The sequence below is a fragment of the Capricornis sumatraensis genome, chromosome 2 (assembly GCF_032405125.1).
Source record: "Capricornis sumatraensis isolate serow.1 chromosome 2, serow.2, whole genome shotgun sequence".
Classification (NCBI taxonomy): domain Eukaryota; kingdom Metazoa; phylum Chordata; class Mammalia; order Artiodactyla; family Bovidae; genus Capricornis; species Capricornis sumatraensis.
The window spans coordinates 73,205,049-74,248,725 of NC_091070.1; the positions used below are offsets into that span (position 1 = coordinate 73,205,049).

Consider the following 1,043,677-nt stretch of genomic DNA (forward strand, 5'->3'; position numbering starts at 1 on the left):
TTAAAGAGGTGGAGAAGTCCTATGTAAACAGCACAAATTAAGATTGATTATATTAAGGTGCTATTATTAACGCAGCTTGACTTCAACCTATAAACAAGCGATGGCCTCCACACAGTTTGAAGAATAAGGGGCACAAAAAAGAATAAGAAATAGAGGAAATGCAATGATAAACATGACTCCCACTCCAAAGAAGAGAAAATCAGTCATCCAAATGGAATGGGATGACTTTGAAAGGTTTGCTATAACTGGACATTTTTAAGTGAATGTTGATGACTATTTGATGCAGATTCTGAGGAAATTATTAACCATTATCTATCCAGTTCCACAGACCTATTCGTCTTCCTTAATATCTTCCCCCTCTCAGAGTTCAGTCCATTACCAGCTCCTCTTGGTTTTACCTCCCTGATGACTAGGTGCTTGGATGAGCTGGAATTCAGAACACTTCCATCCCAAGCTCGTATAATTTTTTGAATATGTTATGGTACATACTCGCTTGGAAAGATAAACAGTCCTTGATCTCTTAATCTATGCTCCATAATGTTTCATATCATAAAATTTTCATTCCCAACAAAAATAATTGATCCCAATAATTATTAAAATTTCCTTGGTTCAGTTAATTAGACCACTGAATTCCATAAAACCCAGAATTTTTGATAATTTTTATCTATCAGTATTTGAGGGATCAATCTAGTCAAGATCAAATGAGCAAATATCATGTGTAATAGTTTCTCATGTTCCCAGCTCCCCTATGATATGAACATTATCAATGACAGTTCAGTTCAGTTCAGTCACTCAGTCATGTCCGACTCTTTGTAACCCCATGAACTGCAGCACGCCAGGCCTCCCTGTCCATCACCAACTCCCGGAGTTCACTCAGATTCATGTCCATCGAGTCAGTGATGCCATCCAGGCATCTCATCCTCGGTCATCCCCTTCTCCTCCTGCCCCCAATCCCTCCCAGCATCAGACTCTTTTCCAATGAGTCAACTCTTCACATGAGGTGGCCAAAGTACTGGAGTTTCAGCCTTAGCATCATTCCTTCCAAAGAAATCCCAAGGTTGATCTCCTTCAGAATGGACTGGTTGGATCTCCCTGCAGTCCAAGGGACTCTCAAGAGTCTTCTCCAACACCACAGTTCAAAAGCATCAATTCTTTGGCGCTCAGCTTTCTTCACAGTCCAACTCTCACATCCATACATGACTACTGGAAAAACCATAGCCTTGACTAGACAGACCTTTGTTGGCAAAGTAATATCTCTGCTTTTTAACATGCTACTTAGGTTGGTTATAACTTTTCTTCCAAAGAGTAAGCGTCTTTGAATTTCACGGCTGCAGTCACCATCTGCAGTGATTTTGGAGCCCAAAAATCTAAGTCTGACACTGTTTCCACTGTTTCCCCATCTATTTCCCATGAAGTGATGGGACCAGATGCCATGCTCTTCATTTTCTGAATGTTGAGCTTTAAGGCAACTTTTTCACTCTCCTCTTTCACTTTCATCAAGAAGCTTTTTAGTTCCTCTTTACTTTCTGCCATAAGGGTGGTGTCATCTGCATATCTGAGGTTATTGATATTTCTCCTGGCAATCTTGATTCCAGCTTGTGCTTCCTCCAGCCCAGCGTTTCTCATGATGTACTCTGCACAGAAGTTAAATAAGCAGGGTGACAATATACAGCCTTGACATACTCCTTTCCCGATTTGGAACCAGTCTGTTGTTCCATGTCCAGTTCGAACTGTTGCTTCCTGACCTGCATATAGGTTTCTCAAGAGGCAGGTCAGGTAGTCTGGTATTCCCATCTTTCAGAATTTTCCACAGTTTCTTGTGATCCACACAGTCAAAGGCTTTGGCATAGTCAATAAAGCAGAAATAGATGTTTTTCTGGGACTCTCTTGCTTTTTCCATGATCTAGCAGATGTTGGCAATTTAATCTCTGGTTCCTCTGCCTTTTCTATCAATGACAACATCCCTGTGTATGACTGACCCATATTTGGACTTATGGAATATGGGCATTCAGAGATATTTCCACATTCCATACTGTAGTTTTTCCAAAAGCAAAGTGTAATGGTTTGATTCCACCGTGATTTCTGTTTCAAACTCTGAGAACTGTCCCATGGAGCTAGATAGGGAGCCCATGAAACTGAGCAGGTCTTTCAGATGGAGAGAATTTTTCCTACCACACATCAAGTTTAATTAATAAAACTAGATTCCCAGGGCTTCCCTGGTGGCTCAGTGGTAATGAGCTCAGCTGCCAATGCAGGAGACATGGGTTCGATCCCTGGTCTGGGAAGATCCCACATGCCACAGAGCAACTAAGTCCATGTGCCACAACTCCTGAGTGTGTGCCCAGAGTACAGGAACTGCAACTGATGAAGCCCATGTGCCCTGGAGCCTGTGTTCTGCAACAAGGGGAGCCACAGCAACAAGAAGCCCCCACTTACTGCAACTAGAAAAAGCCCGTGCAGTAATGACCCAGCACAACCTCAAATAAATAAATTGATAAAATATAAAATAAAACTAGATTCCATTCGGAGGAAAAAACTATTTTTTAAGGACTAGAGTCTCAGTCATAGAGGTTGCCTAGGTGGTTACTTATAGGGAGGAAATTGACATTGCAGAAGAAAGTTCCTTAATCTTCTACGTGCTTTGTATTTCTTTCTTTCATTATTTCTTCTCATAAGCAATTCAAGAAGGCGGGTCACCCTTATTTTGCCACATCTTTTCCTCTTTCTTTTCTTAAATAAAGAAAGGAGTCCTCAAAGGCTAAGCTTAGATACTTCACACAGAGCTTGCTGTATATCTGCTGCCCTGGGAACTGGATATCAAAACTATGGCCCCAGTGAGGTCAAAATTTAGTACAAATCAAAGCAGAGAAGCTCTGAAAATACCTACATTCTCCACCCACTCCCACCCCCCAACCCAGACACACACACTTAGCAGTACTTTCCCACAGATGTAAAAAGAATCAGGACTTCCCTGGTGGCACAATGGATAGGAATCCACCTGCCAATGTAGGAGACAGTTCAGTCCCTGGTCCGGGGAGATTCCACATGCCGTGGGGCAACTAAGCCCATACATCACTACTACCAAGCCGTGTGCCACAACTACTTAAGCCTTCGTGTCTAGAGCCTCTGCTCCACAACAAGAGAAGCCCCCGCTGGCTGCAACTGGAGAAAGCCCAGGCAAAGTAATGAAGACCCATTGCAGCCAAAAATAAATAAACAAGATTATATATATATATATATATAATATATATAAAGAATCAAGAAATTCTCACCCATATAGCATCCTCCTCAATTGAGAAGTCCTGTCCCAATTGAAATGTTTGTTTATGACTGTCAGAGTGGAACTGAGGCTACAATGCAATAAAATCCCATAATGTCTCATACTTTTTGAACAAATCTCACATGCATATTCTTTTTAAACAAGCAATTTATCTGATCAGATGTGAGAGATAAATGGACATTGCTGAGAGAGGTTTGAGAGAAATACCTGGCTGGAGGGCCCCCAGAGCAAATACCATATTTTCCATTTAAAAGTTTTTCCTTGAAGGGCAACTATGTCAAACATTTTCTTCTCCACTTTTCTAGATGGAGAATTTGTTTTTGGCACCTCTAACCAACCTCTTCTACTTCCCTTCCCCTTGCTGGTAACACATTCATTCTCTCTCCTGCCCCTGAGAAAAGTCACTTTCAACATATGACCAGATAGAAATCATTCAGCTTTTGATGACATGAGTTAGCCATCACAGGAGTATTTTCATTTGCAGCATTGCCCTGTCAAAGGGAATGACAGGCCATGGAGCCAATTTAGGGATAGAAGAGGGAGTGATTTGGTCAGAGGTCTCCCCAGCACTGACAAAATTCTAAAGCTATTATCTGCAGCTAAGACACAACTTCTAAGTACCCAGAATGTTTCTAAGCTTTGGTTCCCAAACAAAAACTTTAGATACCTAAGGTAAACAGCTTTAGTTCTTTAAATAGTTAATTAAATATGTGATTGCTTGTTTAGGGATCACTCACCCCATGTTGGGCACTCTTCTTAGAGCTTTTACCTGTTTTAACACATTTATTTTCACACATGCAAAAAAGTCTATGAGGGAGGTACTATTATTTATCCCTGTTCTATAATAAAGATCATGTCACGTGCATGTGTAGTCTGTCCATGGGATTCTCCAGGCAAGAATACTGGAGTGGGTTGCCATTTTCTCCTCCAGGGGATCTTCCCAACCCAAGGATCAAAACCTAGTCCCCTGCATTTGCAGAGGGACTCTTACCACTGAGCCATCTGAAACTGAGTCACAGAGAGGGTAAGGAATTTGCTAAGAGTCACATAGCTGGCAAGGGGCTGAGATGGGATTTGACCAGAGATGGTTTTTTCCCAGAGGGGCTCTGAAAATCCCTTACAGGACTAACCAGGGAAACCAAGTCTCATTCTTCTGAATGAGACCCACTCATTTACTAATTTGTCTTCTTAAGTCATAGGATATGAGCACTCACCCCATAGTATGACTGATCCAGGACTCACCAATCTTCACATGAGAAAGTTTCCACCCGAGCAGCGCAGACCAAAGGAAAAACAATGAATTCAGGGTCAGAAGGCTTGGGCTCAACTCCAGCTCTGTCAGTTGCTAAAACAATGATCTTCTAAAAGTCACTTAGCCTCTCTGTACCTCAATGTCTCCATCTATAAAATAGCTTTTTATTCTCCCTATTTTCGATGCAGTTCTATAGTCCCTTCTGCAGGGAAATGGAGTCCGCTCTCCAAATTACTTTTCTAGGCAGAGTAAATTCAGGGCAGACATGGGATCAGAACCTAGACTTCTGGAACCAAAGATACCACAGGACAACAAGGGGTGGAAGCAGGTAAAGGAAATAATATGAGAAATTCACAAAAGAACCAAACTTTCATCAGTAATGCAAGACCCAGAAGGAAAGCAAGTGAAGTGTAGCAAACAAGTAAAACTGAAAATTAACATAGGCGAAAAACAGATGAATTAACCAAGGCTCATTATTTCCACCTCTGTTAGAAAAGAAATTTCATTGTTCGCTTGAGTGACACCCAGGACACAGTGGTCTCTCCACTTCAGCACTACTACAGCCTTTTCTCCTTTGGTCTAAACCCTTGATTGACACTTCACAACTACCGTCTGAAGAGGTGCTTTGATGGCTCCCTCCTGGCCCATGCACAAAGGAAAAAAATCTTCAACTTGAGGCCCTTCTTGTGCTCTTACCAGCCTATGATGCCTCCATGTCCTGTGCTGGGGCTCAAATCTGTTTAGCCTCCTCTGTCAGAATGTTTAGCTTAATCCCAACGGTACCCATGAACCCAGACTTCAGATGTCCTTGGGCTCCTTGCCTCATCTGTCTGAGGGTCAAAGCATCCCTTCTTTAGCATAACTTGAGGACAAATATGAACTTGGTTCAAATTCCAGCTCTTCCACCCAGCATGGCAACCTTAGCTATGTCATCTCTAGGTACTTCAATTTCTCATCCCTAAAATACAGGTAATAATGACACCTGATAGACCTATCAGCAGTGAGAACTGGGTGTTTGATACTTAGCAGGGACTATAAAAGTAATAGCTATTATTTTGTGTTCCAGACCCATGTTATCCAGGAAAAGACTCCCAACACACACTGCCTCTGATGGCCAATTGACCGTCTGTGACTTATTTTTCCTGTTTGATCAAAAGCTCCCTAAGGGAAGGGACTGTCATCATCACCATCTCTGTATCCCCTATAGCACACAACTGAAAGATGGCAGACATTCAGTCAACAGTAGACTAAAGCATCATTTTCTGAAAACACAGGTCCAAACTATGTCTCTGCCCGGAAATTCAAGCATATTATTTTTCTAGCCATAATTAATGACCAATGATGGCTTGAGTTTTACTTTCCATCAAATACAACATTTAAAATGGACCAAAAAATCATTAAAAGGAACAAAATTGGCTTTCCATCATGAAAATGTATATCAAGGAGAGAAAAATATGAAAAATACAAAAAGTCAAATTAGAGAGTAAAAGATTAGTTAGTACCAAAATTTCCATTAAAGATCAAACTGATAGTAGGAAATATAAAAAATGAAGAAAAGAAAACTTTTAAAAATGCCCAAAGATTTTAAACAAAGGGGAAAATGTATTTATGAAACCTTGACTAGTGCCTGAAAGAAAAATGAACGGTGTGATTTCAGAATTTCACCACAAACCATATATAGATGCTATGCAGTTTATATATATATATATATATACACACACACACACACACACACACATACACATCAGAGAAGGCAAGGGCAACCCACTCCAGTACTCTTGCCTGGAAAATCCCATGGATGGAGGAGCCTGGTGGGCTACAGTCCATGGGGTCGCTAAGAGTCGGACACGACCGAGCGACTTCACTTTCACTTTTCACTTTCATGCGTTGGAGAAGGAAATGGCAACCCACTCCAGTGTTCTTGCCTGGAGAATCCCAGGAACGGGGGAGCGGTGGGCTGCCATCTATGGGATCGCACAGAGTCGGACACGACTGAAGTGACTTAGCAGCATATGCATATAGTATATATATTATTGCTCCGTTTGCACGGAATTTTTCTGGAATCTTTGTGACTCAGTCTCTGGCTGTCTTCAGGGATCTGCTCAAATGACACCTCATGAAAAGGCTTCCTAGGTTATTTGACATGAAAAAGTGCCCACGGCCAATGTCACTCTCCAGTCCTCACCCGAACGCTTCTGTCTCGTGGAACTTACCATCTGCCACATCACATATTCATCAGGTACTCAGTCTCTCCCTGCACACTGTAGAAGATAACTACCATGAAAAGAGGAGCTGTGTTGCTGGATATGCCCTGTCCTTGAGCAACTGACTAGAAAACCATGGGTACTCAACAAGCGTCTGTCCAATGAGCAATCTCTTTATTAATACAAATATTAATAACTACGTATGTGAAGCATTTAAGAACAGCGCCTGGCACATAATGGGCCCAGTTAGCCGTTGATAGTGAGAGCAGGAGTAGCAGCATTCTTCCCTCAGTTCTCTCGGACGATTTAGTAACAAACACCTTCTGCCTCTGGGGACTCCAAAAAGTAGGAAGATTAAGCTAAGGGGATGGGGGAAGCAGCTTTGAAGTCTCAGCATGGAGCTATTAACTCTATTTAGGGTGCACTTCAGAACACTCAAAACGCTCAGCAGTACAGAGCGGTCAGAAAGCTTTTAGTGGGATCGGGGGCCTATCTGCACAGGCTGGAAAGCACAGATGGAATCAGGAAGCTGGGGGGGAAGAGACAGCACGGAAGTCTGGGGACAGGGTGTGGCACGATCATGAGCAGAGGTTCAAGGTGCAGCAATGACTGAGTCCCCCTTCTTACCTCTATCGACCTTCGCTTGGGCAGGCTCCAGGCTTTGAGATGTCAAAAACGTGATGCCACCCAGCCTGTATAGGAAAAATAATCAAGGCTCACCTAAAGCAATTTGCACGTTAGGCAAGTGTGTGTACTGCTGTGTTGCCTGTATATTTAAGGAGGCCACTTCGAAGGGGCTTTCAGAAATAGGGATTCATTGTTCTGACCCTTTTGCTTCTAATGTGGGTCCACAGAAGAGATGCTCCCGCATCATTTATGAGACCATCGTAACCTCTCACCTGGATGACTACCCAGCACTGGGTGACCAACCAGGCGGGCTTGCCTTTAACTGGAGAGCTTCCCGGATGCAGGCCTTTCCGTGAAAAACCCAGCAAGGTTCCCGGGCAAACCTGCACCAGTTTGCCATCCTCCCACTGCAGTGCCTCCTGACTGGTCTATGCTCACACTGCAACCGAGCAATCTTTTCAAAATGAAATCTGACCTTGTCTCCTCAACGAGTCACACAGTCAACACCCCCCAGTGGCAATCTCGCTCTTAAGACAAACTGCAGTCCTTAGTATGCCTGGAGATGCCTATGAGATGGGGGTCCTGCCTATTTCTGCAGCAGCATCTCATATCCTGCTGCAGCCACGGTTCCCTTCCAGTGGCTCACATGCTGCCCACTCCCTCCCGTTGTGGGGGCTCTGTGCATGTGGTTCCCTCTGCTCAGACCACGACCACCACCCTCTTTCACCCAGTTAATGCGTAATCAGTTTTCCTGTTGTGGTTCCATTACTGTCACTTGTCCTGAGAGGTCTTTCTTGACTTCCCTGAGCACACAAATCCCCTTCTCTCTGCCCTTCCAGTGTTGTATCCACTACTGTCCATGCTTACCCGTATCCTCACCTACACCCTCTCAGCAGTCACTGACACACAGCGAGAGCTTGTCACTGCCAACACCTGTGCCTTTGTACCCAACAGCTTCTGTCTGTCCACAGAGGATCCTCCCTAGCATGCAGGCTGGCGTGGAAGAGAACGGAGTGCTCGGAGGGAGACCAGGCCGACTTTGGGGGCCATGATATAAAGTCCAAATTTTATCCTTAGTCCAGTGGGACTGTATTTGAGAGTTTTAAGCAGGGGACAGACATGATCTCATTATATTTTTGAAAGGTCACGTGGCCTGCTATATAGAAAACTGACTGTGAAAGGGCAGGCAAGGAAACACAGATAGACAGAAACCAGTTGGGAAGCTGGTGCCGTAGCCCACGTTATTTTTCTAGAAGGGCTCATTGCAGAAGTGCAACTGAAAGCATAATTTAAAAAGTGGCTATTTGTAGGCACAGCAGTTAGAGCTTTCACGTTCAGGGTCAGCTCCAGACCAGCAGCTTTCCTGAGAAGGCCCTCTGAAGTCTGTTTCATACAAGTTGGTTCTTGGGGAGAGGGTCAAAAATCTTATTCTTTTTATGTATGAAGTAGGGATGAACACACAGCACATAACCTGATATGCAGTCTGTTCTATTAACATTTCATGGTCGGGACAGCAATTAGAGACAAGTCTAATGGAGAAAGACAATGAAAACAAGGGTGAGAAACACTCTTCTAGAATATCAGACAGGCGGATATCCTTCTGAGGACCATCAAGCACTCTTAAGCTGGCCTGGGATGGCTCCTGGCCTCCTGGACCAATAGGCCTAAAAGGGCCCCGTCAACTCACATTTCCTCAGAGCAGTACAGACACTGACTAATTCTCCCTGGGAAGATGGTCCAGTAAGATACGATGTCCTATTTGCAAGCCAGCCTTTCTGAACACAGATACTCCTGTTTGGGTGCTCCCGAGACGTACAAGTGAAGGAAGGAAGTTTCCGGAGTTGAATAGGGGAATCCAAATACTCGGCAGGATCTCCAGTCCTGTTTCATGTTTTCTGCTAAGACTCCATCTACCTCTGCCTGCATGAATGCCTATGCTGCCAGTACATCCCAAGCATGCGTGTCTCCTCCCCTGAAAATCCATGGGGAAAAAATGATTCCTTCCTTTGAACTTTCAGAGCACATTGTAGACATAATATGAAATGCTACTCTTTCTTGAGCACTGGTGGCAAGTCTTATACTAAACATTTACCAGAATCATTTGATTTACTCTTGCCACCCTTAATCCTATTTCACAGATAGAAAACAGAGGCCTGAAGAATGGGAGAAGCAGACTTCTCTGGTGGTCCAGTGGGTAAGAATCCAGATGGCAGTGGAGGGGACACAGGTTGGATCCCTGGTCTGGGAAGATTCCATGTGCTTCGGGGCATCTAAGCCCACACGCTGCAACTACTGAAGCCCATGTACCTAGAACCCGTGCTCTGCAACAAGCATAAGCCACCGCATGAGATGAGAGGCCCAAGCACCACAATTAGAACCTAGGGAAAGCCTGTGTGCAGCAACAAAGACCCAGCACAGCCATGAATAAATACATAAAACGTTTTTTTAAAAAGAGGATGAGCTTGCTCTATGTCATATAGCAACCGGATGACAGAGTGGAAATTCACCACCAAGCAGCCTCTTAACTGCCGGACTGTATCTACACTATTAAACCACTCACACCACTGAGCGGTGAGTGTGATCAGTTCTAACCAGTAGTTCATGTGCCTCTTTCCTCTATGACTTCCAACATAAATGACCAGGTGTCCTGAAAAAAGAAAGAGTTCTACAATTAAATTCTGTTGTATAACTTTGGGATATGATTTCTGTGACTCAGCTTCCTCATCTACAAAATGGAGACAATAAATGCCTACCTAATATGTCTGTATTAGGCTTCCCTGGTGGCTTGGAAGTTAAAGCGTCTGCCTGGAATGCAGGAGACCCAGGTTCTATCCCTGGATTGGGAAGATCCCCTGGAAAAGGAAATGTAGTACTCTTGCCTGGAGAATCCCACGGAAGGAGGAGCCTGGTAGGCTACAGTCCATGGGGTTGCGAAGAGTCGGACACGACTGAGTGACTTCGCTAATATGTTTGTTGTCAAGACAAAATTAGATATAATTTATAACACACTTAACCACAGTTTCTGGCACATAAAGGCCCACTGAATTGAACAAATATTAACTGCAGGCCTAAGGAATACCAGGTGATTCCCTGGTGGCACCAGTGTAAAGAACCCGACTGCCAATGCAGGAGACATAAGAGACCAGGGTTTGATTCCTGGGTCGGGAAGATTTCCTGGAGAAGGAAATGGCAATCCTCTCCAGTATTCTTGTCTAGAGAACCCTATGGACAGAGGAGCCTGGCAGGCTATAGTCCGTTGGGTTGCAAAGAGTCAGACATGACTGAAGCAACTTTGCACAAGGAATATCAGGCCACATGATGGGCTCTGATGTTAAGAAAATAATAGCAGTGTTCTCAAGGATCCAACACACTAGGACTTTAAAAACGCCGTGGTTGCTCTCCCTTCTTGAAAGTAGGGACTATGCGCTCTCCAACCCTGAACGTTCAGCATTCTGCAATGCTTAGCATCAAATGGTACTCAACAACTTTTCAGTGATGAGTGATAATGGTTTACACAGCTTTGGAGACCCTACATATGGGAGATGATGAATGATGGTGTCAAGTCAGCGAGTGTTGTTTATCAGACAGCTGATAAAATAACTGAAAGTGAAGCACAAAGATATCACTCCCAGAGGTTTATGCCTTCAATCATTTAAGCACAGAGACACTACTAAACAATCCTCAAAATACATCCCCATAGCAAAACTGAATATATAACCTGAACAATGCAGAAATAATAATAACACCTAAAAACATTCCAGAGGTGAGGAGGAGAGGAACTTTCAGAAGTGTAACTTTCAAAAAAGGAAGTCAACTGATACTGTCTGAGGAAGAAAGCTCATAAAAACAATAATATAATTAATAACAAAGACTCCAGCTTCTTAATAGTTTTCATGATACTTCAGCCATAGAGAGATTTTTTTAAAAGAAATAATGTATCTTGAAAAGGGGTAAACTGATTTGAAGTTTGACTCTCGTTTCAATCCTGTTTCTTTTAATTGCTTGAAAAAATTTTTTTAAATTAATCATGTTTATTATACACATCTCTATTCAGCTTTATAAAAGTATTTCAACCTAAATATCCATTCATGCTAAGAGATAGATAGATAGATAGATAGATGTCTGAAATGAAGTTCACTAAGTTTAATGATGGAAATTGTTAAGAGATGATTTTTTAAAAACTGTTATCTTCAAAAACTTTCTGCCTTATTTGAAATCTTGATAATCAACATACAGGATATTTTTTAAAGTGTGTTCCTTAAAATAAAGGGAGAGAAAAATACCAAGGTTTAGTTTCATTTTTCCTGGTGGCAATATGAATCATTGTTATTTTCTTCTTTGTACCTTTTCTATATTTTACATTTCCAAAAATGAGTTTTAAAAGGGTTTTACGAGAGTCTGCATTCCTATTTCTTTCAAGTTAGACTTTTAAATAGGTAGAAAGCATGTTTTTTACTTATGTTGGAAATGGTATCTTTAAGATGACTTGAGAATCCAATTTGCAAAGCAGAAGAGGCTGGATTCTTTTGAATGCTCTTTATAAATGTAATCCACTTAAATAAACAGAGTAGAGAGCTAATGAATGGTTATGTGTGTGTTTACATTTTCAAAGGTTTTTACATGGAGAGTACGAGATTATGAAAGAGATTATGCAAAGCTTCATGATGTCAGATTCTGTCTGGTGGAGTCTGTAAGACCAGGATTTCAAACTAAGTGGCTTTCCTTGTCCCTTCTTGTTTAAGACATGATTACTGAGTTTCAACATCTGCTTGCTATGTAAATGGTAAACTAGAATAACCTAGTTCTTACCCTCTAGTTAAGAACAATAATCTAAAATACACAAAGGGTCACAGAGTTGTGAAAGGGACTAGTTTATGTGAGTATTTTGGGGAGTGGTGGATAAAATATCTGAGCTATCTATTTAGGTTTAATAGAATGTGTTCTGGTGACATTCTTTTCACTTATAAAGGTTTGGGAGAAGAGTTCGGATTCTGATTTATTCCTTAAAATAATTCCAAGAATCTACTCAGTTTCTTACAGTTTAAAAATTTAGAGACAATGGAATTCGGTATTCCCTGGGTTTTGTATGATTATGTTAACATCACAGAGAGTTTTTTCAATTCAGTGAACACCTGGCAGTGAAACTGTTAATCACTGTCAATTCCATTTAGAGAAAATACATTTTTGTTGCCTTATTTTTTGGAAATGTCTTTCTTCAGTGACAGTTTGTAGCCAACAGGGGTTTTTATTTTTAATGAAGGAAGAAATTTTTCATAAAAACTGTATTTGCAAAGTGCTTTAAATCCTACTACATTCTGTCAAAATGTGTGTTGGCATTTTTCTAGTTGAGGAGTTAGTAATATTTATATGGAAAATGATGAGATCTAGAATTTAAAGGAAATTTAGAAGTTATCTGTTTCATCCCAATCCTGGATTCTCTCTTTCATTGAACCTTTGTGAATGGACATCAAAGCTCAACTTGAACTCTTCTATGGCATACTGTTCTCTACCCTCCAAAGAAATCATAGAATGTCAGACAGCTCTAAATGTTTTTTAAAAAAGTGCCTTATTTCAAGTTAAAATCCATCTCCATTAATATCTCTTCATGGGGGCTTGTTCTTACTTCTGGAGCTGAAATGAGTAAATTCAACTTCTCTTCCATCCATTTGTCCTTTAAACACCTGAAAGACAGTCCTGTTTCCTAAGACATCTTATCCTGACTAAAACACCCTAGTCTCTTTAGTTCAGTTCAGTTCAGTCACTCAGTCGTGTCTGACTCTTTGCGACCCCGTGAATCGCAGCACGCCAGGCCTCCCTGTCCATCACCAACTCCCAGAGTTCACTCAGACTCACGTCCATCGAGTCAGTGATGCCATCCAGCCATCTCATCCTCTGTCATCCCCTTCTCCTCCTGACCCCAATCCCTCCCAGCATCAGAGTCTTTTCCAATGAGTCAACTCTTTGCATGAGGTGGCCAAAGTACTGGAGTTTCAGCTTTAGCTTCATTCCCTCCAAAGAAATCCCAGGGCTGATCTCCTTCAGAATGGTCTGGTTGGATCTCCTTGCAGTTCAAGGGACTCTCAAGAGTCTTCTCCAACACCACAGGTCAAAAGCATCAATTCTTCGGCGCTCAGCTTTCTTCACAGTCCAACTTTCACATCCACACAGGACCACTGGAAAAACCACAGCATTGACTAGACGGACCTTTTTTGGCAAAGTAATGTCTCTGCTTTTGAATATGCTATCTAGGCTGGCCATAACTTTCCTTCCAAGGAGTAAGCGTCTTTTAATTTCATGGCTGCAACAAGTCCTCAAATGCAAACACTTTCATCCTTGAAAACCCAGTATACCATCTGACTGTCCTTTAGTGTGTCAAAGTTTCCACTACAAAGCCGAGAGCACAGTTAAAAACGATTCCTCCAAAAAGGCCAAAACTTGTTCCAGGATTACAAATATAATTCTTGCAATGGTCCCTTTAAGTCAATAGATGGACACACCCTAAATATCTAAATTCTATCTCACTGTCTCTTTGCCTATGCTGAGTTTCAGTTTCCTTGTCACCAGGTTTTTCTGCCTTTGTAATTTTAAGGACAATTCTTAAATTACTCTTGGATGCAAGCAACTGAAACTAATTTTGGCTACCTTAACAAAAAAATAAGCATATCCAATTTCATGAAATTCATGGACGATTTCATGAAATCATAAAAAGAGCAGGAAAGCCAAGAGCAAGAAGAATAGGAAGCAGAGACTTCCAAAGGCCACTGGGACAGTGCTCAGAGGCTGTCCTTGGAGCACTCTCTGTGACTTGACTCTCTCACTCTTAGTCACTGCCACCCTTCAACCCTAAACTCTAAATTCTTGGGGAAGAGGCTGCAACTGGCCCACCTTGGATCAGAATGCTATCTCTGATTTAAGTAGCCCTGTCCAAGAACAGGGTCTTATGTATATGAAGCCCATCTTATATATGCATGGGGGTTATTTTCAAAGAAAGGAAAATGAATGAGAACAAGACAGTATACCAAATTACTGTCCTGCTAAAGGAATGTTCAGAGATACTAATCAATGTTTCTTTTCTCCTTGTATTTTTCCCTTTTGTTTGACCCTCAAAAAGGCAGGTGTCAGAAGTGGGATTCAATGCATTAGGAGAGGCATGTAGCATTGCAAAAAAAGAGAATAGCCTGAGAATATTTCTGGGGTTTTGTTTCCCAAAATCCCAAACACTTAGAAGAACACTAGGAATTGCTTGAAGGAGGTAAGAAGGAATAAGATTAATGGACACGGAGAATCTTGAAGAAGCATGGAATATTAGTTCCCAAGGCTGTTGGGAAAAGAGAGAGGTAGGCTGATGGATTCTGGAGGAAGAGGGGCCAGGCCCTGCTTCCTGTCAGTGTCCCTAAGGAGGCCACATGCCCCTGACCTGTGTGTGGTACACCTAGGCAGAAAGAATCATAGGAAATGTCACCAAAATAATTCTGTGGACTAAAGATGACCTGAGCAGCAGCCCTTGAGAGAGCCACAGGAGCAAGAACACGGGGTGCTGCAGTGTAAACTGTGGATCAGATGCCTCAGTGACCAGAGGGTCCCTTCTCCCCATGCTGCTCCACTGTGTCAGCTTCCTGGAGCCTTGCCATAGCTCTGGGATTACGTGTCTATGACCCTAAGGAGGACAGAGAATAAGTCTTTCCTAAGACTTCCTTCCTCCCAGAAGGAAGAGGCTTGAAACAGACATGAACATGGTTTGAAAAAAAAATAATAAAGAAATGAGATATTTTTATATACTTGTCCCTGTAGATGGAGACTCTTCTCTGCTCACTTGAAAGGAAAAGACAGGAGCAAAATGAGAATTGAGTAGCTCTGCTTCCTCCCTCTCTGTGAATTCTGACCTCATCTTATTCAAGCAGCAGAATCTATACATCATGCACTGATTGCACTGTTAAAAACCTTCTCTTATAAAAACTGCCTTAGCAACTTTTTTCAAATCTTCTTGTTCATGACCTTGGTTTTCCTGATGCTCTTCTCCTGGGTCCATGCCATACTTCTATATGCGTCATCTTAGACAACATACTCCTTCTCTCCTCTTCTGTGAATTTCTTCCTTCTCAGATGCGAATTGAGCACAAGCTCCTAGCAACCGCTTGGGAGCCTTCAGCTATCTCCCCTTTTCGTTTTGTCATTTGCCTGGTTTTTGACTGTGATATCAGAATTTTGTTTATCTTTTTATAATTTTGTATTTATTTTGATAAGAACACAATGAGAAATCTACCTTCTTAAATTAAGTGCACAGTACAGTATTATTGACTATAGACATAGAATTCTGCTTTTCTTAACTAATTCTGCCTTCGTTAAGATAGTACATCCTGCTAACAGTGCTGCAATTTAGCAGCTATTGCTGTATGATTTAATTCAATACAACATTGTAAAAAAGACCCAGCCCCCAAAACAGAGGCTGAGAGTTGACTGTCCTTTCATTTGCGTGGTTGGCAGGGCTGTCTCTTCCCGAAGAGAGGTTGAGTGATGTCATGGAGAAAGCCCAGGGAGTCTGGTGACCTGGATCTATTCTCGGCTGTGCGGCTGACCATGAGTGACCTTGACCAAGTCCGTTAGTATCTCCCTATCTCAGTTTTCTCCACTGTATAACTAGAAAAATATCTTGCCACTTGCCTAGAGAATAACCTGGGTACAAGATTTGTAAAGGAGACAGGACACGTTGTTTTTTGTTTTTTGTTTTTCAGTCTGTCAACTTTATGACACTAAGGTATCATGGAGTTTTGGGTCTTCACATCATCATGAAAAGTAAAGTTAACCTTTGTTTTCAGAGCTTTAAAGAAATCAGAACCAGCTTAAGACAGATCAGAAAGTGACCTTAACACAAGGATGATATCCCCTATTACATGAGATGTGCTCTTGTCACATTCATTTGAGGGGTGGTAGGTAGCAAAGAGTGGTTTCAGAAGCCCAGCTGATCCCCTGCAGTGGAAGGTAGAAGATGCTACAGCAGAAACAGAGAGAAAAGGAGACAAGGACGTTGGCAAATGGGGACAGGATGGATGCCAGTTCTGCAGATGAATTCTGTTTTCTGCAGACTTGTGGGCTTTTAACAAAATTATTTGCAAAGCTTTTTGAATATGAACTAGGCTTAGAAAATTTTCTAAAGTGGCTGCTTTATCTAAAAAGAGAAAGAAAAATAATTTTAATGCCTAAAAACAGCAACTGCTTTTTACTGAATCCATACCCAGAAACGGCACTATATTTATGGTTTGTTCTACTTTGAAAGTTTAAAAAAATTAAAGCTAGGCATGTTCTCTGTGGCTTAGAAGACACAGACAGAAGGTACAATGCAAGTCCAGCAGGTAGGGTAAATACTACTCTGTTCCATTAATAGCCATATCCTTCAAAAGCATGGTAACCTCTCCTAACCCTGATTTGCTCATCTATCCATAGAAGTATAGCACACTTACCTACTGCCCAGAGGTAACCAAGGAAAGGAGTTTAAATGCCCCGTATTAAGCACAGGATGGGCACAGAGGAACACACACTCATACTCACTGCCTGCTCTTGGAAAAGACTTTGATGATATTTTTCCCAGAACAGAGCATCAGCAAGCTATATGAACTCCATGGTATAACGGTGAGATATTGGCTTTATGAGTACTCACACATCTAAGATGATAGGGATGAGCTTTCAATCAGTCAGCAGATCAGTGCTGCAATGTACCCTCTGAAAAAGGTTGACAAGGATTTTACTTGTGTCTCCCAGGGACTGAACACATTCAACATAACTACATTTGCCCGAGCAGAACAAGACCATGCAACACTGAGAGCACTTGCCATTCCACAATATGGTCCCCACTCTAGCTCAGCAATCTTTACAGCCCTGAAGAGCAGAAAACCAGAACAGGAAGACTCAAGAGAATCCGGAACACTGGAAAGAGCTCTCGGGGAGCAGGAGGCAGCTCCGTGATCCTCTGCGTGCTGCTCTGAAGGGTTTTCTCTTGGCCACAGGTGATGCTGCTCTTTCAGAGACTCTCACTGGAACTTCATTTGTGCAAATGTCCAGGTTTGGGAAACTGTATGGTTTACCAAAACTACCATGGTGAGTGGACCATGGGGGTGAGCTTCTCCTGAGATGCAGACAGAGTCTCCTCTCTCTAAAACATCCATGTTTTTCCTACCATGTTTCACAGAGGAAATCACTGAAGAAACCATCTTAGCTGGATGAGTGTGAACAGACACTCATATGGACAAAAACAGAACAATCAAAAACAAAAAAAAAAAAAGAAAGGGGAAAAAATCAACAAAAACAAGGCAACCACAGCTAAAGAGGAGCAGCCATGCCCTTCTCTGTTGGTTGGATTTTTAAATACTAGCCTGCAGGACATCTTGTATTCTTTGTGCTTCTTTCACAAACTGTGCTAGAGAGCTCCTACTGGGATGGCAGTACTAATACCTTGACAGAGTTGCGATGCCTGAGAAGACTCTTGAGAGCCCCTTGGACAGCAAGAAGATCAAACCAGTCAATCCTAAAGAAAATCAACTCTGAATATTCATTGGAAGGACTGATGCTGAAGCTGAAGCTCCAATCCTTTGGCCACCTGATGCGAAGAGCCAAGTCATTGGAAAAGACTCTGATGCTGGGAAAGGTTGAGGGCAGGAGGAGAAGAGGGTGACAGAGGATGAGATGGTTGGACAGCATCACTGACTCAATGAACATGAGTTTGAGCAAAATCCCGGAGATAGTGGTCAAGGAGGCTTGGTGTGCTACAATCCATGGGATGGCAGAGTTGGACACAACTTGGCAACAAAACCACAACAACAGCAAGCAACATAATGTGTCTCCTGCCCCGCATTTACAGCCTTATCTCCCACCTGTCCCTCGGTCAGCCTTCTGACTGCATTTGCTGCTCATCCTTTAATGCCTACATTCTGATGACCCACACAAATATTAAAAAGTCCTGCCTACCAATCTGCATTCTGGTTGCTGGATAGGGTGCTCAGAAAATTCCCTGGAATACCCCATGCCATCACCAGAGACACAGAAACTGCAAACCAGGAAATTCATCAAATTGCCACTGCCTGTCCTCGCTCTACCATTCAAGGATGCTTCAAGTCCAGTATCTAGAAATCTTTTTGACCCAACTGCCCTCTGGACGTAAAATGGGTTTAGAGTTTGTTCTAACCATTAATCTTTGTTTTCTCCTCGTTTCCAATGAAATGCCCCTTACTAAGTGGAGCATTTATCACACTGTATAGAGGCCTAACTTAGGGGGTCACCTACTCTACCACCTCCTGAAATGAGACAAACTGTTTAACTGAACTGACCTGTTCCAGGACTGAGAGAATGACTCAGTGAACCAGGCCAATGCTTTAAATCTGTCCTTTTCTTCTTTCTCATAGATTGTTCCAATCTGTGCTGTTATTCTTGTTTTCTCTCTCCCTTTGTGCATCTCTAATCTCACAAACCCTAAGCAGAATCTCCTACAGCTACCAGCTCAATTTTGATATATAAAACCTCTTCAAAAAAAAAAAGTAAGTGTTAAAGGGCAGAATGAGGGGTACCAGAATATGTTACTGCAAAATGTGCCTCTTTGGCATATGGATTATTTTAAGTTAAAAACCACTGAATAAAAAGAAAAAAAAATACCACTGAGCGCCAGCAGATGCAGGAAAGCTCTGAAACCAATGCACATGTTTTCCTTTTATAAGGAAATTTACATTTATAAAAAAATTTCTATTTGAAAAAGGTGTTTCCTTCTCTCACACACTAGAGAGAATTCTTTAAAAATCTTTTTTTCAATATTCACTGATTAGTTGTAACAAATGTACCATAGTAATGTAAGTAATCTAAGATGTTTCTAATATGGGAAACTGACTGTGGGGCCTATGGGAACTCTCCGTACTACCTTTACAATTTTTCTGTAAATCTCAAATTGTTTCAAAATAAAAAGTTTATTTTTAAAACAACGCTCCAGTTAAATCATCCCTAAGCCCATTACTGTCTGGAGCTGTTATTTAGTCGTACCTGACTCTGCAACGCTATGGACTGTAACCTGCCAGACTCCACTGTCCATGGAACTTCCCAGGCAAGAATACTGGAGTGGGTTGCCATTTCCTTCTCCAGAGAACTCAACTCTTATCAGTGGAGAAATAACAGACTGAAATCTGCATAACCTTACTAAACAACCCTTGTTTACCATAACTTTTCCAGGGTACTTTCTCAAAACTTGCCTCGCCCACCCAGAAACCCCAAATTCCTTTTTCTTTAACCTAAAATGATCTTAAGCCCAGGTTCTAACTGCCCCTTGGGGTAACTCATGTCCAAGTCTTCCCACATGTAAGCTCCGCACATATCCTAATAAACTTCTGTTTGTTTTTCCGGTTGTTAAAAAAAAAATTCTATCTCCCTCCAAAACATTTTCCCCAATAATCTGTGACTCAGGAGACCAAGGTAAAATTCATTTAATTTGAAAGATGCTGGTCCTCAACAATGATCTGACAATTTAGAAAGGAGAAACAGATATAGCCCTAATAAGATGGAACACAATACGGGTCAGTTTCGATTAAGGTAAGGATACAGATGAATTGGTTTTAAAAAACAAAAACAAAAAACCAAGAACAAAACCCTAGCCAATAGTCTGCTTTCTGCAGAGGTGAATTACAGAGGACATTTCAGGAAAGCAGTGAGTTGAAGTGGCCTAAAGACCACCTCTCGGGCCTACCCAGCCTCATGCAAAAGTATGGTATTACGTGTTCAAAATCTAAAGAAATATAGAAATAAAGATTATTCAGGGACTCATTATACATCTAGCTAGAGAACTTGAGAAACCTAAGTGGGAGGGAATAGTCCATTTCCCAGAGGCTTGCTTTCATATGTTGACAAGGTAAGGAAGTTCCTAGCCTCCTTTCCATCTTTCCACTCTAGTAGTTATATTACAGGGCATACAGACGACTGCTTCGTTAGCACTTCTACACAGACGCTAAACACAGGGATGTTTCAATTCCCTCCCATGGGCAGCCTGTTGGTGCAAGCTCATATTTGCTCCGTAAGGATACAATTCCCATGGTTTAGCATCTTTACAAGATCAAGCAAATCAGATTAATGGCTATAACTTCAGCAACCCACAGGTTGGGACCTGCTGAGAATAAAGGTGATTTTTAACACAGTGCCTCTAAAAATAATGCTCCAGAGTCCCAGCAAAAGGCTATGAGCAATCCCCAAACATAATCTACCAACAGTAGAATCACTGTATAGTATTAAATATCTCTGATAAATTTTCACAATTATACACATCAGGTTTTAATAAGAAAACCATTAAGGGCAAGATCATCTAAAATACCACTGCCTGGGATGACAGGCATGAGTCCAAAGCTTTAACATAAAACGATTTTGAATCAGCACATGGGAGGCAGGAGAGTATTTCTGAATCCTCTATCAAGGATATTTACCTTCATCACATCAAGCTCTAATTTGTTCCTATTCTGTCCAACCCTCCTATTTTGGGGACAGCTCTACCAATTTTTATGTCTAGAGAGTAAAGAAGCAGATACACCCTCAGACAATCATAGGACCCAGAGGACTCCATCCTCTTAGCCAAGACCTTCATTCTAAACAGTTAAGTCTGTTACCAAGGACTGATGAATCACAGTTCTTCCCTGTGGATTCACTATGGAAATAAGGAGAAGGGGATTATCCTCAGGTTACAGAGCGAGATGGGTGTGAATATAGATACTATGAAGGCACTGAGAAGACAAGGCCTGTGATAGGAAGGAATAAAGCCAAGACAGAAATAAGGGCAGAAATAAAAGAATTCAAAGGTATAAAGAAACAGAAAAGCAAGCTAGCAACCAGAAAAGCATTCGAATCTCAGAAGCTGGGGGTAGACCAACTTCCTCACCACAACATTAGAGTCTGGTCCTGGCTCAGTTATATTAGCCACAGTGTTCATTTTTTTGCTTACAATTCTTTCTAGCTGGGTTTCCATCCTATACAACAGAAAATACCCTAATGAATATTGATAATATACTCTAAATTTCAAAGTATCCCCAAGAGCAGTTAAGACTGTTAACTTCTCCTTCTACATAAGAAAACTAAACCACAAAGATGTTCATGTTTTCTACATGAACAAAGAAAAACACATTAGAGAATCAAAATACTGTAAAATACAAATTCTTCCATGCTGGCAAGTTAGAATTTCTTTTTTCCCAGGGGCGTTTTTGAAGTAATTTTGCTTCTTCTGGGCAGAAGCCAATGCACTCACTAGTGATTCTGTGAAAAGCGCAATTTACCAAGTCAGTGCACTGAACACCCCGGGGAAAATGAGCAACCTCGGATAGGCCCAGAGGTCCAAAAACCTTCTCTAAAGCTACATCTCTAATGTGTCTTAACAGAGCTTGCCAAGCATCTGCTCAGGTGGGGAGAGAAATATCTGTCCAAACCCATGCCACTTCTCTAAGAGTCTTATGAGGAGCCTCAAGAGTGCCATCCCCCACTGGGATCATCTCTGAGACCCAAAAAGGAGGGAGAAAGACAATGGGGTAAAAATGTACTTTTTAGGGACAGAACACTGGCCTTTATTATCCTTGTTGGTAAGTATTATTAATAAAAGTTACATTCATTCTTCACTCACAATGGGTCAGGAGCTACTGAGCATTTTAACAACATCCCCTATGAGGCAGGTAATATTAGCCTCATTTTATAGACAAGAAGCTAAAATTCAAAAGGTTCGTGACTTGCCAAAACCCACTCAACTAGCAAGTGGTTGAATCAGGACATGAACCCATGTGACAGGTCTCTAAGTTTAACCATTATGATGTACTGCCTTCCACTTTTATCCATTGTTTTCCTCCAGTGATGACCCTCTGCTCCTTTGTTCCTGCAGATATCTAAAGGTGTTTAATTCATGGGTCCTAATGCACTATAAACACAGTTGAGAAAAACAAGACTAATGATTATATATGGCTGACTAAGAAGATCTAGGACTTTCATAATACTTTTAAGGCACTGTCTTCCATAATGAGTTAATCTGATATGCAACCCTTAGCTTTGCTGTCTTTCCCCCTAATGGTTAAGAAGCATGAGAGCCAAGTGATCTTGGGGTTAGCCCTAAGAACAGCTGAGCAATGACTGTTGAAAACCAAAGGTGTGCCCATAACATAAATCTCTCCCCAGGAGCTTCGATCCCCAAGAAGACACAGCAGTGATGGCACATACCCCATATAGAGCCACTGCAGAAGAAAGTCAGATGCTGAACTGCTTGACCTGGCCCTCCTAAGGGATCTGAGCATTCACCTCTCCATGACTGAAGCCCCCATACTGCACAGGCCTGTATCACTGGTCCACAGCTCTGCATTCAGTCCATCAAGAATGTACGAATGCCAATGCCAATGTCAAATTCTCCAGGAGCCGGTAGGCAGTAGTGTGGATGATTAAAACAAAAGCTTTTCTGTGGCAATCTCAACAACCCAAAGGGGGGATAAAGAAACTCCTCCCATTCAACCCTGTTCCCAGCTACTTGTCCTTGAGTTAAAGGAGAACTTGGCTCTGGCCTCAGGTGGGGCAAGGTCATTGCTTATTATTTGGGGGTCAACACTTACATGCCTGAACAGAGTCTGCTTTTGCAGAACTTGAAGAGCTCTGATGGAGGAAGAGAAATGTTGATGGCGGTGGTCGTGGTGCTGTTGATGATGATGATGAGAGAAGAAAATAATGATGGGGAATGCCACCTATAAATATAAGCACAAAGTAGCAGCAGATAGCCTTCTAGTCACTCCCAGTCAAAGCCAGGAAGCAACTTCCGTTCCCAAGCCAGCCCCACTTCAGTACTCCCCCCTCAGAACTAAACACACCCAGCTTCAAAATACAGCGCGGCATCGCTCCCTCCCCCACCCGCCCTTCCACCCTTCCTGTGCCAAGGTGAGAATGAGACTGCGCTGGCGGGTCGAGAGGGCTTGGAGTTAACATACAGTTCTGTAATGAGGCGCGTTAGGAAGACCCGGGTGGAGGGCCCAACAACGCACTTCGGAACCTCTTAGTTGCGGAGCTGGAAGAACCGACACAGTAGGGGAGAAAGATCAGGGAACCGGGCAAAACAGATTTGACGCCTCTCTTTCCTAGAGCCCTATAGTCTCAGGAGGCGGAGCAGGCAACCTTTGGTCGGGAAGGAGAAAAGGCGGGGCAGACCGCCAGCAGGACGAACAAGGCTCTCTTTACCTGACCAGGTGCAGCAGCCGCAGCCGCAGCTGCGCTTGAGTCCGAGAGCTAGAGCCTGAAGCTGCCGCTGCGCCGGCCTCTGTCGAGGCCCCGCCCCAGCTCCACCCCCAAACGTGAGGCCCCGCCTCCCTAGCACGCGCTAGCCCGACGGGCTGTTTGGGGGAGGTAAGCTACGGACTGATCGGCAGGGCTGAAGACCAATGGAAACGCGTAGCGGCTCCTGGGGGGCGGATAGCAAGGTGGGGTGGAAGGCCACAGCGCCCAATCAGGAGAAGAGCGGCAAGATTATTGGGCAACGCATATCCAGGCTGCTGGGTAGGAGGTGATGGTCTCAAGGCTGGATCTAAGGTAGACCGCAAGGGCAACAGCCAATCCCTGGCCGCGTGCCCCCAGCTTGCCTGCTCTGGGTTGCCTCTCAGGTGCACGCCCTAGACTGATTCGAAGCAATGGGGGGAAGGCCGCGGGTCCATGGCAACCACTGTTTCTGAGATTCCCACGCCTCGGAGACCCCACAAGGCTGTGCTGCTCCAGTGATCAGGTCAGTGGCCGCTGCCCTTGCAACCCTAGCAACCCCAGATCGTAAGTGCTAAAAGAAGTCAAAGCAGAACACTATTTCTTAATAGAATCTACAGGTAAACACAGCTCTTATGTTAGTTTCCCTCACACTCCCAGTTCCGCATCCAAATTGCTTTTTAGTCAGAATCCATGGCAAGTAAATTACTTTGACCACTTGAAAATAAGAGCTAACCAGGTTTGGGCAAAAATCTGAACAAGGGGACTTGGCAATTCGGGAAAGGAAGGCTGAGTCCGGATGTCAAGAGGCCTCACAATGGAGGGTACCTGCTTGCTGGTGTTCTGTGCTGGAGAATCAGTGTACTTGATGCCAAGATAAATTATTTTTCCCCTAAATAAATGTAATTATTACTGGAATGAATTACTCTAAAACGTTTCATAAGAGGATTTGAAGCCTGAATGATATAGTGATTCTGTCTGTGATTTGGATGGCCTATCTGTTCCAAGTGGGTGGGCAAGAAGGGGCATTGCCTTTAATCTGCTTCCTAATAAATGCAAAATGTATCATCCTTCCGGGACTTAAAAAGAGCATTCTATCCCGAACAAATTCTGCGCAGATAATATTCTGTTCAAATCATTTTAAAAATGTGAAAAAAAATGGAAAGATATTTTGAAGTGATTTTTATTCCTCAAATTTTTTTATAGATAATAGTCTAAGGATGCCCTGATGTATTCTTACTTATATTATTAGTCAAACACTGATAGGCATATTTTTTAGTTATCTCTTTCAATCCGTACATCTGTCTTATGTAAATTCCACCTTTTAGGTAAGAACACCAAGGCCAAGGTCAAGTAACTGTCCCAGGATCTTATAATGACTTAGGAATTGAGTCAATACTTCTTTTTAAAGCCCATGATTATCATTTAGAAGAGCAGAAAACGTTAACACCACTCATTACTTAAAATTTTTTTCAAAACCTGAAAAACTACCTCAAAGTGAAGTCACTCAGTCATGTCCGACTCTTTGCTACCCCATGGACTATAGCCTACAAGGTTCCACCATCTATGGGATTTTCCAGGCAAGAGTACTGGAATGGGGTGCCATTTCCTTCTCTAGGAGATCTTCCTGACCCAGGGATTAAACCTGGATCTCTCACATGATAGGCATTGTAGGCAGACGCTTTTTACCATCTGAGCCACCAGGGGAGATCTGAAAAACTATCTTAGAGGGACCCAATTCTCACACTTTTTGAAACTGCGTTCAGAAGCACTTCCAAGAGTGAAGCATCACCTCTGAAATGTGTTAGGAGCAATTGCAAGTTAGCTTTGCTCATAGAACACAAATGGATTTGATACTGATGGGGAGGGAGTAAATTTTTCCAGGGCTTGAACCTAACTAGATTTTAACTGAAGTAGGAATCGTTTAAAGTAAACCAACATGAAAATAACATGGCCATAGGAGCTTAGTCTTGGAAAGAAAAAAAGAGGCCATAACCCAAAGTCTTTTTCCAGCGTTGTTTCAAAAGCTTCCTGGAGAGATTAATAAATCCTATTCTTTTAGTTAAACTCAGAAATACGTAAATTGCTCTAAACTTGGGAGGGAGGGGTGTGTAGGAAGTGACCTAAAGAGAGAGAAAAATATTTTTTCAAAAAGTTTATTTATAAAGACAAAATAGAAATAAGTTAAAGGTTGTAGAAAATAGAAAGGTGCACACTAAGTAACAGGTTAGTGATATAGACATTTAGGGTTGTATGTGCTCCTCGTTTAATAAGCAATTACTAGGAGATCCAACCAGTCCATCCTAAAGGAGATCAGTCCTGGGTGTTTATTGGAAGGACTGATGTTGAAGCTGAAACTCCAGTACTTTGGCCACCTGATGTGAAGAGCTGACTCATTTGAAAAGACCCTGATGCTGGGAAGGAATGAGGGCAAGAGGAGAAGGGGACGACAGAGGCTGAGATGGTTGGATGGCATCACCGACTCAGTGGACATGGGCTTGGGGGGACTGTGGGTGTTGGTGATGTACAGAGAGGCCTGGCGTGCCACAGTTCATGGGGTCGCAAAGAGTTGGACGTGACTGAGCCACTGAACTGAATAACTGTTAGTGGCTGTACTAGACTCTGAAAATGTCCATTTCAGTAAAACCAATTTCATGACCTCGATGAAGCACAGCTGAGTTGAGGACACAGTCTGGATCAGGCTTGAAGAGATCACTTTGTAAACACCATTGCCAGTCTTCACAGCCACCTAGCAAGGTGAGTATTATCCTCATTCCAAAGATAAGAAAGTGAGATCAGAGAGAACGATAACTCACTTGAGGTTACACAGTTCAGAAAGTCTTCATTCCAAATCCTTCATACCCAGAGGCCCATATTTTACAATACACCATTCTGCCTCCCTAAGGGAAGAAGCTATTTCTAATAAGCCCCAAAGAAAGGCACTCTTTCTGAAATATGAGGTATGTATTTTAAAATACTGAATTTGGTCAGTTTAATCAAAGTACTCCACTTTCTAAAGGGAAGCAAGAAAATACGAAAGATGGTTCCTGCCTATTTTGGCTTCATGTAATGTTTACATGTCTTTTTTTAAAGCCCTGAATGGAAGGTTTTCATCTAACTCCCTATCTGTTCCAAAACTCTCTTTATTACCTCCTAGTTCACTTCTAGTGAAATGAGATAATGACATTCACTCCAATCAACGTGTCATCAGGTCAGCCTCACCTCGAAGTTTATTGGAAATGCCACCCCAGACCTACTGAATTGGAAGCTACAGTGTCATAAAATATCCCAGGTGATTCCTACGCATTCAAGTACTATTTGTGTAAAGTGTATTTAATAACTCAAGCAGCTTAATGCCCAAAGATGACTACTCCTGACCTTGGACTGGGGAGGGAACATCTGCAATGTACCTGTTCAATCATGCTTCCACCATAACCTGTAACAGCAAGAAACGTTACTAGTGCTCACTGATCATTAACTTCTCTCAAAAGATTAAACCATCCCTTTCTTACAAGAAAGATGGGTGGATCTTCAGATGGATCCTCCATATACCTGATGCTTCTCAGTCTTATTGTGACCTGCTACGTCAATGAAACCCACTGATGTCAGCTCAACCACTAGGTGCTTCCATTCAGAGAATGAAATAAGCAATTCCTTTCTCCATTATGCTTCAGCTTACAAGCCACTTCCTCCCTGAAGCCTTCCTTCCTTCCCTGTCAGAGTTCATGTCCAGCTCTATGCTTTCGTAGCACGTTGTTTGCACTTCTCTTATCCCCTTGTCCCTCATAGAGGGCTGCAGACATATTAATGCTTGTTCCCTTCTTTGGGTTCAAAGAAACTTGAGGGAGAGGACTGGCAGTGGTTTACCTCTTTATCCCCATGCGTTAGTCGCTCAGGCATTTCCAACTCTTTGTGACCCCATGAACTGTAGCCTGCCAGACTTCTCTGTCCATGGAATTTTCCAGGCAAGAATACTAGAGTGGGTAGCCATTCCTTCTCCAGGAGATCTTGCTGACCCAGGTCTCAAACCCAAGTCTCCTGCATTGCTGAGCCACCAGGGAAATCCTTTATCACCATAATGCCTTGCATAAAATAAGTGATCCACTATGTTTAATTGCATCTCTCTCTTTCCCTGAGGTAAGTGACTTCAGTGTCAAAGAAAAATCAGAAGTATTTGAAAAAGAAGCAAGAGAAGCCAGGTGCAGAGGAAAGGACACAGACATTTTGGTGGCTCCCTTCAGAGGGATGCCACTCCAGACAGGGAACAAAGAGAGAAGATGTGGCAGGTGACATCATCTGTGGCTCAAGAGTCCCACATCTCACCTTCCCATTATGTGACCAGGCAGAAGCAAGGAGTGTCTTGTACTGAAGAACTGATGTCAGCAAACAGGCTTCTGTGGCTCTCCTGTGTGGATGCCAAGGGGAGACCAGCTGGAGTGAACGTGGGGACTGGACACTGCAAGTGCATTCTGGAAAATGTGACAGGAACACGGATAGGAAGAGCCCCCCAGTGAGCATTCCCAGGGGAATGGGTTTGCCCTTCAACAGAAGGACTGTGCTCTGACAGGATACAGCAGCATCACATCATTCTAGAAAGGGTTTACACTTTCAGTCCACAATGTGGGCCAAACCACCCTAATCAGTCTGAATCTCAGTGTCCTCCCCCGTCCCAGACAGGGGGTGACACAATTATCTGAGAATACCAACCATAGGACCATTGATTTTAATGTTGCTCTTTGTCCTGACTGAGCTGAATTTCTACATGCCACATTCTCCAGGATAGATTTTCTGTTTATTTCAACCCCGAGAAAAGCTGTCGATGGGAAACATTAAACCAATGATCACATCCCTCTGAAATGTAGGACACAGGGAGCAAACCTAATCTCCAAGATGTTTCCACCTCATTTGCCCTCGGCTGTGTAATCAGCTTTTCATCTCAACACCGGATAAATGCATCTTGCCTGCTGCCACATTCATCCTAATACAGATGCTATTCTGTCAATTGATAACTGCTCATCACCCCCAAATTTCCTGAAAATACTCCATGGTGCTAAGATGCCAGTCTCTGTAGCACATCCAGGGATCTCAGACACAGAAAAACAAGGCTTTGTGCTGCAACTTTGTCTCTTAATATGGGTTCACAGTCTGAGAAAACATCAACCAGCCATGGAAAAGCCAGAACTTAAATAACAGTGATGTTATATTTATACCCCCATTCAGACCACTGGAATCATGGCTGTTTAGACTGAGGGGTCTCCATCCCTTCTGAGGCATCCTCCATATTTATTTATTCTCCAACTCGTTCCGAAAAGGACTGGAAATGACAAATAATCCTTGGAATGTTGTCATGTATAGGTGAGCATGTGTGGAGGCTGGTAAAATATTAACAGGCTGGAAAGACTTTTTTGTTTTAACTTGCCTGCCAGAAGTATTAAAAATATCTCAAATGCCACCTGAAGTGCCATATGGAGAAATTACTCTCACTAAGCTACAACCATTATTGCATTTAACTTGAATCTCAAACTGAAACCATTAACTCTCTCATATTAATTCCCTGGAAAAGATGAAGTTTGACTCAACAGGAAAAGTCATAATAACTCTAGTTTTTTTTGTTTTTGTTTTTTTTTAATCAAGGGGAGTTGATGGAGTGATGTGTGATGGTTTTATGCCGAGAGATATAGCCTCAGACACTAGAGTAGAGCTTGCACTCAGTCAAACCCCACTGTCTCATCGCTAGCTGGCAAGACTCGCTACGCACACAGTTTTGTCCAAGATCATCTGCTGAGTCACGGGAGCGACCAGGCTGCACCTCTGAGGGCAGGAATGATGTAACAGCAGGAGCCCAAAGCCTCTGCTCTGTGGCCAATAACTCAGAGGCGATGGGCAGGGAGGACCTTCTCCAGCTGGGGAAGAATTTCAGACAATGCAGCATAATCCTGTTCCACGGCTCAGGCTAGCCTAGAACAGTAGTAGTCAGACGAATCAGTGCCAAAGGCAGCAGGCTCTGCAGAGAACAGCTGTAGCCTCAAAGGAAAGGAAAAGCTTTTTAAAAATGATTGTCTTTTTATTATAAAAGTATCCCATGATTGTTGAAATTTGAAAAATTCAAGAAAGCACAAAGGAGAAAATTAAAGTGGATTTTAATCTCATTTGTTTATTTAATCCACAAGTATTTCTTGAGCCCCTCCTAAATACCAGGTCCTTTTCTAAGCACCGAGAATGGAAAGGTGAACACAAACCTGCTCTCTTTGAGCTTTCAGTTGACCAGGGGAGACAGATGAGCAATATAACCACGAAAAGGAGAGGATCAAGACTTACTAGGCGAAGCAGCACAAAGAAAGGAATCTAGTCCCTAAAAATAGAGCATAAGGGAGTCTGTCCAGCCTTAGGGGTTCCAGGGAGAGGAGTGGTGGTCTGAAAAGGCTTCCTGGGGAGGTGACTCTTAAACTGAGGTCTGTAGGATGAGCAAGAAACGATTGGTGAAAACGTGGATGGAGAACCACCCAGGCAGAAAGAGTAACATGCAGCAGGGAACATGATGTGTGTTGCAGAGCTGAGAGAAGCCAGTGTGGATAGGTTCAGAGCTGGAAGGAAAGAGGGGACATGAGCCTGGAGAGGCAGACAGGGTCAGACTCCACAGGGCACTGTTGGCTGGCATCTAAGTCCTTCAAGTATTTTTATGTATGTATATATACATGTGTGTGTACATATATATATACACATGTATGTGTGTAGACATTATATATATATATACACATACAAACATACATACATATATATACACAGGGACTTCCTAGGTGGCCCAGTAGGTAAAGAATCTGCCTGCAATGCAGAAGACTCAAGAGACATAGATTTGATCCCTGAGTCCGGAAGTTCCCCTGAAGGAGGGTATGGCAACCCACTCCTGTATTCTTGCCTGGAGAATCCCATGGACAGAGGAACTTAACAGGCTACAGTGCAAAGGATTACAGAGAGTTGGATCCAAATGAAGTGCCTGAGCATGCTCAGACGCATACATATACACAACATTTGTTTATATAATGTGTGTACATATATGTATTTGTATAGTTTAATCATCACCGTCAAACTGCCAAACTTCTTTCCAGAACATGTGTACCAGTTTATTCTCTTGCACTGTGTTGGGAGCCAGCGTGAGGAACTCCGCCCATGGCAAAGGTCATGAGGAAGGAAGCTTGGCATACGCAAAGGCGTGATCAAGCCTCAGGAAACCCCCTGTTCCCGAGCATCTACCCCCAAAACCAGAGTACTTTACGGGGAGCTCTCCCCCATAACCATTTCTCTCAGAGAAGGAGTTAACTTGCAGCTCCAGTTAATAAAGATTTCTGGGCATGATAAGAGTGTTTCAACTTACGAACTCTGAAGGTTCTCTGGCCTGCCTGATCAGGCTCGTCCGGCCGCATGTGATTGTTTGCAGCCTCCCAACTGTGAGAGGCATGGGATGTTTTAAAACTTTCTAGGTACAGACTCTTTTGAGAAGTTAGAAGATCATCAGTATAGTATTAGTGGGTTGATTAGGAATTATATTGGTGAAGGGTTTTTTCATTTGTCCTGCCAATAGTTGCTGCTGATTCCCTGCCCTGGGTGTGACAAGGATGTCTCGGGTCGAAGCTCTCTGCTGACAGACTAGCTTGTGTGACAACCCCTCAATCATAAACAGCACAGAGAGTTTGGAATATTAGCATAGGGCTTTTTTCATTGATGAGTCAATGATTGCCATCAGCCCTCCATATCCCTAGGCACCTGGGAATATATTAATCAATGTATTTGGAATATAGAAAAGGAAATATAGTAGTTTTTTGATGTTAGCAATACTAGACTTTTTGAGTTAATGAATTTTCTCTTTTATTATAGGCCACTGTACTTTGTTATAAATCACTGTGTCCTTGCTATGCAAAAATGTAACTTTATCACTATCTTAAAACAAAATAGATCTTAAGGGGAACATTGGTGAAGGGTTTACTCTTGTTGAGCCAATATTTGCTGCTAAATCTCCATATTCCTGCCCTTATAATAAATATAACTAGCATATAGGAGAAATAAGTATTAACCTTTAAGATTAATCATGTTAAACCTTAGGTTAAGTAAATTCCTTTCTTGATTGTAAATCACTACACCCTCACCCTATAGGAATGCAACTTTATTTGGAGGGTGGCGCCTGATTTAAGAAAAAATCACCCCTGGAAAAATAAGTTTTCTGGTTAACTGACCAGTATCAGAAAGGGCCATAAAATGTCAGCAGACCTCATGGCTAAAAGATGATGAAACTCATAAGACCTTTGTATAATTTATATGAAGCACCGATCGTGACAAGGGTCAGGTCTGCAGACCCCCGTGTGACTCTGTATTCATCCCTATGTATAACAAAAAGGTATATAAACAAACCTGAAAAATAAAGAAATCGGATCAGTTTCTGGAAAGACTGATTCCCCCGTGTTGTTTCTTTCTTGCTCTCTGCTTTCCTGGCTGAATTACCATCTGAAATGTGGGTACTCACCAAGCCTGCTAATTCTGCCTGGGCATCTGAGATCGGACCGGGGAGGCCTCAGTGCCTCCTCTCCTTTGGGAGAATGGAAAGACGCCTGTGGCCTATGTAGGTGGTGATTGGTATTCCATGTAAACCAGTTATTCAGCCTCTTTCCTCCACTGATTCTCCTACTACACTATCTGTTTCTAATCTCCCTCTATATCTGTAATTAAATAAGTTTTTTCCAGGACGCCGACTCCGTCCCCACCTTCGAATCACCCTGGATCCACCGGCACTGTATATGTATCAGTTTCACTTCATCTTCAGTTCAGTTCAGCCGCTCAGTCATGTCCGACTCTTTGCGACCCCATGAATCGCAGCACGCCAGGCCTCCCTGTCCATCACCATCTCCCGGAGTTCACTCAGACTCACGTCCATCGAGTCCGTGATGCCATTCAGCCATCTCATCCTCGGTCATCCCCTTCTCCTCCTGCCCCCAATCCCTCCCAGCATCAGAGTCTTTTCCAATGAGTCAACTCTTCACATGAGGTGGCCAAAGTACTGGAGCTTCAGCCTCAGCATCATACCTTCCAAAGAAATCCCAGGGCTGATCTCCTTCAGAATGGACTGGTTGGATCTCCTTGCAGTCCGAGGGACTCTCAAGAGTCTTCTCCAACACCACAGTTCAAAAGCATCAATTCTTCGGCGCTCAGCTTTCTTCACAGTCCAGCTCTCACATCCATATATGACCACAGGAAAAACCATAGCCTTGACTAGACGGACCTTAGTCGGCAAAGTAATGTCTCTGCTTTTGAATATGCTATCTAGGTTGGTCATAACTTTTCTTCCAAGGAGTAAACGTCTTTTAATTTCATGGCTGCGGTCACCATCTGTAGTGATTTTGGAGCCCCCCAAAATAAAGTCTGACACTGTTTCCACTGTTTCCCCACCTATTTCCCATGAAGTGATGGGACCAGATGCCATGATCTTCATTTTCTAAATGCTGAGCTTTAAGCCAACTTTTTCGCTCTCCTCTTTCACTTGTATCAAGAGGCTTTTTAGCTCCTCTTCATTTTCTGCCATAAGGGTGGTGTCATCTGCATATCTGAGGTGATTGATATTTCTCCTGGCAATCTTGATTCCAGCTTGTGTTTCCTCCAGTCCAGCGTTTCTCATGATGTATTCTGCATAGAAGTTAAATAAGCAGGGTGACAATATACAGCCTTGACGTACTTCTTTTCCTATTTGGAACCAGTCTGTTGTTCCATGTCCAGTTCTAACTGTTGCTTCCTGACCTGCATACAGATTTCTCAATAGGCAGGTTAGGTGGTCTGGTATTCCCATCTCTTTCAGAATTTTCCACAGTTTACTGTGATCCACACAGTCAAAGGCTTAGGCATAGTCAATAAAGATGAAATAGATGTTTTTTCTGGAACTCTCTTGCTTTTTCCATGATCCAGCAGATGTTGGCAATTTGACCTCTGGTTCCTCTGCCTTTTCTAAAACCAGCTTGAACATCAGGGAGTTCACAGTTCACGTATTGCTGAAGCCTGGCTTGGAGAATTTTGAGCATTACTTTACTAGCATGTGAGATGAGTGCAATTGTGCAGTAGTTTGATCATTCTTTTGCATTGCCTTTCTTTGGAATTGAAATGAAAACTGACCTTTCCCAGTCCTGTGGCCACTGCTGAGTTTTCCAAATTTGTTGTCATATTGAGTGCAGCACTTTCACAGCATCATCTTTCAGGATTTGAAACAGCTCAGCTGGAATTCCATCACCTCCTCTAGCTTTGTTCATAGTGATGCTTTCTAAGGCCCACTTGACTTCGTATTCCAAGATGTCTGGCTCTAGATTAGTGATCACATCATCATGATTATCTTCAACAACACTAATTTTCTTTCTTTTAACCTTCAACATTTGGTAAGCAAACCATGTATCATTGAAGTTTTCCTTTAACAGTGAACAAATATTGCCTGTTGTATTTTTCATTTGCCTCTTACAGAGCAAGACTTTCCTGTCCGTGAAATAAGTATGCTATTGTCAATGTCAGTCAAAGGCAGCAGGAATAGCCCCTCTGTTGAAGATATTGCTTGCAAAGCTTCAGCCTGGGTACCTAATGGACCCTCATCACTCATCCTTGAGCTAAGGAATTGAAAGGTGAAAGCAATCCATCAAATTAGTGTTAACCATTAGTCTTAGCACAAATGAGGGCAGGAGATTAATTTCCTCCTGGCCAATCACATAGGACAGCCCTGAGAGTAAAAGGGAAGTGAGCTGCAACCTGTTGAGAGAAGGAAGAGGCAGGTCTGGGCTTGATGGGGAAATGAGCCAATCTGAAGGAGGTAAAGGAATAGTGGGAATAAAGGGCCCCCTGAGGAGGCTGCACACTAAGGACAAATGGATGGCTGGTAGGTGAGAGGAGCTGCAGAGAGAAGCGATTTGTACCCAAGTTTGACAGCTTCATGGTTCTGCCCAGGGAGCACTGCATTCATGAAAGTGCATTAGGTGTGAGATTGCCTCACTTCTGTCCTTTAGTCCCTTCTGCATAAACTGAGGGTGTGTGAGGGCTGCAGGGGCTTACCCATAAATTGCATGTAGTATATGTGGCATCTTCTGGGACTGAAATCACACCACATGGCTGACAAAAGCCACACCTGTGGGAGAGGGTTAGCGAGGAGTGGGGGTGGGGCAGGACAGCTTACCTAGTGTCACACACCTGGGTCACCAAAATCTTGCCAGCCATGGTCAGGAAGCACTTAGTCCGGAGAACAACACAGGAATAGTTGTATAACTTGAGAACTTTATGAAACAAGGAGAGAAATTGAATTCTACATTTATTTTACTGTATAATCTATATGTCGCAAACTACAAATACAATGAAATGTACTTCCTATGTATGTTTCCACTTTCAGCTGATGAAAGAGGCTGGGAAAAGGGAGGCTAATGTTCTCTCTTATGGATGCACTGGATTCCTCTCCTCTTGTCTAGTTAGAGTTCTTGGGTCTCAGTTCCATTTTCTAATGGCAAATCCAAGTGCAGCCTCATGGGTGTGTGACCTGCATAGTCATACAGGGCCCAGCGAGGAAGGCTCACACTTTGTACAGTGCTCTGCTGCCTCTCTTGCTATTTTTGGTAATTTTTGGAAAAGAGACCTTGCATTTTCACTTTGCGCAGAGTCCCATAAATGTTGTAGCTGATCCTAGTCATATCCTGTTCCCAAGGCTCTTGTTTCCAAAACTGACACATTTTATTTATTCTTTAACTTTTTATTTTATATTGGAGTATGGTTGATTTGGGCTTCCCTGGTGGCTCAGATGGGAAAGAATCTGCCTGCAATGCAGGGGACCGGTTTGGATCCCTGGGTAGGGAAGTTCCCCTGGAGGAGGGCATGGCAACACACTCCAGTATTCTTTCCTGGAGAATTCCATGGACAGAGGAGCCTGGTGGGCTACAGCCCATAGAGGTCCCAAAGAGTCAGACAGGACTGAGAGATCAACAGTTTCAATTTCATAGTTGACTACCAATGTTGTGATAGTTTCAGGTGGACAGCAGTAATCAAAGCTAACACACTTCAGAGGATTCAGTTTAATTGTGTGGTTACAGGATGTGTTTAGAATGAGAAACCAGGGTTTAAGTCTTGGTTTCGTCACTTCCTAACAGGGTAATTTTGGAGATCTAAGACCTTGGTAAACCTCAGTTTTCTTATCTGTGCTTTCCTCATAATATGACTTTTCTGTTTTTGTTTTTTTTTTAATTAAAATGTGACAAATCACTTAGTACTCTGCTCAGCACAATGCGTGAATATCAGAATTATACACATTTAACTTTAATTCTGTGTGTCTATTTTGCTATTATAAGAAGACTTTGCTTCCTTCCAATATGGTTAGCAAACTATGTGCCCCTAATTGCCAAAGTAACAGCTTATCTGATGATGTGTATTTCCTCTCTCCATCCCCATCTGTCTCAGTGTTCTGCCCACCTTGTTACCTAAGCAAGTTGTTGCTGGGATTTTTCCACATTTGGCATTTTGCATTCTTTTTGTGGCCATGACAGGGTTGTTTTTATTCTCTACTTTAGGCTGAAAGTCTAACTCCCAGATTTGAATCTAGGCAAAAAATGGATTCGGAGCCCCCAAGTTACTCCCCAGCATCATCCACCTCACCCCCATCCCTGTGTCACACCTGTGTTACATGGCAATTCTCGTGTAACACCACCCAGCTTTGGTTCTACCCATAGTGATGTAGCTTTTTAGGAACCAGAATGCACATTCACAACCTTCCAGATCCCTCTCTTCTGGATTTGCTTCATCTCAGATAACATAATTCGTTCACTGACAGATATCATTCCTACTTATTTTGGATTTTTGCCTGGGTTTCACGATGGATCTTCTTCCAGATAAGCCGTTCAGATTAATTTTTCTCATTTAACACAGAAGCATCTAATGCCTGGACACTGGAGTCACGTGAGATGTGAGGCTGCTCCCAGTCAGGAAGAAGAAAATGCTAATGATTGAGCTGGAACTTAGATTCCCTGTGGAAAAGGGAAAAGACGAATAAGAGCAAGGACCACCTAATGAGGATCTGATGCTTTCTTCTACCCACACTTCCTACAAAGGCCTGCCACCTCTAAACCAGCAGGTGGTTCAGCTTTCTACTACAACAAAAACTATGCAGGTCAGGAAGCAACAGTTAGAACTGGACATGGAACAACAGACTGGTTCCAAATTGGGAAAGGAATACTTCAAGGCTGTATATTATCACGCTGCTTATTTAACTTCTATGCTGAGTACATCATGAGAAACGCTGGGCTGGAAGAAGCACAAGCTGGAATCAAGATTGCTGGGAGAAATATCAATAACCTCAGATATACAGATGACACCACCCTTATGGCAGAAAGTGAAGAAGAACTAAAGAGCCTCTCTGATGAAAGTTAAAGAGGAGAGTGAAAAAGTTGGCTTAAAACTCAACATTCAGAAAACTAAGATCATGGCATCTGGTCCCATCACTTCATAGCAAATATATGGGGAAACAGTGAAAACAGTTAAGAGACTTTATTTTTTTTTTTACTCCAAAATCACTGCAGATGGTGACTGCAGCCATGAAATTAAAAGACGCTTACTCCTTGGAAGAAAAGTTATGACCAACCTGCTGCTGCTGCTGCTGCTAAGTCGCTTCAGTCGTGTCCAACTCTTCGCAACCCCATAGACGGCAGCCCACCAGGCTCCCCCGTCCCTAGGATTCCCCAGGCAAGAACACTGGAGTGGGTTGCCATTTCCTTCTCCAATGCATGAAAGTGAAAAGTGAAAGGGAAGTCGCTTAGTCGTGTCCGACTAGTAGTGACCCCATGGACTGCAGCCTACCAGGTTCCTCTGTCCATGGGATTTTCCAGGCAAGAGTACTGGAGTGGGGTGCCATTGCCTTCTCCAATCTAGACAGCATATTGAAAAGCAGAGACGTTACTTTGCCAACAAAGGTCTGTCTAGTTAAAGCTATGGTTTTTCCAGTAGTTATGTATGGATGTGAGATTTGGACTATGAAGAAAGCTGAGTGCTGAAGAATTGATGCTTTTGAACTGTTGTGTTGGAGAAGAGTCTTGAGAGTCCCTTGGACTGCAAGCAGATCCAACCAGTCCATCCTAAAGGAAATCAGTCCTGAATATTCATTGGAAAGACTGATGATGAAGCTGAAACTCCAATACTTTGGCCACCTGATGTGAAGAACTGACTCATTAGAAAACACCCTGATGCTGGGAAAGATTGAAGGTGGGAAGAGAAGGGAATGACAGAGGATGAGATGGTTGGATGGCATCACTGACTCAATGGACCTGAGTTTGAGTAGCCTCTGGGAGTTGGACAGGGAGGCCTTACATGCTGCAGTCCATGGAGTCATAAAAAGTGGGACATGACTGAGTGACTGAACTGACAGCAAAAGAAAAATGTGTTTGTTACTGTGATACTGGTATGCCAGCTGTTTTGCTAAATGTGGTCATTAACAAAAATACAATTCTTTGTGTGTTATAAACTCATTTTTTTTTAAATTGAAGTATAGTTGATTTGGTGGCTCAGACAGTAAAGAATCTGTCTGCAATGCAGGAGACCCAGGTTCAGTCCCTGGGTTGAGAAGATCACCTGGAGAAGGGAAAGGCAATCCACTCCAATATTCTTCCCTGGAGAATTCCATGGACTGTGGAACCTGGCAGGCTACAGTCCTTGGGATCACATGACTGAGCAACTAACACTTTCACTTTCATAGCTGATTTACAGTGTTGTGTTAGTTTCAGGTATACAGCAAGTGACTCAATTATATATATTTCAGATTATTTTCCATTATAGGTTACTGTAAGATGTTGAATATAGATCCTTATTATACAATAAATCCTTGTGAAATGAAAGTTGCTTAGTCGTGTTCTGCTCTTTGTGACCCCATGGACTATATACAGTCCATGGAATTCTCCAGGCCAGAATACTGGAGTGGGTAGCCTTTCTCTTCTCCAGGGGGTCTTCCCAACTCAGGGATTGAACTCAGGTCTCCCACATTGCAGGTGGATTTTTAGCAGCTGAGCTATCAGCCTATATATTTTATGTATAGTAATCTGTTGATACCATACTCTGAATTTATCCTCCCCTCCTTCTTTATCCTCCCCACCTTCCCCCTTTGGTACCCATAAGTTTGTTTCAAACTGTTTGTTTTCAACAAACTGTGAGTCTGTTTCTATTTTGTAGATTAATTTATTTGTATAATTTTTTTGATTCCACATATAAGTGATATTATGTAATATTTGTCTGTCTGCCTTACTTTGCTTAGCATGATATTCTCTAAGTCCATCAATGTTGCTACAAATGACAATATTATATTATTCTATGGCTAATGTTTTATTGTATATATATAATATATATAATTTTGTTTTACTCTAAGGATACTAAATTCATAAATCTATTTCATGTTTGAAGTGATAGCCAAAAATCCACCTGATCGAAGGCACATGCTTCACAATTCTGGCCACTAAGCTACACCCTGAGTTAGGATGAAAATAATGCAGCTTTCAGGCTTTAAAATGCCTACATTTAAATTGCCAAAAGAGTCATGAGGTTGTCTGCGCAGGACAGCATTCTCCATCACTTACAGAGTTATATTTGGCATGTCAAGAAGAGAGAACATAATCCCACAGCAGCAGCCATTTAAAATAGAAGAAGACAGGCACCAGGATTCATGCAGAATACTTTAAATATTCCCATTGAGCAAAATGATTTAACTGATTTTTGTGCAAGGGGAATGCTCCTATATGCATCCTCTGAAAAATGAAAGATCCTAAGTAATGTCTCCCATGTGGGATATCTTGAAAAATATTTTGGTTTCAATGATTTACACACCAGTCATTGATAATTTAGCAGGTCTGTTTAGTGACAGATTTTATTTTCTTGGGCTCCAAAATCACTGTGAATGGGGACTGCCACCATGAAATTAAAAGACACTTGCTCCTTAGAAAGCTATGAAAAATCTGGGTAGCTAGCATAATGCAAAGCGGAAACATCACTTTGACAGCAAAGGTCTGTATAGTGAAAGCAATAGTTTTTCCAGTAGTCACATACAGATGTGACAGTTGGACCATAAAGAGAGCTGAGCACTGAAGAATGGATACATTTGAATTTATATATATATCACATTTGCTTGAACCAATCAACTCTGGAGTTCATGTCTCAAAGGATTTTTAAAAAAGCAAGTTCACACCTGGAATGGTGGGGTGGGGGTAGGACTAAGGTGATCAGGTGTCTCTGCTAATCATCAGATTTATTACCCTCATCTGGCTCCGTGCTGGAGCAGAGATTCACTGGCTTCTTGCAGAGCTCACCATGACTTGAAATATCCATGTCTTACACATTTCTAGAATATGAAAGAGAGAGATGAGATTAGTTGATTGGAAGATAGTCTTCACTCTTAGAATTTCCTTTCTCATCAAGTTTTATTTCAGAGATCTGTGTATCATTGATTTAGGGCTGCAATCTAGAATTAGTTCATCCTGGTCTGTTAAGCTCTAAGATAAGACTCTTTGTGACCCTGTGGACTGTAGCCTACCAGGCTCTTCTCTCCATGGGATTTTCCAGGCAAGAGTACTGCAGTGGGTTGCCATTTCCTTCTCCAGGGGGTCTTCCCAACCTAGGGATCGAATCCAGGCCTCCCATATTGTGGGCAGATGCTTTACGTCTGAGCCGCCAGGGAAGCCCAGGACAAGACATAGACTGAAGAGACTTTATCTTCACTACATGAAGTATACATTCAAAAAAACCTGGAGGGCTGGGAGGAACCTCCTCTTGTTTCATTTTCAGTAATTTTCCTAAATAAGCTAATGGGTTTCTTTTAACTTAATGTTAAAAGTGTTCTTGCAATCTGGATCCTTGGAGGAAATGACTGGGGAGGTTTACAAATTTTAAAAAGCCCCACGTAAAAAAAATGACATTTACATAAAGTTAGTAGTAGGCAGAAACTTCCTAAAAATAAACCTCTTTTATAGTATGTATGTGAAAGATTAGAAAGTCATACCATTGCACCAGGTGGAAGCTTTTGTGTTGATATAGTTGGGATCACTTGCTCTTCTTTACCCTTCAGCCTCATAATAATGTATAAGGGGAGATGCTGCATTTGATCTTTGAACTCCTGGGAACCTGGAATCTGCCTAAAGATGAACCTGGTAAAATTGTACATGTAGCCCTAAGGCTTACGATATTAAACCACACCAACAATCAGTGCTCCGGCTGAGCTAGCAAATCCATTTGAAGTTTAAGTCAGCTATCCCAAATCCTTCACAAACCAGATTCAGAAGGTGGCTCCAACTGGCTAATTTGAAATAGAGACACTTGGGCAAAGACCTGTGAACCAGAATGATGCACTTTAGAGGACAGCTGTGCCACAATTTGACGTGTTTGGGGGGGAGCGAGGCTCAATTCTGTGTCATCTTTATGCTTAGTTTTGTTTTGTAAAAAGATTTCACAGTTGTACTTGGAAATAAAAACCTGAGTAACTTTAGATTAGGGACTATGGATTGTACAAGGACCTAGAGAGTGAATATTTGCTTGGGATGAGAGAGGCTTGAGGAAGGACAATGTTATGGTGTTAACAAAAGCAGTTCCAGGATCCTCCAGAACCCATGTTCTCATCCAGAGAGCCTGAGAAAATAGCCCCTCAATTAAGATTAATATCAGAGCACACAAAGGATAATGGTTTCATTGAACATTCAGTTATAAGGACACTCCTTCTCTCTGACTGGGAACGCCTTGTCAATCTCATTAAAATTTGACATCAGAGAGTAAGGGGACAAGTGCAGGCTAGACTAATTCAAAAGAACAGAGTGGAGAGGATCCCTATTCTAGGATCCTTTAGCTGGAGAAAGAATCCAAGGAAAATGAGCTGATGGTTGGGTTTAGAAGTGTGTGCTTTTTTATATAATGTTAAATTAAGTCATAGATCATTTTAAAAAAAATCTTAGTTGTCTAGGGAGATCATTGAGTCCATTCCCTTGACTTTGGAACAATTCTGGAAAATTATTTTCATGTTTTATATATCTAGTTGTCTCCTTTTGAATTTTTAAGTAAATGGTATATGAAGATTAACTTAGCCATATTTTGTGCAGAGTTCTTTCTCTGCACCTCACACTTATCCACTGTGTTTTCAGAAATGTGATTACATTATGATTTACTTTAGCCATTTCATCATGCTGTTCTTTCACATTTCATACTCACATAGTATTGGGAAGAATTTTCTATAACAAATTTATTCACAAACTTATAGTTCTTATTTTCTTTGCATTTCTTCTACAAATAAGTCAAACACACCAGAGTTTTCATTCTGCTGGAGTTTAATGTCAAGTCCCTGTGAGTGAAATACATATACCCAAGACAATAGATTTTTGGCTCCTCTATTTATCTCCCTGGAATTTTAAATAGGATTCAACTTAATCGTGAATAACAACATGGTCATCCATTATGGCTAATATTGTTAAAAACCTGCTATCATCCAGTGAAAGTGTTAGCTGCTCAACTGTGTCCAACTCTTTGCAACCTCATGAACTGTAGCCCACCAGTCTACCCTGTCCTTGGCATTCTCAGGGTAAGACTACTGGAGTGGGTAGTCATTCCCTTTCCAGGGGATCTTCCCGACCCAGGGTTCGAACCCGGGTCTCCTGCATTGCACGCAGATTCTTTACCATCTGAGCCACCAGCTAGACACTATACTTAATGGAAGAAGCAATCTGCCATGTATTCTGAGCATCCCTGCATGTTTGCTGAGTGTGCAGAGAATGCAAGGCTCTGACCACTCATTAGCCAAGCCATTCCTCAGAGTTGTGTTTGTAGCACATAACCTTGAGTTCTGAGGTCGTTACTCCCCCTGGACCAAGAGCAAGTTTGCTTCTGCTTATAAGAAAGTGGTAAATCCCCAAACTTACCTTAGTGGTAGTCCTGCAACTTAACCCATTGTGTGTGCAGGTGTCTCTCACAGGCCTCGTGTTGCCCCCGTGGGACTTGGAGAACACAGAGAACCAACCCAAACGAACGGGAAGTTCTGGCTACAGTCAGGAATAAAGCTCTCTGCTTTTGACTTAAAAGTCTTGTCACTTCTGCCAGCACCCTACAGCAGGCTAACTGGGTAGCTTTTCAGTAGGGTAAAATTACAGACCCACCCTGCACAGTGTCCACCAAAGTTTTGTATGTTATCACATGTAACACTCGTGAAGCCCCTATGAGACTTTTCCCCCTGACTTTTCTGAAGTTATTCTTAATAAAAAGTTAATCAATGGTCGTTCTAAGAAAGAATGGAAAATTTTATTTGTACCAACCTGATGATTATAACCTGGGAGACAGTCTCGGAAAGCTGCGAGGACTGTTTTAAAGAAGTAAGGTGAGGGGGCAGCACAGACATGATTTTGGCAGAGGAGTATGTGCAATCAAGCACACATCTTGGCAGAATGGTACTTCTATTTTCAAGAAATATATATCTTGGTTAATGGTTTTAGTGCTTTTCTACTTAGGGGAAGATGCAATAATCTGGGTAAAATTTTCCCCTGAAAATAGCTAACTGTCTGGGAGCCTGCTCTGCCAGTTTTCCCAGGGCACAAAGTGTCTGCGTCATCCTGATCTTCACCTTGAATTCTTTCAGAGAGTATTTATTGTAGGTCAATGACATCAAGCCCTGGAGAAACTGGATGGTGGGCAACGTTCTTTATTTCACAATCCCTTCCCTGTCGGTCTTGACTTTGGTTGGGAGACATTTCGTGACCAGTTTGTCCCATGATGCCAAAGTATTTAAGCTAAGAACTTTCACTAGGTTCAGCCCAGAATCTCCCCAGGTGGTCTGACCCAGTCAGTTCCGTACCATTTTCTATCTTTAAAGGAAATTATTTATCAGCATTGTACTTATGGTTCATCAAAGACATTTGCACATACAGGGCTAGTGGTTTGTCATCATGACCTCAAACAGGACTGAAAAAGGAATGGTATCTTCTAAGCCATTACATTGCTGGAGCCAGAAGAGCAGGCCTGTCTGCTATTTGAGAGGTCTGGTTAATGCATATTGCAGACGCCCAGTGCATGCCAGAAGGGAAGAGTTCCAAAGAGCAGAAAAAAGAGAAAAAAAAAAAACCTCTGATATTTCTTGTCTGGTCTTAAAGCATGAATTTTATTTCACCACTGTCAACACTCTACTGATCTCATTTTCCTTCACTAGGTCTAGAATCCACTGCCATTCTCTTGTCAGCACCCTCAGCTTCATATGCTTCCCCTGCAAACACCAGGTACCACCCACGAAGCTGGACAATCCCAGGGAAACTTCTCCACGCCTGTGCTGTTAAGAGCAGTGCTTTCATCTGCAGACAGGGAGAGTCACCTCATGTAGCCTCGCTGAGACATCTCTGACTGCTCTTTGCTTGTCTAAGGAGTGTCTCCACCTCTGATCCTCCTCAGGTCCTAAACTTCACTCTTTCCAGCAATCTCTTCCTCTAATTCCTGGACTTCAGTGTCCTATTTCACAGAAAGCATAGATATTCTTGGGAAATGATTTTACCAACTCCCGTACACACAGACCATTAAAAGTGTGTTTGTGAACATGATCCCCACAGCTTCCATTCTTAAAAACCCAAGCTTGTCAAGTCAAATGTTTCCCCCCAACTCATGCCTTTGATCTAGTCTCTGGCTATTGAAACAGCACATAAAACACTGACAAGCTTAAACTGGTTTTGCCTCCTTAAATAGGTTGTTGATTAATCAAACTTTGAATTATTTTACAGAGACAACACTGTGCATGCATAGGATGACCTCAGAACCAAGAATTTCCATCTATGGAACTCAAAGAAAAGAAATATTAAGACCACAGACCTTTATAAATCAAAAGGCCCTTCATTAAGGAAAATCTAGCTTCCAGCAGTGTGGTATCTTAAATGGACTGATTCAAGACTAGCCAATCAGCTTCTCAGTTTGACATTTCCCTAACCCTTTAAATTGTCGTCCTGATCTCGAATGCAAGAGACAGATCTGAGAGACGTCCTTCTTTTCTCCTTGGTGGTAGACTTTGCAATAAAGCTTTTTCTTTTCTCAAAAGCCAGTGCCATAATATAGTTTTCTGTTGCCATTGGGCAACTCTTTCTGGCCCACCAGCCCACTTATGCTTGAACAACCACAGGCTATAAACATTCTCAAATCCCTAGCCTTTACACAAAAACCTTTTCTCTAGACTTCTCCTCTACAATCTCCTCCTCCTTTTCTTTTCTATTCCAGCAAAGATTACTCTTCCCTGTCTTTGCTCCTCTTCCAGGCTTCCATCCATTGCACCTTGTAAGTACTCTGGCAAAATTTAACGAAGATCTTCTGACTGCCCAGTCTGGTGGATCTCTCTCTTCTCTACTCATCTAAGCAACAGGACAAAGGTTATCAGAACCAGGGAGATGCAGGGTTCGGTTGTTCTGCCCTGGTTAAGGGACATAGCCAGAGGCAGGTAACCTCTCAGGGAGTAGCCATGAGAATTAATACCCTTGTGTCACTTTCCTCTCTCCCTCTTATCTGTCTTGGGTACTAGACCCAGTTGAAAGTAGGAAGCCCTCACTGATGCGGGCTGAACAAGCCAACCTCTAGAACCAAAGAGAGCAAGTGGAAAAGGATGAGAGCTGACCAGAAGGGCAGATGGAGGGCACATAGAACAACCCAGCACAGCACACTATGTGAGAAGGGCTTAGTAATATTTTTTCAAATTTTTAATAACCTAAATTTTTGTCTTGGAGACAAAAGAGCAGAAGGCATATATATAGCAATCAAAACAGGGCACAGAACCTAAAATTACAGATGAAATAAATGACTTTAGACTTTCTCCATTTACTCAGGCAAAAGCACCATTTAAACTTCTATGATGGGCTCAAACCATGAGACCGAAATGGTATTCTTAAATGATTGTAAGATGCCAAGTATTAACTATAGTAGGAGTTGACATTTGAAGAGGCTGGGGAAAACTGATAGGTAATTTAGAATAAATGACCTTCAAATAGGTTTTGCAGGATCATTTGTTACATAGAGAAGGGAAGAGCAAAAAAAAATTTTTTTTTCTGTTTCAGGTTAACTTATTTGCATCATTTTTTGGATGCTATTTTTATTGTGTGCTCATGTATGCTGGGGGAGTACGTGGCATAGCCACCACTGCTGTTTAATTTCTTTAGAAACTGAAATGTTTAGCTTAAAGTGCAAAAATTAGATATTCCATGGCCCTATGACATCCATTGGCCGAGCTCTGTATTTAATCAGTTGGCAACACCTTCCCCTGTGATGTCTGCCAAGGACAGACATCAAATGTAAGAGCAGTAAGGACCTTGAAGATTCCTGCATTTCACACCAAAATTTTACAGCTGAAACTAAGATCCAGGGATCCTGCAGGAATTATCCAAGGGCAAGCAGCAGTTATTAGAAGAGATCAAACCAGAATTCAGTTACTCATAATACTTAATAGTAAGTCTGCTCTTATTTCTACTTTCCTAGTGTTGCATGGGGGCCACTCAAAATATGGAGCAAATCTTCTCTTAATGCTGTTCTGTTGCCTAGAGGCTCCTTTACGTGGAAGCAGTGGGGAGAGATGCCCAGTGCCCAGTGCTGAGCATTTGGGCACCCATGTCAGAACCCAACTTTGACCCAAAAGCATACATGCCCTTTTTCTCCTACTGGGCCTAAATTTCTCCTTCTGAAAAACAAACAAGGGAGGGGCGTTAGGATAATATTCCTACAGTCTCATTCGGATCTGTTTCTGCACAAATGCAAAAAGGAAAGCTTGAGTTACTGCTGTGAAATTTTGTTTTAAGGAAATAAAGATGTGGGTGTACTATATCTGCAGGGCACTTTAAATCTCTCTACAGATATTCAAGGAGATTTCTAAGAATTATGATTTATCTTTTAAGTGGATTATTTTCTTATTTCTAAAATAAGGACACTTACTGAGCTTTAATAACATCAGATTAGAATCACAAAAATTGCTATATATCCACTTTCAAAACTGACACACTTTTGCCCAAACATTTTAGCAGGCATGATGGGGAAGGATGCATCGTCACGTGTTCACCCTTCTGCCTATCCCTCCCGAAGGTTGGAGCCTCTTACTTAGATCTGTACTGTTCTCATGCCATAGCCTTCCTACTCTGGGACAGATCTGCCTTGTACTGGAGACCTTATTGCTAATTGCAGGAAATGTGTATGCCCACAGGCTAGTAGTCATAGTTCAAATCATAGGTTCAAAAGTCATAGGTTTTAGTCAAAGTATATAAATATAGTTCAAAGTCATAGGTTTTGAATCCAGATTCTCATCTGTAGTTAGAGTAAAGTGCTTTCCTCCAATTCCTCTCCTTTAAATGCCCACTGCCCGTTTTTTGTCACTTGAGAATGGGTTGCAAATAGATGCAGGCAAAATTGGTCAATCTCTCTTAGGTTCTTTTTAACAAAACAACAACCAAAAAGGTAGTCACTAAAAAGTTAGAGATGACCAAGGATTAGCAGTCCTCAGTGGCTGTAAACAACCAATTTGGAATCAAGCCTTGAGTCCATACACAAGGTATAGACTACATGCCTCCCTGGATGCTTATAATCTCTGTTCATGCATGGATCAGTTCAGTTCAGTTCAGTTCACACGCTCAGTCGTGTCTGACTCTTTGCGACCCCATGAATCGCAGCACGCCAGGCCTCCCTGTCCATCACCAACTCCCGGAGTTCATCCAAACTCATGTGCATCAAGTCGGTGATGCCATCCAGCCATCTCATCCTCTGTCGTCCCTTTCTCCTCTTGCCCCCAATCCCTCCCAGCATCAGGGTCTTTCCCAATGAGTCAACTCTTCGCATGAGGTGGCCAAAGTACTGGAGTTTCAGCCTCAGCATCAGTCCTTCCAATGAGGTGGATCAAAAATGTCTTGGCCAGATTTACTTTCATAAAAAAAGAGGGGATAATGAAGGGATAGAATTGAGAAAATACTTCTTCATTTTATAATTTTTAATATTTCCAGATCATGTTTCATCTTGCTTTGCACGTCCCATTTTTATAAATGCATTGTACATAATAGGTGTGCTTTTAATCTCCTTTATAAAATATAATTAAGACACATTGGCCTTTGCCCTGTAGAAATCATTTGGAAATCTTAAAAAAATGTGGCCAGTCACAAAACAAAATACCCTTCATTAACAGTAAAAGCCAAATTTCTAATATTCAAACCATTTAACCATTAATTTTATAGATAAGCTCATTTTTGAACTTTATTTCATTACCCAAGTTTCTGGTGTTGATTTTGGTGATGGATAATAGATGTGCATGGAGTTGTTGCCTTCAGAACATGGGTTCCCATTTTAAAAAATTTTATTGGAGTATAGTTGATTTACAGTGTTATGTTAGTTTCAGGTGTACAGCAAATTGAATTAGTTATATATATACATATATCCACTCCCTTTTAGATTCTTTTACTAGACAGGCCACTACAGAGTAGTGAGTAAAGGAACATTGACTTTCTGGTTAGATGCTAGCTGACCCTCAAGGCCAGCTGCATTCATGACTGCAACACCAGCTGAAGCTGGGCTGCAGCTTAACCCAATCTAATATAGACACATAATAATATCATGCCATCCATGCTGAAGTAATGAGGTAATTTCTTTCTCTCTGAGGAACCCTGGGGCTCTTCTTCTATCACGCCTCTGTCTGCCGCAGGGATGTGAGCTGGCCTTAATGTATTTCCACTGTTGAGAAGAAACGCCTCCCTCCCTTCCCACACTGCCTGCTATTTCCGCACATCTCTTCCTTCCTCCCAGCCTCGCTCTGAGTAAAGCCAGCTATTTCCTGCCTCAAGGCTTTGTCCTTGGTCTTCTTTCTTCTTGGAGTACTTTCCCCTTGGCCTTTAGTTGCCTAGCTCTTGCTCTTGCTTTCATTCTGAAGTTGAATGTCACGTCAGCAGAGGACCTTTCCAGTGTACCCATCAAATTCATCTGACCTTTCTCCCCAGCTACATTGTATAACCGGAGAAGGCAATGGCACCCCACTCCAGTACTCTTGCCTGGAAAATCCCATGGATGGAGGAGCCTGGTGGGCTGCGGTCCATGGAGTCGCGAAGGGTCGGACACGACTGAGCGACTTCCCTTTCACTTTTCACTTTCATGCATTGGAGAAGGAAATGGCAACCCACTCCAGTGTTCTTGCCTAGAGAATCCCAGGGACGGGGGAGCCTGGTGGGCTGCCGTCTATGGGGTCACACAGAGTCGGACACAGCTGAAGTGACTTAGCAGCAGCAGCAGCACGTTGTATAACATCGGAGTTTTTCCTGCATATGTCACCTTCCACAGGTTTTAATTTTCTTGTTATTTATTGTCTTGTTAATAGTCTGTTGCTTTAACTGTTTCTTATTCATTGTCTTGTTTTCTCAGCCAAGAGGTCAGGTACCGTGTCTACCTCGTTTACTCCTGTCTCCTTCATTACTAGAGTAGTACTTGCACCTAGTAGGTGTTCATATTTGCTGAAAGAACATACATGGTCTCACCCACTGAGCAGGAGAGGTGGACCTCTAAACACTTTTGCTTACAGCAGTCAGGGTTTTCCTGTTTATTCACGTCAGGTTACCAACGGCATTTTGAGGGTCTTCAAAAAATAAATTCTTTTACTTATCACTAGAGCTTCTATCCTTCATGCTCAACAAACTCCCTTCACTCCCTGTCTGTGGAAATAGGATTGCTCAGTTTATGACGCTATGGCTTGTATAGGTCTTTTCCCACCATTCACCTAAGTTTTTTTGTCCATTATAGACTATTGACTCTGAGCTCCAAATGTGCCCTTTTTGCCTTCTCCGTGAAAAGGGATCTTAGCCCCTCAAGTACTGTTCCTTTGCCAACTGTCCACCTGTAAACTTTGCCAGTAAAGGACACTGGAGAGACGCTGCAGGAGAAGATGTTGGTTCCTGGTTCCTGGTTTGCTGTGCACAGATTCAGCAGAGCCTATTAACCTTGTAGAATGTCTATTTATCCATGGCTGGAGACAGGAGGCACTGCATAAACATTATAGTGGAATAACACTGGGTTGCTAGTCTTAAATTCTAGCACGAGAATTCAACGTCTCAAGAGAACTGTCCCATCTGTATGGACTGTTGCCAAATCATTTCCTAACAAAGTTTCTTCTAACTTTTCAAAATCTACTGACAATGTGGCAGGGAATGTGAACTCCTGGTTCCTCCAAAAATTGCCCAATTTGTTAATAGCTCTGAAAAGCCTAATTCATCAAAAAATCTATTAAGAGTCTCTATGCCATAAGATGTCCAATAGACACTATGAAAGAATATGAGATGAATCAAAGTTAAAGCCCTTCTTTAAAGTTGAACAATTACAATCTTGAGAAAGAAGAATGGAACTGGAGGAATCAACTTGCCTGACTTCAGGCTCTACTACAAAGCCACAGTCATCAAAACAGTATGGTACTGGCACAAAGACAGACATATAGATCAATGGAACAAAATAGAAAGCCCAGAGATAAATCCACACACATATGGACACCTTATCTTTGACAAAGGAGGCAAGAATATACAATGGAGTAAAGACAATCTCTTTAACAAGTGGTGCTGGGAAAACTGGTCAACCACTTGTAAAAGAATGAAACTAGATCACTTTCTAACACCGCACACAAAAATAAACTCAAAATGGATTAAAGATCTAAATGTAAGACCAGAAACTATAAAACTCCTAGAGGAGAATATAGGCAAAACACTCCGACATAAATCACAGCAGGATCCTCTTTGATCCACCTCCCAGAATTCTGGAAATAAAAGCAAAAATAAACAAATGGGATCTAATTAAAATTAAAAGCTTCTGCACAACAAAGGAAAATATACGCAAGGTGAAAAGACAGCCTTCTGAATGGGAGAAAATAATAGCAAATGAAGCAACTGACAAACAACTAATCTCAAAAATATACAAGCAACTTATGCAGCTCAATTCCAGAAAAATAAACGACCCAATCAAATAATGGGCCAAAGAACTAAATAGACATTTCTCCAAAGAAGACATACGGATGGCTAACAAACACATGAAAAGATGCTCAACATCACTCATTATCAGAGAAATGCAAATCAAAACCACAATGAGGTACCACTTCACACCAGTCAGAATGGCTGCGATCCAAAAATCTGCAGGCAATAAATGCTGGAGAGGGTGTGGAGAAAAGGGAACCCTCCTACACTGTTGGTGGGAATGCAAACTAGTACAGCCACTATGGAGAACAGTGTGGAGATTCCTTAAAAAATTGCAAATAGAACTACCTTATGACCCAGCAATCCCACTGCTGGGCATACACACCGAGGAAACCAGAATTGAAAGAGACACATGTACCCCAATGTTCATCGCAGCACTGTTTATAATAGCCAGGACATGGAAACAACCTAGATGTCCATCAGCAGATGAATGGATAAGAAAGCTGTGGTACATATACACAATGGAGTATTACTCAGCCGTTAAAAAGAATTCATTTGAATCAGTTCTGATGAGATGGATGAAACTGGAGCCGATTATACAGAGTGAAGTAAGCCAGAAAGAGAAACACCAATACAGTATACTAACACATATATATGGAATTTAGAAAGATGGCAATGACGACCCTGTATGCAAGACAGGAAAAAAGACACAGCTGTGTATAACGGACTTTTGGACTCAGAGAGAGAGGGAGAGGGTGGGATGATTTGGGAGAATGGCATTCTATCATGTATACTATCATGTAAGAATTGAATCGCCAGTCTATGTCTGATGCAGGATACAGCATGCTTGGGGCTGGTGCATGGGGATGACCCACAGAGATGTTATGGGGAGGGAGGTGGGAGGGGGTTTCATGTTTGGGAACACATGTAAGAATTAAAGATTTTAAAATTTAAAAAAATTAAAAAAAAAAAAGTTGAACAATTATAAGGAGCACAGCAAGTGCAAAGTGGCATATTGGATCCATGAACAGATGAATGGATAAACAAAGTGTGGCATATACATAAGTGGGATATTATTCATCCTTAGAAAGGAGTGAATGAGCCTTAAGGACATTATACTAAGTCAAATAAGCCAGACCCAAAGCGCATAATTGAATAATTCCAATTAGATGGGGTATAAAATCAAATTCATAAAGACAAAATGTAGAATGATGATTTCCAGAGGCTGAGAGGAAGAGAGAATGGAGAGTTATTGCTTAATGGGTACAGAGTTTCAGTTCAGGAAGACGAAAAAGTGCTAAAGACGGATCGTGCTGATAGTAGCAGAATACTGTGAATAGACTCAGCACCACCTAATTTTACACTTACAAATGGTTAAAACAGTAAATCTTATGTTGTGTACATCTTACTGCAATAAAAATAAAGTGACATTCCAAAATGAAAACCTAAAAGTGTATCTTGACCTGACCCCTTCTACTTCCATACTCACTTCCTTCTGATTTTGTGAATATCTTACTTTTCCCTCAGGAAAACAGGACAAAATAGCTCCATAACTACAAAATTGTGCTGTTTTACCCCATAGGCAAATCACTCACATGTTTTAAGTCAGTGATATCCAACAACAATAGAAGGTGAGGTATGTGTGAAATTTTTAATTTTTCAGAGGCCACAGTAAAAGGTAAAAGACAGGGCTTCTCTGGTGGTCTAGTGGTTAAGAATCTGCCTGCCAAGGCAGGGGACTTGAGTTCAGTTCTTGGTCCCATGCACCACAACTACTGAGCTTGTACTCTACAGCCTGTGAGCCGAAACTCCTGAAGCCTGCATGCCCTGGACCCCATGCACCAGAACAAGAGAAGCCACCACAGTGAGAAACCCATGAACTGCAATGAATAGCCCCTGCCTCTGCAAGCAGAGAAAGCCCATGGACAGCAATGAAGACCTAGCAACGAAGACAGTCAGATAAATAAATAAATCTTAAAAAAAATAAAAGGTAAAAACAAACAGGTAAAATTAATTTTAGTGTTATAGTTATCTAATCCAAAAGAATCCATTAAATCATTTAATTACGAACCAGATTTCAAAGGCTTAGAATGATTCAAAAAAAGTTAAATATCTCTAGTAATTTTCTGTATTGCTTATACACTGAAGTGATATCCATATAGATATGTGGATATTTATTCTGCCTCCCACATTTGGAAAGGCATAAGTTTCTGCTTTACCCTGATCTCTGTACTCTATGGAATAGAAAAAAAATGAATAGTCTGAAGAAACTATTAAAGAAGGTTGAGTGCTAAAGAATTGATGCTACTGAACTGTGGTATTGGAGAAGACTCTTGAGAGTCTCTTGGACTGCAAGGAGATCAAACCAGTCAATCCTAAAGGAAATCAGTCCTGGATATTCATTGGAAGGACTGAAGCTGAAGCTGAAGCTCCAATACTTTGGCCACCTGATACAAAGAGCCGACTCATTAGAAATGACCCAGAGGGATGATACGGGGAGGGAGGAGGGAGGGGTTTTCAGGATGGGGAACACGAGTATACCTGTGGTGGATACATGTTGATGTATGGCAAAACCAATACAATACTGTAAAGTAATTAACCTCCAATTAAAATAAATAAATTTATATTTAAAAAAGAAAAAGAAAAGACCCTGATGCTGGGAAAGATTGAAGGCAGGAGAAGGGGATGATAGAGGATGAGATGGTTGGATGGCATCACCGACTCAATGGACATGAGTTTGAGCAAGCTTCAGGAGATGGTGAGGGACAGGGAAGCCTGGCATGCTGCAGTCCGTGGGGTCACAAATCATGGGACATGACTGAGTGACTGAACAACAACAAAAAGAAAGCATTCTTATCAATTCAAGGTAGAAGGCAGCAAATGTAGAACCAGGTGGAGTACACCAAAGCAGTTGTAAATAGGAAAGGAGAATGATCAGATAGCTGGCTTCATATCGAGGTGAACTCTGTTTTCCCACATAGAAATGTCCCTGCTTCTTCTTACTTACTTTCCCAATTTAGAAATAGATGCCCACATCTTTCTCTTTGCATAAAGAATCTGGCGGTTACTCTAAATGCTTTTAGTACAGTGGTTCTCAGCCTTGGCTATATATTGGAATCATTTGAAATGAGGGTGAGGGCTTTTCAAAACTATCAGTGACTTTAAACAAAATCAAGATAGCTAAGATTGGGCCCCAGGCACTAATATTTTTAAATATCCAGAGACACAGAGGAAAGGCCACATGAAGATGGAGGCAGAGATGGGAGGGATGCGGCCAAAAGCCAAGGACACCTGGAGCCACAAAACCTGAAAGAGGCAGTAAGGACCCTCTTCAGAGCTTCTAACATCTGCAGGGAACCCAGCCCTGCAAACATCTTGATTTTAGACTTCTGGCCTCCAGAACAGCCCATGTCTGGTGTTGCTGCTGAGGAATTTTTTTCTTATTAAATATATGTATATATCCCCAGGTGATTCTAATGTATTATTCTCTAGTGGGAGTCTCCGGTGTAAAGAAGTAACTGAATTTCTCTTCTGCAGACTCACAAAATGTCCTTTTCCTTTTCTTTACTAAATAATGTTTGGTTTTGTTCTGAGTATCTCTGAAAATCACTGGTTTTAAAGTTTTAAGAAATTATAAATTTCGACCAGGGAGGATGTTGGAGGTCATCAAATGGACATGTCTACTAATTGACTGACTAGCTGGACTTGGGCAATCAGGGTTCCTTACCCCTCCCCCATCCTTGGAATGTGTGTTTCACCTGTTCCCCCACCCACTCCACCCACCCCACCCCACCCCACCGCTACACTAGAAGATGCCTCAAGGATGCTGCCTTGAGAGAGTAATATTTTGTTGAAACCATCTGGATGGTACACGTGACTAAGGCCCATTTAAAGCCTCTACAGAAACTCTGAGATTCGTTGGTTGGTGTGGAGGTCTCCTCATCTTTTTCTGCCTAAGACAAACCTCCTCAGTTTCTTGCTTATTAAACTGCTGCCCACCAACCAGGAGTGGTTTGCTTCTTCTGTCTCTCCTTGCCCCTGGTGTATGGGGGCTAGTTTGTGAACCAACAGGGGATGCTCAGGGTTATTTGGGAAATTTGCCCTCCAATCATGTCAATATTTAATCCATTGAAGACAGACATTGCCTGAATCCGCTTTGGAACTCTTTCTTAAGTACCAAATATAAGTGAATAATTAATCACATCTCTCGAACAATTAGTAATCAAGTAAACTGCTGTAAAGATGTTCTCTCCTAGCAGAATTTTCTTTCCAGGTTGAAAGGATTAGTGGAGCTCAACTCTTTCCCTGGGCCTTTTAGATTAGTTTATTTACAAGTCCAGGGAGTATCTGAATCACCGTTTCTCATCTTCCTTTAGTTGGAAAGCCCTTCCTTGGTCTCTGAGAGTTGAAATCTGTCTCTCTGTCAAAGCCTATTTCAAATGACGCCTCCTCATCCACTCCTTCCTGCTCTAGATACTATTTACTTTGAGCCTCCTTGACACTCTGTATCCTCTTTTTAAAAAATTTATTTTGAATTGGAAGATAATTGCTTTACAATATTGTGTTGGCTTCTGCCATACAACATGAATCATCCATAAGTATACATAGATCCCCTCCCTCTTGAACCTCTCCCCCAAACCCCATCCCATCCCAGCCCTCTAAGTTGTCAGAGAGCACTGGGTTGAGCTCCCAGTTATACAGCAACTTCCCACTATCCATTTTACATATGGTAATATATATGTTTTCTCATGATGTACTCTTCATATAAGTTAAATAAGCAGGGTGACAATATATACCCTTGATGTACTCCTTTTCCTATTTGGAACCAGTCTGTTGTTCCATGTCCAGTTCTAACTATCGCTTCCTGGCCTGCTTATAGGTTTCTCAAGAGGTATTTCAGGTGGTCTGGTATTCCCATCTCTTTCAGAATTTTCCACAGTTTATTGTGATCCACACACAAGCTGGAATCAAGATTGCCGGGAGAAATATCAATAACCTCAGATATGCAGATGACACCACCCTTATGGCAGAAAATGAAGAGGAACTAAAAAGCCTCTTGATGAGAGTGAAAGAGGAGAGTGAAAAAGTTGGCTTAAAGCTCAACATTGAGAAAACGAAGATCATGGCATCTGGTCCCATCACTTCATGGGAAATAGATGAGGAAACAGTGTCAGACTTTATATTTTTGGGCTCCAAAATCGCTGCAGATGGTGATTGCAGCCATGAAATTCAGATGCTTGCCCCTTGGAAGAAAAGTTATGACTAACCTAGATAGCATATTGAAAAGCAGAGACATTACTTTGCCAACAAAGGTCCATCTACTCAAGGCTCTTGTTTTTCCAGTGCTCATCTATGGATGTGAGAATTGGACTGTGAAGAAAGCTGAGCGCTGAAGTATTGATGCTTTTGAACTGTGGTGTTGGAGAAGACTCTTGAGAGTCCCTTGGACTGCAAGGAGATCCAACCAGTCCCTTCTAAAGGACATCAGCCCTGGGATTTCTTTGGTAGGAATGATGCTAAAGCTGAAACTCCAGTCCTTTGGTCACCTCATGCGAAGAGTTGACTCACTGGAAAATGCTCTGATGCTGGGAGGGATTGGGGGCGGGAAGAGAAGGGGACAACAGAGGATGAGATGGCTGGATGGCATCAGTGACTTGATGGACGTGGGTCTGAGTGAACTCCGGGAGTTGGTGATGGACAGGGAGGCCTGGCGTGCTGCAATTCATAGGGTCGCAAGTAGTCGGACATGACTGAGCGACTGAATTAACTAACTAACTAATATATATGTTTTAAGGCTACTCTCTCAATTTGTCCCACCTTCTTTTCACCCCACCCCTCTCTATGACCCAAGGTATGTTTTCTGTGTCTGAGCCTCTATTCCTACCCTGCAAATAGGCCCTTAATGGTACTCGCCTCACTTTGCTTTACCTTACAGTTACTTAGTACTTTCTTCCCCTTGCTAGTAGATTATAAACTCTTTCAAGGTAGAAGTTAGGTAATCAAATACACAAGTCTGCTATGTGCTAGGTAGGTAGGAGAGACATGAAAAATTGTTGAACTGACTCTTTTTCATATAAGATTGGTCAGTGGTGATCTTCCCAGTTGGAAAATACCTCAGGAGAGAATATGTTTCTCATGACATAGGAAGTCACTGGTACACTGGCTCCCTGCTTTTGTTGACTCTGGTCTAGTTTCCTAGACCGGAGATGCTCAGACTGTGCCTCAAGAGGCAGATGGATCTTTCAACACCTTGTCTCAAATTTACCTCTGATTTTCAGACTGCAGCACTGACTGTGAATTGTACAGGGTTTACACTCTCGTGTGGTTTTGGTTAAACGAGACTGAAAATGTAGTTCTAGGCCCGAGAGTCCTAGAAGGTAGAGAATCTCCTAACCACCTACATTTGGAGCAGGAGAATTCTAGCAAAAGGAAGGATTCATAGGCAGGAAATCTATTTCCCTTTTCATTAGACCTTCTTGACATTCCCCTCTGCCAAGCTGCCCTAGCCTTCACCTCCATCCTGTCTTACTGCCCCTGCCTGCTGAAAGTCACTGCCCTTGTTCCCTTCACTCTTCTGTGAAATAGCTCTGTGGAGCTGAGAAAAGCCTCAGGCTAGATCCAAGCTTCACTAATCTTCCAACAAACCTCCCAGAAGAAAAATAATGCTGAGCTCCAAACTAGAATCAGTCTCCTGCAGACTGTTGGCAAAGGGTGGACAGTCACACACTAGGGCAGCTTTGCCAGCTGAGCAGGAAAACCTTCTTCCTGCCCGAGCAAGTGCAGGCAGCAGCACCCGCTCATTCGTGGTCCCTCAGGGCTGGCAGCTCTTGAACTCAGGGACCACAGAGCCCACTGAACTCCCAGAGGGAGCCACTAATGTTGTTCTTTCAAGCTGGCAGCCACACGCAGGGGGTGAATGACGTAGAGCATAAAGACAAGGATTTAAAAAGATCTGACGAAGTCCTAACTGGTGAGTATATATGGTGTGTGGGAGAATGATCCACCAGGAACAATTCAACTGGGCTTTGCAAGAGAGCGATCTGCAGGGGACAGTGGCACCCCTGGACAGGGTCTGGTTCCCTCCAGGTCCAATTATTTTGTACTAAAACATGTAAGATGAGAGCGGCATGGTTATATGTGAGAACTAAAGCTTTCAAGTGGACTCCGCAAGGGCTGTCTCAGGCAAAGCTGCTCTAGATAGAGTGACTATTCTAATGCTTACTTCAGCTTCCCTGTTACTACCTTGATTCAATACCCTCACCCACCTTCAGGGGACAATGGCCTTAATATTTCTTTCAGCTCCTCCTTTCCCCCTGTAAAATCCAGTTCTTCCACTTTGTATTTGTACTAAGATACAAATGACCCTCAATGCCTTGATAAAACATTTATACAAGTTATCATTTATTTTAATGGGAATCATTAAACTAGAGGAATAATTCAGCTCCAAACGAAAATTTAAGGCAGTGAAAGGAATTATACTGGATCTCAAGAATATAAGTAATGGAAAAGTAACTGATTTATATAGCTCTAATATTCGGCAGATTAATTTTGTATTAGAAGATGACTTCAGGGGTCTAGATTATGTCTTTCTTACTTGCACTGCATGTGTCCCAGAGGAGCCCAGAGGTGGCCTGTGAGCTCTGGCTCTGCCATTTACCATCTGGATAATATCAGGCATTTCACCAAGCTAGGACATAGAGATCATAGGCCCAGAGAGGGTATGTGACTATTTGGCTTGTAGAAAATCAGCTACATAACAGAAAGACTGGAACTAATGTCCAAGGCTTACTTCCTTATTTGATGCTTTTTCCTACACAACACTGGTGATTACAAAAAGATATTATAAAGTGCATTTTTTAAAGGTACTTTTAGTGCTATGTTTGGAATAGGAAAGATGAAGGGTGGGCCACTTCTAGGGTATTTGATATAATGTTAAAAGATAAGAGTCTATTCCACTTCAGCCATCTTTATCAAAGAAATTGATCTTTAGCGTGGATAAGAAATTGATCTTTAGCATGGATAAGAAAGATAGTCCAAAATAGTTAACAGGTTTAAGTTTTATGATAGGTTAAAAGACACAAGGAAAGTGCTTAATCCATTCGACTGAAGTCAAGCCTTCAGCCCCAAAGACTTTCCATTTCAGAATACTGGAGAAAAAAACTTGGCAACTGCTGTAACAATTTCCTGAAGGAGAGTATAATTAGCTACTTTAAAGCCAGGGTTAACTAGCTGCCTGGGGTCAATAATTATTACAAAACCGAAGACCTCTCTGCATCCAAAGTTCAGCAATGTCTACTCTACCAGGCGCCTCAGGTCATTAAATGGACCAGTAACTCCTTCATATAGTCTGAGTTTTTATTGCAACAGACTGAAACAAAGCATCCAAACCACCAAACGAAATTTAATAAAGCAAGCAGTATAAGTTCTACATGGTTTTTAGCATTATTTTGTTAGTGTGACTTTTTTAAAAAATCAGTACAAATAAAAAAGAGAAGATGTAGGATAAAAATAATTCATGTCTAAAAAGGTTAAGAATCTCGGTTGACTCCAAGCTCATATTTTTGAGAGATACAGCAGGCAAAATGACTAATGAAATTTTAGGCAGTATTAATAAAGTCATAGTTGTTTAAACTAAAGGGAAAATAGGGCTACAGTATTCTTGCCTGGAGAGTTCCATGGACAGAGGAGCCTGGCAAGCTACAGTCCATGAGGTCACAAAGAGCTGGCCATGCCTGAGTGATTCTCTCTCTCTCACACACAGACACTCTGTGCCAAACAGACCTCATCTGTAGTATATTCTGTTCATCTCGGTAGGTGCCAGGGAAGGGTAAATCAGATAATACAAGATGTAGAAACCATGTCATGTGACAGCTCAGAGGACTTGCAAATGTTCATTTGGAGAACAGAAGGCTGTTTATTTTAGTGACTAAAATATATAAGAGGCAGTCACTTTGCTGTGTTGCTATATGAGGTTAACTGCTGCTAAGTCAATTCAGTCGTGTCCGACTCTGTGCGACCCCATAGACAGCAGCCCACCAGGCTCCCCCGTCCCTGGGATTCTCCAGGCAAGAACACTGGAGTGGATTGCCATTTCCTTCTCCAATGCATGAAAGTGAAAAGTGAAAGTGAGGTCACTCAGTCATGTCTGACTCTTCACAACCCCATGGACTGCAGCCTACCAGGCTCCTCTATCCATGGGATTTTCCAGGCAAGAGTACTGGAGTGGGGTGCCATTGCCTTTGAAGGCAAACTCTCATGTAAAAGAAAGGAAACTCTTGTGGTGATTGCCCACCATGTGCCCTTTGCTGTGTTAGGTGTGTTATATCATTTTGTTACAATCTTTCAGAAACTGATGGGTATGTGACGGTTGGATACGATAAGCTCCCATTTGCTGAAAGTCCAATGTCCAGCTCAGCACTGTTAATTTAAAGCAGCAGTAACCACTCTTGTTCTTCCCAGACCTTTGAATGTTTTCCAGGCCCTTCAGGACCCAGCTTCCTACCTGGAGTCAGGCTCTCCTGGTGGCAGAAAAGGTCACTGTGCTTCTGCAATGTGAATTTCCAATACAACTTTAAGGTTTCAGTCCCCAGTGGATTAAGTAAGTGAGTAAGTAAGTGAAGTCACTCAGTCGTGTCTGACTCTTTGCGACCCCATGGACTGCAGCCTACCAGGCTCCTCTGTCCATGGGATTCTCCAGGCAAGAATACTGGAGTGGGTTGCCATTTCCTTCTCCAGGGGATCTTCCTGGCTCAGGGATCGAACCCGGGTCTCTCACATTGCAGGCAGATGCTTTACTCTCTGAGCCACCAGGGAAGTCCCCCCGCCCCCACCCCAGTGGATTGCTGACTACAAATAAGGAGGCATCTAGCCACAGTTTTCCTAACCTGGTATTTCCTAGCCAGTCTTTATTAGGATGGGCCCACATCTGTCTAGGATGTGATATGGGAGGGGCTGGGTATTGGAGGGGCACCTAGGCATTTCATGCACTTGTGAGGGACTGTGTGACCAGAGATGGGAATGACGCAGGAAGTAATGTTCTGTGGATGCACCTCTTGGCCAGTTGCAGGTGTTTTCCTCACATACACCTGTAGTTAGAATCGGCCCAATCCTGAAATCCTCCAGCCTGGGGCATGTGTCTGGCCAGTGAACAGAGAATCAGCCAGGATCTTGGTACTAACCAGTAGGCTATCCTACTCCTACTTAGCTCAGAGGATTCCAATGAAGAGAGTTTAATGAAACGATTATTAGAGAGGTGTGAGCAGGAAATCAGCCAACGAAACTCAAAAGCAGCAAGAGGCACACTCCACGTTCTAGGCCAGGTACTTGCTGTCTCCTAGTTGGCTCAGCCACCCACCTTGGTACCCACATGCCTTCATTTCCTTCAGGTCTTGGTTATAATGCTACTTTCTCAAGGGAACGTTGTAACCTCTGCTCATCATCATTTCTTTCCTCCTCCTCCATATCCTAATATCATCTGATATTTTTATATTTTAATAATTTATTATCTGACTCTACTCACTACAGATTCCCAGGTGGCTCAGTGGTAAAGAATCTGCTTGTAACACAGGAGATGGAGGTTTGATCCCTCAGTCAGGAAGATTCCCTGGAGGAGGAAATGGCAGTCCACTCCAGTATTCTTGCCTGGGAAAATCCCAAGAAGAGCCTGGTGGGCTACAGTCAATGGGTTTGCAAAGAGTTGGTCATGATTTAGTGACACACCCACCACAATGAGAGAAGAGATTTTTTTGCTGTTTAATTCATTGCTTTAATCCCAGAGCCTGGACCAAGAAAAAGGTTCAATGAATATTTGTTGAATGAATGAATGAATGAATACTAATTGGACTTCTTAGAGCTCAGATAATTGTCCAAGACCCATGTTTCTGCTTCAACTTGTTAATCACACACCTGCCTTTTGGAGGGAATCCTGCTGAAATGCAATAGAGCTTGTATTCGACCACAAGAGGGTGGTGTTGATCAGTTTTTCTTTTTTCTTTTTTTTTTTTTTTTAGGCGTCTTGAGACCATTCATTCACTCTCTCGTCCTTAGACCCCCAAAAGAAAATGTGGGATAGGGTCATGTTTGCAGCCAAAGAAAACACACAATGTGTCTCTTCCACCTTGACATTACTGTGCAAGTGAAATTCAGTTAAAACCTTTTCAAGAGAATGGTCTTGGAAGGAGAAAAGTCACCAGAAAGCAAGGGCTTCAGAAATGCATAGGAGGAAGGAGCTGCAAAAGGAAGTTGCCTCCACTACTCAGCTTCAGTATCCAGTAGACGCTGCTCTCCAAGGAGTCTTTGCAAAGACATTATGCTTGGGGCCATGTGTGCTGATACAGAATCTAGGTATCAGAAGCCCCACCCTCAAGACAGTAATGATACTGCAAGGCAGAAGTGGGCAGGCCAGTAAGGGAAGCCCAGAGAAGGTGGCAGGTGCAGTTGGAGGATCAGAGAAGGCATTATGGGAAGGAAGGCATTTGAATTATGATTTGATTTTATTACAGCACTTGAATTTTAGGGTAATTTTCTTCTCAATTGAGAATGAGTAACCATCTGTGTACATGTAAAAGGTCAGCTTTTCAGGCTATCCTACTCCTAAAAGACATAGAATAATATAAAATAAGAGAACTTTAGGGAAGATAATGTATGGTTATCTTCCCTGAAGGACCCGTGGACCAAATTCTCAGACCAACACAGTGAACTCTGATCAAACATACGTTTTATTTGAAAAAGAGACACTCTGGAGAAAAAGCGTGGGAAAAGAATGAAATGAAGAGGTCAGATATCAAAGCAGCAGCCCTGAGTCAGAGCTCCTACTGCTTTCCTGGCCCATTCCCCACCTGGGGGCCACAGCCATGCCCTCCTCTCCACTTGGGTGCAGTGTGAAGCCCCCAGGTCACTCCAGACTAATGTGGTAGAACTTCTTCCACCTCTAGAGTGAGGAAGGGAGATAAGGCATCCCGCAGTCTCCTCAAGGTTTCTCTGCTCATGACCACGGGCAGGGCGTCCACAAGGAGGTCTGGGTTTATGTACTGCAGGTAGAAAAGCACGTAACCCAGCAGCCTGAAGAAGATCATGACCATGAAGATAAAATACCTGAAATGCCTGCAGAGAGACATTCATCGTTAGCATGGGGGAAAGAGACAGCCCGGGAAGCAGCAGCAGGAGGTGAACCTCATCTTCATAAATGACCGTGAATCGCTTTCTTTGGGCCAGCCTGATGGGGAAGTGGGGCACGCAGACACAGAGGGTGAGGGCAGGGGATAGGTGATAATAGAAAAAGACTGATGTGGTCGTGAGGACTGGGATACAGCCCTCCTGACTTTTAAGCCCTCCAACAGAAGTATGGCAAAACCAATACAATACTGTAAAGTAAAAAAAAAAAAAAAAAAAAATTAAAAAAAAAAGAATAGATGTCCACACAGAAGAGCTGGAGATGCAGAAGAATAAGACCTTCCAGGTACTATGTATGCAGGCCTTTGTGGGGGTTGTCACAAGAGATCCATAACTGCACTCTTGAAAGTCTCATCATCAGTGGTCCTCCCCACTCTACTATAGCAAGAACTTTCAGAATGTGAGATATGTCTGGGCCATCTCTGATATTAATATCCACAGAAAATGATTGAGTTGTGTTTTTTCATTTTTTAGTTTTTTGTTTTGTTTTGTTTTGTTTTGTTTTTTTGCTAAACATCAAGTGCTAAAAGAAACCAACTCGGGAATTCCCTGGTAGTCCAGTGGTTAGAACTCCATGTGGGCTTTCACCGCTGAGGGTGCACTTTCAATCCCTGGTTGGGGAACTAAGATCCTATAGGTCACATGGTGTGGCCAAAAAAGAAAGGAAGGAAGAACAAAAGAAAATAAGAAAGAAAAAGAAACTGAAACAATAATAGGTTGTGTGTATGTGTTTTCTTATGTGCACCCAAGAAAATTCCACCCTGAAAACTGGCCCAAGGCTTTTCATCTTTAACTATACTGCTGCTGCTGCTGCTGCTGCTAAGTCGCTTCAGTCGTGTCCGACTCTGTGCGACCCCATAGACGGCAGCCCACCAGGCTCCCCCGTCCCTGGGATTCTCCAGGCAAGAATTCTGGAGTGGGTTGCCACTTCCTTCTCCAATGCATGAAAGTGAAAAGGGAAAATGAAGTCACTCAGTCATGTCCGACTCTTAGTGACTCTATGGACCGCAGCCTACCAGGCTCCTCCGTCCATGGGATTTTTCCAGGCAAGAGTACTGGAGTGGGGTGCCATTGCTTTAATTATACTAAAATGTCACAAATTGAAGTTTTTCATTAAAGTGCTACACGGAGCATCTTAGTCTCCTTGTTTCAAAAATTAAAAAAGAAAAGGCACGGAGTTCAAGTGATTTTTTTCTCTAAAATTTTACAGCCTGCAGTAAAAGAACTAAGAAAATTAATGCACCTTGAACTCTCTTTCCAGTAAAGAGGAGAGCAGATTATCAGGTTTAGGATCTGAAAAATAGAAAGGAGCCCTACTATGAGTCTTAAGAGTGGAAATTGAAATTAAAATGCAAGCTTCACCTTAAACGTCTCCAAAACAGCCATTTTCTCCAGCCACCAAGTCCTACATAACTCTGGTTTTCAGAAAAGAAGAAAGGGAGAGATGGCAGAAATCTGGGGCTGCCTGGTATTTTCTGGTTGGTGGATGTGTTTATCCTTATTCTACATGCTCTTATCAAGTCACTTACTGCTAACAGAGTGAATACGACCTAGACTAGGAAAACACAAGATTCTAACTTACCTGTACCAAAAGATTCTCTTCTGTTTCTTAATGATGGTCTTCTCCTGTGGGAAGCAATAAAAAGCCACAGGTGTGCCTGTCCATGTGCTCATAGAAAGGCAGTGTACTAGGGTGGCTAAGAGCTTGACCCAGGAGTCACTGGCTCTGCCACTTCCTAGCTGCTGTGGTGTGAAGCAAGGTACTGAGCCTTGTTAATTTCCTACCTCTAAGGTTATTGAAAAGAAGGGAAGGGGTCAGGGGGCAGCGAGGGGGAAGCCAGGGCAGGAAAAGATGGAGGAAAACTCCAATCTGGGGCAAGGAAAACTTACCATATTGCTTTGGATTGTCTCCACCAGAGTTAACCCCGGTTTCACTATTTGGACGGAGTTGTTCTGGGCTTTGCATCTGAGTGACAAAGATCAGATCCAAGAATTAAGTAACATAATCTGTGGGACCGATGAAAGATGCTTTTCTAAGTCATGCAATGTATGCAATTCATTTCCTAGATTCTTGATAACATTCACAAGGAACAATATTCAAAATGTATAATTGGTCAATATGCAAAGAAACAGCAAAATGTGGTCCAGTTTCAAGAGAAAAGACAACCAATGATGGGTAACCATAACACAACCCTGCTACTGGATTCACACTGCAAAAATGTGAATTCTATCTCCTGCTGGCAGTTCAAACTTCAGTTCAGGTCTGATATCCTCAGCTGGCCACAGAATGCCTTGGGAGTGCATGGTTTTGGAGGTCAGTTTGTGATTTGGTCAGAGTTTAGATACAACTTGAGACTCTCCATCTCTAGCCCTCTGTTTTTTAATCCAGCAGTTTGACTACACTGAGCTCTGTCCTTTATTTTCTATCTCAGAGAGACTGTACGGTTCCCTCAAGACTTTTAAAAAGACCTTCACATCAAGTTTAGCTTAGCCTCAGACTCAGTTCAGTTCAGTTCAGCCGCTCAGTCGTGTATGACTCTTTGTGACCCCGTGGACTGCAGCACACCAGGCTTCCCTCTCCATCACCAACTCCCGGAGCCTACTCAAACTCATGTCCATCACGTCGGTGACGCCATCCAACCATTTCATCCCCTGTCCTACCCTTCTCCTCCTGCCTTCAATCTTTCCCAGCATCAGGGTCTCTTCAAATGAGTCAGTTCTTCACATCAGGTGGTCAAAGTATTGGAGTCTCAGCGTCAGCATCAGTCCTTCCAATTAATATTCAGGACTGATTTCCTTTAGGATTGACTGATTGGACCTCCTTGCAGTCCAAGGAACTCTTAAGTGTCTTCTCCAACACACAGTTCAAAAGCATCAATTCTGCAGCACTCACCTTTCTTTATAGTCCAACTCTCACATCCATACATGACTATTGGAAAAACTATAGCTTTGACTAGATGGACCTTTGTTGGTAAAGTAATGTCTCTGCTTTTTAATATGCTGTCTAGGTTGGTCATAACTTTTCTCCCAAGGAGCAACCATCTTTTAATTTCATGGCTGCAGTCACATTCTGCAGTGATTTTAGAGCCCCCCAAAATAGTCTCTCACTGTTTCCATCGTTTCCCCATCTATTTGCCATGAAGTGATGGGACCAGATGCCATGATCTTAGTTTTCTGAATGTTGTTTTAAGCCAACTTTTTCACTCTCCTCTTTCACTTTCATCAAGAAGCTTTTTAGTTCCTCTTCACTTTCTGCCATAAAGATGGTGTCATCTGCATATCTGAGGTTAGTTATTGATATTTCTCCCAGCAACCTTGACTCCAGCTTGGGCTTCATCCAGCCCAGCATTTTGCATGATGTACTCTGCATATAAGTTAAATAAATAAGGTGACAGCATACAGCCTTGACGTACTCCTTTCCCGATTTGGAACCAGTCTGTTGTTCCATATCCAGTTCTAACTATTGCTTCTTGACCTGTATAAAGATTTCTCAGAAGGCAGGTCAGGTGGTCTAGTATTCCCATTTCTTTAAAAATTTTCCACAATTTGTTGTGATCCTCAAAGTCAAAGGCTTTGGCATAGTTAATCAAGTAAAAGTAGATGTTTTTCTGGAATTCTCTTGCTTTTTTGATGATCCAGTGGATGTTGGCAATATGATCTCTGGTTCCTGTGCCTTTTCTAAATTCATCTTGAACATCTGAAAGTTCATGGTTCACATACTGTTGAAGCCTTGCTTGGGGAATTTTGAGCATTGCTTTACTGGTCTGTGAGATGAGTATAATTGTGCAGTAGTTTGAGCATTCTTTGGCATTGCCTTTTGTTGAGATTGGAATGAAAACTGACCTTCCAGTCCTGTGGCCATTGCTGAGTTTTCCGAATTTGCCAGCATATTGAGTGCAGCACTTTCACAGCATCATCTTTCAGGATTTGAAATAGCTCAACTGGAATTCCATCACCTCCACTAGCTTTGTTCATAGTGATGCTTCCTAAGGCCCAGGACTTCACATTCCAGGATGTCTGGCTCTAGGTGAGTGATCATACCATTGTGATTATCTGGGTCATGAAGATCTTGTTTATATAGTTCTGTGTATTCTTGCCACCTCTTCTTAATGTCTTCTGCTTCTGTTAGGTCCATACCATTTCTGTCCTTTATTGAGCTCATCTTTGTATGAATTGTTCCCTTGGTGTCTCTAATTTTCTTGAAGAGATCTCTAGTCTTTACTATTCTATTGTTTTCCTCTGTTTCTTTGCACTGATCACTGAGGAAGGCTTTCTTATCTCTCCTTGCTATTCTTTGGAATTCTGCATTCAGATGGGTATATCTTTCCTTTTCTCCTTTGCCTTTAACTTCTCTTCTTTTCTCAGCTAATTGTAAGGCCTCCTCAGACAACCATTTTGCCATTTTTCATTTCTTTTCCTTGGGGATGGTCTTGATCCCTCCCTCCTGTGCAATGTCACGGACCTCCATCCATAGTTCTTCAGGTACTCTGTCTATCAGATCTAATTCCATGAATCTATTTGTCACTTCCTCTGTATAATTGTAAGGAATTTTATTTAGGTCATGCCTGAATGGTCTAATGGCTTTCCCTACTTTCTTCAATCTAAGTCTGAATTTGGCAATAAAGAGTTCATGATCTGAGCTCCTGGTCTTGTTTTTTGCTGACTATATAGAGCTTCTCCATTTTTGGCTGCAAAGAATATAATCAATCTGATTTTGGTATTGACCATCTGGTGATGACCCTCAGACTAAAAATGATCAGATGAGAAAACTGCCTCTTGCCTTTCCCTTCTTCCAGCTGGCAGCCCCCGCCGTCCAGAATTTGCTTGGTTTTAGTCATTCTCCAGGGCCTTCTGATTGTTCATTCATTTGTTTTATTTTGTTGCTCAGGGTTTGGAACTGTCTCCTGCCAGAGGGTCAGTTCCAGTAAAAACTTTTAGACTTTTCATGGGAATCTTTTTGTAACCATCAAATATTGAAGAAAGGGGAGAAGCAGCCCAGATTTCAGGATCTGGCCTTGATGGAATAGTTTGCTTGAGGCTAGTCCATCTCTACAATCAACTATAAAAACTGGACAAAGTACATAAAACAGCCACTTGAATGAATTAAAGAATGCAGTCAGAAGATGAGGGGATACATATCCTGAGCAAAGTAAAGCATACTGAGATAATCCCTCATTCATCCAAGGCCTTTCCCCAAGGGGACTTGCCAATTCCTGGTACAGTGAATAGAGTCCAAGCAGCAAGTGGCAGCATCAGTTGGCTGAGGAGACAGAGATTGCAGTTTAATTCCCTAAAGGGGGAAAATCCAAGGAAAAAAGAAACCATAAAGAAATGAGTTCAAATATCTGCATGAACTTCCCTTAAGGTGATAGCTGGCCCTTAAGCTCTCTATGAGTAGCTCAGGATTCCAAGAAAGCCCAGACACCAGAAGATGCCTCAAGAGCTGAGCAAAGATTATAGTAGTCATGCTGTTCTGGGAAGTAGAATTTGGAGTTTAAGACCTGTTACACTTAGACCCTGATGCTGGGAAAGATTAAAGGCAAAAGAAGAAGGGGTGATAGAGGATGACATGATAAGAGAGCATCACTGACTCAGTGGACGTGAATTGGAGCAAACTCTGGGAGATAGTGGAGGACAGAGGAGCCTGGCATGCTGTAGTCCATGGGGTCACAAAGAGTTGGGCATGACTTAACAACTGAACAGAGACGGAGACTGGAGTTTAAGACCCTGAGAGGGAAAGTCCAAGGAAGGGTTTCAGTCCTGAGTCTATCTGAACTGTTCCAGCTTCCCGCCCTTCGTCGCTGCTGTTCAGTCTCTCAGTCATGTCCGACTCTTTGCAACCCCATGAACTGCTGTGTGCCAGACTTCCCTTTCCTTCAATATCTCCTGAAGTTTGCTCAGATTCATGTCCAATGAATCAATGATGCCATCCAACCAGTTCATCCTCTGCCTCCTTCTTCTCGTCCTGCCCACAAGCTTTCCCAGCATCAGTCTCTTCCAGTGGGTTGATTCTTCACATTAGGCTGCCAAAGTAATAGAGCTTCAGCTTCAGCATCAGTTCTTTCAGTGAATATTAAGGGTTGATTTTCTTTAGGATTGTCTGGTTTGATCTTCTTGTAGTCCAATGAACTCTCAAGTGTCCTCTCCAGCACCACACAGATCGAAAGCATCAGTTCTTCAGTGCTCAGACTTCTTTATAGTCCAGCTCTCACATACATACATGACTACTGGAAAAACCATAGCTTTGACTATACAAACTTTCATTGGCAAAGTGATGTCTCTGTTTTTTAATTTGATATCTAGGTTTGTCATAGCTTTTCTTCTAAGGAGCAAGTATCTTTTAATTTCATGGCTAAAGTCACCATCTGCAGTGATTTTGGAACCCAAGAAAACAGAATCTGTTTACACTTTTTTCCCACCTATTTGCCCACCACTATAAAGTGATGCCATGATCTTCGTTTTTTGAATGCTGAGTTTTAAGCCAGCTTTCTCACTCTCTTCTTTCACTCTCATCAGGAGGCTCTTGAGTTCCTCTTCACTTTCTGCCATTAGAGTGGTATCATCTACATATCTGAGGTTGTTGGTATTTCTCCCAGCAATCTGTCCTTGGGTGAGTCGTTTATTAATTCCTTTGTTTTTGAGGGATAGCGGTACATGAATTTTCAACTGTGCAGAGGACTTGTGCTCCTAACCCCCACATTGTTCAATCTATAAATGAATTGTATTTCCATATACTGTTCAGTTCAGTTCAGTTCAGTCGCTCAGTCGTGTCCGACTCTTTGCCACCCCATGGATCGCAGCACGCCAGGCCTCCCTGTCCATCATCAACTCCCAGAGTTCACTCAGACTCACGTCCATTGAGTCGGTGATGCCATCCAGCCATCTCATCCTCTGTCGTCCCCTTCTCTTCTGCCCCCAGTCCCTCCCAGCATCAGAGTCTTTTCCAATGAGTCAACTCTTCGCATGAGGTGGCCAAAGTAAGTAATGAATTAGAAAATCAAATTAACAATTTTCTTATTTACAATAGCATCAAAAATATCAAATATCAAACCTAGGAATAAATCTGATGAAAGATGCACAAAACACTAGAGAAAAATACAATACATGTTTATGAAAAAATAAATAAGATCTAAATACATGTAGGGATAAAAATGTTCATGACTTGGAAAACTCAATGTTGTTTAGATATTGTTAATCTCCAAATTTATCTATAGATTCCATATAATTACAATCAAAATCTCAGCAATATTTTTTGGTAGAAATTTAGAAGCCAATTTTAAATTTTATATGGAAATTTGAAGAGCCAAAAATAGCTAAGATAGCCTTGAATAGTCTTGAAGAACAGCATAAAGGTGCAGAACTTAAGATATGCTAAATCAAAACTAATTATAAAACTAAATTGTAATCATAATCCCTGTCAGTCAGTCAATTCAGTTGCTCAATCATGTCTGACTCTTTGTGATCCCATAGACTGCAGCACACAAGGCTTCCCTGTCCATCACCAACTCCCGGAGCTTGCTTAAACTCTCATCCGTCGAGTCGGTGATGCTATCCAACCATCTCATCCTCTGTCGTTGCCTTCTCCTTCTGCCTTCAATCTTTCCCAGCATCAGGGTCTTTTCCAATGAATCAGTTCTTTGCATCAGGTGGCCAGAGTATCAGAGTCTCAGCTTCAGCATCAGTCCTTCCAATGAATATTCAGGACTGATCTCCTTTAGGATTGACTGGTTGGATCTCCTTGCAGTCCAAGGGACTCTCAAGTGTCTTCTCCAACACCACAGTTCAAAAGCATCAATTTTTGGTCCAATTTTTTATGATCCAGTTCTCGCATCCATATATGACTACTGAAAAACCATAGCTTTTATTATACAGACCTTTGTCAGCAAAGTAATGTCTCTGCTTTTTAATATGCTGTCTAGGTTGGTCATAACTTTTCTTCCAAGGAGCAAGCATCTTTGAATTTCATGGTTGTAGTCACCATCTGCAGTGATTTTAGAGCCCAAGAAAAGAAAGTCTGTCACTGTTTCCATTGTTTCCTCATCTATTTGCCATGAAGTGATGGAACTGGATGCCATGATCTTTGTTTTTTGAATGTTGAGTTTTAAAGCAGATTTTTCACTCTCCTCTTTCATTTTCATCAAGAGGCTTTTTAGTTATTCTTTGCTTTCTGCCATAAGAGTGGTGTCATCTGCATATGTGAGGTTATTGATATTTCTCCCAGCAATCTTGATTCCAGCTTGTGCTTCATCCAGCCTGGCATTTTGCATGATGTACTCTGCATATAAGCTAAATAGGCAGGGTGACAATATACAACTTTGACATACTCCTTTTCCAATTTGGAACCAGTATATTGTTCCATGTCCAGTTCTAACTGTTGCTTCTTGACCTGCATACAGGTTTCTCAAGGGGCAGGTCAGGTTGTCTGGGATTCCCATCTCTTTCAGAATTCCAATAGTCTATGCTTGTAGTCGATGCCTCTATCCTTGTGTAGTACTGGCACAGGATAGAGGCACAAACTAATGGTACAGAATAAAATATCCAGAACAGACTCACACATACATTAATATGTCACCTTACTTATAAAACAAGGCACCACTGAAAATGCATGCTCTTTTAAATAAATGGTGCTGGGCCAACTGGCTATCCACACATGGAAAAAATGCATCTTGATCTCTACCTCACACCACACACACAAAAAGATTTCACATGAATGTTTACATTCATTTGAATGTAAAAGGCAAAACAAACAGAAAATTCTTTGGGAAAACATTAAAGAATAGTTTTATTATCAAGAAAAAGTACTGAGCAAAAAAAGAAATGAAAAAACTTTCATGGATTGGATTTCCTTAAAATTAAGAATTTTTTTTTTATCAAAAGATTCTATTAAGAGAGTAAAACAGAAAAGCCATAGAAATGACTGTAACATGTGTGTGTGTGTGTCCGTCCATATCTGATGATGGATCGCATAAAAAAAGTAAGGAAATCCTATAAAGCAATAGGAAAAAGATGGATAATCTCCCAAATAAAGGCAAAAGACTTATTATAAAAGCAGATAACCAAATTTCAAGTAAGCATTTTAAGGTATATATATTAATAATCAATAGTGAAATGCATTATTAAAATAAAAATTAGATATCACTATACTCCTGCCAGAGTGGTTAAAATTAAAAAGACTGTAAATATGAAGTGAAACGAGGAACAGAATAACTGGAACTAGTATAGATTCTCATTGGAGGAGATTCTGGTAATCCATTTTGGAAAATCATTTGACTTTGTTTAGTAAAGCCACAGATATGTATACTCAATGACTTGGGAATTCTACTCCTTGGTACATAACTGACAGAAATGAGTGTATATGTCAACCAAAATACATGCACGAAAATGTTTATAACCACTTTAGTTGAATAACCCCAATCTGGAAATGACCAAAATTTCATCAGTGGTAAAATAGATAAATTGTGCCATATTCCTACAATAGAATACTATAGACAGCGAGGAAAAGGATGAACCAGAGAGCCATGCAGCAATGTGGATAAATGTCAGTGACAGCCAGAGGCAAGAGAGAACATACTGAGTTCACATGAAGTTCAAGATCAGACAAAGCCAAGAAGAAATGATAGAAGCTAGAATCACGGTTACCTTCGCAAGAAACAATGACAGAAGAGTGCACAGGGAGCCTTTTGGTGTACTCAGAATGTTCTATATCTTGATCTGAGTCATGTTAACACACCACTTGAGATTTATGCACTCTCTGTATATTGCATAATACAATATAATACATAACACAGTTAAAGAGTATAAGCAAACAATGGAAAGTGTGTCAAGTCCTAAACCATGCAAGTCTACAAATACACAACGTATGTAAATGGCTATCGCTGGGGCCCCCAGTAGGGGTTCACCATGTCCTGGGAAAGGGGTCCACACAATCAGTTTTTTCAAGAACAACACTCAACGAAGGACGCATGAAAACAGACCTTTTAAACACCAACTGCTGAGAAAGGCAAGAGAGAAGCCTGAATGCTGATGAATTTTCAGTACAGAACATGGAGCAGAAGTTGACAGGGATAACTTGTTGGGAGCTATTTATAGTGACACAAACTGGTCTGAGAAGTACTCTGCCCTTCAAGGACCACTGGGGACTATAGCTTCATCCCACCAATGAGGTCATTTTCCCAAACTTACACTTCTTTTTCAAGAAGAAGCATCTCCTTTTCCTTTTCCATCTGTCTCAGAATTTCCTGGTATTTCTTCCCATGGAAATAAAAAAAAATATTGATCATAATCAAGAATTTCTGTATTCTGAATTTCTGTATCAATGACATTTCACTGTCACTGATAAAAGATTCTCTTAAGACTAACTCCTAATTTTCCAAATGGTGCATGCAAGAATGTACACACACAAGTATGAAGATGTTCTAATAAAAATTAGGATATTAGTGACTGGACGGATGCATATGGAAAAAAAGAGAAAGAGTTCTCTCTTTGGATCCTGCTTGTAGGAAAATCCCAGCTCTCACACTTACTGTGTTTTCAGAGAGCATTACCAAACTTCTTTGAACCTGTGTCCTCTTGATCATAACAACATAATCCTCAAAGGGTTACTGGACAAACTAATTGAGAAAAATACTGTATGTAGATTGCTTAAAAATATTACATGGGCCAGTATAAATAAATCCTTAACATACACCTGGTTCTTGTTGTTGTTGTTGCTGCTGTTGTATAAATGGTATTTCCCCTAGTGGCAGATTTTAGCCTGAATGAGAAACCAAGGGATCCGAGGCATTGGAACAATTCTGCCCTACTATGACTTGTCCCCAGGGGCAGTGTACCTTTATGTAGTGGGCCTGATCTTCACAGAGCTGATACACAGATTGATAGTCACTCTCTATCTAGAAAAAATGAGAATTAACAAATTTCATGGATTAAATCACGATGAAGCCTGGGCTGCTCCCAACTGATGCATTGGCTATTTGGCTGGTTACCTAGCAACTTCTTACCAGGGAAAGCAACCACATCATAAAAGCCAGTGATCTCATCATTCATGGGCAGGGTCTAATTTTGAGCAAAGAAAGTTGTTTTCCCAGGTTCTCATATGCCTTTTACATGAGACATCAGGAGATGTTTCAGGGCACTTAGATATGGGCTTCAACAACAGTGTTTGAGTATTTGAGGTAGAGGGGTATTTAAGGAATGACAAGACTAGTACTTTTAACATAAGCTTTCTTTTCCTTTACCTGCAGGTGAGTCAGAAATTCACTTGCCAGATATTCTTGCTCCTCCCCCTCCCGTGCCTCCAACTGTTCTGTTTCTAAAACTTTTGGGGTTCTCTCTCATTTGTATCCTGAACAGACCCTCAGTGGAGGAGACTCCACCTCTACCTTGACCAGTTCCTTCTCTTGACTGGCACAGGATTCTGTTGACTTCTGTAGTTTCACCTGGTAAAGACAGCATGTGACAGCAGAAGGTTGAGGGCATTCTTTTGTGAAAGCAAATGGGTAATATTCATCTTCCCCCAGACAGGCAATGAGCATGACAATGGTGGTGGTGGTGGTTTAGTCTCTAAGTTGTGTGCTTCTCCAGGGGATCTTCCTGATTGAGCGATTGAACCCATATCTCCTGCATTGCAAGCCATGTCCTGCATTGCAGGCGGACTCTGTTGCTGAACCACCAGAGAAGCCCAGGGAATGATGATAATGGCTATCATATAGTGAGGACAGACTATAACAACCTGGAGTGGGCAATATTACTGACCCATTTACAGGTGCTGCTGCTGCTGCTAAGTCGCTTCAGTTGTGTCCGACTCTGTGTGACCCCATAGACGGCGGCCCACTAGGCTCCCCTGTCCCTGGGATTCTCCAGGCAAGAATACTGGAGTGGGTTGCCATTTCCTTCTCCAATGCATTAAAGTGAAAATTGAAAGTGAAGTTGCTCAGTCGTGCCTGACTCTTTGCGACCCCATGGACTGCAGCCCACCAGGCTCCTATGTCCATGGGATTTTCCAGGTAAGAGTACTGGAGTGGGTTGCCATTGCCTTCTCCAATTTATAGGTGAGGAGGAGACAAAAGTAAGGAAAGGTTAAGTGCATGACTTATTTAAAATCACACAGTGGCAGAGTCAACATTTAAGCCTTGGTTTTCTGACTGCCCAGTCTTTGGACCTGATCACCCTTCTTCCTCCAGTCCTACTGAATAAAGTGCCAACCTGTTCCTCCATCTTATACTCCACTGGGTGCACTCACATGCAGCCTGAATCATGGAGCAAAAGAGAAACCTTCTGCCTCTTTTTCAGAGAAAAACAGAACAGGAGTGCTCTGGCATGCTGGGCTCAGCCAAATGGTCATATTCACCACATAAAGCTGCAGAGAGCATCTCCATAGGATTTCTGCCCTCTACTGGGCATCCAGTTTATCTTTTCATTCAACAGATATTTAGCAAGCTACTACCATGTGCCAGACATTATTCTAGGCACTGGGGAAATAGGTGTGAACCACACAGACAAAACTTCATGCTCTCATTGGGTTTGCCACCTAGTAAAACATTCAATTAAAAAAAAAAACTCCCTTAAGTTATAAACAATGGGCTAGAAAATCAAATACAATTGTTGACCTATCCTGCAATTGTAGAAGTTAGTATTCTCTTCTTCCTCGACTATCTGTGTGTCATTTAGATAATAAATTTTTAGAGGGCAGGTCCCGATGGGCATTCAGAATGTGTGTCCTATTGACTGATGGATGAAGAGGTCTCTGGAGCAATTCCCTTCACTTTGGGGCATTGTAGTCATCTCTGCTACCAGTGTGACTAAAACTGAAGTTGCAAATGCTGCAAAATAGTTTATGAATGCCGCCCAGGTCAGGGGGTAAAGCAGAGGGAACAAAGGACACGGGCTCACCTCTGTGAGCACACAGACAGCCTGGTGGGTTCTTGGAAGCTATTCCTCCCCAAAGTTAGAATGATACCACATCTCCCAGAAAACCAGCATATTTGCTTTTCTACTCACCTTCAATTCTGCCAGCATCTGCTTTAGGGCTTCTTTATCCAGGCCAACATTCTTACATTTCCTTGAAATCTGAAATACCATCCCCCAAATTGTAAACTGAGTGAGGCATCCGGACATGAAAACGTGGGATAGACTTGAAGGTCTCAAAGTAGCAGAACAGTGGTTAATTGATTCAGATCCCAGATGGAAGCTTAATAGAAAACTGTCTTTTCCTTCCTCTGGAATCGGCCTGACTCCATGCCAGACCTTTTTGTTCCCAGAGCCCATGAAAAGTACGGCACAAAGGAGGCAAGGCAGGTGGGGAGAGAGGGAAGAGAAACTGACACAGAGCAGCTGTGGGAGGGAAGGGCAATTCTCTCCTCTCACATTCCTTTAACCTTCCCATCCCAGAGCTGGAACTCCCAGAGGACAAAGGATGGTATCAATTAGCCAGTTTGTTCTAAGAGATTTGGAAGGCAGATTGGGAGGGAGCACACCCATTTTGCCAGTTCCTCTTCCTCCTGTTTTTCTGACTGGGAAGTTCGGAAAGATGATGGATCTTATTGGGATTCCTAAGAAATGAGCCTTCTTTCAAGAGTGGGCTTATTATCCTGGGACCACCCTCCCTCCCCCCAAAAAATCAGAGCCCACCTTACCTCCTTCTGCACCTCCACCACGCTCCTGCTTAGAATTTCCTTATTTTTTTCCTGGGGAAAGAAAGAGGTAAAGGATAAAAACTGCACCCTGCTCTCAAACCCTCTTCCTCACTGGGCCACTGAAATCCCATCCAGGGACGAGGGCCCCACACAGAGGATCTGGGAACTGAGCCCAGGTCTCGCCCCCACGCCGAGCACATCATGCCCAAAACACTTGGCTAGACAGCTGTGATTTCCACAGACACAGCAGGTACCAGCGATGATGGTCCCCTGGGAAAGAGAGAGTGGTGGACTGCAGCAAAATGCATCACACTGTCCTTTTCTAGACACCTCCTTACCAGCTTTGCCGTCTCTAATTCCAGGTCCCGCAGGGCTTCCTCCTTCTTAGATATGAAGTGGTTCAGCTCCTCCGTCTCTCTGGCTTGTCTGACCGACAGTGTGATATCTCTTTCCAGACTGAAACATAGTCACCCAGGGGTGGCTCAGTCCAAAGGAAGCTGCCAGAGCCCCAGCTTGAGAAGCTACTGCCAAGGTCTCGGGGAGCCAAAGTGACCACCCAATGAGGTGGCAATAAAATAATGACTTAATGTGGAAATGTAGTGAAAAATCTGTACATAAAACCTTTTGAGGACATCACTGTTTGTGGTTCAGAATTTAAACAACTTGCCTCAATTCTTGGACAAAGAAGTAAACTTTCCTCCCACCCACCTCTTGATCCCAAGGGGCATTCAGATAAGGAGAACTTTCCCATCCAACTACAAAGCCTGACCTTTGAATAGTTTCTTCTTTCTCTTGAATTTTTTTGAGAAGAACCTGATTTGCCTCATCCATTCTCTGCAGGTCCTTTTCAAGGTCTGAGTTCAGGAGGTCCAGGTTCTGCTTTGTGACTTCTAGCTTCGGTATTTCCATCACCTCCTGCCTGCAGGAAAACCATCTTCATTACCAAACTCAGGACAGGAAAACAGATGTGCTGTCATCTCATTTATCGCCCTGTCTTTGGTTGTCCCTACGCCTCACCAGCCTTGCATTATCATTGTCCACAATAAATTGATTTCTATGATGTTTTGCACAAAGCAAATGCTTGGAGTCAAATCACATTTTAATTTTAAATATTATAAATGGAACCCATTACAACACAAATCTTTTAAGAAGCAAAAGAAACATTTATTTGAATAATTATATTCTAACTTACTTGTTTTCAAAAAATTTATACTGAGTATGTGGACTCCATGCCACACCCATAAAGAATTCAAGGAAGAGGCATGTTTTCAGTCTTCCTTTTTTAGTCTGCTAAGGAGTTTATTATATTGAAAACCTTCTGTACTAGTCATATAGGAACATGGACTGGATAAGGGGCAGGGACGAGGGTCTTTTCCCCAGATAAGACTGATTTGCTTTTGGAGACATTGGCTGTCTCTACAAGCCCCACTTCTAGTCTGATGAAGTCCAAAGAACTGAAACCAAAGCCTTTCCTCCTTAGGAAGGCTTCCAGGCTTGAGGATACTGTCCTGCACAGTCAAGGTTTCCTTCCTTGCTGGATTGCAGTAGATGCTTCCCATACTACCTCCTCGTTCTTGTTACTTACACATCATCCAATGGGTCCTGTCCAGCTTCTTCCATTGTAGGTCTCCTATGTTGTTAATATAAACATGTGTTATGGAAACAAAGCTTCTAGTGTTCAACATAGTCATCAGCCCAGGAAGGAGCAGAGAAAAGGTCTGACCAGGCAAGACAGAACCAAGACTAAACCTATGCCTCCTAGACCCTTTTGTATTTCAGAATCAGTTGCAATATTTTGCTAGATTTCAGTAAGCCAGATCATATCTCTTAAATGAATCTCATAAACGAATCCCACTGGAGTACAGAAATCTTTTTGTTTTCACAAAAGTGTTTTTACACTTTGGCTACCTTGCCCCTTTCTTGCCTGCACATTGGCAGGTACAGTGCTAGGAGAAAGTTTGTATCTATTGGCAAACACACTGAGAGTTTATTTCTAACCCTGACCTTCAGGGAGACTTAGGAAAAAAGAATAATAGAAAAATTGGAGGATATAAAAGAATTGGTTGGCTGATTTCTGTTGGTCTATAGCCATCCTACTTTTTTTTTTACAAACTCTAGATGTTATGGCTGGGTTGATGCTGAAAGGGGAACAAATAAAGCAGCCTGGGTAACAGGATATAATGACTGAAAGGGGTTATATGAAAACGTCAGGTTCTCAGGGATGGTATCTGCTCCACTGCCTCAAAATTAAAGTTCAGGACTGAACCGAATCTAACAAAAGGAGAACACCAAATCTCCTTTCACATTCCATCTTCTCTTCCTTCTCTCTTTCTTTGAAGTTTTTTTGTTTTGGTTTTAATTCCCCTTTTAATCCCTTCCTGTCCCTTCTTCTCCTTTCATAGCCCTCCCTGAATTTCCCTTTTCTTTCTACTCTCTTTACACATTGGGAAGCCCAGCTTGTGATGATGCCCTTGAGCTCACCCTTCTCTTCTCAACAGAGATTTCTTCTGCTCCCACACTGAGATTTCCAACTGAATGTCACAAGTTTCAGAAAAGGTATCTCCTTGATGATGGCATTCTCCACATACACCTGGACCTGTCATCTCTAGCCGGGTGGGGCAGCATGTCATAGTGGGTAGGGGTGGGTGGGGTGAAAGCAACTCCTTGTCCTCTCTGTAGGCAGAGTGAGAGCAGAGTTCAGAACTTTAGGACAGTTTAGTTCTCTTCCTAAAGAGCGATAAGACCCATGGGACAAACTTCTGGACACAATTTAAACTGCTCTGAAACAGCACTCATCTCTATGAGACACATTCCTTCATTTCCCCAGATCCATTGACCCAGCAGTAGTTGATATCATGCTCATTTCCTTCACAACCTCTGTGTGGTATGTGAGCAAATTACTGTACCCAAATCCAAACCAAGCACCTCTAGTCAATGTAGCCAAGAGGTGAGCGGTAGGAACATCTGAGAGCGGGGTAGGAAGAATATGAAAGATGTCTTATCTATGAGCCAAGCAAATCTTCATTCTTAACCAAGTTGGATTTTTGGAGCAGCAAAACAAATTTCTTTATTTTTCCCAGGGAGGCACTGCCAAATCATTGGGAAGAAAAGCCTGATGTTTCAAAGGTAGTTGAGTATGTGGAAGTCAAGCTGGAAGGAGGAAAGAGGAGGGTTAGATCCAGAGACCCTACTCAACTGCTCACTTATAAAGAATTCTATCGTCATTTTTTTTTTGAGATCTTAAATTAATGGAATAGTAGATGGGATTTTACATTATCAATGTCACTCTACTAACCAGTTCTAGATTCCTCTCTGTATAATTGGAGGAAATGAGGCAAGATACAGAATTGGTGAGATATCCTTATAAAGGTGTGTGCTTGGACTTCGTATCTTTCATTTCCAGCCCTCTTACTTGGTTCACTTCTCCAAGATGTAAGTCTAACCTTTTCCAGCTAAATGATACTCACCTTAAGTCCTTAGAAAGGCCTTGCAGAACATACCACTCTCTCTCCAGGAAAATCTCTCTCCCGCACAATTATCAGTCATGAGCTTATCCATCCTTCTCAGCTCAGCTCAGATGGTGCTTCTTCTACACTCTCTCAGACACCACACCCTCAAATCCTGGCAGAATTAATGCCTCCAACCTCTATTCTCTTTTATTATTTTGTGTTGTTTTTAGGAATGCGCTCACAATGGTCTTCACTCCACAGTTAATCTATAAACTTCTTGAAATAGCGTATCTTAATCAAAGCCATTTTGATTTCCCTCCTGATTTGTGCTGCAGGGGTACCATTTGCAGAATTCAATAGGAATGGTGCCCCCTAGAGTCGTTCAAGAAGAGGATGACCCTGAAAACAGAGAGTGGGTTAGATACAGAAAGCATGCAGATCAAAACCGAATTTCATGGGATTTCACTCTGTCCTGGCACTTTGAAGCTGTGGTACCCAGGACATTGCTTAAGCTCTCTGAGGTCCGGTTTCCTGATCTGTAAGATGTGCATTACTCCTGCTTCGCAAAGTCATGTGTGCTCAGTCGCTTAGCTGTGTGCAACTCTGTGGCCCCATGGACGGTAGCCCACCACACTCCTCTGTCCGTGGAATTTTCCAGGCAAGACTACTGGGGTGGTTGCCACTTTCTACTCCAGAGGATCTTCCCAACCCAGGGATCAAACCTACATGTCTTGCATCTCCTGCATTGGAAGGTGGATTTTTTACTGCTAGTGTTACCTGGGAGATTAAATGAACTAACATATGTAAAACTCCTAACCTTATGTGTGGCATGCATAAGTACTTAATTCCCATCATTAGCCAACACAAAATATGTTTCATTTTTTAAAATCTTATATTACCTTTGCACATGGCATATGCTGAATGTTTTTAGAATGAATGAATGAAAGAATGAGTGAATGAACAATTCACTCCACTCCCTTTATCTAGAACAGTTGATATATCCTCCCTGTCCTTTCCACCCTCCTGGGAGATGCTTACCTGTACACTCCCGTTAGTACACTCTCGTTGGCAGTACAGCATTCTCAACAAAGGGCCATACTCCCCAGGAGGCCAATCTATAATCACTGGGGATGCAGTTTGAAAGCCTCTGTTAAACTCCTTAGAGCAGTAGGCACCTCTGACTGAGAATCAGTGATAAAGAACATATTCTCTCCACTCACTGCACCCTCCTTTCCCTAAAGACACCACACAAGGATTTCCTTGGTGGTTTAGTGGTTCAGACTCCACAGTTCAACTGCAGGAACACGTGGGTTGTCCCCTGTATTGGGTTGTAATTATTTTTATTTTAGCTGTTCTAATTGATTTGCAGTAATAGCTCATCACGGTCTTGACCTGCATTTATTTACCTAATGATTAATGATGGTGAACGTTGCTTAGTTTACCATTTACATATTCTCCTTGGTGAGATGTCTTTTCATGTTCTTTGCCTATTTTCTTCTTGGATTATTTTTTCTTGCTGAGTTTGGGGAATTATTTATATATTTTAAATACAATCCTTTGTCAAGTATGTGATTTGCAAACATTTTCTTCCAGTCTATAGCTGTTCTTTCATCCTATTAACAGTTTTCACACAGCAAAATTTTAAAATTTTAATGTCAATTTATGGATATTTTTTATTTTATGGATCATGCCTTTGTTTGATATAAGCCCTAAGTCCTTAAGTTATTTTATTATGTTTAATTTTATTTTTAGTTTTCTGTTTTACATTTAAGTCTATGATCCATTTTCAGTTAACTTTTTGTATGAGGTTATATATTGAGGTTCATTTCCTTGTCTATGAATGTCCAATTCCTCCAGCACTGTTTGTTGCAAAGACTAACATTCTTCCAATGAATTGTTTTTGCGCCTTTGTCAAAAATCTATTAGCCAAATCATGGTCTTTCAACAGGTTCAGCTAGTTAAATCCAGTTGTGGTAATACAACATCTAGCTCCTAGGTAAATGCTGTTGTAAGTGAAAAATGTTTTCCTTTTCATTGGAAAAGTAGAACTGTAGAGTTAAATCTATTTTTTTTCTGGGCTTCTATTAGCATTTGGGCTTCCCTTGTGGCTCAGATTAGGTAAAGAAACTGCCTGCAATGCGGAAGACATGGGTCTGATCCCTGGGTCGGGAAGATCCTCTGTGGAAAAGGATATGGCAACCCACTCGACTTAGTATTCTTGTCGGATATGATTGAGCAACGCACACCAATAAACAAGTAACTCTTAGCATTTAGCAAGTGCATATGTATGACTAATTAGTAAAATGTATTTGGATCTTTCTATGGAATAAAACATAGTTTGAGGTCCTGGGCCCCTATACATATAAATTTAAGAGTATGGCCCATATGTTCTTTTTCCTGGTGCAGTGTGTAATCCGTGAATGTGAACCACTCGCTGTGAATACCAACCCAAATATATGCCTTCTTGATGTAGTTCTGTTCATGTGACCCTGGCAAACAGAAAGAATGATGTATGTATCAAGAAGAGAAAGACCTATGTAACACATCAGTTTTTTTTTAATGAATCTAAAAGCAATTAACTCTTTAGATTCCCTACGGCACTCCCTACACCTAGCTGTCCTCTTGTAATGAGGCACTAGAGAACTCTAAGCTTCAGCAGCTTAGGGAAACAAAGAATTGATGGTTTCTATTTATTGTTTTGGACTTCCCTGGTGCTCAGATGGTAAAGCATCTGTCTATCAAAGCGAGAGACCTGGGTTTGATCCCTGGGTCGGGAAGATTCCCTGGAGAAGGAAATGGCAACCCACTCCAGTACTCTTGCCTAGAAAATCTCATGGACGGAGGAGCCTGGTGCAGGCTACTGTCCATGGGGTCACAAAGAGTCGGACACGACTGAGCAGTTTCACTTATTTACTGTTTTGAGTTCTGACTCTTTATCTCAACAGCTTAGTTTTACTGAAAACTGCTCCTGTTTTGTTTCAGTACCTAGGGCTATAGAGGAGGTCTAGACTAATTTGCATGACTGCAGAATGCAATTTTAACCATTTTCTTAGAAATCCCACAAGTCAGAAGGATTTGTACTGTCATGCTATTTTAGGTCCCTACAAATATCACAACATAGCAAGACAAATTGTTGCAGCGTCAAGAATTAACTTTGTTTTCTGATTAAGGAAATTCATTTTCAGTCTTTGGATTGCATAATGGAAGAAGATCAGAAATGTAGCCTTAATACAGTTCAAAAATCTTGCATTATTCTCTTAACATGCAGATATGTAAAAAGTGAAATCTTTTGAGATTTAAAACAGATTCACTTATTTTGCATTTTTATAACTTTTCATAACATTGAGACTAAGTTGTCAATCAAAACTAATAGAATAAAATAAAATTTCCTGTATCATTATTAGAGCTGTTCACAAGGTAACAGTGAATCTGCACAATTTGTAATCAAAGTTTATCACATCAGGATGGTAGAGGCCTTGGGAATGCCCATGGAAGCTGGAGGCTGTGTGATGTGGTCCCTGACATAGCAACAATGAATGTCCCTGCATAGGTCTGGCATCAAGGGATGAGGTTCAGTGGATGGCCACCCCTCAGTCCTCACAGCAGTTGGATGGGGAGAATGTCAGTAGGGTCAGTAGGCACCATGATGTATGGCTAACTCTTCTCTCCCATTTTCCTGAAAGAACAAAAGCTGAAGATCCTGGTTATGATACAAGGAAGGGTGGGTGGCAAGGGGAGGAAGCAATACAAACACATTGATATCAGGCATCCCATTGATCTTGAAAAGGCAGTCTGAGGAACAGATTTGACTTGATGAAAAAAAAAAAAAAAGATCTTTTTTTGTACCTTGATTTCTATGGGAACACTTATTCATTCCATTTATGCAGTGTTTTATGATGACCTATTTTGTTGGGAGTTTTGGGCTTCGCTGTGGCTCAGGCAATAAAGAATCTGCCTGCAATGCAGAAGACCCAGGTTCAGTCCCTGGGTTGAGAAGATCCCCTGGAGAAGTGAATGGCAACCCACTCAAATATTCTTGCCTGGAGAATTACATGGACAGAGGAGCCTGGTGGACTATAGTCCTTGGGATCAAAAAGAGTTGGACACAACTGAGCAACTGACACTTTCACAATTAAAATAACATCTGAATGTTTCCAGTCCCTGTCTTTCCTCCCATTCAAAAAAAAGAATCTTGCATTTGCTAGCATCTTCTTACTCTCTTGATCTCTGTTGATTGTCCCAGATCAGTTCCTATACTTGAACTGCCAGAGTAGAATCAGAAATAGGTGAGAAAAAGTGAAGAGCAGCGGGGAATGAAGGAAGGCAGCTAAATTGAGCTTCATCACATCAATAAAAAGTGGGAGAGAGGGGAAGGGAAGAAATTGGATTGGGTAGAAAGGGATGGGGAGCGTCTTGACAGGTGAATCAGCCTGAGGGCCAGGTGGTGGGAAAGAAATTGGTAGAGGACAGAAAGGTAAAGACCAGGGTGCTTCAGTCATGAAATAAGACCTCCCCTTAATATTTAGAATTTATTTAGCAGTTTTGACAGACACAATATAAAGAAATGGAATTGCTCTTTGGCAGTAGGTGGGAGAATGAAGTCTCATTTGGACCTGATGCTGATACTTACAGAAGCAAGGCAATGAGAATCCAGGACTCATAAGGGTTACCCCACAGCATGGAATCCAACAGATCCAGACCCTGGCGAGGGGACTTTCACTTAAGAGGGACGTGTCCAACTTTAGAAGTGGGCAGGCAGAGGAGCAGATTCCAGTAGATCAGATAAGACATGGGTAAAGTCCCGAATCCAAAGGGTAAGGTTGGTGCCAGTGGGAATGTGATCAACCAGAGCTACAGCAGAAGTTGAGCGCTGTCTCCATTTCTCTACTGCCTACAGGGGTGGGAGGCTCTCATGGTTTGGAAGGAGGTCAGAAGAAGTCAAGGAAACCCTGAGCTGAATTTTTGCTGGAGTCACTAAAAGATCTTAAAAGGGAAAATATGTAGTAAATGTTTTCCTACATATTTTCCTCACCTGACCGTGCCTCGCTGCTGATTAGTGGGTGTTTATTTGGAATATAAACAAACGATTTTTATGATTGCTGTCACATACCATTCTAAGTATTGGAATTCAAATATATTCAAATTAAACTCATTTAAATTCTATGTATATTTGCAGAATGCCTATTGTTTATATAGTATTTGAATTTTGCTGATTGTGCCAATAATATTCTTACAGCAATTTTTCTATATCTAGGATCACACATTGCATTTAGTTGTCCACGTCTTTTTCTTAATCATTATTGAAGTATAGTTGATTGGCAATGTTGTGTTAGTTTCCAGTATGCAGCAAAGTGAACCAGTTATACATATACATAAATCCACTGTTTTTTCAGATTCTTTCCCCGTATAGGTCATTACAGAGTATTGAGTAGAGTGCTAAACAATAGGTCCTTATTGATTTTGTGTATAGTAGTGCACATGTCAATCCCAATCTCCCAGTTTATCCACTTCCTCTCTGGTAGCCATAAGTTTGTTTTCTATATCTGTGACTCTATTTCAGTTTTGTAAATGCGTTCCTTTGTACCATTTTTTTTAAATTCCGCATATAAGGAATATCATATGGTATTTGTCTTTGTCTTACTTCACTCAGTATGACAATCTCTAGGCCCATCCATGTTGCAGCAAATGGCAGTATTTCGTTCTTTTTTATGGCTGAGCAGTATCCCACTGTACATATGTACTACAGCTCCTTTACCCATTCCTCTGCTGAGGGACACTTAAGTTGCTTCCATGTCTCGGCTATTGTAAAGAGTGCTGCAATGAATATTGTGGTGCATGTATCTTTTAAATTATGATTTTCTCTGGATATACGCCCAGGAGTAGGATTGCTGGATCATATGGTAGTTCTATATTTAGGGATTTTTAAAAATTTGTGTTTTTTGCCAGGCCACCTAGCTTGTGGTATCCTACGTACCCACCAGGGATGGATGAACCTGAGCCCCGAGCAGCAAAAGTGCAGAGTTCTAACCACTGGACTGCCAGGGAATTCTCTATATAGTTTTTAAAGGAACCTCCATGCTGTTCTTCATAGTGGCAGCACCATCTACATTCTCACCAACAGCGTTGGAGAGCTCCCTTTTCTCCACACTCTGTCCAGCTTTATTGTTGGCAGATATTTTGATGATGGCCATTCTGACCAATATGAGGTGATATCTCACTATAGTTTTGATTTGCATTTCTCTAATAATTAGTGACGTTGAGCATTTTTTCATATGCTTTTTGACTATCTGTATGTCTTCTTTGGAGAAAAGTCTATTTAGATATTCTGCCCATTTTTTTGATTGGGTTGTTTGTTTTTTTGATATTGAGCTGCATGAGCTGTTTGTATATTTTGGAGACTAACCCTTGTTGGTTGCTTTGCTTGCAAATATTTTCTGCCTTTCTGAGGGTTGTCTTTCGGTTTTGTTTATGATTTCCTTTGCTATGCAAAAACTTTTAATTAGGTCTCATTTGTTTATTTTTACTTTTATTTTTATTACTCTAGGAGGTAAATCAAGAACTGTCTCTGTTTGCAGTTGTCGTGTCTTTCTAATCTCCTTTTATATGAAACAGTTCTGCCTTCTTGTATCTTCATGACCCTGATATTTTGAAGACTGTAAGCCAGTTGTTGCATGAAGTATTCCTCATAGTACACAGTCTTCTTAATATTAAAAAAGATACACATAGAGAATATTCTTGTTCAAGGAACCTATGAAATTATTCCACATTGCTTAATTTTACAGATGAGAAATCTAGTCTGTAAGCTAATTTAAAATTAATTTTATAAGAGTACTCCAGACATTAGAATTTCATTAGGCAGTTGACACATATAAAAGGTTTGGTGGGGGTTGCAATACACTCAGACGGTCCCATGGAGGCATCAGGAGGCTGAAGACTCATGAGACTCGAGAGAGAGAGAACACAGAGCACCAGGTCCCCCGTGAACAGGACCCCTCAGTGGAAGGGACCACTTTGTTACATTTTCTGAAAATGGCCATATGTCTTTCTAGGACTTGACCACTCCCTTATCAGGTAAGGAGCCCAAGTCCCTTCCTCCTCTAATCTGGCCAAACTTGTTACTGTTTTCGTAAATAAAATGCAGTGGTGGTGACACTGAGTGGCTTCCAAGTCTAGGTTAGAAAAGCCCCTGCAACTTTGCCTGGTCCCCTGGAACTTAGCCACATACTTTGAAGAAGCCTGAGCAGCCCAGGAAAAGGCTCAGAGTACTGGGCTCACAGGTCTGGTTGAGCTGCTTGGAAACAGCCAGTACCAGTTTTCCAGCCACATGAGTGAGAAATCTTGAAGACAGGTCCTCCATCCTCCAATCAGACAGCCCCAGCTAATACCTTGGAAAAGAGACTAGCTCTTCCCATGAGAACCTGCCCAAGTTGTAGATTTGTATGAAAAAAAGGAAATATCTTAACTGTCTTCAGCATGTAAGTTGTATGTGTGGTTTGTTGTTCCAGAGATGTAGATAACCAGAATGCTGTCTAACTTTCAGGTCCTGTGAGCAGGAGGCAAGAAACCAAGAGCAAGGTGCTTAGAGTCCTTCAGACACAAAACCAAGAACAGGGTCCCAGTTCAAGCATTCTGCAACCGCAGGCACCCAACCAGAAGAAGTTAAACAGAGGGCTCTTTCCATCTACTGGACCTCATGAGCAAGACTCAGTGGTCACTCCTGAAAGACTGCAGCTGAGAAACCCCGAGGGTCATCCCCGGTTCCCTGCGTGGCTCCAAGGAGCTTTGCTGGATTAACCTTCACCTTCCTGCACTCCATCCTTGGCCTTCACACGAAACACCACATCTCATCTTTGTCCTGCTTCTCCAGTGTGTAGTGAGTCTCTTCCATGCACTCTCTGCCTCACCCTCAGTGCTTAACTCCAGGTTTTTGAAACTGGGACACTTGAAACTGTGAATGGTAAGCAGGTGCCTCTACAGTATTGACCCAAAATGTGCAAAGGCAATCAGAGCCATCGTGCCTAAGACCAACCCACCTCCATAAGAGCCACTGCACCAGCTACCCAAGTCCTGAGACTGTCTCGGGAAGAGAAAAGCTAATCTCTGGCAATCACTTCCCAAACGCGGGGTGAGGTTTTCTCCCACAGGTTGATAGCGGGCCCCTTGACAGTCATAGAAAGAGCTTTCAATCTTTCCTCAAATTTATTAGCCACTCATTTTCCTTTTCTCAAGTACATCAAGGGAGTAGTTGAAAGGCTCAATTGCAATTGATAAACTCTAATTAGGGACTTATGGTTTCTCTAGAGTTTAGGACCAATAGCTACAGACTCTTATTAGAAAATGTAATTAATGTATTCCCATCACATTTTCACTTATTAGTGGAGAAACCAGAACAGTGGTGGAAAGCTTTTCACAAGAATGAAAAAGTTATGTAAATTACCATTTTTAAGTCTCATTACAGAAGGAAAACACTCTTTTAACACAAGCTTGTTCAGCTAAATGAATAAAAATGCTTCTCCACACTTTTTTAAATTCCCATTTTTCTTCCTTGTTTTAAAATAAATTAAGGCTGAAAAAGATATTCCAGTTTCCAGTGAAATCAGTTCCTCATGGATTGGGAAAAATGTAATCATGGTCATAGAGGGCAAATGAAACAAAGATTCCCATGGCTAAGACACAAAGTTAATGTCTGATGATACAAGAGAAGGATAATATTTCACAGTTTTGTCCATGCTGTGAGAGAAGACACTAAAGTTACTGTACTAAGACATATCCCCACCAATCTACCAAAATGACAAAAATTCCACAAATAACAATTCACTGCTGCTGCTGCTGCTGCTGCTCCTAAGTCACTTCAGTTGTGTCCGACTCTGTGTGACCCCATAGACAGCAGCCCACTAGGCTCCCCTGTCCCTGGGATTCTCCAGGCAAGAACACTGGAGTGGGTTATCATTTTCTTCTCCAATGCAGGAAAGTGAAAAGTGAAAGTGAAGTCGCTCAGTCATGTCCAACTCTTAGCAACCCCATGGACTGCAGCCTACCAAGCTTCTCCATCCATGGGATTTTCCAGGCAAGAGTACTGGAGTGGGGTCCCATTGCCTTCACTGAAAGATTCACTGCTGCTGCTGCTAAGTCACTTCAGTCGTGTCTGACTCTGTGTGACCCCATAGATGGCTGCCCACCAGGCTTCCCGACCCCTGGGATTCTCCAGGCAAGAACACTGGAGTGGGTTGCCATTTCCTTCTCCAATGCATGAAAGTGAAAAGTGAAAGTGAAGTCGCTCAGTCGTGTCCGACTCTTAGCTACCCCATGGACTGCAGCCTACCAGGCTCCTCCATCCATGGGATTTTCCAGGCAAGAGTACTGGAGTGGGGTGCTGTAATTTTTACTAAATCTTTTTGCATTTGGAATCAACCTGTTAAAATGCTATTATTCCTGGAAAGAGTACTATATCAATTATGACCAGTTATTGAGGCTTTTTTTTATTTGTTAATTTTTTTCTTTCAGTTTTATTGAGATATAATTGACATACAACACTGTGTAAATTTCAGGTGCCTGACATAATGATTTGATTTACTCACATCCTGAAATGATTATCACAATAAGTTTAGTGAATATCCATCAGCTCAAATACATACAAAATGCAAAATTAAAGAAACAGAGAAAAACATTTTTCCTTCTGATGAGCACTCTTAGGATTTACTTTCTTGACAATATTCACATATAACATATAGCAGTGTTAATTATACTTATCATGTTGTATATTACATCCCAAGTGCTTACTTATCTTATAACTGGAATTTGGTAACTTTCACAAAATCCATCTCAATGAGCCAGACTTATTATTTGTTGGTTGTTAGCGTGAAGATTTTCATCCAAAAATTATAACTTTTGCAATAAAGAATTGCTGCCCTAAAATGAGGAAACAAATGTCCTGAGTGAATGAGGGTACAGGACAGATGCTTTGGATGTGAAAAGGAATTTCACAGCGTTTCAGGAAAGCTGGTCTTCATGGGATATAGAAAGTTGAAGTTGAAGAACTAGTCTTCTCATCTTCCAGGGTTGGCCTTCATCTTTGTTAGCAGACCCAGACAAAACTATATTCTAATTGTGTGTTGTGTGTGTTAGTTAGTTAGTTGCTAGTCATGTCCAACTCCATGGACTGAGGCCAGCCAAGCTCCTCTGTCCATGGAATTCTCCAGGCAAGAATACTGGAGTGGGTTGTCATGCCCTTCTCCAGGGGATCTTCCCAATCCAGGGATTCAACCCTGGTCTCCCACTTTGCAGGCAGATTCTTTGTCATCTGAGCCACCAGGGAAAGCCAAGATTCTAATTACATAAAAATAATGACAGAATTAAGCATAATGAAAGTTTACTCATGCTGTGTTTTTCTTCTTTAGCTGAAAGTCTTCTGCACTTTTTTACTTTGGAAATGCCTAGTCTCTTCTCAAGATGTAGTTCCTTTTTGAAACTTTCCAGGAATCTCCAACTCCTAGCGCAATTAATTACTCTGTCTAATTTATTCTTACAGAATTTTGTATATACCTCCATTATAAACGTATCAGTTCAGTTGCTTAGTCGTGTCCGACTCTTTCCAATCCCATGAATCGCAGCACGGCAGGCCTCCCTGTCCATCACCAACTCCCGGAGTTCATTCAGACTCACGTTCATTAGGTCAGTGATGCCATCCAGCCATCTCATCCTCTGTCATCCCCTTCTCCTTCTGCCCCCAATCCCTCCCAGCATCAGACTCTTTTCCAATGAGTCAACTCTTTGCATGAGGTGGCCAAAGTACTGGACTTTCAGCTTCAGCATTATTCCCTCCAGAGAAAACCCAGGGCTGATCTCCTTCAGAATGGACTGGTTGGATCTCCTTGCAGTCCGAGGGACTCTCAAGAGTCTTCTCCAACACCACAGTTCAAAAGCATCAATTCTTCAGCACTCAGCTTTCTTCACAGTCCAACTCTCACATCCATACATGACCACAGGAAAAACCATAGCCTTGACTAGACGGACCTTAGTCGGCAAAGTAATGTCTCTGCTTTTGAATATACTATCTAGGTTGGTCATAACTTTTCTTCCAAGGAGTAAACGTCTTTTAATTTCATGACTGCAATCACCGTCTGCAGTGATTTTGGAGCCCCAAAAAATGAAGTCTGATACTGTTTCCACTGTTTCCCCATCTATTTCCTATGAAGTGATGGGACTAGGTGCCATGATCTTCATTTTCTGAATGTTGAGCTTTAAGCCAATTTTTTCACTCTCTTCTTTCACTTTCATCAAGAGGCTTTTTAGCTCCTCTTCACTTTCTGCCATAAGGGTGGTGACATCTGCATATCTGAGGTGACTGATATTTCTCCCGGCAATCTTGATTCCAGCTTGTGTTTCTTCCAGCCCAGCGTTTCTCATGATGTACTCTGCATAGAAGTTAAATAAGCAGGGTGACAATATACAGCCTTGACGTACTCCTTTTCCTATTTGGAACCAGTGTGTTGTTCCATGTCCAGTTCTAACTGTTGCTTCCTGACCTGCATACAGATTTCTCAAGAGGCAGGTCAGGTGGTCTGGTATTCCCATCTCTTTCAGAATTTTCCAGTTTATTGTGATCCACACAGTCAAAGGCTTAGGCATAGTCAATAAAGCAGAAATAGATGTTTTTCTGGAACTCTCTCGCTTTTTCCATGATCCAGCGGATGTTGGCAATTTGATGTCTGGTTCCTCTGCCTTTTCTAAAACCAGCTTGAACATCAGGAAGTTCACGGTTCACATATTGCTGAAGCCTGGCTTGGAGAATTTTGAGCATTCCTTTACTAGCATGTGAGATGAGTACAATTGTGCAGTAGTTTGAGCATTCTTTGGCGTTGCCTTTCTTTGGGATTGGAATGAAAACTGACCTTTTCCAGTCCTGTGGCCAGTGCTGAGTTTTCCAAATTTGCTGGCATATTGAGTGCAGCACTTTCACAGCATCATCTTTCAGGATTTGAAACAGCTCAACTGTATTTCCATCACTAGCTTCACACCATCATGATTATCTGGGTCGTGAAGATCTTTTTTGTACAGTTCTTCCATGTATTCTTGCCACCTCTTCTTAATATCTTCTGCTTCTGTTAGGTCCAGACCATTGCTGTCCTTTATCAAGCCCATCTTTGCATGAAATGTTCCCTTGGTATCTCTAATTTTCTTGAAGAGATCTCTAGTCTTCCCCATTCTGTTCTTTTCCTCTATTTCTTTGCATTGATCACTGAAGAAGGCTTTCTTATCTCTTCTTGCTATTCTCTGGAACTCTGCATTCAGATGCTTATATCTTTCCTTTTCTCCTCTGCTTTTCACCTCTCTTCTTTTCACAGCTATTTGTAAGGCTTCCCCAGACAGCCATTTTGCTTTTTTGCATTTCATTTCCATGGGGATGGTCTTGAACCCTGTCTCTTGTACAATGTCATGAACCTCAGTCCATAGTTCATCAGGCACACTATCTATCAGATCTAGGCCCTTAAATCTATTTCTCACCTCTGCTGTATAATCATAAGGGATTTGATTTAGGTCACACCTGAATGGTCTAGCGGTTTTCCCTATTTTCTTCAATTTGAGTCTGAATTTGGTAATAAGGAGTTTATGATCTGAGCCACAGGTCAGCTCCTGGTCTTGTTTTTGTTGACTGTATAGAGCTTCTCCATCTTTGGCTGCAAAGAATATAATCCGTCTGATTTCGGTGTTGACCATCTGGTGATGTCCATGTGTAGAGTCTTCTCTTGTGTTGTTGGAAGAGGGTGTTTGCTATGACCAGTGCATTTTCTTGGCAACACTCTATTAGTCTTTGCCCTGCTTCATTCTGCATTCCAAGGCCAAATTTGCCTGTCACTCCAGGTGTTTCTTGACTTCCTACTTTTGCATTCCAGTCCCCTATAATGAAAAGGACATCTTTTTTGGGTGCTAGTGCTAAAAGGTCTTGTAGGTCTTCATAGAACCGTTCAACTTCAGCTTCTTCAGTGTTACTGGTGGGGCATAGACTTGGATAACTGTGATATTGAATGGTTTGCCTTGGAGATGAACAGAGATCATTCTGTTGTTTTTGAGATTGCATCCAAGTACTGCATTTCGGACTCTTTTGTTGACCATGATGGCTACTCCATTTCTTCTGAGGGATTCCTGCCCACAGTAGTAGATATAATGGTCATCTGAGTTAAATTCACCCATTCCAGTCCATTTTAGTTGGCTGATTCCTAGAATGTTGACGTTCACTCTTGCCATCTCTTGTTTGACCACTTCCAATTTGCCTTGATTCATGGATCTGACATTCCAGGTTCCTATGCAATATTGCTCTTTACAGCATCGGACCTTGCTTCTATCACCAGTCACATCCACAGCTGGGTATTGTTTTTGCTTTGGCTCCATCCCTTCATTCTTTCTGGACAGAATGTGGTCCACTGGAGAAGGGAATGGGGAAACCACTTCAGTATTCTTGCCTTGAGAACCCCATGAACAGTATAAATGTATAGCCCCTGTTAAAACATGAGCTCCTAATTTTTTTTGACCACACCCTGCAACATCAAGGATCTTAGTTCCTCTGCCAGGAACATAGCCACTAAACAACTAAGGATCAAACTCCCATCCCACACAGTGGAACAGTGTGGAAGGTCAGAGCCTTAACCACTGGATGGCCAGGGAAGTCCCAACTCCTAATACTTTGATTGTGCCTACAGGTGAAGAATATGCCTGCCAATGCAGGAGAGATGTGGGTTCAGTTCCTGGGTTGGGAAGATCCCCTGGAGGATGGCATGGCAACCCACTCAAGTATCCTTGCCTAGAGAATCCCAAGGACAGAGAAACCTGGCAGACTACAGTCCATAGAGTTGCAAAAAGTCAGACATAACTGAAGCAGCTTAACATGCACACAGGCAAACAGAAGAATCTAAAGGTTAAGAGGTGTGAGAAGCATTGTGGCATCTGTAATTTCTGTGCTATTTCTTTTCCAATTCAAATGCAACCCATATGTTATTTTTCCTTCAGTAACATTCAGAATAGAGACAAAGAGAAAGCATCAGCAATATGCAAATCAAGAAACTATTCCCAGTTAATGAGTATATATTGGCAGGCATTTTACCAAGCTTACTTAACAAAGCAAATCTCCTAAGAAATAAACTTGATGAGACCTATTATATAACATCTGAACCTGTACATTCACAAATCAGAAATTAGAACTCTGAAATTAGCAACAAGTGCCTTGATACAAAGGAAACAGCCATTTAAGGCGAGGCCAATAACAGCACTCAGTAGAATCCGAACAAGCAGAAAAGGGTGCAGAGTCAGAAAGAAATAATTCACTAATTTTCTATAAGGATAGATTGGAAGTTAATCCTTAAATAACAAGATATAGCATTTTTATTTATTCTCTATCGATCTATCATTTAGATGCTGAGTTAACTGAACAGTAAACTATTGTTCTTGTTCATCAGTGTGAGTTCAGGCATTCTCAATCCTTTGATGAAATTTTCAAAAGTTGGAAATAATTTCTCAGGTATTATCGTAGAGAGTTATCTCAGTCGATTCTACTGATTCAAAAATTGCAAAGGTAATTTGTAAAGGTAGCCTTGGTATTCAGAATGAATAAAACAGATAAGCTTTTTTCCTTATAGAATTTTCCCCTAAGAGGCACATTTCTGTCTGATGTGCTATACAGACTCCGAGCATACATTCTCTCTAATTTTATATTCCTAAGTACTAGGATAGTGACCAACATATGTGGGCACTCAATAAGCATCTGTTTATGAGTGGATCAAAAGGGTGCCATAGTTCCTTTCAGCTAAACACCAAAGATGAAGCAGTTGAGTGTTTTACTGATGGGTGTATAGTCTTGCTGTTGATGATAAATATACAATAAATCTATTGGCACAACAGTGACTTCCATTAAATCAAACTCTGTGTGTGTGTGTGTGTCTTAATTCTTTACCAGCTGAGCCACAAGGGAAGCCCAAGAATACTGGAGTGGGTAGCCTATCCCTTCTCCAGTGGATCTTCCAGACCCAGGAATTGAACCAGGGTTTCCTGAATTGCAGGCAGATTCCTTACCAACTGAGCTATCAGAGAAGCCCTTATATTAAACAGCTCATGTAAATACTGTCTTTTTTTTTTTTTTAGATAGTGAAGTCTCTATAATTTTTTTAAAAGTGTGTTTTAGCAGAGAAGATGGCTCTAAATGGGCAGTGAGAACTCTGAAGTAATACTTTCTCACTTCTGGTTTAGTTTGGAATCCAGAAAATAGTGGTAATGAAGATCAAAGATATAGGGCTTCATGCAAAAGAGCATTCTTATCCAAAGGCGCATCAGCTCAAGTTTGTACACGCTATTTATGAAACTTCCGATTCTTCATCTCTAAACCAAAGTGGGCCCAAAAAAGCTTTTCTGAATCAAATTCAGATTGATTTGCGTCAGTATCTAAAAACTAGAATCTGAATGAGGATTCTTCATGTCAGATTTTAGTTAGGCTTTCTTAAAGCCAGAAAGTACCCTCTTTACTCATGTGTTCCTCCAAAACTAGAAAAGTAGATGTTTCCTTTTCTGATAAAGACATATGCCAAGGTCATAACTGCTACTTAAAATGGGGAAGATGGTAGGAAAAAATGCGTCTAATTAGCACTTGGCAAAAATGCAACACTGCACATATTTTTAATTAAAGTTTCTGAAACTAGACTCAATGTCAACACAATCAGTAGTTGTCACCATTTGTATTGACACATCAAGGTAAAATTGTAACTCTGGGATCAAGGAAGAGTAATGAGTAGTGACAGCAAAGAAGTCTTTTATTAATTTGTAGGTTAAGTTATGCACAGAAAACTCTTCTCAGATTAGAGTCAAGAGGTGGTGCACACAAACATGATCAACTTGAAGGACTGAAATGCTAAATAGTTCAACTCTCATTAGTTTGATTAAAACAGCATCTTTTATTCCTCAGAAAATATCCAGTCTTTGAGAGACCACATTTATTGTTCTCAGGCAATGCTTTTGTACAGTGGCTCTAAGTAATAAAATAGTTCTTAAGTTGGAACCAGAAGTATGCTAGCTTGTGGGAAGTCTAACCTAGTTCAAACCAAGAGGCAGGAGGGCTCAGAAATCACCTGATAGCTGTACATAGAACCCCTACCTATTGTCATACAGTCTGACCAGCAGAGGAAAGGGTTGGCCAACTTTCCTATTTTATATTACTGTGCTAATTCACGGAGAAGGCAATGGCACCCCACTCCAGTACTCTTGCCTGGAAAATCCCATGGATGGAGGAGCCTGGAAGGCTACAGTCCATGGGGTCGCTGAGGGTCAGACACGACTGAGTGACTTCACTTTCACTTTTCACTTTCTTGCATTGGAGAAGGAAATGGCAACCCACTCCAGTGTTCTTGCCTGGAGAATCCCAGGGGTGGGGAAGCCTGGTGGGCAGCCATCTATGGGGTCGCACAGAGTCAGACATGACTGAAGTGACTTAGCAGCAGTAGCAGTGCTAATTCAACCCTCTTATTACATGGAATGGAGACATTGAGGTAAAAAATAAACAAATAAATAAATAAGATAAATCATATGGATACACAAGAACCAAACCTTGCAGGTCTCGGGATCTGAGGTAATTCTGTTAACCATGTTGTTATTCAGTGATTAAGTCATGTCTGACTCTTTGTGACCCCATGAACTGCAGCACACTCGGCTTCCCTGCCCTTCACTATCTCCCGGAGTTTGCTCAAACTCACGTCCGTTGAGTCAGTGATACCATCCAACCATCTCATCTTCTGCCACCCCATTCTCTTCCTGTCTTCAGTCTTTCCCAGAATCAAGGTCTGTTCCAATGTGTTGGCCCTTCACAACAGGTGACCATAGTACTGGAGCTTCAGCTTTAGCATCAGCCCTTCCAATGAATATTCAGGGTTGATTTCCTTTCAGAATGACTTGTTTGATCTCCTTGCTGTCCAAGGGACTCTCAAGAGTCTTCTCCAGCACCTCTGTTCAAAAGCATCAATTCTTTGGCACTCAGCCTTCTTTATGGTCCAAATCTCATACCCATACATGACTACTGGAAAAACCATAACTTTGACTAGATAGACCTTTGTTGGCAAAGTGACGTCTCTGCTTTTTAATACCCTATATAGGTTTGTCACAGCTATACCTCCAAGGAGCAAGCGTCTTTTAATTTCATGCCTGCAGTCACCATCCACATTGATTTTGAAGCCCAAGAAAACAAAATCCGACACTGTCTCTACATTTCCCCCATCTATTTACCATGAAGTGATAGGACCAGAAGTCATAATTTTTGTTTTATGAATGTTGAGTTTTAAATCAGCTTTGGTACTCTCCTGTTTCACCTTCATCAAGAAGCTCTTTAGTTTCTCTTCACTTTCTGCCATTAAAATGGTATCATCTGCATATCTGAGGTTGCTGATATTTCTCTTGGCAATCTTGATTCCAGCTTGTGCTTCATCCAGCCTAGCATTTCTCATGATGTACTCTGCATATACATTAAACAAGCAGGGTGACAATATACAGTCTTGACATACTCCTTTCCCAATTTTGAACCAGTTAGTTTTTCCATGTTCAGTTCTAACTGATGCTTCTTGTCCTGCATACAGGTTTCTCGGGAGGCAGATAATGTGGTCTGGTATTCCCATCTTATTAAGAATATTTCACAGTTTGTTGTGATCCACACAGTCAAAGGCTTAGCATAGTCAATAAAGCAGAAGTAAATTTTTTTAAATCCCCTTGCTTTTCCTATGGTCCAGTATATGTTGGCAATTTGACCTCTGGTTCCTCTGCCTGTTCTAAATCCAGCTTGTACATCTGGAAGCTCTTGGTTCACGTACCACTGAAGCCTAGCTTGAAGGATTTCAAGTTAACCTTGTACTCCTTGCTCTCACTCTTGGCTGGTGAAACCAGCCACCTCTCACAAGGTGTTGCTTTACTGGGGCTATCTGTTTTATCATCCTATGTCCTTATTTTTAGATGAGGAGACTACTTCCTACTACATAGGACTATTGCGAAAATTAATGCACAAATTACTAAAAAGTACTTAGAGCAAGTGTACATTTTAAAAATCCATTCAGAGACTTCTCTTTCTTTCAACCTTCCAAACTTCCTGACTCAATCTCATTCTTAGATGATGGCCTGCTTTATATTTCTGTAAATCCAAAACAATGAGAAGAGAATATCCATAAACTCCCACCACCACCTCACCTTGCTAACAAGCCTCTGTGCCAAGCTATTCCGCCTCCCATCCTAGTACCACAGAGCAGGTCTGTCTGTGCACCCCTCTGCTCATACATCAAGCCCCCTCCCTCTTTTCTGCACAAGGTCACCACACCTGCAATGTTCCTCTCTCTTCCCTGTATTATCATTTTCTCCTCTCTAGTGCATCATGCCCACCAGGATACAAATAAACCGTAATTTACCCTACCTTGAAAAAATAAAATCAAAGACCTTCTCTTGACTCACATCATCCTCTGGCTACCATTCCCTCTATCTTTTTCCCTTTAGGGCACAACTTGCAGAAAGAATTGTTTATTCTTTTCCCAGTTCCTCTTGTCATATATTGTTTTGAAACCACTCCCACTGAGCTTTCATTCCCCCCATGGCTCCACCAAAACCGCTGCTCCTGAAGCCATTAACAATTCCCGCACCTCTAAACACAGCTGCTTCCTTTGGCCATCTGCAGCATCTGCCTCTTCTCCTCCTTCACTCTGCCTTCCCTCTCCTTGTTTCCCCCCCATCTCCCTGGGTCTCAAGCTCAATTTCATATCCTGGTGTTTCTTCACCTCCCAGATCTCTAAATAGTGATGAGATCCAGGGGCAGTTATTAAGCCTTTTTTCTTCTCTACCTGCTTTCCCTAGTTAGTCTTCTTCTGTGTCTTATGCTGGCATTCTCAAATATATGCCTGAAGGACAGTTATCTCCACATTTATGCCTGCATTGCAGGAGACCTGGGTTCGATCTCTGGGTTAGGAAAATCCCCTGGAGAAGGGAATGGCTACACACGCCTTGGACAGAGGAGCCTGGTGGGCCGCAGTCCGTGGGTCACAAAGAGTCGGACACAATTGAGCATCTTTCACGTTCGCTGTCACTTTATGCCTAGTAAGCACCACAGACCTATACCCGACTGAGCATCTGATCATCCTGCCACGAGGGAAACCTGCTTCCCCATGGTTTTCCTTGTCACAGGAAAAGGCAATTTTATCCTTCCAGTTGTCCTGTCAGTCTTGATTCCCCTCTTCCTTTGAACTCCACATATAAATGGGCAGCAACTCCTGTCAGATCCATCTTTAAAATATGCCCAAAGCTTACCACCTGCTTCTCACACTCTCCATGACTCCGGCCTCCATCCCAGCCTCCATTGCCTGCCCCCTGGGGTGTTACAGTAGCTTCCCAGCCACCTGGGCCCCAGTAGTCTGCTCTCGGCACGTCAGCCAGAGGGAGCTTTTAATAAAAGAAATCAGCATATGTCACTCTTCTACCTCCCACATCCAGGGACTCTCATTTGACTTGACGGTAAAGGCTGAAGTCACTATAGCGGCCTCTAAATAATGCCCAACACAAACCAGCCCTTCCCTCCACTCATCAGCCTCTGTCCTTGTCTCCTCTATTCTGCTTATTCTGCAACCCAGCCTTTCTGGTTGCTCAGGGCCTTGGCCCTGGTTGTTCCCTGGGCCTAGAATGCTTTTCCATGTGACTCATTACCCGGCCTCCCCTTGGATGCTAATTCAAATATCACCTTCTCCAAGGGGTCCTCCTGACCACTGCTTTCAAAATTTAACTCTCAGACTTCCCGGGTGATCCAGTGGTTAAGAATCCATCTTCCAATTCAGGGGACACAGTTTTGGATTCCTGATAGGGGAGGATCCCACATGCTGCAGGGCAACTACGCCCATACGCCACAACTACTGAAGCCTGCATGCCTAGAGCCTGTGCTCCACAAGAGAAGCCACCACAAGGAGAAGCTCACACACCGCAACAGAGAAGGCCCGCATACAGCAATGCAGGCCCAGTGCGGTCAAAAATAAATTAATCAATTTTAAAAAATCACGCTATCGTCCTGTCCACCCTCCTTTTCTGCCTTATTACCCTTCAGAGCGTTCATCACCATTTAGTACACTTCTTATCTCACTTGTTTGAAAAATTGCCTCCATGTGAGAATGGAAGTTTCATGAGAGCAGGGTTTTGTTATGTTTTGTTTCTGCATTTTTAGCATGTGGAAAAATGCTTGGAACAAAGTAGGCCCTCAAGAAATATTCAAATAGTGACTGGCACATGGTAAATGTTTCATAAACACCCGCAATAATTGTCGTCTGCTCTCAACTGACCAATTTTACTTCTCTGAGCAGAGGGCAGTTCATGGAGAAATTTCAGTTTCAAGAGAACGTGCCATAAAGAGGAACGAAACTGAGTCATTTGTAGAGACGTGGATGGACATAGAGGCTGTTGTACAGAGTGAAGCCAGTCAGAAAGAGAAAAATAAAGGTTGTATGTTAATGCACATATGTGGAGTCTAGGTACAGACGAACCAATCAGCAGGACAGGAATAGAGACACAGCCGGAGAGAGCAGATACGTGGACACAGGAAGGAAAGGGGAGGGTGCGGCGGACTGAGAGAGTGTCATTGACAATATAAACTAAGTGTGTAGAACAGATAGCTAGTGCGGAGCTGCAGCATGGCACGAGGAGCTCAGCTCAGTCATCTGTGATGACCTAGAGGGGTGGAATGTGGGGGCTGGAGGGGAGGCCCAAGGTGGGGGGTATATATATACTTATAGCGGATTCACTTTTTTGTACAGCAGAAACTAACAAAATACTGTAAAGCAATTATACTCCAGTTAAAAAGCGTGCATGAGAGAGAACAAGGGCTAAGCAAACTCCCAGGGTATCTGTTTCTATGTTTTTGCAGAGCAAACAGCAGTCTGCTCATACTGCAGCCAGGGCATTCCACCCTGGCCTTCCGCCTGAATTCCCCCCTGAGAAGCTGGTGAGCTGTGCACGCTGCTGGCCCCCTCTGCCCTGTCCCCCATTTGTCACCCCTGGGGAGAGAAGGGAGGGATCAAGGGCTACTGTAACAGAAAAGATCAGAACAACAATGGATGGAAACCAAAGCATCTAGAAGAATCAGGAGGCTGTTAATGGCAGTTCTCTCTGGGAGGGTTTTTTTTTTTTTTTTAAATATTCTGTGAAAAACAAATAGAAGAAAAAGGTTTGAAAACTTCGCTTTATAAAAATGAGAAAAGAAAGTTACATTCGGAACTTCTGCCAGTAGCATATCTCCAGAAAGTCCAAAATAGCAAGCGCCCTGAAACTGGAACCTGCTGCCCTGGGGGTGCCTGCGTCCTGAGAGAGGGCTGGAAAAGCATCCATTCCAACACCCGTGGGCAGGAGGTTCACCCTACTTGTTTCGCTTGCTGTGATGCTGTGAGCACCAAGCAATATTCTGATAATTTAGTATCCCAGGAAAATTGCCTACAGGGAGAGGCACGCGAGCATTCATCTTGCTGAGAGTTACATTTTCTTCATTAAAAATTAATATATTAGCTTTCTGGATTCGGCTTTTAAGATGATGAAATTTTTTTTGCGGATCCTAGCTGAGAACAAGCTCAAAGCCATTTTTATTCAGAAATCCTATTTCCTTCTGGCTAACGTGTTTGTCCTTGTACGTCCCTGGCTGAATGTGAGTCCTGCATCTTACCTGGTAGTAAAAAGTGGCCCTGAATTTCAGGTAACAGCTGCAACCAATGACCGGGCCCCTGGCGAAAGATCAAATATTTTGTTGATATTATGGTGAGCAAGAGAAGGGAGACTCCACTGAAAGAAGCAAATATGTTTATGATGACAGAGAAGTAACTAAACCTCACTTTGGTGGATGGCTGCACATTAAAAATTTATATCATGCTAAAAATTGTAATCTCCTTCTTGGAGAGTGAATGATACAATTTATGCCTAGCAATATCGCTATAATTTTATTTGTATAAAAATCTCCTGGGGAGCTCATTTTAATTGGAATCCTAGAACCCACTCCCATACTCTGGTTTTGGTCAGCACAAGAGAGTGGACCTTGTTTGGCAACTCAGTTCTGCGCCTTGAAATCCAGCAAGGCTCGGCCCCCTCTCCTTGTTCTGTTTCCTCAGTCTGTTTCTGCTCCTTTTGTCTCCTGCGTGCACGCCTGCTCAGTCACTCAGTCGTGTTCGACTCTTTGCGACCCTATGAACTATAGCCCACCAGGCTCCTCTGCCCATGGGATTCTCCAGGCGAGAATACTGGTGTGGGTTCCTCTGCCCTTCTCCAGGGGATCTTTCTGACCCAGGGATCAAACCCAAGTCTCCTGTGTCTTCTGCAATGCAGGTGCATTCTTTACCCACTGAACCACCTGGGAAGCCCCTTGCCTCTCTGATCTGTTTGTCCTGTAGCGCCTCCCCTACCCCTCAGGTCTGATGTCTGTTAAGCCTCCTTCAGACCTCAGCTCAGCTTCTATCTTTGGTCCATTCTTTCTCCTCAAATCTGTGGTTTGTGATCGTCCCAACCCTGATTTTAGGCCCATGATGGAATGAGAATAGAGGCTGGGAGCCATTGCCACAGGAAAAGTATGTATTCAAATTTAGAGTCCAGGAGAGAAATAAAGGACTCTGCATTTTAAAATAACTCCAGGAGATTCTGATATACTGTGTGTATTGTGGGAGGTCTTTGGATCACATTTTGAGAAACACTTTAAAAGGCAATATACATTTTTCAAATTACAGATCTTAATCCACTGGATCATGGAAAAAGCAAGAGAGTTCCAGAAAAACATCTCTTTCTGCTCTATTGACTATGCCAAAGCCTTTGACTGTGTGGATCACAATAAACTGTGGAAAATTCTGAAAGAGACGGGCATACCAGACCACCTGACCCGCCTCTTGAGAAACCTATATGCAGGTCAGGAAGCAACAGTTAGAACTGGACATGGAACAACAGACTGGTTCCAAATAGGAAAAGGAGTACGTCAAGGCTGTATATTGTCACCCTGCTTATTTAACTTCTATGCTGAGTACATCATGAGAAACGCTGGGCTGGAAGAAGCACAAGCTGGAATCAAGATTGCTGGGAGAAATATCAATCACCTCAGATATGCAGATGACACCACCCTTATGGCAGAAAATGAAGAGGAACTAAAAAGCCTCTTGATGAAAGTGAAAGAGGAGAGTGAAAAAATTGGCTTAAAGCTCAACATTCAGAAAACAAAGATCATGGCATCCAGTCCCATCACTTCATGGGAAATAGTTGGGGAAACAGTGGAAACAGTGTCAGACTTTTTGGGCTCCAAAATCACTGCAGGTGGTGACTGCAGCCATGAAATTAAAAGACGCTTACTCCTTGGAAGGAAAGTTATGACCAACCTAGATAGCATATTCAAAAGCAGAGACATTACTTTGCCAACAAAGTTCCGTCTAATCAAGGCTATGGTTTTTCCTGTGGTCATGTATGGATGTGAGAGTTGGACTGTGAAGAAAGCTGAGCGCCAAAGAATTGATGCTTTTGAACTGTGGTGTTGGAGAAGACTCTTGAGAGTCCCTTGGACTGCAAGGAGATCCAACCAGTCCATCCTAAAGGAAATAAGTCCTGAATATTTATTGGAAGGACTGATGGTAAAGCTGAAACTCCAATACTTTGACCACCTCATGCGAAGAGTTGACTTATTGAAAAAGACTCTGATGCTGGGAGGGATTGGGGGCAGGAGGAGAAGGGGACAACAGAGGATGAAATGGCTGGATGGCATCAACACTCGATGGACATGAGTTTGGGTGAACTCCGGGAGTTGGTGACGGACAAGGAGGCCTGGCGTGCTGCGATTCATGGGGTCGCAAAGAGTTGGACACGACTGAGGGACTGAACTGAACTGAACTGAATCCACTAGGGGGCCATGACATCAGTTTAATGGGTCACTACCAGTATTAAAAAATAATGAATAGACTAGGACAAAACAGAATAGACCAGAGTGTTACTGAGTCCAAGTTCATACTGCTCACTGCTCAACAGGCCAATAAATCAAGAGATGAGTTGTTGGGGCAAGGAATAGCGACTTTATCCAGAAAGACAGCAGACAAAGTATATGATGACACATTTTCCAAAGAATCATCTTCCCTCAGAAATTTATGCTTCATTTATACTAAAGAGGGAGGGGTGGGGATAAAGTCCTGGTTCCCCAGAATCTGGAAGGTATGTATTAATTTCTTTCTTCCTGCATTTATTCACAGATGGGCATGGTTCAGGGTGTTTCTTGTGAGCTAAACAAAAGTAGCTATTACCTGGGAGTCAGGGTTCCCAGAGATGAGCCATTACAAATAATTTAAGCTTATAGGCAACATCCCTTTAGTGATTAACTTATAATAAAATAGAAAGGCTCTTCCCTATTATAAAAGTACATCACAGAAAATAAAATATATTTCTGATTTATTATGTGTGTGTGCTAAGTCACTTCAGTTGTGTCCGACTCTTTTTGACCCTATGGACTGTAGCCCTTCAGGACCCTCCAAGTGCCTCCAGACTCCTCTGTCCATGCGATTCTCCAGGCAAGAATACTGGAGTGGGTTGCCGTGCCCTCCTCCAGGAGATCCTCCTAACCCAGGGATTGAACCCATGTCTCTTACATCTCCTGCATTGGCAGGCAGGTTCTCTACCACTAGCACCACCGGGGAAGCCCATTTCTTATTATAGGTTACAGTTAAACAAACAAAAAAGGAAAAGCCCTGTCTTAACGGATAGACTTAGGCATCACAAACATGAAAAAATTCTTCATCAAATGCTGATTTTGCTTCCCATACTGGAAGGTAGGTGATTTGTCCCTATCTTTCTTTTTCTTTTTTTTTTTTTAAGGTTTATTTATTTTATTTTTGGCTGTGCTGGGTCTTCATTGCAGCATGCAGACTTTCTCTAATTGCAGAGAACGGGGCTACTCTCTATTGGTGGGCAGGCTTCTGCTGGCAGTGGCTTCTCTTGTTGCTGAGCACAGGCTCTGGTCATGTGGGCTTCAGAAGCTGTGATACATGGGCACAGTGGTTTCGGCTCGTGGGCCCTAGAGTGCAGGCTTAGTGGTTGTGATGCACAGGCTTAGCTGCTCTGCAGCATGTGGAATCTTCCCAGACCGGGGATCGATCGAACTGGTGTCCTTTACATTGCAAGGTGGATTCTTAACCACTGGACTGCCAGGGATGCCCGGTCCCAGTCTTTTTAATGCTCATACACTCTTCTGGGCCAGTGGTATCTCAAGTTCTGACAGTGTGTGGTTCACCGTTGCTATGGCAATTTTGATTTTAGTTCTATCCGATTGCAATTCCTTAACAAACATGGCCCTCCTCAGTCTCTAAGCTTAATTTGAGATTTAATTAGACAGAGTTACAGACCCCTCTTAATTTAAGCAGTATTTATTCAAAGATTATTTTATAGAATTTTCTATTTAATTTCTTAATGTAACAGTGGAGAGGAATAGCAATCTGTAAGACTGATTTTAACTGTTTATCACATCATTCAGGAAGTATTCATAGGTGATCAAAAAGCTTCACATCCCAGGTGATGAAAGAGTGATGGAAAGGAGTGAGATGACTGGGCTGGCAAGCCTGGAGCCCTGTTCCTGGCTCCCTGCTGGCCTCATCTTGCCTGGGAATAGGCCCATGTGTCCTGCAGAAAGGATGGGACGTTCTGGGGGAACCAGGGCAACAGCAGGATAAAGAGGTTAATATGAGAGGGATCTTCATGTAGGAGCAGATGGCTGGGATTGAAGATTCCAAGAATGGGTCCCAGGACATGATCTGAGAGGTCTGTTTGGGACCAGCCACGCTGCAGTGATTACCAGTCAAAGATGCAGATCAGACAAGCTGTACTATTGTAAAGACCAGCAAGCCCCAGGGGATACCTACCGCAGGAACCCAGTAAGATGCATCAGAGACCTCTTAGGAAGGAAGAGACAGCACTCTGGAACCTGAGAGTTTACCCAGAGACACCAAGTCATCCAAAATATATGCTTTATACTAGCCCCACTGGGAAACTGGACTGTGAATAATCTGATTCAGGAGATTGTTTAAACCCTAAGAGACAGAAACTTTAATTAGCAAGTTAATTAGTAAGTTTTTCTAGCATCTAGGGAGGGCTGAGGCTTGTGGAAAATTAGCTACATTTTTTTTGTCCATTTGAATACAGAGTCTGAGTTATTTGTAACCTTCCTATGTTGACTGAGAAAAACACACATGAACTTCAAGGAAAGTTCTTTCCTGCACTTTTGCTTTATTGCAAACTAAGCTTAGTTGGGGAGCCAAGGGCTGGGTGGACCCAGTCTACCTAAATCACCCAATTCTCCATCCATGAGCTCAAGTGTCACTCTCCATCCTTTGAAGTTATGCCCTGTGGGTATTTATCTCACCCACAGTGAATCACTCGTCAAACGTCTTCCTCTCCCCTAACTCCTAGTGACTGAATCGTAAGGCATGTATGACCTTCTGTAACTAGAAGTCCAGAGAGTTCAGGCCTGTTTGATTCAGTGGCCCAGCCATGCTACTAAGTCTCCCGTATGTTATCATCAATGTTGTCTTAACTCTCAGGCAAAAGTCGAAACAGTGACAGATTTTATTTTCTTGGGCTCCAAAGTCACTGCAGACAGTGACTGCAGCCATGAAATTAAAAGACATTTGCTCCTTGGAAGAAAAGCAATAATAAACCTGGACAGAGTATTAAAAAACAGATATATTACTTTGTGACAAAGGTCCATATAGTCAAAGCTTTGGTTTTCCAGTAGTCATGTACAGATGTGAGAGTTGGATCAGAAAGAAGGTTGAGAGTTGAAGAATTGATGCTTTCAAATTGTAGTGCTGGGGACTTCTTGAGAGCCCCTTGGACAGCAAGGAGATCAAACCAGTCAATCCTAAAGGAAATCAACTCTTACTATTCACTGGAAGGACTGATGCTGAAGCTCCAAAACTCTGGACACCTAATACAAAGAGCTGACGCATTGGAAAAGACCCTGATGCTGGGAAAGATTGAGGGCAAGAGGAGGAGGGGATGACAGATGGTGAGATGGTAGGATGGCATCACCAAATCAATGGATATGAGTTCTAGTCAGCTCTGGAAGATAGTGAAGGACAGGAAAGCCTGACATGCTGCAGTTCGTAGGGTTGCAAACAGTCAGACATGACTTGGCTGCTGAACAACTCTCAGGCTGGGAGAAGATGACTGAGGCAGCAGACATAATGATATCCTTGGGAAGCAAGACCATTTCTTCCTGTGCTTCCCAGTAGCCCTCAGCAGATTTCTCTAGAATCTCATTAGCAGAATTTTGTCACCAGCCTATTCCTAGCCAAATGCTGGCAAGGGTGGAATTATAAGATGACTTAATCTATCTTCAATAAAATTAGTATTGTGGGATCAATAGCTACCTATTCCCTTTCCTATTTTTCCTGCCCCAGTAAAGTATGATTCATTTCTCCCCAGCCTTTGAAATCCTGAGTACTTTCTTGGAGGGAGTGTCCCCTAATCTCTTCTGAAAACTTCAGGCTAGTAGTATCATACCATTCACTGTGTTGAAGCTTCCGGTGCAGAGAGGAAGAAACTTCAGGTCCTGAGGGTGGAGGAGTCTGGGAACTCCACTGAGGAGTTCTGACTTCAGCCAAGAGCTCACTCTATTTATTTCTCTTTTCCTCCCAATATCATGATCATTTAAAAAGAAAGAAAAAGCTATCTCTCAGTGTAGGAGCTAATCTTCCACCTCATGTTCGAAGCCTGTTGTGTCAAGAGAATGAACCTCTGCCTGGATTCACCCCCTATAGCTTTCTCCTCCTAACTTCCAACTGATTTGCCACAATTAGCCACACGTTGTGATGTGTGCTTACCAGCTCGACCTAAGCTAGCTGGCCATGGGATCAAATCATCACACTAATTGTTAAATATTTATTGGAGTAGAAAATGGGAAGACTCGAACAGTCAGGGAAGAAGCTGGATCTGTACACAGCCAAGGCCTGCAGAGATGAGCTCAGAAGGAGGAAGAGAGGAACATGGCGCTATGTCTGAAGTCTGTGAAACTCTAAGCTCCAGGCCATGAGACTTGCCTCAGTTCTCAATGCTACTTGAACTCTAATAATGTAGAGCTGAAAAGAAAATGACTTGCACATTATCTGTACAGAGTATGGCTTACTTTATAGCTACAGAGCTCTACTATAGTCATTAACGGTCAACTATTATTATAATTCCAATTACATAGTTACAAAATATTACCTCCGTTAGAAAGTACACATATTAACTTAATGAACAGAAGAAAACATTCACAAAACTTATTTTTTTTGCAGCTAATAATGTAAAACTTGTACCTTACTGAAAAATTAAAAATGCAAAAACATGGCAAGAATAAAATAGCCATAATTCCAGTGCCATCACTGGTTATAATCTGCTTTGTCTTACTCAAATAATTTTTCTATGCATATATACCCACACATACACACACATGCATGTGTGTGTGTGCTTATACTCATTGAGAATATAATACATTTTATTGTTCAGTCACTCAGTAGTGTCCAGTTCTTTGTGACCCCATGGACTGCAGCACGCCAGGCTTCCCTGTCCATCACCAAGTCCTGGAGTTTGCTCAAACTCATGTCCATTGAGTCAGTGATGCCATCCAACCACTTCGTCCTCTATCCTCCCCTTCTCCTCCTACCTTCAATCTTTCCCAGCATCAAGGTCTTTTCCAATGAGTCAGTTCTTTGAATCAGCTGGCCAAAGTATTGGAGCTTCAGCTTCAGTCCTTCCAATGAGTGTTCAGGGTTGATTTCCTATAGGAATGACTGGTTCAGTCTCCTTGCTGTCCAAGAGATTCTCAAGTGTCTTCTCCAGCACCGTAGTTTAAAAGCATCAGTTCTTTGGTGCTCAACCTTTTTTATTGTCCGGCTCTCACATCCATACGTGACTACTGGAAAAACCATAGCTTTGACTATATAGACCTTTGTCAGCAAAATAATATCTCTGCTTTCTAATACACTGTCTAGGTTTATCATTGCTTTTCTTTCGAGGAGGAAGTGTCTTTTAATTTCATGGCTGCAGTCACCATCCACAGTGATTTTGGAGCCCAAGAAAAGAAAATCTGTCACTGTTTCCATTGTTTCTCCATCTATTTGCAATGAAATGATGGGACTGGATGCCATGATATTCATTTTTTGAATGTTGAGTTTTTTCACTCTCCTCTTTCACCCTCATCAAGAGGCTCTTTAATTCCTCTTTGCTTTCTGCCATAAGGGTGGTATCATCTGCATATCTGAAGTTACTGATATTTCTCCTAGCAATCTTGATTCCAGCTTGTGTTTCATCCAGCCCAGCATTTTGCATGATGTACTCTGCCTATAAGCTAAATAAGCAGAGTGACAATATACAGCCTTGATGTACTTACTCCCTTTCCCAATTTTAAACATACTATCTTATAAATTGCTTTTTTTTCACTTTAAAGTATATCATGAACACTTTCCCATTTCATTAATTATTTCTCTTGAAATGTATTTTCATTTTTCCTTAATAATTATTAGTCTTCATGATGAACCTGCTATGTTTGGGGAAATTGTGTTTTGTACACACAAAAATTAGTGGGAAAAAGGTGGACTAGAGCCCAGATCTGTAGACTTTTTAGCTTACATTCTAACAAACCATTCTACCTGATGCCTTTCATTTTCTCAAGTTTTCTGACCTTTTGCATAATAATGGGACCACTCACTTGCCATCAGCAATGGTTGTAAACCCTGTTTTTTAAACTCCCATCAGCACGTCAGTCTCATAATCTGAAGTCATTTTGATTGTCCAGATAAATGTCCTTTGATTGGGGTCTGAGAGAGGATTCCTTTTCACAAGCCTTTCTTTGGGGAAACATCTTGCCCCAGTATGTTTTCCTAGTCCCTGAGGGCACACTGTTAATTCTGTGTACACAGTGGCCCCTTTCTGCCAAACTGTTAACACTTTCATTCCCCTTTTTTCCTGTCTAGCTGGGTCCTGCTGCCCCCAGCACTAGATGGGAAGTACAACTGTATATGCAAATAATGCCACAGGGACCAGGGATATGAACGGGAAAGATGTGTTTAGAGAGAGTCCAAGGTGGAGTTATATATGCGTAGTTATATATACGGGAATTTGGTATAAAATCTTGACTTCAGCATTAAGAACTGCCAACCATTTGACATAATGTTGCTCAGTGTCCTTCCTGTCAAAATGATCCATGATGAGTGTCTTCATTTCGTTATCATGGTCGTAATGCAGATTCCCTGCTGTTGGGAGCGTTACTCATTTAATGAATATATACTAGGAGTCCGCTGGTGGCCAGTCATGAAGGAAGATGCATCAGGCAGACACAGAGCCTACCTGCAAGGAGTTAGAGTCTGGTGAGGATGCCCACATCTCAACAGGTGAGTCCAGCATGGTGTCATTAAGGCCAAGCATGCACGAAAGGAGTGGGTTGAGGGGGCTGTGACAGCACCAAGGGGACACTTAACCCAAGACCTAACGCCTCCTGGGGAGGGGTGGCAGCCAGAGAAAGCCTCCCAGAGGACGCTGTCTAGGCTGAGGACAGCAGGAGTGGCCAGAGAAGAAAGCAACGGTGGGAGGAGTTAGGAGATACGACAGCAGGAGGGTGACACATGAAAACTCACGAAAGTCGCGAGCCATACAGATTCTTAAGGAGACTGTGGAGGGCTGCTCTTGCGCTTCCAGATGTTCAACACACCCTACTCCAGGCTCCACCTGTCCAAACCCTGAAAGAAAACATGTAGTGCTTGTCACTTGAAGGCATTGAGCAGAACAGAATTTTATTTATGATATGTTTTATGGAGAGCATTCCTAGCAAACTTAGTGGTACGTTGACACTTGCTGTCCAATCACTAAGTCATGTCCGATTCTTTGCGACCTCATGGACTGCAGCACGCCTGGCTTCTCTGTTCTTCACTATCTCCCTGAGTTTGCTCAAACTCATGTCCATCGAGTCGATGAGGCCATCCAACCATCTCATCCTCTGTCGTCCCCTTCTCCTCTTGCCCTCAATCTTCCCAGCATCAGGGTCTTTTCCAATGAGTCGGCTCTTCACATTAACATTTAGACACCACTAACTTGAGAGCTTTTTATTGTCCCCATGAAATAATTATATTCAGATAGCTAAATGCTGGGATGAAAGAAAATCCCAACTGTACTTCAATTAAACTTGAACAAAAAAAAATAATAAAAAAAGAAAATCCCAGCAAATACTTTGATCCACTACACAACAGAGATGTCCTGTGGTGCATAGGGATACTTACCACTGGGCTTTTTGCTTTTATTAATGTCCCATTTTAATAGATTTTTATCTTATCTCTGTCCATGAGAATGTCAGATGTCTCTCCTCCCGAATGTCAGTATCCTTGCATACAGACTTTCTCTCCTCCAGTCAGATGTGGCCTTGAAACATAGGACCATGCTTGCTATAAGTACATGTAATATAAAAACATATAGTCTGTGAGTGAGGAATTCTCTGAAAAATAAATTTCTGCCACTGGGCCTGAATATTGGGAGCGTTTATGGTTTTCAGTATTTCCAATCATTTTTCATTCCTTTTCAGTTGTGTTCTAAAGAGGAAAGCTGAATATATTTAGAAAGGTGAGGACCTCTGTGTTTCGAATACTGCCATCTCATGTCTATTTCCTGATCTGTGGGCCTGTAGACATTCAGTGGGGTTGCAAGTACAGGGAATTGCCATGATGGGTCAGTTGTAAGGTGAGGACCAGAAACCTTATGATCCGTGGATTAAGGGTGGTTCACGAAGATCATGGCATCCGGTCCCATCACTTCATGGGAAATAGATGGGGAAAGAGTGGAAACAGTGTCAGACTTTATTTTGGGGGACTCCAAAATCACTACAGATGGTGACTGCAAGCCATGAAATTAAAAGACACTTACTCCTTGGAAGAAAAATTATGATCAACCTAGATAGCATATTCAAAAGCAGAGACATTACTTTGCCAACAAAGGTCTGTCTAGTCAAGGCTATGGTTTTTCCAGTGGTCATGTATGGATGTGAGAGTTGGACTGTGAAGAAAGCTGAGCGCCGAAGAATTGATGTTTTTGAACTGTGGTGTTGGAGAAGACTCTTGAGAGTCCCTTGGACTGCAAGGAGATCCAACCAGTCCACTCTGAAGGAGATCAACCCTGGGATTTCTTTGGAGGGAATAAAGCTGAAGCTGAAACCCCAATACTTTGGCCACCTCATGCAAAGAGTTGACTCATTAGAAAAGACTCTGATGCTGGGAGGGATTGGGGGCAGGAGGAGAAGGGGATGACCGAGGATGAGATGGCTGGATGGTATCACTGACCTGATGGACGTGAGTCTGAGTGAACTCCGGGAGTTGGTGATGGACAGGGAGGCCTGGCGTGCTGCGATTCATGGGGTTGCAAAGAGTCGGACACGACTGAGCGACTGAACTGAACTGAACTGATAGAGGGAAAGGCCATAAAAAAGCAGGAGTTCAGTTCCAAAGAAAAATTCTAAAGTATCAAATCCAAGAGGTGAGTTAAAAGCTGAAAACCAAATAGACAAGAGACTGGTAGTTACTCATCACTCTTTATTGTGATTATGGAAGTCACCTGAGTTATCTATTGTGTTGTTAATATGGGCATCTTCACCTGTACAATGTTTCTTGCTTCCTTCTCCCATCTATTCCTGCCTACACCTGGCACTTATCACCTCTCACCTGAACAGTTGCAAGCCACCTAATCAGTCACTCCACTCCACTCTGGCATTACGTTATGGAATTTTTTTCCCTTAAACTTTATTTTTAAACAAATTTTTGGTTCTACAGAAAAGTTTTAAGAAAAGTACCAAGAATTCAAGACTGTCTTTCAGCTAGACCCTTCAGATATTAATATTTTATCACATTTTATATTTTTCCTCTCTGGGTAGATAGATACATATACACCCCACATATGTGTAGTTGATATACATATTACATACAGATACATATGCATGCATCTATATTTCTGAACCATTTGTCAGTTGCAGAAATATATCCTTTTACCCCTAAATGCTGAAGAGGACATTTCCAAATATCCTCCCTAACACTCTGCCTCACTTACCTTTTAGATAAACCCATTATATTATGTAATCCTTATTCTCTGCCCACCCTCCCACTTGACTACTTGCTTATTGTCTGTTACCATGATTTCCAGAAACTGCCTGTTGGACTGAGTTCCCTCCAACACTAACATGCGGATCTGTCTTCTGATGTCCGAACTCCCCTTCAACAGGTGCACTTTTACATCTGGATTCTTTCCAAGGTATCCCAACTTGCCTTTCCTGGCCCTAGGTAGCCATGCAATCTCTCATCCCTGCAGAGTGTTAGCTAATTAAACAACCATATGCGTAGTCTGTTGATTGCTGGCTCAATGTCAGCTTGACAGGAGCTCTCTAGAGAATACTGAAGGGCTCTAGACTTAGTTCTGTACTGCTCAACTCTTTTATTTTTATATTTTAATCAAGGACTAAAGGAAACTAGAAAAAGAATACTCATCAAATTTTCAGATGATCTGCAGCCTTGGGAAATAGTAACTATGAATGAGTGAAAGTCGCTCAGGCGTGTCTGGCTCTTTGCGACCCCATGGATTATACAGCTCATGGAATTCTCCAGGCCAGAATGCTGGAGTGGGTAGCCTTTCCCTTCTTGAGGGGATCTTCCCAACCCAGGGATTCAAACCCAGGTCTCCTGCATTGCATGTGGACTCTTTACCAGCTGAGCCACCAAGAGGAGTCAGACTTTTGATATTTTGAGAATATTCTAAGACTACTATGAAAGGGCAAAACAAATAATATGAGTATTAAAGTTAATAAGTGTAATGACCTTTACTTAGGTTCTAAAATGTAACTTCTCAAGTACAGGAAAGGAAAACTCTGGTTGTCGGTGATTTACACTCGACAATCCAGCAATGTAGAACTACCAACAGCTCCTTTTTACACCACGCTCTCTCCCACTCTCTGGGCCTTCTCTTGACATTTTTCTTCCATCTAGGTAGTCTTTCCCAGTTCTTTCATCTACTCAAGTCTTTCTCAAATTGTAAGACGCAGCCAGCCACCTCCTTCAGAGGCCTTGTTCCTCTTCTATAGCTCCTGTGGCTCCTCTACCATTGTACTGATCACTTATGCAACACGTAGATGGCCTTTGACCATCGCCCAAAAGGGGGCTGTGAGAAACTCTGAGATCTGGATTAGATCTTCTTCATATTTTCTACCTAGTGCTTAGCCCAGGCCATAGCAAATTGGAAATAATAAGTGAAAGTGCTGGAACAGTCTTGGTCTTCTTAATAGCTCTCTCTTGTTCTCTGGGCTCATTCCTAAAAGACCTAAAATTGCTCCAAGTTTTCATTCTGGATACCACCTCTTTAACGTGTGTTGCAACCTTGCCTGTTTCGGCTTGAAACCATTTCACTAAGGATCTTGATTTTTATCTTGACTTGCTCCTTAGCTGTTAAATTTCTATTTTTCCCTTGCTTTCTGGCCTGCCCTCATTCAGGACTCCTTTTTCCATTTTCTCCTTAGCCTGGGCCCCCAAACCCGGGACAAGGGCCAGACTGGTTCACTCCTCTGTCCACATGCCAGATCCTGTTCCAGAGACCCAGCAAATGTAAGAGACATCTCCTTAACTAGTGCCCCCTTGTCCCCTCTCCCTTCCCACTGCACAGTATAGTTCCCTTGGCCAGCATGGTGGCTGGAGCAGCAAGATCTAGGGCTTTAGTTGATCCGGGGTACCAAATATTCTTAGCTTTCCAGGTGGCACTAGTGGTAAAGAACCTGCCTGCCAATGCAGGAGACATAAAAAAATGTGGGTTTGATCCCTAGGTTGGGAAGATCCCCTGGAGGAGGGCATGGCAACCCACTTCAGTATTCTTGCTTGGACAGTCCCATGGACAGAGGAGCTTGGTGGTCTACCACCCATATGATTGCAAAGAGTTAGACATGACTGAAGTGACTTAGCATGCACACACACCAAATATTCTATAGAGTGTACCCTATGAGAGAAGGCAGGCTACATAATTTCTAAGGTCTCTTTAGCTTCTGCAATTCTGATTCCACGAACTTATAAAGCACCGATTTCAGCCTATTTTCTAGTTGCCTGATTGGTCCTACTATATTCCAAACTCCTTGCATATATGGATATTTTATCTTATTCACATTTTCTACACTTAGAAGGATACACACATTACAAACAGGTTTACTTAATAGGTATCTGTTGGGAAATGAATGGATGAATTGATGAATGGATCAAACAAGAACCCATGAACTTCTCTAGGAGTTTTTCTGTGATCTTGAGAAGGCCCTCATTTTTTTTCTCTAAGCAATGAAGTGGACATTAACTAATAATCCTTCTGCCTGCAGTGTTAGAGGAAATAGCTAGTGTATGAAACTAAAAACACTGGAAACATAAAAATGTTAGACAAAAATCATACTAAAAGAGTACTTCACCAATGATCTTTGCTCCTGTCTCAAATCCTTCTATTAAAATTTGACTTTTTTTTTTTCAAATTATGGAATTTTATAGCAGACATTTAGGGCTTCCGTGGTGGCTTAACTGGTAAAGAATCTGCCTGCAGTGCAGGAGACCTGGGTTCGATTCCTGGGTTGGGAAGATCCCCTGGAGAAGGGAATGGCTACCCATTCCAGTATTCTTGCCTGGAGAATTTCATGGATTGTATAGTGCATGGGGTTGCAAAGAGTCGAACATGACTGAATGACTTTCACTTTTCACAGCAGACATTAAGGCTCAGATGCATTTTTATCTAAGAGATTAATTTTTTTTACTCTTATATTCCTTGTAAGAAATCTTAACAGAGACATAAAACTTTTTTGTAGCATGAGGTAGAATATATGACTAATGACTAATGACTAATATATGACATATGACTAATATGACTTTAGTTCTACTACCTAAAGTCAATGAGATAAATAAAAAATACCCACTTCCTTGTTAATTATCAACAACAGTAGTAGCAGCGTAAACATGTACTTATTGAGGTCAAATCTAGAGATCATTCACTTATTTTAGACTGATATGAATTTTGTCTTTGTAGTGGACATCTGCTGAGTTATCTGCCCCAACCTCCAACCCTATCCTATTCACCCTGCTTGCAGTCATGGTTATGTAGACCTCAATGAACCCTTGCCCAAAGCTCATTTATAGACTCTTCCTTTAAAATTTGAATTTGAAATTACATGTCAGGCCCTCTCCCTGCAGTTGTGTCCTTAAAATGTCCACTTTGATGTTCATTTTTGCCATATTTTCCACTGTCTTTTAAATAATCAGAGGAAACCTTCTTCATGTATTCATTGTTTTTAATTATCTCCCTAATGTGTGAACCGGAGAAGGCAATGGCACGCCACTCCAGTACTCTTGCCTGGAAAACCCCATGGACCGAGGAGCCTGGTAGGCTAAAGTCCATGTGATCGTGAAGAGTCAGACACGACTGAGTGACTTTACTTTCACTTTTCACTTTAGTGCATTGGAGAAGGAAATGGAAACCCACTCCAGTGTTCTTGCCCAGAGAATCCCAGGGACGGCGGAGCCTGGTGGGCTGCCGTCTATGTGGTCACACAGAGTTGGACATGACTGAAGCGACTTAGCAGCAGCAGTAGCAATGTGTGTGCATATATTATTGGTCAGTGCTGATTGCAGCTTTCTGGAGAATATTGAGTTAATGTTACTTTGGTTAATATTTAGGTTGCAAGTGGAAACAGTTTCAGACTTTATTTTGAGGGGCTCCAAAATCACTGCAGATGGTGACTGCAGCCATGAAATTAAAAGACGCTTACTCCTTGGAAGAAAAGTTATGACCAACCTAGATAGCATATTCAAAAGCAGAGACATTACTTTGCCAACAAAGGTCCGTCTAGTCAAGGCTATGGTTTTTCCAGTGGTCATGTATGGATGTGAGAGTTGGACCGTGAAGAAAGCTGAGCACCGAAGAATTGATGCTTTCGAACTGTGGTGTTGGAGAAGACTCCTGAGAGTCCCTTCAACTGTAAGGAGAGCCAACCAGTCCATTCTGAAGGAGATCAGCCCTGGGTTTTCTTTGGAAGGAATGATGCTAAGGCTGAAACTCCAGTACTTTGGCCACGTCATGCGAAGAGTTGACTCATTGGAAAAGACCCTGATGCTGGGAGGGATTGGGGGCAGGAGGGGAAGGGGACAATAGAGGATGAGATGGCTGGATGGCGTCACTGACTCGATGGACGTGAATCTGAGTGAACTGTGGGAGTTGGTGATGGACAGGGAGGCCTGGTGTGCTGCGGTTCATGGGGTCGCAAAGAGTCGGACACAACTGAGCAACTGAACTGAACTGAACTGAATACTGGAGACACTTAGAGAAAAAAGAGGAAATTAAAAAAAATAATTTTATGTATGTATTTTTGGCTGTGGGGGGCCTTCACTGCTGCACAGGCTCTTCTCTGGTTGCAGGGCGTGGGCTTCTCATTGCGGTGGCCTTTCCTCCTTATTCCTGAGCACGGGCTGTAGGTTGCAGGGCTCCGGCAGTCGAGGCTGTGGGCTGAGTGGTAGTTGTTCCCAGGCTCTAGAGCACAGGTGCGATAGTTGTGTTGCACTGGCTTAGGTACTTCATGGCAAGTGGAATCTTCCTGGATCAGGGGTCGGACCTGAGTCTCCTGTATTGGAAAGTGGATTCTTTACCACTGAGGCACCAAGGAAGCCCGAGAAAATGTATTTGAATGGCATCAGAGGATCTAGTGAAATCCAAGAACACAGAACCAGACAGTAACAGTATCAGGACAAGAATCCTGTCTGTTTATTAATAATTAATCATATCTGCTTAGACAATGATTGAAATTCAATTATTACTTTTTTTTTCTTTTCTCCTAGTTATTTTCAGTAATTGTTGGCCTTCAGATTCATTTTAAGTAGGTTTGTGAAGGCTGTTTTGGCTGAAAACGTCTACTTATAAATCAGAGTGTTTCATTTGCCATCAACAGTGAAAGCTTATTTTCCAGGCTTTCGATTAATCTCAGTAACAAAGAATCCCTATCAATGATACCCCTTTTTATAAAATAGTCAAATAATTATTACTCAGGTTCTTCAAGATCCCAAATTGCTTTCTGAATTATTTACAAGAAATTTAAAAGAAACTATAGTTTATATTTTATGGTTTCTTTATTCTGTAAAAATTGTGAGTTTGTATTTTCTACATATGAAAACGCTGTTTATCAAAATGTTGAACTCATCAGAGGGATGGCAGAGAATAAGATTAGCTCCTTGCCACCAGAGGGCAATCTAACCTAATTATGGGGATGCTCAGATCTCAGGAAGGGTGATGGATGGATCAGAACTGGTTGTTGCTGTTTATTTGCTGCTGCTGCTACTGCTAAGTCGCTTCAGTCGTGTCTGATTCTGTGCAACCCCATAGACGGCAGCCGACCAGGCTCACCCGTCCCTGGGATTCTCCAGGCAAGAACACTGGAGTGGGTTGCCATTTCCTTCTTCAATGCATGAAAGTGAAAAGTGAAAGGGAAGTCGCTCAGTCGTGTCCGACTCTTAGCGACCCCATGGACCACAGCCTACCAGGCTCCTCCATCCATGGGATTTTCCAGGCAAGAGTACTGGAGTGGGGTGCCATTAGCAGTGTCCAACTCTGCGACCCCATAAACTGCAGCATGCCAGGCTTCTCTGTCCTTTACTATCTCTCGGAGCTTGCTCAAATTCATATCCATTGAGTCAATGATGCAATCTAACTATCTCATCCTCTGGCATCCCCTCCTCCTCCTGCCCTCAATATTCCCCAGCATCAGGGTCTTTTCCAGTGAGTCGGCTCTTTGTATCAAGTGGCCAAAGTACTGGAGCTTCAGCTTCAGTGGATAGATATTTGGAGATGAATGAGCTGGATCTGGAGTGAGCCCCCAATTGTTGAGGGAGAATATCACCAACAAGAACACAGGTTTGGAAGATTAAGCATATACGTGCTTGCAGTCTTCCATTTCCCCCTCTTCATACTTCCTTGTTTCTAAAAACCTGTTCATTTATTAAGGACACACTTACTATTTGCTATTTAATATTTTAATGTCTTGTCTTGGTTATTTCTAAACCCTGCCATTGTCTTATTGTTATTGCAATAACAAAAGTTTCTTTAGGTCAAAGTTTATGTAGAGGTCTTCCCTGGTGGTCCAGTGGTTAGGACACCATGCTGTCACTGCAGGGTGTGTGGGTTCAATCCCTGGTTGGGGAGCTAAGATCCCCCATGCCATGTGACCAAAAAAAAAAAAAAAGAAGAAGAAGAAAAGATTATATAGAAAATAACGCACTATAGTGTTTGTAATTCACTGCCTAAAATTGATGGAGAAGGCAATGGAAACCCACTCCAGTACTCTTGCCTGGAAAATCCCATGGACGGTGGAGCCCGGTAGGCTGCAGTCCATGGGGTCACAAAGAGTCGGACACGACTGAGCGACTTCACTTTCACCTTTCATTTTCATGCATTGGAGAAGGAAATGGCAATCCACTCCAGTGTTCTTGCCTTGAGAATCCCAGGGGTGGGGGAGCCTGGTGGGCTGCCATCTATGGGGTCGCGCAGAGTCGGACACGACTGAAGCGACTTAGCAGCAGCAGCAGCCTAAAATTGAAAGATGGCCTCAAGCCCCTCCTAACATGTAGGAACCCCTCCTGCTTTAATGATGCACTGAAGCATTTGTTCTATTTTCTCTCCTGTTACTACAGCAACAAAGTTCTGGTGGCTTAACCCAAATCCCTAATTCTAATCCACATTTTCCTCCTTTGTCCAGTAGTGATGGAAACAGCTTGTTAAACATGGAAAATTTTGTTATATATTCCCTCGGTTTTTCGCTCTTCCTATTAAACAATATGCATTCTTTTTAGCTTCTTTTCAGACATCACTTGGCGTTACAACTCTCTAGCTTTGTTGTTATTCCAGTGCCTTCTTCTGAAACAAGCGATTCAGTTGATTTCACGTTCAGCACTGTGTCGTCCCAACCCTCTGCATTAGCTTGCCTCTTTGGGTGCCTTGGTGAAGTGGTGGGTGTTTCCTTGTTTTCTTCCGTCTTACTGTAGACTTACACCAGAACCAGCTGTTTGGTGTGAAATCATACTGCTTTCCATTCCTTCAGCAGAACAGGAGAGCAGTCCCCAAACCTGTCTCCAGACAAACAGCAGATCATTACCTGAAATAGGCCCTTTGATTCTCAAATGCAGATACCAGGCGAGTCACAGTCCCCTTGCTGCTGAAAGATCTTTTTTGGGGCAGGCCGATGACAGGGCTCAGCCTACAGGAGCCTGGGGAGGAGAGAAGACTTTGAAGTTAGGTGGCTGCCGTCCTGTCCTCGGTGTGCTTCACTCACAGAGTTCATCTCTAATAATATCTCATGAAGACAGTCTTTCCTGGGAAACAAATCAGGTGACTGCTGCAATCTGTGTGACGGGCTTCCAAGACGTGTATCACGCTGCAAATATGTAGGCATTAAGGAATATGTTTTCCTGGCTCCAGACATGAAAACCAACTCTGTGCTGACAGTTAACCAGCAACCCAAAGATCCTTGGCAAACAAACACGCTGCCCGGTCAGCACCGTGCCCTTTCCCTCCGGCAAGAGAAGCTCCTGTCCCAACTCAAACAGGATCTTGTTGGATTGAAGGGGATTGTCCCAAACTCACACACAGCAGAAGGTCAAAGTGGAAGCACTGTGTCTTTAATGCCCCAGTGGTTGTCCTCCATTTCCAGGCTTTGGATGAGAATGAAAAAAGAAGCAAGACAAATCTGTGTTTTCTTTCCTCACCCACAGCAATCACTGTGGGAAACAATGCGTCTCTCTAGTGCTTCAAATATTAAACATTAACGATCAAGTAGGAGCAGAAATTTCATTTTCTGCCCCTCTATTCTGCCTAACACAAAAAAGTGTTAGGCATATAAGAACAATAGCATTTCACATTTTTTTCCAGGTGTTTCGTGGTGCCAGGCCCTTTTGCTGAACATTTGGCATACATTATATCATTTAATATTCACCACAACCTTTTCAACTTGTATTACTAGTATTCCTATTTTACAGATAGGGACACTGAGGTTGGTAGAGTGTGAGAAATTTGCTCAAGATCTCAGCCAGTAGGATGAGCTTTGATTCAGAACTTGTAACTGTACTTTAGTCTGGACTTAAAAACTGTACAAGATAGAGCATGTACATAGTCAGTATATCCTGGGTTGTATATCACCAGTCTCTAATCTGTGGTTGATCTAAGATCCAGGCTGCAAATATTGGTGTCCTGGCCTGCTAGTTTCTTGAACCAAAGGAAAACTTCAGAATCTCCCAGACTTAGTGACTTCATCCATGCACTGAGAAAAGGCTGCAGGCTTTAGGCTGTGTGTGTGTGTGTGTGTGTGTGTGTGTCTGTGTCTGTGTGTGTGTGTGCGTCTGTGTGTATGTAAGGGGCAGAGATTCCCACAAGTGTCATTCAGGGTTCCACCAGAGAAATAGAATCAATGAGTTCTGCATTTATCTATATATCTATATCCATATATGGATACTGATGGCCTCCAACTTATGATGACTTGGCTTATGATTTTTCGACTTTACAATGGTACAAAACTGCTCATGTTGTAGCTCTTAAGACTGATATTAAGTTTCTTGAGCTGCGTGACAGAGATCTCTTTACTTCAAATTAATACATTCTGCACAATTGAAGTTGGAGAAGGAAATGGCAACCCACTCCAGTGTTCTTGCCTGGAGAATCCCAGGGACAGAGGAGCCTGGTAGGAGGCTATCTATGGGGTAGCAGAGTCGGACACGACTGAAGTGACTTAGCAGCAGCAGCAGCAGCAGCACAATTGAAGACCAACAGACATCAGTCAATGCATTTTATACAGTGTGTATTGTGTACTCATGGTCCTTCTAGGCTCTATAGAAGACAAAGAAGGAATATAAAACACAGCCTCTGATGTGGATTTGACCATTAAGGAGAGGAACAGGCTTGAGGCTCTTTGTCACTCTAAATTGCTTCCAGTTCCTGAGGCTGGCCAGTCACCCCCCCTCCACCCCCACCCCCGGGGCACACTATGCTTCTCGGTCCAACAGAAACATAATCAGTGATGTATAACCACAGTTTCTCAAGCATTTGGTTTTAGAATTCTTTACTCTCTTAAAAATTACTGAGAACACAAAGAGCTTTTATTTATGTGAGTTACCAGTCCAGTTCATTTCAGTCGCTCAGTCGTGTCCGACTTTGCGACCCCATGAATTGCAGCACGCCAGGCGTCCCTGTCCATCACCAACTCCTGGAGTTCACTCAGACTCACGTCCATCGAGTCAGTGATGCCATCCAGCCATCTCATCCTCTAGCTAATGATATTTCTCATATTAGAAGTTAAAACAGATCAAATTTCTAAAAATAGGTATGTATTAACTCATTTAAAATAATAAAGTCATTGTGTGTAACATTTTATGTAAAATATTTTTCCCTGAAAAAACTAGTGAGAAAAAGACCACAATGATACATTTTTTCAAATCTCTTTCATGGATGACAGTAAAAGAGAACATGACTCTTAAATCTGCCTTTTCATTTCTAATATGTTCTAATATGCTGGTTTGATTGAAGTGGATGAAGAATATATCGTATCACACAGAAATACAGGTGGACATGGACGACCTAGCAGACTCCTTGAGAATGTGTTGGGGACCTGTTGGGATCTTGAGACCACACTTTGAGATGACTGATCTTTATGCGGATCTTTAACCATTTTGCACGGTTTGATATCAGTCTGTGATCATGTATGGGAAAAGACACAGGAATGGTATGAATATGGGTAGTTGATTAGGTGGCTGAGTTATAGGATTTGAGGAGCGTGAGGAGGAGCTCCTGCCCCAAGGTATTCTCTTTCACTGCCCCTCATGGCGGAGAAGGCAATGGCACCTCACTCCAGTACTCTTGCCTGGAAAATCCCATGGATGGAAGAGCCTGGTGGGCTACAGTCCATGGGGTCGTGAAGAGTCGCACACGACTGAGCAACTTCACTTTCCCTTTTCACTTTCATGCATTGGAGAAGGAAATGGCAACCCACTCCAGTGTTCTTGCCTGGAGAATCCCAGGGACGGGGGAGCCTGGTGGGCGTCCATCTATGGGGTCGCACAGAGTCGGACACGACTGAAGCGACTTATCAGCAGCAGCAGCTCCTCATGGTACATGAACCTGACCATTTGTCTTATCACTGGGTTAAGACACTGGATGCTCTTATTTAAATGTAAATTTACCAATCGGTCTTCAAGTAAACCTGTACGAAATGGCATAAATTGCAATGCTCAGAGCTAGGAATGTAAATGTGAATAAAACAGAATAATAGAACGATGTATTAGCAATGAGGTCCCTGAGAGAATGGAAAACATGACAAGTAAAGCTTTGATGGGACAGGGAAGAGTGACTGAAAAAAGTCTGAAGATGGTGTTACCTGGGTCTAATTCAGACCAGAGGGGAGATGGCCAGTATGCATAACTTGAGGGAGATCCAGAATTTTCATCTGGATCATTCATTTTGGATTTCATCAAAGAAAAGCATCACTAACAGTTCATTTCTTTACATTAATCAACTCCTCTTTTAAAATGAATGTGTGCCTGCCTCTCCCAACCACTGCAGGGACTACTTTCAGAACTCTTGGACATTCCCACTGTGTCATTCTGGGTGCTACCAGAGAAACAGAATCAGCAAGTTGTGTGTTTATTTATATACCTATAATTCTGTGGACAGAGGAGCCTGATGGGCTACAGTCATGGGGTCACAGAGAGTCGGACACGACTGAGTACATGTGCATGCGTGCATACTCCTATATGGATATAGACAGTCCCCAACCTATGACAGTTTGACTATGATTTTTTTGACTTTACAATGGTGCAGTAGAAATCATACTTCATATTTTGATCTTTTCCCAGGCTAGTACAATACTCTCTTGTGATGCTGGGCAAAGGTAGCTGTTGGTCAGCCACACAATCAGTAGGATAAGCAGCTGATGCATTTAACAACCATTCTGTACCCTTCAGCCACTCTGTTTTCCACTTTCAGTACAATATTCAATAAATCACACGAGATATTCAACACTTAATTATGAGAGAGGCATTTTGTTCAATGCTTTTGCCCAACTGGAAGCTGATGTAAGTATTTTGAGCATGTTTAAAGCAGGCTTAGGCTAAGCTATGATGTTTGGTAGGTTGGGTGTAGTAAATGCATTTTTGACTTAAGATATTTTCAATTTACATTGTATTTACTGATACATTGTTTTGCTGTTGTTTAGTCACTAAATCGTGTCTGACTCCTTTGTGACCCCATGGACTATAGCTTGCCAGGCTCCTCTGTCCATGGGATTTCCCAGGCAACAATTCTGGAGTGGGTTGCCATTTCCTTCTCCAGGGGATATGTATATGAAAAGAAATTGACTTATGCGATTGTGGGAACTAGGCAAGTTCTAAATCTCCAGGACAAGCTATCAGGACAAGAAAGCTGGAAACTCTCAAGAAGGAGCTGATGTTGAAATCTACAGGGAAAATTTCTTCTTCCAGGAAACTTCAGTTTCAACAGTTTAGATCAGTCCCACTCATATTATTCAGGATAATCTCCTTTACATAAAATCAATGGGTTATAGATCTTAATCACACTACAAAATATCTTCACAGCACCAACAGATGAGTGTTTAAATGAACAACTGGGTTCCATGGTCTAGCCACACTGACACATAAAAATGACCATCCTACCACCTTCTGGTGAATTTGTTTGATCTTGACTTCTTCCTTCCTAAAAACTTTTTATAAATTAAAACTTAAAAACAACCTAGGGAGAAAGAAGGATAAAGGATATATATATATATATATATATATACCTCAAGAAGAGACTAGGAAGAGAAAGCTGGTCAGGTGGAGGGGAATGGATGAGAGAGAAACTGCCAGAGAGACCCAAAATCAGAGTGGGAAAGACAAAGGACAGGAAAACAAAAAGAGGGAAAAGGGATCGTTTCTCAGGTTAATTTCTCTCATCACTAACTTTACAGTGGGAAGTAGAGAAATAATTATCCCCAGCTTTTCGTTTTCCTTGCTCTTGGAGCTAAATGGCAAAGTTTGCCAGGTAGGGAAACATAATTCCCAAAGTGATCTGAAACTTATTAACTTTAGCTGGTCCCAAGCTAGGACATTCCGTCTCTATGCCCTTTGTTGACACAGGTTTGGTTCTTCTGAATTTGACCCTAAGGAAAACTTGTCCTTTTCCTCTCTTGATCAGTGCCTTAGGCTCTGAAGTCAGACCGTGTGGAATGCATCATGCCCTCAGTGATCCTGCCCCCTGGTGCTGACAACTTTGTATTAATATTATACACTCTGAGAGTGGGTGGGACCAGGTAAAGTATGAGACAATACATACTGTTTTAAGTCACTAAGTTTTGGAGTAATTTGTAATACAGCAATAGATAACGAATACAAGCTGCCTGTATTTAAATCTCACCACTGATTCACTATGCGACCTTGGGCAAGTAACTTTAATTCTGTGCCTTAGCTAACTTATGTAAAATGTGGGCAATAATAATAATACTGACCATATAAGACTATTGTAGGACTAAATGATTTAATACATATAGAAACCAAATGGTGCCTGGCACACAGTCAATATGAGCTTACTACCACTACAGAGGCTATTACGATTATTACCTTCATCATCGTTAAATTTTAGGGAAGGATCACTGTATATATCCTTCCAGAGAAACACACAGTCACCTCCAGATAACTAAGACTAACCGCTGCTCCTTAGGGAGTTAGACTTACATTTTCAACACTAACTTCCCAAGCTCGCGCTAGCTTCATGTGATTCTAAATTTGGAATGGCATGTCCACAAACACAGGTGGTCCCAGAGAGCCTAGTGCCTCAAGGAGCCCAGAATATCCTAAAACATTTCTGAAGTATTTGGAAAATGACCTCTAACATGATCCTTTTGTATCTGTTCCCTTTCATCCTGGTGTGATTTTACCCAAGGATTTTCAGCACCGAGTCATGGATTTATCTGATTAAAAAAAATTGGAGAAGACCTCTGGCCTCAGGGATTGGCAAGCCGTCGCTTAACCGGAACTCTGAGAAGAGCCTGCATCTGCCCTTCCTGTGATCTACTCCAGACGCTTGCAGAGTTTTTTCTCTGGGGATGCTAAAATGGGAGGAGGCGGGTGGGGGTGCCGGTTAGGGGTGCGCAGGGGAGTGTCTCCAAGAGGGAAAGACCAAATTAAAGGATTGTTATTGGCCATCTCTCTTTACCTGTAAACAAAGGATAATATTTTACTCTCTTTACTTTCCTAGGCTGTCATCAGAAATGAATGAATGAATGAATATCTGAATGATGATATCTTTAACACATCTGTTACAGTGAAAGGAGGCTTCAGGTAATGAGTACCTCTGATTAAAAAAAAAAAAAAATGCCAAAAGGTAACAGATGGAATGTTAAGTACTAGCTGAATGAGCCCTGCAATTTTTGCAGAAATGGAGCTGAACTCAGATCTCAAGGAATTCTTCTTCTCCTAGAGATCCAAGAATGCCATAAATGCACCATCTGTTGACCAAGGCAAGGAAGCTGTCACTCAAATGGATCTCAATCTATTCTCTTTTGTCCCTTTCCAATTTGTTTTTTCTAAGCTTGCAGCAGCTGCTGGGATAGAAGGAGCCTTAGAAGCAGTCCCCATAACAGTGCCGCTACTCAAAAGAAAAAAACTATCAATGTAAGTGCTTTAAATCAGTCTGCAGGACCTAATGTGACTATTCCAAATTTCAAGTAATTAAAAGAGTTCTTTGTCTCCTCTTTGCTTGAAATGAAGGCATCAAGTATAGTGATTTGGTGTGGGTTTGAAATGAGATAGACTACGGTGCAAATTCAAATTTAAGTTTAGAGATATTCCTTAACCTCCGCTCTTAATCTCCTCATCTATTAAGCGGTAATAAAAATGCCTACCTCACAGAGTTGTTGATAGCTATTATTATGATATGAAAGGTAATGTTGAAGATGGAGGATCTGTGCAGGGGTGGAGAGAGACTGAAAGCTGGATCTGCCCTTAGGAGTGCTGCTTTAGAAAGAATGGCAACACAGCTAGGACAGATCGCATTGCATATTCCAGGGTAACTGACAGAACTTCCAAAGCAGCAAGTCCCAGCCCCTCGGCTTTCGGCATTGATACCTAGCATCTAGGAAACCCTTGGGCCCAATCAGTGTATTGCTACCTCTTGTAAACTCTACTCTGCCTTTGTTCTTGTAACTGACAACTAGTCGTCATGTCGTTGTTGTTCAGTCACTAAGTCGTGTCTGACTCTTTGCGACCCCATGAGCTGTAGCCCGCCAGCCTTCTCTGCCCCTGGAATTTTCCAGGCAAGAATACTGAGGTGGGTTGTCATTTCCTCCTCCAGGGGATCTTCTCAACCCAGAGATCGAAAATGCGTCTCCTGCACTGGCAGGTGGATTCTTTACCACTGCACCACCTTGGGAAGACAATCGGCATATAGGGCTGAGTTTAGTCCTATTTACTCCCTAGCATCCATTCTGACAGCCCCAGTTCATGGCAATCTCACCCTTTCAAACAACTTCTACTCCACTTGCTGGACACTGAGCAAGTCCTAATTTCCATTGCTGCTTACCTTACAATACTATGTTTCTAGTTTGTCTCAGGAACTAAGCTGCGTTTCCCTGAGGATGGAAAGGGTCCTAGGGGCAGGCCTCATGGACTGTGCTTCTCAGACTGCTCCGCAGATCTCTAAGATTCTGTGCAGAGAACTGGGTTCCCTATGCAAATCTTGGGCTCATCACCCCCACTCTCTCCTCTCAGCCAGGAGAGCCTGGCTTTCTTCTGTTTTGCCTTTGGACTTCAGCAGTGATGATGACTATGTGTATTTATTGAGCATACTGGTAGACAATGTCCCCATGTATCTCCTTGGGCCCTACTATTGTAGGGGACTTACCAGCCCAGTTTCCATCTGCCTGAGGGCTTTCTCTGGCAGCCAGGGCTGGTGAAAGTGCCAGAGAATTCACTTCCCTGGGAGCAGGCTTCAACACTGACTGACCGGAGTTAGTTTATAAATACCTCAGCCTCCTCGTCCTTCTGGGGGTGACTCTGAGGTGGGTGTTCCTTACTAACCCCCAGAGTTCCCCAGTGAGATTAAGTGTTCACTTTCTCACAGGGGAAACTGACTTGATAACTTACCCCTTACTGGCTTTCTTCCCCTGCCTGCTTCTTCCCTGCCCTTCCCTTCATCACTTACAGGTATTTCTTGGGATCAACTCCTAAATCCATGTCTCAGGTCTACTTCTGGGAAACCAGAGTTGAACATAGTGTCTGTTCATTACCAGTCACTGTTCTAAAATCTTTACAGATAGTGACCACTTTTAATTCTTCAACCATCCTATTAACAAATTTTAATTTTGAAAGTGAAGCAAGGAAGAGCCGGGTGTCGTATCCAAATTCACAAAGCTAATATATGTGGATACCAGGATTCAAAGCATAGGGTTCCAGAGTGGAGAGACCTTGAAATTTGCTGATCTAGGTAGATACCACACCGATTCGAGAAGAATCACAGTTTTCTCCAGAAGTCTTTGGCCAAGCTCATTTTCTCTCATTAACTTCTGAATCTTGTCTTTGCTTTTAAATATTTTAAGTCTAGATGACCTTGGTGTCTAGTTTGAGGGTGATTCTGTGGGGGGCATTATAATTTTTAAAAATTGAAGTTTTTTTAAAAAAAATACTTTAAAAAATACTTTCTTAAATTTTTTTTTTAATGAAGACTTTAAAAATTATAGATTGACAATGTTGTGTTAGTTTCAGGTGTACATCAAAGTGATTCAGATATACATATTCATATTCAGATATACATATTCATATTCATATTCAGATATACATATTTGTTTTCAGATTCTTTTCTTTTATAGGTTATTACAGAATATTGAGTATAGTTCCCTGTGCATATAGTAGGTCCTTATTGGTTATTTATTATATATATATTAGTGTGTATCTGTTAGTCCTAAATTCCTAATTTATCCCTCCCCATACTTTTTATTTTATTTCTTACAGACAGTAAGAGCAGGGCAGTACAACAGGAAGAAGCAGAGTGTATTGATATCTTGACTGAGTGGTGTTTATTATTTCTGCTGGTTTCCTTGTTCATGTCACTGGAGGAATAAGGCCTTGGTTCTAGAAATTGTTCTTCCAAGGATGGTGGTACCAATAACAGAGATGTACACATTGAGAGGAAAAAGAGGACAGCTGGTATGGAAAAGGAGAGTTCATGGGGAGGACTCTTACTTATGATGAGATGAATTCTGCTTTAGTCACGCTGTGTTTGAGGAAACGGTGATACACACAGTTGGAAACGTTCAGCATGAGGTTAAACAAAATGAGTTTGGGACTTGGAAGAACTGGTAATAAAGATTTGGGCCTAGAAGTGGTGGTAGCTAAAGTTATAAGAAAGGACAAGGCTTGGATTTTATAAAGGATGAAGGCGGGTCAAAGATGGAATATTGGGGAAAGCCCATTCCTGATGAGGAAGAGAAGTCATCAAAGGAGGTGGAGACACAGGAGTGCCAGGGTAGTGCTGCTCAAGGATGGGCCCTAAGGGTAAGGAAGGAACAGTGTTAGTTCCAAGAAATAGTAACTCGTCGACAGGGATAAATAATTCAATGGTCAAGGAGGAGAACAAGAAGAACTAAAATTAAAATGCCATGCTTGGGATGCCTCTCTTAACCCTGGAAATCAGAGACTAAATGATTGAGGTAGAAACTAACATGAGGAAGGTTATGGAAAATGACTTTCACACAATCAATTGGGTCAGGTAATTTAGTAAATCAATCCTCCGCTTTTATGAAGGCTGTCCTGGAACCACCCAATCCCCAAACCACTTCAACATACTGTTTTAATGTATAAGTGTTTAAGTGAGGAATCTTTAAGATTGACCTCAATCTTTACTTTCTGGGTTTGTTTTGTTGTTACGGGTTTTAAAGACTAGGAAATCATTCCTTTGGGAACAAGGACTCCAGTTAGCCACTAGAGAATTCCCAAACAGGTATTTTTTATTTCTAAAGAATTAGACCATAGTCAATTCACTTAACATCACAACTTAAGAGAAGGCAAAATAATTGTATTTGATGATTAGGAAGATACTCCAGGATCAGGCTGTACCTCTGGGACATTACCCTGAATTTCATTACAAAGAAAACTGGAAAATAAATACCAGACAAGGAGCCAGAAGGTCTGGGTACAGCTCCAGCTTTCATCAGTTCAATTCAACCTCAGAGAGGCTCCATTTTCCCAATCTGAGAATAAGGAGGTTGATTCTCAGACCAGAGTTTGTCTCTAATGATGTTTGCATCTCCTTTGCAGAAAAGGAGGGTAGATGGGGGAGGGGAGAGAGAGGGAGGAAGATAGAAAGAAAGGAAGAAAGAAATTATGTAGTGAGTTGGTTATAAAGTCAAATTTATTTTTAATTCTAAGATTTGTCATTTCTACTGTTATGCTAAAATGTTCTTTCTTTTATAAAACAATGGTCTAGGCATTCAGTTCAGTTCAGTTCAGTCACTCAGTCGTGTCTGACTCTGCGACCCCATGGACTGCAGCACACCAGGCCTCCCTGTCCATCACCAACTTCCAGAGTTTACTCAAACTCATGTCCATTGAGTCGGTGATGCCATCCAACCATCTCATCCTCTGTGGCTCTCTTCTCCTCCCACCTTCAATCTTTCCCAGCATCAGGGTCTTTTCAAATGAGTCAGCTGTTCACATCAGGTGACCAAAGTATTGCAGCTTCAGCTCTAGTATCAGTCCTTTCAGTGAATATTTAGGACTAACTTCCTTCAGGATGGACTATTTGGATCTCCTTGCTGTCAAGGGACTCTCAAGAGTCTTCTGCAACACCACAGTTCAAAAGCATCAATTCTTCGGTGTTCAGCTTTCTTTATAGTCCAATTCTCACATCCATACATGACTACTGGAAAAACCCTAGCATTGACTAGATGGACCTTTGTTGGCAAAGTAATGTCTCTGCTTTTTAATAAGCTGGCATTAGCAATTGGATTTTTAAATGTGTTTACAAAGCAACAGGAAAAGCTGGCAACTTCATGGTACTGCTGACAATTTCCTCTAGATTTTTATTGGTCTATGGACTCAATGGGCTAGAATGCTTATCTCCTTTTCAACTCTAGGTTGAATGAGGCAGGTAGAGTTTAAAACCTCCGACTTTTATTTGGATCTCAGATGAGAGCAACAGGAGGCAACCAGGAGCACTGCCAGTCTCCAAACTCTTATCAGAGTCTTGGAGCGATCTGCCACACTTGTCAGCAGCAGTGACATATTGAGAAGAAATTTCAAAAGCCGAGCTCGTGTCCCAGGACATTGCAGCTCTGAATGCCAATGGAAAATTGTGCATCCTTGTAGAGAGCAAGAAGATTTGCTTTGATAAATTCCTTAATCATTGTAAAGGAAATTTCACCAGCTCAAAGACACTGGAAATGAGATCTGCTCAGCACAGGCTGAAAAGACAAATTAACCCAGAAGTTGGTTATGGAAACATTACTTTAGAACCAGAATAAAAGTTATTTACTTCCATTATTACCTCCTGAAATGTGGGTCTTACCCTGGCACCTGAAATAAATGACACGAAACTCCATTTATCTCCTTCCCACTGTGTACCTGCCTATTTCAGCAGCAACTCTTAAAACCATAGCAGGTCAGAGCAAATTGTTGCTGGCAACAGTTTCAATAAATCTGTGCCACTGAACTGCAGGCAGGAAAAATTAAAATGCAGAAATTAGAAATCAAAGCATTGAGTTGAGTGTAACTGAGACTTATCTGATTAAGTGTAGTTTCATAGATCTCAATCTCATAAAGCCCTAGGCAAAACCTGACGATGGAGGTGGGCAGGGAAGATTCCACCTACCAGAGGAAGCCATGAATTTCAATATGCCATGGCAACAGAATACATTTCTCATTAAAGATGTGGACATAATACAGCTCGGAACAAAACTCCATAGGAAACAAACACTGAAAAGCAGTGTCGGCATTCACCGTGAACTCAAAACATGTGAGATAGGCCCAGAACGTTTTGCTTATTGGGGCAGGAAATTGGGTCCTGAAATCAGAGGCATTGTGTCTTTCTTGGTGGCTAGAGGCCTCATGACAAATCAAAAGAGAAAGGAACTTTAAGAGAGACAGGCCTATATACATTGTTTTTAAGATATCCTTTTCCATTATGGTTTATTATAGGATGTAGAATACAGCTCCCTATATTGGCACAGTATTGTAAATCAACTATACTTCAATTTTTAAAAAGGCACACAAATAGATCTGAAGGGCAGGCATTGTAAACCAATACAAAGGAAGAGGAAGGGGATGGATCTGCAAGAGAGATCTCAGGATTTCCTACTGAGCACTTTTTCTCTGCTAAGCATTTTCTAATCACTAGGTCATTTAATCCTTAAAGGAAACTTGAGAAGTGGATCTTTTCATTCCCATTTTCCAGAAGATGAAATAGGTTCCGAGAGCTTAAATCACCTGCTCTGGGTCATAGAACTCAAACCCTCATCTGCTTAGTGTAAACTTTGTCCTGTGTACTAGCCAGAGTACAAGTTTAAGGTTAAATCGTGCTTTTCATGAAGGCAAATGTAAATGAGCAATGGTCCTATTGTTAATCTATTGCTTTAACAACTGTTCCAGCTGGAAATGCCCAGAAGCTCAGCTCAAAGGAGACAGGGGGTGCAAGGATCCACCCTTCAGGCTTCTGCTGGTGTGCTCAGCTTGCCTCCAAATCCGTAGTTGTTTTGCTGATGTTTAGTTGCTAAGTAGTAGTCCACCAGGCTCTTCTGTCCATGGGATTTCCCAGGCAAGAATACTGGAGCAGGTTGCCATTGCCTTTTCCAGGGGATCTTCCCAACTGAGGGATCGAACCTGTGTCTCTTTTATTGGCAGGCTTTTTTTTAAATTTTTTAAACCACTGAGCTACCTGGGAAGCCTTCCATATCTGCTGAAATTCAGTTAACCCCTTCTCCTTGGCCCCCTATTTGAGTGGTTCACTAAAGTGGCGATTTAACCTTATCATATAATCTTCTAATCTTAACGTGTCAGAAAAAGAATAAAGACATTTTTCATGTGTTAACTGCAGGAAGGTCTTCTTAACTATGGCATCTTGTCTATATTAAGCAGTTGTGATGTTTGTGACTTTTATAAAAGAAATAAAACAGATATCAGTAAAAGAAGACAAATATTTCCCTGCATCTGTCCCCTTGCTAATGAAAAAAAGGGAATTCAAGCCAAGGCTTTTTGGTATGGTTTCCAATTCTTTGGACCAAAGGAATCTATCAACGGGTAACTTATTGCATAAGATTTTGGAAACTAATGATAATCACTTAACATTAAATTTAAAAAAAAGACATCTGTAAGTTTATACGCCATCATTCCAATCAGGGCCAAATCAAAAGCAGGTGTCCTTTTTAGGAATTATTTCTGTTCATGGGCTCAACTGGGGACAATCCCTTATTGCCCTCCCATAAATAAAAGAGCTTCACAATTTAAATAGAGAAAAAGCACAGAAATGTGCTTTTTTTTCTATTTGTTAATGAAAAAAATAAGTAAATCTTCAGTCAATACATAAATAGTACTTACATATGTAGTGCTGGATCAAAAAAGGTGGCAGCTAGCAGAGGCCAGCCCCTCCTCTACAGTTATTCCATCATTGCCTTTGATACTTTCCCCAGGTGGAATCTGAGTCAACTCAGGCCCAAGTCATGAGCACAATTAACCGGAGAAATGTATTTTCAGTAGATGAATGACTCCTGTAGTTGGGAAGTGAGGTTGAAATGGATATTGAAGACGGATTCAATGTTGTGTAGAGTTTAATATACCTCTAATACGATGGGGAAGGCTATCTCTATCAAGTGTGGCCTCTTAGCTTCTGTGTCTCCAAGCATGGTAGGTCTTAGTCACAAGGCTTGGACCTGCCTTTCCTATGGATAAACCAGCAAAGATTTATGAGGCTCTTGGCCAGAGTAAAGGGGCCAAGGTCTTTGACCAGCAAATAGAGTGAGACTAACTGGCCCTCCTGGAATTGAATCCACAGCCCTGGCCTTATTAATACCACTTGAGCAATTGACCACCATGAGCAATAAAGCATAGCAAATAAGATACTGAATTATATGACTACAGCAATTTTTCATTAATATTCTAAAGCTATATCAATCTTTCTGGTAAAACACATATAAAAGGCCCTGTAATGTGAGAAAATCCTCAGGACCAATACTTCATTTGAGAATTTGCCAGAGGGAAAAATAAATACATGAATTTTATTTCAATAATCAGGCTTGATTTTTCCAAGCCTTTAAAATATGTATGTAAAAGGAACATATATAAATGTACATATATAAATACAAGGATAAAAATGTCCAGTTTGGCCCCACAGGCCTCAGAGTTGTTACAATGTGCTTTCCAGCTGTTGGTGATATTGGCTGCTCAGCGCCCCACCTCCAAAGTTGCTAGTTTCCAGGGCTGTCTTTGAACAACTTGAGCATCCCAATGGTATTTTATTGCTCTGTGGACACCTTCCTGAAAATTTAATAATGACGGAGAACTTTCAAGGATTTAAAAACCTGAGAGGCTTGGCTTTTTCCAATGAGACTATAGTAGATGCTGCTGCTGCTGCTGCTAAGTTGCTTCAGTCATGTTCGACTCTGTGCAACCTCATAGACGGCAGCCCACCAGGCTCCCCCATCCCTGGGATTCTCCAAGCAGGAATGCTGGAGTGGGTTTCCATTTCCTTCAGTGCATGAAAGTGAAAAGTGAAAGTGAAGTTGCTCACTCGTGCCTGACTCTTAGCGACCCCATGGACTGCAGCCTACCAGGCTCCTCCATCCATGGGATTTTCCAGGCAAAAGTACTGGAGTGGGGTGCCATTGCCTTCTCCACAGTAGATGCTAAGTCCTCTAAGAAACTGAGGTCCAAGTCCTCTAGCTTTCTATGAAGAGTAGCTAATTTTCAGACAGACAGTTTGAAATACAGGGTGTAGGAGAGCAAGCCTGATATGTGGTGGTGTTGGGTGGTGGGGAAGGGGTATATCAAACTGATGGTTTCCACTTTGCTGCCCTAGAAGCAAGGCGGCACAGGATAAAAAGTATCAAAAAGTATTAGGCTTGGAGTCAGACAATCCATGTCTGAATGACAGCTCTGCCACTTACCAGATGTATAACTTAAGACAAGTAACAATCTTATTCTCTCCCAGGCTTCATGGGAGGACTAACAAAGCCCAGTATCTGAAATCTGTCATCTATCTATCTTATCCATCCCAGTTTCTTTCAACTGTCTCTGAAAACAAGGGATTCAGCTGTCGTATTCAGTGTTATATCTGCAGACCTGGATTAAATAAATCCTAACGTGATAAGATAATGTTTTCACCTGATTAGAGCATCATTATTGGTGAATTTGGGGGACATTTTAAAGATTGGCAGAGGATTTCACATAGGGACAAATGTTCTACCTTCCCCCAAATATATGCTGAGCCCCAGAATCAATCCTAGACTGGATAATTAAACAGCTCACTTTTACACATACTGAAGGAATGTAAGGATCACCCAGAATCCAACTGGATACATTCACAGTGTTAGATCACTCATTACCACTTCCTTTTCTCAGAGGTTATTTGACCAATAAAGCAAGTAGTGTCTTATCTCACATATCTTGATTTCAGTAAAGTGTGTGAAAAGGCATTTGTAGTCTCATAAACAAGAAAAAATTAGGGATGCAAAATACTATGTTTATGTAGGTTGTTTACCTGTCAAATAGTGATAAATGAAAGTGTGCAACATCACCCAAGAAGGTATGGCAAAGGTAGGCCATACTATAGATTAGTGATAACCAGCACTTTGAATGGTATAATCTAGATTTTAAAAATGTCTTAAGGGACCACAGATAGAAATAAAATAAATTATAATAGAAATATTTTTTAAAGCTGGTACTTCAATACTTGGATACGAACAGAATGTTAAAGTCTTGACGTTAGTGGCTTATGTGGGAAAGAAAAAAATAATGACAGAAATTCTAGTTAAATGCACACATAAAGTGTCATTGGTGCTGTTCCAAAGCCAATCCAATATTAGGCTTTGTGTACAGACTGTCCAAAGGAGGAGAGCACTCTGATTTAGGAGGAAGAAGACAAACTGGAATGCTTCTAACAAGGCCATCAGAGACGATGGAGGCTTTGGAAACTATGCTATAGAGGCCGGTGAGGGAAAGAGGACTCTTTAGTCAGGAGGTGGGAAAAGTGGATGAGGGTGAGCATGACAGGTGCCCTCTGATATGTAGAGGGCCAAGATGTGCAGATGGCTTGGTTTATTCTAGGCAGGCTTCAGAAGAGGAACAAGGGTCAAGGTGCAACCTCTGAAAGGAAGCGGTTTTGGTAAAATATAAAACAACAACAACACATTCTTAGCATCTCTGATGTCCAGCAGAAAAAGTAGAACTGGAGCCCAGCAAAGAGGTCTTAAGGCAGAATCAAGAGAGAGGCTGTCCACAAGGAAGCTGCGAAATTGGTTGAGGTTTCCAGTGTTCTGTGCCACCAGCAGCCCAGAATTGTCACCCATACCTCTTCCCGGTTTCTTTTCAACCTAGGTGTGCAGTTTTTCCTAGCGTGCCTTCTCTTGAAAGCTTCTCTGGCCCTGGAATTTCTCGGCCAGCAGACAGAAGGGGACATCCCGAAACCTCAGCTTTAGCAATCTGACAGCCTCTCAACTCCAGAAAGTGACCTAAGGCGTGAGATGTCAGCAGTCCAAAGACAGAAGGGGTCCCACTGTTTCTCTTTTACAGAGTTCCCTGGGCTGGTACCCTAAAATGCAGAAGAAATTTAGGAGAGGACGGTAGGCAGAGAGAAAAGGTTCATGCCACCTAACCTCTGAACTGTGGATGGAATGGAGGAATCCCTGGAAGGTTTTTGAGGTGTAGAGAGATGGTACTCTGTCCACCAACAATGGATAATCAAGCAGTTTAGCAAAACATACTGACTGGGTTTTGCAGAGGAGAAGGGGTTCTCTTAAGGTGTAGAAAGGGCCATGCAAGCAGAGGCAAAGGCAAACTTTGTTATAAATGGACAGACACCTTCATTGCACCGTTTGCTCTCTGCTGTTCAGAAGATCACAGGCACACCCCTCTCAGCCTTCCGCGGCTGGGGGTCCGAACGAGGCACTCAGGTTGGAGCAAAGCATTGGAGCCCAATACACACACACACACACACACACACACACACACACACACATGCACGAGGGCAGAGTGGGCAAAGAGAGAGGGTAGATGCCTAGTCTGCGCACGCTGGAGCTAAGCAACTGGCCTTTGTTTGCGAATCCGAGCAGGGTAGGGGCACTCTCTCGTCGCCGCGGGGCGCACGTCTCCGCTGAGCTGGCGGCGCGGCGCGGTGCGTTGCGGGGGAGGCCCCACTGCCCCCGCCCGGGTCGCAGCGCCGCCCCCGCCCGCTCTGTGCGCCAGGCGCTGCGCTCTCCGCGGGCCCGGTGGCCGCCGCGCACTTGGCTGGGGCGAGAGGCGAGAGGGTAGGCGGGCTGCTTGGTTGGCGTTGGCGCTCTGCAGTGCAGTGGAGTGTTGCCCAGCTCCCTATATGGTCGGGGATTAGCTCGGTGCTGCTGAGGCAGAGCCAGGAGCCGGAGGAGGAGGAGGAGAAGGAGGAGAAGGAGGAGGAGAAAGAGCGCGGCAGCTGCGGGCGCACGCCGAGCGGCTGCCGGGGGAAGCAGAGTCGCCGGAGGCTGGGGCACCGCCGACGCCTCGGGAGCCATGGCCGAAGGGGGAGAAGGAGGCGAAGACGAGATCCAGTTTCTGCGGACTGTGAGTCTCCGCGGCGGGGGCGAGGCGGCGGGCAGGTGGGGAGGAGCGCGGAACCCGGCGAGGAGGGGCTGCGCTGCGCCCAGGTGCCCGATGCGCGGTGCCCGATGCCCGGCGCGTTCTCCGCACCCGCGGGCTGCAGAGACGGACCGGCCACCCACCCGCGGGGCCGCAAGGGGGCTGCGTGGGAAGGGGCATCTCTTCCTGCCTGTCCCTTCTTCCCCTATCGCCACCCCCACCCCAGACCTCCACCTCCACCCACCTCTGCTGCTCTCCCGGCAACTTGCTACTTGATCTGAAACCCTTGATGCCCAAACTTCCAGGCAGGGTTTGCTCATTCATGGTTCTGACCCGGAGGATGAGAAGTGGAAACTGTTGCCCCAGAGTCGACTCGCTCTTTCACCCCAATATTCCACCCCAGGCTCCTGTCGCCTCCTCCATGCACTGGGGAACCGCCAGAAGGAACCAGTGGGGCAGGGGCGAGCTTGGGTTACGGAGAAGCCGGCGCCCGCGCTGCGTCCCGGACCTAGGATCGCTTGGAAGGGAATTCGCCCAGCACTGCCCCTCGCACTTTAAGCCCCGAACCGGCAGCTGCTGCTGGAGCGTTCCTTGACTGCTCCGAGTGTAAGAACCGTGGTTTCTCCTGCCCGCTCTTCAGAGCCCCGCAGGACAGGGAAACCCCGGGCTGTGGCTCCGCGTCACTCGGGTCCCCTCCCTGGCACCGGGGGGCGCTGCTCCGCCCCAGATTTTAGGGCAAGTGGCGGGGATAGTGGTGGGGGTGGAGTTCCTTGTAATCACATCAACCTTGCCCCTTAGGAGTTAACATAAAGGTTTTCCAGGTGGATAACAATCAGGAGGGGTGGGAGCATTGGGATGCGTCCCAGCTCTGACTTTCGCCAAGTGACCTTGAGCAAGTCGCATAATCCTCCCTTCCTAGCCTCAGTTTCCTCATAGGTAAAATAAAATTACACCAGCTTTTCAGGGTGATAAGGATTAAATGAGATAGTGAATGTCCTAATGTTTTGTAAGCTGTAAATTGCTCTGTATTAGAGCATTTTATTTGTTGCCTGGATCTCAGGAACTGGAATCCTTTCCAATTCTCTCCCTCTTTTCCTAAATGCCACCTTCAAACCTGGTTTCTGAAGATCCCAGCTGAGCTCTTGTCCATCTTTTGCACCGTTTCCCTCTCCTTGGAGTGTTCCCTACAAATCCCTTTAGTTTTACTTCCAAATATGGTTTCTCTTTTGGGGCTGGGACTTGGGTCTTGTTTGGGACCTACTACTCTTTGGTCCTGGAGAAGGAAATGGCAACCCACTCCAGTACCCTTGCCTGGGAAATCCCATGGACAGAGGAGCCTGGTAGGCTACAGTCCATGGGGTCGCAAAGAGTCGGACACTACTGAGTGACTTCACCTTTTTTTCTTTCTTACCCTTTGATACTGCCTTCTGATACTATAGAATTATCCATCTCTTTATCCTGGCTCTGATCCACAGACCCAGACCTCAGTCTCAGCTCTCACACTTCGAACAAGACAGCCTCACGTTTACCGCTCCTTAGGGCCCTTTTGCTGTGAATCTGTCTGTTCCTCCACACCAACAAAACCCTGTGAAATCCTTAGGCTTTCCTTCCAACAGGTGTTCTTGGTACTGGATGGTTGGCAGCTCAGGTGCTTCCTGCCTTTTGCCTTCCTCAGTCAGTCATTTCTTCTGCTTATTATTAATGATCCTGTAGCTATTGCTGCGGAGAAGACAATGGCAACCCACTGCAGTGTTCTTGCCTGGAGAATCCCAGGGACAGAGGAGCCTGGTGGGCTGCCGTCTATGGGGTCACACAGAGTTGGACACAACTGAAGTGACTTAGCAGCAGCAGCAGGTATTGCTGATTGGAGAAATTCCATTCTGACAGATAGGCTCAGTCCGAATGGATAGATGGCCGAGAAGGTCAAGGTGAAGTCCTGATGGTTTTCTTGAGATCTGATCCTGTGTATTTCTTTTGGCTTCTGCGGCCGTCTTCCTTGACTTTTTCTCTCCATCAGGCAGTGTCTCTGTTTTTTTTTTGTTTTGTTTTTTTGGTACACCTGTAACCAAGGCTTACTGTACAACAATGCTTCTTAAACTGTTTGTGTCAGTGGGTGTCCTGCCCCTAGATCAGAGCAGGTGGGCTCATTTTAAATTGGCAGGAGCCAATTCATGGCTCCCCATGGGGTTCAAGGTCCCAGGGTAAGAACCTCGGAAGAAGTACTGCATATCAGTTATGCCTTTGATCCAGACCTGCAAGTGACCAAGAGGCTAGTGGCTCAAAATGTGGTATTGATCCCTTTCCTTCGAATAATCACCTTTAGATGTGTTCCTCAGTAACCCTGAGAAACAGCTTAACGTCCTCATCTTTAGCTTGCTGGGGGCAGAATAGGTGATGAAACGGAGGCACAGGAAATCCAGTGCCCTGGCCACGGTTGCCCAGCAAGTTGCCCAGCTAATAGTTGTCATTCCATAACGTTAAATTCCCACTAGAGCCTGGTATTGAGCATTACTCCAGAGGTTATTTATAATTTTCAGAATATACTGAGATGAGAACTGCCATTTTCTGAACCCTGACACTGTCTCCATATCCATGAACTAGGCAAAGTTATTTCTTCAAGCCTAATCAACATGAGCTTTTGATACAAGATTTTGACTTTAACTTGCTGCTTTTAGGGCTATCAGGAATCATGGGGCTGTGCTGTCTGTGGAAATTTTTCACCTTTGACCAAGACTGGGTTAAAGAACATATTTCAAAGTTCCTCACCTATCTTTACCTTAGAGTTTCTTTCTTTTCCCAAAACAATATCTTTGAAAGCATTTGGACTGTGTGTTAGTCATGTTATGTCTTTTCACCTTAACATTGTCCTGAACCAGAAATTCCTGAACCCGAAGGCGATGAAATAGAATTCTATCTTTGCAACCATGAACTTCAAGGGTTGCCACTCCAAGAACACAGGCTTTTAAACCTACTTAAAAAAAATAGATCATAGAATAGCAGTGTGTCAAGGACCCTTGGTGGTCACAGTGTCCTGTTTATCATGAGAATGACAAAAATGAAAGCAGCTAGAACTATGGGTGACCTGAAATGGGCCAGAATTACTGCAGTAATCACTGCAGGTGTGTGGGCTGGGGCTTCAGGCACTTGCTGTGTGGTGGTGTTCACCTTGGTTGCACCCTCTGATTGAAGCCCACCCTCTCTCCTACGTTGGGGGCAGGTCCTACACAAGGGGTTTAAAAGCGTAAGCCTTTATTAACTAAAACCTCCTGTACCCCCAACTCGAAAATGGCTGTGTAAAGCTACCTGTTTCCTCCTGGCGTTCTGAAATCAGTGGCAGTCACCTAAGTCAATGTGAGCGAGTCAGCCACACGGACAGACCGAAGAATTTTCTTGAAGGCTACAATTTTCCCTCCCACTGCTGCTGGCAGTGGCATCATCCTCCCTTCCGATTGCTCTTGGTGACGTAGCCAGTGTCACTGACGTGGCTCTGAAGCTGCTCAGAAGCAGATAAACCTGCCAGCCTCTGATCTGAAAGCAAGAAGTTTTGGTGAGAAGAGTGACAGTTACCTTCTCTCCAGATGGTTGGTGGAGCGGCTGGCACCGCGTCAGGCTTTGAGAGTGCCAGGGAGAAGATGGTTTCTCCGCCTCCCCCCTCCCATTTTTTTCCCCTTGGACTGCAGCATCCTTGGAAAAAGAGAGAAAGAAAAACCTCCAGGCCTCAGCTAGTTGTTTTTAAAATGCCATAGCCTTCTCTTTGCCAGCCCCCTCTCCACAATAAAGTTAACTGAAACAGAACTCAGCATGAGAGAGACACGCATTTCTATTAGTTTCCATTAAAAATTGGTCAAGTAGATGCCTCATTTAGCCCTCCTCGTAGAAAGTTGTCCTCCTCCATCTAAATTTGCAGCTCTCAAGTGACAGGAGAAGGCACTTGGGCTGAGAATTGAGACTGCTCCTGTGGTCTTGGGTTCCAGCCTCAAGGGAGGCTAGGACAAATCCCTGAATTTGAGCTGCGGCAACAATATGAGCTCATGTCGGTCCAGAAAACGGAGTAGTCCCAGGTTGGGATGACAGTGAACTTGGCCTCCATGGCATATACATTCCTGCTTGGTTCTGCCCTCAGCTGAGTCTGTTTACATAACAGCGGCATGTTGCCAATGTCGTGCCTTTGATCACTTTTCTCATGGAGGCAGGGGGAGGAGGTGGACACCAGTGATTTCTTCAAGCACAGCGGCTTGGAACGACAGTGTGCAGTGATGGAGGCAGTGCCAGAATGCAGACCTAGTACCAGGCATATGTGGTCGGAAAGCAGGGCTGGGCTGTCCTGTAGAATCAGGTTTGATGGTTAAAATGGCAAAATGCCGAATGCCCCCCTACTCTGGATCTCGCAACGTCACTTCCCACCTTCTTGGTCTCTTTTCCTTTGACTTTGGGAAGCTGATCTTATTAAAGAGCTGTAGAAGAATAGCTGGACATCCAATATCCCCTCCTTTCCAGGGAAATGGCCCAGGTGGACGTAAAAGAAAGCCAGGTCCTCCTCACAGAAATTGACTTGTGTTAGAAAGGTCACATCAGCACTGGGGATGGTGGGGTGGTGGTAGCTTCTACCTGGAGGCACTGATTGTCCTGACCAGGGTTGTCCTGAGGGATTGTGAGCTGCTGAGTTCCAGAGAATGAGGTGATGATAACTGTGAACTTGGAAATATTGGAATGCATTTTAGCCCAGTGTAGGAAGAGGGAGACCGAGAGCAGGTGGGCAGTTGACTAAGGTGTGTCTGATGTTGGCATAATTTTTTTTTATGTGAATATGATTGTCAAGCAGGATGAGGACATGTCAGTGAAATACATTTTTTAAAACAATTCTTTATTTCCTATCCAATACTGAGTTAGAGGAAATACAAATATATTTCTGAGTTCCTTAGGGTCAATCTGAGGGGGAAAATGTTGAGAAAGGAAAGGTGAGAGGAATTTATCTGGAGAGTGAAATACCCTAGTAATTATTTTTGAAGGATTTGTATTTAAATCGATTTTATTATGAGTATTTTTTGTTTATTTGCCTCTGTTGCTTTTTTTGTGATCATCTGTTTTCACTGCTTCCTGGGAAGGATTATTCATTTCATCATTTGACTCTACCTTACAGATTAAAGAATGTTGAGTTTAGAAACAACTGGCTCCATCATTTTCTAATTGACCTGCATCCTTCTGCTTGATTCTCCCTCATCTCTTGTGCAGGCCCAGGAATGTCTTCAGAAACCAGCATTCTGGCTCATTTCCTACAATCCCACATCCATATAAACCCTTCTTTATTAGCTCTGTCTTTAAGCTACCCTCCTTACAATATTTATCCAGTAGAGGTGGAATGATGTGATAAAAAGAATTGAACTTGGAAGCAGGAATTCTTGTTTCTGGCCCTAGCTCAGTGTGACCTTGAATGAGTCCCTTAAGAAAATGAAGGTTTTCCTCCCTGTCTGGAGGTAGAACCAGCTTTAATTGCTTCACAGAAGAGTCACGAGTGGCAGTGGTCTTTCAATAGAACCTCAAAGGAGTGAAGAGGGTGTATTTCGTCGGGTGTTATTGCTGTGTTTCTCTTGCACGAGGAAATCGACCCTGCTTGTGACTGGGTCTTGTTGAAAGGCACATTTCCCTTCATCCACCATGCTCTCTGCCACAGGGCTTCCCCTTCATCCCAGAGTTGTTAAATGGGCTCCAGAGTTGGTCCACCTGCAGCATATCTGGGAAATTACTTGACTAAAACCAACACCCACTTCTCTCAAGCTATTTGACCAAAAGACTTGATTGAGAAGGCAAGTTACTTGGTGCTAGAACCTTCAAAAGGTAGCCCCCCACCCCAGGATTCCAGCCACCAAACAAAACATTCAGAGTTATTTTTTGTCTTCCCAGAAAATTACCAAAGCTATGATTTCTCATTGGACCACCTTTCCTTGTTTAATCCCTTTCTCACTGAATATCTTCCTTTCAAAGCTGTCCTTCTCATTGCTTTTATGAGCCCCTTCCCCCAGAGCATTGGGACCAGCTTTTCTCTAAAGCCAACCCTGCTTTTCCTCCTAGAGATTTTGCTGCTTCAGTCACGTCTGTTTGGAGAGTCAGGACCTTTGAAAAGTTCCTTTTTGGCTGCACCTGGAGGAAGCAGATGCTTTTATGGCAGGATCCCAGCCAGTGCTGAGGCTGCAGGGCACCAAATCTCCTCCGGGAGCCACGTCGGGTCCTTGGGCTGGCATCCTCTCAGTCCTCTCCCTGCTTGAAAGCCAGTGGGGTATTTCAGGGACAAAGACATTTCTAGTCACTGCATCTTCCTTTGCTTCAGTGAGTTTTGCCGTTATAGCACCTCTTCAACTCAGAAAGGGAATGAAAAGTGCTGGCGCCTTGGTCCTGATCCTGCCACGGGGATAGGCCTTGGGAGGTGCCAAGCTTGTTTTTTTCCTCCTCTGTCATTTCTGATTCCTGATTATTAGAAAACAAAGTTCAGATCGGCTCTGAGACCGATGATGTAGTGTTCAAAAATAAAAGAGCTGTGCCTCCTCTCCTCACATGCACTGCTTCCCTTGGCTAGCTCAGAGCACATTGCTGACTCCACAGGAATGCTCAGGGCTACTGCCCTTTTAGGCTGGACACGGCCATACAAGTAGGAGACACTGAGGCAGGAGGCCCTGATTTTCTCTTTGTTGGCTCTTTCTTCATTTTCACCTTCCATCTCCTTGGGCAGTGAACTCCTCTCACTGGTTACAGGCCTTGCAGCCCCCATTCATAATTCTGTTTATTGTTGGTCATGCTGGCTCTTAGCTGCTGCGGGGGCTAACCCCTAGTTGCAGTGCGCAGCTTCTCATTGCGGTGGCTCCTCCTGTGGCAGGGCACAGGCTCCAGGGCACATGGGTTTCAGTAGCTGTGGCTCATGGGCTCTCAAGCGCGGGCTCCATAATTGTGGCGCACAGGCCTCGTTGCTCCATGGCACATGAGATCTTCCCGGAGCAAGGATCCAACCTGTGTCTCCTGCACGGGCAGGCGGTTTCTGTACCACTGAGCCACCAGGAAAGCCCCCAGCCCCCGTTTAGGCTTGACTATTTGAAGAGGTCTTACTTTACTGGGTCCAGTGACCAAGAAGGACAACAAACATTATATCCTCAAATCAGATCACAAAGAGATTCAGAAATTTCACTCAACGGGAGCCATCCCCTCGGGGGTGGCAGCTGCTTGCTGCTGCTTACTGTTCAGAGAGCAGAGGAGGCAGGAGAGAACTCTGGAGACAGAGCTGCTGCCCCTGTGCAGAACCTTAAACACCATCAACAGTTTTCTACTGAGTTTATGTGTGATTTTATGCCATAGGAACAAACCCATGTGATGAGCAAGGCAGCATAGCTTTCAGGGAAGTGTCAGAATGCAAATCTGAGTTGGTGTCAGTGTTACCCAGAAGGCTGTAGTTTTCCTTGGTCTGCCTTTGGGATAAGGCAATGACTCAAGAAATTCCCTCTATCAAAAGATAGAAAGGCGAAATTGTTAGCTCAGTGGGTACCATCAGTGATTAGCATCATTGACAGCTGAGCAGAGCCAGTTTCTGAAGCACTAGGAGTTGGATTGCTGTCACCTGGGAACACCTGGGAGCGCTCCTAAGTGGGCAAGCCTAGGCGAGCACTCCACTGGTTCTTGGGGAACCCTGAGTAGGCAGAAGAAGCGTCAGGGCATAGAAGTCTGGCCTGTGGGGGTGGTGGCACAGAGACCCCCATCTTTATTTGCTTGTGACCTTTGATCAGAGGTGAGGAATCCTTGAGCTACATAGAAGAAAGTAACCAACCTCATTTCAGGCACTGGTAGGATCACTGTTTACAGCCAGGAGTGGTGCTACTTAATACTTTTAGATAATTCTGAATGAGAGACAACAGTTAGAAAAAGACAGTCTCTGATTGCTGTACAATGAGGTGACTCTACGGCAAACTGAGCACTAAGGCGGTGCTTTCTTGAAGAAGGAAAGAGTTCAAGCCACAAAACTCCATTGTCATTTATCGTGTTTGGTGATGTGTTGCTCATCATTATCCCAAGCAAATGCTCCAGAGTCCCTGAGACCAATCCAGGGACAATTAGAACAATCCTGCAGCAGAAAAGAATGCCAAGGAGAGCCGCCTATCCTCCAGTGGAGCAAATAGGAAAGGCTCTTACTGGAAGGTACACACCAGTATAAGGCCTGGCATTTACTCCCTGATAATTTCACAGTCGAGTTCTCTAATGGGCCTGAGCAGAGAGAGCTAGTCAGTGGGACTACAGGAAGAAATGGAAAGTTCTCCGTCAATGGCACGTAAATGTCTACAGTGTAAGAAGTATTGATTGACACTGCTGTACTCCACACCGTGGACCAGATCCAGACTGTAAACAACACTGGGGCAGTAAGAGAGATCTGGTTGGCCACAGCTTCACATTGAACCAAAAGCTGAATCCAAGAGGTCATATTGAAAGAGAGCAAGCAGTCCTGGAGGACCGTGAGCCTCTCCTAAGCCCCATCATCTCTATCATACAGGACCTGTGGCTGTTATTCTGAACTACTGCAGTGGTCCACCTCCAAGTCAGCCTCTCTTCTCTCCAGGCTGCCTGGCAAAGAGGAGTCTAAGAACAGACCATGGTGATGTCTTGAATAAATCTCATTTCTTCACAAGAGGGGTTTTAAGATGAAAAATGTAACAGAGAACATTCCCAGTCAAGTGGGTAAACTCGGAGTGAAAGCATTTGCTTTATTCTGGGGCATTCCATCACTGGATACCTATAGGATTGTCTGTCCTTCCCTGGGTTGCAGTTTATCCATTTCTGAAGATGTGGCCATAATGAGTGTATCTCAGGGATGCCTTGAAAATAGGAGTGAGGTGATCCTGAGTCTCCTCTAGGAGAATTAGATATGTGTATATGGAAGGAGTCACTTGAAATAAAAGATATTTAGTGGCCTCATTGCCTGAAAAGTTTTCTATCCACCTGAAGTGCTGACCATAGATTATAAACTTTAGGCGCACAGAGGTCTCTATTCAGTCTACTCCAAATCCCTGGGTACCAGTAGATTGGTGGACTCACTTTTAAACACTTTTGGGTCCAGGCAGGTCGTGAAAATGGCAACCCCCTCCAGTATCCTTGCCTGAAGAACTCAATGGCCAGAGGAGCCTGGCGGGCTGCAGTACATGTGGTTGCAAAGAGTCAGGCACGACTGAGCTACTAACTCTTTCACTTTCAGGTAACAAAATGTGTGAATCTAGCTTTATTTGCAAAGAGAGGCAGCCCTGATCTACACATTCAAATAAAAATTTTAAACACTGCCAGCCAAACAAAACATATCTGCAGCGGGATCCTGAGCTGTCTGCCAGTTAGTTTGCAGCCGTGGATGCACCTTTAGATTCTGAGTGAATGTGCTCCCTGGAATGAATGCATGAATATTTTTATGAGTAGGATCAGGTTCACAATGCACATCAAGGTCCTTGGATGAAAATGTCAACATAAAAGACAATGTATCATCTGTCACAGTGTATAGGAGAGATTGGCAGGCAGACAGATTAGTAGGCTTAATAAATGATAGACTTGATCCTCAAAATGAATGCAGATTGTCCTAGCCTTTAAATACCCTTTAAAGTTGTCATATACATATAGATATTGTGAAATATAAGGTAAGCAGGGTATTCATTCAACATTTATTGACCAGCCTGGCCCTGACAAGTGACTGGGAGTTGCGTAGATGAGTGAGACATATTAACGTGCCACACCTTCAACAGCTGAAGGTCAAGAGGGGGCTCAGTCTGGTTTTGAGGTAACAAAGATATCAGTCACTTCAGATGCGTTTATAACAATTCAACTTTCCCCTACTTCAGTGGTACAGAAATTTTCTTATTAAAATTTACGATCTTAAGGACATTTCTTAACATCTGTACCTATATTTCCACATAGGTTAAATGAGAGTAGTAATAGTGTGTGTCTCCAAGGGTTGATGTGAGAATTAAATGAGTTAATCCGTGTAAGGTACTTGGAAGAGTGCCTGACATATACTAAGTCCTCAATAAATATTAGCTATTAATATTGTCTCAACAATCAGTGGAAAACATTGACCTTAGTCACATTAGCTATTCCAAACGTCATTGCACATCCATTTTAGAGTTGGAAAGTACAAAGGGACCATACCTTGGGATTATTCCATGGTCTGGATTGCTGACATTCTGCTTAAGTATAATATGACCAGGCCTTGTGAATGGAAATGAGCCAGGGATGTACATGGCACCAAGTGCAGACTGAAAGGTCAGTTCTCAGAGTATCTGCTTCACACAACCTCTTGATGCAAATGCTAACTGATTCATCCTCCAGCAATTTCTGATTATCTGTAAGAGTAGATGGACAAAGTGGTTTGCAAAATCCTAAAAACAAGCAACTCATTGTCCTTGGTTTGGGGAGACTTTTCTCAACCTATGTCTTAAATATAGAAATTTGCTTTTCAGGGAATTCTCTCTATTTTCAGCAATGCAGTCATCGTACTGTAAAGATCAGCTATGCACCTTGCCTCATCCCCTCTCATGTCTGCGGCTGCAAAGTCTGAACCTAACATAAACCTTGATACTTGCTTTAGGGCTCTCTATCCTGAGGGGTCCTGATGCAGGGAGTGGCCCAAGCTTCTGATTTTTACCTCCCTCCTTCCCTACCAAACATTATTGCCATTATTTCTTCTTTGCTTTCTGTGGAATTAAGTTGGATAATGTTGGTTATTTAATCTTTATTAGAAATTTTCCCTCCCCTGGATGAGGGTAGATGTTTACCTAGTTAAGTCTGTCTGATCCTTGAGGTGTGGCAGGTATAATGGGAGTCTAGGCACATGGGCTGGCTGATGGCTTCTTGTTTGTGATTAGGTTTTAACCCTCAATGGGCTCTTTATTTTCATTCTTAAAGCTGGTTCCAACAACCAAAATAATTGGGTTCTGTAGATGAGAAATTATGTTTTAAAAAATTAAAGTGAGAATTCTTCCAACTAATAGAGAATGGGTGGGCTTTTGATTTCTTTGAAGAAAAGAGATTTTTGGCGTGGTGGGGTTACTGAATCTGGGTGTTTCACTAGCAATTAATTTCACTTTTTTAGTTGTGAATAGAAAACTAAAGTCTATGGATGAGCTATTTCATTGAATCTAGCCTCAGGTTCCTAATCTATAGAATTAGGACTATCATAATTAATTCATGGCAGAGGTCAGGATGAAATGACCACACCCTGAGATTCTCCAGAGCCATACCCTATTTTGTTAGTATTAGTTGCCTGTTTCCTCCCAATACTTGATAATGTCTGGTGCTTGAGAATGTCCTCAGACAGCATCTTTTACAGAATATAAAATGCTGTCAAGATGTCACACGTGCACGTTAGAACCTGGGCAACAGTGAAGTCTAATTACATATGTAGAGAGATGACTATTATAATCAAATACATTTTAGATCAAAGTTATTCTGACATATTTATTTTTGTACATAAATATTATTGTGGTGACTTATAATTAGGCATAATTTACACGATTCACATAAATGACTATAATTAGTATAAATTTTGCCTAGCAAGACCATTTTTTAAAAATTGCATGTCTTAGCTCTCCTGTTATTAACAGTTCTCCTGTTGATGGTTTTTCTCGCACTACCACCATTTTCAGATCACCATTACCTTCATTAACATCAGTGTCAACACCATCGTCATATATAGTCTTTGATAAGAGAGTTTAAGAGCTCCAGGTAAAATAAACCTGAGTGTGAATTTTGGATTGATTATTTGCACAATATAAGATCCTGATAGTTTCCTCCTCTCTCAAATGCACATATTGATAACTTTTCAGGTAACTGTTGAGATCATTGAGGGTGGTAACGTTTGTACAGCTGTAATTAGCCCAGTATCTCTTGCTGTGCCTATGTCCTCCTCTGCTGCAATATATAGGATGTGATAGGATACAGATTCTCATGCTAAGTCCTCCCCTACAGTCGCTGGGGATTCCCTTTGCCAGGTCTCCAGCTCCCATGCCCAGCCTGTGCTTCTATGAGTCACCTGGGATCCTGAAGCAGCTGCTCTTCAATGATATGGGAACCGTTTAGAGGGTAGAAAATGTACTTAAAACTGTTTATTTACTACAATTTCTAACTCAATTAATTGGAAAAAAATCTAAATAGCTCTCCCACCTGCTCCCTAGAAGCTTTCGCCAACTGAAATCCTGTGGGTGTGCACATGTTCCTCCGTGGTTTTCTGCACGCATGAAGGTTGCAGTCCCAAATCGTGCTTTTAACGAACAACAGGAACCTGGGCCTGACTCCTGGATGCTTATTGCTGCTGCTAAGTCTCTTCAGTTGTGTCCGACTCTGTGTGACCCCATAGATGGCAGCCCGTCCCTGGGATTCTCCAGGCAAGAACACTGGAGTGGGTTGCCATTTCCTTCTCCAATGCATGAAAGGGAAAAGTGAAGTCGCTCAGTCATGTCTGACTCTTCATGACCCCATGGACTGCAGCCTACCAGGCTCCTCTGTCCATGGGATTTTCCAGGCAAGAGTACTGGAGTGGGGTGCCATCGCCTTCTCTGGATGCTTATTAGGTGATGACAGATACATTTACTGATCCCCAGGCTTTGCTCTGGTCCCTGATTGTGCTAAGTGCATGTCACTCATGTTCACATCCTGGCAGGGCCTCCAAAATACACATCGGAAGGCAGATGTCTCACCGAGTACGAAGAGGCTCCGCATTTAAACTCTCGAAATCAAATGAAAATTAAAAATAGGTTTATTGAGGTTTTAGAGTTAAAAAGATTTAGGGTTAACCTCTCTTTACCCCATAGGTTAAGTATGTCACTGGGGAAGAGACTTTGCCTGAGACTGCTCTCTCACTGTGTGACAAGGTGCATGAAATTCCTGATTTCAAGAAACTCCTTTACCTTAAGGCACTGTCTCCATTGTTTGGGCTTCCCTGGTGGCTCAGTGGTAAAGAATCTGCATGCCATGCAGATGATGTGGGTTCTATCCCTGGGTCAGGAAGATCCCCTGGGGAAGGAAATGGCAATCTGCTCCAGTATTCTTGAGTGGGAAATCCCACGGACAGAGGCGCCTAGTAGGCTACTTTCCATGGTGTCGCAAAACAGCTGGACACAATTGAGCAACTAAACAACAGCAAACGTATCTTCTGAGGATAGGGGAGTGGCTTTAGATGTTGCTATGCTTCCTCTTGGATTATCAGACTATCTAGAAAGAAAATACTGATCTTGTAATATGGCATGTGGGGCTGAAAGAAAAAGAATGGTCACCGGGGCACTAGCAGTTTCAATTCCACAGTTGGTTACCCTGAATCTCCTAGGGGAATAAAGAGAAGGTATGTTTTAAAAAAGTAAATAGCACCTAAAGGGTAAGGATAAGGAGCAGAGAGGCCAAGCATCATTAACTTCATAATTTTCATCCCAATCTGATTTTGTAAATGTCAGTATCTTAGATGGAATTCAGTATTTGCAATTGAGTGACTTTCATGTTAACTGTCTTTTCTTACTGCTAATTTTTCATCACCTTTCACACTTATCAGCATCTAGCATACTACTTAGAGAAGGCAATGGCAACCCACTCCAGTACTCTTGCCTGGAAAAAATCCCATGGGTGGAAGAGCCTGGTAGGCTGCAGCCCATGGGGTCGCTAAGAGTCGGGCACAACTGAGCAACTTCACTTTCACTTTTCACTTTCATGCAGTGGAGAAGGAAATGTATTCTCCAGTATTCTTGCCTGGAAAATCCCAGGGACAGAGGAGCCTAGTGGGCTGCCATCTATGGGGTCGCACAGAGTGGGACACGACTGAAGCAACTAAGCAGCAGCAGCAGTAGCTGCAGCATGCTACTTATTTTATTTATTTAATCTCCTACCACTCAAGAGTCAGAACTGTATCTTTTTTTCTTTGTTATATTTTCAGTACCAAGGATGGTGCTTGGCACATAGTAGGTCTCCAAGAACAGTTGTTAAGCTAATGAACACATTCTCACATGCTGGTCTTCCAGCCCATGTCCCTACCTTACTGTGTTCCTACTGTCTGATTTCCCTGTTCTGTTCCCCTCTATGTGCCCTTATAGTTGGTGACACTGAAGTAAGTGAAATGTGGTTTACCATGAAGATAAAAATCCCAGTCATATAATGGAATAATCCAGGCTTGCGGATATGAGGACTAATGTCTCACTTTCTGACCTTAATACTTACATGAATCAGCTTATAAAAAAATGAGAAATGAGAATGGCTCTGGCATCACATATATGTTTGCCTGCCTCTCAGAATTAAACACACATGGAACATTTCTAGGTCCTTATGGAAACAGAAAATGAATATGGGGCAATTCCATATGTATGGAACATATGTCTGCTCTACATATCATTGATATCAGTTTGATGACTACTGACATTTTTAGACTTTATGTGTTTCTAGATGTTTGCAAATTGATGCTTATTTGAGTAGCTGAAGGCTCTTTTGATGTTAGTCTACTTTGGGAAAGATTTTTATGTGCTTTCACAGTCTTTAATCTGTATAAGATAGAAATCATTAACCCTTCTGTATGGCCCCTTTATTTCCATGAGATTCTTGAGCACTAGCAACAGCATATACCAGCATCCTCCACTGGAAGATGCATGTTCACTGCACATGCAGATGTGAAGTAAAACTTAGCCACCATTCATATCTACAGATGAAAGGAAGCTGTTTTACTAGTAGTTCAAGTTGTTGCTAATTCAAGATTTATTTTTGTTTGGCTTTGAAATGTCCTTTACTACACTGCTTTTTGCTCAGCTTGTTTCTACTTTTATGCTACCACTATTTCTATTTCCTCCAAGTACTAGCCCTCCTTTGGAACCTAGAGGTTCTTCTAGACCCTTTGCTGAGATTTCTTCCTGTAGGGTCCTGAGTAAGACTCTGGTGAGGCTCCTGTTTCTTTCATGTGTGAGTCTAATGAGATGTTTTTTTCCTCCCTCAGTGTCTACTGAGCTAAATGAGAGCTAATAGCTTTCTAAAAGAATCCTAAGACATTTATAGCTAGTTAATGTCCCTTGGCAATCATCTATTAATTTTTATGTTAGGAAACTGAGATGCTATGTGTTATTCATTCATCCATCCATCGACCCATCCATACATGCAACAAGCAATTTTGAGTACTTATTATGTGAAAGACACATGCTAGGAACTGAAGAAGACTTCAGTTCAGTTCAGTTTCTCAGTTGTATCTGACCCTTTGTGACCCCGTGGACTGCAGTGTGCCAGGCTTCCCTGTCCATCACCAACTCCTGGAGCCTGCTCAAACTCATGTTTGTTGAGTCAGTGATGCCATTCAACCATCTTATCCTCTGTCGTCCCCTTCTCCTCCTGCCTTCAATCTTTCCTAGCATCAGGGTCTTTTCCAATGAGTCAGTTCTTCACATCAGGTAGCCAAAGTATTGGAGCTTCAGCATCGGTCCTTTCAATGTATATTCAGGATTGATCTCCTTTAGGATTGACTGGTTTGATCTCCTTGCAGTCCAAGGAGCTCTCAAGAGTCTTCTCCAACACCACAGTTCAAAAGCATCAATTTTTTAGCACTCAGTTTTCTTTATAGTCCAACTCCCACATCCATACATGACCACTGGAAAAACCATAGCCTTGACTAGATAGACTTTTGTTGGTAAAGTAATGTCTTTGCTTTTTAATATGCTATCTAGGTTTGTCATAGCTTTTCTTCCAAGGAGCAAGTGTCTTTTAATTTCATGGCTGCAGTCACCATCTGCAGTGATTTTGGAGTCCAAGAAAATAGTCTGTCATTGTTTCTATTGTTTCGCCATCTATTTGTCATGAAGTAATTGGACCAGATGCCATGATCTCAGTCTTTTTGAATATTGAGTTTTAAGCCAACTTTTTCACTCTGGCAAAACATGGTCCACTGGAGAAGGAAATTGCAAACCACTTCAGTATTCTTGCCTTGAGAACTCTGTGAACAGTTTGAAGAAGACTTAAAGGGGAACAAAATACATAATCCTATCCTCAGGCAACTTAAAGTTTAGTAGGAAAGCTTAGAATTCTAAAGAACTAACAGTAGATTAAGACAAGGATAAAAGTTATACAGCCTAAATGGTTAATTTTGACTAGAGAGTCAGGAAAAATTTGAAGAGGGAGTATCTGAACCAGGTGGATTCTATAAAGTGTTGGTAAATGGAAAATGGGGTTAAAGTGCATTTCAGACAGAAGGATCACCATCCACTAACACCCAGAGGTGTGAAAATGTATTACACATCCAGGGAACTCTAAAGAGTAGAGTAGAGGGGGTACACGAAAGATTACTGGCAAATGAGAGAGAAATGTAGGTCGGAGTTGGACCATAAAGAAGGCTGAGCACTGAAAAATTGAAGTCTTTGAATTGTGGGTGCTGGAGAAGACTTCTGAGAGTCCCTTGGACTGCAAGGAGATCAAACCAGTCAATCCTAAAGGAAATCAACCCCGACTATTCATTGGAAGGACTGATGCTGAAGCTGAAGCTCCAATACTTTGGTCATCTGATGTGAAAAGCCAGCTCATTGGAAAAGACCCTGATGCTAGGAAGGATTGAAGGCAAAAGGAGAAGAGGGCAGCAAAGGTTGAGATGGTTAGATAGCATCACTGACTCAATGAACATGAATCTGAGCAAACTCCTGGAGATAGTGGAGGACAGGGAAACCTGGTGTTCATGGGGTCACAAAGAATTGGACACAACATAGTGACTGGACAACAACAATAGTGGAAAACTATTTTGAGAGCAAATCACGGTGATCTGACCTTAATTCTTTAGGTAATGGAGAACAAACTATCATAGATACAATTGGTTCTGAAGTTCTGCTTATGGTAACTCACTATTACCTAGCTTTGGTAGAGAAGAACATACAGAGCCAGCTAATGTAAGGGTACTCTTTTCTACTGGTTTCTTCATTCACAATTGTATATCTGATACTTTGAGAATCCAGTTTTCCCTTTACGGACAGATACAGATAACTCAAGCCTCATCATCTGTAAAGACAGGACTTGATAGGGCTTAGGCTATTACCAGTGAGAACCTTCACTGACAGGGCCCTGGCCTTGGCCATGGAATGGAAATGAAAGAAGAGTCTCACGTTGTACCTAAACTTTCCCTCATGGAATGAGATCTATTCTATAGCTATAGAAGATGTTTCACCTTGGCTCAGGACAAGGCTTTAAGGTAACAGAAAAAGAAGTGGGCACTTCAGGAACATCTAGAAAATAGAAACTGACTACCGCTGAAGGTGGAGAAGGAAATGGCAACCCACTCCAGTGTTCTTGCCTGGAGAATCCCAGGGACGGGGGAGCCTGGTGGGCTGCCGTCTATGGGGTCGCAAGAGTCGGACACGACTGAAGTGACTTAGCAGCAGCAGCAGCAGCGCTGAAGGGCTGTAGCTCTATATAGGTGTTACTGAGGGAAGACTCTGGCTGCTAACAGTTTCAGCAGTATCCCTCATACCTCAGACAGTTTAACTTTGGCTCCTGTGCTTCTTCCAGAGGCCATTTCTTGACCACGGGGCACCTGAGCCCTAAAGCCACTGTAGTATTGGAATGTGACCCTTTCTTGAGTAGACTTTATAGGATTTTATACCCTGGTTCTTGCCTTTGCTGCCCTATCATATGGTTATATATAATAGTGAGGAAAAATAGGAGATCAGAATTCAAATCAGCACATTCAGATGGTTTGTTTAAAATTTTGCTAAAAGATTAGTGTGGACTGTTACTGGAAAGTGCTCGCTAATTATTGTTGTCTGAACTAAATAATCTGGCACTTGATCATACTGTGCAAACTTGGTTTCATGAGGCATAAATCTCCTTTTCTCTGCAAAACTAAATAGCTCTCTGGGGGCAAGGTCTTCTTTAGTTAGTTTAATTTCTAACAGTTCCTATCAGTGCTCATATGCATGTGCACAGTGGCTCAGTGATTTCTTGCATGATTTTTTATTGTGTTTCTGCAAGACCTCATTGCTTAGATTAAGTATTCAGCACACCCAAATGGTGTGTTTTTACCTAGTTACTCACAAACAGGGATGTCACCTTTAGAAACTACAGATTCCATTCTGAATTAGACAGTGTGCACTTCTAATAGGACTGTGACTCGCTTCCCATAAAGGTTAAAAAGTGTGCGTGCGTGCGTGCGTGCGTGTGTGCGTGTCTGTTGGTGGTGGTATGTCCGTGATTAAGGCATTGTAGATTTTTGCTGTTGTTGTTCCTAATGTATCTCCAATGGCAAACAGAGCACTATAGCCTACAGCAGGTACTGAGTAAATACTTACAGAACAACCTAAAAAACAAAGTGGAGAAAATACAAGGAAACTTTATTTGAAATCTGATACCTCATGTTCTAACTAAACTCAGTCCAGGAAATGGAGCTGAAAGTTGGGAATTAAACATAGCAGTACAAATGGGCAAAAAAGAAGTGATCCTGGATCTAAATACAAAGACCCCAAGGGTCTTTTAGGGCAGCCTGGTTACACAGGCTTGAGACATTGTGGGCCTAAGTCAGGCTGGTCAGTTTCTACTTGTGCTACATTCTATGGAGGCACCATTCTGACCAATCCATCTCAAGAGTAACTAATCTCAAGGTGCTGGTTCTTTAATTTTGGGTAACATTTTCATCACCCCCAAATTATTGGGGTACACCCTTTCATGGGCTCCCTTGTCTTCCATTCAGCAGCCAAACCTACTTGTACCCCCTCCCCATGCCCCCTGTTTACTTCCAGAACTTACACTAAATAAAGCTCAAAGAAGAATGTCCTCGCCTTTGTTTTTATTTTCTTTGCCCTGGCATCCCCGTTTCTGAAACAGTCTCACGGGAACAGTTGCCCGCATGTCATTTCCCCAGCTTTCCTCCCACAACTGATGGTGCCTTCCTGCACACACATGCTCGGGAGTGCTGCTCGTAAGCTAGCTCATCCAGGAGGCTAACTATGCTGTGCTTGAATTGTCTTCTTCTTCTTCCCCTCCAAAGTCTGCCTTCCCAGGGTTCCTTTACATCATGCTTCTATTCGGTATCTTGTTCCTATCGCTATGAATTAGTTTGAGCTAAGATATTTAAGAATTACCAATACTGCATCTAGATAGTTTTATTTTAAAATCAGTCTTCAATGCTTTGATTCATAAAAGTGAATAATAACTGGGATTTTAGGCATGCTACCAGCAGGATGGCATAGATTGTGGCTACAATAAGAATAGTCACTCACAGCCACCTAGTCTTAGGGCTATCAAGTCCTTTCATCCGTCTTATGGATGTTGTTGCACAGAATTAAAATGAACTAAAGAGCAGTGAAATATTTGTTTTCGCAGGATTGTCTCTTGAAAGTACACACTCATTTAGCAACTGGGTTGTAGTCTTAACTATGTCACTAATTCTGCAAACTTGAACTACTGCTGATTCATTTCTGAAATGAACATGGCTAGATAATTTGGTCTAACAGTCCCTGATGATAACAGTAACTGACATTTTATTTATGAACTATCTGCCTGAGTAAGCATTTCATTATTCTAGTATTCAGCAAATATCTTTTGAGTGCCTTCCATGTACCAGGCACTGCAGTAGGTACTAAGGATGTGATAGTAAGCATGACATGTGAAACTCCTGCCCTCATGAAGCTTACATTCCAGTGAGGGAGAAAAAGAGCATGCAATAGGGAGTGAATGTGACTTCACATAAGACTGAAAGCTGTGAGGAAAAGTAATGAGAGGGTAACAGGCAGGAAAGCCAGGGGTCTCCAAACGGAGGAAATAGCCTGCAAGTGTCAGACATTTTTATCTCTCTTAAGCAGCAGGAGGAAACCAACTATTGATATTTTTTTCTTCTCTATACAAATTTTTTTTTTAATTTTAAAATCTTTAATTCTTACATGTGTTCCCAAACATGAACCCCCCTCCCCTCCCTCCCCATAACATCTCAGTGGGTCATCCCCATGCACCAACTCCAAGCAAAAGGAGGTTTCTCTTAAAATACTGTGTTGCCATAATGACACCTGGTTTCAGCTGAAGTTAACTGTTCTCAAACCTAGAGATAACCAATGCATTTCTCTTATGAAAATGTTTATCTTAAGCTATGCTAAATGTTCTATGCATTTACTCCAAACTCTGTCTTCAGGTCGGTTCTGCCTCTTGGCTCAGAACCTACTTGACAAACCAACATGTTATACTCAGATATTGTTCCCCTAATCTATGTAAACGAAACTATTTGTATGGTGATTTGCCCTTCTTCAAGATTCAAGTTATTCATTTTTTTGGCCCAGAATGAACCATTTGGTGCCAAGATGATCCCAAAATGCATCTTATGGGTGAGGGGCCTGGTGCCATTCTGAGTTTTAAGACATTCCTTTCTTTCATTAACAGACTGCTAGTGACTATATAACATCCAGCTGAAGACTAGCAGGGGGGTACTCTTTCTGCCCCCTTCTGATGCCTATGTCAGAAGCTTTCTCTATCTTCTTTATACTTCAATAAAACTTTATTACACAAAAGCTCTGAGCGAGCAAGCCTCGTCTCTGGCCCCGGATTAAATTCTTCTCCTCTGGGGGCCAAGAATCCCGGCGTCTTTGCAAGATTCAACAACAACCTTTTAGTAACATATGATCTGGGTATAAAGAGTGAGGGTCTGCGAAGGTCTAGGTGGTTATTTAAGGTGAAATGACGGTAATGTTGGGCCGCCCCGGTGGTGCAAGAGGTAAAGAACTTGCCTGCCAATGCAGGAGACTCAGGTTTGATCCCTGGGTTGGGAAGATCCCCCAGAGGAGGGCATGGCAACCCACTTCACTATTCTTGCCTGAAGAATCCCATGGACAGGGGAGCCTGGTGGGCTACAGCCCATAGGGTCACAAAGAGTCGGACACAACTGAAGTGACTTAGCATGGTTGTGAGGTTACATTTGAGTTGAGCTCTGAATGGTATGAGAGAGAAGCCACAGCGAACATAAGAGAGAAAAGAAAGAAGACAAGTCAGAGCCCTAAGCCTGGCGAGGCTGGTGTGGAACGGACAGGAGGAAGATTGCAGGACGTGAAGTTGGAGGGAGTCAGCAGTGGGATCTCATAAGCCTTGTTAATTGTATCGTGTGGGAATCACATCAACCCTATGCTATGGGTAGGCGTTGTTATTATCTCCATTGTACTTGTAATAAAACTGAGGCTCAGAGAGAATAAGCAATTTCTTCAGGTTCGCACATAGTCTGTCCGTGCCTGAGCCAGGGGGTCTGTCTCCAGAGAATCCACTTTTGACCTTTGTGCTCTGTTTTTAAATAGGAAGTTGAGATTGAATTGAGATGGTGTTCTGATAAGAAGTGGTTGGAGGTTTTTTTAAAATATAAATTTATTTATTTTAATTGGAAGTTAATTACTTTACAATATTGTATTGGTTTTGCCATACATCAACATGAATCCACCACAGGTATACACGTGTTCCCCATCCTGAACCCCTCTCCCTCCTTCCTCCCCGTACCATCCCTCTGGGTCATCCCAGTGCACCAGCCCCAAGCATCCAGTATCATGCATCAAACCTGGACTGGTGATTAATTTCATATATGATATTATACATGCTTCAATGCCATTCTCCCAAATCATCCCACCCTCTCACTCTCCCACAGAGTCCAAAAGACTGTTTTATACATCTGTGTCTCTTTTGCTTTCTCACATACAGGGTTATTGTTACCATCTTTCTAAATTCCGTGTATATGCGTTAGTATACTGTATTGGTGTTTTTCTTTCTGGCTTACTTCACTCAGTATAATCGGCTCCAGTTTCATCCACCTAATTAGAACTAATTCAAATGTATTCTTTTTAATGGCTGAGTAATACTCCATTGTGTATACATACCTCAGCTTTCTTATCCATTCATCTGCTGATGGACATCTGGGTTGCTTCCATGTCCTGGCTATTATAAACAGTGCTGCGCTGAGGTTTTAAGAAGAGAATGACATGGTTGAAAGCTCTGGCTTTCATGTAGAGGAGGAGTGGAACCAGGGAAACCAGTCGGAAGGTGACTGAAGTGGTCCTGGTGAGGAGACAGTGGCTTAGGTAGACCATGGTTTGCTTGCTCTTAGACCAAGATAGATTAAGGAACACTGCGCCATGTCAAAGACTGATGCATGTGATTATGCACTTGTGCATCTTTGGGCTTATTTTTATTTTCAAAATTATTTAGGCTTAAAAGTCCAAAAAACAACCCACCCATTTCTTCTACCCACCACCCCATGCCTCTGGTAACCATCAGTTTGCTCTTGGTATCTATGAGCATGCACACACATACCACACACACGCACACACATATGTATAGACATATACATATATACGCACTAAATATTTAAAATTCCACATATAAGAGAGATCATATGTATTTTTCTTTCTCCAACTTATTTCATTTAGCACAATGCCCTTGAGTTTGTCACAAAAGGCAATATTTCATTATTTTTATGGCTGAATAACATATATATAATTGTGATAATGTAATAGTATTTCTTTATCCATCCATCGATGGACATTAAGTTATTTCCATGTCTTGACTATTGTGGATAATACTGCAGTGAACACAGGGATGCATATGTCTTTTTGAGTTAGTGTTTTGTCTTCTTCGGATAAAAACCCCAGAAATAGAATTGCTGGATGATATATCATAGTTCTACTCTTTATTTTTTGAGGAACCTCCGTAGTGTTTTCCATCCTGGCTCCACCAATTAACATTTCTAACAGCACCACATAAAATTTCCCTTTTCTGTACATCCTCACCAGCCCTTGTTTTTTCCGGTTTGTTTTTAATAGCCATTCTAACGGGCGTGATATCTCACTGTGGTTTTGGTTTGCCTTTCCCTGATGACTAATCATGTAGAGCATTGTTTGATGTAATACCTCTCTTTGGGAAATGTCTGCTCATGTCTTCTGCCCATTTTTAAATTGAATTATTTCCTTATTTTGCTATTGAGTTATATGAGTTCTTTACATGTGTTGGATGTTAGCTCCTTATCAAATATGTGATTTGTAAATATTTTATCATATTCAGTAGGTTGCCCTTTTCATTTGATTGTGGTTTCTTTTGCTCTACAGAAGTTTTCTAGCTTGCTGTAGACCCACTTGTTAATTTTTGCTTTTCTTGCTTTTGCTTTTGGTGTCAGATTCAGAGAATCATTTCCAGACCTATCTCAAGGAGCCTACTGCCTATGTTTTCTTCTAGGAGTTCATGGCTTCAGGTCTATGTTCAAGTCTTTAATCCATTTTATCGTGTCAGATAGTGGTCCACTTTCATTTTTCTGCATGTGACTGTCCACTTTTCCTAACACCATTTATTGAAGAAGCCGCCCTTTCCTCATTGTATATTCTTAATGCTTTGTTGTAAATTATCTGACCATAGATGTATGGGTTTATTTCTGGGCTCTCTATTCTCTTCCATTGATCTATGTATTTGTTTTTATGCTGGTACCATATGATTTGAATTACTATAGCTTCGTAATAGAGCTTGAAATCAGAAAGCGTGATACCCTCTGCATTATTCTTTCTCAAGATTGCTTCGACTTTCCAGAATTATTTATCTTTGTGCTCTTATCTTTTGCTCCTGTATCTTTGTGCTCAATATGTCTGTTTTAGTTTGGGCTTTATTTGGGATGGAAGAGAGTACATTTGATGATTTAATGTATTCAGATTTATCAACCTCCTATAAATACAGAGGATTTCACCTCTCCCAAGAGCAGAGCATTCAAGTGGCAGTGCCTTTTTTGCAGTTTTATGAGCTGAGTTGAGAGAATCTATTTGAAAGTTTGGTGTTTGAGATTTTCAGCCTCTTCACTGTGTTGTATATATATTTTAATACTTTAGAGTTAACATCATTTTTATGGACAAATATTCTTTGTGTCTTTTGAAAAAATAATATTTTAAAATTGATTCATTCTCTTTTAAATATATATTAACTTAGTATTCTTGATGTCAAGCACCTTGGGGTACATTCACATAGTTAAGGCAAAATAACCTATCCTTAAGTTCATTCTATCTATTATGTTATAGCTGTTTAATTTGTTGATGTTCTTATAAAGTAGATCACTAGCTAATTCCACATTTAGGAAGATGTACTGAAGCATAGTCTGGTTTAATTAACTAATTTTTGGTAGCAAATTGGAAATAGACTCTTCACTAGCAAATAAAATAAACTCTTAATAGTTTAACTAGAAATAGACTTTTAGTTTTCTTGATTCACCTAGAGCTAGTGCTTCTAACTATTCTGTGACAAAAATATATACATACAACACATTTGTATAGTACATATAGTAATTTTATAATTACTTTAATAAATATATAATTAATTCTGGGGTGACCAAAACATATACATAAATATTTTTTTGCATAGTAAGGGATGAGATATCCAGCGAAATTATCTTTCAAGTATAAAAACTAAATATGAATATTTATAGACAAAACAACGCCAAGGAGGCTTGCCACCAACAGGACTTAACTGAAAAATATATTTTATGTGAAATAAAAATGATCTCAGGAAGAGGGTCTGGAAAGAAAGAGGAAATGGTAAAAACAAGGCAAACAAAAATAGTGAACAAGTTGGTGTGAAATAGTAACAATGAGTTTGAGGGTTAAAAGAATCTATATATATCTACAATTCTAGACAATAATAGCTTATAAATCGGGAAGGAGGTGATTGATTCTTTTATTGTTGTAGGAAGGTAAAGACATTAATTTAAGACTTTAATATAAATATATGTTAAAATTTCTAAATTAACCTTTAAAACAAGAAAGAAAAATTATGTAACTTTAAAGCAAGTAAAGAAGAAAATACAGTGAAGGAAATGTCTAAAGGCAGACAAAATGAGAAATAAGAAATCAGATGATCAAAGTAATCCAGATATATCAAATAATTATGATCAACTAAATGGACTCAACATCTAACAAAAGTTAAAGATTCTCAGAGTGGGTACATAAAAAAATTCAACTTTATTCTATTCATAAGAGACGCACTTATGACATATGATTAGAAATGAATAGCATTAGAAATGAATAGATACAATATTTATCTTCAGAAGAGAATCAGTTCACCTGGAAATTATAGAAGGTTTAATTGTTATATATCTGAAAAAATAAAGTATATATGGTCAGTGCTATAAATGAAACTGATAAATCCACCCTTTAGTGGGAAATTTTAATACTTTTTTTTTAGTAATTCATTGTTTAACCAGACAATCAGTAAGGATACAAAAGATTTTAAAGATATGATTAATAAGACACTACACATACATTTGTATAGAGAATACGTATTATTTTCAAACATACATTCATTTCAGTTCAGTTCAGTCACTCAGTTGTGTCTGACTCTTTGTGACCCCATGAGTCGCAAAAAATTACAAAAGTGATCATATACTAGGCCAGGAATAAAATTTCTAAAATTTTTAGAAAATTAATGTCACACAAATCTACCTTCTCATTACAGAAGAAGTTAGTCAGAAATCAGTTACTAAAAGCCTTGGGAAAAAAACATGTTTGGAAATTTAAAAAATATACTTCCTAAATGACATATGAATCAAAGAAATCATACTAGATATGAGAAAACACAGAGTTCAGAAGAGTTATGCAAATACTGTGTAGCAGAATTTGTGATGTCACTCGAGGGATACTTAGAGAAAAATCTCTATCCTTAGAGCAAACCTTTTCTGTAAAGGAATAGCTACTAAAATATTGCTAGTTACAGACACAGTGTTGTCATACCTACTCTACTTTGCTGTTGTAGCACAAAAGTAGCCACAGACAATATGAAAACAAATGGGTGTGGCTGTGTCCCAGGAGAACTTTATTTACAAAAGCAAGTCTGTGGGCTATTGGTTTGCTGACCTCTGCCTTAAAGACTGATGTTAGAAAAAGTGAGTGGTTGAATTAATGACTCATTATCTAACTTAAAATCTTTGGAAACAAAACAGAAAATAGACCCAGAGAAAAGAAGAGGAAGGAAATGGTAGACACTAGCAGAAATAAAAAGAAAGACTCTCTAGACCAAAGCCAAAATCTGATTATTTCAAAAGATTACTTTGGACTTCATTGGTGGTACAGTGGCTAAGAATCCTCTTGTCAGTGCAGGCGATGTGAGTTTGATCCCTGGTCTTGGAAGATCCCCCATGGCGTGGACCAGCTATCCGGTGTGCCACACTGGAGCCCATGTGTTCTAGGGCCTGTGAGCCACAACTCATGCGTCCACGCACTGCAGATACTGAAGTCTGTGTGCCTAGAGCCTGTCTCTGCCAAAAGAGAAGCATCTACATTGAGAAGCCTGCACACCACAACAAAGCGTGGCCCCCACTCACTGCAGGCCCCATTCATTGCAGCCCCCACTCACCACAACTGGGGAAAGCCTATGCACAGCAACGAAGATGCAAAAAAATACATGAATAATTTTTGGAAAAAAGACTGCTTTAGCCTGACTGTTCCAGAAGGCAGATCCTTACTTAGGTCAAGACTAAAGTTTTGAACACTTTTTCACTTGAGAGATAACAAGCCCAGGGCTGTGGGTGTGAGGTTAAAAGAAAAAGCGGGGGGCGTGTAGAGAAAGCACAGAGAACTATCAAAGGGCATAGTCCATCAGCACATTCATTCAGCAGTGTGACCTAGCATCCAGGTGACAGTGAAGGGGTGAGCTGGTGTGAGCGGGCCCCGTGCAAGAGAGAGAAAGTAGAATGTGTTCAAGAAAATCCAAGAATGCACACTGTGTTTCAAGACAAAGACTAATAATGTCTTTCAAAGTCTGGTAAGATTGATGTAAAAAGAAGAGAAGGCATGAGTAAGCAGTATTAGGAACAATATTGTTAAGTCTCTGATGCAGCAGACACTGAAATGATAAGAGAATATAATGAACCACGTTTATGCCAATGATTTGGAAAACTTAGGTGTTAGGTCAAATTCCTAAAAGAGTATAAATTAGTAAAACTGATTTGAAATGAAAAAGAAAATTAGAATGCTCCTAAACACTATTCAATGAATCACTGTATTTAAAAGTTTCCTTCAAAAACTGGGGTCTAGGTAATTTATTAGACAAATTCTACAACAGCAAAAAAAAAAAAAGAAAGAAAAAAAAAAATCAAGCAACCGGTAATTCCAATCTTGCAAAACGTTTTGAAGGAGTGTAAAGAGAAGGAATACTTCCAAGTTAATGTGTGAGGTCAGTACAACCTTTATATCAAAATCAGTTAACTATTATTTAAGAAAGGAAAGTTACCAAATTCACTTTTGAACACAGATGCAAAATCTTAAGCAGAATATCATTGACTGATTTTTATCAACAGATGAAAAAGTTATGAGTGTCAATTGGTATAGCCACTTTGAAAAACAATCTGGTATTGCCAGGTCTCATACATACCCAGGCCCCAGCAGTCCTAGATGCTGTCTCTAACCTTACACACACGGACATGTGTTCAAACACGTTCATGATATTGTACAAACAGCCCACATACCAGTCAACAACAGCATGGAAAAGGGTGTGCATACTGTAGATATATATTTACATAGATTTGTAGAGAACAGTGAAATGAATTAGCTACCTGCAACAGTGTGGGCAAATCTTATGAACCCAGTGGTAAAAAGCAAGTCCTTGAAAGCTACAAATAGGTGGTCTCTCTTAAAAACGAGCAAAACTGAATAATGTTATTCATGGGTACACACACAAGTGGTAAAGCTACTAAGGAAATCAGGAGACTGAAAAGCCTGCACATCAAGAGACCTCTGGCAGATGAAAAGAAGGAGAAGAGGGCTGTGTAGGACGGGTAATAGGTGACATTCTGTTTCTTATAATGGTGGTGGGGATATGAGGGTTGTTGTTGTTATATCATAGATGACATTCCACACACACACACATGCTCAGAGGAAAAAAATAAGCATTTCCCCCAAAGAGTTAAGACTACCACATAATTCGATCCAGCAGAGGGAAGGGTCATGCTGGGTTTGGGGACTGGAGAAGTGTGGGGCTCTGTGCCTGTGGAGGGATGGGCATGTGGCTGAAGGGTGGACTGGAAGGGCAGATAGAATCCTATCTATCCTATAAAGATCCTTGTCTGAGATCTGTCTTTTGGAAGGCAGACTTCTGACCATCTTTGGGAGAGAATATGAGAGGGTAAGTCAGTGATCAGGAGAAAACATAAAACTTTAAAAGTTTAGCTCTGGCAAGAGGTGACAAAAGGATTATCAAAAACAGTAGCAGCCAGGACAGAGAAGAGAGGAAAGATTTGAAAGGTTTTTCAGAGACAGAATGGACAGGACCATGTGAAGCCTGGTGGATATGGAAGAGGAGAATCAAACGTTAAGATGACCTCAGGGATTCTAGCCGGCATCATCAGAGGGATGTACCTAGGCTATGGAAGCAAGAGGAGGCATTTGTGTGTGTGTGTGTGTGTGGTCCAGCAGGGAAGGAGAGAGGAAGATGACAGAGCTTGAGGGATATCCAGGGTTGGCTTGTCCAAAGGACATTTGTTCACTGCCCTCCTAGAACCTGTCCTACTACACTGCCTGCTTCTTCTGGGAAGACAGGAACCTCATACCTTACGTTATTTGATCTTCCTTAACTACTCCTGACTTAGTGGTCCCGTTAAGCCCTCTTACAGGGCTTCCCTGGTGGTGCTAGTGGTAAAGAACCTGCCTGCCAATGCAGAAGACATAAGAGATGCTGGTTTGATTCCTGGGTCAGGAAGATCCCCTGGAGGAGGGCATGGCAACCCACTCCAGTCTTCTTGCCTGGAAAATCCCATGGACAAAGGAGCCTGGTGGGCTACAGTCCATGGGGTCGCAAAGAGTTAGACATGATGGAAGCGACTTAGCACAAATGCTCACACACACAACCCCTCTTATGAGGACCACTACTCTCATATGACTGTCAAAACCTTTGCATAAGATGCAGGTTTGGAGAACTTACCCTCTGAGCAGTGTCTGGGATGTGTACGTGGTCAGGGTCTAGGAAGCCCTCTTCTTACCATCTGTCCAGCTGAAAAACAGCCATTCTAGGGATTCATTTGTTTCTTTACATCTCAGAAAAACTTGTTAGAATTCCAAAGTCATTTTAATTGAGATAATAGATTCATGTCCAGAGAATCAGAGGACCTGGAGTATTCATTTGCTAGAACTGTCATAATAAAATGCCACAGCCTGAGTGACTTAACAGAAATTTATTTCTCACAGTTCTAGAAGCTAGAACTCCAAGTTCAAGGTGTTGGTCAGTTTGATTTCTCTTGAGGTCTGTCTCCTTGGCTTGCAGATGGCTACCTTCTCTCTGAGTCCCCACATGGCTTTTTCATTGAGTGTACACATTCTGGCCGCCTCTCCCTGTTGATATAAGGATGACATTTCTATTTTAGAGGCCTACCCTCTGACCTCATTAACCTTGTGTGTGTGTGTCTGTGTGAGTCGCTCAGTCGTGTCCGACTCTGCGACTCCATGGACTATAGCCCGCCTATCCATGGGGATTCTCCAGGCAAGGATGCTGGAGTGGGTTGCTATTTCCTTCTCCAGATTAACCTTAATTACCTCTTTAAGGCCCTGTCTTCAAATTCAGCCACACTGGGGAGTTAAGGCTTCAACATATGAGTTTGGAGGGAGGACATAGTTCTGTCCATAACATTTGATTCTCATCAAGGCCTAACCACACATTAGAGGTGCCAGCTGGGGCAAGTGACTTTTCTTGCACTCCTGCCCTCGTCATAAAGGAAGGTGCAAGGACTAGAACACTGGATCCCAAACACTGGCATGCATTAGAATCACCTGTATGGCTTGTGGAAACCCAGATTACTGGGTCCCATCCCCATAGTTTTTGATTTGGTGGACTAAGGCAAGTGAGACTTTGCATTTGAAAAAGTTTTCAGGTGCTGCTGGCTGCTGCTGGCTCAGGGACCACACTTTGAAAACCATTAGGATAGAATGGGATAGCTTTAGCATTCTATGATGATCCAATGAGAAAGTCATAACTTACAGCCTTTGTCAATTGGAGTTGCTCATCTGAATCACATAACCTGAAAGTTGATCCAAGAGGCTGTTTCTCAGTTCTCCAAAGGATGGTGCATAACTTGTACCAATCTAGATACATAAAAGGGAGGTTCTTTCATCACAGAGAGGGGATATCTTACAATATGAAATCTCCATCCCCTCATGGACACTCTGTTGAAAAGGACTGATAATTAGAGGTCCAAGCATGCTCAGAGGACTCCAGTAATGAACTTTTACTTTTCTCAAGGTGGTGTCCACAGCCTGTAAGAGAGCAGAAACTCTATCTCACCTGTCATTGCCTTCTGTCTAAAAAGGATTTTTTAAAAAATCAAAAGACAGAAGAGTTCAAAGAGATTGTAAATTATTTCTAGACCAGAAAGCTATTTTTTTTTTTTAGAAGAGGAAACTGAGGTTCAAGGATGACCTATTCAAAGCCACACGACAAATTAGTGGCAGGGCTGGAACTAGAACTGAGGTCTGATGATTCATCTGGCCAGTTCAGGTGCTCCATACCTACTTAGCATGATAAACAGATGATTCAGCAGGACAAGTAAGAGGGACAGTAAGGGAGTGGATGGGCAGGGCTTCTGCTTTCCAGTGGAGCAGCAGGTCCTGCCCCCGCAGCTGCGGTGGGGTGGATTACATCAGCATTTAGGAAGGGCTGCGTATGTTACGTATGTTACGTAAACGCTCCTGCGGGGAGCCTTCACTGACTTCTGGCCCCTGCCATCTGCAAATTTCCACAGTGTGGGGTTTAGGAAACTGACAATTAGTTGTGTTGCCTCAATCTCAGTTTTCAGAAATCAGGAATAAAATACAAGATAATGAAAGTTATGCTCCTAAAAAGAACTTTGTACCCGATCAAAGTTGAGAGATAGTCTTTCTTCTCAGCTGAGCTAGGATGTAGTGTTCATTTCTTATACTGACATCAAGCTCTGATGCCCATTTTCTGCTTGGTGCATTGATATCTGTTGACTAAGGACTGGAATGTTTTAATAGGGGAAATTTCCATGACCTGCAATAGTTTAAAAAATCATTTCAAGGTAATCTCTCATTGATGTACCTGATATTATCCAGTGGTCTTGATGAGGGTAGTTAGAGCCAGTTCATGTCAGTCAGTTTCCTCTTTCATATTCCTTTTTCCATCCCCCAAATCCAGAATCAGAAACAAGATGCTTCCCTTCAGAACTGCAGGATTTTCATTAAAAAAATTTTTTTTCCAGCTACCAGAATTTTTGCCTAAGATTTTGGCTCTTATTACAATTTTAATCAAACTATGAATTTCCCAGCCTAGCTCTGAGACTAAACCTCGAAGCCATTTCCAAAAGACAAAGACATTTCTTGTTGATGTTAACTCACAGCTCAGAGGTTCTGTTCAAATTCTAGCCCCTAGGTCCCTCCTCCTAGGCAATGATGGAGGACAAATAGTGATCTGTTAAGAGATATTTAGATATAATATCTCAAGGGATTCTAAAGGTGCAGAAGTATAAAACAGAGTTGGTTGTTTTAAATGTTCTGTCTTGCTCCAGATAATTAAGACAGAAAAAACATCCATAGCAAAGCTTTTTCTGATAATGGAAATGAGGAATTGGAGTCAGGGAACATCATGATTTTCTTATTTTCCTATCTTTCCACTATATATATATGTATATATATACATACATACATGCATATATATATATAAGAGCAGTCATCAAGGTAATGCATGCTGCTGCTACTGCTGCTAAGTTGCTTCAGTCGTGTCTGACTCTGTGTGACCCCATAGACAGCAGCCCACCAGGCTCCCCTGTCCCTGGGATTCTCCAGGCAAGAACACTGGAGTGGGTTGCCACTTCCTTCTCCGATGCAAGAGAGTGAAAAGTGAAAGTGAAGTTGCTCAGTCATCTCCAACTCTTAGCCACCCCATGGACTGCAGCCTTCCAGGCTCCTCTGTCCATGGGATTTTCCAGGCAAGAGTACTGGAGTGGGGTGCCGTTGCCTTCTCCCAAGATAATGCATGGAGCTGTCTTTACTGGGAGTGCGATTTTATAGCATCATCATGGTATAAGTAAAGTCTACTTCCACAGGTCCTCTGAAAGTTCTGAGTTCTTTAAACACAAGGGGATAGCTCTTTGCTTCCCCACAAGCTCCCAGTTTCCCTCACCTGCCCTTTGTTGTCAAACGAAAAACAAAAAATAGCCTTCATCTTTTATTCCCTTTCTCCTTTGAAGCCTAACAAACACCTCCTTTTTGTTTTTTTCTCTGTACTGCCTTCTCTGTGGTACCTCCTGCTGAATCACACAAGAGAATTTATTTTGGGCTATTTTGTCACTATTTTTTGCTCTCCCTCACTCCCCTAGTTTGACTTCCCAGAAACTCACACTTCACCATGTTGTTTTTTTTTTTAATTTAAAAATCTTTAATTTTTACATGTGTTCCCAAACATGAACCCCCCTCCCACCTCCCTCCCCATAACATCTCTGTGGGTCATCCCCATGCACCAGCCCCAAGCATGCTGTATCCTGCATCAGACATAGACTGGCGATTCAATTCTTACATGATAGTATACATGATAGAATGCCATTCACCATGTTTTGAATTTTTCTGCCCTTTCCATCTTCAGGGTGATTTGTGATCATCCTTGCCTATTTTTTTTTAACTGTCTGCGGAAAAGAGATTGCTCCTTTAAGTGAAAAAGCATTTTTTTTTCCTTTTAGTATTTTATTTCCTGTCCTCACATTTTGAGATTTTCAAAATAGTTGGACATTTATTATTATCTTCTATCCCCATTGTTTTGATTTCAGTTTTCAGATGAAGTAGCCAGGAGTCATGCCATCCCAAGAATAGAAGCAAGCTTTTGCTTCAGTTTCTGATTATCTGGCCCAGTTGCAAACAGCTTGACTACTTAATCAAAAAGATGTCTTGGGTGTTTGCATTTTTCCTGTACAGTAGTAATTTGTGGTAACCTCTGGCTTTGGAGCATGATTACTGAAATGGAGAAAGGTTAAGGAGGTTTCCAAAGGTGGCAGCTTCTAGCAATCTTATTTTAAGATTCAGAAAGTTCTGAGGAAAAAGTCCTGAATTGTTATTGCACGCTTATATTCAAAAATACTTATTCACCTGCAGGAATTTTTATTGTTGCTTTTTACAAAGCAGTATTACTGCCCAGTAATGAGAAGTACCAAAGGCAGAAAACTCTTTGCCTTTATTGAAGGTGAAGTTTCCATCCATCCTTGTAAACACCCACAACTCCATTGACTTAGTTTAACATTGTATCTAGTACCAAAATCTGCCAAATGGCTGAACAGATGTTATGGTAGTACTGAGCTGAGTAATGAAAAGTTATTGCTTCCTAGAACGTATTTCCCAGTACTGACCATGTTCCAAATGAAGGCTGAAATTAGGAGAATTAGACCCCACAGTGGCTGTATCCACACTGGTAAATGTTTCCTAACAAAGCTCTTAGTTCTCCATTTGCTTGTTTTTGACATATTCATTCTTAGCGGACACAACTTTTTTCCAAAAGAAGTTTTAGAATCAGCCAGTTCATATAGAAAAAAAAAATGTTTATTTTCCCAGGCAAAATATTTTTTCCAGGTGGCATTTAAAACCACTGGTTTCAAAACATTCCTCAAATGTTTCCACTCAACTCTGAAGACTGGTTCTGGGTTAAAGACTTTTGCTGAGTACATTTAATACAAGCATTTTGAAGATGGTTTCTTTAGACAACGTGATCTATTTTCTATTCATTCTACTTTCAGTTGAGTTATTAAATCTATGGCCACTAGAAAGCTGAAGTGAGCAAGGAGGAGGGTTACAAGATGTGACTTAATATACAGAATAAAAGAGCAAGACATAAAGGTTATATTTAATAAGCATAAAAGCCCTGGGCTTAGACATGACTACTCTCGCATAGGATGACAAAAGTCTGGATGCTGTAGCTTATTTTCAGAGGTTTATTGTTGAAATCCACTTTCCCAATCCTCCCCACGTTTTATAGACATGAAAGAAGAGTTCAGAGATGTGAAATGACTTCCCTAAATTTGCACAGTTGATAAACAGCACAACCAGAAACAGAACTCCTATTTCTTGGTTTCTAATTCATTTCTTTCTTTCTTTTTTTTTTTTTTCAGTTGTTGCTTTTTTCAGTATGAAGTAACTGTGATATAGTATCTAAAATATATGGTGCAGTCAGGTAAGAGAAGAATAGAGCAGAGTGTAAACCTATCTATTCTCAACCGTCAGCTTATGCATTCAATAAATATTTATTGAGTAGCCACCCTAAGTCATGAATTATGCTAGGCATAGCATTAAAAATGGCTATTCAGGTTATCATTGAACAACTATTCTGTAATTTTGAATCACATTTACAATTCTGGGGGTACTGTGCTTAATCACTCAGTTGTGTCCGACTCTTTGTGACCCCATGGACTGTAGCCTGCCAGGCTCTTCTATCCATGGGATTCTCCCGGCAAGAATACTGGAGTGTGTTGTCATTCCCTTCTCCAGGGGATCTTCCCAACCCTGGGATCAAACCCAGGTCTCCTGCATTGCAGGTGGATTCTTTACCATCTGAGCCACCAAAATTCCAGCAGAATTATGGGGGAAATACCTCTGAACTCCTAAGAATAGAATGGCTGTCTCATGAGGTAGTGTGGTCCCTGTGTCCAGCCAGGAGCTGAGTAACCACCAGGTGGAGATTCAGTAGAGCATTTCTGCCATGAATGACATTACAGCTTAAAGTCCTACTTGAGCAGAGGAGAAGGTAATAGGGCAGAAGAGGGCCTCAGACTTCATTCTCTGTCAAGTGTGGGCTCCACCTGGGTCCTCCTGGCAGAACGATCTACGTCCTGGTGCACAGACATCTCCTGAATTGCCAGCACCTCATTTCATCCAGCCACATGATAGTCAAGAGAAAATACATTTTTTAGTATTGAAAAAGTTTCAAATTACAAAATTAATATTCTCTGCTTATAGAAGTTCAAACATGACATAAATCCATACATATAATTCTTTATCACATCATCCTCCTATAGAGCAGTTTGGAGTGCATTTCTCCAAGTAGTTTCTTCTGAATATACTAACATATATTATTATATATAACTAATATATTAGTATATTAGTTACTATATTATTAGTAATATAACATATTATATATGATTAATATATATTATAACATATTAATGTACTCCCTTTCTGAATAAAAATCAAATTACATTATACTGAGTTTGCAACTTTTTAAATTTAATTATCCTAGATAATTTTCCATGTTAGTATATTTATTTTAAGAGGCTATGTAGCATTCTATTGAATGGGAGTATCATAATCTAAACCTATCTTTTATATTTTTGTCTATTTCTAAAATAATAATACTATAACAACTTCGAAAGGATGTTGAGTTTTCTTTTTTAAAAGATAAATATGACAGGTGACTTTTGGAATATGGAAGAGAGAACAAAACTTTCTTGTTCTCTCTGTGTGTGTTGGGGTGAGAGAGACATAACTGATGGGGAATTGATCATAAACATTTACCAAAAAAAACAGATTGCAATTTGTAGACAAACAGTGGCATTCCATTGCTCTTACTGACCTAAAGTGGTTTCGGTGCAGTGCTACCGACGTGAATGGAGTAGACCTTCTTCTCATTATTTACCTTCATTCTTAAATAAAATATGCACCAAAGTATGGCAGTGCCCTAGGAAGCCGCAAGACCAGGAGCCCCAGGATCATTTGGGAGGGGCATACAGTGATTATTCAAGGATTTACTTCCTAATTTGAATAATTGTATCCAGGGAAATGTTTCAACTCTTGATATCCAAATGTAAGAATTGACATGGGTTTAACTGTATAAGGTCAGAATTCTTCAAAATATGCTATTTGGGGGGTATATCCTGTCATAATTAGAAATCCTATTAACACCAGAAAAAATGGTATGCAAGGTTCTCCTGTAACTCCCTCTTTATAACATACCAGAAAAAGCGAGAGGGAACCAGCATAATCATATTGCTTTGCTGGTAAATGCCCTAAGAAAATAGTGTGGCAGAAGACAGATTAGTGTTGTGGATTTTTTTTTTCCATAAGCTTTATTTTTTAGAACAGTTTTATATTTACAGATAAAAATGAGTAGGTAGTACAGAGTTCCCATATTACTCCCCTTCGCCCTCATGCAGCTGCTGCTGCTGCTAAGTCGCTTCAGTCGTGTCCGACTCTGTGCGACCCCATAGACGGCAGCCCACCAGGCTCCCCCATCCCTGGGATTCTCCAAGCAAGAACACTGGAGTGGGTTGCCATTTCCTTCTCCAATGCATGAAAGTGAAGTCGCTCAGTCGTGTCAGACTCTTCGCAACCCCATGGACTGCAGCCCACCAGGCTCCTCCATCCATGGGATTTTCCAGGCAAGAGCACTGGAGTGGGGTGCCATCGCCTTCTCCTCCCCCTCATAGTCTCTTCTATTATTAGCATCTTACATTAGGATGGTCCATTTGTTACTGTTAATCAACTGATATTGATACCTGATTATTAACTAACATCCATAGTTATTCAGATATCCTTAGTTTTTACCTAATGTTCTTTTTCTGTTCCAGGATCCCATCCAGGATTCTATACCACGTTTAGGTGTCATGTCTCCTTTAGATTTTTCATGACAGTTTCTCAGAGTTTGTTGTTGATGACTTTGACGATTTTGAGGTGTACTCATCAGGGGTACTGTAGAAGACGCCTCTGTTGGAATTTGTCTGGTGATGTTTTTCTTATGTTAGGCTGTGGTTCTGAGTTTTTGAGAGGAAGATCACAGAGGTGAAGTGTCGAGTTCATCACATCATATCAAGTGTACATGTTACCCAGATGATTTATGACTCATGGTGCTGACCTTGATCAGCGGCTGATGCAATGTTTGTCAGGTTTCTCCGCAGACAAGGTGCTTTTTACCTGCCTATCCACACTGTCGTCTTTGGAGGGAGGTCACTATGCACAGCCCACATTCAGAGTGGGGAGTGATGCTCCACCTCCTTGGGGGTGGAGCCTACATACATTATTTGGAAGCCTCCTGCATAGATTTGTTTCATCTCCCCCTTTATTAATGCATTCACTTATTTTCTTCAGTGTGAAACAGTGCACTGGTCCCCAGTCTTTGTGGCACCAGGGGCTGGTTTTGTGGAAGACAGGTTTTCCACAGACTGGGGTTGGGGGGATGGTTTGGGGATGAGTCAAACTAATTAAATTTATTGTGCTAAGGATAATCTGTATTTGCAGCCACTCCCCAGTGCTAGCATCACTTTCTCAGCTCTACCTCGGATCATCAGACAGTCCATTCTCACAAGGAGCACGAAACCTAGATCCCTCATGTGCACAGTTCACAATAGGGGTTGTGCGCCTATGAGAATTTCACGCCACCCGTGATCTGACAGATGGTGTAACTCAGGTGATAATGTAAACGATGGGGAAAGGACCCCTGAAATAATGGATACTTGTTTTATACTTTGAGTTATAATCCGGTATCACTTTGTTTTGTGGCTCATATTGTTTCAGCTCTTGGGAGCTCTTTCGGTTGGCTTCTGTGCTCTTTTGACATACCCCTGTCATTTTATTTTTCCAGTAGTCATGTATGGATGTGAGAGTTGGAGTATAAAGAAAGCTGAGCCCCAAAGAATTGATGCTCTTGAGAGTTCCTTGGACTGTGACGGGATTAAACCAGTCAATCCTAAAGGAAATCAGTCCTGAATATTCATTGGAAGGACTCATGCTGAAGCTGAAACTCCAATACTTTGGCCACCTGATGCAAAGGGCTAACTCACTGGAAAAGACCCTGATGCTGGGAAAGATTGAGGGCAGGAGGAGAAGGGGACGACAGAGAATGAGATGGCTGGATGGCATCACCAGCTCAATGGACATGAGTTTGAGCAAACTGCGGGAGTTAGTGATGGACAGGGAGGCCTGGTGTGCTGCAGTGCATGGGGTCACAAAGAGTCAGACACTACTGAGCAGCTGAATTGAACTGAGTGAAAAATTTGTTTCCATCCATCCACCATCCATTTACTTAATGGCTCACTTCTGGTCTACACATGTAACAATATCAGAATTATTGACCCTTTGTTTCCCTGTGGGAGACAACTAAGTCTACTAGATGGCAGGGCCATGTGCAGTTCATTTTGCCTTTAGTCTTATAGACTTCATTCATTTCCAAAGTTACATGGAGTAGCGTCTTCTCTGCACCCCTCAGTAAGTTTGTTTCATACATTTGCAATAAAATTAGATTCTTGTTGTCATCATATCCATTCTTTTTCAATGTTTTCTCATCTTCTCAATGATTTTTCTAAATGTGCATGTGTTAGGATTCACTTTTTATGCTATAAAGTTCCGTAGGTGTTGACAGATGCTTAGTATCATATATCCACATTATAGTATCATATAGAATAGTTTCATCGCCCTAAAAATCCCCTGTGCTTCACTTCACCCTTCCTCCCCTGGACCCCTGGCAATCACTGATCTTTTCACTCTGTCTATAGTTTTGGCTTTTCCAGAAGGTCATATGTGTAGTTAGAATTATACAGTAGGTGACCTTTTCACACTGGTTTCTCTCAGTTAGCAATGTGAACTTAAGGTTCCGGCATGTTTTTTTGTGGCTTGAGAGCTCTTTTTATTTTGTTAGTGAATAATATTCCATTGGGTGGATGTATCCTAGTTTGTTTATCCATTCACCTATTGAAGGACATCTTGATTGCTTCCAGTTTTGGCAATTGTGACTAAAGCTGCTATTAATAATATTCATGTGCAGGGTTTTGTGTGGACATAAAGTTTCAAATCAATTCAGTAAATACGTCAGAGCGTGAATGCTGGACTGGATAGTAAGACTATGTTTACTTTGTAAGAGGCTGCCAAACTGTCTTCTAGAGTGGCGGTACCATTTTGCGTTCCCAGCAGCAATGAGTGAGACTTCCTGTTGCTTGGCAACCTTGCCAGCATTTGTTATGTCAGTTTTCTGGGTTTAGCTATTCTAATAGGTGTGTGGCGGCATCTCATTATTATTTTAATTACCAATTCCTAATGACAAATGATGATAAGCAATTATTCATAGTGCTTTCGACCATCTGCTTATCTTCTTTAGGTGTCTATTGAGATATTTTATCTGTATTTAATTGGGTTGTTTGTTTTCTTATTGTTGGGGGCTTTTTTTTTTTGTTTTTTTTTTAGCCATACAGAATCTTAGTTCCCTGGCCAGAAATCAAACCTGTGCCCCCTGCATTGGGCGCACAGTCTTAACCACTGGACTGCCAAGAAAGTCCCTATTGTTGACTTTTAAAAGTTCTTGTTATACATCTTTAGATACAGATCCCTTTAGCAGATATGTGTTTTGCACATATTTTCTCCCATTCTATGCTTGTCTTTTCATCCTCTTAACAATGTCTCTCATGTGTTGTTAAATTTTTTAGTCTCAAAGAACAGCTTTAGGTTTGAGGCCTTCTGGTGGTAAACAAGATCAGTTGTTCTGATACAGCCAGTACTTTCTTCCCCCCCTTCCTGTTTTGATATCCGCTGTTCCAGGTTCTCCCTGCCAGGCCAAGCCCACCATGCTTTGGAGTCTCTTGCATTGACTTAACTGGGCTGAAGCAGTGGGGAGGGAAATAGGTACCAAAAACTCAAGAGATTTGGTACTTAGTTCTGGGTCTGCTTATTGCTAGCTATGTGGCCTTAAAAAGATAGTGGCGTTTCTTTGCATCTCAGTTACTTTGGCTCTGGTACCCTGTGTGTGTGTTTATGCTTCCTCTGATACTCTTTTAGCTGATAGTGAATAAGATATGATTCACAGGCAAAAGCTCTAGTGTCAAAGCTTTTGATTCGTATCACTGAGGCTTAAGGTTGGCTACTACCATTAGTCTTTTTAAAAAATTGAAGCATAGTTGGACTTCCCTGGTGGTCCAGTGATTAAGACTCCAAGTTTCCACTGCACATGTGTGATCCCTGGATGGAGAACTAAGAACATGCATGCCATGCGATGTGGCCAAAAAAAGAATTAAAGTAGAACTGATTTATATTTCAGGTGTACACCAAAGTGACTAAGTTATGTATACACAAACACATGCATTATGTATATATTCTTTTTCAGATTCTTTTTCATTATAGGTTATTACAAGATACTGGATGTAGTTCTCTGTGTTATACGGTAGGTTCTTGTTGTTTATTTTATATATAGTGGTATGTTTCTGTTAATCCCAGATGCATAATTCCTAATGTATCCCTGCCCTTTTCTGCTTTGGTAACCATAAGTTGGTTTCTAAGTCTGTGAGTCTGTTTTGTAAATAAGTTCACGTGTATCATTTTAGATTCTACATATAAATGATATTAGATGATGGTTGTCTTTATCTGAGTTACTTCACTTCGTATGAGAAGCTCTACATCCAGCCATGTTTCTGCAAATGTATTTCATTCTTTTTTATGGCTGAGTAGTATTCCATTGTACTTATGTACCAGATCTTCTTTATCCAGTCATCTGTTGATGGACATTTAGATGACTTCATGTCTTGGTTATACAATTAGCTTTTAAAGCAGAAGCCTGTCCTACTTCTGTTCATGCATGGTGGTGATTTAAAGAGTCAGTGTTGAAGCTATCACTGGATTATTTCTAAAAAATATACAAAAGTAACTCTAAATGTCTCACTTAACACATCAGGACTTTGTGGACCCATTTGCTTTTTGCTCAGAATATTATGTTTACCATGGGCTATAAATATCCCCGAGACCTAAATGAGCTTTCCTTTGGAAAATGCTTCTCAGAATGTAGAACCTACTCTGTAAGGCCATCTTCTGACATTGTTATACCAAGTAGAAAGGTTTAGAACGGCAAACCCAGTATTATTTCATCGTCTTCACTCTTCTGAGACATATAAATGTATTTTTTATTTAATTTGAATTTAAGAAAGAACAGCCTTATTTGGAAGGTAGCAATGTACCGTCAAGTCTGTTTTTTTGCCTTGGTAAGATATTTCTGTTATTCCATTTGCCAAAGGAAGCAGCTGAAAGAGTTTAAGGAGGATATTGATGTTTTGATCTCTTTTTAAAAGAGCTTAATGGTGCAAAAGATATATTATGGGGACAAGAGTGGAAACAGGGAAACACATTAGAGAGTGATTATGATGGGCAAGACTAGAAAATGGCTTGGACAAGTGGGGGTAGAGAGACAGCATCAGAGTTGGTGCCTATTTGGGAGGTTGGGCTAAGTAGACTTGCTGAGAGATTGAACGTGATTGGTGGTTGCTGGGATAAGACAACCAACCGCACTGATTCACCCAATACTGTCCCAGTTTTAGCACGGGTCATGTTAGTAGGGAATTATCCACTCTTTAAAATCAGACATTGGATTAACATATCATGAAGATTCCTCTTGGCTCTAAATTGTGTGTTACTGTGATTCTGTGAAATACTCCTTTTAAAGCAGTTTTCCCCCCAATTAATAGAAGGTCTAACAGCAATCTTGGTTTGTTTTGGCCAGGGCCAGGGCAGACACTTCAGGAAAAGTCTCCTCTATAAGAATAACATATCCCCCCTCACCCCATAACATCTATGTGAAAGAGAGTCCTCTCCCAGTAAGGGAGCTTTAGCTTCTATAAAAGAGATAGCTTTCTAACTGTATAGCCCTGGGAAATGGAAAGCTGTGACTCCTCGCTTTTGAGAGATCTTTGAAGAGCCGTTTGGACATCCATTCATCTGAAGGCTGTTCAGAATCAAAGAAAAGGTTGACATGACCTTCTGAGATCAGTTTGTGATTCTGGCAAATGGTTTGAGTTCTATAGCAAAAGAAGATGGCAAATGCAAAATTTAATGAGTGTTTATTGTCATTACCCAAGATAAATGTTTAACATTCCACTTTCTCAGATACAGGTGACGTCCATGAGAATCCTTAGAGATGCATTTGACCTTGAAGCTATTCAATTCAACCTCTCTGCCCCACCTGCCAAGAAATCATTTGTGAAAGAACCATGCAGTGAGATGCCCATTTGTTAGTGTTTTATCCACTCAGTTCTAATCCTCTCTTTGGAATCTGGTCTGCCCCCACCTTTTCTGATATAGTGCTGCTTTCTATTTGCTTTTCTTTCTGCAAACTGCACACGTTAAGTGCAAACATTTTGACTAATGCCATGTGTGAAGCCCTGAAACTACCCATGGGGAAATATCTGGAGTCTTTTCAAATTCTGTAAATGAGAGCATCTTTACAAAAAAGAAGACCTGCTAGGTGTCAAGTAGCACTTCATAATGCAGCTCTTGACTCATTATTTGAAAATGCAGGGCCTTTCATCTGCTTTGCAAACCTGCTCTGGTTGATTCAATCAGCTTTCTGAGCGTGGCAGGAAATTGTGGTACAGGAATGGGGGTCGGGAGTAGTTTCTTACTAACTCTTACACACGAAGCTTCAATACTTTGGGTCCCTGATGCTGACACATTTGAAAAGACCCTGATGCTGGGTAAGACTGAGAGCAAGAGGATAAGGGGACAAAAGAAGATGAGATGGTTGGAGGGCATCATTGAGTCAATGGACATGAATTTGTGCAAACTTGGGGAGATAGTGAAGGATCGGGAAACGGCGTCCCATGGGATTGCGAAGAGTCGGACCTGACTGAGTGACTGAACAGCGAAGAACAATAACTCTTACATATACTGTCTATAAAATAAGGAGATCTTCCTTTCAGAGATGAGTTTCTCCAGGCTGAGCTGCAAGTGTACCCTGTCCTGTGATCCTGATTTCCCTAGAAATTCACAGGTAAAGGAGCTGGACTTCACTGGCTAGTCTGCGACAGACCACCTTTAAGCACGTTCACCATGCACCCTGACAGTCAAGACCGTGGCATTGCCAGGCAGGCTTATCACCCTTACATCTTCTAAAAGAAGCGTGGGATTTGGAAAATCGTGTTTTCAGTATTTAATCATGAAGGTTTCTAACTTGTGGTCATTTAATGGCAAGGAGAATAAAACATGCTTACAATAATAGCTAATATCTATTTTGTATCATGCAATAAGTCATTTACTACCCTCCTATTGTCACTGTGAAGTATGTTATTAGCTTTATCAAATAGATGAGGAAATTGAGGTTTGGAAACTTTAGGATGTTTGTCCAGGCTCTTTCTGCTGACGAACATTAGAGATGGGTTGGCTGCTACTCCGGCTACCCCATAAGACAGTCAAAGCCATGATCATCTTTTCTTCTGCCATATTTGCTTCTGGGATATTACAGAACTAGTCTTAATCCAGTTGAGACGTCTAAAGGGTCTGGACCTCTCAGGCTGGTGTTTCTCCTACTGCAGCTGCATTTGTGGAGACCCTTTGTCACTTGAACTGCCAGAAGGAAATGGCTGCTTCTCACCCTGTTCTTCTGGTCTGGGCAGCACTGATGCCAGTGGTACCCAATGGTGCTGAGATGCAGAGGATGAGAGCTTGGTATCTCCTGGTACCTATGCTGACCAGGTTCCCACCTCCTCACCTAGCTCAGTTTTGGGACTTTCTCTCCTTTTTCCTTTGAAATTATTCATTTATTTATTTATTCAGTAGTTACTATTAAGTACCCACTTCATTCAGGACCCTGTTGTAGATACTGTGAGGGAAACAAGTGAAAGACCTACAGCTAGGACATTTGGATGGAGATGCCTAGCAGATGGATAGTAGAGCTATACCTGAATTTGGGAGACAGATGAGGACTGTAGCATAGATTCTTAAGTCATATATATGATGAGGTTCAATGAATCTAAGTGAAGCAACATGACTTACTGGAAACAGTTCAGAATTTGAAGTAAGAAAGTCTATGTTAGAATCTCATTTCTCTCTATTCCTGAATGGTTGACCTCTGGCAATCTATATAATCTCAACTAAACTCAAGATTCCTTATCTCTTAAAACAGAATAATTATCATTTCTACTTCACAGCTTTGTCACAAGGAAAGCAATAAAGTATTCTGACATGCTGTTAATGTTCTATCATGATTTATGTCATTGTTGTTATTATTACCATAGTTACTGTCATTAACAAATGAGAAAGACAAAAGTAGGTGAGGGTGGATCTTCATGGAATCAACCCCCTGGTTACTGGCTATCATATTTGAGGTGGGCTTAGAAGTCTGAATTTGAATTGGTAGACCTTTCTCTATGGACAGATGCAATGGTACAATCAGAAGAAACAATGATAGTTAAGAATACATCAAAATAAAATGTAGAGAAAAAAATTGTCACATATTCTCTTGAATTTTGGTTTCTTCCTTAGTAAAATGGAAACACATATATGTTTGTTCTGAGAATAAATGAAATTAAAAATGGGTATTCAAAGCCTCTTAGCACAGTCATCGCCCATAATAACAATGCAAGGCATTGGCCCAGTGACTACTTAGAACAGTCTGGTTATGATGGTTGGCTAGTGCTGCCACTTGCTTTGACCACTTACTCAAGGGTTAGTCCCTCAGCTCTCCCATCTATATATAGATGGTTTATTGTGACAGTACTTGCCACATACTAGGCATCCAATCAGGGTATATATTATTAACATAAGTTTGTATAGTGAGTTAGTATGAGAGTTGAGATCCATGGAAGCTAAATACTTAAGACAGATGGGAACAAACGAGAATTTCCCACCTGTTTTTTCCATTAGTCAGAATCAGTTGTCTAGACTGGTAGGAAGTTAGGACCTGCTTCTGACTATTCCTATATTCAACAGAGCTTGAGACAAAGGACCTAGAAAAGACAGGTGGACCTGGAGTTGCCACAGGTGAGCTATTTATAGGTAAAGATGATAAACAGAAGCAAAAGTAGAATTTATTGCCCAAAATTGTGTAGGGAAAAGGAAAGATTGGCTCATTTCACTCACTTGCAAGACTATAACCAAATAAAATATTAAATTTATGGGCTTATGGATTCATTAATTTCAGTAAGCATCATAGTCAGGCTGTCAAACAACCAAAGATTTGAACTCCAAAACAATAATTAGAGTGATGGATTGTTATGGTAAGTCACAGTTTGTCAAAAGTAATTTATAAAAGCTATTGTTATAAGTTTACGTAAGAAGTCTTTAGTTGTATTCATTATATCAGAAGCACTAGAATCTTTCTGGAGGGGCTTTCTCTTAGCAAATTTGAGAATGTTTTTGTTAAAGTCTGGTGATTTGGTGATTTTTCAAATTGAAGTGTGTACAATAGACCCTTGGAATTGAACTGAATGAATGATAAAAATATCAATCTGTAAAGCTAGTCTGTTTTTAAAAGGTGTTATCTTGGACTAGATTATCAGCTCTTAGCCTTGACTGAAGGAAGATTTACTTTAGAAATGAATTTAATAATAGCAGCTTATACTTCCTTAGTAATGCTATTGACGTCTGTGATTCTGTTTCTTAAGCCTGGCAAAGCTTCCTCCCTGGACAAGCAGGGTTGGGGGGGGCTCTGGGCCCAGCCTTGGCTCCCGAGGTTCTGGACTGAGGGTGGGGTCAGGCAGAGCTGATGACAATACATCAATCAAGGTGATCTGAGAGGATCTTGGGGGTGTGCTGGAAATCAAAATCCAGGGAGCCCCTCTGAAGAGGCTCCTGAGAGGGGACCAAGACACAGAGTGGAGGCAGGGACACAAGTTCAGAACAGGGGAGTGTATGGAGACTTCCCTGGTGGTCCAGTGGTTAAGAATCCATCTGCCAGGGCAGGGGACGTGGGTCCAGTCCCTAATCTGGGAAGACCCCACATGCCACAGAGCAACTAACCCCATGTGCTACAACTACTGAGCCCATGAGCCACAACTACTGAAGCTCATGATCTCTAGACCCTGTGCTTTGCAACAGGCAAAACCACTGCAGTGGGAAGCCTGCACATTGCAGCTAGGGAGCAGCCCCTGCCCGCTGCAACTAGAGATAGCCGATACACAGCATGAAGACCCAGTACAGCCAAAACGGGCACTGTTGTTGCATTTGGAGAAAGCAAACAACAACAAAAGAACATGTGAAGCTGGGTAAGGAATGAAGGGGAGAGAGTCCGCTGAGTCACTGGGATGGAGTCTCAGACACTTGCAAGCCCTCACGAACTCTGACATCTGGAAAGAAAACCTTTCTTCCAAGTCTTAAGAAATTGTTCAGTAGGAAAGATTAAGGTTTACTCTCTAGGCACCAAGGCAACATTTAACTGGCTCAGAGGTTAAAGCATCTGCCTGCAATGTGGGAGACCTGGGTTCGATCCCTGGGTTGGGAAGATCCCCTGGAGAAGGAAATGGCAACCCACTCCAGTATTCCTGCCTGGAGAATCCCATGGACAGAGGAGCCTGGTGGGCTACAGTCCGTGGGGTCACAAAGAGTCGGACACGACTGAGCGACTTCACTCACTCACTTTCAGTAAGCATCCAATAAATGGCAGATAGTAACAGTTATAATATGGAAAGACAGGATTTCAGGGGCCAGAGTTTAGCAGAGTCATTGATTATCAGGTAGTTTAGTCCAGATACTTCTTTAGAAAGACTGAGTCCCATGCCTCGTGACTTTCCCTGATTCTCTTGGATGGGTCTTTAGGAAGTGGAGGGTACGTTCTGGCCTTCTTTCTGTCCTGCCTGCCTTTACCTGTCTGTTTGCTGCCACTGTCTTTGTTTTCTCACCATGTGGTCTGGTACGTGACATGTGTGGTGTTTGCAGCAAAGAGAGGTCTAAAAATGTTGAAAGAGGGCCTAGCCCTCTTTTTCTGATACTTAATCAGGCCTGTATTATTTAGGTACTACCTACTATACTTCTTTAAGATGACATCAGCTCTGTTCTTGAATGATCTGAGAAAGAGCAAATAAACAAGACCCACCAAACAAACAAACAAGACCCCCTGCTCTTGTAGGGACTTACTTATTTGGGGAAACTTATTTGCCACATTGCTCTTGCTTACTTGACAAGAGAAATGTAAGGCTGTGTAGATCAGAGAGTGATCTGGGCATCACTGTCATCCCTGAGGGACCTGCATGGCACCCCATATTACCCTAATCTGTCATGGATTCTCCTAGGCTTCAGAATTTTTCTAATGTGCAAACACCTTCAAGTTTTAAAATTTGAACCTAATTCTATAGACTCAGCCACCCAGATTTCCCAATTTGCTGAGTTTCTGTATTTAAAGTTATTTTATAATGCCTATTTAAAATGAGCAATGATCAAGCTTTCCTGGTGTCTCAGTGGTAGAGAGCCCGCCTGCCATGCAGGAGACATGGGTTCGATCCCTGATCTGGGAAGATCCCACATGGCAAGGGGCAGCTGAGCCCTTGTACCACAACTATTGAGCCTCTGCTCTACAGCCAGTGAGCCACAACCGCTGAAGCCCGTGAACCCTGGAGCCTTTGCTGTGCAACAAGAGAAGCCCCTGCAGTGCAAAGCCCATGCACCGCAACTAGAAAGTAGCCCTGCTCACTACAACCTAGAGAAACGCCTGCTCAGCAGCCAAGACCCAGCACAGGCAAAAATAATAAATGAATAAATAATGAGCAGTGATCTTTATACATAAGCTAGAAAATTTAGAATTTATGACTATTTTAATACATAGCTTCTCCTTTCACCAACTTTTAATTACCGTTTAAACACAAACATACAGAGTACTTTCTCCCTCCTGGCATCACTGTTGAACCTGATCATGTTTGAGGTCTTTTAGATGAGAAGTATTTTACATGAATGACAAACTTGTATTGGATCAGGTTGGAAGCTTCACTGGAAGAAGGGCTGCATTGAAGACCTTTTTACAAACCAGTATAGCATCACTGCCTTTTACCTTAAAGTGTGAGGGGACTTGCTTCACCTCTGATTACTTTCTTCTGTGCTGGCAGAGGAGAATGGAGTCAAGTTGGTTCAAATCCTGGCTGAGTGACCATTAACAACTCACATGTTTGCACTGTGCTTTGCTTTTTACTGTGATGAAATGAAGATAATTATGCTAACTTCATGGACTTGGCCAGAGAAACTACATTGGATCAAGCAGGCTGGGGCACAGGTGTGGCTCTGTCCTGGGCACTCCTGCCTGTGAGCTCAGAGTCGAGCAGCCATCTGGGAAACATGTCAGGGTTTTTTCTCTGGAAAACTCTCTCAGCCTCTGTTTGTCTTACTCAGAGTTTGACAGTGTCTCTAGCTGACTCATACAGAAGGGGGTTCAGGCAAGACTGAAATGCATCAGATTCAGTTCTGTATCCAGGAGTAAAATTCTCTGTTGTGCTAATGAGAAAAAGAGGCTGCAGAAACATAGCGACCTGACATGATTCAGCCTGGGACCCGGATAGAGCTCAAGACCTTAATTCCTGCCCTAGAGTCTAATGTTCATAAGAGTTTTGACTGCATATCCTTGTAATGACTGTTATTGAAACAGGGGTAACAGCAGTGTGGAAAAAGTTGGAATAATTTTACCTTGATTTTAACACTATTAAAGCTTGCTTCAGTCACAGTCCCCTGCACCTCAGCAGCAGTTAAACTTGTGAAGATGAGGCCCCCTCACAACCCTTTGACCAAGAACACAAAGTGCTGCCTTCCCCACAGGGATGATGGCTGTTCTTCTACCAAGGAAGAGTGATAATCGTAGCTCACAGTGAGTCCTTAACTACATGCCAGGTGCTCGGATAAGCACTTTTCAGGGGCTTAGCGTATTCTAAGCACATTTCTATTCCATCTTTCTTACACTATTCTAAGTACTATTCTAAAGAGTATATCAAGTGCTTAGAGTATTCTGAGTACGTTTCAAGTACTTAGGTAGTTAGAGTACATGGATTTCTTTTGTTTTTTCCTCGGAGCCTCTTGATGAGGTAGGTACTCTTTACTCCCCCAGTTTAGCCTGACCCACCTTCTGCTTCCTCCATTCTTACAGACTAGTCCTGGTCACTGTCACTTCTTGCCTGGGTGCTGCAATAGTCTCCTAACTACTGCCTTCATCTTTCCCCCCTTCCACCTCTGTTATGCAAAGGAACCAGCATGAGGCTTCAAAAGTATAAATCAGATCATATAAAATCATTTGTTTCTTATACTAAAAAGAAGATACAGCAGTAACAATAACAAACAAATGTTTCCACTCATTTTCTAACATCAGTTCAGTCGCTTAGTCATGTCTGACTCTTTGGGACCTCCATGGACAGCAGCACGCCAGGCTTCCCTGTCCATCACCAACTCCTGGAGCTTACTCAGACTCATGTTCATTGAGTTGGTGATGCCCCATCCAACCATCTCATCCTCTGTAATCCCCTTCTCCTCCTGCCTTCAATCTTTCCCAGCATCAGAGTCTTTTCCAATGAGGCAGTTCTTCGCATCAGGTGGCCAAATTATTGGAGCTTCAGCATCAGTCCTTACAATGAATATTCAGGACTGATTTCCTTTAGAATTGACTGCTTTGATCTCCAAGGGACTCTCAAGAGTCTTTTCCAACACCACAGTTCAAAAGTATCAATTCTTCAGCCCTCAGCTTTCTTTATAGTCCAACTCTTACATCCATACATGACTACTGGAAAAACCATAGCTTTGACTAGACAGATCTTTGTTGACAAAGTATTGTCTCTGCTTTTTATTATTCTGTCTAGATTGGTCATAGCTTTTCTTTCAAGGAGCAAGTGTCTTTTAATCTCATGGCTGCAGTCACCATCTACAGTGATTCTGGAGCCCAAGAAAATGAAATCTCTTACTGTTTCCATAGTTTCCCCATCTATCTGCCATGAAATGGTCGGACTGGATGCCATGATCTTAGTTTTCTGAATGTTGAGTTTTAAGCCAGCTTTTTCACTCTCTGCTTTCACTTTTATTAAGAGGCTCTTTACTTCTTTGCTTTCTACCGTAAGGGTGGTGTCATCTGCACATCTGGGGTTGCTGATATTTCTCCTAGTAGTCTTGATTCCAGCTTGTGCTTCACCCAGCCTGGCATTTTGCATGATATACTCTGCATAAGTATTAAATAAGCAGGGTGACACTATACAGCCTTGACGTACTCCTTTTCCTGTTTGGAACCAGTCTGTTGTTCCATGTCCAGTTCTAACTGTTGCTTCTTGACCTGCATACAGATTTGTCAGGAGGTAGGTATGGTGGTCTGGTATTCCCATCTCTTTGAGAATTTTCCACAGTTTGTTGTGATCCACACAGTCAAAGGCTTTGGCATAGTCAATAAAGCAGAAGTAGATGTTTTTCTGGAACTCTCTTGCTTTTTCAATGATCCAGCAGATGTTGGCAATTTGATCTCTGGTTCCTCTGCCTTTTCTAAAACCAGCTTGAACATCTGGAATTTCATGGTTCACGTACTGTTAAAGCCTGGCTTGGAGAATTTTGAGCATTACTTTGCTAGCATGTGAGATGAGTGCAATTGTGCAGTAGTTTGAGCATTCTTTGGCATTGCCTTTCTTTGGGATTGGAATGAAAACTGACCTTTTCCAGTCCTGTGGCCATTGCTGAGTCTTCCAAATTTGCTGGCATATTGAGTGCAGCACTTTCACAGCATCATCTTTCAGGATTTGAAATAGCTTAACTGGAGTTCCATCACCTCCACTACCTTTTTTCGTAGGATGCTTCCTAAGGCCCGCTTGACTTCACATTCCAGGATGTCTGGCTCTAGGTGAGTGATCACACCATCTTGGTTACATGGGTCATGAAGATCTCTTTTGTACAGTTAGCTCTTCTCTGTGTTCTTGCCACCTCTCCCAACATTCTCTATTCCAGGTTTTCTGCACAGTCCTCAGAAGTGCTGCAGGATCAGGCCTTTAGTCTCCTGCTCTTACCCGTGCTCAGCTGGCTTCTGTCATCGTGGTTTCCTTGTCATGTGAGGTCCTATGTTTCTGCAGCCTCTTTTTCTCACTAGCACAACAGAGAATTTTACTCCTGGATACAGAACTGAATCTGATGCATTTCAGTCTTGCCTGAACCCCTTTCTGTATGAGTCAGCAAGAGACACTGTCAAACAAACTCTGAGTAAGACAAACAGAGGCTGAGAGAGTTTTCCAGAGGAGAAACCCTGACACGTTTCCCAGATAGCTGCTCGAGTCTGAGCTCACAGATGGGTAACCGAGACACAGTTCTGCCTCAGGGCCTTTGTACTTCCTGTTCCCAGCACCTGGGAGGTTCTTCCCCTAGGTCATCATCATCATCGTCTCCTCCTGCTTCTCCTTTTCTGGCTGTCTCTCTCCCCATCTCTTTCTCTCATGTCATTGAAGCCTCTGCTCAAAATGTAGTCTCTTCGGAGGGGCCTTCTCTGGCCCTTTGTCTAAAACAAAACCTCTGTTCCTCTGTATCCCCTTATCTGTCTTTATTTTGATGATTGAATTAATCACTGGAAAAGACCCTGATGGTGGGAAAGATTGAAGGCAGAAGAAGAGGGCAACAGAGTACGAGATGTTTGGATGGCATCACCAATTCAATGGACATGAACTTGAACAAACTCTGGGAGACAGTGAGGGACAGGGAAGCCTAGCATGCTGCAGTCCATGGGGTTATGAAGAGTCAGACACAACTTGGTACTGAACAACAACAAATGTCTCCCCTCTTTACAAAATAAAGTTCATGAGGACAGACGTTTTGTTTCATTCATGACCACATATCAGCACCAAGAACAGTACCCAGCATATGGTAGTGCCTTATATAGATACATTTTATTTATTGAGATGCCATTAAGTACAATAAAATATACCCACTTAAGTGAACTTAAATGTGATGAATTTTGACAAGTGTATAAACCTGCATAACCACTACTACAATCATTGATGGAGCAGTCTCCCAAAAGATTTCCTCCTGTCCCTTTATAGTCAGTATAGTCAGGCCCTGCCCACTGCCCAGCTCCTAGGCTCAGGCAAACACTGTTCTGCTTTCAATCCCTATAGGTTAGGTTTGTCTTTTCTAGAATTTCATGTGAATGGAATCCTGTAGTGTGTACTCTTTTGTGTCTGGCTTCTTTTGTTTAGCATAATGTTATAGATAGGATGTATATCTATCTATTCTAGGTTGATCTGTCTGTCTATGTATCTCTCCACTGATGTTATTTCATGTACCAGTGGTTTGCTTCTTTTTTTTGCTGAGTAGTGTTGTATTATCTGCATGTATCAGTTGATCAGTTCACCTGCTGATGGGTGTCTACAGTCCTTGGTTCTGATGAATAAAGTTAAAGAAAGTGAAGTTACTCAGTCGTGTCTGACTCTTTGTGACTCCATGGACTGTAGCCTACCAGGCTCCTCCTTCCATGGAATCTTCCAGGCAAGGATACTGGAGTGGCTTGCCATTTCCTTCTCCAGGGGATGTTCCCAACCCAGGGATCGAACCCGGGTCTCCCGCACGGCAGGCAGACGCTTTACCGTCTGAGCCACCAGGGAAGCCCTGCTGGGGCTGTCATTTATCTGGTGAATAAAGTTGTTATGAACATTTATGTAAGTCTTCTTGAGGATACATGTTTTCATTCTGTCTACTAAACACCAAGGACTTGCTTAGTATATATTTGAATGAAGTTTACAAATGGGGAATTGGAACCTTAAAGAGAGTAAGTGACCTTCTGAAGAACACAATTGGCAAGTGGGCGAGCTGTGATTTGCCCCTGAGTGGTTCAGCTCCACAGTGCCTTCACTTTGAATCTTTCCTTGAGGATTTCTATAGCCCCAGGCAACTAAGGAGTCTGGCACGTGCCTCAGAGAGGCCAGCTCCTCTACTCTTGGAGACGAAACAGTAGACTGGGGTCTGAGCAGATGTTGGACACCCACTTCCTCCCTGATTCTCTTCTTCCCTTCCTGCCTCCCTTCCTCAGCTCAGAGCAGTAGTGGCTCTGTTAAGGGGAAGATGGTGCACAGGACAGCTCCTAGTCTGGTCGGAGCACACGGCATGTTCCCTGCTAACTGTAGGCTTCTCGTCCACGAGGCTCATGCGCCTGGATGCAGGTCATCAGCTGGGCTGGTGTAGTTTTACTATTGCACCTTCATGTATACAGAGAGAAACAGACCCTAGATCGCAGCTCTCCTATTTGGTAAAGCAGCTCTCTCTTCCTCACCCAGGACTCACCACTGTGCGCCCGCTAAACATGTAACAAAATTATTACAAAGACTAGGACCCCTTGGCAATCTATAGCCTCACTGGTTGGATGGTGAGCAAATATACACTAATGCCATTTTTGCAAAAGCATTACACAAATAAAACTACCTGACCACGCATGGCTCTCTCTATTCCACCAGTGTGGAAACTATATGATGGTATCAATAGGATAGCCTTCACAGGAGAGGATGAGGAAGAATAAAGTTCACGGATGTCTCCTTTTGAAGAGTAGCCAGAGCAGAGAAAAGTAAAAGAAAATGCAAAAGTTGCAGGTGCCCAGGCCTCAGGCAGCATCTTTAATGCAAAACATGGACTAAATTAGCAGCAGAAAGGGCTTGCTTCACTGTGAAGTTAACAGCTCCCAACCTTGAGGAGCCCTCTTATTTTGTGTTTTTCCCTTCTGGAATGGCAGTGCCTTGGCTGATACACAAGCCAGTGGTCCCTGGTTCCTGGTGTGTGAAGAATAACCTGACGCCATGTTAAAAACATAGATTCCCAGAGCCTACTGTCAGTGATTCTCAGCTAATCAGTCTAGAATGGGACCCAGTAATCTGCATTTTAGCAAATCCCAAATGATTTAGATGATTGTTGTCCCAGAACCATACTTAGAGAAAGAGTGACTTAACCTCAGCATCTTCCTCTGTAAGCAGGGTCCTGTGCAAGCCCCAGGAAGGGAACTGACCAGCAGCCAGCTGATAAGGCACTGCCTGAGCCATTTGGCCCCTGACCAGGTATCCTTAGCCAGGCAGGACCGTCTTCCAACTGTCTTCATAGTCCCCCAGGAGGTGAATCCAGCAGGGTAAAGGTATGCGTTTGTTACGCATTGCTCCTGCCTCCTGTGGTGTGCCACTTATTTTTTGTACCAAAGCCTCTGCAGCTCTTGTAAATAAGAACTCCCTGTTGGCTTGTGTTACAGCATTCATTCTTTGGTATTTTTGTCTTCTGTTCTCTTTTGCTTTGCTTGTTCCAAAATGAGCAGCCTGGTGTTCCGCCTCTCCTCCACATCATGGGGTTGTTGGGAGAATTAAGTGAGATAATGCATGTAAGCCATGGAGAGTAGGGCCTGCCACAAGCACTCAGTCAATGTTAGCTGTCTTCATCATCATCATCATTTCATGGGTATAATCCTGCATATTTGTATAAATGTGTTTATATGTTTAAACCCTCTGATCACATGCTAAAACAGAGGCCCCAGGACCCAACTCTTAGCCTGGCAGCCAAGGTTGACTGCAGCCTTGCTTATCCATCTTAGCTATCTCTTTCACCCAGTGTTGTAATAGAGTTGAATTGCTCAGTTTCCCCTCTACCGCATCCCACTCCATGCTTTTCCATGTGGCTTCTCACCCTTGACTCTAGGCTTGGAAAGTCTTTCTCTGAAACATTGTATGTTTCATCATGACTGTCTTTCAGTGCTCAAGACAAGACGGTAAAGTCTTCCCCTCCCCCAAAGTTTCCCTAACCTTCCTGGAATGTATTAATATTTTCCTCTTGTGAAATCTGTATAATTTATTTCCCTTGTCTTATGCCACTTACACTTTTTACATCGTGATAGTATCTGTTGAGCTTCGGTCTTCTCTCCTCTATTAGAGAATAAGGGCAGTGGCTTTAGCACAGGGCAGTGAATTAGGTACTTCTTTGTAAACTCACTCTGTCCTAACTTCTTCTTCCCCAACACAGTGATCCATACAGAATGGCAGTTCCACGCACGTTGAATAAATCAGCACAGAATGAACATTGCAAGGGTGTCTTGTGCATCCATCAGCAACAGAGAGAAAGCAGGCAGCTGTTTTGCAGTGCCTACTGTCTTTGTTTATCTCACTTTATCCTTGGAAATGGCAACCCACTCCAGTATTCTTGCCTAGAGATTCCTGTGGACAGAGGAGCCTGGTGGGCTGCTTGTCCATAGGGTTGCACAGAGTCGGACACGACTGAAGCGACTTAGCATGCATGCATACATTGGAGAAGGAAATGGCAACCCACTCCAGTATTCTTGCCTGGAGAATCCCAGGGACAGAGAAGCCTGGCGGGCTGCCGTCTATGGGGTTGCACAGAGTCAGACACGACTGAAGTGACTTAGCAGCAGCAGCAGCAGCATCCTTTGCAGAGAGACTTCCTTAGCCAGTGTGGCCAGTGCTCTGGATTTTCATTCTTACCTTCCTCCTCATTCCAATTAAAATGTCTTGGTTCTGTGTTGATTACTGACTTGCTAACGATTGATAACTAATTTGAGTATGTTGAAGCTTGATAATAGATTCAGAGCTTTCTCTTCCATTTTAACCAGTTGTTGTTGTTCAGTTACAAACCTGTGTCTGACTCTTTGTGACCCCATAAACTGCAGCACGCCAGGCTTCTCTGGCCTCTCGGAGTTTGCTCAAACTCATGTCCATTGAGTCGGTGATACCATCCAACTATCTCGTCCTTTGTCATTCCATTCCCTTCCTTGCCTTCTATCTTTCTGAGCATCAGGGTCTTTTCCAGTAAATCAGCTCTTTGCATCAGGTGGCCAAAGTATTGGAGCTTCAGTTTCAGCCTCAGTCCTTCCAGTGAAGACTCAGGGTTGATTTCCTTTAGTGTTGATTGGTTTGATTTCCCTGCAGTCCAAGGGACTCTCAAGAATCTTCTCCAGCACCACAATTTGAAAGCATCAATTATTTGGCACTCAGCCTTCTTTACAGTCCAGCTCTCACATCCATACATGATTACTGGAAAAACTATACCTTTGAATTTGGCTTTCCTGGTGGCTCAGATGGTAAAGAATCTGCCTGCAGTGCAGGAGACCTGGATTCAATCCCTGGGTCAGAAAGATCCCCTGGAGAAGGGAATGACTCTGGTATTCTTGCCAGTTGAATCTATGCACAGAGGAGCCTGATGGGCTACAGTCCATGGGATTGCAAAGAGTCAGACACGACTGAATGACTAATAGACCTTTGTCAGCAAAGCAATATCTCTATTTTTTAATATGCTGTCTAGGTTTGTCATAGTTTTCCTTCCAAGGAGCAAGCACCTTTTAATTTTGTGGCTGTCTTCATCATCTGCAGTGGGTTTGGAGACCAAGAAAAGAAAATCTATCACTGTTTCTACTTTTTCCCCATCTATTTGTCATGAAGTGATGGAACTAGATGCCGTGATCTTAGTTTTTTGAATGTTGTGTTTTAAGCCAGCTGTTTCACTCTTCCTCTTTCACCCTCATCAAGAGGCTCTTTAGTTCTGCCATCAGAGTGGTGTCATCTGCCTATCTGAGGTAGTTGCTGGCAGTCTTGATTCCAGCATCTGGTTCATCCTGCCTGGCCCTTTGTTTGATGTACTCTGCATTATAACCAGTACAGATCTCTAATGCTCAGTTTTGGGGTGCTGGGAAATCCTTTAGACTGTGGATTCTAGCATACAGGATTCATAGGTTACAATAGGAGTTATTACAGTAGTTTTTCAAAGCCACAGGTATACTAAAGATGTGTGTGCTGACTTAAAAAAAAAAAAACACTCTTTGAGATATTTATTTTTGTATTTTTTAATTTAATTTTTAGATGCTTACTCCTTGGAAGAAAAGTTATGGCCAACCTAAATAGCATATTCAAAAGCAGAGACATTACTTTGCCCGCAAAGGTCCGTCTAGTCAAGGCTATGGTTTTTCCTGTGGTCATGTATGGATGTGAGAGTTGGACTGTGAAGAAGGCTGAGCGCCGAAGAATTGATGCTTTTGAACTGTGGTGTTGGAGAAGACTCTTGAGAGTCCCTTGGACTGCAAGGAGATCCAAGCAGTCCATTCTGAAGGAGATCAGCCCTGGGATTTCTTTGGAAGGAATGATGCTAAAGCTGAAACTCCAGTACTTTGGCCACCTCATGCGAAGAGTTGACTCATTGGAAAAAACTCTGATGCTGGGAGGGATTGGGGGCAGGAGGAGAAGGGGACAACAGAGGATGAGATGGCTGGATGGCATCACTGACTTGATGGACGTGAGTCTGAGTGAACTCCGGGAGTTGGTGATGGACAGGGAGGCCTGGCGTGCTGTGATTCATGGGGTCGCAAAGAGTCGGACACGACTGAGTGACTGAACTGAACTGATAATTTTTCAAGCATATGTAGGTATAACTGTAATTAGTAAAATGAAATTATTTTTTAAAGGAATTACTAAATACATCTTTTTTGCCAGTGTGCCTTTTCTCAATAATGGGGTCTTAGCTTAAAAATCTGGAGAAGACAATGGCACTCCACTCCAGTACTCTTGCCTGGAAAATCCCATGGACAGAGGAGCCTGGTAGGCTGCAGTCCATGCAGTAGTGAAGAGTCAGACACGACTGAGTGAGTTCACTTTCACTTTTCACTTTCATGCATTGGAGAAGGAAATGGCAACCCACTCCAGTGTTCTTGCCTCGAGAATCCCAGGGATGGCGGAGTCTGGTGGGCTGCAGTCTATAGGGTTTCACAGAGTTGAACATGACTGAAGCGACAGCAACAGCAGCAGCAGCAGCTTAAAAATCACTATTATGTGTTGAGGCCAAGAAATTTTTGTTAAAAGAGAGGTTATAGCATTGAAAACTTTGTTTCTCCCCATTGTGCTGTCTTGTTTGGTAGCCACCAGCCATGTATGGCTATTAAGCACTTGAAATGTGGTGGTGCAACTGAGGACTGAAATTTTAGATTTTGTTTAGAGTTTAAAACTTAAGTTTAAAAAACGGACACTGTTTATAATAGCCAGGACATGGAAACAACCTAGATGTCCATCAGCAGATGAATGGATAAGAAAGCTGTGGTACATATACACAATGGAGTATTACTCAGCCGTTAAAAAGAATTCATTTGAATCAGTTCTGATGAGATGGATGAAACTGGAGCCGATTATACATGAGTGAAGTAAGCCAGAAAGAAAAACACCAATGCAGTATACTAACACATATATATGGAATTTAGAAAGATGGCAATGACGACCCTGTATGCAAGACAGGAAAAAAGACACAGCTGTGTATAACGGACTTTTGGACTCAGAGGGAGAGGGAGAGGGTGGGATGATTTTGGAGAATGGCATTCTATCATGTATACTATCATGTAAGAATTGAATCGCCAGTCCATGTCTGATGCAGGATACAGCTTACTTGGGTTGGTGCATGGGGATGACCCACTGAGATGTTATGGGGAGGGAGGGGAGGGGGGTTCATGTTTGGGAACACATGTAAGAATTAAAGATTTTAAAATTTAAAAAAAAATTAAAAAATTAATAAAAAAAAAAAAAAACGGACACTGAATCCAGCTGTTGGAAATGTTTTAAGTATGTTTGGAACAACGTGGATATAAGGAGCTACTTTTTCAACTGTAAATTTTATAAAATCTAAATACAAATCAGGTATTGCTGGTGAAAATTTAACATCATAATTGAGGTGTGTAGTAAATCAGAATTATACACCAGATTTCAAAGACTTAGCATAAAGCTACATAATATCTCATAGTGACTTTTTAATATTGAGTCCATGCTGAGGTTGGAGAAGGAAATGGCAACCCACTCTAGTATTCTTGCCTGGAAAATTCCATGGGCAGAGGCACCTGGCAGGCTGCAGTCCATGGGGTCACACAGAGTCAGATATGACTGAGTGACTTTCACTCACTTCATGCTGAGGTGACAATATTTTGGATCTATTGGGTTAAAAAAAATGTTCTGAACAGTTGTTTCACCCTTTTCTACATGTTTAAAGTGAGGCTTCTAGAATGTTTATATTACATGTGTGTCTCACGTGATACATCTGTTAGACAGTGCAGCACGAAGCTGTGCGGCTCAGTGGTTAGCTCATTGTTCACAGCACAGATCTATTCTTTCTCCATATTCTCAGTGTTTTATGTGGACCAAAGAGGTTCTGTGATTACCTTAAAACAAGTGATTATACATCTGTGTCTCTTTTGCTGTCTCGCATATGGGGTCATCATTACCATCTTTCTAAATTCCATGTATATGTGTCAGTATACTGTACTGGTGTTTTTCTTTCATGGCAAAACCAATACAGTATTGTAAAGTAAAATAAAGTAAAAATAAAATTAAAAAAAAATAATAGTAAAAAAAAAGTGATTAAGAAAATTGCTGCCTTCTATGCAACCTCATGAACACTCCTTTGTAGGATCCCCATCCGTACCTTTCCTCTAAATTCTCATTTTAGCCAGATCATGATTTTTGTTAGCAGCTTGTAAAACCATGGGCACAATAATGGGAAAAATGCAAGATACAGTAACAGTGAGAATATTCAAATATTTGGACCTGTGCAGGCAAACACATTCAGCTGAAAAGCAGAGGGCCAGACAAGGCGCTGACATGCTTTACAATAAAGGTCCTTTTCTACGATGGAGAAGAAGTGACAAGATGGACAGAATTTTGTCCAACAAGGAAGCCCCAGATTGATGAGCTTGAGAAGAATGCACTCCAGAAGAAAGTGATTCTCTCCTTAGAGGTTATTAGAAAAAAATTTAAAGAAGACTAGACAGAGAAATTCTAGACTTGAGCAAGGCAGACTGTAGAAATGTTCAGAAAAAGCAGGAGATATGATTCCATGGTATCTAATGTGAAGTCACTCAGTCATATCCAACTCTTAGACGGCAGCCTTACAAGGCTTCTCCATCTATGGGATTTTCCAGGCAAGAATACTGGAGTGGGTTGCCATTGCCTTCTCCAGGAGATCTTCCTGACCCAGGGATTGAACCTCGGTCTCCCACATTGTAGGTAGATGCTTTACCATCAGCCACCAGGGAAGTCCACAGAAATGTCAGAAAAAGCAGGAGATATGATTCCATGGTATCTAGTTCTAACAGAAAAGAGACATCAATAGTGTTGGGGCTTTCTCAAAAAGTAACTCAGTTCAGTTCAGTTCAGTTGTTCAGTCACGGCCGACTCTTTGCGATCCCATGAATTGCAGCACGCCAGGCCTCCCTGTCCATCACCAACTCCCAGAGTTCACTCAAACTCATGTCCCTCAAGTTGGTGATGCCATCCAGCCATCTCATCCTCTGTCATCCCCTTCTCCTACTGCCCTCAATCCCTCCCAGCATCAGAGTCTTTTCCAATGAGTCAACTCTTCACATGAGGTGGCCAAAGTACTGGAGTTTCAGCTTTAACATCATTCCTTCCAAAGAACACCCAGGACTGATCTCCTTCAGAATGGACTCGTTGGATCTCCTTGCAGTCCAAGGGACTCTCAAGAGTCTTCTCCAACACCACAGTTCAAAAGCATCAATTCTTCAGTGCTCAGCTTTCTTCACAGTCCAACTCACATCCATACATGACCACAGGAAAAACCATAGCCTTGACTAGACAGACCTTTGTTGGCAAAGTAATGTCTCTGCTTTTCAATAGGGGTTTTGAATTGATAGTCATCTCAGTATGAATTTACTGTGTGATGTGCTTGTTAAAGAACTAATGTGAATTTGGGTAACACTGTGGTAGACAAAGATAAATTGGAGCACGGGTTTGCTAGGAAAATGACTAGATGTTGATTAGTTTAAGCATTGTGAGCTAGAAGGAACTATTGCACCCATGGAATCATAGAGCTTGGAGACACACAATCAATGGCTTTAACTACTCAAAAAATAAGAGAATTTTGCTATATGCGAGGGATTTGCTATACATAGGCTAAATGCAGAACAATGGGACTAGTTGGTAGAAAATGGGGGAGGTGGATTTGAGCCCGACAACAGGAAGCATTTTCTAATAGTGAAGATGGAATGGAATATCATAGGAGGAAACAAGCCACCCCATCTCTAGAGGGAGGCAAGGATGCCTGGATGACACTGGGTATGTCTCATATCAGAGAGGTCATTCTGTTTAGTACTGGGAGTAAACATTTATTCATTCATTTAAATGCTACTGAAGACATGCAGATTATTTAAGAGCTATGAAAAATAAATAACAAAACATTATTTTTATTTCTTTAAGTGCATTATTTTCAGCAGCCAGAGGCTGTGATCCCACCAGTGGTTATGTCATCAAATCAGAAAACATGCAGTTTACTACCAGATGTTAAATTCTGTCACATTGCATTTCTGAAAAGAACTTCAGAAACTATAAAGAAAATAAATAGAAAAGAAGTAACTACAGAGACCTTATCTTTATTTCCTCTGAATTCTTACTCTCCTCCTTTTTTTCATCTCTATTTCCTTTTTCCTGCCCTTTTTCTTGACTCTCTTGTTATTTTCAGATAATTGATTTATTTTAAAAATATTTATTTTGAGCTCAAAGTTTTAAAAACCCTTTTTTGTTTAAAGTATACAAGACGATTATTTCATCCACATGTGTATTACAAATTGATGGCCATAGTTGGGTTAGTTAACACCTCCACTTCCTCACATAATTATCATTTGCATATGTCTGGTGATAACATTTAAGGTCTACTCTCTTCACAATTTTCGAGTATACAAAGCAGTATTGCCAACTATAGTCATCATGCTATAGACACATTATGCCTCCAGAATTTGTTCATCTTATACCTGGAAGCTTGTCCCTTTAACCAACATCTCCCCATTATTCCCACTCCCTAGTTCTACCCTGGTAACCACCATTCTACTTTCTATTTCTATGAGTTTGCCTTTCTTGGATTCTACATATAAGTGAGAATAGATAGTATTTGCCTTTCTCTGGCTGATCTTATTTCACTTAGTACAGTGTCCTCAGGGTCCATCCATGTTGTTACAAAAGGTAGAGTTTTCTTCTTTCCCTGGCTGACTAATATTATTCTTTTATGAATCCATCCATCTGCTGAGGGACACTTAGGTTGTCTCTGTGTCTTTGCTGGAGTGAATAGTGCTACAGTGAACAAGGGGGCACAGTTATCTCTTTGAGATAGTGATTTTGTTTCTTTTGGATATATACTCAGATATGGGATTCCTGGGTCACACAGTAGCCCTAGTTTTAAGTTTTAAGCCCTAGTTTTAAGTATGAATGTCCATACTGTTTCTTATAGAGGCTGCACCAATTTATACTACCACCAACAGTACACAAATGTTCTCTTTCCTCCACATCCAATACTTACTTCTAGTCTTTTTTATAATAGCCATTCTAACAAGGGTGAGGTGATATCTCATTGTGGTTTTGATTTACATTTGCCTAATGATTAGTGATATTGAACGCCTTTTAATATATCTGTTGGTCATTTCTGTGCCTTCTTTGGAAAAATGTCTATTCAGATCCTCTGCCCATTTTAAAAGCAGATTTTTGTTGTTGTTGTTATTGAATTGTATGAATTTCTCATAGACATTGGGTATTAACCCCTTTAATCAGATGGATGGTTTGCAAGTATTTTCTTCTATCCCATAGGTTGCCTTTTCATTTTGTGATTGCTTCTTTTGCTCTGCAGAAGCTTTTCTTGATTTTTCTTGATTTTCAAGAACCAGTTCTTGATTTTTGCTCTTCTTGCTTGTGCTTTTGGTGTCATATCCACGGAATTGTCTCTAAAATCAATGTCAAAGAGCTTTTTCCTACCTTTTCTTCTAGTAATTTTATAGTTTCAGGTCTTACATCTTCAATGCGTTATTCTGTGAGTGGTGTAATCCAAGGGTCAAATTTCATTCTTTTCTATGTGAATATCCAGTTTTCTTAACACTGTTTATTGAAGAGACTGTCCTTTCCACACTGGATGATCTTGGCTGCCTTGACAAATACTAGCTGATCATATATACATGGGATTTTTTTCTTGGCTCCTGATTCCATTTCATTGGCCTATGTATTTGTTCTGTGCCAGTACCATACTGTTTTGATACCTGTAGCTTTATAGTCAAGTTTGAAATCAGGAATTGTGATGCTTTTCATTTTGTTCTTCTTTCTCAGAATTCCTTTGTCTAATTTGGTCTTTTGTGGTTCCATGTGAATTTTAAGATTGTTTTTCTTTGTGAAAAATACCATTGGAATTTTGATTAGGATTGCGTTGACTGTATGTATGGTTTTTGTCTATCAACATTTTAACAATATTAAATCTTCTGATCCTTGAACACAGATACCTTTTCATTTATTTGTGTCTTCTTCAATTTATTTCATCAGTGTCTCTCAATTTTCAGTGTACAGATTTTTTACCTTCTTGGTTAAATTTATTCCTAAGTATTTTATTATGTTTGATGCTATTGTAAAGGGGATTGTTTTCTTTATTTCCTTTTCAGATATTTTATTGTTAGTATGTGGTAATGCAGTTTAGCTTTGTGTATTGTATCAATATCCTGCAGATTTACTGAATTTGTTGATTAATTCTAACAGTTATTTTCGTGGAGTATTTAGGATTTTCTGTGTATAAGATCATCTCATCTGCAAATAGTTTTACATCTTTCTTTCTGATGTGGATGCCTTGCATTTCTTTTCCTTGTCTAGTTGCTTTGGCTCAGACCTCCAGTACTATGTTGAATAGGAGTGGTTAGTGTGGGCACCCTTGTCTTTTTCCTGATCTTAGTAGGAAAGCTTTCAAACTTTCACTGTTGAGGATTATGTTGGCTATGGGTTTGTGATATATGGCCTTTATTATGTTGTGGTACTTTCTTTTTATACCATTTTTTTAAGGTTTTTTTAAATCATGAAAGGTTGTTGAATTTTGTCAAATGCTTTTCCTGAATCTATTGAGATGCTCATAACATTTTAATCTTTCATTCCATGAATATGATATATCATATTTATTGATTTTTATGAAAACCATCCTTGCATCTCAGAGATAAATTCTTGCTCATGATGTATGATCTTTTTAATATACTATTGAATTTGGTTTGATAGTATTTTTTGAGATTTTTTGCATCTATGTTTATCAGAGATATTGGCCCATAGTTTCCTTTTCTTGTATTCTTATCTGGCTTTGGTATCAGGGTAATGCTAGCCTTGTAAAATGAGTTTGGGGGTATTGTGTTGGAGCCCCTGGGTAGGCAGGTCTTGCATCTGGACTAGAGAGTGGGGAGGCTTGATGTTTCGGTATATGGGGACAAGTCTGGAGCCTGCTGTCACTAGTGTGGGCCTGGTGTTTGAGTCCATGGTGGTGGGCCTGGCACCTGGGTCTGCATGGGCAGGCTTACATGGTGGGTCAACAGGTATCAGGGACCACAGTGTGGGCTCAGCACCTGGGACCCTGGGAGGTTGTCTGATCCTTGGACAGGCCAGGAGCTTGGTTTTCCAGGAACTGGCCTGGTGGTTGAGTCTATGGGGTCCTCTGGTGGTGGGGCAGATCAGGAGTCTGGGTCCAGGGGGTATGGCTTGGCTGGGGCCTGGGGCTTTAGTGGTGAACCTGGCTCTGGGTCCATCTGGAAGGTTGGGTTTGTGGGTACCCACCTGGAGTCTGGGTTTGCAGGAGCTCATTGGAAGCCTGGGGCCACAGGAACTGCCTGGGCCATGAATGCTGGCCAGTACTGGGATGTGCTGGGGGCCTGGGTTTGATGGAGAACACTGGGAGCCTCTTTGGATCACAGGAATTGGCTTGGTGCTGGGTTGGGCTATGCTGAGGTCTTGAGAATGAGTACCCACTTCACTTTCCTCTCCTAGAGGAAGGCTGTTTCTCTCTGAGCGGGGCTGCCTGACTTGGGGGAAAGAGATGGAGGTGATTTGAATCTGTTTTTTTACCCTCCTCAATTCATCTTCTCTTATTTCCGTACTTCATCTAAGTGCTATAATTCCTCACCTGAAATCCTTAGATCTTGTGAAGGTATATTTGTGTGAAGATAATGGTTCCAGTTGATATTTCTGGGAGGGGACAGGTATTAGAAATGCCTGTACTAACATTTTGTTGATGTTCCCTCAGGTGATTTAATTTAAATGGTGGGGAAATCCAATTGCATTAATGAGAAAATCTGAACAAGAAAAGAAAACCACAGACCTGTATCCCTGATAAATATATAGTTGTTCCAGTCGTGAGAACATGTACACAGAAACCTTAAAGCAAGAAGAAAGAGAAAACGAAGCCCTAGAACGCTTCTGAGACTTAGGCTAGACGAGGACCATTTCAGATGAACGCAATTATTGGTTTGATACTAAGGCTGCCGGTAAAGGGATTTGTTCTCAACAAGTTAAACAATGCCTGTGCATGTTGCTGTTGTTTAGTTGCTAAGCCATGTCCAACTCTTTGCAACCCCATGAACTGTAGCATGTCAGGCTTCCCTATCCTTCATTATCTCCAGGAGTTTGCTCAGACTCATGTCAGTTGAATTGATGATGCCATCCAACCATTTCATCCTCTGCCGTCCCCTTCTCCTCCTGCCTGAAGTCTTTCCCAGCATCAGGGTCTTTTCCAATGAGTCAGCTTTTCGCATCAGGTGGCCAAAGTATTGGAGCTTCAACTTCAGCAGCAGTCCTTCCAATGAATATTCAGAGTTGATTTCCTTTAGGATTGACTGGTGTGATCTCCTTGCAGTCAAAGGGACTCTCACGAGTCTTCTCCAGCACCAGTTTGAAAGCATCAGTTCTTCAGCACTCAGCCTTCTTTATGGTCCAAGTCTCACATCCATTCATGGCTACTAGAGAGACCATTGTTTTGACTATATGGACCTTTGTCAGCAAAGTGATATCTCTGCTTTTTAATGCCTGTGTATACCATGATTTGGAGAAGGCAATAGCAACCCATTCCAGTACTCTTGCCTAGAAAATCCTATGGACGGAGGAGCCTGGTGGGCTGCAGTCTATGGGGTCACTAAGGGTCGGACACGACTGAGTGACTTCACTTTTACTTTTCACTTTCATGCCATGGAGAAGGAAATGGCAACCCACTCCAGTGTTCTTGCCTGGAGAATCCCAGAGACGGGGGAGCCTGGTGGGCTGCCGTCTATCGGATCGCACAAAGTTGGACACAACTGAAGTGACTTAGCAGCAACAGCAGCATGCCATGATTTAAAAACAAAGCAAAATTCACCCCCCTCTTGATGCAGAAGTACAATATTATACATTTCTAAGCTGTCCCCATATCCCTGAAGCTGCACCCAGTAGCCGTGCTGGCTGATCTGATGACAACATATTTCTTTAAGTGCCCAGATTTTGTATGTTGCAAAGAGCGCAGGAGATCTCCCGTTCAGCCTCAACATTTTGCAGATGTGAAAATTGAAGCCCACAGAGATAACTGACTCATGTAAAGTTGTGTGGCTTCTCTGCAGCCAGCGATCTCTTAGATTGGCTGTAAAGTTTTCCTTTGCTGTGTTTATGGGACACATAGTCTAATCAATGTATGTATATAGATATTGTTACTAGTGTAGACAGGAAGGGGGAATACAGGCTTGAACTGAACTCTAGTTTTATGGCAGTTTTGTTATTCTGCCAGTAAATTGCAAAAACCCATTCACTTTGCTCAGGTTGCCTAGTCAATCGCTTTGGAAAAGCCAGCCCAGCTACCAGCTCTCCAAGGTAAATCACAAAAAGACATTAGGACTCAGCCTAAGGAACAAACAGACCCCTACAGAGTTTGAACTGCCACAGCTTTTCTGAATATATCCTTTAGACTAGATTCTGGGTCATAGCCTGGTTTTGCAGTTTGAGGAGGGGAATCTCTCTCCCTGTTACAGTCTCTCCCTCTTTCCCATGCTGGCTTCTTTTCCTAAGCCCTGGTGAACCACTTTGCATCTCTTCTTTAAGCATCAGCCAGGCTTATAAGTAAGCTTGGGATGGGGGGTGCAGGGTTCAGCTTCAGCAGCCCCCATGTTGGTCTGTGCAGCCCATATCTGTTGCAGGCTTTGCCTTTGAGACCTTTCTGAGGCTGTTTAAGCTGAGACCATAGGATGTGGTGAGATTTATAGATGTGCCTTCTGGCCCCATTTTAGTGGCAGTCAGTTCAGTGACATGTTCAGTATAAAAAGGGTGCAAAATGCAGTGAGTCACCCCCTGTGGGTCCACCCCGTCAGAACAGGGTCTCTTCACTCACAGTGTCCACAGCATGGCACCCTTAGCAGGGAGAGCAGTGAGAGGGGGTCTCCATCTGATGGTGGATCCTAGTGCCTTGAGATCCAAGAGACAAGCCTGAAGGGCCAATCTCACAGCAAAGTCCAGAAGAGAAGATTTCAGTCAGAGAGAAGGCAGTGTCCCCAAAGCTTTACCTTCCTCAGTGCACCTCAAAATGATGGCTCATTATCAGGGACGTTTAGACGTCAGGAACATCTCCCAGGTTGGGGGAGGGCCTGAGTGATCCCTGGCTTTGTACCAGCACGCTTACATGCAGCAACCACTCCCTCCTTGGTTGAAACTCATGTCACTATGTGCCAGATTCTGCTTTACACATTTGAATGATATAAAAATCACTGAATCCCTAAAACAACACAGTATTCCCTGGTTTGCAAAGAATGAGGCTGAATCACCAAAAGGTAAAGTTCACTCACCTAGGAAGTGGCCAAACCAGGCAAGCTGGCTCCGAAACTAAGTCCTAACTGCTCTGCTCTGGTGTCCCACGATGGACCTTGTTAGCTTCCTCCTTCCACCTTCTAGCATTCTCCTTACATTCTAGCCATTCCACGGTCACAAGAACCACTGACACTCTTCCACCCCTGTGCCTTTGTTCAGCTTCTTGACCTTGGATATTCCTGGCCTTCTCCCTGTTTGTTAAAACCTACAAATCACCCAAGGCCAGGCCCATATGCTGTCTCTTCCATGAAGCCTACCTTCTCCTTCTAGCTGTAATAATTTCTTCACCTCTGTGCTTAAGGAACACTTTTATTAGACAGTCTTGTCCTGTTACCGTCATGACAACCATCACTTTGTAATCCCTCATCTGTCTATCTTTCTGTCATCCATCTATCCACCCATCGTCTATCTATTCATTGATCATCCATCAATCTTCTATTATCCATCTATCTATCTTTTGTTGTTTAGTTGCTCAGTTGTGTCCAACTCTTTGTGACCCCATGGACTGCAGCACACCAGGATTCCCTGTCCTTCACTTCTATCTGTCGTTATCATTCAACTCTAATTTATCATCTGTTGCTCAGGTGTCTCCCTGTCCTAGTTGGAAAAGGAAAGACATCCTGCTTATTTTTTTCTTTTTTTCTAAAAAATTCTTTTCCACTATGGCTTATTACAGAATATTGACTATATTGCTTTGTTTATTGAATATACATGCTTTGTTTATCTATTCTATATATATTTGGCTTATTTTTTCTAATCACTGGATACCCAACATCTATAAGAGAGCTTGGATTCAAATATTCATTGAATGAATGAGTTAATAAGTGAACAGATATTTGTACCATTCCTTTAGTTGCTATCACATTCTGCCGTATGTTTTAGTTTTCTTTATGAAGTATTTCTCTGCCAAACTTGGTCATAAACCTCTAAGGCTTAGAGCATGGACAGCATCTGATTCATCCCAGCCTCTATCCCACACCTAATCCAGTGTGCCTAGCACATGGGAAGTACTCCTCAGTGGATATTTGTTACTTGAATTGCAGGGGCCTCCTGACACTTTCAGCCATCACACTGCCATTTATTTGAATATTTCAAACAAGTGTTTCAAAATGCATCTTTTTTCTCCCTTGTAGGAGCCTTGGTACCATGGCAACGAAATTGGTTTGACTTGGAAGTATGTCTTAAGAGCTGAAGGCTTGTTCTTCTACCTGCTGCTATAAAAACCATGCAGTGAGACACTTTCCAAAAAGAGCTTTTGTTTCCATCTGAACAGATTTGAGTAGGTAGAGCCCTTCACACTGCACCCTCTGACATGGTTTCCACCTGGTTTTCCCCATCTCCGCTTCTCACCCCATTACTGATGAGTTATTTTGAGGCCTGTAATCATGATGTCAGAAAATCAACAGTGGTCATCCCCTTGGTGCTCTCATTGGCTCGGGACACTGAAGTCCAGACCTCCCATGCCAGATGTGCTGAGAAAGGCGGCTGGCAAGCCGTGCTGCTTGCAGAATGGACACAGCTGGCCGTGAAGAGTGCTGACTCTCAGTTCTTGGCCAGGTTTCTCATCTTTCATGTAGGTAATCACTGTTGTGGCCCCAGTGTAAAATAAACTTTTTGAAGTGGTGATATATACCCAGTTTTCCATTTTCCAGCTGGGCATTTTATGGGAATTGTTGTGCCAGGATGCTGGCATCTTTGGTGCAAGACAAGCAAGGCTGGAGCCAGGATGGAGCAAGTCAAGTAACGTGAGTCAGGTAAAGCATCAAGAGGAGCCAGAGGCAAAACAGGACCCAAGGCAAAGTCAACTTTAAGGCCACTTTAGACAGGCAGGGAAAACACACGTATACACCGGAAATGAAAATAACTGCAGAAGCAGCTGTTAAGAGGCAGGTGCTACTTCCCACTGTCTACCACCTGCATTTCAGGGAGATTCAGACCCTAGAATATAAACGCCAGGAGACAAGAGTTTGGGTCTAGTTTATATCCTACTTTATCCCCACCTCCAAGAATAGTTCCTGACACAGAAAGGGTGCTCAGTATATATTTGGTTAATGAATAAATGAACTGAAGGCAGATTTTTAAAATTTAATATTTATAGCATATTTAGCAAAAGCATTCACCCACTGCATCCCATGTGATCCTGTAACAACTCTTTGAGGGAATATATTATCCTGTTTTATGAATGAGGAAGCAGGCAGTGGATAAAGGGACTAAACAGTGCGGTCACTCAGCTGGAAAGTGGCATCTCAGGGCCTCAACCCCAAGCTCCTTCTGCACTTGGAGTCAATCACCCCTCAGCAGACAAGCCAACAGGGATGGGGAGCTGGGAGCCAGGAACAGACTGACATCTGACAAGAGACCTCATGTCTGTTTTCTGGGAGTCAGGGGCTGGTCCTTCCAGTGGGCAGTGCAAGACTGGAGACACAGCAGCTCTTGATGCTTTGCAGGCTGTGGTGAGCGTGGCCAGGTTCTACAAACAGTGCGTCCAGGGCCGGCTGTGAGGTGGGGGGTTGGCAGAGGGCCAGTGGCCTAAGCCAGCAGTGATGCTGCTCTGCTGAGCCCTCCCGAGCATCAGCCAGTTTATTTATGGGGTGTTTCTGCCAAGATGCTGAGGCCTGGAGGGCTCTGATACTCACCCTGGCTAACGAGCCTTTTGCCTTCCTGCTGCTGCTGCTGCATGGATGAGAGCTGATACCTGTGGATGCCTGGCTTGCCAGGTCCTGTGCTAACTGCTCCACATGGGGCCCTTACGGCAATGCCATGGAGGAGGCACCAGCGCTGTTCTCAGTCTGTAGACCAGGAGACTCGGGCTTTGATGGTGTCCTTGCCTGGCTCTTGAAGCTTTGCCATCTCTTTACTGTATGAATCTGCCTGCAGTGCAGGAGACCTGAGTTCAATCCCCCGGTTGGAAAGATCCCCTGGAAAAGGGAATGGCAACCTGCTCCAGTATTCTTGCCTGAAGAATTCCATGGACAGAGGAGCCTGGCAGGCTATAGTCCATAGGGTTGCAGAGTCAGACATGACTGAGTGACTACGCTTTCATATTTTGATCACTATACAGTGTCTAAACAGCTTGCAGGTCCTCTCCTCTTGTGAAGAACCTGGCCTTTCACCATGTGTCTCCTGCTTCACCTGGACCACTGGCTGACCCTTGTTCTCTCCTCTTCCTTGATCTGCCTTTGCTGGCCTCCCACCTGCAAGACCCTCTCGTTTTTGTCTCTCCTTGTGATTTAAAGCTCCACTCAAGTTTCAGCTCCTCATTGGCCTTCCTGACTATTCCAATCTGGGTTAAACTCTGCCTTCTTCAAAATCATGAGTCCTTTAAGTTAGTACACGACGATAGATATCCTTACATTGCTCATGTTTCTGTGTCTATGTTATACGTGAACTGGGTTACATACCCTTTGTAGGCAAGGGCACTGTCCTAGCCTGCTCTGGCTGCCATAACAAAATACATAGACTGGTGGCTTAAAAAAAGACTTTTTGTTTTTTTCTCACAGTTCTGGAGGCCAGAAGATCAGGGTGCCAGCATGGTTGGGGTCTGGTGAGAGCTCTTTTCCTGATTTGCCATGCAATGGCATTTATGGAGTGTTCTCATGTGATGGGCAGGGGACAAAGTAAAAGGGGAGGGACAGAGACAGGAGGAAAGAAAGGAGAGAGGATGGAGGATAACTTACTCTCGCCTGTCTTTCCCTGTAAGGGCACTAATCTCATCATGAGAGCCCCACCCTCATTATCTCATCTAAATCTAATTACTTCCCCCAAAGCCCTACCTCCTAAAACCTTCATATTGGGAGTCAGGGCTTCAACAAGAATTTGATGTCATTTCCAATAGAAAACACTATCTCATACTTCTCAGGTGTGTCTCTGCCTTTGGGCCAATCAATGAGTTTACTGACCTGCTCTATTTTCAGCTAGTTTTCCAGGAATGGTGGATTTTTGGTGTTTGAGTCCTCTCTTTCCTAGTCTCTTTTGGATCCACATCTGCAAATGGCTGATGAGAAGCGTCCTAGTTCATCACTTTCTGTCTTAAGAGTGCATCTCTGTTTTAGACTCCCTACTTGTTTTTGCCTTCTTTATCATCTCTGTATAAACACCAGGAAAGATCCAGATGATTTGAGGTATTTATTCCTAGTTCATCTACCAGATGAGAGACTTTCAACAAATTAAATTTCTTTGAACTTTGTTTCTGTGTCTGTAAAAAATGGACCGAGTAGTATCTATTTTCTAAGTTTGCCACAGGGTCTAACCAAATTAATGAGGCAAAGGGTCTGCTATAGTAACTGATCCACCTATTTTTAGGGAAAATAGTGTTGGGGATACACCACTGAGTGGAATCAATATATTTTTTTGGACATGTGTCAGATATTGACTTAACAACTGCTCTATGCTTTGTTTTTTATTGTCCAGGATAAGTTTTCAGGAGATGACTTGCTTTTTGTATTCTGATGCATTTTAAATTACATATAATCCTAGAAAAAGGCATCATAATGCTTAGTTCTGCTGCAGATCCTCAACAATGAAATTGGATTCCCTTGAATAGGTTCAAGACGATTAAACTGAGGGCTGTTGGAAGCAGCAAATGTGAAAGAGGAAAGGCAGTACATGATCTAATTTGTCTCTCAGTCATCGTGGCTACATGAAGATGCGGTCAGTCCTTGGGGTTTGCATGAAGAGGGTGAGAGGGCACTGTGCTCTTCAGAGCAGTGCAAACCCCCCACCTTTCCCCCACCCACCTCCCATGAGCTTTCAGGGCTACATCATCTCAGAGCACAATCCTTCCTGAAGCGCCCTAATGGCTTAATTTATAAGCAGCTTACATGGAACTGAAAACACAACGTTTCCTTTTAAAATAGCTAAGAGTTCTGACCTTACAACCTTTAAAATACAATATACATCTCCTCAGCCATTTCACGGCACAGGAGTTGGTCCCTACACAGTATCTATTTCTGACTCCCAATACAAGTGTCTAAGGCTTTTCCTCCCAAGAGCTGCCAATATTTCTGATATTTTCTAAAAGTGCAAGACAGATGAAATGGAATTTGAAATCATTTTAAAATATGTTTCAGTAGGAATAGAGAATAAGAGGACAGAAACTATCAAAGATAATTAAAATTCACAGATGATTAAAGAAAATAAATCTAATTTTACATGATGGTATAAACCACCTTCCTCATAAGACCTTAAATCAGGGATTCTGGTAGAAAACAGAGTTTCAGTTGGTATCTTTATTTTCTCTGTCAAATCTCCAATGGAGCAACTAATCAGTAGTGAAATGTTGAAAAGATAGGTAACTAGAGGGAAGAAGATGAGTAACAACAACAACAACAACAAAGAAATCAGAAAAGAAAAAAAAAAGCTCATTTCAGACCCTGGATCCTCAGCATTAGAATAATTGAGTGTTGACTGTGGCTGCCTTCCTAACTGACTGATGTGGGACTGATTCTAGACTCATCCCTCATTTAGTCAGTGGCTAAACGTCACTCACATATATACCCCCCACCCCCCACCCCCACCCACCCAATCTCATTCTTTCTCTGTCTTGCTCAGTGCCATCTCTGCCTTCTTTGCTTCGAGCAGCCCAAGCAGAGGGAAGTAAAAAATATCCATACTCAGTGGCATCAAGAAAGGTGCCAGTTTCTCAACATAGCAGATAAAATGTATTTCTTTGGGACAGTTTGAAGTCATAAATGGTGGCCTGAAATGAATCTCACTGGGGTTTAAAAAAACCAACAGCAAATCTGTGTTTTGAATGGCAATGAAGTAATGTTATAATTGAAAGCAGGTGTGCAGTATATTGCACTGAACATTCAACAAGCAGAAATGTAATCGTGGTAGCATGTGTTTGGGGCATTTTGGATGCCCCCCAAAGCCCCCCAGGACATTCAGCAGCTGCAGTCTGCTGCTACACAGCCTTGGCCTTCCGTGGGTTATAGCCAGCCTAAATCAGAGCTTCAAGTTCATGCCTCTTGACTCTAAACCAAAGAAGTGCTATTATTTATTTTTAAAAGCTTTTTTGAGTACTTGTTATAATCATCACATTATTAAAAGCATAGCTATCATTTTTTTATTCAAGTAAGATATTTTATTAAATATGTCAAAAGAAAATAGTGTCTAGTGGGGAGGATCCAGCCTTTGGAGTCAGAGTTGGGTTTTAATCCTGGGCTCTATGAATATGGGTAAGTTGAAAAATTTCTTTGAGTTTTTGTTTTCTTAACTATAAAATGGGGATAATACCTACTTTAAGGGGTTGACCTATTTTTAAGTGAGATAAGGCACAGACTGAATGTGTGTCTTCCTCAAGAATTCATATATTGAAAACTCACCCCACGGTGATAGCATTAGAAGGTGGGGGTCTTTGGGAGGTAATCAGATCATGCAGGTGGGGCCATCACAAATGGGGTTAGTGCCCTTATAAAGGAGATCCTAGGACATTTCCTTACTCCTTCCACCATGTGAGGTTCTGTGTATGAATCAGGAAGGAAGCTCTCACCAGATGCCAAACCTTGATCTTGAACTTTCCAACCTCCAGAACTGTGAGAAGTAAATTTCCTCTGTTTACAAGCCGCCCAGTCCGTGGTATTCTATTACAGCAATCCAAATGGACTAAGACGGTAAACAAAGCATTTAGAACACCACTTGACCCATGGTAAACACTCAAGAAAGGGCAGTGACTGTTACTGCTGTTGCTATTGCTATTGTCCTCCCTGCTCTGCGGATGGAAGAGAGGTTGATTCTGTAGCTGGTAATAGAGTCTAGCCACCTGGACTGAGAGATGAAGAGTAGAGATAAGGAAAGAAGTCGTCATAGTCCTCAAAGAACCTTAAAACTCCTAAAAGGAGGGAAACCCAGCTCCATCAAATTCAAGAGAGATTGAAAGGAGAAGGGCAGAGTTCTGAATGAGGCCAGTTAGGGAAGTTTCAAGGCTCCAAACTTGAACATGGGAGTCGTGTTGTGAACCCCTCTTTAAATCCACCACAGTGAGATCAACAGTGGTAGAAAACTGCCACACATGGGGGTAAGAGAGGGAGCCCAGATTTGAGGCAAACATTTTTTATTGAAATAAAATCTTCATACCACAGTAAAATGGAAGGAGCTCGCATGTAAAGTTTGAATTTTGGAGATTGCATCCAACTCTATAATCCCGGTTCTGATTAGGACATAGAACTTTTCTGTCAACACAGAAAGATCGTTTTTTCCACTTTTCAAGGAACTTCCTCCTCATTCTAGAGACAGCCACTTTCTAATTTCTAGTACTGTAGTTTTACCTGAGTTGGTATTTTATCCGAGTGGAATCATCACACTATATGTACATTTTCCTTTTTGGCTGCACCACACAGCATGTGGAATCTTAGTTCCCCAGACTGAATCTGAGTGCCCAGCATTGGAAGCCCAGAGTCTTAACCACTGGACCACCAGGGAAGTCCCCCATATATACTTGAGAGCCCTTCAAAGTTGTCCCAAATTGCGACAAAGGGACAGGTCTGTTTTGTTCTCAGTTATTGGATAAAAGCTGTCTCTGGGGACAGAATCTAACTCTAGTGAGGTAGATCCTTTTTGCAGAAGAAGGTATCTGGAAAGTAACTCAGCTGTGAACCACAAGAGCCAAACACTTGCAGCTAGGGGAATGAGGGTTTTGGTCTAAGAGGGGGCGCCTAGGTAGCTCACCACAGCATCCACTGCACCGATCTAAGAAATTCTCTCCTACCGCAACGTCATGCTTTCTTTTTTCCTCTGAAAGTTTCATAGTTCTTTTGCATTGTCTATGACTCATCTCAAATTTATTTTTGTGCATAAGCGAGTTAGGAATTGAAGTATTTTTTCTTTCTTTTTTTTTTTTTAAAGACAGATATCCAGTTGTTCCAGCACCAATTGTTGAAAAGACTTCCCTTTCCCTATTGAATTTCTTGATGCCTTTGTTGAAATCAATTGACCACATGTGTGGGTCTATTTTTGGACTCTCTATTCTGTTTCATTGATCTATTTATCCTTATATGAGGCAGTGTTTGAAAGAAATCTGGCAGAAACGGCATAACCCTTTTTGATCAGGAAGGTAATTTAGTAGCTTAGGGAAGCAAGGAAAACAGGATAGTTTATGCAGACTCACTAAGGCAGATTATACAATAATGGCCCCCCATAATTAAAACCTGAAGTAAATTGCATGGTATGTGCTCAGAATTGATGAGGCCATGCCATGGTTATAAACCAATCTTGAAATCTTAGTGGCTCACTCTTACAGAAGTCTCTTTCCTGCTCACATCACACCTGGTGTGAGCTGAGTGACTCTCCTGGGTACCTCTTCTCCAAGTGATGACTGGGGACACTCCAGCTGCCTCCATCTTAGAACTATGCCGTTTGAAACTTAAGCATTCCACGGTGCCATGGACAGGGAAGAGAGAGCTGAAGGTCCACGTGGGACATTTTTAATTGTGTGCCCTAGGTGTGCTCACACCATTTCTGTTGGTATTTAACTGCTCCGTACCCAGTCACATGACACAAGGAAGACTGGGAAACAGTCTTTATTAAACACGAGAATCGTCTCTGCCGCAGGTGAGCCTGTGCAGTGAAGACACGGGCCTTTCCTTGTGGGAAGCTTTTTAGTAGAGCTGTTAAATTCCTGAGATCTATGGCTAGATTTTCCCAGGTTCAATCCTGTTTCTTCCCCCTTACTACATGGGTGACCTTGAGCATGTCACATACATTTCCTGATACCCCAGATTCTTTGTCTGTAGAATGCAATGGATAATAATACTAAAGTAGTTGTGGTGAGAATTTAAAGAATTAGTGTACATATAACCCTTAGCATAGGCTTGGCATACAGTAAGTATTAATATTTAATGACATTGTAGTTATTATTATGTGCATTCATAGAAAGTTGCAGGCATTACTTGAAAGGGTTCAGATCCCTAGGAGCCAGTCAGCCTAGCTTCCACCCGTCTATTCAGTGTTTTGTTCCACAAATCCTGGGAACTCTTGGAGGGACTGCAAGGACTGAAACAGCTCTGTGCTCCGCTGCCTGTTTCTGAGCCTCACACTGCTTTCTGTTTTCAATTAAAGACATTTAAAAAAAATTCAGGTACAGCTGGCTTACAATATTATGTTTCAAGTGTATAGCAAAGTGATTCAGATATATGTGTGTGTAGTATATATATATATATAATTATAATTTTTTTGATTATTTTTCATTATATGTTATTATAAGATATTGAATACAGTTCCCTGTGTTATGCAGTAAATCCGTATCTGTTTTATGTATAGCGAGCTTTGCTACACTGCTTTAAACTTACAGGTGTTGTTTCCTGGGATAATGTTAAGGGCTCAAAGGCCATACATAGCAGAATTTTAAAAGAATGTTTAGTTCCAAGCATCTTGGATTGTAAGTATTTTGAAGCTTTCTCATCATCTTTGATAGAGGATAATGTGGTCAGTGATAAGCTGATTTGCAATGACAGCCAGTGAAACCCAAGTTGTTTAAATGAGAAGCAGATGAGGAGAGAGGACCTAGTGTCTTTTTATGGAGCAAACTAGAAAGGTGTACTCAGTATTTGTTTGGCTTATCACAAGTTAGTTTTAGGACAGAGGGTAGATTGAAAATATGTTTTATTATTATGATTAATCAGAGTTAAAGTCTTGTCTGTGTTACTACAAAGGTTCCCTTTTCTTCCTTCTAAATAAAACTGGATAAATTACTTCACCCCGCTGAGTGTTAATCTCTCCACACCTAAATGGGAAAAAATTGTAGACAGTATTGATAAAAGACAACGGATTCTGATAATCTTCTGATCAGGAAAAAAATTATAATCTTCTGATCAGTAGCAGTCTGGCTACTGCTTGATAATCACATACAACTGGAGAAATGTTGGTGACATTGTGAAACACTATGGTTTCAAGAATTTGAAATGCTGATGATGTAATATTCTGAAATAAGATAAAAATGACACTCGGTTATTGATGACTAGTCATGCAGCTGTTCCTTATAGTTTAGAAGGACTAAAATTGAAGGGTCATGCTGTGGCAGGGGTGGGGGCGGCTGGGGAAGAGTGGACACTAAAGTCTGGTTTGACTTTTTTGTTTATTTGCTTTCAAAAAGTCTTTTGTTATTATTCTGTTAACAAAATGCACTCGACTTTGACTTGGACTGTCGTGCCACCTAGATTTTATCATTGTTTATTTGTTTTTCACTTAATTGGAAGCAAACAATGCAATTAAGTCAACAAGAATAGAACTGAGACTGAGCCATCGAGTTCTGCTTCAGTTCCTAAATTGGTGAGTTCTCTCTCTGTCGATCTTATCTAGAGAGGCTCCTGGTGCCCCAGCCTCAGCAAAGGGACTGACTGGAGTCTGCTCTTGGAGGCAGGAGATAGAACTCTGTATGGGGGATTCTTAAACAAGTCCCTATTGCTTGCTCCAGGGAAATCCTTCCAACTTTTTATTTTAAGGTGTTTTCTGTCAGGGAACATTTGTCTTTGAGTGACTTCTAAAGTTCCGTTAGCCATGGGAAGGCTGAACTAGAAATGGCTTTGTGATTAACTACCAGGGTGATAAGCACTCTAGTATTCTCTAGCGAGAGGGCTAAAGATAGCAAATTCCACATGCTGTACTTATTATCAGAATGCCAGGGAGACAACTCACATTACTTGGGCTTCATTCATCTTACATGGTGTAGCCAGTTGTGTATTTACACGTTGTCAAGCCGAACCCCTTGGAGTGTTCTGCAGCTGGTACAGGCTGTATGGTATTCCTCTGCCATGTAGGACATTCCTTTGTAGCCCATGAAGCAACACATGTCCCCTTAAGCCTAGTCTTATGGAGATCCAAAATTGTCCTTAGCCTGCAAATCTATCTCTAGTTCTGTTGTTCTCAGTTAGCATCATAGCAGTGAAACCTTGATAACCAGCTATTTAACAGAGATGGTATTTTTAGGAAGCAGTGGCTTATTCATGGTTTATCAAATCTATGCTATTCACCCACGAATTTAAATCTTAGGATGTAGGTCTGGGTCTTTATCACCTTATAAAGATCAGTTATCTCCTAAATTGTTTCCAGCTTCCTATTTTTTTTCCTGCCTTCAGTTGATCAGAACAAACTCCTTAAGCCTCTTAAGCCTTGAAAGTGTCCCCCATACACAGAAAACACAAAGGCTTTCTGTTGCCCAAATGAAGAAGTCCCACTTCCGTAGCTCTGTCATCCGGCTCCACCAGATTTCTAACCTTTTCCTATTAATCTTAGAATGTTGGAGAGAAAAAGGATTTTCTAAGATTCCAATCTTAGAAATGCCCAGCACCCATACAGAAGGGAAGCTTTGCTCAAGGTTACAGTGGGAATTAGCAGCAGCACCCCTGGAATGGATGCTCTGTGAGGTCACAGCAGTATTTTGCTTATTGCTGACACCGGTGCCCAGAGAGCCAAAGATTCAATAAATGTTTATTGAATTAATTCATGAAGGAGCCAGCCCTACACCGCCAGTCATCAAAATCTGAGCTCAGCTGTCTTCCTGTCTCCCTCTCTTCTCGGCAAACCCCACCCTATTACTCGTCCAGGTGTCTGCGTAGGGCATACTCCCTACTGTGATGGCTTCTCTCAGTCTAATTCTTCCTTCAAGACTCAATTCAGTCCTGAGATGAAAGTGAAAGTAGCTTAGTCATGTCCAACTCCTTGGAACCCCATGGACTGCAGCCCAGTAGGCTTCTCTGTCCATGGAATTCTCCAGGTGGAAATAGAGGAGTGGATAGCTGTTCCCTCTTCCAGGGGATCTTCCCAACCCAGGGATCAAACTCAGGCCTCCTGCATTGCAGGCAGATTCTTTACTCTCTGAGCCACCAGGCCAGTTCTGTCCTACCACCACTCAAAATCATTCTTGATGGCTCCAGATCTCACCTCCTCTCACTCAGTGGGCCTCCTGTGGTATCTGCGCTATTCATGCTCACTAAGCCCAGGCTGCCGTGCGTGGTGCATTGATCCCGGTCACCTAGGGGCACCTTCACCTCCTCACCCATGTCAGCATCTTCTGCTTTGCAGGAAATCTGTTCGTGGGTAGTGAGTGCGGCAGTGTCACTGCATATGATGGGTTTCATTCAGGCTGTTATACGCCTCACTCCATCTTCTTTTCAAGTATCTATTATCTCACCTACCTACATGTCTGTCTGCACCCATCTCATGTCTTGGGTGTGCCGGGATAATGGTAGGTATAACAGTTGTTTCCAGAATGCATGGAGCAGAGTGTAGCACAGGAATCCACGGAGTTCAGATAAAGAAGGAAGGACACCACAATTAAAATCTGAGCACTTTTAGAAGAGGAGTGGAAGTTGGCCAGACAGAGAAGGGCAGAGAGGACAATACAGGCAGCTGTAACCTAGAAGCACAGAGCTTGGGGAACTGCATGTAGTGTGATGTGGCCAAGGAAAGACTGTGCACGCATGGGGAAGTGGAGGAGATGAAACAAAGGGTGTCGGCAGCGGCCAGACGCTAACGAACTTGTCTGCAGAAGGGTTTCAGCTTGACTCCGCACTCGTTGTCATTTTGTCTCTGAGAGTACAAGACTGGGAAAACGACATAAATCCTCACAGAGGGGTGCTAGTTAAAAATTATGGTTTATACTTGGAAATGAATACCATTCAGGAGGATAAAGTACATCTGTATCTGTTCATATGAGAGACTCTGCAACTTAAAATGGGTAAAAACCATTTATGTAAAATTACAAATATCCATGTATCAGTTCAGTTCAGTTCAGTCGCTCAGTTGTGTCCGACTCTTTGCGACCCCATGAATCACAAGCACGCCAGGCCTCCCTGTCCATCACCAACTCCCGGAGTTCACTCAGACTCACGTCCATCGAGTCAGTGATGCCATCCAGCCATCTCATCCTGGGTCGTCCCCTTCTCCTCCTGCCTCCAATCCCTCCCAGCATCAGAGTCTTTTCCAGTGAGTCAACTCTTCGCATGAGGTGGCCAAAGTACTGGAGTTTCAGCTTTAGCATCAGTCCTTCCAAAGAAATCCCAGGGCTGATCTCCTTCAGAATGGACTGGTTGGATCTCCTTGCAGTCCAAGGGACTCTCAAGAGTCTTTTCCAACACCACAGTTCAAAAGCATCAATTCTTTGGTGCTCAGCCTTCTTCACAGTCCAACTCTCACATCCATACATGACCACAGGAAAAACCATAGCCTTGACTAGACGGACCTTAGTCGGCAAAGTAATGTCTCTGCTTTTGAATATAATATCTAGGTAGGTCATAACTTTTCTTCCAAAGATATCACAGAAAAAACTGTGATATCTGAGAAACTACTAATAGTAGACTTTCTCAGGGTCTGAGATGAGTGAAAAATTGACATTTCATTGTCCATCCTTTAGTAATATCCAATACCTCATTCTCCTGATGCGAAGAGCCGACTCATTGGAAAAGACTCTAATGCTGGGAAAGATTGAGGGCAGGAGAAGAAGGGCACAACAGAGGATGAGATGGTTGGATGGCAACTCTGACTCAATGGACACGAGTTTGGGCAGACTCTGAGAGATACTGGAGGATTGGGAAGCCTGGCATGCTGCAGTCCATGGGGATTGCAAAGAGTCGGATATGTCTGAGCGACTGAACAACATTAAAAAACTCAAAACTGTATCTGTATCACCTTGACTAAAAGAAAATCCTTACTTAAAACATGAGCAGTTCTTTATACCTAGGGTCACTTGGCATCCTGAGAGATTTTAAATAAGGAAGTGATGTGATAAGATTTCCTAAAGATGGTAAGCCAGCACTGAAGAAGGCGACGGAGAATGCTGACAAAGGCAGGAGACCACGTGGTGGGCTGAGACTCCTGCAGGAATCCCAGGCAGTGCTGAGAGGCAGCAGCGGAAGTTAAGGTCAAGTGCGATGGAAGAGTGAAGGATGAGCATGCAAGAGCTCTAGGACAGGCATATGAGGAGCAGGGAGGAGGGCAGCATGACTACCACGTTTGTATTGTAGCAACTGGCTACCTAGTGTTGCTGCCACTGGAGAGGGAACATGGGAAAAAGAATTTTTATTTTAATGCATGCAGTTTTTAGATAGGTCACATTTGAGGTGCTTCTGTTAGGCAGTGGGTATTCTTTAACTAGGAGGACTGGTGGTCCTTGTTGGTATCTTCCAAGAATTGCCTTACAGATTTCACACTAATAACATAAATGGACACCCACCATTTTCATGGCATCCACAGCACCTGAGTCTCACCTTTCAAACCACAGGGGTCCAGTTAGTCTTTAGTTAGTAGGACCAAGAAAGCAGAAAAACCGAAGCAGCTCTGGCCCTGTGTCCTCTGCCCCTGTTTGATAGGGAGGAAGTTCTGTCTCCTTGATCTCGAATATAAGACCCATCCCCCCCACCTCCCGAGAATCTTGCTGTTTGTGATACAGTGTGATACCAGGGTTTGAACCCAGACTAAAGAAAGATGGTTTGACTGCTTACGCTTTTTAAATTTTCAGGGCCCAGCAGTCTAGTTTGCGTGCTTCTCTAGGTACTTGAAAAGGTAAAATGAAGGAACGTAAGTTTAGTTTACCAACCTATTTATTAAGTTTATTTCATTTACTAAATAATACATTCCAAAGGCAGCAGGGTGGGGGCGTGTCCCTCCAGAATTATCTGGATACTTCCCCTCTGATTGTAATTCAGTTTCCTGGACATAAATTGAGTACTTTGCACTTGTTTTGACTAATGATTTTCCAAAGGTTGATTGGGGGTGGTATGGGATTTCTAGGGCTATCTCATAAGCATTTAAAGCTAAAGGGTAACTACAGAAGGAATAGGAAAATCAGACTGTAATACAGTAGCCTTGATGTTTACCCCTCCAAACCTAGGTGGTCCCCAGAATAGAAAGAAGACTAAACCCCTTCCTAGGAAATTTGACATAAACCAGTTCTTCAGCTTTTTCTTTATTCTCCTACTTTTTTGTCTGTATTAAGAGTTGTTTAATTTCAGCATGTGTACAGCACTTGCCATTTCACTCATGGAAGCGAGATGCTGTGTGATTAGTTAATAAGTGTTTATTGATTACTTCTGGGCCTCTTGGCAGAATTGAATTAGAGCCAGGTGCTACCCCTTTGTACTCATTGGTAATTTTTTTTTTTAGTTTCCTTGTAGAAGACGAAGAAATATATTCTCTTTGCTAACAACAGTGACAATGGAAATTTTCTTTCTTACCTCTGTAAATGCCAAGATACTTAAGTGTGGCTTCCTATTTTTAGCTGAATGATGAGCAGTATGATTCAAGTCATTTTCTTCTGTAGCTGCCTCCAGTAGTTTTTATATATAAAGGAAGGAGACCTGAAGTTAAAAAGTGGCTGCTTCTTCCTACAATAAAAAACAAAAGCAAAACCTGAGAGTTTAAAATCTGAATGACAAAGCCAAATATTCATCCTCTATGTTATCACTGATTTAGGGCAGGAATGCCTTGTCTTGTTAAAAATTTTCATGAAATGTATTGATGCCACTACCCTCCTTCCTTTTCTCCGAAAGTGCCTACTTTTGTAAAACAGAAATAACACTTTTTCAAGAAGAAAGAATGTATGGATTTAAAAGTCTGAAATGTTTATAATTGTTTTAAAATTTCTAGCCAATTTATATAAGTTGGTGGCAATTCATTTTATTCGTAAGCCCTGAAATTCTTTCCCTTCCAGCACCACTCCCTTGTCTGCTTTATATATTCTTAAAAGAAGGTATAAATTAAGGATAGAATGCCTAAGTTCTTCTACTCACTGGCCTTTGATTCCTTGATGCCTTCATTTTATTATAGCTATGACTTATTTCCAAATAATGAAACAAATTTTAAGGTATCAGAGAGTACATTCTCTTGGAGAACAAATGTTTATATGAATGTATAATATTAATATTGATCATTGCTGTTGTTGTTCAGTCACTAAGTCAGGTCTGACTCTTTGCAACCCCATAGACTGCAGCACTCCAGGCTTACGTATCCGTCACTATCTCCCAGAGTTTGCTCAAGTTCATGTCTATTGAGTTGGTGATGCTATCTAACCATCTCATCCTCTGCCACCCTCTTCTGCATTTGCCTTCAGTCTTTCCCAGCATCAGAGTCAGAGTCTTTTCTAAAAAGTAGGGTCTTTGCATCAGGTGGCCAAAGTATTGGAGCTTCAGCATCAGTCCTTCCAATGAATATTTAAGGTTGATTTCCTTTAGGATCGACTGGTTGGTGATCATTGCCATATCCAGAATTCATAAAATTGACATGAACTGGTACACTCAAATCTGTTTGAAACCATGCCAGCATGGGCTGAAATGATAATTACTGAGAAATAATGGGCAGGATGACAGTGCTTCTGCTATAGCTTCCTGTAAGTTGTTGCTTTTAACCATCTTAACCATTTTAAATGCACAGAACAGTATTAAGCATATTCACATATTCACATGATTGTGCAACCATGTCCATAAATTTTTCATCTATCAGAACTGAAATTCTATACCCTTTAAACAACAATTTCCACTTCCCCCTCCCCTAGCCTCTAGTAACCATGATTCTTTATAATTTGGCTGCTCTAGAAACCTTACATAAATGGGGTCATACAGTATTTGTGTTTTGTGACTGGCTTATTTCACTCAAGATTCATGCATGTTGTAGTGTGTGTCAGACCTTGTCTCCCATTTTAAGGTTGAATAGTAGTCCATTTTATGTATATACCGCATTTTGTTTATCCACTGATGGCCAATTGAGTTGCCTTTACTTTCTGGCTATTGTGAATAATGGTACTGTGAACATGAGTGTCAGACAGTTCTTCTAGATTCTGCTTTTGATTCTTTTGCATATAATCACTGGAGTGGGATTGCTAGATCATATGGCAGTCCTGTGTAAAATTTTTTTGAGGAACTAAATACTATTTTGCATTGCAGATGTATCATTGTATATTCCCACTAACAGTGCACAAGGGTTCCAATTTCTTTGCCTCTTCACCCACACTTGTTATTTTCTGTTTTGTTAGTAGTCATTCTGATGGGTATGAAGTATGTATTTGCTTTTTGTTACTTGATGCTTAATTATGAATAATTAAGGACCACCAGATAGTTGAAGAGAGTTTGATAAATGAAAAAGAAAGAAAAATGAATAGAAAAAAATGACCTCACAGAAAATAGAAATTAGTCAAATGGTAAGAGAGCTTTTTTTATGATTTTTCAACAAATTGTGAGTAGATATTGTACCCATAAAACCAGATGCTCTAAAATGAACAAACGCTCAAACAGTTAAAATGTGACTTGATAAATAACAAGGTTCTACTGTATAGCACAAGGGACAATATTCAATATCTTATAATAATATATAATAGAAAAGAATCTGGAAAAGCTGATTCATTGATGCAAATGAATCAATTTGCATATACCAGGAACTGACACGTTACAGACCATATACTTGAAATTTTTAAATGTGGCTATTGAAATTTTAAAAATACTGAAAGCATAGAAGGTAACTTTGATACAGTCTCTTACAAAGTAAAATAAAGAGATAGAGTAATGGAAAAAATAAGTCATGGAGAATAAATATAGAAGGATGAGACAGACAGAACAAACAAAAGAGAAAGAAGAAACTTACCAAGCAAATGTTTAAGATAATTTTTTTAAACTGAAAGACAAGAATGAAAAATTTTTTGAATGTCCAAAACAAATGAATAAAGCATGGTCCAGAGAGAAAACACACAGTTTCAGAAAGTTCTGAATGGAAGTTTTTATGAACTTCTTGAGAAAGAAAATAACAAAATAAACATAAAAACAGGCAAACCACAAGGGAACAAGAATCACAGCAACAAGGGATGTAATTTGTTCATGAGATAAAACTTCAGGTTTTTGAGTGAAAATTTTCAATTGAGATTTGCCTATCCAGCAAAATTATCTGGCAAATGTGAGAGTAGAGTACAGATATTTTCAGATATTCCCTGAGAGGGAGAAAAAACAAAAGAGGAAGGTGAAATTCTGAAAATAATTTCAGCCCAGGAGTGTAATGAAAGAGAGTACCAGGGTAGCAGCTCGGTTGTACTGACTGGTAGCAATTAGTCTTGATTGGAGCAGGAGGAAAGGTTGATTTAGGAAGAAGCTATCAGAGTAGGTGTAGGTGAGGGAAAGACATTCCCATATAATATATCACTCCCTTTGATTCTCTAGATAATATAAGAAAGTGATACAGATAGACATTATAAGAAGGAAAACAAAAGCAACTAGAAACTCAAGGAAAGGTAAAGAACCATCAGTTCAGTTCAGTCGCTCAGTAGTATCTGACTCTTTGCGACCTCATAGACTGCAGCACACCAGGCTTCCCTGTCCATCACCAACTCCTTGAGCTTGCTTAAACTCATGTCCATTGAGTCAGTGATGCCATCCAACCATCTCATCCTCTGTCGTCCCCTTCTCCTCCTGCCTTCAGTCTTAATCAGCATTAGAGTCTTTTCCAGTGAGTCAGTTCTTTGCATCAGGTGGCCAAAGTATTGGAGCTTCAGCATCAGTCCTTCCAATGAATATTCAGGACTGATTTCCTTTAGGATTGACTGGTTTGATCTCCTTGCTGTCCAAGGGACTCTCAAGAGTCTTTTCCAACACCACAGTTCAAAAGCATCAATTCTTTGACACTCAGCTTTGTTTATGGTCCAACTCTCACATCCATACATGACCACTGGAAAAATCATAGCTTTGACTAGACAGACCTTTGTCAGCAAAGTAATGTCTCTGCTTTTTAATATGCTGTCTAGGCTGGTCATAGCTTTTCTTCCAAGGAGCAAGCATCTTTTAATTTCATGGCTGCATTCACCATCTGCAGTGATTTTGGAACCCAGGAAAGTAAAGTCTCTCACCTTTTTGCCATGAAGTAATGGGACTGGATGCCATGATCTTCATTTTTTAAATGCTGAGTTTTATGCCAACTTAATATAACCATATTGTACCATTTAGCTCTCAGAGTGAACAATATTTATGGAGTCATCAGTATATAGATACTGTTTAGCCTAATTCTAAAAGTTGAAATCAGTATGGACAAAGTGTGGAAGACAGTCCCTGACTACAAAACAGCATGTAAACGATATCAATCTTACACCATAAAAATGTAAATATGAGGAATAGAAGTTCAAAATTGGAAATTGGATGGAGAAATGAAGGGTACTCATAATCCTTCATTCCCACAGAGTGGGAAATCAAGAAAATCATTACTTATAGCAGATGGAAGAAGAAATGAAGAGAGAATTTGTTGTTGCTTATTCACTAAGTTGTATCCGACTCTTTTGTGACCCCATGGACTCTAGCCCATCAGGCAAGAATACTGGAGAGGGTTACCATTTCTTTTTCTAGGGGACCTTCCCAACCCAGGGGTCAAACCTGCATCTCCTGCAGTGCAAGTGGATTCTTTACCACTGAGCCACCAGGGAAGCTGAAGAGATAAGTATAGTATCTGGGATTCCCAGGTGGTGCTGCTGCTGCTAAGTCACTTCAGTCATGTTCAACTCTGTGTGACCCCATAGATGGCAGCCCACCAGGCTCCCCCGTCCCTGGGATTCTCCAGGCAAGAACACGAGTTGGTTGCCATTTCCTTCTCCAATGCATGAAAGTGAAAAGTGAAAGTGAAGTCATTCAGTTGTGTCCGACTCTTCACAACCCCATGGACTGCAGCCTACCAGGCTCCTCCATACATGGGATTTTCCAGGCAAGAGTACTGGAGTAGAGTGGCATCGCCTTCTCCACCCAGGTGGTGCTAGTGGTAAAGAATTCGCCTCCCAATGCAGGAAACACAAGTGATGTGGGTTTGATCCCTGGGTTAGGAAGATCCCCTGGAGGAGGAAATGGCAACCCACTCTAAGAGAATCTCATGGACAGAGGGGAATGACAGCAGCTGAGATGCAGTAAGGCTGTTGTGATATTTTATTTTATCTCATTTCTTGACCATTTGATTTTAAACAGTATGTATAGATTACAGTGATTAAATGAGAATTTTTAATAACATATTAAAAGTAAACCAATAGCAAATAATGGAATGTAATAATAGCACACGACATCTATAAAGAAACACAGAAAATATTTGTTGTACCTTGAACAGTCTGAAGGTAAAAATACAATGTGATCATAACTTCATCAAATATATATAAATGTGAGCAGAAATTAAAATGTAATATTCCGATAAAATAGGTATTGTGTGAAATTGTGAATGATTCTTTCTTTGCAAAATTTAATATTTTTATATTACTTTTTCAAGGATGCAGTTTAGTATTTATTATTATTATTATTATTATTATTATTATTATATGCAGCTGTTTTACCTTTCAGAAATATTTACGAAAATGTAATGTGACAGTGAATTACATGAGAAAATAGCATCCTATAAATATGCTGCTTTGGCACTAAGAAAGGTCACTTTGGCTATAAAAGAGTTACAATGAAGAGGACCATTTATATAGGCTATGCTGATCAGTTTCCAATTTCTCCCATTTCAAATATATAAATTATTGCTGAAAACATGGTTTATGTTTGTCATAAACGGATTTTATGTCACTAGATGAGTTGGCTTCGTTGCTGGAAATCTCTGCTTTTATTCCAAGCAGTGTCTTCTTGTTGGGAGACAGGAGAAGAGATGGGCTTAGTTTCTAATGTGCTTTGCAAATGAAAGCAATCATCAAGCATAGCCCATCTGTGTTGTCAATTGGAGATTTACAAAATTTGGGGTTGGTATATCCTTTGGGCTGGGCCAAGACTGGCTTCAATACCTGGATACTTGGAGGCATCAGGCACTACACCTGAGCCGCTTAATACTGATGTTTTCCAAACTACTCAGGACTATAGAACTTCCTACTAATTTACTTTTCTTTCTCTATTGATCTTATGATGTTGAAAATAGGGGGAAATGTGTTCTATTGGTTTTCACAATTTCTTATTTACAGGAATGTGCAGAAGAGAGTTAATATAACTCTCTTGCCTAGCATTTGGGAAAATTTGGCACTTGACTCATTCCCTTTAGAGATAAGGGCAGTCCACTGTGCCTAGACTGTTTGCACAATGTGATCGTGCCAAACACCTGCTCGCTTCTGGAAATCTAGCATGGTGGTATGTGGTAGGCAGAGGGTGCCTGTGTGACCATACCCCAGTAAAAACCTCATGTGCTGACACTCTGATGGGATCCCTAGACAGAAACATTACACATCATTGCATTTCTGGTTGCTAGAGAAAGGAGAATACACAAATGTACATTTCCACAGGAAAGAGAGGGCAGAAGGAAGCCTGACATTGATTTTTCTGCCTGTCTTTTTCTATTATGATCCAGCTGTGTATTTTTACTATGTGGCTGTGACATATCCTAACTAAGAATACAGCTATATGCTGAGTTATATGAATCCTAGTGAATTTCTGAATGTGGAGGTGACTCTTTTGGGACCCATAAAATAGCAAGAAATAGATTAATCATGACCCCTTTCTCTCATTTCTCCAAACAACCCCTTATCACCACCAAGTGAAAGATTTAAGAGTAATTTTCAAACACTTTTTATAACGAAGAACTTGAAGTCCAACCAGTCTGAACCAGTATGTCTCCATTGAGGTTATACTTTCCACTTTACTTTTGAATAACTTTAACATTTCATGTTTTTAAATGGAGTTGATGTTGAGCTGCTAAGTGGTATTTGACTCTGATTCTTTGCGATTCCATGGACTGTAGCCTGCCAGGCTCCTCTGTCCACAGATTTCAAACAATTGACTGGTTTGATCTCCTTGCAGTCCAAGGGATTCTCAAGAGTCTTTTGCAACTCCACAGTTCAAAATATCAAGTCTTTGGCACTCAGCTTTCTTTATGGTCCAACTCTCATATCCATACATGACTACTGGAAAAATCATAGCTTTGACTAAACAGACCTTTTTCAGCAAAGTAATGTCTGCTTTTTAATATGCTGTCTAGGTTGGTCATAACTTTTCTTCCAAGGAGTAAGCGTCTTTTAATTTCATGGCTGCAATCACCATCTGCAGTGATTTTGGAGCCAAAAAAAATAAAGTCTGACACTGTTTCCACTGTTTCCCCATGTATTGTGCCATGAAGTGATGGGACCAGATGCCATGATCTTAGTGTTCTTAATGTTGAGTTTTAAGCCAACTTTTTCACACTCCTCTTTCACTTTCATTAAGAGGTTCTTTGTTCCTCTTCACTTTCTGCCATAAGGGTGGTGTCATCTGCATATCTGAGGTTGTTGATATTTCTCCCCGTATTCTTGATTCCAGCTTGTACTTTGTCCGGCCCGGCATTTTGCATGATGTACTCTGCATAGAAGTCAAATAAGCAGGGTGACAATATACAGCCTTGACGCACTCCTTTTGCAATTTGGAGCCAGTCCACTGTTCCATGCCTGGTTCTAACTGTTGCTTCTTAACCTGAGTACAGATTTCTCAGGAGGCAGGTCAGGTGATCTGGTATTCCATCTCTTTAAGAATTTTAAGGGATTAGAAGAGGGTATAGGTTTTCCTAGGTGCTCCAGCCACATTTGCCTTCACTCTGAAAGACTGTCTCCTTAAGCCTCAAGGCTTTTATAAGTGTTGTTTCTCTGCCTGGGGCACTATTCCACCTACTCTTTACAATGCTCACTCCATACCCTTACATTAGTCTTTGGCTAAAAGCTACTTCTTAAGGGAACTCTTATCCCCACAGGTAGATAGGTGTTTTTTTTTTTTTAATACTCTGGTTGTGTTCTGTACTTTGTCTTCATAGCATCCATCAATTAAACCCTTTTTTGATGTCTTTCTCTTCTGCTAGGGGCTGCCTTGGTGGCTCATATGGTAAAGAATCTGCCTGCAATGTGGGAGACCTGGGTTCAATCCCTGGGTTGGGAAGATCCCCTTGAGAAGGGCATGGCTACCTACTCCAGTGTTCTTGCCTGCAGAATTCCATGGACAGATGAGCTTGGTAGGCTACAGTCCTATAAATTTAATGAGAAAAAGATGGTGTCTGTCTTGTTAACTGTTGCAGCCCTAAAACCCAGGACAGTGCCTAGCAAATCCTCAAAAAAATTTATGTTGAATAAAGGCATGAAGAAACTCTGTTTGGTTGCAGCAGTAAAGGTTTTGGTCTCATTGCACATGTCTGTTTCTTAGGTTGGGCTGAGCTACAAGCATATCTTAAGATAAGGTTGGAGTACCAGTAGTTTATTTAGAAAGTGATTACAAGAAGCATTGTTAGGGGAGCTGGGAAGCAAGGCAGGGAAGGGAAGCCAACCCAGGGTGAATAGCAGGTTATCTCCGTGGGCACAGTGATTCGGTCCTGCTCAGGGCCTCCAAGACTGTGCAGAACATGCCTCAGAGTTATTCTGAGGGGTGAGAAATTGGGTGTCTAGTCACTAACTCCCTTTTCTATCTTGTCTGAAGGCTGCTTCCAGCCTATTCCATTTGAGGGCCTAGCAGGCTCCTGCGGTGAGGGATGCCTCCTAGGCAAAGAGGAGAAAATGCTTATAATAGCAGGACCTCAGCCTTTAGTGGAATGCTGTTGAGGGGATACCATGGTGGGTCACCAACAGCTTCTGGGACAGTCAGAAATGCAACTGGGTGAAGTTGAGGCAAAGAGTATCTATAATTGTGTCCTGTGGCAAAAATTAAAGGAAAAATAAAACCTTTGCCTGTGCTCAGTTGCTCAGTTGTATCTGATTCTTTGCGACCCTTTGGACTATAGCCCACCAGGCTCTTCTGTTCATGGAATTCTGCAGGTAGGAATACTGGAATGGGTTGCCATTTCCTTTTCCAAGGGATCTTCCCAACCCAGGAATCAAACCATCTTATGCACTGGGAGTTGGATTCTTTACCGCTAGTGCCATCTGCAAAGTCCCCAAACTTTGTATATGCAGTTGTTATTGTTGCTCAAGTATATTTGGGAAGTGTGTGGGCCAGTGAATTTGCACAAAAAGCTAGCACATGATGTATGTATAGCTGTAATCACAGGAAAGCTCATATTGGCTTAAAGTTGGAGATGTTGAAAAAGGTTCTTTCAAAGTCCCTGAATGAGGGGCTGAGACCATCTCACCTCTGTCCCATGCAGTCATCTCTGCCAAGAGAGATGTGGTCAACAGTATTTAAGTGTGTTTTGTAATTGCTCAAACATTTTTAGGAAACAATCCTCCTAGCTAGAATCTAATAACTGACCTGACTTTAACAAGGAACTGAAAGATCCCAGGACTGAGTATTGGACCATAATCATTGCTTGCTTTCAAAACATCAGCAAAAATATCAACTTTCTATGTACCTACTGACTTTCCTCTCAGTGGAGTGGTTTTATTGCTAGAGCAAGGCTATTGTAAAGACCACAAGAATCATGCTGAGAACCTATGCAGCATGTGTGAAAATGCAACATTTTCTATGTCATTACTGGGACTCAGGGGAGAAAGAACCACATATTACAAAATAAGGTGTGGAAAAGGAATAAAAATAGTAAAAGTTGATTATTTGTTGGGAAGGAAGCAATTACTTGTTTTAGATTGAAATTGATCATGAGCCTACTCTAACCCATTATAGTTGAGAAGCAAGATGGGAAAAATTCAACAACATGAGGTGATTGTTGAGTTGGACCCCAGGCTAGGAACTCTCTGTTCTGTTCTAGGCCTGGCACATTGCCAATTTGGTGGCTCTGGGAACCTCTGATGGATGCTGGTGCCTAATGATAAGCTTGAATTCCAATCTTGAATCCTTGTATCACCACATGGCATTTTCTGTTGGCCTTCCTGACTGATCCCAGGGAAAGGGGACAAGCACCACTGAGCAAGGACCATGTGCCTGACCCAACATTAGGTATTCTAGCATATAGTATCTCATTTAACGCTTCTAGCAGCTGCATAAGCTAGATGTTGCAATCTCCTTTCAGATGAGGAAACTGAATCACAAAGAAATTAAGCATTTTTTCCCAAGGCCAGACATCTAATAGGTGGCAGGGCCAGACCCACATGTGTCTGGCTCCAAAGTTTGTGCCACCCTGTGTGGCAAGGTGACCTCTCCATTTTCCCATGACCTTGGGAAATCAGTTGAAGTGTTATTACCCTTGTTTCTCATGTTGGGGAATTTAAGCCCATACATTTAACACTGCTCAGCAGTGTCTCCTTCCCAGAGCAAAATAGCCCTTTATATTAGTTGTGGTGGCTACCCTATAATGGGCTGAGATGGTGGGGAAGGAAGCAAGGCATTCAGTTCAGTTCAGTTCAGTTCAGTCGCTCAGTCGTGTCTGTTTTAGACCCCATGAATCACAGCACACCAGGCCTCCCTGTCAATCACCAACTCCTGCAGTTCACTCAGACTTGCGTCCATCGAGTCCGTGATGCCATCCAGCCATCTCGTCCTCTGTCGTCCCCTTCTCCTCCTGCCCCCAATCCCCCCCAGCATCAGAGTCTTTTCCAATGAGTCAACTCTTCTCATGAGGTGGCCAAAGTACTGGAGTTTCAGCTTTAGCATCATTCCCTCCAAAGAAATCCCAGGGCTGATCTCCTTCAGAATGGACTGGTTGGATCTCCTTGCAGTCCAAGGGACTCTCAAGAGTCTTCTCCAACACCACAGTTCAAAAGCATCAATTCTTCGGCGCTCAGCTTTCTTCACAGTCCAACTCTCACATCCATACATGACTACTGGAAAAACCATAGCCTTGACTAGACAGACCTTTGCTGGCAAAGTAATGTCTCTGCTTTTGAATATGCTATCTAGGTTGGTCATAACTTTCCTTCCAAGAAGTAAGCATCTTTTAATTTCATGGCTGCAGTCACCATCTGCAGTGATTTTGGAGCCAAAAAAAAATAAAGTCTGACACTGTTTCCACTGTTTCCCCATCTATTTCCCGTGAAGTGATGGGACCAGATGCCATGATCTTCGTTTTCTGAATGTTGAACTTTAAGCCAACTTTTTCACTCTCCACTTTGACTTTCATCAAGAGGCTTTTTAGCTCCTCTTCACTTTCTGCCATAAGGGTGGTGTCATCTGCATATCTGAGGTTATTGATATTTCTCCCGGCAATCTTGATTCCAGCCCAGTGTTTCTCATGATGTACTATGCATATAAGTTAAATAGCAGGGTGACAATATACAGCCTTGACATACTCCTTTTCCTATTTGGAACCAGTCTGTTGTTCCATGTCCAGTTCTAACTGCTGCTTCCTGACCTGCATACAGGTTTCTCAAGAGGCAGGTCAGGTGGTCTGGTATTTCCATCTCTTTCAGAATTTTCCACAGTTTCTTGTGATCCACACAGTCAAAGGCTTTGGCATAGTCAATAAAGCAAAAATAGATGTTTTTCTGGAACTCTCTTGCTTTTTCCATGATCCAGCAGATGTTGGCAATTTGATCTCTGGTTCCTCTGCCTTTTCTAAAATCAGCTTGAACATCTGGAAGTTCACAGTTCACGCATTGCTGAAGCTTGGCTTGGAGAATTTTGAGCATTACTTTACTAGCGTGTGAGATGAGTGCAATTGTGCAGTAGTTTGAGCATTCTTTGGCTTTGCCTTTCTTCGGGATTGGAATGAAAACTGATCTTTTCCAATCCTGTGGCCAGTGCTGAGTTTTCCAAATTTGCTGGCATATTGAGTGCAGCACTTTCACAGCATCATCTTTCAGGATTTGAAATAGCAAGGCATTACAGAATAACAAAGCTCTCACTAGGTTTAAACAGTGTTTCAAATATTTTCTGCAGAACCCAAAAGAGAGTTTGGAGAATCAGAATATCAAGGCATGTGGTAATCTGAATCCGATGATCAGAAAGAAAGAATTTATGTTTCATGATCTAACTTTCCATGTGGTTTTGACTGGCCCAGATTTCAGATCTTTTGTTTTTTAGACATGAGGGCATGGAGGTGGGTGGGTGTGAGACACCTTAGTTTTTTCCATCACTTTGAGTCACAAGTTGTCACTTTGTCTGCTGAACTGATTTTATGTCTTTGGGGTGTTATCCTGTGAAGAGAACTGTAATATCAGTGGAAGAATTCTTTCCTTCATTGCATAAGATTCTTGGCTGAGGCCACAAACTAATTTGATTCTGAAACGATGCTGTATAGAAAAACTCATCTTTGAATCTCTGGGGCTTCCTCCAACTGAAATGTGCCGACTCTGTTTTTCACAAGTCATGCTAATTTCCACATAATGTAGCGATGGCTCAGGCAATAACAAGGGGGAGGGAAATCGATTTTGAAAGCCAATTCTGAGAAATGAATGGAAAAAAAATTGAAATTTGAAAGGTAGGGAGAATTGGTATAAGGTACACCATGAGTCATGACGAGTTTTAAAAATGCTGATGCCTGGGTCCTAGAGGTTCCGGTTTCATTGGAATGGTATGGTGTGAAGCTTTGGCACTGGGATTTTACAAAGCCAAAATCTGAGAAGCACCAGGTTAGAAAGTAATGTGTGTTCTTCCCTGAGTTGTGATGTCAACGTAAGTTTTAAAGAAAAACCAAAGTTTACTGAGACGTACCAGAAGGCTTCCCTGCTGGCTTGTTCGGTAAAGAATCTGCCTGCCATGCAGGAGACCTGGGTCAGGAAGATCCCCTGGAGAAGCGAAGGGCTCCCCACTCCAGCACTCTTGCCTGGAGAATTCCATGGACAGAGGAGCCTGGCAGGCTACAGTCCACAGGGTCACAAAGAGTCAGACACAGCTAAGCAGCTGACACTAGGCCAAGAAGGTGGTTGTGAGGTCTGATTGAGAGAAACTAGCCCTGCCCTCTTAGTGTGCACACATCAAAGTGTCACTTTGCATATTAGTCACAAACCCAGGGGGCTAGCTGGAGCTGGTACCTCAAGCAGTGGACTAATGGGAGAGCAGTTCTTTGGAGATGATGTTTTTACTTTTCATATTTCTTCACCCAGAGCTCCGGGAGCACTGCTGTGTTTGTAAGAGTTTGAAATCTAAAAGTGGAAGCCATCCAGGGCCATTTCATCTCTACCATGGGCTGCATAATGCACTGCGCAGAAGTAGTTTGGCACCGGGCATTTCTAAATGTCAGACTAGGCTCTCAGATGACTGACAGGCAAACCAGAGAGACAGGCAGAACATAAAACTTGAGCTGGTGATAGAATCCGTGCCGGACCCTTGACTGACAGGCTGCCGGTGACCCAGGCGGGAGCTCTACTGAGTCTTTCCTCTGGAGCTGGAGCCCCACATTTGTCAGACATCCTAGAAATCATATCTGGCTGCTCTCTGCAGTGACGAACGTGGACTTGCTTCACTATGGGGCTCGTGCCTGTTAAGTCCTCTCTGGTTAGCGGAGTGATTTATTTTGGGGACCGCTCACCTCGGAATTGAGTTTTTTGGTCTGCTCTGCCTGTCCCTGGGGACATCTGGCTCAAGTGAGTGGGTGTCTGACTCCACCCACCTGAGCTGTCATTCAGGGACACAGATGTTTTGGAGTCATGCCTTTTCCTTGGATTCTGAAGAGATGTGGGTGTTTTCTGAAGTGATCTTGTATTCAGTTGTTGGCCCACTTGGGTAATTCTGAAGAGTTGGATGTATTCTAACCCAAAGTGTCTCACCTCACTGAAAGAGCCCCGCACAGGCTTTGTTGGGACTGCCCTCATTTAGATTAGAAATTGGAAAATATACTCAGTCTGTGTGGATGGGAGTGGAGCGCCCCCCATCATACCCTTGTGGTTAACACCGTGGGTGGCACAGCGAACCCCTGCCCAGTGGGGACAGTCATGGCTTTCACCTCAGTGATCTTCTCCTGGCCTCTGCCCACAGAGAGCCATGTCACCTGCTCTCTGAAGTAATGGGACTTTATCACAAGCTCTCCAACTCCTGTCTCCTCGACTCCACTCTCTAGATCAGAGGTTTCATGCCCTTATGATCACAGGGCCAGACAGGGGTGTGACAGGTCAGGGTAGAAGACACTGGGGGTTCTAGGCACTGTGGCAGACTGGAGAACAGGGGACCCATCTACTGAGAGCACCTGCTCCGGAACTTCAGCCAGTTGTTGCCAAGAAGGGACTCGAGACCCCAGAGTCTCAAGACAAACGGTAAATATGGAATAGTGGGAAATCTCTTGATTGTATATGTTGACAGCAAGTTAATGTTTTAAGGAGAACAAGACAGACAAAAACTTCTATGTGTCAGATACGGTCTGTGGCTGCCGCTTCTGGTCACTCACTCTCAGACGCAACCTCTTTCAGCAGTAAAAAGAATGAATTGTTCCATGGTATGATTTACAAACAGTTCATCTGTTCCCTTGTTGATGAAAATTTGGACTGTTCTCAGCTTGGAGCTATTATAAATAAAGATGTTATAAAGACTCTTGGTTAAAAAAAAAAAGGAAAGAAGCAACCTCTTTCTACGCCTGTGGATCTCTCTATCCCTCTACTGCCACCCCTGCCTCTTGCTGCCTCTCAAAACTATACATGAGCATGTAGGAGGGACCCAGTCCAATATCAGGGCTCACTGTTACCAGTGAGAGAACAGATGATGTGGGTGTGGAGCCCTTTCACCCACAGAAACTTCATCCCACAGGATGGAAGACTTGGGCACCTTCCTCCTTCAACACCCTTTAAAATCTTTGAAACCCAACCAACTTCTTTATTTCCTTGGTCAAGAAACTAAGCCAGATGTATTTTGTTAATATCGCTAACATAAAGCAAAGAATAATGTTTGCAGAAGAATTGGAGCTTGTATATTCCCTGAGAAGGAAACAGAATACATTTGATTTTTGTGATCTGTCAAAAATCTAGTATTGCCTTGCCCTTCTCCAGGGATCTTCCCAATACGGGGATCAAACCCAGATCTCCCGTATTGCAGGTAGATTCTTTACTGTCTGAGCCAACAGAGAAGCTATCTGACTTAATATTGATAATAATAGTATACTTTATTTAAACTCTTTCTCTAGTATCCCATTCAACTCAGGATTCCTTAAAGAATGATCCTTTATAAATTTAAGGTACCCTTAAATGAAATGTGTGACAAACACACAATGCTTACAGAAACTATTCAGGAACTTTCTTTGTGTCTAAGTTTTGTTTTATTTTTTCAGAGTGTATAGATCGTGAAATGTCAGTGGTCAAAGCAAAGCTGATAGGTTTTGTTGTTAGAAACTGTCAAGGTGGCTGTTCATCCATAGCCTTTGTGAATATCAGGTGTGCTAGATTTTGGTGTAGCAGCAGTAAGAGGGATTTGTGGCTTTGTAATATCTTTACTATCAAGAACATAAGTAGCAGACTCGGGAAATAATGTCTGGCAACCTCAGAGTCAGAAAATTGGGGATCTGAGTCAAAACTAGGTCACTGAAGAATTGTATTGTACTGAAATGTACTGTGGGTCATCCCTGGTAGCTCAGATGGTAAAGAATCTGCCTGCAGTGTGGGAGATCCAGGTTCAATCCCTGGGTCAGAAAGATCCCCTGGAGGAGGGCATGGCATGGGTATTCTTGCCTGGAGTATTCTGTGGACAGAGGAGCCTGGCAGGCTACATACAGTCCATGGGGTCACAAAGAGTTGGACACAACTGAGCAACTTTCACTCACTCACTCAAAATGTACTATGCTTGATAGAATGCTATACAATGGCAAGTGAATCTGTACTAGTTTCACTATGTGTAAAACAAGTGTATGGGATTTCAGGGGGAGAGATTGTCCCATGCTTTCCTTGCCCAGGCAGGGCAGGCTTTGGTTTCCTCCTGAGGGAATGAGGTTGCATGGGAAGCACCGTGAAGCGCAAAGGCGGGCAGGGACCTTACGTGAGGGGTGACATGTGGTGCAGACCCCCGGGGCAGAGCTGAGCCGTGCATCCGGCTCAGAGGCTAGTGAGGGCCCCAACCTGGAGGGGTTCCCTCCCCCTGGAGACTGTGGGCATCTCCAGTGGTCAAGGCACCACAGTGCCGATGGGCAAGCACTGTAAGCTGTCACCTGCCCACAGCATGCTAAGAATGGACCTTTCAGATTGTGCTCATATTTCCTTATTTTCTGCCTTGACTGTTTGCTGCTGCTGCTGCGTCGCTTCAGTCGTGTCCGACTCTGTGCAACCCCATAGACGGCAAATTGTAGCATTAGACATAAATTCAGAATCTTGCACCAGGGTTGGGATTTAGTTGAGCAGTAATTGAGTCCTGAAATCACAGAGACCTCATGGTAAAGAACGCAGGCTTAGCACCCATGACACTTGGAGCCAGATCCTGGTATGACCTTTGACAGGGGACCTCCTCTGTCTGAGTCTCCATTTCTTTACCTGTGAAATAGAGTTGTGTTGTGGCGAGATTTTGATGACATAATTTGCATCTGCCTGTTACCATTTTAAGGACAACATTTATAGTCCTTGTTAAGGTCTGCATTGTTACAGTATAATAAAGCAATTGACCCAGAACAGAGCTCTCTTTCCCTATATTTAAAAATATAACCTTGAATTGTTCATGGGTCACACCTCTTCACCTGTACCTTCCCACCCACAGGCAGGAAGAAAAGTGATATGGCAGCTGATACTAACATAAATCTAAAAGAAAGGTACATTTTTAATTACAGCTGTAGCTATAAAGATATGCATATAAATATATATGCATACATATAAAGATGTATGTGTGTATGTGTGTGTATACCTATGTGCAAACAATCAAATCCTAAAGCTATATTTTAATGAACTTCTAAAATTGAAGTATTTTTCCCTGGGAAATTCTATGGGGTCACAAGGAGTTGGGCATGACTTAGCGACTAAACCACCACCAAACTTGAAGTAGAACAAATAGAGAAGTCCCTATATCATAACAATGCAGCTGAATGAATTATTACAAAATCTATATAACCCTAGATAGGAAATAGAATGGATTATTAGAAGAATCCCCAAAGCCCCTTCCATGCCCTGCCCCTCTCCTTCCCCCTTCCCCCAAGGAGCACTCTGACTGGCTTTGTAACCCTGTGGCTACCTTTTGCTTGTTTTTGAACTAGATGGAATTGTGAACATATTCTTCTGTGTCTGAATAATTCCACTTAAGAGTTACACTTGTGAAACTCAAACATATTAATGTAAAAGACAAAAAAAGTATGTCCTAACACTAGGTAAATATAAGTTAACTGGGACCATCCTGGTTTATATTGTCTTATAATTATTGATGGCACATTTTTTCACTCTTGAAAGTGTCCTGATTTGGATAATACATTGAGTGACTAACCCTGCCTACCACCAAGGTAGAGAGATGAAATCCTTCCTCCCACATACCCTACAGGCTCCCCTTTTGTCACTGCTTTTTCTTTAAAAGCCACTCTCTCAATGATGAAGATAATTGATTGAACCTGTTGCTCTCTGCGCTCACGGGGTGGGAGCGCGCACATGACACCCTGGGCCATTTCCCAGCTTAGAACTTGGTGAAGCTGCAGAGGGCTGAGCTCCGTCGTTAACCTGAACTTCCTTTACTGAGACCGTCTTCCTTCACGGGAGCTGTGAGAATCAGGTAAGAGAAAGGGGTGCTTTCCTGAGGTACGGAAGGAAGCGGTAAGGTTTCTTGATTTTTTTGGAGTTGGAAAGAAAAAGAAATAGCTCCCATGGTGAGGTGCCTGAGTTGGTGTCCATTGGGGAGCAGTATTGCTGAAATTATCACTGATTTCTTTCTTGCCCCAACTCAGTTTAACACTCTGAAGCTATGACCTGAATGAAAAACAGCAGCCTGTGAACCTACTTTTACAAGGTTTTTTTTTTTTTCTTTTTGTATTTTTCTTGCCTCTTATCTCTGAGTGACTGGGTCAGTTATACTCACTTAGAACCAAGGCAGCAAGGCCAGGTTCATCTTAGAGAAACAACTTGCCAGGCTAGCTGCTTGCCTTTACCACCCACAGTAACCTGGTCACCCTGAAACAGCTTTAGTTACCATAAGAAAATGTTCTGGTTATCAGGACATGTTAAAGGCGTTAGCAACCCTGGGCCAGAAGTGAAGCAGTGTTTTTTAAAAAATTATTTATTTGGCTGGGTCATGTAGGTCTTAGCTGTGGCCTGATAGGTCACGCAGGTTTGTAGCACAGACTTGCTAGTTGTGGCTTGCAGGCTCAATAGTTGTGGTACACAGGCTTAGTTTCCCAAAAAGGGATCAAATCCCTGTGTCTTGCATTGCAAGGCAGATTATTCAGCACTGGTCCATCAGGGCTGTTACTATTCGCACCCAGTGAAGTATGTCCCTTGAGCATCTCATTTAGTGTTATCTTCTGCTCAGCTATTATGAGATCTTAAAAACAGCACTGCCTTGTTGGGGCAACCATCCTGAAGGAGAATAGAGTCAAGAAACCCCTGGATGCTTTCCTTCAGATGATGGAAGTTCTGCCTTACGTTTGTAGAGCATTTTTAACTTCTCAAAGCTCATTCAAAAAGTTAATATCTTTATCCTTAAAGTAATAGCCTTGGTCAGGACAGATGTAACTTTCTTGTTGATTTCACAAGCACTCTGTATTGTATGAATTTAAGCCACCTGGTAAAACCCTGTAACATGCCATCCAATGATTACATTCAGCTGTCCCCCTCCCCAGCTGAATACTAAATAGCCATTAAAATGATGCTGTAAAGACAGAAATATAGATCAATGGAACAAAATAGAAAGCCCAGAGATAAATCCATGTAGCTATGGACACCTTATCTTTGACAAAGTAGGCAAGAATATACAATGGAGAAAATACAATTTCTTTAACAAGTGGTGCTGGGAAAACTGGTCAACCACTTGTAAAAGAATGAAACTAGAACACTTTCTAACACAATACACAAAAATAAACTCAAAATGGATTAAAGATTGAAACGTAGGACCAGAAACTATAAAACTCCTAGAGGAAAAGATAGGCAAAACACTCTCCGACATAAATCACAGCAGGATCCTCTATGACCCACCTCTCAGAGTAATGGAAATAAAAGCAAAAATAAACAAATGGGACCTAATTAAACTTGAAAGCTTTTGCACAACGAAGGAAACTATAAGCAAGGTGAAAAGACAGACTTCAGAATGGGAGAAAATAATAGCAAACGAAACAACTGACAGAGAATCTCAAAAATATACAAGCAGCTCCTGCAGCTCAATTCCAGAAAAATAAACGACCCAATTTAAAAATGGGCCAAAGAACTAAACAGACATTTCTCCAAAGAAGACATACAGATGGCTAACAAACACATGAAAAGATGCTCAACATCACTCATTATCAGAGAAATGCAAATCAGAACCACAATGAAGTACCATCTCACGCCGGTCAGAATGGCTGCTATCAAAAAGTCTACAAACAATAAATGCTGGAGAGAGTGTGGAGAAAAGGGAACCCTCTTATACTGTTGGTGGGAATGCAAACTAGTACAGCCACTATGGAGAACAGTGTGGAGATTCCTTAAAAAACCAGAAATAGAACTGCCATATGACCCAGCAATCCCACTGCTGGGCATACACACCGAGGAAACCAGAATTGAAAGAGACACGTGTACCCCAGTGTTCATCGCAGCACTGTTTACAATAGCTAGGACTATTTGTTGAACTATTGACAATGTTGTGTTAGTTTCATGTGTATAGCACATTCAGTTACACATATTTAGTATATATATTCTTCTTGAAATTATTTTCCCTTATAGTTGATTACAAAATACTGAGTATAGTTCCCTGTGCTGTATAGTAGGCAATTGTTGGTTATCTATTTTGCATATAGTAGATATACTCCTAGTTTATCTGTTCCCCAGCCTTTCCACTTTGCTAACCAGAAGTGTGTTTTTAAAGAGTCTGCAGATGCTTAAGGCTCCAAGATCCCTTAATCCAGGGCAGTCGTCCCTAACAGGGAAAGATGAGATTCTTTCCCCATTATCATTATGAAGTAGTAGGCTGCAATCCATGGAGAGTCGGACACGACTGAGCGACTTCACTTTCACTTTTCACTTTCATGCATTGGAGAAGGAAATGGCAATCCACTCCAGTGTTCTTGCCTGGAGAATCCCAGGGACGGGGGAGCCTGGTGGGCTGCCGTCTATGGGGTCGCACAGAGTCAGACACGACTGAAGCGACTTAGCAGCAGCAGCAGCAGATAGAGAAGCAAAACATCTACAAATACGTCCTGCAAAAATGATGAAAAGTATTTAGAGAGAGGTTGCTTTGGGGGAAAGGGGATAGAAATCAGTGTAAATGTTGTGTTTTAAGAGTGCGTTCTTGGTCATAGTTATTTCTGTACAATGTAAGAATATCAGGTGGGAATGACATTATAAGACACTAATACCTTCAGAGTTGTTTTTGTGGTTGATTCATTCACAAATGCCTTCCTCATAGACCAGAGAAAATTTCCAGGAATGGTAAATCTTATATTTGATAGCATTTTGGGATCAATTATGATCTCTTCCCCTCTCTCAAATCTGTATCCATATGAATAATTGAGCAAGGATATCGACCAAGATGTTAACAGTGATTATCTCTGGGGTAGGACTGTGGGTGATTTAATTTTCCATTTTAGTGGTCAGTGAGTTTTCCATAGCTGTTTCCATTTTATAGATGAAGAGAGGCAATGAACAGCACTGCTGAAGTGGTATGATCAGTAAATACCAGTGGAATTTAGATTTTCTGATTCGATTTTCACTCCCCAAATACTGAAGGTGCAGGGGAGGCTTGCATTCACTTGTTGCATCCGGTATGTGAAAAGGTATTCACCAGGTGCTGGGTGTTAACTGTCATATTTGTGCCGATTCCCTACCTACCTTGGATAAATATCTTTTATTCATTGCCTTAACCCAGACCTCTACTTGAGAACCTGATATATGGAAATACAGACAGTTAGGCTAGTGTTGTTTTTGTTAATACTAGGCTGAACTTAACATATTAAACAGCTTTGCTAGGCTTAGGCCACCAGCTCTGGAGATGATCCATTAGGCATAAATCCTGCACAGACTCAGAGCATGTCTCTCAGGACTTGTCCGAAGCATGAGGTGCCCAAGGACTACTATTCAAGGACTCAGAAGATTTGCTGCTGTGGGATATCAAGTTTGTGTTTTTAGACTTGGTGCTATTTGTTGTTATGAAATCGTATGCCCAGTAGGGCCGAGACTAATGAGGCTGACCATGGTGTCAGCTGCAGAGATGTTAGTGGCCAGTGAGTTTCCCACAGATGGAAAGCGGTGGGCAGTGCCAGCCCCTTGGGCTCAGCCCTGACCCTATTGTGTGTGATTACATCCACCATCACATGAATAGAGACAGGGTTATTTAAATGAGCAATTATTGGCATTTCACTCTGGTACGTTGTGTCTTTTTTTATGGGACAGCAAAGACATGAATGAATGGCTGGGACAGCTGATTGGGACATCAAGAATTGTAAAGACTTCACTTCTGAACCAGGACTCTATAAAGAGGTTTGAAATCCAGTCACTGATGAAAGATCCTGTTAGCCAGCTAACTATATTGGTATTTGCTTTTTAACCGTGTATGGCAGCAAATTAAACCTGTGAGAATGCTTTCTCTTTTTTCAAAATTCTGAGCCAATATCTTTATAAGATACTTGGGTTTGTGAAGATAAGCAAATATAAACTGTAAGTAAGGTGTATACTTATAGCCGTAAATCTAATACTGAAGACTATGCTGAGAAATGCTAAGATTGATTTTGTTTTTTGCTGTTAGTGGGTATTAGATGCTTTTAGTAATCAGAGATGAATTGAAATACTTTGTATGTCAATGGTGAGTGACTGAACTGAACTATATATGCCTGATACATTTTAAATATTAACATTCTTAGTACATATTTAAAATGTATCAGGCATATATAGTTCAGTTCAGTCACTCACCATTGACATACACAAGAAATGAAGATGTCTTTCAATATTGATAGGTTTGATGAAGTCTCTGAATATTCTTTCAGGTCAAATTGTAAATTTCACTATAGAATAATAATTCTGTAAGAAAACTTTTAGTAAACATGTATGATGCATTGATATAAATATAATTTTAGAAAACATAAAATGAATCATTTTTCTTTTTTCATTGAAGTAAATAACCATGATTTTGTCTCCCATCAGCTTCATGGCCAATAATTATATTCAAGTATTTCTGTGTATGCTTGATATCCAACGTTGAACTTAAACAGTTAAGAGGAATCTGTTCATAATCAAGTCCATTGTTTTCTCCAGTTTCTTCAAAACATCATCACTCTTAGTTAGATTTGGCTGAGTTCTTTAAATAAATCCTGGATGGTTTCCAAATTAAAGCCAGAAGAGAGATTCTTAGCTAGCCATAATTTTAGATGAGTTGTAAAAAAATAAATGGCATTGCCAAAAAGCATATGGAATATCTTGTCAACCTAGAGATAAACAGTTGTTTTGCATGGATGTTTCTCACTTGTAATAGCAGGCCACATGCTCCTGTTCTGTCAGAAGTCTTTTGCTTCTCCCTTTCAAGGGTGATGTGGTAGTAAAAAAACAGTTAGCTTGCATCTGGGATGGTGCCTTTTATTAGAAGAAATGATGACAGTATATAAAATCAAAATATTGCTTGTGCTCTTGTTTTTTAGCTTATACTGGTGACTATAAATGACAGACATATTGGTGATCTTTAAAGGGAAGAAACTCTTTTATTGAACTTTTATGTGTCTGTTTCAAGGCATCTGGTCCCATCACTTCATGGGAAATAAATGGGGAAACAGTGGAAACAGTGTCAGACTTTATTCTTTGGGGCTCCAAAATCACTGCAGATGGTGACTGCAGCCATGAAATTAAAAGACGCTTACTTCTTGGAAGGAAAGTTATGACCAACCTAGATAGCATATTCAAAAGCAGAGACATTACTTTGCCAACAAAGGTCTGTCTAGTCAAGGCTATGGTTTTTCCAGTGGTCGTTATGGATGTGAGAGTTGGACTGTGAAGAAGGCTGAACGCCGAAGAATTGATGCTTTTGAACTGTGGTGTTGGAGAAGACTCTTGAGAGTCCCCTGGACTGCAAGGAGATACAGCCAGTCCATTCTAAAGGAGATCAGCCCTGGGTGTTCATTGGAAGGACTGATGGTAAAGCTGAAACTCCAATACTTTGGCCACCTCATGTGAAGAGTTGACTCCTTGGAAAAGACTCTGATGCTGGAAGGGACTGGGGGCAGGAGGAGAAGGGGATGACAGAGGATGAGGTGACTGGATGGCATCACTAACTCGATGGACGTGAGTTTGGGTAAACTCCGGGAGTTGGTGATGGACAGGAAGGCCTGGCATGGTGCAATTCATGGGGTCACAAAGAGTCGGACACAACTGAGGGACTGAACTGAACTGACTATGTGTCTGTTTGCTCATTTAATCCTCAAAATAATTCTAAATGCTGAACAATCATCCCTTCTCAACCAATTTAAAAAATGGGCTTCAGAGCTGCTAACTAATTTGGCCAAGGTCACGTAGGTGGGAGTGGCTGTGATCTGAATCAAAGTTTATGTGATACCAAAGCTCAAATTTGTTGGGCTAGACCATCCTCATTAGCCTGCTGGTTCGTCCACACACAGTGACTGTCATTGAAATGGATAATTCAATTAGCACAATGACTTAGCACAATAAACATAATACAAAATAGGGACCACTTTTAAATGAAGAATATCTGCTTATTACTGTTGTTACTTTTAACTGTCAAATTTGGAAAAGACTAAGCTTGAGTCATTGTGAAAAGCGTATAAACCAAGCAAAGTACTTAAAAACCGAAAAGCATTACTGGTATAACAAAGTCTTCATGCAAATGGAAAATAGTTGGGTTCATAATACATTCATAATAAATGTACAAATAGGACTGACACCAGATTTTTGAAAGCTATAGACTAGTTTTTGTTTTTTTTCTTTCTAGACTCTTTTGTGATCCTACATTGCCCGCCAGGCTCCCCTGTCCATGGGATTTCCCAGGCAAGAATACTGGGATGAGTTGCCATTTTCTTCTAGTCTTTCTAGACAGAATATGTACTTTTAACCTATACATATAATCTTTGCTTAAAGTCCTCCCCTGCCCTCCACAGCCATTATCAGATATCAAGTGTCCTAGAGGCCATCTCTTGGGGAAACTTGGAAGCAGAATTAAAACAGCATGAGTCAAATGGTCCAAATTTAAGTCCTAGTTGTGGCACTGACTAGTTTGGTGACCTTGGACACATGGAAAACCTTGGTTGTCACATTTGGAAAGTAGAACCATAGTACTTCCTAGGTTGCTGTGAAAGCCCCAGTGAGATAATGGTTATGGAAATACTGTAAATACATAGAGTCCTCTGAGTCAAGAGTGATGATATTTTCTATCAAACATAAAAAGAAAGCTTCAGTCTTGTTGGGTGGGTATTTTTAGTGTGAGCTGTGGCTTAGTGATCTGAGTGAGCAGCCATGGCTGGTTTTCATTTTCTACGGCCATAGTCCTGGTGCCAGAGACAGGCTGTAAACCACACTCTTGACACACTAGGTTAAGTATGTGACTTGGAGTTTAACTGGGTAAGACGTGCTCTTTAAACTGTCTTCTATCCACTCTGTAGGGATATTCCCAGGGACTTTTCACTGAGTTATTTGGCCAAGATTCTAGGCTAAGAGACAAGTTTCTGGGACCATGGGATGTTTACCTTGCCTTCCATAGTGAAAAGAAATATGGCTGAACAAACCTGGAGAACCATGAAATCTCTCTGGTGTGCTGATATAGTCTTTTAGCCCATACATATTATGTATTCAATAGTTTCTCCAGTAGAAAACAGCTGTCAACTCTGGATACAAGCAGGTAATGCCTATAGATAGTAATGATGTGTATTAAAGATATTTCAAGTACAAAAATCCAACTCAAATGAGCTTGCAAAAATGGGAAAGTTATTTGCTAATGTAATTGGATAGTGATGGTGTTGGCTTCAGACCCAGCTGAACTGAGGATTTAGGTGATGTCATCAGGATTCTACTCTGTGTCTCTTGGGCTCTGCTTTATTTTCAGGCAAGTTCTCTCTATGGGGACAAAGAGACCCACAGTGGCTTCAGGTTCTTAGCATCCTCACCACTGTAGATCCTGGAGGAGAGAGTACATCCCTTTCTTCTCTGCCATCTCTGTTAATTCTAAAAAGGACTTTCAATGGCCACGCTTAGGTCATGTGCCTACCCTTGAGCTAAGCAGTGTACCTTGAAGGATGTGTTGCTCTGGTCATCAGCCTGAGTTGCCTGCTCATCCCAGTGGCTAGGAGGGTATTCAGTTGTAGTCAGGGGTTAGGATGGAAAGAGCATCGCGGTGGTTCACTAACACTTTGTGTGTTCTGAGGGGCATACGTGGACACAGCAGTGTGCCTGTCTGTGTCATTGTGTGCTCAGTCCTGTCCGACTCTTTGCGACCCATGAACTGCAGCCTGCCAGGCTTCTCTGTCCATGGAATTTTCCAGGCAGGAATACTGGAATGGGTTGCCATTTCCTTCTCCAGGGGATCTTCCTGACCTAGGGATTGAACCCACATCTCTTGTCTCCTGTATTGGCAGGCTGATTCTTACCACTGCGCCACATGGGAAGCCCAGCAATGTGAATGGATGCCAAAGAAATGCTTTCTTCCCTTACGATCTTTTCTGATTAGAGAGGTGATTAGGGAGGAGGGAGTCTCAAGCAGTAGATAACTGATGACAGATAACTAACGCCCTTTGCCCAGATGGCTGGGCCTCTGAGTATTTTAGCGCGCCTCGCAGGAATCCTCCAACTGTTTTCCCCTCACCTACGGCCTCACCCCACCTCCATAAAACATCTATCTGTGATCTATTCCCATCAATCTCTGACAGTAAAAGGGTTGACCAAATGAGATTTAATTGCCTCTCAAGAACACTTACACTGGAGCTTTTCATTTTAAGGATAAGCTTTTAAGAGCCAAGGAATCAAACAGTGGACAGAGGGTCTCTAAATGGGGGTCAGACAGCGCTGCCCTGCAAATGCTCAAGTACATGCTATGCAGGCAGGTCCCCAGTCTGCTGTGAGCTGCAGTTTCTGGCCCTGTGTTCTGAAGAGTCAGTTTGGATGTGGCTGACATTTAGCCAGCCGATGAGGACCCTCCTGCTGAAGAGAGGAGAAAGGTGTCAGGCCAGACTATGGATTCCTTCCACGGATGTTTATTGAATTCCTGATACCTGCCGGGTTTGAGTCTGGGTTTTAAGGATATATCAAGGAACAAAAGCAAAGCTCCTGCCCTCATGGAGTGTTCATTCTGGAACAGAGAGAACAACAAGAAGTAAAAAAGCAAATAAATATGTGTGTCAGCAGGGAAGTAAAATGGAGCAGTGGGAGTAGGCTGTGTCTGGTGGAGGGGAGGCGCCTCACTGGACAAAGGCCTGATGGCCGAGTGAGAGCGAGCCTCGGGGGACCTGTGGAGAGGGTTCCAGGAAGAAGGGACAGCAGGCAGCTGTGCCTGAAACAGGCCTTGCTTGACGTGACAGAGCAGCAGCAGGTGAGGTAGCTGGAGCCAGAGGGCTGGGGGCTTCAGAGGCCACTGTGAGGACGTTGACTTGTGCTGTGAGAGAGACGGGAAGGTCCTGAGAGGTGACATGCCCCTGTAACCCAGTGAAGGCCTGAGAGCTGGGTAACTCATTCTGTCATGGGATGGAGTAGGATGGTGTTCATGTAACTTCATACCAGCCAAGTGGAACCCTTGCTCCTTGGCAGTGGGAGAGAGTGAGTAAAGAGAAAACGGTGGTGTCTGCAGAAAACCAGAATGTATGAAGAAAGGCATCTACTCCTAATATGGCTTCTGGCTTCCAGATTAACTGTGAGTTGTATAGTTACCATCTGAGTGGTTCCTGCAGCACGTATATTCTTTCCTTCCCTTTTTCCCTCACTCGAGAGTCAAATCTAGTAGGATTCTCCTGTACACCATTGCCTGGGAGTAAGGTTCCCAGATTTAGGAAAGAAAAAGAGCACCCTACTAAACCTTAATTTCAGATAAACAAGTAACTTTCCTATATGTCCTAAATGCTATATGCCATCTAGTATTTTTATCTGGCAGCCCTCCTGGGCAGAACATCAGTATTTTTAGTCTGAACCTCAACTGCTACCCTCGTCGAATGAAAAAATGAATCTTTAAGGTTTATAGCCATTAACTTAAAGTGACTGATACATGGAAAATATTCTTCACAAATTTGACAGAAATATACACTTATGCATATGTATCTAGATGGGAGTTTAAAAAACCCTTAAGTACTTCTTTTCCGTAATGCAGCAGGGGGTCCACTTTTAAACTGCTAACCCATGGCCTTGCTGTCTGCAAGTACAGACAGGAGAATTCCAGTTATCCGGTTGGTTTGGCCAAAATCCTAGGTGACTCCATTCTCCTTAGAAATACAGGACACAGTCTGGGGCCTCCTCTCTGTGTGCAGCTCTTGCCTCTCTGGTCTCTCACTCAGGCTCCCCCTGGGGGGCCCCTCCCCAGGCCATAGCTTGGAACCCCCAGAGGCAGAAAGCAGGGCCAGCTGGAGGGCTTACCACCCTGCTTTGCCTCATGGCCACTGTCTTCAAAACTGTTGTTTTATATGGAATATCTTGTCCTAGATTTTTTCTCTTTTTTTGTTGGCATTTCAAGTGGGAGGGTAAGTCTGGTCCTTTTGTCTCATCTTGGCTAGAAGTGGGTATACAAGAGACAGTATCTTAGGAGTTTCTCACTCCTGGAGTTCTAGCTATGCTTGCAAAATAGCTAAGTTAAAACCCACCTCTTAGAGGAAATCAATTTATTTTATAGTCTAAAAAGCTACAAGGGAATCAGGCAGTGCTTGTTCCCATTGCCTTTTTCCTTTGGACCTGGAATGGATGAGCATTTCAACTCAAGAGACTCAGAAAAGTACCGGGGTCTGGTGGTCCTAGGATTCAAATCATGTTTATAGCTTGAAGCAGTCCAAAGCAGGGATAAATTCCAGAGAATGTAGAAGTCAGGTTCAAATAGATTCTGTTTCCTTTCTTTCATTGTTTGGTTTTGAACTTGGGAAAATTGTGCGTCTTCACTGCATAAACGGGATCTGAGGCTCTGCGTATAGTGCTAAATGAGTGAGAGGAACTATGTAACTGGCCCATAAAATGCAGCTGCTTGGGGAAGACATGTCACAGCACCGATAAAGCAGATATCTGGGCCCAAGCTATTGGCCCATCAGACTCAGGGGCGCTGTTGCTCCTTATGTATTTTTAAATAGCCAAACATGACACTTTACTTCTTCAGAGTGCTTGACAAGCCCAAGGCTCCCTAAATTGGAATCATCTGGGAAGAACTGAACAGGCAGGTAGCCGCTACAGTGGAAATTAATTATTCACCACATGTCAAGATGCTGGGAATGATTTGCTACAAGTTTAGGCAAACTTTTTGTCACTCAAGTTCATCCTCATTATTCAAACACAGGACTAGCCATCCATAATGGATTCAAGAAGAAAAGCTTGTCAGGTGAAGAAAGTCGACTGCTCAGCGGCACTGAGTGATCTGTGTGTGCTTCATTGCCTTATTTTCATCTAATTGTCAGAGAGACTTGGAATTGAGTTGTAAACATCTCTTGGAGATGTTGCTCTCCACTGTAAATTGTTTCATCTCCAGAGTGATGGGAGGGGAAGGGGCCTTCAGACAGCACAGCAGTGGGTGGAGAGCCCAGCCGGGTACACTTGCCACATCCATCCCTGGCTTAGGAGCTCACTGCTGGTACCCTGCTTAGGCCCCTCTGCCTGGATTTCCCTTGCTCTGGTTGCTTAAAAGTTGCTTCCCCACTGCTGAAATTGTCTTGCTGAACCCCTGGGAAAAGTTATGAGATAGCTAGACTCAGGGTAAACAATAGATCATTGTCTCTACACAACGCTCAGCCATCACCTTGACATCTTTGAGGTATTAAGTGACACAGGTAAATGTCCTTCCTGCCTTAAGAAATATGGGGCAGACATTTGTCATCAAAGCAAACAAATCTGGCACATTCTATTCAAATGCACATCATAAGAGGAGTTTGTGTGGCCACATATAGACATGAGAAGGAATAAGGTATAAGCATGGGTAGGTAGGATACTTGTGGGGTGATTAGGCAACGTCACCTGTTTCTTGGTCATGTTCTGTTTTAAAAAAACTATTTTTCTAAAATTTACAGATTGAATGAAGCTGCCAAAATCTGAATCACAGAATTTACCGCAGCATCAAATTTACCTTGAGTTAATTTACCTGACTGCTCATATACAAATGATCATGAGGGCTACAGAAGTTTCACACTTTCTGAGAGGTGTCTGTGCAGATGCTTCTGTGCAGGTCTCTTTCACTGATGGCTTCTCATGGACCTCGCTGGTGGCCATCACCTCGGCAGTAAGCCCCAAGACATAGGGAGAAAACTGTCAGACCTCTTGGTCTGTCTTTCCTGTCTTGTGGAGGTTTTCAATAGTCATCAGCTCCATGAAGACATTTTCAGGCCAAATTAACCTCGAAGAAAGAATTTGTCACAGTTGTCCGCCAAGGGATCTCCTGTTACCGTGAATGTAATATCAAATGTATGTTTCTTGTGGGTCAGTTACACCTGTTGATGCCACTCACTAGGCTCCTTAGTGAAGAGTTTCTGTTATTGAGGATATTTACTTGGGCAAATAGATACAAATACAGCCACTGAAATGAACTAGACATCCCCCTCTTGGACACAATTTTGGGCTCACAGAGGCTATAGTTTCTGGCAAAAGAATGCACCTAATGACCCCTTTGGCCCCAGTTGGGAAGGGCAGCTTGCACTGGTCCCTGACTTGCTGCTGACCTCTTCCATGTGCCAGAGGTATGTTCCCAAGCTGGATCTGGGTTTGGATGCCACTCCACCCCGGGGGGGCAAGCTGACAGTGGAAACTCCAATGCTTGTTAAGCCCTTAGGAGAATCAGCAGCTGGTAGTGTGTGGGTTTCCATCAAGTAAGTCGACTGTCACCATAAGGATCACTTTGCAGCCATCCCTACCAACAGGCCATGTGTGTTGGCAGAGGTCTCCTGCCCTCTGCGGAAAGAAGAGGAAAGCCCCATGGCTTCCCTTCAGGGCCTAGCCTTTGTCACCAAGGCTCAGGAGGACGGGACTCAGGCCTTTTCCTGCCCCACTGGGGATGGACGGGGTTTGGTTGTAGCTCCGAAGCTGAGCAGAGTGGCTAAATTGAGCTCCTGCTCTGCTGGTGCATTTTCAGAACTGTCCTCCGGTTTGTCTGTTTCACACCCTCCCACTTCGGCAGCTTCCTGTTTGCAAACAGATTGGCTTGTTAAATGGAGAAAACCAAGTTTATATGCATTTGTGTCAGGGGAAGGAGGAGGAAAGCCAGTCTTCCTGGAGGAAGGCGGCTGGGGTTGAGTCTTGATAGAGAAAAAATATTATGTTCAAGAAAATAAGGTTCCATAGGATGGTTTCTTGTCTTTTCTGTTGTTTTCTTTTTGAGGATGGGAATGGAGTGCCCATCTCTGAGCCTGAAAGCAAATATATCATCTTGATAGTCATGATTTTTTAATACCAAGGTTTTCTCATGTATAAAATAACTCTACTTTAGGAGAAGAAAAATGAGGTGTTCTTGCAACCTCTTGAATTCTGGCATTTGTGCTTCTAGAAGGGGCCTGGCTATGCTTTTTAATAAAGGAAAGTAACTAGTATTTTCAAGGAAACATGGTAAAAACACACTTGTATTTTCAAAACACTTTTTTTTTTTTTTTTTGCTGATTTAGAGGATTCTCAAAAGATTTATGTCTTGGGCAAGAATTCATCCTATTTTAGCAAACTTCTGAAAACATGAACATTAGAAAGAGATTCTATAACAAGTGTGATTTCCAGAAGACTTAAAAGAACTCTGAATGTTCTTTTAAAAGCAGTCATTACAGTGCAGTATGTTAAGTGAGAAAAGTGCCCCAGTGCCATAGGGGCCCTGAGGACAGCGAGACAAGGGAGTGATCACTGCCAGCTAGGGAGTGGGGAGCTTCAGAGAGGAGTTGCCACTTGAACTAGACTTTAAAGGAAACTTAGAAATAGGTGGAGAAGATAGAACATACTCTAGCCAGAAAGAAAAGCATAAGTGAAGACAGCAGGATATGGAAGGGCTGGACAAAGTGGGCTGTAGCAAGAGTTCAGTTTGGCCAGAAAAGGAATCATGTAAAGGAAAGTGATGTGGAGAAGGCATTGGCGACCCACTCCAGTATTCTTGCCTGGAGAATCCCATGGACGGAGGAGCCTGGTAGGCTACAGTCCATGGGGTCTTGAAGAGTCAGACACGACTGAGCAGCTTCACTTTCACTTTTCCCTTTCATGCATTGGAGAAGGAAATGGCAACCCACTCCAGTGTTCTTGCCTGGAGAATCCCAGGGACAGAGGAGCCTGGTGGGCTGCCATCTATGGGGTTGCACAGAGTCAGACATGACTGGAGTGACTTAGCAGCAGCAGAGGAAAGTGATGCAGGACTGATAGCTGGGGAAACTGGACTTTAGCCTATAGAAAACTTCCTATAGAATAAGCTAGCCTGTAAGGGATGTGTAACTGAAAGTTTTTGAATAGGAGATGACTTCCGGTTTGTATTTTAAGACAACTAGCTCTGGAGGCAGTGTAATTGAATAACTAGGAAAGGCAAAGGTAGAAGCCCTGCCAAGACCAAGCATAAACTCATATCCAGAGACATGAGGGCCTTGACTTCAGATACTGGGAACAAGAATGAGACAGGGTGATGGATTCATAAGATATTTAGATGGTGTAGAGAACAGGATCTGTAAAGTTGAGTTGCTCTAGGGAGTCAAGGCAGTCTGCTGGCTTGAGGGCAGAAGCCAAAATACAGTTCTGAGTTTTAATGGAATGAATGGAGGTAAAGAACAGGCAGCTGTGAGGACAGATGACTCTATTTCCAGAAGCTTGAAAGTACAGGAAAGCAGAACATTGATCAGACTTTGGTGGGAGGGCATGGGGGTGGTACACAGCCATCCTGCTCTGTGTTTCAAGATGAGGGAAGTTTAAGCTCTTGGTGGCAGTGAGTCAGGGATAGGACCAAATAGAAAGATAACAAGTAGAATTATAAGAGCAAGGGGATAGTCAGTGGGCAAAAGTTTCTGAGGAGACGTGGGCAGGGGCTGAGAATCAGGAACTAAGTAAAGGAGAGAAGTCAAAATTTGAAAAAGCCACCGTGACAAATTGAGGTTGCTGAAATCCTCAATTCTCTCAGTAACAGTGGCATCGTAGACTTGAAATTCTTCAACTTGCAACGAGCATCTTAGAGGTATCGGTCCTCTTTATGCCTGCTGTTGACCTCTCTAGAAGGGGTGGGGAGTCCTTTTCAAGTCAGGAGGTTGGAACAGGCTATTGGAGGTGGCCTATGCCAGGAAGCAATCAGTCTGATGTTGGACTCTAATCACAAACATTGAGTTCCTGCTCTCTTCACCTTTTTGTTTCCTTTTTAAAAATCGATATGCTTTTCTTTGGACTTTAGTTTGAAAAGACATAAGGAAATAGTGTCTTGTAAAGTGTTCTTTGGCACTTAATGGTGATAGTACCTTTGCCTGATAATGTGACCACATAAAGTACATTTTTTGTGCTTCATCTTGGTAACTTGGGCATTAGGTTTGATTACTGCTAAGAATCCTGCTTGTAGCTCTAAAATTCTGTGGTGGTAGCTCTAAGTTGAATTGGTGCCCATTTATAAGACAGGAAACAGAAGGAAAAAGTGATACAGCATGTGCTCATCAGTGAGGGAGCCAGTGTCAATGGGCCACATATGTCCAAAGTCCCCGTGTTGCCTTTCCAGGCATCTGCAGCGCAAGGACATTCTGCCTGTGTAAGCAGCGTATGCTTCAGCTCAGAATATATGCCAAGCACACTTGAGAACTTTCATATTTTGCAGCTGAAGTACAACACAGCTGGCCTCCTAAATGATGTAAAGTCTTCCTCTCCACCAGCAGAATTAAAACTAAGAGACTGTTATGGTGCCTCTAAGAGAGCAGAGATGCAACCTATAATTATGAATTTATCAGACAATAGGTGACTTCCCGCAAGCAATCCTTAACGTGTTACCCTAATCACACTTTTTCCTTTGGAGAATCCAGCCTTGTTTTCACAAAATTGAGTTGCATGGAAGGAAAAGAGGATGGAATAGGGGAAATGGATGTGTTGCTCATCCATCAAGGGTGCAAAAAGAAAATTGATGGGTTTTCTCCTTAAGGAGAAGGGGGCGACAGAGAATGACTTGGTTAGACAGCATCATCGACTCAATGGATATGAATTTGAGCAAACTCCAGGAAACAGTAGAGAAGAGAGGAGCCTGACGTGCTACAGTCCATGGGGGTCACAAAGAGTCAGATTTGACTTAGCAGCTGATCAACCACTCCTTACCTGCCACTGAGCAAACCAAAAGATAGAGGAAGCAGAGTGTCAGGGAGATGGGTGTTCAGTAGGTGGCCTGCGTGTCTCAAGCCTGGGGTCCTCTGTATGTCCCTCCACAGAGCTTAATCCAGGCCTGTGTGTCATGTTACTTGTGTTGGTATTTACGTTTAGCCACTGTTTGGTGGAATTCGTTGCCTTTCTTGCTGTGAGAGAACTGGAAGGCTTGCGCCATCTAAGGGAAGGAGAAAGGGAGACGTGTGCATAGAGGAGACTGCAAAGGAGCATCAGGAGCCGTCACAAAGGGACAAGTCGTGTGTGACGCCTGCCACTTACATGGAATGGCCAGGATAGGAAAATCTATAGAGACAGAAGACAGACAAGTGATTGCCGGGGCTGGGGAGAAGGTTAAATGAGGAGTGACTACCAGTGGGTACAGCATTTCTTTTTGAGGTAATGAAAATGTTTGAACTTTAGGTGCTAGTGAAAGCCGTGAATTATATCTTAATAAAACTGTCCTGTATAAAGGGAACTTCAGTAAACCAAGCACCTTAATTGTGGAAGAGGTCGGGCTAGTGCAGGGTTGGGGGGCAGAGGAATGTTGTAAATTGGTGCCACCTCTCCCCTACTTTTCTCCACATCCTTCAGTAATCAGGCTGAGCCCACCCAAGTCAGGGAATTACATGTTTATGCTTATATTGAATATAAGTTATAAACCAGAGACCAACATGAAAGGGACAGCTCATTTCAAAATCACAAGACTGTGAAAAATGTTTTCCTTGGTGTGATAAGCACAAAGCAGCCACAGTGTAAAAGGACCTGGAGGCATCCAAGGCTTTGAATTACCATCATGTTTCACATCACTCCTGACAGTGTTTTCTTTTTTCTTTTTATTTAACCCCAGAATAAATAGAACCTATTCTTGCAAGAATGGCAATTTAAAATCTTTTTACTTAAGTTGAGTATGTTTTCCATTATCTGTGGGCTTACCCTCAGTCTCCTATCTGCTTGGGATCCTGCTGAGTTGCTGTTGCTTTAATTCTCCAGAGATACCCAGGGAGTTAAAATGGACAAGTTAAAATGAAAGGGATGTGAGGAAATCCAACCCAGCCACTTGTCAGAGCAGGCACATGGGCAGCAGATCTGGGAGGGCCAGGTTCACCAATCAGTCTTAGGAATTAGTCAAGTTCCAGTTTCTAGCTCTTAGGTTTGTAACGATCAGTTCTTAGTAGAACAGTTTGGGAGGACCAACTTCTCAAATATAAAGGATGTGTACACATGCATTAAAACTGGAAATTCAGAGGCTCAGAGGAGTGACTGACAATCCCAGCTTCACATGTGGGATGAAGTCAGGAAGCCAGAGTTGTAACCTAGGGTTTCCACCCTCTTCTGCTGCTCATCATCTTTTCTCCCTGCAGCATCAGCTGCCACATGGGTCCATCTGAGTGAGGACTTATGAACTGGACTGCTAAAGGGCATCTGGGAACCTTCTCTGGGCTTGGACACTTGTGACTAAGCTAAGCCACATCCTTCTGAATTGAGCCTCTTGAAAGCCTCTATGAGGTTCTGATGAAATGTGGCATGACGTTTAGGTAAACTTCTCAGCTAGGCCCTTTGGGACTCAATCACACAGAATCCAGCTTGTTTCTTTTGGAATTCCCCCAAAGACCAGCATGATGCCTGACATGGTGTCAGATGAGGGCTCCAGGAGAGAAGACTCATACACACAGGTCATTTATTTCCAAGTGGTGGTCAGGGGTCCAGGATGCCCTGGTGGGGCACTGGCTTTGGCTTACTGGTAATTAAAAAAAACTCTGGAGAAGCAAAATTTTGATATTCCATTCTAATTCTGTTCTTTAGTGAATCCAACATTCTGGTAAAAATAGGATCTTATTAGCATGATCAGAGTGTCACAGGGGAGGTGGAAATTTAGTGGTGATTCCTATCCAGTCAGGCCAGGGGTACTAAACAGACTCCACCTGAAAAGTAGTTAAAAGTTTACTTTAAAGTTAGCTGTGAAGGATATGGAATAAGTTTTCCTAATGAAATAGTGGTGTAAATGTGGGTTTTAGGTAATAAAAATTGAGCAGAGCTGGAATTAGCTAACTGAGGAAGGGGGGGAAATCTAGGGAGTGTAATAACCACCTAATCTTTTGAAAGAGAGGAAGAAAGGAGGTGATCAGGGAAAGATCTTTCTTAATATAACCCCCTCCCCCATTTCAGTCATAAAGGAGTTCTGTAAACCCCAGATGACATCATTCCTACCTAATGTTGGAATTCTCAGTCCTAAAGAACTAAATTTTCATTTTAGATTATGCTCGTGTAGGGCCTAATCATGCTGACCAGACTCATGGGAGTTTATCAAGTAAAACATCAGTTTGTTAATTCTTATCTAGAAACCTATCTTTCTGATGACTGGAAAACCACCTATTTATACCAGCTGCATCTTCGAGATAGTGCTTTGGAGTAATAGCCCAGTTATCATATGTATTTAGAAGCAGAACAACAGCAAAAAAGGTTGGATTTTAAAGGAGCTTTATTTAGTCACATAAAATGTGGAAGGTCTTCTACTGAGGAACAGACATATTTAGTGGCAAAAATAATAAAATTACCAGTTTGATAGTATTGGGTGATTACTAACATTTTTATTTTTCACCTTCAGATTTGATTTCTTTGCAGTGCAACTCAGTGCGTCTTTATAGTTGACCAATTATGAGTGACTTCACTTTCTGTTCTCACTTTCATGCATTGGAGAAGGAAATGGCAACCCACTCCAGTGTTCTTGCCTGAAGAATCCCAGGCACGGGGGAGCCTGGTGGGCTGTAGTCCATGGGGTCGCGAAGAGTTGGATACGACTGAGTGACTTCACTTTGACTTTTCACTTTCATGCATTGGAGAAGGAAATGGCAACCCACTCCAGTGTTCTTGCCTGGAGAATCCCAGGGACGGGGGAGCCTGGTGGGCTGCCGTCTATGGGGTCGCACAGAGTCGGACACGACTGAAGTGACTTAGCAGCAGCAATTATACTTCACTGGGAACACACTTTCAATAAACTGCTTCCCATTTGCTTTCTTAGGGAACTTCTAAGTTTCAAAGTGTGTGGATTTCTTAGTAGTCCCATGAAAGTGAAAGTGAAGTTGCTAAGTCATGCCTGTGGACTGTAGCCCACCAGGCTCCTCTGTCCATGGGATTCTCCAGGCAAGATACTGGAGTGGGTTGGCATTCCCTTCTTCAGGGGATCTTCCCAACCCAGGGATTGAACCCGGGTCTCCCGCATTGCGGGCAGAGGCTTTAACCTCTGCGCCACCAGGGAGGCCCTAGATATGGGTGATCCTTTGCAGCTTTTCTAACTTTGGGATGTTCTACTTCTTACCTTGTATTCATGCTGAAATTTAGTATCCATTGAGGAAGGGCATTGAGGTGCAATGTATTGGTAGAAGTACCAAGTCTGGTAGACTTCAGACATAGACATAATCAATTGCTATATTACAATTGCTATTATAGAGGGATCAATAAATAAAGGCAATGGGGCTTGGTTAAGGAGGCTCAGAAGTCCAGGCAAGGCTTCATGAAACAGAAATTGGATGATAGATAAAGAGTTTGCTGGATCCTAAAGGGATGGGTGCATGGTGAGCCCTTCCTGAGCACATGAAACAGCATGGGCAAACCATAGTGTGAGGGAGCCTGTGTTTCATGGGCATGTCACTATCCCTGAAGCGTAGAATTAGCAGAAGGGGTGTGGCAGAGGAGCCTGGACTTAAGACAGCTAAGTAGGAGCCAGACCAGGAAAGGCCTTGCATCTCCTGTAAAATAGTTTCCACTGTAGCCTGTAGGTTGTAGGAAGCCACTGAATTCTTTTTGAATAGCGTATTTTGAAGGTTCCAGGCTTGTATCAATATATTGTAATTCTTATCCAGCATGGGGGCCAAGTTCGACACAGTTCTATAAAGAAAGGTTGCATTTATTTTTTCTGGCAATGGTTGAGGCAACTGCACATTAGCTTTTTGTTTTCTTTGAGGAAATTTTTTATTGTGTTTATATATATAAACACATATATATGTATACACACACACATATATACATACATACATATATATTTACAGCTTCCCTGGTGGCCAACATACATTTTAAGTACAATCCAGTGGCATTTAGTACTTTCAAAATATTTGTAATCATCTCTACTGTCTATTTCTAAAACTTTTCCATCACCCAAAATAGAGACTCTAACCAATAAGCAAAAGCTCCCTGTACCCCTCCCTCAGTCCCCTGGTAACCTCTAGTCTTTGAGTATCTGTGAATTTGCCTATTCTAGACAATTGAATTGTTTCTACCTTTCGGCCATTGTGAATAATGGTGCAATGAACATTGGCCTACATGTATCTATTTCAGTCTCTGCTTTTAGTTCTTTTGGGTATAAACCTAGAATTGGAATTGCTAGGTCATATGATAATCCTATGTTTAACTTTTTAAGAACTGCCAAAATGTTTTCCACAACAGCTGCACCATTTCACATTCCCACTGGCCATGTAGGAGGGCTCTAATTTCCTTACATCCTTGCCAACACTTATTTTTCCTTTTTGATGTTGTTTTATTTTATTATTATGGCCATCCTAGTGGGTGTGAAGTGCAACCTCATTGTGGGTTCATGCCCACTAGTTCTGAGATATGCAAAGACATTTTCTAGTAAGTAATATCAAGCTCTGAAGTCGTTTTTGTCCCTGAGGCTTCGTGTTTCTGTTTTTTGCCATGAAAAATGTTTGATTGTAGATTTTTATTTCCAAATGAATGGTTGTTGGAGCATTCTTTAAAAAAAAATTTTTTTTTTAAGTAAGACAGCTCTATGCTCTGAAATGCCCTCTATTGCATTCAGGGTCAATTTGCTGAAACAGCAGCTACTGGCTATACCAATGTGCTAGCGGTACAAGTCCTACTTTCTTTGCCCTGGTTCAGATCCTCCACATCTCTGGGATGGACTAGGGCACTGGCCTGCTTTCTGCCCTTCCTGCCTGTGATCGCCCTCTCTTCTAGTTCTAAGAGCATAAGCGTTGGAATCAGATCCTCATCAGAGATACTCAGAGCTGTCACTAGATGTGACATCTTGGGCAAATCACTTAATCTCACTAAGCCCTGTGTCCTTACCTACAGAAAGGGGAAGCAGTAGTGTCTATCTGACTGGTCTGCTGTAAGGACAGTACACGCTGAGCCCTTGGTATCTGGCTTAGCATGATGAGCACACTCGAGAATTGTTAATTTGGGGCCCATTTTGCAGCCAGCAGACTTACCTTTCTAATAATCTGATTATAGAACTCTTCTATTTGAACTCCTTTGGATTTCTACTTTCTCAAAACAAACTTCAAACGATTTGGCAGTGCACACAGGGCCTTCACACCCTGGGTTGCTAGCCTTGTGTACTGTCTCACCCGCTTTCCTCAGCCTCGTAAGCCCCCAACTGGTAGAGCCCAGACACATTCATGTCACCAGAGCTTAGTGTTTGCTCTTCCCTCTGCCTGACTGAGCCTCGTATAAGGGGTTTATCCTTGATTCTGGAAGTCCGTAAGAAGACGCCCTTCTCTGTGAAGCCCCATCAGGCATGCTGAGCTGGGTCATAGCTCACTTCTCTATATTACAGTGATTGTCTGTTATCACATGGGTGGTTTTGCATTCCTCTGTCTTACTTATCTCATTTATTTTACGCATCCAGTAGGGGTTTCATCAAGATGTGAATATGGTAATCAATTACCTGCGTAAGTCCTTTGCAGAAAGCAGCTCTACACCCTTGTTCTCTAGCTTGACATGGTTTGGGCAGGATTATGGGTAGAATTTCCTTATCTTAAAGCTCATCTGTCTTTCCTGGTAGCCGTATAATCATCAAAACAGACTCCTTAACAGTGAATCTTATTTGCTTCTGTTGATGTTGACCATGGTTTGCTTCTGTTGATCTTGACCAGTTTTTTGTTTCTTTGATTGGTATGTGTTTTTTTTTTCTGTACATTATTTTACTCTATTTTTTAAAACTTTTAATTTGATATTGGAATAACAACGTTGTGATAGTTTCAGGTGGATAGCAAACGTACTCAGCTATACGTGTACAGGTATCCATTCTCCCTCAAACTTCCCTCCCATCCAGACTGCCATGTATCACTGAGCAGAGTTCCCAGTGATACACAGTAGGTCCTTGCTGGTTATCCACTTTAAATACAGCAGTGTGTACATGTTAATCCCAAACTCCCTAACTATCTCTCCCCAAATCCTTCTTCCCCACAACCATAAGTTCATTCTGTTAGTCTTGTGAACAACCATGTTTTATTTATTCAGCAACTTTATTGAACACCCAGTTTGTAAAAGTCACTAGAAAGCCCCCCTAAGGTAGACAAAGAATTGCATAAGAAGTTTCTGTTAATGAGGCTTCTCAAAATAAATGGTCTTGCTTACCCTGTGGCTTTGAAAAATGTAAAATCTAGTAGGAGAACTTGTAGTCTTTATCATTTCCTTCAGAGGCCTTAGGAATTCTGAGTCCTCATGGCATCATTGTATTTCCAAAACAGCTCATCCTTCTTGGTTGACAGATGGGGCCACTTGTAGCCCTGACTCAGCTCCTGAATTTCTGGTGAAATCTGAAACTAGAGAGATGAGAGGAATCCTGCTGTTTGCAAAAAAGTCAAGAGGGAGCTCGCAATAGGTAGCAAGCAATTCAGCAGTAAACACTCAACAAAATAATCCTGTGTCATCTAGAGTCTACAGAGAGTTTTCTTATGCCGGCTGTTTAGTCTGAAACTACTAGGTTGAGACTCACAATTTTGTCAGTTTTTGCCCTTTAAAAAATGTTCCTTCATTGTTTATAACCTGACTCCCTCATCTTAAAACAAAAACTACAAATTCAGTAGCATTCTTTTGAAAAGACATTAATGAAAGGGGGGGAGGTGAGTCAGGAGAAAAGTGCCAGCAAAAAGCACAGTTTTGAAAACTAGACATAAAACTGAGTTCTAAGCTTCTTGACAGTTAAGACAAAAGAGAATAAAAGAAAGAAAAAATAAAATAAATAAAGACCAAGCATGGAATTAACACTTTGAAATATTATGATTTCAAAAACTTTGAAATTGCTTAGCTGAAAGTTTTTCTTAGTTTTTAAGAAAATATGATTATAGGTTTCCTCTCTGGTACTTCACATCTTGAGATGATGTTGGATCCACACTTGGAGTGAGAATGGGCTTTTGTTCCTAAGTTTGAAAGATAGCCGGCTATGGGCACTCACTATTATTCCATCTTTTTCAGCTGGTCATTAAAAATGTCATCCCTAGAAGTGGTACCTTACCATCGTTTTAGTGGTCAAAGTGTAATGTTTTTGTACTAAAGGCAGTTTAGTAGGTACAAAGTGACACAAGAGTTACATAGTTTATTAACTGCCTCTAATTGGATTCAGCCATCCCAATAACTCTCTCATGGTTTATCATCATCCACATTTAACATGGGTAAAACTGAAACTCATAAAGGTTGAGTAAGTTAACTGCTGATTTGTGGCAGAACCAGGATGGAAATCAGGTCTGGGGATTCTCTGGCTTATTTTCTCCATTCTACCACACTCAACAAGTATGTGCTGGGTCCCATAGTTACTAGCTAATTAGTGCTTCTGTTGGATGCAAGGGTTCACAGGAGAATGTGCAGCGAAGCTTTGAACTGAGTGTGTATGGATAGGTGAGTCAGTGGGTGTTCATTAAAAAGATACAGTGGTATCAAAATGTAATGTTGTACTCTGGAATTTAGCCCCAATCTCATTAAGAGAGCTGGTGTCAGAACATATTTCAGTCTAAGATTCAAACTGTGATGATTGGTAATTAGTAATAGAGAACTCTGCTCATAGCTATAATTTTATGTGTTTTTAAGTGTTCTCTTCAATAAATGTTTATAACCAGTATTCTTTCTTTCTTGAAAAATACATTTTGGGATGATGACTTAAAAAGAAATAAACTTTTATTCTCTGAAACTGGCTATTGTATGGTAGCCCATCCATGGAAGTTTATTCATGACTGTCTTGGAAATGAATTTTTATGCATCTGTGCAAAGCTTGCCTCACGTCTCCAAGTGGTACCAGACACCAATCAGTGGCATCGCAGTGAAAGCCAGAGATGGAAAGGGAGCAAGTCCAGATCCACTAATATAATGCAGGATACTGGAGCCAGACATTAAAGAAGTGTTATGGCTGCATATCCTTTCCCCTATTCCTGCTGGGAAGTCTTTTTCTAGATAGGAGCTCTGATTCAAAGAAAATAGCAAAGATCAGGTCTTGAGTAACCTAGAAATGTTGGTTCAGGAAATATTGTCTTGATGAACTCTTCTCTTTTCTCTCCTTCCATCCTAAGGCATCTCCTTGACCTCACCTCTTCTCCTTAATCTATCTCAACCATCGTGTATAATAATCTACTGTGTATGTCCAGTATGTGTGTATATTAAGCTCCTTGAAGAAAAGGTTGACCTCTTTGTCTTGTTGTAGACGGCCTCCTGCTATTCTTCAACAAGAAGGAATTCCTAGATAAGCCTCATGTTTGTCATACAGGGAGAACTATGGTACATTTCTTTCTTTCTCCACATCTTTCTCCACCTCTTGTATTACAATGTGCTACTTCTATGTCAATGACACAGTGATACTTGACAAATGAGCTCTTAGTAATTAATAGCAATGGGCACTATCTCAGGTTTAACAAACTCTGCTCCATAAAGGATATCACTTTCTCTCCCTTTATTTTCTTTATGAAAATTATCTGTATGGGTACAGATATTAAGATCTATACTTTGAAGATTTTAATAACTCTAACCCAAATATTTTGATAAAGAAAATCCTCTATATTGTTGAACAAACAACAAAAACAGAATACCTCAGTCCCTTGTTTCTGGGTCTTCCCATATCCACTTAAGGGAAAATAAATCACCCATGTGGAAGTATAACCAACTTTAATCTAATTTTATTCAGGATTTTTTTTTTCTCTCCTGTCTTTGAAAAGGAAGATGTGTGAGAAAAATTCTCAGATTCATTACAATTCTAAGATTACTTGATTCCTTAGTCTTTTCTAGCATTCGTATAGTAGTCAGGGCCAATTCAAATTTTTTTTTCTGCAACTTGATTTTTAAGAGTGAATAGTACAATTAAATTTTATTTTAGAGGAAATAGTTTAATGGAAAAAAAGAGTTGTTAACATGACTCTCTAGGGTACTACATTAGACTTTTCATTGAAGTGGTTTTTGAGAGATAATTGACATATTAGTTTCAGGCATACAACATGATGATTATATATATGCATATGTTGTGAAATGATTCCACGATAAGTTAACATCTGTCACCACACAAAGTTACAAATTTTTCCTCTTGTGATGAGAACTTTTAATATCTGCTCCCTTTCAGTTCAGTTCAGTCACTCAGTTGTGTCCAACTCTTTGTGACCCCATGGACTGCAGGATGCCAGGCTGCCCTGTCCATCACCAACTCTCGGAGCTTACTCAAACTCATGACCATTGAGTCGATGATGCCATCCAACCATCTCATCCTCTGTCTTCCCCTTCTCCTCCTGCCTTCAATCTCTTCCAGTATCAGGGTCTTTTCAAATGAGTCATCAGGTGGCCAAAGTATTGGAATTTCAGTTTCAGCATCAGTTCTTCCAATGAATATTCAGGACTGATTTCCTTTAGGATGGACTGGTTTGATTTCTGTGCAGTCCAAGGGACACTCAAGAGTCTTCTGAACACCACAGTTCAAAAGCATCAATTCTTCAGCACTCAGCTTTCTTTATAGTCCAACTCTCACAGTCATACATGACTACTAGAAAAACCATAGCTTTGACTAGACAGACCTTTGTTGGCAAAGTGATGTCTCTGCTGATGTCATTAAAAATATGCTGTCAAGGCTGGTCATAGTTTTTCTTCCAAGGAGCAAGCGTCTTTGAATTTCATGGCCTCAGTCACCATCTGTGGTGATTTTGGAGCCCAAGAAAAGAAAGTCTGTCTCTGTTTCCATTGTTTCCCCATCTATTTGCCATGAAGTGATGGGACTAGATGCCATAATTCGTTTTTCAAATGTTGAGTTTTAAGCCAGCTTTTTCACTCTCCTCTTTTACTTTCATCAAGAGGCTCTTCAGTTCTTCTTTGCTTCCTGCCATAAGGGTGATGTCATCTGGGTATCTGAGGTTATTGATATTTCTCCCAGCAATCTTGATTCCAGGTTGTGCTTCATCCAGCCTGGCATTTTGTGTGATGTACTTTGCATATAAGTTAAATAAGCACGGTGGCAATATACACCTTTGATGTATTCCTTTCCCAATTTGGAACCAGTCCGTTGTTCCATGTCCAGTTCTAACTATTGCTTCCTGACCTGCATACAGATTTCTCAGGAGGCAGGTAAGGTGGTCTGGTATTCCCATCTCTTTAAGAATTTTTCACAGTTTGTTGTGATCTACACAGTCTGTTGTGATCTACACAGTCAAAGGCTTTGGTATAATCAATAAAGCAGAAATAGAAGTTTTTCTGGAATTCTCTTGCTTTCTCTATGGCCCAACTGATGTTGGCAATTTGATCTCTGGTTCCTCTGCCTTTTCTAAATCCTGTGTGAACATCTGGGAGTTCATGGTTCACATACTGTTGAATCCTTGTTTAGAGAATTTTGAGCATTACTTTGCTAGCATGTGAGATGAGTGCAATTGTGTGGTAGTTTGAACATTCTTTGCAATTGCCCTTCTTTGAGACTGGAATGAAAACTGACCTTTTCAAGTCCTGTGGCCACTGCTGAGTTGTCCAAGTTTGCTGGCATATTGAGTGAAGCACTTAAACAGCATCATCGTTTAGGATTTGAAATAGCTCAACTGAAATGCCATCACCTCCACTAGCTTTGTTCATAGTGGCCCACTTGACTTCACATTCCAGGATGTCTGGCTCTAGGTGAGTGATCACACCATTGTGGTTATCTTGGTCATGAAGATCTTTTTTGTATAGTTCTTCTGTGTATTCTTGCTACCTCTTAATATCTTCGGCTTCTGTTAGGTCCATGCCATTTCTGTCCTTTATTGTGCCCATCTCTGCATGAAATGTTCCCTTGGTATCTCTAATTTTCTTGAAGAGATCTCTAGACTTTCCCGTTCTCTATTTCTTTTCATTGATCACTGAGGAAGGCTTTCTTATCTCTCCTTGCTATTCTTTGGAACTCTGCATTCAATTGGGTATATCTTTCCTTTTCTCCTTTGCCTTTAGCTTCTCTTCTCCTCTCAACTATTTGTAAGGCTCCTTAGACAGCCATTTTGCCTTTTTGCATTTCTTTTTCTTGGGGATGGTGTTGCTCCCTGTCTCCTGTACAGTGTCACCAACCTCCGTCCATAGTTCTTCAGGCACCCTATCACTTCTAATCCCTTGAATTTATTTGTCACTTCCTCTGTGTAATCGTAAGGGATTTGAGTTAGGTCATACCTGAATGGTCTAGTGATTTTCCCACTTTCTTCAGTTTAAGTCTGAATTTGGCAATAAGGAGTTCATGATCTGAGCCACAGTCAGCTCCTGGTCTTGTTTTTGCTGACTGTATACAGCTTCTTCATCTTTGGTTGCAAAGAATATAATCAATCTGCTTTGGTGTTGACCATCTGGTGATGTCCAGTGTAGAGTCTTCTGTTGTGTTGTTGTATGAGAGTTTGCTATGACCAGTGTGTTCTCTGGGTAAAACTCTGTTAGCCTTTGCCCTGCTTCATTCCATATTCCAAGGTCAAATTTGCCTGTTACTCCAGGTATCTATTGACTCCCTGCTTTTGCATTCCAGTCTCCTATGATGAAAAGGACATCTTTTTTGGGGTGTTGTTCTAGAAGGTCTTGTAGGTCTTCATAGAACTATTCAGCTTTAGCTTCTTCAGCATTGCTAGTTCGGGCATAGACTTGGTTTACTGTGATATTGAATGGTTTGCCTTGGAAACAAACAGAGATCAATTATTTTTGAGATTGCACCCAAGTACTGCATTTTGGACTCTTCTGTTGACTATGATGGCTACCCCATTTCTTCTAAGGAATTCTTGCCCACGGTAGTAGAAATAATGGTCATCTGAATTAAATTCACCCATTTCAGGCCATTTTAGTTCAGTAATTCCTAAAATGTCAGTGTTCACTCTTGCCATCTCCTGTTTGACCACTTCTAATTTACCTTGATTCATGGACCTAACATTCCAGGTTCCTATGCAGGATTGCTCTTTACAGCATCAGACTTCACTTCTATCACCAGTCACATCCACAACTGGGCATTGATTTTGCTTTGGCTCCATCCCTTCATTCTTTCTGAAGTTATTTCTCCACTCTTTTCCAGTAGCATACTGGGCACCTACTGACTTGGAGAGTTTATATTTCAGTGTCCTATCTTTTTGCCTTTTCATACTGTTCATGGGGTTCTCAAGGCAAGAATACTGAAGAATACTGAATCAACTTCCAAATATAGAATACAACATTATTAATTGTAGTCACCATGCTTTCATTATATCCCCTTGACTTACTCGTTTTATAATTGGAAATTTATACCCAAAACCATCTTTACCTATTCCGCCTGCCAGTACTTCTCACCTCTGGCGACCACCTGTCTGTTCTATATCTGAATTTGGCTTATTTTTAGACTCCATATATAAGTGAAATCATACAGTTTTTGTCTTTCTCTGAATCATTTCACTTAACATAATGGCCTCAACGTCCATCATGTTGTCATAAATGGCAAGTTTATTCTTTTTTATGGCTGAATAATAGTCCATTGTGTGTGTGTGTGTGTATCTCACAATTTCTTTATCCATTCATCCACTGACCAACATTCAGATTTTTTCTTTGTCTTGGCTGTTATAATACTGAAGTGAATATAGGGGTGCAGATATTGTTTCAAATTAATGTTTTCATTTCTTTTGGGTAAATATGCAAAACTGTAATTGCTGGATCATATTTTTGTTTATAGTTCTAATTTTAATTTTTTTGAGGAACGTCCATACTGTTTTCCATGGTTCAGTTCAGTTCAGTTCAGTGTAGCAGTACCAATTTACATTCCTACCAACAGTGCACAAGAGTTCCCTTTTCCCCTCCATCCTTGCACTTCTTATCCTCTTTTTTTATATCTATAATAACCATTCTGACAAGTGTGAGGTGATATCTCATTGTGAGTTTGATTTGCTTTTCCCTGTGATTACTGAGTATGGGCATCTTGACACATACTTGTTGGTCATCTATCTGTGTTCACTGGCAAAATGTCTATACAGATCCTCTGCCTATTTTTAAATCAAACTGGTTTTTGGTTTTTTGCTATTATATCTATGTGAACCGTGAACTTCCAGATGTTCAAGCTGGTTTTAGAAAAAGCAGAGGAACCAGAGATCAAATTGCTAACATCCGCTGAATCATCGAAAAAGTAAGAGAGTTCCAGAAAAACATCTATTTCTGCTTTATTGACTATGCCAAAGCCTTTGACTGTATGGATCACAATAAACTGTGAAAAATTCTTCCAGAGATGAGAATACCAGACCACCTGCCCTACCTCTTGAGAAACCTATATGCAGGTCAGGAAGCAACAGTTAGAACTGGACATGGTACAACAGACTGGTTCCGAATAGGAAAAGGAGTACGTCAAGGCTGTGTATTGTCACCCTGCTCATTTAACTTATGTGCAGAGTACATCATGAGAAACGCTGGGCTGAAGGAAACATAAACTGGAATCAAGATTGCTGGGAGAAATATCAATCACCTCAGATATGCAGATGACACCACCCTTATGGCAGAAAGTGAAGAGGAGCTAAAAAGCCTCTTGATGAAAGTGAAAGAAGAGAGTGAAGAAGTTGGCTTAAAGCTCAACATTCAGAAAACGAAGATCATGGCATCTGGTCCCATCACTTCATGGCAAATAGATGGGGAAACAGTGTCAGACTTTATTTTGGGGGGCTCCAAAATCACTGCAGATGGTGATTGCAGCCATGAAATTAAAAGATGCTTACTCCTTGGAAGGAAAGTTATGACCAACCTAGATAGCATATTCAAAAGCAGAGACATTATTTTGCCAACAAAGGTCCATCTAGTCAAGGCTATGGTTTTTCCAGTGCTCATGTATGGATGTGAGAGTTGGACTGTGAAGAAAGCTGAGCACCGAAGAATTGATGCTTTTGAACTGTGGTGTTGGAGAAGACTCTTAAGAGTCCCATGGACTGCAAGGAGATCCAACCAGTCCATCCTAAAGGATATCAGTCCTGGGTGTTCTTTGGAAGGACTGATGCTAAAGCTGAAACTCCAGTACTTTGGCCACCTCATGTGAACGGTTGACTCATTGGAAAAGACTGATACTTGGAGGGATTAGGGGCAGGAGAAGGGGACGACAGAGGATGAGATGGCTGGATGGCATCACTGACTTGATGGACGTGTGTTTGAGTGAACTCCAGGAGTTGGTGATGGACAGGGAGGCCTGGCGTGCTGCGATTCATGGGGTCACAAAGAGTCAGACAGAACTAAGCGACTGAACTGAACTTACATATTTTGGATATTTACACCTTATTAGATATATGTTTGCAAATGCTTTCTCACATTATGTAGGCCATTTCATTTAGTTGATGGCTTTCTTTACTGTTTAGAAACTTGGACTTGACATGGCTCTCACCTGATTATTTTTGCTTTAGTTGCCTTTGCTTTTAGTGTCAAGTCTAAAAACTTGTGAAGACCCAAGTCTGAGTTTACTTCCTTTGTTTTCTTCTAAGAGTTTTATAGTTTCTTTTTGTTATTTTAATCCAGTTAGACTATTTTTTTTTAATGATGTAGCATAGTGATCCAGTTTCCTCCTTTTTTATGGGGTTGTCCATTTTTCTCGACTTCTCAGGTGGCTCAGTGGTAAAGAATCCACGTACCAATGCAGGAAGTACAGGTTCGATCCCTAGGCTAGGAGGATCTCTTGGAGAAGGAAATGGCAACCCACTCCAGTATTCTTGTCTGGAAAATCCCATGGACAGAGGAACCTTGTGGTCTACAGTCCATGGGGTTGCAAGAGAGTCCAACATGACTTAGTAACTAAAGAACAACCGCTTTTCTCAGCACCATTTACTGAAGAGACTGCCCTTTATCATTGTATATTCTTGACTTGTCACAAATTAATTGACAATATATGCTTAGGTTTTTTCTGGGCCCTCTATTCTGTTCCACTGATGTGTCTATTTTTATGACAATCATTCTGATTTTGATTATATTTTGATTCTATATTTGTGATAGAGTTTGAAATCAGATAGTATGATTCATCTAGCTTTATTATTTTTTCTCGAGTTTGCTTTGGTTATTCAGAATCCTTGTGGTTCCATACAAATTTCAGGATCGTCTTTAAGCTCTGTGAAATTTACCATTGGAATTTTGGTATTGCACTAAATCTTTAGATAGCTTTGAGTAGTATGGACATTTTAACAATATTAATTTTTTCTAATCCATGAGCACAGAATACCTCTCTATTTGTGTCACTCACAATTTCTTTTGTCAATATCTAGTTATCAGTGTCCAGGTTTTGTATCTCTTTGGTGAAATTTATGTCTGTGTATTTTTATCATTCTTTGTAATTCACAAATGGGATTGTTTTATAGTTTCTCTTTCTGATATTTCACTATTAGTATATAGATATACTAAAGATTTTGGTATATTGGTTTTGTATCCTACAACTTTCTGAATTTATTAGTTCTAGTAGTTTTTGGTCATGTCTTTGGACTTTCTATATGGATCATCGCATCTACAAACAAAGCAATTTTACTTTTCCTTTCTGATTTTATGTCTTTTCTTTTTCTTGCCTCATTCCTCTAAGTCTTCTAATACTATGTTGAATAAAAGTGATGAGAGTAGGAATTCTTGTCTTGATCCTGAACTTAGCAGAAAAGTCTTTCAGTTTTTCACCACTGAGTGTGATGTTAGCTGTGGGCTTTTCATATATGGCCTTTGTTATGTTGAAGTGCATTCTCTTTGTGCTCACTTTATTGAGAGGGTTTTTTTAAAATCATAAACAGATGTTGAATTTTGTCATACGCTCTTTCTGAATCTATTGAGTTAGCCATGATTTTCATCCTTCATTTTGGTTAATGTTATATACCACATTGATTGAAATGCAGATATTGAACCATCCTTGCACCCTTGGAATAAACCCCACTTGATCGTGGTGTACTGTCAGGGAATATTTAACAGGAGGATTCCTACATGCTGTTTCTCACAAGTCCTTTGTTTCTTTTTAAGTGGAACAGCACGCTGCTCCCAGGAACTGAGGTCATTGTGTGAGACAGGCTTGAATCTCCTTTAATAAACATTCTCTTTATGACACAACTGCTTAGTCTCGATCCCCTTTCTTGAGATATGGATTGTCTCCTGACCTTGTGACCTTTATTAATCCCTTGTTCCATTGGTGACAGTTGCTGTACATTTGGTTTTCTGATCTTTATCATTGTCGAAAGAAACTTCTTATGCCACAGCCTTTATATACTCACAGAGAAATCATTAAAGCACCTTTGCTCCATCAGCGCTTGGGTCCCCATGTCTTTCTTTCTTTCTGTCTGTCTCTCTCTGGCTCTCTCTTTCACTTTCTTATCGTCAACTCCAGACCACCAGGAGTCCGTACAATCCTTTTTAATGTATTTTTGAATTCAGTTTGCTGTTACTTTGCTGAAAATTTTTGCACTGATGCTCATCAGGGATATTGGCCTGTAATTTTATTTTCTTGTAGTATCCATGTTTAGTTTTGATATCAGAGTAATGCTGGCCTCACAAAATGAGTTTTAAGTATTCCCTTCTCTTCTATTTTTTGGAAGAGTTTGAAAAGGATTAGTATTAATTCTCTCTGAATGTTTGGTAGAATCCATCAGTGAAGCCATCTGGTACTGGGGTAAAGGTTTTTTTTTGTTTTTGCTATTGTTTTATTGGCTACACTGGGTCTTCACTGTGGGGCACAGGCTTTCTCTAGTGTCAGCACACATGGACTTCTCTTGTGGTGTACAGGTTCTAGAGCATGTGGGTTCTATAGCTATGGAATGCAGGCTCAGTAGTTGCAGCCTGTGGGCTCAGTAATAGTGATGTGCAGCCTCTCTAGTTTGCAACATGAGAGCTTAGTTGCCCTGTGACATGTGAGATCTGATCTCCCCAAATAGAGATTGAACCCACATCCTCTGCATTGCAAGGTGGATTCTTAACCACTGGACCACCAGGGAAGTCCCTCAATTAATGTTTTACAAATACCTGAGTAATGAACCTCATACCAGAGTATGATTTGAGTGTCTGGTGACTTCTGTTCCTTTATGCTATTGAAATTTTCTGCCATTGAAACGTGAAAATTTTAAGAATAACGCCTACACAGGAACCTTGTTTCCCAGCCATCAAAATGGCCAGTCACTCCAGAATCTTGGGAAAGAAACAATACTTTATGTTTAAGGATGGGACACTGCAGGAATTTATTTCTCCTTTTTTTTCTACCCTGATCCTTTGTATTTTCAAATATTCCTTTAGAATAATTGTTGAAATAGATGATGCAGGAGGCCAATGAAGCTAAATTTTAAATGTATCTAAGTGTTTTTAAGACTCAAACCACCAGGGACCCCAGAGAAATTATAATTTTATTTCCTATCAATCAGTTGTTATGGGTTGATGCGGAGATTTGTGAGAAAGCAAGGAAACATTTTTTAACCCAATTAGTTACCCTACATTAGTGAAGTATAGGAGACACCAAGGGTTGTCATGTAGCTCAAAGAGATTTAATGATTTTCTTATAAACTACCTTCCTTGCAATAATAAAAGCAGCTCCTTCTGAGAAAGGTTAAAAAAATCTGAGATGATAAATTATAAGTATGTAGTACCGTAGGATTCCTCTCTTTTTCTTCCACTTAGCTTCTAGGAGGCTAAGCTTTTAATGGTGATTATCAGATTTGAGCTAAGAATGGTGTTCTAATTTACTGGTTTAAAAGTGCATTGATGGCACTCATGTTTTTATTGTGCTTTTAATAAAGCTCTTTGAAGAGAAGAAATGCTCCTCAGAATTATGAATACTTCCCTACCACTCCTCTACATCCCCCTTTGAAACACTATTTTGAGGAACTTCTTCCTTGGTTCATTTTGCTTAAATAGATTTATTGAGAATCTTTTGAACATGTACAGGAAAATCACAAAAATCTAATGAATAATTTAAGAATCTTCTTAAAGTGACTGGGTACCTCTGACAGTTGGCTTTTGGAAAGACCAAAATATCATTGTAATATTATATATTATATGACACAAATAAAATTTCTTTGCAGAAGATAGGTTATTATTCGTGTTTCCTTAGGAAATGGAAATAGCGATGGGATATGGGCTTCCCTGGTGGCTCAGTGGTAAAGCATCTGCCTGCAGTGCAGGAGACACGGGAGATGCGAGTTTGAACCCTGGGTCAAGAAGATCTGCTGGAGAAGGAAATGGCAACCCAATCCAGTATTCTTGCCTGGAGAATCCCATGGACAGCACAGCCTGGCAGGCCACAATCCATAGGGTCACAGAGTCGGACATGACTGAAGCAACTTAGTACTAGCACACAGACAGCAATGGGATAAAGACATTTCTTTGGTTTTCTACAATTCCTTCGGTTTTCTACAATTCCTTCAGCCAGAAGTTCTCCAGAGTACATCGGGCCCTCTGGCTGGGTATGCCTGGGATTGATCTAATACGAAAGGGATGTTCATTTGACTAAAAGAATGCATGAGATTTCCAGCCAACATCAGAAGAAAACTAGGAAAGAGGAAGTGTGTATTGTTTGAGAGAGTTGATTCCTAGTAAGCTCATCAAATATAGCAGCCTCAGCAAAGTTTAAATTTCTTTCTTACTACTCTATTTTATTTTTACCCATCTTCTCTATACCTGGTCAGAAAATGAACTCAGGGGTCCAAAAATAGGGTGGATCAAAGTGAACTGCCCCAGATAAAAATGGTGACAGTATCAAAACTAGCTGAGAATGCAGGGTAACTGGAACTCTCCCTCATTACTAATGGCACTATAAATTGGTACCACTACCTTAGAAGGTGAATTGGGAGTTTCTGACTCAATGTCGCTGCTTCAGGAGATAAGCATAGGAGTATCCTTCACCAAATAACAGAGTATTTACATACCATGGTAAAATATGAAGCAGTGAAAGGGAATAAGCTAGATCTGTTCTAGCTCAGCACAGAGGAATTTCCAATATGCATTGAGTGGTGGGAATAAAAGTTAAGAGATTATACACACACACACACACACACACACACACACACACGCATGGAGAAAGAAGAGCATTGTCTTTTTTTGTGGGGCCTAGGGGTGAATCTGGGAAATTTACGGGGCTAGAGGAAGTTTTTGCATCATCAGTGATCTGCTGACATATTTTAGAGAGCAAACAACTGGATTGATTGGAGATAAGAATCTCCAATCTACTGCTGAGTCAATGGGTTACCCCCATGTGTAGTGCTTTCCCTAAGAAAGCAAGCTTTCCAAGAATTTTCTGATTTGGCTCCTGGTGGCTCAGACAGTAAAGAACCTGCCTGCAATGCAGGAGACCTAGGTTCAATCTCTGGGTCAGGAAGATACCCTGGAGCAGGGAATGGCTATGCCCTCCAGTATTTTTTGCCTAGAGAATTCTAGGAACAGAGGAGCCTGGTGGGCTCCAGTCCATGGGGTTGAAAAGAGTTGGACATGACTGAGTGACTAACACTTTCACTTTTAAAAATGTGAATGTAACAGCTGGCTCTCATTTATCCTGAAATTGCCTCACAAATATTAATTATTCAGTTTCACATGAGAGTAAGTTGATGTTCTCTTCATGGCTGAATGAGTTTTTTAGAGAAAGCCAAGATGAATGTTACGGTAGGAGCTTGTGAGGATTATAGAAATTGTTGGTACCAATGCACAGAGTTGACTAGGACAGCAGGAAAAGAGCCACGTCTGCTTTAAGCTAAAAGGAAGAACAGCCTGGTCTCTAGGGAGAACAGGGGATATTATTGAACTGCATAGATGTTGTCTTGAAAACAACATACCTACATTTAACCTGCCAGCGCTCATCCCATAGCTGTATCATCTGTTTGAGAAAAGTCACTGTTCCAGGATTTTTCCTCCCCTCTGGGTTGTGAAACGTCCTGTCACTTGATGAGTCCTGCTCCAAAGATTTGGGACAAGACTGCACTTAAGTAAGGTTTTCAAACAACTGCGTAACTAGTCCTGAGATAGAGTCAAATGTTTTACCCATCAACTTTTGACCGTGGGAAGCACTTACATTCCACAAGATGCAAAGCTATTATTTCTAGTTTCACTAATTCCACACTGAATTAGTTTGTGTGGAACTATGAAGTCAGGATAGAAAAATCAATAGACTCCAACTCTTTGGCCTAATTTAATCTTACAACCTTGGAAATAATGCCCATCGTATTGGCTGCATTAAATTAGTTTATTGATTAACTCTTTCACTTGATTTGTCCATTGTCCTAAACTGTATTTGGAGAAGGAAAGGGCAGCCCACTCCCGTGTTCTTGCTAGGAGAATTCCATGGACAGAGGAGCCTGTCGGGCTATAGTCCATGAAGTCACAAAGAGTCGGCCACGACTGAGTGGCTGAACACACTAAAATGTATTAACCTTTACTTTGATCAGGTTTTGACTCAGGCTAACATTCTGGAGGAAGATGAAATGGGATCTTCCAGTTCATTGTTATCTCCTGTATAGAGATGCATTTTAAGTTGTATATAGTCAGATATGTGTTTTCTGTTAGTGTGTGTGAAGCATAAAACTGCCACCTGGGCTTGGACCCAGGGGTCACCACACTGCTCAGCTTACTGTCTCCCATAGGAAATCCACTGTTATAGAAGAGCATCCTGGTGTGATTTTTTTTTTTACAGCATTAGTATCAAAGGTTAGACCTTCAAGCCCTTTATTCCATTATTAGATCCTGAGTGTACCTTTGAATTTAACTAAAGCTATTTTGGTCATTCATCATTTCATTTAGTAAGTATGTACTAAGTGTTCAAAACTTGTTCTGTATGCTAGACATCAAAGATGAAAAAGAAGTAAGGATGTATTCTCAAATAATTTAAAGGATATTTGGAAAAATTAATGTGTAAATAAATGCAGTGTTAGGAGTATGAATAAAAGTAATAAAAGGTAAAAAATAAGCAGCCCATTTATTTCTTGATTATGTGGCATCTTTTGGAGTAATGAGTTTCACATAATTCTATATAAAAATTACTTTTAGTGTTTTTAAAGTAAAGTGAATATGTGTGAGAAAGCACCTAACTTAGTAGCTAGTACATTTCAGATTTTCAGTATATGTTGATTTCTCCTTCCTTTTCTCAAGCTTTGAGGCGCCTGGTCTATAAATTGATACATTCCAGTTACATTCCTTTTCAAATCTCATCTTCTAGACTGGCAAACTCTTGTATTTTTGTGTGACTTCATTCGGTATAACTTTATCCCCTCGATCATTATACTTAATTTTTTTGAATCTTCTCCAGATCCATTACATTTTTCTTTAAGAAAACAATTTGAACTGCACACAATGTACCAAATGCATAAGCACCCTTGTTCTCCAGAATTATAGGATAATATTTTGTACCTTTTCTAATGATAGTTGACATTTTGTTGGCCATTTTTCTGGGCAATAACACACTGGATCAGTGTCATTAAAAATAGTCTGTGATGTCATGAAGGCTTCTCTTTTAAGTTGTGCCAGGGAGAAAGCTGTTTAGACAGCTGGGAAAATATGAGTTATTAATTTTTTTAGTAAAAATACTGTCTTCTGCTCACCCGTGCTGAAATTTTTTTAATTAATTATTTTTTTAATTTATTCTTTTATTGAAGGAAAACTTCTTTACAGAAGTTTGTTGTTTCCTGTCAAACCTCACCCATGGTGAAATGTACTAGTTGTTTTGTTGGTTGTTTACCAGTCACAGCTTCAGAAGCTTGCTCTGCACATCACCTCCAGGGCCATGGGGGCTGTGGTCCTTACTGTTCATATTGCTGCAGAAGCTCTGTGTCATCTGCACATTTAAAGATTTCAAAGTATATTAGCTCCAGGAGGTGTTAGAACTCAGTTGAATCCATTCATTCCTTCCCATATTTCCAGTGAGTCTAAAACTATCTCCTCTCTATTATACAGAACAGCACTGACCAATTTCATGGTGATGTTTTTGAAAATAGAGTTTGGTATGGAACCTGGGTAGTTTTATGATATGTCTCACGCATATAAAAATACATAGTACCTCTATGTAAGGTACAAAGAATAAAATGAACATACGTACTTATTGTTCAGCTTAGCCAATATTATCAATAACCGTATGTGTCTCTAACTGTATTTCTTTCCCTCCTCCCCAGAGGTAACTCCTGGCCAAAATTTTGTATTTGTTATTCTCTTGCTTTTCTTTAAGGTTGGCTACATTTCTCTATGCACTAATAAACAATGTTTGTATTTTTTAAAAAAATTTTTATATAAATGGTGTCATATTCTTCTGGAACTTATATTATTACTTAATAATGTGAGCTTCATTTATGTTGACATATATAGTTCTCATCAGTTAATCTTCAATTGTCCTTTGGTATTCCAATGCATACATTTATCACAGTGAATTTATCCCGTCGGTGGAGAGTGTAGGATTTTTTTATGTGTGTGTTTGTGTGTGTGCTATGCCATGAACATTCTTGTACTTGTGTGAGAACGTCTGCAGGATATAGACCTATAAGGGAAATTGATGAGCTGTGGGCATCTTCATTCATATTGTATCATGTCAAACTGTATTCCAGAGTGGTGCTAGTTTACATTCCCACCATCATTGTCTGAATCCACTTTGTTCTGTGTTGTTGCTGTACTGGTTTTTGTTAGACTTGTATATTTTTTGCAAATCTGATAGAGTGAAATGGTGTCACGTGGTGTTTAATTCTTATTACTGTTGCAGTTGGGCGTCTTTTTCATGTACTTACCAGACATCTGTGTTTTTTTCCTTAATCCCTGCTTGTGACTTTTTCCCATCTTTATACTGAGTTACTTTCTTTTCTAAATAATTTGTGAGAGTTCTTAGATCTTATAATGTACATTATACAGTAAATGTTAGCTGTTAAACTGTGGGCTATATGTTACAAATATCTCCCAATTTTTGGCCTATATTTTTATATTGTTTTTTAATAAAACTGTATTTTTAGTTTTAATGCAGTCAGGTATATTAGATTTGCAAGATAGGTGAAATTGTTTGTTTCCTGTTAAGTGATCTTTATCTATCACAATGCCCAAAGTATTCTTATCTTCTACAATTTTAAAAGTTCTTCGTTTTACACTGAAGTATTTAATCCACTGGAATTGATGTTATATGTGTGGTGAAGTGAGGATCTACTTTTATTTTTCGGGAAGCTAACTGGTTGTCTAGATGTCACTTAGTGTAATGATTTATACTTTTACTTCTATCAATATCAAGATTGTGTACATGTCTACATGCAAGTTAGTACTCTATTTGATTATAAGCAATAGAAAATATCACTAAAGTGGCCTGTTAGGCTAATATGGAACTTATTTATCTCATGCAATAACTATCTGGGGAAAGGCAGTTCAGGCAGGCATAGCAGTTCAAAAGCATCATCAAGAGCTTGACTTATTTTACATTACAACTCTGCCATCCTTCTCATCAACAATTTCTTCATGGTTACAAGGTAGCTGCTGCACCTCCAGGGATCATATCTATGTCCATGTCTGGAAGAAGAGGGAGAACTGTAAAGGGCAAAGATCCAGTCTTTGTGATGCTTTACCTTGTATTGTTTAGGAAGAGAAATTTTTCCTGAGGAAATCTTATTGTATACAACTGTTAAAAAAAAATGCTAGCCTTAGCTTAACGGGGATTAGGAATTTAGATAGGCTGTTTAATTGGGCAGCCTCTGCTGCAGAAGAAAGCAAGATGGAATGAGGTAGAAATAAGTGTTGAGTGAGCCAGCTTAACAGCTTCTGCTACAGTGGCCTGTTTCTGAGTTTTCCATTGGTTATACTTTTCCATTGGTATTTGCTTATGTTGAATGCAACACCACATTATCTTACTATAACTTTAAAATAGAGCAAGTTCCCCTTTTTATTCCCTATTTTTCTTCTTTCAAGCATCTTAGCTATTCTTTTTTTTTTTTAAGAACTTTTTATTTTATATTGGGGTATAGCCGATTAACAATGTGGTGATGGTTTCAGGTGAACAAACAAGGGACTCAGCCATACATATACATGTATCCATTCTCCTCCAAACCCCTCTTCCATCCAGGCTGGCACATAACATTGAGCAGAGTTCCATGTGCTATACCATAGGGCCTTGTTGGTTATATATTTTAAATATAGCACTGTGTACATGACCTTCCCAAAGTCCCTAACTATCCCATCTTAGCTATTCTTACTTCTTTTACACTCCATGTAATGTTTAGAATTATCAAGTTAAGCAAGTGTGCACACACGCACACACACACACTGTTTTTTTTTTTTTTTTTTCGTGTTGTACTGAATTGATATATTAATTTGAAGATAATTGATGTCTTTATATCTTTGTTCTCTTTGATCATGGTCCATTTATTCAGGTCTTCTTTAATCTCTTTCAGTAATGATTATGAGTTTCTGCTGAAATTGATAGATTTGAAAACATAATGATAACTAAAAGAAAGTGTGGAATCAATGGCACATTACCTTGTACGTCAGATAAATATATAGGCACATAAAGCAGTAATCAGCACTTTACAAGGACCTGTGCAAACAAGGATACAAATCAAACACGTTAGGATGTTTTTCTGTGGGTGCTCTGGAATTGAAGTAGAAATCAAAGTGAGTGGTCCATTGTTGATTTTCCGGGCCAACAGGTGAAGAGTGTTATCAGCTCAATGTTACAAAAGTTAAAAAAACTGTAAGTCCTATAATCCTTTGTTAATACATTTTTTTCCTGGTTCATTTATTGTTATTTAATTCTTGTTATTTTTAAAAATTTTGTTTTGTTGGTTTTCATGCTTCTGGTTTTTTGGATGTTGATCTTAGAACCAGCCATTTAAAAAATTTCTTAATATTTCTGTTTGTCGTTGGATTCTTTGGGCTTTCTGTACATGAAAGTATATACATTGCAAACAATGACGGGGTTTTTCTTTTGTGATATTGCATAGTACGATGTTAAACAGTACTAGTAATAGTGGATATACTTGTTTTAATTTTTAAAGGGACTGTTTCCAGGGTTTTAATCACTGAAGATGACTTAGCAAGCTCCCTCCACTTCTTAATTTGCTGGAGCAGGGAAAAAAGAGGGTGGGGGTATTGGTTGTTTCTTAAAATTTTTTGTGAATTAATATTCCAGTGCTTTTCTTTACCTATTAAGATCATCATGTCATTTTTCTACCTTATTCCATTAATGGGATTGGTGCAACATCAGAGAGTATATTTATGTTCTCAATCTTAGTACCCCTGGATTGTGCTCAGTTAGATTATGACACATCTTCTTCTCACTGTATTGGATTCAGTTTGCCATTATTTTGTTGTTTTTCTTTTAATTTACACTCAGAATGAAGCAGTCTTTGTTTTTTCCGCTCTTCTCCTTAAGTGGTTTTAATTTCATAAAATAAAGTAAGGAATATTGCCTATGTCTTACCTCTAATGAAGTGTTTTAAGACTAAATTAACTACAGCCGGAAAATGGTTGTGTGACTGAGGACCAGTTAGTTACTCATGAAGTTTCACTCTCCACGTGAATAAAATGGGGACGATAATAGTACCCGTGCAATGAGATTATTGACAGGATTCATTGAAATAACCTTATGAAGCTTTTAGCTCATCGACTGACATTGCAGGAAGCAAGTTTACAAAAAAATGATAGAGTTGTATTACCCTTCATTAGTCCCTTTTCAACCATAAACATATGGACGTGTTCTTTTCTTATGGAAAGCAGGTTGCCTTTTATGTGCTGTAATTACACAAGCATGGATATTTGAAACCACTGAATGCACCAGGATTGATTCCCCTGGAGCACAGTTAGAATAACCAAGCATCAGAGGGCAGGTCAGTGGGAGCAGAAGTTTGTTCCTTGGCTTAAAACTCACTCCGAATTTGACATCTGCAACTAGCAATGGCTAGTGCAAAACAAATTCCCTTCAGTTTCTTGAATTATAACTTGTCTTTTAACAAGTTAAGTTCAACCTTGTGCAAGCTATTATGGGAAATACAAAGAGAATTGAGACTGGGATGCAGAGTTGTCTTGAACTGAAGTAAACAAGGAAGCCCCTAGGTGAACGCTTGAGCCTTGGAGCTTCACGGAGGCAGTCCGCTGAGCCTTGATCCCATATACTTTTAGGACAAAATAGCTCAATTTTTCAACCAGGAGTGATTTTGTCCAGTAGAGGATGTTTAGTGATGTCCAGAGATGTTTTTGATTGTTAGCCACTGGGGTGTTGGTGGCACTCCTGGCATCAGGTAGGTAAAAGCAGGAGATGCAGCTGAACATCATACCATGCACAGGGTAGCCCTGATAACAGAGATCCAAAATAGCAATAATGCTAACTCTAAAACCTATTAGGTATTTAAGGGACTCTGAGTCATAGCATCTCTAGGTATCTTTTGGGTTTCTTGTTCAAAATTGTAAAAATTGTCGGCTCCATCCCTAGAGATTCCTTTTTTCCCCTTGTTTTATTTGCTGTGTGTGTTTTTTTTTAAACTTTTTATTTTGTATTGGAGCATAGCCAATTAACAACGTTGTGATAGTTTCAAATGGACAGCAAAGAGAGTCTGCAATACATATATGTGTATCCATTCTCCCCTCAAACTCCCCTTCCATTCAGGCTGTCACATAACGTTGAGCAGAGTTCCTGGTGCTGTACAGTAGGTCCTTTTGATACAGTAATGTGTACCTGTCCCTCCCAGCTCCCTAAAAATCCCTTTCCCCGCAATCATAAGTTCGTTTTCTAGGTCTGTGAGTCTGTTTCTGTTTTGTCCCTAAGTACATTTGGATCACTTCTTGTTAGATGTTGCATATAGGGGACTATCCCTAGAGATTCTGTTTCAACTTGTCAGAACCTTAAAACCTGGATCTTTAAACATGCAGATGAATCTGATGTAGGTGATGCAGGAAGTTCACCTTAGGAAATCCTGAAGCAGATACAGTGTGAGCATTTTAATCAATGCATTGACCGAGTACACAGTACAGGAAGTACACAAGTGCACGAAGAGAGGAACGGAACAAGAATAATAGTGATTCATTGTCAGGATCCAGGAGCAGCCAGGCTCTCATTGGCTTGTTCTCCCGGTGGTAACAATGACTTCTCAAGGCACTCGCCTTTGTGAGGCAGTGGCTCCTTACCCCAGTGACAGGCAGAGCACAGCTGAACGATTTCTGTCATTATCGAGCACTTTGTGCTCAGCCAGCCACATCTTCAGGGTCACTTCAGCGGTGAGGATCTGCCATCATTCTAGGCAGGCTACAAACAAGGCTGAGTGCTATGCATTAGATTTATAGTACTCTTCACAGAAATGTATTTATTGCAATCCTGGTTGCTGTTAGGGACAAGACTATCTAGGGGAAATTGCACATCAGGTTTTATTCTCTGTTTGCCAAATCGCTCATTCCGGCTTTTGAATCATCTGTTTCTGCAGCAGTGTTAACTAATGTCACTTTGACCAAAAGCCCCTTTGTAGGATCCATCTTTGTATAACAGGTGCTTCTTTAGCTAATACTTACATAGCACTTACAATTTTCCAGGAGTTTTTCTAAGTAGTTGACACTGATGGTTTAGTTTTTGAAACAGCCTTGATGCGTAGGTGCTAGTCGTCTTCTCATTTTTAAGATAAGGAAATTGAGGAAGATACGTGACTTCCCCCATAGTCACACAGACAGTGCCAGAGGAGACCGAAGTCAATGCTTCGTTCCAGAGCCCATGCTCTCAGCCACTTGACCAAACCAACTCTCTCATTTTCTGTGATTATCGAATTAAATTTACAAAATGCTCGTGCCCTAAAAGTTCACTGTTTAAACATCTCTGCTTTTAAGTGGATGCCGTGCTTTACACATTTGGCTCTTTAATTCCATGTTATTTCTACAGATGTCGTAAATACCTTACTGCTGTTGATTGTGAGGTACCTGTTGCAGATCCTTAAACATGGTCACCATGTTGGATTCCATGGGACCTTCTTGCTGGAGACTGAATCATTTGCTTGACAGTAGGAGAGAGAAGAGAAAAGCTATTAATTGTACGGAAAGGAAGTGGTTTTCAGGCATATCACTGGAATGAAGTGAAATGAAAGTCACTCAGTCATGTACCACTCTTTGTGACCCTATGGACTGTAACCTGCCAGGCTCCTCTGTCCATGGAATTCTCCAGCCAAGAATACTAGAGTGGGTTGACATTCCCTTCTCCAGGGGATCTTCCGCTACCCAGGAATCGAACCCAGGTCTCCTGCATTGCAGGCAGATTCTTCACCATCTGAACCACTAGGGAAGCCCCATCACTGGAATATCAATTAGCAAATTAATTCTCAGTTACCACTTGGGGGTTATTCATAGGTTTTTCCAAATTTCATTTTCTCTACCACTCAGGTGAGCCATAGGCAATTGACTAGGGTGAAACCAGAGAGAAGGCAAAGCTAGAAACTGATGTTAGTGTTAGGAAGTCACTTTTGAGTGAAACAAAAAATATTTTTTTAACTTCTCAACTTGGTATTTGTCCCCAGTATTTCAAAGTTGACTATAATGATAAAGTAATCAATATGCTAAATTACCCTTTTTTCCATCCAAGAGTGGAAGTGTAGCCAGAGCATGGTTGTGAAAATAATATTCAGCCAGGCAGTTGGCATTTATGTCATGAATTAATTATATAATTTCATTCCATTTCATTTTTATGTTTTCCCAGAACCAAGTTAGCTGTTGAATACAACTTACCTTTGAGCATTTGTGTTCAATTTTTTTTTTTGTAATATTAGGTAGTTAAAAAACTTAAATATATTTAATGCCCTCATATTTTGCTCCTAAAATTCTTTTCACAGTTTCAAAGAAGAAATCGATTTAAGGATTTCAGCGTGAAGTGGTTTTCTGTGATGCTTCTGGCCAAACTAAATGGGAAAGGAGTTTGCAAAGGAGTGACATTCAAAACTGGCAATGCTGATAACAAAGACAATTAGCACTACAGGTTATAACTACCTGACTGTATCAGCAGATTGCACATGGCTTGGAAATGTCACCTTTTATTTCCTTTCCTCAAGCCAATAAGTTTTAGACAGAAATTTCCATAAAGACAATACTTCCTTTATCTGGAGGTCACTTATCCAGTATTTGAACATTTAAAATATAATTGGCGATCTAATAATAAGCAGAGGCCTCCAAACAACTGAAATGAATGTCACAAAGCCAAAACACTAAGTGCATGTATCCACTCACCCCAAAGGGCCGTAACCAAAGGGCGTTTGTTCTTAAGTTAGGTAGCTCTAATTGTTTTGCTCATTAGGATTTCCAGACCACTGCACAGTAGAAGATGGGAGAAAGGAAGCAATGACAAACTGCACAGGCAAAAGCACAACATTTCTAGTTGGTAGCCAGGAAATGAACCAAACCCTGGAAGTCCAAAACAAGCAAAGAGAAGTGCCCTGGGGCTGTTCACATGGCCCACCTAGCACAGTAAGGCCACAGAATCATTATCGAACTGGATTAAGTGAGCGTAAGTGACCAATGGTGGGCTAAATTACGCTCAGTAGAGGCAGTTTAATAAAGCAAAAGTTTATAATCCATGTTAAAAGAGGTTAATCCATTATTTTGCCCTGAGAAATTAGTGAACAGTCCCTAATAACAGGACAGCATCACATCAGAAGTGTCCCTACAGGGAGTGCAGTCTGGCCTCTGCAATGGCCTGGAGGGGTAGAATGGGGGGAGGGGTGGCTTGGGAGGGAGAGGATGTATGTGTGGCTGCAGCTGATTCACGTTCTTGTGCGGCGGAAACCAACACAGCATTGTAAAAATTTAAAAAAACACTGGAAGGAAAAGTGCTGCTAACTTCAGATGGTGGAAATAAGTTGTGATGTTGTTCAGAGTAGTGGTAGTCAGGTTGAGGAGCCCCTTTTTGTTTTACATGACACGGGGACCCCAGAGCCTGGAAGTGATGAAGCGGACACACAGTTAGCATGCCCATCTTGCGAGTGCAGTTGGGAATTCATGGGCTGTGGCGCAGCCACCTGCACGCAGCGGCGGGTGCTCTCTGTCACATTTTCCCTTATGATTCCCTCTGGTGTTCTGCCTTCATCTAGCTCCTGCTATCTTTGGTGACTTCAGCCTACATGTTGACAGTTCATCTGGGGTTTCATGTAAGACAGCCTGAAAATCTGTTCCATCCCCACACAGCACAGTTCCTGGGGGAGGCAGCCTAAGTCTGAAGTCAACTCCTTTCACACCCTGCAGGTTACGTTGGGGTGATCGTTGCAGGGTGCCTCATGTGCCTGCAAGGAATTTGAGGGCTTTGTGGTTAGCAGTTTGTTGTTTTCTTTTTTTTTTTTAGTCTGGAAAACCGAGTTGGGACCCACAGTAATACAAGTTGAGTGGTGGTGGGTGGGAGCAGATTTTTTTTCTATGTCATGGCCTGTGAAGAGTCCATACTCAAAGCTGTGACCAGGAGGCTATGACAGACTTGGTCAAGATAGGTAAGGGACACTAATTATTTAGCTCCATGAACGGAAGCTTGTTAGAGCCTGGTTTTCCTAGCAGCAGCTTCTCTAATTAAGCCAATTTGCATTTTAATTACCTTTCTGAAGAAGAGAAGGTTTAAAAGTATTTCATATTTTGCTAATTTCAACCACAGAGCAATAAGGAAAAAGTGCCTCCCAATGCTGGGTTCAGCATTAGATAGCCAGAGTCCTACTTAGAAATCTCCTTTGTTTGGTGGCTGTTTATTAGGACTTTCTAATAAGTCCTAATTCGGAGAAGGCAATGGCACCCCACTCCAGTACTCTTGCCTGGCAAATCCCGTGGGCGGACCCTGGTAGGCTGCAGTCCATGGGGTCGCTGGGAGTCAGACACGACTGAGTTACTTCACTTTCACTTTTCACTTTCATGCATTAGAGAAGGAAATGGCAACCCACTCCAGTGTTCTCGCCTGGAGAATCCCAGGGATGGGGGAGCCTGGTGGGCTGCCATCTATGGGGTTGCACAGAGTCGGACATGACTGAAGCAACTTAGCAGTAGCAGCAATAAGTCCTAATTAGGTGGCTCAGATGGTAAAGCAATGTGGGAGATCCGGGTTCTATCCCTAGGTCGGAAAGATCAGCTGGAGAAGGAAATGATACCCACTCCACTACTCTTGCTTGGAGAATCCCATGGATGGAGGAGCCTGTTGGGCTACAGTCCATGGGGTCACAAAGAGTTGGACACAACTGAGTGACTTCAGTTTCACTTTTCAGCCAGTCATGGGACACAGTGTTAGAGGCCCTCCCTGCCCTCAAGGTGCTTACATTCTGGTGGGCAAGAGACAAAGAGAAAGCATGTGATTAAATACAGATTGTGACAGGACCCTGATATATTAACAGTGGTGTGTGAGAGAAGGTAGGGGTTGGGGAGCTCAGCATCAGGTTCCAGACTTAGACCTGAGTGGAGTGGTGAAAGTGAAAGTCACTCAGTCATGTCGGACTCTTTGCAAACCCATGGACTATACAGTCCATGGAATTCTCCAGACCAGAATACTGGAGTGGGTAGCCTTTCCCTTCTCCAGGAGATCTTCCCAACCCAGGGATCAAGCCCAGGTCTCCTTCACTGCAGGCAGATTCTTTACCAGCTGAGCCACAGGGAAGCTCAAGATACTGGAGTGGGTAGCCTAGCCCTCCTCCAGGGGATCTTCCTGACCCAGGGACTGAACCAGGCTCTCCTGCATTGCAGGTGGATTCTTTACCAGCTGAGCTGCCAGGGAAGTGAGTGAGCCACCATACACGGAAGCTAGCAGAACAGCATGGCAGGCAGAGAGAACGGCAAGGTCAGAAGCCCTGAAAGGGAAAGGGCTTTACACATTCAAGGACTGAATGAGACCAGAGTGGGTGGGTCCCAGTGACCCGGAGGGACACTGATGACAGTCGAGGTAGGCATGAAGGCAATGGGCAGGTCTCGCTGGACCTTGGAGGGCACAGTAAGGCATTTGGATTTGTCCTGAGGAAAACTGGATACTACCGAAGGTTTGTAGCCACGGAGTGCTTTGATCGTTTAAGTTCTATAAAGATTGCGTTTGACTGCTAAGATGACCAAGGAAAATGAAGCAGGAAGTTTGAGTTCAGCACTGGCCAGAGCAGAGGTGGTTTGAAGAGTCAGCCATGAGGATGCTGTGAAATGGCAAGATCGAATGTGGTTTGGAAGTGGTGGTAGTGGGAGCTGCCAAGGAGCTTGATATTGGAGGAAGATAAGGGGGAGGATGGGATTGAAAGTGAAGATTTGAGCTTTGGACAACTGGATGAATGGTGGCATATTTGCAGTATTGAGGATGACACGAGGAAATTAAAAGATCGATCTGGGGCATAGTCACACTGAAATGCCTATTAGCCATCTAAGTGAAGAAATACATCTTACTTTTCTTGATTTGAGGTCACCCTCTGGGGAATGTGGCAGACGCATGGTAGGCCTTACATCTGGTAAATATCATTAAATTGCAGAGAAGCTGCCTCTCAGTTTTTCAGTCTCAGAGGTGAATGTCAGTTCCCATCTCTCCTTATTTCATTTTGCCACAAGAATATGTACATACACATGACACATACATGAAAACCCTTTTGAGACTCAAGAGATTCAAGGGAAGAATTGATTTTGATTGAAAAGTTTAAAAATCATATTGACAAAGTGATTATTGTTTTTTTTACTTTGAAAATTAAAAAATCAACATAATTGATCCTTATTTTGTACTGGGATACTGGATTGTACATTTTATAGCCAAAGAGGAAGATTGGTGTAAGTTTTTGTACCATCATAAATAACAGTAGAAGTGCTTTAAGTCAGACAATGAAGACTCTGAACGTTCTGAGACGCTGAAGCACTTTAGTAGGAGACTTGCTTCCCTTAAGCCTGTACATGAACTCTCAGGAGTGACTTCAGTGTCTATAGTCCTGAGGACAGTGGAGGCAATTTCTTAAGAATATTGGCACCCCCACACCCCTGTATTTATTTTCTGCATGAAAACGTTTTAGAATGGGAACTAAAAACATATCTTTTCCCCTTATCTGGAGAAAATGCCTTTTATTACTATTGGTCTAATTTCCCTTTTCCTCTTCTCTTGCTCAAATTAGTGTTCTCATGAAAACCAGGCAAAAGAGATTAAGGTGAAAGGTATAAATTGAAGACATAGGAAAACGGAGCTTTCCCCTCCCAGGTATGGAAACTTTGGAATAAACACCAACATCTCTATGTGGGTGGAAATTGTTTTAGAAATAGACTGAATATACTTGTATTAGTTTGCTAGGTCTGCTGTAACAAAATACCATAGACAAAGCTATGGTTTAAAGAAATAAATATGCTTGCCCACAATTCTGGAGTTGAAGTTGGAGATCAAGGTGTCAGCAGGGCTAGGTTCTTCTGAGGCCTTTCCCTTTGGCTCACGGAGGGCTCTCTCCCTATCCAGTGTCTTCATGGCCTTCTCTCTGTGCCTGCATCTGAATCTCCTCTCCTGTTCAGGAGACCAGTCATATTGGATTGGGGACCAGCCTAATGACCGAGTTTAACCTTAATCACTCCTTAAAGGTTAAGGAGTGATTAAGATGGTCATTAAGCTTATTATCTCTAAATACAGTTGAATTCTGAGGTGCTGGGGTTAGGATGTCAACATGTGAATTTGGAGGAACACAATTATGCCCGTAACAGTATTTCCATTTTGTAAAGCTCCTCCTCTCCACCCCCCACCCCCCTAAAACTCACTCTGGTGTGGAAGCTTCCAGCCTTCTCTTTTATAAAAAGACCAATTGTGAACTGTCGTGGATTCCCATCTCTACTCTGTCTCCTCCTTGCACACCCTCCCCTTTCTCCTGCTCAAGTCCAGTTTTTTGCTGTTGTTCAGTTGCCCAGTTGTGTATGATTCTTTGTGGCCCTGTGGACTGTAGCATGCCAGGCTTCCTGGTCCTTCACTGTCTCTTAGAGTTTGCTCAAACTCATGTCCATTGAGTCAGTGGTGCCATCTAAACCATCTCATCCTCTGTCACCCCTTTCTCCTCCTTTTCTCAATCTTTCCCAGCATCAGAGTCTTTTCCAACGAATCGGCTCTTCCCATCAGGTGGCTAGAGTTTTGGAGCTTTATCATCGGTCCTTCCAGTGAGTTTTCAGGGTTAATTTCCTTTAGGATTGACTGGTTTGATCTCCTTGCTGTGGAAGGGACTCTCAAGGGTCTTCTCCAGCACCACAGTTTGAAAGCGTCGCTTCTTCAATACTCAGCCTTCTTTATGATCCAACACTCACGTCTGTACAAGTGCAGTTAGAACCTAACTGGTCCCCATGCCCTCCCTCCAGTTTGTTTCCCACACGATGTTCAGAGTGATCCGATACACAAATCCTGTTACTATCCTGTTTGATATCCTTCAGTGGTTTCCCATTTTCTAAGAGAACATCTAAACTCCTTAGTATAGCTTCTCATAGTCTAGCCCCACTTACTTTCCTATATTCCTCCCAGATTTGCCCCTTGAGTGTTGATCATGAACTGCTGATGCTTGTCAAAGGTGCTGGGCTCTGCACATGCTGCTTCTCTGCCAGGAGCATCCTCCCATCCCTTACACACACTGGTGAAGACAAGCTCTGTGATGCCTTCACAGCCTTGATCAGCTGCCTCCTGCTCTTCTCCCAACATCTGCAGCTGATTACAGACTCTTTATGATGCCATGTTGTACTTCTCATCCTACACCACAGTTCTTTATTGGCTTCTCTAATTTTGTATAGAGTGAGAGAAATGAGGTCAAGAACTGTGTTCAATGTTGTATTCTAGCGTTTAGCCTGACATTTAAGCGCTTAATCAATAAGAAGGTAAAATATGTACAAATGTTGGATTTAGCTTGAAGGTAGCATGGCAACCCGCTCCAGTATTCTTGCATGGAGAATCCCATGGACAGAGGAGCCTGGCAGCCTGCAGCCCATAGGGTTGCACAGAGTCAGACATGACTGAAGCAACTTAGCATGTACAGGCATAGCTTATATATCACATAGTGTGAATGAAGGTGATTTATTGTTCATTGCTTAAGACCTGGTATAAATTACTTTAAATTTTCATGCTCTCATGAACCTCACACAGAGAACCCCCTGACTTCAGCCAGCCAGTAGTCATTAAGGTGACTAGATGCTAATGATGTTAATTGGGTACAAAGTGACAAGTATCCTTCAGAACAAGTAGAACTGAATATCCTGTTAGTAGTAGGTCAGATGCACTCTCTTTGCCTGAAAGGGCTTCCCTGTCCACCCCATACCCATTCACAGAGTGCTTTCCTCTGAGCAGTACTGCACTCCTGGACTCCGTAGGAGGTCAAGGTGATATTGTGCAGTGCTCTCTGGTCAGTGCAGGCCATCTGCTTGTGCTCCCTGTGGGAAGGATGTGAGAATGGCAGCCTGCTTTGGAAATATAATAAGGTATACATCTAAAGCTGCATTGTCCAATATGGCAGCCACTGGCCATATGGCCGTTTATTCATATTTAAATTTGAAAAAAAAATTAAAATGTCATGCCTCAATTATGCTAACTATATTTCAAGTATTCAATAGCCACCTGTGGCTAGTGGTTACCATGTTGAATAGCACCAATTGTAGAACATTTCCATCAACACAGAAAGTTCTGTTGTTCAACGTGGCTCTGAACCTTAGATCATAACTTTTTGTTGGCCATTTACTTCAGTATATGACAATGGTAGTCCCATTTAGTGTGCATTCATCATGCGTTAGACTCCGTAAAATCTCAAGTTGAGCATGTGGAAGTGGAGGCTCAGTGAATTAAGTAAACTGCCCAAGATCCCCAAATTAGAAAGTAAAGATTGAAGGCAGGAGGAGAAGGGGACAACCAGAGGATGAGATGGTCGGATGGCATCACCGACTCAATGAACACAAGTTTGAGCAAGCTCTGAGAGATGGTGAAGGACAGGGAATCCTGGTGTGCTGCAGTCCATGGGGTCGCAATGAGTTGGACGTGACTGAGAGACTGAACAACAAGTGCTAAAATAATAAAAAAAAATTAGTCTTAAGAATTACTGAATTAATAAGTACAAAATGGTATTTCACAATAACTTCAACTTGCATTCAGCCACAGTGAAATTAAATAGTTCAAAGCTGATCCTAGAGAGACAGTCTTATGCTCAGCTGGTCTCAGGTTGCCACTACTCACCTTATCTGGGTCCCCAGTGCCCTTAGGCAGCTGAGTCTTCCACTGAAGGGCTCCCAACCATGAGCAGCTCTTCTTGGAGAAGCAGAAGTCTGTCCAGCTGCCAGACTCAAGAGAATGTGGAGGCAATCCCCATCCTGCCATATCTCAGTTAGAAGGAAAGTTTTGAGCTTTTTGTTCCTCCTCCTTTTCTAGATCCAAATCATGTTTAATTGGGGCTAAGAGTAGGTAGGACTCTGAGAGAGCATAGTCTACCAAAGAAAAGATGCTCTGGTTGAACAAGAAAAGAACCTTGAAGGTCTTAAGGATGTCAGTCCTTCATTCATTTTTCTATGTGACTTACAGAACTCCCTGATTAGGGGAGATTATTGTAGCCCTCTTAGAGAAATGGCCAAATATTTCTAAAGGGAACCAAGAAAAATGCCTTGACATTGAGATCTGAAGGTGACTGAACACTAGTGAAATAAGGAAATGTACATAAAATACCAATCATAGAACAGCAGTTTTCACAGATGGTGTCAAAATAATGAGGGGCCTTTAGCTGATAAAGCAAAGGTGAGATTTATCTGAAAATCAACTCTGTTTCAGCATAGTTGGGCTCCTAAAGAAAATCACAGACAGACTGAGGAAACAGAGGCCGTGGGAAGTGGATTCCGGGCCTCACAGGTGACAGAGGGTGACAGGTGATGGCACTCTTCTCACACTGTCAGATCCTGAGGACAAATGGCTTTGTCTTGGTGGTCCATTCCGATTGATTGACAGGGACTGCCCAGAGAGTGGGGAGAGAATGTGGTGTCCACAGATTCCAAAAGGGAAGCAGAGTACACATGTCAGATACAGAGTAATTAGTTATCTGCTGCTGTGTAACAAGTTACCCCAATAAACTGAGCCGCTTCAAACAACAAACATTTATGATCTGTTACTCTGGATCAGAATCTGGATGTGGCTTAGCTGGGTCCTCTGTCTCAAGGTGTCTCACAGGTCACAGTCATCTCAAAGTTCTAATAGGGAAGAGGTACTTCCAAGGTGACTCACCTTGCTGTCAGCAGCTTCTGATCCTTGCTGGCTTTTGTCTAGCGAGGACCCCCCCACCCCCGTGGGGCTGCGGCCATCCACCAAAGAGAGGAAGAGAGGACATGAAACAGGAAAGCCTCGGTCTCTTCCTAGCCTTGGAAGTGACATCACACCATTTTGCCACATTCTTTTCATCAGAAGGATGTCCCCTGGTCTAGCCACACTCAAGGGCCAGGGAATCCACAAGAGTGGGGGGATCCCGGGAGGCCATCTGAGAGCCTGTCTGAGGCATATTGTGGTGTGGGAGGGCAGGATATTGAGCACGCTACAGAAATACATTTGTGTTCCTGCTAATAAATTTTAAAATGTAACAGTGCCATGTGTAGTCCCATGCTGCCTATAAAAATAACACAAATGCCATAATGAAACTGGGAAAATCCCCAACAGTTCCCTAAGGTTTAATCAGATTGCTTTTTGTGATAACATCATGAGCCTGAAAGTTTTGACAAAGTGTGTAGGAGGTCAGTAACTTTGGCGCATGGATCTCTTTGCTCCAAAGACCGGGAGCCTGTGCTGGCATGAAAGGAAGGTATTCAGCCCGAGGGAAGCACTGAATACACTGACGTTTTGGAAGAGAGTAGACAAAGGGCAGTCAGGGAAATGGGATAAAGTCTAAATGAGGTGGGAGAGTACCCCAAAGACAATGGAAACCTGTTTTGAATTTTTACTTAGGTTCAGTCCTATCCTTCCCTATTAGAAAGCAATGATCCAGGTGTTCTCTCTTCTCTGAGCCCCTTTTCCCTGCCTTCTTGTGGCTGAAGCACTGAAACCTAGAGAGGAGATAGGGCAGCAGCACGGGGCTAGTTCTGTTGACACCTTCACAGGAACACCCCTTTAATGGAAGAATGATCGAGTATCACTCACCTGTGTGGCCTCACCCAAAGGCATGAACAAGAATCTGAGATTCTCCAGTGCCCTTCTATACACACACACAACGCACACACACACACACACACAACACACACAACACACACACAAAATCCTGCCAACTAATTAGCTGTTGAGTCTGTTGGCTACACTGGATTTGGAAAAGCAACAGCCTGATGGGGAGTTTCTAACACAATAATTGATTCCTCAGGCTGGGAGGAGAGAGGGGAGGGACTGGGTGCTGCCAAGCCCCAAGCCACATGCTATAGCTTAGTGCGCTGCAAAGCCACATCTCCCGCCTTCATCTCAGGCCTCCCCAAGTCAGATGTTTCTGCACCACCATTTACAGAGCCCTGAGTGCTGAGACAAAACCCTTTGGATCAGCGTGACATTGTCTGTTACCAGAGCCCTAGCACTCCCTGGTCATTTTTGTTCACTTATTTAAACACAGTGTCAGCCTATGGACAATATACATAGCCTTTGTTTAGACTACAGAGTCTGCAGAATCCTTATCTTTGCAGAAGTGTCAGTCCCAGCTCCCTGTTCTTCGCATCCAGTCAGCAGATTTTGGTCATGTCCCATCTGCATGCACCTGTAGGGGGCCGGGAAAGAAAAGCCTTCCCAAACACGTGCTCTGGACCACAGGAAACAGAGCAATGTGTCTCCTACCCCGGGTGTGCCTCATCACCCTGTTCTGAGGTGGGAGGCATACTCAGTGGCTTTCCAGCTCACATGTTCCAGTACCTATTTCCAGCTTTGCTGTGATCTCTGAAAGAAGCAGAGATGAGATGTGCTTTGGCCCTTAGAGGCTCGTTGAGGGGGCTGGAGAAACCCACTGTTGGCAGAGGCAATGTAAAGATGAGGTGACTTTTCCCCTGATCCCCCTCCAGCAGACCTGGATTCTTTTTTCTTACTTCTCCACTCTGTACATTTCATATCCATGACTTATTTTGCAACTGGAAGTTTGTATCTCTTATTCTCCCTCACCTATTTCTCTCCTTCCCTCAACCCCCTGGATTCTCATTTCATCTCTTACACTGTGTGGCTTTGGGTAAATAACATGCACTCGGAACCTTATTACTTTTCTGTGAAATGTGTGCAAGGTTATCGTCAGTGTTGATGAAGGACTGTTTACAAAGTGCCCTGCACAGAACCAGTGCATAACCGGTGCTCAGTTAACAGTTGCCTTCTTCCTCTTTTCCCCAGCAGATAGCAAGACTGTCAAGTCATTTGTAGATTCAATCCTATATCCTAATCTCTTCTCTCTCTCTCTTTCACCATTATGCACCTTGCAGGATAGTAACAGTCCCCGTTTGCCTGGAAGAGCTCATGTATATTGCAACTGTTGTTTAGTCACAAAGTAGTGCCCAAGTCTTTGTGACCCCGTGAACTGTAGCATGCCAGGCTTTGCTGCCCTTCACTATCTTCCAGAGCTGGCTCAAACTCATGTCCATTGAGTCAGTGATGCCATCCAACCATCTCATCCTCTGTCACTCCCTTCTCCTCCTGCCCTCAATCTTTCCCAGCATCGGGGTCTTTTCCAATAAGTTGGCTTTTCGCCTCAGGTGGCCAAAGTATTGGAGCTTCAGCATCACTCCTTCCAGTGAATATTCAGGGTTGATTCAGGGTTGAATATTTAGGATTGATATAAACTGGATGAAGAAAAGCGCCCACTGGCTGTGTAACTCTGTTAGAAGTTGTCAGGACTGTCAAGAAAGGAGCTCGAGTTTAAAAAACCAAACACTGGGAAGGATTGTACCATCATATTAGTGAGGCAAACAAGGAGGTTCCATTAACTTCTGGATTATTAATGGCAGTGGCCTGCCAGAATTTAACTGAATGGAAGAGAACCCAGAAGATCAAGAGGCCAGAGATCAAATCCAGAGAGGAGCTTGGGGATTCTCTAGCAAGGATGATAGAGCCCCAGGCAAAATGGGAGACTAAAAATAAAGCTGAAGACTAAAAGAATCTTGGTCACTAATATTTGTTATGATCAAATTGTTGTCCTGCCTGCATGGTTATGTTACTTCTTACAGTTGTCTCTGACTTAGGCATTATTAATTTCATTTTGTAAATAAGGCTCATAGAAGTGAGGCCTTATCCAGAGCCGTGCAGCCAGTGAGTAATCAGCACTCAACCTGGGAACTTGGGAATTTCTTTTTGGTGCTTCTGCTGTTAAATCCACTGTCATGAATTTCATCAGACTGTCAAGGACACTGGAAATCTGGTTGAAAGGCAGAGAAATGCCTCCATACTCTAACAACCAACTAGAACTAGAGAGTGGAGTAATGCTTTGTGGTCCAGGGTATGTTTATTTGTCTCTTTCCCAGAATTATAACCGGTTGCAAAGAATGGGAAGGATCCAAGCTATACTGGGAATGAAGAGCAACCTTGGTCGTGGGGTCTAGAGCAGGTGGTTACTTGCTGTCTGGTCAGTGCTGGTGATACCGAGAGTGTCCATTGCAGAACAGAAACAGGATGTTTGTCGTTAACTGACAACATCCAAAAGCAGGACTGATACTGCAGGTGAGGGATTTTATGTTGTTTAGGTTTAGAGTAACATCTCAGTTGTTATAAAGTCACCCAGAAAATCAAAATCAGCCTAATTTCTCCCTCTAAAACATGGTTGTAACTCTGAAGATCAATGTTTTCTATTGTTATAAGGAGACATAGGCCATTAAATGTTGCTTATTCTTAAAGGCTTCTTAAATAAAGTATGGTCATAATAGTGACAAAGTACCATTATCTATTGAATGCTTGTTCTGTGCAAGAACAGTTCCAGGGTTTTATATTCACTCATTTCTTCTCAAATGATGCCTGTAGAAATTATTTCACCACCAAAAAATATTGAGACCAGAAAGTGATACACTTTGCCAAAGGCCACGTGGCTAGATTCAGAGATAAGATCCCAACCTAGCCAGTCTGATTTCAGAGCCTGGTACTCTTCACCACTCTGCTGTATGGATTTTATATGAAAATTGAAGCAGCAAAATCAATCAATATGCAAGACAGACTTGAAAAACATCTTAATGCTTTAACCATAATTACATGAAAACCTACAGCAATATGTTACTGCCAGTGGAGGTTTTCTCTCGCTGAATGTATAACTTGTCAGATAAAATTTCCAGAGCGGCAAGGCCCCCAGCATTCTGGCTCTATCTGTTTCCGTCTCTTCAAAAACTCCAGGGAGGTTTGCTGCTATTGAAACTAGGATTTTCTTCTTAGGGGCTGCAACTGGAATTGTAGCTTGGAGCTTCAGAAAGGAATCTAGTGAAGCAACAAGTTGTATCTCTAAGCTCTAAATAAACTAAGACCTTTATTAAAACATCCATTTGTCCAGTGAAATGGAAGAAAGTTGAGAAGGCTAAGTGCCATCTTAAAGCAAGATTCATGGACAAATAAATGTTAACCACTACTATTTAGAAGGCTTTTCAGCATTTTGTATCCATTTTGCTCTCATCCTGGCTCAGATGCAATGAATTCCACCAGCTTTTTCCAACTCTGTTAGTGGTTACCTTTAACTGTTTGGGAATTTTTAATATATTCCTCTTCTAGAGCCATCTCCCCATAAAAGTCTGGCATTACATGTGTAGAAAGCGAGAACATCTGTTTCCATGATTGCCTGGGTGAGAAAATCCTGTATATCGATTCCTTGTCCATGAAAAAGCAGAAATCTAAAGAGGGACATATGACAATGCTGTAGGTTTAATGCAAAAGTCTGTAGCTTTAATGGTACTGTATTGAATGACAATTTAGCCTCCCTAAGAGTGTACATCTGTATGCAAATGTTGATGATGCCATTATACTGCAAAGTTGTTATATCCATACTTGGAAAATAAGCAGGTGGTACTGCATTATCTTTGTGTTTCTGCAATAGTCAACACACAGATTTCAGTTTGGCTTTTTTTTTTTTTTAATCAAAAGACAAAACAACAAGGATTTTTAAAAATATAATATTTCTGTACCTGGCTGTGCCAGGTCTTATTTGTGGCATGTGAACTCTTAGCTGTGGCATGTGAGATCTATTTCCCTGACCAGGGATCAAACCCAGGCCCCCTGCTTTGGGAGTGCGGAGTCTTAGCCACTGGACCACCATGAAAATCCCAAGGATGTTGTTTTTAAGGGAAGTATTGGCTTTAGAGGGGCAAACATGAAATTAATGCTCACACACACAAAGGAGCTGAGATGCACAGCACTGAGCAACCCTTGGACTCAGCTGAAGAGGCACAGCACGTTAAACGTGGGCTTTCTTTTGCCATGGGTTCCTTCTGAGGCTCCATGGGTAGACATGGACTTGTGTTGAACTAGGAGTTGCTGGGTTCTTGTCAGACTTGGGGGTGAAATTGCCCTTGAAAATTGGCAGCTGCTCAAAACCTTCACAGGCATAGTGGGAGTTCAAGTAAGGCAGGAGGATATCCCACTGGTCTGTCCCTTTAGTTCTTTCTAAGGTGGGGGCTCACATGGCAAAGTCCTGTGATGACAATGCTGCTGCTAAGTTGCTTCAGTCGTGTCCGACCCTGTGTGACCCCAGAGATGGCAGCCCACCAGGCTCTGCCACCCCTGGGATTCTCCAGGCAAGAACACTGGAGTGGGTTGCCATTTCCTTCTCCAATGCATGAAAGTGAAAAGTGAAAGAAGTCGCTTAGTTGTGTCCGACTCTTTGCAACCCCATGGACTGTAGCCTACCAGGCTCCTCCGTCCATGGGAATTTCCAGGCAAGAGTACTGGAGTGGGGTGCCATTGCCTTCTCCAATGGAGGAGAGAAAACCATGGCTCCTGACATCAATGAGCTACCAGTAAAGAGATGATTTGAAGGCTAAGAAACAAGGAGCAACACAGTTGTTGGGCACTTTTAAACCAGAGTAACCAAACAGCTTTCTTGTCTCATTCTGACCTCAGTGGATAACAGATGGTCACCATCTTCCATATATCAATCCTTCCCATATTTGCAGATGGATAATAAATTTCCTTTCTGTTTGGAATTCCCAAGGCTAAATAACTCCAATAAAACCTAAAGAATTGATCTCACAAAATGCCAAGAGAGTTAACTAGTTAACAGGCCCTGGCTGTGGGTAGACAGAGCAGGCTAGCACACAACAGAGGAGGTTTTTAATTTGGAAAGAGATGGCAGTTGAAGCACCCGCTCCTAAGAATGTTGAAACCAGCCTGCTGTTCCATTGCATGTCACACTGGCCTCTTCTTTCCACTGACTTTCCCATCCAGTGGCCTGGCTGAACAAATAAAAACTAGAAATTAGACAATGAACTCGATTGTATAACAGGCTGAGTTGAAGACCCTGGGCCACTAAGCTCATCATTCATTCATGAAGCATTTCCTGGGCACTTTCTCTGTGCACAGTCTTATTCTCAGCATACAGATGAATCAGAGAATCAGACATAGTCCACATCTTCAGGGATCTTATAGCCAGCAGAGGGAGTCAGACAAAGCTGCAGTTAGGGTACAAGGTAATAATTATGCAACAAGTACTATGGAAACAGAATGGTGGTCCTTTCCAAATCGGAAGATGTGTCTTCCAAGTCTCAGAAAATGGGCAGTGTCACGGGGATAGGTGTTCTAGACTGAACGAAGAGTGCGTGCAGAGACTCCCAGGTGAGGGGAGAGCATGGCACATCAGTAGTAGCTCCAGAGGACTGAAGTTTAGCATTGAGGGAGGGACAGAGGGGGCATGGATAGGAACTGAAGCTGTAGAGAACAGGGAGGAGCCAGATGAGGAGGAGGAGTCTGAAAGTTACAGGGAAACCAGTGGAGAGATGTAACTAATGGAGTGAACTGCTCAGATGATAGGCTTTCTGGGGATGTTGCTTTGCCAGGAGCACGGAGGGTTGGGGGAGGGCAGTGAAACAGAAGGCCAGGCTTGGTAAGGAAGCTATTGTGATCCTCAGGACCTAAACCAAGGTAGAAGCAGTGGGAAGGGAGAAGAGAAGAGGAAGAAAGGATATGTGAGAAGAAGCTATGGATGACTTCCAGTTTCCTGCCATGGGCGTCTGAAGGCATGCATGTCCCTGCACGCCCATCCAGGGAGTGCAAAAGGAGCAAGCTTGGGGAAGGAAGGGTAATGAGAGGCTTTGGATGAATTGACTTGTTCATCAGGGACATCCAAATGGAGATAATCATTTTACTGATTCCAACATAGGGGCCTGGGCACAGATAGGAGAGACTGAGGAGTTGGAAGTGAAGGAGATGTGAGTTGAAACCAGTGACTTGAATGGAGTCACTTGGTAAATAGCATGAGCTGACAAAAGCCTGAGGAGCCCCCACCTCTCTAGGCATGAGTGAGGCTGAATGAGAGGTAAGATGATGGGAATGCACTGGGAGGGCCATGTGGTGCCTTAGAAGCCAAAAGAGAAAACATTTCAAGAAAAATGTAGAGATTTGCAGTGCCCATGGCCTCATCAGTCAGTCAGTTCAATCGCTCAGTTGTGTCTGACTCTTTGTGACCCCATGAACTGCCAGGCCTCCCTGTCCATTACCAACTCCTGGAGTTCACCCAAACTCCTGTGCATCGAGTCGGTGATGCCATCCAGCCATCTCATCCTCTGTTGTCCCCTTCTCCTCCTGCGCCCAATCCCTCCCAGCATCCGGGTCTTTTCCAATGAGTCAGGTCTTCGCATGAGGTGGCCAAAGGATTGGAGTTTCAGACTCAGCATCAGTCCTTCCAATGAACACCCAGGACTGATCTCCTTTAGGATGGACTGGTTGGATCTCCTTGCAGTCCAATGGCCTCATAGGTAAAAAAAGACAATCAGAAAAGATCCCACAGATATGACAAACTGGAGGTTACTGGAGACCTACAGTAAAAGCAGCTGGCCATAGGAGCAGAGAATATCACACATCAAATAAATGGATGAAGCTTTGTCACATTGTCACAAGGGACAGACCCCAGGAATCCTGGTCTGTTGATTTTGACAAAAGTATTAGGCGCAACTGTCTACCTTGTTAAAGAGCAGCAAAAATACTTTATTGCCTATTTATTTGCACATAATGCCATGTTAAACAGAGGAAAGGGAGAATTAAACACAGTTTATGCTTTCATGGAGCTCACATCCTCTAATGCACAAGTATCAAGATGCTAAAATTGGGTAAATCGACCAAAAATAATCTTCTTTTAATGGCTATTTCTGCAGAATTGTGTTTCTACTGAATTTCCAATCACAAGATACTTTAAACACTGCCAGAGGAGACAGTTCTGTATTCTATTTGTAAATAACTGTAATCCAATCTTGATAATTTATGGCCATGTTTAACCCTCACTTTCAGTAAGACCTCCCTCATATCTCATTCTAGTCTTTTCTTCCATATCTTCGGAGCTTTCCTGTCTCACTGTGACCTCAGTGGATAACAGATGGTTACCCTCTTCCATATATCAATCCTTCCCATACTTGCAGATGGATAATAAATTTCCTTTCTGTTTGGAATTCCCAAGGCTAAATAACTCCAATAAAACCTGAAGAATTGATCTCACAGAATGCCAAGAGAGTTAACTAGTTAACAGGCCCTGGCTGTGGGTAGACAGAGCAGGCTAGCACACAACAGAGGAGGTTTTTAATTTGGAGAGAAGTGTGAAAATTAGTATTACATCTTTCAGTGGGTTTTTATCTTCTCTTTTGATGCTGCACCTGTGACTTTTCTCCCTCATTTGTGTGAATGAGCTCCCAAGAAATTTGGATTCAATGACTGCTGAGATGCTACTCCTTCAAACACACTATGGTTCCGTGTAGACGGTTTTTACTCCCTGTATCTTGGTTTGGAGGGATATTTGCACAGAGAACCTGATCTTCCATGCAGGGAAGAGGAAAGTCATGAGCACTTTCTTAGCATTTTGCTGGTAGAGATGGATACTGCTTGAGGCTGTTGCTGGTATGGTCTGCTCTGTACCGTTTAAGTCAGTCAAATCATCAGAGCAACAGTTAGTTGTAAGCATGGCTTGGTAGGTAAATCCTGCAGTACAAGAGATGCAAGAGACACGAGTTCAGTCTCTGGGTAGGGAAGATCCCCTGGAGAAGGAAATGATAACTCACTGCGGTATTCTTGCTGGGATAATCCCGTGGACAGAGGAGCCCGGCGGCCTATAGTCCATGAGGTTGCAGAGTCAGACACATTGAGCATGAGATTGTCTTGTCTTGTAGGATAAAACAGAGGCCTTTCTGTATCATTGATCTGCTTAATAAAAAAGAAAGCTAATATAATAATTTTATATGTAATACTGTAAATCACCTATATTTCCATTTTTCTTCAGAAATATACTTAATCCCTTCTAAGATCTTTTATTCATTCATTCATTCATTGTCTTTAATTGACATATAGTTGATTTATAATGTCATGTTAATTTCAGATGGACAGCACAGTTATGTATACATATATACGCACATTCCTCTTCTGATTCTTTTCCCATATAGGTCATTACAAAATATTGAGTGGAGCTCCCTTCGCTATATAGGAAGTCCTTATTGGTTAACTGTGTTATGTGTTGTAGTGTATATATATATTAATTCCAATCTCCTAATTTCCCAACCACCTTATTTCTCAACCACCCATACTTCAATTTTTAAAAAGTTAAAAAAAAATAAATGAATAAAAGCAATGCATAGTGCTACTTAACTCCAACTCAACTCAGGGATATACAATCTAAAATTATTAAAGGAAAGGTGAATATTACAGTGACTAGAATTCTGCTTATGCTCAACACATGCATAACCACCTATAGATGAGCTGTGATTCCAGAAGTTTGTTTGAAATACATTTACTTCTAAGTCACTCAAATTATGCAACATTGTGTGATCCCAACCATAAACATACCCCACCTCTAGGAAAGAAGAGTAACATTGCTTTCTCTATTTCCAGGTAGAAAATACAAGGCAAAGAAGCAGATGGATACCTGTTAGCTTTGGGATATCATTTAGCTATTCTGCCTCTCTTCCCAAATCAGCCACTGGGTGACTCGGAACAGTTCCCGTATCCATTTTGAGGCTTGTTTGCCCCCAGCTACAAAACTCTTCAGTCTCTTTAGGGAATGTAAAGAGCATTATTAATTCACAATGGTTTTACTTACTCTTCTCTGAAGTTATCAGAAATTCATTCCTACTTGTCCAGGAGGGGTTTGGGAGTGTATTGGGGAAAACAGAGGAAGGATCCACAGGTTTCATGCATAGATGATTTCAGGTTCACTGAAAACAGGTAATAAGTAGTCGCTGGCCGGTTGGCTAGCTTTCTGTTTTAAACTTCTCAGCTCATTGTTACTTTATGATTCACTGGTTTTGGAGGTGTCTGCAAGATGTTAGTTTCTCCTGGTGACTCACTTACAGCTGACAGATCATCTTCCTATCCCCTGTACTTAGGAAAAGGAGTCTCATGAGGCAGTATTGTAAATGCCTAGCAAAAAAAAGAAATGGGGCATCAGGCTGTGTTCTAGAGGTACATACCTGATGAGGTATGTTCTTGAGAGTCCTTTGGACTGCAAGGAGATCAAACCCGTCAATCCTAAAGGAAATCAGTCCTGAATATTCATTGAAAGGACTGATGCTGAAACTGAAACTCCAGTACTTTGGCCACCCAATGTGAAGAACTGACTCACTGGAAAAGACCCTGATGCTGGGAAATATTGAAGGCAGGAAGAGAAGGGAACAACAGAGGATGAGATGGTTGGATGGCATGATGGACTCGATGGACATGGGTTTGAGCAAGCTCCGGGTGTTGGTAATGGCCAGGGAAGCCTGGCGTGCTGCAGTCCATGGGGTCACAAAGAGTCAGACATGCCTGAGCAACTGATCTGAACTGAACCTGATGAGGGGCCTGCCTCATGACAGATGACTGGAGGGCTTCAGATCAACTGTGGCCTAGCTTTTGTATCCTTGATTAAAAGGAAATGAAGATACTTGCTTCCCCCCAAGATTTTCCTTTTATTGCATCCAGAACTCACTCATTTTCCCCTGAGATTCCATATCTGTATCAGGGTATCTGCCAGTCTTCTCTGACTTCCCCAGTTGTCACCTCTGACCTGAGTCTGGAAAGGAGTTCTCCACTCTAACTGTGCGTGGGTCACCTGGTGAGACCGTACCCAGTATCCCTCCCCAGAGACGGCTATTATTTGGCTCAGGATGGGGCCCTGGTGTCAGCATATTTTAAAAGTGCTCCGGGTGATTCTCATGTCTCCATGGTTGAGCACCAGTGCTTTGCAGCAGAAACAGATTTGGTCATTTCCTGTTGACTCATCAAAATAAAAGAAATTGGGGAAAAAAATTATATAGAATAAAAATGTTACTTCTTTTCATTCTCATCCAGACAGGCTAGGCTTTGAGTCCTGGATAACTGGGACTTCCTTTTGTGCTGAGGACTTTTATTTTCCAGAGTCTCTTAGAAGTGAAAAATTGGAGTGGTCCTAGTAGGGGATGGGTCCTGAGCTTGGACGGAGGAGGCAAAGTTGCCAGACCTGGCAAGGCCTTGCTTTTAGAGGCTGGAGGAAAGAGCATGGTGGGGGCTTCATAGGTAGCAGAGATCTCCAGCCCTGCCCATGTACTACCCAAGAGATGGTAAGATGATGGGACTCAAGATGCTGATCCTGAAGCACCAATACTTAGAGACCACAGTCTCTATGTCTAAGAAGGGCAAAGAACTACTGGATTCCTGCCAGCAAATGGACCACACAGGCTTGGAAAATGGGTATCTTGACAGCAATTTGATGGACCAAGGACCAGCTGCTTTGCTCCAAATTTTATGGACTGTATAAATCTCCTGTGATTGTTATATAGCTCTGGGAAAGGGAAAGTTTCCCTGAACATGACTGAGATTGAAATCATTGCAAGTCAAGATCCAGAGCCAGATGTTACTATATTTAGAAAAAAAGGCAATATGGTATTATTTTTCACCTGAGATATGGAGTAAATTCTAGTCTGTATAACAAAAAGAATCAAGCAATCAAATGACCCTATTTCATATGCTTTTAATTTTATTGGGTTTTCATTAGATTTTGGGCTGGCCAAGAATTCTGACGACTTTTGCTAATTCTGACGTCACTTGCATTTTCTAAGCCTGTTCAAAGGATGTAGTACACTCTGAAATTTAAAAAAAAAAAATTCTTAGGTTCAGGCAAGATTTACAGACGGCAGTGTGGTAGTGATCTAGTAAAGAGAGTGCCTGAGGAACCATGGACAGAGGCCCATAATGTTGTACAGGGGGCAGCAAACACAACCATCCCAAGGAAAAAGAAATGCACGAAGGCAAAGCGGTTGTCTGAGTAGGCTTTACAAATAGCCAAGGAAAGAAGAGGAGCAAAAAGCAAGGGAGAAAGGGAAAGGTACACCAAACTAAATGCAAAGTTTCAGAGAATAGCAAGGAGAAGCAAGAAGGCCTTCTTCAATGGAGACTGTAAAGAAATAGAGGAAAACAGCAGAAGGGGAAAGAATAGAGATCTCCAGAAAACTGGAAATATCAAAGGAACATTTCATCCAAAGATGGGTACAATAAAGGACAGAAATGGTAAAGACCTAATGGAAACAGAAGAGATCAAGAAGAGATGGCAAGCATACAGAGAGGAACTGTGCAAAAAACATCTTAATGACCCAGATAATCACAGTGATGTGGTCACTCACCCAGAGCCAGACATTCTGAAGTGTGAAATCAAGTGGGTCTTAGGAAACACTGCTGCCAATAAAGCTAGTGGAGGTGACGGAATTCCAGCAGAGCTATTTAAAATCCTAAAAGGTGATGCTATTAAAGTGCTGCACTCAATAGTTCAGTGAATTTGAAAAACCGAGCAGTGGCCACAAGACTAGAAAAGGTCCATCTTCACCCCAGTTCCCAAGAAGGACAGTACTGAAGAACGCTCAACCTACCAACAGTTGCATTCATCCCCCATACTAGTAAGGTCATGCTCAAAATTATGCATGCTAGGCTTCAGCAGTACATGAACTGCCAGATATATAAGCTGGGTTTAGAAAAAACAAAGGAACCAGAGATCAAATTGCCAACATTCACTGGATCATAGAGAAAGCAAGGGAATTCCAGAAAATCGTCTACCTCTGTTTCATGGACTACACTAAAACCTTTGACTATGTGGATCATAACAAACTGTGGAAAACTCTTAGAGATGGGAATAGCAGACGACCTTACCAGGTCAAGAAGCAACAGTTAGAAACTTGTGTGGAAAAACTGACTGGCTCAAAATTGAGAAAGGAGTATGACAACACCTTTTATTGTCACCTTGTTTAACTTATAAGCAGAGCACATCGTGCAAAATGCTGGGCTGGATGACTTACAAGCTGGAATCCAGATTGCTGGGAGAAATATCAACAACATCAGATATGCATATGATACTGCTTTAATGGCAGAGAGTTAAGAGGAACTAAAGAGCCTCTTGATGAGGGTGAACAAGGAGAGTGAAAAAGCCAGCTTAAATCTCAACATTCAAAAACTAAGAACCTGGCTTCTGGTCTAATCACTTTGTGGTAGATAGAAGGGGAACAGAAGGAAGAGATGACAGGTTTCCTCTTCTTGGGCTCTAAAATCACTGAGGATGATGACTGCAGCCATGAAATTAGAAGACAGCTGCTTCTTGGCAGGAAAGCTATGACAAAACCAGACAGTGTATTAAAAAGCAAAGACATCACTTTGCCGAAAAAGATCCATATAGTCAAGGCTATGGTTTTTCCAGTAGTCATGTACATATGTGAGAGCTGGACTACAAAGAAGGCAGACCACCGAAGAATTGATGCTTTCAAACTGTGGTGCTGGAGAAGACTCTTGAGAGTCCCTTGGACTGCAAGGAGATCCAACCAGTCAATCTTAAAAGAAATCAACCCTGAATATTCACTGGGAGGTCTGGTGCTGCAGCTCCAGAACTTTGGCCATCTGATGCAAAGAGCCAACTCATTGGAAAAGATCCTGATTCTGAGAAAGCTTGAGGGCAGGAGGAGAAGTGGGAGACAGAGGAGAGAATGGTTGGATGGCATAGCCAACTCAATGGACATGAATTTGAGCAAACTCTGGGAGTGAAAGGCAGGGAAGCCTGGCGTGCTGCAGTCCATGGGGTTGCAAAGAGTCTGACACAACTTGGCTACTGATCAAGAGTATGGTTGTGAATGGCAGGGATGGGTTGCAGGCAAAAAGAATGACCTGGGGCTTGAAGTTCTATTTGCACTTGACTAAGATAAAGAAACAATTGGGTGTTTATATCTTATTTAGGAAAGAGGAAACTACCCCTTGAATTAGTCTTCCAGCTATACCACCAGCCCTAGTAAGGTGAGAAATTGGACAACAGCATGACAGAGTGGGAGTGGTGTCAGTTATTAAATTACTGAAATGCTTTCTTCACCAAGAGGCCTTGGTACAGTAGGAAGGATGTGGATTTGGAGTTACACTGAACAAGATTTAAATCCCTGCTCGCTAAATCAGATGCATTTTTGTCTTCTCAGGACCTAGTAGTGCACGGTGTATAATAGGCATTAATGAATACTTCATAAATTAATGAATAATGAATGAACAAAAGCAATAACGTCTGACTCTAGGCTGTTACTTACCACTTCTGAGCCTATGCCCAACTGGCTCTGCCTGTACGATGTGCATACTGATGACTAACGTGATGAGGTTCTTGAAATGTTATAAAATGCGAAGTTCTTAAACCTGCACCTGGTGGGTTCTCCTTGTATTTAATTTGCCTACTGCACGCACATACCTTTCCTCAGTGCTGTATATTTACTCATTGGTGATAGCAAGATCCTCAATGAACTGAAAGCATCAAGTATAAGAAATTTTTGCACACAGTAGTCACCTTTTAGCCCCAGATTAGACTCTGAGAATGAAACACTGAGTTCTGCTCCAGGAGGATGTGTCCAGGTGAATCCCTGTTAGTAGAAACAGGCTTGTCTTGGCTCTCACGAGTCCGCTGCTTTTTCATGAGGTGTATCTTATGATCCTGGACAATGTCTGGTTTTGGTGCTCTTGGTCCACACCTATTTACTCAGCTCTGACCCGCCATTCTGATCCACCCTTTCTCCCCACCTTTATGATTTTCATTTAACAAGCAGCTGTGGCATGTTGGCCATAAGGTTATTAATGTGGAATGTGAAAGTGAAAGTGTTAGCCGCTCAGTCATATCTGACTCTACGACCCCATGAACTGTAGCTCACCAGGCTCCTCTGTCTGTGAAATTCTCTGGGTAAGTATACTGGAGTGGGTAGCCATACCCTTCTCCAAGGGATCTTCCCAACCCAAGGATCGAACACAGGTTCCCCATGTTGCAGGCAGATTCTTTACCATCTGAGCCACCAGGGAATACCATACAAACAAGATGGAGATGAGCAGGATATTATCCTTGCCTGCCAAGCAGAAAAAGACCCGGTTAAGGGGGATTTTAATAAGAAATCCAAGAGTTACAATATGGAGCAGTCAGTTCTCTGATAGAAACACATACCGGAGTTCAGTCAGGAGAGAGAAGATGTCAGGAAGGAGAGGGAAGTATCTCAAACATTCCTGTGTTCTCTTACTCAGATTCCTCTGGTTCTGAATTATATCATCTTATATCATCATCTCTGCAAACCACTGCCACCTAAAGCCTATTTGAGCAGATCTGTATGACCACAATGTCATCCACTTGCATTGGGGGCTCCAGGAGGGCAGATGCCTCATCTTTGAATATACCACTTTACCCCAGGCCATGAAACAGAATCTGGCGCAGCAGCAGGCACACAAGTATTTCTTGCATGACTGAATGTAAGCTGGATGAAATGGATATATATATATATATATTTTTAAAGAAACTACCCCTGGACAGTTGATAGGGTTTTATGCACTATTAAATGATGAAAACACTTTTGCCTTTAAGTGACCTATTTTCCAAGCCTTTCCTTCTCAATGTCAGTCCATAAATTTCATTATAGTCTACTAACTTCATCAAGCATCTTTTTTGAGAAAGGAGCAGTGTTCCCTAGCTATTAGATTGTGTATGGAAATTGCTAGATGCTTTGTTCTTGCTTTCAGATGCAACCTCTGTCAGTCAGTTGATATGCACACAGAGTATATGCTACATGTAGGGTATTTTCATTCAGTTTGCTTTTTCTACAAGTCTTAAAGGGGAAAATTCCAGAAAGTTCACCATCTGAGGCGCTACCTTATGCCCATAGAGAGAAACTCAATGCTTAGTTTATGTCTAAGAAACAGAAGCAGATGGTACTGTGGCCTACTCCCCCAAGCATAGGGATTGTTAGAAGATCTGATTTAAAATGGGTGAACTGCTACAGGTGAATTACATAGCCCAGGGAGGTGTTATACCTCAAGTCAGAAACCAGAGATCCCAGAATCAATGCCAAAATTAAAGGAAACTGACATAAAGACTAGATCTAATGTAAAAATGTAGGTATCATTGCACAGTTCATCCGGGTCTCCCAGTAGTGTCCTTGGTAGAGTCAGAATTGGATACTCTTTGTCTCTTTCTAGGGTTTCAAGGCTCATGGTTTCTCAAGATGAAGGTGGCTTGCAAACTCATCAGCAGTTATAATACAAACATGGGAAATTAAAAAGTGTGCTGTTCAAACTCCCTATTTATTTTTTTAAAGTTGAAAATTTTTATTTTATATTGTAGTATAATTGATTTACAATATTGTGATGGTTTCAGGTATACAAAAAAGTGATTTAGCTACACCTGTACATATATCTATTCTTTTTCAGATTCTTTTTCATTATAGATTATTACAGGATATTGAGTGCTATACAGTAGGTCCTTATTGATTATCTATTTTATTGGTGAATAGAAACTCTAATCTTAGTTCTTTGTAGTTTGTTTTTTTTTAGCTTTATTATGGAAAAATTTAAACATACAGAAGTAGAGAAAATAAGAAATTTCATGAACCCATTGCCTATCATCCAGCTATTTTTAACTTATGGCCAATATCGTTTGTCTGTGCTTCCTTTCCATGTCTCCTCGCCACTTATTATTAGGATACACTCAGGCATTATATCAGAGAAGAAAATGGCAACCCACTCTAGTACTCTTGCCTAGAGAATTCCGTGGACAGAGCAGCCTGAAGCGACTTAGCGTGCATGCATGCATTGGAGAAGGAAATGGCAACTCACTCCAGTACTCTTGCCTGGAGAATCCTAGGGACAGGGGAGCCTGGTGGGCTGCTGTCTATGGGGTCACACAGAGTCGGACATGACTGAAGCGATTCAGCAGCAGCAGCAGCAGTGTGTGTATGTTAATCCCAATCTCCTAATTTATCCCTTCCCCTCTTTCCTCTTTGGTAACTGTAAGTTTGTTTTCTAAATTTGTGAATCTGTTTCTGTTTTGTAAATAAGTTCCTTTGTATCATTTTGGGGGGGATTTCAAATATAAGTGGTATCATGTAATGTTTATCTTTTCCTGTCTGACTTCACTTAATAAGATAATTTCTGGCTCCATCCATGTTGCTGCAAATGGCAAGATTTCATTCTTTTATGGCTGATATTCCATTCTGTGTGTATATATATACACACACAGACACCCACAAATATCCACATATATGTATGCACATGCCATATCTTCTATATCCATTCCTCTGTCGGTGGGCATTTAAGTTGCTTCCATGTCTTGGCTATTGTAATAGTGCTGTAGTGAACTAGGGGTGCACATATAGTTTCAAATTATGATTTTCTCTGGATATATGCTCAGGAGTGGGATTGTAGAGTCATATGATTATTCTGTTTTTAGTTTTTTAAGGACCCTTCCTGCTGTTCTCCATGGTGGCTACACCAATTTACATTCCCACCTTTTTCAAATTAGGTTCAGAGCAATGTTAGATCTAGAGACCTACCTTTCCCTATCATAACTATTATCAACCCTTGCTCCCTCTTATTCATCAAACATCATGATTGCTTTAGTATTCTAGCTTTTTCTGTTTGCTCTTCACCCCAGCTGATGTGTCTGAAGAAGAGAGAAACCAAAGGAGTATGTGTATGCGCCTGGGTGTGGTCACTCACTTGCTTTGGGGGAGAATATTCAAAATATCAAGTTATGTACAATTTTATTGGAAAAAAAGCACAAACCTTCCTGTGGGGCCTGAAATTGCCTGGTACCAACTCGATCATTATTTTTCTACCCTGTGAGGGTCGGAAATTTAAATAAATTGACCATTATTTCCCGAAGAAGATGTTACAGGTCACTGCATTCTTCCGTGTTGGCTAGCAGCCTAGTCTACCTGAGAGGGAGTGAACTGCACATGGGAACCCTAGTGCCTGCAGATCTCCCTAATCAACTCAGGGAAGGCTTTCCCACTTTGCCTTCTTCTCTGCAAGTTCCAAAAGGACCAAGCCATGGGAGAGGCTGCATCAACTATATCATCAGACTTCAAATTCAGTCTTCTTGGCAGTGGGAAAAGTTATCAAGAGAAAACAAGACACTCTTTCCAGGTCCCTGCCTACAGGCTGTGGGTTTCTTCTTTTGTTTGTCAGCCCTTAACGGAAACCCTTAATCCCAGCCGAGTCTGAGGAATGATTACACAATTCGTGCAAAGGAATAAACCACTAGTCTTTTTCTTGGGGCTGAGTACCTACCTTGTGGGGCTTCCCAGATGGCTGAGTGGTAAAAAGAACCCACCTGCCAACACAGAAGACTCAGGAGATGCAGGTTTAATCCCTGGGTTGGGAAGATCCCCTGGAGAAGGAAATGGCAACCCACTCCAATATTCCTGCTTGGATAATCCCATGGACAGAGGAGCCTGACAGGCTACAGTCTGTGGGGTCGCAAAGAGTCAGACAAGACAGAGCGGCTGAGCACATACTCATGTACCTTGTACCAGGCTCTGTTTTGCACGCTGGAGATACAGTGGTGCCAAAACAGTATCCATGGAGCTTACATTCTAATGAGGAGGGAATAGATAAGAAACAAACAAGTGCACGTTCTTAGGTGGTAAGTGCTAGTGGAAGGCAGGCAGATGAAGCAAGATGGAAAGTGCGGAGTGGGAATGGGGTTGCAATTTTATAGAGGGAGAGCCTCTCTGATAAACTGACACTGGGCAGACACCTAAGGGAAGTGAGGGAAGGAGCCCTGCGGGGAACTGGAGAAGAGCATCCTTGGCAAAGAAAAAGCCAGGGCAAAAGGTGGGAGGGCGGAGCATGCTTCAAAAATCTAAGCTCCTAGAACCAGGCCAGTACAGCTGAGACTAAGCAAGCAAAAGAAGAGAGATCACAGGCAAGTGGGCCTGTTTTTAGGACCACAGTAAGAATCCTGCCATTTTCCTAAGACAGAAAGCCACTGAAGAGTTTTGAGTACTGGGGAGCCAGGATCTCAGTAAAAACCATCCTCTAGCTAGTGTGTAGGGAAGAGATACGAGTGGGAAATAAGTTCAGAGGTGCTTTCAGTAATCATGTCAAGAGGTGATGGCGTGACCAGGTGGTGTGGTGAGGAGGATGCAAGCTGGTCCAGTCAGATAGATGTTTTTAATATAAATTTATTTATTTTAATTGGAAGTTAATTACTTTACAATATTGTATTGGTTTTGCCATACATCAACATGAATCCGCCACAGGTATACACGTGTTCCCCATCCTGAACCCCCCTCCTTCCTCCCTCCCCGTACCATCCCTCGGGGTCATCTCAGTGCACCAGCCCCAAGCATCCAGTATCATGCATTGAACCTGGACTGGTGAGAGGTGATGGTGTCAAGAGGTGATGGTGTGACCAGGTGGTGTGGTGAGGAGGATGCAAGCTGGTCCAGTCGGATAAATTTTGAAGATAGATTTGGTAGGCTTTGTTGCTGGCATGGAAGTGAGGTGAGAAAAAAGGGAATTAATTCAAGATTTTTCTTTTGCCTGAGTTCCTGAAGAGTGGAGTTGCCATGTCCTGAGATAGATCATCAGGAGGAACATACAAGGGACATGATTATGAGTTGAACCTGTTAAGCAATTGGAGATAAAAGAAGTTTAAGCAGGTTATACAAATTTGAGAGTCATTAGTGTTAATGACTGGAGCTTCCTTGGCAGCTTCAGTGATAAAGAACCCACCTGCCAATGCAATAGACCAGGGTTTGATCCCTCGGTCAGGAGAATCCCCTGGAGAAGGAAATGGCAACCCACTCTAGTATTTCTTGCCTGGAAAATCTCATGGACAGAGGAGCCTGGCAGGCTACATACTATGGGGTTGCATAGTGTTTAGACACAAATTAGTGACTAAACAACAACAATATTAGTGACTACACATGAATTTTAAAGCCATGAAACCAAATGATATCACCAGGGAGGAGAGTTCAGGTAAGGAAAAGAACTCTGAAGAATAACGTGGGGGCACAGCTCCCGCATTACAGAGAAGATGAGGCGTGGCCAGCCAAGGAACCTGAGAAGGAGATGCTCTTGAATAGGAGCAACATGAAAGAGAAAGTCTACCTTGTGAGCCAAATGATGACTGTATTTTACAAAGGAAGGAATTATCAACTGTATCAATTTTTTCTCTTGGACGCTGGCATTTCCATTGTATTGCATTGTGCAACAAGCAGTGAGTAGTAAGGAACCAGTGATGGTAGCTTAATAATTTTTAAAGTGGGATTAAGAATACTTTAGGTCTCACTGAGCCATTGTAGAAGTGAACAGGATATTATGGAGCCTTATATAACATTCCAACTGTTTTCATGTTGACATTCTAGAGTCTACAAGTAAGGAAATGCAGAAATATCTTCATGATGCAATTTTTATATGTAAGTATTTTGTTAATATTACTAGTTTTCAGTATATGTGGTTCTTTCATTAAATTCAGAAGTATCTCTGCTTTTCTACTCAGTGCCAGCCACTATGCCGGACACTGAGGATTTACAGGGAAATGAGAGGCTCCTGCCCCTGAGGAGCTTAGGATCTGAGGAAGCAAATAGTTAAAATGATTGATACCTAGGGCACAGTAGACCGCCAGTGCTGTTAATCCTTATGAAACAGTCTGTAGATGGTCCTGTCATCCCAATAACCCACTTATTTTTCATTTAAGAGATGCTTTTGGGTAAAGCCTTGGAATAAGCTCTCTCACCCATGTCTGTATATATATTTAGCAGGTAGCTCTAACTGTATCAGTTCCCAAAATAGTGCCTACTGTTCAAGAAGAGTGGCGAGGCCACATATTCCTTTTTAAAGCAATAAATGGTTATGGATTGTCCTCTGAAGTCCTGTCTGCGCTTACATGTGGACCATGAAATCTGCTGGACTGCGCCCTGTCCCACGTGCCCCTGCTCACGAGCTGCTCAGCACCAGTGATGTGCACAGCTAACTATAGGGCTGTCGTCAGCTGCCTAATGATCGACCTTAAATAGGGCTCTCAGCCATTTTGTTTTGTCCCAAAGAGTCCTCTGCAAATGACCCAGAGAGAGGAGAGGGAGCCAGGGTGCCCCCGTCCATCAACTCCGAGATGGCAAACACAGACCTTCTCTGGCCCTGGTGCTGGGAGTCGGGGTGTAAGAAGGAAGCAGCAGGAATAGAATAGGCAAGCTCCATTCATTTTCAAGTTCAAAGTTCTCTAGTGGGGTATGGGAAGAACATTGTCAGAGGCAACCTGTGATAATATGACATCTCAGCCAAGAAAGCCAAAGGCTGTATATTCTTGTTCAGGGACAATCACTCAGCACCACCCAGGCTGGAGCTGTGACAGGAATAGCCAGCGCTTGTGAACCACATGGCTTGGGGGGATGCTGATATACGATATACCTTGGATTTTAATCATTCCCCCCCACTGCTACAAGTTTAAGGATGATGTTCACTCCATCCATCGTTACAATCATGGAACACTGAGAAATTTGATTTTATTTGATTTTAAGTTCTCTGGCTGTTCTCTCTGGCATCATGCTCTCCGATTTGGTTACTTTTTGTAGTTGGATCACCATGTGAGAGGGCCAGGATATATCTATTTTTATCAGCACCATCACATGGGCCTTAGAATCAGGAAGATGTATTTCAGATCTATTGCTAAGGTCAGTCTCTTGGAGTCAAGAGCTGTTTTGGCACCATGATCAGGAGGACAGGCTCCTGATTCATGTAATCCCAGGTTCAAGGTTGGAAACTGTTACTTACATGTGGTGTGGTGCTAGGCAAGTTAATTAAGCTCTCTATGCTTCAGCCTCTTTATCTATGAATAGAGAGAATATTAGGGAAGTTGTAAGGACTAAACTGAGGTGCTGGAACATGGTGACACATAGTGACTGTTCATTAAATGTTTATTCATTAAAATTAGCTAAATCCTCAGAGCTTTGGTTTCCTCATCCTTAGAATGGTTGTGTTGTTATGAGTGTTACATAATCTAGGAGGGGAGGCTAGATTTCAGCAGAGTGTCTGGTATAGAATGAATGGTTATTATTATCAGCAATAACAATTAAGCAACAGAAACTAAGAAATTTTGAAATGGGCTCTAAAGCCTCATTATGGCTTTTTCCCCATTCCTCCTTTATGTTAATATCTATTCTCTTTTTATAACTTTACTCAGTTCTGGCTCATCAGTGAAGCAGTGACCGCTTCTACAAAAACTATTGTTCCATGAGAGTAATCTCTTCTTTTAATCATATTTCATATTCCAATCAGCCAACATGATTTTACCAAACACATTACATTCCCAGCTTGGATGGGGAAGCTGTTTTCTGCTTTAACAGAGTTTGTAATTAACTGGGGTTGCAAGGTGGAAACATGCCCACTTAATAAGTTATAATTGGGTGCATGATGTGTTTAAGGCACCATGCTTGTGAGTATCCCAACAGGTGTAAAGGTGAACCAGATGGGGACCCTGCCTTCAAGGGGTAAATGGCCAACTGAGAGAAGCTGGGAAAGAGAATGTGGATACAGTCTGTCCAGACTGGGATACCAGGCTCCACCCCTTACCACCAGGAGACCTTAGGCAAGTTACTTAACTGCTCTGCACAGCAGCTTCTCATCTGTCACATGGAGATTACAATAGTACCTACATCATAGCACTGACATGAAGTTAAAATGGGTCACTGTGCGTAAAACACAGTGCCTGTTACACAGTCAGAGATCAGCAAATGTGAGCCGTTTCCAAATACATAACTGGGGATATGGCATATTATGAATAATCATTATGCAAGAGGATGGTAATAATTGCTATGCAAGTCTGGCAGGAGAGGCATAATGACCTGGACTTCATAAAGAATATGGAATTTAAGCTGAGCTTGGGAGGCCAGCGGATCTGTGATCACAGGGAAACAGGGCAAATCATGGCATAGGGGTAGAGATGGCAAAGACGTCTATAGGGAAGAAGTTGGAAAGTGGAGGTCCTTATATACTGGTTTAAGAAATTTATATCTGTTTTGTGGACAGTGTAGAGAGTCATTATGGATTTTCAGCAGGAAAATGATGAAGTCGGGGCTGTGCCTCCAGTAAAAGACCAGAGGAAGACTGCTTTGGGTATTGTTATGGCCTTGTCCTGAGCTCTAGAGCTCCAGTGTCTGCTTCCTCTGATCCATATGTTGCAGAAGAGGAGAGAGAGAAGACTCAGATAGGAGGTGATGGTGTTTGAGCCTGGGCTGCAGAGGGGTTGGATATGTCATAGATAAATACAAGAATCATAATAGAAAGATGAATACATGGGAAAAAAAAGGAAGCCTTTTGATACAATGGAACATATTGGTTTGAGGTGTTGAGAAGTCCATGGATCAATAGGTGGATATTTGGAACTATAGAATGCCATCAGGTTGGAGGTGTGTGTGAGTGTGTGCGTACTAAGTGGCTTCAATCGTGTCTGACTCTTTACAGTCCTAGGGACTGTAGCCCACCAGGCTCCACTGTCCATGGGATTCTCCAGGCAAGGATACTGGAGTGGGTTGCTATGCCCTTGTCCAGGGGATCTTCCCAACCAAAGGGATCAAACCCTCATCTCTTATGTCTCCTGCATTGGCAAGCAGGTTCTTTACCAGTAGCCCCACTGGAGGTACAGATGGCATAATGACTCTCAGAATAAACCTGGAAGCCTGAAGACTGAGTGAGATTTCTAAGGGCAAATGACAAAGACCCGCCCTTGAGTGATCCCTATGTTTAGGAGTGGCAGGAGAAAGGACATGGGAAGGATCCAACATAAAGGGAAGAGAACTAAGAGAATATGGAGTTGAATGAAGGAAGGAGGGTTTTCAAGGAGGAGCATTCCATGAACTCTGAGCAAGACTTATTTGGGAGATGGTAGGCAGTAGAATTGAAGGAAGATAAGATGAGAGGTGGAGGGGAGAACTCAGTGGTGGAGACATTTTCAAAGCCAGGCAGAGACCTTTAGACTTATTTGGTAAAAGAAGGAAAACCTTCTGTGGTCTTATGCAGATTATTTCCTGGGGTCCCAGGAGATTCATAATGCCCACCCAAGGACAGAGGCTGGGTTTGAAAGGTCTGACTGTTTCTGATTATTATACCCTCCAGCCTATGCTTTCTTCCCTTTAGTTTGCCTCTCTTTCTATTATAGATGGAAGCTATTATTGTTTGATATTGACTGAGTTAAGTCTGCTATAAGTCCTATGAAAAAGGAAAAAATTTCTGATTGTGTTTCAATGAAGCAAGGTTCAAACAAGTTGAGAATGTTACCAAAAATAACCCTTATAAATTTATTTATTGTTTGTCTTAATTTTTATTGGAGTATGGTTTCTTTACACTGCTGTGTAACTGTCAGTTTCTGCAGGACAGCAACATGAATCAGCTGTACTGATTCATATATATTCATGTATACATATATCCCCTCTGAACTGAATTTCCTTCCCATTTAGGTCACTGCAGAGCACTGAGTAGAGTTCTCTATGCTATATAGTTAGGTTCTCATTAGGTATCTGTTTCGTACATAGTATCAACAGTATGTATATATGTCAATCCCAATCTAATTCATTCCACTCCCCTTTTCCCCCTTGGTATCCATGTGTTTGTTCTCTATGTCTTGATTTCTACGTTGTAAATCATCTATACCATTTTTCTAGATTCTACTTATATGAGTTAGTACACAATATTTTTAAAACTCCCCAAACTTCAAAGCTGTGGTGTTTTCTCTTTCAAAAAAATCAATCATTTTCCTTGGTGGGGTGGAGAAAATAATGACGATGGAAGTGTGCCCTCTTGGAACTGGCCAATTTGCTGAAGGGGAAAGCAAGAATAGTGCAATGAGAAAGTGAGCAAGAGAGAAGAATGCATCTGTAGAGTAAAAGTCCAGTTTTGGATCTTAGAACTGGATTCATTCTAGGTCATGACAAGGAAGTTTCATTAGAGTGTGTTATCAAAACAGAGGGTCAGTCATTAGGTCAAGTTATTCATTTCGAATTTGGAAAACTCAGCAGTGGCCACAGGACTGGAAAAGGTCACTTTTCATTCCAGTCCCTAAGAAAGGCAATGCCAAGGAACGCTCAAACTACTGCACAATTGCACTCATCTCACACGCTAGTACAGTAATGCTCAAAATTCTCCAAGCCGGGCTTCAACAATATGTGAACCGTGAACTTCCAGATGTTCAAGCTGGTTTTAGAAAAGGCAGAGGAACCAGAGATCAAATTGCCAACATCCGCTGGATCATGGAAAAAGCAAGAGAGTTCCAGAAAAACATCTATTTCTGCTTTGTTGATTATGCCAAAGCCTTTGTGTGGATCACAATAAACTGGAAAATTCTGAAAGCAGTGGGAATACCAGACCACCTGACCTGCCTCTTGAGAAACCTATATGCAGGTCAGGAGGCAACAGTTAGCACTGGACATGGAACAACAGACTGGTTCCAAATAGGAAAAGGAGTACATCAAGGCTGTATATTGTCACCCTGCTTATTTATCTTATATGCAGAGTACATCATAAGAAATGCTGGGCTGGAAGAAGCACAAGCTGGAATTAATATTGCTGGGAAAATATCAATAACCTCACATATGCAGACGACACCACCCTTATAGCAAAAAGTGAAGAAGAACTAAAGAGCCTCTGGATTAAAGTGAAAGAGGAGAGTGAAAATGTTGGCTTAAAGCTCAACATTCAGAAAACAAAGATCATGGTATCTGGTGCCATCACTTCATGGCAAATAGATGGGGAAACTGTGGAAACAGTGGCAGGCTTTATTTTTTGGGGCTCCAAAATCACTGCAGATGGTGATTGCAGCCATGAAATTAAAAGATGCCTGTTCCTTGGAAGAAAAGTTATGCCCAACCTAGATAGCATGTTGAAACACAGAGACATTACTTTGCTAACAAAGGTCTGTCTAATCAAGGCTATGGTTTTTCCAGTAGTCATGTATGGGTATGAGAGTTGGAGTATAAAGAAAGCTGAACGTTGAAGAATTGATGCTCTCGAACTGTGATGTTGGAGATGACTCTTGAGAGTCCTTTGGACTGCAAGGAGATCAGTCCTGAATGTTCATTGGAAGGACCAATGTTGAAGCTGAAACTCCAATCCTTTGGCCACCTGATGCGACCTGACTCATCTGAAAAGACCTTGATGCTGGGAAAGATTGAAGGCAGGAGGAGAAGGGGACGACAGAAGATGAGATGGTTGGATGGCATCACCGACACAATGGACGTGAGTTTGAGTAAACTCCGGCAGTTGGTGATGGATATGGAGGCCTGGGGTGCTGCAGTCCATGGGGTCGCAAGGAGTCGGACACGACTGAGCAACTTAACTGAACTGATTCATCTTGAATAGATTGTCCACAAGAACCTTGAAATTACTTGAGATGATGATTAAAGCAGAGTGGAGAAAGGCTGTGGGCTGGCCTGTCAGGTGTCAGCTCCATTATTACAATATTAACCTATCACCTCTTATAAAACCTGGTGTACTTCATGATATCCTGGAAGAATTCTTTGCCCTTGGAAGGCACTCAATAAATGTGAGTTGCATTCACACAAAAATGTTTATGAAATTCCCCAATTGTCATTAGAGTCAGATAAAGGATGGGAGAAGTAACCAGTCTGTTGATAGACTGCCAAAGAAGATGTGGAGATTGGCTATCATGTATCTGAAAATAGAAGATTCTTGGCACCTGAGTAGAAGAGTAATCATCTGAGTTGGCACTGAGGATTGTGAGGGGAGCTAGAGTTTCTGGAAGAAAAAATAACAAAAGTGGGAGAATTTGCAGCCTTCAGTTCAAGGGGCTTCCTCGGAAATAACATTATCTGGAAATTCCCAGATTTGCTTTAAAGCAAAGGGATAAAGGAAGAGAGATAACAAGAGGGGAGAAAGCATACATCAGTATAGGGATGAGTAAACTAGATAGAGTTGGTAATGGCATAGAGGGGGTTGTGTTCTGTGTTTCACTAGGGAGTGAGAAAATTAATGAAATGGATTAAATTAACTCATCTCATGATTCCAAATGGTGCAAAGATTTCTGCGTCAAGCACTCTTTGGCTCCAGATGTCTGTCTGTTGAAGGTTTGTGGTGCTAATAGCTGCTGTCTGGAGGGAAGGCAGGTACAGGCTGCCATGCCAGCTGGTGTCTACAGCCAGGTCAGTCCAAGGTGTACAGTTCCAGACAGCAGGTGGAAAAAAGTGAACGTGTTTGGAGAAGGGTAAGTTGGCCCAGAGTCACACAGTCACGTGTATCCCCCAGAGTGCGGACTTGGACAGTGCCTGTATGTGAGTGCTCTTCAGGAAGTGGTTACTGAGCCAGGGCAATTCCTTTATTTCATGAGTTGATTGGTAGCCTAGGTTATGAGGATGTGAATTATAGTACAGGTCAATTTCAGAAGACAAATATATCCCTGAGGTAGCTAGTGCAAGATGGTTTGGGCACTTTAGGGTGGAAAGAACATGGGAAAGGTGATTATGGAAAGAGATTCTCTAAGACATATTATAAAGAAACTTTGTTGACTTCCCCTTTGTTTGTGAGAAATCTGGTCCATAGATCCAGTTCTGTGATTTCCAAATGCCTGTTTCCACTGGTGAAGGGTATGTGGGTAGGAGATACTTAAAGTATTTCTCAACAGGGGGTCTTCTTGACATTTTGGATGGAAAAATTATGTGTTTTGAGGACTGCCTCTTGCAGTACAGATCATTGAATTCCCATGCCCCTGTTTCGTGGCACCTTTCTGAAGTTTTGACAACTCAGAATCCTCCCCCATTCCCTGTGCCCCCCAGGGGGGATGGTATTGGCCCTGGGTTCTGGGGGATACTCTGCCTGGGGAAAAATTTCATTTTTTTCAAAGATCTCCCCAAGCCCACATTTTGAGAGAAGTGATATTCTGGAGTTCTCTTCTGTCTCAACTCAAATGAATATTGAATTCTGAAGCAGAGGCTTGAATTTATTACTTACTCAATTTGGTGATGAACAGTGACATTTCAGGGCTAGCAAAAGTATGGAGCCTTTTGTATTCCCTCAATGTTCACCTCATATGTCTGTGATTTGTGACGTCTCCAATTTCCCTGTCACCCCTGGCCAATCCCTGGGCATTGCAGACCTCTTTGTAGGGGTTAGTCCCATTGAATCTCTTCATGTTCCCACCACATAGAGGATTTCATTTTTCCATGTGATTAGATGTGTTAGTGAAGAAAAACTAAAAAGCCTCTTGATAAGAGGAGAGTGAAAAAGTTGGCTTAAAGCTCAACATTCAGAAAACAAAGATCATGGCATCTGGTCCCATCACTTCATGGGAAATAGATGGGGAAACAGTGGAAACAGTGTCAGACTTTATTTTTTGGGGCTCCAAAATAACTGCAGATGGTGATTGCAGCCATGAAATTAAAAGACGCTTACTCCTTGGAAGAAAAGTTATGACCAACCTAGATAGCATATTCAAAAGCAGAGACATTACTTTGCCGACTAAGGTCCGTCTAGTCAAGGCTATGGTTTTTCCTGTGGTCATGTATGGATGTGAGAGTTGGACTGTGAATAAGGCTGAGCACCAAAGAATTGATGCTTTTGAACTGTGGTGTTGGAGAAGACTCTTGAGAGTCCCTTGGACTGCAAGGAGATCCAACCAGTCCATTCTAAAGGAGATCAGTCCTGGGATTTCTTTGGAAGGACTGATGCTAAAGCTGAAACTCCAACACTTTGGCCACCTCATGCGAAGAGTTGACTCATTGGAAAAGACTCTGATGCTGGGAGGGATTGGGGGCAGGAGGAGAAGGGGACGACAGAGGATGAGATGGCTGGATGGCATCACTGACTCGATGAACGTGAGTCTGAGTGAACTCTGGGAGTTAGTGATGGACGGGGAGGCCTGGCGTACTGCAATTCATGGGGTTGCAAAGAGTTGGACACGACTGAGCCACTGGACTGAACTGAACTGATATGCGTTCTAGGCACAGTGGAAGAAAAATCATGTCTATTTAGTGTGTCTTCCCAGTACTGGACTTCCCTGGTGGCTCAGACAGTAAAGCGTCTGTCTACAATGCGGGAGACCCAGGTTTGATCCCTGGGTCAGGAAGATCCCCTGGAGAAGGAAATGGCAATCCACTCCAGTACTATTGCCTGGAAAATCCCATGGACAGAGGAGCCTGGTAGCTACAGTCCATGGGGTCTCAAAGAATCGGACATGACTGAGCGACTTCACTTTCCTTTCCTTTCCTTTGCTTTCCGTTCCAATACTGTAGGATAGGACTGACACTAACACAAGGGGATCTGGGACTGAGACGGGGAACAGGAGAGCAAGCGCTGAGAAGAAGCACTTCCACCTGGCATGCCTCTGCTTCCCCCTTTAATTCAACCGTGCCTGGGAGTCTTCTTTGATGTTTGAAACCCGAGGTCAAGTGGTGGTGGAGAGAGAGCATGTGGCCTGACAGGTTGGAGGAGCAAGGATGGAGGGATGGGTAAGGAAGAGGTTTGCCTCTCATCATCAGGCAGGGTTGTGCAGGGGGTGATCATGTTCCTGTAAACGGAGGTCAGCCTCATTTCTGGACCATCAAGCAGAGGAATGCCACTCAAACAAGGTGTCCGCAATTGGAGGAGGGCTGCTTTTGAGGCTGCCGCCTAGGAGGAAGGTCCTCTCCTTGGGAATTCAGAGTGGCTCTTCTATTTGACCACTCCTCCTTCCAGCCTGGATCCTCAAGGCTTCTCTCAGTCTTCCTTTCCTTTTAGTCTTCCTTAGATGCATGTCTAAAATGTATCTCCTTTCCCATATAGATTATTACAGACTGCTGAGCAGAGTTCCCTGTGCTATATACATTTGTGTTTAACTGAATCATTCTGCTGTACACCTGAAATTAACACCACGTTCTCAGTCAGCTATAACTTAATATAAAAGAATTTAAAATTAAAGGCATCTGCTGGTACCCTCCGCAGCGTCCTCTGTCATCTCTGGCGAATGTGTTTCACTGCATACATCCCTCTCCTCCAACAAAACACGTCTCTTTCCAGCCTGTCATAGAATGGACCTTCTCTCCACAGATCCTGCCTCCCTCTGATCTCTGCTGCCATCTCAGTTTCCCTCATTGTTTAATTGCTTATTTGGAGAAATTGCTTAGGTTTAGTTTAAGATTCCCTCAAGGGTTGAAATCCTCTGCTTACCTGGATGGTGTGCAGTTTGTACGTTTCAGAAGTGAGGCTCACGCTGTGAACTTAAGTCGTACCTCTCTTCCAAGTCCTTGCTACCCCACTCCCCAGAGATGAGTGGAATCCTGACTCAGGGGAGGAGCTCAGGTATGCCATGCGAGGAACAAACTCTCCTTCATCTAATATTCAGAGGCATGTGCCCCTCAGCAGACCTGAGGAAGATGCAGCGGGCTGCCTTAGGGGCATGGCTCTGCGTTGGGAGGTAGTCCCTTGCTCCTCACATGGGTCTCTGTTCCCCTGGCAGGAAGATGAAGTGGTCCTCCAGTGCATCGCCAACGTTCACAAGGAGCAGAGGAAGTTCTGCCTGGCAGCCGAGGGACTTGGGAATCGCCTGTGCTTTTTGGAACCCACTTCAGAAGCCAAGGTGAGATTGACCGTCTGCTCTGCACCTTCCCTCTTGACCTCCCAAGCAGTCATCCGGGGATGGGACTGCTGGGAAGTGATGATGAGAGTGGTGAGGAAGAAATTCGAAAGATATACTTATTTTGAAATAGGAAGCAGATCCCATAACTCTCCCCAGCCTAGAAAGTTATACAGTGGGATGTGAAGAATTAATAGTATCTATCTTTAAGTGTTCAGCAGCACATGGGTGAGACGCCTTGAGGTCACTGTCAGTCTTCAGGGAGAAGATGCTTTTGTTACGCCCCAAATGCCTTCCTTGTTGTTAATTCCTGGAAATCTGAGTGTGTTTTCTTTACTCCCAGCTATCATTTTATTGCCTCAGCGATTCATGGGTCCTTGGGCCTGTGTCTCACAACAAGCTCATCACTTTCAGTTGTGACTGTGCTGAGATGGTTGTAACTGCCTGCTGTGACCCAGGGGCAGAGAGGAATGTTTGCTGTGGTCCCCGCCTGTGTGGCGGCATGTAGTGTTATCTCTCCTCAGTGAAACTTACCTTCCTCCATTTTCATTTGCTTTTACTTTTCACAAACTGTATGTCAGGTGGCTCTGTGTGCCCCATAGGCTCACAGTACTTTGCAGTCCTGGAAAGACCTTTATATCAGTCAGGGTTTTCTAGAGAAACAGAAGCAATGGGATCTCTTCCTTTTTCTGGCTGGGTGGATGGATGGATACAGATTTATTTTAAGGAATTGACTTATGCACTTTTGAGGGCTGGGAAATCCGAAATCCATAGGTCAGATCAACTAGAAACTCAGAAGTTGAATCTTTCTTAAGGCAGACATTTTTTTCCTCCAAGAAACCTCAGGTTTTATTCATAAGGCCTTTGAATGATTGGGGAAAGCCTACCCACATTATCAAGGGTAATAATCCCCTTTAAAGCCAACTGATTGTAGATGTTAATTATATGTACAAAGTATCTTCACATCGAAACCTTGGTTGGTGTTTGATTAAATAACTGAATATTATAGTTTAACCAAGTTGGCACACAATTATCCATCACCCACACCCTCATACTCAGTTTTTCCTATACTATAGAATGTTTTAAATCAGAAAATGGTTATATTTTCCAGTAAAGCTGCCTGATTAGTATGTCATTTCTCCATGTTAACATGTACAGCACAGACACATGCAGTTTGGCCAAATCCTAGAACATCAAGTGTGCCCCGTGGTGGCCACGCCTCCCTGAAGCCCCTCTGCTCTTCATCACTTGCCTCCCTCCCATGTAGGGAGGTCCCTGGTCCATGAGCACAGACATCTGTCAGTAGCATGAAGGACACAGTCACATTCAAATAAATGGCAGAGCAAAGAGACAAATAAGATTTTTATCTTTTAAGGTCTTAGGTTTGATTTCCCTGAGGTCTTTCCTTATTTACTTTTGCTCTTAGCTAGGTATTTTTCTCTTCATTCCCAGCAGTCTGGGATAATAGGAAAATCATTAGATTATAAGTCAAGAAGTTGATTCTTAGCCATTGGCTCATCATGTGACCATGAGCAAGTCACTCAATCTTGTTTCCAGCTTTTTCATCTTCCAGATAACATGCAGTCTGGTGTAATGGAAAGAACATTGGTCTGAATTAGAAACCCGTGGTACCATTTGCTAGTCATCCATTGAGTAGGGTGTAGGATATCGGTTTAGGGCATTGCTCTGGAGCCAGACTCTGAGTCTGAATCCTGTGTTTACCACTCACCAGCTAAGCTAGGGCCTTGAGCAAGGTACCTCACCATTCTGAACTTAGTTTTCTTCATCTGCTTAATGGAAATTTAATAGTAACAACTTAAGAATGTTGTTATTAAGATTTAAATTAGTTAATATTTGTGAACCACCTAGCACAGTGTAAACTCTCTTTCAGTTCAGTTCAGTCTCTCAATCGTGTCCAACTACTTGTGACCCCATGAATCGCAGCACGCCAGGCCTCCCTGTCCATCACCAACTCCCGGAGTTCACTCAGACTCATGTTCAGTGATGCCATCCAGCCATCTCATCCTCTGTCGTCCCCTTCTCCTCCTGCCCCCAATCCCTCCCAGCATCAGAGTCTTTTCCAATGAGTCAACTCTTCACACGAGGTGGCCAAAGTATTGGAGTTTCAGCTTCAGCATCAGTCCTTCCAATGAACACCCAGTACTAGTTTCCTTCAGAATGGACTGGTTGGATCTCCTTGCAGTCCAAGGGACTCTCAAGAGTCTTCTCCAGCCCCACAGTTCAAAAGCATCAATTCTTTGGTGCTCAGCTTTCTTCACAGTCCAACTCTCACATCCATACATGACCACTGGAAAAACCATAACCTTGACTAGATGGACCTTTGTTGGCAAAGTAATGTCTCTGCTTTTGAATATGCTATCTAGGTTGGTCATAACTTTCCTTCCAAGGAGTAAGTGTCTTAATTTCATGGCTGCAATCACCATCTGCAGTTATTTTGGAGCCCCCAAAAATAAAGTCTGACACTGTTTCCACTGTTTCCCCATCTATTTCCCATGAAGTGATGGGACCAGATGCCATGATCTTCGTTTTCTGAATGTTGAGCTTTAAGTCAACTTCTTCACTCTCCTCTTTCACTTTCATCAAGAGGCTTTTGAGTTCCTCTTCACTTTCTGCCATAAGGGTGGTGTCATCTGCATATCTGAGGTTACTGATATTTCTCCCGGCAATCTTGATTCCAGCTTGTGCTTCTTCCAGCCCAGTGTTTCTCATGATGTACTCTGCATAGAAGTTAAATAAGCAGGGTGACAATATACAGCCTTGATGTACTCCTTTTCCTATTTGGAACCAGTCTGTTGTTCCATGTCCAGTTTGAACTGTTGCTTCCTGACCTGTTACTCAAGAAGTTTCTCAAGAGGCAGGTCAGGTGGTCTGGTATTCCCATCTCTTTCAGGATTTTCCACAGTTTATTGTGATCCACACAGTCAAAGGCTTTGGCATAATCAATAAAGCAGAAATAGATGTTTTTCTGGAACTCTCTTGCTTTTTCCATGATCCAGCAGATGTTTAACCGTTGGCTATTGTGATTTAGGCCAGATTACCTAAAACAAATTAAAGAGAACTATATATCATAACCTAAGAATTCTTTGCATCCCTCAGGTGTAAAATAATAACCCATACCACTCAGAAGTGTATTAGGGATGAGAAAAACCCTTCCTAACACCCATTTGACTGATTGTTCTTATTTTGGATTTTCATTTTAAATTTAAAACAAGATAACACAACTGAAGAAGTTTTGTAAGAAACGTGTCATCTATCTACTGTATTCCCTGTCACAACTATTATTGTTGTTTTTCACTCTGGCCTTTGTCCACATGTACCCATATATTTTCAAAGTCACACTCATAATGGATATTCAGACGTTCTGCTTTTTTTCTTTCCCATTTCATCTAGTTTCATGTTGCTATGTAATCTTCATGGTTATTAAAGAAAAATTCATGTACATGGTTTTGTTGGTTTACTTTTGCTTGCTGGATTATTGTCCAGGAGAAGAATTAATGGCATCAGAGTATAAACAACATTAAACTGGTTTTCCAAGAGGAGAAACCAATTGTTAGAGTTGGCACCCATACTATCATTGCATAAGTGTGTGTCTCTTCTCTATATAGTATGAAGAAAGCGCACCATGAGGGCTTCTCACAGAAAAATAGTATACGTTCGTGGAAAGGATAAATAGGTCTTCAGAATTTCCTGTCACCACTACTGGGAGCAGCCTGCTAGATTAAACCATTTTATGTGACTTCAGGCTTTCCTATAGTCAGCTTCAGCTATGCACAGCCCTCTTCTGTCCTGTTCCCTCCCTTTCCACTAGATATTTCTCCTAATTCTCTACTATCAGATTTCACAACCAATGGTGCCATTCTTAGGCTCTTGGAAACTAATGTTAACCCTGTAATGAAATGAGAAGGTCTGTTTTTTCCCGAGCCTGGCAAACTGGGTATAAGGTACGGACCTCAAACGTCACTCTTATCACGTGGCTACAGAGCCAGCTGGTGACCTTGGGCCATCCCAGTCAAGGGTATTTCAACTTAGTCGAGACTCAAGGTAAAATTGAGATGAACTCTAGGGAGAAGAAAGACCTCAGAGAAAGAAGACATGAGATAAGATATTCTCTGTGTACAAGTCCTGAGAAAAAAGAGGTCATATTGAAGCAGTGAGCAAGAGGGTAGAAATACAGGAAGCAAAAGTTTTAGAATATCAACCCCTGCTATAAACCAGGAACTGCTGAGCCCTTGGGAGAGTTCTTGTGACTTTGAGTCTTGTTTGTCATGGTCTTTTCTGAAGGCCCCTGAAATTGCAGATATTAATTCACAGAAGCACCCTTATTCAGCTTTCCATTCAAATGAGCACAGTGTGAGGAGTTAAAAGGTATTTTGTTTTGTAGGGAAGACTCAGTGTTGAAACCAGGGACCAAGCAACATTGAAGGGAAATGTTGCTTCTCTGTTTTTATCAATAGCAACAAATGCTTATTGATGGTCATTTTTTAAAATTATTTACTTTTAATTGGAGAGTAATGCTTTACAAAATTGTGTTGGTTTCTGCCAAGCATCCACATGAATGAGCCATAAGTATACCTATGTCCCCTCCCTCTTGAACATTCCTCCCACCTCCCTCCCCATCCCACCCCTCTAGTTTGTTATAAAGCCCTGGTTTGAGTTCCCTGAGTCACACAGCAGATTCCCAGTGACAATTTATTTTACATATTGACAGTCATTTTTAAGTGGAAAATGTACTCCCAGGAATCAGGAATTGACTATTTTCCCTCTGGTTCTTAATATTGTGTCTCATCTATGTTGTATCTGTAGTGTCCACCAAGAGGTTGCCTGTGGTTCAACTTAATATCCAGACTCATAAGATGCTGGTAGACCCCAGTCTGCTTAGTTGGACAAGAGCCACAGCTTGCCTGCTGGGAAGTGTCAGGCACTTCTGCAGAAATCCTTGCAGCCTCCAGGGTCTGCCTTCTGAATCCCCACCCCAAATGACAGCTCAGGTTCAAAGAGACAAGGTCCACATCAGGCAGGTGTAGAGTCATCATGGCTTAGAAGGCTCTGTACCACAGGAGCTGATGTATCTTGTAACAACTCCACAGGCATATCTTCTGAAGGGCCACCCCTGATACAAAAGTCTTCACACTTGAGGAATCACAAATAAAGGGCTTTCTATGAAGTATTGGTGATCTTTCCAGTCCAGATGCAGGCTACAAACTAGGGATCATTTTCACCCTAAGCAATATTCTCTCGTAACATAATTAGCATATCAGTTTAATCAGGTTGTCCTGAGAACAAAACTGGACAATTAACTGAAGGTCAAATTCTCAGGCAAAAAGAGAAGAGAGTTTCACACACCTTACCCCACAGGAATCTTCATTGATTGCAGTTATTTATGATTATAAGCCAACACCTTTCCAAATCCTGACTTCTGTATTCCTTAATTGTAGATCACCAAAAAAGAAGAAAAATATGGAAACTCTTTGTTGAAAATCAGTTGTAACAGACCATGGTTTGTTTGTTTCACCAATTTTAGTAATGAAACTAATGTTGATGAAGTGAAACAGTTTACCCTAGTGCCCTTTAAAAGTCAGTGTCATATCTGAAGTCTTTGGGCTCTCAGAAAAATGTTCCACCTTTCTGTCAGGGAGCACTGTGTCTTGCTGACCATGGTTTACTCAAAATGGAAAATCCAGTATCAAATCTAATTTTCAAGGTGAACATTTTCCAGGAAAATTTCATTCCTATTGTTTTCACTTCCTCTTTTGAAAACTGAATAAAATAGTCTCCTGTGGTTTCTGAAAACTTGTATAGGTACTGAACACCGAGAATTAAACATCTGTGTTTGTGCAAACATCATTGTGTCAATGACATTAATTACAACAGAATTCTTGGCTAAAAAAAAAAACAAAACATTTTCTGTTGCTTTTATTATCTTCAGCTCAGAAAGATTTACTGTTTACTCCTAAAAAACTAAGTCTGTGCAAATTTATGGAAACAGAGGCTCAGCCTGAAGTTGTATACCTTTTTTTGAACTTCTCAATATAATTTTAGTGTGTAGTCTTCTCAATGGGCTTGAGATCTTATAAAAGCCAAACTATGATAAAACTGTAAAAATCACATGTTTTTTAATATAGAGATTTAAACATTGAAATTCTGATCTTTTTTTTTTTTTTTAACATTTATCAAGCATTATAGTCTGTGTGTTTTGTACTGCTGTGGATGCTTACACACTCTCATTTAATCTTTACAACCCTATGAAGCAAATACTGTTCTCATTGTTTAAAAAAAAAAAAAAAGATAAAACAATTTAAACAAAGTTAAGTGACTTCCTGAAGATGGTTCATTCCAAACTCAAATCACTGTCTAATTTCTATAATACTCAGGAATAGAGTATTATGATTCTTATTTAATGATAAAGAAGCAATATTTCTTCAAGTGGCTAGATTTTTAAGAATACCCAGGCAGATCTCTATATGCACTCCCACAACCTTGTCACATCTGTCCTTTGAACGCCTGACACTCCAAAGTTAGAAATATGTATTTGCTTAAATCAAACAGAATCTATTAAAATGCAAATGCTCTCCGTACACGAAGCAATATTGAAATTTTTATAGCTAACTTTTTTACAGATATAAAGATTATCATATTTTTTTCTAAAAAGTGCATTTTTAAAAGAGTGATAAGGCAGATGTATTGTACCTCTGTATTGGGAAATAAGACACAGAAGCACTGTAAATGGGAGGGGTGTGTCAAAACATCCATTGCATTGATTTAGGATGGTTTACCTGTCTTTTCTCCTGCATTCCACCACTCTGTGATTCCCAAAGTTAAAGATTATATGGGTATACCTTAGAGATATTGCAGGCTTGGGTGCAGACCACCACAATAAAGCAAATATTCCCAATAAAGTGAGTCACACAATTTTTTTTTAATTTTCCAGTGCATATAAAAGTTATATTTACATTGTAATATTGTCTATTAACTGTATAATAGCATTATGTCCAAAAATGCACATACCTTAATTTAAAAGTACTTTATTGCTAAAAAATGTTAACCATCATTTGAGCCATCAGTCAGCTGTAGTAATAACATCAAAGATCACAGCTCACTGTTACAAATATAATAATTTTAAAGAAGTTTGAAATATTGTGGGAAGTATCAAAACATGACACAGAGACTCAAAGTGAGTGAGTGTGGTTGACATATGGTACCAAGAGACTTGCTTGACATAGGATGGCCACAAGCCTTCAATTTGCAAAAAAAAAGGAGGCTGTAATATCTGCCCAATTTGGAACATACTGAATTCAAATGCCTGAAAAACATTCAAGAGGAAATTTTGATAGGCATCTGGATATATGGAGCAGAGAGGTTGAAATGGAGATAATATTTAAGAGATATTGGCTTAAGGTTAGAGAATTATGCTTGGAGAGAGTGAGTGGAAAAATTATGGATTAAGAAGGGAAGAGAAGAGGGCTTGGAAAGTGTAGATATTTAAAGATGAGTAGAAGAGAAATACAGAGAATAAGGAGGAGAATCCTAAGAAATCAGAGGGAAAGTAGGCATTTGCAATGTCATGGAAGCCACAGAAACCAAGGGAAGACTGTCAAGGAGTATGGTCCACATGGTATAATATCACTTGGAGGCAAAGTAATGGGAGGTTGGAATGTCCATTAGATGTAGTAACACGGAGGCCAATGGCAGTCTTGGTGAGACCTTACTCAATGGGCTGACTAGTGCAGAGCCAATTGAGCAGAAGTGGAGTCCAAGTGGAAAATGGGAAAGAAAGCCAGTGCAGAAATCTCTGAAAGAGAGAGTGATGGCTGGAGAGGGTCGGAGGATGGAAGGATTTTTATAATAGAAGAGACTTAAATGTGCTTAAGACTTAAGCATGTTCCCATGCTGATGGAAAGGTACAAGTCTAGAAAGAGAAAAAAAGTGATGCAAAAGAGTGAGTGAATGATTTAGTGTGCAAATTGCTGATATGGTGGAAAAAGCTGGTATTAAGAACAGAGGTGAGGAATTGGCTTTCAAACAAAAGAAGAGCTCTTATATCGTGGAAGAGGAAGAAGGCAAGAATAAAACTAACCCTGTAGGTTTTGTGCAGAAAGTTTTGGAGAGTGAGCCAAAACACTTGGCAGGGGTCCCTAACCCCATGCCATGGATTGGAACCAGGCCATACAACAAGAGGTGAGCAGCTGGCAAGCAAGGGGAGGTTCATCTGTGTTTACAACTGCTCCCCATTGCTCACATTACCATATAATCACAATGCACAATATAATAATAATAGAAATAAAGTACACAATAAATGTAATACACTTGAATCATCCTGAAACCATTCCCCCATCCCCATCCTTGGAATAATTGTCTTCCACGAAACCAGTCCCTGGTATCAAAAAGGTTGGGGACCACTGGCCTAGAGGAGACTAGTGCCATTGCTGAGCAGTGTGAGGGCTCAGCTGGAAGAGCCACTTAAGGTTGGTAACCAAACTTCTCAGTGCTACCAGTTTTCTAAATTGTGTCATCTTGTGCAGCAGCCCACCAGAAGCATGAAGAAAGTGGATAGTTGAATTCTGCAAGGGTCAAAGTGTTGCTGGGTAAGTGTGATAAACGTCAAAGGGACAAGAGAGTTTAGGAGACTGGACCATGGTATCTTGGAATTTAAGCTGAATTGGGAAAGAACTGGGAGTGAAAAAGATTAAGGGGTGTCAGTAGTGATGAGAGTAATTGAGTGAGCAAGCCAACTGGAAGGTGACTGCATGGTTAGACAGTGGGTGTGTCCCTGAGAGGCTGCAGAGGAGACCAGTTTGGCTGAAACTAGGGCCCAGGTGTATGACCATGATAGACAGTGGCTGAACTGCAGTGTAGAATATCATTGATGAAAAGGAAGAAAAATAGCTGAGAAAATGTAATATATAATAGATTATTCATATAGCCATTAGTTGCCTAGGGCTACTGTGACAAATTAGCATACATTTAAGAGACTTCAAATAGAAATTTATTCCCTTACAGTTCTGGAGGCTAGAAGTCTGAAATCAAGGTGTTAACAGAGCTACTGTCCCTCTGAAGCCTCTGTGAGAGGATCCTTCCTGCCCACTCTGGTTTCCGGTAGCCCTGAGTATTCCTTGGCTTGTGACAGCGTAACCTCATTCTCCATCTCCGTCTTCATATGGCCCTTCTCTCTGTGTGTCTCTGACTTCACCTGGTGTTTTCTCCTTCTTATGAAGACATCAGTCTTGTTGGATTAGGCCTCACCCTAATGACTTCCTCTTTTTTAATTTAAATTTATTTATCTTAATTGGAGGCTAATTACTTTACAATATTGTATTGGTTTTGCCATACATCAACATGAATCCACCACGGGTGTACACGTGTTCCCCATCCTGAACCCCCCTCCCACCTCCCTCCCCGTACCATCCCTCTGGGTCATCCCAGTGCACCAGCCCCAAGCATCCTGTATCCTGCATCAAACCTGGACTGGCAATTCATTTCTTATATGATATTATACATGTTTCAATGCCATTCTCCCAAATCATCCCACCCTCTCCCTCTCCCACAGAGTCCAAAAGCCTGTTCTATACATCTGTGTCTCTTGCTGTCTCGCATACAGGGTTATCATTAGCATCTTTCTAAATTCCACATATATGCATTAGTATACTGTATTGGTGTTTTTCTTTCTGGCTTACTTCACTCTGTATAATAGGCTCCAATTTCATCCACCTCATTGGAACTGATTCAAATGTATTCTTTTTAATGGCTGAGTAATACTCCATTGTGTATATGTACCACAGCTTTCTTATCCATTCGTCTGCTGATGGACATCTAGGTTGCTTCCATGTCCTGGCTATTATAAACAGTGTTGTGATGAACATTGGGGTACACGTGTCTCTTTCCATTCTGGTTTCCTTGGTGTGTATACCCAGCAGTAGGATTGCTGGGTCATAGTAGTGAAGTTACTCAGTCGTGTCTAACTCTTAGCGACCCCATGGACTGCAGCCTACCAGGCTCCTCCGTCCATGGGATTTTCCAGGCAAGAGTACTGGAGTGGGGTGCCATTTCCTTCTCCAGGGGTTCTTCCCGACCCTGGGATCAAACCTGGGTCTCCTGCATTGTAGGCAGACGCTTTACCGTCTGAGCCACCAGGGAAGTAGACAGTTCTATTTCCAGTTTCTTAAGGAATCTCCACACTGTTCTCCATAGTGGCTGTACTAGTTTGCATTCCCACCAACAGTGTAAGAGGGTTCCCTTTTCTCCACACCCTCTCCAGTATTTATTGGTTGTAGACTTTTGGATCACAGCCATTCTGACCTGTGTGAAATGGTACCTCATTGTGGTTTTGATTTGCGTTTCCCTGATAATGAGTGATGTTGAGCATCTTTTCGTGTGTTTGTTAGCCATCTGCATGTCTTCTTTGGAGAAATGTCTGTTTAGTTCTTTGGCCCCATTTTTGATTGGGTCGTTTATTTTTCTGGAATTGAGCTGCAGGAGTTGCTTGTATATTTTTGAGATTAGTTGTTTGTCAGTTGCTTCATTTGCTATTATTTTCTCCCATTCAGAAGGCTGTCTTTTCACCTTGCTTATAGTTTCCTTTGTTGTGTAGAAGCTTCCAAGTTTAATTAGGTCCCATTTGTTTCTTTTTGCTTTTATTTCCAATATTCTAGGAGGTGGGTCATAGAGGATCCTGCTGTGATGTATGTTAGAGAGTGTTTTGCCTATGTTCTCCTTTAGGAGTTTTATAGTTTCTAGTCTTACATTTAGATCTTTAATCCATTTTGAGTTTATTTTTGTGTATGGTGTTAGAAAGTGTTCTAGTTTCATTCTTTTACAAGTGGTTGACCAGTCTTCCCAGCACCACTTGTTAAAGAGATTGTCTTTTCTCCATTGTATATTCTTGCCTCCTTCGTCAAAGATAAGGTGTCTATAGGTGTGTGGATTTATCTGTGGGCTTTCTATTTTGTTCCATTGATCTATATTTCTGTCTTTGTGCCAGTACCATACTGTCTTCATGACTGTGGCTTTGTAGTAGAGCCTGAAGTCAGGCAGGTTGATTCCTCCAGTTCCATTCTTATTTCTCAAGATTGCTTTGGCTATTTGAGGTGTTTTGTATTTCCATACAAATTGTGAAATTATTTTTTCTAGCTCTGTGAAAAATACTGATGGTAGCTTGATAGGGATTGCATTGAATCTATAGATTGCTTTGGGTAGTATACTCGTTTTTACTATATTAAGTCTTCCAATCCATGAACATGGTATATTTCTCCATCTGTTAGTGTCCTCTTTGATTTCTTTCACAAGTGTCTTATAGTTTTCTATATATAGGTCTTTAGTTTCTTTAGGTAGATATATTCTTAAGTATTTTATTCTTTTCGTTGCAATGGTGAATAGAATTGTTTCCTTACTTTCTCTTTCTATTTTCTCATTCTTAGTGTATAGGAATGCAAGGGATTTCTGTGTGTTGATTTTATATCCTGCAACTTTACTATATTCATTGATTAGCTCTAGTAATTTTCTGGTGAAGTCTTCAAGGTTTTCTATGTAGAGGATCATGTCATCTGCAAACAGTGAGAGTTTTACTTCTTCTTTTCCAATTTGTATTCCTTTTATTTCTTTTTCCACTCTGATTGCTGCGGCCAAAACTTCCAGAACTATGTTGGATAGTAGTGGTGAAAGTGGGCGCCCTTGTCTTGTTCCTGACTTTAGGGGAAATGCTTTCAATTTTTCACCATTGAGGATAATGTTTACTGTGGGTTTGTCATATATAGCTTTTATTATGTTGAGGTATGTTCCTTCTATTCCTGCTTTCTGTAGAGTTTTTTATCATAAATGGATGTTGAATTTTGTCAAAGACTTTCTCTGCATCTGTTGAGATAATCATATGGCTTTTATTTTTCAGTTTGTTAATGTGGTGTATTACATTGATTGATTTGCGGATATTGAAGAATCCTTGCATCCCTGGGATAAAGCCCACTTGGTCATGGTGTATGATCTTTTTAATGTGTTGTTGGATTCTGATTGCTAGAATTTTATTGAGGATTTTTGCATCTATGTTCATCAGTGATATTGGCCTGTAGTTTTCTTTTTTTGTGGCATCTTTTTCTGGTTTTGGGTGATCGTGGCCTCATAGAATGAGTTTGGAAGTTTACCTTCCTCTGCAATTTTTTTAGAAAAGTACAACTTTTCAAAACTGAACCAGGAAGAAATAGAAAATCTTAACAGACCCATCACAAGCACGGAAATTGAAACTGCAATCAGAAATCTTCCAGGAAACAAAAGCCCAGGTCCAGACAGCTTCACAGCTGAATTCTACCAAAAATTTAGAGAAGAGCTATCACCTATTCTGCTCAAACTCTTCCAGAAAATTACTTCCTCTTAACTTAATTACCTCTATAAAGACTCTGTGTCCAAATCAGGTCATATTAATAGTTGCCAGGGGTCAATTGCTGGGTGTCATATATTTGAAGGGAGCACGCAGTCAAGGCTGAGTGCCGAAGAATTGATGCTTTTGAACTGTGGCATTGGAGAAGACTCTTGAGAGTCCCTTGGACTGCAAGGAGATCCAACCAATCCATTCTGAAGGAGATCAGTCCTGGGATTTGTTTGGAAGGAATGATGCTAAAGCTGAAACTCCAGTACTTTGGCCACCTCATGCGAAGAGTTGACTCATTGGAAAAGACTCTGATGCTGGGAGGGATTGGGCACAGGAGGAGAAGGGGATGACCGAGGATGAGATGGCTGGATGGCATCACTGACTCGATGAACGTGAGTCTGAGTGAACTCTGGGAGTTAGTGATGGACGGGGAGGCCTGGCGTACTGCAATTCATGGGGTGGCAAAGAGTCGGACACGACTGAGCGACTGAACTGAACTGACACAGTCCAACAAATACCGATGTGAGTGTTCTAGTCATCAGGAATGGGAATGAAAAGGGGCCTGAGATTTCAGTGGAGATGAAGAAGGTGAAAGAAATACACAAATTGCAAAAAGGGAGGGAGCAAGGGGTGATGTCACCAGGCATAGGAAGCTTAAAGGAGGAGTTAACTTGTGGAAGAGCAGCGATCTAGAAACACTCCTGGGAAGGAGGAGGACCCAGACCCTACCTCCTAACCCTGAGTTATCTGAAGAATGAGAGAAAGAACATCTGGAATTGAGAGAACCCCAAGGGAAGATTGTTCACATCGGGCCAGGGACTTATGTTGTTTTGTGTAGGCAGGACAAAGGACTCATTTCCTATTGGTCTATATGTAAATTCATCAAGTTGAAGGGCTGGAGTCCAATCCTAGGGATGCTCAGATTCTGCAAATCATGGCCGCATGGGGCAATTCTTCCCATTCAGCAGCTAACTGGTTTCCTGTCCAGAAATTTTCTTTCCATTTCTATGTCCATGTTGAGTCTCATGCTCTGCTGTTTCTAACAGTTAAGAGATAAGGGAAACAGACATCCAAATGAGTAGCATAAAAGTTAAGAGCAATGCACATCAAGTTTATTAATGCATTTGTCGTTTGCCAGATATCTTCTCTAGTGGAAAAAAAAGGAGGAAAAGTGTTAACCCTGAGATCTTGTCTCATCTATATTGTCCTCCTTCCTATTTGAGTTATTAATACTGCCTTGATAACATACCTGCTTGAGGCATTACCGTCCCTTCTTTTTATTTAAAGACAGTCTGTACCTTTAGTTGTGGGAATCTTCACAGAGAATTTATTCAGTGTGTAAAGTGGCACCATAGCTCAGCTGCTCATTTGTCATTCACTTGTTCACAGCAGGCAAATGGCCCCAGGTGAATTATGAGTAGGTATTATTCATACCCGGGCTCCTCTGCAGCTCTTAGTGCTTTGCTCTTCAGACCTGATAGCTGCTATATTGGTCTCGATTAGCAGTATTTTTTCTTCTTCCACCAACTCCTGAACTTACTAATTAGATTACAAAGACTTGCCTTTTTTCCCCCTGTGATTAGAAGAACATATCTTTTCCAGTTGTTACTTTTACATGGAATTAAAATGATGCATTGCATTTATGTTAGAATTTGTCAAGAACCCCAGGCATGTGACGTCCACCATTTCTATTCCTCATGAGTGTTTTAAAACCTGAGGATAAAACCTAAGTCATGCTGATGACCTTTTATGTGAGCTTTTGAAATGATGTGCATATTCATAGTTCACAGTTGAAATAATTGTTTACGAAGGACATTGATAGTGATTCAAGAAAACTAGATAGTTTTGCTGTCATTCCAACATGCTTTAAAATGTTACGCAAAATAACCTCTCAAATCTGATTTGCCTGGCCATCGCATGAGAAGAGTTTTTTAAAGGAAATGTTTACATTGTTTAAGAAATTAAGATTTTCAGTTTAGTTGACAACTTTATTTCTCCCTTTCAGTAGTTTTCAGTGGTTTCGTTGGTTTGTAAATAGTGACCTGAAACAACTATATGAACTGAAATATTTTTGAGTCATTTGGAAGCAGTATCTTGTTGGTTCTTAAATTCCTGTTGTTGTTTCGTTGCTAACTCATGTTCAACTCTTTGCAACCCCATGAACTGAAGCATACCAGGCTCCTCTGTCCTCCACTATCTTCCAGAGTTTGCTCAAACTCATGTCCATTGAGTCTGTGATGCCATCCAATCATCTCATCCTCTGCCACCCTCTTCTCCTCCTGCCCCAAATCCTTCCCAGTATCAGGGTCTTTTCCAATGAGTCGGCCCTTAGCATCAAGTGGCCAAAGTATTGGAGCTTCAGCATCAATCCTTCCAATGAATATTCAGGGTTGATTTCATTTAGGATCAACTGGTTTGATTTCCTTGCAGTCCAAGGAACTCTCAAGGGTATTCTCCAGCACCACAATTCAAAAGCATCTTAAATTCCTGATGTATAGCAAACAGTTGATTTTAAATAATTGAAAATGCTATGGAGAATGAGTTTTTCTTCATCCAAATTATTTCAGGGGATGGTTACAAATTGTTCTTAAGACAGTCATTTCAGGATTTAGCTACTTTCTCTGTTAGGATGTTTTCCAATCATTTTTCTTCCATTCCACATAAACTCAGTTGAGCTTTATGCAAAGCCTTTAGATGAGAGCAACTGGTATAAGAAAGTTTTTTGTAAGCCTCTGTCAGACAGCTGTTTTTGAGCTATTGAGTGGTTGACAGAATTTAAAAACCCTTGACCCTAATGATCTATTTCTTATTAGAGCACTTTCATCAAAGACTTTAGCCATAAGCCCTACTTTAGCAGTTCACTATACATCCCAACACATTTCTGCTTCAAAATAGAAGAAATTATCTTCTCTTTGGGGTGGTTCAGGTAGAGTACTGCCTCAGAACACCCAGGGTGGAATAATTGATTGCCACCCCACGTCTCCCATCCCAAGAACAGTCACCTGAGACTTGAAATTTGAATTATTACCCTGATAAGTTGTAGCATCTAGGTTCAAACAGTTCTACTTCTTTTGCCTAAAGATGAGAGGTTTTAGAATTTATTGCAAGCTCTGAGACTGAATGAACAAAAGAAGGCTTACTGTTATCATTCAGCAAAACATGGCTAAAGAGAATTACATTTTTGGTGAAGAATATAACCAAGAAAAATGAGAACTTTATGATGTCCAAGAGGAAGTTTCCACAACCTACTCTGATCACTTTTCAAGTTGAAAAACGAGCACTGTGGTTTTGCTCGCTCCCTGGTTTCCCAGATAAATTACGTCATGAATGCTTTGTCTTTAAAGATGGTGATCTTAGCCAGCATCTGCAGGGTTTGGCACCAAGCTCACCCAGAAGGGCCCTGGTTCTCAGACTTGAATGAGCGCATTCTTGTCTTGGGCGGGGCCAGAAATCTGCTTTTATTTTTAAAACAAACTTCTGCCTGGCTCTTAGGCAGTTGGTCCACAGACCTCACTTTTGGAAACTGTGGCAGATCTGAATTTGCAGTCATCAGCCTTATACATCTGTTTCCCTGTTTGATTAAGTAATGACAAAGTAGCTAGATGGCATCACAAAATGAGGCAAAGCTACCACCAACCTTGACTTCATTAGCATCATGTTCACACTTAACTGCAGCCTGCCATGGAAAGTTTCCAATTGCTATAGTGATGAATGAACTTGCTTCTTTCCCAAATGTGCAAGTTTACTAGAAAGCGAGACATGGCACTCAGCTTCATCTTGTTCACTGAGAACTTTAGGACAGCTGATTTGAGACATTTATGTTCATGATGTCTGACAAACTTATCTTGGGTCACCATGAGCAAGGACTTTACATTTTGAGATGTGGCATTGGTCTGTTGGTTTCTATCAATGTGTTGATTCTCATGGTACTGAGCTGACACAACCATTGTGTACTGGAGGTGAGTCCTGATGATGGCTTTTCCTTTCCCCTTCCCTCCTTGATAATCTTCTCTCTCCTTATTGTTGATGGGAAACCTCAGTCACCTGGGTTAGCTACCTACCAGAGCTAAGGAAGGGAACTCAAGTTAAGGCTCTGTCATATGAACTTGGATAGATGGACAGGGGCGGTATTCAACATGGTTATTTCCTGGGCACCTTCATCAGATGCTGAGTGATGGGTTGGGTTCAAGTTAGAAGAGACTGAGTCTCCTAATGATTTCCCTGTGATTATCAAATCTGCCACATGAGCTGAGTGAAAGGTATCGGTGACTTCAGCAAGAGGAGGTTTGGAGAGAATGGCATCCAACAGATCTCCAGAGTTCAATGAGCATGTTGATGTTTCTTTGTCCTTCATACTTGGAATGCTTCCAGGTAAGGAAAGCACTAGTGAAGTAGACACAGGCCACTCCACTGTGAGAGTGCTTATTATTAAGTGAGCATTTTTAACTTGTGCAGCTACTTCCCGAGGAGCAGTGCTAAATCTCTCTCCAGTGTACATGTTTTAAAATACCTGTTGAGTACTATATTCTCCCTTGCAAATGGGGCCTGTGGTGTGAATCCTTGCAAATATGAACATCTCCTGGTAGTAGTTTAGATCAGATACTATGAGGCAGTTGAAGGGGATGGAATACTGGAGGACTTGTACATATTGGAGAAAAGTTTTATAAAAATTTAAACTATTAACATTTATAATTATTATTTATTTCCACAAAGGCTTTTTAAATTGCAACTTTTAGGAACACATATTGAATCCAGAAATGACATTTTAGGGACATTTATTAAAATGAAAATTCCACGGAGGGGACAAAAAAATAAAAACTGCATTTCCATTAGGAATTTGGATTCAACTTGAGAGTAGGAAGAAGGTATTGGAAGAAAAATTCAAACCATTTGGAAACCAGGGGGTTGTCCTTGGTCTTTGGTGACCTAAGCTTTGTGTCCACTTCAGACCCTGAGTCCAAGAGCCTTGTGGAGCTGATGCTGCAAGTCAAGCAGGACTCAGTACACAGGAGGTTCTCCCTGTTAATAATTTGGTGATCATTGCCCCTAAGGGGGACAGCACTGCTGTTGGGTACCCAGTGTCTCTGTTCCATCAGTCTTTAGTTGAGCTTGGCATTTTCTCTGCTCTGTGGGCACCTCAGAATGTTTCCCCCAATCTTCTCCTTCCTGTTATGCAATGAGAGGCCAAGAGAAACACAGTGTCCTCTCCTGCAGCTGCTGGATACCACTTCTGGGTAATGGAGAGAAGCCTCACCATGGTTTCTAAATTCTCTAATAACCACGTCATTTCACAAAAGGGAGGTGAGAGCAAGTGAAATTGCCAAGGAATATGGGGGTGGTACCCTGCTGGTCAGTGTTCCTCCCACCAAAGCTAAAGGAAACCAAGCTTGAGACTAAAACAAACATTAGGTCGAGACTAGTCTCTCCTGCCAGCCTGCCCTCCGCAGCTTTGATCTCTTGGCTTGACATTTCTGTCAATCGCACTTCATTCTTGCTCTACCATCCTATGCCCTCTGCTGCTCTGCTTGCTGATGCTGACACCCCTGATTTATTCACAGCACATGGAACACACATGCTGGTTTCATCTCCTTGCTGACATGCTGTCTTTCCTCTTTCCTGAGTGCTGCTGTTTTTCCAGCATGTAAGCTTTTTGGAATAACAACTTCCATTTCTCGTAGTAGGTCCCACTGAAAACTAGGAATTTAGGGTCCCATTTCTTACTACAGAGCTTGTTGTATTGCCTGTGCTACTCATTAAGTTAAAGTTGTATTTATGGCCATATCTTTTAGGACCATATAAAGAGTCATTGTTTCCACTCTGTCTATAAACAGTAGGTATTGTTTGCTGCTCCTCCGCACAGCTTGTTTTTTCCAGGTGCAACCGTTCCGCATTTCCACCTTTCGGCACCTTTGTTATTTAACACGCCAACCATGCCAGGCAGGAAAAACTTGGCTCAATCAAGAACCAAATCAACCATCCAGCCTGTCAGTTATGCATTTTCCCAGCAGGCAGCTTTACAAGCCAGCTGCCCAGCATTTTGACTCTCATTCTTTGGCTGCCCCTTCTTCCTCATTTTAAAGAACACAAGCCTCGCAGCACTGATTTTTGCCAGGCTCTTGGTGGACATTCTTCCTAACTGTGCCAGAAGCAACTGATGCTTGGCAGAATATTGGTGTCCAGGGTACCTCAGTGTTACTTTTGGTTGGGGCCATAGCAGGCAAGATCATAAAAACAACAATTATGTGTTTTTCAAATTATTAGGTTATTTGTTTGGAAGAAATTCTTATATTTTAATGAATTGAGCTCTCTAACAAAAGACCTAGTTACTGTCCAGGGACCTGAATTTACTTGTTCGGTTCAGTTGCTCTGCAGTGTCTTTCAAATTAGGGTTAGAGGCGTCCTGCTTCAGAGTCACCTGGGATATTCTTTTAAAGTACCACCTGAAGAAGTATCTCAGGAATCATAAGTGTCAGCAGTCAGCAGTCTTGCCCTGAAGATTCTTGGGCCAACTGTATTTCTACATTCACAATTCCAGAACAAGCTTATTTGTGTTGCCTCTTGTGAGAAATCTCTGAGCATCATCAAAGGATAGGTGACGTTGCCAGTGTGGCTTATATTTGAATTAATAAATATTCTTCCTATGAGAGGCTAGACTGTAAAAGATCTGTTGATCAGTGTCAATTAAACAGCCAATATCTGGGCATTTGAGGAATGAAGAAAAGAAACAGTTACTGTGAGTGTTTTTAGTTCTTTATCACTTTCGGCTGGTATTTCCTGGCGGGGCTTCTGTCAAAGGATATTTGGCCTGCAATTTGGATTTCCTGCTTCTAAGTGGCAGTGGCTCCTTGCTCACATAGGAAGTGTTTCAGCCAGTGTTCAACTCAAGTAAATTTTTAACTCCCTAGTAGAAGCTTTCTATTTGATTTTTTAAAATATCAACACTGTCCTGTAACCTGATAATATTCTTTCTTTCTCTTGTGAGTGATCAATCTACTCCAGCCCTTTCCTTCTGAATAATCTTTCTTTCTTGAAGTAAACCTCAGGCCAGCATGACATCAGGTGCTGAAGTCACTCTGCTCAGGACCGTGATTTTGTCTAGTAAGTCTCCTTGCGCTCTGGTAGTGATTTTCCACAGGTGTCTGTCCTCCCAGGGATGCTCACTGTTCCTTAGAATAAACAGCCACCAAGAGACTGGTGGATGCCAAGAGCATTGCCTTCCTGTGGCTGATTCCTTGGGCATCAGAAGGCACTTTCTTTGCTCCATTCCTTTAAAACATAATAACATCTTTGTCCTCTCCTCCCCAAGAGAATATTTTCCATCTCTGAGTTTAAATTCTGTCTGCCTTGCTGTTTACATACTTTGTTTTTGTTAGCAAAGTCCAGGCAAAAGTTGAACTCAAATGTTTTGAATAGTTTCTGTGTATAATATTTTCAGAAAGACCGTTTATCCTTTTCCATAGCAAAATAAATTTTTTAAACACATATGCAAGGTTTTATACATTTTAAACTTGTTTCACACTAACTCTTAACACAGACAGGCAAAGTCTCTTCCTTCAACATATGTAAAATCTGGATGTATACATGTTCAAAATCTACATATGTATTGTGTCCGTGGTGGAAACTTGTCTCGTCATGCCCAGAGTTGAATTGCTTTTTTGAAGAGCGCACTTACATGGTAAGTCAGTGTCAGATTTCAGAACTGTGTAATGATGGAAATAAGCTTGCCTGCCAGGAGTCTCAACTTGAGAAAGTTCTTGAGCCCAGATAGTCCCACTAACTGCAGTCATAGTCTCTGCATTCCCAATGGCCCATTCCAGACCAACCCTTCCTGAGACAGTCAAGAACCTAATATGAAGTCCTTAAATTATTAAAGTACAAGAATTGGGAGGGCACTTCCAGCCCAGTGGTTAAAATTCTGTGCTTCTACTGCGTAGGGTTGATACCTGGTAGGGAAACTAGGATCCCCTCATGCCACATGGCACAGCCAAAAAAATAAAAATTGGGAGGGGGTAGCCTTGTAGAGTTAGAGTCCCACCACATTGGTGTAGAAATGAGAACCTTCTCTTCAGGAATATTGACCTAGTATCGGAGAGAGTTGAGTTTGGAATTCCTGCTGCTGCTGCTAAGTCGCGTCAGTCGTGTCCGACTCTGTGCAACCCCATGGACGGCAGCCCACCAGGCTCCCCCATCCCTGGGATTCTCCAAGCAAGAACACTGGAGTGGGTTGCCATTTTCTTCTCCAGTGCGTGAAAGTGAAAAGTGAAAGTGAAGTCGCTCAGTCGTGTCCAACTCTTCCTGACCCCATGGACTGCAGGAATTTCTGACTTCAATGCTATTCTCAGATGTGGTTATGGGAAAGCCTTTCAGCCTTTCTGACATACAAACTGTCTATAATTTTGTTGTTAAAGAGTTGATGTTAGAGTTAAATGGGGTAAAATTTAGTACAATACCTGCTACAATTATATAGATAGGTAAATAGATAAATTTAAAATGTATATATGAATTCTGTTCTTGTTCCTCCACTTGCCCATAGTAAGTTTTACCTAATTCTTGTGTATCTCAGTTGGGCCAACTCTGAAATAGTTGTAAGTGTTGGTCTTAGTTTCTCAGTCATGTCTGACTCTCTGTGACCCTGTGGACTGTAGCCCGCCAGACTCCTCTCTCCATGGGATTATCCAGAATCCCATGGGAGAATACGGGAGTAGGTTACTGTTTCCTCCTCCAGGGGGGTCTTCCTAACCCAGGGATTGAACCCAAAGCCACCAACTATTTTTGCAGAAACACAGAGACTGAGCAACAACCTCAGATTTAAATATCCACTGTTAAAAATAAATAAATATTCACTGTTATAACTTTCCTCATTATATTCTACCAAACACTTTGCAGAAGTGACAAAGGTAAAAGGCGCTTAACTGCATAAATACTTAAACCTGGTTGGGACACGTTGCAGGTGCTAGTTTGGTTAATGATCGGCTCTGCCTTTAAAGTATAAATACAATGCAAATAATTATGTATTATCGATGATAGAGAAGCACTCCACAAATGAGCTCATGTCTGCTGTAGATGGATGAGATCATGTCTATGAAGTGCTTAAAACTCCTGAAGTACAAGCTGTATGTCCCGTCTCTAGCCATCCTGATGTTCTCCCATGGAAAGCTGGTCTTATCCAATGCCTTCTGTACCCAGTGGGGCCAGATTGACCTGGAACATTTTCTGGAGGAGAGAATAATTTTCTGCCCTCAAGGGCTTGGGAAGTCTTCTCATCCACAGTCTTTGAGTAGGACTCCATTGAGCCTCATGGAACGAACTCAGGTTTCCTGCATTGCAAGCAGATTCTCTGCTGTCTGAGCCACCAGGGAAGATCCCCTGGAGCAGGGAATGGCTACTCACTCAGGTATTCTTGCCTGGACAATTCCGTGGACAGAGGAGCCTGGCAGGCTACAGTCCATGGAGTGACAATGAGTTGGACATGACTGAACAACTAATACTTTCATTCTTTTCACATTGAGCCTCATAGGGAGATTTTATCAATCCTGTTTGAGGCACTGTGGTGAAATGGAACAAACAAGTCATATAGAAGCCAGATCACTGGGGACAGAGTCCAGCTCTGCCTGTCACTAGCAGACATGGTGCCCATGGAGATGAGTTGGAGGTGTGGCTGAATTAGGTGAAAAAGCAAAGGGAAGTAAGGACAGAGGTCCTGCAAAGCCTACAACTATAATATTCAGCTTCAACTAGTGGAATTTTAAACAGATAGAAAGAATCCACACAAGAAAATGGAAAAAGAACTCTCCCATCTTGTTCATTCATTAAATACGAATTCAAGTTCTGGCTCTGTGCCAGGAACTGCTTGCTCTTGTAACCCCTCTTCAGGCCACACTCCAGCCTGGGCTGACCTTTTCCATCACAACATTGCTTCTGGGTCCAGCAAAACATAAAACTCAAACTGCTCAATTTAGCATTGAATATCAACTTTTATATTGTTTCATGAAGTCTCATGTATGGTAGATCTGTCTCTTCAAATAGCTTAAAAATTCTTTAAGGTTAGAAACCATGTCTTTCTCTTTTTATTCCCCACAGCAGGTGACACAGTTGTTGTTCAGTCACTAAGTCATGTCCAACTCTTTGCAACCTCCTGGACTACAGCACGCCAGGCTTCCCTGTCCTTCACTATCTCCCAGAGTTTGCTCAAACTCATGTCCATTGAGTTGGACCTGTCATCCAACCATTTCATCCTATGTTGCCCTCTTCTCCTGCCTTCAGTCTTTCCCAGCATCAGGGTCTTTTCCCATGAGCTGGCTCTTCACATCAGGTCACCAAAGCACTGGAGCTTCAGTATCAGTCCTTCCAATGAATATTCCAGGTTGATTTCCTTTGGGATTGACGGGTTTGATCTCCTTGCCAACCAAAGGATTTTCAAGAGCTTCTCCAGCATGGAAATTTGAAAGCATCAATTCTTTGGTGCTCAGCCTTCTTTACGGTCCAACTCTCACATCCATACATGACTACTGGAAAAACCATAGCTTTGACTAGATGGATCTTTGTCAGCAAAGTGATGTCTCTTGTTTTTAATATGCTGTCTATGTTGGTCATAGCTTTCCTTCCAAGGAGCAAGCGTCTTTGAATTTCATGACTGCAGTCATCATCTGCAGTGATTTTGAGAAATTTTTTTATTAAGAAAATAAAGTCTGTAACTGTTTCCATTTTTTTCCCAATCTATTTGTCGTGAAGTGATGGGACCAGATGCCATGATCTTAGATTTTTGAATGTTGAGTTTTAAGCCAGTTTTTTCACTCTCCTCTTTCACCTTCATTAAGAGGCTCTTTAATTCCTCTTTACTTTTTGCCATTAGGGTGGTGTCATCTGCGTATCTGAGGTTATTATTTCTCCTGGCAATCTTGATTCCAATTTGTGAGTCTTCCAGCCCAGCATTTTGCCTGATGTACTCTGCATGTAAGTTAAATAAGCAGAGTGATAGTATACAGCCTTAAGTTACTCCTTTCTCCATTTTGAACCAGTCCATTATTCCATGTCTGGTTCTAACTGTTGCTTCTTGACTTGCATACAGGTTTCTCAGGAGACAGGTAAGATGGTCTGGTATTTACATCTCTCTAAGGATTTTCCACAATTTGTTGTCATCCATACAAAGTCTTTAGCTTAGTCAATGTAACAAAAGTAGTTGTTTATTTTTTAATTCCCTTTCTTTTTTTCTGATCCAATGGGCATTTTCAATTTGATCTTTGGTTCCCTCTGCTTTTGTAAATCCAGCTCGTACATCTGGAAGGTTCACATACTGTTGAAGCCTAGCTTGAAGGATTTTGAGCACTATCTTGCTGGCTTGGCACAGTACTGCATGCATATTGTTCAGTTCAGTTCAGTTGCTCAGTCGCGTCTGACTCTTTGTGACCCCATGAACCGCAGCATGCCAGGCCTCCCTGTCCATCACCAACTTCCAGAGTTTACCCAAACCCATGTCCATTGAATCTGTGATACCATCCAATCATCTCATCCTCTGTCATCCCCTTCTCCTCCTGCCCTCAATCTTTCCCAGTATCAGGGTCTTTTCAAATGAGTCAGCTCTTCGCATCAGGTAGCCAAAGGATTAGAGTTTCAGCTTCAACATCAGTCCTTCCAATGAACACCCAGGATTGATCTCCTTTAGGATGGACTGGTTGGATCTCCTTCAAGTCCAAGGGACTCTCACAAGTATTCTACAACACCACAGTTCAAAAGCATCAATTCTTTGGTGCTCAGCTTTCTTTATAGTCCAACTCTCACATCCATACATGACTACTGGGAAAACCATAGGCTTGACTAGACAGACCTGTGTTGGCAAAGTAATGTCTCTGCCTTTTAATATGCTGTCTAGATTGGTCATAACTTTCCTTCCAAGGAGTAAGTGTCTGTTAATTTCATGGCTGCAATCACCATCTGCAGTGATTTTGGAGCCCAGGAAAATAAAATCAGCCACTGTTTCCACTGTTTCCCCATCTATTTGCCATGAATTGATGGGACCAGATGCCATGATTTAGTTTTCTGAATGTTGAGCTTTAAGCCAACTTTTTCACTCTCTTCTTTCGCTTTCATCAAGAGGCTTTTTAGTTCCTCTTCACTTTCTGCCAGAAGGGTGGTGTCATCTGCATATCTGAGGTTATTGATGTTTCTCCCAGAAATCTTGATTCCAGCTTGTGCTTCCTCCAGCCCAGCATTTCTCATGATGTACTCTGCATAGAAGTTAAATAAGCAGGGTGACAATATATAGCCTTGACATACGCCTTTTCCTATTTGGAACCAGTCTGTTGTTCCATGTCCAGTTCTAACTGTTGCTTCCTGACCTGCATACAGGTTTCTCAAGAGGCAGGTCAGGTGGTCTGGTATTCCCATCTCTTTCAGAATTTTCCACAGTTTATTGTGATCCACACAGTCAAAGCATATTGTTAGGTTCTCTAAATACTGGCTGACCACCTGTTGGGAATGGGAAAGGAAACAGAGGATACTTGGGCTGATTTTGGCTGCTGGGCCTCCAGGAATTCTCCTTTTGTGGAGAACAGGTGTCATTCTCTCCAATTCCTTATGTTTTCCCAGATGAGCCTCCCCCTGCTGACACCCTCAGGGCTACCACTGTATCTTCTCAGAGCCTTTGTTCTCCCATCATCATTCTGTTGCCCAAATGGATATCCAGGGACAGTTTGCTAAATGTAATTGCTATGTGTGTGGTACTTCTGACCCTTGAGGTGGCTTGTTCTTCCTGAATCTTTTTTTTTTTTTTTTGCCCTCTTTTGCCATCTGATAGAAACACTGACCATCTTCCACCCCTCTCCTACATCCAATTAGTCACCAGATCTTCTCTCTCTTAACTTCTGAAGATTTTTCTAATTCACTACTTTATCTCCATGTCTACCACCATTACTTTACTTCATGTCATGTTATCTTATAAGCAGTTTATTGCAGCAACCTCCTAACTTGTTTCTCTGCCTTGGTTCTAGCCCCTTCACACTGGAACTGCAGTGACTTTTCAGAGATGCACATTTGATTCTGTCACTTCCTTTACTCATTGGAAAAGACTCTGATGCTGGGAGGGATTGGGGGCAGGAGCAGAAGGGGACGACCGAGGATGAGATGGCTGGGTGGCATCACTGACTCGATGGATGTGAGTCTGAGTGAACTCCAGGAGTTGGTGATGGACAGGGAGGCCTGGCATGCTGCGATTCATGGGGTCGCAAAGAGTCGGACACGACTGAGCAACTGGACTGAACTGAACTGATTGCCCTGAAGATGAAGTTCAAAATCCTTGGCAGGGGGACTCATGACCCTCGGTCTAATGTCTGCTTCTTCCCCAACCTCGCTTCTCACCTTCTCTCCTTGTTCCTCTCCCCTGCTTCAGCCCCGCTCAGCTCTGTGTGCTTCCTCACACACTTCCTTCTCCCTCCTGTGGGCCCTGTGAATGATACTTTAAATCATACTTGTTTTCCCCATACACCACGAGACAACACAGCCTTAAAGGGCAGGGATTATCCTTACACAAAATAAATACTTGAAAAATTATATACATGAACATTTAAGTGAGTTATTGATGTTTGGACTTCACTGCCCTCTGTGGATAACATTTGACATTTATTTAGTACTTACTATGTGCCAGACTATGTATGACTATGTTTAAGTTCTTTAAACATAAAAACTGAGTTTATTCTAAGGAGTAAGTACCATTAGATCTCTACTCTACAGACAAGGAAACTAAGGCACAAAGAGACAAAGCTACCCACCTAATATCATTCAGCTAGTAAGTGGTTGAACACAGATAGGACCTCAGGAAGTCCTGTACTACAATATTCGCTCTTAACCAATAACCCATTAATGTGGTCACAGAGTGTATCACTGAGTCTTGGCTGTGTGAGAGCCAGATGGATCAACACTAAATGGGAGTAGACCCATGACAATGAGAGAAGAAAGTTCCCTTGAATCTTAAGCCGGAGACTCGGGGAAGGGGCTCAGCCAGGCAGGTGTGTGCTCAGTGCAATACGTCTGCAACCACAGGCACCATCAGTCACGTGCTCTCAGATAGTCTTGGACACAGAGTCAGTTCATGAAGGTTTGAGTTGAGCACTTGCTGTTCCGTGTACTGAAGAAACCAAAAGTAGAATCAGACACATATTTTGCAAGATACCCACAACTTAGTGAAACAGACTGCACCATGTGAACAACTATGTAAGCCACAGAAGACTATAGTTAACAGTGTAATGGAGAGAGGACAGCCCCACTTCTGTTAACTAATTCTCTTCATTTCCCTGAAGGCTTGTCTCATACCAGCTAGTACCCTGGTGAGCGTACAATGTGGGGTTGCTAGGTAGAAAAACGCTACGTGAAGCCAAGAGTAGAAATGTTAAATTCCCACCATCTTGGACTTGGTAAGCCCCAGAAAAATACTTGGAGTACCTAGATTAAGGGAACATGGAGGGTCCATAGGCCTTTTCTTTTGCTCTTTTCTATGTATTGGGGCTAAATAAATACCTAGTTCTTGGCTTAAACAGAGTCCTGGCATTTCAAGGTTTTCTGTAGGACATTTGGAAATGGTGCTTCTCTAGGGTGAGGACTGGGCTGCAGAGAGTGATGAGGAGCTATTTCAGAACAGATGTCAACAGAGCCCTTCTCTCCATGCTGAGAATCATCAAACACATGCCCCGCGCCTGCCAGGCAGTGACTGAGGCTCAGGCTCCAGAGCACGGAGACAATGAGCCGGCCTCCTGGGGGCTCTTCTGCTGCAAACAAATTAGCTCTGATGGACCAGTGGCCTCTGCTCATTCTTGGGAAATGTGGAGGTGGGATCTCAGGCCGGTGTGGAGTTTAATTAAGGATGGCAGCTGGCGGAGCAGGTCCGATGGCTCTGTACTTCATGTCACAAGTCGTTAGCTGCTTTTTGTTTTTCTCCACATATTCCCATTGTCCTCTTCCTTCCCTTGCTACTGCCCACATGTTGTTCTCAGTGCTCTTGGAGTGGTGTGTGACTTTATCCCCGAGTATGGAGAGTCCAGGCAGGACCACACTCTAGAGGTGGAAAAACTAAACTTTGAGGAAAAGATGTAAAACTATGGGAGACACAGAGCTCCTGCTGGAGGTGCTTCCTCTCCATGCTCACTGTCTCTCCGTAAATGTACCCATTGGTACCAGTAATTAAATCGCAGCCATCTTGGAACCTTTACCGATTTTTAAACTTTCAACTTTTTATTTTGCATTGGGGTATATATAGCCAATCCACCTTGGGACTTTTAATATCTGGGGGGAAAAGAAAAGTTTAACTGGAGCCTGCCTAGTGTCTGGTATCAGGTTGGAGGACGGTGGTGCCCGAGGAGAATTCCTGTCTTTGTCCAAGCAAGCCAGACAAGGAGGGAAGAGAGCTGACTCAGAATCACACAATCTTGTATAAGGACAGAATCTCTAGCACTTGGAGCTGTGAAAGCTTGTGTCTTAAAGAGACTGGGATACATGGGGTTCTTGTCGAAGTGAGCATGAATGTCGGGGTTATTCAGTTGATTAGCCCAAAATGCACCCCTTAAAGTACCCCTTAAAGTACAGTTACACCTGCTGACATTCCTGAACAGAAAAAATTCCAAATCACATCCTCTAGTGAAGTGAACGAGGAAGGAAAAACACTCAAACCCTGGCTTTTTTGGCCTCCTATTCTGGGGACATGAGATCCAGATAGACCAAGAAGTGGTAGGGGGAAAAACCTCTGTAAAATCTTGTGAGATGGTATCCTCTTTGGGAAGACTGAGTCGGACAATATGCATTTATGGCATACGATCTTTATGGAAATGCTTTATCATATTATTGTCTGCCACTTGTAATGATGTGATATGTGCTCTAAAAACACTCCCTGAATGTGAAGCCTTGCCCTACATCACCAGCTGTCTGCTTGCTCCGGTCCCATACAAATGAGTTAATTACCTGCAGCAGGAACAAACCTTGAAAACAAAGCAAGAAGTGTGGAAAATAAAGGCTGTTGTCTCCTGGTGTACAATTTCTGCTTGGTTATATCATGTTCATAAAGAGAACTGGGCAGTTTCCTATAACACCAGAATTCTAGGAAGTCTGGGTTTTTAGGATTTCTGACTGCAGAAACCCTGAATAGAAAAGTATGTAAGTGGCAAGTACTCAAAAGGTGAAGTTGCCCATGGGCCAGTAGCCTTTGGGGTAGGATCGCCTGTACTTGGATCAACCTATACTTGGTGGTGGTTGTTTAGTCGCTCAGTTGTTTCTGACTCTTCATGACTCGTGGACTGTACCCCTCCAGGCTCCTCTGTCCGTGGGATGTTCTGGGCAAGATTACTGGAGGGAGTTGCCAATTCCTTCTCCAGGGGATCTTCCCAATCCAAAGATTGAACCCAATTCTCCACATCTTCTGCAGCGCAAGCAGATTCTTTACTGCTGAGCCACTGGGGAAGCCCACTCTGGGCTTGGGGCATGTTAAAACTTTACTAAAGGGAAAGAGTGAGCAAGTCCAACAAGAGGGATGTCTTTGTTTTTGAGGGCATTGAGGTTGAGGAGGAGTAAGAAGGTACAAACACTTGGAAAGATTGCTGATTCCATAATATTTATTTTATAAATGAAAATGTTGGAAAGCAGAGGGCTTGTCTCTGCTTTAGCAGCAGGTTTGTTTTAGCTTTTAAGCTGAAGGTTCATGAAAGCAATGTTACCTGTCTCTGAGTGTTAGACATAGCTGTGGATGACTTCTGGCCCTCATTCCTGTTACTCTCATGGTGCCAATATTACAGGGGAAACAAAGGCTTGATGTGAAAGGTGAATGTAAGCGGTATTCCCAAGGGAAATGGTGCTTCGTGGAACCAGGTGGTAAATTCCTAAAGAGTAGTGATTTTGTTTGCATGTCTTTGTATCTTTCTGAATACCAAGAGCTGTGTCTTACAGAAATTAAATACTTAAATATTTGCTGATTGAAAATATTCTAATTGTGGAAAAAATCTGCAGTGTTGTCAGCAGCAGGAATAGAGTTAGATGTATGGATCTGAATCCAACTCATCCAAGTGTAAGCCATCACCTCGGACAGATGACCTATGTTCTCTGTGTCTTAATTTCCTTTGCTGTAAGCTGAAATACTAATATCTATACATGAAATAGTTGTGTGGGTTAAAGGAAATCACTTAAAGCAAAGCACTTTAAATAGTATCTGGCCTAGAAAAGTACTCAATGAGCATTAGCTGTTACTACAGTCTACAGAGAAGGCTATCTTTGTTTTTGAGAAATGTTTGAGAATATCTGGTATTACTTGAGCAATGATGTAGAATGATTGCTGTAGGGGTCATCAGTTCTTATAGTTCTGGACATTTCTTTGTTCAGAATTAAATGTATGTAGCTCCTTTTACACTGTGGTATCCAGATTTTCTGAACAAGTAAACGAATTCCCTATTTTGGTCACTGTTGTTGAAAGCCACACTTTGGTCTTGTCTGCTTACAGATTGTTATGGATAAGATCCCAGTGACTTTCTTCCTTTGGTCCCACCCAGACATCGGTGTCCATCAGCCTTCCCTGCTTCAATAAGGCTGTATGTGTAGTGCTCTCCCATGGGTGCCCCCAGCCCTCACTCGAGTTGATCCTGGCATCTTGGTCACTGTTCCCTTGAGACTTCGGGATTTTCTTCTCGTCCTACTTTAGAATCCAGCTTGAAACTCATCTTAGCATGAACAAGAAAAACCTGTCTTTTGTACTCCTCCATCCATCCATCAAATGTTACTTTGACTCATAGGCTCTTTGCCCTTGAGATGTTACTGCGTAACTGACCGACATGAGTTGGTATCCTCATTCTGGTTTTATTTCCACAGTACGTTCCTCCAGATCTCTGCGTCTGCAACTTTGTGCTGGAGCAGTCCCTCTCTGTCAGAGCCCTGCAGGAAATGCTTGCCAACACAGGTGAAAATGGCGGCGAAGGGGTGAGTACCTGAATTATGTCCTGGGAAGGGAGGGATTGGGACACACCATAGCCCCAAAGTACACACTTCATTTCATCCCTCCAGTTTTGAACTAGAAAACCTTGGTTTTCCAGTTTCCTTGAATCCATCCTCATATTCCTCTTATTCAGCAGCCCTACTTCCTTTGGGTTAACCAGCTTCCACCAGAAAATAGACTAGATCATCTTAATGCTGCCCGAGCGGGGCATAGGTCATTGAACCCATAATCCACCAGGATATATGGAGAGGCTGAAAGAGCCTAGGAAGGGGAGGGAGGGTTATCTGTTAGGCTGATTCTTTTTTCTTGGAGAAGTCTCATCAGAGATGTATGACTGTGCCAATGAAGCACAGCCAGATTACAGCCATTTGGAGAGGATTTCCTGTAGAATTCAGAGTCATTGACACGTACCCAGATCTTCATGGGCTTCACTCAGGATGAGCAAATACAGAGCTGTGTTAAGTTTCTATTGTCAGTAAAATTGTTTCCAAGTCTTTAACTAAGGGATAATGGCCTTGCAATGTCCCAGGCAAGACATTGACCAGAGACTTCAGAATAATCTTTGACCCTTTCCCTAATGACTCACCTAGTTATATTCATTTATCATTTCAAATATTCTAACTCTATGGACTGAATATCTCACATGCAGGCACCACTCTCCTATGCCCCTTAGACACTGTGTTAGATGACTATCCTTTATCTTCTGGGTTATTACATCAGACTCACCACTCTGAGTCCTTCTGTGCTTGACCTCACCTACTATTTTATTTTCCCTAAGCTGAAATAATGCTCTTTACAAAATATAGACCTGATCGTCACACTTTACCATTTAAACATTGTCTTTCTGCCCATTATCGCGAATGAAATCCCATATTCCTTAACTGGGCATAAAGCACTTCAGGATTTGGTGAGTCCTGCTCACCTTGCCTGTCCCGTTGCTCACCACATCTTCCCAAACACTCAGTGATCCAACCACACTGAATTCTTTTCAGTTCCTCAAACATAACCATTCTCGTTGCCTCAGAATCATGTGTGTCAGTTCTTCCCTCCATTTAGAACACCTTTCTCCGCCTCTCTCTCCCCTTATATGATCTTTACTTCTCTTTCAGGGAACAAGTCTACATATTAGGTCAACAGAGAAGCCTATAAGTTGACCCTGAAAGTCTAGGATGGGTGCCCTTGCTTGAGCAACAGTCAGTGAAGAGCTCTTACTACTGTGGACTATAATTACAAGTCTAATTCTTTATACTCTGTCGTGTGTGTAGGTAGGAATATTTACAGGACCTAGCACAGTTTATTATTTGACTTGAATGAACTCATATATAATGAAGTGTCTCATTGGTGGTAGAAGAGACAATATCTGTAGCCCCAAGAGAACCAATATTTACATTTAGGTCATCTTTCAGCCCTTAATGTGATCTTACATAAATCTTTTAATCTCTTGGGACCATAGTGTTCTTATCTATAAAATTAGGAAGTATAATTAATTTGCTAGGGTCCTTAACACCAACATTTGTGATTCTTCACTCTTTTGGTTTAGAATAATATGCTTTCATCAACCACGTGAAAATAGCTTTGCTTTGTTCCTTAGAGCATAAACACAGGTGAGATTTTGTTCTTTTCAAGTTTATCTCCCCCTGACATTGACCTCAGTACCCCCAACCTTTCTTCCTTAGGCACACACCCTCAAACATTTCCAACTCAGTGAAATAAATTACTTTTTAATTGCTCACTTTTCCTCCGAGATAATTAACTCATCATTTATAGACATTTTTGGTGAGGAGGACCTGGTCGATTTGGAATATCACCACTTTCAGTGTCAACCAAGATCAGCTAGACCCTGCCAACATATGGCCCCAGGATAGAAATTGGGAATGTAGAAGCTATTCTAACTGGATAATTATCTCATGGGCATTCTCTTACCTTGTTTGTTCACAAATTGCATTTCAAAGGACTTCTTTTTCTTTACCAACAACTTTGTGTAGTTCAGGGAATCCTGCAGGTGTCAAAGTCAACTGAAAAATTCTGGTTATAATCTTTGCTCTTCTTTGTTGCCAGGAACTTAAATAATAGTCTTGTCCTGGTGTGTCTTTTGAAAAAGAATAACTAACTCATTTTCCATATAGAATAGAAAGACCAATTTAATAAGATCAAATGCATAGCTTTGGAATATATGTCTAATACATACCTGTAATTACCATCCATGTTCTAGCAGAAGTTTACTCCATGTAGTTATATACTTCAAGGACGATCTTTAATTCACAATATTTAAATACAAATAGATTAAGTCTTATTGGAGGATCCAGTCTCTTTGAAAACTCTAGTCTAAAATAAACAATCCACGACATTTTTATGGTTAAATAGTCATTGGATAACAATCACCATATTGAGTCAGACTCTAAAATTTCCCATGTGCTGTATTGCCATTTTGTACTATTTTACCAAAGAAAAGAGCGAGCTAATAGTTATTTCCCATCCTGGTATATTACTTCTTTGTAATTAATAACTGGAGATCTTAGAGCTAGAAAGAAGAGACTTGAAAAGAGAGCTGGAGCACAGATAGGAGAGGGTACTGTCTTTAAATGATTTAGATTTTATTATTTGTTGGTGGCTCCACTAGTTACCCAAACAGCAGCTTCAGTTGCTAGAACCCTCTTGGAACTCTCTCACAATTCCATCTGGGCTCTCAATCTTTATTATGAAGAATAATATTTTTCATATAACCTCTTGAGTCTGAATGTTTTGCTTTTCTGAAGTGATTGCTGTGTGCACTTACTATTAGTACTTAATTTGATTTGAAATGATAATATTCAGCAGGGGAGAAAAAGAAAAAAAGAAAAATCAAGGAAGTAAGTTAACGCAACAGACCATAATGATTCTCTGGGGAGCCAAGGGATATTTGAGTGGGTTGACACCTCCTCTGCATGCCAGTCCATTCTGTTTGGAAAGAGACATTCACTGCTTTTAAATGGATATTACTTACACTAATGATCATCGCTACCACCAGACGGGATGCTTTGAAGAGTGTCATTTTTCCTCCTGGGCATAAATTGGTCTTTGTGTGTCTGTTCACTGCTGCATAGCAATTGTACTTTTTAAAAATAACAAATATTGGTTATTTGTTTATTCATATGATGAGCATACAGAAGTCTTTCTTCAGGGATTGGTGGTTCTGCAGCAATTCTTTTCAGTAACAAAGAAAACAGAGATGTCTACCTTGGTTTAACAACAGAGGGTTTATTATTGAAACATCCTTAGCTATAGCCAGTAGCACCTGGGACTCAGCTTTATGTTGAAAAGGAAACTGAATGATGAGAAGGCCCCAGGGGGCAGAGGATGTCAGTGCCCCTCAGAGCCCACCCTCGCTAAGCTCATCCTTGGGTCACTTTACCTCTGGTTAAATCCTGTCTGATGTTATTCTGGGGAATATTACCAAGAGATGAATGCTTGGCACTGTGGCCAATTAAATAGCTGGACTTTGATGTAAAATCCCTGCATATAAATATATTTTTACATTAATGGAACCTACAGTGTATGAGGTCCGCAGCCACCTTTAGCAGGACAGGGAACTAAAAAGGATGTCACCATCTCCCTCTGAGTCCTCAGTCTTCAGCATCCTATAGCAATGACCCTGAACTCAAAACTAGCAACATGTGCAGTGAGAGAAGCTCCATTTTTGGAGTCAGGTAGATGTGTTTTCAGTCCAAGCTGTACAGGAGCAAGTGACTTCTAGGACAAATTGCTTCCCCTTTCCGTACCTAACTTTCCACACCTTCAAAATGCAACCTCCGTCATAGGATCAGGTGAGAATTACATAAGTGTTGACAAGCGCCTATGGGTGTGGAAATGAATATTGGTTCCTCTTTTCATCTCTGGTCTGCTTCCTCTGGTCACAGATCCTTCAGGCATATTCAAATGCCTCGAAGGAAGGAGATTCCCATGCTATATGACCAGGTGCATGTTAACTCGAGGGCCATATAACTACAAATGAGTTTTGACATGAATGAATATAATGCTTCTAAAAATGAAAGACCTTGATTAACACAGTTACCAGCTGCACTCCTGATAAGGGCTCAGGTTTTCTCTAAAAGTTGACTTAATCACTGTCAGACTTTTACTACTTAAAAACGGGAGATGCAATATATATAAAAAGAATGAATGTTATGGTTGTATAAGATCATGCTAGATTTCAGATTCTAAAATCTCTAGAATGCAAATACACAATCAGCCTTTTAAACTTGATTGGGAGATGTGACCTGGAAAGATACTTTTTCTGTAAGAACCTCTCTCACAGATAAACTCACTGTGAGGGGGTCTTTTAATTCCCCGTATTACTTATGAGGGAAATCAACACTGAATATGCATCAGAAGGACTGAGGCTGAAGCTGAAACTCCAATACTTTGGCCACCTGATGCAAAGAGCTGACTCATTGGAAAAGACCCTGATGCTGGGAAAGACTGAGGGAAGGAGGAGAGGGGCCAACAAGGGTGAGATGATTGGATGGCATCCTTGACTGAATGGATGTGAGTCTGAGCAAATGCCAGGAGTTAGTGAAGGACAGGGAAGCTGGTGTGCTGCAGTTCATGGATCTCAAAGAATCAGATACGACTTAGCAACTGAGCAACACTTAATTATGAGATGGTCCCTTTAACACTAAGGAGCTTCAGACTCCTTTCACTTGCCCCTGTCTTTGAGCAGGGAGTGCTACACACAGCACAGTTGCTCAAGGAATGCACACTTGTGGCGGTACATTTGCCATGCTCAGGAATGACGTGTACATGCTTGCTGAGAAGCTGGAGGTTGCCTCCTGCCCTTGTGTGACCTTGTCAACAGCCAAGGAGGGGTAATCTTACATGTTGCTGTATTCACATAGATTTTATTTAAAGTATGTGTCATGAGATACATTGTAGCCAAGTTCAAAGCATTCATCCTTCTTATAAAGCCACAGAAAATCTAGTCACAGAAAGGTGACAGGGTCATTAAGAAAAGAATCTGCCAAAGATGCACCTCCCCTGACGTGGTTAGGTAATGAACAAATCAAAACAGATGCTGAGGAGGGCGACTAGAAGCCTGTTGTCTAAAGTTTGGATTCTGGCTGTGCCCAGATTTAAGACATCTTGTGGGAACTTCCAGAATGAAGAAGGCCAATCAGAGCCTTACCTCCTTATTCCTGGGGCCCTGAGATCCCCCCGTCATCTGTATATCACAGAAGAGGAGGGACAGCCCCCATCAACCAGAGGTCGCTTCTCAGTTTTCTGAGGCTTTTGTCTTTCCTCCGTAATTGTCAGAAAACAGCCGGAGTGAGAACTTACGTTGATGTGTGTGTGGGGAAGGGAACAAGACTGAGGGAGGAACTATGTACACAATTCTAAATAAACTTCATCCCCATTGCCATTGTTTAAAAGAAAGAAATCGTTTGATGAGTCAAATCTAACAGGAGGTGTTTTTGCACCTTTAAAATAGGACACAGATTTTAAAATAGGACAAAGATTTTCTTTGGAGAAAAAATACAAAGACACCTCTGCCTGTTTTGGGATGTCAGTCCCAGGACTTGCCCATATATGCCTTACAGCAGGGGTAATCAGAATGTGCCAGAATCACCACATTAGGTTTCCAAGTCTGGACTTCCTTTGTACTAGGTGGTAAGACGCCACTGCATCAAGCTCTCCAAGTACCTCCTCGGTGCTCCCACTCAGGACCTCCCCTCTTTGGTGCCAGCGCCTGTCAGGTTGCTCATGCTGGGGATGTTACCCATGCCTGCCTGCTGCCGAACTGGGAAGATCCAGATACCACAGCATTAAATTATTGTTTAACCTCATCCTGCTTTTTGTTTTGAAAGGGAGAAAAATAACATGCTGATTTCGGATGCTTCCACTTCTTTTTTTAACCTATGGTTGGTCATCCACACCCACTGTTAAAAAAAAAACAAAAACAAAAACAAACTACTTTTGTATTAACAGAATCACCAAACCTGTTTGGTGAAATCACTCTTATATGCGAAAGCTTGAGTTTATATATCAAAACCTCCTCTTGACAGTCTGCTCCATGTTAGAGTTTGCTCACATTTGCTAATGGCAGACTGTTCTGGTGACAAAGCTGTGTCGGTGGTTTAGTCCTAGAACTGCCACCTCCTGGAGTTTTGCATGTTAAGTCGCTTCAGTCTTGTCCCACTCTGCGACCTATGGACTGTAACCTGCCAGGCCACTCTGTCCATGGGATTCTCCAGGCAAGAATACTGGAGTGGGTTGCCATGCCCTCCTTCAGGGAGCTTCCCTACCCAGGGATCAAACCTGTGTCTCTTATGCCTCTTGCATTGGCAGGCAGATGCTTTACCACTAGCGCAACCTGGGAAGCCCTCCACTGACAATGGCCCATCACCAATTAGTTGTGGAAACATTAACTTGTTTGTATTAGCCGTTATTCTAGAGACCCTGGCTCCCATAATATTAGGTAGATGGATAAATGATTTTATTCTCTTTCTGCTTTGTTGTGAACAGAGAGAATTTTTCAAATTCCATCCATAACAGCAACCCTAAAGCTCTAAGTGATGACAACACGGTTTTAATTTTTTGAGACATGAATAGCCTATAAATCTTCTTATGGAAGAATATGAGAGGTATTCTGTAATTTTGACAGAATTTCTTTTTTCAAGAGCCAGATATTATTTTCAGAAATTATACAATAATGACAGATCTCCAAATTAAGGTTTTTAATGTATTTTTTCACAGACCAAACTGTCATCAAACTATGTCCCTTGTCTTCTTTCTTTCCCCTCCTTACTATTCTCTCATTATGTTATCTTATAATTTTATGCTGATATAATGGATTTAAATGTTTCTCTGATAAGCTAATACTAATGAAAATGTGCACAAGTAACTCATCTTGTTGAGCTGGCCTTTCGATAACATGATATCATTAAAATTTGCCATCTGGGAGACTTTACTTCATGGTAAGAAAACTCCTCTTTGGTAAAAGAAAAAGTCTAATTGGTTGCTTGCAATATTTCTAAGAAAAAGAAATTCCAAATTTTCCGATGTAGGGTACTGACCTTTGTCCTTGGGTGGATTTTCTTGCATAAATATAATTACGAAAAAAAAAAAAAAAACTGCTACAGACAAATTTAGGCTACAGCGTGTAGCTTGTTTGCCAGTTTCTTGATGACATCAGCATGGTACTGGAAAGGTAAAATCAAACTTTTACATCTAATCCTGCTGCTTACTCCTAGCTAAAATCACAAAATACTCACTAGGTCGGAATTGTATTCCCATTGGGGTTTTTGCTCTTCTAAGTATCAGCAGATTCCTCAGATGACTTGAACGCTTTCAGCAGGACTGGTCCACACTCAAATATACATTGACTGTCATGTGTTTGATTTTGCTAGCTCAGTGGCCTCTTGGAATGGGTATGTTATTCATTCCTTTCCTGTGTGTGTCTCTGCATGGACAGCTGACTCTAGCTGTATTTGTAATGAGCTAGGCTTCTCACTTGTGAGTGTTCAAGGCTGTTTCCATCCTCTGTGCCTCTGCAATTGAAAAAAGCACCGCACACCTCAATCTGGGTGGAATTAGAGGTGCCTGCACACTTAGAAATTTGTTGCTAAGAAACTTGTTAAACTGCTGCTCTGAAATTACAAGGCTGGCTTGCCTGTGGACTCATTTTTTCCTTTTCCTTCAAGAGATCGAAGTTCAGGTCAGTCGCTCAGTCATGTCCGACTCTTGGCAACCCCATGAATTATAGCACACCAGGCGTCCCTGTCCATCACCAACTCCCAAAAATTGTTTCTAAAGTCTTTTTCCCTCTGACTATGGTCTAGGTGGCCTGTGGCCATACGGTTCAAGTTGATAAGGTGACAGGAGTGTGCAGCCTTGCCTTATTCCAAGCTTCTCGGTGCTTCAGACTCACCTAGTCTATTATGCAAGTCCAGCTCTGCTCCTCTGGAAAGCTGGAATTCATAATAAAAATGGAAAAAGCTAGTTGGATATTTCCCCATTTTTCATGCAGCATCCCCAAAGTGAACCAGCAGAAGAATCAAATGTTAATTTCAACAGTTAAGAATAACCATTAAAGTTAACTAGCTTTTTACATTTATTCATATCTGGAGTAGAAGCATTTTAAAGTAAAGAGGCCACAGAATTAATTTTTAAAGCTCCAGACTCTATCAAATCTACTTCTTTATGAATATAATGTTTCAGCTTTATTGGAATAGCTTTTTCTTCAGTGGATTTTTTTTTTTCATTCTGAAGTCAGTACCTCCTCCTTAGAGTAAATATGTCTGTGTCATCTTGGGGTTATTTTGCTAATGTTACATCAGCTTGGCTGATGTTACATAAACCCTGAAATTCCTCTTATTGTTGCTGTGGACATTCAAATGCTCTGGGAGTATAGTCATGTCATAATGACCTAAGTTGTCTAAGAAAGCTTGAGCTTCTTTCCCAAGGCTAGATGTAGTTTTCAGTGATTGTGTATGTTTGTGTGTGTGTGTGTGTGTGCTCTTAACATTTTAATTGCAAAAAACAAAACATCTTCATTAAAATTTCTTAGGGGAGTGAGGAAGGATTGGAGTACTTAAACTTTCTCTGGAACATACTAAGAGGTAAATAGTTGTATTTTTACATGAGATATTTTGAAGAGAAATTTGCTGAACTTAAAATAACTATTCGAAGGGTCAGAGATGAATTTCAGCTACATTTTTAGGAATTTGATTTAATCCTAAATTGTGGAATAGTTGAATTAGGGGAAATCTTTCAAGAGACTTGCTTACCTTTTAAAAATGAAGCACATTTGGAAATTCAAGAAATCCTGGGAGAATCGAAGCCTTTCAGGTGATTTATTAGACTTTCCTTTGATTGTGAAATTTACTTTAATAACTACCAGGGTTTAAATTATATTTTTGTTGGGAAAATTGAATGAACTAGAAGAAAAGACCTCTTATTTATTTTCATTTCATGAAAGTTTAATGTAAACACCTATTTGCAAATTCTAGTAAAGAAAAATTTACTTGGTACCGGAGAAACCCTGATCTCAACTGGTGCTTTAATCCTCACTGGAGTAAAAACCATGTAGCCAGTGTCCCAATGCTATGATGACTAATATTTGGTTTTCAAATGGAAGGATCTGGAATGACTAAATGGAATCAATGGAAAGAAAGCAAGAATAAGAACAAGGTTTTGGGAGTTTGTGGGATAAAAGTATTCCTGCTCTGTACAAGAAGAAGAGGAAAGCTAATGGAAGGGTGTATCTTTTTACCTGGCATCTCCTGTAGCTGAGACTTAGGCTGCTACTGAGAGGGAGAAGGGAGTGCCTGAGCCGTGTTCCTCAGTCCAGAGATATTGCTCTGATGGGAGGGAGGAAAGTGCAGGACTAGAAGGGGCTGGGCGTTCTGGCCTGGGCATTGCTGCTTTCTGGGCCTTGTTCTGCCCCTTTGCAAAATAAGGGCTTCTGAACTACATTATTGACTCCTGAGCATCTTTAGACTCTCTTACAAGACAAATGTCTATCCACGAGGAAGAATTTGCAAATCATCAGGGAAATTTGGAAATAAAGACAATGTATGAATTGTTTCCTTAAGCGAAGTTTATAAATGGAAAGGTCTGCCTTTCTTATTTTCTGTGATTGTGGCCTTTTAAAAAAACGTTTTACTTTTTATACCATTTAAACTGTTATACTCCATTTACAGCTATAATAGAAAACACTGGCTGCATTCCGCATACTGTACCACACATCCTACACCCAGTGGTTTGTTTTTGTGTTTTTGTTGGCAGTAGGCACATCTTCCTTGGTGGATTACTCTGGGTCTTAGCTCCATGATGGAAGGAAAGGGGCTCTGAGTTCCCAGGCACCAGCTGCATCTCCTGTGTTTTTGGTGTGGAGAGACAAGTGAAGACAGCACATTAGTAAGAATCACCTGTTGCCATTAGTGATATGGAGCTAGAGGCTGGGCTCCCTGCCTGCATTTCTCTGCTGCTCATCTGCCTTTATGAGGTGGAGGGCAGTGGGCGGGAGAACCAGGATGTTGCTCCTGGGAATGAATTCAAAACTGTGTCTGGGTCAATGTGGCCAGCCCTATGCAGGCTTCTGCGAAGAACAGCCTTTGGGAATTTGCTTGAGGAGGTGTTTCCTCTTCCTGAGCCCTCTGAGTCCTGCTCTCTGGGTGGGGCTGGGCAGTGATGAAAACTTATGGCTTGATCACTACCAAAAAATACCTGTTTTCATGTCTCTGGTGAAATATTAGAAAGGTAAGATGAATGCATGACATTTTTTTTTTCTTTAAACTATGTGTTTATCTTTAAATAGTTGTCCCTTTTCTGAAGCTTATGATTTGGTATTAGAAGTTTTCAAAATTACAGCTGGAGTACAGAAATCTCTAGATTTTATCTTATTAGTGGATACAGATGACTGAATTGTCATTCTTGAGGCACCTATAGTCAGTCAGTCAAGCAGGTGGAGCTATCCATGGTGCTGATTCTGTAAGTCAATGCAGCTTGCCTCGTGTTCATTAAGTTCAGGACACAGCTCCAGCGGTGAGAGGACCAGGCATTTTGCCCCAATAATTTGTAGGACTGTTTCTACATGTTACAACCCCAGCAACTTTACCTTATACCCTACCCTTGTGGGGATATTTCCATGTCAGCTTGCTAAGGGGACTGTTGGGAAACCCTGATCCAATTTTAGGATTTACACAAATTTTGGGAAAAAAATAACCTCATGTATTATAGTATCTCAAATTCACCATTCTTTCTCTCAGCCTTTAACAGGGTCCAGTAACATGTTTCTATACCAATATCATCTATTTTCAATAATGGGAAAAATGGAGGGTGTATATTTAACAAGATGCTAGCATTTTCAAACCTCTTCCTCCCCTCAGGGTTGTAATTTTGTGGTGAATTCAGCTCCTTATTCTACTCCTGCATTGTACCCAGGCAGGCCTCAGCCCTAGGAGATGCCCAGGGCCAGGGGGTGGTCTAGCAGCAGGAGTCACAATTCTCTGACCCGAAGTGATTGGCCTGCGTCACCAGAAGAGTGAGCAACTGCAGTTTCCAGTTCATTGTTCCCTCTGGGCAGCTGCTTCAGTGTGTAAGGCAACAGGGGTGCACAAATCCATGATTTATTGGCTGCACTCATTTCAGTCAGTGTCGGTGGGAGAAACACTAGGACTGTGGTACTCCCAGGCGCTCTCAAGGATGCAGTCTCTTACAGACATAGAAAGTAAACTTACGGTTACCCGAAAGGGGAGGGGGAGGAAAGAGAGGTTAGGAGTTTTGCATTAACAGATACACACTACTCTACATAAAATAGACAAACAGCAAGGATCTACTATGCAGCACAGGGACCGCTACTCAATATTTTGTGTTAATAATAACTTAAGGGGAAAGAATCTGCAAAAGAATGGATGCACACACACACACACACACACACACACACACACACACACACATAAAACCAAATCACTTTGCAATACACCTGAAACCAACCGCATTGTAAATCAACTATATTTCATTTTTGAAAACATCAATGTTCTAATCATAAGGAAAGAAAACTGAAGAAAAGAATGCACTGTCAAGTTAACCTGTTTATATAAACTTCCAATTCCTTGTCTCAAAACCTCAGTCTTTTCCTAGAACACAAATCCCTCTTAAATTTTTTTACTGTATCCTACAAATGGAGCTACCTTGGCCATAGTTGCTTCACCTCTAATGCTATTGAATTAGTTGGTAATTTTTTATTAGATTTCATTAGTTTGAGCTGTTCCCAGGGCAACCAGGAATAAGCTCACTTGCTGAATCCCAGAGCTAACAAGTCAACTGGCAACTGATTTCTTGTTTCACTTAGTTTTTGTGTGTGTGTGCTTGCAGGAGTATAAAACGCTCCTGGGTTCTGCCAGTCCGTTTCCCCCATTTTTCTACCTGTCCATAAGGACTCACTGACTTGTATACTTTTTTCAAAAATGCATTCACTTCATTTTAATCCTGTTAATGAACCTTGAGATTTTTCTTTCTTGTGGATAATAAAATATCAATCAACATTCAAGCATTCCTTCACATTTACACTTGTCTTTCCAAACTTATCCTCCTATATAAAAGGAATCTATTTCTGTCTGTCCTTTGTATTTCATTTATTTATCCACTGTAATACTCTGCTACTAAACTATAGTTTAATAGAAGAAAAAAAAGCCTCCATTTAATTTCTTGCATTAAATTATGGTGAAAACTCAGTTGCTTAAATCTCTCCTCTAAAAGGTGATGTCCTGATGTTTATTGTGAAACATCCCAAATAAATTAAGAGATTTCCATACTGGACATTCACTCTTGCTTCATCCAGTAAGGGCTACTTTAGCTTATACTCACTAGCACAAAACATAGGTACACCCATCCCCAGGTGATCTTGTTTTTAGTGTATATACCTATGTGTATTCCTCCAAAACAAAAGACATCCAAATCTGTAAGATCTATTTTAAATATACTCACTTGATCTAGGACAGGAGTCTCAGGTTGAGGCCAGTTTTTTCCTTCAAGTCCTAGGGTCCTCAGGAGCAGGGAAGGCTCAGACTCTATCTCCTACACATGGTCCCCAGTCTCCTTGAGGCTGGGACCTCGTGACTCCAGAAAGTCCCGATTGTGGTTCATGAGGCCTTGTGTACCATTCTGTCCCAGATGGAGCACCTACAATCCTTCATAACAGATGTTTTTTTTGAAAAGTGACCCCTGTGGTAGTTCACCGATAAGGGACAACTTGGGTCACGATGTTATTATAATCAGTGCAAGAACCAAACACATGACTCCAGTGTTCTCCCACTTTCTAATCAGACTTTCTGCTTTCGTTCAATGATCTAGTGAGTGAAAAATAACATTGATATAGGGCTGTCATGATTTGAACTTAGAATCCCTGCTCTAAGGCTGATAGGAGCTCACGTGTATGTTATGGCGACACTTTCACACACTGTGTCATCGCATTCCTGCTTTAGCATCATCTTAGACTCACACCTCTCTTCAGGTACCTGATACATCCCAAAATGCAGGCTTCACTTTCTCTGTGATGCTCAGACCCCATCTGTTTGGGCCAAGGGGGTGCTCGTTAGCCCTTTTAGCATTCCTGCTGAGGTCTTTGAGAGCAGCCTTGTTTCCTTGCAGGTGTACGGTAGCCCAGGCCCATCTTAAATTTTTTTTTTCTTTTTTGTCACGGACATGAAATTGCATGACTCTTTAAATTCATGGTGAATAATATTAGAGATTAGATTCTGTGGTGACAGCTGTATGTTAGATTGACCCCACCACGACTGGTAGGAAGGAAGCATTTGTATGATACCGAAAAGAAACATAGCACATGGTGATCAGGACTTCATTTTTATGAAGAACATGAATTTAAAGTTCACAATGATAACTCTAGTGTAATTTCAGCCTTACTTAATTTTTCTGCCTTATTAAAACATAAGCACTTGTGAAACTATTTTTGCTCTTTGAGGTGACAGTTTTCCTGTTACACTGTATTGGGCTGTCCTTTCTCCATTTATTTAAAAAGCACTTAGGGGATCCCTTCGGTATACCCTTTCCCTCCTCTGGTTTCATGGCACAATTTTCTAGTGTATTAAGGAAGATCTTGAAAGTGCCAAAACAGGTTTATATAGAAGCGTATTGATTATTAGACAGTGATAAATTACCAGGAATTTCTTAACTGCTTTCAATCGAGACTCTCTGTTCCTCTGAGTTTCCCTCTCACTGCAGACTCTGTAGATAACATAGTTACTTCTTCAGGTTTCTGAGGATCTTTCATAGTCAAGCAGTGATCCCTCCCGGTGTAAAGAGGAGAAATCCACTGCAATATTCTTTTTGTTGCTGTTGTTGTTTAATTGGGATACAGTTGATGTACAACACTGGTATACACTGGGACAACTTGGCATACTCGTATTGGAAAACATTTACCATAGTAAGTTTAGTTGATATCCATCACCTCTTATCTACATTATTACAATTTTTTTCCCTTGTGACAAGAACTTTTAGGATTTACTCTCTTAGCAACTGTCAAGTGCACCATCCAGTAGCGTTACCTATGGTCATCGTGTTATATATTGTATCCCCGATGCTCGTTTATCCTAAAACTAGAAGTTTATACCTTTTAACCAGCTTCACCCAGTTCCACCACTCCCAATCGCTTGTCTTGGTAACCACAAATCTGATACCATTTGCTATGAGTTTGAGTTGTTTTAGATTCCACATGGAAGTGAGATTATACAGCATTTGTCTTATTTCACATAGCATAATGCCCTCAAGCTCCATCCATGTTGTTGCAGATGGCAGGATTTCCTCCGTTTATGGTTGAGTGGTAGTCCATTCTACCACATTTTCTTTATCCATGCACTTCTGTTGATGGACTTAGGTGGTCTCCATACCTTGGCAACTGTAAATTGCTGCACTGAACATGGAGAGTGTGGATATCTCTTTGACATAGTCTTTTCATTTCCTTCAGATAAAACTCAGAAGTGGACTGCTGAGTCATATGTTAGATCTATTTTAATTTTTTTTAATTTAAAATACTGTTTTCCACAGTAGCTGCACTTATTTACATTTCCATCAACTGTGCACAAGGGTTCTCTTTTCTCTGTGTCTTTGCTAGCATTTATTATTGCTTGTCTTTTTGATAATAGCCATTCTAATAGCATAAAGTGATATCATAACATTTCCCTAATGATTAGTGACAATGAGCACCTTTTCATGTGCTTGGCCATTTGTATGTCTTTTTTTGGGGAAAAAAAATGTCACTTCAAGTCCTTTGCCCATTTTTTAATGAAGTACTTGGAGTTTTGGAGGTTGTTTTTTGTTTTTGCTATTGAGTTGTCTGAGTTCTTTATATGTTTTGGAGAGTAACCTCTTATCAGATTCATAATTTCAAATTTTCCCCCATTTCGTTGATCATTTGCTTTGTTGTGAAGAAATTTTTATGTTTGATATAGTCCCACTTGTTTATTTTTCATTTTATTGCATTTGCTTTCGGTGTCATATCCAAAAACAAATCAAAAAAAGCATTGCCAAGACTTGTGTCAAAAGGCTTTTCTCTAGGTTTCCTTCCAGGACTTTTGTGGTTTCCGGTCATACATTCACGTTTTTAATCCATTTTGAGTTGATTTTTGAGTGGTGTAAGATCATTCTTTTACATGTGAATATCCAGTTTTCCCAGCACTGTATTGAAGAGGCTATATTTTCTCCATTGAGTATTCTTGGCTCTCTTGTCCAGTATTGGTTGGTCATATATGCAGGAGTTTCCTTCTGGGCTCTTAATTCTGTTCCATTAGTCTACCTGTCTGTCAATACTATACTGTTTTGATAAAGGTTGTAATATAGTTTGGTTACACACAAATTTCATTATTATTTTTTCTATTTCTATGAAAAATACTATTGGAATCTTGGTTGGGAATGCACTGAGTCCATGTATGACCTTGGGTAGTATAGATATTTTATCATCTAATCCATGAACACAGGACATCTTTCCATTTATCTGTGTCTTTTTCACTTTCTTACATTATTGGTCTTATATTTTCCAGTGTAAAAATTTTTTTACCCCCTTGGCTAAAGTTTTTCCTAAGGATGTTGTTGTTTGATGTTATCATAAATGGGTTCATTTTATTTCTTTTTCACCTAATTCATTGTTTGCAGTGTTCTTTCATGTACCAAATCATCACATCACACTCCCACTGGGAAATGATTGATTGATGTTTTCCAGCCATTGAAGGAGTCAAACATTAGCACAACTGAGATTTAGTTTTGCTTATTTTGGTGTAAGTTTTTTCAAATTGTAAACCATGCTTGACATTTCTGAGCCAGTCACTGTCTTCCTCCTCCTCTTCTCACAGGTACAGTTCAGTTCAGGTCAGTTCAGTCACTCAGTCGTGTCCGACTCTTTGCAGCCCCAAGAACTGCAGCACGCCAGGCCTCCCTGTCAATCACCAACTCCCGGAGCCTACCCAAACTCATGTCCATTGAGTCAGTGATGCCATCCAAGCAGCTCATGCTCTGTCGTCCCCTTCTCCTCCTGCCCTCAATCTTTGCCAGCATCAGGGTCTTTTCAAATAAGTCAGCTGTTTGCATCAGGTGGTCAAAGTATTGTAGTTTCAGCTTCAACATCAGTCCTTCCAGTGAACACCCAGGACTGATTTCCTTTAGGATGGACTGGTTGTATTTCCTTGAAGTCCAAGGTACTCTCACAAGTATTCTCCAACACCACAGTTCAAAAACATCATTTCTTCAGCACTCAGCTTTCTTTATAGTCCAGCTCTTACATCCATACATGACTACTGGAAAAACCATAGCCTTGACTAGACGGACCTTTGTTGACAAAATAATGTCTCTGCTTCTTAATATGCTGTCAACGTTGGTCATAACTATCTTTCCAAGGAGTAAGCGTCTTTTAATTTCATGGCTGCAGTCACCATCTGCAGTGATTCTGGAGCCCCAAAATAAAGTCTGACACTGTTTCCACTGTTTCCCCATCTATTTCCCATAAAGTGATGGGACCGGATGCCATGATCTTCGTTTTCTGAATGTTGAGCTTTAAGCCAACTTTTTCACTCTCCTCTTTTACTGTCATCAAGAGGCTTTTTAGTTCCTCTTCACTTTCTGCCATAAGGGTGGTGTCATCTGCATATCTGAAGTCATTGATATTGCTCCCGGCAATCTTGATTCCAGCTTGTGCTTCTTCCAGACCAGCGTTTCTCATGATGTACTCTGCATAGAAGTTAAATAAGCAGGGTGACAATATACAGCCTTGACATACTCCTTTTCCTATTTGGAACCAGTCTGTTGGTCCATGTCCAGTTCTAACTGTTGCTTCCTGACCTGCATACAGATTTCTCAAGAGGCAGGTCAGGTGGTCTGGTATTCCCATCTCTTTCAGAATTTTCCACAGTTTATTGTGATCCACACAATCAGAGGCTTTGGCATAGTCAATAAAGCAGAAATAGATGTTTTTCTGGAACTCTCTTGCTTTTTCCATGATCCGGCGGATGTTGGCAATTTGATCTCTGGTTCCTCTGCCTTTTCTAAAACCACCTTGAACATCAGGGAGTTCACGGTTCACGTATTGCTGAAGCCTAGCTTGGAGAATTTAGAGCATTCCTTTACTAGCATGTGAGAGGAGTGCAATTGTGTGGTAGTTTGAGCGTTCTTTTGCATTGCCTTTCTTTGTGATTGGAATGAAAAGTGACCTTTTCCAGTCCTGTGGCCAGTGCTGAGTTTTCCAAATTTGCTGACATATTGAGTGCAACACTTTCACAGCATCATCTTTTAGGATTTGAAATAGCTCAACTGGGATTCCTTCATCTCCACTAGCTTTGCTCATAGTGATGCTTCCTAAAGCCCACTTGACTTCACATTCCAGGATGTCTGGCTCTAGGTGAGTGATCACACCATCATGATTAGTTTGGTCATGAAGATCTTTTTTGTATAGTTCTTCTGTGTATTCTTGCCACCTCTTCTTAATATCTTCTGCTTCTGTTGGGTCCCTACCATTTCTGTCCTTTATTGAGTCCATCTTTGCATGAAATGTTCCCTTGGTATCTCTTATTTTCTTGAAGAGATCTCCAGTCTTTTCCACTCATCACAGGTAGAAGGTACTAATTTTAATGTGCCTTTCTCTTCTTGCCCGGAAAGCTTTGCTGTGGTTTCCTGAGGCTCTAGTTGGTTTTACTGTCAGTCTCAATCGGTTATCCCATCAATGTCCATGTGATGAATTTACTCTCCGTACAAAGGGTAGAAAATAGATCAGGTAGTGCTTCCTCTATCCAGGGCCTGGCTTCTATTCACAGACCAGAAGAAGAGACTTTTTCCCTCAAAAAAGTTTTATTTTTCTTTTTGACTGAAGAATTAGTTGGTAGCAAGAACACTTAGACTTAAGCTAGGCTTTTGAAAGCAGCCATGTGAATCACACTGCCCAAGTGTTAGATGATTCAGAACAACTAGAAGCGACATTGTAGATGTAGGGGGGACAGTGGAGTGTTATCAGTGAGAATGCAGAAGGGCCAGGAACACAGAAGCCAGAGCGAGAATAGAAGACTGGATGTGACTGAGTGGGGACGGGGTGACCAAGTCGTGGGAGAAGAAAAGTGAAAGTCCCTCCCCCTCATCTGTTCTGCTCTTTTGCCGTTAACTTCATCTCTTCCCAGGCCTGATAAAATCCAGACTGGTGGGAGAGGGGGGGCCAGATTGCAGGTAACACAGTTCAGGAAGGGTCTAGCTGGTCTTAGATCCATGAAGATGGGTGTAGAGACCTAGAAGTCATGGGCCTGGACTCTTTTTAAACAAAGTCTGAATTGTCTAGAGCCCCTCCACACAGGTTTTGCAACAGTTATCTGTGTCTTTCCACCTGTCACAAACATGGCTAGCAGAGCTAAGAGACCGAGAGTTTTAGCTGAACATGAGTCCTAGAGCCTTCAAGGACCAGGGGCAGCAGCCACGTTTGTTCTTTGCTTTGGTAGGGTTCTGGAGAAATGCTAAAAGAAAAATCAGCCACTGGTCCAGAATGGGGCTTCTGAGATCAGGGAAGTATTTGCACTGTAAGCATCATATCAATTACTTATATGAAGGGCCTGCTGTGGCTGGGAAGGTCTTAGAAGGGTGGTGGCTCTTAAGCCTGGCTCTGTCTTAGAATTACCTAGGATTCCTAGGACTCATCGAAGATCTATCAAATAAGAGTCTTAGGGAAATAGCCTTGCCTTTGAGGCTTCTCTCTCTCTCTCTCTCTTTCTCTCTCTCTCTCTCTCTCTCTCTCTCTCTCTCTCTCTCTCTCTCTCTCTCTCTCTCTCTCTCTCTCTCTCTCTCTCTCTCTTTGTTTTCATTTTGAAAGCCCTACTAATGATTCTGATGGATATCTGGGATTGAGGTGCAATTCTGTATGATCAACCCATGAGAGGTTCTGAAGACCTATTGCCTCTGAACAGCGTGTGGTCCACAGACACATAGGAAGTATTAGGAGCACCTGTTCTATCCATCCACTGGCTTGAACATACACAGAGAACTCTGAGAATCAGCTCCTCTACCTAAGGCCACTTCATATCCTTCAAGGAAAGATCAGGCTTTTGTGTGTTGTTTTTCTTGGAAGTAGTAAGTTGGCCCTAGGCTTATTTGTGAATGTAGAGAGAACAGGATACATTTATCTCTATGCAGCAAGATCATAATTGGGAATAGTGCAAGGGAGTTGGAGGGATAAAGGAAAAATAAGTTGTGTTGATAAAGAGAGAGAGGGAGAAATAGGTTAAAGAGTGCAAACGAGAAGGAGGAGAACCAAATAACAGAATATACTTAAGTGCATTTTCTTCCTCATAGCCCATATGAATAGAGGTATTTGCACACAGAAGGACTCAATAGTGGTTTTGTAATAAAAACTGACTCCTATTTTGTTAATTCCCAGGATGAATGGTGATTTTTTTTTCCCCTAGAGACATAGTAGATTAAAGATAGAATTTGATTTTTCATGTCAAGGTAATCTGATCTTTTAGATTTTTGTTGGAAATATTTGTTATTTGTTACCTTGGGTGAAAGGAGATGGTTGAGCAGAGTTTTTGGTGCCACTGGTCTATCCTTTCATCAGAGGCCTGATGGATGATGAGGATGTGCGGTTCATATAAAAACTAGAGCAGTGACTGGAAGACAGATCTGGCTGACAGAGGCCTTTCATGTCAAGAATGGACTTGGCAATGTCAGGTTCTTACAAATCTGTTAGTGAGCTATAGGAGAAAGGGGGAAAGTTAATTCAGAGAAGAAAATAATCGCTTCCTCTCTTTCAAGGTATACTTGTCATCAATCTAAATGTCATTAATACTGTGACAAATATCTCCTGTCAATTTGCTCCTTTAAAAGATACCATAACAGGAAATAAGTTCGAGCTGCCACCCTGGCTGTCTGGTGTCTACCTCCTGAGAAAAGCACAGTGCATCTAGAATGACCCCATGCTCAATCAGAGGCAATCCCATGGCCACTTTGGTTCCCCCTCAATGAAGAATGCTTATCCTCCTGTTTCACAATCAGCATTTGTAAAATCGCAGCCCAAGTGGGAATCTCCAAAAGTCATTTAATTATTTCCCCACATGTCATGGGTCGGGAAAGGGAGGAGAGAACACGATTGCATGTATCCACCAATCTCAAAGAGCCAGGACCCTTATTTTTAAAGACTTGAAAGGCAGAAGCTTCCTCAGTTTCCTTTAGTCATGAGTACAGGGCCCAAATCTGCACCGTCCACAGGCTCTTCCTTCTCATGACTTGAAGTGCTCACAGGAAATTATGAACTCGGGGTCATCACAGCAGCTCCTCTGCGATCCCTAAGTCATCTGAGCCATCTCTCAGATTTTCCTTACCCCTTCAGCCAGATCTGTGCAAAAGAGAAGCCCTGTAAGCACTTGCCTGAAAGAAAATGCCTTCTTGCTGTGCAGGTTCTTGTTACAGATGATGCTTAAGACCCAGAACTTACATTTCCTCACATCAGGTTCTGGCCTTTCATCCTTTTGTCCTGAACTGTTACCATGTGGCAATGAAATTAATGACTTGAACAAAAATGAGTGTCAAAATCCTCTTCACTGAGGAAGAATAATTCCAGATGCATCCATGAGGGAAGGTTGGCTGAATTCAGTGAATTGTAAAATATAATAATTTGGCATTTTATGGTACAAACTATGGTACATTTGGCATTCAGTGCTCGGTCGGGGGATGGATTATTCAGGTTTTGCTTGTGTTTTCTCTGTTTAAGAAGTGAAGGAAATTAACGATGCTAGCCTGACTTTGTGCACAGCTTTTGGAGCATCCTTTCCTTGGGCTCTGGGATACGCAGTGGTGGGGAGGAGGCAGCCCTGAAGGGGTGGGAGGTGGGGCTCCCTGGAGTCACAGTCCCCCTGCTGACCTTGAGGGGAGAGCACGGCCACAGACAGGGCAAAGGCTGCCATAGGCCCTCTGCAAACCAGTTTCAGCCTTTTCTCTTTGGAATCGTGTTGTGCCTGCCGCCTGTGAACCGTGGGCTTGTCTTGTCATTAAGGCAACTGGGGAGATGATCAAGATCATTGAACTTGGGAAAGAGGGAGATGCTGCACGTCCTCCTCTTTTCTGAACTTCATTAAAATTCTGTTTCATGATTTCAGTTTTTAACAATATCCCTAGAGGCCCACGAAGAATGCCAAGAATGTGGCCTCCTTTCATGTGTGTTTATCTTAAGGGCCTGCACTTTCCTGGTTGAGTTGGCCCAGACTCACTTAGAAGGTTTCTTACAGGGGAAACCTCATTAGGGGGCTCTGTCTTGGTGCTGTTGCTTTCTCAATGGCCAATGTCTCAGAAATCTTTGACTAAGAGTTTTAGATCCAGGTTAATTATCTTTTTACAAGTGGAAAATCAAGGTGTCAAACTAAGAGAATGATACCTTAGGCTTTTTAGAATGTGTTTGTATCGTGAAGTAGGGACCCAAAAGCTGGACTTGGCAATTACCTAGCTGAAGAATAGAGTATCAGAGCCAGAAGAAGTGGTGAACAAAAGGGTTTAGTGTGCTGCATTGGGTTTTTCAGGATTTCGCATATAGCGAGGGAATTAGGATGGCTAGGATGTGCTTGTAGAATTGCTGTTGGCATATTCCCCGGCTCTGACTCCAGATCACAAGTCAGACTAGTCTGTACGTGTGCCTTCTGACCTCGGCACTTTCTAAAGTCCAGTATACTACTTTAACTGTCATTAAAAATGGAAAGCTGTCTCTGTTACCAGAAGTTTCCAGTCTAAGACCTGTTTAGAAAATGCCCCATTAGTTTCTTTGGTGCCATTTGAGCTGGCAGTTCCCATCTGTCTCACTGATTGTACAGTGCTGTCAACCTCTCCTAGAAAAGTAGGATGCTTAAGTGGAGTCTTGGGAATTTAGCCAGAGGGGCATGATGGCTTGTAGCAGTTGGGGAAGGTGGTCCTAGAATCTGATGGCTGGTTGAGGCAGCGTTGGAAGCATAGAATAGTGTGGAAACCAAGTCTCTAGGAGCAAGGATGGAGAAAGAAATGGCAACCCACTCCAGCCTTCTTGCCTGCGAAATCCAGTGGACAGAGGCACCTCCAGTCCGTGGTGAGCTATAGTCCCTGGGGTCGCAAAGAGTTGGACACAATTTAGCGACTAAAGAGCAAAAGGAACAAGAATGGAATCCAAGGTGAAGGGTCCACTAACAGCCACAGTGGCTGTCAGAAGAGCCGCTGTGTTTGAGATCCAAGCAAGAGTGACTCCCTGGGCAAGAAATTTCCCCTTTGGAGTCTGGGCTAAGCTTGAGGGAACTCAGAGGAGAACAGAGGTGTCTTGGATAAAGCCTGCATTTCTCGGCTCTCCATCCAACACCAGGGTAGGGCTAGACCATGGAATCAGTGCCTAATTGTTAGCACACTAAGTACGCTTTGCCAGCCACCTTTCAGGCAGGTAAAGTCATTTACAGAGAATCCTGGCAAATTAATCAGATCTCAAGGAACTGAAGTTTTAAGAAAGACAGAACACTTTCGTCGCCCTCTTTTCCTTAAAATCACATGCAATACATTGTTACCCCCCATGCACACACACTTATTACTGAAATGGTCTTTTAGTAGCGGTGCTAAAGAAAAATTTGGAAAAGCAAAGTCCAGTGGTTCTACACCCAGTCAAATGGCTTTCATTTTTATAGGTTTCCTTATCATTCTTGCATGCTTACTAACAGTGGAAGGCATTTTGCACTCTGCCTTTTCCACAGTGGTCTATCAGAACCATCTTCTGTGTTTCTAGGCACCTCTGTAAACTGTCTTCTTTAATGGTTGCAGGATAGAACAGCCTGAAGAAGCCCCATGTTTTACTCGAGAATATTTTTCTTCTGGATATTCAGGTCCTTTCCAGGTTTTTTGTTTGTCCCACTATGATGCTTTTTTCACAACAGTACCCATTCTGTTTGGCTTTTTTAAAAAATTATTCCCAGAAGTAGGATTACTACAGCAAAGGTTATTAACTTCTTTACACCTCTTTTTATATATCACCAGATTGCTTTTCAAAAGAGTTGTACTCGGTGCCACCTTGTATGGGGTAGCACCAGGTAAATTATAGCTCTGATGGCTTTCACACTTTTTCTCCATTTTTGAAAATCTAGTTGATAAAACATGATACATTAAAGTTGCTTTAATTGTCTTTTCTTTCATTACTAGGAGGAAGAAAATCTCTGCCATATGTTTTAATTTTATGCCTGATATGAATCATTTATTCATATCCTTTGCCCATTTCTTTATTTGATGCTTTTCCCCCTACATTTCAATGAGATGGTCATCCTTTTGTCAACGTGATAACAAAGAGTTTCTCCAGTGTATTAAATGTTGATACTTCCATTGTTCTGAAGTTCGGCAATCTTGGTAAAATCCTGTCTTTTATTTCCTTTGAGTTTATCTGTTGCTTCAGAGCATGGAGAAGTATAGGTCTATAAAAGAATGTGGACTGTTTATTACATGTTAGTTGTCATAGAATTTAATTTTAAAATGAATTATTTAACTGTTTTCCATCCAGAATCTATCTTTTATATTTCCTGTGGATCTTACTGAATACTTTTCTGTTTTGCTCTCCGCATATCAAAGAGACATTTGCTTAATCATCGTGTCTTCCCCTCATTGTACTAAAAAATCTGCTTTATCATGTGCTGCATTTCAGATTTGTTTATGGACTATCTGTATTGTATTACATTCTTCTTTTGAACCATTACCAGAATCAATGAACTAATTTTGCTTCTTGACATTTCCTAAAACGTGGTTCCTTTTTAGAATAAAACTTTCCTACTGTTTATGTTTGTAGATTAATTTTATAGTGATTTTGTTGAATTCCAAAATACCCTACCGGAATTTTCATTAAAACTACACTGAATCTGTAAGTTCTGTTTAGGAGACTGAGCATTAGCCAACACTAGTATTCTCATTCTGTGGGCACCCCACTCCAGTCCTCTTGCCTGGAAAACCCCATAGATGGAGGAGCCTGGGAGGCTGCAGTCCCTGGGGTTGTGAAGGCAATGGCACCCGACTCCAGTACTCTTGCCTGGAAAACCCCATGGACGGAGGAGCCTGGTGGGCTGCTGTCCATGGGGTCGCTAAGAGTCGGACACGACTGAGCGACTTCACTTTCACTTTTCACTTTCATGCATTGGAGAAGGAAATGGCAACCCACTCCAGTGTTCTTGCCTGGAGAATCCCAGGGATGGCAGAGCCTGGTGGGCTGCCGTCTCTGGGGTCGCACAGAGTCGGACACGACTGAAGCGACTTAGCAGCAGCAGCAGCAGCAACAAAGTACACCTTTGCATTTCACCAAATCAGGTTTTATTTTATAGAGCGAAAGTTTGTGGTTTCATTTTGAATGTTTAGCTCAACATTTAGGAAAATTCCTTGAAATTTTAATGTTTTGTACCAACGGTAAATATAAATTTTCGCTATGTTTTCTAACTGAACATATTAGGTTCCTTTTACTTCTGATGCTAGGTGGTTACTAGTTTTTTGGGTTTTGTGTTTTGTTTTGTTTTGTTTTGTTTTTTGTATGGCATCATGGTTACTTAGTTGTCAGCTGTGCCAAAGGAAACCTCCTGGGTGATGGAAAAGGCCCCCATGTGTTCAGGAAATACTGCTCTGTGACCTTCTAGCAAGGCCTCTTTCTTTCTTTGATGGCCTAAAAGAATAAGGGTGGGTAGGGGGAAGAAAGAAGATGGAAGTACATACATCACCACCCAGGAAGTAATGTCACACCTTACCAGCCCTCCAGGAAGTATCCCCCAAAGCTTTCACAGCTTATGTTAGATCCTCAAGGAGTCTCTCCAAATCCTTGCACCCCCTAAAGTGGAGTCTGGAGTTCCAGATTATAAAAGAAGGTGGTTTAGAGATCTGATAGTCTTGAAACATGTATGGCTGGAGAGAAAGAGAGTTACCCTTCCGTTTATTGCCATATCAGGTTTATCTGACTGGGTGACAGTGTCCTCTGGGAACCACCAAAAGAAATGTCAGTGACAGAATCACTTCTGCAATTACAGATGAGATGATTGAATTAATGATCTCATGGAACATTTTACCATAGGACATGGCATCAGGGCACTTTTGCTGGCTTCTCCCCTTACTCCACTCCAGTCCAATGAGATGGTACCACTTATTCTCATCCTGCCAGTGATGACAGCCAAGGTCACTCCCAGCAGAGACAGAACTGCCATCCCAATAAAGTCTCACTAACGTGAGGTCTGGATCCCCCTTATGAACAGATCCAAGAAGTCTTCTATGTGACTCGTCATTGCTTTCCTGGGATGTTATCCAGAATTAGTGTCAAATAATGAAAAGAGTTGGTAGAACTTGTGGTTAGACTCAAGTTCAAATCCAAATTCACAAGCTGATCATAGGAGAGTTTCTCTTTTCCCATCTGTGTAAAGGAGGCAAAAGGACCACCTCATCCAGTTATTATTCATTCGTTCAGGAAATATGAATATGAAAATGACATTACGTGCTTGTTTGCCAGGCACTGATAAGTCATATAGATGCGACAGAGGACATACCAAAGACTCATGGAGCTTATGTCCTTGGGGAGAGAGGGAAGAGAGATACATATCAAAAATAATATATAAGCTAATAAATGCCATGAGAAAATAAAGCAAAAAAAAAAAAAAATGTTGTCCAGTAAGGGGGATTGTCTTTTAGGAAGGATGAACAGAGGAGGCTTCACTAATGAGATATCTGAGCACAGAGATGGATCAGAACGGGAATGAACCATGAGAATGTTGAAGGAAGAGCATTTCAGACAGAGGGAAGCACATGTGCAAAGGCCCTGCAGGAGGAATTTGCGTGTCTGAAGAATAGAGTAAGGGCCACATGGCTGGAGCAGAGTGGATGGTGGAGACCCTCCTCCTGGCAGGTGACGAGGTCAGATAGGTGGAGGGGACCACATTAAGTAGGGCAGGGATCACAACAGCAGGTCAGATCTAGCCTATGCCTGTTTATATACAGCCCTCTAGGTACAAAGAGCTTTTAATTGATGAAAAAATTGTTTTAAAAAAGAAGACTATGTAACATGTGTCCTGCAACGCTCCAGTTACTTACTGTCTCATCTTTTATAGAGAATATTTTGACAGTTCCTGATGCACAGCCTTAGAAGCCACAGTGTGAAAGGGAATCATGAGAGGAGGGTTGAGTAGGAAAGTCATGTGAGGTGATTGACAGTCTTAAAAAAGACAGCTGTGACTGCTGTGTTAGCGCAGACTGTAACCAGAAAGGGTTCAGCGGGGAACACAGTTAAGAGGCCATCGTTAGAGCCGGGGTGAGACGGAGGAGTAGGAGAGACCAGACTGAAAGCAGAGGGGCGCTGAGTAGTAGGTGGATAGAGAATATATTTTGAAGGTGGCACCGAAGGTGCTTTGGATGGACTGTGGCATGTGAGAGAAAGGGAGAAGTAAGGGATGATTCTAAGATTTTTCAGTCTATATCCTCTCTTTAGATTGTCTTGGAAACTGAATGAGAGAGTCATCTTTTCTGTCCTTAGGGTTTGATGCCTCCAGTTCTTTTACCATTTTGCAGTCAGGGTTACCTTCCTAAGGTAGTTTTTATTGTTCTCCATGCAAAAGTCTCCCCCAGTGTCCCATTAGCTGTTGAACCGTCAGATGTGACTCTCCATAGTCCAACAGCCCCAAGTCATTGCCAGCTATTCCCTTTCTTCCAACCCTAACCAGTGAATTGTCTACCAGTTTCCCCCATGAACTTCATAGTCTCAACCTCCAACCCTTTGCCTGTGTGGGGTCCTTATTTTTTTTTGTTTGTTTCATTGTTAGATGTCAAGGATGCTTCCAGAATATAAGCAGCTCCTTAACACCCTCATCACCTTTCTGGTCTGTTCCTATCCCAATGTTGTTTGTCTTCCCCTCTTTTAACAAGGATGTCTCTGTAACATGGGTTTTTATGCACAAGCCTTGTCTCCTGCCAGAATACAGACAAGAAAATGTTGTAATAGAGCACATAGTTAAATCCTCCCCTTTATTAAATTCCAGCTCTGCCCTTGGAACCTATATGACTTTGAGCAAGTTACTTTACTTCTCAAAGCCTCGGTTTGTGCTTCTGTAAAATGGAGGTAATTCCATTGTCACTTTGCAACACTAATCAAGAGGTAAAATGAGGTGACTCACTCACTGTAGTTCTGTGCCTGCCGTACGAGCAGAGCTCGTTGAATTGACACAGTTGTGTCAGTTCTCCTTCAGGAAGCTGAGGAGCTGAGACAGGATCTTTCTATTCTTCCTGGTGCTGTGTTCCCTGGTTTTGTACACAGTAGGCAAATGAATATATTATTTAAAAAATTGGGTGAAATGAGTCAGGTTTTAGACTCAACTCTGAGTTCAGTTCCCCTCACCACCACATCGAGCTGTGTGACATCTAGCTAAGGCAAGAGCCTTATCTCTGAGTTTCAGATTCTTCACATTCTGAGAGTATGAAATCACCCCTACCTTGAAAAGTGAGGAGAATAAGCTATGATGGTTGTAAAGCACCCAATGGTTGTAGAGTGTGCTTTGTGCCAAGGATAGTGTTCTCTGGAATGATGATTACCAGAGCTTCTGCAGAAAAAGCTCCTTTGCCGTGCTGCCACTGAAACTTGATCATTCCTTAAAGCAGTGGTCCTCAAAATGTGGTTCTGGACCAGCGGCATCCGTCAATGGCATTTTCCCCAGAACACTTTAGAAACGCATGTTCTCAGGCCCACCCCAGGCCTAGCAAAGCAGACACTGTGGAGTGGAGCCCAGCAGTCTGTGTATTAACAAGCTGATACTCTCAGGCACCTAAGACCCACTGCCTTAGCAGAGAGAGGAGGCAGCTTGTGACGTCCCATACAAGCCCAGTGGGGTAGTTAAGTCTCTCTGCTTTTCTGCTGGCATCAAAATAGAGGCCGTGAGGGCCAAGAATGTTGCCAGCATTGCCAGAGAAGGGGAGCACAAGCCCCTTAGTGCCGCTCTGGGGGGGTCAGCAATTCCTGATTCTTTACTTAACGAGTCCTCAAATTGGAGGAAAGTGTAACCCATGATAAACAATGGGAAGTAGAGTTCAGTTTGAGACACAAGACTAATCTGGGAGCATAAAGCCACACGATAAACCCTCCCAAGCTATCAATTCACTTGCAGTAGTACAACTATACAGGAAGAATACCAGTGAGACTGACGAGACATGAAAACTCTTTCAGTGTGACTAATTCTAAAGGAAGCTGTTGACACATTTGTAAATACAGCAACTAAAGTTAGTTCAGACGGTTTCAAGAAATCCTAAAACATTGCAAAGAACATTTAATCTTTTCATAGTATTAAAGTCTAGGGAGCATTTAAATATCTCTATAGCTATGGAAAAAGCACAGCCACATTTATATATAGTTGCTGGCTTCTTTTTAACAAGATACCACATTTATTTTTTCCCTTTTCTTTAGGCTCATGATATGACATGAAAAATCATCTCTTTGACAGGGTGATTCTGTTAATCCAAATTTAATCTGAATAGAGTTGAAGTAGAAGTACTCTGCCTTCTTTCCCCCTTATTGTCTGTGGCCCTGAAGGAGGGTCAACACAGGAGACGAGCAGACCCTGAAACCAGCCCTTGGGCTGCTGCTCTGTAGCGCTGACTAAAATACCATGCATAAGGGGTGCCCTTGGCTTATGGAAAGAAAATGTTAGAATTTCTCTGTACGATTACTTTTTTTTTTTTTTAATTCTACCTTGGCTAGCCAACATTTTTTTTTCCTTTTTTTGCCACTTTAGTTTTTTAATTGAAGGATGATTGCTTTACAGAATTTTGTGATTTTCTTTCAAACATCAGCAAGAATCAGCCATAGGTACACCCATGTCCCCTCCCTCCCAAACCTCCCTTCCATCTCCCTCTCCATGCCACCCTTCTAGATTATCACAGAGCCCCTGTTTAAGTTCCCTGAATCATACAGCAAATTCCCATTGGCTATCTATTTTATATATGGTATTGTAGGTTTCCATGTTACTCTCTCCATATTAATTTTTAATCTCAGGCTTTGAACTTTCTTTTTGTGTGTATTTGGGGATGGGAGCCTATGCTTACATATTTTTTCCTAAAAGGAGTGTGTGATCAAAAAGTGTGACTGCCTCTGAGGGCAAGTTCACATGACAGGGAGAGACTTGGATAAAAGGTTGAAAATGATGAAAAAAAAAAAATCTAAAGTCTTCTATAGATTTCAGTTTTTCATGTTACCTGGTCACCCATCACTGGAATACATAATGGTTTTGTCTCCTATCATGTCATTACTATTCAGTTCAGATCATGGTTGTGCAAATCAAATAAAAGGAAAAGCAAGAGGCAGACACCGGTGGCTTTATGTGGGGCTGTCTCTTCTTCTTGGGCCTGTCCCACTGCTCAGACTGCCACTGAGTGGACAGCCAGAGTGGTGCTGCCTGGTGGGGCAGAGAGAGGGCATCTAAACGGCCCCTTAAGTGGAGGAGATATCTATTCCCCGTCACTGGTTACCCTTTTAAAGACCCGGATATCGGAGCCATCACTAACTGGTGAAATGAAGGTAAATTAGACCCGTTTAAGTGAGCGAGTAGGAGGCACAGACTGAGTATATGGTGTGCCTTGTCCCCCCAACCCCGTACACTGCCTTTGTGTCACTGGGCTGTAGTTACATCACATTTGTTTCTCTCTCTCACTGAATGCTTCTGAGAAGTTTCAAAGGAAGGTAAGCAGTACCTATCTCATCCACGTGCTTTTCTGATAGAACAGCTCTGGGTTTCTGCTGATTCCGGGCAGGGGCCATTCTGGAGAAGAGGTTTGGCCCCACCCACCCTCTCCCAAGGATGTTGCATGGCTGTGGTCAACCAGTCGCCTCCCCGCCTGTAGGCTGGCCACTCGCTTCTAGAATGAATTCCTTGGGAGCTTCGCCATGGGTCTTTCCTTTGTAGTGTGTCCTCCAAGAATGCTTTGCCCTCAGAGTGGCCACCCCTGGCCCGTGCTGACACTTCTTGCGCTCTCTCCCCACAGGCAGCACAAGGGGGTGGCCACAGGACCCTGCTGTATGGCCATGCAATTCTCCTGCGGCACTCCTTCAGTGGCATGGTAAGCTCACCTGGATCGCTGTCACCACTCAGGAAGGAGGCTGAGGAGGAGGGAAAGGGTGGGAAGTCAGCGAGTGTCTCAATCAGGTTAAGAAGTCAGCGGAAGTCACTCGGAATGGAAATTATAGTACATTACTGTCTTAGTAACTTACCTCACTTAGCAGTTGTACATCTGTGTTTACTTAACATCTGACCACCTTCCCTGCCACTCCATAAGGAAAAGGATTATGTCTTTTAAAAAAAATTTATGTAACTAAACCTAACTTGACCAAGTGTGGTGCTCTGATAAATGCTTAGAAAATATTTGTTGACTGGATGATCAGATATACCTGGAATAACTGATGACTCGCATGTATAAGGATAACCAGCATAGGTGGAAAGGCAATCAAATGGGATTTTTGTAAAATTTCTCTTTTACTAGCTAAAGGAAATAGGATGATATCTGGTCCTTCATTCCTGAATTTGAAGGTATTACGTTAATCCAGAGGCAGGAAGCAGATCAAGCTATAACTCTTCAGGGATCTAGAACTAGAATTAACCGAAATTAGATAACTCAATATAACTTGAATTTTTTTTTCAAGTTTTAATAAATGTAATTTGTAAAATTCAAATATTGCAGTTCTTTTGCAGGGAGTGTTAAGAGGAATATCGTGACCTCGGTCAAGTATAATCTGAGGCAGTTCTAATGATATTTACCCCCAGTTCCTACATGTATCATTCTCCCTTACTATCAGCGTAAGGAACATTTCTTTCTCTAACCCCAGTGAAAAACTGTTACGTTAACTCAGGACTTTATTTTCACACATTTTACACCTGCAGCGGACACTGCAAAATTCGTCTCAAAGCTTGAACTGTCAAATTGGCAGGCAGAACAGCAGCTGCTTCTTAAATAATTTATTTATTGCAGCATTTTTTTTTCCTGAACACTGGTAAGAAGTTGACCTTTTCAGCCTGGACATTCATCTGTGATAGTCCCTTGTGGCAAAGGACAAACAAAAATGACCAAATGGAAAGTTATCTGAGCAGGAGATGGGGACTGTTAGAGAGCAGGGAAATTTTGCACCCTGGCAATCTCTAGAACTGAGAGGTGATCATTTATCTTTAGGAATCTGGTGCTTATCCATAGGGTAAATAAAACCCTAGCACCTCTCTTTTTCTCCCTAAATGGAATAAATAAAAGCTCAAACAGTATACTTCTCTTGGCTTTAAAAACTCAGGCTAGCATTGTGCTACAAAGAGGAAGGTTTACATTAGTCAACATGAGGTTGGTTGACCTCTACTCCCAAGAAATCGCACTCACAGTTAACATGAACCCTATACTAGCCAGTTCCTTTTAGGAGTAGCTCTGAGAATAAAGCCCGTGAGAGATGGCTATACAATACAATGATTCTGTGTTTTCCTGTTGCAGAGAATTAGAATTATAACTCAGGAAGTTTGTGCCAAATGCATATCTGCCTCTCAGTCCAATTCTAAGAAAACTTGCTGTGCCTGTCAATAAAGGAGGCAGGGAATAGGCTGTGTGGACTTTTTTCCTTTATGAAGTTACTTTTGAAAATAATTTTTCAATTTTCCATGCACATGTATTTTTATAATTAGAAAAAATCAGACATTATTTGAGAAGCTTTAAAGCTGATAGAAAAACTGAAAAGCAGAAGACGAATAGAAATGAGGATATTATCATGGATGTTCCCACTGTCCAAAGACAACCTGCTCTCAGTTTGGTGTAATTCGCTTTAGCCCGGTTGCTAGGCATTTGAATTTTGCATATGTGGCAACCATACAAGTACACTGTTTTGTATATATTCCATACTGTTCTACACTCTTGATAAATACTCTCCATGGTAACATAATATTCCATAAAATGAAGGACCAGAGTTTATCAGCCTTTCCATTATTGTTGGTCATTTATGTTCTGTTCATATTCTCAGTTTAAAAGTTTCAGAGTATCTTTGAACTAAAGCATATTTCATATTTCAAACTTTTTCTATTTAAACTTATTTCTCATAGTCCTATGAGTCAAATCTCTGGGTCATCAGATAAGAACATCTTCGAGGTTTTAAATACATTATGAAAATATATCCCAGAAGCACTGTAGCCATGAACAATCAAGAAGCCCTCTTCATAGCAGCTCAGTGTTGAAACAGAGAAGCCAGCTAATGGTGAGATCCGACAGAAGAGTATGACTTTACTAGCATCTGCTCTTATTCCACAGTATCTAACATGTTTGACGACATCAAGGTCCCAGACGGATAAACTTGCCTTTGATGTAGGTCTACGGGAACACGCCACAGGTAAGTCAGCATGCCCTAGACCTGCTGCTCAGTGGGATCTTGGGCTGGGGGGGGGGGGGGGTTGAGAAGGAGGCTGGACGCAAATCATTTGGGATTCCAAACCAACCTGGTCAAGAAATAGGTCTGATAGAACTCTGGAAAAGAAGAATAATAAAGAATATTATTGGAATGCAGAATGAAAACATAGGAATGCAAAATGAAGGTTAGCATGAGGCTTTAACCACAATCTGCCAGAGTCTCAAAGAAAAACAATTTTTAGGGTTAGATACTGAAAATAAGTAGAGAAGTTATTCCTGAGAAAAACCAATGGTAATGAATAACTGCTTTAAAAAACAAAGCATACGGAAGGTTTACATAATAAAGTATAGTCTAGATTTAAAAAAAAAACGAGTCCCATTTTATTCTGCATTGAATCAGCTATTTTTAAAGCAGTGTTTCCCAGATATTAGTCAATGATATCCACCTTCATAGATCTGCCATTCCTGTGCATCAGCTTTATTATTAATTTATATTTTTCCTTAAATTTACTTTTGTATTTAAAATTTTATAAACAAAACTAACATCATTGCTGTAAGTAGAAAACTGGTATTGCTCGCTGCAAAAAAAGAATATAATGTAAAGAAAACCATGTCACTCAATAATTGAAGAATGTTGGCAAATATTAGAAAAGTGTTCATGGTATACAAGCTCCAAACTGAAAACTTTCTGTTACAGTCAAAAGGTTTGAAAGTAGTAAAGGAAATTTCTCACTATATGACTCAGTGTTGTTTAACTGCCCTCCACCATTAGCACTATACATCATATAGTTTGGGAAACACTGGCTATTTTTTTAATTTTAGTTCAATCAAAAATGACAGTCAAGTGGTGGATCCTAAAAAAGATGGTAACCAGGATGATACAGGTTTAAATGAAGAACAGATGACTAAGATAACTATCAACAAATGTTTCTAGTTAATCAAAGAAGGGGCTGACTTGCTGTAGGTTATTCCAAAGACCAGTGAAGCAATGGATAGACGTTGAAAACAGGCCCATTTCATCTCAGTGAAGGAAATCACTCTGTAATACCTGCAGTATCCAGCAAAGGAACAGCTGGCCTCGAGATGGAAGATGTTTCCTGTGGCTGGAAATATTCATGAGCAATCTGCCTGCCAAGGGCATTACGTATGTAATTTCTGCTCCGTTTAGAGGTTGGGCTTATGGACCAATCAGGATTCTTGGTTGCAAACAGCAGAAACTGACTCTGTTAACTCAAGCAGAAAGAGTTTACTGGAAGGATGTTACATAGACCTGCTCTGAAGCTGAGCCCCAGGCTTAGAAATTGGGCAGGAAAAAAAGCCAGGGAAGAGCAAACAGCCTAGGTCACATGGCAGGAAGAGTCTCACTGGAGAAAGTCTTTAATATTATGACATTTTCCCCCAAATTGTTGGGGCCAAAGAAGGACAAAGTTCATGTAATTATTCTAAAACTACAGCAGTACAGAAGGAGATGGTCCAAGATTATCTGATTTTACATATGATTTAGAAAAAAAAAGGTATAGTTTAACCTGTTTTTAAGAATCTAGAATTTAACCTACATTTAATCTGGGGGGAAGGAATCTAGGGTTTACTCTGGATCTGTTATTTCTGGATCATACACAGTCATGTCCAAGAACACCTGACGTAAGTCCCCCACCTCTCTTTCTCTTCCCCTTTTTATACAGAGAGCGGAAGAGTAGGCCTGCCTCAGCCCGCTAGGTTTAGTTTTTGTTTGTTTCTTTGTTTGACTAAAGTCAGATTATATTTGAATATGATTTGAGGTTGCTTTGTTTTCAGCTAAAGCGTGTTATTCTTGAAATATAATTTCCTCTAAGGTGTTGTCAACTTTTGCTGAAAATTACAAAATAAGAGAAGTGACACATTCTGAGTGTAAGCTGACCTCTAAATATAAACCAACTGTCTGTCTTGGAGCACGTAATCGGAAAAGTCATATATGTTCATACTATTTATACCAAAAAATGACTTTAGACTTTTTGGGACTTGGGAAGAAATTTAAAAAATAACCACTTTCTAGTCATGTGTTCAGGAAACCTATTTTTTGTTTTTAGTTACTAGAGGCTTCAGTAAAAATATAGGGAAATAGCAGAGAATATTACTCATTCTACCACTTTTTTTTTTACCCCAAATTCCTAAAATCAAACTTGGTATGAATTCTGCTAACAGATGAGGGAAACACATGCATCAACCCAGGTTCAAGCTGGCCTTTCAGAAGCGGCTGACGTTGGCAGAAAGACAGGGGACAGGGTTGACCAGGCGTTCAAGAAAACCTCAGTTCAGTTCAGTTCAGTCGCTCAGTCGTGTCCGACTCTTCATGACCCCGTGAATCACAGCACGCAAGGCCTCCCTTCATCACCAACTCCCGGAGTTCACTCAGACTCATGTCCATCGAGTCCGTGATGCCATCCAGCCATCTCATCCTCTGTCGTCCCCTTCTCCTCCTGCTGCCAATCCCTCCCAGCATCAGAGTCTTTTCCAATGAGTCAACTCTTCTCATGAGGTGGCCAAAGTACTGGAGTTTCAGCTTTAGCATCATTCTCTCCAAAGAAATCCCAAGGTTGATCTCCTTCAGAATGGACTGGTTGGATCTCCTTGCAGTCCAAGGGACTCTCAAGAGTCTTCTCCAACACCACAGTTCAAAAGCATCAATTCTTTGGTGCTCAGCCTTCTTCACAGTCCCACTCTCACATCCATACATGACCACAGGAAAAACCATAGCCTTGACTAGACAGACCTTAGTCGGCAAAGTAATGTCTCTGCTTTTGAATATGCTATCTAGGTTGGTCATAACTTTCCTTCCAAGGAGTAAGCGTCTTTTAATTTCATGGCTGAAGCCACCATCTGCAGTGATTCTGGACCGCCCCAAAAAATAAAGTCTGAGACTGTTTCCACTGTTTCCCCATCTATTTGCCATGAAATGATGGGACCAGATGCCATGATCTTCGTTTTCTGAATGTTGACCTTTAAGCCAACTTTTTCACTCTCCTCTTTCACTTTCATCAAGAGGCTCTTTAGTTCCTCTTTACTTTCTGCCATAAGGGTGGTGTCATCTGCATATCTGAGGTGATTGATATTTCTCCCAACAATCTTGATTCCAGCTTGTGTTTCTTCCAGTCCAGCGTTTCTCATGATGTACTCTGCATAGAAGTTAAATAAGCAGGGTGACAATATATAGCCTTGACGTACTCCTTTTCCTATTTGGAACCATCCTGTTGTTCCATGTCCAGTTCTAACTGTTGATTCCTGACCTGCATACAGATTTCTCAAGAGGCAGGTCAGGTGGTCTGGTATTCCCATCTCTTTCAGAATTTTCCGCAGTTTATTGTGATCCACACAGTCAAAGGCTTTGGCATAGTCAATAAAGCAGAAACAGATGTTTTTCTGGAACTCTCTTGCTTTTTCCATGATCCAGCACATGTTGCCAATTTGATCTCTGGTTCCTCTGCCTTTTCTAAAACCACCTTGAACATCAGGGAGTTCACGGTTCATGTATTGCTGAAGCCTGGTTTGGAGAATTTTGAGCATTCCTTTACTAGCATGTGAGATGTGTGCAATTGTGTGGTAGTTTGAGCATTCTTTGGCACTGCCTTTCTTTGGGATTGGAATGAAAAGTGACCTTTTCCAGTCCTGTGGCCAGTGCTGAGTTTTCCAAATTTGCTGGCATATTGAGTGCAACACTTTCACAGCATCATCTTTCAGGATTTGAAACAGCTCAACTGGAATTCCATCACCTCCACTAGCTCTGTTCGTAGTGATGCTTTCTAAGGCCCAGTTGACTTCACTTTCCAAGATGTCTGGCTCTAGATTAGTGATCACATCATCATGACTATCTGGGTCATGAAGATCTTTTTTATACAGTTCTTCCGTGTATTCTTGCCACCTCTTCTTAATATCTTCTGCTTCTGTTAGGTCCATACCATTTCTGTCCTTTATCAAGCCCATCTTTGCATGAAATGTTTCCTTGGTATCTCTCATTTTCTTGAAGAGATGTCTAGTCTTTCCCATTCTGTTGTTTTCCTCTATTTCTTTGCATTGATCGCTGAAGAAGGTTTTCTTATCTCTTCTTGCTATTCTCTGGAACTCTGCATTCAGATGCTTATATCTTTCCTTTTCTCCTTTGCTTTTCACCTCTCTTCTCTTCACAGCTATTTGTAAGGCCTTCCCAGACAGCCATTTTGCTTTTTTGCATTTCTTTTCCATGGGGATGGTCTTGATCCCTGTCTCCTGCACAATGTCACGAACCTCATTCCATAGTTCATCAGGCACTCTATCTACCAGATCTAGGCCCTTAAATCTATTTCTCACTTCCACTGTATAATCATAAGTGATTTGATTTAGGTCATACCTGAATGGTCTAGCAGTTTTCCCTACTTTCTTCAATTTCAGTCTGAATTTGGTAATAAGGAGTTCATGATCTGAGCCACAGTCAGCTCCTGGTCTTGTTTTTGTTGACTGTGTAGAGCTTCTCCATCTTTGGCTGCAAAGAATATAATGAATCTGATTTTGGTGTTGACCATCTGGTGATGTCCATGTGTAGAGTCTTCTCTTGTGTTGTTGGAAGAGGGTGTTTGCTATGACCAGTGCGTTCTCTTGGCAAAACTCTATTAGTCTTTGCCCTGCTTCATTCCACATTCAAGGCCAAATTTGCCTGTTACTTCAGGTGTTTCTTGACTTCCTACTTTTGCATTCCAGTCCCCTATAATGAAAAGGACATCTTTTTTGGGTGTTAGTTCTAAAAGGTCTTGTAGGTCTTCATAAAACCGTTCAACTTCAGCTTCTTCAGTGTTACTGGTTGGGGCATAGATTTGGATAACTGTGATATTGAATGGTTTGCCTTGGAGACGAACAGAGATCATTCTGTCGTTTTTGAGATTGCATCCAAGTACTGCATTTTGGACTCTTTTGTTGACCATGATGACTACTCCATATTTTCTGAAGGATTCCTGCCCACAGTAGTAGATATAATGGTCATCTGAGTTAAATTCACCCATTCCAGTCCATTTTAGTTCGCTGATTCCTAAGATGTTGATGGTCACCCCTGCCATCTCTTGTTTGACCACTTCCAATTTGCCTTGATTCATGGACCTGACATTCCAGGTTCCTATGCAATATTGCTCTTTATAGCATCAGATCTTGCTTCTATATCACCAGTCACATCCACAACTGGGTATTGTTTTTGCTTTGGCTCCATCCCTTCGTTCTTTCTGTAGTTATTTCTCCTCTGATCTCCAGTAGCATATTGGGCACCTGATGACCTGGGGAGTTCCTCTTTTGGTATCCACATGAAAACCTAGAGCCTAAAATAATTTATTTTACCTCCCTCATCCCCAACCCATTTCATATTCACCTTGAAGAAAGTCAGCTTGGTATATGTGGGAGAGGGAAATAACTTCGCTGCAGCTCAGATGCGGTTCAGTATGGCCTGGGGTGAGTCTTCTCTCCTTAAAAGGAGGGTTGCTCAGGAACCAACAGAATAGCATTGCTGTGTTTACCCAGGTCATCCTGCGAATGCACTTTTGACTCAGAAGCCGCTTCTGAATTGAAAACAATAGTTGAGTTGAATGTCTAGGAGAATGTGAGGAGAAGTTTGGAAGCAGTTTCTTGAATATTTCTGGAAGCGTTTCCCCTGCACAGTGGATAATAAATTATTTGACTGACTTAACAGAACTGATGACCATTTTGCCCTTGGTTTTGCTTTAAGGAGTTCTTTCTTTTTTTCCCTTTTGAAAGTTTTTGTTGTTGTTTTCTAGACATAGATTTAGGATTAGTTTAGAATTGGGGGGAAAAAACATTTTAGGATCCTCAACTGGCCCCACATACCCTACTGACTTAGGGATTGGCCCATTCCTGGGCTCCAGACCACTGCCCTGCTCCCAGGAGAGGGTGAGAGAGCAAAGGTGCCTTCTCCTATGCATCTCTTTAGGACCCCTTCATCCTGATCCCCCTCAGTGGTCCAGTGCACATGATGGATACACACCTGTCATTTTCCTCTTTGAATGTAGAGACCAGCCTCTTCTGTTATAAAATTTTAAGTCTAATTAAAGTGTAATCAATGTTATCATATTTATTTATCCAAAGTGAATCAAAGTAACACCTGAACATAAAGAGAGACATCGTGCTCTTTTGCGTGCGGAAAGCGTCTACCTCTTGCCCCGGCCCTCCCTGTTCTGGACCCCCGCCTCTCAGGCATCCACTTTCAGCTCCTCCAGTATGTTCCCCACTGTGCGTAGTCATACGGCTTTCTGCTCTTTAGTTATTCTTTCCAGACTGGGCATGATATATTGATGTCCTAAATGAATAATAAAAATGTACCTCTTGTGCTCCTCTCTTCTCTGTTTTCTCCTTCCACCTGCCTAGTATATTTGCACCTATTTTTTATATAACTAACAAGTCAATAGTAACTACTTACATTGGCATAACTGTAACTTTTATTTGCAAATGAGACTCATGATATACTATGGTCAGTCCACTTTGTGGTATTACCTTTGTGCTTTCCACTACTTAATAACTGCCTTGTTTGTTGCTTTACTTTCCATGACCTAGTCATTTATTTCCAAACTGTCCCATAGAACAGTAACTGTCCCTGATTAGATTCGGTCACAATAGCTATTCTGTTGGTTACATCTTCTTAGAAACATACACCATCATGAGGGAAATTCCTGTTTCCTCTTTCAACATTCTGTATTTCCCAGATCTCATGTTTTCCTCCCTTATTGGTTGATCACACCATTTGGGGGGAGCCCGTTTCCAGTAACTTTTACAGAAAATATCCATGGGAGACAAATTGTTGTCTGAAAGTTTGTTAATTTCAGCTTCACAAGTAATTCATAGAAGCATTCTATATGGGAAATATTTTTTTCTCAGCACCCTGAAGGTTTTTTGTTTTCTTCTAGCTTTTGGTCTGGCTGTTGAGACGTCTGTCCACATTATGCTTCCTGATCCTTTGTGTGTGACCTGTTTATATTTTCTGAGCTACCTGGATCTTCTCTTTTGCCCTGATGTCTACAGTTCTACAGTGCTGTCTTGTCCTGGATCTTTCTTGTTCTTTTTTTTCTTTTCTTTCTTTCTTGTTCTTAGTCTCACAGGAGTGGACCCTGGTGTGTGTGCGTGTGTATGTCCATTCTCCACTGTGCTAGGGACTCTGCGGGCCCCTTCATTCTAAAAGTGTTTGTCTTTCAGCCTTGGGAAAAGTTAAATATCTCTTAGTTAATGTTCTCCCTTCATGTTCTCTTACTGCTTTCTGAAATTCCTCTAGGTCGGTTTCCTAATTTTCTTTGCAGTCTTGTTTCTAATCTGCTTTTCTTCATTCTTCATTGTGGGAAAAATTTTCAACTTTATCCTATAACTTTCCTGTTTCTTTCTCTCTTTTTTAGGATCAAAGAGATTTTTTTCTCTTTGAAGGGACCCTTCATGGATACTCTCCTAAGCTGCTTCATGAATGTTACTTTTCCTTATGCCTCTGAGATTATTAATTCTAAGATTTGTTTGAAGTTATCTTTAGCTCTCTGTAATCTTTATTTTTCCCCTTTCCCCACTTTTTGGTTTATTCCTGTTGTTCATGTTAGAGACTTTCCTTACATGTCAGCTTATCCCTGGTTCCAGCTGATGTTTAGATCAAGGCAGTAAAAACTGACAGGAAGCCCCAGCTGTGTGAGTGGCTTGCCATGTGTTAAGTTTCACTTTGCGATAATCTAGCAGGGACCTGGACATTGCACTGGATATGCCCAAACAGCAGTATGGTTTTTGTTGGGTAGTTTTGCTTCCAAACTAAACAGTAATCTTCATTTGGGTCGGGGGTGGTTCAGCATCACAGCTGGCATTCTGGAAGCTGAGGAATGGAGGCAGAGGAAAGGGAGCTGAGATTTTACTAATCAGAGCACAGAATTCTAATTATTCTCCATTTTCAGCGATACTCTTTACTTCCATGTCTGACAGTGCCTGATACCTGGAGTGGTTTGTCATTCCACGGATATCACTTCTATTCTTCTGTAGAGTGGAGGAGGAAGAGTCGCCTGGCCTGCAGGATAGAGAAAAAGATCAAATGTTCCCTTAAAACTTTCAGCCACTCCTCCTGTTTTCAACCCCATCTTCTATGGTTGCCTCTGCTACCTCCAATTCCACAGAATTTCTGGAGAATATGTAGCAGGAGTGGCCTTACTTCTTAGGATCAACTTCTCAATCCATTTTCTTACCCAGAGACTGGAGTTGTAGCTTTGTCTTGGCTAAAAGCATCTTTTGACATTCCTTTCCCCAAAATATCAATTTTTCTCCTTTGCTATTTATTTCTTACCTGCTGTCTTAGACCTTATAGATTTAGACCTTTAGATTTTTTCTGATTTTTTTTTTTTTAGTGAAATTACTGATGATTTAGTAGAATTTCATGAGGAAGGGGTGAGGCAAAGATAACGGTCTGTAAGTGGTCAGTAGACCAACGAAGTTATTTCTGAAATATTTGTAGGTGCATATGAAAAAAAATATCATTTTTCTGTGTGTATTAAAAATACTCAAAGGCTTCTGTAGCTTTTGGGCTCCAGTATTCTTCTCTAAACACTATCTTTCTGTTTGTAAAGAAAATGAAAGTGATAAACATAATCAAGAGCAGACGTGGGGGTAACTGGAATGCTTATAGATAAATAGAAATGGAGGTCTGGAGGGTGCGTGCATGTGTGCGTGCGTGCGTGCGTGCGTGCGTGTGTGTGTGTGTGTGTGTGTGTGTGTTTCAGGGATTCTCAACAGGAGGAAGGAGAATGAGGGGCAGAGTTAGGGACACTGACTTCTGTGATGCAGTCACTAATTCAAGGAGCCTTTGTGTAGGAGAAGCCTGTTGGTGGACCATTCATCCCGCTTCCAAGCAGAGGTCTGAGGGAGAAAAGGTTCGAATTGGTGATGACCTCATCCTCGTCAGTGTGTCCTCTGAAAGATACCTTGTAAGTACCTCCTAACACAAGCATCTTTCATTTCCAGACTTGTTTCTTTTAGGAATGGATGGCCAGGGAAAACAGAACCACATCAGATTGGGTAGGATAAGATTAGCTTTACACAGTATACTTGAGACATGATGAGATTGTCTCTCCTGCCATATTATCATGGGGCCTGGAATGTAACTTTACTTTTTTTTTTTTTTTTAGATTAAAGCACTGTTCCCAGCTTAAATGCCCCCAGGCACTTCCTAAAAAGCCAACAATTGACACAGTAGTTCCCTTTAATAGTAGTGTTAGTTGCTCAGTCTTCCAACTCTTTGTGACCCCATGGAATGTAGCCTTCCAGGCTTCTCTGTCCATGGAATTTTCGAGGCAAGCATACTGGAATGGATAGCCACTCCCTTCTCCAGGGGATCTTCCTGACCCAGGGGTCAAACCCAGATCTCCTGCATCGCAGGCAGATTCTTTACCATCTGAGCCACCAGGGACTCAGTTTATCACTTTGGTTAGCTCTTGTCTAATTAGGAACAAGCCAGAAAGTGTTGGATATAAAACCATAACTGGAGGGAGAAAGAGAATTGGACGTGCTTCAGAGTGTGGGATGTCACAGTGGTTGGAAGAGGCAGGTGAAATTTTGCCCCTGGTAGTGGTACTTGCATACCATACAAGATGTCAAGCAACACTGACATCAGGCCCTTAAGGGATGGGGGCAGTTCCTTACAGATCAGAGAAATGTCAGAGATAAGTTTTTAAGCTTCCCAGCACCAGTTCTGCCAGCAGATTTTACTTTGCCTAGACCAAAGGCTGGATTAATTTTTCCCATTTGTTAAGTCCCCTTCTCCTGCCAAGGATAGATGTTTTGTAACTTCCTGTTGAATTTGAGATCCAGCTGAGGGGATGAAGTCAGCATGTCTGCCACCTCTGTAGCTGAATACTTCCTCTTCCCTGAATAAAGTGTCCCACTTTGAAACTGCTTCGAGATGGGGTGGAGCAATCTCCCACAGCCTAGGTACAAAAAGCCTGATGAGAGTAAGGCTGTTTAATTCAATCCTTGAAATTCTAGGTGAGCTGTTTCTGTCAGGCCTGGCCTGGTGATTTAAAGGATGTCTCATTTCTGTTTCTGCTGCAGCATCTCTCAATATCAAATGGTAACATACAAGTGGATGCCTCCTTTATGCAGACACTCTGGAATGTACATCCTACGTGCTCAGGAAGTAGCATTGAAGAAGGTGTGCTTCTCTCTGTGTGTTCACCTCTCACCCTGCCTGTTTGTCTTATGCTGTGTATATTGACATATTTTGCGACTTTCCAGTTCTGGCACAGGTGTCTCAGTACCCACTTAGTATGATTTTTGGTTCACCTGAATTCCTTTCTCTCATGTTAATATGGGTTATTTCCTGTCCTGATTTCTGATTTCATGAGCACTTCTGACATGATTTTACAATTCTTTCAATGTACCATTGTTTTGGCACTGTGTGCGTTCAGGACCTTGGAGACATACCTTTCTTCTTCCACTGACTTTTCAGTTTTATTTATGGTTATGAGTATACAGACCTTAGCAGGTTCAATTTTAGAAGACATTATTTGCCAAGAAGGTGATATTTTTTTATATTTCTCCCCAATGCATCTCTCTCTACAGGTGGGAGGAGGACTTTCTCTATAATAAAAGGATGTTTGGCCATTTGTTTTTACTTATATTTATGGAAGGCCATTTAAAAATAACAAATGGCATTTTCTCCATATTTTATTTTTCTGTTAGAAGTAAGATCATCAAAGTTTGTTCAGCACATTCTATTTTTTGAGCTAGGCAAAGTCAATAACACCTTTCAAGTTATATAATAAATATACCGGCCTTATTTTACTCGTGGGTAATATCACTGCTGAGCAGGATAATCAGATGCCAGTGACCTAAGGGTTATCACATCACATTCTAGCACTTTATAGCAAGATCAGAATTTTTTTTTAAATACTCATATCACAGGTTCTAACCCTGTTTTAAATCTTGAGTCTGTGGAACCTCTTTCTATTAGATGATGTTGGAAAATGGAAAATTGAGAGTTGTCAAGGTGATACCCCAGTTTCAGGAGGCATCACAGCTAACTTGAAAAATGAGGAACAGCAAATTTTTAACTCTTTTAGCAGCTGAAGGATGGCTTTTCAAAGGCAGGATGTGTTCAGCTCTCTTCTTTCACACCAGAATTCACCCACTGCTCTAAATGTTTTGTCAGTCATTCCCTTTCTCTCAGGAACCAAGGAATCCCAGGTTAAAATATTCCCTGAGGAAGTTTTGACCGAATCTTCTCCACGTTAATTTTGTTCTTTTCCACTATAGGGATAATATTAATGCTCAGTCCCACAAGAGGGTTTGTGGAGATGAATTAATTGCGAATCATTTCACAACAATGCTTTTAAAAGTATTGAGTGCCCTTGTGGTAGAGCTTGGGCAGCTGATCACTTGCGCTATCTGACTCTGTGCAAAATGCTCTCTCAGCATCTGCTGGTGAGAAACCCAGTTCAACCCTTGAGAAAAGGAGTGATCCTCCTCGAGACCCTTCTCTCCTGATTATTGCCCTGGTATATTTCAATTAAGAAATGTTGTAATGAGCCAGCATTTGGCAGCTTCCTCCGTGCCATAGAATATTGATTGGAGAAGCCTGGGGACTGTAAATGATGGGCTGCAAATGGAGCATGGCTGTGCCATTGTAAAATGATAGATCATTTAATCAAGAATGTGATCATGGAAGGGGTTAACTTTCTAAATAAGTTGGCTGTTAATAGTGCCCCCACAGTATATCATGAATTATTTTAATACAAAAAAGTATACAATTGTAAATATTTGTACAGTAAAAGAGAGGAAGATGAGAAAATAACTTCTAAACATTTGAGGAAAGCTTAAGAAGAACTTGCCTTACCTAGACAGATGGAGAAAATGAACTAGGGAATATCAAGACTATCCCTGTATAAGATGTATTGATAACACCCTTTTCTCCCCTGGCATGACTTCTCCTTCTTACTGTTATAATCCAACACTTAAAATAGTTTCACAGGCCCTAGAGTGATCTAATTATGTGATTTTCTCAAAATCCTGATACAGACATTGAACATATTAAGTCCATATGTCTCCTGAGAACAGACTAGTTGGGAGAAATTTTTGTTTCAAAGGGATGACAAATTCCACTTCTTCATGTAAAGTAAAGTTCATACTGGGACCCTTCTCCTGCTACCATGTTTTTTAAATGGAGACTTGCTGTTTATTTGAAGACTATTTGGCCATCATGTCCTTGAAGGTCATTGTTTCCTATCCATCTCTGAACTCCATGGCTATTGAGATTCCTTTCCTTATTGTGAAAGCTAAGGGCTAGGTGATAGCTGCCTCTCTGCTTGGCCACTCAGGGTTTCTGGAACATCATTCTGCCTTCTCTTGGTGTTAGAATAGCATTCAGGTTTGATCTGTGTTTATTTAACATGTTCGAAAACTAGCTACTCCTAAGAAAGCTCAGAATAAGCTTGCTTCTCCTTTCCCAGTATCATCTTACTTTCTCATGACTGCAATTTGGTTTGAAACTTACCACAGAATACACACACCAACATTATAAGAGCTTATCCAGGAACTTGGTGTTGGGTGTATTTATGTCCTCAACAGTTGGAAAATTTTGATCTTCCTAAGAGTAGCAAGTCAAATTTCCTTTTGGTTGTGTGTGTATGTGTATTTTTTAAATGTATTATTTTATTGAGGCATAGTTGATATACATTGTATTAGTTACAGGTGACCTTTTGGCTTTTAATGACATGAATTGACATTGTTTTCACCTTCCCTTTAGATACTGGGCTTGTTCATCTCTGAATCCCTATTTAACTTTCAGTGTTAGAATTGGTTTGACTTTCTTGTCGATTTTCTACCTGAGGCCTGAACTCGTGGAATCTGTCATTTCCCAAATGCTTCTCTCTTTGTGTTTTCTAGAATAACTGACTCAGATATGTTCTCATTATTCAGCTTCCTGTCAGCTCATGGTAGGGTATAATTCTGTTACAGGATACCTGCTTGGTGGGCATGTAGTACGTCTTTTCCATGGACATGATGAGTGTTTGACGATACCATCTACAGACCAGAATGATTCCCAGCACAGGTAAGCCAATAGCTTCCTCCTCCTCTTGTTGCCTGTCTCCGGTGACTCAGACTAAAAATTTTGCATTTGGATATGTCCACCAATGAATTCTGTAAGTGTTGGTTAACTGACAGACTTCTGTCCAGTCGTGAGCTGCAGTTGTAAAATAGGAAAGGGAGTATGTTCAAGTTTGCTCACAGGAATAGCTATATACACATGCTGCTTCTTAGGCAAGCAATTCCATCATGCTTTTCAATTCCATTGTTTTCTTTGGTTACTCTGGAATCTAAGCAGTTTCTGGTAGCTTTAATTGCAGACTGAAGCCCCCATTTTGGTGATGGAAATCAGGGTAATCATTTTAGTGAGTCTGTGCACTTACATAAATTATTCACCAGGTTCTTCAAAGGCAGATCATCTCTATTACTCCCCCTTTTATGTGCTATGAAGGTGGAGTTCAGTGGTTTCATTCTGCTTATCACCAAATAGGATAGGAGAAACCAAATGTCAGTATCCAGACAGAGCTGGATTTAGCAGAGGACAGCGCTGAAGGGAGTGTGTAGAGGGAGCTGCTGAGGATGATGCTTTCTCTGGCCCTCTAGTTATCCTCTCAGTGGATGCTTTTCCATAATGCAAAGTCAGGAGATGGAAGATGTTAATCCAGATCCTAACTTCATGCTGAAGCATCCTTTTGTATTCGGTTTATATACAGAGGAACAGAATATACAAACTTGGCCCCTGTAATTGTGAAACCCTGATGTATTTTAAAAACTCAAGTCTCAGATCCAAATTAAACTGAACTTGATATAGCAAAGAATCTGCCTGCAATGCCGGAGACCCCAGTTCAATTCCTGGGTCGAGAAAATCCACTAAAGAAGCGATAGGCCACCCACTCCAATATTCTTGGCCTTCCCTTGTGACTCAGCTGGTAAAGAATCCGCCTGCAATGCCGGAGACCTGGGTTCGATCCCTGGGTTGGGAAGATCCCCTGGGGAGGGGAAAGGCTACCCACTCCAGTATTCTGGCCTGGAGAATTCCATGGACTGTATAGTCCATGGGGTCACAAAGAGTCAGACACGACTGAGCAACTTTCACTTTTTCACTTGAGGCAACAGTGAGTCTGATCTCCCAGTTGTCTAATACGTCCTTGGTTTTTGCATGACACCTGTGGGAACCTCATTGATTGCATTTCTTTACTTTGTTAGAAACACAGGTTCACATCTATACATGTTAGAAACTGTCTAACTCAGGCTCCTGCCAAAGGTCACACACTGGATGATTTTAGTTGGGACTCTGAAAACCAGAGATGCTAACTCTCTAGCCAGGGCTCCTTCCTTATTTCATGTCCTAAATGACACTCAGGAGCACTGTGCTTGAGTGTGTTATTGTACATCTTAGGAACTATCCGTTGGCAATGTTGTGCTGCCCTTAGTTGCTTAGTCATGTCTGACTTTTTGCCGACCCCAGGCTCCTCTGTCCATGCAGATTCTCCAGGAAAGAATACTGGAATGGGTTGCCAGGCCTTCCTCTAAGGGATGTTTCCAATCCAGGGATCGAACCCAGGTCTCCTGCATTGCAGGCAAATACTTTATCGTCTGCGCCACCAGGGAAGCCCATCCGTTGGCAGTGTCTATCGTTCTGAGCCTCTCCGTACTCACTCTGTCCTCTGTGTGTCCCTTCGTGGGAACCAGATGTGACCCAGAATGGTGTCTAGGACACATAAAACACAGACCTCTGGCAAGTGCCTGATTAATTCTGGTCCCATGGCTCACAGTTATCTCTGAGTTAGAAAAGAGGCTGAGTTGATGTCCATTGGAATTAAAGATTCCCTATGCTAAATGACATTATATGATCCTATTCAACTGCCATTTTCTTGTCCTTATTTTTAAACTGTAAGATTGTGCAGTAGCCCAAGTGCTGTCTCTGTAATATCTTATTCTGCTGCATTAAGGGGAAGGCTTGCAGAACTGAAATTTTGAGTAGGTTGTGCAGAGTTGTCTACATCTAAGATGGAACACATTGGAACTCACTAGTTCTTTCTTTCCATTCCTGTTCTTCTTTTTTTTAATTCCTATTCTTTTTTAAGGAAAGAAATTTGGAAAAAATTAAAATAACCTGTACATGGCCCTTTACCCCACTCCCCTGCCTCCACATGTACGCATGCATGCGTGTACACACACACACGCATGTCATTATATTTAGAATGAAATTAGAAGCAGCCCAGGCAGAAACTGTGCTGCTTGGAGAAGCTTGTCATTTTCTGGGCATTCCTGTGGAGTAGTTCAACAAAATCCTGACCCAAAAGAAAGTTTGGACAAGAATTTGAAAGAAGATGCTGGGGAGATGAATTCCCAGAATGGGCCCCCAGAGCCAGGCATGCATGCCATCATTGAGTTAAGAGTAAAGGTAGCTTTCCTTTGACTGAGGATTTCATGTGAGCTAATTTGTATTTTAGAATAAAAGAAATATATAAAAAATCTAGATAAAAAAAGAAATAGATTAAAAAAAATTTGTAAGGACGCATGAAAGGGTTGAGACTGGGTTGTCAGCAGTGGCTCCTTGTACTGGAACTTGGATCTTTGTAGTCACTGGTCTCTCATTCAACACAGGATGCTTTGGCATTATTTGATGTCTTTGTGAGGTGAACGATAAGCCTCATCATTGTCATGAGTCATCAGATAAACCCCCAGATAAACCCCATCAGATAAACTCCTGGCCAGGATGGCCAGGAGTACCAAAATGTGGAAGAGCACAAAGAAATAGGAAATTGAGAATATTCTAGGAGGTCCCCACAGCCAAGATGCCATGCAAGTGATTCCACTGTAATGGGGCTGACTTTCCAGAGGAAATCGCTTGTATTCCTTGTAAAACCTGAGAGCAGCTAGGCCCGTGAGAAAGGCTGACTGTCCCAGGGTGCAAAGCCAAAAGGATAATCTAACATTCTGAGCTCTGATCCTTGGCTCTGCTCGGGCTTGTCAAGCACCCTGGGGTAAGTCACTTACTGAAGCCAAGGCTGAGCTGTCAGCCACACTTTCAGAGCACCTCAGTTCCCCACCCACTCACCTCCTCTCCTGGGGTAATTGTTTTAGAGAGTGGGAACAGGTTGTTTCAACCCCTGTAACCTTGCAAGATTCACTGGAGCAAGCTGCCTCCTTTTCCTAGATGGGAAGAACTAACCTTCTAGAATTCATAGATGTCAGAGGGGGAGAGTCCACAAGTCATGTGACCTAAGGTGACCTGCTCCACCATCTCTACCTGAGAGACCCTTTTGCTCTCACTGAGGGTGGAGAAGCATCCGTGAAAATCTCAACTAATTTTCCTGTGGAGCTAGGTCAGTGCAGCCTCATTACTACTCTGGGCCTGGCACAGAGATACCTGGGATGCTAGAGCTTCCTTTTAAATACTTACTACATATTTCCTGATAGTATATGCATTTGCAAAAAGTTTAGAATGCCTTCTATAATCCTAAGAACCAAAGTTAACTATGGTTGATGTAGTGTTTTATTATATTCTTGTGCCATGTAATATAGCTTTCCATGCATGTTTATAAGTGTCTATAGACAAAATTTGGATAAATCAACAGTACACAATATTTTGTGCATCCATGAACATCTTTGTACATGTTCATTACTTTGAGTTCAGTTCAGTTCAGTCGCTCAGTCGTGTCCAACTCTTTGCGACCCCATGAATCGCAGCACGCCAGGCCTCCCTGTTCATCACAATCTCCCGGAGTTCACCCAGACTCACGTCCATCGAGTCCGTGATGCCATCCAGCCATCTCATCCTGGGTCATCCCCTTCTTCTCCTGCCCCCAATCCCTCCCAGCATCAGAGTCTTTTCCAATGAGTCAACTCTTCTCATGAGGTGGCCAAAGTACTGGAGTTTCAGCTTTAGCATCATTCCTTCCAAAGAAATCCCAGGGCTGATCTCCTTCAGAATGGACTGGTTGGATCTCCTTGCAGTCCAAGGGACTCTCAAGAGTCTTCTCCAACACCACAGTTCAAAAGCATCAATTCTCCAGCGCTCAGCCTTCTTCACAGTCCAACTCTCACATCCATACATGACCACAGGAAAAACCATAGCATTGACTAGACGGCCCTTAGTCGGCAAAAATGTCTCCGCTTTTGAATATGCTATCTAGGTTGGTCATAACTTTTCTTCCAAGGAGTAAGCGTCTTTTAATTTCATGGCTGCAGTCACCATCTGCAGTGATTCTGGAGCCCTCAAAAATAAAGTCTGACACTGTTTCCACTGTTTCCCCATCTATTTCCCATGAAGTGATGGGACCAGATGCCATGATATTTGTTTTCTGAATGTTGAGCTTTAAGCCAACTTTTTGCTCTCCTCTTTCATTTTCATCAGGAGGCTTTTTAGTTCCTCTTCACTTTCTGCCATAAGGGTGGTGTCATCTGCATATCTGAGGTGATTGATATTTCTTCCGGCAATCTTGATTCCAGCTTGTGTTTCTTCCAGTCCAGCGTTTCTCATGATGTACTCTGCACTACTGCAGGCAGGAATCCCTCAGAAGAAATGGAGTAGCCATCATGGCCAACAGAAGAGTCTGAAATGCAGTACTTGGATGCAGTCTCAAAAACGACAGAATGATCTCTGTTTGTCTCCAAGGAAAACCATTCAATATCACAGTTATCCAAGTCTATGCCCCAACCAGTAATGCTGAAGAAGCTGAAGTTGAATGGTTTTATGAAGACCTACAAGACCTTTTAGAACTAACACCCAAAAAAGATGTCCTTTTCATTATAGGGGACTGGAATGCAAAAGTAGGAAGTCAAGAAACACCTGGAGTAACAGGCAAATTTGGCCTTGAATGCGGAATGAAGCAGGGCAAAGACTAATAGAGTTTTGTCAAGAAAATGCACTGGTCATAGCAAACACCCTCTTCCAACAACACAAGAGAAGACTCTACACATGGACATCACCAGATGGTCAACACCAAAATCAGATTCATTATATTCTTTGCAGCCAAAGATGGAGAAGCTCTACACAGTCAACAAAAACAAGACCAGGAGCTGACTGTGGCTCAGATCATGAACTCCTTATTACCAAATTCAGACTGAAATTGAAGAAAGTAGGGAAAACTGCTAGACCATTCAGGTATGACCTAAATCAAATGCCTTATGATTATACAGTGGAAGTGAGACATAGATTTAAGGGCCTAGATCTGATAGATAGAGTGCCTGATGAACTATGGAATGAGGTTCGTGACATTGTACAGTATAGGAGACAGGGATAAAGACCATCCCCATGGAAAAGAAATGCAAAAAAGCAAAATGGCTGTCTGGGGAGGCCTTAAAAATAGCTGTGAAAAGAAGAGAGGCGAAAAGCAAAGGAGAAAAGGAAAGATATAAGCATCTGAATGCAGAGTTCCAGAGAATAGCAAGAAGAGATAAGAAAGCCTTCTTCAGCAATCAATGCAAAGACATAGAGGAAAACAACAGAATGGGGAAGACTAGAGATCTCTTCAAGAAAATTAGAGATACCAAGGGAACGTTTCATGCAAAGATGGGCTCGATAAAGGACAGAAATGGTCTGGACCTAACAGAAGCAGAAGATATTAAGAAGAGGTGGCAAGAATACACAGCAGGTACAAAAAAGATCTTCACGACCCAGATAATCATGATGATGTGATCACTAATCTAGAGCCAGACATCTTGGCAAGTGAAGTCAAGTAGGCCTTAGAAAGCATCACTACGAACAAAGCTAGTGGAGATGATAGAATTCCAGTTGAGCTGTTTCAAATCCTGAAAGATGATGCTGTGAAAGTGCTGCACTCAATCTGCCAGCAAGTTTGGAAAACTCAGCAGTGGCCACAGAACTGGAAAAGGTCAGTTTCCATTCCAATCACAAAGAAAGGCAATGCCAAAGAATGCTCAAACTACTGCACAATTGCACTCATCTCACATGCGAGTAAAGGAATGCTCAAAATTCTCCAAACCAGGCTTCAGCAATACGTGAACTGTGAACTTCTTTATGTTCAAGCTGGTTTTAGAAAAGGCAGAGGAACCAGAGATCAAATTGCCAACATCTGCTGGATCATGGAAAAGGCAAGAGAGTTTCAGAAAAACATCTATTTCTGCTTTATTGACTATGCCAAAGCCTTTGACTGAGTGGATCACAGTAAACTGTGGAAAATTCTTCAAGAGATGGGAATACCAGACCACCTAACCTGCCTCTTGAGAAATCTGTGTGCAGGTCAGGAAGCAACAGTTAGAACTGGACATGGAACAACAGGCTGGTTCCAAATAGGAAAAGGAGTACGTCAAGGCTGTATATGGTCACCCTGCTTATTTAACTTCTATGCAGAGTACATTACTTTAAGGAAACCACATTAAATGCTCACAACCATTCCTTGATGTAAATAGCCTATTAGGTTCATTTTACAGAGAAGAAAGCTGATGCACAGAGATTTGAAAGAACTTGGCAATTTCATAAAACTAATAGCTTCAAATTTAGGTCTACCTGACACCCAAAATTAATATTTGTAACCAACTCATAATTATATTACTTCCTGGGAGAAAGAAATAATTACTGCACTTTTCCTCTTCCCCTCTGTTAATTAACTGTTGTCTCAAGACATAGGTCAAGATTCTCCTGGGGTTTGAGTCATTCAGTAGTGATACGTTCAAATCTTCTACAGTAGAGGCATCTTTTCAAATTAGTGAAATTAAATGAAGTTAAATGATCAATCTTGATCTCAAGTCACAGATTCTCAGAAAGTATCTGGATATAGTATGCCCGGAAATCAGGGACCACTATTCATGAGACATACCTTTAAACAAGGATAGTTCATTTAATTTCTCATAATCTGATATGGATAAGTTGGTCCCTATTGTACAGATTTTTAAAAATAGACTTTGCTAACCATCAGATAGACAAACCCATTTTTACAAAAAGGCTGACTTGTGCTCTTCAAACCTGGCAAAGGCATGAAAAACAAGAAAATACTAAGAAACTCTAAGAGACCAAAAGAAACAGGGAAAACATAACAACTAAATGCAATGTGACACCCAGGATGGGACTCTGGAACAGGAAACAAAATTAATAGAAAAACTGGTAAAATCGAAATAAAGTCTTGAGTTAAATTAGCAATGATGAGCCAATGTAGGTTTCTTAGTTCTGACAACTCTACTTCCTATTGTAAGATGATAGCTATAAAGGAACCTGAGTGAGACTTTACAGACGCTTTCTGGACTATCTTTGCAACATTTTTATAAATCTACAATTATTCCAAAATAAAAATTTTAGTTAAAAACACTTTAAAAGATGATTGTTAATGCAGGAAAGGGAACAGCAGTATAGTAATAAAACCCTGAACACCACAGTAGCTGAGCATAAAGCTTTGTCCCCAGCTTCCTAGAACAATGGAAATGAGTTCACCCTGTACTGCATGTGTTTTACGCATGTGTTTTACAAGTACAGATACATTTTCTAAAGATATGAAACTGCATCAGGGAGCTGAACAAAACGAGACGGAGTGAACGAAACGGAGCATTCAGTACTTGATCTGATGATATGTGACTGGACTGTTTTGACTCCTGATGTAGAAATGGAGACAGTCCTTTCACTGTACACATGACAGTCCATGAGTGTCCACGACATGTATGTGGTGAGCATTTCCTTCCCCTTTAGCACCTTTTTTCCCTTTTAAGAGAGAATAGGAAATTGTGTCTTTCTTTGAGGTTTGTTTCTCATTTTGCTTACTGAGTCCTGAGAAATATAGCGTGTTCTGAGCAGCCTCTGCAGGGAGCTGTCCCCTGCCCAGTGCTGATCAACATCACGCGCGGAGGCTCTAATCTCCACCTCTTTTCACAGGAGGATATACTATGAAGCTGGGGGAGCTGGCACGAGAGCCAGATCGCTATGGAGAGTGGAACCCCTTCGGATAAGGTAATGGAGCTTCGGGGTTGCATTCTTTTCAAGATTGGTTCCCCCCCCGCCCCCCCTCGCCAAGGACAACCCATTGTCTTAAATGTTATATTTGTTCTACATTAGCTGGCAAACTCTCAGAAGTTACTTGGCAGAGGTAAATTCTGAAATGTCTGTGACTTTTGGTTTTGTTTTTAAAGCACAGTGCACACACATGTGTGCGTGTGCACGCACGCACACACATGATTTCCAAGTCTTCTGCTTTGACTCTGAAGTTAGCAGGCTCTATTGCTTGATCCAAGCCCGCAGCTCCTGCTACCCTTGCAGTGGCTGTGTTATAAAAGGCAAGCATAGACATGTCCACCGAAAGCCATGGAAGCTCTTCTCCCATTTATTTTCTTAAATAGATTCTCTGGAACCCAAGTGAGTCTTCCTCCTCCCGGTAGCCTTGTTGGCTCCAAAGCAAAGTTAGCTTTAATTGACAGAGTGGTGGCTGTGATGGCATGAGGTAGGGAAGACTAAAACATCACTGGACATGTAGGTCTGAAGAAAACCATATTTACCAGAACTTGTCAGAAACAACTGGATGGAAGGAACAGGACACCCAGACTTTGGAGACAGGTACTTGAGTAAAACATGGCATCTCTACTGCAGGGGAGTTCAGTTAAGCTCTGGACCTTTCTTTTGCTGAGCAGGATCACAAGTTAGGCTAAAGCTAAACTGCTCGGGGTGAGAGCAGAGGGTCAGTGTGGCCATTTTTTGTTTTCTTTCTCTGCCTTTCCCTCTAGCTCTCTGTTCCATATCTCCCTGAACACATGTTCAAAATAAAATCTCTAGTGGGTGGGGGTGTATATGCCTCCAAGGGGTCCTCAAGATAATCCATTGGCGATCAGGAGAAAATATTAGAATTTCTCTTACACACAAATACAGGTACATTCATTTTTTTTTTTATTGAGGAACTCTAGAAGAGGCTGACCCAAAGAGTACGGTGTCCTAAGGAGTACCCACTTGTTAGCTGGCTTGTGGCATTTATATTCTCTTTCAATCCTGCCGAAGTTTTTATAGCAACATACTCTGTTTTTTTCAGGATATTACGGGTTGGTTCTTGTTTAATGAACTTTATTAAAAATAAGTATGTATATATAGTTCCAGTTATGGTTCTTTATTTCCCCAGAGTCTTAAACATGAAGAATTTAATGCTTCTATTAGTGTAATTTGATTCTTTGGTACTCCAAAGAATTAGATCAAGGGGAGAGTCATTTTAAAAATTGATACATGTATTTCTGAAACATTTTGTTCTAACTGAAAATATAATTAGATACAGATTATTCTGAGAATAATTTCTGCCCTAGCACTTACCATGACTTTTATTGAATGCCAGCCTTTTGATGTAGGACCATATGGTTCTACAACCCATTCAGCATGGACTCTCACTTATCTCAGTCATCTTATTCTGCTTTACTTTTTCCCATGAAATTTAACATCTTGTAACATTCCACAATATTTACTTATCTATGTTTGTTTGTTTATTATTTGTCTCTCCCTGGTGAGTATAAATAGCATAAATATTCTTATTTCTCTTGAAGAGAGGATTCTTTTCATTATTAAAGTAGGATTGACATAAAGTATTAGTTTTATGTGTACAGTATAATGATTTGACATTTGTTTACATTGCAAAATGACTATTGAAGTAAGTTTAGTTATTATATGTCACCACTACAGAATTGCAATTTTTCTAGCAATAAGAGCTCTTAAGACTTACTTTCTTAGCAACTTTCAAATTGTGATGATAGTCAATAATGTATATATATTATTATTACTATATATAGTATATATGTATTATTTACTATATATATTCTAAAATATGTATATTACTACCATGCTGTACCTTACATACATCCCCATGACTTATTTATTTTATAACTAGAAGTTTGTACCTCTTGATCCCCTTTAACCATTTCTCCCACCTCCCCAGCCTCCCTTCTCTCTGACAACCACCAGTCTGTTCTGTTTCTGTGAATTCTGTGTTGTTTTGTTCGCTCGTTTGCTTTGTTTTTCAGATGCCACATATGAGTGAGAGTATATGGCATCTGTCTTACTGTCTGATTTACTTCACTTAGATAGTACCCTCAAGATCCGTCCATGTTATCACAAATGGCACGGTTTCATTCTTTTTTATGACAATACTATTCCATTGTGTATGCATATATGCCACATTTTCTTTTTTAATGATGAACACTTAGGTTGCTCCCATGTCTTGGCTATTATGAATAATGCTGCAATGAACGTAGGGGTGCATATGTCTTTTCAAATTAGTGGAGGTAGTAAAATACTCGAGTGGAGACCATGCATTTGGAAATGCCTCACTTCCCCAGAAACAAGTTTCTCTTCAAAAGCGGGCTTCTCATTTTTTGTGTGTGATTTTTGGCATCAGGACGTTTCAGTGAAATGAAGGAAAAATTGGAAGCTTGGAACTTCCAGTTACATTAAACCACGGACCTGCCCAGAGGGCCATGTTCCTTGTTGGTGATCTTAAAGGTTAGAAGAGAGCTCACAGGAGAATGCCATGCTGAGTTGTAGACACTTGATCTTAGCCAGAAGACTGAGAAGTGATGAGCTGTAGGCAGATACACAATCCTGGAGCAAGCCAGGAGTCAGGGGATGTACCGTTGAAGGGTACTGAGTCAGACCATATGTAAAAATGCGCAGGGTAAATATTGAAAAAGGCCTATTTTTTGTGTAAATTCAATTTCTTCTCTCTTTCATCTGTCCAGCTGGAGTGGCAGTAACATCAGATGGGGACAGGCTTTCCGCCTCCGGCATCTCACCACGGGCCACTACCTGGCCTTGACAGAAGACCAGGGCCTTATCCTGCAAGACCGGGGAAAGTCAGACACCAAGTCCACAGCCTTCTCTTTTCGAGCATCCAAGGTGAGGTGGATTTTGACTTTATTCTCAAAGTGAAAGCTCTGAAACCTCCAGGTAGAACTACGACTGCAAAGAAAACAGGCTGGAACAAAACGGAATTGGAAATTAGACCAGTGATAAATACTTTGTTCTTTTATCTTTTAAATTGAATTCGTAGAGGAATGTGTACCCTGGATGAAGACTGAAGTCTTAAGAGAGAAAGGCTTGAATGGAAAGTGGAAAGCCCTAAAAAACAAAAGGATCTGGTGGATTCATGTCAGTGTATGGCTAAACCAATACAGTACTGTAAAGTAAAATAAAGTAAAAATAAAAATTAAAAATTAAAAAGGATCACGGGAATGGACAGGGTTGCTCTGGGGCTACTGGAAAATGTTATTGTTGCTTAATATGTTCTGAATTGTTTTTAATATTTTTAAGTCCTCCCCTGGTGGCTCAGGTGGTAAAGCGTCTGCCTGCAATGCAGGAGACCTGGGTTCAATCCCTGGGTCAGGAAGATCCCTGGAGAAGGAAATGGCACCCCACTCCAGTACTCTTGCCTGGACAACCCCATGGACAGAGGAGCCTGGTGGGCTACAGTCCATGGGGTTGGAAAGAGTCAGACACGACTGAGCAACTTCCCTTTCACTAAAGTCTTATTGCTTCGCTCCCATACAGCAAAGATAACGTGGAGGCATGAGTTCCAGTGTTATGTTTATTTAAATCAAAGAATTAATTTCTCTCAGAGATGCAGAGGAGGCTTAATTCTGGACATGGCATCGTCTTGCAGTTATTCGTATTATACAGAATTACTAGTTCCTTTTCCTCGTCATGTGTTTTCTGCAGATCTCTTAGCTCCACTGTGCCTCGCCTGCCTCTGCAAAGAGCACATTCTGTGGTAGCTAGGTTAACCCCAAACACGTAGATTTGCCATTTGATGTGTAGAGAGAGAAATGTTTTTTTTAAACTTCTGTCTTTAACAGTCAGCCAAGTTTTGACTCTGTGTCACTCAGAGTCTGATCTAGCTGGATGGTCAGAATCACACGCTGAGCCAGCTCCTGATGGAAAGTTTGATGCTCTGTCACTTTAGGATTGTTCTGGAAAGAGCACCCAAGCATGAGACAGGCTCTGCACAGTGTATCCATAGTTATAGCAGCCCACACTTTCTAAGAGGCTCAGCATCTCCATTGGGAGCTTCATCTCTAGCTTCACTCTTCTTTGCTCCTTTCCAGACACAGATCTTGATCTGTGTTCTCAACACAATTTCCATAAAGGGTTATTGACGATTCCGTTCGTATAGGACTTGGTGTCAGGCTGACAGCTGAATTTCCATGGGGACATCTCTGTTTCATAATGAATCAGAAGAGGCCAGTTTTTCAGCACCACCTTCCTTGAAGCAGAGGGTCAGACTCCTTTTCCCCTCTCTTACGGCCCTAAAATATTTGAGGCAGAGAATCTCTTTGGCTTAGAGGTTTTTCTGCCCTAGTTACCCTCTATCAGAGTTAGGCTTTCCTGCACCCATCGTTCAAAGATGAAGAAATGAGAGCTTCCTGGGACTTCCCTGGTAGTACAGTGGTTAAGACTCCGAGCTTCCAGCACAAAGGCAAGGGTTTGATGCCTGATCAGGGAAAAATATCCCACATGCTGTGTAATGTGGCCAAAAAAAAAAAAAAGAGAGTTTTCTGCCCTAAATTTCGTTCAAGCATCTCTTCTCTCTGCTTCTCTTCTAATGGTGCGTTAGCTCCTTGACTCCATTCGGGTTCTCAGAACACATCTCCGTTTATGTTACCGTCACTTTTATTTTTTTAAGATTCCCCTCACAAGAAGGATTTTAAATTCAAGTTTATGACCATGGAGTAAAACATTTTTACCTTCAGGAAATGAGTTACCCAGAGTCGCTCAGTCGTGTCCGACTCTTTGAGACCCATGGACTGTAGCCCACCAGGCCCCTCTGTCCATGGGATTCTCCAGGCAAGAATACTGGAGTGGGTTGCCATTTCCATGAGTTAGGGCACTGCAGTTGGCTAAAAGGAGCAGCGAAACAAAACAACAGGAAAGTTCTAACAGCAGAGAGGAGTCTTCCCATTCTTCCCTGAGAGACAGCTCGGATGTGGGATGTGGAGGGAGGGCAGGCAGGGGAAGCCAGAGAGAGGCAGAAGATAAGAAGTGACTCATCGTGGCCGATGACCAAGGAAATGCCTAAGAATGCCAGCTTGGCTTGTTCCCTCTTCGAGCATTCCATCCCGGTCTTCTCAGCCCTGGATAAACCCCGACTTGGAGACCTTTACCATTGCAGAAAGAGGCTTCTCTTGTGACAGCAGAAAAGTCGGGTGGCCTTCCAGGCAGCTGGCAGGATCCTGTTCCAAGGGGACTCTTCCCTTCCATTCCTTTCTTGGCTCAGCCTCACGGAGCATGGCTCGGCACTGTGCTGTGGCCTCTGTGGGAAGCCAGAAAGGCACAGAGCACCACAGAGAGTCTCCATAACACTCCTTTCACTTGGCACCACTTCCGGCCTGTGAGCACATTTTACCCTCCAAAGACTCGTTGCTTATCTCCCCCCTGTTCCCATGCACAGGGAGGCCAGCAGCGGATGGCTGAAAGCCGTCGTGGTACCAGGGGGCTGCCCACATGGCAGGGCTGGACAGAAAGCCGCCCGTGAGTCACACTGTCCAGCGCACTTGGCAGCGCACCTGCATCTCATGGGTGTCACAGTGTCAGAGGTTTAAATAACTCTCAGTGCAGTGGTATTCAGCCCAGTTACCTTTATTTTAATTTGAAAGAAACTGAAATTAAAATGTCCTAGTCTCCATGTCTGATCAAGATAAGGCTGCTTCCCCAGGAGATCCGGGATTCCTTGGGATATTGTGTGGGCAGGGCATTGGGCATCTTAGCCGCGAAGCTGCACAGGAAGGAAGAACATGTGGGAGCCCATAGTTCTGTCCTCAGCAATCTGAAGAGCTCCTGGGGAAGAACTCTAGAGGTGCCTTCATTTCTCTGGGCCTCCAGACTCCTCCTCAGTAAATGTCTTTTTAAATTTTATTTTATTTTTGGCTGCACTGGGTCATCACAGCTATGTGCTGGCTTTCTCCAGTTGCCATGAGCAGAGGGATCCTCTCTGGTTGCACTGCGGGAGCTTCTCTTGTTGAGGAGCATGGGCTCGAGGGCTTCACTAGTTGCAGTGCACTACGTAGTTGGCCCACATGTGAAATCTTCCCGGACCGGGAATCGAACCCGTGTCCCCTACGTTGGCAGGTGGATTCTTATCTACCCGACCACCAGGGGAGTCCCAGTAAATGTCTTTTTATCATGCTTGGCGCAGGCCCTCTGCCTTAAATACACTCTCCACTTGCTTCCCCTCACTTGAGAATAGTGATGTTCCCCAACAGAGGGATTAGTTGGCTCCGGTTTTCAACAGCAGGAAGGTGCTGCGTTGTCTTCCTAGCTCTCGGCTGTACCAGGTGTTAGGTGATGGAGCAGACGGCAGAAAGTTGTGTGAGATAGTGGACCAGGTTCTGAAAGGTGGCACAGGGGTTGAGGAGACTCACTGGGAAGGCTGAGAGGAAGAGAGAGTATGTTCTTTGTGCCTCTGTGAACCAGATTAAGTGGGGGATTATCTGATTATCTGATCTTCTCTGTATGCTGGAGAATCTGAAAAACAAAAGAGACTCCTGGAAGGAGTGCCGTTTAGGTGCCTACATTTCTAGGAGGACACTGGGGGCGTTGGGCTGTGAGTCACTGGCAGTGATGAGCTTCCAACCCCATGTTTCCTGTCAAGTTGTGTTAGCCCATGACAGCTGTGACTACATGATCGGGGGCCTGGGGACAGCTGCAGGTGTGTGTTCACATCCTCAGCAAGATGCCCTTATGAGGAGGATGGCAGGTATCCATGTGACTCTTGTACCCACAGGACAGGACAGGGACATGACTGAGCCTTACTGGGAGGGGTCAAGGTTAAGCATCAGCTGCAGTGTCGCTTTGTTCAAATGGAATCAAACTGTGGTCTCTGAGCCAACTGTGTGACTGAGCGGGAACAGGATCTTGGTCAGAGCTCGCATTCCGCTCCTTCACCAGGGGATCCAAATCAAAGTGGAGGTCTGGGAGGTTTAGGAGGCTCTGAATTACAGCCTTGCTCCTGTCCCCTCAATCTGGAAGGAGTAGGGTGTCAGATAGAGCATGGCTTCCAAGTCATCTAGATCTGGCCTTGACTCCCGTCTACCCTCTGTGGAACCTTGAACACAATTCTTATTCTAGTTGCACCTCATTTGAAGTCTGTCGTGCAAGGTGCTCTAAGAGCCAACCCCTGGGGACTTCCCTGGCAGTCCCGTGGTTAAGACTTCACTTTCCAGTGCAGAGGGTACGGAGTCGATCTTTAGTCAGGGAGCTAAGATCTCACATGCCTCCAAGCCAAAAACCCAAAAACATTAAACAGAAACAATATTGTAACAAATTCAGTGAAGACTTTAAGAGCCAACCCCTGCCTACCCTTCCATAATATCTCTGGCTACCAGCTCATGTTTGCCTTGAGCTCTAACATACTAAGTACATACTGTGTTTGAACATGGTATCTTTTCTCACAGCTAAACCTGTAGCTAGAATACATTTTAACCCTTCATGTACCATAATCAGCAAACTCCTCCTCATTCTTCAGACAAGTGTCAAGTGCCCCTCATGGGAAGAAGGCCTTTCCCCACTCCTCCAGTGGGGCCCTTTTCGTGACTCCATTATAGCCATCACTCACTTGACCGGGAGCCCCTAAGTGACAAGGAGCACACATCCTTCCACCTGTCTTTTCTGCACCTCTGCACCCCACACAGTGTGGAGTGTGTAGTAAGTTTGAATTTCACTCGCTGAAAGGTTACGTAAGTGTGGTCGTACAGCGAAATCCTTTCCACTTTAACCTCCATCCTCTTCACAGAATTTTATAGCCATTGTGTAATCATTTTCAATCACAGCACAACCCCACAAACATTCAAGGAGAGAGATTCATTAATTTGAACATCGAAGTCAAATTTCTGTGAACTTGATTTCGCATCATTTTCCCATGGTCTTGACATTGCAAGGCCATTCCCCAAGGATTGTTTGGTAATGCAATTTAATATTTACTCTGGCGCAGCAATGCTGTCTATTTAGATGTTATGTCTCCGTGTCAGTTTATAACACTCACTTCCTTTCAGGGAAGGATGAATTAGTAATGTTAAAGCAAGCCTTATTATATGAAGCCATTCACTTTTCAGCTATTTTTTTAATGACTCTACCATATGTCTGGAATGACTGAGATAGAATCTCAAATTTTGCTTCTTTTATTACAAAAAGCCAGACAGCTATCACTGTTCTCAATTAGAGGAAGTTTTTTCTCAGTGGGTAAAAGCAATTCAATTCAGTCAACATTTGTCAAATGTTGCCTGCTATATCCTGAGATCTGTGTTCTTGGCCAAAAATGATGTTCCCTTTAAAAACTGCCCACTGCTGTCTCTGCTGTGTGCAGAAAGCATGCTTGTAGACTGGATCGTCTTCTACTCTTTAACCTCAGCGGTCCCGCCGGAAACAAGAGGGCAGCCGGGTTCACAGCATATCCCTCTGTGAAATCATGGGCGCTGACATAGTGCTGTTTGCTCCTGTCCCCTTGATTGCTCTGCAAGTATGGAGGGAAGGGGAAAGAGCAAAACATGGACCTTGAGATTCAGTTGTCCCCAGACCCCACCACCTCCTGCAGTTTCCGTTTTTATTTTTTTAAGTATTTATTTTTGACTGTGCTAGGTCTTCATTGCCACGCATGGGCTTCCCATTGTGGTGGCTTCTCTTCTTGCAGAGGACAGGCTCTAGGCACGTGGAATTCAGTAGCTGCCACTCCCGGGCTCTAGAGCACAGACTCAGTAGTGGGGCACACGGGCTTAGTTGGTCCGTGGTATGTGGGATCTTCCCAGACCAGGGATCAAACTCATGCCCCCTGCATTGGCAAGCGGATTCTTAACCACTGCACTGCCAGGGAAGTCCCTGCAGTTTCATTTTAAATAAAATCTACAAAGCATTTCAAACATTTAAACTGACAATTTCCCAAGTCTTAATTGTTTCAAGTGGGCCAGACAGAGAGGTAGTCAAGAAGAGCCTTGAGCTTTGGAGTAGAAGAAACCTGGGTTTGAATCCTAGCTCTGCCTTTGCTGTTTAGCCTTCCTGTCCCTGATTGTAAAAGCAAAACAAACAAACAAAACACAGGGGTGAAGAAGTGTGTCTTGAAGGACTCTTGTGAGACCAGGAAGATGACCTGCGAGACCGTTTCCTTATCCATGAGATGTCAGGAGTGCTGCTTACCTGAAGATGATTGTGTAGAGAGGGACTGATGAGAAAGATGGAGGAAAGAGCCCAGCACAGTGACCTGTGCAGGACATGCACCTTCCCTGATGAGACAGGCAAGCCTGCTCCTCTAGCATGCTGGAAACAGCGGAGGGCTGTCCTTGGCCTCCCACCAGCAGAGGCTCTGCAGCCAGCCTTGGGGCCAGTCAGGCTCCTAGCAGCGTCCTGCAGTGTGCACTTTTTTAAAGGCCATTCTAAGACCTCCCACTCGAAATCAGAAGTTCAGAGGGGGACTGTATTGGTGGGAAAGTGAGTCTAAAGGTAATTTCTGAAAGTTAGTTCTGGGAGTTTTAGGAAGCAGTGATCTAACCAGCACTGTACTGGTGGCTGACCCCAGCATCCATGAATGAGGCCCATCTTCCCATGTTTCCTTTTCCTCTGAATCTTTTTTGGTTGCTTCCTGTCTGTGGAAAGCTACTTTCTTGTCCTCTGTGGACATAGGTGGCTTAAATATGTCAAGTTCCACAAATTCCTATCTAAGTAATAAGCATGAATTAGGACCTACTCTGTTCCAAATATCATGCTCGATTTTTATTACCATAGCAAAAACTGGTCTGTCTCTGTGTATTCATTTCTTTTCAACCCATCATTCACCTTGTGGCTGGAACAGTTGTTCTAAGATACAACCCTTGTGTTTTCCCTGCTTAAAATTCTCAGTGGATTCCCATTACCTGCAATAGCTTTTCCCAAGAGGTGTTCCAAACAATGATTTATGAAAAAGATGTAAAATGCTTACGTTAAACAGCTGAATAGGTTGTTTTGGTTCCTTTTGTTCTTCTTTTTGTTTTTTTACTGTAAGACTCATAACAATCTAGTTCATACTATCCTAAGATTCCCTTTCCCTCCTGAAAGAAAATACGGTCCTGTTGGAAGTCCTCTTCCTGCAGCAAGTCTGTGAACAGCGTGAGTTTGAGAAGCATGCACCTGTAGGATAAAGTCAGTCCTTGTTGTTCAGGTCTTTTCTGGACTTCATCACTCTTCCTGCCACACTACTCCTATCTTACTACAGTGTAGTCCCCTTCCATATTCCTCATGTCTCCTCTTTCCCCTAGCCATGCTCACATCAAGCAGCAATTGGTATGAAAGCCTCCTGAAGTCCCCAGGCACGGTGGATTTTTCTCTCTTCCAAATTCCAGTTGCACCTTCAGTATGAACTCTATCACTTTGTTGCCATTAGTGGTTTGTGTGTGTGACTCTTAAAGCTTAGACGTTAGAACCCAGAGTTATTTTTCATAAAAGAATAACATATATTTTCAACTTCTTTGTCACAGCATCCTAATACCTAAAACATTAATAGAATCAATGCTTAACTGTGCTGATGGTTACCATTCAACAAATTATCTTCAAATGACCAACAGGCTTTGGATTTACACTTGGTTTTGCATTCCCTTTCATTACTTACGAGCTATAGGGCTTTGAACAAATTGCTCCAACTCTGCAAGCCTCAGTTTTATCATCTATAAAGTAGGAGAAATAAAAACAGCAGGTCCAGTGAAAGGTTTAGAGAAAATGTTTTTAAAATGTCATGAATAATACATATCACTGTGTAGGCCCTTGGTAAATTCATGATGGTATTGTCATTATAAAGTACTTGGCAAAAATGCTTTGCTCAAAGTAGGCATTAAATACTCGTTCCAGTTACCTTTTTTGTCCCAGAAATTTTAAGTCAATCTGGAGAGCAGCAACTTATCATCTAAACTAAATACATGTTTTTGTGACAATTATTATGTGGTCACAACCATTTCCTTATAAACTCTCAGTGGAGACAAGGAATGATGATGATTATTCTTCAAAACATCGTTAGGGCCAAGTAACCTGTTTCTGCTTAGAATCCACTCATCATCTAAGATATGAAAGGTTGAGGCACAAACACAGATAAATTGATGCCCACTGACCAGTAAAACAAAAACAAATTATTTGCAGCCTAGCAGAGCTTAGTATGAAATGTAAAGACCAACAAACCTGTCTTGCCCTTGGAGGATTTCCAACGAGGCAGGAGACAGGAAGTCTACCAGCAAAAGATTCCTATCACAGAAGAAGGTAAAGAGCCTTGAGAGAGAGTAAGGGAGGTGCCCTGAAATCAGAGGACATGCGCAGTTGGATCTGGGAAAGGCTGATGGATAAGATGTAAAAATGCAGAGACGAAGTAGAGGCCTTCCAAGCAAGGAGTGTCATGTCAGTAGAGGCCCTGCGGGAGGGAATGCTTGGTATGGCACACAAACATAGTCCAGTTTGGTTAAAGCATGTGGCATATAAGAACTTTAGAGGTGAGAATTGTATTCTGTAGGAATTGGGGAGTTACTGAAGGGAGTGATCAAAAGAGCCCTATCATGTGGGAAGGTTCCCATAGGAAGATTCCATAGAGGAAGGTTCCAGCCATAGAGTAAATACATCTGGGCCACATTCAAATGAAGACAGAGGGTAGAGCATTAGTTCATGACTTGAGTCAGAAGCTCACCCACCTGTGATCAGCCAAGTCCAGCTTCTCTGTCTCAGGATGCTCTCATTTCTTTAAGCTGTGTCATTGTTGTGTAGTTTTGGGTAGAGTTGGCTTTGGCGTTGGGTTGTTTGTATGTTTTGGTTTTCATTTTTGTTGCTCCTATTTTTCTTTAAATTAGAAGCAGTCCTAACAATGCTGGCCATGAAACTTTGGGAGTTGATGCTGTTTTGCAAAAGCAAAGACACAGAGAGACAGTCCATTCTATTATCAATAATGATCCATTTATTTTAGAGACTCTAAAAAAACAAATCTTAGTATTTATTTTATTTTGGCAAAGTCATATTTAAATTAATGAAAAGTGATAAAACAAGTGAAATGATCATAGTCACTCATCATTGGGGAATATGTGCTATTTTAACTATGAGCTCTTGGTAATCACCGTAATTATTCATATTTAACAGTTGTAGTGAATAATATTTTTACTTTGCTGCATTGTCTTTGGTTAGGGAATAAGCTAGAGATGAGACCTTTGACATATTTTAATTACATCTATTGGTTGAATGTCTGTACAGCTATGGATTTTTTTTTAATGAAAATGAAGTATCCATTATTTTATAGAATAAATGCATTCTTGACCACTTGCCTGTGGATAAATCCTTAAATATCGAATTCTGTTTTCCCATCAACTATGTTATAAAATCAGAAATATTTTCCTTTGGAAATGTTCATTTTGAGAAATGTCCTTTTGAACAATCCAACCAGTGCTTCAACATATGCTTAAAATAAGAAGGTTCTTACAGTGTATTACTATTGCTCAAAATGATCCTATAAATGTGTGCAAAATAACTAATTTTGCTTTTTTGAGTGTTTGAAGGAAAGAAAGAAGAGCCAAAATGAAAAAATACACATTTGAAAGAAAAATGACTCAGTTGTATACATTTGTTCCTTCAACATATGTTTGTTAAATAATTGATAGGTGCTGGACTCTCTGCATTGTTGTTCCATTGCTAAGTCGTGTCTGACTCTTTGTGACCCCATGGACTGCAGCTATGCATTAGGAATCCAAAACTAACAATCATCTGGCTCAAACCCTTCATTCTCATAGCCTGGCAAAAGGAAACATCATATAAACAAGCATATTTACATTATGATTTGTTAAGTACTCAATAGAGGAATGAGACTCTGCTGGAGAAATACAGCAGGAGAGACTAACTCTGCCTTCACAAAGAAGGTGACACCTGAGCAGGGTATTGAAGGGTGAGTAGGAGTTTGGGGCCAAGGGACAAGCATAGTCTCTGGAATCAGACTTCCTGGTTTACCTCTTCCTCTTTCACTACTTCTTGAGTGACTGTGGACAAGCTGTTTGTTTCTCTGTTCCTTCATTTTCTCCTCTGTAAAACTGGAATATTTGTAGCTACATCAGAGGCCATTATGGAGTGCTGGCACATGTAACAAACTGAGAGCACTGCCTCGTACATGGAAAGAGCTCGATGCCTATGTTCCTGTCATTCCATCATTAAGAATGAGAGTAAGGTTGGCACAAGCAGAGGAAACAGCATGCAGCATTTTTATTCCATGAAAAATTTTAAATGTGCCTGCTGCTGCTAAGTCGCTTCAGTCGTGTCTGACTCTGTGCCTAGCTAATGGCTTTTACAAATGAGCAATTTAATGCAAGATGTAGAGAAGAAACGGAAATAGGATAGGGCCGTTCAGAGGGCCTAATTAATGAGGAGGGGGACAGAGTTACCAGACTAGTTCTTGACTCACTGTGACAGGCACCTTAGGTTGTGCCCAAGACTTCTCCATAGGGAAATGGTCAACAATCGTTTATTCTATGAAACAATGGATACTTGATGCACAAAGGGAGGATACACACCTGGTACACAGAAATTCCCTCTTCCATACTAGCAATGAGTTTTGTGAAACAGTGGGAATTGAAGAATGAAATCCACTGACTGCAACATACAACTGAGGAGGCCATCAGGAAGTACTATTGGGCTTCCCTGGTGGGTCAGTAGCTAAGACTCCATGCTCCCAATGCAGGAGGCCCCGGGTTTAATCCCTAGTCAGGGAACTAGATCCCATGTGCCCCAATGAAGATCAAAGATCCCATATGTGGAACTAAGACCCAGCACAGCCAAATAAATATCTAAAAAAAAAAAATAAAAATATAAAAGAAACTAATCCAACAATTACTGCATTAGACTTAAGGCAGTAGCCCCCTACCTGCTGCAAGAGTCTGTATCCTCTGCTGATTTCTACAAAAGATATTTATATGATTTTGACAGATATATTTAAAGCCCCAAATGAAGGCTTTTATATAAGATAACTATTAAAATTATAGAAGGTACAACTTGCTGAAAATAAGTTATTTGGCTATTAAGGGTGAGTTATTAAGGTATCTAAGTCAGGATGAGGAACAGTTAAAAAAAAAAAAAAAACATAATGGGGAATTATATAAAACCAGAACCAAAGACAGACCCTATAGGCTGCCTCCATTTCCCATGGATATAAATAATCACTAAAGTAGCCAAAACATGAAATCCATTGATTTTACAATTAGCAGCAGATAAAGGAAGCAAGCCTTTCTAAAATCCTGGCTTGGACAGGCATATCATGATTATCCTGGTAATTGGTTCCTTGGCTTACAAATTCTGCATCAGTGACCTGTTTTATACATTGCATTTCTATTTAATCAGACATGCCTACGTTTGTTTCATTTTCTGTGAAATAGGAAATCAAGGAGAAATTGGATTCCAGTCACAAGCGAGATATAGACGGCATGGGAGTCCCAGAAATCAAGTATGGAGACTCTGTCTGCTTTGTCCAACATATAGCCAGTGGTCTGTGGGTGACCTACAAAGCACAAGATGCCAAGACATCCCGCCTGGGACCTCTGAAAAGAAAGGTGAGGGGTCAGAAAGGCTGGAAGCAGCTAGGCCTGAGAAGTGATTGTGGAAATAAGGTGGGCATGACGGATTCTTACTTCTTAGCTTCCCAGATGGCTCAGTAACAAAGAATCGGCCTGCCAGTGCAGGTGTGGGTTCGATCCCTAGGTCAGGAAGATCCCCTGGAGAAGGAAATGACAACCCACTCCAGTATTCTTGCCTCTAGAATTCCATAGACGGAAGAGACTGGCAGGCTACAAGTCCAGGGGTCACAGAAGAGGTGGACACAACCACTAAACCTAAATTCTTACTATTCTGAAGAATTATTTCTGTGACAGAGTGTGTAGCCTAGTGTGGTTACTTTGACTGCATATTCAGTGTGAAAAAGAAAAAGTTAAATAGATGACAAACCTGTGAAGAGGGGCTAGAATACGTTCCTTGTGCTCTAAAACCTGTACTAAATGACTTTTGGTGGTATGCTGTTTGGGGATTATCCACATCATTGCTCCTTTCATTTAAGGGGATAATTGAGTTGCTATGCAGTTTTCATAATATACAGACTAAATAGAATCCCTACAGAGATATGCAGATTGCATGATAACAAGCACACAGGAACCAACATGCAGAAAGATGAGATACTGTTGAATGATACCGTATCCACAGGGAATGGATCCAGGTCTCAGTGATCTATTACAGCCGGCAACAGTGGGAAATCCCGCTTGAATACACAGAACATCTTTTTTTTCCAGAAAGTCAACTGCCATAGTAGGGTTTCTTTTGACAGGAACCAGGAAACATATGCTCAAGTTATGCTTTAAAAAAAAAAAAAAAGAAAGCCCTTACAAAGCACAGGTTTGGATAGTCAAGGAGTCCCATGATAAGGTTCTAGGAAACACTGTACAATGTAGTTTATGTAGGTCAGCCTAATACGGAGGTGATGAAAAATTTCCCAGAATGCTGGTTATTGTAAGAAAGGTTGGGAGGAACCCATAAGGTATAGCTTATTTTTGTACAAAGTGAAATTTATGAGGAAAAGGGAAAATTATGAAAAGGAGATAGAAAATAGAATATGAAGCCACAGAGACTCGCTTGTAGAAAACAGAATATGAGGCCACAAAGACTGCTTGTATGAGCCCAGCCCTTCCTCTGCCAACAATTGTAAAGGCTGGACTAAACATGGAAACAAATAAACCATTGGAAGATTTCAACAGCAAGGCACCCAGGGCGTGAGTGCTGAAGATCCCACTAGAATGGAAGTGCACTAAAGTGAGTTCCTCCTGTGTCACCGCTTTGCCCTCAGTGTCTTGCTGAGATACTGCACAAGAAATGGGATCTCCTGTTAGTTCTGTGGGTTGGAGAGCCATAACTGTGGTAAGGTCAGCCGAGGTTTCTGAGACTTAAGGGACCATATTCCAGAGTGGAGGAAGTCATAGAAGCGTGAACTTGAAATTCCAAATGCAGTTTCTCCTAGTATCTTAAGCGGACCATGAATAGGGTATAAAGCCAAGATGGCAAACAGAAAATGATATTTCTCTATGGTGGAGAAGAGCAAAGCAGAGATGTGAACAGCGTGACAGTGGTAGGGAGACAGAGGTTGGGGTACAAAATCCCTCGGGCTGGAATGGCCTTGAAAATACAATAGACTTTCAATTGAATTCCAAATAAGGCCTCTACCCCCAGGAGTACGGGCAAATGGAAAATAGATGCCAAAATCTGATCATCTCCCCTAACAGCCTAACAGGAGAAAATGCAGTCCTCTGAAGAGTATGATAATATCATCTAGAGTTTCCACAATTTTTCACATTTACGAAGATAAAGATGATATTGAAAGAGTAGAATTTGTGGATCTGGGCTCTAACTCTGGGTAGGTGGGGACACACTTGAAGGACCCTGTCAGCTAGGGGAGACCCCAGTTTATGATGTTGGTTTATTGTGCCTCCCCCTGCCTTTTTCTTCTGGGACCATAATCTGTAGGTCCATTTAACTGCTGGAATGTGGATTTGGAGATGGTTTCAGAAACTCTAAATGATGCCCTAATGTTAAGCCTTTGTCAGGGCTTCCCAGCTCCATTTCCTGAAGAACTTTCCTCTAAAAATAAAAAGGATGTCCAATCTTGTTGATTGTTTTATGAAACAAAATAGGAATTTAGAAAAACCAGTGGGAAATAGACATAGTGAGAAACCTGATGAATGGTAGCTCCCCTTTAAGGAAGCACCCTCTTTCCATTACCATCTTGGGCTTCTACTTTCTGCTGTCAGTTATGGAATTCCCAGGAAAAAAAAAAGGACCTTAGGACCTGAGCTGCAGCGATCAATAGAACACATAATAACAACATTCTAACAGCTGCATTTCCCCATTTCTCATTACATTCTTGTTTGACTGGCCGGTTTGAACATGTTATCTGAACAAGCAAAACATAAGGAGGTGGGTCTTTAGGGACCCAAAAGCTGGGATTAAGGCCAGAGTAAACCTAGTGAAATGTATTGCCAAACCTAAATGCAACATTGATAAGCAGTTGCTGGGAATCTCAAAGTAATGTTTTGAAAGAGTTGGTGAATCCAATAGTAAGGGCATCCTTTGCTAATGCTTAAGCTATGGTATATAGATGACATACAGGTCTCTTCAAAAATGAACATAAATTTATGCAAGCCAGCATGCTTCTTCCTGGGTGAATTCATTAAATCAGGGTGCATTTTCAGAAGAATACAAAATGAGAGATTTTTACCTGGAAATGAGGAAATAGGTTGTTTATTTGTGCTAAAAATGAGAGACACCAAAAACCCTTATTCTAAAGATATTTGGGGGGGGCCACATGTTTTGTTTAATTAGCATATAAATTGACTGACTCCCACCCCACTTCCCTAGGACCTACAGATGGTCTCACTTCACTTAACTCACATCAAGAGGAAACCATGCCAGGAAGTTAGTTGAATCAGAATTTGACCCTGACCTGAATCAGGGTCAAACCATCCCAGTTAATAACCACACATATTTGGTTGGCCCTTTCAAGAGGAAAAAAAAGCACTGACCTCCACACCAAAAGCTGCTAGCCCCATCTAAAAAAATAAAAATGTATCATGATGTCATTGGTGAGCAATAAGTACACTTAACTTCCTAACAACTGATCTGAGATCAGTAATATGCTGTCCCTTATAACAAATGTTCATTGAATACCTTTCATATTGTAGGTAACATGCTAAATGACTGACATGTAACTTATCTAGTCTTCCAAACAAACCACTAAAATAAGTCCACCTGCAGACGGTGAAGTCACAGCAGAGAGAGGTTAAATAATTTGCTGAAAGTCACACTGCTGAGAAGTGACCTGGAGGGATTAGAAGTCAGGTTGGCTGGTACCTAAGCCCATGCTTTCAAACCGCCTCTCTTTCCATGAGAAGCAAACTACTGTCTCAAGCTGCTTCCCTGGTTCCAGTCAACTAACCCAGTGTGGCCATCCTTCAGGAGAGAAAGCTGCACCTCATCCTAGTAGAAAGTTTTAGAGGATTTTACTTTAACTTGTCTTTCTACTTCCTTGGTTTATGTCTGGAGAAAAAGGCTCTGAACGTGGTGATTTTTCTCATTTCCAGAGATAAGTTTTTGTGTTCATTTTAAGAGAAAAATCTATCATAAAACTTGTTTTGACCCATTCAAATTGGCCATCCAGGCCCAAGGAATTTATTGTAACTCAAACCATAGTGGCACATAAAATTTTGTTTTCGTCAAAGCACTGTGTCTCAGGAATGAATCATGTATCAGTAATAGGGTGTATGGGCAAAATAACTTTGTCAATGTCCCACTTTCAAAATGAACGCAGGGGAACTTGGTCCATTGAAGGAATACAAGGGATGAGGAAAATACTGCAAAAGACATTGACTGTCCAATGTAACCTGGCCCTGGTGTCCTTGGCCCTGGGATAGGTCATACTCCATCAGGAAGGCCACATGGATGATGGGTTAACACTGCAGAGATGCCAGCGTGAGGAGTCCCAGGCTGCACGGATCATCCGGAACACGACCGCCTTATTCAGCCAGTTTGTAAGGTATGTGAGCTCCTTCCTTTTCTCTACTCATTGGTTCTATTTTGCAGCCGTCTGATCCCACCAACCACCCCCTTCTAATACTATGAATTTTCAGGAAATAATTATGTACCAGCAAAGAGTTCTACCAGAAAGAGCTTGGGATTGAAACTTATTTCCAACTAGGTGAGCTCCTACCAGCTTCACTCTCGGCCCAACAAATGCCCAAGCCTCTTTAGTTGGTGTCATTAGTTGGTATTCAGGTTGGCACCATAAATAGCCAAGGTCTTCTTATGAAAATTAAGTGGAAAGAGATGGAGCGCTGTAAATCCCCTTTGTATTAGCGCTGTAAGTCCCCTTTGTATGAACAAGGGAGGAGAGAGAAAGAAAAATGGATCTACAACCTCTGTGCTATTTAGAAAGGTTTTCTACATCTTTCAAAATGGTTTGGACACAAGAAGATTTGCATCGAATGCTTGGGTTACCCAGCTATGACTGGGACTTAGATGGGGAAAGTAACTTAACTACCTACTTGGATCATAATCCTTCCAGCCTCAACAGTGCTGCCAAAATAGAATTCTAGATTGTATTCACCGATTACCACACACACACACACACACACGCACACGCACACACACACACACACACACACACACACACAAACAGATTCTGTTGTAAACAGTGCAGTGTTGCAAGCCATCCTTCTCTCATAGGAAAATCTCTCTAAAGCCTAGAGGATTTCAATTGCACATGTGGATCTGCATGAAATGAGAAAAACCTTTGTTAATGTCCCACTATACCTTTATTTTCCTTCCTGTTGAGTCACTGTGATCCAAGGGATATATATTAGTTAGGATACAGGCTAAGCTGCTATTGTGGTTTAGAATAAACTTATTTCTTTCTCAAGTAATAGTATAGGGGAGGCAAGTGGTTTAGGGAAAACAGACCATCCTGCTACTGGGACAGTTTCCTTCTGTCTTGCTGCTTTGAAATCTCTATAGGTTCTTAAAGTATGTCCAGTCCAGCAGCATCACCTGGGAACTTGTCAAAGACACAAATTCTTGGGGTTTATCCCAGATAGACCTAATCAGACACCTAAGAGTGGTGCCTCAGAAAAATTGAGTTTGGATGGGTCCTCCAGTTGATGCCGATGCATGCTAAAGTTTACAAACCACTACCCTGGAATAAAGGTCTTAACCTTGGCCAGGCATTAGATTCATCTGGGAAGCTTTTAACATCCTGATGCCAAGGTAGCATCTTCAACCAATTACATCAGAATCTCTGAAAAGTGAAAGTGAAGTCACTCAGTCATGTCCAACTCTTTGCGACCCCACGGACTGTAGCCTCCCAGGCTCCTCCGTCCATGGATTTTCCAGGCAAGAATACTGGAGTGGGTTGCCATTGCCTTCTTTTTTTTTTAATATAAATTTATTTATTTTAACTGGAGGTTAATTACTTTACAATATTGTATTGGTTTTGCCATACATCAACATGAATCCACCATAGGATATTCCCCATCCTGAACGCTCCTCCCTCCTCCTTCCCCATACCATCCCTCTGGACTGGCGATTTGTTTCATATATGATATTATACATGTTTCAATGCCATTCTACCAAATCATCCCACCCTCACTCTCTCCCACAGAGTCTAAAAGACTGTTCTATACATCTGTGTCTCTTTTGCTGTCTCGCATACAGGGTTATCGTTATCGTCTTTCTAAATTCCACATATATGTGTTAGTATACTATATTGATGTTTTTCTTTCTCACTTACTTCACTCTGTATAATAGGCTCCAGTTTCATCCACCTCATTAGAACTCCAGGAGATCTTCCCGACCCAGGGATTGAACCCCAGTCTCCTGCATTGTAGGCAGGAGCTTTACTGTCTGAGCCTTGGAATCTCTGGGGTGGGATCCAAACATAAGCTTTTTATTAGAGTTCCCGGGATAATTCTAATACTCACTCGCAGTTGAGAACCAACTATCCTAGTGTGTATTCTTCAACCATGTGATTAAAAATAGTGTACTATCACCATGGCTGAGGTCTGACCTGAAAAGATGAGAAGAGAGAGGAAATAGAGGGCAAGCCATTTCTTTAAATAAAAATAATAACCCAGAAGTAGATCACCTTATCTTATACTCTGTTAGCTAACACTAGTCACATGTCCACACCTAGCTTAAGGAAGGCTGAGAAATATCTCTGGTGGGTTACAACTAGAGGGTCTTGATACTAAATTGAAGGAAGAAAAGCAGACGGTAGGGGTATTCTTGCTACAAGGTGGGACTAAGGCCTGAAAATCAATGATCTTTGCCTGATTTTGACTCCGCCACTGGTTTCCTATGATTCTTGAGCAAAATATATCCTCCTTTCCATTCTTTACATCCGAACTGCTCCCCTTCTTCACAGAAAGAGTGTAAGATTGAATGGCTTGGTACAGGTAGGAAAAATCAGCTAATGCATACATGAACTTTGCATGCAGTCTTGACTAGACCACACCATTACCATAGGGAGTGAATAGTTGTATCTAATTCTCAATTCTCTCAACTTCTGCCCTTATGTCTTTCTTAAGTCAAGGCCCCTAATTCACACATTTACAAAAATTAATTCAAAATGGATTAAAGGCATTATTATTGTAAAACTTAAAATGATAAAACCTGGATGAGAAAACATAGGCTTGAATCATCATGACCTTGAGTTCAGCAATCTTTTATTCAATATCATACCAAAGACAAAACCTACAGAAGAAAAATTAGGTAAATTGGACTTTATCAAAATTAAAATCTTTTTTGCTGTGAAGGGCACCATGGAGAAAGTTAAAAAAAACAATTCATGAATATTTGCAAATCATAGATCTGATAAGGGAATAGTATCTAGAATAAAGAACTCTCACATCCCAACATTAAAAAGACAAATAGACCAACTTAAAAATGGATGAAGAATCTAAACAGACATTTCTCCAAAGATGATATGCAAATGGCCATAAGCAGATAAAAAGATGTTCAATACTATCAGCCATCAGAAAAAATTAAATCAGAACCACAATGAGATAACACTTCATTCTCACTAGGATGGCTATAATCAAAAAGGCTGTCAATTAGAAGTGTGGACAGGATGTGGAGAAATTCAACCTACACTGCTGGGGGGGATGTAAAATGTTGTAGTCACTATGGAATACAGTCTGGGAATTCCTCAAAATTTTAAGCATAGAGTTACCAGATGACTCAGCAATTTCATTCCTCAGTATGTGCCCAAGAGATATTAAATATTGATCAGTTGCTTAATCATGTCCAACTCTGTGAGTCCATGGATAGCATCACGCCAGGTTTCCCTGTCCTTCACCATCTCCCAGAGCTTGCTCCAACTCATGTCCATTGAGTTGGTGGTGCCATCCAACAACTTCATCCACTGTCATTCCCTTCTCCTGCCTTCAATCCTTCCCAGCATCAGGGTCTTTTCCAATGAGTCTGTTCTTCACATCAGGTGGCCAAAGTATTGGAACTTCAGTTTTAGCATTAGTCCTTCCAATGAATATTTAGAACTGATTTCCTTTAGGATTGACTGGTTTGAACTCCTTGCTGTCCAAGGGACTCTCAAGAATCTTCTCCAACACCACAGTTCAAAAGCATCAGTTCTCCAGTGCTCAGCCTTCTTTATGGTCGAACGCTCACATCCATACATGACCACTGGAAAAACCATAGCTCTGACTAAACAGATCTTTGTCAGCAAAGTAATATCTCTGCTTTTTAATATACTGTCTAGGTTTGTCATAGCTTTTCTTCCAAGGAGCAAGCATCTTTTAATTTCATGGCTGCAGTCACCATCTGCAGTGGTTTTGGAGCCCAAGAAAATACAGTCTCTTACTGTTTCCGTTGTTTCCCCATCTATTTGCCATGAAGTGATGGGCCCAGATGCCATGATCTTCATTTTCTGAATGTAGAGTTTTAAGCCAGCTTTTTCACTTTCCTCTTTCACCTTCATCAAGAGGCTGTTTAGTTCTTCTTCATTTTCTGCCATAAGGGTGGTGTCATTTGCATATCTTAGGTTATTGATATTTCTCCCCATAATCTTCATTCCAGCTTGTGCTTCATCCAGCCTGGCATTTCTCATGATGTACTCTGCATCTAAGTTAAATAAGCAGGGGGACAATATACAGCCTTGATGTATTCATTTCCCAATTTTGAACCAGTTCATTGTTCCATGTCCAGTTCTAACTGTTGCTTCTTGACCTGCATACAGGTTTCTCAGAAGGCAGGTAAGGTGGTCTGGTATTCCCATCTCCTTAAGAATTTTCCTTGGTTTGTTATGATTCACACAGTCAAAGGCTTTAACATAGTCAATGAAGCAGAAGTAGGTGATTTTCTGGAATTCTCTTGCTTTTTTGATTATCCAGCAGATGTTGGCAATTTGATATGGTTCCTCTGCCTTTTCTAAATCCAGCTTGAACATCTGTAACCTCTTGGTTCATGTATTGTTGAACCCTGGCTTGGAGAATTTTGAGCATTACTTTGCATGTGCAATGAGTGCAGTTGTGCAGTAGTTTGAGCATTCTTTGGCACTGCTTTTCTTTGGGATTGGAGTGAAAACCGACCTTTTCCAGTCCTGTGGCCACTGCTGAGTTTTCCAAATTTGCTGGCATATTGAGTGCAAGAGTTTAACAGCATCATCTTTTAGGACTTGAAATAACTCAGCTGGAATTCCATCACCTCCACTAGCTTTGTTCGTAGTGATGCTTCCTAAGGCCCACTTGACTTCAAACTCCAGGTTGTCTGGCTCTAGGTGAGTGATCACACCATCATGGTTATCTATAAGATCTTTTTTGTACAGTTCTTCTGTGTATTCTTGCCACCTCTTCTTAATATCTTCTGCTTCTGTTAGGTCCATACCATTTCTGTCCTTTATTATGCCCATCTTTGTATGAAATGTTCCTTGGTATCTCTATCTTTCTTGAAGAGATCTCTAGTCTTTTTCATTCTATTGTTTTCCTCTATTCCCTGGCACTGATCACTTAGAAAGGCTGTCTTATCTCTCCTTGCTGTCTTTGGAATTCTGCATTCAGGTGTGTATATTATTCCTTTTCTCCTTTGCCTTTCACTTCTCTTCTTTTCTCAGCTATTTGTAAGGCCTCCTCAGATAACCAAACAAAAACTTGTACACAAATGTTCAAAGCAGCATTACTCATAATAGACAAAAAGTGATAGCAACGTAAATGTCTATCAACTGATGAATGAATAAATAAAAGGTGCTATATCCATATACCAGAATATTATATGTCTGTAAAAAGGTATGAAGTTCTAACATACACTACAACATAAATGAACCTTGTAAACATTATGCTCAGTGAAAAAAAGCCAGTCACAAAAACTACATATTGTATTACTACATTTATATGAAATATCTAAAATAGACAAATCTGTAGAAACAGAAAGATCTGGGAATGGTGTGATAGCAGGTGATAAGGGGGAGTGACTACTAATGGGTATGGGATTTGAGGGAAAGCTGATGAAAAATTCTAAAGTTGACTTAGGTCATGGTTGCAGAACACTGTAAATATACTAAAAACTATTGTACCGTTTGAATAGATTATGGTATAATACATGAACTATTTTCAATAAAGCTGTTATTTTTAAAAATTCAGTGGGAGTTACATGCCTGACAACGGGAAAATTATTTTTAAACAGCTTTATTGGGTTATAATTTGCATATCATAAAATCCATCCCTTTAAGTGCACAACTCAGTGAATTTTAATAAATGTATGCAGCTGTACAGCCATTGCTACTATTCAGTTTTAGAACATTTTCATCACCCCAAAAGGATTCCTTATGCCTACTGAAGTTTATACTAGTTAAGACTCCCAGCCCCAGGCAACCAATCATCTGCTTCTCTCACAGTTTAATGTGTTAAACTGATAAACCATACAATATGTGGTCTGTTGAATCTGGCCTTTACATTTAGCGTTACATTTTTGAGGTTCATCCCTATTGCAATATGTAATGGTGTTCTGTTCCTTCTTATTGCTAAAAAGTATTTCTGTGAGTATGTTTTAAATACGTATTGCATATATAAATTATATACACATACATACACAAAAAGGTATACATGTATGTGTATATATATATATGATTGTGTATGTGTGTGTATGTGTATATATATGGAGAGAGAGAAATACACAAGTATACTCATCTCACATACTAAAACATGTTTATAGTAAAATAGCACTATCTTGATTAATATACCTTTATAATAAGTATTAAAATCAGATAAAGTGAGTTCTCCTACAATGTTGTACTTTTTTTCCATATTATTTTAACTCTTCTGATCCTTTGCATTCCCATATAAATTTAAAGGGTGAATTTATCAATTTTTGTAAGAAAGCCTGCAGGGATTTTGATAGATATTACAGCAGATCTATACATCAGTTTTGGGAAACTTTTATTTTAATAAATCTTTCAGTCCATAAACACAGAATGTATGTCCATTCATTTATTCTTCTTGGATTCCATTCTACAAGATATTAGATTTTCCAGGATATAAATCTTACACTTGTTTATGAAAGCTATACAGTATTTATTTTTGATGCAACTACAAATGGAGGTGTTTTCTTAATTTCATTCATTTTTTTCTTAATTTCATTTCACATTGTTCACTGCTGGTGTCTATAAATATTGACATGTAGAAATTGAGGTTTTAAAATGTCACCCATGTATCCTATGTCCTAGATGAAATTTTTTATTATAGTGAGGGTATTTTTTGGTGTGGATTCTTTAGAATTTTCTACATACAGGATCGTGTCATCTGTGAATAAAAGGAGTATTTTTTTTCCTTTCCAATAAGAACGAATGCCCTTCATTTCTATTTTATTTTCCATGAATGCCCTGGATAGAACATCTACTACAATATGGAATAAAGTAGAGAGAACAGACATCCTTGTCTTGTTCTTGATCTTAGTGGGAAAACATTTGGTCTTTGACTATTAAGTTTGGTACTTAACTTGCAGAGTTTTCGTAGACGTCTTTCATCAAGTTGAGAAAGTGCTCTTCTACTTCTAGCTTGATGACAGCTTTTTATATTGAATGAAAGTTAGATTTTGTCAAATTCTTTCTATTGAGTTGATGGTGTGGTTTTGTCCTTTATTTGTATAGTTTATTACATTATCTGCTTGAGAATGTGATTGAAATCAGTATTATTGTTGAATTGTCTATTTCTCCCTCAATTCCGTCAATTTTTACTTCACATATTTTGGTCGCTGTTATTGGGTGCTTTGAAAGTGAAAGTATTAGTCACTCAGTCACATCCGACTCTGCAATCCCATGGAGTATAGCCCATCAGGCTCCTCTGTCCATGGAATCTTCCAGGCAAGAATACTGGAGTAGGTAGCCTTTCCCTTCTCCAGGAGATCTTCTCAATGCAGGGATCAAACCTAGATTTCCCACACTGCATGCAGATTCTTTACCATCTGAGCCACCAAGGAGTTTATAATAAATATATCTTCCCCCAAACTGATTCTTACAAAATATTGCCCTCTTTTCTTTTTTAAAAAATTTTCCCCAAGTGTTTCTTTTCTTTGAAATTGAAATATAGTTGATTTACAATATTATATTAGTTTCAGATGTACACTGTGATGATTCACTATTTTTGCAGATTACATATCATTATAAGTTATCACAGGATAATGGCTATGCTTCCTGTGCTATGCAATATATCTTTATTACTTATGTATTTTATACATAATAGTTTGTATCTGATAATCCCATACCCCTATTTTGTCCCTCCCCACTTCCTTTTGCCCTTTGTTAACTACAAATTTGTTTTCTGTGTCTGTGAGTCTGTTTTATATATACATTGATTTGTGTTATTTTTTAGGTTCCACATATACGCAATATTATATGGTATTTGTGTTTTTCTGTGTGACTTGTTTCACCCTGAATAATATTCTCTAGGTCCTTCTGTGTTGCTGTAAATGGCAGAAGTTTATCCTTTTTTATGGCTGAGTCCCTTTTTATATGAATATTTTTGGTCTCGATTTATTCTGTAGAGCCACTCCAGCTGTCTTACATGCTACTTACAGTTACTGATTGCATGGTGTATCTTCAGTCCTTTTACTCTCGACTTATTTGTGTCTTTGAATTGGAAATGTGTCTTGTAGATAGCATACTTTGAACCTCTATTTCCCCCCCGAATGCAGTCTGACTGTCTCTTCCTTTTACTGGTGTGTGTAATCAGTTTATAGGTAGTGTAATTATTCAGATGATTGGTTTCATGTGTGCCATTTTGCTGTTTGATTTTTATGTCTTTTGGTTCCTCTATTCTTCCTTCACTGCTTTCTTTTGTGTTAAATTGACATTTTCTAGTACAATTTTAATTCCTTTGAGTGTTTCTAACTACTTTTTTAAGTTACATTCTTAGTTGCTCTAGGGAACTTAGTATGTCTTTGATAGGAAATAATCTACTTCACATTAAGATGAACTTAACAAGTAAATCAACTTTTCTCCAATATTGTTCTCTTCTCTCTCAACTCCTTTGTGACAATCCTGATATATGTATTATAGCTTCATGTGTTATAAGCCCAGCAATACAGTTTTATAATTATTATTTATGCATTTTTAATTAAGAGCAAAAAAGAGAAACATTGGTACATATTCATTTGTTTTATATTGAACTACATGATAACCTTTCAGTTCAGTTCAGTCGCTCAGTCGTGTCCGACTCTTTGCGATGCCATGAATTGCAGCACGCCAGGCCTCCCTGTCCATCACCAACTCCCGGAGTTCACTCAGATTCACGTCCATCGAGTCAGTGATGCCATCCAGCCATCTCATCTTCTGTCGTCCCCTTCTCCTCCTGCCCCCAGTCCCTCCCAGCATCAAAGTCTTTTCCAATGAGTCAACTCTTCGCAGGAGGTGGCCAATGTACTGGAGTTTCAGCTTTAGCATCATTCCTTCCAAAGAAATCCCAGGGTTGATCTCCTTCAGAATGGACTGGTTGGATCTCCTTGCAGTCCAAGGGACTCTCAAGAGTCTTCAACACCACAGTTCAAAAGCATCAATTCTTCGGCGCTCAGCCTTCTTCACAGTCCAACTCTCACATCGATACATGACTACTGGAAAAACCATAGCCTTGACTAGACAGACCTTTGTTGGCAAAGTAGTGTCTCTGCTTTTGAGTATGCTATCTAGGTTGGTCATAACTTTTCTTCCAAGGAGTAAGCGTCTTTTAATTTCATGGCTGCAATCACCATCTGCAGTGATTTTGGAGCCCAAAAAAAGTCTGACACTGTTTCCACACTGCTCTTTATTTCTCAGTATGGATACTAGTTAGTGTCTGGTGTCATTTGCTTTCAGCTTGGAGTACTTATTTCTTGAGAGGCAAGCCTGCTAGCTTTTGCTGATAGACCTGTGTGTGGATTGGATAATATGTCCAAAGGTCAGGCAGTTTTAAGATCGTCCTGGATTTTACTTTCTGCTTGCACAAGGCCTCCTCATTTTCAGCCAGAGATGAATAGATACCTGGGGCCCTCTCTGGTTCTTCCTGAGTGTGTCTGTCTGGGACTTTGCACATGGCCTGCCTCACCCTGTTAGACCTTCTTTTCCTTGGAGCTAGGGGAGAGGATCGGAGAAGGCAATGGCACCCCACTCCAGTACTCTTGCCTGGAAAATCCCATGGATGGAGGAGCCTGGTGGGCTGCAGTCCATGGGGTCGCTAAGAGTCAGACACAACTGAGCGACTTCACTTTCACTTTTCACTTTCATGCATTGGAGAAGGAAATGGCAACCCACTCCAGTATTCTTGCCTGGAGAATCCCAGGGGAGCCTGGTGGGCTGCCTTCTATGGGGTCGCACAGAGTCAGACACGACTGAAGCGACTTAGCAGCACAGGGGAAAGGATGGGAACTATCTCAGGCTGAAATATCATAGACTCCCACTATTCTTACCAAGGTTCATTATGAAAAAAAAAAAAAAAAACTTCTCAATTTCCTGTATACCTTTGGTCAATTTCCAGAATCCTAAAACAGTTTTTTGGATGATTTTGTCCAATTTTGTCACTTTTATTGGGAGAAATAACTCACTGAACTCCTCATTTCTGGAAGCCCCACCTTCAACGAGAGAAATTCTTGATTCTCCCTGATATAGGATGTTTTACAAGAAAGGAGGGCTAGTGAATACCAAACCAGTACAGTAGAGGTGAGGGCTACAAAAGCCCTGGTACTTACATTATGCAAGAGCTGGAAAGTGAAGGATGACAGCATAATTTGGAAATAGATTCTCCTCTCCCATCCCTTTTGAGAAACCAACAGTGCATGTGATATACAAATGGGAACCAGAAAGAGAGATTGACCTTCTGCAAGAACAAGTTAAAAAGGAATAAAGAATGAAGAAGAAAGAACAATGAAGAAGATAATGTTTAAGTTTCCTGTACTGTCTCATCATCCCCTGTGTGGTTGTTGGGAAATGTCCCATAGGACAAATGAACAGTGTGATGGACCGAGGAGTCTCAGATGTCCTGCTGGAGAGAGAAGATGCTATCCAGCTGTCCTCTGAGTTTAGCTTTTGGAGGGAATGATATATAAATAATTATGATAACTGTATGGTAAATACTCAGAATCACCTGAGCTTTTACTTAAGAAGTCCTTGTCAAAGATCTGAGAGCATAATGGGACAGTGGCTGTAGGGGCTGGAGGAGGGCTGAGCTGAGACGGAGGCCGGTTGTAGTTAGTTCTGAACTGCAGCATCCTCTTGTCCCTGTCTGTCTAGATCCATCTGGGTCTCCTCCCCCACGGTTCCAGAGTAGACTGTGAGCATCATGAAGCCATTCAGAGGATGTGTCCTCAATGCCAAGCGTGTATTATGTGTTCTCTTTTGAAGGAAGGAGGCATTTTCCCTGGAGGACTGTCAGACTGATGTTTCTTCAAGAGGCAAGACGAAGTGATCCAGCACTGAGAACCCACAGGGAAAAAAAAAATTAGCCCCAGAAGGGTCCTGGCAAACAGAGAGTCTACCTTCCTATGTTTCAGTTGTGAAATTGAAGCACTGGAGTCTTAGAGGCACTCCAAGGACCTCACAGTTAAATGGCAGTGACTATGACCTGCGCTTTCCCACCCTCTGTATAGTGATATATTGCCCCATCAAACTACAGAAATGCCTACAGACCTCTTCTTTCATCCTTATTTCTCATCACATGAGACCATACTCTTCACTTAACTGGCCTGAGTGTCTCTGGTATATGGAAAATATTAAATTTTTAAAAAGAGAGAGAGGGAGAGAAAAAACTCTGCAACTAGATCAGAAATATTGAGGAAAACGTATTCATTCTTACTGAACCTGGAACTGGGGAGTCATTTCTGATTGAGTTCTTTTTCCCAAACCTTCACCTCATATCCAAGTGAGATTCTCTTCCTCACTGTCTCTGAATCCAATAATATCCCATAGAATCTTTAATAATCACTTCCTGAGCACCTGCCATGGGCAGAGGACACACTGCTGAGAAGTGCCTCCTGCCTGTAATTCACTCTTCTCTCATTGTGTGCACTTGGCATTTTTATACAGAAGTGGAATTACTGTCATCTCATAACCTGAGTATTTTCAGGACTTGTTTATAAGCTTTGTCTGAGGCCTAGCTCACAATCTTTTCTTTAGCATGTGTCCAGATATATGAGCAAATCTGTAGTAAATGTAAAGGACAGCTCATTAGAAATCAACCACAGAGGAAAACCCCTGATGTTATTAACTCATGGAAAAAGGTCCCATTCCACTAGGGTCTCAGACAGTGAGGTCGCAGATTCAGTTTCACCGACTGCACCCACTCCCCTTTCCTCTTCTTAGCCTTGGCCTCTGAAAAGCTCACCAGTGTACCTCTCAAGGAGACAGGAAAACAAAGGGTCGTTTTGTCATCTGTGGAGGTTTGTGGCCTCTCTGTTGGAAGGACTGAGTTATAAGATTTGTTTGGAAAATTATGACAGAGGGAGTCAGACCCACATATGTATAGGATGGGAGGAACGCCACAGAGGGAGGTGGTGGGCATGTTGAAGCAGAGAAGACTGTCGAGAGATGGGACACTGGTGGGGGGTGGATAAACAGAGACAGGCCACACAGAGGAAGCTGGAAAGAGAGACAGAGCTAGGGAGATACCAACACATCAACAAATAGGGTGCCTGCAAACATACAAACATTAAGAGGAAAACACCCACAGAGATATCACAAAGACACATGGGGGAGACAGAAGACAAAGATGTAGACGGAGGAAGAGACCCAGTGATGAAACCCCTTCCAGCTGATGCTTAACCTGTCTCAGGAATGTGTGGTAGTCTAAAAGAACTATGTTAATAATTATCTATAAAAGTACTTCTACTTAAAAAGGAAGACCTGGCACACAGCCAGGGATCCTTTCCATTGATTTGAGAAATGGTTTGAAAATTGAATTAGAAATTCCTTCCCATTATGGTGTTTGTCAGCAAACTTCAATTTGAGGTTATCAGTACAGTGACTATCCCAGGTGCCCAACAGCCATACCAGTCCCTGTGCCCAGTTCAGGGCAGGGAGGAGCTACGACCTAGTGGACCCTCGTCAGGGTCCTGCTAGAGACCCGCTGCCTAAGCCATGTCCATCTGTGGTTTCAGTGGAAACAGTCGCACAGCTGCCCCGGTCACCCTGCCGATAGAAGAGGTCCTGCAGACCTTACATGACCTGATTGCCTACTTCCAGCCCCCGGAGGAGGGGATGCAGCATGAAGGCAAGCAGAGCAAGCTCCGCTCACTCAAAAACAGACAGAATCTTTTCAAGGAAGAGGTAAGTCCAAAACATTAAAAAGTGAGATGCTCTTTTGTGTCCTGAGCTAAAAGTGCCCCGATGACTGCAATTTAGAGTCTCCATGCAGTCTCTTTGTCTCCGTGCATGCATGTGCTCAAGAAAGAGAAGAGCAAAGAGAGAAAGCTGGAAAGAAAAAGATTCACTGGAAGTTACCCTTTCCTGTCAGCACCTGGATCACATTAGCAGCAAACATTGTCATGCTTGTACTTTGGTACATTCAAACCAGATTAATTTAAAGCTTCAGTGTCACCTATGTATCCAAAATTCGTCTTTCGTAAAATCTCAGCTATGAGAGTATGGCATTAGCTGTGATTCCCAAATTTTGGAAGGTATCAGAATTACCTTAGAACTTTGTTGGAAAAATATGAATTCCCAGGTTTCACCACATCAGAAATGCCTGGGGAGCTGGTTTAAGAGATACAGACGCTACTTAAAAAGGAAGGATGTCTCAAGGTGAACTTGAGCATCTGAGTCACTAGGGATGGGCATAGATATGGGGAAAATACTAACTTGGGGCTCAAGGAGTCCTGGCCCTAGTTCTGGCTTCATCCCTGGCTGTGTGTGATCTTAGATCACATGGCTTTTCTAAGCTTGGGCATGATGATTTGGCATTAATTTTACGGCCATGGTTATATTCCTGCGGCCTTGCGTTCCTGTGGACAGGGCTTGTCCTTTAGGCATTTCTAAAGTTGGCAGTGTGGGAAGTAGACCTGTCCCTACTGAGCCTTCTGAGGTGAGCAGACTTTGGCTGGGGAAACATTCTGTGTGCCTTTATAGGCTGCTGGAACTACACTGAACATTTCCCTCCTGCTCTTAAAGAACAGCTGGGCACAGATGTTTTTATTGGGTGGCATAGTACCGTAAATTAGATGGAAAGGTCGTTTTAGAAAATCCTCTTTTAGTCTTATTGTCTCTAAATTCCCTTTTTGGAGCAGATGGGGAGATGCACAAGTTTGCATCTTAAAGAAAAATAGATCCTATATCCAAGGGCTGTTTCTAGGTGAGTCAGAATCATTTCACACCAGACAGAGCAGGCTTCTGTGAGACTCATTCGTGTTCCCTCTTCCTCGCTACGTCCTTGGTTTAAGTTAAACACGTGGGGTCAAGCCCGTCAGAGGAGACTGCTGACTCACTTCCAAAATGGAAGCTATTTAGGTCCCTGAGGCATAAAAATGCATATTTTGTTTTGGGGAGGAAAAAACAAAACCCAAATTGGCACAGTGAAGGTCTGTTTGCACATTAGGATCACCAGCTTTGAAAGGTGAATGATAAGGAGAGGAAAGAACAAAAAGGATCCTGAGATCTTACGTACTTTTACTTTTTTCCCAACTCGCCTTCACAGGGAATGTTAGCCCTTGTGTTAAACTGCATTGATCGCTTAAATATCTACAATAGCATAGCACACTTCGCAGGGATCGCCAGGGAGGAGAGTGGGATGGCCTGGAAAGAAATTCTGAACCTCCTGTACAAATTGCTCGGTAAGTACATGCCCAGAGCTGTCTCCCTGGGCAGGTGGCTGTGGAGGTCTATAGGCATTTTTGTTGCAGGAAGGGGGAGCCCAAAAGGGGGCTCTTATCTAACATTCAGAAATGAGTGGTCTGGGGAGATATATATGCTGACAAAATGAGAGAATTTGTTGGGGAGGGGCATCTGGACGGAGAGAGGAGCGTTAGGGAACCCGGGAGGACCGTTCTGTCCTGTGGCCCACAGTCTAGGGTCTTATGGTGATGGGATTAGTTTCCAGGTTGTCTCTGGCCAATGACTCTTACTCAGGGTCCTCCCTGGTGGTGCATGCATTGCTCGGCCAAGATGGATTCTGGCAGGGAGGATTCTGGGAGGTCAGTAGGTCCTGCAGAGCCTCAAGGTCAACCCTCTTGTTGTTGTTCATTCACTATGTCATGTCTGACTCTTTGCAACCCCATGGGTTACCACATGCTAGGCTTCCCTGTCTCTCACTATCTCCCAGAGTTAGCTCAGACTCATACCCATTGAATCAACGATGCCATCCAACCATAGCATCCCCTGTCACCCCTTTCTCCTCCTGCCCTCTTTCTTTCCCAGCATCAGGGTCTTTTCCAGTGAGTCTCTTCTTCACAGGTAGCCAAAGTATAGGAGCTTCAGCTTCAGCATCAGTCTTTCCAATGAATATTCAGGGTTGATTTCCTTTGGGATTGGCTGATTTAATCTTGTTATGGCTGGCCTGAGAAGCAGCATAGGAGATTAGACTGAATTCTGCCCTTTAATGACTGTGGAGGTACAAAGCAGAGGTCCGAGGAAGAATTTCCTTATCCAAATACCTCACAAATGTCTGTGAATACCAGTCTTTGAAAACCAGCAGCATGACGAGAAAGCCTCAGAGTCAGTCAGTTCACATGGGTTTATTCCAGAGTCCCGTCTATAGTACTGGCCTATGGAGGGAAGGTACTTGGTCTTATAGTGAAAATCTAGTGACAGCATATTCTCTGTCTACCTTTTCAGTATCATCTACCAATGGTCCTCAAAGATGAACAGGCCTCAGAATTAGCTGGAGGGCTGGTTAGAACACAGATACTGGGCCCATCCCTGGAGCTTCTGGTTCAGTAGACACAGGACAAGGCCACGAATTTGTGTTTTTTAACACCTTCTCAGGTGATACTGACATTCCTATCCGGGGATCACACTTTGCGAGCCACTGTCATGTACTGATGCATTTTAGATATTTTAGAGTTTCATGTTTTGTTATTACTTGCCTATTAGTTTAACCAACCCTTTCAGTTGTACTCATTTGGATGCCTTCTTTTAGCACTGAAGAATAGCAAGTGTTTAGCTAGATTTAAGAAAATGTTAGAGGAAATTGAGATCTGAAGCCAGCAACCAAGCAGATATTGTTTTCTTGCTTATCACTGTCTAAAGTATTCTTTTAAAATCTGTGTGTATTTTGTCTCTCTCCTCCATTTCACAAAGGCAGGGAACTTGGGTTCCCACTGCCTTATTCCCAGCAAGTAGACAGATGCCTCATACACAGTGGAATCTCTGGGAATATTTGAATGAATGGTAGATTTTTTTTTTTTTTTTTTTTTGCTCTTCAAAATGTAGACACAGGAATGTATCAAAAGGCTTGGGAGGGGAAGGGGACTATTTCATTCTTTCTAACTGCTAAGCAGATGGAGTATTCAGCAGCATCCCAAGTTCCCATCACTGTGCCCTTTAACCTACATGATCAAACATGTTCTCATTCACAGCTGCTCTTATTCGTGGAAACAGAAACAACTGTGCTCAATTCTCCAATAACCTTGACTGGCTGATCAGCAAACTGGACAGACTAGAATCTTCCTCAGGTAGGATTTGACAGGAAACACAACTGGAGAAGGTGGGGGTTTTTTTGTTTGTTTCTGTTTATAAGAGAGAGAGTTTAATCTCTGGACAATTTTTCCCCCCACTGGATTACAAGCAATCCTCAGTAATTACTTCAACAAAAGAAACACAATCCTAAATCTTCCTAGTACTCTTAAAACTTTGTTGATCAACTTTAAGCCAGGCATCAAAACTCTTTCTTTTCCTGCTTCATTTTTCACTTTGTGCCCTCATCTCCTCTCCCTGAGCCCTTGAATCATTCCCCACCCAGTTTGAACATGGTCCTCTCAACTATTTAGAAGCAGGACTGAAAGATGGCCAAGAACTTAGAGGAAATGATACGCCTCATACCCCTGAGTCACCCTCAACACCATATCTAGAGCCCTTCTTGATGACTCACAGAGAATTTGGGCCAAGAAAAGTGGTCATCGTTAGTAAGTGACCATGCCATGAGGCCCTGCAGTTTGCTTCCTCAGAGATGAGAGAACGTGATAGGTGTGGGTCCCCCTCTGGGAAGCTGAAAGGTTTCAGTGCTCTTTTCATCATTTAGAGATGACAGGAGCTTGAACAGACAAGCCAAGGGAAAGCTCCTCTAGGATCGTCCACCTCCACATATGTCTTCTAGAAAGAAGCCTCTGTTTCCTCCAGAACCTCCTTCCAGGGCCAGACCACATTTTAGGGTAATTTATGAAAACCTTGGGGAGAAAAAGAGAATCAAGAGGACTCTTCTCAATAAAACCTATAAGGATATTAGCCGACAACTTTCTGTGCATTTCCACCCCAGTGGTTACATGCAGGTACCTGGCTATAAGGGCCACCTGATTGTTTTTCTTACACCATTGCTTAATACAGAAAACCATCCAGTGTGCCCAGAAAAGGGGACAAAGCCCAGTAATCTTTATTTAGTGAGGTTACAGTTTACTCATATACCATACCAGTGCATCTAAAAAAAATTCTGGAGTGATTCCTAGAAAAATTCTTTTTCAAGGAACGTTCAAAGCATTTTCTAAATTGTTTGAATGACCTTTAGAATTTGTAGTAAACTAGGTATCCCTTTTTCTGTTTTTAAATTAAGTATTGCTTGGTTTTATTGGGTTAAAAATTCTGTTCTAAAGCTGCTTCTCTATATTTTGACCCAAACGGATCATGTCTTTGTCCAGGAAGAGGGAGGAGGGGTTAGTAATAAATAAACTCACCTCTAAATTAGAGTCTTGCCCCAGGGGCTCCTGAAGTCTATCCGAGATGGCCTCATCTTTCTTCTGGCTGGAAGTATTTAATAGATCCAAAGAATGATGGTATTCTGTCCCCTTAGGAGGATCATTTCTCTCTCAGGTTTCTAGTTATAATTAGCTCTGCCGGTTATTTAATGTCCAAATGATTTTTGTGGCATACATGCAGGTATCTTGGAAGTTTTGCACTGCATCCTTATTGAAAGCCCAGAAGCCTTAAACCTGATAGCAGAGGGCCACATCAAGTCCATCATCTCCCTGTTGGATAAGCACGGACGGAATCACAAGGTAAGTATGGAAGGAATCCTGGACAGGGATTGACTTTACCTGCCTTTTCCTTCCCTGCTGCTTAGTAACAGTTGTGTGTTATGGAGAGAGTATTGACTACTCTCTTTCTTGGCTTTGATTTTTTAAAAACAAATTAGAAAAAAAAAAAACCTCTGGAAACTAAGGTCCTGAAAGAGAGAGAGTGATAACTACTCTCTTTCTTAGCTTTGATTTTAAAATAAATTTAAAAAAAAATCTCTGGAAACAGAGGTCCTCAAAGACCTTTCTTTCTTAGGAGCACACTCTGAGCCAGTCACACGGGGCCTTGGGTGTCCCCTCAGTTTCCACCAGCTTCCCAAGCCTGGCTCATCATTACCCCCTTAACACCCAGCTGGTTTGCAAGGCGTTCAGCTCTATACAAGGTCGGCTGCAGGAACTGATCCCACCCTCGAGTCTAGGAGCTTAGAAATGAAACAGCTAGTGCCAACTTTATAAAGAAGCTACACAGAAATCAGATTTAGGATAATGTAGAAAGTCTTGGCAACATGGCATGTTCTTAAATGAAATCAGACTTGCCATGAGTCAAAGCAGGTGGAAAAAACTGGGCTTTTCATGAACAAGCCAGAGGGAACAAGCGATGGGGCTCTTCCCTAAGAGGAAACAGTTGCATGACCTTGAGCCCCCATCATTTCAGCTGTAAAATGAAGATAACACCACCTCACTTACGAAGGCAGAATTCTGGGTCAAGTTTTTTTTTTTTTTAATGGTCTCTTAAAGTTCTAATTTCTCTATTTGTATGGAATTATATTTCTAAGACACCATGATCTCTGGGGATTAGTGTTTGCTCAGTCATGTCCGACTCTTTCTGACCCTATGGACCATACCCCTCCAGGCTCCTCTGTCCATGGAATTTTCCAGGCAAGAATACTAGAGTGGGTTGCCATTTCCATCTCCAGGGGATCTTCCCAACCCAGGGATCAAGCCTGGGTCTTCCACATTGCAGGCAAATTCTAAACCATCTGAGCTACCAGGAAAGCATGATTTCAGGAAAGTCTATTAAAAATATGTCTTATCCTGACCCACTGATATCTTCCCAGTACATGGAAGGGGATATCTTACCAACTCATTAGTGAGCAGGCAGGTACTACAAGGCTGAAGAGGAGCATTTCAAGATCAGGTGGCATATTTGGATGTGAGGGACAGCAGCTGGGCTCAGGCAGAGTGGAGAGAACCCAGCTTGGTCACTGGCCCTCTCTGCTCACCCTCAGCTGGGGGCACTGCACATCAGAGGCACGTCTTGGAGTGGGGGGTCCAGGAGAACAAGCCTCTGCAGCACTGCTCAGATGATATGTATCATCCTTAGGAAACAAACAAGCCACGGGCCTTAGCATCTATGAAATTGCTTGGCGAAAAACAGAAAGAAATATGTGGGGTTGGTAATTGCTTTCCCAAATGTGGTAAATCAAAAGCAGGCATGAGGCTCCTGCTTCAGCCCAGCTTCACTATGTCCGAACATGCCCCTTCCCATCTGCAAAGTGTAATAAGAGTAATTGATAAGCACCCGAGTAACCCATGGCCTGAGTCGGGAGCCATGGGCAGAAGTCAAGAGGAGCTCGTAGAAAGCAAAACTGCTCTCCTTTCATTGCTCCTGGGGCTGCTTTGTGATCACACTGCAGAACACACTTAGTAGGTAACGAACTTTGCGATGGCTTCTTTCAGCCAAAAGCTACAAGCCCTTGCTGGATGGCCAGTCAGTAATGGCAGCTGATTACTGTTCTGACCACGGTATGAGTATTCCACGGTTGAGAATACTCAAACCTGTTGTTGTTGTTGCTATTCAGCCTCTTAGTTGTGTCTGACTCTTTGTGACCCCGTGGACTGCAGCATGCCAGGCTTCCCTGTCCTTCACTATCTCCTGGCATATGCTCAAACTCACGTCCATTGAGGTGATGATGCTATCCAACCATCATATCCTGTCACCTCTTCTTCTGCCTTCAATCTTTCCCAGCATCAGGGTCTTTTCTAATGAATTGACTCTTCGCATCAGGTGGCGAAAGTGTTGGAGCTTCAGCTTCAACACCAGTCCTTCTCATGAATATTCAGCGTTGATTTCCTTTGGACTAACTAGTTTGATCTCCTTGCTGTCCGAGGAACTCTCAATGCCTAGGGACTGAGGCCTAGGGAGCTTTATTACTCTGCTAGGAATCAATGCCTGGCCTGATATGTTACCTGAGTGTACCAGCATAGTACTCTTACATCTTCCAGACTGAGACGTTCTGGGCAATGATAAAGCTGAGGCAATGTGATCGTGATACAAAAATAATCTCTTCTAGGATATCCCATTTTTTTGTTTTCTGGTGGATTTTTTGGATGGGGGCCGGCTTGTCATGAATTCAGTTCCCCCATTAGAGTTATTCATGTACATGACTTTTATTTTCAAGGGAAACCTAGTCTCAGATCATTACCAGGGATGTTTGTGGTAGCTTGGCAAAGAATGTGCTGGGTGCAAACTAGACTTCCATGGCAGCATTGTATCTTCACTTGGAAAATGCCAAAGCAATGTTTTCCTATCCAGGCTGCTCTGTTTTCCATAGTTCCAGGTGTCCAGACATCTCTGACCTGTTCACTTAGGTTTCCGTGAAGATAGTAATTCAAAATACATAGAATTTTAGAGCCCAGGGCACCTCACAACGCCTCCAAAAACACTGATGATGATGATAATGATAGTGTACTTTTATTTTGCGTCTGACAAATACCAGGTGCTGTGCTCAGTGTTCGCATGCATTTTCTTTCTTCCTTGTTATTATTCCATGAAGTATTGTTTCCACTTGAGGCAAAAACAAGGCCAGTGTATACGACACCTTAAAATATTAACTAAGGTTGCCAGACAAACCAGGACCATAATTTAGGTCTCCATCACTAAGTTCAATATTCTTTCCAGTGTTTCTCAAGCTGTAGTCTGGCATGTTCTATGAGACTATGTTTAATTTTGTGTTCCAGTTTTTTTTTTATTGTATAAATATAAAATTCTTCGCATTAAAAAAAATTCACAATCAGAAACCATTTTCGTGTAGTAAGTTAGTGTTTCTCAGACTGGAATTTGAGAGTTCCTGTGGGTCCATGAAGGTGGTCTTCAAGACCATGATATTTTTTGTTAAAGGTTTATAGATATGGTGGGTTTGAGAAACCCCTTACTGTACGGCGCCTCCTCCATTCATATGTTTAGAAAGGAAAGGCATTCTTTGCTTCCTTTCTGAGCTGCCTCGGGCTCACCATTGTAGTAGCTATAATGCGATGGCTGTGACATCCTTTGTTTACTGATATGGCAAGTAGTATATTAGTTCTCAGCTCTATACTGGCTGTGAACAGTGTTGCCAGTCATCTAAAGCATGATCAGATTTAGGTCCAAAAGTTAGAGAGAAAGCACAATCTTTGGGGTAAAAAGGACATAAGTGGGGTGTGCTGCCCCAGTTTCTGAATGGACTCTACCCCATGACCTCACAAGTGACAAGGCTTACTCATCCTCAGCATCTCCTCACCTTCCACTTTTCCAGATCCCATCAAAATTCTGTTTGCCTTCAGAACAGTTCAGATGCCACCCTCCCCATGGATCTTTTTCTGAATCCCAGCTGGATGTGATCTCCTCTCCTCCCCTGTACACCATGCACTTTGTTCCATGGTGTTTCCACTCTGCCTTTCCTTGCAGATATATTATGTGTATATTTCTCTCAGAGACTAAGTTTTCTTTACAGCAGGGACCTTGTGATCCCCATAGTGTCCAGCTCACATTGTTACACACAGCAGGCATCTAATTCATGTTTTTGAGGATGTGATTAAAAAAAGAGGAATGGATGAGTAGAACCACCGTCTCCTCTTGTCTCATCTTGAATGGATGGAAGCTCACAGAGGCACCCAAGTCTCATCTCATCCAACAGATGGCTGTTCGTAGCATGAGGCACACTTACTATGTTGGTGGCACCAGTTTTATTGAGTAAAAAGGACAACTGTTGAATATTCTGACAGTAACCTTCTAATTTTTACATGAAGTAAGTATCTAATAATAAAAATGAAGTATGCCCTTCTCCCTGCAACCTGACGTACTTCACACCTCCTCAATGTTATCACAGATGAATTTTTTTTTATAATCTTTGCTTCACAAGGATTTGGAGCCACCTGTGAGAAAAAAATATATATAGTAAAATAATCGCATCATTGGTCCTGAGAAAGTATAAATCAGAACTGAGATGTTAGCCCTAATAGGTAGGTGGGGTGGGCATGGCACAAAAGAGCACAAAGGCAAGGAAACCATTAACTCCCACAGACTTGCTGTAATAGCGCCACAAAATCACCGGAGTTCCCAGGCAGTCAAGGCAAGATAGAAGTGCTCCCAACCATTCAGTTCACACATCCACAGGGAGAACAGAGTCTGTTCACCAGGGAGAAAGCACTCATTTATCAAATATAGAACATGACATAAAATTCACCGAATTAAGTACCTATTGTATTTTAAAAAATAAACCTATTTTAATAGAAAGCTGAGGACAAAATGCAAGAGCCAAATGCTATTTCCATGGATGTGCAGTGCCTCTTTCTTAATTTTAAATCAGAATTCCCACATGAGCCTGTGTTTGGGGTGGTGACTAATAGAGATTGAATGCACAAGGAAAGATCTTGGATGAAATGTGGTCTCAATGGTGAAAATGGTTTTACAATTAAGCAGCAGATGAATTTCACAGAGTGGGCCAGGGAAGTTCTCAAGTTGGACCAGTGTCTAGATTCAGTTCAGTTCAGTTCAATCGCTCAGTCGTGTCGGACTCTTTGTGACCCCAAGAATCGCAGCACACCAGGCCTCCCTGTCTATCACCAACTACTGGAGTTCACTCAAACTCAAGTCCATCGAGTCAGTGATGCCATCCAGCCATATCATCCTCTGTCGTCCCCTTCTCCTCCTGCCCCCAATCTCTCCCAGCATCAGGGTCTTTTCCAATAAGTCAACTCTTCGCATGAGATGGCCAAAGAATTAGAGTTTCAGCTTTAGCATCAGTCCTTCCAATGAACACCCAGGACTGATCTCCTTCAGAATGGACTGGTTGGATCTCCTTGCAGTCCAAAGGACTCTCAAGAGTCTTCAACACCAGACTTCAAAAGCATCAATTCTTCGGCACTCAGCCTTCTTCACAGTCCAACTGTCACATCCATACATGACCACTAGAAAAACCGTAGCCTTGACTAGACCGACCTTTGTTGGCAAAGTAATATCTTTGCTTTTGAATATGCTATCTATTTCTTCCAAGGAGTAAGTGTCTTTTAATTACATGGCTGCAATCACCATCTCAGTGACTTTGGAGCCCAGACAAATAAAGTCTGACACTGTTTCCACTGTTTCTTCATCTATTTCCCATGAAGTGATGGGACCAGATGCCATGATCTTCGTTTTCTGAATGTTGAGCTTTAAGCCAACTTTTTCACTCTCCTCTTTCACTTTCATCAAGAGGCTTTTGAGTTCCTCTTCACTTTCTGCCATAAGGGTGGTGTTATCTGCATATCTGAGGTGATTGATATTTCTCCCGGCAATCTTGATTCCAGCTTGTGCTTCTTCCAGCCCAGTGTTTCTCATGATGTACTCTGCAGGGTGACAATATACAGCCTGGACATACTCCTTTTCCTATTTGGAACCAGTCTCTTGTTCCATGTCCAGTTCTAACTGCTGCTTCCTGACCTGCATACAGGTTTCTCAAGAGGCAGGTCAGGTGGTCTGGTATTCTCGAGATCTCTTGAAGAATTTTCCACAGTTATTGTGATCCATACAGTCAAAGGCTTTGGCATAGTCAATAAAGCAGAAACAGATGTTTTTCTGGAACTCTCTTGCTTTTTTGATGATCCAGCGGATGTTGGCAATTTGATCTCTGGTTCCTCTGCCTCTTCTAAAACCAGCTTGAACATCTGGAAGTTCACAGTTCACATATTACTGAAGCCTGGCTTGGAGAGTTTTGAGCATTACTTTACTAGCGTGTGAGATGAGTGCAACTGTGCAGTAGTTTGAGCATTCTTTGGCATTGCCTTTCTTTGGGACTGGAATGAAAACTGACCTTTTCCAGTCCTGTGGCCACTGCTGAGTTTTCCAAATTTGCTGGCATATTGACTGCAGCACTTTCACAGCATCATCTTTCAGGATTTGAAATAGCTCAACTGGAATTCCATCACCTCCATTAGCTTTGTTCATAGTGATGCTTTCTAAGGTCCACTTGACTTCACATTCCAGGATGTCTGGTTCTAGGTGAGTGATCACACCATCATGATTATCTGGGTCGTGAAGCTCTTTTTTGTAGAGTTCTTCAGTGTATTCTTCTTAATATCTTCTGCTTCTGTTAGATTAGAGAAGCCTAATTCCAAGACAGTTAACCCCAGATTCCCACAGTGAAGTCACTGTATCAGGCCGGCCAGTGGGAAGGCTCCATGCTGTGTGGTCATTCAGAGACATACTTTTCTTCCATCTAGCAGCCTCACTGTCCCCAAGGGCAGGACTTCACAGATTTTATGTGTTTGTAAATCTCTTGGGAATTGTGTTAAACTGAAGGCTCTGATCTGATAGGTTTCTGGGGGTAAGTCTGAGCATCTGTATTTCTGGCAAGTTCCTTTGTGATTCCAGTGCTGCAGGATCTCACCTGGAGTAAGGAGACCCTTGGGATTTGTAATCCTCCCTTGAATCTCCACATCCCGCTGGAAAGGGAGAGTACAGGGGCCAGGCCTGAAAGCAGTGCACATCACATCCACCCACTTGCCGCTGGCCGGAACTCAGTCACATGACTCCACAGCACCGCAAGTGTGTCTGGGAAGTGTAGCCTCTGTGCATAGGACGAGAAGGAGGCAGAGTCTGGTGACCGCTGGGAAGTACCTGCCACAGCCAACAAGCACCCCAGAGGTCACTGAGATGCTTCCTCTCCCTCAGGAAGTACAGATGACCCCTAAGGACTGTGTCTGCATTTCCCCAGGGTGGACTGACCCATCTACATGCCCTTCACTTTTCAAGAAAAATTTATTGGGATATAGTTGATTTACAATGTTGTGTTAGTTTCAGTTGTACAGCAAAAGTGATTCAGTTATACATATATTGATTCTTTTTCAAATTCTTTTCACACATAGTTTGTTACAGAATATTGAGTTGAGTTCCCTGTGCTATACAGTAGGTCCTTGTTGGTTGTCTGTTTTATATACAGTACTGTACGTGTGTTAATCCCCAGTTTCAAATTTATCCTCCCATACAACGTTTCTCCTTTGCTATTGATAAGTTTGTTTTTGAAATCTGAGTCTATTTCTCTTTTGTAAGTAAGTTCATTTATATCATTTTTAAAATTAGATGCCATGGATGAGTGATATCATATGATATTTGTCTTTCTCTGTCTGACTTAACTTCACTCAGTATGACAATCTCTAAGTCCATTGCAAATGGCAATGTTTCATTCTTTTTATGGCTGAGTAGTATTCCATTGTGCATGCGCGCGTGCACGCATGCGTATGCGCCACATCTTCTTTATCCATTCATCTATTGATGGACACCTAGGTTGCTTCCACATCCTGGCTATTGTAAACAGCACTGCAGTGAATGTTGGGGTACATGACCCCAAGAAACGCCTGGTAAAATAAAGCCTGAACACTGTCAGCACATTCTTTATGGCATCGTTTATTTGTAGGTGATGTACTATTCCATTAGGCTGTGTGCTTTTCAGAGCTTTTTTCCTCCTCACTGATCCTATTGTATGTGGATTAAGCTCTGCTTTCCTTCCGGCTGTGACAGCAAGGCTCCTACAGCCGTCACTTCAAGGCAAAACAGATGAAAATGTGTGCTAGGCTGGATGATAAGTATTTAATTTCCTGGCCATCTATGGGCTCTTTTCTTAGAGGAGCAAATTATCCTCTGGGTTTCCAGTGCCACGGTCATATGTTTCATGGAGTGGAAATAGTGAGAGTCCTCCATAAAACTGCCTTTGCAGTGCTTTCCTGCTTGTCCCATTAATGTGCTCTGTATTTATTTGGAATGGAGTTGACATTCAGGGAACCATGTAGAAAACTGGTTTGTGAGAATTATGGATACAAACCCCATCAACAACATGAAGCCATCCAACCCCACTAAGCATGGAGTCTTCGGTGGCCACTGAAGACTGAACTGGGGCTGCCCCCTCCTTGTCAGCGTAGCCTGCCACGGTCCTGGCTGTTACTCATCCCCTGCCGTTTGCACACTCCTTCCCCTGGGGGAGAGAGGGAGGAGCAGTGCCTGGCCCCGCATGTTTGCTCTGCCACGCTGCTGCTGCTGCTAAGTCACTTCAGTCGTGTCCGACTCTGTGCGACCCCATAGACGGCCTTCTACCAGGCTCCTCTGTCCCTGGGATTCTCCAGGCAAGAACACTGGAGTGGGTTGCCATTTCCTTCTCCAATGCATGAAAGTGAAAGTGAAGTCGCTCAGTCATGTCCGACTCTTTGCGTCCCCGTGGACTGCAGCCTACCAGGCTCCTCCATCTATGGGATTTTCCAGGCAAGAGTACTGGAGTGGGGTGCCATTGCCTTCTCTGGCTCTGCCACACCAGGAACATGAAATATGGATGAATGAGGATTCAGCGCAAGGAGACTGGGCAGGCAGGCCAGTGCTTGGGAGAGGTGGCCAGGGGCTGTTCCCACTTCCTGGCAGCTGGCATATGAGGTGGTTTAGGAACAGCTCGTGGTGGATCTGGTAGATTCAGGGTCTGCCTGGTTTGCTCGCTCTTATGGTTTACTCTCTCTCCACAGGGGAAAAAAAGCAGGTGAAACGTTTCTGAATAGGGATTTCTAGGAAGATAGGGATATCTTAGCTTTCATGGTATCATAGGAGAAGACCAGCATTCGGAATCTGCCCTATTGTCCCCTCTACCCCACCCATGCGAGGATCCCAAGCCTGCCACAAGCAAGGGACCTTAGCCAGATGGAAATCTGAGTGTCTTTCAGGAAGCCCTGTGTGAGTGCCTGCTGACCTTGTGCAAAGTGCCCACAAGGCCAGGCAGGAGCACGTGCTTCAGCTTGAGGTCCATGGGGGCCCTTCTAGCACCTACCCTGAGAAGAAGTTGTTGCCTCACCTCACCCTAGTCTTGGACCTGGCTGGAAAGGAAACCTAGACAGGCTATCTTCAGAGCTCAGACTCTTACCCACTTTAAGAGAACAGGGACCACAGGTGGCGTGCCTAGTTTGGAGGGATGGGTCATAAGACTAGGGCAGAGTAGCTAGAAAGGAACCCAACCTCATTTCCCCAAGGGGCAGCAGGCTCCTGGGCATCACTCACTCATGTCTGGTGAGGCAGCTGTGGCTTCCTTGACTCTGAACAGGTGCTCACACCTGTCACCTGGCCCTTGCCTTCGTGAGGCTGGCTTCCTTCCTGTGCTGCGGCCGTCAGGTCCTGCCCACTATGCACCCCCCTCAGGTCCTAAGGTCGGCTGGGGTGTGTCCTGCTGCAGGTTCTGGATGTGCTGTGTTCCCTCTGTCTCTGCGATGGGGTCGCAGTGAGAGCCAACCAGAATCTCATCTGTGACAACTTGCTGCCCCGGAGAAACCTGCTCCTGCAGACACGGCTGATTAATGACGTAACAAGGTAAGGCCACCACCATCATTGCACATGCCCATCTTGTCCCCAGAAAGGAAAGGAAGAGTGCTGATCTCAACTCCAAAGCCACCTACCCATCATCTCCATTCTTATGTGACCACATAAGATAAGACCAGCAAATGTGAACATCTTTTAGGGCCTTGTACTTCAACCCCTTCAGCTGAATTTCTCAAATTTCTCCCCATGGAGTAAATATATCACCTGAGGACTAAAGAATTTGGCCTAAGGGAGTGATCTACCATGTTTTATTTTAAACATGAATGCATATCTTATACCTTCTTCATAACATATTTTATTTTGATGTACCAACATTTTTTTCTAAAACTCTTATAGAGTGGATGTCCCATGTTGAGACCATGGTTTCTTTTATCCTCTGGCACTTGGCCATTTACCCCCAGGGCCATCTGTGAAGGCCAGAATGGGCTCATGAAGAACCCTGGGGGTCATGAACTCCCTGGACCTGGACCAGGGAGCAACTTCAGCAGCTCTCCACCTGGGCTCCCTCCCTACTCTTCAATATGAGAAAATAATGTCCCCTCCAAAGTGCAGAGCAGGTTCAGGTCTGTAGACACCACACAGGCTTTCTTCTAGGTATCAGTATGGTTCTTCCCTTGCCCACCCAAAATGGACACGGTATTATCCCAGGACAGTGGACCTCTAAGAGTAGGATTCCAAGAAGAACAACTCCAAGTGGTTTGTCCCAAGCTTTTAACCATTTTTCTTCTGGATACACTAGAATCTCTATTTCTTAACAAGATTGCCTAATACTGATGTATCTGCCCCCCACCTTTTTTGTCATAGAGGTTGAATTTTTTTCAGCTTTATTGAGGTATAATTAACAAACAAAAGTGTAAGACATGTAAAGTATACAATGTGATGATTCAACACATGTAAACATTATGAAAGGATTCTCTCTCCCCATGAAGTTAATTAACACTTCCATCACTTCACACATTTACCATTTTTAAATAAGAAGATGTGAGTCCTACTCTCTTAGTGAATTTGGCTTTTATAAAACAGTGTTATCAACTGTGTGTGCGTGCATGCTCAGTCACTTCAGTCATGTCCCCATGTGACCCCATGTGACCCCATGAACTTTAGCCCACCAGTCTCCTCCATCCATGAGGATTCTCCAGGCAAGAATATTGGAGTAGGTTGCTGTGCCCTCTTCCAGGGGATCTTCCCAACCCAGGGGTTGAACCTGCATATCCTACATTGCAGGAGGATTCTTTACCCACTGAGCCACGAGGGGAAGCCCATTATCAACAAAGTCACCATGTTATATCCTCAGACTTTTCTCGTCTGATAAGTGAAAGTTTGTGCCCTTTTACCAACTTCTCGCTCTCCCCCTGCCCCTACTCTCCAGAACTACTTTTCACTTCTCTCTTTCTAGGAGTCAGACTATTTTTTTTAGATTCCATGTGTAAGTGATACCATGCAGTATTTGTCTGGATTATTTCTAATAGTGACTTCTTAACGCTTTTAAGAGGCCATTATTATTAATGCCGATGGGGAAAAGCTTAAACCAATTTACCAGAACCTGAGTAAGTCATTTCTTACACTTACAGAAAGAGGATTTTGCAATCATACAACTCTACATGATGTTTTCAGCATCTTTACTTATGGTTGGCACTCAATAAATGTGTGTAACCTTGAATATTGGAAGATACATCTTTTATATTTTATAACGGAATTAATGTTGTCCTGACATCTCCCACTAAGAACTTGATCAAGTGTTGGAGGCTTGAAGATTATTCTGCTTTAGAACAAGAGAAAAATCATGAAATTGCTCTTGCTCTCAGTTTAATTGGGCTTTCCTGGTGGCTCAGACCATAACAAATCCACCTTCAATGCAAGAGATGTGAAGATTGTGAAGATGCCCTGGAGAAGGGAATGGCAACCCACTCCAATATTCTTGCCTGGAGAATCCCATGGACAGAGGATCCTGGTGGGCTATAGTCCACAGGGTCGCAAAGAGTCAGACATGACTGAGCGACTTCACTTTCACTTTTGGGTTTAATTGGGCCCATGCCTCCTATGGTCTGGTTCAGTTTGCTTTCCTATTTCTTAAGAGTCTGTAGGCACCACCTGTCTCCTGTTTAATTTCAGTATTCGGCCAAACATCTTCCTGGGAGTTGCTGAAGGCTCAGCACAGTACAAGAAGTGGTACTTCGAGCTTATCATCGACCAGGTGGACCCCTTCCTCACAGCAGAGCCCACGCATCTGCGGGTGGGCTGGGCCTCTTCCTCTGGCTACGCTCCTTACCCCGGAGGTGGAGAAGGATGGGGAGGCAATGGTGTTGGTGATGACCTATACTCCTATGGCTTTGATGGACTTCACCTCTGGTCAGGTGAGCACCTTGCCAGAGCTTCGGCCCCTGATTGTTCAGATGGAAATGGTTACTTCTTGTTGAAACGATACAGACTCAAGTCTCAACTAAGGAGATGGTTAAGTAGGAAGCACATCACACCTGAAATGAGACTGCCCTGCTTTTTTGTATATATGATTTTATGGTTTGTTGGCTGTGCTGGGTCTTCGTTGCTGCATGGGGTTTTCTCCTGCTGTGTGACAAGTGGGGGCTACTCTCCTGGTGCACAGGCTTCTCACTGTGGTGGCTTGTCTTCTGCAGATCACAGGCTCTAGGGTGCATGTGCTTCCGTAGCTTAGTTGTGGCACTAAGGCTCAGTAGTTGCAGTTCCCAGGCTCTAGAGCACAGCCTCAGTAGTTGTGGCACACAGGCCAAGTTGCTCCCAGGCCTATGGGATCTTCCCGGACCAGCGAGCGTACCCATGTCTCCTGCACTGACAGGTGGATTCTTTACCTCTAGGCCATCAGAGAAGCCTGAGACTGTCCTCTTTTAAACCATGAGTCTGTACTTCAGTTACATCATCCAGTACAGATCCCTTAACTTTTCTCAAGCTCAGTGTCTGCTTCTTTACAGTCCTAATTGCATGGATTTGTCGAGGTTACATGGGCAAACAGGAAAGGAGAAAAAGACTGAGCATTTATTGACTTTGCAGTAAGCTGCATATCTTTTGTACATTTTTTCTTTCATTTTATCCTTACAATGACCCCCTACAGTGGATAATATTGATCTCATACTACAGACATGGAAACTGAACACAAAGATGTTTAGTTAACTTATTCACAGTCACACAGAGAAGGCTCCATATCTGACTACAAGTCTGTCATCTTGTGGTTGTAACATGTTGCGTTGTAATACACTTTATAAGGTGTCTGGATCTGTACCTGACACACGGTAGTTGCTAATCTCTTCAAAGATTTCAAAACTTCCCTTTTAGATATACATTTATGCTTTCCCCAGAAATGTCCACGGTGGTTGCCTGTGGAGGAGTGATTTGGCTTTTGAATGGGTGGAAATGTAAGACTAACCCTCATACTTTTATCCACAGCAGAGGGTCTACCCCTCCCCTCTCCTATCTACAGCTTGTCTTATCTGTATCTTTTGCAAAACTGGAACTGGAGATATTGTGTCCCTTATAGAAATTCTATGGTAAGCATTGTGCTGTGTGCCTCTTACATAAGGAACCAGGACATACAATCTTCCTTAAATCCAGTACCAGGGAAAAGTTTGTATGTACAAGGCAGACCTATGTATTTTCATTTGTAACTGAGAACTACAAAATCCATCACATTTTCCTCCTTCCTTTAGCTTTCAGCTAAAACCAATAGCTCAGGTCCTAGTGACATGTTTCTTACGGTTGATTTTTACTTTCAACTGATCGATATTTTTTAATCTTTGTGCTATTTTATATTCAGTATAAACATTTTTTACTTCTTAGGAATGGTGCAAATGTGTTTGTCTGTATATATATCTGGGATCATTTATAAGAAGAAATTGCCTGATTCTGTGTTTTGTGTATCCCAGGGGACAGTGTGTTGCACACAAAAGTGGGTACAAAATGGCAGGATGATAGAGTGAAGTGAATGTCTTGTTCTCTTATCCTCCCAGTTTAACTTTCCCTGGTTCCATTTCATGAGGGATGAAGCTGGGTCTTCTCTGGATTTTCAGAGCCCCACTGTAGGGCCATTGTTTCTGTGGTCATACAGTTGTAGTAACCTTTAGCTTAGGTTATCATCAGATGGCATAAGGATCTCGGAAATTTATCTCTGGGGAAGTGATTTGAAAAGAATGAATGACTCTTCTCATATACCTACAGCTCCTGAGTTTAATAAAATTGAACCTGTAGGGGGATGATTGGGGTTGAGGAGAGAAAAGCATTGCCCACTGCCTGCTGGTTGCTGCTCAGTTCCTGCCCTCTCTTCACCACAACCCACGCATATTCTCTGGATCCCAGCTGTATGCGCTCAGTTGTGTCCAACTCTTTGCAGTCACATGGACTGTAGCCCATCAGGCTCCTCTGTCCATGGAATTCTTCAGGCAAGAATACTGGAGTGGGTTGCCATTTCCTACTCCAGGGGATCTTCCTGACCCAGGGATCGAATCTGCATCTCTTGCGCCTCCTACATTGGCAGATGGCGTCCCAGGTGGTGCAGAGGTAATGAATCCCTCTCTGGATCCTGGGCTGCACTTATGGAGAACTCTGGATTGACTGAGGCAACATGAAGTCCACCAAGACCCTTGGATGGAGCAAATTGGCCCCTAGTTTCAAAGGAAAAGCAGCCATTCTCAAAAGAAAACATTTATTCCATCTTTTCCAGATTTCACAGCCCTCCATGGGGCACTTGACATATCCCTTTATAAAAATTTGCAAAATAAATGCATCAGTGAGTCAGGAGGCAGAGAACCCACTCATTGCACATCCAGAAAGCACTGCTATCAGTGCATTTCAGAACCTGGACATCCATCATATTGTAGGATCAATCCATCCTATTGTGTATCATTCCAGGAATGTACAATGCTCCTTTTTTCCTTCTTATCCACTCAAGACCAGAAAGCCAGGTGAATATTACCCACATGGTAATATAACTTCACCTAGGAGCACTTTGGGGGTCTTCATCACTCAATGTTCAGCATCTGGTGAGATGTCAAGAAACCAGCATCCACAAAATTGGCATCTTTTATGCTCACTAAAACACAAAGCTTCCTTGGGTCTGGGCATCACTCTGAATTCTCCAGCTTGCGTCCAGGTAACATGTATCTTGCAGAAGACAAAACAGGTAAATATGTCAGCATGTGCACCAGTGGAAGAAATAAGGTTTCTGTTAATGACTCCACCAGGACAGCAGTGAATTTTGGACTGTCTGATGAAAAGGTAATAGTTGATGTAGAAATGGAGTGGAAGTGATGCTCCAGCTTACTACAGGAGAGAATAGACGGTGGCGAGGGAGAAATGGTGGATGCTGGTCTGACCATCCTTCTTCCTTTCTTGAGATGTAAATGTCCAGGTCCACTGCCTCTATTTCTTATTGGAGTATAGTTGATTTACAGTGTTATGTTAGTTTCAAGTGCACAGTGAAGTGAGTCAGTTATACATATATCCACTTGGGTTATTTTTAGAGTCTTTTTCCATATAAACGGTTATAGAGTACTGAGTAGAGTTCTCTGTGCTGCACAGCATATTCTTACAAGCTATCTATTTTGTATATAGTAATGTATACATATCAATCCCAATCTCCCAATTTATCTCTCCCCACCGCAACCCCCTGGTAACCATAGTTTGTTTTCTACATCTGTGACTCTACTTCTGTTTTGTAAACAAGTTCATTAGTACCCTTTTTCTTAAGATTCCACTTATAAGTGACATCATGTATCTGTCTTTCTCTGTCTGACTTAGTTCGCTCAGTGTGACAGTAGCTAGGAATGGGAAAATGTTTGCAAGTGAAGCAACCAACAAGGGATTAATCTCCAAAATATACAAACAGCTTATTCAGCTCAATATCAAAAGAATGAATAATCCAGTCAAAAGATGAGTGGAATATCTAAATTGACATCCCAGAGAAGACAAACAAATGGCCAAAAGGCAAATGAAAAGATGTTCAACATCACAGTTATTAGGGAAAAGCAAGTCAAAGTTGCAGTGAGGTATCACCTCACACCAGTCAGAGTAGCCATCATCAAAAAATCCACAAACAATAAATACTGAAAAGGGTGTGAAAAAAAGGGAACCCTCCTACACTATTGATGGGAATGTAAATCGGTACTGTCACTAGGGAAAACAGTATGGAGATTCCTTAAAAAACCTAAAATTAGAACTACCATATGACCTAGTGATCCCAACTACTGGGCATATTCCCATAGAAAGCCATAATTCAAAAAGATACATGCACCCCACTGTTCATAGTCACATATTTTACAATGTCCAGGGCATGGAAGCAACTTAAATATCCATTGCCAGATAAATGGATAAAGATATAGTACATATATACAATGGAATATTACTCGGCCATAAAAAAAAAACAAAATGATGCCGTTTGCCACAGCGTGGATGGTCTATTACCTTTAAACTTATCTATATGCATAAATTAAGCCACAGCCTTTTATTAAAGCACAAAGGATGTTGCTGAAGTTGGAAAGGATGGCAGAGCCCCTAATACTTTTGTCAATAGAGAAATTTAAGAAGCAGCAGCATGACTTTGGAGTGATGCCTGGGTTTAAATCCCAGCTCTTCACTTACTTGGTTTTTTTGACACCCGGCAAATTACTTAATCTCCCAGATACTTGGTTTCCTCAGATAAAATGAAGATGATACAAGACTTTTAGGAAATTTAAATGAGATGAAGGATGTGAAGTTCTTGACACACACTAAATGCAAAATAAATATCTCTTCCCTACTTTTATTGTCTATGAAGTCAACTGTCATAGAGACCAAGGGCAGAGTTCCGGGCATCTCCCTTGAGACCATGAGATTAGCTCCATCCTGAGAGGAAACAGAGCCCAGGTTCCATGCTGAATAAGGAAGGTTTCAAAGTGACATCCTGGGAAATATGAATGAGTTTTTCCTCTGTGTAGGAGGAGGGCAGCCTTCATAGGTCTTCACCAAAGCCTATGAAGTTTCTTTCGATCATCAGCTGTACAAATATCCCCCATCTGAACCCTGCCCAGCCCTCCCTACAGACTCCTGAGTCAGCTCAGCCACTGTGAATATCCTTTCAGAGGAATGGCTCTTTCCTTGTCCTGGCATCACTTTCCCTCTCCCGATACAGCCTTTACATATGTAGCCTTTCAGAACTGCAGTTGGGGGTGAATTTGGCTCAGAGGAGCCTATAGAGTAGGGCTTCCTAGGTGGTGCAGTGGTAAAGAATTTGTCTGCCGATGCAGGAGATGCAAGAGATAGGGATTCAACCCCTGGGTTGGGAAGATCCCTTGGAGTAGGAAATGGCAACCCAATCCAGTATTCTTGCCTGGGAAGTTCCATGGACAGAGGGGCCTGGCGGGCTACAGCCCATGGGGTCACAAAAACTTGGACATGACTGAGCATGCACACACATATACACACACACATACACAGCCATATAATATATCACTGGTTAGGGAGCAATTTCACTGGAGGAAATCACACCCCCTCTTCCCTTGTTGTAAATTTTCCCCTTGAAAATTTTGAATAAGCAAAGGAATTCACCTTCTTAAGAGATAACGTGATACAGAAAGTAGATGAATGGAATAAACTTCTTTCCTGATTCCTTAGCACTTCTGACTCATCAGGACAATTTGACGACAGGGCGCCTGCCTCCCTACTAGGATGAGCTCCAGGGTATTGGTTCATCTATCAAAACACAGCCCACTGTGACTTGGACTTTTCCAACCACAGTGCTATATGTAGAGGATTCAAGAAGTAGCTGTAGGACACCACAGTTTTGATGTGTTTGAATCTTCTCTGTTTCCACATGCCTGAGTATTTGTGTTTACATTACAACACCAAACTGCGGTGCCTGGGGCAATGGAAGTGCTGCGTGGCAGTGTTTCCACTTGTCTACCTGACTCATCGGAAGAAATAAAAGCCTGCAGTAACACATCCTTAGGTTCTTTTGAAGATGTGTGGCATGTGATTAAGTGGCTTTTTCCTTCATCTTAAAAATGCTAGGCTTGAAATGGCCTTTTGAAGCCCTCTGGGACCTTCCAATGGTCCTGAGCCTATAAGTCAGGGATTTTCTTGAGACTTACAGAATCCACAAGGCTTCCCAGCCTGTCCTAATAGGTGGTCTCTAGGATTACCCAGAGTTCCTAATATCTGGCAAAGCAGTTAAAGCGATTTAGAAAAACTCTCCATGTCATATTTGCCTCTCCTTTCTACAGCATCACATTCCTGTTGGTTGTGCCAAAAGCATCCAGAACATTTTAAATGTATTTGAAAGTGCCTGTTTAGAGCACGGTCTTTCAATAGCGATTTACTGATTTTTCAGTAACTCGGTTTTCAAGTCACTTTCCTGGACTCAGTCCTCAATGCTATGATTCTCTGTACTGGTGTTTTTACCTAATACTATAAAGGACATAATATCCAAACAATATGCTAGTAAGCTTATCTTCTGTTAACCTAGTAATGGAAGTGTCTGGAGTTATACGAGCAATAGAAATACCATTTATTGTAGGTTGCACTGTGTCAGGCTCTTCCAGTTACTCTCATGGAATAATTAATTCAAAACTCACAGTAACCCCAGGACATTTTTATTTTCATTAGATGGATGAGGAACCTGTGTCCGCAAAGGTAAGTGACTTGCCCCCGCTCACACAGTAAGTAGCAGCACCGGACTCAAGCCCAGGGAGCCTGGTTCTAGAAACACCCTTTACTGCTACGTGCAACTGCCTCTGGAGAGATACATAGGACATAAGTCATTGTCTGGTCAAAATCATGGGAATAATAATTTTCTGTGCTCAGTCACTCAGTCATGTCTGATTCTTTGCAACCCCATGGACTGTAACCCACCAAGCTCCACTGTCCATGGGATTATCCCGGCAAGGATACTGGAGTGAGTTGCCATTTCCTTCTCTAGGGAATAATAACCATACTTTAAAAACCTCTTGACAGCATCACTGTGAGCATTACTGTCCCCGTTTTGTGGACATAGAAGCTGATTTTTTAATGAAATCACAGCAGATAAAGACTGGGTATTTGAACTCAGCCCTTTCTGTGGCTCCAAGACTGCTCTCACCCCTACCCGACCCCCTTGCCACCTCATTACAGGCAAATTGGGAAAACAAGCATATTGTTTAAATGTGGAGGTAGGACCCTTCAGAATCATCTGGAGTCATTAAAACCCTCCTCAGGTAGAGATTGCTTCTTCCAGATGGGAACAGTTTTATGAAACAGAATGTACAAAAGCAGTCTCATAATTCCATCATTTTCTAGTTTCAAATCTTTACTCATGTTTTAGAGCTGATGTACTTTATCAAATGACCTTTTACAACATGAATGTTACGTGAAATGGACTCTCTTATTCAAATAGACTTCTCATTACATTGCCCTAAGCACTTGCTAAGCACATACTTCATATCCAGTGATTAACCACAGTCTCCCTTCAGTTTCTGGATAACATTGATCCCAACTCTATATTCTCTCTCTGTTTTAAATATAGGCTCACACTACGATTTCAGCTTGCCTACAGATGCTCTTAGCAAGTGTTCCAATGGCAACTGCTACTAGGCTCACAGTCTCTTAAAATAAGGGAGATAAAAGACAATGTCCTTCACCACAAGGGCACAGTTGCTCATCCTGTTGGTGGTTTTCAACCGGGGGAGCACACTGGACAGATACTCTCCCAGCCATCCTTCCTCGGGAAGGCCCCTGGTGCTGTGGTGTCAATAAAGCTTGGAAGCTTGGTTTCTGATGGCATCAAAGCACTGCTGTATGAAGGACATCCACCATGAAGGCTGCTCGTCCTCTCTTACTGGCTGAGTCTCAGACTGGCACCAAAGCCAGGAGCAAATGCTGAGAGGGTGGGATGAGAGAGCGCCGGAGTCACAAGTCAACACGGTCAGTTTTGTCCTAGTTAATGTGGATCTCAGAAAGGTGAGATCTGTTAGTATCTTTGTTTTCTCAGCTGTGTCAGGCCTTAGTTGCAGCACATGGGATCTTTTCATTGCAGCATATGGGCTCTCTCTCATGTGGCATGCGGGCTTAGTTGCTCCTCAGCACGTGGCATCTTAGTTCACTGACCAAGGATTGAACCCACGTCCCCTGCACTGAAAGGCAGATTCTTAACCCCTGGGCCACCAGGGAAGTCCCTTCATTTGTATCTTTATCCAGCAAGGATATGGATACTTTTGAAGTTAGTTGTCTAACTCAGCATTTCAATTAATTCCTGGTTTTCACAAATCCATAGAAATCTCTTAGGATTTATTCAAATGACTGCAGTGATATTTTCCAGAAGTTAAACTAATTGAAAAAGAAACAGTTGAAGCAGGAAAGATTGGTTTTTAATGGAAAAACAAGAGCTCTTAAGAATGAGACAATTATGGCCAGGTTTGCTGAGTTTTAATACCATATGTTCCTTTCATAACAGTTAATATGATAAGGAAGGAAAGATTCTGGGACCCTGAGGTATCTACACTCCATAAAAGGAGCTGAGAGGTCTCAGTCTTGTCAAATGGAGACAGGAAAAGTATCAAACCTATATACTCATCAATTTTTGCTAAGATTTTTTTGTTTTAATAGTGTTGATTGTAGGTCCTACAGGCTTCCCAGGTGGCCTGAGTGGTAAAAAAAAAAAAAACCCACCTGCCAATGCAGGAGACATAAGAGACGCAATTTGATCCCTGGGTCAGGAAGATCCCCTGGAGGATGACACAGATCCCACCCCAGTATTCTTGTCCAGAGAGTTCCATGGACAGAGGAGACCTGGTGGGCTACAGTCCTGAGGGTCACAAAGAGTCAAACACAACTCTAGTAACTTAGCATACACGTAAGTCTTACAATGAGGAAATTATTCTTCATTCTCAGTGATGCAACAAGGTGTAAAGTTACAAAAACAGAGTCTGAGGCCATCCCAGGCTAATTTGCCAGTGTGCATCGAATGTTTCAGATGCTGTTGCGCTGTTACTGTGCTGGTGGTCCAGGTTCTTTATTCCCTGACCACCCCTCATCAAGCCCAGCCTCTCCAAACTCTAGCCATTCTGCAAATATGTCATATACTTCTTTTGCACAAGCTGTTCCTTCTGTCTGGAATGCTCATTTCTTTCTCATTTATCTAGTGAACCTTTCTTTCTTCATTTTAAACTTGTTCCACACTCCCAGGCTGACTTAGCATCTTCTGCCTCTAAAGACATCTCATCGTGTACACCTTCACTCAAACAGTTACACTGAACTGTAGTTCTTTATTTGAACTATGAATTTCTTCAGGACTGGAACTGGGTCCTCTGTCTTTGATCCCCAGCCCCAGGTACAATATCTGCCTTATTACTGTTTGTGGAAGGGTGGGAGGGAATAGAGTGTGGTTTTGTCAATTACCCAAAATAATCAGAAGTGGGTACCTAATTTTTCTTTAAGGAGAATGTAGTAGTTTCACTATTTTAAAATCCACCACTTGGTTTGGAATTTACTACTAGAATAGCAATAACCACTGAAACCATTAAAGAGTTCTAAACAGAGATTAGAAATATTACATAGCATAGATATATGTACAGGATTTATGAACAACTCATATACTCATCATAAAGGGATTTTTTAATTACCTTTTCATGGTGTGTTATTGTCATTAAAATCTATTTTATGATGAATATTCCATTATAAAATCAAATATTTGCAATGTGATAAATGGAAAAAACAAGTTACAAAACCTACAATATCCCAGTTTGAATATTAATATATATATGAAAAAGTTAAAATTTTTTATTTTATATTTTTCCCTTATTTATAATTTTCTATATACAGTTAACATTTATAATGAATGTGTACTGCTTCCATGATCAAGAAACAAGATATATACTTCTAAGTGTTTTGCTTGAAACCCTGTTCAAGGGTTTTTGACGAAACCTTTTGCCCCTTCATTGCCCCCAACTGAATTGAAAAGTTGGTAGGGGGATGGGCAGAGTGGTTCCAATAATTTACTTCTAAACCGTCCAGAATTAGATGGTATAACATAGAAAACTTAAGAGGTGATTTTCTTACTACTTCAAGTTAGGTCAGGAAATGTTAAATCATCTTACAAAAGATAAGCAACAATAAAAGAAATGAGCAGTACAGCAAATAACTGACAATGGGTTTCCCTGCCTCAGTAAAGTAATAAAATTCTTTAGAACTAGCAAGTAAACTGTTCGTGACTAGACAGTCTTGCCCTGCTCACTTGGACAGCTCCTTCATCCAGTGCTGAAGCAGCCATGTCTTTTTGGGGACAGGAAAGAGAGAAAGGTCTTTGAGCATCTATGAATACACACACACACACACACACACACACACACACACTCACTCACTCACTCACTCACTCTCTCTCTGTCTCTCTCTGTCTCTCTCTCTCTCTCTCTCTCTCTCTCGGAGCCGTCCCTGGCAACTCAGTTTGCCCGTTAGACACCATGCCAGAATCTGAGCACACATCGAATGGGCTGAATTCTTGTTTTTTCTCATTCCTGGCAGCCTGACCGTTTCCTCTGGGACTCATCTCATCATGGCTGTCCCTTCGCAGAGCTTAGGAAACCACTTCTCATTGCTCACTTCACACAGGAAAGGCAAAGTCGCATTTAAATGCAGTGTATCCAGACCTCTGTCCCTCCTCCCTGCCAGGGTGGCCTGTGAATGTCTCCCCAGAGTCCCACATGCCTTCCTCCTGTTCTTTGCTCACCAGGTCGCATACCCAGAGCCGTGGCCTCCATCAACCAGCACCTCCTGAAGTCAGACGACGTGGTAAGCTGTTGCCTGGACCTGGGGGCCCCCAGCATCTCTTTCCGCATCAACGGGCAGCCTGTGCAGGGGATGTTTGAGAACTTCAACACGGATGGGCTCTTCTTCCCTGTGGTGAGCTTTTCAGCAGGTGTCAAGTAAGTTATGGCTGTGATTTTATGGAGAGTAGTTGTTCCCCCACCTCCCCATCATTCCTATGACCTGGCGAGCATGGTAATCTCCTTCAGGGTTTCAGCACTGTGAGCCAAACTCCCCCAAGAAAGCAATGGTGAAAGGGGAGGAGCAATTTAGAGTCACGTGTATATACTTTTTGAACACATACCTCCTGCCAGGGTTTATATATAATGTCCTCTGATAAATAGTAAGATGAATAAGATAAATCTTACATAGAAAATGACCTTCATAATTATAAGTATTTTATGCTCTCTGTAAAAAAATTTAAAAGATACCACTATAAATAAGACAATAAATACCACCCATAATCCCAGTGTTTACTTATAATCTCTATTACTATTTTGGTGTATTTTCATCAAGATTTTATATTATAGATACATGTATTTTTTAATTAACATCACACTAAGTAGGAAGTTTTATGTCTTGATTATTTTTCATTCAACAATAAGTAGTAAGTATTTTCCTGAGTTATTAAGTATCTTCCTCAAAATGATTTTATGGCCAATAATACCCTTTTATTTGGCCATCCCATAATATAACCATTACTTTGTGTTAGACTTTCATGCTGATTTCATTTTTATTGTCACAAATGAAATTATTGTCAACATCCTTGAGGATAACTCATTGTCTGCATTTCTGTTTAGTTCCCTCCCAGAAGCAGATTAAAAGGTATAATATTTTTAAAGTCTAAACTTATAGTTGCTTGGCTGAAGAGACCTTGAGAAAGATTGTATGAACATTCAGAATTCATGATCAACAGTTCTAAAATCTGAAAAGCTCTGAAAAGCATCCATTTGTTCTCTAATGGATTTCACTGCAAAATCTGACCTGAGCTCCTTTTATGGCAAAAACCATCATCAACAGAAATCAGACTGTTTTCAATTTTTCATGTATTCTATTTCTTGTGAATATTTACATTTAACTGCAAAAGTATCAGTGTGTTTAATTATGGAGTACAGCCTCTCACCTAGCTGGAGGTTCTGTCTAATATATACTACATCTTATCTTTGGTCTTTTTTATTTATTATTATTATTTGAATTGGCTGCTCCAGGTCTTATTTATGGTACATGGAGTCTTTGATCTTCACTGCAGTATGCAGAATCTTCTTAGCTGCAGCATGTGGGATCTTTAGCTTTGGCAGAACTTTTAGCTGTGGCATGTGAGATCTAGTTCCCTGACCAAGGGTGGAACCTGGCCCCTGCATTGGGATCAGAGAGTATTAGCCACTGGACCACCTGGGAAATCCCTGTCTTTTTTAAAATCTAAAGTCCCAAGTCTGAAGAACAGCTGCAAAAATTTCAGAAAAAGGATTTGTGCCTGTGGTATCATTTAAAGTAACCCAACTGATTGGCTCCTCATTAACTTTTACTGTTATTGGTTATTTTTAATCTTTGCCAGTTTGAAGAAATTGTATCTTAAAGTTTTAGCTTCCTATTTCTTTGATTACTGATGTGGTTTAACATCTTTTATGCTTACTACTCTTACATACTATTTCAGCCCAGTATTTTTTTAAATTTTGTCTTCCCTGCCTTTCTGGTATTAATTTTCTGAGCAATTTTTATATATTAAGGTTATTAAACTATTATTGCTTCCATATATTTTCCCAGTTTGTGATTTACCTTTTTAACACTGAGTGGTTTTTTTTTTCCTATTTTTTTTCCCTTTTACAAAAGTAATGCAAGTCCAAAGAAAAGAAATACCAAGAACCCATAATTGTACCACCCAGAGATAATCATATGACTTTTTATTTATTCATCTCAATAATCTTACATTACATTGGGCTTGTACTATGCCTGCTGTTGTCCTTCATACTTTAACAATGCCAACTATCATGTTCCTTGTTCTGTCCCTTTCCTTGTACCAGTTGGATGCTGTATTATTTTAGTCTGAGAATACATTTTAACATTTTTAAGGCAAGACTTCATTATAACGCTCTTGTTGCAAAATTTTCTTATCCATTCTTGATCCCTGCTTGCTAAAGAGCTCATAATTGAGTGGGAAACTAGAGTAAATACAGTTAAAATCATGTTGATTTCCATTATAAAGGGGTCATGAAAAGAGGAGAGTTGTGGAGAGCATACACTTAGAGTTGGGACCACAAAAAAATCCATCTGAGAACTTCTAGTTCCCTAGTGCTGGGACTTCCAGAGTAACGCCACTGTGACGGGTCTTAGTGCCTCCCGAAGGTTGATAAACCAAGGCATATGCAAGTATTCCGCCCCCCAAAAGTGGATATAACTTTCAATTTCAGGTAAATAAATTATTCAGGAGTAAAGAGTTATCCTTTGGATGGAATATTTAGCCCTGAAAGAGGGCATGGCGACCCACTCCAGTATTCTTGCCTGGGGAATCCCATGGACAGAGGAGCCTGGTGGGCTGCAGTCCATAGCGTTGCAAAAAAATGGAAATGATGGAAGCAACTTAGCACACATGCACGCATGCATAGTAGGCAGTACAGTTGTACCTTGTTTTATTGCACTTCACTTTATTGCAGTTTTTACAAATTGTAGGTTTGTGGCAACCCCGCATCAAGCAAGTCTATTTTTCCAATAGCGTTATTTTTTAATTAATGTATGTACATAGTTTTTCAAGACAGAATGCTGTTGTGCATAACAGACTGCAGTATAGTGTAAATGTAACTTTTATATGTACTTGGAAGCTAAAGTATTTGTGTGACTCACCTTATTGTGATACTTGATTTTGTGATGTCTAGAATCAAACTCATAATATCTCCAAGGTAATGTATGTTACCAGCACTCTTACGCATACACATGTACAGGCATATTTATAAACATAGCCATGGAGATGTATATAATATATTGAAATTAAGCATTTTCATTGTTTGAGGTTCTTGTAACAAAAGGAGAACAAGTATAGTAAAACCTTGCTCTAGCTGCTAAGTCATGTCCTACTCTTTTTTTTTTTTTTTTTTTTGTCCTACTCGTTTGCTACCTCATGGACTGTAGCCCATCAGACTACTCTGTCCATAGAATGTTCCAAGTAAGAATACTGGAGTGGGTAGTCATTTCATTCTCCAGGGGATCTTCCTGATTCAGGGATCAAACCCATATCTCCTGCTTGGCAGGTGGGTTCTTTACCCCCGAGCCACCTGGTTGTCGACTAGGGTTGTAAATCTGCCCATCACAGGTTCAAGCCAGAGACACTAACATCAGCATTAAAAACTATATTCTAAAGAGTTAAGAGTTATTTACCTGTGTTTCTCTGTGCTGAGAATATTTCCGTGAGAATGTCACCCCAGTTCTTCCTTTTGAAGTGTAACAAACAGAATGTTATCATTTCTGTTGCAATCCATAAGGAGCATGTAGAAAACATTATTGAAAGACACAGGCACTATAAACACAAAGAAGATTGATTGGGCAAGATTCTCTGGCAATTAGGGAAAGCCAGGACAAGCCCCACTGTACATCTTTCCCACTTCATTCCCCAGGAGTAAAGAGAATGAGCAGAAATCTAAATCCAATGTAACAGCATTTTGATTATCCACCTGCTAGCTCAGTGTCCTCTCTGGAGAAGCAAGGTCACTGATCAGCTAGTTCTCAGGCCCATGCTTCCCCAAGTAGCTAATGGCCTTGGTCACCCAGCATCAGTGCCATCCCTGTTTTCTTTGACTGCATCCAACTCTCTGGTTTTGCGAATTTTCAAAGAAAGCTCACCTACTTCCCAAGAATCTCATGTGAGAAAAGTGCTTAGCTTGTAGTCAAATCTCTGGAGAAGATGTCTTTTCCAATCTGCTGGCCAATGGAGTTTTCTGTGCATTCTGTGTTTAGCTAACAATACATCTGATCCCACATGTTACATGATTTTTAGTTATTAACCCATCCATCCAGTCTCCCTCAGAGCATGAGACAGGATTTTTGAGTATGTACATTTTTGTTGTTTGGGACTTTTTTTTTTTTTTAATCTTCTTTTGGTAAAGTTCCTGGTGGCTTAGACGGTAAAGCATCTGCCTACAGTGCAGGAGACCTGGGTTTAATCCTGGGTTGAGAACATCTCCTGGAGAAGGAAATGGCAACCCACTCCAGTATTCTTGCCTGGAAAATCCCATGGATAGAGAAACCTTGTAGGCTACAGTCCATGGGGTGGCAAAGAGTCGGACATAACTTCACTTTCACTTTCTCTTGGTAAAGATCATGGCTAGCAGGGAAAGAGATAGGGGGCTGAAAAAGATAGGGGGAGAAGATGTTTCTAGTATCTTGTGACTAGGTCAGTGGGACATGCATCCTTCTCGTGCACAGGAGAAAGAGAAGCAAAGTTCCAGGATAAGAGCGATGAGACATCTAACCCATTTAGAAGGCATAACTGCTGAGAGAATTTGAGAGAGGGGAGTCCAGATACATTGACTTAAAATGTTAACACCTTCAACATAAGAACTTCTTGCTTATAGAAATTGAAGGAGCGTAAACTGAAGAGTGGTACTCAGGAACTTGATGTCTCTTAAGTCTCCTTTCTATCAGGAAAAATATCGCCTGTGACATATGCCTAGCTTTGGTTCTCAGAACATGACATGGTCTGAGCAGAGGTGGAATCACAGTGGGTTGCATGCGTGGAGAATACATTTTACTGAAATACATCCAGTCCGTCACAGGATATCTTTACTCACGGTCAATGCCAGTCCTCTGTTGAAGTAACCAGTTTGTTTATTTTCACTTTTGAGCAAATGGGATGAACGTACCTGTACTTACTCTTTCACATCAACTGGTAAAATATCATTTGGTACTGAAACCCAGCCCTTCCCCTCTATATTACTTTGGTTCAGTTGTGCAAAAAGCTAGAGAAAGAAAGCAAGATATTAATTCCAAGGTAAAGTATCTTATTGAAAATAAATGTGTTTAATGACAAAATTGAAAAGAAATTAGTGTTTGCACCCAATATAGTAGAATACTTGCATAGTTTTATAATGTCGTTCTCAGCAAGATGCAAGGTTATTCCTATCTAGACAGAGATTTTTCTCCCATCATACAAGAACTCAGAATTGTTTCTCATATTTAACTCCTCTCGTTTCCTCCTCTTTATTGGTCTTTACTGAGGTCGTAGTCTTGAATTTATGATCCCACAATTATTTTTATAATTACAAACTATGTTGTTAACAGTACCTGATCAGGATGTCCCTGCCAGAGGCATCAGAGAGCAAAAATCTTTTTCAATTAGATCTACCCACAGTGAAGTCAAAAGCAGTATGAGTAATTACTAACAAAATCCACAAATCAATATGTGCTCTCTTTTCTAACCATTATAAATGTGCCTCCTTAGTTTCCTTCTCATGCTAGTTTGTTTGTGGAGGGTATTATGAGTGTAACAGACCCTCAGTGTAACAACCCTATTTGTTCTAGGACAGAATTTGGGATGAAGCATGTGTACCTTGGAGCCCACCCAAAAGGTTGAATTACTTAGATATCAGAAAGCTCTTATTAAAAGGTAATCTCACCCTGCCAAATGGCATGATGGTGTGTGCCACACAGAGAACATTGCACTAAAGCCACAGTATATAGTGAGATTTGGGTGTTTAGTTTTGCAGAAAATTGATCCGTTAAGTTGCTATAGTAGAGTATATTTTATAGCTATGGTTAAATTCCCCTTGCGCGTGTGCTGAGTCACTTCAGTCATATCCAACTCTTCGTGACCCTATGGACCACAGCCCACAAGGCTCCTCTGTCCATGGGATTCTCCAGGCAAGAATAGTGGCGTGGGTTGTCATGCCCTTCTCCAGGGAATCTTCCTGACCCAGGGATCAAACCTGAGTCTCTTAGTCTCCTGCATTGGCAGGTGAGTTCTTTACCGCTGGCACCACCTGGGAGTCCCAAATTCCCCATTGATCTATTTAATCTTCATATGTAAGTCTTTTACCAGCCTTTCAAATTTATAAAAACAACACTCTCCAAAGATGGTGGGTATTTGCGGTTGCTGTTTGTTTTCTGCACCAGCCTTGGCTAAAATTCAGGTAACCAATAGCTTAGCTATTTCCAGCTTGCTGTGGTCAATGCTGTGGAAATTATTGCTGAGACAAATATACTTCTGCAAAGAACATGATGAGCACTGGCTGAATTGCCCTGGGCTTTCATCAAACACTGGCCAGGAAGAAATATGAATGTGGGAATGTACATAACTCAAATTGTTCTCCTGTCTTAGCAATGTGGATTAAAGATGCAATTATGAATCATGACTTATGAGTTGAGTTCAGGTCAACAAGAGCTTGCCATTTCTTTCTGCTGCTAACCACAGCCTGTATCCTTTTCTTCTTTGGGACACTGTCCCAACTCCTGGGAGGGATTCAATAAGAATAGTGAGACATCTAGTAAGACTGAAATGATTTCACAGTTTGCTAGTACAGTATGAATAAGGAAACTTAGTCATCTTTTTTGAGTATGGCAAAGGTTTGTCTTGATTTTTACTCTCTTTTTTATTCATGAGTCAGTCTTTCAAACTTAGGGATTTATGTTAGGTTTTCTCATCTCTTCTGCAAATTGGTAAGTAAAAATGCACGAATCTTAAAAGATGAAATTGCAAATGCTAGTGGGGATTTTTTCAATGCCGTTTTCTCTGTTTATAAAATTAGCCTAGTAAATAAAAAATTCCTCTATGCATCCTCAAACTTCACTACTCCCAGGTGACTATTACTGAATCTATTGCTCATCTTTAAAGTAGAGAAATCTAAGGAAGCTTCCCTTATTGTAATCACTTTAGGAAGAAAAAAAACCTTGGAGAGCTGATGGTGTGTCTGAGTTATAGGAAGAACCCTAGAAGATGATACAAATGCTTTAGTGGAAGAGATTAAATTGATTAATGAAATTGATTTTTTAAATCTATTAATGTAGAGAAAAATCAGAGGATGAAGAACTAAGTTTAATGACCTCTTAAATTATCTTTTTATTTTCAATTTAATATTTTTTGTGATACTAAGAGATTCAGTGGAACCCAAGGAGCAGGGAAGAATACCCCAAGAGAAGAGAGGTTGATATTCTAATTGAAAATTTCTCATCGATGAATGAGGCCAAAGGGTTTAAAAGATTAACACTAAGTGCCAGATAACAGATTTATTAGAAAAAGTAGACTAGATAGGTATAACTGTTGTCTCTCTCTCCACGCCTTTAAATCCTTTCTCTGGACTCCTGGATAAGTTCTTGGGTAGGTTCTGTAGCCCTTATTACTCCTTTTAAGACCAGGAACCATCTTGCCAATACTTAAAAATTCCATCTTTTGAAAAATATAAAAACTCCAGATTTGTATCCAGTTATCGTTTGAGCCCTCCCCTACTCCCCCTGCAGTTTGAAGTGAGGCCCCTTCTCAGCCACCAGCTCCTGTCTCAGGCCCCTCCAGGGCCTAGGGTCCAGCCCAGACTCAAGATCACTGAAGGGTGAGCACATTCCATGGAGTTGGTTCAGCTGCCTTGTGACATCAGCCTTTTTGTAGCTACTACATAATTGCGACATCTTTCTCTTCTGAGGCTCTTCGGTAGGTTTCTTGGAGAGCCCCAGGCTGGGAGCATCCAACTGCAAATCTCTTGACTTGGCTTCCCCACCTGTGCTGGCTGCTCCCTTCTGGCTGACCCCAAGCCTCCTCCGTTCCCCCTCCTCCTCCAGCTATGTGGGCCTCCTGCCTCCCCCAAGCCCTGAGTTTCTGATCTCTGCTTAGTCATTTGCCTTTCCAGGCAGGATTCCTTTCTGATGGCTAGCAGCTGGCTCATCTGTCCCTCTGCTCTGTGCCATCACTAGGCAGACATGTCCCTTGCTACGTTCCAGGAACACTCACAAGCTTCTGAGTAGTTCCTTAAAGCCCTCATTTGACTCCAGATTGGAAAGGACTCCCATCCCCTTCTTCCTGACAACTTTCTCCAAATGAATTCTTTACCTTTCTTATCAGTGTGAAGGTAAGGGGTGGGCTAAAGCTGCACTGATTTCACAGTTTTTTCATGGATCCTCATAGTTGGTCCAGCACCTCACTTCAGGATGAGAAAACATTGGCATCCTCTGAATTATTTGCATCTGGGACTTCTGCTAAACCAGAGACAAAGGGGGATCCCATTTTAATATCCTCCCATCATTAAATTGGGTTTCAGGTATCTTCTTTCTTGCTTTTGGTTGTTCCCTTTACACCTGTATTTTATCCCTGATTATTCCCTTTGACCCGGCTGCTGGGGTCTCCGGGAGAGGGTTTATGAGGAGCACCGGCCTTCGTGGTGGTTTGTCGGAGCCCTTCCCGCAGACTCTGGGCAGCGAGGGGAGGAACCCAGATGGCAGTGTGCCCGCACCGGCTCCTGTCCAGTCCCGCCTGCTGGGGAGCAGGGCTCCCATCTGACAGGGCTTGGGAAGCCACCCAGAACCCTTCTTTCTACCCACCGAAGCACAGCATAATGGCACTGGAAGATGAATGCTTCAGTAAGCAGTAAACATGTTAATTTTTTATTTTACTATCTTTGTGGCCATTCGAGGCGATAAGATTAAAATTTATAACCAAATTATCATTCTCCTTTTAATAACTGAATATAAAAGCAGCATTGTTCTCCCTAAGTGCTACATGGATTTCTACCTTTCTTGCTTTGTTCTCTATACAGAGGACAATAGCAGATTTTAAAGCATAAGAGAAATGTTAAAACTATACATAACTGGCAATAGGGCTTATGAATAATTAAGTCCATCTAGACGTCCTGGTAACAGATCATTTAGTTGGTCTTAGAATCCATACACTAGTGAGTAACAAGAAATACATCAGTTGTACAAGCTCCTCTTGGGTGTTCAGCTCTTCACTGAAAGAATGCTCAGTGAGAAGGGAAAAGCAGAAAACTTCCCACACAAATTCTTTGCTCAAAATGATTTAGTTTTGTCCCAAAATGATTTAGTTTTGTCCCAAAATGATTTAGTTTTATCCCATAGTTCCAGCCTGTTCCAGCACGTCCGTAACCCAGTCTGTTCTGTTGCAACTGAATTTTGGAAAGTTCACAAATATTAAGACCTAATTATTATTTCCTGAAGGTTTACTAAATAAGTAACATTGCAGGCTAATGACTCAATTTTGTTCCAATATCTTTGTTCATATTCTTAATACACATAGATCATGTCCTGTTATATAACGGTTAATGTAGGAACACTCACAGGGAATAATTGTGGTTCTAATTCTCTATTATTGTTGTTCAGTACTTTAAAATGGGAAAGTGGGAGGCTTCATATGATTTCTGTAATTAATTTTAAAACAGCATTTTATAAAATGCTGTTTGAATAAAGAATTTGTTTATGTTGGGAGGAGGGGGAAGAAACTTAATGTCTTTTACTTGGAGAGACTTTTATTTTCCAGTTTTACCATTCAGTTCAGTTCAGTTCAGTTGCGTCCGACTCTTTGCGACCCCATGAATCGCAGCATGCCAGGCCTCCCTGTCCATCACCAACTCCCGGAGTTCACTCAGACTCATGTCCATCGAGTCAGTGATGCCATCCAGCCATCTCATCCTCTGTCGTCCCCTTCTCCTCCTGCCCCCAATCCCTCCCAGCATCAGAGTCTTTTCCAATGAGTCAACTCTTCTCATGAGGTGGCCAAAGTACTGGAGTTTCAGCTTTTAGCATCATTCCTTCCAAACAAATCCCAGGGCTGATCTCCTTCAGAATGGACTGGTTGGATCTCCTTGCAGTCCAAGGGACTCTCAAGAGTCTTCTCCAACACCACAGTTCAAAAGCATCAATTCTTCGGCGCTCAGCCTTCTTCACAGTCCAACTCTCACATCCATACATGACCACAGGAAAAACCATAGCCTTGATTAGACGGACCTTAGATGGCAAAGTAATGTCTCTGCTTTTGAATATGCTATCTAGGTTGGTCATAACTTTTCTTCCACGGAGTAAGCGTCTTTTAATTTCATGGCTGCAGTCACCATCTGCAGTGATTTTGGGGCCCCCCAAAAAATAAAGTCTGACACTGTTTCCACTGTTTCCCCATCTATTTCCCATGAAGTGATGGGACTGGATGCCATGATCTTTGTTTTCTGAATGTTGAGCTTTAAGCCAACTTTTTCATTCTCCACTTACACTTTCATCAAGAGCCTTTTTAGTTCTTCACTTTCTGTGAAAGTTTTGCCATTAGCTGCTCGTAATCACAGTTACTCAGCCAACACTGAGACTCTGCTGCAAGGCTTCCCCCTACTAGAATATTCCAGTTAAAGGAAGTGAGACCTAGTGGAGAGTATTGCTGTGAGAGCTTTGCTAGATCATAACGTTCCCACATATCCCTCCACACACACAGCCTTACTCCATCACCAATTCCTAACAAGCCAAATTCCAAAACAAAATTGTAATCTAACCACTGCTTTCCAGCTTGGTCTTCATCATCTTGTCCAACCCAGCCTCGTCTCTCACTGGGACTAGATTGATGTCAGGTGCCTCCTAATTGGTCCCAGACCTGTCTACATAAAACAGTGAAAACAGTTCTGTGTTTCTTCTCCTTAAATCCCTCAGAAGCTCCTCACCTGAAAGAAACAGACCCTGCCTGATTTAGCCCTGCCCCCTGCCACCTCGTCTCTTACCCCTTGGGCTCCCCATGTTCTCACTCACACCGCCCTCCACCCACATCTTCCCTACCTCAGGGCCTTTGCACATGTTGTTCCTTTCACCCAGAACGCTCTTCCTCCAGATTCTGAACTCACTGGCTTCTCCTTTTCCTTTAGGGTTAACAGAAATATCTCCCCCTCACAGAAGCCTTTCTAGACCCCAGTCTAACACCTCCCTCCTTCCCTGAGTTGTTTCGGTCTCCCTCTTTATTCCCTCATCAAATGTCTCCCAATCAGTGGTTATGACTGTTTGCCTCGTTGGATGCCTGCTCTGTGACACGAGGGGCAGGGTATTCTCTTTTTATTATTGGTCCACAGGGCAGAGAGCAGTGCAGTTCATGTGGGTTCAGTAAGCATAGTTGGTTATGCTGATGGGAAGTGGGAGGGAGTGAATACGTGTAGCTGCTATGTATGTGGGTGGGTTTTTCCTATGTAAGATTATTGGTGATCCTGCAAGACTGTGTCTCTTGTCATGTCTTAATTACTTAACGTTACCATCATATTTTCTCATCAACTTAATATGGTTACAGATGATTTGCAAAAGCTGTATATCTAGTCTCAAACCTAAAAACCTATAAAGTGTCATGTTGAAATATTTCACTTTCACTCTCTTCTTGCAGAGGAACTTTGTGCGCTAACCCTAACCTAACAATATATATGGGGCTGATAGTAGCCAGAATGCAAAATTAAAATATTTTAAAGATTTCAGTTGTTGGTAATCAGTGCCAGCTGTGACTGTGGCCCCACAAGGATTCTCCCTTCTTCTTTGGGAGGTCCCTGTAGGCACTGCTGGAGTGGGCCAGGGCATTAGTCCTGGATGCCAGCAAGGCAGTGGTGCCCCCTAGAAGGCTCTGGATCCCTAGTGAGCAAACTGGATGCCCACTTGGCCCCCCATGGCTGTAACCACCTGCTGATACTTTCTCACAGTCTCCCTCATATGGCTACTTTGGGAACTGCAGCCTCTTCAGTGTATCTTTTCTATTAACATCTCCTGCCATGTATACCATTTCCGTTTAATATTCTCATGTTACTTGATCTTTTTGCACCCTAAACTAGGAATTTCCTATTTCCCCCAAATATTTATAGCATGTTTTCTTTCGTTGTTGTGTGAGTAATCTCTCTCAACTAAAGAGACTTGAAGTTCTCATGCTGTTGTTTCAATGTGATCTTTTCAGAATCTGGCACTATCACTGTTACTCTTTTCAAACTATAGTAATAATATCTATATTAATGATGTCTATAGTAATGATTCTCCAACTAGGGTAAGGATGAACTTGATTTTTTAAAATCTAGTGATTTTAATATATGATTTTTTTTTCTTTCTGACTCACTTTACTCTGTATGACAGATTCTAGGTCCATCCACATCTCTACAAACAACACAGTTTCATTCCTTTTTATGGCTGAGTAATATTCCATTGTATATAAGTACCATATCCTCTTTATCCATTTATCTGTCAATAGGCCTTTAGGTTGCTTCTATATCTTGGCTATTGTAAACAGTGCTGCAATGAACATTGAGTGTATGTCTTTTTGAATTATGGTTTTCTCAAGGTATATATGCCCAGGAGTGGGATTTCTGGGTCATATGATACTTCTATTTTTACTTTTTTAAGTGCCTCCATACTGTTCTCCATAGTGGCTGTATCAATTTACATTCCCACCAACAGTGTGGGAGGGTTCCCTTTTCTCCACACCCTCTCCAGCATTTATTGTTTGTAGACTTTTTTGATGATGGCTATTTTGATGAGTGTGAGGTGATACCTCATTGTAGTTTTGATTTGTATTTCTCCAATAACTGGCGATGCTGAGCATCTTTTCTTGTGCCTCTTGGCCATCTACATGTCTTCTTTGGAGAACTGTCCATTTAGATCTTCTGCCCGTTTTTTGATTGGGTTGTTTTCAGTGCTCTGTGATGACCTAGAGGGGTGGGTTAGGAGTGGGTGGGAGGGAGGCGCCAGAGAAAGGGGATATACGTATACACATAGCTGATTCACTTCGTTGTGCAGCAGAAACGAGCACACCACTTAAAGCAGTTATACTCCAATTAAGAAAAAGAAACAATCTAGTAGTTTTACTGTATCTTCAGTTTTAAGAACTTAGCTGACGTGGTCAATTGAGAATTGTGGGCAGTCTGAACTGACACTTGGCTCTATCTCCAATTTAGGGTGTTTACTATGATGTGTACTTTAGGGTGTTTACTGTGATGAATCTGACATCATTCACTTCCCAGAAAAGTAATTTGGATTAATCTGACATCGTTCACTTCCCAAAAAAATAATTTGGATGGGGGGAGCTGATCTTTAACTTTCACTTATTTGGGCTGGCATATTATTTTTTTTAACCTCTCTCTTCCTGGTCTCTCCAAATAACACAGAGTACGTTTCCTGCTGGGTGGACGTCATGGAGAATTTAAGTTCCTGCCTCCCTCTGGCTATGCCCCTTGCTATGAAGCCTTACTTCCAAAGGAAAAGATGAGATTGGAGCCTGTCAAAGAGTACAAACGTGATGCTGAAGGAATTCGAGATCTGTTGGGTACCACCCAGTTCCTCTCCCAAGCCTCTTTCATCCCATGCCCCATAGATACCAGTCAGGTAGGTTCAGGCTGCCAACAGCAGGCATCCCATGGAGATAATGTAATAGGGTTAAATCCTCCTTGCTTCTTTACCATTGAACCATTCTTACCACACCTTTTGTGGCATTGTTGTGATATATGAACAGCCATTATTCTTTACATTTCCACCATATGCAACAATTGAAGTCTAAGGATTTTGCAATCCATGAACAAGTTGAGCACTTGCTACACACCAGGCATTGTACCAGGCTCTGTGAGACACAGGTAGAAATGTCTCAAGATTCTCTGGGAATTAGCAACCAAGTTGAAGAAATAAGCAAAAAAAGAAAAAAAAAAAGCACATGTGTAATTTTATTTTAAGTCTGACTTTCAGGCTGTGATTCAGATTATCTTATTTAACCAGTAAAACCCAAATACAGTAGTGATTTATTTGCTAATAGTTTTCCCAATTTTGCTCCTTATCAAAATATCATGCCACTTAACTTTGGCTTTTCAATAATAAGTCAGTTTTTATTTTTATTTTTTTAGATGTATTTATTTTTTTAATTTTTATTTTTACTTTATTTTACTTTACAATACTGTATTGGTTTTGCCATACATTGACATGTTTTTAAAAGATTGTCTTTAGTCGAAAGTCAAATAGTGCCTTTTATACATAGCTTAAATATTTTATTGCTACTTTTCTCTGTCGTCTCCTTGTATATCACTGACTTGGTATACTTTTTCTAAAAAAAATAAATAAATAAAAATTCTCCATGAGCTCCCCTCCTCAAACATAATTGGGATTTTTGTAAATAATGGAAACACTAATAATCATTATACTAAAGCCAGGGAGGTGACACAGAAGAGAAGCAGGTCAAGGGTGCAGGCCCTCTAAAGCAGGTGGCAATTTCTTAGCCCTAGCTTAAATAGCCAAGTAAAAGTGTCAGGCCAAAGTTAGAGTCTTCCAACTGGTCAGGAGATATTATAAATCTGAATTTTTATATGAACTTGTGCACTTCTTATGAACTACCAACTAATAAATGAAAACGGTAATTGTTTATTGTTGTTACTGTAGTAGTAGTCAATTAGAGAAAATAAGGGGGAGAAAAGAGAACTTGAGTCCGCAGTTTGTGACCTCTGTGGAGAGAGGAGCCAAGTGCTGGGAAAACACAGAGAAACTTTCCCTGAAGGTCCGGGGGAAGACACTGACACTGAGCTAACAACAGAAGGATAAATATTGGGGGAGTTTGTATTAAAACCTTTAACTTCTCTTCTTTTCACAGCTGTTTGTAAGGCCTCCTCAGACAACTATTTTGCCTTTTTGCATTTCTTTTTCCTGGGGATGGTCTTGATCGCTCCCTCCTGTAGAGTGTCACGAACCTCCACCCATAGTTCTTGAGGCAGTCTGTCTATCAGATCTAATCCCTTGAATCTATTTCTCACTTCCAGTGTATAATCCTAAGGGATTTGATTTAGGTCATACCTGAATGGTCTAGTGGTTTTCCCTACTTTCTTCAGTTTTACTCTGAATTTGCCAATAAGGCACTCGTGATCTGAGCCACAGTCAGCTTCTGGTCTTGTTTTTGATGACTGTATAGAGTTTCTCCATTTTTGGTTGCAAAGAATATAATCACTCTGATTTCGGTATTGACCATCTGGTGATGTCCATGTGTAGTCTTCTCTTGTGTTGCTGGAAGAGGGTGTTTGCTATGACCAGTGAGTTCTCTTGGCAAAACTCTATTAACCTTACAAATAGCTGTGAAAAGAAGAGAAGTGAAAGGCAAAGGTGAAAAGGAAATATATACTCATTTGAATGCAGAGTTCCAAAGAATAGCAAGGAAAGATAAGAACCTCATTGATCAGTGCAAAGAAATAAAGGAAAACAATAGAATGGGAAAGACTAGAGATCTCTTCAAGAAAATTAGAGATACCAAGGGAATATTTCACGCAAAGATGGGCACAATAAAGGACAGAAATGGTATGGACCTAACAGAAGCAGAAGATATTAAGAAGAGGTGGCAAGAATACACAGAAGAACTATACAAAAAGATCTTCATGACCCAGATAATCAGAATGGTATAATCACGCACCTAGAGCCAGACATCCTGGAATGCGAAGTCAAGTGGGCCTTATGAAGCATCACTATGAACAAAGCTAGTGGAAGTGATGAAATTCCAGTTGAGCTATTTCAAATCTTAAAAGCTGATGCTGTGAAAGTGCTGCACTCAATATGCCAACAAATGTGGAAAACTCAGCATTGGCCCCAGGACTGAAAAAGGTCAGTTTTCATTGCAATGCCAAAGAATGCTCAAACTACCACACAATTACACTCATCTCACACGCTAGTAAAGTAATGCTCAAAATTCCCCAAGCCAGGCTTCAACAACACATGAACCATGAACTTCCAGATGTTCAAGCTGGATTTTAAAAAGGCAGAGGAACCAGAGATCAAATTGCCAACATCTGCTGGATCATCGAAAAAGCAAGAGAGTTCCAGAAAAACATCTATTTCTGCTCTATTAACTATGCCAAAGCCTTTGACTTGTGGATCACAACAAACTGTGGAAAATTCTGAAAGAGATGGGAATACCAGACCACCTGACCTGCCTCTTGAGAAATCTGTATGCAGGTCAGGAAGCAACAGTTAGAACTGGACATGGAACAGCAGACTGGTTCCAAATAGGAAAAGGAGTACATCAAGGCTGTATATTGTCACCCTGCTTATTTAACTTTCATGCAGAGTACATCATGAAGAATGCTGGGCTAGATGAAGAACAAGCTGGAATCAAGATTTCTGGGAGAAATATCAATAACCTCACATATGAAGATGACATCACCTTTATGGCAGAAAATGAAGAAGAACTAAAGAGCCTCTTGATGAAAGTGAAAGAGAGTGGAAAAGTTGGGTTAAAACTCAACATTCAAAAAACTAATATCATGGCATCTGGTCCCATCACTTCATGGGAAATAGATGGGGAAATAGTGTCAGACTTCATTTTTGGGTCTCCAAAATCACTGCAGATGGTGACTGAAGCCATGAAATTAAAAGACACTTGCTCCTTGGAAGAAAAGTTATGACCAACCTAGACAGCATATTAAAAAACAGAGACATTACTTTGCCAACCAAGGTCCATCTAGTCAAGGCTATGGTTTTTCCAGTGGTCATGTATGGATGTGAGAGTTGGTCTATTAAGAAAGCTGAGTGCCAAAGAATTGATGATTTTGAACTGTGGTGTTGGAGAAGACTCTTGAGAGTCCCTTGGACTGCAAGAAGATCCAACCAATCCATCCTAAAGGAGATCAGTCCTGAATATTCATTGGAAGGACTGATGCTAAAGCTGAAACTCCAATCCTTTGGTACCTGATGTGAAGAGCTGACTCATTTGAAAAGACCATGATGCTGGGAAAGATTGAAGGCAGGAGGAAAAGGGGACGACAGAGGATGAGATAGTTGGATGGCATCACCGACTCAATGGACATGCATTTGGGTAAACTCTGGGAGCTGGTGATGGACAGGGAAGCCTGACGTGCTGCAGTCCATGGGATTGCAAAGAGTCAGACACAACTGAGCAACTAAACTGAACTGAACTTGTATTAAAACCAGAGTTGGGCATAGATCTTAGATAGAAACTCTTGCAATAGAGGCAAGGGAACTCTATTATAGAGCTGGAGTCAGTTCTGAATACAACACAGACAAGTGGAGATTTACAGCCAAGGAACAGGGTGGGGGTGGGCATGTCAGTGACGCAAAAGTAGTAAGTGGAACATTGGGGTTGGGATGGATTCTTAATAAACTGACCTAACAATTCTCACTGAAGGCAGGTCTGAGTGATCTGATATCACCTGGGGGAGGATTGGGGGTGAATAAATTTGATCAGACATGGTGGGTGATCAGATATCAAGGGTGTGGGTTGTCATTAAACTGAATTACCAAGATTCTTGCTAAAACTGGAATCCTGAAGACAAGGCCCAAGGATTGAGCCTAGAGAAAAATAGCTCAGAAGCACCCATCTAGAGACTGGGCCAAGGAGAGAGTCTTTGTCATTTGTCATATGGCATGGGGGCAGGGAGAGTATACATATTATGTGTATTATGGGGAGTACTAATAAGAATAACGGTTGCATATATCAGGGCACAGAACTGTGAGACAGTGTGGCCTTTGGGGAGAATTTCGGGAGGTTTGGAAAGGATGTGTTTGGGAGCACTGTGATGAGAGGCCTGGAGAATGGCGCTGTATTCTTGGTCAATCCTTGTGTCTTAGTCGAGGGGCACTTGGGGATGCTCAAGAGGAGAGTGTTTTGATGCAGTTGTATTATTGGCAGCTCATCACTCTGGTCACATTGGTGGGAGTTGGCGAGACCAATTGTGAATGGTCTTGTAATGGTCCAGGTAGAAAATAACAAGGTTGAGTGATGTGAAGGAGGAGAACCTTCAGAAAGATGTTTAGGAAATAAGCATGTTGGGTTTTGTGACCAATTAGGTGTGGTTGGGGGTGGGCAGTGAAAGTGGGAGTACAACGCCAAGACAAAAGACACTAAGATGACTTTCAGGTTTAAGACAATTGTGGACACATTCATTCAACAAAAGAGAGAAGATAAAACTAAGAAACAAATTTAAAGGGAAAATAGTGAATTCTGCTTTGAGCAACATACTGAGTTCACTTTGGTGGGAAAATCCTGCAGGCAGTTAGAATAGTGTATCTGAACTGCAAGACAGACCATGAATGGAGGCTGGATGGTCAGGCGTGACCAGCTGCAGATGGGTGAGCTCTCTCAAGAAGAGAGCATAGGGAAGATGGACAGGGAGAGATGGTCCAGAGGAAGCAGCCTATAAAAACAGCCCCTCTTGACTGACATGTTGTTGTTCAGTTGCTAAGTCGTATCCAACTCTGTGACCCCATGAACTGCAGCACACCAGGCTTCCCTGACCTTCACCATCTCCCAGTCTCTGCTCGAACTCATGTCCACTGAGTCGGGAATACCATCCAATCATCTCATCCTCTGTCACCACCTTCTTCTCTTGCCCTCAGTCTTTCCCAGGTCTTTGACAATCAGTTGGCTCTTCACATCAAGTGGCCAAAGTATTGGAACTTTAGCTTCAGCATCAGTCCCTGCAATGAATATTCAGGGTTAATTTCCTTTAGTGACATGTAGTGAATTCAACTGGGGTATCTGATCTGCCTAGATTTAATGATAAGATCTTAATAAAATTGATTCTCATAGTTCTGACTTCTCATTTTTTTTATTTCCTTTTAGGTTGTTTTACCACCTCATCTAGAGAAAATCCGAGACAGGCTGGCTGAAAACATCCATGAGCTTTGGGGAATGAATAAAATAGAGCTTGGCTGGACTTTTGGCAAGGTATGTGTTTGAGTGGCCTGGCTAGAGTGGAGGCAGGGAGGGTTGCCTTTTACCTGGAAGAGTTCTTCAAAGACTCAAATGATAAAAAATAAAAACCTCACGAGCCCAAACCTACTTCTTACTGAGTCGCATCCAGCTCTCACTGTGTCCAGCAGCCTTGCTCAGAAGTTTGTTGAACTGTGGTCAGGTGTGTCAGGGAGACCGGCTCTGCACAGGCCGACTCCTGGGTCTGTCTCCTCCTTACTCCCAAATGCTGGGTGCTTTTTTCAGGGAATATCAAGTGTGGTCATCCCTCATCTCCCCCTCAAGTGCCCTCGCATCTTATTTCTCTTCAGAAAAAGCTGTCTTCTCTGCATGGCTGGAGAAAAGAGGCTGATTCACTGTTGTGAATCAGAATTTGTTTATTGTGGTTTTCAGATGTATCACTAAGATTCATGGACACTCAGAGGAGGTTAAGAAATCTCTTTCACTAGGGAATCTTATTCAAAGAGGATGTAAATGGACTTTCTTCTGTGATTTGTGTAAGGTCATGTCCAAAGGCAGAAGGATCCATGATTCTAAAGCTTCCTATGACCCTGACACTCTCAAATTATGTACCATCCAGCTTAGTTACTGAAAGGGTCCCTGTACCCCAGCACTTACATATTGATACAGCTCATAAATATTCTCCTTATATGTGACCCCCTCTCTGCTATATGCTCTTGTAATGCCACAGATTTCTCCTTTGAGAATGAATCACTAAACACTTACTTCTTTGATGATTGTATTACTGCCCATAAGACTGTCCTGTCCCAGCTCACCATTGAACTCCTAAGGTCTAGCCCACAGCCCACCACCTAGTAGACATTCAGCATGTGTTTGTGAAATAAACGAACAAATGAATGAGTGAGTTACTGCCTGGATCTGCACTGTTCAATAGCTGTGGGCCACATGTGGCTACTAAGCACTTAAAATGTGACTAGCCTGAATTGACATGTGCTGTAAATAGAAAGTACATGGTGGCTTTTTAAGACTTTCTATGAAAAGCCAATATAAAATGGCTCAGAAATAATTTCTTAATTATTTGTTAAAATGGTAACGTTTTGAGGGTTTAGGTTAAGTAAAATACATTATTAAAATTCATTTCACCTGGTTTTAGCTTTTGCTTTTTGGGGTTTTTTGGTTTGGTTTGGGTTTTTTTTTTTGTTTTGGTTTGGTTTTGGGGGGATTTCTGTTGTTGTTGTTTTGGTTTTCTCATGTGGTTACTAGGAAATTTGAAATTGCGAATGCAGTTCCCATTGGTGGCTGATTCTGAGTCTCCATCAGACAGTGCTGGTCCAGAGTCTGTGGTCCTTTATGTTCTGCAGAATGCTACCCTGCAGTGGCACCAGGGTTCTGTGAATTTGGGACAGGCAGGACCAGGAATAAAACTGCTTCTCTGGAAAAGTATGTTCTGAAGGCAAACGCTTGGCTGGAAGCAGTGCCCAGGACACAAGCCACCGGCAGCCCGGGGACTGCACGTGTCACTCACTAGAGAGAAGACCGTCTATTTGGCTGTCAGCAAATAGCTGTCGTTGCTCTGCCTGATGCGAATCGCTTGGGCCGTTTCAGAGTGTGTCCTTTTCTGTGTCCCCAGGCAGTGCTGGTTGTGAAAACTTAAAATCATATTCTTTCTTATGTTGTCACCTAGATGCGGGATGACAATAAAAGACAGCACCCCTGCCTTGTCGAGTTTTCAAAGCTGCCCGAAACTGAGAAGAATTATAACCTACAAATGTCAACTGAAACCCTAAAGTGAGTGCTTAATTGAATTTGGATTAAACAGTGAGTAGATGATTTAATGCCTTATAACTAAACCACAAACCTGTTGTCTCTTGCCTCGGAAACATGATGCAGTCTGACAAATTAGCAGGAATGGGGATTATTCATGCCACAAAAGGGTTTAGCATAGTGAATAATACATCCACTGTTGTTATTTAGCATATATAGTTCTTTAGAGACCATTTGCTATTTGCCAGGGACAAGGAAAATGTAGGCAGAAAAAAGGAAGAGAAACTTGCAAAAGACTGATTGTCTCTTTCGTTGTTTAGTTGCTAAGTCATGTCCAACTCTGGGATCCCATGGACCATAGCCCACCACGCTCCTCTGTCCATGGGATTTCCCAGGCAAGAATACTGGAGTGGGCCGCCTTTTCCTTCTCCAGGGGAATTGCCTCTTTTAGTTCATGTATCATTAAGAAAAGAAGATAAGATATATAGTAGATTCTAGGTCATATTGAAACTGGACGACTTAACCTAAGTCTCTGTTCTCTCATCTAGAAGGTAAGGATAGTAATAGTTCTTTTCTCTTCATAATTGTTGTAATGATTAAATGAGATGCTGAACATTAAAAAACAAGGATACATCATTTCTAAAAATCAATGGGAAAGCATAGTTTAATTAACTAACATTCAACTTAGAGATAACTTTTAGCTTCTTTATGATCCCACCCACAGTTTCAACATTGATTCAGATCTTCATTATTTTTTTTAGCCCAAGTTTATGTCTCCCTTCTTGAATCCCTTTGTATTTGTTACCTGTGCTCTCTGCCTAGTATTTCTCTGTTCGCTCCTTGTCAGTACAGAACTTTTTAACTTCAGGTTTGCTGGCATAGTGATGCCTTGTCTCACAGGAACCCATGTGAAATGTCTTCCATCACAGCGACCCTCCTCAAGGATGGGGCTTTGGTACCTCATGGTGTACAGCACAGCTCAAGGCACTGTGTGCAGGGAGCACCCAAGAAATGCTTGCTGACTTCTGGGTTTGCTATTAGGGTCCCATCTGTCCTCTGGAATCAGAGAATCAGGATACAATCCTAATGCAGATTCATGAACTAGAAAAGGTCTCCCAGAATGAACAAACTTTTTGTTGCATTCTTATGCTATGCATTCAGGAGTTGGCAGACTAAGATCCACAAACTTATCTAACCAGCCACCTGTTTTGGTTATTTAAAAAATGTGTATTGTAACAAAGGCAGGCTCTTCATATTGTCTTGCATATTGTCTGAGTGTTTCCCCTCTGCAGTGGCAGAGGTGAGTAACTGTAACAGAGACCCAAGGACCACAAAGCCTACAACATTTCCTATCTTACCTGTAAGAAAACGTTTGGCAACCTCTGGTCTAAATGAATGAATATAGTCTGTTTTTATCACTTCTGATGGAGGTGGGGGCTCTCACTGTCCTCTACCTTGCTGCTGACCTTTGTTTTCTCTGTCCACTACATCACAGAACTCTCCTGGCCCTGGGGTGCCACATTGCTCATGTTAACCCAGCTGCTGAGGACGATCTCAAGAAGGTCAAATTGCCCAAAAAGTAGGTGATCTTTTAATGGTTGGCAACTTTAATGCTTCAGTCTTCATGTTTAAACTGGGAGGACAGGAGGTCCACGCACAGAGGCAGGGAACCGCCCCAGATACTTCCAGCACCAGGTCAGGCAGTTCCTCCGTGTGCGTAGACTGCACTCAAACCAGCTGAAGTACAGAGTTTCTAGGCTTCCTCTCTTTTTACTCCTCCTGCCTGAACCCACACTACTATCTACTGTTGTGAGTTTTCAGCCAGAAGATGTGGCACTCAGAAGGATAAGCTGTCATAGTCTATAAGAATAGCAGTTGGCACAAGAACTTGAATGTGGTCGGTAGCCACAGCAAAGATTCACTCCTCTGGCATTGGGCCAGCCTTGCAAATCTTGTAGAAATGGGCCTCTCTGCTAAGATTTAATTTGGCCCCTAAATCTGCATGTGTCCTTCTCTCCCTCTCATCCGTACATTCACTCATCATGTGTTCTCACACTCTCAGATATGGGCTTGCTGGCACATCCCCTGGCTCACTTGCTCACTCACACACGTGCCAGCCTTGGGGGTACACACATTCACACCCAGGTGTTGTCATGACTTAAGAGCCAAGGCAATGCCAGCTCTAATTGAATGCTTATCTTCCCCTTCCTCCCTGTGAAACCCCAGGCTGCCAAGCTCCACTCTCAGAGGCAGCTCCTGGGGCCAAGAGCCACATCTGTGAGAGGCAGCAGCTGGAGGGGTGGCTGGGCTCAGTGATCAACACATGGTGACCTTGCCCAAGGTCAGGCATCCCTGGAAGGTGGATGAGGGACAGCATCGTGCTACGGTAGACCTCGCATCTCCTACTGCTCTGAGGTTCTTGGGTAGAGTAGCACCAGTCTGCAAGTCGTCATGTTCAGGTTCTGGCCCTGAGCTGAACAGTCAGTGGCTTGGGGTCGTGAGTGCCTCTGAACTCACATTCTCACATGACGATGGTCAGTTGCTCTCCTGTGAGTCACTCCACAGGGACCCTGCTTCTCTCCGTTCACGTGACGCATCTCCCTGGGCTCCTGCTGAGCTTTTCCCATCCTCACATTATCTAGCAAATTACAGACAACTGTGGCTGTGATTCCTGGACTGGACAGCAAACCATGATGGTCATTTCACACTTTCTAATGCTATGATTTTTTTTTTAATTCTCAAAGTGAAGGTTTAGTTTTCTAAAACTGAGCAATCATATTCTGCTGCTTCATAAGAAATCATTTGGCTCAAGGTCACGTCCTTGCCCCGTGTATCATAACCTTTGTGTTTGTGAAGTGAGGCAAAGGAGCTTTGGGTGATGCTGAATTATACTGAGTGTGCCCGTGGTTTGCACACTGAGAAATAAGGATGGGTTTGCACAGATCATCCATTTTCTCCACTATTCACCTCTGATCTGTAACACACATTGGCAAAAAATAGATGATGAATTAAGGGCTGCATCTAAAGACTTGAAATCAAACTGAGCTATCCATTCTGCCAAGGGGAGAACCTGTGCTTGCATGCTCAGTTGCTCAGTCAAGTCCAACTCTTTGTGGTACCATGGACTGTAGCCTGCCAAGTTCCTCTGTCCCCAGGATTCTCCAGGTAAGAATACTGGAGTGGGTTGCCATTTCCTCCTCCAGGGGATCTGCCTCACCCAGGGACTGAACCCTTGTCTCCTGCATTGCAGGCGGATTCTTTGCCACTGAGCCATCTGGAAAACACATAGAACCTGTGACTGTAGCCTTATCTTTCTAGTATTCTGACCTGTGCTATTGGTCAAAAATCCGAAATGGGGGAGATTTACAGTTCTGTTCAAAATATTTATTTTGCATTTACTTGTAGCTACATGATGTCCAATGGCTATAAGCCAGCCCCTTTGGATTTGTCTGATGTGAAGCTGTTACCTCCTCAAGAAATTTTAGTGGATAAGCTTGCAGAAAATGCACACAATGTCTGGGCAAAAGACAGAATAAAACAAGGATGGACCTATGGCATTCAACAGGTGAGAGGTGCTGGGTCAGGCCTGATGGAGAAGCCAGGAGATGTGATCATCTATCAAAAAGGCATTTTGCTTTGGTGGGTATTAGATTGGAAGATGGAGGTTGCCTTTGCAGTCTGTTGCTCATCCCTCAGCACATTCATTATTAATAGAATCATGGGGCTGAATGGAATTCACAATGGGCATGTTGACATTAACTCCAGCAGTGCATAGGCTTAACGTGTCATTTGTTAGTCCAGTACACTTGTGATCAGGTTGCCTTGTATATATGGCCTCTGGCTGCATCTTCTCTGATTCCCTGTCTCGCTGCTTGTCCCATGGAAAGCTGAGCTTTCATGCACTCTCTAAGGCCAATGTAAGGCTCACACGAATCAGCATCACAGCTCAGTAGTATTTTTGGAGTGGTCCCAAGTATGTACCACTGAAGGGGGAACTAGCCCAAGAGAGGGGCAGACCAGCCCAACAACAAGCCTGTGTCCCCTTACTTCAGTCCACAGGGCCAGAATTTCCAGGCAGAGTTCTTGGCTCATCCAAAGGCAGCATGAGAACCCAGCAAGGAGTTAGGTGGAGTTTAGAACCATGATTCAGCCCTAACCCACCTGGTGCACCTCTCATTCTGAAATAACCCCCTCATCTCAGTAAGGCTCAGGATCAGGGAAGTTCACAGATGGCTGTGTGCACACGTGCTCATTCATTCCTGAGCCTCTCAGCCTACACATGTCTGGAACCAAGAAGATGACAACTAGGAAACCATAGCAGGGAAGGGAGTGGGGAATTCAAAACAGCATGTCAGATTATGATGACTTATCACTGCCATTGTCATTGTCTTCTTAGTCCCCGCTGAGGACCGAAGGACGACTCATACACCTATGCGCTATTACAGTGCAACAGCCCCGCCGTGGCTCTGCCACTATTTCAGATGTTTCTTTGTGAGCAGAGATGCCTCTCTGTGAAGGATCTGTTGTGAGGAGGCCATAACAGTTTAAATTGTGCATGATCTTTCATAGGGGAATAGTTACGCAAATCCCCATCTGCCTCGCCTTGGGAATGGAGGAGTCTAACTAATTTCATGACACTTCATTTTATTCACAGGCTGGCATTATTAAAATGTGGTTTTTACTGCTGGCTTTGAGTGTTAGTGCCAATTTTCCATTTGTACTCGTTTGATCCTGAAGTGGCAAATATGTTCATTGGTAAATGGCAAGGCGCTGGGAGAAGAGCTGGCAGAGTCACATGGGGAAACCAGGGCTGTTGCTGGGAATGTGTGAGTGGGACGAGCTCTTTGTAAAGATGAAATGCATTTTCTCAGATCCTCTTTTCTCTGGCTTCACGTAGGATTTAAAGAACAAAAGAAATCCACGTTTGGTGCCATATTCACTGCTGGATGAGCGTACCAAGAAGTCAAACAGGGACAGCCTTCGTGAAGCTGTCCGGACGTTTGTTGGTTATGGCTATAACATTGAGCCATCAGACCAAGAGCTAGGTAATGAGTGCAGATGGTTCATTCTGGCTCCAGTTTGCTAAACACGTCTTCTTCTGGAGGAATACTGATGTTCAATAGGTCTAACTTGCACTGTTAGAAATACTGTTGGTGCTAAAGAACATTGAAAACAATGGTGAATTTTAGAAAGTAGGGACCATGTTGATCATAGAGCTGTGTTCCATTGACCAGATATTTCTGTAATGAGCACATCTATGACCCAGCCCCACAGGGAATAAGTTATCCTCCAGCATAGCTGAGCTTTTCAGAATAGTTGGTCCCAAAACCAAGTTAACCATTATTTCTCTTATTTTCCAAACATGAATATCATCTCGCGTTGGGGCAGGTAATGTCATCTCTCAACTGAATTCTATCACTGATTAAAATCACCACCTTATGAGTATTTAACATGTCACTGCCACCTTATACCCCAGGGGATACCATAGGCATGTGGGGCAGTAAAAAGTGGTTAAGGGGATGGATTTGGAGTAAGACAGACCTCAGTTCAGATCTTGACTCTCCTCGGTTTATTGGCTGTATGACCTTGAACAAGTGAACCTCTCTGAGCCTGTTTCTTCATTGGTAAAATGAAGACAATAATGCTGATTTCATAGGATTATTGGGAGGAAACACTGAGATTTAGTTTCTACTGCGGAGCACTCACACAGTGAATGGTGGTTTGTGTTTTTATGACATGATGATGGCGATGATTCTTTCATGAACTTTATGTTATATTGACTAGCAAGAGATCTGCCATTTGCCTTTGTTGTTGAACATCCTTCGAGGAGTCCTCCCTAAATATTGAAAGCCTGTGTTCTCTCTCCCGCTCTGGCAACCTCTCCTCCCTTTCCTTCTTGATAGCTGACCCAGCTGTGGAGAAAGTCAGCATAGACAAGATCCGCTTTTTCCGGGTAGAGCGCTCTTATGCCGTGAGATCGGGAAAGTGGTATTTCGAGTTCGAGGTGGTGACTGGAGGCGACATGCGTGTTGGCTGGGCCCGGCCAGGCTGCCGACCCGACATTGAGCTGGGGGTGGATGACCAAGCCTTCGTGTTTGAAGGCAGCAGGGTGAGTCTGGCTGGTGTTCACACTCCCCAGCCCAGGTTTTTCTGCTCCAAACATTTCTCCAGAAGTGAGCAGTGCTGAGTATCTGGAGCTCTGGCTTCGAAAGGGAGGAGCCACCACATGGACTGATTTAGACCGCAGTGCGTCACCTAGTGTTTGTCCCTTTGCTCTAGGGCAAAGGGGAGGGCTTGTACACTCTAGCTCTTTCTGTAATCACCTCCATATCTGCCTTGCCCCTGAACCCACAGCCCCCTCTGCGGGGAAGCTTACAGAACCCTGTGCAGCCAAGCATGTGGGGCAATCTTACCACTCTGTCTTAGGGGGAGTCCAGCTTATTTACATAGCTGACTATGTATTGGGAGACTTGGCCCACCTTTACTGATGAGCCTTGTATACCTTGGTTTCCCACATCTGTAGATAGACCACTTCGCCCTGAGCACTGTCCTTGGTAGAAAGGGAAGTATCATGTGGAAACCAGGCACCACTGCCCATTAGGAGAAATTACTCATGGGTCACTTCTCCAGCAGCACAGGGGCCTCTAGGACCTCCATTTCTCTAATCCCTGGGCTCTTGTCTTATAGGGCCAGCGGTGGCATCAAGGGAGTGGGTATTTTGGACGGACCTGGCAGCCAGGAGATGTGGTTGGATGTATGATTAACCTGGATGATGCGTCAATGATCTTCACGCTGAATGGGGAGCTGCTGATCACCAACAAAGGCTCTGAACTTGCCTTCGCTGACTACGAGATTGACAATGGTAAATCCACCAACCTCCCCACCCCATTCCATGTCCACAAGGTGAAGGGAGCTCCAGGGAGCAGGGTGAGATCTTTTGCCTCCTCACTCATGGCACACTGACCTTTGCAGATCTAAAGCCCTGGGGTGAAGACAGCTCTTATACTATCATTTTTGAAGAATCAAGACAAATAATAGAGATAGTTAATATATGCAGCATAAATGTAAGTCTGAACTTCCAGAGAGATTGACCAAGGAAAGTGTTAGTTGCTCAGTTGTCTCCAACTCTTTGCAACCCCATGGACTGTAGCCCACCAGGCTTCTCTGTCCATGGGGTTCTCCAGGCAAGAATATTGGAGTGGGTTGCCGTTTCCTTTTCCAGGGGATATTTCTGATCCAGGGATTGAACCCTGGTTTCCTACATTGCAGAAACTCTGTACCATCTGAGCCAGATACAGGCATAGAATGACCAAGGCGAGCCCCTCTAATCCCCTGCATTGTGCCTTGGCATGGTGATGTTCCCCAGGTTTCTCAGGATCACAAAGGAAGTGCTGATTGCATGTGCAGTGATGTCCCTGGCAGGAGAGAAAAGTCAATGAATTAGAATCACCTTCTTATTCTGATTTGAATTGTCATTGTGAATGTTGGTATAATTGAACTTAATGTTTTGATGAGAGTCACTGAAACATGGAAGTTGACTTAGCTGTTCCTTGAATGAAATAGAATTTAATCTGAAACTCAAACATGCTGTGAAACCCAAGCACAGTTGCACTTGTTAATGGCCGGGAATAGACTACAGTCAGGTTGGTGCTTCCAGCTACACAAAGGGGCAATAGGTGCTTCTTATTTCTTGTCTACAGAACTCCCTTATGTACACAAGGCTGCTGGCACCAGGAGTAGGGACACTAGACTGTGAGTCAGATGGCTTGCTCCTAACAAGCTGTGGGCTCTCAGAAAGGCTTGGTTTGACTCCTCTGGGCTTTGCCGCCTTCATCTATACCAGGAAACAGGATGATAGACCATATAAATGCCAACATCCTCCTCAAATGTAATAGTCTATGGCAGTGACTTAATACCCACTGTGATCACACCTCTGGTCCTGGTGCTGTGCCTCTCTCTGCTCCTGCAGTACCAAGGAGGAGGAGACAAGGAGGCAAGGAGGCTGAGGGGGAAGAGGCTGCTCCAGGGCAGAAGACCTGGGATCCCATCATGCCTCTGTCCTTCCCCTCCTGTGACGTCTTGGGTTGACTTTATTTAACCTCTTTGTGCCTCCTTTCCCCGTCTGTAAATGATTAGGATTCCGGGTAGCTCTAAATTTCTGGCACTTTATAAAAAGAGACAGTTTCCTCTCCCTGCATCAAATGTTAAAAAAGAGAAAATTGCAGAGGCAAGAACAGCAGAAATAAATGAGCGTATAATTGGGGCTTCCCAGGTGATGCTAGTGGTAAAGAACCCACTTGTGAGTGCAGGAGACATAAGAGACATAGGTTCAGTTCCTGGGTTGGGAAGATCCCCTGGAGTAGGGCGTGGCAACCCACTCCAATATTCTTGCCTGGAGTACTCCATGGACAGAAGAACCTGGCTGGCTATGGACCATAGGGTTGCAAAGAGTCGGACACAAAGGAAGCAACTTAGCGTGCATGCATATTTTTAATACATATAAAATATTCTTTACAATGTGTTTTAGCTTTATAAATCATTTTCATACTTTGTACAGACACCTATTATCTTCAATATGCATCTCAGCTGGACCTTAAAAGAGCTTTAAAGATTTTTCTAAGAGCCATATATTTGGGATAATAGAAAAGCTGCAAGTCAGTGTATTTTCTTAGAAAGACAGGATGACTGAAGCAATATGGGGTCATGTTTTAATGCCTTCTAAAAAGGTTTAAAATCCGAGTTTTAAAGAATATATTTTTGGAAACAACTGGGAAAGAAGTTGCTACAGAAAGGATGGCCCGTGTACTGGTTTCAAGGCAAAGAGGGAGGAAACATGTTGATGAAAGGAGGGCGTTGGGGACAAGCCATCCTCTGTCACTGCTCTTTGGAAACAGATATTCACCAAGTACCAGCACAGGCAGTGCTCTCTTCATGTTGTTTTTATTGAGTCACTAAGTTGTGTCTGACTCTTTGGGACCTCACGGACTGCAGCACGCCAGACTCCTCTCTCTTCCACTATCTCCCAGAGTTTGCTCAAACTCACGTCCATTGAATCGGTGATACAGCCAACCATCTCATCCTCTGTCGTCCCCTCTCCTGCCTCAATCTTCCCCAGCATCAGGGTCTTTTCCACTGAGTCAGCTCTTTACATCAGGTGGCCAAAGTATTGGAGCTCCAGCTTCAGCATCAGACCTTCCAGTGAATAGCCAGAGTTGATTTCTTTTAGGATCGACTGCTTTGATCTCCTTGCAAGGGACTCTCAAGAGTCTTCTCCAGCACTACAATTTGAAAACATCAATTCTTCGGCACTCACTCTTATTTATGGTCCAACTCACACATCCATACGTGACTACTGGAAAAACCATAGCTTTGACAATCTGGATCTTTTTGGAGTCATCAAAATGATGTCTCTGCTTTTTAATATGCTGTCTAGGTTTGTCATAGCTTCCTTTCAAGAAGCAAGTGTCTTTTAATTTCATGGTTGCAGTCACCGTTTGCAGTGATTTGGGAGTCCAAGAAAATAAAATCTTTCACTGCTTCCACTTTTTCCTCTTCTATTTGCCATGAAGTGATGGGACCAGATGCCATGATTTTAATTTTTTTAATGTTAAGCCAGTTTTTTTCACTCTCTTCTTTTGCCGTCATTAAGAGGCTTTTTAGTTCCTCTTCACTTTTTGCCCTTAGACTGGTATCATCTGCATGTCTGAGGCTATCTTCAATGAGGCTGGAGAAGAACAAAGAACTAGGTAATTTAGGCTCATCGCCAAGGAAAGGCGCTTCCTGAAGTAGACAGAGTCCAAAGTCCCGTGACCCTGTGGACTCAGGGAGCTTACTTGTCTATAAGACTTTGGCTCAACATAAGGAAGAGAAAAAGATCTTGTCAGTGTTCAGAGTTCTAAGAACTCCATGAGGGTCTAAAGCCTTGATAATCAAAAGTGTGATCTGCTTGTTATAAATGCAGGGTCTCAGAGCCCACACTAGTCCTACTGATTCAGAAACTGCATTCAGACCAGGTGCTCCAACAATTCCCATGTACTTTGAAGTATGAGAAACAGTGGTCTAAAGTATACACAAATGTAAATAGTAGCAAAATTAAGGAGTTACTTTTCTAGTTCAAAAAATAAATAAAATGAAAATACAGAAAGGTAACTACCAATACAAAGCGATAGGTCAGAAATGGCAGTTGACCAATATAGGCTGAAAATTCTAGAAGACTGGAATTGGAACTGAAAGTTAAATGAAGACTGAACTGTCTCAGCAACTACAGATGAGCTTTTTACCTCTAAGAAGGGTCTTCTTCTCAGGGGAGGGGGGTGTAAGTAGAGTAATAGAGAGGAATCAGGAAACTGCAGAAAAGAGTGATGATAGCATTTGCATGATTGTGTATGGAATTTATAGAAGACAAAACTGGAAAGAATGAGAAGTTACAGATTATAGCCTTGAATACCAAGACTTGGTCTTTTTATTCAGGAAAACATATTGTCTAATCTGGGCCCACTCTTCTTGGACTCCACTCTCTATGACATGGGGGGCTGTCCTAGGGTTTGAGCAGAAGAATACTATAAAGAAAGGGGATGCTTTAGGAGAACTCTGCTTTTAGAGATCGTCTGTGCTGTAATGAAAAAGATGCCTCATCGACCCTTTGTATAGAGAGACATGATTTGACCTTCAGAATAACAAAGTCTATTATTAGGACTCTGTTTTATAATAGAATTGTACTGTATTATGTTAACACATTGTACTGTAGCATCACACTGCACTTTAATAACATGGAGACAGGATAATTGGGAGGCCTTTTCAGTTCTGTGATGGCTCAGGAGTCAGAGGAAGGGCAATTGAAAGGGCGTCTGCATGCAATTCTTTGAAGACAATAACCCAGAGGCTTAGAAGAACCATAGTGCCGCTCTTTAACCATAGAGCATCTCTGCATAAAGCGGAAAGAGGCAGCAGTTCTTGCCTTGAGCTGTTAGGAAAACCATCTGTTGAATAGAAAACATTGTGTGCATTACAGCCCCTCAGAAAGCAAAACCCCCTGTTTGTGTGTGTGTTCTGGTCGCCAACATCCCAGCCTTGATTCAGGCCATTTACCATGCTGGGGTAAGAATTTTTAGTCCTTTGGGGGAGGGAATGGGAGCAGGCACTACAATTCGTGGCTGATTTTTTTTTCTGTGGGTGATTTATAAGCTGTCATCCCCATCCTCGTCTGCATCGTAGATGACATGCTCCTGTGGGCTTCGTTTTCCTAATCGTCGTTCTCTACTGCGTTCCCTGGCCTGCACCCTCACAGCCCTCAGTGTTGTCACTGAGAGGCATCTGGAAGCTCAGAAGCTCTCACACAGAAACCTTTGCTGTTAGCCTTCTCTTTGGTCCCATTTAAAGGAAAGGAAGATAAAATACTGAACAGCATTCTGGACCTCAGAACATGACGTCTGAAAGAGTTTAATTTAGAGCTGGTCTCCGTTGCTGCTGCTGCCAGACACCGCCTGGGCACACCCTGCTTCACTACAGCTTCAGTGTCGGCAGGGACAGCCCCCCAAGCTCTTCCTCTATCAGCGTGTCAGGGCTTAACAGATCCCCCAGCTCTGGCTCTACCAGCAGCCCTTCCACAGGCAGCAGATGAAACTTTCTTGCAGGCAGAGTCACTGTCGTCTGTGCACACACACGCTGGCACCTAGAGCCCCCCTGTCATTCTCTCCCCAAGTGGGTGCTATGCTTCAGGAAGTGGCTGTGGCAGGGGAACGCGGCGTCTTGTTCCCTGTGTTTTCTACAGAGCTTGTGACAATCTCAATGCTGTCCCTGAACTCCATCTTTGTGAGGCTTAGAAAATTAAAATTAATGGATAAAACATGAACTGCTGGATGGAGACTCTGAGGAAACACCCGAGGAATGGTCTGGGCTGCCGTCTCACCACTTCTCCCAATGATCTGTTTTTCCACTACTGGGGAGTGATTGGCTCTCAGTAAATTTCTTGACTTGGATTTTAAAAAGGATCCATGGTTGGTGTGGTCTAGAGAACTGGTTTCTTTCCAAGCTCCTGAATTATAAAAAGATGACCTCCTGGGCGTCCCTCTTCCCAATCACATAACCCTATGAGGCCTTGTGATACAAAGTTTATCAGAACCTGGGGTCCTCTGCAGCATTTAAATGAATAGGTTCTTGACATTCCTTTCCTCAAACAGGGATGCTGTGTACATCTAGGTTCCAAATAATGCCGATTGCAAATTTCCTCCTCAGACCTCTTCAATGACGTCAGCATAATTGCATCTACTAGTCTGCATGTTGGGATGGAGTATTGTTTTTCACCTTTATTTTTCCCTCTTGTTACATCTCCTGTCTCATTTGAGCTGGAGGTTATAGTTGAGTTGTGTACAAAGTGTGGATCCTTGTGTGTAGGTGACATTGTTCACGGTGATGCCACGTGGCCTTACCAAGTGGATCTGTCCATCCAGGTAAGACCAAGCCAACTCCAGGGAGCCATGTGGCCACTTGTGACAGGCAGCCCTTCTCCTGGGGGCCTGGAGTGCTTTGTGGTCGAAGGTTTCCCGCTGCCTGACCTAGAGGCAAACTAGTCAACTATAGGACATTTAGGAAAATCATCCGAAAACTGAAGGAAGAGTTCATCACAAAGCCAGTCACTGGAAATGAGAGTTAGAAAGCAGGCATCTGGGCCTCAGTCCCCACCGTTTACTCTGGACTGCTCCTCTGGCAGTCTTGTTCACATGCTGGCCCTGCATACGCTCCAGGAGACAGTCCTTTGAGCAAGTTGCTCAACTTGTTAGGCCTCAGTTTCCTCACTGTAAGGCAGTCACAATAATATATCCATAAAGTGCTAAGCCCAGGGCCTGACACCTAGAAGGTACTTGATAAATATTAGCTGGTGTGGTTCATCATCACTGTCCCTCCCTCATCTGTCTATCAAGCAGAGTTACTGAGTTGCATGAAGTTGTAATGCCTCAAGTAAGGAAGTTGTGGAGAAGGAGGGATCCTTAGCTGGAGCCTCTCTACCAGGTGGAGGGAGCTGATCCAGTTTTAAAGTACTCCTCCCCGGGAGAAAGTGCTGGTGCCTTTGAGGATGTCGCTTTGCTGTCAGTCCTTTCTGGGGTTTCACTTCTTTGATGCAAGCCTGGGATTTAGGTTCTCATCTGCCACTGTACAGAGTTGCCCCACTGAGCCCACTTAGCTCCCAGGAGGTCCCTGACACTCCCTCCCGTTGCTTTGACTTACCTGACTTTTGCTGCTGCTGGGGAGCCTGTTTTCAGGCAGTGTTCAGCTCGCCCCATAGCGATGGCTTCTGCCCCAGAGGGCCAGTGCTCTGCTCTGTAATGAGGGCAGCCCTCTGCCCCAGGACATGACTGCTGTTTAAATCTGGGGCATTCACCCCCTGTAACCTTCCCCGCTTCTCTTGCCCACTGACTGGCAGCTGGTCTGTGACTCAGAGGGACAGCAAAGTACTGTCCCCTCTGCTGATGTCTTAGGAACAATGAGGAGCCCAAGTTCCTTAGAAAAAGGGCTTTGTGCAAATATGACCTTTTTCCCTTTCTGCATGCATCTTACATTGTCAGGGTGTCTGTAATTAGGAAGTCACTGATGTGACCTGAAGTTTTTCAGAAGTCCTCATGTTTTGAATCTGCTGCTTACGTATCCTATCATTCACGTTATTGGAGAAGAAAGGGAAAGAGTGGCTTTCTTTTTTTATTGATTTTATTGAAGTATGCTTGATTTACAATATTGTGTTAATTTCTTTTGCCCAGCAAAGTGGTTCAGTTTCATATCTATACACACACATATATATACATACTATATGTGTATGTATATATATATGTATTTTTACATTCTTTTCCATTATCATTCATAACAGAACATCAAATATAGTTCCCTGTGCTATACAGTAGGACCTTGTTGTCTATCCATTCTGTGTATAATAGTTTTCATTTGCTGACCCCAAACTTCTAAACATCCCTCCTCACCCCACCTCCCCCTTGGCAGCCTCAAATTTGTTCTGTATATCTATCTATGAATCTGTTTCTGTTTCGTAGATAAGTTCATCTATGTCATATTTTAGATTCCATGTATCAGTGATATCCTATGGTATCTGCCTTTCTCTGACTTACTTCACTCAGTACGACAATCTCTAGGTCCATCCATGTTGCCGCAAATGGCAGGATTTCATCCTTTTTATGGCTGAGTAGTATTCCACTGTATATATGTATTGTATCTTCTTTATCCATTCATTTGTCAATGGACATTTAGGTTTCTTCCAAGTCTTGGCTATTGTAAATAGTGCTGCTTTGAGTATAGGGGCACAAAAATCTTTCTAAATTATAATTTTGTCCACATATATGCCTGGGATTGGGATTACTGAATCATATGGAACTCTACTTTTAGCTTTTTGAGAAACCTCCGTACTGTTCTCCATAATAGCTGCACCAACTTACATTCCCCACCAACAGTGTCAGAGAGTTCCTTTTTCTCCACTTCCAAGAGACCTTTTTAAGATGTCATGTCTCTGCTCACATCAGGGATGGAATGCTTCAAAATCAGGTCTTCCAGATAAAGCTACTTTAGTGGTACTTGTCCAGGTTGGAAAAAAAAAGTACTGTCTTGCAAGTGGGGATGTCTTACCACACACCATTCACTCTTCCACATTCCACTTGTCATCCTCATTTCTCTAAGCCCGTGACAACCTCCTTCCTTCACATCTCATAGCATAAAGCAGAGCCCTCTGTCCCAGTAGGCACCCCAAAATTGTGCCAACAAGTAGTCCTTATTCCATGCTAGAGTCATATCTTCAAAGCTTCCTTACTTATAAAAATCTCTGTCTATAGAAGGGGGTAGTTTCATTGATTACAGTCTCAAAGGCTATGCAGCATAGTCTCAGAAGCAAAGCAATACTCAGGAAGGTCCATGAATCTGATCGACCAGACCTTCCACCTTCCCAAGGGATGGGGCCACCACCAGTGGTCCTGGGTGGAGGCTCTTGGTACAGACATCACCTTCATTGCTAGGATTTCACTGTAGCCTCTTACTTAGAAATAGTATTAAAAGTATCACATAGTATCTTAAATAAGTTCATAGTTTCTGAAAACAACCCACTCAGCTTGGGAGGGATTTATCCTTCACTTATATGGCTTATTTACATAGAAACTTTGTGATTTAGGTAACAGTATATACACACTGGCTTTAGGAAGAGTGAATTTTCGCCTTGATCTCTATGAGTGACTTATTGTTGAACATAAATTCTCCCAAAATTGACCTTTAAATGTCCCTCACATAAACACTCCTTCCTTAGGAGTGACACGGTTTTCTTTTTGGGGGGCTCCAAGCCGTGGTTTAGCCTCCAGCCTCTGAGCCCTTCGTGCTTTTCCGAGCAGTCTGCAGCCTCAGCTGCCCTCCGGCTGCCTGCCTCTGTCTTCCCAGGTCTTGGATAATTAGTGCTTTCCCAACTCTGCTGATTTGTTGGTCCACAATTATGATTCATAAATAGCCCACAAACAAGAACACTAAGCGATGAACTTCTGCTTTGGGTCTGTTCTGCATGGCAATGCTTTCTTTATTATGATGAGGACACAGAAAAGAGCTTAGAGAGACAGTAACTGTAGGAGCGAACAGTTTTCTACAGCTCCTGCTTGAAAATCTCACTTTCCTACTTAGGAGGGGACTGTAACTGTCGACTGGGAGGATGGGATTTGTAAGATATATTTTGTAAACAAGCAGTCATAGTGCTAGCATCCAAAACTTCTTAGCATACTCTCAAATGACAAGAGCCATTGTACCTCTCATTTCAATGGAGAAAATGCTGGGACCTAGAGAAATTTGGCAGTTTACATCAAGTCATTCTTTGGGCTTCTTGCATTGTTTTATTTGGGGCAAAATTTAAAATTACCTGGGGTTTAAGACATGGAAGCAATCTAAGTGCCTATAAACAGATGAATGATTAAAAGATGTGTCTGTATATGTATATACATATGTATGTATATATCTGTGTCCACACGCACACACACACACACACACACACACACACACACACACACACACACACACATGAATATTAGTTAGCCACAAAAAAGAATGAAATTCTGCTATCTGCAGCACCACGGGTGGATCCAGAGAGTATTATGTTTCGTGAAATAAGTCTGACAAAGGCAAATGCTGTATGTTATCGCTTATGTGTGAAATTAAAAAATAAAACAACTGAATATATATAACAAAGCAGAAAGAGACTCACTGATACAGAGAACAAACTAGTGATAAACAGTGGGGAGAAGGTAGAGAGAAGGAGCAAGATAGAGGTATGAGATTAAGAAATACAAACCGCTATGTATCAAAGAGATAAACAAGAATATATTGTACAGCACAGGGAAATATAGGCATTGTTTTGTAATAACTTCAAATGGAATACATTCTAGTTAAATATTGATTCACTATGTTGTATACCTGAAACTAATATAATATTGTAAATCAACTATAACTCAATTTAAAAGAAAGTATATCTCCAGAGATAAATAACATAAAATTACCCAGGGCCTAATTGGCGCTAGTGATAAAGAACTTGCCTGCCAATGCAGGAGACATAAGAGATGGGGATTCAGTCGCTGGGTTGGGAAGATCCCCTGCAGGAGGGCATGGCAACCCACTCCAGTATTCTTGCTTGGAGAATCCCATGGGCAGAGGAGACTGGTGGGCTACAGTCCGTGAAGTCACAGAGAGTCGGGCATGACTGAAGTGACTTAGCACACAAGTAATATCAGTTTTAACTAAGACACAAAGAATATCACTTTTTCTCTTATTGGTTTTACTTTTCCAGATGACATTTATTTACATCTTGGCTGGATGATTATTTTTTCTGCCAATCATTTTGAACCAGACTCACTTGTCTTTCCCATATACCAAGGGCAGCCGTCAACTCCACACGGCCTCCTGTTGTTGAGTATATGGGCCAGGAAGAAAGAAAAGGATGCTGCCCTATCCTTTCTACTGGGACTCAAAGCTGTGAAGGAAGCAAGTGTTCTGCTTCCTCCCAGCCTCCCGGGACAGTCCTGCAGGCTGACCGAGCTCTCTCACCACTCTGCAGGCTTTGTGCCCATCTGCTCTCTGGGGCTGTCTCAGATCGGCCGCATGAATCTCGGGATGGACGCCAGCACCTTCAAGTTTTATACCATGTGCGGTCTCCAAGAGGGCTTTGAGCCTTTTGCTGTCAACATGAATCGCGACGTGGCCATGTGGTTCAGCAAACGCCTCCCAACATTTGTCAATGTGCCCAAGGATCATCCGCAGATAGAGGTATGCTGCATGTGCACATCGTGGGGGGCCCTGGCAGGGCAGGGGGACCCAGGCACTGAGCTCCCACTGATGCTCCTGTCATAGCTGGTGCTGGCCCAAGTCCACGCCCTGCTCCCCAGTCACCTCCTTGCCGGACTCCAGAGCTGTCATTACAGGCACCTTAGCTGTGGCAGCTGAGTGGCATTTTACAAGGGGTAACCAACCACCTTGCAGGTCCATATCCCCAAATCTGTGGGCCTCTACATTTTCTGCAGATGTTGCTATAGTAGTATTAGAGCAAAACAGTATCTAGAGTCCTTAAACGTCATTTTCCTAAAATAGTTCAGTACCTGCACTTAAGATGATATGTCCCGGACATTGTTCTCCTCTGCTCGGGACTTAATGTCTTTTAGGCTGTGTTTAATTCATGCAGAACCATCTCCAGCTTTTTAGGTGGAGGCGCAGTAGTTGATTATGGTGCTTGTACCTTGTGTGAGGAGCAGAGAGGCAGAGAAGCCAACGATTGTAAGGATCCTGATTTGGGTTCTGGTTCTACATCTCCTTGCCCTGCGTCGCCCACACACCCCACGACTTTTTCATGCTGTCAGGGTGAGGTGGGAGCTGATGGGAAGTCAGATCAACTCCACTGAAGCGTTAGATTCAAGGGCTCGCTTCCATCAGAGTGTAAGTCTCCTTCACTCACCGCCCAATCCGAATTCAGCAAGCATCAGCTCTTCATCCTCCCTTTTCCCCCAAACCCTTAAATAGTAGAGACTTGAATTTCTCCGATTTCTACCTGATAGTTAACTTTAGAAAGCTGGCTCATAAACTTTTTGGAAGTCATGAGCCCTTTTGACAAATCGATGGGCTCTAGAGAGCCTCCACCTAGAAAAATATGCAGACCCCACAAACCTAGGTAAGCATGCTCATGGACCGCAGGATGGGAACTGGCTCTAGAATGCAGCGAGAAGTGCTCAGATCATAACATCATCATTGTAAGTGTGCTCATTTCCTCTGCTCCCCGTCCCACCCCCGCACATACACTTCAAACACCCAATTGTGATCTTTCCTCCTCCACTGCACTCCTTGAACTGCTCACGCCCTGGAGCTGGGAATTTCCTCCTTTGTCAGGAGCCTCTGTGAGAATCAGGCTGCAACTGTGGTAAAGGCGGGAAGCCCACCGGGTGGGAGACAGGCTCCTCTGAGGAAACTCTAATGTCACTTCTGGAGTCTTGGGCTTTCCGGTGCCTTCTCCCTTAGAAATTCTCATGCCCACTGACATGGGAAACCTATGGAAAGTTTCTTCTTTAGCCACTTGCCACCTTCCTAAAAGGTCAGCATCAACAAGCACACTGCAACAGCCCTGCTGCCTGGTGCCCCTGACCTTGCAGAAAAGCCAGCAGTCATGTTTTCAAGGCCCTAATCTCCCCAGCCAGAGCTGGGTCTATGATATTTTACTGGGCAGGGTCCTCATTAGGATAAGTGTAATGGTTGGATTACCACTCATGACAACACATTGCAGTTTGCAGAAAGCCTTACATAGGTAGTCAGGGAAGAGAGGGTGGGCGGGAGTCGGCTGTGTCACGTGAGGATGGTGGCATTTCCAGGTCGTGAGGATCGACGGCACCATGGATACCCCTCCATGCCTCAAGGTGACCCACAAGACATTCGGCACCCAGAACAGCAGTGCCACCATGATCTACTGCCGCCTGAGCGTGCCCGTCGAGTGCCACTCCTCCTTCAGTCACAGCCCCTGTCTGGACAGTGATGCTTTCCAGAAAAGGTGAGGAGGGGGTGGCTCCAGCTCCCAGAGGTGCTCAGCATTTCTGGTGCAAGACTGACTTTGTCTGCTTCTCACTGCACCATGGCACAGCTGGAGCCCGGTCTGTAGGGTTCCCTCTGCTCTCAGTCAGGAAAGAAATAAGGGTGTGTGCTCACACGTGTGTGTGCCCATGCATGTGTGTGTAGGCACACAGTGTATAATTAGGGGGCCAATCAAGCTTAAGTATGTCACATCCAGTGGACACGTTTCTGCTCTTCTCAAGCTCTCTCAGTCCCTAGCCTCCTTGCAACCTGTAATTCCTATGTTTGGGAGTAGAAAAGAATGTAAGTACATGAGAGGATGCAATTGTTGTTGCCATTGTGTGAAATTAGAAGCTTCTGTAGGCAAATACTACCTTCTTTGCATAACTGTGGCCAGTGTCCAACCCAGTAGCTGTGTGACTCATGAGTAATGTGACTTCCTTCTGCCTGATAAGAAATATATTCCTTGCTGTCTTTCTTCCCTTTCATGTCTATTTTTAATCGCTGATGTATGGCTGGTGCGGGTTTCCTCAAGAGTTTTACTATCTACCAAGCTTTAAAGAAGCAAAGCTGTTTGAGAGAACAGGATAATGTATCCCAGGGTATCCCTGCCTATATTATTACCATCTCCCCAGCCTCCCCCTTCCCCTACCTTACATCTGGGCTGAGAGACAAAAGTTGGAAGGCATAGTCCTGCCTGCTGGTAGCAGATTGCAGATGAAAAGTTCCAAAATCAGTTGGGATCACATGTGGGAAACACCCAGCTTCCTAAACTTGTCTTCATCATTAAAGGTAGATCAATTGCCTGTCAGACTTGTGGGCATCTTTATAGAGCGGAAGAACTAAAACATGGATTATCTTCCCCCCAGGAAACAGATGCAAGAAATACTCTCTCACACAACAACAGTAAGTAAATGTGCTCAATTATGGTTTTAATTATTTGATTCTTTGCCATGCCTGGTAATATGCCCCTTACAGCAAAGATCTGTCTAGAGATCCTCTTTAATTGCCAATTACTCTGCCTTTTAATATCCATCTTAATGCTTCCAGAACACATCTATGGCATCTCTCAAGTGGGGGAAAGAAAAACAGTTATTCAGTGCAAAACAGAACTCTACCTAGAGCATCTAATTGGGCCTCATTGTGTACTTGGTGCCTATTTGCCACCAGGGACCCAGCACTGCCTTTCTGATTGAAAGGAACATCAGTTGAGGGGGAAAAAGGGGGCTGTTAATTTAATCCTTTTGTTTGCTCTTTTATGTAAACTTCTGTGAATCAACTCTCCCATCTCTCTGAGCAGCACCAGGAATGATATTGAAAGCAGTCAAATGAAAAAAAGGAACAGGGAGCCAGCCCAGAAGATGGAGGCTGTTTTTGGTTCTTTTGCTATATGGCTCCAGAAGATGGAGGCTGTTTTTGGTTCTTTTGCTATAAACAGTGGTCAGAAAGCAATGCTTCCTAATTTCTTTCCTCCTTTTGAGCTTTCCTGGTGGTTCAGTGGTAAAGAATCTGCCTCCCAATGCAGGAGATGCGGATCTGATCCCTGGGTCAGGAAGATCCCCCGGGGAAGGAAATGGCTACTCACTCTGGTGTTCTTGCCTAGGAAATCCCATGGACAGAGGAGCCTGGTGGGCTGCAGGTCATGGGGTTGCAAAGAACCAGACACTTAGCACCTAAACAACAACAACTCATCTTTCTTTAGCACCTGACCAAAAAAAAAAAACTTTGTAAGAAATGCATGTCACCCCTTCGATAAAGTTATCCTGCAACCCGGATTCATAGGTTGTCAGGCATAAGATTCTTGCCTTGGCGTGTCACACACCTGCTGTGTGCCGAGCACTGCACTGAGTGCACCGTGTCAGCTTCCCCCTTAGTTTCCACTGCAGCCCTGGAAGATGAACAATCTCTTGCACTCCAAGGCACAGAAGACAAATGACTTGTCTAAGATCACACGATTAATAGCTGCCAGGGCCAAGACTCCAGCACAGGTTGTGTCTGGCTGACTCTTTTCTCTTCCAATCAAAAAATTGGCGATAACAACAAATATGAGGACTTCATTTAGAATAAATGTGTTCAGTTTCATAAAGAAAATGATGAAGCAGTCACTTAACTCAGTGCTTCAATTGCTCTTACAACGTAGTGATAAACTTCACAAATTGTTACAGTGCCTACCTAAGAATGGCTGTAGGTTTCAGCCCTGCCTGTCACTGAGCCTAATGGCTATATGAAGCACATTTGGCCACAGTGGGGGCTTTTTCTTTTGTAGCATCCTTTTTAAGACTTGAAAAAATATATCCCTGGACTTCCCTGCAGAAGTGGCAAGTGGGCTTGTTCTCTGAACCTTGACTGTTCTCTCTGAAGGCAAAGACAGTGCCCAGCTCCCCTCAGCAGCCCAGGGAACCAGAAGACAGTGAAGGCTCTACGTTGACCGTTGAGTGGCTTCCCCTGATCTCTGCAGCAGCAGCATCTTCTGGGCAGAGGGTGACAGATTAGGTGCCTGATTGTCTAGGTGCTAAAGCACAACAGAAAGCGGGAAAACAAGGAAGCCAAGTTCTCGCATCAGCCCTGCCCCTGATCCAGAGAGCAGTGGCACACCTCCAGTGCAGAGTGTGCTTTCTAAGAAAAGGGGACAAGTGGGCTGCTGTGTAATGTCTACCTCTTGAGCCCATTCCCCCCAGCTGGGGTCACTCACTCCATCTGTGGTCTCTCCCCAGCAGTGCTACTATGCAATCCGCATCTTTGCCGGACAGGACCCCTCCTGCGTGTGGGTCGGATGGGTGACTCCGGATTATCACTTGTACAGTGAAAAGTTTGACCTGAATAAAAACTGTACTGTGACTGTTACTCTGGGGGACGAAAGAGGCCGAGTCCACGAAAGGTAAGAGGACTTCCAAGGGGCAGGTTTGGCCATCAGGTTCCTCCCTCCCTCATCCAGCAGTCTTTTTCCTCTCTCCGCTCACAACTCAAAGAAGGAAACAACCCAACTTCTATATTAAAAAGGGAAAAAAAGTACAGGCTTAAAATCCTTGAGTGAATGAGCTTGGGGTGGGGTGGTGGAGAGCGTACTATGGTGGGAGAAGTTATTATCAGCCAGAATAAAGGGCAGTTTCATTACATATATAAAACATGGCCCAGGAATGGGAAATACAGATGGACAATTGAGAGGTCTAAGCTCCCTCTAAGTCTTTTCTCTGTGATTTCTGGGCAAATCCCAATTTCTGCAACATTAGAAAAAGGCAGAGAAAAATCCTCAGGTGCTTGAGGGAAATCAGTTCCAAAGAAATAAAAAGAGGTACCACATCACACACGGCAGTTGATCAACTCAGGACTCCCCATCCTAAAAGGTGTCAATGGCTGGAAGAATAAAGACCATCAAAGAGACATGACGAATTCAGTTCAGTTCAGTTCAGTGGCTCAGTAGTGTCCGACTCTTTGCAACCCCAAGAATCGCAGCACGCCAGGCCTCCCTGTCCATCACCAACTCCCGGAGTTCACTCAGACTCAAGTCCATCGACTCAGTGATGCCATCCAGTCATCTCATCCTCGGTCATCCCCTTCTCCTCCTGCCCCCAATCCCTCCCAGCATCCGACTCTTTTCCAATGAGTCAACTCTTCACATGAGGTGGCCAAAGTACTGGAGTTTCAGCTTTAGCAGCATTCCCTCCAAAGAAATCCCAGGGCTGATCGCCTTCAGAATGGACTGGTTGGATCTCCTTGCAGTCCAAGGGACTCTCAAGAGTCTTCTCCAACACCACAATTCAAAAGCATCAGTTCTTCGGTGCTAAGCTTTCTTCACAGTCCAACTCTCACATCCATACATGACCACTGGAAAAAACCATAGCCTTGACTAGATGGACCTTTGTTGGCAAAGTAATGTCTCTGCTTTTCAACATGCTAACTAGGTTGGTCATAACTTTCCTTCCAAGGAGTAAGCGTCTTTTAATTTCATGGCTGCAGTAAGAATTAGGGATCTTAAAGGAAAACATGTCTTAGGTGCACCCATATCCTCCCACCAGTCCACTAGAACTGCCATCAGAAAAGAGATCTTTGGCTTTGGCCAGCAATGCCCCAGAGATGAACCAGCAGACTTTATTTCCACCTCAGTGAGATTTGCCAGAGTCCTTGCCCATACAGACTTATATAGAAATGTAAGAAGTTGGTCGTCATGCTGACCTTTATCCCTAAAAAGTCAGGATGTTTTGCAATCAATGCTCTTTAGATGCTACTTGCTCATCAAAGACTAGGGGCTGAGGTCAGGCGGGACTGCCGTGTCCTGGGAGACCATTGTGGTGGGCAGTTAAGAGGACAGAGTTTGGAAGCAAATTGCCCCCGTTTTAAACTGGGTTCCAGTGCTTTCTAGAGGTGTGACTTTGGGCCTGTTACTTAACCACCTTGGGTCTAAATCTCCTCATCTATAAAATGAGAATAATAGTTCTAATCTAACAGAGTGTTATGACGATTGAGATAAAACATAGATAAGTGCCTACAACAGTGCCTTGACCCAAGTACTCAATAAACATCACTCTCATTACCATTACTGAGTGTCCATCATGTTATAAGACCCAGAGGAGATGCTGTAACCAAATGCAACATCCTGGTATGGTTACAAAGAAAAGTATGTGAAAGCCCTTGTCCAGTCCAGACTTTACTCTTCAGCCAAAAGAACAAGAAGCCAGACGGTCTCCTCCCAGCTGGGTCTCTTGCCCCAGTTTTCTGGCTGTGCCACACCAGACTGATAATTGTATTTATCTGAGCCTCAGTCCACGTTCACTGAGAAAAGTATGTGACACATTGGCACCTGGAATAAGAGGCACTAAATAGTAGGTGCTCAGTAACTTCACTTCACTTCAATAACGCTTGGTTCTTTGTCTTGTATAATAAGAAATAAACACGGGATTGATTTTCAGATGCTTCTGAGCATTTCAAATTTGAGCCCTTTAACATAGGACCAAAGTGTAGCACTTCACACTCCCATGACTTTCATACGTTATTAACTGGATTCTGTAGTCATCAATGTACTTAGTACTCTAATCACTGAAAAGTAGTAGTAACACAGCTGCAGTTTAACCTTAATGAAAATCTAGCAATGGCTATAACTCACTTGAAAGGAGCAATTTGCACTGGCTCTGCCTGAGGGTATTTACACTGGGAAACCAGCCCCACTGGTGCCCTAGAGAAGAGGCAGGCAGAGGAGGTGAAGGCATGCTTATAAAGGGGATTTCTAGCTGTTGGGGAAAGCGATAGACTTAGAGAATCAGAAAGAACCTGGAAGAATTCTAATCAAACTCTTGGCTTTCCAAGGCAAAATCAGATCGACCTTAGGAAGTTGAAAGGGCTGATATAGTGTCCCATGTAGAGTCACTTTCTCCTTTGTGTGTGCTTAGTCACTCAGTTGTGTCCCACTCTTTGCAGCCCCATGGACTACAGCCCGCCAGACTCCTCTGTCCATGGGGATTCTCGGGCCAAGAATACCAGAGTGCGTTGCTATGCCCTCCTCCAGGGGATCTTCCCAGCCCAGGGATTGAACCCAGGTCTCCTGCATTGCAGGCAGATTCTTTACCATCTGAGCCACTAGGGAAGTCCTTTAGCCTGAGATAAGTCATTTGATGCAACTTTAAGTTCTCAGGTCCCTCAGATGGACACACCAGGGCTGGGCTTGCCCTCAGCTGTCATAAGCAGCTCTGGGAACTCATGTACTGCTTCTCCAGAGCCCATCCAGTGGTTGAAATCTTACCATTAAGAAATTGGGCTTTGGGGCTTCAAAATCTTCTGGTTATTATAGTTGGCATTTTCATCTAAATGCCTATGATGGAGTTTTCTTCGTGGGAGTGGTAGCCAGCTAGCTGAGAAAGGTACCCAAGTGCGTAGGTGTGGAAGGGTGAGGGTGCAGAAGGCAGGACTCCAGACAGCTGGGAGGGCAGGTAGTACAGGTCAGGAGGTGAGAGGACATCAGAGGTTGACCTTAGCTACTTTGCAAGTCTTCCGTGGCCCAGACCTGCCATCCTAGGGAACATGGGCCTGCATCTCAAGTGTCCAGTGGCCTTTTGCCCTGGCACTGGGCTGGGGCTCAGGACACAGACCTTTTTGTTCCTACCTCTTATACCAAACCTCTAAGTCCACGCGCACCTTAGTTCTCCCCTCTAATGCTGTGGTCCCTGATAGCTGTGTCAGCAACGTGAATTGACAGTGAGCCAGGAAACAGATTACCTGAACACTCTGTTCTTTGAAACAGATAGGTTGCCACATTCCTAAACTCAGTGAATTCACTTAAGAAAAACAATTATTGAGGGCTGATGGGAAAGCTTCCCTGGAGGCTTTGGGGGCATTTCAGTCCTGAGTCTTGACTGCAAACTGCCCCAGTCCAGGTTATTCTTTGTCTTTTGCTCTCTTTGGCTCCTAGCGTGAAACGCAGCAACTGCTACATGGTCTGGGGTGGGGACATCGTGGCTACATCCCAAAGAGCGAGTCGCAGCAATGTGGACCTGGAGATCGGCTGCCTTGTGGATCTGGCGATGGGCATGTTGTCCTTTTCAGCCAACGGGAGGGAACTTGGCACCTGCTACCAGGTAGGAGTGGCATCGGGGACCATGACAGTGGCATCCCAGGCCCCAGTGCTCAGGGCTCTGCTCCTGTCTTCTGTGTGGTTGGCATCTTCACCACAACACATGGAGTTGATGTACCTACGTGGGCCAAGGCCATCTAGGAAAACAGACAAGAACAAAGTGACTTCATTTTGTTCAGAGAGGGAAAGATCTTAGTTACTGGTTGATTGGAAATGCTGGTCATCTTTCTAGCAGATGAGAAGGCTTTTCTGTGGCGCTGGGCTCTGAAAGGCTATTCATTAATTCCATCAGTATTTCCTGTGCAACGTTCACATTACCTACACTGTATAAGATGCGAAGTCTAAAAGGTCAACGGAGATAGTCCTTGCTTTAAGAAACTTCTGTGCTCAAAATATAGACCTATAAAAACTGATTAATTTGCCAGGGAGTATTCCCTTTGCAAAAAAGGTTATTCTCATTCACTATGGCTTCTTTGCAGGGTCCTTAAAAAACTGCATTTATATAAATAATGTATCTCCCTCTTTCACTGACTATAAACTGACAGAACTCCTTGGGGAAACTATCAACTGTATACATGTAGGTTTACCTGTCATTAACCACAAGAAAGCTAATCTGCTTTAAGTTGGGTTTTTCACCTTTGATGGCCAAGTAAGCTTGGGAAAAGCCACAAATTATATCTTCCTTTGGAAGTTTTGCAGTTTAAGTGTTAATACAGGAAAACTTTAAGAAATGGTTCAGAAAGAAACCTAGCCAACCATTTCTCATTTAATCAAGAAAGCTTTTTTTAAAAAATTTAATAATTAGTAATATTCTATCAGCCCAGAGTTCTACAGAGCATACTATGAGAAAGGCTAAGTTAAGGAATTAAATATCTGTATTAAACCTTCTTGACACTTCAAAGGTAGAATGGAAAGCTTCCTATATGTATGGATAGAGTGTTATCCAAGTTCAGAGAAGGAGGAGTCTGCTTCCATGGAAAGTGGTCAAGAAAAATTTATTACAGAGAAATCTTGATTATGAAACAGAATACTTCCAGGTAGAGAGAGAGAGGCATGTACTTGGTTGAAAGAAGGGCACAAAAGCATAATGGAGATGAAGGCATAAGAGATGTTTATGTTTGAAGAATGATGGACAGATTAGAATGGGTAATGGTTGGTGGTAACAAATTTGGAAAGGTAGGGAGGAATTAGGAAGCAATGAGGAACTCCGAAAGAGTTCTCAGGACAATGGCAAACAGTGTTGAGGGGAGCTCAGCCAACTGCTGCTGCTGCTGCTAAGTCACTTCAGTCGTGTCCGACTCTGCGACCCCATAGACGGCAGCCCACCAGGCTCCTCCGTCCCTTGGATTCTCCAGGCAAGAATACTGCAGTGGGTTGCCATTTCCTTCTCCAATGCATGCATGCATGCATGTAAGTCTCTTCAGTCGTGTCCAACTCTGTGTGATCCCATAGACAGCAGCCCACCAGGCTCCTCCATCCCTTGGATTCTCCAGGCAAGAGTACTGGAGTGGGTTGCCATTTCCTTCTCCAATGCATGCATGCATGCTAAGTCACTTCAGTCGTGTCCGATTCTATGCGACCCTATGGACAGCAGCCCACCAGGCTTCTCTGTCCACAGGATTCTCTAAGTAAGAATACTGGAGTTGGTTGCCATTTCCTTCTCCAGCTCAGCCAAATACAGGAGATAAAAAGCTCTGCTATAAATGGCTCCTGTGTCAATGGCTAAACCCCAGATTCCAGAATCAGCCCCAGGTTACAGCCTGCAGGCTGAAAAGCCGCTAGGCAGCCATTTGTCTGGCTTGTGGTTTGAAGAGCAGGGGTCTGTAGCTGCCCCAAATCTGAAATGTTAAGTGACTGAAAACACCGGCAGAGCTCTTTATGGGGGCCAGGGACAGCCTGCCAGTGTGGCGGTCTTCCCCAGGACCTCCTGCAGTGGGTAGCCCCCTGCACACTACACTGGGGCTCTTCCTCCTCCTGGAAAGAAGTGGAATCATCACCACTACCCAGCAGCTGGGACCCCACCAACTGCTCCCAGAAAGCGGCCTTTGCAAATTCAGACTTTGAAGCAGAAAGTAACGTACTGTTCTTCCAGTACTTTCTCATGATTCCACCTTCCCCTCCCCTCTTAAGTCCCCTGAGAGGAGGCTTATATACATTACTACCGTCCTTCAGAATCCATTAGCTTTTTTCCATTAACTTTTGAAATGAGTTTGACTAAAAAGGTCCTCCCTGAGCTGCTGAGAGTTCCAAGACATCTAATCACATTTAAGGTCCCTAAATAAATAAATAAAACCCAACCCACGGCATTTGCAACAGCAATGACTTGCCTGCTTCAGGAAAGAGCCTGTGATGATAAGAAGATGTTACAACAAAGAGCAGATCCTGTGCCATTTGTGTGCTATCTTTCACAGCAGTTCCTGGATGATGTGAAGCTGGTCAGTTTTCTGAGCTGCTAATTGGTATCTGCGCCCCAGAGTGGATGGTGTTACTCCAAGTGTGTAAATCCTCATGACTCTGCTCAGGGCTTCCAACCAGCTCCCACCCTGGGGTGGGAATGGGGAGGAGGTCAGGGCTCTGAGCAGGGACCTCCAGAAACTTCCGCACACCCAGCCCCCTTCTCATTCCTGGCGAGACAGTTAACGTGTCCAGCCATGTGTCTGGTCTCCCAGCCCTGGGATAATTGTTATTCTGCAGTTGTAGCCATTTTCATTTTTCAATTATCTTGAGCAGAGCAGGGTAGTAATATTTATACACTGGCTTTCCGTTCAGAAAGGACCAGTAACCAAAATAATAAGAGAGGGATTCTCTCCAAGGTTTCCAGACCTCCCCATTAAATACTGCTACACAATCTGAAAAGCTTTTTCTGTCTCACTTAATGTAATCATGGGAGAAATGAGAAATAAAATGTATGTTCAAGAGATAGTCCTCACTGCCATCCCAGCCGCACAGCTCTGCGAGCAGAGGCCAGCTGTAAGATTCAGATTTACGAGAGGGGTTACCTTTCAATTCAGGCTGTTACCTACGCCCTGACCTTCACACATGATTAGAGACAGAATGTCCATCACTGCAAAGACAAAGTAGATCAGCCAGCGATAAAAAGTACCTTAAACACAAAGGGAAGAAAGTCCATGGCACTTCGTGGCAGCCTCAAATCTGGACTCGCTGCTTATTCTGTCTGCTTATTCTGTCAGGCTGCAGTACCCCCTTCCAGAATATAAGCTCCTTGAGGGCGGGGGCTGCCTCCCCTGGCGGGTTCACTCCTGTATCCCTGCACGTGAGACTGTGGTACCTGGCACCCAGGGAGTGCTTGCTAAGTATTTGTTATTAAACCGACCAACTTGGCTGGGAACCCACTAGATTTTTAGTTGCTGCCTAACAAATTACCACAGAATTAGCAGCTTCAAGTAGCATCTGTTTATCATTTCATGGTTTTGTAGATTTGACTGGGTTCTCTGCCCAGGTCCACACAAGGCCAAAATCAAGGTGTCAGCTGGACTGAGCTGGCTCTGTCCTGAGGCTCTGGGCAACTTCCCTTGCAAGCTCCTTCATGTCGTCAGCAGGATCCAGCTGTGGCTGTGGGCAGAGGTTCCGAGGTCCCCACTTCCTTGGTGGCTGACCCCTCTCTGCTCCCAGAGGTGCCCACATTCCTTCCCACGTGGTCCCTTCCATCCTTAAAGCCAACAAGGGCACACCTGGTTCTTCTCATGCTTTGACTCTCTGATTTTCCCTTCTGCCCCCAGCAAGAGAAAACACTTGGTTTTAAGAATTAGTGCAATTGGATTAGGCCCACAAGGCCATTGTCTCTATCTTAAGGTCAGCTTGTTAGTAGCCTTGCTAACAGAATCAGTTTTGCCCCATGGCATCCAGGATCACAGGACTAACCAAGGGGTCACGAGGGCTGTCTAGGATATTCCACTTACCGCACCATCAGTTGCAGTTTCTTTCCTTATGGACACCCATCAGGTGCTCACACCTGTGTGTTCTTATTTTAGTGATTGAAGAAAAGTTTCCATTGTACATTGTGGTGGGAATGTACTCTGAGGGTAGAAATAAACCAACCCCAGAGCATCCATCCTACATGTTTTCAAGGACCTCCTCTCTGCAGGAAGTTTGAGGAGGACCCTGCCATTTGACTGGGTAGCTTATGACATTTGCAGGGATCATTCCTGAGAGACCTAAAAATGTGCCACTTTCTTTAGCCTGTCACTCCCCATCATGGTACAATTTAGTTCAGCATCAGAAATCTCTGAGTGAGTGCATTTCTCTCTCTTCCACCTGGCTGATTCAGGCAAAGTTTTCTCACCCACCAGACCTCTACTTGCTTCAAGTTGCAATGACATGAGAGGCACACATTGTTCTAGAATGTTACCTGTTAGAGTATTTGAGAAATCTGGGGCCGGCCTAAAGATGACTCTTGCCTTGTGACCAAAGTAGCACAGCAGCAAATCAGAATTTCCCATTTGTGTCTCTCACCCATAAACCCAGATCCTGGCACAAAGCAGGTATGAGATAGGCACTAAATAACTGTTGAATGTCCTCAGCAAAGCTTATTTTAGACATAGCCTAAGCAGTTCTCAGAGAAGGCAATGGCACCCCACTCCAGTACTCTTGCCTGGAAAATCCCATGGACAGAAGAGCCTGGAAGGCTGCAGTCCATGGGATCGCTGAGGGTCGGACATGACTGAGTGACTTCACTTTCACTTTTCACTTTCATGCATTGGAGAAGGAAATGGCAACTCACTCCAGTGTTCTTGCCTGGAGAATCCCAGGGATGGGGGAACCTGGTGGGCTGCCGTCTATGGGGTTGCACAGAGTTGGACACGACTGAAGCGACTTAGCAGCAGCAGGCAGTTCTAGCAGCTCCGTCCCTACCTGTTAGTTTTACTAGCATCATCCTTTCATAATCATCCAGAGGTACCTGAAGCATCAGGTATAAAGCAACTGTCTTATCTGAAATGTGAGCTCACTGCAGTGTGCTTGAATGCCATATGCTGGGAACAAGCCTGGTATTTAACCAGTCTGGCCTCTTCATCATAAGCCAACAGCTCTGAACCAGACAATCCTTTAAGTCACTTCCAGTCTTAAAAATGTGTTTATAAATATTATGTCTAAATGCATTGAGGAAGTTTATTATTTACAGGAAGCCTGTAACAAATATCCTGGCAGAAAGGAAAATCACTGTACTCATTTTCTATTGCCTCATAACAAATTACCACAAACTCAGTGACTTAAAGGGCCTCCCAGGTGACTCAGATGGTAAAGAATCTGCCTGCAGTGCAGAAGACCCAGGTTCAGTCCCTGGGTCGGGAACATCCCCCTGGAGAAAAGAATGCAACCCTCTCTAATATTCTTGTCTGAAGAATTCCATGGACGGAGGAGCCTGGCGGGCTATAGTCCATGGAGTCGCAAAGAGTCAGACACAACTGAACAACTAACACTTTCACTTTACTTTCAGTGACTTAGAAGCATTCATTCATTGTCCCATGGTGTCCATGGGTCAGGAGTCAGGACACAATTTATCTGGGTCCCAAGCTCAGCATCTCCCAAGGCTGCAGTCAAGTTGTCAGCCAGGCTGCATTCTATTCTGGAGCTTAGGGTCCTTTTCTAAGTTCATGTAGTTGTTGGCAGAAATTCAGTTGCTTGCATTTGTAAAACTCAGGCTCCATTTCTTGCTGGCTGAAGCCAGGAGCTTACCACTTTCAGCCCCATGAAACCCCCTAGAACTCCTTGCCACATGGCCCTCTCAAAACAAGGCAGCTTACTTCTCTAAGGCTATCTGAAGCAACTTCTCCAGTCTGCTGAAATGGAATCATCTGTATAATACAACCAATCAAGGGAGTGGCAGTCCTTTAGCTCTTGCCATATCCTGTTTGCTGGAAACAAGACACAAATTCTAGAAGAGGCGATTGTACAGGGGAGTAACTCACTGGGGGACACTTTTAGGGTATGTCCACAACACCCAGAAGCCCCTCACTTGATGGGTCTGGAGAGTTGTAAGCATATCCTACTGTGTGAATTGCTCAGGCTGCCGTCTGTGGGGTTGCACAGAGTCGGACACAACTGAAGCGACTTAGCAGCAGCAGCAGCAAAGGACTTTAGTTGGTGGGATTAAAGTCGTATTTCTTCTTCTGTGGTTCTCCAAGTCTGATCAAAAGCTCCACATCAAAGTAAATAAGTGATAAATGAAGCCCTCGATGTCATAAACGTATCACATGCCTCATCTAAACACCAGCTAAAAGGCAGTTGGTGAATCTCACACTATATAATGTAAGAAGTAAAATCATGAGTGAGGAAGGGGTGGAGAGAAGTCTAGAGGAGCCAAGTGAGGAGGAGAGGTTTTGAGGGAGGAGACAGGCTCTGGGGGCAGCTTCTTCATGGAAGCACCAGCGGTCCTTGCCTGCAAACTTGGCTCTTGAGTGGGGGCAATTCTCCCTTCAGGGACATCTGACCATCTCTGGAGACATTTTGGATAGTCATGACCATAGTGGGGTGGAGAGTACTACTGACATGTTAGTACGTAGAGGCCAGAGATGCTGGTAACTACAAGGCACAAGACAGCCCTCACACAGAGACTTACTCAGCCCAAACCATCAGTAGGACCGAGGTTGGGACATTCTGCTATAATTCCGCCAGGCTTGCTTGACCAACTCCATGTGCCTTCAGAAAGAATACTGAAGTCACCTCGCTGCCCTCACTCGTCACCTCCCATGGGCAGGAGTAATGCATGATGGTGCTCCCTGAGGGTCAGGAGTCTCCTTGTGAAGAGCAAGTACCCTACCTTGTTCTGTGAGCAGGGCACACACAGCCTCTGGTGGGCAGATGGTAGCTCCCGCCTGTGACTGCCCTCCTGTGCGCTGGAGAAAGCTGCTGGCTTCTCAGTTACCTGAGAGGGAAAATAAAAGGATGTGAGATCACTCAGCCCTGAGTGGAGAGAGGAGTACTGAAGTTAGGAACAGTGACAGTAGCTACCAGTAGGCACCGGGTCTCTGGGAATTTCTGAACAGTGCCCCGTGAGCAGCCAGTTAGCTTTCCTCTTTCCCCTCAAGTTAGAATGAGGGCGTTGATTGAAACACTCATGACTTAGCCCCCTAGGATTTTATAATTCTGGGCAAACCTCTGGATTTGTGTTGGTTTCCAGGTGGAGCCCAATACCAAAGTGTTTCCAGCCGTCTTCCTGCAGCCCACAAGCACCTCTCTGTTTCAGTTTGAACTTGGGAAGCTGAAGGTATTTATCTGTCCCTTGTCTAATGGCTATACATAAGAAGATGCACAGGCCATTATGGGGAGAAGCTCAGGCATGAGGAAACCAGGAAATCTGTGACCTTCTCCTTCTCAAATGCCCCCCTCTACAAACCTCTACACGTCCATGTGAAATTCATGCAGCAGAACAGAGGTTCCCATTTTCCCCTGCTCCCACTTCTTTTGGGTTCTGAAAGGATTAATGGGTGCTCGTATAACCCATTATGTCAGGTCTTTATTAGTGCTGGAAAAGCCCTCATTGGTCCCTGGATGCATTGTCTCTCTCTGATGTACAGTTCACTTTAATGTATGGCTCACTGTTGCTTATTGTGGGCCGAGTGGATTGTGCAGTCACTGAGCATCTCTGAATTGCATGTGTCTGACGCCTTTATGCCTTGCCCCAGAATGCCATGCCCCTGTCGGCAGCCATATTTAAGAGTGAAGAGAAGAACCCCGTCCCGCAGTGCCCGCCACGGCTGGATGTCCAAACCATCCAGCCTGTGCTCTGGAGCCGCATGCCCAGCAGCTTCCTGAAGGTGGAGACGGAGAGGGTGAGCGAGCGCCATGGCTGGGTGGTGCAGTGCCTGGAGCCCCTACAGATGATGGCACTCCACATCCCGGAAGAGAACAGGTAGTACAAGGGCCCATGGCAGAAGGGGAGGGGCCAGGAGGTGGGGAGGCGGAGGCAGGACCCAGCAAGCCCAGGAGGGAAGCGGGAACATCCTCACTGGCCAAGGTCCAGGGTGGTTGCTGATTGCCCAGAAGCGTGGGGTTCTCTTCTCTTTCCCTTCCCCACTTTAACTATTCACTCAGAAACAGGAGCAGGATATTCACGATGATGTGCCAGCCATGGGGCTTTCACTGTAGCTCTGAGTTCTGCACTCAGGGACATTTCCATGCCTTAAATTTTAAAAAGCATGGTTCAGGAATCTGTTATGATGGCAATACTGGGAAGAATAAGGCAAGCCTATTGCTTGGAGAACCAAGAATCAGGCTCCTGGCCCCCCTCCTCATTAAGAGATGCTCCTGTTTTATGGCTTGGGTTCAGTTGAGTGCTGCCACTTGCTGTTTGTGTCTCTTGAGTGATCTACTGATACACCCCAGGCTTCTCATCAATACAGTGAGATCAATGCTCACTAAATGGATTGCTGGGAGGGAAGAAAGGAAGTTGTGTAGGTAAAATCGAGTTCAGTTTCAGTTCAGTTTAGTCACTCAGTTGTGTCCAACTCTGCGACCCCATGGACAGCAGCACACCAGGCCTCCCTATCCATCACCAACTCCCAGAGCTTACTCAGACTCATGTCCATTGAATCCATGATGCCATCTAACCATCTCATCCTCTGTCATTTCCTTCTCCTCCCACCTTCAATCTTTCCCAGCATCAAGGTCTTTTCAAATGAGTTAGCTCTTCGCATGAGGTGGCCAAAGTATTGGAGTTTCAGCTTCAGTGTCAGTCCTTTCAATGAATATTCAGGACTGATTTCCTTTAGGATGGACTGGTTGGATCTCCTTGCAGTTCAAGGGACTCTCACATGTATTCTCCAACACAACAGTTCAAAAGCATCAATCCTTTGGTCCTTAGATTTCTTTATAGTCCAACTCTCACATCCATACATGACTACAGGAAAAGTCATAGTCTTGACTAGATGGACCTTTGTTGACAAAGTAATGTCTCTGCTTTTTAATATGCTGTCTAGGTTGGTCATAACTTTCCTTCCAAGGAATAAGCATCTTTTAATTTCATGGCTGCAATCACCATCTGCAGTTATTTTGGAGCCCCCAAAAATAAAGTCTGACACTGTTTCCACTGTTTCCCCATCTATTTGCCATGAAGTGATGGGACCAGATGCCATGATCTTCGTTTTCTGAATGTTGAGCTTTAAGCCAACTTTTTCACTCTCCACTTTCACTTTCATCAAGAGGCTCTTTAGTTCTTCTTCACTTTCTGCCATAAGGATGGTATCATCTGCATATCTGTGGTTATTGATATTTCTTCCGGCAATCTTGATTCCAGCCTGTGCTTCATCTAGCCCAGCATTTCTCATGATGTACTCTGCAAATAAGTTAAATAAGCAGGGTGACAATATACATCCTTGATGTACTCTTTTTCCTATTTGGAACCAGTCTGTTGTTCCATTTCCAGTTCTAACTGTTGCTTCCTGACCTGCATATAGGTTTCTCAAGAGGCAGGTCAGGTGGTCTGGTATTCCCATCTCTTTCAGAATTTTCCATAGTTTATTGTGATCCACACAGTCAAACACTTTGGCATAATCAATAAAGCAGAAGTAGATGTTTTTCTGGAACTCTCTTGCTTTTTCGATGATCCAGCGGATGTTGGCAATTTGATCTCTGGTTCCTCTGCCTTTTCTAAAACTAGCTTGGACATCTGGAAGTTCACATATTGTTGAAGCCTGGCTTGAAGAATTTTGAGCATTACTTTACTAGTGTGTGAGATGAGTGAGTTCAGTTTATGGACATAGAATTAAGTTTTATTTTTGTAAATGTCATTACCCCTTGATCACTTGGACAGAAAAAAACAGATGGAGGGCAGAGCTACACTGACATCCATGTAGCTCCCACTTAGGTATTCCACTGGGTCATGGACAGCAACAGCAGCACAGGCACTTGTAAGGGAGGAGCAGAAAGGAGTCCTGCCAAGTAAGCTAACTGCAAAGGGTCCTCAGGTTCTCAGTGAGAAGACAAAATGGAAAAATCTAAGCAGAGATCAGAGCCTGTGCCCTGGACCCCCCACACCCATACACAGCTAAAGATTGCTACAGCCAGGATGGAGAAAGTGAACTGACAACACCAACTCACCTCAGGTTGGAAAGTGTTTCCTCTCTGGACAAGAGTCCAGGCATGTGTTTGTTTTCAGGAAGGGGAAATCCCTATGGCTGATGGTAAATTAGAGATTACATGGATGAGGCAGATGGTAGATTGATGGAGAGCTTTAACTACATCTTCTTCAAGGGCTGAGGGTGTCCTTGAGCCTACAAATAAGGCAGAGTCACCTGGCGTGGACCTGATGAATGTTTTCAGTATTGAGGTTTGGACATTTCCCTAATGTTGAGGACTTGGATATTTGGTAAGCTAGTGTCTTCTTTTGGAGAAGGCAATGGCACTCCACTCCAGTACTCTTGCCTGGAAAATCCCATGGACAGAGGAGCCTGGTGGACTACAGTCCATGGGGTCGCTAAGAGTCGGAGACAACTGAGCAACTTCACTTTCAGTTTTCACTTTCATGCATTGGAGAAGGAAATGGCAACCCACTCCAGTATTCTTGCCTGGAGAATCCCAGGGACGGGGGAGCCTGGTGGGCTGCCATCTATGGGGTCGCACAGAGTCGGACACGACTGAAGTGACTTAGTGGTAGTAGTAGTGTCTTCTTTAACTCTTTCAGACTTTTGAGACCTTTATAGTTAGATATAGTGGATTATCAGGAGCTGGGATATGGACCAGAACTGCAAGAGGAATAATAACCTATAAGACCTCTATCTGTTCTGACTTCCTTGGGGGAAATCTGGGGATTCCTAGAGTGAGCACTCTGCTGAATCCTGGCACATGGATTCACACAGAGGAAATTCACATTTCCTCCACATGGAGCAGTTGATTACTTGTCTGTTCCTCAGGTGTGTGGATATCCTGGAGCTCTGCGAGCAGGAGGACCTCATGCGGTTCCATTACCATACGCTGAGACTCTACAGCGCCTTGTGTGCCCTGGGAAACAGCCGGGTGGCCTACGCCCTGTGCAGCCATGTGGACCTCTCCCAACTCTTCTATGCCATTGACAACAAGTACCTCCCTGGCCTCCTGCGCTCAGGCTTCTACGACCTGCTTATCAGCATCCACCTGGCCAGCGCTAAGGAGAGGAAGCTGATGATGAAGAATGAGTACATCATCCCCATCACCAGCACCACCAGGAAAATCCGCCTGTACCCGGATGAGTCCAAGAGGCATGGGCTCCCTGGGGTGGGCCCGAGAACGTGCCTCAAGCCAGGGTTCAGGTTCTCCACCCCCTGCTTCATCACCACCAACGAGGAGCACCAGAAGCAGAGCCCCGAGATTCCCTTGGAGCTTCTCAAGACGAAGGCGCTGGGCATGCTGACGGAGGCAGTGCAGTGCAGCGGGGCTCACCTCCGGGACCCTGTCGGGGGGTCTGTGGAGTTCCAGTTTGTGCCTGTGCTGAAGCTCATCGGAACCCTGCTGGTCATGGGGGTGTTTGATGATGATGACGTTCGGCAGATCCTCCTCCTCATCGACCCCTCTGTGTTTGGGGAGCACAGTGTGGAGACGGAGGAGGGAGCAGAGAAGGAGGAGGTGACGCAGGTGGAGGAGAAGGCTGTGGAGGCTGGGGAGAAGGCCAGCAGGGAGGCCCCCATCAAAGGCTTGTTGCAGACCCGATTACCGGAGTGCGTCAAGCTGCAGGTAACCCGGGGCAGCCAGCATCCTGCCTTTGGGAAGAACTAGGGAGGGAGACAGGGCAGCCTGGTGATGGGGATTGGACTGTGGACATGGGCCTGAATGTGGAGTGGAGCAGAGAGAGAGAGAGAGGGAGAGCGCCCCCTGGTCCTGCTTGTTTCTGAGCTGGAAGGTACTCTCTAGTGAAAGTGAAAGTGTTAGTTGCTCAGTCGTGTTCAACTCTTTGCTGCGCTATGGACTGTAGCCTGCCAGGCTCCTTTCTCCATGGGATTTCCCAGGCAAGAATAGTGGAGTGGGTTGCCATTCCCTTCTCCAGGGGTTCTCTCTGACCCAGGGATCAAACCCAGGTCTTCTGCTTTGCAGGCAGATTCTTTACTGTCTGAGCTACCAAGTCTTCCTAAACCAAAATGAGAATACCAGCCCTCATCAATAAGGCGCCTGCTTTAGAATTGTTTTTCTGGTACCAGTGATAGATTTTCCCTGATCTTATCTCCTACTCCTTGGGACTAAAGGGTTTGTTGGTGAGAACTTGTCTAGAGACAGGGAGGAGCCTTTGGCTGTGGAGTTGACCAAAGGAACTGGGTTATAGGATGGCCACACTCATCACCTACTCTCATGCATTGCCATACCCTGATCACCAGGCTGATGTGGGCCTGTTATACTGGCATTCAAAGAAAATGCCATCTGAGCTAAGAGTCCTACTCACTTAGAGTTGCCCCCTTGGCATCACCTGAGGAACCTCAGTATTTCTCAAAACATAGTCTTACTAGACATGAGCTAGCATCAGTGATGTACTGGGGATGATGGTGACTTTGTCTTTTCAGCGTTGAGAAAAGAGAAATGAAAAGAAATAGAGGAGAAATTAACATAGTGCTGTAAATCAATTGTACTTCAATAATTGGGGAGGGAGGAGGGTGGGGGGTTCAGGATGGGGAACCCGTGTATACCTGTGGCACATTCATGTTGATGTATGGCAAAACCAATACAATATTGTAAAGTAATTAACCTCCAATTAAAATAAATAAATTTATATTAAAAAAAAAACATTTTTTAAAGAGTAAAAAAAAAAGAAAAATGGAGGAGAGGAGTTTGTCTTAGAGGAGTGAGCCTGGTCCAGGCATCCCTGGATTTTAATTCCTGCTCCTTGGCCACTTACTAGCTGAATAAATTTGCCAAGTTAGTAGCCCATCAGTCTTAGCTTTATGATTTGTAAAATGTGGATGATGATATAATAAAACATAATATTAAAATGTTTTATAAACTATAATTTGAAATATATTTAGTATAAAATATATTATAAAAAGTAATCTGCACTTAAGTTCTCTTATCCAGTGTGGTGGTGGTGATTTCATCAAAGCCTTAAATATAGAGCAGAAGCATAACAAATTTCCCATATGTACCTTAAACATTTTACTAAAACATATAAATGTGCTATTCTGGTGGAGGGCCAAGACCTTTTCTTTAATGTGAGTCCCTGACTGGCACATAGAGTTCTCTCCTCCATGGGTGTTACCTGTCATGAACCATCTATGATTGCCAGTCTAGGGTCTTTAAGGTACTGTGAGATCTAGAGATAGTCAAAAGCAAGCTGAGTGCAAAATGCTTCTGGATGTTTATGATTTTCCTAATTTTTTATACTTGTCTAACACTCAATTTTAGCATTTTGTTTTAAAAAAAAAAACTTGCCTTTCTCAGATGCTCCCTAGTCACTCAACTTCGTTTTCCTATTTTATTGACCCACGTGACTTTAAATGGTAATTAAAGTAGAATGGTGTAAGAGATGGGTCCCAGTTTACCTGGTGGGACCAGAGGCTGTCCTGCTAGGCGACAGCACCCCATCACCAGGGGCCTTGCCTGTGCCCAGACACGCCAGAGGGTGCTCCTTAGTCATATGTGTGGTGTTAAGTGGAGATGGGTGAATAGAACTTCTGCTTTAGTAAAAATGTGCAAAAAACACATAAAGTATGGCAAGTGCCTGGCACAGTTTCTGGCCAATAGCTGGTGCTCAGTAAGCTACAGCTGTTGTTTTCCTTATTAGTATAAATTCTAATATGATAAGATTAGCTATAGCAATCCCGATAAATTGATCAAACAGTGCCGATGATAAGCAAAAGCAATGAAAGATTCTGAGAGAAACCAAAGACTCACTTACCCATCACCTAGAACCAGAAGACATCAGGAAAGAGACTCAGTCCTCAGGTGGTCTCTTACTGAGCATAGAGCCCTAGGAGAACGCTCTCCTACATGTCTACTCTGTCTACACAGGCAGACGTGCTCTGTGTCTAATGAGCTCATTTACCTGTTGTAGTTCTGGTCTCAGCAGTGAAGAACTGGGCTCTAGGTTCAAATACTAATCCAGAGTCATCCAGTAATAGCCAACTTGGACTCCAGTAATAGCTCTGTGGTTACTTTGTAACACTGGGCAAGTTCCTCAAATTGTCTAAGCCTCAGTGTTGCCATCTATAGATTGGGAATGATAATTGCATCACCAGTGGACATGAAGTTTTATTATATTCTCACGTGTGTACACTTTTACAGATGTGTGAGCTGCTCAGCTATCTCTGTGACTGTGAGCTGCAGCACCGGGTGGAGGCCATTGTGGCCTTCGGTGACATCTATGTCTCCAAGCTCCAGGAAAATCAGAAGTTCCGCTACAACGAGCTCATGCAGGCCCTGAACATGTCTGCGGCCCTGACCGCCCGGAAGACCAGGGAGTTCCGCTCGCCCCCACAGGAACAGGTGAGAACCTTCCAGCCTGTTCCTAGGGAAGAACTGCACCCTCTGGAGCAGGATACACACAGCCTTTATGTGAAAGGGGGTGGGCAGCCATGAGAGCTAAGGGAGATGGAAAGACCCCAGCCAGCACCAGCAGACAGGCTAGTCCTGGGCTGAGCTGATAAGCATCTGCCAGGCATCTTGGGTGGGAAGATAACCTTCTGAAACCGCATAGGGAGGGGGCCAGCCTTTTTCCCATCCTGCCATCCCACATGCCAGGGCCTCTGTCAGTAAGGCAAAGGCCACATCACATCACATCACTAGACCAGCATCCTGTTTCACCCTTTAGAAGAATTTTTGTCCAGTCCATCCAAAAGCAACTCCTCTCCATCAGAGAGCAACAGAATATGGTCAGCTTTTTCTGATTCATGAGCACAGGTGCACAGTCTTTCTCATCTGAGGGCCCAAACCTCTCACCCAGTTATGGAGACCCCCCTGGAAACTGCCCCCCAACTCCAGCTCCAGGAAGCCTGGGGAGCAGAAGTTGGGTGAGGAAGTCCCTCCTGTGATGTTCTGTCTCCATCCTCTGTGGTCCCCGCCTTGGCCTCACTCAGATGGAAAGGCTGCTTGGAAAAGAATGAAAATCCTGAGAAACTTGCAGATAACAGAGGGACATCTTGTAAAATGATAGTTTCCAGTCGTCCCTGCTGCTCAGCTGCTCACATATATCCTGTAAGCCATTCAGCAAGGCTCCCTCAGCGTTCAAGGGAAAAGATAGATCTTTCAGGGAAGAAATTCATTCTCTGTCTCCAAAACCAAATCTTTGGATCTTATACATATTCGATAAGCAGCCTATCCATAAATCGTTGTCAGTATAATTACCACCACTTTATATTAACGACTCTACCACAACTTGGTCCAATTACTTCCCTAAAACCTGTTTTAAACCTGTTTTATAGGCTACAGATATTTATACTGGCTTAAAAAGGAACCGCCTCTCTGGGTTTTTTAAGATTCCTGTGAATGATAGTGGCCTTGATAAAGAGCAGATCCGTCACAACCCTTTGCTAGAGGCAAAATGAGAGGCCCTGTGGATGGATGGGAGCAGATACTTTGTGCTGTGCTAAGGAAAACGGAGTGAGTGTGCAGGGAGCAAAGTGCGGTGAATTATTCTTGAAGGCTTTACAAATGTTGTCAGGCTGCTTTTAGACTGGCAACAGGTGTGAACATTCTCTATTTCGGCTGGGCAGATGCTGACTCACATTTGTGAAAAATGGGATGGCAGATGATGTGGTGATTAAAACACCGGTGTTAGCTTCAGAGCCTGGCTGCCATTCCGGCTCTGCCATCACTCATGGTGTAGTCTTGAGCATATTACTTCTCTCTGTCTCAGTGTCTTCAGGCTGCAAAATGCAGATAGTGTTCGTGAAAATCCCATGAGTAATTCACGTAGGTTGCTTGGCAGGAAATCAGCCACGTAGTAAACATTCTATAAGTAGGAAGAGCTGGCATCAGCTTTAGTGTCAGAGGTATTTGCTTTTGCCTCATGCCATGTTAGCTCAGTTGGTAAATCATCTGCCTGCAATGCAGGAGTCCCAGGTTCAATCCCTGGCTGGGGAAGATCCCCTGGAGAAGGAAATGACAACCCACTCCAGTATTCTTGCCTGAAAAATCCCATGGATAGAGGAGCCTGGCAGGCTACAGTCCATGGGGTTGCAAAGAATCAGACACGGCTTAGCAACTAAACCATGTTCTATGACCTTCTGTCAGTGAGCCAGTGACTAGAGTTTACACATGTTTTCTGGCATGTCCTCAGCTCAACCAGGACTGCATTGTCCATCTGACATTATCTTTATCGACGCAGCTCATGATCCTGGCTCTTGGAAGAATCCTTTCACTCTTGCTGCATTCTGCTTCCTTACCTTCTCTTCTGCCATCCTCGGGACTCACCATCACTTCCTCCTTTAACCTTGTAGGCAGTCCTCTGAACAATCATTTCAGACCCCTTTCAGAAGTCTCAAGAACTTCTTTGCTTATGTGTTAGACCAGTGATTCTTGAGCAGTCATCAGAATCCCTGGAAGACTTAATAAAACACAGATTGCTGGTCCCACCTCTAGAGCTTCTAATTCAGTAGGTCTTGGGTAAGTCCAGAGAATTTGCATGTTTAGCAAGTTTTCAGGTGATGCTGAGGTGTCCAGAAATGAAAGAAAAGAAGGGACACTCTTACCAAACTCAGGAGTCTCCTTTGCCACCCCTCCCAGAGTATTCATTTCTAGAAGAATCTGCCAATAGAACTTTCTAAATAATTAAGAATTTAATAAAGAATTTGGAGGATTTCAATCAATTTCAGGGCATAGGAATGCAAGATCACTTGGAAAATAGGATACATAGGAATTAGAATTTTAAAACAGTGATATGATTACCTCACTCTTCTGTAACTTCTGAGAATAAAATAGAGGTTTTCAGCCCTATATCCATTCACTGTTTAAAAAGATGAAATAGAAACATACTTGGGGGGGTGTAACTAAGTATAAAGGTAGGTAAAGCTAGGATTAGTCCAGTGACTGTTGGCAAATTATCCAAGCATAGTCAGCAAGCCTTTCACTTTGAAAAGGATTTCATTTAGAGGGTATGACCTACAGCCAAAAATTCAGCTCACTTCCATTTTTAGTTATGCCCTGAGGGCTCCCACTTGCTTCCTAAATGTTCTACCAAAAGGAAAATCTTTCAGTAAAGAAATTAACTTTCTGATTCTTGGAACCAGATCTTCAGATCTTATTTTAATGAACAACTCATTGATATATGTTGCTGATACAGTTACCATAATTCAACCAATTTTACCATCATGAAACAACTACAAAAATAACATTTCCAACCTGTTTTATGCAACCTGTTATTATACAAACAGTACCTCTACTTTCAAAAAATTATTTGCAGTAGAAGCTTTGAATAAGGATCTTCCTAACAATATTAAGTAAGGTTGATAGTTTAATAAAAGATATTATAACTGTTTTCACCTAGAAATCCCAAACAAAAGGAGAAAATACCCCTTTGCCTGGTGTTTGGGTTACCGTATATGATAGAGTAAAATGGACAAGATTACCTCTGGTTGTTTGTATTTACTTATTTACGGCTATGGTGGTTCTTTGTTGCTGTGTGTGGGCTTTCTCTCTAGCTGTGGCGAGCGGGGGCTACTCTCTAGTTATGGTACGTGGACCTCTCATTGCAGTGGCTTCTCTTGTGTGGAGTACAGACTCTCAGCACATGGGCATCAGTAGATGCGGGTGCAGTAGTTGCGTCTCACGGGCTTAGACATCAAAACTTTAGACATCAAGGAATCTGAGTGTTAGCTTTATTTATTTATTTTTTTTACCAAATTTTCATTAATTTCTAATAGCAGTTCTTCCAATTATTGATGTAGGCAGCAAAGCAAATACTTGACTTAGTCACCCACAGAGGTTCTATATTTTTCCATATGGTATCACAGTGGTTCTAATACTTGGTAATATCATTTACATTCATCACTGCTTCAAGCAGTGAGTCTCAGTGAGTATGAGGGCTGCCCCTAGATCCTTTTGTCTAATGAATTAATAAATAAGTATATATGTTACTATATCACAAATGCATTTTTATGATCTTGATAATTAGATTTCATTATACCTGTTTCTCTTTGTAATCCCTTATATTTTATTTTAGGTATTTAAAATATTAATTTGAGAAACACATCCATGAGTTTCACCAGACTGGCCAAGTAGGACATGCATGCTTGGTAACCCAATTGTGTCTGACTTTTTGCAGCCCCACAAACTATAGCCTGCCAGGCTCCTCTGTCCATGAAATTTTCCAGGCAAGAATACTGGAGTGGGTTGCCATTTTCTATTCCAAGGGATCTTCCCAACACAAGAATAGAACTTGCATCTCTTGAATTGGCAGGCAGAGTCTTTTCCAATGAATCACCAGGAAAGTCAGGGTAGTCCATGGCACAGAAACAGTGAAACATCTCTGACATAAAATTGTAAAGGAAAGGATGATAGGCTGGCTTCAAAACATAAAACTGACATGTCAAAAAAAATTATATAAAGATAATTAAAAGCTCACTAAAAACTGGGAAATGTATTTGGAATTGCGACCCCATGGACTGAAGCCTACCAGGCTCCTCCATCCATGGGATTTTCCAGGCAAGAGTACTGGAGTGGATTGCCGTTTCCTTCTCCAGGAATGTATATTACCAAGAGATAATAACCTATAGAGATGTGCAAAACACTTGCCAATTAATTTTTAAAAGATAATCACACAACAGAATAATGGAGGAAGAACATGGATGGGAAATTTATAAATGATGAGATAAAAACAGTCCTTCTATGTCAAAAAACAGTTCAACCTCACCAATTAAATGCAAATTAAAGCAACAGGGATATGACGTTTTTTACTCATTAGATTGGAAACTATTTGAAAATATGTTAACTCTCATTACTGTAATGGAGTTGGCAAAGTAATACACACTCTTATATAAATCTGGTAATAATGCAAACTGTTGTGAGCTTTCTGGAGAGCAATCTGGCAATTCATATCAAAAGCCATTAAAATGTACAAACCTTTTGATCCAGGCATTTTGCTTCTATGGGTTTATCCTAAGAAAGTGAACAGAGATGTGAACAAAAATTCCATAAAAGGAAATTCAAAGTGACTTTATTTACAGGGGTAAAAAATGAAAGCAACTGAGATATTTCAGAGCAGATCATTAATTTTACATACATTTTATATAAATCACTGTTCATCCTTGTGATGAAATGCAGTGCACCTGTAAGAGATCAGGGTAAGAACATTTTTAAATGCTTGAGATAAATTAAGTTGAAAAATTGAGTTTCAAAAATGTCGAGTTAGATTGTAATCTCAATCTGCCTATATAAAGATATTAACTAAAATATAAACGGCAGCTATCTCAGTGGGGAGATCTCAGTAAATTTTCTTCTTTAGCTAATCAAGTTCTGTGTTACCTTTATAATCAGAAAAAAGGAAAAGCTACTTTTATTTTTTTAGCAACTCACAGTTTATGGCTTTATTTCATTAGTGTATTATTTACGTCTTTGTATTCTCATGACCTGTCTCTCCAAAGATCATTTAAAATGCATGCCCTGAATGCGTGACTTTCTTCTCAGAATCATGCATTCCTTCTTAAAGGCAGGGATTAGAGCCATAGTCACCAAAATAGTTATTCCAAAGAAGAAGGGTAGAGACAATATTTTGGTGATGTAAAGCAATATTGCTAGAATATTTTCTTTTCCTTTTTTTTTGCATTTGTAGTGAGGTGCCCCCCCACCGCCGTTGTTGAGGTTTGATTAACACAGAACATTGTATAGCTTAAGGTGTTCAACCATAATCACTTGATATCTGTCTATATTGTAGAAGGATCATCACAGTAATTTTAGTTAACATCTAGAGGCTTCCCTGGTGGCTCAGACAGTAAAGCATCTGCCTGCAATGTGGGAGACCCGGGTTCGATTTCTGGGTCAGGAAGATCCCCTGGAGAAGGAAATGGCAATCCACTCCAGCACTCTTGCCTGGAAAATCCCATGGACGGAGGAGCCTGATAGGCTACACTCCATGGGGTCGCAAAGAGTCGGACACGACTGAGCAACTTCACTCTATCACCTCACATAGTTATGAATCATTTTTCTAATGATGAAAACTTTTAAGATCTATTCTTCCAGAGAGGGAAAGAGAGAGCAGGACAAGTTGAGAAAGTTGCACTGAAAGTCGCACTACTACACGTAAACTAGAGAAGGATGAGATGGTCAGATGGCATCACCAACTCAATGGACATGAGTGTGAGCAAACTCCACGAGACAGTAAAGGACAGGGAAGCCTGGCGTGCTGCAGTCCATGGGGTCACAAAGAGTCAGACACAGCCTAGCAACTGAACAACAAGGAATCAGAGAGAGAGAAAAACTGAGTATATTTTGTACTCCTTTTTTAACTTTGTGTATGTTGCCAAATTAAATTAATAAGAATTAATAGGAAAAAATAAAAGAGATAGCTAGTGGGAAGCTGCTGTGTAACACAGGGAGCTCAGCTCAGTGCCCTGTGATGACACAGAGGGGTGTGATGGGGGTACAGGAATGAGATGGGAAGAAGGCTCAGGAGAGGGGGGACATATGTGTACTTATGGCTGATTCTTCTTGCTGTACAGCAGAAACCAACACAACATTGTAAAGTAATTATACTCCAATTTAAAATTTAGAGAAGATCTACTATCTTAGCAGTTTTCATGCAGTGTTGTTATATTACAGCCCCAGACTTACTCATCTCATAACTGGAAGTTTGTGCACTTTTTAAAAATATTTTTAATTTTTTTATTGAAGTATGGTTGATTTACAATGTTTCAGGTGTACAGCAAAGTGATTCAGTTATAAAAAGCTATTTTTAAATGTTGGCTATCTTTACGCACACACCAAATCAAGTTAAATAAAGTTTGCAAAGAATGTTAGGTGACTAAGGTTGGATCTGAGTTCTTTAGACAGACATTGAGAACCAACTAGCCAATCTTTTTCGCCCCCTCCAAGATCAACATGCTTCTTAACTTTCAACTGGGGGAGAACTGCCCATGCCCAGAAGAAATCCGGGAAGAGCTGTACGACTTCCATGAGGACCTTCTCCTTCACTGCGGTGAGCTTCCAGATAAAAGCTTTATCCAAGACAAGGCTGTTCATGGTTCCTTGGTTAGAAGCTCATGGGGAGTTGTAAAGTTAGTTTCTGTTTAAAATGATAGTACTAATTGTCCAAGAAATGATTCTTTCCAAACTATTTGGGTCAGAGAAGATATAGGACATCATCCTGGAATAATACATGACTGAAACTCCTTCTGTCTACAAGAAATGTTGCTGAGATCTAAGAGAGGGGACTGGGTCTCTGAAGAAGGAAAGGAAAGAACAGATCTTTATATAAACCTCACCCAATTTATCTCAAGTTAGATAGCTGGGACGCTCTTCCCAGGTGAACCAAGATTCTGATCACCTTTGCTTTTTAGCTTCTGCAATGAAATGAGTATGACCATACCTGCCCTTAAGGATTCTAAACCAGCCATTTCTACTCTGATGTGTATCTGCTGGTTTTAAGTGCCCATCAGCAATTGTGCTGCTTTTGAGAGCTATGTGGATAACAGATGAGTTTTTCATTTGAAGTAACAGGTTGTTAACTGTTTCTTTCTAGATACTCTGGAGCCCATTTGGGGTATGGGTTAGAAAAAATTAAGTGTTGGGATTGAAATTACTTTATGCTTTTGTACACAAGAAATTATCATTTAAAAAGTTAGCCAAAAGACATGTAGATAAATATTTATAGGAGGCTGCCTATAGTATATTTAGAAAGTCCCGAAGGATGGAAAGCAATGTTTCTATGTTCTTTCAATTATCTGGTGGCTTTGTGTACTGTTTGAGGTTGTCCCTCTTTCTGTGGCTTGCTTAGGGGTTCCCCTGGAAGAAGAGGAAGAAGAGGAAGAGGATACCTCCTGGACTGGAAAAATCTGTGCCTTGGTGCAGAGAATCAAAGGCCCTCCCAAGCCAGAGAAGGAGCAACCAACGGAGGAAGAAGAGAGATGCCCTAGTAAGTTCCCATCCCTTTCGATCATGGTGCTCCCAACCCAGGGCTCTTCTAAGCCATAATTAAAGTAAAGTGAAAGTGAAAGTGTTGCTCAGTCGTGTCCACCTCTTTGCGACCCCATGGACTGTAGCCTGCCATGGGATTCTCCAGGCAAGAATACTGGAGTGGCTTGCCATTCCCTTCTTCAGGCGATCTTCCTGACCCAGGGATCAAACTCGGGTCTCCTGAATTGCAGGGAGATTCGTTACCATCTGAGTCACCAGGGAAGCCCCTAGTTAAGGTAATGAACTTCCTAAACATATATTGTGGGATGGAGAAGGGCTGCTTAGCTTCCAGGAAGCATCTGGGCATTCTGTTATAATTGGTGCTCTTAATGCTCTATATTTGGGGGTCTGCTTTCCTTCTGACTTAAGGAGCTTACTCTCAGAGTTTTCTGAAAGGGATCAGTTGCTTGGTAGGTCTGCTCTTGTCTGTCTACTTTTAAATGCCTGATACCTGTACACAGATTTCTGTTTTTCTTTCTTTTACATTTTCATAGTCTTCCTCTTGTGACCCTCATTGTTCTTGACATTTTTGTTTGTGGTTCCTTCGCATTGAAAATTGCCCCATACTGTCTGAGCTACCAGGGAAGCCCCTTAACAATCAAAGGGAATCGGTTATGGAGTTTGGAGCAGGGGAGTTTGTTTTCGTTTGGGGGCTATGATTCTCCTAATACAACACCCTAGAGGACTTGGACCTTCTATCTTTCAACTTTCCTGAACCTTGTTCAAATCATTTCTCTAATCCTTATAGTACAGATAATTCCTACCATTGAAACTCTTCCCATTTTGAAACAAGATCATTGTTTGTAGTACAAGACAGTTTACTGTCCATAAACTATTTATACTTCAAGAGGAAGATTGTCTGCATATTATAATCAGTCTGCCCTGTACTATGAAATTATGCAAATATTTTACTTGTCTAAAGAAGAAGGAATTTTCCAGGTTTAATGTAGCTGTCTTATTCCCTGTTCCTATCCATCTTAGAACCTGCTTTCAAATTATAGACTAGAGCAATAGACTGTCAAGATATGATCAGTTTTTCTGAAAACACTACTTTGGAGTTCATACATCTTATTGCCCTTTCTATTGACCTTCCATCTTTGTCAGACTATATCTGAAGGGAAAGAATCATCCCCATTTATCAGGAGAAGTGTTGAAGCCTCAAAAGAGTGTCTGGGGTACTTGGCAGCAGTTGTACTGGCAACCCTTGATCGGTCCTATTTCTCACCATGGAGGAGGGGAGGTCTTTGGTGAGAACATGCCAGCATGATTCAAAGGTTCAGAAAAGCGAGCTTAGAGTTCCTTTGTGGTTACTGCCAAAGCGGGACTAAGAACAGACTGAACTGACCCACATTACCTGCGGAGAGTCTGTTTTTAAAATGGATGTTCTTTCTAAGACATTATGTCACGACCAGGGGTCCTCCAAGGCAACCACTTCATGTTAGGTAAATAGAGTCAGTTAGATTAGCTCACTTGATTCTGAAGTCTCCCTAACTCTAAGAATGGTTTTCAAGCTCCAAAGACTACAGTGTTTAGCATTTGCTACCCTGGGGTTCAGGCAGAAAGATTATGTTGTATCTGTTCTGGCAGGACATGTGGAACAACCTGAAAGGCCGCTCCAGCATAAAACTCCACGGTTCACCCCACACTTCTTCCCTTCCACAAGTAGCATTATGAGAGGTTCAGACTTAGTGTCATAAGTCTCCTATGCTGCCATCCTGGCCAAGCATGTCTGGTTGTCAGCATATGGGTTTCCTGCCAGGTGTTCCAGGGACACAGAGCTCCTCAATCAGGGCTGACTTTTTAAAAGAAAATCTTGGAGATGGTTTTACTGCCATATTTCCCCCAAGATTGTTTTTGACTTGACTGAATGGAAATGATGGTTCTGAATACATACCCACTTGCCATAAAGGATTCTAATCCTTTAAAATACTGGTAACATCACCCATGTTATAGCTTGTGATTTCCCTTACCCTTGTGTTTGATAAAATATTAAAAGTTTAGATGATGAAAATAGCATGCTATGGTGAACTGACAATCCCAAAGTACTTCATATGTGTTAGTTTACTGTGTTAGTTTTTGTCACTCTTCCATTGTGTAGTTGATGAACATAAGACTCAGAAGAGTTAAAGGATACTTATTCTTTCCACTGTTACCTGGTTCTAGAATTTCCAGGTGCTTGATGTCAACAGCCCAAGGTAACCACAATGAGTAAAGCTGTGACTTGATCGAGGTCTTCCGACTCTGATTCCACACTCTTTCCATCATCCAATGAAGCTTGCCATAGAAATTATCAGCATATATATTAATATGATGAGCCCCCAATCTACATATTACATACAGAATGCCTTCTTGAAACCATCATCTTTTTATCTTGCTTATTGTATCTGTGAGGTAACTCACTTCTGTGACTCACTGTTATGTGTAGGAATCTGAACCCAACAGAGGTCAGAATTTTAACATCAAAAAATTGACCCAGCCAAAGAGCTGGACTCGGGCTTTTCAGGGTAGGTGGTGCAATTTCTCCTCTATGAGCAATTGGTGTTGGCCTGATAACCTGCAAGGGAACCTCAGCATTTAGGAAAGAGGAAGAACAGTGTCCTGAAACCCATAAGAATGCTGCTAGCTGGTTCAGTGTTAAAGGGATTTGCCCAAAGTAATTGCAACCCATATTGTGATAGAAGTTGCTACAATCTTATCAAAACTTTATATGATAATGAAGAGGTTAAGAAAAATAGTAGCAGCCCACCATACAAAGTAGCATTTTTTTTTAATATCCCAATAGAGCAAGTTGTCCAGAAAATCTTTTGCCTGTTAGTTGGAGGCCAGTGCTTCTCAGAAACACACTACAATTTAAGTAGAGTTTCCTTGAATTTAAATTTGTAACCACTGAGTTTTTCCTCCAGAAAAGGCCAACCAGCTCTTTCTGCTAACTTCTAAGTTAAAAAAAAAAATAAAAGTCACTTGTCGCTTCACAACTCAAAGTCGGTGCCTTCCTGACCTCTGTCATTCACTGGGTGCTTTCCCTATGGCAGGTTTTCACACTATCTTCTCTCTGCAAAGAAAGCTGCTGCCTGTATCAGCCCTCACCCAATCACTGAATTACCTGAGGGCCCAAGCCCCAGATTCTCCCCCGCCTACATGCTGCAGCCTTTTCTCATGCTGAGGAGGGGAAACAGTCTACTGTTCACTCCCAGAATAAATCCTGGGCCCCAACACAGATATACACAAAGTAAGAGAATTTGGCAGTAGGTGTATCTGTGGTGCTCTGGCAGTGTTTCTAAGCCTCCTTAGATTCTCTCCAATCAGCTTCTCCCTGAGACATACACACACAGATACGTCCTTCAGGAAGTCTTTTTTTTCCACCTCATCCTCCATCTCCCTGCCCCTGCCACATTGTCACAAAATTTCTAATAGGACATGTGCCATCCAGGGCATGACACAAATTTCTAACATTGCCATGTGTCTAACATGGCAATGTCAGGAAAGTCATGCCCCCTTAGGCAAAGAATTTGTTACTGGGACTTAGTACAGAGACCATATCTTACTCGTTTCTACAGTCACCTCATCAGCACAAATCTTTTCCGCCTCTAATACGTGTTAATCATTTGAGACTCACAAAAATGAAGAAATAGTGGCCCTTACAGAGAAAGGAGGAAATGAGTGGGAACAGTCAAACTCCATATAGCCTGAGCTTGGGTGTGCTGTGGTACAGATGAAAGCACAGATAAGGGACAGCAAGGGGCCAAAGGAGGCGAGTGAAAACTCCATAAAGATTATAAATTGGCAGAAAAAAGCAGGAGAGTTCCAGAAAAACATCTATCTATGCTTTATGGACTATGCCAAAGCCTTTGACTGTGTGGATCACAATAAACTGTGGAAAATTCTGAGAGAGATGGGAATACCAGACCACCTGACCTGCCTCTTGAGAAACCTATATGCACATCAGGAAGCAACAGTTAGAACTGGACATGGAACAACAGACTGGTTCCAAATAGGAAAAGGAGTTCGTCAAGGCTGTATATGGTCACCCTGCTTATTTAACATCTATGCAGAGTACATCATGAGAAACGCTGGACTGGAAGAAGCACAAGCTGGAATCAAGATTGCTGGGAGAAATATCAATAACCTCAGATATGCAGATGACACCACCCTTATGGCAGAAAGTGAAGAGGAACTCAAAACCCTCTTGATGAAAGTGAAAGAGGAGAGTGAAAAAGTTGGCTTAAAGCTCAACATTCAGAAAACGAAGATCATGGCATCTGGTCCCATCACTTCATGGGAAATAGATGGGGAAACAGTGGAAACAGTGTCAGACTTTATTTTTCTGGGCTCCAAAATCACTGCAGATGGTGATTGCAGCCGTGAAACTAAAAGACACTTACTCCTTGGAAGAAAAGTTATGACCAACCTAGATAGTATATTCAAAAGCAGAGACACTACTTTGCCGACTAAGGTCCGTCTAGTCAAGGCTATGGTTTTTCCAGTAGTCATGTATGGATGTGAGAGTTGGACTGTGAAGAAGGCTGAGCGCTGGAGAATTGATGCTTTTGAACTGTGGTGTTGGAGAAGACTCTTGAGAGTCCCTTGGACTGCAAGGAGATCCAACCAGTCCATTCTGAAGGAGATCAGACCTGGGATTTCTTTGGAAGGAATGATGCTAAAGCTGAAGCTCCAGTACCTTGGCCACCTCATGCGAAGAGTTGACTCATTGGAAAAGACTCTGATGCTTGGAGGGATTGGGGGCAGGAGGAGAAGGGGACGACAGAGGATGAGATGCCTGGATGGCATCACTGACTCAATGGACGTGAGTCTGAGTGAACTCCGGGAGTTGGTGATGGACAGGGAGGCCTGGCGTGCTGCGATTCATGGGGTCGCAAAGAGTCAGACACTACTGAGCCACTGAACTGAACTGAACTGAAGAGGGAAAAGTATTTTTGATGAAAGGAGCTACTTCCACAAAGCCCAGAGGCAAAAAAAAAAAAAAAAAATTCATATTCCAAGAGTGGCAGTGAATTGAGATTGGCTGAATTGTAAAAGGAATAGAATGAGGAAGTGTAGGAAAGGCAGGTGTGTTACAGCAGCATGTCCTGAAAACTCCAGTGGTTCACAGTCTCAGAGTGTGACATGTTGTTATTACCGTGTATTTTATACTACTTGGCCTTACAGCTGCCAGGAGGGAGGGGCTGACACTTACGTGGTGTACCCACTGTGTCCTGAGTGTTGCCCTGGCACTTCTTTGAGTATTACCTCATTTAATTCTCCCAACAAAAATAAGCAGTCAACAATGTTTTTCCTATTTTACGATTGAAGAAACTGATGTAAAGACAGGTTAAATAGCTTTCCAGAGTCACACGGAGGGTAGCATATAAATTCAAATCTTTGTTTATCCCACAGCAAACAACCAGATATAGTGGCAGCCAGGTTCCCGTTTTGTATGCTAGGCAGCTAAGCCTGAGAGAAGCGAAGTAATGTGGACAAGGTTCTTGCAACAAGTGAAAAAGAGGCCAAGATGAGAATCACGCTCCATATCCAGGGCCCCTGATTTTTGAGAACTGTGCAGGGATGCTGTGGGGGGGGTGGGGGGGGAGGGGGCAGGGGAGGATGGAGAAGCTCAGAGATCCAGGATGCATGGCCAGGAGCTTGCCTCAGTTCAGTTCAGTTCAGTTCAGTTCAGTTCAGTCGCTTAGTCGTACCCGACTCTGCGACCCCATGAATCGCAGCACGCCAGGCCTCCCTGTCCATCACCAACTCCCGGAGTTCACTCAGACTCAAGTCCATCGAGTCAGTGATGCCATCCAGGCATCTCATCCTCTGCATCTTCTGCTCCTGCCCCCAATCCCTCCCAGTATCAGAGTCTTTTCCAATGAGTCAACTCTTCCCATGAGGTGGCCAAGGTACTGAAGTTTCGGCTTTAGCATCATTCCTTCCAAAGAAATCCCAGGTCTGATCTCCTTCAGAATGGACTGGTTGGATCTCCTTGCAGTCCAAGGGACTCTCAAGAGTCTTCTCCAACACCACAGTTCAAAAGCATCAATTCTCCAGCGCTCAGCCTTCTTCACAGTCCTACTCTCACATCCATACATGACTACTGGGAAAACCATAGCCTTGACTAGACAGACCTTAGTCGGCAAAGTAGTGTCCCTGCTTTTGAATATACTATCTAGGTTGGTCATAACTTTTCTTCCAAGGAGTAAGTGTCTTTTAGTTTCACGGCTGCAATCACCATCTGCAGTGATTTTGGAGCCCAGAAAAATAAAGTCTGACACTGTTTCCACTGTTTCCCCATCTATTTCCCATGAAGTGATGGGACCAGATGCCATGATCTTCATTTTCTGAATGTTGAGCTTTAAGGCAACTTTTTCACTCCTCTTTCACTTTCATCGAGAGGCTTTTGAGTTCCTCTTCACTTTCTGCCTTAAGGGTGGTGTCATCTGCATATCTGAGGTGACTGATATTTCTCCCAGCAATCTTGATTCCAGCTTGTGCTTCTTCCAGTCCAGCGTTTCTCATGATGTACTCTGCATAGATGTTAAATAAGCAGGGTGACCATATACAGCCTTGACGTACTCCTTTTCCTATTTGGAACCAGTCTGTTGTTCCATGTCCAGTTCTAACTGCTGCTTCCTGACGTGCATACAGATTTCTCAAGAGGCAGGTCAGGTGGTCTGGTATTCCCATCTCTCTCAGAATTTTCCACAGTTTATTGTGATCCACACAGTCAAAGGCTTTGGCATAGTCAATAAAGCAGAAATAGATGTTTTTCTGGAACTCTGTTGCTTTTTCCATGATCCAGCAGATGTTGGCAATTTGATGTCTGGTTCCTCTGCCTTTTCTAAAACCAGCTTGAATATCAGGAAGTTCTCGGTTCATGTATTACTGCAGCCTGGCTTGGAGAATTTTGAGCATTACTTTACTAGCGTGTGAGATGAGTGCAACTGTGTGGTAGTTTGACCATTCTTTGGCATTCCCTTTCTTTGGGATTGGAATGAAAACTGACCTTTTCCAGTCCTGTGACCACTGCTGAGTTTTCCAAATTTGCTGGCATATTGAGTGCAGCACTTTCACAGCATCATCTTTCAGGATTTGAAATAGCTCAACTGGAATTCCATCACCACTAGCTTTGTTCATAGTGATGCTTTCTAAGGCCCACTTGACTTCATATTCCAGGATGTCTGGCTCTAGGTGAGTGATCACACCATCATGATTATCCGGGTCTTGAAGATTTTTTTTATACAGTTCTTCTGTGTATGCTTGCCACCTCTTCTTTATATCTTCTGCTTCTGTTAGGTCCATACTATTTCTATCCTTTATCGAGCCCATCTTTGCATGAAATGTCTCCTTGGTATCTCTAATTTTCTTGAAGAGACCTCTAGTCTTTCCCATTCTGTTCTTTTCCTCTATTTATTTGCATTGATCACTGAAGAAGGCTTTCTTATCTCTTCTTGCTATTCTCTGGAACTCTGCATTCAGATGCTAATATCTTTCCTTTTCTCCTTTGCTTTTCACTTCTCTTCTTTTCACAGATATTTGTAAGGCCTCTCCAGACAGCCATTTTGCTTTTTTGCATTTGTTTTCCATGGGGATGGTCTTGATCCCTGTCTCCTGTACAATGTCACGAACTTCATTCCATAGTTCATCAGGCACTGTATCTATCAGATCTAAGCCCTTAAATCTATTTCTCACTTCCACTGTATAATCATAAGGGATTTGATTTAGGTCACACCTGAATGGTCTAACGGTTTTCCCTGCTGCTGCTGCTAAGTCACTTCAGTCGTGTCCGACTCTGTGTGACCCCATAGACGGCAGGCCACCAGGCTCCCCCATCCCTGGGATTCTCCAGGCAAGAACACTGGAGTGGGTTGCCATTCCTTCTCCAATGCATGAAAGTGAAAAGTGAAAGGGAAGTTGCTCTGTCGTGTCCAACTCTTCGCGACCCCATGGACCGCAGCCTACCAGGCTTCTCTGTCCATGGGATTTTCCAGGCAAGAGTACTGGAATGGGGTGCCACTGCCTTCAATTTAAGTCTGAATTTGGTAATAATGATCTGAGCCACAGTCAGCTCCTGGTCTTGTTTTTGTTGACTGTATAGAGCTTCTCCATCTTTGGCTGCAAAGAATGTAATCAATCTGATTTCAGTGTTGAACATCTGGTGATGTCCATGTGTAGAGTCTTCTCTTGTGTTGTTGGAAGAAGGTGTTTGCTATGACCAGTGCATTTTCTTGGCAAAACTCTATTAGTCTCTGCCCTGCTTCATTCCGTATTCCAAGGCCAAATTTACTTGTTACTCCAGGTGTTTCTTGACTTCCTACTTTTGCATTCCAGTCCCCTATAATGAAAAGGACATCTTTTGGGGGTGTTAGTTCTAAAAGGTCTTGTAGGTCTTCATAGAACCATTCAACTTCAGCTTCTTCAGTGTTACTGGTTGGGGCATAGACTTGGATAACTGTGATATTGAATGGTTTGCCTTGGAAACGAACAGAGATCATTCTGTCATTTTTGAGATTGCATCCAAGTACTGCATTTCAGACTCTTTTGTTGACCATGATGGCTACTCCATTTCTTCTAAGGGATTCCTGCCCACAGTAGTAGATATAATGGTCATCTGAGTTACATTCACCCATTCCAGTCCATTTTAGTTCACTGATTCCTAGAATGTCGACGTTCACTCTTGCCATCTCTTGTTTGACCACTTCCAATTTGCCTTGATTCATGGACCTGACATTCCAGGTCCCTATGCAATATTGCTCTTTACAGCATCGGACCTTGCTTCTACTGCCAGTCACATCCACAGCTGAGTATTGTTTTTCCTTTGGCTCCATCCCTTCATTTTTCTGGAGTTATTTCTCCACTGATCTCCAGAAGCATATTGGGCACCTACTGACCTGAGGAGTTCCTCTTTCAGTATCCTGTCATTTTGCCTTTTCATACTGTTCATGGGGTTCTCAAGGCAGGAATACTGAAGTGGTTTGCCATCCCTTCTCCAGTGGACCACATTCTGTCAGACCTCTCCACCATGACCCGCCCATCTTGGGTTGCCCCGCGGGCATGGCTTAGTTTCATTAAGTTAGACAAGGCTGTGGTCCTAGTGTGATTAGATTGACTAGTTTTCTGTGAGTATGGTTTCAGTGTGTCTGCCCTCTGATGCCCTCTTGCAACACCTACCATCCTACTTGGGTTTCTCTTACCTTGGGCATGGGGTATCTCTTCATGACTGCTCCAGCAAAGCACAGCCGCTGCTCCTTACCTTGGATGAGGGGTATCTTAGTGCGCCAGTCACAGCCGCCTGCACTTAGGCTTGACTCAGCATCAGTTTATTCTCCACACTGAATAGACATAGACACTAAAATAAAAGCAATTTGATTACCTTCCTAACAGGGTAAAGACAGAGACCCCAGGTCCCTGAGTATTTTGCTGTCCCATCTGTGTCCCATCTTCATTCCAGGGCTTTCAGGGGCTTCCCTCCCTAGCACATCAGCAAACATCATCTATTCTCTCTGTGCTCTCTTCCCCGTTGTCATCATCGGTCATTTAATCGCCTGAATGTTTTCGAGAAAGTGATTATGAGGCTGGTTGACTGATTTCAGAAACAACAGGCTAATTATCTCCATATGATGGATGAGACCCCAGGAGGCTGTGGAGATGGGCTGGCAGAAGTGCAGTCTCACGGGTGCTTTGTGAGGCTGCCTCTGATGGGAATGGATGTCCGGCCATCTGGGGAAATGGTCCTAGGGGTGACACAGTTGCTTCACAAGTGGGGGGGCTCTAGCCAAGGTAGAAAACCACTGAGAGAGGGAAACAGATTTAGCAGAAATAGTCGAACACCAGGAGACTGTCCACACACGACCAGCCCTGAGAGCCAAGGTCAAGGGCATCCAGACCAGGGGGACTGGGAGTTTTGTGGGGTCCAATTGTGCAGAGACGGGAGAGGCTCATCTCTTGTATAGCCCTAACTCCCACGCTGCCTCAGCCTATAGACCATCTATAGACAGGAACCTTGATTTGTTTATTAAATTGTAGTGCTCCTTTGCCTAAATAAAAAGTAAAGCAAGGATTAGTGTAACAACAGCCATCAGTGTTGGGGAAACTTAATTCCTACCACACCTGTCTTTTCTGTTCTTACCTGATGATCTGGAGAGTTACGTGATGATTCAGGTACCACCTTTAGCACAGAGTCAGACTCACAAGAAGTTCTTAGCAAATATTGGCTACTACTGTTGTGATGAGAAATAGAGTATTCTAGCAAGCTGCCTAAACTTTTACCCTTATTTCCCAGACAGGGAAGCCAAAAGAGAAGGAAACAAATGTGCATGTCTACAAATTAAATATAGCGCTGAGATGAAGGAAGGCTGGGTGCTTTCTTAGATGTTCAGCTGCTTGCCATGGAGCCCAGGGAGGCGGGGGAGTGGGAGAGTTGCACATCACATGCCTCTGGGGGTCTGACAGCCAGTGCCTGTCCATTGGGCCCTGATGACACAACGTAAACAGAGCAGTTCTTACTTGTCAGTGGGGAACAATGTCCAGTTGTCTTTGCAGGCTTTGCTTTTCAGGTTTTCAGAGCCTTGCAGCCTTGCTCTCGGGGATCTCTGTAGAATCCTTGTTCTCCTGAAATAAGGTGAAAGTGATACCAAGTGCACAGCCCAAGCCAGAGAGGCACCAGGAAAGCTCAGAGAAATTGTTGTTTAGTTACTAAATTGCATCTAACTCTTTTGTAACCCCATGAATTGTAGCCCGCCATGGACTGTAGGCTCCACTGTCCATGGAATTTCCCAGGCAGGAATACTGGGGTGGGTTGCCATTTCCTTCTCCAGGGGATCTTCCTGACCCAGGGATCAAACCTGCACCTCCTACAATGGCACGCAGATTCTTTACTGATGAGCCACCTGGGAAACTCCAGCGATATTAGCATGATGAATTTTCCAGATCTCCTTGAAATGTATGGATTTAACTTTCTCTCTGACCTTTTCTGCTAAGAAGTTGTAGGTATTTGGCCACTTTATAACACAGAGTAGACTTTCAGCCCAGAGGAAGCTCTGGAGCATGGAACACAGAGGGCATGACACTCTCCCTAGTAAATCTTCCCAACTAAATCTAGCGGGTGTTATTGTGCCATCTGACCCCTGACACAGGAAGGGCTCTTTCTCCACCAGCAATCTGGACAGTCATCAGAAAGGCCATCAAGTTGCCACAGCTCATCTTCTCGATGTAAGTGATTAGCGATGTGCGGTGAAGCTTTGATAATGGCCACTTCTTCACCAGGGTCAGTAACCACTGGCATTTAAAGATTTTATTTCCTCAGTCTCAGATTTTACTATTAGCAAGTGCAAGCTGGGTAACATCGTGGTAAGGCTGGTTGGCATTAAAATTCAGTGGTAAAATTCTTAGTGCTTATCAGTTTAATTCAAGGAAGACCATAGGTGTTCATTTCACCATTTTCATAAATTAGGACAACCCTTTCAAGAACTCAGTGGGTTGGATAGACACAGAATTGTAGAATATTAAACCGCAAGTGACCTGACTTCATACAAGTGAACAGAGCCACAGAGAGGTAAAGCATCTTGACCAAGGTCACACAGGCAGAGCAGGAACAAAGTACCCAGCACTCTTGTCACTAGACGACACGCTCATTCATTTTCTTCAACGTGAACTTCATATTGTTCACTTCATTTTATTGGTGAAGAATCTGAGCCTCTGGGAAAATGACTCATCTGCCCAGCTCAGAGTCAGTTAGAAAAAGAGCTAAAGCTTTATAATTTTCAGGATTTGTTTCTGAATCCATTTTGGAGTTTATGAAGAGAGCATCTAAGTAGTATAATATAAATTTAAAGCATTAATAAAGATGACTATTTTTCTGAATTTTATGAAGCTATTGAGAGTAAGCAGCACTCAGATGGTAACATAGATGGGTTTAGATTCCAGCAGGCAAGGTTTGGTTCCCAGCTCTGTCATTTACTGCTTATGATATTAAGCAAATTTCTGAAACTTTTCTGTTTTAGTTTTCTTGTCTATAAAAAGAGAATGATAATAGTTCCTTTCTCACAGGGTAGGAGAAGGGAATACAAGAATTCAGTAAAGCGGTGCTCAGTTTAATGTTCTGGTGCTTAGAAGTTGGTATACCTTTCAGCTCCTGCAGTGAATATAAAAGGTATAGTTCATACATAAGAACTTCACTTCCATGTTTATCATTTCAGGTGCTTTCAGTAAAAAAAGAACAGAAAACCCAATTCAGATGGAGTAGCTGATAAAGGAATTTTATGACTGGTGTATCAAGAGGTGATGGCCCCAGTCCCTTTCTTGAATTAATTCCTTGGCCCTGCTCACCTCCACAGCCAACATGGTGGCTGCATTTCTGGGCCTCATCCATGAACAACATTGTTCAGGGGAATGGTGAGAAGGTTTCTTCTACTCTGGTATTCAAGGCAAGAATCCTGAGATCACTTTTGACTGGAGAACTTGATCAGGGGTCAACTGTTGAACCAATGGGTGTGACCTAGAAAATAACACGTGCTGGTGACTTCGTCACCAGAGCCACATTTGGAGGAGGGTTGGGTCCTTTCACAGAGGAACATGGCCATGAGGTAGAGAGGCAGATATCTGTACAAAAGCAGGGTTCTGTTAAGAAGGAATAAGGGTCAAGTAGATGCCGACTCGCTGGTTAGGAATATTCAATAGCCATGATGGTCATCACCTACAGCACCTTTCATTTATTCGGTGGGTAGTGTTGAGATGTATGCAGCTCTGCGCTTGATGTTCAGAAAGGGAGCAGAGGCCAAAAAGCTGTGTTACAGGATCAAGAGAATGTGCTGTCTGTAGCGTGTATGCGTTATCTAATGGGCCATGGTGGCTCTGTGGCGAGTACTTTCTGCGTTTAATGTCATTCGCGTTTGACACAAGCCCTGGGCCAGATCCAGACGGTCTTCACTTGTGTCAGCAACGCTGTCATGTATTTACTCCAGTTGCCTCAGCAAAAACTTCGAAAACTAGCTCTCTCTCAGGCCTGATGTCTGTAGTGCTTGCTCACTGAAATGCTCCAGTCTGATTTGAATCTTCAGAAAAGGAATCAAATATCCTCAACCCAGGACTTTCTATCCATGAGACTATGTCAGTTTCCTGAACTGCTGTAACAAATTACAAATTTGGTGGTTTAAGGGCTTCCCTTGTGGCTCAGATGGTAAAGAATCTGCCTGCAATGCCAGAGACCTGGGTTCGATCCCTGGGTTGGGAAGATCCCCTGGAGAAGGGAAAGGCTACCCACTCCAGTATACTGGCCTGGAGAATTCCATGGACTGTATAGTCCATGGGGTTGCAAAGAGTCAGACACGACTGAGCGACTTTCAGTTTCACTTTTGGTGGCTTAAAACAGCATAAATTCATTACCACCCAGCTCTAGATGTCATAAGTTTAAAATGAGTTAGTAGCATTACAGTTCTTCTAAGGAGAATCCATTTCTTGCCTTTCCAACATTGAAAGGCTGCCTGTATTTTTGACTAGTGGCCCTCCAGCAGAGATACCAGTCCAGCCTCTGCTTCTGTCATCACAGGTCCATCTCTGACTCTTAACCCGCCTTCCTCCCTCTTATAAAGACCCTTGTGATTACATTGAGCCCACCCAGATAAGTCTTCCCATCTCAAGATCCTTAACATAATCACATCTACAAAGCATCTTTAACATGTCAGGCAACAAAGTCACAGGTTCTGAGAATTCAGAGCTGAACATCTTAACGGTGGGGTGGAGGGGCCTTATTCAGCCTACCTCAGGGAGGAAGAAAGCAGAGGTCAAAATACACTTGTTCTTTTCACTTGAAATTGATCTACCACCTGTTATGCCTCCAGAGCATTTGCAGCATACCGCAAGCTGACTTTTAATCACCTAGAATTTAAAAATAAGTCTGTGTAATTTAGAGGTGCATAATTATTTTTCTTTTCCCATTGTAAGTGTGAGCATTATAAATTGCTTTCTAAGTTAACTAAGTACAGTGCAGTTCTGTTGGCTCTGTCTCCACAATGTAATCAGAATACTTTTTCCTCCAAACTGACCCAGGTTTAGGAGCACACTCAAAGAAATGTCATACCAGCCTAGGCTTGGCAATATGTAAGATGTTGGGATTTGCTTTGCCAGTGGCCAATATCTGCTCTTTGATATTAAGCATGCACCTCATTGCTTGATGGCCAGTTGGACTGTGGTCTAAATTTAGGGATAAAAAGATTCTTTCCAGACCTCTGAAGCCTAAAACTTTAAACCTGTACCTTGAGAATAAATGACCTTTCTCTTATTATAGTTGGCACTGTAAAGCTTGTAATTTGACCATTTAGAAAAGAGTTATACTAAGGATGATGGGTGACTCCCTAGAGAATTTTCTTGCAAGTTTCACAGAATAATGGACTTGAGATTCTGAGGTTCAATAGCTGGTTATAAAGTGACAAGTGGAAGGAAATAAGCAACCTACCAATAAATACTGGGCTCCCAAACTAATATATTAAACCTAGGTCTAATTTGAAGACACTCTAATCCTTTCTTCTTATATGGAGTATCTGACTAGTCAAGAAATCAAATAGTGAAGTAGCTGTTTTTCTTTTAGACTATCTTTCAGTCATCAAATCTCCCTAAACAATACAGTGCCTTAGAAATATTTCCACTCTGAGTTAACCTGAGCAATCATTTAAAATGTGGCTTCTAGATTGTATACTTGATATAATTGCCTCAATATGACTATCCCTAATTACACTAATTACAACAGTGGAGTGTGAGTCAGATAGTTAATAATTTCATAAATGAAGCCATTTATAATCATCAAGGAAACCACGCGTATACATCTAGCTTCCCAAAGGCATTCTGTTTCATAGAAGCTGATTTTATTTCTCATCAGAAAAACAAGAGCTTGGTTCCATATCTTTCTTTCTTTTTACTTTTTGAAAAAAAAGCACTATAGCTTTTTTAAAATCCCATGAGCTGAACCATCCAGTGCACTTGGCAAGGCCTTCTTGGAACAGATAAATTGGTGGATAAAAAGCCTACGATTGCAGCCAAGACTGTGGAAGCAACTTCATCACATGGGTGGGGAGGTTCTAAGTGGAGCAGTTGGACGTCTGTGCACATGTGGGAGACGTAAGAGGGGCCCAAACAGGAAGGCAAATGGCAGATTGACCTCTTCACCTCACTTTGTGTTTTGCCTAGAGCCTCACCCCCTATAGGAGGTGTGTTTCTTTTCTCTCTCCCTCTCTCCCTTTTTTTTTTTTTTTTGTAGTTTCAACAATTTTATCTTCAATTGATTAACCATGTTATGTTAGTTTCAAGTGTACAGAAAAATAATTCAGTCATACCTACACAAGTAGCTACTCTTTTCAGACTCTTATCCCATGTAAGTTTTTACAGAATGTTGAGCAGAGTTTCCTGAGCTATACAGTAGGTGTTTGTTTATCTATTTTAAATATAGCAGTGTATATACTTGTCAATCCCAAACAGGCTATCCCTTCCCCAACCCTTCCCCTCTGGTAACCCTAGGCTCATTCTCTAAGTAGAGAAACAGACTTCCAGACTTAGAGATGTTTTTCCTATGAACACCAAAGTGTTCTCAGTCATGAAAGGGCAGCATTTCCAAAGATGAACTTAGAAAAACAGCAGAAGTGAAATCAGTATTGTATCTGTCTCTGCTTAAGAAAGAGATTCAAGTATTCTTGAGAATCATCTCCATTTGCTTTTCTGAAAATCCTTCCAAAATTGTCAGCACTCTCTCACTGATACCAGAACAACAACAACAAAAATAAGTATTTACTACATGACTACTTCTGTAAATTATCTTTTGAAAGGAAATGGCATTGCAAACCATCGGAATGTGTTTTCTCTCAGATCATCTCATATTTTCCTTGGAAGATAAATTCATGATAGAATTTTTTCCTCCTTGCTTCTTTAGTCTCCATGCAATATGGACCTACAGCTTCCCCTGTGGCTCAGAGGTAAAGAATCCACTGCCAAGCAGGCAAGACAGGTTCAATCCCTGGGTCAGGAAGATCCCCTGGAGAAAGGAGTGGCTCCCCATTCCATTATTCTTGCCTGGGAAATCCCATGGATAGAAGAGCCTGGTGGGCTACAGACTCTGGGGTCTCAAGAGTCAGACAGGACTTAGTGACTAAAAAGCAGCAGCAATATGGACTTATTCCAGAAATATAAAGAACTTCAGATAAAGGACTCATCATTAAGGGGAAAAGTAAGAAAGGAAGATCTGATCATTTCTCTTCTCTGATTTCTTTTGGGCATGCGTATTATAACGGAAGTTGTACCTTCTTATAAATGGTCTCGTTTCTGAATGTCCTGGGCAAATACAGTTTTACCCATTATTTTACACTTTATTTACATATTTAGTTTTCCCGGCTAGGCTGCTGTGGGTAGTAACTGTGTCTTGAAATAGTTTCATATAGAATACTTTATTCAGTATTGGTCATGTAACAGAAAATGCCATTCAATTGATAAGCTAACTTAGGGGGACATAACTGGAGGTAATTCACCTACTAAGATGAAGTGAAGTGAAGTGAAGTCGCTCAGTCGTGTCCGACTCTTTGCAACCCCATGAACTGTAGCCTACCAGGCTTCTCCGTCCATCGGATTTTCCAGGCAAGGGAACTGGAGTGGGTTGCCATTTCCTTGTCCTCTAAGATGAGGACAGGCAGAAATGGATGAGTGAGGTGTGTCCTGAGGTGTGGATATACGTGGCCTCCAGAGCAAACCCTTCTAGAGCAGACCACCCTGGTTTCAGGTGTTACTGAGAATAAAGTCTTTGCTGAAGGGTCAGCAACTGTCAGCGGCAGAAAATCAGTGCTTCCCTCTACAGCCTGCAGCCCTCCTTTCCTCTGTGCCTCACTGTACTGGCTGCAGAGCAGGCTGCAGATGGCCTGGCTACCTCGGTGTCAAAGATACCTGGCTCCTCCTTGCTCCCAAGGTGACTCATCTTCAACCCAAATGAAAGAGGGAAGCTTAGGGCCCTTCAGGCTGGTGGGGAGCCCTTTGGTAATGAGTGAATAATGGCCAGACCCCTTGCTGACTGCCAGGATTCAATTTTCAAAATAATGATTCTTTAATTTTCACTTTATTTCTCACGTGAGCTGTCTTACTCTCTTTATGCTCATTTAATTTACCTCTCATCCAGAAACAGAGAAAGCTTCCTAAGGCACAGTTTTCAAGGTTCTGGTCTCAACCACTTGATTAGAATCACAGTCTAATGGAACAGGGTTTATCTTAGCCAAAGGGAATGATTTGCCTTCCAGTAACAGCCATCCCCTAAGGTAGACCCTTTTATAGAGACAGTGATCCTCTAAATTTCAGCCTTGAGGCCCCTTTATGCCCTTAAAACTTACCAAGGATCCCAATATGCCTTAGTTTATGAGGATTGTATCTATTATATTACACAAGTGAAACTAAAATAGAATTTAAAACTGAGATTTTTTAAATATTTGTTAATTCATTGAAAAATAAGAAACCCACTTATGCTTAATGAAATAATTCAGAGAAAGACAAGCACAGTGTATTATCACTTATGTGTGAAATCTAAAAAATAAATGAATATAGCAAAACTGACACAAACTCACAGATTCAGAGAACAAAGTAGTGATTAGCATTGGGCACAGTGAGGAGAGAAAAGAGGGGAGGGGCAAGATTGGATACGGGAGGAAGAGATACAAACTATTACGAATGAAATAAACTGGCGGATTCGTGTTGATGTATGGCAAATCCAATACAATATTGTAAAGTAATTATCCTCCAGTTAAATATATTTATATTTAAAAAAAAGAAATAAACTGTGGTGATATAGTATACAGCACAGAGAATATAGCCACTATCTTATAACTTTAAATCAAATATAATCTATAAAAATACCAAATAAGTCTATTGGATACCTGAAACTACTATAATATTATAAATTAACTGTACTTAAATAAATACATAATAACAGAGTAAACCCGTTACATGTTACATAAAAAACTTCTATGAAAAACAACTAAATGTTTAATAATTCAAAAAAATGATTGGTGATATTTTGCATTTTTATAAATCTCTTATGTCTGACTTAGAAGATAGCTGGATTTGTTTTTATTCTTATGTCTGGTTAAAGAATTAGCCTCAAACAGATATATAGTTGGAAAGAGAAGGAGTACTATTAGTAGCCTTTTCAGATAATTGTGGATATTCTTTTGATACTATGTTAAGTCTCAGCAAGTAATAGTTCCTCAAAAGTTATTTGCTGTGTGGAATTTGAAATAATAGTAAAGACTTTCTTTTTATTTGGTTATATGACAATCCATTGGTCTATCTTGTTTGTTAAATGGATTCTTTTATCCGTGATGTTTTTGTAACACTACACATTGATCATTGGGAAATGACTGGTTCACTGAATTATACAGAGCTTTCAAATGCTGACACAGTTTATTATAAACTATTTCTTAAATTGCATTCATTAATATCAACAACTTAATCAAAAAAGTCTTTAAATGTTGGGAAGCTGTCAAATTCACAGTGGCAGATAAACATTTTCCAAAATTCTAGTTTTCTCGTGAAAGCTTGAATTTTAAACTTGGCAAGAAGTCCTAAGAGTTGTTTTCCTTGAAATGACAGGCTTGTTTCATTTTTAAGAAAATATCTGTCAGTTACTCAAGTGTGATTAACCATAGCTTGTCTGTTGTTCTCTTAATTAAGATGGCATTCCAAGAAAGGAGCAGCTAGTTTAGCTAGCAACAATCATGACAATCACACAGGTGTTTTTCCTTAGGAAAACCACTGGCCTTTGTACAACAGAAGCGCTTTAGAAATATGTATACTCAGGAATTTGTTGTTCAGTTCAGTCACTCAATCATGTCCAACTCTTTGCCACCCCATGGACTGCAGCACGCCAGGCCTCCCTGTCCATCACCAACTCCCGGAGTTTACTCAAACTCATGTCCATTGAGTCGGTGATGCCATCCAACCATCTCATCCTCTGTCGTCCCCTTCTCCTCCTGCCTTCAATCTTTCCCAGCATCAGGGTCTTTTCCAGTGAGTCAGTTCTTCACATCAGGTGGCCAAGGTATTAGAGTTTCAGCTTCAGCAGCAGTTGTTTGTTGTTAATAAAAGTAATCATCTTTCTATGCCACTCAGAGCATTCTGATGCAAGCAGTACTCGTCATGTTCTGGTAATGCAGCAGGAAAGCATAGCGTTTGGTGCTGCTGTCTTGATTTTGTGCTAAGGACCCAGCTGTTGTTTTTGTTTGTTTGTTTTCGCCCCACTAGTTTTACCTACTATTGCTTTTGCACCATTAGTGCAGCTAATCACACCATGAAAAAGACAAATAGCATCTTAGAACTATTATGAAAGTACAACAGGCCTTGCAAACTGCCTGAAGGGCCTTGGAGACCCCAGGGGTCTGTGAACCCAACTTTTATAGTTACTGGCACAGATAGCATAAGAGTTACCTTTTATTAAGCCCATGGTTTGTGCCAGAGGTGGTTATGAGCATTAATTATTTTAATCCCCAGGTATGCAGTTACATGAAGAACCTATCACATTCTAGAAAATGTGTTCTTTTTAACCTCTCTACCCTGGTTCATTTATGCTGCTCCATTGTTGGTTCATGGGAGCTAATTAAAGTCTGAGCAATTTTCAACTGCATTGCTGCCAGGGGTATAAAGCTCCATTTTCTCAGTCCCAGAGGTGTTCAGACCTTTAAAAATTCATGATTCAGCCTAGGTTTGCTTGGTGGGTGCTAGGTCTCCAGCGTATGTCAGGCTGCAAAGTACGCCGTGCTTCTCAGGGCTCTTAACAATGTTTCTCTCCCTGTCCCCAGTTCATTTTCATCTCACAGTTATACTTTCTCTCACTTTCTGAACCTTGGTCTCACAATCTGAAACCTTGTCCAACAAGGATGGTCTTAAATTCTGTGCCTTCTACTGAGTTACATCTGCCTATCAATACACAATGGAGAAGGCAATGGCACCCCACTCCAGTACTCTTGCCTGGAAAATCCCATGGATGGAGGAGCCTGGTAGGCTGCAATCCATAGGGTTGCTGAGAGTCAGACATGACTGAGCGACTTCACTTTCACTTTTCACTTTCATGCATTGGAGAAGGAAATGGCAACCCACTCCAGTGTTCTTGCCTTGAGAATCCCAGGGACGGGGGAGCCTGGTGGGCTGCCGTCGATGGGGTCGCACAGAGTCGGACACGACTGAAGCGACTTAGCAGCAGCAGCAGCAACAGCATCAATACACAATGATGAGGTGCTTTTTCTGTCAGGAGCTTGGGAGTCACAATTTTTAACTGAGCATTAGCTTGGTCACACATAGATAATTGTTTAGCCCATTGCCTCACATATACATTGAAGACTGACCTGGACAAAGAACCCATGGGGCATTTCTCATTCTGCCCTTTTAGGTTAAAGAGCTGTTTCCCAGAAATGTACTCACAGACATCGGGAACAGACTTGTGGTTGTCTAGGGTGAGGGGATAGGGGAGAAGGATTGGGAGTTTGGGATTAGCAGGTCCAAACCTATTATTACATACACATTGGATAACAAGGTCCCCTGTATAGCACAGGAAACTGTATTCAGTATTCTGTGATAAACCACAATGGAAATGAAAATTTTTAAAAAGACTGTGTGTATATAATATATATATATACATGCATACACATAACTGAATCACTTTGCTATACAGCATAAATTAACACAATATTGTAAATCAACTATACAAAAATAAAATCTTGCCCTTTCCAAAAAAAAAACTATATATATATATAGCTATTTCCATTCCCATTTGCCCTCTCATGAGGTATTATGCTGAAATGAACCATTCTCTAGGCTATAAATGTTGATTTGGATTGATAAGTCAGTGTGTGGCTAAGAGCTCACCCGAATCTTGAATTAATCCGAAAGACAGGTTAAGGGAATATTTACATGGTTTCACTGTGACTCTGTAGAATTCCCTGTTGAAAACAGGATGGTTCTTGAGCTGGTTAATACTTCTGGTTGCTTTTCATGTGTGGCAGGGACTGTGGTCATGTGTATTATCTCTGCAGAGAATTTGGTTGTAAGTATTGAGAACTGTAATTCTTTCAGTCCTAAGTCAGGCTTAAGAGGAAACCGTACGTACAGGCCCAGGTAAGCTTCTGTTGCACGCAAGAACACCTATGGTTTTGTCCTGCTTTTACTCATTAGTGTGACTATTAAGTAGGAGAAACAGAAACTTTCACATTTGACTGCTGAGGAAACGAGTTCCTGAGAGGAGACCAGGCTTAGACGGTAACTAACGTTTCTCCCCCAGAAAGTTCAGGTATTGTCTAACCTAACAAATGTTAGTCAGCAGTCCCTGCCTAGTGAGATCTCTTAGGAACATCTTTTAACTGTGCTCCTCTCTGCCTTGGGTATCCTTTTTTTTTTTTCTTTTTTTTTAAGATTTTTAGCTTGTGTCTCCTGTCTAAACCTAAAACTCCCCCAGGGGTGATGGACACAGAAGTAAGGTGAATTAATCCTTTACATCTAGAGCTCTTCTGGAGCTTTGGTAACAAAGTTCAGTTTTCATATGCTTATGATGAGCCGTTATTGTATGTAGAGAAGACACCTGCCATATTTAATGTCACGGAGGTAGAACATGTTGTAAGACAGGGCACAGGCTACTGAAAGCACCTATCTGAGCTTATTCCCAGTGCTTTCACTGAAGGACTGCGTAACCCTCATCAGCCCCTGGGCTCTGCCTTTCTCACCGCTCTGAATTAAGGGTCTTGGTGCCATCCATACCTTGCAGGAATGTGGCAGGCAGAGCTGGACTTGGACGCAGTAATAAGAGCAGCGTGTCTCACTGTGTTACAGCATCTTCGGGAAATGTGTATGACATGGAGGGGGGTGAGCAGTGCCTCCCAGACGTTCTGGCAGGATGCCCTATCACACTTCTCCTCCTGCTCAGATCTGCGTCTCCCTTTTGGTCATCTTCCCACACCGATGCCCATCGGCACTTCGCAGGGGCCATTCAGTTCAACCTGTGAAGGTCCCAGTGCTGGTTTGGTTCCCACCTGAGCCATCTTTCCTCTACTTGTGCAGCCAGTGGTGTTTCTGTGCAACCAGCATGAGCCCTGAGACGTTCTGCATTCACTCATTCTGGTTTCTCCCTTGATGCTTATGAAGCATCTGACACAGTGTCAGCTGACTCCTGCCAGAGATCCAGGACAGCACAGTCAGTTCAGGGTGATGCTCAGATGTCCGGTTGCAAAGTCTTTGGACCTAATAGAAGGCTCTCAGTCTACTTCGCTCTATCCCCTAATGTATTTTTATATTTGTGTTATCTCAAATATGTTTTAGAGTTCTTGAATCAGTGGTATGGCTTACTCAGTTGGTAACAAAGTTGTTTTCATATGCTTATGATGAGCCGTTATTGTATGTAGAGAAGACACCTGCCATATTTAGTGTCACAGAGGTAGAAAATTATGTAAGACAGGGCACAGGCTACTGAAAGCACCTATCTGAGCTTATTCCCAGTGCTTTCACTGAAGGACTGCATAACCCTCATCAGCCCCTGAACTCTGCCTTTATCACTGGTCTGAATTAAGAATCTTGGTGCCATCCATACCTTGCAGGAATGTGGCAGGCAGAGCTGGACTTGGATGCAGTTATAAGAGCAGCAGTTATAATATCTATATCTAATGAACTCTGGGAGATGGTGATGGACAGGAAGGCCTGGCGTGCTGCGATTCATGGGGTCGCAAAGAGTCGGACACGACTGAGCGACTGAACTGAACAACTGAACTGAATATATAGATATTATACTATCTATAATGGTAGATAGTATCCTTAGAATACTTTGAGGATAGTATTTATGGTAGAGAAATCCTAGCACTTAATGGTGCTTTACTCCCAAGAGGCAGTGCCCAATGTCTTCTTATGTTTTCGTCCGTCCAGAATCACTCTCCACTCTATCCTGTTGCACTTATACACAACCCCACCTTAGTGTGTATTGCATTGTATTACAAAATAAGGATAAAATGTAGCTTTTAAGTCAAATTGAAAAGTTTTGAGCACCCTGACGGCAAGAAGGCATCTTATTTTGTCTTCTATGTCCAGCATCATTCAAGCATCACAGAATGCCATTTAATACAAATAGAACATTTGGCCTTCTCAGTTCAAATTGAAGATATTCTTTTATTATAATATGGCTCATGCACCTGCCTTTTGGTATGCGTTCTACTTCTCTGTGTGCCATAATCCACCTTTAAGAATGTTTTTAACCCTACCCGGCTGATGTTGTACGTTATCACTGAGTGGAGTGACAGGTGCGCAGTGCTCCTGAGCTTCGACAGCCACAGTACTGGTGCTTCCCCTTGTCCTTCCAGCGACCCTGAAGGAGCTCATCTCACAGACCATGATCCGCTGGGCCCAGGAGGACCAGATCCAGGATGCAGAGCTGGTCCGGATGATGTTCAGCCTTCTGCGGCGGCAGTATGACAGCATCGGGGAGCTGCTGCAGGCGCTGCGCAAGACCTATACCATCAGCCAGGCCTCCGTGAGCGACACCATCAGCCTGCTAGCCGCCCTGGGCCAAATTCGCTGCCTGCTCAGCGTCAGGATGGGCAAGGAGGAGGAGCTACTCATGATCAACGGGCTGGGGTGGGTCATTCCCATCAAGGGCAAGCTTGCAGAGGAGGCAGTTCTGAAATCAAGTCACATGAAAACCTCTGGGTTCCCCATCCTGATTTCACTCCTTTTGGGATTATATGCTCATTAAAGCAGTCCCCTTCAATAACCTCAGAGACCAGACAGTGGGCTACTTGGGGTGAAGGGCCATGGCCAGAAGTAGGAAGGAATCTTGGAAAAAAGCATATATTTAGTTTGAATCTGATAAAAATAGTCCCAGGGAAGCAATGAAAAAATTCAAAGGAAGGGACAATGTGTTCAACCCAACAAGAGAGAAACTTTTTTGAGCACCTAAGATTTTAACTGGAAATCTTCTGAGGCTTCCCTTTGAATAATTATAGCCTTTTTCCTCCCTTTTCTTGGGAGTAGAGTCATTGGCATCAATTCTTCAAAATGTGTTTCCTCATGACAATAGCTTGTAGATCTTCCTTAGAAGCCACATCACTAGAAAGATTGGATTTTATTTATTTGCTTGTTTTTGTTTCCATAATTTAAATTTTTTAATTTTTAAACAATTTTAAAGGTTGCTTTCCTTTCACAGTTATTACAGAATGTTGGTTATATTCCTTGTGTTGTACGATATATGCTTGAGCCTATCTTGCACCCCACAGTTTGTACCTCCCATTCCCCTACCCCTATATTGCCCCATCGTCTCTTCCCCACTGACAACCACTAGTTTGCTGTCTAATCTGTGTCTACTTCTGTTTTGTTATATTCACTAGTTTCTTGTATTTCTTAGATTTCACTTATAAGTGCTATCATACAGTATGTGTCTTTATCTGTCTTATTTCACTTAGCAAAATGCCCTCCAAGTCCATTCACGTTGCTGCAAATGCAAAATTTCATCTTTTTATGGCTGAGTAGTAGTCCACTGTATATGAACACCACAAGAAAGATCGCATTTTAGATATCAAAAAGATTTCCTTTAATTAGGTAACATAGTTCTATACTGCAGATGAGAAACCTAAAGCCCCAAAAAATAAATTTACTGACTAACACAGGACTGGAAAAGGTCAGTTTTCATTCCAATCCCAAAGAAAGGCAATGCCAAAGAATGCATACCACACAATTGCACTCATCTCACACGCTAGTAAAGTAATGCTCAAAATTCTCCAAGCCAGGCTTCAGCAATATGTGAACCATGAACTTCCAGATGTTCAAGCTAGTTTTAGAAAAGGCAGAGGAACGAGAGATCAAATTGCCAACATCTGCTGGATCATCGAAAAAGCAAGAGAGTCCCACAAAAACATCTATTTCTGCTTTATTGACTATGCCAAAGCCTTTGACTGTGTGGATCACAATAAACTGTGGAAAATTCTGAAAGAGATGGGAATCCCAGACCACCTGACCTGCTTCTTGAGAAACTTCTTGAGTAACAGGTCAGGAAGCAACAGTTAGAACTGGACATGGAACAACAGACTGGTTCCAAATAGGAAAAGGAGTGCGTCAAGGCTGTATATTGTCACCCTGCTTATTTAACTTCTATGCAGAGTACATCATGAGAAACGCTGGACTGGAAGAAGCACAAGCTGGAATCAAGATTGCCAGGAGAAATATCAGTCACCTCAGATATGCAGATGACACCACCCTTATGGCAGAAAGTGAAGAAGAACTAAAGAGCCTCTTGATGAAAGTGAAAGAGGAGAGTGAAAAAGTTGGCTTAAAGCTCAACATTCAGAAAACGAAGATCATGGCATCTGGTCCCATCGCTTCTTGGCAGATAGATGGGGAAACAGTAGAAACAGTGTCAGACTTTATTTTTGGGGGGTCCAAAATCACTGCAGATGGTGATTGCAGACGTGAAACTAAAAGACACTTACTCCTTGGAAGGAAAGTTATGACCAACCTAGATAGCATATTGAAAAGCAGAGACATTACTTTGCCAGCAAAGGTCTGTCTAGTCAAGGCTATGATTTTCCCGGTAGTCATGTATGGATGTGAGAGTTGGACTGTGAAGAAGGCTGAGCGCCAAAGAATTGATGCTTTTGAACTTTGATGTTGGAGAAGACTCTTGAGAGTCCCTTGGACTGCAAGGAGATCCAACCAGTCCATTCTGAAGGAGATCAACCCTGGGATTTCTTTGGAAGGAATGCTGCTAAAGCTGAAACTCCAGTACTTTGGCCACCTTATGCGAAGGGTTGACTCATTGGAAAAGACTCTGATGCTGGGAGAGATTGGGGGCAGGAGGAGAAGGGGACAACCAAGGATGAGATGGCTGGATGGCATCACTGACTTGGACGTGAGTCTGAGTGAACTCCGGGAGATGGTGATGGACAGGGAGGCCTGACGTGCTACAATTCATGGGGTCGCAAAGAGTCAGACACGACTGAGCAACTGAACTGAACTGAACTGAACTGAACCCACAGTTTTACCTGAATAAAATCAAGCACTAGAACCATAGTCTTCCTGCTGCTGGAATTGTCATCCTACCACCCTCAAACCAGCAAAGTAAAGGAGCATCACTGAGACCCAGAACAGGGACACTGGCAGTTGAGGCAGGACGAGGGGATACATGCATTCCTTAAATTCATTTCCAAAGAGGAATCTTACAATAGAGGTGAAGAGACTTTTATGGAAAGAAGAAACAGCTGCAGAATTAGCCTTTCTCCCAGCCCTTGTGGTAGACATAGCTCCACTAAGACCTAGTGGTGTCTCCTTTTAACAGCTGCCACCCTCTGGAGAAAGGGATATGGGCTGAGAGTAACCACTTGCAAGGTATTACACAGCCAGGTCACAGGTTGCCTCTGTATTTTTACTTGCCTGCAGCTTTAATATGTGATTTATGTTGAATGACTTAAAAACGTAATTCTTTTTATGTTTCATTTTGATAATTTTATTGAGCGCTATTATCCCAAAATATTGTTGGCACCTAATACACAATTGCTTAAGAAAAGGGCACAACCCTACCCTACCACTTGGATAACTAAAGTACATAGAGACATAGATATAAGGACAAGAGAACAAAAAATAGAAGACCCTTAATACACAGAGGAAGAGAAATTCAGTGGTTTGGGCTATCTCAAAACTATCACAAGCAAAAAAAAAAAAAAAAACGAGGGGCAGCTACTTGATGTCATCAGAAGGAAATATTTAAAAGAAAAAAAGTAGAAATTTATGAGCATAGATATTCCTATCAGCTAAAAACATCCCTCCACATATATTCCACCAACCTAGTGCCTTCTGACCATCTTTCCAGCAGATGGCATGTACATTAGAAGTGAAAATTTTAGTCCCTCGATTGTGTCCAACTCTTTGTGACCCTATGGACTGTAGCCTGCCTGACTCCTCGGCTCCTCTGTCCATGGAATTTTCCAGCCAAAAATACTGGAGGGGGTAGCCATTCCCTTCTCTAGAGGATCTTCCCAACTCAGGGATCAAACTCATACATTAGTTCACCCTGAATGTGTATGCGTGTGCATTTGTGTATGCTCAACGCTGAATTGTTGTGGCATTGAAATAAACAAGGGCTGACTTCTCTCTTCAATCACCCTAGAGACATAATGAACAACAAGGTGTTTTACCAGCACCCCAACCTCATGAGAGTCCTCGGCATGCATGAGACAGTCATGGAGGTGATGGTGAACGTGCTGGGTGCAGAAAAGTCTCAGGTAATGCTCCAAGGAGAGTCTATCTTGAATTTGACCCCTGCACGTGGCTGGTGCCTACTGCCTACTGATTCTTCCCAGGGAGGGCACGGGGATGAGCACAAAGCCAAGAAGGAGCAAGGAGATGGGACGCAGCCAGTGTAAGAATTCTCACTCATTTCACTGGGCTGCTCAGTCTCCTTCGCATCCTCTTCTGCAGTCCTGCTCCTTCCGAGATGGAATTCTTCCGGGTTCCACTTAGGAGCCTGGTTTTGGTGCTGTGTCAGAAGGCAGTTCTAAAGGAGAACAGGATTTTAATAACGATCCTGGCACTGTTCCCACTGGAGTGTATGTGTTTCCTGTCTGAGCCAAACTCCTGACGATGTCGATTTCCTAGCCAGCCCTGCCATAAGGGGCCCGGGAGCTCCTGCTGCCGAGGGACAGGGAGTGCCAGTAGGGCCCACCTGGGCAGGCATTGCACCTTGTCCAGGTCCTTCTCAGAGTCAGAGAGGTTCTAAGGCAACAGATAGGGGATGTTTTTAAATATTGGAAATTCTAGAGTACCTGGTCCTAGGAAAGCACTGCCACCAATATTGACAGGTGAGCATTGTGAAGGAAGAACCCAGGACCCCCATTCACCTTGCTCCTCATTTGCTTCCCTCTGATCTCTCAGGAAAGTGGACTCTCCCCAGAAGACCTCTGAACAAACACCTGTGTGCCTCAGCAAGCAGACAGACTAACTTTTAGAATCTTACTTCCTAGAGCACGTTCCATGATTCTAAAAGTGGAAATCAAGGGCTTTCTTGGATGCTGAGCCAAGGTTAATACTGACACCATTTATTGAGCATGATTGATCAAACAGAAGATGTGGCCAGACCCTGGAGATGCTAATTACTTTGTTAAGCAGGGAAGCCAACCACTCTTGATGGTAATAGAAGTTGGCACTTTGGTGCTAAATTGTAAGAATCATGTTATGAATGCTCTAGGAGCCCATTAGGAGAGTGGTGATCATGGACAGAGGTAACTGGGGGAGGCTCACAGTCTGAAAGGGTGATGCTGTTGAGGCTTCTCCAGCAAGAGAGGCAAATCTTCACCCAGAAGACTCAGGTTTGATACAGGGCTAGGTCTTGTTTTCTGTGATCAGCCATCTCCCTTTCTGTCCCCTCCCTTCCTACTCAGAAACAGTGGTCTGATGTAGGGTTGAACAATTTCACATGACATCTGAGGATGACTAGAATTCTGGCTTGACATCTATTTTTTTTGAAAGAAAGATACTTCAGGAGCTATAATTAGCTCTCGATATTTTTAGAAGCCTCTTATTAGGTGTCTATTCTCTGTCGCTCCTATGAAAATGTCTTGGAAACAACCGAAAGCAAGGAGAAAATTCTTTTTCCCAACTGTTCACAGCTTGCAAGGCTCCCACCTAAGACTCTTTGAAGTCAGCCTTTTCAGAAAGGCTTCGTGATAGATTCTTCCCCGTGACACTTTCTACTTCTCCCTACAGATTGCCTTTCCAAAGATGGTTGCTAGCTGTTGCCGCTTCCTGTGCTATTTCTGTCGAATCAGCCGACAAAATCAGAAGGCCATGTTTGAGCATCTAAGTTACCTGTTGGAGAACAGCAGTGTTGGCCTAGGTAGGTCATGTTAGAACTTCTGCAGTTGGCTCGGGTTACCCTTCCCTTGCTGGCCACTTAGGCAGTAAAAGCAAAGAAGTCACATGTGTGCTATGGTATTTTTAAATAGAAGAAGGAATCCTGCCTGGTCTCAAAACATGTGAGATAATAATAATACCATGTCTCTGCTTTCCAACCTAAGGAGAGAAGTCGCTGCCAACGGGCCGTGATGACAGTAACGATGAAAGATTTGTTTTGGCTTAGGCACACAGTTTATAGTCACATAGCACACATAGTTTTGCTTCCTCTCTCTGGGGACCGGGGGTTCATGAAATGCTACCTGAGATTATGGATGTAGTCTGGAGATCCAGCACCTCCAAGCCCATTGAGCTGACCAGGGAGCAGTGCTAATAATTCCAAGGTCATGGATCCAATCCTTTCTTGGCAGGCTGGCTGCAGGCGACATGCCTGTCCCATCAGCTAACCAGCCAGTGCTTTCATAGTTGCAAGGCCAGGCCAGGAGCAACTATGGACAAACTGTAAATCCAACACCACCGCTAGAAAACCAGTGCAGGCACTTGTCTTACTCACTCTTCTGTATGTGAACTAAATGAATTTGTGGAAGACACAGATACATTATGTGCACGTGAAATCAGAAATCTCGGGTTTCCTGTTTATCAAATGCAACCTCATGGGATTGCAAAAGGAGGTGCACACGACTTAGGGACTAAGCAACCACAAGCTTAGACTAACCAACCTTTTTATAAAATGCCACCTAAAGTTTTTCTCAGTTTTAGCCTAAGAACCGAACAAAGGGAAATGAAAGACAATGTTGGTGACCTGATATAATTCTAAGAGCTAATCTGTTTCAGGTTATTTTTAAACCCTAGGTGGTGACCCCAGAAATGACCAAGTTATGTGAGCTTGGTTATCAAGTGACATCTGAGACTTTTGAATGGTCTCAAGAACGATGGCCCAAGAACTTCCATGTTAGAAAAGCACTTGAAAATACGTGGCCCCAGTGGCTCCTATGAAGTGATTTTCTAACTTAAGCTATATTCACGGTCAGTAATGAGTGTCAGTAATGAGTGTCGGGGAGGAAGGATAGAAAACAAAGCTGCTCTTGTTTTGTTTTCCTCCTTTCCTAATAAACCACTCATTCTCTCTCAAAAAAAAAAAAAGAAAGAAAGAAAGAAAAGAAAAGAAAGCTGCTCTTGGATTGGGCGAGCAGCCCCCCTTTGAGGACAGCGATGTATCCAGGTTTTGTGTTTGCTGACCTCTCCTGGCCATTACTGTGCACTGCAACCTCAGCTCAGCACCGGGTGGCCTCTCTCCCTTTCTCTCCCCTTCTCTCCTTCTTCCTCAGCTTCCCCCTCGATGAGAGGATCCACCCCGCTGGATGTGGCCGCTTCCTCCGTGATGGACAACAATGAGTTAGCGCTGGGCTTAGAGGAGCCAGACCTCGAGAAGGTAACTGGCCTTGGGGAGGTGCTGTGCTCGCTCTCCCCTGCTTAAACCACAGCCAAGCCAAGGGAAAGCAGACCAAAGGCTGAGCCTCCATCAGAACCTCTTCAGCGTGTAAGGAAAGTGCGGCGGGATGTGAGTCCTGGGAGCTGTGTGATAATTAGGACCGGAGCATCTGCTGTGGACAGGACTTGCCAGCTCCACAGACACCTTCACCTTCTTCCTATCCTGTCTTCACTGTTTCCTTGACTGGACAGCTGACGAGGCTGACGATGCACTTTCTCAGTTTGGAGGGGAGCCGTCTAGTCAGGAGGAGGGGGACAAGGAAAGGGCTGTCCACTGTGTGCTGGGTTTGAGAGCAGCTAGGATTAGGCATCTGACCCCAGCAAGGTGATCAGGAAGGGCTGTCAGCAGAGAGGTGACCCCGAGGGTGGGCAGAAGCCACTCAGTCATACTGAAGACAAGCGTGTGCCAGGAATGTCTGAATTTCAGAGAAGAGAGCGTGGTGTGCTTGAACTTCAGAAAGCTGGCTGTGACCAGAGCCCCGAAGCTTGCGGGGAGTGCTGAGAAGGGAGGAGAAACAGAAATGACTGGGCCCTATGCTACCGTTGCTGCTGATCACAGAGGTCCATACACCTGTGGAATCACTGTGTGCCAGGCCCCACTCAGAATTGAGTCACGTGATCCTCAAGACAAGCGTTTTTATCATTGCCCCAGTTATAGGAGAGGAAACTGAGGCATAGAGAGATGAGGTAACATCCTCAGAGTCATCAAGTCCGAGTGTCAGAGCCAGGGTCGAAAGCGCTGGGCTCTGGAGGCCGTGCTGTTACCTGTGATGGTACGGGTCCTCACTCTAGAGCCTCGAGCCACAGAAACCACTGGAGGGCTTCAAGCAGCGGAGAAACACGACACCGTTTTTTATGTTCTGGAACATGTCCTGGTTTTAGGAAGAAGAAGTGATTGGAACAGAAGCAAGACAAACCCCACTCCACCCCATACACACATGAACTCAGGAGCTGTGCACCCAGCAGTGAGTTACATGACTGCTGTTCTGTGAATGCCCTGGGCATTCCTGGCCTCTGCCTCTGAGACAGAGTTTAGTCAGACTTGGGTATTCATCCATTTACATAGCAATAAATATCTCAGTTTTCATTTAGGTGATATGATGCTAACTGACACCTGTATTTAAAATTAGGTGATGATTCTTGCACGATAAGACAGTGCCCCAGGGTGCCATGCTCAGCAGCCCACCCTCAGTCACATTCACCTGTTCACATGATAACTGCTCATCAGGGACCCTGAGTCTCCCTCGGAAGGGAGACCAGGAGGCAGGGAGGAGAGAGAGAGGGTACCCAGGGAAGTCTGTAGAGGAGAAGGAGAGCCCACCCAGTCAACCAGTGACTGGACATTTTGGTTTTGAAATCCCATGGTCAAATGAACAGGCCCAGCCTGCACCCAACATTGTCTCCCCCATGGCGCCTTAGTTAGGCCTATGTTGAAATCCCATGTCCCTCTTGCCAGCACTTTTAAATGGCATGTCCCTCTTGCCAGAACTGGGAAATCATAGCATATGGCTTATATCTACATAGCAGTGATCATCAGTCTTGTCAATTGCTTGGAAACAAAAATGAGTAAAAGGTTCCAATTTCAAATCTGCTAAATTATTTACTTGGAAAGTAGTGGGCTGTCTCCAGCTTCTAGAGAAATGAAAACCCTTCAGTTCCCAGAATTGTGCATGCCTTACCAGCTATATAAAAAACTTCCATTCAAAAAAAAAAAAACCTGGGCACTTAACTTTTGTTTTGTTCTTGGCAGGTGGTGACCTACTTGGCAGGCTGTGGCCTACAGAGCTGCCCCATGCTTCTAGCCAAAGGATACCCTGATGTCGGCTGGAACCCCATTGAAGGGGAGCGCTACCTGTCCTTCCTGAGGTTTGCCGTCTTCGTGAACAGTGAGTCTCAGTTTCCCATGCCTTTCAGACCTAGGATGGCACAAAAGCAGTCCGTACTAAGAAAAGGAAATTCTTTGCATTGCTTCCTATCTATAAACACAATAGATTGTGTAGGTAGGTGGCAGCTGATAGACAAACCTCTGGGACAATCAGGCTAGACAAGGATCAAGAGTGGAATCCAGGGGAGACAGTCCTGAAAGCTAGGACCAGAGCCTACGAGAAACTCACTACATCGGCCTGGGCTTGTCACCTCTTTGTACCTCTTCTTCTAAAAGAGGGCACTTGTTAATATCTTGATCTCACTTGTTTCCCAGAATTAAATGCAAGGGTGTCTCCAGATTCTTAGAGTTTTGGATGGATGGATGAATGGTTGGATGGATGGGTGGATGATTGGATGGGTGGATGAATGAATAAAAACATGGAAGAGCTGATAGCTGTTAAAGATAACTCAACTCCCAGTAGGAGAAAAAAACAAGAATTGCTATAGAAACACTAAATATCCTTCTTAATGCAAACCACCTCTCATTTATAGTGAATTCCAAATTGACACAAATTTTGCATTTCCACTAGTTTAATATGCTGAATATTGCATAAAATGAGTAGTTTCTTAAAACTGTACCTTGTCTCCAAAATTGTGTTATGATATTAATACCAGCTTACTTGTATTTACATTATAGTTACAATCTTTCTCCCTTTTCCTATTTAAGAGTTTCTGGCTAACAAACCTAGCTGGGCTAGTTAGTGATTGCAGAGAGGGATTTCTGCTAATAAGCAGTCATGCCGATTGTTCTATGAGAATTCACCTAAAAATGTATTGGTATCACGCGGTTATTGTCTTGCCATGTGCTCTTCTTGTCTCCTTCTCTCGAACCCCCTGCTTATTTTCCTACATCATAATGCACTCTGTCCTTAATGTTTGAATGGTTTCCAGTGTCCCGGTGTTTTCCCTTTCTTGACTTGGTCACAGACCTTGAGATGTTTGTCTTTTGTCCCCCTAGGACTCAGCCCAGCCAGGTTTTCAGGGATCTGGGTTTTCTGCTTCCCTCTGCGTGTTCCATATCTACTGTCTGCTCATCATCGGCATTGCTAAACTCCCATTTTCTTCCTCTGCGCCAGTTTCAGAGTATCTTCTGATAGCCTGTCTTACTTCTAGTCCAGATGATTGCATATCCCGAATTACTGCAGAGTTATTGTGGTAATAAAGCGCATTTTGTGTAGATTTTAAAGATTCATAAAGGCCACCAAATTCTATCGATAGACTGTATGACACATACCAGATCCAGGAAAGACCCATTTATTCATCTTGGCCAACTTCACAGGAAGATCAAGGGTTTTGAGTCAGTTAGTGGGACTGTCTACTTGGGTTATGAAGGTTGAGGAATCCACTGGCTGTTTTCTTTTCTTTTCTTTTTTTTATTTTTATTTTTACTTTATTTTACTTTACAATACTGTATTGGTTTTGCCATACATTGACATGAATCCACCACGGGTGTACATGCGATCCCAAACATGAACCCCCCTCCCACCTCCCTCCCCACAACATCCCTCTGGGTCATCCCCGTGCACCAGCCCCAAGCATGCTGTATACTGCATTGGACATAGACTGGTGATTCGATTCTTACATGAGAGTATACATGTTTCAATGCCATTCTCCCAAATCATCCCACCCTCTCCCTCTCCCTCTGAGTCTAAAAGTCCACTGTACACAACTGTGTCTTTTTTGCTGTCTTGCATACAGGGTCATCATTGCCATCTTTCTAAATTCCATATATATGTGTTAGTATACTGTATTGGTGTTTTTCTTTCTGGCTTACTTCACTCTGTATAATCGGCTCCAGTTTCATCCATGTCATCAGAACTGATTCAAATGTATTCTTTTTAATGGCTGAGTAATACTCCATTGTGTATATGTACCACAGCTTTCTTATCTATTCATCTGCTGATGGACATCTAGGTTGTTTCCATGTCCTGGCTATTATAAACAGTGCTGCGATGAACATTGGGGTACATGTGTCTCTTTCAATTCTGGTTTCCTCGGTGTGTATGCCCAGCAGTGGGATTGCTGCATATGGCAGTTCTATTTGCAATTTTTTAAGGAATCTCCACACTGTTCTCCATAGTGGCTGTACTAGTTTGCATTCCCACCAACAGTGTAGGAGGGTTCCCTTTTCTCCACACCCTCTCCAGCATTTATTGCTTGCAGATTTTTGGATCGCAGCCATTCTGACTGGTGTGAAGTGGTACCTCATTGTGGTTTTGATTTGCATTTCTCTAATAATGAGTGATGTTGAGCATCTTTTCATGTGTTTGTTAGCCATCCGTATGTCTTCTTTGGAGAAATGTCTATTTAGTTCTTTGGCCCATTTTTTGATTGGGTTGTTTAGTTTTCTGGAATTGAGTTGCATAAGTTGCTTGTATATTTTTGAGATTAGTTGTTTGTCAGTTGCTTCATTTGCTATTATTTTCTCCCACTCAGAAGGCTGTCTTTTCACCTTGCGTATATTTTCCTTTGTTGTGCAGAAGCTTTTAATTTTAATTAGATCCCATTTGTTTATTTTTGCTTTTATTTCCAGAATTCTGGGAGGTGGGTCATAGAGGATCCTGCTGTGATTTATGTCTGAGAGTGTTTTGCCTATGTTCTCCCCTAGGAGTTTTATAGTTTCTGGTCTTACATTTAGATCTTTAATCCATTTTGAGTTTATTTTCGTGTGCGGTGTTAGAAAGTGTTCTAGTTTCATTCTTTTACAAGTGGTTGACCAGTTTTCCCAGCACCACTTGTTAAAGAGATTGTCTTTACTCCATTGTATATTCTTGCCTCCTTTGTCAAAGATAAGGTGTCCATATGTGTGTGGATTTATCTGTGGGCTTTCTATTTTGTTCCATTGATCTATATTTCTGTCTTTGTGCACTGGCTGTTTTCTTACCTGGATGGCCAACGCTTGCTTTTGCTTATGTGGTACAACCATATTCAACTAAACTGTGAAACAATATGTTCGGTCCACCCTCTTTGCTTTCAGATTGTTTTATGCCTTTTTAATATACTCTTCAGTACAATTTCATAATGCAATAAACTCCTGCAAATCTATTAAACCATCAGTAGGAAGATATGTGCACTTTAACCTTTATTACGTCTCTTATCAGGTGAGGGTCACGTTTGGCTTTGGCAATGACTATTGGCTTCTGCTTTGAAAGAAGTTACAGTCTGGTAAGGGGAACAGACATGGACAGAGGTCACCATAACGAGTGGAGTAAGGTAGGGACAGAGTACTAGTGGGTTTCATGAGGGGACTCTCACATCCTGTTGAGATCAGAAAAGGCCTCTTGGGGAGGTAATATTAGAGATGAGCTTTGAAGGGTCAGATTTCCAGATGCTGAGATGCAGGAGAGGAGCCAGTTGAGCAGTGACCTGAGGGCTAAAGCACATGTGCTCAGGAAACACAGTGATCAGCTGGTCTTGCAGGATAGATGCACGGATGACCCTGCTAAGAGACAAGGTATAAAAGGTGGGTAGGCAGCTCTGAGGGGGAGAATTGAAATGCCAAGCTGAAGTTTAGTCTTGACTCAGTGTGCAGAGAACTGGGAAACCTTTTCATCAGAAGAAAGACTCGCAACCACTGGGAACTTTTGTGCCCTGGTTAGGATAATGAGTTTCTGAATTGTAATGGCGGTGATGGGAATGGGATAGAGGAGATCCATTTGAAATAAATAATACGGACAGAATTTATAGGACTCGCTGGTGGTAAGGATTATAATGGCTGAGTCCTGGATATGTTGACATAAGGGAAAAAACAGGTCGTTTTAGAGCTTAGATATTTAAGGGAGAAAAGAAGTAAGGATGGTTGGAAGGACAAAGTGGTTGGAGATGGAGGGTCATGGGCTCATGTGGTTCGGGGAAGGATTTTGCAGTGTGTGACCCCCCAAATGGAGATGCCCCAAATTGAGGCTATAGAATAGAGATCAATCAGGCAACAGATTGGGACCAAGTGGACTTGCACGTCACTCGCAGTTGAAATGGAAAGAACAGACTTTCCAGGGGAGAACATAGAGCAGGATTCATATGTGCAAACTGATTCATTTTATATAACAACCCAGCGAGTTAGATATAGTTATCGTCATCATTTTATGGATAAACACCTTGATGCTTAGAGCCATTAATAAGTACCTTTGCCAGAATCATACAGCTAGTAGACATTTGTGAGGATTTGAACCAGAACAGTTTGGCTCCAGAGGCCAAACTTTACTCAAACCATTGTATGGCATTGCCTTGTAAACACTGTCTCCCTAATGAACAAGGAGAAACAGATTTTCTCCTTTGAGTTGATCAAAAATTGTGGAATTGTTTAATTTCTGTTTGGTGCTAGTGTTTGTTTTAAAAAAAATTTTTTTAAGCCAAATCGAAAGCTCTTGCTATATCAAAATAATAGAATTAGAAAATTCTCTTCTAACATTATTTTACTAGTTTCTCTTAATATTGGTGTTAAATCTTCTTAAACAAGATTTGTCTTTAAGAGAACTTCTTAAAGCATATAATTTTCTCCACTTTATTTTTATTAGCTTGCTGGGAAACCTTGGGTTGTGTTTAACTCTGGGAGGACTGAAGTTGAGAGGTTTCTATTAACCCAGCAATTACAAACTTTATAGCCTGTCTAGACACTGATGTGTCTGGGTGTGTGATTAATCCCTGCCTAAGGTAGATACCAAGTAGGAAAAGGTTCCTTACAGATCCTCAAGAGGAAGGGGAATTCCCTGGCAGCCCAGTGGTTGGGACTTGGTGCTTTCACTGTTGAGGGTCCAGGCGCAGTCCTTGGTCAGGAAACTAAGATCCCACAGACCATGTGGCACAGTCCAAAAAAACAGAAGAAAAAGAAGGAGAAAAGTAAACCTGTGCCTCCTTAGAGTCCTTGGAGTGTTTAAGTGTATCTTCCTTGGGCTGCAAACTAATCTGAAGAACACAGTGTGTCCAGCTTCACTGAATCTGTTTCCCTAGGCAGCTTGATCATAACTCGGACATCCATCGTGTGACATGTGAAGAGTACACGAGGGGCTATGAGAAGTGCCAGGAGACATGCGCGAGACGTTCTACCCTGAAGTCACTGAAAGTCAAAGCAGCAAGCAGAGCAAACCGAAGAAAAATGATCAAAACATTACATCCATACTAAAAACTCAACTACACCCACCTCCATAGTGCCACACGTGGCTGTCAGCAGGCCAAAAAGGATGGTTCTTATTGGAATCTTGGAATATAGGAATGCCTGGGGAAGAAGGCAGATGTTGAACAACATCCCAAGGAAAGAAATGGACCTAGTTTAACAAAGTAGTTAGGGGAGAGCATACTGAGATGCGCTGAGCTGGGAGCCAGAAACCTTCTAGGGTATGACATTTATATCTCAATAATGCTGAAAAAAAGGTCTTTTAGGATCAAGAATACAAATTTAGCATGTTAGCTTTGAAGGGCATAGTAGGTACAGATGCTTAAAAGAATCAGCTGGTTCTGTATTCATGTTTTTAGAGTCAGAAAAAATGTAATAACCACTCTTCATTGTGATTGGTATTGATGACTGGGGATAGTTAAGATTAAAATGTCTAAGATTTTGTTCTTGTTGTCAAATTTATAATCCTAGGAAATGGACAGCCTCAGTTCTTGCAAACAATGGCTGATAATTGCGTTGGTAATGCAGTGATGGATAATCACCCTCAGCATTCCATTTGATCCTTTCAAGCCTCTAAATGATATTAACAAGAGGCCTGAGCATACAGGGTTAGATAAGTCAGATATGGACCGTGTTCTCATTAAATACACAGTCTAGTATGAAAAACACTGATACCAAAACATTCATTAATTACACTTGTGTACAATGCTTTAAGAAAGAAGATGGGGTGTTTTGGAGGATTAGATCCTCTGGAAATTTCAAGTTTAAGCTGATCCTCAAGGGCAAAATGGAGTTGCATAAGTCAAGGTTTTATGTCAAAGGAATGGAAAGGAAGAGAGCATTCGAAGCAAAAGAACTTAAAATAGGGATTGTGGTTAGAATACAGACAGTAGGAAAAGCAATGGGCAATCATGATATTCTTATTAATCATTCCTGTGATGAGAATGACTGCTTAGGATTAAAATGGGGAGAATCATTCCATTTCCATCTAACTTCTCAGGAACATTGAAAACAAGGTGGTAATACAAAGGCAGTGTTGAGAGACTTTGAAGAGAAGCTCTGAACGTGCACAGTTATTAAGCTTATTATTCATTTGGAACTCCAGCAAAAACGCTGTTGTAAGCCCTTGGACAAAACTAGTTTACCTCAGATCTCTCTCTGCCTTGAAAAATGCCCTCAAGATCAGTATTCCCCTTCCCCCTGGGGATTTGGTTGGCAGCCCAGCTTACTGAGCCACAGGTAATTAGAAGAGACTGTTCTTTTCTAATCAGACCAAACTTTCTACCTTGCAAAACCTTCAGAAATGCTTTTCCTTGGTCCCCTCTCCAACTAACATCAATGGTTGCACTTCAGTTCCTTCCTCTTGCAGAGTCCTCTCTGCATCCCCCACGGATGACCAATATCCAGTGATCAAGCTATAGCTTCCTGAGTTCATTGTACCAACCAACCTAATTAGCTTAGATCTGGCATCTGGTCCCATCACTTCATGGCAAATTGATGAAGAAATAATGGAAACAGTGAGAGACTTTATTTTGGGGGGCTCCAAAATCACTGCAGATGGTGACTGAAGCCATGAAATTAAAAGACGCTTACTCCTTGGAAGAAAAGCTATGACCAACCAAGACAGCACGTTAAGAAGCAGAGACATTATTTGCCAACGAAAGTCCATCTAGTCAAAGCTACAGTTTTTCCAGTAGTCATTTATAGATATGAGAGTTGGTCGATAAAGAAAGCTGAGCATTGAAGAATTGATGCTTTTGAAGTGTGGCATTGGAGAAGACTCTTGAGAGACCCTTGGACTACAAGGAGATCCAACCAGTCCATCCTAAAGGAAATCAGTCCTGAATATTCATAGGAAGGACTGATGCTAAAGCTGACACTCCAATACTTTGGCCACCTGATGTGAAGAACTGACTTATCAGAAAAGACCCTGGTGCTGGGACAGATTGAAGGCAGGAGGAGAAGTGGATGACAGAGGATGAGATGGTTGGATGGCATCACTGACTTGATGGGCATGAGTTTGAGCAAGCTTCAGGAGTTGGTGATGGACAGGGAAGCCTGGTGTGCTGCAGTCCATGGGGCCGTAAAGAGTCGGACACGACTGAGCAACTGAACTGAAGACATAAGATTCAGATAAAATATGACTACCTTGGCAAATGAATTTCAATAGCATACTCAATACAGAACTCACAGCCTTAATTCTTCAAATCCTTTTGGACATTGTGGTCCACGTTCCATCAAACTTCATGACACTGATCACTTTGGAAAGAACAAAGTTAATTTCAGCATACTGGTTAAGACAAGGGTTGACCCATAAATGTTTTCATTCTGAGAACTGAAAGAATCGGAGCACAGTGTTTAAATAAGCTTGACTAATAGGGTTGAGTTTTTCCTCCATTTTTGACACTTAAAATGTCAAAGTTTTAGCTTCATTATTCTTGTAATATGAAATGACAACTGGGAGTGTAGATATATGTGCTACCTGATAGGTGTTGAGGGCCGACAATATTTGAAAGTCGTCAACTGTGGGTTACATCTATAACTAAAAATATTTGCTTTCAAGTATACTGATTCTCCTGGTGGTTTTCTTTAAGTATTCCACTGTGAATAAACTCTATCATGTATAAATGCTAGGTTGACCTCATGGAAAACATCTCCTTAGAACTAGCATCACTTCTTTATCTGAACTCCTCTTGTAAACAGTACAATGTCAACCTCCCCTTGGGTTCCTTTCCTTCCTGATTCTTTCCACCATATCATTAGTATGACTATTTTACCCTTTTAGCATCTCCTGAGAATTTTCTTCACATGGATTCTGGCTTAGTTAAAAACAAATTCTGTTTTGATACTATATTAGATGAAACTTGAAGAAAAACTTCTTTTTTTATTTTTTTATTTTTTTTAATTTTTCTTTTTACTTTATTTTGCTTTACAATACTGTATTGGTTTTGCCATACATTGACATGAATCAGCCACGGGTGTTCTTTACAAAAACATTTAGTCTCTTCTTGAAGGATTGAGCTATAAAATAGTGAATGCATGCTGATGGGCTGTATAAATTCAGTTTAATGAAACTCTATTCTGAATCTAATTACATGGTTGTAAAACTTATGTTGGTATATACTTAACAATCTTGAATTTTACCTGTGGTATAGAAGGTCAAGTGGTAAGAAAGGGTGTCAGCAGGCCACGCTTAGACCAGGAATACTGGCAGACTGTCCAGGGCTGTGAGACACAGCAGTGTGTTCACATGTGAGTTTGAGTGGGCACAAGTTAATTTCAAGTATTTGGAAGCAAGCTCAGCCCTTCTAATGCTGTGGACATGATGGAAGAAATCTCTGCACATGAGTAAGACTAATAGACTCGCCCTAAAACTAGAAGAGTCACAAGTATCTCAACAGGACAAATGAGACTCGGTGAGCTGGTGCAGTGTGCCTGCTCACACAGGGATTTGCTAAAAATCTGGAGGAGAAGCCAGGCTTTATGGGTTCCCATGCTAATGCGCCACTTTAAGTTGATTCATAAAACTGTTCATTACACAGAACTTAAACTCTTGTGATAAAATACATCTATAAATTCTTCCTTGTATCTCCCTCTGAAAGATGGAGCCTACTTCTTCTGCCTTTGAGTGAGAACTGGATTCAGTGAACCACTTCTCATGAGTAGGATACAGCAGAAGTGACAGTTTGTGACAAGGTTGTAAAAGGTACTCAGCTTCTCCCTGACGCTCTCTCTTGGATCCTTTGTTCTGTGGGAAGCCAGCTGGCATGTCATGAGAACACTCAAGCAGCCCTATGAAGAGGTCTCATGGTGAGGAGCTGAAGCCTCCTGCTCACAGCCATGTGAGTAAGCATGGAAGCTGATACTCCACGTCCAGTCAAGCCTTCAGAAGACAGCAGCCCTGGCTGACATTTTTACCTCAGCCTCATGGGAGATCCCGAGCCAGGGCCACCTCGCTTAGTCACTCCCAAATTCCTGAACTACAGAAACTATGAGATAATAGTCTTAGCCTGTTAAGATTGAAGATAATTTTTAATGCAAGGATAAATAATTAATACAACAGCATATCAAGATGCAACCTCTATTATAGAATTGAATCCTCCAATAATATCTAGTAATTTCATTAAAATATTTTTCTTCAGGTTTCATCCAGTACACAGTGTCAAAAAGTCTTATCTTTGAGGTTTGGCCCAGGGGTGAATTCTCAGACGCAAGTTAAGGTTTCGTGTGAGACAATGAGACAAAAAGTGTGTCCCAGGAAGTTGTCTGAACAAGCTGTGAAACTACTTTGGATTGCAAATCTGGCTCTGAGAAGCACTGGCGATCCCTGTCCACATGTGGCAGTTCACTGCTTAATCACTTCTTTGGGAAGTGATGCCCTGTCTTGGTTATCTACGGTTTCTTCCAAAGAGAAATACCAGCAAATACAGTTGTCCAATCTTTAGCTCCCCACACAGCAACTCTAAGAATAACCAAGACAACTTTACCAAGTAGATTCTTACCCAGATAAATGATTTCAGAAATGCCCTGAGGTCCATCCCCAAGAGTTTCCCTGGTGGCCCAGACAGTTAAGAATCTGTCTGCAATGCGGGAGACTCGGGTTGGATCCCTGGGTTGGGAAGATCCCCTGGAAAAGGAAGTGGCAACCCACTCCAGTATTCTTGCTGGAAATCCCATGATTCAGAGGAACCTGGCAGGCTACGGGCCATGGGGTCTCAAAGAGTCAGACACGACTGAGCAACTAACACTGTCATCCCCAAGAGAGACATACCCCAGAGAGAACAGCTGAGGCATGTCACCTCTCCAGATGCTAACTGAAACACACCAGCTTGAGCTACCCTATTACTTCATCTCGAGGAAGCAAGGAAATGCCTATTAAGCACCCCAAGGGAGTTAATAAGACATAAAGGTCCTTTATTCTCTAAGTCACTGGTGAATTAATCAGTAATCCATGGAAGATGCAGTCGTGTATTTCTTGCCCTCTGAAGACCTAAATATAGTGAAATAATGTGAACAGCATAAAATCCCGAACTGAGAAGCAAGACTCTGTTCTAATACTGGTTAGTTGTAATACTTCAGATAAATACATTCTGACCTAATTTATCAAAGCTTTCTCTACATCAGTATTACCTACTAATCTTAAGAGTATGTGCCAAGCTAAATCAAAACTGTTCTTCTGGCCTTATCAATTAGAAATAAATTCTGGGCGCCTTCATCAGCAGTCCAGTGGTTAGGACTGCACGCTTTCACTGCAGGGAACACAGGTTCAATTCCTGGTCAGGAAACTAAGGTCTTGTAAGTCACATGGCATGGCCGAAAAAATGAAATCAGTCCTGAGGTTGTCCCCTCCAGTGAGATGGTAATAATGCCTCTTTCCCTTAGGTGAAAGTGTGGAAGAAAATGCTAGTGTGGTGGTCAAGCTGCTCATCAGACGCCCCGAGTGCTTCGGCCCCGCCCTGCGGGGTGAAGGAGGAAATGGCCTGTTGGCAGCCATGCAAGGCGCCATTAAGATCTCCGAGAACCCGGCCCTCGACCTCCCCTCACAGGGCTACAAGAGAGAAGTGTAAGTGAATAGAATTGCCTTCCCGCCTCCGTATGGTTGGTGAGCCCCCCAATATTCTCAGTACATGCATGATAAAGCAAGTGTCAATAACCTCTCCCTGGTGGAAGCAGCCCAGGCTCTTTACAGCTGTTGCTCAAACAGTTTAGATCACTGTGAGCTTGTCATCTTGACTCTCCCAGTAAGCCTCGTGATCAGTCCTATCTTCCCTGCCTTCCCTTTCCCCTGCTCCAGTCAGGTCAGTTGGCAAATCGAGACATCACAACCTCAGGCCCCACCACACCCCACCCCCATACCTCCCCGTGGCATCCCCACCAGAGGAAACTGTGTCTAGGCTAAGAGGCCTGAACCAACAGGCTCCAGTCACTGTCTAACTCCAGCCCGTCTCCTTCAGTATTTCGAACCCCAGTGTTTCACCTCATACCTCTCATACTTTTAAAAAGAAGGAGCAACTTCCACTTCCTCTTCTGAAAGTGTCTGATTTGATTCTTGAGGTGAAAAGAAAGCTGCAGAATGTGAAAAATCACAGCTCTACTGATCTTGGAATTTCACAGTTAAATATATAGTTAGTACATTATCGGCCTTGTGACCTTCCTTTCACTATGTCTTGTGACCATTTCCCTTTTATCACAGCCTCTAGATTAGACCCCAGAGTCTAGAGAAGGGATATAACTCAGCCTAGCTGGGGATATAACTCCAGCCAGGGGCTCTTTTTCCTTCTTTTTTTTGTGGTCATCATTTCTGGTAGAGTTAGAACCCAAAACATAAGCTGTCCCAACTTGCTCATGTAACGTGAGAAAAACTGAGGCCCAGAGTCATATAGCTTCTTAGCATCAGAGCCAGGGCCTGAACTTGGCCTTCCTGACTCCTGTCCAATGAGCTTTCCATGTCTGCCTAGCAGGAAAATGATGGAACTGTTGGCAGCCGTTTGGGGGGCCACAGTGCTGCTCCATGAGTGTGTGTGGTCTGCGTGATCCACTCATGGCAGTTAAGTTCATGGGAATATATCTGGGTGATTTGAGCTTGCCGAGTTAAACCACCTCATTGACATCTGGGGGGAGAGAAAGAGTCCAGCGGAAAGGATGCGTGATGCTGAAGGGGAGCAGAGAAAGTATTTCCATATTGTGTCTAGAACATGGTGCCACCTGCATGACTTCCTTACGGCTCCTTGTGTTGCTTCTGTCTCAGCAGCACAGAGGACGATGAAGATGAAGAAGAGATTGTGCACATGGGCAATGCGATCATGTCATTTTATTCGGCTCTTATAGACCTGCTGGGCCGCTGTGCTCCTGAGATGCACGTAAGTGATGAGTGCCCAGAGAGCAGCTTTGAGGGACTTGAATCAGGAGCATGGTAGATTTCGTGAAGGTCATTTCTTCTTCTGTCCCTGGCACGTGTGAACATGCCTTTCCCTCTGTTCCTTCTAGCCAGAATCAAAAGTAGTTTCTGCCTCTGGTAGCCGATTCTACAACTTTCTGAGGAATGACTCCTTGGAAAATCTCTGTGTTGTATGATTTCTCTGTGACCCTAGTAGGGCATATCTGCTACATATTCTTGTCTCAGAAGCCTTCAAAACTTACACTTCCATGTGACCAACTTGATTTCATGGTTGTCTCTGTCAGGACACTCCACATGGAAAATCTTTTCTTGATGACCATGGTGTTAGGCATCAGGAAGGTAGTCACAATTCATGTTTGATTATTTCCCAGCGGTAAACTTAGCAGACATACTGGAAAAGATGATTCTATTTTTATGAGATGTCTTCTCAAACATTCAGTTTCAAACTGAATTTGTGTATTCAAAGTTGTATTTTCACCTTCCCTTTTTCATCTCTGCTGGGGGTGGAGACACATACTGGCCCTATTTCTCATAAAGTCTCACATTATTAAGTGAGAGAGGAAATAATCGCTGCTTGTAGGAAAACAGAAAACATAGCTTCTTATATTTTAAAAGTACTTGGTAACTGTTTAACAGAACTTTGTTCATCCAGGGCTCAGGTGCTCTCTCCACAGTGTTCACTGCATTTGGATTATGCCAGTGTCTCCTAAAAGTACTTGCAATGCAGACTGCTGCTGCTGCTGCTGCTGCTGCTAAGTCGCATCAGTCGTGTCCCACTCTGTGCGACCCTATACACGGCAGCCCACCATGCTCCCCCATCCTTGGGATTCTCCAGGCAGGAACACTGGAGTGGGTTGCCATTTCCTTCTCCAATGCATGAAAGTGAAAAGTGAAAGTGAAGTCGCTCAGTTGTGTCTGACTCCTAGCAAATTCATGGACTGCAGCCCACCAGGCTCATCCGCCCATGGGATTTTCCAGGCAAGAGTACTGGAGTGGGGTGCAATGCAGACTAGGGTGATATAAATAGTGGTTTCTGGTATTGACAAGGTTATATATTTGGTCACAGACATGATAACAGTGGATATGTTGCCTTTAATGCTAATGAAAAAAAATAGCATTGATTTAAGTAGTAGCTTTCAAATTTTTTTGACCAAAAAAATTATTTTGATCATAGTAAGAAATTTTGGGTTGGCTAACAAGATCATTTGGGTTTTTCTGTAACAAGTTTTTCCAAACAAACTAGTTGACCAACATAATATCATTTACATTGCAACCTACTATACGTATGTTCCAGACACAAAACTTATCCTTGCTATGGATAATGCATTCTAATAGTTTCTACTCTGTTCTAATATATTTCATGCTTTTTAATGCTGGTGACAATCCACTAACTGATTTTACAACCCACTAGTTGGTCAAGACTACAGTTTGAAAGACACTGCGTTAAAGCATTCACTCTTATCTTTCTTCCTGTATGTCATGTATTATCTACTTAACGATGTAGCCTGTTTGGAAATCCATCTACAAGTGTTTAGGGGAACTGTTCCAGTATGAAGAATCTAGGGTAAAAGTACTGTGTGCTTTTGTGACCCCATAAACTGTAGCCCACCAGGCTCCTCTGTCCATAAGAGTTTCTAGGCAAGAGTACTGGAGTGGGTTTCCGTTTCCCTCTCCAAAAAAGTACCGTAGAGAAAAGAAAATCTAAATCTTCAAAGGGGAGGCTGATCACAATTCTTAGCTTGTAATAGTTTCTAGTCCCTACTGTGGAGCTAGCACCTCACCCACGCAGGCCCATCTTTCCATTTCTGTGCTGTTAAACAAATGAAGGAAAATGAAAGGGAGCTAGGGGAATTCTCAGGTGTCCTTCTGTCTTAGGGTGGGGGGTCAGTTCCCTTGATCACCTGTCATCTCTTCACAAAGCAGGTTACGCAGTTTGCCTAGTCCCAGGAAGACTGGCCGCATGGGATAGCTAAACCCTCAGAGCCCCACCTGGGAGAGAGTTTCTTCCTTGCTTACTGCCCCTCAGATTCAACCTCATAAACATACACATGCTTCTCCCCGACCCCTCCTGTGTGAGTAAGGGGAAGGGATGATGCAGCCATCACTCACAGCTGACCTGTGCTCACAGCTGGGCTCACACATAGGTGTCCCCGTCTCTTGTGTCCCAGCAGGTCACCCAGCTACCTCCTAGGTACGCTCAGTCCTGAGCTCATGACACTTCCATTGCCAGCTAAGAGCCTGTGCCCAGAAGCATGCCTGCTGCCCCCACATCCAGGAGGATGTGGCCGTGTACATGCCCACCGTGGCCGTAAGAATCAGGTTATTCATTCCCAAATAACTCCCTTGAGATGCTGAAGCTCTCTCTGACATCATCTATACTCCTCTTGTTGCCCCTATTCCCAGCATTAATCAAACTTTTTGAGGAAAGCAAAACACCTAAGTCATGTCTACACTGAGCAGAATTCCAGGGTCTGGAATCATGGCCACATTGTCACCACACTTGCCATAGCTACCTAGAGCTCCCAGGACTGCAGTCACACTGAGACTGAACAACAGGCTGCCTTCACTGCTGAGACTACACAACCGTTGCTATCACAGCAAAGGAATCCACTTGCCCTTCTTGGCCAGAGTTATTCCCTCAGTAGCACCTCTTCTAGAAAATCAAGAGAGAGTGCTTCTTTTTCCCTGTGGCCACCCATGTCTAGAACAATTAAGAAGACAAAGAAGTGTACCCATCCCGTCCCCCTACAAGGGGAATCATTTTACGGCCCAAGGTTTGAAGGTGGGGTGGAGTGGGCGTATGGGAACCTCATTTATCTTACTCTCCAACCCTACCTTGCAGCTTATCCAGACAGGAAAGGGAGAAGCCATCCGGATCAGGTCCATCCTGCGCTCCCTGGTTCCCACTGAGGACTTGGTTGGAATCATCAGCATCCCCTTGAAACTGCCTTCCCTGAACAAAGGTAAGGGAATGGCTGAAGACGGAGTCCTGCCAGCCTCCCCAGGGCCACCCGCTCGCAGCAGGACCCTGTGTGCAGAGCAGGGATCCTCCTTACCTCCTACTGCAGGGCAGGCTTCACAGGAACAGGATGTTGTTCCTTTTTTGGCGGTGAGGAGTTCTCTCCTCCCAGCTCCAGCTGGCTGCTTGTCTCCTCTGCTCCTTTGGGTTGAGACTTCCCTACTCCATGTCCTATAAATACAGCTAGCCCAGACCTCACTGTCTTCTGAACTCCAGGCGTCTGGAGAGGAGCTGATGGACTGGGACCAACAGGAGCTCTCCCCAGACCTCCCATCTCCTTTGCCTCTGTGCCCCCAGACTGTGCAGCCAGCTGGGGCAATGGAAGGCTAGGGTCTGCCCCAGGCTCCCTTGGCCACAGTGCTATGCACCTCACGGCCATGGACCATAAAGGGGCTTCTCCCACCGCTTCCCCTGACATTGGGCATCAGTCTGTGTTAACCTTACAAAACTTATACTCTCCCCAAAACACAGAGGCTCTCCATGTCACTCCACCTACTATCCAGTTAGTCTCCCCATGGCTGATGGAAAAGTTGAAAAGATAGCATGATGCTGCTGCAGTGTTTTGCAGACTGGTGTTCCGCAAGACATTTTGGTAAAGGATGCTAATTGCTGTACATGTTAACAAGGGGTTTGGAGTCAAATAAGTTTGGGAAATACCACATTTTTATGTCTTTATTGAGATATAACTGACATATACTGTTGTATAAGTTTAAGATGTACAGTGTGATGATTTGATATGTTTATCAAAATTAAGTAAATGCATGCTTCACCTTGCATAATTATCATTTGTTGCTGTTATGGTGAGAACATTCAAGTTCTACTCTCAAAGTAACTCTAGAGTATACAATATAGCGTTGTTAACTATGGTCACCATGCTGTACATTAGATTCCCCCAAACTTACTCATCTTATAACTGCAAGTTTGTACCCTTTGGCCAACACCTTCCATTTCCCTCCCTTCCCCCAACGTGTAGTAACCATCAATCTATTCTCACTTTCTATGAGTTAGATTATTATGAGTTCAATATATGAGTGAGCTTGTACAAGGCTTGTCTTTCTCTAACTTATTTCACTCAGCATTATATCCTCAAGGTCCATCCATGTTGCTACACAGGGCAGGATTTCCTTCTTTTATGGCTAAACAGTGTAACTCTCTGTGTGTCTGTGATACCACATTTTCTCTATCCATCTATCTGTGGACACTTAGACTATTTTTTCCTATGTGTTGGCTATTGTGAGTAATGCCGCAATCAGCATAAGGACGCAGATACCTCTTGAAGATACCGATTTTGTTTCCTTGGGCTATATATCCAGAAGTGGCATTGCTGGATCACTTGGTTGTTCTGTTGGTGATTTTGAGGAAACTCAACACTTTTTCCATAGTGGCTGCACAGTGTATATTCCCACCAACAACAAGGGTTCCCTTTTCTCCTTATCCTTGCCAACATTTTTTATCCCTTTTTTTTTTCAATAATCATTCTGATGGGTGTGAGGTGATATGTCCTTGTGGTTTTGATTTGCGTTTCCCTGATGGTGAGTGATGTTAAGCATCTCTTCATGTATCTGTTGGCCATTTGTATGTCTTTGGAAAATGTCTGTTTGTGTCCTTTGCCCATTTTAAATCAGATCATTTGTTTTTGTTGTTGAGTTTTTGAGTTCCTTGTATATTTTGGATATTAACTCCTTATTAGATATATGATTTGCAAATATTTTATTGCATCCTGCAAGTTGCCTTCTCATATTGTTGATTGTTTCTTTTGCTATGCAAAAACTCATTAGCTTAATTTGTCCCACTTGTCGATTTTTACTTTTGGTGCCATATATCCAGAAAAATCATTGCCAAGACACTATCAAGGAGCTTACCCACTGTGTTTCCTTCTAGGAATTTTAGTTTCTATTCTTACATTTAAGTCTTTAATCTATTTCTAGTCAACTTTTGTGATAAACTTTTGTATAAGATAGGAATCCAAATTCTCTTCATCTCTGATTTTAGACAATTTTATTATAATGTGTCTTCGAGAAGATGGTTTGGGATTGAAATTTGAGGGTGACTAATTAGCTTTATAAACTTGGATGTCCAAATATCTCCTCAGGTTTGGGAAATTCTCAGCCATTATGTCTTTAAAATAAGCTTTCTGTTTCTTTCTTCCTCTTTTCTCCTGGACTCCAGTGATAGGTAAATTATTTCTCTTAATGGTATCCCTTAAACCCTATAGACCTTCTTCATTCTTTTTCATTCTTTTTTCTGTTTGTTCTGCTTACTGAATAATTTCAGATGATTTGTCTCTGAGTTCACTGATTCTTCTGCTTGGTCCAGAAGATGCTCTCTATTGAATTTTTCCATTTAGTCATTATATTCTTCAGCCCCAATATTTGTTTTCTGTTCTTTTTAATTTTTTTATGTTTTGTTCTATCACTTTGTTGAGCTTATATTTTTGTTCTTGCTTTCTCTGTGTCATTAATTCATTTATCTGGATTCTCTTGTAGCTCTCTAAGCATCTTTAGAATAACTATTTAAAATTCTTTGTCAGGCAATTCATGCATCGCTGTTTGTTTAGTTTCAATTACTAGGCATTTACTGTATTCTTTTTGTGGAACATGTTTCTCCTGTTCTGCACGAGCCCTGTAGCCTTGCATAGGTATTGTGCATTTGAGGAAACAGTCACCTCTTCCAGACTCTATGGACTGACTTTGATAAAGAAAGACCTTCGCCTTCAGGTGGGGCTCTTCTGGTATAGGAATGTAAGGCAACTTCAGGTCCAGACAGCACATGATGTCTTGTTGACTCGGGCCCCTGGGGTCAACAGTATTGATGACTGCGTGGTCCTTGACCAGTGCTGCCTGGGGCTGCCGTGGCCGACAGGGCTGCGAGGTCCCTAAGCAGCGCTTCAGGTCCAGCAGCTAGGGACCAGGGCAGGCAGTGGTGGTGGTGGGCAGGGCCAGCGGTACACACACTCACAGGGACCAGCTGCAGACCCACGTGTAGTGGCAAGGGCGGGGCCAGCAGCAAAGGCCAGAGCCAGCTGTGGGTACTCTGGCATGTGGGGAGACCCTGCTGGGTCTCACCTGGGTGCAGGTTACGGCAGTGAAGGCCCGGAATCGGAGCTGGGCGGGCAGTGTGCAGGTGCACAGCTGGGGTGGTAACCCTGCAGCTGAAGGAGTCTAATGGTGCCTCATGCTTGCACAATCACAGGGGCTGGGGCTGGGGCTGGCTGCTGGTGCAGATTCGGGGTTCTGGCTGTTGCTGGGGAGCAATGGGGAGAGAGTCAGGTGACTGGGCATCTGTGAACACACAAACCCATGGGACAGAATCCCGTGAAATCTGGATTTCGTGGTGGCTGTGCTTGCTTTTGGTTTCTTCAGTGGCGAAAGCTGCTGGGTCCTCAGCAAGCAGGTCACTGGGAAACACAGATCTCCTACTGTGTGGCTGATACTGGCCACCCCTGCCCTTCTTTCGTGTTCCTAGGTGTCTCTAGGCATCTCAGCAAGTCTCTGGATGGGTGAAACCAAAGCTGGTCCTTCATGCAGTGGCCCAGAAGGCTCTGGAAACCAATCACACACCCTACTCTCACTAACTGGAGAAAGAAACTCTTTCTAGTTGAGTTTCCTTCTTGGCTGAGCAGGGCCAGCCTGAAAATGCAGGCAACATGAAGCCACCCTTCCCTCCCTTTTTGTGCACTTACTCTCAGATATTTTATTCCGCTATGTTCATTGCAAGGACTGATGCTGAAGCTGAAACTCCAGTATGTTGGCCACCTGATGCAAAGAGCCAGTTCACTGGAAAAGACCCTGATGATGTGAAAGATTGAGGGAAGGAGGAGACGTGGGCAACAGAGGACGAAATGGTTGGATGGTATCACCGACTCAGTGGCATGAGTTTGAGGAAACTCCTGGAGATAGTGAAGGACAGGGAAGCCTGGTGTGCCTCAGTCCATGGAGTCACAAAGAGTCGGACACGACTGAGTGACTGAACAGCAAGTGTTGCCGCAGTTTATTGAGTGGGGCCCTCCCTAAGCCCTCCCAAAGCTGGTGTTGCCCATGGAGAGCCCATCTTTGTGGGGAAATCAAGGTTGTAATCTCCTACCCCACCCCATCTTAGTGACGTCATTCTTAAATGTATCACATTTTATAACTTCATGAAGCCTCTGAGAAATCATGTGGTAAAGAAGATAAATGTTGAACTCAGTGTTTCCCTTGAACACAGAACGCTCATTAGTATCCGGTAAAAGTACTGTCTTCAGAATACTGGATGTTTGAGAGATTAATTCCCTGTTCATAAACAGCTCCCCCTAGTGCTCAGGGGAGGAGACGCAGGCAGCGTCCTTGCTCTCCCAGAGTCCTGCATAGATGCCTGGGCTGAATTAGGTTTTGGGCTGGATAGCACCAAATCTTTACAACTCTCAGAGTGCCTTATGAAGTACAGAATTTATATAAGCTGTGACTTTAGCTTGATCATTCCGGGGCTCTCTTTTCTAGTTTTTGGTCTTAACTGTAGGAGGAAGACTTTTTCTTTTTTATCCCCTTTAGAGATCCTTTTTGTTCTCCACGTCAAGAATTTTTTTTTTCCTTCATGGCATTTTCCTCACTTTATCTTTGACCCTTTTTATTAAAGTAAGGTTACAATTCTTGGATGATCTTCTGGTCTGAATTTCACCTAAACCAGATAATACTCACTAAATACTGAAAGAGTATGTCCTCAGCTTTGTGCTATTTAGGTTGCAATGCTTATAAGCATGACATACTTTTTAATTTAATCTGCCTTACATTTTTCTCCCTCCCTTTTTTATGTCGTCATTGAACAAAGCAGTAAATCAAGCCCTGACTGCTGGCATTTGCTCACCAACCTCAAGCTCCCAATGCGATATCGCTGAGCATAGAGTTGGACAGAGAATTCACATAGCACCTGCTGTACTGTATTTCCAACATACAAATACAATAGATGTAAATAAAATCAATATAGATTGCTGCTACTGCTGCTAAGTCGCTTCAGCCGTGTCCGACGCTGTGCGACCCCATAGACAGCAGGCCACCAGGCTCCTCTGTCTCTGGGATTGTCCAGGCAAGAATACTGGAGTGGGTTGCCATTTCCTTCTCCAATGCATGAAAGTGAAAAGCAAAAGTGAAGTCGCTCAGTCGTGCCTGACTCTTAGCAACCCCATGGACTGCAGCCTACCAGGCTCATCCATCCATGGGATTTTCTAGGCAAGAGTACTGGAGTGGGGTGCCATTGCCTTCTCCACAAATATAGATTATAGTACAATAATTGGGAAGTGATAAGCTTTGAATATTTATCCTGTTTTAAAATATAATATACTTAATTACAAATTATAATTTTAATAATGGACATATCTAAAATCAGGCTCACTAAATTCCTGAAATTTTAGCAATCAACTCTTCCAAGCCAGTATAAACTGACTCTAGCACATTGTATTATTTCAAAAATTCCTATTCTTGTCAGGAGAACAAGCCACAGACAGACAAGCTCCGTGTTCCATTTGAGACTGTGGAGATAGAAGAGAGAATATGACATTCTCTGTGTTTCTTTCAGATGGGTCGGTCAGTGAGCCAGATATGGCAGCCAACTTCTGCCCTGACCACAAGGCGCCCATGGTACTGTTCTTGGACCGTGTGTATGGCATCAAGGATCAAACTTTTCTGCTCCACTTGCTGGAAGTTGGATTTTTACCTGACCTAAGAGCCTCTGCCTCTCTAGATACAGTAAGTGGTTAAAATGAGAAAATTATTTTTTCATCATTGTAAGCAATTAATATTGGAGTTAGAAGTGAAGTTTCTATCCACTCCCTGATCACATATTAGTAGCTTGCTTTAAAGAGTGAGAAGATAGAGAAACAAGAAATGGAGGATCTGAATTTTCTGGTCCAGAGACTTAAATGTGGGTAAACTGGACCTGAGATATTCAATCTAGCTTGGTCCAGTGCAGTGTCCTTTCCTCGGCACTGTGGTGGTGGTGGCAGAGAGTGGTGCTATCCCGTGCATTGCAGGGGTTTAGCATCATTCCTGCCCTCTGCTGGTACCACATACCAGTAGCACACCCCCAAAGCAATTCACCAGATGTACCCTGGGAGACACAGCCACCCTCACATGAGAACCATGGTTTTATCACTTATGAAGAAGGATGGCTGGCAAGCATGATAGGCTGGAAATACTCTTCCTACTCTGACTTCTTACGTTATATGCACTGACCATCAGGAAGGATAATAGTCTGAAGCTCAGGGCGTAACAAGGTCAATGTAACAGGCCAAGTACAAATCCAAGTTTGGCAGTCAAGTGTGAGGTAGGGTAATCCATCGTCGACAGACATCAAGACAGGAGGCCCAGGAGTTAGAAAACAAGAATGCCAGGTGCTCCAGGTCAGGACGAAGCAGAGAGATAGAACGCTAGAAGTTCTGGGTTTAAGGAGGAAAGACCAATGAGATCAGCTTAAGCTTTAAAACAAATAGTGACCAGCTTAGGGTTGTTTTTGAATTGTATCATTACTTATTCATTTATCTAGCTTCTCGGGGTCTTTGTTGCCGCGTGTGGGTGACTCTCTCGTTGCAGCACCCGGGCCTCTTGCTGTCCTGACTTCTCTCGTTGCTGAGCGCAGGCTCCAGGTGCACGTGGGCTCAGCAGCTGTGCCAGGTGCACGTGGGCTCAGCAGCTGTGGCTCGAGGGCATTGGAGCACAGGCTCAGCAGCTGTGGCACATGGCCTTAGCGGCTCCGCTGCATGTGGGATCTTCTGCACCAGGGATCGAGCCAGTGTCCTCTGCATTGCAAGGTGGATTCTTAACCACTGGACCCTCAGGGTTGTTTTTAAAGAGCCAGTGGCATACCTTCTTGATCAGTTGTAGTTTCTCAAAGGCACCACCTGGTGTCCAACAGCAGTAGAAATGTGAGCTCCGGTGAGGGGTGGTCGGCTAGCCAGTACCTTAACTGGGGTGAATTCCACTTGAACGAGTTACTCAGAAATGGATGGAGTCACCCAGAAGTGGAAAGCAGTGTGAGCCCCAATCTGAATGGGCATTCCATCCGTAGCTGTGGCATGGAGATAAGAAATGGTATATCCATGAAGGCATTAGGGGCATATGGCTGTTTTGTAAAATTAAAACAGTTAAAAGCTTCCACTGCTTTTTTTTTTTTTAATCTTTCTTATAAGTTCTTTGATTTAAAAAATAAAAAATGATTAACTTGTGGGACATTCCCAAATTTCCTGATCAAAGCGTTCACTTTGTTTATAAATCAGATAAGCCGCAAATAATCTTCTAGAATTTGGTGTTCAAATCATAGGCTTATCTACACACTAACTTCCCCAAAGGAAGCTTTGTATTCAGTTTCTCAGCACATGCATTTTCATGCATTCTCTTTTGAAAACTTTAAGCCACTGGCATCAAAGCTCTTCCTCATTTTAAAAACTCTGTCTTTTAAAGAGATAAATGTGGAAGATTAGCTATTTCTTTCCATATGATTACTGCAGCTCCTTGAAGGCAAACTTTTGATAATTAATAGAAATACCCAGAAATATGTACCATTCAAAGAAAACAGTTTATCAAATCATGTTATAGGAAATGTGTTACAGATATACTGGCTGTAATCATCACGGGAAATAAGGATATTTCATCTTTGTGGGCCGCAAGGTTTCTTTAGTTCTTCCTTTAAAAAAAAAAAGACAGTTAACCATGCTTTGGCTATATTTAATCTCACTAAATGGGCCTTCCTTAAATCCAGCCTGTCTAAAGGAGCAAGAGAGAACGCTGTGAGTGATGACTACAGCAGAGTTTTAGAGAAGGCCGTAGGTTTCTATTCCATTACACGTTTTCCCATGAAGTGGGTTCCCTTTAGTGATGTCTTACCCTCATGCCAATTATCAGATTTCAGATTGCTCACAGTGCTCATAAACCAGGTGATGGGGTTAGAGCTCCACTTTCTCCCTGTGAAACTCACAAAACCAGTGTTTGAGTGCTTGCTGAGCCTGTGGTGGTGGTAGTTTAGTTGCTAAGTCGTATCCAATTCTTGCAACCCCATGGATTGTAGCCTGCCAGGTTCCTCTGTCCATGGGATTCTCCAGGCAAGAAAACTGGAATGGATTGCCATTGCCTTCTCCAGGGGACATTCCTTACCCGGGAATCGAACCCACATCTCCTGCATTGCAGGCAGATTCTTTACCGCTGAGTCACCAAGGAGCCTGTAACCATTTGGTCATCTCGAAATCACAAGAGGACAGCTTGTGAGTCTCCATAATGAGAGAAAAGAGATGGAGAACCAGAATAATATTATAAATAATAATACAGAAACTTGCAAGTTGGACTTTGCAAACAACAAGGGGGTTGGGTTAGACTGGTCATCAGCTCGTTTTAACAAGGGTTTGGAATTCTTCTTGAATGAAACAGGAGTTTGTGGACCATTTGGAATGAGTTAGCACCAGTCAGCCTTTGCTTTTCTTTTGTTTATTATTTCTTTTAACCTGATTCTTTTTTTTTCCTTTAAGATGCAAAAGATAAACAGGTCTCTTTAGACAGAGTAGGCAGTTATTCAGTCTGTCACTGTGAAACACACATATGAGTACCCCTCCCTGCCTTGCTGGTTATGAGCTCAGCACAGGGGAAGCCTGGCCCTGTCCTTCCCAGGAGACTGACCAGCATCTCAATCCCCTTTTCTTAGGTTTCCCTAAGCACCACCGAGGCTGCACTGGCACTGAACAGGTACATATGTTCTGCAGTGCTCCCACTCCTCACAAGATGCGCCCCTCTCTTTGCCGGGACAGAGCACTGCACTTCTTTGATTGACTCTACACTGCAGACAATATACAGGCTTTCCAAGGGGCGATCCCTCACCAAAGCTCAGAGGGACACCATAGAGGAGTGTTTGCTGGCCATCTGCAAGTAAGTGCACACTCCCATGTGTTTCACTTCTGTGTATGTATCTGTGTCAGCTGCATTTAATTGTGTAACCCTAGACCTGGTAAATCCAGCCTTAGGATATGCTCAGACTCTACGATTGTGCTGGGTCCCCTACTTGCCACAGGCTCTTTCTTTGTTTTTAATGTTCTGTTGAAATATAGTTGATTTACAATGTTGTGTTAAGTTTCAGCTGTAGAGAAAAGTGATTCAGTGATATATATATACACACACACATATATATATTCTTCTTTAGATTTTTTCCTCTGTAGATTATTAAAAGATATTATTCCCTGTGTCATACAGTAAGTCCTTGTTTATATATATATAATACACAAACACACACACATACACAGGCTTCCCAGGAGGCACAGTTGTAAAGAATCTATCTACCATGCAGGAGATGTGGTTTTGCTTCATGGGTGGAGAAGACCCCTGGAGGAGGAAATGACAACCCACTCCAGTATTCTTGCCTGGAAAACTCCATGGACAGAGGAGCCTGGAGGGCCACAGTGCATGGGGTCACAGAGAGTCGGACATGACTGACTGAGCGTGCATATGTGTGTGCATGCGTACACACACACATACACACACACATGTGTAATAAACTCCTAACTTATCCACAGGCTCCACAGGCTCTTTCTGATGAAGCTCATCTCTTGCTCTGGGGAAGTGATGGGACTGACAGCTCAGGCTCTAGCCCTGAGGATTGGTAGGCCAGAAGATGAGACCATCTTTCAGGCCTGAAGTATTCAGATTAAGAAGTGATAAATTAGGTGGTTAGGATATGTAAAATGTATAACTAACAAAGACCTACTGTATAGCATACAGAACTCTACTCAATATTCTGTAATAATAGATGTAATATATGGGAAAAGAAGCTGAAAAAGAATATGTGTGTGTGTATATAACTGACTCACTTTGCTGTAGACCTGAAACTAAGGCAACATTGTAAATCAACTATAGTAGCAGTAGTAATGTTAGTCACTTAGTTATGTCCAATTCTTTGCAACCCCATGGACTGTAGCGTGCCAGGCTCCTCTGTTAATGGAATTATCCAGGCAAGAATATTAGAGTGGATAGCCATTCTCTTCTCTAGGGGATCTTCCCAACCCAGGGATCAAACCCAGTTCTCCTTCATTGCAGGCAGATTCTTTACCTTCTGAGCCACCAGGGAAGCCTAAAATCAACTATACTCCAATATAAATTAAAAAAAAAAAAATGAATGAATGCTTTAGTTTCTAAACTAGAGCGAGAAGCAGGTTTTCCTTTCTGGGTAAGTAGACCTTTACACAGAGGCCAGACTATAAAAGCATGTGTCAAAGCAGCCCACCTCTAGGCCACATAAGACCTGAAACAAACAAAAGAAGGCATCTCCAGTCCCCGTGGGGAATCAAGGCAGGGGTGCTCACTGCCACAGATGGGCAACCAGGGACAGAGTGTCAAGCCACCCTGAGACCCAGAATTGGCAGAAAACTACATCAGATCTCATGAGGTCAAAGGAAGAAGGGCTCTTCCAATGGTGAGCCTCAGCCACACAGTCCAGGACCAGGCTTTGCTGTTTAAGCCAGTGGTTTTCCACCTCAGCTATGTATTAGAATCACCTGGGTGTCCAGGCCACATCTCAGTCCTCAAAATCCAAACCTTTAGGGATGGGAGCCAGGCTCCTAGCTTGTGAAGCTCATCAGACAACTCCATGATGCAGCCAAGACTGAGAGTTGCTGCTGTAGGTTGTCCTGGAGTCAAGCCCAGCAGGCATCCCTTTAGTGGCCAGCTGGGTCTGGCCCTGATTCTTGTTGAGTGGGTTGTTTCCTAGTCACACTAGAGATGACTGTGCAGTGGTGGGACTGGGGCTGCCTAGAAAAAAGCAATTGGTCAGTCCGTTTAGGACATCAAATTAAAAGGCCATCTCACATTTAAGCTTCAAATATAACGTGGTCCTTCTGTTTTAAATGCTTTATTAAAATTAACCTTTAAATGCCATCTGTCATCTAAGGCCTATAGACCTCAACTATTGAGTTGCCTGAAGTTTGTTCGGGTTTTCCTGCTAGATATTATAGACAAACTCAAACATTTTGGCCAACCCAATACTTTTATGGGTTAAGCTGTGTCATGCACAGTGCTGTTTGCCTAGGATGTGGAGTCGAGGGGGTGGGCCATCCTCCCAGGCCCCATAAAAGGGCTTTCTCTTGAGATCCTCTACCAAAATCAGGCTCTTATACTCTGACAGCACTTCATTCATTCCAGTATCATTAGAACTGGCAGAGAATTAAGCTTATTTGAATGCTGTTGGTCCTGGAAGGGAAACAAAGCTTGGTAAACACACTGCAGGCCTCTAGGAATTAATAGGGTGACTAAGGTTTCCATGCCACCACTTCACAAGGAGGAGCAGGAGCCCCTTGACTGGTGGATATGGTTGGGCATCTACTTTTCTCCTGAGTAGTGGCCAAGGGAACAAACAGTGAGTCTGCGCAGAAGTCCTTCCTGTTGGCATTGGTTCTATAATTGGCTGGTAGCTACGTCCATCACAGCTGTAGGTCTTGTTCAACCTTTTCCTAGGTCTGAACTCACCAGGTATCTTGGGAACCAAACCAAAAGTCCTGTCTCCCAGCATAAGCTGGTTCCTAGTTTCGTTTTGTTATTTTTTTTTAAGTAATGGCAAGACTAAGCTTTTAACAACAGACGAGCTTTGTTGTTAGCATATATGTCTTTTTTTTATTTAAATTTATTTATTTTAATTGGAGGCTATTTACTTTACAATATTGTATTGTTTTCGCCATACATCAACATGAATCCGCCACGGGTGTATTTAAAGAATCAGACCAGATGTTGGGAAAATTAGAATTTTGTATCAAACCAAAATTAGAGCTCACAGCCCTATTCCTATGTTCCTAGGAGCTTCTCCACTCCTCTTCTTGGCCATCTGAGCTCTAGAAAGAGCAGACAAACTGATACTTACCTAGCTTTATTATTAATTAAGTCAGGAATTAATTCAGTTCGAGATTTATTTTACTCCTTGATTTTATTTGTTAGTCTAAGGTGATACTGCTAATTAGGTAAACAGTGTAAAAACACAATTTTATATGTTTATGATTATTACATTTAGAGACAAGCTTTTACTTGCTATACATCATGATTGACATTTTCACTCCAGGGATTTTTATCGCAAGGCCAGGTCTAGAAAAATTTGTGAAACAGACGAGCTATGTTGTCCATCTCCATTCACATCTGTCCTCCTTGTTGTAGATGCCTCTGAGGCTCTTTGTGGCATTTTAACATCCAAGATCAGAGTTATTAACTTTGCCTCCTGTCTCTTAGGCATCTCTGGAAAGGGGCCTGTGAGCTGAACTTATGTGCCAAATTGTGTCTAAGTGTGTATTTTATCTGGGAAGAATCCAGAGGTTCCACAGGGTTTTAAAAGGTTTGGCAATCTAACGCTAATGGCTAAATCAACCTGGTTTATCTCTCTCTTCTCTCAGAATTTACTTGTACCAATACCAAGGCCCTGAATGCTTTGATAATTTGATACATTGTTCTCTAATTATTCAATTTTCTTTTTAAAGAAGTTTTTTGTTTTTTGTTTTTTTAGGACAAACTCTCAACCCAAAGACATGATTTTGATAATGAGAATTTCAGGTTCAGTAACTCAGAGCACCCTTCAAATCACCAGTAGGTGTCCTCAGATTCCACCTGTGCAGCCGGTCACCTCTTGCTTCTTCCTTGGCAGAGTTCAGGAGCATGGTCGGTCTGCAAAGAGAGTTCTAAAATCACCTGGAACTTTCTTTCTGTTGTATTTCTGTGATATATATATTTCTTTGCCCATAGTCAGTGGCTGTATTTTGATTGAGTGTCATAGACCCTAGAACATCTTGTCACACGGTGGTTAGAATTTAACCTTAAAGATCTCAAGCCATGAGCCCCACTCTCTCTTTCTGCATTTTAACTACACTTGATTTTTAAAGTCTTTTACCATCGACTGTGGTTTTATCCATGATCTTGTGATTTAGGGGCTAAGTGTTTTGAAGCTTAGCTCTTAATATACGGTTATCGCTGCTGAGTATTTCTTTCATTCTCTCTCTCCCCTCCCCCTTTTTTTTTTCATTATATCCTTTGTTTTTCTTATTCTGTATTGCAGTCACTTGAGGCCTTCCATGTTACAGCAACTCCTGCGACGTCTAGTTTTTGATGTGCCCCAACTCAATGAATACTGCAAAATGCCTCTTAAGGTAAACCTCTCTGTTACAGAAATACAGTCTCTGGCACAGGAAACGTACCTTGTAAAACATGATCTTCACAACAGAGGGAGCAAAATACATCTGAAATGGGTTTTACCCCTTTGAGTCGATAACAAACTGAATACAACCTCCAAAATCAAGCCCTTTCTTCTTTATGATTTATTTATTTTTAATTGGAGGATAATTGCTTTACAAGATTGTGTTGGTTTCTGCCATACATCAACATGAATTAGTCACAGGTATACATATGTCCCCTCCCTCTTAAACCTCCCACCCCCCAATCCCATCCCACTCCTCCAAGTTTCCCTAGAGCACCGTGGAGGGCTGTGGAATCTCTGACAACATACAAGCTGTTGTCAACACACAACATACAAGCTTCTTGAGTGTAGAGGTTGGAAAGTATAATTCTGCTGGATTCATTAACCGCTCCAATCTGCCTTAATCGATTTCCACCAATTACTTGCTATTTAGCAGAGGTTAGTGAAGGGACTTGAATCTTTGTACTTTCCTGCCCTAATTAGGTTTTCAGAAGGTTTTTAATCTCAAAAGGCTTTGAAGTCCTGTGATTCTTCCTTTAGGTACAGAAAGTAAAATGTCCCTTTTCTTTTCCATACTATGTTATGCTTTTTTTTTTCCCTTTTATAACAGATCTTTAAATTTTTTTTCACTTCTTTTCTCTTATTAGTAAAAAGTAAGGCCACAGAGCCCTGTTTTCATCATCTGGTTCCCCATTTTCTCACAAATTACCAACATTTTATTGCTGGTATGGCGAGCATTCCGGCCTGGTTGAGAAGACACCAGAATCAGTCACCCACAAGGGCAATGTGTTTCATCCTTTACCTCTGAGGCACCTGCTCTAGTTGTATATTCAAAAGGTCAGCAGTTTCCAGCCACACCTGAAAATTCTGCCTAGTGATTTCAACAGAACTTTCCTTCTTTTCAGAAATAATCTAAGCAAAGATTTCAGGAAGTGTTTTACTGGGATAAACAGAATTCCAAGAGGCCCTTAGCCCATCCTCTTGTTCCATGCCAGGTAGAAGACAGCTTGTATGTTGTCAGAGATTCCACAGCCCTCCATGGGCTTATTCTCCTGTCTAACCCTAAAATTCTCGGTTTTCTTCCAAAAAGTCCTTTAGATAAAAAACACAGTTTTTACAGTTCAGCTTGGCATTGCTTCCTTGGAATGCCTGTGCCATCAGCTGAATTCTGGCTCCCAAAGGGACATCATCACTAGCACTCAGCAAGCTCACTTTTACCCCTTAGATCAGCGGGATTTTCCTGGAGCATGTGGATCCCGCCTGCTGGGATGGGACCTTTGGCAGTGTACGTGTCCCCTCTACTGGCCACATGGGGAACTGCTGTAACATGGCTAGAGCATCAAAAGGCTCAAGGGAAGGGAAGCCAGGGGCAGGAATCAATGTGGAGAAATCTGTGGACCCACAGCCTGCTCCCTGCCCACCCCTCCTCATATCAGCATTACCAGATTTACAAGCAAAGATCTCAGAAAAAATTTTCTTCAGGCCTGACTGGCTGGAACACAAACACTTCCAGAGGGTAGCATTTTCCCATTTGGAGTATTAACAGTTCCTCTCCTATTTTATAGCAGCCTCTGGGGGTGATTTAGGAGGCATGAGAGTTAATGGGGCAGATTCTGTTTGGGCTGAAGCTCGTGAGGCACAAGAGCAGACCATTCCCGGTGGCGTCCGGGGGCCTCTCTGTAGACGGCCTAACTATCTGCGTTGTTGGTTTCACTCTCCTGGTGGGTCTGTGCTGTTTTCTTCTCCCCTGTGTGCTGTCGATGCCTGCGGATCATCTCTGCCCCACCCCGCCGGTGCATACTTGTTCTCAACCTGCCAGCTTCTGACAAATCACTACGAACAGTGCTGGAAGTATTATTGTCTGCCTTCGGGCTGGGGGAGCTACGGTCTGGCCGTGGAGGAAGAGCTACATCTGACAGAGAAGCTCTTCTGGGGGATTTTTGACTCCCTCTCCCATAAGGTAAATGGCAGTGCTCCTGGAACAGAGCGGGGTAAGGGTGGCCGGACCTCGGTGATACAAGCACCTGCACATAAGAATAGCTGATTCCCAGTCACCCTCTGCCATGTGCCCGAAACTCTGCCAAGCACTTTGCAAGCGGATCACATGCATTATCCCAACTACCCTGACCCTCATTTGACATGTGGGAGATCTGTTGGTAACTTGCCAGATTCACAAAGTTAACATGTGGAGAGCTACTTTCAGGGTAAATCAGAAGAATGCCTGCAGGTTCCAGGATTAATGACTGACTTCATTCCCTTCCTTCCCTCCTCGCCCCCCTACCCCCGACCCCCACCAATGTTATATGGCCCCCGTTAGCCTGCCTTCACCAAGTTCAAGCCTAGAGAAGTCCTCGCATCTGCGCTGAGGTGGGGACGTGGGATTCCCAGGAGACCTTTCAGGGGAGGAGCTGTCCAGCCCCTGGGGAGGAGGAGCTTGGGGGAGGACTAAGGGCCTCTGCATCCCAGCCTTCCTGTGCGGTCTGATTGGAACACAGCCCCGATCTCACACGTGCTCCCCTTCCCTTAACATATATTTAGATTTGCAATGTGACCAGCTTTAGACGAAGTCAGTAACATTCAGGATGGTGTGGCCGTAGACAGGTCACCAGCTTTAAAGTTTTGGGGTATTCATACAGAAGTCGAGAGCAGCAACACAGCTCCAGTCTGGTGCTGGTTGTGAGTATGTGCTCAGTCATGCCTGACTCTTTGAAACCCCATGAACTATACCCACCAGGTTCCCCAGTCCATGAAATTTTCTCCAGGCAAGAACTGGAGTGAGTCACCATTCCCTTCTCCAGGGCATCTTCCCAACCCAGGGACCAAACCCCCATTTCTTGCATCTCCTGCATTGGCAGGCGGATTCTTTACCACTGCGCCACCCGCACTTAAATGATCTTCGCGCCTGTCTCCCTTGTCTACTACAAGCAGATCAAATATTGTCCCTCACCTCACGTGTTTCAGCTGAGATTCCTTCCTGGCGAGGTTTAGGAGAGAATGGTGATACCGAGCAATCTGCTGACACTATCAGCATGTGCTCGCATTGGCTACTGGGGGGCCCAGCCAAGCTGCTGTGCCCTCTCCAGGCGCAGGCTGGGTCAGTGTCTATAACCGTCTATGGCCGACAAGTTTGTAGACTTTTCTGGCCTAGAGAGAACCACTTTAACCTTTAGGTATTCCTGCAAGTAGCTAATTATGAGATACTGATTTAAACCTTGATTTAAGGTTCCTCAACCTACAGCAACGGAGAAGGCAATGGCACCCCACTCCAGTTCTCTTGCCTGGAAACTCCCATGGACGGAGGAGCCTGGTAGGCTGCAGTCCATGGGGTTACTAAGAGTCGAGTACGACTGAGCAACTTCACTTTCACTTTTCGCTTTCATGCATTGGAGAAGGAAATGGCAACCCACTCCAGTGTTCTTGCCTGGAGAATCCTAGGGATAGGGGAGCCTGGTAGGCTGCTGTCTATGGGGTCGCACAGAGTCGGACACGACTGAAGTGACTTAGCAACCTACAGCAAATGGTGACTTGAAGGCTTTACAGACTGTCGCTATTCTGTGACAAGGATACCTCAGTTTCCACCAGAATGCATTATAGGTCTTACATGTTCCCCATTTTGGTTAACCTGGGAAAATGCATGTGTTGGTTTTTTTTTTTTTACCCCAGCCAATTGGTGAGTGGTTCTGCCAGTGGCTGTGGTTCTGGTGCTGTGCTAACGTGGTCTTTGTCCTTTCTCACAGAGGTATGACCCAGATCTTTTCCGGATGGCCCTGCCCTGTCTCAGTGCAATAGCGGGGGCCCTGCCACCAGATTATTTAGATACCAGAATCTCAGCCACATTGGAGAAACAGGTCTCAGTGGACGCAGATGGCAACTTTGACCCCAAACCCATCAACACTGTGAAGTGAGTCCAGAGTCATCTCTAAGCTGGTCCTCTATTTTACCCCATGGCCAGTGTTTCTCTTTCAGAAGAAAGCCAGAAATTTAAACTTCCTTCCCTTCTCTCCCTTCCCTTCCAACGCTGTTCGCCATGTCCCTTGACACTACAAGTCACATCAGGTGCTGGATTTTGACCTCAACTCCTGAAGGTTTAATCCATCCATATCTGATTATATGTTATATTATTCTATTCTGCACTTCTTTTTGGAGGGTGGAGTCAGTTTATTTATTACAAAAAATGGATGCTCTCCACATATGTCTCCTGAGGCATTGTAAGTGTCCTGACAAATGATGCAATTAATTTATTAATGAGTTTTTTGACAAAATCTTTGTTCTTTGTGAATTAGGCCTGTACAGTACTAATAGCATTGTACATCAAAGCCCCTCCTTAAGTCACACTCAGCTGAGCTCCCACAAGACTTCAGGATGTGAGGGCAGAACAGCCCGGGGGGGGGGGTCCTTATTTGAGAGACTGGACCTGCTCTTTACCAATGAATGCTGGATTTTTGGAATGACTCTACAATAATTCCTTTTAATTTCTCCCACTGATTCTCCAGCATGCCTCACTGGTGGTGATTAGGCCATGGACAAAGTATTAGACAAGATCTACTCGATTTTGCCTTTGGCAATTCTGCCCCAATTATGATTATGGGTCATGGGGCATACAGGCTTCATCTCCAGCTGCATTTTCAGTGAAAAGCTCCAAACCTGCTGTGGTATGAGCAGGGAAAAGCAGGCATCTTCTTATGGACCCCTTGGACTTCTGTTTTACGGCAGTAGTTCTCAGATAAGAGCCATAGTCTGAGCCTTTCTCTGGAGCTGTCAGTTTTGATAACATATAAAATTCATCTTTGGGGAAATTAAATACACATTCCATCACCAGAACATTGAGCTGAATAAATGGTGGGAAATAGAATTGAACCTGCTGTAAGAAAGAGGTAAAGGATGTGGTATACCTTCAGGCTGGCCAAAGGGAAGGCAGGTATTGATTTTGGAGAACTTGGCCCCATGAAAACATCAGTGGGCCAAAGGATGCCAAACGGTGTGACAACATGGACGCTTTTATAAACATTATAAGACAGTGTGAAACTCTAGCAATTGTGTGCTAATGATGACTTGTTCCATGCTAATCTGAGAACTCTGATTTCTTCACATAGATTTCTGACATCAGAGGTTCTTTGAGTAATATGAATAATGAAGACTAACTCTGACCAAAACTTAAACAAAAAAGGACCTTATTGTAAAAAGATACAGGGTCATTGTTAAAATCTAGGGAAAGGCTGACTAAGCAGGCCTCAGCAAGGACAGGAACTAAAGCCGAGTGACCACATGGACATTCTCCAGGTGTCCCCATTGGATGCGTCACCATGAAGAGTTTGCTGTCCTGGTCTCACTCAACTCAAGATTCAAATTACAAGTTCTCTGGTGGTCTAGTGGTTAGGATTTCTGCACTTTTACTGCTGTGGCCCAGTTTCAGCACCTGGTCAGGGAAGTGAGAGCCTACAAGCTGCACAGCACAGCCCTCCCCCTAAAAAAGATTCGAATTCCAGAGAGGATGAGTCCAGTTGGCCTCCTCAGAGCCAATCCTCAATGACAATTCACATAAGACTACATACAATGCAGGAAGACTTGCTCCTTAAAGGGAAGCAAAGGTGTATTACCAGCAGCAGGGGTAAAGCTGTGGGGCTAACAGAGATGACAGATGTCCGCTGGACTGTCGTGATTCTAGCATTTAAGCATGAATCACCAGACCTCAAAAGGTAGACAGGCACTCTTTTGGACCCCTAGGTACTCTGGCTACCCACCCCTACCATCCCCCGATTGGAGTTGTGGGATGGCAGGGCAGTGTCTTTGATGAATGCATTCTCACGATCTGGCCAGGACAAGTCTGGCCCAGGAGCTGAAGTGGTTCTTAGGAGCCGAGGGAACCTGGGGCAGCTGGAGGAAGGCCGCCTGAGACGCAGAGGCTGCTGCAGAGCCGCCCTCTGATAGCTGTGGGTGTGTCTGTGACCTGGTCCTGACTATGCCACACCTGGAGCTCAGCAAGACCACCGAGTCTGGTGTTCAGCTTCAAATCTGGAGTCAGCTGGCTGATCGCATCCAACTTCTGTCGGTTGATTGTTAGTTCTGACTATCTTTTTGGCACATCTGGCTGAAGTGCTTGGGGAGGTGGTAATTTCATTTTTCCCCTCTTTTCACAGCTTCTCCTTGCCTGAAAAATTGGAATACATCGTCACCAAGTATGCTGAGCACTCCCATGATAAATGGGCCTGTGACAAGGTAGGGATTATCATCCAGCCAACAGTTGTCAGGGGGGTAAAAATAACCAGCCCAAGAACATTAAAGTGTTCAGTCCAGGAAATCTACCTGACGCGTCTAAGTGACAGACTTGCCATGCCAGGAGCATTCATTATTTTTGAGTGGCCATTTCCCAGGGATGGTGGAGGTCGGGGAAATAGGTGGTGGCAGCTGCTGGTGCAGCTTTTCTTGTCTCTCAAGAAAATGATTGATTCTGAGAGGACTGCTGTCTCTCTTCCCGTTGCATTTCCTGGAGTTGGTGCTCAAGCACATGCTTATGTATGTTTGACATTAATGCTTAAAGTGGGGCCAGAAGCTTTTATTCAATTTTTTTTTAATGTAGCATTAGGAAAGGGAAAATTGAATGGAAAGCTTTACTCTCACGTTTTGCCAGCAAGCTGAATTTTGGTCTAGGGAGGACACCCATCTTCCCATGACAGGCAGTGCTGGAACTTCCAGACTCTCCCTTATTAATAAGCCCGTCCATCTGGTGTTTAAAATTCTTCACCACATGAGGTCAGGCTGCTTAATAAGTTTAATTGCTCTGTCAGCCCTTTAATGCTGGCAGGCAAAAGGAGAGGAATGTGCCAAAGCCATCCTGGAGTCCTGTAGGCAGCCAGTTAAGCACTGGGGCCATTGCTCAGCTGTAGTTTACAGCCCAAAACGGTGGACCCACCTCCATAGCACGACTGCAGAAACCACCTCCCTGGTTGCACGCTGGATGAGATATAGCTTGAAGCCTTGGCTCAGCCTCTGTCATGAGCTGGGCTCAGCTCTGATTCTTTCCTGAGCTACTGTTTGGGGCTCATGACAACAACGATCATTGTGTCTGTAGAATGGGCTCATGATTCTAGAACAGAGGTTGGCATGCTTTTTCTATGAAGGGCCAGATAATAACCATGTTAGGATTTGTGGGCCAGACCGTCTCCATTGCAGCTACTCATCTCTGTTGTGGTAGTGCAAAAGCAGCCATAGGCAACATGTAATGAAGGAGCAGCCCATGTAATACACTAAAAACTGTATTTCTAAAACAGGGACTCAGCTGGATTCGGCCCAAGGGCTGTCTGCAGCTTGCTGACTGTTGCACTAGAGCATCTGTGTTTTCTCAGCACGCCTTCATATGCCCATCTGGGCAGCTTTGACTTAGGGACAGGGACACCTCCACGAATCATCCAGTGCATCCCTAGGTCACATGCATTTTACCTTTTCAGTCACTCCTGAATTTATATAGTTCTGTCTGACCAAGCCACGGTTTTAGACCAGGCTGCACTCATCTTTTGCCCAGACAGTGTGATGGCCTTTCAACTAGTCTGCCCATGTGTATTTTATCCAGTCTGCTCCTCATGCTGCTGACAAGCAATGGTTGCAGTATGCAGGTTTGGTCAGATTCCCCCAAACGGATCATGTTCTCCAGGCTAGTCCCTTTTCCTTGTTAAAATCCCTTAATAGCTTCTAACTGTTTTAATGTAAAAGCAAAAATCCTTTTTGTGGTCTGAGAGACCCTGCCACCATCTCTAGCCTCATCTCTCTCCCCTCATCCTCTGCCTTCCAACCACATGCCTCTTATTTAGGCTCATTCCTTCCCTCCCTTCCCCACCCCCATCTCTCTCTCTCACACACACACACACACACACACACTCTCTCTCTCTCTCTCTCTCTCTCTCTCTCTCTCTCTCTCTCTCTCTCTCTCTCTCTCTCTCTCTACATAAGCCTGGATCCACCTTGTCTGAGCCAGGTACCCATCTGTACTCAGGTGAAAACACCATTCATCAATTCCTACTTCAAAATCTATCCAAGTGTGAATTCCTAGGACACCTCTTTCCCTGATTTCTCAAATATAGGCCCTCTTAGCACCTTGCTGTTTTCCTTCACAATATTTTTAGAACAGTCTGATATGGTTCTATTCATAACAGTTATCCATTTATATACACCAGTTATGAGCTATGCATTTGCTGGTGTGGTATTTGATGAATCTCTCTTTTCCACTATCCTGGAAGCTTCACTGTTGCCAGGTGGGCATTGATAATCTGACAAGGAGAAGAGTATTTTCCCCTTCCCCACAGTCTGTGGGGTCCTTGAACTAAATGAACCAGCCGTTGTACAGGTTGTGCTATGCTGTGATGGGCTTGAGCACTGGGTGAGAGCATCTGCAGGAGACCCCAGCCCAGTAGAAGGGGGTCCAGGAATGCTTCCTCGAGCTGATGACATGTACAGTATGTGATAGAAAACATTGTTCAGACACAGGGGAGCAAATGCTGTGTAGGCTGTGGAAGCAATTGGTGGCAGACCCTGAGAAGCAAGAGTGTGTGGTGGCTTTCAAGGAAGTTTGGTTCCACATGATGGGGTCACAGAGTAGGGCAGGGGCAGAAAGGCAGGACACAAGCCTAAAGGGGCCGACAAGCTCTTTGCTGCAGCCATAGAGGCCAGAAAGAGCTTGGATTTTTACCGTGATGGCAGTTGTGAATCAGAAAATTTTAAAGCAGCAGAGTGCTCTGATCAGAGTATTTTATAGAAATAACCCGACAGTGGTATTGAAAATGGAATCCGTTAGAGAGGGCAAGACTGGAGGCAGGTACCCATCCAGGTAATTCAGGTGACAGCTGATGGTTGTTTAGCTGCTAAGTCATGTCTGACTTTTCAAGATTCCACGGACTCTAGCCCACCAGGCTCCTCTGTCCATGGGATTTCCCAGGCAAGAATACTAGAGTGGGTTGCCATTTCCTTCTCCAGGGGATCTGCTCAGTCCAGTGATCACAGCCACAATTCCTGCATGGCAGGCAGATTCTTTACCACTGAGCCACCTGAGAATGCCCAGAGGTGGCTTCTTATTGTTGAGTTGCTGTCATGCCTGACTCTTTGTGACCCCATGGACTGTAGCCCACCAGGCTCCTCTGTTCATGGTGTTTCCCAGGCAAGAATACTGGAGTGGGTTGCCATTTCCTCTTCCAGTGGAGAGCGATGGCAGCCTGGGCCAAAGCGCTGGCAAAAAGTGAGGGCGAGGCCGACGATAAGTCTGAGAGGTTGAACACATGTGAACAGGTACAGAGTGAAGGGGAGGTTGAGGAAGGCTCCCACGTTTCTGGCTTGGAAAGTGAGTGTAGGCTGATGCTGTTCATGGAATTACAGGGAACCCAAGAACAAGAGCCATTTAGAGAAGTGCAATGCTGGATTCTCTTTCTGATGTGTTGAGAGGTACCTGCAGACAGCCAAGCAGAGCTCAGATAGATGTGGAAGTTACAGATCTGGACTGCAGATACTGATTTGGTATTCATTTACTTATGGACTGGGGCCTAGATTACATACCCCCGGGAATAGTGTGCCCTGAGAAGGGACACAAGCTTGAAAAACTCCACATTAACAAGTGGGAGGAAGCAGACACTGAGAAAGAGCAGCCAGAAGTCTCTGGGCGGTGAGGTTATGAAAAACAGACTCTGACTTATCTCTGTATCCACAGTGCCTGGGACAGAGTCTACAACCTACTGTCATAGACACTCAACCAATGTTTGTTGAATGACTTTTGAAATTCGTCAACTTCTATGATTCTAGGAAACGTGTTTTGCTACAGTTTTGCTCTGGGCTTGGCGGGCAAGGGGAGCAAACCAAATCAGTTCCTCCATGCCATGGCCAGTAGATCCATTTATCACAAGGTTTCAGCCTTGACAACTGTCCTTGCCTGTGATTGTGACACATTGACCTGAAAAGCATTGTTCTCGGGTCTTTTGAAGTATCCTTTCTGTCTGTAAAGGGCCTGAAACACAAGCAAGTAAGTGGAGGGGACAGCCACTAAAACAGGAAGAAATAGAGGAGCAGGGTTCAAAACTCAGGGGGCAGAGAGCCTGACAGCCTTAAAAGATCAATTAGATATTTTGGGGGGAAATTTCCAAGCTCTGTCACATTCCATTATTCTATTTGTTCGGTGAAAATAGAAGCTGGGCTGTGGGTCACATAGCAGGGCTCTCAGGATGCCAAGGATATTTGAACTGAGAACATTTCTACAGAGTCAGAATGGGTGGAAATACGGCATTTCCCTGGATGAAAATGTGAAGACCCATCCATTGATCCGGCCTTTCAAGACATTAACTGAGAAGGTAAGGACCACTGAGTGGCTGTGCTGGTTTCCCTTCCCCGGGAATTACGTCCCAGTAGAGGAGCTGAGGGCACATTCACGGTCCAGCTCCTTAGAGACTTTTCAGGACTCAAGAAGCTCCTCAGGAGCTGGCCTATGACCCATGGCCCCAGGACCAGCTTTGAAGAGCCCGTTGGAGAAAGAAACACTGGTCAGCACTCAGAAGCTGTACCAAAATACGTTTGGCGGTTCACTTGGCAACTGAAATAGGAAGTGCTTTTGTTAGATTATTGGAGGGATTATTTTGTTAGATTTTTTTAGAGGGGGAGACATGAATTCAGATGGAGAGGACTTCCAATCACGAAGGATGACAGGAACAGAGGAGAGAATCCCCAGGGAAATATGAACAGGTCTCATAGTTTGGTTTGCTTTGTTAATTATGAGATTTGGTTCAGCTTAACTCTGAATTCCTATCTTGCCATCAGTAAGAGTTCTCTGTAGGCTTTAGATTTACTGTCACAGGTAAAGGATGATATGTATATCTTTATATGCATATTCACTGGCTATAAAATTGTGTATGACTCAAAAGAGAATTGTACATCTAAGGAACTCTAGTTCCCAAGCTCAGAGGAGAGCTTTGTGCAGATTCATTTTGATGTGCACCATCTTAAACATCTTCCAGAGAACAGAAGTCACTCTTGAGAGAAAGGGGTGGGTGCCGAGGTCCAGCCTCAGCAGAGTCCAGGGATATCCTCAGGATGGACGACATTGGCTAATGAAGAAAGATAGATAAAGAGATAAAGAAAGAGACACGGGGTGACCAAGCTTCTTCGAGCGAGACCCCTTACTTTATTCTTCTCCAGGCTTTTATACCCTGAGTTATACATACAGCAAGGTAAAAAAATGCAGAGTCAACTCAACGTTCCATCAGTAATAACTTTTATCGACATCAGGTTCCTTTCTGCAAAAGTCTTATTTTCTGTACATCATCTTCTATTCCGGAGGCCTGTTGATATTCCATGACCTCCTTTAGATAAAGGTTGGTCAGCCAGAATACCAGAACAATGATTTTTCCTTAAAGTGTTTCTTCTTAAATTCTTAGCCTGTGTCACCCTTAAAGTACAGAGTTACATTCTTATGGAGCAAAGATTCAGCAGGTTACAGCAAAGAAAGAACTCATTAACTCAAAGTCTAATGTTGCTAACGCTAAGGCTATTACTTGCTTCTTCTACATCCTGACTATATGCACTCCCAGGAACACAATGGATAAGGGATGTGAGAACTTGGCAGCAAGCATTGCATAGGCCCAACAATGTTGCAAGAGTCTGGATAAAGCTGCCATGTAAGCTAGAATGCTAACAGAGGGTTTGAAACACTCCTTTCATGCCCAGGAGATTTAGAAACTAAAGCCCAAAGTTAACTCTTTTGGTCAGGGACAGACCCCTGCTAATGTCAGAAGAGCTGGTGAAAGACATAAAATAATAAGACAGACAGATTCTGGTTTGGGGGTAGATGCTCGAGCAGGTCCAGGGGGTCCATTGAGTCCTGAGGCCTTGCTCATCAGGACTCTTCCGCATGACCTTGTCATGGGTCGGATGGTCCAGGGATTCCCTCGAGTCCTGCATGACCTTGTCATGGGTGGGATCTCCCGTGCTGGCTCCCAGCAGGCGGGGCCCAGGCGGGTGACGCTTGCACAGTAAGTGCTGCCTGGAGGAGGCAGAGGTGGCAGTGCTGGAGGGAGTGGGGTGAGGAGAGGGGAAGGGAAGAGTTCATTGTCTTCTTGCTTCTCTTTAACCACGAACTGTGGGTAATGTCTGGCACATTCCCCTTAAAAGCCTCAAACTATAGCATCTTTTACTTAAAAACCTCCAAAAGGCTGAGGATGTGTTTCAGATGGGATGCTGCAGAGGGTATTTTGACGCAGTGAGAGGAAGCTTAAGCCAGTTAGCCTCCTCCGCTGTGGGCTCCAACTTCTTTTCCAGGAGACAGGCCAGCCAGAGTGCTGGAGCCTGCCCTACACAGCTCTTCTGCTCCAATGTTCTTCCAGGAGAAGGAAATTTATCGCTGGCCTGCCAGAGAGTCCCTGAAAACCATGCTGGCTGTGGGCTGGACTGTAGAGAGGACCAAAGAGGGAGAAGCTCTGGTTCAACAGCGGGAAAATGAGAAGCTTCGAAGCGTGTCCCAGGCCAGCCAGGTATGACCATCACACCCAAAGGCCAGTGCTCGGCCAGTAGAACCCGTGGAGAATCTGGGAATGCTCTGCCCAGGTAGCAGAGATGAGGCTCACCACCCATGAGCCCTGGGAATGCTCTCCGCAGGTAGCAGAGATGAGGCTCACCACCCATGAGCCCTGGGAATGCTCTCCCCTGGTAGCAGAGATGAGGCTCTCCATCCATGAGCCCTGGGAAGGCTCTGCCCAGGTAGCAGAGATGAGGCTCTCCATCCATGAGCCCTGGGAATGCTCTCCCCAGGCAGCAGAGATGAGGCTCTCCATCCATGAGCCCTGGGAAGGCTCTGCCCAGGTAGCAGAGATGAGGCTCACCACCCATGAGCCCTGGGAATGCTCTCCGCAGGTAGCAGAGATGAGGCTCTCCATCCATGAGCCCTGGGAAGGCTCTGCCCAGGTAGCAGAGATGAGGCTCACCACCCATGAGCCCTGGGAATGCTCTCCCCAGGTAGCAGAGATGAGGCTCACCACCCATGAGCCCTGGGAATCTTTGGGGACATACCTTTGGCCACTGACATTGGGGATGCTGATAAGAATGATTCTGCCTTTACTTCCCTAGGGCAACAGCTACAGCCCTGCCCCTCTGGATCTCTCCAATGTCGTGCTCTCCAGAGAGCTCCAGGTCAGTCGTGATGCCTTCAGAGCCAGTGTGACTTGCTTTCTAAAACCCCTCAAGTACAGGGAATGTCAAACTCCAAAGAGTTTAAGAAAAAAACAGAAGGGAGAGAACGCCTGAAATATCACCACTGAAATATCAAAATTAGGGAGGGCTACACGGAGCAGAGGCCACTCATCCGAGACAGTCTCAGCAGAATTGACCAACGGTCAGAGGAGGAGAGGCTTTGCACTTCTTGGGACATCAAAACAGGTCAGAACTCACTAAGAGGAAGAACAAACAGCAAGTTTCTGTATCAAAACCCAAAACAGAACTTATAAGAGCCAGGAGAAATAACTGGTAACAAAACTAATAACAACTAGGAGAAAACCTATGAGCCGCCCCTGGGTGGGGGTGCTGGCCTGGTCACAGTAGGTTTCCCCAACCTTGAGGACAACTGTATATTCCATGGTGGATTCACTCAGGTTGCCTGTAGCGGTGCAGATGAATCATCATTGAGGGATATCAGGACTTGAAACCAAGAGAATGAGATTAAAAGCCCTAAGTGGCTTCCTCCCACCTTGTGCACACACCAGTGACTGTGATGGAGGCAGCTACTCCTCAGAGCACCCATCAGACCAACCCTTTGTACCTTAGAGAAAGTTCCTTTCCAAAGTACACCCTTCATTCCAGGTCACTATCTTATGGGCCTTATAAAGATGAGTTCTACTTGAGAAATCTCATTTTTGCCCCAGTTTTCTCCAACATGGAGCCATTTTTTAGTTTGCTAAGCTGAAAGCTTCGAGGGATTCTAGATTTTTGCTTGACCTCCCACTTACAGCTCGCTTTCTCAGGTCAGGAGTGAGACCCTCAACTCCTGTGACAAATGAATTGCCACCAGCATGCAGTTTGCAATGGAAATGTGTGTTCTCTCAGAAATGCATCAAACTGCCAAGATAATAAGTTACCAGGGAAGGACCGAATTAGAAATTGTTTTCTGTGTGTATGGGAAGATCGAAAACTAATGAGGTGCGTAAGCACAGACTAATTAATGACCGGAGACACTTAGCAATGTGCAGTTAGCATTTGGTGGTGCTCTGTTTCCAAGGCTGCCTGAAATAGCCTGGCAGATATGAACCCATTTTTCTTGCTTGCTTTCTCTCTGACCGTCGTCTCCCTGGTGGGACCCAGGGGATGGTGGAGGTGGTAGCTGAGAACTATCACAATATCTGGGCCAAGAAGAAGAAGCTGGAGCTGGAGAGCAAAGGTGAGCTAGTTTCACAGCGTCCCCCACAGAAGGTGAGCTGGGGGGCAGGTGTGTTTTCCCAAAAGAGCAAAGGAAGAGCCAAATATTTTGTCATCTCACTTTACTGACCCCAGGTGGTGGCAGTCACCCTCTTTTGGTTCCCTATGATACCTTGACTGCCAAGGAAAAGTTCAGAGACCGAGAGAAGGCCCAGGACCTGTTTAAATTCCTCCAAGTGAATGGCATTGTGGTTTCCAGGTAAGTCGTCTTCCAGGTGATGTTAGTGGGACAGGGAAAGGCTGGTGTGGTCTCTCCTGCTCTAAATAGTTAATCACCTGCCTGCAGAGCAGATCAGAGTAAGGACAGCAGTTGGGTCTTTTGAAGTAGGTAAATGTTTTGGAGCATGAAGTCCTCTCTTCTGTCATAAATAAGACTGGTGGATGTCAATTTCTAAAAACATCAAAGACTCATGCAAAGAACCTAGCAAAGAATCATGACAAATTGTACGTACATACCTTAAACGTTTAATTTCAACCTAAAACACACAAATATGCATTCATTCACAAATCTTGTACTGTAGGCCCCAGACCTCATTTTAGTTTGTTGTTTATTGATTGGAATTATAAAGCACATCCATAATGCATCCTCAAACATCTGAAACTTGGGCTTCCCTAAAGAGCGGTGAGAATTAAGGCACATACAAAACCCTGTAAGTGCAGCATTCTAGGGTGTTTTTTTTTTTCTTTCAACTTCCTATGTTTTACAGTTTTCTTACATCTAGTTCTAAAACTCTGTATGTGGGAACTTACAATTGCAGGTCTTTGTAAAACATGCAACCTAGTTCTCACAGAATCACCAGTTCTCTTCACACTTGTATTTTAATGTTTTCTATGGTATTTAATAAAATGCCATAATAACAATAGAGACCATGACGACGTCAACAACCCTCAAAAAAAGACAGCTCCTGGAGAGACTGAGTGAACCATGATTTCTGAAGACTTTATCTCCAGCTTATGTTGATCAGAATCATCTAGATGAAGGTTTTAGATGAGGATGGTCTGGGCTGCTTAAGTCTTAAAGTTAGAATCTGGTTTCCTGCTGGTCAGTATCAGCAGTGGGCTTTGCTTGCCAAGTCCTTTGTAGAGTGAAAAACAAGCAAATGTCCCATCCTGATAAGCCATTTCTCCTGAAAGAAATGTCTGCCGAGCCAGCTGCTATTTCTTCTTTTGGTTTCCTACAGAATTTTTGCCACTGAATGGCAGAAACCCCAATAAAATTCTATACAAATATTTCTATTGTAGCTCATATGAAAGAATAACAAAGCTTATTTGCCATATTGTTGAGTGGGAAAGGTCAGGCAACAGGGGATAGCCCCTGGGGAAGCTTTTGAGAAAAACTCCCATCATCATTTTAATCCTGTTCCTAATACTGCAATGCATGCAGACTGTGGTTTGCCAATAAATAACTCGCTCACAGAAATGAAAAATTCCTCTTTATGACAAGGAAATCTAGGAAACAGGGAGGAGAAGGAAAAAGATCACCGAGTTCAGCAAACATATCCCTTAGCGGCTTGCCCTGTGCCAGAACCTATGATGGGCACTTGAATATGCCAATGAGGAGGCGACATCCTGTCACCAAGGAGAACCCCTTGGTTCCTGCCGCCCAAACCTCAAATCTGCCCCATCCTCAGCTTCCCCATAGCTTGATGACAGCCCTTTCTTCCGGGTGCTCAAGCCAAAACCCTTGTCTCTTCTCTTTTTCCTTCAACTTGCATCCACTTCTTCAGGAAATCCTGATGGTCCTCCCTATAAGATACCCAGAATCTAGCCACTTCTCACTTTCATGCTGTCACTATCGTTGCTGAAAGGGCTTCCTTCCCATGCTCCCTTTTTCAACCTTTGGCCTCAACAGAGTACTCCTGTTAGAATATAGATCATATCATGTCATTCCTCTATTCAAAACTTTGAATAGCTTCCCATCTCAAAGCAAAAGCAAACTGCTAAGGACAGCCCATGGCATCCTAGTGACTGAGCCCATTGTCCACCCCACGCCCCTCTGAACTACTCACTTTCATTCCATCCACACTGGCTTCACTCAGCATGCTTGCTCCCACCTCAGGACCTTTGCACCCTCGCTCCCAATGCCTTGAAAGCTCTCTCCCCTGAAGTCTCTATGTCTTCACCTTCCCATGTCATCCTTCCAATAAGCCCAGCACTGATTTAACACAACAGTCTGCTCAGCCCCCACTTCAGGCACTCTTGGACCCTTTCATCCTTTAACTTTAGTTTTCCTTTTACTCACAAAGCTTATTAACCTCTATCACTCCATACACTTTATGTTTTGTTTTATGTGGAGTTCACGTCTGTTCACGGAGAAGGCAATGGCACCCCCACTCCAGTACTCTAGCCTGGAGAATCCCAGGGATGGAGGAGCCTGGTAGGCTGCAGTCCATGAGGTCGCTAAGAGTCGGACACGACTGAGTGACTTCACTTTCACTTTTCACTTTCATGCATTAGAGAAGGAAATGGCAACTCACTCCAGTGTTCTTGCCTGGAGAATCCCAGGGACGGGGGAGCCTGGTGGGCTGCCATCTATGGGGTCGCACAGAGTCAGACACGACTGAAGCGACTTAGCAGCAGCAGCAGCAGCAGCAGCAGCATGTCTCTTCATAGCTGGCATGTAAGGTCCATGAACACAGGGGATTCTTGTTTGCATCTCTGCTTTTGTTTTTGATAAATGATGCAGATCTTTCTGAAAAGTCTTCAGAAATTATTGTAGCTCAGATGTTGCATGCTCATGGAGGCAAGTTCCAAATTCAAGGGGAAATGAGTCAGATGGTGAGTCAGATCACTAAGCCAGAAAAACCATTAACATTTGGAAAACAGAGTTGACACAGGGAAAATTGCTGGTGCACTGAAGTCACATAGCTGTCTCTGTTCCTCCCTGGGGTTTGCCCATTTCCAACCTAGAGGTATGAAGGATATGGAGCTGGATGCCTCCTCCATGGAAAAGAGGTTTGCCTATAAGTTTTTGAAGAAGGTTCTGAAATATGTTGATTCGGCTCAAGAGTTTATTGCCCATTTGGGTAAGTATCATTGTGAAATGTCACGTAAATGTGTGCGTCTCCTAATATCAAAAAGAATTTGATATTCATTTTTCAAGGAAGGATGTTTTCATGCCATAGTTGTTCATGATTCTTCTAGGCATATGGTTTGGGGAAGGACACAGTGACTGAGATATTCCCCCACACACCCCACTTTTAAAAAAAAAATCAGCTTTGTCTGGTTTTCCTTCTGGATTTGATTGAATCATTTGTCATTTTTAATATAACTCATCCTATTCTAAGTGTTCCATCTTTTTGCTTCGTGGCTCTGAGATTATGACTCAAGCTCTCTGAAGCTGCCTTCTCATCACTAAGGTGGTGAAATGGGTGGTGATACTCTAGAGAATTGACACAAAAAATAACCACCTCTCACCACTGCCAAGTACTTTGTAAAATATTAGATATTCTGTAAAAAAAAAAAAATCAAATGGCCTTTTCATGATGAAAAGTTGCTCTGTCTCTAAAATGCTGTGACTGTTTTGGTTTTCTTTGCTCGGGCCAACTTTGTGTCACTTTTGTTTTTGTAGAAGCCATTGTCAGCAGTGGGAAAAATGAAAAGTCTCCCCATGACCAAGAGATCAAATTCTTTGCCAAAGTAAGCGACCCTGTGCATTTAATTATTACTTTCTCCTTGGCAGCCGCACAAATTAGGGTACAAGTTGCACAGATTCAACAAAGATACTCAAAACTCCAGTAATGGCTTTGATCATACAGAACTGTTTGTTGTGGAACAGTCCTGAGGCAGGTTGGTGGTCCGAGGAGGTGGGCAGCCTGCTTTGCTCCACGCCATCACCCAGGGACTCGGGTTCTTCCTCTCATGATGTTCTTCCATCTCCTAGAATGTGAGCCCTGACAGTTTGGTCCAAATAGACACAACTGTATCACATCTGTGAGAAACGGGGAAAGGAGAAGGGAAGGAAAGCTGCTGTTTTATTAAAGTTCTATCCCAGTGGCTAGAACATAATCATTTTAGCCTCAGCTAGCTACAAGGGAGGCAGGTAATGCATCTTCTAGCAGGTGGCCCCATTCCCAGCTAAATTACAGGGGTTTGTACAGCTAAGAGAAAGAAGGGGAGAGTGAACATGGAGGCCAGTGAGCTGTCTCAGCCACATAACCTGAGAAGCAGAGCCAGGATGTTCCAGGCTAGTGGTGCTAGCCCATCCTCAAGTATACTGTTGAATGCCATGCCCAAGAAGCCACATCTGAGTGCTGGCTAAGTGCAGGACAACTCTGAAAGTGTTGACTCGGGAACCCCTGTGCACTTCTTTGGGTGCTTAGTATCTTGCTCTATCCCTTCACATGTACCCAAGGCCTTTGGTTACAGGAATAGGAAAAGAAAATGTGTTGGAAACTGAGATCCACAGGATAGTGTTTCCTGGAAATTCCAGAACCAGTGTTCAGAGGCTTTTTGCTCACTGAGAAGGAACTTGTTCAAAGGAACCAGAGGAAGGACTTTTGCCAGGTTCCTAGAAGTTTATCTCTAGCGGATCTTTCAGTTCATCTCTGGTGGATCTTGCAGGTTCTCCTCCCACTGGTTGACCAGTACTTCACCAATCATCGCCTCTACTTCCTGTCCTCCCCTCTGAAGCCCCTTAGCAGCAGCGGGTATGCCTCCCATAAGGAGAAAGAAATGGTGGCCAGGTGAGTCTACAGGAGAGAAGGGCATGGTGCTGATGTGATTTCCATGAAACCCCAGATTCCTGGAGCTTAAATGGTGAATCTTATGGAGAAATGAGCTGTGGCCTGACAACTGGCAGCTCAGAGGTTTTCGTTATCATCTTTTTTCTGAAAGTGACTTTATTCATACTTACCTGTGTATTATTTTGGGAACCAAGAGAAGTGTGCTGTTTGTGCGTATCAGTAGGATTAGGGGGTGGATTTATATACTCAGGTCAGCTTCCATCCTGAAATATATTTAGAAAAAGGTGAAGGTAATTCTGAAGCTTGGGAAAAGCAAACACACAACATTGAGAAGAAACAGATTAACACTGCTTTCAGTCCCATTCTTATCAGGTTTTTAAAGATTAAATTGCTTGTAAAGAATCAGATTTTACAAATCTTGGTATGGATGATCTGAGATTTGAAATCTAGGCTGGCATAATTCAATTTAAATTTCTAACAGAAAACAAATTTTAATCAAAAGTGTCAGCTTGCCTTCTCGTTCCACTGGGTGAAACATGGGGCTGTCTTAGCAGAACTGAGAACAAAGCAGGGTGCTTCATGATCAGGCTTTGAGGTGGATCCCACCATGCCTCAGGTGTATGATTTATGAGTGACAAAAGGATGGGTTAGATTTCTAAAGAGCAGAGAGTTAAGAATATGCACAAATAATTGCCCACCTGTGGAAGTATCATTGTGAAACACCACAGTGCTTTAATTTCTAAGAACCACCCAGGTATTATGATCTCCATTTGCAGATTAGGAAACTGAGGTTTGAGCAGGTTCCTTCCAGTGCCTAAAGTGACCCCAGATAATAAGTGAGAGCAAGAATGAAAGCCTACCCCTCTTTATCCAGATCGAGGAGCATTTTCTCTATACTGAAGTTACTTCATTTACTGATATTTGTTAAACAGGGAGAAGCCCATGCTGTCAAAATGAAATGCACTTACAACCAGTTACTGACCTAACATTTCATAGATATTTCCACGATGCACTAGTGTATTTTGTAAGAAGGAAAATGAGGTGCCAAGTGATATATTCAGATAAGCCAACAGAGGGCAGGTGTGTCTGTTCTCTTCATCGATTTTTCTTAGATTATTAATTCATGGAAATGTAACATTTGTTCAGCCAGGCACCATTTGTCATGGCTGGAATACAACCTGGAGCTGATCAGCCTTGCAAATAGCTTTCAGATCCATCAGCATGCCTGCTGTCCTCCCACAGCCGTGGTCGTCTCGGCCCTGAACACGCTCCCACTTGCAGGCCCCTCTGGTCCGCAGCCTTCACCTGTGCCCCGCCTCTCCTGCATCTGATGCCATGTGTCAGTGCTTTCCAGAGTCTCTCCCCGGGGACCTCTTCATCACCTTCTAACTCTGAGAGGTGACTGAGGTGCCTGGGGATGCTGGACCTCATAACTCTTGGCAAAGAACAGTGCTTCTACTTAAATGGTGGGCCCCAAAGGTGACCCCCAAAAAAGGGCCTTTGGAAATTTCAGGCCCTGGCCTTGGCATGCCTGAGAGCACTTCTGACAGCAAGGGGACCCACATCTGTATCAGAATCAAACAACCCAAGGATCTGCTTTAGCTCTAAAAAATGTTTGCACAAAGTAGGTCCACATGGAAGCATTTTCCCAGAAATAACTGAGTTTATCAGCCCCTAATTCTGCAGACTAAGAGGGTCATGTGATGAGTCTCTGCCTACAGATGAGAAAGCTAAAGCACAGAGGAGTGAGGTGGCTTCATCATGACAGCCAGCTAGTCCTGGCAGACACACAGGACTCATATTCCTCCAGGATCCCCGCCAACTCCATGAGTTTTCATCAGATACAAACTCCAGGAAAAAAAAAAAAAAACACCCTGGGAAGAGAGAAAAGGCCCCATTCCATATTTAATTTGACACTTGCTGCCTGCCAAGTTTCTGTTAACTTATTCTGAGCTCTCCTAAGCTCGAGGCCAGGGTTTCCAACTTATTTCCACTGCAAAAACAAATGACTAACCAGGAGAGACTTTGGCTCTGGTTTCCAACAGACAGCCCAGAAAGGCTCAGGGCATTCACTGAGAACCATTTAGAAGTGAATAAGTTTTCATCCCCACGAACACTTAGATGGATTTCTTCTTCATTTGACTTTCTCACAAAGACTTCTGCCCTGTGTTAGAGCATGAGTTCTAAGACCATGGGAAGAACTTCAACTGGATCTCATCTGGGAATCCTGCAGCCTGTGCTGAGTGATTTTATTCTATGTTTCCTCTTCTTGTTCCTCCAGGAAGGACTGCTCTCTGAAAGGGTTGCTAAGTTCTTGTCTAGCTGTGCCAATGTCAAATAATGTCAGCATTCTCAGTAGTCTCCTCCAGGAACACAGGTCAAATGATGGCCATAGTGCCCTAGAAGGGGGGCCATCAGGAGAGTGTTCAGAAGCACCTATGGGCTCTTTGCTGACTGCACAAGGCACTCTATTAGGCACTGTGAAAAGTAAAAGAATAAGACACAACTGGACGCCAATAGGTTCCATAGTAGAAAATATGGGTAAAAGCATGGAATAGGGTCAAAAAACTCAAAAACATGGCAGGTGGGATTTCCTACCTTCAAAGACATGGATCAGACAGCAGTTAAGCCTATAGGCTAATGGAGATGACAGAGAGAAGCCATTCCTTGAAATGTTTCTGGTGCAATACAATATTGCCTATACCTGAATCTTTATTCTAATCCCGCCATCTTGCCCACCTCCCAACTAAGGCCTCAGTGAAGACAATAAAAATGGCTTGCAAGCCATTGCAACAATGGAAAACTCCTTCCAGAATCCTCATTTATCCAAATGTGGATGTTATCCAAATGAATGTTTTTAATACTCTATAACAAGAGATGGTCTGCAACAGCTGTCTCATTGCAAAAATATTGTAGCTATTGCAGGATTGTTTTCTGTAACATTGTAGATGCCTGCAAGGTACCTTTCATGATTCTCCAATGAAACAGGGGGAACCGCATGTTTTCCTAGTGTGGTCCAGAGGACCCTTTGAGGGGAACACAGTCCATCTTCCTTGGGGTGGGGACATTCTGTGCACTTTGTTTTGCCATATGGGGGGCTGAGGGATGAGGTTTAAATGGGTCTGCCTTGAATCTCTGTCCTTTTCCCATTTACATTTTTTTCTGCTTCAGCCTGTTCTGCAAACTCGCTGCTCTGGTTCGACACAGGATTTCCCTCTTCGGTAAGAGAAGTATTGCTAAAGGCTGCATGTCCTGTGATTACCCTGAACTCATGTCCCACAGACAACCTGAGCCTTAGGACTAAGGTGTCACCTAAATTTGCCATAGGAAATAGGGCTGAAGCATGATAAAGGACCTCTGTACCCCTCAAACAGCTTAGATTTTCCACGCCAATGAATGTTTTAAGCTTTGCTTCTAACATCCATCACAAAGCCATGTGTCAAGCTGGAGATAAATGCCTTGGCCCCAAACAGAGCCCTGGCACTTTGCGTGTTGGTGGTTAATTATGCTGGGCTGTGGTTTGTGCTTATTGAGAAGATTGGGTTTAAATGACAGGCTGAATGGCTTGGGGAGTAACAGGTGATATGTTTGATTTTAGGGAGCGATTCTACAACAATGGTGAGCTGTCTTCACATCTTAGCTCAGACACTTGACACAAGGTAAGTGTGCCCAGCATTTTCCAGTATTTTCTCAGGACTCCCCCTCTGACTCTTTCTCCTCACTTATTATTGGATGGAAGAGGAGATGGGCCACCACTCTGCAGGAGCCAGGGAGAGAAGGGAAGACAGGGAAAAGATGGAAATCACCCTGATACCAGCACACTGTTTCTCAGCTCATGATGGAGAGCCACTGTCGTGGCAGATACTGAATGCTGAAAGCTGAGCATTTGATCAATTCTTGTCTTCTCTGACTGAGAAGTTCATCTTTCAGAAGATAAAACAGACAACTTGGCAAAATACCACTTTGTACCTAATTCTCCACAAAAATAGTAAAAGCTATCTGATGGGTGGTAAGGCCGTAAGGATCCTGGGATAGGGACTCACAGCACTCTGAGTTCAAAATGGCCAAGGAGGGGATGTGATTACTGAAAGATCAAAGACAAAGATAGATTCCAGCCCGAGGGTGGCCTGAGGGTCTGTAGGAAAGACGGCTGAACAAGAAAGGAAGTCTTCCTTCCTTTCACGTACTGGATTGGCCAAAACGTTTGAGTTTTTTAAATAAGATGTTATGGATAACATTATGTATATAACATCAGATATATGTGTGTGTGTGTACATATATTATGATAGTATAAAGTATTTGATGAGATAAAAAGAGAGGCAGTGCAAAGGACTGGAGGGAGCTTTCCTTAACAGACGCGTTAAGTAGGACTCTTCGCAAAGTCGGGAGAACATGCTTCCCAAAACCCCAGGCAGAAGAGAGGCAACGACCTAAAAGAGCGGCCAGATGATGAAAACCTCTATAAACTACAAATGGCTTTAAAAAATAGTTAAGAGCACTTAAAGGGGATTTTCAGGTTTTGGAGAGAAACACGTTGTGGAGGTACTAAACCTCTTAAAACTCTTGTACATGTTCAGTTGTGTCCAACTCTTTGTGACCCCATGGACCGTAGCCTGCCAGGCTTCTCTGTCCGTGGGATTTCTCAGGCAAGAATAGTAGAGCGGGTTGCCTGTTCCTACTTCAGGGAATCTTCCCAACCGAACCCACATCTCTTGCATCTCCAGCACTGGCAGACGGGTTCTTTACCAGTGCACCACCTTGGAGGCCCAGAAGTACGAACAGCACAAAATTTGCAGCATCAGGCCAAAGCATTCCAGGGGTGCAGTTGGGATGAGGAATCTTTATTCCCAAAATTTGCAAAATGCCTTAAGAGCAGGTTTTCTTCCTGCAAAACTAAACAGAACCCAAGTCAGTGTGTTTCATAGTCATTCCTGAGAAAATCTGAGGAAGATGGTTTATAAATACTTACAGGATAGGAACAAGCCTCACTGACTTTATTTCCTTGCTTTTATGTTTCTGATTGGCTGGATGATAATTGTGAAAATGCTGTAGATAAAAAGCATCTGGCCTGGTAGCAAGCCTGTCATAATCTTGTGAATAAGATGTAGAAATATGGAAAATAAAAGATAACTGATAGGCTTTGTTCCAGTTCTGAGTTTTGTAAGATAGTTTTGAGGGAAAGCCCCAGATACCCATAGCTAATCTCCATTCCCACATGGTTTTTTCAGTGGTCTGAGTAAGCTGTTTTAAAAGCGGGTAACCCTTCTTCCCTCCCCTTCTCCAAGCTGGAACATCCCTGCAAAGTGATAGAAACCTAAGCTTCAGTGAATTTAATCCTTTGTCCTCTTTTTCTAAAAGGTCCTGCATCACAGGAGAGCTAGTATTTCTAACTAATTCTTATAAAAGTTGCTGAGCCCATGGGGAGCTGAGGAAAAGTTCTCTCTCTATCCTTTTAATTAGCTATTTCCAGAAGAATGTAGCCAGCTGCAATATTATATAGTTAGCAGGTGACCAATATCAGTTTCTCTCTAGGTCGTCCTGTCCATTCTCTAAGAACTGGGCAGTGTGTCAATGTAAAGTGTAGACAGCAACCCAGAGCAGTACTACCAGTATATGTGTGCGCACTCAGTCACTTCCAGCTCTTTGTGACCCTGTGGACTGTAGCCCGCCAGGCTCCTATGTCCATAGGATTTTCTAGGCAAGAATACTATAGTGGGTTGCCATTTTCTCCTCAGAGGATCTTCCCAACGCAGGGACTGACCCTGCCTCTCTTGCATCTCCTGCATTGGCAGGTGGATTCTTCACCGCCGTGCCATGTGGGAGTCCCAAGAGTTGAGCAGTCATACCCTCAGATCAAGCCTGCCTTCCAGTTGCTGGCCCATGCTTCAGGATTCTGTGATCCTAGTTTCTTTTGGGATGCTAATAATTACTGCAGTGACAGGGGTGTCAAATGTCTGCCCAGTTGCACTGAAAGTTCCCAGAGTCAAGAAGGGAGTTGGCTAAAGGTTCGGGTTATGCTTCTGGTTTTGAACATTGTTTGCTTACAGGACGGTCATGAAGTCAGGCTCAGAGCTGGTGAAAGCTGGGTTACGGGCGTTCTTTGAAAATGCAGCGGAAGACTTAGAGAAGACTTTGGAAAACCTGAAGCTCGGCAAGTTTACCCATTCCCGAACGCAGATCAGAGGTGTCTCTCAAAACATTAACTACACCACGGTGGCTCTGCTCCCCATCTTGACATCCATCTTTGAGCACGTGGCTCAGCATCAGTTCGGGGTGGACTTACTCTGTGAGTTGACCTGCCATCTGCCATGGATTCATGTGTACCCAGCTGCAGATCCTTAGGAAGTGTGTGGTTTATTCCCTTAGGCTGACCTTCAGGGCAGAGTAGAGACAACCATTCCACACTTTTTCCTTCCTAATTTAAAAAAAAAAAGGAGTAGACTCTTGGAGGAGACGAGATCCCCAAATATCAGTTTATAAATACTTCACCTTTTCCCACTGTACTCAGGACCAGAGTCTTCCACCCACTGATTTCACTCTCAGCCATTGTGTGCTCTCTTAATTTGAAAAGGTTATCTGTGAAATCTGTCGAGATACAGGTTTGCTCCCAGACACCAATTTTCCTATTAAGAAGCTTTAATTTATTCACTGTATATCAGGAGCAAAGGAAAACTGCTAACATCCCAGTGTCTGAGCCACCAGAAGAAAGACCGTAGTTGGTTGGTTTCACTTTGTGTTTAGTACCATGTTCAGCCCTCTTATTCTGCCACCAAGCTTCAATTTCACACTGTAAATGGTGGCACATGGTTGAATTAGTTTAACCAATGGCCAATAGCTAAGGCTGTGTCTTCCATAGCCCTCAGTAGTGAAAATCAGTTATTTCCTTGGGGTTAGGGGGAGAAGTAGGGAAACATCCAAACTCATTATTCTGTGTCATGGAAACAACACACTTTCTTGTTGAAAAATAAGAAATTAAACTATTTCTTTGTGTTAAATTAGTTCCAGCTTTTCTGTGAGTTCCATACATTAATAGAGGCACGTAGCCTGCCCATTAAATTCTGAGTGCCTAAGTGAAAGATGCTCTTCCCTTGAGAAACATGGCAAAATCATAATACAATTGAATTACCTTTTGTAAAGCATCTATCAGAGAAGCTGGGACAGGTGGACATGAGGTATTTTGCTCTGTCTTGTAAGAAGTAGGGACATTGTACACATCTCCCTGGAAAAGGAACGAAAAGCTCACTCAAGCGTCAGATTCCTTTCATTCTTCCTTTCAAAAAAAGGAAATAGTGCTCTGGATAAAATTTGACTGCAGTGTCTCCCTCTATTGGAGGAGAAAAAAAATACCCACTTGGAAGGATTCACTGGTCAAATGATTCCTTTCCCTGAGCTGTGTGATCTGTATCTGGGGTTCCACAAAGGACCTGGGATGGCACAATGGTGGGTGTTTTCCTTTTGGTGTTTTCTCTTCCAGCTCAGCAACTGGCATTTGAAAAGAGAGGGGCTCTATTTGTTAAAAAGACAGAAAGTGAGATCTTTGGCTCTTGAGGGAAGCCAACGTGTTTTCTGTTTGCAGACCCTTGCTGTGTGCAGGAGGTGGGTCTCTGGGGTTGATGCACAAGAGTGACAGTTCTTGTTTGTTCTTTTCAGTGGGTGATGTTCAGCTTTCATGCTACCATATACTGTGCAGCCTCTACTCCCTCGGAACAGGAAAGAACATCTATGTTGAAAGGTAATGAGTGAACAAAAGAGGCTAACACGTTCGGGCTGAATGTGTTACTGAAGTCTTTAAACACTTAACAGTAGCATCTTTCCAATCCAGCAGAAGCAAAATGCTCACTGAAATGGCTTAGTGATTTTGAGCCTCGCTTATGAAATGTTTATGGCAGTATTTAGAAGTGTTAATGAGGCTTCTAAGATGTATGACTTCCATGGAGATAGCTGGAGAATGTTATGTGGCTGGAGGAGCAATATAGCCAAACTAAATCATGTGCTGGTGGCCAAAAAATGTTGAAGAAACATCTCTTTCTTTATAATCACAGCTTTCAGAGAGCTTCCGGAGTTCCTGTGGTTAAAGCTTGCTGAGAAGCTCAAGGGACGTGAGGCAGTTGCTTTAGTGTTTAATGAGTTTCTATGTGATACGGCCCTGGACCTTTACCATTCTTGGCTGTCAGATTAACTATAATTTTTAAAAAGTCCACACTTTGGAAACAGCTACTCAGTGGTCTTGAATCTGAACAGGCTGACTTTCCAAGGTGTTTGAGTTCCCACTCTGCTCTCTAATCTGCCTGGAGCAATGGAGGCCTTAGGCCACCCCTTGCTTTTCAGAATCAAATGTCATGTGTTGTGTGATTCTGTTTAAATCCATGGAGAAGATCAGAAGGATAAACACAGTGTTAGCCAAACTCTAGATTTAGACTTATCCTTGGAAGATTTTTTTTTCCTTTTTTGCCTTTTCAAATAAGGAAACTGGAAAGAATTTGATCTGTGCTTAAAATTGCTTAATCTAAACATCCTGTTGAGACCCATGATCTGTAGACCTCCTCAATTTATGATCCTTTATCAAACAAACCAGCGATAAATCCCTGTTTCATATCTAAACTTACATAAATTCTAATTGTAGTTTCCCAATAAAGCAAAAAAAAGACTTTAGCTCCTTGAAGAACTCAGGATCTGATGACTTGAAATCATGTGCTAATAACCAAAGTATGTTGAAGAAATGTCTATGTCTTCATAATTGCAACTGTTAAATAGCTTCTAGAGTTCAAGAAATTAATTGAAGAACTAACAGCTAATTTATTTTGATTATGAGTTTAATTCCTTAGAGTTACATAGCTTTCCTTATTGTTTTATATGAAATATAAATAGTCTTATCCTTTAATAGAAACTGGGCAGACAAAAGTTATACACATATTTTATACCAAATCAAGAGAATTAAAATTTTTAATATTTAATACAGAATTTCACTTAGGGAAGGTGTCTTTACTTTCATTAAGCATTTGTGAATATTTTCTCAACATCTTTTCTTATTCTCTTGGTTTATATGTATGTACGTGTATGCTAACTTAACTTCGGGAGTGTCCGACTCTTTCCTACCCCATGGACTATAACCTACCAGGCTCCTCTGTCCCTAGGATCCAGGCAAGAATACTGGAGTGGATTGCCATGCCCTCCTCCAGGGGATATTCCCAACACAGGGATTGAACTTGCGTCTCTTATGTCTCCTGCACTGGCAGGCAGGTTCTGTACCACTAGTGCCCCCTGGGGAGATCCTTGTATGTATGTACATGCGTCTGTATGTATATGTGTCTTTTTGGTACAATTTTTTGAAAACCTTATGCATTACTCTCTTTTGTTTAAAGAAAACAAAAGTCAAAGAAAGGTCAACTCTGAAATGTCAGACCAGAAAAGAGACTATTCTTCATATGACGTTTTATACTTTATTCATATACTCATAGCGCTGGGAATATCGGTGCCTGTGTTTTATATTCCACACAGGCAGAAAGCCAGACTTGAACAAGCACCTAGATCAAGACTGCCCCTATTGTCTGTCTGTTAGTTAATGAAGCAACTAGGATATAAAGATTTAAAATCCTCAAGTTGTGATGCTGCCACCATTAGTGACTTTCATTTATTTTCTATTGTATTGTGAAAGTAAGACATACTTATTTTAAAAGATAAATCAAACAGTACAGACCTATGTAAAGTTAAAAGTCTGCCGCTTTCTTCACCCCAGATCACCCCACCTAGTAACAGTTTGTATATACCATTCTAGACATTTTCTACATGTGTACATTTTTGCACATGTTGCTGCTGCTACTGCTAAGTCGCTTCAGTCGTGTCCGACTCTGTGCGACCCCATAGATGGCAGCCCACCAGGCTCCCCCATGCCTGGGATTCTCCAGGCAAGAACACTGTAGTGGGTTGCCATTTCCTTCTCCAAGGCATGAAAGTGAAAAGTGAAAGTGAAGTCGCTCAGTCGTGTCCGACTCCTAGCGACCCCAGGGACTGTAGCCTACCTTTACACATGTTAGGATCATAATATTGCTTTATAACTTTGTCTTGTTGGATGAAGCTAAAAACTGAATTTCTTTAACATACAACTCATATATTTTTAATTTATCATTAATTAAAATAATTATTAGTTCTCTACTTTTAAAAAGATTACCAAGTTTAGTACATTTGCATTTCTGGCACTTCCTACCCTTTCAAAGAAAGGCAGTGCCAAAGAATGCTCAAACTACCGAACAATTGCACTCATCTCACACGCTAGTAAAGTAATGCTCAAAATTCTCCAAGCCAGGCTTCAGCAATACGGGAACTGTGAACTTCCAGATGTTCAAGCTGGTTTTAGAAAAGGCAGAGGAACCAGACATCAAATTGCCAACATCCGCTGGATCATTGAAAAAGCAAGAGAGTTCCAGAAAAACATCTATCTCTGCTTTATTGACTATGCCAAAGCCTTTGACTGTGTGGATCACAATAAACTGTGGAAAATTCTGAAAGAGATGGGAATACCAGACCACCTGACCTGCCTCTTGAGAAATCTGTATGCAGGTCAGGAAGCAACAGTTAGAACTGGACATGGAAAAACAGACTGGTTCCAAATAGGAAAAGGAGTACATCAAGGCTGTATATTGTCACCCTGCTTATTTAATTTCTATGCAGAGTACATCATGAGAAATGCTGGGCTGGAGGAAGCACAAGCTAGAATCAAGATTGCCGGGAGAAATATCAATCACCTCAGATATGCAGATGACACCACCCTTATGGCAGAAAGTGAAGAGGAACTAAAGAACCTCTTGATGAAAGTGAAAGAGGAGAGTGAAAAAAATTGGCTTAAAGCTCAACATTCAGAAAACGAAGATCATGGCATCTGGTCCCATCACTTCATGGGAAATAGGTGGGGAAACAGTGTCAGACTTTATTTTGAGGGGCTCCAAAATCACTCCAGATGGTGACTGCAGCCATGAAAATAAAAGACGCTTACTCCTTGGAAGAAAAGTTATGACCAACCTAGAGAGCATAGTCAAAAGCAGAGACATTACTTTGCCGACTAAGGTCCATCTAGTCAAGGCTATGGTGTTTCCTGTGGTCATGTATGGATGTGAGAGTTGGACTGTGAAGAAGCCTGAGTGCTGAAGAATTGATGCTTTTGAACTGTGGTGTTGGAGAAGACTCTTGAGAGTCCCTTGGACTGCAAGGAGATCCAACCAGTCCTTTCTAAAGGAGATCAGTCCTGGGTGTTCTTTGGAAGGAATGATGCTGAAGCTGAAACTCCAATATTTTGGCCACCTCATGTGAAGAGTTGACTCATTGGAAAGGAGTCTGACGCTGGGAGGGATTGGGGGCAGGAGGAGAAGGGTATGACAGAGGATGAGATGGCTGGATGGCATCACTGACTTGATGGATGCGAGTCTGAGTGACCTCCGGGAGTTGGTGATGGACAGGGAGGCCTGGCGTGCTGCGATTCATGGGGTTGCAAAGAGTCGGACACAACTGAGCGACTGAACTGAACTGAACCCTTTCTGCCTTTCATTTTTTGCTGTGTGACTCCTTATAACACACACAGTTCACCCTGGAATATTTTAGGACTAATATTCCTTGAGCTGTTTACCTTGGTTTGTATTTGAACGACGCAGTGTGTAGCCAATCTTTCTCAACTGTTATTAGCCCATTCTAAAACTTTTATTTTGGTTTACCTCTTGGGTGGCCAGATTCATCTTACGTTGCTGTTTCTGTAAGAGCGCTTACTCTTGAGAGTTGGCATATTTTGTAATATCATCTGTCGACTTTATATGTGGATAGTTTGCATGGTATAAAATCCTTGGGTCATAATTTTCCTCCCTCAGAAGTGTACAGACTTTGCTTCTCTGTGGTCTGACAGTGTGTATTCCCGGGACCTGGTGATTTGTTCCCTGCACACATGACTTTGCTGCTGCTCACTGGGTTCTTTCTTTGTCTTGAAGCTCTGTCACTTCCCAGTTCCATGTCCCAGGGTTGTCCTTTCCATATCAACCCCTGGACTTCTTCTCAGAACTTAATACTCCCCCCTCCTCAGGTTCCAGAATTAGATCTTACTCTATTTAATGAATCTTCAATTTTATTATATTGTTGCTGAGGTTTTTGGTCCCAGCTGTTGTTCAAGGAGGGAAATTATTTGTATCTATTGACTTTTTCCTTAACCTTCTTGCCTCATTTTCTCTGTAGTAACTTTTAGCTAATTGCTCTTTTCTAAAACTGTTTTGATTTGGTCTGTATTTTTCAGTGTGACGTTATCACACATTTTCTAATTTCAGTGTAGGTCTAAACTTCTCCTCAATTTCCCCCAGCTCTTGTGGGTTCTAGAGGGGAGAAAATACAGTGAAGCCTACCATTACCGTTTCTCTGCCATGTTTTACTGAAGTTTCTTGGCTAGCAAATGTCTTACAGTGTTGCAAAGGAACCACTCAATATTTGGTTTCCAGCTATAGCATGAATGCATGGTCAATAGAAAAGATTCCAGACACCTCCATGATAGGGTTGACTGTGAGGAGGAAAAAAGTCATTGAAACAGATTAGAGACCTTTTGGGGGGAATATTTTCTAACTGAGGCTGGACTGAGACAGTCACCGGCAGGTAAATTTTCAGATACAAAATTTCAGAGTAGGATGAAGGCTTTTACCATGTGTATTTAAGCATGAAGAATGCTTAAAATTCTGTAACCTGAATGTACTTTGATTGATTTTATTATGTTTATTCATTTGGTTGCATTGGGTCTTCATCACGGCATGCAGACTGTCTCTAGTTGCAGTGAGTGGGGGGTTCCTCTCCAGTTGCCATACGTGGGCCTCTCACTGAAGTGGCTTCTCTTGTTGAACAAGGGCTCTAGAGTGCAGGCTCAGTAGTTGTGGCACATGGGCTTCGTTGCCCCAAGGCATGTGGTATCTTAGTTCCTGGACCAGGGAATGAACCTGTGTCTCCTGCTTTGGCAGGTGGATTCTTAACCACTGGACCACCAGGCAAGTCCCTACTTTGATGAACTGATAGAGCATTTGATGGGGATGGATCAAGAAGACTAAGTTTGGTAATTGACCACATTAAGCATTGAATCTCCATTTTATTTCAAATTAAAACTTTGTTTTTGCCTTCACACTTTAGAGATATTTATATCTGCCTTCCTGCTCTGCCTGTTTTGACCAGTTCTTTCCTGATCAAACATTGCTCTCCCCAAACTGCTGAGATCACTGGTATTGCTGTCTAGAACCTTGCCATGCCTCCACTTTCTGCCCCTTTGCTACCTGTTGCTTACTCTCTTTTGCATCCTCTGGAATTTACACAAAGGAACTTTCAAAATTGCAAAGCACCAGATATGTGCAGGCGTAATTATTATTACTAGAATGACTTTGTCTCAGCCTATATCCCTGATGATAGACTGTTGAGAAGCAGGTCCCAATCCGTGGAAAAAAAGTTGAGAGACTGACTTAGGAATTAACAAAACCTGAAATACAAATTGAACCTAAAGGGAATGAGGAGAAGGAGGGATAAATTAGGAATTTGGGATTAAAAGATACACACTACTATGTATAACATAGGTAAACAAGGACCTACTGTATAGCACAGGGAACTATTAATATATTCAGTATCTTGTAATAACTTATAATGGGAAAGAGTACACACACACACACACACACACAAGATCACTTTGCATTGTAAATCAACTGTGAAAGTGAAAGTCGCTCAGTTGTGTCCAGCTGTTTGCGACCCCATGGACTGTAGCCTGCCAGGCTCCTCTGTCCATGGAATTCTCCAGGCTAGAATGCTGGAGTGTAGCCATTGCCTTCTACAGGGAATCTTCCCAACCCAGGGATCGAACCCAGGTCTCCTGCATTGCAGGCAGATTCTTTACGATCTGAGCCATACTTCAATTTAATGGAAAAAAAAAAACAATTTAAGTCTCTTCAGTCTGTCAGCATTGACCAAGTACTGTTATATGAAAAGTACTGTTTTTAACAGTAATAACTGAGGGGGCTTGCAGGGAGAGTGTGTTTCTCTATCGAGGGGTAAACTCTTCCAGTATGCCCTTTGGTTGCTAGGGAGCTGTTTCTGTAGCCCTTGCTCTCTGCTTGGTCCTCACCCACAATGCCCCCTGGGAGGTGCTAATCACAACCAGTATTTTAGCAGCAAGTTTAGGCTTCCCTGGTGGCTCAGAGGTTAAAGCGTCTGCCTCCAATGCGGGAGACCCGGGTTCGATCCCTGGGTTGGGAAGATCCCCTGGAGAAGGAAATGGCAATCCACTCCAGTATTCTTGCCTGGAGAATCCCATGGACGGAGAAGCCTAGTAGGTTACAGTCCATGGGGTCGCAAAGAGTCAGAGACAACTGAGCAACTTCACCTCACCTCACCGTTGTCTAGCTCAGTTGGTCTTGGACCTGGAGGCGAAGGTCATCCCTCTGGTATTTCACAGCCAGGAGCATTAACTGGCAGACTTCTGGGCTTTTACAGAAAAAGCTTTTCTCAGTGAGACCAGCCCTGTTATTTCCCTCTCCAGCTTATTAGCATCATTGTGTGCTCCAGACTAGAAAATGCCTGTGGTGAGCTGGCAGAGACTCAGTTTGTCAGTAACTAAATAGCATGCTTGTCCCTCTCCCTCACGTCAGGGAGTCAGCGTAACACCAGAGAACCGTCCATTGCCCCCAAGGATTGCCTTTCATCAGACTAACTCTAGAAATCCACTTTGGGGAGATCATAACTTCAATTTTGGTGAGTGAAAGACAAGAGAAGTAGTATGGATCAATTAAAGTAAAGAGTTCCTTGGGCTACAAGGAGAGCAAACCATTAATCCTAAAGGAAATCACTCCTGAATGTTCACTGGAAGGACTGATGCTGAAGCCGAAGTTCCAATACTTTGGCCACCTGATGTGAAGAACTGACTCCTTGGAAAAGACCCTGATGCTGGGAAAGATTGAGGGCAGGAGGAGAAGGGGACGGCAGAGGATGGGATGGTTGGATGGCATTACTGACTCAATGGACATGACTTTGAGCAAGCTCTGGAAGTTGGTGATGGACAGGGAAGCCTGGCATGCTGCAGTCCATGGGGTTGCAAGAGTCACACATGACTGAGCAACTGAGCTGAACCGAATGGGTAAATTTAGTATCAAGACAGCCTAGGACCAGCTGTATCCTAGATTCCTCTCCCTGCCCCAATTAAAAATTTGCTCTCAGATTTGATATCACCCCTTATCACATGAAGACATGTGGCTCTTCATGTTCAATGTGCAGAGGCCCTCACTCTAATCAGCTGTCCTGAGGGTTGGCCTTTCCACCACCACCATGAGCTTAGAAAGAAGCAAAGGAGTGGGAGGAGAGATAGAGAACAGGACTGGCCAGGGCCTGTTCAGAGATGAAGCAGCCTTGCAGAGCTCCCTGGAAGACCCTTGGGCTCTGCCGTCTCCCCAGCCCCGCCCCCTCCCTTCCTCCACCACTAATGTGCCATGGGCTCAGTCGTGTCTGACTCTGCGATGCTGCCAGGCTCCCCTGTCATGGGATTTCCCAGGCAAGAATATTGGAATGGGTTCCCATTTCCTACTCCAGGCGATCCCAACTGAGGGATCGAACCCATGTCTCCTGCCTTGCAGGTGGAATCTTCACCTGCTGGGCCAGCAGGGAAGCCCCTTCCACCACTGATGCAGCTCCCAAATAGACCTTCCAGAGCAGACCTGGATGGGATGATTTAACAATCAGATCTTTCACAGAAGGACAAGGCTGTGCTGTTAGCTAACAAGTGCTTAACTGGCTGAGGGCATTCTTGCTTGCTGGAGGCTGATTTGAAAATGATTTGGAAGCTCAAATACTTCAGGCCAAATAAGTTGTCAGCTAATCCCCTGAAAGCTGAGCTCAAGAATAAGATAGAAAAGAAGGGATAAAATCACATGTATTCGTTTTCTTTTAAAGTAATTAAAAGATCACATTTGTCTTAGGCTTGATAACTTGGCTAAGGAGTGTATGGAAGTTCCAAGGAGTACACAGCTTTCTATCGAGACTCACCCACCCTCTCCCTCCTCCCTCTCTCTGGTCCAGCAGACTCCTCTGGCATCTCAAGCAGAACAGTTCTGTGGACCCCCAGGCTAGCCCCCAACACATTCTGACTCTACCCTAGATAGTCTTGTCAAGGCATTTTTTTTTCAGGACCAGTTAAGATCACATTTCTAACCCAACTCAAATGTGTATCCTTTCACTATGCATAATGAAGTTGCAAGTTGATTCTAATCTTTATAATGAGACCATAAAGACATGCTATTTTGTCACATTGCAGCCTGCCAGGCTCCTCTGTCCATGGAATTCTCCAGGGAAGAATACTGGAGTGGGTAGCCATTCCCTTCTCCAGGGGATCTTCCCAACCCAGGGACCGAACCCAGGTCTCCTGCATTGCAGGTGGATTCTTTACTATCTGGCTTACTTATCAGACAACAGTGGCTCCCCTAGCTACCTCCCTGCCCTGTTCCCTAGAAAATGCTTGTTATCCTATCCAGAGACTCTACAGTTTTGACAATCTGGTGTCTTGGTACTACTGGAATTATTGGCTGTTGTCATCAGTTCAGTTCAATCACTCAGTCGTGTCCGACTCTTTGCAACCCCATGAATTGCAGCACACCAGGCCTCCCTGTCCATCACCAACTCCTGGAGTTCACTCAAACTCATATCCATCAGGTCAGTGATGCCATCCAGCCATCTCATCCTCTGTCGTCCCCTTCTCCTCCTGCCCCCAATCCCTCCCAGCATCAGAGTCTTTTCCAATGAGTCAGCTCTTCACATGAGGTGGCCAAAGTACTGGAGTTTCAGCTTCAGCATCATTCCTTCCAAAGAACACCCAGGACTGATCTCCTTTAGAAAGGACTGGTTGGATCTCCTTGCAGTCCAAGGGACTCTCAAGAGTCTTCTCCAATACCACAGTTCAAAAGCATCAATTCTTTGACGCTCAGCTTTATTCACAGTCCAACTCTCACATCCATACATGACCACTGGAAAAACCATAGCCTTGACTAGATGGACCTTTGTTGGCAAAGTAATGTCTCTGGTTTTGAACATGCTATCTAGGTTTGTCTTAACTTTCCTTCCAATGAGCAAGCATCTTTTAATTTCATGGCTGCAATCACCATCTGCAGTGCTTTTGGGACCCCAAAAAATGAAGTCTGCCACTGTTTCCACTGTTTCCCCATCTATTTGCCATGAAATGATGGGACCAGATGCCATGATCTTAGTTTTCTGAATGTTGAGCTTTAAGCCAACTTTTTCACTCTCCTCTTTCACTTTCATCAAGAGGCTCTTTAGTTCCTCTTCACTTTCTGCCATAAGGGTGGTGTCATCTGCATATCTGAGGTGATTGATATTTCTCCCGGCAATCTTGGTTCCAGCTTGTGCTTCCTCCAGCCCAGCATTTCTCATGATGTACTCTGCATAGAAGTTAAATAAGCAGGGTGACAATATACAGCCTTGACATATTCCTTTTCCTGTTTGGAGCAAGTCTGTTGTTCCATGTCCAGTTCTAACTGTTGCTTCCTGACCTGCATATAGGTTTCTCAAGAGGCAGGTCAGGTGTTCTGGTATTCCCATCTCTTTCGGAATTTTCCACAGTTTCTTGTGATCCACACAGTCAAAGGCTTTGGCATAGTCAATAAAGCAGAAATAGATGTTTTTCTGGAACTCTCTTGCTTTTTCAATGATCAAGCAGATGTTGGCAATTTGATGTCTGGTTCCTCTGCCTTTTCTAAAACCAGCTTGAACATCAGGAAGTTCACGGTTCCCGTATTGCTGAAGCCTGGCTTGGAGAATTTTGAGCATTACTTTACTAGCGTGTAAGATGAGTGCCATTATGCGGTAGTTTGAGGGTTGCCATTCCCTTCTCCAGGAGATCTTCATGACCTAGGGATTGAACCTGGTCTCCCACATTGTAGACAGATGCTTTACTGTCTGAACCACCAGGGAAGTTGGCTGTTGTCATAGTGAAGGACAATTAATGGGATGCTGGGTATGAGTTTCTTTTTCCTTTTCATAGCACTTTTCTTTAACCTTTTATTTTATATTGGAGTATAGCAGATTAATAATGTTGTGATGGTTTCAGGTGGACAGCAAAGGGACTCATGTATGTATATACACACACACATACACACACATAGTATTGCTTCTCCCCCAAACTCCCCTCCCATCCAGGCTGCCACATAACAGCCTGATATGCCTCAGTGAGCAGAGTTCCCTGTGCTGTACAGTAGGTCCTTGTTGATTATCCATTTTAAATATAGCAGAGTGTACATGCTGTTGGGCATGGGTTTTGGTGGGAACTGAAGGTAACCATGAGAACTTAATGCCTTCCTGTCTCTGCAGAACTGCCAGAGTGCAGTATGAGTTTGCTCTTGGCTCCAAGCACGCCCCCTCTAGCTGGCAGTTTTCTCCATAATGGCTCTGTAATATCCCCCAGTGTGCAGCCTGACATCCTCTGCACCCAGGGCTTCTCCTGGTGGGCTTCATGCACAGTATCCACATTCATACTGATGAGTTGAAGCTCTTCAGTCACAGAGGAAGACAAACAAGAGGGGCTGGAATCCTGTAATCCCTTTTCATCTCTTAATTATTGACCTAATGTGTACCTTTTCTACTAGTTACCTTTGTATCATGTCTAATAAAGGACTCACATTATTGGTTTATTTGAAGAAATTCTTCCTCTTATTTGGAAACTGGCATCACATATGTAACTCACAAGGCAGGTGTGTGTAGTCTGTCTGTGATCGAATGCCAGAGAGTGGCAGGGAAAAGATACTGGTGGGTGGAAAACAGATGGCTCTGGTCTCCCATTCATCAGGAAGCAACAGATGTCAGCCCCCTTATGGGGCCCTGTGAGCCAGTGCTATGACTGTATATCATCTCAGTAGCAGAAAGAACCTGCTGGATTAGACAATACAAATCCAGGGCTAAGCCCAGGTCTGAGAGGGGACGCATTCTTTCAGTACTAGCTCTGCTTTGACCAGCTGGTGGCTTGTGGTCCGTCACTTACTCTTGCAGCCTTGGTTATCCTGCAGGTAAGCGTAAGTCCTCTTAGCCAGAGAAGTAGAAATCTGAACTAGAAATCCTGAGCATTTTGATTTTGATTGATTGTGTCTTTCACAGAAAGAGTTAAAAATGAAAGTTTAATGCATGGTAGACACTCACGTATTTGTGGAAGAAAGAGAAGTAATAGGTGTTACAGCTCTTTTGTCTACGTCAAGTGATTTGGTTTGGACATGTCATTTATCTTGCAAGGCAGAACTTTAATTTGGTGTGTCATTGGTGTTTTGGGCCCATTGTCTACAGTTCTGATTGGTCAACACAAGCTCTACTTTTAACAGGGAATAGACAAAGAAATTCCGTGAAAGATTTTTAAACATTTTAAGAACCGGGAGGATCCAATTCAATTTGGATGCCAGCCAAACTTGCTCTCAGAGATGCTGGGAGAGAACAAGCTACATAGTATATATCACCTTAGTTATTTAAGAACTAGGTAGCAGGGAATGAGACCATTGTAAACCATTGATTAGTGTCCAGAAAAAGAGGGAAGGGAAGAACATGCAATCCAGCTGAGCTCAAGGCCCAGCATGTCCAGTGGAGCCATCTGTGGGGAAGTGGCCCGAGACATCCTGGGAAAGAGGCCTGGTCCACCAATGCATGGGGCCAGCACGGAGGTGGCACCACTTCTAATGGACTTCTTTGTTTCCAGGCAGCGTCCTGCCCTTGGAGAATGCCTGGCCTCACTGGCAGCCGCCATACCAGTGGCATTCCTGGAGCCCACCCTTAACCGCTACAACCCGCTCTCCGTCTTCAACACCAAAACCCCCAGGGAGAGGTCTAGTAAGTACCATCCATCAGAGGTCATCACTGATGTACTTAGAGGAAAGCAGTGGGAGAGAAAGCCAGAAAGACAAGGACAGCAGCCCCCAGTCCTGTTGGTTCATGTGGTCTGAGAGGGGCCAGGAGGTCAGAACTGGCGCCCTGTGAGAGGTCTCCATCTTGCTGGAAAACTGGGCTCACAAGTTCTTTGTTTTCTTTAGACTTTGGTTTCCTCTTTCTGTGAAAAGAGGAGATGGTGCAGTTGGTTTCAACATCCCTTGAATCCTAAGAGCTCAGGTTCTCCTGTCTGCCCTGATCTCCATTCCCTTCCTGCACCTGGGGATGTGACTGTCCTTCTCTGTTCCTCTCCAGAGAGTGGGAGCAAGGGGGTAGCACAGGGCTGCACTGATAACCTTGGTATACTCTTCAAGTCCACAGTGAGGCTGTGCTTCCAAGGATGATGACCATGCATTCTTCATCTTCATGAGGGATGGATAGAAAAATACAAGAAGGAATTGAAATTCTACACAGAAGAGAATTTGACAGGAGTGTTGGCATACTGAGTTCTAGAACAGTGCTAGGCTATGGTCCAGATCCGCCCACTGCTGATTTTTATAAACGGTGTTTCATTAGAACATGGTCGTATCCATTCATTTACATGTTGTCTGTGGCTGCTTTAGCACTGTGTTGTTGTTGTGTAGTTTAATCACTGAGTCGTGTCTGACTCATTTGTGACCCCATGGACTGCAGCCCACCAGGCTCCTCTGTCCATGGCATTTCCCAGGCAAGAACACTGGAGTAGGTTGCCATTTCCTTCTCCAGGGGGATCTTCCCAACCCAGGGATCCAACCTACCTCTCCTGCATTGGCAGAGGACTCTTTACCACTGAGCCCCCAGGGAAGGCCTCAGCACTGTGTAGGGAAGGAAAAATAATTTTCCCTTTACCCTTCATTGTTCTTGGCTGAGACCTCCCCTCTGAAATAGATTGATGGGAGGAAAAAAAACACTTAATTATGGACATGTGTGTACATAAGGGAGCCCCCAAAAGATGTGAGATTCAAAAGCCAGCCCAACATTTGAGACTTATATACCATCCTGAGGAAAAGGTTAGGAGTCTAGGGCTTCCGATGGGGTAGGAATCCATGGGAAAGTGGGAAGAGGAAGGGCTTGGTAAGCAGTGTGCCTCACCGTGCTTTGGGTAAGAGCTCTCTTCTCGTACAGGCTCCCGTAACTAAGGTAAACTTTGTTTACAAAGGTAGATTTCCCTTACAAAAGGGTAACTCTGTTTTCAGACATTCTCCTGGATCTTCAGTTTCTTAAAAGTAATCAGCTCAAAGTAATCCAAAGGGGCATATTTGGGGGTGGCCCATTCTGTTCCCCTTCAACTGCAGCGACAGAGTTGAGTAGTGGCAGCAAAGACTGTTGGCCCTGCAATGGCTAAAATATTTACGGCCTGGCCCCTTTATAGGAAAAGTTTTCCCACCCCCCTCTTCTAGAATAACCTGGAACTGGAATCCAAGGCAGGTGGTAAACCTGCTTCTGGGGGATGGAAGAGAAGAGTCCCCATGTATGGAAAAGTGTGATCCTGCTGTAGGACAATGGAGTAGATCAGAGGCTCTTCCAACAGGAACCTCGAGTGAAACTTGGCCTCCAACTGGAAAGAACTACCTTGACTTGATGTAACATGAAGCAAAAGCTACCACATGATGGGTTAGATTGATGTTAAGAAAAGCAGAACTCGCCCCCCTCCAAAAAAATCATAGCAAACCATTTCAAACCAGATATATCCTGTTCTTAAGCAGTATTTTCTTAACATATTGGCACACAGGACCAGCAGATGACTAGACTGTTTTTCAGTTCCATTTGGTTCAAGCCTCTTTTCAAACTGTCGTAGGTCCTAAGAGTCCTAAGGGAAGAAGGGTTCTTGCTACATTTTTCTCTGTCACTCTTGTTTCCATCTAAGAATCCAGAGTGCTAAGCTTTGGCAGCTTTGTTCCCACTTCAGATAAAAGCAGCACCTGGTCCCCAGTAAGTTTGACCAGGACATTTGAGACAAAATTGCTTTAAAAAGTTCTCTTGTTGAGCTAAAATTCTGTGGAGACCAGTGTTCTCAGAGCTCATCGAGAGAGAGATATTGCCAAGATGCCTCCACGTTCCAAAGTCTCACATGGCATCTCTCAGTTAATTCCCCAATCCCCTCAGCCTCATCTCACCCTTTCTCCCCTTTCATGGACTAGGAAAACTATAGTCCCAACCTTGTTTTTCTCTGCTGTCTTATGATTCCACATGAGTTATGTCTTGCAGCTAAAGTAGGAGTTAAACGACAGAGCAGGCTTTGGTAATGATAAGGAAGGGCTGTGGCATCTGTAGACAGAAGCCAGCTAAGATATTGCTCCCCAACCTTATGACAGAGCTGGATACTGATGTATTTATTCTGCTCCAGCTGTGATTCAAGAAAAAGTGTCTCTGTCTGTGCACCAGTGTGTAGAGCTTGCACCTTGGGAAAGAGAGATCTACTTTGCTCTTGAACTCACAGAGGTAGTTGTTGTCCAGTAGCTCAGTCGTGTCCGACTCTTTGTGACCCATGGACTGCAGCATGCCAGCCTTCCCTGTCCATCACCATTTCCCGGAGCTTGCTCAAACTCATGTCCATCAAGTCAGTGATGCCATCCAACCATCTCATCCTCTGTCATCCCCTTCTTCTCCTGCCTTCAATCTTTCCCAGCATCAGGGTCTTTTCTAAAGAATCAGCTCTTTGCATCAGGTGGCCAAAGTATTGGAGCTTCAGCTTCAACATCAGTCCTTTTAATGAATATTCAGGGTTGATTTCCTTTAGGATTAACTGTTGGATCTCCTTGCAGTCCAAGGGACTCTCAAGAGTCTTCTCCAACACCACACTTCAAAACCATCAATTCTTTGGCACTCAGCTTTCTTTATGGTCCAACTCTCACATCCATACATGACTACTGGAAAAACCATAGCTTTGACTAGACAGACCTTTGTTGGCAAAGTAATGTCTCTGCTTTTTAATATGCTGTCTAGGTTGGTCATAGCTTTTCTTCCAAGGAGCAAGAGTCTTTTTTAATTTCATGGCTGCAGTCACCCTCTGCAGTGATTTTGGGGTCCAAGAAAATCAAGTCTGTCTCTGTTTCCATTGTTTCCCCATCTAGTTGCCATGAAGCAATGGGACATAGAGGTAAAGTAGCAGGCGAATTTGAAATTGACCCAGATGGAGGAAAGCCTAGACTGGCTTTGGAGGGAAGGAAATGACTGTGTCCCATTGTTCTCAAGGACGATTAGAAAGATGTTTCTTCTTATCTTATATACCTTTATGTTGATTTAGTAAGACATATTCATAAATTAAAAATAAGTATCTGTCATCGCATTCTCCGTAAGGAAGAAGGGACAAGGTTGTGATTAGTGGCGACACTGTTGTTGATGCATCAGTCACACACTGTGGACTCAGGGCCCAAGTCCTCTGAGCCCATATTTTTCATCGTTCAGTTAACAAAGAGTGAATTCTGACGATGTGTCCAGCTCTCGAAAAGCAGAGTGTACATAAATATGTATTCTGGGATAACCATGTTTGCCTGGAGCCAGACAATGACTGGACTCTGAAAAGGTAGACTTCATTCACTACACACAGTAGGTGGCCTGAGGGAAAGGAATGTGACAGATGATGTGAGTCTTTGGTTGAGAAATACAGTAGGAACTGACTTATCAAGCCTTCAGTCAATTGGGCATCTCAATAAGTAGAGTCTCCCTGGTAGCTCAGATGGTGAAGAATCTACCCGCAATGTGGGATGCCCAGGTTCAGTCCCTAGAGAAGGGAATGGCTACTCACTCCAGTATTCTTGCCTGGAAAATCCCATGGACATAGGAGCCTGGTGGGCTGTAGTCCATTTTGCTAGCAGAGCTACTCATATTAGGACCTCTTCTATCCTGTAACATCCTGGAGCATTTTTTAACTCATTCAAAATTGTTAAGATATGTCTAGAAAAGGCTTATCTAGCTGTGTGCTAGATGAAGTCTTTGGTTACGTGTGGCAGTGGTCTATTAATCAGAATCTTGTTGTTGTTGACTCCATTCGTGAGTAGAATTAGATCTCTGTGTGTGTATACTCAGTCGCTAAGGCGTCCAACTCTTTGCGACCCCATGGACTATAACCTCCCAGGCTCCTCTCTCTATGGGATTTCCAGGCAAGAATATTGGAGCGGGTTGCCATTTCCTTCTCCAGGGGATCTTCCCAATCCAGGGATCAAATCTGCGTTTCCTGCAGTGGCAGGTGGATTCTTTACCACTAAGCCACTAGGAAAGCCCAGTCAGGATAATAGATTAACCAAAACATCCTACTCACCAGCCAAGTTTACTTTTCAAATCCTTATTGGAAAAGATCAACCAGAGAGGAAGGAGGTCCAGTTTCCATGTAGGTTTCCATGTAATACTACGGAAGTGGTGCTCTCTGATGCTGTCATCTTGAGGGAAGAGCTGCCTGGTGAAAAAAGTACAGCTGTGGACTCTAACTCAGTCTTTCCCAATGGTTCTCTCTTGATAGCATGTATGAGGATCACTCAAAAGGCTTGTTGAAGAATGCCAAGTCCTACCCCTAGGGTTTCTAATTCAGGAAGTCGAGATTCCAAAGGTCCTAACAAGTTTCCAGGTGATGCTGCCATTGCTGGCAGGACAATCTCACTTTGAGAGCCACTGGTATGGAAGATAAAAGGACAGCGTGTTCTAATGGTTCCCCCTTACAGTCTTGAGTCTGATTCTAACAGGACCCAACTGAGCTGTTTTTCATGTAGATAACTCAGCAGCATTCATTCTGCCGGTTTATTATGCGGCATTTGAAGTACAAAACACCACCGGAATCGCGAATGTTTCTTCCCCTCGAGGACCAATTACATATAAATAACTTTTAAAGGTCATTATAATGACTCCAATGAAGCAACCTCAAGCAACTCTGTGTTAGGCAGGAGAAAAAAGCGTCTATGACGATGGATTGTCTGTGTGACATTTAAACACACACACGCTCCGAGCCTTCTCATGTATAATTTTATAGCCAACAGTTGTAAACTTCAGTTGCATCTGTGGCAGTTGACACTGCTCTGTGTGCAGAGCCTGAAGGTAGAATGTTTGACTTCACCATTTGTATCTACTATCTGACACCGTATGTGTCAAATGATTTTGTTTGTGAGAGTCTCCCCAGACCCCCACATTGATGTCACCCCTGATTCTTATTGCTCTGCGGCAAGGTACAGGCCAGACTTGTTCTCTACAAATGACCAGCATTGGCAATGGATCATGTCTGACCCGTATAATTCCCTTTGCTGTAAATCACAGAAGTTCGATATTCTTTGGCCTTCGTGCTGCTAATCCTTTTGAATTGTCTGGATTTAAAGGACATTGCTTTACTCCTAACTTCCAAGGAAGAGTAATCAGCCTTCCTCTTACCAAACGCCATACCAATAGCAAGAAAAAAACATAATTAGGGCAAGTGTTAGGACACCCCCTGCAGGGCCTACTCCATAGCAGGGAGGCTCTTCCAAGTCCATTGATTTGCAGCTGCACACCATCCTGTAGAACGATTGTATCAGCTACAGATGCATTGTCTCCTGGATGAAGGTACCACAAATGCCTTTCCTCCCCACCCCAGCCCAGGAACCAAGATGCCTGTACTATCTTTTCATCTCTTAGTCTGTCTTCACAGGATTATTCTGTATCTTTGCTCCAGGCAGTACAATCATGAAGGAAACCAAGACAGACCCTTCAATTGACTGATATTCCTAAAAGCCAAAGCCTTTGCTGTGGCCTTTTCTTCATTAACCCTTCCATTCCTATGGACTTAAAATCTAGAAAAGAGAGATTTCACACCAGCAGTAACCCCATGGCACAGGGCCTGAAGGGAGAACCCAGCTCACTAAATGTCACATTTCATTTGAAGTCTCCTGCTTTTTCCTTTGAAATTCCTGAGAACTTTGCGCTTTGCTTTTAATATCAAAAATAATGTCCTCAAATCTTCTGGTGGATCCAATGTGCCCCACTAGTGGATCTAAAAGGCACCACATCTTCCCGTTGCTTCTCTGACTCCCTAGGTTCCGTGGTGCCTGATGCTTTGGCCCCACGCTAAGAAGTTTAGCTTGTGATTGGAGTCTGCACGTGAGCTGCCAACCAGGATGCTCTGCAGCGCTTCTGATTCATGTTTCCTTCTCAACTGGGCCATGCAGAGCCCTTATTTGCATCTCACCCATCAGCAACTTCAGGTTGCTTCTGGTCTCTCCTCCCATCTTGGAGGAAAAGAGTGTCCTTTGCCTTAAGAACAGGACAGATATCCTCTTGGCTTTTTCCATTTACCATTCTTGTACCTGACAATGTTTCATGTTGAACTCTGTAATCATCTCATCCTGTCTGTCCTTGTTCAGTGAAGTGACCTCAGTCATTCACTATGAGGAAAAGACAGGGCTAACTCACTATTCCTTGCCTTTAAGCCTTCAAAAACAAAAAGGTCTAAGTGATTGACAAGAGCTCTTGGCAAAGGTTACTTCACATCATCAATAACTTCTTTTGTAAACGCAGGAATCAGTGTACATGCACTGTCTCCCGCTCCCCACAGGTTTCAAATGGATGGAAAACGTTGTCTCTGGTCCAGCTAAAAGAATCTTTGATGCAAGAGGTTTCTTTTTCCTTTTCAAAACAGTACAGACATGATCTAGGTGGCTGAACCACAAATTGGTAGGTCTGTATCTATGGGTTGCTTTTCTGCTTTGGGTCCTCCTTTGGCAGTGCGTGCACTGAGGCCAGGAGACAGAAGCCAAGAGACTGACTTTTTCACAGAGAAGTCTTATGAAATGTCCCTCAGCTGAGTCTCTGTTATGTTCCTTTAAGATTCCGTTTAAGTTGAATAAACTTAAACTTGAACTTGACCTGAATAGACCTGCAGCCTTTACAATAGCTCCTACATATCCAGTGCTTACTTGCTTGAGGTTCTGGGGTGGAAAATTATGTCTCAAGATCAAAGGAGGGGAGACAGAGAGAGAAGGTTTGCTTTGAATCACTGTCCCTTTATTATTCCTGTACCCTCTCGGTCAGTTCTGGGGATGCCAGACACAGTGGAGGAGATGTGCCCCGACCTCCCCCAGCTGGAAGGCCTGATGAAGGAAATCAACGACCTGGCTGAGTCAGGGGCCCGGTACACAGAGATGCCCCACGTCATTGAGGTCATCTTGCCCATGCTGTGCAACTACCTATCCTACTGGTGGGAGCGGGGGCCCGAGCACCTGCCCCCCAGTGCAGGGCCCTGGTGCACCAAGGTCACGTCTGAACACCTCAGTGTCATCCTGGGCAACATTCTGAAAATCATCAACAACAACCTGGGCATCGATGAGGCCTCTTGGATGAAGCGCATTGCAGGTACCACGCATGTCTTTCAGCCCTGGCATCGAGATGCCTAGACTCTTTTTCTTCTCTTAGTCTATCATTAAGCTATCCCCACTCCCCACCTTAGATATTTAACAGTAAAAAGAACTGACTTATTCCCCTATAGGGCTTCCTGGAGCAAATGCTCCTGCCTGACTCCCCAACTAATCCAGCCCCTCAAATCTCCAGGAAGCCCTTCTTAATAAACTCTGCAAGATTCTGATGACGATTGCTCATTTGCTTTTGGTACTTAAGAATCCCATTTGCTCTTACAGTAATAAGTGTTCACATTTTCTGGGTAAGTGACCCTGTGTTGTTTTCCACATGTACAAAACTCACTCCCACCTGGGCTGTACTGTAAGTTTCTAGCATTTGTGTCTCACTTTATGCTTTCTAAGACACTCTCTGATTTAGGCTCATAGTAGCATCACTTGGATTTTGGGTTTGTTCTGTATTCCTCTAGAACTCCTTGCATGCAGTAGGCTCTTAGTTACTTGCTGATTTTCTGTTCTCAAAAAAGGAGAGGCTTGGAAAATTAATAACCATACTTTCCACAGTCAGGAAACCATGAAGATTTTAGGGTCCTCTGTCACCGTAAAGTCAAAGGAGGCAGAAGCTAAAGTCATTGCCTTTGATAGACCTGCAATTTAGATACACAGTTCCACCATAGCTGTTTCACCCCTACACTTTCCTGGACCATGAAACACAGCCATTGGGTCAATAGGAACTATTAGCTTCCTGGACAAATGAGTAGATACCCCTCTGCAAGACCAAGGAAGTAAACTTCCTACCCTCTTCCTGTCTCTGAAATGAACTGAGATTCAAATTATATTAATAAATACTTTGGTTACTGATGGCTCCTGGATAGTATAGGCCCCTGGGAACATGTGAATAGGTAAATTGGTGTTCCTTTCTTACCTTTTAGCCCAAGAATATTGTTAACCCTAAAGTAATTTGTTGAGGGCTCTACATTTGTAAATCTGGATTAAGGGAAGGAAGGAAATCAAAGAATGAACTCCCTTAGATTCCCCAGGGGTACGAAGGAAAGAAGTCACAGCACACTGATGAGAACTGAACTTGGCCTGTTATTTCACAAGTGTGTCCAGATCTCATTCAGTCAGGTCACTTCATTCCTGGTGTGTAAACAAAGTCAGTTTTCAAGAGCAACCTCAAATCACCCATATCTGGAAGAACCACTCTGATTCCAGGTCCAAAGCAGAGATGCACCCAGGTGAGGACCGAGGTATTAAATGTGAGCCATCATACTACTAAGTTTCGACTTCTTGATTAACACACTGCAACAGAGAACTGCCTTCACCTTCTCTTTCTAAAAAAGTCTTTTTTATGAAAGCAAAAAATAAGGCACAGTGAGATTTAAAAGTGCTGGGATATAGGCTGTCTCCAACTGAAAAGACCTACATTAAAGAACTTTGAAATACACAAAGTACATATTGCACTTTGTGAATGGTTCATGACTCTTGAGAATTTTATTTTGCATATCTAAATAATTACTCTGATTCTTACCTTTATTATGAATTAGACCAATAGGATACTGCATTTTAAAAAGTCAGTGAGACATGTAGGTTTTATCTTTCTCTTTAAGAGGTCCAGAATCATAGTCCCAAGTCCTACTGATGGCTTATTTCTGCTCATTGACTTTTAGTGGCCACCCTAGCCTGCCTCTCAATTCATTATAGATGATAGTCGTTTGCTTTTCTTGGGACCTAGAGGAGCCCCAAGATAATAGGCTGGCAGTTCTCAAGTGTTGGGGGCTGAGAACTATAGTTGGGTTTGTGTATTTTTCAGAGATTTCTCTATAAAATAACCAGAAAGCATAGTGCTAAGTATGTACTCTTGACTCAGCACAGTGCTGTTTATATAAATAAAAGACTTCCTTCAAGGAGTTTATAACGTAGCCAAAGTCACTCTTCTAAAATGAAACAAGATGTTCTATTATGAAGAGCTCAGAGATATAGCAAGGACCATGCCTGAAGAGTTCAGGGGTGGCTCTTCTCATAACTTGAAGAAGCAAAACAGGAATAGGGACCTTCTCCTGTAGCTCCATCCATGCCTAACCCCACCCCAGCAACTGTGACTTCATGAGACAGACATGCCAAGAGGAAGATGAAGGAAGGGTGCCAGTCTGAGTTAAGGGCTTTCCATAGCCTCACCTTTGAGTGTCCCTTCTTTCCTTTTCTCGACTGTCATAACCTGTGGAATGAGGGGGAGACCCTTTGTTTGCAAACACAGTGTACGCCCAACCGATCATCAGCAAAGCCAGGCCAGACCTGCTGAGAAGCCACTTCATCCCGACCCTGGAGAAGCTGAAGAAGAAGGCCATCAAGACCGTGCAGGAGGAGGAGCAGCTGCGAGCGGACAGCAAGGGCGACACGCAGGAGGCCGAGCTGCTCATCCTGGACGAGTTTGCTATCCTCTGCAGAGACCTCTATGCCTTCTACCCCATGCTCATCCGCTACGTGGACAACAGCAGGTACAGAGGCGCCTGGGCAGGGCTGGCCCCCGATGGAGCGGTGGTACTGGGTTTTGTTACAGGCAAGAGAGGGAGGTCACGGCTGCCACCAGCAGCGTCCCCCCAGTCCACCCCCCTGCCTCCATCCCTGCTGTGGGACCTCTGGGCAGCGCTTTCCTTGCCCAGTGGTTCTGTATGACCAGTGGCATGGCCACCCGGTCCATCCTCACAGGCCACTGAAGAAGGGCGGCAGCAACCCCTTCCGCCCCTCTGCTCTTCTGTCACACACTCATTCAAGAGACATTACTGACTGTGTGCCAGGCACTGTTCAAGAGGACAGGCAAGAACACTACAGAAGAAAAGATGTTGGCCCAGGGAGCTTCCACTCTGGCAAGAGAGTGGGGTGAGCAAATGATAAACAAAGTACTTGGACATTTACAATATACTCCCCTTTGCACTTGTATATTTACCTATACACTGTACTTGCCTAAGTAAATTATACAAGCAAAGCAAATGGAATCAGGAGTGCCAGGTGGCAGTTTCAAAAGAATGTGACTGAGAAGGTGACATTTGAACAGAGGCCTGAAGGAGGTAAGGTCAGAAACCATGTGGATCTGGGGGAGAGGTCTGTTCCCAGGAAGAAGGAAAATCTGGTGCAAGCCCTGAGGGAGGGACGGGTGGGGATGTTAGGGGAGCACAGGGAGGCCAGAGAGAGAGAGAGGAGTTGAGGGGTGGGCCAGGGGGCTGAGAGTACAGGGCTTTTCCTCTGAGTGAGATGAGAGGTTGGTGCAGTGTTGAAGCTACCCTGTGATGTGATCTGACTCAGTCTTCAAGCACAGTGGTGATGGATCAGGGCAAATAAAGGAGGTGAGGAGGCTGGCTGGGAGGCTCACAGTGGCCCAGTCAAGGGCTGAGGGTGATTTGGAGTTGACAGAGCAAACTAGTGGTGCCAGGACTGGGGCAGAGAGGGATGAGGCCACTGCTTAGTGGGACTGGGGTCTCCTTTCAGAGTCCTGAAACTGTTCTGCAATTAGATAGTCATAGTGGTGGTCCAACACTGTGAATGTACTGAATGTTGCTAATGAGTAATTTGACATGTATGTTACTACAATTTAAAAGGAAAAAAAAAAAAGAGTTGGTGGTGGCTGGGGCCAGGCTGGCAGCAATGAAGGCTGACAGAATATGTCAGATTCTAGACCCAGCATCTTAAAGGTAGAGCCTTGAGGACGTGCAGACTGGAAATAAGAGAAAAGAGATGAGTCAAAGATGATTCTGAGCAAATGGAAGGAGGGAGTTCCCAACAATTAAGTTGGAGGGGATTGTGGGTATGGAAGTTTTTTAGGGGAAGACAAAGAGATCCCTTTCAGACATGTTAATTTGAGTTGCCTCTTCAATATAAAAATGAAAGTGGGCAGTTACATGAGTCCAGAGTTCATAAGAGAGGTCTGGTGTGGACCTAAGAATTTGAGAGTCGCCTACATTGGTATGTGGTCTTTGAGAGCCATGAGACTGAAGGAGATAAATAAAGGCTTGAGAGGGAGAGAGGAGCGTCCCAAGGACTGAACCCTTGCACACGGGTCAGGCAGGAGAGAAGGAACCACGGGTGAGACTGTACACGGGTCAGGCAGGAGAGAAGGAGCCGCGGGTGAGACTGTACACGGGTCAGGCGGGAGAGAAGGAGCCGCGGGTGAGACTGTACATGGGCAGGCGAGAAGGAAGGAACCACGGGTGAGACTGTACACGGGTCAGGCGGGAGAGAGGAGCGTTCCAAGGACTGAACTTGCACACGGGTCAGGCGGGAGAGACGGAGCCGCGGGTGAGACTGTACACCGGTCAGGCGGGAGAGAAGGGGCCACGGGTGAGACTGAGAGGAAGCTACCAGTGAGACAGGAGGAAACCAACGGCGTGCTGTGTCCTAGGTACCAATTCCACAAAGGATTTCCAGGAGGAAAGAATGATGAATAACTGATTGGTGACCTTGACAAGAGCAGTTTCAATAAAGTGATGGAGTTGAAGGCCTCTTTGGAATAAGGGTGGAAGAGAATAGGAGAGAAGGGCTTGGAGATAGCACTACAGACAGCTTGTTCAGGGAGGTGTTTGTTTTTAACTATTTTGGCTGCTCCGGGTCTTCTGTGCAGCGTGCTGGCCTTCTCCAGCTGCCCTGCATGGGCTTTGTTCCCATCTTATTGCGGTGCGCCGGCTTCTCTAGTTGTGGTGTGTGCGCTCAGTTGCCCCACAGCATGAGGGATCTTAGTTCCCAAACCAGGAATCGAGCCCACGTAGCCTGCATTGGAAGGCAGATTCTTAACCACTGGAACATTACGGCAGTCCCACAGGGAGTTTCACTATATAGGGGAAGAGAGAAGCGGGCTGCTAGCTAGATGCAGAATAGGTTCAAGAGGAGAGTTTTTAAGATGTGAGACTTTTCAACTTGTTTCTTTATGAATGAGAACGAGCCACGGGAGAGAAGAGAAATTGATGAGGTAAGAGGGAGAGAGAATTTCTAAAGCAATGCATTCAAACAGGCAGAGGATCCGCCTGAGATCATTCATCTACAGTGATGGGCAGGAGGGCAGGGTGCATGGGTGCTGCTGCTGGCAGACACACAGACAGACGCACACACATGCACACACACGCATGCACACACACACGCCCAAATGTATTATGGCTGGCAGTCTGTAGGAGTCCTTTTCTGGTTGCTTCCATTCTCAGTGAAGTAGGAAGCAAGAACATCAACTGAGAGGGAGGGTGGGGAGAATGTACTTGGAGGCTTGAGGAGGAAGCAGATGATCTGGGGCAATGGCTTTGGCAAGTAGGGGGAGTGGATGGACCAGAGGAGTGCGGTATGGTTGCGAGGCAGCATCAGTGGCCCCACTTGAGATCTGTGGTCGTGGGTTTAAAGTGGGACCATCAGCAAGTTGTGTTTTTCTCCAGCCAACTTGGCTGCCACGTACAGGCTGAGACTAGGTAGAGAGTTGGATTTAACCCTGGTTGGGGTTTTGCAAAATGAGTATGATGAAGAAAAATGGGGTAGGGCATGAAGGTGTATATAATGGCTAATTATAAACATTGATCATGGAATTTAAGCTGAATAAGGATAGTTAGATCATCACTGACCCAAGGGATATAATTTTGAGCAAACTCTGGGAAATAGCAGAGAACAGAGGAGCCTGGTGTGCTGCAGTCCATAGGGTCGCAAAGACTTATCCACTAAACAACAACAACAAGGAGGACATGAAAGCATAGGAACCTTATGTTCGCGAGCAGGCCAAGGAACAAAGAACAGCTGGTCCCAGTGGAAGGCAAAGACCAAATAGATATTTTATTAAACCACACCTTCCCAGAGCTTCGAGACCTACAATGGAAGTTTGGAGTGGCTTAATTTTAAAATACCCCATCGTAGATACTGAAAAGACTTAGAGACATTTGGGGGAACACTGCTAACTTTCTGAGTGGTATGCCATTCTGTCATGGGCAGGGAATAGGTCTGGATATGCCTATTTTAGCATTTATTTTATAAGGTAAGTTATACTTACTATTTAAAATATCTACTTAAGATTACTTATATTTAGCTTTGCAGAATGAACATATGCACACTGTATAGGTGTATGTGTGTATATAATTCCTTAACTATCTATGGGTAATTTTACTCACTTTCTCAAAAGAAATCCTGCTCTCAGCGTCATCATTTTAGTCATTTCCGATAACATAATTATGTTAGCAGGTTGGCAAAGGAATTTGTCAGTCTGAGGTGAAAGCAAGAATGAGAGTAGAGTAAGATTGCTCCTGAAATAGCTCTCTAATTGCATTTACCACTATGGACAATCAGGACTCAAGACAGAGTGTGTTCCACTTGCATAGTATTTGAAAGTTGCTAAAAATGACAATGTCAGAGAGTCTTTGAGGTCATCATTAATTCATTCATCCTCACTTTTCAGCCTGTTCTTCCCTGAACACCAGGGAGCGTTAAAGCTATCTGACCCTCACTTATAAATACTTCCTTCCTACGTGTGTGCCTTTACCTTCCTTGAGTCCTTTCTTCACCCTAAAGAACTGGCTGGCTTGGAAGTGCAGGACTGTGGAGTTGGCAGGAATATTAGAGGTCAGCTCATCTAACTGGACAAATAAATACCCCCTTCCTTTTTCCTAGCGGTGCCTTTCCCTCCTCTCATTATCCACCACGATTATGGACAACAGACAAAGCTGGACCTGTGCGTGCCTTCCCGTTCTAGTGTCAGACACTTCAAGTCACTTTTTTCAACTCCTTCTCATTCATTTTTTTCTTCTGGTTTTATTGAGACATAATTGACACAAAGACCTCTGTAAGGTATGCAACAGAATGGTTTAACTTACATCCATCGTGAAAGGCTTACCACAGTAAGCTGAGGGAACATCCATCATCTCACACAGGTACAAAATAAAAGACAAACAAGTCTCTATTCCTTGTAATGAGAAAACTTAGGATTTACTCTCAACAACTTTCATGTAACATACAGTGTTAATCAGATGAGTCATGTTTAACCTGACATCCCTAGGACTTATTTATCTTACAACTGGATGTTGATACCTTGAACTGCCTTCATCCAATTCCCCCAACTTTGAACTGTGTTGAGTTCAGATCTGTAACTCCTATCAGCTCTGCTTTTGCTCTTTAGAGCCGCAAAACTACTCCAGTCTCTCCCTAAGCAGCTCTTTAAATATTGAAGAGAGCCATCTTGCCCTGTCTTCCCTTGTTTTCTCTTGTTGTGTTAGATTTTTGTACTTCCTTCAGCCCTGTCACAGCAGTGTGGCAGGTCTCTTTGACATCTGAATAGAAGTTTTGGTGGGTCAGTGATCAGCCTGACAATGGCCCAGAAGGAGTGGGAGTTCCAGGCATGCTGTGGTCATAGCCTGGTAACTCAGGCCTCCATCTCCTCAGCCCAGGAGCTTAGAAATCAACACAGGTTCAACAAACCTCTCTACACAAATCAGCTTCTCAGCTTCGTTTCTGGAAATCAGAGACACTGAACAGAGACGAACAGCTTTAGCGCTATTTGGAGTGAAAACTCATCTCTCAAACTGTTGAAGGGAATCCAGGTAAATCCTGTGCGGTGACTGCCTCAGGCTGAATCCTCTACAAAAGGCTCAGGAACGAGGCACAGATAAGCTCTTAGGGCTTAGTCAGACAACCTGACCGTGAATATAGAAGCATGGCTTTACTTTCTTTCAAAAGCCTGATAACTGGCTTTACTTTCTTCAAAAACCTGATGACTTGTCATTTTGAAAATAGCAGTCTAACTCTTCTCACTCTTGCCTTTCTCCAAGATTTTATTCTCCTGGTTTTTGTTTCTGTTTTACCTCTAAATCCAACCTTCTTCCCCACCTACAGCCTTGCATTTCCCAGCTGCCTTTTGGCAGCACAGAGAGCAGATGATAAAAGAAACCCACGTATCAGTTAAGTGCCTCCGAAAGGATCAATTGTCTGAATGTTGAGAGAGATCTTGAAATCTGTGGAAGGCTGGAAGCAGCGGGGACAGAGCCTGGTTACTTCATTTGGGGGTAGGAAAAGATTCGGACACAATGGAGAGGCAAGGTTGGAATCTTCTGCCCTCCTGCAAATATTGTCTTAGTCTGGTTTGAGAGGAGCAGAGAATTTATGTGCCTGGGAGAAAGCATTTAATGGTGGGTTCATGTGACCCACCATTCTGAACCTGAAGAAGGACCCTCACTAAAAACAAAGAGTAAAAAATCCGTCTCTTGCAAGACGGATGTTCAAAACAAAATTCACTGAGCTGAAAGCCAAGATATCCAAAGCTGCTGCTTTCTCCTGTGAGCAGATGTTCACCTGATGTTTTGCTTTCAGCGTTCCTGCAGGTCACATTCCCTGTGGCTGGACTTTTCCTCGGCAGGGTAGGATGTGTGCCCTCGTCTCTTCCCAGTAGAGGCATAGGGCAAGCCTATAAAGCTCATTTAAGCCAGAACTCGGCAGAAGGAACAGCTGGTACTTCTGATCAAACTTGACACTTGACTCTGAAAAGTCAATATGAAAGAAATCAAAAAGCATTACCAATCTCAAGCCTCAAGTTTGGATTGCATTTGGCCCCTAGTGATGGATACCTTATAGAGTAGCTTAAAGTAGAAGTTAAATCTCACACACCGAAAAAGTGCAGTTATCCAACCCATGGCCAGTGTTGTTGCCCCTCACCCCTCTCTCTTCGTCCTGAACATTGACTTCCATCTTCAAAGTTACTTTATGGTGCAACATGCCAATCAGAGTTTGAGCTGTCATATTTTCATCCCAGAGAGGAAGTAGAAAGGCAGGAGGGCGCCTTAAGCTATCTGACGCTTTTTAGAGAGCTTTTCCAGGAGGCTTATCCAACAACTCCCTCTTCCAGCTCATCAATCAGAGTGTAGTTCCACAGATGTCCCTCAGGGGAGGCTGGGTAATGTGATCTTAGCAGCACACAGTACCACCCAGGGTAAAATGGGGGTTTCTTCCTAAGGAAGAAGACGAGAATAAATGTGGGGCAGATCCCCTGTAGTATCTACCTGTGAAACAGAAGCTAGTTGAAGTAGAAAACTAGAAAGGTTAAATAGAGGCATCCGTGAAGCTCCAACTCAAGCAGTAAGGAACTAAGGAGATGAGAGAGGCATCCACAGGTGGTCTTGGCCTTATGAGTCTTTACTTTCTTCCTTAGCCTAGTAATGGGCAGAATGGGCAGAAAGGCACAGGCAGCCCAGGACAACTCAGTCTGATATCCCAGGTGTAGGGGAACTGGCTTTTGTTAGCTATTCCCCTGCAGGCACCAAGGGACATGGAGTTTTTTAAACCATTCATGAGAGCCACAGTTTTCTTTAAGAAAGATGGTACACAATTTAACTCCTAATGCATTACTTTACACAGATATTTGAAAGTGGCAAATCATCCACCCCTTTCAAAATATAAGGAGAGGGAGAGGGTGGGATGATTTGGGAGAATAGCATTGAAACATGTATACTATCATGTAAGAAACGAATCGCTAGTCTAGGTTCGATACGGGATACAGGATGCTTGGGGCTGGTGCACTGGGATAACCCAGAGAGATGATATGGGTAGGGTGGTGGGAGGGGGGTTCAGGGTTGGGAGCTCATGTACACCTGTGGTGGATTCATGTCAATGTATGGCAAAACCAATACAGTATTGTAAAGTAAAAAAATAAAAATAAATAAAAAATAAATATAATTTAATTCAAATGTGCAAGATGATTCGAGGCAAGACAACTTTTCAGTTCAGTTCAGTCTCTCATTCATGTCCGACTCTTTGTGACCCCATGAATTGCAGTATGCCTGGCCTCCCTGTCCATCACCAACTCCCGGAGTTCACTCAGACTCACGTCCATTGAGTCAGTGATGCCATCCAGCCATCTCATCCTCTGTCGTCCCCTTCTCCTCCTGCCCCCAATCCCTCCCAGCATCAGAGTCTCTTCCAATGAGTCAACTCATTGCATGAGGTGGCCAGAGTATTGGCGTTTCAGCCTCAGCATCATTCCTTCCAAAGAACACCCAGGACTGATCTCCTTTGAATGGACTGGTTGGATCTCCTTGCAGTCCAAGGGACTCTCAAGAGTCTTCTCCAACACAAAACCATCAATTCTTCAGCAGTCAGCTTTCTTCACAGTCCAACTCTCACAGCCATACATGACCACTGGAAAAACCATAGCCTTGACTAGACGGACCTTTGTTGGCAAAGTAATGTCTCTGCTTTTCAATATGCTATCTAGGTTGGTCATAACTATGCTTCCAAGGAGTAAGCGCCTTTTAATTTCATGGCTGCAGTCACCATCTGCAGTGATTTTAGAGCCCCCCCAAAAATAAAGTCTGACACTTTTTAAACTGTTTCCCCATCTATTTCCCATGAAGTGATGGGACTGGATGCCATGATCTTCGTTTTCTGAATGTTGAGCTTTAAGCCAACTTTTTCACTCTCCTCTTTCACTTTCATCAAGAGGCTTTTTAGTTCCTCTTCACTTTCTGTCATAAGGGTGGTGTCATCTGCATATCTGAGGTGATTGATGTTTACCCCGGCAATCTTAATTCCAGCTTGTGCTTCTTCCAGTCCAGTGTTTCTCATGATGTACTCTGCATGGAAGTTAAATAAGCAGGGTGACAATATACTGCCTTGAGGTACTCCTTTTCCTATTTGGAACCAGTCTGTTGTTCCATGTCCAGTTCTAACTGTTGCTTCCTGACCTGCGTATAGGTTTCTCAAGAGTCAGGTCAGGTGGTCTGGTATTCCCATCTCTTTCAGAATTTTCCACAGTTTATTGTGATCCACACAGTCAAAGGAAGTGACTACATTCTATTGTAGTTTAGCCTTCTTGCCACCACTGTGAAATTTCTTAACCTAGGCTAGTATTTTAGATAGGGAATTTCCAAACCATTTCAGAGAGCAAAGGAGTATTGGTCTCTGCATGTACACTTCAAATATCAGTGAAAAACATTCTTACAGATTTCATTCATAAAAGTGGCTTTGAAAGGAAAATAGGTGAGTCCTGAACTATTTATAGAGTACTCACAATTTCAGAGGCTTGACAGTAACAGATGTCCACAATAAGATTATATGTCACAGTGACCAAGACTTTCCTGATCTTGCTAACCTTGTGGATTAAAGGAGACTAGTCACAAAACTAAGAGTGTAACTCTAATCATCTCTTCATTTCAAAGGACAAAAAAATCCCTACTTTTGACCATTCTGAAATGTTGATTTCTAATGTCTGTTTGCTAAGATAAACCTGGCATCTTTTAGTAAAATGGAAATGACTATTGTAGGTCCCTCAAACATACCTACAACAATTGCATGTCTGTCTCTAAGCATGTGAGGAGTATATTGTTATGTAGCCTGTCTGAAGAATGCCTTTGGTGGGGATGCAGTTTTATCTGGATAAAGGTGTGCATCTTATGTTGGTATAATTTTTAGAGTGTGACTGTTTCAATCACTGAGGAATTCCACATGTGTACTCATTTATCTTTCGCCTCAGATCTAACTGGCTCAAAAGCCCTGATGCAGACTCTGACCAGCTCTTCCGCATGGTGGCAGAGATCTTCATCCTGTGGTGTAAATCTCACGTAAGCACACACGGGGGCCCTGGGCTTGGAGTCTGCGGTGAAAGGTACACACCTCGGAAAACTTTCTTGTAATGTTTGCTTTTCTGTTCCCCCAACTCAGAACTTCAAGAGGGAAGAGCAAAATTTTGTGATTCAGAATGAAATTAATAATTTGGCATTTTTAACTGGAGACAGCAAAAGCAAGATGTCGAAAGTAAGTCCATAGAAATCAATTCCAAAGGTTCTCCAGCCTTGAACCAAGCTACATGTCCTGGGTATGTGAAAGAATAAGCCCCTACTGCGTTCGGGTCAAACCACACAAAACCAACAATCTCCACTGTTGTTTCTTTGAGAATGAGCCAGAAGAAACTGCTCTCAAATAAGCATGGGCATCACATTTGATAAATAAGTAGCTCCTTTGTGTGTCAAAAAGTTTGTTTTGAGACGTGCCTAAGGCATTTGAGAGGTCTGCAAAACCAAAGCTGCTCTTACTTTTTGTAAAGTAGAAGTACTTCCTGTGTAGAAAAGCTACAAAAAATACCCGTGCCTAGAGCCACCTTTTAATTAACGGTAAGGACATGACTTTGCTTTGAAGATGTTGTTGGCACATATTCTTAGAATGCACTCATTTTCCTCCTATCTGGAACGTCTAATAACTGCTTTATTTCAGCTGTGCTGACCTCTTAATGCCTTCTATTTATTTTCCATACAAGTTGCACTCAGAAACCCAAACATTTATCCATCCCACTATAGGAAATGTTTGAAAGAGGGCATTCCAAACATCTGTCTGAAAACAAAGTCACCTACAGGGAGAGGTACAGCAAAAATAGAGGAGCGGGAGCTGGCCCCCCTGCTCCTCCTGAGTCAGTTCTGTACAATGAGGCTTTGCCGTTTTATGGGAGAGAATTCTCAGACATACTCCTTCGGGGGTATACACAAAAGCAAGGCTTACTTAAATGTGCTGTTTGATTCCCAGCTGTTGTGGCTTACCTGAACGCTCTTCCCCTGAGAAGTGTCCCTTGATGAGGGTTGACTGTATTGTCAGCTGGATGTGGCATGTGACACCTGAGAAGTCCCTCTCTCATGGCTGGTACAGTGCTGCCTTTGGGAACCAGGAAGGTGGAGGTTGCATGGGGACCTCTCAGAAGTGAGAATCGGTTCTGGAAAGATGATAGTCATGGGTTGATAGTGAAGCCCTTGGGACATCTTTCCAAATAACCATTTGCGATAGAAGATCTTTGTATGCCCAGCTCCAGACCCGAGACTGGTATGACACCAAAAGTGAAAACTTCAGCACCCAAAACTTCACAAAGCGTGTCTAGCTCTGGTCAGGTGCAGTCACTCTGAACTTTCTATCCCTTCCATCTTTAAGCTGTATTGAGATTAGCACTTCTTCCAGCATCCAAAAATTTATTCTCAGAGTTTAGAATCTGATGTATGCTGATTAGTAAAGTTTGATAAATAAAATTGTGCACTTACAATGCAGAGAGATTAGGTATATATATATTCACAGTCAAGAGGAATCTTTGCTGCAAAGGGATTTTACTTAAGATGTATCCTTTTGTGCTTTAGATAATTTTTATTTGATTTTCCAGAGTTTATTTTGCATTCAACTTCTGGAAAACGGCTACTTGTGTGAGGTATAGGAGGAAAGATATTTTCAGACTCCTGATCTCTGGACATCTGTCCCTCAGTTCCTCTGGAGACTTTTGTTACAGTCATTGCAAGCTCTCCTTTGACCCTGGTCGCCTACGGAAAGTCACTGATGCTCAGATTCCTTGCTTCCTTCAACTTGGGGGTAGATCTTTTGGCCTTTGATGGAACCAGGTAGCATCCATTGTTATTGTCAGCAAAGCAAAGGAAATGACTCTGATACAGGGATTTGGATCCCAGATGAGCAGAAATGGCAAAGATATCTTAACCCTCTGGTGATGTGTAGATACTCAGGGTCCTTGGGTTTGCGCTTGGAAAGAATGAGGTGACCAAGAATGATGTTCTAAAACTAACCTACTAACAAACTAACCTGAAATTGATCATTCACATCATTGAATGAGGAAAAGAGTACATTAGCCTTGTCAGAAGATAGTGAATCAGAATCAGAACCTGAATCAGAATTCAGGTGGAAGGAAGAAAGGAAATCAGGGTCTTTGGGTTGCATCTTCCCTGCTGGTAAGGTCAGTTCACAGGAGCAAAGGCTTTCATTTCCATTGACATCGTATGCCAGTTTTTTTCTGAATGATGTTGGAAAGGGTGAAACTTACAGTGTAATGGATGGAAGAACACTCTCTAGATATTAAATAACATGTGCTGTACTCCTCAGGGTAACAAATATTCATATTGTTCCAGTTGCCTCAGTTGAGACACAAAGTGTAGTAGTAAACGGAACTAGATACCAAAGGAAACAGAAGTCCCAGCTTGGCTTTATGATGAGTATAAGGATGGCCTTGCATCATTCACTTAACTTCTCTGGATCCCAGTTTACCAGTTTGTAGAATGGGCTTGAGCTTACTGCCTGACTTCTCCCAACTCTACTAGTATGCCCTGTTAGAAAAAGTAAATTTTAAATGCATCTCTTGAATTGAATAATATTCCATAAATACAGCACATTATTTCAGACAGGGAGATACCATGCCTCCAAAAGACAGTAACTCATAGCTATTTCTGGTATTTTTTGGATGTAAAAGTACTGATTGAGAGGATGGAGAGAGAGTGTTCTCTTTAGTATCAGCTGAATCCCCACTGCCACCCTGAAATTAAATGTTCTCTCTTCTACCTGATCTGAATAGTCACCTGTGCTTGCTTTCATCTCCTCTCTTAATTGAATTCTGGTGTTGTATAAATGATCTTGGCCTCAGTGCATATGGCAGAGAGATGTGTGCTGGAAAGCTGCATGCCCACACACACCACACATGCCATTGCAGACAAAAAGGAAGTGGAAAAAATATACAGTGGGCCACACTGTTCACACTTGACTAATGGAAGGTCAGTTCAAAGAGATGTCCTTTTTCCAGCAGCGAAAGCACATTTTGAGGAGAGCCCATTGTATATTTTGTTTATATAACACCGGTTTGCAGATATGTCAAGCTGTACATAACTGAGCTGAGCATGTGTTTTTTGTTTTGTTTTTAAACTTGTTTTGTTTTCTGGAAAAATGGCAACAGCTTCCTCAGAGGGGAATGGTAAGTTAGAACACGTTTAGCCCAAGAAATGTCAGTTCCTTGACCAAGATTATAAACAAAAGAGTTGTGATGCAGGAAATGTTAGGGTGCCTCATTGTTTAAGGCCTCTCCACCCTGTGAGTGTGATTTCAGTGTATTGAGAAAGGAAGGGCCGTGCTGAAAGACATCGTTATGCTCCTCAGGGTTGCAGAATGGCATGTGTGAGCTTGCTTCTTCCTCCTCAGTGACCCCCCAGTTGGTCACTCACCTGTCTCTCATTCCCCCACCCCTCCACTTTTTCTCATTTGTATTCCCTTTGTTCTTGCACTTGGACAGTTCAAGTGCTCTTTGTCCCTCTGCCCGCCTTCTCTCTCCCTCTTCCTGTTCTCCTTTCTTTTTCTCCAGCCTTTCCCCCTGCTATCCACCCCTCACCCTCCACCCACGACCCCCACCCTGCCTCCCCCCTCACTTCCTCTCTCTGTCCTCCCTGTCCCACCATTCACTCCTCTATCCTTCTCTCTTCTCTTACGACCCTCCCTCCTTTGTTCTCTCTCTCTCTCTCTATCTCACACACACACACACACACACACACACACTTTCTCATTGTCAGGGGGCTGCTGGAAATTCATCTTTCTCTCTACTATCCAGTGTAGACTTGACTGGTCTCTACCTCCCTTACCCTCTCCCTGGGAATGAGCGCTTCAGATCGCACACCTCTGCCCTAGTTCCAAAGCCTCCCTCCACTCTTCCAACTCCCTTTCCCTTAAGAGTCTCTGTTTTTTCCTTAATTTCACACATAAATTGGCTATTTGATCATAAACTATTAGTGGTTAAGTGGGCAGAAATGAAGTGATTTTGAATATATAGGAATTTCTAGATGTGTTTGTAAAATGAAAAGTTTCAGCTAACATTTAAAAATAGATTAAAATATATAAAGAGAGCAGGCACGAGAGAGCATTTCAAGCATTAGGGAAATGCACTGAGTTAACTAATCTTAGCAATATCTGAGGAAAGGAATAAAATTAGAACTTATAGCATGTAGGAGCCTTTGACCTAAGGTATATTTGAAGGTCACAGCACAAGAAGAGAGATGCCCCATCCTTTGGGTCATGAGGTGATCCTGAGCCACCTTGAATATTCCTAGAGTATGGTTTTAGCAAACCTTTATTTAGGGGAAGCGCATACATGGCCCCTTAGCTCAGTTCTCTCTCTTTTTGTAACCATAGATCTTCCGGTGGTGATAGTGTGGTGGGTGGAAGGAAGAAAGAAAATCAGGGTCTTTGGTTATGTGACAGATTGTTTGCAGCCCACCCAGGTAACAGGACGGAGTGGGGAGGAGAGAAGGCGTGCAATCTAAAGAGTCACTTGGGTGGCCAGATCTGAAGACCACCTGGGTCTGCACACTCTGGAATGTGTGCAGAGTGTCACACACTCTGGAATGCTGGTCTCTGAGATGATGTACTGCTTGTTCTGGGTGTAAGTCCTTTCGATCCAATTAACCTCCATCCTAACCTCCCGCCCCCTCTTCATGCCATGGTCAACTGGCTTCCAGAGTGGTTGGTTTTCTGTCGTGTTGGCTAAGGAATGGGGGTGGAAGAGCTGTGACTAACATGCTTATGCTTTGGACCCCTGCTTTCACTGACTGACTTCTCCTTGTTTCTTTTCTCTTATCTTTCCACACAGGCCATGCAAGTAAAGGTACAGGTCAAATGCATGACATGTCTTTTCTGTCCTAGTATTAGAGGGGCCAGACTCTGGCTACCTTCTGCACTGTGATCACCGTGGGGGTGGTCCAGAATGGATTTTCCCACTTGGAGGTCCCCCAGGCCTGCTCCAGGGAAGACAACTGCCTGTCAAAGAGTGAATGTAGGCCTACCCACCCTTGGAAGGGGGAAGCCGGGGAAGCCAGCCAAGCCTCGCCCTATCCGAGGTCTCCTTGCCATCTCTGCTCCCTTCCCGGCTGCCCACTCTGCAGCCAGCACACTAACAGAGACAGGGACGCTGACCAGGGCTCTCAGTGCCCAGGAGACTCCCTCCTCTTACCTACTGTTAGTGGTCCCAGCCCTTCCACACTATATATGTCTGGCTCTTGTGCAGGACTCCAAAGAGTCAGAGAGTTTTCCAAGGATCAAAGTCAAGGATTTGAAATCAGCAAGCATTTGAAATAGCCGTGTTTGCATAAAATGTGCACCCGGTGGAATAAACCCTGGGACAATTTTCTAGTATCCTATACAGGTTATTGCTTGGAAGCATTTCTCTTTCTCTCCATTAACATATGTCTGCTGCCACTGTCCCAAGACCTTTGCACCAGGTCTGTAGCAGAAGCAGGGAGATGTGCAGGAACCAGGTCACATGCAGCTCTTAGTAAAGAAAAATGGAGCCATGGCCAGGCAGATGTCAGTCTGGATGTTGGCCCGGACTCAGAACTGCTGTGTGCCCTTAGAAAAACATCACTTAACTTCCCCGAGCATCATGTTCCCCTTTATATAACTGACCTCTTGTTATCTCAGCCTTGTTGGGAAGATTACAAATGGTTTATCTAAGTACCAGGCACATTGGAGCCGCATCATATATGCAGCATTTATACTTAGAACAACATGAGATTGGCCAAAGAAAATAGCAAGCAAGAAATTATTTAAATTGTATATCAAATCCACAATTTTGCATATTTTTTGTATACGCATGTTACTATTTACCTCTTATATAATGTCCATGTAACTATACCTCATTATTTATATATATATATATATAAATAAAACTGGGTTCTATCCTTTATGGACAATTTGAGGTATTTTCAAGGGTGATTTAGACTTAAGAGTTTTGCCTTAGGCACAACCTGTAGAATTTTATACCTGATACTAGAACATCTAAGGAACCCAACAAGCTCTCAGTAAAGGTAGGAATTTCTGTAGGAATCAGTTTTCTAGCTGTGTGACTAGAATATAAGACACTTTGTATCTTGCTTCAACCCCACCCTCCTACACTGGGCCCTCCCACTGTTATCCTGGGTCTGACCTGTTGTTCCGGAGCACCAGACACAAGTAAGAGTTGTCTGGCAGTATTTGGTCAGACTGGGTTTTGCCTGCCAGGGATTTCACTGTGGTTTCTGCCATGTAACCACTTGAAGGCTTAGCCACCACAAGCTGGGCAAAAGAAGTCACCTCCGTTTTGAGAATACCCATTAATACTCCTCCTCCATCACACTTTGGAAAGTAAATAGATTGGCGCTAAGGTGGTGTGATTCTGATCCTACTTGGTCTTCTCTCAGAAAACCAATCCTCCATAAAGCAAATTCTACTCCAGCCAGGGGCCCCAGGCCTTACATGCCATTTTCAAAGGAGAGGTTTGGCCTCTCAAGCGGCTCCCAGAGCGCAGTGTTTCTGTCATTGCAAGCCACTGTGCAATTACAAGGATGCTGCAAACACTCACGGGCACCTCATAAAGCAAAAGCTTTAATAAGCCCCAGTTCTCCCCCATCATGGATCCTGACTTCAGTCTTTGCCTCTGGCCTCCCAGCCCTTCCTCACTTCCAGCAGGCGCCCACTCAGCTGGGGCAGAGTCCAGCGATGAGGTACCACATGGGCAGGGCAGAGCCTTGTTTTCCTGGGCCCAGCCACATGCACCTTCTGTGGTGGGTGCAGAGGGTCCTCAGTTGGTTGCCTGGGGCTGCCACAACCCAGTGCATTGGCCTCTTCTTGCAAAACTCCCACTTTGCTGGAGTAACTCCCCCGGAAAGGGTCCAGAAAGTATAAGCAAAGGAGGGCAGACTCTCCCAGACTTGGGGCGGTTCCTCTTCATCTCTCTGCACTGTTTCTCCTAACTTTGCCCCAGCCAGATCCCAAAGCAGCCCTACCAACCTGGGCGGTCCCATTTTCCTGCAGACCTTAGGATGCCTGTGCCCCAAAATGCTCGCTCCAGCCCTGACCAGGAGCTAGTATTCTAGGGCAGATGCTCTCTCGCTTGTTTAATGCTGCTCACATCAGGATTCTCAGTTCTTTTCTGCAGTCATTTTGTCAGTTAGCAAGTCACTGTTTTGGTAGGAACACCACTTGTTCATTCCATCTAGATGCAAGCGAGCAGAGACCGTGGGTGTCGGTATTATGTGTCTGGTCACGTGGTTCTGTGAGCATGCGCACAAGGAGAAGTCTAAGCATCAGGGCTGGCCTTGAATGGCCCCTTGGTTGGCTTTGTGTATCACAATCCTTTATTGTCCTCTGAAATGTAGAAAGGCCCGACCTATACAAGGGAGGACCTATATAGGAGGCAGTGCCTTTCAGAATCATTGAGCCCCTGTTTGTTTCAACTTCATCACTAGTCTGGAGGACAGGACCAGGAGCGGAAGAAGACAAAGCGGAGGGGAGACTTTTATTCCATCCAGACCTCCCTCATCGTGGCTGCGCTCAAGAAAATGCTGCCCATTGGTCTGAATATGTGCACCCCAGGCGATCAGGAGCTGATCTCCCTCGCAAAATCACGGTACAGCTACGTAAGTCACCCATCTGCTTTGGTGGAGCACTTAATACAGGTGGTGGTGCTCTGTGCTCAGCCCTCCGTCCCTGGGGATCAATGAACAGAAGCCAAGGTGCGCAGAAGCAACACACCATCATCTTTACAGCTGACTTGGGAGTCAGCACATGCTCTTTCGGATACGTCTCTGCCTGTTCTCTCCTTTTGTTATTGTAGTAAAGATCCCAGCAAAACTCTTAGTACATCCCTGCACCCCACTTTACATTTCCATGGTAACCTATAGGAATAAAATTTCACATCTCTTTCCACAGAGGGACACAGATGAAGAGGTGAAGGAGCATCTGCGGAGTAACTTGCACTTGCAGGAAAAGGTGATGTAGCAGGAAGACAGTGAGAACTCACGCAGGCTTCTTTCTGGCTGCAGGGCGCCTCACACCCACTTAGCTTACTCATAACTTCCTTAATGTGTTCTGAAACCAGTCTCAGAGTACTTGTGCTGAATTGGTAGAACTCTCTGCCTTTAATTTTTCATTTTTTGGTCCTTGATTTTTGTTATTTTCCTTGCCAGTTGCAAGGAGGTCCAGTAAAACATATCTCCCCACCTCCCACTGTGTGAACATCAAACCATGGCAGGGGGGTTAGATTAGGTCTCAGAATTTACTGACTGTGAGGTGTGTTAGAGTGTAACAGAAAGCTGGGGGAAGTTTTAGCACTTTCAGCTTTAGAGATTTGTGAACAAAGTAACTTTGTGTCTGAGTTTGTATAACCCCCCACCCCAAAATCAGACAAAATCAAGACCAATTTTGATTTTAAGGCTATTTAAAATTTTTCCAGGTCTGCAAATCTGGACAGCTTTTCCCCCAAATATGTTATGCCCTAAGAGTGAAGACTAAAATGATACAAATAGCCTCTCCTTTCTACCCCAACTATATAGGGATGGTGGGTAAAGTAGACTACAAAAAAGGCAGTAAGAAGAAATTCTGCGGCTGCTGCTGCTAAGTCGCTTCAGTCGTGTCTGACTCTCTGCGACCCCATAGATGGCCTCCTACCAGGCTCCTCTGTCCCTGGGATTCTCCAGGCAAGAACACTGGAGTGGGTTGCCATTTCCTTCTCCAATGCATGAAAGTGAAAAGTGAAAGTGAAGTCACTCAGTTGTGTCCAGCTCTTAGCGACCTCATGGACTGCAGCCTACCAGGCTCCTCCATCCATGGGACTTTCCAGGCAAGAGTACTGGAGTGGAGTGCCATAGAAAAAGAAATTCTAAGTGCCAGAAAAAAAGAGGGCAGTCTAAATCTTAGTAATGAAGAGAAGACGATGAAGTGAGGAAAACTCATAGAGCTTTCCTGACCACATACATTTCATAGAGGATGAGGATTTTAGTAATCTGGAAGAGGAGTGTGGACTAAATTTCCCATGCTTGGCATAAATTTAGAGCAAATCTGGATGACACCAAATTGTGGAAAATTCTTAAAGAGATGGGAATACCGGACCACCTTATCTGTCTCCTGAGAAACCTGTATGCACATCAAGAAGCAACACTTACAACCTTACATAGAACAACTGATTGGTTCAGAGTTGGGAAAGAGTACATAAAGCCTCTGTGTTTTCACCCTGCTTGTTTAACTTATATGCAGAGTACATCATGTGAAATGCCAAGCTGGATAATACATCATGTGAAATGCCAAGCTGGATAAGTCACAAGCTAGAATCAAGATTGCCAGGAGAAATATCAACAACCTCAGATATGCAAATGATACCTCTCTAATGGCAGAAAGTGAAGAGGAATAAAAGAGCCTCTTGATGAAGGTGAAAGAAGAGAGTGCAAAAGCTGGTTTAAAACTCACCATTCAAAAAACTAAGGTCATGGCATCCAGTCCCATCACTTCATGGCAAATAGAAGGGGAAGAAGTGAAAGCAGTGACAGATTTTAATTTCTTGGGCTCCAAAATTACTGTGGATGGTGACTGCAGCCACGAAATTAAAAGGAAGGAAAGCAAGCTGACAAATCTAGACAGCATATTACAAAACAAAGACATCATTTGCCAATGAAGATACATATAGTCAAAGCTACAGTTTTTCCACTAGTCATGTTCAGATGTGAGAGTTAGACCATAAAGAAGCCTGAGCACCAAAGAATTGATGCTTTCAAATTGTGGTGCTGAAGAAGACTCTTGAGAGTCCCTTGGACTACAAGGAGATCAAACCAGTCAATCCGAAAGGAGATCAATCGTGAATATTTAATGGAAGGATTGATGCTGAAGCTGAAGCTCCAGTACTTTGGCCAAATGATGCCGAGAGCTGGTTCATTGGAAAAAACCCTGATGGTCGGAAAGATTGAGGCCGAAAAGGGAGTGACAGAGGCTAAGATGTTTGGAAAACATCCCCAACTCAATGGACATGAGTTCAAGCAGACTCTCAGAGATAGTGAAGGACAAGGAGGCCTGGAGTGCTGCAGCCCATGGGGTCCCAAAGAGCCTGACATGATTTAGCGACTGAACAAAACCAGCAGAGCACTTTTTTATATAAAGTGACTCTTGATGCAGTGACACCCATGAATTGCTTGTAAAAACAGCCATGAAACCACTCAGCCTCTCCCTGCTAGAATATGGGCCAGTCAACAAAACTCCTGAATACAAGTTCGTATTTTTAAAAAACACACAGTGTGAAAAGAAATCCATGACTATTAGACAGAAAATCAACAAAAGGAAGAATTCAAGCCTAAGGAACTACAGAAAGGAATTTTTTAGGTATTTCAGAAATATTTAAAGAGATAAAGGCAGCCATATAAGCTATAAATCATGACTTGGACATTATTTTGTAAAGAAAGGAGAGGGGATGTAGAATTGAAAAAAGACCTCACAGTGATTTACAAAGTTAAAAATAATCATTGAAATTAAAAATTCCATCTATATACGGTATGGAGATTCCTTTAAAAAATAGGAATAAAAATTCCATATATAGGTTAAAAAATGTAGTAGATACAGCTGAAAAGAGAACTTATGAATTGGACGGTTGATTTAAGGAAATCATAAGGCAGCACAGAAAGAAAGGGATGGAAGATATGACAGAAGGGTTGAGACATATAGGCTATGATGAAAAGTTCCTATGAAGCATCTACATTGTTCCAGAAAAATAGAGAAATGATAGAGAAAATGAGAGAGGAATTCATAGAAAAGACTCTTGAATACTATGGAACCATTATAGGAGACAAAGGCCTTTTCTATATAAGAGGTATAAGAGATTGCTCATCTCATGTATGTGCTTCAATCTGCAGTCTGATGATCCAGCTGTAAAGTGGCAACTGAACCTATACAAGGATGTTTTAAAGAGTGAAGAACCTTCCAACCCAGAAAAGACAGTGGAGCGTGTGCAGAGAATTTCAGCAGCTGTCTTCCACCTAGAGCAGGTAAGTAGCGTCTACCCTGAGGCTTGAGGAAGCAAGACCGCCTTGCAGAATACAAAATTTCTCTTGACACTCAGCTTTTAGTTTCGAACACCCTGTAAGCACCCTTGTAAGAAAGCAAGAAGTAAGGATCATCCTGGGTCATCGCAAAGTGTCATCTTGGTGTCTCGTGGTAGCAAGACTCAATGCTTAATCCTTCCAATGTTTTACAAATTTTTGCCGTCAGTTCAAATAATCTATCTAAGTTCCCTGCTCATTTGTAACACTACTATTAAGCAGTAAGCAACCAAAAACAACTGGGAGAAGAAAGAAAACCTAAGACTTTTACAAACTGAATCATTTAGTGCTGAGTACCTTTGATTGACCACAGTTGAGAAATCAGATTTCTTCCAGGGTTGAGAAGTCTGTTGGTATTTTCTGCCACCCAGATCAGCTTAGTGTATACCTAGCCATGTGATTTCTTCGTAGGTGGAACAGCCTTTGAGGTCCAAGAAGGCGGTCTGGCACAAACTGCTATCAAAGCAGCGGAAACGGGCAGTGGTGGCCTGTTTCAGGATGGCCCCTCTCTACAACTTGCCCAGGCAAGTATTCTATCTTTTCCTCCTGGCATGTGAGTCAGAGATGAGAATTAAGGTATCTCCCTATAGCTGTGTTCTCTTCTGGCTCTGACACTCATGATCCCAGGGGTAGAGATTGGAGTCCTTCACCTGCAGAGCCTTTGCAGTCTGCATATAGTATACTGGCCTACAATGGTAAGTGTAAAACCTGAAAACAGATGAGATTTCCTAGGGCCCCCAAGCCTGCCTCACTTCACCTTTTTGCACTGTAAAGTCAGCTGTGTAAGCATATGGAAGCTCTCTAGTTTTACCTAGGTAGGATTCTTTGTGCAGCTGTAAAGCCATACTAGAAAAAGGAAACTTTTCTAAAAGACTTTACCCCAAATTCCATCCATAGATCAAGCAATGTTTCCATGTTCAAGCACTTGATTGACACCAAAATTATGTTTCCTCAGCAAGTACAGAAATGTAACCCAAGAATCCTTCAGCATCATGTACTTGCCCTCAAGATGAAACTAGGGAACTGTTTAGAGATGCCCTAAGAGGCCAGTCATGAACATAAGGCATTTACCTGGATGTTTAGTCTATACTCTGAAGTCAAAAATATGTGGAGGCTTTCCTGGCATGTGTGTGAACATGTGCTGTGCCAGTAAAGGACAGTATTGGTATAGACTGGGCCATTGGTGGCTCAGAGGTTAAAACATCTGCTTGCAATGCAGGTGACCTGGGTTTGATCCCTGGGTTGGGAGGATCCCCTGGAGAAGGAAATGGCAGCCCACTCCAGTATTCTTGCCTGGAGAATCCCATGGACCCAGGAGACTGGTGGGCTACAGTCCACAGGGTTGCAGAGTCTGACACGACTGAGCGACTTCACTTTCACTTTCATTTTATTGTTGCCCACTGAGGCCAACTCAGTGTTGGTGGTGTGGCAGCATTCCTATCCTCAGACTAATTGCAGTCAGTAAGTCTGGGCCTATGATCAATAAACAAAGCTGGTAGTTGAAGAGCCATTGCTTGATCAACTTCCAGTCAATCGGAATATCCTCACCTGGTCAGGAAAAAGACACTGACTTGGCCAAGTAAATTCTGTATCACATGTAAATACATGTGTTTCTTTTGAATCTCAGATGAAAGACTATTCTATGCTTGACATTTTGCTTTCATCAAATTGTGTATGTTGGCTATCATTTGCCCAGAGGGTCCCATATCCCTGTCCTGAGCCAGCTGGCCAACTGAGCTCTCTGAATTAGGGTCTTTGAAGATGGTGGAGAATCATGGCCTTTGAGACACACACCTGCTCCTACAGGTCTCTTAAGAAAATAGACTAGTGTCTCTGGAAAGGTTGAGGCATCACAAATCAAATAGAATTCATTAATTTAAGAAAACTGAAAAATTAAGTCAGGCAGTCATGGGCTTGAAGGTTGCTGAAGTCTTGGCAGACAAATGAAATTTATAGCCCAGTAGAATAAGCAAAACTGCCTAGAATTTTTGTCTGTTTTCTAAAAGTGACAAAACATCAGAAGGCATTCGCTTCCCCTTCTGATAGAGAGCCATTCCCGGTGTCCTTTAACATGACCTCCAGAGGGCTCAGCTTTAAGCTCGTATCTCCCAGGCCAGCTCGACAGCAATTACATCTCTCAAAAACAAGCATTTTTTTCTAAATTCACTGAAAATGATAGTACCATCCTTTAGTATTTTGGTTGCTCCTTCAAGAACTCTGCCACTGAATGGATAATGGTAAGTCCAAGAATCCACTGTCTCCTTGATGAAACATGGCCACCCCCACCCCTAACCCAGCTATTTAAAAAAAAAAAGAAAGAAAGAAAAACCACTTCATTTTACATTGGAGTATTGCTGATTAAGTGCTGTAGTTTCAGGTGGACAGCAAAGGGATTCAGCCATTCATATACATATATCCATTCTCCTCCAAACTCCGCCCCCTCCAGAATGCCACAAAGCAATGAGCAGAGTGCCCTGTTCTTTACAGTGGTCCTTGTTAGTTATCCATTTTTAATGTAGCAGTGTCTAACACAGCTGTTTTAGAGAGGATGCCCTGGATTTCTGCCTAGAAGTTATACATAGGAGGATTATATCCCTAGGAGGATTATACATAGATTTCATAACAACAATAAAAGTGAACAAGAAGCTAGTGGTCAGTACCATGCCTTTTCTCCATCTTATGAGAATCGAAACTGTATGGAGTCTTCCAAACTAAAGGGCTAAAGGGATTTATTTTTATCATGTGGAAACTTTCTCTGCTGTGAGTTTTTAAAAGAAAACCTGTATGCTTTTCCCCAGACACACAATTAACAATTTCTTCCTGAGCACCTTTCAACGGGTTTGGCTGGAAAAGGTTAATGAAAAAACTCAGTATGACAGGCTTATACTCATTTTAATGGTAATGTAACCTGTGGAGAGACCCGCTCATTCTTTGCACACTTCTCCTTCCTTGACCATGATTTAACATGATCATGAAAACACAAATTTGTACAATTTTTTTAAAAATACACCTCTGATTGGTCAGATTTTGAAGAAAGATGGTAAGGGCTATATTCTACCAGAAATTATGACCAAGACTTGATGAGTCTGGTCTTGACCTTCCTTTTCTCTTTGGTCCTCCTCGCATTTTGGTAACCACTTACTTGCTCTTCAGTGGTTAATATTCCCAGAAGTCCGTCATGCCCTGTAGAGAGGGAGTGGCTTGTGCCAGTTCATTCAGTGTTCCCAGGTGCCAGGGCCAGCACTGGAACCCGTGAAGCGTGCAGAAGTTTTGCTGATGAGTACAACACGCCCAGGCATTATTTCCTGAGTACAGACTGGAGCCCTTGTAGCTGTGGTTCCTCAGAGGCCCTGTAAAGAAGGACACGCTGCTGCTTTGAGTATATCTGAGACTACACTGCTCGCCATCAGCATAATTTAGATTGGATTACCTGGACAGGTGATCAGTCAAAAGGAATCACCAAATTGCCATGTTCACAGATAACTCAGGGCTGTTCCTCGACCTAATGAATTCTCATTAGAGGGGAGACGTGATAAAGACCCAGTGAGACCAGAGCAGGGTTAATGTGACCTCCAGGTCTTGAACTAACCATTGTTAGTTCATTCAGAAAGCCGTCTAAATATTCAGGATCTGCTATGTTAGCAGGTTCTGGTTTCTTTGAAATAAATGCTTACAGTGTGCTCCTGGCTACCCTGACCAATCAGAAGATAAGAATTGTACAAAACTGCTTACTAACCGTTAACCGCCCAGACTAAAACAAGGTGTCCCGTGGACCCCTCTTGACCTCATTCTCACCCCTTCCGCTCAGGCACCGCTCTATTAACCTCTTCCTCCATGGCTATCAGAGATTTTGGATAGAAACAGAGGAGTATTCCTTTGAAGAGAAACTAGTACAGGATTTGGCTGTAAGTACTGACTCAACTGGGAGCAGATATGGGTGCGAATGAGTTTGATCTTTGTATTCATGTGCGTGCATTATAACTTTGAAAGATTCACAAAGAATTGGGTGTATAAATTTGAAAGGAACTAACTGTATAAATTCTCAGAGGAAGCCCCGCTAATAATAGTCCTAAGAGCCAGAGGATGAATTTCACTTGGAGGTGCTGGTCCTGTGATCATCCTCCTCCTTATTCTTAACAACTAATATTTCTTGGGATGCGCAGCTGTGCCTTGGAAAGCTCATGCTAAGTTAAGTTTTGAGCACCCTTGGTTGCAGGAGGCCAGCCCGCCCTAGCCAAGGCCCTGCATTTCTGGTGGGTGGCTCCCCTTTGGGGAAGGCACATCTAAACGCCCTTCCTGCATCTCACATTTCTGTGTTTGGCCACGCCCCGTCTCTCACAGGCTTCACGTGCTTAAACTACTTGAAACAACACGCAAGGGGTAAAGCTTACTGCAGCAGTATCACTGACCTTCATCCTGGTTCAGAAAGAAAATACACCCTCCTCTCCTTTGGCCAAGCCCTAGTTCTTTTCCTCTTTCTCCTTATTTCTCCCATCCTTTTTCTCTAATCTCTACTCTCCATTAGTCTTACCCTGTGTATCTCATGTTTATACTTTCCATGTGACTTTTTCTGTATTTCCCCTTCTCCCTGGCTCAGAAGGTAAAGCGTCTGTCTGCAATGTGGGAGACCTGTGTTCGATCCCTGGGTCAGGAAGATCCCCTGGAGAAGGAAATGGCAACCCACTCCAGTACTCTTGCCTGGAAAATTCCATGGATGGAGGAGCCTGATAGGCTACAGTCTGTGGGGTCACAGAGGTGGACACGACTGAGCAACTTCACTTTCACTTTTCTTTACATCTCCCTCAGTTTCTTTTCCTCTTCCTGTCTTTTGTCCTTTAATCCTTTCTCACTCATTCTCTTTCCATTTCTCTTTATGCCCATCAATCTTTTCATACATTCCTATCAATGAGAAAGACATTTGCTTGATTTTCCCAGTATCTTGACAATGAGCATCATTTCAACCTTCCCCTTCTTCTGAACCATTCACACAACCTATGTAGTTCTCACCAATTTACTGAGTATGGTCCACCCTGCTGGTTCTACCACTGCTGGGAAATCAACTTATTCATCTGGCATCAGCTGCTATTTCTGTAAAAGGAGACAGAGAAAAGACTTTCTCAGAGGAGAAACTGCAAGGCTCACAGCTCCAGGATAGCATCTCTCCGGGACAGCAAGATTTTTGGGATAAAGTTTGAGTTCAGGAAAGAGAAGCATTTCACTGGGTTCAGTCTAGGATAGTAGTAGACGCCCAAATGGCCCCGGTGCTTTGTAACTCCTGCCCCAACCCCATTCCCAGCCCAGCTCTCCAAGAGAAATGTCAGGTGTTGGTGGAGAGATACAGCCTCTTCGGTACTCTCCAGGGCTTCCCTCCTGAATGCGGGTGTCCAGAGCTTGCATGAGATTTCTGCTGACTGGAGTCTGGAGTGACTCCCCTGCAGTCAAGCTTTTGCTTTTTCTTCCATTTTGTTTTTAACCCAAAATTGCAATGTTTATTTAATTGGCTGAAAAATATATTTTTATATATATATATATACATTCCACTCTCAGACTTTGCATCCTTAGGGCTTCTGTCCTGAAATAAACGTATGACGTCACGGTTCTCTATGTGCTTTGAGTTGATGCGCTCTGTGCCTGGTGCTTCACCTTTGTTCGCGTGCGATGGTATGCCACGTGCAGAAATTCATGCCTGAAACCTATCTGCCTCGGTTTGTGTAGAAATCTCCCAAGGTGCAAGAGGAGGAGGAGGAAGAGGTGGAAAAGCAGCCAGACCCGCTTCATCAGATCATCCTCCACTTTAGCCGCAACGCTCTCACGGAGAGGAGGTCAGCACCGTGGATCGCCCTGCTCACATCCCGGGCACGGCTGGGTCCTCCCCAAGCTGTCCTCCCCAAGTGGCAGTGTGCACAGAGCGGGTGCCAGATTTGAACAGCCCTCCTTGCTGTCTTATTCTTGGCCATCCAGAAACCTCTAGGGGAAAATACAAAAACCATAGCCTTTTCATCGTAATGCCTGACACTGAGTCTGAAGATGAAGCAGCCTGAAACAGTAACTTCATCCCTGAATTCCATGTCAAGCCATTAATGATTCAGATTTTCAGAGTGGTTTCTAAGAACTGGGGTAAGGGAGGAGGGCTTCTAATTAATTCACTGGTATGTTAGGATTTATATGCCGCCCAGTGTTTTCTACTCTGTCAAAGTCGGTCTACTAAATATTTCCTCCATTCTTTCCAGCAAACTGGAAGACGACCCTTTGTACACCTCCTATGCCAGCATGATGGCCAAGGTACACCTGGTTTTCTTCTTGTCACTGCAGTCTTCCTGCTTCCCTTTGACCTCTTCAGGCATGTGAAAACTGTCACATTGAGCGATTGGCCTGGGACTTGGGTCATGGCATGGGCTCTAGGCTTTGCACAATTCACGTGCTCTGCAGGCAACATTAGTAAACTGTTCTACCATCATCCTGTGAAAACGATGTTGCAGAAACAATGGGGTCTGGTGCCTGGGTTCACATGACACTTCTTAGCCAGCTTCACAGGGTTCAGACATCCAGATCATCCTCGAATTTTCACTCGCTGCTCAGAACACATCCAACAGTTCAACCATGTCCGTAGGTGAAGGAAATGCAGTACATTTGAAAACAGGCTTAGAAACTAGAGGAAGTAGCTAGTGCTCTAGAAGAGATGAAGTGACCAGAGAGGATGTTCCTAGGTCACACGGGGTCAGTGGCCTCTGGAATGCTGAGTGATTGAGCAAACCTACTGCTTCTCTGGTGGGAGCACTTCCTGTCGGGCAGAGATGGGGGTGTGTGGGGGATGTGCAGGAGCACCCAGTCCTCTGGCAGGTGCTCCATGGGGTCACTTTGGGATTCACATCCTGGCTTTCCCTAATCTTATGGCCAAGCCTCTGACTCATGTGGAGAATGGGCCGGCTCTTTGCACCCCTATCTCTTGATTTACGCCAGAACTTTACAGAACTGTCTTAAGTAGGAGAGTTCAGGACTGTGGTTAAACCAGGGACGTCTCTTTTGACTATGTGATTTCAGTGTTCCCATTTCTCTTTTCTGAACTCCTTGGTAACCGCAAAGGTGGTGTTTAGAGTAGAGTGTTGCCTGCTGGGATCCGAATGTTCTCAGTTTTACAGAGTGCTGAGGTCCTGAGGTGCCTGCGAATTACAGCCCGTCCTCTGCCCTCACACAGTAGAGCAGAGTCCTGTTTACTAAGCCCACCTTTAACCTAACTGTTTGCCTCCTCCTCTCCTGGCTGCATCGAATCCAGAGTTGTCAGAGTGGGGAAGACGAAGACGAGGAGGAAGACAAGGAGAAAACATTTGAAGTGAGTTCTCACTAAGCTTGAAGCCAACCAGGAGGGCCTTCGGGGGTGGATGCTGACATCAGCCATGCAACTCACCCACCGTTGTCAGGCGGCAAGTATGCAAGTCGGCCTGGATGAGTGCGCTGCCTGTGGTTGCTGTCTGTTGGCCTAAGGAAAGGTAGCAGGCAGCCAGTAAACAGATGGTCCTTCAAGTTTGTTCTTGTAGGAAATCTCCTACATCGACCCAAGTATGGGGCCATGGGAGGGCACATTCAAACATTCCAAAGTGAAAATTCACAGCGGTGGAGACACTGCATCCAGTGTCTCTTTTGCACTATTATTCTGTAAATGTACTTAATGACAGTCTTGATTTGGGGCAGTGTGGGACCCTGAATCTCTCAAAATAAAACTCCATTAGTTTACTTGTACTGTTTTATAGACGAAGTATTCAAGAGCAGAAGTAAATGAATACAGGGATTTCTCTGGTGGTCCAGTGGCTAAGACTCTGCACTCCCAACGCAGGGGGTCTGGGTTCGATCCCTGGTCAGAAAACTAGATCCTATATGGTGCAACTAAGACCCAGGGCAGCCAAATAAATACATGTATTTTTTAAAGTAAATGGATACAGTTCTGGAAAACTTTGGCTTCTAGCATGTCACATTTGTTAAGTGTGGTCTGAGCTTTCTGGATAAGTAGGCATATGCTGTGCTCAGATGAATTCCAGCTGAGTCCTCAGCAAGTTGTCCTTAATGACATTGAAAACAAACCGTTTTAGTCTGAGGTCACTATATTTTTTTTTTGCTGGGTCTTCACTGGAACATGCAGGTTTCTCCAGCTGTGGTACATGGGCTTAGTTGCCCCGTGACATGTGGGATCTTAGTTCCCGACCAGGGATCGAACCTGTGTCCCCTGTTTGGGAAGGTGGATTCTTAACCACTGGATCACCAGGGAAGTCCCTGAAGTCACTTTCTATAATCATAGCGTCACTGGAGAATGGACTGTGTTTTGTACTTATCAGCACAGAAAGTGGAAATTTCAGCATCAAAATGTGACTGAATTATGGATGGACAGTTTTGGAAAACTGGGTCACATCTAAAAATAAACTTCCAAGATCTGTTTTGTTCAAAATTATGTGTGTTGCCTTCCTAGGCAAGTAAAGAATCTCTCTCTCAACTCATCTGACTACAGTGAATTCTCTGGGGGTAAACAAATCCCCTTCCGCCCTGCTATTTTTTCCAGGAGAAAGAAATGGAAAAGCAGAAAACCCTCTATCAGCAAGCCCGGCTGCATGAGCGTGGAGCCGCCGAGATGGTCCTTCAGATGATCAGCGCCAGCAAAGGTGATTTCAGAGACTTGTGCATGGGTCCCTTAACTAACACTGAGATGTCACCCTGTGACATGAAGTCATTATTAAAGAATCTGGATAAAGCCCAGTAGGTGTGATTTACCCTGTTTCCTTGGTGATTCCATCTAATCTTTACTTCGACAGGTGAGATGAGCCCCATGGTGGTGGAGACTCTGAAGCTGGGGATCGCCATTCTGAATGGGGGCAATGCCGGTGTGCAGCAGGTAATGGGGGCTCACAGGAGGTGGTGCAGACTTCCTGGGGTATTTCCAGTTAACAGCTGTCACACTTTGGGGAAGAGAGGTTGACTCTGCTGCATGGACGGCCACTGAGAATCACCTTTGCTGGAGTTTTGTCCTCAGTGGCCAATTACGTTGAGTAGCTGAAAACAGATAAAACCAGGACTGGGAGTCTGCAGACAAACATGTGCTTACTAAAGAAGGGTTATCTAGGGTTCAAAAAGAAAAACATTACATTTGTTTCATCATTAGGTGATTTTTTTTGAAAAAATATACTCTAGAGGAAATTTTCTCAGCCTTTGGTTTTTATTTCAACACTTTCATTTATTGGTTGCCTTACTGTGAGCAAGAAGCTTGATCAGTTAAGTGACATTCATAACCCCACACACTTGTTTGTTCAGTCATTCATATTAACAGCTGCTTAGTGATCACTGACTATGTACTAGGGCCAGGCTCTCTTCTGTGGGTAGAGGATGTAGCAGTGGATCATGAAAATAAACCTCCCTGCCATCATGCATTAAAAGAGAACACACAGAGATATACAGTGGAGTGCCTGGCACATGGAATTCATTCAACGATCTGACCTGGAACTGGCTGCAGATGGTAGACATGCAGTAGTGTCTCCTGAGCACTCCAGGCTCTAGCTAAAAATAAAAGCAGCTGTGTGCACAGGAAAATGAAATTTCAAAGACTGTTGGCATCCCCAGGGCCTTTGAGAATTTTCAAATCCATAACTACCACTATTGCACATAATTTTTCCCAGGCTTTAATTCATCACAAACCAAATTTCTCATTAAGAACTACCATTTCAAAGGCACCCCTCACTTCCTATTCTCTTCCATCACCACCCCATCAGTTGACTTTCTTAGCCTTTAAAAAAGCTAAGAAGATTCTTACTATGCCAGACCAAGTTTCTAGCTTGCCAGTAACAGAGAACAAAGCAAACTGTCTCTTTGTGAGAGACAGTGGGCTCTCAACTAGTTTCATTACTAGCTAAGCTCCTTCCTCCAATGCATTAAACATTGCATGAGCTGTTCAGATTTTACCTCAGTAACCATAAACATTACTAGAGCCTAGTCCTAGAACCTGTTCCAAAGAGAAGAGGCTTCAAACAGTAAATCTTTGAAGTCAAAGGTCTACTGTACCACCAACACCAGTGGACCTTTATAAAATAAAACATCAGCCCTAAGAGATTCTAGTTCTTTAAGTAGACAGTGGGGCTCAGGCACATGAAAGGCTTAAGTCCACGGGTGGAATATTTTCATGCTTACCCAGGGTTACAAAACCACCTCCTGAATCTCACTTGGTCAATATCTGTGCCAGAGTTTTCACTGCTTTTCCTTTTCAAATGTGTCTCCCTTACAGAAAATGCTAGATTACCTAAAGGAGAAAAAGGATGCTGGGTTCTTTCAAAGTCTTTCTGGTCTTATGCAGTCTTGCAGGTAAATATGGGAAAACCACCCATAGCACTTTTTAAAAATTATTCGCTGTTCAGGGAAAGGAGCATGGGATGGGAGAGTGCCACATAAACTGGCTTATCATGGAATTATTGAGAAAAGAATACCTGCTTCAGAAGAGGATGGGCATTATTCCTCTAGCCTTCAGGTTTACCTTCAAATAGCATTCAGAAGGGAAAATGTAACACACACACACACACACACACACACACACGCACAGCTTACCTGTCTACATCTGTGTAGTGTTTGAATTGCTCTTACCTCCTTTTTTGTTATGCTGTTTTCTTTGGAGCTGAGTGTGAGTCTCTCTTATTAAACCTGTATACTCGTAAGTCAAACTGGCAAAGAATGGAAAAGAGGAATACCTCAGTGTGACTCAAGGCTCTGTGTTCATTAGATCCATTAGGTACTTTGTTAATCTCTATCCTTAACAATTCTTTGAGCCTGAAGAAATATTTCGTGGGTACATATTTTGACAGAGGTACATCCTGATGTGGGAACATTTTGACATTGTCTGAAAAAGCATTAAACTTTCCATTTATGTTACCCAGTTGTGCAAGCCTCCCCTCTGACAGATGAACAATAGGTAACCAAAAGTCATAAGGTTACCATACTCGCTCGTTTCAGAAACAAGCCAGCAGTCTTTCTAAGAAAAGTGTCAGCTTATTCAAGATTCATATATATATATTGAATCATCTGCAACTCATTCCAAAAGAAGTCAAAGTTATAATTACCTAGCTCATTTGCCTCCAAATAATAATTCTTAAAATTGGAACATTGGTCCAGTTGAAAATTTGGGGGATGGACTTTCTGACTCGGTGAACTTCATAATATTGCTAGTCATATTGGCTTGGGTAAATATTGTACCCCTGGGTTGTAGGGAACATATCTGAGCTGCAGTACAATCCCTTGTGTTCAGCTCCATTTTTCCCTCACCAACAGCCAATTCGTTTATTTCAGGAAAAGAAAATGTAATATTGCCAGACCTGACTCACTGAGGATAAAATAGTACATGCGGACTCAAAGATGGCAAAAATCAAGGCAGTTCAGTTCCATATTGCTCATGAAATTCTCAGTTAAATTTCTGAGCTCCCTTAGTAGTCTGTAGCACTTAATATCGCTAAGCTAATTTATAATGATGTCTTAGAGGGATAGGTGACATACTCTTAGAGGCCAACTGAGTCTTACCAGAAGTTTTAAGATATTTTAATGGCTTTTTGCTGATTATAAAAATAATACATATTTGTAAAATAGTGAGCCATTCAAGAAATTAAAATTTGAAATGGGTATTTTGGGATGGAATAAAGGTCAGAAATGTCTGCTACACAGATTGTCTCCTGAATCAGCAGTGATGCTTCACAGCAGCTATGTCCAAATGTCCTGTGTCCATATTCTCCTCCCAAAATTGAAGGATGGTGTTGTATTATTTTTTTTACAGACCCTTTTTACAGCAGGACCTGGGAAAAACCAACATGAGAGCAATAGGAATTTTCACTTTCTCTATAAAATTTATCTAAATTCTAGAACATATGTGACTCTCTAAAAGGGGGAGAAGGGGTGCTGGATTTTTCCCTAGAGTCTTTTCAAGCCAACAGTCATTTTCTTCGCCCAGTGGTTAAAGGAAGAGGGGAGTTTACAGAATCTTACTGGGCTCTGCCATAGGCTTCCCTAAGGTCTATATTCTTGTGAAACTTTGTGGTCTTAAGTTCTATGAAATCATTCATACTGTAGAAAGAGATAGACTCTATTAGAGAGACAGAGGGAGCCTCAGTTGGATATCATATGATCCTTATCCTCGTGACCACAGCTTTGTGGTTGACCTAGGGGTTCCTGGCTAAGCAGGAGTTGGTGGTGGTTGTGACTGGGAAGGTTACGGAAGGTGAGGACCAAATGAAAACCAACTTGTCACAGGTTCAGGAACACATAGGGACACCATGGCCTCTCAGAAGCATTATCTTGACTATTATTGGCTCCTGAAGCATAGAGTAAAGGAGGTGGCCCTTCAGAATCTGAAATTGTTGCTCTCTCCATGGATTTTTATCCTAAGCACTAAAAGCCACAATTCCTTGTATTTCTCAGAAAAAAAAAAAAAAAAAAGAAGATGAATGTGGGAAGAACATGAATTAGTGCAGTTTAAAGTAATCTTCCCCTTAAGAAATCTTAGATGCAGGTTATTCCTTCTTTATTTGGAAAGCCTTTCTAAATCTTCAACCATAAGAAAGGATTCCAACCGGACAAACAGTGACAGTCACTGTAAGTGTGTCTGACCCCTGTCCTTGCATGTCTCAAGAGCTGTGAGCTCCAGGCACTGCTTGTCACAAACCCAGAGAACCGTTAGACTCAATTGCACTGTAATGTAATTTATGGTAATACAAGGACATGATATTCTTAGTTGATGGCTACATTGACATTAAAAACCCATTTTCCCAGTGTGCATAGCCCTGAACCTTGTTTTCTTTCATCTGTTACAAGTGTCCTTGATTTGAATGCATTTGAGAGGCAGAATAAAGCTGAAGGCCTGGGGATGGTTACTGAGGAAGGAACACGTAAGTAACTGACGAAGGTGAAGGCTGCTCTCTTTCCGATTAAAATCCTGGTTAACTATTTATGGTTAGGGTTCCTGCTCACTGCTACTTAACCTCCAAGGACTTGCTCCATTTTAGCAAGATGTTTCCATCCGTAGTTTTGATAAAGCACATCCAGGCTGATGTGTTCACAGAACCAGTCTTAGCTAAAGGCGCTCTATCTTGACGTTCGTGGTTTTCTTACTCTGTGTTCTTCTGTTTTTCTCTTATCACCAGTCATTGTTCGTGAGCGTGGTAAGTTTGAATCTCTGGCCTGAGTTCCTGCCATGTGTGTGAGTCCTAAGGGATCTTATTTAATTGGCCCAGCACAGACACATTTTCGGCTTGGTGGTTGCATGTTGAGTTTAAATCAGCAGTCTGTCATTTAATTAAAGAAGTGTCTTCCATCTTCTAAAGCATGGGTTGTGGACTGTGAACCGTTACTGCCAGCAGCCTAGTTGTTTTCCTTCCAAATGCATCCCAGGGCTGACAATCCTAGCTTTGTTGGGCATTGCCTCAGTTCCCATTTATATTGGATTTGTCACTATTCATCCAAAGTTCCCTTTCCACACAGCTCTGACACAGTTCCTTGAGCATTTCTGCAGTCATGTGTATCCGAAGGTATTCTATGTTGAAAAAGCAAACAAATGCTTGCCCATATTCTGTGTTTTCAAGGTGAAAAAGTACTCCAGAATGACGAGTTTACACGAGATCTCTTTAGATTCCTACAGTTACTTTGTGAAGGACACAACAGTGGTAAGTGGAACACATTGATTCGTCAAGGGAAAACAACATTCAGGTGCAAAATTATGATTCATTTCGTGTTGCCGCCCTTAACACAACCAATTGCTAATTCAAGGACAGCAGTTAATCCATTCCTCAATTTAAACAACACAATGTAACATGAGCTTTAAACTTCACGGCTAGTGTTATTTAGTGCCATCCAGGCTAAGTTGCTTCCTTAAGTTGCTTCAACCTCCAAATGTTGAAGTTAAATGCCCACCCCTTGCTGTCAAGTTCCTCAGAGCTCATGAAGTCCAGTTTCTGGTGTCACTGGGATGAGTGGGCTCAGGGTGGTACTCTGAGCACCTGCCAGGACCCAAACAGGGTGCCCTTGTCAGGCTTTCCACATAGTATGTCTCTTCTGACCTTAGCTGAGAGGGTAAGACTTGCTCCTCAGCCATGACAGGGATGAGCTCTGATCCAACCCTGGTGTTCTCAGATTTCCAGAACTTCCTGAGGACTCAGATGGGCAACACCACCACCGTGAATGTCATCATCAGTACTGTGGACTACCTTCTGCGTCTGCAGGTGAGTGGGTGCTGGATGGTAGCACACCTCGTATACACTTCTAGAAGCTAAAGACAGTTACAGAAGACCAGGGACAACTGAGGATATGGTCCAGCCTGAGTGCAGAAGATACTGTAATCCATGTCCACACACTTATGGGAAATCAAATACCTAAATGTGAGTTTGAAGACTGATAAGAAGGAGCGGTTAAATACGAAATCTGTTCTAGGCTGCTGGTTTACTTTATTTTAGCTGGTGTAAACTTAGCCACAGTGCTCCAGAGCTATAAAACAGTCTGTGAGTGAAAACAGAGTTTCCCTAGGAAAAAGAGGTACACAAAGTGATGGGAAATGAGTGTTCAGACATCACTTGGTTTAATTGTTTGAAGGAAAATCCAAATAATTTCAAGAAGATCTACACAAACATAAAAAAGGATTCTCTTTTCTCTTTGCTAGTTTCTCAGCCTGGTTCTGCCACTTACCAGTTCATGACCTGGAGCAATCTATTGAGCCTCCTTGTGTTCCATTCTCCTCATCTATAAAATGAGGAGTGTACTGTCTCATTGGGTGGTAGTAAAGATGAAGAGGTTTAACACATGTAATGTGCTCAGAACAGTGCCTCGTACTGACAGTGCCAGCTGTTATGTTGCTGAGTATTTGGGTGATCATATTTATCTTTAATGTAACGTTTTGCATTGTGAGTAAATTGTCCTATAACATGGTCACTCAGCTCCGGCTGAACACTGTCCTCTCTTTCACCTGTTCTTTCCTGTGGAGGGGAAGTATCTACTTGGGATCTGATGTCTCTGTGCTTTTTCATAGAGTCCCAGGCTCCTGTCATAACAAAGTGGTCACGGAAATGTAGGATGCTCTTGTACTCTTCCTGAACACGAGATTTAGCTTCACTTACTGATACGTGAGACATACTAAACTCTCCTTGTTTGTTCTTAGGAATCAATCAGTGATTTCTACTGGTATTACTCAGGGAAGGAGGTCATTGATGAATCTGGACAGCACAATTTTTCCAAAGCCCTGGCGGTCACCAAGCAGATCTTCAATTCGCTTACAGAATACATCCAGGTATGTGCTACGAAGTGTTTGCTTGCCAACGAAGGTAACGTTGTTAATATTCCATATCCTGTATTCCCTGCAGAATGTTGGCTGCACGTGTGGACTGTGAATCCAGCTCTAGCACTGACAGTATTTCTTATCTACAACAGGAACCGATAGTACCTACACTCTATGAAAAGCTATAGTTTATGGACCCAACTATCACTTGTATATACCATTGTCACACTTGATTCCCATTGATTTAGTTAATGTTTTGCTTTCCCTCCTAGACTGAAATTTTTTTGCAGACAGAAAATTTCTTAGGTGTTTTAAATTTCTTCATTTCTGGCACGTGTGGCACATCGTAAGTGTTCAGTAAGCATGGAGAGTGGAGTGGAGAAATAATTGATAGTATGAAGGAATAAAGGGATCAATGATATTATCTTGAGCCTTGATGTTAAAAACAGAATTCATGAGAGCCTACTCATTTGTCAGAAATCAGCTCTGTGGAAAAGGAACTTCAGAAGCACATATGCTAAGTACAATGACAGGCAAATCAACAGGTGAATTTCAGGGTGAATATCTACATCTTACAGCATTTTTTATTACATCTTACAGTATTATGTATTCATTGCCTGCAGTGGTCTCATGAAAGGAATAGAGGACGTCCTCAGGCAGAATTTGCTGTAAAATCCGTAATCATATCATGGTCCTCTGTAATGGAATGTAAGATATTTTTTAAGATCTGTATGATGAGCCAACTGCCACACTCAGATCATATCTGCTTACTGAAATAAACACAAGACTAAGACTTGAAAAGAAGAAGGAGTTCAAGAAGAGATTGATCCATCTTTACTCAAGGATTATAAAAAAGATAGGGAGATACAGCTAGGAATGTGTGACCAATCTGAAGTTTCACAGCACGTGAAGATCATTGAACAGATTGACGAGCATCTGATTTGCTCTCTGTAGGACCCATCCTAAGCTCCAGGAAATTTCATGGAGCACTTAGCCCAAAAGTAAAAGAAGATTCACCCTTATTTGGGGTGAATCTGAGATTCTTGAACAGTCAGTTTTATTTCAAAAAAGAATCTAGAGACGTCTTGAGATCACATACCACAGGTACATGAACAGTGAATTTTAAACATGCTTAGTTGACTTAGGGATGTAGGCAAAATTTCTCCTGCTCACCTCTTCCCTTGGAATTCAGCCAAGCCTTTTCTAGAACTTGACACTAGAACACTAGTATCAGTGTTCCTTTTGAAAATTGATTGCGTGATTTGGAGAGTAATTAAAGGGTAGAAAAATACAGGAAAAAGCATAAGGAACATAGGCGGAATGTGACAGAAGATTCAATGTATAAAAAATACTTAAAATAGTCTCTTTGAAGAGGTAGAGAGTAAGATGCTGGCTTAAGAAACCTTGGAAATGAAAACAGTCTGAAAGACCAAAGGCAAGAATAAGCACTTTAGTTGATGTTTTTCCTATGTGGGTATGTTAATAATTCTGAAACTGTACATACAGTGGATTGGCCAAAAAGTTCATTTGGATTTTTCCATATAATTGTACAGAAAGCCCTGAATGAACTTTTTGGCTAACCTAATATAATGGAAATGAGCCAGGTTTCTCACTGATGAGCAAGCAGAGGAGACTAGAAGATCCCTATGGGGATGAAGGAGAGTTAGAGACACCCATATGCTAAACTCATGTTCATCTTAACATAGATATAAATGGTTACATATGGAAATATTTATGGATATGTGTATATACATGGATTAGTAAAACACATCTATTTCTGCTGCTCTGTCATCCAGGAGGACTTAAAAAAATGATACCCCAGTAGCAGCAAATACAACTAGAGCCTAGTTCTTGGTTCCTAATACCACTCTCCATTGAAAGGAAATAAGGCTCCTTAGAGAAATGGCTGATTCTAGAACTAGAGCAAGAAACATACAAGATGAACCTGGAGAATCCTATAGTGCAAGAAAATGCTAAAAAAAATAATGGTGGAGGTATGTCAAAGGGATACAGGAGCCAACTGAAAGAGCTCCCAATGGCCAAAATTAGAAAAATTAGAGCTACAAAATAATGTCAATAAAGTAATATTGAATTAAAACCCAAACCATAAAATGAATACATGAAGCCTATACTGATGTAAATAAGTGCTAAATAAATAAGAACAGACAACTCTCCATTCAGAAGAATTCCAAATGATTTATTTTTAAAAAGAAAAGAAACAGTGGTTCAATAATGATCTTCAAAAGTAGGGAAGGTTATTAACATAGAAAATGCAGAGTGGTCATCAAGTCATCCCTGTTTGGCTTTCAGAAAAGATAGACATGATATACCTGACATGTAGGTTAATGATAAGAAAATCCTAAAAGTAGTTTAACATTCATAATTCAGAATTTTTTTTACTTGAGTAAATAGCCATGTGGCCATCACATTTAATGAGTAGCTTTGCCTGCAGACAGTGGAAACACATGGGCCTCGTTTTCAAATTGTGCTCCTTGGAACCCTGGAGCTCCTCAGAACTCCTCTTAGGCCAAGGTGGGGCCTGGAGTTGGCAGTAGTGTCCTTCAGCCCTGTTTCAACCAGAGCATTTACTTTTATTTTTTAATATGAATTAATTTATTTTAATTGACAGTTAATTACTTTACAACATTGTATTGGTTTTGCCATACAACAACATGAATCTGCCAGAGCTATGTACGTGTTCCCCATCCTGAATCCCCCTCCCTCCTCCCTCCCCGTACCATCCCTCTGGGTCGTCCCAGTGCACCAGCCTCAAGCATACAGTATCATGCATTGAACCTGGACTGGCGATTCGTTTCATATATGATATTATACATGTTTCAATGCCATTCTGCCAAATCATCCTACCCTCACCCTCTCCCAGAGTCCAAAAGACTGTTCTATACATCTGTGTCTCTTTTGCTGTCTCTCATACAGGGTTATTGTCACCATCTTTCTGAATTCTATGTATATGCATTAGTATACTGTATTGGTGTTTTTCTTTCTGGCTTACTTCACAATGTATAATAGGCTCCAGTTTCATCCACCTCATTAGAACCGGCTCAAATGTATTCTTTTCAATGGCTGAGTAATACTCCATTGTATATATGTACCACAGCTTTCTTATCCATTCATCTGCTGCAACCTAGCAACAGAGCATTTACTTTTAAAATAATGTTTTTTAACATAAGAACAAATGCTAAAGAAAATCTCTGAAAATCACCACACTGTGAAATTCCTAGTGACTTTTCCTCGAAATAGGATCTTAGGATGGGTTGGGGGGTGGGGCACACACAGTGGAGTTAGGGGAGAAGAAATAAGTAACCTGGGAAAATACTGAGCTACAAGATATGTGACCTTTGGAAAGAGCTGATGTCAGATGCCCTTGCTAAGGCAAATTTCAGAGCAGCTTGTGATGCTTCAGTGAAACAGAATGTCCTCCTCTCCCCAGGGCCCCTGCATTGGGAACCAGCAGAGCCTGGCTCACAGCAGGCTGTGGGACGCAGTGGTCGGCTTCCTCCATGTGTTTGCTAACATGCAGATGAAACTCTCCCAGGTACTGTGGCCTGTTCCCCATTCCCCATGTGTCATTGATGTGAAATGCTTAGTCAGTCCCCACCCCCTGGTCTTCCCACTGTGGATGTGGCTGCTTGACCAACTGCCTGGAAAAGCCAAGCAGATCAGATCTCATTTGTAAAACGAGGGCCTCAATGGGAGATGGGAATGAACACCTCTTGGGGGGTCCCAGACAGGCTTTTGCATGAACACAGCTTCCTCCTTTGTGTACGTCCCACCAATCCTTTCCATCATTGCCTCAACAGTTGCTTTTTATGGTGCTGATCCTTTGTGCTTCCTTGTCACTGTTGCAGTTTATGAACATGATCCACCACCTTGTCTGATCTTTCCAGTGTCTGCATGTCTTTAATTCACATCTCCCTTCTCTCTCAACCTTTGCTGCCCCTCCTCCCCATCTCTGCCTTTCCTTCTCACTCCCCATCTCTCTGGCAAGATGAATTGGAATCACTCAGGGCGTTTATTATGAACAAATAAATGTGGTGTCTGTAGCAGCTGATCGCCTCTCTCCATAACACATGAGGGAGAGCTTTAGGATATGTTTCAGGCTGATTAGAGTCACACTGGCAGCATTCATGTGAATAATGTGTACCTAAAATTTTCAAGGCTGTCACATCTGCCTCTCTCTTTTGGAATGTGCTATTCACCCCTTTCGTTTTTCCCCTTTTGACTCTGGCCTTATGGGAAGAGAGAGTTCTTGGGAGGGCTGCCAGTTTGGCAGTCATACATCCACTGCTGTGTCAACCCCACAGGGCAGCGTGGTGCAGAGTCTCTAGAGACAAAATCCTGACCCTGCCACCTCCTCATGGGTGTCTTCCGGGAAGTCACTTCCCCTTTCTGGTTTTTACTTTCATCATCTGGAAAATATTGGGAGTTAGATGGTGACCTCAGAGGGCTCTTCTAGCTCTAACAGTCTACACTTCTGTGATGTTTTGTGGATATCTGTGACACTCTCAAAAGGTGGGAGGAAAGCCTTCTGAAATCTGAAGGGCTAGCCAAAGAACTGTGTCCTGGTGAGAGAGCGTCTGTGAAAGAAGTGTGGCCCAGAATCCATATATTTAATCTCACCCTCAGATTCCCCACCTCAGACCTTCCAAGGGTTGTTTCCCTTCTATGACAACAGGTATCAGACCCAGAGCCCACTTGGCAATGCCCTTGTCTGCCATGCTGAAATGAAAACCAAACAGACTGCTATCAAAACCATCCGGAGGAATAGCCTCAATGATACAACATTTTAAGGGATGAATGGTACCCAGATCACCACCGATTAGAATCAAGAGAACCTAAATTAAGAAAAAAAGGAGAACCCATTTGGTGATTGGAACCTTGATAATTTAATTGGATTGCAATAGTATTCCCCAAAAGCTCACTGGTAATTCTTCAGTATGAAAAATGGCAACCTAAGCTACTAGAGATGCCTAATGGGTCTTTGGTGGATTGGGTTGTTCCGTAGTTTTGGACAATTGGTGTATCTGACAATGTTGTGCTAATAAAAGGAAAACTGTAAAGGAACTCTTCTGGATGAGCCCTGTTAACAGCGAGCCTCCTGATGCTACAAAGAGAGGATGCTAAGATGTCCGCATCCACCATGAGAAGGGAGCTCATTCTGGAGATGGACACAGCCTTCACCTGACCTTCCCAGAGCAGGCTCTCCTTGCTCACTGCCCTGTACTTTGCTGAGGGATCAGATAGCTCAGGGGTATCTCCTGTTTCTGTTCTAGGATTCCAGTCAGATCGAGCTGCTGAAGGAACTCTTGGATCTCCTTCAGGACATGGTGGTGATGCTTCTGTCCCTCCTGGAAGGTTGGGCTGTTTGGTATAACTAGGCATTCACACGACTGTCATTGGTCTGAGCACTAACCGTACTAATCACGCAGAGTATCCTTCTGGCAGGTCATTGATGCCAGATGACATTGGTTAGAAAACCAAATTTTCAGAAACAAACAAAAGAAAATGAGTGAGGGGCACATGGCCTGATGGACAAAGCCTGAAACCAACTCATTTTGTATCAATAGGAAAGCCAGAATGAACTGGGGAAAACCTCCAAGCTTTGCTCTTCCCTATCCTCTCCTCTCCCCATTGCTTTTCAATACATCTGGCTGCCAGTGTGTATGCCAGCCATCTGGTTGGGCACCCTCCTAGGTCTAAGGGGATTAGAGGGGCACCACTTATCCCTATGTGTCCCTGGTAATCTGATAACAAAGCCACTCTCCAGGCCCCAGGCCAGGTAAAAGGCACTGGCCTGGCCATCTCCTCCTTCCCTGTGTTTCTTTCCCCTTGGCTCCTAGTGGTATAGTCTTTATGGCTTGCTGCTCCCTCCTGCCCATTTCCAGATCATCACGGTCAGAAAAATAGCTGACCAATTTGGGATAGAAGTCTTCTAAAAATATCTGCCTGACCAGTTCCATGATGACTTGGGTTTATTTATGTATCTGTGTGTCTTTTTGAACCTGCCTCACAGGGAATGTGGTAAATGGAACCATTGGCAAGCAGATGGTTGACACACTGGTAGAGTCATCTACCAATGTAGAAATGATCTTGAAATTCTTTGACATGTTCTTGAAACTTAAAGACTTAACCAGCTCAGACACCTTCAAAGAATATGACCCCGACGGGAAAGGAATCATTTCCAAAAAGGAATTCCAGAAGGCCATGGAAGGGCAAAAGCAGTACACACAGTCAGAGATAGACTTTCTCCTTTCGTGCGCAGAAGCTGATGAAAATGACATGTTTAATTACATCGATTTTGTTGACCGGTTCCATGAGCCAGCCAAGGACATAGGGTTTAATGTGGCAGTGTTATTGACAAACCTCTCTGAGCATATGCCAAACGATTCTCGCCTTAAGTGTCTGTTGGACCCAGCAGAAAGTGTACTCAATTACTTCGAACCATACCTGGGACGCATTGAGATCATGGGTGGGGCCAAGAAAATTGAGCGTGTTTATTTTGAGATCAGTGAGTCCAGTCGAACTCAGTGGGAGAAGCCCCAGGTGAAGGAGTCTAAGCGACAGTTCATCTTTGACGTTGTCAATGAAGGCGGGGAGCAAGAGAAGATGGAGCTGTTCGTGAACTTCTGTGAGGACACCATCTTCGAGATGCAGTTAGCATCGCAGATCTCGGAATCTGACTCAGCCGACAGGCCAGACGAGCAGGAGGACGAAGATGGAGACTCTTCGTACGTGTTAGACGTGGAGGGTGAGGAGGAGGAGGAGGAGAAGTCTTTGGAGTGTGCCTCTGCATTTGCGATGGCTTGCGCCTCAGTGAAGAGAAGCGTGGCCCACTTTCTGAAGAGGGCCACCCTGAAGAACCTCAGGAAGCAGTACAGGAAGGTGAAGAAGATGACCTTCAAGGAGCTGGTGAAGCTGCTCTTCTCTTTCTTCTGGACGTTGTTCGTGGGGCTCTTCCACTTGCTCTTCACTATAGTGGGAGGGATCGTTCAGGTCCTCTGGGGCACAGTGTTCGGAGGGGGACTCATAGAAGGGGCAAAGAATATAAGAGTCACCAAGATCCTGGGCGACATGCCTGACCCAACCCAGTTTGGCATCCACGATGATGCGATGGAAGCTGAGAGGGCAGAAGTGCCGGAGCCGGGCATCACCACGGAACTTGCGCACTTCGTAAAGGGGGAGAAGGGAGATGCCGACATCATGTCAGACCTCTTTGGACTCCACCCAAAGAAAGAAGGTGGCTTAAAGTATGGGCCCGAAGTGGGTTTGGGTGACCTTTCTGAGATTATTGGCAAAGACGAACCCCCTACCTTAGAGAGTACTGTCCGGAAGAAAAGGAAAGCACAGGTAAGCACGTGACTTGTTTGTATCACCTTTCTTTATCCCCAGAAAAAGACTTGCCACTCTACCTTGCAGTCAATACTGATACCAGTTCTCTAGGAGCAGATAGTGTATTAGACACCAGCTCTTCCATGATGACCCTCTGATAATTCCAGCTTCGTCATGTCTGAAGAGAAGAGACTTAGATGGTTGTCTCAATGTCTAGTTGCTGAATGGTCTTCCAGTTTACATTGTAAGAGTTCAAACAGGGTGATCCATGACCTGCCACTTGCTTCCACACCTTTTATTAGGTTAGTTTGCAAGGCGCACAGGTTCATTCAGTAACTGAAAGAGTAGAAAACCAGGTACACCGTAAAAGGAGACCTTTCTGATAAGGTCATATGTCTGTGGTCTCCTGAAGGATCCAGATGTTAGCATACAGTTTACACAGTGCCCAGTAGTTTTGTCATGCTGGGGACATTTTCATCCTTGTGCTGCCCCCACTATCCAATTTGGACTTTGAGTTGGTGAACTAGATTGAGTGAATAAGATAGCAAGAATTCAGAGCCCTTTGGCCATCAAAAGTTCTGGATGTTGTAGTATCCAACTCACAGCATCATTCTAGCAGTAGTAGAGTATGGAGCGAAGTGTGAAGAGATCAGAGCCCAAAGACAACCTTTATTCATGAACTACATTGCTGTTTACCAAATAGTTGATGTACACTTATCACTGTTTTAGGCTCTGAGAATACAATGGTGAATGAGAAATGCATTGTTCCTGTGATTTAGTGAAAAAGGTTGGCATTGGACAAGTCAGTACAAGCATGGAGAATATTAAGAAGGAGGACCATCAGTGCTATGGAGATGTGTAGGAGGTGTGGAACATCAAGAAAGGAAGCTTCAGAATCATAAACATTCTGACAGTATTACTTGATTTACTCTCTTTTGCTCCCTGGTGTAACCCAGGGATTAGAGCAGAGTTTGAAACATAACAGGGACTCATTCGAGGCCTGCTGTATGCCAGGCTGTATTCCTGGGATATGGGAACACATTGGTTAATAAGAGAGACAACAGTTTTGCTTTCATGGAGCTTAACTTCTAGTGGAAGAAGATAGCAAATAAATAATTACCATTTGGCGCACATGCTGAAATGAATGAACAAGATTGTGTGTTACAGAGTGATTATGGGCCCTGCTATAAATAGGATGCTCAAGGTGCATCTGAAAATGTGTCATCTGAACCAAGTCCTGAAGAATGGCAGACACATCAAAAATCAGGACAGTCATATTCCAGGCAGAGGATATGGCTTGTGCTAAGGTTCTGGTACAGGGAAGTATGTCTCAGGAAGAAAAGGAGGTCTAGGTGTTTGTGTTGGAAATGAGTCAGATGGTACAAGATGAAGATGGAGAGAAAGGCCATAATCATAATGGTTTTAAAGGCCTTAATGTGGAACTTGAGAGCTTCCCTGATGACTCAGCAGTAGAGAATCTGCCTGCAATGCAGGACCCATGGGTTTGATCCCTGGGTTGGGAAGATCCCCCGGAGGAAGACATGGCAACCCACTCCAGTATTCTTGCCTGGAGAATCCTACGGACAGAGGAGCTTGGTGGGCTACAGTCCATAGGGTCACAGAGTTGAACATGACTGAAACAGCTTAGCACACGAAGGAGCTTGAATTTTATTCTCAGTGCCACAGTCATCCATCAGAGAGGGTGGGGTAGTGGCAGAGAACTGAAGACAGGGCAGGGATGCTGTCTGATGGAAGCGGGTTCTGGATTAGACCTACCGTGACTTGTGTTCCATCTCTCCCTGACCCCGTGGAGCAGTGGGACCACTGCCACAGGGCTCAGGCAATGTCCTAGCACAAGTTTTCTCTTTAGATTGAATAATAGCAGGGATATTTTCAAGCCTGAAATCTTTGATCTCTCCAGAGCCATGTAATGTATAGCGGGACACTTATGTTCTGTGATCCGGAGAACTGCCAAAGCATAAAGAGAGAGAGCCATTGGGATTTCTGACCATGCACAGTGGCTAGTGAAATGGTTCATCATCATGAACATATTTATTTGAGGAAAGTTTAACTCATTGTTATTTTTGTCTAGGCAGCAGAAATGAAAGCAGCTCATGAAGCAGAAGGAAAAATAGAGTCTGAAAAGGCAGAGTAAGTTCTTGGTAGCTATTCTAATTGCTACGATCGATAGTTCTCAATATTATCTACTATTCTGTGGCTATGGTAAATAGAAAGCTTGAGTTCTGTTAACAAAAGGAACAGATATTTCGCAAGCTTTGGATACATTTCTTTTTTCCTTTTTTATGACTAAGTGATATTCCATTGTGTGTGTGTGTGTGTGTGTGTGTTTATTCATTCCTCTACTTATCACTGCAGTTGCTTCCATATCTTGGCTATTTAAAATAGTGCTGCAGTGAACACTGGGATGGATGTATCTTTTAGAGTTATTGTTTTTGTTTTCTTTGGATATATACCCAGGAGTGGGATTGCTGGATCATATGGTAGCTCTCTTTTTAGTGTTTTGAGGAATCTCCATCCTGTTTTCCATAGTGGCTGCACCAATTTACATTCCCACCAACAGTGCACAGGGGTTCCCTTTTCTCCGCATCCTCACCAACATTTATTTCTGTTCTTTTTGATGATAGCCATTCTGACAGGTGTGAGATGATAACTCATTGTGGTTTCGATTTGTATTTCCCTGACGATTAATGATGTTGATCATCTTTTCATGGGTGGATACATTTTTTTTTTACCCCAGCTAGACAATAAACACATTCTAATAATTGTGTTCACTTCACAGTCCAAATAGTAGATCAGGGTTTCACCGTCTGACCAAGCAAATGATCAAACACTCACACTTAGCAACTTCATATAATGTTGATGATGGTGCTATCTATTGATAGTAATTACTGAATAACTGCTACACACCGGGCCTTTTGCTAAGTTCTTTTATGCGATACTTCATTTAATTCCTAACACAAACTTGAAATAGGTACTATTGGCAATTCTCATGAAAGCTTAGAAAATAAAGGACAGCATTTCTGAAGGGGAAAAATTTTGATAAGGCAAATTTCCAGAAGACTACTAAATTTATATGCACACCTGTGACCATGACTCATCAAAGCAGAAAATCAAGACCTGAGATTCCCGGGCTCAGGGAATAATGTGTCTCCCACCCTCTCGGCCCAGATTTCTCTTTAGTCCCCCTGTCAGGGTTAGGCCTCCCTCTGCCCTCTGTGCTGAGTGGCGTTGTCATTCCTGCAGCATGGAAGATGGGGAGAAAGAGGACACAGCCAAAGAAGAAGAGCAGGCCGAGGCCCTGTGGGCAGACGTGACCAAAAGGAAGAAGCGACGATGTGGCCAGAAGGTTGAGAAGCCTGAAGCCTTCATGGCCAATTTCTTTAAAGGGCTGGAAATCTATCAGACCAAGTTGCTGGTAAGCACTCTGCGCCTGCCCCACTCGGGTGCAGGCGTTGGCACGGGCAGACCTCAGAGAGGTGGCCACCGCCTTTGTTTCACTGTTCGATTAGTTGTGCTTCCTCATCTTTCTCATTCCTCTTCCTTGCCTCTTCTTGATTACCTGCTTGTCCCTTCTGTGTTGGAAGGAAGAGAAAGCGAAAATGTCAGCCACTCAGTCATGTCTGACTCTTTGAGACCCCATGGACTGTAGCCCGCCAGGCTCCTCTGTCCATGGAACTCCCCAGGATCCTCCTCCAGGGGATCTTCTCAACCCAAGGATCAAACCCAGGTCTCCTGCATTGCAGGCAGATTCTTTACCATCTGAGGCACAGTTAGAGGGAAAGGAAAAGGGGAAATGCAAGCACTCTAGCTCCTATGCCCTGCGCTCTCTCCAGGAGGGAGAGCTGTATGTGTGCCCTGTAGGGACTTGACCCATGCCAGTCAGAAACTTCAGAAGTAGTGAGATCATTTGGATGCAGAAAGAACATTCCTGTGGTGTGGTAGGTTGTCATATTAGTTCTCAAAAGCTCTGTTACTCCACAGGTCCTCAGCGCAGCTTGTAATATCCTTTCTCTGGCAAAGTGCCCATTGAGGCCAGTTGCTAAAGGCCGGGACCACACCCTCCCAGCACCACTGGTGGGAGCCTTTACCACGGAGAGTGAGCACTCCGCAAGCAGCAGCCGTTCCCGTCCTCAAGTGCTGGTGTTCCCACTGGGCATGGGAATGGGGAGAGGCAGGGGAACTTGGGCTGTGACTTTCAAAGGACAAGGACTCTCGACCATAGTCTGGCTCCAGTTGGGGTGGGAGCTGCAGGGTTCTTTTGTGGGCCTAGATCGCTCATAATTTCCATATTGACTGCTTCCTTTGTAGTACACACACGCACACGCACACACACACGCGCACACACACACACACACACACACACACACACGCACACAGATACCCTTCATAGCAGCATTTGAGACCTTTGCTAAGGGTATGTTTAGGCGTTTGGTTTCCAGAGCTTTAAACTAAGCAGGGTTCCCTTGAGCATCATTCTAAGCAGTTTTTTTTTTTAAATCATCATTTTTTTAATCCCCCACCAAATAAGTCGTAAGAAGGCCAGGATTGTCCTTGATGAGTGGTTACAGAAGAGCAGGACTAGCCCTGTGTAGCTCTCCTCTGAGAAGACCCTCTGTGTGAGAGGGAAGGTCCCTCCCCTGCCAGCACTCTCCTACTGCGGCTTGTCCTTTTCTTTTCAGCACTACCTGGCCAGGAATTTCTACAACCTGAGGTTCCTTGCTCTGTTTGTAGCCTTCGCTATCAACTTCATCCTGCTCTTTTACAAGGTGATACTTCATTTGGGGGCTATTTGCTGAATAGATTATATGCTTTTTTAAAAAAAAAGTAAAAGGAGTTATGCTCTTAATTTAAGCAAAAATTCTAATAACTAAGGAAATTTCTAAGACACTAGCTTCTAAAAAAGGATACTGCCTTTAGCAATGGGGGGAATGGAGACAGGTTGCAAGGGAAGCCAGTTAGGGCACCATTTCAGTCGTTCAGGATTGTTCTAGTTGTTACTTAATTCTTCAGATATTTGTTGGATGTCTGCAATGTGCTAGACCCTATATTAGGAGCTATAAGGTATTTCAAAGTGAATAATAAATACAGTTCTTTCTGTGAGGAATAAAAGAAACAGTCAGCCATGATAGCTGACCCATATGTTAGAACTATTACAAAGAAAGAATGAATAGAAGTTGGTTTCTGGATGTGGAAGAGAGGGACTCATCAAAATAAATGGAGATCTTAAACATTGGTAAGTGAGTCTTGTCACTGTGGGTGCATAATAAATGTTAGTAGAATGAATTAATGAATGTCATAGGTCCTGGATTCTTGACATAGTCTTTAACTGGCTGTTGTCACTTGCCTCTCTCCCTTCCTATTTAAAACCACAGATCTAATTTCTATAAAACATGCTCTTACCCACATCAGTCTTGCATTTGACAAATGAATGGCTTGCTATTGCCCATGGTAGAAAAATGGAACTGTGTCGAAGGGCATGGTGAAGCCTGGCTTTAAACACATTGAGACTGAAGTGATTCAGACAGGCAGGCAGGTGCAGACAGCCAGCAGGCAGCGGGACCTGCAGGGTGACAGCCTCAAAGGCGCTGACCTGGGAGTCACTGTGTAAGGATGGCTGTGACGTTAACAGCCTCTAAGAAAGAACAGAAATGTTTTGTGTGTGCTATGTGTGCACTTGTGCACACGTGTTTGTCTTAAGTCTCCTCCCAGGCCATAGCCTTTCAAAGATTACCTCCTGCAGCAAAGGGATTGCAGAATAGGTAGTAAGACGTTCCTAACTTTTAAGTTTGGGGCTTATTTTCAAGAGCGAGGATTTGTCTCTTAAAAATATTGTTGGAATAAAGTACTTAAAAACCTTATTCACTCATCAGGTAATATGGAGTCACTACTATTTGTACAACAAATGCCAGCAATATAAAATATATGGGGAGAGCCTAGTGGCAGAGGTCTTTCTGATGTTTCTAAGAGGGTATCTTGGACCAGGTCACCGAAGAACCTTTAGAAGAAGAGACAGAGGATGTTGCAAACCTGTGGAATTCCTTTAATGACGAGGAAGAGGAAGAGGCGGTGGTGTTCTTTGTCCTGCAGGAGAGCACTGGGTACATGGCGCCAGCCCTGCGGGCCCTGGCCATCATCCACACCGTCATCTCTTTAGTCTGTGTGGTGGGCTACTACTGCCTAAAGGTAAGTTGCCAGGCACTCAGTCTCATCAGAACCCTTGGGGAAGAAGTGTGTTAGTTTCTGGTATACAACAAAGTAATGCATTCGTGTGTGTGTATGTGATTCATTCATATGTTCAATCATATATATGAATATATTCACATTCATTCATTCATATATATACACATACACACGCACACATACATACACACGTTTTTTCATATTCTTTTCCATTATGGTTCATCACAGGGTACTGACTGTAGTTCTTGGCTTTCTCTGCTTCTCCTCCCACATCATCCGTGAACCAACAGCAGTCACTGATTCTGCACTGTGCAGTGCTCATGATCAGCCTTTGCCACCTTCCTATCCTGAGTCCTTTATTTCCTCAATGTTGTTTCCTTGTTTTAATAAAAGGGTAAGCAGCGACTGTATTTAATGTCCTGTGATAAAGCGTAATAGAAAAGAATATGAAAAAGAATGTGTGTATGTGTATGTATATATATGCATATGTATATATACATATATATATGAATCACTTTGCTATATAACAGAAATTAACATTGTAAATCAACTATACTTCAATAAAATAAATTTTAAAAATAAAGGAGAGGAAAAGCGTAAGCAGTAACTCTTTACAAATCATTATCAAAAATTTGCCTTTTTGTCTTGGAAATAGAGGAGCAGTGTGAGGGATAGAGAGATCATGAGATCTGAGAAAGCATTATTGGCAAAAACAGTCTGGAGACCAAGGTCTCAGGGATGTTGCCAAGTAACTAGTAGCTTCCCAGCTGATGAGACGCCCTGGCTCTCTCTGAATTAAGCTTTTGTGGCTTGTGGAGCTCTGACTGTCCTGCCATCTTATATCCTGAGATTCCAGTGGTATCCTCCGACCTTACTAACTAAAGTTTGTGTGTCTGGTGATGGTTGGGACAAGTGGGTTATTTTCCCAGTATTCCCTGTGTATGTACCTCCTTTGTGGTAGGTCTTTATAAATGTGCCGCCATTTCTAGGCTAGAAGCAAAGTCATAATTGTAAGAGAATGGGAAGCAATGGTAGAGAACAAGTAAGTGTGCCAGGCAGGAGCTCTTCTCAGAAGGTACGTCAGGAAGAAAACTTCAGTAGCAAAAGACTGTATACAGAGCCCAGTGGGTCCTCTCATTCTATTAAACCATATTGCATTAACCAAGTTTCAAAGACGTGAGAATATGGCCCTAGCCATTGAAGGTAGTTGGAACTTTTACCATATTATTCCAGCTGTTCAATGTAGTTGATTGAACTAGAACAGTTTATTGTCCCTCTAAATCTTGGTCAACCTCCAGCCTAAAGAGTTTTAGGAGACGTAACTCATTCAGCCCTGTGATTCATCAACATATGGCCTTCTCACCAGCACAAGCCAGAAAGTCCAGTTTGTAGTACTGTCAGCTGTTTGAGGGCTGGCCCAAATCAGATCAGCTCTGGAGAGGGAGGTATATGAGCCAAAGGAGTGAAAGGTGATTTATTTAGCCTTGGACCCACAACTAGGCACCCTAAGAATCCCACTGCAAAGAGATTGCTGCATTGGAAGGCCCATTTGTGAGAGATGCATGGGAGAGAATGCTGTCATTAGAAAGCCTGCTCTGAGTACAGTGTCTTCCTGCTCCTAGGTCCCTTTGGTCGTATTCAAAAGAGAAAAAGAAATCGCCAGGAAGCTGGAGTTTGATGGCCTGTATATCACTGAACAGCCTTCTGAAGATGACATCAAGGGGCAGTGGGATCGCTTGGTCATCAACACGCCGTAAGTTTTGCCCCCACCCCAAAAAGGAAAAAGGAGTTTCTACTGTAAATAAAATAATACCTTTTCAGCAGCCCTGGAGATTGATTAATATAAGCCTTCCTTTGATTTCTGGGACTTGTTTTCTCCCCTGCCTTTTCACAAAGTAGCATCTTATTCCTCAAACAGTTGTATGTATGCTATGCATTTAATGGCAGACACAGGATATTATCAGAAGGTGCTTAGCATATTTAATTATCACCAGACAGTCCAGCACAATACTACTTAATCTAATTCTCCATGTTTGAGTTATAGTGTTTCCTTGGCCCAGGAGTTTGGAGATCAAGCTGATCAGCTTCTTCAGAGTCCCTAAATGGCACAGCAGTCCTGTGACAGCAGTCTCAGAAGTCTTCTCCTAAAACAGATAGCCCAGTGGATACCAGAACTCCTCCCAATAGAATTTAATAAGCAGCTCCATGGGCAGCTAAAATAGGATCGTCTGGGTGATGATGTTAAGATCTGCGGCGTTAAGCCTGCCTTCTTGGCAGGCATGTGTATAATTGCTAATGTGGTAGGAAAAGGCATTGATTCTGGAGGCAGAGAGGTAGAGTACTGAGTCAGCTCTGTCACTTAGGTTCTGTGACCTAGGGCAAGGGAATCAAGTTCCATAAACCTCAGTTTCCTCTTTGTTAATAGACCTCCTGCAGTCCCGGGATGTCACGTGGCTGTACGTTTCCCTTCACTGTTAAACAAAAAAAATGGCCGTCACCAATAAGTCAGACAGAGAAAGATAAATACTGTATGATATCACTTATATGTGGAAATCTAAAAAATACAGCATACTAGTGAATATAACAAAAAAGAAGCAGACTCACTGATAGAAGGACCAAGCAGTGATTTCCAAAGGGGAGAGGAGGGGGGGAGGGTAATTAGGGGTAAGAGAGTAAGAAGTAAAAATGTTTAGGTGTGAAATAAGCTATAAGAATATACTGTACAACACAGGAAATATAGTCAAATGATTAAGATTGTAAAGTTATACATATTTTAACCACAGTAAAAATTTAGAGAAGACCGTCACCACTAGCAAAGGTGATGCTCTAATGCCAGTATATTCACAACAGGGAAAATGCGACCTGTAAGATAATGTGCTGAAAGAAAAGTAAAGCAGCAAGGCTGAGTATATAAACAAAGGCAACTTTTGAAACACGGCTGCACCAATACAATACGTACATCTAGAAGCAGCAGCCCTGACTCTTGGGGGAAGAAAATGCGGCCTATCCGAAGTTAGTTAAGCAAATCGAGAGACGCAGCTTTGCAAAGGCACCGCTGAGCTTTGTGAAATAGTCCCTAGTAAGGGAAGGCTTGACTATTAGGGGAAAAAAGGTGAGAGCCTGCAAATCCAAAGCATGTCTCTGCCTGTAGGTCACTGCCAATCTCCTCACTTAAAACTAAGGGAAACTACTAAGACTAATTTCTGAGCCCTCGTTATTATAGTACAAAAATTTTGAATATTGATTACAGAAAGCTTACCAAAGACAGATCATTTATCAGTTAACACTTGTGTTTGTGGCACAGGATGATATGGCCTTAGAGTCCCAGTAAAAAGACAGTGCAGTTTCTAGAAATTTATCCTCAGGAGATAATGAGACAAGCACACTAAACTGTTTCGACAAGGATGGTTGCTAACATTTATTTGAAATGGCTGAAATACCCGTGCATAGGGAAATGCATGTATAAGGAGAACAGCTGTTTGAAAACATTTCAGTGAACCTTTTTCTTCACAATAATGGTATCATTGTACATGTAGTACTTTGTAACCTGCTTTTTTAAAGTTAACTGTTATGTCATAGAGAGCTTTCATATTTTTATGTTGTTAAATACATGTAGGAGAAGATATAGAATGCATGTCTATTCTAAAGTATAGCAATAAAACGAACTACAGATCTTTAAAATTGGAACATCAGTGAAAACTTTGAAGTCTTAGATATTACCTACCCTCCCTGTCCTCCCCAGACTCCAGCTAGACACTCTCCTGATTTTAGTGATACTCATTGTTTTGCTTTAGTGTATAGTGTTACCACTTAGGTATGTGTCCCTAAACATGTGGTTTCAGGTTAACTAGTTTTGAACTTAATATAAATGGAATCAAACTATACGCATTGTACTGTCACTTGAATCATTTGTTCAGCACCCCATTCAAGAACTCAACTAGGTTGATGTGTGTGGCTGTAACTGGTCATTTTCAACACTGTGGCACTTTCCATTTGGTGAGTATATTATTGTATAGTTAGCTGTTTTCCTGACAGTGGATACTTCAGCTGTTTTCAACTAGTGGCTGTTACAAACAGTGCTTTAAAGAATATATTTATACCTGGTGCACAAGTAAAAGAGTTTCTCTAGACTAGAGACCAGGAGACGAATTTGCTGAATAGTAGGATCTGCAAATATTTATCCTGATTTAAATTAAAACCGCACCCTGTGAGAGTTCCTGCTTCTCTGTCTCCTTGTCAGCACTTGTCCTCAGATAACTTTGCTAATCTGGAAATAGCATTATAGATGTGTGTAATAGCATCTTCTTGTGCATTTTGCTAATTTCTAAGAGATTGAGCCTCTTGTTACTTTTCTTGACCATTCCTATATAGAAGTATCACTTATTTATGCATTTCCCTTCTGAAGGTTCTTTGCCTACCCCTTACTTAAAGGAATATTACCAAGTGGAATTGTGCTTTCTACCTTGTAGGAGTTTACATGCCTAGTCAGGGGACAAGAATATTGAGATCAAAGTAAGATCACATCTGTGAAAGGGGCTTGACCAAAGCCTTCTGTCACTGGCCCTTCAACATCACTTGTGGAATCCTCCACTTATGCCAAAATGTGGCCAAGGCTGAGTTGTACGTTACAGACAATTTGTATAAGATTTAAGAGAAAGGAGATATCAGTATGGCTAGAGGAAGGGTGGCTTATTTTTGTTTTATTTATTTTAGGTTCTAAATATAGGACATGAAAAATACCAAGTAGCAGAAAAATGGACAAAGAAGAAAAAATAACTATTTCCATCTTCCATAGATAAATCTATTAGCAGTTTACTTTGTAAGCCCAGCATTTGTTTTTGCTTTTAAGAATCATTTGGACATTTAAAAGCAAGACTGTTTCAAATATCCAAAAAAAATTTTTTTAAGATTGCCACCCTGTTGTGAGAGAGGTGGCATTTGCTCAGGGTTATTCTTCTGAAAGGTCCGTGGACAGAGGGTGGCCCCCCTTCCTCATCACCAACTTGGGTGGCCTCTACAGAATAGGGGTCTGTTGTGTTCTAGAGCTAACAAGAATGACTTAAATGAAGGAAGACATAAGTAAGAATGCTTGCATCAAGGGCAGAGGTTCCTTGGCTGCAAACTAGACTCAGATGGAACCTCTCTGGTAGGATTTAATCTTTCTGGATAGGAGCAAAATATTTTAAATGGTTTCTGCCAACACACTTGAAAGTAACAGTTCTTTCTTGACTCTAACAATAAGAAGCTATTTGCAGTGGAGCTGGTACAAGCTGCCTAGCAGAAGAATGAAGTTCCCTCGTGGGCTTTAGGTTTGGATGGTGTAGGGACCATCTCCAAAGGAGAGAGGGATCTGACGCCTGGAGAAGGGGGAAGCTGTACCCCACAGGAATTATGCTGGAAGGGAGAAGAGAGGAGAACATGCCATTAGGAAAACCCCCATGTAATTAGCTAGTGGGGATTTCCAGACTGGAAACTTCACACTTAGGAACTTTGTCCACACTTTCCAACACTGTGACTGCAGCACCTACCCCAATTACTGCTGTAAAGTAGGCACTTGAAGTGAAAGTGAAAGTCACTCAGTCGTGTCCGACCCTTTGCGACCCCATGGTCTATACAGTTCCTGGAATTCTCCAGGCTAGAATACTGGAGTGGGTAGCCCTTCCCTTCTCCAGGAGGGTCTTCCCAACCCAGGAATCGAATCCAGTTGTCCAGCATTGCAGGTGGATTCTTTACCAGCTGAGCCACAAGGGAAGCCCAAAGTGGGCACTTGATGAAGCTTGATTGCATGTGTTTCCTGGCTCTTAACCATAATTTTGAAGTAGAAAATGCAAAGTAGCTCTTCAGGTGTTTCAGATGAGAACTCACCACAAAGTGAGATCAGAAATCTGGTAGACCTGTGGTGACTCTGAACTTCAATCAAGTCTTGAATTCTTCAATGAACAGGACAAAACCCAAAAAGATCATAGGTCCAGACACTCGAAAACTGCCAAGTTACTTGATGTGCTTGCCTTGATGTTAAGGAAATCTCCTTTTTCTTTTTCAGATCTTTTCCTAATAACTACTGGGACAAGTTTGTAAAGAGAAAGGTATGTCTTGTCAGGGTAGCAGGGGAATTCCATGACCTCCAAAGAAATGTAAATTTCTTCAAGTTCTCCATTAACAAACATGGATAAATTTAATGCTGCTTTTATGATGGTATCACAAGGAGAGTAAGTCAACAGAAAGGGTTTTATATGAACTTATGTCATTTGGGGGCTTAGTTCCTATACTCATGCTTTAAACAGCTTAACACAATCACTTTTCTATGTCCTAGGTTTTTTCCTCCCTTCCAAAATGATAGCCAGAAAAGCAGCTTTCACTTATCTTTATTGCTTCTGTTTTCTGTGGGGGTTACTCATTTTCTTTTGCATTTTGATTCGTATCAACCCCTTGGAAGAGCCCAGAGTGTGACACGGCTCTGGAGACATTGGAGCTGGAGAACACACTGATGGTGGTGCTTGGCCTGAGCTCACCCTGCTCTCTTCTCTGCTTTAGGTGATCAACAAATATGGAGATCTCTACGGAGCAGAACGCATTGCTGAACTCCTGGGTTTGGACAAAAATGCCCTTGACTTTAGCCCAGTGGAAGAGACCAAAGCGGAGGCGGCCTCCCTGGTGTCATGGTACAGAGCTTAGGAGTCAAACCTCAGAGTCTGGCTGCCTAGACCCTTTGTCTTTCCAGTTGTCCTCCCTGTGCTGGAGGCAAAACTCGTAATCATGTCTCAGGCTCTAGTTTAGCCTAAGTATTTCTTCTAGGTTCTAATATATTGGGGCAGCAGGGGGATACTGCTTTAAAAAAAAATGTGAAGGCAACCTTCATGCCTGATAGAGCTGAAGGAGAAAGACATTAAAATTTCAGGATGTGTGATTCAGCCACTCTCATTCTCATGGTGAACACATACAACTTCATAAAGCTCAGAGCTATTTATAGATTTATTAAACCCTGAGAGAGAAAAGAACAAACTTTTTTCCCCTTATTAAACACTTAAATCTTGACATTTATAAGCTTTGAAATGACTTGTTCCCCTTTAGGCTAAGTTCCGTCGACATGAAGTACCATGTCTGGAAGCTGGGAGTTGTTTTTACTGACAATGTAAGTATGGCATCTGGGAAAGTGAAATCCTGTGCCCCCAAGTCTAGGGATGTCATTAGATGCTACAAAGAAACAAGCTATGGAGGCAGCCCAGGAAGATGCAGGGAGTTCTCATGGAAAACAGACACCCTTAGGCTGTGGGGGGACACTTCTCTCTCATGCAATAGTATAAGGCAGAAGGGGGCTTCACTTGGCAATTCTTGGGTCAGTTCACAGCCCAAGATGAGAAACAGTGGGTTTCATGAATGCCTGAAAAGCTGCTCAATTTCTTCCACTCCCCAGTCCTTTCTCTACCTCGCCTGGTACACAACCATGTCAGTCCTGGGCCACTACAACAACTTTTTCTTCGCTGCTCATCTTCTGGATATTGCAATGGGCTTCAAGACTCTGAGGACTATTCTGTCATCTGTCACTCACAATGGCAAACAGGTATGGGGTTTATACTGGTGCAGAATGGGAGGGACCAAGATACGGATAGGAAAAATCATAACCAATAACAGGTAGTACACTAGCGTATGACAGGAAGATATGTGTCATAGTGTATAATGTGCTTTTCGTGGTCAAACGCTTGAATGGTGAGTGGTTTTGCAAAATTACAGCCAATTAAAAGGCAGAAGACCTTGATTCAGAAACCTTTAACATTTAGATCAGTGTATGTACTTAGAAAAGTCACTAGGTACTTCTGATGGAAGTATGGAAGTGAAGTCGCTCAGTCGTGTCCGACTCTTTGTGACCACATAGACTGTAGCCTACACGCTTCCAATTAAGAACCAATGACAGGTATCTATGAAAGTGAAAGTGTTAGTTGCTCAGTTGTGTCCGACTCTGCAACTCCATGGATTGTAGCCCACCAGGCTCCTCTGTCGATGGAATTCTCCAGGCAAGAATACTGGAGTGAGTTGCCATTCCCTTGATCTTCCTGACCCAGGGGTTGAACCCGGGTCTCTGGCATTGCAGGCAGATTCCTTACTGTCTGAGCGCCAGGGAAGCCCCATAGATATTTATCTACACACATATTTGCAGACATACAGAGGTATATATACAGCTATGTGTATACGTCTATATATATCTGTGTAGTCATGCTCTATATCCAGTCTCATCAGTATCCAGTCTGTCTACTACAGAACTGTCAGGGTCAATCCCTTCATTAAAATTCCCAAATGGCTCCTCCTGTCAACAAACTCTGTAGCTTTTTACTCCTCATTAAGTGCAAACCCACGAATGAGACCTGTTCCCTCACATCTCTAAATCTTTCTAGGAGAAAAGAAGGTGAAGTTAATTACAGCCATGCCATTATGGGAAACAGTATAGCAAGTCCTCAAAAAACTAAGTATAGAACTGCCATATTATCCAGCAGTTCCACTTCTGGGTATATATTTCTCTCTCAAGGAAATGAAATCAGTATCTTGAAGAGATATCTATATTCCACATGTTCATAGCAGCATTCTTCCCAATAGCTAAGATATAAAAACAACCTATAGCCATCCTGGATAAACAAAATTTGTAATGGACATAGAGCAGAATATCAGCCGTAAAAAGAGAAACTTTGCCATTTGCAGCAACATAGATGAAACTATAGGGCATTATGCTTAGTGATCAGACACAGGAAGACAAATACTGTACGGTGTCATCTGATGTGAAATAATAAGGCAAACTTCTAGAACCAGAGAGTAGAGTGGTAGTCACCAGGGGGTGTTGGGGGAAATGGCAGTATTGGTCAAAAAGTACAAACTTTTGGTTATTAAATAAATTAGCATTGGGGATCTAAAGTATGGTGATTACAGTTAAAGCTACTGAATTGTATACTTGAAATTTGCTTAGAAAGTAGCTCCTCACGGTTTTCAGCACACACATACAGGAAATGTGTGAGATGATGGACGTGTTCATTAGCTTGAGCATGGTGATCATTTTATAATGTATGCATGTATTAAGTCATCACATTGCACACCTTAAAAAATGAAAATTCCAACCAGAAAAAAAAGTTATATTTTAAGTGCTCTAAAATGAAAGGGTGCTAGATCATCAGATATGATGATGGTTTGTTTCTTCTAGGCTTCTGGTAGCAGCAACGGTTTCCTGGTTGTTTCTTGGTTGACACTAAAAAGAATGGAGGGAATGTAGAGATAGACATTTGCATTTGCCACAAAAGCTCAAAGTTTGGGGAGGTGATAACAGAACCGGTGATACAGATGTTTGCTTAGGGTGGTAAATTCTTCCTTATAGGATCTGGAGAGAAATAGCATTGTGTATTATTTTTCCATATGTGTCTTGGGAAGTTTTATCCTATAAAAGTGGCCTCTCCCAAAATGTGATTTATGGAATGCCAGTTCTCCAATATGTTTTTCTTTTTAAATCAACAGAATTATTTTCTTCCCCTTTACTCAGATATTGAAAGCTCACGTTTTGTTCATTTGGCTTAGTGGCATTACACAGCAAAAGCACACCTTAAATGAAAAGGACGAACAATCACTTTTTATGTGGGCTTGCTGACTAAACTCTGACAAGATGGTTTTTAAAAAATGTGCCTAGCTTGTGCCAAGTGTTGCAACAGGCTCACGACCAAAGTAGATGGTCATCTACCAAAGTAGATGTTATGCTCACTTGAGAAAGAGAATTGAGACTCAAGGGAGGCTAAGTATTTCACGCAAGAGCACTCTAGCACTTCTAAACCAGCTTCTCTCTGTGAAGTCTGCTATTTAAATATGAGTTACTAAATTCATTGTTCAAGAAGTCACTGAATCTGTCAGTTCTGGTACTTATCTTGCCTGCTTCCGTTTGTGTAGCAACTTGAGGGCAAAGATTTTACCTTGCTGATCTTCCATCAAATGAAGCCCAACACCTATTCCCTGGCGTAGGCCAGATGAGCAGGTCTTCTGTAGACCTCATTTATGGTGCTTCCTAAAAGCCAGGAAACAAACAGGCCCTATGACTCCAGCAAAGGTCCAAGGAGGTTTCTTCATTACGAAAGATGTCACTCAAGTTACTGTAAGAATTTTTATGGTTGAGCAAAGCTGTGACAGTTACCCAGTTCATGGTTCATTATGAAATATCATGATGTGGGGATAGATACCCACCATCCCAAGGAATCTGTAGTTTCCGTTTTTTACAAATGTTATTGAAGTATAGTTGATTTACAGTGTTATGTTAATTTCTTCTGTACAGCAGTGTGACTCAGATATTTTTTTAATTGAAGTATAGTTGATTTACAAATGTGTTAATTATCTTTAGAAGCAGCATTAGAATTTATAGTTACCAATGCAGGTAGGGAAGGATAAATTAGAAGTTTGAAATTAACATATACACATGACTACATATAAAAAAAAAATTTGGAGAAGGAAATGGCAACCCACTCCAGTATTCTTGCCTGGAGAATCCCATGGACAAAGGAGCCTGGTGGGCTACAGTCCACGGGGTCGCAAAAAGTCGGACATGACTGAGCGACTAACACACACACATAAAACAGAAACAAGGACTCACTTTATAGCACAGGAAACTATACTCACTATTTTGTGATAACCTATAGGGAGAATATGAAAAAGAATATGTGTGTGGGTATGTGTATAACAATCATTGTGTGGTACACCTGAAACCAACATTGTGAATCAACTACAAATAAAAAAAAGCAGCTACATCATGAAGCTGCAGGTCATTGCTTTCTCTGTAAAAAACCAAAGTAACCACCCTTAGAGCGCCATCACTCTTCTCATCCTTAAATCCCTCTGTAGTTTACACGTGCCCCTGTGCAGCACCCCAGGCGTCAGTCTGCCCAGGCTGTTGTAACAATATACAGTAAGTCCCCTACATACAAACTTTCAAATTGTCAGTGTGCCCTGTATGCCAGCTATTGTACTGTACCACTGTACTTTTCAAGGTACTGTAAAATTTAAAATGTCTTATTTTTGTGTTTGTTACATACTATTTATCTGAAAAGTATTATAAACCTGTTACAATATATAGCCAGTTGTGTTAGTTGGGTATCTAGGCTAACTTCATTGGACTTACTTATAAATACCCTCTTGGAATAGAACTCATTCGTACCTAGGGAACTTGCTGTACTCAAGACTGGAGGCTTAGACAACAGACATTGATTTCATCTCAGTTCTGGAGGCTGGAAGTCCAAGATAAAGATGTGGGGAGCTTGGTTTCCCTGAGGCCTCTCTGCATGGCCTGCAGCTTTTTCACTTTATTATGCTTCAGTGCATACCTGGTATCTCTCTTGAGTCCTAACCTTCTCTTCTTGTTAAAAAAAACCAAGTCAGATTAGAGCAGTGCCCACCCTAACAGCCTCATTTTAATTTAATCACCCCTTTAAAGGCCCTGTCTCCAAATGCAGTCACATTCAGAGGTGCTGAGCATCAGGGCTTCAGCATATGAATGTCAGGGACCCAATTTAGTCCGTAAGAGCCCATCATTACTCTTTTCTCCCGACAAGCCTGTTTTCTTCTCTGGTCTCATCTCTCTTTTGGCATCTGGAGCGTCACCGCCTTCGTTCCCGTCCTCTCATCGTTCCACTTTCCTGTTTCCTTGGAGTCTCCCACCAGCCTTTAAGGGGAAGACCTACTGCCTCTTCCGTCTCTCTCTCTGCTCCCAGCTGGTCCTGACCGTCGGTCTCCTGGCCGTGGTGGTTTATCTCTATACCGTGGTGGCCTTCAACTTCTTCCGCAAGTTCTACAACAAAAGTGAAGACGACGACGAGCCCGACATGAAGTGTGATGACATGATGACGGTGAGTCCCTGTGGGGCTGCCCAGCCTGGCAGGGGGAGAAGGGCTGTGGGCAGAGTGGCAGTGTGGAGACAGAGATGAGCACGGAATGCTGATGTCTGGTCCAAAAGCGCGGCGGGCCCTGGAAAGACAGAAGTGGTGGAATATGCCACTTGTCTGGGTCCAGCTGGAAGGAGAAGCACACAGGTAGGTGGGTCATCATCTGTCCACGTTTGTGTGTGGTGAAGCTGTGAGTTAACCCAAGTCTGTATCTCACAGAAGTCAAGTTTGGATCCTTTGCCTTTGAGAGCTGGGAGCAAAGAATCCCACAAACCTGGCGCTCAGTTTATTTCAGCAAGCCAGTGGGCCTTCTTTCAGAACACATGTCAAATGAAAAATGTCATAGCAGTGGGATCAGGTCGGGGCAGCAGGGTCCTTTCAGGGCAGCCTCTGCGGGGCTAGAAGGGCCTAGCTGCAGCAGCATCTCTAGACATTTATAGGGACCAGATTTCAGGAAAAGAATGTGTGTATTAGAGACCAGTGACAGTACACTGCTCCCTTGCCCCCACTGTGATCATTTCTCCAGAAAATGGAGGCACTTTTTGGCTAAAAACCCTCCATATACTTTCTCAGGGCAAGCACCCTGAGACAGCAATATTACAGTTGCTGAAGCCCCAGTGTGGCCAGACCAGGCTCCGTGCTGCCCCTAGTTTTTTATTTACCAGCCCTAAGATTGCCTCCCACACTTGCATCCCGAACCCATCACAGCCTGTTAGGAGGAGGGACAGGGGGCACCCTGGTCTGTGAGCCCTACCTGGTGCATGCGTGCAGCTTGGGAGGAGATGCTGTGGGGAGCCCCGCGCTCCTAGGTGTGCGGAGAATGCAGGAGGAGGGCAGACTTTTCCTGGAGGCTGGCACTTAAATGAAATAAAATTCATATCTGCCATCCTCCTCACACACCTAGAGTGAATTCTCATGTGTGTGTCCAGTAGTTCAAAACTGTTTTTTAGAAAAGGAGCAAAAAATATCTTTTAAAGATATGGAACAGCAATCTTTCCATCTTTATAGATACCAGAGGGTGCAAGCCCAGAGTTAGCGGTATGAATATCTTATTGTGAAGTGTACTCTTCTCCTGCCTCAGGGCTGTCATATTTTTAATTACATGAATGATCAGACCATCTCCATAACAACAAACGAAACTCTGCAGCTTTTACTGAAATTGCCATGATTTTTCTTCTCTAGTGTTACCTGTTCCACATGTACGTGGGAGTGAGAGCTGGAGGTGGCATCGGGGATGAAATTGAAGACCCTGCTGGGGACCCATATGAAATGTATCGCATCGTTTTTGACATTACCTTCTTCTTCTTCGTCATTGTCATCCTGCTGGCCATCATCCAAGGTATGCTTACCAGTTATGTTGTATGCACGGGGCTCAGTCCAGTTCTCTTTACCTTTCTGCATCTATCACTTAATTGTTTTCTGTAAAGAGGTCCGTGCGTTCACTTACTTGTTAATTCAAACAAGACATTTCTAGACATCTACTATAAAGAAGCCCAAAGATATACCCAGGTAGTGATACAAGAAACTTGAACATCCTTGCAGAGGACCACCCTCCTTCACTGCCAAATCTGAACTGATCATTTCCCTCTTATTCTGCTTCCTAAATATCTCCCGTGGTTAGTATGGGCCCTCATGATTTCTGCCCTGATCATTTACCTCCCAGGCAGAAAGAGGAGCTGTGAGAGTGTGACATGTTTTTTCCTTCTTCGCAGGGAGAGGTACTGGTATGTTAGTAGCTTGTCAGGAATTAGAGAACGATGGTGAAAGATTTAGTTTAAGTCATGCCAAGTCGAGAGACCTATAAGCCATACAGGTGTTGAGGATCAACAAGCAGTTAACTCTAATACGTCTTTTAGGAGACAAATCAGGAATGGTATAAGGTAAAAAAATATTACATAAGGACATATAAAATAAGTATTAATGAATGCAAAAATAAAAGAAATAGGATCCATTAGTGGTGGTGGTTGAAGATGGGGTTGTAGAGATTTCCCAAAAACAAACGCAAAAAAGCAGAGAAGGAACCCCAGTTGATACACATCAGTGCCTAAGGGGCTAGAAGAGGAAGAGCCGATAAGGAAGAAAAGGAACAGCCCAGCAAACAGAGGGACGAGGAAGGAAGGATGAGAAGAGTCGAGGAGGAGTGAGTAGTTAGCATCAAATATTGCAGAGAGGTGGAGTAAGAGGAACCATGAAAAATGATTAACCAGGATACAGCATCTGAAAACACAAGTGGGGTTTGTCTTTGTTTTTTTTTTTTTTTTCTGATTTTGGTTTAATTGTATCATTCAGCTTCATAATTCCCCTTTTTATTTTTTAAAACAAAGTGGCCTCTGCTCTGAATTACTTGACAGGTTATGCAAAGCATTCTTTTTTCATATTTAAAATTCCAGGTCTTATTATTGATGCTTTTGGGGAGCTGAGAGACCAGCAGGAACAAGTACGAGAGGATATGGAGGTACCTACCTTTCTAATCCCAGCTCCATTTTTGTATCTCACAGCAAATGGATTTTTTAAACAATAGGTTCTGCTATTCCTCAGCCCTAGGCAAAACTACTACCCAAGTTTGTTTTCCATGCCTGTCCTTTTATCTGTGCCCATCCACCAGCTCTGGGCATTTCTTCTGCTCCACCCTCTGTGCCCTACCCTCCCCCTGCTGCCTGTGTCATGCCCCAGGCTTGGGCGAGAGCAGGTACCCTCCGCTGGCCAGAAGCTAGGTACGTGACACTGTGGAGTAGGTGACTAACAGCCTGAAGCACGAAAGGGAAATATTTTTCAGTCTCTCTCAATTCAGTTAGAGATCATCACCCTTTGTCCAACTGCCTGTAATGTCACGCCTACTCACGCCTTTTCTGTTATTGTTCTCAGACTAAATGTTTCATCTGTGGGATTGGCAATGACTACTTTGACACGACCCCTCATGGTTTTGAAACACACACGCTGCAAGAGCACAACTTAGCCAACTACCTGTGAGTATCCTTGGTCAGCGGAGGTGACGGGTGGGGGACGAGCAATGAGTCAAATGCAGTATGTGTCTTACAGTTCACTCTCTGCTAATGTCTCTTCCTCCTTGGTCTCTGGAAAGCAGGAGCAATTAGGAAAGAACCTGCAGGAGTCCCCATGAGCCGTACCTTTGCCATATACCCTGCCCTCCACCTGGAATTAGATCCCGTTCCTTCCCAAGGTCCTATTCTCTTGGGGATTTTTCCTAGCACCTTATAATATTTTTTAATCCTAAACCAAGAACAAAGGCTATGGCCCCACTTTTCCTTCTCTTCCAGAAAAAATGGGAAAATGTGCCTGTTCACAGTCTCCAATTTCTCTCTCTCTCACTCTCCTTAGCACTCACTCACTCTCCCCTGCAGTTGGCCTTCCTCCCCACCAATTCCTATTTGCTCTTGTCAAGGTGGCCCCTGACCTGCACGATGCTGGATCCCAGGGTTAATTTCCAGGCTGGGTTTAAGATGTGTGTGTTTTCACATTGCTGTATCCCAGCACCTGAGGCCTGGCACGCAGTAGGTAAATAATAAATATCTCATTTGGGCAGAAGCTATTCAGAATCTATTGTGTGCCACAAACTGCCTAGGAAACGTACAGAATTTGTAGGGAATATACATCAGCTGACAATGCAGATTCTGTAAGTGATCATCATTTTCAAGAAAAGAAACTGCTGGGCTCTGCTAACTGGCCTGGCCCTTCCCCTCTGTGTCTACCCTTTATTGTTTAGAAAACCCTAATCTTTCTTTAGGATAGAATGGGCCTCGCCACTGAGGGAGCTTATTGTCAAAGGGAAGTAACAATGTCTTTTTGCTAAAATGGGTTTAAGACAGAAACACAGGTTTAAAAAAAAAAATCACTTGGGCATACCTTTCCTTGAACCATGAGTGTTCATTGTTGTTTGCATCTTCATGGAGGTGATCAGGATGGATGTACTTCTAGAAAAGGTGAGCCTGTGGCTCATCTCAGGCCCGTGGACAGAGAACAGTTAGGACTCTTGAAGGTACTTCCCATGGCACTCTGTACATTTTCTCTGTATTTCAGTGTATTTTCTCTGTGCCCCTCCACTAGCAAGCTTGAGGGGAGACAACTGGTCTTATTCATGTTTAAAACTTCCCCCCACCCCTGAAAATTGTGCTTTGTCAATTAAATGTGCTAGGAAAGCAATAATGTCCTATATGGCAAGATACTGGTCACGTTTCCTTTCTTAGTCTGATAAAAGGAAGGAAAGTAGTTATTGCTTCACTGTGGGCCACAATCTGAGTCTATAAAACTAAGAATATCCTGGGAGAACTCAAAATCTGGGGCTCAAGCTCTCCTCACCCTCCCAAGGATGCTATTTATACTTTCTCTTTCACCAGCCTCACGGTTGTTATCCTGAAGGGCACAGGTCGATTCCCTTGGATGCTGCCTCTGAGATCGCATAATGTGAGCTGAGAGGCCAGCCCCAGCCTCATGATTCTGTTTTCCAGACATACTCAAACCTTAGACACAAGCCTCCTGGTTAGAGCAAGTGGAACTACACTGGCCTACCTCCGTTGTCTGTAAAAAAACAACAACAATAAAACTACACTTCTGGAAAAATCAGGGCAACTGAATGAGAGTCAATACTTTTATCAATACTTTTCTGTGACATATCTTTGAGATAGACATGATTTCAATTCTGCATTCCTATATGAGATACACATGATTTCAATTCCACATTCCTATATGAGAATAAACTGGCCACCTAAAAATTATATGGTTAGAGTTTTGGCTACCATTTTATTGTTTATATTAGGATTTTTTAAAAAAAACAATAAAATGGTAGCTACAAATGGTTCCTCAGAAGTGATCTTAGCTCAAGGTTTGGTGACAGTAAAAAGGACCTCTTCACAGAAAGGCTCATTTTGAGATTTATGTATATTATTTGAAAATAATGGTGTATGTTGTCACGCCACGTTTCCCCAATTCTGAAAGGTACAGTGAGTGGTCAGCATGATGCTAAACAACATACCTGATCCTCTCTCCAGTTCACTTGAGAAAATGAACCTTAGTTTTCTAACCAAAGTATCTAATACTGTTTCCCTCGGTTGTTGAAGCATTTTTCCTCGTTCCAGGTTCTTCCTCATGTATTTGATTAACAAAGATGAGACAGAGCACACGGGACAGGTGAGAAATATCTAACAGAATCACACCCCTGTGTTAGGGCTTCCCCTTCCTAAGTCAACACTCAGTAAAGAAATGACCCCATCCATCTCTTCTGTGCATTTTCCCACTGCTTCCTGCACTGTTAATACCATCTCTTTGTGAATTACAAAGTCAGATTTTAAGGCGACTCCCATCTGTTTCAAAAGGCCCCCTGGTTATCCTTCCCAGCAGACACTGGCGTTTGCTAAGCCCTTAGGGTTGCTGGAGGTGGGGAGGACGTTAACAGAGAAAAAGACAATGGGAAGCGGAGTGGGCGGTGCAGCAAAGAGCAGGCGCCTCAGAGTAAAACGGTGGGAGAGACAGCACGAGGAAGACAGTGACCTCCTCTGTGGGTGACTCAGGGACGCGAAGGGGTGGGTGCGACAGAGTGAGAGTCAGAGGGATTCTGTGACCAAGTATGAACAAGAAACAAAGGCAGAGAACAGGGGAGGAAAAGGCAGGTTACCGAAATTCCTGGCTTTGTAGGAAAACGCCATGGCTCAGACACTTAAAGGCAACTGGCATCCGTATCTAGCTCGGCCCTCCTGGCCCCGGCCTCAGTGGGCACTCAGTGCGCGCTCATCATACATTCTGCCTCCTCGCGATTACAAATGATGTGGAATCAACTCACTGCTAAATCTTTTAAGTAATTTTAGTGGCAATCACTGAGTTGGTTTCACTGGGGGGTTTTTGTTTGGGATGGTGGTGGGGCGGTGGTAGTCAGGAGAAGGCAGAAATGACTTCTTGCTCCCAAAATAGCCTGGGGGTGGGGGGAGCGGTGGCTGGGAATAGAGCAAGAAAGAACGTGCCAGTTGGGCCTCATACTTATCCACATCAGTATTCCCAAAGGGAGATGCAGAGACGGAAAACTGGGTTTCAGCTTACTGTGGTTGGTTCTCACTATTTCAGGAATCTTACGTCTGGAAGATGTACCAAGAAAGGTGCTGGGATTTCTTCCCAGCTGGTGACTGCTTCCGGAAACAATATGAAGATCAGCTTGGATAAATGGGAGTGAAAGAAGCCTCCACCATACTCTGGATGGTCAATAAAATCCTTCTCTTACAATTCTGCAACACATTGGAAAAGTGACATTTCCTAAAGGCCTCCCACACAAGGAAGAGTTCATTACACATTTGTGATATTTTGGAATTGACTTGGCTTTTTGTACCTAATGGACTTATATTGTGGGAGATGACCTGTCAAAATGATGGCACAGCATCAAGGAAGCTCTAGTGGAAAGTCTTCATGTTTTTCAGTTCTAACTAGTATGTTGGGATGACATCACGAGGGAAGGGCTGGAGAGGTAGGAAGTTTTAGATGCATAATACCTGGAATTTTAAACACCTGAATGCCATGTGACAGTAACCCACTAGTGAGTCATGGTCCGAGCTACAAAAAAAAAAATCATTTTAACTGCAGTCTAATTTTTCCCATGGTACTCGCTAGTGAATGTATCCAGAATCAGCTTGAAAAGCTTTAAGCAGTTAAAGAAATAGAAAAAAACAAAAACCCACCACTTTGTCGACACTGAAATATTGATTAAGTGCCTTAAAAACCTCTTTAGATATAGCTATGCAAGTTTTTTATGTTTATGTTCAAGATGGACAGTTCCATTAATCAGCTGTGTTGATCTTCTCTTACTTTATGAAACTGCACTGGAAAAGTTGTTATTCATAAGATTTTTTTTTCAGTAACAGCTTACCAATTGCTGTTATTAGAAGTACTGTACTGAAAATTCAAAAAAAAATCTCAACCTTAAGCCAAACTGAGCAATGCTTTATGGTCCCTTGTAAGTAGTGGAGCTGCTCTATTTAGGTGAATCTCCTTAAGTAACATGAAGTGCCCACTGCAATAAAGTCATCATAGACACCACTCCACGGCTTGGCCTCTTGTAATGAACCACCTTCTGGATGATTCCCAACCACCCTGTGACTGCAGGGAAAGGGACATGGGAGTAACCAATAGTGCACAGCTCCCCACACAAGAAAGAAAGAAAGAGAAAATCTACAGACCAGTGTTTCTTTATTTTGGCCAAATGCATGCCTGGTTGCTTAGCTCTCTCCTCTTCATCAGCAGCACCTGCTATGCTGTAAACACAGAGAGGAAGAAACTGGAAACAAGGGCCGAAACATCTCTTACCCTTAAGACATCTATTCAGTTACTAAAGCCAGAGAACAAATGTAGCGAGCCTCTTAAATGTCTACTTCAGATGTTGCTGAACATGGAGGAAGGCATCTACTGTGCTAAGCGTGATGGCCACGTGGGCTTGGGGCCGTGCTTGTAAACCAGCTGTTCTAGGACAGCCTTGGGCCTGCACACCCTTACAAGGCAACCAAAACTGGCTTCAGGCAGTTTTCATTTTCTTTTCCTTCTCTCTTTTTCCCTTTCTTTCCTTGTCATTAGGAAATCATGCTGTCCAACCAGTCTTCAAGCTCTTCCTCGGTAACATTTCTGGATATACTTGGTTGCCCCGAGGTCACGTTCTTTTCTTCCAACACAGATGGGTTTGCAGGTTCTAAGAAAATAAATGCAATGTTAACTTCACGTTAGTCTTAGAATTGAGGGTTAATGCTTCCCTGGGGTTTGATCCATGCTAGAAATCAACCAAGTTGTTAACTTTGCTCCCGGTAAGAGAAAACATTCTGTCATTGTGCCTACTCCCTAAGAAGATCCAATAATACCTAAACACGTTCATAAATGGGGTAGATTTGCTCTTCTATTTATTTGAATGGTGACTCTCACAGTTCATGAGGTTTTTCTTCTTTTTAAAGACCAACAGCTCTGTTTCCTTTTTTACTAAGCAGCGATCCTGGAAAGCCATCAGAGGGTCCTAAGGGCAGTGTATGGACAGGGCAGTCACTAGGCCTCTCCCTGTCAGATGGGCCACCATCTCACAGAATGAGCATGTGAGGAACTCTCCTCCTTTTTAAACAAAAGCAGAATAGCAAGCGAGAAGCACACAGACTTGGTCCACAGGCCTGTTCAGTCGATTAAAAGGTCTGCTGCTGCACAGCTGAGGCCACAAGGCTCTAAATGCCTTTTATAGCATGAGTTCAATTTGTACCCCCAGGTTTAAGATTGCAATCAGACAGGTAGCAGCTTTGGAAGGCCAGCATTATCGAGTGAGAACGATGTCAGAAAGGTCAGCTCAGGGGGAAGTAGAGATGTGAGCACAGAAATAGATGTCAGTGAAAGAGGCCAGATCGATGGCAGACACCGATGAAGATGTGTGGGGATGTGACGGAGGTGAAGCTATTCTCAGAAAAACACCAGAATCAACAAGATGGGTGGGAATAAAATGAAAACCGTACCTGCTTCTTGGGCCACCTGCCCACTCTTCTCGGATCCCAGGTCCTGAGCTGTCTGGTCTGAGAAGACATCACCTCCCTCTTTCACAGGCGCATCTAAATTAAGCAGCAGATCTAGCTCTTCTTCCAAATGATCTGCGGCCAACTGCAGCAGGGAAGTGGGGTTCTGAGAACCCTTGGAAGGCCCCGATCCTGGGCCGTCTTTACCCGGGTACATGGGGAAGCCGGTGGTGGTGGATTTCATCTCCGAGAGGGACCCCTTTCCTCCAGGCCCCAAGGGCCCCTTTAGCTGCATCCCTAGCCCCTTGCCATCATTATTTCTCTTTGGTTTCACCTGAGGGAGCTCTAAAGGCAGGGCAGTCTGAAAGAGAAGCACAATATCTGAGTTAAAACTGAGAGTCCTGCCCTATTTGCTTAAGCAGGAACTAAAGCAGAGGAAGCCATCAGACTGTGTGGAGTAGGAAATTCAGTTCAGACAGGAAGGTCATGAAGTGTCTCCATCCAGGTTTGCCCCAGCACCCCTTCTAATTAATAGGGGTAAATGTGGGACACCTCCCCGCTATATCCACCTCAGCCTTGTGCTCACCAGATTAGAGCTGAAATCAAAAGACCCATGCGTTCCCATCACTGGGCTGAGATCAGACAGAACCACAGGTCTATGTGAACACACACTTACGCCTGTGACGAGGCGGACATCTGTAAAGGGCACGGAGGAGTAACAAGTGAATCAGATCTGCTCATCGTACTAAAATGCACAAATACAGAGGTGACGGGACACACTCACTAAGAAGAAAAATAATGTTACTAACGGTCACTCGTGAGTAACAACTGCCAGACGCTAAAGAAAACATTCTATCTGATTACATTTGTAAAAACTCCCCAAACAGGCAAAACTAACTCTTGAATATTAGGAGTCAGGACAGTGGTTTTAGGGAAGTACTGCCTTGGGTCAGTACTTGGGTGGGGTGGGGGTGGTTCTGGGCGGTGGCAATATTCTGTTTCTTGATCTAGATGGTGATTCCATGGTTATAAAGGTTTACATGTGCACGTTTCTACATGTTATAATTTAATGGAGTTAGACCCTCCCCCCAGGTGTTTGTAATGTAGAAGAAGACTGAGAACCACAGTCCTGGAGGGAAGACTGGGGTGACCAGCCCGGCAGCAGTCTAGGTTCAAAAGGAGGTTCGGCTGCTCTTGGAGCCACTGTCCCCTTACTTGTACATTTAAGCATCCCGGGCAGATCCAGTTTGCTAATAACTCCTCAGGGCTTTTAAGACAGTACAGCCTCGCACATGAACACTCACCCAGCACTGTCAGTATGCAGGGTGAAGCTGGGATGTGGGCCCCGGCTGCAGTCTTGTAATCACTCAGATGGTCTGGACTGGCTGTCCTCATTGTTTTTGTTTGTTCACTCCCCAGGTGAGTAAGGTACAAACAGTTGAGAATAACTGCTCTACGTAACGGGGGAGGGATGGTATTTTAAAACGATTTAGCCAGGTTTTCAAAGTTCCTGTAATTACTTTCCTCTTAAGGCCTGCCATCCTTCACTTTGGATTTCTCATAACACTTCCCCCCGCTTCTCTCCTCAGTCCTGGGGCCCCCATCACCTTCACCCCAATGAGGTCCTGTTGACCATTCCTCATTTTGTGGGACCAAACCAAGTATGTCCGAACTCTAACCATCTCTGGACACCCAGGGGAAAAGTAACACTTGCCCTATCATTAAGACAACCCCAAACATTCCTAAAGAAGCCCCAGGGTGATTCCCCATCAGAGGCAAATGCCAGCCTTTCTATTTCTCAGCCCCAAACTGTCCCCCAGCCCTGAATTCGACTTGCCCTAAATTTGAGGCAAGTTAAGTGCCATAGAAACAGCAACTGGATGGGTAACCAGTTCATGGTGATGTTTAAGCTTGGCATCATATTCACTGTAGAACAAAACTGATGATTTTAGTTGCTCGGATTCTATTTAGTACTGCCCAGGGTTTCACTTTCAAAAAAAAATCCAGTTAAGTCTCAAAGAAATTTCGAAGTTCCTTCTGGTTTAACTGTTGGACCTTTCCTCTCTTATCGCATTCAGTGGCCTCTTACCTACCTTACACTGGTTGTAATGCCCAAATTTATATATCTAGCCCTTAACTCTGAACTATAGGTTTCTACATTCAATTTACTATTATTTTCACTTTGAAATCTCAGAACAAACTCATACTCTGTCCAAGCCTCACTGATACTAGCCACCACCGGGTCGCACAAGCTGGAACACCCAGAAGAATTCTCTGCCTGCTCCTGCTCCATCACCAGCATTTCACCAAGTCCTATTAATTTTACTTTTGTAGTTCAGTTCTTGGTTAAGTCCAGTTCCCCACCATTGCTGGTCCAGGCTACAGTATTACTCACCTGAACCATGCCAGAGCCGCTTCATTCGCCTCTCCTCACCCCTCTACTCTTGCATGGGTGTGCATGTGCAGACTTCCGCATAAACACACCCACCCCAATCTCACAGTCTTCTCTCCATTCTGCGGCCAGAATACTCTTTGTTACTGTTATCATTATTACTAGCACTGCTATTACAGATCTGATTGGGTTGCTGCTAAGTTGCTAAGTCGCTTCAGTCGTGTCCGACTCTGTGCGACCCCATAGACGGCAGCTCACCAGGCTTCACCGTCCCTGGGATTCTCCAGGCAAGAACACTGGAGTGGGTTGCCATTTCCTTCTCCAATGCATGAAAGTGAAAAGTGAAAGTGAAGTCGCCCAGTCGTGTCCGACTCTTAGCGACCCCATGGACTGCAGCCCACCAAGCTCCTCCATCCATGGGATTTTCCAGGCCAGAGTACTGGAGTGGGGTGCTACCCTTCTTTAAATCTCAACTCAAATGTTCCTATACTTTGGCTCTCAGTTTATCTGTAACTTCTTCAGAAAAGTCATTCCTACATCACACCAAAGTACATCAGGTTCATTATTACAAACTCTCATAGCCCATGGTGCTTATCCTTCACAGGACTTAGTGCAATTTGATAACTTGATTAATACCCATCTTTCCCAACAGATTATGCTCCATGAGGGCAAGAACCATGTCAGTCTATTCACCACTGTAACCTGAGTGCATAACACAGAGCCTGGCACATAAACATTTTGGGTACAACACAAGCCAGACTCCATACTTTGACATTTCATTCAATTCCATTACATTTTATCCTTTAAAATGTCCCAAATAGATCAATAAAACAGGATAAAAACTTTGAAAAGTATTTCATTCTCCCTCAAAACTTTACAAAATTCTGATACAAAACCCTCAGCCTGTTGAAAGGAAAAGCTGATTCTGAGACATCCTGCAGGGAGATATTTTTTAGTTTCCTTCTTCTCCTGCCCTAATTTATACCAGCCTCAAGATGTCATCAGGGTTCTTACCTGAACCAATTCAGCAGCGACATTGAGTCGGAGTGAGAGAGGCAATTCTTGAAGCGCTCGAACCAATGACTCACAGTCCACATAAAATGCTGAATTCTATAGAAAACAGAGAAATTGATCAATCAAGATGACTATATATGACCTTTCAGAAATAAAAGGGCATAAGACGATAGTAGTAACTGTAAATAAATCATCCACTACTTTTAGCTGGGAGTAACCCGATCATAAATCACACCGATATGGTTCTAATTTCTATCATCTCTGCATGAAGATAAGCAAAACCAAAACCACCTTCTTGAACCACAGCTCAGGCGGTCAGAGTAGCAGCAGGGTAGCAATCACTCGAATCAAGACTGTATGGTATGGGAATTCCCCAGTGGTCCAATAGTTAGGACTCTGTGCTTCCACTGGGCTGGGGGCAGTATGGGTTTGATCCCCGGTCAGGGAACTAAGATCCTACAGGCTGCACTGCATGGCTAAAGGGAAAAAAAAAAAAGACTACATGGTAACCTGGAAACTGTGGATGTTCCTGAAATTACAGAGAAAATTCAAAGCATTTAATGAAACATAACTGGACACCTCCTCCTTATTCAGATGGCTGGCCTTTGGGAGAGCAGTGGAGAGCTGTCTCGACAGTGACTTGGGGCTGACAGGCACAGCCAGAGGAGTCCATGTGCGTACACTTTTCCAACCAGAAATCAGGGGATGGAAACTTACCCTCCAGCTGGCAGCTCTATGTGTGAGGCCAACACTAAAACTCCCTGGGACTCCATTCCCATTCACAGGCACAAAGTCCCTCCAGGCAATGCCTTCACAGATTGGAATGCCTTCTCAAACACAGTCAGATTATTTCATGACCCCTAACAGCTGCTTCTAGGTACGCTGGCCATCCAAGAGAAGGGAAAAACTGAAAGGTGGGTGAAATCACCACATTAAGGTCAGATACCACCAACCACCTCATCCACCAAGGACTGTCACAGGTCTAGGTAGAACTGTGCCTTCTGCTGTGATCACAGACTTCAAGTTAGAGAAGAAAACCCAGGGGTCATGGAGTCTCAGACCCACTATAAGGATGACTTGGGTAGATGGGTTTATGATGACTAGAGTTAGGGAGCCATTCCTGGTGTTCTCAAGAAGAGCCCCAGCCTAAAGCCAGACTCACTCAAACTCCTGAGCCTCAAAACAGAAGTACACAGGGATCGAAAAATGCAATATGGCTTTTCAGCTGCCCTTTTGAAAGTTTCTGGAGATGGCTAGCTCTTAGGGGAGCAATGCCGGCAGCAGCAGATGTGGCCCCTTGCCCTGGAAAAAAAAAAAAAGCTCACATCTAAAAATAGAGTATTTAGGGAGCAGGATGGAGGAAAACAGAGCTCTGGCAGGAGAGCAGGAAATTCAGCGCACACACACGCCCTGCGTCAGTCCTGCACTCAGCACACACAGGGCTTCATTAGGGCCAGCACAGCCAGCCTTTGTTTTGAAGTTTGAAGAAAATCTCTCAGACCACTAGAAAAATGTGATCCCGAATGTGTAAAACATGAGTAAATCGCCTCATTACAAAACGGAAATCTCACCCTTCCCACTGCTGAGGTGTCTGCAAAGACACCACGTATAGACCTCCTGCTCCCTCCACCATGCCTGCCAACTACTCAGAGCTGCTAACCACTCTCAGGCCTCCAGAGGAGGGCCACTGAGATGTGCTGCAGTCCAGCTACAAGAGCTCAAAACTCCACTTACAGCCTCTAATCAGACCATCATACCTTCCTCAGCAGCTACAGAACTCATTGTCCACATGTGGGGACTCAAGGCCACTTCACAGCGGAAGTGCCCAAATCAAGCAATACTTGGGAGTAAGCTGGGGTGCCTTCCATGTACAGAGTCCCATCCAGAACTGCACTCTTGGGGTGAAGTGAGGGAGGGAATATACGCCGTTAGGAGCCACGTGCTCAGGAACCATCACATGTCACCCAGTGCTTGCTGGTGCTTGAAGAAGCTCTACGGAATAAACAAGTCACTAGTCAACAGAACTGAAAAGTAAAAAGAAAAGAAAAAAGCCTCAGATGATTTTTAAAAAATAATGGGCCTATTTTTTCACCCTACAAAGTTCTCCTCCCACTTCACATTCCTTCCTCCCATATTCCCCCACTGTCCAAAAGAACAGTGGGGTCTGAAAACCTCACTCAGGGATTGAAGAAATGGGCCCAACACGGCTGAAGCAGGGACCCTGACTGCCAGGCCGCATCCCCCTCACCCTGCACGTGAGCCGCAGACCTGTGAAGGCCAGTCACAGCCACGGTGCTGGGCACTCTCCTGCCAGGGGCTTCACCAGGACCCTCTGTCAGCTCCACTTCCTCATGTCACCAGCTGCACTGGGGACAGGGAAGCACATGAGGAATAGCCTGACAGACAGGCAGACGGACAGATGGACAGCCAACAAGCAGACAGGTAGGTCGGCAGATGGACAGACAGGTAGAAGATAGATATATAGACAGATTCTCCTCTTCTTTGTCTCTCGCAAGTAAGCAAAAATAAAGAGGAGCAAAAGAGGGGTGAAGTGGGACACAAAGCAGTTCCGATAGCGAAGTGATGAATTCGGTTTGGGGCGTGTCCTTCTAATACTTCAGCTCGACACACTCACGGTCAAGACTGCCTTCTTGTGCTCCAGCAGCTGTCTCTGCTCACCTCGTCATCGTGCTGGGGAGCTCAGAGCCCCTGCAAATCTTTCTTGTCCTTATGTCTCCTCTCTGGCCTGTGGCATATTCTCCCTCGTCCTCCACACAGTCTCATCCGTCAGTGAACTGTCTTCCCTGCCACAGCCCCACGCTGTCAGCCCATATCCCCTCCCGTTACCCAACACAATATCCTCCCACTGCTTTTCCTCCTCCAACCTTGGACCTCTTCAGTCCCTCCTTCCCAAAACTGTGGAGGTCCAATCTAGCCATTTCCATTTTCTTGCTAAACAATACTCTTCTGAACAAGTAACAGTAGGAATAAAGGCTAATTTTGAGTGCTTCCCATGCGTCAGGAACTGCACAGAAGAACTTTTATTTATAACCCAATCTAATCCTCATGACAACTCTGAGTTATACTTAATGATTAGTTCCATTTTACAGATGAGAACTAGGATTTACACTCAGGATTGTGTCTCTGAAGGCTATGCTCTTACCCACACGCTAAACTGCCCCCAGATGAAAATGAAAACCAAACTGCTGGTACTAAGTGGCCTAGACCTACGCTGGAAGCCTCCTCTTCTGAGAATACCACAGTCCAGCTATGCTCCCAACTCTGAGCACAGCCTGGTCTTTCAGATCTCATCGTTCTCCTGTTGTTCCCCAAAGAGGACCTACCAGAACCATACTCATCCACCAAGGCCCATTCAAATGATCTTCATCCCATGCTCCTATTCTCAATCACTGCCAGTCCAAAGCAGATTTCTCTCACCAAGGCAATGGCACCCCACTCCAGTACTCTTGCCTAGAAAATCCCATGGATGGAGGAGCCTGGTAGGCTGCAGTCCATGGGGTCACTAAGAGTCTGACACGACTGAGCGACTTCACTTTCACTTTTCACTTTCATGCACTGGAGAAGGAAATGGCAACCCACTCCAGTGTTCTTGCCTGGAGAATCCCAGGGACGGGGGAGCCTGGTGGGCTGCCGTTTATGGGGTCACACAGAGTCAGACACGACTGAAGCGACTTAGCAGCAGTAGCATTATACCAATTGTCTTACGTTGCATTCTTTTTCATTTATCATTTAAATATTTATTGATCATCTACCACATGTCATCTACCACTATGCTAAGGCAAGGGGCCTAGGGTGGTGAACAAGCATGAGCTTTGTCTCATTCATCTTTGAATAATAGGCATCTAATAGAATATATAATAAAGAACAAGTGCTCAGTATTTTGATGAATGAAGAACCTTAGAATCATCTGAAAATCTTAAGATAACCAAAATGTTCTCTTTTAGCCAACATGGTTCTAAGGAGTTGAAATGCGAGTTATTTGGCTTTCACTAAATTCTGTTAATCTCTTTTTAACTTGTCCTACAACTCTCAACCATACTCAGTTCAGTTCAGTTGCTCAGCTGTGTCCGACTCTTTGCGACCCCATGAACCACAGCACGCCAGGCCTCCCTGTCCATCACCAACTCCTGGAGTTCACCCCAACCCATGTCCATCAAGTCGATGCCATCCAACCATCTCATCCTCTGTCGTCCCCTTCTCCTCCCACCTTCAATCTTTCCCAGCATCAGGGTCTTTTCAAGTGAGTCAGCTCTTCACATCAGGTGGCCAAAGTATTGGAGTTTCAGCTTCAACATCAGTCCTTCCAATGAACACCCAGGACTGATCTCCTTTAGGATGGACTGGTCGGATCTCCTTGCAGTCCAAGGGACTCTCAAGAGTCTCCTCCAACACCACAGTTCAAAAGCATCAATTCTTCGGCGCTCAGCTTTCTTTATAGTCCAACTCTCACATCCATATATGACCACTGGAAAAACCATAGCCTTGACTAGACGGACCTCTGTTGGCAAAGTAATGGCTCTGCTCAGGTACATCCCAAACAGGCTCAAGATAAACGAATATTTTTAATTTCCAACTTTTTCTATGTTGTAATACATACTCTTTGTAAAGTGACAGGCAGTTATTTTACAAGTCACTTCCCTCCCCTCTGTCTTTCTGAAAAGTAAATGTCCATCCCAAACAACTGAACATAACACCAGTCCACCTAGGAGTGCAAGTCACCTGTTGTGCATGTACTGAGCTGACAGCAGAATGGGGAGGAAAGGACCACACCTTGCCCATCAGGTCTGCGGCTTGGTCTCTTGTCTGAAGCTGTGGGCAGACTATCTGATCACTGTACCCGACAGTATGCTCCAGCCCTGGGGTTGAGGAGCATATGCCAAACCACCACTCAATTCATTCTCTGTGCATTTTTACAGGGTGAGAATACCTGTCATCTCTCATATGAAAAGAATCAGTTAAATCCTGCTTGGAGAATCATCAAAACTCCTTAGGGAAGAAAATAAGGCAGGAATACAAAGAAATTAAAGTGTGTGGGCTTTATGGACTCATTGAGAGACTGTGATACTTGTTCTTATTTTATAGCTTTCTGCTCCCAATTATAGATCAAAGAGTTATTTAAAACTACGAAGTTAAGGATTCTCTTATGTAATACCAAAAACAGTGCGGGAGGAAAAAACTGAATTCTCAACTAATTCTAGGAGGAATTTTCACAGAAAGGGAAAAAGTGGAAGGCAAGGTAATCCACTCAAAATCATAACCATAACCTTCGACTCTGCAACCCAGTCTGTATGAACTATAGTCACAGATGAACTGTATGAGGAGTTCACACAGTGGCCTGGTAGGAAGGTCAACTCCAGCTCCAAGAACTTGTAAAATTTAAGCTCCCTGAAAACTTTCTGAGCAATTTAGGTAACTGAGACTGTACACGAAGTACTAGACTCTTCTCTATGTGAAGACTCCGTCTAAACAACAGTGCGAAAGATGCTGGTCTTTATCCTTGAGAAGAGCCAACCCACATTCAACACAAAGCTTTGCCTTACCTGTTTGGGGCATGACGCTTCACCATCCCACTCTTTCTCCTCGGCAAACCGAAACTGTGAGAAGGAGTCCCCTGGGAACAGAAAAAAAACACACGACTTTATATCAAAGCCAAAGGCGAACACTCAGTTCTCTGAATTTCCCTTTGGAAGGAAAAGTGCTGTTTCTGAAGAGCTGACCACCCCAAACTTGGTGATACCATTTAATAGAAGGTCCCGGTCCACATCTTTCCACAGCAACCTGTGCACTTGAAAATATTGTTGACAGCTGTATTCATTGTTTTATTCAACTCTCAACAAGCCACCATCCTACACACTTGAGAAACAGCTTAACAGTCCAGGCCTGCAGACATGGCCATCTACCCATTTTAAGCATATTTTCATCTCTCTATAATGTATGCAAGGAAACTGATATGTATAATTTTGGGGATAGGCAAGTAGAAAAGGAAGGAGAAAACCAGAACTGAAGGAAAGCAATTCTCCACTGACCCATAATATGATGACTTAAAATATCTCTTTGAAGTGAGGTTACCAACCTCAACCATCACTCCAAAAATCACCTGGTAAGAATGTCAGATGCAAAATAAAACCCAAAGGATGTGCCTTAGATTAGTCAATGTGAATCATGACGCATGGCTGGAATGAGCATGAGCTCCTGGAATAAAGGAAAATGAATCAAGATAAACAAGCTTGACAGATGATTCTGCACAAGGAGCCTGACACAAGGCTTATTTTGTAAATGTGTATTTGCCTGTTTGCATTAGGGATAGCTAATTTATAAGCAAAGAATTATTTCTCTACCTAGCTTTCAGGATCCTCCAAAATGTGGTCCTACCTCATTAATGCACATTTACTTCCTATTTCTTCAGACTTTTTGCTCCAGAGTCAGCCTCTTTTCACATTTTGAACATACTTCATTTTCTATCCTATCCTCATTTTTCTTTTAATCCTTCTCCCTTGTCTGAAGACCCACACACTTCTACCCATTCATATCCTATTTATATTTCAAGATTCAGGTACAGGCCCACTTCTTCCTATGATATCTCTCAGGTTACTTAACCATAGAATCCATTCTTTACTTCTAACTTAAAAGGGGGGGAAAAGAAGGGAAGAATTCCAAATTAAAGAGACAAAGATAAAATTCCAAATTAAAGAGATAAAGATAAAACCTCCAGCATCTAACACCTGACAAGATCAAGTTCAAGGTAAAACAGACCAAGAACATCAGTCTTTATCATGAGGAAGGATAAAATCACAATCATTAGTCACTAGCAAATCAATTTGATCTCCCCAAAGTATGATATAAAGGATCTGAATTGACAAGGTCTTGTCTGTGCATGTGGATATGTAAGTGTGTGTATACATATATGTATTGTGATTCTATGTGGATACTTCATAAATATTTGTGCAATATTGGTATTTTAAAAGGACTATAGAAAGGTTACAAAGAAAAAACCTTTAAAAATACCCTAAAATGTAGCAGTCATACAAACCATATTTGCCAGTGATTATCATTTGTAGCACATATAGGCAAAGGGCCTGTCTCTCACATACAAAGAACTTCTGCAAATTAACCAGAACAAAACCACCTAGTAGGAAAACAGGAAAGGGGGTGAGAATAAGAAATACAAGTGGCTAATATGTATATATGAAATGAGTCATGAATAAGTAAAAAATCAATCTGGCAGATTTTAAAAAAACTTGGTTAAACAGCTGAATATTTTATGAAATAGTGTTACTTCTGGCATTCATGAACTTCTATATTAAAAATGATCCTATGACTGCAAGGATCCTATACTGTGTAATCAGTACTAGATATCATCAGTCATCAGTTCAGTTGCTCAGTTGTGTCTGAGTTTTTGCAACCCCATGGACTGCAGCACGCCAGGCTTCCCTGTCCATCACCAAGTCCTGGAGCTTGCTCAAACTCATGTCCATCAAGTCGGTGACGCCATCCGACCATCTCATCCACTGTCATCCTAGATAACAGTAATGCAAACGAGGCATGCTCTATGTATTTTTAATATCTAAATATTCAACTTCAAATACAGGTAAGTTTCCAACAGTGGAAAACAGCTTGTTGGAAATCATGCTCTTACAGAAAACAACTAGGAACATTCCCCTACCACCATCCCAAAAAATCTACCTGAAGACATTAGAGAGTTACAAGGCAGTGAGGATGTGAGGGACAAAGTTCCCAGATTGAAGAAAAGCACAGAGGTGAGTCTGACATTTAGAACTGCTTTTCCCTTTGAGTTTAGTTTCCAAAGTGATACTGAGACTAAAAAATTAAGCATCAAGTAATAGCCAGGAGGTTGTAAAACTACCGAGAACTTCCACTAGTTTTATGGCACTGGGTGGACAAAAACGGGAGTTCAGGGCCCATGGGTGAAGAAGAGTCCTGGAAAATCAAAACTTTTAGATGAAACCCTTGAGGACTACATCTTAGAAGTAGGGATGAAGGAGAAGAGGTGAGCCTCACAAAGTCTGGGGCAAAGGAGTGAATCAACTCAATCTCTGATTCTGACTAAAAGAAGCAAAAGTAAATACTTCTTGGAGAAAAATGACATTATCAACAGCCTAGAATTATCTCTACTATATATTATATACAGTATCCAAAATTCATTAAAAACCATCAGGTATATCAGGAGATGAGACCAAGATAACAGAAAACTAGAGAGAAGAGTGAACCAACCAACCAACCAACCAACCAACCAAATCCAATCAAAAAATGGGCAGAAGACCTAAATAGACATTTCTCCAAAGAAGACATATACAGACAGACAAAAAGCACATGAAAAGATGCTCAACCCTGCTAATTATTTAGTTCAGTTCAGTTGCTCAGTCATGTCCGACTCTGCAACCCCATGGACTACAGCACACCAGGCTTCCCTGTCTATCACCAGCTCCTGGAGCTTGCTCAAAATAACGTCCATTTCATCGGTGATGCCATCCAACCATCTCATTCTCTATTGTCCCCTTCTTCTCTTGCCTTCAATCCTTCCCAGCATCAGTCTTTTCCAATGAATCGGTTCTTTGCATCAGGTGGCCAAAGTATTAGAGGTTCAGCTTCAGCATCAGTCTTTCCAATGAATATTCAGGACTGATCTCCTTTAGGATGGACTGGTTGGATCTCCTTGCAGTCCAAGGGACTCTCAAGAGTCTTCTCCAACACTACAGTTCACAAGTTTCAATTCTTTGGGGTTCAACTTTCTTTATAGTCCAACTCTCATATCCATACATGACTATTGGGAAAAACATAGCTTTGACTAGATGGACAAAGGTCAGCAAAGTAATGCCTCTGCTTTTTAACACGCTGTCTAGGTTTGTCATAGCTTTTCTTTCAAGGAGCAAGCGTTGTTTAATTTTATGGCTGCCGTCATCATCTGCAGTGATTTTGGAGCCCAAGAAAATAAAGTCTGTGACTGTTTCCATTGTGTCCCCATCTATCTGCCATGAAGTGATGGGACCAGATACCATGATCGTCGTTTTCTGAATGTTGAGTTTTAAGCCAGCTTTTTTCACTCTCACTTTCATCGAGAGGCTCTTTAGTTCTTCACTTTCTGCCATAAAGGTGGTGTCATCTGCATATCTGAGGTCACTGATATTTCTCCTGGCAATCTTGATTCCAGCTTAGGCTTCATCCAGCCTGGCATTTCGCATGATGTACTCTGCATAGAAGTTAAATAAGCAGGGTGACAATATACAGCCTTGACATACTCCTTTCTCAATTTTGAAACAGTCTATTGTTCCATGTCTGATTCTAACTGCTGCTCCTTAACTTACATAAAGATTTATCAGGAGTCAGGTAAGGTGGTCTGGTATTCCCATCTCTTGAAGAATTTTCCAGAGTCTGTTGTGATCCACACAGTCAAAGGCTTTGGTGTAGTCAATAAAACAGAAGTAGATGTTTTTCTGGAACTCTCTTGCTTTTTCTATAATCCAAAGAATGTTGGCAATTTGACCTCTGGTTCCTCTGCTTTTTCTAAATCCAGCTTGAACAGTTCTCAGTTCACTTACTGTTGAAGCCTGGCTTGGAGAACTATGAGCTTAAAATTTTTTGAGAGCCATTAAAAAAAAATCCAGTTATCAGACACAAATCTTGTGGTTTTTGCAATGTAAAAATTTAAAAAATAGGAAAAACTATAAAAAATCACAATGACCTTCATAAAGTCATTTTTTTCTGTTCCATTATGATTTTATTACAGGATAGTGAAGATATTCATAGTTCCCTGTGCTACAGAGTAGGATCTTGTTGTCTATTTTGTATATAATAGTTTGCATCTGCTAATCCCAAACTATTAATTTATCCCTTCCCAAACCCCTTTCCCCTCTTGTGACTGTAAGTTTGATTTCTATGTCTGTGATTCTGCTTCTGTTTTGTAAATAAGTTCATTTGTATTGTGTTTTAGATTCCACATATAAGTGATATCGTATTGTAATTGTCTCTCTGACCAAGAAGTCATTCTTGATTGATGCCAAATACTCACATAAAAAAATACAAAGAAAAGAAAGTGAAAAAAATAGATATTTAAGCACTTTTTGTTTACAGTAATCAAACTTCAAAACAACACAATTTTAAAATCCTAATGAAGCACATAGAGGCTAATCTTAAAAAAATAAGCGGGTTAAATGACTACTGAAGAACATCTTACATGGATCCATAAAAGACCCCAAATTACTAAAGCAATCCTGATGGACGTAAAGCGGGAGGCACAGTGCTCTTAGGCTTCAGACAATACTGTACTACAAAGTTACAGTAATCAAAACAGTATGGTATTGGTATTATACAAAGACAGATATACGGATCAATGGAATGAAACAGAGTGCCAAGAAATAAACCCACATACCAACAGTCAATTAATCTTCAACAAAGAATGCCAACCTCTCTAATTCTCTCACTAAAGATGAAAGTGTCCAGATTTGTCAAAATTACAACTCCTAGAATCAAGAGTACTTCTAGAAAACATGTTACCAAAACTCTTCTTATATCAAGACGTACAAAACAATGGTAGCATTAGTAAATGTGTTACTCCTATGTCTTGTACATCAGGCATTTGGATTCCTTTAAATAAGGAAGCATGATGTATTCACAAAGCATCCAATTCTGCTCCTGCTTTACTCTCTGGTTGAGAGAGTTCCTGTCTCTCACACTAACAGTATGAATCAGAATGAAGAAGTACAGAATGGAACCCAGTGAAGAACAGGGAAAGCCAACTGTCGCTGACATGGAATAAACAGGGTGAACTGTGTCTCAGGAGTCATAAGCATTCAAAGTTTTAGATGCTCACCAGCTGAGTGTTCAGAAAGTAATTAAAGCAGAGCATAATGAATAGAACCAGAAGCATAAAACGAGTATAGCATTTTCTTCCTTCTCTTTCTTCAAAGACTAATTTCATGACGTATAAGAGGCTGTGGAACTGCCTTGCTGTTTACTTACACCATATTCTCAAACAAGATGGAGACAAGCTAGTGTTTATTGCATAAGGTGTTTGAATAACAGCAACAAAATTCCATAATAGTCTACTTTGCAGCTAGTGTTTATTATATAGGCTGCTTGAACAACAGTAACAAAATCCCATAATTTTCTACTTTGTAGATAACAATAGCAAAATAGAAGGCCTGCTAAATCCAATGATTATTTATTATGAAGTAATTTATTCACTAGAATCTGATGAAAATGGGGGAAGGGGGAAAAGAGGGATTTAAACAAAACTGATGCACCTTGAGAGTTCACATTTTTCCTGTGTTATAAAAATCCCATTCTATTGCAACAAAGCTGAAGTTGGTGTAATGCAATAAAAGCTGAGATACAGGTGATAGAGAAACAGTTCTGTGTCTCTTGAAGTTCAACAACATTGCTCTACTGCCACATTTCTGGAGCCAAAATTAATGACAGATTTTTTTTTCTAATCAATTAATTGCAAAAAGCAGCAAAAAAAAAGTTAGAAAGTTAGGTATATGTGATCTTAGGTATCAAAAAGAATATTTCAAGCAGTGCACAATGCACATGAAAAGATATTCAGCATCACTAATTATGCAAATCAAAACTACAATGAGATATCACCTCGAACCAATCAGAACGGCCAGCACGAAAAAGTGCACAGCCTTTCAGCCTGCGGACACTGTCAAGTAAGCATCACTGAAGTCTCTCCCTGCTCCACTGCCATCATGTTGAAGTCAGAGTCTCTAAGAGCCTGAACAGCCACGGAAGCTCTTCCTTGGTGGACTGGGCTTTGAAGCAGCTGATGAGAGCCTGAGAAGCCATTCTGAGCAATGGGGAACGCTCACAGACTGTATGGTATTGAGGGATCCAAACACCACGTGTTCCAGAGGCTTCGAGTTTGTCACACGTGCCAATACGCAGGAGGTGGATGTGGCCAAGAAGGCTAGGCCATGCAAGGTGGACAGAAGAGCTGTGGAACCGAAGAGGGCCGTCTCAAGAGAAGATACTCGAAGACCTGCTGCTCACTTAACTGTGAAAAAGACTTTTGTTGGTGGCATTAAAGACGACACTGAAGAACATAAAGCAAGAGATTATTTTGAATAATATGGGAAAATTGAAGTGATTGAAATCATAACTAAGTGGCAAAAAGAGAGGCTCTGCTTTTGTGATTTGATGCCCATGATTCCGTAGACAAGACTGTCATCCAGAAATACCACACTGTGAATGGCTACAACTGTGAAGCAAGGAAAACCCTATCTAGGTTAAGAGATGGCTAGTGCTTCATCCAGCCAAAGAGGTCTAAGTGGTTTGGAGACTTTGGTGGTGGTTGTGAAGGTGGTCTTGGTGGGAATGACAACTTTGGTCGTGGAGGAAACTTCAGTGGTCGAGGTGGCTCTGGTGGCAGCTGTGGCGGTGGTGGATATGATGGCAGCGGGGATGGCTACAACTGATTTGGTACTGATGGAAGCAATTTTGGAGGTGGCAGAAGCTACAGTGACTTTGGCAATTACAGTCAATCTTCAAATTTTGGACATAAAAGGAGAAAACTGTAAACAGAAGTTTTGGCCCTTATAGTGGTGGAGGCCAACACTTTTCCAAACCAACGAAACCAAGGTGGCTCTGGCGGTTCCAGCAGCAGTAGCTATGGCAGCAGCAGAAGGCTTTAATTACTGCCAGGAAACAAAGCTTAGAAGGAAAGGAGAGGGAGAGAAGTGACAGGGAAGCTACAGGTTTGTGAACTCAGCCAAGCACAGTGGTGGCAGGGCCTTGGTGCTAAAGAAGACATGTTTTAGACAATACTCATGTGTATGAGCAAAAAACTTGAGGACTGTACTTGTGATTAATTGCATAACAGGTTATTTTAGTTTCTGTTCTATGGAAAGTGTAAAGCATTCCAACAAAGAGTTTTAATGTAGATTTTCTTTTTGCACCAATGCTGTTGATTGTTATATATATAACAGTTTGATCACAACACTGAATTAATATGTCTTAAAAAATTATAAATATTAAATTCTGGAAAAGGGGTGGAGAAAAGGGAGGCTTCCTACACTGTTGGTGGGAATGTAAGCTGGTATAGCCACTCTGGAAAACAGTATGGAGGTTCCTTAAAAAACTAAAATTACCTCCTAGAGTAATGGAAATAAAAACAAAAGTAAACAAGTGGGACCTGATTAAACTTAAAAGCTTTTGCACAGTAAAGGATACTATAAGCAAGGTGAAAAGACAACCCTCAGAATGGGAGAAAATAATAGCAAATGAAAGAAGTGACAAAGGATTAATTTCCAAAATATATAAGCAGCTCATACAATTCAATGCCAGAAAAACAAACAACACAATCAGAAAAAGACCTACATAGACATTTCTCCAAAGAAGACATACAGATGGCTAACAAACACTTGAATAGATGCTCAACATTGCTCATTATTAGAGAAATGTGAATCAAAACTACAACAAGATATCACATCAAACTGGTCAGAATGGCCATCATCAAAATGTCTACAAAAACTGCCGGAGAGAGTGTGGAGAAAAGGGAACACTCTTGCACTGTTGATGGGAATGTAAATTGATACAGCCACTGTGGAAGACGGTATGCAGATTCCTTAAAAAACTAGGAACAAAACCACCATATGACACAGCAATCCCACTCCTAGGCATATACCCTGAGGAAACCAAAATTGAAAAAGACACATTGTTCATTGCAGCATTATTTACAATAGCTAGAACATGGAAGCAGCCTAGATGTCCATCAACAGATGAATGGACAAAGAAGCTGTGGTACATATACACAATGGAATATTACTCAGCCATAAAAATGAATGCCTTTGAGTGAGTTCTAATGAGATGGATAAACCTAGAACCTGTTACACAGAGTGAAGTAAGTCAGAAGAGAAAGATAAATATCATATTCTAATGCACATATATGGAATCTAGAAAAACAGTACTTGAGAATTTACTTATAGGGCAGCAATGGAGAAACAGACATAGAGAATAGACCTGCGGCCATGGGAAAGGGGGGAGAGGGTGAGATATATGGAAAGAGTAACATGGAAACTTACATTGTTATATGTAAAACAGATAGCCAACAGGAATTGGCTGTATGGCGAAGAGACTCAAACAGGGGCTTAGTATCAACCTGGAGGGGTGGGATGGGGAGGGAGATGGGAGGGAGGTCCAAAAGGGAGGGGATATATGTATACCTATGGCTGATTCAGAGGTTTGACAGAAAACAACAAAGTTCTGTAAAGCAATTATCCTTCAATAAAAAAATAAATTAAAAAAAAAACCTAAAAGTAGATCTACCATATGATCCAGCAATCCCACTCCAGGAAATATATCTGGAGAAAACTCTAATTCAAAAAGATACATAAACCTCAATGTTCACAGCAGCACTGTTTTCAACAGCCAAGACACGGAAGCAACCTAAATGTCCACCGACAGATGAATGGATTGAGAAGATATGGTGTATGCATGTGTTATATATTACTGAGCCATAAAATGAATGAAATAATGCCATTCGCAGCAACATGGATGGACCTAGAAATTATCATACTAAGTGAAGTATACTAAGTGAAGAGAAAGACAAATATCATATCACTTACATGTAGGCTCTTTAAAAAGATAATACAAATAAACTTATTTACAGATACAGACTCAGACAGAGAACAGACTTGTGGTTATCAAAGAGGAAAGGGCTGGGGGAGCATAAATTAGGAGCTTGGCATCAGCAGATACAAACTACTATAGGCAAAATAAACAACAAATTCCTACTCTATAGCACCGAGAACTACATTCAACATTGTGTAATAAGCCATAAGGGAAAAGAATATGGGGGAAAGGGCAGTGCACAATGCTTCAATTTGGAGGATTCCATCAATGAAACTCATGATCAAACAAGTCTCCACACCCAGCAGTTTATGAGGAGATAAATCTTCATCTAGTCTATTACCTAGTTTTTATCCAGTTACTCTTAGAAAGTACAATCGTGCAGAGTACCATTACCCTCACCGGTATTCTATTCTGGCAGAACTAACTAAATACTGTGCTCCTCCACCTACCTCGGCCAAGCTGACATCTGTTAAGCATCACAAATGTGTAGGATGTGGTACAGAGACTATAGGAACAATCTAACAGCAGACAGTGGTGAGAAATGAGAATGCCTCTATATGGTCAAAATCAAACCTGGCCACTAAAAACTGTCATAAGCAAGTTTTAATTTTATTTGAAATTGCAGATTTTTTTCAGGTATTTCAGTACATCCATTCTATAACAGTGATATTTAGCTTTAGCTGCAGCTGAATATAATTCAACACTTAACATTTTGGCCAGAATGCATATTTAATATGTATACAATAGTCAATTAGTGACATTTTATAAGGTCATTTTTTTAAAATAAAGTAGTTTATATAATGTATGTACATCATGGTGACTACAGGTAATAACTGTACTGCATAACTGAAACTTGCTAAGAGAGTAGATCTAAAAGTTCTCATCACAAGAAAAATAAAACTGTAACTATGTACAGTGATGGATGTTAACTAGACTTATGGTGGTGATCACTGTGCAGCATATACAAATACTGAGTCATGATACTGTACGGTTGAAACTAATGTTATATATCAATTATACTTCAATTAAAAAAATAATATAGCTTTGTATGTACTGCCAAGTAAAGATGCCCATCATCTCAATCGTTTCATGAAAAAAATCAAGTTTTAGTACAGAATGAATAATACACACACATGTACACACACATATATGCACATGCTATATACGCGCATACATATGTGTACATATCACAAAACACGAATACATGCATAGAAATAAGTCAAGATGATTATATTTTAAGAATGATTCTCTCTCAGAGGGCAGGGTTGAAGGAGACTTATCCTTTCTGTATAATACATATTCCAGTTGAATTTTCCTTTGTAAACAATAAGCACGTGTTACTTTTGGAACTGAGCCAAACAAAAGAAGGAAAGCTAGAAAAAAGCTGAAACTTCTTAAGGGCAAAGACCTTCTCAGAATGCATTTAAGACAAAACATCCATAGACTTCAAGAGCTGCAACACTTGGTGTCATTCATTCTAACCCTCACTTTCTAGAACAATAAAGAAACTTAGGCTCAATGGCCTGACTGGCCAGTTAACGACTGAACACTAAGACCTCGACTCTTAACATTCATTATTATACCTATAACTATTAATAACAAAGCTCTTTCCATTATTTCTACTAGTCTTCTCAGCCATCTGAGTTCCCTAGGGAAAAAACATACTCAATAAATATTTCATTTACTGAGTAGTGACATTTGATACACTACTATTGATATGTTAACAATATTTGAAGATATGAAAATCCAAACTCAAAAACAGAATTCCTCGCTTTAGGAATCATTTCAGGGGTTCCTGTAAGTAAGTACTTTAAAAAATAAGAGTATTTTTATAAACCTCTAAGTATTCTAACAGCAGTAGCATCAGAGAAATAAAGGTGATACACCAATCATCACTGTATGGTTGTATACCCAGTATACTCACTCTGCCTGACTTTGCAAACTAGTCTAACACAAATTTTAGGATCAGTGACAAAGTGGACACCAAACCTGCTAGACTTCCACAATACCAACATGCTATCAAAAAATGTACCCTTTAGTCATAGATAAGACAGGTTTGCATGTTAGGCTTACCCTTTCAGGTATATCAGCATAAAAGAGCTTTCACTCAAGTAAAATAACTTAACATAACCAGTAAATGTTCAGGCACAATCTTTATCTGGGCAAAGAAACCTACGAGACTTTCAGTTTCAAAAATACAGATCAGATGTATATAAAGAGCAAATATGGAAGATGGAAAATGTACCCAATGGAGTGGCAATTCCCATAACAGACATCTATCCTAGGTATTTGGATCTTTTCCTTACCAAACTGGCCCAGACCCTTGTGGTATGTCCATTTGGAAACCAACTGCAGAAAGCAAGAGGAATGTAGCACTACTTCTGGATGAGTATTTCATTTTAGGGCTTCCCTTTTTGCTCAGATGGTGAAGAATCTGCCTGCAATGCGAGAGACCTGGGTTTAGTCCCCAGGTTGGGAAGATCCCCTGGAGGAGGGCATGGCAATCCACTCCAGTATTCTTGCCTGGAGAATCCCCGCGAACAGAGGAGGCTGGAGGGCTGCAGTCCAAGGTGTTGCAAAGAGTTGGACACGACTGAGTGCCTAGGCACGCACACACTTCATGTTAAGCTCCATTTTCCTGGCTCTTCTTTATTGTGATCACCTTCCTTTACATCCTCCACAGCCCTCAGAATATGCCCTCAATCAGGACACCATGTCTACGGGAAATCACAAACAACTTTATAGGCTGACAAGTTCACAGTCTTCATAGAAAGACACTATGTCCCAATGGTCAACATCATGGCTGCTATAGAAAATGGAACATACCCTTCTTCTCTCTGAATTTCTCTAGCTCATCTATGAGACACAATATATTTGGAAAGGCAAGGTAGATCCCAAATGCACACACTGACACAGATCAATCCAGAGATGATCCACAGTTTAGTCTATAAGGATGCAAAAAAAGTCCTTGCCACCCCCAATTTCTAGCTTCCACTGGTGAGTCTTTCTATTAATAGATTCACAGGTCAAGCACTCCGCCATTTACTCTAAAACAAAGCAACAGCTAACACTTCGGTCTTTATGAGAAAAACTATAAAAGTCACAACAGTGATGAATTTTACAAGTTAGGTTGTTGCAAAAGATCGAGAAAGTTAGAAAACTCTCTCCTCTAGCTCAACAGTGACCTATAATTAGCTTTCTCACCAGGTATGGGGCCCCAAAGGCCCTTGGGCATCAAATATCCACATTGAGCACTACATAATAGGATGTGCCTATCTTCCCAATGCCCCTAAAAAGGTGCTTCCCCATCTGCATGGATACATTGAAGGAAAAGTCAAATATACTCAGGTACCACAGAAGGGTTCTAGGCTTTATGAGCAAAGGATGATGCTGACATTCTGGAACTCAGAATCTAGCTTGTTTTCCCCAAAACAGTTGGCAAATATTCCGTATTAACCCTGTTCCACAGTAGACAATTTAGTAAAATTTCTCAGATCAACTGTTTTCAGAAACCAGGCCAACACCAAACTCTGGTAGATGAGAGTAGAACTCAAAGATCAGACTAAATGTTCAGACAAGGCTGGATAAATCAAAGAATATGAAGACTATTCCTCACATGGACAATGAAGGCATAAAATCCTAGAACTGATCTGTAGTAAAAAGCACGTCAGTGAAGGTGATATCTGGATGCATGTAATGAAACCCCAAAAATTTTGGCTTTAATAAGATAAAGCCCCCACTGTTGCTACGAAGAGAGGGGCTTGGAAAGACCATGAAGATCAGAAGCAATTGCTCCTAATCCCTTGGGTCCCTTGAGGTCTTGCCCTGCCAGTGCCTTCCTGGAGGCCAGACCAGTATCCTACTGCCTTCTATACTGGGACTTTTGTGTCACAGCTGAGCCATCATGGGATGAACTTCCTAACATCTTCAGTTGGCCAACCTAAAAGTGCTGGAGACTTGATCTCCTATAGGGTCATCTCTGACCGTCCACCAGCTCCCAGCTCCCACCAAATACTTTCTTCCAAACAGAGTGTAGGGAGACAGAAACTTCAGACAGCCTTTCTGAAGATGCCAAGCAGACAGGGAGCTGGCTTGTTCTCAAGCTATGGTAATTCAGAATGCACAGCTACATTTATTCTCCTTCTCCCCTGCCTCTGCAGATGGCATTAGCGGTAAAGAGACCGCTTGCCAATGCAGGAGAAGCCTGAGACAAGGGTTCGATCATTTCTGGATGAGTACTTCATTTTAGAGCTTCCCTGGTGGCTCAGATGGTAAAAAACCCATCTGCAATGCGAGAGACCTGGGTTCATTCTCCAGGTTGGGAAGATTCCCCTGGAGGAGGGCATGGCAACCCACTCCAGTATTCTTGCCTGGAGAATCCCATGGACAGAGAAGCCTGGTGGGTTACTGTCCATGGGGCTGCAGAATTGGGCACAAGTGAAGCAACTTAGCAAGCAGAGCAACATCCACCAACAAGATAAAAGGTTCTATTTCTGTCAACTAAATGAAGTTGAAATTTAGATGGTCAAAGGCTGGGATGGTGGCCCAGGCTCCCTCCAGCTCATTGCTCTGCTATTCCTACGGAAGCACTTCTTGCCACAATCCCAGATGATGACCAGAATGCCTGCTGCTGCTGCCAGAGCTGACACCAGATCCTCGCTCAAAACCTGTCAGTTTGGTTTAGTCGCTCAGTCGTGTCCAACTCTTTGTGACCCCATGGACTGAAGCACGCCAGGCTTCCCTGTCCATCACCAACTCCCAGAGCTTGCTCAAACTCATGTCCATTGAGTCAGTGACACTGTCCAACCATCTCATCCTCTGTAGTCCCCTTCTCCTCCCACCTTCAGTCTTTCCCAGCATCAGGGTCTTTTCAGGTGGCCAAAGTACTGGAGTTTCAGCTTCAGCATCAGTCCTTCCAATGAGTATTCAGGACTGATTTCCTTTAGGATGGACTGGTTGGATCTCCTTGCAGTCCAAGGGACTCGCAAGAGTCTTCTCTAACACCATACTTCAAGAGCATCAATTCTTCAGCGCTCAGCTTTCTTTATAGTCCAGCTCTCACATTCATACATGACCACTGGAAAAACCACAGCTTTGACTAGATGGACCTTTGTTGGCAAAGTAATGTCTCTGCTTTTGAATACGCTATCTAGGTTGGTCATAGCTTTTCTTCCAAGAACCAAGTGTCTTTGAATTTCATGGCTGCAGTCACCATCTGCAGTGATTTTGGAGCCCCCCAAAAATAAAGTCTGCCACTCTTTCCACTATTTCCCCATCTATTTGCCATGAAGTGATGGGACCAGATGCCAGAACTTCTACAGGACTGGGGAAACAGACTCTTGGAGGCCACAACAAAACCTTGTGCACATAGTTTCACTGAGTTAGACAAGGCTGTGGTCCATGTGATCAGTTTGATGAGTTTTCTATGATTGTGGTTTTCATTCTGTCTGCCCTCTGATGGATATGGATAAGAGGCTCATGGAAGCTTCTTCATGGGAAGAGACTGACTGAGGGGGAATGTGAAAAAAAAAAGTGAAGGTGAGTCACTCAGTCGTGCCTGACTCTTTGCGACCCCATGGACTGTAGTCTACCAGGCTCCTCCATCCATGGGATTTTCCAGGCAAGAATACTGGAGTGGGTTGCCATTCCCTTCTTCAGGAGATCTTCCCATGAACCTGGGTCTCCCACATCGTAGGCAGATGCTTTATCGTCTGAGCCACCAGGGAAGTCAACTGAAGGGGAACTGGGTCTTATTCTGACGGGCGGGGCCGTGCTCAGTAAATCTTTAATCCAATTTTCTGTTGATAGGCAGGGCTGTGTTCCCTTCCTGTTGTTTGACCTGAAGCCAAACTATGGTGGAGGTAATGAAGATAATGGCGACCTCCTTCAAAAGGTCCTGTGCACGTACTGCCCCACTCAATGCCCCGACCCTGCAGCAGGCCCCCGCCGACCCACGCCCCTGCTGGAGACTCTTAGACACTCATGGGCAAGTCTGGGCCTATCTGTTATGGAGTCACTGCCCCTTTCACCGTGTAGGGCACCTGAGATGGACAGGTCATGGTGGTGAGTTCTGACAAAACGTGGTCCACTGGAGAAGAGAATGGCAAACTACTTCAGTATTCTTTCCTTGAGAACCCCAAGAACAGTATGAAAGGCAAAACCTGTCAACTCCCACCTTTAACAGGCATTAACCTAAATGTTTAAGTCACAGGGTCCAGGGATAAGAAAGAAAGCTACAAGGAAAACAAAAACCAGACAGAACCAGCTGGAACCACGATGGCAATGAATCTGACCTCCAAAAGACTCCAAGTCTCATTATATGTGGATTTTACTATATTAGCATATTAAGTAACATACCTACCACAGCCAGGACTGGAAATCAAGGACCAAAAATGGATAAAAAGGGAGAGGCATCCCACTTCCTCTAAAGCCCTGTCCCTTCCCTTTAGATGAATACATATACTTCCCCATCATTAGCCACCCTCCTCTCCTCTTTAACTCTTTAAATCAAGTGCCTCTCATCACCTGGCCAAGAATTTCATCTGTGAACGAAGCTCCTGCTTCTCCATTCTTTGGCCACTGAACAAAGCTTATGCTGCAACAATCTCAAGCTGTGGTTTTGTTATTTGGCTACAGAAACCCAAACAGAAAAAGAACCTTTTACCACCAAGGCAGAGGAATGGCCTCGGCCGGGTTGGGGTCTGAGCAGAGTCCACACACTTAGTTCAGTAACACTATCCCAGCAAAATTCGACACAGCAAGATGGACAAAGCGTTGGAGAAAAAGAGGCAAAAGGTGTGCAGCAGCCGTCTGTTAGGTTTTCCCAGAAGCTACCACAGAATATTTCCACTGTCTCTTTCAGCTAGAACTGTATCTATCCCTTTATCAGGCCACAAGGAAGGCTGGATACTTAATTTCTTCCCCAGTGGCTATGTGTTCAGATAACAATCAGGGGTTTGAGTTAAAAAGGAAGAATGGATATGAGGTGGGGAAGCAACTGCAATCTGTGACAGACTATGAGAGGGTCCTACTCAAGAGGTCATTAATAAGAGTCAGCTGCTAGTTAGTGACTGTGCACCAAAGCATGAGTTGCTTCCAGTGATTTCAGAGAAATTCTTGTAATTTTCAAACTTCTCAAACTATAGTTAACATTAATTTTAGACAAAATGTGCCTTTCAACTTTTTCCCCAATTCTGTTAGGAAGAAAGTGAAAAGTGAAAGTATGAGTCGCTCAGTCATGTCCGACTCTTTGTGACCCCGTGGACTATAGCCTGTCAGGCTCCTCTGTCCATGGAATTCTCCAGGCAAGAATACTGGAGTGGGTAGCCATTCCCTTCTCCAGCTTATGAAGTAAGAGTGGAATAAAGTTCTAGTTTCCAGCATAATCCAAAATTAATACCGTTCACTGCCATTCTCAGGGAAAATGAGCATAATCTGATGTTAAACAACAATGACTTTAAGAGGAAAAATTCATTCATTCAATGTATTGATTTTTTTCATACTTTCATAACTTTTTCAGCACAATTGTGTCAAACACAACTGGATGCAAACAATATAAATAGAGAAGACTTACTCCCTTGTTTACTTGCTCTCAAATCCTGAGTTCAACAAGACAAGAGGAAACTACAGAAAAGTCAACAAACAGAAGAGAAGGAAATTTAAATTCCTTTTCCGAAGCTTTAGCAAGGTTTGCACTCTCTCCCTTTGTTTTAAACATACATTCTCATAAAATAACTCACTCGTGGTGCTAATCTCCTCAGAAAAGATTTGGTCCACCTAAATCTTTCCTTAGGCTTTTTTATTTATCTGACACCCAAAATGCTGACTCTGTTGGTTATCACAGCTAATGAAACCATCACACATATAATCTAAGGTTCCAGGTCTAAGCACACAAGGAGTAGACTGCCCCCTAATCTCATTAGCAATCGTACAATCACATACAATTCACTTCCAGAGCGAGTAGAGGAGAAAGAAAAGCCGGATCAATGCCAAATCATCATTCTCTAGAAGGCAGCCTGTATTTGTAGGATGCCACTCAGATTCAAGCACATGCCCGCACCCACTTCAGCGCAGGACAGAAAAAAGCACAGTCCCACAAGGACAATGACACTCTCCTTTCCAAAGGTCACTGCAAAACTCCCAGCAACCTGGTCCCACAGTGGAGTCAAACCTTTCCTGAATTTCCTGGCCAATCATCCTCTCTACTATTTAATTTTCTTTTACTATATTGAGTACTTTTTTTTGAAAGTCAATCTACCCCTATTACCACTCACACCTCTCAAACATAAATACTATGTTCTACCTTAATCTGCCCAAGTTTTACTCTTGCAATTAAAAGTTCTCCATCAAGGTAAATGTTAAATAATTAAAACCCCCAAACACTGCAATCCCATGATGAAGCAGACATCAAATGATGCCCTCAGAGAAAACTGAGCATTTGTGAGAGGAAATGTCTGAACCGCTTTCTATCAGGAATATGAAATGACTTTCAATTTGTGGTTTACTGGCTAAATGTAGGCCAGACTCTCATATATTAAAGGATAAAGAAGTCTTATCTATCAGCTTTGATTGGTTTCACCATTTTCTTACTATGTATCAGCTCAGTTCATCTTTCTGATACTAATTCACATCTTCATAGTATAAAATCCAAATTCACGTTCATATCCTTAACTACTGACTGGTCTTTTCTCTCCTTCTAGCTTCTACTTTCATTTAAGATTCTGTAAAGTCTTAAATCATATAAGAATTCACTGCTCACCAGCACAATATTTTTCATAAAATCTCCAACTGGGCAGCTCTAGTAAGCACAAACAATGCCAAGCTGAAGACCAAAGACCATTAGTCAATATACTGTTTTCTTTTAACTGGAGGATAACTGTTTTATGGGTTTTCCTTGTGGCTCAGCAGGTAAAGAATCCACCTGCAATGTGGGAGACCTGGGTTCGATCCCTGGGTTGGGAATATCCCCTAGAGAAGGGAAAGGCTTCCCACTCCAGTATTCTGGCCTGGAGAATTCCATGAACTGTATAGTCCATGGAGTCGCAAAGAGTTGGACACGACTGAGCGACTCTCACTAACCCACTCACTCACTGCTTTATAACGTTGTGTTAGTTTCTGCTGTACAACATGAATCAGTTATATATATATATATATATATATATTCACATGTATCCCCTCCCCATGCACACACACACACACAGACACGCACATGCACACCTGCCCCCTCCCCTCCCCCCTCCCACCCTCTAGGTCATCACAGAGCACTGGGCTGGGCTCCCCGTGCTACACAGCAGTCTCCCACTATCTATCTCACACGTGGCAGCGTAGACATGTCGACGCTACTCTCTTAATTCATACCAACTTCTCCTGGCCCTCCTCCAGTGCCCACAGTCCATTCTCTACTTCTGTGTCTCTATTTCTGCCTTACAAATAGGTCCATCTATATCATTTTTCTATATTCCATATATATGTGTTAATATATTTGTTTTTCTCTTTATGACAGACCCTAGGTTCATCCACATCACTACAAATGGGCCAATTTCATTCCTTTTTATGACTGAGTAATATTCCACTGTATGTATGTACCTCTCCATTCCTCTGTCAATGGACATTTAGGTTGCTTCCTCGATATACTTTTTTTGAGGTCAACTCATGCAGGCAATGTAGAACCTGTGGAAGCTAGTTCTGATTAACTTCACGACTCAGATCCTTGCTTTTCTTTTTAAAATTCTCTTATTTCTAGCTCTTGGGTACACCAGGAATGAGTTCGGTAAGGCAACATCTCCCCAGAGGAAACCCATGAGCAGAGGCCTCAAGACAGAAAGAACTTGGGGCACTGGAGCAGCAGAAGGCAGGCCAGTGTGGCTTAAGCATGGTGAGGGGTAAAGAGGCAAGACAAGGCTGGAGACAGGCTGGGTCATATTCTTCATGTGACGCAACACTGTCCAACCAGGTATTATGTTCCAGTGTTTAACACTGTATTTCACAATAACAACCAGGCTTAGTGAAATCCAGCTCATCCTAGTTCTTACCTGTTAAACACATTTTACATGAGTATCCACCCTAATTCTCATACTAATTCTCAAGGACAAGTACCCTTACCATTTACAGATTAATAAGACAACACAAAAGAGTAAAAACAATTTTAAAAATAAAATAGCAGGGTCTGTCAAATTGTCACCTTCAAAACAAAGAAGGTGGAAGATAGAAAAGTTCTCTGCATAGAATAATAATTGTCCTCATTAACGTTACCATGGCTACACGTCATCTCCCCCAGCCATGTCTGAGAAGCAGAAATGTAACTAGGATGCTAAGGAATTTGGCAAGCTATCCTAACTAGTAAACCAGCTTGGGGAAAAATCTGGTGGGACCTCTATGAAGTTTGGGCACAGAAAAATCTCCATGCTTAAGAACATGCCACTTTCCTATTTAATATCCAGAGTCACTAATCTGGAAGGCAGACCTTCACATTGTCAGTGACAGAAGGGAGAGGAAATGTAAGAGAATGAAACTGGGGAGTACACACCTCAAAACGTGATACATCCCTATCACCTGTTCCAGATTGGCAGAGAGGTGGCATTTAGCCTTCCGGTTCTCTGTTCCTGTTACTCACAGATTCCAGCCCTGGTGTCGCCTGGCGCTGGCTTCTGAATCCTGTCTCCCAGACTTTAGCTATTTAAGATCAGTTGTTTTGCTCAGCACCTTTCCTGATGCAACTCTTAAATATGAATCTCATGCTCAACATCACTTATTATCAGAGAAATGCAAATCAAGACCACAATGAGGTACCACTTCACACCAGTCAGAATGGCTGCGATCCAAAAGTCTACAAGCCAATAAATGCTGGAGAGGGTATGGAGAAAAGGGAACCCTCTTACACTGTTGGTGGGAATGCAAACTAGTACAGCCACTATGGAGAACAGTGTGGAGATTCCTTAAAAACTGCAAATAGAACTGCCTTGCTGCTGCTGCTAAGTCGCTTCAGTCGTGTCCGACTCTGTGCGACCCCATAGACAGCAGCCCACCAAGCTCCCCCATCCCTGGGACTTTCCAGGCAAGAACACTGGAGTGCTTTGCCATTTCCTTCTCCAATGCATGAAAGTGAAAAGTGAAAGTGAAGTCGCTCAGTCGTGCCTGACTCTTAGCCATTGCCTTCTTCAGAACTGCTTTATGACCCAGCAATCCCACTGCTGGGCATACACACCAAGGAAACCAGAAATGAAAGAGACACGTGTACCCCAATGTTCATCGCAGCACTGTTTATAATAGCCAGGACATGGAAGCAACCTAGATGTCCATCAGCAGACGAATGGATAAGAAAGCTGTGGTACATATACATAATGGAGTATTACTCAGCCATTAAAAAGAATACATTTGAATCAGTTCTAATGAGGTGGATGAAACTGGAGCTGATTATACAGAGTGAAGTAGGCCAGAAAGAAGAAATACAGTATACTAACACATATGTATGGAATTTGGGTGAAAGATGGTAATGATGACACTGTATGCGAGACAGCAAGAGAGACACAGATGTATAGAACAGACTTTTGGACTCTGAGGGAGAGGGAGAGGGTGGGATGATGTGGGAGAATGGCATTGAAGCATGTATACTATAATGTAAGAAACAAATCGCTAGTCTAGGTTCGATACAGGATACAGGATGCTTGGGGCTGCTGCACTGGGATGACCCAGAAAGATGATATGGGGAGGGAGGTGGGAGGGGGGTTCAGGGTTGGGAACTCATGTACACCTGTGGTGGATTCATGTCAATGTACGGCAAAACCAATACAGTATTGTAAAGTAAATAAATTAATTAATTAAATAAATATGAATCTCAGCCTATGTTTTGATGACATTTGACTTCCAGCCTCTCCCAGTCCATCAAGAATCCATTTCATGGCTGTTTTGTTCTTCACATAGATGGCCACTACATATTTTGACGATAGCTGGCAAGTGTTCAACACTTAAGTGCAGAACTATGAAGCCAGAAATGCAAAAGGCATACTTGGAAGCCTTAGTATTTGTTTTTACTGAACAAATTTTGATGGGTACTTTTGGGGTCCTGGCATTATTTATGGTTTGTATTGGAAAGTCACAAATTACCTTGTATTGGGTGGATCTGTTTAAGAAGGTCGGTAGTGTCAATGTTGATTCTCATTATTTACAGCTGCCTGGGTGGGCTTCTCTGGTGGCTCAAAGGTTAAAGCGTCTGCCTGCAATGCGGGAGGACCCAGGTTCATCCCCTGGGTAGGGAAGATCCCCTGGAGAAGGAAATGGCAACCCACTCCAGTACTCTTCCCTGGAGAATCCCATGGAGGGAGGAGCCTGGTAGGTAGGTTATAGTCCATGGGGTTGCAAAGAGTCAGACACGACTGAGCGACTTCACTCACTCACTAGAGTATACTTGGCTTGCTTTTATCTAAAGTTTCCTTTCCACACCAGAAGACAGAGTGCTGAGTTCTAAGAAAATCTGATATACAAAAAGTCAAAGTTATAAGAAAGTAACTTGGTAAGTTGGACTATTATTTGTTGACTTTTACCAAAGGATTTACCAAATATATTTACCAAAGGATTCATGAATGGATTCAGATACTAAGATTCCTTGACATATTTAAAATGTGACTGAATTTCCAAAAGCTTTACTTAACACTTTTCAGAATATGTTTATTGTCCAATGGTAGGAACATCGGTGGATTTTCTATTAAGAAACATCTGTTGTTTGGATGCTAACTCTAAAGTGTTCCTGATTTGATGTTCATGTTTGTGTTTTATTATAATACTCAGAATAAATACTTTGATTTTCATGGGTACTGTCAAAAGTAGTAATGTCTTTTCAAGGCTTCAAAGCTCAAAATGGAACCTGCATAAATGAACTATTAGTCTCTCTAAATCATTAATACGTCTCTCATGGTTTAAAAGTAGGGCAAGCGTAGTACATGTTGGGTTTGTGTTTTTGCTTTTTTAAAGCAAGAACTATCTTATAAATCTTTTTAACACAAAACTATATAAGAAACTTTAGCTAAGGTGCCAGTGGAATAAATCTGTTTACTAGATTTCATTTGACAAGTTTTAGGAATTACTTTTAACATAATTAACCAACTTTGCTCCATTTCATGTTTGCTGTGTTTCCAGGGGATGCCACTGGGCAGAATTCAGCAAGTTAAAGGCCTATATGCTTTCAGCACTCGTATCTGCAAATATAGTCCCACTTGGGGCTTTCCGGGAGTATTAACCAAACAGCATGCTTTAAAAAAAAAAAAACAAAACTTCTGTATATGCCTCTAAAGTATAAGGTCTCTTTTTTAATAACAGGAATAATATCATATGTAAAACAGCAGTAGTTAAAGAATAATATTATAAAACACATAGATAATATTTAAGTATACCCATAAAATGTTTTGGGTTTCTCTTAGGAGGGGGAGGTGAGGAAGAATTTTTTTTTTATAGTTAATGCATTCAAACCATAATCCAAATAAATTCCCCACAAGACATTCAGTTGATTTGTCTCTTAAATCTTTTTAGTATTCATAGCTTTTTTGTTGAGGAAAACTGAGCATCTGACCTCTTGGTCCTTTCACTTCCTGCATTTCGCCGATTGGCACTCTCATATTATTGTCTGATCTATTCTTTTATTCCTTGTATCTCCTATAAACTGGTAGCTAGAACTAGAAGCTTGATCAGACTGAAATTCAATTTTTTGGAAGGATGCTTTTTAAATCAGAGAAAATTAATTGAAATGTATAAGGACAGAATCCAATTTCAGATAAAGGCATAATGTTGAGGTTTTGGAGTTATCTGGACTGAAGGTAAGTATCCCTATGTTTGCCAGAAATTTTTAGGAAAGGGGTATATCCTAAAGTTGCTCATCAGTAATATCATTTAGCAGTGAAATTAAGATAAGCTTCCATTAGAAGGGGAAAGTTTTATAAAAACTGAAGTGATCGATAATAATGCACAACCTATATGACCATCAATAATAACATCACATAAAATCCAGAGTCATTGACAATGAACTTTCATTCAGGTGAGAGCAGAGTAGATCATGAGCAGCCAGCGAAATGACTGTATACAGACAGTCCCCAACTTATGATGGTTCAACTTATTTCTCTACTTTCTGATGATGCTAAAGCACTACTTAATCTATACTTTGAATTTTTATCTTTTCCCCCAGGCTAGAGATATGCTGACACTCTTTGGTGATGCTGGGCAGTGGCAACGAGCCACAGCTCCCAATCTACCACATAATCATGAGAGTAAATGACAAAAACACATCCATTCCGTACCCACACAATCTTTCTGCTTTCCACTTTCAGTACAGTATTCAATAAATTACATGAGATATTCAACACTTTATTTACAAAACAGGCTTTGTGTTAGATGACTTTGCCCACGTGTGGGCTAATGTTAAGTGTTCTGAGCATATTTAAGATGGACGAGGCTAAGCTATGATGATCAGTAGGTTAGTATATTCAATGTATTTTCCACTTAATAATACTTGCAGCTTACGTAACCTCATTGTAAGTCAAGGAAGGCCTGTATTTGTAACCAGTTTTGAACTCATCTTGTTTTCCAAAGAGAAGAGGTAGCAGAAGGAGAAGAGACAAGTGCCAGCTTCCATGCCACTCTTCCACCTTGGTTATTTAGACATGGAATACAAAGAACAACAGATGCATGCCCAGGGCAAATTCAGAAGAATTCTGTCCGAGGAAATTGCAAAAACTGGTGCAAAATTAACTGAGATTTCTTTTTTATTTTATTTTTTAATATAAATTTATTTATTTTAATTGGAGGCTAATTTCTTTACAATATTGTATTGGTTTTGCCATACATTGACATGAATCCATCACGGGTGTACATGTGTTCCCCATCCGGAACCCCCCTCCCACCTCACTCCATTCCACAATTAGTATGGAAATAGAAACTGAGATTTCTAAAGGGGGAATTATAAGCTGTTTAAGGTTCTTTGGTCCATGCTCCGGGCTGGCTGCTTTGTGGGCTCACAGAATGGCATGACTTGCTCCTGCAGAATTCACACGTGGAGAGAAAAGAAAGGGTGTGTGCACCCACCACATATGGGCCCTCTATTCCAATACACACACCACCTTAGGGTTCACAAGTCTGGTCCTTTCATATTCCTGCCTAAACATGATGTATAGACTGCCTTCTTTTCTCACACTAATCCAGGGATTCTGACACTGAAGGGAACCTAAACCTCTCCCTCCTCCATGTAGCTGGTTCCAATAAACTGTACTAAGCATCCTTTTGTGTTCTGAAATTTTAGTGAATGATACCTATTAAGTGCATGTATTTACAACTGTCATTGTGAAGCTATAATCCCACTAAAAGTCTTTATGTCAGAATTGAAATTGAATTGTAAGGTGGTATTTTGCTACAAAATAAAATTTCAATTTCTATCGCCTCCCCACTTCAGGAGAAGATGTTAAGGTTTTCTCTTTTATGGTGTAGAATACGGGAAAAACCGATTTGAAATGTCAATGTTTCTAAGTCCAATATATATTTTAAACTATTTAAATGTAATAAGTTCTGGCATTGCTTTCCTTTGGCTTCTTTTTTAGAGAGGTCCATCTTCCTGCCAAATAAGAAGTAGATTTTTTTTTTAATACTTGTGACATTTAAAAGCTAATAATCCCATTTATAGATGTAAAGCCCTTCAAGTAAATTCCTGTCTCTAGAGAAAGATTGGATTATGTAGTTTACCTATGTTTTGTTATTGTAACTAAAACTTCTCTGAGAACTTGGTTAATTAACACAGTTAATTTTTGCTTTTCTTGGGTTGGTTGCTGGGCCTGTGATCCCCAAATGGCATGAAGACCACAGGAGGCTCGCTTCACAGTGGTGCACCTAAGTAATGCATACTCATAAACCACATCAAAATATACACCAGCCATCAATGTGAAGAAAAAAATAGCTGTACCACAGATCCCAAAATAAAATGGCAGAGAGCAGCATTATACAGAAGGCCATCAACATAAAAGCAGGACTCTCCTACGAAGACTTCTCAAAGTTCTCAAAGCAGGTCTGCCCATCAAGGACTATGAAGAACAGCGTGTGTGGTATACAAGGCCACATGATCTTGTACAAGCAAGATCCAAGATGATGTGTTTGCTCTGATGCTAAGAACACATCCTCAACTGCTCCTGCTACCCAGAACCTGGGCAGGAATCCACAGATGACCCGTCAGCCTGACAGAGGTCTCTCAACAACGCTGCCAGCACCAGGTGACTGATAGCACATCCGAGTCTTATCTGACTCCAGAGTGTCAGACCCAATGAGCATGTCACACCAACACTGCTGACAAGGGACATGGTAACTGGATGTTGCGAATACAACAGGAAATTCACAAAGCACACATTTGAAAGTTTAAGGTCAATTTTTTTTTAATTTCATAATGTTTTAAAGAAATAAAGTTTGCCTGACAGATTCAATGACACCATACTATATCATGAAGAAGTCGATGATACTTCAAAGGTGAAGGACTGGGTGCTAAGGGGAAAAATGAAATCAACCTTAAGGATACCAAGTCAAATTCTTATAATTTTCAAGAAGGGGGAAAAGACAGAAATATAACAAAGAATTAAAGTGAGCAAAATTGGGGATGTTAATTTAGAGAAAATTATTTTGGTAAATCAAAGTATAAGTAACACATATACGCCTTTCTGGTTGTTAAGTACTTAGTCTCTGAAGTCAGACTGTCTTGAGTTTGAACCCTGGCCCCACTAGGGAGTTGCTGATACTTTGTGCCTCTGCTGCTGCTGCTGCTAAGTCGCTTCAGTCGTGTCCGCCTCTGTGCGACCCCACAGACGGCAGCCCACCAGGCTCCCCGGTTCCTGGGATTCTCCAGGCAAGAACACTGGAGTGGGTTGCCATTCCCTTCTCCAGTGCATCAAAGTGAAAAGCGAAAGTGAAGTCACTCAGTCATGTCCCACTCTTTGCGACCCCATGGACTGCAGCCTTCCAGGCTCCTCCACCCATGGGATTCTCCAGGCAAGAGTACTGGAGTGGGGTGCCATTGCCTTCTCCTTCCTGTCAAATGAGGATAATCATAGTTCACAGTTTAGCAGGATTATGAGGATTAAATGACCTATGCACAGTCACCACTGGCAGACAACAAATGCTTCATAATTTTAGTTGATGTCAACATAATCACCAAGCAGTAAGCAGATATTATGATGCTGCTCCATCCTGAGATATTTGTGCCCCCTAAAGCCAAGCACTACCAGGGCTCTCCCAAAAATGTTATTCAGGCTAAATTTCCTGTACCAATTTTGGAAAGATAAACAACAAAGAGAAAAATCTTTTGCCATGGGACCATAGGAATTGAATAAAATGGAAACAGTAATAGCCAGTATGGTGACTATTTGAAAGCTCACATGTGCTTTCTACTGTAATGAATTTCTTGAATGAGAGTGAATAAAAAAGTGGTTAGAAATTCCACTTGGATAAGTAATTGCCTTAAAAGATCAATCATCTACTGTCAGATATCAAATGTTGAGCCTAACTTACAAGACCTGTAGAAAGAACTGGCATTGTTCCAAGGCATTCAAAGCACTTTTCAGTACACTGATGTTAAAACACAAAGACAAAACCATGGTAAATTATTCATGCATCACAATAAAAAGAAAAATATAAATCAAAATACTAATTTCTTTTTCTTTACCTAGAAATAGCTCTACATCAAATATCAGTATATAATTTATCATCATGCCAGAAAATTATTTTGGAATAAGAAGGAAAGACACAAAATTCACCCACCAATTATCGTTCCAATGACCAAATCAGCCGCATATTCATCTTGCTCATCTGCATAATTCATTTACAGTAATATAACCAAATTTGCTCACAATTATACACACACATATATTTTAATGGTATTTAATCATTTAACTCAGATGACCATTATATCCACTAATGTTGGCAGGAATCTCTTAGAAGAAATGGAGTAGCCATCATAATCAACAAAAGAATCTGAAATGCAATACTTGGATGCAATCTCAAAAACAACAGAATGATCTCTGTTCATTTCCAAGGCAAACCATTCAATATCACGGTAATCCAAGTCTATGCCTCGACCAGTAATACTGAAGAAGCTGAAGTTGAATGGTTCTGTGAAGACCTACAAGACCTTTTAGAACTAACACCCAAAAATGATGTCCTTTTCATTATAGGGGACTGGAATGCAAAAGTAGGAAGTCAAGAAACACCTGGAGTAACAGGCAAATTTGGCCTTGAAGTACAGAATGAAGCAGGGCAAAGGCTAATAGAGTTTTGCCAGGAGAACACACTGGTCATAGCAAACACCCTCTTCCAACAACATAAGAGAAGACTCTACACATGGACATCACTAGATGGTCAACACCAAAATCAGATTCATTATATTCTTTGCAGCCAAAGATGGAGAAGCTCTATACAGTCAACAAAAACAAGACCAGGAGCTGACTGTGGCTCAGATCATGAACTCCTTATTGCCAAATTCAGACTTAAATTGAAGAAAGTAGGGAAAACCACTAGACCATTCAGGTATGACCTAAATCAAATCCCTTATGATTATACAGTGGAAGTGAGAAATAGATTTAAGGGCCTAGATCTGATAGATAGAGTGCCTGATGAACTATGGATGGAGGTTCGTGATGTTGTACAGGAGACAGGGATCAAGACCATCCCCAAGAAAAAGAAATGCAAAAAAGCAAAATGGCTGTCTGAGGAGCCTTACAAATAGCTGTGAAAAGAAGAGAAGTGAAAAGCAAAGGAGAAAAGGAAAGATATACCCACTTGAATGCAGAGTTCCAAAGAATAGCAAGGAGAAATAAGAAAGCCTTCCTCAGTGATCAGTGCAAAGAAATAGAGGAAACAACAGAATGGGAAAGACTAGAGATCTCTTCAAGAAAATTAGAGATACCAAGGGAACATTTCATGCAAAGATGAGCACAAAAGAGGACAGAAATGGTATGGACCTAACAGAAGCAGAAGATATTAAGAAGAGGTGGCAAGAATACACAGAAGAACTGTACAAAAAAGATCTTCACGAACCAGATAACATGATGGTGTGATCACTCACCTAGAGCCAGACATCCTGGAATGTGAAGTCAAGTGGGCCTTAGAAAGCATCACTACAAATAAAGCTAGTGGAGGTGGTGGAATTCCAGTTGAGCCATTTCAAATCCTGACAGATAATGCTGTGAAAGTGCTGCACTCAATATACCAGCAAATTGGGAAAACTTAGCAGTGGCTATGGGACTGGAAAAGGTCAGTTTTCATTCCAATCCCAAAGAAAGGCAATGCCAAAGAATGCTCAAACTACCACACAATTGCACTCATCTCACACGCTAGCAAAGTAATGCTCAAAATTCTCCAAGCCAGGCTTTAGCAGTACATGAACCGTGAACTTCCAGATGTTCAAACTGGATTTAGAAATGCCAGAGGAACCAGAGATGAAATTGCCAACATCTGCTGGATCATCAAAAAAATAAGAGTTCCAGAAAAACATCTATTTCTGCTTTATTGACTATGCGAAAGCCTTTGACTGTGTGGATCACAATAAACTGTGGAAAATTCTGAGAGAGATGGGAATACCAGACCACTTGATCTGCCTCTTGAGAAACCTGTATGCAGGTCAAGAAGTAACAGTTAGAACCAGACATGGAACAATAGCCTGGTTCCAAATAGGAAAAGGAGTATGTCAAGGCTGTATATCATCACCATGCTTATTTAGCTTACATGCAGAGTACATCATGAGAAACGCTGGGCTGGAGGAAACACAAGCTGGAATCAAGACTGCTGGGAGAAATATCAATAACCTCAGATCTGCAGATGACACCAGCCTTATGGCAGAAAGAGAAGAAGAACTAAAGAGCCTCTTGATGAAAGTGAAAGAGGAGAGTGAAAAAGTTGGCATAAAGCTCAACATTTAGAAAACAATGATCATGGCATCCAGTTCCATCACTTCATGGGAAATAGATAGGGAAACAGTGGCTGACTTTATTTTAGGGGGGCTCCAAAATCACTGCAGATGGTGACTGCAGCCATTAAATTTAAAGATGCTTACTCTTTGGAAGGAAAGTTTTGACCAACCTAGACAGCATATTAAAAAACAGAGACATTACTTTGCCAACAAAGGTCCATCTAGTCAAGGCTATGGTTTTTCCAGTGGTCATTTATGGATGTGAGAGTTGGACTATAAAGAAAGCTGAGCACCAAAGAACTGATGCTTTTGGACTGTGGTGTTGGAGAAGACTCTTGCGAGTCCCTTGGACTGCAAGGAGATCCAATCCGTCCATTCTAAAGGAGATCAGTTCTGGGTGTTCATTAAAAGGACTGATGCTGAAGCTGAAAATCCAATACTTTGGCCACCTGATGCGAAGAGATGACTCATTTGAAAAGACCCTGATGCTGGGAAAGATTGAGGTGGGAGGAGAAGAGGATGACAGAGGATGAGATAGTTGGATGGCATCACCGACTCAATGGACATGAGTCTGGGTAAACTCCAGGAGTTGGTGATAAACAGGGAGGCCTGGCGTGCTAAGGTTCATGGCTTCGCAAAGAGTCAGACATAACTGAGCGACTGAACTGAACCGAATCATTTGGCTAAGATTTGCTGGGAAGTAAAAAAAAAAGCACTACATAAGGTGACCAAATATGAATTTAGTTTACTTCTTACTTAGATAATAGTTAATTGACTTAATACAAAGGGAAACTAAAATATCTTTTGAAATAACATATCAATATATTTATTATGAAAGTTTTTAATGAATAAATAATTTTTTAAAACTTATGTCTGTCACTTGCAGCCACCTCTTCCCAAGCTATAATAACAAGAATTTAACACCAGCCAAGGGAGTTTACTTGAAAAACTAGAGAAATTCAATAGAAGGCTCATTATAAGATAAATGAAAAAAAAGTCAGTAACTTTTCCACATACTGTCAATAAACACAGTGGTGGGGAGGAGAAAAGAACTCCTTCATGAGTTCAACAAAACTTAACAATGTATACTGAGACTTACATGAAGAAAATTATAAAACTATGTAGAAAGATTCTTGTCTATTCATTTAACAAAAATTTACATAGCAATAGGCTGTATTAAGAGCCAAAAGTACAACACTATATAGGACATTGCCCCCTTGAGTTCATGGTTATATAAATAAGCAATCACAATATTTAATGAAAGACACAATATCCTAAGGGAGTACTAGGAGGAGGGGGAAATAGGGAATAATTAATTCAGGTTGGGCAGTGTTAGGACTCCTAGAAGAGATGATGCCTAATCTGAAAGATGGCAAAGTTTTGTCAAAATGAGAGAGTGAAAAAATTAAGATATTGTGGGTATCCACAGGAAGTTTGGTGTTACTGGAGCAATCAATTTGAGGAAGGAGTAATGAAAGATAAGGAAAAGGTATAAATGGAAAAATAACATTACTAGATGAAATCTTACAATTGTGAAAATGTCAGTTTCTCTCCAGTATTTATACTCAATGCAATTCCAATAAAAAAAAGCCCAGCTTGGAGGAGAGGGAGAATGTGTCCACTCTCCCGTTTCAACTGCAACAGTAAAATGTGTCAGGACAGTTGAGACTTCTCTGAAATTTTTTAAATAAAAAGGAAGAATAAGCCCTACCTATCAAATCAAAATAGCATACTGTAAAGTTATAGTCATTAGACAGTACAGTCCTGGCAGAGGAATAGGAAAATAAAACGCACAATTCAGAAAGAAACCCAGACATACAACTTTGTATGTGATGAAGATGGCATTTCAAATCAGTGGGGAAAGAACATAATAGCCAATGGGTGGTACAGTGTTCTTATCCACATACAAAAGGCTAACATCATTAATATACTGAGAGCATGAACACACCAGTTCAGAAAACACACTGAAAAAAATAAAACACTCAGAACAGAACAACTGAAGACAAAAGAATAGACAAATGGAGTAAACACAGGAAAAGACGCTCCAACTTACTAGTTGCCAGAAAATTCAAGTTTAAAAATCATGAGACCACTCCAGTTTTTGAGCATGAGACACAAAAATTTTAAAAACTGATAAATCCAGGATTAGTTAGAATGTGGAGAGATGGGGCATTGTATATTGCTAGTACAAATATACCTTGGAACAAGTTTTTTGAAAGGTAACTCGGCAGTACCTTAAAACTGACCAAAGAAAATCTACTTTTAGAATTCAGTGTATATGTGCAAGCATTGCTTATAAAAATGAAAAACTTGAAGCAATAACCAATGGCAGATTCCTAACATAGAATACCAATCAAGTCATTAAAAAGAATGAGATAGGTCTGTATAATTAACACAGAACTAGACGTTTGCAGTGCACTGAAGCATCAAAAGAGCAAGCTAAGAACACCATTATATCAGGGGGCCCTGAGACCACCCTCATATTCAACACAGGACTCATAGGACTCAACATACAGTTGTACCCATAGCTTTATTACACCAAAAGAACACAAGCAAAATCAGGCAAGGGAGAAGAGGCATGGATGAAGTCCAGAGGCACAAGCTCCGACAGTGCTCTCCCAGTGGAATCACCTGGATCTAATTCCTCCAGCTATGAAATGTGACAATACATGTAAAATACTGTCCATAGGGGAAACTCATTAGGGACTTGGTGCCCAGGGAAACTACTGGCAGCTGATCACAAAGGCAGTCACTGCCTAGGCCTGCTCCAATATTCCAGATATCCAGAGGATAGCGGGTGTCTATCATAAACTATATTGTTTGTATAAAAAACTTAGCTACGGTGAGCCACTATAATCAGTTCTGGAAATGGCAAGAATCCTCCCAAATTCCAAGTTCCCAGAAATCAGCCATCAGTCAACCTGGCAGGCAGGCCATCCTAAAGGTAAGTGATCCCAGGCCTACTTTCTTAACACTGTACAACCATGAAGAGTAAAAGCAAACCACATGCTGGGAAAAAGATGCATTAGAGTTGGGACAACCACGTTCTAGTTCCATCTTCGCTAACTCCATTGTCTCATCTGGAAACGTCATTCTTTCTTTTATATATTGGTCCAATGTTTATTGAGCACCTATCATACACTGCCCTAGATGGGGGGTGATGCAGAAGTGAATCAAACAAAGGCCTTGCTGTCTAGGAGCTGACATTCTGTCTACACACGTAGTCTGTCCAGCGGCGGTCAGTGCTGTGCAGAAAAACAAGCAGGGCATGAAGAGCTGGGACCAGGGAGGGAGGGTGGACGGCTAAGTCATTATGGAGAGGTCAGGGAAGGCCTCTCTGATGGTTAGCACTGTGCTGCCTCCTCAAGGAAGCAAGGATGGGAGTGTCTAGACTTCTGGGGGAAGAGCATTCTAAGAGGAAGGGAAACTGGCAAAGCCTCAGGAGGATGCTCCACACATGTGAGGAGCGGCTGAGCCCAGAGTAACTAAATGATTATGGGTCATTACCTTTCTTCACAGGATTGTGAGAGGACCCAAAACAATGTGTAAATGTACTTTATAAGCCAAATTGGCATTTTTATTCAATGGCTTTAGCCTGGAGGAATTTAAGGTATCATCTATAGGAAATACACTGGGAATTCTGCTTCTTGCCTATTTTGGTACTCAGGTAAGATGTACTCTTACAGATATTTATAAGAGATTATTCTTTTAATTTACACATATAAGAAAATTTACCATTTAGAAAATATTTAATTATCATATTTTACATTTTGAACATTTGCCAATTAGAAAAAGTAAAAACATCAAGAATCTATTCTATTAATAAAGCTATTAGAATGGGCCTCTTTACCTATTGCACTACAAAGACTTTGAGTGACAAATATATTACATTCCACAATGTCAGTACCCCATTATCCTATAGTGAGAGGCTTCTCTGGTGGTTCAGACAGTAAAGTATCCACCTGCAATGCAGGAGAGCCAGTTTCAATCCCTGGGTCGGGAAGAGCCCCTGGAGAAGGGAGTGGTTACCTACTCCAGCATTCAGCCTGGAGAATTCCATGGACAGAAGAGCCTAGCGGGCTATACAGTATCTGGGGTCGCAAAAAGTCAGACATGACTGAGCGACTTTTTTGTTTCATCCTGTAATGATGAAACAGTGAAAGGAACCATTTCCAGCCAATACTAAAATAACTTCCGTGAGTATCCAGCAGACTTCCGGCTTTTCTGCCCTCTCCACTGTTGGCTTGTGAAGTCTGGCTTTGTTGCTTATTTTTGCACACACTATGAGGTCAGCTCAGTTCTAAAGAATCCTTCTGCCAGTGTAGGAGACATGGGTTCGATCCCTGGTTCAGGAAGATCCCACATGCTCTGGAACAAATAAGCCCACGCCACAACTGCTGAGCCTACGCTCTAGAGCCTGGAGCCGCAGCTGCTGAGCGCACATGCCGCCACTACTGGGGCTCGAGGGCCCTGCAGCCCACGCTCCACAGCAAGGGAAGCTAGTGCGTGGCAACCGGAGAGCAGCCTCCCCCTGGGCAACCAGAGCAAAGCCCACGCAGCAACAGAGACCCAGTGAAGCCCAAAATAAATCAATACGATTAAAAAAAAGAAGTTCACACTGACCCCTGGATTCACCCTCTCACATGCCAATATAAGTCACAACTGTCTGTTTTTCTGCCTTATCCTATTCGAACCAATGCATATGAAATGCATTGCTGTGTGGAAAGAACCATCAGTGTCCAACTTGTATTCTCATCCCATTACATTTTCCTTACTTCTGTTTTTATTTTTGAAAAACACTAAGTGAAGTGTTAGTCGCTTAGTCGTGTCTGTTTGTGACCCTGTGGACTGTAGCCCGCCAAGCTCTTCTGTCCATGGAATTCTCCAGGCAATAATACTAGAGTGGGTTGCCATTCCCTTCTCCTGGGGATCTTCCTGACTCAGGGACCAAATCTGGGTCCCCTACATTGCAGGTAGATTCTTTACCATCTGAGCCACCAGGGAAGCCCTGAAGTATTATTCTATTGAGCTATGAGTTAATGGTCAAATAATATGCAGGGTAATTTGAATCTTTAAAGTTTTGGTTTTGCCTTCCTGTCAAAAAAAATAAAGCAAATAATGTAAGAACTGTGGTGTTCTGTGGGTCGAGTCTTTCCAGGCTTATTACACAGCTATGGTTCCTTTCCCTCACCTACACGGAGAGAAAGTCTGGTGTCCAATTTGACCATAGGAGTGGGTTGAGCAGTGGTAATCACAAAGCCTGGTTGTGAAAATTACGTGCAAACAAATGTACTTCCCAACACTGGGGTAGGGGCACAGCAAGGCAGCTGCAAGCTCAGTGTTCTGCAACACTGAACTTCACCCCAAACCAATCTACCATAAGGTATTAACCCAAGTTCCCTTCCTCATGAATCACACTGACCTCACTGGTAGTGTCAGCGCATCACTGATAGTGCCTCAATTTTTATTCTTAGATAATGCAAATTTTTTTTTTCCTGTTCCTTGACAGGAAAGGGGTGATGCAAATGATCTGATCTTTGCGGGGGATCCACCTCATCTAGCTCCATGCAAAGCCAAGGTCATTTCTGCACCTTACACACACCTTCTCTAAAGCAATCATCGCAAGTACAGTAACCATCAGAGCTTATTGTTTTCATTATCATGTTCTCCTGCGACTGGTGCAGTTTCTGGCACAACAGTAGGCAGTTAGTAAATGCGTATTTACTATATGAATAATGCATAAACCTGTGCATGCAACAGTGAATAAGCAAATGAGTAACATACAAATCAAAGAACAAGCCAGCAAATGATACAAGGAATCTACGTGACATAAAGAACATAGAGGATAGAGAAATGAGAAAAATAGTAAACATTTCATTTTTATAAAACTTGCCAGAATTTAAGGCACAAACATAAAATGCAGAATTATATTTGCAATCAGAACCTTCTGTTAAATCAAGGACCTCAACTGAGAACAAGTGGGAAGGAAGAGAAGCTACAGAGATTTTCAACTGGAAATTCACTTATACTGCCCAGTCAAAATGAAAAATATTGTAATACCACCATCCAAGGCAAGTGAAGGGTACAAATTTATGAATATGATCATTGCAGGAAAAAGTCCTACAGCCAACTAGGGAAAAGGACGGTCTTGTCAGTAAATGGTGCTGGGAAAACTGGACAGCCACATGCAAAAAAATGAAACTGGACCCCTGTCTTATACCAGTCAAAAAACTACCTTAAAAATATATTAAAGACTGTAATTTAAGACCAGCAGCCAGAAAATTCCTTGAAGAAAACTTAGGAGAAAAGGTCCTTGACTTTGGTCTTGGCAAAGATTTCTTGGGTAAGACATCAAAAGCATAGGCAATGAAAGCCAGTGGGACTACATCAAACTAAAGAGCTTCTTCATACAAAGGAAATCATCCACAAAATGAAAAGGCAGCCTACGGAATGTGAGAAGATATTTGCAAACCATGTATCTGTTAAGGGGTGTGTATATGTATGTATATGTATATGTGTATATATATATATATATATATATATATGAAAAAAGCAAATAACCCATTTGAAAATGCGCGAAAGACCTGAACTGACATTTTCCTAAAGACGACATACAAATGACCAAGGGTACATGAAAAAGTGTTCAAATCACTAATTATCAGGGAAATGCAAATCAAAATCACAATGAGATCACCTTGCACCTAATAGGATGGGTATTATCAAAAAGACAAGAGGTAACCAATGTTGGTGAGGATTTGGAGAAAAGGAAACTCTTGTACTCTGTTGGTGGGAATGTAAATTAGTGCAGCCCACTACAGACAACAATACGGTGGTTCCTCAAAAAGTTTAACATAGAACTATACTATGATCCAGCAAACCCATTCTGGGGTATCGGTACAGCCAAATGAAATTAAATCAGAATCTCAAAGAGATACATGCATACCCATATTCACTACGGCTTTATTCACAATAGCCAAGATACAGAAACAACCTAACCATCCTCAAACAGATGAATGAATAAAGAAAATGTGGTGTTTGGAATACTGGAATATTAATCCATTAAAAAAGAAAAGGAAATCCTGCCATTTGCAACAACATAGATGAAGCTAGAGGGCATTATGCTAAGTGAAATAAACCAGACAGACAAATACAAATACTACATGTGGAATCTAAAATGGAAAACATACAGAAGCAGAGCAGAATGGTGGTTGCCAGGGGCTGGGGGGGATATAAGCCAAAGGATACAAATTCTCAAATTAAAGAATACGTTCTAAGGATCTAACGTGCAGCATGGTAACCACAGTCAACAATACAGTACTGCATACTTGATAGCTGTAGAGAGTAGTATTAAGTGTTCTCACCATTGGGGGGTGGAAAAAACAGCAAACTATGCAAGGTGATAGATACATTAATCATCTTGATGTCACTTCACAATGTTTATGCACAGCAAAATCAATACATTGCATACTTTAAATATATACAATTATATTCACAAGAAAGCTGTGGGGGGGAAATCATTAAAATAAAAAGGAAAAACACTAAAATATGTATTAGAAAACACAGCTTTAAAATATTCCACTTGCAAACTAGTCCCGTATGCCACAACTACCGAGCCTGTGCCCTAGAGCCCAAGAGCCCCAAGGACTGAAAGCTGTGCGTGCCTCGAGTCCTTGCTCAGCGAGAGAAGCCGCCACAACGGGAGGCCCACACAACACAGCTAGAGAGGGGCCCTCATTCGCAGCAAACTAGAAAAAGCTCGCGTGCAGCAATGAAGACCGGTGCAGCCAAAAATAAATAAACACAATTTTTAAAAAACAGAATATTCCACTTGTACAAGGACCTACTGTGCAGCACAGGGAAGCATATTCAATGTCTTGTCAGAAAATAATCTGAAAAATAATACATATGTATGTTTGTAGGAATGTATAACTAATCACTTTGCTTACACAGGAAACATATAGTTCCTGTGAATCAACTATAGTTTAAAGGAAATAAAATATTCTACTTGTTATTAATAAGCAAGTTTCAGAAACCTTAATATATAGGAGAAGATTCATGCAAATATCAGTCCTACTTGTAGGATTAAGCAGTATTTTCCAGAAGATTTTCTACTTTTAAACTATGTTTTGCCATACATAATGAGCTAATATAAATTCTTTAGAAACTCCCTTTTGTTCTTTTTGCACTGTATCTTTCCTGAATAAAAAGTGTGGTCACCACTACTAGGAAAATGAAAATGGTCTGAGATGTCTCTGAGCTGATGGGAGGAACTGCAGCAATGGGCAGGCACCCCTTAGGTTCTATGCTCAGCAGCACCTCTGAGCAGCTACTTCTGATTTCCACTAAATGTAAAATAAATGGAAGAAGCAGTTGGGAGAGAGCATGGCGATAGGGTTTCACCAATGATACCAAGTTCCTTCTCAAGGTTTCTCCCACAGAAAAGAGCGGAAAGGAGGAACAATCCTAATGCCAAGAATTTTAAAAAGCTCTTCACCAGCTCCTAAGAGTAGAGAACTGGGAAGAAGCTGCTTGATCTTATCACGTTTCCAGAAGGAGAGAACACTGGTTCCAGAACACTGAGGCACTCACAGACCTTTCTCGGAATCTCAGTTTCCACGGCAGGAGCACAGAATGGGTGGCTTAACAGAAATGCATTCTTTCCCAGAGAGGCTGTACGGCCACACTCTCTCTGTAGGCTCTAGAGGAAGACGCCTGCCTGCCTCTTCCTAGCTTCTTAAGTTACTGGGAGTCCTTGGCATTCCGTGGCTTGAAGCTGTACCACTCCAACATCTGCATCTGTGGTCACCGGCCTCCCTCCTTGTGTCTCCCTTCTCTGTGTCCAAATTCCCCTCTTCTTTTAAGCTCATTAGATTAGGGCTCATCCTAAAGCGGTATGACCTTATCTTAACTCAACTGTATTTGCAAAGACGTTATTCCCAAATGAGGTCCTATTCACCAGTACTGGGTATGTGTGGCTGGAGGGGCGGCTGTCAGGACTTGAACATATCTTTCGAGGGGACACAATTCAATTCCTAACACTCACAAGTAGTTATGAAACAAGGCAAAATATGACAAATAATACAATAAGAAGTATAAAGTACTTTCATTCAGAAGCTCTAGTGGAGTTAAGAGAGGGCTTTACAGTATATGAATTATAGTGTTTGAGACAGTCTTGGAACAGCAGAGTATGATTTGTGTCAGCAGATATGCAGCAGAAAGGTGGGACATTGTAAGTTAAGGGAAGAAATGCTATGATGTTTTAAACCAGAGGCAAGAAAGGGTGGATAAGCAGAGAGGAAGCCAGTTTGGTGAAAGCATTAGCTCTAAGTGTGACACACTGAAAAGGTAGGTGGGAACCAGGTAGCAAGTGGTCAGATATCTAAATGAGGAGCCTGGGGACTTCCCTGGTGGTCCAGCGGTTAAGAATCTGCCTTCTAATACAGGGGATGCAGGTCGGGGAACCAAGATCCCACACGCCCCGGGGCAACTGAGCCTGTGCTCCACAACAAGCAAAGCCTGACAGCCTCAACGAAGAGTCAATGAAGCCTGAATAAATAAATACACAAATAAAATGGGGAGTCTTAACTACACTCAGGAGATGCCTGGGGGCCACCAAGGGACTAAAAAATGGTAGAAAGAGCCCTCTTTTATCATCGCTGCCTGGTTATCACATGGAAGAGGTTCACGTAACATGACAGGAGACTCTGCAAAGTAATTCACTGGACGGTTCATATCACGCCCAGGTAGTATGTGCTTGTCACTCAGTCGTGTCCAGCTCTTTGCAACCCATGGCCTCTAGCCCACCAGGCTCCTCTAACCCACCAGGCTCCTCTGTCCATGGAATTTTCCAGGCAGTAGTACTCGAGTGGGTTGCCATCTCCTCCTCCAGGGGATCTTCCCAACCCAAGAATCAAACCCACCTCTCCTGCACTGGTAGGTACATTCTTTACCACTGAGTAGTTATTGGACTGTTCATATCACTCAGGTAGCACTTACTGATCCCAGGCTAAGAATTTTCCCTACTTATTCAGCTATCATCTAATATCAGAATTAGAAACAGCTGTAGGGCCCCAAACATTGTGACTACCTGTAGTCTATTTCACTCATTTGCTGAAATGTTTCAAGTTTCCTCTTGAAAATGCAACATTCATTCAAAAGTGTTTACACTACTTGCTTCAGTAAAAGCCTTCTCTAGTATTAACTTGCAAGCTAGCAAACAAAATTTAGTAAGGTTTCTAACTCACAGGAGAACAATTTTTGTAGGTAACTCCTCTCTCCAAAGGATTATTTCTGGAGTATAAACCAACTCACTCTTTTGAGTTACAAAGCTGAGGATCCTCAAACCATAGCTATGTTATTTTTTACAAACAGGGAGAAAGTCATGTGCAAACAAGCATACAGAGTAGAGGACCTAGTTGACAATAATTCTGCTGAAATTCACAGGGGGAATGCCAAGGTCACAACTACTGCATGTAATCTTGTCTAGCATCCCATATCTGTATTTAAGAACCTTCTCCCCGCCAACCCCCACTTCTTCTAAGCCCTCTTCTAGGATTATGTAATTGCAATTGCTCTATAGAAAAGAGTCCTTGAAACCCTCTGGATTTAGAAGGTCACCTCTCCCACAAAGCTATATTGTGTAGCTTTCAAATGTTTCCAATTCTCTGAGATCAGAGCAACTCTAGTACAGCAAAGTAGATGGAGAAACATTTTTATTTATTTTAAATACAAAAAATCTGATTATATAGCTGAATAAGTTACTTAAAATATCATTTCATTTTGGTGTCCTATTTCTCTTTCACCACAACATAATTTTCCTAAGGACTAAAGCTTCACATTCAGCTACAAGTGATAGAGATCTTTTATAAAGTAAAAGAATGATAAAAATATAAACTTTTAAATAAAAAAGTTTAAATCAAATTCTTTTTCTAACTCCTAATCGATCAACTTCACAACGGCAGCATCAGTCAATTACCAGTGACTAGCTTACTGTATCTTCCTCAGTAGGAACTGTAAGACGTCTCTCTCCCTTTCTCACACAGATGGCCCAGGCTGGGGCTAGGGAGAAGGAAGTGGTGAGCCAAAGAAATCTGAGTATGTCCCTCTAACTGGACTTCAAAAGCAAATACAAATCATGTAGGGATAAGCCACTGATTCATATTTTTCATGCCTTTCCTACCATGGAAATCATGTAGGGATAAGCCATTGATTCATATTTTTTGTGACTTTTCTGCCCTCAATTGAGAGCCTTGTTTTCTAAATTTTCCCACTTCATTTTCAACAACAGTTCTGAGATACAATTCATATACTATACAATTCACCTACTTAATAAGCACATTTCATTTTTTTTTAAAGAATATTCACACAGTTGTGCAACCATCATGATAATCAATTTTGGAACATTTCATCATCACAAAAGGAAACCTGTACCCATAAGTGGTCACATCCATTTCTTCCCTACACCCCAAACCCTAGACAACTACTACATTTTCTCTCACTGCATTTGTCTAATCTGGAGATTTCATATAAAAGGAATCAATCTGTGGTCTCTTGTGACTGGCTGCTGTCACTTAGCACAATGTTTCCAAGGTTCATCCAAATTATAAGACATACCAGTGCTTCACTTCTTTTTAATGCCAAATATTCCCCTGCATGAACATAACATATTATTTATTCAGTGAACAGTTAATACTGCTTTATTTTCTCTGAACCCAGATTGTGCTTGCTTTTACATTTCAAGTAAAATAATTTCTGCCTTAATCTTATGTCCTTATCTTTAGCTGTCTCTCCTATCGTTGGATGATATTTGCCCCCAACAACCTCCCAGAATTGCTAAAGCACTGCCACCTATTTGACGTCACCAGATCTGAATCCCCTTCCTTATAAACTATCTTCTTTCTACAATCAAAGCAGAAAATGCCAGCTATTCCATTTTTACTTCTCTAAAACATAGGCACGTAAACAAGGCCACATTGATCACAAATATTCATCCCAATACTTGAATCAAAAGCTAGTGACAAGGATAAGGGACCATTATTCAGAACCCATTATTAGTGATGGGTGGTCAAAACTATAACCAGGCTCCAGAAGGACAGAGCAGTGCCTGGTGTCGGCGGTGCAAGTTGCAGGGTCCCTCGGCGCGGTGGCAGCAGCTCCATCAGTTCTGCAGGGTAATTTAAGGCCCTGCTCCCGGCCCTCTAGCCCCGGTCCTGGTTATCAGCCCCTTTCAGAGAGTCTGGGAGCTGCCAGTACATTTCTAATAAACTCCTTTTCTGCTTTAAATTAGCCTAAGTCAGTTACTATTCCTTACAACAAAGACCCTGATTGATACAGTATCCTGATCTACTTAATTTTGGGTATTTTGGGCATTATATAATCTCACTAACTATAAACTTCCTATGAGTGAGTGAGTGAGTGAGTGAAGTCGTTCAGTCGTGTCCGACTCTTTGCGACCCCATGGACTGTAGCCTACCAGGCTCCTCTCTCCATGGGATTTTCCAGGCAACAGTACTGGAGTGGATTGCCATTTCCTTCTCCAGGGGATCTTCCCGACCCGGGGATCGAACCCAGGTCTCCCGCATTGTAGACACATGGTTTACCGTCTTCCTATAGATAAATATAAACTATAACAACATAGTTATACTTTGTAAATATAAACTATAAAGCACAGATAGGATCCTATGTAAGGAGAAGAGATTCAGGGGAAAAAATATATATATAATATTAACTCTTTGCAGTGAATAGATGCTCATTTGTTCTAAAAGAATGACTGTCAAGGAAAAACTCAGCTGTTTTCCTTTCTATATAGGGAAAAATCCCATTCTCTTTTGCATCTTTCTTTACCTTTAGAAAAAACACTTCACTGCTAGTCATCAAATATGTGGAGGTTTTTCCCCACAACAAGTAATTCTCTGCATCACCAGCTGGGTGTCCTACCATTCAACATAATTCTGACACTGTGTACCCAGAGACAGCATCAGATCCCACAGGTAAGGGCTCAGCCCACCAGACTGTCTCCTCAGACACACACACACACACAGCCCACCAGACTGTCCCCTCAGACAGACAGACAGACACACACACACACACACACACACACACACACAAGTCCAGCTGCAAGGCCAGGTTGTCACCTGTGCTTCCAAGCAACCCACTATAGACTGGAAGTTCTGATGACCTCCCCCCGCCCGACTCCACTGGATTCAATTAATTTGGTAGTACAGTTCCCAGAACTCAGGGAAACATAACTTTCATTTACCAGCTTATTATAAAAGGATATGATACAGGATACAGATCAAAGCAGATGGAAGAGATGGTATGGACAAAGGGCTTGGAGTTTCCAGGCTCTCTCTGGGAGCACCATCCTCCCAGCACCTCCAAGTGTTCACCAGCCTGGAAGCTCCCTGAATCTCATTTTGGTGGAGCTTAGGGAGGCTTTATTACATAGGCACAGTTGATTAAATCACTGGGCATTAGCAACAGACTCGACCGTCCCTCCTTCTAACTTCCCCAAAGGTCAGGAGGGTGGACTGAAAGTTCCAACCCTCTAATCACAGGGTTGGTACTCCTAGCAACCAGCGACCATCCTTAGGTGGGGTCTGAAAGTCATCTCACTGATATAAACAAAAGAAAAACTTTGGCTCTCAGTTGCTTAGGAAATTCCAGGAGTTTTAGGAGCTCTGTGCCAGGAACAGGGAGGAAAATAAAATATATGTATTTTTTAATTACAAATCACATGGTATATAAAAAATAATATGAACTTTAATGTCAGAAAGAACTACTTTTCATTGCTTATTTGCTGTGAAATCTTGAAGTTATTTACATACCCGGGTCTTAGTTTTTCTCACTGGAAAAAAATGAGGATGATCACACTCATCCTGTAGGATGAGAGGTAATATAGCCAACACACCTACTCTAGGATCTGACATGTATCCGTGCTAAATAAACTTTTACAGTTCTACTGTCACGATCTGTCCATCCTGCCAATGTCAAACCCAAACTCATCTCCAGGAGTTCTTTCTTCCCAGCTAGAGGAAAGTAAAACTCACCCCTGGACCCAATCTAACCAAAGCACTGACCCCGGTGAAACAACACCCTTTGTATGTTTAGTACACTAGTAAGCACACTGCCTTCCCTACATTTCTTTCTAATTTCTAGATTGTCTGAGTATCTCCTATACATGAATTACTGTCCTTATATCCACAAAGGCATGTTTATATTAAGCTGTTAACTTCGACTTTCGTAATGTAGCTCTCCTAACAAAAAGAAAATGATTAAGGCCGAGTTCAAAGCCACTTAATTATCTAAGAGTAGGTGCTTGCTTCCTTTGACTTGATTGGACCTGGAGTCAAGCGCATGGGTGTCTGTCCTCCTGCTTTGTCAGATGGGCGGGGTGGGCCAAGGGCAGGGAAGACAAACACTAAGGAGGAAATGAAACATTCAGCCACAGAAAGGAGAAGCCCTCCACGCCGACGCATTCCAGAGAGTATCAGAGACACCCGAGGTTTTCACAGTCCTCTGATTCAACTGCTGCACTTTACAGACATAAAATATGAGGTCCACGTTGGTCAACTGACTTTCCTAACTCAAGCAACTGTTAATGACAGAGCTAAGGACCAAGTTCTTGCGGATAGTTCACAGCTTTCCCCACCAAACCATGCATGATAAGAAAAATGATGAGGGACTTGGAGTGTCTTCCCCATCAGCATCAGGACCACAGAGCCGCGTATTTCAGCATTCCAGGAATCAGCAGAATGTACCCCTGCTCGCTCAATGCCAATTCCCTGCTGACGACCTACAAGGCACCAAGTTAGCTAGTCTCTCCTTAAAATTGAGCCTTCAGATGACAGAACTGGAGGCCATCTGCCTCTCTCCCCATTTAGACACTGCAAGTCTCAAGGGCAGACACCTAAGGTCATGATCATGACAGGCTCTGGGGATGTTAAGGGGTACCTCATAGGAAAGCTTGGGGTACCAAGGTTACCTTGCTTCCAAACTGGATTATGCTTTTTAAATGATACATTGGTTCTTAAGGGACAAGGCCAAACCTCTGCGGCTTTTTCTGCTAAGTCAGTCCATCCGGAACGAAGGAAATGTAGCCGTGCTTTAGGCCAACATGCTGTCAGCGTCCTCATCATTTATGCTGTGGCCCACCCTGTAAGCACAGGTTTTATCTTGCCCTGTGGTTTCCACTCCCCTCACCCCGCCATACTGACAAGGGTCAGTCAGTTCAGTTCAGTTGCTCAGTAGTGTCCGACTCTTTGAGACCCCATAAATTGCAGCACGTCAGGCCTCCCTGTCCATCACCAACTCCCGGAGTTCACTGAGACTCACGTCCATCAAGTAGGCGATGCCATCCAGCCATCTCATCCTCTGCTGTCCCCTTCTCCTCCTGCCCCCAATCCCTCCCAGCATCAGAGTCTTTGCCAATGAGTCAACTCTTCACATGAGGTGGCCAAAGTACTGGAGTTTCAGCTTTAGCATCATTCCTTCCAAAGAAATCCCAGGGCTGATCTCCTTCAGAATGGACTGGTTGGATCTCTTTGCAGTCCAAGGGACTCTCAAGAGTCTTCTCCAACATCACAGTTCAAAAGCATCAATTCTTTGGTGCTCAGCTCTCTTCACAGTCCAACTCTCACATCCATACATGACCACTGGAAAAACCATAGCCTTGACTAGATGGACCTTTGTTGGCAAAGTAATGTCTCTGCTTTTCAATACACTATCTAGGTTGGTCATAACTTTCCTTCCAAAGAGTAAGCGTCTTTTAATTAGATGGCTGCAGTCACCATCTGCGGTGATTTTGGAGCCCAAAAAAAAAAAGTCTGACACTGTTTCCACTGTTTCCCTACCTATTTCCCATGAAGTGATAGGACCAGATTCCATGATCTTCGTTTTCTGAATGTTGAGCTTTATGCCAACTTTTTCACTCTCCTCTTTCACTTTCATCAAGAGGATTTATAGTTCTTTTTCACTTTCTGCCATAAGGGTGGTGTCATCTGCATATCTGAGGTGATTGATATTTCTCCTGGCAGTCTTGATTCCAGCTTGTGCTTCTTCCAGTCCAGCGTTTCTCATGATATACTCTGCATAGAAGTTAAATAAGCAGGGTGACAATATACAGCCTTGACGTACTCCTTTTCCTATTTGGAACCAGTCTGTTGTTCCATATCCAGTTCTAACTGTTGCTTCCTGACCTGCATACAAGTTTCTCAAGAGGCAGGTCAGGTGGTCTGGTATTCCCATCTCTTTCAGAATTTTCCACAGTTATTGTGATCCACATAGTCAAAGGCTTTGGCATAGTCAATAAAGCAGAAATAGATGTTTTTCTGGAACTCTTTTGCTTTTTTGATGATCCAGCAGATGTTGGCAATTTGACCTCTGGTTCCTCTGCCTTTTCTAAAAACAGCTTGAACATCTGGAAGTTCACGGTTCACGTACTGCTGAAGCCTGGCTTGGAGAATTTTGAGCATTACTTTACTAGCATGTGAGATGAGTGCAATTGTGCAGTAGTTTGAGCATTCTTTGGCCTTGCCTTTCTTTGGGATTGAAATGAAAACTGACCTTTTCCAGTCTTGTGGCCACTGCTGAGTTTTCCAAATTTGTTGGAATAATGGGTGCAGCACTTCCAAAGCATCATCTTTCAGGATTTGAAATAGCTCAACTGGAATTCCACCACCTCCACTAGCTTTGTTCGTAGTGATGCTTTCTAAGGCCCATTTGACTTCACATTCCAGGATGTCTGGCTCTAGGTAAGTGATCACACCATCGTGATTATCTGGGTCATGAAGATCTTTTTTGTACAGTTCTTACTCTTGCCACATCTTCTTAATATCTTCTGCTTCTGTTAGGTCCATACCATTTCTGTCCTTTATCGAGCCCATCTTTGTATGAAATGTTCCCTTGGTATCTCTAATTTTCTTGAAGAGATCTCTAGTCTTTCCCATTCTGTTCTTTTCCTCTATTTCTTTGCATTGATCGCTCAGGAAGGCTTTTTTATCTCTTCGTGCTATTCTTTGGAACTCTGCATTCAAGTGGGTATATCTTTCCTTTTCTCCTTTGCTTTTCACTTTTCTTTTCACAGCTATTTGTAAGGCCTCCTCAGACAGCCAGTTTGCTTTTTTGCATTTCTTTTCCATGGGGATGGTCTTGATCCCTGTCTCCTGTACAATGTCACGAACCTCATTCCATAGTTCATCAGGCACTCTATCTATCAGATCTAGGCCCTTAAATCTATTTTTCACTTCCACTGTATAATCATAAGGGATTTGATTTAGGTCATACTTGAATGGTTGAGTGGTTTTCCCTACTTTCTTCAATTTAAGTCTGAATTTGGCAATAAGGAGTTCATGATCTGAGCCAAAGTCAGCTCCTGGTCTTGTTTTTGTTGACTGTATAGAGCTTCTCCATCTTTGGCTGCAAAGAATATAATGAATCTGATTTTGGTGTTGACCATCTGGTGATGTCCATGTGTAGAGTCTTCTCTTGTGTTGTTGGAAGAGGGTGTTTGCTCTGACCAGTGCATTTGCTTGGCAAAACTCTATTAGTCTTTGCTCTGCTTCATTCCACATTCCAAGGCCAAATTTGCCTGTTACTCCAGGTGTTTCTTGACTTCCTACTTTTGCATTCTAGTCCCCTATAATGAAAAGGACATCTTCTTTGGGTGTTAGTTCTAAAAGATCTTGTAGGTCTTCATAGAACCATTCAACTTCCAGCTTCTTCAGTGTTACTGGTTGGGGCATAGACTTGGATTACCGTGATATTGAATGGTTTGCCTTGGAAATGAACAGAGATCATTCTGTCGTTTTTGAGATTGCATCCAAGTACTACATTTCAGACTTTGTTGACCATGATGGCTACTCCATTCCTTTTGAGGGATTCCTGCCCACAGTAGTAGATATAATGGTCATCTGAGTTAAAGTCACCCATTCCAGTCCATTTTAGTTGGCTGATTCCTAGAATGTCGACGTTCACTCTTGCCATCTCCTGTTTGACCACTTCCAATTTGCCTTGATTCACGGACCTGACATTCCAGGTTCCTATGCAATATTGCTCTTTACAGCATCGGACCTTGCTTCTACCACCAGTCACATCCACAGCTGGGTATTGTTTCTGCTTTGGCTCCATCCCTTCATTCATTCTAGAGTTATTTCTCCACTGATCTCCAGTAGCTTATTGGGCACCTACTGACCTGGGGAGTTCCTCTTTCAGTATCCTAACATTTTGCCTTTTCATACTGTTCATGGGGTTCTCAAGGCAAGAATACTGAAGTGGTTTGCCATTCCCTTCTCCAGCGGACCACATTCTGTCAGACATCTCCACCATGACCCGCCCGTCTTGGGTTGCCCCGCGGGCATGGCTTGGTTTCATTGAGCTAGACACGGCTGTGGTCCTAGTGTGATTAGACTGACTAGTTTTCTATGAGTATGGTTTCAGCGTGTCTGCGCTGATGCCCTCTTGCAATACCTACTGTCTTACTTGGGTTTCTCTTACTTTGGACGAGGGGTATCTCCTCACCGCCGCCCCTCCTGACCTTGAACGTGGGAAATAGCTCCTCTAGACCGCTCCTTGGACGCAGGGTGGCTCCTCCCGGCTGCCGCCCCTGGCCTTGGACATGGGGTAGCTCTTCTTGGCCACTGCCCCTCGGGCATGGGGTCCTCCCGGCTTCTGCACCTGACCTCGGATGTGAGGTAGCTCCTCGGCCATTCCTGCACCGTCACAGCCTGGCACTCTCAGCCGCTGCCCCTGATCTCAGACGTTGGGTAACTCCTCTTGGCTGCCACCCCTCGGGCATGGTCCTCCCGGCTTCTGACCCTGACCTCGGATGTGGGGTAGCTCCTCTCGGCTGCGCTAAGTGTGCTGGTCGCACCCAAGGGTATACAAGTCTAAATTCAGCTGTCTGTAAGAATCGGAGAGCAGAGGTTGTTCCTCTCAGGTCCTGATAATCCTTGAAAGTAATGAGGCACTTGCTGTACTCCCCTAAACCTCTCAATTCCCAACATTACAAGATTTTTAAAAAGGTGAAAGTGCTAGAAGAAAACATGGGTAAAACTTATTTTTATAACTCAGGGGTGAAGATGACCTTTATAAACATGATACAAAATGCCTATGACCCCACCGCATGTAAAGCATCTGTATAGCTAAAAGCCATGAAGTCAAAACACAGATGACAACAGAGAGAAACAGCCGCAACACAGCAGATGAAGAGCCTGCTCACCTTCTACAATGTAAGCCTTATCAATCAACTTTTTAAAATGTTTAAAATAGTAAATAGATACAACACAAAACATACCATTTTGATCTTTAAGCGCACAGTTCAGTGGTATTAAGTACATTCACACTGTTATACAACCATCACATCATCCATCTCCAGAACTTTTTTCTCCTCCCACACTGAAACTCTGTACCTGTTAAACAATGAGCCCCACTCCCACCTTCCCCAGCCCCTGGCAACCCCCATTCTACTTTCTGTCTCTATGAATTTGACTACTCAAAGGACCTCATGCAAGTACAATTATGTGTGTCCTTTTCAGTGACTTATTTCATTCAGCACGTTTTCGGGGTTCATTCATGTTGTAGTATGTGTCAGAATTTCCTTTCTTTTAAAGGCTGAGTAACATTTCATTCTATGTATAAACCACATGGGTTTTGGTTTTTTAAAGAATTTTATTTGGCTATGATGGGTCTTCATTGAGGCAAGCCATATCTTTGTTGCCATGTGTGGGCTCTTAACCATGGCATGTGAGATCTAGTTTCCTAAACAGGGATTGAACCTGAGCCCCCTAAAGTTCAGAGAGTGGACTCTTAGTCACTGAACCACCAGGGAAGTCCCTATACCACGTTTTATCCATTCATTCAAGGGTCATTTACTCGGTTTCCATATACCAGCTATTGTATACAAGTCAATGTTTTTAAAAGACAAAGAATCCAGTTAATGGACAAACTCAGGAGGTTAAGAGCCCAGCTCCTGCAGAGGACTGTTGCTGGGGAAGAAATACCAGCTGAGACAGGAGCAGTCCTGTAGGTTTGGAGTGACAATGCTGGAGATCTGAAACGTGACTCGTGTCCCTCTCACAATGCCTGCTGAGTTCTGAAGACACTGCAGGGACTAACGCACTTCGCATATTTTTACTATCCTCTCCAACAGCCTGCCACCACTCTGAGCTGCCTCCTGGGTTGTCCCTCAAATGACCTCCCCAAGCAGTACTTATTTTTTTGGTGCTTGAGGCAGTCAGTTATCTAGTCACAAACCTGCCTAAGTTCTGAGTGGCCAGGTCCTACACCTGTTTTTCCCTTAAGCCTTATTATTTTAGTGTGTGATTTTGCAAAATTCCAGATTCCTCAAGAAGGCATACAGTAGAAACAGCTTCACTTCCCTACCCAGGAACAAAGAAGACATTTCATACCTTCTACTTTAGAGAGAGGGAGAAAGCTAGGCAACAGGCAAGCAATTCAGAGAAAAATACTAAAGTAAAATACTTAGGGGACACGGGAGATGAAGTAAGAGCTCTCATGTAAATAAACTATTTGCCCATTTGTTACTATAAAATGATTTTACACTGAATTAATACACTAACAGTAACATGAATGAATAATGATATGTTACTAGTTCAGGGTTTGAACCAGAAAGCAGAAATCTTTTCTTCCCATTAACAATAACACTTGCTGGAAGATAACAAAATTGTCATCTGTAAAGGTGAGAGCTTCTTAATTGCAGGCACTGTCAGCACACTGTTCCTTGGAATTAGCAATTTAGCTTTACAAGTGAAAGAATTTTGGCTAGATACTAAAAAGTGTCAGTTATATTCTTACCCCTGTCAAGCTACCAGTTAAAAATCATCTATGTATTTTTTTTAATGTTTAAAAATCAATACACTTTTAGAATGACTCAATTACTATAATCTAAAAGGTATATAAAATTATAAACACACCTTTACATTTAGGACTCCTCTTTTTAAGCATTAGAAGCCTATGCTTAGTAAGCAAGGTGTGCACACATGCTCAGTTACTTCAGTCGTGTCCAACTCTTTATGACCCTATGGACTACAGCCCACCAGGCTCCTCTGTCCATGAGATTATCCCTGCAAGAATACTGGAGTGGGTGGCCATTTCCTACTGCAGGGGATCTTCCCGTCCCAGGGATCGAACCTGCATCTTCTGTGGCTCTTGCACTGGCAGGTAGATTCTTTACCACTTGAGCCACTTGGGAAGCCCAAGTAAGCAAGGTACTGCCTGTTAAAATGAGTCTCTTTCAGGGGTCCCCTTGGCCTCTGTGGGAGGCACACCTTCCTTCTTTTTCTCTGAGATCTGTTAATGGGGAGCTCCTGGTAGTAAGAACAGAGAAAGTGGGCAGTTGTGAGTTGGCTGGGAACTTTGTCGGAAGACTACTGAGTTGTCTATTTAGAAATCAGTCCCAGGGAAGATCAGAAGAGAAACAAAAAAATAATACAAAGCAAACCCATTTGCCACATATCCAGTATCTGCAAAGTTTGGGCCTGGTGCTCTAAGAATCAGGAGAAAAGCGGATGGACGTTAGTTATGGGGCATGAAGATCATGCTCCCAGCACTGGTGCCTATTTACCTGTCCCGTGGCTAAAGCGACGCCAGCAGAGGCTTCCTTTCTCACAGACACTAGTGGAATTTCTGCTCCAGGATTTTAGAAGGTGACTGATTGCACCTCACCTCATAAATGCCCAACTCACCAAAAGGAGCCTTACTCATTCTGCCAGAAGGAGATTTGTATCAGGGACATGGTGGTGAGGCTGGAATAAAAGCAACATTCTGCAGAGTGCACTGAGGCATTTACTCCTACAGGGACAGACCTGAAAAGAAATCAGAGTTGTCCAAAGTCCAGCCAAGAGGAGGCAGCTCTGACGAAGATGGAGGGGACACACGAGTTCCACCACTGCCAACTACTCATCGTTTCAACTCTGTTTGCCTACTTCTGGGCAGATATCAAGATCATGAACATCCACAATTAAAGTGCCTTGAGCTCTTTGGAAGGAAAGTAACCTTATACGAATGAATCATGACTCAGCACTGAATTAGGGGACAGAAGCTAAAGCAGTAAAAACAATTTCAAAAACTAAACTGCACTACTGAATCCAATTCATTAAAACCCTCTCACAACACTTACAGATATTAAATCAATGTTCCTTATTCCTCTGGGGACCAGCTCCAGCACTCCCACTTTTCTTTAGCATTCTCAGCATCAAAACCCTGTCTGTGCTCACACTATGTTAGGGGTCAAGCAAAACACATGGTTAACGCTTGCTCCACAGACTGGATTATCACCATGAAGGCAGGAGACAAAAACCAGCACTGGACACCTTGTGAGGAACAGGAGAGGACCACAGGCACGACATGCTCAGCAAAATCAACAGTGTCATTAGCTGTCTCTCTCATCTGTGACACTCTGTGTTGCCTTTATTTTGATGAGATACATTTAGACCAAATATTTTACACAGCCTTTCACAGGGCACTGCACATCTTTCCTTCAAAATGACTCCGAAATAATGCAATGCCTGGAAAAAAGAGGCATTTTATCCAGTATGCCAAGACCAAACAGGAATAATTCTGTTAAAAGCATATGTGACATTTGAAATCTAAGGCACTCCTGGGGCCAGGGTCTTAAAATAAGAAGCTCTGCATCATAAACTGAGACAGTTAAAGAGCTAAACACAATGGTTAATATCACAAAGCTTGCAAAGTTAAAGCATATATTATTTAAACATTGAGAAGCCATTGTGTATTTGTCTAATAGGCAATATGAGAAGATTAAACTCTTTTTCTAAATTACACAGAAAAGTGGGATGGCAATTAAGAATCATCTTAGCAAACTTCCCAATCCTTAGAGGCTGACAACTAGCTGGTGACTTACATAGTTTCCTTGATTATTCTCAGTTATATATTGAGAGAGAGAGAGAGATGAAACCCAAGTTGGTTTACTCTTTTTAGAGTGGATCTTCCAATAACTAGAGCTGAAGGAAGTAAAGGGAAGAAACTCTAGGCTTCAAGAAGGATCTGTGACGCTTGTATGTTCCCTGCGTGGTGTAAGTTACCTGTGGGTCTTTGGAAGCTGAAACTGTACAAGGGAAAGGAAATGAGAGAGACATGTGCCTGAAATGCAGTTCCACAACTCATCAGCTCTGTGACCTCGGTAAGGTTAACTAATCTATTAACCTTCTCATCTGTAAAATAAGAGTTAAGCCTATCTACTTCATAGAATGAGTCCAGCAGAAGCGAAAGAACACAGAATCTTTCAGAAGAGCACAGTCGTTAGCGCTCCCTACATGCTCTCCCTGTTCACCACTTACCAAGGTAACAGACCACAGCTGGAAGGCATCCTGCACAATTTGGTAGTTTTTACTTACTATTTTAAAATGATCAGTTATGGGACAGCAGTTATTAAAATTTGGTTTATGAAAAAATATTTTAAATATAAGAAATGGAAAACATTTCATAGCAAAGGTTATTTAAATATAGGCATCTGAATGAGATTCTTCACAAAGTTATTACTTATAAATATTATTTATAATATATAAAATGTTATTTATTATTCATAATTAAATGTTAGGGACAATTCTTGGTAAAAGGGCAAAACTACAATATGACACACTACCAAGTATGGATTTCCCCCAACACGTAACCTAATTCCTCTCAAAGAGGGCACCTTAGTTGCTGTTCTGCCCATGTGGAATGCTCAGCTGTTCTAATCTTAGCTCTTTCATGTTCTCTTTGAAGGAAGAAGCTTGTCTTTCACTGCTAATTGACCAAATCAATCATCACACTCAGCCTGATGACACACGACACTCACGTGTACGATGCTGATGTCCTGATGGCACAGGGAAAAACCTGAGGCCTAGAGGTCAGTGACTAGAATCCATATTTGGCAAGATCCTTCTAAAATCCATTAGTAAAAATAAAATACTCATTTATAGTCTGAACATATTATTTAGATATTGTTGCATAAAAGGGAAAAAATAATATAAAGGGGCTTTAACTTAAACATAGCAGCCATGTCTACTTTAAAACAAAGGTGAAAGTGAAGTCGCTCAGTCGTGTCTGGCGTTTTGCAATCCCTGGTAGGACTGTAGCCTACCAGGCTTCTCTGTCCATGGGATTTTCCAGGCAAGAGTACTGGAGTGGGTTGCCATTTCCTTCTCCAGGGCATCTTCCCGACCCAGGGATCGAACCCAGGTCTCCCGCACTGCAGGCAGACACTTTAACCTCTGAGCCTTTTAAACAAAGGATGAAACAAATGTTCAACTTTTGAACTGACTGGTTTTAAAGAGAGTAGAAATATACATATAGATGTCAAATAACACTGATTACCAAACGGTAAGCATTACAATTGTTCAATTAAGAAAGAAGGCTAATAGAGAAAACCAAAACATCATTAATTTGGGACTGTACAGCACATTACAGAACATAAGGGGCTTCGAGCAGATTTACATTCCTAATTATGTTTTGCTTAATCTAATATTAATATTGCCTTGCGGTATTTCTTCAGCCTCGTGGTGGTACGACTAGCAATACTTTAAGTGGCAAGTGCAGGGAGCCTGGGAGGAGATCTAACACAGTAAGTCTCTCATATACAAATCACCTGAAGTCATTAAGGTTTACATGTTTATACTCAGCCCACTGAGTCATAATAAAATGACCAGTAATATAATTAGTCTTGGCATCTTGAGTGCTTTCCCATAAAATCAGAAACAAGGCAAGAATGCCCTCTCCCATCACTTTGAGAACACAAAAGGAGACTTGAGTGCATGAAAAGCTGCCCTCTGCTCTTGCTAAGGACATCTCAGCATCATCAAAGGGTACCAGAATGGAAAATGAGACCTACAGACAATGTAAATAGGTGAGGAGACATAAAACACCATTCTTCTTCTCTCAATTTTGAAAAGACAACTGATGCTTAAAGCACAAGTAACAACATTTTAAGGAGGAGTTCATTACTGTATGTGGAAGTAAACAATAGCACAAACAGTGAGGAGGAAGCGAATGGGATTAAATTTACATTTGAGGACTCTGAAGAGTAAAATGTCAGTTCTTCTTAAGTTAATGTATCAACTTCAGGAAACCCCCCAAAATGGCAATGAGCTCTTTTACAGTAGTTTTTTTTTTTTTTCACAGTAGTTTTATAGTTGTTAGCCTTTTTTTAAAAAAAGTTCGAATGTGAAAATAAAGATACAAGAACAGCTAGGAGGACATCAAAAAGAAAGTCATGAAAAAATATTAAAACACATTAAAAAGCCTCTTTGGGGGCTTCCCTGGTGGCAAAAGTGAATAAGAATCCACCTGCCAATGCAGAGAACATGGGTTTGATCCCTAGTCCAGGAGGAGTGCACAAGCCACGGGGCAACTAAGTCAGTTTGCCACAATTACTGAGCCCGCGCCCTAGAGCCCCAAAACCGCCACTATTGAAGCTCATGTGCCGAGGGCCCATGCTCCACAATAATGAGAAGCCCAAGCCCTGGGACAAAAAGTAGACCCTGCTTGCTGCAAGCAGAGAAAACCCGGAAAAGAAACAAGGACCCAGCACAACCAAAATTAAATAAAATTTCAAAAGAAAAAGCCTCTTTCATTAAAAGGGTATGGAGTACACAAATACACAGAGATGCCCCTGGAACAGAAGGTCCACAGATAAACCCATCTCTGCCATAGGAGCGAGATGTATAGCCACTGAGGCAAAGACAGTTGTTTGAAAAACAGGACTGGTACAAATGGATAGTTATTGGAAAAAAGATAAAATGAGACCCATTCCTCAAACCATACAGGAGAATAAACTCCAAATCCACCAGAAACCTAAACGTAAAATACGAAACTCAACAACTACTAGAAGAGACTACAGGTGGATTCCTCTTTAACAGGAGTCTAGAGAAAGGCTTTTTAGAAAGGATTTAAAATCCAGATGCAAGGAAAGAAAGACTGATAATGTCTACATAAAAACTTTTACATAAGCAAAACTGAAAGACAAAGTGGGGAAAAAATATTTGTAACATACTACAGAGATAACAGGTTAATACTGAGCCCAGCACAACACAGCTGTGACAAACCTAGACAGTGTATTAGAAAGCACAGACATTATTTTGCCAACAAAGGTCCATATAGTCAAAGCTACAGTTCTTCCAGTAGTCAAGAATGGATGTGAGAGTTGAACCATAAAAGAAGGCTGAGCACCAAAGAACTGATGCTCTTGAATTGTGGTATTGGAGAAGACTTGAGAGTTCTTTCGACTGCAAGGAAATCAACCCTGAATATTCATTGGTAGGACTGATGCCGAAGCTCCAATACTTTGGCCACCTGATGCAAAGAGCCAACTCATTGGAGAAGAGCCGACTCATTGGAAAAGACCTTGATGCTGGGAAAGATAGAAGGCAGGAGGAGAAGGGGATGACAGAGGATGAGATGGCTGTGTGGCATCACTGACTCAATGGACATGAGTTTGAATAAGCTCCAGGAGATGGTGAAGGACAGGGAAGCCTGGCATGCAAATCCACCTACAGTCCATAGGATTGCAAAGAGTCGGATAAGACTCATCGACTGAACAACATCCTCCTCTAATATAAAAGGGTTAATATAAAAATTTTTCAAATTTTATTGAAATATAGTTGATTTACAACAAAGAGGCTTTTAAAACAGAGGGAGAACATGAATACAAATCCTATAGAAAAACAGGAAAAGACAATTCACAAGAAGATATAAAATGTCCCTCAAAATATGAAAAGATATTCAACTTGACCCATGATGAGAGAAGTGCAAATCTGAACAATCTTAAGATTCTATTTTCCAGCCACCATATTTGCAAAGTTTAAAAAGCTTGATAATATACTTCATTGGTAAAATTATGGGAGTCATTGCTGGTGAGAATGCAAAATAGAGGAGAACCGCATTATAATATAGCTGCATATGCAGTTTCCCTTTGATCCTGTAATCCCACTTCAAGGAAGGTACCCTGAAGATGATCCTCAACAGTGTGAGGGTGTATGTCACATGGTTATTCACTGCAGGGCCATTTATAACTGAAACAGATTTAAAACCACCTAAATGTTCAAGAACAGGAGAACAGCTGAGCGAACTATTTTCGATACACACAGCAGAGTACCAAGTAGCTAGTTAAAAAAGCAAAGATCTCTATGAACTGACATGAAGTAATTTCCCGGAAATACTGTTGAATGCAAAATAAGCAAAGTGCAAAAAGAGTACATATAACTTGCTACTTAAAAAAATCTTTATTGAGATATAACTCACACCGCCATACAACTCACTCATTTAAAATGCATAATTCAACGGCTTTTAGTAGCCGCAGCCACTATTACGATTTTAGAACACTTTCATCATCCCAGGAAGAAATTCTGTACCCATTAGTAGTCACTTCTCGTTCACCCCCAGACTCTACTCTAGCCCTAGGCAACCACGTCTTTACTCCTTTCAGTCTCTGAGATGTGCCTATTCTGAACACAGTGTGTGAGAAGCAAGGGGAAATGGAGAAGGCATAATATTCCCATCCTTATGAAATGAAACATGAGAAAGACAAGCAAGAAAACAGTGAGGGAAATTATCCACAAGGGGTGGGAGAAGCAGGGTAGAAGAGACACTGAAGGGAGTGAGGCTTCTTTGGATAAATCTTGTACACCAAAGTCTTAACCTTTGGAAGCTTTAGCAATGTTATACATACAACTGAATTAGTATGGGTGGGTAGAAGAGGAAACATCTAAAACAGAGGAAAAAAAACTTCTTTGTATTATATTTCAAATAAATATCATAACCACACTGAAGGAGCAGGGAAGGGAGGAATAACTGACTCAAGATATTCATTTTAAAATAAAAAGGAAATTTATAAATACCATATTTGACTGTACACTCTTAATTGTGGGGGGAAACAGCAAGTAAATCCCCATCTCCTTTTGGTGGCTTTGATTTCTGTAGTGGAAAATGGGAGAAGAGGTTTGGAAATTAGACGAGTATACCAGATGAATTATAGGACTAAGCAAATAAATGAATGGGTTAATACTGCTGAGAGCCAGAGCTCTCACTGTGAAAGAAGGAACATACAGACATGGAGGAAAAGGCAAGGAGCTTTGGGGAGAGGGTGGAATTCGAAATTCTAGTATGAATTCATGACCATGAAAGAAAAAAGGTATCTGTAGAGATCTATACGTGCCTATGTGTGTACTGCTGTATGTTTAAATACATACACACGTTCACACGTGCCCTACCTCTGACCACCTAGGCAAGGCACCCCGGGAGCAATGCGCACACCTAGCACCACATCTTGGTCTTTAAAACCATCAGCACTGACAGGAACTAGAGCCTCTGAGACAAATAGCCACTTCCAGGATGGGGAGAGGGCAGGTTCAAGATGAGTTTGGAATATCCTAAATGATGGAAAGGAAGTACCCCCCAAAACTAGGAGGCATATCATAAGCATACAGCAGCTAGCTAAAAGGGGCTTCCAAATGACCAAATTCAAGATAATTTGAAGTGTGCTATAAGTATTAAAAAACAGATTTCAAATGTTTAGTACTCTCCCACCAAAATACATATGTGTATAATACCTCAGTTATTTTTACATTGGTTAAATGTTGAAATGATAACATTTTGAATATATCTAATTAAAATATATTTTTAACATTAATTGGAGTTTTCTATTTTTTATAATTTAGCTACTAAAAACCTTAAAATCACAAATGGCTCCTATTATTGAATAGTATTGTTATCCATTAAGAGATTAAAAAAAAGATTAATGTTTTAAAATGAGCTAAACTATAATGTCTAGCTTATAGACATTATATGTCTGGGGCTTCCCAAGTGTCACTAGTGGTAAAGAATCTGTCTGCCAGTGCAGGAGACTTAAGAGATGCAGGTTCGATCCCTGGGGAAGGAAAATCCCTGACAGGAGGACACGGCAACCCGCTCCAGCATTCTTGCTTGGAGAATCCCATGGACAGAGGTGCCTGGTGGGCTACCGTCCATAGGGTCCGAAAGAGCTGGACACGACTGAAGCGAATTCACACACATAATGTCTAGAGCTACATTTGGGTATTAAAAAAAAAAAAAACTTTTTGAAAACATAGGAAGTCATTACTAGAAATCGATACAATGGTTACAAACACAGAGAAGGACTAGGCTATGATGAGGCTGGTGTGCAAGGAACTGTGGAGTATGAAGTTTTATTTCTTGACACAGGTGGTGATCACAAGGGTATCTGCCTTGTGCTTAAGCTATAAATTTATTCTGTGCAGTTTTCTGTACCTGTTTTATTCTAGAATTAAATTATGCAACAAAAAAAACTAAGTAAGATATTTCACTTTAAACTTTCTTATGTAAAAGCAGATTCATATAAGTATCTAAGAAAAGCAACGCAGAAACAACTGGCAGACCTGGAAAACAGTAATCACCTTTTAAAATTTTCCTGAAGCTTCTTTAAAATGACCATAAATGTTTAAGCTCATTTAGCCCCTCCTCAGTACTTTCAAAATCAAACCGATGTTTTAAACCTAGCAACCTTCTTCTAAATCTTATTTGTTAGACAACACATGTTGAACATTGCTATAACTTGTGTTGAAGAAAAACAGAGCATTTTATAAAATTTAATGAAGCATGTTATGGCTTCCCAGTTTTTTAAATTAAAGCATTTTTTAAATAATTAAATTTCTTATCAATTATATCATTTCAAATGACTGAACAATTATTCAACAGGGAGAAAATTAATCTTTTTTTAAACAGAGGTTAATGCTGTTGACTTCTCAAATATGAAAAGTATATGCCTCTGCTTTTGTCCGTGTTTTTAAGAAAAAGATCCCTATTAGTATCCTGCTGACAAATTTTCTAAGAAAGAAGAAAATAAATTCTAGATGCTACTTCAAACTTCAATAATGTCTGAAAACATTGGGTAATGGTCATACTCTACAGCAAAGGCAAATACAGTAAGGTAATTCCAACCTTAGAAAGATTAAGTATTTCTCTAAAAGTAGGTGTGTAACTTTCACCTATTTCAGAATCATCGAAAGAGCTTGTTTAAAATGGAAATGCTCAGGTCCTCTCCAAAAGTGACTAAACCAGAATTTACAGGGTAGAACTGACATATATAAAATTATCCCCAAATCTCAGTGGAATATCAATTCCCCTTAGACAGAAAACAAGAAGGGTATGGGAATGGACCATATGAAGGCTGAGCCCTACTTGGCTAACACCTCAGCAATCTGTGGCTCGGAATATGATCACATAAGGAAAAGATGGGCAAGCAAAAGGCATTTTCTATGTGTGGGATGCTCCTTCCAGATACGTGAGATTCAATATACACACATTCTTCAACTGATCATTTTATGGAGCACATTTAATCTCATTCCCTCAAGCATTACAAAGGACCAGTAAGAACAATTTCAAGCTACCTATAAGCAGCTTTCCATCTAACAGCAGGATTTAATTTATAAGGAATGTAGGTTAAGTATCACTTCCGCAGAATACATATAAACTTCCGTGACCTATTCTCAGGTTACAGACTTCTGCCTCTTTGGCATCCTCTCAGTATATGCGCTCTTTAGGAGCCCTTACTAATCTATTTTATTAATAGATTTTAGATTTTTATTAATCTAATTTATTCATCATCCATCCCCTTTCCCAGAGCTAAGCGACTACATGTATTTACTCTCATCAGCACCCCTTATTCCCTTCTACTCTGGTCCAGCAAAACCCTAACCTTGGATTCAAGACACCTCTGCTTCTCTAGGCAACAGGGCACTAGCGAATAACTACGGCATGAGGATTTGTCCTACTTATTGTGATAAAATATACATAAAATTTACCACATTAATCATTTTTAAGTGTATAGCTCAGCAGTGTTAATTACATTAATACTGTTGCACAACCAATCTTCAGAACTTTCTCATCTTGTGAAACTGACACGCTATACCCATTAAACAACTCCCCGTATCTCCCCTCATCCAACCCCCGCAACCATTTCTACTAACCACCTCTATGGGTTTGAATACTCATCTAAGTGGGATCATACAATATGTGTCTCTTTGTGACTGGTTTACTTCACTTGGTCCTATCATTTTCTTGTCAGTACTCTATAGTATCCCTTTTTTACAGCAGTCTCATTCCTAATTTTGACTGCTCTCTTAGTCCTAGTATTCTCTTTCATCTTTCTCCTACTACTTTTACAAGGACAGGCCTTTATTTCTGATTATAAAAGTAATCCATGTTCAAAGCAAAATACTTGCAAAAAAACAAAAAAGGCATTGTTTCCTGAATTCCTAGTACCTAAAAAGAATCACTATTAACATTAATGATATTATAGTATTAATAAGGTCCTTAGAGTCATTATTTTCTGTGTCTTGTTTCTGTACACATATGGATGTAGAAAAAATTCTTTTTAACAAACTGGTGCTGTAACATACACACTGGATTTTTCTTTCCTGTTGCCCTGTTGTGTTCTTCTCATGTTCTAGGTCAACTCCTGCAAAGACCATCAACTGGGTGATCTTTCTGCCTTTAGTCTTGTACTTTTAAACCACATGCCATATATTCCACCAGAGAATCTTAATTTGCAAATTTCACTGTTACTCTTCTCTTAAACTCCTGAGTAACTAGTATGTAGAAGACAAATCTAAGATCTTTAGGACTCCCAAGAGGGCACTGTTACCTGCTCCCTGCCTGCCTCATCAGTCTGACCGCTAACCACTCCCTACTGCCTCCTTACCGTTCAGGAATGGGCACACACATCCTCCCACTCTGCAGTATACTGAGATGGATCTCTCCACGCCCTGGCTTTTGTTTTTCTTTCTCTCTGGAATGACTGTCCCTCTTTCTCCTTTATCCAGCTCACTCCTATGTATTTTAAAAGCAATCATCGTCGACCTTCACTGTCCCCTTCCCAGAAGGGTTCCCTTTGCCCACTCCTGCCTGCATTAGCGCCCTCTCCTGCTCACTGTAACAACCAGGACTTCCCTCTTCTACTAGACATACCACGTGGTGCCCTACTGACTCTGTGTGCATGTCTGTCTCACCACCGGACTGTGAGCCTAAGGGCTAGGGCCACATCATCTTCGGATTTCTAGCACAGTGGCAAGTACATAAAAGACTCAAAAAAATGCTTGATGATTAATTTTCTCAATACACCTCCTCATTTTTTCACTAGCTAAATTTTTATCCACCCTTGACAATTTTCAGTGCTTTTCTACAAAGTCTAGCTTCAACCACTTATTGTGACCAAATTCCTTCCACTGAATTTCAACTTAAAAAAAACTGACACTCTCTACAATTAAGATTCTCATTCCTTTAGGCTGCCAAGAGAGAGAAGCCAAGTAATGAGGTCCAACCTCCCTAGAGATTAACTTCAAATCAAGAAATATTTACAGGACAACTGCTTTGTACCAGGCTATACTTATTGCTGGGGAAACAGTATGTTTATAAACTGCCACTGACACAGGCCGTCAGAGAGCCCTGTGATGGGGGAGCTCAGACCGCATGAGAGTACAGCCATTTATTTTTTAATAACATTTTTACTAATTATAAAAGCAAAAACAAGGTCTTTACAATTTCAATAAAGTATGCTGAAATTATACATAAAACTAAAATTACCTGTTATTCCACCATAGTTAGACAACCCATCATTGTATTTTCATCTGGCCATGCTCTGTGTTTAAAATTTTATATAAATTGTACATATTTTAAATATACCATTTAAAATCAATATTAAATCACAAATGTGTCCAAAGTTACATATATCCTTCTGTAGCCCAAACTTAGTGGCTGTATGATGCTCCCTTTTATAGTTATCACACAATTTAACCATTCTAACATTCGGAAATTTAGATGGGTTTTTACTTTTCATCATAAATGATGATTAACTTCATTATGCATAAATCTTTATCTGATGCTTTATTTCTTATGATAGGATCAGAATAGTAAAGTTTTTAAATATCTAGAAATGTATTAATACTTTAACTAAAGGATCTATCAATTACATTGCCAATAACAATATGAGAGTGCCTCTCACACTATACCTTCATCAACAGTGAACATTATCTCATTTATACTTACTGATTTCATATGAAATATTTTACTTTTAACCATTTTAATCTGTATTACATTGATAAGTATATCAAAATAACATCTGATCTCACTCATTAATAACCCCCTCTTGTCCTTAACAGTCATAGTTTTAAAATCTGCCTCTTAGATTCATCAAAAGAATCTCACTGAGTTGATTGATCTGATAGACCCAACCTTCTCTCACCCTCCTTACCATGTTCTGTACTTACACAGTCATTATTGCTGAATACCTAAAAGCTTGGAGAATAATACCTACATTTCATAAGCTTTGAGACAGGCCCCCCTCCTTACCAATTCTTGTCTTAGTGAATATGGCTTCCATTTCTACATATCTATTTCCTTCTTCTGTTTATCACTTTCTATATCAAGTCTTTCTCCAATTTTTTTTTAAAAAAGGGCATCCTACTTTGTACATATACTTCTTTTCAAGTTGCTAGTTATTACAGCTAGAAATAGGCTAATGTCAGCACTCTCCTTGTGGCCACCTCATTAAGCCTTTGGGGATCTCACAGTTTATTGAAGGGAAAACTTGGCCAGTCAGGCAGGATCTCCATTACAGAAAACCTGGCTTAGGAAATCAGTGTGCTCGGAGAATGCTTCTTGTGTTTAGGTAGCAGGAATTCCTCAGGCATCAGAATTCATCTCAGTTCAGTTCAGTCGCTCAGTCGTGTCCGACTCTTTGCGACCCCATGAATCGCAGCATGCCAGGCCTCCCTGTCCATCACCATCTCACAGATCTCAAATACAGTCAAAATCTCTAGAAGGCATAACCGGCTTCCCTGAGTAACTTAACCTCTTAACCACCAATGAATTCCTGACTTATTCTAGGACATTTAAAAGAAAAACTGTTGGCTCTCACATATCTCAACAACAATGACAGAAACTAACAAAAAGAAGCGGCAGCAGTTCTGCTGAAGGCCAGACCCTGTTCTACACTCTTCACACATCACTCACTTAACTTTCACAGCCACCACACGCAATAAGCACTATTATTGCCCCATTTTACAGATGGGGAAACTCAGGAATATATAACTCACCAAAAGGTTAGACATGAGCAATCCTGGTGGCCCAGGGATTTGTACTGTCTACAGTCCTCCACCCTTACCCACCCTGAGTCTCTGCAGTGCTAGCCTCAGGCACAATTGACATGTCTGATTTTTAAAGATAAACACAAAACACAGGGATACAAAGAAAACAAGTATCTCGTCAACCTGCAAAATATGGCCCTGACCATATTACATTATTATTATTAATCAAGTACTCTCAACACTTGAACCAACTCCTAATAAATAACCTCTGCCGTACTGTACCCATGTACCTAATGCCCATACAACAGTGTCCATCCTTCAGGAGCCCGCAAAATAATTAAGGAGAAAAACAGTCATGTTCCAGGTGGCATATGCAAACAATGACTCAGCATTATATTTCAGAAAAGAGCCTCCTGTAAACTGGTTGGCACAACAGGTGAGAACTCATCCAGAATTGAGAGAGGACTGGAGCTCAGGCTTGAGTGAGAAAAGTGAGTGAGCAGGGGCATCCATGGCAGAAGGAACTTTCCAAAAGTCACAGGCACGATGGAGCCATGTGGGAGGGAGACGTGGTTCTCTCTTGTTGGCAAGGAGGATTCTTTAGGAAAATGGAAACCAAGAAAGTTGGAAAGGTAAGTTAGAACCAGACTGCATTACCTTGAAATGGTGGAAGAAGATACTTCAAACCACACCCCACAGAGTGGCGGCAGAAACGGTGAGAAAGCAACAACCCAGTAAGGCTCAGAAAGATTCATCTGGATACTTGGCTTCCTACTCTGAAAATATATGCGTAAGAATCATGCTCAAAATTTAAGCATATCCACAAATTTCCATAAATGTTAAGAAAAAAGAACAAAAGAGAAACTCAGGGCACATGCTATAATTGACATGCTTTACTGTCCTGCCTCCCTCTCCCACAGCACAAATGTTTGTATGTGAGTAGGGGTGGCAAGGAGGGAGGGGGACACGACTAGGAGAGAGATAGGGAAGTGGTTAGTAGCAAGCCTACAATTCATTTTCTCCCTTTTTGGGGTTAGACAGACTGGGGTATGGAAATGCTTTAGGAGAGAAAGAGGGCAATTAACCCGGTCAAGTCTTCTTGTGAACAGCTAGTGTTAGAGCTCTTGACCAAAAAAAAAAAAAAAATCAACTTATGTTTATTAGCAGGAGAGTCCTTATCTATGGAATCCTTTTAGCAAGATGTACCTGATTCATCCGGGTTTCCCTGGCAGCTCAGACCGTAAAGAATCTGCCTGCAATGCAGGAGCCCTGGGTTCAATCTCTGGATCAGGAAGATCTCCTGGAGAAGGAAATGGCTACTCACTCCAATATTCTTGCCTGGAAAATCCCATGGACAGAGGAGCCTGGCAGGTGCAGTCCATAGGGTCACAGAGAGTCAGACACAGCTGAGCAACTAACTTTCACTTTTCTTTTTTTTCACCTAATCTGTCTAGCATGGATCACTTATCATTAACAAATCTGGAATCTTTGGATTTATGGAGGATAATCCCTTGGAAAATACGTCACATAAGTTTTGTCACCATCAGAGCACAAAATGGAAATGCTTCCCAATGGAAACGCTGTCCTAACACATCACAGGCAATGCTTAGGGATGTGGTAACTGTAAGGCCAACCAGAAGATCCTTTTGCAGCCAGAGAGGACGGACCTGGGGAGTGGACGGGGCAGTCCTGGTCCTCATCATGCTTTGTGGAGCCTCAGGACCATCTGTGTCCTTAAAACATTGTTAGTAAAGACTAATGGGAGGCACGACCTGATTCTTGTGAATCTGATTTGACAATCAAATCTTCAGTGTTATCTTAGAGACCTTCTCTTCTAAACAGATATTTCATGAAATACTGTTTTCTGCTTTACTTTTGATACATAGATGTTCCTCCCCTTCCCTCTATTTTTTTTGGGGGGCGGGGGGGTCCTGTGACCATATCCTAAAGACATTCACAATTCCCTGTACAAAGCTCAAAGTTTTGTTAGGAATAAACAAGTGAATGAATGAATATTAAATTTATATCTGCTTTACAGGTACTGTAATTAGTATCATGTGTACATTTAATACATATCAATTTAAAATAAATCTTATGCTTTCTGAGTTAACTTAAGAACACATATTTTACAGATACAAGTTTTATACAATAATTAGCAAGCTTTCACAAGATTAAAGCAAACTACATTAAAAAGGGATACACTGAAAAGACGGGTATATAATCTTGGTAATTACCATGCTTTTGTTCCATTTCAATGAAATATCTTCATTAGGCAGAAAAAAGAATTAGTAATGTAAGATTTAGTCAAACATTGTTTTACCAACTAAAGGAATGAGTATTAATACTTGGGAACTCATTCTCTCTCTGAAATACGTATTCACTTCCAAAATGTTGATGGTAATTATATGTAACCTTACAATAATAGTCAAGCAGATGCATTAATGAGAAGTAATCACAGTTACTTCACTTAGGCATACTAATTGATTTATTCTGCGATTACTAAATTGTAAGAGCCTGTGATATCACAAATGTGGAGCAAAGATCAGAAAACTTTTTTGGCAAAGGAACAAACACTATTCTAGGCTTTATGGGTTTTTATAGTACATCATTTTAAGGTTTACTGTGACTGCTGGAATTCCAGTTGAGCTATTTCAAATCCTAAAAGATGATGCTGTGAAAGTTCTGCACTCAATATGCCAGTCTCTGCCACAACAACTACCTCACTATTATAGTGCAAAATCACTCATAAGCAATAAGCAAATAAATGAGTGACTGTGTTCCAATAAAACTTTATTTACAAAAGTCGGCAATGGACCAGATGTGGCCCTCAGATTGTAATTTGTGCACCTATGAGGCAGAGCATCTTCATCTCCACCATCCACGTACTGAATGCAGAGGACAGGAATATAGCCTGGCCCCTGTCCTCTAAAAAGTAACAAAACTGGCCAATAATAAAAGCAGCATATACTGAGCATAAAAAAGTTGAAATTTTAGGATTTCACAAGCAAATAAGAAAACAGCTGAGTGAATTCTATGTGGAAAAGTTTAAAAGTGATCATGAAAGTGTGACACAAATTCTGAGAGGAATGCAGGGCAGGTGGAAGAGTTCAGGTGAGATGGGCAGCTCTACCTAAAGTAGGAGGCAAGGTCACTTTCAAACCCCAAGAGGCCTGTGTGTGACTCCTAGGTCAACAATGAGAGGCTGTTAGATTTAACACAACTCTCAAGAGTACCACTGTCCAGAAGACCTTTCTGAAACGATGGAAGCATTTTATGTCTGCTCTGCCCCGGAACCAGTCGGCAGAGTCTGGTGGATTTCCTGAGAACCTTTCATTACATTAAATCATACCTCATATTATGCTTTTTATAGTACATCATTTTAAGGTTTACTGTGACTGCTGGAATTCCAGCTGAGCTATTTCAAATCCTAAAAGATGATGCTGTGAAAGTTCTGCACTCAATATGCCAGAAAATTTAGAAAATCAGCAGTGGCCATAGGACTGGAAAAGGGGTTTTTATTCCAATCCCAAAGAAAGGCAATGCCAAATAATGTTCAAACTACCACACAATTGTACTCATCTCACATGCTAGCAAAGTAATGCTCAAAATTCTCCACGCCAGGCTTTAACAGTACATGAACCAAGAACATCCAGATATTCAAGCTGGATTTAGAAAAGGCAGAGGATTATGACCCAGCAATCCCACTGCTGGGCATACACACCGAGGAAACCAGAATGGAAAGAGACACGTGTACCCCGATGTTCATCGCAGCACTGTTTATAATAGCAAGGACATGGAAGCAACCTAGATGTCCATCAGCAGATGAATGGATAAGAAAGCTGTGGTACATATACACAATGGAGTATTACTCAGCCATTAAAAAGAATACATTTGAATCAGTTCTAATGAGGTGGATGAAACTGGAGCCGATTATACAAAGTGAAGTAATCCAGAAAGAAAAACAACCAATACAGTATACTAATGCATATATATGGAATTTAGAAAGATGGTAACAAAAACCCTGTATGCGAGACAACAAAAGAGACACAGATGCATACAACAGTCTTTTGGACTCTGTGGGAGAGGGAGAGGGTGGGATGATTTGGGAGAATGGCATTGAAACATGTATAATATCATGTAAGAAACGAATCGCCAGTCTAGGTTTGATGCAGGATACAGGATGCTTGGGGCTGGTGCACTGGGATGATCCAGAGAGATGGTATGGGGAGGGAGGTGGGAGCGGGGTTCAGGATTGGGAACTCATGTACACCCGTGGTGGATTCATGTTGATGTATGGCAAAACCAATGCAGTATTGTTAAGTAAAATAAAGTAAAATTTAAAAAAAAAAAGAAAGCAGAGGAACCAGAGATCAAATTGCCAACATCTGCTAGATCATAGAAAAAACAAGAGAGTTCCAGAAAAACATCTACTTCTGCTTTATTGACTATGCGAAAGCCTTTGACTGTGTGGATCACAACAAACTGGAAAATTCTTCAAGAGATGGGAATACCAGACCACCTGACCTGCCTCCTCAAAAATCTGTATGCAGGTCAAGAAGCAACAGTTAGAACCAGACATGGAACAACAAGACTGGTTCTAAATTGGGAAAGAGAGTATGTCAAGGCTGTATGTTGTCACCCTGCTTATTTAACTTCTATGCAAAGTACATCACACAAAATGCCAGGCTGGATGAAGCACAAGCCGGAATCAAGATTGCTGGGAGAAATAGCAATAACCTCAGATATATAGGTGACACCACCCTTATGGTAAAAAGCAAAGAAGAACTAAAGAGCCTCTTGATGAAAGTGAAAGGGGAGAGTGAAAAAGTTGGCTTAAAGCTCAACATTCAGAAAACTAAGATCATGGCATCTGATACCATCACTTCACAGCAAATAGATGGGGAAACAGTTGAAACTGTGGATGACTATTTTGGGGGGCTCCAAAATCACTACAGATGGTAACTGCAGCCATGAAATTAAAAGACACTTGCTCTTTGGAAGAAAAGCTATGACCAACCTGGTCAGCATATTGAAAAGCAGAGACATTACTTTGCCAACAAAGGTCTGTCTAGTCAAAGCTATGGTTTTTCCAATTGTATGGATATGAGAGCTGGACTATAATGAAGGCTGAACACTGAAAAATTGATGCTTTTGAACTGTGGTGTTGGAAAAGACTCTTGAGAGTCCCTTGGGCTGCAAGATCAAACCAGTCAGTCAATCCTCAAAGAAATCAACCTGAATATTCATTGGAAGGACTGATTCTGAAGCTGAAACTCCAACACTTTGGCCACCTGATGCAAAGAGCTGACCCATTGGAAAGAACCTGATGCTGGGAAAGACTGAAGGCAGAAGAAGAAGGGGACGAAAGAGGATGAGATGGCTGCATGGCATCACCGACTCAACAGACATGAGTTTAAATGAGCAAGCTCTGGGAGTTGGTGATGGAGAGAGAAGCCTGGCTGCAGTCCACAGGGTCACAAAGAGTCAGACACGACTGAGTGAACTGAACTGATGACGGTGTTCTACTACTTTAACAGATATGCTCTAGAAATTTCTTCAAAGCATTCTGAAGCAGTGTAAGGATTCAGAACACACTCCTGCTTCTCTTTGTAGAGTATTCCACTGTTTTCATGGATCCAGAATTACTGGCATTATTTGAAGAAGGAGGATGGATACATCTATATGTATGGTTGAGTCCCTTTGCTCTGCACTGGAAACCATCACAACATTGTGAATCAGCTATACTCCAATATAAAATTAAGTCTTTTTAAAAAAAGAATGAAGCTATTTTATATGTACTAATATTGGACAATTTCTGATATACAATGTCAGAAGAGTAAAGTAAAGAATATGGTATATATTTTTAAGAAAGGAAGTCCTCTCTGTTTGGTAACACATTGGTACTACTATTAAAACACATTCCATGAAACCCCATGATCAACCACTGCAACAAGGACCAGAGCAAAGTGTTCACTGAGTGCCGTCAATTCAAAGATGAGTCTGCATGAGAAAACTTGAAAGCTCTGTAATCTTAAAGCTCATGTCATGAAAGAAACCCAGGAGAGGTGTTCCCAAATGTGGCTGAAGCAGGGCCAGCAGGGTGAAAGCAGGAGATCAACCAAGGCAAACAAGGCTGGAAAGCTGGTGGCAAAGTGGCCACGAAAGAATTCGTAACAGTGGTGGGGAATGCCTCGGCCAGCAAGCGCTGAAGAACGCATTTTGAGGACTAACAGTACAGGAGTTTGCAACTGAGTACGGGGAACAGTAAGACAGGCAGAGAGCTCTCCAAGAAGTAGCTGATTGGTGGGGAGAGAAAACTTTCTCTCGGTGGACCTTCAGAATCCTGGACACGGAGAATGGGATGCTTGACCCAGAATCAGCAATTACGCCCACCACATAAAGTGTACTTGTTCTATCAGTCTTAGTACCTGCGTCTCACTTGCTCTCTGCTGCATTCTGCCTCCCACACTTCTTTTTATTCCCTCCCAGGTCTGTATGTTGACTGTCAGTCACTGAGGCACTGTAATGCTGGTCTTAATCACCCAGGAAATTTAAAGTTATACGGCCAATGTCCTGACTTCCTATTTTGAGTGATGATTTCAAGCAAGCTGCCCACACCACATAGCTGTAAGTACTCTTTGAACAGAAAGGATTGAGATCAACCTCTGGGTCAAGGGAAAAAAGGAAAAACACTGTAGCATGGGTGCTGGTGCTAGCCTTGTGGGCAACCAAAGAGGCGGCGGTTAGTTTTCAAGGCTGCTGAACTGACAGATGCTTCAAGGATCACTGGATTTTTAATTGTTTAAACCAACCATGAAGCTAAAGCAAGAATTCTCTACCACCACTGCAAAAGACGAATTTGTTCCAGCAAGCAATCTAAATGTGCACACAAAATGGGGAAGGGAAGCCATTACCGTGACTAATTAGTCTTTACTACCCTTTTCAAAGATAGATCAAAACAGCCTTTAACAAATGTCAATTTAATTTTACTGCTGAAGATTAGCAGCAGGTGATAAATGGGAAACACAGTGTCCCTAAATACACAGTGTAGCAGATCAGTCTAGTCTTCGCGTATCTCAGAAGGGAAATTTATTCAGAACAAATAGGAACATAAGGCATTAAACTACTAACAAACCAAATAAAAAAGTATATGGTAACAGACTGATGAATACAGTATGCTCGGTTAAAACTGGCACAACTGCTGCTAAGAAAGAAAAAAAAAAGAATCCACCCAGTCCTTTCTTCATAAGTGCTGCTGCAAATCAAGCATCTGCTTGAGACATACCAAAGGAGTCCAATAAAGGCACCAGCATCTTGATGAGCAGATTAAGTAACTGCCTCAATATGACACGGTCAGTCCCCAGGACAACAGGAAAAAATTTAAAATGTCTTCCATCATATTACAAATAACCTTCTGCTATCTTTCTTTGTCCCTCTGTCTGTGGTTTCCTAACCATTTAGGAGTAAACAGAACCATGGTCCAAAGCTGAGAAGATTTTATTAGGGGGATAAAATCTGATTCAGGATAGCATCTTGACAGCTAGTAACTTGAGACAAGGAAGTAAACCATGATACAAGAACTGTTTTGAGGAATGACAAAGAAACACTTGAGTAATCCTTAGTGACAGCTTATTAACCAAATACTAATTTCAAGTCCAGTTTAAGCCAAGGAAAAGTATGGTCCTAGACATAAAGAGACTTTCCACGAAAGAATGCTAGCAAGAATAAAACAGGCATAAATTATAGTCCACAACTCTTTAAGCAAAATAGTCCCTCTTTCTTTCACACGAAACGGCCTATAAATACTTTTTTTGCTAAATATAAAATGCTGTGGAAATAGTCACTTGGACCCAAAATTGAAACTATCACAATGAATATACAATTCTGAATAAAAAGCAATCTGTGATAATTCAAGAAATACTAAAGGCAGATTGCATGGTAATCATAAAAGCCATGATGTCATGAATTTTAAACTTCCCTTTTTCTTCCCTGACAGATCATATACTTTACTTGCATACACCACCCATTCCTTAGAAAAATCAGAAGTTACAAATAAGTGCTTTTCTTTCAGAACGACTACAATGAAAAGCATGGTGCAAGCGATGAATAAGTTATCTATAGCCTGAATCATAAACCATTATCCCTCCTCACTTAAAGAAAGGAGGCAGCTTTCAAAAACTGAAGTTTAAATATTTCATTCAATTTATAAGATCTCTGTATGGATTTATTTTGAAGTTATTTCAGTCAGCATATGACCATCAAATTAAGAGACGTTTTTAAACCTATTTATTTGCCAAAAAGAAACTATGCTGAATATTTTCACTAAGCTTAGAATAAACAGTATGGCAGCAAAATCAAGTATTTATATTTAAATTTTTCATCTCTTTTTCTTAAGAGATTGGTCATTAGAATCAAGGAGTAAGCAGAACACATCATCTAACCGCTCAGAGCGATTTCTTTCTCATGTCTAGAAGTGTAGCTGCTTTGAAACAGACAAAACAGCTCGCCATCACCAAGATAAGCCCTTTAGCAGAGGCAAGGGCTCAGAGAAAACGGGATACGAAGCTCACGCTCAAATAGGCCCGATCCTGAGATGACACTGATCTCCAGGGAAATGAATTACAGTGAGAAGTAGTATCTAGCATCCTATGAAGTCAGTTTGAACAGACTCCTAGTCTGTAAGAGTATCTTTCCAGGTCAGCATGCAGGCCAGTAAGGCCATTAATGGTACAAACAAGTTACTTCTGACTGACAAGAATGAGCTAAAATCTGAAGAATAAAAACAGACTCTAAAAACCTTTGATCTTCTCTGTAATACATACTATAATATATACTCAATTTGGCAAGTTCGTAACCACTATTTCTAAACCAACAAAAGTCTGGAGTCTCAATTTCCAACCTGTGGACACACATGTTTAAAAGTCACACAGTAATCTTCTCAGTTACATTCACACACACAGAAGAGAGTTTCAAAACAACAAAGTGTTATGCATACTACAAAGTACACTGGTAAACTGTCTCCTTAAGTCAATACTGTTTTTAAACTCCACGTCTTGGCATGTTGGTGTTTTGTTAAACCAATGCAGTAGGCATCTTCAAATTAAATAAATAGAACATATCAAAGACACTGCATGTGGTACATACAAGATTTCATGAGTCTTATTTCTGACGGGTGAGGGGAAGGGATGGCAATATAAGCTGCATGTTACTTGGATCCTGTTCAAAACAGTTTGAAAACCAATGCCTCAAGCACTGCCTCTACAAACCAGAACACGAATAACCAGTGCCTGACATGAAGGGAACCCTGAGAGAATCCTGTTCCTTCTCAGAGCTTGCAGCCCCAGAACCACAAAGGTTATTCTAAGCAGGTCACAGTCACTGTGCTGTTGGAGGAATGGGAAGTATTCCCCAGACAGCTCTTGTCTACACACTGCTGGAGTAGAATGGTCTTTCAAAAGCAGAAACAAGGCTGTGAAGCTCTGAGAGAACATGGTCAGACCTAAGTGCCCAGCTCCATGCAGAGATGCAGAGAAACCCTAGGCCAGGACATATGGCAACTATATAACGGCCAGAAACAGAAGCTTTCGGTATTTCAGTCATCATTACAGGATGAGAAGCTACAAGAAAGGCAGCTGGGTTATCATCACTACGATACAAAAAAAACATCCTGTCCATATCTTTATCAAATGGCTGTGAACCTGACAAGTCTAAAATGCAGACTAAAAAATTTTTTCACCTGTAAGGTTCAATCTGTTAAAATGACCATTGTTTTCCAACAGACTCACCCTAGTTCCCATTTACCTTTACAATACTTATGAGATGGACTTTCCTGATGTTTCCAGCAGCTGGGACTTAGTGCTTCCAGTGCAGGGGACCTAGGTTCAAACCCTGCTCAGGGAACTAGATCCCCCATGCCACAACTAAGTCCTCCCCCTGCCGCCCATCCACCACAGCCAAAATAAATAATTTTTTAAAAAAATACTGATGATATGTGGCCTATGATTCAATCACTTTGTAACATCACTAGTCACATTATTAACACTAGCTGGGATGAAGGTCTCAGTGAGAAGCTGTTTTTTTCTTTTTTTTTTAAAGCTAAAAGTGAGAAATCAAAAGGAAGTTCAGGACAACTAAATTGCAGTCAAGACATTACATCCTTTAGAATTAAGGCATCTAGGAAAGGGAAAATCTTTGTTCGAAAGGAGTCAAATAACTCGGTCTTCAAAATAAGCTCAAAGACCCCAAACTGCTAAGATTCTATGAGAGATTATTTCTCTCGAAAAAAAATAATCTTAAAGTAAAACTAAATAAAATATTAACAAATGTGCAAATCTGTTAAATGTATACTGCCAACATGCTTTTTATATCTACACAAAACTTTAAATAGGTACCCTTTCAGTGTCAGAAAAAGTTCTAAAAGCATTTGAAGGAGAACATAATGAAGTCTCATTCAAAATGTTATCTGAATTAAAAAAAAATCACCAAGTCACTAGTGAGTCCTGCTTGCAGTGAAGATTTGGATCATAAGATATGAAAACAGTTTAACCAGCCTAGATTCTACTTATCAAACAAGTCTAAAATTAAAAATTAGCATCAGCAAAAAGAGGGACCCATAATGGTAAAAAACTGGTTTAAGAAAAGGAATTTTCACTGCTAAAGAAATCCCTCTATGTCCATTGCTGAGGCTCAATCAATTATTTAGCAAAAGTACCTAATGAAAGTAAGCTAACATGCTCAAACAGATCTTCGGGAGCTAGACTACAAGCAATTTTTCTAGGAACCCAAAGAAAAGAATCTGTAGGTGGGGGCGTGGGGACAAAAATCAAACAGTGTCACCTATACCCAGTTTGGGTTTATTTTGTTTTTTATATTGATCTATCTCAAAATAATCTCGGAAGGCTATTCTTAGCAATACGAACACCAGCTGGCTCCCTTCACAGCAACCTCTCTGCTAACTCTGGTGCAGAATATTACCATCCTCACTAAAGAAGATAACCAACTGGTGAACAATGAATGTATTCAACTCTTTGCATCTTGAAATCAATACGCTACAGACAAAACCTGAATATAATGTATTTACCTAGTGTCCTGGTTACACAGCCTCTCAAAAAGGAAGTAACTTAATGAAAACAACACAGGTTCTATTATCAGAAAGATGTGGTTTCAAACACCATTTCTGCCACCTTCTGATTGTGTAACTCAGGAAGTTACCCACCCAAATCCTAAACCTCAGCTTTCTCAACTGTAAAGGGTAACTAAGAATATGTACCTCATATGGTTGAGTGAAAATCAAATGAATCATGTATGTAAAGCAAACAGTGTACTGCCTGGCAAAGTATAGGTCTCAAATACTATTTACTTTGAAAATAATCATGCCCATCTCAAATCCCAGAAATAATTTGATTTTCAGGTTATTCATCTATAAAATAGGAAACTGAAACAGATGTCTCTAAGGCCCTCTTCAGAAGTGGTGTGATTCAAAGTGCTATGGTTCCACGGTAATAATGGGCAGATATGGTGCATGTATTCTGATGGCTGTATTTTCTTTTGTTTTAAATCACAAATGCACAAACTGAAAACTTTGAGACATTTTCATGTAAAATTGCTTTGTCATAGTTGCCATGAAAATAATGTTTCAAGGCATGGAAAGTCAGGCATAGCAGTCCTTTTTCTAGGAATCTATCACGTAAGTATAATCTTCTGTGATAAATCTATCACTAGAGTAAGTGAAGATGTGTGTGTACATGAGTGTTCATAGTCTATTAGTCAAAAACTGGGAAGAACTTTAATAGAGAAATGTTTGAATTACAATGTATTCGTACAAGGAAGTTCTAAGTAGCATTTTTTTTAAGTTTTATATTGTTGCATTAGAAAAGTTGCCAGATATATAGAGCATGACATTAAAAATGTTTAACAAGGAACTATTGTTTAGTACATGACACTCTGCTCAATGCTAGGTGGCAGCCTGGATGGGAGGGAGGTTTGGGGGAGAATGGATACAGGTATATGTATGGCTGAGTCCCTTCCCTGTTCACCTGAAACTATCACAACATTGTTAATTGGCTATACCCCAATACAAAATAAGAAGTTCAAAAAAAGATATATATAGCATGATCCCTATTGGGAATTTTTTTACGGTTGTGTATGTGTATATATGCAAATGATCATAAATATTTATAAATAATCAGTCTACTTCATTTCTACGTGTGGAGAAAAAAGGAACAATATATACAAAGCTGTGGTCACCAAGCAGAAAGCAGAGATGGATGGAAGCAGGATGCCTTGACTTCATAAAATATGAACAGAATGGAAGTGTTCAGAGAGATTATGACTAATTTTTACTTCCTTTAATGTGTTTGAGTATTTTCCAAATTTTCCATAATGTATCATGGTTGGACTGTTAGATTCTTTATTATTTTACTTTTTTTTAAAAGTTATTCTTATTGAGTCAAGATATGATCACACATTATGTTCTGTAATGCCACTGGCAAGAAATGTGTCTAAGAGTAACCATTTAATTTCCTGAAGTCACAATCATAAAATGAGCCACTTTCAAAATTTTAAAAATCAGAAACAATATTTGGAATAGGAGGGAACTTCCTTAAGCTGATAGAAGTTATACAAAATCTTCAAGAAACATACATACTGCTGAAACTTTGGAATCATTTCAGATCAAGTAAAAAACAGAACTAGGATGCCCTACATCACTGCATCCATTCAACCTGTGCAGAAACTAGTGCGATAAGAAAAAGAAATCAGTGAGATAAAAAGTGGAAAGGAAGAAACAAAACTGGCTTTGTACGCAGACGACCTGGCCAGCTACATGAAAAATGCAAAAGTGTCTGCAGACAACCCACAAGAATTAATGAGAGTTTACTAAGGTTACTGAATCAAATGCACTCCACTGATAACTAGAAAATATAATTGATAAAAAATCCTATGCATCATTACAACCAAATTATTAGAATAAATGCATTAAAATATATCAGACTCCTATGAGGGCAAAGCTACAGTATCTTATCCAAAAATAGAAAAGAGCTAAATAAATGCAGTCTGTGCCATGATCATGAGTGAGGAATCTCAATATCAGCTCAGCCCAGATCATCTATAAATTCAGTGCAAATCCAGACATAATTCTTAAGTTTGGGGGTTTTTTAAATGTTTTTCTTTTATACTGGAGTACAGTTGATTAATAATATTGTGATAGTTTCAGGTGGACAGCAAAGGAACTCAGCCATACATAAATGAGGATCCATTCTCCAAGTTTGGGGCTATTTTTCAGTTTGTGTGTGACAACTAACTAGTACTAAATTTCACATAGAAGGGCCAAGAATGGCCTAGGAAAGTTAAAAGCATAACAAAGTGGAACCTTGCCTTCTAGATATTGAGACTTACTATATAGTAATTATGACAGTGTGGGACTGTTACAGGGAAGAGCCAATTTTGATTCCATGTTGGATCTGGTTTCTTTTTCTTTAACCTTTGCTTTGCATTGTTTTTGTTCACTAAAAGGATACTGTCCTTACAAAATGGCCTACCTAGGGGAACCCTGCCCCTCTGCCTGAATTTTAAACCAAAATATCTTTGTTCAGGACCCTGTCCACCTGTGGATAAGCTACAGGAAGGAAGAAATTAACACCTCCTTTCCCTGGCTATTCCAGGAGACATAAATAAGACTAATAGGCTTTTTAATGTACTTTCTCACCTCCTCACTTCTCTGTTCTATAAAACAACCTGGCATCCAGACCCCAAGAGGGGTTATTTTGAAACATCAGTCTGCCATCCTCTTGGTCTGCCTCCTTTCTGAGTACAGTTGTATTCCTTGTCTCAGCACCTCGTCTGCAGACTTATTTCCACGTGGTGAGCAAAGTGAGCTTGGATTCAGTAACAGGAGTGATACAATTAAAGATAAAACAGTGATTAAAAATTAAGACTCCAAAAATGGACCTCTGTGTCATTATAAATCAGTGGGGAAAGAAAGGCTAATCCAATTAAAGATGCCAGGACAACTGATGAGGTGTACAGGAAAAAAATAAAACAAAATTCTGCTAAGGACTGAACAGTGTCTCTCTAAAATTCCCCCAATGTGATGATATTAGATACAGCCTTTGGATGGTGATCGGATTTACGAGATCATGGGAATGGGGTCCCCTTGATAGGATTAGTGAGTTCCCTTTTAAGAAGAAAAACTAGAGCTTGTATACTTTCTACCCATCCCCACCACTACTGTGTGAGGACCCATAAAAGGTGACTGTCTGCAACCCAAGGAAAGAGCAACTGTGCCGGGACCTTGACCTTGTACTTCGAGTCTCCAGAACTGTGAGAAAATTAATTTCTGTTGTTTAAGCCACCCAGTCTTTGGTACTTTAAGGCAACCTGAGATGATTAATACAAGTGCTTACTTCACACAAAAAAGCTATGACAAACCTAGACAGCATATTAAAAAGCAGAGATATCTTTTTGCCCACAGAGATCCATATAGTTAAAGCTATAGTTTTTCCAGTAGTCATGTATGGATGTGAGACTTGGACCATAAAGAAGGCTGAGTGCAGAAGAATTGATGCTTTTGAACTGTGGTGCTGGCAAAGGCTCTTGAGAGCCCCGTGGACTGCAAGGAGATAAAACCAGCCAATCCTCAAGGAAATCAACCCTGAATATTGATTGGAAGGACTGATGCTGAAGCTCCAATACTCTGACCACCTGGTGCAAAAAACTGACTCATTGGAAAAGACTCTGAGGCTGGGAAAGATTGAAGGCAGGAGGAGAAGGGGACAACAGAAAATGAGATAGTTGGATGCCATCACTGACTCAATGAACATGAATTTAAGCAAACTCTGGGGGACAGTGAAGTGCAGGGAAGCCTGATGTGCTGTAATCCATGGGGTCACAAAGAGTCAGACACGACTTAAATGACTAAACAACAACTTCACACACATACACAATCACATAAGAAATAAAGTACTAACTGTGAAAATTAAGGAATTAGAAAAGAAAGCAAATATATAAGATAGATTAGGGGAGAAAAGAAAGATTTCTTGAAGTAATAGACCTGAAACAATAAAGGGAAATGCTGATAATTTAGTTACTATAAAATGTAAATGCTACATTCAGCAAAGGACACCATAAACCAAAGTGAAAAACAGGCCACTCTCTTTGCATCATGTGAGAACACAATGAGAAGTCAACAGCCTAGAATAGGGCTCTCACCAGAACCAACCACACAAGCACCTTCACCTTGGACTCTCCAGCAACCACGACTGTGAGTAACTTGTGTTGTTAAAAGCCACCAAGTTCATGGTGGTGCTTTGTTATAGCAACCCAATCAGACTAAGACAGATGAAGACAAACATTAATTTTTCTCTTTTATAATCTGTTCAATATGAGTCCCATCTAAAAAACACTCGCCTAACTCACAATCTCAAAGTTTTTCTGATTGTGTCCAGAATTTTTTAAATTGTAGCTCTTATTTTTCCAGTTTACAAAGTAAACAAAGAACTCCTACAAATCTAAACTACTTGCTGGACGTTTACATGGAATCTCTTACCGGCACCTTATTAATCAAATTGAGAATGCACTGACTATATAATCAGAGTAAATGATACAGTTACTTTCTCAGTGAACTCTAAATGTCTCACTGAAAGCATCAAGTGTCCTGCCAAACCCCCAGTGTCAGATATGCCTGTTTCCTTTAGTGGCGCCATCACTACCCAGGCCGTGAAAGCCTTGCAACCTTCCAGCAGTCTCTTACTCTTCCCTCTCAAGTTATCACTAAATCTCCAGTGCAGTCACCAGAATTTAGTTAAATTTTAATAATCAGTTGTAATTCATGAACTGCCAATGTGTAAAATGGCACCATTTTAGGAGATATGATCAGAGGCTAGAAATCAGTATCAATCATTGTTTTTTATGGAGTAATATGCACAACTGAATAAAAGATGCAAAAGATAAAGCCCTCTACAGAGGTAAGCTCTAAAGGAACAGGGAGGGAGAGAAGGAGGGAGAGCTCACAGCCACACTATGAACTTGCGAATGCATTGGAAAGAATTTTAAACTAGGAAATCAGGAGACCCAAATTCTAGTCTAAAACCCACCATAAATTAGCTGTGAATGAAGCAACTGACATAAAAACCTTTAGTCTTCAGCATTCTCATTCTTAAAAACAAGGTGAAATAATTGTTAAAAGTTCTAAAAGCTCTAAAATTCTATGATTCTAAACTCTTCTCCATGGATGGGGAAAACGTGGCACAGTGAGCTAAAAATAACAATTTGGATTGATGGGTAATGTAAATTATTATAGCATCTCAGTTTCCTTTAAACAATCTTGAAAAACTATTAAGATATTTACTATCTCTTTTTTTACACAAAATTCAAAAGTGTAAAATCAAATAAAATAACACCAAACATTTCAAGAAAACAAGCTTCCTTTTCTTTTTCCTCTCAATCAAACACTTTCACTTCCTGCCTGTGTTCTGAAGTGCAAATAAGAACAATGTTAGGGGTTACTGATGGGCAGGATCTCTCCTCTCCATTGCTTTCTGTCCCCAAAGCAGATTTCAGTCAAACCTATGAGACTGGACAGCAGAATGCCAATGCAGAATCTAGCTGAAGTGTCTATGTGATCTGTGAAATTCTTATCTGTTACGCTGACCATCAGGGATTCAATTTTATTTGGACCACACATCCATCCTGTAACCTACAACAAAACTCTGGTTCTAGAAATGCCTAGTCCATCTTTCTACTGTTTGTCCTACTGGGTATTAGTCTGGCAAGATGTCGTAAGAAAAAAAAAAAAAAGCCATGTTTCAGAAACACTGCAGACTATACCTCATTCTAAAGCAATTAAAAATGAACATGCAAATACTAAAGGCTCTAAGAAGTCCTAAAGATGTATATTGATCTGATTTATACTGTTTAACATTTTAGGAATCACTGAACTAAAATGGACTGGAATGGGCGAATTTAATTCAGATGACCATTGTATCTACTACTGTGGGCAGGAATCCCTTAGAAGAAATGGAGTAGCCATCATAGTCAAAAAAAAAAAAAAGAGTCCGAAATGCAGTACCTGGGTGCAATCTCAAAAATGACAGAATGATCTCTATTCGTTTCCAAGGCAAACCATTCAGTGTCACAGTAATCCAAGTCTAAGCCCTGACCAGTAATGCTGAAGAAGCTGAAGTTGAACAGCCTATGAAGATGTACAAGACCTTCTAGAACTAACCCACCAAAAGATGTCTTCTTCATCATAGGTGACTGAAATGCAAAAGTAGGAAGTCAAGAGACACCTAGAGTAACAGGCAAATTTGGCCCTGGAGTACAAAATGAAGCAGGGCAAAAGCTAACCGAGTTTTGCCAAGAAAACAAACTGGTCATAGCAAACACCCTTTTCCAACAACACAAGAGACAACTCTATACATGGACATCACCAGATGGTCAATACAGAGATTAGAGTGATTATATTCTTTGCAGCCAAAGATGGAGAAGCTCTATATATAGTCAGCAAAAACAAGAGCGGGAGTGGTCTGTGGCTCAGATCATGAACTCCTTATTGCTAAATTCAGATCTAAATTGAAGAAAGTAGGGAAAACCACTAGACCATTCAGGTATGACCTAAATCAAATCCCTTAAATTATACAGTGAAAGTGACAGATTCAAGGGATTAGATCTGATAGACAAGAGTGCCTGAAGAACTATGGACAGAGGTTCGTAACACTGTACAGGAGGCGGTGATCAAAACCTTCTGCAAGACAAAGAAAGGCAAAAAGGAAAATGGTTGTCTGAGGAGGCCTTACAGATAGCTGAGAAAAAAGAATTCATCCATCTGAATGTAGAGTTCCAAAAAATAGCAAGGAGAGATAAGAAAGTAGTCCTAAGTGAACAATGCAAAGAAATATAGGAAAAAAACAGAATGGGAAAGACCAGAGGTCTCTTAAAGAAAATTAGAGATACCAAAGGAACATTTCATGCAAAGATGGGCATGATAAAGGACAGAAACAGTATGGACCTAACAGAAACAGAAGATATTAAGAAAAGGAGGCAAGAATACAAAGAAGAACTATACAAAATAGATCTTAATGACCCAGATAACCACGACGCTGTGATCACTCACTTAGAGCCAGACATCCTGGAGTCTGAAGTCAAGTGCTCCTTAGGAAGCATCACTATGAACAAAGCTAGTGGAGGGGACAGAATTCCAGTTGAGCTATTCAAATTCTAAAAGATGATGCCATTAAAGTACTGCACTCAATATGCCAGCAAATTTGGAAAACTCAGCAGTGGCCACAGGACTGGAAAAGATCAGTTTTCATTACAGTCCCAAAAAAGGGCAATGACAAAGATGTTTAAACTACCACACAATTGTACTCATTTTACATGCTAGCAAAATAATGCTCAAAATTCTCCAAGCTAGGCTTCAACAGTACATGAACCATGAACTTCCTCATGTTTGAGCTGGATTTTAAATAGGCTGAGGTACCAGAGATCAAACTGCCAACATCCGCTGGATCATCAAAAAAGCAACAGAGTTCTAGAAAAACATCAGCTTCTGCTTCACTGACCATGCTAAAGCCTTTGACTGTGTGGATCACAACACACTGTGGAAAATTCTTTAACTGATGGGAATATCAGACCACCTTACCTGCCTCCTGAGAAACGTGTATCCAAGTCAAGAAGCAACAGTTAGAACCAGACATGCAACAATGGACTGGTTCCAAATTGGGAAAGGAATACGTCAAGGTTGTATATTGTCACCCTGCTTATTTAGTTATATGCAGAGTACATCATGCGAAATGCCCGGGCTGGATGAAGCACAAGCTGGAATCAAGACTGCTGGGAGAAATATCAATAACCTTAGATATGCAGATGACACTACCCTTACGGCAAAAGGGAAGAGGAACTAAAGAGCCTCTTGATAAAAATGAAAGAGGAAAAACTGGCTTAAAACTCAACATTCAAAAAATGAAGACCATGGCATCTGGTCCCATCACTTCATGGCAAATAGATGGGAACAACGAAAACAGTCACAGACTTTATTTTCTTGGCTCCAAAATCACTGCAGATGATGACTGCAAGCCATGAAATTAAAAGACACTTGCTCCTTGGAAGAAAAGCTATGACAAACCTAGACAGCATATGAAAAAGCACAGCCATTACTTTGCCAGCAAGGGTCCATCTAGTCAAAGCTATGGTTTTTCCAGAAGTCAGGTATGAACGTGAGAGGTGGACCATAAAGAAGGTTGAGCACTGAAGAACTGATGTTTTTGAACTGTGGTGCTGGAAAAGACTCTTAGAGAGTCCCTTGGACAGCAAGGAGATCCAACCAGTCAATCCTAGGAAATCAGACCTGAATATTCATTGGAAAACTGATGCTAAACTTGAAGCTCCAATACTTTGCCCATCTGATGCAAAGAAATGACTCATTGGAAAAGACCCTGATGCTGGAAAAGACTGAAGGCAGGAGGAGAAGGGAACAACAGAGGACAAGATGGTTGGATGGCATCACCGACTCGATGGACATGAGTTTGAGCAAGCTCCAAGAAATGGTGAAGGATTGGGAAGCCTGTGTGTTATAATCCATCAGGTCGCAGAGAGTCAGATCAACTTAAAAACAACATACTATTTAATCTAAGGTTACTCAACCCCAGGAACTACAAAAGTCTTTCTTCACAGAATATCTATTAACACCTTATATAATCAGTGCTCCAAGGAAACCACTTTAGAAGCTGCTTGCTTAAACATAATTTGCTCAAAATGTGATGATATTTAATTCACACATTGCTAAACAGAATGATTCATTTTCTGCAGCTAGCATTTTACATCAAAGAGTCATTTACTCATTTCTCGATATGAAATTAGTTCTTCAACATCTAGTTGTTTGAGGTTAAGTAAACAGTAAGGCTGTCCCCTGACACAGGCACCTGAAACCTTCCAACCAAAGAATATAGCCAAGTGTGACAAGAATCATCACCAGCTGATCCAAGTACTCAAATTACTATTACTCCATCAGAATGTAACATATCCATTCTAGTCTGGTAGCTTTAGTATTAGTTTTGGTAACTGCACAGTTGACACTTAAAAAATGAAATACAGCTTTGAAGCAAAAGGTAATTAAAATACAGCCAAAGAAAGTCACCAGCAGAGGAAGGGTGACTTAAAACCTGAAAATGGACAGATCTTAAGATACATTGATAAACCACACCAAAGAAGAAAAATTTATGTGTGAATAAAAAAAACATAAGACTTATGGAATAACAATCTTACAGTCACACATTGAAAACATAAGTCATCACTTGAATTAAGATTGACTTAGACCCACACAAGATGGGACAATACTTGCAAAAAGCAGAACACTTTGTTAGCTGCCTATGCACTTCAGTTTTTCACCATTTTCTTTCTTGACAGTAACTGCTCTTTCTCCCTTCAAGCCATGGCAAAGAAAAAGAAAATAAAGGCAAAGCCTACCCTAAATCACACTCGTCAAAAACACTTGGTCCTAGGGGATTAGCTAACAAAATGCTGTTCATCAAGTAGTTGTTTAAATCCACTCTACAACTTTAGTGGCACAAATCATCATGGCATTTGAAGACTTTCTGTCAGATCCCCCCAAAAATAAAAATGTTCAACCTGTCCTCATTAAATAAATTCACAGTTACTAAATCCAATTACAACTATGACTAAATACAGGGAAGAAAAAGCACTGAGCATTAGCTGCCAATGTCAACTTCTACGACTGTGTCATCGTGTCACCGTTTTCTTTAGAGTAATGCATATTCTTCTTGCTGTCAATTCACATTTACCATCCTACTTCAAGCTCCTTTTCAAAAATAATCACTTTCAGGGAATCTTGTGTTGCTAATATAATTAGACTTCACTTCCCTACTAAATGCCTGTGGTACTAAGTGTTAAAAGATGAAACTGTTCTTCGTGACATGCTGCTTTGGGAAGATGTTTTTTTATCTTCATGTACACGCATGGATTCTTCTCAACTAGATTGATCCTGAGGATTTCTTTTGCAGTTCAGAGCTTCTCAAATGTGTTTTTTTTTTTTTTACCAAAGTACTCCTTTTGTTAAAGGATCTACTACAGAATCAAAATTTATTTGAAGGCTTCTGTTTTACCTTTCAAAGTCATTCAAAATGTAAGAGTCAATATCATAGCACATTTGTTTTAACATAAAAATAAAAATGTGTTAATGTTGGTGAGGATGTGAAGAGAGTGGAACACTTTTACACCACGGGGAGTTTGTAAAATGTGACTGCTATGGAAAACAGTTAGAGAGGTTCCTTCAAAAAATTTAAAATAGACGATCTATCACATGATCCAGCAATTCCACCTCGGGAATGTATGTATATATACACACACATATACATATTGGAATATATATCTCCAAAGGATTGAAACGAGTCTAAAGGACGTAACTGCACACCTACGTTCACAGCAGCACTATTCATGGTAGCCAAGAAGACGACGCAACCCACATGCCCATTGACAGGTAAGTGAATACATGAAATATGACATATACATACAATTTTGCATACATTATCATGTATAATATATTAAGGTGGAACATTATTCAGCCTTAAGAAAGCTGCCTTACTGAGTGACTTAGCACATACACACAGTTTGCATCTACTAATTCCAAACTCCCAATTCTTCCCTCCCCAGACCCCTCCCCTCTTGGCAACCACAAGTTTGGTCTCTGTCTGTGAGTCTGTTTCAAGGATAAGCTCATGGGTGTCATATTTTAGATTCTACAAGGATAAATTCTTTTTACTCTTCTTACAGCATTTCTACTGTCTCAGCTTTGCAGCCCTGAATATGGCTCACAGAACAAAATCTACTTCTCTCACGTTTCCTGCTCAATTCACCAGATATCAAGCAAGCAATGGGTATGTGGTGAGTGAAAGAATACAAAGATTAATTAGGCCATGATCCCTGCCCCAGGGCAGATAGGAGAAACCAACTGTACCTAGCTCAGTACTGGGAACCTATTATCTGTGCAATGCATCGACCAGGTCTACAGTTCTCCTCAATTATCTCCTAAATTGTAGGAGGAAAGTGGGATTTCTCTGGACCGATGTTTCTCTGGGCAAAATTCCCCTATAATAAGCACAAAGAACAATACCCACATGTGAGACAGAAGTCAATGTAAATTTTAAAACATTCAACGAACCAAAAGCTCTTTTGTTAACAGAAAAACTTGAAGTAAAAATGACAAAAATGACCTTCCACTAAAGCAGATATATAAAGAATCCTTAAGGCATTTAATAGCCTACCGCAGCAGGGATGGACTCTCCATAGCAACAAGAGACAGCAAACCCTGTTCAACAGAATAGAAATACACAACTGGATAAAATACAGAATTTATGGCAGCAACAGCAATAAAGAAATGTATTAGCACAAATTCCAACATTTTATCCATCAGACCAGTTGAATTCAGTTCTGGGCAGTGTCCCATAATGATAGCACCTGGGGTTGTCCCCCAACAGTAATAACCCAAGTTATTCTCTTGTGGGTCTTTTTGTGTATGGCAGTAGCAATTTTGTCATAAATCCTAGTATTTCGATTCTGGGTACAACCACAAGAGACGGTCTCTAAAACCAAGCTTACTTTCCTTAATAATGGTATATGGCAGATTGTATTACCACAGAAAGGGCACTTTACCTCCAAGGGAATCTGATAACATGGGGATTATGGGAAAAGCGGCTTTGCTCCATCCTCAGGGTCTCATCTTAGGCCTTCATCATTTCTGGATTATTATAAAAGCCTCCTACCTGCTCTCCCTTCTTCCAGTCTTGCACGCCTCAAACCCATCCCAGTTTATACTCAAGAGTCAATCTTTCTAAATCCAAAACTTATCACAGCACTCCCCTGCTTAAGATCCTCCATGGTTCACAAAGCCTTTAAGGGCCTCTGACATGGCATAGAAGACTCTTAATGATTTAGTCCCTGTGTGACACATTAAAAAAGCACAACACTTTATTTTCAAATAATTTCAAACTTTTTGAAATACTGTAAGAATAGTAAAAAGAATTTATCCTTGTAGAATCTAAAATATGACACCAATGAGCTTATCCTTGAAACAAACAGACTCACAGACAAGAGAACAAACTTGTGGTTGCCAAGAGGGCAGGGGTCTGGGGAGGGAAGAATTGGGAGTTTGGGATTAGTAGGTGCAAACTATGTGTCTGTGCTAAGTCACTTAGTCATGTCCGACCCTGTGAGACCCCATGGACTGTAGCCCACCAGGCCCCTCTGTCCATAGGATTCTCAAAGCAAGAATACTGGAGTGGGTACTGCAGCGGGTTATGCCATGGCCTCCTCCAGGGGGTTTTCCCGATTCAGGGAGCAAACCTTCATTTCTTATGTCTCCTGCATTAGCAGGCAGGTTCTTTACCACTAGCGCCACCTGGGAAGCCCAGATGCAAACTATTACATACAAAATGGATCAACAACAAGATCCTATTGTATTGCATAGGAAACTATATTCAATATCCTATGATAAACTATCATGGAAAAGAACATCAAAAAGAATGTATACGTAACGGAATCACTTCGCTATACAATAGAAATTAACACATTTCTACTGTATCAACTATATTGATTCTTTCATCCAAATTCACCACTCACGAACCCTGAGAAACAACCTCAGTGAGAGCAGGAACTGTGCATTTTATTCACAGCGTTTGGCACAGAGTTTATATTCAATAAACTCATGGAAGAAATCAATCTGTAAGTGGATTGACGGAGAAGCTGATGAAGGGCAACTTCTGGTTAAAGAGAGTGGACTGAACACAATGTTACCTCTACTCTTTCCTGAATATTTACTTAAATAACTGTTAATCCTAAAGACAAAGAGGTGGCAGCAGCCAAATGTGGGAAGGCGACTGACCTGACAGCCCAGTCATGTGATCCTCAGAAGAGCAGCTCAGAAGAGAGGCTTAGGAATGGAGGCACGAGTGTCTGTGACACTCGGGCAGAAGCAGGGCTGCAAAGGGAAAGGCGGGCTGAAAACATCTGGGAGCGACTCGTCTCCCCAGAGCTCCTGCCCAACATGACGCAAACATGGAACCAACTTTCCCTTCCAGGTCAGCAGGAAAACTTCTCTAGAGAAATGTGTTCAACTGATGGACAGTGAGCAACCACTCTGTGCCAGGCTCAGTCCTGGATGCCCAGAAATCTCCATGGCAACACAGCCAAGGCCTGTCCCCATGCAGCGTCTGCCTTGTAGGGGAGACACAAGCCCGTGGACCTGTGATAACTGCTCTGGGGCAAGTGGCGGTGGGGCAGAGAGGGTGCCGTGCTTCTTGTTGGAGAGCAGGAAGCTGAAAGGAGAAGTGAGCCGCGCAGACACCCAAGGGAAGAGCACCTCAGACAGACACAGTGGGCTGGACGCACAGACCTCGACAGGGCAGCACGCTCAGTGAGCAAACAACGAGGAAGCTGATGTTGTGGGGGAGGTGACGGGGGAAGTGAAGGTGAAGGGGGCAAAGGGGGCCTTAGATGGTGTGAGGGCTCAGATCACAGAAGGATCCACTGATTTCCCCAGCTGGCTGCATTCTGGAATCACCTGGAGAACTTAAAAAAATGTGAGTCCCCCCCTAGAGTCTCTGATTTGAATTTTTGATAGGTATGGGGTGTGGCTGGTTATCAGTAGTTTCAAAATCTTCAAGAGGGGTTTCAATGTGCGGATGAGGTTAGGACCATGGAGTCAGAGGAGTTCTGGGCTCAAGGACACCAGGCATAGCTGGGGGAGCAAGTGGGGGGCTCCACTGAAAACAGGGAGAGTAAGAAAAAGGTGACAAATCCCCCCCAGCCCCTCCACCTCCTTTCCCACCTAACTCCAAGAGACCACTGATGGAAAATCCTGGCAGCCAGACTCTTGCGCATTCACTGGAGACTGACTTGGCAACAGTGAATGCCCCAGCACGAGGCAGGGAAAAGCCAAACAGAGCACACCTAGTGCTTCAATTTCTTGAAAACCAAGAGGCATACATACCCCCACTAACAGAATAGGAGAAATGAAAACCTGCCGTAACTGCCGAGGAGAAAAAGATGAGGAAACTAGAAATATCTGTAATATAGATGTGCTGGGGGACTATGTAATTAAGGAAGTAATTTAACCATGAAGTATGACTGCTTAGACACCGTTGAACACAATCATTTGGGACAAAACTGAGAGGCAGGCTCTGTAATAGATGGAAACACTGCAATAGTTTTTACTAGGTAGAAAATACATGAACAATTACAACAGTATTAAAACCTTTTCTTTTTCCAGAATGATATAAAATCTCTTAAAACTATACATATAACATACTCAAGTATATATACAATTAGATATAAAAATAAGACCACATGCTATTTCTAAAAATATCTAATACACTTATGAGAATATCAAATCTCTTAATTGCCTGTACCAGCTGCCTCACTGTACAGAAGCAAGCATCATTACACAAATTTATCTTGTATACTTTAAAAGTAAAATTTCAATACCTAAATATCTAAAGAACATCAATATTTTAAAGATGCCAGTGAGGCAGAAGGCATAAAGTAACAATATTTTTAAGTAATACTTCTAGAATCTTTTAATAAATATCTAAAAATGTAAAAAAAAAAACAAACCCCACCCTCTCTGTACTCATGGATATTACAGCAGGAGTCTGAGATCTTAAGAGTGCATCTAAAACAAAGTGTAATTCTGGAGGGTTGTTTAAGCATCACGATTCAACTCATTTCCACAAACATTTATTTACTGATGTCTTACTGTAAGCCAAGTATTCCATCAGATGCTGACACCTCAAAGATGAAAAGTATTGCCTCTGTCTTCAAGGAACTTAAAAGTCATGAGGGAGAAAGACACCCCAACACTTCAAGTTGTGAGAATGCGGGTCCAAGGGACAGGGCCAACACAGGAAAAGGAAGGCAGGCCTGACTGCGCTGGGCTATCAGGGAAAATTCCAAGAAGAAAACAAGGATGAGTGAGAGTCTTTAAAGAAAAGGGGAAAGCTGGTTAAGGGAATCATCAGACAAAACACCTGGTTAAAAGGGAGAGAGTCTGGTATGTTCCGGAAACTGTAAGCAGTTGCTACTGTTAAAAGAAGCGTGAACTGCAGAGCGGAGGTAGGGCCTTGGCCAAGGCCAGATCTAGGGAAGTCTCGTGCGGTGCTCCTGTCTGCATTTCCAGCACCAAAACCTGTGTGAAGGCCTCCTTGAGCAAAGAGGCAAACACTGTTCAAGGAGTAGCTTGCTTCACAGTATTCCTGAAACAATTTCTCAACAGTTACTACTTCGACCATGCCGATGTAATACTTACACTGTCAATGTAATACTTACATTATTCCCTGAACAAAAATTAAAGACTAAACAAGCCTTCAAATCCCTTCATTCATTTCCCTTTCCTTCCTTGTAGAATTTCATCTCATTATTCTGGAGCCCACGCTCTTCCATTCTCATCAAACCTGTCTCCTGGAAGACAAGAGACATTTTACCCAAATGATTCCAAATACATAAGAAGCGAATTTCCTTCCCAATCTATGTCAACAGACACAAATTCTCAAACTGAAGTTCTGCATTCACGCCCTTCAGCACATTTTCTCTACAACCTGAGTAATTCTACGACCTCTATGCCCATTTTCTAACTCACATTGTTTCTGAATTCACTTAGTTTATACTAAACATAACACTAGATCCTTGTCAGGAATTATGCTACTGATTTTATGTTGACTGTATTTCCAGTTTATTTGAGTGCGGCATTGCTCTTTAGGGTTCCAGGAGAATAAAGAGTGGCGATAACAAACAAAAATTGACCTGTGGCACTGTTGATATGATATATCCTCTCCTGTTGCTGCTGCCAAGTCGTTTCAGTCGTGTCTGACTCTGTGTGACCCCATAGACCAGGCTCCCCTGTCCCTGGGATTCTCCAGGCAAGAACACTGGAGTGGGTTGCCATTTCCTTCTCCAATGCATGAAAGTGAAAAGTGAAAGTGAAGTCACTCAGTCGTATCCAACTCTTAGCGACCCCACAGACTGCAGCCTCCCAGGCTCCTCCGTCCATGGGATTTTCCAGGCAAGAGTACTGGAGTGGGGGGCCATTGCCTTCTCCAATACCCTCTCCTATATCCTCGCAAACTTTGATCTACTGATGATTACTCCTTTTTCTTTCATTTCAATGTCATCCTTTATGGGCTTCTTCTTTACAACCCACTTACAAGCTTAAGTTTCCTATACTTGAAAATGTTTGAAATATTCTGTAATTCACGCACGTCCTTTCCTTGGATCGTCCGTCCCTCGACCTCTGCCTCTTCTCCAACAAACTTCTTAACATGAGCTAAACCTACCCTCCATTCGCTTCTCATTCATCCTTCAGATCCCAGCACGCTGGCTTCTGTACTCACTGCCCCACTGAACTGCCCTCACCACGGCAACTCTCAAGCACAACTATTTATTATAAATCCTCATCCTGCTTTACTGCTCTACGGCATTTAACATCACTTCTCCTTGAAACCTTTGCCTTTTTCATTTCCATCAGAAACTCTTTCCTATCTTTACCCCTCTCTCAAGTCCAAATTCCTCTTCTGTACATCCCTCAAATATTGATGCTCCCTAGGAGTACCTCTCAGTAAAGGTTTCCAAGGAGAATAATCACTTCCTATTTTGTGCTCATACCCTTTCTGTGTACCTCTACCAGATGCTGGTCACATATTTGCATACTTATCCACTCCACTAGTCTGAAAGCTCCTCCAAGGCAGGAACCAAGTCTTGTTCCTCTTTGTGCCCCTACCAACCTCCCCAGGGCTCTAGCACAGTACACAAACACATGGTGTTGTTCAACAGATGTTTCTGGAATGAACAACAAATCAGTAATCAAGTTAACAAGACTATTCGTATTTTTTAAATATATGTGCATGTAATATTGAGATAATTCAGCTTATAGTTCCTACAAATAATCCTTCTCACAGTTCCCATAAATGAAATTTATTTTAAATATTTAACCAAATAATATAGAGTGTTTATAGTTTATCATTTTAATTACCTCTACAGCATCCAGTTCATCTGGTCTCAAAGGCCATAAAAAGTTACAAGGTATCTTCAGCCAAATGAGCCAGCATGGCCTCAAAAGCCAAATTCACTTTATGCCAAATGGCAAGTATCTCTAGCATCTATAATAAGGGATGAAGAGGGAGAAGGAGGAGCAGGCACCGTGTTGGGCCACAAAGGTGGCAAGAAAAAGCCCCTAAAGCAACCAAGAAGCACACTGAGGAGACAGATGAGGAGGATAAGGCATTCAGGCAGAAAAAGAACTAGAAGCAAGAGAAACTGAAGGAGCTACAAGTGAAGGCAAGGAATTCCCTGGTGGTCCAGTGTTTAGGACTCAGTGCTTTCACTGCCGAGGGCCCAAGTTCAATCCCTGGTTGGGAAAATAAGATCCCACAAGCCCGAAGGAGAGGCCAGAAACAAAATAATATGAAATAAAAGCAAAAGCCATGGGGAAAGGGCCCCTGGCCACAGGCGGAATTAAGAAATCTGGCAAAAAGTACACTGTTCCTTGTGCCTGAGGCAATGATGATTCTTAATTCCATTCCTGTTTAAATTTAATTCCATTTAAACATCTGGATTCCCTGCCAGAACATCTGTTGCCACATATAGTTAGAATGAAGTACTGTCTTGGAACCTACTGTACACTTAAAAATAACTTTTTGTTAAAAAAAAAAAAAGAAAGAAACTAGGGAAAATTTTATTATTTAGCTACTCCCAACTATGAGGGAAAAGATACTTACCAACCCAATTAGGGTCACCCTAGAACAAGCCAAGCAAACCAATAAGCAGAGAAAGATGGAGGTGGGGGCTACTTCCAAAGTTCAAGGCCCACATCCATTATTGAAGTATCACACATACAGTGAATATAAAATATTCAGGAAATTATTTAGGAAAGACCACGGCAGCAGAGGAGGAAAGTCTGATAACTAGACTTCAAAGGTAAACTGTATCTTAACTAAGAAGGATGTTTCTATTCTTCAGGGAAATCACTCTTAACCTCCATCGATAAGGCCGGATAAGACCAATGCCAAACACTAATTTCCTAAATACCTACCACACACAATTCACTCTTCTTCACTCATATAAGCACAGCTCTAGAGCTCAAAAGTCCATTCCATTTCAATAGCAAGGTCTCCAGATCACCAAGGGTTTATGTGACTATAGTAACAGAAGACGTGCTTTAGGACCAAATTCTCTTTATCTGGGTTAGTTTTTAGCAATGAGTCTATGCCAAGGTGGCTACATATTCAACAGATAACAGCAGCTCTCAAATGAAGGTGGGGGGAGTCGGGATGAGTAATATTATCTTCAATTAGAAAAATGCCAGTTCTGTTTTCCACATCCAAGAGGAAAGGAAAATTCGCTCTAATTTTCAAGGGTACAGATGGAGGGACTTGGAAGAGGCAAAGCACTGAGAAGAGAGCAAAACACCTTGCAACCTACCTCCTGAACTATTGGAAGATGACTCCTAAATTTATCCCACTTTGTCTATATAGATGTTTGCCCGTAATTGGTAGCACCTGTAGTATTTGTTGGTTACAGGCAAATATGAAATTAAATCTCATTTACTGCAATTTCAGTATTTCTCCTCTTTCTGAGTCAGACATCGGCACACTCAATGGCAAAAATTACAATGAATCCCCGAAAAGAGATGAAATTGCATAAATAATGATACAGAGTTACTTTTTTTAAATGGCTCCCAAACAGCATAAATAGAGAAAGAGTAAATATGCATTTGATTTTTGTATAACAACTCAAATTTACCTAATTTTCTGAGACAGCTGAACTGGGTATGGGATGAAACTGTCTGACTGAGGAAAACAATATAGACAAAATGTCAATCAATAACTACCTCTGGGTGTCTAACACAGCACTATAACAAGACAGCCACATACACACAAGAATGCCAAGTCTGACCTGACCTTTGTCCACAGAATCTAAAAAGGGAAATAAACAAAACATTTCAAGGAGTACCCCAGTATTAGTAAATAAGATTATTTCATTTACTTTCAGTCTGACAAACTCAATTCTTAATTCAGATGAATAACACCTGAGTTATCAATGTCACCATTTCTCAATCATTAGCTTCCACCTAGACAAGTCTCTGAAAGGACCACTGACAAGTATCAGACGGTTATCTCCCTACAACTTTGCACTGAAAAGGGTACAAAACATCTTGGTTAGTGACTGCCTATTCAAGAATTCAATACAAAATGATATGCTTACCTTTCAGACACCATAGAGGATACATGATTGCCTTTTTTTTTTCTTTTTCCTAACAGCACCTACAGCCTTGCCCATCAAAAATCCTATAGGATCTGTGCTCATCAGCATTCAAAGTACTCTCTTAAGGTTTATCTTTTTGCTAAAGCTTTTCCCTTAGTGACTCAAAGAAACTATTGAAATATACTTGGGCAAAGGATTAAGTTTTTTAAAAAATCTAGACAGTGACCAGAATGTGAGTAAGAAGGAGAATGTAAATTAAGCTAACGTTCTGGGTTGAGCAGATAATTACAGTCTTTGATAGGAATGCAAGCAGACAAAAATCTCATTAAATATTTGGTGCCCTATTTGCCCCTAATACTTATAAAATCTGAAGGCATAATCCACCATGTATAACACTTAAACCATGGAGACTGCAGAGAATGATAACATCCTAGACCAAAAAGTATCTCAAGTAGCCATCTGATCTCACCTGCTGCCTCCAACACTAAACTAGTCATGACAAGTGACAATAACCTCATTTTAAAGAGGATCATGAATTCTGGAATTCTGAGAATAAAATGAGCAATGAAGCGGAACTAATAAAAGGAGGATAAGAAAAATGAGGGGAGGGGAGGGAATGGAAATTAAAAATAAAAGTGTGTGTGCGTGCTCAGTTGCATCTAACTCTGCAACCCTATGAATTGCAGCCCCCCATGCTTCTCTGTCCATGGGATTCTCCAGGCCAGAATACGAGAGTGGGTTGCCATTTCCTACTCTAGGGGGTATTCCTGATCCAGGATTCGAACCTGAGTCTCCTGCATTGACAGTCAGATTCTTTACCACTGAACCACCACCAGGGAAGCCTAGATTATTATATACCTAATAGTTCGTATCTCTTACTCTCCCCTACCACTATATATTGCCTCTCACAGCTTCCCTCTCCCCCTGGTAGTTCAGTTCAGTTCTTTTCATTCGCTCAGTTGTGTCCGACTCTTTGCAATCCCATCAATTGCAGCACACCAGGCCTCCTTGTCCATCACCATCTCCCTCCAAACCCATGTCCATTGAGTCGGTGATGCCATCTAACCATCTCATCCTCTGTCATTCCCTTCTCCTCCCGACCTCAGTCTTTCCCAGCATCAGAGTCTTTTCAAATGAGTCAGCTCTTCACATCAGGTGGCCAAAGCATTGGAGCTGCAGCTTCAACATCAGTCCTTCCAATGAACACCCAGGACTGATCTCCTTTAGGATGGACTGGCTGGATCTCCTTGCAGTCCAAGGGACTCTCAAGAGTCTTCTCCCCCTGATAACCACTGGTTTATTCTCTGTATCTGGGAATCTGCCTCTTTGGTATATTCACTAGTGTGTTGTCCACACATTACAATCTTTAAGAGCCTGTGCCCAGACTTGCACTTGCCTACAACATGGTGGGAGTGTGGGCAAGTGGACACATACTCCTGGGCGACCCCAAGACCACCATTCTGTTAAATTACACATATCTCTTGCTTTTTCAAAATCAAGCAGTATTAGTTCACCTCTCCCAATCCTTAAATATGTTACCTATTCTTTGGCAACTAACAGAGACAGAGGGGTGACTGGCCACTATTAGCCTAAACATTCAGTGTAAATGTAACTCACTGTAAGAGAAACTAAGAGTGGCAATAAGCAACTAAAACAGTAAAAGATGCACTTCATTCATTCACATCTTCAAAGTATCCTCTATAAAGATAAATGAAGTAACAACTGTCCTTAAATTATAATTTATTGAGAGTGCTAAATGTATTTAATTCAAAACTCTATCTTGGTGCTTGGATGCTCAGTCATGTCCAACTCTTTGTAATAACCCCATGGACTGTAGCCCATCAGGCTCCTCTGTCCATGGGATTTTCCAGGCAAGAATACTGGAGTGGGTGGCCATTTCCTACTCCAGGGGATCTTCCCAACACAGGGATCAAACCTGCATCTCTTATTGTCTCCTGCATTGGCAGGCAGATTCTTTACCACTAGCACCGTGTTCAGTTCAGTTCAATAGCTCAGTCGTGTCCAACTCTCTGCGAGCCCATAGACTACAGCACGCCAGGCCTCCCTGTCCAGCACCAACTCCCGGAGTTTACTCAAACTCACGTCCATTGAGTTGGTGATGCCCTCTAACCACCTCATCCTCTGTCATCCCCTTCTCCTCCTGCCTTCAGTCTTTCCCAGAATCAGGATCTTTTCAAATGAGTTAGCTCTTCGTATCACGTGGCCAAAGTATTGGAGCTGCAGCTTCAACATCAGTCCTTCCAATGAACATTCAGGACTGATTTCCTTTAGGATGGACTAGCTGGATCTCCTTGCAGTCCAAGGGACTCTCAAGAGTCTTCTCCAACATCACAGTTCAAAAACATCAATTCTTCGGTGCTCAGCTTTCCTTATAGCACCGTGTAGGTCCCAAAACTCTTGTTTTTTTGTTTTGGTCTGTGCTGGGTCTTACCTGCCGCATGTGGCATCTTCAGCTGTGGCATGAGTGATCTGATTCCCCAACCAGGGATCAAACCTGGGCCCCATGCATTGGGAGTGTGGAGTCTTAACCACTGGACTATCAGGGAAGTCCCCCAGAACTCTATCTTAATGCTTTCCTTAAATAAAACACGTGGGGTATAACACAACCTTCTGCGGTGACCCTGATCAGTCATCATAAAGTGACCCTTTTAAGACTATAATACCTCAGGGCTGTTTGCTTCCACCGTAAGGAACACTGAGTTTTGGCTTCTGACGTCTAGTTTCCCCATCTTCTCCCCAACATGATTCTGCCGCTGTCACTCTTTGCTATTGTCTACGTGCTTGGCCCCACTTACCCTGTTCTCTTTCAATTTATTGACCCTACTCTTTTCAGCCTCTGTGTCTCCGCTCCTGCTGTTTCCTCCACCCCAATTCCCTTCTCCAGCTGCACCCTTGCCAACATGGTGTCTCAAACTTTCTGACGTCTGTCAGTCTGAAAGCTGAAAAATATGGATTTCAGTTCAATTTTAATTTGCATTTCTCTTGTCATGAGTGGGTTGAAAATCTTTTCACATATTTAAGAGCCATTTGCATTTCATTTTCTGTGAATAGTCTGCTCATAGCCTTTGCTGGTTTTTAATAAGGTTGTTAAAACTCATCACATACATGTTGGAAATCAGTTCTCTGTAATAAGTTATAATCCTCTCCACCAACCCCCACCACCATGCATATAATCATATGTCTTTTGGCTCTGGTTATCATTTTTGGCATGCACAAATTCTAAATTTTTATATAAGTAAATTTAACAGTCTTTTATGTTAATCCACCTGTGGTGTGGGAGACCTGGGTTCAACCCCTGGGATGGGAAGATCCCCTGGAGAAGGGAAAGGCTACCCACTCCAGTATTCTGGCCTGGAGAATTCCATGGACTGTATAGTCCATGGGGTCACAAAGAGGCGGACACAACTGAGTCACTTTCACTTTCCCCACTCTGACATTAGAAAAGAATTTGTCCATGATTTGTTCTAATACTTTCATGTGATTTTTGCTTTACATTTAAAATTCTGAACCACATTGACTTTATCCCATTATACAGTCTGAGGTTTGAATCCCACTTTTTCCCCAGATGGTGACTCCACTTGGACCATCATCACTGACTGACAAAGCCACCTTTTTCCCAGTAATAAGAAATGTTTGAAGTTTGGGGTGTTTGATTATGTCATGATTCTTTGGTGCTTAGAATTTCCAGAATAATGACATTGAGGTAAGCTATAATTAAGAGCTATTTAGACTTTAAAGCATGCCTTATATCTTTTTAAAGTACAAGAATTTATTTTACCTGTGAGATCCTTGGGGCAGGTATGTAGGACCCACGCACCTTTCTGTGACTAGCATATAGTAACTGTTTAATAAAGGTCCTTTGAATGAATAGTGATCTACAGTTTCTACGACCAAGTACAGACTTAAATTCTCTCAGGATCTGGAGAGAGTTGCATCATTGTTGATTAACTATGTATATGCCCTGAAGGATGATTTTGCCAAATTTCCCCTATCCACTGCAGTCTTTTCTTTGACAAAAGCCCTTCAATGTAGTCAAAATCTAGTAACCTCACTAGAGTTCATTAACAGTCAATCACAGTTCAACTAGTTATACTACAATCACTATGGAAAATGATTTGACAGTTTCTTAGAAAATTGAGCATATATCTACCCTATGACCCAGCATTTCTACTCCTAGGTATTTACCCAAGAATGATGAAAATATGTGACCACCAAGAGACTTGTACGTAAATGTTCATGGAAATTTTATCCATGATAGCCCAATACTGGGACTAAAACAAATGTGTTCAAACAGAATCAATAAACCAACTGTGCTGTATTCAGATGACAGGACACTACTCAGCAGCAAATAGGAATAAACGACATGCAACAACACAGATGATTCTCTCAAATCATTACACGTGTGAAAAACAGCCAGACATAAAAGAGTGCATTCTGTGTACCTCCATTTGCATGCCATCCAAGAAAAAGGGAAACTAATCATGATGATAGAAAATAAGCCACGATTCCCTGAGGAACGAGGAGGAAAGATCGCTCTGGATGGATGGTAACACTTTCTATCAGTGATTTTCAAAGTGCTGGCCCTGGATCAATAGCACCGGGGGATTGCCAGGGATGTAGGGTCTTAAGTTCCTGCCCCAAACATACTGAGTCTGAAACTGAGGGTGGGTCCAGTGGGAGCGATCTATGCTTTAACAAGCCAACCAGGTCTTTATGAAGCTCCCTGAAGCAGAGTCACTCTTCTGTACCTTGTGAGTCAGGGTGAGTACACAGGTGCATACAACTATCAAAACGCAAGTAAATGTTCACTTAATCCAAGCACTTTACAAGCAAACGATACCTCAATTTTTAGAATTTGGATATAATTCCTCAAAAACTATCTTTAACCCAAATCTATCTCCACCTCCTGTTTTCTACAGCTTGACATCTGGCAAAATAATCCACCTGGAAGCCTGAATGAGAAAACGTCCTCTTCTACTGCTTCCGCTCCTTTGCTCCATGCAGTTAATCACCGCATCCGGTACGTCTATCTCTGAAATGCTTCCCGGCCTCCATTTCTAGTCTCCCTCATTCAACATCCCAATTCAGCAGACCTCCTCATTGGCCTAACCAAACAGCCTATCTCTCTCATTGTCTGATCTGGTCTCTAAATTGCCAGGACTATTTCTCTCTGTCAGCTCAGCACTTTCTTACTTTTTTAAAGACTTTTCTTATTTTTTTAAACACCATGGCTCCAATCTATCTCAAGTACAAAGTCTACACCAAAAACTTTTACTAACCTTTAGTAAACTATGCAGTACTTTAGTAAAAATGCAGTACTTGGATGCAATCTCAAAAACGACAGAATGATCTCTGCTCGTTTCCAAGGCAAATCATTCAATATTACGGTAATCCAAGTCTATGCCCCAACCAGTTAATGCTGAAGAAGACGAAGTTGAACATTTCTATGAAGACCTATAAGACCTTCTAGAACTAACACCCCCCAAAAGATGTCCTTTCATTATAGGGGATGGAATGCAAAAGTAGGAAGTCAAGAAACACCTGGAGTAACAGGCAAATTTGGCCTGGAAGTACAGAATGAAGCAGGGCAAAGCTAGCTAATAGAGTTCTTCCAAGAGAATGCACTGCTCATAGCAAACACCCTCTTCCAACAACACAAGAGAAGACTCTACACGTGGACATCACTAGATGGTCAACACGGAAATCAGATTGATTATATTCTTTGCAGCCAAAGATAGAGAAGCTCTATACAGTCAGCAAAAATAAGACCAGGAGCTGAGTGTGGCTCAGATCATGAACTCCTTATTACCAAATTCAGACTGCAATTGAAGGAACTGGAGAAAACCATTAGACCATTCAGGTATGACCTAAATCAAATCCCTTATGACTATACAGTGAAAGTGAGAAACAGACTTAAGGGAGTAGATCTGACAGAGTGCCTGATGAACTATGGATGGAGGTTCATGATATTGTACAGGAGACGGAAATCAAGACCATCCACAAGAAAAAGAAATTCCAAAAAGCAAAATGGCTGTCTGAGGAAGCCTTACATTTAGCTGTGAAAAGGAGGGAAGCAAAAGGCAAAGGAGAAAAGGAAAGGTATACCCACTTGAATGCAGAGTTCCAAAGAATAGCAAGGAGAGATAAGAAAGACTTCCTCAGTGATCAGTGCAAAGAAATAGAGGAAAACAACAGATTGGGAAAGACTAGAGATCTCTTCTAGAAAATTAGAGATACCAAGAGAACATTTCATGCAAAGATGGGCTCGATAAAGGACCGGAATGGTATGGACCTAACAGAAGCAGAAGATATTAAGAAGAGGTGGCAAGAATACACAAAAGAACTATACAAAAAAGATCTTCACGACCCAGATAATCACGATGGTGTGATCACTCACCTAGAGCCAGACATCCTGGAATGTGAAGTCAAGTGGGCCTTAGGAAGCATCAATACAAACAAAGCTAGTGGAGGTGATGGAATTCCAGTTGAGCTATTTCAAATCCTGGAAAGTGATGCTGTGAAAGTGCTGCACTCAATATACCAGCAAATTTGGAAAACTCAGCAGTGGCCACAGGACTGGAAAAGGTCAGTCTTTATTCCAATCCCAAAGAAAGGCAATGCCAAAGAATGCTCAAACTACCACACAATTGCACTCATCTCACACACTAGTAAAGTAATGCTCAAAATTCTCCAAGCCAGGCTTCAGCAATACGTGAACTGTGAACTTCCAGATGTTCAAGCTGTTTTTAGAAAAGGCAAAGGAACCAGAGATCAAATTGCCAACATCTGCTGGATTATCGAAAAAGCAAGAGAGTTCCAGAAAAACATCTATTTCTGCTTTATTGACTAAGCCAAAGCCTTTGACTGTGTGGATCACAATAAACTGTGGAAAATTCTGAAAGAGATGGGAATACCAGACCACCTGACCTGTCTCTTGAGAAACCTGTATGCAGGTCAGGAAGCAACAGTCAGAACTGGACATGGAACAACAGACTGGTTCCAAATAGGAAAAGGAATTCGTCAAGGCTGTATATTGTCACCCTGCTTATTTAACTTATATTCAGAGTACATCATGAGAAACGCTGGGCTGGAGGAAGCACAAGCTGGAATCAAGACTGCCAGGAGAAATATCAATCACCTCAGATATGCAGATGACACCACCCTTATGGCAGAAAGTGAAGAAGAACTAAAGAGCCTCTTCATGAAAGTGAAAGAGGAGAGTGAAAAAGTTGGCTGAAAGCTCAACATTCAGAAAACGAAGATCATGGCATCCGGTCCCATCACTTCATGGGAAATAGATGGGGAAACAGTGTCAAACTTTATTTTGGGGGGCTCCAAAATCACTGCAGATGGTGACTGCAGCCATGAAATTGAAAGACACTTACTCCTTGGAAGAAAAGTTATGACCAGCCTAGATAGCATATACAAAAGCAGTGACGTTACTTTGCCAACTAAGGTCCGTGTAGTCAAGGCTATGGTTTTTCCAGTGGTCATGTATGGCTGTGAGAGTTGGACTGTGAAGAAAGCTGAGCGCCAAAGAATTGATGCTTTTGAACTGTGGTGTTGGAGAAGACTCTTGAGAGTCCCTTGGACTGCAAAGAGATCCAACCAGTCCATCCTAAAGGAGATCAGTCCTGGGTGTTCATTGGAAGGACTGATGTTGAAGCTGTAACTCCAATACTTTGGCCGCCTGATGCAAAGAGCTGACTCATCTGAAAAGACCCTGATGCTGGGAAAGACTGAGGTCGGGAGAAGGGGATGACAGAGGATCAGATGGTTGGATGGCATCACCAACTCAATGGACATGGGTTTGCCTGGACTCCAGGAGTTGGTGATGGACAGGGAGGCCTCGCATGCTGCGGTTCATAGCGTCGCAAAGAGTTGGACACGACTGAGCGACTGAACTGAACTGAGTAAGCTTTTAGTAACAGCCAATATATCCAGTCCTATCCCAAGTCACTGGGTCCCTTGGACCTCACACCGTACCCACCCTGGCACAGTCAAGATTCTCCTAAAATGCCAACCATGCTCCTGCTTCCAAATCCGTCACTCAAGCTGCTTCCCATCTCTAAACTGCCCTCCCTCTCACCTCCCTGCCTGGTGTAATCCTAGCTGTCCACTAAAATCCAGCTAAAATATCATCACTTTTGTAAAAGTTCCCTATCTTCATACCCCACACACAATTAGTTGCTTCCTTTCCTACTTCAGAGAATGTGTATCTATCTATGTCTCACTCTTTTTCTCAGGAACATTTCAGTCTTCAAGTCAGCAATTCTAGGTAATCTCCTTACATCATATCACCACTTATGACCTTTCAATAGGTTTCTATCACCTACTAGACAAATGGTAAATTCCTCAGCAGAAAGTCCAGTACGAGTGTGCCTTTAGGTCCCTCAGTCTCTCTCTAACCCCCCACTCACAGTCCCGAGAGCACTGTAAGGAAGCACCCGATCTCAAAGCACCAGGCTTTCTTGAGTTTTACACTCCTGTGCTTGCTTTCCTGCCTAGACCTTCCCAACCCACTCCCACTTCCTCTTCCCCCGATCTCCCCTCATGCTCTCTAGTGAAAGAAGAGTGCTAGGGGTCAAACTACAACAAACCAGTAACAGGACATCAGGTTTGAGAATAAGGAATAGGCAACAAAGAAGATGAGAAGCCAAGGAAACCTGAGTCAGAGCCAGAAGGAAGAAGAAGCTGAGCTGGCCTCTCCCATCAAACGCTGGAGACGCGGGTAAAGCCTGGGGTCTGCCCTCGAGAAGCTCTAGTGGACAGACATAAAACAAACGTCTACAGTGCAGTGTGTGACAAAAGAACGCTATTATTTGAGGAAGGACACATATCAGATACACAAAGAGACACATAAATAAGGGCACATCAATGTGAGATTTAATCAAAGATCCCTCCAATACCATCACTGCTGGGTGTCTTAACTACTAAATCCTTGTTGAATTGTTTGCCCTCAGGCATGTCATTTAACCCTTCAGATCTTCAATTCCCTTATTATGAAAGAAGAGAACTTGATCAGATATGGAGGATTTTTTGAGCAATGCAACATTCACAAACAAAAGCAGAATCCCAGAGACACTAAATGTGTGGACTTTGTCAGCAGGAGGGGAAGAGAATGACTTCCGGGTACTCAAGTAGATGGGAACATAAAACTGATGGATGGGATTTTATGTCACATCAGTGAATATGACATTGAATTTTAAAATCCTGAAAACTGCAGCTTATATGGATCTGCTGACACAACCTCAACCATACTAGCAAATGCACTCCCATAATCAGGTTGTTATGGCAACAAGAATACTTGGGTTAAAAAGAGGAAGAGACTATGTGTGCGTGTGTCTCAGATTGTTGCCACTCTTATTATTTTAAATGTTTTTGCACATAATCTCAATCTAATTCTCCACTTAGCACACAACAAGCCTCTTGTTAATGTTTCAGGATAAACAAGGAAAATAAAATGAGCTTCATAAAACTGATTCTTCTGGAGGGGTTCAAAAAACACTGAGCCAATACCTATCCCCAGCACACCTCTTCTCCAAAACCTCCCTGATCTCTCCAGCTAAAACTGTCTCCTCTTGCGTGCAAGCCCCATTTCACTGACTACTCCACATCACACTAAGGATAACATTGTTTGTTTCTATGCTGTCCCCTCCGCCTCTGTGTCAGCTGCCTGGAAACAGTTTATCCTCAGTGACCTTTACCTATCCAGCCTAGACTGCTTCAGATATTTTAGGTGCTAAATTGTTCAAAGACTAAAATATCAATCCTATCAAATTATAAACATGAAATCTCTACAAAAGATGTTTTTACTTTATCCAACATATTTCTCATAAAACATATTTCACTTCTGTTATTACTCATGAGAATTTGTTTTATGACAGGAAACTGACAAGCAAATGGTATGTCTCGTGGAAAGAACTATAGGCTGGGATTCCGATTCTTGAGGTTCTACTGCTCTACCACGTCTACTTTCAAGCAGTTGCAAGATCTGCATCTTTGGGTAAATGCCAGCCTCTCAGATGCTCAGCATTTTCATCTAGAAAATGAGGTCTCTGGATCATCTGAGGACAGCCCTTTCTGCCAATGAGCCAGGGTGACCAAGAAACCAAAAAACAGAGAAATCTGGACATGTCAAAACTCATTCATAGAAGATTTTTAAAAATTATTCTCAACGAAGTAAGGCTGGGGATGGAAATATGCATGGGCATATTCTCTCCTACAGTGGCTTTTTCAAACCACACCCTGTACAGAAAGACTGATGTGTCCATTTCTTTCCTACCCCCCTGGAATACCTGCAAGGAGAGAAGTTATGATGAGTGTGTACTAGATGTAAATAGTGCAGACAAGAAAAATAAAAAGTGAGGTTAGAAGTCATCATTTAAGACAGAGAAAAAGGCCTATTTACAAAGATTACATGTAAGAGTATGTTGACTCACACACAAAAAGTATTTAAGTATTTAAGAAGGTAAAACACTGATCCACAGCCCAGACTGTTCAACTGTCTTCTGATCTTCCTCTTCCCAAACCTGCTCCCCACGGAGCTTCCCTGGCTTCAGCAAATGGCATCCCCATCCAGCTACTCAACCCAGACTATCGAGCACTCACAATTCCATCACTTCACTCTCCATCACTCCTCAATTCATCAGCAAGTTCTTTCATATTCCAAAATATTTCTTTAATCTTTCCACTTCCTTTCTTTTCCACTGTTATTACCTGAGTCTGAGGAACTGTGATGGACTGAATGTGTGTCCTCAGATCCATATGTTGAATTCCTAATCCTCAAAATGATGGCACTAGGGTGTGGGGCCTTTGGGGAGTAATAATGAAAGTGAAAGAGGAGAGTGAAAAAGTTGGCTTAAAGCTCAACATTCAGAAAACGAAGATCATGGCATCGGGTCCCATCACTTCATGGGAAATAGATGGGGAAACAGTGTCAGACTTTATTTTGGGGGGCTCCAAAATCACTGCAGATGGTGACTGCAGCCATGAAATTAAAAGACGCTTACTCCTTGGAAGAAAAGTTATGACCAACCTAGAGAGCATATTCAAAGGCAGAGACATTACTTTGCCGACTAAGAGTCCGTCTAGTCAAGGCTATGGTTTTTCCTGTGGTCATGTATGGATGTGAGAGTTGGACTGTGAAGAAGGCTGAACGCCGAAGAATTGATGCTTTTGAGCTGTGGTATTGGAGAAGACTCTTGAGAGTCCCTTGGACTGCAAGGAGATCCAACCAGTCCATTCTGAAGGAGATCAGCCCTGGGATTTCTTTGGAAGGAATGATGCTAAAGCTGAAACTCCAGTACTTTGGCCACCTCATGCAGAGAGCTGACTCATTGGAAAAGACTCTGATGCTGGGAGGGATTGGGGGCAGAAGGAGAAGGGGACGACCGAGGATGAGATGGCTGGATGGCATCACGGACTTGATGAACGTGAGTCTGAGTGAACTCCGGCAGATGGTGATGGGCAGGGAGGCCTGACGTGCTGTGACTCATTGGGTCGCAAAGAGTCGGACACAACTGAGCGAATGAACTGAACTGAAGATTCAGATGCAGTCACAAGAGTAGCACTCCCAGGAAGGGATTAGCGCTCTTAGAAGAAGAGACAACAGAGCTTCCTCTCTTGGCTAGATGAGGGTACAGCAAGAAGGAGCCCATTTGCAAGGTGGAAGGAGGCCCCTCACCAGAACCTGACCATGCTGGCATCCTAAATTTGGACTTTCCTGTCTCTGAAACAGTGAGAAACAAATGTCTGTTGATTAAGACACTAGTCCATGCATAGAGAAAATCTAAATGTCCACTGAATGGATCTGAATGGGTAAAGAACATGTGGTACCCATTTACAATAAAGTATTATACTCATCCATTAAAAAAAAAAAAAGAATGAAATAATGCCATTTGCGGCAACATGGGTGGACTTAGAGATCACCATACTAAGTGAAGTAAGTCAGAAAGAGAAGGACAAATACCATACGATACCACTTATATATGATACAAATGAGCCTATCTATGGAACAGAAACAGACTCACAGGCACAGAAAAGAAACTTGTGGTTGCCAAGCAGGAGAGAGCGTGAGGAAGGGATGGAGTGGGAATTCGGGATTAGTTGATGCAAACTATCATATAGAGAATAGACAGACAACACTACATTCAATACCCTGGGTTAAACCACAGTGAAAAAGAATCCTTAAAAGGAATGTGTGTATGAATATATATGAGACTGAATCGCTTTGTTATACAGCAGGAATCTACACAACATTTACATCAACTATATTTCACATACTCGTGGACTACAGAAGATGTATTAAACTTGGATTAAGTATTTCTAATAAATTTTTACTTAATTTAAAAAAGGCACCAATCTATGGCATTTTGTTACAGCAGCCCAAGCTAAGATGGCAAGCAACATATTTTGCCTAGATCATCACAATCATCTCCTTACTAGCCTACCGATCTCTTAATTTCTTACCATGCCACATGGGACTCAGAGCGCTTTAAAAACACAGCAAATCATGGAATGCCCCTGCTTAAAACCTTCCTGCAACTCTCCCCTTACCTTCAGGCATATCATCACATAGTTGTTATCAATATTTTTTTCACCTATTCACGCCCACACTAAAATGGATCTACCATTTCTCCCTCACAGAGCTCCACTCTAGAATTTATCTCTAATAGCTTTATATACTACTACCTAATCTCGGGGCTTTTCTCTTATTCTCTGTGTTTCAAATAATCTATTAAAATGTTAAATGAAACCTGTCTCAGCTCCTAGAAAATTCCCAAAGCATCTCCATTCCAAGAACTAATGTCTATCTCTATATAGTTCTCTCACCAGCTCAGACAATTGGGCTCAAACATCTCCAAAATTATATATTTAGCTATTTACTAAGGATTTTAAAATAGATTTTAAGGTATAAACTTTGTCAAAAATCTTTTAAAATCTAAAATATAACCCCCTGTTTCTACTCATCCATTTAGTTATTTATTTCTAAAATCAAGCTACTCATCTAAGTATTCAAGGATTCCACACTTTTAAAAATAGATCTACCATCCAGAAAGTTACTAATCTATTATTTTCAGAATTCCCTCTGGAACCTCTGATACAGATAAGAGACTAACAAATTGCCAAGTTTTTTATAACATGACTGTTTATGTAGAAATTTTTAGTGCTTTCCAAATTTCACCCTTAATTTCTTTTAAAACTCACAATTGCCATTTACTTCAAAATATTTATCCACATAAAAACTTCAATGAAATAGAGTAATCATTAAGCTGATAATGACTGCATCAAAATTTTGGCCTTCCTACTCTGGAATGGATAGCACTGAAAATAAAAACTCCAGTTAAATAGATCATTTGAAAGAACACTATAACTTACTGTGTAAAATAAGTGATTAAACTATCTCTGAAGTTCTTCCAATACAAAAATTAAATTAAGCCCCATAATCACAATAACTGCTGGTGTTTATTGAGCATTTCCAATCTATGTGGCAGGTGCTATGCTGGGTACTCTTCACGGATCACTCAGAATAGGACTGTAAGCATGAAACTAGGAAAGCACCCCTAACATATAAGAAATGCAAACAGGACACAGATCCTTCCTTAAAAAAATGTCTGTAGTATAAAGCAACATGGAAATGGAAAATCCTGAACTGTGGGGATTATCCTGTTCCCCAAAATTGGGGAGGCTGACCCCTATCTGAAGTGATTCCCTAAAGACTAATGCCTAGAGCCACTGAGAAGGGCATTAAAAACAAACGAACAAAAATAAAATAACAGAGCCTAGCCAAACAGTCTGGTTTGCCCCAGAGAGTGGGTTCCCTGCCAGACTGATAAAGCTGCACTATCAGGCCTTTCACTATCAGAGAAACCAAAAGTGATTTCACAATAGATGAAGAGCTACAGAATTTAAGAGTTTCATAGAGCTTTGATAAGCCTGGAAATCTGAAGGGCCCTAGTAACTGGGATCTAAAAATATATGGACTTCCCTGGTGACTCAGTGAGAAAGAATCCACCTGCCAATACAGGAGACATGGGTTCAATCCCTGGCTTGGGAAGATCCCCTGGGGAAGAAAATGGCAACCCTCTCCAGTATTCTTACCTGGGAAATCCCATGGACAGAAGAGTGTGGCAGGCTGCAGTCCATGGGGTGGCAAAAGAGTCAGACCAACTTAGCAACTAAACAACAATAGAAAGGATATCATGTGGCCACGCCTAACATTAGTTTTGTGGCCATGCGCTCACTTTAGTGTCCCACTAGGCTGCAGGGTTCTTAAGGGCAGCGGCTTTACCTTTGTTTGTTTGTTTGTTTTAATCTACCCCCGGAAATAGCCTAGTCTGGGACCTGGAACATTAGAAGCACTTAATATTTAATGAGAAATACTAGTAAGGCAACGGGGAGCCTGGTGGGCTGCCGTCTATGGGGTCGCACAGAGTCGGACACGACTGAAGCGACTTAGCAGCAGCAGCAGCAGTAAATGACATCCCCAGGAATGTATCTACCCCATTCACTGGGGTGAGCCTGGTAAAACCAGCCTTCTGAAGTGTGGTCTGCAGACCTCTAGTGGTCATCTGCAGAACTCAAAATCTGAAGGACAGATGGGAGGGAAAAGGTCAAATGCCAGCACACAGGTTAAGCCCAAGATAAGAGAAACAAGTGAGTGCTATGGTAATAAACTAAAGAAGTTTAAAAGTGAAACAAAAAACTAATCCAAAGAAGATAAAATTTTGGTTAGTTTTATCTGAATGTGATACATGTGAAGGACTGTTTGCTATCAATTTTATTGTACAGGACAAGTCTAGCTCATATCCCCTCATAGCACCACACTGTTTAAAAATTTTTAATTAAATATAACTGACTGGTATTCTAAAACATACTACTATTGGAGAGCCTATAAAAGAATAAAATAAGTAATTTTAGACAGAAAAAGAAATCACCCTTTTTAAAACGCTAAGCATGGAAGCTAGAAAGGAAACATTCCTTCTTTATTAAATCCACTGTCCTTCTCTCAATGACAGTCCAGCTCTTAGGGTCATCTGCAGGATCATCTGGGATCTCAGAGAAACTGCCGACCTCATTTTGATAGTGTTGATTATGCCACTCTCAGAATTATACTGAGAGTCTCACACATAAAGAAAAAGGCTCCACTATCTTTTTCTTAATGTTAAGTAGTTAGAACAGGAAAAAGGAGTCCAAAATGGTGGTGGCTAAAAGACAAAAGAAAGGAAAAGCCCACGTAAATGGAACAAAAGAAAACCAGAGGACCAGAGTGAGAACCTCAGGTGAAACAAACAGCCCTCCTGGCTAGCCCAATTTACATAGAGCAGGCTCAGAGGGAGGAGAAAAAAACACATAAAAAGGGGAGACAAAATGAAAGCCTGCTCTTCCTTTGGGTCAGCCCTCCCTCATACCTTGAGGATGTATTTTCCTCTGCTTGCCAAATAAAACGGAGCTGTAACACTGGTCCACTGTTCCAAATCTTTGCTTCAGCGAGACGGAACCAAGGAAATTACACTCTCCCCCAACACTGAGTAGGGCATCTTACTGCCATACCACAGTTCAACATACTACTAGCTGTGTCAAATTGAGCAGGTTACTTAACTTCTCTGTATCTGCTTCACCCTTTGTAAAACAGGATTGATAACCGCCTGCTGCAAAGCTACAAAAACTAGATGTATTACACACACAAAGAATATAGAGCTGTATCGTGTAACTAGGAAGAAATCAAACATTTGTTCATTTTTACAATTAATGGGTGAAAGTGATACAGAATGACCCAAGTTGACCAACAAAGATTTGATGTCTTTAATAAGAGCAACTGGAAAAAAAAAAAAAAGGATATTTTAGAAAGAACTTGTGGGATTCCAGAACACTCTTAAAATGCAACTTTTTTCTTTGTTTATTAACTGAAGATAATCATATTCAACTGAGATTAAAGATACTTTAAATGCCCTAAAAATAAGTAGTTGTCACAGAAGAAGTTCTGAAACACAAATCTGAAACACATCTAAGGATTGGAGAATATAAAGAAGGGATTATCTTTTACTTTTTCTTTATAAAAGCAGTTATAATTTTGCGAAGACTCAAAAACAGCTGTGAGTATACTTCTTGGTATGGACCAAACATTTTTGCAAGAAAGAACTTTGTAGGGAAAAATCATTTATCTTTTTATACATGAAACTCTTTTATAAATCCATAAAGACCAGGAAACATCTGAAGTTCTTTACTCAGTTTTATAGTAGAAATGGGTGAGTTTAGATTAACTTAAATTTAGAGAATAAAGGGAATTGCAGAATGGGAGATGGGAGTTGAAATGTCTGAACAAAGGAAAACTGAGCTTTATTGTGTACATCAAAGAGAACATAAAAGTCCCTGAGACTTTCCCTCTACTTCCTGTGAGGGTGGGGAGAATAAGCCATACACCCAACCAACTGCTCAACCCATGAGATCTTTGAACAATAGTATTCACAGAGACAAAGCCTTACTTCGAAGCAGAAGGTCCATCCTACAAAAAAGCAGAAGTTTTTTGGTTCATCTTTTTCTATTCAGTTTATGTACATAAAATGGTCATAGTCATTAACTACTTACCAAGCTTTCACATATGTAGATTAATAAACACATTTACTCCTTGTCCAGCAAGATTTAAAGGACAAGGTATAATTTCAGAATATGAAGAAATGCTATACGAAGTGACCAAACAGTCATGTGACAGGAGATAGAGCCGGGGTGCACCACTGTGGGCACCTTGGGAGAGCAGAGCTCTACAGCCCTCCAGATATGGGAGCATGGTCCTTACACGGGCTCTGAATCTGCGTATAATTTCCATCCATGCCCTTTTAATGGCTCCCCATATTTCACCTCCCCATTTTCATTTATCCAGCCAACCAGGAAGAAGGAGAGGGAGAGAAAGAATCTGGATGAAAATGAAGAAAAAAATCTCAACAGCAAAGAACACAGCACACAAGTTATTTGACAACCTCATATTATTACACTCCTGGAAAAGTAAAATAGGCAGCCAAATGCTCTGGTTTGTCAGAAAGGAACTGGGAGTTCAATCTAATTGGAAAATAAAAATTCTTAGGGAAAAAAACGTATTACTGGGAAATAACTATACAATTGGCAAAATTATATTATCTTATGAATATTGTGTAATTACACAGTATTACAGTCATTTGTCCACATGCACACAATGACGTCTCTCTTTTTAGATCATCACAGAACTTTAAGACACATTTAATTGCTGAAAGTGGCTCAATAATCAATGGCTTTAAATTGGAGTATTTATTAGAGCAATGTTCTATTGTGTTTGACAAAGTAAACCAGCAAGATGGTCTTTCTCAGCAATAAAGCAAAAGTAACTGGAATGCGCTTGACTGAATACGCCCAGCCCCAAAGGTAGGTACCATGGCTTGGGCAGAATCCTAAACTACATACTCCAAAACAAGTCAAAACCAAAACTTACAGAAAGCAATGAACCTAACCAATGGCCAATCATTACCATACAAAATTATATTCCTTTTTTAGTATCATGCATAATGTTAGAGGGCTTCCCTGGTGGCTCAGAGGTTCTAGATGGAAAAATATTCAAAAAACATGTTCTCTTCTATGGATATTCATATTATGAATGTGTCTAGAACACAATAAAACTAAATTTTATCTCCTCCTCATATGTGATCATCTAAGACAGTGTTTAAAATTCTAATGCTTAACAACTAAATATAATGTGTGGGTTATATCTAGATCCTAATTAAAAAAAAGAATCTATGGAAAGAGACAGTTTCTGAGACATGAGAAGTTTTAAACAGGCTGCATATTGTTGTTGTTCAGTTGGTAAGTCATGTCTCTTTGCAACCCCATGGACTACAGCACACCGGGCTTCCCTGTCCTTCACTATCTTCCTGAGTGTGCTCAAACTCATGTCCGTTGAGTCGGTGATGGCATCCAACCATCTCATCCTGTGTCATCCCCTTCTCCTTTTGCCTTCAATCTTTCCCGGCATCAGGGTCTTTCCCAATGAGTTGGCTCTTTGCATCAGGTGGCCAAAGTATTGGAGCTGCAGCTTCAGCATCAGTCCTTCCAGTGAATATTCAGGGTTGATTTCATTTAGGATTGACAGGTTTGATCTCCTTGCAGTCCAAAGGACTCTCAAGAGTCTTCCCCAGCATCACAGTTGGAAAGTATCAATTCTTTGGCACTGGATGTTATATGACCCCAAACAATTATTAATAAGTACTCCTTTGTTAATTATTGTTAATTATTATTAAGCATGATAATGGCACAGTAGTCATGTGAGAAAGCATTCACGCTTTAAAAATATACCTACTGTTTGCGGAAAGTCCCAAAGTGGAAAATTTCCATAAACTGGATCTTTTGCCTTTTCTGAAGACAACACTGGGGGACACAACCTTACGTTACCAGCATGGACTTGGGTTAGATAAAAGAATTTCCCGACAAATGAATGAGAGATACTGGATCATAAAATGAGTGACCAACAAAAAGCAGACTTGAAATAAACTAGTTGGCAGGGGTCATGCATATGTCACTTATATATACTAAAGTACCCAGGGGTGAAATGAGATTTACTTTAAAATAGCTTAGCTAAGGAAAAGAAAAAAGCTAAATAAAGCTAAAGTGGCAAAAATCTTTTTTTAAATTCTTTTTACCTGAACTATAATTGCTTGAAATATTGTTATTTTCTGCTGTACAACAATGAGAATCAGCAGTATGTATACATATCTCTCCTCTCTCAGCCTCCCACTCCCGCACCCCCCATCCCACCCTCTAGGTCATCACAGAGCACCGAGCTGAGCTCCCTATGCTTTAAAGCAGCTTCCCACTAGCTATTTATTTTACACATGGTAGTGTATATATGTCAACACTACTCTCTCAGTTTATCCTACCATCTCCTCCCCCGCACTGTGTTAATGCGGCAAAAAAAATCTTCGTAATATTGAATCTGAGTAGTAGGTTTATGGACATTCATAGATTATTTTTCATTATTTTGTATAAGTTTGAAATTTTCATAATACTTTTTAAAAATATTTGAAAGCATCCTATTGCCCAGAAAGCCTCCTAAAGGAACTCTATGAACAAGTAGGAAAAAAACAAAAATCTTGTGATATGTTAAAAATGAAGTAAAAATTATGAAATTGACGTTTTAGGTCTATTAATTTATACAACTACTCAAAATTCCATGTAACTTAAGAACATCTTAAAAGGAAAACTCTGCTAAATTTTTATGTCAAGTGATGCCTTATTCCAAAGCAACAAAATCCATGTGCCTAAAACATATGTAAAAACATAAAAATATGTATTTCAGAAAGCAGCTTTTTCTCTGCTTTCCCTTGGATTTATGTCTGAATACAGCTGAAAATTTTTTTTTTACACATCTTTCACAAAAAGCAGCCTTTTTACTGCTATAATTTTTTAAAACTCACAATATACTTTTCCATCTCAAAGACTCTTTAAAAATTATTTTCCTTCTTTAGGGAAAGCTATATCATGTGTAAATAGCTCAGCAAAATCCCAGCAAATAATGCAGAGGTAAAACACCAATTACTTTCTTCCAGCCAAAAGGATTAACAGAGGAAAATGAACATTTTCAAAAGCATTTTGGAGACTTATTCCAGCTACCTCTGCGCTCAGCTCTTTTTCCTCCCAAAATACGTCACTTAACTGTCTGTCAAAACAACTCTTGCCCACTCTACCTGATCACATTCCAAAGCTGCAGCTTTTCCTGGATGCACTTCTCAATGACAAGCTGCTCAAACACAGAACACCTATTTAACCGCATGTGATCCTCTGCTCCTTCCTTCTTTCCTTTCAGGGCACACTGCTGTCCATCAGGAGAAGTAATTAATGGGTTTATTATGTATGAAAGCGTCAGCCCATCAGTTTGCTGTCTGGTTTGAATAGCTCATATCAGCTCTTCATTCATGCCAAGCGTGCTCACTGTCCGGAGATTATGACAAAGCTGTACCTCCTTTTGGATTTTCCCCTCACTACTCACAGAACAGTGGACCAGAACTGCGTGTTACAGAAACACGAGAGGAACAGAAGAAATCCCTCCATCCTCTGCAGAAAGGAAGCTCACGGACTGAAAAGTTGATAAAGGGAAAAACATGGAAAGCAAGAGAACGCAAGAGAACAACATCCATGTTTCTGATCCAGACAATTTGTTTTAAGGCAACTTGATTCGGGAGCATGTGTAATTCTGAAATATGAACAGAACTTTTGCAGAAGGTAAAATGTGTATAGAAAGACTCAGGATTTTCCAATTGATGAAACAGGCAATGAATTTTTAATAAGTTCTGGACATTCAAGTTGTCTGCGGTCAGACCAAAGGCTGTTATCAGAGAAAGGCAAAATTTACCCTTCTGGTTCTAGCATCCTATCCAGAAGGAATCTTCATCTACTGCATGCCATCCTAACTAATGCTAGAGGATTACCAGGAATACAGATACAGAGACTCGGCAGGAAAGAAAACACGGTGGTAAAAGAAGACAGCAAAGGAAGCAGAGAAGGCATTTCAGGTATTGAAGCTTACTGTTTTCAGCCAGAGTTCAAATGACTGAGCTTCAAGCAAACCACTGCCAGGTAAGATTTAATCTTATGACATTACTCTGTGTCTCAACCACTGAAAGAAACCTGCTGCTGAATGAGCCCGTAGATCTGAATTCCATGTGATCCTCTTAAGCTCTGTGCACATTTAAGCCTTGGGAGGTAAATGCTTGTTTTCACTTATGCTGCATAAACTAATCATCCATAACTAGGTAAGAAAATACTCCAAAATTCCATTCATTGTTTTCAATAAATTTGTCCCATCTTTGTCTTCATTTTTAAAAGACCAATTTTGGTATATTTAATAGCTTGGGAAAAATGCCTGAAGAAAGCCCTACACGGGGCATAATAGACATTCCAAATTGCTATTTACCAAACATACTTAAATGTAACTTGTTTCCCAGGGCACTTAGTAGAACAAAGAAAACATAGTGTGTTTTTAAAGTCATTTCTATTGAAGCAAAAGAACAAAGCTCAATGACTGATTTTTATCATTAGCAAAAAAAAAAAAACACCACCACACACACACATCTGTGATGTCATTCTCATTCACACTCAAGAAAAACAATCTCTAGTAAACTAAGATATAGCACTTCAGTAGAATATCCTAAGGTTCTGGGCATATTTTCATTACATTTATAAATGAAGACTTTTTTTCATTTAACAACAGAGCAAAAAAGATGTCTGATATCTTAATACCTCAAAAGCTTTAACTCAGATCAAATGGTCCAAACTGTACAATGCAAAGAACTACCAAAGCCAAAGAATTTTAAAGGGTACAGTGCCTTTTAGAAATTTCCTAGAAATCACTCCATAATGAAACTTTTAGACTGTCTTATGTTTTAAAAAAGAAAAGGGCTGGTCAGAATTTGAGTTCCTTAGATTTTTAGCAAAAGTTCAACCATATTAGTTAACTTCAATAGGAAAAGTTCAAAGTTTAAGCTTTTCATAAAGAAGCCCTATAAGGGACTTCCCTGGGGGTCCAGTGGCTGAGACTCTCAGCTCCCAGTGCAGGGGGCCCAGGTTCGATCCCTGGTCAGGGAGCTAGATCCCACATGCTACAACCAAGACCCAGAGCAGCCAAATAAAATAAACTTTTTTTAAAAAAAGAAGCCCTATAAATAATATGCTTCTGTTATCTTAGAAGACAGAAGAGAAACAACAAAAGCAACTAAAGAGATCTTCCGATATATAAGGAAATTTACCTAAAGTAATTATTCAGCACTTGCCTAGTACAGTCAAACGTGAAATTATTCCACGTCACTGAATTCTTTCCTTATTTCAAATTTTAGTTGACAGAGTAAATTACATGACCCCATCACTCTTTCCAAGACAGTCTATAAATCGCCTTAAATATCCTAAGTCTTTTGCACTGGTATTCATTACAGAAATCCACCCGTCATTTTCCAGTAACAGAAAGCAGCAATTCAGATACAAGCATAATAGTGTAGTGTACCAATTCACTGCTAAGAATGTTTACTTAAAAATTTCAAATGCTTATGTTGTATATCAACCCTAACTGACAAAGAATTAAAAGTACTGTTTTCTAACTCCACTGAGATGCACCTGAACCCTTAAGAATTCTTTTCTTTTTCCTCATTATGATACATTTCGTAAACTGACATGCTTTGAAAATATGCATATATTTTTAAGTTAAAAAAATAATACTTTAACCCAATTAAAGAATTGCTTAATTAACTTAGAGAAAAACAGGAGAATAACAATATTAGGCTCAAACAATTTGCTTTCAGTAAATAGAACTGAATAGAGTATAGAATTCCATTCCTCAAGTCTTCTGGATTTTATTTACTCACTAAGGTACAAAGAAACCCCTGTCTCACCAGTCTGGGGACTCTGTTTCTATGGTTTATCTTCTAAAGAAAATGGATAGACAAACCCACCTTCCCTTTAGCCTGGTTAGCATCAGTCCCAATGAATCCTCATTTTTCTTTCCCATCTAAATCGATGTTTCTCTATAACTCATTCTGAATAATGATTACTAAGATTTAAATAACAGATTTCAAAAAACTCATTTCAAACAACAGTCTATTTCAAATTATTTCAATATATAGTTTCTTCTTCATTTTATGTGAAAAGGTAAAGAATAAAAACATTAGCTAATTTTTAACACATCATTTATCAAGTGATTCAAGTGAAAATTGCTTCAACTTTAGCATCCCATGGTACAAACAGATAAGAGATTTTATGCTAGAAGATTTGGTTTAATACCTAAAGATTTCATTTGTTTATGGGATTGTTTTGTGTTGTATGTTGATAGATTTAATAACTGAAGAGATTTTGAACATGCTTGGGAAGTATTCAATGACTGTTTCTGTAATTTAGGATGCTTTTATGCACATATGCTATAAAAGTATTATATTATAAAAGTAATATTATTGTGTATTAATGGATTCATAGAAATAGAGCAAATATTTTGGCTACTATATCCTTGCAATAATATTTATCACCGCTTTTTAAGCTTCTGCTCTTTTTAAATCACCCAAATGCTACACTTTTTATTTAAACCATGAAAGTACATAAGTAAGTGTATAGGTCAAAATAAAGTACATCCATTTAGTGTCTTTGCTGACTTTTTTTAGATATGTTCTCTCTGTCTGGAATACAAGCCACATGATTTTGCATAGAAAATTAGAAATATTCCTGTAAGTCATTCTGGAGTGTTACTATTTAATGCAAAGGGACTGGTACTACATAATATTTTTAATTCAATAAATATTTACTGATATCTATATTATGATAACTCCCCAATTTTTCCTTAGAATTTGCGAATTTCCCTCATTTCCAGTATCATGGAAAAGTTTTTCAACCTTAATCCAACAGGGTATTCCGACTAGCTGGTATCTTTCTTCCTTATCATGGTTAATTTTTCTTCATGAAATGACCAAATCTGAATAAGGCTGATGGTTCATCATGGAGATTCATCTCCTCTCCGGCTTCTTCCTGCCGAGAGAGACCCATCTTTGGTTTGCGGCATCACAATCTGAGCTGGGGAAGTGGCTTTGATAGCAAACCAATGATTATATCCTTTCAGTGTAAATGAGCTGCAAGAGATGTGAGCACTATCATTTCAAGTCCTGTCACAGAGACTCAACAGAGACGCGTGACAGGAGCCGAGCCAGGCAAAGAGGCTTGCCCTGCGTTTGTCACTTTTACAGTATCAACCATTAAAGATAAAAGTTCCATTTCACAATTTATTTGATTAATAATTCAAAGGAGGAGTAAACATGTTAATAAAAATTCACAGATGATGATAAAAGGGGAGGAGGAAGTGCCAGCGAGCAACCAGGCAATAAAGAGGGACCGGGAGAGTGAGGGATGGACACCCAGCCCCACCCAAGTTCAAACAGATACGGACACTGCTCAGGAAATGGCGAAAATTATCAATATGCTCGAAACGGGAGAGAATCTCTCTGAATGAGAAATAGCCCCTAAATATAGGTTATAAAATGACCTGGTGACATAATTAATTAGTGTTAGGCACATACACAGTACTGGAACATGGAGGTGTGAGAAGGAAGCTGGCGAAATCCTTTTAATAAAACATGAATTCATAAAACAGGGAAACAAAGCTACTGTGTTCTATAAAAGTCTTCAACAAAAATTTTCAAAAAAATTATAGAAGTAATTTGGGAGTTAGAGTTCAACAAAGGAAACAAAATGAGTGCCCCTCTTACATACATGTAAACACTACACAGACCATCTCTCCTCTTTTTATCTTTTATGCAGTTTTAGCTGCAAAGGAGAGAGCAGAACCACCACTCCTTCCACAGTGAACACATGTGCAGTTTATCCTTTGATTAGTTGCAGTAGCCGTAATTCAAAATAGCACTTATGTCTTAGCCTCCTAAACTCAGAGTCGACGTAAAGATTACGTGCAAAAAACAACTACATGAATTCCTAGAGGCCAACCTGAAGACACATCTATAGTTACTTGGTTTGCTTAAAATAACGTGGTGTTAGAGAATTCCTAAAGCAATCTTCCAGTCCCATGCACTGGTTAATTACCACCACTATGTTATTCAACAGTTGTTTGAAGATCCTGCCATCCTCCACTTTTCATATGGTATTGAAGGTATTAGTGAAATAGCTTGATAATCCAGATCGAGTATTACCACTTTTATAGACTCACAGTGTGATGTCACACTGTTGTCATCGTCAGAACACGTGGGCTTCCTATTTGCTGAGCATCATTATAGGAATGTAGCACTGAATAACATGCTCTTCAAGTAGCAAAAGTCAAAGCCAGGTTCCAATTCAGTTATCTTTATATGTATATACAGATATATGTAGCAGTTCAGTTCAGTCACTCAGTTGTGTCCAGCTCTTTGTGAACCCATGGACTGCACACACCAGGCTTCCCTATCCATCACCAACTCCCGGAGTTTACTCAAACTCATGTCCATTGAGTCAGTGATGCCATCCAACCATCTCATCCTCTGTCATCCCCTTCTCCTCCCGCCTTCAATCTTTCCCAGCGTCAGGGTCTCTTCCAATGAGTGAGTTCTTCGCATAAGGTGGCCAAAGTATTGGAGTTTCAGCTTCAGCGTCAGTCCTTCCTATGAATATTCAGGACTGATTTCCTTTATGATTGACTGGTTTGATTTCCTTGCAGTGTCGAGCCAACAATCACACCTGTCACACCATATTATGATCCAGGACTTCATCAACAGTCCAAAGGGACCAATAACTGACCTTACTATTAAAAGGTGATTACAGAGGAATTGGGATAAGCATTTTTGCAAAAGAAATTAAAGCAGTACTACAATCAGCTTGCTACTCAAAGATCAGAATGGGGAAGTGGCATACCTACAAATCTTACATTTATTCTGTGCTCTATGTGAGGAATGCATCTATATAGGCATCTAAGTCTTCTGAGTTTGAGGGCCACTGTCATCTGTTAAATCTATGCCAATAATGGTGATCTCGTTCAAATAGGGACAAAGGCTGAAATCTATGTTGCACCTGATCCTCTCTGATAGAAATTAAGATAAGAAGAGCATGGAAGCAGGCCAGCATCACTCAGGATTCACCAGCATATGTGCTGGTATGGAGTCAGTCACAGTCTCTAGAGATGGGCAGGATAACCAGGCAGATGCCTCCATTAGTCCTCAAGGAAACCTGTGGTTTGATGTTAGTGTGCACAGCTTGAGGTTTTTAGCTTTATCCCATCACTTTTTAGCAGGGTTGCATTCTTTCAAACAAGATCTCAGATACAAACAAGATCTCAGATACGAAAGCAGATTTTCCCTTGCTGGGCTGAGATAGAAAGCCTGAGCTCTGTTAGCTAGAAAGCCCCCTTTGTCCCCCATTTCTCCTTGCTCTCCCCTCCCCACACTTCTCGGAAAGGCTCCTGAGACGTATTTGCTGTATTTGGTCTGCCATCTAGAGGATCCGCAAAAGCGTTCCTCCGTATTTTAACACACATAGCTGAACCCATATAGAGACTGCCGAATGCCGAACACTTTTATCTAAAATTCCTGGAATGAGTTACGTCAAGCCCTAGCTTTAGCTAGCCCAAACAGGCACGTGTTCCAAAACAGTGCTGGCTAGACATGCAGACTGCTGCTCAATTATTCTGTTGCCTCAACAGTGATCAAGCAACCAAGAACAAGGAGTCAAATTACAAGTTGATAAACAAGGACTAAACACCTGTAATTGGGGCTAGGATATCCCAGAAGTAACTAAAATTCACAAAATCTCAGAAAATCTCAGAAAATTGTATCATTTGCAATCAAGAAGTAAGGCATGGAAATCAAAGAGTGATAATTTGTCACAAAAGGAGTAAAAAGCAATGAATTGTTGGAAATCCAAGAAGCTTTCTTTGTAATATTCTTTTATTTATAATGTTGTGCCAGATATTTTAGTTGCCTTCAGTTGATTCCAGGTTTGTGGGTTCTGTAATTTACTTTGAGAGTGAGATAGGGCTTAAGTATTTAAACTGCAAACAATACATAAGCAAATGTTTTATCTAGCAGAACAGAGTGGATAAGAGCAACCTCTTTTTTTCCAAGAGGAAATATCATTTTCCATCCCTCCATGTTTCAACTATGGTGACACACTGGTTATGTAATAATTTATTCATTTCCATTCACTGACGATCCCCAGCACTATTTCCTGTTTACTAGGGAATTCTCACAACTATTATTCCAAAATCTCAAATGATTCCCATTTGAAGCTAATCTTCTACATGAGCAATGTCTTCTTCTTCCCTAAAATGTTTTAAAATATTTTGAAATATTTTCTTGATATTCTGTTTTTAATATTTTACTTTGAATTACCTCAAACAGACGGCCGGTACCCATGTGCTTCCCACCCAGCTTTAACAAGTATGAATTTTTGCCATCTTTGCATCATGTTTTATGTTCCCTTCATAAATAGGTCTGTGAACAAAACCTCCAGCTGGCAATATAACTGTTTTCTCTAAGATAAGCATATTAGAAGCTAGTTATAATTCTACACCTTTATTTAGGTTTTTAATTATCAGAAGGATGCTTAACTAGTTATTACAGAACTATCTTCATTACAACATGTTGAATAACTGTAAATATCAAGACAGAGACAAAGATTTTTTCTAAATATATTGTACTCTTCCTATCTCAGACCACCAGCTGAACTTCTGAAATAAATGTCCTAGACAACAGAATGATAGGCAGTTTCTTTTAACTCCCCACTGTGTCAGCTTCCTGTGGTGCAGTAATATCCTGGGTAGAAGTAAAATAATCAATATTACAGGGTCCCTGGGAAGGAAACTGACTCTCAACAGTGATTTCTTATGTAGAAAAGAGATGACCTCAACTTGCGGTCACAAAGGCATAAACCAGGTATGGTAAGGTTAATACTGTGTTTTTTAAAAAATGCATTTTTGGCTCAAGTTGGTACCAAAGAGGTATAGGAAGATTGAAAATATACATCTCCTCACTTGAACAAAAATCAAGACACTCCCCTTTTTAGAAAGAAAATAAAACAAAAACCACATTTAAAGGGAATATAAAGGCTAGACTTCTTACAGGGAGACAAGGAAGCCTGCCTTCAGGATAACAATTGGGAGTGAGCTCCAATACTCTCACCTCTTAAAAAATACTGTTTCTCAAGAGGAAAGGCGGAGGGTGGGATAAATTAGGAGTTTGAGATTAACATATACACACTGCTGCTGCTGCTAATAAGTCGCTTCAGTCGTGTCCGACTCTGTGCGACCCCATAGACAGCAGCCCACCAGGCTCCTCCGTCCATGGGATTTTCCACATACACACTCGCATATATTAAATATTAGAAGCAGCAGGACCTACTGCATAGCACAGGGAGCTCTAATCAATATTTGGTAATAATCTCTATGTGAAAAGAATCTGAAAAAGAACAGATGTATGTCTAACAGAATCACTTTGCTGTACACGTGGAACTAACAACACTGTGAATCAACTATGCTCAAATATAAAATAAAGATTAAATTTAAAAAATACTGTTTCTCATACACTGTTGTCATAGAAAGGTCTGATGTAACATATCAACAAATGCTGGAGATGAGACAGTTTCAAACAAACCCTCCTTTCCTCACCACCTCCTGCTCCTTTTCTCTCCTGCCTTTATCCACTAGCACATCAAAGACTGTGCATCACAATAAGTTCCAACTTTATACATTCACTCTCTCTCTCTTTAGGAGGCTCTAACACTTAAGAGTCAGGCTGTTGTATCGCAGCCGAGTGCCTTCATGCAGCACAACGCATGTGTTCTCTTCCTCAAGGACACTTTGAAAGAAAGGATGGCCCACGCACATTTTCCTTTTATGCCCCTATATCTCTGTGAGATTTTGAACCTTGAAACTCTATCTCTATGAATGGAGAATCACAGCTGCTCTATTAAACTCTAAGTTTCCAATAATAAAATCTTCAGATAAGTGAGTCCTCTCTGTTAAGGCAGCCAGGCTTCAATCAGAAAGACTTTGAAAATTCACTGCTCCTGTTTAAAACGACAAATGAACTGGTCCAGAAAAATGGGGGATCAGAGTAGATGATCAGAGAAGAAAATGTCTCTCTAGGTAGAGATCCGATATAGATAGATTGGTCCTTCTGACCAAAGTGGCTCTTATGCATTTTTATCATTTCCTGAAAAACCTCGGAACGCACTGTAGTACTAGAATACGGTAAATCTATTGCAGACAGAGGAGAGCTCTCGTGATTTTTTTTTTAAGGGAAAGAAATACATTTTTAAAAATGGGGAAAAAGGTGAAAATTAAACTGTACAGATCGGTCCTTAAAGGATCTGAGAAAAACAGAAATCAGTCTCTGTTTTTTTCCTTTCCTACAGTTCCTCCACCCAAGAAACACGAGAAGGATATAAATCACACACATGGGGACCAGGTAGTAGTAATATTCGCCTTCACACCGGGTCTAATTGAAACAAACATGGAAACCTGACACAGGAGAAAGGCGTGCGCTCGTATCAGGGAGGACTAGAGGGAAGGGGTAGCAGAACATGACAGCCCGAATCAGACAACACATGGGGCTTTTTTGGCTTATGTGGTATCCCAAGTTTCTTTTTCATCCTATATGAAAGTTTGGGAAAGTTTATATACTTGAAAATATTGTGTAATGGTAGTTCTTAAATCTCTATTCTCTGGGTTTCAAAACAACTCACTTTTTCACTATGATGTTGAGTGTTAAAAAAAAAAAAAGAGCATAAGAATAATAGGGGCAAAGGTTCATGATATTCTGGTTGAATTAGTACTATTTTTTTTTAATGATCCCCTAGTAAACTAGTATGGCTCATAGCAACCAGACAGTAGAGATGAGGTACAAAAAAGTCAAGCAGGTAGAGATGAAGATACATTGCTTTAAAGCCACATCAGGAACAGCAAATTCTCTAGGAATTATACTGTATAGCTGACAGACGTGCATACTCCTACACAACGGGATTTAATAATGTCTTTTTGTTAGCAGTTTACCTTTCAAGTACCAGTGCACAGAGAATGTCTTAACCTGACAAGACCTCACCCAGCAGCCTGCTCTAAAGTGATTTCACTTTACCTGTTGTTTTTCTTAAGTAAGAGTGTCCTAGCATGGTCCCTCACATGAACGCTCCAAACGGACTGCCTCTCAAGCAATGCTCCCTCTCATTTCTCCAACTGTGGCCCAATGGTCATACATGATATGAACACAAAATATGAATATAAAATATACCAGGATGGGCTTCCTGAGAGAGGTACCTCGAGAGCAGGCAAAGCATAAACGAGTACCTAAAAGCCCTGGGCAAGTACCTAAACGGGAAAGAAAAGAAAAGTGCCACAGAGGAAAAGAGGGGCAGAGGTGTAAAGGTAAATACATTTTACCTTTACAATCTATTTAGTAAATACATTTACTAAAGGTAAAATGTGTTCGTCAAAGTGTCCTATTTCTCATTAGCTATATAGAAAAAAGGCCCCCAAATTACTTCCTGCTCTCAGCAGAGGTACAGACAAGTCCATGAGCTGTTCTCAAATTCCATTTACATCACATGCAAATTAAACCATTAAGAATATGATGAAAACTACCAATGTGCCATAGCACTCTTACTTCAAAATGTAAGGGAAAAGACTGTTGCTTAGTCACTAAGTCATATCTAACTGTTTTGTGACCCCGTGTACTGTAGCCCACCAGGCTCCTCTGTCCATGAAATTTCCTAGGCAAGAATACTGGAGTGGGTTGTCATTTCCTTCTCCAGGGGATTTTCCCGACCCAGGGAGAGAACCCTCATCTCCTGCATTGCAGGTGGATTCTTCCCACTGAGTCACCAGGGAAGACCAAGGGAAAAGATACAGCTCTCAGTAAGGTAACTCGTCTACTCTAAAAATGACATATGACAGCTTCCAATCAAAACTCAAGAGAGACAAACCTGGGATTCAGAAATGCTTTGCAATGCTTTACTCTCTCACTTAAAAACAGGGATCACCAAGTTGCAAAAATGTTCAATGGTCTACTGAGGTTACAGTAGACTAGTTTATGTATGAGTATTACAATCAACTTTTTCTACGACTCCTCTAAGCCCTGGCAACAATCTCTTTGGATTTTCTCTCAAAATTATGGTTCAGTTCAGTTCAGCCGCTCAGTCATGTCCGACTCTTTGCGACCCCATGAACTGCAGCATGCCAGCCAGGCCTCCCTGTCCATCACCAACTCCCAGAGTTCACCCAAACTCTTGTCCATCGAGTCGGTGATGCCATCCAGCCATCTCATCCTCTGTCGTCCCCTTTTCCTCCTGCCCGCAATCTCTCCCAGCATCAGAGTCTTTCCCAATGAGTCAACTCTTCACATGAGGTGGCCAACGTATTGGAGTTTCAGCTTTAGCATCAGTCCTTCCAAAGAACACCCAGGACTGATCTTTAGAAAGGACTGGTTGGATCTCCTTGCAGTCCAAGGGACTCTCAAGAGTCTTCTCCAACACCACAGTTCAAAAGCATCAATTCTTCGGCACTCAGCTTTCTTCACAGTCCAACTCTCACATCCATACATGACTACTGGAGAAACCATAGCCTTGACTAGACGGACCTTTGTTGGCAAAGTAATGTCTCTGCTTTTGAATATGCTGTCTAGGTTGGTCATAACTTTCCTTCCAAGTAAGCGTCTTTTAATTTCATGGCTTCAGTCACCATCTGCAGTGATTTTGGAGCCCCAAAAAATAAAGTCTGACACTGTTTCCACTGTTTCCCCATCTATTTCCCATGAAGTGATGGTAAGATGTCTAAATAAGAAATCCAAAAGGATAATGTGAAAAATATTAACAATAATGATGTCTTGTCAATTTTCCTAATGAATCAAATGAGTTTCATTTACACAAACACAGCACATGGGTTAATAATTATCTTCTTGCTTGAGTTGATAATTATCAGTCAAGAAACTCATTTCCATATTAAAGCTCCAGACTACTTCTGTCATAATAAGTCAGATAGTTGAAATAAATTCCTATTTAGTTTTCCATTATAAATGAAACAAATAGCAGGTAATAAGAGCCATGTTTCCATTCTCATGACCAGATAAAAAAGCACCAAGCTATCCAACAAAGCTAACTTTTTAAAAGTAGCTAAATGTTTGGTTTTGCCTTTTCTTTTTCTTTTATTATGGGGCGAGGCAGGGGCACAGAATATAACTATTCCCAGATCGTGAAATGACTCGATTTCTATACAATATACGAAAAAGGGCCTGAACGCAGAGTCAGAAGGTAAGAGTTTAATAAAGAACAGTGATGGGTTTTGGAATCAAGCTGACAGGTAATTATATTGCAGTTCCATCATGTAATAGTTATGTGACATTAGGCAAATTAACTTCTTGAGTTTAACTTGCCACATCTGTAAAATGGTCTAATACCAACCCTGCAGGGTTATCTTGAAGTTAAATAGAGTATTGTATACAAAGTACCAAATACCTAGTCAGGTGCTCTACAAATAATCATTTTAACACATTTGTTGATGTGTATACCTTATCTAGGGCTTCCAGGATTGTGCCAGTGGTAAAGAACCTGCCTGCCAATGCAGGAGACATAAGAGACGCAGGTTTGATCCCTGGGTGGGAAGATTCCCTGGAGGAAGGCATGGCAACTCACTCCAGTATTCTTGCCTGGAGAATCCCATGGACAGAGGAGCCTGGCAGGTACAGTCCATGAGGTCACAGAGTCAGGCACGACTGAAGCAACTTAGCGCACACACACGTACCGCATCTACCTCCTTGACCTTAAATTAAGGCAGTTACTGTTATTCAACATAAGTTAGTATGAAATGGCCCCAATACATTTCACAGCAATGTTGCCTTCTCCATTGCAAATTCCTGCAAGTGTACCCCCTCTTACCCAAACCCTACTCTGATGACACCAAGAATGAGAAACGCTGTGCTCTGCAAAGAAAAAAATAAATGAAGGTATTTCTGACAACAGCTCATCACTGAAATTATTCTGGAGCAAAGCAGTAACCTGCTTAAGAGACCAAATTTCAGTCTAATGGTCAGATTCAATACGATAGACTGCTGTTAAATCATCACTGCCAAATCGTATTCATATTTTTAAGATCTTACAAATTTGTTTAAATGCCGTAAGTCCTTTCTCATATCTAGCACTGTATCAAATACTACTATTCCAATTTTCTCTTACTCAAATCTCTAAGCAAGAATGCATTCAGATTATGGGACTGCTGAGAATAGCAGTACCAAATGACTATATCACACACCAAAATGTCATGATTTTTGCCCTTATCAAAATCTACCTTATCAACCTTAACCACAGTATCTCTCTGGATCAGCCCCTGTCTGGACAGCCCCCCAGGGGCAACAAAGTCTACCCTAGAATTACCCCCACGTCCATGGAAGATCAGCCATGTAGGTGGTATATACCGGCTCAGTGAAACATGCCTCTTTCTCATTCTGTCAACTGCTGCTAGGGTAGCTTTCAAAAGATGACACCTCCAAGTTGCATGGGACACCATGCCTATCTCTTGCATAAGAAGTTCAACATTAAATGAGGTTTTCTTTAAACTGTAGTTGATTTACAATGCTGTGTTAGTTTCAGGTGTACATCACAGCGATTCAGTTATATATCTATCCTTTAAATGAAGATTTCTGACCAATGGATTTTAGACATGTGTACATGTCCTTTGGAATGAAGCTGTTCATATACACACACATATACGCACACACACATGCATATATACACGTATATTACATACACACACATGGGTTTCCCAGGTGGCTCAGTGGTAAAGAATCTGCCTGCCTTACATCTATATATATTTATATATACACACACATACATATGTACCTTACTTGAGAGCCAACACATGCTCAGAGATAAATAAGCATTTTGTAACTGATTAATGAAGAAATTAAAATCAATTGTTGATGTTTTAACCTTGTTTAACAGTTGTACCCTCATTCACCCCACTCAATGAATATAAATACTTCCATTCTTCAAAGAAACTGGCAGAAAGACCAATGACACGAGAATAGCACCATTTACGCAACAGAGAGCCTAGCAATAAAGCATAAATGAATAGAAAAAGTCAACTATTCAGTATCACAGCATTCCCGCTTATCCCAGGCAACTCTCAGCCTCATTCTGAGAAAACTGGTTCCCCTGAGGCTTTAAAGATAAAAAAACCATTTGCACAGCCTCAAAATATTTCCCCCAAGATGTTATTTACTTCATTATTTTAACCTATGCCCACAAGCTGATACTCCTCCTGAGTAGGTAAAGCTTAATTCCCATTCCCCAGGGAGTGAGTAGGACCCAATGATCAGAGAGTAGGAAGTAATTTGACAGTGGAGAAACCTGACAAATACCATCTTCATCAAGGGATCAGAGTCAACACTATCAGAAGTACTACACGGAATCATGTGTGCCAACAAGCAAGGCACATCACCTCTGTGGTATCCCCCCCAAATCCATAACCTCAGTCTAATCATGAGTCAACATCAGAAAAACCCAAATTAAACATGCTACAAAATCCCTAACCATTATCCTTCAAAAGTATCAAGTCCAGAAAAGACTGAAAGACTGTCACAAACTACAGGAGACTAAGGAGGTAAATAAACGCAATGTGGTATCCTGCATTAGAACAAAGGAAAAACATCAGTGGGGAGAAAACAGGGAAATTCAAATGAAGTGTGTTGTATGCCAACGTGATTTTCTTAATTTTGATAAAGGTACTATGTTTAAGGTGTTATTTAACATTAGAGAAAGCTAGGTGAAGGATATTATTGCAACTCTTCTGAAAAATCTAAGTAGTGTTAGAAAATTAAAATATCAAAAATTAATAATTGGGCCTCAAGTGAAGATGGCAGGCTTCCCTGTAGCTCAGATGGTAAAGAATCTGCCTGCAATGCAGGAGACCTGGGTTCAGTTCCTGGGTTGGGAAGATCCCCTGGAGAAGGGAATAGCAATTCACTCCAGTATTCTTGCCTGGAGAATCCCATGATCAGAGGAGCCTGGTGGCCTACAGTCCACGGGAATGCAGAGCGTAGGACACAACTCAGCAACTAAGGGACGACAGGATCTGAGGTTGGAGGGATGTTCCCACAAGCCAAGGAACATCTGGAACCACCAGAGACTGGAAGAGACACGGAACCGTTTTTCCCTAGAGCGCTCAGAGAGAGTACAGTCCTGCTGATAAGCTGATTTTGGACTTCCAGCCTCCATAATTATGAAAGAATAAATTTCTATTGTTTAAGCCAAATAAATAAATGGGTTTTCATATCATTTAGTATTAAATAAACCCACATGTACGATATTCTGCAACCTTCCCACCTTCCTCACTTGTTGGAATAGATTTATGCTAGGCTACAAAGTAAGTCGCTTTTCACTGAAGACTATCTTCCCAGGGCTACAGTTCTTAAGGAAAACAAAATGTAGTACCAAATGTATGGACCACTGACACAGTAAATCACACCCTGCGCTTCTCAAGGGAAACACTGAAACCACAAAAATTATCTACTTCACTAGTAAATAATCGATGAACAGATGAAGAAAAAAAGTTCTCAAACTTCATGATTTTAAGAGACTAGCAGTAGCATTACTAAAAATGAAATATTTCCCTCCATGTACAATTCATAGGATGCAGTATTTAAGGGATGATAAATAATGACCAAGAGACTATTAAGTCCCTTTCACAAGTGCCAATGAAATATATAAGATACAGGTTTTATTTCCAACAGTAATTCTCACCACAGATTATGAAAAGCAGTAAATTGCCATCCTCACTATTCGTGGAATGCACATCACACTCAGCAAGTGAATTAAGCAGTATATATCGATATTTCATCAGCATCAGTTTCATTCTTAGGTAACTGAAAATGCTAAGACCAATGTAACAAATCACGTGAAAGCATTTCTCCCATTCGCTTTAAGTACGACAATACACTGAGAATATACAATGCGGTATCCTGTATGTGTTCTAATCTTTTGATTCATGTCACCTTTCAACTGGAAAAGGTATATTTGAAGTTTCTTCCCAGCAAATTCATTTATGATATTGACTTTAAAAAAACAACAAAAGAATCGATTACACTAGGCAGTCCTTGGATCTGTCTCTTGCCTCAGCAGTGTTGGGTGAGACAGACCCAAGATTTGTCCCCATTCTCCAATCCCCTCTTCAGCTGCAGCCCCCAAGACCATCTCTATGCCACCCCTTGCTTCCAACAACAGTTAATACCAGGTTTTGTGGTTGGCTCCTTGTCCCCAGTCAACCATGAGCTCCCAGATACACCAGAATTATTCCAAAAAGGTCAAAGCTGCAATCACCCACCTGGTCAACCTGCACCTGTGGGCTTCCTGTACATCTCTCTCTGGGTTTCCATTCCAACTGCAAAAGTGTGGCCGGCCAGAGGTACTGGGAAAATGCAAGGGTGGGAAATACATCTCTAGAAGATTTGAAATTAGGGCTGTGGCTGAGTCTTCTTCTGGGATATGCAGAAGCTGCCTCAAGATGAGTGGAGTCACAGCCTTGGTGCCAAGGAAGAGATCTTGAGCCCAGAGGAAACCCTGAATCAGGTCCTGCTGTGAATCTGCAAGCCCTGGGTTCTGCCCAGAGATGCCCACCTGACTTCCTGGAGAAATGCTTCCTGGGTCACAAGGTGAAGTTCATCAAGAAGGACAACCACCTGACAAACTCCTCAGGCCAGCCTGCGGCAGGGCTGGGTGAGACCTCTTTGAAATGCTCACCCTTAAGCATGACTGAAAGCCTCCAGGGGCAGCACCTTCTAAAGACTTGCTGCAGCTCCCTGGCCTCCAGACTTCAGCCTGAGTCTGCCTTTAACTTCTTAACCCGCCACAAACCCTCTTCTAAGCTGCAGACAAAGTGTAAACAATTAAGCTTCCTTTTGCAGAAACAAACATACAAGAGAATGTGTATCTTAATGACATATATGTAGATTTTAATGGACAGTATCAAATGGGAAAGATACCAACTCTGAAGCCAGGCATAAGTTTAATCCTTATTCAGCTACATGTGAATGCTATACATATTTAACACTGTTTTTTAAGACTTCATTTCAACACACCTAGAGATAATGAAATCTATCCTACAGTAACAGTTCCAAATCAATGATACTGAAAAAAGCCTTTGTATCACGGCTTATACACAGCCTTCCCCTGGTAGGTATCCAGGAAATGGTAGTACTTATTGCCATCAGCTTCTTAGCGTAAGGTCATTTGCTGTCACAGGGTCACTAATGGCCACAGGGATCCATTTACACATACATCTCTTGCTTATTTAAGCCTAACTCTTCTGAGAACGCTGGATGTGTTAACTTAATGCACTTGGGTAAAATGCTATAGAACCTTTGCAAAATTTAAAGAAGCCAGGAGAATGAAATGATAGGGTTAAAAAAAAATTTCTTGGGAGTTCCCTGATGGTCTAGTGGTTAGGATTCAGCACTTTCACTGCCACGGCCCAGGTTCAATCCATGGTTGGAGAACTGATATCCTGGCAAGCCCTGTGGTGCAGCCAAAAAATTTTTTTAAATAAAAAGGACAATAATATTCCTTGATAAATCACCTTGCCTGTCCCTGTGCAACAGGAAGGACCATTGTTGAATCCATCCCAGTCAAATGAGAACATACCCATACTGAAAGATTTCCAATTAAAACAATTCTACAACTCTCCCTTACATGCCTAGTTAACATTTCATATACAAAATACACATAAAGTTTCCATCTCCCTGACATTTTAGTTGAGCACATTTGGCTTTTTTTTACTGTCTTTAGGGCCTGGAACACATATGACATAATTATTAAATCACTTCTCAGACTTCTTAGCATCATAAACCTTTCATCAGAAATCCAGTTTTTCCCATTTTTAATCATCTTTCAAGTTCCCTGTGTCCTCTCTGTAGTTGTAGAGACCTGAAAGAGGTCGACAAATCCCATAAGAGGTCACTGTGTTTTACATTCTGTGTGTCAATATTGTGCTGTTATTTTAATGATGATCCTATGTTAATGGCCCAACCTCAAACACAAAACTAGCTTTTCTCAACCATCACACTTATACGATATATTGTACTCCAACAGTTTGCTTGTCTTTGCCTATAAAATAATTCTTAGCTTTTTATACCACTTTATAGTCTAAAATTCTACATGATCCCTGCAACCATTTTGGATTAAAGCAAGGCAGGTATTATTTCTAATTCACAGTTTAATAAAAATAAAAAAGGAAGTTCCGAGAGTTTCACTCCCTCCAGAGCATATAGTTAATAAGTGACAACCAGAACCAAGACAGTTTGGCTGACATCCATCGATCCAGCGGACTTCTACTCTACAACCAAAATACACACAGGATACTTCAGGTATACTTACTGAAACAGAGAACTTTGTTATCACAATCCTGTGGTTATATCTGCCCTTCTCTTAGCTTTAAATTCATGTTCCATGCCTTTTATATTAGAAGAGGTTCTACTCTGACCTTCATTAAAGACTTATACCAAAATAATTCATTTAAAAAATCTTTCTAGAGTAAGTAAAGAAACTTATCAACTTCCACTTAATTATGACATTGATCATGGGCATTTATTTGCTCTGTTTTCCAAAAGCCTCCATTATATGACGGTAATTTTTTAAAGGGAAGTATCAGTCCCCAAGAATAAAGCGACTGACAGCGTAGACAGGAGAGTCGGAAGGAACATGCCAGATGCTGTTAGAATGTAACACGCAGGCTGGACGATGCAGACAGTCAGACATTTATCAACCAGAACAGCATCCAGAATACAAGTAAAGTCCAAAAAGATTCAAGAATGTGCTCTCATTAAGATTTCTAGTAAGAATAGTTTATTTAACAGTGTAGGTAAACATTCAGTCCATAAAATGAACTTGAGACACCGTGGTCTCTGCTAGCGGACCCTGCAGCTAAGCGCTGAAGGACTAGGCTCAGGAAGACGAAAACGGTGCTGGTAAAGAAATGGCAGCTCTGGGACCAACACCCGCCAACAAACCAAGTGTTATTCCAATGACTTTAATTTGACATGAGATAGATGTTTTAAGGAACAGATCAAATTGGATGAAAGCTGGGTACCTCTGGAGATAATAAAATTCAAAATGCCTACAAACTTATAATAGAAATATTAAGAAAGTCAAAGTCAGAACTCGCGAAAATAAAGATAAACCTAAAATCAGAAGCTCTTCATGTAAAACTCCTTCTGATGAGTATAAAATGTCTGATGACTGTTAACTATAAAAAATAATGTAAAAACAGATCCATTTATATAAAAGAATTCTCAACTGGCACATCCTGTGGTGACAAAAGAAATATTAGTAGATAAAGGTCAAGCACAAAATATTCAAATGAGAAACCTATTTATGAAGCATTTAAGAATTCATATTATAGTGTCTGATTTTGCTAAAAAGTTTAGAGACCTCTGACCAAAAGTATAAAGACAGATCATCTAATGCTTTTCAAGGAAGATTAATTTGCTAAATAAATAAAGGAGAGAAAGAAGGCAAAATAAATCATAAGCTAAATTAAGGCCTAAACAAGAGGGAAAAGGACAGTGCTGTAAATGCTGAAATGAAATCTCTACAATAAAAGATTGGATGTTTTCTGAAATTTTTTTGGATGACTTAGATGATCTGACCTACAGAGAAGATCAAGACTTCCACTTCTCAAACTGTAAAGAAATAACGTGGATAGACTTTATCAAAGGTGAAAAACAGAGATATAATCCCATTTCATGAGAAAGCAATAGAAATAATAGATAAGGCTGAAGAAGCCAATAATGGTGACCTCCAATTAAAGAACAAGAGAGAGAGATGAGGAGTATGAGGAGAAGTACTAAACACAGCCCTGAAAAAATCATGGTGGATCAACCAGAATCCCTCAGCAAATGGAAATCAAAAGGTCGCAGACTTAAAGGAAAAGGAGTTAGAGCAGCATAGGCTGCATCTGTCGAAAGAAAAGTACAGTTTCAGAGCAAGGAGATGAAAACTGATAGCGATGGTGTACATGATAAAAAATGAGGCAGCTGGACCAGCAAAAACAGACAAGGAGCCTCCATCAAAACAACAGAAAGTACAACAGTGCAGGAGACCAGCAGGGCAGCAAACGCATTTCTAGGTATTCAGCTGCTTCTATCTTTGGAGGTTTGCAAAAAAAAGAAAATCAAGTTAGACCCAATTCAGTGTCCAGCTAAAAGAAAGAAAAAGACTTTTTTGCTTCTATGGTTTAACCTTTTTGTTTCTGTTGTTCAAATAAAGACTGTTTTAATGTATAGTTCTGCTTGTGTTACTTCAAATGATTCAAATAGCAATGAAAAGTTTTTCCACTAAGTTGCCTTTGTAATATGAGAATGTTAGCAAAAACTAATAAAATACATACCAAATAAAAAGAGGGAAAAACAAAAGAACTGAATCAAGGAGGTCAGATACAACTCAACTATCTTGCTGCTTCACTGAAAAAAAATGTCCCGAATTTAATTAAAAAATACAGGTGCTAGAATGACAGCCTTCTTTTCCTTTTTGGTCTAACTGCCGGCAAGAGGATATAGAGGCAAAGAAATCAAATATCATTATAATTACAACCTCCCCTCCAAAATGAACTTTCATAAAATTATGAGGAAGATAAGATAGTAGCTTTTTATGAAGGTCTAAATTGGTTTTATTCAGTGACCCATGAATCAGGCAGCATCCCATCCATAGGAAAGACAGGCTCCTTCCTATAATAGCTTCAGATAAAAACATGCCTAGACAGCTGTGCTTACCAAACTGTAGTCTAATCATTTCATTTTTATTTATCCCAGTTAAACACCTTATAGATTTGCACATAAAAGACTGGTTTTCTCATGTTTATCTTCAATATTGCCCCAGTGCATCCTGTTCACACTGTAAACAGTTTTCTAACTCTGTTATCCGAGGCATCTTACATGGGGAAAAAAAAAAAAGCATATGGCATGATTTTAATAACTCACCATTTGGGGGGGAGAAAAGAAGAAGGTAGAAAAATTGCTTAGAGATCTCAGTTTTCATGCATCAATGTGAGAGCATGGTACCCTTTTTAAAACTTTTAAAATATAACTTAGAATTGCAAGGATGTTGTTCAAAAAGAAGAGCTAAAAGCATGATTAGCTATAAGCTGAAGGCTTACAGAAAGAGTCCTAAAAAGATATCTGAAGGCTCCCAATCCTATCAGAAAAAGTGGGACTTCAAGCAAGCTAGTCCCCTTCCCATATCCTCCGTTTGTAAAAATGGGATGCCAGAGCCCCTGGCCAGAAACTCAACACAGAAAGCACCTGCACGTTGACAACACAGGCTGAAGGCGCAAAAACAGGCTGCCTCTCTCAAAAGGCTGCTTTCCGTCTGCGGCAGGGTCTGAAATTCTACCGTAAGAAATCCATTTGTAGACTTTTTTCCTCATAGAGATACATAAGCAATACACACACACAATTAAACAAACATAAGAAACTACTATCCAGATCAAGAAACAGAACACAGCCGTCAGCAGAGCCAGCTCCCTCATCCCCACTCCCCACACCCACTGCACACCCCTCCCCAGTTATTACCCCTCAGCTCTCCACTGGAGGTGACCACAGTCCTGATTGTTATACTCATCATTTCCTTCCTTTTCATTTTACCATTTAAACATGCATCGCTAAATAACACCATTTACTTCTTTTACCTCGTGTTTGAGCTTTATATGAATAGAAAGAATCCTACTGAGGTATTGTATACTTCAGTTATATATATTTGCACCCAGACAACAGGACGTGAATGGGGAGAAACATACCCTTTCTCACCTTAAACTCATGACCATCAACGTCCTATGGGCCTCCATTAGCTCTCAGCAACCATACCACATTTTCCCATTTCATTCAAGTTCCTACACCCTGGTCTCCTATTTGCTTCTTTTTTTTTAAAATTATTGAAATGTAGTTGTATTACAGTACTATGTTATTTCAGGTATATAGCAAAGTGATTCAGTTATATTTTTCAGATGATTTTTCATTACTGAATAAAATATTGAATCTAGTTCCCTGGGCTATACAGTGGGATCCTACTGTTTTTCTATTTTATATAAAGTAGTGTGTATCTGTTAATCCCATGCTCCTAATTTACCCGCCCCTCCCCTCTCTTTTTGGCAACCATGATGTTGCTTTTGCTATAGATCACTATCTCTTAACTTCTACCCTCTCCTCACATTTCCAGTATCTCCTCTCTGACTCTCACTTATAGCTTTCTTATTTCACTAAGAAAACAGAAAGAACCAGAAGAGAGCTTCCTCAAATCACATCTACTCAACTAACTATGCCCAAAGAGTGTGTATGTGTGCACATGTGTGTGTGTGTGCTGAGTCGCTTCAGTCACGTCCGAAGTTTTGTGACCCTATGGACTGTAGCCAACCAGGCTCCTCTCTCCATGGGATTCTCCAGACGAGAATACTGAAGTGGGCTGCCATGCCCTTCTCAGGGGATCTTCCCAACCCCGGGATGGAACATCTCTTATGTGTCCTGCATTGGCAGGTGGGTTCTTTACCACTAGCGCCACCTGGGAAGTCTGAGTATCCTCCAATCACAACTGAAAAACCGCCCCAGCCCCTAGCAGTGGGCAATCAACTCCATCTCTACAACTGATTCCATCATCTCATGTAGACCAAAGAACCCAGATCCTCAATTCTCATCTCTTCTCAGATTATTTTTTACCTCTTTCCTGGATGTTTTTATCAACCAGTAAACATTCAATTACCTCTCCCATGTTTAAAAAACACGTTTTGATCCACTTCCCCCATCAGCCCATTACTCTCCTTCCCTTTAGAACAAAACTCAATATTAATAGTTGTTTACACTTTCTCTGACAAGTCTCTCCTTCCATATTCTTATTAAATGCAAGAAAGAGTTTATCCCACCACTCCAATAAAACTGCTTTAGCTAAGATCACTAGTAAATTCAGCTGTCAATTCTTGCTTGTCAACAGCTGCATTTGACACTGACCCCTTTTTTCCTGGAAACATGTTCATTCTCCTTTGCTGGTTTTTTCTCATCCGTAACCACTAGACACTGTGGTACCCAACACTCAGTACCTTTCTAGCCAGTAATTCCCTTGGATATCTCACACGTTCTTGTGACTTTCAACACTGTCTACAGGCTGGCTTCACCCACATGTGAATCTCCTATCCAAACCTGGGTCCTGAACTCCAGACACCTTCATCCAACAACCCGCTTGGCATTTCCAGCATTTCCTGCCGGGTGCTGTGCTCCAGTCCAGACGCAGTCTCCACTGGTCTTCTCCCTGATCTGCCCAGAGGTTGGTCTATACAGGTCACAGCTACAGGTTTTCCTTGCCTTCTGACTTTCAGTAGGTTAGGCTTATGGGAAGCCATGGCAGGACAATGGAGGAAAAAAGGGGTCTAAGACCAGAGTACTTATCGCCCTGTCCTTCTCCTGGTGGAGTCACCTTTGCTGGCTACATGTTTTGACCAAGGTGATTCATCCTCTCAAGGTAAACATCTCACATGACGCTCTCCTTCAGCATTCTAGTAACAGGGACGTTAACATCTCTGTCTTTACCCGCCCTCCCAATACCGTACTGTCTTTGTGTTTTCTCTACATCCTACCCACACCTTTGTAAGTGATTCCTTTGTTAAACCTGCCTTATAATTATACTGAGTGTACCATCTATTTCCTACAGGATTCTGACTAATACAGATGTCTAACTGGCATCTCACTTTTAACACATGTACACTGAGCACCTCCTACAGTTTTATCCATCTCAGTTTATGTTAACCCCCTTCTTCTAGCTGTTCAAGCCGAAATCTTGGCATTATCTTTATGCATCTTTTCATCTCACACCCACATTTGCAAGTCCAATCTCATACCCTACATTTGTGCTTGCTCTGCATGCAAAGTCAATGCAGTCATGTCCGGCTCTTTGCAATCCTATGGACTGTAGCCTGCCAGGCTCCTCTGTCCATGGGATCCTCCAGGCAAGAATCCTGGTGAGGGCTGCCATGCTCTCCTCCAGGGGATCTTCCCAACTCAGGAATTGAATTCATGTCTCTTAAGTCTCCTGCATCGGCAAGCGAGTTCTTTACCACTAGCGCCACCTGGGAAGCATTCCTTCCCAAATAGATCCAAAACTCCACCATGTTTCACCACCTCCACAGCTCCCACCCCTGGCCCCCGCCACTATCAATGCCTGTCTGCATGACAGTCGGCCTTCCATATCTGCAGGCTCCTCATCCACAGATGGAAATCTGCAGATGCTGAGTCCACGGAAACAGAGTTGATTGTGCTGCGTACCACCTGCTACACCACAGAAACAGCAGTTGACCGTTACATAAGGAGCTTGAGCATCTCAGATGTCGGTGTCTGCTAAAGGTCCTAGAACCAATCTCCCATGGGTGCTGAGGAACAGCTTTATTCCAATACCCTCTCTGGTCTACCTGCTCCTTCCCTCATCTATCTTCAGGCTTTTCCAACTCATCAGACAGACTGACTGTTAAAACAAGAGTGAGCTGTATCACTCTTCTCTTCAAAACCCTCCACTGGCTACACATTTCACTCAGAGGCAACATCTTTATAACGGTCTACAAGTTTCCATGGGATCTGGTCACGTGACACCTCTCTGACTTTACTGCCTACCCGCCTACTTTGCTCCCGCCATGCTTCCTCTCTGTTATTTCCTCTACTCCTGTCTCAAAGCCTTTGAACTTGCTCCTCTCTCCGCCTGGAGCACTTCCCACAGACATCCTCAATGCCTGCTCCCTCACCTTCCTCAGGTCTTTATTCAAATGTCATCTTATCGGTATGACTTTCTCTGGCCACCTTTATAAAATGGTAACAGCCTCTCCTCACGTCATTTCTATCCTTATTATAGCCATTTAATATCTGATACAGTTTCCTTTTCTTTATTGTGCGTCTCCACCCTCTAGAACGTTAACTCCATGAGGCAGATATTTGTGTCTGTTCTGTTTCACTTCTGTATGCTCATCCTTTGAAATGGGACCTGGAAATGGTGGGTGCTCCAATAATTGTCAAAGGACACTCAACTAGATACCACTCAATCAATTGGCCAAAAGAGAAAGAAAAAAGTTACAACGGCTCTACATATTGGCGAAAACTAGAAAGTTCAGCTTGTCTTCTCTTTGGAGAGCAATTTGGCAGTATCTAGGAAAGTTCATATTGGGGAAGGGAGATGGCAACCCACTCCAATGTTCTTGCCTGGAGAATCCCAGGGACGGGGGAGCCTGGTGGGCTGCCGTCTATGGGGTAGCATAGAGTCAGACACGACCGAAGCCACAGCAGCAGCAGCAGGAAAGTTCATGATGTGCACGTCTATGATATTTTTTCTGGGTTATAAATGTATTTATACGAACTAGGACAGTATACTAAAAGTCACAATCATTCTAAGGGATATGGTCAGCCTATCTACAGGACATTCTTAATGTTTTATGATTACAGAATGAACTCCACTTATCAAAAGTAAACCAACATAGCCCTACCCCACCAGAGGAAGAAAGCATGGCAGCTCTTCTCAGGCTTACGCTGCAGTGAAAAGAAAATGATAGACCAGCAGCAGAGTGGGGAAGAAATGTAAGCACATATCAAGATGTGATGGCTGTGATTTCCCAAGAAACTAATTACAGATAAACAAGCCACTCAGGAAATCAGTGAGTAAAGACAGGCTATAAGAAAAATACATATGAGACCCAAACCATGCCAGGCTTTAAGTTATAAACAAAACACTAAAATAAGTAACCAAAATCATAAGCCAATGCACATAAGAGTTGGGTTAGACTAGAATTCTGAATTGCCTTCAAACATTTATACTGTATATTTTATTTTATCACTACACAAGTGATTCAGTCAAATCCACTGGTAGGTAGTCCACATGTTAACTTTATTGCACAACTTCAATTTTCCCCCTAAATCTTTTAGCAAAACAGCCGATTAAAACCTGAAACTGACCAGCTCACATTTCACCTTTCTCATATTTGAAGAAAAGAGCTTATAAATCCACAACTGGCCAACATGCAGACAAGAAGGAAACACCCATCTAAGTGGCAAAAAACCCATCACTGAACAGTCAGCAAGTTGGTTGCCACCAACCACACAAAGGGGTGACGCTGTTGGCATAAATATAATGACCCCAGGCTGAATCTGTTCTCCTGCTGCTGCTGCTGCTGCTAAGTCGCTTCAGTCGTGTCCGACTCTGTGCGACCCCACAGACGGCAGCCCACCAGGCTCCCGCGTCCCTGGGATTCTCCAGGCAAGAACACTGCAGTTGGTTGCCATTTCCTTCTCAATGCATAGAAGTGAAAAGTGAAAGTGAAGTCACTTAGTCGTGTCCGACTCTTAGCGACCCCATGGACTGCAGCCTACCAGGCTCCTCCGTCCATGGGATTTTCCAGGCAAGAATACTGGAGTGGGGTGCCATTTCCTTCTCAATGCATAAAAGTGAAAAGTAAAAGTGAAGTCGTTTAGTCGTGTCCGACTCTTAGCGACCCCATGGACTGCAGCCTACCAGGCTCCTCTATCCATGGGATTTTCCAGGCAAGAGTACTGGAGTGGGGTGGCATCGCCTTTTCCGTCTGTTCTCCTACTCAAATCTAATTCTCTCTCCCCTTACCTCTTCCTTTCCTACTCAAAGGGTTTATTCTATTAAGTTAGAAGAGAATTCACTTTATGATTCTTAGTTTGGTACAGGCATTTAAAAATACAGGTAGATGAGAAAAAAGGTACAATTTAACTGCAACATAAAAACTGGGAAGAAGAGGGAAATTAAAACCAACTATCTGAAAATACTATTGTCACTTATTTCTCTGCTTCTCACAGCTTCATCCTTTACTTTTTTTAATCTGGAAATTTTTTGAGGCAATTATAAATTCACATAGTTATAGGAAATAATACAACAAGATCTCCTATACAGTTGGCCCCAATGCTAACATTTTTCAAAACTATATAGTTGAATATGTCACTCAGGAATTGACATTTGACATAGAATCCAATTTTATGCAGACTTCCCCTGTCTTATTTGTGCTCACTTGTGTGTTTTATGAGGGTGTGTATAAGTTTGTGTGTTCACTACCACAATCAAGATATTGATCAATATGAGTACTGCAAGGCATATGCATCCCCCAGCCTCCCTCATCCCTAACTCCTGAAAACCACAAGTCTACCCGCCATTCGTCACTTCAATTCTTAGGCCATAGCCTGGTAGCAAATAGCTTTCTGTACAACCAGCTCTGCTCCATTTCCTGCCACCACTCTCCAGCTTCACACTGCTGTGCATCACTCCAGGGAGTCAATCTTAAACAGATGGTCAGAGAAGTAATTAGTTTTTCGCCTTACTGATAAAGAAGACTATTGAAAAACAAAAAGTTTGGTGTTCAGGTACACATGGCTCCGTGTGCCTACCCACTAGTATGTATATTCCTGGCTATAAAAGAAGGAAGAATGAATATATATTCTAGAAACATAATAAAGCTTTGTATAAACTTAAGTACCTATTCCTCTGAAATCAAAGAAAACAGTTCTGTCTCTCAGCCTATCCAGTTTAGCGGGGCACAGTTGAGCATTTCATTCCCATAAAGCCTTTTACCCATTTCAACCAGAACTTAAGTCAGCTTACATCAGTATGTGGAAACCCAAAACTTCCACTGAAAGAAATATCACTGTTTCCTTACAAACCATCAGATACTGTCCTTTACTTGGACTTAAAATCCAAACAATGAATGCCAGTTATTAAAATGCTATTTGAAAAGGAATATAAACGTCCATGCAACTTTCATAGCACTAAGTAGTATGCAACTGGGATTCATACCTGCAGAGCTGAGAAGAACACTGAAATCTGTCCCCCTCTGTGATTCTCCACTTTCATTATCAACTTCTTTTTCAGTATCTTGATATCGATCCCAGTTAGAGACTATCTTCCTTTTAGAATAATTTCCCTGTTCTTCATTCTCTTCTCCATAGGTCTCTGCATCACTGTCATCTTCAATCTGCAATCATTAGAGACAAATCGATAAGCTGGCAGTAGAAATGCTGACCTTAGTCGCCTTAGCAACAAATGTTTAAAAACAAAACAAAAACACAGTACATAGGTATCACAATAAAGAGTACATTATATAAGCCAAGCTCTCCGAAAACATTAAATAGTATTTTAAGAGAACCCCATTATATCATACATTGTGCTTTCTGGGCAAACTTTTCATTTTGCTGTCAAAAGGAAATCTAATGAGTTCCTACCTAAAATTTGTGTGACTGAATCTCTAAAGTCTACCCGAATGTATCCTATTTCAAGAGTTATTTTTCACTGAAATAATCAAGGCTGTAAGAGTCACAGGCAAAAGACTTAAAGGCGAAAATCACTTCTTCCAATTTACAGATTTTACAAACACACCCCATAAGTACATTTTATAAGCTTTAAATGGGAGCCCTGCTCAGATGCATTCCAGACAACAGTTTCCAGTCTTGGGCATTAAAATGTTGAGAGAGCATGCATAAAAATGCAGAATGCGAGAAATTACAAAAGATAAAGGTCTAGTTTCTTCAACAAATAAATTACAAGGGGAAAATGGTGGGAGAAGGGGCGGGGGGAAACCTATAGATTAAGAGAGCTTAATGGACACATAGCTACTGTAATGTGGGAACTTATTTGTACTCTGATCCAAATATATAACTCGTGGGAATTCTCTGGCAGTCCAGTGGTTAAGAACTGATGCTTTCACTGCCATGGCCTGAGTTCAATCGCTGCTCAGGGAACTAAGATTTCACAGGCTGCATGACATGACCAAATATATATATCAAACAATTTAACTAGAAAAAACTCATTTCTAATACCATTGAAGAAATGTGAACAATAACAAGGTATTTTCTTATATTAAGGAAATATTTTATTTGCTTATTGTTTGGTATGACATAATTATTTGTCACTGACTCGATGGACCTGAGTCTGAGTGAACTCCGGGAGGTGGTGATGGACAGGGAGGCCTGGCGTGCTGCGATTCATGGGGTCGCAAAGAGTCGGACACGACTGAGAGACTGAACTGAACTATTTGTTAAATATTTTACCTTTTAGAAATAAATTTTGAACTATTTATTGATGTAAAGCTATGATGTAGGATCTGCAAAGATATGATGTAGGACCTGCTTCGAAATCATAGGTGGAGAGTACTGGTGGGTAAAGATGAAATAAACTGAGCATAGTTGATAATTTCTGAAGCTGGATGATAAGTATATGGAAATTCATTATATAATTCTACCTACTTTAGTACATATTTGAAATTTTCCATAATAAGATTTAAACTAAAAAAGATGCATATAGAACCTAAAGACACAATTCAAACGAGTAGCCCAAAGATTATAAAATCTTTATGAAATACTATAAAACTTGTAAAACACATTAAAATAATCCATTTGTACAAGATGAGTTAGACTTTACACTTTTATTGACACAGGAGCAGGACATGTATATTGCATGAAATTAGGAGGGAGAGACAAGCCAAAAAATAAAAACCCCAGGTTCCCATCCCCTGGGCACGCCACTACAAACACTTTGCTGTACATTCTTTCAGATCTTTTACAATGTTCATATTTACATATACTTTTGGTAACCAGACTTTTTCATCAATATTCTCCACCTCTGCTCTTCAGTAAATTTCATTTTCCATAGCATCCAGACTATAGAGGGAAATTTCCAAATTTCCCTAACTGATCCCCAAAATTTCCTTTAAGAGTTGGTTTTTCCAAGACAGTATTCAAGACCATGCATTATATCTCACTGCTTGTTTATTAAGTCTCTTTGAATCTACCACAACCTCTATTTTTATGATATTTATTTACTGAAGAAGGCAAAAGGACCCACGTTCTATCTGGTTATTTCCTTGTGGCGTTAGTGTACTAATTTATAGGAAATAGTGGATAAAAAACATTTTAAATCTAAATGCCCAACAGACTTGAGTTAAACATTTTTGGCTAAAATACATCACAGATGGTGAATAACATATGATAAATGGCTGAGCCAACATGAGTAAAGTGGGAAAGCAGAAAGTGTTAGTCGCTCAGTCATGTCAGTGCTTTGTGACCGTATGGACTGTAGCCCACCAGACTTCCCTGTCCATGGAATTCTCCAAGCAACTATACTGGCATGGGTAGCCATTCTCTTCCCCAGGGGATCTTCCTGACCCAAAGATCAAATCCGGGTCTGCATTACAGACAGATTTTTTACCATCTGAGCCGCCAGCGAAGCCCCAACATAAGAAAAGCTAAGATTAACCAATGATTTTGTATCATGAAGCCTGATCTACCCACCATAGTGAGGTTTTTCCCTGTTGCATTAAACAAATTATCTGTGCGGTGTTATTTTGGTCCACTACAAATTTCAGGTTGCCCATCAACCATTCACATATCAAATTTAAAACTAGTCAATAATCCTTGCCTGAATCAAATTTCATAAGCTTTCATGAAGCAATGGAGTAAGCAACCTTTCAAGATCACTTTCAGCCCTCATATGTCATCATGAACCTCCTGGACAGCACAAAAAGATGGCAATCCATGTTATAATCTAGAGATCTTGAAGCCTGCCTGAAACTTAATGTGAAACCTAATGTCAAACCTGCCTGAAACATTCCTGAAAGCTTCTCAGAACCAAAAGATGCTGGCAAATTAAAGATAAGTGACTGAATGAGATCTGCTATATAAATAACCAATGCCAGGAACATGTCAAAGAAAATACCTTGCAACTGATGAGAATCCGGTAGGTAGACTACAGCTGAAAGTATCTGCAGGGTTTAATTTGGGAAAATTCAATATTCTTTTGTTGACCCACTGGGTAAGGAGAGTTCAGAGAGGCTTCTACAGTTAGTAGAAAACTTTGAACACAGATATAGCCCATGACAAAATGTAAACCTGAGCCAAATAATTAGCTCGATGTGAAAGGATTATGATCTGAAACACCCAAGGAACTATTAACCAGAAATAAGCACTGAAATGGGAGACTGGAGATCTAGATAGAATTAATGATCCTGCCATCACCATCATTTAATATTTACAAAGTGTTTATAATAGCTGGGGCCTTGCTGCTGAATGACTCACTAATCCCCAACTCAGAAGAATCACCAAACAAGAATCTCATTATCTCCACCTAAATGTGGAGACAAGAGTCATCATTAGCCTCCATCACAAGAGGGTAGTAAGAAGTAATACAGTCTGGAAGACATTTGATGTAACTTAGAGAAAGGTGTATCTTAAAAACTCCTAGAGATTTTATGTTTACTTCATTTTGCAAAAATCTGGGACAGGATAAAATTTGCAAAATCCCATGAAGGGAGAAAGAGCAGAACAAATAAAAAAATACTGATGAAAGCAATGTGAAAACTAAACAGGAAGGCATCATTCCATAAACATTATTATGAAATGTCTGGTGTATACTGTGCACTACAAGACACTGATGAAAGAAATCGACAGTACAAATGAATGGAAAACTAGTTCATGCTTATAAATCTGAAGGATAGTTAAAATGTCCATACTATCCAAGGCAATCTACAGCTTCAATGCAATTCCTACCAAAATTCCAACGGCATTTTTCACAGAAATAGAACAAACAATCCTAAAATTTGTGAGGAAACACAAAAGACCCCAAATAGCCAAAGCAAACTTGAAAAAAAGAGCAAAGAAGGAGGCATCACAATTCCTGGCTTCAAACTATATTACAAAGCTATACCAATCAAAACAGTCTAGTATTGGCATAAAAACAGACACAGTTCAATGGAACAGAATCAAGAGCCAAGAAATAACCCCACACACATATGGTCAATTAATTTATGGCAAAGAAGCTAAGAATATACAATGGAGAAAAAAAACAGTCTCTTCTTTAAATGGTGTTGGGAACACTGGGGCACTACATTCAAAAAAATGAGACTGGGCCCCTTATCTTACACCATATGCAAAAATTAACTCAAAATGGATCGAAAACTTGAATGTAAGCTCTGAAACCATAAGGAGAAAACATAGGTGGTAAATTGCTTGACATCGGTCTTGTAAGTAAGTTTTTGGACAACAAAAACAAAAATAAACAAGTAGGATTACATCCAGCCAAAAAGCTTCTGCACAGCAAGGGAAACCACCAACAAAGTGAAAGGCAACCTACAGAATGGGAGAAATATTTCCAAATCATATATCTAAATCAGCTTCTCCTTTAATAACCGATTTTAAAAGCAATTATAAAATAATAAGTGCATAATTATATTTCGGTATGTAATAAACCCAACAATAAGGCTCTTGCAATAAAAGCTATAAATATATGCTTAGTCCTCTTTCTTCTCTCATATTCTTTAAGAGATATAAAATTATATAAGGTAATAATTATAACAAAATATTATTAGCTTTGTGACATATGGATGTAATATATATAAAACAATAGAACAACAAAAAGGGGGAAAGAGGAATAGAGCTCTCTTAGAGTAATATCTCTATATCTCGCTGGAATTAACTTAGCTGATGAAAATTCTAAGTTAAAATATACATGGTAAGCCCTAGGGCAACCACTAAGGAAACAACTTCTTTAAAAAGTGGGGAAAAAATTAAAAGAGTTAAACGGTTGCACTAAAAATATTCACTTGGTGCAAAAGAAAGCAGTAAGAGTGGAATAAAGGAATGATACACATGGGACCTGTGGAAGAAAAAAATAAAACGGCAGATATAGATACCCAACTGTGTCAATAATAATGTTAAATATAAATAGATTAAAGAAAGAAAAAGGGAGAAACAATAGATTCTTTTAAAATCCAACTATATGCTGTCTACAGGAAATATGTTAGATTCAAAGATTAAAATATCATTAAAATGAAGTAAAAGAATGGAAAAAGATACTCTATGCAAATAGTATGAAAAGAAAACTGGGGTGGCTATACAAATTTCAGACAAAATAGACTTCGAGGAAAAACTGTTATAAGAGACAAAGAACACTGTTCAATGATAAAAGGGTCAATCCATCAGAAAGATAACCACATTTAAACATATGCTGCTAACAAGAGGCCCTCACAACACAGGAAGCAAAAACTGACAGAGTTATGGGGGAAATATTAATAGTTCAGCAATAGTATCTGGAGACTTCAACACCCCATTTTCAGTAATGGCTAGAGCTAAACAAAAGGTACCAATATACACAGCAGAACCAATAAAAAGATTTCCTCACTGAAGGTCCTACTTTTCTAACAATAATTTACATTAATTTACAACAACTTAAATTTAATTGGTCAGCCTATGAACACTATGTTTGATCGACATTATTTTTTAAATATCCTCTTACTTTCTTTTTTCCAAAAGAGAAACAGTCAGTATTTAAGGATTATCTTTATCATAAAGAGCTTGCAGATAAGCCAGTATAATTTGGGACCCTACTAATACATACCTAGACAACACATCCTCTTTAAAGCCTTTTATACTCAGGAACCTAGTTTCTGAAGGTCCCCGTTCTACTTTCTTCTGGAGTAAATGAGTATAGAAAAGGCTTTCCTGCTTTGAACCTAATAAGGAAGTTGAAAAGAGTCAATCACACATTTTTCAACAACCTTGTTTGTTCCTCACAAAACGTTATTATACCACAGAAGGAAACAAGTGAGATTTTATATATATATATGTGTGTGTATATATATATATATATAGTCAACTATACTCCAGTATAAAATAAAAAGTTTTAAAAAGTGCTAGCAAAAATAATTTTTAATATCATTTCAAGAAGCTAAATTTTAATAAATGACTGAATAAAAAATATACTATGTACATAGTATACAGGTATACCAAGAAGGATATATCCATTTATCATTGTGTATTAAATAAAATACATACTGGAGCATGATCATATTTGAAAAAGTTAGTAAGTATAATATATGGCATATATATATGTTATTTATTGAGCCCAGAACAATGTACATAGCATTAGAGCTCCAAATTACTGTGGCCATTAAAAACGGGAAAAAAAGTGATCCAGACTGTATTGAAATTCCACGGTTTTTCCAGCACAAAAACTGTATACAGCCTCTTTTCTTGTCCCTCCTTATGATCAGTGTATGTGAAAGAAGAGAGGGAAGAGGCCTCTGAGAACACAGAAAATGGTAACCCCACCTTCAAAGCAGCTGTTCAATGACACTTCTCCACAGGGCTCCTCTTCCACCCTCCTGTCCTGTCCTGAAGTCGCTCAGTCGTGTCCGACTCTGTGCAACCCCACAGACGGCAGCCCAACTGTCTCCCCCGTCCCTGGGATTCTCCAGGCAAGAATACAGGAGTGGGTTGCCATTTCCTTCTCCTTGCGACCCTACGAGTCCTTACATTTTTCTCAAGCCCTTCTATCTGTCTCACCTGTGTAACTGTTTCCAAAATGGCCTAAAAATAGGAGGCAGAGAAAGCTAATTACCATGTGCTGGCAGCCCACCTAAGAGCTTGAGGGTTTATTGCTTTCATGACTTAAGAGCAGTCTGGGAAATTGGGCTGCAGTAACTTTCACTGGGCCAACTGGTGATTTTAAGCTATCTTTTGTGTAAGTCCTTTTATGGAAGTCCTTATGGAAAGGAGGATGTGGGTGGCAATAGAATGAATCCGTTCCATTTTATCTGCTTTACAACTTGAGCTCCATTTAAGAATTCAGACTAAAACAGGTTTAAAAGTTACCAAATTAATCCACCTTGTAAGTCCCAACTCTCAGGTAAAATTCCACAAATTCGATTAACATCAATGGTTTTTTCCAGTAAAGGAAACGTAAACGTAATTATAACCAAGACAATTTGCTTCTCGCTATGGTTACGATCTCAATCACACGATAACTAGAAATCCAACTAAAAGGCCTTCAAGTAAAAACTTTGCTTTATCAAAACATTTGACTAAGAGGTTTTCTGAACACAAAAATCATCAGCCTTCATATGTAGAGCGCGTGTAGACTGAGCGTCCCTGGGTAAGGCCAGTGTACAAAACATACTCCTCCACCACAGCCACCACAGTTCACTCTTCCTAAGAAGCAAGCGGTACTTCAGGCACATCAGCCTCTGTTCAGTCTTCCCAGGGATTACCTGCATGGGTGCAACACTGCAAACAGCCAGGCTTTCCTGTTTTAATTAACCTGTCTTTACTGAAGTATAGTTGATGTACGATATTACAGAAGTCTAAAGTACTCTACATAGTGATTCCCGATTTTGAAAGGTTAATATTTCATTTATGGGGCTTCCCTCCTAGCTCAGTTGGTAAAGAATCTGTTTGCAACGCAGGAGACCTGGGTTCATTTCCTGGGTCGGGAAGATCCCCTGGAGAAGGAACTGGCAACCCACTCCAGTATTCTTTCCTAGAGAATCCCCATGGACAGAGGAGCCTGGCAGGCTACAGCCCATGGGGTCGCAAGAGTTGGACACGACTTAGCGACTAAAATCACCACCATCATTTCGTTTTAGTCATTGTAAAATATTGCCTATATTCCCTTTGCTGTGCAAGATATCCTTGTTTGTAGCTCATTTTATACCTTTTAAACCCCTGCCCCTGTCTTGCCCCTCCCCACTTCTTCCCTCTCTCTACTAGTAACCTCTAGTTTGTTCTCTACAGGCCAGATTCTTTTCGACTCTCTCTCAGTTAAATTTTCACCTCACTTCTCTATCAACTCAAGGTTGGTTTCCTTAGTTACTGAGGTCTCAAGGTCATCACCTTCCACTTTCCAGAAAAATCACAGGCCACTAAATAGCTCTTGTTTATCTGGCCAACTTTAAGGCACTCTCCAAACTTTCAAATCACCAGAGAGAACTTAATTAGTAAAGAATTATCAATCTAGAAAGAACCTGGGTAGCCCTGGCCCACCTTCTGCCCTCAAGCAAGATCATGCAGATATCACATTGGGCCTGTCTACCCGGGTCTGCGTGTTCTCTTACCTAAATTAACCATATTTCCTCCTTCATAACAAAGTTCTAATTCCTTAATCATTATCACTGATTATTCTACATTTCTAAAATTCTCCATGTCTATACAGAAGAGATGCAGCCAGTCAGAAACTGATGATTCAAGAACCATCTTATGTGTGAAACCACCTTTCCTACATCAATGACACCACCTTGTATCTATCAAAACTCATTCATGAAATTATCTTTAATCTCAAAGAAGCCCTGGAAGACAGAAAAGACCTTACTTACACATAATCAATTACATGTATACAGATGAAATACAGTTGAAACAGGTCATATCCACTCCCAAAACTTACCAACCACACAAGGATCACAAAAATGTATCCACGGTAACCTGTTCATGTTAATCATTGGAAATAGCAAGATTCATAGAATGGGCAAATGGCTTGATAGTAATAAGTCACTTATAGTTAAAAGCAATAAAAATGATCAGAGACTGGCGGAAGACACATAATCAGCGACATGAAGAAAAACATGCTTATTTAACAGGGAAGTTGATTAACATTTGCAAAAATTGTTGAAACTGAAATAAAAGATGATGTCAATGGATGAGACTGATAAAATGTGAAAAAAAACTATAAACAGGTGTGATTTAAATCTTATGCTGTCTATCCTTGTTAATTAAAGAATGACTGCCACCATCTGGTAGAGTACACTTCTCACACTGCCTCACAACTCAAACAGACTACAATTTTCACTGCACTTGCCATAGTGACTTTCAAAGTTACAGCTGTGAGGCTAGAAATTTGTGTGCCTTCATACAAGTTCCATATGTCACCTCATTCAGATCCCTTGACTGAAACCTATAAGCAAAAACCTATAAGCTTAACTAGGTCAAATTCCCCAAGATAAAAGAACACTTTTTAGCTGTTCTCTCTTTAAAGACAGGGGCTTAACTCAGGCCCTACTCAGTGAGAGCTGTTTAATTTGCCGTTTCACATGAAAGGACAAAGGGACCTAAGAGAATTCCCTTAAGTCCCTACCATATATAATGTGGGGCAGCCTGTACACACACTGACCAAATGAGGAGGGATGAATCACCTGAAAAGTCGTCCTTGGTGCATATGTCTTATCTGACACTCAGATGAGCTGATGTACGCTTCCATCGCTTGCTTCCTACCATCTGAAGCTCATCTTTTGAATCTGTCCTCCTACTCAGTTCTTCCCTGATGAACAGAATCTGTACACAATGCATAACAGTTCTCTTTTGTGGGCATGCTGATTTTTCTTTTAACACTACAATCTTCTATCTTCAAGAGCACTCACACACAACTGCATTAACCTGAAGAGGACGCAGGCCCTGTCAGTCGGCTCCCTGAGAATTCGGACAACGACTTCAACACCATATTCAGAGATTTCAAAGGCAAATATTCTGTAGACGGCATTGAAGACAAGTGCCTGCGTTAACCATGAGGCCTGCATTCGCCACACAATGCATGGCATCTGCAGGACACTCAAGCTGCCATGCCCTTCTCTTCAGGCTGAACTGCCTTTTCTGTTCCTCTGCCATCAACATAATGACATCATGAGTACACATCAGTAAAGATCCTTTCCTTCCCACCCACTGTGCTTTAACCAAAATTGAGAAATGAGACAAAGAAAACGCACTTTCCGGAGGCAGAGAAATTCGCTAGATGATATCCCCCGTGAAAGGACAGCATGCTATAATCTGCATTTCTCTTCTGTTCTCTTTAAGTGTGACCTTTAGGAAGCTCTCCCAACATTAGGGAGGAAAAAACTTTAATTAAAAGAAAGGGCAGCAAAGACCTGTAAGGAAGGGAGAGCTTTTTACCTGGCATTAGAGAAAGGTGGATTTTCTCAAAGCTCTCAATCCACAAGGACAAGACGAAAACCCCAGGACCAGGATTATGGAGTGCACACAAGCCGAGCGCCTTGAAGCTGGGCTGCGGCACAGTAAGCCTCAATAACCGTGTGTGGTAAAATTCTCTTGGAGCGAGCAGTACTGACATTACTTGTGCCTCCTCTTTGTAAGTGAGAGACTCTCTCTGCCTCATAGAAACGCAAAGCTAGGCTGAATTCCACCTTGTCTTGATCCCCACCAGCAGTGTGGGTCTTCCTTTTGTGAAGGAAGCACAAATTAAACTCACAGTATTGCTTTCCTCTAACAGGGTGACCTGTGAGTGGAAAATCTCCACTGAAACTCTCAAGAGGCATAAATATGAAAAGCCTCTTAGAACATCAGCTCTAACCTTAGCAGAAGGAAAATGCTGTCTCTTCCCGTAATATGCTCGGCAGAAAAAGGCGCATCTGCCCCCAAAGAGTAGTCCCACTGGTGTGTCTAAAGAGGCAACACACTGACGAAGGCAACTTGAAATTCAAAGCCCTCCCCTGAGAGCAACACAGTCACCATCACAGTTTTGACAAGAAGAGAAGCGAATGTCGGGAGCGTGATGTATCATTAAGACAGTTCTGAATGGGCACGCAGGGAAAGGCCTCGAGAACAGAAGGGACAGGAAGAAGGCCCTGGGTCTGTCCCAAAGAAAATGCAAGATAAAGCTTGCTTCTTTCTGCACACCCCCCTCAAGACCAGCCTTCAGGCGATATTCACAGCAATTCAGTGCACTAAAGGTTAACACGGAAAAGGGAAATGCCTCTTATTATTTCTAATGGTCCTGAAGTCACTCAAAAAGCAGTAAGATCCAAAGTGGTAGATTTTGTTACTTGAGTCACACAATTCACTTGGAAAGACATCACAGGGTCACCAGTGTGCTGAACAGACAAGCTCTCCTCTCACCACTGAAGAAAGCTGGTGACCTCCTCAATGCCAAAGCATGTCATGTGAAAAATAATCACCCTCTTGGTCTGCAATACTTATCTTTTTAGGATCTGATAAAAACTCTAATTAGATGGTCTCCAATAATTACTCCCTTTTATCAATTTCCATAGAGTAAAATACAAAGTTTAGATAAATGGAGTCCAGATAACTACCACCACCAAGATACAGGAAAAAGTTTTCTGTCACACCACCCTCCAAGCTTCTCTCAACCTAGTACATTCGCAGCAGATTCATCCATGCTGTTCTGAGTAAAGTGGCTCATCACTTTTCACCACTAACTTCTAGTCCATTGTCTAGTTCACGAATTCATTCACCAGTTAAAGAAACCTGTGGTTGTTTCTGGCTTCTGGCAATTACGAATAAACAATCGCCATACACATTCAAGCATACGAGTTTCCATTTCTTTGGGGTAAATACAGACCTAAGAATGGGATTGCTAGGTCATATGAAAACCTGATAAGAAACTGCTGGGATTTGATACTGTCGGTTTTTTGAAGCCATTCTAACAGACATAGGGTTTCCCTGCCAATGCAGGAGATGCAATTTCAATCCCTGGGTCAGAATATGCCCCGGAGAAAAAAGTGGCAACCCTCTCTGATATTATTTTCTGGGAAATCCCATGGACAGAGAAGCCTAGAGGGCTACAGTCACTAAAGACTGGGACACCACTTAGTGAGTAAACAACAGATATCCAGTGGTTTCTCTTTGTGGCTTTACTTTGGATTTCCCTAATAACAAATGCCATTGACCACCTTGCGCTACTTGCCATCAATCTATTTTCCTGGGTATACCATCTGTTAAGTCTTTTCCCCACTTTTAATGAATTATTTACTTTCACACTGAGTGTTGAGAGCTCTATATATTTTCGGGATACAATCCCTTGGCTGGATATGTGATTTGAAAATATTTTCTACCAAATCTGTGGCTTGTTTTTTTAATAATAGAATTTATTCTTTATTAATAAAGCTTTATTAACTTTAGGGTTTAGTAACTTTCGGGTCACAGCAAAACCACATGAAAGGGAACAGCAATTTCCCACATAGCCCTGTGTAGCTTATCTTTCTACTTTCTCAACAGCATCCTTCCCAAAGCAGAGGTTTTTAATTTTCGGGAAGTCCAACTTAGCTATTTCTTTTCTTTTGCATGTCATCCTTTTGGTGCTATATCCAAGAAATGTTTGCCTAACCCAAGGCCACAAACACTTCCTCCTATGGTTTCTTCTAAAAGAAGAATGGCTGTCTTTCCATTCATGTCAAGATACTTTAATTCATGGAGGAAGCAGGGTTATAATGGTTGCTTTAAATTCTGGCTCAGAATGCCAAGATCTGAGTCATCTATGGGGCTGGCATTTGTGAGTTGTCTTTTGCCTCAAGAATTAGTCACATTTTCCTGGTATACTGTAAAACTCTGGATGTAGAATAACATTCTGAATATGAAGTTGTTTAGACTCGGTCCCGTTAAAAATCCTCTGGAGAACGTTATGGTTTTGTTTGTTCCGTTTTATTAGGCAACCGATCTGGTTGGCTTCAGACAGTAAGTTCTGTCTCATCCTCTGTGGGCAATAGCTCAGTGTCATCTCAGTTCTCCAGGTTTTTGTGCCACTGCTGCTTCCTGTCTGCCTGCCCCACGTGCAGTTCTGAGTGGCCGTTTCATGCTCCGAGAGGATCCCCTTCCAGCTCTTTCCTCTCTAGCACTGTCCCAACCCTCTGGCCCAAAGGTCGGGTTTCTCTTAATAGTTCTAGCTGCCCACACTGCCCCTCAAAGAGCAAAACAAAGAGAAGGAAAAAAAGAAAACGGACATTTTCGCACGCTCTTTGGACTGCAGGAACCCAGTTTTCTGGTTCCTCTGGCCAGAAAGACAGACTTGTATTTCAGCTGCCAGCACCACCAGCCAGCCTGGCTCTCCAAAGGGTCTGCTGCCCCATCCCATTCACCCACGATTCAAAGGAAGGAGGGGACCTCCCCCCATCCTCTCCAGCTTGCATTTTCCTGGTCTTCTGGTTAAAAAGATGGAGGAACTCCCCTTGGTCTTTAGCTACCATGGACACAGCTCTCCTGAGAGCCTGCCTTAGATTCAAGACTGGAGAGAAAAAGAAAACATTGAGAAACTCTCACCCCTAGTCCTGTATACAGGTTGCTTACCCGGGTTTCCACCCCCAGTACCACCTGGCAGCTCTTCGCTTTTCCAAGCCATCAAGTAACCTGTCCGCAGTGTTGAGCTGCACACGTCGTCACCAGCTCTCCCTTGGTGTGTCCTCCCGGTAGTTTTGCTGCTGCTCGTGGAGGCAGCAGCTCTCTCGACCTCTTAAACTATGAGATATTCCACACACCTGAGCTGAGGGCCGGCCTGCTTCTCACCTTCCACTTGATAGAATCACCAGGGGAAAGAGAACCCCATCACTGAGTCTCATAAAACCATGACATTCGTGCACATTTCTCACTCTCCTCTTAGGTGTCACGATTTATCTTATACCCTCAAACACATCGGCAAGAAAACCAAAACTTTCCGACCTCTGGAACACTGTCCTAGTCTAGGCCTCACTCTGGATGCCTCGCCGCTTACGCTCCCAGCCAATCACATGGGGTGTAAGAGGCCGGGGCGGGGGGGGGGGGGGGGGGGGGGGGGGGTTGGGAACTGTTCATTGTAAACAGCTGCTCACCAGGTATGCTGCTAGAGACTAAGAAAGACTAATCCACACACGTTCGGGCTGTTAAGGGCCCCCAAAGAAAGAAAGCCGATGTTGGAAATTCTGATAGATGCTTCTTTCTTGGGCGGAGGCCTTTAAACTCCTTCTGGCTCTTTTCACTGAAGGCAAAATAGAGTACCGTATGCAGAGAGGAGCCCAGAGAGCGGATGTGGTTTCAGCTACACTCAGCCTCCCTTTCCTGCTTTTAGTTTCAGCAGGAAAACCAGAAACATACAAACAGAAAATAAACATGAATGTTTCCAGAATACTCTAATGCCATGCTTAAATACAAACTCCATTATTCGGTCACAGAAGAAGTATCCACTGAGAGTCTACACTATGCCAGGTACTGTTTGATGTGCATGAAACATTCCCCCGCCCTCTTGAAGCTGACATTCTACTGCAGGAGTCAAACAACCAACACATAAACAGATATATAATGTTGGTATAACTACATGCATAAAACAGTGCTTTCAGGTAGTGACAAATAGGACCCTACAAAGACAAAGTAGGGTAATGGTTTAGAGAATGATGAAAGCACTATTTTATATAGAATCATCAGTGAACCGTCTTCAGAGACATTCAAGCAGAGACCAGATAAATGAGGGAGTAAGCCATGCAGGGACCTGGGGGTGAAGAGGCAGAACAGTCAGGCCCTCAGGAGAGAACAATCTTGCCACATTTGAAAACCAGAAGTGAAGCCAGTATCCTGGCTACAGAGTGAAGGAGCAAGCTCTGAGAGGTTCACAGGACCCAGACCATGAAGAGCCTTACAAAGCAGGGTGAGGAATCCAGATTCTATTCTAAATGTGAAGGGAAGGGAGACCCAGAGACATGAAAAACGCAATCTGATCATCTCTCATTCTCTGTCCTAACCAAAAAAATTACTTTCAAACTCAGAGCTAAACCTAATATTCAAATCCACTTCACAGTCGGCCTTCACAGATTAAGAAGCCAATACAAAGTCAAATCAGAGAGTTTAAGAACAAACCATAATTAATCAAACCCCCCAAACACAAGTTATTTTTCATAAATAATGTTCTCAAATGCCAAATTATTCCTTTTCTACTAGAAAACAGAATTGACAGCATGATTTTTTGTTAATTATAATAAATTAATATTGGTTCATTAGTTGTAACAAATGTTCCATACTAATGTGAGATGTTAATAATGGGAAAAAACAGCATGGGATATTTAGGGACTCTCTATACTAGTCTCTTAATTTCTCTAAATCTAAAACTGTTCTAAAAAGTCTATAAAGTCCATTTTAAGAAATATATTTACATAAAATCTCCCTGCAGGATACATGCTCTGAGACCACATACCAACAAAAGCAGTCACCTTATCCTCCTGCTATGAGTTACTCAGTTGGTACAACAATGAGACTGAAAATCAGCCTCTAATCAACTAAGTAATTCAAGCTGTAGATCTTCCACTCTTTCCCTCAACAAGCACTATCCATACTCTACCTACCTCTTAAGTATATGAACATGTCTAGAAAATGTTAGGCATGCTTACTTCTTTCAATAAGTTCACAATAGCAATGGCAAATAATTACTATTATGGAGAAATGGAGCTGGTACTAAGAATAAAGCAAACACGAGACATTTTTACGTTGAGCAAATTTTTTAAGTTGAGCAAAAGTGAGAAGATTACATCCCAGAGCCTAAAATACTCTAGAAATCTGAAACAGTGGCCCAGCTGTAGGCTAAGTACAGGTGTGACAAACCTTATTTAGCTCAAACACTTGGGTGGGGGAGGGTATGTGAATATTTTAGAGGGAAAAAAGCTAACGTGTTTATTATTGACCACAGAATAGACAAGATTTTTGTTTTTCAAAAGAGGACACAGGTTTAGGCAATTGAGAAATACATACCATGATCCTTCCAAGAAAACACACGCTGAAAGGTAAGAACTAACAATTTTCCAAGCAAAATTTTCTTATACTTTATTAAATATATCACTTTCTGCCTGTGATAGGCAGAATAATGGCTCCCCAAAGATGTTCATGTCCTAAGCCCCTGAATCTAGGAATATGTTTGGGTAGACTGCAAAAGGGCCTTAGGATTGCAGATGGGAATTAAGGTTGCTAATTAGCTGATCCTGAAATAGGGGGATTGCTCTGGAATGTACAGATGGGCCCAATGTAATCACAAGAATTCGTTAATAGTAAAAGAGGGAGGCAGAAAAGAGAGAAAGGGAAAGAGATGGGAACCGCAGAAGTCAGAAAGACGCTATGTCGCTGCCTTGGAAGACAGAGGAAGAAGCCAAGAGCCAAGGGATGTAAGCAACCTCTAGAAGCAGGAAACATTCTCCCTGGAGCCTCCAAAGAGGAACACGGCCCTGTGGACACTTGATTTTAGCTCAGTGAAGCCCACAGTGCCATAAGATAGCCATCTATATTGTCTTAGACCACTAGTTTTTGGTAATTTGTTACAGCAACAATGAAAACGAATGTGCTGCCTCTAAAAATAACTCTGCTGAGTTACATAGTAAAGACCTTTTTAACCCAGTATCAGATGGCATCTTTACCATAGGCTAGTTAAAGGGGGGAAAAGGTGTCATTTGCATATGAAGTAAACAATCACAAATAAGAGAGTCTAAAGATCAGTAACTGAAAGAACTGATATATGTAAGCTACAACAAAAAGCAGGCTGGACTATTCACTTCAGAAACAGTCAAGTGGTCTTCAGTTCAGTCGCTCAGTGGCGTCCAACTCTTTGCGACCCCATGAATCGCAGCACGCCAGGCCTCCCTGTCCATCACCAACTCCCGGAGTTCACTCAGACTCACATCCATCGAGTCAGTGATGCCATCCAGCCATCTCATCCTCTGTCGTCCCCTTCTCCTCCTGCCCCTAATCCCTCCCAGCATCAGAGTCTTTTCCAATGAGTCGACTCTTCCCATGAGGTGGCCAAAGTGGTCTTAGTTTGCATTAAAATTCCCATCAGTTTCTTAATCTATTTCATCTGAAGTCTTCACACTAACCAATATAAAACTATTTATGGTCAGAAAACCATCTGTATTAGTCGTGTGGCTTCAACAACAGAAACGTATTTCTCATGGTTCCGGAGGCTGGGAGTGCAAGGTCAAGGCGGCGGCAGACCTTGTGAGGCCCTCAGGTCGGTGAGGACCCCCCCTGGCTGCTTAGATGCCTGCCTTCTCGCTATCTCCTCACAAGTCAAGGAGAAAGGGCTCTGGTCTCCCTTTCCTCACAAGAGCACCAGCTCGATCAGATTAGGGCCCTGCCCTTAGATGTATCACCTCCTCCTAAGCCCTGTCTCCAAATGCCATCACCTGGGGGCTAAGGCCTCAAAGTGTCAGTTTTGGGGGAACAGAAACATTCAGTTCATTACATCATCAGTAATCATTATTTAGGTCAAGAAGCAAAAAAGGAACATATTTTGCCCAGAAAATATTCATTAGAGAAAACTATTAAGTCACATACATTAAGAAACTAAAAACTGGGAATATAGAGAGCTTCCAAATAGTATATTAATAATCAACTTATACATTTGTTAACATGCTAATATATGTGTAGATATAGAGAGGGGCACAGGCCAACTGTATGTGTTTATACAACATATACAGTCAGTTCCTACACTAAAAAAAGAAAGATGCCTCTTTAATTTGTTCTTTTAAAATAAATCTGTTTTTAAGGGTATACCAGCTTTGGAAGTGGGAAATACAGATGGCTAAGGCACTAAAAGCCACTGTATACATAAACTGCAAATATAAACTCAATTTCTACAATCCAGAAAATGAAAGAAGTAGTGTAAACAAAAGTCCATGTATCAGAAGAGGCACATAACTCAAAAGAGACGTACTCCCAAAGTTTGCTGTTTATTCTTAAAAAATTTATTCTGTAAGCTCTGCTGCTGCTGCCACTAATGCCAACAATCAATAAAACTATACTGGAATTTCACAAATATGATAATACAGACCAGGTCTGGAGTCCATACCGCAAGTCAGTTTCAGTCAAATTTTTCATCTAGGAAACCTACGTTAAGGATAAATAAAGCGCCATATTAAACTCACACATTTGCTCATCATCCTTGCTTGAATTACCCTTAGCCATGACATCTGCACCAAAGCTCACAAAGAGATAAGAAACTCCAGCATCAAAAGAAGATTTTCTCCTACAACTTGTTTCTCTGATTCCCACCCTTTTTTCCTCTATGGTTACAGCTGTACTAGTCTAACAAAACATGGGGAGGAGAAACATGAAATGATGAGTGTATATCATTTCTCAGATTCTCAGTCTGGTTTGAAATAGTATCAACAATCTAAGAAACAGTCAAAACTGAGGAGTGAAGAATTATAATCACAATCAAGATTTTTTTGCTGCTGTTCTGATCTGCTCAGTTAAGGTTTGAATACACTCAGGTTTGCACGCATTCCAAGGTTGTTCAATCCATCACTAAAGTATGAAAATGAATGTTACTCCCATTTGGAAAAAAGTTGGACTGCTTACCCCACCTGCTGTTCAAGGCTAAAATTGCTTTGGCTTTGAGCAGACACACATTCGGTGCAGCAGATGATGCCTGGGGGTGGCCTGAAATTTTATGTTCATTGCTGTTTTGGGGCCGGACAAGGGCCTTGGAGTTCATACATCTAGTTCAACCTGCATTTGACAGACGGCTCAACTGTTCTTTATTTGATTAGGCCAAAAAGCACTTACACATTCGCTCTTATCTCTATTATTCACTTCTTATTTGAAAAAAAAAAAATCCTTTAACTTTTGTAGAGAGAAATGAAGCATCATTTTTTCAGTCATTTTTAAGAAGTCTGCTCTACAGAGCACATCTCAATCTAACATGATTTTTAAGCTACAGGATGATTTCACTGATTATAAACTATACTGATATTCTAAAATTGAGTGGTCTCATATGATTTTCACACTTAAATATTTTATAAGTGAGAGAGAATGAGAATAGATTAATATTTGTTTGCTACAGACATCCCAATTTTAGAAAGAAAAGAAATTGAGAAGGGAAGGGACGTGGGATGCAAAAGTTTCCCAGTTTTTTTTAATATCTTTTGATATCTTTTTAATATCACATAGCACAGGAGGCCACTAAAGGAACTGGAATCTGGGGGATGGAAGCAAGGCTTTTTACAGCCTGGGAAGTACAGTGTGGTAAAACCACACCCCAAGACCAAGGATACTGGGCAGAAACCTCCATTTCTGTTTCACCTGGTGAAAATCTTAAGTTCCCAACCTCATAGTTTACTACCGTCTCTTCTGCTATCTCTAAGAACAATAAGATACATACAGAATAAACTACAAAAGCTTAAGTTAATAAAGTTCTAAGGGATAAATTAAAATTCAATGTAGCCTATTTGCTATAATAGAAAAGAAAGATATATATGCTTGATAGGAAAGCATGAAAAATACATAATTCTTCTAAGAGGGAAAAAACAATTCACAATTCATTATTTTAACCATTCATAAGCAACAGCAAAAAAAAAAAAATTCTTATCCTAGAAGTTACAAACCTCAAGTTCAAGTATTCATCCCACCACCAACTACGTGGCTGTATTACTTAAACAGCCTAAAGTACACCCAACTACTAATTTCTTCATCTATAAAATCACATTTAATACTGCCTGCCTCCAAAATAGGGAGGTTCTGATCATCATTTAAATGTAGCGATGACTTTGAGAACCTGCTTTGAAAAAGCAATTCTAGTTAACTTGATGTTCCATTTGTTTCTTTATTCATATGAGTAATGCCTGTTCATGGCAACAAAGTAAAAATTCAAATACTACAGAAGGATATGCCTCTTGAGAAACTGTATGCAGGTCAGGAAGCAACAGTTAAAACTGGACATGGAACAACAGACTGCTTCCAAATAGGAAAAAGAGTACATTAAGGCTGTATATTGTCACCCCACTTACTTAACTTATATGCAGAGTACATCATGAGAAATGCTGGGCTGGAGGAAGCACAAGCTTGAATCAAGACTGCCAGGAGAAATATCAATTACCTCAGATATGCAGATGACACCACCCTGATGGCAGAAAGTGAAGAAAAACTAAAGAGCCTCTTCATGAAAGTGAAAGAGGAGAGTGAAAAAGTTGGCTTAAAACTCAACATTCAGAAAACTAAGATCATGGCATCTGGTCCCATCACTTCATCGCAAATAGATGGGGAAACAGTGGCTGACTTGATTTTGGGGGCTCCAAAATCACTGCAGGTGGTAATTGCAGCCATGAAATTAAAAGAAGCTTACTCCTTGGAAGGAAAGTTATAACCAACTTAGACAGCGTATTAAAAAGCAGAGACATCACTTTGTCAACAAAGGTCCATCTAGTCAAGGCTATGGTTTTTCCAGTAGTCATGTATGGATGTGAGAGTTTGACGGTGAAGAAAGCTGAGCACCAAAGAACTGATGCTTTTGAACTGTGGTGTTGGAGAAGACTTTTGAGAGTCCCTTGGACTACAAGGAGATCCAACAAGTCCATCCTAAAGGAGATCAGTCCTGCATGTTCATTGAAAGGACTGAGGATGAAGCTGAAACTCCAATACTTTGGCCACCTGCAGCAAAGAGCTGACTCATTGGAAAAGACCCTGATACTGGGAAAGATTGAGGGCAGGAGGAGAAGGGGACAACAGAGGATGAAATGGTTGGATGGCATCACCGACTCAATGCACACGGGTTTGGGTAGACTCCAGCAGTGGTGATGGACAGGGAGGCCTGGCGTGCTGTGGTTCATGGGGTCGCAAAGAGTTGGACATGACTGAACCACTGAACTGAACAGAAAGATATAAAGGAAAATCCTCCTTTTCTACTAGTCTTATTCCCAAAAGGTAACCACTACATGTTTCCTGTATAGCCTTCCATTCTATGCCTATGTATGAATATCCTCTTTTTACACAAATGTAGTAACACTATACTTACTTTTCTGAAGTAACCTTTTCCCTTAATATTAGACATTTCCTGTATCTATCCAATTATTTAAGAACAATAATCTCTCCAGGTAATCTCTGCATGGACATAACATAACCAGTCCTTCATAACATAACCAGTCCTTCTTCACAGAGATTTAGGAACTTGTTTCTAGATTGTCCTTATTTTAAACAATGTTGCAAACAACAGTCATCTATTTACATAAGCTAACTATTCAGACATATATATATAAGAGAAATTGCTAAATATGGAATTGCTGGACCAAGGCTATATAATCAGATAGCTTTAAAAAATAACTTCTCTAATATTTAATAACTGACCAAAAAAATGGCAAAGGTAAAAGCGGCAGGACTTCAAAGTGTAAACAAAATTAAGATCCAAGTTTGAATAATACATGCAACAAATGAGTTTAAAACATAAATAAATTAATTTTAAAAAAATTTTTAAACATAAATAGAGAACAAAATAGTGAAAACGGGTGCTATATAAGACTCCTGGATACTATAAGTCCTGTTTTATTCTCATAGTTTAAAAACTCTGTTGTTTGCTCAAACTGGAAAGTTTAAATATTTAGAACAAGGAAAATATAAAATCCAATGCGATTTAAAGCTGTTGTATAGATCTGGCCCTTGGGAGAGCAGTAATTTTTTAGTTACTAAGCTTTCAACCATCAAAAGAAGGGTACTTCAAATAGCGTAACAAAGGCAAATGAAACATAATTCTGCTGACCTGAACTCCCCAAATGGCACTGTCTAAAAATACACTACCTCTCTCAGTTCAGTCACTCAGTTGTGTCCAACTCTTTGCGACCCCATAGACTGCAGCACACCAGGCCTCCCTGTCCATCACCAACTCCTGGAGTTTACTGAAAGTCATGTCCATTGAGTCGGTGATGCCATCCAACCATCTCATCCTCTGTCGTCCCCTTCTCCTCCCACCTTCAATCTTTCCCAGCATCAGGGTCTTTTCCAATGAGTCAAATCTTGACATCAGGAGGCCAAAGTACTGGAGTTTCAGCTTCAGCATCAGTCCTTCCAATGAATATTCAGGACTGATCTCCTTTAGGATGGACTGGTTGGATCTCCTTGCAGTCCAAGGGACTCTCAAGAGTCTTCTCCAACACCACAGTTCAAAAGCATCAGTTCTTCGGTGCTCAACTTTCTTTATAGTCCAAGTCTCACATCCATACATAACTACTGGAAAAACCATAGCTTTAACTAGATGGACCTTTGTTGACAAAGTAATGTCTCTGTTTTTTAATATGCTGTCTAGGCTTGTCATAACTTTTCTTCCAAGGGGCAAGTGTCTTTTAATTTCATGGCTACAGTCACCATCTGCAGTGATTTTAGAGCTCAAAAAAAAAAAAAATAGTCTGTCACTGTTTCCATTGTTTCCCCATCTATTTGCAAGGAAGTGATGCGTCCAGATGCCATAATCTTAGTTTTCTGAATGTTGAGTTTTAAGCCAACTTTTCACTATCTTCTTTCACTTTCATCAAAAGGCTCTTTAGTTCTTCTTCATTTTCTGCCATCAGGGTGGTGTCATCTGCATATCTGAGGTTATTGATATTTCTCCCGGCAATCTTGATTCCAGCTTGTGTTTTATCCAGCCCAGCATTTCTCATGATGTACTCTGCATATAACTTAAATAAGCAGGGTGACAATATACAGCCTTGACGTACTCCTTTCGTAATTTGGAACCAGTCTGTTATTCCATGTCCAGTTCTAACTGTTGCTTCCTAATCTGCATACAGATTTCTCAGGAGGCAGGTCAGGTGGCCTGGCATTCCCGTCTCTTGAAGAATTTACCACAGTTTGTTGTGATCCACATAGTCAAAGGCTTTGGTGTAGTCAATAAAGCAGAAGTAGATGTTTTTATGGAACTCTCTTGCTTTTTCGATTATCCTTTGATCTTTGGTTCCTCTGTCTTTTTAAAATCCAGCATGCACATCTGGAAGTTCACAGTTCAAGGACTGTTGAAGCCTGGCTTGGAGAATTTTGAGCATTACTTTACTAGCGTGTGAGACGAGTACAACTGTGCAGTAGTTTGAGCATTCTATGCATTGCCTTTCTTTGGGATTGGAATTAAAACTGATCTTTTCCAGTCCTGGGGCCACTGCTGAGTTTTCCAAACTTGCTGGAAGACTGAGTGCAGCACTTTCACAGCATCATCTTTTAGGATTTGAAATAGCTCAACTGGAATTCCATTACCCCCACTAGCTTTGTTCGTAGTGATGCTTCCTAAGGCCCACTTGACTTCACATTCCAGGACGTCTGGTTCTAGGTGAGTGATAACACCATCATCGTTATCTGGGTCATGAAGATCTTTTTTATATAGTTCTTACGTGTATTCTTGCCACTTCTTAATATCTTCTGCTTCTGTTAGGTCCATACCATTTCTGTCCTTTATCGAGCCCATCTTTGCATGAAATGTTCCCTTGGTATGTTTCATTTTCTTGAAGAGATCTCTTGTCTTTCCCATTCTATTGTTTTCCTCTATTTCTTTGCACTGATCACTGAGGAAGGCTTTATCTCTCCTTGCTATTCTTCGAAACTCTGCATTCACATGGGTGTATCTCTCCTTTTCACCTTTGCCTTTCACTTCTCTTCTTTTCTCAGCTATTTGTAAGGCCTCCTCAGAAAACCATTTTGCCTTTTTGCATTTCTTTTTCTTGGGGATGGTCTTGATCCCTGCCTCCTGTACAATGTCACGAACCTCCATCCAGAGTTCTTCAGGCACTCTGTGTATCAGATCTAGTCCCTTGAATCTATTTGTCACTTCCACTGTATAATTGTAAGGAATTTTATTTAGGTCACACATGAATTGTCTAGTGGCTTTCCCTACTTTCTTCAATTTAAGTCTGAATTTGGTAATAAGGAGTTCATGATCTGAGCCACAGTCAGCTCCAGGTCTTGTTTTTGCTGACTGTATAGAGCTTCTCCATCTTTGGCTGCATAGGATGTAGTCAGTCTGACTTCAGTATTGACCATCTGGTGATGTTCATGTGTACAGTTTTCTCTTGTGTTGTTGGAAAAGGGTGTTTGCTGTGACCAGTGCATTCTCTTGGCAAAACTGTTATTCTTTGACCTGCTTTGTTTTGTACTCCAAGACCAAATTTGCCTGTTACTCCAGGTATCTCTTGACCTCCTACTTTTGCATTCCAGTCCCCTATAATGAAAAGGACATCTTTTTTGGGTGTTAATTGTAGAAGATCTTGTAGGTCTTCACAGAACCGTTCATCTTCAGCTTCTTCAGCATTACTGGTTGAGGTATAGACTTGAGTTACTGTGATATTGAATGGTTTGCCTTGGAGATGAACAGAGATCATTCTGTCATTTTTTGAGATTGCATCCAAATACTGCATTTTGGACTCTTGTTGACTATGATGGCTACTCCATTTCTTCTGAGGGATTCCTGCCCTCAGTAGTAGATATAACGGTCATCTGAGTTAAATTCACCCATTCCAGTCCATTTTAGTTCACTGATTCCTAAAATGTCAACGTTCACTCTTGCCATCTCCTGTTTGACTACTTCCAATTTGCCTTGATTCATGGACCTAACATTCCACGTTCCTATGCAAGCAATACTGCTCTTCACAGCATCAGACTTTACTTCCATCACCAGTCATACCCACAACTGGGTGCTGTTTTTACTACCTCTCTAGCTTGCCCCCTTTACCTTATAAATCCTCTACTTGTCCAAACATCACAATGCTATATCATATACCAGCCTTCAAGTAGCTTACAATTAATGACAGTAATACACAAGTAAATAACTGACTATAATAAAATGAAGATGAATACTAAGTGCTCTATTTACAAAGTAAAACTGCTGATGAAATCTAGAAGCTTCATGAAAAAAAGGTGACTTTTAATGAACTGAGGGTGTGAAGATGAATAAGATTTTGAAAAAGTGTGAAAAAAATAATCTATTAGTCAAAGTTTGAGTTGCAAACTGTAGAAATCAATTATGGCTAACTCAGGCAGAAAAGAAGTTTACTAAAAGAATTTCAAGTAACTTGTAAAATGAGAAGTGTAAAGGTTGAAAAAATAAATAAAAACAAAAAACAGCAGGAAACAGGCAACTGAGAACCCAGCCACTTACCAGAAATAGACTAGTGAGGATGCCTCGGTAACCGCCATAGTGAATTGTCCCACATCTGTATGTCATTCCCTTGAGATTCAAAGCCTAATAAAGTGCATTATTGGGTCAACTGGAAAAATCTCAATAAGATTAGACAATAGTATTGTACAACACTTTTTAATTCTTGATTTTGATAATTGTGCTAATGTTATATATGGGATCGCCTTGCTTTTAGAAAATACAACTGCAGTGTTTAGGGGTAAAGGGACATCATGTCTACCATTTACTCCTAAAGATTCAAGAAACCTTTAAGAAAAAAAACAAAAGTGTGTGTATATGTAGAGAGAGAAATAGGTAAAATGACAGGAACATAACCTGTCCAAGCTAAAGGGATCCTCTTTCCACAGGAAGCCGTCTGTACGATGCATGACACCATTCAGTCCTTCCACCCAAAGATAATCCCTATCATTTGTAAATGCATATCCTCTTGCCCACCTGACTCATCTTATTTTCTAATCCAAGTTCTTTTGTAGAATCCTCTTTCCAAAATGGCATGTATTTATATTTCTAATAACACACAACTATAAAATACACTGAATGAAGGGAACGATAAAGTTCCACAAACTCTATTTTCCCCACTCCACATAGATTAGCAGCTTGATATGCATTCATACTCTTCTAGGATATTTTAAATGCATGTCTATATCTTATAATTATCCAGTAAATACCTATTATCTTTTTTCCTTAAAAGTCTTATCATGATATCTTTCCAGTTTCATTTAACATCAAAATGTTAAACAGTGGTTATATCTGGGTGGTGATATTATTGCACTTAGTCCTGTCCTACTCTTTGCAACCCCATGGACTATAGCCTGCTAGGCTCCTCTGTCCACGGGGATTTTCCAGGCGAGAATACGGGAGTGGGTTGCCATTTCCTTCTGCAGGGGATCTTACCGAACCAGAAATTGAACCAGGGTCTCCTGCATTGCAGGAGGATTCTTTACCAGTTGAGCTACCAGGAAACCCCCATGGTAGTTTTTATTTTCTTCTTGGTATTTTTCTGTTATTTAAAAGAATAGGTAGAACATTTGGTCTTAGAAGATACATTTTTTTCTGATACAAAAGAGAAGGAAAGGTAACAGATTGATTTTGATAACATGGGGAAACATGTTGAAAGAGGTCAAATCTGAGATGAGTTTAGAATTGAAAAAGTCACATAATGGAAACCATGATGTAGTGTGCATCAGTCACACATAAGTGAGTTTCATCCAGGATATACTAAAAAATAACTAAATTAGGAGCCAAAATCTTCAGAAGAATCATGAAAATAGCCTCATAAAATGATAAAATATATTTGACTAAATAATTAAAAATCACTAGCTTTTGCCTACCTAACATATTCTAACATATGTGATCAATCCCAAATTGACAGCTTCACAAAAAAAAAAGTCTCTCATATTAAACACTAAAAAGTCTCCCAAGACATTTTTAGTCTTAAAAAGATCATGGCATCTGGTCCCAATACTTCATGGCATATAGATGGGGGAAAAGTGGACGCAGTGGCAGATTTTATTTTCTTGGGCTCCAAAATCACTGCAGATGGTAACTGCAGCCATGAAATTAAAAGACGCTTGCTCTCTGGGAGAAAAGCTATGACAAACCTAGACAATGTATTAAAAAGCAGAAACATCACTTTGCTGACAAAGGAACTGTGGTGTTGGAGAAGACTCTTCAGAGTCTTGGACACCAAGGAGATCCAACCAGTCCATCCTAAAGGAAATCAATCTTGAATATTCACTGGAAGGTCTGATGCTGAAGCTGAAGCTCCAGCACCCCTGGCCAGCTGATGTGAAGAGCTGACTCATTGGAAAAGACCCTGATGCTGGGAAAGATTGAGGGCAGGAAGAGAAGAGGGTGACAGAGGATGAGATGGTTGGATGGCATCACCGACTCAATGGACATGAGTTTGAGCAAGCTCCGGGAGATGGTGAAGGACAGGGAAGCCTGGCGTGCTGCAGTCCATGGAGTTGCAAAGAGTCAGACACAACTGAGCGACTGAACAACAACACTGTAAGTTCATGTATATGACTAAGTGTGTAGCTTTGCATGTGACCTGCTTACTCTGAGAAGACTGCATGGGTGAGGACAGCAGAGTGAACGCAGATAAAAGAACCACCTTTTATTGTGTTCATCTAATTTCAGTCTTTACAATTTTGTAGGGTAGACACTCTTACTCACCCTATATAGTAAGGGGACTGAGCTTTAGAAAGTTTATGCAACTTTCCTGAGGTTTTACAACTAATAAGTGGGGGTTGGAAGGTAGGATTCTAAGCATCTGCTAAACTGCAAAACACACTGATCACCATGAGATATAACCCCTGAAAGAAAAATGAAAAAACAAAAACACAGGTGGGAGAAAAAGGAAAGAAAGGAAAAGAGAGAAAAATAAGAATACTTAGTAGGTTTTGAAAAAATTGTGTATCTATAACAAGGATTAAGCCTTTTTCAGTAGCATAAAATAAGATTCGGTTTTTATTAGCCCAAATATTAAACAATGACATGTTTTATAAACCTTGTAGTAAAAAGAAAGAAAAAAAGAGAGAGAGACTGAAATATTCTAGTCCTCAATATCGCAAGTCTAACTACTGGGATATGAACTTTAGATTCACTAAATCCATGTTTTAAATGAAATTCACACTTTATTAGACCTTGAGAGTGAAGGCTAGTTAAGTATTTTACATTTTTCCAAATTGCTGATGTTAATGGTCCTTTCAAGCCAGAGACTATAGACAGCTAAATTTGGTCACTATCCCAATATACATCCACTGACAATCTCCCAGTGTAACTTTTCACAGCTAAATAGAGAAATGGAGGAATCACAGCACTGATATATCCAAGAGTATACATAAATTTTTTATAAAAGTTCTGCCATCCCAAAGCTTTGCCTATATTAATATTAAAATGTGGTTCCTATTCCTCAATATAAGTTTGACTTGGTACTAAGGAGCAGACATATTTGCATCTGTCCTTAATAGCAAGAAGATGAAGGCAAGATTAAATAGATATAATAGGGAATTCATTCTATCAATCTCCTATGTTCTAATTTTAATTCTATTTGCACATACCAGTGATGTGACGTGGATGGTACACAGCATCCTTGGGAGTACTGTTCTTTACAGAAATCATCTTAATTAATTTAAGGTTGACAAACATTAGGTCAGTCAAATTCTAAAAACAGCATCCTTGCAACACCAGGATAAAACTTCGTGTATCAATTTGTATTTCTCAACATCCTTTGACACAATCCACTCAAAAGTGAGAGACTGATTTCCCTTGCAGCTCAGCTGGTAAAGAATCCACCTGCAATGCAGGCGACCTGGATTCAATCCCTGGATTGGGAAGATCCCTGGAGAAGGGAAAGGCTACCCACTCCAGTATTCTGGCCTGGAGAAGTCCATGGACTGTATAGTCCATAGTGTTGCAAAGAGTCAGACATGACTGAGTGACTTTAAAAAAATAAATAAAAAATTTAAAAAAATTTTTTTAAGTGAGAGACCGTCTATAACAACTCCCAATGCAATGCCCCATGACACCTATTTGGAATATATTCAGACCGAAGTTGTTATTTCCATCCAAAAGGAAAAAAGAAAAGTATTAAAGAACTTATTCTTGGTACCTCAATATACACACACAAATGGCTCTAACAAAAGAGAAAGAAATTTTAAAGAGAATGAAGGTAGTGCCCTAATAAGTTAATCGGTGCATGCGTGCCCAGTCACTCAGTTGTGTCTGACTCTGCAACCCCGTGGACTGTAGCCCATCAGGCTCCTCTGTCCATGGGATTTTTCAGGCAAGAATACTGGAATGAGTTGCCATTTCGTCCTCCAGGGGATGTTCTGACCCAGGGATCCAACCTGTGTCTCCTTCATTGCTTCTATAAAATAGAAATAATTGTGTCAATATGGTCTTTATTTCTCCCGTTGGAAATCCAAAGTGCATCAGAAAATAGTGACACCTGAATAGAAAACACCTTCACAGCCATTTAATTTCTTAAAAACAGTAAGTCAGGCAGGCTGTGGTGCAGTTATGACCCAACAACTTACACAGCCTCTCTAGAGGCTACTTACCCAGGATTGTGAAAAGCAATCACTACTTTTTCTAAAGAAAACAGGAAAAAGCAGAAATGGTTTACTACCTAATTCCCCAGGAAAGAGCCTGGTAGTCTCGAATTATGAGCTTGCCATTTTCCATCCTAGCAGTAGTTTAAAACAAAGACAGTAACATTACTAAGATTGACAAAAGCTGGAAAATTGAAAACATTATTCTGCACATGCCAAGAAACCAAAGAAAAACAAAAACACACCCCAACCCTCTTGGTGAATAACTGCAATAAACTATATATTGTGCTCAGTTGTGTCCAATTCTTTGTGGACTCATGGACTATAGCCTGCCAGGCTCCTCTGCCCATGGCATTTTCCAGTTAAGAAAACGAGTGGATTGCCATGCCCTCCTCCAGGAGATCTTCCCGACCCAGGGATCGAACCAGATCTCCTGCACTGGCAGGCGGGTTCTTTACCACTAGCGCCGCCTGGGAAGCCCCACTATATTACTAAGCAGGCGGGGGCGGAGTGGGGGTTAGTATTGTGATTTTTTTTTCCAACTTTGAACAGTGAACAAGGCAAGCCCCGGTTGTCTAATACAAATCAGAATGTCAAGAACTGAGGCAAGATGACAAGGCAGCTCAAACAAGGAGCACTGAGCCAAACGGGAGCTGGGGTTCAGGATATTCAGGAAGAGCATCCCTAAGGAGGAGACCCTGAACAGGGCCTCTGACAGGCCTGCAATTAGCAGAGTCTTCGCATATTGATTTCCTCTGTTTCCGGGCATTACCTTTTTCACAGGGCTCCACACAGGTTCCAGACAGAAAGGAGAGCTCGTTAAGTAATGTGATCTTAGTCCCCAGGCCTCAGATGGAGCAAGCAGGGGCCTGGGGGTTCATAAAGATTTTTTCAATGGGTTTTTGAGCACGCATGTTTTTAAATGAACCAAGTTCCAGGTATTCAAAGTCCATACTCTTTCCTAAGAGAAGTCTATCTTGGAAATACAGGACATAGGGACTTCCCTCACAGTCCAGTGGTTCAGACCTCACCTTCTAATGAAGGGGGTGTGGGTTCCATCCCTGGGAAGGAAGCTAAGAGCCCACATGCCTCATGGCCCAAAAAACCAAAACATAACACAGAAACAATAGTATAACAAATTCAGTAAGGGCTTTTAAAATGGTCCACATCAAAAACATATTTTAAGAGAGAGAAAGAAAGAAATACAGGACACTTAGCCCTTGAGGGCAAGGAAACCTCTTCTTGGCCATTCTCAGTCTGTGCTGTGTTCCCTGAACCCCAAGAAAAGGTTATTTGAAATATAGGTATAGATGTTGAGAAAGTGTAACTCTAAAGACCATTCCCAAATAAGTAGTTTCCAATTCCTTGTTTTCAGCAAAATTAAAGTGGGACCTAATCTAGTTGTCAGCTGGCAGAGTATTCAAATGTTTTACAATAATGATTCTGGCATATAACCAGAAAGGCATTCAGAGAACTGAGTGACACTTATGATGAAAGCCCAGCCATTCCCATCTACCAATGTATGAGAACTATGTTCCTCAGTACCTATATCTTTACCAACAAAACTTTGGAAGAGAATTGACGGTGAATCTTGTCTCATTCAGCCAATAAGTAATATTCATTCATGGACACTCAACTAAACTCACTAAGGAAGATGAGATGCTTTCACAAAATTTTACATTTAACAAGTGCTAATTGAAATATACTGCTATAAATCAATGTGATTTTAATTTAGTCTAAAAGAAAAAACTTATACCCAAACCTTAAGGTTACAAAACATTTTTTGAATTTATTTTTAATTGCAGGATAATCGCTTTACAATACTGTTTGGTTTCTTCCATACATCAACATGCATTAGTCAAAGGTATACATATGTCCCCTCCCTCTTGAACCTCCCTCCCACCTCCCACCCCATCCCACCCCTCTAGGTTGTCACTCTGGTTTGAGCTCCCTGAGTCACACAGCAAATTCCCACTGGCTATCTCTTTTACACATGGTGATGGATGCTTTTCCATCCCCCTCTCTCCATTCATCCCCACGCTCTCCTTCCCACCCTGTGTCCACACCTCTGTTCTCTAAGTCTCAAGGTTACATTGTTTAAAATCACAGTTTTTTATAAGGAAGCAGAAAGGGTCATCACTAAAAAACTGTCAAGTTCAAAAATATATTACACTGGGCCCAATTCTATGGGAGATGTGAAATTAAAATACAAGTTAGAAAGAATAAGGAATAACATCAATCTTCTTACTGCTAAAGAGTTTATTCATGTGGTTCTTAAATAGATGATGGTATACAAACTTCCAGTTATAAGATAAATAAGTATTAGGGACTTAAGGTACAACACAATAAAAACAATTAACACTGCTATATATTATACATAAAAGTTAAGAGAGTAAATCATCATAAGGAAATTTTTTCTTTTTCTTGAATTTTGCATCTATATGAGGTGACAGATATTCACTAAACTTATCATGATAATCATTTCATGATGTATGTACCCAAATTATGCTGCACATCTTAACTCGTAAACAGTTATATATCAATTATAACTCAGACTGGAAGAAAAAATACCAAAAAAAGAAAAAGGTGGAAGAACAGATACATAATGATAGTGAGTATTAAATGACTATAATGTTTTCAGTATATATTTATTTTATGTTGGAAATTTTATATTCTGAAACAATCAGAACCATTGATTTAAAAGTTTATTACAAAAGTACAACCTCTTACATAATTTATCAAAATATTTTTAAGCAGGCTATAAGCGGGAAGTTTCGAGCATCAGTTGCCTGTGTTGATAATGAAAACACGTAAATGAAACAATGGCCAGCGAGAAAAGCAGACCTCCATCAGGTACATTAGCAAGGATAAGGATACCAAAATAGTTACAGGGTTGGAGCGGCAGTTCGCAGCAGCAGGGAAGAGGGCCAATGATTACCAAAAGCTAATCTCAAAGCAGTCTTCTTTGGGGACACTTAAGCACGTTCAGTTTCTAACCTAATTTATTTCAGGCTTTCTGAAAATAGGAGCAATGCAGTCTAGAGGCTGTCATTTGAGTTTGAGCTTTAATAGGCTCTCAGTCTCTGAGAGCTGGCTGACATGATGCAAGTGACTCCCTTCAGCCGCAACGAAAGAGCAGGTGCCTTTGACTGCCAGTAATTGATTTGCCATCGTTTCTTCTTACCGGTTCACACTAGGCTTGAACACCAAAGTCAGAGAATTCCCTTTTACTAAGTCAAAGAGTAGCAGTAAAAACGTCGGAAGCATCTAATATTAATGACTACTCATGCAAAGGATTTACATCACTGTTCGCAAAGCAAAAATGTTTCATCAAAAAAAAAGCCTTCAAGTCTACTCTCCTTAATGTAATCATAAGCAATTGTCTTATATTTTACTGGACATAAGTAATCTAAAAATGGGTAAAAGCGACTGACATAAACATGGAGCAAGAAAGCAAAGATCTGACACCCACAATAATTGAAAATGGTATGTGTCACCTTAAAACCTTATAATTATATCAAACATCAGGAAAACAGGTATGTGAAAAGGATCCACACATCCCTTCTTCAAATCTCAAAGTCACTCCAGAGCTAAAATGCCTGGGTAGAGTTCAGGCTCTGCGATCTGGGAGTTGAGTCATACTGGGTAAATTACCTAACCTCTCGTAACTGTGCCTCAGTTTTCTGATCTCATACTAAGTGCTCAATAAATGTGAGTTGCCATTAATATTACAGGGAAGAAAAAAATTTCCAATGACTGCCAACAGGCCTTGACTTACTCTCTGTTAATAGTTCATCAAAAAGATTAAACTAAGAAAATGCTCCTGCTGCTAAGTCACTTCAGCCATGTCCGACTCTGAGCAAGAAAACACTAGTACTTGGGAATTTTTAAGTTAATGATTGCATTAAGTACAATATTACACTTTTAGCAGATATTCAATGGAAATAAGTAGCCTTATGACATGCTTACTCAAACTCCATAGACTTGGGGTTCACATCTATAGAGGGAATGATTTAAGAGCAAATGCCTAGTATGTACAACATAACCAAGTTACTGTGGGATATTACGTATCAAGATGTTGTTTTGTTTTGTTTTCCATTTATAAGTCATGTATCCGTAGTAGTCGAAAGCAGAAAGCAAAGGGAACAGACAGTATTATACTCTGGAGTTAGGTACCTGGTCCTTACAAAACTAAAACTCTGTTGTAAATTTTTTCTTTCTAATCATTTCAGTGAGTCTCCATTTGGGGTACAAATGCACCATAGGATATGAGAACAAGAAGTCAAAGGCAGCTTAACCAACTTTGTCCCATTTGGTCTTTAGGCATCAAGAATGGTATTCTTAGCAAGCCTAAATAGGAACAGCACTTCAGAACCTGAGAAGCAGGAGTGACTTAGAGGCCACCAACCTAAACCAAAATGAAGGAATAATCTTTCCAACCTCCCTTCATCCAGCTGTACCTGAAAATATGATGGTGATAGCAACAGTGTCTGCAGCTACTCCCAAGTACTATGCCAAGCATCTACGTTTAAACTGTAAAGTGAGAAAATACTAAAAGAAAATGAGACGAAATTTTCCAGACCATTCTAAAAATAGATAAAAACCTGAAGTCTTAATACAACAGTTACTACATTAGGGCAAATTTTAAGTTATTCATCTCTAGATGATCTATCATTTTACTCAATTTAGTTCAATGAAGACCAAGTACCAAAGAGACCACAACTACAATTACTGTTAAAACATGATCCCTGCAACCAAGGACTGTCGGCTTTGTTCTCAGTAAAGCAGTAACTGATTCACAAAAATATGAGAAATAAAACACAGTCAAGGGCTGTGCGTGCTTAGTCGCTTAGTCGTGTCCAACTCTGCAACCCTGTGGACCAGGCTCCTCTGTCCATGGGATTCTTCAGGCAAGAATACTGGAGAGGGTGGCCATGCCCTCCTCCAGGGGATCTTCCCAACCCAGGGATTGAACCCACATCTCCCGCATTGTAGGCGGATTCTCAAATGAGCCATCAAGGAAGCCCTGGGCAAGGGCAGCTGGGTGTAAATCCCAGCTCTGCCACTACTAGCTGCAAGAGCTTAGGCAAGACAGTTAATCTATAAAAACAAGATTTTATACATATAAAATTTATATTGTTTTGTTGTTCTAGTTGCTAAGTTGTGTCCAACTCTTTGTCACCTCATGGACAGTAGGCTGACAGGCTCCTCTGTCCATGGGATTTGCCCGGCAAGAATACTAGAGTGGGTTGCCATAAAGTGTGTATATGCATATAATAAATTTGTTATAAAGTTGAGATGGTTGGATGTCATCACCCACTCCATGGACATGAGTTTGAGCCAGCTCCGGGAGTTGGTGATGGACAGGGAAGCCTGGCATGTTGCAGTACATGGGGTCACAAACAGTGCGACAGGACTGAGGGACTGATCTGAACTCAAAGTTGTTTAAACAACTTCAAGTTGCTAAAAAAAAGTTGTAATAAAGTTTAATATACATTATGTTATAAAGACAAAATGTGATATATACAGTGTGCACTGGACTGGTCAGGTTCCTTTATTTCCTGGTGAGTTAAGAATTTCTTCATACCTCTCAAATTTTACTCATCATCTACCTTAATCAAGGTTGAATATGCCAAACCTAATTTTAAGCTTTTTAATTTTCTTCCAATTCTCTTTCTGTACACAACTCCTTTCTTTAGGGACATTCTGTTATGCCCTTAAGATACTATAAATACTTCAGTAATAGGAAATTCTAACCAAAAATAAATTTTCACTCTATGCACATGGGAATTCAAAATATAAAGATGGTTTTGTACTACAAATGTTAAAATAACAGAATAGTTCATAAAGACAGTAATTTAACTCCTTTAGCTACGATAGCAGTATAGTAAAAGTCTGTCCCCAAATCATTCCCTGCTTCAAGCTGTAAGAGATTTCCAACTATGAATGTGTGAATACGGCCGATTATACTATTAAAATTGAGACCTGACTGCTGAAACATTTACAGATTGCAAGTTCAGACAGATGAAGACCACTGACCTCTACTCCTATACATATAAAATAATAGATAACTACGCTATTAAAAAAAAAAAAAAAACAACTATGTATCTGATCCTGGCCCCAAATAGTATAGAGTCCAGCCCGTCGGGGTCATTCTTTCATTCAATAAACATTTATTATGCGACTACTGTGTGACACGCATTGCACAGGCAGTGAACAAACTGAGCCCCAAATTTCTTCTTTCTTACTAACATAAACGTTTCTCTGCAAGGTCAGGCACCAGGAGACCAAGCCCTTGCTGCCCCTGGCTGCCCTGCCCATCACACTGACACCGTACCCGAACCCAACGCGCCCCCTAGACTTGCGCACCCACAGGCTCGACCGCTGGGTTCTTTAATAACTGGGCCAAGAGCCCTTAGGTAGGCTGAAGAAGCCCTCGGCCCCGAACCGCCGGGTGTCCAGCGGAGAGGCCGGCAACAAGGGGATCACGCCCGCCCGCGCCACGTGCACAGCCCGGCGCGCGCCCCCGCCGCCCTCCGCCCTCCCGGCGCAGGCGCCGTCACCGCCCAACTGGCGCGCGCCCCGGCCACCGCTCCCGGTTTTTGATTCGCGGAGGGGTCCCTCACCGGCCGCGGTCCCACGCGGCTGCGACCCCCACTAGACCCCACCCGGCGTGGCCTCTTACCGGTTCGCTGGTCCTGGCGCCGCGGCCTCCCGGCTCCCGACGGCCGCCTCGCGGGGCGCCTCCTCCTCGGCCACCGCGGCCGCCCCGGAACCCCCGGCCGCGGCCTCGGCGGCCGCCTCCATCTCCACCGCCACCTCTCGCTACGGCGGTCCCGGCGCCCGCCCGCTCGCGGTCGCGATCGCCGCCCGGCCGGCCGCGGCCGGGTCGGCGTCCCCGGCCGCCCCGAGCTCCTCGCTCCGCCTGCATCTGGCTGCCGCCGGCGATGCTGAGCGCACGGGAGCTGGCCCCCCGCGGAGACGCCCTTGCCCCACCGGAAACGGGCCCCACGGAGGAGCCGCGAGCGCCGGGCCTGGGTGTCCGCGAGCGCGGGGTGCGGGGCCGGGGATGGAAGCCGGCCGCGGCGGGGGCGGGGCTGCCCTGGGGCTTGGCAGGTGGGGCCGGAGCCGGGACTCCGGGAGGGCCGAGGGTTCGTAGGAAAGGCCTGACCAGTGAGAGCTGCAGGTCAGGAGCAGGGGTGTTTCTAGGGGAGGGGCCGTGGTAAGTAAAAGGATGGGTTATAAAATAAACAGCTAATGTAATATGAATTCATTTTTTGATTAAAATAAAGAAATATTGATATGGTGTATTTGCAAAGGGTCTTTAGAAGTATATATCAAAATATTAGTGTTTACACCCCCCTCCCAAAGTCCAAGCTTCTACTTATCACCTTAGGACACGCTAATAAATTGAGAGATGAGTTGTTGGGGCAAGGAATAGCCACTTGGTGAGAAAGCAGCAAACCGAGAAGATGATGGACTCCCACCGTCCAAAGAACTGTCTTGCCTGAGCTAGCGTTTTAGGCACCCCACTGCAGTACTGTTGCTGGAAAATCCCATGGGCGGCTGAGCCTGGTGGGCTCCAGTCCATGGGGTCGCTAAGAGTCGGACACCGCTGAGCGACTTCACTTTCACTTTTCACTTTCATGCATTGGAGAAGGAAGTGGCAACCCACTCCAGTACTCTTGCCAGGAGAATCCCAGGGATGGGGGAGCCTGGTTGGCTTCCATCTACGGTATCGCACAGAGTATCGTACAGAGTCGGACACGACTGAAGCGACTTAGCAGCAGCAGCAGCATACTAAAAGGGGAGAGGGGAGGGAGTAAGCTCAAACATTTACTGATTCCAGTCGGCCTTAGGAGGGGCCTGGTCAGGATGTTTCTTGTGAGCTACACGAAGGCGTTTAATGCTCTTTACCTGGGAGGCAGGTAATGAGATGGGCTATTATATACAATTGAAGCTTATAGGCAACAGCCCTTTAGTGATTAACCTGTAATAGAATAAAAATGTTCTTCCATATTACACTAGTGGTTAGCTGTGCTGAGCCTTCCAGTGAGTTAATTTTTTTTCCTTTTTTTTTCTGTTTAGTCTCCTGACTTTCACGAATGAATATGTGTAATTATTAAACTTATGCTGAACTCCGAGTTCAGAAAGAGGTATGAAGAAGGTAAGGGAGGACCTTCAGGTGAGAGGCGGAGGCTGCAACAAGCCACTGGGAGTGGAGAGACAACCTCGAAAGAATTTTTGTAGAAGTGACTCCTTTAGCTCACACTGAGTGCATGAGCGTTAATTCTCTTATCAACCCTATGTGGTAGGTACTACTGTCATCCTATTTTACAGATAAGGAAATATCCCTAGAGAAAGTAAACCACTTGTCTGCTATGACACAGCTATGGTAGTGGTGGAACTAATAATCTAATTCAAGCAAGCTCAGTCTGTTCATGTGTGTGTGTCAATGTCATTTATTTAGTAGAAAGTTTGGGGGACTCACCCATGTTTTGTGATTTAATATTTTGTTCCTTATTGCTAAGAAGTAGTCCATTTTATGGATCCACTCTTAACTAAGGAGGAAAAGGGCAATCGGTTATATGGATACATGGGAGCCATTTTTAACTTTGTATTACAGAAACCGCATGAAAATAATACAGAAAAGCATTTACAGCATCCCTCATCCAATCAGTGTGGCAAAACATGTTTTCTTCCCAATCCTTTCTTACCCTTTTTCACATTCATATACAGTTAACACTACTCATTGCTTCTAATTATCTACTCTGTTAGGCACAATGCTTGAAGATTTTTTTTTTTTTTAAGAAAAAGAAAAAAGCCACAGTCCTTGTTCTCAAGTAGCTCACTTCCCACAAGGAAGATAATAACTCTGTAGAGAGAGGACTGTACCATTGTACTGAGTACAGTGAGAGGTTAAAGGTAAAGGCTGGAAGGAAGAAAAGTTAGGCTGCCTAAATGAGTTTTCCAGGGCTACCTGAGAAACAGACCCAGGAGCCAAGCTCTGATGGTTGAGCTGGAGTTTGCCTTGTTGATAAATGGAAATAGGGAACTACTGAAGGATTGTAAACTGGAGAGAAACACAATCTTAAAGTAAAACAGAGCATATTTCTAAGTATTGATACTTATAGCACTTCCCTATAAACCTCACAGCAGCCTTATGAGGTACTGCTGCATGCGTGCTGTCGCTTTAGCTGGGTCTGACTCTTTGCGACCCTGTAAACTATAGCCCACCAGGCTCCTCTGTCCATGGGATTCTCCAGGCAAGAATACTGGAGTGGGTTGTCATGCCCTCCTCCAGGGATCTTCCCAACCCAGGGATTGGACCCATATCTCTTATGTCTCCTGCATAGGCAGGTGGGTTCTTTACCACCACCTGGCAAGCCCCATTAGGTACTACTAGTGTTATCCATCTTTCACAGATGAAAGAGCTAACACAGAGATGTGAAATAACTTCCAAGATCACAGAGCTAATGGATTGATTCCACAGCTAATAATAGAATGATTGGAACCTAGAGCTGTCTGACTTCAGACTGTATGCTGTTAACTAACCACTATGGTTCAAACAGTAAAAAATCTGCCTGCAATGCTGGAGACCCGGAGTTTAATCCCTGGGTTGGAAAGGTCCCCTGAAGAAGGAAATGGCAACCCACTCCAGTATTCTTGCCTGGACAGTTCCATGGACAAAGGAGCCTGGTGGGCTACTGTCCATGGGATCACAAAGAGTCAGACACGACTGAGCTACTAACTTTCACTTTCATACGCAGAAAACCATTCCATATAGGACAATCAGAATTCTAGGCAGCCCTTAGGAAACAACTGGAAGAGTCCAAGTGACGGATAATTAGGGCCTAAATTAAGTTGCGAGCTAAGAAAGAAAACGAGACAGATAGATGGGAGAACTGGTAGGCTTCTTGTCCATTTCTAAGGGGGAGGTCAGGGTAAGAAGTTAGGGGTGATACCCAGGTTTCCTGTTTGAGTGACCAGGGAGTTTTTGATGCCATTAGTCAACAGAGGAAATACAGGGTTATGAGAGGAGATGTGTCAGGATAATAGTATTTTTTAAACATTATACTCTGCGTTTTTCTTTGTTACTTCATTGTCTTAATAATAACATGTTTGTCAATAGACACTATTACTTCTCACCCAATACATCAGTTTTTCTTTCTTTTCCCTCTCTACTCTTCTCCGTCTTTCCCCTTTATCCCCACCCTATCCTATATTTCTCTCTTTTTTTAACCTTCCCTTTATTTGTGAAATTAAGACTGTCAGCGGCACTCAGAATTAAGTTATTCATTCTTATGCTAAACTCTCAAATTCACACTCCCACCCTAGAGAAACACCAAACAGGCAGATGGGAATAGTAGCAAGAATTTTATGCTTTTCTTTGCACCCCATAAAGGAACTTAACAGAAGAATCCATTGGACAACCTGGGCCCTCATCCTCTGTGTGGCCAGGAGCTATAATGGTTTGGTACATTATCTCTTCCTAATTCTACAGAAAGTTGGTTGCTTGAAACCATTTACAGTGGGATTTTTTAAATTATTTATTTATTTTTGGCTGTGCTGGGTTTTCGTTTCCTTTGTAGGCTTTTCTCTAGTTGCTGCGAGCGGTGGCTCCTCTCTAGTTATGATACATGGGCTTCTCGCTGCGGTGGATTCTCTGGTGGAGCTCAGGCTCTGGAGCTCAAGCTCCAGTAGTTGTGGCTCATGGGCTTACTTACTCCACGGCATGTGGGATCTTCCAGGACCAGGGATTGAACCCATGTCTCCTGCATTGGCCAGGTGGGTTCTTTACCAGTGAGTCACTAGGGAAGCCCTACAGCGGGAATTTTTATACCGCAGAAACTGGCAAAATTAGGACTTTTGGAAGTGGGAGTGGAAACATAGTTAAATATTTATCAGCATGCCACAGGCTTAGGCTCTCCCCAAGAGGAAGAGCCACATAGTTAACCTCACACCAGACAGCACAAATCGGGGCTTGTCAACTTTGGCACATTTAGGGCTGGGTAACTTTTTGTGTGGTGGTGGCTTGTCCTGTGCATTGTAGAATTTCTAACAGCATCCCCAACCTCTACCCACTAGGTGTTACTCACTGGCAACCCTCCCTCTCCCCACTTATGGCAACCAAAACTGTCTCCAGACATTTGTCTGGAGGAAAAGGGACGAAATCACCCTGGTTGAGAACCACTAGCACAAATTGATTTAACTATATGACTGTCCTTCTAGACAGCTCCAAAATTATGAGGTTGAAAAGATCAGTGGGTTTTACGTTAAGCCAACCTTGTTAGGACATGGAGAGACTTGATTTGTGGATAGTAAGAGCTAATATTTATTTTGTGCCTGGCAAAACTCCAAGCACTTTACACAGGCTAAATTTAATCTTCATTAATATTTCTATCAATAATAGAAATACTACTATTCCTACTTTACAGATAAGAAAACTGAGTCACAAAGGAGTTCAATCATTTGCTCAAGCTAATGAGTGACAAAATCGAGACTCATACCTAATCAGTCTGGTTTCAGAATCTGTGTTCTTCAGTCTATACTTGAGATGCCATCAGAAGTGCAGAAACTACATTACTTTGCCCTCCCCATCTATCAGTTCAAGGGTCTTTTCAATTGAACCAAGAGTGTTTAGGATATGGAGAATTCAGGGGTCTCCTGCTAATACCTAATTAGAGGACACCACTAGTAGAAATTCCTTTAACCAGGATGTTGAGTGTATTCTCATCTGATTATGATCCACATTGGAAAAGTGTCTGTCACCTACTACACTGTAAAAAGAAAAAAAAAAAAAAGAGCTCTTTTAGTTTTATAAATAACAAAGGGAAGAAAGGAAGGAGGATTTTCTGCTATTGCTTTGACGTGATAGTCCTGATTTCAAATATATGCCACTGCATGAATAAAAAATTCAGTTTTCCCTTAGGTAGTATTCATGAGATACAAAAGCAAAGTCCTGAATTACATAGGTGAGTCCTTAAGAAAACAAACCATTTTTTGGCATATTTTTACATATATATGACCTATGATGTCAATTTCTTAAGGCAAGAGTTCTCAAAATGTGGGCAAGTAGCATAGTGTCACCTGGGAACTTATTAGAAATGCAAATTTTGGACTTCCCTGGTGATTCCAGTGGTTAAGAATCTACCTGCCAATGCAGGGAATATGGGATCGATCCCTGCTCCAGGAAGATTCCACATGCCCAGGGGCAACTAAGCCCATGCACCACAGCTACTGAGCCTGTGCTCTAAAGCCCACGCGCCCAGAGCCTGTGCTCCACAACGAAGAAGCCAGTGCACCGCAGCTAGAAAGCAGCCCCTGCCCGCCGCAGCTAGAGAAAGCCCGTGCTAAGCGATGACGATCTAGCACGGCCAAAAAATTAAAACAGAAATGCAAATTCTCAGGCTTTACCCCAGAGTCAGAAATGTGAGGATGTGGCCCAGCAATCAAGGCTTTAACAAACCCCTCCTCAGGTGACTGTGATGAATGCCCAAGTTTCAGAACCACTGTCTCAAGGTAGTATTGGGCATTTAAATATCACAAGAAAGCCTCCTAATTCCTAGTCCAAGACTATGGATTTCATAAGCGCTCATTGTCTAATGAAAGCAGATATTATGATAGGATCTTTTTAAAGGCCCTGTCCCCTTGCAAATATTAATATAACTTTTCTGGGGAAAAAAAGCAGTTCCTGATTCTTCTCTCTGTAGGCAGGCAGATTTTCTACAGTTTAGTTGACTTCTGATGCATAGTCTATGAACAATGCAAATTGGAAAACACTGATAAGGTCTCTCAAAAAAGATGTCCTTTTATTTACTTTGTGTTTTTAACAGCTGCATCCACTACTGAGGGATGCTCTCAGGCTGCAGGGGAAGGGAGTCTGGCAGGAGCCATCCTTTCAGGCCAGGATCCAGCCTATAACCCAGTGAAGATGAAGGCAAGCGAACTGTCTGTCAGCTCACAAAGTTGCTTTGGCCTTGAGCTGGAATCGAGGGTAAAGAACTCCCCAAAATCAACAGAACAAACTCTCAACACACAGAATTCATAACCTGATCCCTTCTCCTCTCTCCCTCCATCCTCATTCCCAGCTGCTGTTCTTGCTTTCTACATCACAGAGAAATAGAAGCAATCAGAAAAGACTTTCCACCACTGCCGTCACCACAAATCCTAGGCTGCCTATCTGTGCCTGTGCACATGTACCCTACCTCCTCGCCTGTTCTCCAAATGGGTCTCAGCTCCCGTGCAAGGCCAAGGCCTCTGCGACTGTACCGGCTCCTCTGCCTGCTCACCTACCGGAGGACATCTCTCCAGCAACATCGGATAGTTGCTAACTGATAAAGCAGTTACTCACATTAGGCTGCAAAAATGCTATATTTCCACCTTTCTTAAAAAAAAAAAAAAAAAAAAAAAAACTCTTGTCCTTGCATTCTAGTCCAGCTTCTGGCCCAATTCTCTACTCCTTTCTAAAGCAAAGCTCCTCAGAAGAGTCATCTACAGCTCTCATTTCTCCTCCCACTCAGCCTCTAATTCACTACACAAGGCTCTCATGCCCACCACTTTACCAGCGTGATTTATGATCTCCATGTAACTAGATCCAGTAGGTCTCAGTCTTAATCTTTCTTTTTTTAATTTATTTTTTTATTGAAGGATAATTGCTTTACAGAATTTTGTTGTTTTCTGTCAAACCTCAACATGAATCAGCCATAGATACACATATAACCCTTCCCTTTTGAAAATCTTTCTTGATTATCAGTTTCATTTGATGCAGCTGATCACTCCCACTCTTTGAAACATTCTCTTGTTGCTTCCAGAACACACCAGGCTGGGGAATTCAAAGATGCATATATAAGGCACATCTCCAAGTCTGTTAGGAAGACTTGGACAATACACTCGAGAGCATCTGAACTTCCAGAGTTTTACATAAATCCATTTGTGGCACTACTGCCCAGACTTGCCCATGTCCTGGCACACATAAAAAGGTAACACCTGCCCAGTACTGTGAGATGAGACAAGACTGATCTCAACAGAAGGCAACCCACCTAGGCAACTCTAAGCCCTGAGGGTCACAGCACATGCATTGAAGGACTCCAGTTCATGTCTTCATGTAAAGCAATCCCACGTCTGTTTTCCAGATACAATGAAAATACAATCATTTGATGACCTCAGTAATAGACTTTTCTGTCGCATAACTGTAAAGGCTCAACAATTCTTATGTCCTCTTTTTCTTAGAATTGTAAAAGTTTAACTCCTTCAGTTCAAGAACTGTTGTATAGGTCTTATGTACCCCATGGCTTGTAGTCCAGTGGTAAACACAGAACATGTTTTTAAAAACATATCAGATTAAAATTCTGCTTCAGATATTATTGCTTCAGCAACACCAAGACATTTTTCATAAGTGAAAACAGGTTTATTTAGAGAGATACACATTACACAGGCAGAATGTGGTCTGTTTCATAAGGCAAGAGTGGCCGACAAGACCTTTCTTAATCACCATACACTCTTGGACAGCATTCTATTCTATCAAGAGTTAGACAGAACTCACCTGCCAGAAGAAACCAAAAATGACAAGTCCAGAACCCCCCTTAGTCACACATGTTGTCACTGGAAGTTGGAAGTTGTTTCTTATATCTAACTTGATGGCAGGTACCATGTGTTTACACTTACTTTCTATGATTTATCTTTAAAAAGTAGGAAGGGGAAGCAGTATATGAATATTCTATATAACACATGATCTGGTGATAGTGGTGTCCTGACATCACTGGACTGTAGATGCTACTGAAGTTTTCCACTGTGGTTGTTATAGAAACAGTGAGGAGTGGTTCAGGCATAAAGCTTCTCAGAGAAGTATTTCAGAAGTACTCCAGAAGTCATCAAGGCCACTCCACAAGGAGAGAAATTCATTTGGTACAGTGTTACCTTTTTTGTTTTTGTGCTGTTTTACTTCATTTGTTGACAACAAAGAAGCAAGAAGAAATCTACCAAGGTCAGGAACAAGAACACATTTATTTCTCCCAGATTCTTGTTTTCTGTTCAGTAGTGGAAAATAAACCAGGGAGGATTATCTGCTCTCTGTTGATTCAGGCACCCTAGAAATAAACATACTCTCAACACTATGGTGAAAAATGGTAACTTTTAAACTTTGAGTAACAGGTAAGAAGGTTTCCACGGTGGCTCAGAGGTAAAGAATCCACCCGCAATGCAAGAGACTCAGGTTCAATCCCTGGGTCAGGAAGGTCCCCAGGAGGAGGAAATGACAATCCACTCCAGTACTCTTGACAGGAAAATCCCACAGACAGAGGAGCCTGGTGGGCTACAGTCCATGGGGTCGCAAAGAGTAGGACATGACTGAGAGATTGAGCGCACACGCACTGAACCAAACGAGAACTCAGAAGAAATCTCTCCCCCACTATAAACACTTACACACACACACACACACACACACACACACACACACACACACACAAACTTTAGATTCACCCCTCCATAAATACAGGTTTTCAGTCAAAAACCTTTCAATGATTCAAAAAGCTTATTGTCAAATAGTATGATGCCTTAAAGTCGGTTTCCACCCTCAACTACCATCCAGCTAGTGGAACAAAAAGAAATCAATCTTTCAGTCATGGAACCTACTTCATGTCCCAAATGACTTTGTTTTTGTTTGTTTGTTTGTTTGTTTTTTAAATCTTTAATTCTTACATGTGTTCCCAAATCAAATGCCTTTGTTTGTGGAAAGGTCTGCACATTCCTAGCAGCTTAGGAGTTGGGGTGGGCGTGGGGGGAATCATTCTCCCAAAAGTGAAGCAGTGGGAAAAAATGAAAGAACAGAGGGAACCAAAGGTGGAGAGGAAGTATGTGTTAATTTCAAACAGGAGCAGTAAAAATAACTCGGAAGGCAGAGGGGGATCTGAATTGTTACGGGACATTTCAGTTGGAAAATTCCAATTTCAGCAGCACATTGTAAGCTATGGTTCCCCTTTTCGAAGAAGTTCAGAAATTACCCTCAGCCTTGCTATGTACAGTTCCTGGATCAGCAGCATTAAGAGGTTTCTAGAAATGTGGAATTGCAAGCCCCACCCTTCTTCAATTTAACAAGACCCACCGCCCCCCACTAGGTAATTCATGAGCATTTTGAGAAGCACTGATTCTGTTCTGATCCTGGGGGTCTTTCAGATCTAATGTGCTCACCTTGAATGGCACAGTTCTAGAGAGGCTTTCCACCCTGGCTCCACCTGAAACTCACCCGAGTAATTTCACAGCAACATAGACCCATGTCTCTTCACATAATTAGATTTTGAGCTAACAGGTCTGGGGTGGGACCCCAGACATTAGTATTTTTAAAAAGCTCCTAGATTGTCCTAGTAAATGGCTTAGGGTAAGATCCACTTACCTAGACTAACTCTTCATTTTATAATAATTAAAACCCCAAACTGCCACCAGAAAAGGACCTGGTGGTATCCCTACATTATTTGATTTGGGAGTCCTCAAAACAATCTGTAAGGTGGATACAGCAGATATTGTTGTACTTTTTAACAAATATTGTTATGTCTGTTTAATAGATAATTAGCTGAGAGCTGCTTTCACTATACTATATTATAGAGCAGTTAAATAACTCTTTTCCTGGCTGAAAATAGAGGAAAGTCAAGGCTGAAAATTAATACAACATCCAGTGTTTTCCATTGTGAGTCTACAAGAAAAGCCTGAACTCACTTTAAAGAATAAATCATCAGTGCCAACCTCTTAATTTTATATGTGAGGAAACTGGGCCCCAGAGATTTGTCTCAAATCACAAGATTTTAGCTGAAATGAGAACTCAGATCTCCACGGTCCTAGTTCAATATGCTTCCCACTAAACTGCATTTCCCAAGTGCGATCCATCTTGTGGGGTTACACAAGATACTAACTGCTCTTCCACTGAAAAATGTTAGATATGCTAAGTCACCTCTGGGTTAAAATAAATTCAGGAGCGTCCTTGACCTCAGGACCTCTCAGCCTTCACTGGGCTCCTGTGCTTCTGAGTCTCAGAGCTTTTACATGATATTTCCACAACTCACCAGACTATGGACACAGTTTTCTCAATCAAGAATCTTAAGGTGGTCCTATTCCAATGAGCCGGAGAAGGCACTGGCAACCCACTCCAGTCCTCTTGCCTGGAGAATCCCATGGCTGGAGGAGCCTGGTAGGCTGCAGTCCATGGGGTCGCTAAGAGTCGGACCCGACTGAGCAACTTCACTCTAAAACTTTTCACTTTCATACATTGGAGAAGGAAATGGCAATCCACTCCAATGTTCTTGCCTGGAAATCCCAGGGACGGGGGAGTGTGGTGGGCTGCCGTCTATGGGGTCGCACAGAATCGGACACGACTGAAGCGACTTAGCAGCAGCAGCAGCATTCCAATGAGCAGAATTTGAGGAGGACTGTAGGCTACTTCGGAGAAGGCAACGGCAACCCACTCCAGTACTCTTGCCTAGGAAATCCCATGGACGGAGGAGCCTGGTGGGCTACAGTCCAGTGGCGAGGAGTTGGACACGACTGAGCGACTTCACTTTCACTTTTCACTTTCATGCACTGGAGAAGGAAATGTCAACCCACTCCAGTGTTCTTGCCTGGAGAATCCCAGGGACGGGAGTCGGACACGACTGATGTGACTTAGCAGCAGCAGCAGCAGTAGGCTTCTTGGGTTGAGTGGTTGGAAACAATTTGTTCTGCCCCCAGAGGTAGGCCACCAACTCTAGTAACTGAAGGGGAGAGTATCATCAGTACCATGAAGCATCTGAAACGGCTGGCTCAAGGTTGCAGAAATATGCCCTCATCGTTTTATTCCACCTTATCCCTTAATAGACCATGCCTCAGACCCATACCCACAGTAGGAAGAGTCATTTTTGAAGTCCTTCTTGCCGGATTGCTACCTTGTAATGAGCATTTTCCTGTGTCAGTCTCTATGCAAAGCACTTAACGCGGATTATTTTGTTTAATCTTTACAACAATCCTATGAGGTAAGGACTCTTAGTGTTGCTGTTTAGTTGCTAAGCTGTGTACGACTCTTTTGCGACCTCATGGACCACCAGATTCCTATGTCCATGGGATTTCCCAGACAAGAATAATGAAATGGGTTGCCATTTCCTTCTTCAGAGGATCTTCCCCACCCAGGGATCAAACCCACGTTTCCTGCATCGGTAGGAAGACTCTTTACCAGTAAGCCACCTGGGAAGCCCTAAGGGCCACTATAAATGATCTTTTTTCCCATTTATCAAAGTGCTTATTCCATTTATCTGTGGGGGGCGGGCGGCGGGGAACTTTTCGAGGAATTTTTAGGAACAAGGGAGCTAACAAGTCTGAAATGTGCAGCGCGGGCCAGTAGGCTGGAAATCCAGCAGGAGTTAATGCTGTAGAATTGACTCTGAAGGCAATCTGGAAGCAGAATTTTCTTCTCAGCCTTTTCCCTTAAAGATTTCAACTGACTGGAATCATCCAGTCATCAGTTACGGAGGACAGTCTGCTTTACTTGAAATCTACTGACTCAGCATGAAAACACAAAAGACCCTGAATAGCCAAAGCAATCCTGAGAAAGAAGAATGAAGCTGGAGGAAGCAGGCTCCCTGACTTCACACTCTACTACAAAGTTACAGAAATCAAGACAGTATGGTACTGGCACAAAAATGGAAATACAGATCAATGGAACAGCATAGAAAGCCCAGAGATAAACCCACACAGCTATGGTCACCTAATCTATGACAAAGGAGGCAAGCAATACATAGAATAGAGAAAAGACAGTCTCTTTAATAACTGGTACTGGGAAAACTGGACAGCTACATGTAAAAGAATTAAATTAGAACACTCCCTAACACCATACACAAAAATAAACTCAAAATGGATAAACGGATTAAAAACCTAAATGTAAGATCAGACACTATAAAACTCTTAGAGGAATACATAGACCAACCACTCTTTGACATAAACCACAGCAAGATCTTTTATGATCCACCTCCTAGAGTAATGAAAATAAAAACAAAAAATAAATGGGACTTACTTAACCTTAAAAGCTTTTGCACAGCAAAGGAAACCATAAATAAAACAAAGAAGACAACCCTCAGAATGGGAGAGAAGCTGTCAAAATACATGTTGTTAGCACTGATTATCTTGGCAAGATAATAGTAGAAGAAAATTCTGCTTTCTAAGTTATACGTTTTTACATTGGTTGAACTTTTACAAGGAACGTATTACTTTATAATCAGAAAAAAAAATTTTAAACAATTTGTGACATTGCAAACAGCCCCAGAATGGAAGAGGGGGGATCATCATCTTTAGCCGCTGGGGCAATGTTTGAACCTTTTAGATGAAAATGGGGTATATGTGGGGAGTTTGTGCATTAAATCAGGGAGAAGTGGTATAATGCAGCCTAGGCTCACAACAGTGCCTCAATTATGTTTAACGACTGAATTTATAATTAAACTCAATAATGTTTGATAATTGGACTTATAAAGTAGGTACAACTTGTCTTTTCCCCAAGTGCATGAAAAAATAGGTACTTGCCACCAGAGCTTAAAAAACAGAGGGTCTTCCCTCAAAAAAGTAAGACCATAGTCTAAGGCAACTTAACATCACCCGTTTTCCCCTCTACTGCCTTCCAACAATTCAGTTCCTTTTTGTTCCCATTCTGATGGCCCTTGTCATCGTACTGTTTTTTAAAATTGCCTGTTGGAACCACAAGAGGGCCTCATGTACAAGAAAGGCTCTCAGGCATTGGTAATTATAAAAAGCAAAGAGAGGAGACACCTATAAAAAGAGTCATCAAAACTTTAGAAATTTCAGCATCTTGCTCTCAATAGGTGTGGGACCACATTTAATGTCCTGTTGGAAATTATAAACAACGAGTGGAAAATACATTCATGCTGGTGAGTGGAGCTAATGACTTTCCCTCTCTTCCAGGTGCTGACCAGAAGAGGTGGGATAGAAGAGAGAACCGTCTAGAACCTAAGACTCCTGATGTAGACCCTTGCACCAGGATGGAAGGGGAACCTTACCACAATGCATCTACCGTCAACAGCACGCCAGTGAGTCACCAGCCTTTGGAACGCCATGGGCTGTTGGAGGTCATCACCATTGCAGCCGTCACGGCGGTGGTGAGTCTGATCACCATCGTGGGCAATGTCTTCGTCATGATCTCCTTCAAGGTCAACAGCCAGCTGAAGACAGTTAACAACTATTACCTGCTCAGCTTAGCCTGTGCAGATCTCATCATTGGGATCTTCTCCATGAACCTCTACACTACGTACATCCTCATGGGACGGTGGGCTCTCGGGAGTCTGGCTTGTGACCTCTGGCTTGCGCTGGACTATGTGGCCAGCAACGCTTCTGTCATGAACCTTCTGGTGATTAGTTTTGACCGTTACTTTTCGATCACAAGACCCCTCACGTACCGGGCCAAGCGTACCCCAAAGAGGGCTGGCATCATGATTGGCTTGGCCTGGCTGATCTCCTTCATCCTCTGGGCCCCCGCGATCCTCTGCTGGCAGTACCTGGTTGGGGAGCGGACGGTACCTCCAGATGAGTGCCAGATCCAGTTCCTCTCTGAGCCCACCATCACTTTCGGCACTGCCATTGCCGCCTTCTACATCCCTGTTTCTGTCATGACCATCCTCTACTGCCGCATCTACCGGGAAACGGAGAAGCGAACCAAGGACCTGGCTGACCTCCAGGGCTCAGACTCCGTGGCTGAAGCTGAGAAGAGAAAGTCAGCTCACCAGGCTCTGCTCAGGTCCTGCTTCAGCTGCCCCCGGCCCACCCTGGCCCAGAGGGAAAGGAACCAGGCCTCCTGGTCATCCTCCCGCAGGAGCACCTCCATCACTGGGAAGCCATCCCAAGCCCCCAGCCCGAGCACTGAGTGGGCCAAAGCCGAGCAGCTAACCACCTGCAGCAGCTACGCCTCCTCAGAAGACGAGGACAAGCCCACCACTGATCCTGTCTTTCAAGTGGTTTACAAGAGTCAGGCCAAGGAAAGCCCAAGGGAAGAGTTAAGTGCTGACGAGACCAAGCAGACTTTTGTGAATGCTCAAAGTGAAAAAAATGACTATGACACCCCAAAATACTTCCTGTCTCCAGCTGCTGCTCATGGGCCCAAGAGTCAGAAGTGGGTGGCCTACAAGTTCCGACTGGTGGTAAAAGCTGAGGGGACCCATGACACCAACAATGGGTGCCGCAAGGTAAAAATCATGCCGTGTTCCTTCCCAGTGTCCAAGGACCCCTCAACAAAAGGCCTCGATCCCAACCTCAGCCATCAGATGACCAAACGAAAGAGGATGGTTCTCGTCAAAGAGAGGAAAGCCGCCCAGACCCTGAGTGCAATTCTCCTGGCTTTCATCATCACTTGGACTCCTTACAACATCATGGTCCTGGTTTCTACCTTCTGCGACAAGTGTGTCCCAGTCACCCTGTGGCACCTGGGCTACTGGTTATGCTATGTCAATAGCACTGTCAACCCCATTTGCTATGCCCTCTGCAACAGAACCTTCAGGAAGACCTTTAAGATGCTGCTGTTCTGCCGATGGAAAAAGAAAAAAGTGGAAGAGAAGTTGTACTGGCAGGGCAACAGCAAGCTCCCCTGAAAAGTAACGACTCCCCTCAAAGGAAAACCATGATCAAGGTCCCCTGAGGATGGGCAAGCTGATTCTGGTTTACTTTCCAAAAAGACATCTGTCCTTTTGAGTCCCTGAGAACTTTGTAAAGGATCAAGGTCTGCTGTCAAAAGGAAGGAGTCACGGCTGCCGCAATCGCTGCCATACTGAATGGCCCTTGTCTATGGCCAGGACGAGAGTGTCTGATGCCACTGGAGCTTGCCACCGAAGTAGAGAGCCAAACTCATGCGCCTTCACAGGAGCAGGCACCCTGGGTCACAGTGACCAGTGGCCGAGGGACCTCCTGCCTAACCTTCTGTGGGGAACAGCGAGAATAGAATCCTAGTCCCAGAGTTTTGTGCGGTACGTTTGTGTCTATGCAGTAGGCTCATCTCAGCGGAAACCGGGAAGATGAAGTCAGTGTCCCCTGTTAACAAGAGCGATATTCAGCTGGCTTCTGGGACTCTGTTCCTTTATAAACTGATCAGTATTTATTATGCTGCTATTGTGTTCTGTACTGTGGTGTATTTTCCTGTTTCTACATCTGAGCGAAGCTCTTGCTCCTCCCTTTCACAGCTGATGCCACTTCCTGGTACCCACGGAGGCCAGGCTGGTCCCCATAGAACCACCCTTCCCCTCAGAGTCTCGGGTCTGGAAGGACACTGGAACCCGATCACACCCAGTCCTACAGAGGGGCCTCTATTCTGCTAATAAAGACCACCAGGTCTCCACAGTCAATTATTTTGCTTTTACCAATGGGAAGTTTTTCCTTTTACACAAACATATACTGTGTATTCTAGTTTGTGCCCTTTTGAACCTATTTACTGAGGCTCCTCCTTAGGAAGATTCATTGTATGAAAGCCCTTTACTGGGTAAAGACCTTCTCCAGTCTATTTAATCACGGTTCTCAAATGGTTTTCAGAAGCCTTACATTCTCATTTCTTCACAAGGCAAACCTGAGGCAAAATGCGCAAAACAAATTTGGTTTCGCTCCATGCTTTTGAACTTCTTCCAGTCCTTTTGGCAGGCCCTCATCCAGACCCCCAATTCACACCCCGCACAAGCAGGTCACTGTGATGCTTCCAGTCAGAAGTGCTATTTAGAGAGACAGTGGGGGAAAGGCTGCTTGTTTGTTTTTTTTTTAAAAAAAAGATCTTTCAAATCATGGCTCAAAAATGACTGACTTATTCATTCATCTCCAGATTCCCCAAAACAAGAAGCCTCCAAAAAATACAGTTGGGGTCTAGTAAAGCTGGCTATGGTCATTAAAAATGACCATGTTTTCTTTACAACCAAAAATGTAGGCAACAATAATATATAAAAATAAAGTTATAACATGGGGAATTCCCTGACGGTCTAATGCTTAGGGCTCCACACTTCCACTGCAGGGTGCACAGGTTCGACCCCTGGTCAGGGAACTAACATTCTGCATGCCATGCAGTGTAGCCCAAAAGGAAAAAAAATTGATCAAAATACATATAAGTATCAGGATTATCAAAAGAAAATTTTAATTGAAATCTGTGTATATAAATAAACCAAATCTAAGAGTTTCCTTTGATAATACTGAAAATTAACTTACATGCAAAAAATTAAAACAATACAAAAGGGCATAAAATTAATGGTCCACAAAGAAAGCAGCAATATAGCACACAGCAAGGATTTTAAAGTTGAAGCACTTTTGTCAGACAGAAGCTCATATGTAACCTGTCGACTATAGCTGCAGTTGTATGTAAAAATCACTGGACTTCCCACCTAATGTGGGCCAGTTCTTTTTCAGCCTCCTCCGCTAAGGGGATGTAAAAATAGCAGGCTTCGTCATCCTGGGAATTTGGTAAGTGGATATAGGAGAGCTTCAACCTTCCACTGAAGAGTGAATTGGCCTCCTCAAGGGAGTCCCAAGAAGGCTTCATGGAAGTGGAAACCCAGGCCTCTCCAGCCCTGTAGGAACTTAATGCTGAGATGGAACATCTTAGAAGCAGTGTAGCTGCTGAGTCTTTATGAAAGGCAGGTTGATGCCTGCCAAGAATTTGATAGAGAATATTAATGAACTGACTCAGTTCTCCAAGACAACGGCTCCCAGGTCTATAGGATGCCAACAGGGTGTGCAAACCTGTTCCACCAGCTCTAGATAGACAGTTGATTCTTTTAGTTTAAGGCTTTGACTCCTGACAAAAGTGAAAATCCCTCCAAGAGGATAGTGCTCTGAGCTCATTCGCTGTTCACAGTAGAGAGAGAGATTAAGCTAATTCAAACAAAAGGATACAGAATGGAGGGGGAGGGTTGCTGAGGGCACATCTTTCTCACTCCACAATTGCCTAGAACTTAAGACTTTTGGTTCGTCTTTTGTGAAATTAATTGAGAGGCCTAGGTCTCCTTCATTATAGCTTTGGGAGGCAGCCAGTTATGCAGACTACCTATGTCCCTTAAAAAGACAAAAAGGATGCTTTAAACTACTAGGGGAAGCTAGACTTCTTTAGAATAGGGCCTCTGGTGGGGTCCTCAGAATGAACAGCTCCAACTGTAAACTACAGGGACCTGACTAGTGGTGGGGTGTGGGCCGACTTTGAATTTTAGGCCTTCTTATGTCCCATCTCCAAAGCTCTGTCTGTGGTAAATTATGTGCAGCCTTGATTAGTTGCCTATTGGATGCTGCCATGTTGCTAATATTGTGGTTTGTTTCTCCTTGGTGTGAGTTTGATGGCTTGTCAAGGAATCTGTCTTCAATACAGTTTTTGGTCAAAGCGTTTTGTCAATACTCCTGGCTTCTGCTTTGCTGCTTTGGTGACTGTCCTTTGAGGGTGATGCTGATGTTTGGCTCTGTCATTGTGAAATCTGTACCTAATCTCCAGCTAGGAAAATACCATTGTCTCCTGTAAATATTGGAATTACAGCAAAGGATGTGGGAACTGGGCTGCTTTCCTGTATTGTACTAGCATTATTCTGGATATTAAAGAAATGTTACCACACAGTAGTCCAAGGCTAAGTGTTAAATAAGAAAATGGTCTCAGTGAGCTTGCTAGATCCATCTATGTTAAAAATTACACACACACTCACGTGGCCTGGCCTTTTAAGAGCAGAGGGATTGATACATAATATAGACACATGTCCCCCTTGTCACCTTTGTGATTTCCCCCTTTCCTCTCATTTACCAATAACCAAATTAAGATGAAATAATGCTGACAAAATTCCTATGACTAAAATGCTTCCATTTCCCTCGAGGACAAGGGAGATGAGGCAGGCCAGAATTCTGGAGTAGCTTTTCCCTTCTCCGAGGGATCCTCCCAACCTGGGGACAGAACCTAGGTCTCCTGCATTGCAGATGAATTATTTACCAGCTGAGCCACAAGGGAAGCTATGGCAATCTGCTTGTTCAAAAGGTCCTCTTCCTACTTTGTATGTCCCTCGAACAAGCCTCACATCACCAGATGCCCTTCGGCTCCTGCTAAGAGTAGTTCTCCAGAGTTCAATTCCCAGACTTCAGCAATGATTTTCTAGAGAGTCATCCTGCATGAATGCATCTCAGTGGTATTCCGGCAAAGGAATGACTCATCTCTAACAAAGAGCTGCTCATACTCAATCCATTTATCCCCAGTATCACTCACTGGGGAGCTGGTGGGTTTTTTTTTTAGCAATCCCATATATATCCAAAGACGGGTTTGTAGTCCAGCTATTTTCAGTGAAAATTCATGATGCTACTGACCATGGTGTGCTAACTACAGGCCAGTGCCCCTATTGTAGTTTACAGCAGACTATAGTGGGAAACACTATGGCTGGAAGACAGGTTTGACCCGGGATTTGGAGGACTACTCTTCTCCCTGAAAAACTAGATAGCAATGACTGGAAAATGTTTTTGTTGGAGCCTTTGTACCCAGAAGTAGAGCCTATCCTGGAGAGTCAGAAAAAAAAACAAAAAACTATACTATGTTTTGTTTTATAGTCATTTTTATGATATTAATGATTGATAAAATAGCATATAATTGCTTATAAATAAGCAAATAACAAAAAATTACCAGTAATTCTACTACCCAGAGATAACCTCTGCTAAGTATCTAAGGGTCTCTCCTTGTGTACAGAAACAGATATTTTAAAACACACAGAGCTGCTAAGTACTGTTTGGCGTGGATCATATCCAACATTTTACTTAGACGCTCTCAAGTAATTCTTTGGTCTTTTTCTTTTTCCTCAGTTTGGTTTCCAGGCCTTTCAGAAAGGAGTCTGACCCTGTCTGGATATAGCCTAACCCTCCTATTCCATAATCCAATCCCTTCTTAAGGTAGAGGTAAGGTAGGAATGCAGAAGTTAGAGAAGATACCAGTAGGATTCTGCAAGGATAGTTTCAAAATCAAATACACACAATCACACACATACTTACACACATAAAACGAATACATGTGAGGATAGAGAAGAGCCTCGGGTTCAAAGTGGCAGGAGTTGGTTTGGAGTGGGAGGGCTGAGAGCATACTGGGAACTCAAAGTCCTCTGAGATGCCTTGAAGAAGAGCAGAAACTTCACTCCCAACCAGTCCCCAAAGAGGATGAAGAGGAGAAACTGTTTCACACCAGAGATCTCTGCTGGATCACATCATTTAAAGACATGAGGTTGGGTCAGAGGTGGGCAGAAAGCAAGAGAGGAGGGAAGGCAAGACTTGTTTTTCTTCCATTATTATCTCAAAAGTTTTGGGGTCCTTGAGGTTCCTACTAGAGTGCAGGCCTTGGGGCAGTGCTTTTCATATCCCACAGTTTGTGTGCTTAGTCGTTTCAGTTGTGCCTGACTCTGCAACCCCATGGACTTTAGCCCACCAGGCTCCTCTGTCCGTGGGATTCTCCAGGCAAGGATACTGGACTGGGTTGCCATGCCCTCCTTCAGGGGCTCTTCCCAACCCAGGGATCAAATCCGTGCCTTCTGCGTCTCCTGCACTGAAGGCATACTCTTTACCCACTGGTTATCAACAGTCAGCCACTCTGGGTGGCCACGGACCACCACGCACGGGGTTCTCCCTCACCTTTCGTCTTGAGAGGAGTGAGGCATCTTTGAGAAGGTAAGGTAAATTCAAGCCCGCAAGGCCTCCAGGTCCTCCCACCTCTTCAGATCCTCCCCTCTCCTCCTCCGTAAGCACTCCAGTTACATGGCTCTTTCAGTTCAGCGGCCGACCTCCCTCCCACCTCAGTTCACACTGAGGAGCTCTTCTCTCTCATCCCTTCTTCTCAGGCTCAGCCTTGTTAATTCCTATATAGTCTTTCATACAGGTCACTTTCTCAAAGGAGTGGTCCTACACTGGCCCTCTACCCTCTCATCCCGTGTTATGAGCTTTTATAGCACCCAGGACTTTTCCATGGATCACCTCTCAAGGTCTTCATTACACACATGGACCTGCTTGGTTATTCATGTCCATTTCTCCTGCTAAACTCTAGCTCTAAAGCCAGAGTTCACGCTATTTTGCTCAATGATGAGTCCCCTCACAGACTTTGGCACATAGAAGGAGCAGATAGCTGCAAGGTTAGGCTCCAGGGTTTTGTGGGCTTTTTCCAGCATAACTAGTACCTGTGTGGGTCCCTGAGAAGTAGAAGCTGAATTCATGAGTCTCTGATCTCTTTGATGATTTGAGTTGGGAATCCCTAAAAATGATGGTGCTTTATGTTGCAGCCACCACAGAACTGTTTTAGTGGACTTAGAGTCTTCCCACGCCTCCTTGAGGATAGGATTGTTGTATCACTAGTACTTTACCATCCAGGTACCTTACAACTCAGAGAGGGAAGTCAGAGAAGTAAAACGGTGGTCCAAGAAAATGAAATTCTATAATGGTGTAAGCACAGGCGTGAAAAGGAACCAAAAAAAAAAAAAAAAGGCTCATATCCAAGCCATAGGGGCATCTGGAAGACTTTTGTCAAGGGTGATTTCCACACTAAGTCCTAACGAAAATGTAAGAAGTAGACAAGAGAAAGGGGTAGGGGAGAGGTAGAGAGTTCAGAGGAAGAAATAAAAAGGCCCAGAGGTGAGTACACATGTAGAACTTAAAGTGGGGAAATGAGGAAAATTCAAGATTCATGCAGGAAGAAAGTGACAAGAAATGAGTCAGTATGGACCATGGTCAGAGGGTTTATCTTGAAGTCTATGGAGAGTCTACAAAGGATTTTTAATTAGGGACTGACGCCATCACATTTACCTTTAGGTTTGCAGTGTCTGAAGAAAGGTCTTTAGATGTACAGTGTCTGAAGCTCTAGGCACCAGAAATTAGGACTAGAACTGCTTTCTCCTGGAAGTCAGCTTCTCTTGACTACACCACCCTCTTCTCTGAGTGTTTGGAAGGAGAGAAGCAAGTGCCCAGATCATGCCAGCAGAGGGAGGCAGAGGGCGTGCAAGTGAATTAGATGTAAGGCTGTGTACTGATGGTGTGCATGTGAATCTTTAGTCTTTCCAGTTTAGCTTGTAAGAGAAGCACTGTAGGAAATGGTTAACAGGATTTGCTCTAGGTTACCACCTGCTAAGTCTGGGAAAATTTTAACCTTTGTTTCCTCATCTGAAAATTAAAGTGAAAGTGAAGACGCTCAGTCATGTCCGACTCTTTGTGACCCCATGGACTACAGCCCACCAGGCTCCTCCGTCCATGGAATTTTCCAGGCAAGAGTACTGGAGTGGATTGCCATTAAGAATATTAATAATTATAGGCTTTCACTGAACACATATGAATAGGGTTAGTATAAATATTAAGTGGGATAATACACATAAAGTATTCTAAACAGTTTTACTTATGAAGTAGATATTTCCTTTGTTTTACAGATGAAATCTGTAGTCCATTTAACATTTGATGAAATTGAGGCTAGGAAAGGTTTCTTTTCTAAGATCATATAACTAGTAATTGATCAAACAAGGACATGTGTTCACCCAATTTCTCCCTTAACTCAGAAAGTTCCTTGCGACCCTTTCATTCAAGATGATATGGAGGCAACACAGCCTGATTTTTCACTGACTGAGGGAAAAGGAGAAGGCTTTCTGTAGATTAGAGATAATTTTAGTCAGCTCTGGAAAAGTACATAAGTTAGGACACGTGGGTTCAAATAATAGATACCTATTGGAACTAGCTTAAGTAAAACACATAAACACTATACTAGACAGGAGACCCTGGTTCTATTCCTGGGTCGGGAAGATCTGCTGGAGAAAGGGATAGGCTACCCACTCCAGTCTTCTGGCCTGGAGAATTCCACGGATAGAGGAGTCTGGCAGGCTACAATACATAGGGTCGCAAAAGTCAGACACAACTGAGTGACTTTCACTTTCACTTCCAGACAACGTAGCAGAGCTCCAGGGAATGTAAGGAAAGAACACAGTGGCCCCAGGAAAGGATCTGAACAAAGGCACAGTTCTCAGAATTCATCTTCCACTTCAGCTTGGAACCTGTTTTCTGTAGTGTGCGTGATAAAGAGCCATGAACATCTTACAAATTTATATGTTGCAAACTACTTCTTTAATCCCTCAGTTTTCATTTCAAGTTCCCTAGAGACAGCCTTTGGCCTATGGCCTAACCTGGATGGCAGGCCCACAAAAGCAGAGTCACATAGCACAAACAGAGCTGCTGGGACACTTCTTTGGATTGCATTCTTTCCCAGGGGACAACCAGTTACAGGCATAAGCTGGATGACAAGTCAACAGATGTACATTAAAGGAAGGAAAGCTCCTATAGTCAGAGTTTAGATTTTCCTCTGCCCTTCCCCACTGTCCAATTTTGTTGATATTCCTCCATAATGTATCAATTCTACCATTCCTCACATTCTGAGAATAAAATAATTTACTTTGGGGGAAAGGAAGACGTTTAAGAGACCAGTGCTGTGCTATGCTGAGTTGTGTCCGACTCGTTGCAACCCCATGGACTGAAGCCAACCATGCTTCTCTGTCCATAGGAATTCTCCAGGTAAGAATAGTGGAGTGTGTTGCCATGCCCTTGTCCAGGGGATCTTCCCAACCCAGGGATCGAACCCAGGTCTTCCACATTGCAGGCGATTCTTTACCGTCTGAGCCACCAGGGAAACCCAAGAATACTGGAGTGGGTAATCTATCCCTTCTCCAGGGGAACAATTCCCCAGGAAGTGAACCAGGGTCTTTCGCATTGCAGCCAGATTCTTTGATAGCTGAGCTACCAGGGAAGCCCAAGAGACCAGCAGGTGTATATATAAACCCTCCTAAGAGGTGACTTTTGCCCAATTTTTTAAGACTGCCAAGAAAAGTAAATCTGGTCACTGGCACTTCACCATTTTGTTTACCATGCCAACGAACACTTCTTCACAAGAAACTAATTCCTTTTGCTGTATTTAAGTCCATTTTGTTTTTTCAGACTTTACCAAGGGGTACACAGTTCATCAGAATTTGCTTTATAAAGATTATTAAGCATTTGAAAAATCCCCTTAGCATTCTTTCCTGAACTAAAAAATTATAGCCATTTTAATTCTTCTTAAAGTATACCCAGTTAATATAGTCAGGGGTCAGTAGAACCACTTGTATAGAAAAGTATATTAATCCCTGGCAGCTTTTCTCTAGACCTGCTTGATGTATCTTACTATAGAGGCTAACACTGAACACAGTACTCTTCAAATCAGATAAATGATAAGTAAGGGGTTAGGGTGCAGAGTCAGAGAAGGGATTCAGGAGGCTTTCACTGAATCCCTGCAAGAACAACAGAACCTCCACAGACTTGAAACGCTGTCCAGCAGCTATTTGCTCCCCCAATCTCTGGAGTTACCATGGTCTTTCTCCCAACTGGGCATCTGTCATGCTCTTTGTGAGCCAGATTCCTTAGACCATTGATTCTGCTTACCTGTAGCTCAGGATCAACATTCCACCTTCTCTGATCCAGTACCACCCAACTGACTGGCTCAAGACCCAACCTCAGTCCAATCAGCTATGGGTGAGAAGACAGGTCCAGGCCTATAGAGAGACAAGCGCAAAATGAACTTTTTCTCTTTCCTATGTATGATGTACATGATTTCATAACAGTGATTGCAAGGAAGCTCTCCTTATACATCTTCTCATGGTCCCTTATGAATCACCTCAAAACACTTTTAAGAATGACTCCATTTCTTAATCTTCATGCCAAATTTTCATGATCATTTAATTTTAAAGATTTTATAACTTTACTAGTTATTTCAAATATATTTTAAAATAGCCAAATATATATAGTAGGAGCTCATTGAGTGGAATTACTTTAAATATATATACATACATATAGGTATATATATATACATGGAAAATTTTAATTTCAGCATTACCTAAGGATATATAGATGTGAATCTTCAGTCACTACTAGTTTATAAATTTTAGTACAAGTAAATGCTTGTCAAAGTTTTCTGTTGGAAGTGCTGTGCACAGCTAGTTTTTTGGCTCTGCCCATTCCTCTTGTTTACCACTTAACATTATTAATTTACTCCTCAATCTTCCCAGGTTTGCCTAGGCTAGCCCAATCCTACCTGACTGAAGGCATTGTGAAAGGTTTCAGTTCCCTATGCTCCCATGATAAAGTTGTTACTGTGGGAAAGGAGATAAGCTAATACTGGGTGCTACTTGGGGGATGGGGAATTTTCCCCTAAAATAGCTATTTTAGTATTTCTTCTTTCTTTTTCAGGAGTATTAAAACAATGTTCATAATTTATAGGCAACATATGAATTTCAAAAAAATCTACCCTTCTCAAGTTCTCTAAATAATTATAAGTACTTATACCAATTGGATATTCTCATAAACCTTACAAATTAAAACAATAATTGACTTGGATAACAATAATCACACCTAAAATGCTAAAAGGAGAGCACAACTAGGTCCTGCCTCGACATGCTCTTTGACTAGCACTAAAAGACTGGGTCACCAGTTTCTATTGTGTTCTCTGAAGTTAGTACTTAACAAAATTTTATTGGGTTAAAATACAAAATGCATATATAAGCCATCCTAAAAGATGAGTTTTTGCCCAGTTTTTAAACAGTTGATCATAACCATGCAAAAATGTGACTATGTGACCTGGAAGGCAACTTTTAAAAATGAAAATATGGGGTGGGAGGTGGGAGGGGGGTTCATGATTGGGAACTCATGTACACCCGTGGAGGATTCATGTCAATGTATGATTTAATAAAGAATTTTAAAAAAAGAAAAAAAAAAAAAAGGAAAAAGAAAAAAAAAAGGAAAAAGAAAAAAAAAAGAAAATAGTTGTTTTAGTTTTTTCTTTAAAATATTTAATAAAAATATTTTCAATAGTTTTTTTTAGTTGAACACACCCATACACACACAAACAACAAAAAAAAACCCCAAACTTTCTGCAAGTTTGAGTAACTACTTAAATGAAAAAGGTCTCCTTTATCATTATTGACCTCTTTGGGACCTTGAAACCCTTCCAGTTACTAAAAAGTATACTGAATGGTTGCTTCTTCTCTCCTGTCAGAGGAAATATAAAAACCAAATGATTACATACTTTACTACTTTGGGCATGTTAGGTAAAATACCTAATTTTTTCAAAATGTTAACCAGACTCGAGATGAGTCCTGAGGTTTTGACTCCTAAAAAACTGAAAATCTGGAAGCTGTTGATATATTCCAGGTACTAAAGAACTTCCTGACAAGAATGGGCAACTAATTTCTGATTTGCACAAAGCTGCTACTCAGGTTTAATTTAGCAGAAGTGAAAAGTTTTTAACCACAAAGGTTATATTTAAAAGGAGATAAACGTAAACTGAATCTAAGAAATACTTTTAAAAAAGAGAAACATAAGTCTCCATGTGGGGAATAGCAAAAAGAACCCAAGGAAGTAAAAAGAGAAAAAGTTGGCACAAATCATACAGTTCTTAAGGATAAGAAATAATAAGAACTGGGTCAAAATTATATTGGAATTTTGGGTCTGAAAAGGAATTTACAGGTCTAATCCAAATCTCTCAGTTTTACAGGTGAGGAAACTTGAGGGCCATTTATTCATTCAACAAACATTTATTATGCGTCTGCATGCTGAATGTTGGAAACACAACAATGAACAGGACAAGAGATGGTTCAAAGTGGGAATCTGACTTGCCCAAAGTCACAAAGCAAGTGAGCAACTCAACAGGGGCTCTTTGCACTCAACTCCATACTGTCTAATATACCATCATTTCTGCACCTGTAAGCACACTAAGTATTTGATGAAGGGTCTGTGCAAAGATAAAATTTTCATATAGAACTGATGCAATAACATTCTGTAATATGATAAGGGGTATATATATCTATATTATGTTCAGACTGTGTTAAAATCTATATAAAATAATCACATGTACTTTTTTAATTAGCATGGAAGTACTTTCTAATTTCTAGCTTATCATGTATTCCATGTGCAAATTCTGACAATCCAAATTTTCAAACTTTTGAACATAATTTCTGGCCAAACAACTATGACTCTTACTATATTCTGGCTCTTTTGAACTGCAACTTTAATTTAACTCATCCTCTGATATTTTAGCTATTTCAATAAATAATTATTTTAAAAGACCTAGTTCTACCATTAACCAGTTTATTCACCTTATTCATTCACAGCTTAACTAGTCTGGTAACTTCAGTGTATGTTATATAATCAGAGATACAGTTTTTTAAATGTCCTGAATCAGAACTTTTTTTTTTTGGCCAAGTCACATGGCATGCAGGATTTAGAGCCCCAACCAGGGACTGAACCTCTGCCCCCTGCAGTGGAAATAGAGAGTCCTAACCCCCGGAAAGCCAGGAGATTTTTTTTTTTAATTACTTTTAACTTATTTTTTTAAAGAAAACTCAAATACCTCATTTCAAAATGAACAATGGCCAACAAAGACCCAGCACAGTCAAAATAAATATATGAATAAATTAAAAATTTTTTAATGAACAATGGTACCTATTATAAGAAGGAAAATAAGAGTTTAGAACCAATCCTTTTTTTAAAAACTTAATAATCCTAAGACAGCAACAGGGGGGTTCTTTAACAGGAGAAGATAGGAGCCCTACTAGAAGCAATACTGTGACATCAGAGTTCTTTAAATTAAAACAATCCAAAAGAAAAGTTGCCATAACTTATCAAAATAAAAAGGTTTTGAGATACTCCTAACTGCAAAGTAGTAATTTATATTCCAATACCTCTGAGAATCAATAACGGGGAAGATGAGAGGATTTGTAAGGACCTCTGCTGTACTACCAACATGACAACATGGAGCTGTGAGGTTGATTTTCCATCCTCAGACTCTATAAGGCTCTCCTACTCCTGCGCTTCTTTCCCCTGGCCACTCACTCTCTGCTATTATTTGTGTTGCATTCCATACATAATAAGCTCTACTGAAGACAGGCACTGGGTATTATCCATCTCTCTATCTCACCTTGAATCACAGTATAGAGCTGATGTTCAATAATTGTAAAATGAAACCACAGATGGTAACCAGAATTTAAAGACTGATAACATCCACTCTAATTCATATATCCACACTCTGAAACCAGCTTGTAATAATGAAAGTTAAAACTACATCAGGAACATGTGGTTCTACTTCAAATATCAGGGAATGTTAAAACTACAGGGCAGGACTAAGAATTTTAAACGGTCTAGCTACACAGAAACCCATGGTGCATGCTGTTCTAAAAACACCAAGCACTCTTTTTAAACAGGAAAGGTTAAGTTCAGATAATGAAGAGACAGAAGAAAATTGTAAGGAATAAAGGAAACATTAAAGTGAAAAAAAAATGACAAGATAACTTTATCTCTGGATTAAGACTTATTTTAATATACATAATGTATCATACTTCATATAATTTATTAATGTCATTTTCTATAGGACACTGTAATTAATTCAGTGACATCAATATTGACCTCAAACAGACAAAGGATGAAAGCTGGGTGTCCTTGTGTACCAAATACAAAACATGTGCTAAAGAGTTATCACACATAACAGTTATAAGAGACCGACTTTAAGGATGACTCAGGTTTACAGTAGTTGCTTCACACGCTTTTCCCTCAGGACATGGATGCCACCCAGTGTTACTGTGTTTGTGCAAATGCCATCTCTGGCCTGCCCGACTACCTCCTTTTGCCAGCCCCACTTTTGCCTGTTTTACTGCTGCCACTGCTAGATTTGCCAGATGATTTTGAAGAGAAGAGTCTTGTCATGAACTCAGAAACATCAGGCAGTTCGTGGTTGGAATTCAGCATATTCATTGACTGCTCCATCTCCTGTGGGAAGACAAAGCACATCGCTATGAAAGGCACAGGGATCCTTCAGGTCATCCAGCAACTAACACTTCCATTAAGAAAGGAGGAGAGAAACGAAAGAGGTACTGGTTCTGAGCAATGACGTAATGCCACACCCAACAGCATTTCGAAACCATGCTTCATGCTCCCCTTGGATCACTCAGCATTCTGATCCTCAGTAAATGCTCAAAAGTGTTGCCTGGGGTTTGATTCCATTTATGTTTTTTGTAAAGGGGATTTTCTCTGATAATGGACATAATGTGATTATATTCCTGCCACCTTATTTTGTTTTCTGATTAAAATACTTTGTTTTAACAAGTATTTTTTAACTCATGCTTCTTCTAGATGCACTTAACTAGAAATCTTTAACTATGTATCAAGCTATCAGAAAAGTTTGAAGATAACTATAGTATTTCCAAGACTTGATTCCTAAGGGCCTTAGTAACTCTATGAACACTGTATGACTTGAGTGACCTCAGTTACAGCATCTAAAGCAAGCAACACAAATGTTAAAATGTTACCATCACTGGCAGGACCTAAGGAAATAGTACTTTTATCCTGAGGTTTCTATCCTACCGGTTACTGGGCCAACAATCTCTAAAGTACTGTTCCACTTTGGCAATATTAATGTCTGCTTCATTTGAATTTCATGTGACATTACAAAAGTGAACTCATAATTGTATTGGTTCAGACATGAAAAGAAAAAAAAAAAGAAATACCCCATTATCTATCATTTAAAATTGAGTTTTTAATTCAATTATTAGCTAGCGCTTTCTCCCCAAAGGTAGAATTTATAGATGAGTTTTCAAGGAGAAAATGCTTTAAATAAGGCCAGGAAAAGAAACATTACAAATATATATGAGATATATTAACATCCCCAGTAATCAAGAATTAAATGTATATGGTAACAGGTTTTGAATCTCTGCAAAAATATACCAACTCTATTTTTGAATCTGTTCAATTCTGAAGCTCTTGAATGAACAACTTTTTATACTGCATACTATATGAAAAGCATTTTGCAAGAAATGAATTTTTAACCCAGTGTGACTTCTAATGCTTCCTTCTGTTGATACCACAGAGAGTTAACTGCCTTAACAGATACAAGGATACAGGAGGTACACTTTCCGACCAACACTGAGGCAAAGATGCCAAAACTTAGCAATAAAACATTTTGAAACATCATAAAGCGTTCTTCCCTCATGAAGTTTTTTTTTGCCATTCCAGCATGCGATATATGCCTTTACAGAACTTAATCAGCTAGTACCTCAGCAGACATTTTTATTTATGGATAGCTTATTTTTTCCATTTAAAACACACGTACAATCCTCTGCTGGAAAGAAGAGTGCTTTATAAATCCATTCTATTTCCTATATTTAACTGAGCTTGTTGACAACAGAGATGACATATAACCCATCTTTGTATCCCCTGTATCCAGAGCCTAAAAACTGATAATAAATATTTATTCAGTAATCAATAGGTGTAAATACACCAATATATTAAATACAACAGAAAAACTTGGAATTCAGGAGATGTATGTTGATGGTTTGGGGTGAAGAATAGATAATTTTTGTTTTCAATTCTGAAGATTTTATACAGAAGCCAATATTTTAAAGAGACGAGATGGTGGCACTAAATTTGAAGCATCTTCCTTGGCAACTCCTAGCCCCCTCACCAAACAGTATGATCTTGTGGTAGAGTTTGAAAACCACTATTCTATTTTTCTCCTGTGGTTTATCCAAATTTCTTTTGTGTATCTGAACATATAAGCTAAAGGTATATACTCTGAAGAACTTTATAAAATAAAGGTAGATTATAAGAAGCTACCATTTAGTGAAATATTTAGATTAGGTATACCAGAATCATTATGCATTTCAACTATTTAACAAGTGAGGCACAAAGAAGCAAGTACTAAATACAATGTCTTAACTATATGAAGAGATCCAGGCTTTTATCAGACAGATCCAACTGAATTTATCTGGTCCAATGGAAACAATTAAATACCAGAAACATATAATACTGTAACAACACAACCTGTAGATGAATTTGGCTTGGGAATTAGGATAAAGCTGGACAAATGCAAGCCATTCAGCCACAATGGATGACCAAGCATCAGAACATGGTTCAATCATCTTACCCGCCTCATGTCAGGATCACTTGTGTTGACCACTTTAGGCAGAAGCACAAATATCAATAATGGAAGAACCATCATCATAACCTGTGAAAGAAAAAAAATTCAGAAAATGTTTTTCCCACTTAACTGAGGTACAAAATCTGAACTTAACAACCAATGATGGAATTAAATACTGTAAATAGAATAAAACTAGCAGTCACCACTTCAATTCTATTGAATGAGCCCTGCTGACAGCAAGGTCCACTGTTGTAATATAAGAGCTTTATCTATAAGTTTGTGTGGACTTTATACAGACACCTCACTTCATATCTGTGCTACCTATCATTTTGCAGAGTTCAGAGTTTTATTTAACACAAACAGTTTGCAAACAGAACTATTTGTTCATTTTCTTCAAACTGCAGTCTGCCACTGAGATTGGTGATTGTGATGACCAGCTGAGCTTTTTCCAGACGACTTGCGGCTTTTGGAGAAAACAAAATATCCCCCTTCTAACGTACAATATACTACTAGGCAACTACTATAGCAGACAAGTTTTAAAAAATGACCTATGATCTTCTCGCACTGCATACGTCCCCATGGAAATTTCAGAAATGAGAACATGAAATATATTTCTCAATTAGCTTTGGAGTCTCACTATTGATTTCGTCCATCCACTCTACCCTCCTGCTTCTTCAGGCCTAACTGCAGATTCCAGGTACTGATTTATTCCTCTCAAAGGATGTACAGCCTGAAACATCCCTACTTGTGATCTAAATAGCTACCATCAAGAAATATGATTAACACTTACATAATTCTCAGGTAATAATTCAAGTTTCAAAAAACAGCAAAGGAAAAAAAAGTTAACTTTTTTCTGAAGAATTATGCTATTAAAATTTTATATTAGTGGATACCATAATATCATTTCAGGAAAATACCAAGTACTTAGAATACCACAGAATAACTTTTCTGTTCATTCCATATTCAAAAGAAAGAGAGAGAAAGAAAAGTATGTGTCCCATCAAGAGGGCAATTTATTAAGTGATGGCACATTCATCAATGGTCTAATACGCAGGTAGTAGGAAGGAGAGCTAACTCCATGTGTGACTTACCACACGTGACTTATCACATGACTTATTACACGTGTGACTTATCACATGACTGTGTGTGTGTTTGCTCACTCAGATCTGACACTTTGCAACCCCATGGAGACTTACCACATACTCATTCTATGTGAATTTTAAACATAACTATTTATCTGATTTCTGCTGCACATTTCTATGTCAAATCTACCATGCCATTCTTGATACTATTTTTTTCATTATGTATTCCCAAAGCTATTATTTTCTTGAAATTCATAAACTAGTCACAATAATCCTTTCATCCAACAATTTGATCCCAGCTTTCCTATCACAGGGTTAGTTTTTCAACTGACTATAAGCAAATTAGAGATTACTAAAGGTGCTTTATTATAGCCTGATACATACCATTGGGTTCATCAGAAAGTCTGTCCAGCCCCAAGACTCCCTTTTAATAAAGTAAGAAGGTGGGCCTGAAGATTTCATTTGGAGAGGATAGGGCAGTCTGACCACTTCTGATGTTTTGATGTAATTCACGTATCTCGCTCTGATAAAGCAACATGAAAAAAGCATCAGTAATCCTATTACAAGCATTACTAGTTAAAAGAACTGCTTATAATATATTAGCAATGCCTTAATTACCTTTAGCTTTTTCCAGAATGCTTTGGCCTTTAAATTTTTGATCTTGAAAATCTGATCAAAGTAGCTTCATCTATATGTCTAAAATACTTAGCAAAATGTAGAGAAGACACTAGATTTGGAATCAAGAGACCTAGTTTCTAGTTATATATCTGTTAATACCTAGGCTTACAAGTTTTAAGTTCTTAATGTTTCTGGTTATACCAGAAGTTCTTCTGGAATTCTTCCAGCTCTAAAGCTCTTTGATTTTATTTAATAATAAACTTATTTTGCTATAAATATATAAAATTGTTAGAATTTTTTGATTGTCTGAGATATGCATTATGCTGCTTCTGCTGCTGCTGCTAAGTCGCTTCAGTCGTGTCCGACTCTGTGCGACCCCATAGACGGCAGCCCACCAGGCTCCCCCATCCCTGGGATTCCCCAGGCAAGAACACTGGAGTGGGTTGCCATTTCCTTCTCCAATGCAAGAAAGTGAAAAGTGAAAGTGAAGTCGCTCAGTCATGTCCGACTCTTAGCGACCCCATGGACTGCAGCCTACCAGGCTCCTCCATCCATGGGATTTTCCAGGCAAGAGTACTGGAGTGGGGTGCCAGTGCCTTCTGGGGTATACTTAATTGCCAAGGGTATTTTGCAGGAAAAACATGATTCAAGAAAGTCCTGCAACAGTACCATAGGTGGTAACATTACATTTTTACCAGACATGCTATGAATTTTAATCACCCATGTCCACACATATTTCAGTGTACTTTCTAAAAATTGCTTCCCCCATTTCCTCTTATCGTTTCCTTTTGGAGCTTCTATTAGACAAGTGTTAGACCATTTCATTCTTCTATGGCGGGGGCGGAGGGGGCGGGGAGCCTGTGCGGGGTCTTCACTGCTGAGCAGGCTTCTCGTTACAGTGGCTTCTCTCGTTGCGGAGCACCGGCTCCAAGGCTGGAGGGCTTCATTAATTGCAGCTCCTGGGCTCTAGAGCACAGGCTCAGTAACTGCGGCGCAAGAGCTTAGTCGCTCCATGGCATGTGGGATTTTCTTGGATGAGGGATCAAACCCATGTCTCCTGCGTTGGCAGGCAGATTCTTTACCACCGAGCCATCAGGGTAGCCCTTTTTCATTCTTTACTCCACATCTTGTTAAACTCTCACATTCAGAGTCCTTTCCTTCATCTGCATTGATTTCTGGCTAATTTTTCTGATCTGTCCTCCAACTTATCAAACTTCTGTTCAGTTGCTCAGCACATCCATTGAGTTTTATATTCCAAAGCATACACTGATTGCAAAAGTTGTTTTTTTTTTTTTCATATGGTCTATTTGGTATTATGTATGGTCTATTTTGGTATTATGGCAATAAGCGTTTCTGTTTAAAGCATTTTAAATCTGCTTTAAGCCATTCTGTATCGTCTATATCCGATAGTTACACTGTCCAGAGTTCTCAGGGCTTCCCTGGTGGCTCAGTGTGAAGACTCCACCTGCCAATACAGGAGACATGAGTACCGTCCCTGATCTGGGAAGATCCCACGTGCCATACAGCAACTAGGCCCGAGTGCCACAGCCACTGAGCTTGTGCTCTAGAGCCCAGGAGGCGCAGCTGAGGAAGCCCTTGAGCCCTAGAGCTGGTGCTCCCCGATAGGAGAATCCGCTGCAGCGAGAAGCCCTCACACCACAGCTGGAGAGTAGCCCGTTTGCTGCAACTAGAGCAAAGCCAGCACAGCCAAAAATAAATAAACAAATAAACAAAATTAGAGTTATCAGAGGTCTGATTCATCTTCTAACTCCATGGACATTTTCTTGGGTATTTTTTATAAGTTAAATAGACTTTACTTATGTGTGGGTGTGGACAGAGAGTATCTGCCTCAAGAGAGGTTATGCACTTGTCTGTGCCAGGAGTCCAGGATTATGACCAGGGACCATCTTATTAATTTTTCAGACTGGAATTTTTTGGTTCATGCACGAAGTAATAAGTGCATACCCCAAATTTCAATGAGGGTATGACTATCAATTTTCAGGATAGATTTTTTCCTCCAATAGCCAGGGCCAGGTTGGGAATCTGATCTCTTGGATTTCAGGCCAAGGGTCGAGGCGGGAACCAAGTCTCTAATCTGACTGACTCCTAGCATGCCCAAAACCTGCCTTCCATCCACGCACTCATAATAAAATCTAAGCCTTTCCATGAGAGTATAACAAATCCCCCAGGTGGGAAAGCAGTTTATTCTCTGGGTAGTTCCCTTACTTTTGGGGGAGTTATACATTTAAAATGAAATTTTTATCATGTTTTATCCAGCATTTCTAAAATTTTTCATTTGGCCAAAATGTCAGAAATGGAAGTTCCATTTATCTGAAACTAATTTATCATACACACTTACAAAACACTGGTCAAGAATATCAGTATCTTATATAAGTCCTTCTTTGTTCTCTATTCTATCGCCCACCCCCCAATTATTAAACTGATAAGGGCCTTTTTTTTAAGCTATGCTTCAAGTATCTAATCATCAGGAATAAATCTGCGAATATGAATCCCACTGCTGCAACCAGTCCTTAAAAGTTAAAGCAGGTAGTACTCTTTATCCAAGGTGAAAAGGCGAATAAAGCTTTGTATTTTAGGAAAGTATGTCTAACAAGCAAGACTACTTTATTCAAAAGAGGAAAAAATACACCCAATTGAATGCAGAGTTTCAGAGAATAGCAAGGCGAGATAAGAAAGTCTTCTTAAGAGAACAATGCGAGGAAATAGAGAAAAACAATACAATGGGAAAGACTCTCCAAGAAAACTGGAGATACCTAAGGGAACATTTCATGCAAAGATGGGCACAATAAAGGACAGAAACAGCAAGGACCTAACAGAAGCAGAAGATATTAAGAAGAGGTGGCAAGAATACACAGAACTATACAAAAAAAGGTCTTACATAACCCAGATAACCATGGTGGACCATGACGGTGTGGTCACGCACCTAGAGCCAGACATCCTGCAGTGCAAAGTCAAGTGGGCCTTAGGAAGCATCGCTACAAACTAAGCTAGTGGAGGTGATAGAATCCCAGTTGAGCTATTTCAAATCCTAAAAGATGATGCTGTGAAAGTGCTGCACTCAATATGCCAGCAAATTTGGAAAACTCAGTGGTGGTCACAGGACTGGAAAAGGTCAGTTTTCATTCCAATCCCAAAGAAAGGCAATGCCAAATAATGTTCAAACTACCATACAACTGTACTCATTTCACACGCTGCTGCTGCTGCTGCTGCTGCTAAGTTGCTTCAGTAGTGTCCAACTCTGTGTGACCCCATAGATGGCAGCCCACCAGGCTCCCCCATCCCTGGGATTCTCCAGGCAAGAACACTGGAGTGGGTTGCCATTGCCTTCTCCGATTTCACACGCTGCTGCTGCTGCTGCTGCTGCTGCTAAGTTGCTTCAGTAGTGTCCGACTCTGTGTGACCCCATAGATGGCAGCCCACCAGGCTCCCCCATCCCTGGGATTCTCCAGGCAAGAACACTGGAGTGGGTTGCCATTGCCTTCTCCGATTTCACACGCTGCTGCTGCTGCTAAGTCACGTCAGTCATATCCGGCTCTGTGCGACCCCATAGACGGCGGCAGCCCATCGGGCTCCCCCATCCCTGGAATTCTCCAGGCAAGAACACTGGAGTGGGTTGCCATTGCCTTCTCCGATTTCACACGCTAGTAAGGCTCAAAACCTTCAAGCTAGGCTTCAATAGCACCTGAACCGAGAACTTCCAGGTGTACAAGCTGGATTTAGAAAAGGCAGAGGAACCAGAGATCAAACTGCCAACAACCATTCGATCATAGAGAAAGCAAAGAGAGTTCCAGAAAAACATATTCTTCTGCATCACTGACTACACAAAAGCCTGTGTGGATCAGAACAAACTGTGGAATCTTCTCAAACAGATGGGAATACCACATCACCTGACCTGCCTCCTGAGAAAACTATGCAGGTCAAGGAGCAACAGTTAGAACTGGACATGGAACAAGGGACTGGTTCCAAATTGGGAAAAGAACACATCAAGGCTGCATGTCACCCTACTTATTGAATTTATATGCAGAGAATATCATGCAAAATGATGGGCTGGATGAAGCACAAGCAGGAATCAAGATTGCCCGGGGAAATATCAACAACCTCAGATATGCAGACGATACCACTCTAATGGAGCCTCTTGATAAGAGTGAAAGAGGAGAGTGAAAACGCTGGCTTAAAACTCAACATTCAAAAAACTAAGATCATGGCATTCGGTCTCATCACTTAATGGCAAACAGATGGAGAAAAAATGGAAACAGTGGCAGATTTTATTTTCTTGGGCTCCAGAATCACTGAGGATGGTGACTGTAGCCACAAAATGAAAAGATGCTTGCTCCTTGGAAAAAAGCTATTACAAATCTACACAGCGTATTAAAAAGCAGAGACATCATTTTGCCGACAAAGGTCTTTATAGACAAAGCTATGGTTTTTGCAGTAGTCATAAATGGATGTGAGAGCTGGACCATAAGGAAGGCTGAACTCCTAAGAATTGATGCTTTCGAACTGTGGTGCTGGAGAAGACTCCTTGGACAGCAAGGAGATCAAATCATTCAACCCTAAAGGAAATCAACACTGAATATTCATTGCAAGGACTGGTGCTGAAGCTGCAATACTTAGGCCATCTGATATGAAAAACTGACTCATTAGGAAAGACCCTGATGCTGGGAAAAACTGAAGGCAAAAACTGAAGGCAAGAGTTGGGAGCAACAGAGGATGAGACAGTTGGATGGCATCATTGACTCAATGGACATCAATTTGAGCAAACTCCAGGAGATAGTGAAGGACAGGGAAATGCGCCGCGCCACATTCCATGGGGCTGCAAAGAGTCAGCAACTGACATAACAGCTTTATTCAAAATTCAAAGCAAAAAGGATAAATAAAAATAAATTACAGTTTTTAATCAACAAATGTCCCATTTTAACAACTCTCATTCCCTCCAGTATTCAGCTTTTTGTTTGTCTGGTCTGGCCACTCGGCTTGTAGTTTAATTCTCCAACAAGGGGTTGAACCCAGGCTCACTGCAATGAAAGTGCAAAGTCCCCACTACTGAACCCCAGGGAGTTCCCAGTATTTTTAAAAGACTCTCAAACTTATATATTTAGTGCATATGGTAAATTTACAAGCCCCCTTCCATGTCCACACTTGGAATCCTAAAATATATAAGAAGTCATGATATGTTCTTTACAGTTTAGGATAACATACTAGTTTTATATATAAATATATATTTTTAAAATTTTATGCCTCTAAAAGGACATGAGAAAGTCAATAGCTAATGAGATTCAGTTACTTTGAAACAATCCATTTATTACCCCCAAAATATTTATAAACATATTTGCAGGATATTACTCAAGTTTTACCCTTGCTCTGAGTAGCCAATAGCAAGTAATATTAGAATCTGGACAAAGTAGAATATTCTAAGACAACAACTTAACTTCAAAAGTATATGAGAAAGTAATTTGTTTCTAAATAATTATTTTTCATAGCATCACGTTTCATAGCATAGCATACCAATAGCATAGCATTATTGGTTTCATAATAACACTAAGAATTTAAATTAGACAGAATAACTGTGCTCACTACACATGCTAAAAGAGGAAAAAGAAAACTCTCCCTATCCATTATCGGGAGCTGACATCAATGAACTAATATACAGCTGATATAAAGGATGTAGGATATCAAGCTCAACATATGACTATTTTAATTACAGCATATTTACATATTATACTTTAAAAATGTTCAATAATCAAAAAAAAGTAAAGGAAGAAGGAAAGCATTTTAGGAGTAAACGTTAATTCAAATATAAATATTATGGTACAAACCAAACACCTCTCTTACATCAACTCAATCTGAGGTCTCCACAAATCAACCTCAATATGCTAGGCATGTGAAGAAAAGGTCGGTAATAAAATACCGTTCCTCTAACCCCCAAATTATTTTTGCCTTTGCGTGACCTCTTCTTAATTACTGTATGCATGCTTAGTTGCTCAGTTGTGTCTGACTCTTTGCAACCCTGTGGACTGCAACCCGTTAGGCTCCTCTGTCCATAGGATTTTCCAGGGTAAGAATACTGGAGTGAGTCGCCATTTCCTCTCCAGGGAATCTTCCCAACTCGGGGACTGAAGCCGAGACTCCTGAGTCTCCTGCACCGGCAGGCAGATTCTTTACCACTGAGCTACCTGGAAAGATTTATTACAGCAACACGAAGTAATTTTGGGATAGCCCAAACAAAGAAGAGATATTACCATTTTAAATTGTTTGGTACTTGTCAATTACAGCTCAATAAAGCAAACAAGCAAGCAAGAAAACGGCTTCCTATACCTCCTGGTCAGATTACACCAAAGACAGCGCTATTGGCCCGAGACTAATAACAATCAACTGGGCTTGTAGCAGCAGAAGGCTGAATCTGAACACTGTGGACACCTACACAACTGATTCTAAGTTGGAAGGGGTCTGTGGTATTCCAGAATTAGAGCCTGAATTAGTCCAAAGTTTTCACTCGACTTCAAAGCATGTGTTCATCTACTTGTGAAAGCGAAGTCGTTCAGTCATGTCCGACTCTTTGTGACCCCATGGACTGTAGCCTATCAGGCTCCTCCGTCCATGGGATTTTCCAGGCAAGAGTGCTGGAGTGGATTGCCATTTCCTTCTCCAGGGGGTCTTCCTGACCCAGGGATCGAACCCAGGTCTCCCGCATTGCAGACAGATGCTTTACCATCTGAGCCACCAGGGAAGCCCGTTCATCTACTTGGAAATTCTAAAACTTTTTCCTGTCCTCCAGCCTCTAATACTGTACTTTTTCTCATTATGATCCTCATTTTGAAATAAACTCCATGAAATTATCAAAATATCCCAATGAAAAACAAATGATAAGTATTTTCAACTTAGAAAAGTTAAATTATTTCCAACTTTAATAACTGCATTTCAATTAAAACTTTCATAGTGCTTTTGCTCCTACAGTAAGTAATCTTACCTCTTCTCTATATAGTCATATCAGGAGTTTTCAAATAAATATTAAGCCAGAGCAGGAGACAGTTCAACTGTACAATATTATCAATGCTCAAATTAGAACAATATAAAGTGAAAGTGAAGTCACTCAGTCGTGTCCGACTCTGCGATCCCATTGACTGTAGCCTACCAGGCTCCTCAGTCTATGGGATTTTCCAGACAAGAGTACTGGAGTGGGCAATATAAGGATGCTTTAAATGTTTTAAGGAATATCTGCAGTTTAAACAAGAAACCTTTCAACCTTAACTATAAACTCTGATAGGAATATATAATGAGGTATTCAGGAGCCTAGCCTTTGGTAAAAATAAAATCAGCTGTCCTTACCTCATTTTGCCTTTTGAAGTGATATCCACTCGGACAGGATCAAACCTGTAAGCTGGAGAAATAACTTCCACTACATAAGATCCAGAAGGTATATCATGAACCACAAAACTCCCATCCGTCCTGGAAAAATGAAATTATCATTATTTAGTCATTTATGATCAACAGTTTATTCCTTTGCTTTAAATCATCAGTTAACTCCCAAACCAATACCCCCCAAAATGACACAGTATTTAGCAAAACAAAACAAACCCAAACTGGTGAGAGTTGTTCCACATTTCAGCTTCCATAATTACACTGCATGGGTATGAAAATGCCCCAGACCATTCCACAGAGAGCCCTGACACAGAAAGCACTTCTATTCCTTCTGCAGGATAGAGATGAGAGGTGACAGGGGTACAGGTCCAACTCTAAAGTCATGTCTTCATTAAAGGGAATGAATATGTTACTCCTACAATATTGGGGTTCCAATTCTGCCAAACCCCTCCAACAATTTCTTAATTAAAAATGGCTTTTTTCCCTAGTTCTAATTTGTATTTTCTTTTTTCTTTTTTACAAAAAAAAATGTAATTAAATACTGCTTGTTTCACTTGTTACAAATAGTTCCCATCTATTTTGGTTACTTCTTTTGGGTTATGTATAAGTTTAAAATGTTTATGGGAGTTAAAGCTTCCCTGGTGGCTCAGAGGTTAAAGCGTCTGCCTCTAATATGGGAGACCTGGGTTTGATCCCTGGGTCAGAAGATCCCCTGGAGAAGGAAATAGCAACACACTCTAGTATTCTTGCCTGGAGAATCCCATGGAAGGAAGAGCCTGGTGGGCTACAGTCCACGGGGTCACAAAGAGTCGGACACGACTGAGCGACTTAACTAACTAATGGAAGTTAAAACCATCCACTTTTGCCTTACTGATTTCCTCTAAACCTTCTAGACTAAGAAAACTACCCCATCCAGAACTAGTCATTTCAGGTTCACAGACCAAAATTAATTTGTTTTGCTAATGAGAAACTGCCATTCTGATGGGAAAAAAAGTTTATGATTCAGGAGAACAAAGATTCTAAAAGGACTGACTTTATCAAAGAATTGCCAGTCTCATAATAATGTTAAAATAATGTTTCTTAAATCATTAGGCTCTTTCAGTTAAAGCAATGATTCTGTCACATCAACCATGTTTACTAAAAGTAAGAGTTCCATACTATTTCAAAGTACACACTAAGCTGAAACAGAGTTAAAATATAAACATCAAGCTAACTTATTCTGGACTGGATGTCTTCTATTTTCCCTCAGATCATTCTCCACCCTTCTCCTCTCCCAACAGCAGGAAAGGGAAGAAAACGAGCTTAGTATACTTTCCTCCCAGCTCTTTCCATGCAAGGCCCCCTAACTGGCTTTGGCAAGGGACCCTGCTCCTCTCTAGGCCGTTCTTTCCTCTTTTCTAGATTCCAATAACCTTTATTTCCTAGCCTCCATTCAGGCTTAGAGGTGACAATAGCCTTGAAGTTGTGAACTTTGGAGTACTGCTTAATCTGATTGTTTCCTTACACCATGACTACCCTGGTTAATCCTTTCATTAAACTTTCCTTGAATTACTCTAATTATTCAGTTTCTTGACGGGACCCTAACTGAATGAATTTCAAACTTTTTTCTAGGTCCAGAAAAAAAAGAGAATTCAATTAATTCCTGTGCAACACAAATAATAGCAGAACTAATGGCATAAACTAAAAGCAAATATATTTTTCATCCTAGAGTAAACAGTTTACTTTAAAAGATAACATACACATTTTACAATGAAAACTTAAAACCTGGTTTTTAAAATGTACTCTGCAATACACAGACCTTGCTGGATTCTTGATTTGAAAGAACAAGCACATTAAAGTAGTTCTGAAGTAAGTGGGGAAACATAAAAATGGACTGGGTACTAAATTACATTATTATTATTTATTTTGTGAAACAAATAACGGTACTGTGGGTTTTTTTAAACCCTTATCTTTCAGAGATACCTCACAGTGTTTTTACAAGTGAAATTATATTATGTCTAAGATCACATTAAAATATTCCAGAAAGAAAGTAAAGAGGGGCAGATAGCAGATATGAAATCAAACAGTAAACTGTGATGTGTTTCTAAGTTATTCTACTTTAGCATATGTCTGAAGTTTTCCATAATAAACAGTTCAAAAAAGTTAAGTATATAATCTTACATAAAGCATAGCACATAATTTCAAAAAGCTGAAAACTATCTAAATGCCCCCAAACAGAGGACAAGATAAATTAAGTTCACATACACAGTGATGAGAGCAAGAAGTGGCATGTGCAGTCTTCAGTTGAAACTCCCCTAATCTTCATTTAGTAAAGTCTCAAGTCACCTCCAACAAGCATAAACACAGTCAAAATTGCATGCTAGTTATGTATAACAGGTACAGGACAAATTACCTATCCCTCTTCCAAAATGGTTATCACAATAAGCCCCTCATATTAATTCTCAGCCTTTCTACATATAAATGAAAGAACACGAAAGGGCACCAGAAGCTGCTCACAAAATAGCAAATGAAAAAAATCAAGTCATAAAGCACTGTATATTGTATATTAGTACTAAAAATGTCATATAATTCCAAAAAGATACAATAAAATGTTAACGCTTGCTATCTCTATTCTGTTTATATTTTCTTCAATAAACAAAGCACAAATTATTTTCAATAAAAATAATGCTTATTTTAAAAACTGTATATGGCAGAAGAGAGATCAAATGGTTAATCATGGCTAATTTTCTACAGCTTAATGAGAGTTTTATTATTAAAAGATCATTTATTCGGGTAAAACTTCAAGAATGGCCTAATGCCAGATTTTTAATGATAAACAGCACTTTAAAAATGATAGTAAGCTTCTCTTCATTATTTATTAATCTGAGTTTGAAATTCTCATTCAAAGACACCCAGAGACTCTGAATGTTTACAAAACAGATTTAGAATTAAATTGTCTTGTTTTCAGATACCACTTGTTAGTATACAAACCCATCAGAGGAACACTTCCTTTACCAAATACTTTCAGTTCAAAGTTTCACTTTCCAAGCAGCAATTGAAAAGATTTAAAATATCGTATTACACTTATGCCTAGTCATCTGAAAAGCATGCTGAACAGAACTACAGTGCTAATAAATTCACCACGCCTTTTAAATATAGGCTCAAATCCTACTTCTACTCATTGCCAGACAGGACAGAAGAGCATAAACACTGTAGAGTCTTACATAAATGACAACAGTGATGTTGCAAATCCCTCGATAACGTCAAGTGTAAAAAAGAACAACAATCCCACTTCCAGGCAAAAAAGGTGCTTTGATTAGGGACTTCAGGGCCCATTAATTTTAGAAGTAGCAACATTAGCCTCCAGTCTGTGTCATCACTAGAAGCCCTGTGGGCTTTGAGAATTCCCACTTGCTTAGCATCGTTCTACACAACATGAAGCTACCAAAAGACTGAAATGAAGTGCAAAAAGAGGCCAAATTCCGGGGAAACGAGATGAGATGCAAAGGAAAGATTCATCAAAAGACAAATAAAGGGGTCCACCTGTCCCCAGGGCCCAGAAGTGGTCGTCCCCATCCAGGGCTAAAAGGGAGTTGAAGATAACTGACTCCACCGCTCTGGCCCTGGGACGAGCACCTGCCATCCTCATTTCTGTGGTACAGGATCGGGAAGGGGAAAACGTCAGACTGCCTGACAAGGTACCCCCGGCACAGACCGCTAACGGTGCTCGCCCTTTCACCCTCGGACAGCGACGTCGTCCGGTTTTGACACCTAGCGTCCCCAAATCCCCTTCCAGCTTCCATCCCAGTTGCTTTCGCGCTGCCCTCAGGATGCTCACTTCAGAAAGCCGACGTGCTCTTCTCCGTCTACCAGCACTCGGGCCGCCGAGATCCAGTCCTGGGGTTTCACTCCAGGAACAACCGCACGCCCCTCAATCTTGAAGCGATCTCCAATGCCGACCCCACTCCCTCCTGACCCGTCAGAGGTAGACCCAGACACGTCCGAGCTCTGGGCATCCCTTGATAGTAGCAGCAGGAGGACGGAAAAGAAGGCCCATAGCGTGGCCGCCATGACAGCAGCTCTCGGCGGTCAGGCCGGTAGCCCCGGAAACCCTCCCCGTCTCTCGCAGTCGCCGCAGCCGCGAGCTGATGTCGTCATCTCTGCGCGCCGGGCTCGGGCGCCCGCTGTGGGCTCAAACCGCAGCGCAGGAGTCTGGGCCAGTCCACCAGCGAGATGCGAGTGTTGCGGCGACGTCCGCGCGCTAGAGGATGGAGGGCGCTGTGAGGTGCGCCACTAAACGCAGCTGCCCACAAAGCGAAAGTGAAGTGTGAGATGTTGTGGTCCCCACTGAGAGGGACGAGGATCTTAAGTGTGTGTTGCCTGTTAAGTCCATTCAGTCGTATCCGACTATTTGAGACCCTATGGACTGTAGCCCGCCAAGCTCCTCTGTCCATGGAATTCTCCAGGAAAGAGGGGGAGTGGTTGCCATGCCCTCCTTCTGGGGATCTTCCCAACGCAGGGATCGACCCTCATCTCTTATGCCCCATGCATTGGCAGGCGAGTTTTTTTTTTTAATCACTAGCGCCACCTGAAAAAAAAATTCAGACAGAGAGATGAGGATCTTAAATAGTGTCTGCAAATGAGACTCTGATTTAGATAGAAACAAGTCCAGAACAGAGCGTTTAAAAAGCCCGTAGACTTTCCGCCGCGGCAGCCATTGTAGAAGAGCAGCCATGGCTCTGCGCTACCCCATGGCCGTGGGCCTCAACAAGGGTCACAAGGTGACCAAGAACGTGGGCAAGCCGAGGCACAGCCGCCGCCGCGGGCGTCTCACCAAACACACCAAGTTCGTGCGGGACATGATCCGGGAGGTGTGTGGCTTCCCCCCTTACAAGCGACGAGCCATGGAGCTGCTCAAGGTCTCCAAGGACAAGCGGGCCCTCAAGTTCATCAAGAAAAGGGTGGGGACACACATCCGCGCGAAGAGGAAGAGAGAGGAGCTGAGCAACGTCTTGGCCGCCATGAGGAAAGCGGCAGCCAAGAAGGACTGAGCCCTTCCCCTCTGTTCACAATAAATCTTGCCCCCCCCCCCAAAAAAAAAAAGCCCGTAGAGATTCCGCAAAACGTGCAAGATGAAAAGGCACCCGTTTGTATGTTTCAGTTCAGTTTAGTCAGTCAGTCGTGTCCGACTCTTTGCGACCCCATGAATCGCAACACGCCAGGCCTCCCTGTCCATCACCAACTCCCGGAGTTTACCCACTCATGTGCATTGAGTTTTGTCAATGCCATCCAGCCATCTCATCCTCTGTCGTCCCCTTCTCCTCCTGCCCCCAAACCCGCCCAGCATCAGGGTCTTTTCCAATGAGTCAGCTCTTCGCATAAGGTGGTCAAAGTATTGGAGTTTCAGGTTCAGCATCATTCCTTCCAAAGAATATCCAGGACTGATCTCCTTTAGGATGGACTAGTTGGATCACCTTGCAGTCCAAGGGACTCTCAAGCGTCTTCTTCAACACCACAGTTCAAAAGCATTAATTCTTTGGCACTCAGCTTTCTTCACTGTCCAACTCTCACATCCATACATGACCACTGGAAAAACCACAGCCTTGACTAGACAGACTGTAGTCTGCAAAGTAATGTCTCTGCTTTTGAATATGCTATCTAGGTTGGTCATAACTTTTCTTCCAAGGAGTAAGCGTCTTTTAATTTCATGGCTGCAGTCACCATCTGCAGTGATTCTGTAGCCCCCAAAACTAAAAAGTCTGACACTGTTTCCACTGTTTCCCCATCTATTTCCCATGAAGTGATGGGACCGGATGCCATGATCTTCGTTTTCTGAATGTTGAGCTTTAAGCCAACTTTTTCACTCTCCTCTTTCACTTTCATCAAGAGGATTTATAGTTCCTCTTCGCTTCTTCCATAAGGGTGGTGTCATCTGCATATCTGAGGTGATTGATATTTCTCCCAGCAATCCTGATTCCAGCTTGTGCTTCTTCCAGCCCAGCGTTTCTCATGATGTACTCTGCATAGAAGTTAAATAAGCAGGGTGACAATATACAGCCTTGACGTACTCCTTTTCCTATTTGGAACCAGTCTGTTGTTCCATGTCCAGTTCTAACTGTTGCTTCCTGACCTGCATATAGGTTTCTCAAGAGGCAGGTCAGGTGCAAGAATACACAGAAGAACTGTACAAAAAAGATCATGACCCAGATGATCACGATGGTGTTATCACTCACCTAGAGCCAGACATCCTGGAATATGAAGTCAAGTCACATTAGCCTTGGAAACCATCACTAGGAACAAAGCTAGTGGAGGTGATGGAATTCCAGTTGAGCTATTTCAAATCCTGAAAGATGATGCTGTGAAAGTGCTGCACTCAATATGCCAGCAAATTTGGAAAATTCAGCAGTGGCCACAGGACTGGAAAAGATCAGTTTTCATTCAATCCCAAAAGAAAGGCAAAGCCAAAGAATGTTCAAACTACTGCACAATCGCACTCATCTCACATGCTAGTAAAGTTTGTATGTTTAAAGTAGATAAAATCTCTGCACAGAAAAACAGCTGGAGAAATACGTACTGTTAACTAAGGGTTACGTCTGGTGAAAAGGGAAAGAGTTTGAGGGAAGTTATCTGCCTTTATTTATCTACATTACACCATTCGTCGAGTTTTAAATGCTTTACCATGATAACAAATGAGTAGGGGGAATAGACTGCAGCACGCCAGGCTTTCCTGTCTATCACCAACTCCTAGAGCTTACTCAAACTCATGTCCCATTGGTGATGCCATCCAACCATCCTCTGTTGTCCCCTTCTCCTCCTGCCTTCAATCTTTCCCAGCATCAGGGTCTTCAATGAGTCAGCCCCTCCCATCAGGTGGCCAAAGTACTGGAGTTTCAGCTTCAGCATCAGTCCTTCCAATGAATACTCAGGAATGATTTCCTTTAGGATGGACTGGTTGGATCTCCTTGCAGTCCAAGGGACTTTCAAGTGTCTTCTCCAACATCACAGTTCAAAAGCATCAATCCTTAGGGGCTCAACTTTCTTTATGGTCCAACTCTCACATCCACACATGACTACTGGAAAAACCATAGCTTTGACCAGACAGACCTTTGTTGGCAAAGTAATGTCTCTGCTTTTTAATAGTCTGCCTAAGTGGGTCATAGCTTTTCTTCCTGGGAGCAAGAATCTTTTAATTTCAAGACTGCAGTCACCATCTGCAGTGATTTTTGGAGCCCCCCAAAATAAAGTCTCTCACTGTTTCCATTGTTTCCCCATCTATTTGCCAGGAAGTGATGGGGCCATTGCCATGATCTTAGTTTTCTAAATGTTGAGTTTTAAGCCAGCTTTTTCATTCTCCTCTTTCACTTTCATCAAGAAGCTCTTTAGTTCTTTTCCCTCTCTGCCATAAGGGTGGTGTCATCTGTGTATCTGAGGTTATTGTTATTTCTCCTGGCAATCTTGATTCCAGCTTATGCTTCTTCCAGCCCAGCAGTTCTCATGATGTACTCTGCATGTAAGTTAAATAAGCAGGGTGACAATATACAGCCTTGATGTACCCCTTTTCCTATTTGGAACCAGTCTGTTGTTCCATGTCCAGTTCTAACTGTTGCTTCTTGACCTGCATACAGATTTCTGAGGAGGCAGGTCAGGTGGTCTGGTATCCCATCTCTTTAAGAATTTTCTGCCGTTTATTGTGATCCACACAGTCAAAGGCTTTGGCATAGTCAATAAAGAAGAAATAAGATGTTTTTCTGGAACTCTTGTGCTTTTTTGATGTTCCAACACATTTTGGCAATTTGATCTCTTGTTCCTCTGCCTTTTCTAACTCCAACTTGAACATCTAGAAGTTCACGGTTCATACACTGTTGAAGTCTGGCTTGGAGAATTTTGACCACTACTTTGCTAGCCTGTGAGATGAGTGCAATTGTGTGGTAGTTTGGCATTGCCTTCTTTGGTATTGGAGTGAAAACAGACCTTTTCCAGTCCTGTGGCCACTGCTGAGTTTTCCAAATTTGCTGGCATATTGAGTGCAGCAATCACCTTTCACAGCATCACCTTTCAGGATTTGAAATAGCTCAACTGGAATTCCATCACCTCCACTAGCTTTGTTCCTAGTGATGCTTTCTAAGGCTAATGTGACTTGACTTCATATTCTAGGATGTCTGGCTCTAGTTGAGTGATAACACCATCGTGATTATCTGGGTCATGAAGATCTTTTTAATATAGTGCTTATGTGCATTCTTGCCACCTTTTCTTAATATCTTCTGTTTCTGTTAGGTCCATACAATTTCTGTCCTTTATTGTGCCCATCTTTGGATGAAATGTTCCCTTGGTATCTCTAATTTTCTTGAATAGATATCTAGTCATTCCCATTCCATTTTTTTCCTCTATCTCTTTGCACTGATAACTGAGGAAGGCTTTCTTATCTCTCCTTGCTATTCTTTGAAACTCTGCATTCAAATGGGTGTATCTTTCCTTTTCTCCTTTGCCTTTCACTCCTCTTCTTTTCTCAACTGTTTGTAAGGCCTCCTAGACAGCCATTTTGCTTTTTTGCATTTCTTTTTCTTGGGGATGGTCTTGATCACTTCCTCCTGTACAATGTCATGAGCATTCATCCATGGTTCTTCAGGCACTCCGTGTATCAGATCTAATTCCTTAAATCTATTTCTCACTTCCACTGTATAATTGTAAGGGATTTGACTTAGGTCATACATGAATGGTCTAGTGGCTTTCCCTACTTTCTTCAATTTAGGTCTGAATTTGGCAATAAGGAGTTCATGATCTGAGTTACAGTCAGCTCCTGGTCTTGTTTTTGCTGACTGTATAGAGCTTCTCCATCTTTGGCTGCAAAAATATAATCAATCTGATTTCGGTGTTGACCATCTGGTGATGTCCATGTGTACAGTTTTCTCTTGTGTTGTTGGAAAAGGGTGTTTGCTATGACCAGTGCATTCTCTTGGCAAAACTGTTAGCTTTGGACCTGCTTCGTTTTGTACTCCAAGACCAAATTTGCCGGTTACTCCAGGTATCTCTTGACTTTCTACTTTTGCATTCCAGTCCCCTATAATGAAAAGGACATGTTTTTGGATGTTAGTTCTAGAAGGTTTTGTAGGTCTTCATAGAACCGTTCAACTTCAGCTTCTTCAGCATTACTGGTTGGGGCATAGACTTGGATTACTGTGATATTGAATGGTTTGCCTTGGAAATGAACAGAGATCATTCTGTCATTTTTGAAATTGCATCCAAGTACTGTATTTTGGACTCTTTTTGTTGACTATGATGGCTACTCCATTTCTTCTAAGGGATTCTTGCCCACAGTAGTAGATATAATGGAGTTCACTCAGACTCACGTCCACTGAGTCGGTGATGCCATCCAGCCATCTCATCCTCTGTCGTCCCCTTCTCCTCCTGCCCCCAATCCCTCCCAGCATCAGAGTCTTTTCCAATGAGTCAACTCTTCGCATGAGGTGGCCAAAGTATTGGAGTTTCAGTTTTAGCATCATTCCTTCCAAAGAAATCCCAGGGCTGATCTCCTTCAGAATGGACTGGTTGGATCTCCTTGCAGTCCAAGGGACTCTCAAGAGTTTTCTCCAACACCACAGTTCAAAAGAATCAATTCTTTGATGCTCAGCCTTCTTCACAGTCCAACTCTCACATCCAAACATGACCACAGGAAAAACCATAGCCTTGACTAGACAGACCTTAGTCAGCAAAGTAATGTCTCTGCTTTTGAAGATACTATCTAGGTTGGTCATAATTTTTCTTCCAAGGAGTAGGCGTCTTTTAATTTCATGGCTGCAGTCACCATCTGCAGTGATTTTGGAGCCCCCCAAAATGAAGTCTGACACTGTTTCCACTGTTTCCCCATCTCTAGAGCCAGACATCCTGGAATGTGAAGTCAAGTGGGCCTTAGAAAGCATCATTACGAACAAAGCTAGTGGAGGTGATGGAATTCTAGTTGAGCTGTTTCAAATCCTGAAAGATGATGCTGTGAAAGTGCTGCACTCAATATGCCAGCAAATTTGGAAAACTCAGCAGTGGCCACAGGACTGGAAAAGGTCAGTTTTCACTCCAATCCCAAAGAAAGGCAATGCCAAAGATATAATGGTCATCTGAGTTAAATTCACCCATTCCAGTCCATTTTAGTTTGCTGATTCCTAGAATGTCGATGTTCATTCTTGCCTTCTCATGTTTGACCACTTCCAATTTGCCTTGATTCATGGACCTAACATTCCAGGCCCCTATGCAATATTGCTCTTTACAGCATCGGACTTTACTTCTATCACCAGTCACATCCACAACTGGGTGTTGTTTTTGCTTTGGCTCCATCTCTTCATTCTTTCTGGAGTTATTTCTCCACTGATCTCCAGTAGCATATTGGGCACCTACTGACCTGAGGAGTTCATCTTTCAGTGTCCTATCTTTTTGCCTTTTCATAGTGTTCATGGTGTTCTCAAGGCAAGAATACTGAAGTGGTTTGCCATTCCCTTCTCCAGTGGACCACATTTTGTCAGAACTCTCCACCATGACCGTCTGTCTTGGGTGGCCCCACACGGCATGGCTCATAGTTTCATTGAGTTAGACAAGGCTGTGGTCCATGGGAACAGATAGGTTAGTTTCTGTGATTATGGTTTTCATTCTGTCTTCCCTCTGTTGGAGAAGGATAAGAGGCTTATGGAAGCTTCCTGATGGGAGAGACTGACTGAGCGGGAAACTGGGTCTTGTTCTAATGGGCAGGGCCATGTTCAGTAAATCTTTAATCCAATCTTCTGGTGATGGGCAGGGTTGTGTTCCCTCCCTGTTGTTTAACCTGAGACCAACCTATGGTGGAGGTAATGATGATATTGGTGACCTCCTTCAAAAGGTCCCATGCATGCACTGCTGCACTCAGTGCCCCCAACCCTGCAGCCGGCCACTGCTGACCCACGCCTCCACCAGAGACTCCTGGACACTCATGGGCAAGTTTATGTCAGTCTCTTGTGGGGTCTCTACTCCTTTCTCCTGGGTCCTGGTTGCACAAGCTTTTGTTTGTGCCCTCCAAGAGTCTGTTTCCCCAGTCCTGTGTAAGTTCTGGCAGCTGTATGGTGGAGTTTAATGGCAACGGCATTTAACCTCCAAGAGGGCTTACGCCATACCCAGGTCTACTGCACCCAGAGCCCCTGCCCCTGCAGCAGTCCACTGCTGACCCGTACTTCTACAGGAGACACGCAAACACAGTTCTGGCTCAGTCTCTGTGGGGTCTCTGGGTCCGGGTGCACACAGGTTTGTTTGAGCCCTCCAAGCATCTCTGGTGGGCACAAGTGTTTCTGTTGGCCTTAGACATTGCCATTCTTAGAGCTGGCCTCCCAGAGAAGAGCAGCAAGAACTGGGCAGGGGTGGGGGGTGGGGGGAACAAGAGATACAAGAGCCAAGGGCTCTGAACCCCTTGGCAGGGAGTAGTGATGCAACCTCCGGGGACCACCCCATACTCTGTTCTGAGTGTCAGCAACTGCAGCTTAGGAGTACTTTCCCTGAGTCTTCTGAAGACAGCCATTTCTTCACATTTAAACTTTTGAAGGAGCAGAGATGTTGTAAAAAGATCATGTGCTCCAACCCTCCCCACAAACACCAACCATCAAAACTATGCTAAATTATAAAGTTAAATTTCACTTTTCTCAAATGGTACAAAAATTTACAAATATGCAGAAATGAAAATAGCTTCATCACAAATTTTTCCTGTTTTCTTTCACACATTTTTGGTGACCCTCCCTTGCTGATGCTTTAGGCACATGTTCAGTTTGATTACTTTGTAATCAGTATTCATCTTAAGACTCCAGGTAGAAGCTGGAAAGTTTACTTTTTATTTGGGGCAAAGGGCGGCAGAGGACCAGTGGCACCGTGTAACTGAATTCTCTGTATCCTCATTTCTGCCTTTCTCCTTCTGTCCCTACCTTATTGTCACTCTAATACCAAACTATCCAATAATTTGACCCTTCAGTTGCCTGATTTATACCTCTCCAGAGGCATTAGAAGAATTGATTTCAAACTGTCCTGCTGGAGAAGACTCTTGAGAGTCCCTTGGACTGCAAGGAGATGAAACTAGTCAATCCTAAAGGAAATCAACCCTGAATATTCATTGGAAGGACTAATACTGAAGCTCCAATACTTGCCCTGATGCGAAGAGCCAGCTCATTGGAAAAGACACTGGTGCTGGGAAAGACAGAGCAGGAGAAGGGGGTGGCAGAAGATGAGATGGTTGGATGGCATGACTGCCTCAGTGGACATGAGTTTGAGCAAACTCTGGGAGACAGGGAAGGATAGGGAAGCATGGCCTGCTGCAGTCCACAGGGTTGCAGAAAGTTGGACACCTTTAAGAGACTGAAGAACATGAAAGAGGCAGTAGATGGAGGAGAGAAGCCTAAGTAATGCTTTTTGATGGTGTGACATTCTGTTACCTCTGATGTTTTTCAGGCAAACCACAGGAATTGCATAGATATTCAACTCCAAATTATACAAGCTATTCCATAATATAACATATAAAATAACTATAATTACAATGAAATATTTTATTCCATAATATAGCATATAAAATAAACTATAATTATAATGAAATATTTTAGAAGTATTTTGTACTAGACTTACTCTGTTTGCCCAGTCAGATCCACTTGCTACCCTTCACTCCACTTTGTGCCTGGAAGGATTGCAAAAACTTGATTCCTTTGCCCTCTGAGTGCTTCCAGTTGGATTCAGCCAATAGGACGTATGAGTAGCACATCCTTTTTAGTTTTCTTCAATGTCCATACTTCCAATAAAGTTTAACAAAGGGGTAATTTACAATCACCACTTCACATCTTCCATCTGTTTTCTCAAACATCCTGACCCATGTGAATTTCAAGCAGACCTACTTTATTATGGAAAATGATGTAAAAGTGAGAGGTGATCAGTTTATCCTTCAGGATTTTTGCTTTCTCTCCTTATTTTGCTGCCTGGTTCTTGGCTTCTTCAAATCATGGCCACAAGGGGGTGAGCAAGGATAGGGACAGAGGCAGAACTCTAAAACCAAACAAGGGATATTTATAAGTATTGGATTATACCACAGAGGTTGACTCTGGGTTTTATAGGTAATATTTATTTTCTTTTTCAAAGAGTTATGTTTCTGATTTTAAAAAATATTTTATAATTACAAATATAAATATAAATTATTAAAATATAAGGCTATCTTTAAAAAGAAACTAAAATTGCTAAACAATATATATATATATATATATATATACATATATAATAGGATTTGTTTTGAACTCTTAAGATTTGAATCAGCCAAAAGGCAGTTGCCACCCTTATCCAGAGTTTTCATGATCACTTAATGTGGAATCTTTGGTGATAATTCTAATCTCTTTTCCCACTGTCTCAGTATTCTGTTTGTCAGCATCTCATGATGTCGTGGCGCTTTTCAAACTATTCTTCACACTTTTGCTGTCATAGTAGGTTTTAAGGTGTGACTATAAAGTAATGAGGACCATACTTTTAGCTTCTCTGCTTATATTTAAGTCAATGGATTTATTTTTAAAAATAAGAGTATACTAGCTGAATGCTTGGGAAACTTTAGCTGTGCTAATCCCCAAATACCCTGCTACTTACTTTAAGTGATTTCTGCCCTCTGAGTTTTCAAACCTCATTTACTTCAAGTAGGTTAGCTAATCTTTTTCACTCAAGTAACCTGGAGCCAATTCCCTTAATATTTAAAAATGCCTATCATCCACTAGGACCCGAGGTTTGACTTTCTAAAGTTCCCTCTGGAAGTCTTCTGAAATGGACTTAGAGTTCAAGAGGCATCAAATTTGTCTTAATTCCTACAGAAGTAAATCACAATGGAGACTTCACGTTTTTGTTTTACACTAAATTCTCATCTTTTCCACCACATTCTGTGAAAATGTAAGTATAAGAAAGTAAGAACGTGTGAAGATATGCTAAACAGCTTATAAATATGAGGAGAAAGCAATCATCTCTGACATTAAGAGGCAAAAAGTTAAACATCCCTTGTTGTTCTAGCAAAAGTGCTCTGAATTTGCTAAAATATACATATTGTTAATGCATATGAACAGTAATGAAAAAGCCGAAGTGTTTGAATAAAGAAGTTATGTAACACTAACTGCCTTCTGTGCTTTGGGGCTCTTCTGGCCTGGTGGACCCACTTGGCACTAACTTGTGTTGCAGGGTAGGAATCTTCGATGCACCACAAGAACCGAAGCTAAAGGACTGACTCCAAGACCAGTCACAGTCCCTGAGAAGTAGCTGTAGTTGAACTCTAGGCTCACACAAGGCCTTTGTAAGCCCTCCTTGTGCTTTCTTTCTATTGTCTGCCTCACATGCCAACCCTTAGAAAACATGTGCCCTCTATTTACCCCTGCGCATAAAAAGTCTGAAAGCTAGATATTCTTCAATGCCTTGATTTGAGTATTACTGCTTTTCAATAATGGAGAAGGCAATGGCACCCCACTCCAGTACTCTTGCCTGGAAAATCCCATGGACGGAGGAGTCTGGTGGGCTGCAATCCATGGGGTCGCGAAGAGTCGGACATGACTGAGCGACTTCCCTTTGACTTTTCACTTTCATGCATTGGAGAAGGAAATGGCAACCCACTCCAGTGTTCTTGCCTGGAGAATCCTAGGGATGGGGGAGCCTGGTGGGCTGCCGTCTGTGGGGTGGCACAGAGTCGGACACAACTGAAGTGACTTAGCAGCAGCAGTAGCAGCTTTTCAATAATGGTGATAAAATACAAAAGTTACCATCTTAATCATTAAGGATACAGTTCAGTAGTGTTAAGTATATTATTTACATTGCTGTACACCAATCTCCAGAATTTCTGGAACCTGCAAAACTGAAACTCTGTACCGTTAAACAACTCTCCATTAACCCTGTGGGCTTCCCTGGTGACTCAGACGGTAAAGAATCCGCCTGCAATGCAGGAGACCTCGGTTCGATCCCTGGGTTGGGAAGATCCCCTGGAGGAGGGCATGGCAGCCCAGTCCAGTATTCTTGCCTGGAGAATCCCCATGGACAGAGGAGCCTGGCAGGTTGCAGTCCCTGGGGTCGCAGAGTCAGACATGACTAAGTGACTAAGCATGCAATAACCCTGTTCCAAGTCCCTGGGACTTCAGTTTCTGAAACTTGAATACTCTAGATAACACATGTAAGTGAAATAATACAGTATATGTCTTTTGCAACTGGCTTATTTTACTTAGTAAAATATCATCAACATTCATCCTTATTGTTGTTGTTGAGTCACTAAGTCGTGTCCATCTGTGCGACACCATGGATTGCCGCACACCAAACTTCCCTGTCCTTTACCATCTCCCAGAGTTTGCTCAAACTCATGTCCATTGAGTTGGTGATGCCATCCAACCATCTCATTCTCTGTTGCTTTCTCTTCTTGCCCTCAGTCTTTCCCAGCATTGGGGTCTTTTCCAATGAGTTGGCTCAATATGTCATAATTTTCTACCTTTTTAAGACTGAATAATATTCCAGTTTTTTGTACTACATTTCTTTTTAATCCATCTGTCGACGGACTTTTGGGTTGCTTCCACCTTTTAGCTATTGTGAATAATGGCAGTATGAATGTGGATGTACAAATATCTATTCAAGTCCCTGCTTTCACTTTTTCTGAGCATATACCCAGAAGTGGGATTGTTGAATTATATGGTAATTCTATGTTTAAGTTTTTGAGCAAGCACCGTATTATTTTCCCCAGCAGCTGCGTCATTTTACATTCCCACTAGCAATGCACAAAAGTTCCAGTTTCTCTGTATCCTCCACAACACTTATTTTCTGTTTTGTTGTTGTTGCTTTAAAAAGCCATCCTAATGGATGAAAAGTGGTTCTCACTGTGGTTTTGATTTGACCAGTGCTATGATCTGAATATCACCTCAAAATTCGTATGTTGAAATCCTAACTCCCAAAGATGATGATATTAGGAGGTGAGGCCTTTGGGAGGTGACCAGGTCATGAGGATAGAGCCATCATGAATGGGGTTAGTGTACTTGTAACAGACACCCCACAGAGATCTCAGGCCTTCCCACCATGTAGAGACTCAATGAAAAGATGACCATCTATCAACCAGGAAGTGGGACTGCACCAGAGTAAGACCGTGTTTGGTGCCTTGACTTTGGACTAACCAGTCTCCAAAACAGTCAGAAATAAATTTCTGTTGTTTATAAGCTACCCAGTCTGTGCAAGTTTGTTATAGCAACCCAAAGAGACTAAGACAGCTAGTGATGTTGAGTATCTTTTCAAGTGCTTATTAACTATATGCATATCTTCTTTGGAGAAATGTCTCTTCAAATCCCTTGCCTATTTTTCAAGAGATTTGTTTTTCTGTTGCTGAGTTATAGGCGTTATATATCTGGATATTAACTCTACCAGATATAGGATTTATAAATACTTTCTCCAATTCCATGAGTTCCCTTTTCTTTCTGTTGATAGTATCCTTTGATGTATAAAAGTTTTTAATTTTGACATAGTCCAATTTATTTTTACTTTTGTTTGGTATTATATCCAAGAAACTGCTGCCTAATCCATGTCATGAAGCTTTTCCCCTGTGTTTTCTTCTAAGAGCTTTATAGTTTTCTTATTGTCTTTTTTGACCATCTTTCCACATTTGCTGGAAGATTTCTCTGCTTCCTGTAAGCTCTGAACTACTCATTTCTTGATGAGTACAGTTGTTGGTTAAAGATTTTTTTTAAAAAGCAAACAGTATTACTTTTGGAGAAGTCTCTCCTACTAGAATGAAGAATATTTCCTAGGTAGAGCTTCTTCTAAAACTGACAGTGCTCTTGATTTTCCCATGCATACATATCACCTGAGGATTTGTTAAAATGCACATTCTGATTAGCAAGGTTGACTAGGGCCTCGGGTTCAGAATCTCTAACACATTCCTTTCTGTTGCTAGCCTACATCAGGGAGAGCTGCGGTCACTGAATTACGGCCCTCTGTTCATGGGTGGACTATGAGGATCCTCCAACTCAGGTGCTGAAACACACATTCTTTCTTTAGTTCTTACCACATGACAAACAGCTCCATAGAATTTCATATAGCATTAATTGCTATTGTGAATTATTAAGATCCATTAAAATGTGGTATCCATGAGCAACATTAGCAGAGTATTAGAGCTTACAATAAAAGTTTTACCATGATTTCAGAGAGCCCTAGGCACTCCTGCCTTTGTAGACCTCTTCCTCCATTAAAAAAATAAGAAAAAAATTTGTAATTCTATTCTATGACTGCACTGATATAAAGACAAATATAATCCAGGATGATTCATTATTGTATATCCATTCTTGTTTATTTTCTTATTTTAAAAGAAATCAAGGCATTTGTGGGCTCCTGAAAGCATCCTGCTCCCTAGGCACTGTGTCTACTGCGCCTAATACATGAATTGACCTTGGTATATGAAGATTCCAAATTAGAATTCCACAGGAAGACTGGCAGCTGCATAGGGCTTGGCAGGTTGTTGAGCTCCCACAATTAACCAGCAGAGGCAGATAGTTAGAATTCCTACAATTTTCAAATGGACTGCTGTCTGAAACAATACATCAGCAGTGCTGTGAGTTGGTCATAATTTTCATCTGCTGCTCTTCCTACTTTTTGCTTGTAAAACTAGTGTACTTTATCTGTTAGTTTGTGTGGGATTTACCCAGGAAAGTTTGATACAAATCAATATATTTTTGCCTATTAACTTTCCAAAAATCAGACCGTAAGCTATATATTATTATTGTTCAAATGTCAATTAGTCTCTTTTTGGTAAACAGGTAGTGTCCCATGGTGTAATTTTCAGTTATCAGAGCACCCTCATAAGTTCATATTCTTCTCTTAAAAAATAAATACAAGTGAAAAAATGATTTTTCTTGTACTTTGTTTTATATCTGAAGAATCAACTTGAATGTTGAAAATGTCATCAGTGATGGTAGGAATCTAGATAGAATCACAGGCTAAAAAAGTGACGGCAAAATATCTTGAATAGGTTGGTTAAAAGTGACGAGAAGAGATCACAATAATTTCAGGAAAGATGATCCGTGATAGAAGGACGAAAGTCTGGAGGCAGCAGAGGAGACAGAGGAGAATGCTAGGCCCAGAGAAAGGATACTGGAGAAGGGACTGTCTCTTGGACATAGCTAAATTTTATCATAAACTGTAACTGAACTGCAGATTCTCTGTGCTAGTAAATGCTAATAGAGAGTGTTGTTTCCATGTGTGATTAAAGCTTCTTTCACCCTGGCCAGTCCATCTGCATGGTCACAGTAGTAACTAACACTTGTCTTGCTCACCTTCTAAAATGTGAACCTCATATCCCAGAGTACCTACAGCAAGAAAGTCCTAGGAAAATGTCTCTTCCCAACACTGGTTTAACTTACTAGCTTCCGCCTGTATCTGATTCTCATTGAATCCAGGCCACAAAAAGTTAACATTAATGGCAACTGCACCACTGGTTATGACACATTTGCTGTTTTTCTCTTGGGCTCCAGAACAAGTTCTAGTCTGTGGGAAAGGATGGTGAGAAGGAAATGTATATTTAAAAGAAGAAATGTTAGAACTAGAAGTGCTTGGGCAGTGAGGACATGAATGTCCTTTTTCCTTTTGAGCTGCAAAGGAACAAATGAATCACAGGAACTTGATGTACAGTATATTTCTCATTTAGAAGAGACCGGTCAACAGCCACCAGGGTTTTAGAGGATCTGAACAATGCACAGAGAAAGTAAACATGTTAAACTTTAAATCTGGCTACTACATCTAATATATCATACTAGTGACCTTAACATAAAAGGAATTTAGAATTTTAACAAAATGCAAGATCACATTCCTTTTCCTGTCATATGGGCCTCTATATTTAAATATAGAGTATTTAAGAATACAAACTACTATAGATAAAATAGATAACCAACACGGACCTACTGTTTAGCACAGGGAACTATACTCAATATTTTGTAATAGCCTATAAGGGAAAAGAATCTGAAAAATTATATATATATATATATATATATATATGTCTGAACTACTTTGCTATACACCTAAAAGTAACACATTGTAAATCTACTATGCATTAATACATACATACATAAATGAAAAAACGCCCACATAAAGAATTACTAAAATTTATTTTTAAAATATGAATCAATGAATTTAGTCCTATAATTCTAAGAAAATAGTCTGACAAGATGATGACCTGGCCCTAGAACAGTCTCAGCGAGGCATTCTGTGAACTTTCAGAAACTAACAATCAGGGAGTTCCTTTCTTGACCAAAGGTTTTGGCTGATTTGATTTGAGTAAGAAGTTCTGATAAGGGGGTCAGAACTAGGACTCATGTATGGAAGCTCTAGAGAAATGGATTTCACCTCCTAAAGAACTTTTAAAGTTCAGACAGAAGAGACTGCTCCCAGGAAAAGCCAGGTCTCTAGCAGAAATAGGCCACTTGGTGGAGATGCTGTAACAAAGAAATCAAGTAACATATGGTTTGTCCATGATGACTGTAATCTTGGGATTTTGTGATTCTTTATTTGGAGTCTGAACAGTTGTTGTTTTAAGCTGCTTGAGATTTTATTAATAGTGGTTACAGGAAATATCTTTCACATGCCAAGTGAAAAAGATACAACACATACAAAAGAGTACTAGTTATTATCACAAATAAGCAATCAGGAAAAAGAATAAGACGACAGTCAGTTTCACTGTGATAGGTCATAATGCAGACATTGCCAATTAACAATTATTATCTGAATTTAGGATAATGGTTTGGAATTCATGAATTATCATTTACTCATTCTCAAACTACTATAAGTCTATAAACTTGAGAATTATCATTCCTAAAGAATCTTCCCACTGTTCACAGACCCCAGTAATTTTCAAACTTCTATGTATGTCAGAATCACTTGAGCAGCTTATTAAAGATCAGATGGCTAGTCCCCACCCACGGAGATTCTGACTCAGTAGGTGAGGATGCGTCCCTTGTGGCTCAGTAGGTGAGGATGCGTCCCTTGTGGCTCAGAGTCCCTTGTGGGATTCCCTTGTGATAAACAATCCACCTGCAAAGTGGGAGACCTGGGTTCGATCCCTGGGTTGGGAAGATCCCCTGGAGAAGGGAAAGGCTATCCACTTCACTATTCTGGGCCTGGAGAATCCCATGGACTCTATAGTCCATGGGATCACAAAGAATCGGACATGACTGAGCGACTTTCACTCATTCACTCACTCATCAGGATACTAATTTCTCTCCAGCTCCAACTCAACACTCGAAGCATTGTAAGGGTTAAAAATACACACACAGGCTTTGAAGTCAAACCAAGGACTGAATATTGGCTGTCAATCATGAACAGTGAGATTTTGGCTGGGTACTTCACTTTGCTGAGTCTCAATTTCTTCATGTGGAAAAAACAGGAATTAGAGTACTTGTCTCACAGGGTTGTTATGAAGATTAAATGAGATAATGGAAGTGAGGTTTTTATCACAGCTACAGGCATGTGGAAAGCACTGAATAAACAGAAGTGCTGTTATTATGGTGACCAATCCTAGATGATTTCAGTGTGATCTTGCTGTGATTAATGCAGGATAAGAAACAGAATCAATTTAACGAGCTTCCTGTGACCATGTATTTGTTTCAGGGGAGGGTGAAACATACATGTGTTTTCATTATACACACTACAATCAAATGTCTTATCTATTTTAAAGTAATTTTATCTTGTCTCTTCCATTCTGCATTTGTTTATATCACTTAGAAATAAACTCACCTATAGTCACATAAGGAGATCATTTTACAAAAGAAATTAATAGCCTAAAATGGCCACCTGTGTGATATCCTAGGCCACACAGCAGACACAAGCTATGGAAATCCAAGATCTTAAAGAATAATTCTTATATCCCAAACAAAATTCTCCTCAAAACCAGAATGTTTTTAAAAATTGATGTATAGTTAACTTATAATATGTTTCAAGTGTACAACATAGTGATTCAATATTTTTATAGATTCAGAATGCTTTTCTAAAACAAAAAATAATCTTACAGCAATGATCTTACTTCCTAATTCCAGACAAAAAAGTGATAACGGAAATCAGCAAACAGTATTAAACATTGTTCTTTCAGCTGGAGTACTCTGACCCATTACATTAAAATGAGTATGAACGATTTTCAGATAAAGAATCTTCAGCAACTAGATTTCCAAAAGAGCAGTTCAATTCCCCTAACCCAGACTTACCCAACTCTGGTTTTCAAAAGCCCCTAATCTTTTTCATTCCCAGACACTTTATGATTTTTGCATGGGTAAGAGTGGGGTTGAAGTGAGGTCAAAAAAGGCCCCAGAGCTAACAGAGGTTGATAGTGCTGACATCAGAATTACTGAGCTCCCTGATTCCATCTCTGTGTGGGAACTGGTCAGAGGAGCAACTGATAGGGTGTGACCAACATTCGTGCCTGATCTACTAGGAGAAATACGGAAGAGCTGTTGGAGGTTCCCCTGTTTTATTGTCATTATCAGCACACGTCAGTGAAACGGTTAAAGGTACTCTGCTGGCTTCCTTATCAAGCAAGCACCTTCCATTAACTCTGCAACAAAATATAGTGTCTTACAATTCATGATCCGTGTGTTAGGCAGCAAATCCCAATGGCAGTAACAGGAGGGTTTGCAGATGTGCTCGCTGACAGCATGGCAAGGTCCTGTTACAGGAATTCTATTACTGACTGAATTGTCCCCACAGAAAAACAGGTGCGAGTTGGCGGTACAGCCAAGAATGGATGACTGATAAGTACAGACACCTGGGACTTACCCCAATGTTCTGGTTTAGTAAAAACACCCAGGAGCCATTTGTTTACTCATTTATTCAACAGATTTGTGTTGAATGCTTTTTATTTAGGATGCATGGAGCTGGTTGCTGGAGGTACAGCGGTGTGATAAACAGATTGATCCTACCTAAGAGCTACTGACAAAAAAAAATGCAGTATTGAAAATTTATGTGCCATGGTAGCAGCAGGGCAGAGTACCCTCAGAGCAGACAGAGTAACACCTCACATGAACAAAAACTGGGGGAATCCCCTGGTGGTCCAGTGGTTAGGACTCCGTGCTTTCACTGCTGAAGACCCAGGTTCAGTCGCTGGTGGGGGAATTAAGATTCCCTAAGCCACGAGGTGTGACAAAAAACAACAACAGAAAAGTGGAAGTGAAGAGGAAACTAAGAATCAAAAGTTCAACGGAGGGCTGTTTTTGGAGGAGGTGAAGGTAGTTGGAGGCAAAAGGCAGAGAATGGGGAAGGAATGCTCTTGGCTGAGGGAATAGCAAGTTTGAAAGCTTGGAACTGAAATTTCAAAGAGTGTCAGATGAACTGGGTAAAGAAAGCACAGCGCCTCAGTGCAGGTATGATGTCAAGATGAGATGAGGCTGGAGAAGAAAGCAAAGCCAAGAAAATGAGGGGTCTAGCAAGCCAAGGTATTTTATCCTGAGGCAATGCACAATTGCTGACAGGTTTCAAGTCTTGGTCTCCTTCCATGCTGGAAAGATCTCTGTAGCTATCTGGTACAAAAGACAAGGGAAATTTAGTAATTTCCTTCATCTCCTCCCTCAAAGACAACCTGTCAAGTAGGTTCATAAAGCTTTATCTCAGTATTTTCAAATTTACTAAAACCATATGAAGGTGCGGGGAGGCCCAGTGAGGTCACTGGCAGCACTGAGTGGAAGTGCTTCCATTTGAGCAGATTCTGAGCCAGACTGAAGAGGGTTTAGGCATCTTTGCACTGTAGGTGTTGATACTTTCACCCCTTAACTTTATCAAGCCTGTCTAATCCTAACTAACTATAAAATATGGAGAACACAGACAGCAGTTTGGTTGACATCAGTAGTAAATAAAAACTATTTCAATTAGAAAATAAAGAATTTCTGTCCACAGTAAGTGTATAAAGTTTTTGTTGAAATGAATTTGGCATTTGATATATACTGCTTGAAATTTGAGTACAGAGATCATGTTTTCCAGATTCCTTCAAACTAATCAGCTTATGTCCAAATATACCTACCAAAAAGAAAAATATAAACAAAAGCAACACACACAACCACACCCCTCCCTCCACAGGCTTTCTGCAACTTACATTTTAGCTTCTTTTTCCATGATCCTCCTTAGAGAGCAAACAGAGCCTTGCATATAGCAGGTACATAGAACGGGGTCTTTTAAAAATGAAGATATGGTTTTAAAACGCTACTTTTAAGTGTATAACAATCTGTTGGCCAGAACACACTTGGTGATTCAATTCAGATTTCCCACTCTCCCAAACAGGTAAAGTAGTAGCAACTTCTGAAGAGATCAACCCAAAGGATCTTCAACAGGGACCAGAGGCTCACCAAAGGGATCCTAATTGTGCTGACTTCACTTTCTACTGCAAAAACTTGACATTTGAAATATACTATTTGAAACTGTAATCAAGCACAAACCTATGAAGCCTTCCCAGGAAAAAAGCCTCCATCTCCTCTGCCTGCCTCTTGTTTCTAAGAAAATTTTAGCCTCCTAGGCCTTCCCCGTTCCAAAGAGCACATTTAATCAGACAAGTGAGAAAATCTAGAAACAAAGGAAAACAGTCAAACATGGCAAAATAAAAATATTTTAACCACTAAACAAAGTCAAGGATCTTTGGTTCCTCCTTAAGGGCTAAAGATAAAATTCTGAGTCACGTTGCTGTTGTTCAGCCACTAAGTTGTGTCTGACTCTTTGAAACCCCATGGACTGCAGCAGGCTCGGCTTCCCTGTCCTTCACCATCTCCCAGTTTGCTCAAATTCATATTCATTGAGTCAGTGATGCTATCTAACCATCTCATCTCTGCTGCCCTCTTCTGCTTTTGCCTTCAAACTTCCCCAGAATTGGGATCTTCTCCAATGAATTGGCTCTTCCCATCAGAAGGCCAAAGTATTGGAGCTTCAGCATCAGTCCTTCCAAAGAATATTCAGGTTTGATTTCCTTTAGGATTAACTGGTTTGATCTCCTTGCTGTTCAAGGTACTCTCAACAGTCTCCTCCAGCACCATAATTCGAACACATCAGTTCTTCACTGCTCAGCCTTCTTTATGGTCCCTCTCACATCCACACATGACTACTGGAAAAACCAGAGCTTTGACTATATGGACCTTTGCTGGTAAAGTAATATCTCTGCTTTTTAATATGCGATCTAGATTTGTCATGGCTTTCCTTCCAGAGTGCAAGCATCTTTTAATTTCAAGGCTGTATCCACCATCCGCAATGATTTTGGAACCCAAGGAAATAAAATCTATCACTGCTTCCATTTTTTCCCTACCTGTTTGCCATAAAGTGATGGGACTAGATGCCATGATCTTTATTTTTTGAATGCTGAGTTTTAAGCCACCCTTTTCACTCTCCTCTTTCACCCTCATCAAGAGGCTCTTGTTCCTCTTCACTTTCTGCCATTAGGGTGGTATTATCTGCATATCTGAGGTTATTGATATTTCTCCCAGAAATCTTGATTCTGCCTGTGATTCATCCAGCCTGGCATTTCACATAATAAGCAGAGTGATGATATACAGCCTTGACATACTCCTTTCCCAATTTTGAATCAGTCATCTCTTCCACGTTAGGTTCTAATTGTTGGTTCTTGACCTACATATGCAACTTGTTAGGGGACAGGTAAGGTGGCCTGGTATTCTTCTCTCTTTAAGAATTTTCCAGTTTGTTGTGATCCACGTAGTCAAGACTTTATAACACTGTCAACGAAGTAGATGTTTCTTCATCTGGCTCACGCTTTCAGAGAAAGCATGAAATTCCCTTGCTTTCTGTATGATCCAGTGAATTTTGGCAATTTGATCCCTGGTTCCTCCTGCCTTTTCTAAATCCAGCTTGTCCATCTGGAAGTTCTCGGTTCACGTACTGCTGAAGCCTAGCTTGAAGGATTCTGAGCATAACCTTACTAGCATCCGAAATGAGCACAACTGTACAAGTAGTCTGAGCATTCTTTGGCATTGGCCTTCTTTGGGATTGAAATGAAAACTGACCTTTTCCAGTTCTGTGGCTACTGCTGAGTTTTCCAAATTCGCTGACATATTGAGTGCAACACTTTCACAGCATCATATTTTAGGATTTGAAATAGCTCAGCTGGAATTCTATCACCTCCACTAGCTTTATTGGTAGTAATGCTTCCTAAGGCTCACTTGACTTCACACTCCAGGATGTCTGGCTCTAGGTGAGGGACCAGACCATCGTGGTTATCCAGGTGATTAAGACCTTTCTTTGTATAGTTCTTCTGTGTATTCTTGCCACTTATTAATCTTTTCTGCTTCTGTTAGGTCCTTACCTTTTCAGTCCTTTATTGTGAGTCATATCCCTTAGCTATTGTGCATATACTAAAACCCCCACCAGGTGCAAAAAGTTAACTGCATGCTGACCACAAACACATAGATACCAGACCGTTGGAACAGAAGATTGATACTGTTTGCCTCAGCACCAACCAATCAGAAGAATGTTCACAAGTTGGTCACACACTGTATAACCCTCTCCTCACCTTGTCTTTAAAAACCTTTCCCTTAAAGCCATCAGAAGTTTGAGGCTTTTGAGCACAAGCTGCCCACACTCCTTGCTTGGCTTAGCTTGCAATAAAATGCTGCACTTCCCTTCACCACAATCTAGTGTCATTAGACTGGCTTTACTGCCGGTGGGTGAGCAGATCGAAGTTTAATTCAGTGACAAAATGATTAACTGCTAACCTTGAAGAGTAAATAACAGATTCCTGGGCTTTTCAGGGTGCTCTGTGATACTCCCAACTTAAGCCACCATCCTTTACTTTTCTGAAAGAACAGGTCACATGGAAGGCCTAAGACACAGGTTGGCACAGAGCTGCCTTACTGCCCATGTTCTAGTCTTAATTTTTCATTCTGTCATCTTAGGGAGAGCCAACATATTTCTTATGTTAAAATTGTAAAGAGAAAAAAAGCACAAAATGATTGCAAGTTTCTTTTACAGAGGCTTCTGATGTCATTCTATCTCATTTTTTCTTTGTACTGGTTCTTACAATCAAATTAAGAAATCGTAATTTGTGGTATTTTCTAATTTTCATGATATAAATACTCCCACCACGAGCAAGGACAAGTATTGTGTCATGCCACTGAAGGGAGAGCTGGGATACGCACAGCTGACTTTTCCAGAAGTTAGTGCAAGCTGGCTGCAGCATACCAAAGCATATGATCATAGTTGTGTCACACCAACAACACATCAATCGAGTCATCCCCACTTAGGATCCAGTCATGGCAGAATAGATATGATCTGTTCCTGTGTGCCCTGCCCAAATTCCTGACTCCCAAAATTGAGAGGATAATAAGATAATTGTTTATTTTTAAGCCACTAAATTAAAAAACAGCTTTATTTGAGATCTAATTCACATACCATATAATTCACCCATTTTAAGTGTACAATTGAGTGGCTTTTAGTATAGTCATAGAGCTGTGTGTCCATCACCATAATCAATTTTAGAAAATTTTCATTACCACCCCCTCAATCCTACCCTCTTTAGCTGTCACCTCCCAATCCTTCCTTAAACCCTTTCCCTAAGTAACCAATAATCTATTTTCTACCTCTACATATTTGCCTATTATGTCCAGATCATACCATGTGACTTTTTGTGACTGGACTAATTTACTTAGCATACTGTTTTTAAGGTTCATCAGTGTTGCAGCAGATATGAATATATTATTCTTTTTATTATCAAATAATATTTCATGGTATGAATATACCACATGTTATTTATTATTAGTTGGTAGGCATTTGGATTGTTAATCCTTTATCTTAGTCCATCCAGGCTGTAACTCACAAATTAGGAATCTTGTTTTCATTTTGTGACCTTACTACATGGTGTTCTAGCTACAAACAGAATGAATGACAAAAGGACTTTCCATACTACTCCTTTAAGATTTCCGGCTTTGTGGCTCTATCTGAATAATGAATACATTTACATACACAAGGACAATGAGACAAATTATCTAAATTAAATTGTGGTAAAAACAAAGTAGATATAACAGCTACACAACTGTTCCTTTTCTCTGCCTTAAGGCACAGGTTTACTAGAGTTATTTTAGCATCAATTTTCTTACATAGTTTTGCTTATATTTATTAGGGTATTGGTAGATTAGACCTGATCCTGCCAATTTTGATGCAAAGGAGGTTCTGCTATCTACTACAACCTCCATAGTTATGGAAAAATATAAGCAGGAACACCTTTGATTTCTTGCTATACTTAGCAAAATAAATTTTAAATGAAAATTTTCTTGTACCATCTATAACTGAAAAGGCATGACACCATGGGAATGATTTTGTGTGGTGCTACAGTAGCACAGGCACATAGTAAAAGTATACATAACAGGTATGAACACAGAGATGTATTTTAGATCTTATAGAAAAATGACTGCTATTAAGAACTGAAACTTAGCAGAAACTGATCAAAATATCTATACTTAATATGTATCATAAAAATATTAGATACATGTGCTGGGAGAATAAAACATTATTTGAAGAATCAAAAAATTCACATATATCAGGGATGATAGTAATACCTAATTAAATGCCATATTCAAATGTCAAATTTTGTTTAGACTGCCCCACCTCCACTCTTCTTTCCCACCTCCTTTCTCTTACTATTTTAGGAGAGACTAGTTCAGTGGTTCATAGTCTAGTTGTCTGCTTTGCCAGTTTGGGGCAAGTTAGTTAAATTCTCTGTACTTCTATTTCCTGATAAGGACAATTATAGAACCTATTATGTGGTGGCTTGAGGACAAAATACATATAAATTGCTCAGATCATTGCTTGGCACACAGTATTCAGTAAGTGTTAGATACTATCATCATCTCCAGAAACATTTTCTTCTGAGGGCCTTCAATTGTAACAAAGACTTCCAGAAACAGTGAAATGTTTGTGTCCTTTAGTATTATCACTTTTTGATCTGTAATAAGACACAGATAAGCACAGTATCAACAAGAAGTCAAATGATTAGAAAAATGCTTACTAAAGTAAAGCTGCAAGCACTAATAACTCTTGGGAGAGAAATGACAGGGGAAGAGAATCGATTCTCATAACCCTCTGACTTGGGCAAACTGTCTTGGGTAAATAGACATAAAATGTTGGAAGAGCTCATGAGCGGAAACCAAGAGTTGCAAGTAGGAGTCAAAAATGTGCTTATGGGACACAATTACAGCTTTGCTGTTGCTTCACAGAAACAATGTTGAAGTTCCCTAAAAGTGCTGAAGGGATCACAAACTCAATCAAGTGACTCAGCAAACCCTGTTAGAAGGCAAAGCATTCAATGAGTACTCTTCCAACTAAAGTGTTGTAATATTTATAAATATAGACATCTAAAACTTATAATCAACCAGCTGTTGTGTATTTATTGAGATCTTTAATATCTTAAAAAAAAAGGGTGGGGGGCGGGGTGGGGAGGGAAGACCAGGCTACAGGAAAGGAGCTAAGCTCATTAAGGATTAGGGATTTAGTTCTACTTCTGGCACAGCCTTCAGAAACATAAAAAGGTCTCAGCTGATGTAAAACATTGTCTAAATCTGCCTTCCCAAGCCAAATTTGACATCCCTTTATCGAGATACTCTTTCTCTGTGAAAGCAGAAGTTATTATCATGAACCGGAGTTAATTATTATTTTGGGTACTGAGCTAAAGTCAAACCCATTTCTCCTAATTCACATATGTAAAATTTACTTCACTTGATAATCTGAGTCTGCTTTTAAGTGTTTAAATCTCAGGGTCCCCTGAGCCTAATCCAGTGCTCTTTTCCCCGGTCACACTACTTGTGATTCTGCACATGCTAAGGAACAGCTGTCTTTTGAATCTTTAAAAGGGAAAACTCAAACTCCCTCTGAGAATGAAACGTTCAGCAATTTCATTTGAAATAGTTCGGGGAATGTATTTATTTCAGGCAAACCACACCCATAGAGAGGGAGTGCTTTTGGCATATGGCTTTATCTTGTACATTAGGAATGCAATCTGCAGTCACTGAATAACCACTGTACAATGCCAATTTCACAAGGCAATGGTACTTTAGCTAAAATAGTTGTATTAGTGAGGTGAGTGGTAGGTATACTTAAAGGCTATGATTTTTACCTAATTTATATATCACTTTTAATAAAAGACAATGGCATCACAGACCCAAAGGAGGGCTGCAGTTTTGCTTTTACATACATTCATAATTAAAATATAACTTTCCCCTGAAAAGTCAAAAGTACCCATTTAGAAAGAATGCTGCTGCAACAATTCGGGAAAGAACAAGTGACAAACAGATACTTCGAATTTAACAAGCAAGCCAATACTCAGATGATATAGGACACAAGCACTGAGGGCACGTGCAGCCTAGCAGACTTACAGTCTAAATATGAACAAGGGTGCACATGACCTGCAAAAAGTCAAAGTAACATAAAGGAAGGTGAAGAGAAGCTTTATTTTTAGCAAAAATTTGAAGCATATCAGCTTCTTAAGGGATAATTTTCATCAGTATCTAAAGGGATTAATGGCTAAGTGAGACAATTATTAACTATAGGCACTGTGTTTAGAGTAGACATCTAGAACTTATTGATCTTATATAACTGAAACTTTACACTCATCAAACAGTTATTCTCAATTTCCCTCTCCCCTCATCCCCTGGCAACCATCATTTTCTGCTTCTCTAAGTTTGTTTTTTTTTAAATGTCTCATATAAATGGCAACATGTAGTATTTGTCTGGAAATGAGTTATCTCACTTATCATGTCTTCATGTCCAAACATGTTGTTGCAAAAGGTAAATTTTATTCTTTTTTAAGGCTGAGGAATATTCCATTGTATGTATACAACAAATTCATTTGTCTGTCGGTGCATATTTGAGTTGTTTCCTTATCTTGGCTACTGTGAATAATGCTGTACTGGGCACTTAATATTTTGATAAGAGGATATTTCTTGCCACACATTCACACACAAAAAATTTCCTTTCACACAAGGAAAGTTTTGGAGGTGATGGATGTTTATTACTTTGTGACATAATAAACATCAAATTGTGTGTATTAAACGTGCATTTTTGTACACCCCAATAAAGCTGTAAAAAAATTAAAATAAGCTTAAAGATGATCTGGAAATGATGTAATCAAGAGTTACAGGGAGGGGAATTCCTTGGTGGTCCAGTGGTTAAGACTCCATGCTTCCACTGGTTTTATAGTCAGTCTTAATAAACTGTGGAAAATTCTGAAAGAGATGGGAATACCAGACCACCTGACCTGCCTCTTGAGAAACCTATATGCAGGTCAGGAAGCAACAGTTAGAACTGGACATGGAACAACAGACTGGTTCCAAATAGGAAAAGGAGTACGTCAAGGCTGTATATTGTCCCCCTGCTTATTTAACTTATATGCAGAGTACATCATGGGAAACGGTGGAATGGAAGAAACACAAGCTGGAATCAAGATTGCTGGGAGAAATATCAATCACCTCACATATGCAGATGACACCACCCTTATGGCAGAAAGTGAAGAGGAGCTAAAAAGCCTTTTGATGAAAGTGAAAGAGGAGAGCGAAAAAGTTGGCCTAAAGCTCAACATTCAGAAAACGAAGATCATGGCATCCGGTCCCATCACTTCATGGGAAATAGATGGGGAAACAGTGGAAACAGTGTCAGACTTTATTTTTGGGGGCTCCAGAATCACTGCAGATGGTGACTGCAGCCATGAAATTAAAAGATGCTTACTCCTTGGAAGGAAAGTTATGACCAACCTAGATAGCATATTCAAAAGCAGAGACATTACTTTGCCGACTAAGATTCGTCTAGTCAAGGCTGTGGTTTTTTCAGTGGTCATGAATGGATGTGAGAGTTGGACTGTGAAGAAGGCTGAGCGCCGAAGAATTGATGCTTTTGAACTGTGGTGTTGGAGAAGACTCTTGAGAGTCCCTTGGACTGCAAGGAGATCCAACCAGTCCATTCTGAAGGAGATCAGCCCTGGGATTTCTTTGGAAGGAATGATGCTGAAGCTGAAACTCCAGTACTTTGGCCACCTCATGAGAAGAGTTGACTCATTGGAAAAGACTCTGATGCTGGGAGGGATTGGGGGCAGGAGGAGAAGGGGACGATCGAGGATGAGATGGCTGGATGGCATCACGGACTCGATGGACGTGATTCTGAGTGAACTCTGGGAGATGGTGATGGACAGGGAGGCCTGGCGTGCTGCGATTCATGGGGTCGCAAAGAGTCGGACATGACTGAGCGACTGAACTGAACTTGCTTTAGAAGACAGATCCTTAAAAACGTTGCTGAGATTTGTCAGAGTGCTCTGCCTGTTTTCCTACAGAAAGTTTATACTATCTGGTTTTACGTCGCTGTGATTTATGTGAAAGGTTGTTCTGCCAATCTTTCTTCAAGGAGTTTTATAGTATCCATTTTTATTTTATTTTTGTATATGGTGTTAGAGAATGTTCTAATATCAGCTTTCTACCTGCACCTGTCCAGTTTTCTCAGCACCAATTATTGAGACTGTCTTCTCTCCACTGCATATTCTTGCCTCTTTTCTCATAGATTAGGTGGCCACAGGTATGTTGGTTTATCTCTGGACTTTCTGTCCTGTTCTACTGATACATATTTCTGGTTTTGTGTCAGTAGTATACTGTTTTGATTACTATAGCCATGTAGTGCAGTCTAAGGACAGAGAGGCTGATGCCTCCACTCCTTTCCTCCTTCTCAAGATTGTTTTGGCTATTTGGGGTCTTTAGTGTTTCCATAACAAATTTTAATTTTTTCTAGTTCTGTAAAAAATAAAAAAAGCCATTTGATAGAGATTGCACTGAACCTATAGGTTGCCTTGGAAATTATGGTCATTGTAACAATTTAAGAACATGGTACATCTTTCCATTTATTTGCATTGCCTTCAATTTCTTTCATCAGTATTTTATAGTTTCCTGAATACAGGTCTTTTGCCTCCTTGGTAGATTTATTCCCTGGTACTTTATCCTGTTCAAAAAGATGGTAAATGGGCTTCCTTAATTTCTCTGATATTTCATTGTTAGTGTATAGAAATGAAACAGATTTCTATATATACCCTGCAAGTTTACTGAATTCACTGATGAGCTCTAATAGTTTCCTGGGTAGCATATTCAGGATTTTCTATGTATAGTATCATGTCATCTGCAGTGACAGTTTTATTTCTTCTCTTCTAATTTGGATACCCTTTCTTTTTCTTCTGATTGCTGTGGCTAGGACTTCCAAAACTAAGCTGAATAAAAGTGATGAGAGTTGATATCCTTGGCTTGTTCCTATCTTAGGGGAAATGCTTTCACTTTTTTCATCACTGAGTATGATGTCAGCTGTGGGTTTGTCAGATATGGCCTTTACCATGTTGAGTATGTTACCACCATGCCTACTTTCTGGACAGTTTTTATCATAAATGAACATTAAATTTTATCAAAAGCCTTTTCTGCATGTATTGAGGTAACCACATGGTTTTTATTTTTGTTACTGCATGTGATACAATCAATGTATCATACTGATTGATTTATGGATACTGACAAGCCTTTGCATCCCTGGAATAAATTATTTTCCCACTTGATCATGGTGTATGATCCTTTCAATGTATTGTTGCAGTCAGTTTGACAGTATTTTGTTGAGGATTTTTGCATCTATGTTCATCAGTGGTATTGCTTGTAATTTACTTTTTTGTGATATCTTTGTCAGCTGGTATCAGGGTGAAGGCGGCCTCATAGAATGAGTTTAGAAGTATTTCTTCCTCTGCAATTTTTGGGATAGTTTCAAAAGCATAGGTGCTAACTCTCCTTTCTAAATGTTTGGTAGAATTCACTTGTGACGCCATCTGATCCTGGAATTTTGTTTGATAAAAGTTTTAAAATTACTGATTCAGTTTCATTTATTGTGATTATTTTCTGTTTCTCCTTGGTTTAGTATTGGGATATTGTGCCTTTCTAAAAATTTGTCCATTTCTTGGAGATGGCCTATTTTATTTGTATATAGTTGCTTGTAGTAATTTCTTATGACCCTTTGTATTTCTGCAGTGTTGGTTGTAACTTCTCCTTTCTCACTTAAGATTTTGTTCATTTGGGCCTCTCCCTTTTATTTCTTGATGAATCTGGCTAAAAGTTTACCAGTTTTATCTTTTCAAAGAACTAGTTTTTAGTTTCATTGGTCTTTTCTATTTTCAGTTTCTTCCATTTACTTCAGTTCTGATTTTATGATTTCTCTTCTATTAACTTTGGGTTTTGTTTGTTCTTCTTTGCTGGTTTAGATGTTAAGGTTAGGTGGTTTATTTGAGATTTTTCTCATTTCCTGACGTAAGCTTGTGCTGCTATAAACTTCCATCTTATAAATGTTTTTGCTGCATCCCATAGCTTTCAAACTGTCATGTTTTCATTTGTCTTTAGGTATTTTTTGAGCTCCGATTTGATTTCTTCGGTGATCCATTTGGTTCTTTAGTAGCATATTTAGCTACCACATATTTGTATGTGTGTGTTTTGCAGTTTTTCCCTTGTAGTTGATTTCTGGTTTTATAGCGTTGTGGTCAGAAAAGATGCATGATATGATTTCATATCATACTTTCTTAAATTTACTGAGGCTTGTTTTGTGGCCTAGCATGTAATCTATCCTAGAGAATGTTCCATGTGAACTTGAAAAGAATGTGTATCCTGCTGCATTTGGATAGAATGCTCTCTATATGTCAATAATAACACTAAAGATAGCCATCAAATCACAAGCTGCTGCTGCTGCTAAGTCGTTTCAGTTGTGTCAGACTCTGTGCGACCCCATAGATGGCAGCCCACCTGGCTCCTCCATCCCTGGGATTCTCCAGGCAAGAACACAGGAGTGGGTTGCCATTTCCTTCTTCAATGCATGCATGCATGCTAAGTCTCTTCAGTTGTGTCTGACTCTGTGCAACCCCATGGACAGCAGCCCACCAGGCTCCTCTGTCCATAGGATTCTCCAGTCAAGAATACTAGAGTGGGTTGCATTTCCTTCTCCATCAAATCATAAGAGAAGAGAATAAAAGAAGGGGAAAAAATACCTACAAAAACAAATCCAAAACAATTAACAAAATGGCAATAAGAACATATATATTGATAACTGCCTTAAATGTAAATGGACTAAATACTCCACCTAGAAGACATACAGAGGCTGAATGTATACAAAAACAAGACTCATGCATATGTTGTCTACAAGAGACTCATTTCAGATCTAAAGACACAAAGAGTGAAAGTGAGGGGATGCAAAAAGGTATTCTATACAAATAGAAATTAAAAGAAAGCCAGAGTAGCAATACTTAGAAAAAACTGACTTTAAAATAATGACTGTTAGAACTTCCCTGGTGGTCTAGTGGTAAAGAATCTGCCTGCTAATGAAGGAGACATGGGTTCAGTACCAGGTCTGGGAAGATTCCACAGGCCGTGGGGCAACTAAGCCTATGAGCCACAACTACGGAGCCCACATATCCTAGAGCCTCTGCTCTGCAACAACAGAAACTGCTGCAAGGAGAAGCCCAGAAACTGCAACGAAAGCCCATGCACAGCAACAAAGACCTGGCACAACCAAAAACACACAAATAAAATAAAAACTTCTTAAAGGAAAGTTACAAGAGACAAAGGGCACTATGCAGTCATCAAGGGATCAGTCCAAGAAGACATAACAATTGCAAAGTCTTACCCAATAGTATGGTTTTAGACCATGGAACACAACTCTTTGGAGACAGGTACTATACCTAATCTTTCTGTTTAACATCAACATGCATATAACAAGTAAACTGTTGATCATGGACTGCCTAACTACCTCAACCAGCCAGTATCTTATTACTACCAGATATCTGACAGCTTAATGTCTCTGATTTAGCATCTGGAAACAATGACAGATAGTTTACAGAGAATTTTAGACACAGCCTCAATCACACCCATTAGTATTCATTAGGACATGAATCCACCTTTTTAATTTTCCAATAAAGTTTCAGGAAACTGGGGGCTCTCCTGGTAGTCCAATAGTTGAGACTCTGTTTTCACTGCAGGGGGCACAGGTTTGATCCTCAGCTGGGGAACTAGGATACTGCATGTTGTGCAGTGTGGTCAAGAAAGAAAAATAAGTTTTAGGAAACTTACTTGAAATATGATTTATAGGGAGCTGTATAATCAGCATGACTAACAGGAAAAAAGAAATTTCTATTAGTTTTACTTGAGGAAAAAAAAAAAATTCCACAGATTGAAGTTTAATTTTGAAGCTCTGTTCTTTATAAAAATTTAAATACTTGTTAACTTCTAATTGCTGAATGTTTCAAATAGGTTTCTTTGGTATTTGTAAATGTTTAGCTTATAGTGGTTGTACATATATTTCTAAACTATCAGTATTATAAAATAACATTTACTTACATCAGCATTAGTAAATATTACTAGTATGTATTTGAGGAAGCTTTTCTTTCCATATATTCAGCTGTTGCTTTTTACCTAAAATAAGAGATGGAAAAGATTGATCAAGAGATAAAAGTAGCAGACATGAAACTCATACCACATGTGATTTGACAAATGGGGGTGAGCCAGCTGCTACAAGCAGCTCATGGAAGCTGTGTATATTTTATAAATATCTTAATTAAAGTATTTGATTTCAAAGATACAATGCACTTCCTCAAATATCATACTAGTCAACAGCTGAATTAACATTTTAAGAAGTACTAAGGTGTGTCATTTAAACACAAATCTTATAACTGAGTCCTCCCATATCAACTTATATTTGCAAAGAATTATTAGGTCCCACTATCTAATAAAAACAGAAAAACAAAGTCACACTATTTTCATTTAGTTCAAATTACAAAAGTGTATCATTTGCTCAAGAAAATCTTAGAATGGTTTAGTACTTCTCTAACACATTAGCTACTCTTGAGGACTACATCAAACACACATCAATTATTTTAATAACCAGAGTTTTCACTATTTAATTCCAAATTTACATCAATAGGTAATAAAATTTACAGAAAATTACTTTAAATAATTTGACCAATATAATTTCTAGTTCTGAAAAAGTTTAAAGCAAACTTTTGCTGTATCATATTTTGAAGATTTATAGAATGAAGTCATTACACATATTAATCTAACTACATTCTGATTGAACCAAAATTATTAAATTATTAGACTAAGGCAACAGTAACATGGCCCTGAATCAATACTATCAGACATTCTTAAAAACCTAACAGGTTAAGATGTTTCAATTGCTATCCAGTCACCTTTAAAAACTAATTTTATATTTTAAAATGCTCATAAATAACAAAATAAAAAAGTCATGTAGTATTTGAATATTTAAAATTTAATTAGAAGGGTACTAAATAATTTTCTATTGATCTGTTTTGCTGTTAATTGGCTTTGAAAGTGAAAATCAAAGAAAGCAAAACTATACTAGGTTAAATCACCAAAAACTTTAAAATATGGAGAAAAAATTTTATTGCTTTTCTTTAAAACACTTAAATGGTTGTGAAAGCAAGCCAATATAAATAATGATTTCAGAATTGATGAAGACTAAGGAATTGTACCTAGTTAGTAGTGTTCAGTTCAGTCACTCAGTTGTGTCTGACTCTTTGCGACCCCATGAACTGCAGCACGCCAGGCCTCCCTGTCCATCACCAACTCCCGGAGTTCACCCAAACCCATGTCCATCGAGTTGGTGATGCCATCCAGCCATCTCATCTTCTGTTGTCCCCTTCTCCTCCTGCCCCCAATCCCTCCCAGCATCAAAGTCTTATTCCAATGAGTCAACTCTTCGCATGACGTGGCCAAAGTACTAGAGTTTCAGCTTTAGCATCAGTCCTTCCAATGAACACCCAGGACTGATCTTTAGGATGGACTGGTTGGATCTCCTTGCAGTCCAAGGGACTCTCAAGAGTCTTTTCCAACACCACAGTTCAAAAGCATCAATTCTTCGGCGCTCAGCTTTCTTCACAGTCCAATTCTCACATCCATACACGACCACTGGAAAAACCATAGCCTTGACTAGATGGACCTTTGTGGGCAAAGTACAGGATAATGTTCATTCAATAAAAGTCATTTGTGTGTCTATTTGTAAGAAAATCCCACTCCCTTTATTCTCCATAAAGATATAGTAATTTTATGACTGACTATATGTAGCATAATAGGTTGATCTTAGGCACAGGATAATATACATATTATATATGTATTTGAGCATGTGTTCATCAGTATGTATAATTACTAGTTTTATTTACCTTTGTTTCTATTCACCATTAAGTAATGCTTTTCTCCATTTCTAGCATTAAGTGACTTTCCTCCACGATAATGCAATGATTACTTTTTAATTAAGAATATACAATCTGGGGTTTCCCTAGTGGCTCAGTGGTAAAGAAACCGCCTGTCAATGCAGGAGACACAGGCTCGATCCCTGATTCAGGAAAATCCCACCTGCTGCAGAGCAACTAAGCCAATGAACCACAATTACTCAGCCTGTGCTCCAGAGTCCAGGAGCTGAAACTACTGGGCCCACATGCCGCAACTACTGAGAGCCCAGGCTCTGCAACAAGACAGGCCACTGCAATGAGAAGCCTGTGCACTGTAACTAGAGAGTAGCCCCTGCTAGCCGCAACTAGGAGAAAGCCTATGCTGCAACAAAGACTAAAGTAAAATAAATCATATATATATAAACATATGGAATCTGAAGAGCAATTATTTAGGTAGAAGAGAAATCATTCAGTTAGAAGCAACTTATTAGATGGACTATGTAGAAAATGTTTTAAGAGTCAGGTTATTCGGAATTGATTTGGATGGGGCTGAATCTTTAAAATCTTGGTTCTATACAGACTTAACATTCAAAGTAGTGATCAATGTTATGTCAGTTTCATAAATAATGGCTGAACTATTTATTCTGAAAATTAAGAATTGATGGTTAGAGGAAATATGCTATAACAGAAGTTGAAATTTTGTTTCGGAAAACAATCATTTAAATTAACCTATGTTTCTTTTCAAAATACAGAAGTTATACTTTCTCCTTATACGTCTTCTTCCTAAAATAAAGTTTCTTATAAAGTATGTAATGATTAGGAATGGTCAAAGAAAACAGAACCCTATATTAAGAATGCTTCAAAAGTAATTCTCAAACATTCTTTTTTCCAATTTCCTCAAAGAAATTAATAGTAACTATTTTTAATGTATAACTTTAATACACATGAAAGTTTTTCAGTTATCTTCAAGCTTTCCCAGCATATAGAAGGTAGGAAACAATATACCAAGTATCAGTATGTAGATTATGAGTCCATTTGCATTAAAAATATGCATACATATAGAAGAAAATCTGCGAGGACAGACATAGTGTCCCCATCCTCCCTAGGTGGATGAGATTATGGGTGTTTAATTTTCTTATTTTTCTTATTCCATTTTCAAAAATAAGGATGCTGCTGCGTCGCTTCAGTCGTGTCCGACTCTGTGCGACCCCATAGATGGCAGCCCACCAGGCTCCTCCGTCCATGGGACTCTCCAGGCAAGAGTACTGGAGTGGAGTGCCATTGCCTTCTCTGAAATAAGGATGAACCACTCTTATATTAAAAAAGGAATTCATTAAAAAAAACAACACTATCTCACAGGACTCTCAATTGTTTTAAGATAAAAGCAGAAGAGAAACACAAAACTTCAATATCAAGAAAATTTATGTATTTTACACATTATATGAAAATACTTTAATTTTGAACTTCATAGATGGTCCTCACACAGATCTTGTGTGGAAGGTAGAAACCATACAATAGAAAAACAAATGTAACATCTTTTAAGAATCAAACATTTTAGCTAAGGTTTTTATTTCCTTGCAGCACGAACATTTACAAACCAATTTCATAAAACAAAAAAGTGATAGAAGAAAACTGGATACTTTGATTCTAGAACTACTCATTTTTAGTTGCTATGCTATCTCAAAATAGCTCTGGATTACTAAATTACTTTCTCACCCGGCAGATGCCCAAATATGCTACACCCTTGCATTTTTATTCCTAAGAATTAAATGTCTATTACTGGTAAGGCTGGGTAAATGCTAAGTCCCGAGAATGTGACAGAGAACACAGACCCTGGTCTCATACAGCTATTAATCTATCTGGGATGACAGATAATAAGCAATTGCAAAGCACTACATGCTCTTAAAAACAGAGTTGAGATGAAAATGTGGGCAGAGCCTCTAACAGCAGAAGAGGCTTCAGAGACTGCTTCCCAGATGTACTGTGTTTACACTGAGGCCTGAAGGCCAAGAAAGTGATAAATGGGTGAACTTCAGGAGAAGAGTGTTCTGACAAACATTTGCACAGGAAGAGTAATGTTTTCCAGAAACTGAAACAAGTTATTTCTAGCTGGAGCATTGGGAGGGGCAGAGAGAAGGTGGTACTATTGAGAGAATCCAGTCCGGAGACTGCTGGAATAATGTAGACTAAAAGTCAAAGTTGCTCAGTCATGTCTGACTCTTTGTGACCCCAAGGACTATACAATCCATGGAATCCTCCAGGCTAGAATACTGAAGTGGGTAGCCTTTCCCTGCTCCTGGGGATCTTCCCAACCCAGGGATCAAACCCAGGTCTCCCGCATTGCAGGTGGTAATGACAGAAGTGAAGAGATGCAGCAAGATTAGAGAAATTTAGCGGGCTGCACCAACATGATTTGATGAGTGATTTGGAGATGATTCAAAGATGACTCATGAGTTTGTTGCTTGATAACTACTGACATGAGGCATATTCAATGAGAATGGAAGTCCAGTGGTGGTAGTGGTGGGGCAGAGACTAGGTGACAGTTTGGTGGAAGGGAGTGGAGGGAGGTGGGAGATTATGGATATTTTATTCAGGATGTCTAAATGATATCCTGGTGAATGTTTCCAGTAGGCAACTGGATATATATAATGGATGAGCTAAGATTGGGGTTTAGAGCAAAATACTGATTTCAGAATGATAAACATACACTTCAATGTTTTCTCAACCTTTTAAAAAATCCATGCCTATTTGATCAGTCAGAAAATAACCTCCCTCCCACCCTCAAATGAGAACAGTTAATGTTGACAGTAAGGATGCCATGGGAATAAATGATGCTTTTCAGGGAAATTGGTAGAGTGAGAAAAGAGTTTAACACAGAACCCTGAAGAATACCAATGTCTAATAGAGAGGCAGGGAGGTCTCCAAAAGAAACTGAGAAGTGAGCTGGTTTCTTCCTTCACTATTTCTTGTCCTCTAAGGGAAAAGGAATCTGCATGGCTAAGGGGAAAAAATAAGCATCTTCAAAAACCTCTTGTAAGCTTTAGAATCTGCCTAAAAGAAAGGTGTTAGCTTGCATTTCTCTTGCTGCTGTTGAGGCGAGGCTACTGTTGTGCAGAGAGGAAACAGAGAATGCACTGCAGGGCAAGTGGAAGCTGAGGTGGGTCCTCTTTCACCTCTTCACATAACTTACACAAAGGTCTAGTGAAGCTTTTTGCAACTTTTCTTTCTTCTCTTTTGCAATCTTTCTTTCTTTCTCAAATCAAAGTAGAAAAGTAAATGGACACAAACTCCTTCTGATTTTTGGAAAGTGAAGACTAATTCCCATCCAGGCCCCAAGGTGCAAGTTTGCTTGATAAGTGCAATACAATAATTCTAGAAGCAAGTAACTCTAGAAATTTGGTGTATTTCATGACTCCCACAACAACTTTCTTACCCTAGAAAATACCTGGATCAACTCTTCTTAGCTTTTGTGTAAACCCATAGTGTCACAATGGTCTTGACCAGGTCTAGGATATTGAAAAAAAGAAATCCTGGTTTAAATCTGAATGAAAATACAGAATACTGTAAAGCACAGAACTTGAATAGTAGTTCAAGCATGTTTGGGGGCTGACTGCTTATCTAGACTCAGTATTTCCCAACAGAAAACTTCATAGTTCAGAGAATAGTAACTCTTCATATCAAAGAATATATAATAAGCATTGCTATAAAAAATACTGGCAGCTGTGGGGCTGCCCTTTCACAGAACTACTGTCTTTTTGTGTTTTATAGAGTCTATAAAAGAAAATACTGTGCTATACACTTTCATCTGTAATTGTACTTAATTTTTAGTAAACTTTGATTTTAGCATTTACTGTCAAGTCAATGATTTGACTCAGAGAAAATTATGACTATCATAATTTTAAATATTATATTAAGTAGAATTTTGGAAAATGCACTCAGTATACTGGATATATGATATGCAGTATTTATTCTTATTGTTATCCTTGGTGCTATTACTGAATCAATCAAGCCATATTATACATTAGAACCATAGAGTGTTTTAAGAATGAACTTTTTATTCTATATGCCTGTTACAGAATAAAAAAGGAGGGGGAATAGTGTGTCACAAAGTTCTATGACAATTTCCATAGCTAGAATTATTAAGAATTAAGGGCGAAAGAATAACACAGAAGTCAATACCTACCAAAATGTCCAGCAATACTATTTTCATCTGAAATAATTTAGAAAATAAAAGTCTGTGTTGAAAGATAAGTAGTGCATCCAAATAGATCACTCCAGTTGAGTCAACTGTGACTATTTTTTTTTCCTTTAAATCAAAAAAGGCAACTGACATTACCATTTTGTTCTTAAATAGGAAGAAACAATAACTGGGAATGACCACCAAAATGTTAACTTAAATTTTGTTTTATCAAACTCCTTAAGTAACTAAATAAACATTTAAATATAATTTCTATTATCAGCATTTAACAGCTAATAATCACTTCTCAAATTAAATTCCATTGATATTAATTATATCAACAACTTGTCAAATATATTAATGGTCTGCTACTGCTAAGTAACTTCAGTCGTGTCTGACTCTGTGTGACCCCATAGACAGCAGCCCACCAGGCTCCCCCGTCCCTGGGATTCTCCAAGCAAGAACACTGGAGTGGGCTGCCATTTCCTTCTCCAATGTATGAAAGTGAAAAGTGAAAGTGAAGTCGCTCAGTCGTGTCCGACTCTTGGCGACCCCATGGACTGCAGCCTACCAGGCTCCTCTGTCCATGGGATTTTCCAGGCAAGAGTACTGGAGTGGGGTACCATTGCCTTCTCCAGAAATGGTCTAAGTTTGAGAAAATTATTTCAAAGTCTAAATATATAGCTTTGAAGCCACACAACCATTTTTAAGGTTAGGACAAGACACATGCCAAGTATGTTTAGGGGCATTAGGATTTAATTCCTCAGTGGCCCTTAAAATTCAGTGCTGATATTAATAATTCAAAGTGGGTACAGATATTTATATCCAAATTCTTGCACCTCAAGATTCACGTAAATAATGTATGTCAATTACCTTTGAAATTACTGCCAAAAGATGTTTTTAAAACCATTGGATAATGCTTGCTTCCTAACTTTTAACTTTTCTCTGAACACTCATTATAAAATCATTTACTTTATCTCTAGGAGAAGCAAATTACTTGATTATAACACTCTACCATCTCAAAAAAACTGAGTAAGGTAGAAAAGATAGAAAGCATAGAGACCTTGTAGTCCTTCAGTTACACTGCTTAGCAGCACAGCAACAAGCGAGTGATGACAGACAGCAACTGTTCTAATCTAGGTCAATACAACAGCCAAAATACTTTGTAAACACTTTCTTTGGCTCTTTCTGGAGATCAACACTGTTCTGATTAAACAGCATGAGAAGGACTTGATAGCAGTGTAAGGGTTCAACAATATGTACTTATCTTTTATCCAAGAGTCTTAAAATCATCTAATACTAACATAAGCCAGTAACTGAGAGAGGTAGGTACTAAGGTAAACTGCAAAGGCCAAGAACAGAAATTGGGAGTGTGGGCCACTGAATAATATTTATAAGCTAAAGACTGCTGCCTTATATAGCTCTGAATATGTAAAAATGAAGTATTATCTACTATCTTTTAAGAAACTCAAACTCAGCAAAACAGGGAAATACTTTTTCTTACTATGTTTCATTTGTATTTGTACCAACACATTAATAAGATAATACCTTTCCTTACTGTTTCATTTGTTATTTGTATCTAATTTTTACTGAAAGTTTGATTAATTCAAGTTTGGTTTTCAGAAGACACTGTTTAGCCATTGATCTTAACCAGAGAAAACTATAGTGACATAGAATTTTAGACATTACATTATTTTAAATATTAGATTAAAAGTCTGTAGTTTTCCATGTGCCAATTATTTGAATTATCTTTCCATTGAAGGGTTTGTGTTATGCTGTACACACCATCGTCCTTGTGACCACGAGCTGAATTTGTGAGATGGATGCTTAAGGTGCAATCTGTAGCCATGAATAGTTCTGTGTATGTGTGTGAAGTTAACTAACACTTAAAAGGACTGAAGTCCGTCTTTAGCCTCATTAGCACCATGTACCAACTGTATTAACTGGCTGAAACTGTTAGATAAGAGAGTGAAAACTAAAGGAATGGGAACAAAGAAAGGTTATATTTTATCATCTTAAGGTTTCACAGAGATGATGCAGGTTTATAATTCAAATTTCCACCCCCTGAAAAACGACTTCTTAAATAACTCAACTCTCAAAACTCAGAAATGCAGTAACCTGAAATTATTCTAATCTAAAACCTTTAGAGAATAATCAGTTACTACAACTGATTTCACTGTGAGGAATACATAGCTATATAAAATATAGCTACACAAAAAAGAACTCAGTGAAAAAACATTTTTTAAAGCAAGAAGATGTGTGTTTCAGATTCACATTAGTAGTGGCTAATTGGGTAAATGCTAAAGATTTACATTCAAGTGCTTAAAAGGATTACTGCACAGAAATTCAATTACTAAAAGTCTTTGTTCAGATGCCTCTCAGGCTTATTAAAGATGAGACGATATGCGAACCACCAACAGTGGTATTTAAACCCCAATTACTTTCAAGGTAATGTATGCAGTTGTTAAGACATTCCAGAAGTGGGTTCTCTGATACTAAAAATGGTATTAAAATAAAAGAGAGACCTCATACAGTCTGCTGGCATTTCATACCAACCTTTGGAGGAGGTAGTAAAGTGTTGGAATTTAAAATACAAGGTCAGCACTAAGTGTAAACATTTCTAAAGCATTGTATGTAATTCTTTAAACATATGTAGTGAAAAAAAGTAGAATTCATATAAAATCAGAACTTAAAAAAGCAAAAAATAGAAATATTTAGTCAATTTACTCAAATGAAGAAAACTTTAAATGATACAGAACTGAAAATATCAGAAATCTATATACAATAAAAAGTGAATATAAATTAGTCAATTCCATAGACATTTCCAGTTAAGCATTCATACAAATACAGATTCGCCTTTTTCTTATATATAGGAGTAACACATACATACATACATGATATGATTCTGGCAAAAAAAAAAAAAAATCAGAGATACTAAAAATATTCTCAAGTTTTAAGAATGGTGTAGAATAAGTTTAAACAACATTCTACATAAATGGAAACCCCTGATTTAATTCCATGATTTTATCATGCCAGAAGCATGGTTGCTTTTAATTTTCTTAAACAGATATTGTTATCATACACATTGGCTTATTAATAATTAAGGCATTTTGCATACACAGTATCTCAGTGTGGACAAAAAACTTTTAGTACTGATTATTTGCTATAATGGTTTAAACTTTCAAAGTCTTTTCAACATAAGAAAATAGTAGCTGCACACATATAAGTGTTTTCTTATAAAACACAATCTTAAAAAAAAGTAATGATGATTGGTCTCTGTGATTCCTAGTAATAAGTCCTGTCTTATTTTTCACATAGTATAAATTATATTCTTATGCAGGATTGCATTAAGACCCAGTAGTTCTTAAACAATGTTACCATATAACCATATAAATCCCAAACGCAGCAGAGGTGAACAATCTCCGTAGTGCACTTTCACCTCATTGAAGCTGAAGCTGCTCCTTTTGGATCTTTTCCACTTCAATGTGAAGCAGATCGGTAGCATTTCATTAGTGGTTTCATCATACGTTTCTTTAAAGGAAAAATGGTTTTGATTTCTTCCATAGTTCACAGTTCTCAGATGAGATATTTTTGGGGAAATCATATAGTCCAAGGATGTTTTGAATAGCCAAATGCTATAGATGAAGTCTTTCAATGCAACTGTAATAAATAAGCATCTACATCCTTAGAGAATAAAACAGAAACATTTCATTAGCCAGTACTGTAAATACACATATACACACCCCATTTTCTTCTCCCTTTTTGTCACTTCTTTTGCCTTAGTGACCCTTTGAGTGCAAAAGATCTGCCCTACTCAACATTTTATCTGCATTTTGGTAGCACACAGCATGTGCTCAGGAAGTCTTTGCAAAGTGCTTAGGGAATGTTCTAGTTTCTGTTATCAAACAACTCTGCCTTTATAGCTAAGCAAGATCATTACATCATTCACAGCAGTTCCTTCAGTGCTATATAAATGCCAGGCCAGCTTGATGACGGCCATTCTGGTTTCTACCCTCAAAAAATTACAGTGAGGGTTTAATATTGTTAAGGAGCTTTTATCATAGCTTAAGGAACTTCACAGAACTTTTAATCACTCAGTATTGTTTGTAATAACAAATATAGTACCTTGCAAATTTCTAAAGAAATAATCTTTCAGTCTACTACTAAGAATACAAGGTACTTTCAGAATAACGTGATTATGTATTCACGAATCATGTATTCTATTTTCTATCAATTTTTACTTCATTTTCCCTCCTGTTAAGAAAAGAACAGCAAATAAAATAATAATTTAAAAACTTTAGGAAATTGATTCTGTTCATAAAGTTTTCATCATTAAGAATTCTACAGAGTAAAATTATACACACTGGTATAACATATTTGCTTGATACAAGATTATCCTTCCTTTCACGAAAGTATTTCAAGAAAAATTTTATAAGTCAGTCCAAGACATAAATTCTTTTTTTAAGAATACGATATTTTTTTAAACCAGAGGAAGTTTTTATATTTCTGGCTTAATGCCCACTTATATGATAGCAGTAGGCCCAAAATAAGGGTGGACATATATTTTAACAATGATTTACTTTGCAATTATATTTTAACTATCAATGTTTTCTAGAGTTTAAATATTAAATTCCAAAATACTTTTTCCTTAAGATCAAGTAAATCAATAAAGAATGATGTCAAATTCATACTGTGATTTGAACAACTTAACTTTCCCCTAAAAGTATAGCATTAGCAAAAGCCAAGTTAAAAATACTCCCAAACTATTTGACTACGTTCCTCACCCCTTGCTCCCTGAATATCACTGCCATTTCAGATGCCTTCCTAACCTGGGTTCTTAACTTTTTTCCAAATATTTTTCTGTAATTGGAGCAAGGTCATTAAATACCTACTAGCACATATTTATGGCTGTATATGAAACACATTCAATGACTAATTCTTGTGTTCCTTGCCAAAGTCATATTCATATTCATATGACATTCATATCCAGAGTACCTTAAATACTGTACCTGTTTATAAATATGAAACTGACTTTAGATCTTATTAGAGTAGTATTTAACTAGACATTCAAATGAGTTCATTTATGATTGCATAATACTATTACATTATTCCGAATTTTTAGTTAAGCTTAAATGTAGATTACCTTGGCTATATTACCAGTATATCCTGGAACCAAAGTAAGATGGTTTTCCTGCTCCCACAACCCACTTAATTGCTGTTTTAAAATCTGAATATTTCTAGGAGAAAAAAGAAGAAAAATACAAATATAATAAGTTTATAGACTTTGGTAGCTAATATACTTAATGAAAACAGCTTTAAAATTTTCAAGTCTTCTTCAGGATAAAATTATACCATTTGAAGTCAAGCAACTCTTTAAACTAGTACATTCAATCATGGAATTAAAGGTTACTCAGGTGTTAAAGCAAGTAAGAAAACAATGAGGCATTTGGGACATTTGGACATCCAGTTCTTGGGTATGAAGTGGGGAAATCCTGAGAGCCTAGAAAGCAAATTATGGACTGAGAGGAAACTTTTGGGATATATACATATATTTTTTTGTAGTTTCATGATAATCTGGCTCCTTTGGGAGAACACCCACACACTTTCACATCAAGGCAATACTCAAACTATGATTATAATTCAGTTTTTAGAACTGTAATCATCCATACTGGATTCTTATGTTAATGTCCTTTGGCAATCTGGTCCAGAGAGCCATAGGACAGGATGACTCCACTCCTGGGTCTCAATTTTACTCCACCAAAGGTCATCTCTTTTTCTCTCTCTCACTCCTTTATGATGGATATAAAGGTTTTGTCTCTCTCACTCCTTTAAAATGGATATAAGTCTGTGCTTTTGCCTCCCAAAATATATATAATGGATGTAAGTCTGTGCCTTTGCCTTCCAAAAGGGTATGGCTCTGCCAGAACAATAGACACAGGGGGTTACTGGGCTCTGGAATTCAACTTTCAAATGTAACATTCCAAATATGAATAGTATCCCAATTTATTATTTCTCTGAAAATGAAGAGAATAAGTATTATATACTGACAGTCTGCTTCACTGACTATGCTAAAGCCTTTAACTGTATGGATTACAACAAACTGGGGACAATTCTTTAAGAGATGAGAATACTAGACCACCTTACCTCCCTTCTTAGAAAGCTGTATGCAGGTCAAGAAGCAGCATTTTGAACCGGACATGGAAAAACAGACTGGTTCAAAACTGGAAAAGGAGTATGTCAAGGCTGTATACTGTCACCCTGCTTATTTAACTTCTATGCAGAGCACATCATGCACAATGCCAGGCTACATGAATCACAGGCTTCTGGAATCAAGATTGCCAGAAGAAACAACCTTAGATACGCAGATGATACCACTCTAATGGCAGAAAGCAAAAAGGAACTAAAAATCCTCTTGATGAAAGTAAATGAGGAGAGTGAAAAAGCTGGCTTAAAATTCAACATTCAAAAAACTAAGATCATGGCATCTGGTCCCAATACTTCACGGCAAATAGATGGAGAAAAAGTGGAAACAGTGGTAGAGTTTATTTTCTTGGGCTCCAGAATCATTGAGGATTGTGACTGCAGCCCAAGAAATTAAAAGATACTTGCTCCTTGGACGACAAGCAATGACAAACCTAGACAGTATATTAAAAAACAGAGACATCACTTTGCTAACAAAGGTCTATACGGTCAAAGCTATGGTTTTTCCAATAGTTGTTGTGTACGGGTGTCAGAGGTGTACCATAAAGAAGGCTGAGCACCAAAGAACTGATGCTTTCGAACTGTGGTGCTGGAAAAAACTCTTGAGAGTCCCTTGGACAGCAAGGAGATCAAACCAGTCAATACCAAAGGACTATTCACTGGAAGGACTGATGTTGAAGCTGAAGCTCCAATACTCTGGCCACTTGATGTGAAGGACCAACTCACTGGAAAAGACCCTGATGCTGGGAAAGACTAAAGGCAGGAGAAGCGGGTGACAGAGGATGAGATGGTTGGATGGCATCACTGACATGCGTTTGAGCAAACTCTGAGATACAGTGAAGACCAGGGAAGCCTGGAGTGCTGCAGTCCATGGGGTTGCAAAGAGTTGGATACAACTTAGCAAATGAACAACAGATAATCATAAAATAAAATTTCCTGAAAAAAAGTCTTTAGTAACATGAGTTTATCTTTAAAGGTATACTCACCCATCGTTCACAACTTCTGTTTTGGATGATAGTTCTGACCACCACCTTTTTATGACTGCTTGAAGCCAGTTTAAACCAACTATTATATATCTGAAATGACATTTTGTTACAAAATTCAAGTGTTTTCATCCAAGAAGCCTTCATAAAAGATGATACTCTACCGACCTCAAAAAATGCATACACACTGATTAAAAAACACACAGATATACCTTTAAAAATTAATTTTTCACTACTTTCACCAAACTGTATTTTATGCAACATGTTTATGGATAGTTTTCTAACTGTTCTTCAGTCAGTCTATATTCTTAAAACAGAAACCATGTATGTCTCAGGGAGCTCAATCTACCATTATGTACTTGTAAGGCACAAAATCAGGGATGTTGAAAGGGAAAAATGAATTGAGATTCAGATTGGCACTTACTCTTCAAATCTGCTTTTAAGTAGTGACTTTACTAGAGGCAACAAATCTACACAGCAGCCAAGTGAGATATACTGTTTTTCCTCCTGTAAACTAAAATAAATAAATACTAAGTTATAAAAATATGAACAGGTTGTATGCTGTTCTTTAAACTTCCTTTTTTTCTGAAAAACAGTCTTCTTACCTATTGGTGAGCACGGGAAGGCAATCTACCACAACTCCAAGGTCCTCTATCCTGTGGGAACAAAGCTGCTTAGAGAGCTGATTTCCTTATTTCCTTTCATATTATAACCACCACACTGCTTTCGAGAAATTTACTCACTCAACAAATGATCTGAGTGTCTATGGTGAGTCAAGTGTTAGGGATACAGCAGTGAACAGAGAGACAGGGCTTGTATTTCAACGCATGTGTGAGTATGGGAGGAGGGGTGGAGAGGGCAGCAACAGACAATAAACAAGTGAAGCACATGAAGCAGCCGATGGTGAGAAGTGCTATGGGGAAAAATAAAACGGAAAAGAGGGACAGTGTGAAAAAATATACATATTCAGTAAGGTGGTCAAGGAAGGCCTCACCAAGGTAGCCTTTGCAGAGACAAATACAGTGAGAAGGTAATGGTTACAATTTTTACTGAAAGGAAATTTTTGAAAAGGTTGGTTTTGCATAATGGTATCTCTTAATTTTATAGATAAGAATCTTAGTCAGAGAAAGTAAAACGTTTGTTCAATATGATAAAACAAATGGCTTTCTGTATTTTGGTCGCTTAGACTGTAGATAAATATAATTTAAAACATATTGTCACTATGAAGCTAAGCATAGGAAGTTTAAAATTTTAACCAGTATAACATAAAAAGAGGTAATACATTGGAAATTACTTTTACTGAACAAAACCATTAAGGGTCACACTTACCTTACTAAATATGCTACAAGTTCACTAATACTTCTCTTTCTCCAGAAAGTTAAAGCTACATTCAGTCTCAAATTCCTGCTGAACAAAACCTGTGCCATTGTTTCATGGTCCTGAGAAACCTGAAAGGCAGTAACCTAATTTGTTAAAAAGCACATCGAGGTATAACATAGAATCATCTTCCTCAATGAAATTATTCTGGTAAACATTTTTAAAATTAAGCAAAGGTGATTCCTTTCACTGGCCCACAAAAAGAAATATTGCAGTGAACATAGTAAAATGACTTGAAACAATTTAGAACCTGTTAATTTTTTATCAATACTTTTTCTTATTTGTTACTATTTCCTTTTAAATTTCAATAATTCATAGAATAAATATTTTTACTTACCTACAGACCTAGGATTTAATTTATAATGTGAATTAAAGGAAAAGGTAACCATACAGGCTAGTCATTATCAACTAAATAGGATGAATAGGGGATCACAAAAATTCAGTTTTATGACAAGATTTAAATTCATTCCTTTTTTTCTATATAATTAAGGTAACACATTCCTGGATCATCAAAAAAGCAAGAGAGTTCCAGAAAAACATCTATTTCTGCTTTATTGACTATGCCAAAGCCTTTGACTGTGTGGATCACAAGAAACTGTGGAAAATTCTGAAAGAGATGGGAATACCAGACCACCTGACCTGTCTCTTGAGAAATCTGTATGCAGGTCAGGAAGCAACAGTTAGAACTGGACATGGAACAACAGACTGGTTCCAAATAGGAAAAGGAGTACGTCAAGGCTGTGTATCACCCTGCTTATTTAACTTATGTGCACAGTATATCATGAGAAACACTGGACTGTAAGAAGCACAAGCTGGAATCAAGATTGCCGGGAGAAATATCAATAACCTCAGATATGCAGATGACACCACCCTTATGGCAGAAGTGAAGAGGAACTAAAAAGCCTCTTGATGAGAGTGAAAGAGGAGAGTGAAAAAGTTGGCTTAGAGCTCAACATTCAGAAAACAAAGATCATGGCATCTGGTCCCATCACTTCATGGGAAATAGATGGGGAAACAGTAGAAATAGTATCAGACTTTATTTTTTGGGGCTCCAGAATCACTGCAGATGGTGACTGCAGCCATGAAATTAAAAGACGCTTACTCCTTGGAAGGAAAGTTATGACCAACCTAGATGGCATATTCAAAAGCAGAGACATTACTTTGCCACCAGAGTCCATCTAGTTAAGGCTATGGTTTTTCCAGTGGTCATGTATGGATGTAAGAGTTGGACTCTGAAGAAAGCTGAGTGTGGAAGAATTGATGCTTTTGAACTGTGGTGTTGGAGAAGACTCTTGAGAGTCCCTTGGACTGCAAGGAGATCCAACCAGTCCATCCTAAAGGAGATCAGTCCTGGCTGTTCATTGGAAGGACTGATGCTGAGGCTGAAACTCCAATACTTTGGCCACCTCATGCGAAGAGTTGACTCATTGGAAAAGACCCCGATGCTGGGAGGGATTGGGGGCAGGAGGAGAAGGGGACGACCGAGGATGAGATGGCTGGATGGCATCACCGACTTGATGCACATGAGTTTGGGTGAACTCCGGGAGTTGGTGATGGACAGGGAGGCCTGGTGTGCTGCGATTCATGGCGTCACAAAGAGTCGGACACGACTGAGCGACTGAACTGAACTGAACTGAACTGAACTGAACATATTCCTGTTGCAAAAAGTTCAAGTAGCATAAAACTTTATAAAGTAAGTATTTTCTACTTATCCACAAAAATATTTATTTAACTCCTGGGAAGTAATCACTGTTAACATACTGGTAAGTATCTTTCAAACCACTTTCTAGACAAAGACAAATTAGGCAGGTAAAAAATTAAAATATTCTAATATCTATATTTTTGAAAACTTTGTTTTTTCACTTAAATAATATGAAAGATTTTTCAAAATCAAAACATAGATCACTAGAGAAGGAAATGGCAACCCACTTCACTATCCTTGCCTGGAAAATTGCATGGACAGAAGAGCCTAGTGGGCTACAGTCCACTGGGTTGCAAATGAATCAGACATGACTTAGTTACTAAACAACATCTTCAAAATATATTAGAAAACCAAAGCAATTGAAACAGTGTGACACTGACAAGAAGGTAGACAAATATTAACATTTTAAAGGTACTTCAGATACAGACAAATGTATATACAATTAACCATTTATGACACACATCACATAAATATAATTTAAAAAAAAATTTAATAGATCAGATAAATTGAATATCCATTTGGAAAACAATGAATGTTGACACTACTTCCTAACATAAAAAAACTTAAACTCCAGATGTAGTATGTATCAAAATGCGAAATTAAAACACTTTTTGAAGGAAAAAAACAACAACACATAAATCAGTCTCATTTTTAAGAAACAATTACATATTGGCCAGTCTTTATGAACCACAATTTTTGACTGATTCTGCTATCTCCCTACTAAAACTGCATCAATGAACACCTTATGTATGTAAATATGTACACTTGTACAAAAGCTTCCATAGGATTACTTTTAGAGCTGGAATAGCTAGATCCAATTTTTTTTTCAATAACAGATTAAGACACAATTCATATAACATAAAGTTACCCATTTGAAATGCACAACTCAGTAATTTTTAGTACATTCACAGCGTTATGCAAGCACCACCATAATGAATTTTAGAACCTTCTCATCACTTCCAAAAGAAACCCTGGACTCCATCCTCCCCTCTCTCCAGCTATTCACAGCTATTAGTCTATTTTGTGTCTCTATGAAAGTGAAAGTCGCTCAGTTGTGTCTAACCCCTTGCATGGACTCTATAGTCCATGGAATTCTCTAGGCCAGAATACTGGAATGGGTAGCCTTTCTCTTCTCCGGGGAATCTTCTTAACCCAGGGATCGAACCCAGGTCTCCCACATTCCAGGTGGATGCCTTACCAGCTGAGCCAGCAGGGAAGCTCAAGAATAGTGGAGTGGGTAGCCTATCCCTTCTCCAGTAAATCTTCCCGACCCAGGAATCAACCCAGGGTCTCCTGCATTGCAGGCAGATTCTTTACCAACTAAGCTGTACCTAATTGGGATGATTCACATAAACTGAATCATATAATATATGACCTTCTTTAATGTGTGGCTTCTTTCATACAGATGTTTTCAAGATTTATATAGAGTGTAGCATATATTGGGATTTTACTCCTTTTTAATGATCAAGTAATATTCTATTATATGGCCTATGAGATTTTATTTATCCATAGTCAGGATAGTTTCCACTAGGGGCTATTAAAAAGTGTTATGAGTACCTGATAAGTATCTGTGTGGACTTTTCAATTCTTTTGGGTATGTACCTAGGAGTGCACCTGTTGGATGAAAAGGTTGTGTATATTTGAACTTTGACAAAATAATATAGCATCACTTTTAAATTTAGGTTTTCAGAGAAGGCACTAGCCAATCAGGAAAAAAAGTCTGAAACAACAAAAGAACAACTAATAAACCTATTAGTTAAGCACAGGGTTAATGAAGGTTTGTGGAGAGTAGTCAAAATGGGAGCTAAGTAAAAGGGGGGCCTTTAAATATGCCACACTAAAAAAAATGTGGCACTAATACAGATGTCCAACTGAAGCTTTTTTTTTTTTTTAAGGCATTTTCACACACACACACACAAAGGCATTTTCACTAAGAATGTTTACTGCCTCAGTTCAATTGAGGATCCAATGCAGGTCCCAATCTAGGCCATATTTTTGGATCATATAGTTACACATGTTCTTTTTCTTCAGGGTATGTAGTTTCTTTGGTTTTCTAATCTGTGTTGGTTTCATCACTTCTATTAACTACATGAAAGAAGGGGCAGTGTCTGTTTTTCACCCCAATCTGTTTCTCAGAGCCTCAGAATACCCTGCATAGCAGGGAGCCATCAAATAAATATTTGTGAATGAATTAATAAGACAGTGATTCTCAATTTTAACACTAAGGTTTAGGTACCACCTGTTTCTCCAGGGCTCATGAAAATTCACTACTAAGTCAAATTCTCCTTGCTTGCTCTTTTCTCACAGATACTATAGACACTTCACCTCTCCTAGCATTACTAACTTTCCATTACGCCAGGGTCTTATTTTTACAAGAACATTTTCACTGACAAATGGAATAATGTAACATTTTTTGTTATCATTTTATTATGGTTTTAGTAACACTTTTTTACTGTTCTTTCACATTATTTACTTGTAATTATTACCCTACACATGATGCTCATTTTTATTCATCTACATACTTATGATGATTTTAATATAAAGGTTTTTTGCTTGTATGCCACAAAAAATATTTTTCAAACTGTCATGTCAGAGACAAACAATACTAAGTTTACCAAATCACAGTTTATACGGTGACAGATGATAACCAGATTTACTGTGGTGATCATTTCAACATATACAGCAATATCAAACCACTACGTTATATATCAGGAACACAGCGTTGTATGTCTATTATATATAAAACAAATGCATAAACTCATAAATTCCCATTTCTGAAAGAGATGGGAATACCAGACCACCTGACCTGTCTCTTGAGAAATCTGTATGCAGGTCAGGAAGCAACAGTTAGAACTGGACATGGAACAACAAACAGACAGGTTCCAAATAGGAAAAGGAGTACGTCAAGGCTATATATTGTCACCCTGCTTATTTAACTTATATGCCAGAGTACATCATGAGAAATGCTGGGCTGGATGAAGCACAAGCTGGGATCAAGATTGCTGGGAGAAATATCAATCACCTCAGATATGCAGATGACACCACCCTTATAGCAAAAAGTGAAGAACTAAAGAGCCTCTTGATGAAAGTGAAAGTGGAGAGTGAAAAAGCTGGCTTAAAGCTCAACATTCAGAAAACGAAGATCTTGGCATCTGGTCCCATCACTTCATGGGAAATAGATGGGGAAACAGTGTCAGACTTTGTTTTTGGGCTCCAAAATCACTGCAGATGGTGACTGCAGCCATGAAATTAAAAGACACTTACTCCTTGGAAGGAAAGTTATGACAAACCTAGACAACATATTCAAAAGCAGAGACATTACTTTACCAACAAAGGTCCATCTAGTCAAGGCTATGGTTTTTCCAGTAGTCATGTATGAATGTGAGAGTTGGACTATAAAGAAAGCTGAGTGCCGAAGAATTGATGCTTTCAAACTGTGGTGTTGGAGAAGACTCTTGAGAGTCCCTTGGACTACAAGGAGATCCAACCAGTCCATCCTAAAGGAGATCAGTCCTGGGTGTTCACTGGAAGGACGGATGTTGAAGCTGAAACTCCAGTACTTTGGCCACCTGATGCGAAGAGCTGACTCATTTGAAAAGACCTGATGCTGGGACGGATTGAAGGCAGGAGAAGGGAACAAGAGAGGATGAGATGGTTGGAAGGCATCACCAACTCAATGGACGTGAGTTTGGGTAAACTCTGGGAGTTGGTGATGGACAGGGAGGCCTGGGGTCTCCCTGAGGTCCTTTTCTCTTCTTTGGGGTCCGTGGGGTCGCAAAGAGTCAGACACGAGTGAGCAACTGAACTGAACTCATAAAGAAATAAACTCACAGAAAAAGATCAGATTTCTCAGAGGCATGCATGAGTGGTTGAGGGGGAACTGCATGAAGACAGTCAAAGGTACAAACTTCTAGCTCCAAGTACTAGCAATGTAATGTATGATTTGGCAACTACAATGAACACTGCTGTGTGTTATATATAAAAGCTGTTAAGGGAGCAAATCCTGAGATCTCATCACAAGGAAAAAACTTCTTTTTCCATTTCTAAAATTTTGTATCTATACATGATGAATGTTTGCTAAACTTAATGTGGTGATCACTTCATGACATATTTAACTCACATAATTAAATGTATACCCAATGCTGTATGTCAATTATATCTCAGTAAAACTGGAACGGAAAACTGTACAAATGTTATCTAATTACATGGAAAAATATTAAAAATGAAACATAAAAACCAAGTTATCGAACAATATGTATAATATGAAAAGATACATCAAAAATTTAACACTGCTATCTATAGATGTTGAGTTTATGGATAATTGTTTCCTTTAGGTTTATTTTCTACAACATATACAATAAACATAATGATTATTTTAAACTTATGTGTTTATAAATTTTTCATCAAATCATTCTTTCAAATGACCATTTTAAAAAAATTTGTTTTCCTGAGTTATAATTTACATACCATAAAACTCACATATTGAAAGTAAGTAATTCAAAGATTTTAAATAAATTTACGCATAGAGTTGTGCAACCATCACCACAGTCCAGTTTTAGAACATTTCTATTACCCAAAACAATTCCCATAAGCCTGTTCAAACAACTAACTTTGCCTGAGCCAGAAGAGCTAAACAAAGTTTCCAATGGCAATTTTGACAGTCCAGCAAAATGTGCCTGGATAACTGGCTCTGTGGCCTACTTTTTATGCAAGATTTCTGATCTCTTCCCTTTCTTTAAATCTCTACTGGCTAACTTACCATTCTGGAAATTTATAGCAGCTTGTCAATCATTTCATTTCATCTCAGATATCCCTAACTTAGAAAAACGGAATAAACAACAGATTCAAATTTGGTTAATCTAGAAAACTGTTGCAGGGAGTTAAAATCTCTCAAATAGTCTGAACCCAATAAACAGTGAATTATTTTACTCGTAGACCACAGGAAGGAAAAAGTCAATAATGAAAAAAAAAAGTTAAGTATATATAAATGACTTACCTCAGAAAAAAAGCCACTATATTTTGATGATGGGCTTTCTGTCTGTGAAGAACCAGAATCACTGGAGTTAATCAAATATGTTCGACTCTCATGCCGTAATTTTTCAGGGAGGTGCCCTGCACAAGCCAGTTCATTTTCTTTATTTGCCATGACACAGCCCCCACTTTTAGGGGACTGCTTTTTTCTGTAACAAGGATTTTGAATAGGATGATGAACTTTCTTTCTTCTATAGATCACCTTACGTAGTTTATCTGGGCTTTTCACAGCTTGTCCAACTGTTCTGTAAAAAGAATTGATTTTCTTAAATGATAAAGAATCATATGAAAAGCTTTAAAAGTTTTTAAGAGACAGACTTAGTAGGCCACATTCTGTGATCACTATCTACTAAAATTAGAAGCAGAATAATTTAAAAAAATCTTAAGTCTTAAATTGAAGAGAAAAATAAAAGGGAAATTATAAACTATCTGGAAAGCAATGAAAAGGATGATACTTTGTACCAAAAGAAAAGGAAGCATCATAATAACTAAATTCCTTTAAAATATAATGTTATAAGGCATTCACAAAGTATGAAAATTAAAACAATTTCTATTTACCTAATCTTTTTCTAACATGGTGACACAATTATGCAAGTTTGAATCATGCAAGTCTGAACATGTACTTTAATATAAAAGAGAAAACTTATTTTGATTAAGCTGAAATATATTTAATTTGTTTGAATAAGATAAAACAATAGAGAGCACATCTCACGGTTTAATAGAGTGGCTCTCAAACGTTTTGGCCTCAGGATGCTTTGCACTCAAATTACTGAGGTCTCAAAAAAAATTTTTGTGAGCAGTATCTACTGATATTTGATGAATCAGAAATTAAAACATAAAATTTGTTAATTAATTAAAAAATGATAAACTCATTACATATTATATAGAATATTTTTAAAAATCCCTTATTTTCTAAAACAAAAAATATAGTGAAAAGAATGGCACTGTTCTGCATTTGTGCAAAATCTCTAATATCTGGTTTAACAGATAACAGCTGGATCCTCATATCTGTTTCTGCATTCAATATCTTATATCATGCAGCCTCTGGAAAACTCTACTGTACACTTGGAACAGAGTGAAAATGAAGGTTAATAATGTCTTAGTATTTTTCCCTGGAGGAGGAAATGGCAACCCACTCCAGTACTCTTGCCTGAAGAATCCCATGGACAGAGGAGCCTGGCAAGCGATACTCCATAGGGTCACAAGGAGTCATAGGGACATGACTGAAGTGACTTAACACATATGCATTGTTATGAAGACAGTTTTGATGTCATAAACTCCTTGAAAGGGTTTTAGGGACCTCCAGGGTCCCAGATCATACTTTGAAAAACAGTGGTTTAATGGAAAGTGCCTTTGGAGTTCAGCAGACCTGAAAGTAAATGCCGTCTTTACCACCTTCTGGGTGTATAACCCTAAAGAAAGCCAAAATCTTTTTTTTTTTTTTAACTCATCACCTGTTTAGTGTAATGGTACCTACCTATCTTATACTGGTATGTTTAGCACAGTGTTTGGCACAAAGGAGTTGCTTGACAATAAATTATCATACTAAAACACAGTATTTTTTCCTCCTATTTTCACTCTTATCCAGCTTTCAATATTTGCTGTTTCCCACAAATTTCAAAGAAGTTCTTACCTAGTTATGTAAGCAGCCAACTGTTTTGGAGATTTCTTAACCTGAAAAACACAAGTAGAGAGTTGCAGCATATTTAAGTTATTTAACGAAGCTATGTAAACTTTGTGATTGATGTCAACGAGTCTGAAATTCAAGTTAAACTTTTCAGATAAAGCTATTCACTGTATTGATGCTGTACTTTCAATTATTAGTTACAACAACACTGTAGGTATTTTTGACAGTGCAACATATCTATCTGACTAGTTTCCATGCTACTAGTCATATATTAGATAGGCAGGGTGCTAAATAAATGGGTTGAATTTTAATATGGTTTTAAGAAATTTTATCAGTGCTAACGAGCCTTGCAATGGTGAACAAAAAGCACTTCTGTGATTCCTCTAAAATTAAACTATTTAAATTGTATCATATCAAAACAATATAGTGGCAAAAAAGTTTTTAGATTTTGGAATATAAACAGATTTCAATTTTTTATTAATTCTACCTAATTTTGGCAGATTAAGCAAAACTATCCCCCTCCCATCTACTCAGAACTACCCATAGACTTAACTGTTTAAACTGTATCAAACTGAATGACTATGCTTCCCTGAAGTTCTTATGTTCAAACCCTAAACCACCCTCTTCCCAGAGTGATGGTATTAAGAGGGAGGGCTTTCAGGAGGTGATTAGCTCATGAGGGTAAAACCCCATGAACAGGATTTGTGTCCTTATAAAAGAGAGTAGAGAATTCTCTCTCTCTCTCCTTCACATGTGAGGAGGTAGATGACAGCTATCTACGAATCAGGAAGTAGACACTTATTAGATACCAACTCTGCTATGGCCATGATCTGGGACTTCTCAGCCCCTAAAACTGTGAGAAATAATTTCTGTTGTTTATGAGCCATCCAGTGTCTGGTATAATGTTGTGGCTATCTAAACAGACTGAGATACTGTCTTAATTCTAGAAACCATGGACTTACCTCCTTCATGTTCTTATTAGTGAAATTAGAGATCCTTTTTCTAGGAAGATCAATGGAATGATCCTCAGTATTATTACAAAAGTTGCGTTTTTTAACATTGTGGGTTTCAGATGCCATAATCTCTTAAATACCTAGACAAAAAATAAAAATAATAAACAGAAAATACAAAAAGCAAAAGAGCCTAATTTTTTCCTTAGCACACATAAAAATACAACAGCTCTACACTGCATAAAAGAGGCTTGCAAGTACAGCAGAGGACATAAAGGCATACCTCAATTTATCGCACTTCACAGGTTTTTTTTTAAAACGAATTCAAAGTCTGTGGGAACCTTGCATCAAGGAAGTCCACTGGCACCATTTGTCCAAGAGCACTCTGTTAACTTCGTGTCTATGTAATATTTTGGTAATTCTCACACTATTTCATACCTCTCCATTAGTGTATCTGTTACAACGTTTTGTGATTAGGGCTCTTTGATGCTACTACTATAATTGATTTTGAGCATCAAGATGTGTCCACACAAGGTGATGAACTTAATTGATAAATGTGTGTGTTCTGACTGCTCCACTGACCCGCAAGTCCCATCTCTCTCCCTATTCCCTAAGGCACAACAACAATGAAATTGGTTAATGAACCATGACCTCTAAGTGTTCAAGTGAAAGGAAGAGCCACAAGTCTCTCCCCTTGAATCAAAAGCTAGAAATGATAAACCATAGTCCTTAAGGAAGGCATGTCAAAAGGTAAGAAGACTAAAAGCCAGGCCATGTGCACCAGTCAATTAAGTTGTGAATACAAAAGAAAAGTTCTTGAAGGAAATTAAAAGTGTCATTCCAATGAACACATGAATGGTAAAGTGAAACAGCCTCATTGCTGATATGAAAAAGTTTTACTGACCTGGATAGAAGTTCAAACTAGCCACAATATTCCTTTAGGCCAAAATCTATTCCAGAGCAGGGCCCTAACTCTTTTTAATTCTTTAAATGCTGAGAGGTAAAACATCCAAAAGAAAGTTTGAAGCTAGCAGAGGTTAATTCATGAGGTTTAAGGGAAAAAGCCATCTCTCTGACACAGAAGTGCAAGGCGAAGCAGTAAGTGCTGACGTAGAACTACAGCAAGTTAGCCAGAAGGATCTAGCTAATTAATGAAGGTGGCTATACTAAATGACAGATTTTTTATGGAGATGAAACAAGTTTTCTGTTGGAAGAAGATGCCATCTAGGACTTTCATAGCTAGGAGAGAAGTCAAAGCTTATCTTCAAAATTTCAAAGGACAGTTTGGCTGTCTTGTTAGGGGCTAACGTGTCTGATGACTTTAAGCTGAAGACAATGCTCATTTACCATCCCCCAAATTCTAGGGCCCTTAAGAACTATGCTAAATCAATTCTACCTGTGCTAAGTGAAACAAAAAAGCCTGGATGAAAGCACATCTGTTTACAACATGGTTTACTGAAGTTTATAAGCCCACTGTTGAGACCGACTGCTCAGAAAAAAAAAAAAAAAAGACTTCTTTCAAAATACTACTGCTCATCCACAATGCACGTGGTCACCCAAGAGCTCTGATGGAGATGTACAATGAGATTCATGTTGTCTTCATGCCTGCTAACACAACATCCATTCTGCAATCGTCCATGGATCATGAAGAAATTTTGGCTTTCAAATATAATTACTTAAAAAGTATATTTTGGAAGGCTCCACAGCAGAGTAAACTAAAAACCTTCAGGAACAGATTGACCATTCTAGACGCCATTACAAAATATTTTTGATTCATGGGAAGTCAATATATCAACAATAACAGGACTTTGGAAGAGTTGATTCCAACCCTAATGGACAACTTTGAGGGATTCAAGACTTCAGTAGAGGAAGTAACTAACTTCAGTAGAGGAAGTAACTGGTGGAAATAGCTAAAGGACTGAAATTAGAAGTGGAGCTGGAAGATGTGACTGGACTGTTACAATTTCACGATAAAGCAGATGAGGGGCTGCTTTTTCTGGATGAGTAAAGAAAGCAGGTCCTTGAGATGGAATCAATTCTTGATGAAGATGCTGTGGAAACTGTTGAAATGACACAAAATAATTTAGAATACTGCACGAACTTAGTTGATAAAGCAGTGGGAGGATTTGAGAGGACTGACACCAATTTTGAAAGAAGTTCAGCTGTGGGTAAAGTACTATGAAACAGCACTGCAAGCCAGAGAAACTGTGAAGGGAAGAGTTAATCAGTGTGGCAAATTTCACTGCTGTCTTATTTAGGAAATTGTCACAGCCACTCCAACCTTCAGGATCCACCTCCCTGATCAGTTAGCAGCCATCAACCCTGAGACAAGAACTTCCACCAGCTAAGAGATTATGACTTGTCGAAGGCTCCAATGATGGTTAGCATTTTTTTAGCTTTAAAGTATTTTTATTTTTTTGACCAAATTGCACAACTTGCAAAATCTTATGTTCCCCGTCTGGGTATGGAACCCATGCCCCATACAGTGGAAGCACAAAGTCCTAATCACTGGACCACCAGGGAATTATCAGCAATAAAGAATTTTCAAGTTAAGGCATGTACATTTTTTTTTGACATAATGTTATTGTACACTTAATGGACTACATCTAGTATAGTGTAAACATAACTTTCATATACATTAGAAAACCAAAAAATGTGTGCAACTTGCTGCTATATTAAGGTGGTCTGAAACCAAATCTGCAGTTATCTCTGAGGTATGAATGTAGTTTTAAGTTAAACATTTTTTAAAGCCTTACAGAGGGAAGCATGAGGAAGGGCATTCCAGAAAATTAAAATTCTCTTCTCCTTCTTAAATTGCAAACAGTTACAATAATATGGCATGTACTTTTGACAACACAACATGTCAATCTTCCCATTTTCCTAATCACAAGCCATGTATTAAATTTAAATTTCATGAAATCAGGTCTAATTTTATGAAATCAGGTCAGGTATCTTGACGTTCAAACACATTCAAGTCTAAATTTCTAGAATCAAATCACTGGGTAATATACAACCATAAGCAGTCAGGGGACCCAAAATTGGATTATATATATCTGTGTTGTTTTATATCAAATTTTAAATTTTTCTTTCATTCATGTAACTAGCTCTCTAGAGTTTTCTTCCACTTTTGAAAAAAAATAACCCACACCTTGTTACTCCTCCAATTATATTCAAAGGGCGGAAAAAATGCTGTGACTTCATTTATGTAGGGGCTTTCCAGTTGGTGCTAGTGGTGAAGAATCCATCTGCCAATGCAGCAAATGCAAGAGATGCAGGTTTGATCCCTGGGTTGGGAAGATCCCCTGAAGTCCAAAATGGCAACCCACTCCAGAATTCATGGATGGAAAATTCCATGGATGGAGGAACCTGGTGGGCTAGGACATGGGCCTGCAAAGAGTTGGACATGACTGAGTTGTTTTCATTTCCATTTATGTAACAGAGTAAATTAGTAATTTTCCCATTTGCACTCAAGTTTCACACAGCAAATTTATCTCAGATCATGGTCTGAAATCCAAGTTTCTCCCTCATCCTTTCTTTATAGATTTACTGAGTATTCACTATACGCCAGGCCAGATGGAGATCTTGTTCTACAGAATCATTTAGGAAACTTTTTGAAAATACATCTTTCTGGCCCTAATTTCATGAAAACTACTGTTTATTTAATGGCCACACTGCATAGCTGGTGAGATCTTAGATCCCCAACCAGGAATAGAACTTGGGCCTTCAGCAGTGAAGTCATGGAGTCGTTAACCACTGGGCCACCATGGAGTTCCCCTGGACCCTAATTTCAGCCTATAACTCAGCAGGTATCAGGAAAAAAAGGCCAAAGAAAGTATACATTTAGGAAGCCCCACAGGTATTTCCAATGCACAATTTTAGTTAAAAAAAAAATTGATTTAGTTGAACTGAATTTTCCAAAAATATGTACAAACACATGAAATTCTGTGATCAATTTCAAGGTATTCTAAAATTTCCTGCTGCTAATTCATGGAGAGCCCACCCACTTGTGCCCTTGAGTTCAGGAACCTCTAGTAGGAGACTCTTATTAAAGCAAATAAATGACTGCAGTATTACAATAAGCACATTGACAGAGGGGCACCCACGCAAGTCAGCAAAGCTCCACTGAGGAGAGTCTTCCAGGGCAAGTAGCACACTGAGAAAATGGCACGTGCAGAACGGAAAGGCATGAGCAACGTGATTTGCTTGGCAGTCTCTTAAGTAGATGCATGTGACTAGAGCTTAGGCTGGGGGTGAGCTGCAGTGAGGTGGTAAGTGAGGCTGGAGAGACAGGCAGAACCAAGACGGTAAAGGGTCTTGGCCACAGGGTATTTTTCTTTTTTTGTGAGGGGACTTTTAAAGATGATGGACTGAACACATGCAATTACATTTACCTTTCTCTGAAATCCTATTACAATGACAGTAGGAAGATTTAAAGGCATAATCGCCAAAAGGACAAAGAACAGAAGATGAGGTGATGGCAACAACATTTTGGAAACGCAAAGCTTTAGAGATAAGAAACTTAGCAGATCTGAGAAAGCCAAACCCTAAAGCAGCAGTGAGGAAAGAGGAAAAGCAGAATCCCCCAAAGGTTTAGAAACTGGCAATACTGAGGGCCTTAAGAAGAGGGATAAAGGTGCACTTGGAAACAAATACAATGAATGAATATCCATTTAAGACACAGGGTCCTAGATCTCCTTCCCCATTCCAGTAACAGTCTGGAGCTTTACCATATGGAAAATCTAAAACAGTCTGTGCAATAGGAAACATCAGGCACAAATGAGGGTGAGAGGAACATATTCTAAACAGGGGGATCAAGTGAAAGTTTATATATTAAATGTTAAGACCTCTAACTTTCTACTACTTGCCTCACAGAGGCTTGCAGCCAGGCTTAAATACTCCAGAGAAGAGTATAGGAGATGTTTCTTTGGGAACTCTAGTTAGTCCCAGAGGAAAACACACACAAACAACTCCTAAAAATACATCAGTGATGGTCAAAGTCCCCAAAGAACTGTTTTATATCTTGATTATGGTGGTAATTAGGATAAATCTCTGCTGCATGCAAAATACCTCAATAAACCCAACTTTCAAAAAAATCCTCATGAGATAAGAACAAACTGCATCCATGAAACACAAATGAGAAAAAAACAAACTGACAGACTCTTGGAAATCAAAAATAGGATGTAGTAATTAAGCTGGCAGAAAAACTCAGAAGTTGGAAAAGAAGTTGAGGGTATCTCCTAGAACTTAGGCTAAAAAGATTATATATATATATATATATATATATATATATATATATGCACACACAAAAAACCCAGATTAGCTTATAGACAGCAACACCCAAATAAATAGAATTTCAGAAAGAATACAAAAAAAACCCAAAGAGGAAATCAAAGAAATAACTGAAAGCTGTTATGGTTGAAGAACATGAATTCTCACATTGCAAGCGCACACTAACGGTCGGCACTGCAGATGGAAACAGACCTGCAAGGCACATCACTGTCATTTCAGAGCGCCAGGAAAGCCAGAGAACAATGGACAAATTAGCACCCCCTACCAAACCCAAAGCAAGGCACACACAAATGGTAAAGACACAGAACAATACCTTCAAAATTCTTAGGAAGCTTAAATTTTTATATCCTGACTAAACATCACCTGAGTGCAAATGTGGAAAGAAAAAAAATATTCAGAAACTCAAAGTTCCAAAAACGAATTCTTCCTGTACCGATCTGAGAAGTTATAGGAAAAAATTAGAAATACAAGAAATGGAGAGCCAGCAGGGGAAAATGACAAGAACCATTCTCATGCTGGTTATGAAGAAAGATCCCATGATGAAGGCTGTGCACCAGAAGTGCAGAGCAACTGGATCAGGTCCGCAGACTGCTGGGAGGAGCCCTCACATAAATGGAACTGACTTATTATACCTGGGGCTCAGTAGAGAAGAGATGGAGAGAACTGGGGCAGAGTCACAAGGCAGTGGCACACGTGTCAAGTGCTAAAAGAAAGAACTGTCAGCCAGAATTTCCTGTGTGGGAGAAATATCCTTCAGGGGTGAAGGAGAAACCAAGACAGTATCAGATAAAAGGAAATTAAAGAAGGAATCTTAGAACAACAGGGGGATAAAATGAAAATGATACATTAAATTATGTTTGATGGTTGAAACAAAAATTATAATACTATTTGATGTGGTTCAAAATACATGAAGTGGAAATGTTTTCAGACAATTATGTTGTTGTAGGGAAAGACTAAAGGACATAAAGGGAGGTAAAGTTCCCGCATTTCACTCAAGCAGATTATGATAAAATACAGATGTGTAACATAATACCTACAACTATTTGCTAGAAGCTACTGCTACTGCTATATCAAGAAATACACTAAAAAATAATATAGATAAATCAAGATGTAATGTTTCAAATGTGTTCAAATAATTCATAGAAAGGCAAGAAAAGGAGAAACAGCAGATATTTGAAATGGGAAATATGATTAGTACTTTTTAATTCAAGATCTCAAAACTGTTTACCAGTCTTCCTTAATCAGGCAGAATATTCTGGTTACCAACATAGGAGGTTCTAATGTTAGACAAATTGTCTTCCCTCTGCACTCGGAAATAAGTTTCTCTCAGCCAAAAGAAAAAACATGGAGCCAGAGGATGGGATCAGGTTTACAGTCAGTCAGGTTTAAACACAGAAGTGGTAAGCTGGAGTAATAAATGTAAGGGTAACTAAGGGGAAAGGGGAGGAGTGGGATGAATTGGGAGACTGGGATTGACATACATACACTACTGATACTCTGTATAAATCAGATTAACTAATGAGAACCTACTGTGTAGCACAGGGAACTCAATTCAATCTTCAGTGGTGACCTGAATGGGAAGGAAACCCAAAAGACAGGGAATATATCTATGTGTGTACATATATATATAGTTGATCCACTTTGTTGTACAGAGAAAACCAACACAACATTGTAAAGCAACGATACTCCAATAAAAATTAAATTAAAAAAACAAACACACAAAAAGCCACAATGAGAAACTGCATCACAACCACTTGTATGGCTGTAACAAAAATGACAACCAATAGCACATGTTGACAGGGATATGGAGAAACTGGCATTTCCACACAGTACTGTGGGAGTGTAAAAAGGTACAGTTTGACAGTTTCCTAAAATGTTGAATATAGATTTACCATGTTGTAGTTTAATCGTTAAGTTGTGTCTGACTCTTTGGGACCCCATGGACTGTAGCCCTCCAGGCTCTTCTATCCATGGAATTTCCTAGGCAAGAATACTGGAGTGGGTTGCCATTTCCTCCTCCAACGGATCTCCCTAACCCAGGGATCGAACCTCTGTCTCCTGCGTCTTCTGCAAGATAGGTGGATTCTCTGCCACTGAGCCCCCGGGGAAGCCCTGGAGTTACTGTATGACCCAGAAATTTCACATCTACACATTCACTTGTGAGAAATCAAAGTTTTTCATTGTTTGTTCTTCAGTTGCCCAGTCGTGTCTGACTCTTTGCAACCTCATGGACCCCTTCAACATGCCAGGCCTCCCTGTCCCTCATCATCTCCTGAAGTTTGCCCAAGTTCGTGTCCCTTGCATCGATGATGCCATCCAGCCATCTCATCCTCTGATGCCCTCTTCTGTTTCTGCCCTCCATCTTTCCCAACATCAGGGACTTTTCCATGAGTCAGCTGTTTGCATCAGAAGACCAAAATACTGGAGTTTCAGCTTCAGCATCAGTCCTTCCAAAAAAGTATTCAGGGTTGATTTCTCTTAAGATTGACTGGTTTGACACCCCTGCTGTCTAAGGGACTCTCAAGAGTCTTCTCCAGCACCATAGTTCAAAAGCATCAATTCTTCAGCCCTCCACCTTCTTTACGGTGCATCCTTCACAACCATACGTGACCACTGGGAAGACCACAGCCTCGACTATACAAACGTTTGTCAGCCGAGTAATGTTTCTGCTTTTCAACACTCTAAGTGTGTCTTAGCTTCCCTGCCAAGAAGCAACTGTCTTCCGATTTCATGGCAGCAATCACCATCTGCAGTGATCTTAGAGCCCAAGAAAAGGAAAGCTGTCACTACTTCCACCTTTTCCCCTCTATTTGCCATGAAGTAATGGGGCCGGATGCCATGATCTTAGTTTTTTTAATACTTAGTTTTAAGGCTGCTCTTTCACTCTCCTCCTTCACCCTCATCAAGAGGCTCTTTAGTTCCTCTTTGCTTTCTGTCCTCTGGCCATGGGAATTCCTAGGCAAGACAACTGGAGTGGGTTGCCATTTCCTCCTCCAAGGGATCTTCCTGACCAAGGATCAAACCCGTATCTCCTGCGTCTCTTGCACTGTAGGCGGATTCTTTACCTCTGAGCCACTAGCGAAGCCCTAGAGTTACTGTATGACCCAGAAATTTCACTCCTACATACATACATACTCATGAGGAATGAAAGTTTATGTCCACACAAAAATGGACATACAACAACATTATTCAGAACAGCCAAAAAGTGGAAATGACCCAAATGACTATCAACTGGTGGACAGGGAAAACAAAAAGTAGTATGTCTGGAACATTACTTAGTAACAAAAAAGAAATGAAATACTAATACATGTCACAATATGTAAGAACCTTGGGCTAAGTGAAAGAAGGCAAACACAAAAGACTATATATTACACGATTCCATTTATATGAAATGTCCATAAAAGTAACATCTGTAGAGACAGAAACTAGATTAGTGGTTGCCTAGGGCTGGATTGGGAGTGGAAATAACTACAAATGGGCACAGGGCTCTCTGGTGGGCAATGGAGATATTCTAAAATTAGATTTGGGTTGGTAACTACATAATTCTGTATGTACTTATAAACAGTGAACTGTACATTTAAAACAGGTAAATTTTACGGTATATAAATTATACTTAAGTTTAAAAAAAAGAAAACAAATTATCAACATTGTAATAATAAAATCTCATTACAAAGAATCTTTACACTATACATTCCATTTTGCTTTGTGTCATATGCATTTATTTGGTAGTAAATGATCAAGACCATCCCCATGGAAAAGAAACGCAAGAAGGCAAAATCGTTGTCTGAGGAGGCCTTACAAATAGCTGAGAAAAGAAAAGAAGCAAAAGGCAAAGGAGAAAAGGAAAGATATAACCATTTGAATGCAAAGTTCCAAAGAGTAGCAAGGAGAGAGAAAGCCTTTCTCAGTGATCAATGCAAAGAAATAGAGGGAAAAAATAGAATGGGAATGCCTAGAGAACTTTTCAAGAAAATCAGAGATACCAAAGGAACATTTCATGCAAAGATGGGCACAATGAAGGACAGAAATGGTATGGACCTAACAGAAGCAGAAGATATTAAGAAGAGGTGATAAGAATACACAGAATAACTATACAAAAAAGATCTTCATGACCAAGATAACCACGATGGTGGAATCACTCACCTAGAGCAGACATCCTGGAGTCTGAACAAGTGGGCCTTAGGAAGCATCAATACAAACAAAGCTAGTGGAGGTGATGGAATTCCAGTTGAGCTATTTCAAATCCTAAAAGATGATGCTGTGAAAGTACTGCACTCAATATGCCAGCAAATGTGGAAAACTCAGCAGTGGCCACAGGACCAGAAAAGGTCAATCCAATCCCAAAGAAAGGCAATGGCAAAAATGTTCAACTACTGCACAATTGCTCTCATCGCACATGTTAGCAAAGTAAAGTTCAAAATTCTCCAAGCCAGGTTTCAATAGTATGTGAACCGTGAATGTCCAGATGTTCAGGGTGGATTTAGAAAACGCAGAGGAACCAGAGATCAAATTGACAACATCTCTTGGATCATCAAAAAAGCAAGAGAGTTCCAGAGAAACATCTACTTCTGCTTTATCGACTATGCCAAAGCCTTTGACTACGTGGATCACAACACACTGTGGAAAATTCTTAAAGAGATGGGAATACCAGACCACCTGACCTGCCTCCTGAGAAACCTGTATGCAGATCAAGAAGCAACAGTTAGAACTGGACATGGAACAACAGACTGGTTCAAACTGGAAAAGGAGTATGTCAAGGCTGTATATTGTTACCCTGTCTACTTAACTTCTATGCAGGGTACATTACGTGAAATGCCAGGCTGGATGAAGTGCAAGCTGGAATAAAGTTTGCTGGGAGAAATATCAATAACTTCATATACGCAAATGACACCTCCCTTATGGCAGAAAGTGAAGAACTAAAGAGCTTCTTAATGAAAGTGGAATGGCAACCCACTCCAGTGTTCTCGCCTGGAGAGTCCCAGGGACAGGGGAGCCTGGTGGGCTGCCGTCTCTGGGGTCGCACAGAGTCGGACATGACTGAAGTGACTTAGCAGCAAGGAGAGTGAAAAAGTTGACTTAAAACTCAACATTCAGAAAGCTAAATCATGGCATCTGGTCCCATCACTTCATGGCAAATATGTGGGAACACAATGGAAACAGTGAGAGACTTTATTTTGGGGGACTCCAAAATTAGATGGTGACTACAGCCATGAAATTAAAAGATGCTTGCTCCTTGAAAGAAAAGCTATGACCAATCTGTGAGTGAGTGAGTGAGTGAGTGAGTGAAGTCGCTCAGTCATGTCCGACTTTGCGACCCCGTGGACTGTAGCCCACCAGGCTCCTCCGTCCATGGGATTCTCCAGGCAGGAATACTGGAGTGGGTTACCATTTCCTTCTCCAGGGGATCTTCCCGACCCAGGATCGAACCCAGGTCTCCCTCATTGCAGGCAGACGCTTTAACCTCTGAGCCACCAGGGAACCAACCTAGACAGCATATTAAAAGAGAGAGACATTACTTTGCCAAAAGAGGTCCATCTAGTCAAAGCTATGATTTTTCCAATAGTCATGTATGGATGTGAGAGTTGGACTATAAAGAAAGTTGAGCCTCGAAGATTTGATGCTTTTGAACTGTGGTGTTGGAGAAGACTCTTGAGAGTCCCTTGCAAGGAGATCCAATCAGTCCATTCTAAAGGAGATCAGTCCTGAACATTCGTCGGAAGGACTGATGCTGAAGCTGAAACTCCAATACTTTGGCCACCTGATACGAAGGACTGACTCATCAGAAAATACCCTGATGCTGGGAAAGATTGAAGGCAGGAGGAGAAGGGGATAGCAGAGGATGAGATGGTTGGATGGCATCACCGACTTGACGGATGTGAGTTTGAGCAAGCTTCAGGAGTTGGTGATGGACAGGGAAGCCTGGCATGCAGCAGTCCATGGGGTCGCAAAGAGTTAAGACACGACTGAGCAACTGAACTGAACTTTCCTGGGCTATAACACAGGATTATCCTTTTCCCCAATAGCATTTAACAGTGTTATTCAAATAGCTAAAAGCACTTATTGAGGTTTCTAGGTGTTTCCTAAGCTCCATTTGATAATACAGGCAAAGAGAATAATCTGAAGTAGGACTAAGAGTAGTCGAAAGCAGTGGTTAGAAATTGGAAAGGACACTCTTTTAATGAAAAAAGAATAAAAGGAAACAGGCCTTAAGAGAATAAAAGCAAAGAGATAACTATTCTGAATTTGGATATAGGGGAGCATGTTTTCTTAAATCAAGACAATAAAGTGATTGCTTATGGGTATTTTCTTGAGAAGGTAGAAAAATGAGTGGCATTGTAGAAGAAGCTGAAGGGATGAATTCCTGAAATCAAAAGACTAAATAATTTTAAATATTACTTAGATACTTCTCATCTACTCACAACAATGAGAAAAGCTCATCATACATAAATGAAACATGTCTGGACTTTTGTCTCCAATAAGTTACAGCTCAAGATCAAATGAACTAAGCTTTCTTTTTACATCGGTATGCTACAGCATATCAAATATTTGTGCTGTGTTTAACTGTGCAACTTAACTAGGCAATTTCATTCCTCATCTTGAAAACTTTGCATAGGTGTACACGGAGTTATAATAATAATTATTCCTGGTATCAGTGATTCTCCTTCAATCACCACCATATAATCACTCTCATCACAAAGATCGTGAATTGTATTCCCTCAGAGTCTTGAGGATTAAAACTCATCACTATTGTACACTAGTTAGATATAAAGAGGCTTTCAAATTTAAAGCTTCAGACTAATATTTTTTTTCCACCTAGAGAGATCAAGTAACTTGCCAAAAGGCCCTTAGATAGCTAGTGGCAGAATGTAGGACGCAGAATCTATGCTATTCTACCATGTCTTTGATTTCACTAACTGAATCCAATTCATTCCCAGCTACAATAGAGTCACCATTTTCAATCCTGAATAGTCAAATAAGATGAGAGTGCCAATTTTTCTGAGGAGATGACAAGAGAGCGACAAATGAACATAAACCATAATGGAGCCTTCCCTTCCCTTATCCTATAAGGGCAACCTTTTTTCTCTCTTCCAGGGCCTAATAGGGAGTTTAAAGGGCTTAAAGACAAATCAGAGGTTTCCCCAAGAGACAGATGCCACACACAAATGAAAAGGAAAATGAACATGGACTTTTTCCCTCAAGAATTTCAGTGCAGGAGAGAGGAACAGAAGGTAAGTTGAGAAGATATGGGGCAGTCTTCAGGGCCTGGAGATGCTGATTGTTCCCTCCTAAATTCAGTTATCAGACTCTAAATAAATCCTTTGGTATCTTAAGTCAAATAATGGAATTTGGATCAGGTTAAAAAACAAAGTGATAAAAAAGGAATTGAGAATGCCAAAATTGACTGAAATGGGATCAGTTACTTCCCTGGTGGCTCAGACGGTAAAGCATCTGCCTACAATGCGGGAGATCCAGGTTCAATTCCTGCGTCAGGAAGATCTCCTGGAGAAGGAAATGGCAACCCACTCCAGTATTCTTGCCTGGAAAATCCCATGGACGGAGGAGTCTGGTAGGCTATAGTCCCTGGGGTCACAGAGTCGGACACGACTGAGCAACTTCACTTCACTTAGTAATGAATATTAAAAACACTATTTTCAAATAATGTCTTGTGAAGTGGAAGAATAATAAAAAACAACAGTATTATAAAAGGCAGGATAGAAAATTAGAAGTACAGTATAATTCTGGTTTTTCAAAAGCTATATGTATAGAATCAATACATTCAAAAGAGCTCTACCAAAATATTAACAGAAGTTATTTATGCTGGTAGAATTACAGGTAAGTTTTTTCCCTTCATTTACACATTTCTCTATTTTCTACTATGAATATGAACTATTTTCAGTTTGAATAATATTCTAACTTAATGAGGTAATAAAAAGAAGTCTTATAAAAAAGCAGCTAAATTATATAACTAGCTTATAGTAAAAAAGTGAGAAAGGTGTACATGTCAACACAAAGAGGTAACATTTCATAGGAATTTAACTTTTCCAAAATTAGGGCAACTCCATCCAACTTTCTTAGTTCTTGCCTTCTCACTTCACTTAGGACTTAGCTCCCACACACACTTTTTTATCTTCAGTGTCTCCCTTTGAACTGATTCTTCTCTTCTGCTTTCAAACTTGCTCAGGTTTCCCCTATCAACTTCTATACTCTTTCTCTACCTCTCTTTCCTGCCAAATTTCTACAATGAGGGCTTTTTAGTTTCCATTTTCTCTTTAACCCTTTATAACCTTGATTTTATTCTACCCTCTTATCAGAAAAAACAAAAACAACTGTACCTTCAAGGTTACTTGAAGCTATAAGGGAGCCTTCTGGACCACCGATGAGGCCCACTGAGGTCAGCCCAGCCAGCTCCACAGACTTTGCTCGCTCTTCATCATCACCATCAGCTTTTCCATCACTTCACCCTCAGACCCTCAATCTTCCTGTTCACAGGACACAGCACTACCTTGATTCTCCTTGTTCCCTTACTCCTTTCTGACACCTTTTCCTTTATCAACTCCCTTCTCTCTACACTAAAATTGGAAAAATATGCTTTCATAGCTTCAGTTTTTTCCATAGGTCCAGACTCTCCTCTAACGTCTATGTATTTGACTTCCTGATCTACCGTTGGTAGGTCCAAGTCAACACACCTAGAACAAACCTCTTTGCTCGCTTCCAATGGTGGGCCAAATGGCTCCCCTCCTAGCTACCGAATATTAAATTACTAGCATGAAACGTCTCTCAGACTGGAAACCTGGGAGTTATCTTGCCTCCTCGCTCCTTCCTTTGAATCAATCACTAAGTCGTTTTTTCTCTTTTTTTGGGTCACTCTTTAAGTATGTAGGCTCTCAGTTTCCAGGGCAGGGGTTGGAGGCAAGCCCTTACAGCAGAAGCACAGAGTCCTGACCACTGGACTGTCAGGGAGGTCCCAATCATGATGTCTTCTTGAATCTTTCTTCAAAGTATTTCATGGATCCATCTGGGCCTTTCGCTTTCCACTGTCAGAACACTAGCCCAATCACTTCAAGACTACTTACTGTATGGATTATTTGATTTTCTTGCCTTCAGTCTCTTCCAGGCCCTACAAATCAGTCTTTGCAAGCTATGATGTTGGTAAAATCCCTAAATCTCTAAAAATTTCCTACTGTTTACTACAAATTTCCCAAATTATGTTTAGAGTATTCACATAGACTTTAGGGAATATTTTACTCTGTTCACATAAGTTTAGATATGTTAGATGTTAAATCACTGCTTGGAAATTAGTTAAATACACTAAAAAGGCTCTGAGGGACCCTGCATAATTTTATTTAACTGATTCCCAAACTCAGCCACCATCCCACTTCTTAAAAAAATTTAAAATTTTGACCAATACATATAAAATTTGAAAGATGCTGATGTTCCAAGGAAGACTTTGTAGAATTGATTTACTACATCAAGACTAAACTATTTATCTAAATATTGAAGGCCTCCATAATCATAATAATAGTATTATATATAACCATCATAATGATACTATTAGAGATTAATAACTTTTTTAATTATAAGGAAAGCTGAGCAAAATATTCCTTACTATATTTTTTACATGGGGGAAAGGGAGGTTTTCTGTTGAGGGAGGGAGGTTTCATGGCAATAGTGTTAATGAAATAATGGTAATATAATTAAAAATAATAGCACCCTTTATCAAAAGCTTACAACATGCTAGCCATAGGCACTGTAGTCACATCATAGTACATCCTTTCTATAGTGTAGAAAACTGAAGGACAGAAAGCTTATACAATTTGTGAAACGGCAAAAGAGCAGTGAGAGTTAGGACTAGAGCTCAGGCACTCTGCCACCACTGCCTCCAGCTTAACCAGTACACTAAACTGTGTCTCCACTAATAAAGAGTTATTAAGGGTGAATGCATAGAGGGACAATGCACATTTTAACCACTTTCAATCTCATGATCTACAGATCAAAATTGATTCTATTCTCAGTTTTCTCAAACACAAAATAAGACTGTTGCAAAGTTCAAAATAAGATTGCACGCAAGTTATTACTGCTATTATCACTCATATTCATGTTAAGCGTAAATATATATGACTCTGGTATTTTGGAAGGCAAATCTGACCATATCTTGTCACTCAGTTTACAACAACCATACAACTTATCATCCAAACCAGGACACATTTCAGAATAAAAGAAAATACTACTAAAAATTATTCTGGGTCAAGAGGCATAAACCATCCCAAGCAAATTAGGATGTATGGTCATCCTCATCTTGGCCCAGTTAAAATGTTTAGTCTTCTAGATTTATTTTCTGTATCAACTACTCTCTAATAAAAAAGGGACAAATTATTGAAAAACATGATGTATGAGTAAGTTTCAAATGCATTATGCTAAATGAGAGAGACATTCAAAAGGCTACATACTATACTTTATTTTTGACCTCCTAGAAAAGCAAAATTTACAGGGAAACAAAAATATCAATTTTTTGCCAAAGTCTGGAAGAAGGGAGATGTTGCTACAAAGGGATAAGAGGGTACTTCTCATGGTGAGGGACATGCTCTATATCCTGACTGTGGTAGTATTTATACATCTGTGCATATGTCGAAGACCAGATAAATAATATCTCAATAACCTGACTTGAAAAAACTGGGGTGCAGAGCACATGTCATTAACAGCTTTTCGCTAGGCTCCTTGGATACTCAGAACTAGCTTGTTGGAACTGAGAAATAAGGCTCACTGGGCTCACATCCATTCTTTTTTTGCCAAGAAACTGAAGTCCACACTTCAGGCCTAGAGGTTCCAGAAACATTCTTCAAAGCATCTGGAATATATATCTGTTTTGACAGGTGATTACTGAGGCCTGCCCTTCTGCTTTCTCTATATTCTACTCATCCATGTGGACTGTATCCAGCCCTGAGGACACAAGATGCCCTCGATGCCTTCCCTGTGCAATGATGCAAGGTGACTACCCTCAGTTGGAGGCTAAAGGAAGTTAAAATCTTAACCTGCAAAGGCCTCCAGGCACCTCCTGCCACACTCAGCTGTTTAGAAATCTTTCTGCTCATCATGCAGTAGGAATTACAACTCGCCATCTGGGTGAAAACTTAAAGATTCATTCCACCTTAAAGGCAAGTGTAGCTAAAAGATTAGGTCTAACAGACCCATGTTCACCCTTCTAGCCTTCCCACTCACCCAGACACTTGGAAATACCTGAGCCTCATTTTACCCTTCTATTAAAGTGAAAATGTTTGTGTATTTACCTGCTTGACTCCCCCCAAAATTAGAAAACCTGCATACATAGGAGGATCTAAATACATAAAGCAAATACTAATAGACATAAAGGGAGAAACTGACAGTGCAGCAGGGGACTTCAACACCCTCATTTACATCGATGTACAAGACCATCCAAACGCAACAGAGCAACAGGGGGCATATTAGTATCATCATGATCAAAGTATATAGTTTTTTAAGGTTAATTTTTAAAATAATTAAAGACAAGTAAGCTATGTATTCAATTCAACATGCATTTACTGAGAACCTACTATGTGTCAAGATTGATGACTTGCCTGGACTTCCCTGGCAGTCCAGTGGTTAAGACTCCATGCTTCCTTTGCAGGGGGTGAGGGTCTGATCCTGAGAACTAAGATCCCACATACTGTGTGGCCAAAAAAAAAAAAAAAAAGTATACACCTTATTTCTCAAGAAGTTTATAGCCTGGTGGGAAAGAAAGCCAATAAATATAAAACAATTAAGAGCTATAAAATAAAAATAGTACAGACTGGAAAAAAAAAAAAGCAGTAGCAGCACATCTAATGTGAGGGACAGTGAAATACACAGAAATATGTCTCAGGTTACACTAGATCTGAGTCCTAAAGAAAAACAAGAAACTGTGAAAATAAAATGAAGGAAAGCTCCTAATTAATGAACCATTGTAAAAACAAACTAAAGTTACGAACTCAAAAATCAGTATCGAGGGCTTTCCCTATTTCTGTATTGTCAGTTCTCCTTCAAAAATGGTTATTCAATTTGAACATGAATAGAAAGCAAAAAAAAGATTCAGAAGCTGATGGAAAACTTCACAATTGATAAATCAGGTTGACAATATCCAAATCACTAATCAACTTTATCATTACAAAGAAGGAGGCAACCAAACATTATATGCCTCCTGACGTCCCAACGACGTGATACATACAACAAGAAATATTACAAAACACTACTATTAAGTATTCTTGTCAAAAAACCTAACCATAATTAACCTGAGTGAAAGCCTTAATCATCTGTTACCAACTACCAGTTTAGAGGAAATACAGAGAGGAACTCACTAAGCACTTTAAGGATGGAATTATAAAATATCCAGAATACAGAAATTTTTTAGGGCACAAAACTCAGTTTCCTCAACAAATACTTTGCAAGGAAAAAAAGAGGAGGAATCTGCATATTAAGAGAGGCTGTATCAACGAAATACATCTGTCCTACTTTTAAAAAACTGTTAAGATGTGTAAGAATCAGGGAAATTTGAATATCAACTGGATATGTGATGTTAAGGGTAATTGTTTATAACTCTAAAGTATAAGTAACATGGCTCAGATGGTAAAGAATCTGCCTGCAATGCAGGAGACCCAAGTTTGGTCCCTTAGAGAAGGGCATGGCAACCCACTCCAGTATTCTTGCCTGGAGAATTCCACGGACAGAGGAGCCTGGCAGGCTACAGTCCATGGGGTCGGAAAGAGTCAGACACGACTGAGCAACTACACTTTGGCTTTCAAACTTCACACATTTAAAGTGTATGTATGGGATTTCCCTGGTGGTTCAGTGGAAACGAATTTGTCTGCCAATATAGGGGACACAGGCTTGTGTCCAAGGAGATCCCACATGCCATGGGGCAACTAGGCCCATGCGCCACAACTACTGAGCCCACACACTCTAGAGCCCATGCTCTGCAACAAGAGAAGCCACTGCAACCAGAGAGAACCCACACACAGCTAAGACCCAGCGCAGTCAAACATTTTTAAATAAAAAGTTTTAAAAAAGTAAAAGTGTACGCACATATACAGCCATCAAACCATATCTATCTTTCATCTTCAAAAATTTCCTCTGTTCCTTTTTAATCTGTCCCCAACCACTAGATCTGCTTTCTGTCACTATAAGCTATTTTACATTTTCTAGAATTTATGTAAACAGACTCATACAGTATATATTCTTTTTTGGAAGGAGATAGTTTCTTTCATTCAACATAATTATTTTGAGAATAATCCATGCTATATATACATAGTCTATTCTTTTTTATTGCAGAGCAGTATGGATATCCACAATTTGTTTATCCATTTATCTGCTAATAGCGATTTGGATTGTTTCCAGTTTTGGCGATTACTAATAAAATTGCTATGAATAGTCATGTACAAGTCTTAGGATGAACAGATACTTTCATTTCTCTTGGGAAAAGACCTAAGGAATGGAAAAGCTATTATGGAAGGTATTGTTTAACTTTATAACAAAATCATCAATCTTTTTTACACTATTTTACATTCCCAACAGTATATGAGAATAAGACATACATCTTTTTTTTAAATGAGTCTTTCAGAGATATATACATCATACCATGAAAAGAGATGATGTATAGGATTTGCAAAGAGAAAGAGAAAATCAGTGAAACAAGAAATGTTAGTAACTGCTGAACCTGGGTAACTGACATGGTCATACCACTATCCTTTCTATTTTTCTATGTGATTAAACTTTTATGTTATAAGAACTAGTGATTCAATAAGCAAAGCTTAATATGTGGGCTATATATACTGCAATGTTCTCAAAGACACAGTTAAAATGGTATGATCTTGTTCTTTGGGCTAGAGGTGGTACTCCTTTATTGACTATAGACGCAGTCAGCTTTGTCTCAGGAGTAATCCTGTCCTTTAATTAAAAATAAATAAATAAATAAATGAAAATAACACTGTGAAAGTCGGGTGGGGTGGGAGGAGATAGAAACAAAAACAACTGTGCCTCCCTCCACAATCCTGGATTTGGGAGCAAATGAAGCCTGCTGCATAAAAAGAAAAAAAAAATCAGAAATAAACACTGATAAAAATTATCTCTCACTTTACAATATTCCATGAAACACTGAATGCTTCTACAGAGGTGAACTGCACAGGTAGGGGCCAGCTGAGAAAAGTTTTTACTTTATATTCCCTTTATACTAAATTTTGCATTTCATGCAAATGTTAGTTTAAAACAAATTAAAATTAAAAATTTTATTTTAATACCAATAATTCAACCACCAAATAATATTCTGGTGGGTTTTTTCTTATGCAGTTAGTTTTATATGTTGCATTTTGTCATTAATATATATTTTTACTATATATTAAAAAGTCTTCTCGGAAATTATTTAAATATATATTTTATCACATGGATACTGTTTGTTTTTATTTTTGCTATTACAGAAAATACTTGATGAACATCTGTATACTTAATAAGTATTTGTACATATCTGATTATTTCCTTTGGATAAGTGTATTACTGGGCTGAAAAATGGTTTTAGAGCTCTTGAAATATATAGTAAGAATCCTTTCATATAATGTGACAGGGAGTGGTGGCTGATCATTTAAAAAATCATTTTGAGAATTCACAAAAAAAGAAAGTGACAGATGTATACACATACCTTAGACATTTAAATTTAAAAATCTAAAAATAATGCATACTCATCATCTGTGACTTCTACTTTGGATTTCTTTAAAGTGGCCCAAGAACTCATTGATACAAAGCATCACCAGTGCAAAATCCTAAACTGTTACAGTTTTACTTTACTTATCTTTAGTTTTCTTTTTTTTTTTTTTGTCTTTAGTTTTCTAGCCCACACTAAATTTGACAAAGTTGTTGAACCACTTGCCTTCATCCAGTCTATCCACAGTACCCTCATTAGTTTTCACAGAAACAATGGTTTTAAACTCCTATTTTAGATTTTCACGTTTTCCAAGCTGGGTGACCAGGTAAGCACAGCAAATGTGGCAGAGATGGACAGCTGCCCCCAGCTCCAGACTCTGGCCGACGGAGGCAGAGAAAGCCTCTCAGCATTCCCAGTGAGAGAAGACTCGGTATCATCAATTTTTCCCTTTCAAAATTTGACAGATAATAAACAATGTTTTAGTTTGCATTTGAAATATTTAGTAGGTTATATTTTTCTTATGTGATAAAACTGAAAGGACCTGGCAGTATGTGGTAATGGGGCAACGAGTCCTGGAGTCAGACTTCCTGGGTTGGAATCCTGCTTTTACCATTTACTAGTTATGTGATATGAGGCAAGTTACTTAACCTCCTATTTTCAGAGTACAGTTATGAGGATTAAACAAAATAATCCACTTAACCACAATGCCTAGCACATGGCTAATCACTCAGTAAATGTTAGCTCTCACTGAGTTATACACAAATATCACTAAGAAAGCTGCCTCTGTTGTGAGAAACAAGACTCATGGTGTCAGCAAATATTAATACTAGTTCCTAAATTTGTTAAATATTTCTGTCTATGGGGACATGAGCACAGGAAAACAAAAGACACTGAAAGGATAACAAGTTCTTCCTTAAGAGTGGTATTACAGTTGAATTTTTTTTTCTTGTTTATGTCTCTACAATATTAAGACTGAATCATTTTCTTTGGTTTATTCTTCTGTGTCAGTTTTTCATACTATAAAAAAATTACATTTTAAATAAAATAATTGTTTCTTTTTAAACACAGAAGGACAATACATTAAATAGGAAATATAAGTTTCTTAAGCTTTGAAACACAAATTCTAAAGTTATATAAAACAACACAAAATAACTGTAAAATTTATGACTTGAATCACTTTAGGTAGAAGAAAAATCTCAGTATTACCTACAACTACATCATAGTAACTAGCAATATCCTGCTTCATTTCTGCTTATAACCTTAAACTTCCCAAACTTTCCTACTGTAAAATTCTCACCATCATCATCATCTTTACAGAGGGAGAAACACAAGCAAGCAATTACAATAGATTATGTTAAGCATAGTGATATCATGTATCTAAGAGGGGCTGGGGTGGGGTTGCTCTTTGAGTTAAAAATAGGAAATAGAACAGAATGGCTTAGAGCTAAGGTACTTAAAGAGTCATTCTACAGAGAGTAGCAATAGATTCAAGGCCAGCAGGACTCATCCAGTTCAGCACTCCACTCAATGAGTGTTTCACCAAACTTTAACCCATGTGTAAGACACATTTCCATAGCTATTTCAACATGAAGGGTGTGCGAAGCAGACCATGTGACCCAGTGCAGAGCAGGCACAGCTCATCAGCGGTAGGAACTAAAAACACACGCATTTTAATGTCAAGCCAGATTAAAAAAAAAGATTACATGATTCCCTAAAGGTGACCTTCATTTCTCAGTATATCTGGGTGGGGGTTGTGGGGGGGGTTTAGAAAAGACAGCAAACATTTGTACTACTCAAAGTGACAAACTGGTATGCCAAGTGTGCTTTTTATAAACTATATGAGACTCTTACACTGGCAGGGTAATGATACATTCTGTTGACTTGCTTCATTTCTTTTGAAGCCTTGTAATCCCTTCTAGGGGACTTCCTGTGGCTCAGCTGGTAAAGAATCCGCTAGTCCAATCTGACTGAAGGTTAACATTTTGAAATGTGTCAATGAGATGGGGTATAAACTGGAGCGGGAGAGAGAGGAGGTGAGCACTGATGGGGGAAGAAAAGAGAAGCACCGAAGCAAGCAGAGCCGGTGCTTATTCATGCACTGTCCAGCGAAAGGGCGCCCCATCACGCGGCCCAGATTTCCTGTACAAAGCTTTATTCCTATTGAGGAAATGGATTTACCAAGTTACCAGAGCCTGATATTATTAAATGTTCAAATCATAAGACTTAAGTACTCTCATTCTGAGGCCATGTTCTTAACAACTCAGAACCCCTAGTATCTGGAGTAAACCCCAGGGGCTTTTTTATTTGCTGAGTGATTCATCATTCTTCTGTTAATTCAGTTTCCCAGGGAAAGCTGGTGTGAGAGATGTCAAATTCAGGAAAGAAGGGCAACCATGAAAAATACAGATTTCTGGCAATTCAGTGGCTAGGACATGATGATACACGATTTCTATCAATCAGACCAAACAAAATTCCAACTCTCTTTTGACTAACTCATCTCTTTCAGAATTTTCCACAGTTTATTGTGATCCACACAGTCAAAGGCTTTGGCATAGTCAATAAAGCAGAAATAGATGTTTTTCTGGAACTCTCTTGCTTTTTCCATGATCCAGCGGATGTTGGAAATTTGATCTCTGGTTCCTCTGCCTTTTCTAAAACCAGCTTGAATATCAGGAAGTTCACGGTTCCCGTATTGCTGAAGCCTGGCTTGGAGAATTTTGAGCATTACTTTACTAGCATGTGAGATGAGTGCAATTGTGCGGTAGTTTGAGCATTCTTTGGCATTGCCTTTCTTTGGGACTGGAATGAAAACTGACCTTTTCCAGTCCTGTGGCCACTGCTGAGTTTTCCAAATTTGCTGGCAGATTGAGTGCAGCACTTTCACAGCATCATCTTTCAGGATTTGAAATAGCTCAATAGGAGTTCCATCACCTCCACTAGCTTTGTTCATAGTGATGCTTTCTAAGGCCCACTTGACTTCACATTCCAGGATGTCTGGCTCTAGATGAGTGATCACACCATCATGATTATCTGGTAATGAAGATCTTTTTTGTACAGTTCTTCTGTGTATTCTTGCCACCTCTTCTTAATATCTTCTGCTTCTGTTAGGTCCATACCATTTCTGTCCTTTATCAAGCCCATCTTTGCATGAAATGTTCCCTTGGTATCTTTCATTTTCTTGAAGAGATCTCTAGTCTTTCCCATTCTGTTCTTTTCCTCTATTTCTTTGCACTGATCGCTGAAGAAGGCTTTCTTATCTCTTCTTGCTATTCTTTGGAATTCTGCATTCAGATGCTTGTATCTTTCTTTTTCTCCTTTGCTTTTTGCCTCTCTTCTTTTCACAGCTATTTGTAAGGCCTCCCCAGACAGCCAGTTTGCTTTTTTTGCATTTTTTTTCCACGGGGATGGTCTTGATCCCTGTCTCCTGTACAATGTCACGAACTTCATTCCATAGTTCATCAGGCACTCTATCTATCAGATCTAGGCCCTTAAATCTATTTCTCACTTCCACTGTATAATCATAAGGGATTTGATTTAGGTCATACCTGAATGGTCTAGCGGTTTTCCCTACTTTCTTCAATTTAACTCTGAATTTGGTAATAAGGAGTTCATGATCTGAGCCATAGTCAGCTCCTGGTCTTGTTTTTGTTGACTGTATAGAGCTTCTCCATCTTTGGCTGCAAAGAATATAATCAATCTGATTTTGGTGTTGACCATCTGGTGATGTCCATGTGTATGTAGAGTCTTCTCTTGTGTTGTTGGAAGAGGGTGTTTGCTATGACCAGTGCATTTTCTTGGCAAAACTCTATTGTCTTTGCCCAGCTTCATTCTGCATTCCAAGGCCAAATTTGCCTGTTACTCCAGGTGTCTCTTGCCTTCCTACTTTTGCATTCCAGTTCCCTATAATGAAAAGGACATCTTTTTTGGGTGTTAGTTCTAAAAGGTCCTGTAGGTCTTCATAGAACCGTTCAACTTCAGCTTCTCCAGAGATTACTGTGATATTGAATGGTTTGCCTTGGAAACAAACAGAGATCATTCTGTCGTTTTTGAGACTGCATCCAAGTACTGCATTTCGGACTCTTTTGTTGACCATGATGGCTACTCCATTTCTTCTGAGGGATTCCTGCCTGCAGTAGTAGATATAATGGTCATCTGAGTTAAATTCACCCATTCCAGTCCATTTTAGTTGGCTGATTCCTAGAATGTTGACGTTCACTCTTGCCATCTCATTTGACCACTTCCAATTTGCCTTGATTCATGGACCTGACATTCCAGGTTCATATGCAATATTGCTCTTTACAGCATCTGACCTTGCTTCTATCACCAGTCACATCCACAGCTGGGTATTGTATTTGCTTTGGCTCCATCCCTTTATTCTTTCTGGAGTTATTTCTCCACTGATCTCCAGTAGCGTGTTGGGTACCTACTGACCTGGGGAGTTCCTCTTTCAGTATCCTATCATTTTGCCTTTTCATACTGTTCATGGGGTTCTCAAGGCAAGAATACTGAAGTGGTTTGCCATTCCCTTCTCCAGGGGACCACATTCTGTCAGACCTCTCCACCATGACCTGCCTGTCTTGGGTTGCCCCGTGGGCATGGCTTAGTTTCATTGAGATACACAAGGCTGTGGTCCTAGTGTGATTAGATTGACTAGTTTTCTGTGATTATGGTTTCAGTGTGTCTGCCCTTGGATGCCCTCTTGCAACAGCTACCATCTTACTTGGGTTTCAATAAACTGTGGAAAATTCTAAAAGAGATGGGAATACCAGCCACCTGACCTGCCTTTTGAGAAATCTGTATGCAGGTCAGGAAGCAACAGTTTGAGCTGGACATGGACCAACAGACTGGTTTCAAATAGGAAAAGGAGTACGTCAAGGCTGTATATTGTCACTCTGCTTATTTAACTTATATGCAGAGTACATCATGAGAAACACTGGGCTAGAAGAAACACAAGCTGGAATCAAGATTGCCAGGAGAAATATCAATAACCTCAGATATGCAGATGACACCACCCTTATGGCAGAAAGTGAAGAGGAACTCAAAAGCCTGTTGATGAAAGTGAAAGAGGAGAGTGAAAAAGTTGGCTTAAAGCTCAGCATTCAGAAAACGAATATCATGGCATCTGGTCCCATCACTTCATGGGAAATAGATGGGGAAACAGTGGAAACAGTGTCAGACTTCATTTTTTGGGGCTCCAAAATCACTGCAGATGGTGACTGCGGCCATGAAATTAAAAGATGCTTACTCCTTGGGAGAAAAGTTATGACCAACCTAGATGGCATATTCAAAAGCAGAGACATTACTTTCCTGACTAAGGTCCGTCTAGTCAAGTCTATGATTTTTCCAGTGGTCATGTATGGATGTGAGAGTTGGACTGTGAAGAAGGCTGAGTGCCGAAGAATTGATGCTTTTGAACTGTGGTGTTGGAGAAGACTCTTGAGAGTCCCTTGGACTGCAAAGAGATCCAACCAGTCCATTCGGAAGGAGATCAGCCCTGGGAGTTCTTTGGAGGGAATGATGCTAAGGCTGAACCTCCAGTACTTTGGCCACCTCATGCGAAGAGTTGGAAACGACTCTGATGCTGGGATTGGGGGCAGGAGGAGAAGGGGACGACAGAGGATGAGATGGCTGGATGGCATCACTGACTCGATGGACGTGAGTCTGAGTGAACTCCAGGAGTTGGTGATGGACAGGGAGGCCTGGCGTGCTGCGATTCATGGGGTCGCAAAGAGTCAGACACGACTGAGCGACTGAACTGAACTCAACTTTGACTAACTCACTCTGAAATAAAAATTGCAAAACTGATACTCAGTAGGAATTACCACTGCTACCACCAACTCCTCAGCTTTAATAATTAAGTCCCCTCAGTATACATTAAGGAACTAAGATTAACAATGGGAAAAAACAAAAGTTAGCTAAATTCTGATAACTAGGTGTTTTGTTTATCACCATCTTTATTAACAGTTTTAACTTACAGTTTTTTTCAGTGACTTTATGCTTTTTACTGGGAAGTTGGGAGGGGCCGGTGGAGGTGGGAGAAATAAGGTACAGAACAGTATTTTATTACCTAGGTAAACGATGAAGTGTACATGAGTGACTGCTTACATATTCACTGAGTATCTCTGGAAGGATACACAAGAAACTGGGGACAAAAGTCATTTCAAGAGAGAGGACATGTGTGGCTGCAGGGGTGAGATGAAAGGGAGGCTTCCTCGGACTTTTTAAATTTTGTATCAAAAGCAAGTATGGTGTTTTATTTTCAGTCATTAAAAAATTAAAATATAGTTAATTTACAATGCTGTGTCACTTTCAGGTGTATAGCAAAGTGATTCAGTTTTATATATATATGATTTATGTATACAATATACATATTCTTTTTCAGATTATTTTCCATTATATTATTACAAGATATTGAATACAGCTTCTTGTGCTAGACAGTAGGTCCTTGTTGTTTATGTTTTATATATAGTAGTGTGTTTATGTTAACCCCAAGCTCCCAATTATGTCCTAACTCAATTAAAATGTACTATATATTACTCTTCTTATGGCTATATAAACATCCAAATCTTTGGGAAGACTTAAAGAGTTTCTTAAACCATGCAGATAATTATCTTAGCATGTTTTGATGAATATCCCTTACTCTCTCTGTTAGAATATTCCATTATTTTTCTGGAAAAATTCACAGAGAGGAAAAAAACTCTAATCCTTCCCAGTTGTCTTCTTTTAAACTCAGAAATGTAACTATATATACACATGTATAAAATGTCATCCTTAAGCTTAAGGGTCCTTTTTGAACCCTTGTTTAGCTACTAAAGATGTTTCTGATGCTTTCAAGATAGACTCTATGTATGTGAAAGAATATGCCAATAAGACACACAACTCTCAGAAAAGACAAGCTAATACACATTAATTTTAACACCCTATCTTTGTGATTTGGACTATGGTTACCAGTTTATGAAGTCTGGTGGACTTCACTGGTGGCTCAGATGGTAAAGCATCTGCCTACGATGCGGGAGACCCAGGTTTGATCCCTGGGTTGGGAAGATCCTCTGCAGAAGGAAATGGCAATCTGTTCCAGTACTCTTGCATGGAAAATCCCACGGACGGAGGAGCGCTGTAGGCTACAGTCCACGGGGTGGCAAAGAGTCGGACACGACTGAGCGACCTCACTTTCAGTTTTCACTTTACCAGTCTATAACACGTTTCTAATTTTGATATCTATAGAGTGAAGTATACGCTAACATCCTATATATTAGGGTGGACTGCCCTTTGGAAAGCAAATGAAATCAACAGAAGATGATGCTAGCGTGCTTTTAGAGCAATGGTTTTGAATGCTTCATACACTGGAATGCTTGAGAGGATTACAGTATCCATCAGTTATCAAGGTTTGTTACCACCATTATCTCCTGGGCTGAACACAGAAGAACAGACACTGAAGGTTGAACACACTCCCTTAGGCAACACTCCCCTCTCTTAGGGTCCACTCCCTTCTCCAGCAGAGGAATCACAGACTGCTTTAAGGAGATACAATGACTTCCAGGTCTCAGACTTAAGTGTAACTATTTTAACACATAAGTCTCATTAAAAAAAAATAAGTAAAAATCGCTTGTCTCGATGTGGACATCTTTAATGCTTTAAAAGTCAGTTCCACGTGGATGTCTAACAGTCATCATTCTTGAATTTATCACACTGAAAATAGAACCCCGAATATCCACCCTCTCAAATCTGCTGCTCCTAACTTTCTATAACTCAGTAAATGTAACAATCATCTCAGCTGCTCCAGCCCAAAACAAAGGATCCATCCTTCACTGCTCTTTTCCTAAATGCCCTTCTTCCAACCTGCCGACTCCGCCTTTATAATACACTCCAAAACTGTCCATTCTCTCCATTTTCATTATCATCATCCTACATCTAACTACCAGCATCTCTCTCTCGGACTATGGTAGCTTCCTCCTAAATGCTCTAGTCACACTGGTCTGTCCTTAAACATGAAAAGCTCATTTTCATTTTGTGGCACTCCTTGTGGTTAAATTATCCACCGCTGCCGCTAATACACTCTCAGGGCTGCTGCTTCCCAGCTCAAACATCACCCACCCCAGAAGATTCCCCTGGCCACCCAATCAAGGAAAACCCCACTCTCACCTCCAGTCAGTCTCTACAGCAGTACCCCATTTCCCCTCTCCACCGCACTTATTACTACCTAAAATTAACTTGGTTATTAGGTTATTGTCCATGTCCTCCCACTAGACTGTGAGCTCCATGAGACCAGAAACCATGTGCACTGTATCAGGAATAGTGCCTGATATATAGTGGGTGCCTAATAAACAGCTGACAAATGTAGGAATATAATCTAAAGAAAGTGCCCCAACTGTGGTAAACACTAAAACTGTGTTATGATATTCCAGTTCTTTCAGAAACATGATAGGTTTATAAGTGCCCATCACCCTGAAGTTAGGCATGGTAAGATAACTTGCTTAGTATTCCTGAGCAAGGACAACACAGAGTCGAGATCCCAGACAACCGTTCACATGTAACACGAATTGAGAAGAAATAATTCTTTGTTATTTTAAACCACTGAGATTTGGTGGTTATTTGTTACCGCAAAATAACAAAGCCCAGGCTTCCCTCGTGGCTCAGTGGTAAAGAATCTGCCTGCCGATGCAGGAGACTTGAGCTCAATCCCTGATCTAGGAAGATCCCACATGCCACGGGGCAACTAAGTCCATGCACCACAACTATTGAGCCTGTGCTCTAGAGTCTAGAAGCCACAACTACTGAGCCCATGTGCCCTCAAGCCTGTGCTCCACAACAAGAAAAAGCACCACAGTGAGAAGTCAGGGCATCACAACTGCAGAGCAGTCCTGCTGGCTGCAACGACAGAAAGCCCTGCTCAGCAACGAAGACCCAGCAGAGCCAATAAATAAAGCTGTATCTATATATATATAAAAGCTAGCCCATCCATGCTGATAAACCATCCAAGCAATGTTGTGGGCACAGAAGAAGACTCTTGAGAGTCCCTTGGACTGCAAGGAGGTCCAACCAGTCCATCCTAAAGAAAATCAGTCCTGGGTGTTCACTGGAGGGACTGATGTTGAAGCTGAAACTCCAGTACTTTGGCCACCTGATGCAAAGAGCTGACTCATAGGAAAAGACCCTGATGCTGGGAAAGATTGAGGGCAGAAGGAGAAGGGGACAACAGAGGATGAGATAGTTGGATGGCATCACTGACTCAATGGACATGAGTTTGGGTAAACTCTGGGAGTTGGTGATGGACAGGGAGGCCTGGCGTGCTGTGGTTCATGGGGTCGCAAGGAGTCGGACACGACTGAGCGACTGAACTGAACTGAACTCACTAACTGCTACTGCTAAGTTGCTTCAGTCGTGTCCGACTCTGTGCGACCCCATAGGTGGCAGCCCACCAGGCTCCCCCGTCCCTGGGATTCTCCAGGCAAGAACACTGGAGTGGGTTGCCATTTCCTTCTCCAATGCATGAAAGAAGTCGCTCAGTCGTGTCCGACTCCTAGTGACCCCATGGACCACAGCCTACCAGGCTCCTCTGTCCCTGGGATTCTCCAGGCAAGAGTACTGGAGTGGGTTGCCATTGCCTTCTTCAAGTCTCTTCTACCTTCAAACAAAGATAAAAATAAAGCAAAAAAACCCTCCATGACCCACATCTCCCTCTTCACACCCTAGGCAAAGCCTGGGAAAGAGTCGTGTCCGTTTCCTCACCTCCCACACCTGCCCCCTCCCACTCCAGTCCGGTTTTCACCTTCACTGTGCCACCAGCACAGCCCAGCTAAGGTCACCCATGACTCACAGGGCTCAAAAGCTGACAGGCAGTTTTCCAGCTGCTGTCTGACTTGACCTCTCCGCAGCGAATGACCTTACTGACCTCCCCTCACAGAAATCTTCTCGATTTAAGGGCTTCTCTGGCGGCGCTAGTGGTAAAGAATCCGCCTGCAATGCAGGAGACATGGAGATGCAAGTTTGATCCCTGGGTTGTAAAGATCCCCTGGACAAGGAAATGGCAACCCCTTCCAGTATTCTTGCCGGGAAAACCCCACGGACAGAGGAGCCTGGCAGGCTGCAGCCCATGGGGTCATGAAGACAAGACTGAGCGAGCCTGGGCACACTGCACAGCTGGCCTCGTAAGCACACATTCCCATCGGCCCTCTGCTTCCCGCCCCATCTCTCCTCCCTTTCCTTGGCACACTCAGCCGCCTCTGCCCAGCCAGGCAGGCCGTGCTTCCTCCGACCCAGGCTCTCCTGCCTTTCCTTCTCTGCAACACTCAGCTCTTCCTCAGAGGCATTCGCAGCCTTGCCTGCCCCTTCAATTCCCACCTGGGCTGGGATGGACTCCCCAGTCCTCATTTCCGGTGCTGGCCTGCTTTAGGAACATGAAGCTCGTACGTTCATCCAATATCCAAGTCCCAACTCAGATCAAGCTCCTCCACCCAGCTCTCTCCAGATGGTGTCCCACAACCATCTTAAAGAACTGCACCACCATCCATCCAGCTGGGTGAGTCAGAAACTAGAGAGTCAGCCTTACTGACCCACGTTCTGAGGTTCTTATCCAACCCAACGTCAGTGTTTCTTAGCTTTGCCTTCTGAACCAGCGAGGAATCCCTTCATTCCACTCTGTTTCTGCTGTCACTACTCTCGGGCTGGGCCACCAGTATCATCCCCTGGATGATGACAACTGCCTCCCTCATGGTCCCTAGGCAACCCGGCGGGGTTCGAAGATGTTCTGAACATAATGGCTCAAGTGATCTTTCCAAAATACTAACCTCTTTATCAGCTTCTTCCCTGTTTAGAACTCTGGGGTATTATCTCACTGCTATTGGTCTAAAAATCAGACTCCTCGACACAACCCCCAGGGTCTTGTGTGCTGGGTTCCTGGACTGCCTCTCCTGCCTCACCTCCAAACCTCTCCCCCTTCATCTGCCATGCCCAGTCACACAGTGGCCTCCTTTAGTTCCTTTTTTTAAAAAAATTATTATTAGTAAAACTTAAAAAAAAAAAAACTTTTAAGGTAACTCAACTAATACTACTAACTATACATACTACACAGGTACTTAATTTTTTTCTGATTAGGCCTTAGTTTCCAAATATGTCTGCCAACAAGGAGAGAAAAAACTGTTTATGTAGAGTTTAAAGGATTCTTGTTCCTTGATGTTATTTTTCAGTAAATTAATAAGTCAGCCAAACAATGAATGCCACCTAATAAAGGCTTCTTGAGAAAGTCTGTCAGCCTCTCCTTATCTGAAAACACACTTTCTAGGTAAGAATAATTTTTTTTTGTTTGTTTCATTATTATCTACACCAACTAGTCAATAATGAAATAATTAGAGTCCAGGAAATTCTCTGGCAGTCCAGTGGTTAGGACTCTGGGCTTTCACTGCTGACAGCCTGTGTTCCATCCATGGGTAGGGGACAAAGATCTGGCAAGCGGTGGGGTGGAGGTGGGGGAGCAGTTAAGAGTCCAGGTCACTACAGAGAAAAGACTTGGACAGATTAGAAAGGTATGTTGGCTAAAATGCAGAATCATGGAATGCTGGGTCCAGGATTCTGGAGTTTGTAGACAAAAAAGACTGACTGCAGAGTTTTATATAGGAACCATATGATTAGAAATATTCCTGAAGATTATTTTATATGGTAGTTGTAGAATCAGAATGACCAGAATGGAAAAGCCAAGGGTGCTGGTCTCATCCACACTATGCCATGAGTCCTCCATAGATGAAACGCCAACTTTTTATCAACATATATGATTTAGTTTTGCAGTAACACTAACCATACTGTTAATAATGTTATTAAGTATACAGGGAATAGGCAAAGCACAGATTTTTGCAAGTAAAAGCAACCCTGAAAAGTCAAGCTGGCTCCAACTTAAGGCCTGGTGATGGACACAAGTGCACTCTGTGAGCACGAGGAGCAGTCAGGGCAGCGATTACTAATAGTTCTGAAAGGCAGTCAAGTGAACAATGGATGCTTTACAACAACTAGGAGGTATGTTTATATTGTAGGAATGACTGGGTGGTAATCATGTAGATTTGCATTCTGAGTTCTTTCAAAGCTTGTCTTTCCTTAAAAACAACTCATTCCTTCACTCATTCAACAAATATTAGGTGCATGAAAAAGGGAAGCGACAGTGTTAGTGGCTCAGTGATGTCTGACTCTTTGTGACTCCATGGCCTACAGCTCCCCAGGCTCCCCTGTCCGTGGAATTCTGCAGGCAAGAATACTGGAGTGGGTAGCCATTCCCTTCTCCAGGGGATCTACTCAACCCAGGGATCAAACCTGGGTCTCCTGCATTGCAGGCAGATGCTATACCGGCGGAGTCATCTACTAATTACCATTCTAGGCACTGGGAAACAAAAGTGAACAAAACAAAGATCCCTGCCTTCCTGGAGCTTGCATTCGAGCAGCACTTAAAATTCCATTCTAAAATTCCACTCCCAATTTTATTATATGGGAGTAGCTTTTATAAATGCCTTTGGAAGAAATCACTTATGATCTATGAGTAACTCACGCTAAGATGTGAAAGACCAATAGTCTTCTGGTGGCAACCACAAAAGCAAATACTTCACAGACTCTTAAGAGCTGGAAAGGACCTTGGAGATAACTTCAATTTACAGATAGGATTAAGGGATTTGCCCAAGAACGCTCAGCCACTAATAAGAGAGCCAGGCTTAGAACTGTGACTTTGTGTTACAGCATTTCCTATATAACACCAAGCTGCCTGTTTTAAGATTATACTAAAGAGAAGAAATGCCAGAATGGGCATTCATGATTCATACATAGGTGGGAGGTTCCTGAGTGACTTGTCCAAAGGCAAAAAGAATCTTAGGCAGTGTGTAACACTGAAGGGGAAAGAGGTGATTATAGTGAAGACAAACTGGGGGGAACTTCAGAAGTTTCTTCCCATCTCTACCCTCATCATGTCCCAAGAACAAGGAAAATACAAAACTTTTCCAAAGTTAATGGATCTGAACTCTAAAGAGTCAACAGAAAAAAAGGACAAATTACATCCTATCCAATTTGAAAAGCATATATGCCCAGTATGCCCAGTAAAAGTACCATTTGTATTAGCTTTAAGGTTGTTTTTTTTTTAAATTTACTTTCCTATGTTTTCCACAAACTACCAGATTAACTGGTATAGATCAACAAATATAATGATTGATAAAACAGCAATGTAATATTGACTGACGTGATGTACTGAGGCATCTCACCAGTGGGCAAGACTTTCTAAAGATAATTCCTCCTCCTCTGGGAGAATTACATTCGCCTCTTGCTTATAAATTTTGGCAATCTATACATTAAAAAAAACTCCAAACTAGTTATTTAATCTTTCAAAGTAAAGATTCATGATCCACAAACTTAAGCCTTACTTAGTATTCTAAAAGAAAACGTATTTTTGAAATGGCAATCCACTCCAGTATTCTTGCCTGGAGAATCCCAGGGACAGAGGAGCCTGGTGGGCTGCCATCTCTGGGGTCACATAGAGTCAGACATGACTGAAGCGACTTAGCAGCAGCACAAGGGGAAAAACTTGCTAAGAAAGAACTGAAAAATAAGCTTAGTACAAAAAAAGAAAAGTTAAAAAAAAAGAGGAAGATTACTAATTATAGGAGTTATAGGAAAAATGAAAGCTGATAGGCATCAAGGATCCTCATTAAAATCTCATTATATGTCTCTGTAAACAGCAGTTTATATACCTAAGATGCAAAGTATTATGAGAAGGCCAGTTTTTAGATATTTTTTTAATGTGGACAATTTTTTGAAGTCTTTATTGAATTTCTTACAACACTGCCTCTGTTTCAAGGGGTTTTTTGTTTTTGTTGTTATTTAGCTGCAAGGCATGTGGGATCTTAACTCCCCGACCAAGGATCAAACCTGCACCCTCTGCATTAGAAGGTGAAGTCTTAACCAGTGGACTGCCAGGTAAGTTCCAAGAACCTTGGTTTATCTTAGTAGCTGTACCATTATTTTAGCTTCCCAAACTTAAAATCTTGGAGATACCGTAAGCTTTTACCTCTACTGTTTCCTATAGTTAATCAGTCATCGTGATCTAACGTCTTCCTTCAAAATGTCCTTAAGGGCTTCTCCTGCGGCTCAGCTGGTAAAGAGTCCTCCTGCAATGCACGAGACTTTAGTTTGAGCTCCAGGTTGGGAAGATCCCCTGGAGAAGGGAAAAGCTATCCACTCCAGTATTCTGGTCTGGAGAGTTCCATGGACTGTACTCCATGGGGTTGCGAAGAGTTGGACACGACTGAGCGACTTTCACTCAAAATGCTCTTTTGAATACAAAGCAAATATTTCCAACTTCAAAACAACACACACACACACAAAAGAAGCCTGACCATTAAAAAAGAACATTTTTCAAAGAATGAGAAATATTCATGATCTGCTGAGTCAAAAAAAAGAAAAAATCCCCCAAAGAAGAAATGTGCCTAATCCTAGATTTATAAAAGAAAACACCAATCATCATTTTTAAAAATTTGAAAAGAACCACCACAAGAAAATGTTAACAGCTGGTCTTTCTGCTCGGGGGATTTTGTAAGTGGCTTTCCCTCTTTTCACACTTTCTTTGCATTTCCTAAATTTCCTACCATGAACATACATTATTTTTAAACTTAGGAAAAATATTATTTAAATCATAGTCTCATTTCACCACCTGTGCTTTCTTAAGGCATGCTCAGTCATTTTCTGACTCTTTGCAACCCCATGAATGTAGCCCCCCAGACTCCTCCATCCATGGGATTTGCCAGGCAAGAATACTGGAGTGGGCTGCTATTTCTCCATTCTCACTGCACCTGTCCTAACTCCTTACAACCTCTCCTTCCCCCAAGACTCTAACAATAGTTGTCTTCTTGAGGTATCTGAAGCAGCTTCTCCTTAACTTTAATATTGCTTGTACTCCTGCTCTGAAAATTCATCATTCATACTTCTCTAAAGCACATGGAGGGAGGCTAGCCATGTTATCAAAACTTTAAAGAGGGTTTCTCAACCTCATCAGCACTGACATTTGGGGTAACTAGTTTTCCTGTCTGCTGCAGGATGTTTAGCAGCATTCCTGGCCTCTATCCACTAGATGCCAGTAGCACCCCACCCCCCAAGTTGCGACACTGCCAAATGTCCCCGAAGGGCAAAATAGTAATTGAGAATCACCATTTAAAAGTTGGTAAACTTCTAGTATCATCTCTCTCTCTGCTTTATATTTATGTCAGACCTAAACTTCTGTGATGTATGGGTCTTATATAACACTCCTGGCACTCTTCTGCCATAATCTTCTTCTCCTCAGTAGGAACTTTCCAAAGAGACCAGACTTACTGTTCCCTAAAAATATAATTTTCACTCCCAATTCCAAATCTTTGAACACACTGCTTCCCCACTAAAATTCCCCATTCATATTATTCAAGGTCCTACATCCAATCTTCAGTTTGGGTTCTCTGCAGAAGCCTTACTGATTTCAGTCCAGTTCACCACACACCCACTGCATTCATGAAGAAAATCTCATGTTATCTTTTTTTGGTGGTGGTGGGGGTGGTTGTTAATTTTATATTCCAAACTAGACTAACTTCCCTCAGGTTTTGCTGCCCTGGCACATTTCTTTTGTTTAACTAATTGGGCCTAACAGTGCTTGGTAACTGATGAATGAAATTTAAATGCTCAGTTGTAAATAAGTGTAAATCGTTATTTCTTCTGAAATGATTTTGGCTTTGAATCCTATTTCTTGTCATGGGGGCTTCCCTGGTGGCTCAGATGGTAAAGCGTCTGCCTGCAATGCGGGAGACCTGGGTTCGATCCCTGGGTCGGCAAGATCCCCTGGAGAAGGAAATGGCAACCCACTCTCCAGTACTCTTGCCTGGAAAATCCCATGGTCGGAGGAGCCTGGTAGGCTACAATCCATGGGGTCGCAAAGAGTAGGACACGACTGAGTGACTTCACTTTCTTGTCATGGAGTTATTATTTAAGCTAATTCAGTAAGTTTTCAGAAACAAACATTAATATACAATGGTATATTTTAAGGAATACATAGGTTTCAAACTCTACACTTTTAGGAAATGATACAAACGAATTAGAACTATAAACTACAACACAAACTTAAACTTTATACATTCTATTTATCTTAAAATAGCCAATGGATTTTTTGCTTAACGCACAAAACTTGAGCATGTCCACGGGAGAACTCGATTTAACAGCATGTGCATGTACACCAACGCACCTCACAGGTATATTAGCTCGCCAGTTGGGAGAAGTAAGTGAAATGAAACTGCTTTGTAAACTAGAGAGAACCACGTGTAAAGGAGGCAGTAGAGGAATATAGCTAAAAGAGTGGAGCCGGTTTGCTTGGGTCCCCATCATATTAGCTATGTGATCTCGTACAAGTCACTTTTAACTTCTCTGTGCCTCAGTTTCCTCCTTGTCAAAATGAGGATAATAACTCTGCCCAAATCAAAGTTCTCAAAACAGTGCTTGGCACACAGAAAGCACAAGATAAATATTAACCAGTGTTATTATTATAACGCTAATTATTGGCCAATTTAAAGCCTCAAAGTATAAACTTCTGATTCTAGTCTTAAGTTGTTAAAAAAAAAAAAACCACACACAACGAAATAAACTATAGAAACTGAAGTTATTAGGTAGAGTAGTTTCTCTTTTTTGCCAAGTGCTAAACTGGTGATTGTTACAGACCTAATTTGTTACGATCCTTTTTTTTTTTTTTTTTAAGATCTCAAAGAAACTGACATAGACACCTCTGTTTTCAAGGAATTTTACGAGCCATTAGAAAACAAATCAACTCTTTGTTTTCTCCATACTTAAGCCAATTTAAGAGCGTGGTAAAAGCCTAGGTAGTTACAGAACAACTTTTCAGAAAATACAATGAGGTTTTTAAAGTTGCAATCAGCAATTCTTATGCAGTTATGTCAAGTTTTTGTCCTGCTGAACAAAAGGCTATGTGTCAGGGAACCAAGGACCCGGCAGAAAATAAGGAAATGCCACTGCCGGGCCTAGGCGGCTCTTGGGAAAACCTGTCCTCAAACACAGTGCCTCAGACGCCGGCGTCCTTCCCCCTCCGCGGGATGCACACGTCGGCTCCACCCGAAGATAAACAAGTGACAGTAGGTTCCGTTCACGCCTCTCCCAGCCCAGACCTCCCGCGCCCACCCGGGCGGCCGCCAGCACCCGCCGCCCCGACCCTCCTCGCCACAGTAGCGCAGGGGGCTCCACCGGACACCGCCGCCTCGCCGCCCCGACCCCCGACCCCGGCAGCGTCACGCGGGCCAGGCCGGGGAGAGGCCGCCGCGGGGCCTGCAGGTGGGCCCAGGGCGCGGTCAGGCCCGGCCCCGGCAGGGCAGCCGCTGGCGCGAGGCAGGCGCAGGCCCGCTCGTCACTTACCGGCGCCTCATGGTACCCCGGCGCCTCCGCTCAGCCCAGGCGCTGACCGACTGCGCCCGGCAGCACAGACTATCCCTCGGCTCCCCGGCCGAGATCCAGGAACGGCCATTCAAACGCCGCCGCGCGCGCGGCCCGCCGGGATAGCTCCCCCTAAGGCTTCTTGGAGGCTCCGCCCAGTGCTGGCCCCGCCTCTTTCAGGTGGCTCAGGGATGGAGGGAGGGGGAAGACAACGTGTGGCCACAGTGCCCCCTGGCGGCCACAGGTACGCGGTATGTAGTCTTGCTATGTATGATGTGGCAAGTAATACTGCTCTAGGAACTGAGTTGTAAAAGAGTCAAAGAATGACCCCGCGCTAGTGACAGTTTAGTGGATGAAACCGTGCTTTAAGTGTTGGACCAGAAGGAGCAAACAATCTGCTATAAAAATATGGTGCAGGGAGAGATTTACTCACTCACTCTCATTTAAGTGCTCCAAGGCAAAATTTTTGAAAGGGCAGGCTGGAACTCTGCGACCTTTGCGGAATCATATAAACGCCCTTAAGCTTTGGTTTCCCCATCTATCAAATGGGGTTATTAATGGTATCTGCCTCATAGTCCGGAGGATTACATGAGTTAACACATATAAAATTCTTAGAGGACTGTATCTGGCACATAGTAGTATCAGTCACTCAGTCGTGTTTGACTCTTTGTGAAACAAATACAAATGGCAGCCCCTGCTCCATTCTCCAGGCAAGAATGCTGGAGTGGGTAGCCATTCACTTCTCCAGGAGATCTTCCTGACCCAGGGAGAGAAGCCAGGTCTCCTGCGTTGGAGAAGGATTCTTTACTGTCTGAGCCACCAGGGAAGCCCAGCACATAGTAAGCACTATATAATTGTTAGCTCTCATTTTTTATTTCCTAATACTTGCTGGACTCTTTTCTCGACTCTTAAGAACACAACGAATATGTATGATGTAGACCCTGTCCCCAGGAAGCAGGCTCAGTTTCCTTAGGATGGGGAACACTGAGATGAGGTTAGGGTTGGGTCTGTCCCTGAGGTGATGTTCAATTATCGAGGGTAATTCTCTTCATTGTAGTGGAGACAGAGTCTATCTTCAAAAGTAAGCTACTGATCAAAGTTAACCAAATTGTGATGGGAGCAAGTGTATCTTTGGTGGGCCTTGCATCCCTTGCAGAAGCCACCCAAGTAGCGCATTTGACGAAACAGTTGTTCACTGTAAGATTCCACATCCCCCACCCTCCAAAAGACATCACTGCTTTTCGCACTCCATTAAGAGCTCCCCAAGGCTGCCTAAGGAACAGGTTGCCTAAGTTGGGTTCAACAATATTTTTGAAGGCCCACCATTGTGCCAGGATGCACTCTACCGGCAGATAGCTTGGAGGAGCTCACAGTGGCTTGGATAAATAGGGAAGGAGACCCTTCCAATACACTGTGGTGAATGCAGTGATAAAAGCTTTATCCTAGATGCTCTGGAACTGGCAGAAAAATTAATCAGAACGAAAATATAATTGTGCAATAATAACAATGTATTTTTTCTATCTAGTAACAAGGTCCTAAATAAAAAAAAATTAAGTAATGGTAAAAATCTCAGGCACTACTTTAGGTTGATGGGAGAAATACTGTTAGGGTATGTTTTGCATAAGCAGTCTTGGAGAGCTTCTCAGGTCATACCAAGCGCAAGCAGGCACATGCCTCTGCATGGGGCACCGCCTGTTAACAGGTGGGAGGGTTGGGAGGGTTGGGAGAACCCAGCAGGTTGAGTGATGGAGGGAGCAGAAGCTCTGAGTTCTAGGGCTGTGTAGCATAGAACGTTCCCCGACTAGAACTTACACTAAGTGGGTGTGCCATTTTAAAGAAAATAAAACTCATACATGGGTGAAGTCACTTTCTCTCAAGCTATTTCTTCATCGCCATTATCACAAACAGGAATTTCTTGACCCACTACACAAAGGCAATGTGCTGGGCCCTCTCCACAGGAGGGTGAAAAGAGTGTAAGGCATAGTTCTTACCCTCAAGGAAGGCTGGGTGATGAGGTAAGACAACTAACGGAGTCCCAGGACTCAGGGAATCTGCGGTGTTGACACAGAAGGATTTCAGCTCAAACAAGGCCTCAGGTTGTCCAAAGGCCAGAAGAGAACCTTGATATTCTCATTTCTAAAACTTCTTAGGGCAAGAGTTTCAGGTAGGTTTGTCTCCAGACTTGGGTTCCAGGGTTTAGAGACATTTGGCCCACGTGGCTGCCAAACCTCAACATAGCTTAAGGTGAAAAGGAATAAATTTGCCTTCATATTGCTATTTTGGAAATATATACCATTTTAGTGACGAACATGCAGGTCAGTTTTCTTCACTGATACTTTTCAGTCAATAAAGTTGCATTCCGCCCCCCCCCCGCCCCGCCCCCCTTGGAACTCAATCAAGACTTTTTAATGGATTTTTTAAAAGTGCATTCCACACATATTTTTATTATCCCTGCACCACCAGACCTTATGCATAGAAAAGTAGTTCTCAGAGAGCCCTCCGAAGTCTCAGAGAGTTCACCCCTCTAGCCATTCCCTCAGGCCTTCCTTCCGACTGCCTTAAATATTCCTTCCGTTTGAGTGATCAGGCAGCCGAGTTAGCCTCTCTGCCCTACATCTCCCTCTTGCAGGGATATGGACATCTTTCAGGAGCGGTGTGTAGAATAACTCTGGCTGTAAACACCCATGTAAGAAAAGAACTCTCATGCCATGCCATAAGAGTGCTTCTGAGTGGAGAGTCAGGGGAGAGATCATGTAGGAAGGTTGGAGTCGAGAGGATTTTGACGGTGAGAGAAATACAAAACAAATTCCAGGACTGCTCTCTGTCCCGATTTGAGTCCGGTGGAAAGAGCTCTAGCTAGTAGCAGGAGCAAAGACTGTCACCTGACAGGTTGTGGAGATCTGGAATGATGAAGCGAAGGTGTTTGGGAAAGAAAAAAATTATTAGAAACCAGTAAAAGTCTATTACTTACGGACAAGCACTGTTTCTATTTGAACATGTGTTTTTTTCAGATGTTTTGCTATGCAATTATAACTATATTTAAGAACAGAAATGAGATCGTATCCTACTTACCACTTTGTAAGCTGCTTTTTTAATGATAAATATCATATTTTGTAGATCAATCCATACAAAATCAATTGAAGTGCCAATTTGTATAAATGCACATAATAATAAAAATGGCAGTTGAAACTTAAAAAGGCATAGGCATTGAGCAGGGAAGTGATGGAGTTACATCAATACTTTGGAAGGATTAGTCTATCATCAGGATGCAAGATGGCTAGTGAGAGGAGGAAGGGAGGACGGAACTTTAGGTATGAAGTGCCGTCATTCAGGTCAGAGGTTCAGGGACCCTGCGGATTGACTATGGTGATGCCATTCTCACCCCTCCAGAATGATGCTGGGCCTGGTAGAAGACCAGCGTGAAGGGAAGTAAAACACAACAATAGCTCATCCTTTCCGTGGCTAACTACATCCACTGCTCAGCCTCAGAGCCCCTGGAAAATTCCAGGCAGCTGACTTTGGCAAAGTGAGAAGTCCATCCCTTTTATTCTGCTCCTCCCTTCCCCACCTTCCTGTGCAGACTGTGAAAGGAAAGAATGGCAGTAGGGAAAGTTTCAGATAAGCCAGTACCACTGGAAATGAGCAAAGTGCACTCCTAGTTTGCAAGATTTACAGTCGTTTCAAATACCACCACGGTACACATGCCCTTCTCGGTGGCAGAAGCAGCAATTTCCTGGATTTTGTTTGAGGGGTGGAGGGTGGGGACAGCTGACTGGGAGCGGATCCTCCTGTTAAAGCAGTTTGTTTTGGATGCAGCTGTTACCCTTTGCCGGCTGGAAAGCAGATGATGATATTTGTTGTAGATTTTTCAAATCTGAAGCCCAAGAGACCATCTTCCCCCTCCCCCACAGACCTCCTGCAACTAGGCACACTGTCACCAAGTGAAAGAAGGGAGGGGCAGCATGTTAGAGTGGAAGGGACGCTAGCTTTGGAGCAAGGTTCACCTCTCGCAGAAGCCTAGACCACTGCCTTTGGGCCCTTCCATGCCACTTTACCTCAATTGCACAAGGGGGAAAACAGTAACTCTTCTCTCAGGGGATGCTGGGAACAGGGCAACCCATGTGAAACACTCCAGTAGTACATTCCACAGTGACTCTCTCTGAGATACTTCCCACCCCTAAGGTTACCTCTTCAGTGATTTTTCTAAGAGAATACAATTTGGTTGACTGCTCCCTGGGAAAGCCAGACTTGGAATTAGACCAGCTCCAGGAGGGGGACTAGTGCTGGGGAGACAGATTCATTGTGGTGCTGATGGCCTAGTAATCAGTACAGAGTATCTCAAAGCGGTGACCATTGGCAAAACAAGTCCAGTCATGCGGTTGCTTAGAGGGTTCATCACAAACGCACAGTGGAGAGGAGTTCAAAGGCAAGGTACAGGCAAAAAGGAAAGGAAATAGCAGGACAAGGAGCATCAGAAGCAGCATAGTATCTTTGGGAAGGGTACTTGAAAGAGCAAACAGCCTCAAGGGGTCTACAAAGGTCTACAGCCTCAAGAGACTGCAGCTGCAGGGAGACCACGAAAACTGAAGTCTGCTTCTTAGAGCCAGACACAAGGCCAAATCACTTTGGCAGTAAGAAAATTGAGTCTGAACAGAAACTGGCTATGCAATATTAAATATGTTCTTTGGAACACCTGTTCTGCAAGACGTCGCTAGATTCAAAATAAAAAGAGGGAAAAGGCTTCCTTGGCTACAGAAGTTTGGTAACTGTTGGATAAAACAAATATTTCTTTACTGTAGTATACCACTTCTCAAAGTCTTTAAAATACTAACATTAATTGTGACTCTAAAAGAAAGACAGGGAATTTTCTGATGGTCCAATGGTTAGGACTCCACACTTTCACTGCCAGTGGCCCAGGTTCAACTCCCGGTAGGGGAACTAACATCCTGCAAGCCTTGAGGAGCAATAGATAGATAGACAGATAGATAGATACAGGTATGCGAGCATGCTCCGTCACTTCAGTCATGTCTGACTCTCTGTGACACTGTGGACTGTAGCCCACCAGGCTCCTCTGTCCATGGGATTCTCCAGGCAAGAATACTGGAGTGGGTTGCCCTGCCCTCCTCCAGGGATCTTCCTGTCCCAGGGATCAAACCCACGTCTCCCGTGTCTCCTGCACTGCAGGCAGATTCTTTACCTGCTGAGCTACCGGTGCAGCCCAAAGTTACCTCAGCTCTGAATCCTTTAACGGGGAGAACACAAGTAGTCTACTGCGACATTCTCATCTACAAAGGGTAGCAGGACTAGCCCCAGTCCTGGGGAGTGGAGTGTGGCCCCAGTTGCAGCTGGGTGGAGAGGATGGTGGAAATGGGCAGCGAGAAAGTGCAGTTGGTGGTGCCTCATGATCTCAGCCGAGGCTGGATGAAAGCAACAGAACCTGAACATCTGTCAGAGGTATCAGGGAATTAAAACGAACACAAAAACCTGAAAGATTTAGCCATATTTTTTCCTTTGCCTGTCCTTTACCTTTTATAAAAATAAAAATATGGCCCTTCATGGAATAGCATGTTATAAAATATGTGTTAAATAAGTCAAAATATAAATCAAAAAAGTCTAAGAGAGTCTAAATCAAAGTGTCCATGAAAATTGTTATCACTTTTTTGCATGGTAGGATTTATTACCTTTTTTACTTATTTGTATTTTCCATTTTATACAATAAATGTCTTTTCTTAAAAAAAAATAATTGTTTAAAAGTAACTTTACTGGGACTTCCCTGACAGTCCAGTGGCTAAGAATCTGTCTTGTAACATAGGGAATGTAGGTGCAATTCCTGGTCAGGGAACTATGATCCCACAGGCCACAAAGCCACCAAGTCTACATGCTGCACCTGCAAGCCACAACTAGAGTCCATGTGACGCGATGGAAGATCCTGCCTAATGCAGTGAAGATCCTCTGTGCTGCAACGAAGACCCAACACAGCCAGATAAACAATAAACACATATTTGTTTAAATACAGAAATTAAAAAAAACACTTTGCTAATTTACAGCAATTAGGAAATTAAAACTGTAAAATTTTTAAAGTTTAGGATTTGATTTGGCAGCTTTGGGGAATATTATTTTAGTATTTGTGAATACTTCTCATTTGAGCTAACCCTGGTTAGCTTAATTCATTTGAACGGAACCCCTTTCAGAAGGAAACTTGTATTAGTTTCTAGGACCACGGTAACAAAGCACCAGAAACATGAGTGGCTCAAAACAGAAATACAATCTCTCACAATTCCAGAGGCTGGAAAGCCAAAATCGAGGTGTTGGCAGGGCCATGATCTTTCTGCAGGCTCTACACAACAACCCTTCTTCTTTGCTTCTCCCTAGCTTCTGGTGGCTGGGGCAGTTGTTGGCTTGTGGCCGCATTGCTCCAGTCTCCCTCCATTGTCACATGGACCTCCACCCTGCGCATATGTCTGTGTGCCTTCTCTTCTTCTGAGGTTTCGGGTGGATGTGAATTTGGAGGGGACACTATATAACTCACTACAAAACTAAAGATAATTTAGTCCACAAACTCTTGAAAATACAAATTAGCACATCTTGGAGGGCCTATTTGAATCTATTAATATTGTAACTGTAACTTCTGTGGCTGCTGCTGCTGCTGCTAAGTCGCTTCAGTTGTGTCCGACTCTGTGCGACCCCGTAGACCACAGCCCACCAGGCTCCCCCGTCCCTGGGATTCTCCAGGCAAGAACGCTGGAGTGGGTTGCCATTTCTTCTCCATTGCACGAAAGTGAAAAGTGAAAGTGAAGTCGCTCAGTCGTGTCCGACTCCTAGCGATCTCATGGACTGCGGCCTACCAGGCTCCTCCATCCATGGGATTGTCCAGGCAAGCATACTGGAGTGAGGTGCCATTGCCTTCTCCAAACCTCTGTGGCAGGTGACCTTAGTTGTATGAATCTCCTACAGAACTATGTTGACAAAGTACCCAGAGATATTTTCATAGCAACCTTTTTTTTTCCATAACAGTGACAAACGGGAACAACCTAAATTCTCATCAATTAGGGACTGGTTAAATTATCATACATTTATGGCATGTATACTCTTCAGCCTTTAAAAAGAACGAGGTAGACTTGAGTGACAGACATGAAAGATACTCAACATGGATTAGGAGAAGGAAATGGCAGCCCACTCCAGTATTCTTGCCTGGAGAACCCTGTGAACAGAGGAGCCTGATGGGCTGCTGTCCATGGGGTTGCACAGAGTTGGACATGACTGAAGCGACTTAGCATGCATGCATGCATTGGAGAAGGAATTGGCAACCCACTCCAGTATTCTTGCCTGGAGAATCCCAGGGATGGAGGAGCCTGGTGGGCTGCGGTCTATGGGGTCACACAGAGTCGGACACAACTGAAACGACTTAGCAGCAGCAGCAGCAGCAATATGGATTAAGTGAAAAAAAAAAAGTCAGTAGACAGTGTATATTTTCATTTACATAATAAACTCCTACAAATTAAACAATCCTACATTTATGTTTTAAGGGATACCTTTATCTTTCAAAAGCACTTCAATAAGCACCAATATTCTCCTTCAATTCTTCTGAATCCCACTTCACCCTTTTATTAGTCTGCCTGAGCTACTATAACAAAATACCACGGAATGTATGGCTTTGACAACAGAAATTTATTTTCTCACAGTTCTGGAGGCTGGGAAGTCCAAGATCAAGATGCTGGCTGATTCAGTTCCTGGTGAGCACTCCCCTCCTGGCTTGTAGAAAGCCACCTTCTCACTGCATCCTCACACGGCAGACTGAGAGAGCAAGCTCTCTGGTGTGTCTTCTTCAGTTCAGTTCAGTCACTCAGTCATGTCCGACTCTTTGCGACCCCATGAATCGCAGCACGCCAGGCCTCCCTGTCCATCACCAACTCCCGGAGTTCACTCAGACTCACATCCATCGAGTCGGTGATGCCATCCAGCCATCTCATCCTCTGTCGTCCCCTTCTCCTCCTGCCCCCAATCCCTCCCAGCATCAAAGTCTTTTCCAATGAGTCAACTCTCACATGAGGTGGCCAAAGTATTGGAGTTTCAGCTTTAGCATCAGTCCTTCCAAAGAAATCCCAGGGCTGATCTCCTTGAAGTCCAAGGGACTCTCAAGAGTCTTCTCCAACACCACAGTTCAAAAGCATCAATTCTTCGGCACTCAGCCTTCTTCACAGTCCAACTCTCACATCCATACATGACCACAGAAAAAACCATAGCCTTGACTAGATGGACCTTTGTTGGCAAAGTAATGTCTGTGCTTTTGAATATGCCACCTAGGTTGGTCATAACTTTCCTTCCCAGACACTAATCCCAGTGTGACAGCCTTACCTTCATGACCACATCTAACCCTGATTGCCTGTCCCCATAAAAGCCCCAGGTGGCGCTATAATAGAACCTGTCTGCCAACACACAGAGAGACATAAGGGTTCGATCCCTGGGTCCAGAAGATCCCCTGGAAGAGGATACAGCAACCCACTCCAGTATTCTTGCCTGGAGAATCCTGTGGACAGAAGACACTGGTGGCCTACATTCTGTAGGGTAGCAAAGAGTCAGATACAACTGAAGCGACTTAGCGTACACACACACAGAAAAGCCTCATTTCAAATAAATACACTGGGAGTTAGGGCTTTGACATATGAATTTTGGGAGGACACAAACATTCAGCCCATAACAATTCTCCTTATAAAAAACTCAGGCTATAAAACAATGCTTTAAAATGGAACCAACTGAAGCTTTTTAAAAATTAGCACATAAGAAAAAATGCCCCAAAGGACCTGGATTGGTCATTCAGATCCTGGATGTAGACTCCAGTGTTCTTAGATTCCAGTATTCTGTGTGGTGGGATGTAGCTTACTCCACTCCTAAGATACCTGACATTGATCACTAGATGAATCCAGAGTAACCAAGCTTGAAAAAACAGGTTACACCATCAGAGATGTATCATTATGACTCACACTATGGTTGTCATTCTTATTCTTTAATGGATCTGTGGGAATGGCAATCCTCCCAGCTTCCTAAGCAAGTGCTGGAGGGAAGTGCTATAATGGGAACCTGTTAAAATGTGAATTTCACAACCGTCCTCTTGAAATGAGAAAGGTAGTTGATAATGAAGAATGAATGGCGTTACTAGCCAGCCTCTTCTCCCAGCACCATATTATTTCATGTCACTGCTGACAGGGGCATTTCATGACACTGAATAGCCATGAACCAGAAACAGAAAAAATTGTAATCTGCATAGAAACAATGCAGAAACCCAATCTGAACTAACAAGGTAGGATCTTACCCCCCAAAATATATATATTTTTTTCTGATAAAGGGGTTTGAAAATGCATACAGACAAAATGGAGTAAAAAATTTTCATCCTGTTAAAACCCTATTACTGACATGGAAACAACTGTACCATGAATGGTATAATAGTAAGGTGTTCCTTTTCAGAAGACAACAATGATAATAGAGTTAAATAACACAAATAACTAGAGATTGCAATAGAAGCCCATTTTACTGAAGCTGCTAAAAAGCTTAGGAGCTTTTTTAAAACACTGGGGGAACTGGTTGAACCAGTGAGGCTAGCCAAATAGAATTATAATAGAGACATTGTAAAATGGCATAGACCAAAAACTTCAGAGGTAGCTGTAAAACTTTTTCCTTTAGAGGGATGCATTCTCACAAATCTGGTTGTATGAACAGAAAATTTCTTTGTTCATTTCAATCCAAATGCAGATGCTCTGAAGAAAATGGCATGAAGTATTAGAAACAGTCAGCTGCTTAGACCCTTAAAGGGCTTCCCTTGTGGCTCAGCCTGTAAAGAATCAACCTGCAATGTGGGAGACCTGGGTTCGATCCCTGGGTTGGGAAGATGCCCTGGAGAAGGGAAAGGTTACCCACTCCTATATACTGCCCTGGAGATGGACTGTATGGCGTCACAAAGAGTCAGACACGATTCAGTGACTTTCACTTCAGTAGACCCTTCAAGAGGTGTTTGGGGATGAGAGGGGAAGACACAAACACAAATGCCAAAACTGGACAGTGGCACAAACTGTAAAGGCAGACAAGGCAACTCATATGACCCATGCAATCATGGTTTGCCTTCTCATAGTTTAATTAAAATAACATTTGCTCAAAGCCACAAAGTAAGGGAAGTTTAATATTTATTTTTACAATTTCAGTATTCCTATTATTTTCTAATTCAAGTTTCTCCCACGGGGGAGGAATACAAGGAGGCTCTCAAAAACTAATGACTGCTTAAACTACTCTGTGTAAATTCAAACCTTGTCATTTTAGAACAATGAAACACTCTTAGGTCAGTGGTTCTGAACCCTTGCTGCCAAGTAGAATCACCGGGAGAGCCACACAAAAAACACTGATGCATTTGATCCCCCCTAAGCAGATGAAGTAAAATCTCGAGGTGTGGCCAAGGCATCAGTATTTTCTAAGGGCTCTCAAGGTGAATCTCTGAATCATTCTGCTTTTAGGTTTAAAATCATGTCATGTTATAATTAATAACATTTTTTCCTCTAAATCCAAAAGTGGTAGCTGCATAATGCAGAGAAGTAGGAAACGTATGGAAAGTACAATTTAAAAAAATGATCTGAAATCTCACTATTCCTTTATATGTGGTAATCTAGTATGTCAGTCCCTTGCTTTACACATGAAGAAATGAAGGCCAAGACTTCCTTCCTCTCTTAGGAGCTCATTTGGAGTCAGGATTAGAATACAGGTTTCCCTTTACTTTTCTTGCAAAACACATTTCTGTGCAAAAACTTGGATCCACACAAGTTTCATTCCAATCTGAAACTCTATTTCCATAAAGAAGCTATTATTTCTCATGATATTCTTAACAAATTTTAAGAATATCAGTCAGATCATTAAAGAGTGACTTTGCCTTTCTCTTGAATTTGAGCACATAGGTAGGCCCCTGTGTTCTACAGAACACTAATTCCATTGGAAACTAACAGATGTAATGAAAAAAAAAGAGAGAGACAGATTTCTCATTCAGGCAGACTGGAAAACAAAATGAAAGAAGTTTCTTTACTGCATCACTTCTTGTGGTTTTAGTGTTATACTAATAGCACTGAGAATCTCTGGGATGTATGTGCAGAATACAACATCTCGAATTTATTTGACCTTGGAACCTTTCCTCAGTTCTTTGGAACACATTTCAGCAAATAACACTGTGAGATTCCTAGAATAAAGGAGTAAATAGATCTGTAGTACCTTCTTAGGGGCTTCCCAAGTGGTTCAGTGGTAAATAATCCACCTGCTGATGCAGGTTTGATACCTGGATCAAGGAGATCCCCTGGAGGAGGAAATGGCAACCCACTCCAATATTGTTGACTGGAAAAATCCCATGGATAGAGCAGCCTGGTGGGCTACAGTCCATGAGGTCGCAAAGAGCTGAATAAGACTGAGCCACTAGACATGAACATGAGCACTCTAAAAAATTTATACCAAGCAGAGGCGTACTTTAAAAGGGAAGGAGTATATGACTTGAAGGACAATGGCAGCAATATTGGTTATAAAAGGGGAAAAAAAGCAGTAAGCAACTTAAATACCTGGTAATAGGTTTAATTATGATATTGGCATATAATTAAATATAAAACCCAATCACTAGGAAGAATGTTGGAGATTAGTGATGTTGAAAAAACACAGGACTTCCCTGCTGGTCCAGTAGTTAGGAGTCAGACTGCCGGGGTGAGGGTTGGGGGACACAGATTCCATCCCTGATTAGGGAAGATCTCACATGCCAAGGAGCAACTAGGCCCCTGCACCATAACTACTGAGCCCATTCCCAGCAACTACTGAAGACGGCTGGCCCTAGAGTTCCTCCTGCACAAGAGAAGCCACTGCAGTGAGAAGCCAGAGCACCATCCCTGCTTCTCATAACAGAAAGGCCACATGCAGCAACAAAGACCCAGCACAGCCAAAAATAAATAAAATTTAAAATAAAATAAAAAACATGGAATGCATTTGTGGCAAGCACTCCGTTTAAACTCAGAACAAGCCTTAAAAGCAGGTTACGCATGAAAAGGTTTGAAAACAAAGAATCTGACTTGCCCCAAAGTCACACAATTAAGTAGCGAAGCCAGGACTCAAAGGGAAACTGAATCTCGAGCCCAAGAGTCTTAAAACCCCCACAGGCTTCCCAGGTTTTGTGCAGGGCAGGGATAGAACTATCTACGACGCATTGTTACTGTGAGAATTAAAGAATATAATAAACACAAAGCTCCTGGAATACGGTGGACATTCAACACTCAGAAGCCACTAAATAACTCGCTCAAAGTCACACAATGCGTGGTTTCACCACGCATATAAACAGAAATTTGAACTTGTGTTCCCAAGAAGGCGTAAAAGTTGCAGAAGCACTTGCCTTCAACGCTTCCCTGGTAACTCAGCTAGTAAAGAATCTGCCTGCGATGCAGGAGACCTCGGTTCGATTCCTGGGTCGGGAAGATCCGCTGGAGAAAGGCTAGGCTACCCACTCCACTATTCTTGGGCTTCCCTGGTTGCTCAGCTGGTAAAGAATCCGCCCACAATGCGGGAGACCTGAGTTCCATCCCTGGGTTGGGAAGATATCCTGGAGAAGGGAAAGGCTACCAACTCCAGTAGTCTTGCCTGGAGAATTCCATGGACTATACAGTCCACGGGGGTCGCAAAGAGTCGGACACGACCGAGCGACTTTCACTTCACTT

At 41.8% G+C, this 1,043,677-nt stretch overlaps 6 protein-coding genes, 1 non-coding gene and 2 pseudogenes across 7 annotated transcripts; 5 read left to right on the forward strand and 4 right to left on the reverse strand.

Moving 5' to 3' along the window:
• Window positions 1–62,410: 62,410 nt before the first annotated feature.
• On the reverse strand, window positions 62,411–77,929 carry LOC138071809 (transmembrane and coiled-coil domain-containing protein 5B-like). Its single transcript, XM_068963218.1, is given in 12 exon segments — window positions 62,411–62,609; window positions 64,261–64,304; window positions 64,569–64,644; window positions 67,244–67,366; window positions 72,861–72,925; window positions 73,508–73,567; window positions 74,057–74,113; window positions 75,675–75,743; window positions 76,310–76,360; window positions 76,648–76,765; window positions 77,079–77,228; window positions 77,895–77,929. Coding segments are annotated over 12 exon segments (1,047 nt in total).
• Window positions 77,930–320,799: 242,870 nt separating this feature from the next.
• On the forward strand, window positions 320,800–707,664 carry RYR3 (ryanodine receptor 3). The gene is made up of 103 exons (XM_068992826.1): window positions 320,800–321,069; window positions 351,272–351,379; window positions 381,378–381,452; window positions 383,664–383,742; window positions 392,589–392,701; window positions 393,825–393,924; window positions 396,729–396,822; window positions 404,629–404,703; window positions 407,457–407,613; window positions 419,112–419,285; window positions 423,183–423,304; window positions 435,892–436,060; window positions 437,424–437,559; window positions 439,303–439,398; window positions 440,813–440,931; window positions 450,390–450,523; window positions 452,645–452,886; window positions 463,233–463,425; window positions 476,389–476,605; window positions 481,824–481,928; window positions 483,598–483,701; window positions 485,173–485,256; window positions 487,083–487,242; window positions 488,575–488,722; window positions 489,581–489,786; window positions 490,365–490,539; window positions 500,749–500,957; window positions 502,544–502,719; window positions 503,609–503,645; window positions 505,454–505,617; window positions 509,140–509,305; window positions 516,440–516,526; window positions 516,945–517,171; window positions 520,170–520,965; window positions 523,498–523,698; window positions 530,239–530,341; window positions 531,140–531,277; window positions 554,658–554,931; window positions 558,452–558,566; window positions 560,047–560,176; window positions 561,522–561,625; window positions 563,435–563,570; window positions 574,103–574,283; window positions 575,472–575,580; window positions 578,461–578,581; window positions 584,185–584,354; window positions 587,296–587,516; window positions 591,667–591,757; window positions 593,624–593,764; window positions 595,542–595,705; window positions 597,942–598,020; window positions 602,037–602,126; window positions 604,152–604,298; window positions 604,891–604,953; window positions 606,118–606,193; window positions 606,307–606,430; window positions 609,142–609,257; window positions 609,803–609,870; window positions 610,795–610,916; window positions 614,088–614,137; window positions 614,515–614,575; window positions 616,964–617,202; window positions 618,567–618,648; window positions 630,643–630,773; window positions 637,839–638,159; window positions 640,416–640,656; window positions 649,632–649,719; window positions 649,820–649,912; window positions 654,540–654,554; window positions 657,172–657,342; window positions 657,635–657,694; window positions 660,598–660,729; window positions 661,195–661,307; window positions 664,592–664,688; window positions 666,499–666,605; window positions 667,014–667,065; window positions 668,057–668,113; window positions 669,332–669,431; window positions 669,582–669,661; window positions 671,042–671,118; window positions 673,606–673,679; window positions 673,935–673,952; window positions 674,373–674,453; window positions 674,920–675,008; window positions 675,938–676,066; window positions 679,503–679,607; window positions 681,346–681,427; window positions 682,086–683,419; window positions 685,494–685,552; window positions 686,666–686,837; window positions 688,102–688,188; window positions 689,405–689,605; window positions 691,225–691,355; window positions 695,646–695,688; window positions 696,137–696,264; window positions 696,674–696,734; window positions 697,017–697,163; window positions 701,326–701,460; window positions 702,679–702,835; window positions 703,887–703,951; window positions 704,362–704,462; window positions 706,590–706,641; window positions 707,569–707,664. The coding sequence occupies exons 1-103, from the start codon at window positions 320,800–320,802 to the stop codon at window positions 707,662–707,664; spliced, it is 14,715 nt and encodes a 4,904-aa protein (XP_068848927.1).
• Window positions 625,092–625,163, forward strand: TRNAW-CCA (transfer RNA tryptophan (anticodon CCA)). The gene has a single exon. It is a non-coding gene; the product is annotated as a tRNA-Trp (tRNA).
• Window positions 707,665–708,739: 1,075 nt separating the features above from the next.
• Window positions 708,740–884,289, reverse strand: AVEN (apoptosis and caspase activation inhibitor). The gene is made up of 6 exons (XM_068992837.1): window positions 884,224–884,289; window positions 859,609–859,786; window positions 718,935–719,005; window positions 713,374–713,469; window positions 709,971–710,328; window positions 708,740–709,174 (listed from the first exon to the last, which is right to left on the reverse strand). Exons 1-6 carry the CDS (start codon window positions 884,287–884,289, stop codon window positions 709,059–709,061), a joined length of 885 nt encoding a protein of 294 aa, XP_068848938.1. The 3' UTR covers window positions 708,740–709,058.
• LOC138073482 (lupus La protein homolog pseudogene) lies at window positions 848,057–851,814 on the forward strand (annotated as a pseudogene).
• Window positions 884,290–908,326: 24,037 nt separating the features above from the next.
• CHRM5 (cholinergic receptor muscarinic 5) lies at window positions 908,327–909,925 on the forward strand. Its single transcript, XM_068966266.1, has one exon. The coding sequence runs from the start codon at window positions 908,327–908,329 to the stop codon at window positions 909,923–909,925; it is 1,599 nt and encodes a 532-aa protein (XP_068822367.1).
• A 12,737-nt stretch (window positions 909,926–922,662) lies between these two features.
• EMC7 (ER membrane protein complex subunit 7) lies at window positions 922,663–938,420 on the reverse strand. The gene is made up of 5 exons (XM_068965547.1): window positions 938,158–938,420; window positions 934,308–934,427; window positions 926,727–926,865; window positions 925,267–925,347; window positions 922,663–923,114 (listed from the first exon to the last, which is right to left on the reverse strand). The coding sequence occupies exons 1-5, from the start codon at window positions 938,388–938,390 to the stop codon at window positions 922,962–922,964; spliced, it is 726 nt and encodes a 241-aa protein (XP_068821648.1). The 5' UTR covers window positions 938,391–938,420; the 3' UTR covers window positions 922,663–922,961.
• Window positions 938,421–939,029: 609 nt separating this feature from the next.
• LOC138074019 (large ribosomal subunit protein eL36 pseudogene) lies at window positions 939,030–939,391 on the forward strand (annotated as a pseudogene).
• A 39,963-nt stretch (window positions 939,392–979,354) lies between these two features.
• KATNBL1 (katanin regulatory subunit B1 like 1) lies at window positions 979,355–993,703 on the reverse strand. Its single transcript, XM_068966511.1, has 9 exons — window positions 993,587–993,703; window positions 992,631–992,671; window positions 990,963–991,242; window positions 984,217–984,335; window positions 983,493–983,543; window positions 983,312–983,401; window positions 982,891–982,980; window positions 980,847–980,940; window positions 979,355–979,387 (listed from the first exon to the last, which is right to left on the reverse strand). Exons 1-9 carry the CDS (start codon window positions 993,701–993,703, stop codon window positions 979,355–979,357), a joined length of 915 nt encoding a protein of 304 aa, XP_068822612.1.
• Window positions 993,704–1,043,677: the final 49,974 nt, after the last annotated feature.

Excerpts from the sequence above, each read along its gene's own strand:
- RYR3 (XM_068992826.1), top strand. The coding sequence starts at position 320,800 with ATGCGAGGAACAAACTCTCCTTCATCTAATATTCAGAGGCATGTGCCC. Across the intron at positions 674,454-674,919 it reads TTGTGAAGGACACAACAGTG|ATTTCCAGAACTTCCTGAGG; the intron begins GTAAGTGGAACA and ends TGGTGTTCTCAG. Across the intron at positions 689,606-691,224 it reads TGGGCTACTACTGCCTAAAG|GTCCCTTTGGTCGTATTCAA; the intron begins GTAAGTTGCCAG and ends TCCTGCTCCTAG.
- EMC7 (XM_068965547.1), bottom strand. The coding sequence starts at position 938,390 with ATGGCGGCCACGCTATGGGCCTTCTTTTCCGTCCTCCTGCTGCTACTA. Across the intron at positions 926,866-934,307 it reads ACTTCAAAAGGCAAAATGAG|AGCGAGATACGTGAATTACA; the intron begins GTAAGGACAGCT and ends TTGCTTTATCAG. Across the intron at positions 925,348-926,726 it reads ACTTTCTGATGAACCCAATG|GTTATGATGATGGTTCTTCC; the intron begins GTATGTATCAGG and ends TTTCTTTCACAG.
- CHRM5 (XM_068966266.1), top strand. The coding sequence starts at position 908,327 with ATGGAAGGGGAACCTTACCACAATGCATCTACCGTCAACAGCACGCCA.
- AVEN (XM_068992837.1), bottom strand. The coding sequence starts at position 884,289 with ATGACATACAGATGTGGGACAATTCACTATGGCGGTTACCGAGGCATC. Across the intron at positions 713,470-718,934 it reads AAGCGTCATGCCCCAAACAG|AATTCAGCATTTTATGTGGA; the intron begins GTAAGGCAAAGC and ends TGTTTTCTATAG. Across the intron at positions 710,329-713,373 it reads TCGCTGCTGAATTGGTTCAG|ACTGCCCTGCCTTTAGAGCT; the intron begins GTAAGAACCCTG and ends CTTCTCTTTCAG.
- KATNBL1 (XM_068966511.1), bottom strand. The coding sequence starts at position 993,703 with ATGGCATCTGAAACCCACAATGTTAAAAAACGCAACTTTTGTAATAAT. Across the intron at positions 983,544-984,216 it reads CTTGTAGCATATTTAGTAAG|GATAGAGGACCTTGGAGTTG; the intron begins GTAAGTGTGACC and ends TTGTTCCCACAG. Across the intron at positions 982,981-983,311 it reads CTTAAAAGCAGATTTGAAGA|ATATATAATAGTTGGTTTAA; the intron begins GTAAGTGCCAAT and ends ATGTCATTTCAG.